The 1,149,213-nt window shown below is 40.8% G+C and overlaps 2 protein-coding genes, 2 long non-coding RNA genes and 1 pseudogene across 12 annotated transcripts in view; 2 read left to right on the top strand and 3 right to left on the bottom strand.

The window, feature by feature from the left end:
• The first annotated feature begins 34,894 nt into the window (after window positions 1–34,894).
• Window positions 34,895–49,607, top strand: LOC116660030. The gene is made up of 3 exons (XR_004315383.1): window positions 34,895–34,905; window positions 45,221–45,230; window positions 49,547–49,607. It is a non-coding gene; the product is annotated as an uncharacterized LOC116660030 (long non-coding RNA).
• Window positions 49,608–218,739: 169,132 nt separating this feature from the next.
• On the bottom strand, window positions 218,740–239,125 carry LOC116660034. Its single transcript, XR_004315387.1, has 3 exons — window positions 239,049–239,125; window positions 230,563–230,565; window positions 218,740–218,750 (listed from the first exon to the last, which is right to left on the bottom strand). It is a non-coding gene; the product is annotated as an uncharacterized LOC116660034 (long non-coding RNA).
• Window positions 239,126–516,600: 277,475 nt separating this feature from the next.
• Window positions 516,601–1,057,443, top strand: TENM3 (teneurin transmembrane protein 3). Its single transcript, XM_032468497.1, is given in 30 exon segments — window positions 516,601–516,715; window positions 667,083–667,389; window positions 687,378–687,656; window positions 897,367–897,604; window positions 919,534–919,772; window positions 939,525–939,647; window positions 950,065–950,279; window positions 954,796–955,006; window positions 955,446–955,547; window positions 955,753–955,947; window positions 957,029–957,229; window positions 961,314–961,499; window positions 985,003–985,149; window positions 994,456–994,672; window positions 995,671–995,790; window positions 996,373–996,634; window positions 1,001,177–1,001,444; window positions 1,002,794–1,002,937; window positions 1,006,908–1,007,157; window positions 1,007,863–1,007,883; window positions 1,016,240–1,016,472; window positions 1,017,580–1,017,734; window positions 1,018,486–1,019,360; window positions 1,034,225–1,034,400; window positions 1,036,012–1,036,247; window positions 1,043,292–1,043,588; window positions 1,046,663–1,047,103; window positions 1,047,105–1,048,275; window positions 1,051,643–1,051,773; window positions 1,053,864–1,057,443. Coding segments are annotated over 29 exon segments (8,121 nt in total). The 5' UTR covers window positions 516,601–516,715; window positions 667,083–667,157; the 3' UTR covers window positions 1,054,620–1,057,443.
• On the bottom strand, window positions 733,471–736,753 carry LOC116660020 (annotated as a pseudogene).
• A 34,276-nt stretch (window positions 1,057,444–1,091,719) lies between the features above and the next one.
• DCTD (dCMP deaminase) overlaps window positions 1,091,720–1,149,213 on the bottom strand; it is an 89,551-nt gene continuing 32,057 nt past the window's right edge. The window contains exons 1-9 of one of the 9 annotated variants that reach the window (XR_004315396.1): window positions 1,128,648–1,128,763; window positions 1,126,959–1,127,073; window positions 1,126,553–1,126,688; window positions 1,109,664–1,109,780; window positions 1,108,216–1,108,312; window positions 1,096,394–1,096,526; window positions 1,095,885–1,095,978; window positions 1,095,418–1,095,590; window positions 1,091,723–1,092,483 (exon numbers count right to left, since the gene is read on the bottom strand). Coding sequence is in view for 4 of the 9 variants with exons in the window: in XM_032468573.1 (XP_032324464.1) it covers window positions 1,106,829–1,106,907; window positions 1,108,216–1,108,312; window positions 1,109,664–1,109,780; window positions 1,126,553–1,126,688; window positions 1,126,959–1,127,066 (537 nt within the window). In the remaining 5 variants the exon portion in view is untranslated. Of the gene's footprint in view, window positions 1,092,484–1,095,417; window positions 1,095,979–1,096,393; window positions 1,096,527–1,105,552; window positions 1,107,377–1,107,723; window positions 1,107,890–1,108,215; window positions 1,108,313–1,109,663; window positions 1,109,781–1,126,552; window positions 1,126,689–1,126,958; window positions 1,127,074–1,128,626; window positions 1,128,764–1,149,213 lie in introns of those variants that run through there. The other 8 variants (XR_004315395.1, XR_004315394.1, XR_004315398.1 and 5 more) reach the window with 8 other exon arrangements.

The following is a 1,149,213-nucleotide window of genomic DNA, read 5'->3' as shown; positions in this document are numbered from 1 at the left end:
AAATGCGAGGCATTGGTCTCTTTTCTTTTCCTTTATACATTCACTGAAGATGCAACGTCAAATAGATACTTCGTTGATGACTGCAGAAAATTCTCAACCTCCCCAAAAGGTTCTCTAACTGACATGAAAGATATTCTCACCTTTGTTTTTTGTTGCTTTCACTTTTACCAGGTAGTTCCTGTAAGATCTATTGGATGTTTTGTGTCTCTGTATTTTGCCAGTCTTTTATTTTATGTCTGTACAATTTACCGTTCTTTAATTATATCCCCATCTATTGACTAAAATCTCAAAGCAGCAGACATAAATAAAATGGAGAAAGGCAAGGGCCATTCACAAGCACTGACTCTTCCTGACATATGATGTTCAAATACCTGGAGTATGAACCATCCACCTTTTGTACCATGAAACAGAGTATTCCAGGTGCTAAAAATAAGTGTCACTATTTTGGGTGTGTGTTATTGCCCTTTTCAGGCAAAAGCAGAAAAATTTTACAACAAATATAAAACTACGACTGGAAGTGGGGCTAAGTCTAAGTGTAAAGAGAATTGGGGGCTTCTACTGGGAGAATCAACCATCAGGTTGAGACTGGACAAATGTTCTCCAGTAGTTTCAGAGTGAATTGTCCAGAACCCATATCTGTCTTGACAGTTAATACTGCTTTTGAAAAGGTATTTTTTTTTAATTACTGTTTTTACAGCTTGAGACTGCTGTGACACTTATCTACAGTGAGAGGTATAATTTTACCATTTGTTGTCACAAATAGGATGTTCATTCACACTATGATGCTAATTGAGTGAACCTCATCAGAAAGAAAGGCAGCAACAACCATAATCATTCCGTGGATTAAATCCTTAGTGGTAATGAGGTGGAACTCTTTCAAACTCACCTGCAGGTCTTAGAAATAATTCTGCAAGAAAGTCTCACCAAAATATATGTTAAGAATTAAAAACAAAAGTTGTGGAATACCCTTGGCTGATCTCCACCACAGGTAATTTTGATTTAAAGTTCAATTGCAAGCTAATTGCTTTTCTAGCTACAGATAAATTTTCCTAGATGTGGTTGTGCTACATATATCGTGTTGATATTTTATGTTTGATTTGGCTCTTCTGCTCACGTCCAAAGAAAGGTGATGGAAGTTGCATGAGCACAAGTCTTGGCTGTGCTATTCATCTGATTATAAAAATCCTCCCAACTTCTCTTTGAAAAGGCTATGCAGGAATTGTTAGGTGTGACGAGCAGTTCTTTATTAGCAAAACCTTCCCTGCCTTCCAATGATCAGTACCAAGCTCTCCTTTCTGTGTAGTCAAAGCTTGTCTTTGGCACCTTGATTTTTTTTTTTTTTTTTTTTTTAGTTTATTTCCTGTGCATAGAATACTTATTTAGAGCAAAATGAAAGGTTCACAAACTTTCAACTGTCTTCAATTTTCTGTTTTTTTCAATTAGAGGTTAGCATCTGTACGTTTTTATTTTTTATGTTTCTTTTTCCTTTTTAACTTTAAAGGATCTGACTCATGCTTAGAACGCAGCTTGTTTTGTTACTTCCCAGCCCTTGCGTGTGTGCCTGCGTGTGTGTATTTTATCCCAGCTAGTTATAACCTGATAACCTGATTTCATACTGTGCTTTAGCACAACAATACAGTCATCAAACTAAAGCAACACAGTGAGCGGTCACATTAACCGTCATTTTGCTTGATCACTCGGGAGAGATTAAATTTATTCATTTTTACTATAGATAATCAAATATTAAAACATGTTAAAGGGAGGTAGAGCTATTGAGCTGTGGCACGCTCATTGCCAAAACAATATCCTATGTGCGATGTGTAGTGCTTCCTGGCAAGATGTTTGGAGGAAATTTCATCAGGTCTTTTTGCTTCTCATTTGCATTCGGTTTATCTAAAGTGAAATCCATTCAATTTTATTGAACTGTAATTCTAGTAATTTACAATATTTACATGCTGCGGTCAGATTGAAATCAGTCCTTAATTCAAATTCAATCTAAATTTACTGCATAGTAATTAGGGCTTTGTAACTGACACTAGGGGCCTATTGATTTAATGAAAAACTTAACCTTACAGTAAGTGTTTAATTAGTTGCTGCAGTAGATTCTGTTCTGTCCTAAATTGTGGACTTTAGAGAATCAGGTACTAATTTAAATTACACAACTATATAAAGATCAGAACTAATTTTTTTTTTTTTACATGTAGCCTAACAGATGAATTAATTTCTTCCTCTTTGAAAGGATAGGGGAAAGAGGCAGTAATGAAAGTAATTTCCTACTCTGCCTAATTCTATGTAAGGCCGGGCTAGCTCTCCTGGAAATGATTACCTACCTCTGTTAAATATTGATATAAAGAGTTATGAAAATTAAAAGTCAATGAGATTTCTTCCAGGATTATTTTGTAAATGGAAAACTGAAACAGTATATACATATCTACTTAGAGCAGAAAGACTCTTGATATAGAAAGAAAAATAAAAGGTTACCCAAAATAAAACTGAAGGTTTTTTTCCCTTAGATAATCAAAAATCGGCAGCCCAGAGCTTCGTTTTTAGCAATCATATTAACTTGTTTTCTAGGTGAGAACTTGAAACAGAAGTTGGAATGAACTGTGATTTTAAATTGCAGTCACTTGTGATCTCTTTAGAAATAAACCTAAACTCAAACTAGTTTCATTGTCATCAGTATTTTATTTCTAATTTATTTTAAGATTTACAGTAAAGTGTTAAAAGAAGGACACTTTTCAACTGAATTTTAACCTGTCTATTATCTGTCAGGTCTATAATTCATTTCTCTTAGTACACACTTGTGTTCTCGAAGCTAGAAATAGTGATGTTTCTATATAAAACTAAGAGATTAATGTCAAAGGAAAGAAGATTCCTGCTTGCCCATTATTCATTACTTGTCTAATTTATATTAGATGTACTAAAGGTACAGTGAAAACAGACTTAAAAAAAAAAACCCGTATCTTTGATTTTCCATCTCGTGAAAAACAGCATTATTTGGAGGCAAAATATATATATATATATATATATATATATATATATATATATTTTTTTTTCAAGTGAAAGCTTTAAATATTTAAAAATAATTTTTCAAATAGTAAAGTAACTATTAAAAACATACTAGGCAGAAAACATGAATAACATCATTATTATATGAAATTGGGAAGGGTCAGTAATGATACAGTTAATTCACTAATGCTGCGTTGATGTCTGATACCGTGGTGCATGAACCAAGCATCCCAGTTTTGATCAACACTGGATTAGCTTTAAAATACGTAAGTTATAACCGCCAAGTGTTATCAAATAAAACTAGATGATGCCTGAATCAGAACACCTGTTTCAAAGGAACCAATTCTTAACTGAAATTAAAAATATTAATTACAAATCTCACTTTCAACAATTTTTATTATAAAATTTAGAGTCCTAAAATGAAGAGAGAAATTAGAATGACACTCCAAAACCCGGGGAGGAGGAAAGCCCTGTAACAGATGTTTGAGTGTGTCTCAGCCTTGATTGTGAAAACATTCTGCAAAAATGTCTTTTCTTGACGATACAGTGGATCCAGACTTCACCACCTTGACAGTACCCCAGACTCAGCCCTCACTCCCCTAGCAGGACAGCAGTACACACCAGGTACAGAAGGCTGAAAACCACACACGCTTCTCTTCTAACACGCCCTGATGAATGCCACACACACAAGCCATATTGCCCGCCTCTCAGAGTGGCCCTCGCTGCCAGCACAGCTGAAATCTGGAGGCTTGCCGCACTCACATTGTCAGCTTAAATACCCAGTAAGGACTCAAACTGGGAATAAGACAAAGTTCCACCGCATGTTGATCCACTTCACTGGCCCCACCAATTAGCTGTGAAGAATATGGCTCATTTGGAAGTGTATATGATAATTCTGCAGCATAACTGAAAATTAGATATATAAAAAAGGAGGTCATTAGCTTGTGCTTGTCTTATCTTCAGCTAAATGAATCGCAGATAAAATCAAATAGGATAAGTTAAGTCTTCTTAAGCTTTTGAGCCCTTTCTTATGTACTTACATTAGATGCATCTCTATAAAGAAAGTTTATAGCATTGCTATTTACAACACCACAGTTAATGTTGTGTTACAGTTTTCATTACCAACCTCTATTTTCAGAGGTGCAAAGCCTTAACATAAAAATGTGTTCTAGGTTAAAAAGAAAAGCAGTGTAGTAGATTACAACCAGAAAATAAACCTAAAGACAGTATCTATGCAATTTTCAAACTATTAGAATCCCAAGATAATGTACAATTACATTGGCACCTGCTATGTGTTAATGAATTCTTATAGATTAAAAACATAATCTTCTAATAGAAAATTAAATGTAATTTATCTCATATGTATACTCTAGAGACATCTGTGTTTGTGAGCGAGAAATTTAAATGTGACTCATTTTTGAGGAGATTTAGCTAAATAAAGAAAATAATGAATTGTCTGCAATTGTTTAAAATCATAATTATAAGTTACTTGCAGTTCATAGATTATGTACTTACCATAAAAAAACATTATGAAGAATATAAAAATGTATAATATAGTGTCTTTGTTCCAGGAAAAAAATTCTTATTGTCAGTTAGAAAATGTAAAACATTTTCAACCAAAGCAGAGTTGTCATGGGATTCTAATATACACACTTGGTTGGACAGGATGATAATAGATTGGCAGTGTTGTTGTTGTTTTTGTTCTTTGACTATTTATTTTTCAATTCTGAACACTGACACTGTTGTGAGCACACCTGAGAAAGATAACCTGAAATACCTGGAGATTTCTGACCTCCCCACAATCTAGAACCCATCAGTTGAGGGCGCAGGGTCCAGAAGACCAAATCTGGGAGACCTCTCTCAACATCTGTCTACCATCATTAGTCCTGGCCCCGTTAAATCCAGACACCTGTACATCCCAGAAGGATGTTCAGGGAAGGGAAATGTGGTACTCAGCCTTGGTGAACATCTCTTGCTGGGAAGACCTGCCTCTGGGGAACAATACGGACGTAAAAAAATTTCCCACTCTGGTAGTTTGGCTCCTGAAACTCTAGGGATAATGTTGACTTCTCAAAGTTGTGAAAATTTCTGGTTCCAATCAAAGAGAATTGAATTGCATCCTGAGCTGGGCTACTGTAAAATGATCACAGAAGGTCATCTCACATGGACTGTTAGGAAAGAAGGCTGTGGAACCAACCTGAGCTCTGCAGGTAGGCAGCTGGCAGATTTTTGGCTTCGCCATTGAGCCTCTGCTTGACATCTCTGAAGTCTGCTTCCTTTAAGTGGGAAAGTGATACTTACCTGGGGACCGAATTTTGGGTGATTTTGGGGACCGAATGATATTTTATATGCACACCACGTACTAAGCGCTCTGCAGATAGACATGGTGCTGATCGTTGTTTTATTCACTGTCAGAACAACTGGCGAGCGTTTGGCTGTGAGTTCTTATGCTTCCGTCGGGTTGTCTCCAATCTTCCCTATCTCTGACCCCCCGAATGCTCACTGGGTGGGATTTGCAAGATTCCCGGGCAACAAAATCACAGGCAATCCAGAGGATGAGCACCACCTTGTCCTCTGAGAGCTTCACTTACTGATGTGGCAAGGAGTAGGATCAGAAATCTGATTTTGAATTGGAAAAAAAAGGTTAAGAAATACTTATCAATGTTACCATGCTTTGGGCTGAGTTCCAAAACTTTTTTTTTTTTAAGTTGTGTTGACATTTCACCATCTAAGTGGTCATTTAAAAATAACTATGGGTTTTGGCTGTCTTAAATATATAGTAGATGAAAGTGGATTTGACACAAATTTACCAGTAAATTGGCGGAAAGCACTGACTCGGCCATTGCCTTACTTGTTTATGCACAGAATATAACCGATTTAAACAAATTTCAATATTTAGTGTTCTCATTCCTCAGGTCGAGTACACACAGTAGACAGTCTTTGAGCCACCAAAGCTCACTGAATGTTCAATTTGTCATAAGGAGCTACTTGCCAAATTCTCGAAGGTAACGATGTTTGCCTCATGAGAAACCTGGCCGAGCATCCTCTCTGGTATCCTGTATGAGGCAAGGATCACCCAGCAGCCATACCTTCTTTCTGGAGCTGCTGTTACCAAGATCAAGGTTCTCAAAGCCTTGCAAAATATCCTCTAAGAATGCTGCTGAACCCTAGTGGCAACTAACCATCCTACGTGTGCCTCTGTGTGTGTGGGCGTGCACACAATAGATAAACCCAGATAAGGCTGAGACTGAACAGTTTAAATTATAATCATGTGGGGTGTTTTTGTTTTTCTTTTTGTTTTTTTACTGTCAGTAGTTTATTTTTACTCATATTCCTAGTTCAAGAATCTCAAGATTTGATCTGGGCTCTGTTTAAGTCACCTGGAAGTCTTACTGTTTATTTTTAAAAGATAAAGAAAATATTTGACTACACAAACAGAATAGTAGGAAAAACAATCTAATAACATATATATGTGTGTTTACATGTGTGTGTCTAATTAAAAATTCCAGGTATAGGAAACTATAGTCTGTTAAGACTCCCCAAATAGCAAAGTTACCCTTCTTCAATCCTGATTTTAAACAAAGTTCATGGAAAATTTTATTTTCAGCTAACTGTAGTACACATTTGTGATTACTACTGTGTTTTTGTAAGTTGCCAATCAGGATACACTCCTGGTTCAGTAATGCCATTTGTAATATTTCCAAATCAGTTGATCTGAGATTAATTTTAATAAAACCTCCCGTCTTCATTTAGCTAATCGTATCACCGTATGCTTGCACCAAGATTGTAATTTATATTTGGATAACCTACTTTTTGTCTGTAGTTTGACGAGGGAGTATTTTTGATGTATACCTGGGGATGACTGGGTATCACCAGATGGTATTTTGCCATCCACAGGTTCCACTTTGCCTGTTTTGCAAGTTTGTGACAGCCCACAGGGACGTGCTGAGGCATCCATCCAGTCAATAATGTATCTGGGGCAACTTTAATTCTGCAGACATCTTTATGGGTTTGAACGGCATCCGTTTGTCCTCCTCCAGGAAGACTGGTCAATACAGTAATGCTTGACATTCCATTTGGAAAGAATGCTCTGTCTCAGTTGCCCTGATCTGGGCAAGAAGACAGAAGTAATTGTAGTCATCTTTACAGAGTTTTCAGATAGGACTACAGAAACTCTAACTTTTTTAATGATGATTCTTACTACAAGTACAGAAGGTGATTTCAGTAGGAACCCCTTGCATATTGGTAAGGATTATAGTAACAACAGTGTTAGCTGTTGTTAGCAATAGCTTCCATCATTATCACCAATCATGCTATTTTTAAGAATAAGAATCTATAATATGATGTATGCTGTGCAGAACTTTTACCCTTTGATGGGTCTCTAGAGTCTTGTGCTTTGGAGCAAATAATTTTCCATCTGTCTTCAAATTTTCCAAGAATCGTGCTCTCTGATGACTTGAAATTGTCAAGGCGTTCCTCCTCCTATCCTCCAAAAAAATATAATATTACATTTTGCATATGAAACAAACTTGCTATTTTTAACATATTTAAAAATGAAAATTATTTTTTAATGTATTGCAAATTAATTTTGATTATATCTGTAAGGTGGTTTTTCAAAAAATGCCTTCCAAGACTTTATGGTTTAAGAATGCCATTAATGGTCTTTCTGAAAAAAAAAATGGGTTTTTGAATTTTCTGGTATATCTGACACATATTTAACTCACTTCTTCAAGAAGGGTTGAACAGGAAAGGTTATATTAAGATTCAAGCTTCAAATTTTTGCTTGGTTATTGATTTTAGGCTTTTTTTATAAACCAGAAATGAAAGTTGAATGCACTATGAAAAAGATGAAGAGATAATTCATGTTCCCTTTACAAAGTATAACTATAGAATCACTATAAAGTCACTATGTAGATTATTCCAAATAAAAGAAAATTTTGTTTTATATTTTTTCTGTATATATTTTCACATAGCCCCTGTCTGCTTCTCTTACCCCAATTGTCAGGAAAAAGTAAAAATTAAAAAAACTCTAAGAACAGATAATGAAAGGTGGATTATTTCTCACATTCCTGAACTATATTATATAAATATATATATATTAAAATTATGCCTTGACAAAGGAAGAAACAGGTAGAATTTCCCATTATGTGAGATATATATTTTAGGACTTCTTTAAAAAATAGATTCAGAGATAGTCCTGCCAATTAATCACTTTTGAAGGGTGTTGAATAGTACTAAGTAATGATTCTCTGGAAACTCATTGTTAAAAGTTCGCACAGATGAGTGCTATTAAAATATATTATTTTAGATATGACTTTGCTTTTAAGCCAGAAAAGTGGACATTAATTTGTAGTTTTCTACATTAGTAATTTATCTACTTATGTAAATCAATTCATTTAATATATTCTGACAGTTTGGCTTTAACGAAGAAAAAGTGAATACCACTTCCTTAACATATTGTATGAATTTTTAAAAATTGAAAATCATATGATAATGTTTCTTTCATCATTTCTCCTAATCTAGTGAATGTCATTTTGGAAGCAAAAGTGTATCTGGCAGAGAAAAACCTGAGTGATAGTCCTTCTCCTTCCTGGTGCTGGAGAAACCTTGTTGTTGTTTTATTATTTCCCCACTTACTATCACACAAACATAAGCTGCCTTACTTCTGTAGTGTTTGGACAGTCAGGAATATTTTTTTACTGCTTAAAGTCTGACCTACAAGTACACGCAAGTGTATGAGGAAGTCTATCCCACAGTTCTTGAAAACGTCCTCTTTAATTTAAGAATTTTTTTTAAATGTGATAAAACTAAGCTTGTACACAACTTTGAGAAGAATCTAAATACTGCTTCTCTTTTTGACAAAACACCATGTGTTTTCACAAGTCCCAAAAGAACAGTTTGTAGAAATTTAGTTCATCCTTTTTTAAATAACAGAGACACTGTAAGAATGAGATGAAATGACAAATGTAGTTGGTATTGACAGTATAAAAACAAACATAATATATTAATTGTCTTATTGATAAAGACTTTATAAGTGCAGATAGTAACTCCTCACTGGTGGGATCTCGTTCTGGCAAGTTTGTTGGCTTTGTATTAGGCAAAAAATGCTTTTATTAAAATATTAGTGAACATCATTAGCTGTGATGAAGTGATCATTTCCACAGTGAATATGTTCAATTACACAATTGGGCATAGAGTCTATCTTTGTACTACAGACTTTGTATTCTGACTAAGTTGTATTGTAAAACACAACGTGCAGACAAACTTGGGTGTGGTCATAGATAACGTCACAATCTTTCTGGGTCTACTGTTCACGTCAGTAGTTGAGAGGGCTAGATTACATAATCTTTAGTTCTCTTAAAACCATACATTTTTATGAAAGTCTACTTGTCATGTATCTACTAAATGCTTCTTTATCTAGTCAGTGATGGAGCTAATAACTCCTTTACGTCTTTTAAACTCTGTGCGTGTTTGTGGTCGGGGAGGGCAGACAGAGATCAAATATACTGGCTGTAACAACCAAAACGAAACGAGCTCTACACATCCGTTTGGTGACTTCCAGTTTGCCCCTCTCCTCCCAATTCAAATAGAAGCAAACGTATGTACACATTTAGTGCATTGTGAGGAGAAACTTGAAATGCCTGAACTCAGAGCAGCAAAGACAATGCATCATGAAGAGTAGACAGAGGGAGATTTTGGCCTAAATGTGTAAAAATGTTTCTGTCTAAATCAGAACTCACACATCAAAGCATCCTAGATGAGATCTGCCAGTGTAAGCGTGCCAGAAGAGCACAGTAACCAAAAGAACATGGTGTCACTGGTTTCTTGACAGGTAGAACTTCGCAGTCCCTGGAGAGGAGTGGGTTAAAGTTACAGAGATAGGTTATCTTTTTGTATATTTTAACCTTCACCACCCCTAAATTTTGACCTTCATCTCTATGGCAATACTCCAAAATGTATATATTCATTCTAGGTTTTTCTACAGAGCTCAATATCTCCAACAACAGTGACAACAACAGTACCGCATATTTATATAGAGCTTACTGTATAAATACACAGAGGGCGAGCCAGGCAGTATTCAAGGGGTTTTACTTTACACAAATCAAAGCATTTAACCCTCATAGCAAACCTGTGAGGTGAATACTATTGTTCTTCCCATTTTCTAAATGAGAAACCTGAGACCCAGAACAGTTAAGTACCTTGCTGAAGCTTACCCACATTGTAGGTGGTGGGATCAAGATTTAAACCCAACAGTCTGGCTCCAGAATCTTTACTACTTATGTCTGTGTTAGGTTTCTTCTCCTAAGCTGTCTACGGACCATTTCTTCTTAACTGCTGTAAACACCACCTAGAAGTTCAAAAACCGAAAATCCACACCTCAGTTTCAGGCACTGAGCTAAGTATTAGGAACTCAGGGATAATCAACATGGATACAATTTGTTTCCTCCCTGAGTTTACGGTTTAGGTAATTCTCAAGACACACAAGTCTTAACAGAATAAGAGCTACAAGGTAGAAGAATCATGTTCTTTAAACATGGATTTTGGAGGAGAAGTTGAAGACCTCCAGGAATAAGTTAAATCTAGGCTGCACACCAAAGGAGTAATAGAAATTCATCTCAGAGTTGAGAAGCCTAAGTCAGTCTGGCATCAGTGGCAATGCCTGTAGTGGTCTGGACGCCTTCAATTTCTCAGATAAAAGATGCCTTGTAAGGTAGAAACTCCCTAGGAAACTTCCTTGCACTCCTCTTCTCCCCTCTTCAGTGAGATTCCAAAGCATCCATACCTGCTTCACTCCATCACGACAAAGGATCGTTATGTGGAGTAATTGCTTACTTGCACACTAGACCTAAAGTCCCTTTATGGCAGGTCCTTTGCAAACATTTAGCATGAAATGCAGAGATAAATGGATTGATTTTAAAATATATTGAGATCTCATCACTGTTGTATGAAGATGATGAGGCTTTATGTTTAAAGTTGATGTAGAACAAAAGAATAAAACTCTATAGATTTAAGGAGATTGAGAGGGTACAATAGATTTTGTGTGTTTGTCCGGATGTGCATGTAAAATGAGGAAGGAGGCACAAGATTAGCAACAGAGGGAATAATCCTCATAAGAAAAAATGGAGTGGTTGAGAGATTTTTAAAAATTAAATACAAGGATCCATCACACAAAAAATGTGGAACTAGCAGAAAGCAAAGAAATGTCCAGCAATGCACCAGGCAGCATGGAAAGGTGGGACAAAACAAAGAAACTAAAAAACCCACGAAACATTGCTCATCCAGTTTACTTGAGGTGCTCGTTGTTTACTTTTGGAGATACAATATCCCCCAAATAAATTCAGAGTGGCTCACCAGTGAAATATCAGCAAGCTGTCAGAGCAAATCACTGGAAAGCAACCAATGATCGATGTGAAGTCCTAATCATTAGCAAGCAGGAGTTGAATATGTTTTGCGATCGCTTAGACCTATCACAAATATGAACACTGAGCCTCAAAGAAATCTGAACAGGTCCAAGGGGAAAAGAGGGTAGAAGACCCTACACGTGGGGAACAGAAGAAGAGGCTGGTGTAGGCGGACATAGCATTTCATAGACAACATTAAATTTTTGACTATCCAGGCATTAATGTTTTTTTTTCTTCCTGGACTCCCTGTACAGCATTATCTATGTAAGTGTGTTTTTTCAGAGGCCAAATGCCATAAAGATTTAGTAAAATATATTTTTACAATGAAATAAAATCATTTCACTGCATTCTTCTTACACTAATTCTTGCCATAGAAATAAAATACCCATCTGTAATTTTTCAATGTATGTTTTTAAGGGTGTCTTTGTTCATTTTTTTAATATAGAAAGTCATAGTTTATCTGAATTCAACACTTTGGTTAGTCCTGATTTACAGTGGAGTGTGTTTGAAAGTATAGGTAATATACACATGCCAGAATGAATTCATTAAGACCAGTGTGATTGCAGTGAATATCAAATTAGTTAATAATAACGGGGCCTCTAAGTGTTACCATTAGTTTCACAGTGTGTTAATGTTTTCATACTTATGAACCCTGAGGATAAATGACACACATGTCTTACCCTTGTATATTAATTGTATCTTGGTAATCAAAGGTTGGTCTAGCCATCTCATGGACAGTAAAAATTTCTACCCCCTATACATGGAGAAATTACTATTATTTATGTGTTTCACTGATGAGTAATTCAATATTTTAGATTCCAATTATAAATGGCATTTATATTAGGCCTCCCACACGTTCACTAAAAGGCTGTAGGCTTTAGACATGTGTTTTCCATGGCTAATATATAGAATGAAGAATTTAAATTGCTCCAAACTTTTTCTAGAAGTTTGTGTTTTTATTTGCTTGAGACTAGACAGCTCATTATATATGTACATATGCATGTATATACACATTGAATCTTCATTCTAATAAACGTGCACATAGGCACACACAAAGATACAGTCACTGTGGCACACACATGATGTTGGAATAATTTTATCTTTGACAGTGGCTCTCTCATCAGCAAAATTATAATGAAACTACCTATCATATTATTTTTTGTGAACTTTGAAACATATGGCCACTAGTACATAGAAGGTGCACAATATCCCTCTTTCCTCCCATTCCTAACCCAGCTTTCAATTTTTCATTCTAGTGACCATTGGTTGGAGTTGCAGGTGGATAGGTGCTGGGATGGATGAAGAGGAAAGGGTTGAAGTTAGAGGTTATTGCTGCTATTTCATGGATAAATCTTATTTTAATGCCTAGATAAAGCCATCATAAGGTCCAGACCTTCAAATATGGAGGAAGAGAAAAATGAAGGAAGGTCTTCAAATACTATGAGAGGGAAACCAAGAAATTGGAGTGCTGTCTTGGTCTTTTCCCTTGAAGCATCAGTATCTGATGTCTTTTATGCTTCAGTAAAGAGCAGACTTACTTGCTTGCAGATTTTAATGATCCAGCTTAGTACATCTGTAAGCTCCCTCCCCACTTCTTGCTTTCTACCCATTACTTTCTTATATTTCTTGCTGCTAACCAAAAATAAGTCCAATAAATGTCATTTCTATTTCAATGGTAGATACTTGTCTACCATTGTCTAAATGGGATGTTTTGGAAACTCATCATTTGCAATACGTTTTTGGATAGGAAATAATACGAATTTCAAACAGTCAACTCACAAGCATTCTTTAGCAATACAACAATTCAAAAAATGGATGCTCTCCTTTCTGCTCCAAATTTCAGTTTCTGCCTTAAATGTCATAAATGACAGGCACCTCAGGTTTGCAGGTGATAGGAAACTGATGCATAATTAAAGGTAGCAGCATTTAGATTCAGAAAGATCTGCACAGACTTGAACAGTAGGTATACACTTTAACAGGAACAGATATAATCCTAAAACTGCATTTCTTCTCCCTCCCAAAATATATATATATATAAGCAAATTTCAGGGGATAGTCAGTGAGTCTTGACAGAAATATCTATGAAAATTACATTTTTGTTGACTATAAATTTGGTAATACTCAACTGTATGATAAGGCTAAAAATTTTAATATTCTTTTGGGCCAGATTAATACAAGTGTGACATCAAAATCAAGGAGATGATAACCCCTCTGTACCCTGGTTTGGCAGGTAAAGAACTGTGCTCAGTTCTGAACCTTCTATCTCCCAAAAGCACTGACATACTTGTTGCTTCCAGATAAGAGGTAGGATATGCTAAAGGAGATTATACAAGATGCCACAGGAGAAGTTGCGGAAGAAAACAGAACTGATAGAAATTGTGGGGAATTTATGGCCATTATCAAACACCTAAAAGACAGACATGTGAAAGGAGTAAAAACTTAGTCTGTGGTGCTCCACAGATTAAAACCTCACTTAATAGGAAACAGGTACAGATTTTTGGCTCATTACAAGAAAGAACTGTAATAATTAGAGCTGAAAATAGAATTGCTTGTTAACTGAGTAGATAAATTCATTACCACTGGTAGGATTCAAGGAGATGCTGAAATACCACGCTGTCGGGGGAGGGAGGCAGGGGGTCTCACACAGGGTAGTAAAGCGTTACCCAGAGGCATGAACTAGGTAGTGACTTTCAGTTTTTTACGTACACTTAGACTCACAATAGGACATTTTACGTTGTATGTAGTCACACATATAAGTGCATATAGCCTCAATAAAGTGTTCTCAAAATAATACTTACTTTTACACACAATTCACTTGTGTGTTCTATCTAGTCTGGCTGGACCACTTTCGTTTTATAACACAGCTGCACCTTGCTAGATGGATTTCACGTCTCAGTAATGGACCGAGATCCAAAATTTGAAGGACACTGACCTATATGACGACCTTCCAACTCTAAGATTCTGTTGTTCTGGTAGATGAGATGCAGAAGGCCAACCATCCCCATGGTTAGAAATGTACCCTTCCTATGTCATTGACAGTCATACGCAAGGAGACAGCGTCATTATTATGAGTTTCCCCAGACTTCTCTCACAATGTTCACTTCCATTTTCATTTAGAAATACCCTAATGAACATACTAATTTGGAGCCCATGATGAGGGTGCACACACAGAACCTAGTTGGATTTCATGGTAATGTTCAGCGATGTAGTCTAGCAGCTAGAGAGAGGGACGCACCTAAGCTCTTCCCTACTCCTGGATTACTTGGTGTAGCTGTTCTTATCACTGATGAGGAAAATGGGGTAGAAGTGAGAGGATGTGGCTGGTGGCCATGAAGGGCACAGGTGGAAGGTGATTAGTGATAAGTGTAAGCACCTTAGCACTAGAATGAGAGAAAACTAGAAGGTAAGACTTGAAACTTACCTCCCTGTGACCTATACTAACCACCAACAGGGGTCTGTGACTATGGTATTGGAATATGACAGTCCTCCAAGGAGTACCTTAGACAACGAACAGGAGGCTTGATGAAGCAGAGGGACCTACTCAGAACTTGGTGTAATTACTGCAGCATTAAAAACATTACTAAAAATAAAAGGTGAAGTCTGGGATGGATCCTTTATGGGCCTCATTTTTTATTGCTAGACATGATGTGGAATAGAACGTTAGACTTACTACCTAAACACATCTTTCCAAACGCTTTCTGTATTTGAGTTATGTTTCTTTTAAGAGATCATTTTTCAAGGAAACTTTTGAAGAAACAAAAATTCACTCCTTATAGGAAAAAAATTATGCAGATTCTCTGAGGCTGATAGCTCTTCAAAAACAAATACACTCCTAGGTCTCACTCCCAAACTCCCAAGTGGTTTGTGGCCATGGTTGAAAAGATGGCAGATCTGGACAGGTTGGTCTCTGTATCATCAATCAGATGTTCACACACTTGAGATGTTTATACCCTAAACGTTTCAGTTGCTTCCATTTTGTAAATTAAATATTTGTTGTATATGACTGAGAAATACATGCAGAAAGGAAACATAAAACAGCCATCCTTGCTGGTTTACTTGGTAGAATCGAATTTGCACTCACAGAGGTCATATTTGCATGTATAGACCCTCTGTTTGTCCCCATATGTATTTACCTTTTGTGTCATCGTAGACAGCTACTCTACTCAGGAGTGCATTTTTTATTCTCTCAGAAAAGGTTAGAACTGACTTGCTCTGGGTGTCTTCCAGGGACTGCTGCTTTGTTCTATTAAGCTGATACAACCCTGGCAGGGCCTGACCCTTATTCAGTCATTGGGAAATTTATTTTGAGACAAACCAAAACCTGCAGGGCTGGCCTGATAATTCGGACGTGGGAAATCCCTGCCCTACCTTTCAGTACCCCCATCTCTTGTTGGCACTTTTTACCTGGCGGGGGGCCTCACAGCTAGTGACCTGACTGTCTACCTGCTCACGCCTGGCTCCTGGCCCAGCTCATAGAGTCACCAGCTGCCCTCTCTGGGCCAATCAAAGAAAAGAAATTAGAACAGCAGAGAGTGACTTAGGGACTTGGCTGCAAGTGGCGACTTAAAGATCTGGCACCATGTTTGGGCCTCGCTGGTGGCAGCAGGTGGTAAGAGAAGGCAGCTGTTTCAGACCTCCATCAGCAATGGCTTTGTGACACAGAGGCAGCAAAGATCTGGGGAGATGTCCCAACCCTTTGAAAGTCAATTTTCTTGCTGCAGCTCCAAGCCCTAGAACTTCCTCTCAATGATAGTAGAGGAATTAATTATTCTCTACGCAGGGGATCGATCATGATCATAAGCACCTCAAATTATTTCCTTAAAAAATTGTAAATGCAAAGGGAAAAACATCAGTTTAATGAACTGATCAGGCCAGCCAGTGAACTCAACATTAAAATAAATTGAGCCTGAGATGGTGAGCTCAATTAGTGCAAGTCAGCGCGACGGGGTCTGAGGATGTGGACGCCATAACTCATGCAGGTTCAGCGACAAGGGTTAGAAGTGAGATGTAAGTGAGAAGAGAAAGAAACCAAGATGAGCTGCAGGTGCAGCTGCAGGACGAGTCCCAAGTAATTTCAAGCATCTTGCGTAACAGGCCTATGCCTGTTTCAAACCGACCACACCTAGTGGGAATCCAAGAGAGCGGGGCGTGTCAGGCAGGATTTCAGGGCACGAGTGAGTCTCAGAGTCAGGGGGCAACAGCATTAATATTCTGGGGGACTTCTGATGCAAACCTCATTTAGTAGGTGGAGCACAGGGGACTTTCAGGGAGTGAAACTCGTCTGTATGATACGAGAATGGTGGGTACATGTCATGATGCATTTGTCAAAACCCATTGAATGTCTAACACAGAGGGAACCCTATGGACTCTGGTTGACAACAGGGTGTCAGCGCTGGTTCGTCGCTTGTAACAGACCACACTGCAGGATGTTGATGGTGGGGAGGGGCTGTGTGTGTGTGAGGGGGAAGCGTGTATGAGAGCCTTCCATGCTTTCTGCTCAGTTCAGCTGCAGTCTTAACACTGGTCTAAAAGATAAAGTAAAATAATAATTAAAAAAACCCAGCTGAGCCATCTAGCCCCAGGGACAGATGGCAGGACAGAAAGCTGTGTGGGCCACTGTCAAGCCAGGCTTCCCTCTAAATGGGGGAAGGTCTGGAGGAAAAGGAGAAAATCAAGTGGGTTAGACACCCAAGGGAATAAACATTGAGGTTCCTAAAGGCCTCCCATGGGAACGTCAGACCAGAGGTGGCGGGAGATCACAGCTGTGTCCTGGGTTTGTGGACTGTTGGCCAGAATGAGCAGAGCTTCGGTCTCAGCTCTCTGGTGTCAGAGACTAGGTTTCATTGGTGGCTGTAAGCCTGGCTCTAGCCTGACGGTGGGTTGGGATTCACAGTCAAGAAAGCTCAGCTCATGGAGAGACTCCTCCAGGGTGGAGAGAGGGGGCCATCTCCTAGGTGTGCTGCCTTGAGAGGGGCGACGTCATGAGGGAACAGTGCATCAGAGCCACTGATCTTCACAAAGCAGCATGAGGAGAGTGGGCTTTTTAGCACTGGCTGTAATTAGTAGCGAAAGTACATCACATTTTGGGGGATGGGATCCGGGGCCACATTCCTGCCTGCACCACTCCCAGGCTGTGACCACTTACAGCTTCCCTTGCTGATCTTCAGTGACTTCTTTAAAATGTGAGGGCACTTGGACGTTCTAACACAGGGATAAAACAAGGTCAGTTGTATAGTCAAATGTATAAAATTTCTGCTTTCCCGTGTTTTTATTTGTAGATTGCTAAAGGAAGTGACTCAAATGACCCTCAGAAGGAAGTATCTACCCAGATTAAAGGGGACAGGAGCTATTTTTAAAGCTGATCTCCTGGAAGGCAGATTATCAAGGCATTTTTCCCTTTTCAGCCAACTTCTGGCTCAAAGAGAGATTGGGGTTCCCTTTAGTAGAGGACAGACAGCATCTAACGTTGGGGCTCCCCTATTATGTTTCATCTGGAAAACTTTTTCCACTCAGAGTCCGTGACCCCCAAATGACCTGTCTATTCCAGAGGGAACAGAAGCTTCTCCCTTCCAGGAGTTCTCAGCTGAGATTGTAGCGTTTCACTCCTTTCCGCCCCTTCCTCTTGGAACAGCAGCTGCACTTGCTTCGCGATCCCTGCCTGGAAGGCGGTTGTCACGCTCCTGAGAAACCAGCCCTTCCTTGGCAGAAAGTGTTCTCAAGCGGCAGAGCACACTGTTTATTCCCTCTCCTTCCCGAAGTGCCAGCAGCATTTCCACTTTTCCTGCTGTTTAATCCAAGATTTTAGTGACGAGACGGGCTCTGCTTCAGCCCTGCGCCTTCATGACGCTTGAGGTTACCTGGTTCACACTCGAGCTGCTCTTGAGCAGGGAGTTGGAACTTGTTAACCAGGCATTTTCACGCTCTGTCCTTGTGGCCTTCGCTGTCAAGTGCAATGAAACCCAGGCAGCCATTCGGAAGGAAAGCGACGCCTGGGCTTGGAAACACCCAATTTCAGTTGACCCGGGCTGGCCGCCTTCGGCTCCCGGTTTAGGTGGCAGGATGCCCTGCCACGTAGCCATGCTCGTGCTAGTCGCCCTTTCTTCCCGCGTCTGCGTTTCCTCCCACTCTGGCCTTACTGCTTCCCTCCTAACTTAGCTCCCTGGAGCAGGCCCCTTCTCACGGAGGGAAAGGGGCCCTGGTTTGAATTAGTTCTCTAGGAAAAGAAGAGGAAGACCCCCGTCTTCCTCTTTACGCCCTCTTCTGCTTTCTCCTTCCCTCCTCTTCTTCCATGGCTTCATGGTCTCCCTCCACTCCCCCTCCATGGCCTCCTGCTCTCCAGACCCAGAACGCAGGACCATTCTAGCAGGTGTGTGGTGCAGCTGCAATCCAGTGGGCTAGAGCAGCTTGTTGGGGGACAGACCAGGAACCAAGCCACCGTTTATGTGGTGTTTACCTGGAAAACACACTTTAAATTCCCAACAACCCATGTAATATGTTAAGACCACAACCCACTCTTAAGCTGGGGACAGCTTACAACACTGTGTGGATTTTGGACCGGTGTCTCCTATGGTTAAGAAATCAAGATAATCCCCCAAGGGTAAAAGTCACAGACAGTTGTATATTTTGCTAAATCCTATTAATCCCTAATAATGCCATAAATTTGTTTATTTAGCCCTGCCAGCCTGAGTGATGACACATCATTGATCTTTGTCCGACAGAGCCTGAAACACTGGCTCAAGACAACACGCTGATGTGACTCAGGAAGCAGCATTTGGGGTTAAACATGCCAGGTGTGGGCCGGGCAGATGGCATAGCAGCGGTGCCTTGTGTTGTCATGCACACAATCTGATTTTATGAAATGACCCCGAGACACCAATTTGCTCTGTGCGCTATCAGGTGTGCGGTGAGGAGCCCCGTCTCTGGGGACTGCCAGCACCACTTTTCAGCGCTTCTCATCTGTGGGCTAATGGACAGCACTCTCATTGGAAATGGCACTGTTTGCTCTTCGAACGGGAAGGAATTGTTAAAACGCTGGTAGCATTAGCAGGCAGCAGGTGTGGCGCTACATCCTGAATAGATAATTGAAAAGAATTTTTTTTTTCCTTAAGTTGCAACTTTGAAACCCGACAGCAAATAAATAGTGCCATTTGGGCTGCCTAGAATGCACAAGAATTGACTTTAATTTTTGTTTGATTAACTGTTGATACCCATCTTTCTCTTTCTTCCTCTCTTTTTTACCCCCAAACTTCTTATTTTTCTTTGATAAGCCTTGGAAAAACTTAAATGCTGCAGAGGTATGCCACAGCATTAATATCTGTTCAGTGAATGATAATAATGACGACCTTTGCCTTTACTTTCTAGTGAACTTTCTGTGTCTTCTAATCGTATAGGTTGTATGAGAAATGTGTCTGTTTCTTTTTGTCCGAAAGCAGAGGGAACCAGAGGCTTGAGCTTTCTGAGTTTAATGACCCAGTGACAAAGAATTTTGCAAAGTACCAGGAATTCACTTAGGAAACTCTACCAACTTTCCCAACTTGATTTTAGTACATTTCTATATTTTGCTTAAAAAAATCAGATATTCTGTATGAAATTTTCAGCAAAAATTATACCCTTACATCCTAAGCCTAACAAACAGAGAATCTCATTTCTCTGTCTGGATTTATACAATACTAAACCTACGTATTTTTGGGGGGTTGTCAAGTACTTATTTAATGGGTCAAACAATTATTTCCAGTCTTGGGAACACAATTATTGATGGATTGATATAGATTTTTACTTTTTAACGACTTCGGGTGATAATATGAAGACAAGATTTTATTATCAGCAGAAACTTTATAGTTTTAAAGACAAACATATTGTGTAAACAATGACCTAACGGCAACAGTTTTAAATTACTTGTGATATCAACGGAGGGCAATATTTCTCCTGAGAACCTTGAGCTCTGAACATGCCATAAATGTTTAGGGACTTCTGGGTGCAAAACACTATTTTGATTTGTCACAAAATCATTATTTCCTAGAAAAGAACAGTCTGTTTTAAATATCTGACATTTCTGCTGGATGACATGCACTGGAAAGCACTGCTCTGCCCACATGTGAAATACGATGTTCATTTCTGTCTCTTAATTTCTGTATCTTAATTGGGAAATTGACACCCTGGGATATATTCAAAGGAAAAGATTAGGAACTTGAAAAAGCTGGGGAAAAAATTATTATCTGAAGAATGACTGCAGGAAGCAGGTGTTTAGCATGGAGAGGTCAAGGATGGGGGCAACACAGATATACTTTCAGGGATTGAAGGAGCAGTCATGAGGAAAAGGCTCTTATCTTAGACTGGGACTCTGCAAGACAGAATTACCGCCTATGATTAGAATGTAGAGAGAGGCAGTCTTTAATTCAGTAAGGGAATGAAATTTCTAACTCTTAGAACTATTAAAAGTAGCGTATGTCCCAACATCACACAATAATGGTCCCCATTACAGGAATTTCTGAAGTGGCAACAGCAACCATTTGATGGGATCGGTGTAGAGAGGTTGAGACCTTGGACCAGATCACCTTAAGTTCCCTTCCAAAAGGCTGGATCATGTTCTTCTAGGCGAATCTGTGTACATCCTTTATCTCTGTGTACAAATACGCTTCGGTAACCATTCCTGACCCTGTGGCTTCTGGTCCAGCCTTACACTTTTTCAGGATGCACTTGCTCTCTGCCCCTCTGCCTCCAACCTTGATTCCACAGACTGGTTCAAGCACACCCCACGGAAGCATTTATTCTCAACACTTCTCCAAAAGCAGTCGGTTGGATGAGGATTTTCCTTTTGCAAAAACTAAGACTGTCTTAGAGAGTGGATAAGCTGCACGTGTGTCCTCTAACATTACATCACAGCAGCCAACGGCACACTATTAAATGCATCTAAATTCCCTGCCTTCCTTTTCAGAATCTGTTTACAAAATGATTCCTAAACACAGATGGAGCCTTTTCTGCCTGCACATATTAATTTGTGTTTTTATTTATGCACTTCTGATCTTTGTGACGTTTCGTCCTTTAGCCTGACACCAAGTCATTTTTTATACATGTCCTGTGGAAAGGTGGCCCTTGCCCTGCAGTCAGCCTCACAAATCCCTGACACACACGCATGCATTTTTTATTGTTCTCACATGTTGCTTAACAGCCTGCGTGATTACTGCTTTACAGCACAGCAGATGGGGTTCTTGCATAGCGGTGAAACAGATGAGATGCTCAAATCGATTGTTTTATCAACAATCAGTTGCAGATAAAAATCATTTTAATGAGAGAAATTAATGGTGTTTGCAAACATGATGTTAATTAAAGAACATTGCTTACGCGTTTTTTTCCCCTTGCCTCTCTTTTTCCTGCACACAATTTTTTGTTACCCGTGACATCTTTCATTATTGACTCATGCCCCAAAGAAAAGGCGATTAAAATCTGCTTTTGTTTGATGTAGCTTTTATTGAAGAAAGAAATAGATCTTTCTGAAGCTTCCTGGTGAGATGAAAGTCTAATTATCTCCACAAATGAAAGGAAAAGCTTTAATTAGGCCTGTGCTGAATCCGCGCACTGCGAATTTGTGCATTGTGATGGATGGAGCCGGCATCTCCTCCGTGACGGCCGCTGAAATAATGAAGAAGAGGAGAGGTAGCCCGCTCCCATGATGCAGCTGGCAGAGCGGAGTCGGAGGCACACCTGGGTTGTGAGCGAGGTGCCCGGAGCAGCTGCCACAGGCCATGTTTCAGTGCCGGGCATTCGGCTGTTTTACAGCCTCCCTCTGAGCTTTGATCTCTTTTCAGACAGCAGGGGTCCTAACAAATCAAGCTTTTCATGTTTCACTCAGTTTCACTCTCTTCTGTTTCCCCATTCACACTCGAACTCCAAAGAGGATGGAGAAAATATTGTCTTTTTCTGAAGCAATTAATGATCAGCAGCTGACATGATTGAAGTGGGTATTATGCTTACAAGCAGTATTTTAAGGTTGGCGGCGGGGAGGAGGCCAGGGAACGGAATTAATTATTTATTTAACTTTTGAGTTGTTTACTTCGCTGTTGACCATTTCACTAATCATTGGCACAGAAGGCTTAATCTGTCCATCCCCTTTTGGAAAAGTGCTGATATGTCCACCGGGGGATGAAGGGTGACATTGCGAATTATTTGAAATGGCTAATTGTCACATGGGAGAAAGCTAAAAATACCAACTATGGCTGGATCCCTTATTTTGCCCCACTTTTGCCGTGTTCAACGTGGTTTGGTCTATTTTCATGTCGACTGTCCCGCTGATGCCAGGAAGGTCACACTCTCATTACCGCTGTTCATCTACTCTTTGCAGTGAATCCAGAAGCACTTCTGATATCAAGAGTGATGACTGGGATTATTTCACTTTTTCTTTTTTCAGCCAGGATTAAAAAAGAAATTAAGAAGGGAGAAACAATAACAAAATTGAACAAACAGGTACAGGGACTCTGACCTCACCCTTCTTTGGTTAGGAATTTCCTATCGTGGAAGAATGTTGAATTTGTGTCCTAGGTTAAAAAAAATTAAGTTGTCAACTCAAAAACAGGGGTGAAAAGAAATTAACAGGGACTCTGACCTCACCCTTCTTTGGTTAGGAATTTCCTATCGTGGAAGAATGTTGAATTTGTGTCCTAGGTTAAAAAAAATTAAGTTGTCAACTCAAAAACAGGGGTGAAAAGAAATTACACATGGAGCGCAGTACTTTCACGGTCTCTAAGTGGGGGGTAAACTGAAAGGTAACTCCTGCGATCTAAAGAAATGCTAGCTTTCAACAACCTTCTCTATTTTATAGAGGTCACTATTGGGCAATGAAGTTGTTCAGTGAGTGGAATACGGCCGAATTAACTGAGACAGGTACTGAGGTGGGGTCTGACTTGTTCCATGGGATGGAAAATTTGAAATGAGTGCTTTCTTGAATCGAGTTTGAAATTTATGAAATTTAGCCTTTAGGGCTAAAGTGCAATTTCTGTTTTTTTAAAAATGCTTTTGGTAATTCTTAGATCTTTTTGCAACTCTTTGGACCCCCCTCCCACTCTGCTTCCTTCTTGTCCCCTGCTAAATATTTCCTTCATTTAGAGAAGGCTTTGTAGCCTGTGTTTCATTTTAGGCTATGATCACCATTGTTTATAGATTTCACCCACAGAACTGACCTTCTCACAGGTGGCTGGCACCCGGGAGGAGAGCCTTAAGGTCACGATAAAAAATCCGAGGGTCTGAAACAGAACTTGACAGCTGCCTTGATCTCAGTCCATACTGAAATGATGTCAGTTTTGGTCAAAACAGTACATAGAGGGGAAGGAATTTACCAAGTTGCTAAGGGTGAGCGATCTCTAGAGAAAGTTGACAAATTAAGGAAGAGTAGATGAAATCAAGTAGTTTATTCAACAGCACACGTGGGTGCCCGGACCGAGTCCTTCTCCTAAAATCAAGAGTGTGGAGAAGTGACAGGGGAACTTTGGTAACTCTATAATTTATTTCAGTGGAGTAAAATATCAGAGTTACATAGTAAAATAAAGTTAAAACCAAATACCAGAGAACAGATGCAAGCAAACCCCATAATTAAATGCTCACTTTCCTCCTTTCAAGCTGTATCTGCATCAACATTCAATTTCACTCTTTAGAGCTCTGCACGATCTCCTCCATATGTGAGTCCAATGGTGATAAAACGTCTTATGTGGGAGTGTGTACAGTGCTTATTACATCAAGTGGAAATAGTGACATAGAGACATCACTGCAAAGTTAGGCCATGTTTATTGGTGGTTAACTTTCACAGCTTAAAATATTTTAAATTATTTCCCCCTCTTTTAAAAATTGGAATGATATTTAAGGCCATTTAAAGCCAAAGTCAAAAATAGGAGGAAAAGTAATCTGAGGTCCAAAAGAGGGGGGAAAAGCCTTCGGGAGACTCCCCGATGACCTCCCAGAGCTATCTATAACTTTTTGCTCCATTCACCCCTGATTCTTCAGAAGAGTGAAAGTGTTTTGTAATGGTGGCCTCAAAATATATAAACACGTTTAACTTTTACTAAACCAGCAAGTAAAATCTATTGAAGATAAGTAAATTACAATTAGTAAGTGTTATTTGTTAAATACTCATTGAGTATTCAAATGAGTAATCAATAAATTAATATTTTAAAAAGCAAGTATGGGTAGGATATAGCTCAGTGGTAGAGCACGTGCTTAGCATGCATGAGGTCCTGGGTTCAATCCCCAGTACCTCCATTAAAGAAAAAGCAAGTCCATTAAGTAAGTAAATAAATAAATGTATGTATAAACAGCTTCAGAATTCAAGGAAATATGACTAAAATAATCCAGAGTAAGTTACACACAATGCTCTTGAAGTTAGAAGAGACTATTTCTGTTGTTAGCACCCCTAAAAACTCTTGACGAGAGGGTAAAGGGGAGAAGTAGGGGCCTGTGTTCATACCAGCTCCCAGTCTCTGTGCACTGGCTGCACCCCCCACCTGAGTCCATGAGGAGCAGGGAGGGGCCCAGAGACCTCAGAGACTCCAGCTCCCACTGGTCACATTCGGGCCATTTCTCGGTGCCTTTATTTTCTTGTCTAGGATGCAGGGATTCCATAATGCTTACCATCATGGCTATTGTTTTGATGCTTCAAAAACAGTAACCACTACCTCAGTGTAAGTTTCTTTTCTTATATTGATCAAAATAGTTGTTGCTCTTATAATGGAAGCTGAGTGGGTGCCGTAGGGCTGCCCTGTCCATGAAGATCATTTCCTAAATGGAGGTTCTGTTTTCTCTTTGATTCTGGGATGAGATGTGATGGATGAGGACAAGGCATTTGCAGGGACTGCCATGGGGAGAGGGAGTCAGGGGGCTCTGTAGTGGAGGACTTTGGGCAGCCTGTCAGTCAAACACCAGGGGGTGGGGTCCAGCCAGGGAGGGGCATGCAAAAAGCAAGACTAGAATGTGGCAGAGACAAAATTGACCTGAACTCCATTACTTTCAGACGTGGCTAAGTAGAGACCCACTGCCTCTAAGAGTCTGCTTCTGGGCACCGCATGGCACACCTGGGTTCACAACCCTTCAGTGGACTCTCCATCCAGCTCAGGATGGAGCTCACAGTTCTCAGCCCAGTCCTGCAAAGTCCTGCACACAGTCAGTCCCCTGCTGACTTATGCTCACAGTTCACCCTCTGAAGCCGACTTCTCAGCCTTGAAAACTCCTTTCCATGCATGGTGGCCTCTGTTGGGTTTTGTTGGGGAGGAAGACATTTCCCCCTATCCTTCTAGGTTCTTCTGTCCAATCTAGGAATTAAATTGATATAAGATAGATTAACAGGAGAAAATCAAACAAAGTTAATAACATGCATATGTAGGAGATACCCAGTAACCGTGTAACTCACCAAAATGGCCTAAACCCTCACCTTAAATACCATCTTCAGCTGAAGACAGAAGAAGATGCTGGGGACCTTGGTTTGGGACTTCAAAGGGGAGGAAGGTGATTGACATGAAGAGGGAAAAGCAAATATTTGGTAAACACATGTTTGCTGTGTCAGCAGAGACAAGGGGACCCAGAGAAAAATTTTAACAAACTTTGCTAGGTTCCCCTGCCGTCTACACACCTAGTTCATATTATAGTTGCCTCTGGTGATGTTCCTGTCCTGGAACAGGTCTTCTGTCTACAGGCTTTAGGCAGCTAGAGAGAGGGTCAAAGTTCTTCCTGAGCCTTGTGTGTCTTGATTGTTTTCAGCCGGAAATAATCCACATTCAGAAGAGATATTTTAGGGTGGAAAGTTTTGCTGCCCCATGATTTCCTCCTTCAGGCTGCCAGCCTGAGTCACTCTCCCCTGAACTATTTCTATCATATCCTTTATTCCATATTGTTGTCATCTGTCTGCCTACATTCCTCTTGGAGAAGAGTCTACTACCTTGCCTGAAAGCTGTACTATTTGCCGCTATATTCCCAAGTTCTCGTGCAGTAGCTTGTAGGTGCCACCAGGAGAAACTGATGCCTTTCATCTTTGTTAATAAGAAAACAATACCCAAGAGTGAAGAAGGGTGTGGACTGGATGCATCTTTACAGCATAAAGTGTGTATTTATGAGTTGTTATAACTCAGACCTTCATACTGTCTAGTGGTTCAGCCATATTTCCCCCCCACCTTACGTTGTAAATATGAGCGTTCATTCCTTTATTGGAAAAACTTAATGCTTATAAACATCTAAATTTGACTTCTTGGCGCATCCGTTTATCACCCAGGCTCACGTGCTTCCCCCTGAGTTTGAAACCAGGACGTATTTCTGCTACAGAGTCTGAACCTGCTTGTCCATTGCACTTAAAAGTGTTTTTGTAGGAAACAACCCAACATAAATAATAACTAGTGAAGTACATTTGACTCTTCCATCAGGGTACTAATTTGCCTTCCAGTTCCTATGTAATGTATCAGGTGCACAGTCTAGACTCATTTAGATTAGAAATAGCCCAGAATGTGAATTAGACATGTGTTTATCATCTTGATTTGTTCAGGAGTGGCTGTAGAATGATACTAGTTAAGTGACAAGGCTTTCTTTTGGAGACTATCTTTTGGAGACTTGTTTTTGGAACAAGCAGAAATGTAAGGCAACCAAGAGGCGGCAGGGTGGTATTTGAAGACATTAAATCTCTATTGTAAAGAAAAAAACTGTTCTCTACCTTTTCCTGCAACTTACATATTTCAGGAGGACATTCCTATGGTTTACAAGAAGTTGAAGTTAGTAGACATGCCTCTAAAAACCTTTCTGCAGCATTACTTACACCAGTTTGAATCATCTAGTCAAGAGTTACTGAGCGTCTTCAGCGTGCTAAGCTGAGCTTGGTGTGCAGGGTTCCTAATGTCAAGTTCTCAATCATTTATCATTTTTTAATTGAGTGGTATAAATATTTACGTGCAAGGAAAATATAAGCATATCCTTTTAGGCTTCAAAAATATTGTTCTTCAGACTTTCTTTAGAAATTATATATTCTACTTTTACCAGCTAGAAGCAGAGAAACTATAACTAAAAAAATTTTTTTTCTTAAAAAAGGAAAGATTAACCAGTGTCCCCAGAGTTTAAGATCAGGCCCTTCATTAACACAACCTAGAAAACACAAATAAAAGTAAATGTAATTCATTTGGATTGGTCGTGACCAATCCAATAAATATACCAATAAAATGAAGGAAATTAATTCCAAGAAGTTACTGTAGGTAAATCTAGTAAGAAGGGAGGAATTGGAGAGACATTCATGACAAACTTCTGGCCAAGTTAAAAAAAAAAAATACAGTAAATGATTTCACATCTCTGCTTCCAGACTATCCACAAAATGAAATGCCAAAGCAAAAAGAGCTTACATAAAAAGAAAATTTCCATATAATTATAAAATAGAAGGTTTTAGTAGCACTGCTCCCTGCGTGTGATCCCGTTGCTTACTTTCTCGTCCTGTAATTGTTCCCACTGAAAGTTCAAACTCTTTAAACATCACTTAACCACAGCAGCCTTTAGCCTGGCCATGTGTGGCAGGCTGGCTCTTGGTGAGCGGCTAATTCAGAGCACAGCTTTAAGCAAGCCTTTTTTTTTTTCCTTTCTTTCTTAGAGAATTCTGCAAAAATGACTTTTTTTTTTTAAAGTTTACTAGAAAATAATTTTCAGCATCAGCTAGGAGATTTATATAAATATTTTAAAACAAATAGAAGAAAGAAATACCACAAGTGCACCAGCAGTAATCCTGTCAAGCCGTCGTGAATAATATGCCCTTCAGTTACAACGTAAAATACGAAATCAGAGTTTGGAAAACAGTAAACACTCATTACTTTAAAAACTTGACCCAGATAAAGTTCTTGAAAATGAGGGTTTGACTCTCATTTTCGACTCAGACCATTTCTGCAGCCTTGGTGTATATTCCTGGGAGGATATAGGATTTGTAATTCCATTTTTGAAATTGTAGTCCCAGTAAAAAAAAATTTTTTTTTTAATTCAAAGCTCTCGTTCACTGACTTGCTCTGTGCCTACCTTATTGGCATCATATTAAAAGCTCCAGGTTTGGAGAAAAAGGTCATATATTCAGAGTATTTAACTTCTTTCTTTAGCTCAGTCTAATCTGTACTTTTGCTATAAATTTTCTTACAGAAAAAAATGAAATACAATTAGTTGCCAATGGTTATGTTGTTCCCCTGAATTAAAAAAAAAATCCATAAGACAAATTTTCTTTTTATGGAATAGTTTTACATTAGATTATTTGGCTTTGCAGAAATTTGTGAAAAGACAGTGTTTTAGCACAAAGTGTAATGCTTCTGGACAGCAGTGTGTCAAGGTGGCATGTGCAGGTGTATTGGGGACGAGGTAGGGGCTTCTGGCCAGATCTGTATCCTCCAGATTGTCAGGCATGACTGTCATTGATGGCCAGGGGACCCTCAGTCCTGTCACTGTAGCAAACTCTAAGAAAGCAACAAAACAATCTGCTTAGAGAGGCTAAATCCTCACTTGAGTGTGGATTAAAGGTCATTTACTATGCATTCTGACATTTACTAGTGCAAATCCTGATGCCTGGTAGATACCAGCGAGATGAGGAATGACTGTTGGATGGAAGCTTCAGGCAGCACACTAGGCATCTCCTACATATCATGACATTACTTGGAACAGACCTGGAAGGTAAGTCATGGTTATCCCCATTTTACAGATCAGGCAACTGAGGCTAAGGGATTAAGTGACCTCCCCAAGGACACACCTCATTAATGAATGATGGAGCTAGGGCTGAAGTCCAAGTCGGCTTTTTGTTAAAACTAACACTTGTTTAATTGTCTGACACTTTCCTAAGCATAACTATACAAAAGCAACAGTATATAATATGCAGTGGGGCTCAGACATAAAGTTTCGATGTGTGAGAGTTTTCATCTGGGGGAAATGATGAAATTGCCTCTGCTCTCTCCTAGCCTGGATTCTTCTACTTGCATGGTCCACGTTCTGCCATATGGTTCTCTTTGGTCTCGTCGTTGCAACTGCTTCGGGCTGGGCTGGAGCTGTCCTTTCTTGTGTTCGAGCTTATAGGAGTAACTGCACACTGCTGTCTCTGTAATGTGCTCAGTGCCCACGTTTTAAGCAGGAAGTTCTTATCAAGTGTGTTTCTGGGTCTCTTCTCCAGTAAGCTTTGGAAAGATCTGCCAATAATAACCTAAGAATGACCTGTCTTTAGCCCTCTTTCCCTTTCCCCATATTTTCTGTTTGCTGCCTCTGTGTTCTGCCTCAATATCAAAGTAAAGTCCCTACAGAAATAGTGAAAAGGGACTCTCTTCCCCAGTTTTGTTGAGATATACTTGACATATATCTTGGATTAATTATAGGTGGACAGTGTGATGATTCGGTATATGTATATCGTGAAAAAATGATTGCCACATAAGGTTAGTTAACATCCATCACCTCATAGAATTACAACTTTTATTTTCTTGTGATGAGAACTTTTAAGATCTACGATGCAGTATAGTTAACTTTAGTCACCAAGCTGTACATTACATCCCCATGACTTCTTTATTTTATAAATGAAAGTTTGTACCTTTTGACCACGTTCACCCATTTTGCCCACCATGGTTGGCTCTGGAAACCCACCAATCTGTATCTGAGTTTAGTTTTTCTTTCTTTTCCTTTTTTTTTTTTGATGCCACATATAAGTGCGATCATAGAGTATTTATCTTTCTCTGTTGGATTTATTTCACTTGGAATGATATCCTCAAGTTCCATCTGTGTTGTTACAACTGTCAGGGCTTCCTTCTTTTTATGGCTGAATAATATTCCATTGTGGAGATATTTATATAATATTTTCTTTATCCACTGCCATTGAGGGACACTGAGGCTATTTCCATGTCTTGGCTGTTGTAAATAATGCTGCAGTGAACATGGGGTTCAGGTATCTCCTTCAAATAGTGATTTTGTTTCCTTCATATAAATGCCCAGAAGCGGAGGTGCTGGATCATATGGTAGTTCTCGTTTTAATTTTTTGAGTAATCTCTGTACTGTTCTCTGTAATGGCTACACCAGTTTGCATTCTCACCAACAATGTATGGGGGTTCCCCTTTCTCCACATCCTCATCAACACTTGTTATCTCTTGTCTTTTTGGAAATGCCCATTCAAACAACTTTGGGTTGATGTCTTGTGGTTTTGGTTTGCATTTCCCGGGTGAGTGACGTTCAGTGCCTTTTCATGTATCTGTTGGGCATCTGTCATATCATCTTTGGAAAAATCTCTACTCAGTTTCTCTACCCAAAAAGATAGCTTTAAATGCACTCCCAAGTTGTGGTTGGGGTTGAAAATAGATACCTCCAATCATCCTTTAAATACAAAGGTCATGACACTTCTCCTGCGGCACTGCCAAACACCCCTTTCTCTGCAGTGACACGGTGGTTTTGCACATCTCCATTTTCTTCTCGTTGTTCATTTGTGCAAACCATGATGAGATATTATTCTGACACCTGTAGAGCTGAGATTAAGAGAATGATTTCATAATTAATCCTTCAGGCTCTTTCTCTGCATTGTTGGAGGCCCCCATTCTCCATGGCCAGTGCCAATCTTGAGCTTGAAGATCTTAAAGGAGATTTGAAATTCTGAAAGTTGATCAATTCTAGAGCAACTTGAGGAAAATTAATCAGGTCCCAGGCCGAAGGCAAGACATACTGGACACGAGGCTACATGAGCCTTGGGGGCTCTGCTTGTAGCTTAGAGAAAACTTAATTGCTTCTGGATGCTGCATATGACTTCACCAGAACGTGCCATCTCCCCAGCTGTCTCTAAGGGTGTCCGGTCTTCCCAGGTTCCTTCATTCCTATGAAGCTCTCTTGAAAGCATGTCCTGGGAGCCTCCACATGAGGCACAGGACTAGGTGAGGTGAGTGAGGCATTCATCTTCGGCACAGAATTTAAGGGGTACCCACAAAAGTCTGTAATCAAAATAAATGATATATTAAAGCAATTTTTTTAATCGAAGTTAATACCAGAAATTCATGATAAAATGTAAAGATTTGAAATAAACACAGAATCAGTATTACTGACCTTGTTTTTCCTAAGCCTCCAGTATCACGTTAGCCCCTCTCTGCACCAGGTCAGCGCGGCCCTGGATCCCATCTCACCCAGGAGCGCGGGCAGACGCTGAGCAGCTAGCTGGCCGTCCCGGGCTCCTCAGTGATACCCTTACTCATGTTCACGGCGCTCTTACTGTGGCCACCGTGTATGTATTACTTTATTCAATACCTTAAAGTAGGTATTGCTGTTATCGCCCTTTTACAGATAAGGAAACCAAGGCCCAGACCCACTTAACAAGTGACAGAGCAGGGACTCAAATCTCCATAGCCTGACGCCAGAGGCGTGGCGCTCAGCCACGCCCTGCTTTGTAGGGACACCCCGTTCAATCACGTGAGCCTCCTTAGAGTCCCGGGCGTATCCTCTGTTTTGAATACTCTTAATGTAGTCAACAGCCAAAGAGCTGCAGTTACATTCTTAACAAATGTCACTGGGTGGAAACTAGGAAACTGGAGAGGATTGAAAAAAATGTCTTAAGGTCAGTAAAAGACAGAAGAGGAGACAAGATTGTTCTTGAAACAGACGATTAGGCTATTTCCACTCATGACCCACTTTCTTATTTTATGAGGAATTCATACCATCTTACTTGATTTTCAGCACCTAGAATCATATGTATAATACCTATGTATTTCTGAATCATTGATCTTCTCTAAAGTCAGATAAACCTCCTGTCAGGGAAGGGGATGCCCTCAGAGTGGAGCATAGGTATACACACACACACACACACACACACACACACACACACACACACAGGGTAGAGGCACACAGAGATTGTGTTGAGCATGAAAAGACAGCATAAAAGTTAGCACCCACCCTGCAGAGCAAGGCTGCGTCCCTGCAAAATGCTTTTGTGAGCCATTATTACAGCAATGCTACAGGACTCAGGATATTCACCAAAAAAGCTCTGCTCACACACACATGTCCACCGTAGGATTTATTCCTCTAGCATTACTCCAGTTGTCTTACAACTGTTTTGTTCATTTATTTTCCAATAACTGGAATGCTTTTTTCCCACTTCACAACTATTTCATGATAGCGCCGATGTCTGAACCGTAGGGAAATACCTGCATGTTTGCATACTCTCTTCTGTGTGCTCAATTTTCTACCTTGTGGGGCTTTGCAAGTGATAATAGAATAATTCTCTACCTTTATCAAACATGCCCTTTCATTTTGATTCTTTTTCTGGTTTGAATATTATTTTGATGTAGATTTCAGATTTTACCTAAGGACCAGGCGTTGAATATTTTGCTGGTTTTGATTAAGCCCTTTCCAGCGTGCTCAGGTGCACTCATTCAGAGCTATCCATCACATCCAAGTGAACCAGGAGGGGAGTTTAACATGTGTTGAGCGGTAATCTTGTTGTATTTGTGTTCATCTGCTCATCAAGGAAAAAAAAATGAAACAGTCAACTTAAAGCAACATGGGAGTGGCAAGTCTTGTCTTTAAGGCAACTGTTGTATAATTGACCTCCTTTAGCATTTAATTTCTCAAGCCTCTACGAAGCTTAATTTTGAACATCAAAGAGGTACCTGTAGAAAAAACTGTTCCAGACTGGTGAGTAAACAAATTAGAGTTAATAGGGTCGTTAGGTTTTGTGCTCAAAATTTAGACCGGGTTTTCCTTACTAATGGGTATGAAAACTGTCAGCATACAGGGTCTTTCTAAGCCTCTAAAAATAAAATTAGACTTAGAATTTGACAAAATGTTATATAGTCTTTGCTGCATGGTGTTCCCTAGGTTAATGCAGGGCTTGGATTTTATAATGTTAAAGTGTTTATGAAAATCCCTTCCTAGCCGCATAGAATCCACGCTGATAAATGTATTCCTGGATGTCCATGAATTCTAGAGCTCCGTGGTTCCAGCTACACAGTGAGAACCACACTCTCCCATCCAGGGTGCCAGCTTTGTGACAAAGTTCCTGGCTTTTAATTGCCTGTCACACAACATACTCACAGCGATCTGCTTAAACACATCGAGTAATTTATGAAGATACAATGTGGGGGGGTGGGGAGGGAAGAATTAGTAAAAGAATTTGTTTTGCATTAAACCTCAAGACAGGTGAGAGGGGAGAAGAAAGGTGTGCTTAACATCAAGGGAAAGCAAATACTTGCTAAAATCTGCAGCTGGGCAGCCACATCTCGTGGTAAACCAGCTCCTTACTGTGAGAGCTCACTGCACCAGCAGGATGCAAGACGAGAGAACAACAGTGAAAGCAAAAGGTGAGAGTCAGAGGAAACTGAGTGAGGCAGAGACCCTGCGGGGCTCCGGGCTTTAAAATGCATGTTTTGGGCGCTGCCTAGTGTAACTTAATTATGAATGAATTTTCAAGTGTATATTTACTCTTTCTCCTCTGAAAACTAACATATTAAGGTGCTGTTGTAGGTTTCCTTATAATTGGTGCCCACCCATCAGTTTTACACATGGATTAATGTCCCTCAGTCCCTTTTGCTCATCTTTTACCGCTAGCAAAAGAAAAAGTGTTTTGTTTCCCATGACTGCCTGTGTCAAAAACAGAACGCATGTATATGTTTAAGAATAAAACTGCTGTAATGATTATTTAAAGTTTTCACAGGGACATCACTGTTGTGTTTGGTTGGATAAACTATTCAGAGATAGTGATGGTGATTTTTCAGAATTTTATGCCTGTAGGTGATTATGTGACATCATTCTTACTCGGTGCTCAATTGTTTTTATAGTTATGGAAATCAAGATAGTCATTACTTTTAAAGTCATATATTAATAGCTTTTCGGAAGCTTTTTGTCTGCAAACGTAAGTGTTAGCCATTGAATTTTCTGTGCCCGTCCCTCTAAGCCTTTAACTGTGTGAAAAATAGAAATACCACAATGAGCAGAGGCTAGTGGGACGCAAACCTCAGGGAGGACAGTTTAACAAAACCTCCAGGATTCAAATGCAGAGAGTGTCCACATGACTCCTTCGGCCGTGGAAGCATTGGAATTGCTCAGGTCAGAATTTCTGTCTTTGTTCCTAATATATGTACTGATAAGTACCCACCAGGAGCTTGGGCCCAGGAGGCCGCCTGGTTGCTGAAGTTCATTCTAAGTCTGGGCCAGCAAATGAGGCATTAAGCTTTTCTACACTAAGGTGGTAAAACCCCAAATCCCCTACTCTCTTCAAGCTTTGCCTCTGAAAATTCTTGGGGAGATAAACTCTGAGAAGCCATAAAGGCTTTAAATTTGCCACTAGTAAACAGCCTTATCGTTTGTTGTGGCGCCGCCACACCACTTCTGCACAAAACAGCAACAGCTTGTGTCTGGAGAAGCTGTGCTGTGCTGGCAAAAGGGAAAAAATGCTGATGTGCCTCCTGCTGCTGGATTTACGGCCTGAATTTTGGAATATTTCTACCCACATGGTAGTGCCGTCACTTTTTCATCTTTGTAACTGTCAGAGGGTGCCCAGGTATTTGTGTGTGTGTGTGCGTGCGCACGTGCACACGTGTACACATATATCCAAAGAGGAGATGTGACCGGCTATTCTGTAATACGATTAGGCAAATAAATAACTATACATAAACACAGAACCAAACCAAAAAAGGCATGTTTTTGAAGAAAACAAAAAGGAATAATTGATATGTGTCTTTGTCCAAGGAAGCATCAAAGACTTTCAGCAATAAGTGGCAGAGATTTAAAAAAAATCAATCCCCCCTCCCTCCAAAAAATCAGTCCAGAAAAATAAGGAATTTTTTTTCATTTTAAACAGAGCTTTCTTCTTCGGTGTCCACCGAGCGAGAATTATTTTATGGGTAGTATCAGCCACTCCAAGCGCAGGTGTAGACTTCTGTCGGTCCCTGAGGAACGCTGAACAATTTCACGACCCTAGAAGTTTCAGGCGTCTGTGTGTTTTACCTGAAGGCAGCGGCAGGGCTTAAATTAAAAGTCAGTCATTAATTGTCTGTTCAGCTCGCGTCTGTACTTCCTCGCACCCTGATCTTCGCTATCATGGAGGCAACGGAAAATCCCAAGGGCCCCGCCACACGTGTTTGCGCCGTGTGTATGTCTCTCCAGAACACTCAACAGCTCAGAAAAATAGCTCTCTGAGATGGGAAGCCGATACCCCCAGGGCTTTTCCTCTGAATGCTTGAGGTTAAATCAAAAGGCTCAATTTGGGTAGCCAGGGGCCAAAGCGAGATTCAGCGCTTTGTGTCTGAGACGCTGGCGCTCCGTCATGTGAGCATCTTGCGCAGCACTTGAACTTGCCCTGCACGACTCGCTGCGGACGCCCCTGGGCGTCCTGGAGGCGCACGGCAGCTGCCCCACTCCAGATGTGGCTCTCTTACTCTTTGCTGTGAGCTGCTCTGGGCAAAGGTAGGTCTTAAGAAGGCTATTAGCTTCATTCCGTTCTTGTTAAATACATAAGCCGTGTAAAGTGCTGTCTGGTGTATAAAAATTGCTGGCAGTTAGGTTACCTGAACAGTTTGCCTGTGCAGGGAGAGGCAAAATGTGCAGCTGTCTTGATAAGCTGTGTAAGGAAGGGTAGATTTTACGCAGAAGCTTCCTGTCATGTATCATTTCCTCTACTGCGTGCTAGAGATGCTCTTGGCATGTGTGGTTGTAACTCAGGGACAGAGATTTTACTGTATACAGCAACATCCTTAAACACTGGAAACCCTTGGAGTCAAGACTGTCCCCATGGCTCAACTAATCTCCCACTAAATTAGAAGGTGCCTTGTCCCTTCCTCAACACTTGACGGCTTCACTGTCCGCTTTCCTCCCTATCATGCATGTCATTTATCACCCAGCAAGTGTGAAAGGCCCATTCGATCCCACATATGCTGCTGGTGACTTAAAGAGCAGGTGTGGGGAGAGCGTATTGCTCAGCTAGTGCTATTTCCAAGGGGAATATGTCATTATACTTAAAACTCCAGTATGTCATCATCAACACGATTTGACTTCACTGAGAGGGTCTTGCAAAATCCTAACAGTATTCTCTAAAGCCTGAAGACGCTCCGTGCTTATGCACACAGCCCAAGAACGAGGTTACTTTTATTGTCTATTCTCAAGCTTTTGAAATGTTCTGACATGATTAGAGAAATCTTATGAAAATTATTCTGTTGCACCCTGATTAGTTGAGCTAATCTTCCAGAAAGAGCCTCCAACCTTTTCTCTAAACATCTTTCTTTTAAAAAATGGTAATTATTAGAACTGTTTGTTTGTCTTTCACGAGTGACATAAATGAGAAGAGTCAGTATTCTTGTAGTGCTGAGCTGATACTAGAAAGCCAGTATGTTTGGAGAAACAGATAAACAAATTCAGTGTTTTCTCCTCTGTCCAGTTTGCAGTGGTCTCAGAGCACAGTGCAGGGTGGTCTTCAGAACTGTTTTCCAGGTGCAAGAGGAAGACTGCAGTGAGAGAGGAGGGAGGCCCAGCGAGAGCAAATGGACCCGAAATACGAACTCTCTCTGATTCGGTTGTCAGTGCGACCCTAGTGAGAAATAAGTCTGCATCCTCAGGAAGTGGGGCGGGACACGCTCTGAATATTCTTCTTCTTTAGTTCGTTCTGGAACTTGGTTTCCCTGTCCCCAAATATCCTGGCCCCGCCGTGTCTATGATAAATGGCTAAACCAGCATCCAAATACGTTTCTGTAAAGCAAGCTGTAACTGAGGGGAGAGTATGGTGTTCTTCTACAGAGGACCAGACACCTTCACAGACGTTCCCTCTGCACCACAAAGTAGTTTTAACCTTCAAAAGTATCAGCATCCTTTGGTGTACTTAGAGCAAAGGCCCACAGGATAGCATCCTGCCGGATTCAAACAGCGGCACACAAGCGCTCAATCATCTCTGAAGAGCTTTCATTTGACAAAAGGGGAAAAGGAAACAGGTCTTTGTTGGTCTCCCTTCTTTTCTGAGAAACAAAAGGCCGCTCAATGCTCTCTTCCTTTTTCCTCTCCGTTCTACACTCTCAGAGAATCGTGCGTGGTTTGCTGCTGTAGAAGGCAAAGATCGCTAGGTCTTCTGTCATCCACAAGACGCTGACTTTCTTAAAACCATGTGAATTTTTCCTTGTAAAGACTCGCCTATGAAAATGCGAGGAACACTACTTCTAGGCATTTCCATGGTTTTTGCTGGTTTTAGGAGTATGAATTTTTTTTTTTTTTTTTTGCACTCCTAACTTCACAAATAGGAATCTGGACGGGACAGAGTCAACAATTTATCACAAGTAGAAAATATGTCAGATGAATTGAAGACTCGTCTCCTGTTAGGTTTATTAGGAAGAACTTTCATGCCAGGCAAACCTCTTCAACAAATACCTAAGCTGTTAGAATTGGGAGGAAAGATTTAAAACTAAGCAGCAAAAATAAACTTGGCATCCCTTTACTCTTCTGTGGGGAGAAGCCACAGGTCTGCACTTGGCTGGAGTGTATGCCCTGATTGAACTCTGAGTAAAGAGGCTATTTAATTAATCATTATCTAGCAGGTTTTATGCATTAAATTTACTTTCACAAAATCCGAAAGTTATTCTTATCCATATCTCTCAGTTTGACTGATTAATTATCTATGGTTCCCGAGCACATACCATGATCATAGTAATGTTCTTTGGAGATACCATCATCAAAGAGCATCCTTTGGTTACTGTGGTACATGAGAAGGGCATAAATAATGAAGCAGAACAGGGTCTATTAATTCGTTCAGTTTTGTTTTCAGTGCTTGGAGGTTGGTTTACTAGGTAGGGGGTATGCAGTCATTGGAGAGTGAGGGGAGGAGGGGAGACGGGGCTGCGTATCAGGATTTTGCACTGTTCTTTTCAGCCAGCCCTTCTGTTTGGACCACAAGCCCCGAAGCTCTGGTGAGCCTTGAGGGCTTAGAAGTTCTCGTTTTGACTTGCCAAGCTCTGGGCACTCCTGAGGCATGGAGCTCTCATTTAGAGTTAAATATGTGTTTTTCCAACATCAGATGATTAGACGAAATTGCTTGGCTTTGACTTATGTGGTTTACATTTTAACCCATTGTGTTTTTTTTTTCGTTTGTTTGCTTTTGAGCAGGGAAGAGGTAATTAGATTTATTTATTTACTTATTTAATTTATTTTTAAATGGAGGTACTGGGGATTGAACCCAGGACCTCGTGCCTGCTAAGCACCTGCTCTGCCACTGAGCTGTATACCCTCCCTCCTTTACCCATTGTTTAATGCAGATCTTTAAGCTTTTTTTTTTTTTTAAATTCAAAAGTGTGGTCTGTGATTGCCAGTTAAGAATGCAGAAAAGCAGACTTTTGACAGGGTTGAAGAGCTGCTTGCTGGGTAGACTGGGCGGACCTCAGCTGGGTACCGCTCTTCTCAAGCACTCACTCGTGTTCTGCAACGTTTCTGCCAAGAAATCCTGACGGTTTGATTCTTTGTGCTACCCCTTTGCCTGTTTGCCTCCTCCCCTGTGTTTTTATTTTCCCCCTACTTGAATGTTTCCATCATACAGACATTTAGAGCCAAATCGCGGTTGACCAGTTTACTGAACACTGATCTCCTTTTCTCAAACGCGGCAGCCGAAGTTGTGGCCTGGAAGGTCTTTTTTGACACAAACTAATGGGAAGAGCTGGGTTAGCGCCCCCGGGGCAGACCCGTGCCTGCGCAGGGCCCCTCCCAGTGGGTGACTGGGTGGCGTAGTACCCCGCCCTGCTAAGGAAACACCAGCTCCTCTTGTGAGTTGACTTTTTTTTTTTCCTAGTGGAGGAGAGAACAGCACAATAGGTCTTAACCAAATAACTTGAGTCCAGGACACTTGGGAGAGACGCGTTTTCTGGGGTCTCTGCATTCAGCCCTCCCAAACAGCCCTAAACCCAAGTAGCAGAAGCCGCGCTGCGCTGACGGGTGCAAGGAAGCCAGGTGGGAGGGAAGAGCGTTTCCTTGGTGTCTCCCTTTGACATAGCCCCGAATTTGCATGACGGGTCCGTTTCCCTGGTTGAGGGAATTCATTCTTTCAGCCTTCTGAGAAGACGGCTCCTGTGGGATCTGACTATTTTTGGCTTTATGATGTTAAAACCTCCCAAAAGCCAGGGAAACAAAATCGTTTCAGAAAAAATCTACCAGAAAATGGGTGAGTCATTAATAAAGATGCAGCCGGGGACAAAATGTAAGAGTTACCAGCTGTGTGTTTTTGACCCTGTCAACTTCCTGTTCCATGGGTGAAGCTGCGTGCTTTTCTTTTCCTCAGGTGTAAATTCTGCTTCACTGGACGCATGTGACTTGTAGCCAGAACAGATTAGGAAGTGTCCCATGTGATTCAAAAGGAAAGCTCAGTCAGCTTTTGTCTGATCGCCATTTCTTACCTTTCCATCTGAGGTGCCATCACAGTGAGGGCATATCGGGTTTTGTTTTTTTTCTCTTTGTGCAAGTTCTTCTTCTTAACAATGTATTGAGATTCTTTCTGTTGCCATGATGGTGGTGTTTGTCACTTGTCATTGGGACTTTACAACTAAAAGATCAGTCGAGAGGACCAAACAAGTACTGTGGAGAAGGCTGTTTATAGTTTAACTGGCATTAATTTTCCCGACCTCGTTCGCAAGCTCTACTTCACACTTTCTCTCCTGCGTGGCTCTGGCTCTGGCTCTGGCTCTGGCTCTGTCTCTGTCTCTCTCTTCCTCTGTATCTCTGTCAGGTTCAGAGTCAGTTTGCTTATCTGCCTCTCTTTCTAGTAGTAGTAAAAATATGTCACTACAACTATAGTTTGTCTGAAATAAGTGCTAAAATTAAGTCCATGGCCAAGTGCTGCCTCCTTCCTGATCCCGAGCCCCTCCCCCTTGGTCCTCCTTGCCCAGGGACTTAGCCTGGGGTTCCCCATTCCACCCTTGCTGAAACTGGCTCCTCTGACCCTCTTCTGCAACCAGCATTCTTGTGTTGGCAGAGAAAGCTCAGCCTTCTAGGTCCACGTTTGCTGAAAGTGCCAATCTACAAAATGCTTCCCGCTTTCCACGAATGTCTGTTTTTTTGTTGGGGACATGTTAAGTGTGGTTTGTCCAAGTGAAGAATGTTAGAAGTGTCTGACTGAACTGTTTTTCTGATGGCTTTGTGTAAATGGATTTCCAGTTAAGTATTTTATTTTATCTATCTGAAGATGGAATGGACTAAAAAATTGAAATATTTTGTGGCAGTTTTTTTTCTTTTTATATTTTAAAAGTATAGCAAACTGAAAATTTGGAAAACACAAATATAAATATATGCACATATGTTTGTTTATACATATTCTGAAGAAGATAGTAATAAAAACATTCATAATTCTCCCACCAAGAAAATTACATTTTATGTTATGGTACATTTACTTACAGTCTCTTTTTTTTAATGTAATATGTGTACATACACTTCACATTTTAATCTATAGAAGTTTGTAGATTATGTTTCTTTTTATTTAGCTTTATATCATAAATACTGAGATACGTTCTTCAAAAATATGATTTTAATGGATAAACAATATTCTATTGTGTAACTGTACCACAATGTACTGAAAAATTCCTTATTTTTGCACAGAAAGGTTTAAACTGAAGAACCTAGTACATAAATCTTTATACACATCTCTGACTACTTTTTTAGGAAAAAAATAAAAATGGAATTATTCCATCAAATGAAAACAACCTGTCATTTCAAATCTACTATTTCACAGTAGGGATATTTAATCTATGCACTTCTATGTTGAACTTTACCTTTTTTGACATATATCTTGCCTAATAATGATAATTAAAAATAAAGCCACTTAATTTCTACAAAGTACTCATTATAATAAATGACTTTCAGCCCAAGTATTGGTATAAAATCGTTCTTAATCCTCAAGAAATAACATTTTTGTCTTTTCTAAAATCAAATAAGTTCTACCTTGACAACTAGAAAAGGTACCTCTAGCATCATGCTAGACTTTAGACAAACAAAATTCAAAAGATTTAGACGGGAGAGTTTATGACCTCCTTCTACAAACATGGCTTGCAAAGCATTGGAAAGTCTAAATGACTGACTTCTCACTGTGTAACAACACTAGTAACAGCTGATACTTGCCGAATTCTTACACGTGCCAGTCACTGTTTGAAGTGCTTTAAATGCATTTAATCATTGAATCCTCAGAACACTCCAGTGAGGTAGATTGAATTATTAAGCCCATTTTACAAATAAGGAAAGTGGGGTGCAGGGAGGTTAAGTAACTTTCCCAAAGATAACCAGCAGTGTTTGGATGAGTGGTATTCAGTCCCAGGAAGTCTGGCTTCACAGCCCCTGTGCTTTCACCACCGCGCACTGCTGCCCCCCAGTGGAAGTGTGCAAGAGTTCATGTGACCAGGGGCTGCTCCTTCAGCAAGACGTGACTCTGCAAGGGCTTGTATTTATGATATAATGAAGGGCTTATAACCAAGCACACACAGATACACACACTTGTTTGTGTGTGTGTATATATTTGATATAAATATATGCATAAATTTGACCTAGATAAGTAGCATACATAAGAAAATGTTATGTTTGTAATTATTATATTCAATATATTTAAAGAATTTTACTTACATTTTCCCATCTATGGGGAAGACACAGTGGAGATTATTGAACCCATTATACAGGTGAGAAAAGAGGCTCAGCGAAGTGAAACTGTCTTAGCCTACAGCCGGGAGGGGCAGGGTGAGAATCAGAAACCAGGTCTGCCGACTCTCAGTCCAGTGCTTGTACATCACCGTTGGCGCCTCTTCTAAAGGCTCCAGTGGCGTGAGTAGAGACTACTGAGAAATAGGAAGGTCAAGGGAAGAGGATTGCCATTGTATATTTTAGATTTAGAAAATATCAGAAGAGAGAAGGGAAATGCAGAGCTGCCCTCTGAAGATGACAGCCTCGTGTTAACAGACAGCAGAGAAGGAAGAACTCCTCAGTTCAACTTTCCATTCTCTTCGGGAGAAGGATTAACTTCAAACAGAAAACTAAAGGAAAATGGAAACGGGGAAGTAAATACTAAAGGCATAAATCCTTTTGAGAAACAAGAGAACTTAACAACTGACAGCCTAAGATAAATTTAATCACATTTGGGGGGGGTGGAGTAATTGTGATTAATCTCAGTGTAATATAAATTATTTCCAGGGACATCAGATAGATAAACGGGTGACGTCACAGTGCTTCACCTGGAAATGAAGATACTGCTCACTGACCAGATAACGTGAGGTCACAAGCATTGCATTTACCTGAGTCGTTCGTTGGCCCAGTTAACCTCCCCTGTGGCCAGGGGTAACATCTGTGAGACAGGTACCTGGGGCCTGAGTCCAGCTGGCACAGTGCTATGTACGTAGTCAGTGCTTGAAACATATTTGCTGTGTTCAGTAGAATTGGACTGAACTCTTTGATGAAGCTGTCCCTGCACAGAAGTTCTCTTTCTCTAAAATGTGCCTTGCCTCCAGGGCCTTAAGAAAAGACCAAAGTTACTCCAAGCTTGTCCTGAAATAAAGAACAAATAATGATTAGAAATAAGACCCACACAGAAACATGTTGGTACCATAAAGACTTGCTCTTCTCTTAATGCTCTGATCTGGGTAAACGAGAGTAATAACTGTGTACAATTACATTTTAATTTATGCTCCAAATGAAAAAGTCCTCTTTAAAAAGTAACATTTAAAGTGTCAGAGAAAAGGCGTATTAAACTGTTAATTCTTTCTCAGTGATCATAAACACATGCGTTCTGAAATCTGGACAGCTAGATGCTTAAAAGCCCCACATGCAGGGTAATAAATAAGATGGATGAATAATTGAAAGTTTGCATTATGTGGCACCAATAGATGAATTTTTACGAGGGAACTTATTTCCAGTAATGATCTTAGGAAGTGATCTCTCATTAGTAGCTGTCAGTGAATAGAGGTAACCAGCCTTTACTACATAAAATGAAGTGTCAAAGCTGACTTGATTTCTCTTAACAATATCTTACAGGTAACTCAGACCTACTTTAACAAGACAAGCTGATCTTAAGGTAGACCTTGCTGACAGAAGATGAAAATCCTTTTTTTTTTTTTTTTTTTCCCATTGCTACCAAGCATAGAGTTTGTGAATTCAAGCAACTCTTAATGAGTTTTAAGGGGACACTTAATGTGCAACATGGAAAATAATGCATCTTCTTTTTCAAATTCTGTGAAAGTTTAATCCTCAAAACAGACATAACCGTAAAAATAAAACTGATCTTTAATGGATGTTGATTCAACAACAAAGATATCGCCTATTCAAATGGTATATTCTTTGGAGGAGTACGAGTGTGTGTGTGTGTGTGTGTGTGTGTGTGTGTGTGAGCTCATACATGGGAATGTATGTGAGTGTGTTTTACATTTCTAAAAATTGAACTGGTCTAAAAAGTTCTCATTCCTCATAAGGCCTAGATACACATGCCAGTTCTGTGTTTCACAAATTAGAAGTCATTTCTGCTACTCTTTTTTTTTTCTTTTAACGTCAACCCTAATTGTTCGGGTCTTACTCTGATACCATTCCAATGACTTTTAGAGTGTATCATGCCTTTTAATCCATAATGAATGACTATTGACATCAATTTTTATTACATTCAAAATAACCATCAATCTCTCCTACAATTGCATGTTTAAGTGTCATGTGGTTATGTTCTGCCTTATGGGTTAAATCATCATCAGAACCAGAATGACTTTAACTTGAACTGACCCATAGGAGAAAAGTGGTCTGAATTATAGAGAAAAGAAATAAATAGAGACTTACAGTGATAATCTGAGAAGAAAAAGAAAGCATGCAGGAGGGATTTCCAAAGACACAGGTGCCGGAGGAGACTTCTGCCTTCCTCAGTTTTGGGCTTGGCCTTGGCACTACAGCATGTCAGGAGATATATGCGTACGTGTTCCAGAGTCTGTTCCTGCCGGTTTTGTTGGCCCTATGCTCTTCCTATCGTAAGCCCAACGTCCTTCAGAAGGGGGCACACGGAAGGCCCCGTGACATCATGTTTTAAATCATGAGTTTATGTGTAGGGTGTGAATTGGAGCCAGTTATTTACTGAGCACCCACCAGCTCCAGACGCTGTTGAAGGCTCTGGGGATACAGCCAACAAGACCGCTGAGATTCCGACTTTATGGGGCTTTCAGTATAATGGGGAAGAGAGACATTAAACAAATAATTGCAAATGTTATGGGCTGTGGAGGAGGCCAGGCTGCTGTGGGGAAATGAGACGGCAGAGCTCTGCAGGTGTGTGAATGGGCATCCGAGGGCCTGGGAGGGCTGGGCAGATGCTCCCCGCGCGCTGCCACTCAGGCGGAGACCTGAGGTGAAGCAGGGCTGTCGGTGCTGCCGCATGGGTGTTTAGTTCCCAGGACCAAAAGGCACCGTGAACTTGGACCACCATATGAATACGTGGACCATGCTGCAGTTCCACAGCGTCCACTGCTGTGTCTGAGGACCAGTGGGAAGGAGTGAGTTAGCTGAATAGCAGGATTAGATGGGGGGATGTTGGCGGCTAGAAAAGGATGACAGAAAGAAGGACATTACATCCTTGGGGTGAGAAAGAAAAATGCATTCTAGAAGGAAAGAGTGGCAGCAAAAGAAAGCAGGGGACCCAATGGCTGTGTTTTGTACAATGTTAGGGATTCATCCTTTTGTACTGAAAGAAACAGAAAGCCCGTTTGTATGAAATGCACTGAAAATGTTCCTCAGAATTAGGATCGGGTTGCAGGAGGACAAAACTGGATGTGGAGACTAGCGTTTAGGCTTTCCCAGTGGTTCCTATGAGAGCTAGTTGTTGGCTAGGGTTATGACCGTGGCGAATCCCAGCCACATTTAGGAAGCAGAGTGTTCAGTGTGTAGGTGTGGAAGATAAGAATCAGGAATGAATCAAGAATGACCCTGAGATTCCTGGCTTGAAGGTGACTGTACCGTATCTTGAAATAGGCATAATGGTAGTTGGTTTTCAACACATTGAGTTTTCGGTGCAGATGGAACACACAAAACAAAAATTTTAAATAAGAAATGGTACATGGTTCTGGAGGGAAGAAGTGGGATCGTCATTGGAGATATAAATTTTGAAATAAATGCCTATTTGAATATATTTAAATCTGCATATTAGCAGAAGTAAAGGGACTAGAAATCAAACTATTAAAATAGTTCAGTGCCTTACGAAGCCACCAGTGTGAAAAGGAAACTTCTCTTTTATATTCTAGTAGTTTTTCTTTAACAAAAGCGATCATGAATAGCTATATAGTTTTCTGAGTGCTACAATTTTTCAGTCTATCTCATGATACAATTTATTTAATTTATAGTGTATAATTTGTTTTCAGCATCTTATGATACATTTGGAAAACACAGAATATAGATCTCTGCATCTTTGATTATTTCCATTAAATTATTTTTAGGTGTTGAAACATTTGTTAAAGACTTGGATGTATTTCCAAAATTCTTCCATAAGTAACTTACTAACTGAACCTACCAAGAGCATTTCAAAAACATCTGAAGGAAAGACTTTTCAGCTCAGAGTTTTAGGGGAGAGGACTTGTGACCAATGTCTTTAGCTCAGAGGTCACCTCTTCTTGTAAAGTTCCTTTGTTCCTGGAGACCTCAGAGTTTTCTGAGTGGGACTCCAGAGAGAAGCAGCAAGAATCTCGCTCCTCAAAGCCTGTTCTGGGTTCTAAAGGGATGGGAGAAATGTGGCCTTTAAGGTTTGGTTCAGAACATTGGGTCAGAAAGGAGTATTTCAGGCCAGGAACCCTACTCAGGACTCAGGATTAAAGAAGTTTCATGCCTCTGGCTTATTTTGTAACAGTCCCCCCACCCCCCAACCTCCCAACTATGTTGTGGACATGGGATTCTGACTTCAAAAAAATGCACATCACAAACTGTAATATGAAAATTTGACCCAGTCGTGTAAAATTGCTTTCTCTTGGGCAGGATGGGTGATGAATCACCCTCTGGGGAAGGAGAGGTGGACAGAAGATCTGCATTCTCCTTCATGTTCTCAATACCAGCATTTGCCCCTTAAAGACTGTCTGGTTTTCTAGTTAAGGAAAGAGGGAGCATTTCTCTGATACTTACTCTCTGACATAAGAAGTTCTTTTGGGGTCTCCTTCCCTCTGCACATCCTTTCTCTCTTCTCCAACGAGCCCCTCCACTGGACAGTCTTAAACTACTGCCGAATCCACAGTGTTATCTCTGAAATACTGTCAACAATAACTTCTTTGCATCTTAATCCTTCTACCTTTAATCTTTTGGAAAAAAAATCTTCCATTGATTTTCCATGAATTGACACAACTTACCTCAGACCCATTCTTTCTCATTTTTCTCCTGCCCACTTTTTCTTGTTGGATGCACGGGTATATACTCCCGTCTGAAGTTCACCGTCATCACAGACAGCTTCGAACCACTCTTGTTATCCTTGACAGAGGGACAAGCCTGTGTTAAATCTAAAACATCACCCAGAGCCCTCGAACACAGTCCTGTTAGGTCAAGGTGGACCTACTGAATATTCCAGATCATTCTGAGACTCACACAAAGAAAATGAGGAACTGAATGGTTAATTTTAACTTAGAAACAGCATTATATACATGCGACAGATTTTTTTTTTAAAGGGTTGTGTTCAGGGTGTTTGGAGCTGTAACCCCCCCGCTTCTCTCCCCATTCCTCTCCTTACATTGAGAGTGCGATGACTTGGCAAGGCAGGTTTTGCAGCCTCTTATGGAACCCTGCGGGAGCTGGAAAAGTCGGACTCTACTCGTTGGCTCCTCCTGGAGCTGTTTTTAAAATGAGGTGTGTTTGCCCCTACAGTTCTCAACCTTGGATGTTAGTCTTATTTACAGAATAAAAGAAGAATTTCCACTCAGCATCTCATCACAGACTTATCACTCCTTGCAGTATGCCCCCCTTAACTACTACGAAATGTGAACTAAAAAATCCTATGTGGCTTGTGTTCTCCTGAATCCCATGTGCCTAGCACGGTTCCTGGTATATAGTGAGTGCTCAATCATACCGTCTTGTGAGCCGACCTACTTCATTCACATCAGTGTCTTTCAACTTCCTCCAATTAGATGCCCCCCACTTTTTTTTTTTTTTTTCATTTTAAAAATCACTGCTGCCTTTTGGACAGCGTTTTCACACCTTGTTCCCACGCAAAGGGTAATCGCAGTGCTCAGCATTGTGAAGCTCAGAAATTATTTCTAGATCCTGAGCCAGTCTCTCCCTCCCTCCTCATCTTAAGTGGCAACTTCTGTCCACGCTCTCTGACATGACATTACTGCAGCACCTCCAAGGGAAGAACATTCTAGAATTTCCCCAGTCTATAGATTTAACACTTTCAAAAAATATATACATGAGAGTCAGAGATATCATCACATCAAAAAAGGCATTTTTATCCTGTGGTGCCTCCACTGCCATTTGGGTGGTAGGCAGTTCAGAAGAGACCCTGATAAATTAGTAATGTATCTTCATCTTTCCAATGAGGAAGTGGTCACTTTCTTTATTTCTGCCATGTCATTAGTTCCTTAGACACTTGGGCCATTGAATGATTTGATTCTTCTAGGACATTCCAGAGTATGCATACTTAATACATCTTGTAACCGGCTTTCATTATCCTGCCCTACTGGTAGGTTCCAATGAGCAGCATTATTCAGAAAAGGCTATCTTTACAGAGTAGGCACAGGGATCTCTTTTCCATTGGATTAAAAAAGGACAGTGTTTCATGAAAGTACTGAATTAATTTGTAATAAGAAATATGGAATGAGGAAATAGGAAGGTACCCCGGTGATCTCCGCGCTGTGTTACAGAGATTGCCTCATAAAACCTTAATCAGAGCTTCATCAACTCACTAACCCCGGAGAGGTCAGCTGGTACTGATACAGCAAGACCTCCCTTTAATGAGTAAAGAGAATTGTTTTCAAAGGCAATAAAACTTTATATGTTTGTATTTGTCTTTCTTAAGTGAGTTCAGAGTCCTTTATAGGCCTCAGTCTCCTCCAAAAGAGGCAGAGAAAGATGACCTTTTCCAAAATATGAAGACACAGCGAGGTTGGGCTTTGATTGGCAAAGGGAGTATGCTGCGAAGTCAAAATCGCTTTCAAGTTTCCCGACTTCTGGTTCAGTGGTCAAGTCAGAAGTTTTCTTTGCCATTCTGACTACAGTGTGCCCTGGGAATCCGGCCAAATATTTTCTGAGAAGAGCTTCTCCATGAGACATTCTGCTATTGCCTGTGCAGTGTGATTCACAAATGTCCAATAAGCTAGAAGAGAAGAAATTGCTGAGCATCTGGGTCCTTGTAAAACCACGAACAAGTCAGTCTCACTAATTCAAGCCCATTGAAGAAAGGACCGTCTGAATTAGTACAAAGACAGAATTCTAAAATCATAGAAGTAAATGTGTTACTAGGTCAAGGTACACTGATAGGAAAGGGGACAGGGGATGGCAAAGAGTCACCAAGCGCATTTTCTATGCCAAGCACTATGTTAGCAGCTTCGCCTACAGCATTTAGTCACAGGCAACCTCGGTGTATTGTGCATGTCATTATCTTAATTTTAAAGTTTAGGAAACAAAGGACCAGACAGGCTAAATGAATCCCCCAAGGTCACACGGCTTATGAGGTGGTGGCTAAGAAAATCTGTCTTCCACCACCCTGCACCATAGCCTTCCCACTTACAGTAACACAAAAACTGAAGATGATTAATGCAGCCAACATAAAACCCTATCTTTGTCCACATTAATTTACCAACAATAGCACATTTATAATAAGATTGCTATGAATAACGCTTATGATGGTCCGATGGTTCAACTTAACAGTTTTTTGACTTTATGTGTGAAAGTGATAGGTATTCGGTAGAAACTGTATTTGGAATTTGGAATTTTGATCTTCTCCTGGGCCAGCGACAGGTGGTATGTGACGCTGGACAGTGGCGGTCACAGCTCCCAGTCGGCCACGCCATCACAAGAGTAAACAAGGATATACTTACAGCCATTCTGCACCCCAACAACCATTCTGTTTTTCACTTTCAGTGCAATATCCAACAAATTGCATGAGCTGTTCAACACTTTATAGTATAAATAGGCTTTGGGTTAGATGATTTTGCCCAACTGCAGGCTAATTAATGTAGGTGTTCTGAGCACACTTAAGGTAGGTGAGGCTAAGCTGTGATGTCCAGAGATTAGGTGCATTCAGTGCATTTTTGACTTAAGTTATTTTCAACTTACGATGGGTTTATTAGTCCATAAACCCATCATAAATCAAGGAAGATCTACACTTGAAATATGCCTTACTTTAGGAATGTGAAGTATACTCTTTGTATATTTAAAGGCTTGTAGGGGAGCCTCTAGTATTGAAACTACCTGTTGATTTTTTGTTTGTTTGTTTCAGCCCAGGCTGTGTCATAATTACAGGAATCCAAATTATGGGGCATGATCTTTAATTTTATAGTTGCTTGATCTTTTAAAACTGGGCAAGGATACAAAAAAGAAATACTAATATTGTTAAAGATAGTATTTGAAATGTTAAAGATGTGCTTTACATCCATCGTCCACCAAATTTGTCTTAATTACTGGATTCAGTTGATCTCTTCTCCCAAGACTCCTGGTGCCTGACTTAGCACACGCATGAGACAAGTAAGCTTCAATCCTTCATTCTTTCCTTCAGTCACTCATGTATTTAATCAAACATCCATCTCATCACTGCTCTAGAAGGCACTTGAATAGAAAGATGAATGAGATAAATATTGGGGTTTTCTGCAAGGGGTTGGGGTGACAGTGGAGAATGCAGTGGTAAATAGAGGGAAAGACAGTCACAGTGTAGTGTGAAAAGTAGAGCGGATGACAAGGTGGGAGGAACATCAAGGGACTATGGGACACATGTCCGGAATACCCATCAGACCTAGGGTTCTTAAAGGCCACCAGGAAGACCGGCCATCCAAGCTGAGTCAGCAAACTGAAGATGCATATGTACTGTGTGTTGAAACCAAAGTACAGTTTGAAACAGAAAGAACTTAATACATGAACGGTGGCTATTTTTGTGTCCAGCAGTCTCCAAGGCAGAAGCCTGTGATCATCTCCCATTTGTCTTCCTCGAATCAAATGTTCATACACTCTTCCCCCTTTCACAGGAGAACTGGAAGTAGGTTTTCTTACCATTTGCCTCTTTTTGAACCTTGACCTCAAATAATTGCCCTTGTTCTAAATAAATCCTGAAAGAACATAATAGCAAGTTAATCTAATTGATTTAACTGTTTAATTATAAGATTATGCAAAGCCAACTGCCTTCTTCTTTAGTTCAATAGTTCCCTTTGACTATTGGGAGAAAAAAAATGAGTGGTAACTGAAGTGGTTTATGGTTGACCTTACTGATGGGATGTAAATCTTGTATAATATCCCATTGATAGGCTGAGATCCAACACTTACGCTCCCCTTCCTACTTTCCACACCCAGACAGTGATCCTGGCAGGCTGTGTCCTATGTTGGTGACTTGCTCACCCTCAAATCCTCAGCAAGATGCTGTCAGAGTACTCTTAATGTTTTCCTTCACCGTTGGAAGAACCAACCAACTGGGGGAAGTGAGATAGAAGAGACAATGTTGATGGAGTGGAACTTTCCTCTATAATTTAAGTAAGTTTAAATTACCTAAGTTTCTTCAACTCTATTTAAATGACTAAAAATTATTACATATAATATTTAAGATTAAATTTTCTTGATACGATTAAAATTTGTTAAATTACCAATAATTAAAGCAAGTTGATTCATGGTAGAAGATAAGTTATCATTCTTAAAATTAATTTTGAAAAGCAACAAAATGAGATTGTCTCTTCTTAATGGGATGAGTAGCTCCATTCAGTGAAACTTAACAAGTTTATTCCATTAAAAATCCATGTTAGTGACATTAAACCTTTTCTTGTTTGTTTTCCTTACTCATTTGAGGTAGGGAGAAAAAAAGAAAGGACATGCCCCAGATCCCCATATCTTAGAAGGAGAAATATAATTGATATGTTTGGTTAATACAGATGGACCAGAAAAAGAAATTAACCCTTTTTTTTTTAATGTCACTATTTTTCCACAATCCTAGATTTCTATATCATAAATGGATATAGGTTAGTTTCTATATAGCATATGATGAAATTATGGAATTATTATGGATTAATTCTATAGCTGACTTAAAAATAATGTTGATAACATTTATATGATAGTTCAGAGTAGATTTTTATTTTGTATTGACAAATACAGTATTGGAGCATATTATAAAGTATTGGTCAAAATTTTTGTTTGAAATACCAAGCACCCAGATCTTGGTTTCTAATACCATTTTACAGTGAAAGGAACCAGGGCTCCTTGGAGAAATGACTGATTCTAGGACTCGGACAGAAAATATATAAGAAGAGCCTGGAGCATCTTATAGTTCCAGAAAGGAAGGAGATGCTCAAAACAAAACAAAACACTATGATGGGAAGGTGTCAAATGCCCACGGGAGCTGTCGGAAGGAGTCCCCAGTGGCCAAAGCTGAAACAATTTGAGCAGTAAAATAAAGTAGTATTGGATTATAACCCAAAGTATAAAATAAATGTCAATGAGCCATACTGGTATAAGTCAATGATTGAATAAATGAAGAGAAAAGACAAATACCCTGTGGAGGAAAGTGATTCAGCTTTTGAGGAGGTGAAACAGAATGTCCCGGTCTGTAAGTGCGGGCTGTGCACAGAGAATTTATTTTTTAACCAAAGAAACAGAGTAACTTTTCCGTGGAGAAGCCTAGCGAGCCTGCCTCAGGCCAGGCAGTCAAGGTCGGCATCAGCAGTGGTACCAACAGCCTTGTTGGTCATCTGGACCCTCTATGTGACAGGATGAGAAGAGCGCTCCATCTCTGTGGTCCTCCTCTCCAGAACTCACCCTCCGAGTCTGGTCATGAGGAAAACAACAGACAAATCCCAATAGGAGGACATTCTGCAAAATACCTGAGTAGTATTCTGCAAAACTTGAAAGTCATCAGAGACACAGAAAGTCTGAGAAACAGTTACAGCCAAGAGGAATCTAAGGAGACACAATGACTGAATGCAGTGTGGGGTCCTGGATGGGATCCTGGAAGGGAGGGGAAGCTGAAGAAATTGAAAAAACGTGTAGACTTAAATAATAGGAATATATCAATAATGGTTCATTAAATGTGGCAGATAAACCATATAATGTGGGAAACTGGAGAGGGGCTTTATAGGAACTCTCTCTACTATCTTTACAATAATTATGTAATTCTGAAACTGTTTTACAAACATGTTTATTGAAAAAGTTCCTACTTGATAATGCTTATAAGAGAGAAATCTGTTTAAAATGTACAACTTGAAAGTTCAAAATCTAGAACAGTTGAGCAGCTCTTCCAGATTCTCTAGTTAAATACAAACAGAGTGAGAAACCTGCTCTTGAGTTGTTTGTTACTGCTGGTTGTTTTAGTCCGTGATAAGTCACTGAGCTGTCTGCTCTGGTGCATTGCTTGCCAACTCCAGCCCCTCTGTTAAGAGTATTTAATAGTAATAATCAACCCGCTGCATCCTTCAGCAAAGAACCTGCTACAGCCCATGAGAGAACAAAATGTCAGATGTTGACGATGGCCCTCCCTCAGCTGTCCTGTTCCTCTTATTCTTAGTGACTCTCTTTCCAGAAACCCCGATTCCAGGGCTGATGACTGCTGGGGTGGATCACTGGAACACAGTCACTCCAGATACTCAGAACCCCAGCTTTTCACCTCCTGCAACATAGTTGCTTTAAAGATTACTTTGGCTGATGATAATTTTACTGTAAGAAAGAATTTTAGGTCTCTAGTTTTAGCACAAAATCTAGATCTCCTAACTACTTCCTACTTACCTCAATTTCAGATTGACTGTCTGCCTGAATTCGTAAGTTAGACATTTGATACTCAGTGTGGAAGGTGGGTCCTCATGGGAAGATTCCACCTTCCATGCATTTATTCAACAACCACTCATTGAGTATCAGTTACATGGTGGGTGTTCTTACAGGAGAAGAAGACTTCGAAGTCCCTCTCTCAATTTTGGTGTGGTGAGATATATTACACAAATAAGAATGATGCAAAGCACTAAGACCTTCCATATTATGCTGGATGCTATGAAGGAAATAAAATGCAGGGTAGCACGGAGTGGAGGCCTGGAGGATAAGGAGGAGACATCCCACCAAAGAACTGGGTGAACAGTACTCCAGGCAGAGGGAGAAGTAAGTGCAGAAGCCCAGAGCAGGGGACGCCCTTGATCTGCACATCAGTGAGCCAGGGAGACGGTTGTCGGAGGTGAGCTTGCAGGCGTAGCATCTAAATCCCACGAGAGGGGCCTCTAGGCCGCGGTAGAGCATCTGGGTTTTATCCTGGGAGCAGTGGGAAGCCAGTGAAGGTTCTGAGCGGTGGACCTGATTGATGTTGGTAAAGGAACACTGGCAGCTCCGTGAGCAGTGAGTTGTAGGGAAGTGAGGGTAGCAGTTGAACTATCTCAGTTGCTCTGAAAAGAGAGTCATGACAACTTAGATGGGGAGACTGGAAGTGCAGGTGGAGAAAGGTGTGTATGTTTAAAGCTAACAGGATTGCAGGCGGATTGGATGGGGTGAAGGACGGCATAAAGACTCAGTCCTAGGTTTTAATTTTGCCTGGAACATTTTAGATTCACTGGCTTTGCCTTGATTTAGATGATTGAATCCAATGAGAGCAGAAGAATCGATTCACTGGAGAGCCCATCTAAGGTCTCCAGCCTTTGATCTCCTACGAAAAGTGTATTCTCTTTTCAGAGAAAATTTCCAATATCTCTGCATGTTAGAGGTAGGGTGAAACTGTCTCTGTGTTATTTTGTGTAATCCATGATTCAAAAATACCAAAAGCCTTTCATCACTGAAGCACATCAGCGGTGTCACTGTCCCCTCCATCCGCCTACCTGTCAAACTGGGTCATCCCCAGACCATCTACACCTCCTAATCTCCCTCTCCCATCATCCCAGCCACGCTCAGCTACACTCAAATCCACTGAGCGATAGTGAAGACAAACTTCAGAAGATTATCTACTATCAAATTTGAACAAGGCAACTGCAAAACTTGATATACCTAAAGAGCCAGGACCCCCAGTATTTTTCCTGAGTTCTGTCTCATAAAATCTATGCCTGTTCTCTCCTCTCTTTCTGTGTCTCCACATTTGGTCCAGAAATTCCTTTGTTCGTATCTACTCAAAGTCTGGCTTTCTTCTTGCTTAAGATGGGACACTTTGGGTCGCCAAGAGTGCAGAGTTCTCTGGGTATGACTGCGGCTCTTAGAAAACGCAGGGAAGTGGTAGGGAGAGGCAATGGGTGGATGGGGGGGAGAAGGACCAGAAGATGCAGAAATGCGACAGAGAAGAGCACGAGGGCCTTAGGATATGGATTTAGGAATTGTCTGAGCAGCTTGTCATTCAAGGTACCATCAAAGGGCTGGATCTCTCAGCTCAAAGCTCTTTCTGACTTAACGTTCAAAAGATTTCTTCCTGTGTGATGACCAGCTCTCTCGGTTTGCCTTGGACGGTGCTCTTCTGACATCGCTCATTCTCCTCCACAACCTGCCTTTTTCCACTCAACTCAGCGGCCAGCCACCTGCCATCTGACAGGCCCGCTGCCTGCCAGATCTCACAGATCCAACACGTGGGCGAGTGTCAGTTATGAAACAGGCACTGGCATCCTGATTTTTCAGTCTGGTTCCCAGGAGAAATAGAGAAAGCATTTCTTGAGCTTATTTAATGTTTTCATATTATGCTGATAAAGCACGAGTGTCAATTTTGGCCATTGTTTGATGACTGTAACAATATCCACTTTTTCTTAACTAACGTCATATCTACAATGAATGAACAGCATTAACGGTTTAAAATACTTGCTATAATTATATATTCTTCCTAAATAATAAAGAACATCTATGGGGGCAGGGCATAGCTCAGTGGTAGAGCGAGTGCTTAGCATGCATGAGGTCCTGGGTTCGATCCCTGGTACCTCTGTTAAAAATAAATCACTTAATTTTTTTTTAAAAGAATAAATATGATCTTATCTTCCTAAAATTTAATTTTTAGGGTGGCAGGAAAGAATATGTCTGTTCATTCAGCTGAATATTTACACGATTTTTAAAAGCATGGTGAGACCAGAAATGAGGAAACGGGATAATCAATGAGGTGATTTAATTTTTAAAAGTAGATTGAGCTAATTAGCTCATCATTGCCTTTAGCTCTAATTCCGATGCATCAAGGTAGCAAATAATCCTTAAGAAATTAGCCGTTAATAACCAATGACAGTGAATCGTTTCTTGATGTCGTATTAAGATAAAAATGATAGATGGATAGCTATTCCCTGATAACAAACTTGTAACTATAAATAACCACTCACAAAAGTGTTCCATACTTTTTAATTAAATGAGTTTGTGCTTCACAGCTAAAGAGTTAAGCTAAAATAAAAATCTGACTTTTACTTAATATTTTAAAATATGGTCTTTTCCATTAAAATGCTTCAAAGAGATTTTTTTCTTTGGAATTAAAAAAAATAACTAATACCTCTGTCGCCACCTCTCAATTACCCACGTCTGGCAGCTGATGTTGACAGTTCTTCCTGGAACGTTGCGTCCCAGGCTGACTTCCTCCTGCTGCCCACTGCTGGGATGCTGCCTACTGTTGTCGGTTGATATGAGCTCAAGGAATGCAAACATATTTTAATATTAGTTCTAGCAAAGCTCTAACAGGCAGGTAAACCTCCCAGGGAAAATGCACATAATGTATTTGAAAGTCAAATATAAAATGATTTTGGATAATCGAAACCACCACAGGTTTCCTTTCGGACAGATAATTGGGAATTGACTGTACTACTGTGTTCATAAACGATATATCACACATAGCCCCTTGGGGGGAAAAAGGTTTCTGAAACACAAATTAAAATAAGGAAGCCAGAAGGTGCTGTGGAAACAGCGGGTCTTTATAAAGAGGAAGCCGCAGCTGACGAATGTTTTTCCTTTTTCTTTCTCCGTGAGAATATAAAGTTTTAAATGATATGCAGCTCGAAGCAGATGAAATTATAGCTCTCAGACACTTTATAATTCTGAAACAGATATGTGATTGATTGCAAGGTGCCATCGCTGCTGGCAGTTTTTGTCGGCACATTTTGATGATCCAGTTTCTTAGGTGAACTTCAAGTACATCAGTGACACACTCTATGTTTCAGGCACATTGAATGATTTGGAAGCTAATAATTTATGAGAGCTTCTGAAGCCAGTTATTAGGTTTGAGTCAGGAGAGATTTATTTTGTTTAATCCTAGATTCCTTGCTGTGTGTTCTGTTTATCTCATCTTATTCTGCTAGTAAACAAATATGTGAAACTTTAATGGAGACAGAGCCCCTTTATAACAGTGTGTCATCCGCCTAACAAGGTTTCCCATCTGAAACCCCTTCTCTAGTCAGTGGCATTGTAGCCATCATGTTTCCTGAAAAAGAGGACAGATAAAACAAGGCTTCTCAAGTTGGGATTCCCATCGAGGAGAAGCTGATGGAAACAATTAAGTTATTTGTCCTTACCTAGGAGATTAAACCATCATCTACCTCAGAAATTGTTAAATTCCTGGTATTTCTATTTCAAGTTGAGAATAATAGTAAATTTTAGAAAATGCAGTGTTTTTAATGAGCTCTTTAGAGGCTGTAAATGTCAAGTCAAAAGAAGATGCTGGAGTGTTATGGGACAAGGTGGAAATCCAATTTTTTTTAAAAAACGGTTCTTTGGGCCCTGTTTTATTTTCAGTATCTGCTAAAGGCTGCATATACCAAATTATGTTTAAATTAAAGTAATTTTAACTTATTTTTACACTACAGCCAATTTACAATAAGAAGTCTTTCAGGGTGTGTGGATCTATTTTATGCAATATTCTTAAATTATTTTTCACTCTTTTTTTTTTAAATTCTCCTCTTTATTATTTATTGCCCTGATTAGAAGGAGGAAGTAGTACTCTATGTTTCTAGGTGATTATTCATGTGATTCCTTTTGCATCAAGGAGTCCCATTGAGAAACAGTATTGTTCTTTGGAAAAAGCGCACATCCGTACACTGCATCGGTATGGTGATGGGGCAGTTCTCATCGGCTGTCTTCAGAGCGCGCACAGGAGGCCTTCACGCGTGGCCTGGTGTCGCCGTGGTTTGCCTATCTGACGTTTCCTCTCCAGTGGCCGCGGCAGAGTTCCTTGCTCTTACGTGCTGAGCACAGGCCTCCTTCTCACACATGGTGGCGGGCAGGGATGGAACCGGACTCCTGAGTCTGGGCCACTCACATCGCCCCCTCCAGGCAGCTCTCATCTTCTCTTTTCCTGAACCTGTCGCAGATTCCTTTTCCTTCCTCACACCCTTCGCTGAGTCCAAAATGTATTACGTGTAAGAAATGTGTGCACACAGTCCAACCACATGGCCAGCATTAAAATTTAGCATCGTTGTGATTCATTTACTGTCAAAGGCGTTTAGTACCTTGAGATTATTTTCATAAAAAAGCTCTTCTACTGAAATGACACGTAAGACATGTTTAGATCTTTGTAGACAGAGGTTAGAGTCAATGTTCTGTATTTTTTTCAAGTCCCCCCACCTCGCCTTTCGCAGGGTTTGGAGAGGTGGGGCGGTGGGGTGGTGGGGCGGTGTGCAGTGGGTTCTGCTGCTCTTGCCACCTCTCATTGCCTCTTTCCTGAACTTTCTAAGTGGCAGTGATGGTCTTTGAGCCATTGGGACACAAAACCTTAATCATCTGTCAGTCTCCACTCTCCTTTGCTGCAATTATTGATGCACCAAACGTTGCCAATTCTTGTCTCAAAACCCTCTTCCAAATCGTTGTTGTCCTTCCATTACCAGTAGAAGACTTTAGTTGAAGACACCTGTCTAATGCATAACGTTTGCATTCTTCATTTGAGCAGGTGACAATAAGAAGTGTATTTTCAGTCATCTGTCCCTCCTCTGTTTACCTTCGGTAGACTAACAAAGTCAGATGTGATTTTGTTTGTTTAGTTGTTGGTTTTGCCTGTATTTCAGAGATGGCAGTGTCAGAGAACGGGAGAGCCCAGCCCTGACAGTGAAATGACCTGAGACTTAATTCTGACTCTGTGTTTGGCATCTGTGTGCTTCACCTCTCACTTCTTATTTCCACAGACCTAGTTGTTTTTGTCTGGAAAGATGCTGAATGACTTTTTCAAAGGACTGTCTGTTGAGTTGCTGTGATTATCAAATAAGATCATTTTATACTGAGCACTCATAGAGGGCCTGACTCATAGATACTGCTCAAGAAATGGTAAATCTTACCACTTTAGAATTCTTCTGCAGAGAGAGGTGTTCTGATAATAGCCCTCCCAAATTACAACGGTCTAACTTAAATTGGATTCCTTTTACTCTCACGTATTGACAATATAATTTTAATATCAACAAACATATGCTGAATATTTAATAAGCAACACATCATCATAGGTGCTGTTAAAAGCACAAAAGTTGAGAAATAAACTCTCCTTCAGGAAATCTGTAGAGGCCTAGAGGCAAGTCAATGGCAGCATTTATTCTAAATATCCTCGCCTTACAATCAAAGTTAGAAACAGCGTAGAACTGGGGCCCCAAGGAAAGTGGGTGTCCGTGTCAGCGAGGGGGAGGCGTCCCGGGACAGTCGGCATCTATGTAGTTAATAGGCTGAGTGTCCCAGAAGAATGTTCACCAACTTCCGTCCTCCCCGAGAGTGATGCTGAGAATCCTGGAACTTCACCTTCGAGTTTCTCTCCCAATACACGCGCTTCCTCCATCTCCCCTCGCCCCCCACCCCCGCCCATCACACTGACCCACTCGAGGCCGCTGTACCAGAGGCTCCTGAGGGGGTCTGACCAGTGACACTGGTGGTGATGGGAAATCACCTGGACCGCAGGACCCAGGATCAGCCCCAGAAGAGATGGAAAGGCCTGAGGGAAATACTGCCGGGAGGAATGACCCATCCTCTGTATTTTCCCTAACTTAAAGACGTGAGCAGAGAACGGGGCTGTTTTCCCTCCCGACGATCAGGATGAACACGTAGGCTTGCTCGCGCGCGCCCCCGGGGGCTGGGCGGGAGGCAGCGGCCCGCACGTGGGTGGGGCCCCCTGACTGCTCCCGGCTGCGACTCTCCGAAACCTCGTGTGAGTCAGGCCGTGCGCAGCCCTCCAAGGCACGTGGCTGTGCACGTGTTTGTTTCTGTGGCCGCGTGTGTGTTCTTTTTTCCTAAATATGAGTCGCATGGTCTAGTTTTCATATTCACTTTCGAATTCCCTCCATTCTTCCCATGCTTAAAATTCTGAAATAATGACTGAATTTGGGAAGACACACGTAGGCTCTCGCAATTCTGCTCCCTCTCCTAGGTTCTCAGGAACTCTGCTTTGATTAATCCAGTTTGAAATATTCCCTGCACTGGGTGGACAGATTCACAGACTTACTGGGGTAACCTTAGGCCGAAGAAGGTTTTCTCAGTCTATAAAATAAGGGAATTGGATTAGATGCTCTATAAATATCTTTTCGGCACTGAATTCCTCTGATTCTGCTACACCTAATACCCAAATGTGGTTTTTAAAAATCACACAGTTTTTTTTTCTTTTAACAACTTAAAGATATAATGCATATAATGTGTCTCGTCAGCATTTCCCATGGTGACAGGAGTGCTTGGGGTTCATTTTGCACTTCTGGTTTTCCAATAAAGTGTTAGGTAACACTTTGAATTGACTAAGAAATGTGGTAACCTAAACAAAAGATTACAGCGTGCGGGAGATAGAGCGTTTTAGCTGAAGTCACAAAATGTCTTGCCGTAAAGTCCACAGAAGGGCTACAGTAATGTTTACCAAAAACAGGGTTTTTTTTCCCCCCAAAGTAGGATTTGGATTATAACAACACTAACACCCTGAATTTAAATAAGTGTAAGTTCCGTTTGAGAAATCTAAATTCTAGTTTATGAAGATTTTTTAATTTGATCACAGCAAACAGTAGTACCAACTACTTAATAGTAATAGTAATAGTAATAGTAATAGTAATAGTAATAGTAATTAATAGTAATAGTAAATGGTCTCACCTGAAGGTGGCATTGAATTGGAAATCGATGTCTAGCATCTGTGGATTGGAATGCTACGTCAGGGAATTGTTGAAATTCCTCTACCAAAAGAACCAAGTGAGAAGACAGTCTGCAGCCTTGTTTTTCATCCTTGAATGCTGTAAATCGATGATGGTGAGTTATTGACTGTAAGCTTTTGACTGCTCTGTGCAGGGCACACTCACGCTGAGGCAGGGATATACACTGGATACATACAGGGCAGAGGAACCTGAAAAACTTAGATTACAAATACACCTTAATGCTACCATGAAGTTCAGAGGGAAGAAGAGAATGGATATTTAAGGACAGCTTGGTGTGTGTCCGAGCCTTTTATGTGTTTTGACATACAACCCTCCGTTTTTCTCTAGGTAGTGTCTTTTATCCCAGTTTCCTAGACAGACACACGGAGCCCTGGAGAGACTGAGTAATGGTCTCCAGATCATGCAGGGAGAGGGACAAGTGGTGGTAGGATTTGAAATCAGATCTATCAGACACAAAAGTCCGGGATCTGCCACAGGCTACCTGTAACTGAATAACTGCTCTGTTTTGCACACGATGTCCCTTCTCCTGTAAACAGGTGGACTCCACAGGAACTTTCTGATGATGAGTGCTAACAAGAACCCTGGAATCACAAGGTTACAAGCAGGGTGACTCTGTGCATTGATAACATGAAGCGTCTTGATTGGTTTTACAAGATGACTGAACAAGAGAGAAATTTTTCTTTTTTTTCTGGCAAGCGGGTAATGGTGACCTGTTTCTCTTCCCTCCTGACGGAAGCAAAAATGAATTCTTAAATGTAGACGCTGAGTTAACGCAATTGTCCCTGGGTTGAGTAAGCCTGTGGTTTTTTTTTTTTTCTGCTCTCCCGTGAACGCCTAACAAGCACTCCCAAGGAGGTGAAAATGCATCTTGAGAGGGAGCGTTTGTTTTGGTCGCTGTCGTTAATACAGGTCTTCCTTGACATAAATGCGATCCAATTTACAGTGGAAACACACTCGGAAACGGAGAGCTCCATGTGGCACGTTCACATGATAATGTCCAACGTGGATGGTGCTTAGGCCTTCCTGGGAACGTGTTTTGATCCTCTTTGATCACACTAATAATACGCTATGAGGCGATGCTCTGTGGGATGTAGTTAAAGCTTATTTGAGCTCCGGAAACCACTGGCACTTTCCTGGGGGGAAATATCAGAACATTTTTATTTTTATCTCAATCACTCCAGAAAACTTCATGGAGAATAGTCTCTGTCAGGGATACAGGGCAATTGCCGTCACAAATAGTATTTGAAAGGAAATGGCCTAGATAGTCAATATACTGCGAAATGGTGGATAAAAAGTCAGCGGTAAACGGCAAAACTTAGCCTGAGCTGAAGTTGCTGGATTCTTTTTTTTTTTTTTTTTTTTACAAAATAGGCTGTTAATAGATGTTATTGTTTATAGCCTTGCCAGCAAATGTTATAATAATACAGACTTTTTAAAAGTATTCAAGATGCTTTTCCTGATTCCTGGTTTGAATGCTTTGGCTGTGGATTATTTGTATGTGTGTATTTATGTGTGGATGAGTGTGTGTGTGTGTGCATGTGCGTACACATGCGTGCGTGTGTGAGAGAGAGAATGTGTTTGATGGGAAGAGCTTTAATACGTGCCTGAAAGTATAAAAAGAGTAATTTTATTCCTTTTGTCAAATACCAGATGATAGCAAATATAGGAGAAAAGGAAAGATTTTCTAAATTTATACAAAAATGCCCATAATATGAGTCATACTAGAGCATTCAGTCAAATTGGGAGACTTGTTCTTTGACAGAAAACGACCCTTAATTTTTCCTTGGTTGCAAATGGTGCGACGAAGTGTTGAGGAGAACAGATTAAACTCAATCACAGCAAATCATCTTGCATGTGTCTCCTGTGTCATTATTGTTAACAGTTTCTTTCCAGTATCTGTTTCTTTATTGGTTTGAAAGTAAGGGTGCAACAGAAAGCTGATTGACTCACGATGCAAAGACTCTAATCCCTGATTCAGAGTCGTCACTGGTTCCTCTCATAAGGGCTTCCTCAAAGGCACTCACTGAAGTCCTGTCAGAGCTTGTAATGATTTTCTATAAACCAAAAGCTTCTCTGAATTATTATTGTGAGAACGTGCCATATCACAGGCTGGAGCTCTCTTTGTATGTTTTCCGCATTCTTAGTCACTGGGGAAAGAATAGATTTTCTTACTATGTTCTTCTCAATGGTTGAGAAGAGAAAGATTGTGAAAGAGATTAAGGGAAAGAAATGGTAGGAGCAGGAGAAAAATAAAGGCAGCAAAATCCCTTCCTTAGAGCACACTTCAAAGGTACTGGAAGTATTTCCATATTCAAATTGGGGCTTTCCCCAAACCCACTTGTTCACAACCAATTTGCTTCATCATTGGATTTCATCATTTAGGGAGTTGCGCGTGCACACGCGTGCACACGGACGCACACCCGCATACACACACTTCCTCTTTGGTGGTCCAGGATGAGGCTGAGAAGTGTCATGATGCTGTCCTTCCCCACTTCCCTTCTCCCGCCCTGATGAATGAAACTATCTCCCTGCATGTCTGACTAGTGCATTGCTCAGACTTCCTCGCCTTCGGGCTTGAACCTTCTAGTCTGGAGTTACATTGTTGCTTTCCTCAGAAGAAGAGACAGGTTTTTGCTGCGTGGCCTTGTGACAGCTAGCCTAGTCTCTCTTGATCCTCAGTCCTGGAGATCTACAGACCACAGTAGCACATGCTGGCTCTTCATTCTGGGAAGTCTTGCTGCTCTGTTAGTCATTCACTCTATATATTGAATGAAAACTATGTCCAGGCAGGGTACTAGGCTCTGATGGCTCAGTGGTGAATGAGATAGATATGGTTTTGTCCCCATGGAGTTGATAGTCTAGTAGGACATGCTGTCAACTAATTAGTGAAAGAACTAAATGAAGCTGGGGAAACACTCATAACCCTGCTAACTGGCTGTAAATTCATGACTTGTCTTTTCAAGTGGACTTCTGTGCCGCCCAGCCACCCTCCCACAGCCCCCTCTTAGGTGACCATTTGATATCTTCTTCCATTTCTTCCAGCTTCTCCCTGACTCCTTGGCAGCTAATGACTATCACTTGGGCTTCCTTTTCTTCATCTTCCCATCTTCTTGCTGCTCCAACTGCTTAGAAACTTGATGCTATCTGTGCATCTGGGAGGAGAGGAAGTGTGCTCAGAGCCTGAAGCCAGTCCAGGCTGGGGAAAAAGAGAAGCTTTAAATTGGTTGGATATTTGGTCTTAACAGAATCATTAGATCAGAGTGGAACCTAAATCATTCTAATCTGGAGTGTTATTATCTGACGGTCACCTGAAAAGCTCTGGGGATTTGCCTGCTAGATCTGTCATGTAGAAAGAGAAAATGGACAAAGTAAGTTTCATGGTGAGGGCTGAGAAAGAAGGAACTTGGTTCCTGCTTGTAACTCAGCTGAGCTGAGCTGCTTCTATAAATGGGTTCTGTTGTCCTGAACGGTTACATGCATGTGAGTAATTTGATAAGGAGAATAATTATATTGTTGTTGCTACTTGTGAGGAGAGCAGCAACTGAGAAGATTCAGGAGAATCCAGTCTTTCCTGAACCTAAGAAATATTTTGCCTAGAATTAAAAAAATATTATTGTTGTATGACTGTTGTCCCAAACCAGACATCTTGCCCATCACCAATGTCCAGTAAGGTCCAGATTCTGATATCTCATTCCTCTGCTAATCTAACCTCTGAATTTTTTTGAAAAGCAGTCTGTCAGTAAGAGGAGAATACTTGATGTAGAATAATGGAGTTCAGATTTTTAAAACGGAAAATATTCTTATATAAGTTAACACCCTATTGAATAGTCAGCCTGTGTGGGTGCAAGTTGTCTATCAGAAAAAGACCTAAATGGCTCTGTGGCTCTGGTGGCTTCATACCTTTGTGTTGTTACCTGTTATAACATTGGTTGATTTGAATCATCACTGCATTTGTTGTTTATCTTGGCCAGGTTAAATGTCATCACTTAAAATTCCTAAAACAGAATTTAACTAGTAATATTTTTTCATCACTTTCCATGGTAGAATGTCTTTTAAAGTATGAACCTTTTCTGGCATACTGGTTTTTATTGGTAATGACAGTAATGAGCGCTAACACTTACTGAGAGATTTCAGTGACAGGGAGACCAAATGCTTGAAGTGCATTGCCACATTTAATCCTCCTAACCATGAAGTAGGTCCTATTCTTTTGCTCACTTTACAGAGGAGAAGATTAAGAGTCGTAGTAGAGGTTCAGAAACTGGACGAAGGTCACATCGTTGGTAACTGCTTGAGCTGAGATACTAGTCAAGCCCTGTCTCATTCTAGAAGACATTATCTGTACCATTGAAAATGAATTGCTTCTCATTCTAAGTGGACAGAAGAGTCTTCTTAAGATTCAGCTTTGACTGTCTTAATTCCTATGATTGGTTTATTTAAGGGATAATCATTATTTAGAAATTTGAAATCAAATTTAAGTAACTCAACAAGCAACAATATTTAATTAATAAAGCAAAATTATTCACTGTGAGTTAATTTATTTACAGTTTCACATAAAAAGTGACTTCTGCTTCCAACCAGAGTGCTTCCTTGTGTGTTAATTGGGTTAAGCTAACTTTGTAACAAACATCCCTAACATCTTGTTCTGGACGAGGAAATTTCCCTCCGTCTCCCTCTTGGATTCTTGTGGCTGGACTAACAATAAAACTGACACAAGAAGATTAACAGGAGAAAAAGAAACAATTTTTTTTTACTGTATACCCTGGACGCTTTTCCATCACAACTGATTTTTAATATGTCTTCCTAATAAAAGGCATTATTTAGTGTATACAGATGGCTAACATGAATGCACCTGCTGCTGGCTTCCTTTCTCTACGCCACCTCAATTCTTTACTTTATTCTCATGGATTATTTATCCTGAAGTGTGGATGTATTTTTGATAAAATTAATATGTTACTCTCTTCTCAATGGGTCATTACCATGAGACTTTATAACATTTTTCATTTGTTCTTCTTCAAAATTGTGCATTGTCTCCCAATTTTAAGTTGAGACTTTATAACTTGCAATATCTCAAGTGCATAGTATACCAAATTCAGTATAATGAGAAAATGTAACCTTTTTTACCCTATGAAAGCTCTCCAAAACGCTTTGATTTCATATAATATTACTTCTTGCTCCTACAGCCTTGATAAAAAAATTCCCGTTACCAGCAATGGCTTTGTCATAGATGTAGCTCTGAAAATTCAACTTTATCTTCTTAAAAATTCCAAATTCTGAACTCTTTCCCCAGAAAATTTAAAATGTATGTGGCCAGAAGAATAATATGGGGAAAAAATGGTGTCACATCTTACATAGAATATTAAAGACACATAGAATTATTTGCTTAATGAATAAATAAAAATGAGTAGTTACTCTTTGATTCTTTATTATTTTCTTTACTGTGTGTTCAAAAAACAAGGCCAGTGGGCCAACAAGTCAGTATTTAGAAGATGATGGCTATAATCTGTGTACAGTCATCTAGGACCAATTCTTTCCTTGATGCCATGTTATATATGCCACCAGATCAAAAGTAATAGACCTCTTTTTGGCTTTTATGGATCAGATTTTACTTAAATATAGGAGAAACTACATACTGAAAATATATCAACATTGTTAAAGCAATTAAAAAAATTTTCATGTTACTCCATAAAAGCTGAATGTGGTGGGCAAAACACACACCTCTCTAAATATTTAAATGCAAATTTAAATTCTGAAACTCAAATTAAAGCCGAGCCTCTCACTGAATTTGCAGAAGTAAATCTAAGAGAAAAGGCCCCTTCCGTCTGTTGAAGCTGGTGGTTTGCACATTCCTCGAGTGACTGCTGACGCCGCCCTTCCTCCTCTTCACACAAGTCTGTGAATTTGTTCTCGTTCATGGTTTCCAAAGAGGTTGGGAGATGTGACTCTCTGGAGACTTTGAAGGGATTTGATTTTTGATGCCAGAGTCCTATCGAGAAAGTTCAGGTATTGAAAGAGTGGATGAGAAAAATCTATATGGGAGATCAATTTCACAAGCACTTTGTAAAAAAGCCATCAGACAGAAGTCTCACTTGACACAGAATAGAGAAGTTCTATGCCCCAGATGTGTCAACACGCTCGATCTTGTGGACAGAAATAAAGATTTGAACGTACAAAGCCTGATGTCCTGTCAAAGGACAGATGGTTCCACAATTGAATTCAACAGTCAATTCCAAGGGGCCCGAAAAGCCCACCACTGATGTGATTCCTGAACGTGAATAAACAGTTGGTCCACAGTTCTGCTAAGCTACGAATCTGGATCATGACTTGGGTAATAAGTTAGTATATGAACTATTCAGTACAGGATTATAAACTATTAGCCAAGCACTTATGAGTACTCTCTTCCGTAAACGGTTCCATAATGCAAAAGCAGACAGTTCTCCGTCAGTGTAAATGAATGCATTTAGGGAATAATAGGTGTGCCCGGGAGGGCCTCTCTAGGTCACCTGTGGTGGCAGGAATGCCAGTGTCGTGAGGCTATCACATTTATCAGTCGTCAGTGTTCTGCAGAGAACACGGAAACCCCTGGCAATTCTCCAGCCGCGTACGAGGACAGATCTGTGGAGCCAAGTGCTGTGCGGTGGGGGTCAGGCAGAAGAGATTTGGGTTAATCAGAATTTATAGTTAGCAGATACCTGGCAATATGTGGACAGTTTTTAAGGAATTAAAATACAATTAAATCCAATTTAGGAAAAATATTCTAACTATGGCTTCATAGTTGATATTTTCTAATAGACATTGAAACCACACAGTTTTTATATATTGTAACTTTACAATATAGATAAAATATTTTAAATAGTTTCAGAATAGAGTGACTCACTTATTAGAATATTAATAACACACATATTCAGGACTTCTAAACTCACAGCTAACTTACAAAGTGGGCACTATCTGTTCCCTGTTTAAGGGATGAAGCTAATGAGGCTTAGATAGAGGATGGGGGACTTGCCTGAAGTCACAGAGCTATGGAACGAGAAGCAGATTGACGTCTAGGGGACGCACGCAATTTCTGGACCCAGGATCTTAAGTACCCCGTGACATACTCGTGTCTAGTTGGTGCAGGGTTAGAAACTAACACTACGTATTTGTGAGTTTTTCATTAAACTGTGTGTGTGTGTGTGTGTGTGTGTGTAACTTATCACCCAGCGTCTAGCATGAACAGGAATCTTAATGAAAACACCATCCTTCTCCATTCTGTCCTTCTCAGTGACTGGATTGATTTTCTGGTATCAAAGTATAGAATGTTAATGAAAGGGTTCATAGGTAAACCCAGTCAGTCGTCATCTCTGACCTCCCATAATTTGCAAAATATTTTTGTATCCTTAATGAAGGCATCATTTACATAAGCCAGAGTCTCCTGCTGTGTGAGTCACCAGCATTAGGCAAGTTCACCTTTAAAGTATTAATGAATCTCCACTTTTTCGTCTGTAATAGCTCAGTGGGCAACTTTGTGGCTCTTTGACTCCAACTATGCTCTCATGGAAGGAGCTATCAGTAGAAGGCATCAGTATACATCTAGTCTAGTACTATAGCCTTTTATTCAAGGACCTCCGAATCCTCAGGTAGCACTATGACTGCATAACAGGAGAATTAACAGCCTGTTTATGCTATTCACACTATAGCATTTTTTCTAAAGAGTGATTTTTTTGTTATTCATCAAATGACTGCCTGAGTTACACACTGCTCTTTCTCCCTAAAACTGGTGATCTTCCCTGGAGGACACACCGCAGGATAGGAGGGTGTGGGTGCCTGGGACTCACTCCTTTCTCCATTAGTCCGGGTCACTGTGAATAATTTCAATCTACTATTATCGATCAAAGTTACATGTACATGTTTAAACTTAGACATCTAAGTTTGTTTCGACATTTAAAAAAGCATGTTTAGACAATAAATTTTACTGAATGGCTACTATGTGCCAGATATTATGCCAAGCCTCAGTGATACATCAACAAACAAGATGATCTGAGCAAACAACAAACAAACCTGAGAGTGTGGGAAACGGGCAAATAAAGCAACAAGCACGAGAAAGGAAATGTGCTGACGGAAATGCAAACAGGGTGTCACAGGGACACAGAGACAGGCACGCAGCAGAGTCACAGGGTGGAGGGTGGGTATCGGGGTGACTGCCTACAGAAAGAAACAATCGAAATAAATCTTCAGGAATGTGCTTGCAATATATGTACTTTATATTTTATTTGAAATATCGTTATTTTTATACTTTATGTCTAAACGTTATCACATTAGTTAGTCTGTTTCTACGATATCTAGGACAGTTTTTTACTAGAGAATTTTGCTGAAAAGTAGATTACGGTTCATCAATTTCTTTTCTTACAAAAAAAAGTCCATGAGTTGAGCCTGTCCTGAAAAAGGGAACATTGTACGTTTTTTTTAGGAAAGAAAGAACTATGGAAACCATTAAAAATGCTTGTAAAGAGCAAGATGGCCAAGCAGGACACCCCTTTATGAGTTTCCCCTTTAACAACAACAGTTCGGTGATCATTGATGGCTAAAAGGGCCATCGTGGGAGCCGTGGGGTCCAGCACCAGACTCTGAGGGTCCAGGGAGGAGTCCCACGCGCACGTGTAGAGGTGTACGACCTCCGTCCCAGCTGGGGACTCTGAGGCAGCCAGGGTACCGGCTCCAGCCCCTCTTGGCCGTGGTCCAGGAGCAGGACACTGACAGACAGTCACTCCCAGGTGAGAGAGGCTTTGTGGATGTCCAGTAGCCCAACGGAGAAGTGGAGAAATTCCAACACACTATTGGAGCAAAAAAAAAAAAAAAAATTTGGACTCATGGGAAGAGGGTAAGAGAAACAAATTGACTTTCCTGACATCATCCCTCCCCCAAGGCGGGACCACTCAGGGCCAAGGGAGCCCTTCTCGGCCCAGGATTTCTCCTGCGAGGGACAGTGAGGGTGAGCACCGGCTGCCCAGCTGTGTCGCACAGTGAGAAAAAGCCCCACCTCTCTCTCTCGCTCCATCCAGAGCACGGAGTCCTGAACCGAGTCCTGCCTGGGGGCCAGTGAGCGGCTGGGAGAACAGCAGCCTGGGCTCCGACTATTGTCAGGGGAACTTGGGTCCTACTCACTAAATCAGGGGCTCTGTGAGGAGGCACATCCACGAGCCGCTGGGACACTTTGCCCGTGGATCCCGCCAGGTGGCCCCCCGACACTCCCAGTGACCTGCACACACTCCCGCCTGGTGGCTGTGAGAGAGAGCAGGCTTTGACGGAGGGTAAGTGAGCACACGGCAGGCAGCGCACGAGGGAGCTGTGCATGGAATCGTCACTTGGTTTATGCCGGTTACCCCCTCGTACAGCTGGAGCACAATGCCTAGAGAAGTCCAGAGTCCTGTAGTTAAAATGTGGCGCATAGTAGGAGACCACAAAATGCTTGTTGGGTCTGTTCATTTAAAATGAGACAAAAATCATCTACAATCACACTGCTTTAAATTGAAGAGACGGGGTGGAAATGATACATTACTGCTGGCAGAACAGCGGTCGCCGAAGTTTTCTGTGTCTGTTGCTATTTGGCAAATAAAAAAATATGTTGTATTGAAATGATTTAGGAAAATGTTAGCTGAAAGAAAAGTGGAAAGGTTTTCTTTTTGCAAGATCTTTTAGAACTTTTAATATATTATGCAGTATTTCCCCGAAATTATTTACAAGGGAAAGTGTTGCTTTCTCCAGAATATCTACTAATATGTCACAGAACTAGTGCTTCGCAAAACGCTGTTGGGGAAATACTGACCTGAGGAATGCGGGAGAAATTTCAGGAAAGGGAAGCACACATTTGTCAATGAACTCCGTGTCCCCTAAACACATGTTTTTAAGAGATGCTCTTTTTTTTTTCTATTACTAAATCGAATCTCTATCCTGGGCTTCCATTCCACTTGAATGAAGAGACTTTTATTTAGTCCATTCCAGGTAAACTCAATTTCAGGTTATAAAACCAGCAGCCTGAGATTTTCCTCTTTCCCACCCCCACCCCCACCCCCCAGTTGTGGCATCACAATGCTGCTGAGCTGACGCAGGATCTCAGTGCTGGCACCAGACATCTGGTTCTCATCTGGCGACTGTCCGCACGGCTACCAGCTGTGGTTTACACAGTCCCGTCTGCTTCTCAGTTGTTGTTATTCTTCTCTGAAATGTCTGCCTTTACATCTGTCTCCCCAAACCGCCTGTCCACACCACATCCACCACCACGTCACCTCCTCTTGACTGAAAGACTCTTTCGTGTCAGCCAGCTCTCTTACCAGCTCATCCCAGGCCTTTCTCAAAATGAGGGAGAAACTGGGCTGTTCCATCACTACCATTCTGGGTCCGCGGGACATCTGTCTGAGACCATCTCTCACCCTAAAATGATTCCCATGTCAACTGGTGCAAGGAACTGCCTGCAAATGCCACCCCCCAAGGTTCTAAATAGAAAGTCTCCTTTGCAGCGTCCACAGACTTACTCTTAAAGGAAATCTGGCTCTGGGGAGCAGAGGACTGGGATGTGGAGGGTGATTGCCAAAGATCCCACCTGAGACACCATCCTTGATCAGTAAGGACGGCTGCACACCCAGCGATTTTCAGCTGAGTCACTGTTGGGAGCCTGTGAGCAGGACGGAGTTGTGCCTAAAAGGGTATCTTAATTTGATCATCCGTAACAATCAGTGGTGAAAATCAGTTTACTATAATCTCTGTGTCCTGAGTACATTCTAAAGATTCATTTTTACACTTTATAAAACTTCTCAAAAACATACTGACATGTGTTGGGTTGAGTGTCTCTTGCAAATGCAGTAACTTTATCTCATCTTAGATACTTCGAACATAAGGAGAAGCATAATTAACACCAACGTAAGTGACGGAGTCACGTCAGGCAGACGCCGCTGAATGCATGGCCTTGTGAATAAGCCAGACAAGTTTTCCTAAACAGTGAAAGGGGTTTGAAAAAGAAAATTCTGATCTTGGTGCAAAACAAACAGTAAGACGAAGACAGAGAGCCTACATTTCCCTAATGACACCTCTGTAGCGGGGGCTGAGGATCAAGCTGAAACGGCCACAGTCCACGTCCCTCCATGTGCTGGAGGCTGAGAGCAAGCCACAGGGTGAAAGGGAACCAACCTGCTTCGGGTTCTGTTGCACGCCAGGCATTTCCATCACGGTGCTGCGCTTGGGTAGGTGCTCGCAGCGCTTATTTTTTAGATAAGGAGACTGAGGATCAGAAAGATGAAATAATATATTCAGGGTCATGAAACTCTAAGGTGGTGGAGCTTATCCCTACGTTTGTCTGTCGACAAAGCCCACGGCATCAGCTTCCTTATCAGAGACATGTATTCTGCAAGAGATGAGAAGGAAGAAATATATACATCTATTCACTGGGCTCTTAAAATTTGAGTAGAGGAGTTATAAGCGTCTACCATCTTTCTCATCCCTTTTTATAATCAATGGACTTCAAGGCATATGCTTTACGCCCATGAAGGGTAAAGGGCGGTCCGTCGTGCCTCACGCGGGTTTCCCTTTTTTCCATCTTGGGCTGAACATCCTCATGCGTCCTCTTGTCATCTCGGGGCCAGTGTGACACTCCCCATTCCCACCCAACTCCTCAGGGAGTCCTGGTACTTAGGGACTTTTCCTCCCCTCTTGAACTTTCCTATTTCTCAGGCAATAGAGCCCTCACAGAAAATCTGATACTTTTTTCAATCTTCCAGAGTAGCTGGCTTTAATAAAGTGTCCTTCATAGGAAAGCAGACCCCGGTTCCCTGCTCCTTGCCGGGCTAGTGCAGGTCTTCTGAGGCCCAAGGGCAGGCTCTGTCCCCCGTCACACAAGCAGCATGTCCTTGTCATGCTAAGGCATCTGGAGAATCATTGTCCCCTGGAGGAAGAGAGGAGAGAGAGGTCGGCTCCCTGAGGGCAGGAATTGTTATTTCTTCTGTTCCTTGATGTATCCCAAGAGTCAGGTACTGGAAGAGTACCTGGGACATATTGGTGGCCGTTAAATATATTCGAGTGCAGTAATAGAAGGGAGAAAAGTAAAAAGAATGAGTCTATCCTGCTGCCTGGCTCTTTCTCTCTTCCCTGTCTGGTCCTCCAAGGTAAGAGGTGGTGCGGTTATGGTTCCCCAGGTCCTTGTGGAAGCTCCTTGTTGAGTTCAAGTGCATCATTTGGCCACTGGGAATATGAGAATTAAAACCTGACTCACTCTCCATATTAAAGTTCTGAGGCTGTAACTTGTTGAAACTGTTATACGTTGAGTGTGCACATTTTATTTCTGTAGGTGGGCGGAATGGGGCGCCACGATTGTGGAGTCTGATGGTACAGATTTATACCAGATAGCTCGCTCTTGGCCTCACCGACCCAGCTGGAGCTGGTTGCTCTTTTCTCATTGGGTTTCTATCCTGCATACTAGAATTGACTGGAGTTTTCACTAATGAATACATAACCTGCCAAGTTTCTTAAAAAATGTCCTAACCCTATAAAATTTTATGTGCCCTGGAGTGTAGGCTTTTTGACATTTTCTGCTGCTTGGACTTCAGCCAGCCAGTGACATTACTTCCGGCCTCAGGACAGTTTTCTGTCCCACCGCCAGCTGTCAAGAACAATGAGTCAGCTCGCATCGGCATTATCAGAAGAGAACCATGCTCTAGAACTATGTTTTTCCGTCTTTCTCAGAACTGACATTCATTTATTCAGTGAATATTTATTGAGCACCTACTATGTGTCTGTCACAGTTTAAGCATTCAGGAGGTATCAGGTAACAAAACAGACAGTGACAAACTTAAATGAGAGAGAGACGTGGTAGAGGCAGGTGGTGCATACAGATCAGAAGTGGTTAGAAGACGGAAGGTAAGAAGTAATCAGAAGGAAGCTCCTGGCAGGCGGTGGTGGGAGAAGCCAAGAAGGGTAGCCACGGCCCAAAGGCAGATGTCGAGAAGGGTTGGGGTCCACTGGCGTCCTCCCTGAAGCAGACATCCACGACAGGATGAGGTGTGCAAGGGATTTATTCTGGGGGAGCCACCTAGGAAGGAAAAAGGAGACAGAGCCAAAGAAGGTAAAGAGAAAGAGCCTTCAGAGCTCCGTGAAGCTCTGACCCTGTGAAGCAGAGGGAAGGCAGGAGCCCTGGGGAGGAAGAGACTCACTTTGTAGGGACCTCTGATGGGGGACTCGGAGCCAAAAGTGAACTGAGGAGTCCCCTGTCTCTTAGGGAGCACCTGCGTTCCCCCTGTGCTGGCTGAGGGTGTCCTTGGGGTTTATGTGCTTACGCACGAAGGAAGGAGTCATTAGAGGGGTACAGTAGTTGGTGCTGGTCAGTTTTGGTCGCCACAGCAGGATACCTGCGTGGTGCATTTTTTCTGAGTGGTGTCCTCAGAATTCAGGAAAGCTGGAAGGAGGAAAGCAGAAAGAGACGGCACTGGAGAGGAACTGTGTGCATTTACCAGAGGCACCATTGCTGAGCCAGGGAGCAGCACATCCTAGGCATTAATTAAATGCTATTGAATTTTTACATTATTTTATTTTGGGGAATTTTTTTCTTGTTGATCTTCAGCGTAGAGAACTAAATATTCCTGAATAGTAATTAATATAATACAATGAAACATAGTACCATAGTTTGTTTCAAAACCAATCTCTATTTTTATTGGACATAACTTGCCAAGTCTTGTGTTCCATCCTTCATATAAAACATTTACTAGATTGTGACATCACAGACATGCCGATAATTCCAGTTTCCTTCTACCCATATTATTATCTTCCTTTTCTTTTTGGCGAGAAAAAGAAAAAAACATACATATATATTTGACGACCCATGATATGAGGCTTTATACACGTTGGCTCATATAAGATGTAGGTCTTTTTTCAGCTGTAGCAATTTATGAGATAATATTTTATCTTATATATGCTATTTTATCTTAGAGATGCTGCAAGAATTTGAAAACCATAGATAAACCATCGTTCCAACAACTATGAAATTTCGCAAATTTACCGGCATTTTTCTGCTTAGAAACCTCTGTTAGTTTTAGAGATTTGGTTCAGCAGTTCCCAGAGTTTGAATGCTTGAGTAAAACTTACCCCCAAACAAAAGTACTGAACAAATGGGCTGGAATTCTCATGAGAAGTAACCTGTCAAGATTTCAGTACTTCCTACAGTGGCTGAGGGAGAGAATCCCAACAGAATGTGAGTTTTATTTTTAATGAATTGCTACTTTTTTCCCTTCTTTTTGGAAACATGTTACAAATAAGGAAGTGCATAAAATATAATAATCCAAAGTTTACAAAGCAAGTGCATGTCTCTATTCAGTTAGGAAAAGAAAAATTGTAAAAATGTGCCTGCCTTACCGCTCCGACAGAAGCCATATGCTCCTAGAATACGACCTCTTAAAGAAATAGGAATCTTTGCATTCCTTTAGACAGCCAGATGACTGATCACTACTATTTTATTCTAGTAGAAAATAATTATGTGCTAATGATATAAAACTGTAAATCCCTGCTAATAAGATATGAATCGGTAAAAGCATGAAGTTTAGAAAATGAATGTTTAAGGAACTGGACCAAAGCTAATTAAGTTCCACTTTGCAGTGATTTCTCTCCCCAGCCCCTCTCTCTTTTTTGCCTTAAGGCATAAAGAATTTACCGCTAACATTTGAACCTAACCAATAACAAACTCAGTTTATGTTAGAAAAAATATAATTTGTAATAGTGCTTTGCAATATTTGGTTCTTTTAAAGCAGACACTCACTAAAATCATCCTCTCACTCACTCCGTCTCCTTGTTGAGCAAGCCCCCGTCCTGGAAAAAGTATATTCTTCAGAACAAACCTGTCTCACATATTTCAAATTACAAATGGGGGGAATTCAAAGAAATGTGCTTTCAGAAGCAGGGGGAGAAAACTCCCAAGAGTCCACACGGGGAGGGTTTGCGTGCTGAGAGACTCGGAGATGTATTCATGAATCCGGCAGAAGTTGAGGACCCAGGAAAGAGACCATTAATAAAATGGAAACACCCCAAAGACTGAATGCCGTGAAGTACAGAGTGAGTCCGTCCACAGCCGCCTGTGATACCTGCTTCTACGCTTCTGTTCAGTCGAGGAGAAACCCTGTCCAAGGTCCTGCCCCATCACTTTTCTTGAGATCTTGGCTGACAAGGAAACAAAACGTCTCTTCACCTCCATCTAAATGTTCCCTCAGATATTTGAATATGATGATTGAGTCCAAAGTAAATGAGTTTTAAAAAGCTCATATTAGACACAGTGCACCTGAGAGAAGATTAAATGAGAACCAGTTTCATACCACCCTAGAAATAAAAGCATCTGCTTACCTTGATTAAAGTTGGAATGATTTTGTTTTTAAATATAGCATGATAATATAGAAGTCAGAGGAAGTTAGACGTGGAGAGGGAAAACTTAGAAATGCTTTCAGTCAAGGCCTTCATTTAAGAGAAGTGCAAATGTTCTAGAGAAGGTAGATTACTAGACTAAATGCTGAGTTGCAACCACATTGAAAGATTAAGTAATTATGGAGATACCAATAGATCATTAAGGTTTCCAGAGGATTGTACACCCAGTTTTGTTTTTCAATTATTTAAAGTATTTCTATTTTTACTTTTGAATTGAATGGATTTTTGGGGCAATTTCTATTGTACAAGTAATCCACACAAGTATGTTTTTGAAATGCTAGCAATGGAGGGAGATATCAAATGTTAAGTAAAATTCTTAACCGTTCCCCATCCCCTTTTCCCTGAATTCTATAGATCACGAACAGTGCAACTTTCTAGTTTCTTTTGTAGTTACTATTATACTTCATTAGGTATTTTTCTTTTACTTACGAGATTTAAAGTCTATTGTCCTCCGATAACATAGCTAGTCCTAGTCAGGACGTGGTGGGTCCTTTCAATCTAAAGGCTTGAAAGGAACATTTCTGTAATCCTTTCTCTACATTTTCTTTCCCAAGAGTATCCACGCTCTCCCTTTCTAGAACTCTTCTCAGATAAATGTTGGGCATCTTAAAACTTGCCTCCACCCCTGTGCACTGTCTCTGATCTCCTCAGTCCCTTTGTCTTTTGCTGCATTTCTGGTAGATGGACCGCCTAACTCTGTCTTCGAGATCTCCAGCGAAGACTTGAACTGTTGCGTTTTGTGATGTGCACTGACTGTTTGGGAGGGAGGGAGCACGACCACTCATTTAACATCCAAGAGCTCTTTCTTTCTACTCTGCTCTTTTATTATAGCAATTTGATCTACTTGGATCTATTTTTAGTAAGTATACTCTCCTCTGGAATCCGTTTAAGAATTCCAATTTAAAGAAAAAAAATTATCTTCAGTTCCCAGAAATATCTCCGTTTTCTCCAAGGGAAATTTCTCTTTTTTTTTTTTACATCCTTCGTCCTTTCCATTTTTCTCAAGTCTGACAACCCTTCGGGGTCCTTTCATGTCTCTTAGTGAACAAATCTGTTGGTGTTCTCTACGGTTTCAAGGTCTGTTTTCCCCACAATCCTGTACCCTACTGTGCACAGCAAGGAGCAGGTTCTAGATAATTCGGTGAGTGAGTGACTTGCACCAGCAGCTTCCGAGTCGGGAAGGGGGGCCAGGGACCCTGTGGGCAGCAAGATAGGAGAGCCTGTCTCTGAGGATGGAGTTGTTTAGTGTGTCTTACTTGGGGGGCCCTGCTTTGTCTTTTCTCCCCTCTGGGCTTCATGTGGAAATCCAGCTTCCCCTTGGAATCTGCACTGCTTCTCCCTGAGGCCCCAAGCCCTCCGATGAGGCTTCTTCTCCAAGGAGCCTGCCTACCTCCCCGAGAGAAGAGCCCTCAGGCTTACCTGACGGCAAAAGCAGCCGCTTCCAGCCCAAATCCAAGCAGGAGAGAGGAGGAGGCGGCCTGGGCCCGGCTCCTCTGAAGTGCGTCCGGGGTGACCCAGGGCCCTCTGCCTGCTGACCTCTCCGTCTCTTTCTCAGCTTCAGAGAGACACCGTCCCGTGGCAGAGAAGGGCATTGTCCCCGAGGCCAGGCTGCCAGTACCCAGGCTGGACTCTGCCACATACATGGAGGTGACGGTCACAAGTTACTCATCTCTCTGTGCATCTGTGAAGTGGACAGTCACAGCCTGTGCATCCCAGGCTTGCAATGAAACTAAATTATTTAATACACGTTGTATTAGCTTGCCCGGGCTGCCAAAACCAAAGATTATGGACTGAGTGGCTTAAACAACAGAATTTTACTGTCTGACGGTTCTGGAGGCTAGAAAGCCAAGCTGAAGGTGTCGGCAGGGTTGCTTTTTCTGGGGCCTCTCTCCTTGGCTTGGAGATGGCCGCCTTCTCTCTGAGAGCTCACGTGGCCGTGCCTGCGTCTGTGTATCTGTGTCCTAGTCTCCTTACATCATGTGGATACCTGTCACGTCGGATTAGGGCCTACTCATAAGACTCCGGTTTGCCTTAGTTACCTCTTTAAAGACCTTTAAATTTCCGAATTACAGAAATCCTAGGAGTCACGTTCTGTTTTTTTCCCCAGAATGTTCTTTGCTATGCCGTCACTTCTGAGAAAATTCTGGAAAATGAAGAATATTCTTAAATCTTTCCATTCTAATATATGGGTAATATTCTGTGTGGAGCTAAGTAGGCAGGCAGTCAGCTGGGAAGACTGAATGCATTCCTTCTTGACTTCTGAAAAAACTGTAAGCTATGGGCTTTTCAGTCAATAACTATACCGAGTTGGTCACTTTGATTTTTGAAAAGTAAATTATCTCCAAATCCTGGCAGTAACTTTCAACTCAGCATTTTTTCCCCAGAAACACACAGGTGGCCAGAATACGAATAGCCTTCAGATTTAAGGAATGTTCGAGGCTGAAGGGAATTCCGCAAGCAGAATTTCTGAGTCGCTTTTCCCTGTGCGTCAGCGCCAGGAGGAAGGGCCTGGTCTGGGAAGAATGGAAGAGTTTCCTTGTTTCCTTTTCAATCTCCTGCCCACTTGGGTTCAGTGAAGGGAGCTCACAGACGTTCCCAGGACTGGCAGGACTGGGGGCCTTTCTGACGGGATGATGAAGACACTGGGGAAGCTGCCCCCACGGCTGGTGCTGATAGACACCCGCCAGCGTAGAGGGAGTCACGGTGCTGACGCGTCCCTCTTTAGAGCCGGTAACCTAGTCTGCAGCTCGCCCGACAGCGTCCCCAACCCCGTCTGCGCAGGACCACGGCCTCCCCCCCCCCACGCACGGTGATGGGGAGAGAGGGGAGAGTCTGTGGGAAGTATGACTTTCTCACAGAGGGGTCTCGGCTGTGAATGACGTTCTGAAAAGATGATAATCCCTATTGACACCTCGTATAGCAGGGGGGGCTCCCAGCCTGACAGTGGTTGAGAGTATCAGATTTTTGCTCCAGAGAGATGAGGAGGAGGAAATGTGGGGGTCCAGGACCCCCCTGGGAGGAGAGAATCTTAGCGTTATGAGAGAAAGAGACGGGGAGAAAGAAAGGGAGAGGAAAGAGATGCTTTACTTTCCTTTTTGACCCCTGTAGTGTCAGAATAAAGAATACATTTGGCTCAGAATTCATCCAGGCGGAAATGACCTAGACTTGGTTCCGCTCTTAATAAACTCCGAATCCTCCCCGAGTCTGGTGGGCTCTGTAGTTTCAGAACTTCTCAGAGCAGGGAATTCAGCGGTTGTGCCTGTTGGCCGCCCGGGGACGCAAAGTGTGCGCGGTCACATGCAGCAGGGGGAGCCCTCCAGGGAGCCAGGCTGCCTTCTGCTGGTTCTGTTTCCCTCGAAAACACAGACACAGACTCATGCTTCTGCCCCTGCTTCTCAGCCCAAGGCAAACGGGAGAAACAGTGCACAAGCCAAGACAGGAAAAGAGTCGCCCTTCACTAGAAGAATGAGGAGCCGCCAGCAGGAAAAGCCACCAGAGGTTCTCCAGACAGCCCAGCTTCCTGGCTGTCCTGCATGTAGCAAGAAACACCACAGAGGACCAGACCTTTCCCTCCTCAGACTCCCAAGAAACCGCTGCATTTGTGAACAAATTTAAGGACACAAATCATTAGGTCCCTCGTCGGGTCTGTGGGAAAATACCCTACCCGGGACCACCTGTTGTGAATGTCTGCCTCCCTCGCAATGACGCTCTGCCTTAAATTTATTTTGTCAGGCAGTTATTTCTCAAAGAGCACAGACTCAGATCGCAAGCACATATGTTTGCCTTTGAAATAAAGTTGTTAATGGCTAAACGTATTCCTGGTTCCTGGTTTCACAAGCTTAGGATGGCAGGCACCATAATGTTTTCCAAGTCCTGGTGACTGTTTTTCTTTGCACGGGGCACTGGCCTGTCTCTCACATTCAAAGCTGTTGTACGTGCTTTGCATTTAGAAGAAGAGAAGTGAGTGGAGAGGGAGAAAAATCACTTGTGATCGGTGTGTGAACACAAGTGGGCTTGCATTCTCCCTCTCGGTCCCTGGAGTGAGTCAGTTGCCTGATATGGATGCACTTGGCTAGAAGGAGCAGGAGTCCATGCAGGTACAGGAGAACTAGGTTAATTAAGATAAAGGTCATTTGACTTTAAACCGCAAAAACAGCATCCCACGGTCAGGGGAGTAAAGCAAAACTCCTTTGCCGTCAGTGGTGAGGAAGGGACCGAGAGCAGCAGCCCAGGGTCAGTGAACCCAGTGGCACAAGGACTCCCCCACCACCGGGGCCAGTGGCTTCAGATTCTGCAGAGGAAAACTACCAGCGTTCTGGTGCGGTCACTGGTCTTAGAGTAGAAAGGCTTTTGTTAATTTGCCTTTGAAGAAAGTTACATGTCTGCCGCATTTACTGTTCATTCTAAATATGCATATATCTCAAGAGATATAAACTGCATTATTACATATGCCATATCACCTACATCTCTATAAATAGACCTACACACACACACACACACACACACACACACACACACACACATCCTTGGATGAATATTCAAGAAATAGCGGTGGAACCAGGGAAGAGGAGGCAGGTTTTTTACCTTTTGTTTTATACCATTCTGTAGTGTTTAATTTTCTTTGTGCAAGTATGATTTTGGTAATAAAAGGAAAGATGGTAATAGCTATGAGATATTCCTTCTGAAACCCACATACTATAAGATGATCCGTGTTATCAGAGCTGTCTTATACCAGAATATTCCAGGCGGCATTCCGTCGGGCCATATTCAGAAGCACGGTTTTGTGGGAGTTGGTTCTGCCTTGTGTGTGCAAAGTGGAGTTTTGGTGAATTTCTTTTCAACATCACCTCTGCCAGGCAGGGAAGTTTGGACGGGATGAATGCACTTTTCAGTTTGTGTTTCATCCTGCCATGTTCATGCTCAAAAGTGTCCTGATCTGGAAAATAAAATTTAAGAATGAAGGTAGATTGAATTACATTAAGGATGGAGAAATTGAAGCTTGGTAACTTGCTCATGATTTTGTTTTCAACTTTTATCTGTCTCACCTACTGATTTCAGAAATTCAGTTGTACCCTGTCATCGACTGTCTGTTCTTTCAGAACATTCTCGCACACAGACCCCCAGTGTCCTATAATCTTTTCCATTGACTCCTAGCTTTTTCCAGTAATATCCTGCTAACTCTAATATAGGTGTAATGCAATTCCAGAAACAGATTCTGTTCTTGTTCTCAATGCAAAGTCCATCCCCTTTAGGAAGCTTTCACTGGACTGTTAGCCTAGACCCCTTTCCCTAGTTACACCCCCTCATTGTCCCTTTCAAAGCAGTTACCCGCACATGAAGATTTATCTGATGAAGTTCTAACACCCAATATCCTAAGCTCCTTGCAGGCAGGGAGCACTTCGTCTCGCCTTTCCACAAATCTCCCCAGCGCCGAGAGCGCGTGGCATTCATAGCACTGACGGTGGCGCACCCTTAGGAAGTACTTGTTGAAAGCATTATTGACCACGTGTCACTAGAAGAGCCGGAAGAGGGGCCCTGGCCTCTCACGTGGACACCAAAACAAGGGTGGGTGGGGGAGGGGAGCTGGGCGCTTTCTTCAGAGGCTCAAACCCTGCAGTGACAAAGCCAGAGTACCTGAGGTTTTGTGAAGCAGGTACAAACTCCTGCCTCAGAGGTAACTGACTCCTGAAAAACATCTCCATTAGGTCACTTCGTTTTAATCCTTTTATCACTTCATTTAGTCCAACCTCGCTGTTCAAGACTGGCCTCCACTAAGCTCCTTTTTCATTTCTTACTCCCAATGCCAGTGCGGATTCTTCATGGCAATGCTTTTGTCTTATCCTAATTATTTTAATATTTTTATCACTGTGTGGTTACGAATGGCAACTTGAAGAAAACCACAGGCAGAGTGCCTTTGGGAGAGTAGTTATCCGCAGTGAAGAGCGGGGCGGGGTGGGCGCGGCTGAGAGGGGCTGCGGGCGGCTGGCTAGGCCTTTTCAATGGCAACACTGACGTTGTTTTTAAATATTATTACTGTTCTCCCCATTTTATATCTGCATGCTTCATCTAACATTGAAGCTCAGAGAATGACAGGAGCTAAGTGCCCTCAGTGGTTACAATTTTCTTCTCTGAAATAGCCAACCATTTCAACAGGCGTTTCAAGTTAATGTAGGAGACTTAGTGTTTCCATTTCAGTCCTGACCTTAAATGAGGGCGGTCCAGTTGAGTGCTGCCCCAGGTCTCCAGATTCCATCCAAATCTTTCTTCCTCTAAAAATATTAGAATTGTAGCTTTAAAAAAAAAAAAGGCTTTCAAAACTTAGGATTTTTTAAATGTAAATTTTCAAGCTTTAAAGTATTTTACGTTTAAAAAAATTATCGTGACGTCACATTTTCATTTGCAATGACAGCAATATGCACAAACATAGGTGCCTGATGAAAAAATGTCCTTTGAATTAGCGGGCTTTATATTTAGCAGCAGAAAGGGCATGCAGCATCGGTTGCTCTTGGCATTGTTCTTAGATTTGACTAGCCCATAGGGATGCTTTCAGACTAACGAGTGTGAACTCTTATATGGTTAAATTAAGAAACTGATATATCCAGTAGCTAAAAATACCTCCTCCTTTGAGCCATCCAATGATTTACCCAAACAAGGATGTCTGCTTTTTATGATTTACAGTTTCCCCTTGTAGGTAGGAAAGAATTAACTAAACGTGTATAAATTGAAATTTTAAAGATGTATTGCTTTAGAAGACACAGAGGACTTTATATTTGAATGACATCAGTGTTGGACCAAATTTTTTAAAAAATTATTATTTTTTTACAGTTTTCAACAGAGACTACAGTAAGTATTCGAAGAAAACAAATGCCGTCTCTGAATTCAATCCTAGTTGGTGTCATCTCTTATTGTTGTTCTTATTTATATATCACAGCCTGAAGCTTTTGACAGTGTCTGTATGTTCATCTATCAGGCAGAATGGAAAAATGAATCACAAAGACCAATAAGAAAATTCATTGACCCACTAAGACTTGTAGGTTAATTTAATGTAGGGAGAAAACTCTATTTTAAATGTGATGATACACGAAGAAAGGGAGACTATTTTACATTGTACTTTCCCTCCAGCAAGGCAAAGGGACACTTGATCCTTCTGTTTTCATTTCTTTTCTTTCTTAAATTATTATTTAAACAAGACAAAAATAATGTGATGCAGAACAAATGTCATTAACTCTAGAAAGCAAAACAGCAAATGAACCTATTTCAATCAAATGGCTAGGATTATTTTAATCAAGCATTTATTGCCAGCAGGACAGTGCATTTGGCCTCTCTAAACCACCCTCAGTCCATTAGAAACCTTTATTTCACTTATTAGCCTGCTTCTTTTGTATACTTTTATTTTTCCTATTAATTTATAGAAGAGGGAACCTGGCTTCGATTTTTTTTTTCAGTGAGGTTCTAATTTTTTGCCCAGTCTTATCACTGGATTGGCAGAAACCCAAAAAGCCAAAATGACTAGCCCCAGGGTTCCCAGGGAGTTGGAGGTGCTCGGCAAGAATTAGAATTCAGGAGGAAGGCTGGCTTCCAGCTTTTGTTTTAACCATGATGATGCAGGGCACAGATCCAGAACTTATCCTCCAAAACTGAAATCATTTATTTTCTTTGAACTGTGTGGGGTAGGTGGAAGGGACAGACTTGAACACACCCCTCCGCCAAAGTTTCAAGTTGTTATGTCATCTGTGAAGATGAATGGATTCTTAAAAAGATTTCCCTGGTTGGCAAATAGCTTTGCTAAGTGCCCAGTTCACACACAAAGATCGCAAGACTCAGTAGAAGGTCCTCAACATAAAAGGTGCATTCAGAGACCTGAGGAAACCCCCAGACTCCTCTTGATTCTGATTGTGGCATCTTCCTCATCTTTAAAAGATAAATAATAATATCTCCTTCACTTCTGTGAGGACTAAGTGGACAACAAATCAAAGGAGAACAAGAGAGCTACAGTCAGGTGCAAATGTTGGGCAAGAGGCTGATGTAAATGGGGATCACCCGGAACTGCCTCTGTTCAAATCCAAGGCCAACTCGTGGTTTCTTTATATAACATACAAGTCAAACAAAGAAAAACTATTATTTTTTCCTTAAAAGAAATTTCTTAAGCATCTTAAAGAATGATATGGTGTCCCATTATTGATAAATAACAAGTTAATTAACTCAACCCCACTCTACTTTTCTTCATTCCTCACTTTTGTTGTTGCAAGTTACAAAGAATGTAAATTATTTTTTAAACAATTTTTGTTGGGGTATAGTTGATTTACAATGTTGTGTTAGTTTAGATGTACAGCAAGGTGATTCAGTTATGAATATATATATTTCAGGTTCTTTTCCATCATAGGTTATTGCAAGATACCAAATATAGTTCCCTGTGCTGTACAGTAGGACCTGGTTGGTTATTTATTTTATATGTAATAATGTGTGTGTGTTAATTCCAAACTCCTAATTGATCCCTCCCCCGGACCCCTTTCCCCTGTGGTAACCAGAGTTTGTTTTCTACGTCTGTGAGCCTATTTCCAGTTTCTTTACTCCTCTTTTCTGCATTTACTAAGATAAATGGAAACCAGATTCCCCTACTTTTTCTGAATTATCGGTCTTTTTATTTCTGTCTACCTCTATCCTGTCCAGCCAGCAAACCATACCTTTTGACTTGAGTAAAGATTTCTAGGCCAACATAATCAGCATCAAATCCTCTTTCTTTTTTTTTTTTTTTCCTGAATTCTTTCTACTTTCCTGTACCATCTCCTTACTCCTAGAGCCAAGAAAACCAGACCCTTCCCTATTTACCAAATCCGACCACCGTTACGAAGTTCTGGGCACCGTGCTCAGCACTGGACGCCTTCTCACCATTGACATTTGTCTCTGCTCACCTGGCCCAGGGCTCCCTCCCACAGGCTCTGTGCCTGCTAAAGGCGCTCCTGTCCTAGGAGAAGATCTGCTTATTCTCTTTCTCTCCACAGTGCCAAAAAGTCTAAAAAAACATAGCCTCAATTTGCTACCTCCTATCTCCAACCAGTGAGCACCACTAACACTTGTTAGGCCGACTTTGCACCTGCCATTTAGGCCTAACAATCACTGTGTGAAGTTGGTGCTGCCTCCATTTTACAGACAAAGACACTGAGGCAGAGCACATGAGTACCATGCCCCAGTCTGACCAGCAGCAACTGAAAGAACAAGGATTCAAACACAGTCCTTCAGGCTCTGGGACCCTTCTGTTAACCAGAAGAAGCTGTCCCTGTCACCCTCAATGACTAACATGAATGCTGAGATTTTTAAAAATTCTTGCTCCTGGCTTTGTTCCCGTCTTGTTTCAAGATCATCAGTAACTTCAACACAGCGTCTTTTATTTATTTTTGGGGGGGTACAGGGTGTTGGGTTTATTTATTTGTTTATTTATTTTAATGGATGTACTGGGAATTGAACCCAGGACCTCCGGTATGGTAAGCACTGCCCCCCCCTCCCAAAATAGCTGCTGCTGCTGCTTTTTTTTTAAAGTATGGTCAGTCATAATATGTCAAGTTCTGCTGTCCAGGTTAATGTTTCAGTCATATGTATACATACATATATTTGTTTTCATATTCTTTTTCATTATAGGTTACTATAAGAGATTGAATATAGTTCTCTGTGCTCTACAGAAGAAACTTGTTTTTTTTTAATCTATTTTATATATAGTAGTTAATATTTGCAAATCTTGAACTCCCAATTTATCCCTTCCCACCCCTTTCCCTCTGGTAAGCACAAATTTGTTTACTATGTCTGTAAGTCTATTTCTGGTTTGTAGATAGTTTCTTAATCTGAGAGTAGAATGACCCTGAATAGCATTCTTAAGACACCCATCTCCATCTCCATTTTATTATATGCGTCCTGGGGAGAGTTGGAAGGAGCCATTCTGGGGCCTGCTGCGGTGACTTTGAACAACAGAGCTCAGCGGCCCTTCTGGGCCACCTGAGGCAGAAGGAAGGACTGGGCGTGTTGACAGGGAGGGAAGGAAGGCGCACGGTGAGGGGGTGATGTGAACGATGGTCTGACTGGGCGACAGGAAAGCAGGGAGCGTCCAGGCAGGCATCCTCTTTCTCGATGCAGCAAGTCCGTTGCCTACAGCCCCTCGTTTGTAGGCGGCAGGAACGGGGGAGCTGCCTTTGGACGCCATCCCGAGAGCAGGCGCTGGAGTGTCCTGTGAACGCAACGCTCCAGGAAGGCCATCCCTTCCCTCACATCAAACACATTCCCAGTTCACGCCCCCAGGACGAGATCCTCCTGAAGCTGTATCTCCTCACGTTTAATCATCTTGAAATCCTTTGAAACGATTTCCTGACACTTGAAAGAAACTTCAGAATAAAAACTTATACTTAATCATAGCTTCTCAGGAGACGTCCCTGGCCAGAGGAAAGGTGACCATGGAGGGCAGGAAAAAAAAAGTGGGCCTTGTTCTGAACGTTGTCGTTGTCACCCCAAGTCCTATAATGAGGAAGGTAGTCACTACTGGTGTTTTGAAGGATAGAGATTCCAGCTGGGACCTATACCACTAATTGTTTACGAATGACATCCCTAGACCCGCAGCCAAAACTATGACTCTAAAGTCGCTTCGAGAAATATGATGGGATGATGAATAGATAGACTTAGCAGTTTGCTGACTTCTGTGTTGTAAATAGAGGAGACGGAGAAAAATACTTGAAGTCAAAGTGGACCATAGAACTACAGATTTAAGGAAATTGCATTTTTAAGAAGGGAAACCAGTCTACTTTGATTAGTTTAAATTACAAATGTCTGTAGGATATTCAGTAGACAATATCCTGTGGAGAGTAAGAATTATAGACTCATAAAGAGGGTGAGAGGTCAGGGATGGAGACGTTAGCCCCACATAGGACATAATTGAACCGCATGTCTCCTTGAAAAATTGTTTGGGTCTCTAGTTCTAGCAGCTGTGGGAGTTAAAATTATCCTTCTCATTCCACTCAGTGTATTTCATTATTTAGACATCATATATTAGACATAAGGAAGGACGTCTTGAGTGTAAGAGTGATTAAACTCTGAAACAGACTACCGAAGGAGCTTGTCAAATTATCGACTCTAGAACGTTTTAAAAATAGAGGCAACCATCTGTCTTCAATGATTTGGGTGGTAATCTGTCTTGGAAAAAGAGCCTGGACAAAATAAACTTGACAGGGAAATATTAAGTAAATAATTTTCTGGACGTTTCCCTCATTTGGTGGCCTCATACACAGAGGTACTTTGTGTTTTTGTTACGAACTGTTCTGACTCATCACTCTTTTATCATTTTTACACCTTTGGTTTCTAAACGACTTTAGGGCTAGCCCCAGCAGAAACTGTCACATCCCTTATGTTTTATGTTTAATATTATTGCTTGATAACTGATTTTTTAAGAGACTATCGCATGTGAGGTACAGTATGCAAACTTTATGAAAGGGAGTAGGTGTTTTTTTTTTAAACATTTGTGATAAAGTACAGTAAGATAAGGGCCAGGATTAGGGAGATGAAAGTAAAAGTAAAAAGGAAAGACTTGGACAGAATGTTACCACTGAGAAAGAAACATTTCGTCAGGTGTGGTTCTAACCTGGAAGGACAACCGTAAAAGGTCATTTGGATTTGTGTCCCCAGATCCTTCATTGCAACCCTTCATCCCTCCCGGGCTGTTGACCAAGAAGCCGTGTACAAAAAAGCAGTACCAACTGGAATGGGATAGAACTGCCAATTCATGAATAGCTCTCCAAGGGCCCGCTACCCCCAAAACAGGGCTTCCTGGAGAAAGCATCATGAAAGCTAACAGCTTCAGCAAGACGGCTGGAGGAGAACCTTCTGCTGCCTTCCCCCTCCCAGGAGTCGAAGGCTCTCGCTGTCCCAGCTGGAGAGCAAACTGCTGTCTGATTTACCTGCCCAGTCATCAGTGGTCCTTTTGGAAGAGGAGGTGCACAGCAAGTCCGCGGGGAGGGCAGCCTCTCCCCACCGTGGGAACCTCTCTCAGGGCAGAGGAAGGACAACTAGGGTGCACAGTGCCTGGGCACTGTCCTTAACACACAGTGCCCTTCCCATTAGAAAATGTGATCCAATACATGTCCTGATCTCTGACCCATCAGGTTATCGGCTCCTTTTCCTTTGGGAGGACTCAGTAAAACTTCAGAGAAAAATAGAGAGATCCCCTTCCCAACAGATAAAATCATACATTTTGACACTAGGGATTTTTAAGCAGGGAATCCACGGAAGAATTTCAGATGCTGAACTGAATTTTCAAGAAAGTATTTCATTTTATTTCTTTTTAAATATTTTAAGATCAGTTATGAGGGGGGAAATGACAAAAGAACATCAACATAAAAAATGTGTTCACTGGCTTCACTGCAGTGCTGGCTGCCTGGGTGCACACATGTGCTAGAACTTGCCAGATTGCACACTTATGTACGTGCAGGTTATTGTATGTCAGTTACATCGCAGTAAAGTCGTTTAGACACACACACGTACACAGAGCTAGCAAAGGTCAAGATAACCCTTATATCTGCCCCTCCTCAAATCCACCGACCATGGGGCTCCCTGCCTGCCTGCCTGCCCGCCTGCCTTCCTTCCTGCCCGCCTCTGTCCCTCCCTCCCTTCTCTGTCTTTCTCTCTTCCTTTCTTTCTACTTTCACACTACGTTTTACAGACTGGAACTTCCTCAGAATTAAATTTGACCGATCACAAAGCCTAATCCTGAAATACTGAGCAAGGCTGCGTTCCACAGGACAAATCTCGAAGCCCGTAAGTGAACAACAGGCAGAATTTCTGCTTGTTCTCAGAGAAACAGAAGCCCCTCTCTGAACAGCCTGATAGAAAGCACTTGTTCCTGACTTGGGTGTTTGGCAGCTATTTTCAGCCATAAGAAAGAAGTGAAACTCTTGATTCAAGTCTCTGAAGTCACTCTTTTGGATCCTGCTAAAAATCTACACTCTTTTGTCCCAGCTGCCTCTCTGGAAGGAGAGATTGGAAGTGGAGAAGAATGTTAGCTTTTCAATGTGGAGGAAACATTTCTGGAGGCTGCTGTCAAGAGTAACCTGGCCTTTCAACTTCTCAGCAGGCAGAAATCTGCAGAACTTTTCTGAAGGTTACTTCTGCTCAGAAGGCTTTAAAATTGAAACACTGAATTGTAATCCTTTTGCTGTTAACACAGATGGTCTTAATGATTCAGCCCAGGCCGCCATGTCTTCTGCGACTTGGGCACAAAGGACATGATGAGATGAGGGTCCTATTCCTCGCAGGACAAGGCCAGTCATGGAATTTTGGATTCTGTTTGCTACTGCCTTTTTTTTTTTTTTTTTTTTTGAGTACAGATTTTCTTTTCTTTCTACCAAAGCCAAAATCTTCAATCAGTTGGTTTTCAAAGATTATTTACACATTTCCAGTTATGCCACAATCATTCCTTATACAAACCAAACAAGAAGCCTCTTCATTAACAGTTGTTTTGAGCAGAATGAAAGCTTATTTTGTTTTAGTTGCACAGTTTGGAGCCATTTCCATTTTACGATTAGTAAGTGATCGTTATGAAAATCAAGAGTGAACGTGATCTGGTGCTTCATAGGATTTTATCATCTAGCTCTTCAGTGGAAATGAACATGGAGGGAAGAAAATGAAGCTGTCAAAAATACTTGCATGTGGATTTATGTGTATTTTTTTAGAGGTCTTTAGGCTTCATCAGCTTTTCAAAGAGACATGCAATCCAAAATAGTTAAAGAACCGCAGATCTAAAAGCAACATTGCTTTGTTAGGAAAAATTGATGAGGACAGTTTAGATAAATTGCACTAGAAGTGATGACCAGATCATAAAATGGAAACAACACGTCACTGTATAAAAATATTTTTAAGCATTAATACCAAAAAAATTTTTAAAGAATATCATATTTGATATCACCTAAAAAATATGGAAATCAAAAAAGAATGCAGAACCCTCTTGCTCCTGCATATTTTAACGTTGTTTTATTTTGAATAGGAAGAGGATCATTAAGTTTTCCTAACCAAGCTCTGTCAGTAAGCCATTGAGAGATCACGTAAAAATGGGGAGAGGGGTCGGCACTGAGGATAAAGATCTATCGGTGTGTAGTAATGTCATCACTGAAGCCATGAAAAATATGATTAACAGTAACTAATCATTTCTTTCCAGTTCTCTGATTGGTGTTAGATGAAATCCTTAAATGCTGAATAAGAGTTAATTATAATACAACCATTATCTAGTAATCTGGACACAGTGGCTGTTAAATATCAGGGTTACAGATAAACTTGGCAGGAAGTTTTTGTTTTTAAATGATGACATTGGCGGTCGCTGCTTTGATGCCTCCACTTACCATGAATACAGAAGTGCTAACCAACCTAATGAGGCAGCTGTTTCCAGGTATAAGAAGGGTCCTTTTGATTAATTCGTCCTAGACTGAGAAATCATGTAACAATTAGAAAGTAGGAAAACCACCATATTCCTTTTACAAACTGTGAATAGGCATATTGAGTAAGATCAACTGTGAATTATCTACATGACCCAGTAACTTCAGTTTTTCATGGTTACCTGGCTGAAATTTTCTAATTGGTTTTTATTTTTCTAAAAAAAAAAAAACCAATCTGCAATTTGTGTTTAAAAATTAGCTAACAGCCTTTTTAAAGTTGTATACTTGAATTGTTCACAAAAGAAACTAATCTGGTCAAATCAGTGGTTAGTTCTTGAGTTTCATGTCACCTAACCTTGCATCAGTATTAGTCCATTCTTTTTCTTGAAATGATATTTTCCTAGGTGTGCCAAAAAGACCCCTCCTAGTTTAATTTCTGCCTCTCCAGTCACCCCTTCTTAGAGTGCTTTTCATCATCATGGGTCCCTGTCTCCCAGATCTCTCCTTGTTGGGGAGCCCCTGACCTCTCTTGGCCATTTCCCCATGACTGTCTCCATCTCTAAGCAGCTGCATCCAGTCCATGGCTTTAAATGCTGTCAAGATGATAAAGATTCCCAAATCTACTTTTCCAACGCTGCTCTGTCTTCTCAGCTAGGCTCGTGAATGCAACGGCCTTCTAGAAACCTTCATTTAAATCAATAACTCCAGTATCCAAAACTTAACATGACTGCACTTACAAAATAGGCTACTCTCACAGTTTCCCCCACCACAGAAACGGGTCCTACCACCCTCCCAGTTGCTTTGGCCAAGCACATTTTGTGCCAAGCTTGATTCCTCTTTTTCCTTTATCATTAAATTAAGCACAAACCCTCATTTCTCTGTATTACAGACAGGTAGATGGATGGATGGATGGATGGATAGACAGACAGACAGACAGACAGATAAGATAGGTAGAGATAATGCACCTCCTCTTGAAGCCCAAGCCTCTAGAACCTCTTCTCAGAGCTACTGGCTTATCCCCTGGCTCTCGCCCTGTCCATTTGCAGGTCTGCTCCACCTACTGCTATATCCTCCCTGATTTTCTGCTAAAAGTGGAACCAAATCCGATTCCTCACTACTGTCTAAAACTTTGCTGTTCAAAGTATGAAGGGAAGACCAGCACGTGGGTTTCACTTGGAAGCTTGTTCAACCTACAGAGTCTCAGGCACAATGAACAAAATCTGTGTTTTAATAAGATCCCTCAAGTGATCCATGTGTGTACCCAAGTTTGAAAAGCCCTGGGCTGCGAGGCCCTGTGAGATGTGGGCCCTGACTTCCTCCCCAAACTTCTTCTTCTGTACTCAGCTACAGTGACCTTCTGTGTTTTTCTGGAAGGATTTGTCCTTGCTTGACCTCCTGTTTGGAACTCCATTCTCCCAAATCTTGGTGTGATTAATCCACCCATCATTCAGGCCCCCCGTTCAGGTGTTGCTGCTCAGAGAGTCATTCCTGGCCACTGGCCCCACGAAGTCCCTGCCTATTTGCTTGATCACATCACCTACTGACAAGGTATTTGAAACCGTCTCATCTATTTGTTTGCCTTCTTGACTTTCATCCTCGCTCTTCACTAGATTATGAGACCTTGAAGACATGGGCTCGTTGAGCACCTGAGCATCCAGAACAGTCGCTGGCACACGGCAGGTGCCTGATAACATTCGTAAGCGACTCCCTGCTCATTTGCGTAGACGGCGAGCAACAGGCACATGTGCTATTTTAGTTAAAGAAAAGAGTATGAATATCTCTTCATTTCTAAGCCTCTAGCGTGGCATGAATGTTTTCTGAATCTGACAGACAAATAGCTCACGTTTGGTCTGTAGGTACGTTTGGACAAACTTTCAGTTTTGTGTTTTTGTTGTTGTTTTTTATGAGTCATTACTTAACATAGGAAGATTTGACGTAAAAATCCAAGTCTCTGGCCTCTTTAAATATCTCGAACATCTGTCAGCGCTGTAGGCCCGCCTTTCCTCAGAGCCGCAATCAGGAGTTAAGGAGCTGCTCACAGGTTCCTAGCGCCACATCATGGATTCAGAATACACTTAACCTGCCTGCCACCATCTATGAGACTTAACTATTATGTCTGCGACCCCAGATCCCAAAGCAATGATTAACTTTTCCATTTGTAGCTTTAAAAAGATCAGAGCCACACAGACACAACCCTTACACTCACACTGTCCTAGGGAACTGTGGCTTAAATATCATTACGTAGGTTGCCTGCCTAAGATTAAACCCACAGTGATCTTTTTGCTAAAGAATAGTGAGTTCTTAAACAATCGGTATTTGTTTCTCTAGGAGGAAAATTAGATCCAGCCTTACTATTTAGTGATTGAAGTCACTTAACTGTAAATCAGATTGAGCCATGTTAAGCATTTCCTATACTGTATTTGCAACAGGGCATAAGGATGATGCCAGATTTAATCTGAAGAACACCTGACAACTCAGGGCTTGTACCTTTCGGGGCAGAAGAAGACATCAGTGCTTCCTTTCACATTATGTTCCTTGTTATCTTGTATCTGCTCACATATCTATATGTTATCTTTTATTAAATTTCTGCCTGTTGAGGGAACATTTTTCTTTTTCTTTTTTTAAAGAGTATTAACATATCTAGGGCTATATTTTAATCCTGCTTAAATATTCCGTAACAGCTGTCGATAAAATATTTTAGTGTGTTGCATATTGCCTAATTGATATACCACCGAGTCTCCCTGGAGAAGGAGCATTGTGAAACAGCTTACCATTGGTTCCCTCAATAAATCAGCGTTCCTGTTGTGTTGAAACACACTGCGAAGAGCAAACGCCGTAGTTCTGATTAACACAGAGAAGTGCAAAACATTTCTCAGTTTTGAGTGTTTCCAGTAATCAATAAGTCAGCTCCAGAGTTGCCATAGAAGGTTCCAGGAAAATCCTTCTGCTTTTCCAAGGCCAGATAGCTGTTCTGGAAGGTTATATTTGGCCAGCCTGTTTCCAGTGTGTATCCTCTTAAGAATGATACTATAACCACCAGCGATCAGGCCCAGGGGTGATGTTGGTACCTCTCTGTCCTTTGCCCCCTAGCTAAGGGCTGTTCTTAGAGCTCCCGGCTCCTGGCAGACATAGGATGCGATGGGTACCATCAGAATGTTTAGTTACGGTACTGGTGGCGTTTCTTCCTCTGTGACTAAGTAGAAGAAATGCCGGTGTTACTTCCTGTCCTAGATTTTTCAAATAGTAAGAGTATCTTTCAAAGGATAAATAGTTGATCATTTTATAAGACACAATGAAAAGATATTTTGACAGAAATGATCAGCTGAAATTTCGGCCAAAGATTTTAGGTGTTGCCTAAGTTGTGTTTATTCCATCATCAGAAGGCCAGTGTTTAACATTTCTTAATTTTATTACTAAAGAAGCATAAAGAAGACACATAAGAGGGCCATCAAAGTAAAAGATTATATCCTATAATAGCGCAGCCATGAAATTCTGACCAGAATGAAAATATGACTAAGAAGGAGATAACCATTTGCTCATTAATTCAAGGAATAATTTGCCATTTTTTCAAGTGTTATGAAAATAAGAGATTCTAGGACTGTTTTTAACTATGTGGGTTTTTTAAACATATATATAATGATCTCCTTATACCTGGCATGCAAATTCAAATGAAAACACATTTTTCTATCTTCTTTTACACGCGTTGCCATGTTGGAAAAACTCTACATTAGCCAGTGGACAATTTAAGTACCTGAAGCTTTTCCATTCAGAGCTCTGTTTTCTCAGCGACTGTGGCTCAAGCTGACAAAGGTTGTGTAAACATCCAGGCAAGGGCAAACATATCTAGTTATCCCCCAATACTAATAAGCACATGGGTAGACTGTGCCTAACTAAGTTAAAAGAGAATGGAGGAACCGCATTGAGCAGAGATGTCTTATTCAAAGGCCTCATTATCTCCAGGCCCCCCACTCCCCCCGTTGAGGGAGGGCACCATTACTGCCTTCATTATGAGCAACTCCAGAGGGAGAGCACGAAGAGAGAAGGTTCCAGTGATTCACATTCTAATTATAAGTCACATATTCACAAATGGCACAAAGCAACAGCAGGGCATTGTAACCCCAGTGGTTCAGGGGGACAAACAGAGCAACTTGTTCAAAGACCACCAGAAATTGCACAGCCAGTGCTTTGTTCCAGGCAAATTATTGGGCAATGAGAGTGGTGCTGAGACCAGCTTATCAATAGCAGGATCATTTGCACACAGTCTCCTACCATTGAAATAGTCCTGTTTCCGACACAACGAAATTTGTATGCGCGGCCAAGGATACTGGTTTGCTTGATTCATGACTTGGCCCAGCATTAGGTAACTAATTTAGCTCCCTATTTCTTTTTTACCCCAGTATTCACTCTGTTTGGGCAAGGATCTTTGTAAAGTGTGATAAGCCATTACCTGCATTAAAAACAAGGTCATATTTATGAGTGAAGAACACCTCTGAGAAAAAGTGGTTGCTCTTTGCATTGTGGAGAATCCTTGCTTCATTATAGCTCTCTGTCATTCATCCAGCTATGCCTTTCTTTTAGTATTTATTCTTTCATCTGCTTACTTATTGCAAAAATATATTAACCTCATGGACATACTCCACAGCCCCAGACCATTCAAAGTAACGCATCTACCTGTGAGTTCCTTCCCCATCTTGAATCCTCCATCCTGGACCAGAGGAAGCCCTCTCCTGAATCTTATGTGCATTACCCTCTTTCCCCCAACCCAGACAAGTGTGTCATTAAAAATCATATATTTTTAGTTGTGATTGTTTTTAATGTAGTGCATAGTTATGCTGCATGTAATCTCCCATGAATTACTTGTGTTCACTGAGTATTTTATTGCTACGATTAACCCACATTGTTCCTTGTTGCTGTGATTCAGTCATTTTAACTGCTGTGCAGTGTTCTGTTGTGTGAATACACCCTCCATGAATTCTTCCATTCTCCTACTGTGGGCATTCCAAATACGCTCACATTCTGAGGTCCCCGGTGTTGAGACTTCAACGCATGATTTTCAGGGGAACACAATTCAGTCCATAGCACCTGGCGTTTCTTGGCATATATACATATCCTTCCAGTTCCCACCTTGTCCTCACATCCCTTCTCCTCTGTGTGACTTCTCTTCTAAGGACACTCGTCCTTGGATTGAGGGCACACCCTAATCCAGGGTGATCTCATCCGTAGAGTCTCAGTTACATCCACAAAGACCGTTTTTCCAAATAAGGTTATGTATTTGGGGACCCTGGTGGATATATCTCTTGGGTGCCGCAATCCAGTCCACCCAAACATTCTTTTTATAGGGTGAAAAGCCACTGAAATAAAGCAATATATTTAGAATGGAATTGGTGGGTAGGAAGACATATAAATACTCTGCTTTATAAATTTATACTACCACAGCGATAGAGAAGGGACTCAGTTGGTCCACACCCTATTGCTCATTAAGGAGCATTCCTCACTGAGTAACTTTGCCAATCAAATGGAGGTAAATGGCATTTTATTTGTGGCACAATTTGCATTTTTCTGGTATCTATGGAGGTGACTGCTTTTGAAAACTTTTTCCTTCACTATAGTTAGTATTAGGTACTGCAAATCATCATTTGTATGAGATTTCTGCCAAGATTTTTTTGTCATTAATGGCAAGTGTTATATTAAGTCTAAACTTGAAAATTCTGCATCATCAGCAGTTGAAATATCCCTGATATCTGCCAAAATCCATCCTGTGTGATGCTAAGGAAGTCATCCATTCTTGAGAAATGTTCCCCTTAAAGTTTAAAAAGGAAAAAAAAAAAAAGAGGCGGAGGTAAGGAGTTCCAGTTTTTAAAGACTAGAATTCAACATCTCTAGGCAACTTTTGACACGTGGACACCACTGTAAGAGCTTGCTGTCAGTCCAGTGCGTCCTGAACTAAAAACTCCTCTGAACGCACGTCATTGTTACATTTTAGTTTGGTGCATGTGCCACGTATCTGCTTTTGATCACCAACAGCATCTTTGGCGTCCTAAAGTTAGACATAAAAAAAAAAAAGAAGAATCACAAATGCACAATAGGACCAATCAGTGGTTGCTCATTCATCATGCAGCCTTCGACTGTGTTGCCTAAAGGAGGAGCAGAAACTACAAATATGTGTGGTGCCACCTGCTGAAATGGCTATTTCCTGCTCCTCTCCCAATGGCTATTAGGGATGTAACCGGGCTATCTGGATGACTCAACATGAAGCTCCTAGGAAATGAAGAGGCTCTTAATGACAGAATGCTGTAATTGTTGAAATTACAGCCATAATCATTGATTGACTTGATAGGAAGCAGGAAGACTTTCTGAAATTCAGTTGAGACAATCAGCTGATTTTGCATCTATCGTGATGTGACACGTGAGAGCAGAAAACTCCAACTGAAGTTCCAAATACATCAATAATTGTAATTGTAGGAGGGTCCATGGAAGTAAAGTGATGAAAAAGAGCTGTAGATTTTCAAGCCTCCTTTAAATGTTTCATATTATTATTATCAGCTTCTTCCATTAAGGCTGGTTTGCTGGCACCAAAGAAATCAACGTTCTTGCAAGAGGTAACCATCAGCCCCTGCCAGTACCTCAAAAGCCTGAGCAATGGTTAGCTTCAAGCAGGAAAGAAAACCATGCACTGGGCATGGAAAATTAGTCCCTAAATGTTTCCGCTAAGGTTTCAATAAGAATGATATGAAATATCACAGAAATAATAAAATATTTAAGTGCTTTTTTTCCATCCAGCTAACACCTGCTGCACCCAAGGAGCTCTAGAAGCTGCTTTGACAAGTATAAAGGCGCATAAAGATGTAATCCTTGACTTCAAAAATCTTAAAACCCATTGGAAATAAAATCATAGAGAAAATATGCTTTCAGTACAAGCTTCAGAAGAGAATCTGCCATCACTAATACATGGCATGAGAAAAAAGGCTAGAAATAAAGATACTTCAGCTTGCCTAAAGAAATGTCTGTTGTGGTTAGAGCTTTGAGTTGCCTGGTCCTATCAGGGTTGCGATAAAATAAAAGACTTCATTAAAAGATGGGAAGATCTGCTTAGACATTTGAACGCCCTTTTCATCAAATACACAGATTCCTCTACTAACAGGTATTCAGTAAAAGGACAAAACAAAGAGACTTCATCAGAATTTTCACTATAGAGAGAGAAAAATAATTAGGGAGCATCATGATATCCTTCAAAATAGAAATTATCCCCTTACTGTTCCTCAGGAGGGCACCTCAGTTCTTCCCAACCTCTCAGTTCAGATAATAGTTTTCTTGCTTTGAGCCCCACGTGGAATTTTCTTGGAGACCACATACAGTGCCAAGTCCAAGGTGTGCCCCGCTCCTGAGGGTCCAAGCAGCATGTGGCCACCCTGACTGGTGCCACTCAGCTGTCCCACCCCCCATACTAATCACGAAATGAAACGACAGAATGCCTTGCACTCCTACCCTGACCTGGGCTAATATTGTTAAAAGGAAGTTTTTCCTTGAGAACTTTCTAATCAAGGTACCGTGGTCTAAGACATATTATGATTTTTATCATAGGATTTGAAATTCTGCTATAAAAAATACCTAGTTTTTCAAATAGAAAGGTAAGACTCCTTTATGGCGAGCATTCTGTTTCCCTGCCTTTTACTCAGATACTGGTGCTGTGGGCTGAATCTAGTCACTTGACCTCGAAGGTAGCACAGAATCGGGCTGTGGCATCTGGGTACAGCCTCCTGGGACAAATCCCAGCTCTCTGTGACCTTGGGAAGTTATTTGACCTCCCTGCACCTTCGTTCTTCATCTGTAAAACGTACTGCAAAATAAGACTACCTCCTGCCGTTGTTGTGAAAGTTGATTTAATCCACGTTATTGAACAAAGTGATTATTAAGTGATGGTTCTTATCATTGCTGTGGTATAATATAGTCATGTAAGCTTAGAATCACCATGAGGCTTGCGATTACTTGAGATTAAAGACACAGGACCAGTGTCAGTGGTATGTGAACCTGCTAGGGCACATGGTAAGCAAAGAAATACACAAATGAATAAATAAAAAAAAACAAGTGAACCAGTGCCATAGAAGACAATCTTAGTAAAATCAAGTCATCTTCTTAAGCACAAGAGAGAGAATATAAAGCAAGGGTACTAGAAAAGTACTAGAATAGAATCAAACTCTCATCTTAGAAATGGTATTTTTGGAACATTATTATAATCTAATAAGTGCTACCCTAATTGTCCAAAAACAAGTTAGCAGTTAAAATCTTTTGATAGTATTGGGCCTGTGGGATTTAAGCATAAGTTGAATTTTTGACTCAATGTTTCCTCAGGGCAATTTCCAACTCTAAGAGTGGAGAGAATTCATTTGTAAGTTCGGATTTAATTTGGACAGTCCACCCTATCCTTTTCATCAAATGACTTGGGGTCCGGCTGTGCGTTCCACCCACCCTCTGCTCTTCCTGCCTCAGTCCCTCATCTTGGTAAATGCTGTCACCGCCGACCTAGGTGCTCCCGCCAAAAATCTTGATTTCGAGTCCTTTTGATTCTACCCTCTAGTTACATCCAGTCTCCACCTGCTTTTCTCCGTCCTCCTGCCAGCATCCTGGTCCAGCATCCCGGTCCAGTCCATCACGGTCTCCCACCTGAGGTTCCCAACTACATGCTATGTTTCCAGCGGGGGCTCTTTCTGATCTCCTGGAGCAGCCAAAGGGTGGTCACTCATTTGAGTAGAGCCATCTCATGTTTTCTTCACTGTCTGTGAATTCAGCCCTGATTCCACGTCTTGCCTGTGCCTCTGCCACTGCAACCAGCCTAGCCTGTGACTCTTCAGCCACACTGCCCTTTTTAGGTTCCCTCCATTTGTCAGGCTCTTTCCTGCTCCAGGAAATTTGCAGGTGTTCTTTCTATCGAGAACGCTCTTTAACCTACCCCATCATACTCGTAGGCCTGTGGTAAGCTGTGTGCGTGTCTGTGTGCGTGTACGGAGACCCATGGATGACAGGGAAGCTTGTGTCCCACGTGGAAATGGAGAGAGTTGTTCGCATCGGGTGACAGCCTGGCTTTCGGCACGAATGGCTCCAGCGTCTGACACGCAGCCCCCAGGACCTGGTCCCCCCTCCTCTGCCCTGCCGTCCTCTCTGAGTGTTCGGTCTGAGGCCGTCTCCTTTCCCGGAGTCAGATGCTTGCTAGTCTGTGTATCTTCCTAGCATCTCTAGCAGGAGGGGAAGGCGCACTCCTCCCTAGTCACTCAAGCACAAGGCCAGAGGGACCTCAGATGGGACCTGATCAGCCTGGCTTCCTGGGCAGAACAGTTTTCATTTCTGGTCTAGCCAGAGAGTGGCAAGACTCAGGTTGGCCAGTCCAGGCCAGGATTAGAATCAGCTCCATTTAGAGCACTTGGCCAAGCAGAGTGGAAGGATGATGGTTAATTACCAGCAGAGGCAAGAGTGGATGCTTGTTAACCAAAAACATGAGTAAAATGAAATAAATCTGTCCAATTACAGACAACCAAACACAATCAGATGCCCTAATCTTTCGTTTACACTTCGTGCTGATGGAAAAGGCCCGCTCCCAGCCATAGTTGGGCGAGCTGAAGTTTGTTCTTTCGCATAGGTTCTGCCTGCTTTGGGGCCATTTTCCATCTTTTACATCAAGAATGATTATGTGCCTACTGCCAGCCACCCTTCATTTGGTGCATCCCATGTTCTTACACATCGGTGGGTCCAACAGAATTTTCTTCAGTGATGGAGGTATCCTGTGCCTGTGCTGTCCAGCATGGCAGTCACTAGCCACCTGCGGTTACTGAGAACTTGAAATGCAACTAGTATGACCGAGGAGCTGAGTTTCTAGAAATGTAGTCGGTTTTAATTAATTTATGTTTAAAATTACACAGCCGCAGGTGACCGGCGGCTCCTGCGTTGGCTAGCATTGATCTAGTCTGGGCCTGACATCCGTCTTGACATCAGAACTTCTCAAGGTAACAGCCCAAGTAATCTGCCAAATCAATTCATTATAATGTGTGAAAAATGACTTAATTTATTAATACTTTCAAATTAATTGCTTGTATTCTATCAGGAATTTTCAAAGCCTTAAAGGAAAATAGTGACAAACGGTGACACTGGGAACAGTTTTCTCCGATGCACAGTCTTCTTGGTGCCTCTCAGATAAGATCACGTTTTGCTGCCTGAAAATTTTATTCCCACATTAATCACCAGGCGGCTGGCAAGTGGGCTTGCCGAGTATGAACACATCTAATAATTTGTTATTGCCCTTGGTTAGTAAGCTATTTAGATTTTACAAACTCTTATTTCTTTGAGTTAAATTTTAGCCTTTATAACCCCAATTTCTCCTCGCCTGAGAGAGAGCATGTGAGCTGGAGAATCAATTTAGAAGAATTTGCAAAGCACCTTTTAAGAGATGAATGAGAACGGCATTAAAGTAAACATGCATAATTTGAAAATGATTTGGGGAATTTGCATTGTTTTGACAAATTGAAATCTGCCCCTCTGCCCCGTGTGGTTCCAGGGAGACCAGATGGTAGCGCAGGGTATTGGAGGGGGTCCAGAATTGCTTTTGTGTTAATTGATATCGTGTGCTAAGAAAGGTCTCTGGGGAAAAGTATCCCCAGGTAGTTGATTGCTTTGGAATTCCAGCAGAGAGGCGCTGTGGCAGATGAGAAGGGAAACGTAAGTTATTGAGGTCTAATGCCTCAGATTGGACCAGCTAATTTTATCACTGGGAATTCAGCGCACTGTTTCAAAAAAATATCAAAAAGATATTTCTGAGACAGAAAGAGGGATTGGTAAAGGATGGGAGTAAATTAGCAGCAGGCAGGCCGGTTTGACTTCCCTTTGGTGTGTGGAAGATCCTTTAACGTGAGCAAGTGTGTGCAGAGCAGTGACAAGACATTCGAGGGCTTCGTTTTCTGATTTAAAGTGCTGACCCTAATCAGCCGAGCGAGGGGAGGCAGTGGATCAGGATGGAGCCCGACGCCGCAGAGGCTTTAGTATCACCTGCAACAAGCATTTGCTGTTTAATTGGAACGTTCACACCTGCTAAATAGCTGTTGTTTCAAATGACACGTTGAGAAAGAGATCAACTGTTTTGGGGGTTTCCAAAGAAGAGAAGAATCCATGCACCGTTCAGGCAGTTCTGCAGTTTCACTGGACCAGAAGTTGGGGTTGCGTGTCCTCTCAGGGGAAGGGGTGCTCCCCACCCTTCAGCCTGCCTTTTTTTTTTTTTGCTAAACCTTTGCAAAAAGAAAGGAGGGAGAGGGGCCAGGAAGGTGGGTGTGAATGAAGCCCTGGAAAATCGGGAGAGGAGCGAGGAGACGTATTTTAGGAGCTCCGTGTCTTTGACATTTCCACTTCGCATGGTTTTCCTCCTACCGGTTTATTTTCTTTCTACCTCTTTTTCCGTAAGGTTGGATGGAAATGCGTATTGCAAATAAGACACATTTTTCCCCCATAATCGTCCATGAACAGAGCTTTTCCTCACATCTCTCTCATAAGCTGTTTATTATAATTGCCTAATCGACTGCCTAAGATACATGGCCGTTTTTTTACATGTCTCTTCTAGCCTTTTTAAAAGAGCAGTTTGTGACCTTTCTCTAGGAGGTTAGTAAGGAATGCACAGCCGCATAAGCCCGATTCAGTTTCCTTTATACGAGCATGCTGCGCAAGTGACCATTACGGTATTTGCCTGGTTCCCAGCGCCCCGTTCTGCCGTCACCAGTCTTTTCTACAAATGACCACATGACCGTATGTTGTGCATTTGGCCACATAAGGTGAGAAAAAGCAAAGTAGATTTTCCTGGGCATTCAATCAAATTCCCACTCACTGGACCCTCTAATGTGGGCTTGAAATGTATCTGGTCATATATCATTTAACCGTACTGTACTTTGTGTTTTCAAATTTTCCACCACACATTCCATTTTAATACATGCATGAGTAGAGTCAATTTTGGGGCTATCTTAGACATTCAACACTTTCAACAGATTCTTCAGACTTCAAAGAATTGAATATTAGTATCATAAAAGGGCTTTTGAAGAATAATACAGGGACATAAGAAAAATGAGTGCCTGAGTGGAGGCTCTCCTTTGGAGAGTGTTTTATTGCTTTAATTTCCTGTCTTAGTAAAGTAACAAGCCTCATAATAGAAGATATATTGTTACAGAGTTTGCAATGTATTAGAAGGCTTGAGCTGGTTGAAGACGTTATGTGAAGTGAAAAAGAAAACCCCTATTTAGCTGAAAAATGGAGATGAACCGCAGCATCAGTGTCGCAGCAGCTTCAGATGGCGCCCTATCTGGGACTGATAGGTCGTCTCTGCCTGCCCTGGGTGTTTGCAGGAAATAAATCCGCGGCCACGCGCCTCAGTTCCTGCCAGCCGTGTGTCATTAGGTTCCTAGAAACCTAATGTTATTGCATTTGTGAGGCGTGTGTAAGATGACTGTTGCTATTTGGATTCCATAGCACAAAGGTGCTATTAAAGCAGAAATGACCCATAACATACATTTTCATTCATTTATTACATTTTTTGCATGCGTGACTGAATTTTAATCCTGAGCGTTGTCAACCTGGTGGAGTTATATGGAGCTTTTTAACCCGGTTTCATGTACCTCACTTCGCTGTCTTTTACACAGTGGCATAAAAACATCCAAGAGGAGGCATTTATCCTACTGAAGAACAGAGAGACGCTTCATTTCTGCATCTAAAATTGTAGAAATGAGTGATGCGATGCTATGACTAACCTACAAAATGAGGTTGTAAAATTGTCTCATAAGTAACTGCTGGGGAGGGGAAAGCGGGGTGTCTAGCAGATTTCTGTTTTGTTTTGGTTTGGTTTGGTTGGCGTTTAATACTGTAGGTAGTCAGATGTGCAGACAGCCAGCCGCACTCCCGAAATGGAACTTAACGTGTTTATCAGGGCAGGGCGTTAGAAGTACTAGAATCAGAGGGCGTCTTAATCCACCACCGTTCTCCCACCAAAAGATCGCAAAACATCTGTTCCTAACAGATTGGTTTTTCAACAAAACAAAACAAAATGGAATACACAGCCATGTGGACAGCCCACCTGCAAAGACCAAAGGCCGACTGATCTTGCGTTCTGCTTAATAATAATCTGAGCTGATTTTGTAGGTCTCAGGAGTTAGAACCACCATTAGCGCCCTTGGCTGCACTTTGAAGGCACCTTAGACAGTGCGTTTTGCCAAGTTCCTCAGCTCGACGTGTTGACTGATGGGGTTTTTCTGTGCAGGTTTTACCAGATTAAAACTAGCCCACGTGTCAAACCCTCACCCATGTTGACACAGCACAGCTAGACCTCTCGTGGGCTGAGAGTCTAACACGAGAGCACAGACGGAACTGGTTTCCTCCGTTATCTGTGTTCATCTTTGGAAGAGTAATGATTTCCACGCTTTACTGCTAACTGAAGCACAAAAGACTTCCTCTGGGCTCGCCACTGACAACCCTCAGGCACATTAGCCGAGTCAGCTAGAGTTAGTTCAAAGCGAATCGCTTCATTGTAATCGTGGTGACTTCACCGGCTCCGTCCACATGCTGTAATGGCATATCATCAAGCTGTTATGTCCACCACCTCTTCCCCCCCCTTTCTCCTCTTTCTGTGATACCCAGGTCCCTTTATTTTCAGGCGTAGTTTTGGGTCTATTTGAGATCTCTGGACTGAACAGCACTTCAAAATGACGCATCTTCTCACCTTGTTTTACAACATGTGAAGTTTTCTTTGGTAACTCTTTTTCCTCTTCATCCTTGGCTAAAATCTGTTGAGAATTTTATTTTAATTCTTTTTAACAACTGAATGAGTCGTTAGTAAGAGGCATTGCCAATTATAGTTATAATGTGTGCAGATTTTAAAATGCAAATAAATAAAATGTTGCACCGAGGATTACTAGAGACTAAATATTGACTTCCTCATTCAGTCACAAATAGGAAGCCAGGGTATATATAGAGCATATATACTTACAAGAGTCATTTAATTCACCAAGCAGAAGACAGACTTTACAGTCTGCATAACAGCATTCTGGAAACTTCTCAGGCAGTGGGGCATTTTGCTATCAGGCACCCTGCACAATGCGTCGATTTTTTTTTTTTCTTCCTTGATTGTTTTCTCATTTACTTAGTTCCTGTGCAGGTTAATGATAAATGTGGCTCTTCCACTTCAGGAAAAAATACTCGTTTTCTGACACGTCCCAGGGGCTGTGCGGTACTTTACGCCCCTTCTATACAGAGTAGCCATCAGTCCCCAAACTGCCAGCCTCTCAGGCACCAGTGTACTCTGTGATTTCGTTTCATTCATGATTTCCGAGTGTGAGGACCCCCTCGCCCAGCACACACGAGCGCTATAATTACTTTCATTTCTCGGTTAGCACAGGTCATGGAGTGAGTGTTAATAATCATCTTTCCCTCTGGACTTCTCTGTATTTATATATCTCTGATCCAATAACCATTGGGACCGTAGAGGTGTGTTTTATCTTCATTTCAGTCCTCTTGGTATTGTTTTAGCCCAGGGGGGGATCAGATGAGGTACAGAACACGGTAAACTCAAACAACTCTGAGGTCATTAACACCTAATTAGACGCAGCTTAGAGATTGAACTGATTCTGGTTCAGATGTGAGAGGAGGAGGGGGAGGGATCGGACGGGACTGAACGTCTCCGGCACCAACGTGGGTTTTAGCAGCCCTGGCCAGGCTGTGCTTCATTGTGGGTTTTCAACCTTTAAGGAGCATTTGTGTGTGTGTTTTCTTTTTCTTTTTCTCTTTTTATTTGACAGAATAAGTCTTAAAACAGTAGGTAGCAAGCAGAGAAGACCTTGCCCAAAGGCCCAACATACTAATTGATTTTTCTTTGAGTGAAAGACGTAGTCTCTCTTCATTTCAGGCCAGAATAACATAAAGAGAAAGTGTTTTTAAATATTGTCTGACGAGAGCCACATTCTTGGGTTGGATGAGGAAGACTCACGACTGGGAGGCAGCCATTTCAGGGGAGTTAAATTATGTTTTGTCAAGATTAAGAAAATATTTGTGTCTAAAAATATGACCGCTATCTATTTATATATAGAAATTTTTTTTTTATTGAAGTATAAATGTTTACAATGTTGTGTCAATTTCTGGTGTACAGCACAATGTTTCAGTCATACATGAACACACATAGATTTGTTTTCATATTCTTTTTCACCATAAGTTGTTATAAGATGTTGAATATGGTTCGGTGTGCTATACAGTGTAAACTTGTTGTTTTGCCATCTATTTTTATTAGTTTTGAATAAGTCTTAAGTTTGGCCACACAGCAACTTTCAAAAGTTTGTGAGAGTTTATCTTGTATAAAAGTACGGTCATCCTGAGTTTTATCGCGCCGTTAGGTAGCTGGACAAACACTGAAAGAATTCCCACATGTGTGCGTGTGCGGTCGGTCTACTGCAGGCCTGTATCTCTGAGCGGGGTCACCGCTGGGAAGAGAGAAGTTAAATGTGGAAAACAGGCCCGACTCCAGCCCAGCTGACTCAGAGAGGAGGGCCCTCTCCCTCACCTTGTTTCTGGATGTGCAGCTCAGCATTCGAAGTGTTCATGGCGTGTCTTCTGCCAAAGGATCCCTTCACCTGGAGCTGACCTGGTCCAGCGGAGCCCAGAGCCACGGGCACCCCGGGCTGGGGACCCGGGCGGGGTGCAGGCGGCCTGGCAGTTCAGTCCCGGGGCCGTCTGGCAAAAGCCGTTGCTAGTCGCCTGAACGCTTACTTCGGATGTCCTGGGAATATGCCTGCCCAAGCTTTCTAAACCTGGAAGCGGTGTAGCTTCTGGGCCGAGGTCTTGGGTGCTAGAACTGGACTGTGGGGTGTAAGTCCAGCTCTGCCACTGACTTCCTACAGTCCCCCTCGGCCTCAGTTTCCTCGCCTGTAAAAAAGGGATAAAGATAATGGTCTGTCCCTCACAGGATTGTTGTGAGGCTTAAGTGATGTAAACAGCTCAGAACCATCTTGGCTTATTAATATAAGCCAGCTGTCCTCAAACTGTGGTCGGGGGCGGCAGGGGGACTCTGGGAGGGCTCTAGGCATCCTTTCCGAGGGTCCGTTAGACCCAGTTGTTTTCATAATGATGCTAAGTTGTTATTTGACTTGCTCACTCTTACTCTCTCATGAGTGGGTCGAGAGTGCACACAAATCACATGACCTGGGATTCTGCAGCAAATTGAAGGCGGAAGCAGGCAGCAGAATCCAGCTGTTTTCTGCTAAACGCGACAGTAGAGATCTGCAAAAATGTAGAATGCCACCAGTCTTCTCACGGTATTTTTGGTTTGGAAAACATTGTGGTTTCTTATTAATAAATGTTATTTTTGTTACCATACAATAAGTTTATGATTGCTATTTTCAATGATTTTATAGATACTGTATTTTTAAAATTTCTCATTTTCTAACATAAATATTGATAGATATAATCCACATAAACAAAAAGCTCTTTAGAATCTTAAAAAAATTTTTTTTAATGTGAAGGAGTTTTGAGACCAAAATATTTAATGACCACTGCTAGGAGCTATTACTCCTCTCGACTTCTCCCACCCTCATTACCTTGGGTTTTATCCTGCAGATCTGCAGGCACCAAGTGAAATGCTGTCTGCATAGCTCTCCCTTAAAAGAGGAGCTGATCCTTTTTTATTTTTTCTAGAATGATTTGGCAAAAAAAATTTTTCTTTTGCAATCAGCAGACACAACCAACCAAATTTATTTATATTGCTGATTGCTGAGCCCCACTTCCAGAAATCCTGATTCCAGAAGTTTGGGTGAGACCCTGAAATCTGGATGATTAACCTCTACGTTAAATTCTGAGATGCTACCACACTTTTAAGGGCAGTATTACCCAAGGAAGTCCTTTTTCATCTCTTCAGACTTAAAACAGCCTCTGCATTCAGCTTTTCCCTCTCACTATGGGCTTATTACCTTTTCTCAGTGAAGGGCAGCTGGAAACTGTGGTCTTCTTGGCAGAAAGATGCAAGCAGGGTGATTGGTGGGTGTCTCATGGACTTCTGTGGGTGGCTGGTAACTTTGAGCATCGAAAAAACTATACGCCAGTTTTCTAGGCCACTGCATAGCTCAGCAGTAATTAACTTTGGGGCCATAGGTTTTTTTCTTCAATTGCAATTTTCTGGGGGCCAGTGTGTGAGGACTGTGGAGGTGAGGGAGAAGCTCTGGGGGAGGGTGAGCACGGACTCTGCTGCTGGGACGAGTCGAACCACGCTCCTGGCCTGCCGTTCTCACAGGCAGGGCTGTGTTTGTCATTTGGAAATGGAGTGCAGGGGGAAGAGGATGTAGGTCCAAAGCTTGCTGCAGAATTTTAAGTCCTCAGGTTTACAATCGTCAGTGGAGAGTCCTTCTTCTCTTCTTTGAGTCACTTCTCTATGATCAGAGAGGCTCATCTGTGATGTGTGTGTCTTAGGGCTGGGATGCGAGTCGGTGCCTTCAAAACTGTCCTCTAGTCTAATCTTCTAAATTGCGGTTTTCTGCCGTATCTGTCTCATTTGTGGCTGGTTTTGAAAGGTCCTGTGGAGAAAGGCACCATGACCCAGAGATGAAATGTACAAAAAGAATCCCAACCAGTATCTTCCAAAAGAAAAACGCCGTGAAGCCCACTATCACTTACTGAATACCCCAGCCCCTCCCTCAGCCTCCGCGCACCACCCCCACCTTCACTCGCTAAAGTTTTCTCCACATCAGTCCTTCAGCTCTAACCATGTGCCCTTGGATGTACTACCATTTTGATTAAGTATTTTCATGATTCCATTTAGAAGGCAAATGAGTTGTTTCAGAGGAAAGCAAAACAGAATGGGTACATCAAGCTTCCAATATAAGTAACTCCCAGCAGCTCAGAATACATTTTAAGGGCTTTCCACACCAGCCATGCTCCCACTAAGGCTTAGAGAATCTCTCCCCTGGTTTAAAATATAGTATGAATTCTGTGAGCTCAGAGGGCACTTCATGAACAAAATATGTTAGCTGAGTGTGTTCATAGTGGTTGTGGCAACGAGAAAGACTGAAGAATGTGACACCTTTGAGAAATCTAACTGTGGGGAGGATGGTCTGCCGTCGACAAGGGACTAGGACTTCTAACTCAGAGGAGGTCATTGTATTACTCACATAAGAAGGAAGTTTAATGTGAGAAAACTGAGGCAGGAAGTATTTAAGTAGCTTGTTTGTTTATACCCACTGGTAACTAAGAGTCCCATGTTCTGTGTTAGTTGCGTGTACGGCGGGTCCTCTTCCTTTAGGCTGAAAGAGAGGAAGAGAGAGAGCGGGGGCTTGTTTCTTCCCTTTTCCCTTGGCAACTAAATATGAATAACATGAAGAAGAAGCATCCGTAGGAATAACTGTCTTCCAACTTGGTTGAGTCCTTTAGGTGACTCCCTCTGATGTAAATTAATATTACAGTGAATGCATATACATGCCCAAGGGGGAATCAGTATATTCCACATGCTAATGTTTCTCAAGCCTAAGAAGGTGGCAGGCCACCTCCCCCTCCTGCAAACAGGACATGTCTTCCATTTCCTCTGTTTTCCTTTCATCTCCCTCCCCATGCACCCTCCCACACACACTGACTCACCCATCCTAACTGCATATCAGCATTGCAGACTGATTGACAGACAGTGGATGCTCCAGTGGAAGTTAGATTTAAAGAAATTCGTACAACAAGTACGTATTCAATACTCTCCATTGAGACTTGCGCTGAAAACTGGGGCTTCTGGAGGAAGCAGAAGTGGTCGACTATAACTAACATTTTAAAAAATTTATTTCAGTTTAGTGGGTGCTGTGGAGTAATTACGTAGAGCAGTGTAATAGAAGTGACTGGGGTGGAGCGGGGAATTATTCTAGATTAGCTCTGAAGGGGGTGCGCGTCAGCAGAGACGGGACCATTGAGGAGGAGTCGGGGAAGTTTTCCTGCAGTTAAGAACTGCGAGCACAAAGGGCCGAGGTGGGAAAGAATGATGGCTAGACAGAGCCACAACCGTCAGAGACACAAGGCATGAACTTGGTCTGCCCTGGTTATGAGTCGTCGGTGATTCTGTGTACAATAGGAGACCTTCCTGAGGCTTACGCTGGGAGTGACGTGATTGTCAGTGAGCCAGTGAATGGTGATTAAAAATGTGGAGTGCCCCATTGCGGTTGTACCAGATACTCTGAAGAAGAATCTCTCTGTACACCCTGCTGCTTATCTGTGGACCTGCAGGACCATCAGGAGTCACCAGATATTGTACAAACTTCCATTAGGGAAGCCAGTATCACCACTGGAAAGGATTCCTGCAACAGCATATAAAGCAGCAAGTGATAGCTCATTTGGTAGACAGGGGAAGCGAGGAGTCTCTGATCCTTTCCAGTGGTGATACTGGCTTCCCTAATGGAGGAGGCTCTGGGTCTGTAAACAGTGGCCACATCCCCAAGGGCAGCCTTTCTGAGCTCACAGCATGACTGAGCCTGAAGTCCTGTATCCGAGTTCCCTGTTTCCCTGCACACTGACAGCATAATCACCATCGGCGGTGGCATCTTTGAAAACGAAGTACAGCCATATAGAGCTGGCTTAGGTTTTGACATTTACTTCCCCCGAGTGTAGCAGGCTTCTTGTCCAAGGAGCCTACACTTCTGACAGACCTTGGCCCTTAGGAGTTCCCGCAGGCGATGCAGGGTGAGTCTGGAGCCAATTTACCAACACTGATGACTTACTCCTATTTCGGACCCGTCGTGGCTCTTAGTCTGGCTCCCTCAGCTAGCAGGCAATTAGCCGTGTCCTCTCAGCACACTTCATTCGGGTGAAGCAGCGGGAACCCTCCAAGACTGAAAGCGTGCCGTGGAGATGGAACTCATCAGCACACATCACCATCCCGTCGTCTGATCGCTGCCGGGAACTGGGGCTGGCGGGTGTTAGCCTGTCAGCCTTGCCCCGAGAGGGCAAGGTAAGTCTCTGACGGTGTCAGTGTCAGCTTCCTACAGGGGGCTGGTGTCTGCAGCTAGCGTGCTATGTAGCGGGAGTCTACTTTTGGCCAAAGATTTTGGAGGCAGTGGTCATGTTGAAACGCCTGAGATTTCTAAGCCAGTTTGGAAACCTCAGGGGATTTGCACCAAAGGAAGCTCTATAGATAGAACTCATCCTACAAGCATTTTCATTGCACAGGGAAGGCCCACAGCCTTTCTCTCTTGGGGTTTTCTTGTCCGGAGCACGTCACGTGTCGTTCGTTGGTGTGACCTGTGTTTGTGGATGTGGTTTTTACATGAGGGATCTCTGCAACAAGACACTGGTGAGGAGTTTGGGGTTGGACCGGGTCCCCACTTCCATGTCTTGCTTCTGGAAGTCAAGGGAAAGGACGAGGTGCCATTGATACCATTTATGGGCACTAGTTGGACAAAGAAAGTCAGACCAGAGCATTCAAAGCAAAACCAAACTACTTGTTGTGATGCAGATTTTCGATTTGCCCCCTCGGATCCACTCGCCACCTTTCCGCACCTGCTTAGGGCCACTGAAGGCTGATCTTTATGGACTCTGTCAGCAGGCTCCCTTCATCTCCGACTTCCATTTGGGTTTGGTCAGTGGGAAACCAGTGGAAGACCAGAGAGAAGAAGGCAAGTAGGGTTGGAATAGTTATTCCCCAGGCCCCTCCCAAGTGGGCTGTGGGCTGGCCCTGTCCTTCAGGTAGGCCACAGCTCTCTCTGGGTGACCTCTTCTATACCTGTGCCTACTCCCTTAGTGTCCCTAGGTGTCACTGAGAGCCCTCCTCAACTTCTCAGTCCTGGGGATGGGTTCCCTCAACCCTGCCCGTACCTTTACAACCCCTCATCTGCTCTGTTTGTGTCCCCTATTTGTATTTCTTGTGTATATAGGTGATTCTGACCAAAATAATCTACGACTAATTTTTACAAAGGAAAACAATTATATTCAAGGCCTTGAAGCTCAATACTCATTTTAAGCAAATCAGTATGCATGCCATTCTCACACTGCATTCCACATGCAACTGGTAGACTGCGAGTCCTTTGGAAAGTGGGAGGAAAGCCAGCCGAGGGCACGCCCGCCTTGGATGTCGCTGGCTTTAAGAGCAGTCATGTGGCTCATTCACAATCGCTGTCAACAGCCACATTATTGCGTTGGTCAGGAAATAAAGCTTCAGGGATTTAATATCCTAATGTGATAGTTCCTTACCTTCTGTATGTGTTTTACTTGTTTTAGGTACCTTTTAGGGACCTGATTCAAGGGTTTGATTTGACATGGAACACATCATAGTTGTTATCATTTATAGTGGGTGGATATGGACCCTTAATGGTTCCATGCAGAAAATTTGTGTTTTGGGAATCGATTCCTGACACCAAGCAGGTAATGACTACATGAGGAGGAAGGAACAGTTTATGGCATCTGAGACTCAATTTCATCATTTACGTAGGGATAATGATAGCACCTGCCTCCTGGCAATGTGAGAATTAGCAAGGAGCACCGTGTGCCTGGGACACACACGTGTCAGTAACTGCTGGTTGTTATTGTTGTTATCCTAGCTGACTATCTTGCTGATTTCACAAATGGACATTTTTATATTACCTTTTATGGGAAGGCAGGAAATATTTAAGGATGCCTTCGTAACTTACACCTGTCAAATAAATAGAATTCAACGCTGCTCTTGACTTCTGCAGTCAGAACTCTTTTGGTTAGTTAACTCTTTTGGCATAGACTAACCTCTAACTAGATTTGTTTTCTGTGTGTGCATGTTGAGATGGAAGAAATAGGAGAAAAGAAAACAATGAACCTAGTTTATGATAATCAAAGAGATCAAATTGAGGACCTGGGCTGAACCTTCATGTAGATGAAATGACTCAAATGTCTTTTAATTCAGGGTTCTTCCATAATCAGAAACCATCATTTCAAGTAAATTTATACCCTTCAAAGTTGCATATTGCATGAATGAACAGTCTTCTTTGTGCCTCACCATACTGTTCGGGGAGGAGACTAAGGTCAATTTCCAGGAAAATATTCATTTAATTTCTTCTTCTTGTCTATGTTTTTATTTTTTTTTCAGTTCTGTCACATAGAAGAGCAATTTGACAAGTTAACGCTTTTTTTCCTCTATATTTTAATGCTACAATACAGAGAACAATAACATATCAATTAACTTTAATTACCCTCTGGCTTGCTTCCTCCGGTACCTACCATTGTAAGCAGTGAGCTTTTATAAATAGCCCCCTGATGGCAGGAACCTCTCAAGCTCTATAACTTGTGCTACAATTTCTGTCCAGGGTCTCACAAAAAAAAAATCATTTAATATATTCTGTGTGTTGTCTCATTTCTCCAATATTCTCAGACGTCAGAATCATATCATTTATAATCAGATATTAAAGACAGACTTACGGAGTCAAGAATGGAATAGATCCAACAACACTTGAATGAACTCTCATTGCCCAAGCAAGGAGCTGTCTGTTCCACCAACTCTTTAAGTTTGCACTGAGAGTCAGAAGTGAGAGGGTCGTGGTTATAAAGCTCAAGGAGCTGTAAGGTTGCCGGGAAAACCAAGTGGGTTCTCCTCTCCGTCTGACATTTCAAGTCAAACATATGATACCTTCTAGGTTAATCCCACTAGCATATGTAGACATCAGTTTACAGTAAAACCTACACAACACTGCAGTGAGCCAGATTAAAAACAGTACTTGCTGGGAATGATACCAGCTTTATATTTGAGATATAAAGGTAGCTTAAAAGTGGAATATGATGCATAGGAAAATGTCTATGGTCAGTATTTATGCAATATTGTATAGGACACAGTGATGACGTACCTGTATTTCAGTGTCGTTCATTTTATTCTTTCCAACAAAGGGATTGCCTTTGTTCCTTTTAGATAAGCTTTCAAAGAGGAATGAATTTGCGTCCTAAATATTCTGAGTGACTTTTTTGGGGGGACAGGCAACACTCTTGGCAAAATAAGTATCCGCTAGGTAACTAGCCTGGATCTACTCTGTGAGCTTCTGTGTCTGGCAGGGTAGGTGAGTTTACACCACAGTGAGGACCTCTAGCTCCCGGGCTCCATCTCCTCTCCTGTCAGCTGGAGACTCGGTCTGGCTTGTCCTCACTGCAGAGTTCAGGCTGGTGGGGCAGCCACTGTCTAGAGCTTGGCCCCTCGCTAGTAAATGAAAAGAGGATGGGGAAGCTGTCTACTCACAGCCTGGCTCTTAAGGCTTCCACTCAAATGCCAATGGCCGGAGTAAGTCTTACAGCCATATCTAACTTTGAAGAAGCAGGGAAGGGATGTTTTTACCATGTCCTGGAAGAGAGAGAACTGGAAAAAAATTAGAGAGCAGCCCCATGACTGCCACAGTATTGGGTCCCTGCTCTGTTCATTCCTCGTGCTTCGTCTGCAAGCTCATTTTCTCTGATTGGGCCAGAAGGCATATCACACATCCAGGATCTTCTTTAGGAAAGAAGCAAAGGGCACCGTGTTAAGTGATTCTGTGCAATGAAGAATATTCTGTTCATGGTTCCCAGATCAAAGGGAAATATCAGATGCCTTCACATGTTCCTTTTCTCTGAACTTTTTCCCCAGACACCTATTATTGTGAAATAAACCACCACAAAACTTGGTAATTGAAACAAGCACTGTTGATTTGCTCATGATTCTGTGGCTTGGACTGGGCTCAGCTGGTGATTTTTCTGTTTGTCTCACCTAAGCTCACTGCGTAGCTGTGGTCATATAGTTCAGAAGGTCTAAGACAGCCTCACTCATTTTCCTGAGGGATGATCTTGGCTGATGGCCGGACCTCTTTCTCCAGGACCTTTTTTCCCCTCAAGGGGTCTAGTCCGGGGCTCACTAGATGCTAATCTGAGGGCAAGAGCAACAGCCAAAAGCCTTCTTGAGGAGAATTAAGAAGTCCGGCAAGGACATCACTCTCCCTGCAAGGTAGGTAAGACAGTTCAGGTAGGCTTTGGGTTTTACCCTGAGATTTTATCCAGAAAGGGTTTGAACAAGAAAGAGACATAGTCAGATACGCATTTAAAGATCACTGTAAATGGTGTGCAAAAACCAGACTGGACCAGGGAGAGATGGATGCAGAGCATCCAAGGGAGAGATGCTGGTCCCAGGACTAGACAGATGACAGAATCTATAGGGTTTTTTTTGACAAAGTCAGTGTCGGGTAGGAGAAGGAGGAGCTGTCAAGATAGCTGCCTACAGGAAGAACACTGAGACAATACAACTTGATTGGGTAAATAAGAAGGGCCAAGAAAGGAATTTGCTAAAGGGAATGCAAGTTCCTAATCTTCTGAGGTAGTGAAAGTTTGCAAATTGAGGTGTCTTCATCCCAGGGGTGCTTAATACACTGGGATGCAAAAGAAAATTTAACAACTATTATTCATAGTATTTTACTAAAATAGGAGAAGATGAAGTCTTTTAATATTTGATATCAAGATTGATAGTGATATGCTATAAATACTAACGTTCAGAAATGTGTGCTCACAATTTTTTTTTTACTAATGGCATGCTGTATTTAGTTCTCTATTGTTGCATAAAAATTACACAAACATACAGTTTAAACACCTGTTTATCAGCTCACGGTTCTGTTGCTTAGAAGTCCAGGTTCAGTTTAGGTGGGTGCTCTGATCAGGGCCTCAGTGGGATGAAATCAAATAGTGGACCTACTGTGTCCAAAATTAGAGGCTTAACTCAGGACAGGTCCACCCCTGAGCCCCCTCTCGTTGTTGGGAGAATCCACGTCCTTGTGACCGGAAGACCTCAGTCCTTTGTCTGACTGGCTGATGGCTGGAGGATATTTTCAGCTCAGGGAGGTTGATCTCAGATCTTTACTGAGCTTCTACACAGACTTTCTCATATGTTCCATCTCTTCCTTCAGGAAGGGCCCCGTTCCCTTTAAAGGCTCAGCTGATTAGGTCTGGCCCACCTAGGGCAGTCTCCATTCAGATTAATTCAGATCAACTAAATTGTTCTCATTAGTCAGAAAAATCCCTTTATCTTTGCTATATAATGTACTTTAATCATCATATTCACATTCTCATCCATTCCAGGGGATGGAATTATACAGGATATGTGCAACAGGGGACAGGAATCTTGGTGCCCATTTCCGAATTCTGCCTATCACAAGTGCATTATCAAAAAAGTGTAGTATTCACTGTTCTCCAATATAAACTTTGTAACTGTTTTAAGAGCCTACTGTCTAATCTCTATGATCAGGGGCAAAAGCAAATTCTCAAATAACTAGAGTACAAAATGACACAGAGTTTTATCACATAAGTGAAACCTCTCGCTATCACACACATTCAGATCGCCACAGCTTGATGCACACAAGGTCTAGGTGTATTTTGCATTATAAACACAGACTGTTGCGTTCTACACCCACTGCCTGAAACGCCCAAATGACCTTTGAACACAGTAACTAAAATCTTTCTCAGTACTCCGACGTGGGTGTGCAGAACTAGGAGGGAATGGGATGAGATTCCTGTCACGACGGAAAGTCAGAATCTTTCGTGCAATTAAACACGAGTGTCGTGGTTTTTAATTGGCTTTCTCCGTGGCACCTAGGATTCTACCGCAGTGTGAATCATGCATGGTCTCTAATGTAACTGAGGTTTATCTCGGGTCATATAACATCCTTGGGTTGCTTGTTCTTGGACCTGACCTCCCCGATTTCCTGAATGGTGCCTTGCTGAGATCTCCTCCACTTAAAAGGAGGCAATTCAGGTTATGACTGCACAGTGACACAGTGCCGTTCCATCCTCTCTGGGGATGAACCAAACAACTTTGTAAAATAAACCTACAGTAATATTCCTGCAACTGACAAGAATGTGTCACCTTCGGTTTGTGCTCTTGCCCTGGCTTAAAGGATAGCTAGGTGCTAGGTAACAACTTCAGATGAGGGTTCTGCCCACCAAAGAGTGCCCTCAGGTTCCTGCCTGGGACTTTGTTACCCTTCACTTCTCACTCCACATGTGCTGTGTGGTTATTAACCTCGTGTGGCTGTTGAGGACCAAGACTGGGTGGTTATCCCTTTGTCAGTTCCTCTCATCAGCAAACCTGAGATCATGGGCTCACAGCAAATTTTGTTGATCCACTGACAGATATTAAAAAATATGAGGGTAGATTATCTGAGGAGAACCAGGGGATAAACTGACTGAGCCTAAACTCTAATGATTATGAAATATCATAGTCCAGAGCTAATCCAAATATGTCTCTTCATCTGATCTGGTCCAGGATTACAGCTATTTGGAGGTATCTGGGGATAGGAAAGGATCCTGGAGACTCAGAAGCAGTGTCTGAAGGCACTACCATCTCCGTTTTCTTGCGGATGCTCAGGAGTGGGTTTAGGACATTTACACCACAGGGGCTTTAACATAACGGACCGTAAACGTGGTTCAGTAACCTCTTCCCACCCACAGCCAGGTTTCACAACCCAGCCGGTTGTGCACTCTGGAACTTCTAAGTTGATCCATGTCAGCCTCTTCCAGGGCACCAACCCAGGGTTCTTCATCAGTTCCTTGATGCCATGTGCCGGTTTATACTTAAGTCATGCTGCCATTTTACCAGGGAAAGTGAAGAACATCTTTTTACTTTCTTCCATATTTATGTTCTGCTCTTCAGGGGGAAGAAAAAAATGGGACTTCCTTTTTCAGTGCAGCCACATTGATGGCCTCAGTCTCACACACTGATGGTAGGTAGCATTTGGCAGTGATCACATTCAGTTAACGGATATTCTGTCTTGTCGCAATTTAGAATGCCTGATGTTTGGAGGAGCAGTAAACCTTATTAACATATTTGCCTTTGCCAACTGTAAATTTCCCTTTTATCGCTGTTGGCCTTATGGGGCTGCAAACATTTGCTCTGTGAAAGTTCACCCTGGCTAAGAAATACTGAAGTTAACAAATGTGGCCTTGTTTCTTCAATCCTTTGAAAAGAACGCGGTCTCTCCAAAGGATCCATTTTCTATATGTGTGTATGTGTGTTGGATTTTTTTTAATTCCTTTTTTTTTTTTTTGCAAGAGTCTTTATTTCCTTTATAGCCATTTATAACAGAGTGGAAAGGTGTGAAATATGTTTCTTTCCCCCACAGAGCATACCTTGCAACTGCAGCCCATATGTTATCTGTTTTCCTATGTATTTTGTATCGCTAGTATCACACGCCTCACGTGATTGATCTTCCCCTAGTGAGGAAGCTAAAGATACATATACTTCAAGTCTCTCGTGTAGGAAATAAGCTAGCCCTCTGTAGCTCTTTAAGATTAATGTGCTAAAAGCCTCTGCTCATCTCTAATGGGTGATCCATAATTTACATCAAAATTTCAATCACCTTAAATTAATATAGCCATTTCCTTAATGAATCTTGTTACTAGAATCTTCTCTGATGTGCACAAAACAATCCAGTCATAGCTGTTTAGGGTGTTTTTTTTTTTTTCCTTTAGCATAAAATCTGAGTATCAGAGTATTTTCCAGTTTAGTTCTTGAAATTAGTTAATAAGTTACATGTATTATTTTAAAATAAAGATATTCCATGCAGCCTTCTGTGGGAAATACATTCTGTTTCTCTATCACCCTGTTTTCACTTTCTGTCGGATTTCATAAGAAGGAAAAGATGAAAAGATATGTATTCTACTAACAGACATACAAATATTATGAGCATCATCTCAAAAAATAAAGCTGTTGATTTCTTTTGCACCCACGAGAGTCATGTGGGTGAGGCACATTAGCTCTGATGGGATTTGGCAGTCAAAGTTTTCTCTGCATCAGCAGAAGGAATGTATGCGGCATAGCAAAGGAGAAAGTTGAAAAATGAATGACTCTGACCTAAATTTTGTATTGCGATTGTCACATAATTAATATTGCACCTTAATACTAGTTCAGCTAATTATGGCTACAAATATCTGGTATACGCTACTCCGTAGTGAAGATAAACACTGATTGACTGGTTATAGCTCAACATGGGGTCGAGAAATTAACCAGTCTTCATGAGGGGCATCAGGACTCCGTTTGCATCGCATAAACAAGTTGAATGGAAGAGGATGTCCCAGTACGTGTTGATATGGAGGTGAGATAAATGATTCCGTGCTGTTCAGCGGAGATGGCCGTAGGGGACCAAGGGTCTCTATCTTCATCACAGTGTGGGCTCCCCCAGCCCAGCTTCACTGTGATTCCCTGCAAGGCTGTTGGCAGATTCCTTCCAGAGCACAGCGGTTTGCCAACTGGGCTGAGGGAGCCAGGGAGCCATGACCACCTTCGAAGGTCCTAGGGGATGCAGGGGTGGAGTGGGCGGGAGCAGACGGGACCCGGGTGGTCCCCTTCCGCCGTCAAGCTGGAGCAGCAAGTTCTCCTCTTCACTGTTTTATATGCTAGTCTTCTTGCCGGGATTTTCTCTGCAGAAAGGACTCAACAGCTTTAAAAAAAACTGTTGCAAAGCACTGTAATAACAGAGGCTTCTGGATGGAGCCAGGCATCCTCAGAGAGAACGTCATGAGAGAGGGTCACGGTCAGCAAAGAGCAGATGGGGCTGTTCCCTGGGAATTGGGGTTAAATCTCATTGTGTGCTCCCTCGTCCCTGATAACATACAGATACATATATGTAGAATATATGTGTACATCTATGTATTAATAGGTATATATGTAAGATTATGTATTTTCTATATATGTGAATATATAGACGTGTATATACATATATATAAATCGCAGATCCATATGAATATAATCACACACATATATAGAAAAAGAGAGAAATATAATAACACATGTTATTATTGAACACCTACTGTGTTTTAGGGACAGCGCCAAACACTGGACTTATATTGAAGAACCAGACAGATAAGGTCCCCGCCTCACAGGAAGACACACAATGAGCAAGGAAACAATAAACAAATGAACTGACTAACTGCAGGTTGTGAGAGCTGGTATAAATGAGCAGAGGGTACAGAGAAGATGACACAGGCGGAGAGACGGGTTAGATACCAGAAGAAATAAAGGAGTGTGTCCCGTTGAAGGACCAGGGAAATTGGAGATCAGAAGGTCTCAGTTCCAGTCTTGGTTCTGTCATTTGTCATCATGCATCGTGTGGGCAACAAATACTTGTCAGGTGAGAAGAGTGCCCCTGTGGAGGTGGCAGGGGCATACCTGGTGTGGCCTGTACTGTTTTGAACTCGGTCTTACTAGATGTGCACATGGAAGTCTTCCCTTAAACAGCTGAGGAAAAATGCATGTAAGAGTTTGCTAAGGACTAGGATGGGGACTGCAGAGACACACAAGTGTGAGTGTTTCCTGATGTCCGTAACATGCTGGCCAAAGGCAGCTGTTCAGATTTCAATCTGGAAAACAAACTTAAAGATCATTAGCAGACAGGTGTCCCAAACTAAATGTCGTGATTGGGGCAGGTCACATCTGAGGAGGAGAGGGCACGCGCCCATCCCAGACACGCAGCTGGTCCTCGCCGCGTGGGATACAGGACAGGACAGTGTTGCAGGATGTTGAGTTTTAGGATTAAAAAGGCACTAGAAATCCAAATGTTCCTGTAAAATTCCTCATTTTTAATGTTGCCAACTAGTACAAAGATAACACTGGGAAATATCTTCAAGCTAGACTCAGATTGAGGGACTCAAGTTCATAGTAATTTGTTCAGTAACCCCCTTTCCTATTTTCCAACAAGTAAGTAAAGTATAAAGAGATTAACCGGTCACCTTAGGTGTAGAAATAGCAGTAAATGGGAGTGGGGTCTAGAGTCTACATCTCAGATCTCATCCAGGTGTTTTTCCCACCTCTTTATTACTGTTCCTGGGAGACAGGTCTACAGCTCACATTCAAGGAATTAAGTATCAAATCTTCAGTTAAATAACCATCTTTGGCTTGAAAAAAACAAAATACTGGCAACCTTAACTCACGTGAACTCCCTGGACAGCGAGATACATAGGAAAAGGCAGTTATGAAGGAGGGACTTACAGGACTCAGGACCTCATTGGGCGGTGGAGGCAAAGGTTGGAAGGAATCTGAATAGTTCTGAGCTTGTTCACTCTCACTTCAGGGTGGAAATTTCAGCCGTCTGTTAAAACTAGAGATGCCCCAGTGAACCCACACATATGCATCATAGCCTTAAAAATCATCAAAAATTTTTTACCAGTTTTGTTTATATTTATTCCCCCACATTTGGGGGGATTTCACCTGTAAATACTGGTCTTGAGGTTCTGAAGTTAGCCCCGTTTCAGAAAAGGGAAGGCAGAAGGAAATACCTTTGTGTGTGCGTGACGGTGAGGGAGCTGTGGGCAGGGGAAGCACTGAAGGGGGAAGTGCTACGACATTTACTTCGAGATGTGTGTTTGAAGTTGGAGGTGTCTGGATTGGAGCAAAGGAGAGAATTCATTAAGAAAGATCCAAGTTAGGAGTCCACTCCATAGAGATAGTAGTTGAAGCAGTGGATGTGGGTAAAATTATCAGGAAAAAAAAAAAGGATGTAGAGAGGAGAAAAGAGAAGAAAAAGGAACAGAGGAGAGGAGGAGGACGAGGACCCAGTGACAGAGTGGTTGGAGAGGTGGAAACATTTGTGACATAACCAGAGGAGAATTTCCACCGGCTGCTATCCCGATATCTCCCACCTATCTGCACCTGTGCCCGGCTCGCCTGTACCCCTGGTCTCCCACTGCAAGGCCACCCTGCTCACTGCTCGGGCCCCCCCTCCACCTTCCCCCAAGGGTAGTGCTCCCCTCATGCTCCTTTCTCTCCATGGTATGAATTTGCCCTCCTTTATCTTTCCATCAGCCCATTGACTGACTGTTCTTTCTTCCCCCATCTACCACTCCTATTCTCTCCTTTCTCTGAAAACAAAACTCTTTACAAAGAACTCTCAATATTTACTTTTTGTTTTTTCAAATTCTCTGCCTATTCCCTCCCTCTTGGACTCACCAACATCAAGATTTCATCTCCATCGTTCTGGTCATGGATGCTTTTGTCAGAGACAAAGGACCTAAATCTAGTTTTGGATTCTTAGTCCTCGGTCCTTACTTGACCTGTCAGCCTGATTCCAAACGCTGATCATCCTCTTCTCCTCAAAAGGCTTCCTCCGCTTGGCTTCCAGGAAATCATCCTCTGCGATTTCCTCCCCATCTCACTGCAGGTCCTTGTCAGTTTCCTTTGCTTGCTCCGGCTGCTGTTGGCTCGGTTTGAGGGGTCTGGACCACAAACAGTCATTTTTAGTAGCAAAGGTGGAAATTAGGTGGAAGACGGTCTAAGGGGCTTGGATACACTTGTTGACTTTATCCTTTTCCCTTTATTCTAGTAATTGAGTTTTATTATTATGTAACTTAAAAAAACTTGATTTGTTCACATCTGGAACACGGGTGCCAGTCTAGCTGGGCTGATTGTCAGTGATGGAACCTTCTCACCCCACGCAACCTAGCCTAGCAGAGCGCCTCAGTCGGGAGATACGCGATACATGGTGGTTGAACGAACAAGCAGTGAAATTCCGAACAAACGGGCATCAGGTGAGATTTCCTTCAGCGTCAGCACAGGGACTCACTTATTCTTCAACAACTACATACACATGAGGCTGTTCCTGTTAGGCAGCTGCAGCTACGTGGAGTAGTTAATGTCTCCCAGTGTTTGGGGATCACTAAGTATGTCTTTTAAGATGATAGAAATCATTAACATCATCTTTTCCGTGTGCCTGCTGGTGCCTCTACGGCATATTCCATTTGCAGAACAAATCCAAGTCAGAGGTTGATATCCTGCAGTTCAAAGATTGTTTGTCTATTTGCATCTTTTTCTCTGTTTTAAAACCTTAAAAATTCAACATGGGAATACGGATATTTGCGATATTTGCTCATTTTTGCTATTATATTCCATTTTCCCTGTGCTGAAAATGAAACTTTCTTGCACAACATAATAAATCAATCGTAATTATCATCATAGTTTCAGATGGCATTTTTTTTTTCAATGTCGCTTTACTGAAAATCACCATGGATTAAAAAACGCAAAGACGTATGTTCCAGAGAGCCTTGAAATCAGCAGAGATGCACGTGCAGATTTTGGTCTCATATATGAAAAGAGGCCAATTAGCTTCTGAATTAACACATCCACGTATTAATCACTGACATTTTGTAGTAGCCCAAAGGTCACAGGGAAAGAGTCTGTTCCTGCATAAACCCGCAGAACTTACTCTGATCACCCTGTGCCTACTGGATTCACATGTGATCTCACTGTCCAAATCGTTAAATCAAAGAGTGGTTTTGAATTTATTTTGTTTCATATTTTTCTGGTTGAAAATACTTCCAGTCATCTCCAACCGTCACTTGTCCTTGGAGTAGTCCGTGAATCCGACGTAGCCGAACGTTCTTTTGGGCTCTTTACTTAGATGTTGGGAGCAATAAGCAATGGAAGATGATGTCCTGGAAAACAAAACAGGCCCAGCAAGAGGGGAACCAGGCGTAATAACCCAAAGGAAATGGTAAACCTTACGGGAACGTACTGCACTTAGAGGTGTTTTATTTTTTCACTGAGAACTTTTTTTTAAGGATAAATTGGGCTCAGTGAACCCAAGTTGGTTATGCAAATGGCGAGTCTGATGGTGACCATCCAAGTGCAGCACCCCAGACTGAGCTCCGTTCTCCACAGCATGGTCATCGCCATCCCAGGACAATATCCTGTTAATACTTTCTCCCATGCTCTGCATGCTAGCCTTCCCTTGACGACAGCAATGCTACCCACTGCTGCTTTTGGTCCTGCCTCTCAGTCAGTGAGAGCCACCATGACAGACAAAATTCCTGCCAGTGAGACTTTAAGGCTGCACAGTGTGGTTTGGGTGCAGTGAAATGAGTGTATGAGTTTACAATGCTGTCTCTTTGCCATTTATTTTATGTCGCAGGTGGGTAGATTTTTATCCATAATATCGGGGAAAAGATATCTGTGTCATCCAGGCCCTGGGAGCGCAGAGGGAACACACCAAAAGTAGCAGCTGACTCAGTCTTCTTAAAACTTCGAAGATCTTGTTTGTGTGTTTATCATTCCACAACCTCTCCCTATGTGATCTCATCTACACCCATGGCTTCAATTAGGACCTGACTACTAAATGTGCCCACGTCTCTATCTCTAGCCAGACCCCTCTGGGGCCACAACTTGGGTCCCACCAACATGTAAGGAGATGGAAGCAGAAGAAGAGGTGCCCATAAAGGACACTGTAAAGGAAGAGTCAGAAAATTAGGAGAGGAACCCAAAAAGCCATGTCAAAGGGAATGTGGAAAAGGGGTCAATGGCACCAAACACTGTGCAAGGTACTCATTAGATTTCATCTTCAGAAGGTGTGGTAGTTAACGGGGTCAGGAGTCAGCTGTAGAAGTGCATAAAGTGTCTTTTGTCTTCTTCCTCCGTCCCCCTCCCTTCCCTCCTCCCTCTCTCCTTCCCCTCCCCTCTTTTTCTTCCTCTCCTCCTCCTCTCTCTCCTCCTCCTCCTCCATCTTCATCTCTAACTTATTATCTAGATCCTCACACACAAAGGTGAGTTCAGGAACTGACTCAGCAAGACAGCCTTCTTGTAGACCAGCCTCTCTCTACCTATTCTGATTTTTCAGGCCTTGGAATGAACGTAAAAAATAGGGAGACACCCGCTCAGAGGACCGCTGAGAGGAGACTCTGAACAGACAGGTAAAAAGTCCCCTTTGTAGAAAGGCTGGAAGAGGAAAAAAAGTCTGGGAAGACTCAGAAGGTTTTATGAATATTGCCCCAGACAGTATGTGTTATGGAAAAAAAAACAATAATTCAAGTAAGTAATATTCTAGGCACCTCCCTAGACTAGGACAGTTTTGCAGAAGGAACTGTTTCCCCAGAAGTGGTTAATAATGCAAACATTACCAAGGACCTGCTCGAAGCTGAAGATTCACAGATAATCAGATTTTTCTCGGGTGAAAAATATTTCTTGAATCTAGAATTTGCAGCAGGAAAAGAAGTCTAGAAGCTTTTGGAAAACCCTTTTCCATGAGTATGATTTTAGGCCTGATTCTTCCCCCTTGACCCCGCTTCTCCTCATCACCAGCCTTGAGCACGTTCCCCAGGCTTCCAGAAAGAGTGGCCAACACTGGGAGCCCTTGGGCAGGTCACTGTACACTCGGAGCGAGGGAGCTGGGCTGGGGGCTCCAATTCCCACCTTCTCAGGTGTTTGCTATTGGGGAACGCTGGGTCTTGGGTCATCCCATCCTTTTAGTAGGACGATAGTCCAATTTCTCATTTATTCTTAAAATGATTGCAGAGCTTGGGTTATCCTTTACTATTGTTGAAGGTGAAATGCTCAAAAATGTAAGGGTGGGGGAGTGATGGAACAGCTCAAAAAAAGTGCATTGTAATAAATCATCAGCTAGATGGAACCCATCCAAGCAATATGAAGGCACTATGGAATGAAGTAGCTGTGCTACTAACAAAAATATGTAATTTATCATTTAAAACAGCCGCTCAACTAGAAGACTGGAAGACTGCCAAGGTGATACCCATCTTTTTAATAGGACTGAAGGTGATCTCAGAAATTATACATCTGTGCATCCCATAATCATGCTAAGAAAAATGTCTTAACAATGAAAGCGGTCTCCCATATAGCCTTGCACATGGTTTTGAAAAATTGTCAGAAGGTCTAGAAAATGTGCCTTTGGCCACCCATAGGCTCTCTCATAGCGGCAACTTCCATGCCCAGGTCCGAAAGAGGCCGGATCCCCACTGGTGTGGACACCCGATGGGCACACAGTTTCGTGAACTAAGTAGGCCAATGTGTGTAGAGAGCCAGCTGGGATGTGGGGTGGCCTGGCACAAAGGTGACATTTAAAGGTGTTTGGTGGTGCTGGTGTGTTGTCGTCATCGTCATTGTTATGAATTGAGCACACGGACGTCACAAGACACACGAGCAGTTGTGTCAGTCTGCCCTGCCCGCCGCCCTCTTCTTCTCTTTACCCCTCAGGTCTGCCACGATTTAGCGCTTCCTTCTTGCATCCTGCATGGAGGACAAGGAAACTGTATCTTAAGAATGCAATATGCTATGATGTGGGTCTCATGTTACAGGGATTTAGAGACAGCTGCTGCCTGGCAGGGTGTCGTGGTCCGAAGGGGCAGGCGGTGACGTGGAGGGAAGGCCGTCTAACTGTGTTCTGTGAAAAGAGGGAGGCGGGCGCTGCCACCGGTGACTTCTGAATCCGGAGGCTGGTCTTCTCCAGTGCACTGCTGTGCGTTTTACTCAGCCCCAGAGCTAAGAAGGGCAGAGAATTCGTACTCGGTGGGCATTAACTGTTGTCCTGTTAATTCTCCTAAAGACCCCGGGACGAAGGACACCTTCTCTACTTTACGGAGCGGGGAGTTGGGACCTCAGAGTGGCTGTTCCAAGATCATGATAGGCAACCGCTGGGATTCATTCCAGAAGAGCTCGTGCCCTTTGTCCTGCATCAGACTACCTCTCCTGTGGACCTGATGAGCAGCGTGACGGTTTGCATGACACTTGGCAGACCTTCTGAGCGCCACGGCAGCCGTGAGAAAGCAGAACTCCGAAAGTAATTTATTGAAACATTGGAAAGTCTTGTGAGACATTCTCTGCTTGCAATCTGTCAAGGCCACTGAGTCACAGAAGGCAGTCAGAAATTCTGTTCTGGATTAAATGGACAGGGTTAAAAAAGACTCATTATTTTAAAATGGCAAGTTTTCACCAAGGAAAGATCAAGAGTGGAGTAACCCAGGAATGCGGTCTAAGCATAGTGTGTACGCTGCCTGAACTGATGACTCAGAAGACAAGGGGAACGTTAAGTGTCGATATTTGCTGAGGATACATTTTTTAGGGTAAGTGAGGAAGAGAAAATATGATGAGAGCCTCCAGAGAACATAAAGTGACAACCTGAGACCGAGCAATAACCTGGCAGGTAAGTGACATTTCGTACAGACAGGGGCCTGGCAACATATACATTGAATACATAGCGTGTGCACATAGACATCTGTTTTGTTTGCTGGAACATTTAACAGCCCTTTGTCCATGAAGAATTCCAAATTATCTCTAAACCTCTCTCGACAAAGAAGCGTCAGTTTTGAGAACAGAGTGAAAATGTCTCTTGCCCGCACAGCAGCTGCAGCAGAACAAGGTGTGTACACACAATATGCGAATGGATATTAGACCTTCTTAATTAAGACGTGCACCAAAATGCCACAATACGCATCATAGCCACACGGACAGCCGTCTGAATCTGTTGTGTGCTCACACCTGGAGTCTATGTTTACTTCTGCCTCTCATTTCACAAATGAAACAGCAGCGAGAGAAAACAACAACAAAACAGTCCAGAAATGTGTCACAAGATTTGCAAGGAGCTGTGAGCGGGGAGTAACTCCGCCAAGAAGAAAAATCCGAGCAATGAATATAGAAGCGAGAGCGAGCAAAAGGCCATGGCGGCGGGTGTGCTGTGGGGAATAAGCTACGGTGTTAAGAAAACGCCCCAGTACTCTTATTTTCCTTTCTCAGTAGCAGAGAAGTAAGACAGGCACCCAGGGAAGCCAGACGGCAGCAGACCTAAAGGGAGAACGGGAAACGGATCCTCAACACAGCATCCACGATTCCACCGAGGTGCCTGTTGGGTCTGAACTGCATTCAGACACTGGGGAAAGGTTTGCAAAAAAGGATGCTGTGTTGCTACGAGAAAGAACAGCCCTGGCAGTTTATCGTCAAGGCTAAAATTACAAGGATGCTCAATTCCATGGCTTCAGGGCACACATGCTGCTGATTACCAGCTGGGGACCGGGAGGAATGGCCCCCTATAGTCCTGTGTTGCACAATTAGGTGTATTATGGGGTGGGGGTTACATCCTCGGGAGCATGCAGCATTGGCTCCATTGGAGAGAAGGTACCAGGCTCCGGCTTCATGGGTCCATTCTGGTGCAGTGATTATTATGTCCACCTGCCGCTCTTTTAGGTTTTACAAGTCTCTGATTCACCAGAGGGCTGCTAAAATCCAGAATGGAGATATGGCTCCAATCCCACCATTGCTACAAAATTCGCACAAATTGTAAAGGAAAGTCCTGGGGTTTCCTAAAAAGGGTTTCCCTTGCCCTGGGGGTAAGATTGCCTGCTGGTTTACCCCCTCCTCCTCTGAGCCGCCAGCCCTCCTCCACTGCCGCTACCTTGGCGAAGTCCTTTGACTAACTCATCCAGTACCACATGGTTGCCAGAAAGAAAACCAACAAAACAAAGCAAAGAACCCATGGTTGGGTTTTGTACAATTTAACGTCGCTGCTAGAAGTCTAGTGTGAGTTTCTACGAGCGAGCTCCCTTAGTTCACTCTGCATTCCGTGCGCCCTCTTTCCAAATGACGAAAGCATTCTGGTGTACCAGGGTGGAGGCAGACACTGGATCTTTTCTGAGTCCTCTGACTGGGTGCGTTGGACTGCGAAGGTAAATTCTGTGCTGTCCACCTAAGGAAACTATTTCTAAACCCGTGTCCTTCGAACAGTGAGTTCTAGGAGGGAGTGGTGCCCGTTCTGAGTAACAGCTGGGTGTGTGGCCAGCAGAGATGCCTGGGCTGGGATCATCCATCAGTAGAAACCCAGACCCTGCAGCATCGCAGACCTGGGAGGTGTTCGTGGCTATCTGTGGGCAGGCTGAGAGGCCACCGTCACCAAGACACAGTGATGCCAAGCAATTGGGAAACTGTACCGGCATCCCTTCCAGCACTTCATCCTTCAGCTGTCAATCCTTCTTCCTTATCCGGTGCCCTTCAGCTTTTTTCTTTTTCTTTTCTCTTTTTTTTGGCTAGGATTCTGATGGTTACTGTGAGCAATTCAAGGACTTTGCATTTAAGTATCATTTTTACCCGTCTCCACCTCCATTTCTAGCAGAGAAGGAATTTTTCAATTTTGAAAATGCACCAGGCTGAGTATTTGAATAAATGGTTAACTGCTGCGTGGAAAGCAGTTTTCCTTGGCTCCCTATTGCCAGAGCTGAGCCTCTTTCCTGTCAATTATTGAGGTCGCTGATAGCAGTGACTAATGGGAAGCCTACAGCCGCTCTCCCCCACGTGTCCGTCAATAGCGGCGCGAGGAATATAAATGGGATCAGGTGGGAAAAGGCAGTAAGTCATATTTGATGGAGGCCTCTTTTCGATTTCTGTGAGTTATCTCCTAAATGGCTATTTCTGTGTTAGTTCAGACTGGCAGTGTCACAGAGCATCCAGCCTTTTCAGTGGACAGATTTGTATCCGTGTTCAGAGTGTGTGGAGCCTTGGCTAAAAGAAGCCACATATCTCTAGGGAACTGTTCAGCAGGACCAGAGTTGGGTACCATTTTGGGGAGCCAAATGGCAGGGATGGGTATGCTTTTGCTTGTAAAAGTTGGAGGAAGCAGTCCAAGAATAGGGTGTTTGTTTTATCCTAGCAAAAGTTTAGTTAAACATGGAAACTGTTTCAGTACCACTTGGTAAATTTCATTCCTTTTCGATCACTTGGAGATAAATAATGTTTGACAGTGCAGAAAATGGGTGATATTTTATAATAATATCATTGTCTGCAGCCCCTGTTAAGTAAGGCTCTTGTGATACAGAAATAATGTGTCATCTCAATCAACTTGGATGTGGAGTGGGTTTTGGGTCCTTAAAAAGTTGTGCCTGGGAGGAAATAATAGCTGAAACTGATGGAGTTCTGGTAGGAGTGATTATCTTTGGGTGAGGGATTTTGACAGCAGAGACAAACTTTGTCTTGGAGAAATCACTCATTAAACAAGTCAGGTAGACTTTCTCAGAGCATGTGGGCTTCTGATTATAAAAATCTGAGCTGGTTTGATAGCAGGAGAGGAATACCTGTCACTCACAGATTATGCATGATGGCCTCAAACTGGCAGATCACTCTGACTGTGTTTAAATTCCCGGGATACGGCATTTCCTAAACCAGATTTACTAAAAGTTAAATCCGAAACCCTGCATAAGTCAATGAATTCTCCTTTGTAACTTCACCCATTAGAACCTCTCAGGATTCTGCTTCCGATGAGGTGTTCAGAACTCAAATTTTAAAAAATATGTAAAAAAGCACGTAGGAACCCGAAGCACCGACACACACCACATACATCACCATCGATTACATTCATCTAATGCACGGGAGTGACGCGGGCTCATTAAACTTTCCTGCTTGCCTAGAAACGCTGCTGTGGAGCACTCTTTCCTGTACCCCTCATCGTGGGGAACCTGGGTGTTCGTCCTGTGTTGCCTTTCGTCCTGTCTCAGTTGTCATGGCTGCAGTCCCTCTGGGTCTTTATCACCTGTAATGCTGCAGTGCCCCGTTAGTAGTCGCTGCAGTCGATCTTTTTGGCTTCACCTGTACAGTATTCTACAGTGGCTGAGGAAAGTTGGCCAGCTCAGGTGTCATTAAATACTACTGACTGAACAACTGAAATCTAGAAATTTCCATAAGTGATACATCAGTAGAAGGAGGAGTAAGAGATATTTTGGACAGAATGATAGCACATTTGACACTGTTCAGGGGGCAAAGGTCAGATTCCTATTTTTAAATCAAAATGTTGAATAGTATTTGGAAAGAGAAACAACAGTGGTATCCTTATCTTTGCTTTGATTTATATTTGAATTAAACTATAATTAATATATTTTTGCAGGTGTACCACAGGGCAACTTACTGTTTCATAAATCACTGTGTAAGAGCTGCCGTTCAATTCCTTGTTCCCACGCGCCGTTTCTTAGCACGCTGGGGGTTTCTCTTGCCTTCTAATGAGGGTGATGTGTGTTTTCTGTCTGTAACGCTGAAGAGGTTATTGAAATTTTAGGAATAAAAAAGGATCAAAGCTAAAAAAAAAAAAAAAGAAAGAAAGTATTAATCTCTGGTTACTGAATCCAGCATAAAATTTGCAACTTCTCCTGATGGTGTTAACTTAAAGACTATAAAAGGAATTTGGATATCAGAACTTGAATGAAAATTAATGTGATTTGTTTTCCAAAACTAACCTAAACAAGAACATCGTTTTAAATAATCATCCAATGTAATAAAAAGCATCAGGGTATAATTCTAACCTGACCTCGACATTTTTATAACTCATCCTAGACATGGAGAACTGTTAGGATCCTGAGTCGGTAGAAAGAATAAACTGATGTCACAGCTGACACCGAGGAACTTTGAGCGTTTAGAATTTTCAGAAATAACGCGGTTGAAATAGTGCTGAGTCTAGTATGTTATCTGGCCTGTTCTGCATTCATATATTCCGGATTAATCCCAATATTTATTTCAAATAAAACCTCCATTCAAATCAGACCAATCTGCATATATTGCACTGTAATTGACCAAAAAAAAAAAAAAAAACTCAAAAAACAAAAACATGATTTTTATGCTAAAGAACCTAGGTCATTTTGATTAAAGTTTTCACTTCAACTATTTTTGTAACTTCTGTGTTATATAGGGGTTATCTTTCCATTTTTCTTGTTACAGATGAGTTAAGAGCCGTTCGTCTCAATAGTTCACATCACAGAGTATAAAAGCATTGTTTAGTGTGCCTGTGGTTGTCCTGTCGTGTAGAATCAAATTGTTTCTCTTCTTTCAATCCCATTTTTCCCCCTCTGCTGGCAAACTGCAAGCACTTTGGGGAAAATACCAAACAAACAAAGCCTCTGATTTTTGTGGTCTTCTGTGGGACATGGTTGAAAGCAGCCCGTAATTCATTCTGACATTTCTTCAAAGGGGAAGGTTTCCCAAGTCATCACTTGTTGGACCAATACCAATGCTGCACTTTGCAGAAGTCAGCGGGGCCATGCCAGGGTACACAGGCTCCCCTAAACATTTTGACTCCCTTCATCTGCACGCTCTCTTCCTCATCTCCTACGTACTCTCTCCAAACGACAACCTGTCTTCTACGTATTAAGACAAAGGCCACATATTATGATTGATGTCACCTTTCCTCAATCTCAACTCCGAATGTCCCTACATCTGATTTACATGTGCACATCCATTAGCTGTCACAGTGCTTGGCCATATAGGAGACAGTCCACAGTGACTGAGCAGCGTGGCTCGCACGTTGAATGTCCACCATCCAGCTCTGTCTTACGAGCTGCCTCTTCTCTCTCACCCGTCTTGCATGTGCCCAGTGGTTTCCATGGTGTTAGCTCTGCCCTCTTGGCTTAGAAACATGTTATAACCTCCCAATCCTTAAAACACATACACACACCAAACAAACAAAAGAATGATTTTTTACTCTACTAAAATTAAAAAAAAAAATTGACGTTTAGTTTCAAAAGCAAACTCACTCCCTTCCATCTCCAAACATCATTATAATGTGATGAATAATGGCCCAGTATCTACATTCTGAAGATGTGAGCTCACACTGAATCTTCACAACTCTTACCAGCTATGGAGGCTTTGCCAGGATTTTTAACCTCTCTGAACTTTTTCTCTTTTGTGAAAGTGAAAAAAGAAACTTACCCCGCTGGATTGTTGTGAAGACTAATTCCTCACATACACGCGGCGACTGAGCTTACAGCCTGACACGAGATGATGTGTGAGAAGGTGGTGGCCGGTCTTGCTCATCCCCTCTGCAGTTGCCTGCCTGCCGCGCCCTCCTTGCCCGGCGCTGTGCCAGACGTGGGATGCCGTGCCGGCTAGGGGTGACTGGGGCTTCGTGTGGAGTGTCCAGTCTTGGTCACTGGTTCTCAGACATCAGCGGGCTTCTTGTTGTCGTTGTTGTTAAAACCCAGATTACTGGGCCCCACCCACAGAATTTCTGATTCAGTGGGTCTGGGGCAGACCCCAAGAATTTGCTTTCTTTTTAATTCAGAGGAGGAGACATTATCGATGTTCAGTTGGTTAAAGGAGATCTCAGGGGACAGAAGCTATTAGAAATGAGCTCTGAACAGTAATGTCTGCCTCATGGTGTCCTTGCAACTAGTGAGTGGGCTAATGAATTTGAGGGTTAACAGAGTGTCTTTAAACCTGGTAAAGGATCCCAAATAGTGTCTATGAAGCCAACGGTGATGATGGGGGGAAGATGAGAAGGAGGACGGGCTGGATGGAGAGGCTGGTAACTTTCAGGGATTAGGAAGCATCCAAGCAGCCAGTAGATTTTAGGATAAGCACGGCCTGATGGGGACAGGTCGGTTAAAATAGGGGACTCCAGGGAGCAACTCTTAAGGCACAGGTTAGTTAGGGCCCTGTCCACTCTTCAGTAATAAAAGGACAATAAAACAGAGTGTTTCAGTATTACCACAGCTTCTTTCTTTCCAGTGTGATGATCCAGAGATGAGCCAACCAGGGGTGACAGTGCACATGAGGCGCCTCTGTCCTCCTTGGCATGTCAGGTTCCATCTCTGCGTCTGAGACGCTGATTCAGGGGTTGTCACCTCCTGCCGGAAAGATGCCAGAAGGGAACCAGTGAGTCCAGTCATTGTAATGACAAACCTCGGAAATAGAACCAGAATCTATGTTCAAGGAAGCTGGGGAGTATGGCCCCGTGCCCAGCTAGTCCCCCACACTATCTGGGGTATGAAGTAGCAGCCTGCCCAGAGGCCAGCCCACAAAGAGTCTTGGAAGCAACAGTAATAAGGAGTTAAACCACGTCCTAAAGGAGCTGGACAGGTTTAAGCTGGAGCGTGGCATGAAGAGATTTCTAGGGAGCACTTACATAAGTGAAAGTTTTGATGACAGCCGACTTGAGGCAGGGGGACTAGCTAGGATGAAGGGGGCACAGAACGTAGGGAGAAAAGCGGACATATGCAGCGACTTGGCCGTTGATCAGACGTGTGGGGCATTTGGACAAAGGCAGGAGTCAAGGATGATTCCCGCATTTCTCGGTGGCAGACTGAATGGACAGTGGAGTGATAAGTCACAGGCAGAGCACAGAGGACGTGAATACAGGTGGCCCCACAGAGGAGTGGAGAGGACCTGAGGTCAGTTTCGGAAAGATCCATTAAGCAGTTTTAAATATAGACCCAAAGGCAAAGGTGAATATTTAGAAGACAATCAAGAATAGCTGATAATTGATGTTTTCTGTGTTGTTCATCCCAGGAGACTGTAAAAAGTGAAGGAGTGGAACTATGAACTGAGTATTGAAGAGGAGGAAGAGGTTGTCCTAGAAAACTGACAAAAGTGATGTCGAGAGAGAGAGAGATCTCAGAGAGGCCAAGGGAAGAGGGAGTTTCAAGCAGAAATGGGCAGGGAGCAGGGGGTCAATCTGACAAGAGCTGAAATATATGTAGAGTTTATCTTGTGCGAGATACTGTCCTGAGCTCTTTACTGGCATCACCTTATAACAAAATACGAGGGAAGGTTCTCTTACAGCCTCTGGTGTCAGTGAGGGACCGATCGCCAGGAGACTGACAGATACTTCGGGAGATGGGTGGAGCCAGCGAGTAAGCGGGACAGTGGTGAGAAGTGGGGAATAAAGCCTAAAGCATCTGAGAGCAGAAGGAGGCTCAGAGGGCAGGCCCTCACTGCAGTGCCCTGGGGCGGCCTCGGCCTGCTCTCAGCCTTTCAATCAAGAGAGCTTAGTTGGAATTCTGTAACACATCTGGGCCCCCCAGCCCCAGCACTGCTGGTGGCAGCCATCCGATACGGCATATCATTCTACTTGCTAAATACAAACCGCGTTTGAGCTCTCGAAGGCAGAGTTGGGTTATATTGACCCTTAGCATCCACAATACAATTAACAGGCGAACATTCATGACCGGTTCACCGTACGCAGGGCGTGCTCACTAACAGTCCCCGTGTGTTATGTCATTGTAGCTGCAGAACAGGGAGGCTGTATAATTGCCCCACCCTGCAGATGAGAAAACTGAGACTTAGGTGAAAGAAATTGTCTGAAGATGGAACCGTGAGACTCAACCCCAAATGGCGGTGACTCCCACGTCTGTACCATAACCACCGTGCTGTGCAGAGTAGGATCAAAGGATCATTTTCTGAGTGAGTGAGTAAACATAGTTTTTGGTGACCTATGACCACTTTTCTGAGTGCATTTCCATGCAAATTAAAATCTGAGCATCTTTCTTCTAATTAAACATGGGTCAGTGAAAGTCTAAGGTCAGTCTGACAGCAGCCCGTTTTGGAATTAACATGACAGTTTTTCAGTCCGGGTGCTGAGATGTTCCGCTCGCTGCACGGTAACTACATATCTAGAATCCCCTCCAAGCCAAGAGCTGTTTTTCATCTGCTCTTGGATATTGGTTGGAAGGTTTCCCCTTAGCCCCAGATATTAAAGGAGTTGCAACTAAACGTCACTGAGTGTCGACTGGGTAAACATCGTATTTCCTTTTTATCACCTTTTTTTCCCCCAAGTAGTGCTGTATGTATTGAGTTATGGCCTTGTCCCTTGCTTCTACAGAAAGACGCTTTGAAAAATTGGGCCTTTGTAGGAATATTGACAACAAAAGCAGGTATTGTCACCTCCCATTAGCATTAATTTCATCGGCGATTCACTGCAACAGACAACGAATCCCGCCTGGTGGTGGGCCTTCCCTAGGAGACCAGAGAAGCAGCAGAAATAAACACCACGGCAGAAAATAGAGCGAGACAACCTTTTGGGGAATAGTCAATGTAAGCCGTATCAACATTTGTTTTCCTTTTACCAGTAATGAAGAGTTCCTGGTTCATTCTGTACGGGGAAGACCATGGTGGGGGTCTGGCTAATTGGTCTCGAAAGACAATTAATATCTGTCAGGAACACGTACAGCACACACAGGTTTTGCAAGCAGACAGTCCCTTTGCCCCCTTTTCCTCTGTTGTTCTGTTTATTGTGCCCAGTTAATGTGCTCTTTTGCCAAAATAATCTCCAGCTAAATGGTAATTGCTCTATTGACGGCATTACTGTACATTTTTGACAGATCATTATTCATACTTAACCACTTGACCTGGAATAAATGTTAAAGCAATTACCACCGAGAGCTTTTCTATGAGAAAATTGAGGCAAAGTTTAGAGATAATCAAAATGCAAAGCTGATCATGATAGCAATTGGAAAAATGGCAAATCCTATTAAACAGATTTTTATTAGCCAAGTTGATGCCAGTAGATATTATCTGGTAATTTAGTCTTATTAAAAAGAAAATAAAGCAGCTAATTGTTTACTATTCTGGAACTTATTCCAGCTTGCAATTTGCAACTGAAATTAGGCTTTATGCGGCCCATCTATTTTGTCACATTGAAATATGAAATCGTTTCGTACAAAGCACATCTGCTCAGTGCCTCTTACTTTGCTGGAAAAAAAATCCCTTGTTCAATACGTTTTGAACCTGTTGAGGCATTATGGATGGATTAATTTATAGCAACTAATGTAAAAGCTAATATTCAGTGTATTTTTCTTATGTCAGATATTTCAAAGTCTGTATTTCTGGGGGTTACATTCTATCCCTGCTTTGTCTTAAACTTTGTATTCAAACACTGACATGAATGATTTCTTTATTCATTAAGTTGGAGGGCAACAAGCTTCCGAAAGCACCACAGAGGTATCTTCTCCTCATTAGAAATATGAGGTTAAGTGTGGACCCTCAATTTAAGTATAGAAATGGAAGGAACAATGGTAATTATTTCTATATATTTGAAAATAAAATAATTTTAAAATTTTACAAGTAAAATGTTCAGTTTTATAGCGAGGAAAACACTTAATGACTTAAAAATTAATTTTTATATCCATGATGGCAGTTTTTCCCCCCTTGATCTTTATACTTTAAAATCAGCACATTCTCATGAGATAGCTGTTTAGATTGAGTGAAAATAAAATCCACAACTTACTATTTCCAGATCCAAGTGGCTCTCAGAAATGCAAACTTTTGGGACAACAGTATCTGGAAAATTATCTTTTCATATAATCTTTCTGTACTAAATTGCAATATTATTTAAGATGGCAAAACTCAACAAAAATCCCATTTTAATTTCATCACAGAACTCCCCCTTCCCCTCCCTGGTTCTTAAACGGCGGCTTAGCTAGAAGTTTGGCGTGAGTCAGTCTTTGTATTAATAACTAGAGCAAAGCTCTAATCAAACACGTGAGCCAAAGGAGACAGAAATTCTTAAACAGATAGCGTAAAGTTTTACTGGCCCCTACTGAATCATGAACCCTGTTTGAAAACTATCATTAAAATTCAGAAAACCGATTACTGATATGCTGCTAGTGCTGTCTGGGGAGGTGCAGTCATCGGGGGCTCCTCCAGTTGGTTGCTGTAGTTTCTATATTAATGGAGGATTTTTTTTTTCACAGTTAATAAAAGGAGAGACTTTCTTTTAATAAGTCCATAAAACATTAAGTAGATTCTTTCCCCCTTCTTTCTTCTACCATTTTCTTCTCCCAAAAGAGTCTTTTCGAAAGTCCAAAAGGTATACATTTGGCAGTCAGATAAGGAGTGGCAGTTTGTAAAAACACCCCTTCTGCTTTTCCGTTCTTAGACTTGGCCTTATCGAATTGATAGTGTTTGAGATAACAGAGTCTCATTGTTTCAAAGATTTTATATGAGTTCTTTTTAAAGAGGCATTCCCCGGAAGTTTCCTAGATGTTCTGAAGGTAGCCAGAAAAGCGAAGGGTGTGATAGAATTGCAGGTCTTCAGTGGCTATGTTTTTAGCTTAAATGTATTCTTGATAGAATAGTATGTTCATTTCAAAATTCAAATGCAGTGGTTTATACGGGCTGAGTTATTTTACTTTAGGTGTAGAAGCAAAGCTGAATCAAGTCATGTTTTTTTTTTTTTCCAGGATGTATAGACAATGCTGAGTTGGCATGATACATAGTACAGATGGGCTCAAATGACTGAGTTAGTATCTTCCGATTTTTGAAAACCCGCAAAAAATCCATGGGCCCTAGTACTTTCATGTATTTAGTTTGTTTCTGTAGATGGTGTTTATTATTTTAATTAACACAATATTTGCTCTACAGTCATTGCGTTATTTTGTTACTTCCACGTACAGCTTTTGAACCAACACCCCTCGTGCCTCCTCTCTTGGGTACAGGCATCCCAGGAATCTAAGCGTGGGACTTCCTTCCTGACCTTGGCCTGGGCATGGACCAAAGACTCCCATTAGGGCATCGTGGCCTGATTTTAATGCATGCTTTCTACTGAATAATTTTAGTATTATGGAGACACAAAACAATTGAACCATATGTGTCTCATGTCAGCCACATAATGAAAGGGCTGAAGGAAGTCACAGAGCAATAAACAAGTAAGTGCTTTATATTCTTCTCCTTGAAGGGTTTTACACATTGATTCTGCCCAATTTGCTCTAAGAGGCCTTTTTGCCCCTTTAGAATTACTCTTTTACCCTCTCCTATTTTCTATTAACACAGACAGGGTAGGAAGAGAGGATAGAATGCTTCAGTGGCTGCCAGACAGTCTTGGAAGTAAATGGCCATAGACGAAGATTAGAAGCTACAATCATCTCTAAAACCAACTCTGTCCTGAGCCTAGAACCCACACATTGCCAGCCAGCATGGCTTCTGGACCATTTATTTTCTTGTTTTTCATTTTTCTGTTATACAAGACCAATTTCTAACTAGTAAAATTATGAAATTTTTTTTTCAACTGGATCTGAAAAGAATGGTTGCTGATTATTGATAATCAAACAAATGTTCTGCTTCACGGACATTTTCCAGGGGATTGGACAGTGTTCCATATGGAAAGCTTCACTTCCCAGCCCCTGAACTGCCTTCGGGCCCTTGGGTTTTGTTCCTCGTTTCTCTGTCTCCATGGGCCTTTGGTTGGTAGGAGTGGAGGTGGGCTTCCTCCTGGGCCCTGCGTATTCCCCTAATACAGTGGCAACTGCTTGAATTTCTTCAGACGCCCATGGATTTGAGGCAATTATGCATTCTATGCAAGAACATAAAAAATTCATCAAAATCATACCGTCAATGATTGGAGACTACCCAGTCTATTTTTCCAAGGCATTTTCTCCTCCCTTCTCTCCACGTCTCTAGCCTTCATCTCTGCTGGGCCCGTCACGTCCTTATGTCCATTCTCATCAGTGACCTTAGTTTTAGGGGGAAGATATTATCAAATAGAGTTTGGGGAACCCAAAGTTGGGAAAAATTAATTTCAAATGGGAGTATGGAGAAAAATCTTAGGAAACGTAACTTTTTCTCCCTTAGCCTTAAAGCGCTGTACAGTTTCAGCAAGAGAAATGAGAACACCCTTAAAATGAAGGGAAGATATTTGCAGAGTGAAGTCTGCCTTCAGCACCTGCCAGCGGGGTCCGTGGATGAGGGCTATGAAGGAGTACTTGGGGAGGAGCCAGCTCTTCCTTGATCCGAATCATCCGGTGCTCCCCCGGCCGCTGATGGCCAGGCCTCCCTAGCACACTTGACTCCTGGAGGTAATTTCTAAACATCCTCCTTTTTTAGATAATAGTCATAAAATTTTAAAAAATGGTAATATCAAAGAAATACAAGATGTGAAACTGTTTATTAAACATCATGTACATTTTTTTTAGTTTTTTTTTTAAATTTTAATCTTGGAAAGTTTCCTTAACATAAGACAGTACATACACAAATTAAGGCAAGTCTTTAACACAAGGGAAAGTCTGGCAGAGATTGATGAAATCCCATTTCACAAAAAAAAAAAAAAAAATCCAGAAATTACAATATTTTTTACGTCTTTTTTTTTCCCCCTCTGGGATACATGTTAGCAGCTGTTAAATATGTATGCAGTCAAAAATCTTCCGCTAAAGTATCTTCACCAGAAAATTTATTATAAATTTTTGGTACATTTTGTAAGAACTTTCAGCACTCACAATGGTTCAGAATTTTGCAAGATCTCTTTGAAAGCAGTTTGTGCCCCAACTTCCTCCGTTTAAAGAGTAGATTCAAAGTAAATGATAGCACAGTGTTTGAAAAAAAAAAAACTAAGAAAAAAAAAAAAAACAGAATTTGAGTTTTACACTCAGAACAAACATGTGTTGCTGAGTCCGGGGCCAACTCTATAAACGGAAGTTCTCTGAATTAACTTCTAGCGAGAACACAAAATTTGTTAAGGGGTAAGTAATAAAAATGTACTGATTTGAAGTTCACGTTTATATTGTTACAGCTTAACAGTACTGTAGCACTTGTTTCAAACTTAGACCAACAAAGTATTTTTCAGGAAGAAGTTTTTTAATTACTGACATTTGGGAAAGGCCAGCGTACAGTGGCAGTAAGGAGCATAACATACCAGATATAGTCAGTTTCACACCACTTTAAATACTGGACAGAAAACGTGTCCCCTTATGGCCAGAGAACAGGGTGGACCTGCTCCCATCTCCCTGTCCTGGTACCTCCACTGCTTCCACACTGGTCTCATTTTATGAAACAAACCGTCTAGTGAATTTTTCTGCTTAATATACCACCAATAATAGCCACGTAATGTGTAATTGAGGCTTCTTTACAGCTGACAGCATTGTCAGCAATGAAGAGGTTACTTGAGAAACATTTTGCCGTTAAAAATCCAGCACTGTTTAGGCGACAGAGGCTCAGATTCCTCCATTTGCCAAGAATACTTGATAGTAGTAATAGCGAGGGTTCACTGAAGACCCATCAGGTGCTGGACACTGCCCTAAATGCTTTACATACCCATGCGTTTAATCTTCACCACAACCCTGAGAGATAATGTAATTATCATCCACCTTCATTTGGTGAAGGGATTCCCGGAGAGGCCAAGTAACTTGTTCAAGGTCTTACAGGACTTAATGGTTTCTTGGGAGTTGTACCAAGGCTGTTTGACTCCAGAAACCATGCACTCCAAATCACTATTCTAAATTCCCAGTTTTTTTAAGGAGATTAAAAAAATATATATGTCCCTAAGTCATTCACCCTTTAAGGGGTACTTTTTTTTTATTTAATTTTTTTATTGGATGAAAGATCCTTTATATTCTAGTGCTTTATAATTTTCGAAAGTTTCACACACATGATTTCATATAATAACCCTTTTTTTCTTCCCTACATTGCCCATCCCCTCTCCCTACTGGTGACCAGTAGTTTGTTGTCTGTATCTGAGTCTGCTTCTTTTTTGTTTTATTCACTAGTTTATTGTATTTTTTACATTCCACACATAAAATATATCATACGGTATTTGTCTTTCTCTGTCTAGCTTATCTCACTTAGTGTAATGCCCTCCAAGGCCATTCATGTTGCTGCAAATGGCAACATTTCGTTTGTTTTTATGACTGAGTAGTATTCTGGTGTGTGTGTGTGTGTGCGTGTGTGTGTGTATACACACCCCATCTTCCTTGTTCATTCATTTGTTGATGGACACTTGGGTTGCTTCTATACCTTGGCAACTATAAAAAATGCTGCTGTGAACATTGGGGAGCATGTATCTGTCTGAAGTAGTATTTTTGCTGTTTTCGGGTCTACACCCGGGAGTGGAAATGCTGGGTCATGTGGTGCTTCCGTTACTGGTTTTTGAGGAACCTCCATGCTGGTTTCCACGGTGGCTGCACCAATTTCCAATCCCACTAGCAGTGTATGAGGGTTCTAAGGGGTAAGTTTTGAATAGAGCCTTATCAGGAATCATGGGGAAGTAGGGTTAGGATTTTCAGTAAATAGGCTTTCTCATTCATTTTTCCCAGTTCCCTATGCTCCTCTTCTTCCCTCCGCCACGCTTCCCCAGTGTCTCCCCATTCAGGCTTCAGAGTCGCTTCAGCCAGGCTGGGCAGCCCCCAGCACACCAGCGCTTAGGGACTCTCTCTAAGGGGACCGATTGCTTCTGCTCCCTTTCTGCCTTGTAAGCCTGAAGAATTGTGTCTGGTGCCTGGCACACCTGGATGGCTGTTCAGTGGATTGACTCTGGGGTCCACAGATAAAGCCCGCTCTGTTCAAGAGGGTTACGACTGTGTTGAAATGCTTGTTTGATAGGCACTCTGGAGAGAAGGCGAGTCTGTCCCTGCCTGCTGGAATATTTCAGTACAGCAGCAACAAGTTGAGAACTTGCACAGAGAGAAAGTAAAAGAGATGGCTTTATTAGAAAGCTCCTAATAAGAACCATTTTATGATTCTTCTGTTAAAAGGCAGTTTACAATGTCTAATTTTAGATATGAAATTTGCTTTTCATAGATTATCCAAAAGTGTGTCTTAGCGAAGAAAAATGTAGAAGATAAACAGCATATACCACCACCTCTAGAAATTGATCTCTACACTCGAGGGAAACAGATTCCAAGTATTGATTAACACTTTGGAGTGAATACCATTTCATAATTTTTAATTAACCACTAGGTAATATTTAATGGAAACTACATAATGTAATATATACGAATTTGAAAAATGGAAAGGTAAAAAGGTTCTGTCCCTTGGTCCCATTGTGGTAAAAAATAATTGCCAGGAGTGACCAGTTTGTTACCGTGTTTTCTTCTCTGGTAATCCTAGGTTATTAATGTCCCAAAGCGCAAAGTGATAATGCTATATTAATTCTCTTGGCCTTAAAATGATCTATAACACAATTTAAGACCCATGCATTTTGTCACCATTTAAAATTGATTGTTTTAACCCAGTGAAAGATCAAGGGGAGAAAAAAAGACAAGGAATCTTGTGGAATTAGAGAAGAAATTCATCTGTATGCGTTTTCTTTTGAAAATACTGGTTGTACTAAATAGTAATGTTAGTTTTGCCACAGATCTTTGGCATGGAAATAAGAGGAAAAGGATTTGTACTTGGCTGTAGAGCATGAAACAGTATAGGTACCACATCAGTGTGTAGCATTCATGTCGTGTAGTGTTCATGTCAAAATGGAAACAATAAAAGTACATTCTTCACATAGGGAACTATTAGAAGTCCTGAGTGTGTGTTGCAGGAAGAGCCCAGAATTTAAATGAATCATTATGCCTCTGCTGCCCTAGGGCAAGCACAAGGTACATTAATAATGCAGTGTTTATTTGAAATATTTTATTATAACACACATTTATTACTAAAAAATCTAAACAGCAGAAAAAAGCCAGTTTTGCACAAGTTCAGCATTCTGGACAACTGATTTTTCCAAATAGAATTCTTGGAAAATTACATCATTTCTTTCAATACTTCACCTGTGACACTATAAATAATACATATTTATTTAAGTAGTGGTGTTACACACTGCTACTTGTACATAATTTATAGAAAATGCTCTACCAACATGGGTAGGTAATGTTCTCCATGAAAGTAAATGGTTCAAATTAGAAAGTGATGGAGATCTCTAAGGTTGCCTGATATTAGGTGGAGTAATTGCGTTCCTTAACAGGTTACTTTGTATTTTCCAAAAATCATAATCAACTTGCCTTCTTTGATAAATATGAGGGTGCTTATGACTAATGTTGGTCACACGTAAATGGAGTCACGTATTACAAACATATAAAGTAGCATGAGAACGCCATCACGTTTGTCCTCCGGAGGCGGCCGTAGCCAGCCGTGCACCCCAGCACGCAGCAGTGGAGAAGCCGCGCCTGGGCGTGAGACCACCCAGCTCTCCCTGCAGTGCGGGCACCAGGGGGATCTTGGGAGCGACCAGACCTCCGTAACTCCCGGCTTACCTGCTTGTTGACTGTCTGATTGGGGCAAGTTTTTTCACCTTCCTGACTTTCTGTTTCCATGTCTGAACAATGCCACCTGCCTCACAGGGTCAACAGAGGAACGCAGTGGTAAGGGGAAAGGTGCAGAACACCGTAACGCCTGGTGCTCGGCGAGCCCTTTCGTGTCTTGCTCTGGCCCCCTCTACCCAAGATGCATACCTTCCGCCTAGCAGTTAAGTAACTGGCTGTTTGTCTACTTTTCCCAGCAAGTTGATTATTCATAGGAAAAAAGAAACTTTACCTTTTCCATCTGTATATTCCCTGTGATGAGCAAAAGGCTCAGTGCTCAGAGGAATGAGCTATCAAACCATGAAAAGACATGGAGAGAAGTGAAATACAGATTACTAAGTACAAGACACTAGTCTGAAAATGCTACATGCTGTATGAGTCCAACTCTATGACATTCTGGAACTAGCAAAGCCATGGAGACAGTAAAATGATTAGTGGTTGCCAGAGGCTAGTAGAGAGGAAAGGATGAATAGATAGGGCACATAGGATTTTTACAGCAGGGAAACTGTTCTTTATTATACTATGATGTGGATGTATGCTGTTTGTCCAGACACACAGAATGTATAGCATGAAGAGCGAACCCTAATGTAAACCATGGACTTCGGGTAGTAACGATGTGTCGGTGTAGTTGTATCAGTTGTAACAAATGGACCAGCTGGGTGAGGGATGTTGGTAGTGAAGGCGGCTATGCATTTGTAGGGCAAGGTGTATATAGGAAATCTCTGTACCTTCTGCTCAGTTTTGAGGTGAACCTAAAAGTGCTCTAGAAAATAACGTCTGTTCACATTTGGCGTAAAATGTTATGTAAGAACAAGCAGTTCAATGAAGATTAATGCTTGTTGACAAGAATTATGATGGAAAAGTTATATAGTGTCATCAACGGAGTAATCATATATTGAACATCTGCAGTGAACATAGCACGGTACTCAGAGGTAGGGGGTAAGAAGAGTTACAAAGATGCCAGTGCCCGCAAAGAGCTGGCGATGACCTCGTTTTAAAATAAGGACCTCCAGAACGTACTCTTTCAAAGAAGAGTTTACTACCAACAATGTCTTTTAAATGGAGGAACTAAGAGTAATAATAAATAAGTGTATTGTTACTTCATATTACTGTTTCTCAACATATGTACTTGTTATAAATTAAATTCATCCTTAATTCAGCATCTCCTGGATGATACTACTTTCCAGAGGGAAATTTTGACTGAAGGAATGATGGTAAAATGGAAAAGACAGAAGAGTGTGGGTGTGTTTGTGTGTGGGGGTGTGTGTCACATATTACATATGACTGTGCTGACATCTTTGCAAACCAACAAACAGCCACAGCTGGGGTGCTGTGCAATTTCTACCCAAGACAAAACTGAAATTTCACAACTACAGTAATAATCGCATTGATGTGTCTAGCCCAGATACCCAGAACTGGAGTTTATTGGGATGTTAGTGAATGATCTATGAAAAAAACCTGTTCCCCGTTGAATTCAGTTTGGGAAATGCTGAGTTAGACAAAGTCACACAGGCTTCTTTTGTGCAGGACTTCTCAGAAGGCTTATTAAGCCATTAGGCATTGTAAAATTCCAAGAAGGTGGATCAGCAGGAGAATTTTATAAAATTACTTGAATATGTAACTTTTCTTTTTCCCTGTGGGCCTTCTCTTAACTGTTCCTCAGAACATAATCTTGCAAATGCTGATTTGGAGAAGTGGAGGCTACTGATGAATTTCTTGGACCAGAGTGATTCTGAGTAAATACTACAATATTAAGCAGGTCACTGTGCATACTCGAATAATGTTTTAGACCACATTTAGAAGAGCACTCTGTGTTTCCCAGATATCTTGCTTTTATTAAAATAAGATTACCAGAAATCATATTGAAATTTACAATAGGGGCTCTTTACAAGTATTGCATAGTCATCAAATTTTCCCAAATTACTATCACATATTTTTTCACTCAAAAACTGAATAAGGAACAGATTCTGTATCTTTAACATTGCCCCATAAATCACTCTAACACCTAGGGCAGTGCTGAAGATGCAAAAGGTACTGGAATAAAAACTATTTGATGATAATGACTTACGGTCCTTGAAGACTTCTCATGTGAACTACAAGCTCAAAAATACAAGTCTGGGTCTGTCTGTCCTGCTACACTCGCCACCTGAATCTAGGTTTATCTGAATTGAAGGTATTTCCCAGAAATATTATCAAATCAAAGAACAGATAGAATGCCCTTTTGAAAACATAAGATATGAGACCTGTGCTTTATGTGGAAGACAGAGCTTTTTTAAAAGTAATCATTCATATTTTATAATGTGAATCATTTCTTTGCAGTTTGGAAAATGAGTTATATTGGAAGAATTGTGGCTTCTAGGTAGTAATAAATATGAATGTTTTATATGGCCTTTCCTATTGTTTTAGAATTTAGCAATGTTCTTAAAATCGTTTTTTCACTGCTATGATTTACCAACTTTTATGATGATTAGCACCATCTGTCACAAACTGGGAAATAAGCATTAATTAGATATAAGGCAATATGGAATTCAAGTATGTATAGAATTTTAAGTGTGGCGATATATTTTGTTATCTTTTTAACAGCTGTGTGTTAACTGCTCACTGTGTCAGGTACTATCAGGGGCATTGCCGGCTGAGATGTGGCCGACACAGGACCCATGTCTCCCAGAGGCCATCAGGATAATATGTGTGGTCAGAGAGTAGAAAGCTTGATTTTCATATGAAAATTGTTATCATTGCTGTAAGTTGCAGCATAAGGGGTAAATATTTTTTTCTGAATAAAAAATAGATATATATATATATACACACACACACATATATGTATATATATATGTGTGTATTTTTTTTTTTTTTTTTTTGCCATGCAGAATGAAGGTAGAGTTGGTGAGGAAATACAGTTTGGACTTCTCCAATTCAGTGACTTCAAATCCATATTAACCACTCCAGTTTGACTTGGGTTAAATTGGTAGTTTTGGTCATAAAAGTCGCTTAGGAAAATATGGAAATGTCTTATGCAGAAACATACCTTAGAAAGAGTACGTAAACAACTGAAATGTTGCATCATAAATCCAGCTTCCTCCTTGCCCCTTGCCCCCTTTTTGATATATCTTCCAGTAGAACCATTGCTGATGAGCTCTTTCAAAGTGTTGTGTGGGGCTGGGAGGGGGTGGGCTGTGGGCATTTCATTTTCCTCTAGTTTAATTGACAGGCACCATCTTTTCAGGGTAGTTTTAGACCTCAGTGTGTGTTATAAATTGAACTTACAATTCTGAAATTTATCACAATAAAATGTACACTGGCCTAGATTACAGTTGGCATTGGTTCTACAAGAAGGCAAATACACAAAAAACAGGTCACATGGTGGGTAGCCAGAAGCAAAGGGGGAGGTGGGGGGGACAAAAGTTGAGAATCTGGGCTCTATTTCAAACTCTACGGATGACTGTAAACTTGGGAAAGTATCTGGACTCTTTCCCAATCTTGTTTTCCTCATCTGTAAAATAAGATGTGGATGAGAATGGATTATCTCTTTCATTACAAAAATGTAATGAATCTCTTTCTAAGTATAAGCCAGAAGATTTCATCAACATTAAAGGTCACAAATATGTTAAAATTAAAACACATTTTTGAGTGTGGTTCCATGTGTCATATTAGTCACAAATAATGAAGCCAAACACTCCTCAGTCCATCCTTTGTAGGTCCAAAATAGTCCACCATCATAACTCTCCCTAAAGTGACCAATACCTTTCAGACCATTAAATCTGGGAGCCATGTTTTAATATTCATTACATATAACCAATTGTAATGACCACTCCTTTCTTCCTGAAACACTTGTTAACCTTGGCTTCAGTGACAACCCCTACTCTATTTTTTTCTAATTTAAAAAAATGTTTTAACTTCAGACTGCTCCTTCTCAGTCTCTCTCACAGGTATATTGATACCTACTTGGTGGTCCTTAACTATTGGCAGTTCCTCTTAGCATTTGTCCCTTCTTGCCCGACACTCCCATCCTAGGCGAACCCGTCTATGTCCCTAACTCACAAACGTCATCTCCAGGTCTGACCTCCACGTTCTGACTCATGCAGGCTACTGCCTACCTGCCATCTCTATTTGGATCTCTCCATATGCACCCAAAACTTACCATGTTTCAACCAAACTCTCAGCGTTGGTCTTTTCCAAACCTAATCCTCTTCTAGAATTAACTTCCAGGGAATGGCACCATCATCACCCAGCTGTACAAAAGAGAGACATTTCTTTGAAATTTTCCCTCCCTCACCTCACAATATCCAGCCTGGTAACAAGGCCTTTTATCTTTAAAGGTATCTTCTTGCCACCATTGTCCAGTGCCTCCACCATAGTGTAAGGTATCCCTTCCCCTTACCCAAATGACAACATGGCCCCTAGTTATTCTATGTTCTTCTATTCATGCTTTCCCCAATTATGGATTTCCATTCTGCAGTCGGAGTGCTTCATTGAACATTCAGATAGGGTTATGTTTCTCTCCTGTTTAAAATCATTGAAGGCCTTTTCGTTTTCCTTTGAGTAAAGAAGACCCTTAAATGATCAGCTAGACCTTTCACGAACTGGCCTCTGCCTAGCCCTGGGGCCTCATTTCATACTCCCAGCTTCCTCTTTTTCTGATTTCCAGACTCATTGTTCTTATTTCAATTCCTTGAATAAGCTGTACTTCTTCCCATGTAAGAATTTTCCAGAACTGTTTCTTCTGTGTTCCTCCCTTCTCCCAGTCCTTTTTTTGGGGGGTGGGGGGGTGGGGGAGACATTCTGTGATCCCCTTAGGTCCAATTGCTCCGTCATATGGCCTGACAGCACTCTGTCTCTTTGAGGGCATGTATCTCAGCACACTGGTGTATTGTTTTAGGCATTGCTTCATGCACTCAAGCAACAGATATTCACTGAGCACCTACTCTGTGCCAGGCCCACTGTAAGATGATAGTAGACATTCATGGACAAAATGGACAAATTCTGTGCCCTTACAGTCCTATGCCCTTATAATCTCATAGGACAGACAGAAAATAGACAGACACACCACAAACACGAATGTTAAATCTGAACTGTAATCACTGTTTTGAAGAAAACAAGAGTTCAGTGAAAAGGAAGAAGGGACTTGTGGGAAAGCCTGCTTTAGGGAATCATGAAAGACTTTTCCTGAGAAAGTAGCTTTAATGCTGGGATGGAAAAATATGAGGGACCAGGAACAGGGGTGTATTTTAAAGGGAAAAGGTATTTGTGGCAGAGGTAAGAGTTTTAAGAAGGTCTCCAGACAGGAAAGAACTTGTACATTCAGACTCTAAAGGGGGCCCTTCTGTGTCTGCGCCCCTCCCAGTCCATGAGCTCTGTTTATTTTGCTCTTTACTGAAATTCTAGTGCCAAACTCATAAAGTTACTGAACGTAAACAGATAAACAGAACTCGTTTTGCGAAAGGACTTGGTCCTGAAACAAAATACAATATCAAGTTTCAAAGAAATATGTCACTAAATAATAATTTAATAATACATTAAGAACATGTTACTTACCAAAATCCTTTGTTGAACTGTTACGTATGTATTTGTACTAAAGAAAACATCTGCTTAATTTTTCTTTATAATCCTTACATCTGTACCATCTCTTAAGCTGTTTGACTGGAAAACTTCATAGGAAGACTTTAAGTAAAACAAAAAAAGAGAAAACACAATTTTGGATTAGCACTGTCTAAAGCTGTAAATAATAGCAATACAATGACAATATACATAATCTCTTTTGTATCGAAATACTTCTCAGTCGTAAATTATAAATCTTCCTCTTAACACAGTCAGTTTAAAACAAAGTGTATGTTCTCTCTTACATAAAGATCCTTGAAACAAGCACATTTCCAAAATAAGATGACTGCAAAGAAGCACAATCTATGTTTTATAACATTTGAAATATTTCCATGACTTGATTCACTGTTCTAGATGGAGATTCAATTAAACTGACAGTTTTCCCAGGCTACTTTTGTCTAGGCTAAATCATTCTGAAAACAGCTCACCTTCCTCCTGAAGAAATACATTTAAGAGACAGATTTAATTCATCTTAAAACTGATGTAACTTCATGGAGTGGGACAAATTAAAACATGTGATCAAGTATATTATTGGGACTGAATTAGACGAAACAGTGTCTATGTTATAGTAATATAAATAATACATAAGACCAACTCTCTATGTTGAAAATAAAGTGGGAGGTTGTCTAGATAATTTAAACATTCACTTCTGCATTATTTATGTAGTTGGTCCAAAGTAGGGTTCAGGCGGGATGAGACTTGATACACAAATCATGGTGCGGCTCTGGCTTGACTCAGAAGACAGAGTTTTACCTGGCAAATTGCTCATGTCTATCATGATGGCCTAATCAGCTTCCTTTCCTAAATTGTATCTCATTGTTGTAAACACCCATCTCTGTAAAAAATGCCAGGAGTAGCTTTCAGCCACACCTGCCTGCAGCTTACTGCCACACTATATCATAGACTTAAACATTCTGTTTTATAGCTACGAAATTAAACCTGGTTCCTCCTAAAATCTTATTTCTCAGCTGATATTCTGCAGAAATATGTCTAAACTCTAAGATCTGTAAACTAACTGCTTTGCCACACACACACACACACACACACACACACACACACACACTCTTTCTCTCTCTCTTTCAAGTACGTAGGCTATCAAATAAATATAAATAATATAATAAATACTTTCAATATAATAATTCCTATGGTGTTTTCTGATATGTTTTTATAAATAGTGTCCTGAAGACTATCCAACATTTAACTTATCTTTCTAAAAAATCATCCATTTAATCGCTTTTAATGTGCCATAAACTAAAATTTAATTGACTCTGTAAATACGCTAGAACAAGCCAATCAAGCTACAGTTAACAGACAGAGGGAAACTTGATTAAGGAGGTGCTTGCCAAAGTGACATGGTACACACATGGGGCACAGCCCTTCGCCACCAGAGGTCCATGTCATTTGTTGGTTTACCCAGAACGATGTTTTCCAAAATAAAACACATGGTGTGGCTTTAAGAATCCAAAGGCTTGTAGTGACTTTTTTTTGGAAAGAGCATTAAAGATAGTTCAGATAGCATATAAATTATTAATAACTACTCTTTAAGTTTATGAACTTGAGCAGAAGTCATGCCTTGACAACTCATCAGAATATTTTGATGAAAATACTTTTTTTTTTTTACACAAAACAATTAGAAAGCTTTTGATATGATGGTAACAAAAAAGTGTAGTACCAACTATTGTTGCCACCTACCACCCTATACAATGGTGTATTTTTTGTCTGTGTGTTTTTAGTCTGTCAGACTGTTTCTCTGTCTTGTCTCTATCTTTGGGATCTTTAGTAAGATGTGTTCTACTTTGTAGTTCAAATAACCATACAGGGAGTCATAAAAATAGTATAACTCTAGATTTGAAAACTATCATTAAGTTTTTCTAGTTTTTTTTTTCTCACTGCAAAGTGTGTTGTCATGAGGAACCCAGGTGCTCTGCAAACTGTAAAGTGCTAGGCAAATCTAAGACAGTGCTGTGTTGTCAGTCTAAATTGTCAAGTCTTGTAGATGCATTCTTAATCCCCACATTCTAAATTTCCCATTGATTTTGTTTTCCAAAAAGGGGCTTCTACCTTAATTATTCAAGCAATAATGTCAGCTGTCCATGAAGAGAAACACTGAATCATGTGTAGAAAATCTAGGGAAATCAGGGCATATTAAAAAGCTGAAATGTCAAATAGAAGATACACTGGCTGTTATCTTTCTGTCCTTTTTATTTATTTATCCTGAGGAATGTTATAGGGGAGTTCTACTAAATGTTATTATAAGCATATTAATACACTCTTTTAACTGATAGGAGAACTAGCATAAACTCTGCCCTAGGTCAGTATATTCCTGTCAAATGGAAACAGTCCATGTGCAAAATTTGCAGGCCAGGCAGCACAGAGTTGAGAAGAGAGAAAAGAGACAAATGCATTTGACAAATACTTTGCAAGTCAAATCTCATAGTTTGCCAAGATTGAGAAGTGCCCCAACTGGAAATAAATGAAGAGATTATTGTATTTCAGCTTTAAAAAAAAAAAAAGCAGAAATAGCTCACATTTAACTGGACCTTGATATTTTCTCCTCTGAAAGAAACCCCTCCAGTGGCCACATGCAGCTGTGAAGAACACCAAGGACCCCCTGCCCCTGCCCCCCGTCCTAAAGGCATTTATCACTAAAATTGCTCAATTCAGAAAAGCCTTAGGGTTCCAGTTGGTCATTATTGTATGAGTCCTGTTTTACTATCCACAACTAGAAGGTATTTTTCTTTATTGCCTAGATGCAATATCCTTTCTGTATAAGTAACTTTACAATAAAGTTAGCGAGTACTTACTCTGGCTAGTCCAGAATTCTCTTCACTTTGCCAAAAATATTTTTTCAACTTTAGAATGATAATGATTCAAGGAATTACTAACTCATGACTATACATCAAGTAAATATCTTCCAGTTCTATGAGAAAGAAATACAAAGGCACAGGGTGGTTTTAGGCAGACAGAGAGAGAAACCACAATGTGAAGCAGGTAAATTTTCTAAATATTTTTCAGTGTGTTAAACAATTCATTTAAAATATGGTAGTCATGCAATGAAACGCTACCCCTATATTAATCAGCATTTCCAGAATTATCTGCACATGTGAGATGTGACTCAAAGGAACACTCTAATGCATTGTGTTCTGACTCAGATGATCTCATGTCATTCATAAAGGACCAACCATCATTTTGGCTGAGTTTAAGACAACAGAGTGTAACAATATTGCTGTGGTCTTGAACCCTAGTAGATGTGAATGATCAGCCATGTAAGTCTGACCAGCACTGAAGGTCCTAACATGGAACACAATGCAATTCAAATCCATTGCAACAATTAACAAAAAGGGAATTCAATGAATAGTCCAACAAGAAGTCCTTGTGAGTCTTCGGCCACAGCCACAGAGGCCGTTCACATCATTGAACTGGAAACCTCATTAGACCAGCTAGAGCCTTTACTTTGAATTTCCTTTTTTGTGGAGTTCTTCTGTTCAGTGACAGTGTGTTTTCTTTTTCCCAAGACATGTTCCCTCTGTTTTTCCCTTTAAGTTTGCATCTGTAGGCGGCTTCCCAGTCAATTCAGTGAAAAATGAGAGAAAGCAGTTGTTACATCCAATTGACTGGTTGATTGTTAAAATAGTTGATCCCCTGACCTCTTTACATGCATCGTGTGAACCCTGGACACGACCTCAGTTATTTAAAACAAAGCCATTGGACTTGCTTTTGGGCCTGACTCAAAACAGCATTGCCAAGGTGGGAAGAGAACAAAACATCAATGCATGCATATATGCATCCATCCATAAGGCTGACTTGTACCACATACAGTATGACTTGACTTTTAAATAACTTTGGTAGGTTGGAAGAGTGGTCAGAAATAAGTAGAATATTGTAACAACTAAGTGAGAAAAAAAAAATGTGGAGCAATCCTGGGGAGTGTGTAGAAGAGGCAGACTGAGCACAGAGTCCATCCAAACATGATTAACTCCTGGAGCGAAGGGCTCAGTGAACTCGGGTGCAGGGAGCGTGGCCGCATCAGCACGCTGCTCCTGGGGACTCTCAGCTGGGAGAGTGGTGGAGGACGCTGGAATTTCAAGGGTGACTTACAGAGATTCTTCAAATAGAATGTGTGAGAGGAGGTCAGATAACCCAGGTTGCTTATTAGAGAAAAGAATAGGCCAGGAAGTTTTAAGGCTTTATTTATATTTTGTTACATCTTTGTCGTTGTTATTTCACTTGACCTCATGCCTACTCTTTAGGTAGACGGGACAGATACAGTCATTTTTTCTGTTTGTGTCGATGGGCCAGGTGTGGTTGGGAGAGACTAGCTGGCTCCCCCAAAGCCACACAGTCAGGGGTGGGGCTGGACAGAGACTCTGTCTGGTCTGGGAAAAGACCCTCTCCCTTCTGTGTCCAGGATTTCTCTCCACTGTTTGTGTGGCCCTGCGCAGCACTCTCCTGGGCTTCACCTCCTGAGCCAGGAAGATGGGCTTGTCTGAGGTGGGGCTCCCTAGGGGCAGAATATCTAGGGCAGGATGTGCGTTGCTGGGGGGGGGGGTCCTCTTCAGGAGAAATCTGTGAAGAGGTTTCCATCCACTCGTGAACTATTACCAGTACTGAGATTACAATTGCAAATACAATCAAATTTTTAAAACTGTACCAAGTGTCTACCAGGTAGGGTTAGATGGACAGAGACAGTGATGAAAAAGGTGTTCAACCCAGGAAAAGCTCACTAGAGTAGGAAGCAGAGATGAAACAAAGACATTATAATATTATATTAGGAGCATGACCATAAAAGGGTCAGGAACTCGCACAAAGAAGGAAGTGATTGATTAAACCCATGGAGAGAAAGAAAAGGTCTGGGAGGTGATTTCTCTGCTGGATGTGGAATGGCAGATAGAAGAGTTTTCTGGTGGCAGAGGCAAGGCTGGTGAAAGGAGCTTGAGAGTTCCAGATAAGGAAGCAGCAGCCCAGAGACAGGAACTGAGGAATGCATTATGTCTGAGGCCACGCCGGGAGTTGGACAACACTAACATTTAAAGTCGGCTGTGAGGAAGCAGGTTAGAGAATTAGCAATCATAATAACCGCAATAATCTCTGTGTGTATTGAGGCACAGTGAAGCACTGAGGAGGTATGAGTTACTGTTCTAGGAGGGAAAAGGGATTTGGGATAATGCCAGGCAGTTTCTGGCCTAAAAGTCTAAACCGCATTGCTTGGAGTTTCTGGAATACTCTGTGCAGGTTTATGCCTCTGGGTCCTTGTTTATGTCCTTCATTCTACTCATCTCACCTACCACCCCACCCTCCAATTCCTATGGAGGGTGTGTGGGGAGAGGGGGTTGGCAGGAATTGAAACCAGGCCAGAAGCCAGGCCCCAATCTTTTTACCAAACATACAGAAAATGAAGTCAAAGTCCATTATTTTTAAAGCGATCTATAGAAACCTCTTCCCTCTTGCTGTCTTCCGAACTCTCCCATCCCTCATCCTTTTCAATATATACAGAAAATAAATCTTGTGACTATTTATCTAATATTTTCACATTTTATTCATTTACTCGGTCTCGAGAACCTGTGTGAAAATGTGAGGAATGTGTTTTGAAAGGAAATGAAGGTGACGAAGCCAGTGACACATTAGATTTTGTAGGCAATCCCTACATGCATTAAAATACACCCTGTGCGTTAAAAGCTAGATTGTCCCATGGGTAATCTGAACTCTGATGGGGAACCGATACTTTGTAAGAACCGATCTCAGAGATGTTTTAAGATTAAGAATAAGTAAAAAAAAAAAAAAAAAAAAAGTGATGTACATAATACCTGTCCTGCTTTTTTTTTTTTCAAAATTAAGGATATAAATGAATTTTTTTTTCAATATAGTAATCTAAAAAGATGCCAGGAGACAGGTGCATGGAATGTGAGTAAAATCATGTCTTCTAGTTTTCAATGTGTGGTAGAATTCATTATTCCTCTTCTGGTGAAGATTTTTATTTGTTTAAATAGGATGTTTTGGCCATCTGGGTCCAACCTTACATAATTATATCCTATTGATTTTCTATTTCTAGAGGCGAAATTTTAAGTGACACTTAAGGTTTCAGACATCCACTACTAGAAATCATGTCCACAAGAACACTGTATATAATCCCAATTTATTCGGTGAGAAGCCTTCGTACGTCAGTCAGTGTTCCTACAAGGCACGAACAAGTGCTCGTATTACTTCAATAACCTCATTGCGTTTCTATGTTTGATTAAATCCATTTCCAGTTATTCCAGGCAAGTCATCATTTTTATTAACATTTCTCAGTCATGTTTTAGAGGTGATATCTCAACAAGGGGGTTAGGACTTTTTCCCAGTCACACTCCTGGAGAGCATCATGCGAGGTGTTTCTCTCCAAAACTACAAGACTCATCGAAACGGAATAATATTTAAAGAGCAAACGATTCAGGATAATGTCCAAGGACGAATTCCCACCCTGCCCCCACCATCCCACGGATGAGTTTCTGACATTGCAGGTGTGACCGTGTGTCCTCTATTGCCAGGAAGGCAGTGCGTAATTAATGTTAAGTCAAGTTGTTCCCTAAAATATATAGAAGTTTTTCAGAGGTGGCCAGTGTCAGAAATCCCTCAGTGGAATCCCTGCACATTTTCTACCCACTAGCCAGGGTTACTAGGAAACAAGTTTAATTGCAGCTCTGAAAATACTGTTGTCAGGGAATCAGTATTACTTGTCTGTATGGTTCTGACATTTTAGTGAGAGAAGGTGCTTTTGTACGGGACACAAAACGCAGGCTGACAAATGAAACTCAACCCAGTTGAATCACTATGCATGGTTTTCTGAGTCACCGTGCCCTTTGCTGAGCTCTGGCAAACTAGTTTTACTCATCTTTGTAGGCGAAACACAAAAAACAGCCACTGTAACATCTCCCGTTTAGAAGTCAGCAGCTGCAGACAGTACAGTGATTCACATGCCAAAACGTGTTCCCCCCGTCCTGACAGCGTAAATAACAGGGAACACGATTTCTCCGTTAAATGTCGTCGGATCCTTCTAAGCTTCTTAGCAGAACATTTCCCTTGCGATAATTCCTCATTTCAGAAGGATGCTTTAGAAATCTTTATAGTTTGTGTTTTAAGCAGCGTCACTTACCTGTTGTTGAGTCAGAAATATTTTTCTTCCGTTCCCTCAGTGAGAAAAGCTAAAATTGCTTTGCCTTGGATAGAAATTTATATTTTGGGCTGTCTGTTTTTAACATAATTTAAAGGACAAAAGTTCCTCCCTAGCCTTCTTTACTTATCCGTGAACATTTATTGAACACATTATATTAAAAAATTATATATATATATATATATATATATATATATATATATCTACTAGATGGTATGGAAATTCACAGGTCAGTAAGACAGGGCTTCTGGTCTGAAAAGATTTACAGTTTAACAGGGGATGCAATGTTTGCAAGTGCTTACAGAGAAAGAAAAAGATGATTTTGTAAAACTGATCCATCTACATTTTTAAAGTAATTGTGTTCATTTAATTCATCTGTTATCTTTTATGAAAATAATTTAATAAGTCCCTTTTTTATTTGAAAAAATATAATTTTTAAAAATGAAACAAAGACTTCAGCTGGTTGTTTCTATATTCTTTGATCAGTATAGCCCACAATATAGTTTCTGAAAATGCTTTCTCATTTAGAACAAGCTAAATTCCTTTTTTCATCCTCTTTTTAAACTTCGTTTTTCTTTTTCCTCTGTTCAGTTTGTTAAATGAATAACTGTTTTCTGTGTAAAAAAAAAAAAGTGATCTCCGCTTTACTGTCTAAGCACTTAGATGCTACTACTTTGGACCTTCTTATTAAAATAGAGCAGCACAGAGTTTAAATGTGGAATGAGTTTTAGAAATATGTCCTGGCACTGCCAAATTAGTGATTTTATAGACCTTCAAAATAAAATTTTATTAAACCATTTAATAGTCACATAATGGAAGAAGAATGCCAATTTAAATAAGGCTGACCATTACATGTGTTAGTAGAAAGACATTAGACCAGCTGTTACTGAAAATGAGTATTATTTAGTGGGTTTGTTCCCTTTTTTTGCATTGTAATGAAACTATCTCATCCCACACTCTAATGACTAATCTGTGGGGTATATGGCAATTTCCATTTCATCAAAATTAGCTTTGCCATGAAGAGCTCAAACTTTTTTAGAAACTTAAAGTAGTTGTTTTTCTTTTTTCTTCCCTTCACAGCTGCATATTCTTACAAAAAGCTGGCTTTTCTATTATTTTCCAAAATATTTTCCAATAAAAAAATTGTAGAACGCCCCTGAAGACTCGTTTTTATCTGTTTGTCCATGTCACAAGAAGGTCACCAATCTCTGGATGTCAGTGATGAGTTTTGGCCACTTGTTTACGGAGGCCATTAGAGACCCTGCTGGTCTGGGCAACGTTCGGGATGTGTGTCTTGCTCAGAGCAGTGCTGAGACCCGGCCCTGAGTGACTTCATGTCACAGATCCCCTTGAAGCCATCCTCTTTGTAGGGGAAGCTGGGACTTCCTTCAGCTCTACTTCCTGGGTTAGCGCTGACATCTGATCACCTGAGGCTCCTCCCAAGAAAGCTCTTCTAATTAAGCTGTTCCAAGACCCACCTCAATGCAGATCCTGTGTATTCCATTTAAAGTAACACTTCTGTAATATTGTGAATAATAAAGCCTTTCAATCTGTGACAGAAACATTAAGCATGCTCTATAAATGATGGATAATACCAGCAAGCATTGGCTGATGCCTGCCGTGTGCTCTTGCGATCGGGACTCTTGTAAGTGATTCACGTGGATTAACTCACACTCGGAAAATCCAGCAGTGCAAGTGTCTTCTGGTCACGCTCAGTTCTTCAGAGTGGTGAATGCACACCCTGAATTTTTGACAAATAAATTTGCTAGCACAGAGAGGCTGTTGTAATCATCACTGTAATCACCTTCATAAGAATCTTGCAAAGTTGTCATAGTCTTATAATCAGAGTAAATGTATTCATTAACCCCAATTCAAACATGATTCGAAATCTGTTCACTTGGGTAAGTTTCTTCATTAACTCTAAGCCTTTCTTAAAATTTCCATTTCAGTTTACTTGTTTCACAAAGGAAATCTGTTTGTTTTTTTTTTTTTTCACATAGATAATAATTACATAAGGAGAAAGGGAGAAATCAGTACTTAGGTTGCAAGTCATGTCTTCAAACTCAACAAAGTTAAGTTTTTCTCTAGATAGAAACCAATTCATGTACTATAGTCTGTTGTTGAATTTTTTTTCTTTTTGATCTTGTTCAGACTTGGCCCTTAGAGTTTTGCAAGTAAGTGTCATTGTGTCTCATGTCCCCTACTGTGAAAATCAACTTGCATTTGAATGTGCATCTTGACCCATAAATGCCACTGTGCTCCACTGAGCATCTGACTTCAACGTTTCCTGTTGTAAAACGGACAATGAGAAACATTTTTTCCTTGAAAAGGGGGCCTGTGACAGAATATGTGTAGATGTCCGTGAGCACATGCAGCACCGATAGGAGAAAATGCAGTGGGTTTAAGTGCGTGTCTTCAACTATCGAGCAGAATGATAGAAGACAACGAAGTTTCTGAAAAAAAACCAGATTGTCGTTTTGGTTTCCAATTCACTTCTCCCTTTCATGGGATTGCCTTCACCCTGGTTACTCTCGGTCTCTAGCTTAACACTTCGCCTCAAAACGAAGATACACCAGATTCTCTCTTCCCTATTTACGCTGCTGCTTTCTCTTCCCCTCTACTTGGCACACACAAGCTGTCTTTAAATCCACGTGTATAGCCCAGTGCATAGACTAGAGGCCTGTGTTACGGACTGAGTGAATGAACAAGTGCCCACGTGAACAGGGCAGGGGACAGTGCCGCCCACAGGCTTTATTCTCTGCAGAGGTAGCTAGAGCCTATTTTTAGAATTTTCCTTTCCAATCATTTTTTTGTCAAGAATCTCAGGGTTACTTGCTGCTATTTTAGACAGAGCAAATGTCATCTGTAAATTAGAGCATGTAGCTCTTTTTTCAAAAAACCTGGTTTCTGATAGTGCTTGATTTTTTTTTTTCTAACTAAATGTGATATTTTGTTTACTGATGGACTGGTGGGTCGATTGAATGAAATCTGGCAGAAGTATGAAACCCAGCTGGAATTTTTATCCAACTTGGAGAAGAAGTCATACCTGGAAAGGATTATTTCCCTGTTGGGCCTTCAGGTCAGAAGGCACAAGAAGAGAAGCAAACAGAATCACCCTTTACTGAGGCCGGGCTTTACTGAGGCCTTTACTGAGGTCAGGGCTCGGTGCCAACGTACCTTCCTTATCTTTAGGCTTCTCTTGGCAATACTTATGGTGAAGTCAGGCCAGGAGTTGCAGGTAGATGCTGGTCAGACTCCGATTACTTGGTGGTGGATAATCCAGTTTTTGGTAAATAAGGTGTGATCTTCCTCTCCTGTATTTAAGAATTGAGTTCCTCAAAGTCATTCATCTTTCAGCCTTTCGCTGGAGAGAGGGCAAAGGTGGGTAAAAGCCACACGCTAATCCACAAGCAGCTCTCATGGCAAAGGTCTGGTGGACTAAACAAACAAAAGTAAAAAATAGTTGGCTAAAATTTGCTTTTCTTTTTAAAAAAATTTTTTTTTGATGGGGAGTGGTAATTAGGTTTATTTATTTTCATTTATTTATTTTTTTAAAGGTGGTACTGGGGATTGAACCCAGGACCTCGTACCTGCTAAGCATGCACTCTACCACTGAGCTATGCCCTCCCCACAAAAGGTGCTTTTCTTGAGGTAGGTTAGGTACACTTTCCACTACAACACGAAAGCAAGTTGACTGCTTACATAGTGAACGTAAATGTTAGGTATATAAATGTGAAAAGTTGAAGTAGAATGTTTCATAAAAGAAGGGAGAAAAGATGTATGTGGAAGGAGGATGAGGAGAGGGCAGTTTCCACTCTGCTTCCAATATGGCCCTGGGCACATTGGATGTGTCAATCTGAAAGAAAATGTGACTCCCAGGCACCCAAGATGGCACCAGACTCTAGTTGATGGGGCTCATTAAAGCAGTTTGAAACATCTGCTTTCCGTGTTCAAAGGACTAAAATTCAAGGACTAATGTGCTAGTCATTCACAGACCGGCAGGCCTGTTAGCATTTAAGAACCAACAGGAAACTTGCCAGCACACACACATGCACACACACGCACACATGTACACACACGCACACATACACACACACATACACACACACATACACACACACACACACACACACACAGGACTATTTAGCTCTCTCGTAAACAAGGAAAGTAGATCCCAAGGTGTTCTGTGGCCTTAAATCATGCAAACCAGGGCCATCTACTTTCTAAAAAACCTCTGTAAGTGTGTGGCATTACCGTTAGTAACCATCGTCACCACATCTTGTCAAAGCAAAGGCCATTTGTTTCTAGAAGAAAAGCCTGGAATATATAACTGAGGTAGGCAAGGATTTTTTTAAATGGAAATATCAGCCTTTAAATAAATAATTGTCTTTTCTGAGCACATTAAAAAAAACATATGTGTAAAAAATCATGCTGAAAAAATTGATACTCAACGAAATTGTGACACTCACTCATCTAAAAAGCTTTGCTCATTCAAAGCAGCGAGATTAATCACAGAAGGGAGATAAAAAAAATTCCTGAAAGAGAAGGGAAATAATTTAGCAGTAAATCATAGAGCAGGGCTAACATGAATCATAGAAAAAGGTACCAGCTCTTATGATTTACGTGACATATAAAAAATAGCCCTTCGTGGATTGACAGTTATAGGTATAAATGATAAAATTATTCAGCAGTGGTATGTTCTTTTCTTGCCATTTGTCATTTTGCATCTGATTACTTCTAAGAATTTAATTAAAGGGGCAACAGAACCGTATAGACCTTTTGTGACTAACAATCAGATACCTTTTTAAGGCTTTTTAAAGAAAAATATATGACTACCCTTTTGTCTTTACTAACTGTGCTATGCATCTTCATACAGGTGATTTTTCTTCTTTATATCATTTTAGACTTGCAAGAAAAATGTATTAAGAAAGCATTAAAAATAAAATACAGAGGCATCCATTTTTGTTATTAAGAGAGGCATTATTTTAATTTAAATATACACTGAGAGACAATGAAGATCAGTAACAGCTTTAACTGATGTCTCCAGATTTTATTTTTGCGCTGAAAAATCAAAGATAATTGTGCTTTTCGTCTCTGGCTCCCCAACTCAAAGTATGAATGTGAGCTCTGGGTGTGTGAGTATGTGTGTGTGTGGACACACCGCACACAAGACCGTACGTTTCATATCAACATTATAGACATTTTTCTCTAACAGAACTATAAATCAGAAGCTAGTGTTTCATATAGAAGGTGAATGACGCCTTTTAAAAGTGTGTGTGAAAATGCAGTTTTAGCAGAGGGGGGCCTCTTTACATGAATTGTGCTTTGACTTGCTTGGACTGGAAGATGGTTTTTTTGTTTCTGCTTTCATGGCGTGCTGTCACGGCGAGTGGGTTTATACAAATACATCCTGCGATAAAGTGTTCACCGTCAACATTCTCATAAGGAAAATAGAAGTCTCAAGAACTATCGTGACCATTATACAATGTGACCGACCAGTACACCTTTAAAGATGCACCTGTGTGTGCATTTTCTTAGCAATTAAGAACTGATAATACTGCGAGCCCAATTCACAGTCACTTTAAAGATTTGCTTCAAACAACTTCGGTGTTTTAACTGACTAAATTAAGGCTTTTCTGTGCATCCCCCCCCCATCTCCCAGAGCAGAAATTAAATCAGTTTTAATTTATTTTATTTGCTAACACTGTGGATATAATTATTGCTGCCGAGTCTTTTTAATTGTTTTCAACTAGGTGCTTGTCTTTAAGTTGCAATCGACTTCTAATTCCACGTTGTGGATATTCCCTTGTTAATTCTGACAAAGCATCATAAATCCAGGTATTTAGGTTTATTGAATTTTGAAATGAGGTGATTAGTTGGTGCATGGATGAATGAATTGATGCAAGGCAAAATGAATTTTATGATTTACTATGGTTTACAAGTTCCCCTGGAACCATTATGTGCAAATTGTAAAATGTATTAAGAGGTAAGATATCACATTTATAATCAACTTGGCCAATTTTCCTCGAGTCAAGATATTCAGGCATTCTGCAAAAGAGTCACTATTGAATAAGTGTTTGGCATACACAATTAATTTCCACTGTGTTGTCTCCCACGCTATCATTTATGAGCCTAAGAGGCTAATGTATGAGGTGTCAGTGGCTTTGCCGTTACAGCGGAACAGCGCACTGTGTCATTTTTAAGGTTTTAGGTTGTAGTCTAATGTTGGAGGCAATTACTGGATCAAAGTTCTAATAAGATGTATTTTACTTTTAAAACAAAAGGCTCACACTGTTGTCACTGATGGAGGCTACAAGCATAGGGATTTGGTATTACTGCTCCTGTGGCATGCAACTGTGCATGCAGTGAGGTATTACAACAGTTGTAAAAACGTGGGTCCATTAACACGGTTAATTTCAACAGGGGATATTAATAGCACACTGTTACAGTAATTCCGAAGAACCGAGAAGGGCAGGACTATGGCGAGAAGGAGTAGGCAAGCAGGCATGGTGTGGTGTGAGGGGCATCGGGGGGGGGGGTCTTCGCTGCTATGGAAATTCTATCATTACTAATTCATCTCTTTCTTGCTTAATAATATTATTAATCCCCTAAGATCGGATCCCAGCCTCCCAACCGCTCACTGAGATCTGCTGTACCAGGAGATGCTACCTTTGCTGTAGACATTGGGGAGGGTAGGACATAGCAACTCCTTGAGGAGTTTAGTTCCAGAAGAGGCACCGCAGAGGGGAGCTCTGGGTGGTTAAGGAGTCCTCTGTGGGCCACGGGAGAGACGGACAGGGAGAGGAGCCAGAGTATGCTCATCCTGTTCCCGGCCCCAGTCGTACAGCACCGCCACCTAGACTGCTTGCAGCAGATCAAATGCACTAGTCGTTCCCTTCCAGACACACTACCTGCTCTTGCGTTCGATGTCATGCAGTGTTCGTCCTTCACAGCTATTTTAATTGAATGGGTTCTCTGCAGAAGTACACTGTAGTTACAGGTGAACTTGTCACTCACAATATCTCGTGGGAAATTTATAAGGTTGCGTCTGTTGGGTTAAAAATCAAAATATTCATTTCCCGGTGACTTCTCTCAGAGACTTCGCGAGGCTGCAGAGGTGACCTGTCGGGTTTGTTTGTTTCTAATCAGACCCAGCATCTGTAATTTTTATTTCTTGTGTGTGTTAATTACCGCTGGCAGTCTATTCCTCAGACACGTGGTGAGGGTGGCCCGCAGGGCCTGATGCATTCTTATCATACATGACTTGAGACCTGTAGCCACTAGGAAGAGTACAGTGACGTGGTCTCCTGACTTTGACTTTGGAAAAGAAACAGAGAGCTGAATAATTACTGTTCTCAGGATAAGAAAAGGAATCTTCAGGAGTCCCCAGTTTTAAGCTCCAGAAGCTCAGCTGGGGAACTTGAGTAGAGTTCTGCAGGGGGAGTCTGGGCAGAAACGCCAGACACGCCCTCTGTGAGCCCACCATGGTGCGGGTTCACCACTGGCATGCTCCCTCTGGAAACCCTACCTCTAGGGCAGAGGGACTTTAATTTGCTTCCTCCTGCATGGAGCAAAAAGAATGAGAATCACTTTGCATGTAGCAGACACCAGTAGAAATTTGATGGGCTGATTCGGTCTTCTTGGGTAAATTTATCCTGGACAATGCTGCTCATTTGTATTCTATTTTCAGAACATGAAATTGTGGGCTGATCAGAGTAGTGGAATCAAGAGTGCAAGGTCTGAAGTCAGTGCACCCACACGTCTTGGTTAAGGCACTTAATAACCCTCTAAACGTGAACTTCTTTGTCTGAAAAATGGGATAATAAGAGTACCTGTTTCACAAGATTGTTGAGAGGTTATTCTGTTGTGCCATGGCCTTAGAACAGTGCCGAAAACATGGTGAGGTTTCAGGAGCTACTGGCTGTGAAGAGGGGGAAAAAGAAAAATGGAAGTAAGTTAGTTTCTGACCTGTGCACACAAAGAAATGCAGCCTGCATGAGAATTAACTGAGATCTGGTTCCAGGTCTGCCACAGACTCAAGCTATCACTATAAAATATCAAATCCATGTATCAATTACATTTTTTAAAACTTTATTCAAGTTTAGCACATGACTCTGTATAGCAACAGAAGCTCTTCTGGGTACCCATTCCTGTGCTAGATCTAAGGCTACAAGGATGTATAAGACACAATCCTTAATTGCAAGGAGCTGGTTGGGGACAAGAAAATCAGTGATCAAAACACAGCGTTGAAGTAGAAGCAGGCTCAGTGCAGGAGCAGCACACAGGTGACCCAGCCAGACTCAGGATGACATTGCAGAAGACTTCCGGGAGTGCAACAGACACGCCTTCTGTTTGACACCAACCAGTCTGTTCAACCCAACCTTCTCTCTTACTCGATTCTTTTATCTCCTTAGAGAAAAGAAAATGTTTATCAGTGGCTGTTTTGTTATTTAAACTCTGCCAACCTCACCGTTAGCAGTATTCCAGTGGCCTCTCTGTCAGCTCAACTTCAAAACCAAGCTACTGCAGAGTCAGCATTTATTCTTCCATACTCTTCAGCCCAACCCACCATTAAGATGTCGGTGGGTTAATTTCTTGTTGATTCTTTGTAAGCATTTGCTCTCTCTTCAGAAAACATGGAGAATAGAAAATATGGTAAAATGGTTGTTTCTTGTCATTCTACTCATTGTAAATAACTAGTTATTTTGAGCATCCAAGGAAATAGTATTTACCTAATAAGTAATTTTGCCAGTAATATTATGTATTCAGTTGATTATGTAATAATCAAAATAATCTCATCCCAGAAATGTCTGGGAAAAACATACCGCTAAAGATGGCTTCTCTGGCCCTCAACTCTACCAGTGTCTTATAGCCCAGGATTTACTTGAAGACAGTTTAGCAAATAGACTCAACTCTCGGGTAATAGACCCAAGGGACAGGAGCAGTGATGGGAACACTTCAAAACCTTGGGCAATCCCTGAATAAATTAAATATTACGTTCAAATGGGGTTTTATTAGTTACTGTATATTTAAACAAAGTGTTTCTAATATTTTGCGATTTCGCAGAAGAGCAGGCAAAATAATGAGACCCCGAGATCCTGGTTGATTACTCAGCTTCGCTTTCTTCCCTCCCACTGCCGTGTCCTCTCCCACACCCGTACTGAGGATGGAGACAGGGCTTCTCTGTGCGTTGCCTTGTTCCTGTTTTCTTGAGCAGGGAAATTATTGTTTAGGTTTGAAAGACTTCTAGCTTCTAAGCCAGAGTGGGCAAAAATCCTTTTATGTTAACAAAGTACTTTATTAAGCAAAGTATGTGGCTTTGTAGATTAAAACAATTTTTTTTAATTTTTTGAAAACTGCTAATCTACCATGTGATGGAGACTTGGCAGAGGATCGGACAGTCTGTGACAGGGAATAATCAGAAATACTGATTGTGTTCATTTTAGAGCTAAGCACTTTCTAGAAGAAATATGTTTTTTATTCTTTTTATTTTTTTAATGGAGGGGGTTAAAACAGCACTTAGATGCAAGTCTGAATATATGTTTACCCTCCTGGAAATTTTATTTAGAATAATAATTGAAAGTAAATGAGCTCCCTAAAGCTGGACATGTGTTTGCATTTTCAAAGACTATTATTTTGGCATTTCATGACAAGGCAACGTGGTGAGTTATAAGACTGGTGGAATTCCATTACAGGTATCAGTGTACATTAAGAGCTAATAGAATGAGACATTTTAGCTGACGGAGTCGCAGTTTTATAGCATGTCTAATAGAAATCTTGTAATGATTAAGCACGTCGCTGTTAGATTATAGCGCACAGCAGAGAGAAGGCAACATTTCTTTCCCCTGCTGCCTTGCCGGCCCCCGTCTCTTCTCCTCTCCCATCAATACTTCCTTTATTACCTGACGTTTATTCACCCAGTGTATTGAACAGAGGGGACGTTGTCTCCCAAAGGGCACAGTGACATGCTGCCCACATGAATGATGTATCAGGAATGCCCTCTGATCTTGCCAATAAACATACTAGCGTGAAACATTGAATCCTCTCTAATAACACCATAGATTTATATGCAAATCATTATATTTCGCCATAGCTCACAGGGGGTGAGACTCTTATTCGTCTCTTTCCGTGTGTTCCTAAGAACATCTGGTTAGGTTGACTTTTCAAGTAAGGGGCCGAGTTTGATGCACTTCTGGATTCTCAGCGCCCAGCGCGGAGCCTGGCACGTAATACTGCGCACGCTCAGTAGCTGGTTAACCACGCTGACTTGTGAGTTTGATTCCCTGGGTGAAAGGACTGAGGCTCGAGAGCTCAAGTGTCCGGGGTGACAGCTGAGAAGTTGCATGTGCAGAGATTGCGCCCAGACCTTTGGACGCTGGCACTCGGGGCTCTTTGCGTTTCTGCCCTCTGACTGCGTCGAGGCACCGAGGGGAGGGTGTGAGTCAGACGGCAGAGTCCTCGGGACGCCAGGGAGTAAGAGGGCAGCGCCAGAAACCAAGCAAGAGCAAGGGCAGTGTCAGAAGCCAGATTCCATCTCTCTAGTTTTTTTTTTTTTTTTTTTTCTCTGTCCCAAATGTTCTCGGAGCAACCAACTCCTGTCTCTGCGGCTCACCCCGCAGCCTCCCCTGCCCCTTCACTGATTAGCAGCCCTGAGCTCCTCATCATCCCCTGTCCTCTGTTACTGAACATTTTCAGAACCACAACCATGACCTCCAGATCTCCAAATAAAACTATGAGTAGCTCCTGGGTAGGCTGGGTCCTTTGTTCTGCAGCAGACAGGCTGGCAAGAGCTCTCGTTGCCAAGGCTGGGAGACCAGGGAGAGGCTGTGGAGGAGGACACACGGCTTCCCGCCCTGTCCAGCGGACTTCAGCCCGGCTGAGAGTCTGTCTCTTCCACCTTGTGACATGCATGAAGTATGTCACTCCAAAGTCGTCTTTTCCAACTCTGTGTTTTAGGATATTTTATTACAGTGCAAATCTCACTTCATTCGTGCTGTCAAACACAGTGAAGTGACTTGTGCAGAATAACCAGACTTCCCAGCGGATTATCTTCTCTTTAATATTAATTTCTAAGACTAAAGAGGAAGAAACTAACATCTATTGAATGCGTGCTCTGTAAGGCACTGTTAAGTGCCTCTCTCATCCTAATCTTAAAAAAATAAAACAGCAAAAACGTTCCGAAGATAGAACTTAATACACCTTCCTTTGTACACGAGGACACTAATGTTCAAAGACAGAAATGAGGTGCCCAAGGCCAAAATCTAGCAAAGGACAATTGAAATCTGATTCCAGAGAGCCTTGCTGTTCTCTGTGGCCTATTCCAGGTCTTAACGACATTTCTAGTTGTATGTGTATTTCGATGCCAAGGAACTTCCCTGTGCACTATTATGCATTTAGAAGCTTTATTTTACAAAGATCACTGTGGCACATTCCAGATCTAGAACTGTACTCCAGACGAGTAGCCACCTTATTCAGCGATCCCATGACCTTAATAAAACCGTGTTTCTGGTTTCAGGGCTACACACTGAAAGGCAGTGTGGAATGGAGAGAAAATATAACACAGTGATGGATCAAGATTTTGATCTCAAACCTGCCAAAGACCAGCAGTAAGATCTTGGCAAATTACCTAACTTCTTTGGACCTCAATTTCCATTCCAATATAATCAAGATGATCTTGAAGGTGCCCTCCCCATTCTAGAAGTTATCTCTACATTTTAACAATCTGTCATAAAAAAGTGATTTTCAATTATTCATTCAATGTACAATTGTACCTTCTTTTAAAAAGCCCTCAGGAGTATAAATCTGTTGTTTTCTGTTCCTCCTAATATAGTGCACTATGTTCCCCCTAATATAACGTACACGATTTAAAGGAGCCAAATGAAAATTACCTTTATTTGACTTGTTTTGTTTAGAAAGAGTTTAGGTGAAACTGTTTTTGCTACAGATTATGTGATAGAAAAATAAATTTGCCTTTCAGTAGGAGAACAAAGAGAACAGTGATGAGATAAAGTTTCAAGTGTCAATTTATGGTCATGTCGGGGTGAGTTAGTGTGTCCACCCCAGTTTCCACTGAGATTCAGGCCTGCAGACAACAGTAACGGAAAATGAAGTAGCTGTATATGAATGAGTCCTTGTTCAACTTACAGATAATAATTAGCTGAGGATCGTCCGCAGTTGAGGTAGGTGCGAAATACAATTTTCTTTAAATTAAGAAGGGAATTTAGGCCAAGCCCTCTGAGTATATTTATTTACATAGTCTCATTTTAAGGTTCTGAATTAGGGAGATACCTACAGTTATCTCACATCGACAAACTTGTGTTTCCTTTTGGAAGAAAGCAAATCTTTTTAGAAACCATTTGAAGTCTAATAATTGCAGAACGAAAATTGGATGTGCCCCCTGAAGCCATTAGCATCTACTAAGTTTAACCTGCAGAATTAATGACTGGCTGCTTAACTGGCTTGCCCTGAAATTCAGAAGATTAACAATCAAGTTTCCTGAAGAGCATTTTTTTTTTCTTTCTTTCTTTTAACAACAACAACAACAACAAATCATTGACAAATGAGTGTAATATCTTAATCAGGTATGTCCATTTGTTTTGTTTTGATCTTCTGGTAGACTTCACACATACACACACACACACACACACACACACACACACACCCTCCCCCCCTCCTGAAAAGTTTAAAAGTGACCCTTCAGTGTGACTGTTCTGTCATTCACATTCAAAATCAGTGAGGATTTCCAATAAAGAAGGCATTGACCGCAGAGAACAATGTTGCTAGATTGTGCAGATTGCATGTGGGAAAATAAAATGCTCATGAAAATTGCCTTCTTGAAGTGAATGTCAGCATTTCTAAGTTTGATTTTTATTTTATTTCAGAGTCAATTTTTTTTTCCTGCAAGAAAGCATTCCTAATAGAAGTTCGTGATAGAAATATGTATAATTTGGGGAGGGTGGGGGTCCTTCTCAGGATTGTATTTCTTAATTATATTCAAGTTAAAAAGAATCAATTGTTGCTAAATGAAGTTGTAAATATGGCCAATGCAAAAAAAGAATCAGTCTGCTGAAATTCATGGAATATGAAGGGAGGAGAAAATATATTTTGATATATGATCTCATTAAGCAGCATGATTTTGGCATTTTTTTTCCTCGTTAATACGATCTGTTCAGTTTTGTGTCTCATCCCTGCTACTGACTTGCTTTTCTGTGTGTGTTTGTCAATTGAAACTGAGCGCACGCCTAGAAATCTTGATGAAATATTTCAGCTCGTCAAAGATTATTCTCTTTCCCCCTCCTTCATTCTTTGTGACATATTTCTACTACTTTGCTGTTTAACAAAAGAACTATTTTTGGTCATGAGAAGTATATTTTAAAAAGTAAAGTTCCCTAACAGTAGTGGTCACTGTGGTCTTGTCAGCCTGTCACTCTGCAGGGCCACACAAGAACAAAGGAGGAAGGTATCAGTGCTTCCCTCGGTGGGATGGGGTGGAGAAACATTTTTGATGTGAACCAGAAAGGGAGAACATTGAGAAAATGCCCTGATCAGTTTGGACAAACTGGGATTTTAACTGTTTATTTTTGAATAGGGAATAATGCCCTGTCAAATTTCCAGTGTTTCAACTTCACACATTTCAGTAGAAAACTTGTCATCTTTTGTTTTTCATTCCACCTTTGCTCCCGAGGTGAACACGGCGTCCTTCTGTTTAATTGGCTACCTGCAGGACACGGGGAGGCTGCGTGGGGAAGTCATTCTGGAGCATTTGTAGGGGCTAATCTTCCCGGCGCTTAGCGTCCCCCCTTGACCTTGTTAAAGGTAAAGAAGGTCAGACTTGGGTTCAGCAGAGGCACTCTCTCTTGCCAAGGAGACTGGCATGACAAGATAATCGTTCTGTGTCACTTTTCATTAATCACACGGCTTTCCTTTTCATGAACTACCAGCAGATAATTGTTACTAAATGCGATTTGCAACACTCCATGCAGTGGTTGAAGAACCAGAAATAGGCAAACAGATAAAAACATTGTTTAGCTTGCAGGCAAGCAAGTGTTTGCTATTCAGAGGTACATCATGCATAAACATTGATTCAGCCATGAGCTGACACTTATAAAGCTTTTGCTGTTTCCAGAAAGCCCTGTGGTCAGGCTGAGCAATAGCCCAGGGCAAGCGCTTTTACCTGTATGGCAAGGTTGCATTCTATTTAAATCGCCTGCTCTGAAGTAAATCAGTTTGCCTGACATTAGACCGCCATAGCCATTGGTGAGAATCAAGTGCATGAAATGAAATGTTTGCCTTTACGGTGAAAGACTCCTAGAGGGCAGTTTGTTGACTTTGAGTAAATATTTCATTAAGTCCGAGCTACTGAACATATTTGAAAGCTAAGGATTTATTTAAATCAATGTAGATTTCCAGCTTGCTTTAATAAATGGGTTACACTGATGCATGATGAACAAAACTTTTTTTTCTTTTCTTGTCAGGGCTTCCATGTGTTTAACCCCCGCCCCCAAAGCAATTGGTGGTGCCTTTAAATGCACTGGTGGGTTTGGGATCTGGGGACACATGGTTCTCCTGCCCCTGGGTTCATTACAGGGAGCAGCCTCGTTCTGTGTGGTGTGCTCAGATCAGTGGTCCTGCGTCCAGAACGCGTGTCTGCAGCAGCCCCCAAACTGATGCTTTGGAAATGTTGCCAGACACATGATAAAGCAAGTAAATTCTGAAGCGTTTCTGTCCCCACGCCCATGGTGTTCTTAGATCAACATTGTCAATACGCTGTGATGGCAGAGAGAAGAGAGAGTCAGCTATGAAGAGACATAGCAGCATGGATGCCCGGACTACAGTCAGTGTTTCCAGGCTCTTTCTCGCTGTCATTCGTTCTGTTTTCTCTCTTTTAGTCGTGGAGATTGTACATGAGGTTCTAACATGCATGGCTGCCTTATCTGGTATTAAGATGCGTACATAACGTGGAAGAACTCAACATTGACAACGTACACTAAAACAAGGAGGATTTCTAGGAGAAAATGTATTAAAATTGAAAAGTTTATTTTTTTTTCCTTAAAAAGAAACATAAAGGAAGGCTGATGATCAAATCCAACTTCGCAGAGTTTTCTCTGTGGGTAATATGCTTGTCAGACAAAACCCTGATACTCACTAGAGGGGAAAAAGTCATTTCAGTAGAATAGAAAAAGTAATTTGATCAGATGTGTACAGATTTATTATTTATAAAAAAGTTGAGCTATTTTCTTATATAAAGTCTCTTTTGCAAATAGTTTGTTGATTCTGAGAAAGTATTTCATACAGCGTATTAAAGCAAAATAAAATCCAACCAATAATAATGCCTGATATAAACTTATAAAATCACATCTTTGCTGCTAAAATGAATTAGGGTCCTCATTGCATAAGCAGAGGTGGCGTTCTGTTTTTATGGATCTCAAATTCATCATGTACTCCAATTTTTTTATTATGGTAACTTCTCCAGTCATTAATCTTTATCATATTTAGTTTTTAGACATGGGTTCCTTGAGAGCATTTAACATCTAATGAAACTAATAGTTTATATGATTGTAAGTGGGAACCGTCCGTATCCAATCTGAAAATAAAATAATTCCTAGCAGTTCTTTAGCCCTAACCTACGTTCTGAGCGCTCTACACATATTAATGTACCTGATCCTTGCAACAGTATGTGAGGTTGGAGGGGCGGTCATCACCAGGAAAGGAAGGTGCAGAGGAACTCAGCATCTTCGCTAAAATCACACTGCAAGCACTCAACCAAAGCAGACCAACCAAGTCTGGGCACCTAGTCTCTTGGCATTTGGGCACAATCCAAGCTGACACACCGACGACCAGCCGGGTCTCCCCTGACTTGAGATGTGGTGCTTGTACGTACCAGGGACTGGACATGCCTACGGATAGGGTAGAACATCTTCTGTTCTCTGCTAAGTCCTCGGAGATTTCAGTAATTTACCCTCGGGCTTGCTTTCTTACAGTGTAAAATATTAGTCCTAATATACACAGAGTAAGATCGTACAGTTTTAACACAAATGGAGGCGTGCAGATCTGAGAGGGGAAGTAGGTAAGAACCTGGTAACTGGGTGATAGATTCTGTCCTTAACAAGGTGTGATGTTGATGTGTGAAAACTGCTTTCTCTCTCCCCACGATGACTTTCCTACCTCAGGCTGAGAAGCCCTACCAGGGCCGCCCTGTTTCCTGCTCTCTACAGCACAGTGCAGTGGAGCCGTTTCCTCTTTCCAGCAGCTGAGTTGGCTGAGTCCACATTCCCTGTGTGGAGCAGGTGGGCGCAGTGTCTGTCTGCCTAGCTGAGCTAATTTGCCTTTTCCTCTCGGCGTCCAGAACTCATCTTCCTTCCTCTTTAATGGATAGAGGTTCTTTGGGGAGGTTTTTTTTTTTCCTTTCCTGCATAAGTATAAAGAAAAACAGCATAATATTTTCTTCAACCTTATTAAATTGCATTTCACCTTTGAAAAATGACCCAGTGCTTCAGTGACGGCTTGGGTGTGAAATGTGTCAGAATACTCAGATGCGTGTGCAGCCTTGGCTCAGGCACACCTGTCCAGAGGTGGAATGGCACGGAAAGACAGGAAGACAGCACTGTCACTGGTCTTTGGCAGTACCAGCATTAGCATCCTCAGCTCTCTGGTGGATGTGGTCCTTCAACACTAAGAACTTAATCCAGCAACCAAAATAACATCAAAATAATTCAGATCCTTTCCTCTTATTGCTTAAAGCTGTAAAGTTATCACACAGGCCAACCCTCTAAGTTAATTCTTTTATATTCTCCCACTCACCATCCCATGACCCTCCCACTCACCCCCCCACCTCTACGCCTGTCCATCCTGAGAAACCTCCCCAGCCCCATTCGCTTTTCTGCCTCTCCCTCCTGCTCCTCACTGCAAAGCCAAAAACCTGTCTGGCCCAGAAGGAAAGCTGTCCATGGTTGGGGTGAGTAAAAATTAAGAGAAAACCAGGAATTTTCTTTAGCCGGTTGGGGAAAAGTGAAAAGTCATTCATTCTCATGTTAATACATTTTATTCCTCAAAAGCAGATCATCAGTTTTTTTCTTCCTTCCTCCTATCCTCACTGTAACCCCCAGACAATCTTGTTGACATAAAATGTTGTGAAGGCAAGAATGATCTTCTTCCTTCTGGTAGACACGTGAACTTACAAACTGGAACTGAAACCATCACTGATAGACTCATCCAGGAATTCTCACGTTGTGGCAATTGTTTTTTGAAAGTTTCTCATCCTATAATATTTACTCAGGAACTGATCTGATGTCTTTCTATATGTTTCCACAGTGTGCTATACTAGGGATGGAAGTTTCATGATTAAAGAGTGACCCGCATCTCTGTCCTGATTGGATGCGGGGTGGGTGGATGGAAGAATTGTCATTACGTAAATGAATACTGACATCATTGCATTCCAGTTACGATAAGAACTACAGTAAATGTGCATTCTGCCGTAAAAGCTACAAGACGGCAGTTTCACCTATAACTGGGGAGGGGCTTAGCACTTAATAAAACTTTGCTGAATAGATGAATCAACACATTCGGATACTACATACAGGTCTTTGGGGAATTCCAATTTATTGCAACACCTGCCTTATCTTCTCTGTGTTCTTTTCTTGATACACTGCTTATACCATAGAGCACTCCAAAGAGAAATCTTGGAAGTCTGTATCTCAGGACAGATTTTACTGAAATTCCCATTCACGGCTGTTTGAACCATTATTTTCACTGATGGGAAATGACTTACTGCCTTTCATCATTGACTTTCACTTTGGCCTGATAAGTAAAAACAGTGGCATTAAATATTAAGATCATTAAGACTTGTTTTTCTCTCTCTTTTAGCTTCAGCTTATACACGCCCATTGAACAGTCATATTACCCCATCTCACCCGTGAGGAGACAAGTTAGGTTCACTAGCATGTACCCTGTTCACAGAGTAGGGCCACCTTGGGATCCTCTCCCCACAGCATCCCTTACTGGTTGGCTTCGTATAAATGTAAGTCATTGCATTATTTTGCTAGGGCCTCTGTAACAAAGAGTCACAGACTGAGGGGCTTAAACAACAGAAATGTGTTTTCTCACAGTTCTGGAGCCTGCAAGTCCAAGGTCAAGTGGTGGGCAGGGTAGGTTCCTCCCAAGGGCCATGAGGAAAGCGTCTCTTCCAGGCCTCTTTCCTTGCCTCACAGACGGCCATCTTCTCCTTGTGTCTTCACACCGTCTTCCCTATGTCCCTGGCTGTGTCCAAACTCCTTCTTTTTATAAAGGACACCAGTAACATTGTGTTACGACCCACCCCAGTGACCTCATTTTACCTTAATTACATCTAGAATGACTCTCCAAATATGATCACATTCTGAGGTACTGAGGGGTTTGGATTTCAATTATGTATTTGGCACAATTCAGGCCATTAAGTGTCATCTTCCTAAAGGGTTCTGGGGACTGGCTGTGCCTAATGTGGCACAGAACAGTTCCTCTTTTCAGAAAATTAAAGTTGGACGCTGCGAAGTTACCAACCAGGTAGATCTTTGAAATACACAGGTGTGAGATTAGAATGTTGTCTCACTCATCGGTGGTAATCCTTAGATAGGTATTCTCCTGGATTGATAGAGAATGAATATTACGGTGTTTGGATAATATTAGAGTTTAGCTAGTGATTTTAATAATATTAAACTATTATGCATCGAGTGATAAACTAGAAATGACCCTGCATTGGTTGACCTCATAACACAATGAGAAACGGGGGAGGATCTCCTTTTTAATGTCTCAGGTCTGGCAACACCATGGAGAACTCCTGCATTATGAGAAGAATGAGTTAGCCCAGGTTTCTGACTTGATTTTCTCTATTTTAAAGCCATCTTCGGTGTTCTGATATTTAATAGGATATTATTTCATTCGTGGCCATTTCATCTGGCTACTGATCTCCGGAATCTAAATACCAGCGGACTCAGCTATCAGTGAGGCTGCATCTCCCTTGTCCTGGAAGTTTCCAGATAAGGATGTTCAGTGGGTTTTCCTTCTTGATCTCACGCAAGTGAGACTCTGATTGAAGTGGTAGATTGCAGGCCAGATCGTTACATGCCCCAGGAGATACACCAGAAAGTGCCTGGCAGCCAAATGGGTAGGTGCTTAAGGAAAAGGAGACCTGCATTTTCTACCTTCCTGGCTGGTAGCTTTGTTTGAACCAAAGTCAAATTACTTGGACAAGCAACAACATGGACTGAAATTTAAAAACAAAATGAAACAAAACAGTCGCACTATAATAAGTCTGGAAGTGCTTTGTAGTTTCTGTTTTATTGTGTTGGAAGAATTATTTTCTGCTGGACCCATTTTTCTTTCTAGATTGAAAAGGATGTGGCATTTCAAAGACAAACAAGAGTTCAACATGTTAATAAACCAGAGAGACTCCATCTCTGGAGACTAGTCTGAAACCCATCAATGTAATAAATGAAACACTAGTATCATGAATCTGGAGTCCTTGGTTAAGTCACTGAGACTTCATAGATTTTGATTTCCTTATCTGTAAAATGGGCTTTTGAGAAGTACATAGCTAAACCTGCAAGAGTGGAATGACAATTTCATGTGTGGTCATCCTAACCTTATTCATTTTTCTACAGAGAAATTCCATAAATTCCCCATAATTATCAAAGGTGTCAGTAACCAAAAAAGCCTAAACAGTATCTGGACCAAATGACCCCAGTTAACATTCAGCAATTCTCGGTTCTATCCTATGTCCCTTTTTAGAACCCTTCTCTTAACCATTGTTTCTTGGGATTTATCCATCTAAATAGTAAGTACAAACTCAAAGTGCACATACATAATTTGGTCTAGTGTCTCATGGATTTTAATAGATCTAATAGTTGGTTCCTAAAAAGATAATGAAAAGATAAATTATAGAAAAATGTATGGGGTCTGGCAGAAGTGGGCAAATACATGGTAGTTCTTAGTCTTTTTTTGTCTGTGACAAATGATTCCTTAGAAAGACCGTTCCCATTGGTGTCTTCACAGCTATTTAAACTTCCCAACACATTACATGTGATTTTACTTTTCTTCTCATTCTTTAAAGTATATTAGAGTGAAAATCAGTGACAGTAGGGCCTATATACTGTTAAACTATTTCTAAGACACTAGGTCAAGAATCCAGCAAGGCATTCATTATGTAATACGTAGTTAATCTCATGTGTCGTCTGCCTAAATATTCTTGTCCAATTACAGCATATGTTATTTGTTCTTAAGCTCTGAGTGGAATGGTAAAATGAACAGTGAATTGTGGATATGTTTTTAACATACCCAGATAAGGTACAATTGTGTTTAAGAAAATGGAACATTTTCAGTATTTTAAATAATACTGTAACTTACAGACATTATTTGCTGTGACAGTATTTAGCATAGTGTTGCACGTGTCAGATAAGAAAAGCTAGCACATTTGGAAGTGCACATAAATTTTAACTTTTCTATCAGAACAAGATAAGGAAGAATTTAGTTGGATAAGTTATGTTGAAAACATGAACATGAATTCAACCTTCAGGGGGAAAAAGGGTTACTTTTTGTTTAATAATTGCTTCATTTTTTTCTTTTCTGTCTCTAGAGCTCTGTCTTTATCCTTAAAGATTACTCTTATGAAAATCTAATGTGTCCTTATTTGTCTCCCAATTTGGATTTCCAATATTCTCAGTTTGGGCTATGCTTCTAAAAAGTGCTGATACCTGGATCCCAAGACTCTGATCTGATTGGTCTGGGTACAGCCTGAGCACTGGGGTTTTTTGAAAATGCCCCAGATGATTTTAATGTGCACTCATGCTTGAGAACCACTGCCTTAAAGAAGTCAGGGTTCTTGGAGAATAGCTGAAATGTCTGCAAACAGCAGCGGCAAGACAGACCTGGAACATCTGGTGCAGTCGAAAAAGCAAGAACACTTTCTAAGGTATCTGGGATAGGCTAAGAGATAGAAAGAACTCAACTCAAAGAAGTATCCAGAATTAATGCAATTCGACTATCAAATTGAAAACAAATAGTCAATTGGGGTAAATGGAATCTATAAAAAAAAAACCCACTAAGTTCATAATAATGCAAAGTTGTGTGTGCAGGGTGGGGAAGAAGCCATAAATATAAAACGGTGCTAAAGGGAAAATGGGATTCCAGTAACATTTACAGATGATACTATATGTTCACCAAGCCAAATTATTTATTCAAATTTCTTAGTTTTCTTTATTCATCAAATATTTGGATGCCTATTATGTGCCAGATAATGTCCTAGGTGCTGGAGATAGATTGTTAATTTCAATGCAATTCTTTTTTCTTTTCTTTTTCAGTTTTATTAGGTAGAATTATTACAGTCTGACTGCACGTGCACATTACATTGCATGTAAACCATATGTACAGTATACTGCACATTTTTTGTTTAGTTTACGTGTATGCACTTACCCAGATTTGCTTAATCTCCCTGGTCACACGAGGTAGAGCAGAGTCTAGAACCCCTACCTTTAACTTCAGAGCCTGTTAATTCTCTCAGAACAAGCTGTCAGAAGAGTCTTTCCACACATCCTTCAATAACAATTTTGTAGTATTGAACTACTTTCTGAAAAACAATATAGACAAGGCAGATAAATTGGCTGGGAGTAAAGAGGAAGAAAAAAAGTGTCTTTCTCCAGCTTTATTTATTTATTTATTATTTATTTTTTTTAATTTTTTTTTCTTTATCCTTTTCTCTCTTGTCCCTCTGAGCTCCAGAGGGACTCTAGAGTTTTTGGAAAAGACTAAATATTGCCTGTTAAGATGCTGCAGCCTGGAGTTAGAGGTTATGTTAGTCTTTATATAATAGAATTGTCTTTGTTTCATTCCATTCTGTTCTGGGCTCTGTGTGTTCTTCAAAGTCGTCCACTCTCCTTAAATGTGTATGTTTCCAATGTCGTATTACTTTATCTGTTTTAACCCAGAGGTGACTAGGTGAAGCGCTGTAGTTTGTCTGGCAGATTGAGATCCAAAGCTAACCGCAGAAAGAAGCTCACCGCACCTTTTTAGAACATTAAAAGCCTCCATAAGAACAGAGCTTCCACGTATATAGCCTTAACAAATCATAAAACCCAAAATTTTCTGATTTTTCAAGTTCTGGATTGTTCTGGTTCCATTTGATCTTTTCACAGAAAATTATTCTATTGTTCATTTTTTTAATGGATTAAACAATGGAGTATGATAAAATTAGACACCATCACTGAATTTCTCTTCTACTTTTTAGGAAAACAATTATATTATCGTAGAAGTAATTATTCCAACTTACAAGGTACACAATTCCTATTGTAGTAAAAATGAGCTATGTTAACTTTTATAGCCATCCTAATTATGACATTTTGAAATAGCAAAAATACATTTTAGTTTTTAAAACTGGAAAATGATTCATAACGATCTGTGAATCAAGGGGTATTATTTCTTTCCCTGAAACCCAACAATAATTTGCATCTGATTTTCAACAGCTCACTGATTTCTTGTGTGTGTGTGTTGTTGTTGTTGTTGTTGTTTTGTAGTGTAAAATGACACTAAAGAAAGATCTTCTCTATATGGTCTGTGTACTGCGATTTAAAATGGCTTAGGGAATGGCAGTTGAACTTAGGCCAGCATTTTCAACATTTGTTCTATAAAACATTGAAATGTTATACAAGAGAGTCCCATCGTTGAGTAAATTTTGGGAACATGTTGTTATAAAGTTTGTGGGGAATATTTCTGCTAGAAGACTCCTCAGAGCCGTTACTATGTGACTTTGTACTTTAAATTTGCAAAGATAAGTTAGCGTATGGTATCTCCCAAATGCATTCAACCATGAAATGTTTCTTTCTAAGAGCATGCCATTCTATATTCACAGAATGAAATTTAGTTAACACTGGCTTTTGTAAAATGAGATATGAAAATAGGTTTTATAATGGGTGTTACCTACTTACTCTTGTTAAAAATTAATATGGTTATTATTTATAATAAAGAAAACAGATTGTGGGACCAAGGAAACTAAATAATCTTTAATAAAATGGCTCAAAAGATTATTTCTTTCTCATAGATTTTTTTACTACTTATTTTTGAAATGTCATACAAAGATGTCATAAGTAGAATACATATTTTTCTAAAGATATACTTATTTAGGACATTCAGAATGGAGTTAAAAGCATCTACTTTTAAGAAAAAAATAGTTTACTAAGTGTTTTTGGTATCAAAGATTTTTTAATAGTCTTTGTTACGTATCTTGAAAATATGATTCCTAGTCTCAACTAAAATTATCAGTCATTTTTACAGAATGTTATGTTCTATACATTTTTTAAAAAATAATTGTGCCAATGAAAGTTACACTAAGCTAATTGTCAATAATACTTTTTATCGTGCCTATTCTATAATTATTCTATATAATAATTTTAAGCCTCAGCAGCCTTGGGAAAAAATCGGAGCAATTATTATGCAGTAATTTATTAAGCACCAACTACGTGCTTAAGGACAGTGATAGGCAAGAGAGGATACCAAAAGGGTTGGGATCGCAGGCCTTATTCTCTTTGTTCATATGGATTTTTATCTGCTCAAATGCATTCGCTCTAATTTATATACAAATCGTTTTTCAACATTTTCATGGGAATCCGCTTTTAGCCTATTTTTTACCTTTTTATTATAAAAATTACATATATATGAGTAGTAAAATGTTGAAGTAGACTGTAGTTTTTTTTATATTTCTCTAAAATATGTAAGCTAGTAGTTTAATTTGCTTCAAAATTTTTTATTTACTTTTTTTTCAAGGATAATTTAAGTATAATTCTGTCAGGTTATGTCCCTCTTCATTAAGGTAGCGACCATGGTGATGACTGCCTGTATTCATCATTTCAGTGATATTGCAGTTCTTATAAACCTTTCTTTCTTTCTTTATTAACTGAAATACTCTGTATAAAGAGAAGTTTCTCTCATCAATTATTTGGTTACCCTGTGAGGCTGTTAGTGCAGGAAGGGCAGATCGAATGTTTGGCTCCTTCCCTTTACAGTTTGCAAATTATTGTAGAGGAATTTCTAGTAATGCCAGAGATGACCAGTGAAGTTCATGATGTGTTTCTTTGCTTGATACCAGTGTGAATTAATGGACATTTAGCATACGTAATTTAATTTGTCTTAATTTGTTGTCATTATGATACTTACTGATGTTGAAATTGTCCCATCTTTGGTCGTTGGAGACCTCTTCAGCTGGGCTGAGTCCTTTGGCTTTGCCGTAGTAAGTCTTTAGTAGCCTCCTTGACTTCTGGGCTCATCCAGCACACTTCCTATCCCAGACCTGAATCAGTTATTTCTCAGGGAACTCAGGTTTCTTTCAGGGAGAAATGGTATCTTGAGACCAAAGCTGTGTTTCGGGGATGCATACTATTAGTGGGTTGATCTTATGTTTCCTGGCTTTTCAGTGGACAGAACTAAGAATTTTTTTCAAGAGGACATAAATGATAGTTCATTGTAATAATGCCAGTTTAGATTGAGAATTATACTGTTTTAACATAAATTGTCTGATTTTATATTTGTTTTTCTCTTTTAACGGAATTCTACATTCTAATGACATTAACATAGTTACTTATTTCCTTGATCTTATAGTAATACCGGTATTACTGTAGTTTGAGAATAGTAGTGTCAATATTCTAGGTAACAAAATGATTACTGAAAAGAATTTGAGATATCTATGTCATTCTTTTTGTTCTACTTAGTTATATCCTAATACAGTATAAGCAAATTACTGTGCTTTAAAATCACTACAAATATTCTGTTTTATTAAGCAACAACTTAATACACAGGTTCATGTGTTTTATTTTGAATTTTCAAAATATGTGTATGTAACGTGATTCCAAATTGAAATCTACAACTCAAAGTATATTCGGAGAAGTCTGGCTTCTGAGCATGTGCCTCAGTCTTTCCTTATTCACAGGCAACTGTTTTACATAGTTTTAGTATCTCTTGTTTATTTGATGGTTTAATCTTCTATCCTTTAAAAATATATAACCAAACATAAGTATATATGCATAGTTAATTACAGATGCACGTGTCTGCATTATACTCTCTTCCTTTCCACGATAAACAGCAGTGTGCTGCATAGCAATCACTTTCAAATTCAGCTGCAAACCAATCGTCCAGGGAATCCTTAAAACTCGGATTGCCAGTCCCTTCCCTAGCATTGCTGATTCAGTAGGTTTAGGAAAGCGCCCAGTTTTCCACATTTCTAACAAGCTCTCAGGTGATGGTGATGTTGCTGCTGCTGGTCTGAAGACAACACTTTGAGAACCACTGCTGTGTACAGTATTCTGTACTTCATTTTCCCACTTAAGGTGATATTCTGGAGATCACTCTAGCAATATAAAAAGAATCTTGTTTCTTTTTGTAGCTGCATAGTATTCCACTGTGCAGAGGTACCACAGTTTACTCCACTAGTTCCCTAATGTGCACATCTGAGTTCTCCCCTATCCTTTGGTACCACACATGGTGCTGCAATGAATAGCCTTGGGTATACTTCTTTTGATGGCCTTTCCAATGTAATACCATTGGGATAGAGTGTTAGAAATGGGAATTCTTCAACATAGGGTACATGTGTATGTAAATTGCATAACTTCCTGTTAGCTGGAGGTTCAAAATATTCCTCTGGTATTATACATTTTTAAAAAATTCCATTAGCACTCATTTTATTTTTCCCCAAAGTTTAAGACAGTGAGATTCTATCCCAAATGACAAAGTAGCTGCTTTCCCATGCTTTCAGTGGAGAAAACTAGAGACACTAATTTGGAATTAAAAATCCTTTAAAAACCACAACCAATTATCAATAGATAACATTTAAAAATATCTTTCAATTGGATATTTTTAAATAAAAAATTTAAAATTTAGAGTTAGTGTATATTAAAAATTAAAAAACAATGTACTGGTTAGATCATAGAATGAGGTATCCGATTTTATTTTCTGAATCACAGATGTTGACCTTGAACAATTAAAATACATCATTTCTTCAGGCCTCAGTTTCTTTATCTATGAAATAGAGGTGAAAGAAATAGTGCCTGCTTCCTGGGGTTTGTCATTTTGGGGGGATAAAGCGAGTTAATCATATAAAGAATTTGGCCTATCAGTTCTCAGTCTTACCAGAATATCCCTTTTCTTAAATTAATATTTTATAATGCCCCATTTATTCTGTGAAAATAGCTTGTACGTAATATAACCTAACTACATACATGATTTTTAAATGAATATAATTCCTTAACTCAAATTTAAAGGAAAAAATAAAAGGAAAGCAATTTATAAAAAAGCAGTATGCATTCCATATGTAAATGATCGTACGTGACAAATCTAAATGACATATGCAGTAATCAGAAGCTTTCACTTACGTCATCTTGAATATGGCAGAGAGAGTGGCATAAACACAGGTGTGCTGAAGGTGCAACTCATACCAAGAGCAGCATTGATATCAGTCATGTAATTTTCTAAAATGGTAAGCAACTTGTGTAAAGTTCTGACCAAAATACAGTCTTCCCTTGATTAACATGGTAGCCGAATTGCTGAAAAACTCAGTGCATTAAACAATGAAACTGTGCAACGAATATTTAGGGTTTTTATGTAAGGTTTTAGGCTGAATCAGTTAGGCTTGAGATCATTATGAAATGGTGTTTCATCTATGAGAATATTAGAGGCATTCTTCCTTGGGCAAGAGTGACCCAAGATCTGTTGTATTACATGGGTCCTTTGGCTAGATGCCAGGAGCACCCATTCATCATTGGGACAGCCAAAAACTGGACCTGCAAATTTCCAGAATTCCCCTAATGAGTGGTACCTACACTATGATGACACTGGCTTATCCCAATGTCTGGCTTGTTGTTAACTGTTTAATGGACGTTAACTATATGATGATGATTATTTCTATTAATGCCCCTGTAGATAAAAATAGGATCATATTCATTTCTCATGTTAGTCACGTATGTAATCTTTAAGTTTCCTACTATCTGCATTAAAGAAGTAAAAGGAAACATGTGAGATTAATTTGATTACATTTTATTTAACCCAGTATATCCAAAACATTATTATTTCAGCATGTCATTATCAATCTAAAAGTTTTTAATAAGATATTAAACACTCAAGATATATATTATGACATCCCTTTTTCCTCCAAAGTGCCGTTCTGTGTCTGTTTTACACATGCAACACATCTCAGCTCCCATCAGCCATGTTTTAATTACCCGGAAGCCCTGTGTGACTGTGCCTACAACACTGGCTGGCATAAGCCTACTCACACTTAAACCACGCTTCCTGGGCTTAAATTCCTGGTCTACCCCTTACTAGCGATGTGATTTTGGACTCTTTACTTAAAACCTTTACGTGCATAAGTTTCACCATTTGTAATACATGCATCATAAAAATAGCCTCTATGCCAAAAGGCTTTGTGGGAATTAAAGAGTTAATTGCAAAGTACTTAGAACTGATACACAGGACGTTCTCAGTGAAGGTTAACTGATATTCTACAGGTTTAGTTTTTTTTTTTTAATCTGGAGTTTATTAAAAAGTAATAGAAAAATGTCAAAAGCTGGGATAGAAACAAAAAAATCTCCATCAGGAGCTACCATAACACATGTGAAATCTCCTTTCCCCACCCCACCCCCTCCCACACACATGCGCCTCATAAACAGACTCCTTCTCATCGCATTTCTTTCAGTGGGGATTATTAGCGCATACTCTTGCCAACTTTAATGGATAAACAGCGGCAGGCAACGTTCTAGTCTTTGAGCCACTCCTGATACTGAGTCTTAGAGCTTTGATTTGATTTTGATCCCTCACCACATACCATGGGTCAAGGGGGGCGTATTTTGAATCTAGAGGTTGTCTGCTGGCTTAGTAAACAGACGTGCATGCAGGCAAGATCATCCACAGAATTATTTCATCGCTGCATCACCCATCGGAAGCATGTGAATGATCTAACAGTGGACCATGGATGCACAGTTACCGTCGGTCACCCTGTAACAAGAATTCTGTCCTTGTTACCCTGCCCACGACAAACTTTTTCATGTCTAAAGAGAAAATTACAGGAGATGGTCATGGGATGTGAAATGTCTCAGTAGAGATTTTTTAAATTTCCCTTTTTATTCCCTATACAACAGACTTTCTGCTGTTTGCAACCTGATGGTGCCATTTCTATTTTTTCAGCAGCGATGACAGGAACTATAAGCAAACCAGATAACAGAGTCTTCAGGTTTCTGTGTGCAAATTGAAAGAGCGCATTATAGCGCCTGCCTTTCCTGAGGTCTCGCAGCCCAACCAGTGTGGTCTATAAATACAACACCAGCAGAAGTTGTACCGATAGTTTCTGTCAGACTGTCTGAGATGGTTAGAAAAAAGCAGGAGGGAACAGCACAGTAACCCAGAAACGTCCAGATCCTTCTGGCCCCTTTTATTGTGATAAATCTCTCGCAAACTTTGCAGAGAGGCATTGTTTGCATCTGGTATATCTCTGTCTAGAAGGTAGCCTTGTGCATCTGTTCCTTCTTACTAAACTACGTGGCACAAAAGCCAACCCAATTGTATGCAAAAAAACAAAAAAAAACCCCGGTGCAGGAATGGAGAGATAATATATTAGAATAAGATGAATTAACTACTTGCCATAGCTTCACCATATGAGAAGTGAATAGTGCAAGATTGTATATTTAAAAATCTAAGCAGTGTTCCCCTGTTGTACAAGAGAAATAATCCTTGTGGATGCTAGTTTATTGCAAAATATGTCAGATAACTTACTACTAACCGAGAAAATTGGGGCTGTGCTTTCTACATAAAATGGTGTTGTTCCTTAATAAAAGAACTAGAAGGCAGTAATTACCATAAATGCTGGTAAAATATTACATTCAATTAAGTATTTCTAAGTGTATATTTAAAAGAAATTAGTGAGGAGTTTGAGACTAGAAAAATAGGAGCTTTGAAAGACACCATATCAATCTTTTATTAAAAAACATCCAAAGATTTTCTGTGATCTTGGAATTGGATAGCTTTTTCTTCCCAGCGTGAAACTCTGCACCTGTCTGCTTTTAGATCACACCTCTGAATCTTTCTTCATTCTTCCCACCCAAAATGGCCTCTTTCACAAACTCCATCCACCTAATTCTTACACATCACCCAAGGCGCAGTTTGAGTCTCATCCCAGCCAACAAGTCTTCCCCAACTCCCACAGCTCTGGATTTTACCTCCTTTTACTTGCTGCGTTATTGTTTACACTGATTTGGTAAGTGTCTACTGTATGCCCAAGGCCACTTGGCCAGTAAGGGGTGAAGCCAGGATTTTAATTCAGAATGAATCCCGGTCTTACCTGGGGTGTGTCCTCAATGGAAATTGCATATTTAAGTCCACTTGTGAGATGACGGTCAGTTGTTCCAGAATTTCCAGGCTTCTGAGACCCACATTGTTTACCCTTGGCTTGCTACATTAAATTATAATGGAATGTCCCCAGCTGCCCCAGCGGACATGCCTGAAGGCAAAGGCAGGGTCTTACTTTTTCATGTCTGTATTCCTCAGACTGCAGCCTTAGCTAACTGTTCAGTAAAGGCTTGATGAAATATACACTGCTTCCAACATGACCATAGTTTCTCCTTTTTAAGTATATACATATACACATGTATATGTCAGGCATCAGAATTCTCCTTGGGAAGAAAAGAAATGCCCAAATAGAAAACAAATAAAAAGTCCAAGGTCACACTGAAAAGTCTTGGACACTAGGTATACTCAAGTGTTAGAAGATAGCCCACTATTTTACATAGTAGTCCCTATAATGAATTCAGTTTACTCAGAATTCAAATGATGTCTTAATGCTCATTAAATTGAAATCTGGAATCACGAAAGTAATGACTGTATAAGTAACTCTGGGCCACTTTGCTGATTCACAGCCACCTCCTTGATTCATAGTCAGTATACAGTTTCACAAATATGTATTAAGTATCTGCCACATGCCTTGCGTCATGTGTTTTACATTCGTGTAATACCTTCCCGGTGTCACATTCTCAAAAGCCTTGATACTTTCATATGCAGGATGAATACTTTCTAAAAACAGCTCTTTCTCAAGCTAGGTAGTATTTATCTATTTAAATTTTTTTATCATACAGCTTTAGATTGAAAGATTCAAGTACTGAGCAACAAATACATCTAAGTCAGTATTTCATTATTGTTCTTCTCCTCTTCTTGAGCAGAATGTTATTCATTGTGAGAATATTAATAACAAAAAATAATACCAAGGCATAGTAATTCTGACATTAGAATTAGAATGAACATACAAAACAGTGAATTAGACCACCATGTTAGTATTGCTACATTCTTCCCATTAACAATCCAAGCCTCTATTGTAACGTTCTCCCAAGATACTCCTTTTCGGTATCATTTTTTAACTTCATGCATTCTTTAATGTGGCTATTCCGATGTACTCTGTATTCTAATTGCATATGACGTTGCATGCTGCGTTTTTCTATCATTTTTATCTTATCCACTGATTAACAACATTTATACAGGTAATAGTGTTCTAAAATTAAAAGTGAGCTTGAATTTTTCCATTTAAAAATTGGATTTTTGCTTATTTATATTCCCCTGAAATATGTATTGGGCAGCCTGTGTACATTTAAACTGTAACTCTAAAATACTTTGATTTTTTTTGACAAACATTCAAGAATTCTTACATCTGACAACAGTCTTTTGAATATTCTCAGTGGGAAGAAGTCTTTGTCCTTTGAAAGCACATTTGAATTTTTTTGAAATAGCCAAAAGTTATTCAATGTCAAATCTGTTCAATAATTTTGGTGAGCACACTGGGCAGTCCTATTTTTGAACAAAAACAAAGCTGAACCCTAAAGATAAGTTTTCTTCTGTGGCTCATAAGCTAATGCTAAGGAAATCCCTCCATAGTCGTTCTAATGAGGAATACATCATTAAAACAAAGTTTCTGGTGGGATTACTGTGAAGTGGATTGAAGGGATGTTAAAGCAGAGACCTTGGGAAACACATAGGAGAGATACCTAATCCAGACGAGGGTAAAGGGGGAGCCAGGGAAGGTTTCTCAGATGAAGTAACTCAAGAATTCGTCAAAATGAAGAGCCATTAGAAACATGCAGAAGTGTGATAAAGGTCACTCCAGAAGGACAGAGTATTATGTCCAGAGGCAGAGAGGCAAAAGGACATGTAAAATGGGGCTCTTTAAGGCTAGAATATACAGTGAGCAGGAGATGATATTGATTAAAGAGGGAGGATGAATGTGGAAAAGAATTGTGAATGCCAAGGTGAAGTTTAGACCTTCCCCTGGAGGTTAAGAAATGTCTGGACTTATTTTAAGTAGGCACCTGACATGGTCAAATTGTACATGACAGAAAGATCGCTCTGGCAGTCAGGTAGAAATGGAATGAGTAGGGTAAGCCTTGGGGAAGTGAAAGGCTGGGGCAATAATGCAGTCAAGGAAGATGGAAGTCCAACCAAGATAGGGATGGATTAGAAGGAGCAATTGCAAACATGTCAAGAAAGCAGACTCAGTGGACCTGATGGCAAAATGGGAGTGCACAGTGCACATGGTCTTCAGCTTCTTTGTTTGGACTGCTGGGTAGATTGTGTGGCTGTCACTGAGGTAGAAAATATCGGATAGGAAAAAATAACTTTTTTTTGTTTAATAATAGCTTAAGTTTGAGATGTGTTGAATTAGTGCCTGTGGGCTATACATGTGGAATCATCATCAAGATTAGTCAGTGTTTGGTCTGAAGATCTGGGGAACAGTCTAACAGGGTATTTAAATTTGGAGTCAACATTGGACTCTGAATGAAGCTTTGCAGTGCAATCCACAGAATCAAGAGTTTGTAAAATGAGATGGAAAAGAAAATAACGAAACACCTCTGAGGAGCCACAGAATTTCAGGCTACTGTGGGGAGGTTCAGAGGACACAGAGGAAAAACGGAAGAACTGGAGGTCAGGGTGTCATGGAATCCATGGGAAATGAGTGTTTTAAGAAGGAGGTAGTGGACAATGGTATTAAAAGCACTCAGTAAACACTGGCTGGATGGAACCCCTAGATGCAAAATAGTGGTCATAGTGTTCACACAATCTTTGGTCTGCTTTTTTTTTTTCCTGTTTATATTTCATCATGATTATTTCCCTCTATTCTTAAATTTTTCTAAAAATGTGATTTTTAACACTACACAATACTTAAGACCACACTCTGGAGAGGTCACTGGGCAAAGCCATAGGCAAGTCCTGATAAACATGGCTCCCCAGATCTTCAGACCAAACGCTGACCGATCTTAATGATGCCTGACAGGTAAAATCCCCCGTAGGGCCTGGGGCACCGAGAACCAACACAAGATGCTGTCCTAGCCACTGTTTTGCTATGAGCAGTAAATGCTTTATATTTCCAAGGCAGGGCTAATGTGTCTCCTGTCCACACGTGTTTATAATAATCTCTGGCAGGCTAACTGGTTAGCTTTTGGGTAGAGTGAAATCTCAAACCATTCACCATTTCTGACTTAGCAATGGTTGCTTTTAGTCCATGTTCCCTGTTTTTTCCTTCTGGAAATTGCACTTCCTTGGCTGGCTCTCCAATACTGTATTGCCTGTTTTCCATATCAGATCATCTCAAATTTATTTCCCAATAATCTCTTGAGTTTTTCATTTCCACAGTCACGTTTTTAATCTCCAAATCTCTTTGTTTTCTAAATGTACCTTATTTTTAAAGAACATCCTGTTTTTGTTTTATGGATGAAATATCTTCTCTTACCTCTATGAGAAAATTAATATATTTTAAAGCTTTCTTCTCCCTGCACAGTGACTCTTTGATTTTGTGGTTTGGGTTATTTGTTTTGATCCCCATCTTTTATGCTAAAAAGCCTGTGTAGATTTCTAGTCATCACTGACTGATTGTTCCTATTTAAAAATTGGGGACAAAGTGCTAAATGGAAATTCTACTCATTTAGATAGCGTGTGTTGACTTTCAACTTGACTCTTGGGAGGTCTGGCTGCTTTCTTTTGCTGTTTGATGCTAGATAACTTCAGTGTTTCTTCTTGGGCAGGTCAGAATCCCCAGAAAATCCTCTATTACTGTTTTGTCTAGAGGGTAAAGGCCATATTGCCAGTTTCCAGGTAGTAGAGAAAAGGATAGGAAAAGGTGGTCTGAGCGTTCAGTATATACGCAGTTCTTTAATTCCCGTTTGATGGATAGTAACTCTGTCTTCTCCTATGTCTGGTGTCCCCTAGCCTCGAAATCCTGTGTTTTACTCTCCAGAGAGTAAATCTCCAGACTGGGACCGTAATGCAGGGCCAATTAGGACCATTTCACAGCTTTCCAAACTGTCAGCTTAGGTTTTAGCATTCCTACGTCTGTTAAATCTGTTACCACTCATCCTTTGCTTTTTGGCCACCAGAATTCTTTTGCTATTGTCTCCCCTCTCAATGGTTCATTCTCTCTTGTCATTACTATTTCTTTCTTTCTTGGATCCTCCCCTGTTACCGTTAAAACACTTAAGTATCTATGTATTTTTGGAAGGCAAATAAAAACAACTGCAATCCTTCCCTTGAGACTTGACATTCAAGATATTAAGCTTTTCCTTAGAAATACCATCATCAAAGTACGATTGCACTGGTTTTGGAATTGGTCAAATTGATGAATGAAAAGAAGACAATTTTTTTTAACACTTATTCATTCTAAACTAAAATTATTTATTCATTCAAATTGTGTATATTTTAGAAATATAACTTTACAAAATTAGCAAACTTGATTTTAAAAATCACAGAATGTATTCATTCATTCAGAAATTTAAAATATGTAGTTTTTAACCATTCACTATATGCTAAATAAGTTTGCTGGTTAGGTGAAATGAGAATAGCACTGATTTTCTTTACCTCTGGGTAGCAGTATCAGAGGGCTTTGTATGTAATGAATGTCTGCTGTTCCAGGTCCTAAAATGTATGTGTCACATGCGGTTCTGCATCTACTCTTTACGCTAACACTGTATGTATGTGGTATCACAATATATCACAGGGATATAGAAACTGGCTCAGGGAAGTTACCTAGCTTGCATAAATCCACATGGCCGTGAAACAGTGCTACTGAATGCTAAACCTGTGTTCTTCTGATCTCCCAGGTATAAGAAAAGAATTGAGAAAAAAAAAATTGAATGATTTTATAATGGAATGCTATCTAATTTCCATAATCTATGTAAGAGCATAAGTTCCTTCACCCTTGGTGGGAAGGAGCATTTAGAATATAAAAGAGAGAAAATATTTACCGTATTTGATGTCAGGTTTGATTATGTTCAAATAAGAGCATTTGAGAACTGAGAACACAAAAGCAGCTAAGCCCGATTGAGACTTCCTTTTCTGGTTCCTAAACTTTTTAAGTATTAAGAACCAATTTTTAAGATTGTGTATCTCTCCATCTTCTACTTAGACTGGGACTCAGCTAATAAGGATCAACTGAAAACTCCCAGATTTGATAGCTAGTCCTAACATTAACTTCTGAAGCCATCGAGAATCTACTATGCCTTAATTGGGTAGATGATGCATGATTTGATCTAGAAAGCCTCGTAAATAAGATAGCCACTGAATAAATATTAGACATGATTTTTTAAATTGCTCATAGATTTTCTCACCAAAATCAGATCAGTCTGATCTTTACGTGATTAACTATATGATGTAGCTAGAGTTTGCAGTAGAGTCATCTTCTTGCCTTTTTAAAAATTTTATCTAGAAACAGTTGAAAAAAATGGTTTTGTTCAATTCAGAAGAAAATTACAATTCTTATCTGAAGTTTATGTCATTTAGTTGTATCTAAATTGAATAGCAAAAAAGAAGATTCTTGTTGTTGCTGTTGTTATTGGTTTATATGGCTTTTAGATTAGTATAAAATATTTTTTACATCCCAGATATATTACTATATTATTTCCTTTGGCATAATGAGGACTGTTTTATAACTTAATAAATGAGAATTTTCTCATTTACTGTTACAGTCAACGTAAATTTATGTTACTCTAAGTATATGCAAAACACTGTGATTTTTACAAAATAAATCAGATATAAATCCTTCCCTGAGGAACCTTATATCCTAACAGAGGGCAAAGTATATATGCGGTGATACTCAATGCTGGAGAGTCCCCACATGCTGATACAATTGTGTGGGCGTTTAGAAAAAGAAGAAATTGTTTCTAGTTGAAAAAGTCAAAATATTATTTCCGGAGGGTCCCATTTGGTCTGGGCCTCAAAAGATAGTCAGGAGCTGTAGATGCTCTGACGGTGCTTCCACGATTCCCGGGAAGCAGAAGTCATGACGGCCGCCCTGCCCTCCTCTGGTCCCTCCTGGGAAGAAAAGTGAAGGAATGAAGCAGAGCAAAGCCCCGTTTAACATGAAGTGAATCTCAAAAGGAAAGCTCATAATGTATCTACTTAGGAGTCTAAAAATGTCATCAGGTTGTTTTTATTTGCTTTACATTATAGAGGCAGCTTTCGTGGCCATATCATTAACAGATGTGTTAGGGTAAAAGGGAAATTAAATTCCAAAAGAAACTCTAAGGCACTGTATCTCAAACAGTCGAGGATGCACTTCTCTTTCGTGCGACACTGCAGCTGGGCTAGGCTGGCAAGGTGCCTTTTCTCTGCTGAGTCATTCGGGGAGCTAAGTGCCTCCATCCTGTTGCTCTGTTAGCCCAGAGAGGGCGTTCCTGTTCCTCCCTGCAGTCAGAGTGCGCTCCCTGCTGTGTCCATCTTCCAGCCAATGGCAAGAGTGGAAAAGCCAACATCCAGGGGAAGACAACCACATCCCCAGGAAAAAGGGGAAACAGATTTGGAGGAAGTGAGGAGAAAATTTGTAGTCTGCCATAACAGATTTTTCTTGCTTTGTTTGGTTTTTCTAATTTCTCAGGATTTGTAGAAGATTTACTACTGAATAGTTTTTATACCTTTATAGTTTAATATGATCTAAGTCTTACAAAATTTAGAATCTAGAAGACCAGATACTTGTAAGTACATGGTACATTTTTAAGAGGCTTCTGGTATATATCACTTGAACATGTGGCTGATGCAGCTCCCAAAATTAAGCTGTGAGATGGAAGCTATTCAGGCAGCAAAGTAAAAATGTGACTCGTGCTCTGTGTATTCAACAAGATAAAATCTGGGACCCTCTTATTTATTTGACTGTTCCTCAGCAACGGTTTTCAGGATGTGAAGTGGACGTTTCTGAAGACAGTATCAAGATTATAAAAGCCTTGTTCTAGACTGTGAGTTGTAGACCACCCAGATAAAAGCATGAATGTGACGTACATTATGATTATTTAAATGACTTCTGTACAAATAATCTGTGTCAGAATCACAACTCAGGGTCTGTTGAGTCTTTACTCAGAATACATCCATTATGTGATAGCAGCAAAAGAAAGTGCACCATATGAACTATGTTACAAAAACTCAGGACAGATTAATACTTTTAAAGTTCCGTATTATTTTATGAAATAGACAAATAATGCTATTTATAGGAATCCCTTCTAAATTTTAATGTTGATGAGGCTTCCTTTTAATGTGTGAGTAAACATTTTTAATAAATGAGTATATCTTAGGAAGTTCAATACAATAAGTATGTGTGAATGCCTACGCAGTGCAAGAGAGTATGTGGTTTTAATTTAATGCTTTTGTTATATGGACTTGATTTTCTAAGGGTAGCTGATTAAAAGAAACTATCTGCTCACTTTTCTTTCCTGGGCATACATAAAATAAAATAAAGTAACAACTATAGTCCACTGTACTACATATCAACAAAGTAATAAGGAGACAAATGAACATTATTATGAACACACTTTACACAGGGAATGGTTGTTCCAATGGTCTTACCTCCCTGGGCACCAGAGTAAGTTCTGTAACTTAAGGGAGCATGTAAGATTAATGGGATATGGCCAGACTGTATTTTATTTATATATCAATCTCTAACTTACATAAAACCCTCAAAGGCAGAAGGAATCTAAAATTACATGGGAAAGGAAAAAGAATGAGTGCAAGAAAGACAAGTCTCTCGTATATTTTACCTATCAGGCACAAAATCAGTTGTCCGTTTTCCCCAATGAGTCTTCCAGTTTGCTTTGATTACAGTCTGAGGGTGGAAACCCAACAGCAGTGGCGATGGGGAGTTGACTGGATGGCTGGGAGGAGAGGGGACAAAAATAGGTGAGGTGCACAGGGGGAGAGGAACGCACCGACCGGCCTCGGCAAGAGATGTCTGCAGAACTTAAAAATGACCCCGGCAGGAGAGCAGGACTCCAAAGCCCTTTAGTGAAAGGACGGTCTCGCCCACTTCGATGCTCTGTCTAGAGGCATCCATGTCTTCACTTAGTTCGGGTTGCTTTGATTTTACTTCCTGTGACAGTTTCTTAATTTGCAGAAGTGGGGGATGCTTTCATCTTTTCTAAGATTCCAAACAAAAAGGAGAAAATAAAGTATGATGATTCTTAAAGGGCTAAGCAGACTTAATTCTGAAAATTCACTTACCCAGAATACTCTTTTCATAAATCAGGTAAGCTGTCATTAATCCAGTTAGTCTATTTGCACTCCTATCAGTGGTGTTTCCAGTAAAAAGAGCTTTCCAGTCGAGATTTGCATCGCGTTCGCATTTGCACTGTTGTTGTGTCCATTAGTTCTGATTAATAGAAAACTGGAGAGCAAACCAAGAAAAGTGGGGCAAAAAATAACGGAATGAGTCTCTGCCGCAGGGTGACAGAAGCTTGTGTTTTGAGTGGGGATAGAGTGAGGAGGTAAACAGAGTGATTAATTGGATAAAAAAAAAAAAGAAATTAGAACACATGGAGCATCTTAAGAACCACCAGATCACTTTCAGACCATTTGCAGACTATTGTATAGACATTAATTTATTTCCAGGAGATAATTTTTTGTATATTAGGAGAATTAAAAAGTCAGCAAAGACCCGCCGTTGCTTTATCCATTATTTATTGAGAAGGAGATGAAGGAGGAAAATGGACATAGATTAGAATTGCCTAACTGTTCTGAGGGTTCTCTAAAGTGTTTTGATTGTATATGGCCTGAAAATGCAGATGAAGGTTGGGAGCTGTGTTTTCTTCCTTGGACCTCTGAAATTAAAGTCAGCGTCTAAGCAGTTTCTTCAAGTTACTGCTATGGAGTGAGAGGAGAACTTTATTTTTTCTTTGACTTCTGAAGGTAGATAAATAGATAGATGATTGATAAATGTAAATAGATATAAATGTATAATTCAGTCCAATCTTCAGTCCATGTCTATGTATGTTAATATGGGACCTTAAAATGAAGTTATTTTCCAAAACCTCTATAATCAATTTAGGCTGCGTCTTTGAAACACTTGGAAAGTTATCGTATCTTCATCATCCCAGCTGTTTCATTTATCTCTTTTGGCGCGTATCATTTTTTTCTGTGATCATTTTATCAAGAAAAGGGTGACTGAATTGACTAAGTCTTAGGACAAGTTGCTAATTCATGCATACTCTTATGCAATCCTATTTTAGCTTTTGATAAAGCTTGAGCACTTTGAGGTCCGTGGGTCAGCATCAGTATTGTCCCCAGACGGCCATTTCCTCTCATGGGCATCGCTCGTAATTCCTGAGATGTTACTGACTCTGGTCTAGTGTGTAGAAGGCAGGGAAAGACTGAGTCTCTGGGTATCTGACGGGGCATTGAGGCAGGGAAAAGGGAGACTCCAGGATTGAGATCAAAGCAATCGTATCTTACGATTTGTTTCAGGCACTTAAAGTCCCTGGAACAGTTGTGTCATTGAGTTTTTGCTTCCCAGTCTCTGTTTTTCAGAACCTTTTGGATTGCACTTGAATAATTATTCAAGACTCCTTACCATGAAATTCTAGTATTATGCATTTAAAAAATGCAAAATCTATTAAATACTAATATGCTGTGACTCAGATCTCTGAAAGAAAAAGTTCTTTGTTTGTGGCTGGGAACCTGCCATTCTATTTTATTATTGCAGAAGTTCCCAGCAGGCATATTCACCCAGATTTAATTATTAAGCCATAAACGTATCTTTGAAAATTTCCCTTTATCCTGAATGCCTAAAAGTAGTTTAGAATTGCTTTTTCAGTCATCTCATGTGGCAAATCAGACTTCAACCCAAAGCATGTTTTTCCAAATGTTTTTGGAAAGTGAAAATCACTGAACTGATAATAGTACGAGCATACATGGCACATAAAATAGATAAATGTAGAGACTGAATGGGTAAACGTGTTAAGGTCTTGGGTAACCATTGTATCTGTGTATCTCCTAAAATGGAAGCTTAATGGAGGCAGTGTCCTTGTTGGTTTCGCTCACTGTCTTGTCCCTAGAACACAGCATAGTGCTTGGCACTATTCTGGGTACTCAGTAAAAAGTTATTGAATAAACACATGTGTTAATGAAACAATAACATCTCATTTACACCCCACACAACCATACACATACATGCCTTAGTCTGACAATGGAAGAAGCTGAAGATTTTCTCGTGGTATTAAATATATCCATGCAAAAAAAAAAAATGCATCCATGCAAATATACAGACATTCATTTGTATTTATGTTCAATTACAGACTTATCATTTTGGTAACGTGACTGCAGGGGACCAGTTTTCAAAGTGACTCATATTTTGTGTGAAAGTATAACTAGTTAAAAATGACCTTAAGCCTAAAGATTTTTTAGATCACTGAAAAAATATTTTTTCTCCTTGCTTTGAGTTATTGAGAATATGAGAATAGAAAACATAAGCCTTAACTGTTGATGGAAAGTAGAAATTGAGTATAGAATAACCAAAAACTCACTTAAAAAAATATCCTGTGTATAGTTTCTACAGGAATTTTAAGGAAATGGCCTCATAAAAGTGAAGCTTTCAAAATGTCATGACATTTACAGGATTATTTGGAAATATTGAATGTTTGTTGAATATTAAAAAGTTCTCCACTCTCAATCTTCTTTAAAAGAAAATCATTTGAATTAATAAAGATGGCAATTAACAGGTTTCGACAATGTATGCTAACATGACCATACAAAGAATATACGTGAAAATATTAAAAAGCAGGATAAATGAAAGAACACTGTTTAAAAATAAAGAAATATGGATTTCCTCTCCTGTTTTCACACCACTATGGCTTTATCTCTAAAGTGTTTGAATAGTTTCACTAACTGCTGATTTTTTATTATGAGGAATTGATCCTTAATTCAAAAATTACATTACAACATGTTATTAATGGTGTACGTTAATTGCTGCCCCTCCCTCATTATTATTAAACTTCAAGAGTTTCAAGAAAACTGTTTGAAAATTCAGTACAGGCAGCTAGTAGTTGTCATCACTTATATAACCTAATGCCCGTAAAACTTGAGAACAGTTCTCCCCCAAATAATTCATATGTCAAGAACGCAACTAGAAACTAGTCATTTTTCCTCAGTCAGAACTGGGAAAAGGTTTAAAATATACGAAACTGACTACAACCCAGACATCAATACCGGACTAAATCACCATTTATTTATTATTCTGTCTTTAAACACATTAAAGCAGAAAACCTCTAGGCTCATGCACAATGAAGTATTTCAGCATTAAACTAAATAACAAAATGTCAAAGATATAAGACTGATAACCTACCCAGACATCCCTTTTCTTCGGCTTAGGAAAAAAACTGTCTAAATAAGTAGACTTTGCCGAGCGTTCTGGTCCTGTTTCCCAAACTGACACATTCTGAGACGCTAAACTTAGTTTGTCTTTCCTTGGCGTTACTAGATTGAATTAGTATCTGCAGGATTCTCTATATTAAACCTCATTAACAGAAATATGAGAATCTTGAATCATTTTACAATTGCAAATCTCAATTATAAAATAGGTCCAAAGTTGGTGTTTTTGCCATTTAAGGCTGGAAGTTCTAGTTTATACTGCTGATGACACCGTGTATTTGAACCCATTGTTCTACGTTAATGCCTTTATTTTTTTCTCATGATATATTGTTAAAAGGAATTTTCATTCCTTCTAATATCATTTCTCCAAAGGAGTGGAGGAGGTCAGACGATCAACCCACTCTTTCACACTTAATCACCAGTAATGAGACAACACAGAACTGGGTCATTTTATCTACAGCTTCATTAGAGTTTGCCTTTGGATACGAGTCCCGTGAGTATAGAAAATGTGGCAAATTAGTAGATGCTAGTTTGACTGATTTCACTGAAGGAATGAGCTAAACGTTCCAAAGAATTTACCAGTCCACCTGGTGAAAACGCTTCTATGAGTAAGTGCACTCTAGGTCTTTGTTTTCTGAGCCACATAGCTTCGCTGTGAGTGTATACACTCAAATGCCATCTAAAAAGCAGTAATGCCAACCCCAACTCTGCCATCCTTAAATAGTGGCTGAATTAAAGTTTGAATTGTAACAGATTAAGCCCCCGTGGTACCACTCTGAGTGCTCATTTTTTATTGCCCCTCACCCCCCAGTTCATCAAATTGATACATGCCAGTGACCCTCCCAGACTGCCCGGAACCAGGGGAGGCTCACCAAAATCTTAGGAGTAGAAACAAGGTCACGGACTTTCTCACCCAACAAGATGCCATCATGGCTGCTGAGAAGGGGAAGAATAGAAGCATGTAGCTGGGAACAGAGTCACTTTCTGAGGAGATGAGTCTTGGAGTGAGGCAGGCATCTGGCAGCATCAGAAACTCTGGGAATCTTTGAGAAATGGTGGGGTTTCCTGTAATAGGGGCAGAGCAGAAGATGAACCTAGGGCTCCTGCCAGCTGCCGTTCTCCAAACACAGCCCAAGGTTTCTCCTTCGAGTGCCAAGGCACCATTGCAACTAATTTCAGAGCAAATGTCAAAGCCAGGTCTGGATACATTGTCACAGTGATAATTTGAGCTGGCCTTCTGCTTTAGTGGACTCAAAAGATGCCATTAAATTGAGAAAAAGGTCATATTGAAAAACAAGGAAATTTTCATTCAGGAAAAGACTTACTTTTCCCGCCTACATCCAAAAGTTGGGTTCTTTTGCAACTGCAAATAAAGCAGTAAGAAAATCCATTTCTTTGGCTAAAAACTCCCAAATTTCCTGCCTGTTCTGAAGCCTATTCCTTCTGTCATGTTCATCAAGAAACATGGGCATGTGTAATATGGGATTGTGTAACGGTGGCCCTGGTCAATGTCGCTGGAAGGAGCCTTCAGAACACAAGACTTCTTCAGGGGTAAAGAAAAAGCTGACAATGCAGGGAAAGGTTCACCATGATGTTTTTCCCCTTTAAAAACAACTGCACTAAATATCTGTTAATGTTAACATGTTCTGTCTTCAGTCTATCATACAGATAATTTAAACGTTGTTTGGAAAACAGAGATTTCCTGGGGTAAACAAATTTTACGTAATCATAAAACACACAACTGTATGTATTAATATTACCATTTAGACCTCTTCGAGTACAGTACGCACAGGAGGTAATTTGGCTTTGTAATATACCCTGGTTTAAATGAAAAGATGCACTGAAGGACACAGAAAGGGTATTTCAGAGGCAGGGTGTTTGTATTACATAAATTTATCAGGCACACAAGATTAGTGTAACCAGCACAATTGCCGGCTTGTATCTGGGGAGTGCTATTCTATGTGCTGGGCAATAAACATTACGCAGCACAATAAATGAGGCAAAATAGCTGTGGAAATATGTGCGGGGAATGAGTGGAGAAAGGATTATAAAATATCTCTATGAACATTAGCATAAGGGATGGGTTACCATTTTCCAACTTTTCCTTCTGACAAATCATCTATGTAGTAATGTTTTCATCACGCGCTATCATTTAGAAAACATAACCGTGCAAACCGTACACCTGGAAAATCTATAGTTTCTTTTGTCAGGTTTGTGGCTGTTATTCAGGACGTGTCAAGTATGGTCGTTAGGTGGTAAATTTATAGCATATAGCGTAACTGGATTTCCTAAACACTTGCCCTTAGAAAAACAGAATGAAATATCCGAGCCACGGGGAACCCTGGGACACGCATTCGGCCGGTTTGAGCCTGCGCGCTGAGCTCTCCTCTTGCGCTCAAGCATCTTCCCGCCTGGGAGAAACACCCTTGCAAGGACCACATCGTTTATTTTGCGCTCGTTGCGCTGGGGTTCTATGTCCCCATTCTGAAAACAGGAATTTTACATCTCTCCTGTTTCTGATGCCAGTGTTTCCAATTGTTTAAATTTGGTTATTTATTCATTATTTCTACGATTTAGTGCAGGGTTCCTGCCATTCCAGTATTGGTTTTTTTTTCCTTTTGTTTTCACTCTTCGCTTTTTCCTTGACGTTGGCAAACTCATTTGTTTTTGTTCTCCCAAGCGTGTGTTCCTTTAATTATGGAGGGGGAGGGGTTAATAGCTGTCAGTAGACATATTTCCCTTCTACAACTCTCTTTTAAAATTTGTTTCCCTCCCCTAATTTATAAATATTTTAATCAATAATGTATCTATTATTTCCCAAGCGAGCCCTAAGGAGTATGTTTGATGGCCTCACACAAGCCATTCGAGGAGAACAGCCTCTCTCAAGCAGCTGACACCAGAGAGCCTTGCTAAGTTTTTCCCTCTCTCTCGAGTCCCTATATTTTTAGGTTAGCCGGCAAGGGCATGCTCACTCCATCACTGAACCAGTGAAACTGATGTCTTGTGCAAGTTCCCTCACTCCCTTTTGCTGAACTTGCATTGCGTTGCCCATTGTGTATTCAGTCAGAAGCTAGTCTGGAACAAAAAGTCAGCCATCAGAGAAAAATAACTGTCTCTCCCCTGCGTTGTAATTGCACTTGATCAGCGTCTGCATCAATAATTAGACAAGGGTCCAATAATGATGTTGGCGATGAAACAACACAGTCAAAACTTCAGTTATGTCCAGGAGGTGACTGTCCAAGGGCTGAAACCAGTGTTGGAGACGGAAGCTCCTCACTTACTTACAATGTCAGGAATGATTGAAGACAGGTGCCCTTTGCAGTGTTTGGAATGTTTCCTTCTGGTTATTGCCTCACAGACCAACTGAAGAACTATACTTGCTTTCACATGTGACATCCCTGCTTTTAAAAATCTAATTAAAACTTTCTTTTTGGTCCTTAGGTAGAAAGATGGCTCTGCTGAGATAAGCTCTTAATTAATGCACTGAGAGCTTAGGAGTCCCACCTCTCAACAGGAATGATTGACGTTCAAGGATACATAAATTACACTAATTGAGCCCTGCCTCTACATAGACTTCCTAGAGCAACTCATCAGAGAAGCTAGGTGAGTAAGACCAGCATAAAAAGTTATTTCAATATGTTCTATGCTTTCCCAAAGGGTGAAAGAGAAACTTTCCAGACTGCTGCACATGTATTGCCACAGAAGGCAAGTCTTTTCTTCAGTTTTAAGATGTAGGTTTTGCATCATAGTTTTCCTTTTTTTTTTTTAATTATAAAAATTAGCATTTTAACATAGCCGCTTAAATTTAAATAACCAGTCTCTTTGCAATTTTCAAGCAGCAAAACTTGCAAGCCAATTATAGTATGCAAAAATCACTTGGCATCATTTGTTGTTATTAAATTGTGTTGCATAGCAACCAACGCATATGCTGTGGAGGGATTGTTTGAAATCAAATCCAATCGTAGTCCTTGCGTTTAGTTTTCAGAAATGTACCTAATTGTAAACACACCTAATCCCCAGCCTCACTGTAGACCATAATGAAATATTGCTTTTATGTTCGTTTCATTCTGAAAGAAATTGAGAGGTAGTCTGAGGCTCTGACTTTCATGAAATCTAAGAACCATTTGGTATAATCTAGGTGGGTTTTATAGTCTAAAATAAAATTCAGGGGCAGGACTATTTGCTAAAAATGAAGACAGTTATACCATATTAGAGGTCCTCATTTGTATCTGAAAGTTTTATTCACTGATTTTTTTTAAATGTCTTGACAATTATGGAACACGTGGTTTCAATCATCAAGGAAATAGGAATAATATGGGATATTGGGATATTAAATTATTTACTTAATATATGTAACTTTCAGACAAAATACAAGTAGGGCTTGAGTTTTACTATGTAAAATTTTAGAAGGTAAGAGTAAAAGGAAGTAGATTACAAAGACAGCTAGATTAAGGAATTATTAAGCGTAATGGTGATACAGCGAAGTGAATAGAGGTGGGAAAGCAAACAGTGAGAACAAAAGGAAAAAATGCCAAGCAACAGCAGCACTGCAGTAAGTTTTAGGAATAATAAGTCAAATATCGAACTTAAACATTCCAAAAAAAATCAGTACTGGTCAAAGTAGAGAAGAAAATGATAGAAGGAAATAAGGCTAGATTCAGAAATATATAGGGGAACTACTGTGTCCTAGTAACAAAAAACCAGAAAGAATCCTTTTTAGACTCTGGATTCCTGAAAATTCAGGAGAGCGTGTTGCCCCCCACTTTTTTTCTTTCCACTCCAGTGCACTTTGCTGTGCCTACTGTTTCAAATTGTGAAAAATGTGGAGCCCCACTTAAAAAGAAAATCACAAGACGGCTGCATTTCTACCAAAATGGCTTTATTATTACCTGTGAGAAAACCTGAAGTGGAGAAAAATTGAGAGAGATCAGAAAATCCCGAGCTGATGATCTCGTAAAAAATATAAAATGCTTTTAACATCCAGACTATCTCGCTCTGACTGAGACGGAATGAAAATGGAACCGATTCTTTTACCCTGAGACCCTTCGTTTAGCGGGTAGCGAGCAGGACCCAATACAATGCACCAAGGCCATTGAAATATTAGTAATGGAGCGTTTTCTGTTTAGGGAGAATGAGCATGAAACGTATCCCTCAAAACTCTTAGGTGCTTATTTTGATTTTCCGTGGTTGCGCGTTCAGGTCACATTCCTTCATCACCTGGTATGTGCTAAGCGAGGTGCGGTACTTGAAGTGGCTTTCCGTGAAATTATGTGCCGAATGACCCAAATCTATGCATATCTCTTGAGAATTTCTGTCTTTAATAATCATGAAAAGGCAGTATCATCGCGTTGCTTCATTAGTCTCACATCCATGGAAATATTTATTAGTAGGAAAAGTAACCATATGCTCATAAACTGGCCGATAATTCTGCTTGACTTCACATATTTTGAATGCAGTTAACAGAAAACTACACATCCTTTAATCATGCCACATGGACTTTATCTTTGGATTTAGACTGGTAAAATGTACCTGAATTGGTACCAGCTTGTGTCTTCATATATGCTGGGTAACCCAAGTGCTGATGCCAGACGGAAAATCCTAAGTCATCATGAGATGGAGCGTAGTCAGCGCTAGGAAGTGCCAGGGCCACCCTGCCTGGAATGGAGCCATTAACGTAATAGCCTATCACTCAGGCTAATGAAATCAGCTCTTCCTCTATTCTGTTTCTGAACGTGCACCATCAGATCCAAGTTTTCAACTGCTACATTTCACCATAATCATACTGTTATTAGGGAATACATGAATGGATATAGCAAAAGACACATCGGTCACCGTCTGCTATTGCACTGTACAAAAGACCCTCAGCAAACTCTTCTCTCATCTTTGGGACGGGTCACGTATGTACTTACTGCTTCAGTCATTTGATAGGCTTCTGGTACTATTTCTTCATTTAGAATTTGTATCATTCTTTAGTTGTGGGGCTATTCAGTTAGCTGGGCAATTCATTATTGCACAACTGTTAGATCTCTGGGTTAATTGCTTATTTGTAACTTTAATAACAGTTTTAAAGATCTTGAAGATTTACTTAAATTTGGTTCCCTTTTTTTAAAAAAAATAGAAGAATATTAAAAATGTCCTATAGTATCTTATAATATCAATGCCAATATAATTTTTGTTATAATTTTAAATAACAAAAACAAAGGATGTACAGGGTTAAGCGAAAAAGTATGGGCATTTAAAAAATTCTTCTCCCTCTAAAATAATTACTAGTTATAATTTTTCTTCCATAGAAATGCATCTCTCTTTAAATATCTGCATATAATTTATGCATTCAAGCAACAAATAGTTATACAGAGTGTCTTATGTATCAAGCATTATTTTTGGGTGCTAAGGTTGTGACAGTAAGCAAAATCGGTTTTTAAAAATCCTGCCCCTCATGGGGCTTACATTCTTGTGGGGAGAAACAGACTATAAACAGAATAAATGTGTGAGACAGAGAGAGTTGTAAATAGTATGGGAAAGAAGATAAAACAGGGAGGAATGATTTGAAGGTCTTATTGAGTAAGTGATACCTGAGCAAAGACTTGAAGGAGGAAAGAGAAGGAATCCTGTGGATTTCTGGGGGAGTGCTCCAAGCAGAAGGAAGAGCATGTGCCAAAATGAAGTTAGTTGGAACTTTTTTCCACTGATACACTGTTTAGTTGTTTCCAGTTTTTTCACCATTACAAACAATGCTGTAATATATATTTCTGTATATGCTTATGTTTGAGAAATTTTGCTGGTGTATTCATGAAGTCAGCATCAGTGGGTCAAAAGGCATGTGTATTTATTTAAATTTTGTTTATATATGTATATGTGTGTGTGTGTGTGTGTGTGTGTGTGTATGTCTGAACTGCCTTCTAGTAAGATTACACAAATTTTACTTCTATCAACAGCGAATGAAAAGCTCCTTTCTTTGCACCTTCACCCTCACTAACGTTACTTTTCAAGCATTTTCAATCTTGACTAAGTTGATAAAGGGGAAAGTTGCTTCTCGTTTCTTTTGATTTGCTTTTTGACTAAAAATGATTCTATTTTCACCTGTTTCTTGGGCATTAGAATTTTTTCTCTTCTTCGATATTGCCTTTCCTAGGGGTTTTTTGTACTTTATAAAATTAAATTAAACTGCTAATTTTGGGATGGTTGTAGATTGGCATGTACTTATAAAAATTGTGCAGAGACCCCTTACACCTTTTGCGCAGTTTCCCCAGGGAGGAGCATCTTTCAAGGCTGTAGGGTAGCACCGCGCTAGGATATCGACAATGCTGTACTCGGGAAACTTGTATCCTCTAAACTCCTGCACGCGTTTGTGTTTATCCCTAGATTTGCAGTGACCTTTCTCACCATATCTTCTCCAGTACCAAACCCTTAATTATGGAACTATTGGGCTGTATTTTGCTATAAATTGTCTGATAGCACCAGGTGCTACTCATTGCCCCTCCCTGAGGATTCGTCTAGCAATTTTGGAGTACTTATTTTTTTAACCTAAAAATTTTACTGTCACTTTGTTAAGTTAAAAAAAATGCTGTTGACTTTTAAATTTGCATTGAATTACTGTCAGATTCCTAGACAGATTTGAGGAAAATCCATACCTTTGTGCCTACATAATATACTTATTAACATGCAGACTAGGTTCCATCATTTGTTTATTCTCTCTGAGTTCTTCAGTAGAGTTTTAAGGTTTTCTGAGATAGCACTACACGTATATTTATTTACATTTATTTTACAAGTTCATGTACCTGTGTGTCATCCCTCGTATTTGCTTGATCAATAACAGAAGATCAGAGAAAAGAAGCTATTCCACTCAGAGGCTGTCAAACTCATACATTAATTTGCATGATAGACATTGCACTGTTATTTCAATATCTAAATAACTGATTCCTAACATCTAATGATTTGCCCCTGTTTTTGCAAGTGGCAATTTGTACAAGAGCCAGAGAGTAAAGTAAAGAGACACATTTTTCATGTGTTTGGAGGTAGGTGTACCTGAAGTGAGCATCTTCATTTCATAAAAAGAATAAGTTGTAAAAATAAAATATGCTAGGTTGGATAATCATCTATAATGTTAACAGTCCAATTGCTTGCCATGTAGAGGAAGGTTGTGTTTTAATTAAGCAATAAGACGTGACAGGGGGTGAATTATGGAGTAATAATTCTTGTCTACTGTATTGTTAGACAAGACACCAAGAGCCAGGTGTCACTGCATACACCGTGCGTAAATTATGACACTGTAATTTAAATCTAGAACATTATAGAATAATTCTAAAATATTTTTTAAAATAACTTTGCAAAAGAAGAAATACAGGTTGAATCCATGTCTTAAATTCTATGCTAGAGGATGTCTGCTCTAATGCTGTAAGATCAAGAGGCTGAGGAAAGCATTTATTTGGGGGGAAAAATATCACAAGAAAATATAGCAAAGTTGGCTTCACAGTGGATTACGTTTTAAACTAGTATTTTTATAGAGGAGATTCCTGGACAGACGATACATTAATTTGACTTTCCCTCCAATGATTAGAAGACGATGGTGAGAGCTACGTTTTGGGAACTTATAAGAGGGGTTCTTTTAGGTTTTTTTTTATTCACAAAGCATTGCTAACTAACAAATAACCCTGACATAAATCTTCCAGAGAAGCATGCATCTCCCTGAAAGCACTTGGCAGAGGGTGGAGCAATTTTACAGAATTTTGGGTCCTTTTAAAACCACTGTGATTTGTAATCCTAACGCTTTTCCACCATAACAGACCATTTTGAAGGTCCTCTTTTGTAAAGACATTAAAACAGATCTCTTATCACAAGAAAACACATTGTTTGAAAAAACTGCTTTTTAAAAAAAGGACAACTCATTTCTGCCCATTCAAAAGAAAAATGTTTGAGGGTGAGTATGTGATTGTAATAAAGACAAAGTCTACTTGCTTTTCATCTGCAGAGCACTCTGGCTAGCAGTGTTTCAAAAGATGGTTTCTTTTTAAAGTAATTATAGTTTTGTGCTTTTATTGCCAATATTGTATGCTTTTAAGATGGCTGATGTGTTAACAAGTTCGACTTCTTTTGTGAATGTCACGAGGTGAAAGTTACATATTATAACCTCAGACCATTAATTTTGTCTCAGGTTCTCCTTTAAATTAGTGCATTTTATCACCAAATTTGACCTCTTTCTAGATGTGATAATCAGAAAGAGCATAATATACAGATCAAGTATAAAATATTTTTAAGGGACTTCAGAAACACCCACCTGCCCAAAATATGTCTCTTAATGACTCATCGTAGGACCATTAATTATTTACACCTCTAGATTAAAATTTTGGTCTTGAATAGTCCCATATTAAAATAAACTCTCTCTCAAATCAATGATTCAGAACCCAGTTATAGGTATTAATCCATTAGTTTGTGTCTTTGCTAAAGTAATAGATTTAGTTTACCTATTTGCTTTCATACATAACAGAGAGCAGAGAGGAAATGAGACACAAGAAAGAACTGTTTTAATGAATATGAGAAGAGACAGTTTGCAGCCCTGAACTGGGACAGGTCCTTAGCTACTGGAAGGTGACTTGAAAGCACACATTTTCCTTTGTCAGAGGGGGAGAAGAACCCTAAGAAAAGGGAGCAGAATTATGCATTCTTTACCCAAGAATAAACCATGTTTTATTTGGTGCCTAATATGTGTCTTAAATGATGAAAACGGTAAGGAAATGTATCTTTGGTACTTAATGGTTTTGCCCATTCTGTCACTTGTGTTAGGCCCATAGGGCTATCATGACTGTTAAATAAAACCATTTTTAGCACTTTTCCCTTGTTTCTGTTTAAATGAATTAGGCAGAATTGACTTTTCTACTCAGTGACTCCTAACTGATTCTTTTCTAGAATTATACCTCAATAGGATTTTATTCCAAAATTCATAGTGTGGGAGACTACAGCTCTCTTTCAGTTCTTCTCCAAGGTTTTTTTTTGTGTGTCAGTTTTGGGCAGGTAGTTTTTAGAAAATGTATCAAACTCATAGAATTATCTTTAGAGAGCCATAATGTAAAATTGTGCTGTTAGCTTGGAACAAGGGTCGATATGTGAGAAGGCTAACTGAAAAATACCAATGCATTTATAGAAAAGGATTATCAATTACTTTGTTTTAATTTTTATACTAGCATCCCCTTGATTTAGGCTTTATCTACTTCTACAGAGACATAATTATTTTAAGGTATTTTAGAATGTAATCATTTGTGACAATAATCGTTTCACCAGTTGGTTGTTGAGTGAGTCCACAAGCTTGTTCAAATAGGCACCATGTCTAAGCTTCAGCTGGTCATATCACTCAGTAAGAAGATAAAAATTGCTTTTTTATAGGTTTTTGCTTATTAGGATAAACTATCAGCACTAATTTTATGAGGCGCTCAGTGCTAAGGATTCTAAATCACTAGCTCATGAATATTTACAAAAACATTGCAGGATTAGCAGCCAATTTTGAGGTCAAGAAATGGAGGTTCACAGAGGTCATCAGGAAGTAAGAGATGGTTCCAGTCTTCTAAACCAAGATCATGGTTCAAAAGCCAAAACTATTCCAGTGAAACATATTGTCTCCTGAGGACGTTGAGTCAGAATATTTTTAAATATGGAATTTAATCATCACAAAGTTATTCTAAAGGAAAAAAAAAAAAACCTGCCATTATCCCAGTCTGTGATCCAGGACTATCAAACTTCTTCCGCCGTCCATTCTAGGAACTCTCATTTAATAAGTCATTATGGACTTCCTTTCTGCTGCAGAACCCATTACACGTTTTCCACAGCACAACAGCAGAAGTAAGCTCTGGAGTAACAGCCATGAGCACCAGCCTTAGCACACTGGGAGCCCGCAGTCGATTCTGTGGAAATGACCCCACGATCACAGCCCATAGAGCAGGACGCTTCTTTTTCCTTCATTCACCCAAATTTAGTTTCATTCCAGCAGATTAACTGGTGCCACACACTGTCGGGGTGTTGGAGTGAGGTTCAAGAGTTTTGATTGAGTACTTCTGTTATGATCTTTTGAGGGGAAAAATCCTCCCCTGTAAACACAGGGCAGGTAGGAAAGAAGACCCAGAGCTAGCATCATGATATTTTTGCACGTGCCTGAGCGGACCCCTTTAGGCGTGCCTACGTGTTTTTTGTAATCCGTCAGTTTGACTTCTGTCTCATTCCTAACATCATTTTCCTGTTTTGGGTTTCCATTTTCTTCACCAGAGTTTCTATTTTTAAGGTCTTTGACTTAGAAGCAGCTGCTTAGACTCATATTCCTAATTTCTCTCCCATATGAGCAGTGTTTTTGATATTCTCAACCTCAGACTGTACTCAACTGTAATTCACTCCATCAACTATAATTCACTCCACCCCAGCAGCTCAGTGGACATGGCTTCTCACTGCTGGCAAGGTCATTCACCATTTAAGTTGTTGAATTCCTTATTACTACATTTGGATTTCAAATGGAATATAGGTATCCATCAAGACCAAAATAGAGAAAATAATACTTATTTTCTAATGCTACCATGGGATCACTCTATTTTTTAGAGTGAGAATGATTAACACCATACCCCAGTTTTATTTTCTCAAACCCCTGCTGCAAAGACAGCACAGAACCAAGAGTAAAATTATGAAAAAATAAAGTCAGCAGTTTGCTAGAAATTTCTGTTTGCTTCCAAAATAGAAAAAAAAATCATATCTTTTAAAATCATAGCACATAATAGAACGAAGAAAGAAAAAAGTACTGAAAAAAAAAAGAAACCAAAAATAGCTCAGTGGCAATTTAATAACTGACAAGACTTATTCCATCTGCTGGAAAGAGTTTAAAACCTTTACCTGCTGCCACTCACGCAACAGAGATTTCGAGTTCAGAGCTGAAAGTTAACATCTGATGCGGAAGCATTTCTGCAGATGCATTTCTCTGTTTAATAAGTGTTAGACTATTTGTTGAAAGGAAATTAGAGTCCCCAAGGTTTGAAGTGTAAGAAAATAAGACACAAAGGATGGGGAAGAACTAAAATACTGGTGGACAGATAGCATTAGGACACCTGAATGGAATCAGATCTGCACCTGGGACTCAGCGAACTCTAGGTCAGGTGTTCTTCGATCAGGAGCTATGAGAGTGAGGAGGTTGGTTGGAATCCTATATAATCACATATAATCAGCGACTGTCAAAGCATAAAAGAGAAAAATATCCCCCCACCCCCCATGACAGCGAGAGCCGAGGCAAGCTATGCCATTGAGTCCTTATCTCTTGGATTCCCCTCCCAGCTCTCCATAATTCAAAACAGGCAGGCAGCAGGCTGTACAGATGGAGACGCACCAGCCAGCGTCCGCATGGAGCGTTATAGATCTGGCTAGCTGTCTAGTTAGCAGTCAGCTATTTTTGGATAATACCCGCAGTTGTTTTGCAAAAATGGAAAAAAAAAAAAGATGGATTTATCCTGAGTTCAGTATATAAAAATATTTGTACAGGTTGGTGCTTGGGCTGAAGCCGTTTTTCTCTCCCGCGGACTGCTTGTTGATTACTCAGACGGATTTCCTTTGCCATCGACAGCAGAGACTCCGTTGAAATGACACTGTGGGTCACATGACTGGCATGTTCCACAGTTTCAGGCCCCAGAAAGAAGTGTTTTAGGCACCAGTTGTTATTTTCATGGAGTTTTGTTTTTGACCTTGAGCAAGCAGATGGCAGAGAGGTGTAGACGTCCTTGTGTGTCATAGCATCACACGGCACGAAGGGGGCGCTGTGGTACGCACGTGTTCATCAAAATGACGTCCTGGGACTCCTCAGCCAGCAGGCGACACTGGGGAAAGCTCTTCAGTTAATGGAATTTGGGGGTTTAATGAGGCTTGATTCATTTATGTGGTGAAATGATGTGGGGAAAGGAAGCGACCATATAAAATTGACAAGCATATTCCTTGTAAAACACAGATACAGTTGTGTTGGCAAATACTGAAGCCACGATTGAAGCTATAAATCAGTTTACTAATCACAAATCTTCAATCTAGTAATGAGACCAACAATCACAATAGCATTTTGATAAAAGCAAGGTTGATGTTACCTGTGCTAGTTTTAACAAAATAGGAGTGATGACAGTAACATTTCATTATTTGACGGCCCACCACTTGCCAGTACTGTGTTCTATATTATCAGTGATTTGAGTGTGTGTATAGATACACACACACACACACACACACACACACATAAAAATCACAGTCTGCTCTCAAATTGCTTACAATACTACAGAGAGAAGAAGACCCATACAAAATAAACTATTTTTGTAAGGAAAGTGCAAATAACATGTTTTAAAAGTTCAGGAGAGGAATGAGAAAATGTTTCACAGATAAGAACGTGAAATCTGCCCTCCAAAGAGTGATAACATTTCACACAGTAGAGAAGGGAAGGGCATTCCAAAAGGAAGTGGCGTTAACAAAGGAATGGCCATGGGAATTTATCAAACATGTTTAATGAATAATTAGGAAGCCAGTCTCCAATCTAGGCAGAACATGAGGACTGGGATTGAGAGTGAGTTAGCGTCAGGCTGGAAAGGTAGGTGGAACACAGCCTGGAGGGCAGCGGGTGGCCGGCAAGCATCACTACGGTCATGATTTTTATTTCAGAATTGGACAATTGGAAGGAATTTCTAACTGTTCCATAACAACCCATGTTTGACATTTCTATTCCATAGTTAGCCAAGACCCATAATTAATCTTACCTGCAACCCCCAGAAAACTGAGATATTAATGTGTATGAGCCAAGTGGTTACCTTACTCTCTATGGTTGCTACCTTTCCAAAGGCATTTTCAAGATCATGTGTTTTGTTAGATTTTAGAAAGTCAGCTCTCAGGTGCAAACCTGGGTGTCTTCTGGTTGCCAGTGAGCACTTCCTAGTTTCTCCTGCCTCAGATTTCGGGTCCAGCTCAGTGACAGTTGTTTGGACAATTCTGTTGCTCAGGTGCCAGTAAATTAAGGTGATGATGTCCTTGGCCTTTCCACACACCCCAGACACCAGGTTTTTCCCACTGCTTTTTATTCTGATGCTAATTAAAAGGGAGGGGGAAAAAAGCTTCTCCTAATCGTATACCTAGTTTTTCACAGTTCAGTTATTTGTGTTCAGTTCGTTAATTTGTTTTATTGTGACCTTTGAAAGCTTTTGAAAGTATTAGTTTCATGAAGATTCTTTCCTTTTTTTAACTCAAGAAAACATAAATGAAGAAATTATTTTCTCAGTGATAACATGATTCTAGGCAAAAAAACTCAGATTGTTCTAGCCACAAATCAATCATGCCATTGACTACCAAGAAGTCTGAGTCAGCTCAGTAAAAAATTCGAGTACATACACTGAGCTAGATGGCTTGGATCTAAATGTAAAATGTTGAAGTGGCCCTTCAGAGATCAGACCAAATATTTACATTCATTCTCTGAAGTCAGTATCTTTGGCCAAAACCGACCATCTTTAAACACAAACATGTATTCCAAAAGAGGTAGTACAGCACGTGTGTGGCCAGGTGACATCGGCGCCTAAAATTCTGTCCCTGCATCCTTTGTGATGTTGCTCCCCTGCTCTGCTGGGGTTCTCTGGGGATTATTGTGAAGATGTACCATGAAATGTGACTGCACATGGTCGGGGCAGGTTTGATGGATCCTGATGAGTTCAGGACTAATAGTGTTTGACAAGACTGCCTGCATTTCTCTCCTTTGTGATGGAGGCATATTGCCCCTGATTGTAGCCTCTTACTTTAAGGAGTGAAAAGCAGACTCGTTGTAATCTCTGGTGTCCATCACCCCATCAGCTACAGTAAAGAGACCTTTCTTGGGAAATATGTGATGACACATGAAATATCTGTATGCTCCTGGGTGAGTCCTCTGTGCCGGCGGGGTTGGACGCTGACCAAGGCAGGGAGTTCTTATTTCACAGATCAGGGAAAGCAAGTCAGTGGGTGCAAAGCCCTCCCCAGTGAAGGGTGACTGGGGGAGAAGTTACCGATGTCTTTCCCCATATGCTTTCTCTAATCGAGAAACAACCAGTTTTCTTCTGTCTGGTTCTCCCAGTGAAACAAAAAAAAGACGTGTTCCTTCTTTTCTTTCCAGCAGTGTTAAAGTGAGAGAAAAAACAGCTACAACTTGAAGGCAGAGAAGGAAAGGCAGCTGCAGTTTCTAATTGATGTTATTTGGGTCTGGTTCCTAATTGATACATTTCAGTATTATTTCTTTGGTGAATAAATCAATTTCTCTGAATTTTTTTTTCAACAAAGGAGTATAGCTTATCATTCTCCTTTAAAAAAAAAAAAAAAAGAAGTCTATGAAGCAAGTGCCGTCAGAAGGGTAAAATTGCATGCTGTGTGTTTCAAGGTGGCCGGGGCAGGCAACAGGAGTAATAGGAATGATTAAACCCTGTCGGAGGGGGTTAGGTTTGGAGTTTTCTTGCCTTATGACAGGCTGTGACAGTCGAGCGGCACTGAAGCAGAACAAAGTATGGTGGCAGTTTGCTCTGAGCAGTGCAACTGTCAAAACTGCTGGACAGAAGCAAATGCTGGAGGTAACAAACAGCAAAGTTTGCAACCTGACTACTCAAATGCTGATAGCCACGATGTCTTCACGGTAAACTCTGGGTTAGTGTCCCCATCGGGGACCTTCCGTTATTATGCTTGGGACTGCCAGCTCTTCCTGTGCTCTGGGTATTGTCAACTTTCCATATTACACCAAAGGCTACCTTCTTTGCAAAAGCACTAACCCATCCTCACCTAAAGCCCACGGAACACTAATACTCACAGACAGACGTGTGAGCCTCGTGTATATGTTTGGAGCAATCAGATGCAGTCCTTAAAGAGCAGGGCTGTCCATGTGTGAGACCCAGCTCCAATCACGTTGCTGGAAGGATAGGTTACAGCACAGATGTAAACCTGCCATCACAAATTGGGTGAGATACTTCACACCCAAAGCTGAAACAGTGAACTTAGCGATGTCACCAGTTTCTTGAAAAGTTGAAAGAAAAAATGACTTTACACCCTTGTGGCTTCACAGGTTTTTATTAGAAGCCACAATAGACACTTTTCACCAGCAGTAAATGAGAAACCTTTCAACATTGTAATAACGTGGGGAGAGTTTCTCAGCCTCCGTCGTCCTCCGGGAACTTTCCCATTGAGTTTCCGTAGGTTGGAAGAATGAGAAGGTTGCCCGCAGTCTCTCTGTCATGTACAGGCTCAAATTTAGCGCTGCACACTGTCATCTTTTTCAAGTTTGGGGGAGTCCGATAGAAAAGGTGTAATTCAGGTCTGCAATTTGCAGGGTGCTAGGTGTCCTACCTCAACGACGTCAGATCGTCCAGGTGTGATATAAGGTAGGAATTCTTGGGATCCTAACATGAATTTTTCTCTCTAAGAAACCTAACCTGATAGGGCCCATGTGTGCTTTAACAAGCTGGCGCTCTCAGCACAAGGATGGTTCGAGCAAGCAAAGGGCTCACCACTTACATCGAGTTGGTGGAAGTGATGACTGTGAATTTCCAAAATACCCCTTGAGTGAACAGCCATCTACACATACTGACGTACCTAAAATAATTCATAAGATCTATGATTTAGATGTTTCATCTCCCTGAACCTCCAGCAGAAGAGGCAAACAAAATCATTCCACTTTTACTGTTAGAAATGAGAGTGTATTTTTTAAAAGGGTAGTAAATTAGCTTGTGCTGGAAGCATCTATTTTCTTGCCTTCATCACTGCCAACTCCCTCTGTTTTCTTTGATCTATGATTTGCAAGCAACTATTATTATTTATGTGTTCTGCAATTACGACCAATGACACCTCCCCTTCCCCAGCCCTAAGCCACAAATATGAAAGGAATAAATGCTGTTTATTGTGACAGTCTGCCTTTTGTCAGTGGAACAGTGACAAACTATATCACTGACAGCTCACGCCTGTTTTTACTACTGCTTCCCAGCTTCCTTCTCGAGTGTTCTCCAGAATGTGACAATAGACAGACTTGAATAAAAATGCCTAGTGAGAATCTCTTGCATTCATTTACCTCCCAGTGTACTCCCTGGGGGACACATACTGGATAAAGAATAGAAGGCCCGGCAGCATGAGGCTATTTTAAGGATTTTGTACACCTTTTGGGTTGGGGGGAGCCTTCCTCGCTTAACGAGGATCTCTAATCACTAATGTACTTAACTTTTTAAATGCATTTAATTTTAAAATCACCCAGTCTGCAGTGAATGTGGAGAGGGAATGCACGAGCAGAGTCATTTATGAATTTTTGGAAAGATTTTCATTTCCTCAGCCTGGGAACTTTTCGCAGAGCAGCAATCTCTGGAAATCAGCAATTGAAAAACAATAGAGTGGTGAGTGAAAAGCAGGAAGACGAAGATGTTTGAGGCTTTCCAAAGGAGCTATACTAACCAGCTTTTTAAGCTGTGTTAAGATATGTTTACTGGATATGCACCTCACGGAACAAAATAAATTAATAAATGGAAGAGTCCCTGTGATTTGTATATGCCCAACTTTGGGCAAGTGTGGGCGTGTAAATATTTGACAGCCAGCCTGCTCTCCTCTGATGTCGCTAGTCAGAAAAAAATGACTGAAAACCAGAACTTAACTCTGGGCCTCATGGAGAGATTGTGTTTAGGAACGTAAGGTTCTGTTTCCTCTTGTTTTTAATAGCTTCTGTAAAAATAAAAAAAAATTTTTTTAATTAAAAAACTTAAAAACCACTCTGTGGAATTCCACTCTTAAAAAGTAATTTAAAAAATATTTTTAAAAAACTATTTTCTACCAAATATTTTAGGAAACACATTAAAAAATCAATACTGACTCTTTGCATTGTTTAATAAAAAAGCTCATCACTTGCAAAAAGTGTTTATTTTTCATTCTTTGATACAAAATCTTCTACTAGCAGCTTTTAAATATTCAAAATACAGTTTAACTATTTAAAGTCCTCTGCATATTGAGTTGCCTTGCAGAATTTTGATTTCTTGGGGGAAGTAGGTAGAGAACACAAAATGAATTAAACAGAAGTTGATAAACCCAGTAAAAATAAGAATGAGAAAAATGAGAGAACCAAGTAATGTATATTATTAGTTAGTCGTTTATTCAAGGAAGGGATGGAATCAAATCAGTCAGGTGATAATGTGTTAGCATTCCAAAAGAGAGTCAGAGACTTTCAGAAGGGGATGAAAGACACAGTCCAACTGCCCGTAAAGAGTACATCTGAAATAATTATTTTTGATGTTTGAAAATACCATCCTAAGATGTGCCTGGTAAATGGAGAACAAGGAGAAAGTTGGAGTTGCCTTATCAATTTCATCTACAGTGGAATTCAAGGCTATCACCATTACACAGAACAAGAAGAGTGTCATGGAAGTAGAAAACTTTCCAATCATAAGAAGATGAAGAATTTTGAACTTACTTCTACCAAGCAACATAGCTGTGCAACAACACATAAAGCAAAGTCTCCCAGAAGTACAATTGGAAAAAAAAAAACAACAAATGATGATGGAGACAGTTTGTAACTTCTGAAAGACAGTTTGTAATTAGGTAGAGTGAGACAAGCAAGGATCTGTATAGTGTAATCCAATCAGCAGATTTGTGTGGGTGTTGTGTATATACAGAGATACATATATAGTAGATGGATAAAATGTTAGATATTTAATAAACAATTACATCCTGTGTGCTATATGCTGGGTACTGCTCCAGGGTTTGACGTAGTAATTCATGTAATCCTCATAAAAGCCTTTTACCAATGAGGAAACTGACGCACCAATTGGAAAGCTAACTTCTTCAGGGCTACGCAACAGAGAGGACTTAACCCAGCTGGTACGGCTCCAGGCCCTGTGGCTGTAAGACACTTACCTGTCATGCTGCCTACAGAGAACACGTTTTTCTCTGATTCCATGCAAAAAAATGTAAAATGACTCATGAATTGGTCAAGACAAACTAACAAATTCCAAAACATAGAGGTTTATAGACATTATTTTCTGACCATAATTCAATAAAACCAAAAGTCACCAACAAAAAGCCTCCCCCTTTCCCCCCAAGAACCTCCACCTGTACATTTAAAAACCTATTGCAATTAATTCCTGTATCAAAAAAAAGGATCCCCAAACTAAGATTAAATGTAATTTAGCAATTAAATATGCCATAATTATTCATCTTACTACATGACACTTTTCACTCACCACTCTATTGTTTTTCAATTGCTAATAAAATTTCTCAATATTCTCCCTAATTCCCTTTATTTCTACTAATCTAGTCGCTTAAGTATATCTATATTGAATTTAATAGACCGCAATTGGATAATTTCCTACTATTAACACAGAATTAATTTTATACCTTTGTAAGTATCGATTATTTGTAGTTTAATTTCTCCTAAGTTGGATCCATTATGGTTATGATAGGTGGGATGTGTGCCCTAAAAATTTTAATCAGTTCAATTTCAGAAGTCACTTTACAGCTTTAATGGAGGAGGTGGGGCTTCCCAAGAAGTTTGATGATAAGTAGGATGCAGCAAATTTGATCAATGAGATGTTATTTCTAATGATTTGCCAGCCTGTGATTGTCTACCGTATAGTTGATGATTGTCTCTTCTGAATTTTATTATCTCCTTTACCAGAAGTTCTGACCCATATGGATTATTATACTTTCTTTGATTTTTTTCTTCTATTCTGTTTTCTTTCATTATATTTCATTATATACTTTTATTATATTATATTTCTTTCATTCTGTATATAACATATGATACTATATTATAATGAATAGTTTTCATTATATTTCAATATACTTCATAATATCCTATATTATATAAACGCACGTATATGTATGTATGTGTGTGAACAGGGACACGCACACTGAATAACTGCTTTGGTAATTCTGCTCTATAAAGTACCATTCGTCATTACTTTATTGTTCATAGTTTAACCAAATCACTCTAAACATCTCTATATTGTCAGTTGCTTAGTCAAGGCAAGAGGTCACGGTTTTATCAATCTTTTTATTTTTACTATCAATTATACTAAGCTAGTTGGAAAAAAGACCTCATCGTTATCAGTCTCACAGTGTATTATCATTGTCATGGTTATTGATGGCTAACATAAAAAATGCGTTCACACAGGGAGATGAATCATGTCTCATAACTGCCGTATAACAGAACTGGCAGGTTGGAGTCATGACATTTAGGAATGAGGTCCAATGTAAACAAATGTGCAGCCTTGCATGGGCTGCTAGGTCACTTGTTTTCTGCACAACGGGACAAGCACTGGTAATTTGTAAGCCACAGTTCACTACGAAACAGCAACAGAGAAATATATTTTCTGAAGTCTTTATCATTAATAATGGATTACTAGGAAAAAAATGGTTGATTTGAAGCCTGATTTTAGAGTGGCCACAACCATATCCCACTAAATTTATATATCTGAAAATGGGTGTGCAATTCTAAGATCGTATCTATAAACTGATTTTTTAGTAACAAACCTATATTATAGCAATTTTATTATACTCTACACTCGCAATTCTATTTGAGAAAAGCCTCACAGTCTGTGTATGATTTATTAAAATGTTTCCAATTACATGCTGCTTCCTGTCAAGTGTTCCTAAACATTGGATATATGTGTGAGAAACCTGTGCTTCTAGGTTTGGAGGGAAGGTTAGAAATAATCTATTTTAAAAATGCCTAGTATGTTCTTTAGCACATAGGGTTTATATTTAAAGGATGAATCTCACTGTCCAATATATTTGTGACATTTGGAATATGTCATCCATCACCTTAAATATCAATTCAAGAAAATACTTCTAGGATATTATGAGTCTTCATAATAGTGTCTTTCTTTTCATTGTTACCTGACAAGTTGTAGTGGCATTTCGTTAGTCTTGGGATCTTTGGATGATAAATTCTCATAAGAAATTTTTATTTCCCAACTCCCCTGAGGAGTACAGTTACCGCTAGTTAGTATCAGAGGTCGCTAGGAAGTTTTTCCTCCAATCCTGTGCGAGCACACAGTTTGAAGATACCTCCCAGGTCGTTTTGAAGTGACACGCAAGGTGAAACACCTTCTGGTCTAATGAGTGGTTAGTAGCAGAACTACACTTCGTGATCCTCAACACCCTGTCCTTCAGTACCAAGCACATAAGAGCACGAGGTGAATAGTTGAATGTATGAACGATGCAAAGGGTCTAGAGTATCATATGTTTGTTTAACTGTCACCGGAATTTCCCCCCGCTCCTCCACTCCATACTCCAAGTTGTTTCTTGGGGCATTGATGTTTAATGCATCATTCTCGCCATTAGGAAAGGTCAGCATGAGTCAAATCTGCCATGGTTTGCAGACTCCATCATAGTGGCAGCTGATTTGGGATGACTGTTTTGCCTTGGGCGAACAGGTCAGCTTTATTTTAGCCTCAACTAATGACCATGCTAAGAGTTTAACCTGAGCTGAAATTCAGCTTCCTTAATTCTGGGGTGAGGAGCAGGGAGGGACGAAAACCCTTGTGTCTTTTCCCACAGCATCAAAACTGGTCAGGCTATTACTGCAAAATGACCTAAATTTTCACCCCATCATCAAAACTTTTTCCTTACTGGTGACTTTTGTAAATTGAATCAACCACCAGTGAAGGACAGCGGCTAGAGAAGGGACATACCTGGACATGGCGCCAAGTTCTTGCATAGTTATTAGTTTTCTGATTCTGTTTGAATCAAAGTAGGGAAGGTGTTATTACTTGGGGGGATGTCAGGTGTAATCACAGATAGATAGCTCCTCTTTACAATATATATATTTGAGACAGTGGTAGCTTAGAAAACAGAACTAATTATATTTATTAGTAATTTGTATTCACCTTTCACTGGAAGGGAGTTCATAGGATGGAAGAAATATGATTGAAACTTGTGGAATGAAGATGACAAATACAAAATACTTTCTGTTGCAATATCTTGGCAAGTGGATGGATGATGATGATTATTGATGATAATGACTGTTTATATTTGACAGGAAAATAGTAATGTCCTGTTTCACCTAAGGAAAAAGGTGAAGTTCTATGGAGAATCAAAGTACCATAACAAAAAATGAGAAAATTCTATTGAAGGAATTGTAGTGTGAAGTCAAGAAGTTTCAACTTGGTATTGTAAACGGCAAATGCATTGGATTGTTTCCAGTGTTCACGCCAATTATTTTCCTGGTCATTATCACGATCATCATGTTAATCATCTTCCTCTTCATCACCATAATCATCACTATAATGTTTATCAAGTGTTCATAAAATAATTAGTATAATTTTCTAGATAACAAGTCAGCAAACTACAACCGTTGGCCCAAAGCTGTTTTTAGGTAGCGCATGAGCTAAGAATTGTTTTTATACTGTTACATGATTGAAAAAAATCAAAAGAAAAAGAATACTTTGTGACATGTGAAATCACATGTCAAATTTCATTGTCCCTAAATAAAATTTTACTGGAACGTAGCTACATCTATCACTTACAGTGTCTGTGGCTGCCCTGTTTGCTCTTCCTTCCAAACTGAGTAGTTACAACAGGCATTGTATGTTCTTGCAAAACCCAAAACATTTTCAGGCTGGCCCTATACAGACAAATTTTGACAACCTGGCCCTAGATGATCAACATTGTTTAGCACTGACTCAGGTTAACTCAAAACCAGAGTTGAAATTATTTGGCAAAATCAGGTTACTGTCTATTCTAGGAATGCTCAATTTGAGAACTTTAATTTGAGCTCTTATTAAATTGTGGAAACAGGCATGAACACAGAGAGTATGTTGACATACACACTGGCAAAACTGCTATAGATCATTTTGATTATGGCTTTCTATAAAGCCAGCATGCGTTGCCCAGAGCTGGTTTGTCCCACTAAAAAATATAAATGAATAATCGTTATTATTCTTTTTCCTTGCTTATAGAACAGTATACATGTAGTGGAACAATTCTAATTTGACTCAGGGCTATATTATAACATTCTGCTTCTCTGAAAGAAAGGTTTTTCAAGTGGAAAATTCAAATTAAGGTTTCATTTGTCATGTCTTTGTTTTTTACAGAAGAAAAGAATTTCCTATTATAGTCACAAACTTAAAATGTCCTAATAATTATAAAATATACACTAAGAAGTGGAAACGTGAAAAGAAAGAGATTTGTTCCTTAATGGTTGGCCAACATTGTAAAATGGGTAATCTCTGAAGGCCCTTTTATACTTTTCCTTGATTTACCTGCTTCCATTTATTTTCATGTTACTTCCTTTTAAAAAAATATAATTCTGTGGCACAGAAGAGCGTATCATGAAATTTAAAGCGATAGCATTTTCAGTGGTTTCCTTTAACAACAACAACCAAAAAAGATGACTAATTTCAGAATGGCTAAGCTTCGAGTAATAATTTTAGAGTCGATATTTTATCTGGTCATCTGATGAGTTGATAAATCCACTGTAATTTATTTACATTCTCCACATAATTGTAAGGATTATTTTTCAGCAACTATTCCATGAGCAGATGGTTATTTTATATGTTTATCTAAAACTTTTATGAATTATTAGAGAATGAGTGCAAATATGGGACTTTGGACATGATCCAGAATCATCATGCTTGTTAAGAAGGGTTTGCCAATTTAAATTTACATAGGTCATTCTTTTTAAGGAAGAACAGAATTAGCTATTTTTTTTTTTAAGTTTACCCTCTGCTACTTGATTCAGAAAGATGTGCCTGAGCTTTATGTTTTTCCAATAAATTTTCATTTTATTGTGTAACACTCCACTTTGCATAGATTTTTTTATTTGATTATGAGGGCTGATCTCTTGGGAAATGTTGGGGTTTTTTTTTTAATGTATTACATGTAGATAGATGTGTAAACATAAAAACCAGGATCTGTGATGTGAGGTCTTTTAAGTACGATGGTGAAAAAATAGGATCATTTTTTTTACCTCATAAAAATTATTTATTTCTTGCTCATTTGAAAGAAAAATAAGCATTTATAAAATTAGGACGTTGATAATTATGATTACTAGAACAATTTTTCATGACTCTGATTCTGTGAATGAAGAATAAAAAAAGAAAAAATCAATACATCGCTACATATAGAATCATATTATTTAAGATGACTGAACAAATGTTGATTCAAGAAGAAGCAAAGTTTTTTCCCCAAATAACTCTGGGGACAAAACAGCTAGCTACTCTCAAGTCAAGTCATCATAATATATTGTTAAGCTTTCCTTCACTCATCAATGAGAATTGAAAAACACATACAGAGACATAATAGGGATACATATTTATAGCCAAGGATGTAAATTTATGTTCAGATAAACCCCCAAACATCACTGTACAAATGAAGTACAGCTGCAGTCTTGGGGGGAAAAGGTTTAGAGAGAAAAATATATACAGTTAACTCTGTTATTATTTGCCATAATTTAAAGAAATGATCCAGTAGAAGAGGGACTCGTGTCAGTGAGCATACATCCCTGGGTTGGGGATTTATAAAATGTTAAATTATGTGGATAACTGAATAAAAGCAGATCCCCAGGAGGAAGAGGAGAACAGGAGGACTTTGTTAAAGGGTAGTTTTCCTTCTGAAATAAGACCAGTGATCCACCTAGTTTAGATCAGAAAGTAACCTGGGAAATATTATCCTGGTGGAGAGTGCCAGAGTGCATAAATTGGTGCCCTTAAGCTTCTCCCCGTGTTAGGGATTCCTCATCTTGACCACCGAGATGCACCACCACGCCTGGGCTCAGGAGTGCACTGCTTCCTCAGTATAACTTCCTCATTATAGCTACTCTGGCCCACTGAAGGATGTGAGCGGCTGTCTGGATTTCCATAATTCCTCTTTAAAAAAGAAAAAGGAAAACTTAAAGGAGAACAAATAAAACACATTTTACCCATGCCTTTTGCAATACTGGAAGACAGGCAGAAATAAATATCAAACTTTAATGGAGCTCCTGTCATTGCTACCAGCTGATGGATGCAGAGAATGGAGGAGGAGGGCTGACGTCACTCCCCTGGGAAGGGAAACCGCACAAAGTCACCCTCCAGAAAGTGCATCACTAGTTGCCAAAATAACAAACACAGGTCTGGAACTTGGTAGTTGACAGCAGCAGTGACAGAGAAGGTGCTTGAGAGTGAGCAGAGGTGGCAATCTTGAAGACATATTTCTTCCGAGAAAAAAAGAGATAAACAGAAATATGTGTAGTGCCCCTCAGAAGAATGGAAGTGACGGGAAGGAAGAAAGGCAGAGGGGAAATACTGATTCCTTAGCAATGTACATTAAGAGAGAAGCCAGACAAACACAGAACTGACAGAAGAGGGTGCCCTTGAATTAGGGACCCTGCCATGAGACACCTGGGTACATACCCCCATCCCCAAAGAAGTGAAACTATATACAAAGCTAAAGCTACTCACAGGAGGAAATAGATCATGTGATTCAGAACATCCCAGCTGGTGGAAAACAGCCACAAAGCAGAGGAGAATTGTTAACACAACACTCCCATTTACATTTAGGGTTATCAAACAAGAATTGAGAGATATTTTTAAAAGTGGAATTAGAAGTTCAAAAATTAACATCAGAAATGGTAAAAAAAAAAAAAGCAATGAAAGTTGATTAAATTCAGGAAATACATGAAAAAGAAAAGCAAAACCATCTTAGAAATAAGGACTAATTGACTAGGTCCTAAGGAAGAAAATATTCAAATGAAAATCTAATAAAAGACATCAAAGGTAGACAGGAAAGAACCAACGGAATAAAGTTGAAATAAAGGGGCAAAAAAGAATCAGAGAAAAAAAGTGATTGAAATGGAAGCTAGGCACTGAAAAATTGTGCTCTACACTGGAATTTGACACAACATTGTAAAATGACTGTAACTCAATAAAAAAAAGTTAAAAAAAAAAAAAAAGAAATGGAAGGTAGGCAAAGAAGTCCAATATGCATGTAATAGGAGAACCTGAATAAGAAAAATGAAACAGTGGAATAGAGTTAATATTTAAAACTTCCCTGGAAATTAAAGAAACCTGAGCCCTACTGTATTGAAAGGGCTCACCACGTACCTGGAGAAATTGTCATGAAGCAGTCAGCTCCAAGACGTACTGTAGTTTTCTATACTGTAAAAACAAACAAAAAGTCCTTAGAGCATCCAGGCATAGAGATCAATTTATAGGAATACAAATAACAAATATTCAGGAAGCACCATATTTCTCAAGAGCAACATTTTTAAGGAACTCAAAAAAAAAAAAAAAAACAGTATGAAGAAGAACTTTGTACTTAGAAAAAATAATTAAGACTGCAAAAAAAAAAAACTGTCTTAAATATACAAAAATTTAGAGAATACCGTATTCATAAGCCCTTCCTTATTGAGCAACTGGAAGATCAATTTCCTACAATAAGTTGTAACTGAGAAAATGTCAACAAAAAAAGTGATGGCGAACATTTAGTATGTTTAATTGTAGAAGTAAGGCCAGAATGAATATGGAAGCACTGTATATTCCGACATATTACATAGTTTGTATGTATTTTTTACTTTAGTTTCGGGCCTGTCCTTTACTGGCTTAAAATTTATTGTCTCCCCTTTATTATTTTCACCAGTCATAGCAAAAAGTCTATGAAAACTATCTGGAATTTTCCCAAATTATTGTGGTACTTAAGAGTACATTTTTATAAATTTGGATTATCTCTTACTTTTGACAGAGATGCTTATAAGTTCTCAGGTTTGGGTGTAAAGCAGTAATTGTTGCCTTGTTCTTAGAGACATGAATGGAACCGCCCCTGCATTAAAATATCATGTATTTATAATATTTTTATAAAAATACAAAATTACAGTTAGGAAAAGTGAGCTTGATGAGTGATTATTTGGAAAAGTGTTGTGGAAAGAGAAACCACAGGTATTGGATCTTGGCATTCTTAGGTTCTTCAAATTCTCAAAGAGTATTTTTAAATAAAAGGTGATTATTGGATTAATGTAAATCAATTGCATAGATTTTTATAGACAAGCAACTAAGTTACTGTTTATTGGTAGGTTTAAGCAGATCAGTAAAGCCTTTTAGTAGATCAAATGTTACCTGACAAAGGAACAGCCCTACTAAGGGACACCTATCTGAAAAGTTGGTAAATTCAAGAAAGATCTTAAATGTTTATTATCGATCAATATAAAGAGGTTAAGATATATGAGTTAGAATCAAATTGGGCCCATAAAGAATAGCTATGTTATAACATGTCAGAATGAATGAATAACTTCAGAAATGCATTCGTTTTCTTCTTTCTGTGGCATGTGTCCATGACTGTTGAATGTTTGCAGCTTATTAAGCTGTGGAACAGTGGATCCTATAGGTCTACAGGTCTGGGGAGGGGACCAGTGGCCTATCACATGAACAAGCATCTCAGGAAATTCTGGAATGGGGGAATCCATAGGCTACACTTTTGAGTAGCACTGGGCCAGGCATTCATTTTTCAAGGGAATTATAATTTTTGTATAATTCCATAACTGCTTACCTTCCAGACTTACTTTTATGTAGTCTACTGACTTAAATGACAAGGAGAAAAATCATATTGATCTAGTTAGGAAGATTGTTGAGAAATAATTGCATAAGACGGACATTCATGAATATGGTAAAGCATTCTTGGACTTAAGAAAAATCTATATGTGTGCAGATTATAAATGTAAATGAATGCATATTGACAAATAACAATTTCAACCTAAATACAGATGAGAGATGCTTATTCAATTGGAAACTCCAGAAAAGGTAATTTAAACTTTGTTCTATTGACATGCAGTCTTGAATATTAAAAACTAGTCAATTTGAAGATTATTTAACAGAGTTTTGAATAAAGCACGTAAACAATTATTTTAGGGTGTTATTTAAAGCAGTAGATCCCAACACGGGGCAGTTTTGTGCCCCAGGGGATAACCCCAATGCCTGGAGACATTTTTGGTTTCACAAGTGGGAGAGTGGTATTCCGTGTGCTCCTGATTCTAGGGAGCAGAGGCCAGAGATGATGCTAAATGTCCTGCAAGTCACAGACATCTTCTCACAGCAATACATTATGCAGCCCAAATCATCAATAGTGCCAAGATGGAAAAACTCTGCTCTACGGTTCTCTTTTAATAATCATGTGTTAGAACAATCCTGTCTAAAACAGTCAAGCTTCACTCATAAATTTTTGTAGAAAAATATTTCTAGTGCTTTAAAGGCAAAATTGTAATTTAGCAGTAAGAAAGATTTTCTGGATGAATCAAAACTCTAGATAAGTGAAATGCCATATTTCCCATAGAGTTTTTAGGTTTTTTTTTTTAACCTCATTATCATTGTACTATGTTACAGTATTACTAGCAATTTATATTACAAAATACTATGCCTTTTTTTCATCAAACCAAAGATATTCATAAGTATGCTTTTATTACATTGGCAACATTCCTATCAAAGACACAAATATCAAATGATTTATTATGATGTGATAGCGGGAGACATAAAATATTTATGGGCATAGATGTTTTCACCATCTTATGGGCAATTAAAATACACGAACAACATGAAAACATAAAATGTGTAAAGACGAGACCGGTCTTGCCATCCCTCTCATTCTTTTTACATCCATTTCCTTTCCTTTTTTAAAAAATCCTGGCTTAGAAATTTTGTTTTGTTGTGAATGTTTGAGACCTTTCGAGAAAATGACCTTCATTATAACTTAGTTCATGTTTTCAAGTGCTTTTTCCTCTTTTAACAAGGGGTGCTTATCTAAGCTTTTTAATATATGAATTTCATGATGAAATTGATACTAGTTTGACTGGATTTTATGGAGTAGCCACCCTTTAAAGGAGTTCATTTAACTCAGCTTTATTCATTATCTTCAAAAGATATTAATGTAAACGATCTAACTCAACTCTTGTGAAGAATCTCCTGGAAGAAACATAAGGCTTGTAGTCATGCCACTTAAATTAATCCTTAGCCCATCACTAACAAATTAGATAACCTTGGGTATTAAATACTTTGGGTTTCAGTTTCCACCAAACAAAGGAGAGATTGTTGTATTTAAAATGTAGACATTAGACTCACACAGTCTGGGTTTTATCCTGACTAAGCCACTTATGAAGTGTGTGACCTTGGGTGCTTTCTTTACCTCTCTAAACCTCAGTGTTACTATCTGTGAAATGGAAATTATAGTAATAGCTTCTCCCTCATAGGGTTAAATAACATAAACTTGTTAAACATTTAGACTCTTTGGCATTTAATAAAAATCATTTGTAATTATTATTAAAGCATTTTCTAAGTCTAAAATCTGGTAATTCATCAATGGATTGATTAAAAAGTTAAATATTTACATAAACCCACTGGGTATATTCATACTCAAGTATAAATAATTAAATTCTTTCAGATTATTTCTGTATGGCCTCTAAAATCTAATTCATTATACTTCTTTTTTCAATTATCAAACTGTTGTGGAGATGAAATATTGTCAACGTGTACTATTATTCATAGACATAATTTATGGGAGGAGGTGTGAGTTTCTGTTACTTGTCTATTTGCTGTACCCATTTATGGAAGAGTTTATTCATAATTCTTGATTTAATCAATATCTATTCCATCTATAGAGCCTAAAATTAATGGAAAACACACCATCTATTTGAAAATCAGCAACATAGTATAATTTGGGGAAAGAAAAATGCAATTGCATTAAGTAGCCATGAGACACATTGGAATGTTTAGTGGCAGTGCCCAAATGGAGTGAGATTAGATAAAATCTAATTCTTGAATATGCAACTTGGGGGTGTGGGGAGATGTTGGAAGGTCCGTAAACATCATTGTGCTATTTAAAGATTTTTGAGGGAAGGTTTTAAAAATTACAGTGTAGAAGAGAAGGTTGAGAGGTTACATAAATTAAAAAATAATTTACAGAGAATGGTGCCTATTCGTAATATTGTCGAAAACAAATTGGCTTATGTTACGATTGAAAAAAAGTTGTGATTTGATGCAATGAACTGTGGTAAGACTAACACTTGCCCGAACTATCTTAAGACTGAGGAAGTATAAAGATAGATATGTTCTCATCTTTGCATTCAAGAAATGTATAAGCTAATGTGATGGAAAATATACACACATATTCCCAGAAACACTCTCTGACAGTCAGTGCATCGACACTTGAGACGATTCTCATTACAATTAATAGAAACTATGTATTAAGAAGTTACTATTTGTCAAGCACTCTGTGAACAGTGTATAAGCATTACCTCTTTTAATCCTCACAGTAATCCTACAAAGAAGATAGTATTGTCATCCCGACGTAACAGGTGATAAAACTAAGGATCCAGTTAAGAATCTTGGCCAACATCACAGATGCAGTAACGAAGGAGTGAGGGCTCAGTCCAGGTGCCTGGAACCTCAAAGCTCTTAGACGTGGCCCATGTAGAGAGCAGCGTGTTAGAGGAATGCTCTGTAGGATGTGACCCATTCTGATTAGGAAGGCTCTGTGGGACACTAAACTTTAATGTGTGGCTTTAAACATGTGAAGAATTTCTGCAGAAATAGAGAGGAAGGAAGGAATTCGACCATGAGAAAAGGCATGAGTAAGGCACATGGATGAGAAATGCAGAATATGTTGGGTGATCTTGTAGGAATGTTGGCTATCTGGATGATGGGGAGAGAATCAAAGTGTAGGAGGTGATGCAATGGGAAATTTAATCATTAAATGTGTCATTTAGACTGCTTTCTCAAGGCCACTGAATTCTAAGAAGTGAATTTGGCCAAGGTATTTCCTCAATACAATAGAGGCTGTTATGTGAGGATCACTGTCAGAAGGGGCCAGTGTCAATGATGGGAGGGTGCCAATCCCTCCTGCAGACAAACACAGTCTGCCTTCTCCTCCCCAGAGATGCCCAGTGGGTGCACTCTGCTTCTCTGCCCTTTGACTGAGAAACAGCTCTCTTCTGCTCTCAACAGTCTTTTATCATAATGCTTCTAAAACTTAAATGTGCATACCATTCAACTGAGTGTCTTTTTTAAATGCAGATTGTTAAGCGCAGATTTTGCTTTAGTAGGTCTGAGATTCTGCATTTCTTCTTTTTTTTTAAATTGACATATAGTTGATTTACAATGTTATGTTTGTTTCTGGTGTACAGCACAGTGATTCAGTTATACATGTATATATATTCTTTTTCATTATAGATTAGTACAAGATATTGAATATAGTTCCCTGTGCTATATAGTAAGATTTTGTTGTTTATCCACTTTATATATGGTACTTTGTATCTGCTAATCCCAAACTCCTAATTTATCCCTCCCCCACCTTCCCCTTTGGTAACTGTAAGTTTGTTTTCTATGTCTGTAGGTCTGTTTCCATTTTGTAAATTAGTTCATTTGTGTCATTTTTTTAGATTCCACATGTAAGTGATATTGTATGATATTTGTCTTTGACTTACTTCACTGAGTATGATAATCTCTAGGTCCATACATGTTGCTGCAAACTGCATTATTTCATTCTTTTTTATGGCTGAGTAGTATTCAATTATGTGTATATATAATGATATATATATATATGTGTGTGTGTGTGTGTGTATGGATCATATATGTGTGTGTGTATATATATCATATATATATTTGTATGTATATATTTATCATATCTTCTTTATCCAATCATCTGTTGATGGACATTTAGGTTGCCTTCCACATCTTGGCTATTATAAATAGTGCTGCTATGAACACTGGAGTGCATGTATCTTTTCAAATTAGAGTTTTCTCCAAATATATTACCAGGAGTGGGATTGCTAGATCATATGGTAACTCTGTTTTTAGTTTTGTAAGGAATCTCCATACTGTTTTCCACGGTGCATGCACCAAATTACATCCCCACCAGCAATGTGGGAGGGTTCCTCTTCAGCATTTATTGTTTGTGGAGATTTTAATGGTGGCCATTCTGATCTGTGTGAGATGACACCTCACTGTAGTTTTGATTTGCATTTCTCTGATAATTAGCAATACTGAGCATGCGATTCTGCATTTCTAACAAGCTCCCAGCCACGCCCACGCTGCCAATCTCTAGGACCCCATTTTGCAAGGCAAAGCTTCGGTGCACAGCAGGAAGAACTGCTTACCAAACTGTTCTCTCAAATTGTAAAGATGCTTTACTTGCCTTAGTCAAAACCCGTTCCTGCCCAAAACATCTGGGCGAATGTTCTGAAGTAACTTCTCTGTGTTCTTTAAGGCAGGAAAGCATAGCCAACATTCAAATGTAATGGATGCTTTAATATAGGCACTGAAATGTTTTTTAATATCACATTAATTAAGTAAATGGATAATGCCTAGTGTGCAACAGGTGTGCAACAAATAAAGTACTTATGATGCTGTACCCAATAATGATTTTAAAAATAGAAAACCTCTTTTCAAACCATATGAGCTAATAGGAAAAAAGTGATACACTCTACCTCCATTCCTAAACATGTGAGGAGAATAACTGTTTAGAATACTCTGATTTTCTAGAATTCTTCATGTGTAACTTCATGCAGAAGCAACTTCATGCAGTGTAGTAGCTTCACTGAGGAATTTTATCTCTGCAGTTCCTAGTTTTTCAACCTAAATGAAAATATACTCAGTTCTGACTTTTAGGGGAGCAGTTCATTTCTCAGATACTGGACTTAGACAATGAGTGTCCTAAAGAATACTTTTTTTGAAAAACCAAATGAAATGACAGCAACATTAAAGATACCACAGACTTTGGTTCTTTTTTAAGATGGACCTACTTTGGATTACATACGTTGTCTGAGTTTTCACCTCACTACCCGGGAAGACAGTAGGGACCACCACGAGGTCATCTGGGACCTCACTGACGTCTGGCACAGAGCGCCCTGTGGTTCTTCTTGAAACCTTTAGATAAGTAGATTAGTCAACATTCCCGGGTAACGTATTTCATTATCTCAAAGACACTTAGGGACATAGGGCATCCCCCCCCAAAAAATTGCCTCCACTCTACTCTAAATCCTTTTCTTTTGTTCTGCTCTCATCCAACACAGAAGACAGCTGCTTGCCGGCACCCACACGGTCTCCTGTGAGTACCTGATTATTGTTGTCAAGCACTCACCCTGGCTTTGCTTCTTCAGGTTGAATCTCAGCCCCTTAGTCCTTCCTCAAAAACTCCTTAGCCCGAGGAGTATCTCCTTTTTCTTTTTTCTTTTTTTTTTTTTTACTTTGCGTCAACATCAGATAGACTCAAAATTATGTATTTTGCTTTACCTAGTGGAGTCGCAGATCAGTCATGGAACTCTTAAGGCCTTAACCAAGGGCAGTGCAGTGAAAGTACCTGCTTTGTAGAACAGGCTCCTGTGTCTACATCCCGGAATCCTGTTAGTATTTGCTACAGTGGCTATCAGGAGTTCAGCTGCCGCTCAGGACGGGCCTATTTATAAACTGATAGACCTGAGACTCGAAATCTACCTTGAAGGTCGCCTGGCCCAACCTTCCCGTACAGAAATGCTCACAATTGAAATTACCTTCTATTCTAGGTCACAAGGTTTTGATTGTTGAGCTTAGATCTCTTAACTTGGAGTCATTCACCTCTTGGCCCTACCTGTACTGAATTAGTGACTTATCCAGAGTTGTGACCCTGAAACAGACTTCTCTACACTGGTAAAGTCTGTTGCAGCAATATCAGTGCATGTTTCCTAGGAGAGTAGTAAGTACTTCTGTCCTTTTACATCGTGGTTATAACGACTACCTCCTTAACTTCACAAAGTCCTTTTAAAAATCAGGACACTGGATGAGAACCATAATGTTTGGTTGTAAGGGGCACTGGGAGGCTGTTCTCTCCAACTCCCTGCTTGAGTGTCCTCTGCCGTAACCCCCACAAGTCAGTTGTCACTGAGCCTCTCTTTCCTTGGTGTGAATCTCAGTGGTTCATTTCAATCTAGGACGATTCTAATTCTTAAAAAGTTCTCCTAAGCTAAGCCCAAATCTGCCTCCACTTAACTATCACTTGCTAATCTTAGTTTCAAAGGATCCCTGTGACTTTGTAAGCACCTACTATGTGCTAAAAACCTGCAAGTCCTCCAGCTGAGGTCATGACCCCCACCTGTCCCTCCCTTCTCTGGACCGAGTCCTTTCAGCTGTGGTAAGAGGCTGGGCAGAGCGTTGGCTTCACCCGTGTAAGACCGCGGCTTTCCTCGCTCTTGACAGTGAACTTCTGTCAGGACAGTGAAGGTCATGGGGACCACTGTGGCCGGTACATCATCCTGATTCAGTTAAAGACAACATCTGCTTAAACCTCTGATTTTTGCTCTGCAAAAACTGCTATTCTATTCTTTCTAGGAATGATTTCCCCCTTCTTACTATATGCAGTTGTTTCTGTGAGCATACCGACTATGTTTTCTACCAAGTTCTTGATAAACTATCCAACAGGAAGGGCTGAAGACAGGCTGCCGCCCGGCTGTGGATTCCTCTGTTATCAGTGGGTGCTGAACCACACTAAACCCTGGTTTGGAGTTTGGTCATTTGCACGATTCCAAATTCACCTTTACCAGTTTGTTGCCCAACCTACATAAAACCTCAGCTTTACCAGATAACCTTGATTTTTTTTTTTAATTGACAAGTTAAACCTCCATGATTATGTTGGGTGAACATATGCTGATTCCTGTATAAATTGCTTCATTGTTTCAGAAATCACTGAGTATACTTTAATAATACTATATAGAAATTATCAAATATGCATCAAATGGGTGTGTATACTTTCTGGTAGTCTCTTCCTTCCCATTTTTAAAAATTATAACAGCTGCTCCATTCAATATTTTTATAGATTATACTCCATTTAAAGTTATTACAAAATAGAGGCTGCATTTCCCTGTGCTGTAAATATATCTTTGTTGCTTATTTATTTTATACATAGTAGTTCCTAGCTCTTAATCCTCTAGTCCTGTCTTGCCCCTCCCTCGACCCTCTCCCCACGAGTAACCACTACTTTGCTCTTTATATCTGCGAGTCTATTCTCTTGTTATAGACACTCATTCGTTTTATTTTTTAGGTTCCATATATAGGTAGTTACATAGAGTATTCGTCTTTCTCTGCCTGACTTCTTTTACGAAGCATAATACTCTCTAGTTCCATCCACGTTGTTGCAAATGGCAGAATTTCATTCTTTTTTTATGACAATTGATCTTTGTACTCTAAAACACAACTGACTTGGGACAGGAGCCTTGGCTCATTACTATAACACAGTTAAACTTCCTTTGACGTTCTCTTCACTTATGCTGGAACTAAGCTCTCTCTTTCTGCCCAGGAGCCAAACCAAAAGAGAAAAAGGAAGTGTTCACTCGACAGTTTAAATTAAACTTTTATTATATATCAGGTATTATTCATATTTCATTTCATTTCTGCATTTCTTTTTTTTATAGAAATTGATAATAAACCCATGGGGGGAAAACTCTCTTTTTACAACTTCTATCCCCTGTGTAGCATAATGTTTCCTTTAATAGCACTTGTTTATAGAGCATATAACACAGGTTTAAAGTATTTTCATATAAATTACCTAACTCAATGCTGACAGAATTTCTACTACATAGATATCTCTTTATTTATAGATGTAGAATCTGAGTTTCCTTGAAAGTAAGTGAACTGCTAAAAATTCCACAGTACTTCAAAGGCAGGGGGAAAAAAAAGGATGATCTCAAATCTAATGCTTTCTTCACAGATCACATCGACCTACCTAACAAATTTTTCTTATTTTCAATTTGAATCAATATTTACTAGTGTATAGCCATTTATATTAGTATTAGTAATTTCACTATAAGAAATGATAGTGTTGGTAATTTTATTATTAGAATTCCATTTTTGCGAAGTTTCCTCTTTGATCTGTCTACCCTTTCAGAGACTCAGAATTCGAAAGATGATCAACTTTTTATCTGATTAAAAATAAAAAGTTTTCCTGCCATTTAGGCCGTATGCCTGGTCCTGCCCCGTGTCCTTGGCCTGACTCGGGGTCTTTGTGATGGGACGGCCGCTTTCTCATAGTTCCGTTGCTTCCATTTCATTAGTCAGTTTTGACTTGAAAGTCAGAATTTGATCCAGAAATAAGTCTTCTCATCCTCTGCTCAGACACCCTTAGCAGAAGGCGAGATGAGCGTCCTCAGAACCTTTGCTCTGAGCTGGATCACGAAATTTAATTCACGCTTCACCTTTCACAAAGAAATACAAAGAGAAAGGTAGTTCACGTAAGCAGCATCCATTTCTCTGAATAAAATTACCTCTGTTTCTGTAACCTTCTCTGTTTTTATCCAAGAGTTGCTTACAGGCATCCCACCCCTAGGCTGGTGGATGTTTTTACTGAGCGTGCGAGTCAGGGTTCAGTCAGGCTGGTGGAGCCGCTGTCAGTGCCGTGGAGTAACGGATTATCATAGGCGTTCAGTCTGCCGTAACCGAGGCAGAAGCAGGGCTGCTTGGAGGAAGAGCCAGGCCTAGAGCCAAGCACATCCAGCTTCCGGAGGTAATGAACACGTCGGTGGAGGTTTCATTCACGCATCTGGCGGTGCGCCTGGCGTTGCTGTTGGTGAGCATGGCCAGCGGTTAAGAGAAGAACTGGAGCTGGGAAATAAGGACAAACTGGAATCCACTGTCACCTCTGCCTCTGTTCTAACAGCTTCCAACCACACTGCTCTTCAGAGAGCAAAGGCTGCTGCTTCCCTTTTACCTTCCAAATCTTGATCAGTTTTCCCTTTTTGCCAATTCTAAACCAGAACCATACAGGGAAGTGAATCTCGGGAAGTACAGTTCCAGCTTCGCCAGGTTGACACAGGACAGAGCCACCATACTGAGATATATCTGAATGTCAAGTCTTCTACCAGTTCTGATTCCTTCGCACATGTTTTCAATTTTCTTTTGTAATTTTGATTTTATTGTATTATACTTTCATTTTTTAATGAAAGTATAATTGGTGTATATAAGTTATAGGTGTACAATCAGTGATTCACAATTTTTAAAGGTTATACTCCATTTGTAGTTATTATAAAATATCAGCTCTATTCCCCATGTTGTACAATATATCCTTGTAGCTTATTTTATACATAATAGTTTGTACCTCTTAATCCCCTACCTCTATATTGTCCCTCTTCCTTCCCTCTCCCCACTTGTAACCACTAGTTTGTTCTCTATGTCTGTGTCTGTTTCTTTTTCATTAAATTCACTAGTTTGTTGCATTTTTTAGACTCCACATATAAGTGATATCATGCAGTATTTGTCCTTCTTTCTCTGACTTATTTCACTTAGCTTAATACCCACCAAGTCCATCCATGTTGTTGCAAATGGTAAAATTTTATTCTTTTTTATGGCTGAGTAGTATTCCTGTGTATGTGTGTGTGTCTGTGTTTTATTTACTAACAATGTTAATAATGCTGCTGTGAACATTGGGGTGCATACATATTTTCAAATTTGTGATTTTGTTTTTTTCGGATATATACCCAGGAGTGGAATTGCTGGGTCATACGGTAGTTTTTATTTCAACTTTTTGAGAAATCTCCATAGTGTTCTCCATAGTGGCTGCACCAATTTGCATTCTCAGCAAGTGTGTACAAGGATTCCCTTTTCTCCACATCCCATCAACATTTGTTATTTGTGTTCTTTTTGATGATAGCCATCCTTAGAGGTGTTAGGTTCTGTCTGTAACCTATAATATTGTATATCAATTCTACTTCAGTTTAAAAAATATGTATATATAATATACATGTGTGTGTGTGTGTGTGTGTGTGTGTGTGTGTGTGTGTGTGTATACACTCTAAACCATATAGCAAATGCCTATCTTGTATCTGTCTCTTTTGACTACACTGTTTTCTTCTGTGCTTTAGTGACCAATCCCTGCGACATTACCACACTATTCTAGGTCTGTAGAGACATTTACTGTGTCTCTGTAACACATTTTAAAATCTAGTAAGGGAATTTCTCCCTGTACGTTGGCACTGTTCCTCCTTTTCATGGTTATGGTCATGTAGCTCCTCTTCCAGATGAATTTCAGGATTCTTCTATCTTTGCTCTCACCCTACACATGTTCTATTAAAATTTTATCAGAATTGCATTCAGCTTTTAGATTTCATGGGAAGAGTTTTTTTTTTTTCCTTTAAACTATTGAATATTCAGAACAACAACAAATATATATATAGCTTTAGCTGGCATAATTTTAAAGTAAATTTTAATTTACTAGATTACTGGTGGTCATGGTTATTGTTGCTATTGTGAATGAGTTTTCTTTTTATAATTTATTTTCTAACCAATTATTACTTTTAGTATGTTAAAATTGAATTTGGCTAACTCATTGGACTCTACTTTCCTAGTATTTTTCAGATGATTCTTTAAAGATAAAAATCATAGCATTTTCAAAAATGTGCTTTTAGGTTTATGTTTCAGTACTTATACTTCGAATTTGCTTTTCTTATCCTATTGCTGCGTCCAAGGCAAGCAGCATAGTAGAGCTCAGTGGCTGCAGTACTGGCTGTCCTTGTGCTGTTCTTTACTCTAATGAAAACGGTTCTCTTACTTTACCACTAAGTGAACTGTAGTTTTCTGAAACATGCCCTTTATTACTTATGGGATATACCTTCTCTATGTTTACAGAGTTTTTGTTTTGACTTTAATTAGAAATGAATGGTCAGTTTTACCAAAGGCTTTTTCAGTATCTATGAAAATAATCATGTTATTTTTGTCCCTGACCTCTTCAATATATTATATTAATTAAATACTTGAATTCTCATTCTTTCTGCATTCTCACAATAAAACCTATTTCATCATAGCCTTTTCTTCATTATATTGTTAGATTAGATTTGCCAGTGTTTTATTTGTAGTTTCTCTGCCTTATATTCACAAGTAACATGGGTGAACAGTTTTGGGGTTTGTTTTTCTCTCTGTTGTGTGTTTGTTTTACAGTCAGTCCAGCCTTGTTAAATGAATTGGAAAGCCTTCCAATTATTTATGTTTTGTCCTTTCCCAGTATTTCCTCCTGTGAATTCCTGGGCATCAAGTTCATTGTTTTTTGAATTTTCACTCTCTAAAAAAAATTTTTTATGGGTAAGATTTTTCATTAAAAAAAAAAAAAGCCTCTGGGTAAATACTCCCTGCCTGTTTCCCATGTGGGGTTGTATTATTTCAGGCCAAGAGGCAATTATCCCATGAGATAATCCATGATTAAAAAATACACACACACTACTCCATTGCCCATAGCCATTTTAAAGTTTATTCAACTAACACTTTCTGCTGAGTGTGTAAGGAGTATTGTAATGGGGCCTAAGGTGTGGGGAATAAATTGTTTTAAGATGAACTTGAAAGGTATCATCTGGCCTTTAGAAACTTAAAACGTGTTTGGAGCAATGACATGTACTCCTGAAATAATTTAATGAGCGTACAAATAAATGCATCCATAGTACTTCATGATAAAGCGTAAAATAAGTATGGAAATGCACAGGGGATGTGCCCAAGTGCTGAGTGACAAAAGTTAAAAGGAATTAGTCAGAAAATGCTGAAGAGGAGAGGAGTTCTGAGCTGAATATTGAATTAGGGGGGATACACATGAAGTGGGAGCCATGAGATGGTGTTTTGAATGGTGTGTGAAAAGGCCAGAAGACAGTTCTAAGCAGATCCGTGGGTAGATGACAATATATAAATTCATTTCTCTGCAGCTAAAGGAGGCATTTTTAAAAGCATAATAAGGGAAACCAGAGAGCACGATACGGCAATCCTATGGTAGTGCCAGCGGTCACGACCCCGCAAGTCCCAGGTATTTTCAGACTGTCTCCTGATGGTCCCCTGGGCTGTTTCAGGATGCAGAGAGAGGTAGGCCAGCTGTGGGATACCTACACAACTTGGCTGCAAGTTGGCCTTGGAGTTACATATGTTATCATAATGAATATGAACACATACGCGAACATACCACACACACGCACACGTGTTCTGTTTCCAAGGAAAGTGGGACGGTCTTACAGTGTCCTACTGTGGGAGCAGGGGAACTATTTTCATTGACAAGTATGACTCAAGTGTCATCATATATAAATGAAGCAAAGCCCGAGGATAAACTAAAGCCATGAGGGCTAGAAAGACTCCTCAGTGTAAGGAAAAGCCTCTGTCTGAGATCACTGTCTCCCCTTTGTGCCTCCGTGTTTAAGTTAAACCGTAAGAAACGGTCATTAAAAACAAAGGAAAGGAAACAGGAAACCTCTGTCCGATATTATCACATCGTTTTTGTGATTCCATACTTGTGCCAAACCGTGAGAAGCACGAAGGGGGAGATGGTACACCAGTTGAATTCTCAGAGAGCTCTCCTGTGTGAAAAAAAACAGCCTGGTAATGATGAATTATTAATGTTGAAACCTACACACTTTAAACTGTTATCTACAGAAATATGGCCTCTTTTGCACAGTCACGTGGCACCAACGGCCACGGTATTTTGTGAGAACCATAGATATCGTAAAAGTGCACAGAGATAAATCTGCTTTCAGCTGCCACGGACTGAAAAAGGGCTCGCTAGGTATTGAAGAATGTTGTGACAAATAAGAGTTACCTTTATCACGTGGGAAGCTCTTGTGTCCCCTTTAAAGAGAGGTCTAATGAGGGAGACCATGTGGATCTGAATTTGAAGTTTATTGTTGCCTTGGCCTCCTCTGATCTTGAGTGATTGTTTTCAATAATATGCATTAAGCAGTTAGCATCGTGTTAGCGACTAAGCCCTTGATGAATGGTAGATCTTTTATTTTCTTGCTTATCATTAAAGTAATGACTTACGGAGCCCTTGCTAAATGCCAAGCACAGAGCTAAGCACTTCACACACGTCTCCTTGCTTACTACCCCAATTTCATGAACGGAAATTTCCCCAAAGAAACACACTTAGGAAGGGGAGGAGCCAGGATCTGAAGGATGCTGTTTGGCTACATCGCCAATACTGTTTCACTGTTTCTGGGTACCGTGTAGAAAATGTCTCTGAGCCTTTCATTCTGACCGTATGCCATCTGCTTGCCACCAGCTCCACCTCTGGCCAACTCCAGTTGTTACTCATTTTGATGTTTAGAGGTAAAGCAAGGCCTGAACTCTGTTGGGATGCTGACAGGGTCATAGCTAAGGTGGCTCACTTTTGTGGAACAGGATAGAAAGTCCACGCACTTATGGTCAATTAATCTACGACAAAGAAGGCAAGAATATACAATGGAGAAAAGACAGTCTCTTTAATAAGTGGTGCTGGGAAAACTGGACAGCTGCCTGTAAAAGACTGACATTAGAACATTCTCTAACACCATATACAAAAATAAATTCAAAATGGATTAAAGACTTAAATGTAAGACCAGATACTATAAAACTCCTAGAGGAAAACACAGGCAGAACACTCTTGGACATGAATCACAGCGATGTATTTTGTGAACCAGCTCCTGGAGTAACGGAAATAAAAGCGAAAATAAACAAATGGGATCTAATTTTTAAAATAAATAAATAAAATTAAGTGGCTCACTTTTCTCCACTTAGGGCAAACAATCTGATTTGCTGAGCATTAGATGAAAAGTTGTTCCTAAGAACATTTTCAAGATTGTGTCTTTAATGTGATGCTTTTTGGAAGCAAATTCTAATAATAATTAATTTGCATTGTACGTATTATCAGTTACCATTTAGTTTCATCCTATCAGTTATCATGTTAGTTTCTCCCATGGTTAAAGTCGAGACAGTGGAAGTTACAAACTACGACACTTGTCTTCAAGGATAAGAAAGGAAATATAAAGAGAAATTTGACGACTTATGAGTAGAAAGAAATAACATATTTCTTAACAGAGAAGCAAAGATGATGGAAGTAAATGCATCCATCCCATCAGACATTTATCATTCTCCTTTCTTAGTTAATTCTTAACATTCTTAGGCAAAGACCATTAAAACCAATCAGAGGCTTCCAGAATCAAGAAATGGTCCTGGACTGGACTGTATTCTTCTTAATCTGTGTTCGAGGAATGAGGAGGCCGTCTTCAGCTCTCACTGAGAATATTCCTCTAGAATGGACATGTCTAGTGATATTTTGAGGCAAGTGACCTTTTCCTGCTTTCTCTGTGTCAGAGCCTTTACTGGGTCCTGAGGTTCAACGATGAATGAGAGCAGCCTCCTGTCCTCCAGCCACTGAGTCTGGCTGTGGGCACAATTATGGGGAAAAAAAAAAAGATTGCATTAACACATGATAAATGCCCCTGTTAGAGGTACAGATGTACAGAATGCCTGGAAATCCTGAAAAGGGAGTGATCCAGTTTCCCTAGGAAGAGAGTCACCCTAAAATGGCCAGTTTTTAAAGCCCAGGAACTAGGTAAGATAGTGAACTACAAATGAGCAAATCGCCTTGAATAAAAGAACCGTGTCTTCAACGTCATTGTTTTGTTTGCAAGAAACATGGGTGTCTCTCAGCTACTGAAGTTTCTGTTGTCTTTATGCCTGGGTCTGTATTGTTTCTAATGCCATATGTACAAGATACATTTTATGAATCCTTTTAAATCCTTCATATGTTCCCACTTCATAAAATCATGAAAATTTAAAATAATTTTTGAAGTTTCTACCTTTTTTGATTTTACTCATAATAGCAAAGATTGAATTACAAGCAGAATGAAAATCATGATTAAAAAAAAATGAAGCAAGGGACAGGTATAGCTCAAGAGGTAGAGCACATGCTTAGTGTGCTTGAGGTCCTGGGTTCAATCCCCAGTACCTCCTCTAACAGTAAATAAATAAGTAAACCTAATTACCCCCCCCCCCACCAAAAAATAAAATAAATTTAAAAAATGAAGCAGGAAAATAAAATTGGGCCTCTGGTGTGGTATTTTAAACGATGTGTTAATTCCTTTCCTTAACATGACTTCTGACCATTTTGATGCTGGAATATAAGTCCCAGAAAAGAAATAAAAATAAGAGTTGTCATTGTGGCCTCCCTTTTACCCCCCACTCTCTCTGCCTGCCCGATAACTTGAAGAAAGGAGAGAGGAAACTGCATGGAACGGTAAGGAATTGGCTATCTTCTGGAGCTCTGTTGAGTGTGAATGCAATTTTACTCAATTACGCCTTAAACAACTGATGCGGGCAAATGTGGTCCATGCACTGGAGACCCTTATTATATCTAATATAAAATACTTAATTGCTTCCAAATGAAGCTCAAACCAGACAGAGGAATGTCTGGCCTGACTAGTACTAAAACAAAAGCAGGCAGTGGGCGTTGCTGTGTTTTTGCTTAACTGTGGATTCTCAAGAACGTTCATTTACTTAATAGGCAAGATTAAGGCATGTGTCCTCCAGGCACTGCCCCTCTGAGGACATGTGGACAGAAATGCAATTTTCTCTGCCATTTCTTGGATGGAGTCAGTAAAGATCTGTATTAGTCTATATGATAACAGTGTTTCCGGGCAGTGTTGCCTACTCCGTTTTTGGCTTACATATATTAAACACGTTCACGTATAAAATCATGCTTTCAAAAGAATCTGAACTCATTCACACAATTTTACATTAAATGCTGTTATCATGTAAGTCATATAGATGGAACAACATAGTGTGATATTTCACTAAGAATTGTGAAGGTCAGGGGACTACCCCTAGGATGAACTTTTATTAGATGAAAACCATTTCCACTACTTATAAATAGGGAAACAAAAAGTCTTGTGTATTTTGAAACTTTTATTTTGACCCCAAAATGGAACTGAAATTCCCATTAAAGTCATGTAATGCCAAAAAGGAAATCCTCCCAACGAACTCACAATTTACTGTTCAGCTCTTCATTGTAAAGTTTGCTAAATCTCAAAAGCAACAGAGTGGAAAAGAAGATAAAAACATAAATAAGGCTGGATTGTGTTATTAAAGTAGATCCTGTCAACACAAGTCGATAGGGGAAAATACAAATTTTTTTAGTCTACAATTATGTTTGAAAATGTGATGGCAAATGGATTTCCGTATTTGTATCAAGGTCAAATGGGCAATTGCTTATGAGTCATCTGAAATCTCTTATAGCCTCTTCCAACAAGTTTTATAACATCTATTTATGTTAGACATTCTGCCATTTCAAACATTTCTCCCTCGTGCTTCTTTTTCCATAAGAGCAATGTGGTTCATTTTGTTAATTTTGCACTTGTTTTCAAAACCCTCCTTTGTTTTACTGGAGAGCTTGCAATTAACCCACTTCTCTCTATTGAGAAGCATCTTTATAATAACAGCTTTCCTGGCAGAGCCTTTGTTAGGCAGATTTTAAAATCAAGAGCCCATCAAGGTTGGAAAAACTCCAGTCATATTAAAGTTCAGCAAATCTCTTTCAAGGTCAGGTCCCTTAAGGTTATAGAGGTTTTTCTTCCTGGGAAAAGATTGCCAAGTCATTTTCTGCATTTAAAAAAAAAAAAAATCTAAGACAACACTACTACCTGTTTTGCCAAATGTTGGGAGAAAGGCTGAGGTTTTACAGCCAGTGGACAAGGAAGAGATTTTCTGCTCCCTTTGCCACTTTGAAGCGTGCTTGTCGGAAGGGCTGGACTTGTGTAAACTGCCCTCCAGACTCATTCACGCAGCCGGGCCGGCCGGCGAGCCAGCTGCATGAAAGAGCTTAGCGGTCCAAGCGCACGGTGCTTCCCGCCATCTGCCTCCTCTTTCTTCTCGGGCAAAATCTTCACCTGGTGTTTTTGATTCATGGGTTCTAATTATGATGGCTGCCTTCAGCAGCCCTGTGGGGGACACCGCAGACTCGCTGGACCCACAGAGCACTCTGAAGCTTGTTAAGCGACCATGTCAACCTGATTTTAGGGCCCATTTTGCAGCTCTCCACAGGCCTATCTAAAAGCATCAGGAGTCTCAGTCTTGCAGGACAAGTGCATTGTCTTTCTAAATGTCTCTTCCTGATAAGCAAATCCAAATATGGTTCATTCACTGTGGCTTTGAAGGCACAGTGGGGAGCTTGGCTGCATGGTGCATACAACAAAATGCTTAATATCACCACTTGGTGTAGAGCTAAAGAACTCAATTTCCAATTCCAATATAAAAACCTTTTGCTCCCCAGCTATGATCAAGAGTTTGAAATTTAAATCAGGAGTCTTGAAAGCTATTCTAACTCTCAAAAGGGCTGGCTTTCCCATACATACAAAGAAGAAAATGCTGTGCTTGCATTAGGATCTGAATCGGGGAGAGCGCACATCATTTTAGAAAATGTAATACTTGCCTCTTTCAATTGAAATGCTGTTGAGTATTTTCGGTGTTCTCAGTTCATTTGTTTTATTGTATTTCCCATTATTTAGATTATGATTAGGGCTGGTCCCATGGTCCTTTCTTATTACTTTATCTACCTCCTATTGTTTAGTGTTTCCACACTAATAACACCTGGCAACATCCAAAAACATTTTGATTTATTTTAAGTACAAAAACAGCATCAAAAATAAACTTAGCAACATCCTCAACATACACCCTTGCGTGTTGCACATCCCGAGTCCATGGGTTTAGTTGCCCTCAAAATAAAGGCAAAAATGGGAGTTTCCTTCTTTATCGCTGTGCTATTTTGAAGAATGTTCTAATTTTGTTTAGGTCGAGTTGGATAAGGGAGATTTAGTTGATATACGAAAATCCCATTTAGGAACTGAATCCTAAAACCATGCCCAGCGATTTGCAAGTGGTGGTTCAAGGTACTTCCGAACAACTCTTCACAGGCTGTGCTTCGTACTCTCATCCCAAACCTCAACTACATCGTACAGGGATTGCCAGAAGAAACTCAATTACCAGTGTGCAAGGTAATTGAGGTTGGCAGACTGTTCGAAGCCTAATACCTACACCAACAACGACAGTAATCTGTGGTTCTGTGTATGGTTGGCTATTCGGGTAGTTTATGCAGGCAGAGAGTCATTACTTGCACGATGCTTGCTATTGGTTCTTTGCCTTTCAATGTTCATTATGGCCCAAAGGGGAAGTTGTGCGATGTGCGATCCCATCAGCTCTGTTGGGGGATGACTGATGCCTGTGGCTGAGTTACTGAGCCATCGCTCAGTTGTTGATGTATCTCTATCATGTCAATGGTGAAAACCAAAGTTTCTCAACACGTAACTCAGAAGATAAATGATAGACAAACAAATACTGCTTTTCTCAAATCGACAATTCCTACCACTTTTTCTCCTAAATATTTCTCAAACCCATTCCGACCACCACTATTCTAATCAAGGTACCAGAGCCATCTGAATACAGTACCAACCCACCAGGTCACATCCTGTTTACAATCTTTGTTGACCACATCTTGGCCCCATCTGCCTTTTCAGTCTCAGCTCTCCCTGTCCACCTGCCACTTCCACACATACTCTAAACTCCAACAACCTCAGTGAGTCTGGTTTGACTCAGATTAATTATTTAAATTAGTTTCATTAGTTTTTGCTGGCTCCCAACAGAAGTCATGTTTTATCGCCACTGTTTAGATAGCTTGTATTCATCCATTACCATATTAACATTCTTTCAGCAAACCTTTACTGACCATTTATTATGTAATAGGCACTGCATAAAGTCTTATAGACATAAGTATATCCTCAAAGAGCTTGGAGACAGACTTCTAGGCAGTAATTAATTATAACAAATGGGGTAAATGCAATGATGGAGACGTGTACAGGGAAGTCATTATGTGAGGAACTTATGGGAATCTAAAATCTTAAGGAGCAGAGACGGGAAGGAGTGCAGGAACAGCTTTGCAGGCGAGAAGAATGTTAAGGAATGAACAGAAGTCAGCCACACATAGACCCAGTGTTGTCAGGCATTCGAAACAGAGGGGAAAGTGTGAGAAAACTGTCAAGGTAATAAACAGCATGGCACGTGGGAAAAGAATAGAATTTGGAGATGAACCTGGAGAGACAGACAACGTGACAGTCAAAGAGGGTGTTAAATGCCACATAGAAATAACTTTAGTTTTGGGAAACCATGGAGAAGTATAGCCTGGATATGACACAGGTTAGGTATGTGCCTTAGGTAGGTCACTTCGGTACCTATGCAGAGGGTGAGTCCAATCAGCAAAGCACAGCAGGAGGAGATCCGTGTTGTACCGGGATGAGAGACACCAGAGGTCTGAATGTGGGAAGGAAAGGGGATGAGATGCAATTGGATGTACTTGGCAGTTGGCTGGATATGAGCTATGAAAGAAATAGGGGAGTCAGAAATGTGATCGAGAGATGCCAGTGACAGAAAAAGAACCAAGAAGTCGGAGTACGTTCATCTGAAAATCAGTAGTTAAGTTCCAGTTTCTTACTGGCACAGATGCTCCTTGTAGTCACTCATTTCTATAATTATTCCTTATGGAAATTCACACCTTTCTGAATGGATCAGCGATGTATCAGGCAGTTGCAAGGTCCAGGACCCAGGCGAAGCAGGTAGAACAAATGAATCAGACAAGAACCCTCTTCTCACTGGAGGATACTTTCATAAACACCACGACGCACAGGAGAAGGGGCGAGGCACCGCAGGAGAGACACAAGTGAAAATTCCTGGCGGTGCGTAGAAGAATGGCCGCCTTCAGCTGGGGTTCAGCAGGAACAATGGGTGAGACAGTATTTGAGGAGGCCCTTGAAACTAAACATAGGACTTCGGCATGTGGAGATGGGCCTGAAGCCCCCCTGGGCAGAGGGACCAGCACGGATGGTGACTGTAATGAGCTAGAAGGAAACGAACTCCTGCGGTAGAAGCGTCAGATGATGTGAGAAGGGTTACCTAATTACCTGACCACGAGAGGCGAGAAGCGGGCTCACGCGCGATGCAGCCAGGACCCAAGTGGGTCAAGTCGTAAAATAAGAAGACGAGCAGCTGGGGAGCTTTCCAGACCAGTGAGGCTGGAGGTAAATTGACAACCACCGCTGGCATGTAGCCTTCGTTCTGCAGGGCCATGATTGTGGAACCCTTGGGTTTAGTCTTACCCAGAGATAGCAATCCACTTTGCAGCCGTAAGGAAGTTTTTTACATCCTGTAAGGGCAAGAATGGAATCTACCCTTCGTATTCTCATTGATTAACTTGAGGAAGTTTCGCTGGTTCAGTTTGGTGGTTGGTTTAATTTAGATGGACTTTGGAAAGAGAAGTCCCACGGGCCACCGGTCCATCCCAGGACAGCTGGGGGCACTGCTACCTCTGCTGCCATCTCCCTGTGTGACCAGAGAGCCCTTCCCCACCCCAGGCCTGCCCAGTGCCCAGCCTGACCGGCTTTTATGATCTCAGACTATGTTCCCTCCCTTATCCTTTGTAAGACTCTGTTTTTATCTTTTTTTTCTTTCCTTTTTACTGCTCCCTTCCTCCCAATCCTGAAAGAATTCAGTGGAGCTTACTTGCTGCTGCTGCCGCAACCCCAGTGCTCACCACGGTGAACGTTCCTTTCACAGTGTTGAACTGCAGGAAAGAAAAAAGAGCTGAGTACCTAGTGACACAAGGACACCCAGGGGAACAGCAGAGTCCTGGACCGCAGATGGCGCTCTTGGGGCCAGCGTCTTCCTGCCCTCCGACCCAAGCTGACCCACCTCTCCTTCCTCCTCTTCCACTGGTTGTTTTTGGTTTCTGATTTAGCTTGTCAGACTCGATGGCCTGACAGCCGGGTCCCTCAGCAAAATATACACATATATGTGTGTATTCGTTTCACCCTGACACACTTCCCCGTCTCCCCCATCACAGTCTGTACAGCAAGTTGTAACCTTGTATTTAGTTCCCTTCCCAAGTGAAACCTGCAGAAGAATCTGGGAACCAGAAGGGAAGACACCACATCTGGAGTGTCTGAGACGTGTTCTCAGCTCCTCGCCGTAGGCTTCACAGTGATCGTGTATTTTTAACGAAGCAGCGCTGGTCAGAGCGGGAATGCAAGAGGAGGCTCTGCTCTTGCCACACGCTGTTTTCTAACATGGGGGCTTCTCTCTGACGTAACCACAGGGTGGCCTTGATAACATTTTGATAAGAGGCAGAACAGCGGGGCAATATCCCTATCTGTGTTTTGTGACTATGGGTGTAAATTTGCAACCTTTCTCTGTGTGTTTCCTCTGGGAGACTTTGAGAGTTCACAAAGGATGTAGGGGGAAAAGATGATAGCATCTACGCTTTTCAGTCATTCTCACTGTTTTATCTTTTACCTCTTTTTATTTGCTTTCTTTTCCATTTCCTTTCCCCCCTCTTAAAAAAAAATGTTAAAGCACATATTAAAACAGGAGTCTGGACATGGTTTTGGTTTTTTCACTCTTGGAAATCAGAATTCTAGAACTTGGGAGCCAGAAGTACAAGAGCTTAAACAACCCCTAGTTTTTTTTAAATTGAAGTACAGTGGATTTATAACGTTGTGTTCATTTCTGGTGTACAGCAGAGTGACTCAGTTGTACATACATCTCTCTTTTTCATATTCTTTTCCATTATGGTTTATTACAGGATATTGAATCTAGTTCCCTGTGCTATACATTAGGACCCTGTTGTTTATCTATTTTATATATAGTAATTAGTATCTGTTAATCCAAACTCCTAATTTATCCCTCCCCCTGCCTTTTCCCCTTTAGTAACAATAAGTTTGTTTTCTATGTCTGTGAGTCTATTTCTGGTTTGTAAATAAGTTCATTTGTCTCATTTTTCAAAGAGTCCACATATAAGTGATAGCATATATTTGTCTTTGTCTGACTTACTTCACTTAGGATGATAATCTTTACATCCGTCTATGTTGCTGCAAATGGCATCATTTCATTCTTTTTTGTGCCTGAGTAGTATTCCACTGTGTAAATACACCACATCTTCTTTATGCCATTGTCTGTTGATGGACATTTAGTTTGCTTCCATGTCTTGGCTATTGTATATAATGCTGTTAGGAACACTGGCAACCCCTCATTTTAAGGATGAGGAAACTGAAGCACAGCAAAGAGAAGCAACTGGAGTCATATCAGAGCTGAAGCTGAGTTGGAACCCAGCTTTCCTGGCTTTACATTAGGCTTCCCCCAACACTGGATAGTGTCATCATGGTATTTGGGAAAATACCCTTGTCAGTCACACAGGGTAAAAAAGATTCAAACATGCACCTTCTCTTCTGAACTCTAAGTATTTTAAGCGGCATTCCTTTCCAAAAGTGAAGGATCAATTTAGGCTGATACAACTCTGTTGTTTCAGGTTGTTACACATTCTGGTTCCCAAATATATATATATATATATATTTTATTATTTCGACCTTCGTTTCCCTTCTTCACACATTTGAGTCAGTGTGTAGTATGTTGCTTTGTCGGGCTGTTATTATTCATCAAAACTGGCATAAATCCAGAAGCAACAAATTAGAAATATTGACTTTTCTCCTGGGCTAATAAAAACAATGGTGTGTGAGTTAACAAATGTAGTCTTAACTTTATAACAAATATGAAGGGCCTGCTGGGGAGATCCCTAGAAATACAAGAAAAGAAAAGCTTTCTAAATTGTAAGAACCAAAATAAAAGACAGGATGCAGGAAGATTTCTTTTCACATGAGTAACCCCCTAAAACAAGATGTAGAAAGTCACTCATGCACTATTTTCAATAGAAAAAAAATATATATATATATATAAATCAGAAGGCTCTCTTTTCTTAGTAACAAATATAACATCCTTAGGAACAATCATTCCTCAAGGGAGATGGTATAACAGAATTACTGATTTCTCAGTTTTTGAGCAACAGCAATTAGGTAACGTTGAAACTGGTGGCGATGATCATCAAGGTTGGGTCTGATTCATAAAGCGAGTGATAGCCTGCTGATTCTAAAATAAAAAGCTAAATAAATACATGTTGCCATTTTCAGCAATAAAGTAAAAAGCAGTTTGCAGTAAATGTGATTGGCATAAAACAATGTAGAAAATAACGTCAGATACATTCAGGAAACAGCTATTGCTGTCAAGTTTGCAAAATAGGATGGCACTTCCACAAATGTATCTACAATTTAAAGCTATTGAAATAGGATGACAGATACACTAACAAATTATTCATGCCATATTTAAATGGTGTACCTAACTCCTCAACAGCGTATTTATTTAATCAAAGCATGATCATTTCTGACAATTACTTTTATAAACTTGCATGAACTATACCAACAAATATCTACAGACACATATTACTTAAGTCACGGAAGCAGGGAGAAAGCTGACACAGCTATTCAACGCAGCAAAGGAACGGAAGGAGCTTAGCACATTAAGACACTGCCAAGTGCTTCCTTAGCTGGTAAATGCTTGGGATAATAATAGATGAATAGATGAAGGAAAGCTTGAAGAGGTTATTAAGTTTTACTACTAGGATGTAAGTCTCTGACGTGGCATGCTTTGACTAGGTCTGTAGGTTTGCCAGAAGAATCACAACAAGATGTACTTATTTGGGTGAACAAATCAGAAGCGGTGTATCAGTGAGCAGCTGGAAATTCAGAAGCCCTCAGGAGCTGGCAGATAAGTGAGTGGAGTGGTCTGTGAAGACAAACTGGAATGCACTTGCCCAGAATGGAGGCAGCTGTCGAAGCCAATTGTTGCTCTGTTAGAACGCATGTGCGGGACTGCCAGGTCTTCTGACGCTTCCAGAAGAGCCCAAGATTAAGATTTTCCTGTGAGATACACATGTTTTTCATTATTGGCAACTAAGTTATTAAAACCACCAACAATAATATACCCACGTGGACTAGATTTGGAAGGGAACCACCTGTTTACAGGACCATGTAATAATATACCCGAGATACCTGTATATTCTATACGGATGGTACCATCATCCCAAGCTGAACAATTTATGACTAAAGTCATTTTGGAAGCCATCCTACAAAAACACCAGCCCAACTTCAGGCTTGGAGGAAATAAGACATTTCTTTGATCTCAGACTTGGTTATCCATAATGTTGCATGGAGAGAACAATTCAGGGGACTGTGGTCCTTTGTTTTCTTTTTCTGTCAAATGGAAATAATAGTAGAATCTACCTCTTAGGGCTGTCGTGAGGATTAAATGAGTTCTGTATAGAAAGCACTTAGAACAGTACCTAGCATTTAGCAGGTACTCAATGACTGTTACCTGTGATTGCTCTAATCATTATGAATACAATGTAGGCGTGTTCCTTGAATGTTAAATGCAAGATGGCATTTCCCAAATGTGGCAATTCATTGAAAAGACGCCTTTCGTAATGTAACTGCTGCCAAGGAAAAAATAACAGCAAAAGAGCCAAGTGATTGTGTTATGGTGACTGAGAGAGAAGCAGCTGAGAGGGTAGAAGACATATTTTAAGGTTGCAGTGAAGCACAGCTTTCAGTAGATCTTTCTTGGACAAGAAGGTAATTAACACAGTAGACAGACTGGCTTGGCATGCAATCATTAGGTGTGATCAAATAATTGTGTGTGTGTGTGTGTGTGTGTGTTTGTATGTGTGTTTCTGGAAGTGGAGGTTCTCAGCATTTTTGTGAGCGTTTTGGGAAGAGATCTTTTCCTCTTTGTTTTGTTTTCTCTAAGACCCTTTATAAGACCAAGAGGCAGATCAACAGAGACAGGTTCTGAAGAGCCAGGAAAGTCTGCAGACATGCACAAAAGGAGAAGTTCTGGTGCGCCTGCTCATTTTCCAGCCGTGCTTCACACAGGTAGCTCTGGCCCCTGGTCTCAGGCATTGGTCTGAAAAGAGGTGATACCCTTCAGACCATTGCTCCAGGTGGATGGGGAGTGGGGTGGTAGCCAGGAGCTCGGGAGACTTTTATTAAAATTCACAACGTAAGTATTCATATAAATCAGGGGTCTGCTAACTGCAGCCATGAGGCCAGCCTGTATGCCTGCTTTTTACATTTTTAAAAGGTTGAAGGGAAAAAAAAAAAAAGAATATGCAACTGTGACCATAGACGGCCCATAAAGCCTAAAATATTTACTATCTGGCCCTTTGTCATTTTCAATTACTATTAGATTAAAAGAGAAGAGGAGTGTTGGTTTTCCTTTATAATTTGATGGCTTGATCAGCTATAATTTAGAGACACCACCCTTCTTACTTGGACTTTGTTCTTGTTCATATGTTATTTCTTTTTAACCAGATGGCAGAAAAATGCTCAGTTTTTTTTTTTTTTTAATGTAACTTCTATTGTACCCTGTTGTCTTAAAGAAAATTCAGTTCAGTTACCCAAGTGAGACACAGTCATTTTGATGGTCTGTGCATGCTGGCTTACCACCAGGATGGCTGGTTCTTGCTTGGTTGTAAAATTATAGCACAAATACTTTTCATTGATCGCAATTTAACAGCCAATCAAGGCACAGCTTTATCCCCACGATTTCACTGGGCCTTTACAATTGAGAAGAATAGCGCTATAATGGGTACTATTAGGCCCATTGTGTTCCTTCCAGATGAACTCTGAAGCGGGACCAGTTATATAAACGTCTGCAGCTAGGACGTTACGGAAAGAATTATGTAACCTTGCAGGGTATAAAGATTTTGCCATAACTTTGCACTCACTGGAATCCCCTCCAGCCCATAAAACCTGTTGTATCCGCAGAAGATTCTTTGTAACCGAATACTTCTTATCATGATCCTGGTTTTCAGAGCCAAGAAATAAAGTCCGAGAAGAGGGAAAAAATAAGGTCTTTAGATTAGAAGTTGGAATGGTTTGTTTTTGAATAACCAGATTTGAGTTTGAAAGTAAATTGCAAATTGTCCGTGATGAAAACCATGAAGATATTTTAATTTAGGGTATTTTTTGAGACTCCATCTTGATGCATTCCTCCCCACCCCCCGGGTCTCTGCATTGTCAGTAAAGCACTCACACTTTATTGGGTTTTGTTTTCATCTTTCAAATTTCATTATCTGTTTCTACTTTTATGAGTAGTCAAGTGCTGTAGCTGCCTATTCTTTTTATCATTTGAACTCCCAACAGTTCTATTTTTAGCAAACACCAAGATCCCCAAGGATTCAAAAACATAATTTATAAGCCTCAAATTCCATTGTATGCAGGAAGCATGGAGGTGGTAAATTAATTAAAGGAGGAGGTCATTAGATGGAGGCGGCTCTGATACCTTAGCGCCTAGTAAGCAAACCCGAAGTTCAGCCTGAAATGCCTCAAGGGTAAGAAAGCAAAGCCTAAGGGCAACCAATCACAGAGCCAACCTGGCTTTACCTAGTAAGGCAACGTTTAAGCTACAGCCAATCAGATAATTCCTTCGCTTTACTTCTGAATCTTCAGTTCCTGTAGGTGGCGCCCTCCTGACCACGTCTCACTTGGTGCGGCCTGATCTGAATCTATTTTTGCTCAAATAAACTCTTTCTAAGTTTTTATTTAATATGCTTCAATTTATCTTTTAACAGAGGACAGCAGGCTTAATACACAGCAGTGTCACAGAAATTACTTCATTCCTTCTGATAGTTTACTCCATTTTCGGGCCTTTTAGTTTTACTTTTCTCATCCGACAGTGGACGGTGTTACTTACATTCCAGTCAGTTGGATGAGCCTGCCGTTAGAGTAGAGGGGCTTTTATAACATTGGCACACCAGAGATTAAGAGTGATAGCTCCTTATTTCATCCTACGGATTCGTGTTAGGAAGAATTCCAAACTGTCAAATTTCTATCACTAAAACCAATTATTGTAGGCACTGGCACCAGATCCGAACTGTTAAGCAGTACCAGGTGTGCAATTCATGCTAACTCCACTAGACCAAATTGCCTACAAGACAGTCTTCGTCAGGCAGAATCCAGCTTGCTCCTTCACCTTTCCTGCAGACGTCCAAAAAATTACACACAAAGCAAGCGGTGCTAATGCAATCAAAAATTCATCCAGCCTCTGTTCCTTCCTCACATATTTCTTTATATTGGAAATCAAGGTTTAGACTAAGGACAAAGATGTCCTATTGGATTTGTGGCCCCGTGTCTCCCTTCTCTCCTAAAAGGCATCGTCATTTACCCCAGATAATGACCTTAAAGTGGTATTTGCCAAATTTTACCTCAGATGACACAACCAGTCAGTCCTGGATTAAGTCATTCAACACACCAGTGTTGGTGAGACTTTGCTAAATTCAGAAGAAACCTCACAGACCAGCGTCCCCAATTCACTCAAGTGGAGGGATACATGATGAACAAAGGAAGGGAGAAATTGCTTCATAGTAGGTAAGATTTCGTGGAGGAAGTGACACTTGATCTGGGACTTACAGAATACGATTTTAAATGCAGATACAGAGGGAAAGCAACTACAGGAGGCGGGGTGGGAGCTGAAACAAACACAGGAAAGGCAGAGACATAGAGAGTGTTGGGTGTAGTTGCAACAGATGAAGCGCACTTTAAGTGCACTTTGGGGTGGGTGAAGTCAAAAACGGTTGTCCGGCTTTATCCAGGGGAGGCTATGGCAAAGCTTCCAGAAAGGTTTTTCTCACCCTTCAGCAATCCCCACTGCACCCCGCTGGATTTTGTCCTTCTCTTGTGCTCCCAGACTCCTTCCTGCCTCCTCTGTATCTTCAAAACTAGATGCTTCTAATTCCACTGCCGTCACAGAGCCTAAGTCTGGACCTGCAGAAGCCTTCTGCAAGTCCTTCCTATGCTTGTATTTTCTCCACCGCTACCTGCAAAGCAAAATCTGATCTATCAACCCCTGTCCTCCCACCCCCTAAAAACCATCATTGACTCAGTGGCTTCCCCTTGCTCTTAAGATAAGGAGCTAAATCCTTTCTTCCTTCACACAAAGCTCCTGCTCCTGCTCGCCCCTCCACTCTCTACACTTATGTGTCAACATGCTGTCCTCTGCCCTCGAAGAGCAGACCACACTGACCACCTTTCATTCCGTGTGATGGAAGCCTCTCGCCACAGATTTTATTCTACTGATGGTCCCCAGCCTGGAGGGCTTTTCTGCGGCCCTCCCCAAGAGCCTTCCTTCATTCCTCTGCCTTCATTCAAACGTCAGCTGAAGGGGTCTGTCCTCAGGGAAGGCTTCCCTGATCCCCAGACTGCCTCTGGGTCTGAGGTTCCGCTCAGAGGTTCTGTGTTGTCAGGGTTCAGTTGATCCTTGCAAACAAAGAAACACTTTCTGTGTGTGTGTGTGTGTGTGTGTGTGTGTGTGTGTGTGTGTGAATATCCAGCTAGATCCTTCCACTCTGAGGGCTGGGGGACACAGGCTCATGATGCACATGTAATCCATTCAAAGCAGACCCTCAGGGGAGCTCTGCTGTGCATTTAATGGAGTTGGGGCTTGATTCTCAAGCAGCCTGGAGTCAGAAGTTTCCACTTCTAAATCCTCTCACATCTGGTTTCCTTTCTTCAATTTTCACTGATGACATTTACAATGATGTAAAATTAGCTGAATGAAGTTTCTAATCCTGACTCTATACCTGTCCAGCTCTTCATCTTTGGGGAAAAAATAAAATCACCTCCTCTCTCTCCATCTCTTTTTCTGACTCCACCCAGATTCAGATTCCCTCCCATAACCCACCCTAATGTCAGATCCTTCTGATTTGTGCAGTGGAGCCATTACATACCTGCAGTGTTGTTTTAGGGAGCTCACTCAGCTTCTTAAATCCTTATTTCTCTCATCTGTAAAATAAGAACATTGTAGATTAAATGAGGTAATGGCTGTCAGGAACCTGATATAAGGCCTGGCTTTTAGCTGGTGACCGATAATAGTGAGTTCATTGTCCCCTTTTAGGTCCAGCTTTCCAGAGCCATACATTTTTTTCTAAATTTTTTTAATAAAGTCTATTTGATTTAGTGTGTTAGTTTTTGGTGTACATCATAGTGATTGAGTTATATATATATACACACACACACATATTCTGTTTCATATTCTTTTTCATTATAGGTTATTACAAGATATTGAATATAGTTCCCTATGCTATTCAGTATAAACTCATTGTTTATCTATTATATATATAGTAGCTAGTATCTGCAAATCTCAGACTCCTAATTTATCCCTCCCCCTGCCTTTCCCCTTTGGTAACCATAGTTTGTGTTCTATGTCTGCGAGCCTGTTTCTGTTTTGTGAGTAAGTTCATTTGTATCATTTTTCAGATTCCACATGTAAGTGATGTCATGTGATATTTGTCTTTCTCTGTCTGACTGACTTCACTTACTATGATAATCTCTAGGCCCATGCATATTGTTGCAAATGGCATTATTTCATTCTTTTGATGGCTGAGTAGTACTCCAGTGTGTGTGTATGTACCACAACTTCTTTAATCCAATTATCTGTCGATGGACACCGAGTTTGCTTCCATGTCTTGGCTGTTGTACATGGTGCTGCTGGGAACACTGGGGTGCATGTATCTTTTCAAATTAGAGTTTTCTCCAGACATGTGCTCAGGGGTGGGATTGCTGGATCCTGTGCAGACATCCTTATGCCTGCTCGTGAATCCCATGATTCATTGAAGCCCCAGAGAGAAGTGTTTCAGTGATCATGGCAACCATCCCTGTCCGTGTGTCTCAGAAGAAACCGGATCTTAACTCTGCCCATCCTTTCCTGCCCTGCCCCACTATCAGTATCTTCTGCCTCTGGCCACCTCCACACCCGGCTTAAATACCACGTACTGAGAGAATCCTTCAACGGGGGCCTCTGGTTCTACGTGCTCATCAAACCCTGTGCTTCCACACGCACATCTTGTTTGTAGTTCATTACTTGTAGGGTAAAGTCTTGTTCACAGTGTTTCTCCGCTGCTGGACTCTCTCTTGTCCACCACTGCCAGACACAGGGTGGAGGGGGGCTCGGTCCGCAACGGCTCCGTGTTCACTTAGCTCATCACGAATGCCCCTCCTTTACGAAGCCTCCTCTGATTCCCTTTCTTTCTCTGAAGTTCTCCCGTCTCAGATAACTGATAATTCTTTATTTACATTTCTCCTCTGGCGTCTGTTATTTTCTGCCCCCTTATTATAGTTATCTGTTGCATGTCTCTTCCCCTCTTACTAGGTGGGTTGTAAAGTCCTTGTCAGGAGGCACAATCACGCCTTCACCTTGACACGCCGTTGACTATGTTTAAGCGATAGCGTCTCCTCAGTAAGTGTGGATGAGAGAGTCAAGCAAAATTAAAGAGAAAAAATTCCTTGAATGAAACAGTTCCTTACCTAAGACACGTTATCAGTCCTGGGAGCACACCTTTCACATTTTCCAGTATAGAATTGTTTTTCTTTCCTAATCATCAAAAGAGCATTTTGGGGAATAATTGCTTGATGTGAAATTAGTGTGCTCCCACCTGAATGGGAGATAAAGATACAAGACGTGAAACTGTATGTTGAATTCAAATAACATTTGAGATTGAAGTCCCAGGTCCGTGCGGCTTCCCTCATGCGGGAGAAGGGTATTCAGGAGCTGGGGGGGGGGGGGCGATAGCCCGTAATCCCCCAGGGGAAGTGGCTCTGAGGATGTGCTTGTGGCTAACAGGATACAAGGAGCCGACTTTTCACTTCCAAATGTAAACAGGTTCAATCTAGGTATAGTATTTCCCGTGGGAGCTTCCTAAATATTTTAACAAGAGGACGAGAGCACTGAGGACAGAAAATCCACCTCTGACTTTCAGTGCCTAACCACAGATAAAAAACTGATTACATTTCTGTTGGTTTGAGAGGTTTCCAGATAACGATTTTTTATTTCTAAACTGCAGCAGGTCGCTGAAATCGTAGGCTGATGTAATGCCACCCGCACTGCCGCTGAGGACCACGGCAAAATCGATAGGCTGTATCTCTTCATTCACAGATGTTCACGGATTCGAGCATGTAGATAATGCAGTTTATCCATTCAGGTAGACACCCCGTCAGTAAAGAATGCGTCTCGAATAAGTTTGTGCTGCCAAATAGTTTGATGACATGGCATTTTAGATAGGTCATTATGTTACTGATTTTGAAGCAGAGCTGTATTTAAATAGTAAAAAAATAAAATTAATAGAAGCATTTAAGTTAGGAAGCACGGAGCAGAATATGACTTCCTGTAATCTGTCTTTAACAATAATGCCTCACTGGTGGTCTGAGATGCCTACCCAGCTGTTTTGTCCTGCATCCACAGCAAGGCACATGCTCAAAATATATAAATTTATTTTCCTAAACAGCGAGACGCCTGCCTACATCTTCCCTTCAATTCATAAAGAAATTGCATGTGAGAATGGAATACATGCCAGCAAGCAAGTGAGCAGCTAGGAAGCTGACTATATTGGTATGGAATTTGAAAACACACGTAGATTGGCTCTGAAACACTTCTTTTTCCACAAACCACAAAATGGAATTCTATTACCGTCACCTACCAGACGCGCACAAGGGGGTCCATTTACTTCGCAAGGCTAATGGGTGTTCATCAGCGACAAGATGATATGTCCCGTCATCTTTCTTCGCTAGCAGGTGAGGGACAGTCTAGATGAGATGGTGAGCACTTGGACAAGGGAGTTTGCATTAGCATGTAAGCAGTTTCTATTTGATGAAGGGGAAAAAGAAAAGCCATGCCTGAGATTTGACATAAGGCAGAAAACCATTCAATCTAAGTTACTATTGATGTGACTGATAAACACATCTTGACACAGGAGTCTTTGCACTGCCAGTCCATCACAGGAGTGGCTCCAACGATTAGTTCACCTGAAGAAACTAACAAGGAGAGAAGTTAGGAAGAGCCGAGGTCCCACTCAGTGACCCGGAGACCAAGGTAGGAGCATGACACGGCACGGGAAGAGTGGCCAGTTATGTGGGGAGTTTTGACCATAAGACATTGGCCTAAAGCCCCAAAGCACCACTGCACGGCAAAGTGGATTCGATGACATGCATTTTGTTTTCTAAAGCATGACGTCCATGGGCTTTTTCTGACCACTTATGTGCCACGAGTAGCGTCAAGTTGGTTTTGATTTTTGTACAGTTCACAATACGTAGGTATACACTTCACAGTTATCCAGAGTTCAGGTGCCTTTGTTTGTGGCCAGTTGGTTCAATTGTCTGTTACACCGTGATACTGACAGAGGTGGAAATTACTGGTTCAGCCCCAGTCGCTGACCAGTTGGCTTCCTGTGCTGCTACACTGAAGAAAGATCTGATTTTACTAATACCTATTTCAGTTACAAAGGTGTGGTAGATTGAATAATGACCCCCAAAAGTGTCCATATTCTAATTCCCTGGAATCTATACATGTTATCTTACAGGGCAAAAGGGTCTTGGTGGATGTGATTCAATTAAGAATCTTGAGATGGGGAGATTATCCTGCATTATCTGGATGGAACCAATGTCATCACAAGGGTTCTTATAAGAGGAGGCAAGAAAGTCAAAGGCAGGAGGCTGTGTGATGACAGAGGCAGTGACTAGAGTGATGCAGCCCTGAGCTTCTCAGAGCTGGGAGAGGCAAGGGGCAGAGTATCCCCTGAGCCTCCAGAAGGAATCAGCCTTGCTGACACCTTGATTTTAGCCCCTTAAAACTCAATTTGGACTTCTGACCTTTAGAACTGTAAGAGAGTAAATTTATGTTGCTTTAAGACACTAAATTTGTGGTAATTTGTTACAGCAGCAACAGGAAACTAATACAAAGGGGTGTCATAAAAGGTTAAGTAAATTGCGGGAACTCCTAAACCCTCCTAGAGAGAGGAAAGAATAGGATACTTCATATACAAGGAAACAAACAGGCTCCGTGGTTGTGGAGTATGGTAGAAAAGCAGCACTCTTCACAATCAAGCAGAAGCGAGTTCAAAATCACTTTCTTTACTTACTAGTTATTTAACCTTTGGCAAGTTACCCTCTGAACCTCTGGACCTGCTGCTGTGAAGTGGGGAATCCCAGCGAGAGCCGAGTAAGACTGTTGCCAAGAGAAACAACAAAGCAAGTTTCTGGCACTTAGTGAAAAGTGAAGAAATCTAGGTCCTCTTCCCCCTCTGTTTTAAAAATCTAGGATTATTAGCTTTCCCACTTAAAGATTCTAGATTTCAGGGAAAAAGGTATATTTGTGCTATTATAATAGGTTTGGAATCAACACATATTTTGGCTGATTATTTTGTTGTTCATATAAGGCATTCAGACCATAGCAGTCATAAGCTCATTGAGAGGAAACCCTTGGACACTGCAGCCAGTGATGCCATAACAGACAGACATGTACGTGTGAAGTGAACAAAACGTGGACAGAAGGAAGGCGGTGTGATGTGGAACGGGTGATCCACGAAGGTACAGGGGACAGAAGTATTGATTCTGATTAGGAAACTCAAGGGTACCAACCCAGGAGCGGTGGCGTGGGAAGTAAGCCTTGAAGAAAGAGCGGCGTTTTCTCAGGTGAAATGTGTTGGAGGAAGTCTTGGCTTAAGGGAATAGTATCTGCAAATCTCAGAACCTAGGAAGCTCAGGGACAGGCAGGTAGTCCTGTGTGATTGGAATTAAGGAGTTCAGGAAGATGAATTTTCCCGGCTTGGGTGACAGGATGGTAATATCACTAGAGAGACCACTAGAGGAAGGGTGAGTTATGAGGAAAGAGAGGATAGAGGGAAATGTGTCCAAATTTGGATGGTTGGATTTTGGGAGGCTGGCAGAGGCACCATATGGGGATATGCAGCAAGCAGGGAGCAATCTGGAGCAGGCTGAATTATTTTGACTCAAGCGATTTGTCTGGCAAACCGAATGTCCTTCCTATAACTGTATGAATATGCACTACAGAATATTTTAGAGATAACAGCCTTCAAAATTGAAAGACGTACTTGACAGGCTATTTTTCTACTCTAACAGTCGAACACCTTTCTTTCTAATTATTCTTATTTATATATCTTGTGAATATTTCACACACATTTACTGTCACATTTGGTGTATATATACCTGTTTCAGATAGCATTGAAAAATTCATCATCTAGTTATTCTCAATTATGCCCCACAGAAGTGATAATTAAGGCTGTATCTTTCTAGATACACTGGTTCCAACATTTTGGCCAAAAAGTTCTTTTGGAATAAACTTACGCAAGATTTATGAAAGTATTTTCAACGTCAAGAAAATGAGTTAAGAGTTAAGTAGGCCTGCAAAATATCATGGATTTTGTTGTCCTAAATATCTGGATTGTGAATTTCTTGTAGGTCTCCCGAAAGCTAGATCGAGGCTGGTTACATGTGAATGTTTAATGTTGAAGACAAATACTGCCTTTGGGAGATGGTTGGTTTCTCTTCCCTCAAAAATAGTATTATTGTATATTTTTTTTACTGGAATGAACATATTTTTGGTTTGTTTCTTTTTTCCTGTTCATTCTAGCCACTAGGAACTCAGAGGCCCAGGTCAGTGGCTAAATTAGAGTGTCCTGATCATTTCTTCATAGAGTTGGTGGCTTTTATTAAGCTTTGAGATATCATAAAAACTGTAGGAACACTGACCTTTTTTCAATATCCTGGAATATTTATGGAGAATATCAGGTCATTGTTCAAAGAATGAGAAAACAAGCATGAATAATATACGATTTGATTAGTTTTTTAGTTGCTGCTTTTAACTCTAGGAAAAGTTTAAGTCATAATTTATATCTGCCTGATGCTACATCAGGACTTACATGGTAAAAATTAGTTGTGCTGGTAATTTATATTTACAAAGAGGTCAACCCAAACAGGAGTTCTTTTTGAAAGATGGCTTTTGTGTATATTTTCCGAAGCATCATGTAGAAAGGAGTCCGGGAGATAGTAACTGGATTTTAACATTTCACTTCCTCTTCACTCTGAATGCCAACCTCTCTGTCTTTCCTGTGTCCAGCAGATGCTGGGCTCATGGACACGTGGATGTTGTTAAGGTTTGGTACTCCGGAAGAGGGCTGAGCCAGGGTCTTCCTCCATAGAGGTCAAGTGAAAGGCTGGAAATTTCTGTCCACATGCCTTGAGCATGGATCAGAACCTGGGGATCCAGAGGAGCTTGACTCACCAGAGTTAAGGTAGACAAATTATGTTAAACTATCTTCCTGGTCCCACCAAACCAAGGAGGAGCCCGCGGCACACACCCAAGGCAGGGAGACAGGAATGCACCAGTGTGGGGTTAGTGGTTGCTTCCTGCTGCCCAAGCCCACCGTGACAGTCTCTTGAAGGACAGCCACTGCTGAGTGTCTCCTTCGACATGGCTGAGCCGCAGTGAGCTGACAAATTAAAACATAATCTTATCCTCTTGCATCGTGGAGGAAGTGGGGCACATGCAGCCAGAAAGCAACCAAACACCGCAAGGTGTCCAGGAAGACAGAGCTTTTAGAGGAGATAGACCACAATGCTGAGCATGGAAGAATAACAAGAGCAACAAAAAAATCAAGCACAGTACCCCGAACAACAACAGAAAAATGGACCACAAAACAAAACATAAAACACACGTGAGTTTTATGACTTGAAAATCCAGGAGGTTGAGTGAAGACTAGAAGGCAGCAGCGAGATCTAAATCAGCAGCCTTACAGAAAAGTGTCTTCCTCTCAGACCCAGACCCAGCGCACACACAGGAAAACATAGGGGGGAAGGATAAGAGAATAGGAAAGAGGTCCAGAAGATCACATACTAGTGTTCCAAAGAGAGAAAAGGGACTCAATACAAAAAAGAAATATGAAATATATATACTCAGATTTTTAAATACACATTTTAAGTGTGTATAGAGACAGAAAACAATGACAAAAATGCATACTTTATTTGGCAAAAATACTAACAAAAAAAGCCTGCACATTTTTTTAGAGTGTAGATTTTACAGGTCATTTTCTCTGGTCTTCATCAAACAAAACTATGGAACAATTTATAAAAGCTGAACCCTTCCAAAATCTTGGCCGTATTTTCACATGAAACATTTGAGACCCAGCAACATCTATAGTCAGAAGAAAAGAAGGAGAGAGAGAGAAGGAAAGGGAAGCAAAGGGAAGGGAAGGGAAGGGGAAAAGAATAGAAAAAAAAAAGAAAAGAAAAAGGAAAGAAAGAGGAGGGAAGGAAGGGAAGGAAGGAAGCAATGCAGGAAGAAAGGGAAGGGGAAAGAAGGGAGGGAGGAGGAATTTAAAAAGAGACAAAGTCCAAAATCTTGGGAAAAACCAAAAGACAAAGAGAAAACAACCTAAGAGAAATCTGATAAAGATAAAAATGGGTGCTAATGAATAAAAAGTAGAAAATAGTGTCCTCTTTTTTCTTTTAGATTCCACATTTGAGTAATATAGGGTTTTCTTCTTTCTCTTTCTGGCTTACTTCACTTAGAATGACGATCTCCAGGCTCATCCATGTTGCTGCAAATGGCAGTATTTTATTCTTTTTCATCACTGAGTAGTATTCCATTCACAGGGAACCGTATTCAATGTCTTATAATGACCTTTAATGAAAAGCAATATGAAAACAAATATACATATGTATACACATGGCCGGGACATTATGCTGTACACCAGAAATTAACACGTTGTAACTGACTATACTTCAGTTTTAAAAAAAGAAAGAAAATATAACTAAATCTTGAGAAGACCCATAAAACAGAGAAACCCCTCAAGAGTTTAGGGAAAGTAAGGAATTAGGGAAAGTAAGAAAAAATAACAAGGGAAATATATCTGTTTAAGTTTAAAGAGGCATAACTGGAGATGCAGAAGGGATGGAATTAAAATAACGTTAAAGGAATGTACCATTCGACTAGTGCAGGAATAAGAAAGCGCAGAGTAAATAAATGACATAGCAGCGAAATGGAAATTACCCAATTGACGCCACAAAATGCAACTTGAATAGTGAAGATATTAGAAGAAAACAGGAGATTATTAGACATATAGTCCACCTCTTCTTTGAAGATGGACTTGAAGTCCTAAAAATTAGTTCTGTCCAGTACGGAGAAGTCCTCTAACCACACACCTGGGACACCAAAGTCTGTCATTCTCCCAAGAACTAGAGAGAGGGTGGGGGGTGCTTAAATGAAAATTCCAGATATTCAGATTTAGAACATCTGAATTGAACACCAAATTTGTCTCTTTAGGGCACTTTTGAATATGTGTCTCACGGCCAAAATTAAGTCTGGAGAAACATTACAACTGTGAAAAACAAACCTGTGAAAACCCAGCCTTTTCAGAGCTCTTCCTCAGAACAGCATGCTTTACATTACTATTGGAAGGAAGTAACATCAGTGTTCCGAGATTAAAATGTGTCTCAGTGAATGTGTTCCTAAAAAGTTATGGGGAAATCAAAATTTGTTCATTCATATCTTTCCATTGATTTACATTATCATTTCACAGATGACTTATCTTCATTGCAAATTTTTTTTTGAATTGGCAATGTCTGTTAATATTTTTGTTTCATTTCTCTCAGCCCCTTAGTTCATGTGGTTAACGATCTATAAAACATTTCCACTCTCAGTGGCCTCACCGATCCACGTGGTCGGTCTTGACTTGGCGCAGCTGGCTGGTCCCATCCTCAGAGCTCTCCAGAATGTTCCACCCTTCCCAATGGCAGGTGAAAACCCTCACAGACAAACCAGCAAAAGCAAGCCCTGATCCTCCCAACTCATTCCACTTACCACACCTGGCATTTTCTATTTTAAAATCCTGTTAATTGGAGTCAAGGCAGAACTTCACCAAGAACCATCTTTATGCTGCAGAATAATTCACTTAGCCTCTCTGAGCCTCATTTTCCTCATCGAAGGAATATAGGTAATAAAGCCTGCTTTTCACCGGGTTGTTATGAGATCAAAGTTTAAATGGAACAACGTATGTGAATGTGGCTTTTAAACCACTAATATTCTCCCTGTATCTCCATCCAGCTGTCCTGAGGGCACCCGAGATGTTACATGTCTGAAACTGAATTCATTACCTTCCCCCACCCACTGGGTCCTCTTTGTGGGTTTCCTGTCTCAGTTCATGGTAATACCATGCATCCATGGTAGTCATCCCTGGATCCTCTGCTTCTTTCTTTCCCATCCACTGGGCCAACAAGTCTTGTAGCATCTAAGAAATATTTCTGAAATCAACTCCCTTCTACACATTAGCAGTATCATTGCTTAGTTTATGGTCGCATCCTCTCTTGGCTGGATTATTGTCATAGCCGCCCAAATGTTTTCTTGGGGTACAAGTAACTAACCTTTATCTGGTAGCATCACTCATCCTCTCAATAATCCTATGAGACTGCTATCTTCCTGATTTTACAGATAAGGAAATTGAGGTTAAACATCTTGCCCGAGGTGCACATGAAAGGTATTTGTCACAGTTGGCTTTGAACTTAGGACTCTCTCACTCTAAATTCATGTTCCTTCCACTCTACCGTGCTGCCTCCGGAGAAAACAGGCCTGCTCTCTCTTCATCCTTCTTCCCCTCCTCTCTTCTGCACAAGCTCTGTAAATAGTTAGTAGTCATATTAAAGTCAGGAATGAATTTAGACTGAAAATCAATTACATTCCACCAACATTCATCACTCTGGTCTAGGGCTCCTCAACCTTGATGTCTGAGGCTGGATAACTCTTTACCATGGGCGGGAGCTATACCATGCATCGTATAAAGTTCCATCAGCATCCTTGATGTCTACCTATTCGATGCCCATAGTGCCTGCCTCCCTCAACTGGTGACGACCAAAAATATCTTCAGGTATTGCCAACTGTGGGGACGAGTGATACAAAGTTGCCCCTATTCAGAACTACTGCCCCACGTCTTAAGGTCTCCTGGCCCCCATAAATAGTACTTTAGAAACCACATCTAGAGGGGAAGACTCAGGGACCAAACTTTCCTGTAGGCAGGGGATGTATGAAGTCCAGTGGCTATGCAGTGGTTTGTTGTTGGTCTCTTTGGTCTCAATATCTGGTTTTTGGCTTTTTCTTCTACCAGATTAACTTCCCCGTTTCCTAGCTCTAATAGCTTCATCCTCAACTCAACAGTAAATATAATTGTCCTACATTATGTGCTCATTGCGCCTAGCCATGCTGTTTCTCCCGGATTGGGATAGTCCGGCTTGCCTTTTTCAGCTCTCTGGACATGAGTTGTGATGACCAGTTTTGGCTAAGCCGTGGTACCCAGTTACACACCCAAACACTGATCTAGGTGTTACTGTGGAAGGATTTTGTAGATACAATTAAAGTCCATAATTGTCCGGTTTAAGCAAGGGAGATTATCCTCGGTAATCTGGGTGGGCCTGATTCAATCAGTTGCAAGGACTTAAACGCAGAAATTCTGCCCGTGTACAACAGCTTCAGCTTGTGTCTGGAAGTTCCCTTCCTGGTGGCCCGCCCTAAGATTTCAGACCTATAATTACATAAGCCAGTTGCTTGCAATATATCTCTTAAAATATATCTCATATATGTAGAATGATGAATTTCTTAGAGATCTGTTTCTGTGGTTGAACCCTGACTAATACAAGAGTCTTTCCCCTTGAACTTCCATGTCCATGGTTAGATCCCAGCCACCTGTTAGAAGAATTTCACTTTATTTCTATCCAGCTGCCTCTGGAGTTCCACTTGCCCATGGAGGTAGCCACTGAAGGACCTCTCCAACACCAGCTAACTTCCTGCCTGGCTTACCTCTTGCTGTCACCTGCCAAGAGAGTCCTTCTGATGTTAGCTGCATACCCAGTGATCATGCCTTCTGGAGCTACTTTCCAGATCTGTCCAAACTACCTCCTTTAAATGATGGATTTGTCCATTCCCAAGTTCTTCCCACCCCAAATCTGTCTAGTCCCATCCAGAATGAGACCTGACTACTAATGCCATATGAATAAATGTAACAAGTTGACTGGAAGTTGCATTGAAACAAGGAAAGTCTCATTTCCTACTCTATATACTTCAGCCCTGGAAATGGAGAAAGAACATAGGGGAAGAGGAGGCGGTTTTTTCCCAATGTACTTCCCTCGCCACTGAGAAAAAATATGCTATCCTCTCACTGCCAGCACACACTATTAGGATTGTATTTTCCCCGCGGAGAATCACTTATGCAATCTAGAAATAACTATGCTGCTTGAAATTTTTATCAACAAAAACAGGATCTGGAGTAATATTGTGTGTTTTTAAAAACTTCCCAGCCCCTGCTAAGAGGCATACTGAAAATAAATCCATTAATGAATGCAGTTCTTTAGCAAATTAATTTTTAAATAAAGCACATTTCTTGAAATGGGTTTTACCTGTGTTTGTGCCCAGTAGATGTGTGGCTATGTGGATCTGCGATGCTTGGAAGCTGCCCACCTGGAGGGTGAATCTAGGGAAGAAGGCTGGGATCAGCTCGGAACTCTGCCATCGCTGCCCTTGACTTGCTCGATAGAATGGTTGGGCCAGACTCTCTTCTACTGGTCAAGTGATTTATGTCCTAGTACAATTTGACCTAGTTTTTTACTAACAGGCAAACAAATTTTAATCTTACTGAATTGAAAAGCAAAAAATGCCAACAACTTGGGATATTTTTATTTCAGCATGTACTCTCACACTAGAGTAAGCATTAAAATAGACGCCACGTTTCCGTGGCCGCAGTGACCAGTGGTGATAGGCTCATTTAACTAGAAATGTTCTAAAAACAGTAGTTTGGGACACAAATGCGTTCAGCCCTCAACATCAGCTTTGAGCATACTGTTTTCTTTACCCCATGTGCCATTGCTCACAAAAGCAGAAGTTAAATATTTGCAAGAAAAACATGCAATCCCATAGCGAAAACACCACTGCTGTAAGTATTGTCATGTTCTAATGGGGACCTGGGGGTGTTGTTCTCTGAAACAACATCCCTTTCTGCTGTGCCTGAGATAGAGAACAGGGGGGCTGGGCCTATTTCTGTTGGTTTAGCTTTGTCTTCAATGCCAGCGTCAGCACCTGTGGTTGAGGGGATCGTGTTATTCCCTTATGTATTTTATATCATTGCCTTTTTTGACTCTTCCCTTCTGTAGAACTTTATACCTTATACAGTACAACCTAAATTCCAAAGGTGGTCAGATTTACGTGCGTAGTTTAAAACTTTAAAGAGAAATGGAATATAAGTAGCCACTGTTGTTGTCACCTTTGTCTCAGGTTTCCTGGTCGCGCAGTACTGTTAATTCTATAGAATATTCCCTGGGGATGTTCAGATACATCCAGGCACCGATAGATGGCAGTGTTGAGAGCATCGAATGGAGCCTTGTCTCATACCTTTCCTTCTCTCATTACGTATGTTGGCCACGCCAGACATCCTTCTGCTCTTTGAGCAAATTCTGTGCTTTCTCCTTTTAGTGCCTTTACTCAGTGCATCTCAACAGGCTAATATCCAAGAATTCCCTTTCCCCTTCCATCCCTCCAAGCCTGGCTGAAATGCCTCCTGCTCCTTTGAGCCCTCCAAGATTCCAGTAGGAATAATCCTTTCTCCCTTTGAGTTTGCTTTGGCATCTTGTCACAGTCCTCATTTTATATCCTTCACTATAATCCTTTGTCTATAATTAGCTTCCTTGAAGACATAGCTCTGTCTTCATTATTCCTTAAAATGCCATAGCGCCTAGCCCAGTGCTCAGTACCAGGGAACACAGAGTAAACATTTGTAAATCGAATGAGTAAATACATGGGTGGGACAGTTACCTGTTTGCAGCCGTCTTGTTGTATTTGCCAAGAAGTGGTTTCTGCGTGAGAGATGTTTATACAGCCGCTGCACCGAGAGCTTACATGAAGTAGCCTATGTATGTTACACTAAAAATAACTCAGAGAGACTGCAGTTAAGAAATCAATATAATGAAATGCATCTCTTGAGGACCTACTATGTGTAAATTACTTAGACAATTTGGTCCAAGTACCACTGGATAAAGATTGCAACTCACACATGGATAACCCTCCAGAGTTTCTGCAGAAGCTACTCTGACCTGCAGATCTTTTATGGTCCCATTCACACTCAGTTACACAGCCGTGGTATCCCCAGGAGAATCTTTGAAAGCACAGGACAACAATAGGTAAGGTTTTTACCATTCAAGTGAATTTTTTGGTCAGTATTCTTTTTATGCATCTCATCCAGAAAATTATTTTGGTTAGAAATGTTCTGTACATCTCATTATAGAATGAGAGCTGAAAACCAAGAGAGCTTTACTTTGGTAAATGAACAGGAAACTAGAGAAGGTGTATTATTTTTGAAACCACAAATGTCACTCCAGCAGATTTTTTTTTCCCCCAGGTCTTTGATATCTTAGAAGATCTTTCTCTCTCCCTCCACCCCCCACTTCTGGCTGGTCTCCAAAAATGACTTGTCAGTGAAAATTTGCTCACACAGTGAAATAAAAACCCTAAGCAGATAAAGAAAAGGAGATAAATCACTTGCCAAGCTAAATGCCTTAATAGAGAGTTTATTACCTCTTGGGTTTTTCTATACTTTAAAATCCTCAAACTTTGCAATAGAGACTGCATAACTGATTGAGTGTTTTTTTCTTTTTTTGGTGATGTATTTGAAGAGTCCAAGAATGGAGGATTTTACACTCTAAATTTTAAAGGGAAAGGATTTATTTCAAGCAAGAGATTGTCATTAATATTTGTAACCCCTACTTTTTTTTTTTTGTAATTTCACAACTCAGCGTATTTGTTGCATTGGGCTCTTAAAAAACCTAAGACATAAATAAAAGCTTTATGTATCCAAATCGTCTATTTATTCTTCATGTTGCTCAGAATAGTGGTTTAATATTTTTTTTTCACTTTTTCACTGATGCTATGTAAGCCAGGAGATCAGCTTCCTGTGTTGACTGTCCTGCTTAAAGTGTGAGAAATATGCATTACACTGGCAGAATGTCCTTTGAGAAAAAGGTAATACTTTTTAATGCATTTTTGAATTTAAGGCATCCACTATTGGCAATTTTGGAGGACCACTGTGGTAGCTCTTAGGAAGTTCTGGGTTTTCCGAGTTTAATTTTAGGAAATAAAAGGGGGAGTACTAGCTCTCCTACATAATTGGAGAAAATATCTTTTCCCCAGTTCTATCTAACATGAGGTATCCTATGATTTTTAGCATTCATTAGAGAGTTGACATATACTAGTACATAGAAAGTAAGCAAAAGGTCTACCAGCTAAGAAAATAGAAAAAAGAAAAAAAATCTCACAATGCAGTTAGGCAGGTGAGACATGATTAGCTTTTAGTGTCTTAACAGGTGGTATTCAAAGGAGGAAGTCCAGCAAGATGGTGACTTTGTCTCTGACAGAGAGCTGAGTGTTCCCATTGGAAAGCACGAGCAGAAACTGTCTGTTGAATGAGATGCTCGGGTAGCAGGTTAACAGTGATTACTTTCTTTAGCCAGAGCTGGAAAACGTAGGAAGCCCTGAATGCACGAGTCTTCTTTCTAGGACAGACCTTAATTACCTGCCTCGCCTGCTAGCACCGTCTCCCCCGGCTTCTGGCTCCCTTACTCCCCTGTTGGTTGTTATTTTGGTGTCTTTCTGGCGGCCTCTCCTTCTCTGTAAAGTTGTCATGAAAGAGTTATTGTTCAAGTACGTGAACCATTCCTATTGAGATCTTCCTCTCCATCCAAAAGAATGGCCTTTTTGAAGTAACTTCAAAACTCCTCTATCAATCAGAAATTTGCTTTTTGAGTAGGAGTTATAAAGGCATCAAGAGGAAAATAGTCACTTAGATCTCAGTTTTGATTGGCTGAACCCCTTTAAATAATTTATATATGACTTGTAATCACAATATTTCTTGCCTGATGAGCTTCTATACTTGAATCAATGATGGGGAAAAAAGCCAATACGCTAAGTTGTTGATAGTAACCCCTGGGGAAAATATTCCTCTACTAAAGCCTTCTTACTATAACTATTGGAAATCTGGAAATGTAACCAAAAAAAAAAAAAATTGAAATTATGAAACCACTGAAGGAAACTATTGCTTGTAATCACTGCCGTCTCTCTCACAGCTGGACCTGATGGCAGGTGGTGAGGTCACTGCTGCTGGCATCGGATTGCTTTGGCGATCTCATCAGCCCTTAATTGTGTTCGAATTAATCAAAGGCTTTGGAAGAGATGGCTTTTGTGTACAGGGGGGAAGCAACATCGTTTTAAAGACAGTTGCATCTTAAAAAGATACAGATATACAAACACATTTCAAAACAGAGTTCCTGCTGAGTACACCACATCGTCTTATAAAGGGGCTTCTGCTTGGAACTTTTTCACATTTCTTTTGCTGATAACATAATCAATTAATAGTGCTGCAAGTCTCTTAGCCCGATGTATACACAGTGCTCAGAGTTCTCTCAACAAACATTTTTTTTAATACCATATAGCACAACATAAAATAACAACCCCAACCGTATGGTTCCAAAACCAGAAAAGGATGTACACTTAAATGTCATAGCTTTCCATTTTTATATGTCACGAGCAGCGAAAGTGAAAAATGGCTCGACTGTAACAGCATGAGTTGCTGATCAGGGCAAGACTTAATATTCAAAGCACCTGTAACAAAGGGAAAAGAATCAAAATTAATGAAAAGCGATCCTGTAACTGACTGCACTCTCTTCTGCTCGGTGCCCCGGCCATGCTCTGACAGAAAGTAGATTGATAAGAGAGGTACGTTAATTATTTCAGGCCACGAGGTTACAGTGCATTAAGACCACTGGGCACTAAAGTGACATTTGAGGATGAACTGAGTCACTGAGCACGTAGAGTCCATCTAATTGATAGTTACGAAAAGTTACTGGCTGCCTGTCACACTTTTAATTCAATTCTCAGAGGTGACTCCACAGACCTTAACAGTGTGTATTCCTGTGCGCTATTAGTATTACAATCTGTGATGTTTCTACTAGCAGTATGAAGCTACTGTCAAAAGAAGATTCAGATTAGTTAATATTAATTTTTTTCTCACAAATATATTGTGATAAACTATATTGACTATCTGTCCACCGTGGCATTGGTCTACACGTGGATGGACAAGGATTTGGAAGGGCCGAGTTGTGGTATCACGTGAAGGAGATTGGAAAAGGAGATTATTAGCTTGGTGTTTAGACATTTGATAAATTTCAGGAAGGAAATATAATTCAGCAAATGTAATATCGTATTTTATTGATAGTAAAATATCCTCAATTACAAAACACACAGTTAACATGATAAGGGCTTTCAGAAAAAAGAAAACCAAAATGATTCATAAACTTCCTATTTTTTGCATAACATGTGGAAAACATGTGCCTTAGAGCTCAATGAATATGGTGGTTTGGAGACTCAAGACCAAAGCGTTTTTTTTTTTTTTTTTTTTTTCCACTAAGATACGTTTTACCCAGACTCAATAAAAAAATCAATTCCTCCTTGAAGTCAGTCTGTTGCTCTCCCACTTTTTGATATCATAGCATTTCTCATGGGGAGGGTCCTTAGCATATGCAGATCTGTGATCCTAAAGCCTGACACAGGGGTGACACCAGACAAGTCAGCTTGCCAATAATGCCTATTTAAAAGAGTTCCATAGAAGAAAAACAAGGTATTACAGAGGAATTTTTAATGTAAATACTCAGCACAGTAGGTTAATTTTTTAAGAAATATAAAAGCATTCCAGTTATATATACTTATCCCTATAAAGCTTTAACTAACATTTTCGAAGGAATGGGGTGAACGCAAACTTAACGGTTAACGACTGAGTTAACCCTGAAATGAATCAAGTTATCCATAATTATTTGAAGGACAGTGGTTGCATGTTGACAGCACAGTCAGTGATACATGTTAATGTCTTGGTCATCGGTAGTGAAACTATGAAGGCAGCATAATTAAAAGGTGTGAAAGGATCAGAATGTAATTTATTTACCTTGCACGGTTTCTGAAGTGACAGCTCTGCTCTTACAGATTCAGGCAGCAGAGGTGTCTCCTACCATCTCATCTGCCAGCCAGTCTCTCGATAAATCTGAATCTCTGCTTAGGACCAAGGCCAGGCCCTATCTTCTGAGGCCACCAGCCAAGCTGCCGTTAGGATGTTTTCATTACTGCACTCCCAACGTGGTTTAAAGGTGAAAAAAATGCAATCAGTGTTGTGCAGATTATTACTCTAAGGCAGCGGGTTTTAACCCCGGCTGCACATTAGCATCACCCAGGGAGCTTTTGGAAAATACAGACCCCCAGGCCCACCCCCAGGGGATGTGGGTTTAACTGGCTTGGGGTGAAGTCCCAGAAAGATATTGTTTAAAAGCTCCCCAGGTGATTTTAATGTGCAGCCAGGGTTAAGAACCACTGCCCTAAAGGAAGATGAAATTCACCAGTGCCATGGTTCACCCCGCACTGAAAATGGAGGCTTCCAGCCACTCTTCCACAAGCCCCTTGTTTCCTGGCACAGAAGTGCCATGTGGTAGAAATGGCATGAAACTTGGGTTCAGGAGGCCTGGCTCTAATCTCGTTTAGTCACTTGCTAGCTGGGTAATTAACATTGGACAGGTGACTTCTCCACACCAGGAGTCACAGCAGTGCCTCTCTCCCTTCCCTTCCAGCACTGGGGACAGAATTAAACAAGACAAGCAAGGTCATTTAGAGGAAAGCTTCTGGAAATGGCATGGCTGTCATTAGTCTCCCTGGGCCGAGTGTGTCTAGTCAGTCACTAACGAGTCACTGTCTGCAAACAGAATATCGCTTCAACCATCTCTAGCACTAGGTGACAGGTGTATTAGGACCCAGGATAATGACCAGGGTCCAGGAAATGAGAGCAACCCCAATAACACAATGAGAGAACAGGGAGACCAGCATAGCTTTTTAAAGTCAGTAGTGGTGACTCCCGAAATACAGTACTGTGTCGGAGTTTTTTGCCCTCTCCCTGTTAACTCAGGGCACGCATGTTTGCCAAGGAGAAAGAGTGTGTAGAGTTCAAGTGCAGCTCCATTCCTGTCTGCAGATGCCTGAGACCCCTCAGCAGAGCCAGGAGCAAGCTCTGCTCCCCATACCACCCAAGGGGTCTAAAAGTCGCTCACACAGAATAGCACTTCATAGTTTACAAAGCCCGCTATTTGCATGAATCCTCAAGATAGCCCAATGAATGGCCATCACCCTCCTGTTTGATCAATGCAGAAATTAGGGCTCAAAGGATTTATGTTTCTTGCCTTGGATTATAACACTTAGTAATAGACAAAACAAGGTTTGGATCTAGGATGTCAAATTCCAAATCCTACCACCATCCCATGATACCACCCTGTCTTTCAAGGGACCAGCCTGTGGTGACACCATCTGATCTCTGTGCAACAAGGTGCACTCTCTCTCCCCGGCCAATGTGTTAGAGACTCAGTTCTCCTTCCTCACTCATCTCAAAGACTGTTAGGTGAAGTAACAGTTTAAATTTCTCTCTCTCTCTCCCCTTCTCATGCACACACACACACACACACACACACACACACACACACACACACATCTTATCTTAAATGGTGAATTTATACGGGGAATTCTTGTTCCACCTTAGAAAGTTTAATATATTAGATTATTTAAGGATCAATTATTTCTACGTCTGCATCTGAAGTTCTCACTATCACAAGAGCCACACTGGATCCCTCTCAACTACTTACAGAGCTTCAGAAATGCACCTGTTTAATAGATTTTATAGTATCTCAGGAGGTGAAGCAATATAATAATATTTTTGTCCAAAGCTTTGTGTTTGGTGGATACTAACGTGTGGATAGGAATCAAAGAGATATATTGATGGGACTAAATATGTATTAAAGGGGAATGCCAGCTGTTGGCGTCAGACGCTTCATTGTCTAAGGTTTGGTCCTAAACTCTCACTTTAGTCAGTTGGCCAAAAGTTTATCAAATTTAGGAGGACTGACTCACTCTAGCCACGCGCACAAAGCATGGATGGATAAATCAGAATGACAGCCTCACGCAACAAATGTTTGCCGCCCACCCACAATGCAACAGGCTCCACGCAGGTGTGAAGGATTTTGTAGTGGGTGCTGTTGGGTTCGCCCTACCCTCTGCCTCTCACCACTTCAGCGCACACCAGTCTAGTCACTCACAGTGAGACCTAGTTTGCTCATGTGCCTGTTCCTGGTTACGGGGTTGCCCTTACTTTTTAGTTGGCTTCTTCCCCTTCCCAAGTAAAGTTCTTGAACTTGAATCTTGAGATGTGCTTCTAGGACCCCTGGGGACCAAGACACAGTCCTTTCCTTTAGGGACCTAGTGGGAAAGAGAAAGTCCACTGACATTTCAGACCCCAGGAACCAGATGTCACACACATATGAGCAGAGGGTATTATGGGATGTTGACGAGGATCTTTGCCTTCAAAGTAAGCCGTCTGTACGGACTGTCCAAGAGGGCTACACTTGTGTGGTGGGATTTTATGCCGGGGTGCCTTCTATAAGGACAGTGGTATGCACCTTAAATCTTCTCTCACTCTCCCTAACCTCAGTTTTCTCGTCTATAAACCAGGAAAAATAACATGGCCTCAGAGTAAAGAGAGAAGGATTGGACTAGATTGTGTTGCATAAATTGCCTGGCCCATAGTAAACACCTAACAAATGTTCACGGACTCTGTCCTTCCCAAATGGACTCAAATCTCTACACACTTGCTAGTCCTGGGAAGAGTCCTGGGGAGCGTAGCCCCCTTACCTAAGATTTCCCAGGCAAGGCCACCCCTGCGCTTGTGAAGTTAAATAGTTCACTGATTGGAATTGTTGATATTTTCAGTTTCAGAATGATATTTTCCTAACTTTATACCTAAATTCTGGGGGACTTTGTCCTGTGACTTCTCATGCACACATAATCTCAGCTACATATCAGCCTGATGGGAATAAAAACTTATTAAAAATCATCTTTAAAAATCTTCCTCCTCCTCCTCCACCCCAATCTGATTTTTCATAATCTATGAAAATGTTTGTTTTTCTGGTTCAGTATAAATGACATAAAGATAAACAATAAATAATATGTTTTCCAATTTTCATGTGCTTTAAAAAGTATCTTTAAGTTGTGACTTGAAGATAATTCTCTCATTCTTATCCCTTGCTGTCCACAAATTTAAAAAATTTATGATTTCATTCTCTACTTTTTTCCCCCAACTTAGAAGATTGCAAAACTCAAAGGAATTTTGTCATTTGCAGGTGTAGCTCTAATAAGTGTATCGTTGATAGTCATAGAGTTTTTATTTCCCTAGTTTGATTTTCTGCTACAGAAGTTAGAAAAGCCAAATGGTGCGTTGTTTAATATTGTTGTCATCAGTTCTTTGACCCTGAAAACATTAACCCATAATTTTAATTAACATGTGCTTAATGTGCAGTAAAATCAATTTTTGAGAGTTATACAAGTCTAGACAGAAAGCAATGCAGTCTCTACTGTAAAAAAAAAAATTAAAATAAGATATCCCAGTCATTTTCAAAGATCACTACTCTTCATTTCCATGTTTTTCAAAATATGGGGAAATGTCATAAAAATCTGCTTTCAAGCACGCCAATCCCAGGGCATTGGGGAGGGAAGAACAAAGCTTTGTAGAGAACAGATCCTAGGCTGCTGGTTGAACTCACCAAGGAGTATTGCCTGTCCGGAAACCAGCCGGTACGTAATCAGTTACACAAGGGATAAAACAGGGGCGACTCAGATGACATTATGGAGGATGAGAAGTTATTTACTAGGAACAATAAACTGAAAATTCAGAAGGATCTCAGTGTTAATCCAGCACACGCTGTACCAACACTATATGAGATATTGTGATGTGTATAAATATATACATATCGATAAAGATGACTGAGACCCACACCTGCTCTCAGGTCATCCGTGGTTGGAGGAACTTGGAGAAACAATAGAAAACAGTTGGCGATTATCTGGAAGACTTTGTGTACCTTTCCTCTCCTCCCCGGATACGGGGTGCCTTAACTTCTCTGCCATCTCTGCTCTCAGGACCCTTAACCTTATTTCTGATGCTGCTCTCCACGCAGTAGATGCTGCTTTGGACAAGCCCACCTCCTAACTGCCTCAAACACATAACATGCCTTCATTCCTATTCCTCCCTTTACTAGAAATACCATCCGGTGTCTCACCTTTCCAACTTCTACCCGGCATTCCAGGGCCAGCAGCACCACGCTCATCCCGTCCATCTCTGAATGGCCGTGAACTGTCCTCCACTGTCTGCAAAGTGCACAGGGGATGATACACGTGCTTCCTGTCTTCCAGACTACGTTATGAACTCAGAGTAGACCATGGCTTTTCTACTTCATTTGTGTTCTCCATAGTGGGTACCAGAGAGCTGAGTACACGGTAAATTAAATATATTTTAATCTGTAAATGAGCTGAAGCAAAGAAATAGGAGGCTTGCAATGCCGTCTTTTCCTTTCTTTTTTTAAGCAAGTCAGTGTGAGCTCATAATACGCAAGGTTGTGGCTTCTTTTTGCTTCCTGATAAAAACCTAACTCTAACAAGGTTAAACATAAGAAAACCATTTGGTTCATCAAAATGGTAACAGGGAAGTAAAGGTGGAGTTCCAGTGTCCGGTTACTCTAGTAGCTTTGGGTACGTTTTCTGCAGTCCTCTTAGCTCTCCTCACCTCCGTAGACCAGTCTCTTCCTCAGGCTGGGAATGAGTCGGCTATTTCCCGACTTCGTGTCTATGACGTATTCCCCTACATGACTCTGTAGTTTCATCCACAGAACAGCTTCAGCTACTTCTCTCAGAGGAGTGAGGGAGAAATTTCCCAGCCGCCCCTAGAAAACCTCGCCTCATGCTCTTGGACCCTGACCATCCACGAGCTACTGGGATGGGATTTTTCTTAGCTCATTTGGGCTGCCGCTGGGGTAGACTGAAGGGTCGAGAGGACAGGACAGCATCACCTGAGACACGTGGATTGTGCAGAAGGAGGGCCAGTGGCCAAAGAGGGGGAAGGCTACCCAGTGGGCAGCCTGTAATGTTCACCCAAACATCAAATCTTTCCAAAGATGCTGCTCCAAAGAAATGAAGAATCTCTTCCAAACTAGCGGGAGAAAAAGTCACTCCAGTGTGACCTGGACATCGAAAAAACAGATGTGAATAAGCAGAAAGAACTGAGAGACAACAAAGAAAACTCCACGAGATACTCTGGGTTGGAAACAATAGAGATTGTGTAATCTGGACAGGAGAAAGTTAAAACAGATGCAGTGAGTGTCTTCCTGGGAATCCTGAGTCACTGTTCTCCAGTTCTCCAGAGAACTCAGAAAGGACTTAAATGCGATCAAAAGAAAGTGCAGTTTAGTGTAAGAGTGAACTTCCAGGTCGTCGAGGTGATAACGCCAGGGAGGCTGTCAGAGGTTATTAGAGCTGGTGTCTCCCTCGCCCCCTGCGCCTCGTTCCTCGAGCCAGCTGACCCTCAGACCCGTCATTCTAGCTGCTGAGCCCCCTTCCTCTCCATCCCGGGTGTTTCTTCATCCCCACAACTGCTGCTTTAACTCGGGTTTCCAAGTACTAGTGCTCAACTGGGGCTTTAGTTTTGGCTTCCTGAATGGACTCTACCTCCATTCATTCAGGTCGCCCTGAAATGCGGAGCTATTTCCTAAAAGAGAACATAGGTCTGATCCTGTTGTGCCCATAATAAAACCTCTGACCCCATTCCTAGCTGTGCTTCAGGATAAAATCCAAACTCACTAACTCATTCACAAGCTTGCCAGTCCCTTCAGCCATGGCCCCCACTCCCTAGCGCTCCCGTTTCTTTTACGCTCAAGCATGATGCGCTCACATCTTCAATAGGGAGATGCAGCCTCTCCTTCTCCACCTGCATGCGTTGCATTTCGCTCTCCCCGCCGTTCTTCTATGCCTGTCTACTCCTTTTGGACAATTTCTTACTCTCCGTGACACAATTAGTGATGTTCTTAACAACTTGCGCTGACCCGTGTATGAAATTGGGCTGGAATGGCTTGGTTCGATGTCTCTTTCCTCTGTAGGCTGTTGCTTGTCAAGGGCAAGGGGCGTGCTCCTCTACCTGACTCCTAACCCAGCACCTGGCACCTGGTTGGGAACTGAGTAAATCTTGGTTTAAAAAGTTAACTAATTAGTTAAGGCAACTCCAACTTGGAGAATGTGAAAGCACAGGATCATTTTTTTAAGTCTACTTTGGATGTCTGAAGACCAATCACATTTTCAGTTCAAGCATTCTGGAAAAGCAAAACTAAACTTATAAGAAGAAATAAATTTGCTCAAACAAATGAAGAAAGAACAGAAAGTGATTTTTATTGCCCATAGCATTGGCCCCTACTGCCTCACCCCTGGTAATTGTGTGACAAATTCTTATTGAATCAAACCTTTTATTCCCCAAATCAGACATATGGCATTTTCAGTAACATATTCCCGTGTCATGTTTGTTTGTTTTCAGCTAAAGAGAGATGCCCAACTTATTCAACTAAACCTGTAAAGGAGAGCTGTGCTGATATTTCAAATGCATTGTTTTCCCACCCTGTCAGTCACAAACCATTTTAAATATGAGCCTCATGACCAGCATTCCAGGGAGCTCACCACGTCAGGGAGCTGGGACGCAGGACGGCTCACAATCACAGCAAGCGTGGGTCTGGACTCGTAGGCGCCAACTGGCTTTCAAGCAGCCTCCAGCTGGCATGCACCTGCACCTGGGACCCCTCCTCCCCAGGACAAACTCAGGTTCCTGCCCTCAGCCTTGGCATGGGGTAGGGGACTAGCTGGCCTCTCAGCCAACTTGTAAGTGATCTTGTCAAGCATTCAGGCACCGAATGCTCTTTGTGAGGTGGACTTAAATGTCAAGCGGGTGGTTAGTCTTTTATCAGAGAAAAAGGGCGCACACCATCCTTCAGCTAGCCTGTTTGGGACAGATTGGGGAGGGGTGTCTAGAAATAGGTTGTTTTTTAAAAAAAAAACTAAGAGCTCTACAGAAAAGGATTTCTTATTCCTATTTTTCCTTTTCCATTTTTCAGTTCTAGGAGGTTGAGATAAATGAGAAATTTGACACTTACCTAAACAGAAATCAACATAGAAAGTTCTTTAACATTAAAAAAAAATAAAGTGTCCTTTTCGACCGAGCGCTCTGCTTCAGGAAGGACAGACAGGGACAGGGAACTATGGAGGAGAAAGGGGACACCCAGCAAGCCAGTAAGATCAGTTGAAAAAACACTGGTGATCAGTGGGGTGGCTTGTCACAGCCAGGTCACCCTCAGATTCTAAAATGTGTCAACCATTAGGTCACCTCTATGAATTAATTTATTTTGAACTCAAGAAACTGAGCTAGATTTTCCAATTTAGTCCGTGAGAGAAGAGTTATATGTACTCTGCATATTTATACTCCTATATGGTTAATTATAACTAAATATATCTAACCATGGTCACACTATGGTTATAGTCACATCATGTATATACCCTACTGAGGTTCTAATCTAGGTACTAATTTCTCATGTTTAACAGAGAATCAAAGTTTCATTTTCCATTTTCTATACTGTCCTTTCATGGCCACATACTTACACTTGTTAGTGAATTAATTTCACACATTTAGACTTCAACAGTCATTAGTGTCATAATGATTGCAGTAATTACATGAATAATGAAGCTCAAATGGTCAAAGAGAGATGACTTACTGTAAGTGATGGGCAAAGTCAGCCACTATTGGTGACCAATGTCATCAGTTCCAGTGCTCTTAGCAGGAGTTTAAAGATGTTTTCCTGTAATTCAAGAAAGCACATTGTATATTCAGCTAAAATTTGACAGATCTAATGATCTAACACTCCACTTATTGTAATGAAGAACGTGACGAGGCTTGCACGTTTACTGAACCTTGTTGTTTCCTGGTTATCAGTAGTAAGAATATTAAGGTACATAATTAAAAGAATTAAAAGGATGTGCATGTAACTGATACAAATACTCTAAGTTCTCTTATTCAATAGCCAGTAATTACACTTGGTTAATTGTTTGATTGAGAATTCAAAACAGTGGATCCTTTTTTTCCCTTTAAAAAGGGTTCAGTGTGAGATTAGATATATTGTCAGGGATCTATCTAAGCGATCCCAAATCCTTGGTCTTCTTGACCTTTATAACGGCATTTGACTGTCCTCAGAGCTTTTCTACACAGCTTTTGACAGTATGGAGGATGTGAAATAGCAATGATGATAAAAATATCTAGTTAAGTCCCATGAATATAATGTGATGAATTGTGAACTCCTTGAGGAAAAGACTGTCTCATTCATTTTCTTCCCAGAATCTTTTCCAAAGCTGTAATGGTCATGTGTGTTATACTCTATTTTCATACACACATACCCCACTGCCCCTTGAAAAATTCTCTGAGTAATACCAATTCTAGCCCACAATACTCATACACTTACTGGATGACTTGACATAGCTGTCTATATTTAAAGTGAAACAAGAGCCAGTTATAATTTTATACACATATGCCATTCCTCATTCTTACCTCCAGTTCAAGGCCTGGTATAATACACCACAGGAATTTAAATTTTTTAAAAAATAATATATGGCATTTATGCATTCGGTTAGGTCGTTCAGCAGTCTGGAATTGGAGTGTGCTGTGCATGATGGATGGGTTCAATTTCTTTTTCCATATGAATAACTTATCATAGCATCACTTATTGAAAAGTCCATTGTCTCATTGATTTCCAGTAGCACTCTGACATTTACTAGTTGTTCATCTGTACATGGCCCTGATTCTTGGATATTATCGTGCTCCATTGGTCAGCTTATGCCTTACCACTCTAGCTTCATGCTGTCTGATAGAGCCAGTGCTCACACCCTGTTCTTTTGTAAGGTTTCTCAGCTCTTCTTGAAATTTTGCACTTCTATATACATTTTAGACCTGGTTTGTCAAATTATAAAATAAAAAAATGGTTTTCTTTAGGAAAGGGGAGTCTAAACTAAATCAATTCAATTTGAAGGAAAATTGACATCTGTAAGACTGATTTTACACATCCATGAATATAGTTTATCTCTCTATTCATTTAGGACATTTTCAATATCTTTTAACAAAGTTTTATAATGTTTCCATAAGTCTTGCACATATTCTGTTATACTTATTCTTAAGAATAGGTGGATTTTGGTGCTGTTGTGAATGACATATTTTGAACTTATGCTGTGTTTACTGGAGTATAAAAAATGCAAATGATTTTATATAAAAATTAACTTTCTGATAACTTTACCAAAATCTCTTGTTCTAATGGTTTATCTTTTTACTGAAAGATACATAGACTATCGTATCATTAATCAATAGAACAGTGTTGTTTGTTTCTTTCCAATTTTTAAACAAGTGTTTCTTTCCCTTCTTACTGGATTGTCTGCATCTTCTAAAATAATATTAAATAAAGGTGGTCTTGGCAGCCACCCTTAAAGAGTGGTCTTAAAAAGAATATCTTCAGTGTTTCACTATTTTGTATAATAATATCCTTTTCAAAAGTACTCCTTTACCAAGTTTTTAAGAGTTTTTATCATGAATGGATATTTAATTTATCACCAGTTTTTTTCACATCTATTTAGCTTATTAGTTTTCTCTTAATCTGTGAATGTGGCAAATTACATTAGTAGATATTCTAATGTTAAGTCAACCGTATTGTATCAGTTATTAATAGGTTAGGCTGTGCTGAGTTAATAAGCATGCCCCAAAATCTCAGTTAAACCAGTCATTGCTACATGTCCAACAAGGGACCTATTCTTATTTTAGTCATCCCAAGACCTGAACAGATGGATGAACCAGCTTGATACATGCTTCCATGATCACTGTAGCACAGGAACAGAGCATCAAAAAGTCCTTCTTTGGTCATTAAATGCTCTAATCCAAATAGCTCATGTCACTTCTGCTTACAGCCCTTGCGCCTGAACTACGTATATGGATGTAGAGAAATGAAATTCTGCCATGTGCCCAAAAGAAGTGGAAAACCTGAAACACGTGAACATTAGGAACCACTGCTACGCTCGCATTTCTGAAACAATTCCACTCAGTCATATAAGGGTTATATTTCTGTACATTGCCGGATCCGCTTTGCATCTACATTCATGAGTGAAATGTATGGTATTACACATTTTTGTCAGGTTTTGCCTTCAAGGATATATTTGCTTCATAAAATGGATTTGAGAATTTTCCCTCTTCTTTGCACATTCTGTAATCGTTTGTATAGGATAGGTGCTATTTGTTATTTGAATATATGATAGAACCAATTTGTATAAAAGACTTGGCCTGGGGTTTTATTGGTGAGAAGATTTTCCAACCACAGATTAAATTTCTTACAAGATCAATTATATTATTAAGATTTTCTATTCCTTCTTAAGTTAGTTTGATAGGTTATATTTTAGGAATTTTTCATTTCATGAGTTGTAAAATTTATTAGCAAAAATTTATTTATGTGTATCTTCATTATTTATTTATGTGTATCTTCATTATCTCTTTAATTTTTTATCCTGAAAATTTTTTTAAATTTTTATCCTGAAAAAAATTATGTGTATCTTCATAATTTATTTATGTGTGTCTTCATTACCTCTTTAATTTTTTATCCTGAAAAATCCCCAGGAGTTTGTCAATTTTATTAATCTTTTTAAAGAAAAAATTGGAAGTTTGTTCTCTTTTGATTTTTTTTTTTTCAGTTTCAGTATTTCTGCTCTTCTCTTTATTGACTTCTTTGTATTTTCTCATTTTGTTTTTCTTTTTCTAACTTCTTAAAAATGCATGTTTGATTCATTAGTCTGTCTTCTTTTCTAATGTAAATATTTAAGACTATAAAATTCCCTTTAGGTGTTCATCAACTTCATGCTACAAATTTGGATAAATTGGTGATGAAATTTGGTAATTTTAATTTTGTTGACTTCTAATTTTTTCCCTAATTCCCATTATAATTTCTTTCTTGGCTCACAAGTTAATTAGAAGTATGTTTCGTTATTTCTAAATGTATGGGGTATCTATTGTCATTTTAGTTGTTTTTTGTTTATTTTTTTATTTTAAAATAATTCAAACCTATAGACAGTTATAACTTAATACAAAGAATTCTCATATATCTTTCCCAGATTTACCAATTGTTAGCATTTCTTTCTTCCTCTCTGTGTCTATGTATGTTTTTCTGATAAAAATTCGCAGCTTATTGTAACACTTGCTTCTATGAAGTTAGTCTGTATTTTCTCTCTCACTACATTTAAGATCTTCTCTTTGTCTTTGGTATCTGGCAATTTCACTATGACATACCTAGGCATAGATTTCTTCCTATTAACCCTTGTAACTCATTGGAATTCTGGAATCAATGGATTGATATCTTTCCAATAGGTTTGAAAAATTCTCAGCTGTTATCTCTTCAAGTACGGTCTCAGTCACCTTCTTTGTCTTCCTCTTCTTCTGAAACTTCAGAAAGAAGTATTTTAGACCTTCTCACTCTCTCTGCAACATCTCTAAAAATTTCTTTCATCTTTTCACTGATCTCAAGATCATAATTTAGACATATACTCCACAAGACAAAAGCATCCTTTACTGCCTTGGCTACTTTTCTGGTTCTTAACTTCACTCAGTCCCCAGCCTGAGTATCTTCTGGAGTGACTAATATTTTTAAAAGATATTTATTTCTTTGCCCGTTTACTATTTTTGTTATTTAAAAAAAAATTTTAGAGTCCCTGTTGTCTTAGACAATGCCTACATTTTGTAACTTAATGGGCGTTTAATTCAATCTGTTTCTATTCTAAATTTGGAGAGCCTTTAAACAAGACTAGAATTAGAGTTGATTCTTCATACAGTATGTAGACATGTTAACCTAAGGGTGAAGTATATGTGTCTTCAGTTGAGTATCTTTGTCTCTATAATTACTTTCTACTATTTCATACTTTATGTCTTAAAAAGGGAGACTTTTTGCTACTAATAAGCAAGAATATTGTTATCTTAAAAACAGGTTAAAATTCAAGAGACAGCAATTTACTACACCTCTTCTTTAGTTGTATAAATATTCACATTTTACAGTTGCATTTCCCAAAGATTGCCTGAGAGCTGCATCAGAGCATCTTGTGAAGTTAACTGAATATACATATTTCCAGGCACCCCTCAGACCTGCTGAATCAGAATCCCTTTAGTGATGCCTATAAGCTTCACTTTCAAGTAAATAGTGCTCTTTGTTCCCACATATCATAAAGTTCGAGAATCACTAACTAAAGTTTATTTTAGAAAGACAGATTTGGTTTTATGTATTTATTTTTCTAGCATTTAGGTGGTCCCCATTCTGAATTTTTCTAGTGTTTCCATTTTTTTACAATTGTTTGTTCTTTAAATATCCTTTAATACTACTTCACCTAAAACAGTTTTTAAGTGTCATTTAAAGCAGGAATAGTATACTCTTGACATTTTCTGTGTCCATTTGTTGCTGAAACAGGGCCTCTGTACCCCACTTATCGAATTGAGACTCTAGGACAGAGTTTTGGATGAAGCAGAAAAAGCAGTTTTATTTCTTTGCCAGGAAAGGAAGTCACAATGGGCTAATACCTCTAGGACTGTGAGCCTGCTGGGGAGACAAGGCAGGGAGTTTTATAGTAAAAGAGTAAGATTTCAGGGGGCAGAGCTAGTTTCCATAAAGACTGCATACAGGGTAACAAATTGTTGCAAAGGTGTAATTGTTTTTGCAGATGCAGTAGTCCCCTTCCTTCTTCTGAGTATGAAGTTCACCTCTGGCTTTGGGACTCTCTTAATATTCTTGTACCTGGAACAAAAGATGCTAGGAGGGGGCTCCATGGAAAAGAGCTCTAGAGAAAACCTTGTGCATTTTAAAATCAGGTTGATAAATGCTTTTAGTCTTTTAAGCAGGTTGAGGCCTGGGATCTCCTACTGCAGTCTGAAGCCTGCAACTTGAACAACAGGACACAAGGAAACCACAAGGGGTCAAGAGGAGGGCACTGGGGACAAAAGGAAGGCACTGGGGGCAAGAGCAGTACACTGAGCATGATCCCTGCACACAGCACCACAAGGGGTTTGGGCAGACCACCCAAGCCTCCCTCCTCTTGCATGAGAAAAACCCTTTAAACCATTATGTAGTTAAGCAGTTAGAAACACCATTACCGATATCAGATCATCACCAATGATGACAATAGGGTCCTGATCAGTTACACATTTGTTTTGTGTATGCAGAAAATGTAACATAAAGCTGATCTGGGGACTTCCTTCTTTAGAGAGCCCCAAAATCCTATCAATGTATCAATTAAGTTTCTGTGCCACCAACCATGGAAAGAATCCAAAAATTGGCATCTATATAAATCAGGCCCCTTGGACGTTAGTAGCAGCCTATCTGGGTTTATTAAGTATTGAAACCTAAGGATCCAAATCAACTCAAAGAAGACTGTCATAACTAGAGTAACCTTGACTTGCAATGCATTAAGTACAAATTTAGTTATACATGTGGAATTTTTCTTCATCTTTCATATCTACATATATGTTTACTGATCTCTATATTTTTTTCTGAGTTGAAGACTGTTGATTACAAGCAACATTAAGTGAATATGTTTTGCTGACATTAATCAAAATTTGTTACTAAATAAATAAAAAGCCCAGTCAAGTGTAATAATTTAAAAATTACAAAAATAAATAATAGCTAAGAAGCTTGGTAGAGTCATCTGTTATCTTCTAGACTAGAAAGACAATGGGATTGAATTTTAAATATTTTTCTTTTAATTATCTATAAAAATCAAGATGAAAAGTAGGTACTTTTACCCCTTTACCAGTGGTCATATATTATTTTTATTTCATTAGTTGCTGTTTTATTCTAAGCCTCTATTCTACTTTAAGCATATAATTCTATATCAATCTGTTTAATTCATTCTCTTGTTTTATTTTTATAACTAACTTTTTGATCAGTATGACTTAAGTGCCTAATTAACCAATTTCTCATGTATGAATTTTCTAACAATCTCTAAAACTTAATATTTGCACTGCATCATAAATATTTCTCTGCAACTCCCTTTTGGCTAAACCATTTATTATTTAATGCTTAGTAGTAGCAAATCATAGGCATGAAGCAGGTGTTCTCTGGGTGAGCATTCCATAACTGGGTCAATTAGCTAAAGGTATTAAGAGGGCACCTGAGTATAATCACAATTGTTTTATGATAGACCAAGTCCAGACATCTTTGAGGTGAGTTGCATACATGGTATTAAGTATGTTTCAAATTCTTTCTTGAGGAAATGTTAACATTAAAATTGTTTATATTGATGTTATTGATCACTAAGCTATCATCGACGATTTGATGGTTAGGCACAGAATACCGTTTGCATCTTTCATAATTCCTAAGTGAACCTACGGGATCAGAATTCAGAAGGAAGCTCATAAATGAACCACTGAGGATAGAAATGAGTGAAGGACAAAACGCTATTTTTACTGACTCTACATCTCCAGAGTGTTCTGTTACAAACAGATTCTATCTTCTCTAAGTTCCTTTGACTAAAATCTTCTCTTCACTTTTGGGGACTATATTAGGTGAACTCGTTTTTATATTCCCTGTTGTATTAGCTAAGCTTTTCCTTCAGTAACGCAGTTTATTTTTATCTTGAAATTAGTAGCAGCTTTATGACTTTTGACAACTTCATATCACCTTCAAACTCTCATCCTTACACTCACCTTTAGATACAAAATGTTCAAATGCAAACTATATTCTCTTTTGAAATACCAATTAAATTTAGAGGTGATATAAAGGTAAAAACGGAAGTAGAAAACACCAGAGCTTTACTTAATAATGTTATCATCAGTCTCCATGACTGGGGACCAACTTATGGTTAAAACATAGTCCTAACAACCACTTCCTTCCAATATGTTCAATAACTCATTTCCCTTGAATGGGTTCAAGACAGCCTCTGTAATATACTAACTTCTGTGTGATATTGAATCTTGTCAGTATGAGGCTCTGGTATGCTAAGAACTTGGGTCTTATCTTTTAGGTATGTTTTTAGCTTTCATTACATTAGGTGCTATCTGCAGAATGAAGTTTTTTTTTTTTTTTTAATTACAGTGCTTAGAATTTGAACACACAATGGCAATATGCCGCAGAAGAAAACCCCAGGCCCAATGAGCATCGTTTCTAGTGATTCCATATAAGCTCCTCAGAATAAGTCTATTATTTCAACTTGCAAAGACCTTAAAGAATGCAGGTTATCTAAACAATACGAGTTTTAGAAGCAGATGGAAAATCATGACAATCTCCCAAGATGCTCTTCGGGGTAAGTGGAATCTCCTCAGGAACCACTTCCCAGATCAATCCAGCCTGTCCATAAAGACACATTTAAATAGTCCTCCCTGAGCCTGCTGCTCACAGCTGCACTCCTGCATTATGGATGAGTCTTTGCTTGTTGCATGGAGAAACTGCATGGTGTTCCATTAGTGATTTTCCACTTCATGCTAAGCTTTGCAATTTATTAGTGTTATTTAGGCTAATGTGCTATTATTTTGCATATTTTATATCATTCGTTATTCATGCAATGTGATATTTAAGTATTAGGGATCAATAAGTCTTCCACATGGTTTATAGGTTGATATGATTAAAGAGTAAATCAATTAAAAGTATTACTGCATTGAATTTGTTTGTAGAGTTGTTTTCTAAGAAATGTATCCTGCCCTTTTCTTTTCAAAACTTAGGACTATTTTTTTTTTTTTTTGGTAAGCAGAATTCTTAAATATTTTAACACAAGTATTTGAAGAAGGGCTGCATTATAGTTACAGAGTAATAAAATATAATTTGCAATATGAAATGCTAGTGATGGAGTGAGATAACTGGGTCCAAATTTTGCTATTAACTAGGAAATCCATAGAACACATGTACTTAATTTTTGTATTTACTTAATCACTGTATGCTTGTTTTAAATGTTGGAATGTAAAATTTGCTAGATAAATCTCTGTAATTTTTGGACTACAGTGTTAGTGGATGGGGAAGGCTCCATAGATCATTTACTATATATATACACATAAATAAATGTTAAGTAATATATAAATGAATACCATATTTTAATATAAAATCAAGTATTTGAGCCACATCCGTATCTAGCACACTTACCTTGCCATTCTTTTCTATCCAGTTCATGGGTGGGTACATAGATCCAGTTATAGAACCTGTCCCTGCTTTGGTCTTGACCAAGTGAGGGAAGACCTGCCTGGATGCATGCGTCTATTAATACCCCATCCCTACAAACAGGACTAGTGTCAGCAAGACATTTCATCAGTTTCACGTTAAAGATAAGCCACTCCCTGTGTTTATGGCAAAGATAGTTTAATCACTACTACAGATTTCACCCTGTGTTGTTGATCCCTGTTCCAACTAGAAGAAGGCAAATCTGTTTCATTCAGGGAAGGCTTATTTTGTGGGTGCCTGGAGCCACTGGTTCAGTCCTACAGGTAAATTGTACCTTTTGTTTTTTTCAACTGAAGTGTAGTCAGTTACAATGTGTCAATTTCTGATGTCCAGCATGATATTCCAGTCATGTATTTACATGCATATATTCATTTTTATATTCTTTTTCATTAAATGTTATTGCAAGATATTGAAGGTATATTGTACCCTTCTTCATTTCCTTGTTCACAAACTTGCAGAGTTTGCTTATTCCTATTTATAGGAAGGTTTTTGGTCGTTGCTGAAAAATCCTTATAAACTTTATCTTACATATATGCTCTCTTTCTCCACTGTGTTGTTCATTTTTTGGCATTTAATGTCACTTCCTACGTTATTTTTACTGTATTTCAATTTCTCTTTCCTGCTGTTTTTACTGCTTTCCTGACTATATGGTTTGCTGTAGATAATTTTAACATGTTAGAGCTATTTATTGTCCAGAGTTCCCAAGTCACTTGGAGTTTGTCTGTAAATAATAAAAAAGTAAGCGTATATCCAGAAATCTTGAAATTTTTAAATGCTGCCTCAATTTTTCTTTGAATCTAGCTTAGGGAAATTATAGAAGATGGCTAAAATTTGAATTTCTCTGTGGGAATGCAGCAGAGAAAACTTTCAGATTGTTTAATTGAATATATCTTTGTAAGGCTGTCTCCAGGGCAGATTATTGTAAAACAAATCTAATTTTTCCATTGACTCAACTTAAAGATTTATGAGGAATTTCCTTTGAATTATTTTGGTGCAATTTTTGAAGATTACTAATAATAGCAGGATGATTTTTGCCCAGGCCTGCATTTTCTCAGTTCCTTTTTTTCTTTTTTTCTTGAGTAATGGCTCTTATTCTTTAGTGTTCATTAATTTATTCTCTGAACAAATATTTATTGACTGACTGCTGTGTGTTAGACTCGGACTAGATGCTGGGGACATGACGAGGAAAAACCCCATATGGGATCTCTGCTCTGATCCTGGGCTTGGAGTCCAGGAGTGAGTCTGTCTACAACAACCATCACAGGTGACTCTGATGCTTCTGGAACACAGACCACATATTAACAAACAATGCATTTAAACACAGAACGGGTCAATTCTAGGCTATGAAATGAATCCTTTAAAGAACAGCCACTATATTAACCAAACTGATAGCTAAAATGAAAAATAAGTTTTGTCCACCGCAGCAAAAATAGGAGCTGCCCTCCCGTCCGCTCGGTCCTGTGTCCCAAAGTGCAGCCCCCAGCGGGGTTTGCTGTGTCCTTGCTGTCCCGCAGTGAGACAAGGCTGCTTTCAGAACCAGCAGCTGGAAGCTGAGTTGCTACATCAGGAGGAAATCCGTGTCTCCGGAATTTCCATATGGATACACTTTAGATATGAAAATCCTATCCATATGGAAGTCATTAGAACAGAGAATACAAGCGAATTAGTTTCACAGCTCTGCATACCTAAACCTTTAGCATTAAGGTAATTTTCACTGCTTACAATTAGAAAAAAAAATATACCTGCCTTGTTATTGAGGTTCAGTATCTCCTTTTAAACAAAAATAGACAATGTTCCATAATCAAGTGAAAGGTTAAGGGATAACTTTCATTTGAGGAGGTATTTTTGCATTAGCTTTTCTTCAATCCATGCCCAACCCTACCCTACTCATGGGCATTATGTGACCCATATTTTTTTTTAAAGAAAATGCTAAATCCACTTAGTAACCCAAATCTTTGCACTTACTTCTTATCTCTCCCCCTCATTGTTGGTTGAGTTAATTCGCTAGTGTTGATCATGAGATACATATTAATATGTTACAGACAGACCTCAGAAATATTGCAGATTCAATTCCAGACCACCGCGACGAAGCGAGTATTGCAATAAAGCGAGTCACACAACTCTGTTGGTTGCCCAGTGCGTTTTAAAACTTAGGTTTTAACGTACTTTAGTCTCTTAAGTGTGCAATAACGTTATGTCTAAAAAAAAAAAATGTATACACCTTAATTTAAAGTACTTTATTTCTAAAAGTTGCAAACCATCATCTGAGCCTTCAACAGGTCTTAATCTTTTTGCCGTAGTAACCTCAGCGATCACTGATCACAGATCACCTTAACAAATACAATAAAATGGAGAAGTTTGAAGTATTGTGAGAATCACCAAACAGTGGCACAGAAACACGAAGTGAGCAAATGCTTTTGGGAAAATCACACCCATAGACTTGCTCGATGCAGGGTTGCCTCAGGCCTTCAAACTGGTTAAAAAAAAAAACAACGCAGTATCTGTGAAATGGAATAAAGTGATTCTCAATGAAACGCGATGTGCCTGTACATATATTACATAAAAGATAAATAGGTGAATAAGATGTGTGTATATATATATTTATAGATTACTGATTATATAATATATATCATCTTAACATATATATTTTTGATAGATTTTCTGATATATACATCATATGTATATATATGTGTGTATACACATGTATCTGAAATTAATTAGGACTGTTATTTTTCTAATCTTAAAAATTAGAACCCAGAAATTCTTCAATATGCAACAACATTGATGAACCTTGAGGAATTATGTAAATTAATGCCAGTTAAACTAGTCACAGAAAGACAAATACTGCATAATCCCACTTACATAAAGTCTCTAAAATCATCAAATTCATTAAATCAAAGCATGGGAAGGTGGTGCTAGGGGCTGGGAGAGGGGAGGGTGGAAGGAGGAGTTTCCAGTCAACAAAACTAAGTGTCCTTCTACGAGGCCCTGTATCCACATCCCAGTGTACAGGGTCCTTAAAGTCTGAACATTTAAGGTGGAAGATCTAGTGACTCTGAATTTACAGATGGAAAAGAGACATGTAGAAGCTTGGTCTAAGATTATTGATGACTAGAATCAAAGTCCTTTAAATCCAGTCAATGACACAACATAAACAAGATTTTATAGAGACATTCACATGTTGTATTTTCACGCGTAGCCTCATTGCAGTACAATATGGAAAGAAGTAAGGACTTACTGTCATTTGTCCTAGCAACAGTGTCCTACCTGCCTGCACTAACACTGTGCTTTGTTTTTATGTATGCATGTGTATATATATATTTTTTATTAAAGTACAGTCAGTTTACAATGTTGTGTCAATTTCTGGTGTACTGCGTAATGCTTCAGTCATATAGGAGCATACATTCATTTTCGTATTCTTTTTCACCATAAGTTACTACAAGATGTTGAACATAGTTCCCTGTGCTATCCACTATGAACTTGTTGTTTATCTATTTTATGTATAGTAGTTAGCATCTGCAAATCTCGAATTCCCAATTTATCCCTTCCCACTCCCTTCCCTGTTGATAACTGTGTTTGTTTTCTGTCTGTTAGTCTGTTTCTGTTTTGTAAATAACTTTGTCTTTTTTTTTTTTTTTTAGACTCCACCTATAAGTGATATACAGTATTTTTCTTTGTTTCTGGCTTACTTCACTTAGAATGACGATCTCTAGGTCCATCCATGTTGCTGCAAATGGCATTATTTTATTCTTTTTTATGGCTGAGTTGTATTCCATTGTAGAAATATACCACAGCTTCTTTATCCAGTCATCTATCAATGGACATTTAGGTCGTTTCCATGTCTCAGCTCTTGTAAATAGTGCTGCTATGAACATTGGGGTGCAGGTATATTTTTGAATTAAGGATCCTTTTGGATATATGCCCAGGAGTGGGATTGCTGGATCATATGGTAAGTCCATTTTTAGTCTTTTGAGGAATCTCCATACTGTTTTCCATAAAGGCTGCACCAAACTACATTCCCACCAACAGTGTAGCAGGGTTCCCTTTTCTTCACACCCTCTGCAGCATTTATCATTTGTGAACTTTTGCATGATGGCCATTCTGACTGGTGTGAGGTGATACCTCACTGTAGTTTTGGATTTGCATTTCTCTGATAATTAGTGATACTGAGCATTTTTTCATGTGCCCTTTGGCCATTTGTATGTCTACATTGGAGAATTGCTTGTTTAGGTCTTCTGCACATTTTTGGATTGAGTTTTTTGTTTTTTCTTATTAGGTTGTATGAGCTGTTTATATATTCTGGAAATTAAGCCCTTGTCAGTCTCATCTTTTGCAAATATTTCCTCCCATTCTGTAGGTTCTCTTTTTGTTTTGCTTATGGTTTCCTTTACTGTGCAAAAGCTTATAAGTTTAATTAGGTCCCATTTGTTTATTTTTGCTTTTTATTTCTATTGCCTCTATAGACTGCCCTAGGAGAACAGTGCTAAGATTTAAGGCAGATTATGTTTTGCCTGTGTTTTCTTCTAAGAGCTTTAAAGTTTCTCGTCTCACACTTAAGTCTTTAAGCCATTTTGAGGTTGTTTTTGTGTGTGGTGTGAGGGAGCATGGAGAGCTGAGTGCTGTGCCGTGGCATTACACGAGTCATCAGGTCAGTCCCCACATTTGGTTGATACTTTTAGCAAAGCGAATACCAAAGCTTTTTAGCTCCATTTATTCCCAGGCTCCTTGGTGATGACAAGAGTGATAGTACAATAAATATTGGAAATACCCAAATCCGAAAGAATAAATCTGTTTAGGGGGGAAAACAATTAAGGGAGGTATGAATAGATTTATAATGGAAAACAATGGCTTGATGAAGTAATGTCAACCCCGAATCTTCAAGGTCAGTTTTCAAGTGCAAAACATGACTTACAGGACCTTGAATAACACAGGGTGCCCTGAAATTCTTGGATACAAGGATGTTGGTAGAAATTACGGGCTGCTGTTAGAGACCATATGAGACAATTCCAAGAGTAGGGTGACGGATTCCTTATAGCCAACTGATTTGAACACATAGAACCACCCACACATCTATTTGTGTGAGCTCCAGATGGATAAGCAGAAAATAGCCATTTGGCACTAAATTTTACAGGTTACTCATAAAAAATGCTTGTGACCAAGCATCCACATTTCACCTACAGTAAAGGGGGGGGGGTCTTCTAGATAATTAAATCAGCACTAAAACAACCCTGAGGGGGAAAAAAGGTTAATATTTAAGTCCATAACTAAAGGGAGCAAAAGACTCTCCTAATTCATGAATGGAAAAGAAACCAGTATGATTGAAATAGATGATAAATCAGTTTCTTGTTTTAAAAGATAAAAACACAATGCCGGTCTTGCGAAAGGTGTGAGAGTTCACAGGCATCTCGGTTGGACTGTTAATTTCCTTTGTAAATTGTGTGAACATGACTAGTCAGAGTGCACAAGCTTTCACAGAATTATATTGTTGCCCCAGCCAAAGCATTTTCAGTGGTGATGAGTGAAGTCATTTCTCTATTGTTGTCACAATAGTTGTCTTTAAAAAAAAAAATCTCTAGAGAAAATGATTAATTAGATTTCAATTATGCTGCAGGGAAAAAAATGTACTTTACATACGCACACACTAAAAAGCATTATGGTGTTTCTTTAATGTGTTTAAAAATTCAAAAATGTTTTTAAAAGCCACTTAAAAAGTCAAAGCAAAAGCAAGCTAATGGAATATGGTGTCATCCTTCAAATTAATGTATGTTGAGTTTACCCAGGTCCTTTTGTGTGACATTACACAGACATTGTTGGAATTTTTCTGAATTATCTTTGAAAATTCTGAAATACTCATTGTGATCTGTTGACAGACACAAAGATAATCTCTGTTGAGTTTTGCCAAGACTTGCATGAAACACTGAAATTAACGTTACCCGTCTTTAAGAGGAAAGTAGATTGGCACAGCACAGACACTGGGGTTGGCTTCTCTGCAAATTGGAATTAAAAGCACCTGTCCTCTCTCCTGGCATTTCATTAATGAAATATACATTCTCACATATCATTCCCCTTTCTCCCTTCTTGTTTTCTCTCTCTCCACCTGATCTCCCCACCCCGACCTTCTTCTTCCTTTTTCCCCAGTTTGTTAGTGTGATTTTTCTTTATGATCTCTTTTCTGTATTTCTGTTTTGCTTCTTTCCACTCCCCTCCTAGTCCTAAATCTCATTTTGTCTTGCTTCTCAGTAACCCTTTCCTCCTTTAAGTAAAAATTACAAGTATCTCTAACAGCTTTCACTGTACTTTGCTAGTCAATATGGCTTCATTAGCAAGAGATTAAATTTTAATAGCACAGAATAAATCATCTTATATGCTTTTGATAGCGACTTGATACATTTTTGCATCAAATGTGTCTAGAAATAAATTTTGATATTTACTTTTTTCAAATGACATTTAAAATATTTTGAAATGGCATTTGTTTGAAAAGCTACATAGGAAGCTTATATTTCTCAAAACTTATTTTCAAAGTTTAACAAAAATCCATATTTCTACAGTATAGTAATACTTGTTACATTAAGATTTTTTTGATGATACTGCTTTCAAATCTGCAAATCGTTACTGAAATAAAAAATGAACACATATAGTCTCCTTAATTTTTAAACAGCTAAGTTACCACTGCTTTTGTGAAATGCATTATGTATTCTACATCTTAAATTTTAAAATCAAAATGTCCAATATATAACAGGTGAAATGTTTTTCTTAGAAAAATTTCCATATTACCCTAAACAAATCCTATTTTTTAATGTTTTTAAGACATAGCCCAGGTTCGCTTTCTTTTGAAATAATTCTTAAGTATATTAAGAATATTACCTGTTATTTTCCATTTTACCCTTCACTCCAAACCACACATCCAAAATCTTTCAGTTTCCAAAATACATTGTCCCTGGAAGTGAAGCAGTTTCGTGCCCAGTGGCCTGGTTAGCTGCTGTTGGAGAGGGCTGACAGGATGAACCCCAAACCAGAACCACTCTTAGGAGCAGGGTGAGCTAAATTTTTAATCTCAAGTCATTCTGGTGCAGGTGATCCATGGACCACTGAAATGATCTTAGACCCAAGTGTCAGCCTCCTCCCCCACCTCAAGGGCACCCTGTTTCCACCCTCTTAGAAAGTACTTCCTTTTACAAACTACCATGATAAGACCTCCTAATTCCCATTAAGGAAGACCCCCCTCCTACCCGGAGAATCTAACTCACATTAGCCGCCATGCTCTACCCTCTCCCAACACCCCAACAGTGCCACCCATGGGACACAATCAGCCAGAGTGGTCATGCCCACAGTCCAAGTTATCCCATCTAGAAATGTGCCTTGAGTGCGTGGGATGGATGACTTCATTAGGATAGCCCAAGGTGAGTTTTAGCACACCAAGTATAACAAGACAAGTTAGAATAGGTTTTGTCATTTCAAGTCCTTTACCCTTAAAGCTCTCTCTTCCACTCTGTGAGAGAGATATGCCCTTTCATTTTTCCTGGTATTCCAACAAGTAAAAATTAAATCAAACATATACACACACACATGTATATACCACTCAAGGACAAAAATCATTTTCAAAAATAACAGATCCATATTAAGGAAAAGAAATAGTCACCTGAACTAAACAAGATGTATTTAGAAAACCATCGGTGTGCAGCGCAGATCGCCACCGCTTTCATCATCCTCTGAATTCTAAATCTTGCCCAGAGGGCTTTAAGTCCATGAAATAAAGTGTCCATCGGGGAGCTTTCCAAGTCCACAGAGCAATGTGTCCCTTGACGGAGTCCTTCTACGTACAGGTAGCCCTCATATCTGCAGTTCCACATTTGCAGATTCTACCAACCATGGTCCTCCATCACTTTATTTAAGGGACTTGAGCATCTGCAGAGTTTGGTGTCTGCAAGGATCCTGGAAAAAATCCCCTGCAGATACAGAGGGATGTCTCTAAGTGACAAAAGCCTGGGCCAAAGATTTAAAACGATCTGTGCGGCCAGCATCCTGCCTCTTGAGCAGATCATCGAACTCAGAACCTCAGGTTTAATTACCCAGGGAAGCCCATTCCCATGGAACCAACGGAAGGAGTCAACCTCCAAGAATTAAAAGAAGCAGGAGCCCGCAGTTAGTCGTCCAGACCTGATAAGACAGGGTCCTAGCAAATGAGAGTGCTGGGCAGAGGCTGTAGATCAACAGATCGAGGGAGGGCTCAGTCTGTGCCATGTGGTCGAAGGAGGAGAGAACTTAGGGTCAAAATTCGAAATGGTTTTAACTCATTCATTTATTCACAGACATTTATAATTGTGTACCGGCTAAGTTCTGATGTATTTGTGCAAGCATTTGTAACATATAGTTTTTTTATATATATAAAATAAATGTAAGTTGTTCTATTGTGATGTTCCCATTAGTATTTTTGCTCTTAAAAGAGTTAATGTCAACACTAGAAGAACTAGAAGAAAACAGTTCAAGCACGGAGCATGTAGTTTAGCACTTCATATGCACCGGGCAAGCTTTACAAATGTCATAGCATCTCATTTATTTTTAACAAAAACAATATGAAGCTGTTACTGTCATCATCACCCCAATCTTACAGGTGACAAACTGAAAATAAGAAATAGCTTGAAAGTAGTGAAGCTGGGGTAGTGGTGATGGTTGCAGAACGTTGTGAAGGTACTGAATGCTGCTAAGTTACACTTAAAAATGGTCAACACGGTTCATTTTCTCTTGGGTATATTTTGCTACAAGAAAGTAACGAAGTAATGAACAGTAAAGTAATGAAGCCAGGAACCCCGGGCAGGCAGCATACAGATACATCAAGCATTGAGATCCCTGAACCGTAGTGATTATTTTAGACTAGGAAAGGTGGGACTGTTTCACAAACAAATGGAAGTTTGTAGCTAGCAAAAGTAGTTTTATCCACATAAAACACACAGCTAAAATACTCTAGTTTCTGATTCCAATCAAAGTACTTTTAATTTTAACTTAGGTAAACTTTTAAGGTGCCAAACTAGAATTATTCATCAAATTCCTGAAGCGTGATCTGGTGGTTGTATTTAAACCATGTTCTATGAAAATATAAGTGATCCTATAACATTTGCAATCTAATCAGAATTCGTTTTATAATGGCAACCTGAAAACACGTGTGTTAATTTTGTTAATTATATCCCTGTCGTTGACTTTCTCAGCTCACTATCACTTTTGCTGAAGAGATACTTGTGACATTTAGTGTTTAATGTCATTAGCTTTTTTCCTGACTAAGGATGGGAATATTGTTCATCAGTTTGGGGTCTAACGGGAGTACGTGCAGGATTGTGGATATACCTGTTGACCATACACATGCTGAAAAATCATGGTTGTGAAGAAACGACTGCAGTCTGAAAGGGAACCCAAGTATTCTGGGGAAAAGCGGTCCAGAAAGGTTAAGGGGAGGTTCCTTGGCAGATTTCTTTGCCCAGCGTGCTGTAATATCTCTTTCCAAAGCATACTGGCAAACTACACTGAGCAATCTTGATAAGAGAGATTTAATTAAAATGCTGTAAGCAGATCTCTGCCTTCCTGCTATAGAAGGTTTTGTCAAAAGAATTTTATTACAAACCTAGCAGGATTTTTAAAAATGTTTTACTCACTTTAAGCCATCCCACTGATTACTCTACAGTTGAAAGTATAGCACAACCAGTCGGTTCTTAATAAGGGCTTTTAAAAATCACAGCATGTTCCTCAGTCCCTCGGTACAGGATGAATGTGGCATCAGGGACACAAATATCATTACCTTGATAAATTACCGACGGCATAATGATTATGGAAATCGTCATCGACTGATCATCAGTCACAATTTATTTCAAATCAATGTCTACAATTTGTAGGCTGGATGGAAGGTTTATCAAAGCCCCTCTGGTATAGTGCACGCTTCCCAGCTCACTTCCTCCTGAGCGCATTACCGCCTTGTCATGCATCATCTGCTGTTCATGAATGGAACCACTCACAGGTTCCGTGGCCTCAAGCAATCCAAATTAGTCAGAAGAACATTGGGCAACCACACGCTCATAGACAGACTCGTTCAGAAAAGCAGTTTAATTTAAGGACCAGCAAATGTGCCAAACTACAGAATCCTTCCCTAGACACAGAGTTCCCCATTTTTTTTCCCTTCCCAATTGGCAATAAGTGGTAATGTTTGACTCTACTATGCTGTTAAATTGCAAATAAATTGTTGCAGAATCATGACATAATAGGCATTTGCATCTTTAAAACAATTTCTGGAACAGGAAGCATCATTTGCATGCCTTTGTCTGAGTTGGTAGTGTTTCATTATTCTTTTTCCAATACATTTAACATTTCAAGTAATTTTAAGTCAGCCAGGCCCAATGAATCAATCCTTGTGATAGTATTATGTGACAGTTCTCTAATTTTTAGGTTAGTCATCATTCTTCAAGGATTACAAAATGGTCAGTGTCAATGCTAGTTAACAATGAACTTACATGAGGAAAACTTTGTCTCCAAAAGGCTGCTTTCTCAGATTCGCATTATAGACCATAGACTATACTTTAGCTAGAATGGAAATTTGATTTGAATATAGGCAGGACTGGATTTTTTTTAAAGGCTTTCTTTTATACTTCTGTATCTTTTCGGGGAAGTGATGTAATTTGTTGGGTATATACTTTGGAATAGACAAGCTAAAGCAGAGAAATACAACGTATATAGAGAGAGTAAACATTTGAGCACTAAATTCAGGCTTTTGTGTGAGATAACATGGATGCAATATTCTTTTTCGAGAGAAAAAATAATAATATTTGCATACATTGGCCAATGGAACTGGCTGAAGTAAAATTTAATTCTTAACTTACCGTTGTATTATAATACACTGTATGCTTTCCTTGTGTTTTCAATAAAGTTTGGTAGTAGTAAAACTACACCTTAACTTTATAGGTTTGCCTTCAGAGCATTACATGGAATGAAACACTTAGATGTTTTCTGATAAAGATATGATTCCTAGTTCAAGAGCAACATGTACTTCTCTAGACTTATGTACTGATTCCTGAAAACCCAACACAAAGCAGGTAACATTGAAAATCTAAGTAATATTAATGATTTATCACATTGAGCATCAGTTGTGATTCAGACATCCTGCTAAGTCTCCCAATTACATTATATTTTTGTAACTCTCACAGAAACCTTACGGAGGTTTGTTTAGCCTCATTTTTTTTTTAATGTGAAAAGTGAATCATGATCACAGAGATCACAGAGTTAAAACCTGTGGGAGGCAGATGTATCTCCTCTGCAGGTCATCATTCTTCATCCTATGCAGAGCTCCGTGGAGCATGAATAGTATTTAAGATATAGAATGTAGTTAAGTTTTGCTTTTGGAATCTTTATGCAACTAGCATTTCTAGAGTCTTTGCTGGATAAATAGTTGTATATCAGTTGCTACAGAGAAAGAAAGAAAAAGAGTGGAAGACAGAGAAGGAAGGAAGGAAAAAACATTGTCCCAGACCTCAAGGAATTTACAGTTAGCCTTACCTCAATTTTCTCCTTCTTCCTAAAGAATACGTGTTTCCCAAAGGAAATGAGGACTTTGGACAAATCTTTTATGAGCACTAACAATACGCCGAGACCTATAAATCTGAAACATAGCTCATGTTCCAAGGAGCAGGTATCACTCCTGACTTCATCTGCTAAATCGCCCCTTCTTTCTAAGCGTCCTACTTCTGTCAGTGGCACCATCATCTTTCCAATTAATCTGTTTTATGACTTTATCGTTGCCTTTCCTACTCTCTTCAATATCTAACGAGTGAGTGCAGGTTGTTAATCCAACTTCCACAGTGGACTGCACGTAGATATTTACCTTTTCACCCATTCTGTCCATTCTCCGTGCCTTGGCCATTGGAGATGAGTGCCGACCTGTTTCTAACAAACGTATAAGTGGCCCCGTCAATAATCTGTGACTGTCCCTCTGGCTGATACTTCTGTGATGCCTTTCCCAGGGTGGGATGTGGTCTGGGTGACGGTTCTGAAAGATTGTCTGGGGCAGGCTGCTCTCCCTGGACAGACAGGCCTACTGACTTTCTCTGAGGTCTTTATCTTGGATCTAAGACTTCTTCTCTTTACCTGCCCAGAGCAGCATAGCCCTTAGCCACAGGGATGGTGACATGGACGTTTGTGGCACCGTCAGTACTGGACAGAGTGGGTGACAGCACCATATTGGTCAGAGAGAGACAGACTTGGGTTTCAGGGCTAGTTCTGTCACTTACTAGCTGTGTAACCTTAGGCAGCTTTATTCATTTGACAAACATTTATTGGCCACATGTTCTGTACCAAGCACTTTTCTGACTACAACAGTACAACAGTGATCAAAACAGACAAGATCCCTGGCTGAATGGTATTTTGGTATTTACTTCCAGCAGCAGGAGATAGACATAGGCAAGTAAATGACTAAATAAATAAGATTATTTTAGATACTAGTCAGGGTGGTTTTTTTCTTTTAATAGGATGATGTGATAGAAAAGATGGTGAGGGAGTGGGAACCACTGAATTCAGATGTGGTCATAAGAAAAGCCTTACTGAAGACAGATGTTTGAGAATGATTGTGAGGAACCTGCCAGGAAAAGATCAAGGGCAGAGTGTCTGGGTTGGAAAAACAGTAAAAGCAAAGATAGAGGGGCAGGAGGAAGACCAGGGGAGCTGGGGCGGGGGGGAGCAGGGAGAGTGAGGAGGAAGTTGAGCAACGGACTTTGTAAGTCGTGGAAAGAGACTGGATTTTATTCAGGTGTGATGGGGAAGCCACGGGCAGGGCTGAAGCAGAGGAGTGATGTGGTCTAATTTTCCTTAGAGAAACGTGGCTCTGTCTGCTCTGAGAAGAATGGGTGGCAGCAGGACAGAGGTGGATGCAGTCTGAACCGAGTTAAGCAGCTGTCACCAGAGTCCTCTCCTTAAGCCAAGCCATCACCCCCAGGGCCAAAACTGGACCCAGTCATTCTGATTGTGTGACACATCTGGCTACTTTTGCATATGCAAAGCATTTAAAATTGTTATTATTATTTACATTCCTTAGAATTATTTAATTTGGCCATACATTTTAATATACAATAAATTAGATTTAGATCTTTCACGAAGTCAACCCAAATCCTTTGGAAGATTTGTGCACTTTACTCTGTGCCTTACTCTTACTTTGGGGAGGTGGTGGAGGAATTTGGGGGTAGGGGGACATCTTTTTGGTAAGAAACCAGCCATTTCTAAATGACACTGGTGGGATAAATCAGAACCTGAGCTAATGCTTTGTGGACTGGAGTGACTGGAGTAACAAGTGTTCCATCATTCAGTAGCTCTTTATCCAGTAGCCTCCATACCATGCAGGACACTGTGCTGAAAATGGCGGGCAATACAAAGGAGAGACAAAGAAGCGTGAGATCTACATGCTTGTCTGCGTGCATCTCACAGTCCCACGCAGAGCCACGTCGCCCCTGTGGAACAGATAACTTGACCTGGTGGTGCCTGCTAGGATCCAGAGCAGCTCTAGGATGTGTCTGAGTAGAGCCAAGGAGCAGGGGAAGGGCACACTCCCAGACAGTGAAGAGCAGGAGAAAATAACAGGAAAGGAAGACAGCAGATAGTCTTTTCAAAAGCACGGAGTAGACCGGAGCAGAGAACTCACGTGGATTGCTGCCTTGTGAGGGGACAGTGAGAAATGAAGCAAGAAAAGAAAATTGGAACCAGATTGTAGCGGGGGCTTAATGCCTGGCCAAGGAATGTGGACTTTGTACTGTTGGTATTGAGCAGCTATTGAAGGATTTTGAGCAAAGGAGTGACATGATGAAAAGGTATTTGGGAAGATTAATCTGACAGCTGTGTGCAGGAGGACGGGAGGGAGGCGCGTCGGAAGCAGCTGCTGTGGGCGAGCTGCTGTTGAGTGGCATTTTGGTCTCCTTGGTTCTGGGTTTTGAAAGTAAAGTAATTTTACCACTGTGTCACAAACCCCGCTCATTTTTGCTTAGACATATGACCTCTCTGATGATGCGCTAGTTTTATCCAAAGTGTTCTTTCTATATAATTAAAATGAATATTCCCTGTCTTGAAAAATTATTTGCCCTTTTCTCCATTCTTCTCTTGATTAATAGGGACAAGCTGACTAAAAACTGCCAAGGAAATAGCAAAAGAGGAGGAAATAATGAAAACAAGTGAATGTTTTGCTAAGGAAGTGTTTATTACTGTGGTTCTCATCATTATGAGTTAATTACAGGCTCTCAGCAAATATCCCATTGTGAACTCAGAGGTGCAATATGTTTTATTTGAAAAAGTGAAATAGTGATTTCCTTTCCAGTATTCAGTTGCATTTCCTGCTATTTTAAGACCACTCAGTGGTACCAATGTACTTTGACAACCAATTATCCCAGCATGCCTGTGCCATGTATTTTAACTATAATGCTTTTTAAAAGCTTGAATTGCAAAACCAGAATTCTATCTTAATTGATCAGATGTGCATCTAGACTTGTCTGAACACTATTTGTGTAATATCTGAATAGCCCAACTGATTTACACAAGCAGAAAAGAAAACACCTGTGGAATAAGACATGCATCCTTCGAAGCTTATACTTATAATTTTTTCCCCTAGATGTTTCCTCCCATATGTCCACTCTTGAGGAAGAATGACATGCCTTCCCTGATTCTGGTCATGCTAAAGAGTAACATGTACCATAAGCCATCTCTAGGTGTTCATAACCAATTTACTGAGGCCAGGAACAATCTGACTGTTACAGTTACGGGCATTGCAAACCTCCAGCCTTGCCCACCTCATGTCATTCTGGCCAACTTGGTTCAGAGAACAGTGTGATACACATTCTACAAGCAAAACGTGACTTTACAGAGGAAGAATTCTCCGTTAATGTTGCCCTACCGCCTGTTAACTACAATTCATCGTTTAAAAGCTGATGTCTGTGATTGATTCCGGCACGGGGCCATTGTTTAATTTACTTTGGTTTTTTTTTTTTTTTTTCTTTTCCTTCACCCTCCCAATTGGCTTCTCAAGAGGAGGAAACTCAGACAGTAGTTACTGCTTCGGAAAGCAAAGATAAGCTGAACACTTTGGAATGCATTTTTTCTAACACTCCTTGGCCAAGTGTTACATGACTGTATCAAATTTCTTTAGACTTTGATAATGAGAAACAGACGATTCCATAGAAAATACAACCAAGAGATTTGCAGTAATAGAGGATTTCAGAAATACACATGGTTCTAAATGGCACTAAGATTATGTTCTTTAGAGTTCTGAATCTTTTATTTTTTCCATGTTTGAGTAGGCCCTATGGTTGATTATCAGGTTGAGGAAGGGCAGAGGGTCTGACTGCTGATTATAAATGTGCATGTGTGTAAAATTTTCACACATAATATAATATTTCAAAGTTATTTTTATGGAGGCTCAGGGGTCCCAGAACTTAAACAAAACTGCTGATCATTGGCTCCAAGAAATACTTAGAAGGAATCTTTTTTTAAAAAAAAAAAAAAAATCATATGGAGTCATTTGCAGACTTTTGGGCCACAGATCACATAATGTTTATTTATTCAGCTGGCTTTGGAGATTTAAGCAATATTTGGAGACACACGAGTCTGCCTTGCTTAATAAAATGTATACTCAAAGGTACAGCTACAGCATTTTTATATACAGAAGGTTCACACAAGCAGAGGTTGATATTGACAAAAATGTAATTTTGAAATTAAAAAGAAAGAAACTGAACAATCCCAGTAAAAAAAAATTAATCCGACATCGTCTTTCTTAAAAAAATTTTAGCGAATCTTACGTCCCCTGTGCTAGAATACTTGGAAATACATTATTGTGTTTCAGGAGAACACGGTAAACAATGCTTGCATTATTCTGCTCTGATCTTCTACAACAAACAAGACCTGGCTTACCTTCTAAGAGTAACCATTTAACAGAAGACGTGTAATTTTGTTGGTATTATTAGCAGAGATGTATGTCACAGAGTCAACTCATTCTTTTCTATGAAAGTAGGTGAAATAAATACTTCATAGCTACGGCTTTTGAGGAACATTCTGCCTTTCAATCTTGAGGCAATCTTTCAACGTATATGCCAATCAGAAGTCTTTAACAGATGTAAAACGCGTCTTGTCTTCTTGTCTTTGAAAAATATAAGGATCTCAAGATGCATCTGAAATATTCATTATGTGGACAATGTTCTAAGCAGGGCAGGAACTTGCTGAGTGTCTCTGTCACTGCTTATTTATTCAGGTTTTCCTTTCTTTTTTTCCCCCTGCCCCTAATACTTCCTAAGTCTAAGACTTGTCAAAAAGTCTTTACTTTATACTATACCGACATGATTAAGTTTATCGATAGCATTTAACATCAGTTTTATTTGGTTAGCTTAACCACAGTTTGATGGAAGAATATATTCTGTACCATGAATCATACCGTTTCTCCTCTTTTTCTTTTCTCCTGCCTCTCCCTATCAGTTAAATAAAGCAATGACTTTATTGTGAAATTAGCCTCTCCATGAGTTTCTCTGTTAACGTGTGATTTGTAGAGAGGAATTTCATTGTCAGTAAGAAGACTAATCTGTACAATTTTGCCAGTGTGATGTCTGTGTACTTTGCTTTGGGTGTCTATGAAACACGGGCCCACAAACTGAACTCGTAACCCACTCTTCTGATCCTTGCTCGCCTCTTCAATATTGATTTATCTCCGTTTTGGATGAAACCATTACATTTTGTGTTCATGTTTAGGATGTTTTTCATAAAAATGACACTATTTGATAAGATGTTTAAAAGTAGAGTTCTTTAAAAGAGTTCCTTAGAGAGAAATCACATATTTAATTCAGCTTTTAAAAGAGCAGGGCAATAGCTTTTAATTACACAAACTCCCTCACACACATCCACACATACATCCACACACACTTAGACAAATACTAGCCTAGAAATAACTGCACATAAAAGAGCTTGAGATCACAGAAGACTACAAACTAATACCATTTGACCTTATACTACCATATTTCTTATGAAGTCCAATAAAACACAGATTTCCAGTAAATTGTTTCAGTTTACCAGATGATGCACTAAAAAATATTTTCAGTTTCCCTTTTCTTTTTACCAATACCACTGTTTTTTTCCTCACCCTAATCCAAGCCTCTTAAACTTTATAAACAGAAATGCCTCCATACAAGATAAAAAAAACTTGCTGTCAAAAAAGACATCAAAACGAAACATTTTTTCAGGCCCTATGATGTTCCAGGTACTATAGGAGATAACTAGCTTTTTACGTGTCTTCTCAGTCAAAATGGATTTAAATGGATGTGTTTTTATTAATTGTTGCTTCATTATGTTGTATATAAAACTGTACTATGTTTCTTTTATTATTGTTACTTAATTAAATAACCTTATCCAGTTTGGAACAATAGATCTCTAGTTTCAGAGGAATTAAATACATGACACATCAAATAGATTTATTTTGTTTGTAAAACAGTGCATCCCATAAGAAGCAGAGACGGTGTCAGTTCCCACTGAAGTTATCAGTGGGGATAAGCATAGGAACAAACAAACGAAAGTGAGCTCAGACGCTGGGAAGAATGTTCATGTGAATAATGTGTTTCAGAAATATGAAAAATGTTGGTACGTTTCTGATATTTGTATAGAAAACTATACCACTCTGTTTACGGGCTGGTTTGTATACATTCTCACCCAGGTGACTCTTTAAAAACCCTATTTTAACCCTAGTTTCATCCTTTAAGAAGCTGGAAAGAATGGAGGTCAGATAAAAATTAACAGTTGAGCTAAATATATTAATTTCACCAATGCAGAGAGGAATGAGGGTGCTTCTGTGACAGTGTTTGTTCCTTTGTTTGATTCTTTGTAGCTGAACATTCATACCTCTTCAAAGAACTCTATAAGCAATGCATTTTTAACAAAATCACAATGACTCTGTTACTTTCATGAAGATTTATTGACACTGACTACTAAATAAAAATGTCAAAGACACAGTAAATATCATGCATAAAAAGCATAAAGAAATGCTACACTGGTTTGAGGACAAATAGGAAACATAATTTACATTCCAAGTAGAAAAAGAATTTCCAGTAATGTTAGGCAAAAACAAATTATGGACAAAAGAAAAGTGAATGGTTCTCATGATACCTGGATAAGAAGGCAAAACTGAAACAAATTTGGATTCTCCGTGATGTACAAACAAGGCTGACCCTGGGCAAGACTGTCAAGTAATCACCTGCCTTTGACGTCCATCCCTTGGGTGCCCAGCCCCCCGGGCCTTTCTCCTGGACCCAGGCAGCTACGAGTGCCTACCTGGCCGCAGACGAGAACTGTTGCTTTAGGTCCCTGCTCGTGAAACTTTTCCTCCCCTGACGTCCTTTCTTTAATGACAGTGGTTCTCAAATCCTTTGATTATGGTTCACTTCTATATCCCAACCTAATTCTACTTTCCAGCGAAAAAAAGACCCCATGGTTTCAGAAAATGCTTGGGGAAGAACAAAATAACAGTCAGTGTGTTACCGGCAATTACACAACAAAACCTAATGGCGAACAGATCATAAAATCTAATAGTGATGTTACAAAGACATTAATTCATATTCATTTGTCTGCAACCAAGACCAATTCAAAACAGCAATAATAACCACCATGTCCTCTCCCAGATTGCAGGAATTCTAACAGCTTTCATGTGAATGTGATAGCGGGAGCATTGCAAGGCCCCAGAGCACTGAGTGGCAGTCAGATGTCTTTGTGGAATACAGATTTAGAGTGTCCAGTTAATTCTGGTAACATTCTAATATTAGTTTATGAATAGTACCTTCTAGCAACTCAGCAAATACTAGTGAGCATCCATTAACCTCTAGAAATTGCATATTATTCAACTGTAAGAGTCAGAGATGAGTTTTCTGTCCATTAGGCTGAACTCTGAAGTTCCTCGGAAGTCCACAGGGTGAGCTTTGAGCGGTAGGGCCCAGCACAGCTCACTGATAACGAGCTGATAGGGTCTGAGGCTGCTCCCAGATAGAAATTACATTTTTCTCCCTTGTTCTTTTGGGTGCTAATGACTATAAAGTTGAAAACCCCAGGCTACCAAAGGGGAAAAAAAAAAAAGAGAGAGAGAGAGAGGGAAAGAAAGAAAAAGAGAGAAAAAAAGACAGTTGTGTCTCGGTAAGCCACAGAGATCTGTCTGACCCTGCAAAAAAAATCTTATAATCAGGGCCTTTATTAAGCCACAGACTGGGAGACCAGAGCAGGGAACTGGTTAACAGCAATGTAGTCAGTGGTCAAGTCAGCCAAGACACAGATCATAGTTAAATAAAGTTGGGGGCGGAGCACAGGCAAGACAAGTTCATATCAGGGAGGATTCGGGGTGGTGGGTGGTGCCCTTCCAGGTTTGAAGACTGAGATCCAGAGCCCTGAGATTCCAGATGGGGGATCTCCAGGTTCAGAGATCCCTTCACTGGAGCTCTCTGTGATTACACGGCTCTTAGCCACCGAAGTCAGTGTTTTCCAGGGGACATCCTCCTTTCCCCAAGACTCCGAATTGTCCTTGCCACATTAGCGGGTGACATCTCCCATCTCTCTCCCCTTGCTCTGCAGCGAGTCTATTCTATGACTCAATTAGGGCTCTGATGACACCTACTTGTCTGAGCATGTCAAGCCCTCTCTACAAAGCAATTTAGAGTGTGTTTTAATGTGAAATCTCTCTTTTTTTTTTTTTGGTCCTGTTATAATTTCCAATCACATTATTCAACTACTACCAGAGTCTATTAACACACATCTTTCACCCTTCTGCGGAGTTTGCAGATAAGAAAATGATTTCATCAAGTTCACCTGAGCGATAAGATCGACGGTTCTGGCCACTGACTAACGATACTGTTGGGATATCCGCATGGAGCGTGGGATTCAGATCCTCCTAGCTGTCCTAGTTAATTGTTATGCTGTTGATAAATCTTTCAGGGAGAGGTTTGTTCTGAACCATTTAGATGGTCTTTCCAAGGAAGCCAAGGACATATGGGAATGTGGTTACTGGTTACTTTTTTGGCTTCTTTCTTCTTCTCTTTTGTTGTTGATAATGCTGGTGTTACTGAAAACGACAAGCAGGCAGGAAGACATAAAATGCATTTTGGGCATGGGCTTCAGACACGCTAGGTTTCCTGATAAAAATTCTAGTCCGGTTGACCCTGAGTGCTCTTTGTGTTTGATTGTGGACACCCTCACAGTATAGCCATCCACATGCCTCCCCAGAGGATGGTGAAAATGAGGAGTTGAAGCCTTGCTAAAAAATCACTTTCCTCATTGATAAAATTGGCAGTGACCTTAATCAGCGACACTCTAAGCTTTTTAGCACTGACAGAAATAACCCTTTTTTCCACTCTGTCTATTTCCATCATACACTTTTCTCCTCTGATCTTCAGATACGATCCGTGTCCCTGGGTTTGTTGAGCTTTAGAAATCTGGTCACTTCACTCTTCTTCCATTTGTATTATGATTCTTATCAGAATCCTCCCAAATATATATTTAAGGAGACTTGATTGGAGAAACCTCAAAATGTGGAGAAATATATATCTTTAAGCACAGCGGTTCATCAGTGTAAGGCCATTTTAGGTGATCAGTCACCACTGTTTATAAACCTGAATGGAGTATAAATTGCCCTGTTATATACTATATCCATTTTCTTTAAATCCCTAGATCTTAGTTATTTTCTAAATATTTGCAAGAAGTATCACACTACTGAAAGCCGAAAATAGTTTTCACAAGAGTGAAGTTAATAGTAAATGATTATTTTAATTTATTTGATATTTGGAAGCCATAATCTTGACTGCATGGCTAAACTCAGTAGCACCCTTAAGCAATTACTCTCCATAAATTAACATGCTATTTTTCTCTTCTGTAATTTTCAAGAAATCGAGGCTGTTAACTACAAACTATAAACTAAAAGCTAAATTGTCCGAGTCACAGTAAATCTAGAAGTTTCTTACATGCCGTGATTCACTATTTGGTGATCAGCTGTGTGTCGGTCTAATTCATAATTAAGATGCACTGAACAATCAAGCCAACTTCTCCACTCTTGGGTTACTTATCTTGTATAGACACTGCCTTGGGTTGTTTACTTAGCATAACATTACACTTAATAGAAATCTTATAATTTTGAAAGAATGACAAGTCACTGAAACTATGTATTTACAATGGATAACTTGAGGAAGGATTTTTTTTAATGATTTATTCTAATCTATGACGCCCAGGAAAGTGAAGTCCTGAATCAGTGCATAATATTCAGGATCCCTCAGATAGAGAAATTGCTTTTCAGGAAAGAGAACCATAGTTTGCCTGTGACATTAAGTGATATGAAAATGTAAGTAAATAATTAGTATATGCTCTGAAAGTATATAGTTATAAGTAGTGAAGGATAGCTTTAATCACTGTATCAAGGTTAAACAATTACCATCAATAGGTATTGTGTTTATTTTGATATTGGCAGGCCTCTTAACTGATAATGCTTTATTATGATGTTAATTAAATAAAAATAACAAGTTGAAAATTTTAATGGCAATCATCATTAATATTAAAATACATGTATTGGTATTTCCTAGAGGTTATAGCAACTACGAACAGTAAAATCTCCTTCAAAAATGGTTGGCCAACGTCTCTGTGTTGTGATGCTGGCCACTAATTATAAACAGCCAGTGTTACCCTTTGGGATAATAAAAGAATCTCAGTGAGAAAGGCAACTGACAGAGGTAACAGAGTGGTACTCCAGGTTACAAAATGTTATGTGCAGTGCTGCAGGTAAGAACTCCTGTCTCTGAGGAGGGAGCGTGATCTGTAAAGAAAGCATGTTCCTCAGAGTCAATCAACTGGGGCTTAAAATCACCATCATAGAGGGCGATTTGCAAAATATTTTACAACTAGTATGTGCACAGTCACAAATGCAAATGCTGGATGTGAAAATTACTGCTGATGTCCGTGCGTGATGGCGGAATATCAGGTCAGCCCCACCGCCCCATACATTTTGTTGTCACCTTTGCATTTAATAACCAAGTCAGCAAACAGATAACCACTTTTCTGTTTGCCCTGATTGAATTTCAAAGCATTCCACCCTGGGGCACAGCCTCCTCCATAAAACTTCTCACGTGCCTTTCTCCAGACTCTTCAGAGCCTCCTACCTCCTCTCTGGTTGCTTCCTTGCTGGCTTCTTCCTTTCCCCTAATTGTACGTGAGTCTGACCCTCTCCCTCCCTCTTTTATCTTTTACACTCTCCCTTTTGGCCATTTCCTTCAGCTTCATTGCTTTAATGAGCACATCTCTGAGAGTGGAACTTTCTTTTATCTCTGACCCTCGGACCAGGTTGGTTCCTCTGCTACAGATTCCCAAAGAAACCTCTGCTTCTCATCATCCATCATTATAATCCTTTGAATTGCTTTGCGCTGATAAACTGGGAGCTTCATGAGGGCTGAGATCCCGTCTTTCTTACTCACTGCTGCACCCCTGGGGCTAGCATAGTGCTGGGAACATGGCAAGTGACGCAAGTTCCATCCCGCAAGTTCACCTGAATTCCAAATCCTCTGAAAATGGTCTCTAGTGAAAGTGAAATATTTTCAGCACCCAACCCCCTTTTCCCATTATGTTCAAAGTTCGGACCTCGGGCATTTGTCCCCTTTGCCTGGATTGCCCTTTCCATGCATCCTTCCCCGTCCAGCTCCTGCCCAGTACCTTTGAGAACCGTACTCTTCCTTCAGTGTCGCCGGAAGTCCTACCTCCTCCACAAAGCTTTCCCCAGCCCCCTTGTTGGAAGGAGTCACCCCCTGATTCCCAGAACACTCGATCTGTACCTCTTCCATGGCACTCACCAGTTGAGGATGTCTGTTATACGTATTGACTTACCTAATTTCCTTGAGGAAAATGTGATGCACTGTATGTTGCTGATCCCCTGTACCATCTGGTACATGCAAAGATGCTTAGCAATTGCTTGTTATATGAAAGACTGAGTGAATGTTATTATTTTATAATTATGTAGCTAAATCCATTATAGTGCAGTGAATACATACAGTTACAGTAAAATAAATGCTTTCTACTCTAGCAGTTTTTCTGTTTGTACTGTTTTTCCAGGCTTGTACCACAACCAGTACCTTTGCTTGACAACTCTAATGTGCAAACTGCCACAAGATTGGGGGAGAATACAGCTTTTGGGTGAGTAGCACGTGAATTTTTAAATATGATTGTATTCAAAAAGCTAATGTTTATGCCTGCATTTTGTTTAAAGCCCTGTTTCATAGTTATTTTTTTTTTTCATATTCTGGTGTGTTTGCTTGGAGATTAGAGGGAACTAATGGAGAAAAGTTTTCAAGAAAATGAGTATTTCTTAGACATTAGCATAAAGCCTTTCAATTTTAAAGCAGTGCTGAGGTGGGATTCCATGTATTTCTGGAAAGAATTTATATTTCTGTGCACATTTTGTTGAATGTAACATTCAGAAGAGTGTGCAAGTTTTAAGTGCACAGCTGGATGAATTTTCACAAGTGAGCGCGTACCCGAAATCGGGACCCAGTTAAGAAACAGAGTGTTACGAGTCCCCCTGGAGATCCCCACCCCTTGCACACCATCTAGTCACCGCCCATCCCCATCCCCACCCCCACCCCCCGCCCGGCCCCACCGCTCTCTCCACCCGCGCTGGAGTTAATTACAGCCGTGACTTCTAACCCTGCAAGTTAGTTTCCCCTACTTTCAAGCTGCATGTGAATCAAAGGGCTATCTTTTTAAATGACTAAAAGACAAAATTGAAAAAGTGAGCAGGAAAACCAAGTGATTTTCTATTTATGTAGCAGCTGTTTTGCCAGATGACTTGACAGCTAATTGGAGTCATATTGCATTTATTCTTAAACCCAGCAAATATCACCTGTTTTAACTGAGGGTCACTGCTGATTAAGCACTCTGCTTGGACTTTTCCCTCATATTTGTGCTTAATAAATTATAGCCTGCTCAAGATCAGGAAAGGTATTCATCATGTCAAATGCTTGCAGCAACTGTCTTCCGTAATTAGAGCCAAAGATTTTCTTTTAGCATTGACTGATTAAATTGGTAATTAACGCAGGGCAAAGATTTTGCATGGTTTCTCAAAGGAACCAAGAAAATAGAGGTACACTTACATCAGCTAAAGGCTTAATAACACGTCTGTTAAGGGCTTTATTGTATTTAGCATAATAAATGAGAAATGGGATTGCATTTATTTATTTCGAGACAGATAACTGTCTTCCAGTTATCTCTTCTAGAGACGACCTTACTAAGAACCTCCTATCTCTGTTCATTTTTAGGCATCTTCCCAAGAAATAGCAATTAAGCCCTAACACTTCAAATGCTCTCTTAATGATTCAGATAGTATCTTATTGATTGAGATCCTGGAGAGAAAGATATTAGAATTTCCGCTTATCCTAAATTTCCAAAATAATTGTTTCTGCCCAATTCCTTTTATATTATCATTAAATGTTATGACTTCTCACCCTACTTTATTAATTTTCATTTTATGGCAACTGGTGCTTTTCTTAAAAATAATTTGTGTCCTCCAACTCATCTCTTTATATTTAGTGTAATTAATGATCTGCAAATCACAGGGTGATATTTCGTCGAATCTTGTCCATTATTGGTTATTCATCTGTTAACCAGAGAAACGCCTTGACTTTGCTCCTAGATTTTAGGCTACCTTCCCAGTTTAGAGACTGCTAGTCCTGTATACTACATCACCTCAACATGTTCTTGAACTTGGATTCGGTTGTCTTTAATTACGTGAATTTTATATGCAAGAAAAACACTTCAAGTAATATTTCCTAATCAAGTTATATTTAAAACTGTTCCGTGGGATTCTGTTTATCTTGAAGAATATGTATGTTTTAAAGCATTTAGCGAATTGGAAGATAAAAATTGGTATTAAAAGATAGAATTCAACAATGTTCCAACTTTTTAAAATATTGAGACTTACAAAGAAGTTACTTGGAACATATTCCATTCAGTTATTAATGTGCATTAAGTGTGAAAAACAAGTTTTTTTTCTGTAATAAAGACAGAATCCCCACCAACTTTCACCCAATAGACAACCACTGTTCTGATTTCTATTAAGGAGAGTAGCTTTACCTATGCTTGACCTTCATTTAAATGCAGGTCATTAAATGCAGTGTGTGCTTTTTTGCTTCTGGCTTCTTTCATTCAATATAATGTTTTATTAGTTTCATCCTGTTCTTGACTATAACAGTAATTCATGCTTTTTTTTTTTTTTGAAACTGTTGAATAGTACTCCGTTGAATTAATATGCCACTATTTTTTAAAATAATTTTCCCATTGGACATTTGCATTGTTTCCAAGTTTTATGTATTATGAATGAAACTGTAACAAACATTTTTGTCAAGGGGAAGGTATAGCTCAGTGGTAGAACGCATTCTAGCATGCACAGGGTCCTGGGTTCAATCCCCAGTACCTCCATTAAAAAATAATAATAATAAAATAAAATAAATAAATCTAATTACCTCTCCCCCCAAAAAATGATTAAAGTGGTAAAACAAAACAAACATTTTTGTAAAAGCCTTTTGTGGCCATATGTAGTCACTTCTCTTAGAATAATACCAGGAGTGGAATTTCTGGGTCATAGGGTAGGTGTGTGTTTAACCTTACGACAAATTCACGCTACTTCAGAGTCTTTGTCCCTCTTCACATTCCCGCCAGAAATGTCTGAGAGTTCCATTTGTCCCAAACCTTCACCAACATTTGATGTAATTAGTCTTCTGGGTTTTAGCTTTTCTTGTGACCTCACTGTGGCTTTAATTTTCATTACTCTAATGATTAATGATTCAAGCATATTTTCATGGGCTTATTTGCCTTTCACAGATAGCTTTTTTTTTTTTTTTTGAAGGTGTCTATTTAAGTCACTTGCCCTTTAAGTGTGTTTGCGTGATTTGTGGGAGTTTTAAAAATATATTTTGGATATAAGACCTTTGTCAGATTTTACCTGTTACGGATACTTCCATTCAGCATGTGGCTTATTTCTTACCTGTGTCTTTTGATTAACTAGTGTTTTTTTATTTTGATGAAATCTAATTGGTCAGTCTTTTCTTTTTTATGGTTAGTGCTTTCTCTGTTCTCTTTAAGAAATATTTGCCAACAAGTTTGAAAATTTGTATAGTTTTGTTTGTACATTTAGGTCTATGATTATCTTGAATTAATTTTGTACCTGATTTGAGGTAGGGATGGAGATACATTTCATTCACATTTTTGTGTAATTATTCCACCACAATTTATTGAAAAATAATTCTTTCCAAATAATTTCTTTCCAAATTGAGTTGCTTTGGAACACTAGTGAAAATCAGTTGATCATATTTGTCTATTTCTGAACTACTTGTTCTATTTCATGGATCAGTTTGTTTATCCTCACACCAGTACTACTCTGTCTTGAATATGACTTGAAATCATATAACATAAGTCCTCAGTTAGTCCTTAACTAGTTTAGACCCTTTATGTTTCCATCTATTTTAGAATTAACTAGTCAATTTCTACCAAAAAAAAAAAATCCTGTTGGGATTTTGATTGAGAGTGCATTGAGTCTGTGGATCAATTTGAAGAGAAATGACTATTTTAACAATTTTGAGTCTTCCAATTCATGAACATGAGAATGCTCTCCTTTTATTTAGATCTTTTTTTTTTTCCTCAGATTTTGTCCTCTTCAGTGTAGCACTTTCACACATCTTTTAAGCTTATTCTTAAACATTTTGTCTTTTGATGCTGTTATAAACTAAATTTAAAATTTTCCACTTCCCATTTCATTATTCACTGGCAGTATGTAGAAACACAATTGATGTTTTTATATGTTGACCTTGCATCCTACAATCATTCAGATGTCTTTATTATTTCTAGTAAGTGTTTTTCCCATAGATTCCTTCGTATTTTTATGTAAACAGTCTTTCTGTCTGTGAATATAGGATTTTACTTCTTTTCCAATCTCTGTGCCTTTTATGTCTTTCTCTTTCCTGCTGCACAGACTTGGACGACCTGAACAGTGTTGAGTAGAAGTGGTGGGAGCAGACATTTTTGCCTTGTCCCTGAGCTCAAAAGAAAACTGTTCAGTGTTTTATCATTAAGTATGATGCTAACTTCAGGCTTTTGTAGATGCCTTTTCAGACTTATCTGTCTATTCCTTGTTTAAGTGTTTTTCTATAATGAAGAGTTGTTGAATTTTGCCAAAAGCTTTTGTTCCTACACATATTGAAATGGTTATAAGGTCTTTCTTCCTTTTCTGATAATTTGGTGGATTAAATTGATCTTTTAAGTGCTAAACCTGTCTTTCATTCCTGGGATAAATCCCCATTTGGTTGTAATGTATGGCCATTTTATGTAATCCTGGATTTGACTTGATAATATTTTCTTAATAAAACTTACTTAACTCTATCTTCTGGAGGCACATTGGTCTCTGATTTTATTTTCTTGAAATATTTTTGTCAGGTTTTAATTATCAGGGTATTGCTGTTCTCTTTAAATGAGCTGGAACGTATTTAAGTATTTCCTCTTCCCCTCTTTTCTTAAATAACACTGTAGATTTATTTATCTATAAAATTTTGATTAGAATTCACTAGAGAATCCATCTTGGCTTGGAGTTTTCTTAGTGGAGAGGTTTTTAATTACGAATTCAATTCTTCAAGAGATACAGAGTTATTCACATGTTTCTTTTTCTTATGTTAGTCTTGATAAATTGAGTTTTTCACCATTTTTACTTCATCTAAGTTGTCAAGCATTTTCCCACAAATGTTTATAATATTCCTTTATTATCCTTTAAATTTCCGTATGAACTATGACCATATTCCCTGTCATTCCTTATATTGGTGATTTGTGTTTTCAAATTTTTTTCTTGATCAGTTTTCTGAGATCATTGCTTTGATTAGTCTTTTCAAAGTACCAACTTTTGATTTGTTCATTTTCTTTATTTTTTGTCTGTTTTTAGTTGGATTTTTGCTCTTATTTTTACTATTTCTTTAATTCTTACTTTGGTTTCAATTTGATCTTCTTTTTCCAGATACTTGAAGCAGTAATTTACATTATTAGCTTTGAAACTTTCTTCTTTTCCAAGTATTTTAAATGCTGCAATTTTCCCTGGAGTCACTGCTTTCGCTGCATTTCACAAATTGTTATTCATGACATTTTCATTGTCATTTACTTGCAAATATTTTCTGATTTCCTTGATGATTCCTTTTCACCAGGCATTATTTACAAGCATGTTGTTTCCATTCCAAATACTTGGGGATCTTTCTAGATCTCTTTTCCTTGTGGATTTCTAATTTAATTCCACTGTCATTAAGGACAGTTTTTGTGAGATTTCTGTCCTTTGAAATTTATTGAGAAGAGACGTTTTGTTTTCTAGCCCAGCATCAGCGTAAGGTCTATCTTGGTGAATGTTCCAAGTGCCCTGGAAAGAAATACAAACTATGAAGTTTGAGGATATATTATTATATAACTATTAATTTATTCAATTTGATTTCTTATGTGGTTGAAATCTTCTTTATCCTAACAACTTTTTGTCTGCTAATTTTGTAAAATACTGACAGAGAGGTGTTGTTAAAAATCTCTGAGAATGTGGATGTATCACTTTCTCTCTTTAATCCGGTCAACATTTGCTTTATGCATTTTTGAAGCTCTGTTATTAGGTGCGTACCCATATACCTGTGTTGGGGTTGATACAAGTTCCTAGTGAATTAACTATTTTATCATTAGCAAATAGCCCTCTTTTAATCTAGCAACACTCCTCACATCTTTGTCTGATACTAATCGGGCCACATCACCCAACTTTCACCTGTTGTTTTCATGGTATTTCCTTTTCTAGTCTTTTGCTTTCAGGATGCCTGTATCTCATAATGAAGGTGAATTTCTTGAGATGGTGTATTTTCAGTTCTTGGATTTTGAAGAATCAGAATTAGAATCAGAATTTTTAGCTCATTACATTTAATATAGTTAACATTGCAGTTTGAGTCGGCAGCTTTGCTATTTATTGGATTTTGGCTTTCATTCCTGTTTCCCCTTCCTGCTTTGTTTTGGGGTTAGTCAGTTTTTTTAATTTTTATTTTTTCAGTATATCTTTTAACTCCCCAGTTCAGGATTTTTTGTTGTACCTAATGTGATGGTTAAAGTGTGCAGTCTTATCACAGTTTACTTCATACACTTCCTATGTTTTAAAACCTTGTAACAGTATAATTATACTTGTTCCCTCATTCTTGTGCTATTTTTATCATACATTTTAATTCTACACACATTGACACTGCAATATATATATATTTTTTCTTTAAATAGACAGTTGTTTAAAAAAAAAACTAAGTATATTAGTTTGCTAGTGTTGCTGTAACAAAGGAGGAACTGAATGGCTTAAACAGCAGAAGTGTATTGTCTCACAGTTCTGGAGGCCAGGAGTCCCAGATCAAGGTGTCAGCAGGCCATGCCCCCTCTGAAGCAGGCACTAAGGAAAGCTCTGATCTAGGCCTGACTCCTAACTTCTCGTACTTCCTTGGCTTGTGGCAGCATAACTCCAGTCTTGATGCAGCATCCTTCCTGTATCCATGTCCCTGTGTCTAAATTCCTCCTTTTTATTAGGGCATCAGGCATAGTGAATTAGGATCCACCCTAATGAACTCATCTTAACATGACTATGTCTGCAAAGACCCTATTTCCAAATAAAGTCCCAGTCACAAGTACTGGGGATTAGGACTTCAGTGTATGAATTTTGGGAGACACAGTTCAACCCATAATACTAAGAAAAGGGGGAAATATATATATTCCTGTATATTTACAATTTCCCACGTTCTTCATTCCTTCCCATAGATCAAGTTTCCATCTGGTATCATTTCCCTTCAGCCTGAAGATATTTTTGTAGCATTTCTGGCAGCGCAGGTTTGCTAGTGACAAATTTTCTCAGCTTTCATTTATCTGAACATCTTTATTTAAATCTATTTAAAGGCTACTTTTTACTGGACACAGAATTCTGGCTCAGTAGGCTTTCGTCCATCACTTCGAAGGTGGCACTTCTGGCCTCCCCTGTGTCTGATGTGAAGATGGCCATCACTCCTATTGTTACTCTTTCATCTCAAGATCGCTCAGCTTAGCACTTTTGATACGTTAAGCCCATACAATTCTTTGTGGTAGGCGGCTTTCCTGTGCATCACTGCATGCTTAGCAGCACCTCTGGTCTCTGCCAACGAGTTGCCACCCCCACCTCCAGGGTGTAAGTCAGATGTGTCTCCAGGTGTCTCAAATACCCTGTTCAGCTTTATTGTTGCTTATGGTGGGAGAGCTTGTCCAGTGACAACGATTCCTTGATGGCCACATGTGGGAGATATTCTGGTTTGTCATCATGTTTAATGATAGATAAAATAATTGCACTGAATCTCTGTTTTTATTTTAGTAGAGTTAAAGGAAATGCAATAATCTTCAAGTCTAGCCAAATAAAATATCCCCCTAGTCTCTTCTAAGGTGAACACATCTCCTGGTTTTCCTAACATAGTACCAGTCAGTGCCTATTCTTGATCGTGCATCATTTCGCTCTTAAAAATATTCTAATTTTGGCAATAAGCTGCCTAGCTGCCATATTTGTAAATATTAATAATAATGATTTTTAGTGTGAGAATCCTATCTAATCCAACTTTATCTTCACTCCACAATCATTTTTAGTATTCACTTTACCTCTTCAAAATGTCATACTGTTATTTCTTTTTAGTGATAACATATTATTTTTTTAACCAGTGTGTGACTTTGCATACAACCAATCTCTTCGTTTGTTAGTGCTTTGAAGTAAGTTTCACACAGGTCAAAATGTGTTTTAAGAAATAAGCTGCATAAGACAAAACATAGTTTTATTAGGATAGTTCTCACATAGGAACAATGTGTCCGATTTACTCATAGATTTCTCTTTGCTTTAGAAGATTTTTATTGTCAAGAGACAGCAGATTGCTCTCCCTCGCTATAGTTGGTTGGATTACCTCCATGGACTCGGGCCAGAGCCCTGTCTTGATGCAAGTGTGACAATGGACGGAGGCAATGTTGTATTATTGGGAGGAAGAGTTAAGATGTGTTCTTACATCTTAAACGTCTCTTCTCGGTTCCCCTGACAGTCATTTACATTTTAGCTGTTATGACCTGGCTTTCCAAAAAACACCCTCCAGAAAAAGACACGTATGCAGAGAAAGATGTCCTGTATTTCCTTACATTTGGAAAAGCATGAGTTACTTAAGTAAAACAGTTTTTGAGGGTTAATGGGGTATCTCTGCCATGAATAGAATTCCTCTGATTTAAGGGTATCTTGTTCTCTGGGACTGTGTTTCTGGCCATGGACTCAATGCCTCGATAGCTTAGTAAACATGATGCAAGGCAGATACTCCTGATCATTCTTTATTTCCTTTGAATATACACCTAGTTAATGCAGACTGACAGCTTGAAGAGTTACCCAGTTATTTTTCAATCACCAAGTTGTGTATCATTTTGAAGATGGCCGTAAATGTTGAACTTTCAAATCTTATGCAAATATGTTGTATTTCCATTTATCTCCTGTTCAGCAATTTATTATTTTTATGTTTTCATATTGAAAACTATTCACTACCTATATAGTGTCAGACTTGTGCCTACAATGAAACATAGAGAACACCTTTCATTAAGTGGAAGGTTTCCTTTCATGATCGTCCTTATAGAAGATCTACACTGTTAGTCAGAGGGGCTTATTTGGTGAGAGTAGCAGCTTGGGTCCTGTAATATGTTTCCTCTGTTTTAAAACATCCCAAAGAATGCTGTCAGCTCCAAGTTTCTATACCTAGTAGCTCCTAAATCAGATCAGGCCATTTTTATATAACGGTTGCAAATGTGTTTTTTTGAATGTTAAATCTGTTTCTATTTTTCAATCAATTTAAAATGTGTAGAAAAAGTGTTCTGATTGTATATTATCCAATTTTCATCAGCTGCCGGAAGGAAATGCTGTGAAAATCTGTGATTTAAAACCCTTAAAACTTCTGCTTGAAATGCATGTTTTGTTAACAACATTAGCTATGCAGAGTATCTTAAACAGAATTTTGATGTCTTTATTAATAGCATTTAAAAGTTTCAGGATTTCAGATATTCATGGATCTTATTCTCCTTGATTTACAAGGTCATGTACTTTCGACCTTTACTACATTTCTCCTTTTGGAAATAATTGGAATCGTGAAGGCAAGTGGCAAAAGAAAGAAAGAATTGCATTATTAGCAATATTGCTACCTTTCTAAGATTTACTGGAAAAACGTATTTTACATAGAATGTATAAATAACCGTAAATAACAATAAACACTCCAAACCCAACCCGTTGTGTGTAAATCCCTTGCCTGTGAGCCGTGTGAAATACAAAGATCTTGTCTTCCAGAAGCTTGTAATCTAGTTCGATAACTAAAAACATAGTGTGCGGAAGAAGTGGTAGACTTAAGTGCTGTTGGGACTTAGAAGAGCAAAAATAGTTTTTTCTTCCTCTAAGACTTTACAGCTGAAGTGGGATTTGACTTAAAGAATGGAAGTAATGCATAATAGTAATCCATGATGAAAATGCTGTTGAATAGTAACAAATTAAAATACAGCATATTTTTTATTGAATCTAAGCAACTGAAATTGGATATAAAAAATGGTGAAAATATGATGTCAGTCAATTAGAACAGATGATTGCCTTTTTTATAGCTTTCTTTGGACCCATACTAAGTGATAAAAAGAGAAGTACTGAAGCTTTGTGTTAATTAGTATTTTATTTAGTTTTTCATATTTAGTTTTACCTGTTCTATCCGTCAGTATTTATGTCCATCCACAAGTAAGAGATTGCCAAAACATTGTGATTTAAACACACAGCGATTTATGTTCTAAACTAAAGCAAGTCCCAGGTTATAGCAGCTCCACAATGTCATCAGGGCTTTTCCTCACCCTTCACTATTCCATCCTGTGGTATTGAATCTGGTCCAAGGGAGCTGCTGGAGTTCCAGTCATCACATCTCTCTTCCAGGCCTGCAGGGAGTGGGAGGGGCAAAGAAGGATGCCAGCCCTGCCTTTAAGGAAGCTTCAAGGAAGAACTACACTTCACTTTGCTTATATATCAGTGAACAAAAGATAGTGAAATAAACAAATCTCTGCAGAGAGGTTAGGGATGAAGTTGTCTAAATGGGTTCATGAGTGCTTAGACCAAAGTTGGGTGGTGGGGGGGTTGTTTGTTTCTTTGTTTTGCTGTGGAGCGGAAGGAGATTTTGAAGGCTAGAGTAGGCAAATAGCAGTTTTTGTCATTCCTACTCAGCATTTTTCATGTCCATAGTGCAAATTGTGGCATTACTAAGTCGAAGTGAGCCTGGCTGACATCACATCCTTCTATAAGAGATATTGCTTACTGGGTTAATATTCTGGGTATCACTCAGTCCAGTTACTCAATTATATGAAGATTGTGAAAAATTTCATTGGCAATAACTCACCTAGAATGAGAATGGTGAATCTCTGGCCGTGTGATTAACTTATGCAAGTGTATATGTCACTGGATTGGATGGAAGGAGAGGTAGATGGGTATGTATACAGGTAACAGGTTGTACAGTTAGGTTGGTAGAAAAGTAGAAAGAGGAAAGGGGCTGAGGGGCAGGGGGGAGACGAGGAGAAGAGGAGAGGAACCTAAGCTATGGAATTGGAGAGAATTCTGAGCCAGACACTAAGGACATTCTAGTCTATTCAAAATATACATGTCTCTGTTTTGACCCATTTTGCTGATCATTTTCTCAGGGCAGCACAGCATTCCGCTCTGGGATGCTGTTTTGTGTAAGATCCTTACCATTATGCGTAGATGATCCTTTATTTCCACGTTTGTAAATGCTGAGAGTTTACTTCCGCTACAGTCCTGGGGAAGCTTTCTTCCTCACTTGTTTCCTAACAAGGGGATAGCTCTGTCTGTGGGTCTCTTCTGAGTACTTTTCTCTGTGGCTGTGCCTTCTAAGTCACCAGGGTCACCTCTGTCGTCGCAGGATGCGTTTCCCATCGCCCCGGCCGAAGGTCTACTCCCTTTTCAGTTAATAACCAGCTCCTCACTCAGTCTTAAATGAAAACAGGACAGCTGTATCGGGCAGCTCCGTGGTACTATGTATGTTATCCCACTAAATATCTCTCTGCGTGGAAGAGCAAGACTTCCTGTTTGACTATTACATGTGACTGTTACATTACATTAAATATGTGGGCCAGGCTACTGAAATCAACACTTGTCTAGCGACCTACATTCAGAAAACAGTATTCAGTACAGTTTGTACAATGAGCCACTGTCTTGGTACCTCACAGGCAAAAACGAAAAATTCTCTGAGGCATTTTCAGTGAAAGAGATTACCTCCAACCACATTCAGAATGTTTTCAATGAGCCCCTTCGGTGGTTTTGAGGAATGAATGTTCCCCAGTTCTCCCAGCAATATGACAGTCTCCTAGAAATTAGGTAGAGAAAGAAGACAGAACAGTAGTGAAGGGAATTTGCTGCCCACTTAGAAAGCAAGGTGCCAGGTTACCAGCACGGCTCATAACCGTGATCATGGGAATGCATTTAATGCCTGCAGGGCTGCTGACATCAGTGAAGACACTGTTGTTCAGTTTCAGTGCCCGGCAATAGCGATAGTTAACGCGATACATTTTGCTTTTTCTTTAATATACCCTATGCTCATCTAATTCATTTGGCACCGGCGTTCACTGCGTAGAAACCCCAGATGTGACTCCTATGCTGTTGAGTTTCAATCCCTCTTATAAAATTAGTAGACACACTCATGGCGCTTCATTGATTGCACTTTCCAAAAAGTGATCTGTCTAATATCGGCACCTTCAGTGCACGTACTGAAGTTAAGGGGAAAAAAAATGGAGGTTTTTTTTTCTATGTTCAGATTGGATTTTAAAAATAAAATAAGGTGAACTGCTTTTTAGTGTATCTAAGTTAATTTTTCAAATTCAACTCTTGCATAATTCAATGGGGATGGGATAAATATTATGGGGTTTTCATTTGCATTGCCCTTCCTCTTCTCTGAAATAATTTATTATAATTTTCATGAGACTTCATAATATTATTCATTCGCTTCATAATTGAAACGTTGTTAAACGCTGCCTCCTGTTGATTCCTGACCTATACCAGCCAAAGGCACCTTCCTCTACTTCTTTTGTACCCAGCTTAGGAAGTTAGCAAGTTTGATATCCAAGGATAACCTACATCGATGATTCCAGTCTTATTTATTTATAAAATGGAGATGAAAATCCTGGCTTCTTAGAAATACATGGCCAATTAACTGACTGATATGATTTAAAATGTCAAATATTATGCAAATAAGAATTGTTACAGAGAAGGTGTATAAAAGCAACCAGAGACATTGGGGAATTAAAATGGGATCATAATTTCATCAATAGCAACTGGTTTGTCATTTTGACTGGCATAAAAGATTATTTAAAAATAAGCAGTGACAACTTAACCGTATTCAAATTTACTGACCAATTTTTAGTAAAATCGCAAAAGGAAAAGTAGCAACAAAAGGTCACAGAACGTCAGGGAGATTGTCAGTGACTTAGAACAGTTCTGGACCTTAGTAGGTGTCAAGTAAATATTTATTTAACGAGAACTGTCTTCTAGACTTTGAAAACAGATTAGGGAAAAAAATGTATCCTTTCTTCAGTAAAGATTCATATAAACTCAGAAAGGAGTTCCAATTTGCCTGGTAAATGACAAGTCCTATATCTTTTGACAAAATCAGGAAAATTTACAAAGCATTGAGCACATCACCTTTTAAGGCCACCTAACTCCCAGCTCCAGCCCAAGTGGGTCTAATAAAGCCTAATAAAGTCAGATCAGTACTTTTGTCCCTGAAATATTGGTCATGTTTTATCTATTTCATCTTACAATTCTATTATTTTACCCAAGCTAATTTGGGTTGTAATGAGAATAACTCATTGAGCTAGTATTTTAAAAAATCGCCTCTGACTGGAAGTTAGGATTCTTGGGGAAATCTCAAGCGTGAAATTTTCCATCCTTATTCTTCATGTTTTAGGGGTAATTTGGCTCTACTTCTGCTCCACATCCCGAGGAGGATATCTTCCCTGACCACCTGTTTAAAACGGTAGCACAATTTAGGATACTGTTTCGGGGTATGGAATGTAAAAAGTCATTCATCCATAGAGACAGGTCTGACGATTCAATCAGTGATGTTTCTTCTCACCAGTTTTCTAAACTGGACACAAATAAAATGAAGGAAACTTAGTGGAAGTAATAAACAGAGAAAAGGAAAAAAGAAATTGAAAGAGAATAAGTTTAAACACATTTATCCAGAAGAGAGACAGGAGGGACACGAATAAATATATTATTCTAGAGAAAGGTGATATTAGAAGTCAGAAAGAGAGGGTCATATTTACTGACCACATACTACGTATGAAGCATTATTCTAGCTTCTGAAATATAACCCTTGGTCTCAAATTTTTGACACCCTTAGCTTATTTTGCTTTACTTTTGTTAACTTTAGTAGCACATATTAAAATGATGCCAATAGAACTAGAAATAGAAATAGAAATAGAACTGTGTCCCCTGCAGACTCGTAGAACTGAGACCCAGACAACGCCAGAAACTTACTGTCAGATGTTAACTTTGGGGCTGCCTCGGTTTTCTAACTTCGGCAGCCAAATGAAGTGATTGCAGGAACTGTAACATATAAACGAAACGACTAGTATATTCATCTCCTTGCTGGACATCTGGACCATAAAATTAGCCTCGTTTTTAGCTTCAGGCTCTTGATGACATTCTTCCCAATTAGAATTATTATCTTTTAAATTATTCCTCACATTCGTGTAACTTCTATGATTTTGTAGACTTTTGATTGAAGGGAAAATATGCACACAGTACAAAAAGTCAAAAATTGCAGGGTGAAAATACTCTAGTGTAATTTTGAGTTAATTCCAGAAGTTCAAGGTTTTAGTTGAAAGCACATATGTTTTCAAGGACTTCCGCAGTCCTCCTCTTTGCCTGCAGAGTGAAGGCTGCAACACCCTGGCTCTCCGGGCTCTGACTTCTTTATGAGGAAACCCTTTGTAGAGGGCATCTGCTGTATTCTAATAATAAATTTTAGGGGAGGTACAGAATCAGAATGAGAAGCAAATGGATTAATTATTCCTCTACGTGGGACCTGGGAATTCATTCATTACGTTTGTTCCTCATCACTCTGTGTACTCTTGGGCTTCTGCAGAAGAGAAATGTTAAATGAGAATTGAAAGGGGGGAGCTTTTATTTTGTCAGTGTTGGAATTTCAACTTAAGTATTCTAGAACAAAGAAATAGTCCTAACCCTGAGGCCTGTACCTGGTCTGTCACCTGTGGCCCCCTTCTTGGAACTGGAGTCTGAAAATTCATAGAATATGGTGTCCATTCTCAAGAACATCATCCTCCAGCTGGAAAAACAAAGGTGAGGAGAAAACACCTGGGTTAGAATCCTGACTTTGCTCTGAGGTAGTGCTATCGCCTTGGAGACTTAGCATCAAAGACTTCATTTGTAAAATTAGAGGGCTAGAACCAATTATTTCTAAGTTCTCCTCCGCTTCTAAAATTTTACATTCCCATATTATTATAGATTTCTGTTGTTGAAAAGGGCTTAGAGATGATTTAACAATTCACTCACCCAGTCCAACACGTTCTTCCAAATTGGTCCAAAAAGTGGGTAACAGTTGAAAATGGCAGATGTGGCTTAAGTCATGAACATAGAGATAACTGCTTAAAATAGCAAAATGAATGAACTCTCGAAAGATGTGATTAAGAGAAGCAGAGAAACGGTATGAAATGGTTTCAAAACAACCAACAAAGTCAAATCAACTGTCTTGCAAATTGTTAATCAACAAATTTTGGTTTGTGATCTTAGGTCTTTTTAGAAAATATATGCATATTCCTGCAGATTTTGGCCCTATTCAAGGTTGTGGCTCGTGTTGTGTTTCATTTTGTGTTTATAAGCTGTTACGGTTATTGAATATTTTCTTTCTCACAATTAGCCTTGTACTAAGAACTTGTATGAGTATGTTGAGTTGAAGAGCGTGGTTCCTCAGCTCATCCAGATCATCCATGTGAGGCATGTTCTGCGAACGTAATGAGCATACTCATATCGCTGAATTCCATGCCACAGGTCAAGCTATTTTTTCACTGTGATTTTTTTTTTTAACCAAGAATTCGAGACCACATCCAATTTTTCTTAAAACCTATAGTGAAATAATAAAACTATAAATGCGATCGGAGCCTGGTACAGGGACAAGCAGAATCTAGGTATGTCAATCACAGGCTGAGTCCAGATTCTGTTTGCGCTTTCTGGTAGCCAGAGGAAATACGGAGAAACACGGTCAGTTACAAGGTTCTCGTCAATGGATAGGAGGAATCAGGCTGCATCCTCAGGGGAAAGGACACATTTTGATAAACACATTAAACTGTTGTGTCCTCCAGACAAAATCCTGTGGAACTGCTCTCATTATTTACACTGAATTCCAGGTGAATTGATTATTTTCACAGCATACTGATAGGTGTATCTACCAACTGGACATCATGCACAACTTTGCTTCCCAGATAACCAAGCAGTTACTTGGCGAGCCCAGTTCATTCCAAGTCTCCTCACTTGAACATAGAGATAACAAGGTTAAACTAACTGACTGTAATTTTGACTAAGCGTCGTCCATTTAATTTGACTTTTAATGTTTAAAAATTTTTATTATGGTAAAATATACATAATGTTAAAAGTACCATTTTAACCATTTCTAAGTGTACAATACAGTGACATTACATTCCCAGCCTTGTGTAACCATCACCACTATTTCTGGAATTTTTTCATCACCCCAAACAGAAACTCTGTGCCCATTGACTGTGACTTCCCGTTCCTCCTCTCCCCTCTAGTAACATACATTCCTCTTTCTGTCTCTCTGCATGTCCTATTGTATGTACCTCATATAAATGGAATCATAGAATACTTGTTCTTTCGTGTCTGGCCTATTTCACTTATAATTTTTTCAGGGTTCATCCATGTGGTAGCACATATCAGAATTTTGTTTCTTTTTATGTTTGAATCATACTGCTCTGTATCCTTTCTTTTTAAAAATATAATTTTACCTTTTCAGTCTTAAGGGTTTTTCTTTTTTCCTGTTCTTTGAGTTGTAAAAATGCTTGCAAAGGATTCTAAAATATCACTTAATCTGTTAAATACCTCCACGATGAAAATCACTTTCTCTATTACTTTGTTTACCTCACAGTTTTAATTTGACATTAATTCCTTAGGTGTTATAATTTGACTTTAAAATAAAATACTGTTTCTTTACTCACAACACTTCCGACACCAAATGTGTGGGTTTTCCACACCAAGCAATCCTCCAATTCTCTGCAGACACCAGCTGGGTGTCCTCCAGTTTAGTTCCATTATGACACTACCTACCTAGAGTTGAAGCACAGACCCCAGTTAAGGGCTCACTTCCGTAGCATCCTCCCCCGCCCATTCAGATGCCAGTTGTAAGTAATAGGTCCCCAGGTCACCCACACTTCTGTCGGAGTTGGCTACAAATCAGCGTTTTCCCATGACCCTTCCTCAGATTAGATAATTTGCCATAATGACTCACAGAAATCAGGGAAATGCTTTACTTACTATTGTTGGTTTATTATAAAGGATATTATAAAAGCTACAAGTGAACAGCCAGACAAAGAGGTGAACCTCACAGTTTAGGGGTTTCATGGAGGTTTTATTACATAGGCATGATGGATAAAATCATTGGCTGTTGGCTCAATCTCCAGCCCCCACCCTCTCCCCAGAGGTCAAGAGTTGGTCCTGACAGTTCCAACCCTTTAATCTCCTGGTCTGTTCCTCTGGCAACCAGCCCCCATCACATAAACAAACTTACAGATGGTTGAATGCGTTTATTATGACTCACAAAAGATGTTGCTCTCCCTGCCATCACTCAGGAAATTTCAAGAGTTTTAGGAGCTCTGGGCTCAGAACTGGGGACCAAGACCAAATCCAATATCACAGACTTGGAAGTTCCATTGCAAGCAGGTCTCCTTATAGCTTTTCATGGAAAAAAATTATATCCTACTTTTGTTTGTTTATTTTTAGAAATTTAAAACTTTCTAGGTCTTCATATCAAAGGTCTTTTATGTGCCATCTTTCTTAGGACTCCTCTTTGCTCAATACAGTTATCAAATACTTTTATGTTGCTCTTTGTATAATTGATACACATCGTATTATAAGTTGTATTTCTTTTCCCCTTGATCTGAACAGCTACTTGCTCCCCAGGAATGTCTGCTAGCTTTGGACACTGAAAGCTTCTCTCATTCCTACAGTCTAAGAGGAAACTCTACAAGGAGCAAAGAGCATGGAGGGTCAAGATTTTTAAACCACTGGTTGGAATGTAAGTCTTACAACCTCGGCTTGGGCATGAAAAGTAAGAGCAGCCCTGAAGCTATGCCTCCATTTTATTTGAACCACGTAAAGCTAACGCACAGGGACCAAGGCTTAGATCAAATGACAGCGTCTTAACCAAGTTGAAACTATGACGTGCATGTTGAATCCTAATTCAGAAACTAAATACTGTCTATGCAATATTTTTTTCTCAGGTATATTGACGTTTTATAACATGCGAACATACAAATATGACATACATTTTCTCTGGGCCCTTCTTAGAGATAAAACATTTAAAGAACAAACTTAATGAAAACAGGCTTATTGTTCTAAATATGGATTTGAAGTCCTTTATACGTATTTTTGAGCCAAGTCTTCATTTATGTAAACACTTTAAAAGCCAGAGCAACCTGCTGGGGAAACGTCTTGCAATATTTTCTCCTACAACTTTTGCTTCATTGTAGTTTGCTAATAATTTTGGAAGTAGCTAGATATTAAATGAAAAACAAATGCATTCTAGTTTTGAAGCAAACTTTTGAAAAATTATTAGTCTAATTCATGAAAATGCACTAATTAAATGCATTTCAATTATTTAAAATCTTGGATTTTTCTCTGGAGTCTTGGATTTTTCTTGAGTTCTTTAATTTACAGTATTAATGCTTAATAACTTATAAAATCCATGTATCTAATATATATGATACAAATCAAGTGCATTATGGACTTGTACTTAACTTACTATTAAGCTTTCCTTTACCATTGTTCAGGAAAATCCCTTAGATACATTATCTAATTTCACATGCCTTAATTTCAGATTCAAATTAAATCTTCCAACTAATCAAAAAATCTGGTTTTAAAAATCTTACATTGTTACCAGCTTAGTTTTGCTATTACGCCTTACTAATAAACTTTTGGTTAATGATCAGTTTCAATTCAGCTTAATTCAACTTTAATTCAGTGATATTTCTGAATTGGGTAATTAATATCTGACATTATTCTTAGTGCCTGACACCTGCTTGAATGTCCTTTACCATGAGGAACGTTTTCCATTGCACCAACGTAAATAATACCTGGTAGCTAGAGAAAATAGCTACCTTGATGAAATTTGGGACATAAGAACCCAGCAAATACTGTAAATACTCTCCTGTTCTATTTCATGAGCTCTTATACAGTACACTTTGAAGAGCTTTTCTTTCTGCTCATCTTCTTACCCGAAGTGCCGGTCTAGTATACTCAGCTACAAAAGATGCCTTGAAAGCTAGACTGTCTGTTCTGGACACCAGACTCTAAGCTTTGGTTACTGTTGGGTCTACGCAATTTAAGTAGTTATCTTTAAATGTATTTAAGCCACTTTTTTAAAAAGGACGTTTTACAGCCATTAAAACATACTGGATGGATTAGTAACTAAATATGGTTTACTAGGGTGTTAACCTAAGCATAATGATACAGTCAACAGAATACATTATGTTTCTAGTGAATATTTCCAATATCTCTTCACTAGGAAATCTGTAATACCCTTTAATCTAAGACATATTTAGCCTGGTTCTATACAGGGTCTCTTTTTTGATTTTACTTTTCTTCATTCTCCTTCTTGTCTTGTGCCCTTCTATTCAATCTGCACTCGAGTATTATGTTTCCTTGAATGCTTTAAAATCGTGCCTGCAACTGCTTCAAGTATTTCTAAGGACATTTGCTTCCTTCCAATACACTCCACTACAAAGTTCCAAGTCCAGTGTTCAATACCCAAGAATAATGTCTCTGCTCTGCACAGTCTCTAACCCACCTCCCAGACTCCAGGATGCACTCAATTTTGTACCCCCTGACTTTTTGAAGATCAGATGCAGCTTCAAAATTGGGGACAACCTAGAATAGGCTACTATTCTAAGTACAGAAGTCTTGAATTCAAATCATTCTTTCTCTTTTGAACTATTGAGCATCCTCCGTTGATTGGAGGACTTCAGAGATTTGACATGAAGCTCTTTCATGCCTATGATGTACACACCACCTAGGTGCATGTGAGAAAAAGGCATGTGATCAAAATCACATCATAATCCTGAACAGCTAAGGCTTGGCTTCAGCTTGTCATTTCCTAGCCTTGCTCTCTGATAGAGCCCAGGCTTGTCAGATATTTAGATAGACAGCCCATGAAAAGGATAAGTTCAAATCAAATCAAATTCACTGTCTTTTTGGGGTATGCATTTGGGTCACTTGCTGGCATGCAATCAATGCTATTTAATCGTGGTGGTAGTGATGGTAAGGAACAGGTGTAAACAATTTAATTGAATCGGTGATAATTAGAAGTTCATCCTACAGCAGTGATGTTCCTCCGGACTGCATTAGCTTTTGAACAACAAAGAGGAGGAAAGCTACAGCCTCTGAAGCATGATCCCCATTGTAATAGTTTCTGCTTGCATTTTGGAAGAGTCCTGAAAACCCTTCACCTCCTTTACTGCTAAGAGAATGGATGCATATAAATTAAAATTATAGCCCAGTATAAAAGTTATTTGCTTTTATTTTTCTTCTTCATTATTTCAATTAATTGGGATTTTTCCACCTAAACCAAAAGTCTGAACTCCACTAGCTCTTAATGAATGATAGAGGAAAATATAATTTCTCCATGAATGTTAGGTCTGGAAAATATCCTCTGACCTACTCAGCCTTGCTAATCAAGAGAAGCCTTCAGAGGGACCCTTAGTTAGATTAAACAGGCTACAGTCCACCCGCTACCCCACTGTATTTGTTTAAAGTACAGTTTTTGTCAGACATCAGGCGTAGCGTGTCTGAGGAAAGCCGCCCCATGCGATTGAGAGTGGATAGAGCCATGTCTCTGGTAATTGGATAGTGAGCTGCGTTTCACCTTAAGCTGTTTTGAATTAATGCAAGACATCAGCCGCTGGCTTTAGGTGGTTTAATTATCAGAATTGTCATATTTTAGTTATCAGCCCAAAGGGTGCGTGCTGGGGTTGATTGTGAACATGGGTACCACCTGATACAGGTGACCCGATGGCCAGATATGGGTCACCACAGGAACAGGCTTAATTTAAAGGAGCGCTCTCCTGATTTAGAAATATTTGTGGATAGGAATCAGATTTTCAAAGTAAAAAAGAAAGACGACTTAAATACAAAACAGTTCAGTGGGAATAAGAAAAAAAATCAGGTGCAGTCTTGGTCTCATATATAGAACTTACGTTGATATTGAGAGATTTCTAAATGTCTATATTCACTGTGGGGTTTTTTTTTTTTTTTGCAGTTTTGCACTTAAGATTATTAAACTTCAGCCATTTATTCTAATGTGTAGGACTAACCCATGTCCTACTCTGTTATTAGAATAAAATCAATTCTTTTCAGAAGTCTCTACTATAAACCAAGTAGAATATAGTCCTACCCATTATCCTTACTTACAAGAACATGAACCATTTATCTGGAAAACCTTCAGTGTCTGAAGAGTTGGTGCAGTTTTCAGTTCTACGTGTTTAACTGCACTTTTAGTGAAATTCTACAGTGAGGATGCTTGACTGCAGAGCCAGGTACCCCAATGACCATCACGAAGCTCTAAATTCTATTGTTTTCCTGGATGCTACTGCTTTCCTGAAGCATCAGTAAAAATAATGGAACTAATTCTTCTGAGTCACTGCACCCTTATCCCAGTTCAGTTCTAATAGTATTGACTACAGTCTAAGCATTTTTGCTTCACTCAACACGGCTCTTAAAGGGCTTTCCCTTTTGAAGGCACACTGTCTGTGGGTGGTCAATACCCTTATGAAATTGTCAGACTTGAAAGTAAGATGGATTGTTACTGGAACATTAAGTAGGACAGAGAGCAGATGAAATTTAAATACAAAGTTACAGCTGTTCATAAGCTCAAAAACTTAAATTAGTTCAGCTGAAATGCTAAATTCCATTAAGAAACAAACTGAAAAGTGAGTTGAGTTACTCATTTCCTTAATAGGAGGAAAATGCATCTAAAATATAAATTGAATGCTTACCTTCTTAAGAAACTAACATTTGTGTTAAATGATCCCTTCCCCAATCACCCCTTTAATCTAATTTTTTTTTTTTTTACAATCCCTGTAGAACAAATAAGGAACCTTGAATCCAGACGGCTTTTCTTTACACTCCCCTTCATCCATCCTTGCAGCTTCTGACAAAATGACTCTCTCCTTCTTAGCAATCTCTTCCTTAGAATCCCTTAGCTCTTCGAATATCTTTCTTATTTTCTCTTTCTTTCTTTGCATTTTTGATGGACTTTCTATCTGTTCTCTTGTGTAGGATTTCCCAGGCATCCATCCTCTACCTTTCTTTCTTTATCCGATTCCTTAGATTGTTCAGCTCCTCTTGCCATCAGTGGTCGCCTTTGTGTTCTTAGGAAACCTGCGGTTTCTGTGCAAACTTTCATCTGTAATTTATTTCCAGTTGTTCACAGCACATGTCCAGTCAAATTCTGGTCAGGTTTGTGAAGTCAAGCCTGAGGGTATGTGAAAATCAAAACTGAATCTCTGGTCTGCCTCCCATTTCTGTTCATGGCTCCCGTGTCACCCTGCTTCCCCAAGTTACATAATGTGCAGTCAACTTTACTGCATCTCTTTCTCATCCCACAGTCTTTTAGCCACTAAGTCCTAGGATAGGGTCTTTATAAAGTTTCTGTTTGTTTCTTCCTTCCTGTGTCCTACCACCACAACTCTAATTTGGACCAACACCACCTCATTCCTCATCTTCGACAGTTGACCCCCTAGTTTCCAAGTGCCACCACTGCACCTCATGCTGGTGACCCACGATCCCAGTGGAGTCACATGTATTACATATTCTCTTTGTTAACAGTCTGTATTGGCTTCTTTTTGCATATAGAACAAATTTAAAACCATCCATCCAGCGTTAAGGGCCTATATGAACTGACCCCATTTTATTTTTTTTTAAATCTTAAAATACTCAACCTAGAGCTTCTTGCCTTTGTTCAGCACTGTGGCCAGTTTTGCCCCTGGACAAGCTCACATTTATCTCTGCTTCTGTCCTTTCTCCCTCTCTCCTAATACCCATCCTACACATCTTTAACACTCACGAGATTTGCCCTCTCCATGATGTTTGCCTGAACCAACACCAGCCCACAGGGATTTTTCTCATGTTCTGAATTGCCTCAGAATGACACATACAGCCTGCAGCTCTGTCTAAATTTTATAGATTGCTTCCAAATTGTTTTCTAATTTATCATGAATATACGAACTTCCTCTCAAACAAGATTTAACATTCCTGAAGAGGAGGAACTGTGAATTGTACCATTTTAAAAGTGTGAATTCTACCATTGAATTTAAAAATAACTATTCCTAGTTTCTGGGATGTTTCCCCAATTCAGTTATTTCTAATCCCTGTGTGAGTATCAGAGGAACTAGGTCTTTAATGGCATAATCAGATCCCATGTCAAATAAATGACATTAAGAGTGTTATTAATATAATTCTGTATTCCCAGAGATGTTCTGGGAGGTTTATATGTACTCTCATTTATTATAAATACATTGAAGCATGCTTAAATGAAAAAGGCTGAATAAAAATGAATTTCAAATGACAAAAAAAGATGTTCTATAAATGTAAGAATCAGTGTCTACATTCTCATGTAACTCTAAATAAATACATAGATGAACTGGAGTCCTTTCATTAAATCACACTCTGAACTCATTTTGTGTTTCTGCCCACGACAGCTGTACACCTATGGAACAGACCTGCGCATTATCCCACAATAATATAGCTAATGAATTATAGACGACTAGGACACATTTGGGGAAATATGAAAGCAGACATTATTTACCTCTCCTTAGGACCAATCAAGTATTTTGTGGGTTCCAAACTAGGTGTCAATGCATGCCAAGATTTTTGCCTCTGCAAGTTCCTCTTTATCATATAAAATTCATTGACATTTATATTTGTGATTTTATGGAACTACTAATTCCAAATGAAGTATCCTTGTGAACACAAAAGGAAAATGCTTTTGTTCATAGTTGAGCTTGCTGCTACATTTGATTTGTATGAGGCTTGATAAATGCTTAACCAAAATAAGAAAGCACGTAGGTTAAAACATTTTCGCATCATAAGGCAGTCCCACACAATATAAAATCCTCATGATGTTTCATTAAAACTTTTAAAATAATTTATCATTTTTCTGTACATTTTTAAAAATATATGTTATAGAGTACTATTCATGGAGAAAGGCAATTTTATTGCTCATAAAAATACCAATAAACAAGCATCAGACATAATATGTTTTCTTTAATGTAAGAGGAAAAAACACAGGTTCCTTAATCCTGTATACATCTTTGAGAAGTTAAAAAAAAAAAAAAAAGTCGAGTTCTAGCAGATTAGAAGAAAGGGAAGAGGTTTCAAACTGAAAACCCTGCAACGAAGATGCCACCAACTAAAAATTTCCATTTTTGGCTCATGAGCTGATCTTAGTTAATCGGATATGAGGCAAAGGTGTTATTACCAATTTCAAATTCCTGATGAGGTAGTAACGTCACCCTTTAATCTAGGCCCAAATGGGGACTGGTCCTCAGATGGAGAAGTAGCACATTAGACCCTCAGTGTATGAGGGCTGAGGAGACAGACAGAAGCATGAAGGTGGTCTGACTCTGTCATGTCTGTGCCGTGGGGACCGCCCCTGTGCTGCTCAGACTCCACACAGGGAGATGCTCATTTACAGGCCTGGCTTGACCGACTTCACCAAGAGTTATCCATGATTTGCTGGCAGCTGATAAACCCATCAAAAGGTAACCAAAAGTAAGAACTTATTTGAAGAGTGACATTATCTTACTACTGTCGGGGAATGTGAGCAAAATAGCCATGGGTTTATCGTATTTACAAAGAGAAGGGGGTTTGGAAGTAGAACTTTTTTTTTTTTTTTTTGAAGGTTAGCCATCCTTAATCCAAAGCTGCAGAAGAAGATTTGATGTTTTGTAAATGGGTGGTTTTATCTGGGATCTGGTTAGGAGCTTTGCCAAGTCAACAGTCGCCAAGTCAGTGGCAGTTTTAAAAAATGGGAAATGAGAACTTTCCCCAGTTGAAGATAGAATGATCTGTCAGAATACACAGATGCCACGGAATAGGTAACCGAGCATCATTTGCATCCAATTACGGGTGTCTCTGGCTGTACGGCATGCATATTAATGCGCCCAGTGTGCAAACAAGGCTAATGTCCATAAACATGAAAAAGATTAGAAAATTCATTAATTAGGGTCATTTGTACAATTCCATCGTCAACTTTAATCACTTGTTTCAATTGATATCTCCTTTAGAAAGTCCATCGCAAATATTTATTTATTCAGCAAGGATATTGTGTAGGACTTTTTTCTGCTTGACCTATCGTGTAATTTCTAATAACACACTCATTTCATTCTAATAAGCGAGAGGTAAGCTTTAACATAGTAACAGGATTAATAAACCCTTATTAACTGCATTAGATTTCATTTCCCCGTCAGTGGAAATAATGTGGCTGCATTTGACCAGTGTGTGTCAATTGGCTACTTTGTGTCTTTTAGCAAGAGCCTGAACCAAAAGAGCTTTTTTTTTTTTTTTTTTTTTTTTTTTTTTTTTTTTTTGCAAATGTAAACATTTAAAAAGACCTAGGTCATTCCATTAAGAAAATAAATTTTTTTCTGAATCAAACTATAAATAGGATCTCAATTAAGTAATTATGAGCTATTCCATTTGTAAATATTGACTCAGCACACACAGTCACATGGCAGAGTCTAAGCGCCTCCACTCACTGCACATTCACTTTCCCAGACACCCAATATTTTGTTCCTACCTATGCAACGTACCCTATTGAACTGTATTCTTTACAGATGCTCTTGTGGGCTGGCTCTCTCTCTCTCTCTCTCTGCCTTTCTGTGCCCACCTCAAACTTTCATTTATTTTATTTAATCATGAGCCCATCAACAAAATATGTTACACATACCGTGCTTTCTTTGGCTTGTTTAAAGGTAGATGTTTTTCTTCATTAACTCACTCCTTAAACGTCCCCCTCTACAAAAATGTATTTTTATTATTACTCCTGCTGTGTTAAAATGTTAGCAGCATATAAAAGAGTATCGTTCTCAGTGACAGGCTCCCTCCTCCTCCGCCTGTAGTCAGATTCTGGACCAAGGGAACAGCAAGCGTTGAAAGAAGAGCAGGCTTTGAACTTGGGGAGATGAAGTGAGTGATTTATTAGGAAGTGAATTAAAAATTTTTTTTCACTCAATCTAAAATCTAGAAAATTAGTTCAAGATTCTTTTTTTTCATTTAAAGAAAAATGACCTAAGGCAAGTCACTTAATCCCCCTAGACCTCTATTTCATTGTCTATAAAATGAAAGTATTGAATAAGCTCGTTGTGATCCCTGTTAAAATTAAAATTCGTGTTTCTGAGCTATCACATGAACAATTTTTTAAAAGGACTGAAAAGTTTTACTGAAATGGAGAACGATGTTCTCCAGAACACCCTGATATTTCTGATAAGTAAAATTTAGCTTCTGTTTTTCATCTTGGGAAATGGCAAGTTTCACCTTTTCCCCAGATGAATCTCGAAGCCAGATGGGAAAATATTGTGTGAACATGCTGGAGCCTTGGAACATGCTAAATTCACACGTGGAGGGTGAAGAGCCTTACGAAGGGGCAGGGGTGCTGGAGTTGTCTCTTTAAAAGAGGACAAGTTTATTGGATGCTGGGATGCATCTGGTGAGAGCGGAAGACCGGGGCTTGTGGTTTCCAGATCCTTGTTCTGTCCTCCACAGCAGCTGGCGTAGGCGTTCTGACGGAGTGCTGTCTCTAAACAGACACCAGCTCTCAGAGCCCTTTGCTAGCTTCAGCCCGCGTGTTACATCTCCTCTCCTCCAGGCTGCTAGCTTTTCATGAACCCCCAAAGGCTTGCCTGGTGGTCATAATGTGCAGCATCACAGACCTGTAGGGCAGTGAGTTCCAACTGGTAAACACCAGCGCCCAAAACACCTGCAGTGCACGTCGACACTGAGGGAGACACTCTTCCTGGAAGTCATCTTTCAGAAATGCAGATTCCTGTTACCCACCTTGGGCAGCTTCTACTATTCTCCACAGCCCTTAAAAAGCACCCCTTCGTTTCATCCTGATAGTCCCTTCCCGAAAAGTCTTCATTCTTCCAGAGAGTTTCACTTTAGGCTCATATCTCCTTCTTTCTTTCAGGCTGCCAGTTTCAAAGCTGGCTTTTTTTTTTTTTTTTTTTAACTAGTCTGCCCCCAAATCTGTGGCCTAGAATTTCAATGCACAGAATTCAGCATTTCAAACATTATTTTGGTACAAGTGAAATGTTTAAGTGGAATGGTTCTTCCTGGAGTCTTCCAATATTCTCCCCATTTTTTAACCCACAACTCATTTATTTCTGCTTCCCCACAGATAGAAAGATACTAAAGAGCATGAAATGTCTTGTTAGTCAGAAGAAGGGCTCCTCTATCATTCTTCTTGGAGAAGTGTATCCAGGAACACATTTGTCAGCAGCTACGTCCAACGAGTCTCTTCTGAACTACTTTCATGCTAACCCAAGGTAGAACACTTCCATTTTTAAACTTGGCATTCGTACATACCGATTCCGTGTTAAAATTCAGAAGCATCTTAGTGTTCTCACAGCTTTGCTTGCACTTCAAGAACAAAATTCATGATTTTGATCAAGGACTTTGATTCCAAGAGCTGATCATCTAAATCTGGAAACATTAGAGGTCACCGGAAATACTGAGCTTTCTCTTCTTTGAACTGCAAGTGTTTGGAGAAGCACTATTGGGCAAGAAAAGCATCTGTGCTGGCCAATGATACGATACATTTGTGTAAAGAACATATTTAATAACTGTATTGATGTTGGCGTCTTCTAATGCTTTTTAGCATTGTCCTCATCATGAAATTAATTCATTCTTTTTCCCTCTCTTTTGCCTTTTTTTTAACCTTATTCAATAAGTGTATGGTTATGCTTCCATCAAATTGGGCTTAAAAGACTTTCTCTGCCCTTATGCACATTTTCACTGTCAAAATCTCATCAAAACTGTCATTGTATTAGAGCAACTTAGCCTTATGACTCACCAACAACTCTGCTTCTGTAAGAAGTGCAGTCAATGGTGTAGGTACCGTTAGAAATTCTTCCTTCCTCTGCTGTCAGCTGATAAGATCCAGGAAAGCAGCTTTATTCACTTCGCGCAATCCAACTTCACTGAAAAGAGAAAACAGAAAAGGATCAGTTCATGCTAAAAATAGTTTAGTGATCCTGCATCACTTGTTTTTAAATATAATCTCTGAAAAAGTGATAGTAGATAAGCTAATATGTCTGTGATTAAACACACACACACGCACACACGCAACTTTGTGGCAGCTTTATCAATGGATAATACAATAGTTACCCAACTCCATGGTTCAGTCTAGGTTTTTCACTGTTTAATTGTACCTTTTTCTTATCTCTGCTGTATTTATGTTTAAAGCCTCTTGATGCTTTATTTTTTCCACTTCCTCCTTAGTAATAGCATGAAAGAAATGGGGAGGGTCTAAGAATGATCATCTTTGCTCATGCAAGTTTCCCTAATCCATAAAGTATTTTCTAGTCCCACTGAAATCTATCTTGTTATTATTGTTCCAATCAGCAAATTCAAAACTCTTCCAACTCATTAAGCTTCCTTGCATTCTTCTTTCTTGATTGAGATGTCTGAAGGTTTGTATATAACCCAGATGATGTCAGACCACATCCCTTCCTAAATTTCTGTTGGGGAAATATTCTTTGTGGTAACCCTCCTTTAATATTTTTCATCTGTTGCATATGTACAGTTCCAATTGCCAAAACTTTCAGCTTGTAATAATGTTTCAAAATAGTCACCACTAAATATATTTCATTTGTATTTTTTCAATAAAAGCAGTGTTTTGAAGATATAGCAATGACTTTTATTTTGTTGTTTACTGGATTCAGAGGAAAGAACATTCAGCTGAAAAGATGAAGCTGTCAGTAAATTATCAGATAATCTTTAATATGTCATTTAACTTTTGTTTTACTTTTTAATCAAAAAGAAATCTCTTCTGTGCAGACATATTACCAAAAAAATGATGTAGCAACATTTTACTTTCACCATATTATTATTATTTTAAGAGAGATTTGGTTTTCTGCATATTTAAATATACTGAATATTTTCAAAGATTTGATATAAAAATAAAGGAAGTTATGGGGCTAGTTTTATCAAAGAAAATGATTAGAAATCTTGTGATGCTTTTGTAAGTTACTTTCAGTGCTGTCCCTATTCATCTCACAACAACTTTTCATTCTTTGTCTGTAATTGAAGTATAATTGATTTAGAATAGTACATTAGTTTTAGGAATCCAACATATGATTCAATATTTTAATAGCTTATACTCCATTTAAAGTTATTACAGAATAATGGCTGTATTTCCCTGTGCTGTGCAATATATCCTCGTAACTTATTTATTTTAAACATAGTAGTTTGTATGTCTTAACCCCCTACCCCTAACTTGCCCTCCCATCTCCCCTCTCCCCAGTGGTAACCACCAGTTTGTTCTCCCTATCGGTGGGTTGTTCTTGTTTGGTTATTTTTCAGATTCCACATATAAATGACAACATGGATGGTCTTTCTCTGTCCAACGTACTTACCTAAGCATACTCCTCTAGGTCCATCCCTGTTACTGCATCAGTCCTACACACTTATTTGCCGGCGGTATTTTTACTACCAGTTCCACTTTACTACTAGTGATCAGTCTGTTCAAATTGTCTGTTTCTTCTAGATTCAGTCTCGGTAGGTTATGTCTTTCTAGAAATTTGTCCACTTCTAGGTGGTCCAGTAGTATTCCCCTAGGATTTTTTTTTTTTTTTTTTTTTGTATCTGTTGTTGTTTCTCCTCTTTTATTTCTCATTTCGTTTATTTGGATCTGCTTTCTTTTCTTCCTGACGAGCCTGGCTAAAGGTTTATCAAATTTATTTATCTTTTCAAAAAACCAGCTCTTGGTTTTATTGATCTTTTCTATTTGGTGGGGGGGGTGTCTCTGTTTTATTTATTTCCTCTGTGATCTTTATTATTCCCTTCCTTCTGCTGACTTTGGGCTTTGTTTGTTCTTCCTTTTCTACTTCCTTCAGGTGGGAGGTTAGGCTGTTTATGTGAGATGTTTCCTGCATCTTGCGGGAAGCCTGGGCTGCTGTGAATGTCCCTGTGAGAACCGCTTTTGCTGCCTCTCGCAGATTTGGGAGAGTTGTGTTTCTGTGTTCATTTGTCTCAAGGTATTTTCTCATTTCCTCTTTGATGTCTTCACTGACTCTTTTTTTTTTAGTAGCATATTGTTTAGCTTCCATTTGTTTATGCTTTTCCCTTCTCTTATTTTAAATTAAAATTATTAGATTTATTAGAGCACTAGTCCTAGGTCTGCGTGGTATCTGAGAAGTAAGAAATAATGAGAAACATATGATCTTTGTGTCCTTAAGACTTAGGTAAAGGAATTCTACTTTGTTTTTAATAGTTATTTGTTTACAGATACAAAAAGAGAAAAGAGCATTTAATAACTCTAGGAATTAGAGAAATACATAAAGGAAAATACTTGGTACAGTGTATATATATATAAAAAGAAACCAACACTTTTTAAACAATTTTATACAATTCTTTATCTTTTTATATAGGATTCTTTTAGTTCTCACCAGCTTCCCTGCATGTTTTATTATCGAAATAAAACCTTATTTTTGTTCCCCAATGACCTTATTTTTAAATTTTAAAATAAGTTTTCCAACATTCCACTTTATATTGTTTATAGTATTTGTTGCTGTAATTAATATAGCTGAGATATGTTCTCATATGGTCATAATTTCATAAAAATAACAAGTTTTATATGCTGAAATCTTTCACATTTTACCAAACTCAGATATGAGTGTATCTTCAAAATTTGAGGAAGTTCTCAAATCATCATTGATTTATGAGAACATTTTAAAGAATCCTCTATTTTGCCAATGCAAAAAAATATTTTGGCATTTTAGATGAATTCAAATTTAAATATAGCTTAACCTAAACTTCAAATTTAATTGATCAGCTTTGTCCAGTAGGAGTCATTATTAACTGATGGAAAAATATGCCATTTATTACTTTTCCTGGTTTTCGTCTTTCAAAAACTTAAAAGAATCTAAGGAAACTAAATTTTGGCTTAAGATGTATTACAGTAATGTTGCCATTAGGTATTAGTATGTTCTTTCAGATATCATATACAGATGGTCCACGGTGTATCACTGACCAAACCAAATGTTGAACAGTTCCAATATGTGTATTTGTTATTTGTTTCCCATTCAAGACATATATATCCAGTTCCCAACAGACAAATCCAGAGGTTTAACATTTTAGTCTCTACTTGAAACCGACTCTCTTGCAATATACTCTTGAAGTCTCCTAGTCCCTTGAGTCCTCTTCTCCCTTCAGTGCAATTCAATAAATTCAATTCCACAAGCGTTAACTGGACTTCTGCTCTGTGTAAAGCACTCAGTGTGAAGCAGAGCGAAGAATAAGCTTTAGTCCTTCTCCTCCAATATTTCAGCACAGAAGAGATGTGCTCCCTTCCTTGTCCCTGGAGAACCAAAGCTGCCAGTGGTGTCACTGGGGACAGAATTATAACATCTGGGTGTTGCCGGGGGTTTTTTATTCCCTTTCAAGTGGCAGATCGCCTCACTGAGTGTGCGTCTATTTCTGCCTGAGTTTTTGTGCACCTGCCCGTGTATACACACACACACTCATCTCATCAGATGCTCCAAGGCAACTAGGCTTTTTTTTTTATGTTCTTTCAAATAATTGCCTTCTTATAGTTCACCAGATATTTCTCACTTCTCTGGTCAAGAAGATTCATTCAAAACACTCTCTTCACACATCAGCACAATGAAAATTCACTTTCACTAGTTTGGAAAAACAACCAGCGAAACCTTCTGTATATGATGACAAGTTGGAAAAAAGAAAAAGAAGAGTAAAAATGAAGGGCATCAGATGCCCTCAAATCAATGCTAGGGTTGACATTTTTACAGCCTGGTGATTAAGACATTTTCTATATTATCATTATTGCTCAGTACAGTGGTAGAAAACCAATCTGAAAAAAATTTGCGATGACAGTATCATATTTGCCCACATTTTAATTTAGCATATAAATGCACACTACCAGCAGAATCTTTTATGTTCCATTTAGTAGGATGCAGCTCTGTGGACATTCATTTGAAGGACAGTGTTTGATTCTGGTAATATTTCAAAGTGGTGGAGAGGTAGTATGTGATGACTGCGCTACGCTGGTTCAGGGAGGGGTGCTCCTCCAGGAGAACTAGGCAACAACGGCCGTGTGAGTGTGCAATTCAGGCTGGAGCCTGAGTTTGAAGAACAAAGAGAAGACCAGGGATGCTAAAACACACCTTCCCAATCACGACAAGGACAGGAAGAATTTGACACTGTTTCCCCCTCCAGTCACAGCCCTTCTATAACCAAGAAACTTGCTGTGGTGAGGGGTCACCCATATATTCTCCCTCTGTGCCAAAAGTGTATAAGTCTGTCTGTAATGATGCATCAAAATTGCAAGATGGCTCAGAATCCCATGGCTGAAGAGACCTGGTGAGTTTATTCATTGAGTGACCATGTCTGCTGTGGATGCCATTCTAGTAAGAATCTGGAAACAAATTTTAGAATTCCTTTGCTGCCAGGAAAGAAAAAAGGAAAAAAAAAAAACAAAAAAAACTACCTCTTTAAGAGCCTTTACCCTGGGGCCACCCAGAATGTGATCCGCTTTTGAGGCGAAATTCAATATTTGATCTCCCAAATGAAAGGAAAGATCAGTGTTAGCCAAAACAGCTCTTTACATGAGCCTCTCATCCCTTCTACAGGAATTCTTTTAGAGATTTCCTATGGAATTCACCATTCACATGGTGAGAGTCTACAAGCTTTGTGGTCTCTCCCACAGTATGGGCTCTATATGATTTGCAGATAGTTACCAAAAATACTCACAGCTGAAAGCTCCTTACACACCCCTCACGTCAGCACACACACTTACACTCTCTTTCCAGCTGCCCGCTATATTTAAAATCATAGACTTTCACCACAATGTTTTCCCACTTTGGGATCTTATTTAGTGTAAAGTCATGAATTGAAATATAAAATACCACCCAAAATACTGGTTACATCAGAGCCATCCAATTATTATTATGTAGTGAATTTTTATGTTTCCGTCAGGTTTTCACATCCTTCACTGCCCAGAGCAAACTGCACAAGGCTCATTGTGGCAGTTCTTCCCCCCGTTGCTCTGGTGGGAATTCGCACTCATATGGTTTAGATAACATGTAACAAAGAAGCACACCACGGGGCGGGGTAGTTTTAATCAAATTTGAGCCATAGGATGCCAGACAGAAACGTATGTCCTGGCATAAAAATCTGTAAGTCCTTATGTTCTAGATAAAGAGGTAAATGTGAGTGTGTGTGAGTGCGTGTATGTGTTTGTGCACACACACACACACAGACACACTCACACACACATACATTTAATTTGGACATGCTGTCATTTCTTAAAGTCCCAGATGTCTCATTTCTTCCTTCATTTTTGACACTTTAGATCTGCTTGATGCTTAGGGACTAACCTTGAATGTATGGCCACATTTTAAACTCACTCTCCAATGTGAAAGAGAACGGTTTCCTGTGTGTCATCACTAAAAATTGAATAGAGTCTAATGTCAAGATCAAGTATGGCCCCCAAAAAGGAAAAAAAAAAAAAAAACAGAAAAGGCAAAAAATTATTAAAAATAGTAAAAAGTGATCCCCAACTGTAGCCATCCTCAGTTTCTGTCAATGTCCTTGGCCTCCAAGGCCCAACATGGTGGCCCCGTAGTGAAGTCTCCCGCTCTCCATCGCTGCCTCGCTGGCCTCCTGGTCATGGACCACAACACCCAGCACGCTCCGCTGCAGGGACCCGTCCCCCCAGGAGCTTTTATGGCTGCCTCCCTCACTTCATCCAAGTCCCTGCTTGACTGCCACTCCCTTGTCCGCCACATGTAAAATAGTACACTCGCCCATGTCTCCTCGATCCGTTTGCCTTGCCTTATCACGTGTATTGGTCCTCGAATAACATATATATATATATTTTGGTATTGACTGATGGTTTCCTTCACCTGCATGTAAGCTCCATTAGAGCAAGGACTGAGTCTGCTTTCTTTACAGTATAAATACCAAATATCTGGAAGAAAGCCGGGCACATAGTAAGTGCCTAATACATACGTGTTAAGCAAATGATGGGCAGTATCCATTCACGGACTGCAGCCCACTGGGGAAATCTAACCTGAACCACTGAGGTGGTCTCGTGTGAGAGCTCTCAGTTCAGAAGAATTTCTTAACTTTAAACATGCAAAGGACAGTAATAATATTTATCATGTACTACGTGCTCACTGTGTCGCAGATAATGTGCTAAGTATTTATTATTTATTTCCTTCCCCTAATCCTCAAAAGAAAACTCTCTGGGATTACTTCCTCTTTTGAGATAAGAGACCAGGCGTGCGGGCTTCACAGTTAATAAGTGACGAAGCAGAGATAAACATCTCATGGCTTCCCCAGGCAGCATGCACTGTGGGCCCTTAAGTTTCAAAGTCCAAACTCGAACGCCCATATTGAGAATGGGGGCTGCAGGTTAGAAACTGTTCCACGGCCTCCTTGCTTTCTTTTGTCAACTCACATCTGATGGCGATCTGGGTACAGATGGATATTCTTCTGCCATTAAAAAAAAGCAGTCATGAATTCATGATGATGCTTCAAAGGAGGGGTTCATCAGGGAGCAGGGAGGGCACTCCCCTTGGAGCACGTGTACATCCTAAAAACAGAAGCCACCACGTGGACCCAGCCAGTTGTTGCCACAAAGAAACAGATTCAGCATTGTCGGACCTTCTACTTCCTCAAAAGACACTAGAAACTCCCATTTTAAAGTGAAATTTCCCAACATGTTAAATGTTAGCCACACACCGTCGAGCACTGGAGACCATACGGATCATAACCATAGGCGATGCTCCAGCCACAGACACGCTGCTCGTCAGTCCTGACCCACGTTCTACGCCAGGCGTTACAGTTGAGGGTCGAGAAGTGGGTCAGGGGAGAGCAGAGAGGATGAAGTAAGAGACGACACAGAGATACCTCGGAAAGGAAGGAAAAACTAACCCGAGGCAATGCCGCTGCTGTTTGAGATAATTAACCCCATAAACTTTCAGGAAAAGGGGAATTGCTCCCACCTGGGGCAGTCAGAGAAGGAATCACAGAACAAGTGGAATCTGAGCAGACTCTGAAAGCTGCTTTGTGTAAAGGGATTCTTCCTACACCAAAGCAGAAAGGTATTGACATCAGTGTTGCAAGGTTTGGATGGGAATGAATTCCATGTAATGTTCTGGAAAGCATGAGGCACAGTACGTACGCATTAAAATAAGTGTTTTTCTTCATTACAATTAGAACTGACATCTCATAAAATAATTTATATGAAATCAAATTCTTGCACAGAATGGTCCTGTGACCATCTTGTAATGATAGCATGTATTTTCAGGTCCTTAATTTTAACTACATTTTAGGACTAGGGCATTAAGCCATGAAAGTTGTGTTTTTAAATAAAATCATTGTATGTTTATATTTTATACCTGGGGGTGAAAGAGATTGTATTTTCCTTATTCCTTCCTTCCTTTGATTTATTTCTAGGTTTTGTGCTTTAAAAAAAAAAATCAATTGATTCTCATTTTGCTGGTGACATGTAGGTAGCTTTGAAAATTCAGTGTGCCCATATGTTTGAAAGTTACTTCCAGGGTTAGGAACTGACCTGAAATGGCCAGAAATGGTAGTTTCACCCTTTCTCCCTGGCTTTCAGTAACCTTCCTATCCCCAGTCTGCTGAAAGTTTTTGGTTTGTGGCTTTTAAAGTGACGTTAGGGCCCATATTTCTGCGTGTGAGCAGATCTGTCCACCCACACAGCCCAACTACACTGTGCTCGTGCAATTATAAATTAAATAATAATTTAATTTTAAAATATTTAAATTTAATATTTACATTCCATATTCGGCAATATATTTTGAAGACAGCCATTTTCTGATGGATGTTTTTAATTTTCAGAGCTCTGATATAAGGAATAATAAAACTGACATTTCAGACCATGCTGAATTTAGGAACATAAATAGGAAATTTCAGGGCCTCGTTTTCAAGAGTAGATGCTAACAGGGTAAACAGAATTAAACCTGTCATTATGCAAAAATGCTTTGTGCCCTGCACATGATGTTTTAATATGCATTTTATGGGATTTGCAGAGAGTTTAATTTTCAGGTTAGAGTAAAAAGAGTGTTACCTGGTATGGGTGATAAATTAGGCTATCACAGTTATGTGTATGACCCTTAAAAGGTGAGCAAACTAAATACACCTCAGAGACAGAGCTATTAACCTTAAAGTGGATCACAGATTTGATATGTGGGAAAATGTGCAGGAGAGGTGTAGAGGTTTTTAGTAAGACTCCCACTGTTTGGTTACCAGTATGAGATTATTTGATCAAAACACGTGTAGGCTAGCTCCATAGAGTATGCAGAAAAGGTTTATCTCGTTGCTTTTCCAGCTTGATTCCTGCCTTTCCTTCCTGAATCCATTGCCTACTCTCTTACCACTAATTCCTAGAAGACTGATTTCAACTACGTTATGATCTTTCAAATGGCTGTTTTCCCTATACACCTTATCAGTTCCCACTTATGAATCTTTGCTTCTCCCGTTGAGACTGTGAACAATGGAGTGAGTCAGACATGAGTTTAAACTCTGGTTCTGCTCTCTGTAGTCTGCATCATTGTGCAAATTATTTGCTCTCTGAGCCTCCGTATCCTTATTCAGGAAATAAACGTGATAGACAGTTATCGCAGGGACTCAATCAGGTGGGTCGCTGTTCATATGGCAGATACAGAATTCACGTCAGAGCTCATTAAAGGCCTTCTTCGGTGATGCAGCTCAAAACTTCCTTTTTCAAAGGCCTGTTAGTGACTCCACCTGACCACTGGAACACAGGCTGTCATGGACGAAGCGTCCCACCACACTGCGACGATCAGAGGCGTTCAGTACTCAGCCCGCCTAGGTCACCTTGGGAAAATCTTCGAAATTCCCTAGATCCCGCCATCCCATCAAACAACTTAGGGGGCAGACCCTGAGGCCTCTTTCCAGCCGCAAAGTCCTCTGACTCTGCTCCAGTTAGTCTTTGCGTGTACCTTTCAGCACAGCGGGGGAAACGTTCCCATATTAGGCTACATTCGTTTGCACATCACCTAAGAATGATTTTCAGGTTTTAAAAAGCGGTGTTATGCAATGAACAAGGGGATGTCTTCTCAACCTTTGGGGGTTAAAAACGAGGCATCTGAGGGCAAAGAAGGAGAAAGTAGGTGCTCAATAAACGGTTACTGACAAGAAGTCTCCCCCTTCCAGTTAACGGCATTTACCTGCCCGATGCCACATTCCCGCACGCAGCACGTCTCCTAGACTTAATTTCTTTGAGTCTACTACTGAATTTTGATATTCTCTGTATGATGAAACAGTATTTTATGTGAATATACCCATTGGAATTTTATTAAACTTCTTACATTTATTGTTAAATAACAGGCATTAGTTCTTTTTAAACAAATATATACAAAAGAAAATCAGAAAATCTTAAGATTATATTATTCATATAACATTTGCTGTTATTTGTTAAAGAAAAGAAAACAGATTGGGTAGAAGCATGTAACAAGTAGAGGTGACACCTCTCTCTCCTCAGTTATTTTACCCCAAATTGGTCATTTTACCAGCTTCGTGTTTGAGGCAGAAGGTCGATGCATGTACTAGCTGGGTGCATGCATCTTTTTAAATTTACACTGAACACCATACTGTATAAAGGCTCTCTCCATTTTCACACTTTTTTTTTTATCAAGGAGGCCTTACATTTATTATGACCCTTTGCAACAAGTTGCTAGAAACTTCATTAAGCCCTTTTAGTTTTTATATTCCTATGTGTTAAACATACACACAGAAAACTGCGCACACGTGATGTACACAAATGAACAGTCCAGTGAATTACCACAAAGCAAAAACCCTCATAACCACCACCCCCTCGAGTTGTAGAAGAACATTGCCAATTTCCCAAAGTCTCCCCCCAGCCACTGCACCCACCGTTCTCCCCAAAGTAAGCAACATTCTTCTAAAATGGTAGCTTAGTTTTCCCTGCTTTTAAACTTAACATAAATGAAATCACATGAGAGAACTTCCTTCATGTACCATGTGAGAGCCTTCCGTGTTGTTGCAGATAGCTGCAGTTTATTCATTTCTGGTGCTAAATCCCCACAGTTTATTTATCCATTCCACTGTTGAAGGATGTTTGGTGGTCTCAACTTTCTGGCCGTTACACATAATGCCGCTATGGACATTCTTGTACTTGACTTCATGCACGTTCCGGTTGGGAGTATGCTGAGGAGGAAAGCTGATGGGTCACAGCTTTAGATCGGCACTGTCTAGTAGAAATAGCTCACTTTTTACTCTTAATACTGCTTCTTGGAAATACTTCCTCATAAGCCATGCAAAACTACGTGACTTTTAAAAACTGACTCCGCTTTATTCCATTATTTCGGAATTTACATTCCAACAACCTGTGAATAGACCCCTGAGTTGTTTCCATTGTTTGCTAGTATGAACAATGCTGCAGCGAACACAGTTTTGTTTCCATCTTGGCAAACTTCAGGAGTATACCGTCAGCTCTGTGATTGGGATCAAAAGGGATGTGAATTCCTTGACGACTTATTTTATTTAAAAAGATTCTTTATGAGCATTTTTCATCTTCAACCCTCTCAAAAAATCACTGCCCGTTTTACTGATGAGAAAGTGGGGGACTCCAGTAAGAACGCTTGGTTCGTGAGTGTGGAGTCAAACTGAGAACTTACACCTCCCTGCATTCTTTCTGTCACCTCCAGCTGAATTTTCTATGCATTCCAAAGAGAAGGTCATTTGGAAAATTGAGCGTCTTCAACAAATGGATTAAGTGGTGGTTGATCAACCTTTGAAAAACTACACAGAAAAGAGATACAAAGAAAGACGCGCTGGGCTTTTTTTTCTCCCCACAGACTGACCTCTTCGGAGTTACAGTAAAGACGAGCTTTTCTCTTTCCTTGTTTACCAGGTTCTGTGAGGGAGAATAAAGGGAAAGATATTCCTGTTGATGAAAATGATGACAGATAAAATGTGTTTGAAAGCTATAAACGCTTCTTACATCTGGAGCAGCTGGCAGCCCGGGATTGGACTCTGAGGGGAGTTCATAGATGTCTAATTTGAGCAACGGTTAAAAGTAAACTTGGGAACAGCTGATTCAGTGCAGTTATCTCTGGCTCTGGGAAGTTTTTGGGATGTTCCGAGCCTGGCACATAAAAATCCACATGGCACATATTTGCTGAGTCTAATAATCACATGAAAATGAACAGGGATGATTTATAGGAATATATTAGACCCAGCTGTTCTTAGAGAAACCAGGATATAACATGCTTTAGCAGGTCATGAGCCACTAAAATGGGTAGAAAAGACTGGCTAATGTTTCAATAATTATGTATGTTAAAATACACAAATATCAGACAAACACCAGTGGCGTGGAAATCAGCCAGATTAGATAAATGGTTAGTCATTCGGCACATATATATATGGCCCACCTCAAGTAAGACATTTTGCTGAAGCCCAAAAAGGACAGAGTCTTGGTCCTTCCACTGTATTTCAGGATCACACACCAGAGGTACTGTCTCCAAAATGAAGCAACTTTGTACCACAAGTGAAAACAAGAGATGGGGGTGGACCGAGGCCAGGTATCAAGGTCACTGAGCCACAAAGCTGTCTTTTGGAAAGCTGTGACCTAGGCTGTAGTGAGTGATCCTGAGCACTGAAGGCCCACAAAGTGCTTTACATACTTTGTTCATTATTCATCATGATAAGCTTGTAATTTTCCGATTTACAGACAATAGGACCAACCCTAAGGGTTGAACCTGATCGTAGACACAGAGCTAAATTTGGACCCAGGGCTGTTTCCTACTCTTTCCATTGAAATATAGAGAAATTGGCATTCGTTGGGGTCCCTGTTAGGATCTCAGGAGAACAAGGCATTTTAGACAGTTAGGAGGCAGAGTTAGAATAGCTTATCATGAGTCTGGGCCGGGGTAGAGACAAGCGAAGCCAGGAAGCTGCGGGTGTGAATATAACGTGTTTGATTCCACTGCATTTATCAATTTGGGCTAAGAAGGAAAAGGCCCCTGTTATGTTTTGAGGTTTGCAATGATCTTCCACGTGTTTCCAGCACTTTCCCTGGGATGCGGGAAGAATGTATTAGTTAATGTATTTTACAAATATTTGTGAAGCACACGCACTTGGTCCTGAGTGTTGCGGGTTTGCTGTGAAGTATCGAAGGGAAGAGAGGCATTGTCCTTAGGGAAAAGGTATTTTAATGGCGCTTTGAGAGAAGCCAAATCAGTACGCCATGAGGCGGCGCATCCGTGGTGTAAGAGCGATTCAGATGAAAATGAAGGAGAGGCAGTAACTGGTCTGAATCTGAAAATATATATGGGACGTGTTCTATCGAAAGGCTAGTGGATGGAATAGGCATTTCATCAGGAAGAGAGGAAGGGAGGGAGGGAGGAAGGAAGGAAGGAGGGAAAGAAGAAAGGAAGGAAGGAGAGGAAGAAAGGAAGGGGAGGAAAAGGGAGAGAGAGAAGACAGGAGAGGAAAGAAAACGTGGAAGAAAGACTGTGAGGGGCAGGCAGGTGGTTCTGGGAGCCACAGCTCGTCCAGTGTGTATCACAGGAAAAGGCTCGGGTTAAAAATAAGAATGAGGGTGTACAATCTTGAACTTGCAGCTAAGATGTTATTAAGATCTCTACTCAGCAAGAGGGAGTCATGAAGCTCGAGGAAAATGCCAGTGCAGCCAGTGTGGTTTTACAGATTAGGTCAAGTTTATTTCTCAGTTAAAATTCTTCGGTAGTTTCTCCTTGGTGTTAGAATAAAGTTGAAAACCCACATCAGGACCCTCGCAGTCTTACATCGTCTGGTTTCCACCTTGCTCTCCAGTAATAACGCATGACTCTGTGCCCCTCCCTCCTCAGGGCTTAACATCTTGTTCCCTCTGAGCGACTGTCTCTGCCTCTTCACTTGACTCTCTCCCCTTCTCTCTCCCTCAAATCTCATCTTATACATCACTTTCTCATGAAGAGACTCTTCTCTAAGGTTCTAGGCAGGATGAGTTTCCCCAGCTGCACGCTCGTGGCAAACTGTCTTTTCCAACACCAAATCACAACTGCCATTCTGTAGGTAGTTGAGGCACTACTTATTTAACACCTGTGTCCAAAGTTAAATGGTAAATTCCATGAAAGCAGGGACCACGTAGAACCCTCAGATCTAACACACACACAAAGAGTAAGACATTAATCGGTTTGAGACTATGAATTGTTAGAGATGATTTAATTGGTGTAAAGATGAGAGGTGAAAAGACAAGGATGTTTTTGAAATATCCAGGAAAAGAGTTATTGACGATGTGGTACAGACAGAAAATGAGGGGCCTGTGTAAGAGGTATTTGAAGAGCAGAAGCAGCAGATCTTGGAGATTTACTGGAGGGCTTATACCTAAGTAATTTAAGAGGCCTCCTAGAAAATATTTAGCCGTTTCATTATTTTCCCTGATTTGGAAGCAATTTGTTCTCAGGTCTATTACAATATCTTTCAATATTTCAGTCACTTTTTCTCTCCATATTCTTTATAGAACATAATACGAATATTTATTGAGAACCTACTATGTGCCAGGCACTCTTTTGGCTGTTTGATAAACATGTGGGGAAGCAAAGAGTCTCTACATTTGTAGAGCTGACATTGTTTTGCAGAAAATAAAGAGTAAACAATATATACCAGCATGTTGCATCAAATATTTGAAGGTGCTGTGTGTGGGAAATGGAAACGTAGATCATGAATAAGAAGAAATCAATTGAAATAGCCCACTGGCACCAGACCAGCTATCCATAGCACACAACATGTATTAATTTTTAAAGCATTTTTTTGTTTTCCTTTTAATGAAACCGAGAAACTTTCCAATTGTAGATATTCAGTGAATTAGAATTGCTCTTTTTCTCATCTGTATCCTGGAGATAAAATTTTCAAGGTCAGATTCCTTGTCCTGGACCAGCCTCGCCACCTGTCCCTGCCCTCCTCGTAGGAAAGGAAGTGCTCCCAGCACCTCCCCACTCAGCACCTCGGCATCCGTCCTCACATTTCTGGACAAGTCCCTTATTTTGCTATCCTGAAAATATTCAATATTTTCTCAGGCTGTTTTTCTGTTTCTTGCATTCATCAATTCCTTCTCTCTAAATCTTTCCTGGTCCTATTCACCCACGTGAAGAGACCAGACAATGTATTTTATTTGTGGGTTAAAATTTTTCCCAGATAACTAGCTTGTTACTTTCAATTTTTCATTCGTGAATTATAATTTTTTCATGGCTTTCTGAATAACATTAATAAAATTTGCATATTCATCATAACAGTAAATAACACAATATAAGATGATAAATATTTAATAGCCTTTTTTCAACTTTTAGAGAACAGTTGGAACAATTCAAACTGTTGGCCACTATTTACTTAGAAACTGACTTTCTGGAAACAGAAGGTAAACATATTTTTAAAAATAGTTTTTAGAGTAAATAGTAGGAAAGGAATAAATTAACCCCTTCATTAAGGTAGTCCACAAGAAGACTATATTTTCAGCTGAAAAAAACTGTTATGAGATTCCAATTATTTAAATCAATTAAAGCTTAACCACAACAAATTTAAAAGTGAAAAATTTAATTATTATTTCCCTTACTCCCAGTAATGGAGTCATTTTTTTCATATTAAAATAAATGTACTGATTATTTTGATTTTATGCAGACATGACTTTAATGTGTCTATATGCATTCAGTTAGTAAATCAATCAGTTCCATAAAATTCTAGAGTCTTGGACTCTCTTTAAAAAAAAAAAGAAAGAACCTCAATACTCCTCATTTCCTCCTACCTGATTCATTCATTTCTATAATTCTATCACCCCTCTGTCCTGAGGGCATATAAACTGACAACTCCAATCCATTCATCCAAAAAAGAAAAAAAAAAGGTATAAGAAGTGGTTCCTACTTTCTCACCAAGCTTGCAACGTAGTAAAAGAAATTAATCATCTTTCAAAAATAATTAAATACAAAAAGACAACTTAAATAGGGTTTTAAACATGTGTTTCTTCTGCTTATATCAAAATTTCAGGTGAGACATACCCCCTCCCCCCAAAAAAAACCAAAAACCAAAATCTGAAACCAATGTTATAGGTGCCCAACGTGCTCCAGGGTATAAAAGAGAAATTAAAGCTTGATCAGATCAGAGAGGATAGAATTCCTTTGGGAAGTTGATGACTGTGGTACCATAATACTGGGGAGGGGAGTGTTTCCCAAAAACTTAATCCAGTTGAGGTGAACTTAAAGACAGCCGCCCAAAAAGTTCAGCACATGTCTCCTGGTGTTTGGGGAATCCAGAGAATGATGTCTGACTGCTTCCGGAAGTCTAAAGGCTAATGGCGGCAGGGGTGACCAAGCTGGTGGCCAACCCAAGGAGCAAAGAGCAGAGTTGGAAATGAACCGTCTAGCAGTCAAAGGGGGCCATCCTGGCAGAAAGGAGCCAGTGGGGAGCTGGGGAGATGGATGCTAAGGAACGAAGGAGCCTCATGATCCTCCTTCACCACATTAGGTTTTCCAATTTAAAATAGTCCCCAGAGGTGTGTGTGTGTACATGTGTACACACACGAATGTTGGGAAGAATAAATTAGACTGATTTTACACGGAATTTAACTTTTAAAGCCACACCTAAAGGACTGTTTATTTTTTACCTGTGAGTAATCATACAAGATTACTTGAGATCTCACCCCACGGTCTGGACATACAGCTTGTTGAAAGGAGGTTGAAAGGTGGCAGAGAAATAATAAAGTCGTTCTCTTTCGATGCCCTTTCTGGTCCTGCTCCTTCAGTGAAGTTACACAACAAAAGATTAGTACCAGTGACCACCAAGGATGTTCATCCTGGCGCACAGAAAATTAGTTCAAAGCAAAGAAATCACTGTGCATTGCAAGAGGACAACAGAATTTTCATGGAAGAGAAGAAAGGATTGGACAAGAGTTGGGCACTGGTTACAGGTGACTTCAGAGTTGGACATTATGAAGTCTGTGGATACCTCAAATCATGGCCCCAGTGCCTAGATATTTCAGTGGATCACTCTGCATAACTAACTAAAAGCCGGAGATTATCATTATCAGCCTCTACCATTAAGTAAACCAAGCTGTGAAGAAATATATTAGACTACCATTTCTGGAAGAGTGGGGTTCTAGAGTCAAATGAATAAGGAGAAGTGAATGGAAGACAGGAAAGGAAATAAAAGGAGTGGCTTGTTCAATAGAAGTGACAGACTGGAGACAGTTCATTTGAAAAGGAACACAGAGAAGAGGTCCATCAAAGAAAAGCTGTCCCCAGAAGTTTCTCATGTCACTTTGAATAATACTTAACTAAACCCATAGAGGTGAGCATGGTCATGGGAAGAGTTCTGAACTTGAAGCTGTCTTTCTACCTAGTTGTCCATCAAACTCCTGAAGATGTTTATCCTGAGTGTTGAGAAAGACAATCCTCCATAGCTCTCCTGGGCTCCTTGGGCGCCTTTCTTGCTACGTTTGTCAAGGATGCAGAGCCCTGATGGCTCCTTACGGGGACCATTTCTCATGTTTACAGAGAGCAACCTCGAGAGATGATGTAATGTCTGCCTCTGAAACAAACAGCAGGTTTACTTACTGCTTGCTATCAAAACAATGGATTCCTCAAGTTCACTGTTTCTCGGCTGCAGTGCAAACCCACAGGACGTATAGCGTTCATCAGGGCCCTTCTGTATCACTGCCCCCCTCCCCGGCAGGGGCGAGGGAGATCATCACAAACCTGGTGATGCTCGCGCTGCTTGTTGTGCTCTGAGTGACAGAGTCCTTTGTCTCTGACCCACGAGTCTCGTGTCTTCCAGTTTCCATGAAACATTAACAGACTAACTTACTAGCTTGCAAGTAGGATAAGCTCTCCAACCCCACAGTCATCACTGATACGTGTGGTCTCTGCAATGCACATAGCTTTCCCTGGTTGGGTACATTCTGGGGTATTCCAGATACTATATTTGGAAAGCTCTTATGTTACTAGTCTAGGCATTCCTTCTTTTTTGGAGAACTTTAATTGTTAACGCCTCAAAACAAATTAATAACGTGTATACCTGGGTAAGTCAGAATCCTCTTCTGACTTGTTCATTTAGTACTCATCTTTAAATATTCATCTTTACAGTAAGCTTCAAGGTATTTCAAATTCAGGTCAGCAAGTTCTTGTCATCTGAACCTTCCAATTCTTCCTCATCTCACCAACTTTTGCTACTTCTCTCTCTACTCCGGAGACCTGTTCTGTACACACCCGCACAAAGGCACAGGATTTAAATTAAGGGCAGGAGGATGGTATTTTGGTCTTTCCTGTACTCATCTTGTGACATTGACTGTCACCTGGACATGTCAAAGAGTTACCTCAACATTATACCAATATCTAATATAATAAACAGATGTCTCAATACTTATACTATTTTTATGATCCTTTGAATGGCAGGCGGCAATAAGGTAAATATGAGGATGAATAGTCTTATTAATGTCAAACACAACAATATTTTCAATAAGCTTAGGACAAAGTGTCTTCTAGTCCTTTGCAACCAATACTGAAGACTCGTGAAAATATGAACTTCTCAGACTCATAAAGGCATAAGAGGAGATCATGACATAATCAAAATAATATATATTAAGAAGCATGGTTGTTTGGTTGTCAGCACACTGTACATTTACCAATCCTGGGTGTTTTTACATGATAATGGCATAATTACAGTAATGACCTTAGAAGTTATTCTTAGCAGAGTATCACCACAGAGTGCAATCGATTTCTACACAAGCTATAAATGCCTTCCTCAACCTTACAGGTTATTCTAAATGCGAAGCACAAACTCTCATTCATAACTACTTAATTAAAGAACATTATTGGTTTACCTGTAATTGCTTTAATTTATCACAGTGTTACAATTTATAAGTAATGCGTGTTATTCTTCAGTAGTTTTATTGTAATTACACATAATTTACAATTCACATTACCGGATTTCTAATTAGCCTCTAAATATTCTTGGTTATAAAAATGAAAATACTATTTTAAGAAGAATAGGATAATTAACAACGTATTAAATCTATTGGCTATCAAGCATTTACCCAACGATAAAGTCAGCGCATCCAGGTTATTTAGTTGATGAGTTATAAAATTTTGCAAAGTTATGGAGCACGACTGAGTCACTCCTTGAGATGCTGACATTAATAAGTCTCTGCTTCAAGTTAATCTCGGCAGCTCTCTGGGCCACATTCTGTTTAGGAAAGCAACACATTTACCATCTACTTTTGTGTTGGGTGGCACTGGAGAGGTGGACAGGATACATGCCTATCGTGTCATCTTCCTAAATGAGCTTTTTCTCTCATTACAGTTATCAAGTTACTAGACCCAAAGTTGAACAATGAAAAAAATCCAATCAGTTGAATCTTTTGTGTTTCTAGGAACTGGGAAAGATAGTGTGGCTGTTTAGTAAAAATCACTATTTTGAATTTTTGTTGAAAGTTTTTTAAAAGCCTTGCTTTGGCATGAAGTAACTTTAAGCCTAAGTCACATAACCAGGCCATTTTACTGAAGGATGACGCATGAAGGACACATGACTGGCTCCGAATGTTCTGTAGACGACACCCCCACCTCTGCAGCATGTTTTGAAAGGTCTTCAAACTTCAGAGTCTCCTCCAAATGAGCCTGGAATTTCTACCGTGAGAAATAGTACTTTGGGTTAGGCATTTATCCAGAAAGCTTCTGTAAATGCAAATATACTACAGAGCATGGATGAAACATTAATCTTTGGTCTTTATTATTGAATTCATAGAAATTCTTTTTTTTTTTTAATGAGAAAAGGTAGAAGGGACCAAAAAAAAGCTAAATCAGAAAAAGATGAGAAGGGTGATAGTAGCACTTTTCTATTGAGGACAGAAGCCTGGGCAGTCATATAAAATAGGAGTATGTATAGAGGTGGGGGAGGGGGAAGGGATATATCCAGGAACCCAAAGGGCCCTGGGAAACTTCTGTGTATCAGCATAGAATAGAAGGTCATTGAAGAGAATTGGAACTGGCATCAAAGACAAATGCCCCTTGCTGGGTGATTTTGCCTAAGGCCAACCATAAAAATCACCCTGTGAAGGTCTTTTGGTATTTTTTTTTTTTTTTTATCCCAGCCCTGGAAGCTACCAAACTTCCATGCCTTTAATGAAAATGGAGCTTTCCCTAATTCAGAATAAGAATAATTGATTCTAACTTTGTAAATTGAATCAAAAGATAAAGTCCTATCATCATAAATTTCACTTACAGTTCAAGCCATATCACCATAACTGCCGATCATCGACTAAATTCATCTGCACTGGAAGTTGGTTGTCAGGAATAAAATGGGTCCTCTTTTAAAACTCTACTCCGGTTACACTCCCAGCCATAGGCAGACATGCACTCTTAATGCGACAAGTCTAGTCCATGGATTTTTGTCTTCTGATATTGAAAATACCCACACCCCCGCCCAGCATCATTTGCTATTCAGCGACCTCACCAAAGATTCCAAAGACTGTGGCCATTTCAGGCCACCTAAGGGTTAAGAGTTCGGTCCGGCTCTTACTTTAGTGGTGTCATTGTGATGCAGTCAACAAAGCCCTATTCTAAGACTTTCAGGACCAACTTGGAAGCGTTTTGTGATAATGGTGCTCATTGTAACTGGATTTGACCTGTGGTTAACTCATAGCGGCAACTAAAAATGCACATATTTAACCACACAGTATAATTCTAACCCACACCAGGCTTTATAGTCAGCCTACTGATGTCACCAAAAAATACAACGGAGTTGATTAGCGAGTCGCATTCAAGCGACTCAATATACTTCTTGTGTATTTTTCAGGGAAGAGATGTGCAATTGTGGTGTGCAGGCAGCTGGCGTTTCCTCCTCTTCCAGACCGGTTATATTCAATATGCTCAAATCAGTTATTAGTTTAGAGTATACGTGGGTCTCAGTTTTTCCTGGAAGGAAGTTGATGAAGTTGATTTTTCAACAGTAAAATTCCCCTTTCTTTCTGAGTGTATGTATGTGTGGCTTTACATCACCCTTAAAGATGTATAGGAGTATGATGTTGGAAATCCACACTAATCGAAGCAAAGAGTTTAATGGACCTCGTAAAGGTAAGGACGTGCCATACCTCAGCTGATTGCGTCTCGATTAGGACGCAGGATGGTACTCTGGTCTTCTTTCGGGTACGACTCGAGTCTGTACAGTGCAGTACATAAATGATTTTCCGTGGCTTTTTAAAAGGCGGTGCATATTAATATTTTAAACTGAAGTAATTGCTTCTTGCTCAGCAATGGGTTTCATTTATGAGTGTTTATCCTTGGCAAATGGAAAGTATGGTTAATCTAAGTTAAAAATGGTTTCTTTAAATAGCTCTAATTACATTCTGTTTATATTTGTATGTATTAGACACTTAAGATTTAATCGGTAGCAGTTCTAACAAACCATAATGTTTATTAGCTGGTTTTAAATTATTGTTATGGATGGCCATTGGATGAGAAAAATAAATGATTTGTCTGCTATAAAACATTGTAAATAAAAGATGGACCAAGGTTTAAAAAAATGGTTTTTATCATAACTTCAAACTTGAAGTGAATTTAACAGAATGAGGCTACGTAAGGCAAATTCTTCCTTTATCTTTTTGTTCTTGTTGTTTAAACTCTAAAGGCGCAGAAGAAAGGTCGTCTTTAATGGTACCAAGTTATTGGGATTCTTAAATATTAAAAATGATTAAGATCTTAATGTACAGAAGGGACTAAATTTTACATTTTATTTTACTAAATAAAGAAAAAAAGGTCAATTTCTTTCTTCTTTAGAAAAAGAAAAAATTATTGAGAAGAAGGATAAACATCAGAAATAAGAAGCTGATTTTTTTTTTTTATGTTAAAACCCACTTGTTTCAAGCTGATGTAATGCCGGCTAAAATCAATTTAAGTTGCTCGTACTCTGCGCTTTGATTAACCAGAAAAGGCTTGGTCGGGTAGGAAAGGTTGGGGAATACTTCCTTTCTCTGAAATCTGTGAAAGAGCTTCCCTTATCTTTGGGGAAAACGTCTGAAACACACAAGAGTTTTACTCAGTGAATTAAGAGACTCAGTCATATTATTGACATTCCATCTCCTGTTTGTTTTCTCGGGGTTTTCAAGATGTGCAAAAAATAAATCAAAATACAATTTATTCCTAATAACACCTTTCTGTCTATGGAATTACAAGCATTTATAATTGTTTTTAAGGTACAGTACTATTCCAAGAAATCTGTTAAATTATCAGTATCATTTTATAGATAAGGAGGCAGTGACCGAAATATTATGACTGCCCTCCATGGTCTATGAGGATAAGAATGAACCGACATCTTACAGCACACTTTCTCCCTAGCAATTGTTTAATGAGAAAGCAGTGTGACCTTGGGCAAGTCACAAAAAGCTTTTTTGTACTCCAACTTCCCTATCCGTAAAAGTGGGGATCATAACAGTGCCTACCTTATAAAGTCAGCGTGAGAGTCAAGCAGAGTAGTACCTGCTAACACATAGAGCATGCGTTCGTGTAAATGTTAGGTATTCATGCTGTATTCACTTTATCACCCCCTCTAGCTCTGAGCTCTGTCCCAAGAGCTATAAGCCACCAGAGTCTGCTGGTTCTTCCTTTGCACAATCTTTTTCGTGCTTTCTTTATTTTCCATCCCAGTTGTTTCTTTCTAGAGCTTCCCCTTCAGATCTCTTCCCCAAATACTAAGCCTCTCAATTGCAATCTGTCTCTCTCCCTGCCCAGCTTCTCTAAAGCACCCACAATCAGGCCACCCCTCAGCCTCAAACCTGCTAAAGATTTCCTCCCTCCTGAGTGCAGCCCACGTGCTCACCTCGCGTCTGTGCAAGGCACCCCAGTGACTGGTGCCATCCATCACCTTCCCATCCATTCTTAACTCCCTGGGGCTACACAACTCTTGCCTCCCAGCCAGCCCTTCCTGCTCAGCTTAGGTTTTCCCTCCTCTGCACTGGTATCTTTCCATTTTCTTCCCCATCCTTCAAGACTGAGACAAATACTGTTTCCAGGACAGTCCCTTCCCAGATCTGCCCACCTCTGGGCTCTAAATACATATCTTTCATACCATTCCTACGCCACTTACCCTATTTGCCTCCTAGCATAAATATTCATGAGCCTGTCTCTTGTCTATTATATCAGATCCTTGTTCATAGCCTCAGCATGAAACTCAGGTCTGGTACTTGGTGGATACTCAATAAACACGTATAAATGGGTCTTTTTGCATGACTGTGTGAATGTTGTTCAGTGCAGGGTGCTGTCTCTTGCACGACTAAGAGTCAGGGTGTGAAGCAGCCATCAACAGGTAATCTATGAATTAATTAGTCAGTTAGTCTGAAAAGCTTGTGAACCCTGTATGTCTTTTGCCTACCCTCACCTTCTGTCTCAATGACCATTTCTTTCTATTCATCATTTCCTGATTTCTTACTCTGTGTCATGCGTGATGTTGATGCCAGTGATCTGGGGGTGAAGAAGACAGTGGTTGTCACAACCAGTAACAGTCTTAGAGAATAACAGAGAGGCTGCGCTAAAGCCATTGTGAGAGGGAGGTATGATGGCTTTATGGCAGGGATTGTCCGGGGGGCTACAGACAGAACAAATGGGGGATCTGACTTGGGCTGGGGGGTCACAGAAGAGCTCCCTGAGAAAGCGATTTTTTTTAACACTTTTTTGTTGCATTATAGTCATTTTACAATGTTGTGTCAAATTCCAGTGTAGAGCACAATGTTTCAGTTATACATGAACATACATACATTCATTGTCACATTCTCTTTTGCTGTGAGCTCCAAGATATTGTATATATTTCCCTGGGCTACACAGTACAATCTTGTTTATCTATTCTACATTTTGAAATCCCAGTCTGTCCCTTCCCACCCCCACCTTGGCAACTACAAGTTTGTATTCTATGTCTATGAGTCTGTTTCTGTTTTGTATTTATGTTGGGTTATTTTTAGATTCTGCATATGAGCAACCTCATATGGTATTTTTCTTTCTCTTTCTGGCTTACTTCACTTAGAATGACATTATCCAGGAACATCCATGTTGCTGCAAATGGCGTTATGTTGTCAGTTTTTATGGCTGAATAGTATTCCATCATATAAATATACCACATCTTCTTTATCCAGTCCTCTGTTGATGGACATTTAGGCTGTTTCCATGTCTTGGCTATTGTAAATAGTGCTGCTATGAACATTGGGGTGCAGGTGTCATTTTGAAGTAGGGTTCTTTCTGGATATATGCCCAGGAGTGGGATTCCTGAGGAAGCAATTTTTAAACCAAGACCCAAGGAAAGCCCAGGGTGAGCCATTATTGTGTGACATCCTTTTGGCTAATTCCATCCTTCTGGGCCTTTTTCTTTGGGTTTAGAGTTATTTCTCTTATATCTTGGCTCTACTACAAGAGCAGAGAACTTTCTTGGATTCCTTGTTATATGTTTCGCTCTTAAAACCATAAAACAATCTTAGAGGAAAAGGATATGAACTCTGATCAGTGTAAATGTGGCCTTCAGTCTTGAAACTGACTTCTTAGTTGTCCCAGTCACCTTTATCCCAAAGTGGAAACATAAAGGAGCCTCTTGGAGCTGCCTCCATCCCTAGTGAAAAGACCATGATCCCACGTAAGACGTGGTCCTCAGGTGAGCATGAAGGGGTTCCTTTGAATTGTCTCCTCCACATTCCATCCAGGTCTACCGCAGACCCTTCCTGTGCGGTGTGGCCACCACGGGCAGCACCTGGGCCACATCCAGCACAGTCTTGCCTTGTCAGCTTTCAGCTGCTATCATCCTTTAGCTCTGGCTATATAAATAAGAAAATCCAAGTGAATCCTGACGTGGAACGCAGCTGCCTTTCACTGATGTCTGCCACTGTGTGAGGCTAGGCCTATATTCCAGACTTCCTAACATTTTATAACTGGAAGGGCCTTAGAGATCTTGCTATCTCGCACCTTCATTATATAGATGGGGAAACAAAGATGTGGAAAATTAAATTGATTTGGGGCCTTTTATGGTTCTCTAGAAAATCACAACCTTTGGAACCAGAAAAATCTGGAGTCTAATTCTAACTACATGTCTTATTCGCTAGGCAAAGTAATGAATCTCTGTATCTTGCTTCAATTTCCTTATTTTGAAAAAAGGCTAATAATTCCTACTTTGCCGAGTAGTTGAGGGAGTTAGAACCGGTGTGCATAAAACACTTATAAGCACTTGATAACTGATAACTGTTATCATATATTCACCTTTCCTTGTCCATTGCAAAAGGGACAGGACACTGAGTGGCCAACGCAAGCCTAGAACTCATGTCTCCCTACCTGATGACCTTTCTCTGCGCAACGTACAACCTGGTCACGGTTTTTACGGGTTCATGGATTCTCATCAGCTCTGTTTGGAAGTAACAAACGAACTCATCCTGCCTCCTGGGCACTTCAAGTCCTTTGAGACTTTTCTGTGGCCTGGGGAATCAGGTACACAATTTGTAATTTTATTCAGCAGTGAAATGCCACTGTGGTAGCAAAAAAAGAAAGCTAAAGCAATATTTCAACTCAAAGAACCAGGTCTGGCATCCTGAATAAAAGACTCTTTTAATAGGAAGAATAATCTATCAATTTTGTGAAAGGGCTGTTGGAAGAGGCTCGAAGTCCGACTGCAAAATAAAACATAAATGGTACATTGTCCTAGTTTTCTGCTGAAAATTGTATGTTAGCACTAAAGAACAGAATTTCTTCTGCCTCAGCCTGCATTTTCAGAATATGTTACATGGACAAGTCTATTTTCTAAGGGTTAATAAATGACATTAGAAAGAGAGATTGGTGTGGAGCCAATGAAGATAATAACAATAATTATGTTAGCAATCTTGTGCATTTCCACACTTAAAGTGCAAAAAAAAAAAAAAAATCTGTGTTTCTGCCCGTGAAAGGAAAACCCTCTTGTTCTTCTTATTGTTCTATGCACTTTATGGTGTTTGATTATACTAAGATAGGGTTGCAGTCCTAGTCCTGCAGGAATGAAGTCATGTGTCCCTGGCTGGGGGTCCAGGGAGCTCATTTCTGGTCTCAGCCACTTGAGTGTGCTCTAGAATAGGCATGAAGCTGGTCTGTTCACCAAAAAGGTGGAAGGATTCCTAGGAAAAGCTCCTGGAGGCTTTGAAGGGATGTTCTCCATGGAGAACAAGCCCAGAAGATGTAAGTAAGGACCCCAGGCTAGTCCTTCAGTGTTTTAATATAGGCAGGGGTGCCGACAAGACAAAGGAGAGAGTCAAAATGGAAAGATTTGTAAAAGCAACCTGACTGTAAAAGCAAAAGCATTTTGTACTTGTTACATATTCTGTTTATTTCTCCATCTTCTATCCGTAGTATATAAGAGCTCCAGACATCTCAGCTGAGCGGGGCAGGGGCAGGCAGGACAGTGTCTGTTCTTCGGCCAGATGTATGAGAGAGGAAAGGGAGAGCATCGCACACGGCTGGATCTGGTGTGCATGGAGAGCTCAGAGACAGAGAGGGGCCTGCTGCTTCCTCCACGGGGAATCTTTGAGAGTCTGGATTGATTTTGTTAACTTATTAATCTAATGTGCTTCAATGACCAGTATTTCATCTCAGTGCCTTAAGTTACATTCGACATATTCGTTCACTTTGCCCTGATCTAAAAATAAACACTTTGAAAATTAAACGCCAAGCAGTTGAGCAGGTGGAGAAGCATTGATCAGTGCAGGGGTTTCAGCAGAGTGGCACATCTGGTGATGTTCTCTGCTTAGATTTATTATGTTCTGGCTTAGATTTCTTGGAGATTTTTGCTGCCTCACTTTGAAAGGAAGCCATCTATAAAACATAATGATAATCATAATTTTGAAACACAGTCAGTTAAAATATAAGGTCCCTGAATATACAAGTTTTTTTTTGTTTTTTTTAATAATGGAGAGTTTGGTCTGTTCCTTGTAGGAATATAAAATGAATGGTGCTAATCCCTATTTTACCCATAATCTGAGCATTAAATTTTTAACTTATGAAATTTAAATCAGCTTTCCTAATAAACTATTTCAAACATATGAGAAAATACAGATGTCCCCACCACTGGGTCATTCCCATGAGCATATGTTTAGCTTTTCTGGAATTTTTCTGGATTCAGTCAATTACCTATACAGTGTTTACTATATTTTGAGTCCTGCTTTCCTGAACAAAAAAAAATTCCTGTTGAGTACAGTACACATTCTGATAGGAGAAGATGGATAATAAATAATAATCATAATAAATAAATCTAAAGTATTTTAGAAAATGCTAAGTGCAAGAGAAGAATAAGGCCAATTATAGGAAATTGGGAATACCATGACAGGACGTGAGGATAGGCTTCAATTTTATACAGGACAGCTTCAGAGAAAAGGTGACATTTGTGCAAAGACTTGAAGAAGGCAAAGGAATGAACTGTGTGGATTTCAGAGAAGCAAGTGCAAAGGCCCCGTGGTAGCCAGCCTCCAAGGCCAGTGTAGTATGGCATGAACAGAGAGAGTGAGTGTATCAGAAAGGAGATCAGAGAGAGAACTGCCTTATGGGTCATCATAGAGTTTTGCTTTCAGTCTGAGTGAAATGGGAGCAACTGGGGGGGGGGGGTTTGTGCAAAGGACAGGGTATAACTTTTTAAAAAGATTCACTTGAGCTGTTTGTGTTGAAAAAAAGGTAGAAGTAAAGAGATCTATGAGGAAAGCATGAGCATAACCCAGGTAAGAGTTGATGGGATCTTAAAATAGGAGAGGTAGCAGTTTTGACACTGGAAAGTGGTTGGACTCGATACATTTTGAAAACAGATCATCCATCCAGACTTCCCATGGATTGGATATGGGGTGTGAGAAAGAGAGAGATCAAATGTGACTTCACGGCTACTGGCCTAATAACTGGAGGAATGGAGTTACCATCGTTCAAGATTCAAAAGACTACACGATTGGGAATGGGGGGCAGAATCAGAAATGGAGACCTGTGAATAATCTCTCAAAGGAATTTGAAAAAAATTTTTGCACCCACCAGGCAGGTATGAGCCTGTGCATTGTGTATATTCCTGTATCAGTGTTAATTCTCGTAATCTGAGAACTCCTATCTTTGAATTCTGGAATATCAGTAATCATTATCACTCAGGTACCATTCAGAGAATGGGAAGGCCCCATGCTCTACTCTTTCTTTCCAAAGCTGAGTTTTTATCAGAATTTTCTGTATTAAACTCTATTTCATCTTTTATCACTTTTTAAAATTGCTCTATGCTTCATTACGGATATTGTCTTTCAATATGTCTTTTAAATTACAGTTCTCTCTACCTGTTGCCTGATCTGCTATTAAACTCGTTTACTTTTTATTTCAGAGACTATAATTTTCACTTATTTGTTGTTTTAGATCCATCCATTCTTTTTGTGTATTGGTGTGTTCTTTCTATTATTTGCTTTCGTAATTAGTTATTTTAGCCAAAATCATTTTCCAGTTTCTCTCATAGCATTCTGTTATCTCAGTGCCTAGAGATGCTGATTCCTCCTTGCCTTGTGTCTGCTCATGTCCTCTCACCGTGAACGATTCCCTTCGGTCATTTATAGTTTTTGTGGTTGTTCTTGTGCTGTGAAGTTGTCAAGAGTGCAGAAGTCCCTGGTGCCCGGGGTGTGGAAATGTTTCCACAGATTTGGTTTTGCCTTTATTTCACTTAAAGCTCTGGTGGCCTCGCAGGTCTGAGATGAACATTGGAATTTCCATACCCTGAGTAAATACTTTACACCCCCACACCTGCTCTGTAAGGAGGTTCAGAGTTACAGTTTTTCACAGGAGACTTTTCAACCAGAACACCAAAAAGGCAATAGACTTCCTTGCCTCTTCCCTGGAGTGTGGGCAATATTTTCCTAGACTGTTTTTCACAAAGGTGCCGTCCTTCCAGTGGCCTGCCTTAGGCAGTGACCTTGGCTCCGTTTCCTGTGTGAGGACACAGACCGTGTGGAAGCTGCGCCCTTGAGTGGACAGTCCTGGTTCGGTCTCTAGCTGCCGGTCTGTGCGTGGTCCTCCCCGGGGGACTTTGGTGCTGGATGATGGTCCTTTTTAGTTTCTTGTGCCTCGGAATTTCCCGTTCTTTCATTTGAGCTCTATGTTGCTGTGGTTTCTTTTCAAATTTTGTGCTCAGCTTTTATCCAAAATTCCTATCTCTTTGGATTTAGAAGTTTCTAGGATTCATGCAGTCAGTGGTCATATTTAACAATCTGTATCAGGCAGAAGGTCCTCAGGCCTCCTGAAGGTGTGAAGCATTTGTGTGTAACATACCTCTTAATCTATGGACTGTAGGGGAGTCTGGGGCCCCAGGGGAGGGACCAGGGTGGTAGTTATTTACCAACCAAAAGCCAAAACTTTCAGTATTTTAAGGGGGAGGGACCAGGGTGGTAGTTATTTACCAACCAAAAGCCAAAACTTTCAGTATTTTAACCACCAATAGAGCTATGTGGACGTATATCAGCCAAATATGATGGCATATGAATGTTTTTATTGTTCCCTGCTCGTAATTCATACTGTCATTTATAGCATTTAGATAATGAACTCAAGGGAAAAAACACTGCTCTGGGAGATAAAGGGCTTGAAAAAATATTTGGTCATTAAATTATTCAAAACTACATGGAACCATCTGAAAGTCTATTTCGGTTGTTTTGTTTCTTAAAATGAGATAGAATGGGAAGAAAAACTATTTTTAAGTTGGAAAGTCAATTTCATGCAGTCATTCTGATGTAAAATAAAATACACAATGATAAAAGTATTTAGGATTGTAGTTGCTTACATTTTAATTAGTTCCAGGTACTTAGAAATTTCATCACAATAGCAAAAATGATTAAATCCATACTTTTGAAAATAGGTTAATAATGTTGATAGTGGTACTTATTTTCTAGAAATTATGAAGACAATCTTGACATATTCAAAGAGTCACGTAGATTTTATCTGTAAGAACTGCCATTTAAACGTTTTGGGAGAAAAACATCTTTTAGGTAAATTTTTGTTTGATGTCAACAAATATCATTTGTGAGACAAAGTAAGGGTTTAGGGGTGTACACCCTTCCACATACTGAAAGTTGTGGCTTTCCTGGAGCAAATTGTAAAACCTTGTGTACTTAAGTATAGAATATCTAAAGATTAATGTCAGTGTTCTCAGTGATACCTGGAAGTGGGCACTGTGTTCGCCTTCTTTTAGAAAAGATTTAAAAAGGACTGTTTTGTACAAACTTCCAGTTATAAGTTCTGAGCATCTAATGTATAGCATGGTGATTATAGTTAATAATCTGTATTATGTACTTGAAATTTGTTGAGAGTAGATCTTAAGCTTTCTCAGACATACACACACACAGAGGAAAAGTATGTGAGGTGATGACTGTGTTAATTAACTTTGATTGTTTAAGTCATTTCACAATGTGTATGTGTATGTTGTACACTTTGTACACTTTAAATATATTACAATTTTATTTGTCCAATCAAACCTTGGGAAAACTGGGATTTTTTTTTTTAATCTATCCTGGGTTGTCCGTACTCTCCAATTATTTCCAGCCCTTAACCAACTAGGGGGCTGGATGAATTCAGAGATATCCAAAATGTTGTCAAAAATTGCCTGACTCCAAAGGTTATTCCTTTGGCATCAACTGTTTATAAAAACACTTCAGAATAAAATTTGCTATGAATTCAGTAATTATGATAGATGAATTTTTACTTCAGTGCCAATTCAATATGTATTTGAAAAGTAGTGGTGTTTGCAAGCCTTTGTGTCTCTAGGCATATGAGGTATCAAGTTATTCATCAATTCTGCCCTACAAAGGGCTAAGCTGATGGCTAATGATCCACTAGACCACCATGTTTCTGTCTGAGGTGGGGGCAATGCCTGACTCCTCACTCCGTGCCACCCTGTGTCACTTGGTGCCCCCGGGTCTCAAGGTAACCTTCACATTAACTACCACGTGACTTCAATGCCAACAGCCCATGCACCCAAATGTCTACAGACAGAACGTGGGGCCTAGTATAGGACAGACACTGTCCTGTCTACTGTCGTCCCTTAACAACACCTACATACAAACGTTGGCTTCTTTCCTTTCTCTTCCATCCATCCCACCCCATCCCACTTATTTGTCAGATGACTGAAATACATTTGCATCTCAGGGAAGATACTGTCATTGATTTGATGTAATAGATTGTTGTTAAGAGAGTTTTCACCTTAATTCCCCCAATGGTAACAATCTCGATGTGATTAAAGCAAAATTCACTTCCGGTTTTAGAAGGAAATGAATTTCACTTCCGGTTTTAGAAGGAAACAATTTTGAGCAACAGAAACTGGGTTGACTTGTTTGAAAGGTGAAAGACAGGCAACTTAGTTCTCTGGAACAATGTTTAAGGTACAGAAGGCAACTAAGTTTAAAGTTAGGGGTTAAGAAAGGGCTAACTCACTAACCTCCATGTGCAGAAAATATTCCTAGGAAAATGGGCAAAAGTGTCTGAGAATCACAGGAAGAAGAGAATTAAAATAGTTCAGAACAGCATGGAGAACAGTAAATAAACAGGGAAGATTCTGGTTTTGTCCGAGGAGCGCGATGGCCGCATGGAACACTTGGGGACATAGGGGTAGAATTACAGTTGAAACGAGTTTTCTTTCCTCATTGACACTGTGAATTGACAGAGGAATATTTAAAGGGTAAAAGCCTAAACTACAAATGTAGCTCAGTCCTCTGTCCATAGTGTGGTCCCGCCATCCTCAATTTTGGTTCAGATTTTCCAATTGAGATTTTTTTCCTGTACAATTTCCCCAATCAGGCAATGTAGTCAAAGCTGTTTACATGGGAACAGGAGAGCAGGGAAGGGGGCAGGGTGGAATCGAGCCGGTCAGTGAAAGAAAGCAAAGTTCCATTCTTACGTTGACAGAGCGCTCAGGTCTTAATTTTATGTTTCTTTAATTATCTACAAAATACATACGTAATATCTGTTTAAAAATCTCAGTACAAACAAAAGAGAAGCTCTCTTCTCCAAGTAACCGATGTAATCAGTTTGGTTGGTGAACACCGAGGTGTTTCATTGATACATAGGTACACTGTCACACACGCACGTATATGTGCCCTCACAGTCTAGAAGGTTGTGTATGCACACTTTGTTATTTTTGTTTTGTACGTGTGAGAGCTTTTTGTTTCACATTTACAAGTGAGTCCCTGTTCTTCTGTAACGTGGGCTCTTTCCTATTTACACTTTATATTTATTTTTTTAGTTTGATGGGGTCCCTTTGTTTACTTGTTCCCCAGCCATTCTTGTCAACACTCACCTCTACTTTCTTTAATATTTTTTGGTGGAGGAGCAGGGAGGTAATTCGGTTTATTTATTTACTTATTTTTAATGAAAGTACTGGGGACTGAACCCAGGACCTTGTGCATGCTGAGCACACACTGGACCACTGAGCTATACCCTCCCCCCTGTTTATTTTACACATATTGTACACATTCATTCTTTGCAATAATTCAAGTTTACTTGACGATCACCTGTTGAGGGAAAATTAGATTGCTTTTACTTTTCACCAATACAAATAGCAGTGTGGTAAACACCCTCATCCACACGTATGAGTAAACCTCCAGAATATATCCTAAGAAATAAATTGCTAAGCCAAAAGTTTTATGTATTTTAATTTTTATCAGCTACTGCTAATTTTTTCCACCAAAGCACTCTATCAATTACCGCTCACATCAATTGTGTATAAAAGCTTCCATATAAAAGTAGACCCTCCCCCCAAATTGCTATCTTTCTTTTCACCTCCTGGCAATAGGATAGATGACTATTCCCATGTTTCTGTTTATCAAATCTCCTCATCCTTCGTGGCCTGTCTTGAATTCCCTCAACACCTGAGCACCTGGAACTGGCTCCACACGCCTCTGAATCAGTGCAGTGACTTGTCCTTTCTCATTACATGTCACATTCAGCCTTATATTATAGCTTTGATTAGTGCCTATTCTTAACTCAGCGTCTGGGTTGAAATCAAGGCCAAAGACCATGTCCAGTTTTTCTGTATATCTGCCTTAGACCCTTGTTTGAGTGGCTTATACATAGTCGGGAGATAATTTTTAAAATAACCAAATATAAGAAGAGAAAAAAGGAGCGTGGAGCCCTATTCTACATGAGTAATGTTTTATACCGAAATTTAGTTACATACATTTTTGATTTATTGTGGGAAGATTCTGAGAAAACGGTGGGTGTGAAAAAGGATCATCAGAAGAAATCTCATATAAAATCCACCCCATGACTCATATGTCTAACTATCTCCATGTGCTCATTCCTTCATCGTGTGCTAAGTGATAAGCAGTGTGGCTGGCACCAGAAACACTGAGTCAAATCCTGTGTCCATCACTCACTCTCTGATGAGAGGAACTTCATGAAGGTGCTCTGAGCTTCAATTTCCTCATCTCTGAAATGGGCTTAAGAACAGCTGTGCTCCCCGCCCGGTGGCCGTTTATTTTCACAAGCTTTTTCACGGGGTGTCTGCTCTGAATCAGGCATAGAGGCAATAAATATGACCCCACTGTGGGAATCGCATGACAGCGTCTGTGACCACACTTTCAGAATCATAAATTGTTGTATCTGCAGAGGGACGTATTTTCATACACTTGGGACAGAGTCTGTCTACCTTAAAAAAAAAAAAAAAAAAGAATATACATCTTTTTTGTTTTGTATTCCCCTAGAAAAGACAAACTTCTTTTGTGCTACTAGCCAAGTTTTAGAATCCACAAACCAGATATTTTCCATGAGTGTTTTTGGTTCAAAGACCTGTGTGAGTGCTGGTACTTCTACAGTCTGTTTCCATTAGTGCCATCTCTTTTTTTACTCACTCATTCATATTTTTACAAATTACTAATGAAACGAAGCAAGAAATTGCTAAGCGGTACTGCCATTTCCTTCTTTACATATTAAGCTCTCCATGTGTTTTTGGAAAATATTATTTATAAAGTTACAGCAACATTAAGTCAATAAAGAAAAGGGAAAAGAATGAGATCTTAGAGATCTTTGCACCCATTTTAGTAGGAAAGTCTTTGCTCCTTAAATTCTCATGGCAAAAAAATAAATGCCCTTTTCACTCTAACGTGTTGACCTTTGAGTCTGAATTAGCGTGGTATCACTGGCACAATCTGAACTGTAAAATGAATCTGTTAGGATTAAGGGTTTAGCTGTTGCATGGCTAAATGGGCCAAGCTCTCTTAACTGATGGATTTCAGCGATGCCACCCAAAAGACGAAAAGTTTAGATTCAGACAAACCTGCCAGCTTTCAATCTTTCTACTCTATCACACTTTTTCCACAAGACTCACAACCTCTCAAGTTTTGGAAAGAAAAAATAAATAAATAAATTCACACTTGCAGCTTCTCTTCGGAGCCAGTCTTATTCCAGGAAAGTGAGCTCTTCTGCTCATAATACCTAACAGCTCAGGGAGGCACGGTTTTATTTGGTAACTGAAGTTGGAAAAATAGAACCAGTACCACTAAACTGCCTTCAACCATACAGTAATTTATTCCAGTTTCTAGGAATGCTCCAACATATGCTTAGCTCATAAGGAAAATATGAAGTCCTTCAATGGCCAAATTTAATTCCCGGGGTGAAAAAATAGAGACCCCATTGCTCCTATTAATCATATGCAGAACAGTTTAATGGGATAAACAGGTATAGTGTGAATTCAATTTCTTGTAGCCTTAAGACTAAAGAAATGCTCAGATGCATTTATCAGCTGATGTAGGCAGCTAGTAAATGGTTATCTTAAAAAAAAAAATAGCAAGTCTCATACTCACATTCCATTTCTAGAGCTTACACTCTACGTAATTCCAGTAGCTGTTTTGTAGATTTATCACACATCTTGCTCCTCTGTTAATTATAAGTGCAAAACCTAAGAAGTCAGCCTGGCCTTATTGACATTCCCCTCAATTCTCTACTGATTTGCTTACAATGAAAATCAGCATTTGATGTAATGGACACTGACCGTCCGTTTTTCCAGACAACCACAGGTAAGCACATAACTGAATAGACTTGGAAAATTATACTGTCAAAAGCTTTCCCCTCAAGAGAACTTGGTTCTCTGGTGGCTGTGATGGATTCCACCACCCCCCACCCCGCCCTAATGTAACTGAGAGTGGGGGTGAATGCAGATTTTTCTGTTTAATTTCCACAAAGTGTGTGTTCTCTTGCCTGGGTTTATATCGCTGCCTAATGAAATAATCAGCTAGTGTGCAGTGGGGGCGTGGCAGTGCAGGAGGGGAGGAGCCGTCCTAAAAGGTCTATTATCCTGTCAGCATGTGCATAGAACTCTCATTAATGTTAATTAGATTTACCCGCCAGTACGAAGGGGAGGCTAGACCTTAAACAGCAAGTTTGAAAAAAAAAACCTATCTTGCAACACTAAACATAGGGGCAAAAAAAATGAGAAATCATTCCTGCCTCCAAGCAACCTTAGCTCGTGTAAAAGACATTGATGTGGCCATTAACCCAAGCAGAAATTGAACTTGTCAGCATTACATGCAGAATGTACATAAGGGTAACTGTTCATGAACAATTTCTCAAATGAATTAAGTACAAACTGGATTTATTGCTACGCATTGGATGTACTCTGTCCATCATCTTCTTAATAGAACAACTGCAAGGGGGTTAACCTTTATAGCCCTTTTGTTCATGCTTGCCTTTAAGGTAGAGGACGAGGCATCAAAGAAAGAACTGCTGTTGAAGATTTGGCTTATGAATAAAACCAAAAACCTAGGACCATCCTTGTCTTCTCTCTTTGTCATGTAGGCCATTTCCAACCCATCAGCAAATCCTGTTATTATCCTGGAAATAAAGTTGAATTCAGACTACTTTTCTTCTCCTGTACCCCTACCACACTGGTCCCAGTCAACCCATGTCTTATCCTGATTATTGTAGCAGCCATAATACACCATCACATGAAGACCAGAATATCCTTTTTAATGTGAAAGTCAAAGGTTGTCGTTCTCTGTTATTCCTTTCAATGGCTGACTGTCTCATTCAGAGCGAAAGCCTTATCGTGGTCTGAAGGTGGGACCCTGCCCCCGCCCATACCCTCTCTGAGCTCACACCCTTCAACGTCCCTTCTCAGTTACCTCTCTTAAGTCACGCTGCCTCCTTGGGGTTCTGTGGACATGCCATGTCATTTCTGAACTCAAGGCCTTTCTACCTGCTTTTCCTTGACCATCTTAAAAGAAGTAGCAACCTCCCTCCTCATCCCCTGTACTCCCTCTGACTTTCTTTGTCTGTCTTACTCCATAGGACATGTCAGCATAGTAAATATACATTTACTAATGCATCTGCCTGCAACTCTCTGCCCCCAGTTGAATGTAAGCTTCATGAAGGCACTTTATCTGGGTTTCCCCTGTTGACCCAGCACCCTGGACAGCACCCCAAACATAATAGACACTCAACAAAAATTTCTGAAAAAATAAACCTAAATACTGCTGTGGTGATTGAGAACACATTGTATTCATTCTGTTGCTAGTAGACAGTGAAGCCATTTTCTCAAGCATCTGAAAATGTCTCCATGCTACGTTAAGAGATTATATAAGGAGATGTAGCCATCAATCAGCTTTGGCTATCCTAATTTGAATAACACTCCTTTTTCAGATTTCTTTATTAGTTCCCACAGTGATGCTTAAAAATATCATTCTTACTCAATGCCTTTTATTCTTAAATATCTTACTTGAAGCCCATACACATTTTTTTTTTCATTCCAAATTCATTGGGGAAAAAAAAAAACTACATATAGATCATGGCCTCTTTTTTGTTTTTGTTAACCTTGGGCCTGTCCCAAAATCAGAGTTGCCAAGAGAAAAGAACCAGTACCTTATACAGCATAATCAGAAGTGCTAGAAACAGAATCTTTAGCAGGAGTGTATGGACCTGAATTATGCAACCTACCCGGTTTTTTGTGTGACATGTTGACAGAGGTTGACACTTACTGGGTGAGTACCGTGTAGTTGTCAGCTGGCATTAAGACTTGCAGTTCATTCTGCAGTCAAAATAAAGGAGAAATGACACAGTCCATATTTGAAATCTGCACTCCAGCCCTGGGGCAGCGGAAAGCATTGCTGACTGCTCCCCAGAACCCCGTGCCCCTCTGTTCGGCTGAGCCTGGAGGTTGGACACATGTAAGCTTAAACAGGTTATCTGTTAACTATTCACACTAAGTGCATTTCATTTTGTTCATTATGGTAATAAAAAATACATTTTTTATCATCAAACTTTTATGTACTTTCCTTAAGTTAATTGCAATCATATATAATGGAAAATAAGCAAGAGAGGAATTCAGAGGAAGAATGTAGACGAAGAAAGGAGGAGACCTATTATGATTTTAGTAGTTTAGAAAAATATAACAGAAGCCTATAAACCTATGGTAAAAGAGTTCAAGGAGTGGGAAGTTGTCTTCGTATTGTGTAGGGTTTTTTAATGTTTGCTGCTTCTCTAGTAGGATGTATTTTCTGTCTTTAAAGACAGGTTCTTGAAAGGCTACAATACTACCCTCATATTGCATGGTGTTATATAGTCACAGAATTAGAATTTATAAAGAACTGTGGTTAATTCCATCCTTATAATGCCTATCTTGAGTAAAGCAAGCTTTTAAACTCATAAAAGTAATTAGGGATGTGAGCTGTGGAAATACTTTTATGTTCTTACAAAGCTATTTGTGTTGCTTTTCTTTCGGAACTCAATTACTGTGTTGTTTCTAAATTGGGGCCTTTTTCTTTCTCTTCCTCTTCTGCTAAATCATAGAGGTTGTGCTTGCTTGCTTTGTTTGTCGGATGAGTAAGAGCCTTATCTGGAAGTTGTTGCATAGCCGCACTCCATTTTAGGTAGACTCGGAAATGTGATTTCTTCTTTCTCTTCTAATTGAATGGACAGACTGAGGAAGTCTTCTACCTGTCTGATGCTGGTAACTGAATTACTCTACAACACATTAAGCAAAGATAATCCGGAGCAGCAGCAATTAAATTATGTTCTCATGTTCCAGAGAGGAGGCTCTTCACAGACGGAGAATGAGGAGACAAATGTACAGTGATGGACACGGGTGTCAGGAAGGGCAGAAAGCAGGCATTTCATTAGGGCTCGAGTGAGGCCATCCTACAAAAAACCGAAAAGAATGACTCAGACTTGGCCTAAGTGGTTTCCACTTTGGGGTGCTTCCATTTCAGCCAACAAACAGTGTAAGGGATGTGTGAGATCACGGTGCAAGTGTGTAGATGAGGCTTTTTAGGTTTTCCCAAAGAAGCATCTCAAGTTTGGGGCTCATAGAGTTTGCAAAAATATCATTCCTAGCAATCAGCCGGGCGGGAGAGTTCAGAACGGAGCTCTTTCTGTCTTAACTTAGGCCTCTCAGCTAGGGAGGGGACCTCACCGGAGCTCTAGAGTGTCCCTCCTGCCTGGGAAGGGCTTTTTGTCCTGGGCTACAGTTGCATGTGTTGAGCAGTTATACTGGCCACGGCCTGACGGGGCTACGAATGCGAGTGATTTCACATAAGTAGCTCGTTAGAATTCATTTGCTTCACACAGCAACCTTGAAAGGTAGATTTTATTTTAGGTTTATTTTACATAGGAAGACACTGGAAGCTTGGTGGGTGACACTGGTGAATGATGATACTTACCACATCCTGTGTATTTGCTAATTGCTGGGCACTGCCCTGAACACTCTGTATGTGCTGTCACACTTAATCCTCAATCTAATCCCAAGAAGTGGATGCTGTTACCGTTATGTGTGGTTTGGATGATGATGATGATGACCTTTGCAAAGGTCAAGGCACCATACTTGAGCACCTGAACACAGAAGAAAGATATTTTATACCCGCACTCCTTATATACATGTGTGAGGGTGCATGCGCACAAACACACACACACACACCCCTTCCCCACCACTCTCGTATCTTATCACCCAGGCTGTCATCCCAGGTCCACGGACACAGCAAAATAACCAACAAAACCATACCTGTTTATACTTAGCTCTGCAACATAAGGTAGAAAATAACGTACGTGAAGGAATTTTATAAACCAATAATGGCAGCATAAACTCAGGTTTTTATTTTTGTACTTTTTCTTCAACTGTTTTGAGGAGTAATTTACAAACAATAAAAGGCACTCATTTAAGAGTATATTTCAGTGAATTGTGATACATTTTTACATCATTTAACCACTACTACAGTCAAAGTAGGGAACATTTTCATTATCCCAAAAAGTTTTCTTACAATTCTCCTCAGTCAATCCTGCCCAGCTGTTCTCCAGGCAACTACTGATCTGTCACAATAGATTAGTCTTTTCTATAATATCATTTCAATAAGCTTATACTGTGTGTATATTTTTGTGTCCACGTGGTTGCATGTGTCAGCAGCACATAACTTTTTATTTCTGAGTGTTATTCCACAGACAACACAATTTGTTTATCCTTTTACTTGGTAATGAATATTTCACTTGTTTCCAATCTAAACTATTGTGAATAGAGTTGCTATGATCGTTTGTGTCCAAGTTCTCCTAAGGACATATATTTTCATTTCTTTGGGGCAAATACATAAGGGGCAATTATTGAGTCATATGGTAACAAGCATGTGTTAATTTTATTTTAAAAAATTGGAAAATTGTTTTTTGAAGTGGTCGTACCACTTTACCTTTCCAGTAGCAGTCAGAGAGAGTTCCAGGTGTCCCACATCATCACCAACACTTGATACGGTTGATCGTTTTGCCTTTAGCCTTCCTAATGAGTATGCGATGATACCCCATTATGGCTGTAATTTGCTTTTCACTGATGACTAGTGATACTTAGCCAATAAGCATGTGGAATAAAAAGCTATTTGTTTATCTTTACTTGCAAGTGTCCATTCAAAACTTTTGCCCTTTTTTGTTGTTTGTCTTATATGAGTAAGTTGGAAGCATTTGTTAATACTCTGCAGACTAATTGTTGGTCAGTGGCTTGACTTTCATTTTCTTAATGGTTAATTTTGACAAAGTTCATTTTTTTAATCTTATGATTTTTTCTTTTTCTGTCCTAAGAAATATTTGCCTATGCCAGAATCATGAAGATTTTCTGTTTTCTTCCAGAAGCTTTATAATTTGCATTTTTATATTCATTTATATAATCTATTTGGAGTTAATTTTTATTTATAGTTCATGGCTAGTATCTAGATACATTTTATTTTCCATATGGATATATGGTTTTTCCAGCACCCAATTAAAAAGATTATTCTTTCCCCATAGAATTACCTTGGCACCTTTGTCAAAAATCATTTGACCACTAATGTATGGTTCTATATCTTAGGTTGATATTTTTAGTTCAACATTGCAGATAAATATTGGACAAAACTCTTTTTTTTTAAGTTTTTAGCCATTAATTGAGAAACATCTCACAAGTTTTGAGTAAGCTAGGCTCAAAAAACACAGAGTTCTTCCCCTAGGACATTAATAAACACAGGATTAGGAGGCGTCCTTATTACCCACGTTCCCAGATAAGGAGCTTTTCACCGATGATCCCGTTGCGGGAGGGGAGGGTGGAATTTAGCGTTTTTGGCAAACGTTTCTACTTTCTCTTCTCACTTCCTTCTTTGCCCTTCCCTGTCACAGAGGTTGTAGCTAATTGAACTGATGTGACCCTGATGTCCAGGCCTCCCTAAATAAGCAATGTTTGGGTTGACACTTAAAAGGAGAGAATGAGGCAGGAAACTATCAGGAAGACCCTGTCCCAGGCAGAAGGGCAGCACGTACAGAGACTTGGTGTCCTCTTCTCAGCCCGAGAGGGCTTCTGCCATAGAATTAATGGGGGGGGGGGGGGGGGCTAAGTACCAGGGGAGGGGGCTGATGCTATAAAGGATAGTCTGACTGTATGTAAAACAGGGTGTGGGGAGTGACAGGACAAGTGTTTGGAAAGGCCACTTGGGTACAGATTGTGAAGGGGCTCAGATACCAGGTGTCAGAGACTAGCTTGAATTGGCAGGCATTGGGGACCACTTCACTAAGTACTGGTATGATAGAAAGGGTATTTTAAGAAGATTAATTCAGAGCTATCCTGGGTGTGGTCACCACTGAACAATTAACACTTTAATTAAGTTGACTTTCAAAGTGAATTTGAGTCAAGAAAGAGGTGGTACCAGATGAGGCGGCTGTTGCAATGATGCCGGCTAAAATGATTTCCATGAAGACAACACAAAAGGACTCAAACAAGGCGGTATTATATATCAAGCATTTGTGTCTCACTTAGTAACTAAAATATAGGAACAGTTCACATGATCATAATAGCCCATATGCGCCTTCAGTTTCCAGGGGGCACCCATGACAAAGCTTGTAATGCCCATCTCTCGTGTGTCTACACCTTGTAATGGACCACGGGGGCAGGTGTTTCTTCCTACATGGTTCAGTGTTGACTTGCCAGTATCTAGAGGAATATCTAGCACATGGTAGGTATTCAGTAAATGGTAGATGAATGAAAAGCATTCAAAGATCAGAAAGGTCATCTTGAATCTGAAAACGATGCTAAAAACTGTGGAATCTTCATCAGTGTCAGGAGGTCACAGAGTGTTTCTTTGGTTGAGTGCACAAATGCAAAGAGATCATCACTTGCCATTCCTCAGATTCCCAAAGCTAAAAACATACTGAGGAGGTGCTTAATGTCCAGGAAAAAAAAAAAAAAGCGACACTGCATAATAGATTTCAGATGCTCCAGGCATGAGCTTTATGAGTAGTGCTGTAGATTGTCATAGTCATCTGGACTACGTACATTTCAGATCAACAGGCCACAAATATTCATTAATTTAAACCCTTTTCTCACCTAAAGAAGGCAGTCAATTTACGCCAGTGAGGAGAGGTCCTGCTCTAGGATAATACGTAAAACAGCAGAAAGAAATGGTGAGTTTCTTTTAAATGCTAAGCGATAGCACAGCTTCATAAACCATTCTTACTAAAATAATGGTATGTGGAAAGTGATCTTTCTTGCTTATTTACTTCAGTTGGCATGGCTGGGATGACCTACCTCCTGTGTAATCTGACACGGCAGGACTGGATGCCAGCGTACATGCTGCATTATGAATGTTTCAGACCGTTGGCTCAAGTGTAAATCTATGTAGACTGTGTAAAGATGCTGTTCTGCATAGTTTATTTTGTCTCTCGGCCGTGGAGCGCTAAGCCCTGGACATCACTGTGTACAATGGGTTTTGAATTCCATGCCCATGGACCACAGCCAACATCACACACAGAATTTAATGACCGATTGTTATCTTAGCCCATAGCTTGCATTCCTTTTGATAAGACTATTTCAGCAAGGGGGTGGATCACAAAGTACAGGATTAATTAAGGTCAAATCCCAATGAAACGAGCAATCTATTTTCGCAAGGAAAGAACTTGGAAGAATCACAGGGTGAATTTTATATACCAAAACCCAATTTTAAAAATAATGTTTAATTAAACTTGAAGCTTAATTTCCTTCTTGTTTAAAGAGACAGAATAGTAATGCAACATAATTTAAATGTGCCTGTAGATCAGCAGACGGGAAACACTGATCACTGCTGTGAACTTCTGTCATTTACAACGGAGATGCACCACTCTCAACATCCTAACAATCCCGGCACATCTCAATCAACCAGCTCTGCTGACACTGGTTTATTAACATCTGACAGTAAAAATTGGTCTCTGGGAGACCACTGAATGTGGGTCCAGTGGTGTACTGTTATTTAAACATGTAGATTTTGATAGAGAATGGTGGAGGAAGTCAGCCTTGTGTTTCAGTGCACTGATCATTCCAGTTTTAATGCACTGCAAAAATGCCGATCTCAACTGGGACTCTAACTCAAGATAAGATTGTGCTAAATTTCTGGGTCTCTTGTAAGATGGGCTTTTCTTTCCAGATTGTAAAGCCATTTTCTCCTAATTGTCTCCTGATGATTTTTCCTATCATATTATGAAGTCCTTTGGGAAAAAAAATTAACCTTCTTTGTTAGAACTCATAAGTAAACTCCATCCAGCTAAAGTCCTTTGCACAGTGTAGACTTTCTCTTAGGCTGCTAGAGAAGGTCAGTTATACCTAAAGACTATCCTTAAAATAAGAATTTTACGATGAAAGTGTCTTCACTTCTGAATATGGTCACATAATCTTTCCTGCTCTGATTCTATCTTTCCCAATATGGCCAGCTGCAGGGATGATTAAGAACCCTTGCAGAGAAAGTTAGAGTGCAAAAAAGTTCAAGGATAAATTAAATGACAGGTTTACAGGTCTTTTTGTTTGTCTTTATGTTTTAGGGCTCCATCATCAAACAGTAAGCCTTTCTAGCTGCCTGGTGGTTTGTCAAACTATGTAACCTGTTTGGAATATAAATATTCTATATTATGATTGGATTAACTAGATCAATAATACAGTAATGATCTGAGTACATAAACTTGTTTTCTTCTGCCTCAGGTATGATTTATAAATAATCTGGTAAAATTTTTGAGGCGTTTGAAGTTGGGCAAGCCCTCTAACATTTCTGGGCTTCAGTTTCTGCTGCTGTGGAACGAGTGTGCTGGTAACTGTCTCACAGGACACCTCCTGTGACCTCAGGCCAGGGATGCATGGCCCATGTGTGCCCAAACACCCGGAGTTTATCCCCAATGGAAAATTTAGCACAAGGATATTCATCCTCCTTGTGTGTCTACTAGATTGTATGCCACACAAGCCAGCAACAGACACTTCTTCAATATCACATTCCCAGAAACTAGCAGAATACATGCTGTGACACAGTAGAAAATCAATATTTATTAAACAAAGGTTTAAAAAAAAAACAAACCTTTATCTAAATTGGGTGCCCTCACTCCTGGTGTCAGTGACTTTTGTTCTAGCCCTCATCTCGCTTTGTAACTACAGGAATCTGTGTGTGTATCTGTTAACTGTTCATCTTTCTCACTGAATGACCAGTTCCCTGGAGGTGGGGGCAGCCTCTGTTTTAATAACCCTGTGGCTCCAGCTTCTGAGACAGTCCCTGTTACAACAAGAGTCACTTAGTACCCTTGAAAAAAGAAGGAAGGGGAGAGGATAAGGGAGTAAACAGCAAGGGAGAGATGAAGGAACAAAATTACGTGCTTAATTTTAAATTCAGTTAATACATTGAACAAATCCAGGTTTCCCTTAGAGCAACAGAGGGTACCCCACTTTGGTGGTGCATCACCTGCTTATCAGCCTCCTACGATGTTTTTCCCCTTCTTTTTCTCCTTTTCATATTTTGGGGGTGGGTGACTTACATACCAAGAAAAAGTTGAAAGGAAAAAAATTTTAATTCAGAGTACAGATTTTCTATCTTTGGTGATATAGTCTCATGTAAAATAGTCTGAATAGAATTACTTAAAAGCAGTCAGAATTAGAAATGTATGGGATTCGTGTAGGTAATAGATGTGAACCACAAACAACTTAAATTGCCCATTATGGAATGGACATTAAGAAAAATAAATGCCTAGCCCCTAAAAATGTAAAAACAAAAGCAAAACCTAATGCTTCTATCTGTTAAACTGGAATCTTGGACTTTATATTGCAAAAGCAAATGAGAAACGTCAAATAAAGTTCAAGGGCAAGTTATGCAAATGGAAAATTAATGGCTTTGTTTTCCTCTGTGTTAGGCATCATTTCCTAAACATTTGAAGCAAAGTATATATTTAAACCACATTTAGATTTATCTCTGACATCTTTTTAAAGAAAAATAGAAATTAAAATGCAATTTGTGTATATTCTTGTCTTCAGATGTTTCCCATCTATTTAACATTAATGCAGGCAGAGCTATTCTTTCAGAAAATGTCAAAAAGAACAAATTACTCAAAACGGTACTGTTGGTTATAAGGAGGCTGTCTTGCCTTGTACTAATGTAATGAATTATCTCAATCATAGGACTTATTTTTTTTCCCCAATTTTTCAAGGTAATTTTAGTGACTCATGATAAAAAACCGAAGGCTGAGGAGAAAGCAATCTCACTGTAAAATACTTCAGTACACTTACAGACCAGCTGGCTATTTCTTGAGGGCAACTTTAAATCTAAGGCAAGTCACAAATGGATTGAGACTGGTGATCTCACTTTGTCCTTTGGAAAACTGTGTACATCACAAGATCGGTATACATTTTGACATAGTTGGCAGCCTTTGCTTGAAATAGGCCGTGAATCAACTGAGCATGGGAACTCAATTTGCCTGGGGACATACTGGCCTTTAAATAAAAAGGGCTGATACTCTCCCGTAGGACAGTGGAGAAATCTCCCAACATGTATAATTTTGTGTACACTGTAAATGTAACAGACGGTCTTGGTTTCAAGTCATCAACTGCTCATAAAATGATTATGTATATTTTTTAGAACAGAAGTATAACAAATGGGCTTTTAAGCTTACTTGAACACGTATTTTTTTTAGAGTACTGATTTCATTACATACTTTCTTTTATTTCTCCCAGAAGGTTATTTTCACGTTATCTCTCCAGCAACCCTGGTCATGCAGAATCCCCCCTGCTGATCACACAGTTCTGTGCCAGCCACTGCAGACTGCTAATGGTAACACCACACTGGTGAATAGATGGCTTTGGATGTCTGATTTAGCCCAGGGGTGCAGAGGGCCTGCTCGGAGAGCTATGATGAAGCTACTCAGGAAGAGTGAGGCCCAAATTAGGAATAAGTAAATGTGCAAGCAATTATCCATGGACACATACTACCTTAAAGTAATTGGAACCATGGTGCCCATTGCTTAAAGCTGCCTGATGCTTGCTATCATCTCATATCCTTCCTTCTCTACTGGCACGAAGCAAAATAAAGAAGAAAATATAAAGCCCCACCACGTATGTAAGCCAGATCTCAGTGGGAATACGCAACGATTTCAATCATTTTATCATTCGATCATTTAAAATTGAGTTGGAGCACTGCACTCAGAAATTTGGGTGGGGAAAATAAAAAGAATTTATTTTTCAAGTTACCAAAAAGGATTTTTGAAAAACATTTTAAAATGTTTTTCAAGATACCTGCCCTGAGCAGTGAAAGTATATTGTCTCTCTAGGATTTTCTTTTTAAAAAATCTATTATTTGGGCTATTGCAAACGGTTGGTCCATACAACTTCCAGACAATTGCTTTAAAAGAGTAAAAATCTTGGCTTGTTCCATTATTGGCCTCCTGGTATATTAATGGTAACCTGTTAATATTGGTTTTGGAAAGATAAAACTTAAATTTCGAGCCAAAATCTTTATTCAGTATAAGTGAAAATATTAAATTAAAATCCAGAACAGGTTAAGAGAGAGAGAGAGAGAGAGAAGGAGAGAAATAAGAAGGAAGAAATAAAGGAAGAAAGACACTAGTCGACAGACGTGGTCAGATAATAATTTTCACAACAACTATATTACTGCTCAGAAGAAGATAGTTTAGAGGCAGGTTAAACTACATTTAGGTAGTACACCAATCCATCTGTAGATAGAACCAACATAAATTAGACATAAGCAAGGCACCTAAAATACTCATACTGTATTTTAAGTTATTCTAATTGCCTCTCCTCCTCTAATTTTAATGCATCCAAATCATTTTTATCATATAAATGAAGTTTGAAAATGTCAGCCAAAATCCAAATTCCAAAATTTTATTAACAGCAAATAGTTGAGCACAATACTTGTGAGATGGGTGGGCAGATCGGATCCCTCCACTTTCTGTCCTGTGACTTAGCACCTGTCTTGTCTACGTCTTGCAGTCACACACAGCGGATGCCAGCCTGCTGGTGGCAGCAGTTCGGGGATCGTTGGATCTGTTCCTTGTGGTGGACATTGTGCAGGAAAGTTTGCTCCACAGCTGAAGGGATTAGGGAAAGGAATTTTGTTTGGATAAAACAGGTTGTGTCGATGCCAAACACTATCCAGCTGTACAGCTTAAGAGTCCATCATCTTACATGTGGTAAAACAAAGCAGCCTAAATTGTGCCGCTTGATGATTGCCTTCATACACACACACACACACACACACGCACGCACGCACGCACGCACATGCGCGCGCACTAGCTGCTTGCTCTCTGCCTCCAAAGTAAAGCTTACAGTCACAGCTAACCATCTAGAGGACACTCAAGTGATGCTTAAAATAAGAGGCACTCTTCTCTTGCCAGGTTTTTAGCGTCTCAAAATTCAAATGCCAGTGCTCAAATACCAATTTCCTGATCAACCCGTAGACTAAAGGAAATGAAATAAAACCAAATAAATGGTACATAAAGATGTTTCAATGAATCTACATCTACGTATGGAGTGCTTGGTGATTTTCTTGGACATTGAACCTTTACAGCTGCTCCAGTAAGAGTGGTTCTAGTCTTATATTCCAACCCTCGATTCCTAAGGTATCTCGAGACTTTCCAGACAGCCGAAGTTTATTTTATTGAATGCTTTGACGTATATTGTGAGATGGTTTCTTTGAATACATTTTAGAATTGATTTCTTCTGAACATAACAGCAGATTACCACTGTAGCAAGAGAAATAATTAGATTTGGCCACACCACTTGTAGAAGAGCCGTCCCAAACAGATGGGGAGCTCAATCTTTCCGTAGCTATAAACAAATAAAATTCAAAACAATGCTCTGTTTCAGTAAGACAAGCAATACATTAAAATAAATCAATGACTGGCTGTATATAAAGAAGATTCTAATTGCATATTTTTTGTTTTCTAATCTTCCTTGTCTCTCTCATTCTCTCTCTTAGTCTGTTGTATAATCCTTTAGAGCCAGTGCCTGCAATTCGGCAATATTTTTTGTTAAATTTCAAAGCTGAATTTGCCTGGAAGAACAAAGAAAGCTGTTTTTAAACTTTGATATCACCGAGTTTCCATTCTAGAAGGCAGACAGACACCGCAAGCCAAATTTGGCTCTGAGTCCCTAAGAAATTGTAGTAATGTGAATTCAGACAGAAATGGAATTTGACATGGAGAAGGAGTGTGTTGGCCTCATAGTTTCAGTCAACAATTTCTGAACCTGAATGGCCCAAAGTAAGTCCTTCAATCAACTGTATCTATTAAATCCAAGTCTCCATGTCCTGAGGCCCCTGGCAGTGGATAGAACACAGAGATGAAAGATTTGGTGAGAAGGATAATTAAAACTTAACGGATGCTTGTTGTATAAGTAGGTGCAAAGAAAAATGATCACTGGAGGTATTCACAAGGAATTTCAAAAGAGTTCTATGTGTTATGGGTAATTAATTCGGGATCGTTAACACTAGGAAGATGACCCCTAAAAGATACGGGTCAAGGCTAAGTGCCCAGCTCTCTCGTCTGTTATGTTTTATGGGGTGTTTTACACTCAGAGTGAGAAAAAAACCCACTAAATCCTAGAAAGCCTGAGAAAAGCCAAGAGCCCTGACTTCTTCTGAAATTTTGTATTGAACTGATTGGGATTAAAGCCACGCCCTTTTGATTTTATAATGTCTCTCCTTAAAGGCCTCCGAGGATTGAAGAGCAGGATCTGTACCTTGGGGGAAAAAATAGACGGATGAGGGCTTTCCCCAGATGGTTTCAGAAAACAGAAGCGTCTCTTGCCTTAGGTGGTGGCCACAGAGGCGTTTGCTCCGACAGCACCCAGCCAGTCTCTCAGGATATGGTCGGTCCACCAGCAAAGTAAGAGATGGATTTAGGGTGTCAGGAAGGTGAAGGATAATTTTACAAAGCTTTCAGAACTTCCATCTCCAGTAAGCTACTCCATCTGTCTAGTGGCAGCTACTTTTGCTTGTGTGTGTCACATGACTCTAGCTTGAACGAGCTTTTTCATACACATTCTGTTTGAAGAAAAGTCTTGCTGGGGTCTTGCCTTTTGTCATTCATGTGTCCGTGTAGTACTGTAGCACCGCCTTCTCCCATCCCAGCCATCCTTCCTCGCGTCTGTTCTTCCTTTCAGCATCCCACCCCCCACCCCCACCCCCAGGACTCTATGTTTCTCTATGTGGCTAAAAAAAGCTAGTCATTCTGATATCAAATCGGTGGCTATGTTGATGGACTTAGTTTCTTCTTCTCATCTATAGGATGTTACTTGTTTACTGCACACACTGCTGAATACTGTCAACACATGACAAGAACCAGCAGGAATTCAACAGTAAAACATGCTTTTGCCACAGATGAGAGAGTAAACATAGATACGGGGGCAAACTTGGCACAAAACAAACATGAAAATTAAAATGGAAAAGGAAAGAGAATGTAGAATACGGTGTACTTTGATTTGTGGAGTTTGAGGATTCTCTGTTTGGAAAGCAAAACCCCTTTCATGAAACAGTTCAATATGGTACCTGTATCAATGACCTGCAGGCTTTTTTTTTTTTTTCTTTTTAACAACGTGACGTCTCTAAGGCAATGAAACACATGAACGGTGTTTCTTGGAAGAGTTATAGTCAGAACACAGAGTTGAAATTCTCAAACTAAAAAGCTTACATGCTCTGTTAAGTGTTTAAAATATTTCCTGATACAAGTTTGCTGTTGTAAAAACTGAATTACAAAACTAGGAAAATAAATTCATTTACAATGGTAAAAACAGATCATAACCAGTGCTTGCAGCTGGAGAAAAAAAGTAAAGTGTTACTTCTAACTTAAAAAAGGGAAAAAAGCAATTTGCAAAAGTCACATTCTGAACCCTTGATCCTTCGGTCTTCCTGTCTCTCTCCATGGATAAGAGGCCACGGGGCTTCTTACTTAGAGGAGTGGGTGCTTTGAACAAGACCATAAAGGCCCTGCATTTTTTAAACTGTATCCTGGGCATCCTCAAGTGCACACGGAAGCAGCGAGTCTATTTTGCCCGTCTTGCTCTACTTAATCCCTCCGTATTATTTGTTATGTGTTTATTGCTGAAGAACTTGAAAGCAAACAATTTCATCTACAAATGCTTTTAAATTGTGTTGATAAGGACACTTAATTATCACTTGTTTATTTGTTTTTATAATATCACCATGCCATGATCACACCTTACACAAAACAGGTGCCGAGTATCAGCGAACCTTCCGTCCATCATGAAATTTATCCAATTGTCTCAAAAATGTCAAATCAGGATCCAAACAAGAGTTACACAGGGTGTTTTTTCTTCAACATCTTTGATAGTCTATAATAATCTTCTCTTTTTAATGCCCTTTATTTGTTGATGAGATTCAGAACTTTTTTTATAAGGTGAGACATTCCGTAGGTGTGGTGCTACGTACTCTCTGTTGCGTCTCATTAGTGGCCTTACTTGGAGCGATGCTAAGGTTGGCCAGTGGATTCAGGTGTCGTCTGCCCGACCCCTCCACTGTAAAAGTCTGTCTCTCTCCTTTCACCCAGAAGCCTTAGTATCCTTGGATGATCATTGCCTAGAAACATTATTCCATTAGGGGGTGACAGAGTAGTGACTGTGTGTTAATTTGACTGTAAATCAGCTGTCCCTCCTCCCAACAGTAACAGCACACTACAGGTGTGATTTCCCCCAGATGAAGCCGGTGACCTCATGAAGCGTCACAGCGCAGAATCCTCAGAGGGGCTGGGACTGGATGCTGAGGGCAGTGTGTTATGCAAGATTTCTTCAGTAGATATCAGAAATGTGTCGTTCAGTTTTGGATGGTGGAGATGGAAAAAAATTATGCTGCAGTTATGAGACTCATAACTGGTAGGGGACCATGTGGTGGAGAATCTTTCTTTACACACTATTATGAAGTTGTTGTCCAAGCCCTCCGCACATTTTCTCTGTTAGACTCCCTCAGAAGGCCTCTGCTAATGTTGGGCAGATTTCTCACTTTATAGGAAAGTCAAGCAAGCAGAAGGCTGGAAAATCCATTTAAGATTTTACCCGGTGTCTTCTGTCTTCTCCAAATCTAGCTTACCCAGGACACTGAAAAGGAAACTGAAATAAGCTTATCTCCCAGAGGGCTCGAGGGCAAATGTAAGGTTCTGGCAAACAGTCAGTGAAGGCTCCGAGAATGAAATGCCCATTTCAAATATAATTTGAAGGCATTGTAGACTAATGCCAACCTCATCTCTGAGACAATAAAAACAAGTCCACCCAGGAGATGTGCAAGGTCCTCTCCACAAAGGCGAGGAAACTGACTCTCAATTCCGCTATGCCAGGAGACACAAAAGCAGCAGGACGTTAGCCTTCCTCGACAGGTGAAGACTCTTCTTTGACCCACCTGTGTCTCCTCTCAGAGTATCTGAGGAACGCAAGATCGTCCCTCTGGCCCCTGCAGAACTCCTTGTCTGTGACGGCTGGATTTCTCTCTCCATCTCTCCCTTTCCCTCTCCCTCTGGTCCCCTTGCCACGCTATCCTTCTTAATATACATTTTTAATGCAGTGATTTCAGTAGCAGATACTTTGGACAAAAGGCTTCCTTCCACTCCTGGCCTGTCCGCTGGCTACACTTACCGAGGTGATCGGTCTGTGTGGGAATCCCATGTTTTTCCTCAACTCTGCCGTCTCCTTGGAGATACTAAAAGCATCGTAACAGGCAGCACACACTTTGGAAACAGGAAGAATGGGCTTTCAATGCGCATTTTCACCTGCCTGTCACGCCCTTTCCCCAGTTTCCTCTTCTGTAAGATGGAGATGATCTATTTGCTTTTCAGGTTTACTGTGGGGGCTCTAAGTTACATAACATGATACACGTAGAGTAGTGCCTAGAATGTGAAGGAGACTCTGTAAATGACCCAATGGATGTCAGTTGCTACTGTTATTTTTAGAGAATGTCCAGTTTCTAGCACCAGTGTGAACCCTATCAAGCTCCTTGTTGCCGTAAAGCAAACCTAGTCTTTAAACACGGTCTTCTGCCCCTTCCATGCCCACTTTCCAGGGGTGGGGGCCATTTGCTGGCTTGTCATCCCTTCTCTTGCTCGTGCTGATGATTCCTCCCTAGGAGGAACAGGATTTTCCTGAGACACAGCACAAACTCAAACCTAAGAGATGTTCCCTTGCTGCTCAGTGAATAAAGGGAGGTGACAGTCTTCCTACTGAGAGCTGCTGGTAAGGCTGAGCCTGCTCAATTCTGGACGAAGGCCAACATGATTTAACCAGTTTGGGCTGCCAGTCTGCCCAAGTCCAAGTGCTTTACCTGACATAAGTGAGCTTCTGCCTTGTTTTAAGGCCCAAACTCATCTTCTCCTAAGATGGGGACTGTGTCTTACCCTCTCCGGTCCCTTCACAAGGACTGGTGTTCTGCTCCTGAGTTCTAGTCCATTGGTCTGCACCTCGCCACCTGCTGACACATTTCCTTCAGGTCCTGCTATCCTGGGTACCATTGCTAATGTTTATAAGCATTGACTCAAATTGATGTTTATTGATAATCACTTGGAAACTCTACCTTGATGATTAAAAGTTAGTAAAGTCCTTTATGTTTTATAACAATTCTTGCAAATATTTTCTGTCAAAGATCTTATAGGTAATGAATTGGAAAGTTCTAGTTTAACCCCTTTCCCTATCACATGACCTGAGTCAAGTTATTTAATGTCTCTGTGTTCCTGGGCCTTGCTCTTGAAAATTGGAATATTGATTTACACTGATCATTGAATATGGTAGTGTATGGTCGGCCATACAAAATGGTGGTTTCATCCGTCTTTCTCAACTTTTTGCCACCATAAGACGCATGACATAGGACATTCTCCTGTATGACACACACAAGGAGCATTAGCCATAAAACCTGCCTTGTTACTCTCGCATAAAAGACTCCAGAATGCAAATGAATGCAAATGAGTTTGGGATACCTAAGTACATAAAATAAGTAACATTTTCTGAATTAAATCTACCAGTGTTTTACAACAAACATACTGAGATCTACGGTGTTAAAACACACAGCAAATTGGTAAGCACCAAACCAAACAAGGTGCTATTATATCAGTAACTATATTAAAATGGAAGTTCTGTTTCTCACTTTGCAGAAATCTCACCCAGGTGGGTAAACATTTTGCAAGTTTGGATACCACCTGACAAGAAACAATTAAGAAACTCAGTACTTAATTTGTTAATTTGTTACCTGATTTAAATTAAAGATAAATTAAGCTGTGTTCTTTATTTATTAGGAAGTTTCAAGTAAACAAGGTTTAGAGAAATAAATAGAATTGAGTTTCTTTGTGCCTGATTTTAATTATGAAATATCTTTCAGCAACAGCTCCTCGTTTGTTCCACTTAGAATAATTTCAGAAAGCAAATCTCTGAGCCATAATTGATGGCTTTCAGTTAACACCTTCGTCTCAAACACTGGCTTATTATAAAAGCTAAAGAGTATTCTAGGTATAAACTCTGACTCTCATTGATCCCTGAGTCTAAATTACCAGTAGTCATTTAAATAATAATGAGCATTAAAATGTGTATATAAATAATTGCTCTATGCAAAATTTCCAATATATGTAAAACTGAATTATAATTAATGGGAGTTCATGTCAGTTTCTGTGGCATATTTATTAAGAGGCTACACAGCAGTATAATTAGGCTTTTTAAACTACCTAAAATTATTTTCATCACTGCTCACCTGAGAATTTTTGGGCAGAAACTTTATCCCAACTATCAAGATAAAAGAAAAAAAAAAATACTCTTTTGTCTATCATCTTAAAACTTTCACTTCCTATGGTTCAATCCAAGAGATAATGCATCTGCTTAACATCAAGCAGTTTTCAGAACTCTCCTTGAGAATTTTTTCCACCATCAGTGATTCATAACCACCTCCTTTATGTGATCGTATGATATATCTTTTAAAGTCTACATTTTAAAGTTATTTCGGGGGCCCACTTAATCAGAGTTACAGAGGCCCTGTGGGTTCCCTTTATCTCTTCCCCACTTGCGTTTTGTCTCAGCACTTCCCACCCTTGTCTGCTGCTGGCCGCTCAAACCACGGTTTGCCAGCAGCCTTTGACCAACAGAAGAACTCTGGGTTATGAGCTGCAAATACATGTCCTACAATACAAGCTCCCCCAAAGTTGCGGGGGTGGGGAGGTTAAAGACTTTTTTCCTGCTACAGTTTCATTATTGGTGATTTTTTAATTGAAATGTCATAGCAATGTTTTGTTAGTTTCTGGTATACAGCAAAGTGATCCAGTTACATATACATTCGTTTTCAGATTCTTTTTATTATACATTATTACAAGATACTGAATATAGTTTGCTGTGCTCTGCAGTAGGTCCTTGTTGTTTATCTGTTTTATATACAGTAGTGCATATCTGTTAATCCCAAACTCCTAAATTTTGCCCCCCCCCCATTATTGGTGATTTTAAAATGATATTCAGAAGGCTAATAAAATTGTCATGGGGTGAGTGTTATGATGCAACACGTCAGGTAGGATTTTTAGATCAGGAATGGAATTGGAAAGGAGCTCAAGTCCAACAGGACAGGGACTAGGTCTGTTCTGTTTGACACTTTATCCCCTGCACCTGGCATGGTGCCAGTCATGCAGTAGGTACCTGAAAAATACTGATTAAAGAAATAAGCAAGGATGGACAGAGGAAAGAGAGAGTATAAAAGAGCAAGAAAACCCCCAAATATTACCCTCATCCAAATCATGAGACAGCCAATCTGGAAGAATTTGTGGCTATTTGCCTGCAGTTCTGGTCATAAACATCTGACGGACTTAGCAAAGGTTAACAAAGACAGTAGATAAGGTTGTTTTCAAAATAATTAACAATTGTGTAATCCCCCACGTCCACCTATTGTGTTATTTACTATTTCCAACCAACCCTATCATTTTACCTTTACCCCCGTCCATCCCCATTTGGGCAAGGCTCAGTGCAGAAATCCTAAAACCAAGAAAGAAGAAATGACTTACTCGGTGGAGCCCAGTTTTAAAATTCAGCTGTGGAAGTGACAGGGTGTCTGGGAGGCACACTAGGAAGAAAGCCACCTACAGAACTCTGACTAGCAGGCTTCCCCCATTTTATTTTGTTTATTTTTTTTAATTGAACTATAGCTGACCTACAACATTGTATTAGTTTCAGGTGTACAACATAGTGATTTGGTATTTTTATAGATGATACTCCACATAGAGTTAATAAAATATTGGCTACATTCCCCATGCAGTATGTTGCATCCCTGTATCTTATTTATTTTGTACCTAGGAGTTTGTACCTCTTAATCTCCTTAATACTTAGTGATAGAAGTCAAACAGAGAAAGACAAATACTGTATGTATGTTTTCACTTACACAGAGAATCTAAAGAATAAAACACATGAACAAATATAACAAAACAGAAACAGACTCACAGATACAGTGAACAAACCAGTGGTTACCAGCCTTCCCCCACTGTAAAACCAGAAATAAAAGTTATGTGGGGGTTAGGCCTTCCTTTTTACCCACTACCAGGAGCAAAAACAGCCACTACTGGGGTAAGTGGGCTGTCAGGTATAAACATGCGGTGTTTTGGGAGGAACCTGGTTTAAGACACTCTGGGGTGAGTGTCTTGGACGGCAGAGGGTATGAGGCAAGCCCAGGAGCAGTGGTGGCGAGGCCAGGCTTCTGTGCTGATGGAATCTGGTTGTCGCAAGTACCATGCATAGCCTTTGAAATTGGTTGGTGTCTTTTGGGCTTGGGTTTCCCTAGAAACAACAGTCCCTGAGGCGAGATCTGAGCGGTTTAATTGGGAGTGGATCCCAGGAGGCCCTTGGGGGAAGCGGGAAAGGCAGCTGGAAAAGAAGGAGGAAGGAGAGAGCTCAGTAAAGAAGCGCTAACTTGGGGACCTCACGTGGCTTCCGTGGAATCCTGCCGGGGTCCTCTAAGACACCGCCTGGGCATTCCAGAGCTGCCCCAGCCATGGGGCGAGGACGTCGGAGTGTCTGTCCGCCGCTCCCCCTCCGTCACTGGTTCAGGGCTACCCCGGCGCATCAGCTGCACGGCGTTTTCGGCCTGTCCTGCAGGTTTTCCTGCCACCCCCCGGCAGCCGGGCCCGTCCTCTGGCAGACGAGGGCAGGTGCAATGAGAAGCCCGGACAGAACAGCGTGCAGCGGGCACGCAGGGGGGTGGGGGCGGAGCAGCCGCATTGCCCATCACTGGTACCCACGTAATTCTTTCACTTCCCACAAATATACATGGTTTACAATTTCCTTGGTTTAAATCGCAAAATCTTTGGTCAAAGACCAATAATAACAGCAGCAGCAGCCGCCGGTCCTGCGGTGCTCATCTTCAGGGAGCGGTTCTCTGAAAAAGTCACCAGCATGCGTTTCCCCCCACGCGCAGGCAGGTGCACATCCCGGCGCGCCCTCTTCCTGGCCTTCCAGCGTTGACGCCCTCTGTGCTACTCCTGCGAATCTCCTTTCTGTATTTCCTGTCGTCAGTCCACTCCAGGCCCTTTATCAAGTGTCTCCCGACTTCTCTTTGTCTTCAAGCCGTGCTCACCTACACCTGGATGATCCCAGTCGTCTGCTCACCGGTCTTCTGCGTCAGCCGCCAGCACGGCTCGCCGCAGCGCAGGGTCGGCCTTCCCAGAGCACAAGCACCGCTTCCCATGCCCCACCAGCAATTTACAGGGCTTCTCAACTGCCTGTGGCTCATCCCAGGCGTCTCTGCCGGGCGCTCAGGGTTCCTCGCCCCACGCCAATTCCCCTGTCTCACCTCCGCCCCCATTCCTGTAGTCAGGCCGTCCCCTGTGAACCAGGCACCCGGCGGAGACTCAGCCCCATTCCTTCCTCAGAGTCCTCTCTCCGCCCCAGCTTCCCGACCAGGTCCACAGTGTTTCCCATCTTTGCTTCGTGCGCCAGCTGTAGAGAAACTGTGCTGGTTTTCAAACTAACCACGTTTGCCTTTTTACATTTTAATGATATTCTTCTATTAAAACAGACTTCATTTCTCCCTTGAGAATAGTCCTTTTAATGGGAGGCTAGATAAACTAAAGGTTGGAAATCCTTAGCCAAGGCAAGAGAGCTGTTAAGTACTAACGGAACATGAGCAGCTCGGTAGGAGAGCAGACCCACCCTCTTAGACCTTAATTATGCGCTGTGTAAGAGGGCAAGAGGGTGACTTAGGTGCTGAGAAGCATGTAAGTCTGATCTAACTGGATTAATTTGATCATGGCAATAGCAGTAACTTCTCTGCTGCCATATAAGTAAATGGCTTATGCTCCCATGCAGAAAGATTACTTAGCAAACCAGCACTGCTGTTGTTTTCTGTTCATGCTACAGAGGAGATGGAGATAAAAGGCACGGGGAACTGCTTTCCAGAGGCTCAGCAGAGAGGGGAAATAGCATTCTCTCTCTCTGTGTTAATAAAGAATGCACACTCAAATTATTCCATCTTTAGAAGTAGAGTAATTTATTGAAATGTCAACATCAAAATACTCGTTTGTGTTCCCCAGGAAGATTCTAGACAGAATGACTAGACAACACTTTTAGGGAGGCTGGACTTCTAATAATGAACTCTAGACTCCCTAAAAATTCTCAGACTCCATGTCACAGAGACCTAAAACCTAGAAGACCATGTGGTCTGGGGCAGTATCTTATGTAGGTACCCAGTGATGGCAGGGACCTCTCTAGCATCTTACTGCCCCAGGGCCTCAACACAATTTTGGCTGAGATTGAACCTCCTGACCACAGGGATGTTATATATTGAATTCAGAACTCAGCTGATGTGCAGAAAATAAGGAAATGCAGGTTTCTATGCTCTACTGAGTCTGTGGATTAAGATTCATATTTATTACAAATTATTATACCCATTCATTGATTTACCTGCTCTCCACAACAAAAGAGAAGCTGATTTTTCCAAAAAGCATCCCTGACTGAAGGCGATGTGTTCAGAGGACCTTAAGGTATGAATCCAGTCCATTAGTCACCCAGGTAGAGTAACATTTTTAAGGACCCAACTGGAATCAAAAGCTCTAAATGGATGATAAGAAAGGCAATCAGGGCTGTTGTGTTATAATATCAGCAGTAATGATGCAACATCAAAATAAAGAGCCTGGCATAATTGATAGAAAAGCGATCTATTTTTAGATCCCCCCTCCTAAACATATGTGCGAGTCACTGGAATATATTGATTTTAAAATATTTTTCACTTGCCAGCCCTGGTCTAGGTACTGGGATACATCTGTGAGCAAAAAAAAAAAAAAAAAAAAAAAAAAAAAGGAAAGAAAATTTCCACATTCTCCTGGAAGGTATGGAAAACAAATGAGAAATATAATAAATAAGTAAATCATAACAAGTTAGAAAATGACAAGTGGAAAAAATAAATTAAAAGTCAAATGGAGCCACAGGAACAGAGCAGGGGAGGTGGAAGCAGAATGCTCTTTAAATGGAGGTCAGGAAGGACTCGCTAAGAAGGTGATGTGTAAGCAAAGGCCCCAGGAGGAGGGCGGAGCCAGCCTAGCAGGTAACCGGAGGCCAAGCACCCTGGAAAGAGGGAAGAGCAGGAACAAAGGGGAAATGCCTGTGAGGAGCGGAAGTGAGACCAGGCAGGAGGAGGAAGGGAGACCCTTCAAACCACTGCCGACCTGATACCTGTGAAAGGAGGGAGGGAAGGAAGATGGGTTTACAAGAGCCTCAGACCGTCCTGCAGCTCTGAGCAAGTTTCAGACAGACCAATGGGAAGTCCGTAAGCAAAACGCCTCATTCAAGGAGTCGGGATGTGGAAGGAATTGCCTGGCTCTGACCCTCCTGCCTTGCTCAGCCCTCGGCCCAGCGGGAGCACGGCCTCGGCGTGAATACGACGCAGCGGGGAGCTGGGAGCCAGGTTCTCCTGAAGGATGAAAGGCGGGGGCACGCCTGGCACGTTCGTGTGATGAGCGGGAGTTGATGGGGTGAAAGCACAGGGAACAAAAGGGAGAGCGGCGGTGAGGGCAGAGACACGAGGGGGCTGGGGGCCAGAGCAGCTGGGCTCTCATCAGCTGTCGTGAGGGCTCTGGCATTTCACCCTGAGTGGAGTAGATTAGAACCAGTGAAAAGCACTGGCTGGTTCTGAGCAGAAGTAAGGGGCGTGAGCTCACTTCAGCTTTAAGAGTATCCCTCTGGCTCCGATGGAGAAATGGGTCGGAAGTGGGTGAGATAAAAGGAGAGACCGGGTAGGAGGCTATTGCCATGATCCAGGGAGAGGTGAGGGGGTTCTGTACCCTCTGGAAGCTGTACCCCTTCCCTAGGACTGCCATCACAAAGTGCCACACACTGGGTCACCTGAACAACAGTTCTAGGGGCTGGAAGGCTGAGATCAAGGCATTGGCGGGTTGGATCCTTCTGCTGGCTCTGAGGGGGAATCTGTTCCAGGTCGCTCTCCTGGCTTCCTGTAGCCACAGGCATCCCCTGGCTTGTAGATGGCATTCTACCTGTGTCTTCACATTGCCTTCCCTCTGCTCATGTCCCTCTGTGTCCACGTGTCCCTCTTCCTGAGGACGCTGGGATTATTGGATTAGGTCTGACTTGAATGACCTCATTTAAGCCTGACCACCCACAGAGCCCCTGCCTCCAGGTAAAGCTCCGCTGGCAGGTTCTAGGGATTAGGGCCTCAGCATCATGGGGAGGGGGCGGGGGAGAGGAATACAATTCTGCTCATCGCAGAGGAGGAATTCAAGAGTGTTGCACTAGCACCGTTTACAACAGCCAAGACATGGAAACAACCTGAATGTCCATTGACAGATGACTGGATAAAGAAGTTGTGGTGTATATATACATTTACCACAGCACAGTGATTCATTCATACATATATGTATACATATATATATGCTTTTTCATGGCAGGTTACTGCAAGCCATTGAATGTAGTTCCGTGTGCTGTACTGTAGGATCTGGCTGTTTCTCTCTCCTGCACATAGTAGCTTGTATCTGCCAATCCCAAACTCCCAAATTATCCCCCGTTTCCTCCCCCAGCCTCCCCAGTAGCCGTATGCTTGTTTTCTATGTCCGTGAGTCTCTTTCTGTCTTTCTGTTTTTTCAGATTCCACATATACATGATATTATATGATACTTGTCTTTCTCTGTCTGACTGACTGATGGACCTAGAGATTATCATGCAGAGAGGAGACTGGAACCTAAGGTGCTCTACATGGGAAGCCCATCCTGTCTCTATCAGATCACAGTGAATGTGACTCTTCCCTGATCATTAGCAGAGATTAATTAACCTAATTAAGGGAACTGATCATTTGGAAAAATGGAGAGACAGTTTTGAAAGGCTGCATTAAAGATGCTTTACTAAATAGGCAATGAAGGTTTGAGAGGATAAGGTGTCATATAAAAGTGAACACAGTAAAAGAGAGACCCACCCGAGGGCCCAGGGCCCCTGGGTCTAGGCTGGGAAAGGCCAGCTTTGCCGGTCTCTTTCTCAGAACAAGAGGGAGCCTGGTGTAGGTTTCGGAGAAGAGAAAGGGTTTTCTTTCTCTCCTGTCTCACCTGGAGCTGAGCCTTTTCTTCTGGACTCTCACCATCAGGGATGGGCTGACCAGGAATATCTGTTTCAAGTTCATGCTGAAAAAAAGGAATCAGAATTAAGACAGGATTATGTTCACAAACCTCCGGCTGAAGAGGATTGAAACTAGGAACCCTCGGTATCAAAGACACAGGGAAAGTCAAGGACAGGGAGTGACCATGAAGGAGAGCCCTCTCCTGGGGATGAGGAGGAGGCCAGGTTATTCCAAAGGAAGTTGGGGTAAAGAAAGGGAGGAGAGCTGTCCTGGCGAGATCTGTGAACACGGATGACAGAGTGAAGGCTGCAAGAAGAATCACGGAGAGTGGAAGCGGATAGAATGAGTCATTTTATTTATTTTTTTTAACATTTTTTATTGATTTATAATCATGTTACAATGTTGTGTCAAATTCCAGTGTTCAGCACAATTTTTCAGTCATTCATGGACATATACACACTCACTGGCACATTTTTTTCCCAAGCTGTCACAAGTTCCTGGCAGGACCGGGATGTGGAGGAGCTGGATGGGAAAGGAAGGATATTTGGAAGGATCGTCTTAAAGAAGGATTGGGAATTTACTGACTGACGTTTCTTTTCAAAAGGGAAGAAAGAACAGAAAGCCTTTATGGAAGTTTCAGGTGGGAATTAAACAGCAAAAGGAAACACAGGAAAGTGTGAGCTACAGGACCAGAAATCGAGGAGGGAAGCATGAATCCTGGTCCCTCTTTCTGTTTAAAAGGATAGAAGAAGACCTTGGAGAAGTGACACAATGAGTGAAGGATTACAAAATTCAATATTTGGGAGTAGAGAGACTTTAAAAACTGTAGATTACTTTAGCAAGTTAAAAAAAAAAGACATTTGATAGTCAACTTATTTATAAAAAGAGAAATAGTGCAAGTATTTTTTTAGCTTAACTATTTCACATTTTTTGTTGAAGAAGCAAAATATACACTAAATTAAGCCTGATTTTATTTAAAAAAAAAAAAAAGTCCTTGGTCAACGACCGCAGTATGGGCTGGGGAATTCAGCTTGAAATTTATAGCGCTTATATAGAGTTTTTTCCTCCGTATTTCTTATGTTTGTATTGCAGTAATGAAGAAATATGGAAGCCGTCTGGTCACCAAATAATATCTGTAAATTCCCATGGATAAAGCCTCCCCTTTATATTTCACAGTTATTAAGTTCAAGTCCTGTTATGGTTCTCCTTTTATTAGTTTTCCCCCCATCAATGCAATTATTGATTGATTAATTCTTATTGGCTTTCTAAAGTAGAAAAAATATGGCTGAAGTAAAACACTTCACAGAAAGGAGAAAGTAAAAGATACAGAAAGTGGAAATCTGAGCAGCTCTCTCGTCCACAGAGATCATGAGAGAGGGCGAGCAGGGGGCTCAGGCGTGGGCTTGGAGGGACCAGAGATGCTTGTGTGAGGATCAGCATTACTTCTCAGGCTTTTGGCCAAGTAATGGCGCTCAGCGTTGGCACAGACCCCGAACACAGCGCAGCGTGCACGGCACTCTCATACCCTTCCTCTTGGTCAGCCCTGCGGTCCGTGTGGCAGACATGGCGAGTGGTGCCTTCTAAGAGAACTGAGTCTCAGAGACGTCAACTGACTTCCTCCGTATCACACAGCTAAACACGACAGATGCAGATTTCAAACTTAGGTGGTTCTCTCTCCTCTCTCTCTCTCTTTTTCTTTTCTTTCTCCGCGTTGCACCCAGGCCCATAATGAGTTGCCTGGTAGCCATGGCTGGGGTTCTCTGGGGATAGCTGGTTCGCTAGTTACAACCTGTGATCCAGGGTGGGCTTAAAAAACCAGGCGGACTGAAAGGTTCTTCTTGAAGAAAGTTGCCTTGGCCACAGACACAAACTAGAAAGCGTTTTTCCTGGAGGTCCCAGGTCTGTCTTACCAGCTTCAGTCGAAGATGGCAATTTCTTTGGCTTTAAGAACCAAGTGTTGCTTTTAGAAATGAGAAGAGGGGGAGGTGTCAGTTTCCCAGTGCCAAAGGCACTATTTTCTCTCCGGGATAACTTGGTATCTGTGTGTGTTGGTGACGTCATCCCTCACACAAATGGTGGTGTCCTCTGGGGGGTCACATGCTTCCCTGAAGGCAATGGTGGTCTTCCAGATAACTCACCTCTCCCACAGCGAGACTTCCTCCTCTAGGGTCCTCTGTCACCTGCAAAATTAGGGTCTGGAAGGTGAACCAAGGCCAGCGCTGGAAGACAGCTGTGTCTATAAAATAAAGTTCCTATCCAAACTTGTTTATTTAAAATGTCTACATTGAACCGTATGAAATTCCTACTTGGAGGAGGTCAAAAAGTTGATGTGGCAATTTCATATGTTCAACCTAATGGTGCACGTACCATAGTCCCATTTGAGATGTTTAATAAATGGTAAAGTTGGGCCAAATCAGCCTATTAAGTCCTGTAATCTTAAAAGTCACAGCTCTTTTCCCGTATATCTAATTTCTAATTTTTAAATCCAAAATACCCACTAGCTATTTAACAATAACTAGAATACAGATGAAAATGTTGACATTGAATTAGGGATAGTAATTCTTCCATTGTGCTATAAGGCAGCTTTTGGTTTGAGCTCTCATCTTTATAAAATCCTGAAACTTATGCCTAGTTTTTTCTTTCAAAATTGTGTCTACTCTAATGGATTAAATATGCTCCAAGAGAGCTAAGCTGAACATTAGATGACATTTCAAGAAACATGGAAAAACAAGGTAAAAACTGATGAAAACTGAGCATTATCGCATCACTGTCTAGGAGGAGGCTGGTGGCCCCAGTGCCCCAGTATATGGCAGACTGACCGCACCCTCATTCCTCTCCTCCTCAAACTGTTCTCGTCACCTTTCATGATCTCTCCCTTCTGTCCACCCATCTAAATCCCACTCGTCAAGCTCCAATTCTTTTCATGAAGTATTCTTTTATTACTGGAGATGAAACAGTTCTGTCTTCCTCCAAGCCTCTGCATACCATTTATTACCAATTTCTTCATTGGATAAACTATCTAATTTAGGCATTCTATTATTCTAATACTCCAGGCACATTTTTGACTCTCCTCTTTGCTTTTGGGTACCTCAAATAGTATTAGGCTGAGTAGAAGGACTTGAGGACCCAAATAACGAATGACTATTATTAAAGTGTAATAGTTATAATCTCTGTACTTTAAAAAAAAATATGTAATGCAGGTCAACAAGAATATTCAAATCTGCTGATACCAAAACATGGAAGTATTAAAGACAAAAAGATCCCAGATAGATTACACGAATATTGTATTAGCCTTTTAAAAACTGTAATTCTGTGTAGAGAAACAAGGTTTTCATCAAAATAGATTAAAAAAAAGAAGTATTAAATTACTTCCTTTTAGTCAGGTGGATATTAGACATTGGTGGGTGTTTGGAAAAATGGGTAGGCAAGATGAGAATTTATCACTAGGCATTAAAGAGGCAGCTCCTGAAAGCGGGCCAAGTGGCACTGGAGGAAAAGGAGTGGGAAAATTGACAAGAGACTTGCACAAGGATAGGCAAAGGAAAAATGCATACAGAGAGGAAAAAGGCAGCGCATCCTAGACCGTCTGGCTTTCCGAGGAAAGGAAAGGTTTAGGAGTGTTATCAGGGAGGTAACTACTCTAGGTGGCTGACGGATGCCCTGTGGCTGGAGGAGATTAGATGTGGTCAGCTGATCCAAGAGATGGACTGCATATGTTTTCATCATGTCCTGAGCTGGTGGTGAGACACCCAGTTTAAGATAACCCATAGACTCCAATCAGATTTGAAGTGGTACAAAGGGAGAGGTGGCTGGTTGCCTGGAGGAGCTGGTCACACCCACACGAGACAGTGAAGCTGAAAGAGATCGATTAAACCCTGGGGGTGTAGACGCCAGGAGGGAGCCAAGCTGGGGTCCGTAATAAATATCAGTGGGAATAAAGGGGAAACAATAGGAAAGAAACACGATGGCTATCAAGGAGGTAATAGGAAAAGCAGTAAGGGATGATTTCAGAGGAGGGGATTTCAAAGAAGCGATTAAGCAGAATGAAATCAACTGCGCCAAAATGACAAAAAGACCACGTTGAACAAGAACAAATAGCTACTGTGATTTTTCACAGAGAAAGGGATCGGTGAAAACTTTTCCAAAAATAAACCCTTTCTCCAATAGGAAAAAAAAAAAGTTCTCAGTTTCTTAGCCTGTACATTTTGGGGATGGAGTGTGCAATATTGAAAATCAAGGTAACTTTATGTTAAAGAATTTTAAAGAATACCTTCTTTTACAAAGAATGATTAGACGCAAGCCCCTTCCATTCAGTGGGATGCTCTCCCCTAGAGTAACTTCGGCAATTCTGGAGCTACATTAATCTTTTTCAGTCCCTGGAGGACCATTAAGTACAGGCAGCAGTCATTTACTAAATTGCATACTCGAAGCCTGAAAGAGTTAACGTGACTCCAGAAGCGCCTAACATTTACCCTGGGAGTAATTTACACACTGGAAGCATCTGGCTGAATATGGATTCAATCGCTTACTGTACTGTGGGTCTCCCAGAAAGGAGGTCACATGCTTTCTCTTATTGAGAAGTTCTGGGGAACCATTTCTTTCATTTAAAAAGTATGCACTTACTGCCACATTTTCCTTTGGTAATCCATTTCCCTAGTCCTGCAAGAGACGACTATTGCAGGGAATAAACTTAAACTCTTTGATTTTCCAAAGCAAACTACTTTATTTTAATTTTACCTTTGTTACCCGAAGGTTTGGGGTTTATAGGGTTGAAGTGATACTGAGAAACTACTAGATTTGGAAACAGCCTTTATTTCCGCTCTGGAGGAGGTCATCCTGTAAATTTGTACAAATGTTTGTACACTACCTCTCCGCATGCCAGAACACTTTAGCACAATGCTGCTTGATAAAGAATAGACTAGGAAGACACTCACACATGAATCAATGCCAAGTTATTCTCAGCCGGTGCGTCTGTGTCCCTGTTCAGGAATACTCAGATGTCAACAGAAGCATCTGAGTCAGTATTACATTTTTTTAAAAAAAAAATTCCTTCTGGAATACTCAGCACCGTGGACAGTACATTATAGGAAGAGAGGGAACTGGGCATGAGAAAGACTTGTGACCTAAGGGCAGAAATACTGACAAACAAATACACACAGAATTCGAGATTGTACAGGATACACATGTGACATGGCTTCTAACTGCCACCACAATCATATCCTTTCCCAGAGTGACGGAAACCCAAGGCTTAGTATATAATTGCTTATGTATCTCAAGTGGTTATATCCACAGTCAACATCTTCTATCTCAGCAACAGAAATGTGTGATCATTTTTGTTAATATTGTATCCATTTGCTTAGAACCTCTGGGGTTGCAAAGTCGTGTAGTTCCCTATTAAATTTTGGCTCCCTATTTCGGTCAAAGTTTATTCAGCCTTTTCAGCAGACTTACTAAGTACAGTTACGAATATAACCAGACATTATAACGTTAGAGAATTCCATTTTTCAACCATTTTCTGTTTTGTATCAACTGTATTTCCTATGTAATATTCTGTTTCCATGTATTAGTCCATATCCAATGGGACTGATTTTTCTTCCAGCTAAAATAATGTTTATTCTTTATGTCTACATGAAAAAAAAAAAGTTGCACGGAAATATAGAACACAGCTGAATTCCATTTTAATATAATGAACTCTTCTCAAAATCCCAAATCTTTGTACTCTGTACCTGTGCAGTCATAAATAAATAAATAAAAACAAAAAACAGGTGTTTTTAAAACAGGTAATAAGATGTCCCCTGGACCTCTTCTTCTTGGAAAGAGAAATAATTTTTTCACTCTGATTATCGTAGTCTTTATGAGTATAAATTCTTACATATATTAAAACAGCAATTCTGCTTCTTGGTGAGGGAAAAATCACTCCCTGTAGCCAGTCTCATTCTTCCCACCCCCCCCCTTCTCTCTCTGTCCTTTTTTCTAAGGGTCTCCTAAAGCTTCCTGGAGTGTCTTTAATCCTCCTCGGTTCTTTGCTTTCCCTCTGATCTCGGAGCAGTTACACAGCACCACTTCATTCCTGACAGCCCTTGGGCCACCATTCTCTCCTTTGGATTCATGCTATTGCTCATGTCCTGTATTTAATACAAACACAGGTAAATAAATGTATGCACCAAAATTATTGGTGCATGTGTCATATCTGCATGTTCCTTTGACCATGAAATATCCAAAGCAATTTATAGAAAACGTATGCCTATAATAACCCTTGAAAATAAATAAGGGCAGGAATGTTATTTTCTGTTTTATGGATTTTTAGAAATTTTCATAAAGAAAGAAAACGTGACTTCCTTTTTCCTCTCCAGAAGTTTTGAGAGTTGTTCTAGCTTGCTTTGAATCATGAATTCAGCGTTAAATATTTACTCACATTCTGGGTGTATATGTGTTTCATTTTATTGTGTATTTGGAAAAACCTTTTTTGCAAAGGATTATGGACTGTATATTATTTGCCCATTAACCTAATGCCAAAAAGCTCAGAGTAGGATGTTCCAAAGCAAAGTAATCCCTAGTAAATTATGGAGTAACAATATTTGGGATTTCTGTGACATTAATGCACTAAGGCATGAATTGTGTAAGAAATGCGAAAATCTCAGACTTTTTACGATTTGCTTTCTGTCTAGAAAAACAAAGTGGTATGTGGGTGCCTTAAAAAGAAATTATTTTGACTGTAAACATATACACTGCTGTGTTAAAGTAAAAATAATTCACTAGAGAGGCAATTAGGGAGAAGCCTTATAAACAGAACAGAGAAACAGAATTATCTTGGGTGGGGGGAGATCACATTACAATTGTAGCCCTGGCCAATAGTGGTGACTGCTACTGATGAGAAGACATCGGATATAATCTTAAAAAAAAAAAAAAAGAAAGGGAAATACTCATTCATTCTTATATGTCCTGGTTTTTCACCTGAATTGTAGCTCATTTCTTTCACAAGTGTAGCATCATCTTAATACATAAAATATATACTTTACTGCTTTGAAAATTTTTTATTATAGAAAAACAATTTTTATAATCACATTATTTTACAAGGTAGCATTCATAAAAGAAAAAAAAAATCAAACACGTTTTAAAATCCCATGGCCCTGGAGCATCACATAGCCCCTGGAAACATTGCAAGCCTTAATTGGAGCAAATCGGCTAAAGTTCCCATGGAGGAAAAACAATAAACTAATACAGGAATCTCAGGACACGTACTTTTTTTTATCTGCAAGAAGCTGAGACTGCTATACTGATATCAGGTCATTAATCATCACTAGGTAAAATAATCTTCATCTCTGAAATAGGCAGAGATTATTCTCTTGGTTTTATGAATGAGGGGAATAGATTAGGTTTTAAACGGCTCACCTAAAACCACATCCGCCAAGCCGGCAAAGAAACTGATCATCTACTAGGTCTTAAATCTACACACTGCTCCCCCTTGCTTTAATTTCTGCTTAAACAGAACAATGGGAGGAAACTTCACTTTGGATAATAGGTGTGTCTCAGAAAAATGCTTGCAAATTGAATTTTTGTCAGGTAAATTGTATTTTAAATAAACAATGAGCAATGGAGAGAAACCAGAGGTGGGTTTCTTCGTAACATAGAGAATCCTTTTATAGTGTGAGTAATGGTCCGTCATTTATCTGTTTTACAACTTCTGAGCGTGAGATATAATACTTGTTTGTAAAGCAAGTGCAGCCTATAATTCAATACTTTCCCCACTGCTTCTAGAAGAACCAGAAGTTGAGATTTCCCTTTCTTTCTTCACCCACCTCTGATAACCTGTGTTCCTCTTTCATGCGTTTTCACATGCCTTAATCGGGGACAAAGCCAGCACTTCTGTCTCCATGAAAATACTTGGCAAGACCCACTAGCCCCGATTGGATAGGCTGGAAGTTCACATTATCTTATTAGGGCTGGATGACCATTGGTTTGGGTTTCTGTTGACTACCTAACGCATTTTCCCAAGTGGCTTTTCTACTCACCTCATCTCTGCCAGCCTCTTCTGTCCACCGACAAGATGAAGGAGGCGGATTTCCCTCATCCTTCCTCTTCTGCACTTCAAAAGTCTTCATTTCAGCTCACTTCTCCTTCCTTTTTTCTCTTGAAGGACAAAATGTCACCCCTGCTTTCAGAGGCCAACTTTTTAAAAAAATTATTGAAGTAATGTCAATTTACAATATTGTGTTAATTTCTGGTATATAGCATAGTGATTCAGTCATACATATTTATGTATATATATATATATATATATGTGTGTGTGTGTGTGTGTGTGTGTGTATATATTCCTTTTCATATTCTTTTTCATTACAGGCAGTTACAGGGCATTGAATATCATTCCCTGTGCTAAAGAGTAGGACCTTATTGTTTATCTATTTTACATAGTTAGTGCCTGCAAATCCCAACCTTGCAATTTATCTCCCCATCCCCTTTTCCCCCTGGTAACTGTAAATTTGTTTTTTATGTCTGTGAGTCTCTTTTGCAAATAAGTTCATTTGTGCCCTTTTTTGAGATTCCACATGTGAGTGATATCATATGGTATTTTTATTTCTCTTTCTGGCTTAGTTCATTTAGTATGATGATCTCCAGGTCCGTCCGTGTTCCTGCTAATGGCATTATTTTATTCTTTTGTATCTTTGATTCTACTCCATCCTGCATTCCCCACTATGTTGCTTCATCTATATGCCACTTTTCAAGCATGTTTAGTCTCTTCTAAGTGTTCCAGCTCTGTCCTGTTATGGCCAACATTTTCAAGAGCTCATTTGTTCCTAACCCCAACCTTGGCTGCTTTCTGAAGACCACTGCAACACCCTCACCTCAAAATGTCATGGAGATTTTCTTTGGTATTAATCTCCATGACCCCTCTTCAATATACTCCAAACTTCCATTACTCCAGTCTGCAACGGACACCGTGGGATGTTTCTCCGTCTTCCTCCAGGCATGCCTTCTTCCCCTCTCCTTCAGAGCCCAGTCTCCTTTCTCCTATCACCCATGTTATCCTTCTTTCTCCCTCTGTATTTTTCTTGGGAATGACACTTAGAACTCCAAAATCTCCATAGGATTAATAGAGAACATAAGAAATTATATGCACCATTAAATGATGACATAGATATGCATCTACAGACACAGAAATACATTTATTGGATAGTGTTTAGTGTGAAAAATTGAATAAATGGTGTAAAAAATAGGAAGGGCAGTTATGATGCAATGATGGGAGAATGGATGTGTATTACTTTCTTTCAACGTTTTTACAATGTTCATAAATCCATAGCTCCGATTATAACATTTCTTCCTTGAAGTCCCAACAGAATTCCCAAAACAACTCATCTCAAAACAAAACTCATCAAATTCTGGCATAAACCTGCCTGACTCCCTTCTAGAATGTCCTGTTTTGCTCTTGACCTCAGTTTACTCCTCTGGCCATGTCCCCATCTGTTCTCCTCCCAAGGTCATGGAGTTAGTAAGTGGCAAAGACAGGATTTGAATCTAGGCTTTCTGACTCCAAATGGCCTGCTCCTTCCACCACCCCAAGCCTCTGGCCATCAGGAAACGTGAACAAAGCTTCCTTTGCAGCTGTGTAAGGGAATCCGCTAAGAAGAAAAACCAGCCCCCTGAGAAGCGCGTGAAAGGCTGCTCCCCCGGGCACCGCGCACTGCACCAGACTGTGGGGCTGAACAATCTCTTTCTCAGTTTGATACAAATTCAAAGAAACCGTGCTTCCCAGTTTCTCCGTTGGGCGATTCTTTTGCACAGCCTTGATTTGACCATTATTCACTGGATCCACTTGGTCTCCGGTTCAAACTGAAACCCGAAGAACTCTAACTAATCACGCCGCCCTGTTCCAAGTGTGCCATTTACAATGCAGAACTCTGGCAGAATCACCTTTGGGTTTAGTTGTTTTTCTAAATTTCTGTCAGAGAACCGCATAAGGAAAATGTCATAGCTGAAATACACATTTCTAGTTTCCTTTGGCTTAACAGTGCTGAGCAAAAAAAAAAAAAAAAAACAACCAAAAAAACTTCCTCTGGCTCAGTACACTGTTCAAGCAAGTGTAATAAGGGTGGGAGGCAGAGCTCACGAGGTAAGGCACTGATAAACATGGGAGGAAAGCAGGCTGACGTCATGGGAGAGGCAGAGGGAAGGATGCTGAGCGGGAGGAAGACAAAGGGGCGAGCTAGAAATGGAAACATGGGTAGGTTAGTAATTAAGTGGGGTAGGGGGTTAAACAAGGAAATGGATTTTTTTTTTTTTAAATGAGAGTCAAAAGAAATTAAAACTCCCAGCCCAATTTCCAAAAGAAATAGGATCTCTCCCTTGCTTCCTGTCCTCATGCCCCGGGTATCTCTGCAGCCTCCCTATCTCATTTCATCTCACTCCTTCCTTCACGGTCATATCTTTTTACTTCTTGAACTTCCTAATGTTCTCTAATTCCTTTTGCTTTATTTTATTTTGCCTGTATCGTATTTCCTGCTGTGCCATCATTATCATAGCCTAGTTCTCTCCACCTCATATAATATATCATCTGCAGTCCTTCCATTTTTAATCATCATCCTCTCCTAGTGACACCTTACCTATCACTTTTGCTAATCCTCCACGAAGCTGCGGTTATTCACCCATTCGGGGCTAGAATTCAGCAGCAACAGCTCTTTCCACTTCCTCTGCCTTTGCCTGATGCTGTCTGCGCAGACCAGCTGGTGCAAACGAAAGCCAAGAACAGTTCAGGTGTCTTTATGGCCACCATTTCTCTTGAAGAAGATGATAAAATAATAATAATATTATAATAATATCATCTAACATTAATTGAATGCAGACTATGTACCAAGCACTCTTCTAAATATTTTGCATGAAATTGTTCACTTAAATCTCACAATCTCCTTCTAAAATGGCATCCTAATGACCCCCAGCTTATGAATGAAGAAACTGAAGTACAGACATGTTAACTAACTTGCCCAAGGTCACACAACTCAGCTTTCACTGCTGTGGGAGTCTGCTCATATTTTTTATAATGCCCTCTCTTGAGGAAGTTGGGGTAAATGGATTGGTACTGAGTCAAAGTACCAGAGAAGCCTCTCCCTGCCAGAAGGGTATCAGGATCTGGGGATTAGGCACACCACGTTTTTTTCCCTTGCGGGTGTTTCCTGCCCAGTGGAGCCCCCTCTGGTGATTAGGACATCTGTGCCTTACCTGACTTGTAGAGATTCTATATCCTAAGTCCTTACCTTAAGACTCACAGAATCCATTCGTTTGTTTATTAATTTAATAATGTTGACTGGGAGCCATTTATGTCCTAGTCACTGCGCTGACTTGACTAGAATCTGTCCGTGCCTTCAAGGAGATCAGAGTGACGTAGACCATGTTAGGAGGGCGGGACAGAGGGGAGCACCAGAAATACAATATCCAAGGAGAGGCCACTGTCCTGAAAAGCAGGGAGAGCAGCTCTGTGTCCTGAGACACAACAAGAGATGGAAGATAAGAAACTGTGGTGTTTTCATGGAAACTGTGTTTGGAGGAGAGCTCGCTTCAGCTCTTGGTCCAAAGGTGTGTCTCTGAGCCTAGGGATGAGGAGTGAGGTAGTAAGGATAAAGTGCCCATTAGCAAGTGTGGATTGGTTTACAAGCTGGTTTATAAGCTGCTAAAAAAATATTTAGAAATTTTCTTTAGCACGTGTGTAAAGCTACTTAAACTAAGAGTTTTCAAAAGGATGATTCCTATAGCCCAGTAATATGCTTGGATCTTGAAATCACTTACGACATCTCAGTTTAATCAGCTTTCTTTCTTTTAATTATTGCTCACTAAGTTTTAGGTGATTGTTGATATAAAAAGATGAATGTTAAGTCAAACTAGCTGTCTGGGCACGTGCGATGAAAGGCCCGCCACATCTATAGTCAGGTTATGTTCGCTGCTCTGATCATTGGCAATCATCAATCTACTTGCATGCAGTTACTGGTATTAACCTGCCTGAATGTTCTGAAAGAATAGATCTGTCCCACTAAAACCCATTTTGTGATGCTTAATCTGAAAAATCAACAAGTAAGTGATTGGAATAGTTGAGGAGCAGGTCAGACTTAATTCATTATAATGTGATGTATAAATATTTTTTACAAGAAATATAGTATCATTAGTTTTAGATATAGTAACGCACGTGCCAAAACTAGGCTGGCTGAGTCGTACGTAGGAGTATTTCTGCCTTATTTTACATATAAAAATAATTCATTGCCAAATTATCAATATTTTCAGAGTCTAATCAGGGCTAACCTCTGCATATTACATGCAAATATCTTGTTTAATATGCAATGCATAGTGGTAAACAGCTACAAAAAGACAGGTCCTTTTAAGCTTGTACTTACTTCCTCTATAAAGGTGCATATTCTATTGAAGATATTTTTAAAGTATGTTCTTTAAGCTTCACCCAGCGTCATCATACATTATAAATACTAAAAGAATGTAAGTGTTCTTGGATGTGTAGACCAACTGAAACAATACAGATGTCACTGGAAGTGTCAGTCTTCTGAAGGAAGCAAGTTCAGAGTCACCACAAAGAAACCACAAACATACAACCGAGTATGCATATATACACATAGAATTCTTACAGATATTCTGGGAATTTGTACCTCATTATGAGTTCCCCTACCAAACTTTTTTTTTTTAATTCACTGAATAGCAATCCATTGTCCTAATGAAATCGCATAGACAAATACCGCATTCCAGCCAACAGATTTACAGAAACCAGAGCCATATGTCTTTGAACCTGAAAAGATTACTGTCTGAAAGTCAAGATACTTGATTCTACAGGAGTGGTGTGGACCCACTCCAAAGCCACAGGAGAGAACTGCGCATAAAACCTCACTGAACTGGTTTTCCCCTTTGTGTATAAGCAGCATGCCATTAGCAATAGATTGCTCCTGCTAACAGAAGCCCACCCACAGCCTCCTCCCTGAAGTTTCCAACTAAAGGAACCTGAAAATTTAAAACTAATAATATTAAATGAACATCAATATTGAACCATGGCACTCCTTGCCTCCTTGCCTTAGAGAGCCAACCAGATAATTCCAAAAAAAGAAAGGAGGAGAGAATAAAAAACAAAATACTGGGATCAAGGAATAGCATCACTGATAGAAAACAGATTCACAGAGTGTTTTCTAAGGGACACAAACAAGCACTAGAGCAGCAGAAAGGGGCCGCTTCCACGCAGTAAAGAGTCGTGCAAAAAAACAAACAAGAAGGACAGTCAGCCAGTTGTTAACAATAATTTGTTGTCTGTGTGGTGGGATAATAAGAGATTAGGGGAAGCTTTTTTGTATTTTCTAAAAATGCAGCCTTAAGCATGAATTGCTTTCATAATTAAGAAATAATTTTACAGCAAATGTACCCACAAATTAAATGGACTAGTCTACAAAATTTTTTTTCACGTGAGAAAAAATAAAACCTCCTCCTCTAATTTCTTCTTAATAAGAAAATTGAGACAATACTTCCTACCCAGTCACTCAGCGTGCACTGAGCCTTTTCCTCTGCCACTAGCTGTCGGGAGCGAAGCTGATGAAGCCAGTTTTTGCTCTCAGCTTCAATATTGATTTGCACTAGCTTGCCTTTTCCATTTCAGTGATCATGGTGGGCAGAGCAGTGGAAATAAGTTATGTAAAAGGTTTCCGCCTAGTTGTTGTTTTAATTAATCTGGGTCCCCGAATGACACACAGGCTTAATCGGGTGGTATGGAAGCTGTCGCCGTTAAGTAATTGGTTTGAACCCAAACGCAGGTTGTGATCAAAAGTTGTCACCATCCAATGGCTACCCATTGGCCCATGTGAAATGGGTTGGTGGTCTCGGTCTAATTCCTCATGGACTGGTGTCAGTCTCATGAAAAGCATTACAGAAAGTAGCGCTAATTGGTTGACATTCTCAGCATGGAACAGTGACTAAAGAGACTGAAATCTAAAGTAGCCTTCAAAGTTAGGCTAAGGTTGCAAGTGGGCAACTCAGCTTTGAAGGAGTTACTTCTGATGCCAACCATGATGCTGTCGTGGAAAGACAAGTCTATTTCCAGAGATCTTAGCCCAGCCTCTGTTCCCACAGGCAATGGGTGCTGAACTTAAGGAAACAAACTTTTGCAGACTTCTAAAATTCTCAGCCTTCTCCCCTCACAATCCTGCCTTTTATTTAGATATCCCCAGGGAAATTTGAGCAAAGATATTGTACCAAAAGGCAACAGGCTGAAACTGACTTTGCTAAACCTTTAAGAAATTCTCAAAAGGAGCTCTAGCTTCATTATTACCAACCAGTGTGTGTTCATCACTTTAATTATAGGAAGAATCGATAGGGCATATAAAAGTACACGGCATATTTTACCTGACATTTGTGCTTGTTCACTTTATTAACCATGCCTTTCTGAGCAGAAATAACAGGCTAGAGTTTACCAAAAGTCTCAGAATCTGAGAGCAAAGAGTTCTCTTGCGCTCAATTTATCTCACCTATGGTGTCTTTACCGTTTCAAATAGCATGTTTGTAGTAAACGAACACGAAAACAAATTGAAAAGGCAATAATGGATGCATTCTCCCATTAGTGCAACCAGGCAGATTACTAATTCACAAATATTGAAACTAGCACTGATTGAGATGAATGAATTTCTCATAATTTAATAATGCAAATCACACTAACAACAGAAACCTCCAGTAACTAGTGGCACTAAAAGAATTACTACAGATGTCAACTGATAAATGTAACGTTGATAGGGCTATTTATCTTGTTGCTTTTTTCAAAAACTGTGTCTTCCTTTTATGATATTTATTATTTACTCCGTATCTCTCTACCTTTATATGTTATAAATGACTACTTTCTTCTAAGGATCGGATGCCAGGAATTACAGCAGCTAAATTTTGCAAGTTAATTAATTGTGGATTTCTTTATCAGGTGTATTTCAATACCTGTCACACTGGAGAGCTAGCAGCTGCTTTAAATGTGTAGTAAACATTTTTAGAGGTATTTTTTTCCAAAAATTATCTTACAAAAAAAAGGGGGAGGGGGCAACATTACTTTATCACCCAAAAAAAAAAAAAAAAAAAAGGCAGGGAAAATACAAACTTGTTTTTAAAGAAAAAAAAATCCAATGAAATGCCTTTATATCTAGAACTTTTTGACAGATAAAATGTACTATTTAAGACATAGTTTAAGTAGCTCTATAATTCCAAACTTCTACCATGAAGCTTCATTAAAGTATATAAATTAGTACCACTGTCAGAGATGGCATTAAGTATTCAATAAGAGTAGACTTAATGCAATTAATAGCAATTAAAATTATACTTTTATGATGTCAGCCACCAGCATTGTAAAGACATAATTGCCTGTAAGGACTTTTGTACCATATTTATCCTCTAAAACTGTCCAATTTATATGAAAAATGCCAAAAACATATCCCATATGGGTACCATTATCTTCTCGGATTTTTAGAAGTAATCTGTCTTATCCAGCATGTGCACATTAGGCTAATTTGCTTTAATTAGTTTTTTTCTCATTTTGTTAATAGGCATGTTGATGTTAAGTTTTTATTTCAGAGGTACAAATGCTAACTTCACTCATTATGTTCCTATTAAAGGGTCAGTATACTTTGCGATAAGCTGGACTTAACCTCTTAAATGGCATCTTTCTTCGAAATATTAGATTGCTGTTATAGTGATGGTGAGCAGCTCAAATTCTCACTAATTAATTAGTAGTTAAATATGAAAGAACAGCTTCACTGTTTCTGCTGTGTTAAGGCATTTCTGTATGGACATAATAAATTAGATAAACTAATGAACTGATTTCAGAAACACAGTCACTTGTGACTCCTCAAAGTAGTCATAAGAATTACCATGAATCTATACCCATGTTTTGCATTTAAGCCAAGAGGCATAAAAATAACAAACTCTTTTATTTCTTATACCTCGTCATGTCTCACGCCTCAGGCTTTAAAGATTCTTTTTTTTTTAGCTGATCTAGTATAATAATTGTATTAATTTTTATTACTTGTCTTATCTGTAAAATTTTCTAACTGAATTCCTGTAAGAAAACTAATTACATATATGCAAAGAGCAAAACATATAATTAACAATTTTGCCTGTTGGCTCTCTGAGGACAGAATTTTTTTTTACTACAAGTAATTTAGAAAGTTTACCAGAGTCCCCAGATGAAACTTAGAAGGCTTATGAGAAATATTAAGAGTGGGTTTGCTTTTTTCCCTCCATTTGATAAATAGATTTAGCTCCAACTTTGTATATGTCTTTACATCATGAAACGTAATCATTACACTGACACAATCATTTTCTGTTCTTGGCTTATATTTTAATTTTTTTTAAATGTTTATGCAGTCATTAGGAAAGAAACTGTGTAAAACCATGTCATTTTACAATTGCAAGATTGTAATAAAATCATAGGGCTTGTTTAAAATTGAAAGTGCATTGTATTACAATAAGCAATAAAATTAGTTTTAAGATTAGTTCAAATTAGTTTCTTTCAGAAAATTTCTCATTTCGAGAGTGCAAATTTGGGGGTGGAAGAGATAATCAAGGGGGTAAAAGTTAAATTATTCGGGTATCTCTGAATAAGAAGGAAATACAATAGGAATGTTGTTAAAATATATAATCATTTTAAGTGTCATCTGGTATACATGTGTTATCTTATTCTCAACATAATGAAACATGTTTCTTGATATAGATGTCTGTCAATAAAAATGCTTGCTCTCTGGATAGCATTATAGAGCAGTTTAGAAGCAGACGTTGTTTTTCAGTTGTTTTGTTTCTCCTTTGTTTTTTGGTCAGCTCAATTTGCACTCTGTGCAACTTGAATTGTTTTCTTGAGGCAGCCAGTAGTTGTATTGATAAGATCTATAAATTGAACATTTTCATGTAACTAAAAGAAATAATTAGGAAATCAGAATTGTAAAAAGGAAAAACTCAGTTGCATGCTTCATCCTTTTTTAACTGTTAGTCTCCAAGATTAAAGCGGCTTTCACAAGCAAAAAATGTTTTGCTAACGAAAAACAGAGTAAATAACAGAAAGTAGAATAAATTAGGATGTAATGGTCCTTCACAGCCTATCACATAAGCCTTTCAGATACAATTTGAATGTAACAAGTTCTTCTATATTCCTTTTGTCTCAGTTGTATTATAAAGCATAGTGATTACTATTCATCAGAATTGAATTACTCTTGTTTATATTGAGTTTCTTGTTTCTAAGAAAAATAGAATGAATTACACATCTGCCTTTGTCCCATTTGTACAGTGAACATACACTCTAAGTCAATTATTCATTAACAATGGGATGAGTGCTGGAAAAATAGGACCCTGAGAAAATGTATACATGGAAGCAGCTTGGTAACAAAATGTAAGCACAGACACTTTTCATCACAAGTAATTCTCAGAGTGCAGCCAGGTTGTATTCCACAAGGCGTTTCTGTGGGAGCTCGTTGTTCAGGTGTATCATTTCCCATAGAAACGCTTTAAAAATGGTGGTTCTAAGCTTAATTAACCCTGAATATAATTGAATTCCAAAAGCAATCATGGCGGGGGTGGTAGTGGGAAGGAGTATGGTACGGGGTTTGGGGGTTTTTCTTTAATAGTTTCTTAAAATAGTTGATTTACGATGTTCTATTCATTCCTAGTGTACTGCATAGTAGTTCGGTTTCATATATATAAATATTCTTTTTTGCTATAGGTTACTGAAAGATATTGAATGCAGTCCCCTATGCTATACAGTAGGACCTTGTTCTTTATCTATTTTTGTAATTGAGCACTTGCTATAGTGTTCAGTATTTTATACTCCGTGTTCAGTATTTTATACTCACTCACAATCCTATGAGAGAGATAACATAATTATGTCCACTTTATAGATGAAGAAATAGTCATCTATTTCATCCTTAATTCAGATATTGCCCAGATTTCAAAATAAGTAGGATCATAGGAGGAAGCTGCTGTCTTTCCTGGCAGGCCCCAAATGACTCTGTAGGTGAATACAGTGTTTGGCCCGCACAGTGATGCCCCATTAGACCTTCCTTTCCTCTCTTCAGAGCTCCAGACCCAGACGTGGGCTCTCTCCTGCCTCAGGCAAACTCCCGGAGCGCTCAGCTTTCCCTTTTCTCCGGCCTCCGTCTTCTGTTGAGTGCATTTCGTTCAGGTTGTTCTTACATCCTTGACAGGAGTTCTGTATACTTTATTCTTTTCTACACTTTGAAAAATAGTCACAGTTGTGTTGTCATGTTGTCATCCTGTGCCACTACTGCTTGGTCACCATGTTCTTTATTTCCTTTTTCTAACTGAATCATGATTTTTTTCCAGAGCTCTCAGACATGTTCTTTTGCTTGCTCTAGAATCTCATTCAGCAGAACCAGAAGGTCTTTTGCAAGATGGCTACTGAGTTCTAAAGAACTCAGGATTTGGTGTAGAACTGAATTTCTGGTGAATATGGACACGTGGGGATCTTATTGCAAATTTTTATAGCCAGGTTGTCATGAACTGCTAAGGCCTGATGATCTTGGGAATCCTTGGCAACATTAGTGATGTCTGTTTCAGCTAAAGGAGAGATGCAGGGGCACTGGCCAGTGTCTGTAGAGTTGGAAGAAAGGGGGAAGTGGCAGAAATCTGGCTGGAAGAGGAGCACTGGTCGCCATGGGAGCGTTTTTAGGGAAGAGATGCTGACTCGGTTTGACTTCCTTTTCTTCTCCATCCTTCTGTCTGCTGAGTGGAGAACGGAAGATAAGGACACATGGTAGAAAAAGTGGGGGATAGAGAAATCAAAAGTCAAGCCGAGAGACAAGTGTGACTTAGATCAAGGTTATTCCAGTGGTGCTTAAGAGAAGTGTTCAGGTTTGGGTGTATTTGGGAGAAGAATAAACAGGAATCAACAGAACTTGGTGATGCATTGGATATGAGATCAAAAATGGCCACTTGGTTTATAGTCTGAGAAATGGGCTTCTGGTGATGGTGTTGACTGAAGGAGAAGGCTTGGGAAGGGGCCAGTTTGGACTGGCCCTTCTGAGGACTGGATTATGATGGGGTAACATACAGTGAATGGACAACTGATGGTCCTGTAAGTCTCCTTTGCAGCCTGTAAATTTTGATGCAAAGAAATCATCTTTTCATGGAATTTTAGCCATTATGATGCTGAAGTAAAAAACATAGAGCATGAGTTTAGATACAGATTTGAGGGAGAGGGAGGATAATGTTAGAGACAGGCCGCCCTTACACGTCAGCTGTACCATCCTTTTCAGGTTGTTTTCACTTGTTCTCCTGCAAACATCATGAATTAACATACTCCATCAGATTTCTAAATAGCTGCCTTTTATTGGTGGCAGGCGGAGCAGAGGTGGCAATGGCCATTTTATCTTGATGGGTTATTTGCTTTTCAGTCCTTAGTAGGTAAGTTGGAGGTTTTCTCGCTCTACCGCAGATGGTGAGACCCATTCCCCTACGTGATCTCAAGGGAATTGCTCAGAACTCACCAGACACTCACTCACCATTAACCCACTCTTGTTAGGACTCCCCACCCTAGTTCTGATAACTGTCTTCTTGCCTTCTGTATTGTGCGAAAGCCTTGGGCCCTCTAGCGGTATCCGGAAGCATCAGAACATACTACTTAGAGCGCGGGGAGTTTTGTTGTCAGATGGACTTGGCTGGATCCCCGGCTCCAGCAATGACTAGTACTGCGAACTTGGGCAAGATATTTAGTCTCTCTGAACTTGACTTTTTTCAAGCATACAATGCTCACAAGAAACGATCCTTCCTCTACTTCTAGAAGAATTAGAAATACTTTATGGAAAGTGGCTAGCAGACCTCTCGCCTTGTGGCTAAGCGGCTCATCGCTATTCCAGCCCTAATGGTTTGGTCTCGATTTCCTGAGGCCTTCCCTTTTACCCAAGGTTTTGAGCCCCTGTAACAGCTGCCAGATTTTGCCAGCGCCAACAATCTTGCTTCACATCCTCTTACAGGAGAGGCTTAATTTCATTTACTGTTCTCTTCTGCCCAGAAGAGACTTTGTCACTAGTGAGAAGAGCATGAAAAGATAAAGTCAGAATTTAACAACTTGAGAGGTACTCCAGAGCACGGCAAGTTGTCCTGGCATGTCCGATAAGTAGGCGGTGCAAAGGCACCGGGACAGGCAGGCAAGTTCTGAGGTTGCCTGAGGTGTCGCCTGCTCTAGTTCCTTTGCACCATCCACTTCTTGGATACTGAAGACAGACATTGAAGCTTTGCCCATGACTCTTCAGGTGATTTGTAAAGATGAGAAAATGCTCCATGTATACGAAACTTGGGAAGCAATGAGGACCCAGTGCTTCCGTGGAATAGAGCCAGGGACATAACATTCCTGAAATAAGGTGAGTTCGCATTATTAGCATGTGAAGGTGACGATATGGCATGAGCTACCAAATGTCATACAAAATATCAGAATAATGACAAACGCTCCAGTTTCTTCAATATAAAAATAGCTATACACCCCTCTTCAAATGACAGCCCATCTGTATATCTAGAGAAGTTTGTTCTTATGGAAACGCTAACAGAACAAAGCTTTATACAGGTTGTAATGAGGGATTCATTTTCAACCTCAAACTGGGTCCTCCAATTTGATATAAATTCATTATGGAGAAGAGCAGCAGTTCATTAACTCCTGGAAACTTTCTGCTTATTAAGTATTTAATGAGTTTAACCTTTATGTTAAATATAAAATAAGAAACTCCATAACTTCCAAACCTGCAAACCATTTAATCCACAGTTATTTTCATCCATTTGATGGAAATTATCATCAATAAACATCACAGATTTTAATTTGGTGAAAAACTGAAGTTTCGTCTGCGCTCTGGCTTTGGGATGTCTACCTCACGCCAACTGGTTTTATTGTTTCTCTTTCAATGCAATCAATTAGGTGGGGTTATTTCATTTCCAAAGAATGTTTTTACACAGGCTGTGTAGCTGTTCAGCCCCTTCTGCATCCAATAAAATCGTCAGTCAGTGTTGGGGGAGCAATCACTGAAATGATGAAATAGCAGTAGTGCTAAAAAAAAAAAGCAATGGAAAATTCTGCAAAAGCTAAAATTTTACCACTGGGACTGCCTTGATCACCACGGCCCTTCTCTGGCTGAAAATCAGGCCTCCCTAAGAACTAAGAACCTGCCCTAAGAAAGGAAAATGTGCTCACGTGGTAGAATCACTTCCAAGAGAGCTTTCTCTCTGCGTGACTATGTCTGGTACTTACAAGGTGGTCTCCACTTCTCCCGTCCACGTTACCAAGCGTTTACTCTTGCTTTGAGGCGAAGCTGCCATCAGACACATTGGGTTCAATGGGTTATTTATTGGGAACCCACAAGGTCTAGGCACCAGTCTGTGCGTGGTCGTAGGCCTCCCTTAGAATGTTGAAACCGGTACAACTGCAGCATTAAAATAAAAACATGAGAAGCAATATATTCTAAAAGGAAAGTATTTTTTGCTTCATCTAAGAAAATGAGAGTCGATAGCCAATTTGGGAAGAGTGGAAGGATTACCATTTGCTGGACGGAGGGAAAAAATAAAGGAAAAGCAGTGGAAAGTTAGACACTGTTAGAGCCGTCTCTTACATCCGAAAGACCGCTGTCTGGACCTGCTTAGGAAGAGGAAGTTGAAGGGCGACATAGCAAAAAAGCCTAAAATAATCATTTTGAACATGGATGTTCCAACAAGTTGAAAACAAGAGCAACGCTGGGAATGTTTCGAAGAATTAACTGCAAGTAGTCTGAGGACTGCCCAGAGCAGAGGAAGGCAGTTTTCTTTTTTCCTTCCTTTTTATTTTTTTCTAATGCAATAGAACAAACCAGAAAATCTTACTTGTTCTGAATCTTCAGAACTCTGACCACAACCACCAAGTTATTTGAATTTAAACCCCTATCTGAAATGTTTTGCTTTCATCCTGTTACATAACAGGAAGGCCAGCCAGTTCAGCATTAGATACTCCAAATATAAGATACTTTTTCTAGCTTAATAGGTCTTGGTGTATTTAAATAAATATATATATATACACACATATATATTTAAAACCATTAAATCAGCTGCACGTAGAAGAAACAGAATAACATAGTTAGCAAGCGTGGGTGGTATTTTGAAACTATCATTTGTCTTGGCATAAAAAGAAGTGTCTTGCTCTCTGTATGCCCAGGTTCTGAATGTGAGTGAACTTCTCTGGGCTTCGCTTTCTCCATCTATTACCCAGAAGCTGCCCCGGCTTAAATGCAGTGTATCACACCAAGTTACTGCGCAGGAGTAACCAGACAAGATAGGAAACCAAAGCTTCCTATGCGCACGTTGGCTCTTTTGGACCCATAATGACTCAGGCCAACGGAGGACCGCTTGTAAACTACGGCCCCAACAACTTCTTTTTTAACTGCTTGCTTCTTTTGAAGTAAATATATCCATCATGTCAAGTACGTGAGGAACAACTGATGCACTTAGAGAATTCAGTTGTGAGTCTCTGAGGTGCACTGAGTTCCTTAAAAGACTCTTAACATATATGTTGATACGCGTTAAAAATTCAGGGAGAGAAACAACACATCAAAATTCAAGAAGAGAAAAACAGCCTTCTTTTTAAAAACTGTTTAGGTGGATTTTATTCTACATGTAAGACCTAGAGTGTTGCTCAAATAAAGGGAAAAAAAAAAAAGAAGAAGAAGCTAGTTAGGTCAAGCTCATTGGCTCAGTGACTGTAACTTTATGAATTCCATAGCTCATTCAGCACAGGAACCTGAATTATGTTTATAATACTATAAACTTCACATACCAATAAAGGAACTTTTTGAAAAGGCTTTAAATGTCAGTGATGTTTTTCCCAAATTCCACTTGAACTTGTTGTCTTGCCTGTCCTGGTTTTGGGCTTATTGAGGAAAAAAGTTCATTGCATCCTTTTTGTATGAGGGATATTAGATCAATGTCTCCACAAGCAACCTCAAGACCATTTAGGTGAGATCTCACAGACACGGGTTTTCCCCTGAGAGAGAAAGCATGTCTGCATACCTCGGCTCACTGACTCGTGTTTCTCTCAGGCTGAGATGTAGGAAGCTATGCCTTGAAGCACGTGTGCCTCGATGAAGATCGGGGGTCAGGTAATCACTGAAGACAGAGGGAGTACAGGCTTCTCCCTCTAGGGAAAGCCACATCACTCTCGGTAGTGGTCCTCGGGTTGGAGCTCACCGGCCTCCTGTTATTCCTGAGGACCTACCCTCACATCTGCTCCTACGTGCTTTTCCCCAGCGCAACCACAACTTGGCTCTACTCTCATCTCCTGCTACCCAGCCTTCCTACAGAAGCTCATATTGGCCTTGACTCTTGACTTTACCCGTTGCATCTCCTAGGCTGTTACATTGAGCCTGACACCAATGTCAATAGACTATTTTTTAAATATAAATTTGGTCGCAGGATCAACTGACATATTATACTTGTTCAAGCGAGATACATTGGTTACCTTTTTTCAATTGGATGGCCACTAGTGATTAAAATAATGGGTATTTTTGGAAATACAAATAGTAGATGCACAGCATGCAGGTAAGTTAAGTGCCAGCCCTACCTGGGGATCAGCAGGTAAACCTGATGACTAAGTCCCGCATTTACTCTCTGGTCGCGCAGCATCGCTCTAATGACAATGATATTTCATGTCCGTCTTATCAGGATCCTTAGAAGAGAACACTTTGTGTAAATTCGTGTAAGCAGGTGGGCGACCAGCATTTTCTTGTAGGTTAGACTATGACTGAGGCATGCAACCTTCGCTTCCTTCCAGTTGCCCCAAAGTTAGATAACCCAATATAAAGCTTTGGAAGTAAAATGAGACCTAATGTATTTCACCCGTGGGTCACCAGCTTAACACTAACTAAACATACATACCTGGTAATCATTTGACAAACTATCTCATAATTAATTATAAGAATACACTTAAAATTAAGCAAAATTTGCCAATAATGATTGGTTTTTTAATCTTTCTTTGAGAGATGACACATTCCTGTTACATGCATAATGACAGACTGACTTTGTTTCCTTGTTATTTAGTCATTGTACTCTTGAGGTGGACAAGGGCATTTATAGCCCACTCATTATTTATCAGTCACTACGTATATCAACTGCTCCAGTTTTCTATAAAGCAGTCATTAGATTTACAATCCTATACCCTCTTTTTTGCTCTGTGCAATTCCCTTGAACCTTCTAGTTCTTTGAGTTACTTTTAACCTTATTAGGCTTTGAGTTTCAGAGCTATTTCTCAATGCAAATGTTTGCTATTCCAAAAAGCATTTTAAACAACACATATGGTTTTATTTAGTCAATCCATTCATGAATACTGAAAAAAGAAGTCAGACGTTTTAAGAGTTAACCTGTTTTCTTCTTCTCATTAATTTAATGCAAGTGGAAAAGAACATTCATTTTGTAAGAAAATGGATATGAGGAATATTGGATTTCTAACCATACTGTGGTTGGTTTATGTTAAAAAATTCTAGTCTTGATAAAGTACAGCTCTTTATAAAAGTGTAATAAAGCATTACTTTGTTCTCTTTAATTTAGAATCATTGAATTTCATCCTGAAAAAGGAAATGTTCACATTATGCTTAATAGGCCCACTGCATGCTTACAGAAATGCCTACATGCACATATATTTGTAAACGTATTAAAAGTTGACCAACTGGACAGAAATGTGCTTTAGAGAAATTACCAGAATATGGTTGAAGGGCACTCTGTATGCTCATGTGTGTTACCTACATAGTTATGCATATTCCAATATATACAGGGATTTCTAGTTTAAAAATAAATGATTATCAACTGACGTGTTATGGAAAGTGCTGTAAATGAAAATAAGATAATTAAATTTGACTTCTTGAAGAAAAAATATTATTAGTACGGATTATGTTCCTGAGAAAAGGCCTGATAGTCAATGCTACATTGAAACATTCTCTCTTGTTTTCTGATGCCTTTAATATTGTGTTTCATATAGCACAGTATGATATTATTCTTTATGAAATTCAAATCTTTTTATAATTTCAATAATTTCTTTTTATAATTTCTATTTTTAGTGTGAAATATTAGAAAGTTATAAATAGCAATGAAATTTTATTTCATTAAGCAAGATGCTGTATCTTACACTAAGACGTCTTTTCCCAGAGGTCCTTAAATCCAGTGAACACGTTTAGACCTCGTCTGACGTAAACTCGTAGACGCATCCTACACAGTCAACAGTTACCGCCTCCCGCACTCTGGCTCTTGGCTTCTGTGGGACAACTCTCTTCAGTTTCCCTCTGATTTCTCTTCAGCACCTTCCCTAGCCACTCCGCAGAATTGTCTTTCTACGTTCAGCCAACGTTCTATATTACGTGTCTAGACTCTCAAGAAAGTCTTGTCTCTGCTGGCCGTTAAAACTACTGCCTGTACTTGGATCACTTAAATCCATATCTCCAGCCTTGGCCTCTCCTGGGAAGTCCAGCCCCATGGATTCCAACTGGACACTTGAACGTGGCCATTCATATCTTTGTGAAGCTCAAAATTGAGTTCAGGATCTTTTCCTTCAAACCCGATGATCTTCCAGTCTTCCCCGCCCTGGTGATGGACACCACCGTATCCACAGCTGCACAGCGCAGGCATCGAGAGGCATTTTCACTATCACCCTCTCTCTCACTCCTCATGTCCAGGTCCACATGATTTTACCACGTGTACTTCTTAAATCTGTTCACTTCTCTCTATATTGTCACATCCGTGGTCCAAACTCACCTATATTTTGCCTTGTGTATCATTTCTTAACTGGACTCTTTGTATCCAGTGTTGCTACTTCCCAGCCCATCCTCTGTGCTGAAGCAAACCCTTGTTTGGCATTCCCATGCTTAAACTTCTCAATGACTTCCCATGTGCTTTAGAAGAAAGGCCGACATCCTTAACATAATATATAGTATTCTGAATAATCCGATCCCTGTGCACCTCACCAGCTTCATTTCAAGCTGCTTTCCCACTTGCCCACTGGCTCCTGCATTTTAATTACTGCCACATTGTACCTTCCAAACATAGCTGCGGTACTGCCGCCAGCCGCATCCTGTTCTAGAACCTCACCATTCTCCATCGCGAGGTGGAGTCCGTTCACCTTTCCTTGGCACCTATGCAGGTCCGTGACCGCTGTGAACCATGGATGAAGGCAGAAGAGACACTGTGCAGCTTTCAAGGCCAGGACTTTTTAAAGGAATACAGCTCCCACCTGGCTCCTCATTTGGGGGGTGCCCGCTCTGGGAAATGAACTGCTAAGTTCTGACGAAGTCCAAACCCAGCCCATCCAAAGAAAGCTCATGCAGAGGCCCAAATAGAGAGGAACTGAGGCCCTGGGCGAAGAGCATGTGAATGACAAGCCTTCAGATTGTTCCAGGCTCCAGCCTTCAGGTCTAGCAGTTAAGTCCCCAGAGATTGCGGAGCAGGGACAAGCCATCCTCTCTGTGTCCTGTCCAAATTCTTGACCCTTAGAATCTGTGCGCAGAACCAATGGTTGTTTTATGGCATTAACTCATAGGGTGGTTTGTCGTGCAGCACTAGGGAATCAGAACCATCACCCTGGCCTTTTTCAGTCCCTCGATCTTCTAATACCATCTCTTGCTTTAGCACTTTCTGTCTCCTGAACTTTTCTACACAAATCCTCCCTAACCACTCAGTAATTAATTTTTCCTTATCCCTCAGAAATTAACTCGTATTTCAGCAAAGGGCATTATAGTTATGGGGCATGGGAAGAATGCATTACCAGAGGACCAAGTGTCCTGTCCCCAAGGAATGCATGTAAAGAATCGTGGAAGTGTCTGACTTGCTACAGCCATCAGGCACATGGCCTCAGGCTTCCTGAAAACGAAAAACTTGACTAACATTTAAGAAATACAAGAGGGAAATCAAACCATATATCATGCCCAGCAATATGTGTTGGATAATACGTTTGGGATCATTTTTAACTTTTTAGTAATTTACCACCTGTGCAACATTCTTACTTCGGGTCAAAGAATAGCCACCATCAAAACAGCTACCACTGTGGTCCTCTCACCATAATCTGGGGAATATTCTTGTGAGGATAATGGAATATGGTGGAGCTGCCTTAGATTCAGGGAATGCTGGGAATCACTGTGAGAAGATACAGGACCACTTTAGACATCTGTTATTAGATATCCCAATAATCTGCTCTATTTTTGTTTGTGCTTTGTTTTCATAGATTGTCCCACACCAAGCATGCACAGTTTCTCGTTTTTAGAGCCAGCAACTCATCACAGTGGTTTCCCCTTGTACCTTTATGATATCTCAGCTATTCCAATCTCTCAGATAACTCTCCCACCAGTTTACTGGCTCATCATTTCAAAACTCTCAGCCATTTTTTTTTTTTGATTGAATGAATGGTGAGCATGCAAAGAGACAAATGGGTATGTTTGATTTTGAAATTGCTTCCAAAGACTCTATCTCAGCCTTGAGCCTGGTGCTTTGCCTTATACCAGATTATACTGCTGTTACTAAAATACAGCTTTGGGGTTTGTTTGGTTTTGTTTTTACTTCTTTTTAATTTTTACTGACGTATAATTGACCTATAGCATTATATTAACTTTAGGTGTATGACATCATAACTTGATATTTGTATATATTGCAAAATGATCACCACAGTGAGTCTAGTTAACATGTCACTACACATGGTTGCAATTCTTTTTCCTTTCAATAAGAACTCATAAGATCAACTATCTTAGCAACTTTCAAATATGCAGTAGTGTTATTAACTCTGGTTGCCATCCTGTACATCACATCCCTATGACTTACTTATTTTATAACTGCAAGTTTGTATCATCCTTTGACTTCTTCACCCATTTTGCCCACTCCCCACCTCTCACCTCTGGGAATCACCAATCTGTTCTCTTTATCTATGAGCTTGGGTTTTTTGTTTTTGTAGAATCTAAAAATCTTTTTTTTTTTTTTTTTAGATTCTACATGTAAATGAGATCATATGGTATTTGTCTTTAACTTATTTCACTATAATGCCTGCAACGTCCATCCATGTTGTCATCGATGGCAAGATTTCATTCTATTTTATGCCTGAGTAATGTTCTATCGTACATATAACATCTTTTTTTTCATCCATTTATCAGTCAATGGACACTTAGGCTGTTTCCACATCTTGGCTACTGTAAATAATGCTGCAGTGAACATGGGGGTGCAGATATTTTTTGAGTTAGTGTTTCATTTTCTTTGGATAAATGCCCAGAAGTGGAATTGCTGGATCATATGGTAGTTCTAGTTGTAATTTTTTGAGGAACCTCCCTACTAGTTTCCATAGTGGCTGCACTAATTTTCATTCTCACCAACAGTGCACAGACTTCCCTTTTCTGTGGTGGATGAGCATTTTCCTGTACCTGTTTGCCATCTGTATGTCTTTGGAAAAATGTCTATTCAGATCACCTGCCCATTTTTAAATCAGATCTTTTTTTTGCTGTTGAGTTGTAGGAGTTCTTTATGTACTTTGGATATTAACCCATTATCAGATATACGATTTGCAAATTTTCATTTCTTTTTGAAATTATGCAAGGATCCAATTTTTCACTGCAATAATAACACAGATTTTTTTTCTCCCTGGTAGACATGATCAAGCATATACAATGATATCAGTGCCCTCCTCCAAACTAGTGCCTTCAGGAGGCCCTTGTCCTGGCAGCCCCATCACTAGTCAGTGTGCGCTGTACTTGCCATTGGAGGGGGGCTTCCAGTTGCAGAAGAATGTCAGTTTCATTACTTTGGGGTCATTGACCACTTTTAGGAATTTTTCCAGCACATTTTTCTTTCCTGCTCTTACCCCTCGTTCCTACTTTACCCTGAGCCTCCCTTTCTCCTCCGATGCTCAAGCACTTGTAGGGGCCAGTCTAGAACTGAGGCAAACTCCTCTGGGAAGGAAAGATATGGCTCAGGGAGAATCTGCTGAATCAGCATCTAAGAATGCCAAGGATACAAGTAACTGAGCACTGAGAATTTGACCAGTAAAAGTCAAATTGTGCCTAAAATTATGTTTTCATTTTGATGAAAGACCTAACCTTTCTCTGTGAATATTCTACATATAATTTTGACAATTTTGGTTATCCTAAAATTAGTAAAATAGTGAGCTAATATGCAGACACACTAGGCAGCTACCTCCCACTAACCTCCTGCTCTATTAAATAGAGCAAAAGCACCAGATATGTGGCCTCCATTTTTGACCCCAAGACAACACCACTGATCAATCATAAAACCCTTTTCCAAGAAGCCCAGAGTAGATGTCACCATCCTCACTAGGGCTGTGGAGGCAGCCACCACCCATCCATCAAAACTGGCTCAGAAAATGGAATTTATTTGTCATTTCAGATATAGAGGTGAGTCTATTTTCTCCAGAAATGTTATTTTGAAAATTGAGATTTCATGAGGAAAAGAGGATGCTAGCAGAGAAAGAAGGAAAGTAGACGTGACTACAGGGTCCCTCCTACAGCCCTCCCACAGCAGTATGTGAGGCTAAATTAGATTTACGAAATTAATCGTTGTCATATTGGAAGGCAAGGTGACCCTAAGATGAGAAACGAAACAAATAAGTTGCAGGAGTACAGATGGGGCACCAGGGAAGTGTTCAGCCCCACAGAGCTCCAGGCACCCGGTCCTAATGAGGCGCACTGGGGTGGCGGTCCTTGCAAAAATCTACAAGCTCCCGAGAGCAGACTCGGGGACCAAAGGCCCATCTCAAAGGGGTCAACCTTTCCAGCTGAGTCACAGAGAGATTAACAGAAGGTTTAATTAACGGTAAAGTTCATTAAGCCAATTAAGCCGATCTCGGCTGTATTTGCTATAAAAAAGCAAAGTCCAATATGAGCGGAAGTACACATTGTTACAAATAATCAAAATGAGGCATGGGATTTTAAATTAAGGGACACAAGGCATACCCCATTTCTCAAAGGGGATTTCGGGAAATTAAATTACACTCTCCTTTTTCTGTCTACTTTGGCACTGCAACCAGGATTCAGGACCACGTTTACACAGTTAGCGGGTGCCAGGCGCTGGCCGGGGTGCATCTGTGCGACCCAGGCTTCCTCTGGGACCACCCCCAGCTGCCCCTGCCCTCCTGCAAAGGCCATTTAGTTGTTAACAAGGACTGAGGGCTCTGCTCTATGTATAGCGGCAGCCAGGTGGTCTTGTAGTCCTTACATCCCCTTCCCTCTTGTTAGAATGTTAATAGCAGAGGAAAAGAGAAAAGTCACGCTTAAAAATAGCGTCCTGAACATCTTTGTTTTTCTCCATTTGGACTTCCTACTAGATTTCATAAAATGGCAGCTAGCACCAAACACAGTCATTTCTTGTGCAGGTGTTCAAAACCCCCAGTACTTTCATTGTTTTATCTTTTTTGAATTCATAATGTTCCACCTTTAAGGTGACCATTTTCATCATACTTTGTCTCGAGTGTATTAGAGAAAACCTTCGGTATCTAAAAAAAGTAGAGCTTGCTCTTTTAAAATCTTGGAAGTTTTTAGGTTTCTATCGATGAGCTGTTCCATAAATCGATCAGTCTTTATTGGTTATTTGGGGAACCTGATATTTTCAGCCACTTAAAGTGATTAAAGATCCCACTCTGATGACTGAATTTAATGCAGGGTGTGGGTTTTTTTTTTTTTTCCTGTTTCAGAGAAATTTATCCTTCAAGGTGGAATTGTACAGATGACTGAGATACACACAGTACTGTGTAGAAATGTGCTCTGTAAGGCAAAATATTATTATACCAATCTTTCCACTTTTCTTTCTTTATAACCTTGAATTTCTCAAGTTTTTCGTGCTCTAATCAAGGCACTTGAGGTTATCTGATCCACAGGAGTTTTACAAACAGTGAAGCTTTTTGCCCTATTTATGAAAATGTACTTAATTCTCAGTTCTTGCATAGGAATACAGTTTGCTTTCACTTGATTGTTAACATGACATGTTTTGGTTTTAGATTTTTAGCTAACACCATATTTGCGAGGAGTTTTCTGTTGATTTTTTTTAAATTTTTTATTGAAGTATAGTTGGTTTACAATGTTGTGTTAATTTCTGGTGGGCAGCACAGTGATTCAGTTATTCCTTTTCATTTTCTTTTCCATTATAGGCTATTACAAGGTATGGAATACAGTTCCCTATGCTATACAGTAGGAACTTGCTGTTTCTCTATTTTATATGTAGTAGTTAGTATCTGCAAATTCTGAGCTCCCACTTTATCCCTCCACCCCACCCTTTCCCCCCTGGTAACCACAAGTTTATTTTCTATGTTTGCAAGTCTGTTTCTGTTTTGTAAATAAGTTTATTTGTCTCATTTTTTTTAGATTCCACAAATGAGTGATATCATATGGTATTTTTCTTTCTCTTTCTGGCTTACTTCCCTTAGTATGACAATCTCCAGTTCCATCCATGTTGCTGCAAATGGCATTCTTTTATTCTTTTTTATGGCTGTGTAGTATTCCACTGTATATACACCACAACTTCTTTATCCAGTCATCTGTCGATGGACACTTGTAAAGGCAGTTTTCACAACTGCTTTGTCATCTCCACTGCTGTCCCCCACAAAGGTCTTTGGGAGAACCCTTGGCTTCAGGGGGACTTCTGAGGTCAGAGCAAGTACAGGATTGAGGTGCAACTAGAGAATGTGGTAAGGTCCACTGGCCAAGCTCGTGTCTCTGCCATTCTCCCAGGCAGTCTGTATTTGCTCAACAGAGTATTAGAAATATGTGATTGGGTTCAAAATATTGTTCAATAATTACACCATAAACTAAAAATTACTTCTTTGCCGATGAACATAAGCCACTAGCATATAAAAATGAGATCTTTTCCTCTTTTTTTGGTAATTTCTTGAAATTTGTTATTAGTATACATTTTAGGTTTTTTTTTTTTTTTCCAGCACTGTTCGGTTTGATGTAAGAAATAATAAAATGATGATCATTTTTAATATCAACATATGAATTAACTGACAATGCAAAACAATTTAAAATGTGAAACATAGCATCTGTGCTTTGGGCCACCTTGTATTTTTTTCTGGATTTTATCAAGAATTCATTTACAAAAAGCCATAAAGGCCTCCAAATCGCCCCACATCATTTGCCTCATAACTAATACACATTGCGAACGCCGACAAGATGGTGTGGAAACGTAGGCCATCTGTGGGTCTCAGCTACAGGCCACAGAGCACGCTGTGGCTTTAGCTGCCTTTAGCCAAGTTCCCTCAAGGCCGGTCCTGCTCCCCCAGTGCCTGGTTCCCTCGCCAGCGCTCCCTACCGCCATCCTCATCCCTGACCTCCCAGCCGTGGGTGCCCCTGCTGATGGAGCTCTGCTTCGCCCCGTCTCGCCCAAGTACAGGTGTGAGAAAGGCAGGACGTTCGGTGGATTAGGAACATGGTTGGGAGATCTGTTTGTTGCTCTCTGCTCTTCCGCCGCCCCTCGTGGGGATGAGCTCGCCACTGTCTGTAATCAAGTGGACGTCTTCCTGGACTGAGTTTGACAGAGTAAGATCAGTGTTGCCGTGAGAGAGGTGGCACTGTTTACACGTGTATGCAATATTTAGCCTGTTCTGTTTTCAAAGGAGAATATGATTTTCCAAGAATCATCTCTTCACTGTAAACTCTTAATTAGTAAGTTTATGATGCAGTCTTCTTCAGCATTATTTTCCTTCTGGTTATCACGTGCTGTGAGTAGGACCATATGAAAGGAGTGGTAGCATCCTATAAATTGTCATCATATTAACTTGCATGACAAACTTACATCCGTGCTCCAGCTGGAGCCTCGTATGAGCCCATAAGCAGGTTCAGAGAGACTGACTAAGGTGATTTTCTCTTGCTCTTTTACAAACTGAGGGCACACTTTATGCTTCCTGTGTGATGTTCTTAGAGGAAGAGTAGAGAGAATAGAGGTCTTATAGCATCTGAGCAAGGTAAGGTGCTTAAGATATCCCAGCATATGATAACGCAAACCACCAGAATTTTATGGTGAGGCAGGAAGATAGACACTGTATGTTTGCCCAGAGCTGGAAATGATGCTGTGAACGTTTGGAGTTAGAGAACATCTAACTCTGAATGAGGAGTTATTTGGTGTGTACACCCAAATAAATCACTGTTTATTTCTAGTCTGGTAATGAATGGTTCTTGTGGTTTTCAACATTAATTAATTGAGATTGAATTGCTAACTTTCTCCCGGTCGTCTTGTCAATTTATGCAAGAGAACCCAGAGTCTTCTATTTTTTACAGCCATCTACCCTGGTTAGCCAATGCCACAATCACACAAACTTGTAGTATTTTTCCCCTTAACTCTTTGCTTAATTCAGAGATCGGAGCTGAATGGAGAAAAACAACAACATAAAGAATTGGCTGCATTAAAATCATTTGGAATGTTTGAAATGATTTAAATGGATGGAGATTTTTTTGCTTCAGTCTTTGTCTAACGGTATTCATAGGAGCTAGGAAAGCCAGCATTCTAATCTCAAACGTTGACATTCTTTGACAAGTTACTTTAGTTCCCTGCATCTCTCTGACCTTTATATAATGAGGATAATAATATTTATCTAGCTTAGATGAAATCTTTCGTTGCATTTTTCAGAATACTTCACATTGATAAAGTGGTATTCCCTTTAGGACTCTTTGCATGCTTTACAAATAAGATCCATTTAACAGTTGGGTGCTTCCTGTTGCATGGACATAGAAACCAAAGGGGAAAAGAAAAACAGAAATTGCATTTTACCACAGGTTTTGAAATATAATAATAGTAATATCTGCTAAGCAGCCACCTTGCATCAGACATCGTACATCATCTTATTTAATCCTATAATCCTGTGAAGGGTTTGATTTCTATTTTCATTGTCAACAACTAAGAACGTTTCCCAGGATCTTTCAATGATAAGTGGCCATGTCCAGACCATGGTACAAACATCTGTGACCTCCCAAGATGACCCAAAGCAAACCATGTCAAAGTTATATCTCACTGAGATACGACGTGATACAAGCTCATGGAACCACCTGTGCTGGGTTTAGCTGTCCTCTTCCCTGCACTGATTACCTGGTTAGTGACAATAACAGTGTTTCCCTTCGCTGCTCTCGGAGTGCAGTTCCTTTAGTGGATATTTGGTATTTCTTGGCTGCCCAGTAGTCTGGTAGCAACCTCACCTCCCAGTTTGGAAATCTGCCCTCCTTCTCTCCAGGTCTGTGTAGAACTGTAGTAAAAATTGCAAATCCCCTGAGCGTCACATGGGCTTGTTCATTGGTCCCAGAGTGTCGGGCAAATCTCCCTCTGGTCCTCTGCTTCTTAAGTGTCCTACCTGAGGAACGAGGTGAGATATTGTGGACTAGCTACAGGTCCCCATGTGGACATTCCCGCCCCCTCACCGCCTCACTGTACACAGAATGTCTTCACTTCCTTCAGTTTCATTATCAACACCCCCAATTCATCTACCTAGGTGAGTTCACACAAGATTTTTCACTGAAGCGTCTTGCTTGCATGTACCCTTTCTGTTATGAAAGGACAAAACCAAAGTCAGACTTTCAAATTAAACAGACTAGACATTTTACCTCCAGACCAAAACTGACCAGTAATCTTGACCTCGTTTCTTTTGGAAATGTTATGGTAGAAAAAAGATTTAGTTGGGTTTTTCTGCTTTGTTGCCCAAGACTCAAAGGCCTGAAGGCAGCCAACAAACTGAACTGTTTCTAACCTTGAACGAAGCCAAGAATCGCTGGCCAGCTCCAGTATACAGGTATCCATCACTTCCACTTGCCATGACACTCGTGTCCTGTGAAACTTTGGGAATAGCTTAAACAGATTTACTGTGTTTGAAAAGTAATCATTCAGAATGACTATTTGCATTGAATCATGTCAGTTCCCAACTTAAATATCCTCCGGTGGTTTTCCATTGCTCCAAGGGTAACAAACAGAATGAATTTTCATATGGGTCGCGGGCTCTGTGAGACCAGGCTGCTGCCCTGCTCTCCAGCGCCACCTGGCGCCACGTCCTTCTTGCCAGTCGGTCCTGCCATGTCCTGACCAATCAGCAGCCTCCCTTTCCAAGCGTTGCACGTGTCTTTGCTCTCCTGGTCTCTTTCCTACGCCACCTAATACTTCTACCTACTTGTCATGTCGCACTCAAACTTCCACAGGAAAGCTTTAAAATACCCCCGAGATTAGAATGGACTCTCATTCCATTGGTGTATCTTTCTGCACACCATCATGTTTTTCACTGAAAGAACGTGTCAAATTTGTAATTACAATGTATTTCTCCATTGAGCTCACGGCCTTCTAGACTTCTTACCCTGTGAGGGCAAGAATGGGACTTGCCTTGTTAGCCGCTGTGGCTCTGTCACCTTGGAATATTCTAGCAGACAACAGATGAACAATGAATATTTGCTGAATAAACTGAAGTGAGAAAATGTAATACCAAATGTTGAGTCTTCAATCTCTTACTTTCTCCTTTACTGTTGACTTATTTAAAAGAACATGAACCATCTTTCTAACCAGAAAAAAAAAAAGCCTCCAAAAAAAAAGAAAGAAAGAAAAAAAACACCCATTTACTGAAATGATAAAATCTTGACTCTACAGAAAAATAAACATACTCGAAAAATACGTTAGGCTGATGAATTCCTATTTTAATAAATATGAATAAATGTAAACATGAATATAATTTCAACCAGTTTCCTCAATTCATTTTCTCCTTTGTATTTCAAAGTCTAGCTTGTTCCCAAAGCATTCCAGAGAAGGAAAAAAAAATTATATCACTTTCTAGCCATTTCTTAAATATCAAACATCATCATAAAATGTCAAAATTTGGGCTCAAAGTCTGAATCAGAAAATAATTTGAAATATCCTTTAAGCATGTACAACAGTAATAATAACCCTTCTCTCAACCAATTTAAAAATTAATAGCATTTCTGGCGCAAAGTGGATAGTGGCGTAGGTTGGGGGAGGGGAGGGGTGGAGATCTCGCCAGCTTTTTTCTTTTTTCAAATATAAAAACCTCTTCCAGCTTTTTTTTTTTTTTCAAATATAAAAGCTTGCCCTAAGCAGATGCATTTTTCACAGTGCTGTCAGCAGCAGGTCTAATTGCTTCTCATGTAAATTAAGAAAATGTACCTTTGTTTAAACAGTAATCTAGGTCAAAATGAGGGGGTGGTTTATTTGTTTTAGCCTATTTGGAGCTGTGAAATGTCACTGAAAGCATGGCAGAAAGCTCTTCTCTTCTTCCATTTATTTAAGAAAGAAAACGTTCCTCTTTTCAACTTTTCTCCCGCTACTTACCACTTACCGCTAACAATGACCCACTCCACGCACCAGGAAGGCACTTAAAGGTACCAACCAGCTTGGTTATTTTAAAAACTTGAGATTCGGGTTGCTACTATTAATTTTAGATCTTTTATATTTATTAAAGCTTGATGAATCTGAGAAGACTTGTGGACGGGAAGTGTGGCCTTGAAACCAGTCATTTTTTGAGTTTCCCTCAGCAGAATGATGATAGGTTTCTCTCTCTCCCTCCTGGAAACAGACACATTTGGGGTTTTTTTTTGTCAAAAGAGATATAGACCCACCCTGACGATCGGACAAATGCTGCACATAGATTATATCACAGGGAGGAATTTCTGACCGGCCTGTTCTGGTTTACGGCACCAGTGGGTTTAAGTGTGTGCGACACACGTTGGCCCCCCGCGCGGGGAAAATTGACTCTCAGCATGCTCTTCCTCGAATCGGGCTAAAAGGCTTGTTCATTTGTTGGTGTGTTAGTTTTAAACATGTCCAGACAGGGGAGCATATTGTGGACAATATGCCACAAAGGAAGCTGATTTTTAAAGATCAGAGGAATGCTTTTGTCCTCTGTAGAATTTGTAGTAGGAGATACCGTCTCCACCAGAAACCCCCCGTGACTGCGTTGCCTCCGCTGTCAGACTCTGGTGCATATGCTGCATTGCTAATAAAATAGTTCAGAACATCCCGGGCCCGTAGAGGCCATAGAGCTACATGGATCTAAGATATAGCACTTTCGAGGGGAGGGTATAGCTCAGTGGAAGAGTGCATGCCTGGCATGCATGAGGTCCTGGGTTCAATCCCTGGTACTTCCATTAAAATGAATGAATAAATACATAATTAAATAAACCTAATTACCCCCCCCCCAAAAAGGCGCAATGATGTTTAGAGGGGACCCATTCTTTACTGCCGTGGTACTGTCAAGCCATTTTATTCCACTGTGAGAGGCCATTACAGTAATGCACCCATGATTATACATTTTTTTAATGTGTTGTTAATAATGAAGAAGAAATATTGAATGTAAACTGGATTGAGGGGAGGAGAGCAGCATTCAGAAGATTTAACTACTGGTCAGAAAGGAAATGATTCTAAGAGTAATATTTTTCCTTTAAGAGCTAACACTTCTTGACAAAAAATAAGTAAATAGATAAGGTAGGTGTTGTTGCATTTTGCATTTTTTTGCTTATAAGAAAGTGGATTTAAAAAAAAAATGTCTATACTAAATGCATCCATCCATCAAGAGTTGAATAAAGGGGGTGGAGGGGAGGAGAGTAAAACTAAAACGCTGTGGCAATTTAAATTTTAAAAGTATAAAATGTTTACTACCTGTTGTGCAAGTAGGGTGGATCTTGGTGGCTGTTTGTTCATTACGTATTTATGTATGCAGTATTTATTTATGCTCTGCCTTCTTTCAAAAATGATTTAAGGCAGCTAAGCCTTTATGTAACAAATTTATAAAATGCACTGTTATTTTCATCAGTAAAGCTGAGAGATGCATATGGAACATTTAAGAAGTCTTTATAGTATCCTTGTATTTCTATGAAAAGGAGAGCTGTAGAAAGAAAAGATACTAGGCTTGGATATTTTTAACTTTTTAAATTCAAATGAATGAACAGAATTGCAAAGATGAATCTAGAACATTGAGATTGAGTTGGCTCCTTCATAACATCCAACCACTCCATTTCTTTATATGAGAGAAGTGTTCAGGTCGGAAGAAGTTGGTTCACAGGTTCCCCGCACAGTTTAAATTATAACTTGATTGTTTGGCAGAAAACAGCTTTCAAGTACGCCGTGTGACATCGTGAGCTATCCCACCAAACATCTGAGGAGTCTCAGCCGTGACTGAGAAGCACGGAAGTCAGGTTATCTGCACCAGCACATTCAGGAGCATTTTTGGATCTCACTTGTCGTTTTAATACTGACGTGCCCTCAAGACAGGCAACTAACTTGAGTTTGGGGAATTTTCGAATTTATGAGCGCATGGGTTCTAGAACTCCCCCGGGCTCCCGAATTCACAGAGCTCTGAAACGCTGGGCACGTTGAACTGCATATGACATCGTCTGTTGCCTAGCGCTGCTGTCTTACCTCCCAGCTCTCACCTGAACCCTTTAATGTCCTTCAACTGCATGGGCGTCTCATTGTGCCATTTCTCTTGCTCTGCCGTGGCTGCTGCAGTCCTGCCCAGTGAGTCTCCCAACCGTGGGCACAGCGCTCAAAACACAAACATGACCATGATGTCTCCTGCTTCAGTCCCTTCAAAGCTTTCCATTGGCCTCGGAAGGAAATGCAAATCCTAATGTGCCCCCTGTGCGCTCCCCAGGCTGGTCCTTTCTTGACTCCCCGACCTCCTGCTGCAGCACGGGAGCCTGTGCTCAGGGCTCTGAGCCAGCACGCTGGTCTCTGGGTCTTTAGCCCCGCCATTCTCTTGTCCACCATAGGACCTTTGAACAAGCTATTTTCCACTCCCATTTCTCACTCTTGCTCTATTAGGCCCAGGGAAATCCTACCATCTGCCTCAAAGAGCCTTCTCTGGGCTTCCCAGGTCCTTCTGCCGTGCGGTCTTACAGCCCTTACCACTGCGGTATGTGTACAGCTATCTTTGGGGATAATTTGATTAGTATCTGTCCCAGCTACATGAGAACGAACGCTGGTTCTGCTTTTGCTCATCTTTATCCCTAAAACCTAAAACAGTGCCTGACACGTAATAAGTACACAATGATATTTGCTGAACAAATGTATCTACGTGTAAGTGAGACGATGGAATTCCAATTAGCTAGCTTTACCTTTTCAGCCTGCAAAGACCACTGAGTGAATTTTTTAAGTACGTTGCATAGGATCCAACACTCTTGCTTTTTTCATGGATTTCTAATATTAAAATGGCAAGTGAGCCCCCCCCCCCCCCCGCAAATGCTATTAATTTTGCTGATTAGGAAAAAAATTACTAAGATATTTCTTTGCCACAACTTTATTGCCCTCATTTGTATGGCTGATATTCTTTATAACAAGCTCAGTTTGCTTTGGGAAATGGTTTGGACAGTCCACAGATCTCACTGTGTTGTCAGCCGACTCCTTGTTGCGCTAAAAACCGCTCTAATCTCCTAAAATGTCTCCTCCTGTTGGATGTTCTGTAGCTTCATAAAGGATCTTCCTGATATTTACGTGTAATAATAGGATATAAAAAACAAAATTCATACTAATAGGGTCCTATATGTGTCCATACTCTGATTCTGTTGAATTTTCTGTTTGTTTGAACTAATTCAAACTATCTTCATCTCCAAACTTCTTTGTTAAATACATTGTAAGTACAACTTTAGATTCTTTTCTTGACTATATTACCAAACTTTTATATTATCAATTGTATTTTCATCATAGGTAATTGTCTGATATCAGCAGAATAGGGTTTAATCATTTTTTTCTGCAAGAGTGAGCTGCCACTTCAAGATCAAGGCAGTAACTCTCTTTGAATGATGTTATTTGTCTATTTTCATTGGTGTATTTAAAACTTGTCAGCATATATTTTTTTCCTATGGTGTTAAGCTAATCAATTTACACAGAAAGAATCTGTGTCTTATTGTTTTGCTCATTGGGCTTTGTTTCAAAGTAAAATTGAAACTTGGTGGGGAGTATAGGATATATTCACTGCAGAAAGACACTGCGGATTTACGAAAATTTTAATCGTCGTAAAAGATGAAACCTAAGGACAAAAATTATCACTGTAATTTGTCTGCTTTACCTGATTTAGCATGAGCATTTTCAACACCATTGTTCCCTTTTGTATTGTTGTTTCAAGGATGGTCGATACTAATTGAGAAGTTAGTTGGTCCTAGAAGAATATGACAATTTTCATTCTGAATCCAGTCAATCTCAAGCATCCCTTGAAAAGCATCTATTTAAAATGTCCCATTACCAATGAAGATTCTGTCCCTAGTCTTAAAAACAATGGTTTCAGCTGACTAGGACAAATCTATTTTACTTTAATGTATAAACATAAATATTAATTACAATTTAGAATTAAACAGTACTTTGAAATATTAGCTCACACTCAAAGTGCTTTACAAATAATTAACTCATTTCATCTTGATAAACCCATGGGGAGGATTCATTTTTTCCCCCTTTTAAAGAAGTCATTAAGGCACAGAGAGATTGAGTGTCCCGCTCAAGTCTACACAGACACAGCGGTTACATGGCTAAGCTGGGGTTCATTCACTGGAAGCTGGGTTTCAGAACCTGCCCTTTCTGTATCTTATAAACATGAACAGTGGCTAACATTTGTAAATCTCAAACTCCCAAATTTATCCCTTCCCATGTTAGCCATTGTATATAAAAATAGATTCTTAAAAAAGTTTCTTCTGTATAGCATAGGGAACTATGTTCAATATCTTGTAATAACCTTTAATGAAAATGAATATATGTATGTATATGCATGACTGGGACATTATGTTGTACACCAGAAACTAACACATTATGACTGACTGTACTTCAATTGAAAAAAAAAAAAAAAAACCATGAACAGGACAGGTAACATCAAAAGTAACAGTAGCCCTGAAGGTGCTGGGAGAGCGTGAAGTGTGAGTGTCAGAGCCAGAGACCTGAGCTCAGCCCCCGGGCTTCGCCGAACTTTTGTGCTTCGGGTGAGGCTCACCTGTCCACAGCTGCGCATGGAAAGGTCCCACAGCCTAGACTGCAAGATCAAAGCAGAGCTATAAACTTCTTGACTGTCTCCAAGAAACTGAAATGTATGTTTTAAAGATGGAATTCAAATCCAACTTTCTAGGAACCCTGGGATACCTCCTCAAAATCTTGGGTTTCTGGGAGCCGTGAGGAGGTCACACACCGCAGAGCCCTGGAGATTTCATTGCGCTGTCCCTTTGCCTTCCAGGCTCCTACATGGATTCCGCAAAATGCTCAAAACCTATTTTCTTGGTTAAAAGATGATTTTATTCTTTTTCTTTCAAGAAAGGAATTCTGACTTGTGGGCACAGATTACCACTTACTAGAGCTGAATTACTTTTCTCTGTTCGAGAAACCATTTCCAATTTCAGGATGCCTCACCTCTCTTCCCTACCCCCTGATATTCTGTAGAAAGCTCCCTTCATTTGGATTCGTCAATAGCCATTTTTGGCTGTGAAGCAGCAGCACGGTGGCCAAACGGCGTTCTTAGACACACAGCAGTCAGCCTGAAGGAGGGCGAGGGTTTTTGTTGTATCCCTGTGTTGTACACTGGAAATGAATATAACAGTGTGTGTTAAGTATAACTCAATAAGAAATAAAAATACAGGGGGCATCTATACTGTTATCGCTAGCCTATATCAAGCACCCACTGTGTGAAAAGATCAGATAAATTCATGTGAGAGATGAGGCAAACATGAGTGATGCCAAATACATCCCCGTACGTATATACACGTATGACAGAGAGAGAGAGTGGGGGAGAGCGAGCCTGGAATAGATGAGAACTGCTGGCAAGGTTATGGTGAAAAAAGTACCAGGAGGTAACCTCACCCCCTCCACAAATTCTTGATCTAAGACCCACTTCTCTCTCTCTCTGGTGCCTAGCGCAAAGCTTAGAGGAAAGAAAGTTCTAAGTAAATACCTGTTGAATAAATAAATGATGAAAAAGGAAGGAAGGAAAGAAGAAAGGGAGGAAGGAAAACGGCTTAATCAACCAATGTTAACATCCAGCCTGGTCTCCAGAATCATCCATTTCTTTATTCTTTTCCACATCTTGTGCACCTCCTTGACTTTCCAGCTTTTTGCCAACCCAAGATCCACCCCGCTGGGTTAGCCACACCTTTTATTTTCTCAGCTGGTGGCTCATGCAGACTGTCAAGATCTCCCAACTTGGTCCAGGGTGAAACCATCCTATTCAGTCTCACTGGATTCCTACTGGACCCTTTTGTGTTTATTTATTTTTAACACCTAATTATATCTCTTGAGCAGCCTCCCCAGTCACTTGTCACACTTCACAACTTCTCATCAACTCGACCTGTGTTCCTCTTAACAAATGACTTCCTCTTTCCTGCCTCAAATAAAATGGTGCCCCTCCTCCTTTACAGTCACCCCCCCCAACCTTGGGTCTTAATTACTTTCATGCACAGACCCCACCTCACCTTCCTCTGCCCTCTGCAGCCCCCTCTTGTCACTGGTATTCCATTGTATTCACATGCTCAGGTTGAGTCTTCCTTAAGCAACCAAAGGTACAGTTACTATCAGGAAAACATTTCCCCTAACTCTATCATCCTTTTTCTTTTTTCTCTTCTCGTCATTTTTTTTCTCTTCTCGTCATGATCCAGCTTTACTCCTCCTGTAAGTTGCCTTTTGTACCCTCTATATGACCAAAATATTTGTCTTGCAAGACACGAGTGTTTTCCAGAATAAATCTGTGATCTTCAGCTAGTTCTCGTCCTGTGAAATCTACCTGTAGGCAAGACACGAGTGTTTTCCAGAATAAATCTGATCTTCAGCTAGTTCTCGTCCTGTGAAATCTACCTGTAGCATTTAACACTTTTGCCTGATTATCTCTTCACAGAACGTGCTTCCATGGCCTCCAGTATGACTCTTTGACCCGATTCTTTTCCTCTTTCCCAGTATTCCTGTCTCCTCTTCACTCTTCTTTATTCCCCAGAACTCTTTACATAAATGTTTCCTCAAGCATAAACCAGCTTCTCTGCATCTCTTTGAGAATGACATCCATTCCATGACTCCCCACAGGGTTACAATATTTTCAGCTAATGTATTATCTAGACCTTGATCTGGCCCCTTAAAAACAAATACAACAGCTTTCTGAAAAACCAGCTCTTTCTCTTCAGTTCTCTTTTCCTCATACTTACATCAGTCCTTTCTTGGTCAACAGCGTTCGAAACCTGAAAGTAACCTCTGACTTACCGTACATCCTTTGTGTATTTTTTGTTTCCTTGTTTGCTTTGTTTCTTAGTGTAGGTGAGAAAGAGGGAAAGGAAGGAATAGAGAGAGTTGGACCCATTGTCTGACACTGTGGGACTTTCCCGTAGGACAATCATACTAAAATGAGAAACTCAGGAAATGGATTCACTTTAGCTATGATTGCTGTTTAAAATAACTAAGTGAAAAAAAAAAAAAAAAAGCAAAAACAAGGAACACATGCAATTTGTCCCTTCAACAGAACCAGAAACAAATATTTGTGAATTCACACTGCAGTAAATATAATCCTAGGCTCTGGGAACACAGCATGTCCTGCCCTTAGCGTGGTTATCCTCATGTGTAATCGGAATTAGCAGCAGAGACTGAGATAGGAGGGGCTTTAAATAAGATAGAAAGGTGGCAGCTCTTAAATAAACCACACATATTTCACTCTTCGTAAAGATAAATAAGCCATATAAATTTCCTGCTTTTACTACCAGAAGAGAAAGCAGAAAGCCTCCACAGGAACATGTGAAATAAAGTTGAGTTTAACTTACAGTTAGGTAGCTTTATTATGAGTTTTAATCATTTTTTTCCTGTTTAATTGCTATAAGCCAGCAGTAATCCCTCGTAACAGTGCATCTCAATTTTTTTGAATTTCAGAACTAAAATTTTATATGTAAAATATCAGATCAAGATTCTTCCCTTTAAATATATTCCATCTCTTTTATTTCAGAGTTCCTACTCTTCTAAGACAAAGCGATTTCGAATTTCTGTGCAAGCAAGAAAACTAAAGACGTCTTTAAAGAAGAAGAGAAGGTAAGTCCTGGGGACAAAAATGTCTCCAGATCTATCAAATAAGACAAAAATGGCTTCTTAAAATACGCAACTTGTTTGTCATGACAAAACGAGACCCCTGTGCCAAGCTGCTGCGTACGGTGTAGCGCGTTACTTAATTAAGCTTTTCACCTCTGTGAATTAGCTGTAGGTAAACGATTCCAAAAAGCATCATTAAGCTGATTTTTCATATTCTTTCCGATAACATGAAAGCAAGGGCATTTCTACAGCTTTTTTCTTTTCTGGAAAATTAGATGAATGAGGACATCCTAAACTATACAATCTTTCCTTTTTTAACTCTAAAGAATTTCCTACCTGGATGGAGGGGACGGAACACAATGGACGGGAGAGCGTGTGTTCCCCCACTCTGGAAGTGATCTGTCTGGAAGCTCTCCTGTGCTCAGGAAGTCTTAATCCTTTCTGAGCAGCCTTGCACGGCTGCCTTAGAGAATGACACTTGGACCTGGTTACTTCTCTTCTCTGCTTGACGCAGCTCAGTGCGTTTTCTCAATGGTAACCACGGTCTAGTAATTCAAGGCTTTGAACCTTGTGAACAGATTCATTTAAAACCATATTCTGAGGGGTTTCCTCAAAATGAAAAGAGTCTTCTACTAGGAAGCTATAAAAAGAATTTACAACAGAAAATCTGGTAAGTGTCCTGTTCAGGATGTGTAGACGCAGTCGTATGCCGAGAAGATCCAGTTTCCTGGAGTAAATCATTCAAAAAGTGCTTGACTGGGTTGAGTTCTCTGAGTTTCTTGGCCTTCTCTTGATTGATGGCTTGTTTCTTCTTTGAATACAAGATTCAGTAAAAACTTTCCCCTGGAGAAAAAGGTTTTCTAGATTATGAAATTATTATGAAACACAAATATGTAAGAGTGATAACATTTTTACATCAGAAAAATCGAGTTACTTGAACATAGTTCTTTTTGATGCTCTTTATTCAAAGACAATATATTGTTCTTTTTGAAGATAAAAAACAAATCATTGCAAAAGTTTAGAGGTTAAGTGTCCACATCTTGAGACTTTGTCCATAGCTATGGTTGTGTTGCTGATATAATTGTGTATTCAGATTACTCAATTTGAGTTAATTTTATATCCAAAACAAGTAATCTTTTAATTTTCCCTACATTGAAGGTGACACAAATTCAGTCCTTGCAGAAGAGTTTTTTGCTTTTCAGTTTACAGAAGGGCAAAGAGAAGATAGCAGGGCTTTTTGTTAACAATAAAGCTGTGGTTTAATAGTCACCTGTAACAGGAACAGCCTGTTCTTTGGATAACCCTTTCTGGCACTGACTTTTTACTTTTCAGGTAAGGGTGTCTCATAGAAAAGTGGTAACAGAGCCCTTCCAAAAACTTTCGTGCGTGCACTCACACACAATCTTACATACTCAGTAATTAACCAAAACTGAAGGAAAACTCTGGAATGAATGACCGTGTTATGTCCCACCACCTGCGTGCAGGGTAACCTTTTTGCCTTGATCTCAGTTCAGGTAATGGTGAGATTCCTCTGTTAAGATAAAACAGTTAGTACAAAAGAGACATATTTACCATCATACATTTTTCCTTGGTAACCGTTCTTTTAAGATCCTCTCTAAGAACTTGAGCATTATGTTTATTTTAGCACAGAGTCCCTGGAGATGTGTGGGACACATTATAATCTCCTAGGGAAGCAGTGACTTATCTAAGGTGCTTTTCTGATCTCTTCCTCAAATCCTCCTCCTGACTTTTCTTTTCATTCAAACGTGAATCACGACAAAGGCTGTGCAAAACCTACCCATTTAATTTTATAATTAAATTAAATTTTAGGATAAATTGTCGTTGAAGTTTTCTGGGAATTAGGTGTACGCCTCCTCTCGTTACTGACGGGAGCCACGCACCTAGTTTCAGACACCCTAAGCTGAAATGTCACCACTGGCTTGTTCTCTCCTCTAAAAATGTAACTCAGTATTCAGTGCAGAAGCAGCCCTGGGCTCCCTGAAACCCGTGGTGGCTGAGATTCCTTCGGGTCTCCAGCATGTCACCATAGAACAAGCTCTTCGAATGAACGCCGCTGTAATGAAATGTGTTGAGCTCCACTTCTCTTCTGAGTACCCTCTCTTCAGACTCCTCTTGTCAGTTCATGAGCGGTGCTTCCCATCCCGGGGGGTTCTCGGGGACAACCGGGTGGTCTGTAACAGCTAACACAGAAACGCGAAGGTTTCAGCGCTGCTCTGGAATTCACGCTGAATGATAGCTTTTCAGATGAGACAGTTGCCCCGGTGGAGGCGGGCTGCTGCCTGGGAAACACACGTGCCAGCGTGTGTCTTGATGAAGAAACACAGCTTATCTTCCACTTAACCCCCAAGCTCTTCCTAAATCAGGCAAATCCACTACCTCTTTTCTGACCCGGGGGAAACACCCAAACAAAAAACCAAGCAAAGCACCTCTAAAAGAGGCTCTCCAGGCTCTATGCTTCAAAAGAGTTCAGCACCCGCCCGCTCCGATTTAGACTAGATACCGTGACAATGCTTTAGCGCATAGGCTTTAGCTAATGTCTTTCGGTGTGACTGTGAATACTTTAAACTTCCTAAGATTACCCTGGTATTTTAACTAAGTCCAAGGAAGATGTGGAAAGATTTCCTAAATTTAAAAAATTACAGAATGATGTTTTGCAAAAAAAAAAAAAAAAAAAAAGGCACCAAGACTAAATATGCAGTTTCCATGTCACTGAATCTTGCTATTGTTTATGAGTTGGTAGGAAGAATGGAAAACATGCCATATGTTATGTGGTCCATTTAAAACTGGTAAAAAGAAATAGCATGAAAAATTGAAATCCACAGATAAGTCAAAGTTTATCATTTTTAGTTAGTAAGCGCCACCCTTTCCCAGGGCTTAATAAACTTGAACTCAAAATTGTGAAACCTTTGACTTGTATAAAATTTTTGTTATTTTTTTTTCTGCTGGATCAACATTGACCAAGAAAGAAAGGGAAAAGCAAAGAACCCACATAAAACTCAAACAGAAGTGTCCCTCCCCGCCTCAGCAGGGACAGGACACTGATCATATCATTAATTGGCGGATAATCAAAGAATGTGATGAAATGTAAGAAACAGCATAAGTTAACAATGTCAAAAAAAAAGATCCTAAGGCATTCTGATCCTTATAAGCATCTCTCCATGTGTGTTGTCTCGTGGAGCAGAAGTCAGAATGACTGACTACATACAGACTTTACTTTTCATCTGAGATGTTTTGGTATTTTGCAGACACAGCATTTGGTGCAAGGGAAGCGTTAGAGTTCAAAATTTGTGAGATAGGGCGGTCCTTTTTCACTATGCTTCCTGGTCCCTTCCTCCTGAGCAGAAAGGGTTCTCTCTGAGCCTGGACGTACGTGTGGTCTGACCTGAGACTTAGGAAGGAATGACTCTGCTTTCTGAAGCTGCCAGTCTGATTTCAAAATTTTGAGAAGTCTGTCACCAGGGGAGCCTTCAGGCTGACTGGGCGCTCTGACTGTTGCGTTTGCATCGGACTTTGTAGGAGGGGCTCTCTCAGGACGAGGCCCGTGTCTGCCTTCTGTCGTACAGCCAACGTGACACTTGGCCTCAATTAAAAAGGGAATATTCTAAGGGACATAAACACATTTTCTTGTTAGACTGTGTAACCTAGGGGGGAATAGGAACAAAAGACAAGATGGTTAGAAAAAAAATTTCCATGAATTAGGTTGCTGCTGTTTTTGAATCGTGAATTACAATTAAACAGAAATTTACTCTAAAGTAGGAAGTCAGAGAAGGAGCAGAATGAACTTGTTGGGGCTGTCCCAGGGGTAGTGACCAAAGGGCAGAAATAACTATGTCATGGAGATAGGTCACTGCAAACTCACTTTGAAGCGTGTTAGAAAGCACCCTTCTGAAGCTCATGATTTCATTTCCATCTTCTACCAGATGCAGAGCATTGCTCTCACAAAGGGAAGGAAGGTGTGTGGGAATTTTAGGGCCCTTCAAGAACCACATGGCAATGATTGTTGGACCTGGATGGGGTGCCGCTGTAAAATGATGTGACAGAGAGCTTTCTCCCCGAGCGCATGGCATGGTCATGGGTCATGAGTCTCCACTGGCGCAGATGTGCACAGAATTGCACAGCTGGAAAGCTGGGTCCCTGGAGGACACCACGGGGGCAGCTGTGCCTGCGTTGAGACCTGTCCTCTCTCCCCAAGGGGTTTAATCCTTGTCCCAGTATTTTCTGCCACCAAAGTCCTGGCCCCACAGGATGCTGCATATTCTCTGTATTGTGACAAGAGCCACGGCTTTGGAAAGGCACCGCCTAGAATAAAGCAGTGTCCCTCCAACACTTCCCATTGGTGTCTGAGCCCAAACCACTCTCATGTCCTAGCTTGTGGCCCGACTCACAGGGAGCCATTTACGAACTATTCTTTAACATGCCATCAGCAGAGAACAGGCAGGAGAGGGGCAAAGCAAGATGACTAGGGCAGAGGAGCAAGCCTTCTGCTCATTAACGCAGGAATCAGAAAACAGTCCCTCAGGGATTACAGGAACAGTGGTAGGCTAGTCGGTGGCACCATTCTGCGTTCAGTTTTCCCATTAGTACAAATAGATAAATAAATACAGTGCACCAGAGGGTGTGGCGTGATGTACTGATGGTGGCCTGGGCCTTCGAACTGATTAACCTAGGTTTCAATTTTTATTCCATTGCTTTCTGACTTTGGAAACTTGGCCATATTAATTCACTTCTCACTTCTTAGGCTCTTAATCTGTGAAATGGGAATAAGAAACCTTCTTACTGTTATTTTGTGAAGACAAAATGCAATTAATTTACTAGGGTATTTATACATCTAAGGCTCAATAAATTGTGACTATTATTATTACTCAGAGTAATTGTTTTACAAGAACACCATGATCTAAAACAGGCTTCTATTTGGAACTTCCTTTTCTAACACCCATTAGTTGATGGATGGAGTGCAGATATTTTCAACGTTCTTATATTGTGTCATATTTATTGATAGAAAAGGGATGAAATATAAACTTGATGAGTAGAAGAAAGGATGGAAATAGGCAATGCTGAGATTTTTTTTTTAATGGAGCAGCCACAATTCAATCAAAGCCGCGCTCACCTCTCTGATCACACTGCGATGAGAAGATTTAGGGAGGCTCCGTGAATTTTGAAGGTTTTACCTCCAGGAAATGTAGCCAATTGCCAGGGTTCTCTCCAAGCCATCTTTTTTGTTAGGGTCTGAATGGAAAGCTCTGCTTTATGTAAGATTTCCAGGAGTAAATAAGCCAGTTTAATAGGAGGATTAGAATGGATAGCCAAAAACCCCCTAAGCTTCCACGTCTACCTTTGGAGAACTCCACGACAAAAAAGGCGAGCACCATTCTGTTTGCTGCTCTGTCCCTGGCACTGGTGGAGCCCTCTGTGTTGAGTACATCTCTGTGTGCATCATAAAAGTGCCCTAAGTATGTGCTGAATGGGTGAAGAAGTGAACCATTTCCCTGGGAAATAATATACTAGGTAGTCTCTATCTCTAGGAGCGGAGACGGCTTCTAATAACCAATCGGATATTCCTGACCTTGGGGGGGAGGCAGCCACTGAGCATTCTTTGACCTTGACTCTCTCGGGTTTCAACACTGCGTTGGTGCGTCTCCTCCCCGACACCCTTCTGCTGTGTCCATGTCTGGACTGAGCCTGATTAGAAGAAAGGTGCTTTGAGATCCTTTGATGCATGCCCTTTACAACTACTGAGTTGTTCATAAGGTGTAGTTTTCCATAGCAAATGTGTTTCTTCATTTGTGAGCCTGACCATGTAAAAAATGTCACAGCAAGTTCGCCAGCAGTCCACGCTGGCACCCGTGGCCTCAAGGAATACTCTGTATGAGACTGTGGCTGCCGTCCAGACACTCCCTAAATAAACTTCTTCAAATCCCCTTATGAGTCACCAAACGTTTTCTCATGTGAGAATTTAGTTAATCATTTTGAGCGTTATAAACTAAAACTCCTCATAGACCACCCCCCGAGCCACTGTTAGCAAACGTTATGTATTGTACAAATTTAGATATTCCAGAGTTTAAATGATCATGACTATTTAACTATGATAAAACACGGTTGTCCAGAAAGGGGTTGTTACCTAACAATGAAGGGTCTTTAATCAGTAAATGTTACAAGGTGAATATCAGAGTACAATATTGATTGCATAGATTTCTACCTGCTCCTGCACCTTTTTTTCCTTTTGCTCGTTCTTCTGAGAGTGGTATTTCTGTAGTTTTAGGTTGTAGGGTGTTTGCCTTATTCATATGCATAGATATCAGCAGATAATCCCTCCCGTTGTTGATCTGTAATGTCTCAGTGAGACTAATAGTGACAAATTGTTCCACTATAGCAATTTTTTAGAAGAGTCAGGTGCCAAAAAAAAAAAAAAAAAAAATCAACTTGTGAACATAATAAAACTCAGTTGAAATAAGAAAGTGATTTCAGTTGAATAGCATGTTCGGGGGAAAAGATATTTTTTTTGTACCTCTATAAAGGGAACTTTTTTGTTTTCGCACATATACCATTTAAGTGCCAGAAAGAAAAAAACAGATCCCTCTCAGTCACTGTTTATTGAAAAAAAATTTCATGAGAGCCAATCTCACTTTTCCAGCCGGGCAGCATCCTGTCTTTCTAAAAGGGAAGCAGGTGATGCTTTTGAAAATACTGCCTGCGTGTTGCAACTCGTTTATTTAAAAATACTGTCATTATTCTTCTCGGACACTTAGAGTAAAACCTCATTTTAAACGGTGTCATCACCAGGAAGGGTGAGTTGTTTTCATGCAAGAAGTTCAGACCCTCCTCTGACGTGGCCAATTAGGGAAGCTTTATATAACTCCTTAGGACCAACTGAGGGGACGTTTCGCTGTGATTTTTTTATAGTTGGGCTCTCATATCCTCCTGACCTACTTAGCATGGGGGAGTTAGCCATCAGCTGGTGCTGCTCGCAGTTGCTCAAGGAGACTGTCGACAGTGAGAACTGGCAATTTGTGTGCCGGCCTCTGTGTGTGTCCGTTTCTGTGTCCAGCTACAGATGTAATCCATCATTCTCTCTCTGTTCAATTCCTTACCATTGATACACTTCGCGAACAAAAGTTCTTTGGTGCGAGCGTGATCTTAGACGAGATTTATACAAAGTGCAATAGCCCTTTATGCGAAGAATGGGGTGTGCAGAGAGAAGCCTGGATCCGCACTCCCTCTCCTGTATCAGATTTTGACCTCCAGACCTACCTTAGTAGAGTTTATAGCCAGTTTGAAGAGTTCCTTTCCTCTCTCCCGGAAAGGGACCGTGGGAGGTGGGCGGAGAAGGCACTTCAGCTCTTCTCTTTAGAGTGGTCGGCAGCCCGGTGTCTCTTAGAATCGCCTCCTGCATTCTCCACTCCCACCCAGACACCACCCGGCAGATTCAGCTGGGAAGTTCAGCCTGCAGAGCGTGCACGTGTAACATGTCTCCCTGCTCCTGATGAATTTTCAAGATCACAGCTATATTAAATGCCAAATCTCACAATCAAGCTAAAGTGCCCTCAAAGGGAGATCTGATTACTACTTAAGAGGGAAAAGGAATATCTAAGGAGGGCTTGAGTGTCGCTAAGAGATGGCTGCCTCTTGGTTTACATGGTGTTGATTTACCTTTCCTGTGAGCATACAGAAACCCCCCCGGAGGGGTAGCTTGTGTAAATCAGGGGACAATGAATACCTTGGTGTTGGGCTTTTTAAGACTAAACACCTTAACACCCAGGTTTTGGAAAGTGCAGGGCTTGTCTGATCTGCATTTGAGAAAATTGTCTGAGAGGGAAAGCGGAATCCCAGAGGGGCCAGGGCACACCTTTAAACCTGTGTTGATTTATTCATGTGCGGGATTGCGCTCAGGCCCTTGGAGGGGTACGAAAAATGCGTCAAATGTGTATCCGACCCGCAAAGAGCTCTCAGTCTAAGGGAAATAAGTCATAAACAGATCGCATCAAAGAAAGTGATTCATGATCCAGCAGCGTTAGTTAGTTAAGAGGCATCATTTCTCAAGGGCCAGCTGTGCTGTCGCTGGCTCCCCGCCCACTGCTGCCTGCTTATTGGCAGCAAAGACTTACCTTTCCATCTTTTCATGGCGGCCAACCGTGCTATTTTGCCCCGCCATGCTTTCATCCAGACCTTCACCTTAGAGCCCGTGCTCTGAAGTCTCCCGATTCGCCCCCCCACCCCAAGGCCCCAGCACACCATACCTCCCACCCTGCTCAGCCTCCCCCCTGCCGAGTTCTCTGCTCTGCGCCGCTGGAGTCACCTCGTGGTCACCGCAGTTGGGAACCAGGGATGGAGGGACCGGCTCTAGCTGCCAGGGATGCGCTGGGAGCAGCGCGCTTCTGTAAACCAAGGATGGGAATATGGGCTCTTTTTTCCCGGATTCATGGTTGTATACATGGGGATCAGACTCTGGCTCCATTAGGATAGTGATAACACAAATAGATTTGTAAAAAGTTGTCCTGGGCACCTAATGAGCTTTTGTGGCTGTGTATCTCCTTGTATTTTAGGTCTCAAAGACCTGGTTTAAAGATGGTGTTTAGCAGGCCTTTCTGTGAGCACATGGCACATGACACAGCCTGGCTGTTTCAGGCGGCTTTATGGGCTGTCTTGTCAACCCCAAGTGACTCACGTGGTGCCGGGATTTACAGTTGGAGAACACATTTCCCATCCACTATCTCATTTGTTTCTCATCTGAGCCCAGGGAAGCTGGGGCTGTTTCAGCGCAGTGTCTGGCATTTAGTAGATGCATAATGGAGTTGATAAGTGAACAAATGCCCAATTTTTTTTGGCATGGGAAAACATTCTGATCATGAAAATGACTTCCCCAATGAGTCACAACTTCTTAGTGATAGATCTAGAGCCCTGAGAAGCTTCTCCCCATCCGGGGCTCCTTGATGCTGTGTCTCTGGGCTTTTCTGGACCAGGACAGACACACAACCACAGGGGAACTATTCACTAGATCCCAGAGTGGATGGGTCCCTTCATAGAAAGCACTCTTTAGGAAGTGGTCCTGTGGACCTGAGCATGCCTGATTCCCTTGCATGCCTTCAATTGGGGAGGTCATTGAAAAGCAGTTCCATCAGAGACAGCCGTCTCCTGCTCTTTAAGGCAGGTGATCCCTGCTCTGGATTTATTTTGTTATCTCACCACGTGGCTGAGCACACCCTAGGGGCATTTAATCTGTTGAACTGATCTCAGGTGCTGGGCTTGGCCTGATGTGAACCACAGGACTCAGCAGGTCATTGGAACTCATTTCAGTTTAAATCCAAGACCTGTGACAGCTCCAGCCAAGTCTTTCTGAGGTCCACGGGTCTGGTCAAAAGATGATAGCTTTCACACTCGAGGCAGTGAAGGCAGAGACATGCTCTTCCTTCAGAGTCTGTAGGTTGAAGACACAGGATGATCTAGAGGTAATTTTATCCATATCCCCCTCAAAAGCGATCAGTTACTTAAAGAGTGAGGTGCAAAGCCTACAAGCCAAGCTGAACCGTTTTCATGACCCTAGGTGAGAAACTCTTCCAATTTGCTCTGCCAGGAATGGCCCCTCTCTCTCTCCACCACCTCCACACATCTCTGTATAACCCAGTCTGTCTGATTCATTCACTATCCTGTCCAATAAGTATTTATTATGTATCTACTATGTGTCAGGCAAGATGCATAGCCAGGAATGGAGATCAGGAGGGTCAAAGTCACTTGTAGAGTTTCAGTTCTTCAGCAGCAGCTTATATGAAACAAATAAATCAATTAAACACAAAGTGTGACATACTGCTAGGAGGAGTAGCCACAGGGTCCCGGGACAGAGATGAGCAGGGGGATCTTAGAAGGAGAGGAGGAACTCTTTGGGGGATGCCATTCAAGCTGATGCCACCTTTCAGTCTGTTTCCAGATGCTTTTTCTCACTACCTACCTGCCCACTTGAGCCCCAGCTGGAGAGAGCACTTACTTCCTTGAACCCCCCTGTGCCCTATCGGTTCCTGCCTTGTGATATGTCTACTTTCATTTACCTCACCTCCCTGGAGGGCAGCATGCACATCACAGCCACTTCAGAAGTCCTCCATGGCGGAATCATGACGACCCCACCTCTTTCCGTCCACATTTCCCACACTCATTGACATTCTAAAAGGCGCTCCAGGAGAGTGGACACTCAGTACTCAACAGAGGCAGGGGCCCGTTCCTCGTGGGGCTGGCAGGTATCATGGTCCTTTTATTCCTTTCACAGCCGACGGTCCTAATGGTCCGATCATTTGTTCAACCGTCTTTGCTGACTGTGGCATGCCGCTGGGATGTCTTGCAGAACTGACAAGTGATGCTCTGTTTGCCGCTCTGGTAATCACAGGGACTTAGTTCCAGGGGTGCGTGGACAGGAGCTATAAACTCGTATGACATAAATTGGAATGCCAAATGGGGATATGTCTTACACTTAAATTTTTAAATATGAATATGTTATATACATATGTGTATATAATATATATAATCAATGATAGCAGAAATTATTAAAGGAAGGAAAATAGAATAATTATATTTAAAAATCCATGCCCAGGATCAGAATGCAGGCTGTGTGAAGCAATCTGAAGTCACTGGTAACTAAGAGTTAAAAATCATAGCGCGAAAATTGGTTTTATCAAACAACAGTGTTCTGCAATTGCCTTGTTATGATATTGAATTCTACTTGAGTAAATTAGGAGTGGTGTTCTCTTGTTTAGCTGTCATTAAAGAACTCAGTGGTAAATGTCAGTATCCCCACCGAGATCCCACTGACTTTTGTGAAATTCTCCAAAAACCTCTCCAACAGGAGAATTTATAAGCATGGCATGTTCGACAGTCCTAATGTGTGAAACTGAGAGATGTAAGACTGTCTGTACGCCACTCAATTCCAGTTTGTTTGTTTTTTAACAATGCCTTTGACACATTACACCATGTCACGTTCCAATCTGATGGGAAATGACTTCCTGTGTCCACCAAGAAATACATTTTAAGAAGCATGCCAACTACACTGTTATTTTCCTTGCTGTTCTCAATGGCAGGCACTTTGCCACATCTTCTTTCTTCAGAAGATCATTTATCAGCAACAGAGTTAGTTCCTGGGAAAACAGGCTGGCTGAAGCCGGTGTCCTTCTCACCTGCCCACCTCGGGTAGCAAACGAAAGTGTTTTGCATTTTGTGCTATGTAAGCATCCTTGCAAAAGACCCCGCAACGTGAGCTCCGAGAGTGATATTGGAAAGTCTGCAAGCGTTCTGTCAAAGTAAGGGAAGGGACTGTTTTCTGAACTGAGTGCAGATAGCTGTGTGCCACATTCTCTCAAAGCAGCAAACGCCCTTTAGTTTTGTTTATCTGTGCCCTACAGTTAATTCTTAGCAGTGTGGCACAGACCTTAGAGGAGCAAAGAAACTGTTCAGTCCAATCAGTGAACTGACAGAAAGACAGGTGGGGGAGGAAGGGCTGGGAGGAAGAAAAGGAGATCTTACAAAAGTTTGGTCATATCTAAACCTGACTTAGGGGTCCTAGTGGGATTCCTCCCTTTTTTAACAACAAAGTGCAGAGTGAAAGAGGACGCTCAGCTTACTTTGTCTTCCTACTTTGTTTGATCGGAAGGAACAATCAGACAGGGCTGATTCCTGAAGACTGCTCAGACTAGAGCGATCTCGGGTGCCCCCCGCACCCCAGCCCTGTGATGGCCGGCATTGTCAACAGGACGCATCGCGGTACTGACACCGGCATCAACACTTTCCCTTTCATTTTAAAATCTACTGCTGGGAATTCTCTTTACACAATACATTGGATGATAAGCTTTCCGAGGAGGACTGGATCCTGAAGGAGAATAAAGCGTGAACCTCAGAGGCTGTGAATGGACACTGGAGGAATCAAATGTTTTAAGGTTAAAGTCAAGAAATTTATCACGGGAGGAAGAGAGAGACTGAGAGGAGCTGCAGAAAGAGCAAGAACAAAGGGGTTCCGTCTTCCTGGACCCGCAGCTCTCATTTGACCTCTGGTTGATCACGTGACCCTTCCTATGTGCGCGCCGACCAGGCTCATTAGTAATCAGACAAAATTGGGCAGAAAAGGTAACTTAATGAGAAGGACTCTTCACCTCAAAGGATTTCCCAGACAAGCCAGAAATCCCCTTGGAGGATTTCTGCCCACAAACTTAGCACCTTTGTATCCCAGATAAAGGCCTCAAGTTTTACGGGATAATGCAGATTAATCGTTTTGTTTTTTTTTTAAATCCATTTTTAAAGATATCTATGTCACAGACTATGTTAAATATTTAAAAGAGCCGTCCTAGGTAAAGCACAGGATGGATTGCATGCATAATAAAGCTATAGAACAGGTTATAAGGACTTCAGGCTTAGCGAATTCTTAATTCAGTGGGGAAGTAATATCCCAAAAATTACCTCCGTGGGTCTTCTTTAATCATAGGATGGGATGGGTGTTTTTTTTAATTGGCTTTTGGTTTTGTTTTTAAGCAAGAACACAATTCCACTGGAATACATTTGAGTTTATCTCCAAGTAGGATGTGTTCCAGGGCTGAGAGCATTGTGGGGCCACCAGGCAACTGCACGTGAAAATCAAGGTGTGCGTCCCCCCACAGCTACTTGCTGTCCTTGGTGAAATATAGGCTGTGTTTTCTGAAAGGCAAAACCTAGTTAGAAAAGGGTCCAGAAGCCAGTAAGATTTCAGGTCCTGTAAATGACCCTACTTTATTTTACCCAATTGAGCAACTCACTAAAATACATTTCAGTAAGTGTGAAATACACTTAATAAAATTCAGGTTTGGTTTTTAGAGTCTTGCCAGGAATGCAGTAAAAGTGGCCCCAGATATAGAAAAAAGGTCACTTTACCTTGAATATTCAGGTAAATTGGTCATGAGGAAATGTGCTCTTGTACCTTTTCTATAAAGTAGAGAGAACGATAGTAAAAATGGTAAATATATCCTGCTCCTGGTATTGTTATATATCTGCCATTCAGCTCTTCAATTGTATCTAAACCTCAAAGACAAAAATCAGTCTGATTTTCAGTTGGTCTTTTCAATCCCTAAGAAACTACTTCAAGCTCCTAATCTGTGATTATTAAAATTTTCCTTTCCATTTATAAAGGACAAACATTTTTAATCTTTGAAGCAGCAGAATGATTGTTAAGATGTTCTGGAGTATCATAAAAGCAGATAATAGACATTTGAAATCATTTTTTTTTTCTGTTTTGAAGGCACTAAGACAAAAATTTTGAGGAAGAAACCATAGTTCTTCCTTGCTTTTTTCTGGGACGCTAGAGTCAGCTAAGTGAAAAGAGATCAGAAATAGTATTGAGAATCAGACGCTGAGTGTCTGGGACAGGATTAAGGTGAAAAGAGTTGTGAAGAGATAGGATGGAAAAAAAAAGTATGAAAACAGAAAACTCAGTCCATTTTATAAGCAACTCAATGCCATCGTCATATGATACATATAATTTAACTGGTATGGCTTCAATTTATGATTCCCTTGATTTTCGAGAACAATAAACTTTATTACACTTACTATCATATTGATTTCCTTAAGCTTTGCTGTACCCTTATCAAAAGAATTTGAATTGTTAGGGTATTTGAGAAGAACCCTACCGCCTAAAGGAAATCAATGCCATCATTCCTAACCAGTTTTACCAAAATGCATGTGAGGAAGCACAAATTCTTTTTAGCTGATGTTGCTTTTCGATTTCAATAACATTTCTAAAACAGATATTGAATTAGTTGTACACAAAACAAGAACAAAGCTTTTGGTATCCTATTGGAAGGGAAGTTCAAGTAAAAGTGTAAGGTACTTCATACAAATGCCCCCATTCATTTTGGGGAAAATAGTCCCAAAACAGTACTATGGTATTTTCTTAGGAGTAGCCTATCTGTTACCTAGATCATCACCTAAATACATTTTCTTTAGGAAATCCCAAGTTTTGAAAGTTCAACTTGCTACACACAAAAAAACTGAAGTTGAATTTCAAGTTATCATAAAGCTAAAATTGCTGATGTCAGCCAAGTGAATGCTTCTGATGCTCACTCACAATGGGATTAATATCTCCAAACAATGACCCTGAACTATTATAGGTCACGTATACCTAGAAATTAAGAAGCATCTGTGGTCTGGACAGGTGTATAAATATGTTGGGACACTTGCAATTGACGGCATCGCAGTACATGTTAACTCACTAGCCGAGGGTCAGATAAGTGTGCGACATATCTGAATACGTCATTCATCTCTGCAAGTTGAGGATATAGTTCAAATTTTGTTTAGGAGGTGAAACTCGCCAAATCAGATTTCACTCGCATGATTCGACAAATCTGTCATTTTCTATGACCAGAACTGTTTCAGGGAAAGAGATGGGAAGCAGTTGGAGATGGTGTTGGAGCTGATCTTTGTCCTTTGACTTACTGGGCCACCTAGAAAACAGCGATCCAGGGGTAAAAGGCAGTCTTTGGGGCTGCTGTGCAGGACGTCAGCAGTACAGATACGGTGTCGGCCGGAAGCACTCATAGCTACTCACTTTCCCATCTTGGCGCTTCTGCCTTCAAGCAACTTTAGGGAAGAAAAAAAAAAAGCGACAGAGTTATTTAAAAGACTACTAAGTTGTTGGGTTTTTTCCCTCCTGGGCTGTCACTTTAGACTTTGTGTGAATTTCACCATCAGTTTCAATTGCCCTCAGCACCGAACAAATGGATCTGATCGCAGTATCTGAGGAGAGTCCAATGTGACTGTTCCCCTCCAGATACGTTATGAAATTCTCCCTGAAGTATCCACATTTGTGGTTTATTTAGTAATTGGCATGGGGTGATGCAAAACCAGTGGAAACTGTCTTGCCTCTTACTTTTATTCATATGTGGTTTTAAAGTAAAAAAAAAAAGAAAATTAAAATTTAAATACTCAATTGTACCTACTACAGTCAACAAGACTCTGCTGTACACTGTATTGTACGCTGTACTGTACGATTTGTTAAGAAGGTAGCTCTCATGATAAGTGTTCTTACCACAGTGAAATTTTAAAAAATCTTTGCATTTTTGGAGCTTTTAATTTTTTTTTATCAACATCTAAAAAGTACACATATTTTGGGGGACACATTTATAGGGTTACCTTTTTGATTGACTTTGCTGGGACTCTCAGCATATTGTCCAACTGCATATCCTAATATCTGCCAGACTTTGGGGCTAACTTGCCTTTTGCAAGGCACATATCATTTAATCAGGCTTTTAATCTAACCTGGGGCTATCTGAGCACCTATAAAGAGGACAAACCCCAGCTTTGGTAAATGAAACTCCTGCCCTCGTTGCTGTTTGTGTTTACAGATTAAAGACGTGGCCCAAAGCGTCTGTGTCAAAATAGAGCAGTCAAATTTACATATATTTTCTATTTTAGCTATAAAATCAGTCAATACATGTCTGGGCTGATTCTATTGGAATGACATTGATTTAAAGACTGTCTTGTTTATTTTTCACATGATGACTGAAGCATCTACACAGAGTATTACTTTTATACGGAAAGTTATACCGCGCTGATGGATTTTGTAGTCTTCTTATGACAAGGCAGTATAAAAAAAACCTTTCTTTCCATGACTACCAAAGAAAGCACTGGGGTTAAATGACAGCGGTCTCCTAGCTATTTGTCTGTCACAGAGAACAGTAAATTGCAGCCTGTCTCAAAGTTGGTGTTTAGACACATTCCGAGATTAATGGTTTTGCATAGACGCTTCGGACTCCAAGTGATTTTGAGATGAGCTCTATCAAGAATATCCTCTGGTCCAAACTCAGCAGAAGGGCTTTTTGAAGTTTCCTACTATGAGCTCTACATAAATGAAATTTTACTGGCAAACAGACTACGCTGACACTGAAAATTCTGTGGCTTTCTTTACCTCCTAGAAAAATGAAGAAAGATCTTTAGCTAAATCCATGGTTACTGGCCCCATTAGTGCCTTGCTTTTATAAATCCAGACCAGAGAGTTATTTTTCTAGTGAACATTTTCAACAAGCCTGTGCTTTTGTACTTAAAGAAGCAGATGTCCGAAGAAACTTTTGATATGATAAATGAACAATCACAAAGAAAAAGTTAGTTAAGTGGTATGAGTCACATGAGAAAACAATTCAGCTAAGACTGTGCTGAGTCATTTCTTTTCAAAAGCATCCGTTTATTTTTAGTGCTGCTCTATAATCTGGTAAGTATTCTTACAGCTGGTGAATTTAAACACCTTAAAGGTGATGAACTGAATATTGAAATATGCAGAAGTCACACAAAGGAAAAAGTGCATAATAGTTTATGCTTGCATTTTTTACCAGTTATGCTGACTACTTCTATAAATTAATTTCTCTATATGGACCTATCATGAAACTCAGGAGAATAAGAAGTTTAAAGTAACAGATTTGCAAAGAGTCATTTCTTTTCCCTTTAGTCTCAATGTTGGTTCACATAAGCACTTGGATAAAATAAGTTTTCGCACTTAATATTTGAAGTGCTTGAGTCATATGTTAAAATTAGGAATATCTGACTAATGCTCACCCTATTTATTTGATGCTCCCAAAATATCGAACAATTACATTTTTGTAAAAGATTGAAGAGATAAAATCCAATTTTATGATGAATTTTTGACCATCAACTCTATTTTAAAAAATTTCCCTGGCAGGTAATCTGTAAGAATTATTGAACAAATAAATAGTTACTGAACATCTATTGTGAACAAGGTATTGTGCAAGATAAAGTCAGAGATACAAGTACTAAGCGTGGTGCCTGCCCTCCTTAGACTGACATGGAATTAGGGATGTGATGGTTAGAACTATGAGAAGAATATGCCAGCAACAGACAGAACCATTTGCTCTCCTAAGTGAGTTCAAATGAAGAGGACACTCCATCCTTGAGGGTCAGGAATATTAGTTGGAAAAAAGCAGGAGAAGAGGCGGAAGGAAGCCATTCTGGGAACTGGCGTTAGGGACAGAATGCAGGAACCCAAGATATGAAAACAGGTATGTGAAGAGGTAAAATCAAGACTAAAACTGAACAGACGTAAGTGGACATCCTGGCTCTGACCTTGCTCGGTTATGAATTGACTGACTCTCTCCAGCCTTAGCTTCCTCACTTGCAACAACACCTGGCTTGTGGGGCATCATCATAGGTAAATGTGATAACGTATGTAGAGCACTTAGCCTGGGGCTGCAATAAATGTTAGCTGTTAGCTAATAGAATTAATTTTTTTTAAGTAGAAAAGATCCAGTTTGGCCTCAGACAGAGAAACCATGGGAAATAAGTCTAAAAAGCAGGGGACAGCTCGGAAAGCTATACCAAGAAATTTGACTTCATTGAGTAACCTCTGAGGACCCATTTAAAAGTTTTGAATAGAGGGGAGACATCACAGAAGTGGTACTTAGAAAACCTAGTGATGTGATGGGCTGCAGTTGCTTGCCTGGGAGGAGACTGGAAAAGAGAGGTTATTTTGGCTGGACAGGAAGTGACGTTGGCTCTGCCGTAGGGTGTGGATGTGGGGATAGAAGAGGAAAATTTGGAGAGGAAATTGTGCCTCTGGTAGCCACTAATCTGTTTTCTATTTCTATGGATTTAGCTATTCTGGGTATTTCATATAAATGTGGTCATACATTGTATGACCTTTGTGTCTGCCTTCTTTCACGTAGCACATTGTTTCTGAAGTTCATCCACATCGTAGCATGTGTCAGTATGTCACTCCTTTTATGGCTAAACAATATTCCACTGAATGTATATACCCCATTTTGTTTATCCACTCATCTATTAATGAATATTCAGGTTGTTTGTACTTTTTAGCTATTGCGTATAATGCTGCTATGAACATCTGTGTCCAAGTATTTGTTTAAGTACCCATTCTCAATTTGGGGGGGTATATATTTAGGAGTGGAATTACTGAGTCATATGGTAATTCTGTGTTTAACTTGTTGGGGAACAGCGAAACTGTTTCCCGTAGTGGTTTACACCATTTTATACTCCCGTAAGCGGTGCACAAGGGTTCCAACCCCTCCACATCCATGCTAATACATTTTCCTATTTGTTGTATTATAGCCATTCTAGTGGGTTTTTATGTGATTTCTCATTGTGGTTTTCATTTGCATTTTCTTAATAACTAGAGATGTTGAGCTTCCTTCCATGTGCTTGTTGGCCATTTGTATATCTTATTGGGAGAAATGCCTGTCAAGTCAACTCTAATGTCTTTATGTACAGAAAGAACATACTGCAAAGACAACAATAAGCAGTCTAGAAATAGCAGCTAATAATAACAAAGTCAGTAGCAGTAACAACAGCAACAGTCATAAAGAGATTTGGATTCGGTCTGGGTTCCACCACAGCCCAGCGCTGTGTCTTTAGCCAAGTCCATTAGGAAATAAATTTAAGGATAGAGACTGAGAAAGTCCTGACCCCCTGTCCCGGACTCTTTTCAATTTTATTTGTTTATTTTTTGTACATGTCAAAATAAGAATGCTAGTCAGAGTATACGCTTGAGTACAGAGGACACATTAGCAGAGCTGGCCACATTTTTCAGTGGAGCCTTGGCAACCCCGTTCACTGATCAAGGCTCTGCTGGGACCCTCTGTGAGTATCTCTGCCCCGGGAGCCTCCTTATCTCCAATCCATGCAAGTGTCCTGTCTGTCTGTCTTCCATCCTCCCTTCACATCTGCAGCCCTTCAGACCTGAAAGGAGAGTAAGATTTCAGTGATGAGAGCCTGGCAGCATTCCATCTGGGGGCTTTCAGAGATATGACCTTATCTGTTGGCTGCTGAGTGATGCTGAAATACAACTGCAGAGCTAGATATGCCATCTGTCGCAGGGACCCATCTGAGATGAATGGAATGTTCATGAAAGGACCTGAGGATGCCGGGCTGCCGTCGTGGCCACAAACTCGTCCTCCCCGAATCCCCCACTCAGGGCTCCGTGCATCTCAGTGAAGGCCACAAACACACTATTGCTCAGATTTACTGTGAGTTTGAGGCCAAAATAAAAGCCACTCTAGCAATGTCATCAACTGGTAATGTGTCTGACCAAAGCTTTGGAAAGTACGACCCAAAGCAATAATTAAGAAAAGAACCTTCCTGTCTGTGTTAAATCCCGGGAGTTGCAAAGGATGGAGGAAACCCCTAGTGGGCTTTTGCGAGCTCTGAGTTACCTGGAGAAACCCAGTTCTGCCCCTGAGATGAAGCCGACTCTGCTGCTGGAGTTGGTGATTTCTCCAAGGCCCTTCAGTGGAGTGAGATCCCCTGTCTCTGCTCGGGGACTAGCCAGCCCTGGTCTCTGCAGTATAGGATGATTTTAATCTACTTACTTTCAAACCGGTTTTAATTATGTTTTCAAAAGTTTGTGCTTCCATTAACTGGCAGTCTGATTTCTCTATCTAGGACTGCTTTTTAGGGTCATTTTTTCTTTTCCTGTTCAGTTACATTACCACGCTTCTAGCTACCATTACTTACACTGTGTGAGTGGACTTGCACTGGTCTGCCAGGAAAGGGAACCAGGGGTGTCCAGAGCACGCTCTGCATCATACACCCTGCTCGGAATATTATTCCCAAGACGACTCCTTGACATTGGCCACAATGCCATCCCCACTTTACACGAATGTGGAGACTCAGAGAGTTCCCATAGTTCTGCAGTCAGCAGGTAGCAGACGGGTGATTTGATGTACGTCTGTCTAACCCCAGGACCTATGTTCTTTCCACCAAACTCTCTGCCAGTAGAATAAAAACACCTTGCTAACGGACCTGGAGCTGGGAGAGTCCGCTGGGCAGACACCCGTATTTGTTTGTACCTAAAAGCCCCATTTGTAAAGTCTGAAAAATTAGGCTTGAAAACAGCAGTGGGACTTTGGAAGAAGCATCTCATTCTTGAGAATAATGAGAACAAGGAATCTTTATCTTTAAAAGTGAAAAGAGAAGACTGCTACCTCTGTGTGGTGTTTCACTCCCATTCACACTTGCTTAGACCAAGCAATAAACATCTTTTGGTCCCTAGAATAAGAATTAAGGAAGTTTTTCATTACAGCAATTAAACTGTCTAAATGCAACTGATAAATGGGAAAAAAACCAGAAATGTAGTATTTTTTCCCTTCTTGATGAAAAGAGCTTCAAATGTTATATTCTCAAAAGAATATTTAATTAACTTTTGGAATAAGAGCATGCACCTTACTTTTCTTTTTAGTCCAAGTTTTCCTAAAATATTTTGGTACTGGGTCTTTCTTACCGACACACATGCACAAAGATGTGAATAGAAACACGTTGCCAGCGATGTGTTTCAATGAATCCTACAAAACATCTGAGTAAACTATAAACTGTGAAGAACTTTGGTAGTTAAAGATGAATAAATGTATTAGTGATTTACATTAAAACTTGATAATATGCATTACCTATGAGTACAAATCTTAAAAAGGAACATTTCCTAGTATACTGAAATAAATGTTGTAGATTGGTACAAATTAATAGGTGTTCGATTTTATACAAGTCTGCACATGGAAAATGAGTTTAAAAATCAGAAGACTATGAGAGAAAAAAGGCACCACAAAATGAAATAAAATGCAGAATCAGAAAATCTAAATTTGCAATTCGGTGCAGGAAGAAAAAAGAAAAACACTTCTTGAGTGGGGTTAAAGTTGTCAAAGCAGAGTAACTGGTTCGATGTCAGTAACACACCCAGTAATAAGCAAAGCACAAGATGGATTTACAGAATTTGTAGAGGTAACTTGGAAGAAAGAGAATAATAAATGAGGCAGAAGAACCATAATTTGTTTCAATTTCATTTTATGGTGTTAAAACATCAGCATTCCATTGTCCAGGACGCTGATACTCTATTACATTGCTCTTTGTATCAAAAGATCATAAAATGAATTCAGCCACTTTCAATACACTGCTTCTTGGACCTTTCTCTTGTTCACTGTAATTGGAGGAGACTCACAGGAAGACCATAATTAGAACCAAATTTCTAGGGACAACTCCCAGCCCCCTTCTGCCTTCTTTTTGGTCTCCCAGCTGGAATATGCAGCCCCCTGTTTGTTCATTGGTCCTTTTACCAGACTTAGTCTCATGTGCAGACTTTGTGTTCAAGATTTGCCGGGTGTGTTGTACACCAGGTGAATGTTAGTTGTTTCTTCCTATTTCCAAAACCCGGGCTATCCTCAGGAAAATACATACACACACAGAAACACGTAAGAGATCAGAGAATCAGGTCATGACAGCCCTCCCTCTGCTCAGAAATCTTGAAAGGCCTCCTAACTCCATACCAGACACTAGGACTACAGATAAAGGAGGCGTTTCTGCCCCTTCTTAACGGTAAAGACAGCCAGCTAAACAGACCGCTGTACCGCAAGGCGTTCTAACAATACAGCATGAGAGCTGAGATCACTGACATCAAACTGGGATGTCAGAGAAGGGTTCCCAGAGTTCATCCTTGAGGTGAGTGTTAAATAAGAGTTTGTTAAGGCGAGAAGGAAGCAAAGAGTGTTTCCAGGCTGAGGCTTCAGACTGTGGAGATACAGAGCGTGAGCTGGCCCGGGGTACCGCGGGCTGCGGGGGGTTCTGCACGAGTGCACCGCACAGCGGGCGGCGGCGGTGGGCAGGGGCCGGGGACTCTTACTAGTCAGCTCATACCCACTGCCCCTGTGACTCTGAATGCTTCATGCATAAAGAAAACATCTTACTTGTTTTTGCAGAGCCCGGCAGTCACAGATAATGCCTGCCAAACAGAAGGTATTGAGTTGAAGATTAAGAATACACATACCCAGAATAAAAATGTAGAATGAGGGAAGCGCTTTAAAGCCGTGAAAGAGGGGTCGGGCACACACAAATCTGAGATTCTGAGATGGAGGAAAATCCAGATGAATAAGTTACTTTCTGAGGAATGATCCTCATTTCTCTTCATTCCAATAATCGTGGAAGGTACTCTCTGAAAGATCGATTCTGGCACAGACCCGGAATATATTGTCACAACAGACTCCCCTCCTGACTTGAGTGTACCTTTCCACCATTTCTGTTCTCCACCTCCTGAAACAGCTCTTGGTTCCTTGAAGACATTCCCACCACCCACCCTGCCCCCCCCCCTTGCTTGTGTGGAAATGGTTTGTTCTCTGCTTCTTCTGAGGACTTGAACCTCCGACCTCCTTTCCTCACACTCCAGCCTTCACTCTAACTTCCCCTTGGTGGGGCACCTAGAACCCTCAGGACCCACCTTCAAAGTCAGCTTTGAGGTCATAAGAGTGGGGCCCTAATCCCATAATACTGGGGTCCTTATAGGAAGAGGACGCAACACCAGAGAGCTTTCCTTTCCACACATGCACAGAGGAAAGGGCACGTGGGGTTCGCAGTGAGAAAGGGTCCGTCTCCAAGCCAGGAAGGAAGGCCTCACCAGAAACCAGCCCTGCTGGCACCTTGATCTTGGACTTCCAGCCTCCAGGACCGGGAGAAAGTGAATTCCTGTTGTCTAAGCCCCCCACAGTCTGGTACTTTGTCTGGGCAGCCCAAGCAGACGAACACAAGAGGTATCAGCTGCTGTTTCAGAAGAGAAAACCTAAAGGCAGAGGAACTGAGTGAACCACACGAGCTTGGAGAACTCCAAGGGGGCCCTTCGTCTGTCTCAAGTCAAAGCGCACACTTTTGCCCTCATCACACAAGCCTTCTATGTAAGTGCGCAGTCTTGCCCCATCTCAGTCCTTCCCCCGGGGAGAAACTGGGGCTTTCAGCAGCTTCTTGGGCCACGCAGTTTGGCTCGGGCATCCTGAAAACCCAGACTCCCGATGGCCAGGCACATGCGCCGCCATCCATCTCTGAACTCACAGAGTCGGCCCAGCTCCTTAGGACCATTGATTTTAGCCCCCTCCCTTTGCAGACAAGTCGGGGGAAGTTAAGGTCACAGAATTAGGTCTGTGGCTGGCCTTGCCCAATAGGCCAAGACCTTGCCCTAAATTTTGATATTCAATAAATGCAGACATGCTCTCCTATGCATTTCTTTACAAAATACTAGAAAATTAGTTAGTAAGTCTTCTGGCGGGGTCCCAGCTGTTACAGCCTGCTTTTGACACAGAATTCTGGCCTAAACTGCTTTCCAAGGGCCAAATCATTTTTCTCAAAACATAAAACGCACGTAACCAGATCAAAACCAGGCTTTAGACATGGACGCGTGTCTGTAACGCTTGTTCAGCGGAATCCAGCATGGAGCCTGCTCCCTACGTAGGAGGAAGCACCTCAGGGGACGTGCAGCTCCCAGGGAGGGCCACAGGGAAGCGCCCCAGCCCAGCAGGAGCGCAGGCACATCAGCCGCCGTTCGTAGCATCTCCCTCCCTTGGAATCACATATCATCAAGAGTTGTATTGAAACGCATTGTTGCCTATTTTTAACAGTCAGGCAACAATAGAAAAGCATTGTATGAAGGATTTTGAAGGACCCTCTTGGGACTGTAACACAGGCTACCCTCTTAAAAAAAAAAAAAACCTTTTTTGGGAGAAACAGTTTGTGTTTGAGGAAGAATTCAAACTAAAACTCAATGGAAAGGCACGAACAAAAGCTGTGGTGGTTCTTGGAGGAAGAAGGAATAGGCGGAGGCTGCAATATTAGGAAATGGGGGAAGGGGTCAGAATGTTTGGTTTGCAGGGAGGACTGCAGCCTCTGAGAAATTAATGAGGAAGGCAAGAGAAAGATTCGCCACAAGGGCCCTGAATCAGGGCTCCTAGCCCCAAGGCAGATGTTCACCTACCAGATCTACCAGCCTCTAATTAAGAGCCTAACACACACACACACACACACACACACACACACACACACACACACACACACACCCGTGTTCAAAAATGAAAAACGTGGATTCAGGAAGAACATGTAGTAGTTAAAAGTTCAGGGCAGGAAAAGAAAGATGGCCACTTGGGCTCCGTTCAAATTAAAGACTTTTTCAAACTTTGGGTCAGATTCTGGCATCACGAGGCCACAGATTCCAAAGCCCACAGGCGTTATGTTACACAATTAAATGCAGCCTGCTCTGGCCAACTCCACACCACACAGCTCAGTTCCAGCGCATTGTTGCCCAGCGAGAAGGCAGGCCCAGAGCTGCCAGATAGTCTGATTTTTAAAGAAACCATAGAAATCTAGATTCTTTTTTTTTTTTTTTTTTTTTTAAATCTGAAGACAGGGGAGAGGAGTCTGAATTGGGCCCCTGTGCAGGGTGCCTCACTTCAGCCACTGAACTCACTGCACTGGCCGTGGGTCTGTTCCAAGCTCCAGCTAAGGAGGCATCTGCCAAGCCCCCTCCCAGGGGTGGGACCCAGAGATCTAGATTCTTAGCAAAACATCCTTTCATAAATGCAAACAACTAATTTTTTTTTTAAACATTCAAACACCATGTGGACCAAGAAAGACGTTGCTAGGGGCTAAATCTGCTCTCAGATCTCCAGCTTCTTCTGTCCTCCTCAAGAGACTGCCTTAGTGGCCCCCCCAGATTCTCAGCCACTCCAAGCCCTCGGACTCAGAGTCTGCAATCTCTTCCCTTTTCCCTTTATCACTGTCCTGAACAAGAGCCTTCGCGGTGAATTTGGAACGTTACAGCCGGACACTCAAAGGCTCTCTGTAGAGCTCCCCTGGCCTCCTTCAATGATGCTTTCAGCCTGTACTTCCTTCCCGGGGGGAACCTGTGGGCCCCAACTGGAAGTTCTGTGTATTTACCCCTAAATAAGATTTGTTCATTCCTGCCTTCACACCTTAGTTCTTAGTGTATCTGCTTTTTCCCTTTTTATTTCTTTATAGTCAAATTCCTCCTAATTATCTGATCCTTCAAGACATTGTTCACATGTCCTTTGGTCTGGGTCCCTTTCCTGATGAATTAAGCACCTCCTCTCCCACTGCTCTGACATGGCTCTTCTAAGCCCATCTGTCATGTAGTTTTTGCGTTTTATGGCTGTCCCCCCACCCAACCCCACAACTCAACCCTGACAGTTGAATTCAGCAGTCAGCAAACCTTTTCGATGAAAGGCCAAAGAGTAAACATTTTCCGTATGATCTCTGTTGTCACTAGTCAGCTCTCCCTCTGTGGTGCAAAAACAGCTACAAACAAGATGTCAATGAATAGGTGCGACTATGTCCCCATACAGCTTTGTTTACAAAAGCACTTGGCCAGCTTTGGCCCCTGAGGGCCGTAGTTTGCCAAACCCTTAATCTACGTGGGCAAGAAGAATTGTGTCTTATTCGTGTTATTGCATAATAGATATTTAACAAATATTTGCTACAGAAGGAATCCTTCAAAACTCAATGCAAGTTCACTTCTCTCATCATCTTTCTTAGACACTCAAGGACACAGCAGTGTTTTTCACCTCTGAACCTCTGTAAGGACTTGTTATCCAGACACCTCATGGGCCTGTCGCAATCACTGTGTGATAGTCACTTAATGCTGCTGTGATGAGTTAGGGCTGATCTATGTGATTTCTGGACGCCTTTGTTCTAAAATTCCAAGTCAGTCCGTCATCTTGTACTGCCACCTGTTGTATATTTTTGTCTTTTCTTTTCCTCTGATACAGTATAGGCTTCTAGAGATAAGACCCTATCTAACTTTTCTTCGGACTGCTAAAATGCCTCATACCATGCTGTCATCAGAGTGTTCATTTATTTATTCATTCCACATCTGCTTTTTGGGCCAGTGCAATCGATGTGTGATACAGACCCGAAAATAAGCAGAATGGATTCTTGCTCTCCTGGAAGTCAGAGTCTAGTGAACCAATGACTGTATGATCCAAACCTCGACTAAGGGCTCTGAAAGAAAGTGCCTGGTCTTACAGCAACATTTCATAACGAAATTGGACAAATCCTGGGGAAGGATGGGGAAGGAAGGGCTGGAAGTCTTCCCTGAGGAGGTACTGCTTGAGTCAAGATTCACGTATTCAAACTGTTATGTATAAAATAAGCTGCCAGGATATATTGTACAACACAGGGAATACAGCTAATATTTTATAATAACTATAAACGGAGTACCACCTTTAAAAATTGTGAATCACTATATTGTACCCCTGCAACAAATAATAACATATAACATCAACTATACTTCAATTTTTTAAAACAGTGAAAGAAAAAACAAAAATGAAATTAAAAAGATTCACTTATTCTTCATGGAACTTGTTTTCTAATGGGATCTGAAGAATAAATAGAAGTTAGTTACACAGACAAGAGGATTTGAAAAACATTCCGGGAAGAGGAAACAGAGTAAACAAAGATCGCGGGTGGGAGGGAACATGGCCCCCATCCCAGGAGCTGCAGGGCAGTGTCGCTCTGACTCAGAAAGAACCAGCTGCAGAGGTGGACAGAGACCAGCTGAGACAAGCCAATGTGACCATATCATTTTTTTTTCTCTCTAGAGCAAAACACTCTAGAGAGTGAAAGAGGCAATATTAATGATCACAACAAGCAAAAACTGGTACAATTCCAGAAAACTGGGACAGACGGAGAGCCTGCTCGTAGGTCATGTAACTTTTTAACGTGACTACATCTACATTTTTTTTTTTTTTCAAAAAATCACCCTGATTTCCGTGGAGAACTGATTTGGGGGAGGAACTGTGTCAAGGAGAGGAGCCCAGTGGCTATGCTGTTGCAGAAATCCAAGTAATGGATGAGTGCGTCCTAAAGCAGGTGGTGAGCAGCACTGGACATGGAGAGGGAGAAACAGATTCTGTGGGTATTTGGGAGCCAGCTTTAACAGGACCTGGTCGATATGAAATTTTTGTTGTAGAAATGATTGGAAGAAGGGGTGGGGTGGGGGGAAATGGAAAGGTAGAGTTTAAAGAGAGATTCGGCGCCAGGCCCGACCCTCGGCACCAGCAGCAGAGTCCTCGGGGAGTATTTGCAAGGCTGAGGCTGGTGGATCTGAAGACCGCAGTGAGCACCACCACGTCCATTAGCGATGATTAGTGAGCGCGTAACTGAGGCTTTGATCCCGGAGAAAGGTTGACAGAGCTAAGTGTTCCCCACTGGAAAATGAGTGCCAATTTGTGCTTTCATCAAAATTGCAGACAGAGTTCATGTACTTGGAGGAAAATTGGCCATCTTGGCAGCTCTCAAGGCTCAAGACGAAGAATGAAGACCAAGGAGGTGGAGGGTGGTTTAATACGGACGGTTTGATACCGGGTGCTAGCCCGCCAGAGTCCAGGGTCAAACCTGATAGGAAATGACACCCAGCCCGGCAAACAACAGAACGAGAGCTGTGATGGGCGACATTGATGTTTTGTAGACATTTAGCTGGACTACTCAACCAAAGCTATATTTGGAAGCTGAATTTAATGCATAATTCAAAAACCACCTTAACATCACTGCACTTTTAAATGAGATGCTGAAATGGTTGTCGGGTCCCAGTGCGGAGTGACTTCATCAGTCATTTCTCTGGCCAGCGTGGGCAGCCCAGGTAGGAGGATTTTGTCAAGTTCTCTGAGAGCTGTCAGTCAATCTGATTGCATCTGACCAGGGAGGCCTCGGTAAAGATGTCACTTCACCCTTTCCCCTCAGGCAAGTCAGGCAGGAAAGCAAAAGAAACTTGGGTGACCAAGGCTCTCAACTAAGGGTCAAGAATCCTTCACCCCTTGGTCCCAAGGCTTCACACTACTTCACTGTTGGCTAATTATTTGACTTCTTTACTTAGGAGTACCCATTTACAAAACCGTCATCTACAAAACATTCGCTTGTCTTTACCACGCAGAGATACTGAAGAAGGAAAAAAGACAGCTTGAAGATTGTCCCCGTGGGCTGGCTTGCACCCTCCACCTCTGCATGACGCCCACTTTCAAACTCTCTACAAATGACACTGTGGCAACAGTGCCGCCTGAGACCAAAGGAGAAATTCAGATCACGACTTGGTGCTGTGAAACGTTGCACCTTGACTTCTCTCCAAATCAGAACACTCAAGCGCACGGCCATTCGAAGAGATGGTCTAGAAATGTATTGCAAGACACTGAAAGATGTTCATGATAACTTCTTAGGTCAAGAGTTTGGTTGTAAAAGAGCAGGCTCAACAGAATTCAATTCTTCTTCGAACAGGCGTAGTAAGATCCTGAGAGGAATCATCGCTAGGTAGTGAAATTAGTAACAATTTTTATTTTCTTCTTTGGGATCTAAATTTTTTTTACTGTCATGCACTACATGTATCACAAGAAAACCTGTGTCTTAAGATAGAGCATTCAGTGTTCATCAGCAGGCATGGGAACCTCTCTATAACACCATCCCCTGGGTAAAACAGTTCTAACAGGGCCAGTTCAGTGGAACAGCTGAGAACATTGGCTCCCAAGCTGGGCAGCCTTGTTTTGCCACCTTTGGTAATTTAATTAATCTCACTGTGGCCCCAGGTGTCCCATTTATAAAACAGGGATCCTAGTAGTGGCTAACTTTTCGGTCATACAAATAGATGAAACGCACATTTATCAATTGCTTAGCATATAGTAAGCTCCCAAGATGCATTAGTTACACTTCCTGTTACTGTACTTAACCTTAACTCACCTTGAATAGGGGCCAGAAAGGTTCAAGTGGAGTGTTATGTTTGGTGGACAAAAAGTGCTTTTAAAAGGGCTGTCTCTAGTGACTAATGCCAAACAGATTGTGACAAGCAGTGGTTTACGTGAGACGGTTAGCCAGAGGGACGGATGCTCCTCGCCCCTCCAATGCCGTTATCTCGGAGTCTTCGTGATACTTTTAAGGAGCTCCAGCTGCCTGCGGGTTCTTGGTCCATCCAATGCAGAAATTCCAGGACTGAACCTGGAAAATACACGTGGTCCCATTCCTGGGTGTTTTAGGTCACTCCAGACACTGAACCTCCATTTGGGGACTGTCTAGGTAAGTTCACGGACAGGTAACTGGCCATAACAAAACCTTTTTTGACCACGTCATTTTATTGAAACTAAAGAGAGTTTGGGATAAATAGATATTCCTAGGAAGATAATTTCACTTTTTTATGTTTTAGGGCTGTGTTCAAAAACAAATGTCTTTACTGAAAATTTTCAAAGCATAATTATACAGTTGGCTCATTTAGTCATCAGAGTGGAGAATGTGTAAGAGATGAGTCTGATTTTAGCCCATTTGGCTAAGATATTTTCCTGTCTTAAGACTGAGGGTTCTCGAATGCTGACAGACTCAACAACCACACGTGAAGAACCACCAAATAGACAACATTTAGATGGGAACATGATCTCGTGCGTGTTTTCAATACCAAGGGGTCACAGAAGTCTACTCTTTCAAAAAATTCTACAGCATAAACATGTCTATGAATATTCAGCACTCAGCCCACTTCATTCCACATAACCTTAGTGGCCCTTTTCACAGTGTATTTTATGCAGATTTTGTGCGATAAAGAAAAAAAAAAGAGTTCCACTTCTTGACAATGTAATATACTAGACCAGTTCTCTTTTTTGAGATGTCAAATATCTACTTTATTATAGTGAGAAAGTGACAGTCAATTTAAATCAAAATTTATGGAGCACATTAGGAGCTGGAAGGACTTTGGCTAATCACTGTAATGTCCCCAACAAATGGTAAATGAAAGCATAAGGAAATTGAGTTAACACAAGTTAAAAGTTCACATACTTACGGAATTATATTAGAAGACCTACAACTTAATTAAATTATCTGAAACTGCTCATTTAGCTTCTGTTGTACTAGTGAACATTTATGCAATTTTGCTGTTAGATATATTAAGTAATAGGCTTGGATTGGGTCAAACTGGGAGAACCCTAATGAGGCAGAACAGGGGAAAGTTTAATCCATCATGAAGCATCATTCTGAATCTTTATATTGAATATTATTAGGGAGAGATTTCCCTAGTTAGTTGGTTACTCTCTTATATCTATCATTCTGACATTTTGAATAATTGAAAAATCAAACAGGAATTTTATACATGGGAAAAAAAATCATCTGATGGAGAAGAAATGTGTTATTGATCACCTAATCTTTGATTTTATTTTTTTTAGTCTTGTATTTGCTTTATCAACTGTAGAAGCTCAAGGAATGGTAAATGTACAGAATTTTTAAAAATTCAAGGTTTTGTTAACAGATTTGACACAAAGGACAATTTTGTGAGAAGCAAAAGACAGAAATTTACATACAAAATCACATCGTGAATGTTGGTTTCTCTCCTTTGAATTCACTTAGGGTCAGTGCATTCTTAAACTTAAGGTACCATGCTGTAGAATTATCACTTACAAAATACATTTAATTGAATATGTACAGCATTTCCTTCTTGTGTGGTTCCCAACTTAACTTTGTTAAGAAGAGCAGAAAGTCTTCATAACTGAGGTTTGCCACAAACTACATGTGTGTGACTCTTCCTGGGGTTAGACCAAGATGGCTCTGTGCTCCCTTAAAGAAAAATGCCAAATCAGCTGGGAAACTCGTGTGCAATTAAAGAAATGTAACCTTTTTTTTTTTTTTTCCTTCATACACAGTTTAGATGTAGGACTATAATTTTTTTAAGTCATAAAACCTTTGGGGAAATTCTGCCATTTTTTTTCCTTTCCTGATGGAACTGCATGTGAAGAACAAATTAATTGCCATAATACTGGGTAACATATACATGCACACACTAAGAAATGAATAAAAAAAAAAAAATATATGGCCTCCCGCAGACTTGTTTCTAGCTGCTTGCTGGGGGGAAAAAAATAAGCTGCCTTCTCTCCACTGCATTTAGAGAATTAATTCTCATATGAAATGAAAGGTCCTGTCCAATCCTATTTCACGGCAGCTTTGAGTGCTTGACGGTACCCAAGCAAGGAAGCTCCCTTGATTGTTCCCTGTTGACATCACTTTACACAAGAAGGTGGCAATTGTTTTAATAATCACACTCACAAATCTGTTTTGCCATCCGATTAGACTTTGGGAGATAGGTGTTCATTTGGTTCTTGTCAAAAAGATGCCTCCAGAAATCAGTAGTGTTCACTCGTAGATTTATTTCTCAAGATGGTTTTTCCACTCCCATTAATTGGCTGAAATAGGGTACCTCTTTTAGGATAACACAAGCTGCAAAATTTCTGTATTTCTCCGTATTAAACCTGGTCCTTTCGCCTGAAACAAGGAACAGGAGGCCATTTACGGTGTCAACTCTAGCGAAGTGTTATCATGATGAAGTGTGAGTCTGTGGTGTTAGGAAAGGTGTGAAGAAGGCACTGAATTTCTCCCTTACCAGGAAAACTGGTGAAACACTTCCTGGGTGAACCGTGAGAGCTGAGAAGTGTGGTGTACTCAGAAGATCCATGTCAATGGACAGTGAAAACCCGTCCACATGTAAATCACAAGGCGTTTGTGTCCAGCGTACCGCATGAGGTGGCAGAATCCCATCAGTTCCTCAGTTAAAACTGAGTGGAAGGTAAAAGGCTTCTGGAAGCTCTTGGGTCACGAACAGCCTGTGAGCCTCCTTCACCGAATGACAAAATGAACTCAAACCTCCAGAATACCAACACCCTGGAACTGCCTGAGGGTTTATCTCCTGAGACAATTTCCCCAAATCTGCCACCCGAACGCTGTCTGCCATCCGTACAGAGAGAGGAATAGGAAGGGGCACAGAATAATGCTCCCTCTGTGCAGCACCACGTCCCTTCCAGCTGGCCTCTTTTTCCACAGCGTGGCTCACCTACATGACAAAGGGAGCAGGGGCCAGGGGTGAGCACTCTTTTTGTAAAACTGAGAACTCCAGACATTTGTCATCCATTAAAAAAAAAAAAAAAAAAGCCTGCCTCTCAGCAGGATAGATTTTTAAAAATTTTTCTCAGTGCCTGTCTCTCATTGAGCCTCCTCAACTTTTCACACATCCTTTCCCCCTGCCCACCCCTGCTCCCCGCAAGTCCACAAAAGCCAGAGTTCTCCCACACCTAGTCACCAGTGGCAGGCCCATAAATCACAGGAAATTGCAAAGGATTGTTGTTCATGTTATGCAATTAACGCCTGTAACATGGAGAACCCTTTTATAAGATAAAACATATTAAAGCAATAGGAAATAGCATGTCAGATTTCTCATTAGTAAATTCTAATAATGGCCCACATAAAAATGGAACTATCTACTAATATGTTTTTCTTTGATTCGCATTTAAAAGAAAAATATTACAATGTCTTTCAGTACCCCTGCAATACTCACGTAGGAATTTATTATACCAGAATGATCTAGCATGGGTAAACTAGCGTAAGGAGTATGAAAATTTAAAGATAGCTGAGTGCCCATTCTTTAATTTTACTAAAATAATGAAAAACATATATTATTTGGGCTCACGAAACATGTAAATACTAATTCAAATGAAGCATCTATTTTGTACGTATATATTGCATTTTTCTACTCAGTATTAAAAACCATTTCTCTTTGGATGCTTTGCTGGCTTCTAGCCCTTAAATGTAAAAAGGAATACGAATCTCGAATATCACCCAGCATCCCTTCCTGACCTCCGTCACCGTGAGCGAACTTTTCTCCGTAACTTCGGGGATCTGCTCAAAGTTGAAATGTGGCATCTAAGTCACAGCTTGTACATTTTAACAGCAGAAGTAGAATAGGAATATTTGCTCTTCCTTTGAAACGGGTTGGCACGAAAGTTAGGGTGGTTGGGAGGCTGTGTGTAGGTTTCAGGAAATCTTTAGATGTAAAAATATGAGGCCATTAGAGGGGGGCTGAGAGCAAGAATTGTCTTTTGCCTCCCAGCTCCTTGCCGGACTCTGGCTCAGGGCTTCCAGAGAAACCCACTCTGGAGTCACGTACAGATTGTGTTGTCTCCCATGCATCACACGGCTAACACACCCTGGCACAGCTCCAGTGCCGCAGGAAGTGAAGATGCCATGACCCAAGGATTAACACTGGCAAATTCTCAAAATCTCATAATATTTAAAAAAAAAAACAAAGAAACCTACTCTGCCTTCCATGTCTCCTCCTCTGCACGCATCAGGCCACCTGCCATGGTGCCCAGGCCCTTGAATATTGCATGAGAGACAGGGAAGCGAGCGATGGCTGGGGAAGAAAAGTGGAGAGAGCTCTGAAATCGATTCGTTAGTTTTCTTTCAAATTCGTTTTATGGGCTTCTTATAGGAAAGTGTTTTGTCTTCATTTTTTGGTTTTATTTCTGGCACTAACAATGTTTGAGTTTTGTTTTCGAGTAAGAACGATTGAACGGTAGGCGAGAGCTGAGAGGCCGCAGAAACCCGCAGCAGAAGTCAGCCAGAGCCACACAAGCCTCCTTCCTCTTTTGTTTTGTTTTGTTTTCGGGTTGAGCATTCTCAGAGAGAAATTGGGTCTCTGAATCACAGATTATGACTCTGGGAAATTTAAGACACATCGTCTGAGTATAAAGAATACTGCCCTGAAAGGCAGAAGAGCTTGGCAGGACCAGCTTTGCCTATTACTCACTGAGTACTTTTGAACAAGTCACATAACCTCGTGGGCCTTGATTCTTTATTTCTAAGATTATTCTAACATTGTAAGTGAATATCTGAGTTCTCCCAAAGTGTATTTGGTGAAAATATATATATATATAAAACACTTTTTTTTTCTTTAACTTGTATTTCACAAAGAAATTCAGAACAGAACTGCTAACCTGTATATAAATACAGTGACAAACACTCTCAGCTGATCATTCAGACACGTCCTGAATTTCCTCAAGTCCATAGGCTGCCCGGTGCTCGGGGGCCACAGGCTTGTGGTTCCCGTGACTGAATTCAGAGAACACAAATGAAAATGTACTGATTAAAGGAAATGCTTCTTTTATGCTGATTTCCACAATAAGTTCATTCCTACAAGCTCAGTCTGTTTTCATTCAGAGTTATGGCAGGTCAGTAGATTTGGAAGAAAAATGTTTAAAAATTAAAATAATCCACTTTTGTGGGGAAGACACAAAGTCATGACTGTGACGAACTCTGAGGGGAAATTCCTCTTTACTGGATAAAAATGAAGGCGCATGATGTCATGCGAGCCCATTTGGTGCTGGATGTCAATGAATATATGATAAGGAAGCATCCGAACTGTTTTTCTTGTCTTAAGCTTTTAGGCTGTGTTGTGCCAACACGCACTGGTTGAAGACAGCATTAATATTAATGAAGGATGGAAGTCTGAGATCTAGCGACTTCCACTTCCCGACCCCCACCTTATTTCCTTGCATGCAAAATCCATTAGTATAGATGGATCGACATTAATAAACAAGAAGGACCAAATGGCTCTCCATTCAGGGACAGTTCTACGTGACCCTTGGTCCACACTGCCCACCCATGGTCGCAAGATGTTTGACCTACTTGGTGACATTTATTTATTGATTTATTTATTCCATGCGCTTCAAGGCAATTTTTCCCTAGGTACCTTACACTTCTTATACTTAAATGTATTAAAAAGTTAAAATCTCTGACAGGAAATGCTTCAAAAACAAATTGAGGAAAGAGTCTGTCATTCATCTTTGTAACCCTTGGGAGCCTTATATACAGTTTGGCACCGTGGCTCCAGCACAGTGGGTACCCCATAAATGCTCATCGAATGGAACTGAATTGAATTGCACTGTCAGATGCTAAACTGTTTCATATGATGTAATTATCACCTTCCTGTCCCCCTGAAGTGATAGGCACACACCTGAAGGTGTATGTGTATCTACACATTTCTGAAAATAATTTTACACCAGTGAATCCAAATAAAACCTATAGTGAATTTTTCCATAGTGGGTCGATATTAAATACTTTTAAGCCTGATATTTACAAATGACTTACTTAATGACTATGAAAATAACCATAGGGTTTTCTGGATCATAAAAAAGTTTAGGTTAAAACTGTGTCTTATGATTAGAAGGGAGCACATACGTCATCTGACTTTATGGTCTTCAAGGGGTATCCCTTGCCACCTACAGGTTTCTTCAAGTGTCTTAAGGGCTAACAAGAGGCAGGAAGGCCGATAAAGGGACACAGCCCACCCCCAACCCTTCCACAGAAAAGTCCATGTCAGTGTGTTTGATGCAGTAATACATGGGGCTTCTCCGTAAGAATACATTTGAACGACAGTATTCACTGCTTTAAACATAACTAAAGCCACCAATCTTTAACATAAAAAGAGAGACACAAAGAACCTTTTTGCAAATAGGAAAGCTTAGGCATAGAGACGTTAGATCGCTTTGTCAAGGTTACATCACACAGCCGCGGAGCGCCTGAGCCACGACCAGAAATTAGGTCTCCTGACTCCCAGTCCCCTCACAGCCTACGTAGGTAGCAGAAAATTAGTAAGAGAAAAATAAACTTTCCCAGGTCAGTCTGGGTCACCCCAGTGTGAATGTACACAGCAACCAGCGTAGGAAGTCAAAAGGAACTGAAAATCAACTAACAATCAGCTAAGACACTGGCACTGATCTGTGCTCCCTGCTAGTTACAGTAGTTTGCGAGAGGTTAATGTCTACTGAGGCTTTACTGACTTTTAAAAACTAGCAGACTCTCTCCTACTGCAGAAGACAAATTTTTTCTGCTTCTTACCCCTATGGCTACTAAAAAATAAACACAATCATTTGGCTACTTCGGGACACTAGGATCCTGGTTTTAGTTCATTCCCATGATATCCGAAATACATATATTTGCTTGATTTATAACTGAGCCCTTCAATTTAATATGACTTGTATATGAGGTTTTCTTTTCATAAATCAGTATTGTGTTTATCTGTTTATCTTGCCACACTAAGGGTGTTTAGCCAATGCTATGAAATATAAATCAGCACTGTATAGTATTAGCTATAAGTATCTGTGAGGGAAAGACATGGTTTATTACTTTATAGTACAGTTTAATACTTTTAATATGCTATCAAGTTCATAAAAGTGATGTTGACGCAGTCCAACTGGTTCTGCACTGCAGCAACAACAGAAAGTCATTTTCATTATTAACCAGCTGAAATCTCATTAGACTTTAAGATTTCCAGTATCTGGAGAATTATTTTTTTGGATGAGCAGGCTCATTCCTTTAAACTCTTAGAACCACTCAGTGGTAACAAACTTTAAATTCTCTCTATGATATCTAAGGTCAACTCACCTTTGCCTAATGATTGCTCAAGATGACATTATTTTAAAGACAGTGAAGAAATCCTTTTAAATAAAACACTCCCCACCCCCAATCTCTGGGAATATGTCAGGGGTGCTTTTGCAATGGACAAGCAAAAGCAATAATGTTTAGCAACAGACCACCCCATAGTGGGAACTGCTTTTCAGCCTGGTTTTTGTCAGACCAACAGCTGTTCCATCAGTCAATTAATGATCAGGGACAAAATGCATTTTTTAAAATCAATTAGCAGCCCCTCCAACTGAATAAAGGTCCCTGGGTATGCTTTTCACCAACAAAATAAGAGCTAGGAGTGAATAAAGCTAAGGAGATCATAAATTCTTGGAAGTACAGTTCTAAAACCTGGGAAAGCCATATAGAGGTTAGTAGGTCATACCATGCCCTTGGCAGGACTCCAGGAACTCATCCCAGGCAGACAAGAAATCTGTGTGTATATTTTTTTCCAGTATGTATATGTGTGTATATGTATGTTTATTTAGTGTGTTTGTATGTATTCAGAGAATGAGATTCCCAATTATTTTTTATTAGCTGATTTTACTAACAACCTTCACTGCCAAGAATCCATTGTCACCCAGCCTCTATTCCACATTTAATGGCAGAAACATACTCATATGTCATCCCAAGATGGGTATTAGAATAGCTATTTATTATTGTTCATAAAATAGTTCATAATTTTAGAATTAAATATCCTTCCTGCCTTCTTTAGAGAAATATTAACAGTTTATTTAATCTTCCTTCTTAGGTTTTATCTTCTAATCTGTTTGTCCTACTTCTAAAATATCACTGTTATCCTAAATCTAATGTTCCTGGCCTAACAGTTTGAGTATATATTAGATGCTTTAGCAGTATTGAGTTATAAAGTTATCATTTCCCCTTGTAATAATGAATTTAGTATTCAGATATCTGTAAGTATTTAAAACCTTTCATTAAGCACATATAGGTTGACCGAGTTTCAGATTGCGGGAAAGTGAAGATCATGATTTCCACTCAAAAAAAAGGGGGGGGGGTGCTTCCAACTAAAAAAAAGGGGGGGGGGGCGGAGGGAAGGCATGAGCCCTCCCTGAGAGCCAACATACCAACAGGTATTCACTAAAAAATGTGGCAGACCAATTTGAGACAAGCAGCGGAAGAACCAGTAAAGCTTGCAAAGCAAGTTCAAATAATCAGTCGGAAAACAAAAACTATACTAGGCATTTAGAACTGATGACATTTCATACCAGGAATTGGTTGGAATTGAGAAAGCAAAGAAAGGGATGCCGAAGTCACCAAAATATCAGTAATCACTAAAAACAACTGCAACCCATGGGGCCAAGCTCACCCAGGGTAAGAGCAACTGCAGAAAGGAGCTGGCAACCCTCAGCCAGGGGACGTAAAGGCAAGAGCTGAGGTGTCTGCAGCCCAGGTCTGAAGGAGGGGCTCTGCATACCTCATGCTCAAACCTCTGAGGTCAACAAGCGCCTAGTGGTTTGATGAGCAAAGCGCAGGATGGCTGGTGATGGTACCCCAGGGGCCCGGCATAGCTGGTGCTGACGGGACAAAGGGAGCTGGAGGCTGATGCCTTCCCCTCTTCCTCTACTGGACTGATGCTAACTGGGTCTGAGAACAGAAAGAAAGTATTTATTTTCCTTCCTCCTGCCTTCCAGTTGCCTACCATTTGAGGAACCTTATGAGATGCCAAGCGCAAGGGAGTGTGGGAATTGTAGTTTGCGGACTCCCAGCACTGGCATCTTGAAACAGAGTACAGAAGAATGGACTTGGGGCCAAGAGACAATACGTTGTTAACCAAACCGCGGTTGTGCTGAAATAACTTGCCCAGACTCAATTTCGTTCTTTAGAAGACAGATCATAGGACGTTTCCAGTCCTGTTTTGGTCATGTGGCCTGGCAGTGGGTAGAGTGAAAGACATGAGTGAGTTTTTGAGGAGGCACAGGAACATCAAGAATCAGCTGGTGTCTGCTCGTTGTGAGCCCTTCTCTGCCCGCTGGGTGTTCTAGGCAACCAGCACTCTTAACTCCCAGGGATGGCAATGCAAACTTCAGCCAATGCAAAATATTTGTCAGTATAATGAACTACAACTCGCGGTTCAAGTGGAAGCCCTCTGGTCTACAGAAAGGCTTTTCCAGTATGTAGGACACTCTGAAGTTTGGCAAAATTCAAAGTTCGTGATGTGTGTCTGGTTCGTTCAAGCCTTCCTGAGAATCCCCCCTTGTCTACTGTGTATCCAGAAGCTGGATCTCCACCAAATGTCCCAACTTCAAAGTTAGCTCTCATCTCTACCTCACCCTCACCTCTTAATGCCCTGTGTGGAAAGCCAAGTTCTCTGAAAACAGTTCACTCCAACCAGTATGAGTAACTGATCCCGCTCCAGTAACCACTGAAAGGCACCTGTATCTTAAAGCATGCTAGTTACCTCCCAACCAATTGTTTATTGTTAGAATCTTAGGAAGGAGGGCATGTTGGGGAGCAGTGGGGTCTTACTTTGGATTTTTCAGGCAAAAGAGGAGGTTCTCCTGAGTTATTGAGTTTGGAAGTTTATTAAAAGGTCTGAGATAGAAAGATGGCGGTGAGAGCAGCACAGGTTTCCTGTGTCTCTAAATCCATATGTGAAAACAGACAGAGCTGCTAGACAGCAAAACCAGAAATCCCCGGGCAGTACTCACGACAAAGCTGGATGGTAAGTCCACACACGTCAGCTGGAGATGAACGACCACCAAAGAACCACACGGTAGCGACATCCGTGGAGGAGGGTGGGAGCGTTTTGCACCATCTGGTACCAGGGGAGTGTGAGCAGCTCACAAAGGCTGGAAGAGGTTGGGGCAGTAGGGCCACTAGGAGTGCTCACAATGACCCACTGGAGTACTCGTCCTGGACAGGGCCCCTCCAGGGCCAGGCTATCCACCAGGCACGGTAGCTACCATGCCTGGGGCCCACTGGCCTTTTAGGGACCCCTGGAATGTTTAAATTTCTTTTAAAATCAGAAGGAGAAAAAAAAATGCACGTTTAGGTCAAAGAAAATGTTTTAATATATTTATCTTAATATCAGTGCCATAGTAAAGTATCATTTTTAACATTTTTGATGGAGGAAGGGACCCGCAAAGTCATGATGCAGCCCTGGGCCCCCCGCAGAGTAGACACAGCTGGGCGTGCAATCAGCAGTGAGCAGGACGATGGGGACAAAAATGACAAAGGCAAGGGAGAGGCCTGAGCAGAGGTAAGAGGGGAAGAGAGCCAGGAAATCTCGGAAAGCAAGCCACCACACTTCTACAGAAAACAACAGAAGACGGAGCGCGGGGAAATTAGAAAAGCTACCCTGGATCCAGCCTCATTCTTCAAGTTCAAGAAAACTAATTTCATATAGAAATGAACAACAGAAAAGTATTGAGGTCAAATCCTATACAATGTGATGATGAGAAAAAGAACAAACCCAGCAGAGTAACATCCCAACAGACAATGAACGCACCCCAGAAAGATGTGTCCTCAAAAAAGATCACATCAGTAGCCTGCTAGTTTGAAACAAGCTAAGAAACATTAAGAAAACATTAAGAAAATGATACAATGCCTGACCGTGCAACCTGAATTAGAGCGAGAAAGCCTCAGAGGTGAAGTGACAGCCTTCAGGAAAGAATTATGGGTTGAAGTAAAAATCGCAAGAAAGCACCCCAGAGCTCATAAACACAGGAGGTGATGTCTCAAGAGAAGTAGTGAAATGGGGGAAATTTTAAACATCAAAAAGAAGTAAAGAAATAGACACAAGAGACTCAGGAGTAAAGGATCAAGGCTGAAGGAAAGAAAAGGAAGTCAAACCAATGATTAATAGGAGTTTCTGAAGAAGAAAACCAAAACAGGAAAACAGAACGAACGTGAAATCCGTAACTCCGAGGAGTTCCCTGACGTAATGACTTAGGCTGCAGATTGAAAGTGTGCGCTGCGTTCTGGAGAATCCAGAACAACCCACATCAAGATGCAATCTAGTAAACTTTCTGGACTTTGAATATAAAGAGAAGTTGAGGGGCATCTCAGGAAAAAAAAAATCATAATTTATAAGGAAAAGGAAATAAGATTCTTACTAGACTTTAAAGTAGCGACGCTTTATGCTGGAAGAAAATAAAGTAACATATTTAACACATTCAGGGAAAGGAATTGAGAGCCAAGGATTTGATAGCTAGCAAAACTGACTTTAAGGTATTAAAAAAAGGGGGCTGGTGGTGAGCATTAAATATATATTTACCTGTAAAAGTGAGAGGAAATGAAGATTGAAAGGCGAAGTGTGTATCATGTAACAGTTCTATGTCCTGAGAGTGTAGATATAATATGACTATTAAAAATGGGGGAAGAATGGGGAGAACATATATAAAAAGCTTTTTAGTTTTCATTTCTCATATTGGTGGTGATATTTGTGCTGTTATTTTGAGACTGATGTGTGTGTGATACAAGATAAAAGCAGATGCGTTATTATGGATTTTCTTTTTTTTTTTTTTAATTGAGGTATAGTCAGTTTATAATGTGTCCATTTCTGGTGTACAGCACAATGTTTCAGTCTATTATGGGATTTTCTAATTCTACCATTCTTTATTCCTTAAGAAATAAAATTCAAGGTTTAAAAAAAAAGAAGGTGTAATAGAGACGGAGGTCTGGAAGGTAGGAAGAGATATGGGTGTAATAGAGAAGAAGTTAAATAAAGGTTCCATAATCTCAAGCTTGACTTAGAATATAAACAGGAATTCATGAAATATTTTATCTTTAAATGCATGTATATATTTCCTAGCTCTATGCTCTTAAAAGGGCTAGGAGCAATGATCGGCTTAGGAGTAGCGAACTTGTGGCCTTCAATAAATATCTTCTTTTAATAAAAGGAACTAGAATTCCTCAGAGAAATGGCTAATTCTATCTTTGGGGCAAGAAGTATACAAGATGAACTGGCACATCTTATATTACAATAGAAGGTAGCAGAGAAGCTATCAAAAAACCTCTCAGGTCACGTCAAAAGAATTCGATAGCCAGCGAAGAGGCCCCACCCGTCAAAGACTGGACAGATGGAACCTCAGTAATGTTACTCACTGCAGTGGATTAAACCCAGATAATTTGTTTCCATTCAGGAGTTTGAAAGGATATAGTTTTTAAAGTAAGCAGTGGTTAGCTTCAAAAGGTAAGGAATGAATTCGTTATCTTGAAAAATGGTAAATAAAGAGAAAGAATCCACTGAGGGGCCAACTAGTAGATGAGGTAGATGTCTATTCATGTAAGTATTACAGCTAATACGCGAAAGGGAAATGACAGAATTAGAGTCCGTGGATGAGTACATGTGGGCGTTCAGTGTCAGTGGCTGCTAAGGTCACACGAAAGTGAGAGAACCAGACATTCCGTGCCTCCAGTAGTCCTGCCAGAAAACGTTCTGGAAATGACAGTTACGCTAGAAGGAACACGAGGGTGTACAAAGACACCTTGGGTCTTGCCAAAGAGATCGAACTTGGGTCTGATCCAGTCTCTGGATCTGGCTACCAATTTGCAGGAAATTCAAAAAACAGGCACATGTCGATCTACACCAAGAGAATCACATTAGCCGAACACAGACATAGGGAATGCTGCAGGTTAAACGGCCAGAGCTCTTCGGTAAAATGTAAGAGAATGAAAGGGATCTGGGAGAAACTTCTAGATTAAAACGCACTTAAGAGACATCTTAAAATGTTTAATGGGCAAGACTAGGCTACCATTTCTAGGAATGCACACGAGGATGATAAAACAATGAGAAGAAAAACTCAAGGAAGAAATTACTGTAAAAGCCAGGGTAGTAACTACTTATGGAGGGAGGGAGGGTTTATAAGTGAGATGCGTCTGTGAAAGTGGCTTCTGTCAGGCGGTGTTCTGTTTCTTGACTTGGGTGGTGTTCGCCTTATAATAATTTATTGAGCCGTGCATTTGATTTGTGTGTTTTCTGTGTCTCTGTCTCACTTTACAGTGAAAAGGTTTTACAACTGAAGCACCCCCAGAGCAAGCTTTCTGTCTCACTGTGACTTCTGTTCCTAAAACAACTTCCTTCCCTCAATGTCAACAACTCTACCCCGTCTGTACACCACTAGGCTCCCTCCTCTGGAATGTTTCTTCTTTCTTCCTCGCTCAAGTAGCAATCAGTGAATATTAGTCATGATTATAGACCAGAACACGATGGTCTGAGAACCTGCCCAGCCCACGTGCCCCTTCTGAGAGGGCAATAACCTGGAGTTCCTTATACCCTAGGTCACTATGCTTTGTTGGTTGGGTCTCTTGTAACCCACCCTCAATGGGCAAAACTAAGGATCTATAGATTCATTCAACATACACTTATTAAGTTCCTGCTACCACATATTAAAGCAATGAACAAAACAGACCAAGGCCCTTCTCTCCGGGGCCTACTGCACGCAGTCTGCTTCTGTTCTGAGAGCTCTGAGGGTCATCACCACCGTCACAGCTAACGCTTACTGAGCGTTGACTGTGTGCCAAGTACTGAGCTCAGCACTTTAACACCATTGTATCTTATTTGATTCCGGCACCAACCCGCAGAATTGGATATTAACACTCTACTCATTTACGTAAGGGAAAATGAAGCCCAGAAAATCTGAATACCTTGCTTTAGTTGATGCAGCCAGTAAGTGCTGGAATCTGGAATTCGCACGACTTAGGCCTTTCAGCGTCAGAGCCCAAGACCCTAAACGTAATCACAGGCTAAACCAATAAATGTCCTCTCTGTTGGAAAATATGAATGTGAATTAGAGAAGGATCCAGGCCAAGGATGGACAGGCTACAGCCTACAGGTCATATCCAGCCAAGAATGTGTGTTTTTTCACATTTTAAAATGATTAGAAAAATATAGAAGAAGGATGATATTTTGTGACGTGTTAAACTGACAGGCAATTCACATTTCCGTTTCCATGAATGAAGTTTTATTGGCACACAGCCACACCCAACTATGCACATGGCCATGGCTGCTTCTGGGCCGCAATGGCAGGGTGGAGAAGTTGCAGCAGAGACCATGTTACCCACAAAGGTTAAGATGTATACTCTCTGGCCTTTCAGGGGAAAAGGTCAGTGACTTCTGAGCTGGAGATTAAGTGGGTGAACTAGAAGACAGAGAGGAGACGTAGGCAGTAATCAGACCCCCGAAGGCAGTGGAATGCACAAGCAACCAGAAGCTCCAAGTTAGAGAGGAGAGCGGATGCAGCGTGGCCCGGGAGCAGGAGAGCAGGGGAGAACGGAGCGGGCTGGGTCGCCGTCGTTTGAGGGGAGCACACAACACTTCTAACGCTTGTCCTGTGATGGGTGTTCTACGCCGGTTCTGCCGTGGCTCACGTCCCTGACAGTTAGGATTCTGCCTTATTTCTCTATGTTTCCATGTCTTGAACACCCAGTCAGCTGGGGTAAGGCCAGCACACCTCTGTTAAGGCCTGACACACACCTTGGCTTTAATTCTCTTCTGTGATCCTGGACCCCCCAGACTTCCACCATGACCACCACCACCACCAAGTGATTTGAGCTGATGATCAGAGAGCTTAATGAATCGCTTACAAGTTCTCTAACACGGGAGGACCGTTAAGTCTTGTCTCTTCCGTTCCATTCTAATGCTCCCACCTGAGATGAGGTTTTATGGTCTCAGTTTAAGTTATCTAAACACCCATTTCTTCATCTGTCTCCCTCTCAGAATCTCCGGTGGCTGTACCCACTGCTTACTGAGTGAAGCCCAAACTCCAAGGCCTTTTTCCATGGCATCTTGCCTGCCCCCTATCTGAGCATCGCCCAGCCCTCTAGACCTTTCTTTGGGGAACCAGGTAACAAATATAATGAAGATGCTCAGGGCTGGAGTCCAGTGGTTGGGGTTCAGGTCGCAGGTTTACCTTTATAAACTATGGTCCAAAGGGAGACTCAGAAGTAGAGGTGGCTTGGCCGGTACCTGGAGCTCAGCTGCAGGGCCTAAGCTCCCCTGGACGGGGGGCCTGTCCTGGCAGCGCCTGGGGCTGAGGCTGAACGTCTCTTGGGCGCAGCCACCCTGGTCTAGCAGGAGCAATATGTGACAGTGAACACCTGCGTATAAACCAGGGTGACTGCAACTGCCAGTGTGGGGGCCCAGAAGGAGACTTTGAACTTCCAGCTCGCAAAAGCATGGGAGGTCCAGCAGTTGATTTAAAAAATCAAAAAGCCATAGCCCATTGATGCCCTGCGGTGACAAAACCAGTCACCACTGTGGCAGTCAGACTGCCTTGTACTGGGAGTTAGCCTTCCGCGTCCCCTCACAGGATTGTCAAGTCCACGAGAACGATGTGACTGCTCTGCTGGACTTGTTCAGCGCATCCACCCGCCCAGCAGTTACCGGCAATGACGAGGAGACAAAGCTTGGATATGAGTATTTGGGATTCCTGTCTAACGTCACGGCCAAGACCCAAGGTGCCCTTTTTAGGAATTTAACCTATTTTATCAAATGATACAAAAGAGCCCTTTCCTAGGAACCCCTCAGATTGTGCGGCAGTTATTTCAGAATCACGTGTACGTGGTGAGCCAGTCCTGGGGTCTTCCCTTGCTCTCGCCTGTCTGGAGTCCGAGACCAAATAGGAAGAGGGAGGCCCTGCTTCTGCCTCTTAGAGATCTGTGACCTTGGCCAGTGTCTCCGCCTCTTTAAACTGCAAGCCTTCTTATCTTCGAACTAGGATCAGATTTGGGCTAATCTCCTAGGGGTAGGGGGAGGATTCAGTGAGATAAGGGGCATCAAGTACTTAGGAGAGCAACTGGCACTCAGTAAGTGCTCAGTAAATGTTCCCTGGCCTCTCAGCTGCGTTACCTTTTGCACCAGGAAACCCTATTAAGAGCGGCAATTTAAAGAGACAGGATTAAAGTGAATTAGCTTTATGAGAAATTGAGACCATGTTCGTTCTTTCAGTTAAAAATAAGAAATTTCCAAATTAAGTATTTTTTTTCCAGTCTAAAATTCGACCCACTTCAAAAAAAATAATATTTCACAAGAGATAAGAGGCTAACATAAAATTATATACAACTGATATTTGCAAAATTTCTACATATATATTAATCTGAACAGTTTGTAAAATGTAGGTTCACCATCTACAAAGTCCCTAGATATAGAAATATGCCGAGTGAGCTCATTCCAGAGAATTAAAATGGTAACCCAACTAAGACACATTTTAATATTGCCCAAGGAATTGGATAAATATTTTAGATACTAAAATCTGGTAAGAATAAAGGCAGAAATCAATTTCTCTTTCATTTCACCTATAAGATTTTAATAATTAAGTATGAAGTAAAAGAATTTTACATTTATCTGACAGCCTCAGTTTGAATTCAGTCAATTGCCCCGATAATGAAATTTCTTAACTCAAATTTTTAAATTACAGTGAAAGATAGAGTAGAACGGAATGCCAGGGAACATACAACTCATGTCTCACTCACATCCTCTCTATTAGCCAAAGCCCGACTCGCAGAGACCTGCCGTCCAAAGCTGCCCGTCACTTATCACGCCGCTGCAGCGGTCCCTGCTTCCCGCTGACAGCAAAGCCAAAGGAAACGGCTTCTCTCAGTCAACTTCAGAAAAACTCCCTCCCCCTTTTGAAATCAAAGCCTGACTGTTACGGCGGCTCTTTTGGAACCATTATGCGTGTACCATTATCATAATGGTTATATGAATACTGAGTGACAAATAATACTTGATATCCAGATGACCCCTTTCAAGTTTTCTGTAATGTCACTCATAAAATGAAGATGAACCCTGTCTTTCACAGGTTGACACTGATATGCAAACGACCTTTACTGGATCAGGTGTCCTTTTTGTTTTGTTTGCAGACACTGTCCTCTGCATTCTTCTGGAGTCAGATTCAGGTTTTTGAATGTCAATCACAGTTCTCTTATTCAATGCAGGTAAAAGGATGAGAAAATGTCACTGTCCCCCTTTGGCACCAGCCAAGACTTGTACCAGTGAAGTGCTGGTAATTATTTAACAACCAGTGGCTGGGGCCTCATTTGTACACTTTGCCCATTTCTGTGGTGTAAATACTCCTGCACGACCAGGGCCAACCTACCATATGATGTCACCGAGCATGAAACGGGGAGCATCTCTGAAGCTTAGCATAGACGTGCTGTGTCAAAGTTCACTACTATTAGTATGATAAATATTAGTATTAGCTGGGGAAAACTGCCCAGAGGTGGCCTACTATGTGTGAAAAGAAAACAGAACCATAATCCAGCTCAAGGGACACAAAGGGTGACAGAATATCCCAAGACGAAAACTGAGAGTAGCGACAAAGGACGAGTGGAGGTCCCTGCTGCAACACAGCCTCAAGGGTTAGGGACCCGGCCATCCTTCCCAGCTCACTCCTAACTCTCGTCCCGTTCCATCCGGTCTGTAGTTGTCCGAAATACATTCTACTCTCTGGAACTTTCCTTACTGAATGTCACTGCCCCTTGGCAGTAACACAGCATATGTGAAGGATAAACCCATCCATGAAGTCACAAAATCACAGCCTTCTAAAGGAGGGCAGTCACTCCAAAAGATCTTCCTTTTTTTTTTTTTTTTTTTTTTCCCTATTAATGACACTTTTTGAGTTGAAGAGAATCAGATAGGAAGTGTCTTGATTTACTGAGTGGCTTAGATATTTTCCTTATGATGCTTCACTTCAAGAGACAGCTTCTGTTAGAGCCCCTGGCTGAACTAAAGCACTGTTTTCGAAATAGTTTCACAGCCCCTTGGAATATTTAAATCGTTACTTTACCCATTTTTTAGATAGGTAAGTGCAATACAATAAAATGCTTAGCATTTTCAAGGAGCACAAATCAAGGTTCTTAAAGTCACTTTAAGTTTGTTTTGACATTTTCTGTACTCTATCACAATCAGAGGAACTCCTCATATATAGCACCAGCACAACAAATGCCGTAACTTTGTACGCCCTGTGTTCATCCCTACAATGGCTTGAATCTCCGTGTAGACCTGCCAGCTTTCAGCACAGTTTGTAGCATCAGCGGATGTCCAGCCAGCACCCGCCATGACTCCAAGACCTCAGCCATCCACATCTTGCTCTTAGCTACAGGCTCGTAAGAAAACTTTTCATCTGCTGCTGAAACGTCTAAGGTTGGGGAAACTCCCATTTCAATTTTTAAAACATCTGGATTATGAATTCTCGCTGCTAAGGCTCTAACGAGGGAACTTCAGATATATGGGATTTTTCCTTTGTTACCTGGAAGCTCTTAGGCCCAGGCTTCTGAATCAGGATCACCGTTTCCTCTATAAGAAGGTAGAATAGGGAAATGTGAGATGGTCTTCTTGTAATTATTCCAAACAGCTTGACTCACAAGAGACTACAATTCACTTGTTCTATAAAAATGCATTAAGCAGTTACACAACTCTAGGCATTTCGCTCAGTCTGGGGAGTGTGAAATGGATAAGACGCATTTCCTCCCTTCAAGAAATTGGAGGCTAATATGGGGAGGGGTGTGTGGATCATGGAAGCAAATAATTCCAAAGGTATTGGACAGTTGCTACACAAAATGAGTTAAAGAGAGAACCAAGAAAGCACACAGCGTGGAAATTATAACCACTCACAAGGCTCAAAATATGATCTCTAAGGTCTTACTGTTCATGTCCCCTTTACTGAACAACTTAGAGGCTTTCATTATTAGTCGTTTAAACTAAGGTATTGTCTTACTTTGTTATTACAGTGGCACGATGAAATAGAAAATTTATCATCCAAAAAGCACATCAATGATCGTATTTAACTCCGTTTCTTACACCTAAAGTATTTTGTTTTCTACTAATATTTCTAAATCATTAGCATGCCAGTTGTACTAACTTTAAAATCTGAAGCTAATTTACACAGCCAACACATAAGGCCTCAGTTCTATAAAATACCTATTTAGAAAATGAAATTGGGGATGATTACATTTTGATAGAGAAATATTTCATATCAGTTTCATGCACATTTTGTGGTCATGCCATACTTCATATAGAATCAGGGAGGTTTGGATAAATGTAGACGGATAGTTTCAGATACTGATTCTTCCTCACCACGACAGAAAGAAAAATATTACACTTAACCTCACACACTATGAAAGCAACCAAATTGATTAAAATGTTGGGAAAAAGGTTTAAAATGTTGGAAACAAGAACTGATAAGAAAATCAATGCATTTCAGCGTAAAGACAAGATGGGGAAGGGTGCACCATTGCTTCCCAGGTGTGTCTGCAGGAATGCAGCTCAGAACAGGTCCCTATCTGCACCGCTCAGCTACCCTGGTTTTGTGACTGAAGCCGGGACGCCATACTGATGTCTGATTTTCACTTTCCCCTTTGTCCTCCAGACCTTGTTGCAGAAAGTACCCTGTGAAACATGTTGATGACTTAACAAAAGAAAGTGAGTTTAAAAACTCTCTCACCTAAAATAACGTAAGTGGATGAGGCTTAGAAATCCTTATGACCGCGTCTTCCAGGGCAGGGGTTGGCAAACCATGGCTTGTGTGCCAGATCCAGCCTGCTACATGTTTCGTGTCCAGTCCATGAGATACACATGGATTGTGCATTTTTCGATGGTGGAGGAAAAGAAGAAGAATCTTTCATGACATGTAAAAATTATAGGAAATTGGATTTCAGTGTCCACAAATAACGTTTTGTTGGAACACAGCTATGTTCGCTCATTTTTATCTTATCTATAACGGCTTTCCTGTTACCACGGCAGAGTTGAGCGGTTCCGGTAGAGAGCCTGTGGCCTGCAAAGCCAAAAATATTTACTGTCAGGTGCTTTGGAGAAATCGTTCGCTGATCCCTGTTCAAGAATTTGAGCTGCTCTTTTAAGGACCTTGAAAGCCTCATCCAGAATTAGGGAATGGAGTTTTCCATTTTGGCAGGGGGATTGGTAGCAATAAGAAAAGTCTTCCCATATGTGATGTGATGTATGCTCTCTGATGTGCTTTCAAACAAAAACAGTGGAATTCTCTAAAGACGGAGAAAGGTTGAATGGATACTCAGCAACTGGGCATAATTTAGATTTAGGCTCTCCTGACGAGATGAGGCTGAGGACCAAATAGATGATCCAGACTAGAGCAATTCTAGGACCATTATAACTTATTTGGAGTAAGTAACTTTTAGACTGTGATTTTGTGAAAATGTACAAATTCAGGGTCCTTTTTAACCAGCTAAGAGGCAGAAGTGACATTGTCAGCATTTCGAAAGCTTCCATGTAATTTTTGGTGGGTATTCTCAATTTTTTTTTTGTGATTGAAACCAAACATGTCAACCAATAATGGAATACAAATGGTTATGTACACTCTTCCTCATAGTTTCATATGAAAATGATATAGATGTCTATTAAATTTTGGGGATAAAAAGCCCCTACATCTTTATTTACAAGTTTTTTTTTTTTAATTAGCATTCTTTCAGAGCCAGTTTAGTCTGTCAGGTAAATCAGCATTTAGGGACTTTTATTGCTCCGGCGCTAATGCCAGCTTGTCTTCCCATACTCGGTTGTACGCAGCTCCCAGAAGCAATAAACCATAATGGTCTCACTCACCAAGGCCTTTTAATTCATGGATCATAGACACGATAAATCGTAAGAAGTCCTCTGGTGCCCTCTTGTCTAGAATGGCCTGATTCTTGAAAGCCAAACGCAGGATACCTTTTTAAATGGCATCTACTCAACTGAATAAGGATGTTCACATTCAAGAACAGAGATCAAGTGTTTACAGATGCACGTATAACAGACAGATAGGGCACTTTAAGACAAATGCTGGCCGCCAGATTGCTATGCTTCTATGGTTGGATGACAAAGGAGCTTTTTCTTAATATACCTCTGGGATTCCACTCGCATCTCCTAAAGCCAGTTTCCCCACCTCAGGGAGGCGGTGGCTGGGGATTCATTTTCTTTTCTTGATGGGAGATGGGCTTTTTGTTTTTCCCAGCTTTCTTGAGATATAATTGACATATAACATTGTATAACTTTTGAAAAAAATTGTAGTTGATTTACAATGTTGTGTTTTATACTTTTATGGTATATAGTGTGATGATTTGATATACAAATACATTGCAAGATCATTAGCATAATAAGATTAGTTAACACAGCCGTCACCTCACATAGTTATCTTTTATGTGTGCGTGTGTGTATGGTGAGAACTTTTAAGATCAACTCTCTTAGCAATTTTCAAGTATTCAATACAATATTGTTAATTAGATCATTATGTTATACATTACATTTCCAGGACTTATTCACCTTATAACTAGAAGTTTGTATCCTTAAATCACCATCACCCAGTTTTCCCACCCCCCTTCCCTCTAGGCAACCATCAGTTTACTCTCCATTTCTGTGAGGCTTTTTTAGATTCCACATATAAGTGAGATCATGTGGTATTTGTCTTTCTCTGTCTGACTGATTTCACTTAGCATGATGACCTCAAGGTCCATCCACATTTTGCAAATGGCAAGAAAATTTTCTCTTTTTTAATGGCTGAATAATATTCCAGTGCATGTATTTTTCACATTTTCTCTACCGTTCATTCATCCATTGATGAATACTTAGGTTGTTTCCTTATCTTGGCTGTTGTAAATAATAATACTGCAAGGAACAACAGATAATGTAGTTGAGCTAATGTTTTTGTTTCCTTCAGGTACATATCCAGAAGTGAAATTGGTGGATGATATGGTAGTTCTTGTTTTAATGTTTTGAGGAAACTCCATACTGTTTTCCATAGTGGCTGCACCAATTCACATTCCCACCAATAGTGCGCAGGGGTTCCCTTTTCTCCACATCCTTGTCAGCACTTGGTATCTCTTGTCTTTTTGACAATAGGCATTCAGACAGGTGTGAGGTGATACCTCATTATGGTTTTGACTCGTATTTCTCTGATGATGAGTGATGTTGAACATTTTCCTGTATCTTTTGGCCATCATCTGTATGTCTTTTTTTGGAAAAAAAAAATGTCTATTTAGATCACCCAGCCAATTTTTAATCAGATTGTTTGGGTTTCTTGCTATTGAGTTGTAAGCGTCTCTTATGTATTTTGGATATCACATATATGCTTTGCCAATATTTTATTTCTTTCCATAGGTGACTGTTTCATTTTGCTGATTTATTACTTTCGCAGTGCAGAAGCTTTTCAGTTTGACATAGTCTCAATTTTTAATATTTGCTTTTGTTGTTTGTGCTTTGGTGTTATTTACAAAAAATTATTGCCAAGACCACTGTCAAGGAGTTTTCCCCTATGTTTTCTTCTAGGAGGTTTACAGTTTCAGATCTTACATTTAAGTCCTTAATCTATTTCAAGTAAGTTTTTATGGGTGAAGTAAGATAGGGGTCCAGATTCATTCTCCTGCATGGATTTCTACTTTCCAGTACCATTTATCAAAGAGACTGTCTTTTCCCCATTGAGTATTCTTGGCTCCCTTGTCAAATATTAGTTGACTATCTATGTTGGATTTATTTCTGGGATCATGATTCTGTTTCATTTGTCTATGTGTCTGTTTTATGCCAGTACTCTGCTGTTTTGGGTACTACAGCTTTGTATTTCAGTTTGAAATCAGAGAGTGTGATGCCTCTGCTTTGTTCTTCTTTCTCAAGATTTCATTGGCTATTTGGGGTCTTTTGTAGCTCCATAGTAATTTTAGGATTTTTTTTTCTATTTCTGTAAAAAGTGCTATTGGAATTTGGGGCTTGCATTCAATCTATAGATGCCTTTGGATAATATGAACATTTTAAGAATATGAATTCTTCCAGTTCATGAACATGGGCTCTATTTCCATTGATTTGTGTCTTCTCAAATGTTTTTCATCTACATCTCATTGTTTTCAGATTACAAAATTTCACCTCCTTGGTTAGATTTATTCCTAAGCATCGTATTGATTTTGATGCTATTGTGAATGGGACTGTTTTCTTTCTTTCTCTTTCACGTAGTTCATTGTTAGTGTATAGAAACCCAACTGATTTTTGTATGTTGACTTTGTATCCTGCAACTTTACTGAATTAGTTTATTAGTCTAACAGCTTTTTGATGGAGTCTTGAGAGTTTCATGTATAGAATATTTTGTCATCTGCAATTAGAGATGTTTTACTTATTCCTTTTTGATCTGGATGACTTTTATTTCTTTTTCTTGGCTAATTTCTTTGACTACAAATTCCAGTATTATGTGGAATAGGAGTGTTGAGAATAGGCAGCCTTGTTTTGTCCCTCATCTCAGAGGAAAAGCTTTCAACTGTAATTGAGTATGACGTTAGCTGTGGGCTTATCATGTGTGGTCTTTATTATATTGAGGTTTGTTGCTTCTATACCCAATTTGTAGAGAGTTTTTATCCAGAAAGGATGTTGAATTATGTCAACTGCTCTTTCTGCATCTATTGAGATAATCATATAATTTTAATCTTTCATTCTAGTAATGAAATTTACTGATTTGTGTGTGTTGAATCATCCTTGCATCCCAGGTGTATGATCATGGTATACAGTTCTTTTAAAGTGCTGTTGAATTAGGTTTGCTAGTATTCTGTTGAAAATTTTTACATCTACATTCATCAGGGATATTGGCCTGTAGTCTTCTTTTCTTGTAAGTGTCTTTATCTGACTTTAGTATGAGGATAATGCTGGCCTTGTAGAATGGGTTTGAAAGTGTTCCTGATGGAAGATGTCTTGGCATAACTCAGGACAGGCCAGAATATCCAAGTTCTCTTTGTTGTAACAGACAGCCTCAGGAAGATAGAGTAATAGAGGAAAGACCAGTTGAAAATCTATTGTCGATAGAATTAACATCTAATTCAGCTTATCTTCCAGAGCACATAGATCCCAGGCTGGGCCACAAAGAACGTATTTTCTCTGTTCTAAAAGTTCTGTCTATAAAGCTAGAAAAATTCAGTCCATTGTATACAATACCATACCTCCTTTCCCTTCTTCTGTTCTTACTTTAAAAAATTACTACGTTTGTCTCCTTTCTTCTAAATATCTGTCTATATCTTGACATCACCATATTGACATGACTGTCAGTTGAACTCACTCCCAGATGAACTGCCTTACCATCTTCTGGAGCAGTTTCTTGGAGCCACATTCACAGGATGTCCTCTCTTCCTTCTCTTCATTACCTTGTGGATAACACAGATTTTTGTACACAATACTCGTCTGAATAGGTTCTTCAGACAAATTTTTTTTTAAAATACAGCATTGGTAATAGTGTTTTTAAATTCTCTGACCCTTTGTAACATCAAAGTTAATGCTAGTTTTTAGGATTTCTTTGGGTCTTCAAAAAGAAAGCAATCAATGTCTATCGACATCTCACAGCACAATAGGTGTTCAATTACAGTGTGCTTTTCTATGCGTCTGAAAGGATTTTATTTTACTGTTTCTGACAAGGGGAAAAATCAGCCTTTAAGTTCTGGTTCCCATTTTCATCAGTGTTCAATAAATATCAAATATCAAACCATATTCAAATTTGAGCACATTTGTTTACATGATTTTTTTTTTTTTTTGCACTTATTCTAATCACCATCCCAGGATCTTCACTGAGTGATGTTCTTTACAATTAGCTGTTAAGACCTTGCAGTTTCAACTCATATTGATTCCATGTTGGATAAATGCTGTGCACACTTAGTGAAAAGGTCAATATTATTGCTAGTTAAGGAATGGCAAGGAAGCCTGTTCTAATGCTAAGAATCTGGATGACATGATTGTTCGACTTTGTTATTTCCGTATTTAACAATGTTATTAAATAAAGACTTATTTGTTCTCCTCACCTGCAGGCTATAAAATATGTCAAGGTATCATTCACATTTTAAAATCTAACTGCTGTTCTGAAGGTTAAGACAAGATATGCTTATAAGAAGCTGGCTTTTAAAATGATTAACTGGTTTACAAAATAACTGGTGCCGTTTAATAAAGGCCAACCAACCGTTTTATCTGTAAGTGACCCACACCTCCAGAGACAGTATTTGAAAAATTATCCCAGTTTGTTTTCTTTGATAAGTTGTAAAGATTTCATTTGTTATCTTAATTTTAATAGAGGATTTAAGATCCATCCCGTTCTTTGCTTCTTTTTCTCTCTCTGGCTGTTTTTCTTAAGGTCATTCCACAATTGAAATGAGTCTACAAAGAAGGGGAAAGGAGGTATTGCTGTCTTGTAAAGAACTCAGAGAGAGGAGATTGAAAGCTGTGTTTTGGGACTAGGAATACATTTCATCTGTTCATTCTGTCCTTACTCTCTATTACCAGAAATAATTGAGAGTTGACTGGACTTAATGAATAATGAATATACACCCATGCATCTTTTAATGTATCAATGAAAATGTTAGATTGCTTTCAAGGAACTAAAATCTTATTATATCTGTATTTTCTTAAATATAAGCCCACCATGCTAGCAAAGTTAGTCTGAAACAAGTCAAACACCAAAGTATTATAAATAAAATCAAATGTGTGAGAGAGTGTGTGTGTGTGTGTGTGAGCGTGTGTGTGAGTGTGTGTTTGTGTGTGTGTGTGTGTGTGTCTGTGAGTGTGTGTGTGAGTGTGTGTGAGTATGTGTGTGTAGCGGAAGGGAGGGAGGGAGAGGGGGAGACAATGGATGACAGTTACCCTTTTGTATTCCGGAAACATCAGGAAGTGATTCACCCTTGCTACCTTGAACCATTTTGATAAGGCATTATCTAAATGAACTATTTCCAAATTTCTTAACCAGAACATATTGAGATACACACATAATTTAACCTTCCCCTAAGGATGAAGGCCATCATTATAAACATTGCACAATGACTTTCTTAGAAGATAATTCCCCTTAACGTTAACCGAAGTCAGACAACTCCGCTTTTTTGAGGACCTCTGTCTACTTACGATACTGTTTTGGTCAGGTTTCCTCTCTTGAGCGCCTATAGGTAGACTCTCCGACTTTCTGTCTCTAAACCACTACACATTTCAAAGCCTTATCATCAAGGTTTCTAGAATTATACACAAAGTAAAAGCAGTTGCTGGGAAAGAACTTAGCAGTTCCTATGAGTGCAATGCATAGAGTTTAGCCTGAGAACTTTTGAATAACTATTTAAGCCCCTCAAAATAATTCCTCCTCTTTCTCCTCTTCCTTGCTTGCTTTTTTTTTCCCCTTGATCAGTAGTACATACATAAAATAAGTTATCCTTGGAAAAGTGGACTTCTGTATATACACTGTACACAAATACAGTGTGTAATTGATGTATAAATAATAAACATTTTCTATTAAGTAAAATTAACAATGATGAGAATGAGAATAAATGAGAGTTCTTGTAGTTCCACATCCTCACCAGCACTTGGTGTTGTCAGCGGTTTGGATTTTGACCATTCTAATAGGTGTGTAGTGGTATCTTATTGTTGTCTTAATTTGCAGTTCCTTAATGACACATGATGTGGACCATTCTTTCACTTACTTGCCGTCTGTATGTCTTCTTTGGTGAGATGTCTGTTCAGATTTTTGCCCATTTTTTAATCTGGTTTTTCATATTCTTATTGGGTTGGAAGATTTCCTTGTACATTTTAAATAACAGTCTTTTCTCAGATTTGTCTTTTGCAAATATTTTCTCCAAGGATGTGGCTACACTTTTCATTCTCTTGACATTGCCTTTCAGAAGATTTTCATTTTAACGAAGTCCTATTTACCAACTATTTCATTCATGCATCGTAGTTTCCTGATGTTGGGGATCTAAAAAGTCCACCACTAGACTCAAGGACATTAGGTTTATTGCTGTGTTGCCTTTTAGGACTCCTGTAGTTCTGTGCTTTCCAATGAGATCTATGATCTATTTTGAGACCATTTTTGTGAAGGGCTCAAGGACTGGATCTAGATTCATGGTTCTGCATGTGGATGTTCAATGGTTCCAGCACCATTTGGTGAAAAGACTCTCTTTGCTCCCTTGTATTGCATTTGCTCCTTTGTTGATGACCAGGCACCTACATTTACATGGACCTGTTTCTCAACTCTTATTCTGTTCCACTGAACTGTTTCTCGGTTCTTTCTCTAAGACCACACTCTGTTGATTGCCATAGCTTTATGTTTAAGTCTTGAAGTTGGGTTGTGTCAGTCCTCCAACTTTGTTCTTCTCCCTCAATGTTGTGTTGGTTATTCAAGGCCCTTTGGCTCTCTGCATAAACTGCAGAATCAGATTGTCAGGATCCACAAATAACTTCCTGGGGTTTTGACTGGGATTGTGCTGAATCTGTAGATCATGTTGGGAACAACTGACATCTTGACATACTGAGTCTTCCTGTGTAGTGTGTAACATGGAGTATCTCTCCATTTATTTAGTTCTTCTTTGATATTTTTCACCAGTCTCACAGTTCTACTCACTACAGATTTCGTTAATATTTAGGTAACTTAGACCTGAATTTGTCTTCCAGCTGTCCTAACACCAACAATAATGTGTTTTTAATTTTAAATTCTACTTACTCATTCTGGTTTATATAAAATCAGTTGGGTTTTGTACATTAACCTTGTATCCTGCAAGTTTCCTCTAATCACTTATTAGTTCCAGGAGGTTTTTTTGTTGATTCTTTTAGATTTTCTACGTAAATGATCATGTCATCTTCAAACAGAGACAATTTCATTTCTTCCTTTCCAGCCTTCTATTCCATTTTGTTGTCTGATTTACACCAGCTAGGACTACAGTGCAGTGTTGAATAAGAGTGATGAGAGGGATATCTTTGCCTTCTTCCCAATCTTAGGGGCAGAGCATTCAGTTTTTCACAATTAAATATGATGTTAATTGTAGTTTTGTTTTTTTTTAAGATGGTCTTTATCAAGTCGAGGAAATTCTCTATTCTTACTTTCCTGAGAGCTTCTATCATGAATGGATTTTGGATTTTGTTAGGTGCTTTTTCTGTATGTGACTGTTACATACAATAGGATACACAACAGGGCAGGGTAAAAGCGATCAGGAGTGCCAGAGGATGGGGGAAGAGCCATTTGCAGTTTTAAATAGGGCTATCAAGTGAAGCCTCCCTGAGAAAAAGAAATGTGAAGAAAAACTTTAAGGAAGTAATAAAAAGAAGTGAGGGAGTCAGTAGAAAGGATTTTGAGGAAGTACCTGGTATGAAGCTTGCCTGGTGTGTTTAAGGAACAGCGAGGAGATTAGGGTGTCTGGAGTGGAATGAAAAAGGAGGAGGGTTCTAGAAGTTGAGGTCAAAGAAGTAACAGGGGGTCAGATTGATCAGATTGAGCGGGGCCTTGGAAGTCATTGCAGGGACTGTGGTTTTTGTGCTGAGTGACATGTAGAAGCATTGCAGGATTTCAAGGAAAGACAGTGACATTTTCTGACTTATATTCCAAAAACTTCACTCTGGCTGCTGGGTTGAGAATACACAGTGAGGGAGTGAGTGTAGATACAGAAAGTTGGGAAGCTATGCAATAACGTAAGTAAAAGATGACCGTGGCGCAACATAATAGTGATCAAAGTGGAGAATAGGTCAGAGTCTGGATGTATTTTTAAGGTAGAGCTGAAAAAATATTTCCTGGTAGATCAGAAGAGGGGAGTGAGAGAAAGAGAGGCATCAAGTATGACCACCAAGGGTTTGGCTACAGTAACTGAAGTGTTGGGGCCGCCATTGCCCGAGATGGGAAAGACGGCAGAAGGAGCAGATTTCAGAGTTCAGAAGTTCTGTTCCACACGAATTTATCTGAAATTGCTTCTTTACGCAACCAGCTAGAAATGTCTTGTAGATAACTGCACATGTGAATCTGAATTTAAGGAGAGAGAGGAAGAGATCTGAAATGGAAATGTAATTATGGAAGATGTCGGCACTTAAGCGGTACTGAAGTTTTGAGGCTGGAGAGTTCACCAAGGAGATGAGTCTAGAAAGACAGAGAAAGAGGAACAAGGACTGAGCCCTGGAGCACTCCAAAATTAAAAGATTGGGAATAAGAATCAGTGAAGGACCTGCAGGAGGAAAATCAGGACAATATGGTGTCCTGAAAGCCAAGTGAAGGCAAGTAGATCAAGGAGGGGAAAGTGATAAACTGTGTCAAACGCTGTTGATGGATTCAAGTGAAATGAAGACTGAGGGTTGACCGTGGGATTCAGCAATGTGGACATCTCTGGCCGCCTTGACAAGAGTGGTTTCTGCGAATGAAAGCTTGATTAGATTTAATGAAGATCAGAATAGAGCATTTGGATACATCAAGTATAGGCAATCCTTTAAGGAATTTTTCTACAGGGAGAGCAAAAATAATTAATTAAATTAAAAAGAGGCAGCAGATGGCAGGGAAATTAAGATAAAGCTTTCTTTTTTTTTTTTTTTTTTTTTTAAGATGGAAGAAATAACTAAGTGTTTGGGATAATGGCCAAAAAATAAATGATATGATAATATAGATGAGAGAGTAAAATTACTAATAGCAAATATGATAACATATTTTGGAGGAGATTTGAAAGACTGTGTATAAAATACATATTTAAATTAAACAAGTAGCAAGGTAACTTCTAGTCTGCAAATTCACTGCTTGGGATCCCACTGAAAAATCTGACCAGCTGAAGAATGGTACCAGTTAAGTCTTGATCTCTTATCTGATTGAAGTAACTAGTAGTGAAGTGTGTATTAGGTTTAACATCCCATCTACAGTCAAGAATATTTTTAAAGATTTGCAATAAAACAAATCTCTAACTGGAAGGTATTTGGGGTGGCATTCTTTGACCACTTGAGACATTACTCATTGCATATTTTCTTTTTCAGAGAGTGAAATAAGTAGAACTAGAACTGTTATCCAGAAACAAAGTGTCCCAAACAAAAGCCTAGATCTAGGAGATGGACAAAAATCTTTAAAGTGGGAACACAGCTCAAATGTCTTCCCCACCACCCACAGCTAAACCCATCCCCAACCCCGAGTGACACGGAGCAGATTCGCTCCAGAGTCCAACGCTGCAGAAGCAGAGTCTGTTTGTAACACTGAGGAGTCAGACCGGAAATAGACACTGGATGCTTTAAAACGAAGACCATCCTAGCTGGGAGCAGATTTAGAGGGGCAGGTTCAGGAGGTTTCTTACTGAGCTTTCTTTCGGGAAGCAAAGCATCCTCAGTCCAAAAGTCCCATTTGTCTGCAAATAAAGTTACCTTCTTCCTTTGCCCTTGAAAACCTGTTGGATTCTGAACCTGGTTTGACTGAGCCGGCATCTACGCACAGCTAAAAAATGGTGGCCCTTTTCCCCTACTCATCTGAAATCACGTTGTTTTTGTGTTGGTGGACTAAATTAACTGTATCTGCTGACAGTGCTGAATCTAAAAAAAGGAACCCAAAAATAAAACTGCTAGAAGACCATGCCTATGATCTATGAGTCACACAGGGTCCGATCAGAACTCTACCTGTGGACTTGACAGCCCTGAGTTTGGGTAAATCCACGAATGACCCACTTCCAGCCTCTTCTCAACACAGACACTTTGAAAGAGAACTTTTCTGGGCAGAGCAGTGATAACCTCAGATATTACATTTCAGAGCCCCAAATCCACCTTAGCAAGGGGTGGCTTTCTTAAACCAAGTGTAGCAAACGTATGTTGAAATGCATATGTAGAATTAAGCGCATGTTAACGAGATCAATTCAAGTGAATTTATTTGTAGGTTACCATATACCCCAAGTATGCATAAAGTCGCGTGAAAATTCAGGGACTTTCCGTGTAAACGCTTAAATAAAAATGATTTAAAAAATATTTACCCACACGAACTGCCTTTCTGTTTCTTAAGAATGTATGCATAAAGGGTTAATACTATAGATAAGGTAGACATTTAATGGATAAATTTAAAAGCAGCTAAGAACACAGCATCCTGTGTGTAACTTTCATAATTGTGCGTTCCTCCAGAGATAATGGATATCATTATCAGCGGCGCCTGTCCTAGGAAACTTGGCAAGGTTATGATTGTTTGTTACAGCTTTGGTTATATTAACATACACATTAATATTTATAAATATTTGATGTCATGTTAATTTTTCATAGAAGATGATTTATGTAACGTTGCTGTGCCCTGTTAGAGGGCACTGGCAATGAGCTTCAAAGGGAACTGAAGTGACGCATGTTCTTTAAGGGAGCTTGCCTGGGTATCACTGTTCTGACAATGCATTATTCTGAGCAAAAGTGTTTCAAAATAAATTATGTGAATTGTGGACTTACTCCATTAACATTTTAAATAAAACGTAAAGGAAAAGATCATGCTGAAACTATTTGCTGCATTTTTAAAAGGAGCTCTGTTCTCTTGAAGCAGGACAAAGTTGACTGAAATACTCTTTTCTCAAAAATGAAGTCACACGTAAGCAATGCTTTTAAAATTTTGTTTTAAATATTATATAGGTCCATATAGCATGCAAACTAGGATATTCAGAAAGGGATATTAACGTGGGATGGAAAAAATTGCAATGCTCTTGTTTTTCTTTGTCAGTTTTATTTTGCTAAAGTATATTTTACTGTGACCAAATTTGAATATTAAGGAAATTGAATATAAATTAGGCAGGATATGTATTATAAATAAATCAAGTGTAAGTTATTAAATGAATCTTTGCTTTAGGTGAAAAAAATTAATTTGTTTTTAGAACGTTTAAGCAGCTTTAAGCAGAAAGTTAGTTTATATATATTACAGTGAGTTAAAATGAATAACATATAGTATAAAGAATTATAGGTTTGTTCAGTAATTATAGTAATATTTTATAATATAGTTCATCAGTCTACATTACCAAACAGTATTGTTAATGATGTTTTATTTTTTCATTTTGGTCAAAAGAGCCACAAAAAAATATCTGTAGGAAAACTCTCAAAGCCCTATTTTATATAATTCATTTCCCTATTACAATGCATCTTACCTTTTTATTCTTTTTTTTTTCTATGTAGGCATTTTTTTAGTATCATCTATAGTTATGCTATTAGCAGAAGAGCTATTAACAAAATTTGAGTTTTGATGTACTTTTTTCTTTTTTCAACAATTTAAAATATCTCTTTAATAGTTCCTTTTTCCCTATACAAAGAAACTTGAGATTCAAGTTTTCTTTAAGGAGAATAACTCAATATTAACTTATTTTTCTCTTTCTGTCTGTCCAAAATGTGACATCACCCTGTGGTATAACAATAAGAATCTATTTAGTAAATTTGAGAATTTTGGAAATCCTCACTTAGTGTGTGTGTATGTGTACGTGCAGATGGTATGTGTGTGTATATATATATATATATCTTGAATTGAATATTTTCTTTTAACTTATCATCAAAAAATAACTTACTTTTTAATTCATCCCTCACGCTTTTTTTGAAAAATTCAAAAAAAAATCAACTTAAGTAACTAGCTTAGATTTGACGTTGCAAACTTCAGTTTGCTCTTACTACCCACTTTCCCAAAATTCACAATTAATTAGAGTTAAATATAATGACTTCTTCCTGTCATATCCTCGTATTCAAATTAACTCTGTCATTACAATTATTCACATTATAAAAAAATTACAACCAGTTATGAGGGAGGAAAATGGCTTAATTTAAGGCTACCCAGAAAGATCTGTGGCAACAAAGCACGTGGAAAAAATAAGAATAAGGGTCACATTCCCAGGTGAGACAGCTAGCATTCCACAGGGTTTATCACTATTAAGTCATTTTGAATTCACATAATAAATGCCATGTGAAAAATGTTACTAAGGCAGGTAGTTTTTTAAAAAAGCAGTAAGTAGTAGATAAATTGTGTTAAGCATACATAATATGAGTTAGCACCTAAATATGCTTAGCTTTGAATATTTATATTACAGATATGGAAATCTACTTCTATTCCATAATGTGTGATACAAAGAAGAGGAAAAGGTGGACATAGGTATTTTTAGAAATAGACTAATTTATATTGTCCAATATTAATCAGAATTCACTCTTCAGAATTCTTGCTTCCTAAATGAAGAACCATCAAAAAATTATAAGGTATTATTTTTTTCATGACCAAAAAATTACAAAATAAAGTAACTGAAATGATCAAACGCATCAGCAGAAACACCTTGTTCAAAAGAGTAATAACATGTCACCAATCAGGAAAAGCCCAGAATTTAAAAGCTCTAGGTAGAAAAGGATAACTAAAACAAGGAAATCAAAGAGTAAATCCCACATAAAGGATGGTATTCTATTTTATGTTGCTGAAATAAGCCTTTCGACAAATGAGATTTATAAAGAAATCATATAAAGTTTTCTAAGATACACTGCTTCTTTTTTAGGGGTAAATACGTATTAAGCAAGTAGTAAATTAAGAGAAAGAAGGTGATTTCTTAATTGCAGTGTTTTTAAAGCATCCAGGATTATATGCTGTCAAGAGACTGTGTTAGCTTAGTTTATTTTAGAACAAAGGCAAACTATAAAACTATACTATGAAATATAGATATAAATATAGACACATATGTGTCTGTCTTTCTGTCTTTTTAAAATTTTTTTATTGAAGTGTAGTTGATTTACACTAACTTTTAGATGTCTAGCAAAGTGATTCAGTTATACATATAGATACATGTATATTTTTTTCTTTTCAGATTCTTTTCCATTTTATGTTATTATAAGAAATTGAATGTCATTCCCTGTGCTATGCAGTATGTCCTTGTTGTTTATCTATTTTATTTACAGTAATGTGTGTCTGTTAATCACCAACCCCTAATTTATCCCTCCCTAGCTTTCTATTCATCCATATATACAAATAGATACACACATGAATATACAGATATATCTGTGGGTATCTCCAAATATACAAGTCTATAGTGAGTTAGCTAGTATTTTTCCTATTGTAAAGTTTCTAATCTAGTTATAATATTGCAAAGGAACAAAACCATGATCAGAATAGCTCATCGCTCCGACTCAGATTGTAGTATTTTTCTAAATTTAGGCAAAGCAAGCTTTTTTCTTAAATACACTTCAGAGAGAGAGAGTGGTCTGAGAAATCATGATTACAAAAATAATGTCCAGTTTAATGGAAATCTAGGATTTTATATTTGGGTACAATTTAAGTGATCCAAATTAAAGAAATGATGACCCTTCCAGATAAAGGTTTAACTGAATTACAATAGTAAACTGCAAAGCTGTTTTTCTGGATAAACATGAAAAAATTCCACTAACGGTATTCTCACCAAAAATTGATATCAAAAAAGATGATCCACAACAGATCACCACTATTAAGATTCAACGGATCAAACACATACACATAAATATCACATTTCTTTTTATAACTGATTAACACTCAGTCACATGGGGTTAACAGTCACCGAATTGTTGTACCAGGGGTTTGAGTAAGAGCCTAGTAAAGGAAGGCTTTGTATCAACCACCATGGAGGCCACTTTTTGAGAAGTCTGTTTCCCTAGTCCGAGTCGGTGAACCCAGTCAATCTGCACATTTTCTTCACCAGTTAAAAGAAGCGGTTGAATGAGCACAACGGCTCAACATAACGCATCCCCACAGGGAGAGAGGACCGTTTATCCATCCTGTGTACCTGTTTGTCATCTTTAGATCTGTGCAGATGGTATTAAATGGTATTAAACAAACAGTTTAAAATTAAGACAAAGCTAGAAGCCTGTCACATCACTTCACAGAAATTATCACATGAAGCCTGTGACTAAAATACTTTATTTTGGTTTCTACTACATGAATTGAACTGGAAGAACAATAATTTGTTAGATGAATAGAAGCTATTCATAATCAACTCCATGTTTATTATGGAGTTTATTAGCCTTTAAAATGTGTAAATGCACGCTCCCTGGATTTTCACCATGTCTCATGACACAAGCAGAGAGAGAGAGGACTTGCTGTTACTTCTGGGGCGGTAGATTTGACCCCAGGATGAAGTGAAATCATTACTTGACAAATAGTTCAGTTTGTTGGTGGTAATCTTTGGTGTATGAAGTGGATTTTGGCCATGGCCATCTTCGTAAACTAATTTAATCCTTTCAGTGGCTCTCTGTGACATGAACTGTGTTGACTTAAATATAAAATCTAAAGGTGCTGAGGGTTGGGTTGTTTTTTATAACTTAACCCTCAACATATGGCCTGCCCCCCACATGTAAAATTAATGTGCCCAGTACAATCATATAATAGCTTTGTGGATCATGACAAAATATGTTTTATCTGGACTAATATGCATCCGTTACAAACAGAACCAAAATTAATGAAGTGAGATGAGGCCGTAGTTCACTTTTTTTTTTTTAATTTATGAACATGAGTCTGTTCTTTTATTAAGTCCTTTCTAAAATAACTCTCCCATCATAATATATCCTCTCCATAAATAAGCAAATATAATGGGTTTGGGGTTTGTTTTCTACTTCAGTTTCAGTTCTTTATATTAAATTCTGCCTTTAGGAAGAGTTACAGGTAAAAATCTTAGGGTTAATCTGGCATTGCATGATTAAATAGAAAAGGAAACCATTCAGAAATCACAAGAGTGAAAAGTGCGAGAACACACAAAGGGTCAATAAGGATGTGTATTTTTCCTTCCACTGTGATCCACTGCCATTCAGAACAATCGATTCGACAGGTTCATTATTGTTTTGCAACCACACATAAACCATTATTATCCACATTTACTCCCCAAGGTGTCACGGACAGGTTTTCAATGATTTGTAATTTCAAGTAGCAACAAGCTTACGATTCACTCTGCTTAACTTTCCTGGTCTTTTAAAGAGGATTACCAACTTCTGCAAGCTGAAGGCCACTGGAGCAGTTACAGCCTTCCTGGAAATTTCTCATCAGAGTCACAGATGTTTATCAGCCCAAATGTTTATGATATCTGGTCCTTAAAATAGCGATTTAAATCTATCCTGCATAGATCTGTTATCGAAGAGAGAGTCATCATTCTGGAATTGGAATCTTCCGCAAGTTTAACCTTAAGCCATCATTTTAATACATGCACTAGATGGTTGCAGTCATTTTGTTTACAGAACTAGATAAAGCAATTATAAAATATGTTATATTGGGGACAGTTTTATTGTAAATCTGTTTAACACATAAAGACAGATAAATAATCTTGCTGTGGAACGGGACTTAAAGTTTTGTCAAGTTCAATTTTTCACGTTGTAAAGTAATTAACTTCCCTCAAAAATAGCTTCAAGCAACAGCAAAAGGTGTTTTCCCAGTGGAATTCTCGTTGGGATGGTGTTTGTTTAAGAGGCAGTCCTCATTCATTAAGCTTGGCTCTGTATTTCTGCATGTACGTGATTTTATATACATGTACAAAAGGTCAACTAACGATCAGAACTGGTTCCAGTCCTCCTTTTCCAGTATGTGTCATTGCTAAGTGTTTGCACTCTGAAATCAAGAGTTATCAATCCTGGCTCTCCCACTTACCTTGGACAAATTACTTATTTTTCAATTGTCTCATCTTTTAAATGCAGGCAATAGTAGTAATTATTTTTGAAGTTGTCATGAGGATACAGGAGATAACGCAGGGGTAGGTGTGGAGCACACTGTCTGTAAGAAAGAACTCTTATAGGGTAGGCAAGGTGAAGCCCGGGAGGAGTCACAGTCGAGTTAGGACCAATTATGCTAATAACACTTACCTTGTGGTTAAGACAATATCCAAAGACTTCTCTGAATGTTTTCCCTACTATTCACAATAAGGACTTTACATGTGTAACCTAAGGGAAAGCAAGGTCACAGCCTTACATGTAATAATAGTACTTTGTTGAAAGTCACCCTTCAGAGACAAGTAACTGCAAAAGAAGGACCTGATTGTAAGGTAGAGATAATGCTTTATGTTAAAAATGTAAGGGCTCTCCGCCTGAGCAGTGCTTCTGAAAGCCATCCTGGAAATAGCGTGGGATGCCGACCTGTAAAGTGCCTCGCTTCCAAAGAAAGCTCCTAACTTTGTGGATATATTTATTCTTGATTTCTGTTTAAAAACTAGACATGTTGAATCAGTTCTGATTCTATCTCCCACAAATAATTCTTTCATTTCTGATAATAAATAGAGCGAATGCATATATAAAGGTTCATTCAAAAATCTATATAATTTTGGAATTGTATGTGTACTACTGAACAATGTCGTCAGCAAAAAGTACTCAGTTAGCCACCCACTAATATACAGAGAAAATGCCATCTCGAAGTGTTCTGATCTCTTAAAAACATTCAAAATCCAGCTGGGAAGTGTTACTGAATTTTCAGCTGGAATTTCTTTAGACAGATATTCTCACCCTCTTCCTTTTGTGAATTTTGGTTTCTACCTTAAATAGGAGTGTGTCACTTTGGAAAATAATTCAACTAGATTTATTTGCCACAGTTTCTCTTTAATCGGCTAATGATAAAAAACAGAGACAGCTAGTTGCCTTCTGTAAAGTGTTTAGCCCAGGGCAATATTCCTCCAGCTTTTCTGTAAGTAGGAATGCTCTGGAAGGCTTGTTGAAAATGCTAATTTATTGGTTCCATCCTTGGAGATCCTGATCCCACACAGCTCAGTTAGGGCTCAGGAATGTAAATTTTATTAAGAACCCTCAGGTGATCCTGATACACGTGGTCTAAAGGTCACAGAAAAACTTTGGTCTAGGACTACTACAGGCTTGGTCAGCCTGTTTCTTATCAAGATAATCATCAAGTGCTAATCTACAACCTCTTGATTATTCAACCCTTCAAAATATAATAAAGGTCGATTTCTAATAAGTTTGAAAAGAAATCCAAATCTCGTTTCTAAGTAACATTGCAAACTCTGGAGGCAAGATTCCAGGATTCACTCATCAGTGTAAATGGAGAGGCTGAAGATAAATGCAGATCTCTGTTACACCAGGGCATCAGACCAGGACTCTTGACCCAGGGCTCTCGCAGGCACCCTCTTGTCTTCGAGCATCCCTGGAGTTTATCTTCAGTTGAAGCTTGTATCTCCCTACTCTTTCCCCGAACTCAGATTCTCTCTCTGCCAATTTCCTCCCTCTTTATAGACTCTTAGCTCATAATCTTCTCATGGCCTACTTTTTTTTTTTTTTTTTTTTTTTTTTTGCCTCCTAGATCTCTCATCCAAGGATAAAAGAGGGGGAAGGGCCATCCTGGTCTTTCATAGATTTTTGTGGATTAAAAGTGCTGGATTTGGAGACCAGGGCTAGGAAAGAAGTGTTAGGTAAACAGAAAGTCACTTTCTCTGCCCAGCAGAGGTTCTTTCTCCCATTCTTCTGGAGAAATGCTGGGCTTCTTAGATTTTTTCCCTAAACTAAACAAAACCCAGAGCGACGTCTTCATCAGAGAAACTAAAAATCAGTTCATGCTGCCTGTCTGAACTTGCTTTATTCCAATCTGAGTCCTTTAGCCTTTTCATGACCTAATCTACAACTCTCCTCTCTTAGGAATTTATCTCACTACAGAGCAAACCAGGCTTGGCGGTCTTAACGGAGTTCAGAGCAAAGCGCACCCAAGTTTCAGCCAAGGGGACACCTAGAATGCTAACAAACCTTTTCCTGCCCCGTTTGGGGAGCTTGTCCTCTGAGGGCAGTGCTGTTTCTGGTGTCACCTTTAAAACAAACAACAAACACTTCCACACATCCACGAAGTTGATTTCTCAGCCTTCCAGACACAAACTCATGTGACTGCCATCGGATTTGCTTCTGAATTTCTGGATTTCTGAATGATCCATTTTCAACGGCATAGAGCAATTAGTCGGATTCAAATACAGGCTTGGAGTGAAAGTAGAGAGTAAAAGATCAAAATCCTGTGTTGCATTTAAATTTTCTAAAGCCCTAAGGAAGCCATTTTTCTCACTGTCTCCGTCTCACATGGGTCCAGGGGTCTACGATATGCTTGGCTATTTCGAGAAAATAGTCCGTGAGGATGAATGAATGAGAACCTGCTACACGCGTGTGTTGAAAGGAGAGGGGATACTGACGATGTAAACAGCATTTCCGTCCCGGCATTTTCAGACAAAACTGTGACTTCTAAAATCAGTCTCACACACACCACACACACTTGTAAGGAAAATGTGAAACTCCCTTCTCTCCTTCCGTGTCTTTGGTTGATATTTCACAGAGAAGAAGTTTTCTGGGACTGAACCCTAAATGATCTGTTAATGATTTGGGATTTTAAACAGTTCACTCTGAAAGCTGGTTCTGGTAATCAAGTTTGACAGGAAAATAGTACTGTCATTAAATTCAAGGAAATACCATCGTTTAATGCTTAATCACATTAAATTTAAGATAATTTGTATGTCATGAAGCGATATTGTGGAAACATGAATTTGAGCTTCACCGCGAAGCAGACCGTTTAGCTACACAGACTTTTAGCCTTACGAACGCAACTCAGTATTGAGTTGTAGTTTCAGAAAGGTGGTATGGGAAAAAAAAAAACCTGATTATTAATTACACTTAAATGCTTTAGAGAATACCTACGTGTAATTAAAATGCCAATGATGACAAATAATATTGCTACGGTTAATTTCTTATAGAGCCAGTATGTCTTTCTTTCAAGGGAAAAACTCTTTGCCCTTCTCCGGGCTCAAGAATTCCCAGGAGGATTCCTGGCCTGTGGGTTGAAGCACGTTACTGTTGTTCTTTCTGCAAGGAGCCCCTGATTGTGTGTCCTACACATTTTTGTGGGTAGATGTTGTCAGGGTGACGGAAGGATAGGGATTAAGCTGGATTTCTTACAGGGTCAGTTTACAGAGTAAATTCTGAAAAGGCTGAGCAGGAGATTTACATTTTTCAAGCTAAATCATTAAAATTCTGGTGAGTAATACATATAGTAAAGGATATGAACATCTACCTAATAGGTCACCCACACGGGAGTTTTAGTACTTTTTAGTAATGCCATTTACTTGACACAAATGGTTTTGTCTGATTGCTCTAACCGATCATGATACCTTGAGCAAAACAACTGATGTCATTCAATAAGGAGTTAGGATCCATTAAAGAGAACCCCATTATAACATTTTATACCGTCTACAATGCAAATGAGAGCACTGTTTAAACGTAAAATGGAAAAGAAAATCGGAAGAAGGCTAAAGTATTTTCTAAGTCAAAAAGAGCTAGTCTTTACTCCTAAGATTTCTTAAATACTCTTCAAAGTAGCCACTCAGAATTGTGGGACACATCTCTGTCTTCCCAACCTAAGGATTCAAAGCTTCTCATATGGATGGAAAGATCTTCCAGTCGGATCACCTCCCCCACCAACGCAACGTTGTGTTAAACTCCACTCAATTGTTCAGCTAATTCTTATGCTTCTCCAATTTTACTGGATATGATGTTTTTATTGGGGTTCAGGGAAGCATGGCTAATGACATCAGCAAGCTTTGTAATTTCTCACTGCCAGTTTTCTACACAACTTACACTTTTGTCACTCAAACTGCACCAAATTGCTCCAACAATTAATCTTAAAGCGCAGGGGTAGGGGGACTTTTAAATGGACCCCTTCTTGGGATTTTGTGTTGAGAAACAGGAAAGTTCCCATGAGTGAAGGGGGTAAGTCAACTTCTCCAGCCTCTGGCTTCCCCCAAGTCTCACTCTTCACTGCCACCTCCCAAAAGGAATGAATTACATTTCTCTTCTTGTCCTTTCAATGAATAGCATAGTTTGGGTGAAATTATCGGGCAATTGCATGCCTTTTATGCAGATAATGCTATTTGATGAAAGCGGTGTTTTGATCTGCTCAGGATAATACAGATCCAGGGCTGGATTCATTGGTAAGAGGAAAGCTGTCTTCTGTGATAACTTCATCTCAGCATGAGGTCAGACGGGGGAAAACTGGGATGCGGGATTAAAAAATGACACAGTCGGAGCAGTATTCAGTTCCCTGCTGTGTTCCTGGCTGCACACTATAGCTTACGTTTCTGATCTGTTATGGTATTGTCTGCCTTTCTCTCTCAGAGCAGAAAGAGATTGCTTAAAACTTTTCTTTTTGCAGCTAGAGGGATTAGTTCTGTGCAGCTTTTTTAATTAAAGAAACTGTATCTTTTCCAAGGCAATTGAAAGCTGCTGCGGAAGGACCGTCAACATCCATAACTTAGTACTATTATCTGTAACAAAGTGTAAGCTCCCAATTTGATATTCAGAAGGAGGGGACGGGAGCCCCAGAATTCTGTTGTCTTTTTAACCTTCTGAGATGGCTCAGATCCCTAAATGAAGACTAGTCAACACATTATTTTGTGGAAGTCCTGACTACTGTTTCCGTAAGACCTAACTTGCAGCCGCTTTGCTTTTTAGCTGAGCTGGGCTTGCTTAATTAAATCTTCATGATGAGAGCGAAGTGCACTTGAAAATAGTGTAAGAGGAAATAGATTTGACTCTATATCCTTTTCTTTACCCAGAGATCATTTTTAAGCATTTCCATTCTACTGAAAGTGATAACAGTGGAAAATGTCTGCTTAATATGGGCAATTTGCATTTAAACAGTGCAAAGTACAACGTTATGGTACTTCATCACCACGAACCTTTGCATTTGCTGATAAGCGGCCATCATCTTTATTAATCTGAGGGGAGCATGGATTGAATCTCTCTTCAAGTGATGATGAATTTGTCAAGACGTATACATTTGAGTTGAATTTATAGCTCAATTTAACCCAGGTTAATGTCGAAAATCCTCAAATGTTTCAAATAAGGCCCATATGGTTATCACTTTACAAAGCATACAGGCTCTCTGCTTCAGTTGCAACATACACATCTCCAACTAAATTCCATGCCAGATCAATTAGAAACAGTCCCCCTGAGAAGACAGGAACAAACAGAGATTGTTTCCCAGTACCAGCTGAACCCTTGTCTTGAAGAAATGAGAAACAGTCATCTTAGGCTCCTCACTTCTCACCATTAAAGATCCAAAGGAAATGCAGAAGACAATAAAGGTTCCATAAATCATGTCCTATTTTACAGAAAATTCTTAGAGCATCTGCATATAATAGGTGCTTACTACATTTCCCCCCCAAATTTCAATAAATGCTACATCTTACTGAAAAAGAGGAAACCAAATTTGGCCTTCGCCTTTTCCTATTATTTTTGTCTTTACTTCTACTTATGTTTCCGAAATCAGTCAAACAAGTTCAGAGCTACATTCATGTTGCTTGCTCTCATGACTAGAATTTTTAAACTATGTGCCATTCAAAGAACAGACGGACAGGAAAAGTAGAAAAGCCTGCTTAGGAAATATAGCTTTTCGAATTTCGTTTATGACATGTCCTTTTTACAAAAAGAGAGAATGGCCGAGTACAATGAAAATATTTGATCTGTGTGCTCACTCATTCATTCAACAACCATTTATTGAGCATCTTCCACATGACAGTACTTTCTACCGGACCCTGTGGGTTTAAAAGAGGAAGAAGGCCAATGCTTCGTGCTCCAGGAGTTGCCAGCTACTGGGGAAGGCCCATGTAAAAGAACAGTGCCATCGCTTAATGTATGCAGAGAACACAGTGGGAGCACTTCTGAGGAAGGGGGGGGGGGTATCATTAATCGGCCATTTCATAAGTAGGTGTTCCAGGGGCCCAAAATACAGGACATTCCAGAGTAGGGAGTTGGCAAAGGAAGGAGAGAGGAGGGCACTTCTGGAAAATGAGGAGATTTCCAGTGGGTCTGATACTGAATTATAGTCATGTGATGCCTTTTTTTTTTAAACCTATGTTTACAAGTTAATTTATAGTCTGGATTCTGAAATAGCTAAAGGACACTGTATCATTAACAAAATTGTTCTGTGTCACTAATTTAGGGTAAACCTTGACAGCAGCTAGTGCCTTCTTAAATACCCTATATACTTGTATCTTAAATACACTGTATACTGCATGTATTCCTTACACATAGTGTATACATCCTACTTACTAAAACGTTTAGAGAAAATATGACAGACTTTACAAGGCACTTCATGATAACTATTCATTATACAGGTTGCATCTTTTAGTGTGGAATAATGTGGCAGGTTTCAAACACATGTGCAGAGTTAAACCAAAATGGGGAAAGATGCCTGTGTGTTCAAAATCCTTTGCAGAGCAGGGTCTTTGAGGTGACTCAAGCAAAACCAAGTCAGCAGTTGGACGGTGCTCCACAACTGCGTGCTCACCAAAGGTCAGAGGCACGCGCGGGCTTGGTTTACACAGTGGAACACAAACTAATGTCCCGGAAAAGCATGGTCCCATTTAAAGGTTGGTTTGTCTGATCACCAGTTCGCTCAATGGCTCCAGCATGCATGTGCATTGAGAGAGGCCTATCTTGCTTTAATTAAGGTAATGAAAGCATATTTTCCACTACAGTCATTTAATTTTATGACTTTGTCAGTGATCAGATCAGAATATTTGTTTTGCAGACTTCCTACCATCGAACTGCCAAGGGAAAGAAGTTACTTGTTTTTGCAAGGAGGGGCGGGGGGTACCAAACACCTGATGATAACTTGAGAGCTACTTGGGAGACTTCTGTGTGAAAGTTCACTTCCAGCGCTATAAATTGTTCCAGATTAATTGCTTGCGACATGCAGAGTGATTTGTTGTCCTCAGTGACTACCGGCCTCAACCTCTGTTTTAAGGGGCTCATCACTTACGTGGTCTCAGTTGAGATACAGCTGCCTTTTGGATGGGTGTGGGGTTACTGGCTTTGCTGGTCTTTTGGAAGGAGGTGTGGGGAGGTCAGGTTTCCTGCCCGGAGCCCCGCAGTGGGAGAGGTTGCAGCCAGGCACCTTGTGGATTTGAGCCCGGTGCTCAGACCTCTCTTGCCTCAGTAATAAGTCCAAAGAATGCCTCGGAAGTCGAGTGGTTTCCAGGAGCCTCCTTGGAGAGCCTCCTACCTGCCTGACCCAGTGCCCCCCTTCTGCACGCCTGAGAGCCCCGCCTGTCAGAGGAGGAAGTGGCTGCCGAGACCGGCTGCTCCCCACGGGAGGGAGGCAGGAACAGCTGCCACCCAGCCCCTTCAGCTCCAGGCTGGAGCTTTAGGACAGGAGAAAACTGACAGCCCCCCAAACAGCAGCCCCCAGGGAAGGCGCATGTGAAGCTGATTATAACAGACAAGCATCACCTTCAGGTGGGGAGCGACTCTCGGCTGAGGAGCGGAGCTGATGGAGCAGCAGAGCAGGTGCTGGTGGCCCTCCACTCCATCCCAGTCCCGATGGCACAGTCAGATTCTTACTAACCCCAAAGTGTGTCCGGAGGCCATCCTCCTCCTCCTCCTCCTCCTCCCCCCCAGCACTTTATAGAGGCTTGCAGAGGCCACAGGCCAGCATTTCCAGGAGAGAGGGTAGGGGCTGCGAGTGGAGCTCGGCAACATTTTTTTTTCCGGAGAGCTGCGTATCAGTGTGACAGGGAGGCCCCGCGGGAGGGCGATGCCGCCAGCTCGGTCCCATTATCCCCTGCACGACCGGCTGCGTTAACACGGCAAAGTCACCAGCAGCGCCCGGCAGAGTTTGCAAGTGAGCGGCCAGAGGCTTGCAAAACAGACAGCGACGTCTTGCATTTCTTCTCCCCGCTCGAGTTTTTATTGCAGCCGAGGGCACGGTGGGAACTACCCACGGTCCCCGCCCTCCCACGACAACAGCTCAGCGAGTCAAAAAGCCTGATGGTCAAGTAGCAGGCTGCCTCTCTGCTTTCCAGGGATTCATCTGGAGGAGAAAGCGTGTGGTACAGTTTGGCACTGCACACCACTAGCGTTTCCTCGCGGCCTTAAATGATGGAACTTCTTTGTTAGGGAGGGGGGAAAAAACCCGCCGAGCTCCAAACCTAGCACACATGAGCTGCCGGGATGGCGGGCTGCGCCTTACGCGCGCTTGAGTCGTTGAGCAGGACACCTGCGTGCTTTGTCCACCAGCGACGCCTGGCAGAGAGTGCACAGGGCCGTGTTAATGAGTTCCAGAGTATTCTGTCTGCACCGCATCCAATTAGTGTGAATGTTCAGCATCACATACTGAAAAATTCTGAATATCCTGTACCAGGGAACTGGGATAGAGACAGTCTCCAAGATTTATTACCATTTCTAAATTTTATGAGTTCTATTGTTTCCTACGCTTATTACCAGCGTTAGAGATAATGAAGGTTGTGGGGGTGGGGGGAGCTGAAAAGCAGAAACGCGCCAGTTCCCTCATCCCAACTCCCTCCTGACCTGCCAGCAATTTAGCTCATCTGTTCTGGCCTGTTTCCGATGGGACAGTGTCTTTTCTCCCTCTGTGTGTATTCCTAGACAGCAAAGTAAGAAAGAATCAGGGAGACTGTTACTTGGACACTTCAGAAAAGTTTTGAACCCTTAAAATGTTTTTGTGGGAACTGACTGGGCCACAAATGTGACTTATGAAACACCTTTGAAATTCCCTTGTGATCGTGTCAGGGATTCAAATTTTAAGTTGACTGTGTGGTTGTCATGTATCATCTGGGACACACCATAATTGACAAGTTTTCTTAAGAAAATGGGAATGACTAATAATTAATCGGATCCCGCCGCCTTGTTTTTGTTTGTTTGTTTCTCTTTTTCCAAGTGTGAAATACACGTGGCAGGAAGGAGACTGACCCACCCCAGGGCGACTCCAGATTCTTCCCGCAAAGATGTACCTGTGGTGCTTAGGGTCACTGGCGCCCCGGGTGGCCCGGGAGCCGGATTCTTTATTCAGGTATTATTGCTACTTCTTGGCATTGCAGTGGGCTTGGTCACGTAGCAACTTCGGGAACTCAGATTGCGGAGCTGGGCATAGTAATTCAAGTTCGAGGTTCTCCTCGTCACTTCGACCCCCAAACTTTGGAGAAACTCGATCCTAAAGGCTCGGGCATTCCTAGGAGGCATTCTGAGGGCTTAGTCTGCTTCTGATTCTGCATGCACGTGGTTACAAATGCAAGTATATTTCATCCAGCCGGAGTCAGGTTAGATGCAGGTCAGTGACATCCTCTTCTCTGAAGTTGAGAACGGGAGGTCGGAGAAGGCTCCGGAGCACCAGTCCCTCTGCCACGTTTCCTAGGACAGATGCGGGCGGACCGGGGCACTATTTCTCAACTACCCCCGGGGTAGAGGTGGGGTGCTCTCGGGCGCCCCAAGAGAAGGCACGCGCGCTTGTCCGCCCAGACCGCGCACAGCCCAGCCCGGCCCGGCCGCCAACGGATCCTGGGACAGAAAAGTGCTTTCTGGCTCGCGGGGCCCGAAGAGCCAGCGATCTGCTCCACTAAGGATGCAGATTGGTTGTTCCAAAACTCCGGAGCAGCCGGAACTTAGAGTTACTCCAGTCGGCCTATCATCACGCCAGGGGGCTGGGGCTGGGGAGCCGAAGTTTCCCAGGGAACCTGACTGAGTGGAAAGTGGCAGTAGCCTAGGGCACAGCGGTAAACTTTTATTTTCCTTCCAGAGCACACAACGTCTAGGCAGGGGTAGCGTTCGGCTGCTCATCAGAGGGGAGAATGGAAAGAGAAAGAGAGAGAGAAAGAGCAAAAAAATGTGAGGTGCCGCTTTTAGAGGCCTCCAGAATCTGTCCCCTGATCAGGGCGCGCTCGCTGGAGGTCCTGGCGCTTGAACGGAGGGCAGACACTTGTTCTACGAAAGAGCCGAGTTGGGGCTTGTGAGGAAGTCTAAGTGTTTAGAGCCCCCTCCCCCGTCCGAAGGTCATTTGCTCTTTGCAGCCTCGGACTGGAGGACACTCTGGAAGAGAAGGCGCGGGTCATTTTCAGAGACTCTGGAAAGGACTGGCCTCCTACTGGGGGTGGAGATCCTTAATTACACCCTGCAGCCTCGGAATCCATCTTCCTGGCAATGTCTTGCACTCCCACCTCCTCGGGTGACTCAGCTGACCCGAAATGCCCACCCTAAGGAAGGTCAAGAAAAGTAGTTTTCGAAGAAGGTTAGAGGTTTGATTACACAGGAGAAGTCTTACCACTTAGGTCCAAAGCAATTACCCGCCCTTCCCACTGCTCCTCCTCGGGGCCCCGCGGGGAAGAAAAGGACAGACCCCCACACGTGTACCCCCACACTTTGTTGGTGCGTGTGAATTTCACTTGGCGCTGTAAGTTCATTAGTGTTTGCAATCAGCGGCGGGCAGACCCCTCATCAGAGCCGAAAGCCGGCAAGAGCCATTCATCAGCGTGAAGTGTTATTCATGGATGACCCCTAAATCACGGCCAGAGTAGTAGATGCCTTGATTGGTCACAGCATGGGAGCCTCGGTGCTTTCCCGAACCCGACGCGGCCAGGAGGAGGGAAGGAAGGAGGGGCGGCGAACGTGGTTCAGTCCAGCAAATCCCATTTGACAGAAAAAGGCAGTAAATGAGGAATCTCCTTTTTTGCATAAAGAAGAAGAAGAAATAAAGTACCTGTCATCTTGACAAGTGGCGGCGCAGAGGAGTCCGGGATTATAAATGATCACGGCCGGGTCCAGCTCGCCCCGCGATTGGGCTCTCCCGCGATCCGCACGGGGGAAGCGCATGGTAGGCTCCTCTCCTCGGCTCTCTCTCATACACACTCTATCGCACACACACGGACACGTGTACGCGCCTGGGCTCGGGCACCCTCGGCCCGGCGCGTCCCCCACGTCACCCAGTTAAGGCCCTGGATGCTGCTCCCTGGCACGGCGCCCGGCTCGCCTCCTCACCTTTCCCTCTTCCTCCTCCTCCTGCCTCGCCGCCTCCATCCTCTGGCTCGCGGGCCGAGGACCGAAAACTCCGGCCCGGCCTGGCCAGCCTAGGAGGAGGCTGGAGGGGGCCGGCGGGAAGGGAGAGGGGGAGAGCGCGGGGGAGAAAAAGAAAGTGAACTCATTGGCGCTCCGCGCGCGCTTCCCTCCCCTCGCCGCGTCCCTCGCCCGCCGCGGCCCGGCGGTGGGCAGGGAAGGAAGTTGTAACACTTGCCGTGCTCCCCCTCCCTGCACCCTCCCCGCTCCCACTCCGCTCCCCCCGCGGGGGCTCCCTCCCCGGCGCCCGGCTCCTTTGAATTTGGCCAAGTGCTGTGTGTGCGCGCTGCTCGGGTGGACGCGGCGGCGGCGGCGGCGGCGGCGGCCGGGTAGCGAGCGGGCGGCGCGGCGAGCCGAGCGCGGTAAGTGCGGCGCCGCCGCCGGCGCGCCCTCCTTCTTTCGGGGGTCCTAGTGCCCGGGCCGCGGCGCCGGAGCCGGAGGGAGGGCGGGAGCTGGCTCGGACGGCGGCGCAGTTCCCCGAGCTGCTCTGGGAGGCGGCCGCAAGTTGGCCAGCCCGGGTGGCCCGGGAGCATCCCCTCGGCGGGCGGGCTCTCTCCGGGTCTGGCCTCCCGGTTCCCGGCCTCCCCGTCCCCGCCCCGCCCTCGCGTCTGACACCGCGGGCTGCCAGCTCAGGTGGGAACTTCGCCGCGCCTCTTGCCGGAGAAGCTGGGCGCTGCGCCCCGGTTCCGGGGAGCCCCAGGCTCTCGGGTTCCCCGAGAACGGCAGCCCAGCCTGGGCGCTGAGTGGGGGCAGGGAGTCCAGCCCCCCTGGCTCTGGTCGGGTGACCCCCAGTTTTGTGGTGGACGCCGTGTCTTCTGAGGAGTCTTACAAGATCCTGTGGGGCTTCTAGCGAGTGGGGAGCCCTGGGATGTCACCACTTTTCCGGGAAAGTGGAAACGCGCAGCTTCTCCAACTACCCGGGAACCAAGTTGGAAAGCAGAGAAGGCGGAAAGGGGCTTGGGGTGGTGTGGGGAGTGGTGGATGTCGACTGAAACTTGAGCTCGAAACTCTGGATGGGGCTGGAAGCAAACAAACATCCCGAAGGGGGCATTTAAACAGTTACAGATTTATGAGTCTGCAACTCAGTCTAAGACAGAATCGTGTTTCACAGCAGATTAGAAGAAGCGTCGAGTATTTTAGATTGAGGTGGGTTCTTCCGATCTCTGCTGAACACCTCATTATGCAGTTTGAATTCCATCCTACTGCCTCACCTTTAAGGTGGCTGTAAGGGTAACCTGCTACTAATTCTTATTGCAAAGGAAGGCGAAGGAGTAATTCTGTCGTGTAATACAGCAAATGCATTTGTTATCCGAAGTCATTATAATTTAAAGCTAGAGGAAAGTTTCCATGTACTTTTGGGTACGTGCGATGGGAGTGAAAGAACGAGCGCTGTCCAAACACTTTTTACAGGGCCCCAGACAGCTGAGATACGAGGACAGGACTGTCTCTTTATAATACTCTATTTCTTATCTTCTGACGGTGTATTTTGTCAAACATTTGCAGGCTCTGGCAGAATTCACTGGGTGGGCTTTTCACTAGGAATAGAAATATGTTCAGGCAATACCTTTCCCTTCTGTTGTCAAAAGGGAAAAAAAAAAAAAAAGGACTGGCATCTTTGGAGAGCTTGGAAGAGTACCCCAAAAGATGGTGTTGCAACTGAACAGAGCTTGGTGATTTGATTCCTTTCGTGAATTTGTTTAAAATATAATGCACACCCACCCCCCACCCTCCAACTGCCCACCTGGAGAAGTATTTGTTGTCTTTCTAGTATATTATGAACAGAGTTTAGAATTAAGAGTAACTGTATAATTAAAACTCATTATAGATTTTAATATTTCAGTTGAAATAAATGATTTTACAAAGGCATCAACAGTCCCGCTTTGCACATCCCTTAATACATTCTTAATTATCTAAAACGTCTGGCTTGTATTTCTCAATTTATGAAATTCTTGGAAGAGCCTTGAAACTTTCGATTTGTGATTCTAAATGCAGAGCAAATATTTAATTCTTGCACTAAGAGTGAGCGGTTAGTTCAGTAATAAGACTTGCTAATCCCACTTTAAAATGTCATGGCATTCACAAATTATTCCTAAATTCTTTAAAGATGGGGGTTCATAATGAGTTTAGTTATCCTATTGTGTATTTCAGGATTATGGGTATTTCTCTTCCTCTTGCATTTTCCTTAACAATCTTGCTTTTTTTAACATGAATTTTAATACTCCTCCTACTCAAAGGAGGAGTACTATTTTTGGCTAGTAGTAAATATATTTTTAGATAATTTTTAAAAGATAATATATTATGAGGAAAAGTAGTTCCCTTAAGTAAGACAAATATGTTTACATATACTACACAATTTTAATGACAAAGGTACTTACATACTAATAACTATAGCCATGCTTATATGTCTGGAAAATACAGTAGTATCCTCTGCCAGTAGCATCAATGTTAGCAACTTACAGACAGAGAACATTGACCCTAATAGGGAATTCCTTGGTTATTTAAAATAAAGCAGATAAATTTACATAGAATTGTGACTACTTATGTTTCCAAATGACATCATTTTGCATGGCTGTGTTTATTTTCTAGAAAGACATGTTTTAAGTAAATTATGGAGGCTTTTCTTACTGTGATCTTGTAGGCAGGTCATGAGTCTTTTGGTTAGAAAAGGGAACCTCCTATATTAGAGTGAAGACAAAGAAAGATAAGGATGCTTACCTTTGAGCAGAAGAAAGCAGCTTCAGAGAGTGAAAAGTTTTAAATTTATTCGGGAAGAAAACCTGGCTAAACAATAATAAATCCAGTTAGCAAGTTCAAGCTAGTCTTTCTTATCTTCGCTTCTGAGAGCCAAGAGTAATTATTTCTTTGTAAAGAGTCACGCAAATAAGAATCCAGACAAAAGTGTGTGCTTATCATTACGAGTAGAATGAGCTATCAGAAGAAATACTTGATCAACTTTGGGCTGGATATACAAAAAAATACTATTTTTGCAATAGCTATGGAAGTATGTTTGGAAATGCTGCAGTTTATCCTTTCTGTAGTGGTCCTAGGCACTAATTCCTGAGGATGGTCATAGTCTGATAGAAAACCGACCATAAAGACAAGTTTATTAGCTTATTAATATTTTAATAAATACATTACTTCCTTTCTGTTAAACTTGATTTCTCCCTTTAAAATTTTGATTTCTGGGTGGCTGAGGAATGTCATCAAGGTATTATACTTACGTGAATCAGTGTATTCCGTAGTATTACTGAATTGTCTGCCCACTTCTTTAAGATGTGCTGTAGAAACCTGTTAAGCATGTTCGATTACACGTTGCTTATGTAGCAATGTTTTATTTGATAGTCAAATGTCCATTTTGACTTTTAGGACATACTTTCTTGACTTAGATTGTGAATATCAGCAAAGAATACGGTAATTTTCTCTCAGACTTTTACTCTGATCCACAATATCCCTTTGAATTTTCAGTTAAAGTTATATTTGTTTTATAAAGTGGAATGAGATTCCAGAGAAGAATTTGACATGCGTTCAGAATAAAGAAGGGTACCGAAAAATCTATATGCAGATTTTTTATATGCAGTATAGATAAAAACAATAATGCAGTTGCTACTTAAAAGTTTCAACAACTGAGACTTAAAAATTATGTCATGGAAGCTTCTTTTAGGACACATTTAGCACCTGATTTTGGAGATATCAGCTGTTCTAAGAGTCCTGATGGCAATTCTGTGAGTAACGACAACAACCAAAAAAACAAAACAAAACAAAACTTCTTAGCTTCAAAACAGATTGATTGTTGTGTCTTACAAAAACTGATTTATTTCCTACTTTTTGAAACCAAGCATTACCATTATGAAGCGCTCCTTCTAATTGAGATGAATGTTTCTGAGCAAAGAAGTGGTTTGGAGGGCTGCATTCATTCTGAGTGCTGTTGTAATCAGTTTTAGATACAGCATTCCACAATGGATCAGTTAGCATCCCAACCTGCCTTATTATGTAGAATTAACTTGTTGGTGATTGATAGTGATACTTCTGCGTCTTGAGAAGTCATTTGTTTCCAAACAAGTGTGGTGGCTTGTGTGAGTTTCAAAATATTCCTTCTCATAATTAAGACACCCTTTGGGGGACCTAATTTGAACTTTCTCTAAGAAGTGTATAAAGCACGAAGAAGCAATTCATTAGTCCATTTTCAACGGAAATAGCCTTTTCTCCCCCAATGCAGTATGCCTCAAGGTGGGTTTTCTTGCTCATCCAAAGGTTTTGTGGTCTTTTGAGTCCTAAACAGTGAAGATCACACATTTAGGTTATTTCCTTTTTTGTTGGTATCAACATTCTAGTTGAGTGTTTCAAGGAATTGCAGATCTGCATCTTGTTCGTGTGTTATGACTTACTTCTCAAGGTGGTGGGTATAATCCAACGATGAAAGGTAACGCGTGTGGAGGTAATTCCTTATCCTCTTTGGGAACCTGGAAAGATGGTGAATAGCATTGTCCCTACTGTGATATTTGCATCTGTTCCTTAGTTGTCTAGCCAGCCTTAGCTTTATCCCCTTTTTATTCTTTCTGAAAGACCGTGTGAAGGTTTTTTTGGGCTTTGGTCCGTATGGCATTGCTTCCTGTGAGACATGCTTGTAGTCTCAATAAAGTAAAATATTAAAAGCACAGAATATAAGATTAATATAGATAAGCATTCTGATATAGCCAGAGTGTGCAAGATTTTTAAATAAAGCTGCGACTGCTTTACAGGGCATGTAAAGTTTCACAGTGACATTGTTTTTGGCTTCCAGGAAAAAAAAAAAAAAAAAAAAAAACCTTGGCAAGAAATAATGCTTATCATGTTTTAATCTTCTTCTCTGCAGAGATAGGTTACTTACATTGAATCAGTGTTTTTTTTCCGGTTAAAAACATTCATTTAAAACAGTTTTAGCAGGAAGATAATGCCCTTAAAAAGCCATTTTTGAAGCATTATTTTAGCCAACCATTAGGATATAAACTTCAAAATGCAGAAACATGCTCTAAGATATATAGATGTTTCATATGTCAAAACTACAATAGGATGCATTCATTTGAAAGAACTTGAATAAATTTTTTATGCTTTTGATTAAATAACTCAGATGACTGGCCAGTTAGAGGCAGCTGCATACTAGCCTCATAAAGGAGAGTAATACCTCAAACCTGTTTCTTTCTACCTGAAATAAGGCCCAGCACGAATGAATGTCAGCATCCTACAATGTACTCATAAGCCACAGAAGTAAAGGGTTGAACCCATGTCAGTTGTCAGATGATACATGACAATGATGAGACTTTCCTGCCCTGTTGAAACTCCTGCAATCTTGGAAGGGCTAGTGCTTGACTTTTCAGACAAGTCTGTGATAGGTGGCAGTCTTAACTGAGTTTCGTGGCTTCCGTGAGATAATAGATGGTTCTGATGCATTAAGGAGCATGTGTAGCGGAGAGTGCATCGTATTATCAAGCCACGGTTGCATTCTTTATTGTAGATTAGGAGCTGATAACCCCTTCGGGAGATGTGGCAGCTTAAAAGCCATTTCCCCCACATTTTACTAGTCCTCTGGCTGACACTGGAGCACGCCAAAAAGAGAGTGTCCCCTTTGAAAATAAAGCGTGAGAAAAACAGCTGCAAAGATTAACACTCATATTTTCATGTTGCATTCTGTAAAAGTGATTGTGGCATGCTGTCTGATGACAGTGTTTTGCAGTATTGTGGGGTGCTTGTTCCTCCTGTTAGAGCAGTTGGGGAGCAGTGGGGATGATGCGATTTGGTTTTCCAGGGGAGGGGAAATCATATTACTTAATCGTAATCATGTTATTTAATAATAATAATTTTATAACTGGGTATGCTGGGCCTCTGCCTCAAAACCAAAAGGAGATACTGAGAGAGAGACAGACAGAGAGACAGACAGACAAGTAGGGGGGAGAGAAGTTGGGCAGAGGAAGAGGACCCTGTGAATTTGAATATCTTTTACAAAGAGTGATGATCCTTTGAGCATTTTCTGTGAGTAGGAGCGTATTTGACAGGAAAAGCAGTCTATAAAGGGCAAATTTGGTCCTTTAAGTTAATTGGGTAAGTACAGGAGAAAATTAACTTCTCAGTTTTTTTAACTTTTAAGCATATGCATTTTAGATCCCTGCAGGAGAATACAAACTTCATTGGATTTTTTTTAAAAAATTCATCTGAGAAATTCTAAATATTGCATATGGTTTTTCCTATTGATGAGGAAAAGGAAATGTAAAAACAGCTCCATTTGATAGATTATACTTTCTTTGTATATGGCACTGAACACCAACTTGTAATTTTATAATTATAAATTTTATAGAGAGACAAAAATACACCGATTATTTACATGATTCTAAAGGCTCATTTAGAAAGTAACTTACAAGGTCACTTATCTTTGAAGATAAAGCTTATAATCAATATATTTTAGTCATTGTGTCCTTTTTTGATTATCAGTTGTACTTGCCAGAATCGTTGTGATAATTCTTCTTCAGACTGCCATAATTTACAAAGAAATAACGGCTTGGTAATGACTGTCTTCTTTCAGTCAGATTCTGAAGCACTTCTGAATAGTAGGATGATGTGAATTTGTGGTCCCTGTTTTTCCCAGCAAAAAAAAAGAGGAAAAAAAATAAAAGAAAAAGCTATTCTCTTACTAAAATGGATTATTTCATCTCGAGTTAAGCTCGACGAATCTTTTATAATTAGAATTGTGGACCCCCTATCGGTGTGAGGAGGTGTGGTGTGTTTATAGTAACAGAGGCGTTTCCGAGAAGAGGTCCTTTTTTCTCCAGAGCACATCCAGCACCCAGGTTGTGTTCAGCATTTGGCTTCTGTACGGGAGTAGTTCTTAGGAGACCTCGGGAACTTGGACCACAGACTGGAAGGTATGTTATGCAGAGAGTGACAAGACAGGATTGAAATTACTTTCATTTAATTTAGAATGAGAAATGCATGAGGTATTTTAATGGGTTTGCATGAAGCACATGCAAATGTGTTAATGTTGGGATGTGATTATTTCAGTAATTATAATAGTGAACTTATTGAAAAGTATACTTACTCTTCCTTCTCAGTCTACCAAATGCTCTTTTGAAGTGTAACATCTCTGCTAATACTTTTATCAGAGAATTTGGAATTTGTCCACATGGAGGTGGGAAAAATTGGCAAGGGATTGGTTCTTTTAAATGGCTCTTAAAAAAAAAAAAAAAAGCTGGCACAGGGCTTGTCATTTAAAATAATTATGAAAACCAGAAGAAGACAGATGTAAATTTTATTTCTTCAGAATTTATAATAACTTCCAGCTAAAGAAAGCTGTCAGTTCTATAGTTGTTGAGGAACAAATCTGTGACTTTTTTCCTCTGAAGAACAAAAATAAAATATTGAACAGATACTTTCAACGGATCACATTTTTCTATATTTATAAGCAAAAAATGAAATGAATGTTTGAAAATGTAAACTTTTTTCACTTATGTTTCGTATAATAGAATAATAAAGAGGCATAAAATACTGCAAATAATAACTAATCTAGTAATTTTAAAAAATACAGAAAAGTGACTCACTCTAATATCATAAAGGAATAAAAGCTGTAGTGTAGACTACCATCTTTTGTCTCTGGATTGTCACAGACGCAAGGCATTCTTCTAGGAACATTACTGAATTTTAATGTTAGTGTCAAGAATAGTTGGAAAATAACCTGATATAATCAAAATAACTAAAATGCTAAATAACCCTTTTCATGTTCACTAATTCTTTAAGAAACATTCCTAAAGAATTAGAACACTTTTGAAAATACTCATACCTTCCAGGGAACAGAGAATGTCTGTTGCCTGACAAAGCTGTTGATGAGTTTGGGTTCAGAAAGGGGTGAAGCTTGAGGAGAACTTTGGCCCCGATATTATCCTTCAAAATCAAACAGAACAGCCGTTTTTCCATCTATAATCTATTCCTAAGCTTATGTTTCTACCTTAAGTTAATTTTCAACTTGTCTTTTTCCCATGAAGCTGCTAGCATATTAAACACTTAAAATAAACTTTAATTTAAACAAAAGTGAAAGTTATTGCCTGTAGGTAAGGTGTACCTATCAGACCAGAACTAAATCCTCACTTTGAGTAATTTTTATGCATCTGTATGACTTTTTCTTGCCAAACATGAATAGAATACCTTACTCTATATTTCCTGTGGTTAAAAAGTTAAATAAAGCAAATTTCTTCCTTAGTGGTCACTTTTGCCCTAGAATGTACAATCTCTGAATGAGAAGATTCTAGCATTCTAAAAATTCTGTAAACAGTGTTGGCATGTTGATTTGCCAATAAAATCCTTTTTCTTTGTCAGTAATTTAAAAAAATTACATGTGTGGCAAGGAATTTGAATCAAAACTTTACTAAAGATAAAATATTTCTTTAATATTTTTCTATCCTGTGTTGTGGCGGTGATGGACATTTTCTGTTGTTTTAATTTGTATGATATGAGGTGATGTAGTATGTATATTGTATTATAACTTTAAAGGCAAATAACGTCATCGCAAAGGATGAAATTTTAAAATTAAATTTATTTTTCAAAGTTCTTCAGGAAAGGCTTGAAGCATAATACATTGTAGTTAAAAATACAGTCTCAAACAGAAAGTTCCTTATTTTTTATTCTTTCAAATTCAAACATTGTTTTACTAATAGAGTATGCATATATATGTAAATAAATCTTTCCTTTAAACTGTTTACACTGACAGCTTTTATCTTTTGTATATTTTCACTAATCAGAACTTCAGATTTTTGTTTATATGGGTGTTAGGCTCTATAGTCCACAATTAAGGAATTTTAAAATATTAGTAATTGAAACATACACTAATTCCAGTCCAAGTTTTTAAAGAAACCTATAAAGAGTTAAGATAATTACATAAATCTGGTGTTCTAGAAATCATAAACTTACTTTGATTTAATGAATGCCCCATTTTACATCGTCTAGACACTTAGAAAATATTCGTTAACACATATGTATACAACATCACAGAGATAACCAAAAAGTTACTTACAAAACGTGAAAGTTGATTCGTGTATTTATGTTATCGTCCATAAGTCACCCAGCATGAATGCATTTGTAAAATAAACCTTTTATTTTAAGATGCATAATTTACTGATATTCTAGTTTAAAGTCATCTCAGTAAAGTTCATATAATCTTGCATTTCATTTAAGTATCATGTTAGCAAGTTGGGTCAACCTTGAGTCAGTACAGCCAGAAGTCTGATCTCTTTTTTCTCCAAGTTTTATATAAAACCTGCACTTTCCGATAAAAGAGCGCCCCTCCACTATGCAGGTGTTTGATATTTTTGACAAATGAGAGCTCTATAGGGAAGAATGAGTGCTTGTTTTGTAAGACACCATCAATTAATTCTCCTCACATCATCTGATGAAAGTAGCTTTTAAAAACCGTATTGTGCTTCAGATAAGAATTTTAACACAGCAAGTTTGGCGAATTTTATATGTGGCTATCAGTAAAGGGTAATGTGAACGACTTAAATCATTAATATATCACATATTAAATGTATTTATCGGTCACGTTGAAGGTAGATGAATTGGTTGTGTAATTACCACTTGAGCTTTGGAAAGACTGTAATTCACTTTGGAAGTTTTAAATGTTGAAAAAAGCAAATTATTAGTAGTTCTCAGTCTTGGAGGACTGTTATTAGTGTAAGTCTTTTGGGGACTATTTTATTTTTATTATCTTGTTTTTGCCTTAAAAAAAATCATGCCTTCTAGGATATTTCTTATCCTTTAATTTTAAGCCTGGACCATAAGCATTTGATTTAGGAATACATGTAAATAATTAGTGCATATTGTGCTTTTTTTTTTCTCTTTTCTCCAAAGGGAAGTATCTCAGTGCTTTCTGGGTGAGGTCCTGGTTCTTTTAGGATTAAGAATCATTGGTATAAATGGCTAATTTTGGTGGAAGAGTGTTCCATAGTTTTTAAGTCCTCGTTATTACTTTTAAAAGAATATTCCATCAGGAAGAGGAAGCTTTGTGGATAAGCTGGCACTCTTTGATGAAGGATTATACGTTCTCCCCTAATTCTGTGATCCCAGAATCTATTACACACTGGTTTTATCAAGTAGCACTAGACTAGCTTGGCCGTCAGTTCATTTCCTTTACAAAGTTAATTGGTTCCCTGCCTAATTCCAATATTTATGTAGAATTGTAGTCTAAATATATATACTGGGCACTTAATAGAGTCATCTCCTAAAATTCAGAGGTTCTTAATTTCATGCAAGATAATGAAGCCAGAAAAGTTCTGAAGGATGCTTTTCCCTCGTACCTGATGACCAGCGAGTTGCCAGGTTCTCGGTCCTGTGAGTGGTTTGCCTGCTCAGTGACATTTGTAGGGTCCGTGGCCTGACTGAAGTTCCTTGTAAGCTGTCTCTGAATTAGTAATAGTGAAAGTAACTTTAGAAAGAAAGAAAAGCATATAAAAATGAAGCCATCACATACTGTGAAGGTTAGTTAATTTTCTCTGAACATGTATGTATAAGTGAGCATGCTTTGGTCAGAAATTTTTTTTTAAAAAAAAGGTTGTTATGTTAGTTTATTATATTCCCATTTAGAATGAACAGTTCTAAAGAGAATTGTGAGAGAAGTGTCATGTTCAAAGGAGATCTTTTTTTGGTCAAAGAAATATATTAAAAAATTCAGTGGTCAGGCTGGACAATTAATTGTATTTATATTTTTATCAGTTATTACTTAGTTGGTGTTAACCAAAGAGAAGACCATGTCATCCTGTTAAAGAATCAAACAGCACATATTGGTTAATTAAGACTTCTTAAAGAGTAGCCAAGTTTACTATAAAAATTGCAAAGAGAGGAAGTAAGTACATTTTTTACAATTAAAATAATTCTGTTTTTTCTATATGTATTACTTGAAACATACTATATATAAACTTCAAAAGATGACTTTATAATGTTCATACTCTTGTTCTGAGTTATTATCCTCTTAATATTTTATGAGATAAAAATAAATATACATATATAGGCACAGCCATTGGAAAAGACGTTTGAATCTAAAAAATATTTCTAATTTCTAAATATTGAATTGGAAGTATGTATAAGAAAACTACTGTAAAAACTATTTTTATAATCACCTTAATATGACAATTGATTATTTAAGCCTCATAAAGCATTCTAAATTTTCTAATTGGTATAAATATGATGTTAAAACAATAAGTACTACTACCTAAACCTGTAATGAAAAAGAATATGGAAAAAATATGTATGTATAACTGAATCACTATGCTGTATACCAGAAACTAATACAACCTTGTATATAAAAAAATAAATAAAATTTTAAAATTAAAGAAAGACTAGGTAGTTGGGAAAAAAATACTGCTTAGAAACTAGCTGGAGGTAACCAAGTTTCCATTAACCTGTAAGATTTTTAGAAGAAGATTTAAATAAGGTTTTTAAATATTTTATGTAAATTATGTCCAAATTTCCGCTTTACGATCAGTAAAACGCAGGTTTAATACATTTTAAAATAATAGTCTGGTTTAGAGACAGCCACCACGTTTCCCGGAGTCAATGTGTTTTAATTTTGCGTATGAAGAGGTACAGATTAAGGATTTCGAAGAGCAGGTTTTCCTCCCATCTCTCATCAGCGCTCTAGCTGAAGCCTTGCAATCTCTTTCTTCATTATTCTAAGCCGCTATCAGAGTCTAATCCTTGCTGTCTCCACAGCTGTTTGAGGATTTTTTTTTTTTTTTACAAATTTAATTACAAATACATGTGTTTTGTGCACCTCACTTCCTATAAATGTGGATAAAGGAGGGATGGAGAGCAGGACTGTGCTGTGCGTAGGTCCCTGGATAGTTCTACTCATTTTCAAATCGTGTCACTGGTTGTTAGGAAGAATCGCAAGGACTGAAACACAACAACTTTGGCTTCACCGACACTGAGCAGTAAAAATCACAGAAAATTTAATAACTTCTCCGGAACAAGTACATGTTTATGGAGTTACGTGCCACTGAATCAAGTGGTTACACATTTCCAGGGGTTGTTTTTCTAAAGTCATGGTCATCATTTAAACTCGAAACAAATGATGGTTTTTCCCTCCACTTTTTAAAAATGCATTAAAATATGACATTGTAGAGAGAAATTTATTGTTGGAGAATGACTGATGTCACATGGGCTCTTAACACATGTACAGTGATTTAACCTGGTAGACATTGGAGAGAGTGCTTTTGGAGAAAATTCAACATATTTACTTGCATTTCTATTATTTATAGAACAGAATTGGAAACTCTACCTATATATAGCCTTCAGATGTGAAATGTATCACCTTGTAGGGACAGCCTATGTTTATGTGTAACCTCTTTCTTTCATAATATCAGAATGTTTTCCTATCTCTGTGTGTAGCAGCACTGGCTAATCTCTAGGAATACGTGAAGGTACTTTCTGAGATTAGAAAAGTGTAGAAAATTATTGAGTTCCACATCTACAGAGATGTTTCGTATAAACACAATTAATTTTGTTTTCTTCTTCTCTGAGATGATAGAGAATACCTGTTGCCTGATGAACATTCTTTGGAGCACCAGGAGGGCAGGCTGAGGGGTGGGGACACCAGGCTTCTCCTGGAGATGTTAGATCTGCCCATAGTACATCACTTTTCTGCTGCTTTCCTTGTAAGCATACTGAGTATCGGAAAAGGTATTGAAAATGTAAGACCAGAAGTTAAAAAACGCTGTTACATATTTAGTTTAGTTTCAGAGACGCTTTTGAGAGTTATTCAAGGGAGGAAATGTACTATTTACTGCTCAAAACTTTATAAATTTCCGATTTTATATCTAACAAATTAGAAATTAATAATGAACCGCTGCCATCAAACCTATAAAAATGATGAGGCTCTGCCTTGATTTGAAGGTCTGTCTTTACTTTTAGTGTGTACCTGATTCGCACAGGCATTTTTCCTCCCCTAGTTCATTTAAATTGAACCCCATGTGTTCTGTCAGTGTTCTGTGTCCTACTGGCTGTGTTCTGGGGCAGATTAGAGGAAATAAGACGTGATCTCAGAGCCCCAGGAAGTTTGCACGTCTAGTTGAGCCTGGTATAAAAGAAAATGGACCATCATTAAGAAACTCAAATAATGGAAGAATGACTACCTTGTCACATTGAACTCTGCTAGCTCCTGGATCTTTGAAATGTCAGAGAACTAAAGGGGGTCCAGAAACTAGAGTTTCTAGCATGGAAAACATCATACAGACGTTAGCAGTGCCTTGAACCTCTGTGGGACGTTGGAAAGGACCAGGAGTGGTGACCATTAACAGACAGCAGTAGTGCCATGGGGCTCACCAGTGATTAAAGTGATGGATAGCTGGGTGAATCAGAACATACGCCTTCTGCTTCTCCACTCCACACACGCGCAGCCATAGGCGCCCCAAAAAGGGGGTGAGTATTGAAAGCCAGTGACCTGGGAAGAACAGAGGTTGACCATCTGCCTCCTTCCCTGTGGAATAACCTGGCCAAACGTCTGTTGTGCACTTGTCCACATCAACCCCGCGAAGGCAGAGACCCTCCCTGCCTGGTCCCAGCACGGCTTCAGCTTCGAGCACAGTGCCTGGCCCTGAGGAGCCCATCAGTAAATAATTGATGCGGGAATGGAATCTGCCCTCACTCCACATCAGTGTCAAGCATCCTTACTAGCGCATAGCTCCTTTCTCCAAAAGGCGCGTGGCCTCTCCACTAAGGTCATCCCTGTCTAGGACCCCTCAAATTCTGAAAGGGTACGGTTCTGTTAATTTCAGATTGCTGGTGGTTCGTGTTAAATACATAGTGCCAACAAAGAGGTGTCGGCACTTAGATGAGAACTGTAAATGTGGCTGTAGGCTGTAGGTCTCCGGAAGAAGACAGGAGTTGATGTAGAGAGGTCAGGGGACTCTGGGAGAGGGAGACAGAATGAGCAACAGAGAGATCAGGGTCAGCAAACCCGAGTGAATTTGTGAACAGGTAACAGCAATGCCGGCAGGTACCATAAGGAATGACTGACCTGGTTACGTGCACACCAGAGTTTTACTTCCGCACAGATACGTGCTCTCCCGTACTCCTTAAAGAAGGTAGTTCTCTTCGTTTTTCGTCTTTGCGCTTTTGAAAGAGACAGGGGGACAGAGGAGTGTTTTATCACTATGAAAAAACAATGGAGCAAATTTGATAGTAAATGGTGTTGACACAGCCTCAGAGTCAGAGACACAGGGGATGACGGGGACTGCGGGCTGGAAAGCACACGCTTCATCCAAAAGGGGACACCCCATTGCGCCCCCAGCCTCGTTGCTGCCATGTGGAGGTGAAACTGTGTTGCCAGATTGTGAGATTTTTCCCAGAAATGCCAGAATATGAATTGTATGAAATCTTCAGATTTTTAAATGTTGGCTCATACAAAAAAAGCACACACACACAAAACACACAGATAAAACAAAACACGTCTGCAGGCTGGGGGGTGACAGTTGGGCCACCATTTTGCAGCCTGCGCTGTAGATGCAGAGATCTGTGTGTGTATTTGGGGAGACCATGGGCGAGCAGTAGGGACGGAGCAGAGGGTCCCCCCGTGGGGAAATCTGTGATGCGTTTGGAGAGAGAGCTTGGGTCCAGATTGTGGATTATCTTAAATGTCATCCTCTTCTACCCATTTGGGAGAAGAAAATGTTTGCAGTTTGCAGTACACTTTTCCCGGCTTTAAAACAGAAACGCGGGCTGCCTGCAAGCCTTCTGTAAGCATCGTTCACGCCAAGGCAGCAAAGGGTTAAGAGACAGGAGCAGTTGCACTTTTGCCCTTGAAGACAGCCGCTTCAGGTCCTTCTCTCCTCGCTTCCGTCTTCCCATCGGGGACTGACTTTACAAGGCTCTTGCCACCCTCATGACAGCGGTCCTGTGGGCGGGTCTCCACCCTCATGACAGCGGTCCGGTGGGCGGGTCTCCAGGAGCAAGCAATAGCTGATGTAGTTTTTTGCCTCGGATTTGAATATCATCTGGTACCAGAGACTAAAGGAAAATCCAGAGTTACACATGACATCTTGGATTAGGTCATACCCCAGTGCATTCATTGAATAAAAAGAACACTTAAAATTCCTTGGCCACAGGGGTTTTTCACTGTTTTGTGGTGACAGAGTTGGGCTCTGGATCTAGAGAGGTCTGCTCAGATGCCATTCCTGTCATTTATTTGCTGTGTGACCTGGGGCCCAGCCCCTCCATGCCCTCATCTGAACAGCGGGTTGGAAATCACGGCTGGTGACACTGCTGCTGTCGGAAGCCTGGCAGCGGCCCTGCACGGCGTAGATGCCGGCTGGTGGCGGCTTCAGTCATTGGAGGGCTTGTTAGGAGCACCTTAGATGGAGCATCCTGCTCACTGGTGAGGCTTCATGTTGGTCTTGGAAGCAGACTTGGAGATGAAAATTCAAGTCCCAGCTGTACCTCTCGGTTCCGTCAACCTCCATAAAACCGAGACGCAAATGTACCCACTCGCAGGCGAGGAGTGAGGGTGAAATGAGGCAAAGCAGGAGAGGGCTCACCTGGCGTCAGCTATGTCGTGAGCCACAAGTAACACGAGTGTGTGTGTGTGTGTGTATGTGTGTATGTGTGTGTCAGGAGGGTATCACATGCCTATCCAGAAGCCAGACTGCAGCATCATTAGCTCTAAATTAGGTAACAGTCATGAAAAAGCAGTCACAGAGCTGCTTCTCTGTTCTTCACCTAGAATCCTACTCTGAATTAATGAATAACTCTTAATAGCACTGATGCTCTGATGTGCCAAGTGACCGAGAAGTACATTTAAGGAGAGGAGTTTGGACCTGTGGATACTCAGAAAAGTGATAGCGTGCGATGTCTTCTCCAGGAAGCACAAACACAGCACTGATTAGAGCAGTGAACACCTGTGGTGATGGTCCAGAGTGACTTAAAGAAGAAAAAGGGGGCAATGTGTGTGACGTATTTTACAAATATTTATATGAAAAAGATGAAAAGATTTTTGACGTTTCAATGTCAGTTTTTGATATTTTAAAAAGTCACTCAAAGGCACATCCCCTAATGATGGCAGATAACTGGGATATTTTATGGAAAAAAAAACCAAAACCCTATCTTGACAGGGTCAGCATTTTAAGTATATTCTGGTTCATTTTTTTTTAATGAAAATCTATGATCTCTTTTTTCCACATTGCTGTTGGAATAACCTAAGCATAGACTATTAAAATCACAATATATAAAGATTCCAAGAAATTTTTCCTGGAAATTTGGTGCCCAAATTTAGAACATATTTTTAAAATATATTAAGTGGAAATAATTACCAAAAAAAACTTGAACATAATAAAAATATATTTCTATTTCATTGACAGAATTACTTAGCATTTGGATATATGTTTTTTTTTAATATACTACAGAACATATCCACAAACTTACTAGTTAGCCTATCGGATTTCTTAATGCTTTGCTGATAAGCAAATTTTAAACATTTGTCTGTGAAATGTTAGTTGGCTTCCAACAGAAGGAAGCGTCTTGTGCTCTTTTCCAGCTCCAGAGTCTTCATTTACTCAGCATTTGTTCTGACCCCAACATTGGTTTAGGCTCTGTGAGAAAGGGATGCAACAATATGGAAGGTGTATGTTTCAGGAGTCCCAAAGAAGCCCAGTAAAACTGAGACAGTAGTACCAACATTGCAGAGTTATATTAAGTCAGAAGATGTGACACAAACTGTGTAATCCACAGGAACACAAGGCAGAGAGAGGAACATGGCGGGTGGGATTCAATGTCACCTCCACTTCATCCTCTCCAACACAGTATCCCTGATTGCTTTTCTCTTGGGCTCGAGGAGCCAAGCTGCCCCTTTAGTATTGGCACCCTCATCCTCTTTGGTCCCACGTGCAGAAGTGTAAGAGCCATCTTCCATGTGGAACCTTAAAAAAAGGAAAAAAAGAAAAAAGAGGACACTAATGAACTCATCTACAAAACAGAAGCAGACTTGCCAACATAGTAAACAATCATATGGTTACCCGCAGGAAGGGGGTGGGAAGGGATAAATTTGGGTGTTTGAGATTTGCAAATGTTAATCACTACATATAAAAGTAGATGAAAAACAAATTTCTTTTGTATAGCACAACTAACTATATTCAATATCTTGTAATAACCTTTAATGAAAAAGAATATGAAAGCGAATATATGTATATGTATGCATGCCTGGGACGTTATGCTGTACCGCAGAAACTGATACATTGTAACTGACTATACTTCAGTTTTAAAAAAAAAAGATAGCCCTGTCCATCGCTGCTCATGTCCAATCAGTCATTAAGTCCTGCAGATTCTCCCTTCGCTGAGTTTTGGTACCCACCCCTCCTTTTCATCCTCACTGCCAGCTTCCTAATTGGGCTCTCACCATCCTTCATCTTGATGGCTGCAGGTGCCTTCCAGCTGGACTTCCCGCCACCAGGCTCTCATCTCTCCAACCCGTTTTTCTAGATGGCCCCCGGAGGGTACTCTTCCTCCTGTCCCTGATCTGAGCACACCACTCTCCTCGTGAACTCACAGTGGGTCCTCTTTATCTATAGGATGGAGTCCAGACTTCTTAGCATGGTCCTTGGGGAATATTCTTCACGGTCCAGCCAGGACCCTGCTAACTCCAGCTCCCAGTGTGTCTCTGGTGCACAGCGTGCTTCGCACAGACCAGCTTTACCATTTCCCCGAGCACAGGACAAGCATTCCCCATTCTGTAGGTACCAGGTTAAATGTTCTCTGTGAAATTATTCTTGACTCTCAGGAGGGGTTATTGTTATGTCTCTCTGCTCCCACCATAGGGAATTTGTAGATCGATATTATCATTGACCTCATTCTGCACTTTTAGTTTATTACAAGGAAAGGGGTCTAAGAGTAGGAAGGAATTTAAAGATCATAGAGGGAAAGTTTCAAAATGGGACAAAACTGAGGCTGGAATAATTAAGTCACGATCACCGTGTCTGCTCTTCAGTCATCCTTGTACTTGATCCCAGCAGCAGTTCTCCGTGAAGGGCTCGCTTCCCTTTGCCCTGTGACACTCCTCCCACCTTTCCCTGCATCTTGGCTCCCCCCGTCTCTGCTGCATCGTGTCTTGGCCTCTTCTAGTTAGCCTGCAAATACTGGAGTTCCTCAGCAACTAGCCCTGAGACCTACTTTCTCCTGTGTCCCCTCTCCTGACCCCGTGATATGACTGATTCCCGGGGCTTCATTGCTCACCCAGGGGCAGACAGTTCACAAATATTCCACTCCAAACGTCTCCACTTAGTTGAAGATCTGTATACCCAGAGGGAACTTATAATTTATCATCCTAACACAGATAATCTGAGAGTAACAGTGGGCGAGAAGTGGTGAGATAGCAGCACAATTAGCACAAACTGGGATGGTCCCTACGGCCAGTGCTGGGCACACTGAGCCTTTGACATATGCTCGTGGGGGTCTCAGATGCTCCTAAAACTAATGCATGATTTAACTTGGGCTCTTTCCCTGAAAACCCCAGCCTCTCCCAGGGCCCAAACTCTGAATGTCAGGACTGTTCACCTAGTTATCAAGCCAGAAACCTTAACCAACCCTTGTCCATCTCCTTCCCTCCCTTCCCTGTATCCAGTTCATCACGATGTCTAGTTTATTTTTATTCGGCTTTCTAAATACCTCGTGAAACCATACAGTTCTTTGGACTGCCATGTGAGTCCAAATTCCCGTGACACTGGGATGGGAGCCCTTCAGAAGCTTCCTGATCGATCCGCTGTCAGTCAGTCTGGACCCGTCTCCAGCTCTCTCTACATCACAGCCAGAGTGATCTTTCAAGTACGTAGAAAGGATCCTATCATCCCTTGTTTAAAACAACACACAGCCCCAACCCCCTCATTATGTCTGTCTTTTCCATTTTTCTGTGAAGACATAAAGCTGAGGACATTGCGGGTTTTGCCCCCTGTTTTCTCAACCAAGTGGGCACCTCATACCGAGTCCTTGGTAATTAAGTACCTATTGGTTGTATCGGTAAATGAATGAAAGACCCAAGATTCTAAAACCTGACTTCAAACTCCTAGTTCTGAAGTCTCTGTGTTCTTTTCTCCCCAAAATATTTTAACCATCTTGAACTTGGAGGCCGTGTCATTCTATTATTTACTATTTTATTCTTTCTCATTTTGGAAAATGGAACATTCCCGTCTGCCTTCTGTTTATTCAGTACTTTTCAACCGTAACTGCACCTTAGAGTCACCTAGGGGGTACTCAGAAAACAAATTTCACCCCGGACTGATTAATTCAGAGTCTCTGGAGTTAGGACTTGGTCATAATCAGTAACTTCAGAGAGTTTCCCAGGGGTTTCTAAAGCACAGTCAGGACTGAGATTCCTCTGGTTTAAATCTAATCAACCTTCAAGTCCCTTCTCAAACACCGTCTCCTCAGGGAAACATGAATCTCTCCTTTTTCCCTGGGACTTCGCAGCGTATGATGGAGCAATTCCATGGTCAAGACTCATTCGTCATTTTAGGATTTCCATCCCTGTGCTGTAAAATCTACTAGAGCTGAGATTATGCGTGATTTTTAGGAAGCTGCAGATGCCCGAGAAGTTATTTTCTAGTTTCCTTTTATTTGACCGATGCCCACTGGTCACTTTCCAAAGATTTAGTATCCATCCAAGCAAGATCAGTCTTTATAAACTGACTGGTGATCTGTGGCTGCCTCTGGAGGCTGGAGGCACTAGCAGATTTCTCTTATCTAGTCCATCTTGTTCCTGACCCAGAGCTCTGGTGAGCTGTCTTGAGTCACATGGTCAACTGAAACCCAGATACACACGGTCAGTCTACAGCTCAGAGGAGCAGGCGAAGCCGACATCTTCTTATACTGCTTAGGAAACCAGCCTTGCATCGGCATCTCTGAGGCATTTAAGAAGTACTCACATAGCTGCTCTGGTCCCTTAAGTTTTCGTTCTGTGTTTATTGCTTGCGGCCAATTGGATAGAAGCCTAACGTACAGGCTAAGTAACTCCTCTTTCACTGGTCCTTGTGGGTGGGGAAGGGGCAGGCACAGAGGCAATTTCTTACAGCATCCTTCTTAGGGGCATCATTCATCAGAGCCGATTTGGCCCCCATTTTGCAGCTGCCAGGGGGATCTTTGTGGTTAATTCACCCCCAAACCACAGAACAGTTACCAAAAAATGCTTAAGAGTATGGAAGTAGTATTTTGAGGAGTTTGATAATAGGCTTTGAAATTTATTTCTAACCAAATTCCTGCTGCCCTCTTTAAAAAATTCCTGCTGTTTACACAGGTATAATTATTTATTGTAGTGGCTGAATTCTGGTTTCTTTAAGACTTAGCAAGCCATACAGGTAAAGAGGAAAAGAGAGCCGTGTTTAGAGCTCTAGCTAAGTTGGTTTGGTGGCTGACATTCTGCGCTGGATGAAAGAGGGGATTATTAAAGTGAGCTGCCCTGTAGCTCACATGTGGGGTTGGGAATGCTCTGTATGCTTAGCTGTGGGTCCCGAGAAGCCAAGTGTACTTCAAGTTCAGTATTTATGTAAAACCACCAGGATAACATCTCGCTGTGGCATCTTCGCTGGGTCTCAAGCTGACTGACTACAATGGCTGGCATTTTCACTGTTCTCACACTTACAAAAATAAAATCAGAAAGCACGAGAGGATACAGAGAGACATCTGGTAGCACAAAATGAAGACATTTATCAGAAAGGATGCCTTTTTTCCTCTTGAAAACTGCAAAAAGTTTGTTTCATCCAATTATGCTTAGGAGGATAAATTTCACATAATTAGTAGAAGGTTGAATGAGTAGCAAAGTTGAGATAAATATTTTCTATATAAAATAAGAGCTTAACTTCATTTCTCTGTTAAATAGCTTGCCTCAATCTATTGATTATGCTAATTCACAATCTACATGTATAATTAGACTCAGGAGGTAATCACAGGAGTAGAATTTAATGAAGAATGGGAGTGAAAAAGAAAAAAAGAATGAGAGTGACACACAAGAAAAACGAATTCTTGTGCTTACCTGTATCTTTCAAAGAAATGACTTATTACTTCCCTTGGAGCGCTACACTTGTTCTATGATACAGGCTATCAGTCACTGCATTAAATTTGGATAATATTATAATGATATGTAGTAAAAAGGACAAGCTTGAATTTGTATTCATGCTTTATGCCTCTCGGTTAGAGCCAGGTGAGTTATATATAATTATACGTTAAAGAGACTGGATTCAGAAGCCGCGCATGAAATTAACCGCATCATCTCACCGTTCTCTTTCAATATTTGTAAAAATCTCAGTTGTTAATATTTGGTGTGACTAACCAACCCCCCGCAAAAAAAGTCATCTTCATAAAGTCAATCTGCTGAATGTAAAAGTTTAAAATGTAACTTTAAATGTAATACAAATTACGTGCATAAGAGCTTGCTCTAATTTTGGTAATTTGGGTTGAATTCTCTTCTCTGAGCTGATTCCTCTTTTAGTGCCTCAGTCAATCAGCCCATTTTGTCTTCTCATTTGTATGCACCGTTTTTCATTTATTATATGTTCTGAAAAAGGAACACACTGTGTATATTTATTATATTTGTCCAATTTTTCAGAACATTGTTTATATGAATATTTACAGGCTTAAAAATTAGTCATATAGTCCACAGTGATTCAAGTTTAAAAATGAGAACTATATGGGGGAAAGGTGTATGTGTATGTTTATATATATGTTATATGTACAAAATATATAAATGTCTATCTATCTATCCTTCTGTGTTGATGAATTTCACCTCCAAAAGTCTGTACATTTGACTGCCATTAATCAATGCTTCTTGAAAATTAATTAGATTAGATTAATTCATAAATCAAGTGATTGAAGCCTGAAGTCTAGCTAGTTAGGTTGGTTGATTCTGTTCCATCAGATAGATTAACTGGGTACAAAATTCACAGCATTTCAGAAGACCCTGCTGATTGTACCATCAATTTTGAACATTTATTGTAAAGATCATTTTAAACTCTAATGGAAGAGACACTAGGACTCTCCCCAAAATTCAAGTACAAATCTACACTAGGGGAAGAAAAAGTCTCTTGAGACAGATTGAATTCTTCTGAAGAAAAAATATATAATTTACTAGCATCTAAAATATTAATGAAGATGTATGTGAGGGATTTTTTTTAGAGGAGATTTTATCTTATATTTATTATCAGAAAATGCTGTACACTTAAAATCTTTCTTTTGTCCAAATCACACAGAATTTCCAGGAATAATGAAAAACTTATGATTCTTGACTTTTTTTTTTCTTTTACAAAATATCAGGTGAGAGATATCTCTCATGGAATAATCACTTCCGGTGTGATTTACTCCAGGTTTGTTAACGGCAAAAGATCTCTCCACTGGGGGTGAAGAATATTTCATCCTTTAAAGTTGACGTATATAACACGTAGCTGTCAGCTACAGCTGTTTCTAAACATCAGTAACAAAATTATAGACAGGTTTTGGAGCTTCTGTGGTGGGAATGAATACATCTGAGGATTCAACTTGCTGACATTGTTTATGTAATTTAATCTTACCATCTGGTACAAAGTAAACATTTTTTTTTATAAAATTAAAGTTTATAAAGTGAATCTCTTATACTTTCCACTTGTTGCGAGTGACAAATTTAAATGTAGTTTCATGAAAAAGAGACGGAGGTTCTGCATCCACTATTTTGAGATGAATACTGGATTACAGTTGATGTTGCAGTTTAATCTGCTCTGGTTCCTAAACAGTAAACAAATGGGTATTTTCACCTCAGCTAAAAATTCTGCATATTCCTCAAAGGTAAAATGCATGTTTTTATTCTTTCCATTTTCCACAAAAGAATCCAAGACTCAGCAGTGCTGCATGTCGGTAATCTCAGAATAAGTGATGTGACAAATAACATACATGGCTGAACTTAAAACAAATGATTTCTTCTTGGCATTCCCTAATTTTTTCCATTACATTGTAATCTTTATACAATACGCATTTAGTGATGATGTGAATTATTTGGCACAATCCAGTATGTTCACTTTGCAAGGAGCACAAGAAGTCAGCAAATTAGTAGATTTGCGAAACTGACAAATTAGTCTACAAATCCTGCCAAGTTCAAACTTTATAAATTTGACCTAGACATTTTACTTGAAATAAATGTACAGGCCGACGGACTCTTGTGTTTATAGTTGCGCCCTGTGTTAAATTGAAAGTCTGTGTTCTATGCCGATGTAATAAAATTTAATTAGTTGTAAGTCAGGTTTTGGTTTAGTGGTAATTAGCTTAGTGTATAATTATTACATCTAATAGCAATCTGAAATGTGCAAGCAGTTTGATCTTTTTCCAAGTTTTAAAAAAAAAAAAACCTCTGTCAGATTTATAACAGAAATAGCAATACTAAAATCACATTAGCTAATTTCATTAGGCAAATTATAGAAAATGTTATGTGACAATGTCAAATTTCTGTGATGATGGACATGTGTCATGTTGAGTTAGTACATAAAATATTTTAAAGTGAGTTTTTTCTTATCAAATATAAAGCAATCTGATGGGACATTTGATGTTTCTTCCTTTTTAAAATGTATTATCTATAATTTTGCATGACAGAATTTAACATTGCTCATGTAAAAGCTATAATATAATGATCATCAGGCTTTACAAATCAAGGAATTTTATTAATTAACTCGAAAACTACCTTTAATTCACTGAGTTCTGGCATAAATTTTACATGTAAGTATTGCCTACTTTCAACAGGATACAGAGTGGTCTGCAGTGAACAAAATAATTATGCAAAAAACTATATTAATAAATCTATACAAACTTTAAATTAGTAAGTGTAATAAATTTTAGAAGTAGTATCTCTGAGTTACAGAGATACTGTTATATTTAACTGGTATTTGAGTCAAAGACTAATTTGGAGGCCAGTAATGTTTACTTTGGGCATCCCCCTACTTTTTTCCAATCTCTTTCTCTAATAGGAAATTTTGTCTGGTATGATTCAAGTGTTGTCTCATTTCTATTTTTTTTAATTATGTTTAAAAGCTTGTTTTATTTTCCTCAAATTTATTGTTACTTTGAACTTCAAATTTATGACCCAGATAGATCTGTTGTAATCCACAACACAGGTCAGTACCACATGTGTTTTCCACATCAAAGATCGTGTGTCTCATCATTTGTCTGCTTGACTTCAAAATGTTTAGATTAAAAATGAAAATTCAATAAACAGTGTGTATAGTAAATAGTGCCATCTCAGTGAAAGCGGGTGAGTTGGTATCACAAGGCTGTTAAATAGTTCAAAGTGGATTATCCTAGATTACTAACTGATTTTTATAAGCAGAACTTAGATTTACTGCAGGGGTGTAGAAAAGAAATTTTCTACTTTTTGATAGTATTTTTTTTTTTCTTCTTCATTCTACTTTATTAGTAAAGGGTCTGTTTTGACTTCAAAAGAGGTCTTATGATCATTTCCATTTGGCAAGGAGAAAGAAGTGATTTGAAATAAAATATTCATGAACTGACATAATTAAAAATATTAACGGGGACATCTAAATTGGCTTTTAGAGTACACCATTATAAATATTTATTTAGATCTTTGTGAAATGTCTGTTGTGATGTACACATGTTTTACACAGGATATCATTTCAGTTTTTTAAAATTTGAATTTATATTTATTTATGTTGAATTTATATGAACACGTGTCCTTGTGGCATTAAGGCTCAGTCTTTATACAAGAAGTATTTACTGCAGACCTAGTAGGTACAGAGTATAGAACTGAGAAGGGCTGGAAGGAAGGCTAGGAGGGAACCCCCAGTCCATGAACAGCCTTCAGTCTAAGATAAGACATGCCCATTCAAGTTAGCAAAACAAAATACTATATAATTAGGTGCCAAGTGAGAGAGATTTCATAAAAGTTGGAGTTGGATTGCTGCTTTAGGCTTTCTCAGTAGAGTCACCATCCATTCTTGGTTTGGTAATCAACCTCATAGAAATTTGACTCTCTCGGTTTCCTGGCTGTGGAATCAAATCCAGAAGATACTGTTTAATAAATCAGTGACCCATTTGCTAGTTTATATTAGGGCATACCCTGTGTCTAAAATATTTTTATTGGTTACTTTGGGCACTGGCAGTCAAAACATCCAAAAAGCTGAGAAACTATAGTCATAAAGTTACTGGGTAAATTTTAAAATTTTTATTCTTCAATTCAGTAAGTTACTGGTTGAGTCCTACTATATACAGAGGCCCATGTCGGAAACAATGAGAAAGAAACAGAATACACTGGTGACTCCTGCCATCCAGAAATATACAGGGTGGTGAAGCCCTTGTAATAAGCTATATCTGCAGAATTCAGACTCAGAGTAATAACTAGAGTGTTTTAATGAATATTGTACCTGAACCGTGCTAGAACTTAGAGAATCCTACTGCATGTTATAAAATGGACGTGCCTGATCTGGAGTAAATTTTAAAATTCTGTTCTGCATCCCAGTGTGAATCAACACGAAGCATTGACTAGACTTTGTGACAATATGAATATGAATAGGAAGGAAGACTCCAAAGAAGATTCTTAGATTTTTGTCCTGGGTCATGAGAGTAAATGTTTTAAAAAAAAGCAAACAAAAAAACATTTCTATTTCCAGTCTGATCTTCTAACTCTGCTGGTTCTGTCAAGTGAGAGTGGAGAATGGCCAGCAGTCTGTAAAATAATCTGTTTAGTCAACAGATGTTGTGCTGTGACACGAGGATTCAGCGCCCGAGAAACAGCCCAGGGCGCTCCCGGCTCTGCTGTGTCGGGACCCACCGGCTCCTGCCCTCAGACACGGAGGGTGACAGTGGGACTTCAGAGTCAATATCCAGTAGGATTTGAGGATTCACTGCAAGAGTTTGGGAAGAAGACGTCAGATTGTTTGTTCAGTGATAATGCATTTAGAAGTAAGTCCGAGTTAAACCCTGAGAACAAGTGTTTCTGGGAAGGGATGAAAGAGGGAGGGGCTCAGGACTATGATTTAGCAAAGGCTTCAACAGGAGGGCACTAAAGCGATAAGGCCCCATCCTGGGAATGGAAGTCACGTCTGTGGAGTTTGGGAAAATGTCAAGGCCACGTGCACAGACACTGGCCAGCATGACCAGTGGTTTCAAAATAGGAAGATTGAGAGAGAACGCGGAAAGGCTCTGAAGAATGAAGTTTGGATGAGAGCCTTTATACTTGATCAGGAAGAAATGGGTATCATTTACGTGTGGGCTCAAGGACACAGGGGGGGAAAACGAGACCTGGAATATGGGAGATACGGGAAGATCGTAAATACAGCTTGTTACACAAATCCGACAGTGAAAGGAAGACCTTCCACAACAGGTGGAAGACCTACAACAGGTTTAAAAATAGCGTGTGGGTGACTATTTAGACCAATTCCTCTTCTACGTAAGTTCTCAGCTGTATCTGGAGTACTGACAGGGATTTTTAACATACCTTAGAGATGGTGACTTTTGGATTACTTCTTTCGTGACACTAAATAGAAAAAATGGCTACTTTTTACTAAGAATATGTTACCGTATATAATGTTAAGAATATAGTTACTTTTTTTGTAAATCATAAACCATCATTTGAAAAGCAGACGTTATGCAACTTGATTATTAAAAAATGGATTTTCCCAGAAATTAAGATTAATTGATTAATTTGCTCCAAGATTATGGTCTAGGTATCTAGTTTAACTTGATGCCCCAGTTAGGTTGTCTCGGTAAACTTCTCTTTACCCATTAACTAAATAAATTTTGATAGTAGAGATAATAGCTTTAAGACCAAGAATTGTTTCCTAAATTAATAGGTTCATGAACATAAGAGCAAACTTACAGATCATCTATTAGAAATGTAACTTATATACAGGATCAGAATCAGAACTGATTTTTCCTCCTTATGTTTTTGGGATTCTTGAAACACATATGTAAGCAGGTACGGCTGCAAAGCAAAGGCTCTGGCTAATTGCCTACTTTCATTTCATAGCTGGCATTGTTTTTGTGGGCTTTTTTTTTTTTTTTTGTCCGCTGTTGCTGATTCCATCAAAAGAAAGCCTTCTTAGCTACCAATTCATAAACACACACACACACATAGTCGCACATTTGAACAAGGAGGTCTTACCTTCAAGCTCAAATTAACTGAGTGGCCCGCGATAGTGGAAAGAGTCAGTGAAGTATTTAGGGGCAGGAGGAGTCAGATTAAGCCCCACCAGGGAAGGGGGGCAGTCGAACCAATATTAGGAAGTAGAGAAAATAATTGAAACTGGAAGAACTCTAGTCCATTAATCTGGAGGTTCCTTGAATAACCAGTGAGCTTTAATATCCAATTTAATGAAAGATGCTTATTTCACTTTCCAGAGTGGAAAAATTAATTGGTAGCTATAATTTAAGTTTGGTCTCCTTTTTAATTGAAAGAATGTCTAAAGGGAGGGGAAAAAAAAAGGAAAACATTTTCCTTCCGCTCATTTTCAATTTTCAATTTCTTTTTTTTTAGAAAAGTTTTATTACAAGTATTGACATTTTCATTATTTCAACTGGATATTCAATTTGTTGCACGCTATCTGTAAGTAGGAAGAAAAAAACCTCTTTAAAGACAGCAAACAGTTTAATGAACTTGCAGTCTAATCTCTGGGTTTGAAAGGTGTGAGAATTACATTTGTCCAGGAAGAACCTGGCACATGAGTGTTTCAGAAAATGCATTAAAAAAATTTTTTTTAATCCTTATTTTTTATTGAAGTGCAGTTGATTTACGATGTCAGTTTCAGGTGTACAGCAAAGCGATTCAGTTACATATATACATACATACATATATATATATTTTCAGGTTCTTTTCTATTACAGCTCATTATAAGAAATTGAATATGGTTCCCTCTGCTATACAGTAGGTCCTTTTTGTTCATCTATTTGATAGACAGTAGTGTATATCTGTTAATCTTAAATTCCTAATCTATCCCTCCCTACCCCCTTTACCCCCTGGTAACCAGTTTTATTTTCTATGTCCATGAGTCTACAGGAAATGTATTTTAAGGCAGATAACGTGATCATATATATATTTTATCTTTGCACCATGTTAGAAATTAATTTTATTAGGGACTCCTCAAAAGCTACAGTTTTTTTTTAAAGAATGTCATTGGCAGCTGGCCGAGCCATGGTGCTGCCTTGATTTACTGATGCTCACATTTTGGGCACATTTCTCATTTGCCTTTATTGCCTCAGGTCTCTGGTCTGCCTAATTTAAATATAAGTATAAATACATTTGCAAACCACAAAACGTCTATATACTAGTGAACACACAGAAGTATTTCATACCCTGTTTTGTTTTTTTTTAATGCCATTCTGTTCATTACTCCCCTGCATAATTCTAAAATCAAGACAAAGTCCCTCAGAGCGCTCACACAGAAATGCCACCAGAATGAAGCGGCCCACAGGAGGATGGCCTATTTAAAACATCTGAAAATAACTCAAAAAAGACCCTCCTACTTTTTCCCTCTGCCAAAGAGACACTGACAGCCCAGGAAAGCTTGCTGCTGTGTCATTGCCTGTTTCCTCCTGGCGTAAGGACAGGCGATGCTAGAGCCGTGTGTCCGCTGGGAGCGATTGCCTGCCTGGTTTGTCTTCACGACGGCTGGGCAGGAAAAGCCAGTGCAGCTGGTCTGCCGGGCCCCTAAATTCGGGAAGTCACTTCATCATCTTCCAAATAAAGTCGACGTGCCTTTGCATGTCTTATGCGTTCAGGGTGCATGGGTGCTGATGGGACACTGGGGTGATGCCTCAGTGGCTCCGGGAGCAGGGATTTGTCTGCACGGTTGAAAAGACCGCTGTCCAGCCGTTAATGAGTTGCTCTGTGGTAGCTTCAACCATGCTGTGTTGCAAAGTCAATGACTTATTTGATCAGACTTCACTGGGCTTTACACAATTTAGATACCTTAGTGGATGACTTAGGTCCTATGAAATGTGCAGGGTGAATGTCATTGTCTGTGTCCACGTACTGTCAGACCAGTGTCTTAATACACAGAAGACAGCATGCTTAGCACAGGGCCAAGTTTCCCGTGAGCGTGTAATACATGATGCTCAAGACAATGGAGGATTATATAAATGACACACTTAAGAGGTGGTCTGGCATCATGGTTAAGAGTGTGGGATCCAAAGTGCAGCCACCTTTTTGCATCGTGACTCCACCACATACAGCCTGTGTGACTTTGGGCAAATTACCTGCTCTCTGTGGTTCAATGTCATCATCTTCAAAGTGGAGGTAATAACAGTACTTTCCTCATAAGGCTCGTAGTGAGGCTGAAAGACTTTATCCAGGTAAAGACGTTAGAATCGTGCCTGACACGTAACGGACACGCAATAAGTGTTCATCGTCAGTAGCCACATTACGTAAGTGAAAACAGAATATTCTTTGATTTGAAAGTGAATATTCTTCTAGAATCACAAGTTCTAAAGGAAACTGTTGCAATTATTTGTTAAAATAATCACTGACATTTAAATAATGTTTTATAGCTGGCAGAAATCGTTTCACATAGATATTTGAAATTTGATATGCTATTTTATCTGAGTCTTATGAGATGGGAAGGAGAGATGTCAGAATTTTAGAGATGATTGGTTTAAGGTGACTTTCAAGAAAAGATGACCTATGAGTCAATTATGACTGAGATGAGACCAGTGATTATCCTCTGGGGTCAAGCCAGAGGTTCCTCCAACGTGGCCAATGCTGGGGGTCAGGTGGTGCTTAATAAAGGCTCCTTGTTTCTCTCTGCCTTGTATAAGGTGTTACCACCCCATCAGCTGACTGAGTCGCCGAGACACAATCATCAGTTTAATTCTTTTTAATGAGCAGTTAGGACGATCCTGAACTGAGCCAGATGAAGTCGGCCCACTTCCATTTTCTCAGTCTGAAAAATATCTTACAAATTCTTCTGCCCACCTGTGTCTGGAATCCCCACACGGCATCACTCAGAGCCCCTCCGAGAATCCTGGCTCCAGGTCCTGTTCCGCCTACGGTCCTTTGGTTTCAGTCAAACTGATGCTCCTGTTTCTCCGTATTTGGGGGAACGTTCTGCTATGAACCTCCCTGAAAATTCCCAGAGGAGGTGATTCCAGCATTATCTTAGGCTCAAGATTGAAATTTATAAAGACTTTCAATTAGAATTGCAAAGCATTTGGCCTATATGTTTTCTTTTGTTTCTGCTCTCAAAACTACTTAAATTAATGTTGTTTGTTGAACGTTTCGAGGTTCAGATGAGCCGACAAATGACTCCAGTGAAGTCATCAGATTTAATCTATGGGTGAAAGCTATAGGTTTCTGTACAATATTTTATACATTTTGACATAAAATTTTTGCTGTGATAAGAGTTAGCTCCTGGTAGAACACGCTGTGTTTTATGTATGCAGAATGCATGTATCTTCCTAATAGATTATAAGCACCCTAAGGGCAGGAATGGTATTTTGTAATTATGTTACTTTCTATAAAATAGAGCACCATATTTAATACATAGCAACTGGTCAAAAGATAGATAATCAAATCCTCCATCCATAACTTAAACTTCTGTGCCTTTACTAACCCCAAATGTCTCCAAGATTTGTGGCAGCAGAGAACATTCAGATAACTAAAATTGCCCACCTTTATTCTTTTAGATAGATGGTATCAATTTCTACTGCCTCACCAAAAAATTATGTAGGCCAGGGGTAGAACTTTCCTTATAAATTTTACAACCAGCTCCTGAGAGGCCAGTGAAAGATCATTACCTTCAAAACACTGTTGATCTTCTCTGTGGCTTTTGTCGTGATTCAAACAATGTGACAGTAGCCGTCCCCCAAGGAAAAGTTTAATAGAATTAAAGAAATATGAACCTACAGATATACATACTAAGTCTACATAAAATCCACGTCTTGCATATTCAGGAATTCTCTTTCCTTAGGCCTTATAATTTCTCATGATATGTGTGTTTCCCTTCGAAATTGAATAAATAACTAATTCTGTTATCTATGGAATATTTTAGTTACATGGTTTAAAAAATTAACAAGTTGAACTCATTACGTAATTATTTCTTGGGGGAAAAAATAAAACAACTTCATAATCATTTTCCTATAGTTATCTGTGAGGCTTCCAACTTTTTCCAAATAATTATGACTCTGTATTTTACCCTGGGACCAATTAGGCATGCGAAAATTTTTTTCTACTTAATTTCTGTAGATCAGCTTCTTAAACAGGTGACATGGTTCTTCTCCCTCTACACATACCTGTAAATCTTCAACTGCAGATATTTAAAAGGAAAAGTCAGTATTGGAATGAAGGAAATAAACCAGGGTATATATTTGAGAGCAGTTAAGTGAAATCATTTGTTTTCACTCGAGTCCTTTCTGTGATTTGACATCTTAACTATCCACTGACTGAGGAACAGTTTAGTGTCTTCAAGGTGAGAATTTTTGTATTAAATAACCAAAATAGACTTTCACAATTGTGGAGCAGAAACATATCTGAATCTTGTATTTAAGTTAGATTTAATTTCAAAATGTTTTGAAGGAGCCCGTTTACTTATTCTCTTGGTGGTCTTTCAAAAGCCAGGTGTCTGGGATTGTCTCCAGGCAGCTCTAAAAGCACCCCAGGCTTTGGATTAATACACTAGAGCGGCCTTTTATTTAGCGATGCCTATTTACATAATGCCTGTTCATTTAAACACTTGGACTGTGTGGCCAGGATGAACCCAAAGTAGAGTGGGTCAGCAGTGCATGGTCTTGTTTTTTCATTGAATTAGTTTAAAAACATCCCTCTCTCCCACAGCTGGAATGAAAAAATAATAAACTACTGCAGAGGCATTTTCTAATTCAACTACCATATCCCAATTTCAGAATGAACACTGTGTACTTTATAACAATATATAATAGAACAAGAATTTTTAAAAATTGATGTCTGTTGTTAAATAATTCCATACTATAAAGTGTTGTAATTTATATAACAGATCAACAAAACATGTGTTGCCAACCTCAGAGTAATCTCTGCTCTGACACCATCACTGCCTTTGCACAGAATACATTTACTTAATCCTTTGATTCAACTTTCAGGTTCCAAAAGCATCCTGGTGTGTGGATGTGGATGTGGATGTGTGAAATATGAAGGTTTTGTTTTTTTTTAATGTTATCTTTGTCTTCTAAATATTGTTTATTTTTAAAATACAGTAAGTCGAATGTAATATTATGGGATAAGATGCTGTTTTAATTTTAGTGTTTCACATGAGTGTTGAATGTGTAGCTTAGTCAAGAAGCCCTGACCTTTGTCATTTTGTTCAGACCTCCCATTCAAAGCCACTTTTTGTGTTCTTCCTCCAGAAGGTTATACCGTATCGGCTTTGTATTACGGGCAGGAATCCACTTCACTAAATTACAGCTTGTTTTAAGTATTTACTTAAGTATTTGTGGGACTGAAGTCCTTAATAGTTGCAGTTGCATATGCACACTAGAAATTTAAATAAAGCCTACTTTCAGGGTTAAAAAAAATGAGGGATTTTCTTCTTAAAATAATGTGGACTTTGAATTAGGAAAATGCTGCTTCTGCTTTGAAAAGTTTATTTTCATTGGTACCGTTTTAGTGCGTGTTTTCCCTTGGTTTTTACCAAATGACTTGAACTTGAAAATGTTGATATGTACTTACACATTTATGGAGGATGACAATCTTACCCCTGTGTCTGTATTTACTTGCCTCTGTGTTTTTCCCCAAGAGTAGAGTTAATGTGATGTTTATCTGCTGTTACACTTCAGCTATCTTTTTGAAATCCTGCTTTGACATCTTTCTTTAGCATATATTTATACAGTGATTAAATCTCATCTTCCTTTATGGCATCTCCAGATGCTCTATAGGAAAGAGCATCTTTTTATACTTCTTTAAGTTAGGTAAGTTTCAGAAAGTCATTCTATGTGAATAAAAGGCTAAGCCTTTTAAATTTCAGTATTATTCAGTATTCATGTAACATGGAAATTATTTTTATTATGCTTCTGGATAATAGACATTTCTTTCTTGAAAACAGTATTTTTAGTAGGAACTACATTTGTTAAGTAACACTTAATTTAGTTTTCTTTTAATAATATCTCATTGTTCTTCACAAATCACATCAATTCATTGATTTTTATTTTATTTTAAAATTTGTATTATTTTTACTATTACTTAAATTTTACTATCATTTAAATATTATTAAAATTTTTAAACTATTGTTATTTAAATAGTATTTATTTTATAATAATTTTATTATTTAATTTCTTTTTTTTTTTTTACATCTGGCTATTGTCTGGCTTCAGAAGACTTCTTGATTAAATTTAAAAAATTTTAGCAGATATAACTTCGCTGTTTTCTTACCTACATGACTATATGAATGAGCCAGCTTTGTGACGTTAAAACAAACCCAAAGCCAGCAGCCAAATAAAGCAAGACAGTTCAGTTTTTTGAAAGAATGAAACAACTTTCTCAGGAATTGCAATCAAGTATTGTGTGTACATGAACTAATCAGGACTGTTTCATTTCTGCCTTTACTAGCCCCCTTGAACCTTGAACCCAACAATAAGAAATAAGAGAAAACCAAAGCCCAGCTATGGCTCGCTTAACTAACACCCTTAAAAAAGCATTTGACTGTGACTGGATATGAATGAGAATGTTCCCCCAAATCTTCTACTGAAAGATGGGGCCTCCTGAGGGAGTCTTTAATTGTTTTCCTCTTTTTTCTCTGCGGGAGCCACAGAGCTTAGCTTCCTGACAAAACCAGTATTAGTAAGGAAATCAAGCCCAAACCTCTAATGTGATCGGTATTTGACCACCTTTTTATGAAGTTAATCAAACCTGTTAAGAAAAATGGAAACTAGCAAAATGTAATATTCTGAAAGCAAATTCCAGAATATAAAATTCTAGCGATTTTACCCAGTGGTAGGTGTTTACTTTAAAAAAAAAAAAATAGCTAACTAATTTCCTGCAAAGCCCATTGGTCAGTTCAGTTAAAAGGATTCCTTCATTTACATGTAGATCATCTTTGTAAATTCAAGGCAACTGTTTACAGGATGTGTATCAGATTGTGTCAGATTATTTATGTTCAACCTGGCTTTATTTTCATATCATACATTTGGCAAGTGTAGAAAGATAGTATGATACATAATCAATCACCAGTAATGTTTCATTAAAAATAGATTAGTTGTAAATGTCTCATTATGATTTTGGCTGATGTTTTGCTTGTTTGTTTAATTTGGTTGTAAAAAAAATTTTTTTTTTAAGGATTTCTTAAGTAGTATGTCCTTTGGTTTTAAAACATAAATCAGTGGTCACATGTCTATATGATCACATGTAAACAGTTATCTGACTGATATACGGAGATCCTAAAATAAATGTATAAAATTCATCTCCTTTTGAGGACTCATTACTGATGGGAAATACTGTACTGTCCAGTTAGATAGTTGTACCCTCCTAGGTCATTGATGAACAAAGGGCAGGAAAATTTTAGACTTGGTTCTAACAAAGGACAGATTTTTTTGGATGTGATATCATCTGAAGGACAAGCCCTCCCTTCAAGAATCACTTCTATTATTCTGTGATGCCTAAATTATCCCAATAGAATTTCATTCCTATTTTGCATGAATGAACTACTTTCTATTAAAATAGTAGTATCTCCTGGTCACTTATGTCTCATATCTTCTGGTCACTTATTTCTAAGCCTGAACTTTTATATATCAAATTTTGCCCGAAATGAAGGAGAGAACAAGTTCAGGATGATGAAATATGGAAAACATGACAGCACCGACTTCTTGGTGTTGGTTTAGGAGTTCCAGGAGGTAGGATAAGGGTACTAAATACGAAAACAGATGGTCACTGGATTGCCCTGAATAGAAATTGTGCTTTGGGAAGCCCTTGAGATGGTTCAGTTGTAGGCACAGTGCATCTCTACACGGGTAGGATTATTTATCAGATTGTATGCATCTCTTGGTGATCTAATTCTTCCAAATGGCAATGGTATGAACTTGCCTCCTAAAGCAGTGACATTCAGGAACTTAGCTCTGAACCTAGACGCCCTGGGTTCTAAGCTCAGCTCCATTATTTGTTAGTGTGTGTTCGCAGGTAGCTTCTATGAGCCTCAGTCTCCTCATTGTAATGCGTCCCAGCTAGGGTTGTTGGGACAGCGAAATAAGATGGTATGTATAAAAAGAACCCACTGAACATGGTTAGTTATTTTCAATCACTGATTTTTAAAGGTATCCAAATGTTGCAAACAAACAAGCAATATAATTTAAGTTCAACATACCACTAATCTATTGTGATTAGCTAGGGAAGACCCAGGACAAATCCTTTTTTATCCTTCCATAATGCTTCTTTTTAATTAAATTATTCTAATTAGGGGGGGAAAAAAGATTACACCCAAAAGGAAATTAAGTAAGTGTGATTCAGAATGGAATAACTTAAAAATACACATATTGTGATTCCTTATGCTGAGGTATTCGATTTCATAATATCTTAATGGACAAACTAGCTGTTTGGTTTCAGCCATCTGGGAGTTCCTAACCAGAGGTGACTGCATTTAGTGAACTTCATTTGAATTTGTAGCAGTTTTCTTACTCCCATGCAAACCGGGATTCACTGAATTTTTTCTAAATATCTTCTTCTTTTTTACTAAGTATAATTTATTAAGTATAATTAATTATTTTACTAAGTATAATTTATTGAATTATTTATTGAAATATTTATCAAAATATTTTCTTTTGAGATTTTTTACTTGTTTAAGAATCATTATTTTGAGGGGTTAAATGGCTAGCTTAAAGTAAAAAAAGAAATCACAGACACAATCAGATTTCTAAATTGGACATGTTTACCTGAAACCCCAAAAAAGCAATTTGCCTCATGGTATATGACTTACTGTTGTCTCCGAAATGTTTTCACTTAAAAAGACTAAAAAGGAAATAATAGTCATTGCTATAGCAAATGCCAAAAAAGCTGTGGAATTTGAAGTAAATACTTGGCTGGTTAATTTTTGTAATATTTGGAGAATTAAGATAAAAAGAATAAAGTTTGGTTTATAGGACCGAATCTTTGTTCTGACTAGGAGGACTGTCTATCAGTTTGATGAGAATATTGGGTGAAATGTGAACAGTTCTATTAACAACTGAAAAGATACAGAGTTGCAGAAAATTAAGGGTGAAATCAGGTTTTCAAAGATTAGAATTGCATTTTAGAATTTTCTGGGAAATCTTGAAAGCTACCTGAATCATCACAAAACCCACCTAGAGGATGTTGCACTGTTGTTTGTTTGTTTTTTAGTTTTTTTTCCCCTTTTTAAAAAAATTTATTTTTTTTGGTTTTTTTTGGGGGGGGGCAGGATGTTGCATTATTTTTAACCAATTATTTAAAGGAGTCAGTGCTTTTATGTTCAAAAAGAATGGAGACAGATCCTTGTCCTCCTTTCTTGCTTGTGGAAAGGACCTTGGTTATAATTCATTAATATGCAGTTGCACAACCAAGGACCACTTTGGTAGAAACAGTTTCTACTCCCATGAACTCAAGGAGAGTCTCTAAGAATGATAAGGAATGGATTGAGGAAGGATAATTTCCTAGCCTTCTTTTCTAGTTATTTCAGCTGAAGTTTAACATACAGAGAGACCAGATAACACATGCCCATTTTTTTATCAGCGTTTTCATTTTTACCATGTCCTGAACCATGTGCATATTTACAGAACTGTTCCGAGGAGAAGCATGCCAAGATTGTAGGAGTTATTTCTGAAAAAAGCAGCAAACCTTATCTAGATATTTTGCATGTTTGTTTTCTGGTTTGGTTTTTTTTTTCAATTCAAGTGTTCCAATGTACTTGATCTTTAGTGGAGAATGAAAGACAAACATGTAAGTTTCCTCCAATATCTGATTTGGTAAAGTTGAAAATATATTCCATACTAAAACTAAAAATGGATTTTGCTGCATATATGTAAAAACCAATCTTGATATAGAGAGTGGTAGGTCTATTTTATTATCCCAAAGTAAATGTTTTATGTATTTTGTATTTTCCTCAACTTCAAAAAGTTCAGGATTTTAAGAAATGGTTTGAAATGACAGCAAGAGTGCTTTAGGTTAGACAAGCAGAATATTTTTGTACAACAAAGATTTTTAAACAGGCTATCCTTGAAAGTTATTACAAATTCATTCCCAGTAGATCTCTAGGTTTCTAAGATGGAAATTTCTGGGATAGAAGTTAATCAGATCCTTTTATTGAGTATGCAAATCACTCTACTGGACCCGTGGGGAATTACATGGGATGTTTCTGTCCTTAAAAAGTTTACGGTTTGATGTAGAAGCAAGATAAAATCATATGAAAGCACCAGAAATCTCTAAAAAATGACCATTGTATCAAAGACATAAGCACTTAGTAAAATATATTTGATGATGCTGAAAATATAATTACAGCTATAAAAGGAAGCATGATTATTTTTCCAAGAAGGAGTGGATGTCTCATGGCTTTGATGCAAACGTTTAGGGTCTGAAAGAACTGAAGAGTGTTTTTAAAATTTAAACAAACTTTTTCAAAATAAGCAGAGCCAGCCTACTTCTGTTATTTGTCATTCATCACCCAGGGTTCTTTGTCTTATTTTGGAGGAAATACAGGCTGAATACCTGGCTAATCCTAATGGCAAGGAAATGATGGGGTCTAGATGAATGGAAAGATGAGTCTCTTCTTTCTTGATTTCAAATTATTTTGTTATAATCACGTGAAAACAGTCTACTTTATCCAGATTTTTGGAAGGAAGGCAGAAGCTGTCGAAGGAAGGCTCTCAGTATAGCTTGGGTGTCTTCTATCAGTTCTAAAATCATTTAATGTACCCTTTATTCTGTCAATCTAGTCATTCAAGCAATATAACCTATTTTCTCATTTCCATTAACTGTAGTGCCATCTTTGGCTTCTGATCAGCAACGGAACAAAGTTTTAAGCTGATGGCACCATTGCATAAACAGAGAGTTCTTTTTAAACACTTATCACTGTTTGAACCAAAACTGTTTTACATATTTTCTTTACAATGATCTGATATTTAGACCATATTGGGAATGATCAAAGGCAGTGTGAGTCACACTGAATCTTTGGCTTTTGTGAATCTGAGGTCAGTGTTGGAGTGAAGAACTCAAAAAGAAAAAAAAAAAAAACAAAACCTTTAATTCTTACCGAGACAACAAAGGCCTTTTAGCCATCACTATCTTGTCAGTCTTTTCTGAGTAGTCGCACCAGTCAGTTGTAATTCCATCATTACACTTTCTAACAGCCCTTCAAGTCTGCTGCTCTTCGGAGAAGCACAGAACAACACAGAGCACTGCATGCATTTGGACCGAGTACTCCGAGTAAGAAGCTGAAAGAAAATGATGCCAACTGACTTTAAGGCAATTTCCTTCCCTCTGTGGAAATTTCTGCTTCTCATATTGAATCGATTCACTGAGTGAAACTCGACCCCTTGTTATAGTGCATACACTTTGCAATGTGCTCAAGTAATTCAAAATGAAATACCAGTTGTGTATAGAAAGCCCAGAAACCTGACCATAGTATGTCCAGCTTCTTTTGAAAATGAACATGACTTTAAAGCCTGCTTTTCTATTAAGAGAGCTACAGTTACCATACATTAGATTTTTCTGCTCATTGTAAGATAAAGTAATGGATTCTAACCTGAACTATAATTGTAAGCACATAGTTAAGCTTCCTTTATATATAGAAGCTGAAATGGAAAATGGCACCATTAATTAAAAGAAAAAAAAATTCTATTAAGTGGTATGTTTGACCTCAAGTATTATGGTGATCAGTTTCCCACATGTGTGCACACCCATGTTTATGGGGGCATGCATGTGCATGTGTGTGATGTGTAGACAGTCCCTGGGAGATGAAACACTCACATTCAATTTTTTGTCAGTATCTGTTAAAAGATAGGGCAAGTTAGTTCTAAGCACAAGAGATAAATATTTGGATGAAACTGACTTATGATCACTTTTGAAATGTGTAATTGTTCAGATTATTCCTTTTACAATATTTGCCTGCTTCAAACATAACTTCTAATATTTATTGATCAATGCCATTGAATTTATACGGAAGGAAAATGGGCTTATGTTTTTGAAAAACAGAAGATTCCTTGCTTGTCTTTAATAACTGATTACTTATGTCACTGAAACTTGTTACATTTATTACACATTCTTTTGTGGGCAGTAGAGCTCAATGACATCTACATGTGCAGAATGAACAGATCCCCAAAACAGCCAATTGTTTGACTTCTTGAGTGATGCTGATCACTACAGTTGTCTTAATTGAGTACCAATTCATGACAGTGACATTTTTTTAAAAAATTCTGTTTATTTGAGCTCAAATAGCCTGGAAAAGTAATATACTAATGGATCTCATAAATATTATATATATTTGTACAGAATTCTACCCTGTTGAATAATTTGTGTTAGGCATCTCATTTCTCCAGATTTTCTAATATTCAGGCAGTTGGTGTGAGGGTGGAAGTGGGAGGTATTGGCAGAGGTACCAGCGCTGCTTCAGATCTTTAATAAATGTAATTAGTTGAGTTTTATGCCTTGCCTTTTTTTTTTAATAGTGAAGCAATTGCAGTGTAAAAAAAAGAGCAGTTGTTTGACTATATTATTTGATTAAACAGACTTTCCTCCCTTATTCTTTAAAAAGAAAAGCAGTTATTCAAAGCATAAAGAGAAAAAAAGAGATTAAAAATAATGGTCTGTAAATTTTGCAAAGTACATACGGAAACCTCATTAATTCGGGATTATTTAAAGTTTAAACAAAATCTAAACTAAATATAAGAAAATACAGGCAGAGAAATCTTTTGAAGAAAAACAATCTGCTAAATTCATTCTAGTTCTTTTTTTAAACACTTTAACAAATAGTGATAAACAAAAGCAAGACTATTATCAGAACTCATGGAGTAAATAGCAGATGATTCTCTGTAGGACCAAGTCTGTGAAACTGAATGTCTTTTAAAGGTTCTATTTCTCTCTGTATATACACTCACCATCTTTGAGTAGCAGATTTAAATTTTTGTAGAGGATAATAGTTATTTGTCAACTCTCTTTAAATGAAGGCTAACACATAAATGGAGAAGTACCCTTTTTAGACACATTTTTATCTTTCCTGCCCCTGTGTTTTGAAGGGGAGAACTCAGAAATCGGCTTGCTTGTTTTATGAAGGCATTGCTCTGATAGCAGAAGCCATAAAAGGAAAGAATTCTTTGGTTGAACAGAAATTAATTAGGAAAAAATGGGGAAGGAAAGGAAAGCCCTTAAGTCAATGGCTTAAAAAAAAAAAACATTCTAACAGCTATAATATGAGAGAACATAGGAACACATTTTTTAATATAATTATATGAAAAAGACATTTTTATATTTCCCTCTTCTGGCATAAAAAGAGTTTTTTGTCAAGCAGTAACAATTTATTCCATATGGAAACTGCTGGATTATTGTCTGATGGCCATTTTAGATCCATAAAACGAAATGGATTAAAGAAAATTAAACAGTATTTTTAAGTGTCTACAGCTTGTGGCATGTTAACAACAATCCATGTGAAACAGCACCAAAAATTAAGCTTGTGTTTCCAAGAGTTTTTTTATACTGTATTACAATACTTAAATGTTTAACTCAGAAAGTTTGTTCCAAAACACAGTTGTGAAAGTCTCAATAATTTAGGGGAAGTAAAATGAGATACAAATAAATGTAAGCACATATTCTATATATGTTATGTATTATGCATATTATAGGTATATATATATAGAGAGAGAGAGAGAGTCATTCTGCCTCACATTATTTATTATAGGCATTTTAAAACTTAATAAAATGAGTACTTTTTGAGAGTCAGTAAAATTGCATTCTAACTCAGAATTTGTCACTGAACTTATGATTTTAGCTAAGCCACTTAAATTCACTGGACCTCAGTTTTCAGATTTGTAGATGAGGAGATTGGATGCCTCTTTTAAAGTCTCAAGATAACTCATAATTCTTACTAACACTCAAGTCATCTTCCGACATTAAGTTAAACACCCAGAAATGTGTCAGGATCGCTCAGGACCCTTGATGCCCTGAGAAAAGCTGTGCGTGTTCCCCAGAGATGTGTAACCTGCTGCCAGCGGGTCTCATCGCCCTGTTGCAGGAATGGCTGGAAGTACGTATTTTGAGTTGGGTTGATGACTTTGTGAGCTGCTGTGTTTTTGCGCATAATTAAATGAGTGAAGAAAAATAAAACTGACAAGAAATGAAGGATAAGACTTGACAGTATCAAATGGTCAGAGTGTCAAAACTCTTAAGTAATTGCAAAGAGGGAAGCGTGATTCTTCTAATAATTAGAGCTCCTTGGAGTGAGGCCAGCAGCCTTCTCCAGCGCGCTGGGCCCCGCTGAGTGTGCTAGATGTGCAATGAATGTTAGCTGATTGACTCGTGTGCACTTTGCTTGTCACGTATCTATCTGCCCCGTCGATGTGAAACTTCAACCTAATTGCTTATAATTCAGCATCTCTTTAAAAGCTGTACACTATGGTGGAGATAGGATTATGTTAAATATTTATACAGTAAGACGTATTTCAGTGAGAGTCATAAGTCTTGGAGTGAATGAAAGGTTGAGAGTTTTTCAACATGAAAAAAAGCAAAATATTAAAATTAATCCAGTTCTGTTACGTAGGTTTACACCCACTCACATTTTTGGTGAGGTATTGGTGGTGTTCCTCTTGCTTTTCACATGACAGAGGGTAACAGCTGACTTTGATGTCTGATTCTTGGTGGCCCTGCTTCTCCTTCTGCTGGAAGACTTTGTAACTTTAGCTCAGTGAGACTTTTCTGGATTAAGGGGGTAAAAGATTGCCCAAATGTCACCAGTACATCAACGCGTCACACTTCTGTCTCATGTAGAAAAAAAATTGCTATGATGCAGAGACTCGATAATGAGATGGAGCTTTTAACTCTAAATACTACACCCATGTTACAGCACAACCAAACACCCGAAGGCGTACACTTTTAGATATTTTATATGTCTTATCTTTAGATATATATATATCTTAGCTATATAAGAAAATTAAAAGTTGGAGGAAAGATCCCTTAGGAAAGCAGACCTGGGGACTGTGCCGCAGGTTACCTTGAGGTGGGAAGACTGATTTTGTGTGTGACACCAAGTCTCAGGTCCGTCCGGACTCACTGCGGAGGATTTTCTGGGCACATGTCTGCGCAAACGTGGTTTCAGCTCACCCCCACGCATCTCAGAAGTTGGTGCATTTGGTGGTCTGGAAGACTTCCAAAAGGGTGTGGACTGCAGTTTGTGAAGAAGGGTAATTAGTCATGCCTATAAAATCGGTAAGCGAGTGTGTGTGTGTGTGTGTGTGTGTGTGTGTGTGTGTGTGTGTGTGTTTGTGTCAGCTTGCATTCGAGTGCCCCCATACGTTGTCCCAGAAGGGGCCCCTTACTGATTGCTGCTGAAGTCCTCTCTATCCGGAATTCTCTCATCCGCCTAGAGCCAAGTTTATGAGTGGGTAAGGCAGGCATATGCATCTTTGTATAATTTAGTGAGTTTTACCCTTAGATTGTTGTTGGTTTTTTTTTTTTGTTTTTTTTTTTTGCAGGACTTTAATTATTCTTAGAAACAATTTTGTGGTTTCCTTTTTAAAAAATCACTAAAAATGACTAATGAGTTGGGAAGTAAACATGTATTGTATTTTGAGTTCTGTATCACAGTTTTTTATTTTCTATAAATATATCATATGCATAGATGCTTATTAATAAAAATTGAGTGTGGTTGTAACTTTAAAGAAAAAGAAATGTATTATTTCCTCATTTTAGTCCTTAATTTTTTTCCCCCTAAACATTGATTCTAGAACCCTCAAATAGGACTCAACAAATACTTCCTAAATTAATGTGCTCGGACAGTACAGGCATTTTTAAGTATTTCTGGTACACTCTGACAATATCAGTAATGCAGATAACCACAGAAAACAGTGTGGAAAATGAGCACACAGTTATTTGAACAAACATTCACTGTCCTTCGTGTGCACCTGACCTCTGAAAGCTTGCTCGAACACCTGGACATAAGTAGAATTTCTGGCCCCTCATTCAATGGGGTTATAATTGGACATCCTCTAAGCACCTCATTTCATGTGGTCCATAATAGCACAGTGCTGGAACAGGGTTCCCAGGGAGACTGAAGCCAATATCCATTTACAGCTAGGCTCTGATGGCTGTTAACAGACCACCGGATATTTGAGAACTGAATTTCCCTAAAAGTGTCACATTTAAATGTCAGGATTGTTTCTAGTTTCTAATATTTTTTTTTCATGTGCCACATCTTACTAAATGAAATTCTTTGGTGAAAAAAAATTATCATCAGTGACATAACCCTACTATAATTCTCATTTTGCCCCGCAAATAATAATACATTGGAAACAGGGATGGGGGATATATTTAAGGCTCCCAAATGTTCATATTATATTGAAAAAAGATTTCTTTTTGTGTTGCTTAAACCAGAATCAAACTTTATTTCATTTGCCTGACATTGGCATAGATCCAAAAGGTGCCATAAAATGATTTTCCTATTTACTGAGCACCTGCTCCATGCTGGGCTCTACTCTAAAATCCACGGACATCCTGCTCAACCATTTTAACCCTGTGTTCTAAAAGTCATGTTGATTTTTATTCAAAAACAGTGGCAGAAGCATTTTAGAAATAAATATCTGGTCTTAATGATTTTATGAATATTTTCATTTTGTGATTAGAGTCTTACTGAACTTGGGTTATAAACAAGATTTCAGCTGTGCTGAAATCTCATTTGTATAATAAGAGCTTGAAATTCTTGGCCTTCATTTGCATAAAAATTGAGTCCAAATTTTTCAGGGGAGCGTTTGTTCAAATCCCCCTTTAAATATGAATCCATCCTTATTTCTTGTCTAGGAGCCGCTCATCCCTTGAGGTTCTCTGAGGTCTCCTTGACCCGTGGAACTGCTCCACACTCCTGTCCTTTGCTCGAGCTCTGTCCTCTGCCTGGAATGTGTCTTTTTGCAATTTCCACTCAAGTGCATGCCTGCGATTAGGAGACCATCGCAGAGGCTGCTTCTCTTAAAATGTCATGACAGATCATCCCATTGGAAATTCTCCTTCCCCCCGCGCATGCTGTATCTCAGTTGCTAAACTTAGGGTGGTTGGTTTCATCTAGAATTACTGAAATAAGCATTTGTTTATCCTTTTGGGGTAGTTAGATCCCAGTTATTAGAAACAGAGCCAACTAGTTTACCTTTACATCATGTTTGCCAATAAGTGCGTCACTGTTTACATTGAAAATTAATATGGATTTCCAGCCTCCCAGGCTGAATTTTACCCTGAATACTCTTACCACATGCCAGGGAATCTGCGTCAAAGATCCAAAGCCCTTTTGTATCAGGATTTCATTTCAGTGTTGCCACTGGAATAACTGTATTGTCTTCAAATAGATTAAAACTCTGTTTTAGATTAGAAACTAGATCTAATGTACGTTTGCATCCCCCATTGGCTACATTTTGCATTTTCAGATTGTGTGATCCAAGAAATCATTATGTTATTTATTACATCATTATTCTGGAGAAAGGTTTAGCCAACTGGCCCACAGGTCAGATAGGGCCCACCCACTGTTATGGGTGGCCCGTGTCCTAAGCATGATTTTTGCATTTTTAAGTAGATGAAAAGAAATGATAAAAGTAATGCTTCATGACATGGGACAGTTGCATGAAATGCAGCGTTTAGCATCCATCAATAATTTTACTGGAACTCAGCCACCTGCATTTATTTACATCTTGCCCGTGGCTGTCCTGTGCCGCGATGGGAGACTTGGAGAGTTGTGACAAGCATGTGTGGCCCTCAGAGCCGAATCACCATCTGGCTCCTTACGGAAAACGTTTTTTCAACCTTATTTTAGAGTGCCTTAAAACATATTTTATTAGACTGTAAACCCTTTGAAGACAAGGGCCATCTCTGTGTCTCCCGCCCACCCTTTGGTACTTCTTTAACTATCCGTTTATCACTTGGTGTGTTGACACTTGCTGGAAGTCAGGTTAGAGCACCGTGAAATAGCAGACAGGGCGATTTACTTCCGTTAGGATGTGTGCCTTTCATTACTAACTGGCATACAGGGAAATTAGCAGAGGCTCGATTAATTTTTGGTCTGCAGCACATCGATTATTATTTGGCTACTTCGGCTAGTTTTCTGACACGTCATTCTTTCATGTTTTCCAGAAAACACGAATTCTCCCTTGGCAGTGTAGTTTTCATTTATTCCCAAGGGTGTTTCTGCTTTAGTTTTTGATTAATGGAATGTTTTCTCCTTTCTTTCCCAAGATATAGGGCGGGGGGGGGGGGGGAGGCGGGAACCTCAACCTGTCCAAATTGCATCTGGTGTGTGGATAAGGGCTGAACAACTCCTTTGTGAACGAAGCACAGTTAAGTCCATGGATTTAGGTTAAAAAAAATAATAAGTAAATAAATAAATAGATCTTTCTTCTCTATGCCAGCCAGCCAGCTTTCCTAAACTTTTCTCTGTCGCTGGAAAAATAGACACCAGAGGAGAATTCTTGTGAAATCTTGTTCTACTTAGGCACATGTATTGAACCAGGAATTACTCCCCTAATCCTCCTATCATTTTCATGTTTTATTTGCTGGCTGAACGTTAGCAATAGGATTTCCGGTTCTTCTTTCATTCTGACATTAAGGTAAGCATTGTATGTTCCCGTGAATCTATTATTCAGCATTTAGTATTCCATCACGGGCTTAGAATTTAAGGACCAGAGGAGAAGACTGTTCTAGAGAGGTGTATTTCATTGATAAACAAGGTTCTTAAAAATGAGTAGGACGTGACAACCAACTACAATGTGTGAACCTGGATTGGGAACTAGCCGGGGGGAATATTAGCGATAATGTATTAGGACCATTGATAAAATTAAAATATGGACAGTAGTTTAGATTTTAAAAAGATTTTTTAATTGAAAAAATTGTTTTAAATTTAAAGAAAAATTTTAATTTAAAAAATTGTTTTAAATTAAAAAATTTAAAAAATTGTTTTAAATTAAAATTTTTTTAATTGAAAAAATTGTTTTAAATTAAAAAAATTTTTTAATTAAAAATTTTTAATTAAAAAATTTAAAAATAAATTTTAAAAAATGAACGGGAAGCATATGTCAGGAGTATTATAAAAAAAAGTGTAACATTCATTAAAGTGTTTGTTAAATAATGTATTCAGTAAGCCTGTGTTTCCCAGCCCCTCCTTGGCCCATTATATGTTCTAGTAAATTAAAGCTCAGAAACCTTTGTCAGAGTTATAATACTCAAACGGACATCTAATTCCCCCAGACAATAGGTACAAGTCTGCGAGCCTCTCTAATTCTTTCTAGTCTTTACATTTGTTGATTCTTTGTAGACCTGTTTCATTCCATCTATTACAAACAGCACCGGGTGGAAGTGTGAAGTTTACCGCATTTGACTGGAGGCATATTAAAAAACAGTAGCGACTCAGCCTACATTCCGGTCGTCCCAGGGGTGGAGCTCTTAATCTGAGCAACATTTTCATCTATAATTACCGCCTGCGATTTGAAGTGCCAGCTTGATTAACGAGATTGACGTTTTTATTTTTTGGCTGACCTATTTGGGTAGGGGTGGATTTGATTCCTTTATCGTGTGCCCCTGTGTTACAAATATTTTATTAGTTGAGCAGGAACCCTGTTTTATTTTGAAGTCGCTGTTTAATCACAGATTTGAAATCTCCTCATTAGAATTATGTAAAAGCTGGTGGGTGCCTGGATTCTCACTTACCTAGACCTTATAAATAGATCCGTATTTCAGCATGCTTTTTAGAGTTTAGCATTATTGAGATTGTTATTGAAACATTTATAAACACATGCATCATATGGCCCCCACAATTTGATAGCCTATGTTAAGCTTTTATGGAATTAACATAATATGCTTTTTATTGTACACCATTCCTTAAGATTATGCCTTTTCTACACATCTGATATTGTAAAACATACTGTGTAAATAATTGATAATAAACAAACAAATTCTACTTTTGCCCTGGTGTACTTCACCAGTTTCGAGACTTTGAAGTTCCGTAAATAATTTATGGCCCTTATTAGTGCCGGCAAATCAAACGGTATCCTTCATCCGAGCTGCTTTTTGTCCTCGTCGTTTCTGAGCAGAATTGTTAAGTGAGCCTTCTGGTTGGTAACTAAACTTGAACGCCACTGAAAATCGCTGTGGCATCCCTGCTGAGGGAGACTGAGGCACGTAACGTTGCCAAACCATTGGTATTTACCCTCATGGAATTTGTAGAGTTACCGGAATGTGTTCTGAAATGGGGACTTGGTGTATCTTTTAAGAAACAGAAGTGTCTTTTCATCAGCTTTTAGTTTACCTATAGCTTCTTCCACGGTGCATGTTAAGAAGCGGATTTCGGCTCAACATGCATTCCTTGGCAAAGATGCAAGCATGCTGAAAAACACGAACCAAAATATCAAAAGACAGATTATATGATCTTTTTTTTAACTCATAAAAGCATAGGCAGGATGCCAGCGTGCCAGACTAAATAATCCACAATGGCACAATGGTCTTTCCTGGGTGTGGACAATGCTAGCGTGTGATCGTGGGAAGTGAAGTTTCAGAAGTTATGAAAGATTTATGACTTAAACATTTTTTTCTTCTCGTGGTCTTCTGTGTTGTTTGTAATTATGTGACTCTTAACCAAAGGTTCCATTGATTTCATAATGAATTCAAATAAAGATTTTAGTTTCTGAGTGACCTTTAAAGGTTAGACTGGTTCTTCTTGTTTTTTTCTAAAAGTTTTCTGTTGTGATGAAATTTTTTTTTTTTACCCTGAAAGTATTCAGACATAATAGGATTGTTTCAGACGCTGGCTGTAACTACAAGGCAGATGAAATCAAATGTAACCAATACAGTTTCACACATGGGTGCGCACACACGTTTATATATTCAGAAAGACTTATTTAAATGATAGTTTCACTCAAGCAAGCCACGTGGGAGAAATTTTGTCCCTTTTTTTGAGGGGGTCAGTATAACATGAGTAACGTATGATGCATCCCTTTGTACAGTATTTGCCATCCCTTAGAGGAATTTGATTTGCACAGAAAGCCCCAGAGAGAGTGCCTTTTCCTTCACTCTGCCTTGTCTGTGATGGCTCCCTTCCCAGTGATGGGGACTTGATTGCTGGTGAGGGTCAACCAGTCAACCTATCCTTTCGCGGTGGGTAATGGAGAGTATTTTAAGGTACAATGCCACACCAAAGTGTAATTTTTAAAAACTTTTTTGAAACTCTTAAAATAAGCAAAAATAACAGCCTTACTACACTCTGAATATTAATTACTAATTTAAATGTTGACTATTAATTACTAACCATAACCCTACACTAATTCGTCAGTATGCTGGGGAAGACATTTGAAAAGAAACACAAAGGCCAATAAAATAAAATATTTGCATTTGTTGCAAACATTAACTCCGTTAACTTTGAGCATTAATTATTACTGTTTATGAAGGAAACCATGGCTTTCCATCATCTTCTCAGAAAACATCTCTGACCTTGAAAACCTACCCGAGGCCCTGGCTAGACCTCAACTCCTGCAAGCAGCTTGTAGCTTTGAAATCAATAACCCTTCTGGCAGCTTCTTTTCAGGGCCAAGATTAACTGGCCTAGAAAGAGAGCTTATCTTGGATTGAACTCCAGAAAGGAGCTAGCAGCCCTCTTCGGGCTCCACTTCCCTGTGAACCTCTGCTTGGAGTCTGGTAAGACTTCCCTCTGCAGGACAGCACCAGAGACGGGCGCTTCCACCCGCACGCCATCCCCGAGGGAGGAGAGAATTTACTTGGGCTGTGGTCGGGCCACACCACTCTTTCCCCAAGTCTCTCCCTCCTTGAGGATCAGACTATTTTGCATAGAGTTTCTGAAGATCCTCTGTTTACTAGATGTAACACCAGGAGGAATCGTCATGCGTTCAGGGGCAGGACAAACTGGCCATGTAGCATCCAGAAAATCAGTGTGGGTTTACCGATGCTGAAGCTCAGGAACTCCCCATGGCCGGATCTCGTCCAGGAGACGGGAAATAAACCACACAGGAAGGAGCAGCATCTTCTCAAGGATCAATGTGAACAAAGTTCCAGGGCGGCAGGAGGTGAGCCTGGTCCTCGACACCAGACTCTTGGTCTTTGTCTCTGTGTTCACTGTCACCACGCTAACTGGGCGGAAAGTTGCATCTGGACGCTGAGTCCTCGGGGGCAGTAAAGTGACCGGGGCTGATTGTGGAAAAAGAACAGAGGGCCTGTCCCTGGTTCTGCTGGAGATTTCCAGTCGTTCCTTTTAGCTGTCGTGTTCCTTTTTAAGGAAAATTCTGATCATTGAAGACACTTTTTTTTTTCCTTTTTCTTTGTCGAATCATTTCCTACATATTTCAAAGGAACATGCCAGGAAGTTTGTAAGACAGTCATACCTTGTTAGTCTCACATCTCTGTACCCAAACCAAAGCCCTGGAGAGCATCACTGGTTTCAAACCAAGCACCATACTTGCCCTGAGACTTTGTCCGTCCTCCTTTCTCCCCATGAAACGCTACCCTTCGGTCTGGTCATCCTGACAGCAGCGAAGGGGCTCAACACCTGGCTCGTGACAGTTCCCTTTTGACCTTCCTTCACTTTTTTCCAGCCTCAGACCCCTTGTTGTGAATTTGTCAACCTGTTACAATTGAACAATTTAAGCTCCTTCCAGTGGTTTTCTGATTCTCCCTCCAGTTACTTTATTTGTGAATCTGTTTCCTATACAAATGACAAGCCAGTTTTTATTACACTCACTTTCTTTTCTTTTCTTTTCTTCTGGCATTTTGTTGTCTTGATTCCTTTTTTTTATTGAAGTATAGCTGATTTATAATAGTATATTAGTTTCAGGTCCACTACATAGTGATTCAGTCTTTTTATAGATTATACTCTTCTTAAAGTTATTAAAAAATAATGGTTACATGTTCCTGTGCTGTACAATATATCGTTGTTGCTGATTTATTTTATACCTAGTAGTTGGTAGCCCTTAATCCCCACCCTTATCTTCCTCTCCCCACTTTTCTCTCCCCATTGGTGACCACTAGTTTGTTCTCTATACCTGTGAGTCTGTTTGTTCCTTTGTTTTGTTTTTTAGATTCCACATATAAGTGATAACACAGACTATTTGTCTTTCTCTGTCTGACTTATGTCACTAAGTATAATACCCTCTGGGTTCATACACATTGTTGCAAACGGCAGAGTTTTATTCTTTTTTGTGGCTGAGTAGTATTCCATTATATATATATACCATATCTTCTTTATCCAGTCATCTGTTGATGGGCACTTGGGTTGCTTCCATGTCTTGGCTATTGTAAATAGCTCTGCAGTAAGACTGCTGTGAACATTGAGGTTGTATATATCTCTTTGAAATAGTGTTTTCATTTTCTTCAGATATATACCCAGTAATGGAATTGATAGATCATATGGTAGTTCTGTTTTTAGCTTTTTGAGGATTATTATCTTTGTTTTCTACAAGATTTTTAAGTGTTCCACTGAAGAAATAGACGTTCAGTGTTTCACATATGTTAGCTTGAATCCCCGAAGTAAATTGGTCACCTCTGAAGTCAAGGCCAGTGGTTAATACCCTCACTACTCAGTATCTCCTATAGCAGTGGGTTAAAAACTATGACACTGTCACCCTTTCCAGCCATGGAGAGTCTGGAATAGGGGACGGCCAGTGTGTCCTGGGGGCTGCGCTGCCAACTGCACAAGGGCAGCTCTGCCTTCCCCCCTACGAGTTCATTTCACCACAGAGGATAAAGAAGAGTTTCCAAACCACTGCTTCAATTAATAAATACTCATCAAATAACCGTTCCACCGTGGTATGGCACAGGGAAATAAGCTGCAGCTCAGTAATACCAAAAAAGGTATGAAGTGCCACAAATGGGGGCCGTGGTAAGATAAAGTGTCTTTTGCAAATAAATGGTTCAAGTGGTGAGAATAACTTGTTTTATTATTTAATCTACCAGATTTAGAGCCACTACCTATTTGTATATAATCTGGACTGGCCTTAAAGCAGGGATTCACAGCTGCTCAGAAACGTGATGCTGGTTTGTTAAGCCTGTTCTCTTGTTTGGCAAGGAGATAAAGACTCAGTGAAGGCCTAGAGTAGATTCCTGACCCCAGAATTCTTCCCTGATTCCACAACACTTTCTGCAGATTAGAGATTCATTTGCACCAATAAACTCCCGAAGTTCCCATAGAGGTGGCTTGGTTTAGCAGTCATTTACAACTTAGTGTATATTACTTCCATCAATAATCAGATCACTTTGACTGAGGGAAGAGGCACAGGAATGGAGGACAAGCTAAGGTGAGAGGATCCTGGAGCTCAACAGCAGTGGGATAGAAGCACACTTAAGTGGAGTGATGCCACCAGGGAGGCCAGCATGTGGGCCCCAGGTTGCCTGTAAGAACCAACAAATAACCAATCCTTTTAGGTATTGGTATGAACTTGAAGGAATGTTGCCAACAGCCTGCTGCTTTGGTGCGAGGAGAAAGGACAAACAGCACTACCTTCAAATGGCTTGTGGCCTCGGATGATGGGTGATTAGAATGGAGCCAGGGAGCAAGGCAGTGCGGTGGGAAAGGGGACCACAACGCGGGCAGGCGGGGTCGGGACGTGGGGATATCTCAGCCGCTGGGTCAGGGCTGGCTGCGTAGAGCCTGAAGACTCCACGATGGACAGAGAGAAGGGAAGAAAAGGAGAAGTGATAAGAGTGTCCTTTGAGAGATGTATGAAACCGTGGTCTGGGACATACTGTCAAGGCCCCAGTGGAAATGGGCAAGGAGCTCGATGGCAGGGAGGAACGGGGTAAAGTCCAACAAGACGGACCTACAGTAAATCATAACCACAGAAAGTTCTTCACATGTAAGGGAAAATGGTGGACAAAGACCTATCTGCTTTTATCTCATTTCACAAGCTGTAGGAAAGTGTGTATTAGTAAGATTTGTACAGAAATTTAAGTGTAGTTTGGACACTACTGGGACACAATGGAGAAAACCAGGCGGTAGAAACATGACCATAAACCTAGGAAGCAGCAGTGTGGTTAATAATGGTGGTTGACCAGGACTATATACGAAGACACACTGCACATTTCATTATTTAATATCTTAGAAGCAGAAGTCATTGGTGGCTAGTGCGGAAAATTCACTTGCGTGGACACAGCTGACAATTGACTGGTGGGAAAGTGTTTGTATTTCTGTTTGTTTTCTTCAAAAAAATAATTGCAATAGAAGCTCAGCATCCAAGCTGACCAGAGGGGTGAAAATCCAGGTGCAAATCTCAAATCGCTGGACGTGTAGTACTAGTACCACACACACACACACACACACACACACACACACACACACACAGACACACACACACACACACACACAGACACACACACACACAGAGGTGGCTTTTTAGAACATCGTTGCATATTTCGGGATATCCTTTGCTTGTGTTCTACCAGGAGGCAATTAGTCATTGAGTTATGAAAAAAATATTATATTGAACAGACGAAGATTTTAAAGAAAGAGCCATAAAAGGGTCCAGAAATGATGCATATGGAACAGAAGAACATAGGAAAGTATCAACATTTCTTGTATACCCAGAGAAAAAGAATCAGTTTAAATGGGCCAGGTTTTTTGGGGTTTTTGGGGGGTTTTTTGCTAGAAATAATAGTACAGAAATAGAAACTTTAAGTATTAGATATAGTATTATTGAGCTCAATTCATCTTCAAAACTTATTTCACTAACTCAGAATCAAACACTGAGAATAAAGGGTTTAAAGTAAAAGAAAATATATCCAATTCACACTTGAAGAAAATGAAAATACTACAGACCGAGAGAACATTCTTACTGAGCTTTTTTTCCCAGTGCTCTCATTTTAACCAGCTGGAATTATTTTTAAAGTACATCCAATTCAACCTTTTAAAATGACAGATTTGCCTTTTAATGGGAAATATGTATTTCATCATAAAGATGGAGCGCAGTGTCCTTGGCTAAGTTATCCTCTACAGAAGGATGCTCTTTTTCTGTTCGTATGCTTAGCCTATAAGGAAGAACACATATTATAGAAAATTTGCTCCTGGCATGGAAGAGTAGAAGGATTTAGACAGATTGATGAAGAACAATTAAAAAATGCGTACTGTTCCCTCCAGCCTTCTGACTCGTGGTGATGTTCATTGTTATGTAATGAGCAGTCCAAACAAACTGAACCCAGCCAAAGGGAAAAATAACCTTAGAAACTAGAGTTCTTTTTATATTTAAAGAAGAGTCAACCGCAACTTTAAATAACCAAATAGTACTTAGAAAAGCTATCTCACAACCTCCCTTGTTTGGAGACATTACTATGGTGTCTTACTCCAGGAATATTGTAAATATATGCTCATTACAGCAATTTTTTTTTTTTTTTTTTTTTTTTTGCGGGGGCAAGGGAGTAAAAAAGCATCTCCAGTTTCTAAGGAAAAGCAAACAGTTAGCTGATAACAGTGGTGCTGAATTAAGCTATCTCAGTGTTTATGTGAGTAAAACTGACACATTTTCAATGAAGATTGACATTCCCGGGACCTGGGCGTGAGAGATGCTGCTTGACAGAGCAGGACGGGTGAGGGGAGGGTAAAGATGCCAGCTCTGTGCACAAGGGAGAGGGCTGAGGTTGACCAGAAGTGCTCATCCAAAGTAGGACAAAGGGGTGTGGGTTAGGAACTAGTGCTTTAGAGCTGAAACGTGGGGTTAAAGGAGGGACGGAGAAGACTCAGGAGGGAGAGGCAGCAGAACCAGTGGGAGGGTGGTCCACAATCACTCTAAGGGAGGGCTTAGAGGTCTGCAGGGGAGAGCAGTGCTACAGAAGGCCCCCGCCCCATGTTAGAAGTAAATACACAGCCTGTCTCATCATAGGGCTCTTTATTATAATGGACTTATTTCAGAGCCCACTGCTTCTGAACAGCAACATGTGGAATTAGGTTTCTCACCACTAGGCACACTGTCTCATTCATTTAAGTCCTGAAATTTTGGAGACATACTCCAGGTTCTTTTAGATAATGGAACAATAACTATGCACTTAAAGATATTTGAGGGGAAATGCCAGCCTGGAATGCTCTATCTGCACCGTCTCCAAAGCTCTTTTACGATTGTTGAAAACATTGTATCACTGCTAATGATACGTAAACAAACATACTTGATTTGTGGGAAACTCATTCATTCATTCATTCATTCATTCATTCATTCATGTAGGCATCAAATGAAGCAATTGTCTCTGCTTGTGCCCATGCTAAAGGTGACGGGTTAAACGTGAAATGAGACCCAGAGCCTGTTTCAGCTCAAGGATCCAGTTGAACTTGAAAGCGTGAGATGTCTATTTGACAGAAATTTGGGTGCCTGAGGGGACAAAGAGGGAACAAAGGTTTTTAAAGAGAGTGGGAGTTCCTGGTGAATTCTGAATGCACAACAAGTTGTGTGCACTGTACTTAAAAAAAAAAAATCTTAAGTGCCAATTCTAAGCCGTGGGAGACGGTGACATCATTATTAAAATGGTCCCAAATTAAAAGTTTGGTCCCGTTTCTTCCTCCTGTTAAGCCTTATGCAGCAGGAACTCACCCCAACAGTAAGCGTGGTTACTGTTTAGGATATCGGAAAGGAAGAGATTGAGTGTTTGCTTCCTCCACCCCATCCCCAAGCTTCCAAAATGGTAGAGGAAAGACGGTGGAAGGAAATTTCCCAAAGAACCGAGAGCAAAGAATGCCTCATGGATTGTGGAGCCCACAGAGCTGCCTTAAGGTCTTCAATCAGTGCCAAAGGCAGTTGGGAGACTCGAGCTCCCATTTCTGGGGCCAAGAGCTGAAGCCAGCAGACTTGGCTGTGAGCAGAGGTTGCTCCTCAGAGCTCACCCCTCCTAGCTGTGCCCGCCCGCTCTCCAGCCTTCCCCAGCCTCCCCTCCCTCGCCTGAGAGCGGAGGCTCGGGGGGCGGCATTGCAGGAATTTGCTACAGTTCTTGTTCCAGGGGACTGTCTTTGGCAGGTGGCCTCTCGTCGTGGGCACAGCCCCACGACCCCTCCAGAAGGACATCTGCTGCTCAGTTTCACCATTGCCCGGGCATATGGCCTTAGCCTCCCTCCCGAACACGGTGGAAGCCCAGAAGACCTCCTGAGGTCATTAAAAGTTTCCGAATGACAGGGGAAAAGAGCAACGTTTCCAGGAAGTGAATTGCAGCCAAGGCGCACGGTGGCCGCAGGAGGCGGCGCAGAGCTGCAGCTATCCGGGTGAGACCGTCGGAGCTCCGAAGCGCGGACCGAGGGGCCGCAGGTCGACTGGACTCAGTAATTAGTCGGCCGGGGGGACAGTGGATAGAAAAGAGTCAGAGAGGAAGTTTTGAGCTTCATTACGATTATAAAAGTAAGGACTAGAGAGCCAGCCGGATATAGTGTGAGAGTGACGTGGGTGCGGTCTGATACAGATTTCAAACGGTGCGATGCTAATGCTGGCTGTCAGGTGTTATCTTTTGGACCATTTAAGAGTTAAAGTACTTTCAGAATGTGTAAGAGCATTATTTGAAGTGTGTATGGTACAATAAGTAGAAACACATGAAAGCATTTAGTCCAAACTAATTCATAGTAGGTCTGTCTTCCTTCCTTCCTTCCTTCCTTCCTTCCTTCCTTCCTTCCTTCCTTCCTTCCTTCCTTTCCTTCCCTTTCCTTTTCTTTCTTTCTTTCTTTCTTTCTTTCTTTCTTTCTTTCTTTCTTTCTTTCTCTTTTCTTTTTTTTTTCATTTTTTATTTTCTTTTTTCTTTTTTTATTTTTTAAATTTAATTTTATTTATTTTTTTAACATTTTTATGGATTTACAATCATTTTACAATGTTGTGTCAAATTCCAGTGTTCAGCACAATTTTTCAGTCATTCATGGACATATACACACTCATTGGCACATTTTTTTCTCTGTGAGTTATCATAACATTTTGTGTATATTTCCCTGTGCTATACAGTGTAATCTTGTTTATCTATTCTACAATTTTGAAATCCCAGTCTATCCCTTCCCACCCTCCACCCCCCTGGTAACCACAAGTCTGTATTCTCTTTCTTTCTCTTTTCTTTCTTTCCTTCCTTCCTTCTTTCTTTTTTCTGTTTCCTTTTTCCTTTCAACCTTTCTTTCTTTTTAGAAAGAATGAATAATTCAAAATGAGTTTGTCTCAGAAATACTCTTGAAATAAATAGTATCACGTTTGAGCTTCCTTGCAGGATTCTCTTAGACACTCTGCACACATCCATGTCTTCAGTTCACCATTTCTTTTCAAGTCAGGTTATCATAATCAATGTGTCACCCTTTCTGTTCTGTTCAGTGACTCCACTCTGGTCCTTCCATGTACACATTTACTTCCCTAGCCATTATTTTAATAAGAGATACAGGAAACAGCTCTGGCCAATTCCAGAACATTTTTTCCTCCAAGGATTAGATAGAAGTCCAGTGTTAAATTCACTTTGATGGAAAAATAATAATTAAATGCAAAAGGAAAGGATTTTTTAAGAGACCAAAAAGAAGCAAATGTCTCTGTTCAGTTAAAATTACAACTGTCTTCCTTGATACACATAGGTAGGTTTGCATTAAATGATCTGGTGTGAGATTTGTATAAAAAATAAATTCACAAAAGCCAGAAACATTGAGTTCGTGTCATCCCCCATTTCCTAGGAATCTTTGGGACCTGACAGTTTCAGCTGTGGATAGTTGATTCATCACATAAGATTCACACTCTCATTCACTCTCTTAGCTTTTCTAAATTTACAGCAACCCTGTCTACAGTAAAAGACGGCTGGCAAATAATTCGCGAACGCTCATTGGATAACTTAATTCCCACTCAAGCTGTGACTCTGAAAGCACAATTTGGCTGAAAAAAAAAAAAAACCAAATGTGACCTCTCCCAGATGTGACCCCCCTTTCCAACCATGCACATTTCACAGCCATCCTCTGTGACGATTGCTCTCCTAACTAAAACAGTTCCTAGAAGTGAAATAGTTCTTTCCACGTCGTGGATAAATAATGGAATCTGCTGCCCTCAGCTGTTTGCATCATGACTTCTAGAAACTCACGTTCTCCTCTCCCGCCTTGGACACGGCTCTCACGTGTGCATCTGACCGGATGCCCTCCTGGTGCCGCTGGTTCCAGGACCCTGGCATCCTACTCTTGATTTCCCATGAATACTGCAGTGGAGTAATTCTGTGGCCAAGTAATGCCTGGCCTTCTCCTTAGGCCCCCCACCACATCACTGGGTGACATTGCAACCTACTTTATTGTAAAGCTTCATCTCTGTTTATGGTGCCCTGGACACGTCATTTTCCTGTGGACGATGCCATGCAACCTTTCATTTATTTGTGTATTTGTTTATTTGCAGAGTCTTCTTCTCACACTCGACTGCTATTTTTCCCCCCAATGTAAATTTTTATCCTGGGAGCTCTGGGGAGTCTCAAGGGAGTAGATGTGGATGTGTTTCATTCCCACCAGGTTCCGAAACTCCTTCCCTCCTCTCGCACACACTGACCATGCGTTAGGCAGAATATTACGAAGTTAAGCAAACTGACAATTAATACTGAGAAGTCCTGCTTCTCCTTTGAAATGTGGACTGCCTCTCATCAACCACTGAGTACTTGATCCTTCTCCGAGGCTGACCAAAAGATGTAAAAGCAACTAATGAATTTAGACAATTTACTGCAAGAAAAAAATACGGGGGGGGGGGGGATGATGGAGGGGGGCGGGAATCAACTAAACTAACATGGGATCTAATACAAAGAGTTGCTTGGATTTTTCACATTTAAAATGTCCACATTCATGTGTAAAGACATTAGCTTAGAAAACAGAGCGTGGTTTAAGTGTAACGTAACGTGAAGGGGTAGTGACCCGCCCTCCTGAGTTCAGGCTTCCTGGGTCCTGTCCTAGGCCAGCCCTGCTCCATCATAAGGTTCGTTTTCCTGTCTGGGTGCTGATGGCTTTGCTCACAGACCCACCCTCAGGATCGCTCTCACCCTTAAAATGATGAATGCTGCTGCCGCCCTGACTCTCCCCACTTGGGAGCATCTCAGACTCAATTATAGCCCAGTCCTGTGAGAAGAAAGCCGGGCGCTGCTTGTTGCTGTGATTCAGGAAAATGTCTCCCTCTTCCCACGTTCAAGCCTGGAATTCCTGACGCTTGAGAGTGATTGCTTTATGAACGCCGTCCCCCCGTTCCTAACCCCTATTATTTGTTGAAATTTCTGCCGGCGTTCTTTACGACAGGTCTATTTCCCGTATGTGTCATAGACTTGGACTCATTCATTCAGCAAATATTTGTTGAGAACCTTTCATGTTCTGTACTGGCTGAATGTCAGTTACTCAGAAAAATCTGGTGATTTCTGCCCTTTTCTTCCTTCCCTGCAAGTCAATTCCAGATTCTTTTGTCCTGTCTCGCTCCCTGAGAAGTCAATTTCAGGTTTATTTGCTCAGGGAGTGAAAAATTAGCAGGAGTGGCTGAGGATTCAGATTTGGGGAGCTTCTTGCTAGGAAGAGAGTTCGGCGTATCTGCCTAAATTCTCTAGACTTTAAAATTCTCAGTTTTCTCCTCTTCTTCCTTTTTTTTTTGGATTCTTGAAATACTCCTCCCTGCTATTATTCCCTCTAGATCCCTGCATGTTTTCCTGTGTGATGCACTCAACCTAAGTGTGAGGCTCTCAGAAATTTGTTTGCTAAATCATCTGGCAAATGGTCTTGTTGATGTCTGCAGAGCTGCTCAGCGCCTACAGTTGTTAAGTACTTATTACAGGAATCCAGCCGGGCAAATTAAGAAAGCTACATGTTTGCTTGTTATTTTAGGACTATTATGCTATGCTTCTGAGGGGGCTCCATGCTGGACCTTCTGACCTGAAAGGACTGGCTGTTCTCTAGCCAGAGGTTGCTGTGTGGAATCTGTGTGTTTGACCTGGCAACAATAAAAGTGATTATCTTCATTCAAGGCGGGGAGATGTGCTCTTGTTCCTTTTCGTAGCTCAGCCTGCTGGAAGATGTAAAACACTCATTCAGGCAGCTCGAGGTTCACTTGGCGTGTCATATTTTATCACTAAGCTGGGAGCTTTTTATCCTGACAACTGAAGTTGTTTACTTCGTCTTTTCACTGAAGGACCTCACGTAAAGGGTAGTCCCACTTTTTCGCTCTCAGCTCAAGGTGACCATCCCCCCAAACCACAAACAAAGATCTACTGAGTGGTGGATCTGTGGTTAGAAGTTTAACGGTGTTCCTGGTGCTTATCTTGGAAGTCCTTGTTATACAACTGACATAAGTAACTTACACATCACACAGGTTAGGTTGCAAGATAACTAAGAAGTTATTTTAGGCTGTTTAGGAACCATTCCAGATTTGGGCCATCTGAAAAATTCCCCAGTACTTTTAAAATCGGAAAATATGATCAGAAGTCGTTTCAGTGCATTAGCTGTAGGGTCGCTAAATATGCTGGTTTTCTAAGAACCAGAAATTTATTATTGTCATCGTTTTTTAAATGCATTGTGTTCTACCCAAAATTTTGCCTTTGGCACCTCCTTTCTGTATCGCAGCTGTGCTTAAAATCCCTCCCCACCAGTTTAAGTGGTTGCTCCTAAGCTATTTCTAAATGTTCATCTGGTTAAAAATGCTGATGCTAACACGATCTGGAAGAGAATATCCTTGGAGCAGGATATCAGTATGTTTCCTCCAAACACTTCAGTCAGTTTCACGAGCTTTAAAAATGTAAGTGATGCAAAGGAAAGCTGCCCTTCCCTTGTCTACTGTAGGTATTTTTTAATAATGCAAGCTGCTTAAGCGTGGCGTTAATGTCTAACATGCCTTTTCTAGCAACAGACTTTGTACTTTATAAATGCTTTATGATGTTAAATATTTGTGAGGAGTAAAGGAACTTGCCTTTTCAAAAAAAGCATCAGATAATCTTGCACCAGTCACATCATTAAGAAGTCAGACGCCAAGTCTGGATGCACCTAAACCCATCATTTTCTGTGAATCTGATTGTAGTTCTCTGGTCTGGGGAATAAACGTTAACTTGTCGTCAAGAGTATAAGGCAGGTGTCAGCAGACTGTTTCTGTAAAGGGACAAATAGTAGCTGTTTTAGGCTCTGTGCGCCAAGAATCCGAATCAAAGCTAGTACGTAGGTACTCAATGACAGAGAAAACAAATTTCCACGAATACTGTTTGCCAGGCACTAGCGCCTCGATCTCTTCTATAAGTTGGATTTTCTCAAAGTGTGGTTTTGGGACCGTCTGCTGCCTCACCACTGAGTTGGTTGCTTAAACCTGCTGGTCCCTGGGCCTCCCCGCATATTCTTCAGCTCATCTGGTTCAGCCTTTCCCTGCTGCTCTTACAACCTTGGTTTGCTTGGCAAAGTAGATCTCCTGTCTTTAGGAAAACCAGCACATTCCATGGACTTTCTCCCTTCAGCCTTCAGATAGGCTCAGCTCCCCACTTTAAAAAAGTAAACATTTCTTAGACCCTGCTATGCACTAGCTACCATCCTATTACAATACCCCCATTCTAAGCTAGGTTCTTCAGGGGGAGGGCAGAGCTCAGTGGCGGAGCACATGCTCAGCATGCCCGAGGTTCTGGGTTCAATCCCCAGCACCTCCGTTAGAAAAAAGAGAGAGATAAAGCAATACCCTTCAAACGTGCATTCCGTGTCTGTTGCCTTCACCACCGCCAGGCTTTTCACATCCTTTTACAATATAGTTCTGTCTTCACCATTCTATCCAAACTACAGCCCCAAATGGCCAAGAGGACTCTTTCAAAGCCTCAGTCTCTGTCATCCTAAATGCCTACCTGTCATTAGACGCAGCTGGCAGACCCCCATCCCCAAATAGCTGCCCTTTGTTAGTACTTTTCCTGGTATTGCTGGGTAAGACCCTTGAAAGACATGCTACCTGGTCCAGGAGGTCATTCCTTCGGATGCTGTTAGTCGTTTTGTAAACACATCATAGACCGTTTGAAGGGAGTATTGGCTGGGCTCAGGGGAACAGGAGGTTGGTGAAATCTAAAGGATTTGAACCTAAGAACATATCAGCCCCTGCGTGTTCGAACGTGTAACAAGTACTCAGAAGAATGTTTCTGTTTCTCAGTTGAGGAGACCTGGGTGAGTGAGGTCACCTGGGGAGCAGGCAGGGCAGAATTAAGCGATTCACGTCTCTCTCTGGGACTCCTCCGTGCCCCGGCCGCCCCAGAGACAGAAAGAGTGTGAGGGGGTCCAGCAGCTGGTGTCTCTGCAGTGCCCCCGCCTCCCTCCTTCTCCATCCTCCATCACGAATCCTCCTGTCCTCTTCCGGTTCCTCTTCTCTTCCAACCCCAAACTACGGGTGTCGCCCGCACTCTGTGCTGCACCTGCCCCCGCCTTCTCTCTTCCCGCTTCCTCTGCCTGGGCAGACCCCCCTGCTCTCCTGCCCCCAGGTGTCCCTTTTGGAATTGAGCGCTAAGTCTATAACTTCAGCTCTGACGTCACACCCTCAAGAAAGCCTCATTTGCACCCATCGGAGATGCTGAAAAAAGGCACTTCTCTTGGATTCCCAGCTGTTATCTGTAATTCAGTTCATCAAAATGGAAAATCAAGGTCCCTTCCAAATATGCTTCTCTTCCCACTGAGCCCATCTTTGGTTCAGCTACTTTCCCTGAGTCACATCTCAAGACCCAGAAACCATGTAACTGTTTTCTCCTCCCTCTCACTGTCTAGTATCCCAGTGCTTAAATATTTTATTGGATTATTTTAATTATTTTATATTTATGACCTTATGTAATATTACGATTGTGTTTATTTTATAATTATGTTTACTGGGGTTCATCTCATTTCTATGGCATCGTGGGTTTGTACACAGTTTTTTAAAGTAGTCTTGTTGCCTCCATTTTCTTCCTCTCCAATTTTATTTTGTGTATCAGTGTCCCATTGATCTTTTCAAAATTCTTCGTTCATCAAGCTCTAGTACCTACTAAGGCTCCCTATTACCTGGTTGATAACAAGGCCTGTTGTTAAATGTATTTCCCACTGATCCCCACACTGCACTCTTTATTCTGCCAAGCAGATCTTCTGACTCTTCCCTCGTCACGACTGCATACTTGTGCCCAGGCTCTTCCTGCTTCTGACTTCGTTCACACTGTTTCCTCAGTCTAGACACCTTCTTCCATCAATGCCGGTTCCTAGCAGAAAGGACAGCCTTCCCAGGGGAGAAGGACTGAGTTTTTCCCTCGGGTGATTCGTCTGACTGTAATCACTCATTTACTTCACCCTCCATGACCACAGGAGTGCCACCGCCCGTTGTCTTTCAGCCATCCCTGCCCTGCGTAGGTGACCTCTAAGAAGTGGGGTGATGGGGGACAAATCAGACAGGATCAGCCCCAGTCAACATAGCCCTTGCCATTATCACGGCCCCTCATTATCTCTCCTGGATTTGTAATCCTCTCTTCTGAGGAGTTGTCATCCAAACAGAGTGCAGAGCACAGTGGCATGACTCCTCTTAAAGACAGTGTCTCTCCCTGGAAGGAGGACGAGAACCAGGAGTCTTTTTAAGAGTCAAGATAATATTCATGAATTTCTTTGAACCCAGGAACAAAGGATGTGGCTCTTGTTTACAAGAAGTATAAATACAGTGCATGCATTGTTTTTTATACTTTTGTCTTTTTTTTTTTCTTCTGGTAGAAATCAAAGATGGCATTTTGGGGGAGAACACAAATAAACTAGATTCATATGAGCTTCTGTGATTAATTATGCCATAATTAAATATTAACCACTACAGTACATTTTATATTTATGCAGTGGTTCCCTTTTCTATTTGAAACTTGCTTAATTATATACAGAAATATGTCTAAAATATAGGCTATATTCTGATTCTGAATTTGAAAAGAAATTTGGTGTACACATGAAAATAAGCCCTCAGTGTTAACCACTGAAGATTTGGTATTATTCAGGAATCAAGTCTACCTCTCCCTATAAAAAAAAATCATTTTCAGGTAATTCAGCATATTAATTTTTTAAAAGACCCAGAATTCTTTCATCAAGAAAATATGCTGAAATTAATTTTCTTCAATGCTGAAGCATTGAATTTCATGACAAGGCAGAAGCTATGTATACTACTGGAGTGCTTTCTGATTTACTGAAGAAAATATATTTTATTTTAAATACATTTTGTTGTTGTTGTATTTCATTCTTTGAAAATTGTTCCTTTACTCATAATGTGACTTTGCACGAATTCTTTAATCCTTGCAGGGCCCTCAGTTCACTCATCTGTAAATCGGAGACATTACAATTACTGACAGGTTCGTTGGTAGGATTAAATAGGTTATTGTGCGTCAAGCTTGTAGCACAGAGCCTAGCACATGAAATACAGCAAATGGCAGCACTAATATGCATTTATTAAATTAATCAAAATGTACAGTTAGCCAAACCCCAGACATACCTCTCAGCTTCTGAATGCCTATTCCTTTCTTCCCATTGTTAGACTACGTGAAGATGGGGAAAGAGGGGTAGATGCATAGGGACCCCCTATTTTTTTTCATAAGATTTATAAAAACTTGTCCAGTTTCCATGCGCAACCGAGAGGGAGACTGAGTTGTGCCTGGCCCCCTGGGAGACTGCAGTGATGTGTCCTCCTCCGCAGTTCAAGTCCAGACTTGATCCCTCCACGGCTTCCAGGCGGTTTCCAGAGCTGGAAATCGGATCGGGGCGCATCAGGCAGCGAGTGGAACAAACGACTTGAAGGAGATGCCGCAGCTGCGACTACAGCACCAGCAGCGCAGAGCGCGCCCGGAGCCCCGCAGGCGCGCGTGGGCCCCGCTGCTCAAGTGCTCGGGGCTCCGACTCATAAGAAAAGGTCAGCCATCGGACGCTCTCTTTATCTCAACTGCTTTAAAAAAAAAAAAAAAAAAAAAAAAAAAAAAAAAAACTTATGTCAAGTGAGCACTTTACATGTTGCTCACCCACTTGGCGGTGCGCCCTCTGAAGCTGAAACAGATCGCCTCCACAAAGTCTCCCCGCGCGGCTCGCCTCCCTTAAAGCTGCCGCCTCCTAATCCTTTGATCCCTGTACCACCGAACTCTACGAGTGTAACAGCAAGGACAGAGTTGAGATTTTACTGTGACAAGTGGAAGAAAATCAATTTTGACTTCCCCGAGATAGAACTAGCGGCGCAGGAGATCACCAGTCACAAATAGATGTTCTTTATCGCCGTCCTGGGTGACCGGGGATGCGCCAGAGGCGTGGTGCGCGGCGGACCATCCGAGGCTGGTTTGTTTCTTTACTTAAGGACTTAAGAGAAGTTAAGTCTGACGCGTCCGCATCACGCACGCCCGTGCCCTGTCTGTTCTACGATGCCTGGTGTTTTTGCTTGATGTTACAGATTTTAAGCATGCCAGCATTCCATCAGAGGATTTACACGTTGATTAGCAGTGAAAAGCATTTGTAAGTTTAGTTGGAGGACTGTTTCCTACTTCTGGAAAACCAGACCTTCCCTGTAATTGGCAGTCCTATTATAAGTGGATATTCTGTTAAGCTTCTAAAGAACGTCTAAGAACTTATTAAGTAATTGAATAAAGCAGAGTGCATTTAGTATTAGAATTGCACCATATTTCAGAATATCATGTAACCTATGAGTCAGTTCAAATGTTATATGTAAGTGATAAAACATGGGATAAAAAGCAAACCGAAAAAAAAATGACACAAATTACCATACCACCCACTAATACATTCCATAGTGATTCAGTCGTCTTTTTTCCTAATTATACTGTTAAAGATTTGGTTACAACTATTTTTATCCTCAGAATAAAGCTATTATACCCCAAAAGGTGTAAAGAAATTAAGATAGGCTTTCCATAATTCGTAACAAACTCGATTGTCTTGAATGGGCTTAATTATTATCTCGATTCAATTCAATACGATGGTGATTTATTGCCTTTTGAGAGCTGTTTGTGACTGTCTCATTAGGAAGAGTTACTAAACGATACAGTGCAATCCATATGAAGGCATACTTAATGTCATCTCAGTAACAGAAACACGGCTCCTTTAGCTCTGTCTGCATGCCAGAAATTCTAAGCAACAGACAAACCCCACTATGATAATAGAATTTAAAAATTAGTCTATTTTTTTTGGCTATTGTCTAGAGATAAGAAATGCAGCTTTCTTTAAATGAGAGGGAGAAATATGTGCAGTTTAGGAAACTAGGGTTTAAGTCTATGTGGAAATTTGAATGTATTAGGGAAACAAAATACATCACTTGTTGGATATGAGAGTTACAATTTTAGCTTCTCGACCCCTAATGTTTCTTAAATATGCGCTCACTCTGTGATGTCCAAGAAAGTGAAATAAATTTAACTGTAGCATAACCAGTAGGTTTCTGTGGCCTGAGATCTGATCTGTAGTTTTGCTTTATCCTTTGAAAATGGAGACCTCTGAAACAGTGAATGGACATCATAGCGTAAGAGAGGAAGATGTAATGACATTCCCTTCTTGATCAGAGACACAGAGTTACTACTGTGTTTGAGGATGTCCATAATTAACCCTTATTTCATGAGCTTAAATTCTATTTATCATATTTATTTTTAAAAACACCCCTCATGAGCTCTGGGTAATCCTCTCTCAACTTCCATAAGGTGTAGCAGAAATGTTGTAAACAAAGCACTTAAATTTTGACAGTGATTATATTGTTAACATAATACTATTTATGACTAAAGGGCAGTCTTTCTTACAATTCAATTTATCTATAGAGTTAGAGACTTTGGTGTAACTAGGGTTATAGATGTTATCAGTACCTAAGAATGCATTATAGATTTTCCTAATATGTCCACATTCTTGAGATCAGAACAAATGCATTAATTTTCTATTCTATCACCCTTTAACTAAATCGTGGTACACAAATGAAATTCCAGCTGGAGATAAAGAAGGTGTCTGCGAGACTGTAATCATTCATCATGATTGCAGGTGTGAAACTCTGCAGTAAAAGAACACATCAGAAACTTTGGAAGAAATAGCTCTGGACAAGAGTGCTCATGGAGTGCAGAGAAGCAGCCTCGTCACGTGGGCAGCGGGGCTTGTAAATGATATTTTCAAGAGCTCTAATAGGGGACAAGGACAAGCACTTAGTCTGGTTGACTCCTTAGAACAAATGTCATTAAAGCAAAGTGTGCTGCCAGGGACCGATTCAATCTTTATTAATGAAAAAAAGAAAACACGATGCCTCCAAAATGAGGTAGTTACAGCTGAATTGTGGCAGGTTCCATCTTTGCTAAATGACCACTTCACTTGTCTGGTTTCTTAAAACAGATGCGGTTGAGGTCAGACAGAGGTGTTCTGCTGAGTCCACCATGTGCTGTGCTGTCCTTCAACCTACATGATAAAAAAAAAAAAAAAGGAAGAGTTTCCCAGTTTCCTAGAGTTAATCAAAATGTATTGACAAGATCATTGCATACTCTTTTTATAACAGTGGCAGAAGCTTTGAATCAAGTGATCTGTAGACTGTAGGGCCACGAGAACCTATCGATTCTATGGGCTTAAGGCGCAAAAGTGGCAACAGGCTTTTCCTTGAATTCCGGGGGAGATTGTTTTTCACACATAAGTCTTGTTATTCGTACCTTGAACACGTCAACAGAGTAATCTTTGACTGCAAGGGACACTAGTTCACTTACGTTCACTCCTGACTTGCAGTTGGTTCTTAAATTCCATTATTTCTAGATCCTTTTCAAAGATTAGGTCTCTGCTGTCTTCAAGAATCCCCCATTAAAACTCAACTTTGGAAGTAATAAAACATTAACTGGAAATGAGCACGTAGTTGTGAATGAGGGAAGGAAAACTAGGGCTGGAGGAAAGGATGCTGTGCCCCCCACCCCGTGCCTTGAGCCCCTGGGTGTTCTCAGAGTCTATGGAGAGTTTCCTTTTCTCTGTGGAAAATCCCATCTTTGATTTTTTTTTTTTTTTTTTTTTTTTGCCTCGTAGTTGATTTCTCCAAAGGCCAGTAAACTGTCTGCATGTAATCATTACAAAACAATAGAAATTCTACTGTATATCTGTCCATGTGTTTATAAACCAGAAACGATTACTAGCATACATGCCTCAAAATGTGTGGTTGCTGGCTAGGGCAGACCACATCCACAGAGGAGACAGAAGTACTCCTGAGCTAGACCTCCTGCTGGTTTCCTGTTGGGCTCAAGTTACTGCGCATGTGTGAAAGGTACCTAAAGGTCACCAGGTGAATGCGAGCTAGCGTGGCCTGATTCCAGCATGTCTAGTTCCCACGTGACCTCACCCAGGCATTGCAGATCCGCTGCTTTAGGTCAGCAGGTTCAGTCGGATGTGCTATCGCCTGGGGCCTGTGGCCACTCTTGAAAAGCATAAACCACCCAGGCAACTATAACCACCATTATAGTCTGGTGCGTGTGGTTTCCCTGTCTCTTTGCCTGCCCACCTCCACCCTCAGTCCTACCTGAACAGGAAAAATAAAGATTAGGTATATGCGGTCCTCATACACGTTGAAACAAGGGGATAAACATTGAATAGAATATTATATCCTAGGCAATATTTACTGGCAGCTCTCTGAGAGTAGACCATGTCTTTCTCAATGACAGTGGACTTCCTAGCTCCTAGCCCGGCGTCTGGCATGTAGCTGGTGTTCCAGAAATGTGGAACTGAGTGGTGATTTCTAGTAATAGCGTTTAGCCACTGTGTGTTTAGACAATGCTACCCTACTTTAAATCCTGTAAATGATACAGGTCTTTTCTAGAACAGTGGTGGGCTTGCATTCCATGAAAGAACTCCGCTGACCATCTTTCTAACCCAAGTGCTTTCAGAATGAAAACAGGTGTCATAACCAACGTGTTGCATTTTTTAATTTCACCATCATTACAAGCTATAACTTTTCTGCACAGTGACTATCTGGATAGCGCTGCTGCAGCAAAGAGAGCGGCCTGGGTTATGATTCACCATATAAGGTAAAAGTACCTGAAGTATGTATTAATATGTCTATGGCATGTGTGTAGGTGTTTTTAAAGAAAATGATTTAGTGAACACCTGCCTAACATACTGGACTTACTGTGTGTCTGGTACTCGTTCTAAGCGTTTTACACATGTTAACTCTTTTAAACCTTGGAACACTCCTATGAGATGGGTGACATTATTATACCCATTTTACAGATGAGGAATCTGAGGACCAAAGATATTAAATAATTTGCCCAAAGCTACAGAGCCAATGTATGATAAAACTGAGACTTGGATCCAGACAGTCTGGCCTGATTTTTGTGCTTTTAAACCATGCGTGATATGACTAGCTGCTGTTTTGTGATGTTATTTGGAATATCCCTTTTAAATTATTTTTTGTATCTTTGGGACAGGAAGAAAAAACGAATAATAATGTTATAGGTGTTAAAAACCCCATAAAGAGAAAGATACTCTGTCTAAGGAAGAAAAAAAAAGATTTTAATTAAATGTGGAAAGCATGTCAGTAGTGATAAAATAGTTTCTTTGGAATTCAGCCCAAAATCAAGGACTTGAATAAGACAACCAAAATGATAACAGTAATAAAAACTTCAGTAACAGGTAATGTTTATATAGCGCTTTCTATATGGAAGACAATGCTCTAAGTGCTTTAGTGTTTTCGCATGTGTAGTAAGTCCTGTTTTATGGACGACCAGCTCACTTGCTGAGAGTCATATGACAGAGACAAGCAGAGCAGGGCCTCCAATCCAAATACATCTGACCCCAAAATCCGTGCTTCAAATGATACCCTCTCGCTACGGCGATCATCCTGGGCATGTGGAAGAAAGAATATGGTTGACATTTGAGTGAACCCCTTAATCTTTTAAAGACGTTTTAACCATAATTCTGATTAAATATGTTATATAGGCTACTAGCGTACCTTCAGTTTTTGCAGTAATTTATGGTAGCTTCCTGGGTACTGGTCATCGTTCAGATTCACACATTATCTCACTTTAACTGCCTGATGACTCCAATGAGTAGGCATTATTATTCCTATTTTATTAAAAAGGGAATTGAGACTTTGACAGGATAACTTATTTAAAGTCATGCAGTAGGTGACTTCAAAGCCCATGACCTTTTCGGCTCCACACAGAACCTTCTACCAAAATAGAATAAGCCATTTTGGTAGGTCAGAAAAAATGGTCAACAATTGGCAATTTCACGTTACACAACGTAACTAGTGAATGATAATTAATTTACCCGTTCCTTAATTTTAATTGTTAAATACACTGAGGGAGCCCCTAATATATTTGCAAACATACACATAAGAAGAAAAAAATCATGAAGAGTTGAGAGTACCGGTGCCTTGATTAGTGTAGATTATGTTAAAATTCATTTTGTTCACACATGTATAGTATCTAGTGTCATATTCTTTTAAATATGATATATTTTGAATAGATACCAAGTAGTTGAAAATGAAGATGCATAGTTCATTTCTATTCGTTTGAATATTGTCAACAAATGCATTTGTCAAAACCACAGAGTGAGAGTTAGAATCCGAAAGCTTCAAATGCTGGCAGTGTAAATCCAACTTAAGAAAACACATGTGATCGTGCATCTCTAAAATCCAGTTTTAAAATATCCAAGTGATGGTTTAAAATCATTGTTTCAGTTTACATTGCAAACTCATGCAAACTGACATTTATCAAGTTTCACCGTCACTCAGTCTAATGGTGAAGTCTGCTCACTCTCCTAAAAAAAGACAGAAAAAGAAAACGAAAGAATCCTCTGATTTGGAAAATCTTTTTTATATTATTTGTCCAGGTTTTGGGTACTTTAAGTGGAATACATAATATGCCTCTGGATGTATTGAAAACGTTCTGGAGAGTTCAACTTTAAGTGTGGCTGTGTTAAATGAAAACAAGGACTCAGAACACACGTCCTTTGGCCCTTACGAGCATCTTCCGTTTTGGTGGCTTGTGAAAAAGTCAGCTTAATACGGAAGAGCAGTGGCTGGTCTCAGCTCTGTGCTGTTGGAACAGTTCGGGGCTCTGACAGCTGGATTTTTTCCTCGCCCGCCCTTCTCTTCTTCCTACAATCTCTTCCGGGATCACACAGCACACCGCCATTCCAAGCAGTGTCCAAACGTGGGAGGACCGCCCTGGAGCCACAGTCACCATAGACCAACAGTAAACTGTGCATCAGAAAAGGTCCACGCTACGTGCTAGCCAGAGACCACTGGACAGGTAGAAATATTTACCTCCAAGTCAAAAGGTTAGGTAAAAATCGTAGTTTTATGGGTACATTACATGCTATTTTTTATAATTACCTAATAGTTATCAGATGCTAAAGTGTACATTTTATGTGTATACGGAGACCATAATTTCCCCCATTTTTCATTTTCCTTTAGTAATTGGTAATGAATAGTGTGTGATCTAAAACACTAATATACAGCTCTGTGAAGGTCATCCTATAAAGACAATTTTTCTTCTTTTTATTCTTGGGAAATTATTATTATGTAAGTGTCTGGACTGGGAAAGACCTCTCTTCATTGATTAGAAGAATTATATCCGTGGATTTTATCCACCAGAATTATCAGAACGATGGTGCTTCAGAGCGAGTTAGCCTCTCTATCTGCGTATCTTTTGGCAGAGTTTGGTTTTACCCCTTCACTTAATGAAAAATAATGAAGATTTATGGATGTCAAGTTACTGAGAATTCTCAGTGAAAGGCATGATTGTTCTGTCTGTGCTTAAGTACCTTAGCTTAAATCCAGTTACGGCGCTGCAGAAAAATGTTAACATTTTTAAACAGTTCTTGATTTCATTTGCACTGATTTTATCAAAATGAGGAGAGGAAAAGACAAAAAAAAAAAAAAAAAGGACACTGTGCCTTTGTTGTGTGTGGTAAATAAGCCATTTTCTCTTTAAGGGACCCCTGCTAAAAGTTAGCCACTTTAAGCTCAAAGAATCAGGTGAATAATATTAGAATATTTGCTCTTTTAAAGGATTTGCTATGACATTTATTTTTTAAAGACCAGAAACTATTGAAATTGAACTTTAGAAAAGTGGTCTTTGCACTGTGTTTCTGTCCCAAAATAAAGCAATAATCTAGAAACTGATAGAAAGTGGCCACAACCCCAAACCTGGTGGTGGGCCACATGGGAGAGCATTTTAGAATTAAAATACCAGAGCTAAAATCACAAAGATGCTGGCAGCCTAACACCTGCAACTATTTTAGTTGCTGTCTTCCCAACGTAGTCGTGTGTGTAATTAGCTAATACTGGTCCAGCCACCATCCTATACAAACTCCATCATTTCCCAGAGGCCGTGATGTCATATATAAGTTTAAAATTCAGGTATTTGCTAATATGTGAATGTTTAAATTAATCAGAGAAAGACATCAAGAAATAGCTGTAAATCTAAAATTTTCAACCTTTTTTTTTCCATCCTGGCATTTGATGTCATATAGACTCAATCTACAAGGAAGACATTTTCAGCATTATCATCAGTCTTCAGCACATATTGTATGCAAATGCCATCCTTGCTTTGAAAATACCTTTTGCATTTTAAGCAAGATCCCATTTTGACAGTTCTTTATGCTTTTGGGGGAGCATGCTCGTGGAGAGTTAAAAAAAAAAAGCATCTTGAGTTTTTTGCCTTAGTGTATTCATTTCAATTTTCTTGTCTCTGTTGTGAGTTAACCCCTCAATCAAATCACCTGGAAGGCTTGTTAAAGTTCAAGGCGTCCATAAACCCCCATCAGTGACTCCAGGCAGGAGGTTTGCACATGTTAAACCACCAGAATGTAAGCTGTTTTTCAGGATGGCCCTGGGGAGTTTTCGACTGCGTTTTTGCCAGTTGAATTATGATATGCAATGACATGAATATTGATCAAATTTCTAAACTGAATTTCCCAACTTTTAGACTGTGGAGTAAATGAACCCACAGGTTGTCATAACCAATTGGGTATGTTTTTAACAATAGTCACTGAAGCATGGAGGTCTTTAGAACTCATTGAGGTGGGCAGAATTACCTGCACGTATGCTATCAACAAACCTGCCTTAACTCCTTCCTCCCTGCTTTTCAAACCAACGACAAAATTCATAGCGAGGGAATTGGTTAGTGAATCTGTGTATGTGTGTGTATGTAGGCTGTGGCTTTTTGTGTGTTTTGCTTGTTGGTTTTTTTTTTTTTTTCCCCTTTTCCCAGCCATATAGTTCTGGAAGTATGGGAGTCTGGGGTGGAACTGTGTTTATATACTTTGTGAACACAGACGTATCCTCCGAAGGGGGCGTGAGGGAAACGCCCTCGGATAGTATTTCATCGTTGTAAAGTGGTTTCGTTCCCTCTAAAGAGAAAATAAATCAAGTGTCATGATGAGCTTTCATTTTCAGAGTTAGGTTCCCTATTTCACATTTATTAAGAACTTGTACGTTTTTCCCATTGTTCTAATGTTTAGCGCTTTACTTTTTTTCCTTAATACTTTAGAGTGGGGTGGGAAGAGCATCTTCCACAACTCTGTGTCTGCTCTGGAGAAATTTCTTGAAATGAATGCATGAATTTTGGTTTGTTATGACTCACAATTAAGGGGCTTGCTCCTGGTTTAGCCCGCAGTGACCTCAAGCCTGCCCCCGGGAGAGCTTCTGGACCAAGCATCCTTTGGAGATGGTCCAGCGTAGTTTATCTTCTGGACCTCACTCCACTAGTTGATCCAAAACAGCTTGGTCTCCAGAAATGGGAATGGGAAAACTCTCTGAGCAGTGTTTTCCTGCAGACAGCCCTTTGCCAATCGACAGGAAAGAGAAATAGAGAAAGAAAGAAAGAGAGAAGAATGGGAGAGAAAATGCTATGAGTGGATAGTAAGGGAAAATGAGATGGAAACAGTATAATGCCTTTCTTGTTTTGGTAAAAACAAGTGAATTGCTGTTAATATTCCCTTTCCTGCCAATGTATGGCTCTACTTTTATTTTGTTTGCTACATAGAATCTCATCTTTTCAAAGCTGATTTGGGAAACAGAAGAATAGCACAAGAAATGAAATGCGTATCTAAAATCAGTACTAGATTATATTCTAAATAACACAAGTATGTTAGTAGATTTTTTTAATTATATAGTACTTTCAATGACACTTCTCTTCTAGGCATCTGCTGGCATAGAAATGAGCTGTGAAATAACTAATAATAATGATGATGATGATGATGATGATGATGATGATGATATATTTGTTTTATTACCTGCTTACCCCTTACAGTTTACAACATGCTTTAACATACGTGACATGACGTCATTTGTTCCTAAAAACAAAAAGCCCTTTTAGGAAGTCAGCAAGTATTATATCTCTGTTATACAAATGAGGAGACTGAGGCTCAGAGAGGTTAAGTACTATGAATAAATCTTCATAGCTGCCCTTTGCACTAGGTGTCTCTGTAATAGTGAGTGCATTTTTGGGTATGTGTGTGTGAATGTAATCAGAGAACACTGCCACAAACGGAGACAGATTGAGAAAAGGAAGAAATTGAATTGACTGGTAAATTATTAGTACTTATATTTACCACTTGGCAGCTAAGGGAATGCCCTCAGTGTGTTAATATAAGCAGTAGAATGTCCAACAGATCGTTTCAATCCAATTAAAGTGATCTGTTGTGACTGTACTTGACTGGAGGCAATGGAAGAAAGATGGTTAAAACGTCCTTCCAAGATTATCCTCTTGTCGAATCCAAAACTTGAGAGAATTTTTTTCTGAAAACTGATTATCATGTGACTGATTTTATGTACTCCACAATATATGGTATCAACTCATAATCAATCTGCTTTTGAAAAGATTTTAATTTTTTAAATTAAATACATTTCTTCAGTATTTTAATTGAAATACGAGGCAACTGCTTCTCACGATTTTTATTTCTGATAGGCACGTGAGATCCTTTAAGTCGTGTATCTGTTCTTTTTCTTGCTGAATATTCTCCTGAATAAGAATAAAAGCAGCGAAATTAGACAACGCATGGAAAAGGAACTCCTGGCTCGCGAGTTTTACCAGGGAGTGTATCCAGATCCTATATATCTGGCTGGAATTCTCAAACGGGAGAATTTTTTTTTCCTGGCATGAATTGTGTACCAGTTGTTTATGTACCTTGGTGCCTAGAAGACACTGTCAAGGGTAGTTTTCCCAGCGAAATAATCCTCCGCATTCGAAGGCGAAAGTTGGGAATGTCATTTTTACATTTTATTTTTAAATTTTAAAATGATTTGCATTGAAAAATACATATTTAAAAATTGATATTATGAAATTAGACAGATAAGCACACCACTTCCTGGTCCCCAGTGAGACAGGGGGAGACGTTAGGAGATGTGCACACAGCTCACAATAACCTGCATCCTCCTGGGCTTATTTCTGCAGGAGGGCAATGGAGCTCAAAAATTAAGAACTTTAGCTTTGGACCCAGATATCTTTTACTAGTTTTGAGACCTTGTGCAAGTTGTCTTACCGCTCTGTCCCGACGTTCTTCACCTGAAGGTGGGGTTGAAAATGCATTTTTGTCAGGTTTCTTCTGTGGATTAAATGAAACAAGCTCTCAGTATCAGGTAGCTCCATGCCTGGAATAACCTGTTTGTGTACTTAGCACATGACCGCGATTATTATTATTATTTCTGGTCTCAGGATGTATCTAGCATTTATCTTTGGAAATGGCCCCTGAGAGTGGGTCTTACTTGGATTCAGCACAGAGATAGGGGCTTCTAAACACGGGGAAGATCAACGTACTGAAGAGATGAGACATGGCTCTGCCTCTGGATGCCAGAATGTTAACTGGAGGCTCCTGGAGGTTTACTTTCAAAATGAAGTGGTCACGATGTCTGCAGAGGACCACAGACAAAGCAGCCATTAAGGAAAAGATAATAATAACAAGGCTGAATTCCCGGGAGACTTTGCTAGGGAAGCGAAGAATGCATTGGGAACCAGCCCTTGAAGGAGACATGAATCCGAGGGCAAGAGCTCTTTTTGTTTATTCTTGGCTGCCTCAGTCTAGGCATCAGAACTGGACAAGAGAGATGACTAATGCCATTCAGTGAGTTTCTATTTCAACAATGTCCAAATAGGCTTCTTTAACTTGGTTCATCAAGAACAAAGATATTAATTGGGAAAAACGAGAATAACACTAAAATAAACTGGAATCAAGCCAATCATGAGCAAGCTTCAACATATATGTGTAAGTCGGTGCGTTACACAAATGCAGCTGCGAATCTTGAAGGTTATCAAGCCCTATTTGGTGACTAACGGGTGGAGAGGCTGAGCCTCAAGCTTTTTCTGTTGAGCAGAGCCACCCTCCACCTTGGTTCCATGCTGGACGCTCTTCTGCAGTGCCTGGGTCTAGTGTTTGGTCGTAGGGCATCTCCACAAGAGTTACTAGCATCTTCCTGCAGGTACCTAGTGGCAGTTCTAAGCTTTCTGTCTTAACATCCTTTCTGCCATAACGCCTACTCATGCTGCGTTCTTTCATCTTCCATCAATTTCTAGTTTTTGAAATTCGTAAATTCCAATACTGCCTGCAAGGGCTCCAATGGTAGACACTTCTTTCCACGGACTAGGGACGGAAGGATTTTTTTTTCTTTCAACTTCCCCACTTTGCTCGCTCGATTGCTCTCATGCATCCTCAAAGAGTGGGCAGTACAGTCCTCTTTGTCTGGTTTCCCCATTGTTTTTTCAGAGCTGCGCTTTCCCGATCTGAGAGGTTAGGCACCAGGTCATTATCCTGGTACCTGGAGACCTACTCATAGTCACATGACCACAGGGTCCCTTTGACTTCATGGTCCCAATGCCTGGGCTTTGAAGGGCTCAAGCCCTTCCCTGATGATGACGGTGATCATCTTGCTTACTGGTCAATGTCCACTCTCAGTAGAATGGTGTTACGGCCATTATGGCCATTACTGGGCCCACAACTAGAATCTTCCCTGAATCTTTGCTGTCAATGATCCCTCCAGTTTCTGCCCTTAGTACCCGATCTCTGAGTGAGAAGGGCTGGTTTCTGTGAAACTAACTATTCAGAGGTCTCCCTTCAGCCTAATTTTTTTCTTTGTGTGTCTGTGCAGATTTTTTTTTTGTTTTGGGTTTTTCATTTTCATTTTTGTTGTCCTTTCAAAATATTCCTTTTTTCATGGCTTCAGGGCAAAGAAAAAAAAATCAGGCCTCCAAACCACTCTTGTTCCAATAGAAAATTACCTTTTCAGCACTTTTAAGTCTACTTGTTCTTGTTCCACTAGCCTGAGGTTCAGGGCTTTTGAAATTTTAAAGAAAGGAAAGCATTTTAAGGGCAGAGGGACTATCCCCGTGCTCAGTGAGAATAAGCGGGGCAGCAAAAAGGGACCTTCTAACTTTGAGAAAATTGCTTTACTTTTCAGCACCGCATTTCGGATTCCTTATGAATAAAATGAAGGTGGACTTGATGTTATTTAAGCTCCATTGCAGCTAAAACCTGTAACTCAAAGGTTGCGTGGTGGAAATTGGACAACGAAGCCTTTAAGAATAGATATTTCCCTTCACATCCAGTCCTATTGATTTCTCTCCTGATGACTCTGTAACGACATGCCGGGTCCAGCCGGGTCCAAGATAAGCGTGAGCAGTGAAGTCAGCCTTGTCACTGCTAATTGGTGTCTTACACAGATAAATTACCTGGTTATCAGGTGCCTCCTCCCTCTGTGACAAGACAGCGTCAAGAAAATTCGTTCACGAGCGCCCAGAGAATGTATTCGTATACTCACAGATGTGTGTGTATGTGTGTGTGTGTGTGAGTGTGTATATGTGTGTGTGTGTATATGTGTGTGTGTATGTGTGTGTGTGTGTTTGTATGTATGTGTGTGTGTGTATGTGTGTGTATATGCAAAATAAACATTTGTATATTTTGAGGGTGAATTCTCAAGCTTTGGGGGCCTAGGAGCAGATTTCAGTAATTCGTCTTTCCCTCCTAGCATTATGGTAGAATTTCTATCTTTGTCTTATTCCTTAAGCTGAAGTAGACTTGGGCATAAAGGCATCCGCTATCTTCTCCTTTGTCATGTAGACGTTTCCAGTTTTTTCTTAGAAGCACACCATGGCAGTGCATCTTCCAGGGACCACTGCCAAGCACACCCAGGTGGGCTGGTGGGAGATCCTTGCTGCCCTGAGCGCCGACTGGCTTGAGACTTGCAACTCCGTGGGTCCGGGTGTGTCACGAAGTTTTTTTAATAATGTTGCTGATGACTTCAGCCCCCAGGGCTGTTAGCTGTCTATTGTTTCCTTGTGCTTCAGGAGATACTCCGTGGAGAGCATGGAATTTCATTGAGACCTCCTTCATGTTATGCCAGTGGCGTTTTTTATCTCAGCTTTAACCTACTTACTCTTTCTTTTTTTCCTTCCCAGTAAACAAATAGACTGCCTTATGTTGAGGGGAGGATTTGGGACGGGTTTCAGGAAAATCATTCTTCACGTTTTAGAGGTTGTTTGTAATAACTTTGCTTATGCTATAAAAATGTTAATAGCTTTTGAAGAATAAAAACCCTGTAATAATTGCCCATCTATAAGCAGAGTCTTATGGTTTTAGCTGCAATCTGTGTTCCCAAGTGGTGAGAGAGTAACATAATGCCTTCTATTTATGCATGGTTTATGAACTGATTTGCGCAAGGGGCTTTGTATTTATAAAAATGCATCTCACTTTGCATGCATCTTAACCATTTAATATTTGATTTGCCAAGAGGGCAAAATTTTGTTGTTAAAATGCAGCAATCTGACCTTAGACTGTGTGGATACCATTAAGTTCATCTTAAAAGCATTTTAAAAGATGACTTTGTAAGAAGATCAGACCCTAACTATCGGTCCTCAGACATTTTAGGAATTCGAATAGCATAATTTCCATCTCTCTTGCTGATACATAAGTCATAATAAGAGAAACAAAGAATTTCCTTAATGAATTGGTTGACTGTAGTGCATATAACACTGAAGAATGTTTCCAATTCTAAAATTTGAAAGGATGCTGTTTAAAGGCACTGGAGTTAGTTATCTCAACAGGTGGTAGCTGGTAATTGATAATTATATTTAAAGTATGTGCATTCATTGTGGTTACTAGTATTATAGCATTTTTATCCACAGATCTCAAGGCATGTGTGAATAAATATGCATTATTTCCCTATTTTAAATAGCCAGAGACTCACTGAACGTTAATTGGATATAAGCAGACAGAGAAACTTCATGTCCCCTGCTTGCTTGGAGCTACTTAAAAAAAAAAAATTCTTCCCAGACACTGGGATAAAGAACACAGTGCACCTCATCTTTAAATAACCGCTATTCAGGGGCATGGTTCCCACTCCATGCATGGCCCCACCGAGCGCACCTAGAATGGGCAGGTGACAACATTTCCTCCATCCTCCATAGAACTTCCATCTGAACCTTGAGTCATCTCTTGATTAGGAAAATGTGTACTGGAATACCCACTATGCAGCAAGCTCTTTTTTTTTTTTTTTTTTTTTTTTTTTTTGCAATGGAATAGTGACCCAAACAGACTGTCCCCACCGTCCGGGAGCTGGCAGACCAGGAGAGCAGGGCGGTGTGTGCCGAGGTCCCTTCCGCTTACAGCTTCGACCCTTCTGTCTGCGGGCCCCCCCCCCCCGCCTATGAGGGCGCCTTTTCCGTCCTGTTTGCTGCGTATCCTCCTCAGAGAGGGAGGTATTTCTGAGCATATCTTCTGTCATCTGTGTTATCTCTATTTTTAAAATGTGTGTTGTGCAAACAACAGCTAGATGGAACATGGTCTCTCAACCTGTACATCCCGCTTCTCCCTTCCGCAATCCCACGGTGGCAGCAAATGAAGAGGCAAGTTTCCCAGCCGAGGAGAGGGTGCAGTCCTGCCTCCTGATTACCCTGACCAATGAGCGTCTTTCCCGGGCCCGCCTGGGGTCTCTCCTAGCCCTGGCTCCCAGCTGCCAGGCGCAAACCTGTTCTGTGCTGGAGGGAGGATAAGGTTGGCCAGCAGGGACTCCTCGCGTAGCAGGGTCCGAAGAACCCTTGAATCGCTTCTTGTTTTCTCCGTATACTTCTTTCTTCCCAGAAGATTCCAGAAATTTTTTTTTTTTTCTGACTTCAATTCCCCAACCTCCATCCTCTTTCTTTGTTCTCAGTACAGTTTCACTCACTGAATGTGCATGTCTCCAGACTGCTGCCCAAGGAGAGAGCTGGACCTTTTCTTATCAAGTTCTTACTGAGCCAGGGGGTGCTGGCTGGGAAGGTGGCGTGGATTGTCCACTGAGATGACCCTCGGGGGAAAAACAGCAGAACACAGGGGGAAGTTAGCGTTGGGCCCACAATTTCTTCTCGCCTGCGCGACTGGGCCTGTCCTTAAATATGATCAGCCCCACTTTGTGATACGATTTCACTTGAGTACGTTCAACTCGGTACCTCTGTGTCCAGTTGCTTTGGTTTCTATTTTGTGGGCAGCTGCTCACAACCTTAAAAAGTGGACAGAACCCGGGCGAGCAGTGGAGGGAGGTTCTGGCCAAGGGGTTGTGCCCAGGGCAGGAATGTTCCTGGCTCTCGCTCCGTGAGGACCCCCTCAGCTGTTACGGGAGTGGCTCTTCTCCTAGAATAGCAGTAACGTGCCGCTGAAGGTTTGCCCACGATGTCACGCTCTTTGTCCCTGGGCTGGACTCCTGGGACAGCTGGTCTGCTTTTACATCACCGGCATTCCAAGCCTGGGATGCGCTGGGGCTCGGGGGCACCAGCAGACTCCCAGAGAATTATGGAGTGATCTGCAGCCTCTCCCCACAATTTCTAAAAATCTGGGTGTGAGATGAATCTGCAAGAGAAAAAAAAAAGTAGCTGGAAGGCACCTTAGAGATTAAATTGGCCAGAATCCTGCCTGGTTTGCATATTTTGTGTGTGTCTCTGTGATATGCATTTAAAATCACTTCCCTAAACTTTCCACTAATTCTTCAGGAGAATTCAGGATCCTCGTTTTCCTCACTACAAGCATCTCGAGAGTTTTGTTGTCATCGTTGTCATTGCTGGTCTGAGGTCTTTGGGAAGCTAGTTGTTGGTAATTTACATACAAGTGTCACTTCCAGTGACTGGCTTCCTAACTCTTCCGCCCCCCTGGCTGAAGGAGCTTAGAATTCTGCTTTTCTTCAGAGCGCTAGCTGTGGCATCTCATCTGGCCCCGTGCTGGTCCTAGAGAGAGCCCCTCCTTCATCGCAAGCTGAGAAAGTCAGGGAGGAAAGGGAAGGAAGAAAGTGCCCCAGCACCTGCCGCCACCACGATCAGATCAGAGAGGAACGTTAACAAACGGTCTATTGTGTACCAACTCTGCCCTTCTAGTACGCTGTTGTTGGTCACTCATCAAGGACACGTATAGCATTATAGTCTCAGAAGTGCGCAGAAGAGGGGGTTCTGCAGAGGGAGGAGCACCTCCATACGCCACCGTGACAACTCCAAATCATCCACTTAGGGAGCGGCCCCCAGAAACTGCTACAGTGACCTGAGGCTGGTGCATCTGGACGTCACTGCTTGGCCAAAACAGGAGTAGAAGGCCCCCAGGCAGGAGCGAGGAAAATTCCCTGGTGCCTCCCACTAATTTCTCAACAGAAGAAAATGCGAGTGTCCTGGCTGGAACCACACACACGCATTCCCACACTGCTCCACACTGGCGGGTCCCTGAATCCCCCAGTCTCACTGCCCTCCGTGTGCGCTGTTGCTTCATTTGACTCAGGGAACTGACCGCCATGTATGTTACAATTTCAGTGGGACATGTGCGTTCCGGGTTCTCACACGACCGCCTCAAAACCAGACTCCTGAGATACAACCCGTTCGTTAAGTTGTGGACGGCCTGCATTCAATACTTTTTTGGCAGTACGATAGACTTCTGAAATTTTATGCTTCTTCTGGAAGAGGACATTCTGGAAACTTTGAAATTCACAAAATGTTGGATTCTTTCTCTAGCATATATGTCCTTTTTTTTTTTTTTTGGCTGTATGTTTGACACATGGTCAGGTCAACATCACAGGTTTTCTTCAACAGATATTTCCGACTTCCCAAGATGAGTTTGGGTAGATTCTTTGACCCAAGAACAATATCCTAGGTGTCAATATTCAACCCCAGCTTTTTTTTTTTCCATTGAGCCAGCAAGGAATCGCTTTAACAGCAAAGCTTCCATTTCAGAAGCTGCAGGTACCTGTCGTCAGGTAGAAACTGAGCAGAATCTCCTGGACGTAAGCACTGGCTTTTGGTCGGACGGCCTGCGGGCGCTTCATCCTGGTTAAGCCACTCTTTACATCTCTCGGCTTCTCCGGTTTTCCAGGCCTCTGATTCCGTCACCACTGTTTCCCTTTCCGCGTGGGGAGCTGCGCCATGGTGGTTGCCTCCTTTGATTACAGTCTGAGTCGTCACAGGGCTAGTTCTGCTGCAGAGTTTCTGACAAATTCAGAAACATCTAAGTTCCCTGGGAAAACCTGCCTCTTTCTTCACAGGACCTGCCACTTCTTTCTGCACTGACAGCCCCTGGACTTCCCAGGTCAGTCCCCAACCTCCGTCTGAGAGGTGAGAATCCAGGCTGACTGGCCATGAAGGTCTGTCCGCCCACTGGGAGCGCGTGGCCCACCTTCGACGAGGGGAGAGCCTGAGAGCAGAGCACACTCCTTACCCACAGCGCTGCCTCCTGCCCCTGGCCTGGCTGCGAAGCAATTGTTCTCCTGGGAAGTAAATTCAGCCAGAATATTCACTTATTCTTTCCACTGACAAGCCTGTGTGAGCCACATACCGTGTTGAATGCTGGAGTTAGCAATACAAGTTGGACACTGTGGATTCTCAAGAGTGTGCGAGTAAGCCAGGAGAAAGACAATTATGATACAGTTTCGTGAGACTTCTCACAGCGGTACTAACCAGAGTGTTGTGGGAACTGAGGAGGAGAAACTAGTTGGCAGGAAGGTGGGAACAGGAGGGCTTCCTGGAGGAGGTAAAATTAGCCCGAGCTGAGTTTTAAAAGGATGCATAGAAAACAGGCACAGGAAGGGCATTCCTCCAAGCCAGAAGGTCATTATGAGCAAAGCTGAGAGTTGCTGGGGGCGCTGGTGTGGAGGACACTGAGGGAAAAAACACGCCTCGCCTCCTGCAGATACACAAAACCTCTTCTTGCCACCCTCTCCTCGCCACCCACCCCCGTCTCATGACTTCAGTGGAGGCCAGCGGCCCTCCTTTTGTGACTGTCCCTGGGGGCCAGTGCCACACTTGTTGGCACGCAAACACCTGTGCTTATCACAGCTTTAAAATGATGCCTCTGGGACATCGTAATGATTCTGGATTGAAAGCATATGGGCATTTATAGGGAAAAAATATTAATAGGTTAAAAATGTTCTCCGTGTCTGTGATCTCAAATATCTCAAGATGTATGTGGTTCCGCATGGTCTTTATATGGATCTTGAGGCCAAAATCTGCCTTCCTAGCAGTGGTTCTCCCGGGAGACCATCACGTGCAAATCACCAGTGTTGGTGAACACAGGTTGTCTGCTGATTCAGGCACAGATTCAGGTGCCGCGCTTTCTGTGGTTTCTAAAGAGTTAAAGGACCAGCCTCAATGTCCTCCAAGATTTGGGAGAAGAGTAACTGAGAGCAAACCTGGAGACAGAGTTGCTGCCCTGGAACTAAGCAGGCACTTACACAGGAGTCATCCCTTGTGGACAAACATACAGAATGCTTCTCCCAGGGAGGGACACGAGCCCGGGCGCTCGGAGGGAGAATGAAGACGTATCCTTGCTTCATTCACTTAGCCCTTGTCTATTGAGCTCCTTCTGTGTGCTAAGAGACAGGGGAAGACAAGATCACTGCGGTCCTCGTCCTCGTTAAGCTTACAGTTTTGCAGGGAGATCAGATACTGAATAAGGAAACGCGAATGCCATGAATGTTCCAGAAGGGACGGTACAGCATAAAGCAGAAAGTGGTAACACAGGAAGTTAACCTGGCGTGGGTTTTAAGGAAGACCTCGGTGACTGGCACAGGGACAAGGATGATGGATGAAGAGGAAATGGGTTGTGAGAAAGGTGTTCTAGGCAAAGGGAGACAGCCCCCTTCCCCACCACCAGGCTACACACGGGCTGTGTCATAGACGGAACCTTTAAGAAATAATTGTTGAGCATCTATCATGTGCCAGCCCTTCTCTAGTCCCTGAAGATAGAGCAGTGAACAAAAACAGTCTAAAAAAAATCCCTAGCCCTGTGTAGCTTACTTTTTAGGGGAACTTTATCCCAAGGGCAAAGAGAAGCATCGTCGATGGTTTGATGCAGTCAAGTGAGAGGTCAAATGTGCAGTTACCTTGGGTCCTTGTATTAATACCGCTCAGGGCAGGCCTGTGTGTGAGCAGAGGAATGAAGAAACAATAGCAGAACCCCTGTTAACTCAATGTATGAACCAACTTAGAAGCTTCAACATGTGATCAACTGTTTTCCCTGAAAACAGAAATTTACTGAGATTTCGTAGCTGTTGTTTTAAAGACGCCGAACAAGTGACCTATAATTAGCTAAACCTTCAAGCTTTACGCCAAGTAAGATGTCACATTTCTGAAATTAACACTTCGGGGATAACACGGTTAAGGAACGCTCCTGATGGACTGCAAATCTGCCTGCAGTCACTCTTAGGACTCCTGAATCGTGCAGTTGATAAGGAATGACAAACTAGAATATGTTGGGTTAAATAGACCATCTGCCTATTTGTAATATGGACATTAATTCTCATAAACAGTTACTTCAGCTACGGGAAAGGCCCGATTTGCTTTCACAATGCAATTATTCATAGGCAGTTACATCTCTTTCATGTGATTTCATGATGGACCTGACAAACCTTTTTTTTTTTACCCCCGGCGTAAATTTTAAATGATTTTACATGAAGTTTACATGTAAACTGTGTTAAATCATTCATGTGTGAGACTGTTTTAACAAGATCGTTTGGGTATGAAGTAAGTAACCTTTCTGATGAAGTGAAACTCGGAGTCCAGAAGAGTCTGAAACGGCAACAGACAACCACAGGCCTCCGAACATGAAGCTGGATAATTCTGGTAGTCATAGATAAAGCAGTGCCCAGTGACCTTGCTGAGCACTCTGGACACAATATTAAGCCCAGTGGTTTCTTGTAGAAGCCTGTATGTAGCCAGAGGATTGGGGGATTTTAGAAAAGTAATATGGTGGACGTGTTGTCTGCTATAAAATGCAATTCATGAAGTGTATGGCCACCTCTGACAATTAAACATTTTGACATTTCTTCCAGAAAACTCATGAATATTCAGACTTAGTGAGATAAATAAAGAATATGAGGAAGTACAGGTTGTTCTGCATCAAATGAGTCCCCTTTCATCCTGGTTTCAGAGCGTTCCACGGTTTAGAATACAGATACGAGATTATGGACCTGTGGTAAAATCCCAAAGGAACTTTGGAAATTTTCTAAGTCCAGCCTCTGGCATTTAGATGTAGAAATGGCAACTCTGTCTGGAAATTCGACTTAACCACAATTGGAACATATAGGTTTCCCTGGCTGTCCATACCGCGAGACTCTTGGTGGCTTGGTTAATGGTGTGGCTTTTATGTAAGTTGGGGAAATGAATGAATGAATGAGGGAATGAATGAGGGAATGAAGGAACAGTCCATCACAAAATCTCGAATTATAAATAGCACTCATCCCTTCTTTCTTTCTTAGCTGCTTTATCCTCAGAATGGGAGTCTGGGATCAGATGAACCCCAGATTCTCCCCAGCCATGTGGGGGTTCTCCATCAGAATGACTTCCCAAAAGTTTTCCAGTGACTGAGTCCCAGAGGGGAAGTTTTAAGAACTGGAGCAGGTCAAGTTTGTTCTTTCCTCGAGACCTTTGGAACTACTCTTCCCTCTGGCTAGATCGTTGTGTCCCACCACTTTTACATGGCGGGCCTCTCATCATCTCTTCGGTCTCAGCTCAAATGCAGTGCCCAGGGCTCTTCCCTGTGCCACCAGCCCATGTCTCTTCTACTTGTTTCCTCGTTGCCCTCTGAAAGTCTTGTGTGTGTTCACTCCCTGTTGACCTGAGTCCCTCACCGGCATGGGCTCCATTTGGGCGAGGACCTTCTGTTCTCTGCTGAGTCCCTTCGGGCCCAGGACAGTGACGGCTAACAGTAACTCTCACTGTGTATTAAGTGAATCAATAAATGAATGAGTATTTCCATGATTGTTGGCGCATAATAGAGACCTGACCGATGTGTAAAGACTGAATCATCTTTTCATTTGTCACTTCAAACTATTATCATTTTAGACCATGGTGCCGATAGTCTTACGAAAATTAGTGAAAGTTTTTTTTAAAATGCAAACATACATAATTTTTCTCCTTCTCTTTTTTATTCGCTTACCTACTCCAGTGACTCATACTAACATCTGAGTCTTTTTATGCCAGAAACAAACAAGAGAAAAGAGAGACAGAGGCAAAGGGCTGAGATCATAATTTCTGAGCAGCTCTTTCTTCTAGGTAAATACTCCTTTCGTGAAAAAAAGAAATATTCCTGAGAATATTCTAAGATATATGTAGCTTTTCCAAAATCTTGATTAAAGTCCTGCATAATATGGCAACTGTGTCTCCTTTCAATGTTCAATTTGTTGAGTTCTTTCCATTATTAGTAAATGATATTTTGTTCGTTTCTAAAAGTCGGCAAACCCTGATTACAATACTGCAGAGTCTAGCATTTAGCTTGCTGCAAAATCGTTGATGTTTGTCTCATACAAAGTAGTGGTTTCCTCAATAGTTATGTGTACCTGGGAGAAAAATAATGATTTACTTTGTGGAGTTTCCTCCTAGAAAGAGATCGAGTTGAAAATTACGTTGAAAAGATTTAAAACCAAATAGAGACGGAAACAGGGGAGGGAAAAAATAGCATTGCTGACACGTCACATGAAATAAGGAAGAAGGACCATAACATGCAATGTTTTGCTTGTTGCTTATAGTAATATTATTTCCCAAACAATCATGGAAAGGCTTGAATAGCAAAACATAATCGCACATGTCTGATTATAAAGAAAAACCCCCAAATTGATGAATAGCCTGCTATTTTCAAAGTATAAAAATAGGGTAATTAATTTTTGATTGCTTGACACATTTTGGCTTTCTGAAATGAAACTTCTCAGAAAAATAGATTCAGAAGACATTTCACAAAACACCATTAATTAAAGTGGTCAGAAAAACAACAGTGTAGTAACAGTTGCAGAGAATGCGACTGAAGGAAATAGGGTAGCGGTCCTTGCTTGGCTGATAACTTCACTGATGGAAGGTCCACAGCGGGGGAAAAAAGGATGCTGGCCCTTGTTTTCGACTCACTATTTCACAGGGCCCTGGGCAGCCGCAGCTACCGAGAAATCCTGAAGTGAGCGTCACTTCATGTAGAGTCCCTGTCTCTAAGCTTGGGACTATAAATAGGCCACTGTGTCGGGCCTGTCCTGTCGTGGACGTCAACTGGGATCAACTGAGATGCCAGAAGTAGCCGTGGATTAAAAGCTATGTTCCTACGAGAAGCACAGAAGCACGCTTGCCACATTCTTTAAATATTTTCTCCGGACTATCATCATAATCTCTGTCTTATCTGGATTAATCCTTTTCTGGTTCACTTTGATCCTGGTCCCCGATGGGGCCTCTCAGATGCTGAATACATTGTGCGATGGCGGTGTGGGGACTGGAGATAAAAGGGGAGATGGGAACCGTGCGTCCTCAGCACACTGATCGCAGAGTGAAAAGGCCTCCGCGTCTCTTCCTCTTAGTTCGCGTGCACTTGGAGCAGGTGGGTGGTGACCCTCAGATCCCAGCAGCTCTCCCCGCCTGCGAAAGAGCCGGGACCCTCCCTTTGTGACACTCCCCGTGGGGGCGGCGTCACGGGGTCCCCTCTGTGCACAGAGAGCCTTGTGTGGAGTTACAATAAATACCACGTTTATTGCAACTCAAGCACCTACGAGTTTGCGCATTTGCTGTATGAACACCATGTTACATGGCCTTGAAACCTGACCCACTGGTATCCCCTCAGATCTGGCCTCTGAACCCTGTGAATGGATTGCATTTTTACTGCCTGTTTCCCCCTGTTCTCCTGCTGGCCTTCACGCCGTATCTCCTCCTTTGAAGCCCACTTCCCAGTATCATTTACCAACCTCAGGGTCATCCCCATGCGTTCTCTGAGGCTTTGGGCATCTGGTTTGAAGATTTGCTTTCCATGATTTCCCTTAACCGGCCTCCGTCCTTGGTGATTTAATATGTAAGCTGAAATCTCCTCCCTGGAGAGTTGACATCCCCATGAGAATTGTGGTGGCTTCTCTCTGATTTACTGCTGGCTTCTCGGTGCTCAGCTCATAGTAGACACCCAATAAATATTTGTTGAATCAATTAAATATCCAAACACTTTGATCTCTTTTAACAGCTTTCTTTTTCATTTCTGATCATGTTTCCTTCTAATTTACTAAGAAATGAGAGGTCATCACACACTTACCCCATCTATTTCTCTTCTTTACCAAAAAAAAAAAAATCTTCACCCATTCACCTGTTTAGTGATGCTCTGTCTTCCTCTGCCCTGCATGGGATTCCTTCTGCTGCTTCTGGATTCTTGCTGTCTGCATTCTTCCCCACTCTCATATCTTCAGTAGCTCCCTTTTTCCTTTTTTTCCCGGTTGGGTTATAAAATGCACAAATCTCAACCATCCTTTTAAAAATATGACTTCAACACTGCTTCCCCTGAAACAACTGTCTCATTCCCTTTGTAGCAACATTCTAGAAAGAATAGTATGCATTTCATGACTGCATCATCCCATTGCAATCACACCTTCACCTCTACATCACTTCTGAAATGACTTTCAAAGGTCAGTAGTGACTTCCTGACTCCAGTGGCCTCTTTTCAGTCTCATATTTTTTTCCACATTGTTGACCACATGCCTTTTTCATCAGTTTGCCTTCTTAACACTTTCTTGGTTCTCCTGCCTGACCACTCTCTCTGAATCCTGCCCTGAACCCTCCCACCCCTGTCTTCCAGCTGAGAGATGATGGTGGCTTGTATTGGGGTAGTAGTTATGGAAGATGGAAGAAAGTGGCTGGTTGGAGAACTATTTCAGTCATAAAATTGACAAGAGTTGATGATGTATTAGATGTGAAGAGTAAGAGAGGGAGGGAACCAAGATAGCCCCCACAACTCTGACTTGCATAACTGGGTGGTGGTATCATTTGCTGAGATAGGAAATACTCCCTGTGTGGTGGGAGGGTACCATGACTTCACCTTGACATATGCTGAGTTTGAGATTTCCTTGAGATGTTCAAGTGTACAAGTCAGGTCGGTGTTTAGCTAGGTCTGGAGTTTGGAGGAGAATCCTGAACTAAGGATAAACTAAATTGCTGAATCATCTGCGTGGAGGTAGGCATTGAGGACACGGACGAGACAGTCCAGAGAAGAGGAGGGGGTTGAGCCTTGAAAAACTGTAATGCTGGGGAGGGCAAGACAGGACTCAAAAGGAGACTGAGAAGAAGTCATCAAAGATGTGTGGGGGAAAACTTGGGGCATGTCACTGAATGAAAGCCAAGGATAAAAGTGGTTCAAGATGGTTTAAAATGGAGAATATATCAAAAATACTACTCACTAATTCACCAAGCCACAGTTCCTTGTGTAAAAATGTAAAGTTGATATTCACATAAGCAAAATAATTTAAAATATATGCCCTGTTGACTTCAAATATTGTTTTTCTTTTTATTACCGAGGTTCAAGAACTTAGGTAAGGAAATCAGAGAAAGGCAGGCCACTAATGGGTGACTGTCTTCTCCATGTGCAAACTAAAAGGATCTCGTTTCGAGAATGAAGTCATTTGTCTTTTCTATGATAATATCTAACCAGGAGTAGTAGAGCGCTGTGGTAATTAAGACGATCAAAACATAATTGGAACTGATTTGCTTTGGGTTGACTTGACTTTAAATTTTTTTTTAATTGTGTTATCTTGATCAAGGGAATCCTTTGAGCCAGCTGTTCATGTGGGAACAATTCACAGCTACTCGTGATAAGGGTTTTATTGGGGTTTGGGCAGCGTGTAAGCCACTGTTCTTTATATTCAGGTGCATTTATTTACATGGCCTCCAGGTTAGCTAATTAGTGTGTGCTTTCTGTTCTGTGACTGTAAAATATGTAAGCTTGGGCCGTTGGCCTGACTCTCAGACCAATGGAGAAAGGGGACCATGGAGAGGAAAACACGATCTCCTAAATTCCTAGGTTCATAAGCTCCTCCCTCCCGTGGTCCAGGAACCACATCATCCCTGTCGTGGATTTGCATAACTCCCATGGTGCTTAATATACGTAGAGAAGACCAGATTCTCTGCAGCCTAACAATAAACAGTTTAGAAAATCTTTACTACTTCACAGTTTCCTGAGAGAATGCAAATATCGCTTTACTTTGCACGTTAATACACCTGGCAAATCAAGTCACACTGAACTTCATCAGCTCTGCTTGATGTCATCTATGCTTGGATTACATTAATGAGCATCTTGCATTTCTTCACAAAATTAAATTTCCAGAATCCCTTTCTGTTTTGCCATCTACATTCTATAATCAACAAACTCCTTGAGTCCCCTTAAATAATATGATACTTTTGAGTGTTTGCAGAATAAAGAAGCGAAGGCTTCAGAACCATTAAGAACAAAACAAAACAGAACACCAAGCCAGCAACTTTTTTGATGTTTGTTTAATGAGCAGAGGTCAATAGCTGTGGGGATATTGACAGCTGGTGGCATGTTGAAGTCATTCTCTTTTTACCCAGAAATGGATCATTGGATGAGTTTACTTAATCTGTGGACTTTGTTCCTAAAAAACTGTTTCAAGGAATGGACACAATCATTTCCAGCAGCAGAGCTCTCTGGAGAGACTGAGCCCTGAAAACGTTGCTCCAGCTCACGTGACCCAGCATCCTCCAGCCTCATGCAGAAAAGCGAAGGGGCCAGTGGAAAGGAATTTATCTGATCTCCGCTCCTGTGTTGTCGTTGCCTCGTTGTGTCACACACTGCTTCTCAGGTGGTCCCGAGAGTCCACCGCAACATTTTTATTGAGGCTGTAAATTTCATTTTGATTTTCTGTGGCTTTTCCAGCAGGATTTTTCTTTCAGTTCTGTCGCATCTCCTAAATGAAGGCAGCACAGTGGCCCCATTTGTTTCTCTGTTTAGCAACCATGCTCTTTTCAACAGGGGCAATCCAGATGTTATTGAGATTCTACGGATTAATGGGACAGCTGTGGTCCCGCTTGACTCTGTGGAAAGCAGGTGTCCCAGGATGTCGCCCTGTGGCGTGGCTGCAGGACAGAAAACTTGCTCAGTTCTGGGGCCAGCCAGGCACGGGAGAAAGGGCGCAAGCGGCGGCTGCTGGGGTGTCAGGGCTGGATTTGCTTCCGGACTCTGAGCTGGTTTCTTAACTTCCCCTTCATCCATCAGTAAAACCAGTAGAATAATAACTGTCCTCATTGATTTTGTAGATTTGTGGTAGTTAATAAATCCCAGAATTTGGGAATTTCTGTTTTCTAATTTCTATTCAGTACCAAGATAACATTTTCCTGGAGGGGGTGAAGGCCGGATACTCACTGTGTAGTTACCAGTGGCTCCTTTCCTCGTGTGCCCTCCCTGGATCTGCAAAGAACAGCAACTATCGTGAGAGCTAACTTGTCTCTCAAGTTGAACAAACAGAGGCAGTAAGAGCAGTAACAGAGGGCAGCACCCAGGGGCCTGTGTTTTTCATAAGTGACCTGAAATGAGGTCCCTAGAAGTTGTCCCATCAACACAATGCCCAGAAATCTAGGTGTCAGGGAATTATTTAAGCTCAGGATCAGCACCAGCAGCAGCAGCCCCAAGGCACTGGAGAGAAAGAATTGGGGAAGAAGAAAGAGGAGGAGGAAGGGGAGAAGGAAAAGGGGAAATGAACGAGAGAGAAAAACAAAACAGTGCTTACAGATCAGACTCCTGTTACAGCGGATCTTAACTCTCTAGGATAACAGTTTGGAGAGTTAATCTGTGTCAACAGAAGAAGACACAACACACGCCCAGCTTGTGAAAGAATACAGGAGATGGAAGCGTATTTGTTTTCCAGGACGGATATGCTGTGGTTGTCAAAGTGTTGACAGGAGATAGGCAAAGATAACAGCACCGGATGATTAGAATCGGAATGGAGTGGGCTGAGTCCAACAATCTCAGTCCCCCTCCTCAAATTCAACAGCGCAATCACATCCTGGAAGAATGTGTCCCATCCCTGTGTGGAAAAGGCACGGGTCCACTGACCTTAGACAGTTGGAATAACCAAATGTGGCCTGACTGCCCAAGACCCTTGTGCAGTCTTGACCGTATTCATGAAAAATATGGTGACATGGATCCATGTATAGAATCCAGAGCAAGGACCATTCCCTTCTGCCCTTTCCTCCTTGCATTTGCCGTGCACAGTTCTAGGCTGTGGCAGTCTAAGAATGAACTTGCTTTCTAGGGAAGAAACTGCCAGTAAGTAAGTAAACAAATAAACCATGAAAGTTCAGATACTGGTAATTGTTAAACTAAAGATCAAACAAAAATATAAGACAGTGGTCAGAGGGAGAGGAGAAGTTAATTTAGTTAGCATCATGAGGAATGCCTCTCGGAGGGGCTGGCTCATACATCGAAGATAGAAGGATGGGAGGAATCAGACGTGAGAAGCTCTGGGAAGACACAGAGATGGACACATGTAAAGACTCACAAGTTTTAAAAAATGATGTCTCAAAAAATGGAAGGCATCAGCTGGAATCTAGTGAACCAGGTGACCATGGTTAGACATGATGCTGGAAAAAGCAGACAGTGCACTTCACCATGTGCTGATCAGAACTGAAGTAGTTGGGCAAGAATGGGTGAGAAGTTTGTTTATAAAGCTTTATGGAAATAGCAAATGGAATTGGAGAGAATTATTTTTTTTGTAAATTGAGGACTTTGGGGAGGAGAGCAATGGAGAATGTCTTTGAGAAACTGAGTGTTAATTTGCGCATGGAGTGTTTTATTGGAAGAACTGCATGGCGGGGGCGCCATGGAGTAGCCATGGGAGGGGGGCTGTCGTCAGGCAGAACTCCCAGTGCTTAGAAGGAAGAACTTCAACCACTAGCCTTGTCCAAACAGGAAACAAGCAGCCTTGCAAGGCTGTTCGTGTCCAGTCACGAAGTGTTGTCAGGCAAGACTAGTCATAAGATTTTTGAGGCCAGTGACCACTGTTTCCCGTAAGTGGGTTATCACTCTAGCCCAGGACCTGGCAGGTGTTACTTAGTAAATATTTGCTAGAAGAATGAACAAATGACATGCAGCAGAAACTGGTCCAAGGCTTGATCTAAGTGACCTCAAAAAACGTACCTAATTCTAGGATTTTATAATTCTATGAGTAAAATCACAATGATTTTCAAAACTAAAAAAAAAAAAAATTATTTGGGGAAAAGATTGTTAACTCTGGTGACAAGCCTTAAAAATAACTTCTCAAACTAAAGCAGAGGCGCTGTGCCCTTTCTGCCCTCAGAGCTACGTAATGCCAACTCTCCTGCAAGTCCTAAGCCACCAAGTACAATAACACCGTTGCTGTTTGGTGATAACATGGAAAATATTATTTAACTTATAGGGGATCTTTCTTGCCTTTACCTGTGGGGTTTTGAAAGTTATTCCAATAATGGCCTGTAGACTTTTAGCCAAGCACATATGAAACAAATTTCATTATTTTATTCATTCTATTTCAGTTAATATTTGCTTTTAAATTTACTGTCACCTCTTTTTTTTGAAGTATAATTTCAATAGCCTTAACCTTAATGTCAACAAAAAAAAGAACACTGAAATTCTTAGATCAGTGTCACAATCCTGTATAAGATATGTTGACATGTAACTCTATTATACATTGATCAAAGACACTATTACAATACGTCCTTTAATTTAAGGTGATTCTTCTAATGTGTCGCACCAGTCATTCTGATCTCTGTTGAGAAGTGATGACATGTGGTATTTTTAGTTAACACAGACCTAGTAAGTTGGATAATGTAGGCAGATAGTTGAATATACCCGGTACGTGAAATAAGCTTATGTGTACGAAGCCTTGATGTATGAGAGTGGCTGAGTCAGTAAGAATGTGACTTGAAAGTAGCATCAGCATGGACTGGATTACAAAGAAAACCATGATGGGAGAGACAGGTAGAGTTCGAGGGCTTGAGATAGAGCCAGGAACACAGCAGATAAAGATCTTTGCTCCTTACGGAATCCCTTGGAACTACCAAAGGTTGCAAATGAGATGATGAGTGAGTTATTCACTACAACCATATGTACCTCTTAGCACTTTAGAGTTTACAAAGTACCTTCACAAACGTATTACCTTTAAGCCCCCTGCCCCCAAAAAAACCCATGGACAAGTTATAAGAAACTAATGATAATAACAGTAATACAATAACATGATGAACACATACTGAGTGTTTACCACGTGCTAAGCATGCCTCTGAAAACCTTACATGCATTAACCCCTTTAGTGTTTACAACACCCCCATGAGGTAGGTATTATTATTGCCCCCATTTTGCAGATGAAGAAATTGAGACTCAGAAAGATGAAGTCACTTACCCATAACTACACAGCTAGTCGCTGGTGGAATGGATGCGCTGAGCCTCCAGACCATGGCTGTGGAATGGGAGGGATGAGGTCATGCACTAGCCCGGTCATACAGCCACATGGAAGTTGAATTTAGGTTTTCTGACTTCAAGGCCAGTACTTTTCTCAATGTTCCCTCGCTGCCTAGCACCGAGCCATAACATCCTTGTATTAATCTTTGGCTGAGTTATGCTGTGATAGCCAACAACAACATAGTCTGTGGCTTACAACCACACAGCTTTATTTTTTACCCACATTACATGAGTAACAGGATGGGGTCACTCTGTGTTGTCCTCATGTCAGAAGGAGAAGCCATTATCTCAGACATGGCCGCTCTCGCGGAAGAGAGAGTCATGGCGGACCAGGCAATGGCCCATAAAGCTTCCACTTGGACACAGACTGCACCGCTTCTGCTCACGTCTTGGCCAAAGCCAAGTCACACAGCCAATGGGATGAGAAATGTCCTCCCTGTGAGGACACCCAGGAAGGGCGCTGTGGGATGAGCCTGATGGAAAGGAGTTGCAAATATTTTGAACATTTGCTATTCATTTTTTTTAATAAAGCTGTTTAGTTAGCTTATAAAAATAATTTATTTGCAAACAACTATGTGCCTGGCACTGTTCTAGTCCTTTTTCAAGTGTTAGCTCTTTTATTTTACCCAACCCTGTTGGCTTTATCATCTGCATCTGATAGGCAAGGAAATGGAATAGACAGAGAAACAGCAAAGTTGCCTACCTGGCCTGAGGCAACACAGTTCTGAAAGGCTGGAGTCAGGTTTTAAACCCAGGTTTTCCTTTTCCAGACCTGACACTTTCCTCTTCAATATCCTGCCCGTTGGTAGAGACATTGCTAAGGAATTTGGTTCAGGTTTGGACAAACACAGTGAATGTTTTGTAAATTTGAAAAATTCTTGTATGTGAAGGATTACCAGTTAGGAGAGTAAAACCTAAACCATCTATAACCTATAAGGCAATTGGTCATTCTGGCTGGGTTTTCCAGGTTATTGAAGAGTTCATCTTTTAAAGTAAGGACTTTTATATTTCTGGTGACTGCAAACAGCCACATTTGGAGCAGTTTTCATACAGTCCACAGGATATTAGACATTGGATGATTAACTGGTAATGTTTCCTACGTCACCTGTCACCTAATGCCACCAGGAACCTGAGTGGTGCAGTGTTTGCAGATGGGTGTAATAATCTGTTATGCAAACGAGGACTCGTTTACATTTGATTGTCTCAGAATATCTAAAGGTCTCTAAAACACAGGAAGAAATTTGCTCAGAGTTGGGGATTGGGAGTCCTTTTTCCATCAGATCTGCAGAGTTCCTTCTTGCTGTCCATAGTCACAAAGACATTGTCATCTGATAGGTCGCTGGCCTTAATTAAGTGGCTGCATTTTGGGGTCTGGGTTTCCAGATGATTCTCCAGGGAGACCTGTTTGGAAACTAAAAAAGCTCTTCCACTTAGAAAGTCATCCTGGAAAGCTGTCTTTTACTGTTAAAACGGAAGGGTGTAGGAAGAAAATGTAATGACTGTTCCGCTTTCCCATATAAGATGGGCCTGCCTTTCTAGTATAATTAGTGTAATTTTTACAACTCTGAATTTAAGATATAAAATGAGATGGCTGCTTGTTTAGTAACCACCTGAATTCTGTGTTTCCCCCAAGGCGTGAGTTTTATCTTCTTTAATGGTAGAGATCTCTTCATGGTCACACTTTATGCTGTCATTGTTTCTCTTTCAAACTTTAAGATGTATACTGAACATGAAATTCTTGGTCACCGTGAATGAAATCCTTCAACGACGGTGACTTACTTTGTTCATTTCAGTGCATTAATTTGAATACCTGCATTTGAATGAAAATACGTGATTGCTGAGAATGTCACATGCCCCGACCAGTCGATTGCTCTTAATTATTTAATTATTTGTTTCACTGTGCTCCTTGAAAGTCAAACGGATATGACGTGCAAAGCTTTTAAGACCCCTAAAATCTCTCCATCAAATCAGATGTTTACTGCTGTGAAAGTAGAGATTGCTTTCATGGAAATTTGGAAAGAAAAAAAAAATTTAAGTAATGATGTGATTTAGTGTGCAGTTGGCAAATCAGCATACTTAAAATACATGAATATTAAAATAAAGAATGTTTACTGCGTATTTGTCGAGCGACTGACGTTTAAGTAAGGTATTTTTCCGCTGCAGTGCTCTTCGTAGACCTTCGGAGCTCCTTCTATTGTTATTTTTAAAGTTCACTGTTAGGGCGAGGTTTATTCTACCCATAGAATTCACATGCATATTTAAATTGACAGAATTACTACTTAAAAAAAGGCTCTGGGATACCTTTGGGCTCAGTACTTTAGTTGAGATATTTTATACATAAAATGACATCTGGCTAATAAAAGGAAGCAAAATGGCATGTATTCGGTGTCTGTTGGGTGCCAAGAGATTTACTGGTGCCTCATTTAAGCACATTGCAACAGTCCTTTCCATTTGGAACGACAGTTACCCTTTGTTTGAAAGACAAGGAAACCCAGGTTCTTGCAGGTTAGATGTCTGCCCAAAGTCACCAAATTTAGAGAGATTCAGATTGGATCCAGATTCCTCTGCATCAGAAGCCTTTGCTATAGCCCTTCATCAGCACTGCCTCCAGACACCACATCACCTTAGGAAAAATAAGGTGATTTTTTAAAATAAATGAAACCTTGATCTCTCTCTTATCACTATTTTATTTTAGCCTTTACTACAGCCTATGGACAGCCCCGAACACTGCCTTTTTTTGGATCCATTTCTCCCAGTAACAATTATACAAAGAAGTTGATGGGGTTATTCAAATTTTCTCATGTTACAAAGTAGACCACTTTATTCTGAAAGCATAATTCCAATAATTTAGACACAGTAACATTTTCTTTGATAATAAAAAACTTGAGGTTTTCTTTACAATATTTATTTTCCTAAGTTACCTTCCCTCCTCTTCTCCCTGCAATCTTCAGGCGCTCTGAAAAGTGATAGTATCTTTTCCAATTGAAGCAAACCTTTAAATTTTTAAAATTAGTCACCATTATCTAATCTATTTTGTTTGGACAAAGTTAATACTCACAAGAGGGACTGACGATGACATGACATTTGCTTCAAAATTGAGATAGGAGATGTCACAAACAGGGTCAATGGCTTTTTCAAAAATACAGTTTATAGCAAAGAGTAAACTTCTCTGAAAAAAAAAAAACTTTTGTTGAAATGACAATTCACTTGGCTAACTTTAAAACTGATGTAAATTTTGTCCATTTATCTTTGCTCTCGGTTCACCTTTATCTGTTTCTGTGAATCCAACTCCAGTCTCATTGCTGGGACCCTCCTGTTACTCTTCTGTGAAACATTCCTCTCTCATTCGAATCCTGTACAAAGAAAGAGGTTTGCATTCTTGAATTGTAATGGGCATCCGTTTCTTGATGCAATAACATGTTCTGTCTGGTGGCACATGTTTTCTCAATAAGAGAAAAACCCATGACTTACTACCTTCACGTAAAGTTTACACGTACATTGCGAAACAAAGGATTGTGCTAAAAAATACCAAGCCTGTGCAGGCTGGATAAAGACAATGATGCATTTGAGAAGGCATCTTACTGCTTTCGGATAACGCAACGGGTCATGCATGCCCTCTTCAGCTTTCCGTGTCTCTCTCTCTTTGGAGAAGCTTTTTTTTTTTTTTTTTTGGTAGTTATTGAAGCTTTAAAAGATGATAGAAAAGAAATTCTCATTTAAAAACTTTCGAAAGAGAGTGAAAATAGACTATTTCACAAGAATCTCAGTCAACTTAAAAAATGAGTTGGAGAGTCATTCTTTCAGAATTTAACACTGTTCAGGTATGGAAGGCTGGGATATTTCGGATCCTTTTGGGTCTTTATCAGCAGCAGAAAGCTTTGGTTAACAGAGCAGCATCTCCCTTATTTGGGTAGATGTTGCACTGCAAGTAGTCATCGTGTGAAGTGCGGATTTTTTTTCATTTAAACATATTAAACTGGAGGAAATCAGATGTGTGTAAAAAACCTTCTATTTATTTGGTCATAACCTGTAATTTTCTGGAACTTCTGGATTTCAGTTACCATAGCATGTCTGCATCCTCAGTTTCAGATTTCCTGAGACATGTGACTAAAACACCCAACCAGTAGTGAAGACACTGTCCCAGAGACACCAGTATCGTTGCCATGATGATGTAAGACCGCGGCTGTTACCATCAGCAAAAGACAGCTACGCACTCTGGGTTTGGGTGTTGGTTACAAACTGTATATTTAAATATGTACAGGGATACAGTCATCTCTAAAGCAATTTAATCGGTACTCACTTTAAGGAAAGGCTGAATACTTTCTGAAAATTGGAAACTGTCCTCAAATTTGCATGCAGCGCCAAGGAACCAGTTTTTCCCTTAAACTTCAGGAGTTGTATGTAATTTAAACGTTAGAGCTTCATTTTGGCATCGTTTGGCAAGGACGACAGCGCTCTGGGACCCTGTCGCTTTCCCCCTCTGCACGTTAGCCAGGTCTATGTCTGTTTTATGGGGGATCTCTCCAAAGGCAGTTTGTCTATAGGAACTCCGTCAGCCCATCGTCGTCATCTACCCGCAAAGCACAAACCTCATAAACGTTTTCAAATGTTTAATAGAAGAGATCGTTAACTGTGTTTAGGAAGAAAGCTAATCGACAGTGGAAGAAAAGAGCTTATCATGGTAAGGTAATTAAAGTAGGACCTGCACCGAGACCTACCCCCACACCTAGCATTGGATTGGAAAAGAAATGAAAACTTTCAGAGAATTGCATGTTTTAGACTTTTCACAAGACTCTCTGAGGCTCCAGAATTACCTACATGTCACGCAAGGGTCTTTAGCAAGTGTTTGACAGTCAGCAGGTCTGGGTCTGATTCAGGGATGAGCGTGAAACGGTGGTGATCCCCGAGGAGGCACGTGTTCCAAGGAACAGCAGTCAGTGTGTCCCTCGGATAAGCGGCAGCAACTGGAGGGCTGGTTCACCTGGAGGTTACTGGCCCAGCCAGAACTGGGCTTCCGTGTTTGTGGGAGAGGATGGGTCCAGAGACTTGGACTGATCAGACTAGTTCTTTCACAGCCAGTGCTAAGATCTGGGTTTTTCATTGTTACTACTTTTTTCCCTGTAAATAATAAGACAGAAGCACTGAAAGTTGTATTCTGAAAGTGTAGGTATATTTAACCTGCATGACATCGTGGCTTGACTCCCACATCCCGTGAAGTCCTTTGTGTGTCCCTTCTTCCCTCTTCTTTTTACTCCATTCTATTACTTAATTTATTCCATTAGAACACGTACATGTCGGGGTTCCTGCAGGCCCTGTTCAGGACGTACTGAAGACTCTGGGGCGCGACCCCAGGGCCCTGGGTACCCTGCACATCACTTGGAAGTACCTGTCAGTTTCAGTTGTCCCGTAAATGATGGAGAAACCAACGCGTCTTCCCTTCTAGGGCTTCTTGAGGTTATTCTGATCATTCTAAATTATCTCAGCTCAAAAGTTACATGAATAAAATGCACGCGATGACTGTCTTTTTCCCCTTTGGCCACAGCTATAAAGAAGAATGGATCAAATGAGAATATAGTACGGATTCCATTTCAGCCTGTCTTAAAGTGTGGGGCTATTTCCATGTCAGGTGTGAATGGTAGATGACGTCCTCCTCAGGAACAGTTTAATACAGACTTTGTTTTAAACGAAGAGAACTGTCCAGTCGTGTATTGAAGCTGGCATCACCACACACGTAGCAAACAGGATATAATAGCTGTTAAAAATTTTTGAGTGTACGTTTGCTGCTAAATCCTGTAGTTAAAACTTCAAAATGAAAATGCATTCCTCTGCTCCTTAAGAGCCTCCAACTCTCAAAATTTTAGTATATTGCCCATGAAGACTCTCAACAGCAGTTTTTTTTCTTATGGTAACATTGGTTGATCACACTATGTAAGTTTCATGTGTACATTATATTTCTGCCTGTGTGTACGCTGAAGGGCACTCACCACCAAAAATGTAGTTTCCACCCATCAGCATACAGAAGACCCCCTTTACCCATTTGCCTGCCCCGCCCCCACTTCCCCCTCTGGTACCCACTCTCTGTTCTCTGTACCTGTATGTTTTTTTAACCCCAGTTTGTAAGGGTTAATGATGCAACCCCCTGTGATTTTTCTTTCCTACTTTCCTCTTGTAAAGTGACCTTTGGTGTTTGATTCACTTGTCTAAAGAAAGACCATTGCATTGCCATGATAGATTTAATCCCTGCGATGTTTACTTAAAAATTCTTATGAATTTTGATATTCTTGTTTCCATATAGAACAAGATTTTAGCTGTGGTTGGACCATTTCCATTTGTAATACAGCCCAATATAAAACCAAGTTAAATGGAAATAGTTGTAGGCCAAATTCTGCTGGATTATTTTTAGCTTACTCTTTTCTTGTTTCAAACACTGCCTTAAAATATATATATATTTAAAAGCTACCCAGCCCCATGCCATTTTCTTCTCTCAGCTTCACACAGAACTCCCTTAGAGTAGAAATGGTCAAAATAGGTTCTGAATATATTATATCGTTAAGGATCACTTGCACTTTGTAGCCACCATGGGGCATAAGGGATATTACCATTGGCTGCATTTCTCAAACCTTAGCAAGCAGCAGACTCTCTTGAAGGGCTGGTTAAGGATGCTGGGTTACCCCTCACACTCTAATTTAGTAGGTTGGGACTGGAGCTCAAGAATTTGAGTTTCTAACAAGCTTTCAGGCAATATTGGGCCCCTTGATCTAGGCTCACCCTTTGAGACGTAAGGTCTGCATTCAAATGTAGTTGTGTGTGTGTGTGTGTGTGTGTACGCGCGTGCGTGCGCACATGCGCATGTACATATATATGTGCTATATATATGTATTTATAAATTGCATGATGGTACACTATAAGACATACCTGTGGATCTGTTCATGATTGTCCTCCAAACCTTAGAGGACACTGTGGATAATGACTGTTTGGAAGGAACCATGCCAGTAACGTCTTTGAAACAATTACTGTTGGGAAAAAGCAAGCTGACAACAGTGAATTCAGAGAATATAGTGTTTGAGGTGAGAAAAGTGTGAGCATCTCCTCTGCTGTGTGGTCACGTATACACTACACAGTAACACTGGCCAGGGTGCATTTCCGTGGTTTTAACTGATTGGCAGAAACCATGGTTGGGTTGTGATTGGTAAAGAAAGGATCTGAAATTAAAGGCAACAACATTGGATTTGCAGTGGATACAGTCTTGTTTAATGGCAGCCCTTGGAGATACATAATTACCAGCCTCATTTCACTGATGAGAAATTTAGATTCAGAGAAAATGCATAATTGTATAAGGTCATAAAACTATTATATGATAGAAATGAGATTCAAACCTATTCACCTGGTCCCCAAACTGCTGCCTTTGATCCAATGCTGAATCTAGTGAAAAAGGGACAAGACTTTGCCAATTACACGGTGCTCCATTCCCCAACCCACCGAAACATTGTATTGCCATCTCTCATTTATTGTTTTCACTACATGAGCTACACATTAATATATCCTGATTGTAAACTATTTGCAGAATTCAGGATTATATAGTATAAATGTATAAAGAATAAATGTACGTAGTATAGTGTATGCATATACAGTATTAAAGACGTAGTCTATAAATAAATCTATAAAATAGAAAGAAAATGTATATAGTGTGTGGTATATGCTTCCAGTCCCTCCTGTGCGTTTACAAACATGTGTGGGCATGTGTGTGTTCTTTAATCCTAAATGAAATTCGCCTCCGTGGATTATTCTGGTTTCTGAGCTTTTTACTAAATTTAACGGTGAATATATTGGTCGCTGAACCACTCCAAGTACTTCATATGAAATATTTTAAGTGATTTGTAATGACTTCATTAGACAATTAATAACTTGTATCCAAAAAGAATCCTCATGGGGAAAGGCAGATTCAACTTCTATATCTCACAGCTGTAAGAACAGTCCCCGTACAAATGCTCTCTGCGTGTTTCATCCAGGTGCCCAGTGACCACGTATTTTCAATTGCTTGGTGTGTAAGAAAGCCATTTTCCCCCTCCAAAAATAAAGCAAAAGAGAAGACTGGCCAAGGGCTAATTTGCAATTCAAAGGAAAGTGTATCGTTATGTAAGAAGTCAGAATAAGATATTTTCATTGCTTTCTGAGTTTCAGCTTGTTCCTTGTAACTGTGCGTGTGTTAAAGACTTCAGTCCCACTGTGTAAAAAGGAAATCTTTGGTTTTACAACCACCTTACCAAATCTTTCCTGTGAAGGACCAGACAGGGACTACCTATTAAACTAGTGTCAGGATTTTAGAGAGGTCGTTGGAACAAAGACACACATCCCTCGCCTCTTCTCAGTGAGCATTTGTTACATAAATGTCAGTCTGCGAGGGACAGGCTTTGGTGGTCTGGAAATGACTCCAGAAATGCAGCATTGAGACCCTTAATAACTTCATGGTTACACTGAAAAGTCTATTTTTGCAGGGCTGTGCTTTGTAGTTGGTCAGCTTCGGTTTTGTTTTAGAGAATAACAAATAGCTTGAAAATGTCTTAGTAATCAGATAAGGCAGATACCTTTGTCTATAAAGCTAGTTCCGTTTTTCACATTTCACCCCAAGCTAGACGGTGGCAAAGACACATTTGAGAAGAATAAAGCTCAGTGAGAGCGGGGCTGCCTGTGAGCGGGCGTGTGTGTTCAGGTCCTGGGGGTCCTGGCTGTAGGATGAAGTCACCAGATCCGACTCCGATACTCGCTTTCTACCGATCATTAATGGAATATTTCAGGGAGCCACGTCCAAATTTTTTAAATTTACTTTTATGAATATTCATAAAGCTACTTTTTAAGAGTTTGTCTTTCCTACAATGTTGACATGTAATAAGAAAAAAAGCAGGCAAATCAATGTTAAAACAAGCAGCTACAGTCAATTTGATAACCCAATATAATAAATTTATCACCCAAAAAGAGCGTTAAGATGTTATAGGAATTACATCATTGAGGCAACTGTCTATAATAGCAGCTTTTTTTTTTTTTGGTGCCAAAACACGGGAATGAAATATAATAGCAGCTTTTTAAAAATATTTTTGTTTGGTTGTTTTGGCAATTTACCCCCAAGTCTGAAACGGTTCTATTTAATAAAATAATAGTAATACTTTTGAAATAAACGTTGTTTCCTATCCACAGGGTTACTCTTTAAGTGAGTGTAGCTTTCACACTAACAAATGAGCGAATTATTCTTACATATTATCTGCAACATAGAAAAGCAAATCAAGATGCTGAACTCAAAATATAACATTGATAACTCTAAAAAAATTATCAGTTACTGGATCATAATGGTTATCATGATGCCAGGAAATAGTAAATATAATGTGTTATCTAGAGCTTAATTCATGTATTTTAAAAATAGTCACTTATTCAATAATGAATGAATTAATGTATTAAGTGTGCACCCAAGTTCTAGGCACCGATCTGGACATTCAATATGGTAAGCTAGTAAGTTGTGCTGTAAAAGTTTGGGTATTTTTCAGACAAAACCTTCCAGAACTCCAGGACAGAAATAAACGTTGCCCTTTAGAGAATTATCACCTTTGGGAGGATAGGGCTGTTCCAGCCTTGTGACGGTGACAGTCTTCTCTGTCCAGCCAGGTGAGGTCACATGCAGGCGCCCCATCCAATGAGTGTAACCACCCCATGTTTGTACCTCGGTGTTTTCAGTTAAACATCTTCCTTTAATTTAACGCCGAACTTTTAGGTTTTTTCAGATAACAGTTACTTTCAAAGAATGTTGGTTTTTATCAGAGAGAATAGGAAAAGTAAGAGGATATAATATTAGCTTTTGAACTTGCAAAGATTTGTTTCGAAGAAGGCCACAGTAAGAGCAGCACAGTCCAAGCTGGGGGCGGACCCCACCGAGACCCTCTGGTGGCGGTGTCCCACTCACCCAGTCCTAGAGTGCGGGCGTGTTGGTTTCAGTGTCCGAGTGTCACCTAACGTGTGTAATGACATACGCGCCAGCACATCACATAGTCCGACCACTGCCTGCACACCTGCAGATCACCGGGGGTCGATTCACCTAGCCCTCCACCAAGGCCAGAGGAAAGGCCCATCTGAGAACCTCCGCAGTTGATTTTCAGGATCCCCAGATTGCTCTAATCGCTTTCATCCTTTTCTGAGTAAGAACTGCCAACATCACAAGCCAACCACCTGATATTATTTTGGAATCAGTGCACCCTTTGTAAGAAAAGGGGGTGGGCATGAATACCCCCCTCCCAGGCGATGGATATGGGTGAAGGCAAAGAATGAAGAATTGCAGTTTTACAACAATTAAGCACCGTACCTGATAATCTCATGGCTACATGGCATTTGTAATAACTAAATGACACTAAATGAAATTTAAAGGGTTTAATTAGGAAATTCTATTAAAATGTCACAAGCTATTTACTTACTCTGCAGAGAGAGTCCATCTATTCAAACTTTACTGTCCATTTTTTTTTAATTCAAAGAATGCACGATATTAACGCAGAGGTCTTGCAATAGACAAAGTTCGGCAATGCTGATTTGATTGTTTTTCCAGGCCTGAGGGGTTATCACCACCATCATATGTGTGTGAATACATGACCGTATTTGTGTTGGTCTGCAGCCTTTCTGTGACTAAGGAATCGGACCTCTGCAAGTCACCACTGAACTGGCATGTCATAGCCCCGACCGCTAAATCTTGAAGAGGGTTCAGACACCTGCAGGGGCAAGAAAAGAAAAGGTGGAGGAAGGGGAAGTTAAGGGAAGTGATTTACTTTCACACAGTGTAAGTGGGAAAGAACGGGGACAGCTGACAAAGGGGAAGTTGAAGCCTGGTGAGTGGCAGTTACTCTCTACGCGCTATTGAGTGATTAAAGGAATGAGTGAGCGAATGACAAAACCATCAGCGGAGGTGCCAGGAGCGAGAGCCCCCGGTCCAGGCCCTCTCCTGTTTCATGTGTGAAATCAAACAGACCGCCACCACTGCGTTCTACTCTTGCCCCATCTAAGGTTTCAAACTGAGGGAGACGCACCCTTAGAAAATTATCTAACCCACAGCCTTTCTCTAAGGAAAAGCACACCCAAACTATCTTAAGTTTAAGTAAATGAATGAATGAATGCATAACTGGGGGGACATTGACAGTAACCCAAGCCTCATGCTCAAACTCCTCACCTTCAGGGAAGGCTCCTGTCGAGTCCTGTCCGTTTAGTTCAGTTCTGCTTACCATCTGGACCCTCGAAAACAGAGACGCTATAGTCAGAAATCTCTTAATTCCTCATATTCTCAGAGGCCACTTCCACATCGCCATCTCCAAGGCACTACTATGGAAACCTCTCTGAAAATTGTATGGTCCTTGTGGTCGACCTCACTGGTGGATCCTGGGCTGACTGGCATCTCTGTAAAAATAAGCTTCACACAAACGTGAATCTTAGGTAATATTTTCCATCCCGTTACTTTATTTTGGCTTGGCAACAAAATCATGTCCCTACCTTCCTGAATCCCTCCAAGGCCCATGTTCTCTTATCTCTGATCAGTTAAAAACTGTAATTCAGCACCTCGCAATTCCTCACGCTACGACAGCTACGTGGACTCTACGTGTCTATTATAACCGATCATGTTTCCTTGAAACAGGGCTCAATCTTTGTAACCAGTTAGTTATCACCTTACAGCAGGACTCGTTCTTTTCTCTTGACAGCTCAAAGCCTCACCACCCCTTTTCTAAGCGCTGCTGAAAAGATCTTTCCCTGAAATTTAGTCTTTAGGGCATGCATTGATTCACAAAGACCCTGGTTCAGGGTCAGAAGAATTGCATAGGAAACCGAAACCTTTCTCCCTCCCCTCTTGCAATTCTCGTAAGTAGGGCCTCTCCATCCTCCCATTGGAGGAGGCTCAGCACATCAGGTACAGGTGGGTCCAGTGGTACATTTCAATTCTTGTCACAGAAGAAGGGGACATGTCCTTGAAAACTGTTTTGCCTACTTTTCACCTGAGTTAAGAAGGAGGACACTGTGAGAGAGGGAAACAGTAGGAATCTGGAGATGTTTTGATTTCTCTGCTACATATGATGCCGTTGTCTTTGGACCTCAATCCTATAAGCAGTAGCAATATTTTTACGGGACTTCCCATCTTCAATAAATTGTATAACAGTAATTAATTCTCACAGCATCCATCTGACTAAAGCATTATTATCCCTGTATTATAGAGGAGAAAACTGATTTGCCAAACCCCACAAAGAAAGTCAATGTCGGAGGAAGGATTATCGCTCAGGAGGCTCTGAAAGACTAATCTTGGCTCGGAGATGCTTTTTTATTTTTAATTTTTTTTTTTTTCCTGTAGGAACAGATGCAGTGGGGATTTATCAGGTAAAGTCACTAAGGGTATGTGAGCCTGGAAGGCAGCTCTGCCCTGGCTGAGTCTTTGTGACCAGTAGACCAGTTTAAGCTGATTAAATGTAGTGGGTTTTCACAGAATCCTGTCAACAAAGATATAAAAGTATCGGATGAATTACTCTTTGGTGAACATAACCAAAAATGTTGGTTTACCCATGACCACATAAACCCAGTCTTGTTATTTATTGAGTAGAGTTATTTTTGCCAAGACTGGTCAGACTAAGATATTTAGTTCACATCCTTTCCCATAATAACCACTCGTTTATCTGTAGGTCATTAATCTCAAGACTCAACACTGGAATTCAGCCAAGAATCAGGAAATTAGCAAAAGCAATGTCCCAGCACTCTAAAAATAATTCCCCAAATTCTGGAACGCAAGAATGCGTTGCCGACACGTGTTGCTCACTGGAAAACTCTGCGGAGCTGATTAACCCCCGGCCTGGACCTGGCGGTGACAGACTTGCACTAGATTCACAGGTAAAGAACCAAATAAAAGCGACTAGAGCCAATGTGTCAGAGGTCAGCACACAGAACCCCGGAGCTGACCCTCGAAGGCAAGAGCAGAAACTAGACCTATAACATATCCATAAAGACTCAAAAATCTTGTCAGTGTAGGACCAATATTCTCCTGTGCAGAAAAGCCATTTAAGCTCTGTATGTGGTCTTTCAGAACAACACTATAGTATGATTAGTTTAGTGATTACTGTCGTTATGATAAACCTGAGTATTCATTTATCTGGTGAATATTTATTGAACTCGCGGACTCTGACCGTGAACAGGACAGACACGGCCCCTGCCCTCCAAGACTTTATGGTCTAGAGAGGAGAAAAGTCAAGATGCAGGAACATGCATTATTAAATGACTTCTGCTTGTGATGCGGGCTGTGGGTGAGGTCAACAGAGCACTAGGAGAGGGTGCTGTGGGGGATGTCCTTTCAGATACAGGGGTTGAAAATGTCAGATTTGTAGGTCTCCTCTGCAGATGGAGGATGAGACAGAGCCAGCCACGCCAAGAACCAGTCAGGGGAGCATTCTGGACTTGGAGGAAAGCTCTTTGGGAGGCTGGCTCCCCCTGGGCAAGGGGAGGATGGCAGGAACGAGGTTGGAGGCAGCAGCCAGCTCCAGGGGGACCTGCAAAGGTTTTAAACTGAGGAGTGACAAGTCTGATTTAAATCTGTAAAAAGGATTACTTATGAGTTGGGAGGACTGGGGAGGACCGTGATCAGGTGAGAAAGGAAAGTGGCTTTAGCCAGGATGGAGATGGGGAAGAGGGTACAGTTCAGCATCCTCTGATGGAAACAGGACCACCTTTCAGACACAGTGAGAACAACTGAACTGAAGCTTACTGAGCAGGGACCACATGCCAGGCCCTGTGCCCTCTCCACCCCACAGCAGCCCTAACAGAGGGAAGAGCAATCATTTTCCGATTGTGCAGCTGCAGAAAATGTAGCTGAGAGAGGTTCAGACGTCTGCCAGGGGTTTCAGTGCTATCAATGGTCTAGCGGTGGGGTGGGGGGAGGGGTAGAACCCAAGTGGTTTGCTCCAGAGTTGACAATTTTAGACTTGATATAATTTCCAGAAAATGAGCATTTCTCACTTCCCAACTCTACCTGGCAGATTTTTGAAAAACAGAAGAACTCGCCCCAAGGAGTCCAACCAGAGCACACTACTCTTTACTTTTCTGTGTGAATCAATAACATGATATGGGTACAAGTTCCTGCTTTGTTTCTTTTAAATTAAATATCTTTATTCTCTTAAACATCTTCCAGGAAAGTGTTATTGATTGTACCACACTTCAATAGTACATGTTGATGGGAAGGGGGAAAAAATGTGTACATTCTGTTGGAAGGCAGGTGCAAAACAATTAAAGAAAACTCAGGACAAAAGCACTCCAAGAGCTTGGCTTACCCTATTCAGACTTGAGGAGGAGGCCACATTCAACACAAGGCAGTTAACAGCAGTGAATAGCCCTTTTCCCAGTGACAAAGGGACTGTGTAAATTGAGAAATGTGAAGAAACACCATTTCGGAAATTTGAGCTTTACAGAAATATTTTGGCTTAAATTTAATTAAGGAGCTTTGTAGTCTAAAGATGAAAGCATAAAAATAGTTATCTTTCCAGGAAGGATGTTTCTCCTATTAACGCTTTAAATAAGAATAGCATCTTGTCAAGCATACATACAGGTGTTCCTTCCTCTGAAGCTGAACCTGTTGGAGCAAGTGAAAGGGGCAACACGATGTGAAAGAAATGTGAGGGGACGCTCTTGCCAGAGGCCAGAACTAATGAGAAGGACAACCTGAAGGGAAAAAAAGAATCTAGAAATAGGCTCCAAAGAAAGTAGGAAATGCTAACGTAGCAGTGTTGGTAGCATCAGAAGAACTTCTGGGAAAAGCGGGACTAAGAAAATGTTTTGAGTTGGTAGGTATGTAATTCACATAGCAAGACTTGGTTTTTAAATTGTAGTCTACTTAGTTTGAATAAAACACTAAACAAGTGTTATAAAGAAAGCATCTAAGGGCAAGGACAAGAGGCATCATTTGCAACCAAGACCTCCAAAGGAGAAAGGAGAAATGAGGCCATCCTGAGACTCTAAGATCCCCATATAGACTGATCCCTAAAAACTAAGAAGCGATGTACTCGTTGACATGCAACCAGGAAGGCGATCTCGGCAGATCTGGCCACCTTCCGTGAAGATGATGATAATTATGACGATGTAGAGGTGGAGTGGAGAGACGACTTGTTTTGGGAGAGAAAGAAGGCAAGTCAGGAGGGTGAGGTTGACTCAGGTCCCCTGTTGAAGATATTCCAGGTCAGTTAAAGCAGGCCTGCCCATGGCAGCATCCTATGCATGGAAACTTTGATTTTGAAATGTAAATAAACTTTGATCCGTAGATAATCTACAGCATTAAACGCAAACATTTTTGACCTTGTACTTGGGTTCTGAGAACTTGCAAGATAATGACTGTTTTTAGAGAACATATACTATGCAGGGTGTCTTGAGATTAAAGGGCTATTTCGGAATTTAAGTCAAGTGGTCCATTATTTAATTGTTCAATATTTTTTATTCATTTGATTACTGGTTAGTTGGTTGGTTGGGACTTAGTTTTCACTGTTGTCTTGTGTAATGGTGAGGAGTTCCTCCCTATGTGGAATGCAGTGGGAGGACCATTCTTAGACGTCCTCCCTGTTGAGAAGGAAAGGCTGAAGAGGTGAGGGTGCAGGATGTGATCCCAGGCAGGTATCAGATATCCCGCATACCTCATGGGCGCTCTTCCAGGGCAGGGACCTTAACCTACTGCCTTTGTGCCCAGCACCGGCCATATTGCCATTGCAGCCTCCACCCCAGCCCAAGACTTGGTGGGAGTGTCACCAGGCTTCTTCAACATCACACATGCCTTCATTCGCACATTCTGACCACACATCTGCAGCACAGCAAACCCTGTTCTAGACCCTGGAGATGAAGTGGAGATAAGGTTCTTGTTCTCGCGAAACTTCAGGTTGACGTTGGTAATAAAGATGTGAACCGGTAACAGAACAAGATGATTTCAGAGCTCTTTTTGAAAAGGGGTTATTTGTTAGGGTAATAAGGACGCTACTTAAATCTAGGGAGGGAGCCTTCCAGGCAAAGGCACCAGACAGCCCTCAGACCCTCAGAGAGATGGTCTGTGTTGTGTTCCTGAAACAGGATGGCCCCTGTCACCCGGTAGACACATCCTTTCCCGTCTGAGCCCAGGGCACGAGGGTGCGTTGCCCTTTATGGTCAAAACCAGATGTCCCTCATTGACCTTCTATCAAGTGAAAAGAGTGGAATTGAGGTTACCTTAAATAGTGACCAGGTAACCATAAGTGACATCGTGTTTTCGTGTTTAAAAGGGTAGGACACTCTTCAGGGTATCTGCCCCGCCTGCTCTCTCTGAGATAAACACTTCTGATAAGTGTGTTTAAAAAGAGCACAAGGGGTTGTCAATCCTTTCACTATAAAACGACATGCAGTGTCTCAATTGTTTAAATGCCAAGAATCAGTAAATATTATTATAAACAGTTTTTCAGTAAAATCGTCAAAGGTATTTTCCCACTGAAAGAGAATTAATCATTGCCGTCTTTTTAAACACCGCCATCCAATTATTTTAAATAATGTATAGCATTTAACTCTGTTATTCGCCTAGAGAAACTAATGTTTCGATGAAAATTGTCAGCTGTGTTTTCTGAGATTATCTGATTTTTCCACAGCTTATCTCATGCTTACTATTTTTCAGAGTGGCGTATTTATTAGTGTCGTCGTATGTATACACAGACCTTGCCTCTTGGCAAATTTGGCTGTCTCGCTGCTATGCATAAAGTCTCCTAAATAAAGCAAAATGAGTGAAATTCTGTGTTGTTTACAACACCACCTTGTTAAACAGAAGGGGTTGTGTTAACTTCGTTGTCATCATTCTAGAGAGTAATATGGCAAAAGCAAGAAGCATTTATCAAAGACCTCTGTGGCCTTTTATATCTGTGTCTGAACAAAATGACCTGACTTGAAAATAAAATGGAAATATTAAGACATAGCTTTTCTGTGAGGTCAGATCCTATGACTTGGGAACGTTTGAAAAGAAAGCATAAACCCAGGCAATAATAGATTTAGAAATTCTGCAATGTGGTCAGAGTAAGACGGGGTTTGGTGGAGTTAGTTTATGTTGAATATTCAGAGCAAGATTAGATAGCGATGTTAACCAAATCCACAGATTTTCCTGGGGTGAAAATATCTCTTTTCAGAGAAACCTTATGTTAGGCAAGTATGTTCTTAAGGTAGAGGGGTTTTTTTGGGTTTTTTTAAAAAAAAAATTTATTGTTTTCTTTTCCATCTGTTGCAGGGAAATGGGGTATTTCTGAGTAGTCTTTAATATGACAACTGTTAAAAAGCAGAATCATACATTACATTTCGGGCTGTGGGTTGCTTGAAGGTAGACGGAATAATAAGCTTCCTGTTCAGAAAAAGGAATGTTATTATTGTTTATTTTGAGAGCTGGCTCGTCACTCATCATAGTACACACCCCTTTGGCTGAGTCATTCGGTTAAACATTTGTCAGGGACACATGAGTTATCTCCGCAGTAGGACGTTGCCTTCCGAAGGGGTGACAGAACAGGAGGGAGGCCCAGATCTATGCCAGTCGGGTTGCAGTAAAAGCACGATTTTTTTTTCCTTTATTTTTACCAAGCGGCTCGGCTCTATCGGTAAATGCGACGTAGCAGGCAGGTTTAAATTCTAGGCACCTGAGGAAATTTCTAGACGAAGCCCTCTGTTTAAACGGTAGTGCAGAATTACTCAAATGACCTTCACAACGTGGGGAGAAGACGCGGCCCGGCCCGCTCGTCCTCCTGCGCCGGCGCCGAGGGGCAGTTAAGTGCCAAAGGGACACGCGGACCAGCTGGGTGACCTGTGCCACCTAGCCTCGCTGAGTTTCTGTTTCCTCGTTGGCAAAACGGGGGGCCCGTTAAGAACATCTCTTGAGGTTGATGCGTGTCTAAAAACATTAGCTGTTGTTAGATGACGATGAACGTGCCCTTGGAGAAGGAAATGGGACCTGCCTGGGAGCCACATGTTCTGGGGCTGGACTTGGCCACCGGATGGATTATTGTTCGACTCCTACCGTTTCCAGAAGCCCCTAGTATGCAAAAAAGGAGAAGGAGGAGTGGGTATAAGCTCCGTCCCTCTGTGGCATTTCATGATTTGCTTAATTTAATGCAACCAGCTCTCCCAGTGGAGCTGGTGCGTCACCGATACGGATGAAACTTGCTGGAGCACCGACTGTGTGCAGCAGGGTGCTGGGGTCAATTCGGGGGATACAGAGAGACTGAAGACAAACCCTTGTGTCACGCCCTGCATGCTCTGTGTTTTGTGCGCGAAGGAACAGCACCGTCAGTAAGTGCCCCGGGTGGGGGAGGCTGTGAACAAGCCCCAGGGCCACCAGGTGCAGAGGACGGGGCTTGAAGAAAGGAGGGGGGTGGCGGGCAGAGAGCCCGGTGCTCGGATCTCCTGTGAACCCCACGGACAAGGAAGATCACTCACTGCCTGCACAAACCAACAATTCCGAGATGCTTAGCTAAGCTGAGAAAACCCACATCAGTTACTAAAATTACTGCCTTGTCTTTAATGACCTGCAGTTTCCTTATTTGCTTCAGCTCTTACATCAGGGCCACATCTTGGTTTTTTGTTTTGGGGTTTTTTTTTTTTTTTGGAGTTGGACTTTAAAAATATTTCTGTTGAATATAACAGAGTATACATATATATGTGTGTATGTCTATCTAGCAAGAGAGAAGGAGGGAGGGTGTTCTTGCTTATAATATGAGACTTGGAATTATTACTAGTATCATCTTTAGGATGAGATAGGGATCAGTGCTCTTCCTAGCCTAGAAGCACAAGGAGATACATTTCGTCTATATGGTATTTTGATAGCGTGGCCTGTTTTCCCATATGCAACATGGAGCACTGTGCCGAGAGACGAGATAGATGAGTAAGCCGTCGCTGAAGACGTGCTTCAAAAGGCTGGCGATCTACAGAGACAGATACTCGTGTTTACATAAATATTAAATATATAAAAGAAAATGAGAGCAGAAAATAAGGGTGGATGTAATGTTTATGGGCCATCTACACAGTCTCCGTTTCCTTTCTTTCCTTTTTTAAAAATTCTCTTGGAGATGCTCCTGCTTTTCCGTAGCTCTCAGAGTGTGATTTCTGCCCATCGTGGTTTCTCAGAGCCGTCATTTTCCCCACATGCTGTATAACTGTTTGCTGGGAACTCAGCTTCGGCTGGGGGCCCGTGCGCTCCAGGCTGCCTGCAGTCTCCCTGGGCTGGGCCATAGGGATTTCATGTCCGTTTCTGTTGAATCCCCCAGTCAAGGGTTCACAAGGGTGAAAACCTGTCGCCTTGACCCCAACCCAGGGCAGGCACCTTTAGTTCTTCTGTTTCTTAAGACTGGTGACGTGAGCACCTCCAAGCCCAGACCATGGGCCTGTGGGCAGAATTTTTCCTAGTCACCTTCTCAAAGTTGAGACAGTCCTTTTCAACATCTCTACTGTCGTAGAGAGCAAATCCTGCTTCCCCAGTTCCCTGGCCCCGCGTGGGTATCAGTACTCCCATCCATGAAGCAGGACCTTCATGTAAATGCCCAGTCCACCCTGTTAGAGACCTCATCGGGCCCTTTGATTATATATAAATAAATACATAATTATTCTATTTATTATATTGATGTAATATTAATATATAAAATACACACTAATTTTATTTATTGTAAAACTTGTATTTTATTCAGCTTTTCTATGTGTTTAAAATTTTGGGAAGGGGGTTGCTGATTCTAATCAGTCCATTGTGTCCACTAGAAATTGTACGCACTGAGGTTCTGCATCCTTGTATAAAAAAGAGGAACATTGATCGTTTTTCTCTCACTCGTGTCGAATAGAGTTCTTTTCAATCAAAATTTTAGAATAGATAGCTTCTATTTTTTATGGGAAGTCTCTTCTTACCAAGTATGAACCTGACTCACTGCGTAAAAACAAACTGTTTTCCTCACTGAGATGTCGAGCATCAGAAGCCTTATTTCAGCAGCCAGATCAGGCTGTGAGCCAGTGTGGTTTGGAAAAATGGTCCCTGTCCAGCCATCTCTGTGCTGCTCCTGTGTCACAAACCTGATGGGTCAAATGGCCTGTGCAACTTGACTTCTCTGGGCATCATGTATAAAAAGGGGCATCTTCAGACTTTGGAAGATCTTCCCCTCTGTCTTAGGTAATCTCTCCCACATACTCCTCCTGTTCCTTTTTAATAAAGTGAGAAATTCATTGAGTAAGAGATGACTCCGAGTCTCTTTCACATCTTTAAGTTATAGAGCTATCTTTTTTTTTTCTTTAATAGGAAACATGTCAGGCAAACTGGCACATATGGTCACCCTATCTTTAATGATTAAGTGGGACAGTTTTGGTAGGGTTTCTGGCAATTTAGGAATATTTAATACTCTAATAACATGCACTTTGAAACCATTTGTCTATGTAATTGTCACTTTAATAACAGGTGTTTTTGAAGATATTCCCATAAATTGTCCATGAACAAAAATAAGACTTTCTTTTCTTCCCCAAAGATCTTCTGGCCATTATAGACTCTCTCAATATTAGATTGAATGTAGCCCAATACTGGAAAGAAAACAATACTATTAGAGTCTCTTTTCACCTTGAATATTTTGCTACACAGAAGCAGAAGCCAGCAAATGTAGTTCTAACTCTGATGTGCCAGATTCTCAAAATGTTATAATAATATATTGTCATTTAAAATTTAATTCTTGCTGGGAATATATTAATTATTATTCAACAACCAAGTTTTTATTATCGCCAGCTTTTAAAAAATCAACCCGAAAAAAATATGGCTTTAAAGCCACGTTTATCAAATGCATGCAATAATTTGAATACCAGTAGACTTGGATGAGATGCCAAGAGGTGTTCAGTGCAGTGCCCTTTGTATGGGTGTGTCCATTCCTAAACTGTTTAGGAGAGAGAGGCATCTTCAAGGTCACTGCTAAGTTATTTCGAGGGGTGTAGTGAGGATTTTTATTTTTATATCGAGTGCTCTGACTTCCCCATTATATTAGTATGTGCTTTGTCTTCAGGTGCTGTGTTAAAAAGCAAAGATGAAATTTTCATTATCCTTCTTTTCTGAGGTTTGCCTTATTTTTTTTTTCAAGAGTAGTTTCAGTGCGTTAATAACGTGTAAATATGACAATCGAAAGTGCTTATCTGTCATCAGGAAGTGAAGGTGGGTGTGGAGTACCGCAGTTCCTTTCTTTGTCTGGAAACTGAAATTTCTGTCATAAAACTATAAAAGAAGCTGGGTAAAAATTCATAGTCAAAGATCTCCTAGTATATGCTCACCCCAGTAAGGTATTTCATGAACTATTATTTTAAACAAAGGATAAAATTGAATTGTCTCTACTTTGACAACCCACTGACAGTTTATAACCATGAATATGCTACCTGGTATTTGGATATATGAGAAAGCAGTGGGTTTCCAATTTTGATAGATTTAGGTATTTATAGCATTGAATTAAAGGAATTAAATAGCAAGAGCAAAACTTTTCTTTTTGTATTTTAGAAATTTATTTTTAATTACATAATAATTTCACAAATCCGTTCTTGTAAAAAGTATAAATAATGTAAATAAAGCATGTCTGTTTGATCTACACTTCTCATTTATTTTTAATTTTTATTTATTTTTAATTATAATGCACTATGTATTAAGTTGAATAAATTTAAGATGCTGGCTTAGAAAAGGAGGGGAGCTTTGTTTCCATGTATTATGCACCTTGCTTTGTTGCAGTTATTTTGTCATTGTTATGTTGGTATGAATGACCCATCTTTACTCATTCTTTATGGTGTCAAGCTAGATGATGTTATAAGAGTGGAGGCTGTACTAGATGAACATATTTTTTTTTAATTATTTTGGATGTGGTCAGCCTTGATCAAGCCATCCTTAATTCTCAATAGGCTTTTTTCAAGATAAAAATACATGTGTAAACATTTCTGGTTCACTCTCAAAACGGAGGGTTAGAACTTATTTGGAGAGGTTCCTCCTAATTGCTGGATGATTTGGAATAAGAAATTGCATTAGCCGATTTATATTCTCCAAAAATTTACAAGAGTGAAGAAAAGCAAATGAGTGCTCTGATACTGAGGTATATGTGGCGTGGTGAACTAAAAGTCTATCTGAGATTTACTTTGAAATACTTCAGAAAAATAAGAAAGAATGGGAAAAAAAATTGTTGAATGTAGGTGATGGTTATGTGGGGTTCATGGCCCTATTTTTTCTACTTGGGAATATGTTTGAAATTTTCACAATAAGAAAGTAGACTGAGGAATTATTTTTAAGCAATATAAGAAATACTGACCCAGAGACTTCTCTGAATGCAGATCTTTTGAGACAGAGTTTGTGGGACTGCAGCCTTGAAATGAGTTATGTGCCTTACCTCAAAAACATGACTTTGTAGTCGTATGGTATTTCTGCCTGAAGGAAGTGTTTATTATATGGCTTTTACCTTTTAAAAACTTTCCAAATATTTCCCCTTTACAAAGTTTGCATTGATAAGACACGAGAGAGTTTAATTAAAGTTAAAAAAAAAAATTGAATACTTAAGGTTAGAGTTTTATTCCAGGCTTACAAACACTTGGCTCTCTCTGACTGGTATCACTTTCCAATGGAAAGGAATGAATGAAATTTGAGTGTTACCAGCTTGCAACTCTCCTTTCTGCTGCACGATTCGAGGTTGATGACTAAGTTTGCAAGATTTTTTCAGATGACCTCAGAGGGGCATATTCACAGGTGCTAATCTCTCATAAGCAGCCTATTATGGTTTTGATTTTTTTTTTAAATATGGGTTATACATAAAATACCAGTCATGTCCAGACAGTCCGCTGTCATATATATGTTTGTAGATTGCTACTGGTCAACATCACCATAAAAGGTTATGTTGTGATGTTTTAAGTGTGCCAAAGTAAAATGAAAGGGGAAACGCTGAACCTGTGTTTATTACTGTGGAAGAAATCTGACACCCCATTGCATCCTTATGACTTTTCATACCCTAAGCTAAATAGACTGACGGCTGTTAAGATGCTGTCAGGGGAAGCGTGTCAAACACTAGGTGGACCATGCAATCAGACTGGTGTCGGGTTGGAAAAGTCAGTAGTTGGAAAGGAAAAAAAAAAGTGACCTTGTACTCTCAACATTGTCTTTACACTGAGTAGAACAGATGAGATGGTGAATTATTCAGAGCACTGAAAGCTTATAATTGTTAGCAGTGGTGGCGGCAAGAGAGGAGAGAGACGGGACTGTTTTAGTCCAAATGTCTGATTCTATTAAACATCAAAGGAATCTTTTCTTAAAACCATCTTTGGGAATTTGGGTGGCGTGGACCCCATGAAGAATCCCTTCCTCTGTTTGATACCTTTTTGGGGAATCTGGGTCAAAGAGGCACAAGTTAATATTTAGCATAGATTTTTGGAAATGCAGAGTAAAGGAACAAAGGCGCTCTAGGGAGAGGATTTGCTGTTTCAGCAGGTAATTGTCTAAGGAGTCAGTTCCCCGGGTGACATAGTGGAATGTCTGAACTCTGAGGGGGTCGCACATTTTATGTAAAGGATCTTATCTTATTAATAACAGGTTGAATAAGATTTTAGACCTGAAAGAAAGGATTCTCCACATAGTTATTAATTGCAATTTTTAAAATGAGATTTGTAAGATAATAGTCATTTTGCATTTTTACCTTTTAGCAATTTCAGATAAAAACTGGTTTGCCTTTGTTATCTCTTCTCTTCACTTGGAATGTGGGGAGGTAGCCTTTATTTAAAACTAGTCATAATATTAAGTTTTGATTTTTTTAAACTTTACCATGGCTTTTTAACTTTATGAGCTTAAGTAGTATTTTTTTAGAAGTTCCTTTATAGTTCATTTTGGATTTTTCTTTCCGAACTGAAAAATATTTATATTTCTCTCTCAAAAAATCATAATAATATTGATGGCATTTTGAAATTTCCATGACATATTTAAAAAACTGTGTGCTGCCTGTGTACGGAATTAAAATTTAACATCAGAATTACTTTTAAATGTCAAGACTTGAAGAACGACATTTTAATAATATTTACTGCATATTATAAAATGTCATTTTTTTCTATTTTAATGCATTTCATAAAGATTGACTTCTAATGTCAAAAATAATTTTACTTACGGAATAAATGGCTAAAATATTTATGCATTGCCTTAGTATGCCTAAAAAAAGATCACTTATTTTGGTCCTGAATCTTATATCTCTACCAAAAATAATCAGAGTAATAAGCATTTTAATACACCACATCATGCCCCTGGGTTCCAGATTCTCTTCTGAAGTGAAAATTTGCATGTGTTTTGGTACGAAGACTTTTGTTTGTTTGTTTTTATTTTGGGGGGGTAGAGATTAGGTTTATTTGTTTATTTGATTTAATGGAGGTCCTAGGGATTGAACCCAGGACTTTGTGCATGCTAAGCATACATTCTACCCCTTAGCTATACCCTCCCCTCAAAGACTTAACTATGTATCTTTCTTTCTATAGAGCCCTTTCATTGCGATGAATAGAAGAGGCTCAAAATGATAGTGTTTCATTGGAGAAAAACAGATCAAACCTTCCCTTACAAAACAATCTTGATCACTGTTTTCATCCATTTCAATGACAGTTATCTCCTCATTCTTTGTAGCCACCATGTAGTCCTCATCATTTTATATATTAGATTCCAGCTAGTGAGTTTAGTTTCAAAAAGGCTATGGCTTGTTTATTGTAAAGAAAACCTTCTAACCGAGGGGGAAAATAGTCTTCTCTGAATCCATTGAATCACACGGTTGGACCATTTTCATATCAGACAGAAAATACGACCAGGGGTATAAAGAATTTTCTGTGGAAAATAGTTTGTTCTGTGTCTGTGGGCTCAGACTTCTGGGTATATAGGAGCTGGAGTGGACCTCACACTTACCAGATCTAAGTAGGACCCCCAGTCTTTAAATAACCTATAGATTTGAATATAATAACTTATTTTTTTCCTCCAGTTTTATTGAGTCATCTTGACAGCGCTGTATAAGTTTCAGATGTACAGCAGAATGACTTGACTTAACATACGGCATGAATTGAGGTGGGGGTGGGCATAGGGAGACTTGGACGAAGGCAGTCAAAAGATACAAGATACAGTTACAAGATAAATTAGTGCTAGGGATGTAATCTACAATATGATAAGTAGAGTTAACCCTGCTGTATGTTACACATGAAAGTTGTTAAGAGTAAATCCTAAGAGTTCTCATCACAAGGGCAGGTTTTTTTTCCTATTTCTTTAATTTGGTATCTATGAGGTGATGGATGTTCACTAAACTTATTGTTGAATATAATAATGACTTTTTTTTAATGAAGGGGCTACTTGAGAAATGATGACTATTTTTCTCATCTTGAATTTCAGGTCTTACATTTGTCAACTATATGTGTTGATCTATGTATATATTTACTTGAGGGGTTTCTAAAGAAATACAAACACACTGTTAATCTTTCATATCAGTGCTAGGGGTTAGTTTTGAGTTCCTAGTTTCCAATTCTTTTAGTGTTGCATCTCTTCCTTGTAGTTTCAATACAGGCTTTGGTGAAACATAGATAACATTTGATTGTTAACTGGAGGAAAATTCTTTCTCCTTAGGTTAACACTTGTTTGTAAATATTTGGGAAGTTGGGCAAGCATGTCTATTCATGATAGAATTACATACAAGGAACTAACCTTTGTATCAATTTTAACCATAATTTTGTTTTCTGAGTATGTTTCTTACTTAGCTTTTTTTTTTTTTTTTTTGCAGAGATGTAAATGCTCAGCATTTATATTTCATGTATATTTATTTAGGCTTTGCAATATGCCTGGCACATAGAGGTACCTGAGTGACTTGCTCTTAAGAAGTTATCAGCTACGTTTTAAAGCAACATGTGATTACAGGACAGATGAGTTCTAGAATGCAAGTACGCTAAGAGGAAGCCAATCATTTTAAGCCAAAGGGTTTTTTTTCACATTTAATATTATTTATTATTAACAAGTATGTAATACATATATTGCATACTGTGTATAGCATACAAGGACGGTACAGTACAAATTTACGTTCACAGCCTGACATGACAAAATGTCACTGGGAAAGGCTGCATGAAGGTGGTAGCAACAGAGCTGTTTTTGGATGGGTGAAGGCAAGTGACATGTGTAACCTGGCCAGAGCATGGAATTGTGAAGGGATATGTCCATGGAGCCGCCAGGGGACCTCAGCTTCTGTTCTCAGAGAAAATGATGTTGTCAGAGATGGACCATTGCTGGACCACAGCCATTCACCAGTTTTTTTTTTTAAAAGACCTTTAAATACCAATTTGTGGAGATAAAAATGTAGGAAATTCTGCTTTTCTCTCTCGAGTTTGCCTGCAGTGGGTGAAATTCCGTTCTTCTTCGGTGGGTTTCAGTCTTGCTAAGAGCAACTGATAGTCGATGGTCTCCGTGTGACGGGAAACCTCCCAGGTTTGCTGCCCACCGCTCCCCCCAACCTCAGCTGGTCCTCTGATACGGAACATCCATCTGGCCTCAGGTGTTCACCCAGAAGCCCATCTCCGCTCTTCTGACTGGCAGGTGGCCTCAGAGGCTCTTGCTTCAGGACAGGTGTCATTCGTCATGGCAGCTAATTGCTCTGTATTTTAACTGACCGGTTCCATGTTCATCTCCCTGGACTGATTATAAACTAAACAGTAAGGACAGTGTCTTATTCGTGTGCGGATCCCAGATGCGAGGACGGAAGTATCCTGGAAGTGCTTGTTAACGGAATAAACGAAGGAGGGAACCCATGAATGAACGATTAGCTAGTGCATAACCTACCTCCTCCCCTATTTCTGCTTTTCTGAGTCGCTCCAGAAATCCAGCTCCAGCAGCAGGGCCTGATGGCTGAATCCTGACACTGTGGACGGTGGCTTCCACACTCCACGTCCTTGGGACCACTCTGCCACTGATTTGTCTCTAGAATTCCCAGAACTACTGCTGGAAGTAATATGGTCATGAAACCAAACTGAAATTAGGGGGAAAAAATTGTTTTTCTAGTGTTAACTCCAGAAAAGCCTTTTAAAAAGCAGTTTCCCTTCACAGAAGCTTTGATTGGCCAGTAAGTGTTCTAAAGGCGAAACATGTATTTACGCATGTTATGAAGGCACATATGACCCTCTGAGGGATGTTCCCACAGGCTGGCTCCCGCCCTGTGACGGGCTCCCACTGGGTGAACTCCAGCAGGTGGGTGCCGAACACCATCTGTCCCTGTCTCTGGCTTATTTTACAGAACCTCCTGAAAGAGGAACTCCAAAGGGAACTCTGAGGCCAGGAGACAAAGCAAGAAAGAGCCTGGTCGTACTGGGAGGTCAAGTTACAGCCTACCTTGAGACTTGGTAATGTTATCACCCCCCCACCCCATTTTCGAGTTGGGGAAGCAGCCTCAGAGAGCTTGTTAAACCTGCCCCAGGTCACACAGCTGATCAATTGTCCAGATCATGGCTGAAAGCAAGGCCAGTCTTAACTTTCTGAATTGAGAGTCTTGGACGCCTCATCATGGGGTCTTCTCCAAGGACGTGATGAATGGACACAGCCCCAGAGACAGAGGTGGAGAGCGCGGGACACGGAGAAGATGACGCCCGCACGGAGGCAAGCAGAGGAGCCATGTTCACCTGGAATGTTCTCTCCAGGCACTTTCTGGTCCCCAACTCAGCTGTTTACGTGGGGCTCAGGAGAGGTGGGGAGACGCGAATTCTCTCCCGTGAGTCACAGTCACATCATTCTTCCCTAGAATGATTTTCTTAGTAATCTTATTAAAACTTGGACGTCTCAGATAGGGGCCCATGAAAAAAGTTTTCCCCAAAACATTTTCGCTGCTGCCTTTTCCTTTCTCAGCCCATGAAAAAGCTGTTTTTGCCATGAGTGCCTTCTGTTGTTTGTGGAACAAACTACAATGCTAAAGAACAATTTGGCACTGTTATGTTTCTTTTAATGAGAAAAATATGAGGCTATAAAGATTTTTTTTTTTAGAAAAATGTAGGCTATTCGAAGAGGGGCGGGGCGGGCATATCGGTACCTGCAGCCAAGCTTATGGAAAAACAAAACCAGAACCACTTCCAGGAGGCAGGGCGGTTCAGTGTGCTTTTGTCAAAGCCTAGTCCGGCCATAGTATTCCATTCTTAGACACATTTGGGAGTATTTTCTATGTAAAATTCACCTTTAAAAAAATGAAAAGTGCACATCTTGATCATAGAACTGCGTGTCCCACAGAGTTACATTTTGGTCCCCCAGGATCTAGCCAAGTAGTGGAGATGTTTTCCTAGAATATTTTTTTGTTATATTTTTCTGGTGTTACAAAATGTTAGTATTCTGTGGCTATTATCCGCACTGCTAGGAAAGGATTGTGTCTACATCAGCCACCGATTCAGACAGGCACGTTTTTGTCCCTGAGCCTTTGAGATGACAGATCTGCTGGCCCTGTGGGTAACCGCCTCGGGCTTTGATCTTTTCTCCTTTACTCGCTCTCCGAAAATAGGTACTGAGCATGCGCCATGTGCTAGGTTTAAGGGATGGACTGCACCCGCGATCTGCTCTCTGCCCTTAAAGAGCTCACAGTGGGCTTGAGGGTACAGATGAACAAGCACTTGCCGGACACCAGTGCAGCACATGCTAAGGGAGCACGCTGGAGGCCCAGAAAGGCCTGGGGTATTGCTCTGAGGTTTCCCAAAGAAGGGACATTGTAGCTGAGAGCTGAGAGATGAAGAGGAATTAACTCAGGAGAGACAAAGTGTTCCACGCCCAGGGCTCATGGGTTTATTAAAACTTTAGTCATTTTCTTAGACTCTCATAGCCAGTAAAGTCCATGGTCAGGATGAACCTGGGCTGCTGACCACTGGTCCATACTGCCCCATGGGCATCTCTGGGGGAATCTGTCATGGTGGATTCGGCAGCAACCCCCAGCCAAACCAGACTCGGTAAACAGTGACTGCAAGGGCAGTGGGTGGTTATCAGAGTGCACGTGGCAGTGGGAGCCGGATGGGTGAAGGTCTCTTCCACCCCAGGATAGTTGGAGATCACGGGACGGGACCCACTTAGAGTGAAGAGGGTGGAAGGACACATCTCTCTTCCTCCTTCTCTTTCTCCCACCCAGTCTTCCTTTCTTGAGATCTGAACGTTGGCCAGACCCAGTGAGTTTGAACTGGGGAAAGGTTTGCAGCCTTCAGATGCATCCTGATGCCTTTACTAACCAAGGAGAAAGAATGGTGGTGATGCACGGTGGTGTTTCTGGTGCCTTAAGACCCCGGGCAGGACAGAAAATTAGACAGTTTGCCTTTGGTGCCTTACGTCTCCCGTCTGGACTCCGTCACCCTGTAACCTGTAGTCCTGGTGCCGCCTCCTAGTTGCTTCAGAGGCCTCCACCCTGAGCCCTATCCAAATGTTTCCTCCCTTCAGCCCACCCCAATCAAAACTCTCTTTCCCTGAGCCCTCAATTAATTAGATCTGATTATCTAATTAAACTAATTCGCACTGAGGTATGAATGAGGCTTAACCCTCCCGAGGGCATTTGCATTTTAAAAGAAGAGGTTGTTAACCCAAATGCTTCAACAATTAGTGGAATATATGGGGAGATATCTGGGGGAGCTTGGGGCTTTCTTGGACTCTCTGCTTCAGAGGCCATCACAGAGCTTGGTTAACCCAGGATCCCCTCCACCAAGGAGTTAAAAGCATTGGAGGCGGCACTGCAGTTGCCCGCCCCGAGCCTTGCACCCCCTTGCCTTTGACAGTTGGTGGAGTTAAAAAAAAAATATCCTCCCTTAAAGAAGAGGGTTTCTACTAATACTGTGAAACTTCAGTCGTGGTTGTGAAGGATTTTCTTTTCTTAGAATCAGCCTTCGACTCCTAAAGCAGAGAAGGTCTAAGGATTCCTGGAGGCAGAATGCTAAGCTTTCTAGGCCCACCCCCACAGCCGCCACCGAGCTGTCCTGAAACATTCAACATTCACTCTGTGTTTTCTGTTTTTTCCCAACCCGAATTTTAAACCCCAGAACGGATTTTGTTTTTTCAAATGGGAGACATAGAAGCATTTGTCTTCCAGCCCTGAATTGACACGAAGCAGAAGTCGACCAGAGCAAGAAGGTCCGGGCTGGAAGCAGCTTTGTAAGTGCTCATGGTAGGGTCTGCACGCGGCCCTCTCCATGAGGAAATATAAAGGCCATTGTGTTCCCGGATGCCCTCAAGCTCCAAGTGATATAGTGCGTTCCCGCAAGCTCCAAATTAAGGAAATGCTCTGGAAATCCAACCCCAAAGCTACCAAAGTGCTGCCCACTGGCCTGCCTGGGCCGAGCCTGCCAAGTGGGATTCTCACGTCCCATCAGGCATTGGATTCCCATGTGTAGACATGACCTCGATGTGTATGGACTGTTCTTTGTTTTAAGATATGACTCCGAATTCCTGAAAATCAGAATACAGACCAGCATAACTGATATGCTCATTACTAATTATCTCGTTCAAGTCTTCTTGATGCAACACATTTTTGCTACAATTTTGCTATGCTTGTTCCTACTTTTTGCCTCTTTTCTTGTTTTGGAATGCATCCAAATGTCCCATATTCTTAACATGCTGAGGTGGAATGGGGGCTACCATTTGATATTATTGACAAAGAATTGGCATTTTCCATTCCATTTTGAGTGATGGATTAAGAGAATTATTTAATGTGAGTGCCAATTGATTTCGCATACATTCTCGTAATATTTAAATTAATTAAATTTCCTGGAATGATAAGAGAAAGCGATGTATGTTATTGATGATCTAAGAAAGAGTGTTGCATCCCCTCAGGAATACATATGGAAACAGCAGGAGATGTACTTTCCTGGCTCTTATATTTTAAGATTGTAACTCTTGCAGCAAAAACAGCACTATTAATATGGCAAGTCTTCCAAAAACAGACCTTCCATGCAAAAGCCAAACAAATAGTACAATGAGAGGCAGTAAAAATTGTGATTAAACCTTTCATCCGATTATTTTTCATTTCATGTGCTATTTGAGTTTTTATCTTTGTTTTGCTTCGTGGAAGGAATAAGTGTGACATCTGGACAAGGCATTCACAAGGGAGGCAGAACTATTCTCCCTGGATATTTTAGCTGTCAGGGCCTGGAAATTAAAGCAGGACAACTGACCAGATGGAAAAAACAAGATATGGGGGTAGGTCTTAAGTGATTTGGGTTCATGCATACATACATTTTTTTAATTATTATGAAATTATTGATATCCTATTATATTTTATTTTACCCCCAAAACATTTGTTTACCATTGAATACATGACAGCTCTTTTAAATTTTCATTTTTTATTGAAGTATAGTTGGTTTACAATGTTGTGTTAGTTTTAGGTGTATAGCAAAGTGATTCAGATATATATATATATATACATATAAAATTATATTATATATATTCTTTTTTAGATTCTCTGTCATCACATTCTCTGTATTACAAGACATGAGTATAGTTGTCTGTGCTACATAGCAGGTCCTTGTTGTTTATCTGTTTTATATGTAGTAATGTGTGTCTGTTAACCCCAAACTCCTAATTTATCTCCCCCACCCTTTCCCCTTTGCCCAAAAGTTTGTTTTTTTATGTCTGTAAGTCTGTTTCTGTTTTATAAATAAGTCCATTTGTATCATTTTTTAGACTCCACATATAAGTGATAGCATATGATATTTGTCTTTCTCTGTCTGATTTACTTCACTTAGTATGATCATCTCTAGGTCCATCCATGTTGCTGCAAATGATATTTCATTCTTTTTATGGCTGAATAATATTCCATTGTGTACATATCATGCGACATATACACCACATCTTCTTTATCCGTTCACCTGTCCGTGGACACCTAGGTTGCTTCCATGCATAACAGCTGTTTTAGAGGATCTGATCAAAGTTGACTTTGGTTGATAAAGGTGCAAAATGAATTATTAAGGGACTTTTTTTTTCAATTGTACTTAAAGCCCAGAAGTTATTTTGGTTTGTCTGCAAGCTATACATCACACAAGGAATTTCTGAGCCAGAGATGTTTATAATCAGAGCAGTCTTGATCTACCAAAAGATTTGCTGAATGCTAACTGTCTGTAACTCATGGTGTTTGTGAGTCAAGGAGATAGGAGGGTTTCTAGGTCACACGGACTTATAGTTCAAGTCTACACGTTCTGTTTTGAATCACTTCATGGATGTGGCACTGCTGTGTTCCCAAGGAGTCTACTTACTTAAATTGCTGCCTTTGAATATGGTACCCTCCTCACTCTACCAAAACCACTTCCTAAAAATATTATGGGATTAAGAAAAAATACCTCGTTTTTTAGAACCAGACTGCTTGTGCTAATTTGCTCTTAATTTGCTATGTTATATTTCTTTGTTTAGTTCTGATTTTGATAGAATAGCCTCTTGGGAAGTAAACACTTCCTTTTCTTTGGAAGGAAAGAAAGACAAAGATGAGAGAAGAACCCAAGGACATGGATAAGTGAGGGAGGATGGATCATGTGTGAGTCTCATTGTACACAATATTTTACAGTTAATCTCTTTGATTCTTCATTTCCTTGGCTGTGAAATGCCAGGAATATTGTTTATCTCATTGGGAAGCATAAATAAGATAGTGTAGGGAGAACACTTAGCACTGGACGTGATGTGTGGTCACATTCAGTACAGGCTGGATTTCTTTCTGTTCCCCTCTTTCCTGGTGAAGAACTCAAATTCAGAGCATCAACTCGGGAAAACCCGAGAACCACGTCAAGTGCATCAGAGATGGGCTATTTGGTTGTTTGCGTGGCTATTTGCCGAAGCACAAAACATTGCTATTATTATAGATCAACAGCAGTAGAATATTGGCAGTTCCTTATGATTTAACCCGATACTGAAATACGGATTACACAGCTATTTGGGTCATATAGATAATGTAGATAAATAAATTCTTTTTCTGATTTGTCTTGATCTTGGAAGTAAAGGTGCTGCTTTGAAATGCATAGACTTTATTTCTGTACTTCCTTTCCGACAATACAGGATAAAAATAGCAGTTCAATATCCCATGGTGTCTTATCTCTTCTTCATCACCTCGTAGATAAAAAGACCAGAAGTATCCCCCGGTCTTCAGTGTCCCCACAGCACCAAGCTGCTTTGCTTCAGGATGCATCTGCGCGAACTCGCAAGACCATGTATTACCCATCTGCTGATAATAAAGGTCCTTGTAGTGTTGAAGCTCTCTGTTTTTTGTGGCCTTTAGTTCTTTTAGGTGGCAAGTCCAGACAGGGTCAGGCTGCCACATTCACTGGGATTTATCGTGTGATGCCAGGGAGTACCGAAAAATGGGCCTCAGGGCAGCCAGGCCTTAGAAAAAGCTGGAAGGTCATTTGTGCGTAGCCCAGATTCTGGCCTAGCCCTGGCTACCCTGTCCGGGCCTGGGACTCAGGGCCAGTTTGAGTGACTCGACTCCTCCCTTCGCCACGACTGGCCCCGCCCACGCCCTCTGGCCTCCTCTCTGCCCTGAGGCCCTGCGTCAGGGCGTCTGCCCAGGCCCTTTGATCACTCAGCCAGCCGTGTTCGAGCTGCGTGTCCTCTTGTGCATCTCAGATTAAATGCACCTCGGGCAGCATCCTTCAGAGGAGATGAGCCCCCCGGACCCCACGTACTCACCTCATCATCCTCCAGTTGAGAAACCTGGTGTTTCCGTAGCACCCATTACAACCCATTTATTTGTGCATCTGTTTGCCTGTTTCTCCCATGGAAATAAAAGCCCCATGAGGACAGGGTTTCTCTGTTCTCTTCCCTTCTAGCCCTGGCGCCTAGCACAGTACCTGGCCCACGACAGGCCCTTGAAAAGTGGTTGTTGAATCAATAAAGATGTGAACTTGCAAGAAACTGCTGGATACCATGGCAGACACCCCAAGACTTCCCAGGGAGAGAGGTGTCCAGCAGATTCTCTCTTCGAATGAAAATATTTGAATCGCTGTTCGTTTGGACACCGCCCTTAAAGGGAGGCACATTTTGCCAAATCGCATGTCTTTCTGTCAAGACACTTCTGTGCAATAAGCTAGGACACGTATTTTCATGTTAGCTTTTCCACTGCTATTATAAGGTGATTGATAGTGCACAGAAGTGAAACTTTCAGTAAAACAGTAAATAAAAATGGACCTCAGACTGAGAGACTTAAAGTGTCGTCCTGGAATTAAATATCGAGGTCGACGTGGGAATCAAAGAATTGAAAGGAAAAAAATATCAAAGTGAAGATGGGAGAAAATGAAGCTCCAATGATTGAAGCACATCAAAGAAAAAGATGATGGACTGGCCGGCTGCAGGGGAGACGTTCGGAGTTTGAGAAGTGAAGCTGAGAGCTGGGACTGGCTGGAAAGCACAGCCGGGGAGTAGTCAGGACTGAAAGAGTAACGGGGCAGTGAAAATGCCGGGTTACCTAATAATCTGCGGCAGATTTTCAGCTGAACTAGTCTCTCCTAGTTATTAATAGCCACTTGGTTGAAAAATGAAAAAGATTCAAGAAAAGGTATTTGTGCATCTTTTCGTAAAACTAGGTTTGAAATTGGAAGCATCTTCTTAATTGATCCCTTTTTCGAAGGCTCACGCCCACCTTTACCTCTTCCAACTTCATGAAATCCACATGGGACTGAGCAGGGGGCCGGAAGAAGAAGCCTGTGTTCCTCTAATTGAAGAACGAATTAATTAATTTCCAAATACGAGATAAGGGAAGAAAAAAAACCTTTAAAAGAAAATGAATGAGGAGACACGATGCTGCTTATCTTCGCGCACGTTAACACAGGAAGGTTGACATTCTACTGTGTCTCAAGGTCATGGAAATTAAGAATGAACACTCTGGCTCTGAGAAATCTCTAAATTATAGATCTTAGAGTTAGCAGGGACCTGAGGATAATTTCAACCAAACCTTTACTTCCAGAAAGGCAAGATATTATTATCCCCCATTTTAGAGAAGAGACAAGTAAATTAAGTTACCTGCTGTGGTCACATGACTGAGAAATGACTGATGACTGAGGACGCGAAGGGTAGGGGGTGCGGCAGGGCAGGCTGTGCGAAGCCAGGCTCTGATGTGCTGTTAGGATGTGTCTTGTGTTACGCCACGAGCAGGGTGATTATTTCCCATATCTGTGTGGACCCAGCAGAAGACTTGCTGTATTCAAGTGGGCCATTGCTTACCAACATAGTTTCTTTCCTTTCTGAAGGAAGGGAGGAAGGAAGGAAAGATAGAAGGGAGAACAGAGAGGAAATACCAAATTAACTGCAAGATCGAAAGGGAGGAGAGAGGGAGCGAAGAGGGATGGAGGGAGGAAGCAAGAAACCTCTACTGAAAGTGTCAGGTGACTTCTAGGTCCATATGGTTGAAAAAGAGAGAGAAGGTACCTTGACTTGATCTTTTCTGTGTTTTGAATTGTGGTATCAGATGCCCCACATTTTGAATAAATAAAGACATTAAAATGTCGGGTGCTTTTTACGGGGTCACAGATCTGACAGTAGAATTACACACCCCGAGACTTTTCATACTGACAGTGATGTGAAGACATAGTGATGGCTTATGCCTCCCTTTGCTCTTAGCCATGGGAGGGGAAGTCCAACTCCCCGGAAGTTGAAATAAATTCTCTCCCGTCTTACATTGGCTCCTATGTATATAAGTAAATAATAGTATTAACTTTATAGCTTTTAATCAAGGTGAGGTGCCATGTGTGTACATACCAAAAGGAAATCTTTGTACTTCACTTTATATCATCTTCATATTAATTCTCCAGCTGGTTTGGTGTATTTGCCATGCGTGATTTCTGGAGCTTCCATCCCGTAAGCATTACAGTTGGAAAGCTGAGGTTTCTCTGGGATCCACAGACTCGCCCTAGACTTCTGCAAAACAGTGCAATTTTTTAAACGGATGGAAATGTGATGACAAACTCTCTGTTTCTTAAACAATTCAATTTAATGATGGATCCCTGAATAATTGACTTCAGTTTGTTCTGAAATGACCTTTGATCTCTCTCAGCCTGGCATTTCCAGCCCAGCTTTCTTTTAGAGAAAAAAAAAAAAGAAGTATTCCTTTTATTTATTGGTTCTCTGTTGCTTTTGAATTAGAAAGCTATCTCTTATAAAGAAAAATAAAACCAACATTCAGAAGAAAAATGAAGAGGACGGCATCCTGTGCATATTAAGCCACGGTAGCGAGGATGATTAATAAGACACATACGTGTTTCCTGTCATGGTTCCCATATTTCCTCTGGCTTTTCATAAAAACGCTTCACGTTGGCGGGAACTTTCCAATGAGGCAGAGTCTGTCATGTGCATCTAAGGCCCACACCATTCCATCACTCTCTCCAGGTCCCCCAAATTCCTCTCTTCCTTTACTTAAAATTGCAACCAAACTTGGAATTTATCCGAGCTTTTCTGTATGAAATGGTTTGTTTTTTTTTAAATAGTATCTATAAAAAGAATCCATTCCTCCTGATATTCCTGGCTTTCCTTCCCCCGATGCAGCGCAAGGTGCCGTTTTGACAGGCAGCGTGACGAAATGGGGAAGAGAGGCCGAAGTTAATTGAGGTTAGCAAGAAAAAATATTACTGTCAATTTCGGATTTTCTTCTTTAATTATTTTTAACTCATGAATAATCAACTCCATGAAAGAGAAATCGACATTTCAGGGCATCTTGAAAATCCCCCGCTTTTGGAAGCGTCAGAGGAGAGTTGCCCCTTGTGACGTGATCCACTGGCTTTTTGCAGATGACGTAGTTTTGTTTTGTTTTTTAAATGATACTTCTTTTGAAGTGACAGAACGAATAGACTGGGAAGAGGAAGTTGAGCATGTACAGCCATCAAATACCATTCGCCTTTTCAGTGACAACCTGGCTGCACCGTGGCATTGGGAATGTGAGGGTAGCACACAGCTGTAAAGACAGGGTGGTGCCGCGTCCGTACTGAGAAAGGTAAACAGCCAGCAGGTGCAGCTCTGCATCCGGGAAAGCTTCAGGTCCCTGTGCTTCCAAGGGGCACGTTCATGGACCTTTCGGGCTTCCATAGGCAGAGAAGGAAGGGTGCCTAACAGAACTGACTCAAATGATACATTTTCTTTTAAAGGCCAGGAAGTTGTTTTATCAACCCTGCTAGCCAAGGATCTTAGGCTGTCTGGATTATTGGATTTCTTTTACTGGAAAAAAAAAAATTACTATTTTGTCAACAATTTAGCAAAGAAGAAAATCCATTTAAAAACAAAAAAGGAATCTTTGTTAAAATGCTTTTGCAGCCTGTTCCCCTTGGACTCTTCCCAAGTTAATGCCCCGCCTGCATCCTTTTCTCACGTGTGTCATTTGCATACTCTGTCCTTTGGAGAATGAGAGGTAGCAGTTTAGTTTCACATCGATGCCTGCGGAGGGTGAACGTCGTGTGAACAGTGCATCTGTGATCTGGACGTGAACGCGGTGGTTCCCCGCGGCTCGTTCTTTGTGGCTCATTCTCTCAGCCACATATTTATTCAGCAAACTTTTCCGGAGCACCTGTCACTACTCAGGGGCAGCTGAGCTTGGCTGAGAGTTCACGATGGAACTGTTTTTAAAAGTAAGTTATCTAGCAAAGGATGCTCGGTCGTCTGTGACCACCGGGTTTGCTTTTACCTCCACACTCTTCTCCCTTTAATGAGACTGAATGTCTTTTCCTGAAAAAGTTAGGTAGGAAAATGATGAAGGATGTTTGGTCCACAGCAATGGTAAAAGAAGATCTCAAACTCCCAGCCTCAAACTGTGCTGAAAACAATATTTAAAGAGCATGTGATAAATGTGCACTTGATCTAATTCTAAAATGGAAGAATAACCATGGCTTTCCTGAGATTCAGATTGAGAGCTGTTTCTCCGACGAGTCATTTTTCCTTGAGGATGCCGGCTTTGGGAGCATTCGTTCTCATTTCTATATGAGAAGACAGACTTCTGTCATTAAGACCTGAGCTTCCAGGTATGAGGACCTGAAATGCCCACGTCCTGGGAGGCATCACTTTGACTAATGGAGGCACCTGACCACATATCATCCGGAGCACCTCTTCACAGTGTGTCATTTTTCCAGCTCAGTTGATTTTTGATATATCTCACTTTATCAGTCATCGAGGTGGAAATTTCATCACTCTTATATGCTTTTTGAGTTTTTCTCCGTGTTTGTTTGTAATAGGTTTTATGGGTGATTAGTTATGTGAATTGCGGACTTCTCGGGGCTGGGCACCCATCTTAATTTCCACTCCTGAAACCCGCTTCTCTCGCAAACTCTGCTGTAAACCGCGGGTAGAACTTGTTTTGTCGTTTAAACATACCGTTTTGGAGTTAGTGTGTGTACTTTTCATCACTGCTTCGTGTGAAAATTAAAAGCTGAAATTACTGGCGCTAACTTGAATGTTTGAGCGTTGGTCTTTTCGACTCCGTGATTTCACATGTTGGGTACCATGCGTGCTGGGACACACCACTGCTAATCAGTTCGTCTGTGCCCCACCAGGCACTCTCAGGTGTCAGGATTTTACCAGAGCCCCACTGAGCAAGATTATGACATGAGAGGAATATTTCTGTTACTTCTGCCGATGATCATTTCTGCCTTAAAAGCTTTCAGAGTAAAACACAAGAACTGGTACTAGCCACCATTTTGTTTTACCTAACGTGACTGCGCGTGTCTGCCCTGATGATCAACACAGTGTTGTGCTTGAATGAGCAGGGTTCATGTCATGCAGATTTGGGTTGGAGTCCCAGCTGTCCTGCTTAGCCCTTGAGTGACCTTGAGTGAGTTCCTGAATTTCTCTGAGTCTAGGTTTCCGTATCAGTAAATGAAGATTTAATAAAGAACCCACCCAGGAGGTGGGAGGTATAGCTCAGTGGTAGAGCACATGCTTGGCCTGCGCAAGGTCCTGGGTTCAATCCCCAGTGCGTCTGTTAAGGGGAGAAACATATATACGTTGTAGAAATTAGGGTAAACAAATGTTAGCTGTATACGTAGTCTATTTGGCAATTTCTCAGGCCCCCCAGGGCTGTAGAATCCTCAGGTTCGCTGGGTATTGTCATTTCTAACGGTTTAATTATCAGTTTGAAGTTTTCCCCCTTTTGTTTTTTTATTGCATGATTCCAGGAGAATATTCTGCACCACCATTATTTTCACAGACATAAACTTTACCATAGTAGGAGTCATGAAGACGTAGGAATGTGATAGCATGATTTTGTTATAACGGCTTCCTTGCTCAATTATCACGTTCCTATTATTCAAGAGGAAAAATTTTAAATAGAGTACGAAGACTATTGGGGATAGTGAAAAAATTACACAAAAGCACATGAACTAAATCTGTTAGTGGCAAGTGAGAGATGCCCTGAAGACAATGTTATATTGTCTTTTCTCTGTTAAGATAATTTATTTTCCTATCACAGTCAGCTGTGTTGTCTTACTTGGATTTTGGGGGAACATGGTGTCCACGTAAATCAGGAAACAGTATTGGTTATTGAGGACTGACTATATATAAGACACAAAGGTGGATAATATCAGAGAGGGTGTTTTGGATGGAGTGGTTGTGTGGTTGGATGGAAAATCAGGGCTGACACAGCTTAAAACTAGTTTGCATGGACACAAACCAGAAAACCTGTGGGGTCCTGCAGATCATTTATCGTCCTGCCATAGTTTTCAACCCCTGTCCCTTGACTTACTCGTGTCCCACTGATGAGTAATAGGGACCACCAAATTGAAAGCAATTTGTCAGGGTTGTTTTTGGTTTGTTTGTTTTTTGAGGGTTTGGGGTTCTTTTGGGTTTTGGAGTGTTTTTGTTTGTTTTGGATTTTTTTGCTGCACCAATATGACACAGGTGAATTGGGTCTAGAACCCAGAAAGCTGAGCTGAGCTGGTTCGTGAGAACGGCACACTTGACTAGCGCTGTGTATCACATTGTCAGTTCAGCTCCAGAAATTATTACATTTTTACTGAAATATGCAAGCATTTTGTCCTGAAAGTATAGCAGAGAATGTGGTCAGGGTAGTAAATAGCTCGATGCTTAAAGCAACAGACTGTTAACAAATAGCAAAGTCCTGAGGGGCCAGGGAGGGAAGAGTGTGATGGATCAAGAATGCCTTATTCCGTGGCTGAGACTATAAGGCATTGATTGACTGTGGAAATAACTGCGTCATAATTGTGGATGACTTTCTGATGTTGTTTTGAGACTTTTATTCCTTTCAACATGCCACCAGGACGTTTAGTATTTTGAAGTATGCCAGGCACAGTGTTGTGGAGAATTTGCTGAAGCAGAAAATTCGGTGTGATCAGACTAGTGAAATCTTCTTTCAGTGAGCCATCCACAGGGTTGTGGAAGAGTATTGTTAGTTGGAATCGGTATTTTGACGGTATTCTGCTAATGAACATCTTGGCCATAATTTATCCTCCTGCACTACACTTTCTTAACTAGGTACTCCAGATCTGTGCCCCGGTTCCATTCCCCGGTTATACCCCTTTGCTTGTGCCAAGCTGCCCTTTTCTGTCTTTCTGCGAGGGCCTGAGATGGAAGGATAACTCGTCAGAGAATGAGATGTCCACACCGAGTCCTTGTGTGTGGCCCGGTAGGAACAGCCAGTGCCAGTTTGCTGAGCGGTGCTTGCGCACGCCCCAGACTGCTTCATGCCTTTTGCTGCAGGGCTTGAAGGAAGTGGTTGTCACGCAAGGTGTTCTGCGGTTTAATAAGAGGCAGAGGGAAGGTATTCTTATAACGTTGTTATTTACTCCCCAAGTTCTGCAGATCCAACTGAAGGGGGTATGATCTGGCCATCTGGGGCATCTAATGCCAAACCAGTAACAAGTTTGGGTACATTTCTTGCCCTCTCTGCGAAGGATTCTGCACCGTCTGCTCCGATACATCATGAGAAGAGGGTCTGGCAATGTCAGACGCAGCCGAGTCTGGTGGCAGGGAATCTGGCCCGTCTTCCTTTCAGCACCAGGAGGTTACGTAGACCTGTGCTTCATGTACCCAAGGAGAAGAAAGAGGGTCCCCTGGTCTGCTCCCTTGTATGACAGCAAGCCATACTTACATTTGAGATTCATTTTCTGTATTCTGTGGCTCATCCTTAAGGAACCCAGTTTTCACCACCAACTTACTATCAGAGCGTACATGAAAATGTTTCTAAATTGCAATACATTTTCTAAGTATCCTAGAATCCTAAGTTAATCGTCTAGAGATTTACCACTTGAATCTTTCTTGCCTTGAGTTAATCTGGATACATTTCTAATGGGGAGTTTATAATAAAATATTTTGGCGGGAAATTAAGTTCTAACAATTTGGGCATTTTCTATATATTTCTTTTTATTATTGTTGGACCAATATTTTGGTACTCGTGGTTTTTCTGAACGCTCTCTGGGTGAAGTCCTGTCGTACCTGTGAATTTTTGCCAATAACGTCATGGTAAATTGCTTCAATTACACAGTCCTTCATCTGCCTCCTGTTTCATGGCTTTTGAGTTGTACATACTAGAAAGGTTCTGTAGATAAAGTATGAGAGGAAAAAAGCATTAGGTACATTAGTTGAAATTGGCATCATGTTGCCCAGCTGTAATAAGCCTTAGGGGAGCTCAGTGTTGAAACTGCTCAATTGAAGGCTGCGATTTCCCATAACAATTTAAAAGGCCTGCAGGCATGCTAAAGTCATAGCTGGAGCTTCCAGTTAACACTCTGTAACATGACCCCAAAGTCTCATTTACATCACAGCAATTAAAATATATTCCACATTCCATGTTTACTACCACGTACTGTAGAAACAATCCAATGATGCGGCTGTTTTTCAAAAAATAATCATGGAAATCTTTATGTTTGTGGTTTCTTCTTTTCACAGTGGCCTCACCATTGCATATACTCAGAGGAGAATGCTGGTTGGGAAGGGGAAACACGGGGGGGGGGGCCGGGGGAAAGGAATGCAGTCTAGACTAATAACTAGTAGTCATTACTACTCGGTTACCCACGTGAAATTAGGTTAGATGTCTGAGTCCGGTTCCTGGGTGACAGGTTTCCCTTATGCAAAATAATTGTTATCAGGGCTAACTGGCCCCCCTACTGGTAGTTAGAAGTAGAGGGACCACAAATTAAATGAGTGTTGAAATAATACACCTCCTGATTTGCAAAAACGATCTACTAAATATAAAACAGATACGCACGTTTCTACTGTATAGCACAGGGAACTATATTCAATATCGTGTAGTAACCTGTAATGAAAAAGATTATGAAAAGAAATTCATGTATGACTGAAACATTAGGCTGTACACCAGAAATGGACACATTGTAAATGGACTATATTTCAATAAAATAGAATAACAAGATAATGCACCTCCTGGTTGCAGAAATGCCGCCCCTGCACCAGGGCAGAAATGCCAGCGCCCAGTTGGGAAGGGGATGGACAGGTAGACCAGCACTCACCTGAGGAAGATGTTTCCTTAAATTAGACTTCTTGCCTTAATTCTTCATCCCAATTAATTTTAAAATCCTGCTGGCATATGGATTATAACTATAACTATTAACTGATCTCATAACTATTTTCTAATGAGATGAATAGCAAGTTAAATTATTTTAAAGCAAAGCCACAGTAGCCAAAATTAGATCATATTTTCTCAACGGTGACGATGGCGTTTTAGTAATGCCTTTCTTTCAAGCAACAGAGAGCAAATTGACTTACTCCAAATTGTTGTTGCGGTTTAATATTTATTGAGTAGCCGTAATTTACTAGCTTCCCTTGAAAGTGTGGTTTTTAGCAGTTGTCTAGAATACATCATCAGGGTATGAAACGCAGTGGCAACCGTCCAGCTCCTCCGCTTGGCAGGCGGTCAACGGGAGGCCAAGGAGACTGGGTTTCTCTCTGTGGCTGCTGGAGCCCTCGTGCCTGCACTGCCCGTTCGTGGTCGGGAAGAGCGCTGAGAGAATCCTGCTTCAGCAGACGTCTGGGAAGGCGACAGTTGTATCTGGTCCATTTCAGTCTTATGCCTCGGCTTATAACTACCACTAGTAACAGCATGGAAAAAACTTTTTTTAATTGGGCCACTTACTCCAGAGCCTTTGTGCTAGTTATTGAAAGGTGGACACCCCCCCCCCACCACTGCCGCCCACTCATCCCTCATCAGGTGCCCCCGACAAGGTGCACCTGGGAAAGGCCACATGTCCTCGACTCGTAATTTTGGGGGGGAGGGGGAGGTAATGAGATTTATTTATTTTAACAAAGGTGCTCAGGATGGAACCCAGGACCTTGTGCATGCTAAGCACACATTCTACCACTGAACTATACTTGCCCCTCTGTAAAATTTTTTGTAAACATTATAAATTATGCACATATTTGTCTCTATGATATAAAACATTCGGGAAATCTAGAACAGCTGACTAACTGGATGCACTTTTCCTATTTTTACTTGACTAGTTGGCTGTGTTTATACAAAGTCATAATATTTGAGTGTATTATACATACTCACTTTAAGGTGTGTGATTAAACTTGAGATGTCAAAACATTAGATTTCTACATGAGCCTATACCAAGTCAAGCGTATTTATATATAGCCTGATAGTTCTGCATTAAAATTCACTGAAAAATAAGCAGTAAACACCAAAGAGGAGAACTGGCAAAGAGAACTGAATCGTCTTGAGTCACTGCACAGATTATTTGCCAGACTGGTTATGAAAACGTAGGTTTTTCCCCCACACCCAGAGAGACTGGGTCTGGACTTGACGCAGCCCCTACCACGAACTAAGAGAGTTTGCATCGTTCCTTGGGCAAATCAAACACCAAGGCGGAACCTCGGGCATCTTGAACCCCTGAAGCAGCCCCGGAATGGTTCTCCCCACTAAGCTCCACCGCTGCAAGGAGGAAGTGGGGTTTGGGTACCTCTTTGTCCCCATCTCCGCGGGAAGAAGCCGTGTGGAGGAGACCCTCACCTCCAGCACTGAACCAGCACTTCCGGCTCCCCAGGGGTCTGTGAAGAAGGTGCCATTTGGCTGGTCTGGTGCTTTTCAGACTGAGATGAAAACTGTCTGGTGGGCAGCAGACAGAGGCTCTGTTGATGACAGTCGTTTTGCCTGTGGGTTACACAGGCACGAACAGCTACAGTTATGCTTTATTCTCCCAGTTCCTGTGGGTAGTTATCAGCTCCCCACCTAGCTGTTACTAAAATAAACCTCACATAGTTCTGTCAATCTAGAGACTCTTAGTCAGTTTCATTGCTTCTCTTGAAAGTCCTTCCTGTGTTTACCTACTTCACTTTTTACTGCCAAGTCATAAATATTTGGAGATCATTACAGATGAAATCATTTTGAAATCACACCAGTGTGGGAACTATTTTTTTTTCTCATTTTGATAACATAGTGTTTCTGAATAAGCTCATAAAAATTCAAACCCCAAATACCACTCAAACATTTTAGCAAAATGTTTTCCTACCGACGTATAATCCCTCGCTCTCAACTTTGCAGGACTGAGCTTTTAGACATTTTCCCCGTCACAGCTTTCTCAGATGAGCGTCACGATGATGCTGGATGTTATGCTTTGACACTGGACAATGTTTTTGAATCTGATTGTAATAAGTGGCCCTTATCAAGTAGACGTTATGTTATATGCCCATCACTGTGCTCAATGCTTTTAAAACTGTATCTCATTTAATCTTCGTAGTCTCTCCATAAGGAAGATACTGTCATACGCATTTTAGAGAATGAAGGGCAGGAAACCAAATCTCACAGAGCTCAAGAGGAACTTGTCCAAGGTCATAAGCCACGCAAATTGTAAATACCGGAGCTAGATGTTGGGTGTAGGTCTAGCTGACCAAAACCCTGCCCTGCGTTTCCTTCCCAGGTGTACTAGTGTAGGTTTATCAGGGAAATCAGGGTTAGAGCCTGTTGGTTCTCTCTCTCTCTGAGATCTCTTGTCTTCCGTGTAGACGTCAATGGCAGGCAGGCTTTTTCCAACGGTGGCAAAACTGTAACAAACTCCATGTCTTCGTCATCCCCAGTTAGCTACTCCGCATTGACTGGTTTTGAGCAGGTGCACTCCCAACAGCTCTGTCACGTGTCCTGGAGCTGCCCTTACTGGCCTGCGTTAGGTCACGCGTCCTTTCCTGAACCAATCACTGGCATTCTGTGCAGGCAGTTCTTTGACCTCAGGATTGGGATCTGTTCCACCTGAACCCCTTGGAAACCACCGTGGGAGAGGAGCATTTATTCAGGGAAATACGGGGCATACAAAAATTTGTATGAGCACAGTGGCCACTGATGCAGGAGAGCCTCTCTCCTTAGTTAACTCAGCCACATGGGATGGGAGAGGAGCAGAAGGAATTGTGACTGGGTCCTCCTCTGAAACGCATAACATCACAATGAAGTGTCATTTATTTCTTCCTTAATAGACTTTTCCTCAAAGTAGAAGCTTGAAAATATTTCCAATATATTTTATCTTTTTAACTTGGTCTTGAATTTTCCACCTTTCTTACTCCTCAGTTGAATTCCCCTTGGCTCTTACTTTTGCCTCCCCAGTACCGTGATCTCTGCAAATTTAATTACCATGATATTTTTCAATATGACAACCTTCATTGACTTAGTTTATACTGAATCTGTTGACATCCTGACATAGTTTGTCAAACTCTTTGCTGTCATTTCTCCTGCCTCCCCTCTCCACCTCTGTTTAAAAAAACATTTGCTTGGTGTTTGTTTTTGTTTTGTTTTGTTTGTGGCTTAAATCCTTCCTGTGTTCTAAGGTTTGGAAGAGTATAGGGTTAAGAGGAGAGATTTGGAATTCATGGAAATGTGTTCAAATTCCTCCTGGGCTCTGTGTCCACACTACGTCCTGACTCTGTGTCCGTGGACAAATCAGTTCATCTCTCTGGGCCTTCGTTCTCCCATGTGAAAATGGACTTTATATTTCTTACCTTGCAAGGTTGCTGTGAGGATTAAGTGAGGTCATATATGTAAAGTACCTGGCATATTTTAAGCACTCAATAAATAATCAAGATTGGAATTAATAATTCATCAAGGAGCTTTTATGTCCACTCTTCAGGAGAGGAGTATGCCCAGCACTTAGGGAAAGACTCTTAGCTCTTCATCTAAGAGGCCCGTCCAGGTGCACAGAGCGTCCCCAACCGTCCCCAGGTTAGTAACACCCGTCTTCGTGTCAGTTTAATGAGACAGCCAGCTGTAGTTGTTTTCAAGCCACCTAGAAGCCTTGCTTATTTTTCTCTCATTATGGCCAAAAGGTTTGCATTTGCAGTTGATGCTCCACAGGCCTTACGCTTTGGCAACTGTTCAAGGAAGTAAATGGACGAACACCGCATGGCGGTGTGGGTCCCAGCCTGGCCACTCACTGCTGGTCTGACTTGAATTTTTTTTATTCATCTCTCGTATTTCCTCACCTGTGAAACTGGTAAACAGCAGCAGCTTGATGAACTGCTGTTAGAAAGCGTCATGCACTAGGCAACCCAGCATGAAAAGGCATTTAATAAATGGAGGCTGTGGTTACGCTTGTGTATTTGACTGTGGCTGGCATGTCCTCTCAGGTGGACACATACATTTGAAGGTGGCGTGACAGTCCATGACCCAGTTCAATCAAAACAATACACGGAATGATATCAAAGTTGTCTGTAGGGCTGCTTTTTGCCTCGTGTATATTTGAGGCCAGTTTGGATAACACAGTACCCTCTGCAGGATCCTTACCTGTTTCTTTGATTCCCCCCTGCCCCCCGAACCAGACAGCACCACTGGTGAAACTGTCAAAGGCCTGGCTCGTGCTGGAACACCAGTGAATGGAGTGACGGTCTCTGTATTCAGGGTTCCGGCTTAAACCATCGTAAAAGTGCTTCAATAGATAAGTTGGATATTGGTTTATCCAGGCAGGCAGACAAATTGAAAGATACTATTTACACTTTACCCTAAAGATCTGGAAGGCAGGAAGGCTGCATTCGGCTCAGCCGTGTTGGATGCTCGAGCGCCTTTTCCTAAACTGTCCTAAGTTTGGAGATTATGGCCTTTTCCCTGCAGATTTTTGTGCCTTTGCAACCACAGGCCACATAACCATATTCGTGTATCTGACCGTTATATTACTATTATCCATAACTTTTATTAGGAAAGATAGAATCAATTTTAATTTCAAATTAGGCAAGTGAATTGCTTTATTTGTTTTTAAATCAAAGACTGTATCCCCGCTTTACATTACTGGGTAAATTAGCCTCATTATCTGTGTTTTTTCTTTTTTGATAGTTTCCAGTTTCTGTTTCCTTCCACGTATAAATAATTTTAAAAGAATTTTTAATGATTTGATCAGACTGAAGCCACTTTTCTTATAGCCTCAGGCCCTGTTCTATATCTTTTCCAATTAAAAAATTCCCAGTATTCGCACTTATGCAGCAGCTATTTTAGTATATTGCTCCTATTTGTTTCATTGTCTCAGTTTGCATATTTGCTGTCTGTGCTAAAGCATGAAGGATAGTTTTGAGTTTCCAAACAATAAGCTTCCTATTTATTATTTTTCAGATAAAGACCAAAGTATATCTTTACTCACATGAAAATGTTCATAATGCGTCAAGTAAAACTGGGTTACAAGATTGTTTATATTAAAATATAAATTAGGTATGTATATGACACGCATGTTCATACACATGCGCATACAAAGAGTCTGAAAAAGTGAACACTGAAATGTGAAGGGAGCAATCATTTTAATGATTTTTTTTTTGCTCTTATCTGTATTTTCTATTTCCCACAAAGAAGAAATATTACTGCCTAATAATACATGTTTTAAATGAAGGAGAAGCAAGAATCGGGGGTGCGCACTCTGCAGGGCGGAGGGAAGTTCCTGTTCCCTCCGTCTCGGGGGACGGCCCTCTTCACTGTGTGGTCCAGCCAGCAGCCGGGTGCTCATTCCCAGCTCTTCCTTCCTCCTCACCCTCACCCTCACTGCAGCCTGCACTTAGTAGGTCCTAACCGATGCGTGTCTCTCTCTCTCCTCTCCGACCTCCTCCCTGAACGTCCACTGCCATTTCCAATTCCCTGGTCCAAGCTCTCATTCTCCCGCCTGGACTTCTGCAAAAATCTGCCAACAGATTTTCCTATTTCTGCTCCAGACCTCCATCTTCCCTGCTCTCCACACGTCAGCAGGAGGGATCTTTCCAAACTGTAAATCTGACTGATCATGTCAAACGTGCCACTTAAAGCTCTCCCATTATTGGCGGAATATTGGTGACGCTCTGCATCTGGCCCCAGGTTCCCTCTGGATTCATCTCATGCCTCTCCCCACCCTCCCTCTACCCTAGTCCTGCCTGCCTGTGTCCATCAAGCTCCCCTCTGCCTCTCGGTGTTGTTTGCACGCATTCTTCCCCCAGCCTGGCCTATTCTTCTGTCAACCTCTTTTCTGTGGCACCTACTTGTGATCAGGCTAAATCCTATTTATCCTGTGGGTCTCAGCCTAAATGTCATTTAAAATCAGTCTCTTTTTTGGGCTCTCAGTCTCAATCAGACACCGCCTTCTATTCTCTTAGCAATTTACAATTTTTTTTGCAGTATTTGTTACATTTTTAATTGTGTGTTTACTTGTATGGCTCATTATTTAAAAACTCTGTCTCCCCTTTGAGAATAAAAGAGTAGAGACTATGCCTTGTTCACCTCTCCATTCCCAGCGCCTGTCGCCATGCCTGACACGTATGACGAATAAATAAAAAAGTAGCGATCACTCTGCCTTGCGCACAATCTCACGTCGGCACAAGCAGATCCACTGGATTGTTCTGCGTGTCCCCCAGCTGGTCTTGTCTTGCTTTTTCATCCAACCCGACAGTCTCTGCCTTTTCATTGTATGTAGATCACATATCTATACTTAATGCGGTTACTGACATGGTTAGGTTTCTCCTTTCCTTCCATTTACCCTTGACCTATTTGTTTCATTATATTTAGATACGTTTCTTGAAAGCGGCATATAATTGGGTCTTGGTTTTTATTTTTATTTTTTAATCCAACCTAAGAATCTCTTCATTTGGTGGAGTGTGTAGACTGTTTACGTCTGATGTGACTTCTGGCCTGGTTAGGTGTACGTCTGCCATCTTGCTGTTTATCTTTGATTTGCCCCTGTATGTTCCTTGTTCCCCTTCTCCTCCTTTCTTTGAGTTAGTTAAATATTTTTTATGCTTCCATCTTTCTTGATTCCATTATTTCTTTTGTTGGCTTATTAGCTCTAACTCTTAGCATTGTTACTTTAGTGGTTGCGTTAGGATGAAAAGTGCACATCTTCAGTATCACAGTCTGCCTCGAGGTGCTATAGACCGCTTCACATACGGTATAAAACCTTTACAACAGAATACTTCTGTTAAACCTCACTTCCTTTATGCTACTGTTGCAATAAATTTTATTTGCACATATTTTATAAAAATCTGCAGTGCCCTGTTTAGATTTTTACTGCAACAGTCATCTATCTTCTAAAGAGATTTAATAAGAAGAAAGTATCTTCTCTGTTCAACTCTGTAGCTACCATTTCTAAGAGCTGGTCTATTCCTTTGTGTAGAGCCGTATTCCCGTCTGATCTCGTTTTCCTTCTGCCTAAAGGAATCCCCTTGCCTTCCTTACAATGAGAGTCTACTGGCGATTAACTTTTCTTTGTCTGAAAAGGCAGTTATTTCACCCTCATTTTTGAGAGATATTGTCATTGGGTATAGGAGTCTATGGTGACAGTGTTGTGTTTTGTTTTTTTTTTTTTTCTTCTTTCAGTGCTTTAAAGATGCTTCTCTGCCGTCTGGTAGCTTACATTATTTCCAGTGAGAAACTGTATTTAAGGTGCCTTTTTCCTGTGTCTGCTTTAGACTTCTTGTTATTGATTTTGGGACAGTTTTAAGCATAAAACAAATGCCTTGGTGTAATTTTCTTCATGTTTCTTGTGCTTCTGCAATCTGTGGGTTTATGACATTTATCAAATTTGAAAAATTTTTATTGTTACTTCTTCAGATTTCTTTCTGTTCCCTCCTTTCTGTCTTCTCCTTCAGGGATTCCATTTACATCTATATTGGCCTCCTGAAGTAGTCCCACATCTCACCGGTGATGTATGTATTTATTTATTCTGCTTTTCTGTGCTTCGTTGCATATAGTTCCTACTACAATATATCTAAGTTAATTCATCTTTTCTTCGGCAATGTCTAATCTGCCATTCATCTTTTCCAGTGTATTTTCCATCTCAGACTTGGTAGTTCCATCTCCAGAAGTTTGATTGGGTTCTCCTTTTTCTATCTTTCATGTCTCCATTTAATTTGTTGAACATATGGAGTATAGTTATAATAACTGTTTTCATGTCTATTAATTCTAACACCTATGTCAGTTCTGGGTCAGTTTCAATTGCTTGATTTTTCTCCTCATTATTTTCCGGCTTCTTTGCATGCCAGGTACTCTTGGATCAGACGACAAACATTGTGGATTGTACTTTGTTGAGTGCTGAGTATTTTTCTATTCCTATAATATTCTTAAGCTTTGTTATGGGACAGTTAAGCTACTTGGAAACACTTTGATCCTTTCTGGTCTTGCTTTTAAGATTTTTTATTGAGATCAGAACCATGTTTAGTCTAGTGCTAATTATTCCTCACAACTGAGGTAAGACGTTTGTGAATACATTGCCTAATAAATGATGAGGTTTTTCCAATCTGGCTGGAAAAACTATACACTATTCTTGGCCCTGCATGAGCCCTGGATACTGTTCCCTGTAACTCAGCGGTCCTGTAGAGGGGCAGTTTTGCCCTGGGGAGACACCTGGTAATGTCTAAAGATATTTTTTTATTGCCATGGCTGGAGGTGCTACCGGTCTCGTGGGTGGAGGCTAGGAATGCTTCTAAACATCCTACGACAGGATCGCCCCCAACAAAAGGGGGTTGTTCCATCTGAAATGTCACTAATGCCTAAGTTGAGTCACTCTGCTATAATCCTTTCCAATCATTCTTCCTGTGGCCTCTGGTAGTCTCTTCAGACACGTGTGCTCAGTACTCGGCTGAACTCTCAAGAAGGACTCTCTGCAGACCTCCACAGTGCTTTCTGCATGCAGTTCTCTTTTCTCCTACACTTTGTCCTGCGGATTCTAACCACCTGTCCTACCACACTCGCCGCTCTGTCCCTGTAGCTCAGGAGGTCTTCTGGGCTCTCCGTGGGCTGCTGCCCGCTGTGCTGCAGCCTCTCAAGGCACAAGACCCCCTCGAGGCAGTGAGCAGCAGTAATCAAGGGCTCCTCTGTCTGTTTCCCGTTTCTCAAAGGGCATTGTCATTCATTTCGTCATGTCAATATTTTGAAATCTTTGTTCCGTGTATTTTGTCTGTTCTGTTGTTGCTGTTTTAGACAGGAGGGTAAATCCACTTCCCGTGACTCCATCTTGGCTGGAAGCAGAAGTTGACTTCTTATGTATTATTACTATCAGAGGATCTCTTTAGTCCTTGTCTTGTTGAAAGAAAGCAAACTGCCTTGTTTTTAACCTTCTCAACCACCTGTATCTCCCCAACAAGCATCACTTTTGTTCCTCATGGTACACTCATCTTTCCATATATTTCTTTTCAGAGCTTTATTTGAGTTTTAATTTCATGTCTCAAACATGACAGCTAAATTCCCTTGCAGTCTTCTGTTTGAAACTTTAGCTCAATTTTAGTTTACTTGAATTTAGCATTATTTTTTTAAATGCCGTAATGATTTTATTTTTGTACTTACTTATTGCAATTTCTTGATTTATAAATTTGTCTCAGGAAACAAAGTTTCCTCTAAAATGAACAATAGCAATTGATTTCATCTTGTGTTCAATTGACGGTAATCTAGCCATTCAGTGGAGGAAACATTTTGCAAAGTTGTGTTTACATGACATAACTAGTAATAAATCATAAATACTAACTTACTAGGGAAAATATGAATTGTGAATAACAAAGGGCAGAATCTTTTTGGCATTGTGTGCAAATAATTTAGATCTTTAATCTAAAATCTTTAGGGGTAAATTAGTGTGTCTCTGAAGTCTGCTTATTCTTTCGAGTGAGCTCTTCCAAACTATTATAAAATCGGGAGGCAGTCTATGCAGAAAATATTCAAGTTAACACCCCAACAGTCAGGGATTTGTAATTCTTACATAAAATAAGTAACGATGGAAGCATGAGTGAGTTTAACCAAATGGTTACTTAATCCTTTGGGTTTGGGTATTTGTTTTCATTTCAGTTACTAGATCAGCATAAAAGCTCACAGAATTTTATAAGTACAGATGATTTTAGGGGTGTTTATCATAGGTCTGATAGATTATAATAATTAGCATCAAGGATCTTGAAGATAGACAAAGCATAATTAAAATCAGATTACTTCAGCACCCCAATGTTCACAGCAGCACTATTTACAATAGCTGAGACCTGTAAGTAACTTAAATGTCCATTGACAGATGATTGGATAAAGAAGTTGTGATATATATATATATACACAATGGAATACAAGTCAGCCAGAAAAAATAGTAAAATAATGCCATTTGTAGCAACATGGATGGACCTGGAGATCATTATACTAAGTGAAGTAAGCCAGAAAGAGAGAAAAATACTATATGATCACTTCTATGTGGAATCTAAAAAAAAAAAAAAAAAAAAAAAAAAAACAGAAAGGCACAAATGAACTTATTTACAAAACAAAGACAGACTCACAGACATAGAAAACAAACTTATGGTTACCAGAGGAGAAATGTGGAGGGGAGGATAAATTGGGAGCTCAGGATTTGCAGATACTGACTAGTATATATAAAATAGATACACAGCAAGGCCCTACTGTATAGCACAGGGACCTTGGGAACTATATGCAACACTTTGTATTGACCTATAATGGAAAAGAATATGAAAAGGAATCGTCTATCTATCTATCAATCTATATCTATCTATCTATATGAATCACTGTACTGTACACCAGAAATTTACATAACACTGTAAATCGACTAAACTTAAATTTTAAAAATCAGATTACTTCATAAAGGTACAATTTTAAAACATTTCTCTGGCATTAGGAACATGTTATGAGACAATGTGATAACGTTGTGAAGTTCTCTGGCCACATCTCAAAGCATGTTTAAATAATACATCTGAAATACAGGGTATGATTCCTAGTGTCCCTGAGTCAGGACTGCCTGCCTGTTCATTTCATCAGTCTAATATTTTGCAAGATATTGAGAAAAAAACAAATAACCAAATAGTGGAATTTGCTTTAAGACCAGCTGTGTTTTCCAGAGGAGTGCTATGGATAGTAACTGGGTGGTTTTTCAAGGGGCTAATGAAAGTTAATCAGGTCAGTCTCATATTGTCATACACTTGCTGTCACCAGTTCAAACAAGTGTTTTTGGTCACCTTTCTCTAATAAATTTCCTTACTTTTCAAAGCGCCCCGCCCCCCGCCATGCAGCAGCGATCCTGTTCATTAACTGCTTTGTGCTGAATATGCACGTGGTGACCCTCTTCCTGGGGCAGGACTATACCGTCACCGAGGGCTTCACCCATTTAGAGCTGCTTACGCAGCTGCATTTTTTAACCTTCTCATCTTCAGCTCTGAGTGCGGCAGATAATGCAGAAAACGGCCTTTTGAAGTCACATTGAACTCATTGACTTCCATCAGAAGCCTATCAGTCGTTGTAAACGTTACAGTGTAAATTAAACCCTTGGAGAGTTTGAACTGTGTGCGCAAGTGGAAAGGCAGATGCAAAGGGCTTTTTATTGCTTAGAATCTCTCAGCTCAAAATGCCTTTGTCTTTGATGGTGTATTTGAATACTCAGTCTTGATTTTTCATGGCACTTTAGAATTGCCTCACAAATAAAGAAAAGTCAGAAATTTGGTGCTGGAGAGGTCCTGTAAAGCTCAAGAAGACCTAAAATGATCTTTTTATTACTAACTTATTACCATTTAATTGGTATTGACTTAGAAACATTGGTAACATTACCACAAGGATGCATTTTTGCTAGTCATGATATATGTTCATATTACTCCATTAAAGAACTTATTATCTGATTTGCAAGATTGAAAAATTGTACCATGGACTATATAGTAAAGAAAATAGTTTTACATCCAAAGATCCAAAGGGACAAAGAAAGACAGAATGGAAATACGTATGGTCTAACTTAGACATTGGCAAATTTTTTTTCCTTAAGGGGCGAGGTATCATATAGTTTAGGCTTTGAGGGGCCATCGGGTCTCTGTATGAGTTTCCTAGGGCTGAAGTAACAAAATATGGCAAATGTGGCAGCTTAAAACAACAGGAATTTGCTCTCAGTTCTGGAGGCAGTAAGGGTAACAAGGTGCTGGCAGGGCCATACTCCCTCTGAAGTTCTAGGGGAGAATCTGTTCCATGCTTCTCTCTTGGCTTTTGGTGGTTCCTAGCATTTCTTGTCTTGTAGCTTACAAGGCTCCAATCTCTCTGCCTCCATCCTCATGTGGCCTGCTTTCCTATTTGTTTGTATGTCTCTGGATCCAAATCTCCCTTTACTATCTCTTATAAAGAGACCAGTCATTAAATTTGAAACCCACCCTAACTCAGTGTGAACTTGATTACATCTACAAAGACCATATTTCCAGATCAGGTCACATTCATAGGTACTCAAGGTTAGGACTTCAACGCATCTCTTTTGGGAGACACAATTCAATTCGCTGCAGTCTCTGTTGCAACTGCTCCACTCTGTCTTTGTAGCGTGAACACAGTACGTGTTGTATTTAAAACAATACGTTAGCAAATATGCGTGCTTCCTTCCAGTAAAATTTATTTACAGAAACAGGTCATGGGTCGGATATGGCCGGGGACTCGAGTTTATCAATGTTTGGTCTAACTAATTGAAACAAAACTGCAGCAGAGAAAAAGAAAATTCCCTTGCGTCAATCAGTTCATATTTAAAGTATAAAAATGCATACATATTTGTATCTATAGCAACTCTTATTTTAAAAAAGATGTCAGCTTAGGGCATGAAATGAATCCTTTATAATGGTTTCAAATCCCAAAACCCTATTACAAAAAAAAAAAATTCTAGAATTACAGTATTTTTTCTGATCAATGAAAAGTTCTATGATGATCATTTAGTTGTGAGAATCTATGTAACCTTTCCTCCAAAGAGATCAAGCCTATTTTGGAAGCAAAATTTTCCTTGAACTCAGACATATTTATTCACTCTAATGTAAAGAAGGTACCTGTTTCCTCCACTAAACATATGCTTCCTGAAGGCAGCAACATCGTTTGATTCAATGATGTGTTCTCAGCATATTAGAATCATTCAATAAATATTTATCTAAAGTAACTTTTGTTTGTTAGGATAACACGAGTTAATTGGCACGTTGTTGTTTTAATCCTGTTGCAGAGAAGTAGTCCCTGTTGTCATACCTTGAAATTATTTATTGTCTTAAGTAGAGAGGAAAGCTTCCGAAAGAGAAATCTAATTTTTATTAAGAGCTATCGGAAGCATTTATAAAGAGAGTAATGGAGTAATGACTCAGAAGAGGGTGAGTGAGAACTGTTAGGTTTTTGTTTTTGTTTTTGGGGGGTCAGATTTGTCTAAAAGAATAAAAAGATAGGGAAGTCAAGATATATTTCAACAAACAAGCAAAAATATTAGCAACTACTTTTAAAAGCCCAGCTCAGCTGAGTAGCAGAGAAGTGCAGAGCCCCATTTGGGGTCACCCTCTGTGTGGGAGGGTGAGGGTACGATTTGGTTTAAGACGTAGCAGGAAGAGCATCCGTCTCTTCTGAGCTCAGGCTCCGGAGCCCTGGGATCATTCCAGCTCAGAGGTTCCGCGGTCTCCAAAAGTTAGAAAGTGAAGGTATCCGGAGTTGTAATTTTGCTCAGAAAAAAATCAAGACTTGCTGAAGCGTGGCCGGCGTGGGAGCATCGGAGTCAGCTCTAGTGCGCCGGCGGAAGCACAGGAGAGAGCAGTGTGATGCGATGTGATTTGTACGACAGCCAAAGACGAAGGGGGAGGGCGAGGGAGACTCTCCGTGGAAGAAAAGAGCTAAAGAGAAGCCACAGCCTAAGGACGTGGAGCCAAAGAGAGGACCTGTGGCCACCGGGAGTCACTGGTTTCCAGCTGATCGTGGACTCACTCCAGTGAAAAGTGAACTTAGGAAAGGAGTGGGGTGGGTCTGCAGACAAGACCTGCAGGGACGTTCAGATGAAAAATAAAGACGAAATGAGAAAGAAGAGACAAAGAAGGACCATTTAAAACGTGAGCCAGCCCCGAGCATCTCTCCCTCTCTGGGCCCCCGAGCTTTAGCAGCAGGGCCTTGTCCCCCCACCCAAGCCCCTGCCAGTTCAGCGAGCTCAGGCCAAAGAGGGTTGCTGCGCAGAGAAGCACAATTCGCCCAGCTCCTTCTAGCAGTCTTGCTACCGGCACTTGCAAGAACCCTCCCCGTCAAATTAGCCACTTGAATTGCCTTAAATATCAAGATAGCGCTGATTAAATTCATTTTCTAGAGAGGAAAACGCTTTCAGAGGAGAGGAGCTGGAGAGAAGGACCAGCTTCTTCCATGATTCGAGACATTTGGGTCCTTAACACACGATAAGTGTGCCCTCTGAAGGAAAAGTCTTTGTGAAAAATGATCACGTGTTCAATGCACTTGACTGAGTTTCACTTCTAAGAAGCTCCCAACTGGCTCCAACTCGTAATAAAAAAGCTGTAAAGAAATAATAGTAGTATATGTTTTTGTGAGGAAAAGAAAGGGGATTTATTTGTGAATGGAGAAAATGCGGCAGGGGCAATTTCCCATCGCGGAAAATTTAAAAAACATATTGAGACCAGTTTTCAGCTGGCTTCTGTTTTGAAATTTGAGCTTGAGCTTAAACTTTGGGGGGGGGGGTATTAAAATGAGATATCAACTCTGGTAGCTTAAACACGCGCCTAGAACGCTCATTCCCAACAGTGTGCCTCACCTCCTGATGATGCAGGACATCGACACTGACTTGACGTGTTTCCATTTCTTGAGGGAAGGGAGCTTCCTAGGTACCCAGCAGCACTCTGACTTCCCGCCGTGCTCCAGACGGAGAAGGATGTAGTCAGTTTTTAGACGAATGTTATGCTCACATCATGCAAACGTTTTTATCTTCACAGACAGGCCGATGAGAATTGAGCCCTGAGCGTAATTTCTAACAGCCAGGACTGATGTGCACACGGAAGGAATGAAGTATGGATGTGAAGGAACGCAGGCCTTACTGCTCCCTGACCAAGGGCCGACGCGAGAAGGAGCGGCGCTACACGAATTCCTCCGCAGACAGTGAGGAGTGCCGCGTGCCCACGCAGAAGTCTTACAGCTCCAGCGAGACCTTGAAAGCTTTTGATCACGATTCCTCACGGCTGCTTTACGGGAACAGAGTGAAGGATTTGGTCCACAGAGAAGCAGACGAGTACACCAGACAAGGTAGGTCGCTGTGCTAGTCGAACAAGGCGTGCTCAGCTCGGGCTAACGGGCAGATGTCGCTTTTTTCCCTCCGAGGTGATGTGATCATCTTCTCAGGTGGATGTCCTAGCTCCTGATTCGGATTTTGAGCTCTTAGATGGTCACATCGTACTCCAGAGGCGAGGTGGAAAGCTACCTGTAATAGACACGCTGACCCCTCGATGCAGGTAGCGACACGTGTAGAGAATCGCCCCACACTACACATTTTATATGTGAGGCTGTGATTCTGCACATGGCCAAAGTGTTGGTGCATAAATTTGAATCCCAGGTCTCCGGGGCCCGCTTCCAGTCTCAGGGAGGTGCTCACAGTCACTGTTTTAATAATTAGAACTGGTGTGAGGAAAACAGGAGCTGTTGGCGAGGAAACTCATGTCTCCCTCATTAAGAAAGTAAGAATTCTTACTCTGAATCATCTCGTGGTCCACCCGGCCCAAGTGTTTGTGTCCGTCTGTTTATAGAAGGGCTTGCTCCCCGTTTTCTCTCCCAAAGGCACTCTGGGGCATTGAGATTAGACCTTAAAACATCCTAGGTTCCCATAATATAATCCATGATGCTTTGCTACTTGTTGAACATTTTTACACTCTGTTTCCTGCCTGCGTATTCTACCAGGGGAATAATGACTTCTGTAACTTTACATCACAATCCTAAACCTACCGATGTCCATGCTTTAAAGACAGGAGCTTCTTCGAAACCTGGGCATACATAGGTACAGTTTGTTTCTTCTGATGCAGTCTTGAAACATGGGCAAGATTACTACTAATAAAAATGAAATCCTCTTACGTCTGCATTGCACTGTCCATTAGCGTAGAACTTAGCTAGCATCCTTGGCTGATTTAATCAAGAAACAAGGCAAAATAAATTAAACTTTAAAAATAAGGAATATATTCATTCTTTTCCATTCACCTTACAGAAAGTGTGACTTATAGTTTGATACTGAGCAGGACCAAATTTAAGAAGACATACTAATGCTGTAAATCATTTAAAAGTTTGAAAATTTCCCATGGTTCTCTTCTTCTCTGCATTGTGGTAAGAGCCACCTGAACTAGATTGAAATGGTGTTTGCTCACCTCAACCCGCTTATATCAAGAAGGCTTCTTTGATTTGCCAAAGAGAAATTTTCCCCCCATCAAAGCATGCCTTACTAATTACAGGTATCAAATTTTCTGAAGGAGGACAAAATAGTTTGGCATTTTAAATCCAGATTTTAAGGGAAGTTCCAGAACACATATTTGAGATACATCCTCTTGCTGAGTCCCGATTCAGGGACTTTAGTTCATTGCACAAAATATGATTCTAAGCCCCGATTTTTTTCTTTCCTATTGTCTGCATAGCTGATGTAGATAATCAGGGTACATTTTTTACCAATTTAAAAAAATAGCAGGTTCAGTAGAAGTGCATGCAATCTGAACCCAGTGTGAAGTCTTGCCTTTTGTAACAAAAAATAACTGTTTAGTGCCCTGTTTGGGAGGGGGAAAAAAAATCTCCGTTGTGGAATACTATTAGCGGGAAAAAAGCAGCACATGTGGCGTGAGGCGCCGAGGAGGCGCATCTCCACCCCAAGCAAGCGTTCAGTTTTGGCAGAGAGGAGGATGCTTAAACAGGTTAAAAATAGCGGGCTGAAATTTTCACCTCCCAGGCAGCGTTAATCCAACGCAGACTGTTGCTGATGACATGGTGATACCATTTGCAGAAACCCTGAAACTGAGGTTCTTAGGGGACCACACGGGTCCTCTAGCTGAGCTATCACCCAGCTCCTTGCCAGCCAAGGACTAGAGCATGAAAGGAGCACAGGAGAGAGAGAGAGGGAGAGAGCAGGGCAGCTGTCAGAGCCTCTTGTCAGGAGAGGCTGGATGGTAGTAAGAGGAGGTTTACGGGCAGAAGGGGAAGGAAGAGCCAAGTCCTGGGTGTGATGGTGCCGCCCTTCACTGATGGCCATAAATCAGACGGTAGTAAAAACCTAAATGGGATGTAGCGCTGTTGGGAGCTAACGTGCACTGATTGCTACCATGCTAAGTCAGTGTGCTGAGGAGGTGCGTGCCCCATCTTTTAACCTTCACAATCACCTTGGGAGGTGGGTCCCAGGAGTATCTTCCTTTCACAGGTTCAGACAGTCAAGGCTTGGGGGCCTGAGATCCCACGGCCAGTGAGGGCCACGCCAGGACTTGAACCCGGGTCTGCCGGCCTTTAATGCTCAGGCTTCTAACCTCTGAGCAGCAGGCAGACAATGTAGTGTCATAATTGCCCTCTGGTTTACTGGAGTCAATGTAAGCCAATTTTGAAGGTACGGGTTGAGAGAAATGAGACCAGAGGCATATTTAGGAAAGAAAATGGACATGATTTTGTGATTTTGGGGGGAGATGAAGATGAGGGGAGAGGAAAGTATTACTTTCTCTTTCCAGGGGTTTGATACGGGGGATGTTTGGAGCAGGCCATGGCGAATGTCGGAGAGAAAGGAGTAAGGAAGGTCTGCCATCAGACTGCACGTTTCTTGGGCGAGTAGAAGGCAGACTCCTCTCAGGCTTGCATTTTCTTCGAACCTGACAAATGTCAGTTTTCCCTCCTTGACTCTTATGCTGGGGGATTAATTATTTAATTGACAAAGTGTGCTTCCTGCCCCAGCTCCTGACATCATACATATAATAAAAATGAAAGATCGAAAATATTAATAGCAGCCGAAGAGCGCTGAAACCGTTCCAAAGAATCATGCTAATTGAGCTCGTCCAGTGGAGTTTTAAAACGACCCGTCAGCCCTCCCTCCACTTCTCCACGCCTTCACTGACTGACACGAGGAAATGCAGCTTCAGCGGAGAGAAGGGATAAACAGAGACCACTCACCTTCCTCCGTTAATGCAATTATATGGAGAATTCAAATCTAGAAATAATAACGTTTGTAGTCAACGATTTAAAAAAAAAAAAAGAAATACGATGTTTTTATTTTTATCGACAAGATTCATAGCCTCTTTTCAAACTTGATTTTAATCATTTTTATTGACGTGACTGACGGGCAGGTGACTGTGGTTAATTACCTGTTATATTTAGAAACCGTAAAGTTGAGGATGGTTTCTTCTTCACGGTATCTGTGTGTAATTTGACGGCATCACACACAGATCTCTTTCTTTGTCTCCTTTTAAATCTGTCCACGCGGTTTATTGGGTGATGGAAATGGTTGTCCTCAAAGCAGCTGTGGAGCTCTCTGTAGGTATGATGGGGTTGGGGTCAGAACGGCTTGTTTGGCATTCTTGGATTCTATTTGCTTTGATTCACCTTTGAAGGGAATTTATCCCGTCAGGTCTGAGACGCATTTCTTACGAAACAGCTGCATAAGATCACCCCACAGTTTGAGAGAAGGGATGAAATAAAAGATCTTTTCTTCTCGGTGCTACGTACATGGCCCGTAATGTTCTTGACCAAACGGGAACGCTCATCAACTCCAACAAGGAATGTTGGCCACGAGGGTGAATTTTGAAATGAGGTGATGTCTGGAAATGGGAACACTTCTGTACTTCAGTTCCCACCAAACCATAAGCCTAAAAAAAAAAAAAAAAGGAAAGAAAGAAAACCTTTGAGACAGTCTTAACCAAAAGTGTTTACCCATTAGTCAGTAATCGGTATTGGGGTTGTGAATTTCAAGATTTTAAAATAGAAAGACTACCATTTATTCCTCATTTATAGTGTCAACAGGGAGGAAGGTTATCTGTTCTTAAAATTTGTAAAGCAGATAGCATTGTGTCTTTGTTTATACACACCTGAAATCAAAATAGGTAGTAAATCTGCAAAGTAGGGAAGGAACAGAGGAGGGCAGATCAGCAAAGACAGGCGCGCACAGGCTTGAGAGCCCAGCTCACCTGGCGGCTGCCGGGACAGCTCGCTTCCGGTCCCGGCTCCTCTCCTCGGTCCTCACCGCTGCTATGGGACTTGCCTTCCCTTCCTGCTCCTCACCATCAGTAGTGCCCAGCAGCCTCCAGCTCCCACACACATGACTCCTCCCCTCGCGGCACTGCTGGTCCAAGGCCAGTTCAAGGAGAATTAGTGGGGCAGTCCATCCCTATCCCAGCAGCCTGATGCCTTCTGCCGCGTCTCCCTGGGGGGCTGCAACCTTAGTCCCAGTCCATCTTTTATACAGGATTCCAGACACTAGCCCTTCCCCTTACCAAATGTAACCCTTTTTAGTGAAACAAAAAGACATTAAAGGATCAGTCTGAATTTTCCTGTAACTCTGTACCCAGGTTTCTGGCATAAGGATGGCTTGAATGATGCCTCACCCATCCATCTCCCAGCCAGCTCCTTACCTCTTCTGATCTGAGCTCTGAGAAGGGAGGAGAGGAGGTCTGGAACTCTATTAGAATCCTGATGGACAAAGCTGATGCAGGTACCTTCCTTGTTGGGCCGGATGAAAGCTGGAAAGCCCTAGTGTGAAGCCCTAGTGTGGGGATCCGAGAGAATGCTGCAGTTTCATGGTGCCAGAGAGAGGCTGACCTGCATCTCCCACGCACCCAGCTGGAGTAAATGTCGTCTTGCAGGTGCAGCTGGCTTCCTTGGCCCCCCAGGAGCTGAGGGAACCTAAATGCATGCATTTTTCTCCACTCTGATATGGTGAGAGTGCCAGCTGTGGAACCCAGGGAGTAGAAAGGCTTGTCCCCAGAGGCTAACAGGACTTGTCACTGCTTCTGAGGCACCCTAGGAAAGCAGCAACAAGCTTGGTGGTGCCTAGCACGTAGGAAGTGGGGTAAGATACAAGACCGACAGATCAGGAAGCTCCGAATGCAAATGAGCCATGGAGATGAGAGAGGAAAACCCAACATGAAATAAAGAATTTCAACAAGAGCACTTTCAGAAATCTAAGTACCAAAAAAAAAAAAAAAGGCAACAAGAAAACCAACAGTAACTACCCAACGCTAGCCAGGGGAAAGCCATAATTTAAAAAACAAACAAACCAAAAATAAATTAATTGAAGAAGATAGGATGATCATTACTGAAATCCAAATTAATGGTTTTGAAGACGAAGTAGAAGAAATGACTCAGAAGGCAAAGTTCCAGGTAAAATGAAGAAGAACACACACACACACCCCTCAACACATCCTAGAGAAACCCTTTACCTTCATGGATAAAGATGTTTTGCAAGGTTCTAGAGTGAGAAAACAAGTTCCTCTTCTTGCTTCTTACAAAAGATACAACAGTAAGACGAATGAATTTCTCATCTTCAACGATGAAAACAAGATAACTTCTATGGAGAGGAAGAAACTACAACCCAGGGATTCTGTACACAGAGAAGATACCATTCATCTCAAATGCAAGCTATTTAGGGACCTGCCAAGATTCAGAGACTGTACCAATGTGCATCATATAAGGAAGTATTCAAGGAGTGGTACCAGCTGAATCAGAATCGCTACCTATGAAAGGAAAGGAAAACATAGCGATCCATCAACTATGTGGTATGTTTGCTTTCCAGTCCCAAATGATGATGACAGAGCAAGTGGAAATGCGTAAGAACCACTCTGAAAAGGCTAAAAATAAATTCCTTACCTATCTCAGAAAAAATCCAGTAGTTGGAGAAAAGTGGTAGGGAAGTGAAAACTATTGCAAAAATCTCATCTGAAGAGGGAAGAGGAAAAGCAGTTCTGGAAGAGAGCTTTAGTGGAGGGGAATAATTGCTATCTTGCATTCACGTACTAATGAAAAACATGTATTTGAATAAGAATGTCAGGAAAGGGAAGGTAATCATTAGTGCAATGAAGAAAGCACAATAGACCTACCTAATTAGCAGGGGGGAAAGGGGAATGAATAGCATTCTGATCAATTTAGCAAAAGCAGCTTCAAGGGAAGAGAGAAAACAAGTAAAATCATGAATAACCATAAAGCAAGATGGAGTACGTGAGCTCTACTGTGTTGTACATGAAAGGCACATGCACTGGATTTTGACACAAACAGCAACTCTTCGGTGGATTTATAAATGCTATTGGAGTTTATAAGAAACAGACTTGAAATGGTAAAAGGTGGTTGAGAATACAGAGATGGATGTAAAGACATACCAAGTAAAGACAAACAAAAAGAAAGTAGGAATGGCAGTATTGATATTAGGGAAGGTGGAATTTGCAATTAAAACCACTGAACAGGATTAAGAGGACTGTTACGCAAATGATGAAATGATGAAAGATAAAAGGATGACTCCTCTTAAATTGCGCCTGTTAAACAGTATAGTAGCTAAATGTATAAAGTGAAGGCTTTTAGGGAAAAATGATGGTTAAAATACATTTGTTGTGGGGTATTTTGGTTTGCCTCCTTCAGGAACAGACCTAAAAAGACCAGCAGAAAGGAATTCATTATAAATCTTAAGAAATGAGTCAGATATTAGAAAAAAAGAAACACCAATAGGAAGGGAAATAGGAAGAGGTAGATAATCATGAGAAACTGAAACTGAAAACAAACAAAAAGTTGATTCTTTAAAAAGATTGAGAAACCAGAAAGCCCCTGATGGTCTGGATTAAAAAATAATGAGAACAGAAATAGGGAGAGACACCAAAGACACCCTAACAACTGAAAGGAGTGGCTCCAAACAACAACTTTTTTAAATCTAGAGAAGTTTATTTTTTTTTCCTAGTAAAATATGATCAACCCTAACTTATTTCACGGGATGGAGAAAACTTGTCAGGATCAATGCTTTCAGAAGAGATTAGAAAGGTGATTTAAAGGGACACCGTTAAAAAGTACCAGAATAGGTTCCTAGATGAATTTTATATAACCTTCAAAGTACAGCCAAGTCCAAAGTTCAGAAAGCTATTCAACACCAAAAAAAAAAAAAAAAAAAGGAAGAAAGAAAGAAAGAAAAAGATGGAAAGCATAAAATTCATATTGTTGAGTTATACTGGCATGACCTTAACAAAACTTGATAAATATAGTACAAAAAAGAAGCTATCTAGACCAAAATTGCTTCTCAATATATATGTAAAAATTCTACATAACTATTTGTCTATAAGAATCTAGCAATGTATAAAAAGATACTAGTCTAGACCAGATTAATAACCAAATGGTTACTAATCCTTGGTGATGGTGCAAGGATTTTTCAATGTTAGGAAATCTGTCAACATAATTAGATTAATAAATCAATGTAGAAAAGCATGATCTTATCAGTAGATGATGAAAAGGTTTGGGGAAAAATTTAGAAATCATTCTTTATGAAAATAAAAGTCACTAAGTAAACAAGAAGAAAAAACAAATGTGTTAGTCGTATATAGATGATCAATCAAAAAAAAAAAATTGAACAACATTGCTAAATGGTAAGATCCTGGGACCGTTTCAGTTAAAATCAGTATCACAAGACAGGTTCACCCACCCTCACAATTGCTCTTCAAAATTGTTGTAGACATTTTACAATTTTTGTAAGAGAGAAAGTGGAAAGTGTTAAAATTGGTGCTTTTGTTAAATATATGATTGATTTTGTGCAGACAAAACCCAAGTGAAAAAAATTTTTAGCATAATAGCTAAGAGTTTAGATTCTGGATCCAGATGATACGTGTTTGGGACGTACATCTGCCATTCTTTACATGAGGGGCAAGTTACCTAATTTGGGCCAAATAACTTGCTTGGACAAATTACTTAATTTCTCTTTGCTTCATTTTTCTTCTCTGTAGATTGTGCTTTAAGTTTTCAATCTATAGTTTGCTGAGAGTGAAATGAATGAATATTTGTAAACTGCTTAGAATAATGCCTCATGCATATTATATATACCATTTCTAAGTATTTATTAAACAAAAATTGTCTAAATTTGGAAGTCAGAAAAATGTCTATCACAATGGCAACAGACACTGTAACATTCTTTGGAGTAAATTTTATAGGAGTTCTAAGGGACCTAATATGAAGAGATCTGTAAATATTCTTGTAAAACATAAAACAAGATCTGAATAAATGAAAATACAGTCAGTGTTTTCGGATGAGAAGACTGATATCATAAAAATATTAATTCCACCAAAATAAATGCATAGAAGTCAAGGCTTAATTTTTAATTGGAGAAAGTGATCTTAAAATTCATGTGGAATAATAAATGTCAAAAATAGCCAAACATATATTTTAAAATGAGGATAAGATAGGCTCACCATGTATTTTTAAAAATACTATGAAGCCATGTAATCATATCTATGTGATATTGGCATAAATAAAGACAAGTTGATCAGCAGAATAGACTAAAATTTCAGAAATAGATCCTAGTATATAGGGAAATTTAGCATAAAACAAAAAATGGTTTTTCTATTCAGTGGGACTTGATAAATGGTGCTGGCACAACTGGTTATCCATCTGGAAGAATATAAAATTGGACCCATATCTTTCAGCGCACTCAAAAATAAATTAAGATGGATTAAAGACAAATGTAAAAAATAAAGCAATAAGAATTCTGGAAGTTAATTTGAGAAACGGAATAAAATAGGAATGACTTGATCCATGAGTAGCAGAAAGCTCCAAAAAACAATGGCTTAAACGCCTAACAGAATTATTTTCTTGCAAAACAAGTAGTCCAGAGGTGGACCATCCAGAGTTCAAAGATGCCATCGAGGAGCCGGGTTCCTTCTGGCTTTGTTTGCTCGGCCATCCTCAGCATGTGGCCTTTGTCCCGCGGATCCCCAGATGTCAGCTGCATTTTCATGTATTCCTGGTCGAAATAGAATAAAAGCGAAGGTGAGCAGGGCTTCTCTCCATTGGACTAGTTCTCTTTATTCCCCCGAGACGCCTTCCTACATCTCTTTTTTCAGAGCTGTTATACTTGGCTATGCTTAGCTGCATGAGAAGAGGGAACATTTACTATTTTTGCTTTCCAGTTTTTATAACAGAGGAAGGCAAGAAAAAGTGGCTGTGAATCTACACAGCTTGCCCCAGGGACTGCATCTACCTCCCAAGAATAGAGGAGACCATTCTAATGGAAACAGAAAACCCAGAAGAAAAGCCTTATGTGATTTTTTAAAAATTTAAAACCATTTATATAAAATACAAATAATAAAAATAGCATAAAAAATTATTATATTGAGAAATATATTTATAGTCCATGGTACAGATAAAAGGAATATATATATATACTATGTACATATATATAAAATAAACTAAGAGTGACTTTTACAAATTGAAACCAGAAAGACAACCCAATGGGAAATGGATGAATAGACAATTCAAAGAAGAGTGAATTCAAGTGGTCAGTGAACCTATGAAAAGGTCATCAGTTTTCCTATTAGTCTGAGAAAGGCAGTAGCTCATCCCAGCTCCTGCATCCCCCACTCCCATCCTGGCTTCCCTCAGTGAGCTTTCCTGAACCAGCTGACCACGGGGATTTGCTTAGGAAGTTCCACCCAGCTTGGTAAGCAGAAAATTAGTGGGAGAGGCAACTGTAGGGACAGGTGTTCCTGGTTGGAATTCTGAACACATTTTTTCCAAAGAGACAGCCTTGGACATGGAAGTCATGCACTAAAGTGCCGTTAATCTGGTCCTTCACAGCCAGGTGACTTAATACACTTGCGTGTTCCATCCTGATGTCCTCCATATTTTTTTTCATGGAAGACTATATACTGATCCATTATCAACTTCTAAACACAGTACACTGATTCCTAAAGCAAAGACTTTCTGTACAATTGTGAAGTTTTGACTTAGGAAGAAGCCAAAGGAAAAAAAAAAAGACTAATTTATGAATTGGTTACATGAAACTTGAATCAGAAACTCTTGTAAAAGTATGTGAAATCAACACAAAACCCATTCACAGAATTACTGAAAAAAAGAAAGAAGGAAGGAAAGAAGAGGAAGAAAAGAAAAAAACAGTAAAATATCAACAGGGGCTATGAGGGAAAACCTGCCAGTTTCAAATCATCAAAATTGAAAGGCAAAAATAATCCCTGCCTTAGAACCACAGCACGTTCTATGGTTTGCTGAGGAGAGAGGAAAAGCTCCTTTCCAGACAGGCAGATATGGCTTGTTCATGTCCACGTTGTCCTGATGGTTGGTTTTCAATTCAGGATGAGTTCTACACATGGTAGGAACATGGCACAGTGTTTCTGATTTAGTTTAAGGGGTGAAATATAAACCAAAGTCCCTGGTGCTGAAGGAGATTTTAACCCTTGTGACCCATACTTTTGTCAAGGTCTGTTCTCTTTCTTTTCCCCCTCCCTTGGACTCTTGATGCTCTTGTTCTCAGCCTTGTGTCATGGTCCATTGTACTGCCTTCTTTCTGCATAAACGTATGGTTGGGAGACTTCTGAGATCCTCTGAGTCCATTTTACAGATGAGGAAGACTGAGACCCAGCCTTGTGAAAAATCTCACTCAGTCAACAGCTGGTGAGTTCCAGAGCCAGAAATAGAGTCAAATCCTACCATTTTCTGCTTTACTCTTTCACTTTTCTAATTTCCATGAAAAAAAAAAAAACAAAAGAAAACCACAGTAAGAAGCTAAACATGTTCTTGAATATGCTTGCAACCTTGAAATAAGCATCGATAGCTCAGAGAGGTTGTAAAAAGGAGAAAACGTAAAAGAAAAAAGAAAAAAACTGATAAATTAGACTTCATCAAAATTAAAACTTCTACTTATCAGAAGATACCTTTAAGAAAATGAAAAGGCAAGCCACAATCTGAGAGAAAATTGTATATATATTTATATATATATACTATTTATATACACACATATATACACACATATGACAATATGTATATTTGTCATCTGTATACATATTTACACTTATATATGTCATATATATGACAGAAGATTTATACCCAGAATATATAAAGAGCTCCTATAAATCAATAACAAAGAGGTTAACACTTCAGTTTAAAAATGGGCAAAACTCTTAGAAATGATACAGAAAAGATACAAATGTCTACTGAGCACATGAAAAAGTATTCAACATGAGTAGCCAACTGAAAATGAAAACTATAGTGAAATACTACCACTCACCTGCCAGAATGGCTAAAATGAAAAAGATCCACAGCACCAAATACTGGTGAGGGTGTGGAACACCTGAACCCTCCTACGCTGCTGATGGGAGTGTAAAATGTAAAATGGCATGATTTTTTTAGAAACTGCTTGCCAGTTTCTTATGGAAAGTTAAAAATAACATCTTCCCTTTGACCCAAAAATTCATGTCCTAAACATTTACATAAAACAAATGGAACTTTATCTTCAGAGCAGCTTTATTCATAATAGGCCCAAACTGGAATCACCAAATGAATGGATATGATAAATTGTAGTATTTTCATGCAATGGAACACACCTTGGCAACATCAAGGGTGAACTGCTGATACAAGTTTAACGATGTGGAAGAACCTCAGAAACATCCCGTCAAGTGATAGAGTCCAGAGGACATACTGTATGACTCTGTTTATATTAAGTTCAAGAACAGACAAAACTAATCTCTAGTAAAATGGAGTCCGAACTGTGGTGTTGGGGACTGACTTCTGGGGACATGGGCAGGAACTTTGTGGGCGTGACGGACGTGTGCCATGTTTGGTTTGGGTTCGTGGTGGACACATTTATTAAAACTCACTGAAGGGTCCACTGAAGGTTTGTGTTTCACTGCATGTAAAATTGACCTACACCGCATTCATTTAAAGAAAACAAACAAACAAACGAAAATTAGGCATGTTCAAGCAAGTGTAGCTGAATATGGAAAGTTCTAGGTTTGCTTTCTCTCTTTCATGCAGCATCAGCGAAGGGGGCGTGTTTCATTTGGCCCAGGGGCAGAGTCACATGTCTCCACTAAACCACAACTGCAGTCCTCTTAAAAACAGCCTCTGTGGCCAATGCGCTATAATGTCTTGTTGGATACAAACATTTTGCCCATTAAGATAAAAGTCCATTTTAGCTTACTTTTTTTTAAGTTTTGTTGCTGGAATATTACTAAAATGATAAATAATTTTTAAATCTTTCTCCATGGTGTATGTTCCTGGTAGGTCAAAAGAATTAAATTCCTGTTTCTTAAATGTAGAACATGGAAGATGTAAATATAATTTTAGCACATCACTAATGGCGTTGGGCAGATGTCAAATAGGATTCACGACTCCGTTGATGAATAAGATACTAACTGTGTGGCTCTCCACACCATTTTATCCTGCTTTGGAAATGAAGTGGAGTCTAGCCCTTTCTTTCTCTGACTCCGTTATTTTTACTCTGTTTATTTGTATTTTTTGCATTATGAAAATATATTAAACATGTAGGCATGTTGGAAATTGTGGAAGAGGAAGGCCTGAGAGCCAAGAGCAAAATGCTTTTAATTTTAAAGACTGAGATTTAGTTTGGTCTTGGATGCCATCACAGTGAATAATGGGAACCGATCCTAGACTTCAAAAGAAATACGACCATATGGTCTTACCATTCAGCACTTAATGCTGCTATGAATTTCCAGTTAGACCCCAACTTTTCATTTCCCCTGTGTTCCCCCTCACCTCTGTCATCATACAAAAATGAAAGGAATCTGAAACCCTTTTTCATGTTTTCTGAAATACATCCTGGTGCTGAGAAAACCTTTTCTTTGTGAGAAGAGGGTTTAATAAAGACGAAAACCTGACACGTGAATCAGATCCACTAGGCTAATTACTGCACCTCCAAAGTTTATTACTGTTAAATATTAACTCCTGAAAATGATTCATTTAGAGATCAAAATGATTAATCCTTCTCAGTCGCTACAAATGTCAGCGGCAGGATTAAAGGATTTAGATGGTCATGTTTACTCAACCTTAAATTTCAGTTCTTACAGACACGAGTTAAATAGCTCCGGTTTATCATTGTTTCATGTTAATGTTTTCCTCTTAGTTCCCTCTTTTAGCTCCCCTGCCTAACTGATTGTTAACTAATTTTGGTTGTTAAGTAGGCAAGGGCCTCTTTCAGGCTTGGCGGCCAATCTGCTTTGTAGATTACCTGCCAGAAGGTGTGAGTAGATAGATGTAGCTTACAGCCCTCCTCCGGACACAGTGGGGGTAATCCTTTCCCCCTGCCTCGGCCTTTATTGGTCTGATGTCCCGAGCCCCGGCTTACCGCTAAACGTGTATGCGGTTCCTTGCCACGTTGCCAATTTCGGACCCACATTGTGAATCAGTGTGGTGCCGCTTCAGTCACGATTATTAAACACCTGCCGTGTCCCACCGAACCACATGCATATGGACCCCAACGCCTACTGCAGCTTGATTATCAGATACTAGCAGATATGTTGTGGGCTTATTATCATCCATCACTGGGTCTTGGGTTCTTCTACAGAAATAATTACTAAGTAAAAGTAAAAAGCAAATTCATTTTCAGAATGCTTTTTAGGAATAAAAAAGAAACCAAGTTACAAGTTCTCTCTCTCATTATAAACGGTTCTTAGACTTGCCCTCTTTTGTGGCTGGGTATACAAATCCTTCACGCGACACGTCTAAGAAGATGCTCTTTGCTCACAAGTCAGCAGACTCACAGCCTCATTTTCCTCCTTGGAGCCACCAAACCTTCTCTTCAGTGTCCATATGTTTCTCCTCCCCTGGAGGCTTCACAAATCTTATCTGGAGGAAAATACATATTCTCTGGGGCCATTCATTCTAATCCTGCTTCCCCTGCTTGCAGATGCACTTGGAGTTTTTCCCTTCTCACGCCTCGTCATCAAGTTGGCTGTAAAGCCTCAGCCACACACACTTCCATTGACAGAGATACAGCTGAGTTCAGGATGAATGCTGAGGGTGCAACCTGCAGTGGCTTCCATTAGACCCAGGTTTTGAGTAATGAATTGAATTATAAATAGGGTGTACAGTGGTCATTTCCTTTGTCCCCTAGAAATTCGGAATTATCATTATGTAGTGATAGATGTTAATATCATATGAAGAGATAAGCTGAGAAAGCAGCTGAATCCTGTTGAAGATATTCACATTTTATAGAGGGGGTAAAATGGAGTGGGAGGGGTTAGGGTATTTATTGGGATTTTAAGTTAATTTTTTAAATGCAGTTTTGTTTAGGGTCTTATAAGTAAAGATTTATATCCTCATTGAAATTTCTATCACATGTTCAAGGATTGGTATTCTGTTCAAACGATGACAAATTTCACATAAGGTTTGAAGTGTCCCATAAAGTATGCATCAGGACTCAAAGGGAAAGAAGTTATGTACATTTGTTTTACTGTGTGACCTTCTTATCATTTTACAAACACAGCAAAAAAGGGAACACCAGATAAGATGGTGGTGACACGAAGTCCATCGGTATCAAATAAGAAATGTTTGCCCAGTTTCTACTTTTGTGTTATGCTCCACCCTTGGACGATTGCCGCTCCATATCTGAGAGCAGATAATTCTGTCCAAGCTGACAACAACTGAGGAAAATACTTAAAGATAATGATAGATTATTTTATTTCTGTGTATTACATTTATATTGATTCTTTTATCCATTTCCTATCCTCAGTTTTAGAGCTTTTTACTATAAAATAAGATGCTTATCCTCCTTTTTAAAAAATTCATATATAATGAAGGGGAAAGGACATTTCTTTACAATAAGCAAGGAAGGATTTTTAGAACCCAGTGTCTCCAAGAGAAGGTAGTAAATTGAATTTCTAATTATTGAATGGAAGCTATTAAATAAAAAAATCAAGAAAATATTTTTTAAAGATAGACTTTCATTTTTCTTATGTTTTTTAAATTCATGAAATCATCATGAAAAGTAAAAACTCAAAACTGTAAAGTAGAAACTTACTGATTGCTTTCACATACAGCTTCTTCTGTATGAGCCAGCATAACAGTGACATAGCCCTCCTCACCTCCATTCGTGCTTAATACCATAGCGTTTATGTAATCTCTCAGTTCTCTTAATTTCCAAAAATGTGATCATACTATACACACTACTTTGCAACTGGTATTTTTTTTTTTACTTAAATTGTATATAACAGACTTCACTCCAGAACAGAAGATACAGATCCAAACCCCCTCTTTATGCTGGCCGCATAATCTTCCATTCAAGGAATATAGACCTTATTATATTAACCATATTAACCATATGCTTTCTAGTAAACATTCCTCTTACTTTAATTTTTGCAGCAATGCCCTAAGAAACATTATTTGTACATGTATGTTTACAATCAGGTGATTTTATTTCTATAGAATATAGTCTCAAAGGTAGACTTTCTGAACTAAAGTGTTTTTAACATCAGAAATAAAATATTTTCAAGGACTGAAGCAGCAGACTGGAAGGCAAAGAAAAATTTGATAGAATAAAGTAATAATGAATTTTCATAGCAGACCCACAGAATCAACTGCTTTTTAAGAGAAAAATGATTCTTGAAATTCGGTACACATTTCAGTACCAGTGACCTATATTCCAGCTCCTCATTGCAGATTTGCAGTATGATGTACACACTTGCAATGAGGTATAAGAGAATCAACAGATAATAACAAGTGTTGATGAGGGTAAACAGAAATTGGAATCCTCCTAACGTTACTGGTGGCAATGAAATGGTGCCACCACTATGGAAAACAGTCTGGCAGCTCCTCAAAAGGTTAAACATAGAACTACAATATGACCCAGCAATGCAGCTCACAGGTATATACACAAGGGATATGAATACATACGGAGTCTCAGAGCAGCATTTTCATAATAGCCCAAAAGTGGAAACAACTCAAATGTCCACTGGCTGGTGAATGGAAAAATAAAATGTGGTGTGTCTATACGATGGAACAGCACTTGGCCATAAAAAGGAATTGAAGTACTAACACATGCTACAATGTGGATGAATTTCAAAAACTCTACGTTAAGTGAAAAAAGCCAGACACAAGAGCCCATATACTGTAGGCTCCCTTTTATTTGAAATGTCCAGAATAGGCAGATGTGTAGTGACAGAAAGTAGATTAGTGCTTGCCCAGGGCTGGGGAGGCAGCTAAGCCGAGAAACGGGAAGTGACTGATCACTGGTGCAAAGTCTCTTGTTGGAGTGGTAAAAAGTGTTCTGGAATGGACTGGTGGCAGCCGCAGACCACCATGGGGGTCCTACAAACCACTGACTGGGACACGTGAAGTAGGGGCGTTGTATGGTTTGTGAGTTAATATCTCAGGAAAGCGGTTTGGGAGAAAAGAACAAATAAGTGAAAGAGAAAGACGAAAGGCAAAATCTCACCATTAGACAAATCTAGACAAAAGAGGGGAGGGAATACCACGAGTTCGGATGTTGGACCACACTCCCCCGGGTTCTGTCATCACCCTGTGTCACTCTGAGCCTGGTCCCTCATGTAGAGTCTTTTTCTTTTCAACTCACTCAGACGTAGCAAATGTCTTGCCCATTGGTGAACATCCCTCTGCACTGCAGCTTTGAAAAATGCCTTCTTGTTCTGACTAGTTATAGGCACCACGTGAGAAAAAGGCTATTTTTCCAACCCCCTTCTCTTCTTACAGAGGTAGCTGTGCTCAGTGCCAGCCTCACCTAAGTATGTTTTTACATCGTCCTTTCCGCTTTGTCACATACTCTCACTCATTTTTCAAAATGTGAACTTTTTTTAAAATGATACAGCCTGCCTGGGTTGTTTTTATTTAGTTCTTCCTTTATAGGTTTTTCAAATTTATGAGTGTCATAAAACAAAAATGCCTAATCTACTTCAAGCTAACCTTGCCTTTTAATCACCAGAAATTTCATCGTCAAGTATACTTTCTTCTTGCTACAATTTATTATTTTGGGACTGTTTCAAATTGTAATGGGAAACTCTGTGGTTGGCCTTGCTGATCAAGGTTATCAAAATTCAATGTGCAGGAGATAAATACTGATTTCACCAGTCTCAGCCAAACAGAATTAATATAAGACTCTACAGGACAAAGAAGGAAATTAAGATAATGGTGTTAGAACCATGGCAAAGAACACAATCTGAAGAAACCATGGAAAGGAAGAATAAATGGATTCTCATCTCATTCATGTTGCTTTAAGCTAAAGCTGACTTAAAGCAAGATGGTCCAGGTTTTAGTCTGGTTCCAGAAGCATCTTTGCTGCCTTTTCAGCCTGTCTCTTCCCACTTCTCCACCCCCCCCCCCACTGACTTCAAGTTCTCCCCCACCAACCCCAGTCCAGCCCAAACCTCCCAGCGCCATGGTACCTCAGCCTGCCGCCTCTTTCCTAATCAAGAATCTGTCCCATCTTCCTTCTTTTTGTCAAAACTGCCTGTGCTTTCCATAAGGATAGCCCATCTCGCTAAATCTTGCTGAATTGTGGGAAATAATCTACCGGACTATTCTAACTTAATAGCTAGGTCTCCCCAGGGGTGTTTGCATTAAAACGAGGGATCGTACAAAGAATCCTTACAAGATCTTACCTAAGAGAATCAACAACCATAGAATTTGAAACATTGGGTAGAGATTATTGAATGAAGGAAAAGTCAACCTTGGTGGTGATGTGGCTGTTCTAAAATTATTTGAAAATGAGCCTCTCCCCACCTTCAAATTATACATTTCTCTCTGATTATTAATGACATTTGCCCAGGTGTTTATTTTTTAAGTCACTTTTCATTTGGCTTCTCTTTGTGCTAGTCTGTCATAAAGCATCTCTGAAATCAAATCATGACAGCCCTGAAAGATGAAAACAATTTGATGAAGTCACGCGAAGGGAGCCAGTTAAGTGCTTTAGCTTAGGTCCATCGGAGGTCAGGTTTAGTGTTCATTCCTGAGGAAACAAAAGCAAACTTTAAATCAGGAAAAAAAACCCTAACAGCTTGCTTTCTAGCTTGCATTTCAGACACAGCCCTTAAGAGTTTGCATCATTGCGAGACATTGATTTCAGACGGTCAGATGTTTAAGGAGTTTGGGGTTCACATATCAGTTTATAGGGGTGATGCTTTGAATAGTCATTGGCAAAATGAGCTGTGTTTACATACCTGGATAAAAAATGATAAAGATTTCAGTCTTCTGCTTTCCTTTACCCCATAGATTTTTGCATCAAGATGGCAACAGTGTGAAGAGTCAATAACATGGAAAATGTTTTAAGTTACATTTCAGAGATTAGAAAGGGAGTTCTTACTGTCTTTTAACTCTTCTCTTATTTTTATTCTCCAATGTGGACACCTCCTAAAGTAGAGGAAAGATGCACATTCATTCATTTTCATCATTTAAAATTATTTTGGAAAACCAACGTGTGATGGTGACGTTTAACTGTTTTACACCCGATTTCCCTCTCCAAATTTTAAATGTGGCCTATAAATAACAATGGGTAAGCCCTTCCACAGCTATTCCATTAACAGTCCATGACATTGACCTTTTTTTTTGGATTTACTTTCATAAGTACCTCCACACGGGTTCTTTGAAAAATACTGACAATATTGTGTCTTACCTCATTAAATTTGCCTGCTTTCTCACCATGCAATGGGTTCTTATTCCTTCCTCTTTATTTTTGCGACTTCCTTTTTCTTTGACATACTTTTTGGTTCAGATACTTACTCCCAGCTCTCTGAGATGATTTGTAGCTAATTGTAGCAACCAATTTCCATTATTTATGAGTGTCATTGTCAGAATCCATTTGGAAGTCTGTCTGAGATAAAGCTGATTCCAGCTTCTGATAGGACCACAGCAATAAAGCCATTAACCACACAGGTTAAAATGGGCTGAATTGTAGATGCTGGTAATATTTTTACAACCAAATATTTACTATCTTGTGCATTATGTTTGATTCATTTCCTAGAATATTCAAGACATTATTTTATTACCAATAATTTATGACACCCTCTTTTTTAAAATGTAATGTGTGTTATTTCTCAGACTGAGCCAATTCACTTTAAAATGTTCATAGATGTGAGAGAAGGAGGTAGGGAAAATGAAAACTATGAGTAATATAAATGCTTAATATTCTTAAAAGGTTGACGTTACATGGTAGCAGTTAAATCAGTCTTGGTATCCTATTATTCTTTACGTGGATTTTGATTCTAGTTGGGACTTAAATCTCAGACTCTCCCACCCCAGTGAGCCAGGGAACGGAGGACCCACATGTGCATCCTCTACGCAAACATTTTTCTCTCCCTTCTCATCCCTAACATCATAAAACATAGGTGAAATTTCAGGAATAAATACAGGACTGGAGAAGCCATCAATAATGGCAGTCATTTGAAAGTGTCACCTAATTTAAACACTTTTGCTTTAAGTTATTGCAGTGTCATGAGTTTTATTATGCTTAATTTATTAGTAAAAGCCTTCAGGGCTCACAACCATTTATTTTTCAGGGAACTTGATTTTATCATTAATTTTTAAATACATAATACTCCCACTTTATTTTTAGAGTGCACTTGATTTGCAAGAATTGGTCTACTCTGATCAATACAGATGTTTACAGGTCTTCATTAAAGCCGAAAAGATCTAGAAGAAAGTCAGATGGTTATCAAAGCAAAAAGTCTGGAAAGTCAGATGTCTATGAATTTCCAAGACATTACACCCCAAAAGCTAGTGTGTGTTTGTACACACACACGATACACGTTTATATTGGTTAAGTTTTAGGTGGGAAAAATATAATAAAGACTGACCAGGCTCCTGTTTTTATTTATTGAGTAACTTATTCTAGAGGGCAATCCTTTCTCTTCCAAAGGGGTGACATCTGGGTGGGAAAGTCTGAATGTGTAGGATGAGAGCCAGGACGCAGGAAGTGACTCTGATAATTTCTGTTGCTTCGCAAGTCTGGTAAACACAAGCCCATCAGTGATGACAAATCACAAAGCCTTTTTCTGGGTTGAGTTTTCATGGTCCGGGCTGCTTCAGCTGCCCGTCTCTCTGGAGGTAAAATGGGTTGACAAAGGAGCTCTGAGCTGGGGGATGTGGAAAGTCAGCGGTGGCGCCCCACCCCCTCCCCTAACTGGACCCATTTGACTACATGTCATGTGACACTAATGCAAACACCTGGTGCTGATAGCTGAAAAACCTGAATGCTTGACTGTTTGTTTTAGGGAGATTTTGTTTTTTAAAAAAAAAAAACCTAAAACTAAACATATACTCACTAGTTGTTATCTTTTTCTCCCCCTAATTAGGACAGAATTTTACCCTAAGGCAGTTAGGCGTTTGTGAACCAGCAACTCGAAGAGGACTGGCATTTTGTGCGGAAATGGGGCTCCCCCACAGAGGTTACTCTATCAGTGCAGGGTCAGATGCTGACACTGACAATGAAGCAGTGATGTCCCCAGAGCATGCCATGAGACTGTGGGGCAGGGGGGTCAAGTCAGGCCGCAGCTCCTGCCTGTCAAGTCGGTCCAACTCAGCCCTCACCCTGACAGACACGGAGCACGAGAACAAGTCGGACAGTGAAGCCGGTAAGTGGCTTTTTTTTTTTTTTTTTTGGCTTTATAATGTTGGCATTCAGTGCTTCTGCCTGTTTTGGTTGATTTGGCTTTCTTCCTTCCTTCCTCCCATCTTTCCTTCTCTTTCTTTCTTCTTCCTTTCCTTGTATTTCAATGCAGAAATGTCCGTGAAGAATTTGGTTTTTTTTTTTATTTCCTGGAAAAAAAGTCAATATTCGGCATCAGATTGTTAGATTATGCAAGTGGTCTCTATTGTGTTAGCTACTGTTTTGAAAACCAGTTTAATCATGTATGGGGAAAAAAAAAAAGTTGGCTTTGACTTATCTTGGACCACATCACCTGTTATCCTCTGCAGAGCCTGCAAAGCAAGTGGTGATCAAGTTTACCCCAGAGCCAACTTGCAATCAAAGATGTCTTTGTAGATTTCTCTTGAAAATATCTCAAAGAAGTTCCAGAATCTTAGAATGGATGAGTGAGCACACAGAATAGTTTATTAACAGGGCTCCAGTGATTGAAGAGCAAATTTGATCATGCTTTAAACTTCCCAGTTGATGAGAGCAACTGAAATCTTGGTAAAGAGAGGGAGTGTGGCCTTTGATGTGCTTTGGGGACTGGATTACTCTGCAATTAAATCCGTGCACAAAAATTGGATTTTAGAATTTCCAAATAGCAGCTTTATATACTGTAAGAAAAACGTCTTTAGAAATTACTGAGGCTTTTTTCTATGGCCAATTCAGGATAATAAACAGTTAATTGACATGCAATAATAGATTTAAAAGAGGGCTTAATCTTTGGGCAGTGCGGCTTCTGGGAAGAAGTGGAGCGTCAGCACCAGTGCACCAGACAACACAGCTGACGTGTCTCCTTCAGTATTTACTGTTAACGGTGCGCTTGCTGCTTTGATTGAGTTATTAATGCTATGTGCATAGATGCATCAAAAAGCAAAGAGAAAATTAAAATGGAGAAATTGCGTTGCTCTTTGAAGAGGAAGGTGGTGTTTGACCAGCGATATTTCATTTTTATTATTTATTGAGCAACTTTGTCAGCTTCGCTTTGTGACAGGAAAACAAGTCCAGTTGTCAGTTTTCAGTCTCAGCTAAGCCATGGTATGATGTGGTGCTGAGCGCTTCCAGCTGCTTACTGCTTGTTTTCTTGCTATTCGGGGCGGGGGGGGGGGGATGTCTACTGTAAACCAACTAAGACAATATCTTACGTAGAATACGATAGTGCAGTAAACCAAAGTTAAAATCAACTAATAATGTGCACTCAATATATATTCATTTCGGAAGTGTCCGTTCTTGGTGGAGGCCGACTTCAGCCCAACCCAAAACAGGAAAGAAGGGCAGTTCTTTCTGACAAAATGAGTCTTAGGATCAGACTACAACATTTTCCTGAGCTAATCCATTCACCTCAGTATAAAAATAACAAAAAAAACAAAAAGCAAAACAAACCTGTGTTTCTATCAGTTTTCATTATGGATTCAGAAGCCACTAACCTTATAAGCAGGTAAGATTTGGCATAAACTTTGCTTTGCATCCGTCCGCATCTTTAGGTAGCACTCTTCAAGCAATGGTAGGTACAACGGTAATATTTCAATGTATTATTGGACATTTGATTTCCCTAAAACACATGACAAAATTTATGGTGGTTACAGAAGAGAAAAGAGGAGAGGGCAGCGGGACAGTGCATTCAGTTCCGATTAACTGCATCAGAGTCCGGGCGCATCGCTGTCCGTTAAATACCGTTTCCTGCTGGGTCAGCTTGTCCTCTGCACACATGACCTTTGTAGCCCCTCTTTTTCTCTCTCTCGTGATAAGTGCATCTTGTTATTGTATCTGAATTGGTAAAATATGAATTAATTTTACTATTTTTAAAATTGTACACCTGCTAAAACTGTCTCACAGTGAATCCCCGAACACGTCATTTTTTTAATTTGTTTTCAGAAAATATAAAACTTGCATCCTTTGCCACCTTTAGCTAACAGGCTAGGATACACAAATGACTGGGAAGAGAAGGGGGGGCCAGGGGCGTTTCTCGCACCACTGCCCCTCCCCATCTGCGTGGCTTGTTACTCACCGGAGTGGGGGCTTGTTGCCCCAGGAACCTCTGGTCCTTGTTCTCAGAGTGATGGAAAAGTGAGAAAAGTTGCATTTTTTCATTTCTCCGAGTGGTTGTTCCGAAGCGAAATGAAGAGCGACAGGAAGAGGGTGTTGAGGGTCTTGCTTGAAATTCAGAACATTTGGTTGCATTTGCTGAGAGTAAACAGGTCAGCCAAGTTAAGGGTATCAAGTGTCAAAAGCAGTGTTTGTTGAGCTGGGCAAGTGATGACTTAAACTTGTGTTTACTGTTTCCCCGAGGTTTGGCTGTGGTTGTTTTTTTAAACAACGTTTTGATGGTCTAAGAACTCCAAATGAGGTCAACTTAAGGAAGAAAACAAAAGAGGAAATAAAATAGATATGACCTCTTACTGAACACTGGCTAGTTCATAGATTTCGTGTGTATGTCCATAGGACCAGTTCCGATTCATTTGTTCTGAATTTTCAGTGATTAGTCAGAAGGAGCGAGGTTCTACTTAAAGCAATAAACAACACGAAGATCTGGGAAAGCAAAGTTTTCTGATACTTAGCAGACCTTCTTTTGAATAGTGGAATTAAGTAAGAGTATTGAGGACGGCTTTTTTTAGATGTAAAAACACCATGTGTTTTTTTCTGAAGCTGGGTTATAGTAAAAACTAAAGTTTGTCATCACACACAGGGTCTTCTAACATCTTCATAAACAGTCTCCTCAAAACTATGGCCTATTTTCACTATTATTACCATTTCTAGGTCAAATATTTCTAATACAAAATTACTCAAATAATTCAGCTCAAGCATTTTTAATTGTTCTCACTCTGAAAGATGATTGATTTTCCAGTTATATTTTCCTTTGACTTCCAATTATTTTAATTGTCTAATTTTATTCATCTCTGTGTTAGCTTGCAGATGTGTCCTTAGAAGTTCTATTGTATCTCTCTCTATAAATTAAAACAAGAAGGACTCACATAAAATAACTCACCAAAGTGAAACTAACGTAGGCACCAGACACTGAATTGTTTTCCCCGGGTTTAGCAGGGGAGTGTTGGTTGACTGTTTACATCATTTGAAATAACTGTGAATAAGGCTGTTTTCTTCTGAAAAAAAAAAAAAAAAGTTGTTCAACATTTGTGAAATTATGCAAGCCGTGTGCCTGATGTTCCAGTTATGACTTCAAAGAAGAGTTTAGCTACGAAAGGGATTAGATTTCATTTATTTATTGATAAAGAGGCCAACAGTTCAAGTTAAGAAGGCGCTGGAGCCGCTGTGAGGCTAATGAAATTTTGATGGCCTGAGCATCCCGCAAGAGGGAGGAACATTCCGACCATGTCACACGTCTCCATGTTAGCGGAGATTCTAAACAAGTGATAAAGTATATTCTTTCGCAAAACTAACTCTTCACCAACCATGGGGAGTTGAAGTTAAAAATTATTTTGAGGGGGGAAAAATGTTTACCGTCTATTGAGTTTCATATTAAACTCCAAATGTTAGTCTTGGTCCAAATTTAAAGATACAGGAGAATGCCTTTCTTGACATGTATTGACAACCTCTAAGTCAACTGCAGCGCTCCAGGGCGAACCCTGGAGGGTCAGTGGTTTGTGACCGCCTATCAGCAAAGATGCTAGTGAGCTGTTGAAAGGTTACCAAATAAATGTGATGCGACGTCCCCCCTCAAAAGGAGAACGACCAGTATGTTCTGGATTGTTTAAGGCATCTGGAGTGTTTAACGCCCCCATCAAAGGGAGAATTGCCAGTATGTTCTGGATTGATGTGTTGTTGAAAGACCCCTGACTGAATTCCCACTCTCTAGCTTTGCAAATTACCTCATCTAAATTCCAAATATCTATATAAATTTCAGGAACAAAGGACTTCTTTTTTTCCCCAAACATCAACGTATAAGCTTAAATGTTTCTTTGTGCATCTTTTCCCAGAAGGAGGTCAGTATATGCCATTGTCCTTTGTTGCCCAGTATCCTGAGAAGTGTCCGGATGCAGAGTCACACTGGTCAGGGTTTAACTCCTTGTATTCAACCCCTAAGCCTCTTTGCTCCTGAGTCCCCCCGAACTCAAGTCCCCAACTCTCCCACGTCTGCCTGGATGCTTCATCAGCCCCGGAGATCGGGAGGCCTTTATCTTGCTCCGTCTCCCTGTCTCGGAAACTTCTTATGCCTTTTGGAAAGTGATGACCTTTGATGTTAGACCAAGGAGGTTTCTAATGGTTCTCTTCCCTTCTACCTCATCCTAACGGAGACCTCGAGAGCCTCCGTCGAGGGCAATAGTTGAGAGTGTGTTGTTGGGGGCAGACCACTTGGATTTGTATTGAGCCTGTCACCTCCCGGCTGTGTGACCTTGGGCAGTGACTTAGCCTTCCAGGGCTACAGTCTTCCCAGGGGTAAAATACAGAAAAGTGTTAATGGTATACAGTCCTTATAGGGTCATTGGCAGGATTCAGTGAGTCCTGGTATATAATGTGCTTAGAACAATCGTGCCCTGGCGTCTAGTGAGTTCCAAATAAGGGTGTACTTCCATTATTCTTTGTAAATGGTGGGAAATTCTCTCTCCTTCTTAAGTGGCTGTGAAGATGAAGTTACATAAACTTGTAAGTTAGTCACAATATCAAGTACCTACATAGGTTTGGCCCACCGTGAATGTCCCCTCGCCCTCCATGTACATGGTCCAGTATTTGTACATTTGGGGAGATGAGGGAGCACTAGCTAGTGCCCCCCCCCAAGAAGAGGCACCGGTAATCTGAATAACCTGGAATTTCTGTCACCATTTATTGACTCTTTTATTTTTCTCTAAAAGCCCGCATACTTTTTCATTCACTGTAATTAAATGAATGTACATTAAGTGGTGCTGATAATGAGTCTGATGGCTGGAGACTTCAAAGATCTGAGCAAGCTTCTTCCCCTCCTGGCCAGAGGAAATTTCAAAAATCATGTTTCCCTCAAAGGCATGTTACTTAGACAGACAGTCAATTAACAGGCAATTTAACTGATGCTCATCAGCTCACACAGTAAAATAAATCGTTTCTGGAAGACTTTATTTCTCACCTGGGGTCTGAGCCATATACCTGTGGTAGGACCTCACTAATGCCACCCTAATAGTGCGTGATGCTAAGGTATTAAGGGCCAATTTGGCTAACAGAGGGTATACATTAATGTGCAGTGTTTTAGGTGTGATGGATACTTGCTTTGCTGGGCTAAAACCTTTCCAAATATCAATTTTCTTGCCTTCTGAAATAGTAGTTTTGATGTCTGCTTTCTGTATAGATAAAGTCTACAAGTTGAGTTACTGTCCTGAAAAAAAAAAAAAGATATACCCCTTAAACCAATTTGATAGACGAATGTAGTGGTGTTTACATCACTCTCTTGGTGGAGAACTTCAGCCATTCTGCAATCCAAATTACCGCGCCAGGCAACATACGTTCTCTGAAAAAGTGGGTGGTACAATGTTTTCTCTTTCTGAGCAACGGCGTGTAGGTGAGAGAGAGGAAATGGAAGGGTTTGTAGCTATTCCATCCCCGATTAAATTCTAGACTAGATGGGGAGAAACTGCTAGTGACGCTGGACTCCCTGTTTGTCGAATACTTGCGGTGCTTCCGACGACAACACAGATGACATTTCTCTCCTGACTCTTTTTACAAGGGGATAATATTTGAGTTTCCCACAAATAATTTCAAGAGAGGTGCATTATTTTGCCTAACGAGCCTAACTGCACTCCTTCGCCTTGGTCTTTACCAACTTTCAGCTGACTTTGGAAATTGATTGTGAAAATTAGGTAGAACGCCACTGCTGCAAGAAAGAAATAGTATTTCGGTGTTATTCTAATTGTATGCAACTCGACTACACGTTCTACACCGTAACTTGAATATAAATTCCATAATGGGCCCTCTTCTGGCATGTAATGGTCAGTTCTGGCATGTTCTGCCGCTGTAAATCGTATTTTATGTTTTAGGTGCTCTGGGATGTCAAAAATAGCAAAAGTGATATGTTGCAGGCTTACTAAATTAAGCTTGGAATTGAAGTGCTGCTTTGCAAAACACAGTCAGGTAGTCTCCAATATGTAAAAATAATTACATCGCCTTGATGTGTATACGTTTATTGTTTAAATAGCAACCTGTCATTCCTGAAGCAAGAGCATCCAGTATTTCACTTAGGGGGAAATATATTCAGTTCAAGGATGTGTGACAAGACACTTGCACAGAGTAAGCAGTGATTTAAACAAAAGTTTTTGAAAATTTAGGATGATGAACCTGGAATTAAAATCCTATAAAATTCAGTCCAGTGGTTATCATGTAAGTATTCATATACGTTTGCATTTTCCATTCTAAGAGGATTTGGGGAACTTCTTGGAACTTTGCGGCTTTTCACACAAATTTTGCTACTTCTACAAAACCGAACTTGTGTTCTAAGTATGTTTGTTCAAAGTACATAGAATATATGCTGTGTCTGTTTAAATTCTAAGTGTTCTTTTAATTGTGGAGTTGAAGTCAAAGTGAAGCATCCTAACACAGATGGAAACCGATGATGTGTGCTATTTTGATTTTTGAATGTGTGTCTGATATCCTTGAAAAATCACAGTAGTAGCGGAAAACTTGTTTTAATTAATGAATTGAACAGCAGTGAATGCTGAATCAGGTTCATTGATGTAATTATCACTGAAATAGAAAAAATAAGTGTTAGAGCCATGGAACCTCAGTTTATTTGCCATTCCGAGGGCATTCAAGTGTTTGGAGAGCAACTAACTGATTTCTGGGGCATGTTATTTATAGAATATTCTTCTCAGAACATAATAATTCTGTTAATTAACATAACATACACGTACAAGTTTAAATGTGAAAATCTTCTACATAATTTCCTGAGTCATTTGAACGAGGGTTTCACTATATTGGAATTTTCTTCTATTTATCAGTTGACTTGAGATAGGTTTCCATAATGATTAGACTGTACATAAACTAAAGGCAAAAGTACGTTGAAAGTATATTAAAATGGATACAAATGGGTATAAACTTGAGAACAGGGCAATTAAAAATGTCTTGTGAATAGTACCTTGACTTTAAATATGAAGTCACATAGAAAGTGAAAACGGAATTAAGTTTCGATGTGACTCTTTGAATTGATCTCGGATTTAGATCCAGTACACCTTCATTCAATGAATAATAAATGCTAGATATTGTACGAGGTGCAAGAAAAACAAAAAGTGAGTAAGACATGGTCCCCATGACTCTAGAAATTCACAGGCCGATTGGGCAGACAGGCAAGTAGATGGCACGTTGTAAGTGCGTTTTTACGTGGTCGGTGGTATTACAACACAAAGTGCAAAGGCAATGTCAGCACAGAGCGGATTCTTGCTGTAGAGACTGCAAGCAGGAGAGGAGAGAAGGTTGCACAGAGGAAGAGGGAGGTTGGTACACAGGCTTAAAGGGTGTGTAAAAAATGCAAGATGTAGACAAAGCAGCAAGGGAAGGAAGTGTGAATTCCCCGCGGACTGTTCCCAGCACCGCAGGCTCTTGGAGCCTGGAACCCAGGGTGTGTGTGGATGAGTGATGGGCGTTCAGGCTGCGCAGGTCACCCACCCATCGTGCAAAGGGCCTTCATGGCCATGTCGAGAGATTTGTACCTTTTCCTGTAGGTAACCGGAGTCTCTGAAGAATGTTCATGCAGAGGAATATTCCAGTCATATTGACATTATCGAACACTAATTTTTAGAAAAGACACAAAAAGAGGTCAAAGAGAAAAAAAAAAAAAACCAAAAACAAAACCAGAGCACAAGTGATATGTGTGAGGGAAATAGAAACAGGCTATAAAAAACCAGAGTGGGAGTTATTTGCATATTGAAATTTGGGGAAACTGTGACTTTGTGAAACAATCGTTTGGACTAAACCGTCTTTAACTGGTTAATATCAAAGTAATCCGTAGGAAGTAGGCTCTCTCCCAACTGGTTTTTACAGGGGTGTGAAAGTTCACAAAGAGAGACCTTAAAATTTTGACATGGCAGCTGGAGATTCTCAGGGGATTTAAAAGTGCTTGAATGAAATGTCAGTTGCTGCAGCAAACAAGTATAAAACATTCCCTTATAACGGACTGTGTCTTATTTACTGTGATTGGAACACCACTGTTTAGAATGTAGGGCACACAACGTGCTTATCGGTGAACTAAATTATATGAACCTATTTAAAGAGTTTAAGGCTTCAGATAATTATTAGAATTTTTTAAGCATTTAATCATTATTTGCATTGCACTGTGTCAGTAACCCACGTGAAATAATTCATGATGACAATGGAACTTTATTTTAGATCCAGAAATTTTAAGTAGAAAATATATTCTGAGTGTTTAAACCCATGCCCTTAATTTATCTATCTTAATTACTTAGCATTACATGTCATTTGAAGACACAGAAGTATGTGGAGAGTATGAACTAGTTTCTGTTTTGATATTTCTACTTTCATTCTGTGTGTGTGTAAATTTTTAATTAAAATTGCAATTTCTCTTTTGACCTAGGTTACCCCACATGATTAGACATTCTTCTACAACGTAATACTTGTCCATGCTGTGATTTATCGTAATTTGTTTCACATATCCACTACTTTTGGGCATCTACATTGTTTGAATTTTCACTATTATAATTTCACTATTATAAATTGCAGTAATAATCCTTTAGGCTAAATCTTTGCCCCTAATTCTGTATCCCCTAATACCTTAGGATAAATTCTTGGAAATGGAATATCAGAGCCAAAAGGTATGTACAATTTAAAGCATTTGATATACCCTGTCAAAATGCCATGCGAAAAAAACTTGTATCAGTTTACACTTCCTCCAGTGGTATAAAAAAGTGTCTTTTTCCACAAGCCATTGACAAGGAATGTTGCTTTAAAAGTTTGGCAACTTGATGGAATCATAGTATCTTACTATTGTTATAAGTTATGTTCATTTGATGAATAGGGTGAGTATATTCTCATGTATGAATGTGTACCATTTGTGTTTCTTCTTTTGTGAATTGCCAGTTTATACCCTTTGCCCATTTTTCTGTTGGGGTATATGGAGAAATGGATCTTCCAGAACCTAAGGAAACTGAAGGAAGAGACAGCATTCAAGGACGTTAGGACACTGACTGCTTTTTTCTTCCTCGTGTACATGTGGCCTTGATGAGACAGGTTTGATTGCAAGAGGACCTGATATAAATAAACATCTCCTTAAACGCAGGCCTTCTGCTCGCAGACATATGTGTAAGTTCTGCAGTAGTGATGAGTGATGACATGAACGCCAAGTATAAAAGAGCTGGGGCACAGCACAGATGCAGGGTCCTCAACTCTAGCAGGATTCCACCTTGCTTAAACAGCTGCGCACTCCTTATTAGAGATTCTAGGTGCCAAGAAAATCTGTATTTACTCCAGCTTGGAGTCGCAAATTCATTTCCTCAAAGTTTCTGTATCCTTACAAAATAAATAAAAGACTGAAAGCAGGTGATAGTAACAGCAGGAGGTAAATCTCTTTCCATCAACCCACAGCCTTTGGAAAAGATGCAAGATATACAGATACACATGTACATATACAATTTTTTTTCTTATTGAATTGCATAGGTTTCACAAAATAAGAATCTTAATAACCTCTTTGTCTCTTTTAAAAGATTTAAATCTAAATCTTTTGTGAATATTTTCTTCAGTTTGATTTTATTTTATTTTTCTAAAAAGAATTTTCTAAAATATAAAGTCAATTATATTATTTACTTGTGGCCTTTTATATGCTTAGAAATGTTGACTTTACCCCTAGACCAAATAGTCATTTTTATTTTCTTCCTTTTTTATATTTCTTTTTTTTTTTTACATATTTAATCTATCTGAATTTTTAGGTGTAGTCTGTGATATAAGAATTTAAATTGCTTTTCTTCACAAAATTCCACTGTTTAGATGTCATTTAATTTAATTAGGGGATGCTCCATAATGTCTCTTAAGTATATGCTAATCTAGTAAATACATCAATAACAATTTGTGCTGTTAAATCTTTGCAAAGAAGTAGAATAGCATTTGTGAGCTATCTTGCATACGTAGTAGTTTTTAGATACTAAATTCAGATTTGGTAGTTTCTGGGAGATCTGGAATGCTAACCAAAAATGAACATTTTCAGGAATGCACTAGCCATTAGCACTAGCAGTGTAACGTGTAATTCAGGCATTGCAAAAAGTATAGTGGAAAAATAGACTTAAATAGGTTTGTAGAAGTTGCATATAATGTCAGAAGCAGTTCTTGAGATCTATTTTTCATTAAAAAATAAAGCATTGATTCTGCAAAAAGTCAGGCTGTATTATGCACATATTTGGTGAACATCCTTATATTAAATACTCTGAGAGATGTTTTTAAGGAATAAAATTGACCCTTTGCTGTCAAGCTTATCAAACTGGAGACACAGGACTTTACAAAAAGGAAACAATCAGAAGACAAAGCAACTGCTGAATGAAATATTGCCTACTGAGAAGAGAAATGCAATAAAGATTCAGAAAAGGAAAGATTTTGCAGAATTCATAGAATTCCAGTAGGATTTTGAAGGTGGTAAAGATATGTTTAAATGCGGCAGAAGAGTGGTGCGTGGTTCCAGTTGGAACAACTTGCAGAAATGCTTGGAAGCAACTAGGGAGACAGTGGTCGCCTTATAAGGAGGCCACCCTTCGATTCTGGAAGAGTCTTCTTGGGAAGCACTGGAAGTTAAAGCTGACAGTTAAGTGGAATCCACTTGTGAGAACGTAGATGTCACGCGGAAACGTCTAAGATTGTCTCTGTGCATTGTGTCTGTCCAGCCCACGTCCTAAGGCTGCGCTGAGACACGATGAATGGCTTGTATCAAGGCCAACTTGGGATTGATGAGCCAGGGTCCCATAAACACTCAGAAAGTGTTATGGTGAATAGCGGGGAAGGAACAGGTTGTCTTGGGGCTGGAGGGCTTTGTAATGTGAGAAACAGTCGAGGAGCCAAAGATGACTTCAAGCTTTTGAGTGCAGAACCTGGAAAAAAATCTTGCTGTAGTAAGGGAAAAAAAAGGAAAATCCACAGAAAGACAGTTGAAACAGACTGTCATCTGCACAATTACATAAAGTCGTATTGCAGAAGAGTGCCCGTTGCAGCTTGTGAAACAGCAAACAGAATGAAAAAGATGCTATCAAAGACTAAAAATAAATGTGGACTTAAGGGAATATGCAGTGGCTTTATTAGAAAACAAGATGGCTAGTGAATGATAACAGATCTAGTTCAGACTCAAAAGAGACCAGTATTTCTTCATTTTTCCTGAGTCATCCTTTGAATGAGACATTCAGTTATCATGGAGCATCCAGCAAGAATCCTGCATCATGATCATTCCAGTTAACTGTAAGGTGCACTAATTTGCCACTAGAGTAAGAGCCTTAGCGATTGAGAGCAGAGTCTGAGAGTATTTTATCCCCATACATTTCAGGTGCTTCCTGCCAAATCTCAAAACCATCACTGCATAAAGTAGATTTCCTGTACGCTCGACTTTGTCTTTGCCACGGCCATAATGAGGGTTATGCAACTGATACAGTTTCCAAGGGAACCCCCGGAGAACACTGTGATGGCGCAAGGAAGGGGGCTGCATAATTGTTAATAGTCACCCTTATTGCCCTTCCACCAGTGGGTCTCAATCCTGATCAAGATTTTTATGTCAGGATGGTTGAGTTCTGTGGGTGGCTTGTAAAAGGCAGTGCCCCAGCACTTGGCCAGGGGGCCCTTCAATGCTGTAAAGACGAAGAACTTCAATTACAGTAGCTCTCGTTGCCCACATTTGCATCTGTTAAGGGTCTAGATGTCAACTGTACGGTTTCACCTTTAGCACCTTGAGTGTACTTTTTATTTCATCTCAAAACATTAAGAGATTAGTGCAGAAAGTCAGAAGGGGAGCACAGGCTACAGCGTTCCTTTAAAGTATTGTCATATTTTTACCTATCTGTTCCAAGAGTGATTGCTAAAGGGATAAAAATTGCTGAAAAGGAATCTATCTGGAGGTGAAAAGTTTGCACTTTAAGGGGGAAGAATACTGCCATATGTATACCCGTGAGTCCTGGTTACCTCTCCCATATTTCAAGCAGTTCGTGCCGGATGGATAGCTCATCGATAGTTCACGGCTGTCAGGCAAGATTTCTTTTCCTAAAGAAATATCAGGAAGCGTAAGAGCTTAGGTTGTCCCTTTCCATGAGATACATTTCTTATCCTATCTTAATTGGAAATTTTCACCCACAAACATCCTCTTAACTCCAGCCAATTCCGATTTTGCTATTAAGACATCATTCCTTTATGGAAGAGTTTATATCCTCTTCAAAATCCTTTGACTTTCCCATGGAAAGTGTCATTAGTGTACAGAAACTTTGTGAAAATAGTCATTTTGTAACCATCACCTTTCCCATGATAATTGGTAAGGATTTTGGATGGGAATATTGTCATCATTCCTTAGAAGAATCATTATATGAAAATCCAAATGGCAGAATAGAAGTCAACAGAGATGGAGGCAGAGACAGAAAGAATACTTGGATTTTATTGAGCACCTATTGTGTTCAATCTGCCACCCTCTGAGGTTTGTATTATTAATCCCTGTTTTGCTAAGGAAAGAAAACGAAGGCTTAGCGAATCTGTGCATCTGGCTAAGGTCCTGTGAGCACTAGATCCCAAACCCCACTCTACTGCATCGCTTGTCCTTGCGTGGAATCTACTGGTATCCAGACAATGGCAGAGTTAGGTCCCCTCAGATCACCTCCTCTTTAAAGAGAAGGAAAAGGCTTTGTAAATTTAAGTATCTTCCATGTCACCTTGAGCTTCTGTGCAGTTGAATTTCTTTCACACTTCTTAGTCTAAGGCATTGCCCTCCTGTGTTAAGGGAAGAGTTTCAGGCAGACTGGTAAGAACACCTGATTAGAAGTGAAAAGATCTGGTTTCTTAGTCTGGTTCTGTCATTAACTCACTGTTTCATCTTGAACCATTCACTCAATGTCTTTGCATCTGAATTTCTTCAAACTGTGTCTTCTTACTAAATAACTTTTAAAAATATGCATTGTTTTATCTTTGGTTAACCGTACAAAGCTAATGCTGCAAAGTGTTTCCTTGAGGATTTACTTCAAAGGGAGGAAGCCATGCTGGGTGAGGATAGGGTCAGCGAAGTGAAGATGTGAAGCATAAGAATCTGATAAACTATCTAAAGGAGCAAAAAAATTAGGTTCATTATTTGCATCAATCAAACATAATCCAAGTTTCCTTGGCTTCTGTATACGTCTAAGTATTATATCGGCAAAGACCAGAACTGTGACCCTTACACTAATACAATATACGTTATTGCCTACAAAGTTTTGTTACCTTTTGTTTTGTTTTTACTAAAATTCCATCTATGTTACTCATTCATTCCAGATTCCTAAAATAAATTGGTTGCAGTGCTAAGAGTTTTATCTAAGTAAACATTAAGAATCATATGGTATTTCCTTATAGAAGTTTAGAAAATTTGCTTAGTAGGGATACTGAGGAAGAAATTTTTTGGTAAATGTTTTACCATACCTAGCAAGTAGATCCTAAATGTTTAATAGATGAATACAAAAGTAACTTCCCCTGTCTGACATTTCATTAAGCATAACACCCTCTAGATCTACCTCTGATGTCACAGATGGTAAGATTTCAGTCCTTTTTATGCCTGAGTACTATTTCTCTGTGTGTGTGTGTTTGTATATAAAACATCTTTGTCCATTCATCTGTCAATGGGCACTTAGGTTGCTTCCATACCTTGGCTATGCTAATGCTTCAGTGAACTTAGGGGTGCATATATCTTTTCAAATTAGTGTTTTCATTTTCTTCAGATATGTACCCAGGAGTGGAATTGCTGGATCGTATGGTAGTTCTATTTTCAGTTCTTTGAGGAACCTCCATACTGTTTTCCACAGTTTTGCACCAATTTACGTTCCCACCAACAGTGCACGAGTGTTCCCTTTTCTCTACATCCTTGCAAATACTGTATGTTTTCACTTATATGTGGAATCCAAAGAAACAAAACAAATGAACAAATAAGACAAAACAGAAACAGACTCACAGATACAGAGAACAAACCAGTGGTTGACAGGAGGTGGGGTGGGGGATGGGTGAAATAGGTGAAGGGAATTAAGAGGCGCCAACTACTAGTTATAAAACGAATCACAGGCGTGTATTGTACAGCACAGGGAACCTAGTCAGTGGCAATTTAATATCTTTGTATGATGTGTTGTCTATAAAAATACCAAATCACTACGCTGTACATCTGAAACTCATATGATAGTGTAAGTTAACTATACTTCAGTTAAAAAAACAAACAAAAACAAAAATAACTGGCATTACTTAAATATTTCAACCTTTTCAAAAAGTTAATCAAGCCAGCTTTGACAACCAAAAAACAGTCAACAACATTTTCTCTTCCTCTTTCATGCACTTTTCCAAGAAAGATTTGGTGTGGCACACAGTTTTGTTTTTGACCTTGGTCATACCCGATTTTCCATGCACGAATCAGTCCTTCCCCAAATATCCCCAAGTATTATTATCTGTGTCTTTCTCGAAATGCTCCACGCTCTCAAAACACAATCTGGTTCAGGTTATTATTTCACTGGAAGAATATTCATGTGATTATCAGCTTGCTTCTAGGGGAAATGATCTCTGCAAATCAATTCTGCATTATGTGGCTAAAGAATCTTCCAGATAATGGAATATCATAATCTGTAAGTCAGAGACCTTGTGAGACACTAGTTTATTCTCTGTCAGGAAGCCTGGACAGATGCAACCCTACTATATATCATGATTCTTCTGAATTTACCTGCATCTGTCTGTTTGTTTTACTTTATTTATTTTTTTTTTTTGAAGTTTACAATGTTCTGTCAATTTCTGGTGTACAGCATAATGTTTTAGTCATACATGTACACACATATATTTGTTTTCATATTCTTTTTCATTATAGGTTACTATAAAATACTGAATATAGTTCCCTGTGCTATACAGTATACACTTGTTTATCTTTTTTATATATATTAGTATCTGTGTATCTTGAACTCCCAATTTATCCCTTCCCATCCTCTTCCTTCCCCCAGAAACTAACAAGTCTGTTTTCTTTGTGAATCTGTTTCTGTTTTGTAAATACATTCATTTGTGCCTTTTTTTTAGAGTCTCAGGGATATCATATGGTATTTTTCTTACCTGTATCTGTGTTTAATTAGAAATTTTTTCGTGATTTTTTAATCCCAAGTTCTTGGTATGAAATGGAGCAATTTTAGTCCTCATCTTCGTGCCATAATCCTTCTTATACTTACAGAGTAGCAAGACTGTTAGCCTTCTTTTCTCAAGATTAATTAGGCCCAATACTCATTCTTTGATAAACTGATCCTACTGCCTAGACCTCATCATTTTCATTCTTCACTGAGCGTCTCCCTAATTCAGCATGTCTCCTTAGTTTCTGGGGACCTCAAAACACACGCATGCGCACAAACACACACACACTCTATTGCCGTTTTAATGGTAGTAGCGTCACATTTCTGCTCAACGTTATTTTTGGTGCCTAAGACGAATATCGTCAGTATGTGAGGAAGCATGGCGTCTGTCTTCTACATACGTTTTCAATGGTTAAGTCGTCTTTTGTGGCCCTTTAATTCAATCCTGATCTAAATCTTACTGTGATGTTACTAAAGCCATTCAGAAGATGCATTACTTGCTACTTTTCCCTTCCTCCTGCTTCTTCATGAATTTCTTTGTAATTTCAATTTTGGATTTCTTTAGAAATTTTTGTAACATTCTCATTTCCCAGACTATATTTTCTGCTGTAGTTTACAAGATCAGAATTTTCTCATAACTCTCTTCTCACATCCTCTGATCTTCCTAATTTAGTAAAATTGTATTGTAATGCCTAGTTTAATCATTATTGTTAATTATCTGCTTATTAATTGTCAGACCCTCTCCCCCTCTTTCTCCTCTCTCATGTCATCACTCTGAATTTCTTTGTAACTGAGACATTCGAATACCTGATTCTGTCAACCTGTTGTTTTTAATAAGCCAGGGTGAGCAGTAAATATCTATTTGAAAGGCTGACTTAGTACCTGTTCAAATCTTGCTTCCCTCACTCTAAAAGTCATTGCAGCTTTAAAGACATCTAGGTTTAGAACAGGATACAATATGTTAGTTGACGAAAGCCTGCTCTACAAATGTGGTATTTCAGTTACATCTGATTTAAAAATATCCCTTAAAGTATCTTATTTTAGTTTGTAGCTGATGGTGTTACATAGGTAAATTATGCAAACACTCAGTAACAAAAATAACTTGTTATCCTTTGCAAACGTACTTGCAGTTAGAAAACTGCTGCTGGGGAGTGGAATGGTAGCTGGCTTTCGGTAGCCTGCTTTTTTTCCCCCTTATGGGTATAAATTGTTAGGAATAAATTGTGTTCTGTCATTGTAGCCAGTAATTGGTGACATTTTCTTGTCACCATGGGATAATAAGTAACAACAATATACGTACTGTCAGCAGATTCATTATGTTATGAAAAAACATAAACCAGTAGTCTCTTTCTTTTAACTATACTTTGCATATTTTCTGTATTAAATATGACACTGACATCTTCGCCAACTTTTAAGGAACTCTCGACAGGGCAGTTTTCGTCATTAATGACTTCAGATTGTTTTGTTATGCTTTAAATGTATTTTCATTATTTCTGTTTCTTCCCTAGTTCACCTGGAAAATACATTCTTCTGAGAGTATTTTGTTTGCAAATAGATATTTGATCAATAAAACAGAAAGGTTTTTTTTTAAGTAGTAAAACATGCAAGAGATGCAAAAGACTGGAAGCATGTGTGATGCATTTGAAAATGGGTCACGTTATAAGAATAACCAAAAATACAAGGACTTCCAATTTTCTATGTATATAATGAGCAGTGGTGATCTGCCACCAGGATGAAGAAAAAAATAAGTAATCCATTTGGAAGGAACAGTAATGTGTACCAAATCCCCTAATTCCTTGCTTCCTTGATTATTTAATTAGCACATGACTTTCCAATTTGACTGTCCTGGCAGTGCCCCATCCCCCCCACCTCTTTGACCGCCACCCCCTCTAAAGGAGGATGACGTTTCTCACGTCCAGTAGCTTCCTTGCTTCCTGGAGAGGAGGTTTTATTTTTCTTTGCCTCCTCAAAGTTAACACAGAGAAACACCTGCTGGCTTATGGAGAGGGTCCAACAGACAAGCCCGCTCCAGTTTCTATTTGAACTCTGTCCTCTTCAACAAGTTTATCAGCCTTTCCCCGGAAGCCTCTGAAGCAAGGCTGGAAGGGTCTTCCTTCCTGCCAGCTCACTGGGCTCGTTTTGGGGAGCTCTTGGCCTCACGACCTCCCCATTGAGAGGATGTCTTCTCAGCTTCTCTCTTTGATTTTCTCTTTCCAGTTATTCAACATTTTTGAAATTTATCTCAGATTCCCCAGTAGGCGAAAATATCATTATCCAAGTTTTCCTTACTTTGTTTTTCAGTTATTCATTCAACAAACACAGCCAAGCCATTGTTCCTGACTCTTCAGGGGCTACAAAGCTGAAAGCCAAGACCTTGCAGGTTCGGATAATACAGAATCTTAGCAATAACTCTAATAAGAGCCCCAGACACTTGTGATTTCAGACCTCTTTATCGCGTGTTTGTCTCTTTTGATATTTTTGCATTAATTCTCATTAGTTTGGGCATTACACTGCTCATATGTCCCTTTTCTCCTCCAAAGGTTAGCCCTTTAGCAGAGTGGTTCTTGTACCAATGGAGTCACCAAATCTTGTTTGTTTCACGGACTGAATCTGAGTTGCATTTGATTTGGAATTCTGCTTTTTCTCTGTTGGCTTCCTGATGCTTCTTTGCTATCTTTTCTGTTCCTCTTCCCACCGAAAATCATATTGCCATCAAAAGCTGCAAATATGAGTCTCTTTCACACTGGAAATTTTTTAAAGAATTTTCTAAACATAAACAGCTATAAATTTAAAAAAAGTTATAAATTCACATGACTTGCATTATATATGTTTCATCATGGCAATCAAAGCAATTTGCCAAAGTGGAGCTCAATTTTCTATTTTTTTCTTCCCACTCACCATTTCCAAATCCCTTCCAAGTTTTCAACATTGTGACTTTGTCTTACTTCCCTACTTGAAACGTTTTCACTGCTATGTACTTTTATCAAATTCAAACTATTTATTTATTTCAAAGCTATTCTTAGTTCCCGGTATGCAGGGAACATATATATTACCTCGTTCAGATTTCTGCCCTTCTTTTATACTTTCCTTATGTTTAGAAATTATTTCTTTCCTCCAATTCTCTTGGTTCCTGGCCCCATAAAAATGTTTGTTCACTTAAGAAGACAGGAAAGAAGTTGAATCAACCTTCTTAGGAAGACTTTAATTCTCTGAGCTTACCTTTCCTATTGTTTAAATACCAAATAATCTTACCTTCCTCTTCTTGAGATTCCTTATGAAGAGGACATTATTACAGACTCTTCTTGATTATTTGCCATCCAGTGACTAAATCGTGTGCTTTCTTGCCTCTTTGCCTCGATCATGCCATGATGACTGTCTGCATTACCCTCCTGCCTACTCTTCACGGACCCAAATCCTACCAATCTTTCATGGCTCCACTGAAGGACCTCTTCCTTGTTGTTATCCTTATAACCCAAAGCATAAATTCCCGTAATGTCTATTCACCTGAGTTCTTCCTTGAGGTTTAGCATGTACTGCGTTGCTTAAACGTCATCTGTGTGTCTGTCTTTTCCCCTCCCCTCTTCCATCAGTGCCTGGAGAAGGAGAACTAGGCTTCTAAATCTGTTCCATGGATCATGTAGCAATGCAGCTACACCCCAAATAGGTGCCCAGTTAAATCTGTCAACAACCAAATGAATAAAAGGAGTATCCATTGAACTAGGCATGACATCAGAAACCAGTGGGAGTAATAAGTACGAAAGCTAAGCTCAGTGCAGAGGAACATTTTGATCTTCTTGATGGGAAAATAGGTATGTGTGTACTCTGACCTGTAAAAATAGTTTAGAAAGAGCTCTAGGTTGTGGATGGTTTTTAAAACCACTTTTGTAAAAAGAAGGACGAATGCATTGGCTTCCATGACATACTGTTTTAATTAGAATTCAGACCATTTGTGCATCCCGTGTATGGTTTCTTCTTATTTGCATTCACTAGATTTTCTTTCCCAAGTGATTTATACACTTGCATAACTTAAAATTTTAAACATTAAATTTATTGCACATGGTCATTATACATTAAGATTATTTTTGTAATCTTGAGTACTTTAATATATCATATGTTCTTATGCATGTAATTTATGTTAAGAATTTTCTTTTGCGAGCTTTATGCTGTCATTTGGAGCACTTTAGAAATCAATATTGTAGAATACTGTAAGGAGAAAAAATATTTCTAAAAGTACTCCCCTGTGCTCCCATTAATTTGCATATTATCAAGGTCTTTATTAGGAATATAGTTGCTAATATAAGCCTATGATAAACAGAGTATAATTGAATTTTCAATATTTTGTCACCTGGGAGTAACTTTCTTACAAGACCTCTGCTCTATCTTCTGACTAATTGTCAACAGAGTCCCTCAGTATCACCACATTATTGTCACCAAACATTGCAGAAATATCTACCTGATTGCATTGTATTTAAAGATATTCATTTCAAGCCCTTGATATTTTCTCTTTAAATTATTTAACTCAATTTTAAATATCATTTACAATGCAATAAATGTAATGAGCCGACATGTTTTGAAAATACAAATTCAGATATGAGCTAAGATTCGTTTGGGTAGACAGACAATAATGGTAGTCATGTTGGGAGTCCCCAAAGCGCTGGAACAGCCACGCAGTAGAGCAGGGAGCTGGCTGCCCCGGTCAGGGCTCCGGCACCACAGGGGGACCCTTCACTGTGTTTGGGTCACGTTTTGGTCTGTTACTGTTTTCGTTTTCTGTGAACCTCACCTGGGGTGAATCACATATTATGCTGATATTATATTATGCCTAATACTATCCTAATTTATTCTCAAAAATAAAGAAAATGACAGTTGAAAATTCTAGACACAGGTGGATTGGTGGGAAAAAAAATGAAAATCTGGGGGTTTCTTTGGTGCCCTATAGTTAGTTTTGAGCTTTTTACAGATGCACAACACAAGATTTCAACTCTGGAACAATTCAGGTTTCTCTGTTGTTCCAAAATAATCAATAGTGCCTCCTTCTACTCTTACAAATGCCTTGGCTTGGTCATTAAATTAAATGGCCACCCAGCCTATAATACATTTTTAGTTTAGTCCCTCGTCTGTTTCCCAGACGGCTTGCCACCGACCCGTACGGTTAGATTAAAACAGTCGCGTTCCCGTTCAGGAATCCTACACCTGACCTCCTTTGCAAAAATTCTCAAAATCTCTTTGTTCAACAATGAAATATTGCTCAACAATTAAATGTTGAATTTGCATATGAGCACAGTTGATTTTTTAATCCAGGTATTTTCATTGTTTGCAATACAATGTATATATGAAGCAAATCATGTAAAATATAATGATATATATGTATATGGTTTTAAATTTTTAACTAGGAAGAAAATTTTCCAAGGAGTATTCTTCACAGTGTGTGAAAGCAAGAGAGCCTGGTGCCCTGGCATAGGACTGTACACCCCTGGGCGTGTAGTCACTCAGTTTGGTCCCAACAGCAGATTTGAGGGGGTGCTTTATCGTGTGATCCTGGAGAGGCACATCTCTGTACATGAGTCAAATCAAGCACCTTTGGCAAAAATGAAATGCTGTGGATTCAGATGGCATAGCTTAATTCAGTGAAGGCACACGCTGACGGGTACCCAGGATACCCAAAGCCTTGTGATAGAGTGTGCGGAGGATGCAGAGAGAAGGCAGGTCCCTCGGAGAGAAGGCAGATTGCAATTCAAGGTGGCGGGGCAGGGGGGTAGGTGGGGCAGTTTATAGTTATTGGGCACCTGCTCTGGGCAGACTCGGGGCTCAGCTTCTTAAAAACAGTGAGGTGAGGTTATTGTTAACCCAGTTTTATAAATGAGGAAACTGAGGTTCAGCGAGATTTGTCTCTTTGTCGTTCTTGAGCATCTACAATGCCACTGTGATGCACCAAACAGATGTGTTTCTATCCTTATGGGAGCTTCCAAGTCTAGTGGGAAAACAGACCTCCCACAAGTAGACCACAGCCATGAAAGCCGTCCTCCTGTGAGAAGAGGGACTGGCCTCGGTGGGGGGGACCCAGGGTGGAGGAGGGAGATACGTTTTGGATCAGATGGTCAAGGAAGTCTTCTCTGCAAACTTGACAGGTTTAAAGCTGAGACTTTGGGGGTCAGATTGAGCAAGTCAGATGACAAAGCGGGAGAGGTTACAGGAGGAAGGAAAGCTCTGTGAAGGCCTGAGGGACACGACTCGTGGGATTGTCTGAGAAACTGAACGTAGGCCACTGAAGGACAGCCACTCAAGACAGGTGTGACTTCGGAAATACGGTTGGAGAGGAAAGCGGGGCTTTGCAGAGTTTGGGTTTTCAAGGACTTTGAAGTTGTAAAATACGTTGAATTCCAGAAGTCTTTCCCCCGCCCCAAATTGCAATGGGAAGCCCATGAAAGGATTTTGAGCAGGGAGAGATGTGATCCAACTTGCCTGAGATCCCAGAGCTAAAAATTCCCAGAACTGGAATCAGTCGCAGGCCAGTCTGTTTTCAGAGCCCAGCTCCTCGTTCTAACATGCTATTTCCCCTGAGAGTCGACAGATAACTGAATACATGGCAGAAGGTACGTTCATAACTGGGCACCCACCAAGCACTGGCTGATTTTAATCCAGAGGAAGCAGCATCCATTTGGACTTTCGTTTAAAAAGTCCAAGGGAAAAGGTGGCACAGGTCTGGAGGCCAGACGGGCAATTCAGGAAAAGGGTAGGACATAAAAATTGGGCAAAAATGGGGCAGAGGGAAGCAGGCTCTTGGGGTGGGTAGTGAATAGTCCAAGTGCCCTGGGTGTGTGCTACCCACAGCAGGCAGCCAGGAAACTGCAAAGGCAGGTTGAAGAAGGACTGAGCAGGGCTTTTCACGCTAGCCTGGGACCTTTGTACATAATTCAGTCATTAGCAGAGGGCCAGGGAAGGTATGTGAGGAGAATAACATGGCCAGAGCTATGCTTTAACAATACACATATCTGTACAATATGTCTGTACCTGTACCATTATCTGTGTCAAGCGTCTAGAGTCTAACCCTGGAGTCAGACTGCCTGGTCCCATGTTCCGGTTCCACCGCTACCTAGTTCTGTGTCCTGAGACAGTTTTCTGCATCTCTTGGTGTCTCCTTTCCTCATCAGTGGGGTTAAAAATAGTACGTACTTCTCAAGGCTCGTTTGTTTGCTACTTCAGAAAAGGGGCTAGTGCAGCAACTCCTGTAAGAGCTGGTTAAGGTTCAGCTAGAGCGACAGCCAAGGGAAAGGAAGGGACGGACTGCAGGAATGAATCAAACGAATCACGTTAGACCGGAAACCCCATGAGAACAGGAGCCACGACGGCTTCCCTTCCTGTCTCTTCCCCAGTGGCTGGTCGGGCGCTTGGCGTGGAGGAAGCGTGCGATGAGTGTGTGTGGATGTGGCTGGAACTCACACCTGATGGGTGATAAATGCACGTGTGTTCCGCTGGGGATCAGTTACGCTTGTGTATCAGTTACGCTGATGACGATACGCACCAGTCTTGATAATATCAAGGCAAACACCTTGAACTCCGTATAAAAATATAAGCAAACAGAGGGAAGGGTATTCAAGATCATTATTTAAACTGTCTCCCAACGGGGAGAGTTTATGCAGCTCGCACAACTCCCCAATTTCCCGAAATTTAACCAAGGCCACATCTTGCTTTGCCATTTCAGCAGGCGGCTGATTACTTTACCAGTGACGCAACTGAGGTTAACCCAGGCTTTGGCTGACATCCCAGAATAATTTGGTAAAATCTTCTTGAAAGTCTCTGCCGCGTGTCCTCTCTGCCTGCCTGACTTCTTAGCGAACCTCCTCTTGTTTTGGCCCCCAGCGCATGGGGGAAGGTGGTGAGAGGGTGGCCGAGCCCGTGGGCTGGGCGACCGCTCTCATCACCTCCCTGCTCAGCAAAGGACCACAGTTACCCAGAAGCCTCCTTGCGCTGGAGCCTGTCCACCGACGTGGTCCCAGAGGGAGGTGTGTGCTCTGACCAGGGATGAGATCAGTCAGCTGTTCGAGGGCCTGACCGGTGCTGAGCCCAGGCTTGAGAGCAGGTGCTTTTGACAGCTAGGAAAGAATTGGCCTGGGAATCCCCCTGACAAAGGGAAATCACAGAAATTAGAGACAGGAAAAAAAAAAAAAACTATTAGTCAATTCCCTTGCCAAAGATAAATTGATCCCTAGTGTGTCTTCCTTGCTCCCTGGCCACTCCAGTTACATCTCTGTCAACATGTAAGGATGAGGGACCATGAGTGTGGACAAAAGACTCAGGGCACTAGGATGGGTCAGATCCTGGGATGAATAAAGATCTGTAACCATTAAAGGAAAAGTGATGATGGGGGAAGAATAAGAATGGCTGACTTTGTTTTTTTAAGACTGGAGACTAGAATAGAGATGGAAAACCCCACGCAAGGTCCTGTGGTTACTGTTTTCTTAATGAAGAGCTGAGTATTCTTTATCTGAAGGGAAGATGTGTTTGCTCCTTTTTTTACCAGGAAGTGAAGGTGTTGAGTAACTGTTCTTGACATTGCAAGGTTAGAACTAGAATATGCATTTTGCTTTTGGAGTAATAATAGCAGAGAAACCTCCTGAGATAATGCTTTGATGCAATTTATTGAAGAAGGAATTGTATGCTAGCTTGTTAAATGTGTGAATTTGACTATCTGCAGTCACTTAAGAGAGCCAAAGGATTGTGTTACTATTGATAAGATCATATTTAGATGCAAGTAGGTAGAGAATGAAATCTGAATTAGTTCTTATTTGCTGAGACCATTTTCCTCATCATGTATAAGAAGAAAAGAGGTGGTGATTCTCAAAGAAACTGCATTAGTGAATTATCTTGGTTTAATCACGTTCAACTAGATGGCTGATGAATTGATTAATTGAATTAACTTGGATTATCTGATTTTTTCTTTCACTACTTCAAGTCTTTTGGATGTTTTCAAATTATACCCTGGCTGTCTGCTGCGTATCTCACATTCAGAGTCGCTCTGCTGAGCAATGTCATTCCCAGCCAGATGCCGCCCCATTTTCATTCGTGTTGGGGCTGGAGGACTTGTGCAAGAAGTATTTTGCGAACTTTCTTCCTCTTGTAGTGTATTCGTTTTCCAAACTAATCATCATCATCAGGCTGCTCACCCCTGATGCTGTTTCCTTCTTAAATCTCAAGTCTTTGATGCTAATGCTGCCATCCATATTCCAGACCCTTGTGATCCCTTCAGCAAGATCAACTCTGGGCATCAAAGGGCAGGCAGAGCATGAAGCAATAAGGCCCCAGTTCATCCAATCTTGAAAAACCTCTTTTCAGGAACCTGTTGTCTTGATCACACTTCTGGCTCACAAGCTCATGGTATTCAGGTCACCTGATGCCAGACCCTGGTGGCATCTTGACCCCTGATTTTCAGGCCAAGACTTCTACTGTGTTCATCACCCCTGTGTGCTTCTCGCCCTTCCCGGTCCTTACCTGGAAACCACGGCCTGGGAGCACACACAATGGATAATGTTAGAGAAGAAGTTACTGTGACCCTTGTCGAAACGATAAGGTAGTCTTGATTCAGGGCAGCCGCTGTAGGTATCATGTTATCTCCACGTTGTATTTGGGCTCAGCTCTGAATACAAGAACGAGTAGGGATTTATAAGAAAGGAGCAAGTAGCGGGGTTGGTGGACGGAAAATTACTGAGGGGAGTTATCAAGCCTGGGAGGGTTGTTGCTAAGCTGACTCAACAGAGTTCTTACTGAAGGCAGGCCAAGGCCTGATGGATCAGAGGTGGGAGATGAGAATCTAATCAGATATGGAGGGTGAGGGAGTCTCTCTAAAGTGACACAGCAGGATTCTTGCTAAAACTGAGCTGTGCAGGGCCAGCAAGGGTCGGGGGCAGAGGGCTCAGGAGAGCGTGGCTAAAGCCTGGTCAAGGAGAGCGTTTATCAGGGTGACAAACAACAGTTCTGTCCTAAACATTTGTATAGAAAATTATTATATAATTATTATATAATTTCTATATAAATAATTTGTATAGAAAAAACTGACGGCTTTGCTTAGGGGCAGCACACGGACAGCAGGTGCACCTAAGCTCACATCCATCTCTCCCAGCCTCAGACAGAGCATCATTTTTGCCCGTTCCTTCTAGCATCCCTTTGGGGCTGGGACATCTGGCCTTCAGGTTGCACTCAAGATGGATCCTGGGGTTTAAGAAGGTCCTTGGAAAATAGCCCCGTAATGATGCTCATATCATTCACACTCACCCTGCAAAGTAGATCTTATCAAACAAAGAAATCTACACCACTCACATGTGACCTTTTATTCAGAGCCAAAATTATACGGGAAGGGAGTTCATGTGTTTATACTCAGAAAAAATTGGCAAAGTTTCCTTTAAAAACGCCTAGTGCTGTTCAATCTTTTTTTTTCTTTTCTTTTCTTTTCTTTTCTTTTCTTTTCTTGAAAAGTATCAACAGTTCTGCACTTGGGACCATGACTCGGAGAGGAGATTGCAGACTAAATGCTGGTAGGCATCACTGAAGAATTTTATTGTTGCACGTGTTTACAAAGAGTGTAAACAAAGAAATTCATTTGGGATATTTACCACCCCACCCCCCCCCAAATAATTTGTACTAAAGAAGCCCTTGAACATGCTAAAAAAATAAGTCAGTTACGTGGGCTGTTTCAGCTCCTTTCTATAGGCTTTTAAAAACGCCACCAATATTGAAATAGTTGTGTTTGCTTTGCTGGAGGCGATGTAACAGAAGAGAAGAGAGCGGATGTTCACTGTTCTCCCAAAGTACAACTCAGCCTCTTCCTGCAACCCGAGCCTTCACACTGCAGCCTTCCCTTGTCTCCTCGGTTTCCTGCTTGCTCCCTCTCTAATTGCTCTTCCTTTTTTCAGAGTCTTTTCATGACTCTTTTCTTGTTCCCCTTTATTCCTTCTGGCCTGCATTCCGCATTTCTTTTCCATCCCTGGCTTTATTTGGCTCCAAGTGCTTAAGACGAGCATTGAGTCCTGAAGTGGAATGATCAGCCCCGTCTTCCACCAAACAGTTTTACGGATTTTCTGTTGAAAATAGTCAGCATTCTCCCGGCTTTGGAGCCAGGGAATTTACAAGCTAGATCGACAGCCCCCAAAAGAAAAGCTTCTTGAGACGTGGAGCAAACTGTTCTTCAGCTTTTGACTCATTCTTATATATATTAAATGACTTAGCACAAATGCATCATCATGCATCCCAGCAAGAAACCGCCTTCTGCTTGTCAAAGTTAAATTCCGACTTCGTCCAAACATTAAATCGAGAGAAGGCTGAGTTGGGAATGTGGATGTCCAAGCGAGGAATCTTACAAGGTCAATCCGGCGAAGGGACGTTTCACTGGTTACTGTTGTTACTCTGTTTAACAAAACTCCATCACAGTACTTGGTACTTGTTTTGTGAGGGCTTCTGTTAAAATTGATCTTTTAAAATGAATAAAAATAAAATGAATGGGAAGTGAAATGTAAAAAAAAAAAAAAATCAGAATTTTTCTGAAGTTGTCTGTTTATTCCTGCCTCTAAGATAAATTATTTCAACAAGAAACTGATATAAATTGAGAATTTCTTAAAATGGTTGGTAGATGACAGGTATATGTATTTTAATTGTTTTATAAGATACAGTCTTTTTCTCCTTAGAAGAACTTATCATTCATATTATCATTTTTCCCTGAGTGGCATTCTTTAGTATTTGTTTATTTTTAAACAGAGGCACTGGGGATTGAACCCAGGACCTCACGCGTGCTAAGCATGTGCTCTACCACTGAGCTACCTGCTCACCCCTCCAATGGCATTCTTGTAAAGTAACTAAACTGACATTGAAAAGGCATTTAAAAAATTGTGTCACCTTTGATCTTATACCTAAGAAAAGTAATATTTACCTTAAAAAGATGAAAACTCTAGCAAGAATATTATAAATCAACGTCGTGTTATTATGTCATAAGTGGCAGAATCTCACTGTTTATTGCCTTGGAATGTAAGAAAGAGAAGGTGAATACTGTGAGTTACTGTTTGGAGAAAATCAATCCTGCAATCAGTCAGCATTCACAAAAGAATCTGTGTGACTGTGGCTTCAAAGTTTTAGTAAACATAGCACGGTATGATGGGGAAACCTAAAAATAACTTACCCCCAAGAACAGGCTCTCCCAAAAGAGAACCTCACGGGAAAGCTGGGGTGCTGTTAACCCACGAAAGATAGAGTCTTTACCTTATGTATTTTTGGAAGTGTTTGTGCTTTGAGGAGAAAGAATGATATATTAAACGGAATCCTTACATTCTAAGAGGTAATCATTGGAAATTTAAAAAAAAAATTCAATCTTGCTTTAGGATGGCTTTCCTCCATATGGTGAAGCAAATATGTAAAGATGCATCTGTTCACCCTAATGGAGAATGGACTTCCACACGTTATGGAAAGCTTAATAGCTCTTGGGAATTACGATATTTCTCAACCATCTGGATATCTTGCGTTGCTTTTCCTTTCTCCGTGGCGGTCTCTTCTCCATCCCAGTTACTCCAAGATCCATCACCACGTCTCTGGCATCCAGGAACCACTTCCTTCCTGGTCTCTCTCACTTACCAACCTTCACTCCCACCCCTTTGCCATGGCCAGCTCAAGCTTCCTGAAACCTCGTTCTCTTTTGTTATTTTCCTGGAAAACAAACTTCTGGGGATGATGATGATGATGATGATGATCATAATATAATAAATATTTATCGAGCAGTCCTATGTACTAAGCTATGTTAAATCTTTTGCTATGTTATCTCATTTCATCCTCAAAACAATCTTACAAAGTATGTGTGAGTATTAACCACGTTTAATAGGTAAAGGTTTGAGGCTTAAGCATTTAGATACTTCATAGGAGGTTACACAGCAAGTTTTAACCATTCCTTGTCCTCTCACACTGGAAATGTCAAATACTCTGCCTGACTTCTAAGCGTCTACAGAATCTACACTCATCCTATTAAGTTAGCAACACACTTATTGTTTTAAATGCTTTTTTTCCCCTGGGACATTTGGTAGAAGATTAACTTCATGGACTATCTGGAAATTTGCTGTTACCCTGTTGTATTATCATGCTTTTGAATATAAAGCTTAGATCATAATTGAAATTGAACATGAAACTCTCTAGCTACCCCGACTTCTCGGAAACATTTATCTGTATCACAAACCCGAGAACCATTTTGAAACGGTTAGGAGTCAATGGCCAAAAGGAGCTGACCCCGTAACAAGAGCGGACTGATAACCGGCCCGGAGACAGATGCAGGGGCTGCTCTCGGTCGAGGCTGCTGGAAAACCTTCTTCTGCACTGCAGTCCTTAGTCAGCGTTCTTAAATCTGGTCCCTTTCATAACGGAAATTTTAAACATCAATTATATTGTAAGGTCCCTATAGAGATATCTGGAGTCATAAATGAGGAAAAAGGGAAGATGCTGCTCTCAGTACATCCCACATCATTAACATGTCAAATCTCTGTTCCCATTTAAACGAAACTGGGATGTTTTCCAGCTTTTCATCTTGACTGTAAGTATTGTTGCCTGTGTCGGGAAGGGAGGGAGGCACAGATGAAAGTACTAGTTTTGTGTTTCCACTAATCTGATCCCCCCAACCAGCTGGCCGTCCCACCTGCCCGACAAACTCTGCTCAGAGACCGCACGTTCCAACAGCTTCTCCAAACCAGAACCCTGTTGTAGCCCTTTTTGCAAAGTGAGCCAATTTAGGTTTGGCAGATGGAATAAAGAGGTTAAGGAACTGTGCCCCAGGTCAGAGAAATTAGAATCCAACATGGAGCTAAAGTAATTTTGAAGCCATTTTACCTGTTGGAGAAAAAAAAAACAAAAAAACTACCTGTAATAATTTTAAGAATGAGTGATTTTAGCTCAGTCAATGTAGCAGCAGCAAAGAAATCTGAAATTTAACTATTTAACCGAGACTATGACAAAGCGGAAATTTGTTTATGCATCATATCGTAAACAAGTCACCAGCATCGATGATTACTTCTGGGCAAGCACAGTGCTGCAGTTTCAAAGCTATCTTGTAGCAGATGACTCTTTAAAGGTCATTTTATGAAGCATAAGATAGTTCCTTCGAGGGTGCCCGTAGCCCACCTCCCTCGATCTGGTTTTATGTTTCATTGACTGTATTAGCATTAAACTCCTTAAGAGTGACAGGCTGCTGTAAGGGGATCCCAGGTGGGCCATGGGATCTGCAGGCCCAGCTGCTCCTTCGCTCAGATAATTCTTCTTTCAGAGATTTACAGATCCGTTTGCATTTGACAGACTATGGCAAGTCTTTGTACTGCCCAGTCCTGATGTTTTAAAGGAAACCAGCTTAATAATTTATTAACTGCTACATTTCCTCTGGGCTGTATCCGTGTGATGCTGTGGAGTTACAGAACATTATAAATATGAAGAAGTTAGCAGAAGCACATTCTTGAAGGGAGCTGTGGCCTCTTCGTGACTGGTGTTGTCACCAAGGACCCCACCGAGGGCTCTTGTCGGTTTTCCTGGTTGGCCAGCGGCAGACAGGGATCGGCTTTGGGAAGTGGGATTGCAGCGTCAGTTCTGAGGTTGCTGGCGGTGTGCCCTCATCTGCAAGGTAGTTAGCAGTGAGACGACAGTAAAATGTGGAGGCAGTGTGATTTGTGGGCGTTCCTTCCCGAATGGTCTGCGCGCTCCCGTGACGTTGCCCCACGTGTCCTCTCTCACGTCTGCTCCTTCCCTCCCGCGATTCGTTGAGCCTGAAGCTCACTCCTGTTTCTATGCCTCTTCCCCTTCAAAATCTTGCCCATGATTATTGACTATCTCAAAAGTGACTTTTTTTCCCCAGAAGGCTTTTAATGATCCTTATCAATGTGGCTACCACATCAGCCTTCTTTGACCTCTTTATGACACTTAACAGATCATACTTTATAGGAAGATGACTTAACTTTTCCCCAGAATTGGACCAGGATGCCGTGATGTCCATTGCCGTCGTATCCTGGTGATTCCCATAGAGCCCAGCACAATAACCTGCCTAAGGCAGATGCTTATTTCATCCAATAAAATTTAAATGCATAGCTGTTAATTCCATGGGCTAACATCTTCCCCATGTTTCTTGTCCCTTTCTTAATTACATATTATTATTTGATGATGTTTGTAAAATTTTGTGAAATTTATTTTAGCATAGAAAATGAATTACTTTTCGAGACGTTCATGTTAGACTAATAATAAAAATAACATCTGCCTTTGTGAGCTCTTCCACTTACAGAGACTTTGCTGTGTGTTATTTGATCATCACACGAAGCTCATTACCATGTCCAAGTTTAAGGAGGAGAAGAGAGTCTTCTCTGAGGGGTGAGGAAGCTGATTCCTAGAGAAGTTAATTAACTTGTACAAAGTTGCATATCTATTAGATCTCAGAGGTTAAAATCAAATCCAGGTGTCCTAACCGTTCCAACACGACTCACTCCACTTACATATTTCTCTCATCTAAGGGTTGTTGGATGCCCCCTGTTCAGCCCTCGATAGACACAGTCACATAAGACACTGGCTTCTGCTCCTGGAGGCCTCCATCATGGTAACACCACCACAGAGCTGTTAGAAATGATGGTGCAGCCAGGTTGCCTCACTACCTAGACTAATGCACAATTAAAAGGCAACATTCATTTTCAGTAACTGAGCAGGCTCAATGAATTTAATGGCCTTTAATGATTATTTAGCTTGTAGCATCTTTTATTCAAAGGTCAAGTCCAGTGTGCTGTATTCCCGCTTACTCTGTCTCTCAACAACAGGGGTAAATGAATAGAGGCTCTACATTAAAGAAGTAATTGGCACCTCCCTGCATACAATTGGCATTTAATATGTGTTTATTGACTAATACAATAGAAATTTCCTTTATGTTTCTTAACTTATCATTCTTATAATTGGCTTCTTTCTCTGCAAAATAGACCAAAAAAATTATGTTTGAAATGCGATGGGAATATACGGCATAATATTTAATTTAAAGCAATGTTAGACATAAGCTGAAGAAACTGCTTAAACGTTTTGTTCCTTAATTTTAGAAGAGATGCTCTGGAGACTGAGATCTGACTAGAGTTTTCCCTGCTTTTAGTTCACTGTACTTATAATTCAACCGCAAGTATTCTCCAGCTACTGGTATACCAAACTGGATGGCTATTTTCTCTCATGTTCTTTTACCGCAAGTTTCTGAAAAAATTAGTTTTGGCATAAGGGCTTTGGGATTTAAACAGTTAAGGGTAATTCTTCCTCAAGGCTGCTCTATGTCGTTGTAGCCACCTGCTCTCCCATACAGAGTTGAGGTAATTAATAAGAGGCATTAACACGTCTGGTATCACTGGGGAGAGGGGAAAAACTGAAATCTGTTGAATAGCTTTAACTGTGAAACAGTAAATGTTGATTCACTCACCGTCTTTCGCTTTACCACCCAACTTGAGATCATTTCCGCAAGATGAAATAAATAATAAGCTCACCGCCCAATGGCAACTGTAATGGATTTAATTACATGTAACTTGACGTATGTGTTTGGCTACATGGTTCGTCCAGCCACTGATCCAGAACCAGCACTTTTTTGAAAAGCAGAGCTAGTGCTCAGGAGAGAGACTGGGATTGCAAATGCAGACTTGGGATGACCTATGCAGCTGTGGGGCCGTGAGTTACCGCTCTGGGGATTGGGGGTGGCGGGGGCGGTTCCTGAGAGCAGAAGGAAGGAGACAGAGGAGAGAGCCACCAAATCTAGAGGAAGACCTGCATTTGGAGGGAGGGGTGGAAATAGAAAGGGAGACAGGTGAGGAACAGTAGAGAAATGGAGACAGATGAAAGAGTACGTTGTTACCCAGATTGACAGAGACATTAATTTCTTGAGGACGTGTATCTTCAAAATGCAGGAGGTAAGTGAGGAAGCAATGGAAAACCAGAAGAAGCTGTCCTGGCGGTTTTTTAAATGAAGCTGAGTAGTAAATGAGAATCGCTATCTGGGGTGTAAAATTGGAAGGAGAGGAACTAAGTAGGAGAGACATTTATGTTAAGGATCCGTGAGATTTGTGAGAATCTGTGTAGACTGAAGTTAAAGATCCAATGGGAAAAGAAACGGTAAAGAATAATAAATAGCATTTATCTGTCTTGGTGGGATAAAAGACAGCATCAGAGTATCTCCCCTTAATGAGATCCATTCCCATCACCGTATCTACGCAGCACATCATTAAAAATAACTAACAGAAAACGTCCTTTTGAGTGACACATTAGTTTACTTAAATCTTTACATCTGAATCCTCTTCCTACTTATTTTCCTGCACTTGTTGACAAGTCATTAGGAAAGAGGGTGTTTACTTCAATATTACCTGTCATCTAAGAGGGTCGCATTGTTTCAATAAAAACTTGATGGATTAATACTGTTTTAAAAACAAAAAAGCAAGATGCTATGAACGGTCCTGCCTCTATTCGCAAGCTGTAAATATTTGCAACTGTAGACGTACATAAAAGTAAAATGAAAAACAAGAAAATAATAACTTATAGAAAATTAGAGAGTTAAAGAAAATGAGGTGGTTAGAAAAGTGTGCAAATATTATATAATCAAAATCTAGAAATGATTATTGTACTGGTCTAATTTATTTAACATCTGTATGCTGCCAAAAAGACAATTTCTTACTTTAGAATATCATAATAAATACAATAATTCGATTATACACAGTAGACGTTGACAAACATAGCTAACGAACTTCGCATTTATCATTTTTTAAGGTACAAGATTCCTTTCACTTGATCCCTTGCTTTGATATTATTTTTAAATACCATCTAATATCCTGTTATAGATTTTTTCAGTAGACTGGTTAACAAAATGTCACCAATCCATGAGAGTTGGCAGGAAGTCAATGACACTTTATCACGGAGGATCGCAGGCATGTTCATAATAATAATGATAGCTCTAGTATGCATTAAGTTTCCTTCCGTATCTCAAAACCATTGGGTATAATAGATACCAACTGAAATGCGGCCAGCTTTATATTATGACATGCGAGTCATTTAGAGTTCTTATTCACTGACCAGAAACCACAAGCTAGGGCAGAGAAAAATTACAATTTTATAATTGTAATTCCAGGGAAGAATAGTTTGTGGGTAGCACATGGTGATTCCAAACAAAATTTAGTTAATACAATAAAAAAAAGGCACCACCCTTGGGCTATTTCAAAACCTGCAGTGTAGTTACTCGGGAGGTCACCAATGCACCTGAGATCTCTACAAGAGCCATGTTTGGCCTGTAACTTCTTCTAGAACAACCCACCAGTTTCGCTTGCTGCCTACTTTATATTCTTTTCTCTGGGGAAGAAATCTGAGAATGTTTTGTATTACGGGGATTTTATTAGCAGCAGAGAAGGGCACGTTTATCTAGCCCATCTCTACTCCCCACCTCCACTTAACTATAAAAAGAAAACTAACCTTGCACAATTGAAACATACATGCATACAGAAGCAAAATGCTGTATAAATGAGCACTGACCACATATACATCGGGTTGACTACTTAGCTTGTGAAAAACATAAGATCACTTGCCCGCATGATGTGGTAATAAGCAATTAACCAATGACTTGCGGTGGAATTTAGCCTCTTAATAGCTGAAGTTCAGTTTTGTTGCATTGGAGAGCTATGTAATTTCAAAGAATTCTATGTAAGCTTGAGGCATGAAGCTCTAAGTTTTTTTGTTTTAATTGTTTATGTATTTCATTTTTCATTGACCTGGATTATTTTATGCCATCCCTTCCCCCAGTTGCTTGAAAATGTTGTCTAGAGAATTAAATTGATTTTTAATTAGGAGTTCTTGATTTTAGACTTCAGCTAAACTAAATTGAACCAGAATATTCTTAAAGCATAAACAATGGCTGGCCAAAATTCCCAGCTCTCCTTTCAAGTATTTGCTAACGTGGCATTGATCAATCTACAATTCCCAGACTGAGGAGAAGTGATAGGAATATTGGATAAAATATGCCATCCGGGCCAGAAAGATAAATTGTTTGGGTTGTCTTTTTGCAAGTTTGAGGTCACGATTCATTCATCTTGTTACTTGGCTATATCCCTTTAGTGGCTTCAATTGCAGGATTAAATATTGAATGGTGGCACATCATTCAATATATGGGGTCTCAGAGTTTGGCATTAGAAGGCTTTTCATGCTTCAAATGGACCTGTGCGCACACGGAATGCCAAAGATGATCGTGCTGCTGATCTAGGCTGGGAGATTAATCCCTCAACAATATTATCAGACCATTCCTAACACATTGATTCGTCCCTGATATGACACTTCTGAAACAAATGGGTGTAGTAAGCATTTTAAGAATAACATTGGTCCTCCTCTACCGCCCGGTTCTTTCAGAAAATTAACCCATTAGCAGAGTTGGCTAGAAACTTCCAACATGGTAGCACCACCACCATTTGTTAGCACAGAAATCAAAGTAAAATTTAAAAGATTCAAAATGCTTTGAGGGGAGTATTAATTCATTCAGGGTTCAAAAATAAAAATCATTTGGGTACCATTAGACCCTCATGGCTAAATATGCAGAATAAAAATACTAAATTAATGCACTGTCTGATAAGTCTAATTAGAGCAAGAATAGTCAAACCTCCTTTTGCCTGAGATACTATGCTTAAAATATTTAGTTTAGTTGTTGCTTTCTTTATGCATTTGGGGCGTTGCTTATATCCTGTGCCTGTTAAAAGGGAAATGAAAACATTCAAGGATAAAAATGCATTATTTAGCCAAGAGCCCCAAGAGGCTTGAAGGATAAATGCCTATACTTTTTAAAAATAAAAAATGTGTTATTTATAAAAACATAAAAATTAAAGTTTGACAAGAACCACGAGGTCATTCGGTTTCTCTCTGCCTGTGCAGAATTATTTTATTTCATATTTGTCTGGATTGTCTGAAATGCCCCCAGGTGATCATTTTTCACTCCTTTCTACAGTTGCTAAAATCCAGAAGTTTCTTCAAAGTAAAACTGTTTTGAGGTGGTTAGGGAAGGGGAAGAATTTGCCCCAAAGTTTCTTTTCCTAGAAACATCTCGTTCTCTTTCCCTAGATTATGCTGTTTTCAATCATGATAATAATTCCATTTTGCTCCATAAACAGTTATGTCATATTTCACTTTCTTCTTCACCCTAAGCACATTTGGATTTCTCTCATTTTCTCATTAGTCATTCATTCTGTTCCTTTCATCACCTGGATTTCTCTCTGGCTCCCATCCAGTTTTCTGCATCTTTGTGGAGCATGGGGGTCTAAGTGCAAGTTCACTATTATGATGAAGCCCATATTTCTAGAAGCAGTAAAAAGAGTACAGTGTTTGGAGTCAGACAGCCCTGAATTTGAATTCTATCTCTGCCACTTCTGGCTGTGAGACTGTCATCTAGTTTACTAAAAACCCCTATGCCTCGGGTTTTTTTAACCCTAATATGGGGCTAACACCATCTACTTCGCAAGGTAGTTGTGACTCTGAAATAAAATAGCAGAAGCTGGCCCAAGGTAAGCATGCAGAAATAGCGAGACTTACCCTTATCATGCCTTTTTAGCTGACATAAATTATTGCCGATCGATTATGGGTTTCCTGTAAAATCCTTTTTTTAGATCTTGTTAATAAAAAAGATTTTGTATTTGTCTATGACTTCCTTTGAATCCAACCTCGACTGGGTTGAATTTTATAAAAGAAACACATCTTTCCAGTCAGTATACAAATGAAAAACCACAAGATTGATTAAAAAGAAAGGAATCCTGAAATCACATGTGGAGTCAAATACAACTGTACATGTTGTTGTGTGTTAGGAATGAAGAGGAGTTAGCTGTGTAAGGAAGGGGGAGATCTAGGTGGCTCTGGACTGGAATTGAGACCCACTGAGACCCTGACTCAATTCGAGAAAAAAAAAATGTGAGCAGAAAGTGGACAGGTAACAAGTAGTTTTGATATTAAAAATTTCAAATAAGAGGTCATGGTGGGTAATGGTGGGAGAGCAGAGCAAGGTAGTGAATGGAGGGCCCAGGAGTGGACAGCACAGCTGAGCACTGACTGTGTCCCGGGGGCCACGTGAAGCGCTTGTTCTGACTCGGCGATGTGCATTTTAACTCCATTTACAGATGACTCGCCCAAGGCTATGGAAGGTTAGAACAGCGCCTGCCCGGGGCACCACGGTAGCAAGTGGTGAGGCTGGAAATCAAACACAGGCATCTCTCGCAAAATCTGACCCCAGACAATGTCCTCAGACTTCAGTGAGCTTGTGAATCCCCTGGAAGGATGTTAAAGCTGAGCCCATCCCCTGAGTCTCGGATTCAGTAGGTCTTGGGGGGTTGGGGTTGGGGGCTTGAGAACTGGCAGCCGCTGCCGCCCTGGGGACCACACTTTGAGAACCACCGCGCCAGATGTTTGCTCTACTTCCTCTGCTGGCTCACAATTATCAGGTGGAATGACACGCCAGGCCCAGTGGTGACTTCATTTAGTGCTTCCGTGCGGTAACCCACGGGCGCAGTTTCCAGTTCTCTGTTTTAAGGAAGTGCGGGATTCAGTACTAGAGGAGGACTTCTAGTCCTGCGGAAACCGGTGCGATGGACAGTCTTTGCAAATAGAAATTCAAATACAGGGACTCCACTCACAGGGACCCTTCGTCTCAAGAGCAAGGCGAAAGCCCGTTTAGAGGCAGACCTCAGAGATTGTGTAGGTTCGGGCCAGGACACCTGCATGCAATGAATATGGCAATAAAGCGAGCCGTATGAATTTTTGGTTCCCCCTGTGCAGATAGAAGTTATGTTTATGCTACACTGTAGTCTGGTGTGTGCACAATAGCGTTATGTCTAAAAAAATGTACATACCTTTAATTTTTAAATGCTGTATTTACTAAAAAAAAAAATGCCAAAACAATGACAGTAGTGACCTCTAAGATCACTGATCACAGATCACCATAGCAAACATAATAATAATGAAAAGGTTTGAAACATGGAGAGAAGGACCAAAATGCGACATAGAAACACCAAATGCTGCTGGGAAAATGGTGCCGGTAGACCTTCTCCTGGCAGGGTGGCCACAGACCTTCAATCTGTAAAAAATGCAATGAAGCAGAATGCAGGAAAAGGGGGTCTGTACTGTGAAGTGAAACAAAGTCAGACCTGTGGAGGGAGCTTGTCACTGAACCCTCTATGTTTGAAAGTAGAGCACATTGAGTTTTTTCTTCTCTGTTGTTTTTTTTTTTTTTTTTTTTTTAACTGAGGATGAGATTGATTCTAGCTCCCAGACAGGCATTAGCTTTGGGTCATATGCCTTTTGCTCTGGAGAGAAGGAAGGCAGGGGCGGGGCAGGGCCAGGGGGACACCCTCCCCCACCCACCCACACACCTGTTCTAGGATTGTTGAGTTCACCGGACAATTGCCCAACTCTCCGCTGCATATTCCTCTCTCTCGGTGGTGCTGTCATACACTGTACATAGTAGAAATTTAGTGGTTGTTGACTAATGACCCAGTTAGGACTAACTGACTTAAACTTGACTGACGATCACAGGGGCAAATCAAAGGGACAGGGATGTGAAAGTGTCTCGTACGTAGTTGTGTCCCACTGTCCTGAGTCCCTGGGAACAAACCCGGGCAAAGAGAATTTGAATAAAGTCTACATACTTGGTGGGTGAAGACTTGAAATGTGGTTGGCAAAGCCATGGAGAGTTGGAGGAAAGGTCAAACATTACATTTTGCATTTTTTATTTAGGTAATAGCCAGTTCAACAACATACACCTGTGGCCATAGGTAGGTTTCTCTCTTTAAGGGGAGAAGTCATTCCATTAGCATCAGAAAGCATTTGGTAGGTTCCTCTTAGAACAAGACAACAATTGGGTCTTAGACAGAGTAAGTCCAAAGACTTGGCCTATCATTTGGAAGTTAAAATGGAGATTTGCCCACACTTCAATTCAATTCAATTCAGTTCAGTTCAGTTCAGTTCAACTCACTCAGCGTAATCCAGCAAGTATCTATGGAGTGCCTACTTGTGTTTACACCATGCACAGTCCCAGGCTTGGTTTTGTGACGGCGAGCACAGGCCCTGCCAGGCTCGTGAGCCACCGCGGGCACTTGAGCACGCCCATGTGAGCTTTCAGGTGCGTTGTCTGATGAGCTGGTAAGCCATGGCACACAGCCTGAGATAGCTACGAGGGACCTAAAGGAGTGAGCAGACGTCAAATGCCCAGTTCACGCCTTGGTTAAAATGTGAGTCCTGTGAGTAAATGTTTTTGGTAAAGTATTTTGGATGGGAATGAGTGGAGACACTGTTTCAGAATATTTAAACTGGTCTTTTTTTTTTTTTTTTTTCCCTCATCTTTAAAATAGTCAAGACTTTTTTCTTCCCTCCCAACTGAATTCCCAACACATTAAGCATTTCCTTCGAAGTGCAAATAGCATGACAGCAGCTGCAGAGGCTGGTGCCTGTGGCTCCCTCTGCATTAGCGTCTTGCCAGGACAGTCAGCAGCGTGCTCCCGTAACGGGTGCAGTTTGCTTACAAGTATGTATTTTTGCGTGTGAAAATGAGCTGTGCGTTTTCTTGGCACCAGCGATTGGTGATATTTCCACTACCTGGTCAGAAGAAAAACTGGCAAATCTGCTTGCTCCTTCAGACGATGACAAAACACGTCTCCCCCCCGCAATCTCTGTATTATGCCACGGCCCATTTGAGCTGTAAAACGCACTACTTGTTCAGTTTCTGTTATAACCTTCATAGAAGATGGAAAATGTACCCCAAACTGCCGTGCAGTAAGATCATCGCTCGCCTGCCAGTTTGCAGGTTTTTATACAATGTGTTATTGTTGTGAAGGTGAAGTTTATGGTGAGTGAGTCTCTGACAATCTGTCACTTCACCTGACAGCGGTAAAAGGGTCTCAGATAGCCTGTGTTTGCAACTATTGTAAATACGCCTCTAGGTGTAGCATCTTGGTAGTGAAACGTCTGAATTAACCAGCATTCCTCATTTGCTGTTTTAAAAACTAAAGTCCGGTTTCAAAGGCCATTATCTATTTTACTTGTGTGTCTTGGGGGAAAGAGGAGATAGAGGTTAAGATATTGAAAATATTTTCTTTTATTTTCTGTCTCAAAAAAACTTTTTTGGTTACACGTTAGAGACCTTATGTAATGCTTAACGTTTCAATTTACTGTAGGCATTTCAGCTTTAGTATTTGTCATCTTGTTCCAATTTAATGAAAGCTTATTTGGCCATGGTTTTCATTGGAAAGCAGAACACACGTACGACTTTCAGCAATAATATATATTTTTCCTTTTCTTTGGATTTGAACAGCCTTCTAAAATTTTCTCCACTGAAATTCTGGCAGAGTTATTTCTCCAACATTTGGCTGAGGGTTTGGAATGTTTTAAACATTTGAAGTGACTGGGATCAATTACTGTAACCTAAAATGGATAACCTTTAAGACACAAAGCTCATATTTTTCTTAATCATCTCATTACATGACATTTTTCTGTTTGCATATTGATAAAACACTGTGTGTTGGCTAAATAAGGCACATTTCATTTATTTCCAAGTACTGCTGATATTGTGAAGCTGGCATATTACATATAACATTGAAGTTATTTTTAAGATAAAACATCTTTGTGGATGAGAAAAATAAAATTGAGAAGATGGATAAACTTGTAACAATCCAGCAGCCTAACAAAGTATGATAAATAGAACCGTGTATTTGAAATGAATCAAAAAAATTCACAACACAAACATATTTTTTAAGCTCTATTTTTCTAACTAAGGGAGCTCCAAGAGTGTTCAGATTCATTCTTACCAGTCTCACTTGGTTTCCAAAAGTTTTTCTTTTTTCGGGTCTAAAATCACAGCTTCCTCTGAGAGTTGTTGACTTAGAAGGGGTTACGTGGTAGCATCCTGCAATTTTTATTTATCAGATTAATTTAGGACTTACATTGCGCTTGCAAGGTAGAAAGAAAACAAGGCATTACCAGCTTCGAGATTTGACTTTTGATAAATATAAATGCAGAGCAGCTCTCTGCTGATGGCACATCGTGTATGTGACCCATGACAGGCAGATGGCTGCAACGATGGAGAGAAATATTACAGCCAGAACATTCCTGCTTCTGCTCCAGTGGATTCAGAATACATTAGCGGGTCCTCTCTCAGCTTGCAGTTTTTTTCCTGGTGATGGATTAGTGATAAACTCATATGCAAGTTATTCCAGTGTTCCTTTGAGACCTTAGCTTTTCATGAATGAAAAGGTCGTTTGTAAACGGTCTACATACTTTCATTATTTTTTCCCATGGAGCTAGGTTGCTTTGTACAATTTTACATTGCTAAATTTTCTTTGAAATCATAGCTCACAGTTCCCTTTTAATGTCCTAATTATTTGTTTGGTGGTTTGGAGAAACTTGCCATTCAGTCATGAAATAAATTAAATTTGGTCAAGAGAACTTAAAGTTGAAATCATGCTATAAACTCCAAGCTCAGACTTTCATGAGGCCAGAAGTCTCCTGGCTCATTTTGTCCTAAATGACTTTTGATTTAAGGCCAAACTTTGTACCAGATGTGTGGTATTTTATAATAATTACATGGTGCAAGTCTTCAATCATTTTCCACTGAGACCATTCAACATCTGTTTTATCAAAATGGTTTTCCTTTTTTTTTTTTCCGGGCCACAGATGAGTAAGAATATTAAGTGAGACACTGAGTCACATATTTTATTACTTTTATGCTGTGAATTTCTCTTGCATTTGTCTGTTATAAAACCTAAAGATTTCTTTCAATGTCTGGGCACAGGGGAGTTAGTTTCTCTGATATTCGGGGGTTAAAAATTTAAAGGCATTCATTTATTGTTTTCTTTCTTCTTTATCCATTATAGTTCAAAATAGAGATGAAACCTTGTTAAGGAGTGGATAAGGAAGTGGATGGGAAGGGGATGGTGTGGTCCATTACTGCCATTTCCACGTTGAGACCACTTTATCTATTCACCAACCCACTTCACAGTAACCCTTCTTATCTGTGCTAAACAGAGTTGACAGATATTGATTAACAAAGACAAACGGTCAGAGGTCATAAATGGAAGGGATACCAGAACCATGTAATTGTGTGGAGCACTGGTCCTCATACACCTACCTGTTAGCATTTCCTACCCTCCATGAAGGGCAGCTCAAGAACTGCTCTCGGTTCAGGTGATGGGCAGGTCTCAAGAACCCAATAGGTGCTCAGTTCGTCACATTATTGGAATATCAATACAGGTCGAGGGGGAGGGTATAGCTCAGTGGTAAAGCGCATTCTCCACATGCACGAGGTCCTGGGTTCAATCCCCAGCACCTCCTCTAAAAATAAAAATAAACAAACGAACTTAACTACCTCCCCCCACCAAAAAAAAAAAAAAAAAAAAACCCCACAAGTCCTTTCATTTGCTATTCTTGAACATTTCATTCAAATCTATGGGGGAAAAGATTTATTTTAACTCTTTTTGACTTAATGGGTAAAATACCATCTCTGCAAAAATGTGTACTCCCTTGGTGTACAGTTCTTTGGTCCAGCCGCTCCACATGCCTCCAAACCTTATATACTAACCGGCTGCTGTTACAGTAAAAACAGAGTTGGTGTAGCCTTCAAAGCTCTGTGCTTTTTGCACTGACGTTAGTACAGTGGTCTGTTTTCTGGGCCAACACAGACATAACCAACCATAAAAATAAACATGTGCACATCCATAGCCCAGAATAAATCAAAGTGGACATAATGGAAATTTTCCAGTGAGCTTAAAAGAAAATTTAATATACTTCACCTCTTTGGGGGGAACATCAAGGCGCTGGTTTGGTTTTCATCGGAATTTTCATGTGGGTAAAACTTCCTGTTTGCTACCCTTGCTTGAGATTTTCTTATCCCACAATTACAATGTGAACAAAGAAGTCAGAGAGAAATTATATCGATACATTTTGGTGGACCAAATGAGTGCTTTGTGAGGCAACTCAAATTTTTGTACACTGTATGATATTTGAATATAATTTGAAAGAATAAAATACGATATTTATCTAAAATATAACTTTTTCTTCAGTGGAAGGATTTTTTTTTTATCATTTCTCTGACAAATCTGACTTGAGAATAAAAGGAAACATATAACCATAATGGAAATGCATTTATGTCCCAAAGCTGGTTTTCCTCTCAAATATCTTTGTTCACAGTTCAATTATTTTAAAATTGCTTTTAGATTTCTTGTTTTGGTCACATCCATATTTTGTGCCTAAGATATGACCCAAGTGTAAACGTGAGCGTTTCCAAAGCCAGGCTATTCAGTATTCCTGTCACTCAGATACGGTTTGGCGAAGATGGTAGTTCAGTCAAGTGAAATGTACTTTTAAGTCCTAAGGTTGATCAGTCAAGAATAAGATTTCTCCAGTAAGACATTTTTACAAAGGCTCTACCTTCATAGTTCCAACAAACAGAGCATAAGGAATTATTTTGAGATAGAATGATGGTACAGCTTTAACAAGAAAAAGGTCTATAATAAATAAAAGATTGTGTATCTGCTTTAGAAGACCTCTGACTGTTGTTCCTGTCACTTGCCACAGGCAGGATGCAGTGTATCTTACCTGTAAGTACAAATGCAAGACTGCTGTACATCCTGTGTCACGTTTTGTCTTGAAGACTTTCAGGCAGTTGTGGACATGCTGTCTGGTGACTGGGAGAGTAAAATGGAGGTGGGGCACCCGATTAAATTAAGTTTCAATATTATCTGTTCTTCAGAGAAGAGGATTAGCTTTCATCTCCTTCTCTAGAAGTCATGGTAGGTCTTTGCTAAGGTAGGCACATTCTTACTCCCAGGGGACAGCAAGATACCTTTGCAAAGCAGGATACAGTTTAAGAGCAGATTCTTTTTTGGATAAAGCTTATTTTGGGCGGGGGTGCGGGTATAGCTCAGTGGTAGAGTGCATGCTTAGCATACGTGAGGTCCTGGGTTCAATCCCCAGCACCTCCATGAAAAACAAACTTTTTATAGATTATTTTCTTAATTGGTAATAAAAACTTGGGCTTATCATTGTGCTTCAGAAATTTTACCAATTCGTTTGCGCCATCACCACCCACACAATCTAATCTTTTTAAAGAAATCCTGAAAGTTTTACTTCCCCTTTTCTTTCAGGAAAATAAGGTTAACCACCACCCTAACATTATTCAGGGCAGTAAGATTTCGTGAACTTAAATATAAAGTTCTTAACAGGTTTGCAGCGTGTAACCTAAACGTGAAAAATCTGTGCATAGTTACCAGAGAGTATTCAATCTCAATCTTTCCCAAGGTCAGAAATATTATTTTGGAATATGAAAAATGACACCTGCAAAGTGAGGTAATTTATCACCGGAAAAAAACAAATTTGGGTGTTTAAATAGAAGCAAAACTAAGGCAGACATGGAAGCCATCAATAAAGCTGGCCAGAATTTGAAGAGAAGATCAGGACGCCACCCTCTTTATGGACCGAGTACAAATGAAGTTGACAGCGTTTGCCTGATCAGAGCGCTGAGCAGGGGAAGCCGCGAAGGCCGCGTTGTCACTTCCTCGCGCTGACACGTCGCGTGTGCAGGCAGCGCAGCCGGGCTGATGAAAAATGTCGAGGCTGTGCTCGCGTGAAGCACGTGCTTCCCTGCTCCGAATTCTCAGCTCCGGAGGCCCCAAACTACAGCGTGTGAATAAAGCACGTTTATCAATTAATGTGTTCTATTATGTTGTGTTCAAGCGGGATGACACTTAGGAAATGCCATCAGGGTAAGCCTACTGTTGATAAGGAAATACAGCTCCCATCAGAGGAGCCTGAGAAATGTATCCAGGGCCCTGTGAGCTGAGGACAAGGCCAAGGTGCGGGCACAGAATCGCTGACTCCCCTCGAAAGCCCTTCGTTCGGGTGCCGACACTTTTCCGTGCAAGGCAGATCTCCTCCTAAATGGATTAGGGAGCGTCAGGAAGGCAGCTGAATGGGGCTTTCGTGTGGCACTATTTTCACAAACTTCTGGCTCAGCTCTTTGGTGGGTGTGTGAGGACTCACACCAGCACCCAGACCTGAAAAAGATCGTAGGTGTAGCTGCTTGGTGCTCCCCGGCCAAAGGCTTCACCCACCGCCGTTCCCCTGTGACTTCCACCTGGTCCCCGGGAGGGTAAAAGCGGCTCCCAGCCTCCTTCAGGGAACATTCCCCGTGTGCCTCCCACACGTCCCTCTGCTCTCCAGAATGTCTCCTGTTGTGCTCGGAGTTGCTTTCTGTAACTGAGTTGACAAGAGCAGGGCCAGCGTCCTCCTCACCCCTCTCATCCCCTTTCCCTTTGTACACTGGTGGATCTGGAGGCCCTGCACCTCACAGGGGTGAGTGAGAGCACACAGAGGGCATGGAACTGGGCTGGACACTTCGAGGAGATGGAGAAGGATGACAAACGTCATGGCCTCCTTAAGGGACTTGACATACACCCGGAGCGGAAGCTGCCCAGGGCCATGACTCCCGTTCCTCAGTTTCTTCACCTGTAAACACTTTCAGATGATTAATAAGGGCCATTCTTCCTCTTAAAATAAGGCGATGCTTTACCAGTGACTTGTTCTTGCTTTCTGAACATCTGATTCTCTGTAACTTCCTTAAGAGCCTATGGAGAGAGGAATGTCAGACGGTGTTTTAATGTTAAAAAGTAAATTTGCAAAAAGCATGTTTTAATTTTTGCCTCCATTTCAACTAACAAAAACAGACTGAGATGATGTTTGATTAATTACATTGCGGACCTTTAATTCTTGTCCTGACAAGGAGACAAGATTTGCCATCTTCAGATTTTTAGGGCAAAGGAAGGCAGTGAAACAAAGTGAGATGTACAGTGAGACACAAAAGAATGATCACCTTTACATCCAGAATACTGTTTGCTTCCATTCCATTTGTGCTGATTAGAACTTTCAGTTGGTGATTTGGGCAACTTTCTATCCGTGGTGTAACTATAAAATAAGAGGATTGAGTTTTGATGTGTGGCATCTGGAAATCCATTTTATTGCTTTATATTCGTTCCCTGAATAGCTCAATTCAGTTCTGGGGGACAGAGTTGTAACATAAAAACCAATCTCATGTAGAATAAATTCCGTAATATGAGAAGGCATAAACTTGGTTATCAATTTAGGAAACTAATGTTTTCACTCCTAGGTGGGATGTTACCCTTTTAGGTGGAATTTTAATACAACCAAGATCTATTCATTTAAAGAGAAATAGAGATTCTCAGGCTCAGATGCCTCATTTCACAGCAAGGAAATTTATCAAAATAACATGTTACAGGGAAACGTGACCCTTGAAACCTCTGTGAAGAAAAAGCTAGTAGTAAGTAGTTCAGATCTTTTAAATAATGTCATTCCAACAAGAGAGGAAATGTCACATTATTTGTTACTTTTTATAACATTGTAACCTGAATGACATTGGTGTTGGGGCCTGGGACCTTAAGCGTTTGTTGAGTGAATGAGTGAATGAATGTTGTTACATACTGACCTTCAATAGGAAGAAAGACTTGGGACTGAACATATTAAAGCTATAAAGAATGACTCTGAATTTTAAAAGTCTCAATAATGAAATTGACATTTGTTCAAAATACATCACATCATTTAAAAAAGACATCCCATTAGATCACTAGAAAATGACCTCGTTTTTCTTTAATACCTTTGCTGCTTTGTGCTGTCTTGAGGAATTCAGTCTTCAGTCCCCGATCTTCCTTCTGTTTTGTCAAAAAGTTTTAATGAGTACTAGAATGGCAATGCCAACACTTTAAAAATCCCTTTCAGAATTGATGTACACATAATCGACAGAATTAACCTTGAGATTTTTTTCAAGTGTTTATAGCAAACTCTTGCCCATTGTTATAATCCTGAACCACTAAGTACAAATGTACCTTCCACTTCTTTCTTCAGAGATGAATTCGTCATTAATCCTGACTTGCTACCTTTGTAAGAGGTGTCTAGAAGGATATCCATAAACTCACCATGGGAAAAAGGAAAACAGGGTCGTAATCTGATACCCAAGTGTGCAGAGAGAGATATGACGTTGCACAGGGAGCGTCTCCTTTCAGATCCTCTTGTTAGTAAATCATTGCAAAAAAAGAGATAAAAATTAACTTAGTTGTATTTCAACTTTTTCTCCCAAATTCCACACACACACACACACACACACAAAAACACACTAATTTATCAACAATTCCTCCCAGAGGCCCTTTCATCCAGATTCCTTAGTCACTTGCCTTCTGTGACAATAAAACAAAAATAAAATTCAGACAGAAATATATATCAGATTCCTGGAAATTTGGGGTGAGGGTTTGAGAGCCGATTGACTGGAAAGATTGTGTTCTTCTAGAGAAAACTTTAGCACTAACTGCAAATATTTATCCTCTTGGACTAAAAGGGTCCCCTCCTTGAAAAGGAGAAAACAGAAGTATTCTTGACATGAAGCTGGGCAGAGGTAGGCTGGCAAGGAATTAGAGAAAAAGCCGCCAGCTATGGCTGGTTAACATCACAGAACACTTTGGCTCTTTTTTAAAAATCAGATTGAACATGCCCAATTGAAAAGTTTAAAATAAAGAGTCTTTTTTTTTTATGTGACACTCTACTCATTAAAGTTCAGTGGATTCAGTGTGGGTGAAATAGAATTTCTGCATTCATTCAAGAAGCATTCTTCCTCAAGAACCCTTGTCTCCTGGCCAGAGTTACTCACGATGAAATACTCAGAAAAGGATCACATGAGGTGCTCTGCGTGGCTTTTGGCAGCCCCTTTCCTGTTCAGTTCGTGTGGGCATTATTTAAAAACATGAAACCTCAGGCTTGGTTGTACTAAGACAACAAAAAAGCAGCGAGAGAGGTTCCAGATAACCAAGGCCAGTCCAGGATTTAGGTAAACATGGCAGGCGGAGGTTTCAGATTACTAAAACGGGCTTATGGCGCTGCGGCTCCCTGACAAAGGCGGGAAGCACCCCAAATGAGAGAAAGAAAAGATCATGAGCCGGAGCAACTCAGTGTGGCTCCTAGCAACATCCACCTTCAGCACTGCAGAGGTTTTCCTAGAGACTCTTTCTGTCCAGCATGCCAGTTTAACCCAATGGACATCTTTGGTCTTGCCTCTAGCCGCAAGGCTGGCTTTTTTTTTTTTTTTAAATCCAAAATGTGTTTATTGGGATGGTTTCCCATTCATCTCGGTTCAGGGTGCTTTTAGTGCTGCCTCCGTCTGAAGGAGCATCCTTCTGTAAGCCTTGCTCTTCCTCCTGTCGGCTGGCAAAGGACAGGAGAGCCGCCAATACACAAAACTACTGTTTGTGCACGGCTAAGAGGGCGGTGATTTTATAGCATCCGGGGCATTTCACATCCATGAGATGGGAACTGGGGCTCCGCACCAGCTGCTGCTTCTTGTGTTTCCTCTTCTCCTCTTCTGGAGACAGATGAAGGAGATCCTTTGCGAGAGACGTGTTCCCGTGGGGAGGTCGTCACCACTGGAAAGGAAGGCTGGCTTTTATCTGACTGGGACACCTGGCATTGCGCTGGGGTCATCTCTCAGGAGAGAGACGTCCTAGGAAAATAAAACCTGCAATCCTCCTGCTCTGTCACCATTTCTATGAGGAAATACAGTTCCTCTCCCAGTCTGAGTCGCAAAGTGCATATTTCCTTTCATCCCAGCAGCTGAAGGCGAGGCCCTCTCATTGTAACTAAAGTAACCCCAGGACATTCTGTTTAGTTATTGACACATCTTCAAAAACATCTATGTGATGACCGTATTGCATTGTCTGACTTTAAGTTCACAAGGATCGTGTCCTGTTGAAAACCCCTCCAGTGTCTGATACAGAAGACTAAAAGCCAGGGGTGCTGGGAAAACGTCAATAATGAAGAAGACAATTATGATGACATGGTCAAGTGTATAATAATGAATCAGGCAACACTCTAATGTTCTTGTTCTGAGAATAGCATCCTCGGAAAGACATCTCACAGATCAGCGTGTGTGGTCTGGACTGCGCTCGTATCTGGCAGATGTGAGGGAGGGCAAAAGAGGCTTGAGAGGCAGGGTCAGCTTTCCCACTGTCTTCAGAGAAACGCAGTATTTCTCTTTGCTGGGCCTTGCTAATGAATTTGCTCTCAGCTGGCATGTTGGCACGCAGATTTTTTAAAGAGAGTTTTTTTCTTATGTAAAATAATCCTGTGACTTTCCAGCGAGAACACATTGCTGTCATTAAGGGGACTTGCTTTTGACTGGGAAGTTCTAGAAGCATGCATGCCCCATGACGGTGAAGAAGCGATCAGGAGAGGCTCACAGCAGCGCAAGGGCAAGGACAAGGAACCGTCTTCAAATTAGGACCACAAGTGAAAAGCGCACGAACAGAGAGAAAGCAGAAAAGTTTTCCCAGGTTATGGAAATATTTGGGGAGAAGCATCACCCTTTATTTTTGATTTACCATCTTGCGTTGCTAGTGGGGAGAGGTGAAAGCATTTTCTTCACTCACTCTATCTGAACTAAAGTGTCTTTTGAATCTTTTCTCCTTTTTGCCCGCCGAGTGCATTCTCCTTGTGCAGTTAACTGTGTGTGGGACAAGCGTATGCCATCCTATTTACTTGACTCACGTTTCTTTTCTTGTCATTGCTTCAGTGTGCTCGAAGGCAGGTGGAAAGGAGGAAGTTAAAATGGGGCATCAGCCTGCCGGGGGCCCCCTGCACTGCGGGGCTTTGGCACATGGACTTATCCCTAAGCCTCTCCAGTGGTCAAGGACTATTATCTAAAGCCTGTGCCTCGTAGCTTTCTCCACTCCCCAGCTTGACACTGGCTCGTCAGTCTCCAGGTAGGCGCCGTGGTGATTACACGGAAGGTTATTTACAAGTAAATAACAAGAGAACTATTTTAGCATAGTTCCTTGCTTTTCTGATACTTTGTGGAGGGCTTTCGACCTCAAGGGTCTCCTTTCCTATATAAAGTCCAAAGTGGAGCTGATGGTTCTATTCAGCGCCCTCGCTATCCCTCTTGGGACCGCAGGAGTGAGTGCCTGGGAGAGTCTTAGAAACAGGGTGTTACAGTTAGGAGGTTGCTGGGGAGGCACTGATCCTCACAGCTTATTTGCAAAAACACAGCTCAGTGCAGTTAAAGATGCAAACCCCTGGGCTCCCACCCTCAGATGTCCCCATATGGGGAATCTGGAGAGCGGCCCAAGAATGTGCATTTTAAATGAGTGTTTCAGATGATTCTCATTTAAGGGCTCTGGGACCCATGGGTTAGCTAACGGAGGAGGGGAGAGACGTGGGGCTGTTCCTTCTCCTTAATTCAGATTCCAAGAGGAGACATTGTCCCTCATGTCATTAGGTTCATAGGTTGCCGACATAGTTTGGAAAATAATGAAGATTTCCTGTAAAGATGGTGTTGTTTGTTTAGCCTTTATCTCTTCTTTCCCCCCACTCAGACACTCCTTACTGCCTCCTTGGTTCTAAAAACCTAAACTGATAGATAAACTATAAAAAAGAAAGACATTTTAAAGACATATCCGTAATAAAAAACCAAATATCTCTATGGCTGAGAAAACAAAAAAAAACAGAAAGATACCAGTAAGTGAAGCTGAAGAAGTGGGAGGGGCTACAGAATTTGGGTAGGAAAGGAGTCAGGAGCAGGCAGGAGTTTGTCTTCTGCAGAACAACTGGGGCTAACAGTGCCCCATCAAAAGCCTGGACCTGAGCCAGCCTCTGTGCTTGAAACCAGGTTCAGCAAAGTGGTGAAAGGTCTCCCTAGAAAGCTGAGTATTGGGGGGTGGCGGGATAAAGCAGACACAGCCTGCTAGCCAAGACCTGAGCCAGCGTACTCCCTGACTTGGCGCCTGGAGGTGTGACATCACCAGTTTCAGGGCAGAACAAGAGCTGCAAGGTACCGATCTGGTTCTGGACCAGGGTTCCCGGACGCTGGATGGAGGCAACCAAAATACTGGCAAACAGGGAGATATGAATGAAGACAGAGACAGAGAAGCTATGTAAATACTATCCAAAATGAGTATGCAAATCAAAATTCCAAAATAGATAAGTAAAATGAATACTAAGAAAGTCAGTAAAAGCAATGTTTGGGAGATGAATTCACTGCATGTGAAATGAAAACAATTGGTTTTAAATAAGGATGTTAGTTATCCTCAAAGTGATAAGGGAAGGAATAATGTTCATAAAGAATAAGAAACTATGAAAACAAAATAGACAGAAGGGAAAGAAGAGCAGAGTAGGTGAAAAAGTACCATTAAAAATTCTGAAAAATATGGTCCTTAAAAAAAATTAATACGTAAGGTAAACTCTAGATTCAATGGAGTTGGAAAAAAAAAATGAACTGGAAGGTAATATTAAGGTAGTATTAAGGCATTCAACGAGACAGAACATAAAGAAAAAGATTGAAAAAAATATAAGAGAGCAAGTAAGACACATGGAGAATAAAATAACAGCCTGCAAAATACAGGTTACAGGAATATCAGAAAAACAAAGAATGCGTGCAACAGAAATTGACACAACATTGCAAACTGGCTATACTTAAAGAAAGAAAGAAAGAAAGAAAGAAAGAAAGAAAGAAAGAAAGAAAGAAGGAAGGAAGGAAGGAAAGGAAAGAAAGGAAGGAAGAAAGAAAAGAAAGGAAAGAAAGGAAGGAAGGAAGAAGAAGAAAGGAAGGAAGGAAGGAAAGGAAGGAAGGAAGGAAGGAAGAAGGAAGGAAGGAAGGAAAGAAAGAAAGAAAGAAAGAAAGAAAGAAAGAAAGAAAGAAAGAGAAAGAGAGGAAGAAAGAAGATGAAATAGAGGAGAAGCAGTATTTAAAAAGATCAGGACTAAGGACTTTCCAGAAGCGAGGAATGACCTGAGTTCCCAGACTGAATATACACACCATGTGCAAAGCAGGGATAAAACAGACACCTTTGCTAAGAAAATAGAGAATGTTAAGGAGAGAGAAAAAAATGTTAAAGTAACCTGAGAGAAAAGACAGATGATCTCCAGAGGATCAGCTCTCAAGCAGGAGTCTTCTCATGAGCATAAACAAAACAAAAACTTTTCCTCAACGTGCTTTTGAAGTGCAGAGGAAAAAATAACGTGATTTCTATTCCCAGCTAAACTGCCATTCAGAGTATTTCATTCAAGCTCCTCATGGAAGGAGGTAAATAATCGTTCATTTCATACACACTAGCAAGGTGTGTAGACCCAGGATAGTTTCTGAGGATTCAGTCCTGTCAACACCAATTATAATAAATCTCTTAAATCAAAATGTAATAATGTCAATGCACATATCACTTCATTAGCACAAAATTGTGCTGAGTTTGGAATAGACTGGCATGGTGGACAATTATAGAAGCTGTAAGATCATAGTTGAAGGTTTTGTTCATTATCTTATATACATAGAGATCATACAATATTCCTTCCTGAGTTTAGTTCCTGGAAAAATTTATCCTTGCAAGTAATTTTGATTTCCTCCTTCAGAAAGTGGAAACTGTGTATCTCAACTTTTTCATTTTTGTTATCATTGCTAAGAAACTACAGCCAAACTTGGTGCCTACTTGTGCCGATTGTACTTCCTTGATATCAGATTTGACAAAAGCAGAATTTTTTCCCCTACCAGTCCATGCTCTCTGCTCCCTGTAGTTCTGTCCAAAGTTACCCCTCATTGTGGATGTCGTTTGATTTTGTAAAATACTTGAAAGCTATTTGGAAGTAGATATTGAGATTAATTTCTTTTAAAAGAAGAGTTAAGTGAGAGCTACCATTTTTATAACCAATATGGAAAAAATATCATGGTGTACTGAAAAACTAGCTTCTAATTACCTAGTTATTTCACGATGTGTGTGCATGAGAAAAGAAAACTGAGCTTCATTTTAAGAAAAAAAAAAAAAAAAAACCAACATGCAATTGCATTTCCAAAAACTACCATAGCCATTTGGGTTTGAAGTAATTCTTTAAAACAGTGATTCTGATTCTGCACTTGCCTAGAAATGCAGTCCATTGAGAACACGTATGCTACTGAACTAACCTGAAAAAATGTGTGAAGTAAATCCTTACAAAATTTCCCAGAGATCTATTTAAAATCGTCGCTGTTTAAATAGTATATGAAAAAATTGTTCAGAACAGGCGCACACACAGATAAATATAGAGACCGGAATCACACAGAGGAAATAAAGGTACAAAATAGGTATCAGCTTTACACTTAATTTTCTAAAATCTGCTATTACTGTAACTGAAAAATTAAAACAATGGCCAACTCTTCAGAGATTTCATTTGTGCCACTTCGCTAGTTTTCCGACCTTTGTCATTGTCGAAACTGGTGGGTAAGTTTCCTGCCTTGAACACTAATTGGTGACACCCTCTTCATCAGTGGACTGTTTCAAAACTGGTTTAATGACCAGAAGGTCCATTTTTTCCATAAGCCTCTGGGTTTCAGCTGGATCTTTAACAGGAGGAAGAAGAAATGTCAGCTTTTCGTGGATGCTTTTCTGTTTTCTGACCACAGCGATTTTCAAGCCTCTTGGCGGGTTTGAATGGTCTCATCGTTCTTGCACTGTCGTCTTTGATTCCGAAAGAGAATGTAGCATTTCAAATGTCGGAAATGTGTTACAGATTTTTTGGCAGCAGGAAGGAAGTCAGTTTAACTTGCATGTCTTTGAGAAAATATAATGTTATGATCAAAATTGGTACTCTGAAATTATTTTGCTCTGTAATTGGAAAGAACTAATATACATCTATTATGGTGTACATGAATCTTTGACTAGGAGCCAGGTTCGAACATTTCTTTTTACTAGAAATCAACTTTCATATATGCATTTATTCACTTGTCGTGAAAAAGAAACAGGCAAAGATGGAAGCCAAAAAAAAATTGCATGTAAAAATTTTAAGCTAATGTGAAGTGAAGTTCATTGGCAGAGAGGTATCACTGACCTGTTTTTATTTATGACAGTGAATAAACAATCATTTTATTTTATTTATTTTAATTATACTAAGTTGCCAATAGGTCTAAAAACAGGAAACCTTAAATACATCAACATAAAATAAAGTTTTACTTGTTGGCATTTTAAACAATTATCTCAATGTGAACATTGACTTAATTTAAATACAGGTTTTTCATTCGTGATCTGATATGCCTTTTTTTCTTCACATATAGAGTGTAATTATACTAAGATACTTGTAGTCATTTGAAAGGAGTTACTTGGCACGCATGTCATCCTCAGACACTTTATAATAAATCCTTCCCCCTCCCTTCGCAACATATCATATGTTTAATTAATTAAAAATAAAACTTTTAACCATGCTTGTAAAAGTACCAAGAAATTGTCTCAAGTAAAAAGCACCTGGAGCCTATATTTTAGAATCTCTGCTATTTGTGAAAATTTGAATATGATAGAAAACGGGTCGAATGTGATAGAAAACGGGTCATCTTAATTCACACCCCAGGAGAAGTTGCTTTCCTCTCATTGGTGTCTCTCTTCAAAAATCCATAATGCATTTTTATTTTCAACAGCTGCTTAATATGTTATTCAAGTTAAAGTATGGTTAAGCCTAGTCATATAAAACCTTTGGAGACATCAAGGAATGTGATATTTCTGACCAGCTGCAAAAATGGTAACCTCTTAGAAAAAAATGAACGTAATAAAACAAAAAGCGGGCAGTGAGCATATTAATCTTCTGCCTTCCTTGTGTTTCCCCTCTCATATTGCTTTCTGTTTTTTAACCTCTAATAGAGCTCTAACCTTTAAAAGTTCTTTGAATCAAGCAATTTTTCATGATCTTCCTGTCTCGTGATTGTTTTTATTTCAGTTTAACATTTCTTCTGATACGCTGCATTTTTTCAAGGTATTTATGAGACTTTATTCCTGAGTTCAGTTGAGGTTAATAACTCATGACTTAAATCAGATCACATCCATGTGACCAAGTCAGTGTTTTTCCTAAGGTGGCAACTGATCTCCCAGAGTAACTGTATCAAAATTATTTCTAGATAGAACTTGTTGTAAAATAATAAATCTGTCCATATGGTTACGCAAAGCACACTCTAGTAAGTGCTCTTCCCTGTTAATAACATGGAAATGGTTTTACTGATGAAGAAACACCTACGCCTGCAATACAGGGTTTTTTTTTAACCTTACAGTAATAAATTGCCCGCATTACTGTTTGCATCAGTACTGTGTTTTCATCATAATTTTGTCACTCACCTTATTGTTGATAAATACGAATGACAAAAAACTTAACTCTAAGGGAGTGAATCTCCATTTCCAGTCTAGTATGCAGAATGAAAAACAATAGGGAATAGATCTTCATTGTGTTTCCCATTGACCTGTACTGTGCAAGATTTTAAAGTTTATCAGTTTCTTAATAATTGAATATAAAAATTACTATCATCAGTGCAGAAAGTTATCCAGCCCTTTTACTACAGTGGCAGGTGTGTCCCTATCTTGCATAATTTCTGTTTACATTTGCTTACAATTTTTTTTTTTTAGGTTTCTAACATCAACGTGGAGGACAGTGAGAGAAAAAGCATTTGTAACATGTAATCTCCTATAGCTAAAAAATAACCAATGCCAGAAATGACTTATTTCCCAATAAAGGCCTAAAAATACCTTTGAGGGGAAAAAACTTGTTCCATTTGCATCCTCAAGGGTCAGGAAGCAAGGATGAAAACAGATATGAGGACCAAAAAGAGATTTTTGTTTTTCTAAATGATAGTTACGTTTTCCTGTAAGTTTAGTGAAGAGTTAAAAATCCATGCTCTTAGGAAAGACCAAAAAAGAAAGAAAAGAAAGAAAGAAAGAGCAAAAGCCAGGAAGAGCCAGTCATCTTGATGTTTTCTTTATGTTTTCAGCATAGCTCTTTATAAACGGTTGAGGACATTTTTCATGTTCTAACTAAATGTTTGACATCTGCACATCTCTCCAAAATGAAGATTTACATTCAAAATTTGAATCTATGCCTAAAGATTTGTGTGTATCTGGGTTTTTTTTAATATTCCTAATTTTGAGAAAAAAAAATCTATAATTAGGCCTTACATTGTAATAAAAGTGGATTCTGATATTATTATTTCCAAAACATTTATCTGTGCAGGTGCTGACAGAAAAACAAAAACCTGCTCTGAGATTTGCTTTGGGAACACATGTTTTTGAAAACATTGGTGAACAAAAGCAGGCCAGAAAAGTAGGAGAACGTGTCAATCCAAATGTGTAGTATGCTGGGGTGGCTGTAGACAGCAGAGCTGCCGGAGAAGTCCAGGCGGTTCTTTTAGGTACAGTTGTACTTGGATTTTCAAACAAGAAGTCAGGATAACATGTCAAGGAGATAGAAAGCAGCCGCACGTAATGGGTTCTCCCATAAGCATCATCTATTCAGCTGTAGAATTCATAATGTTCTTTACTTACTTGGAAAAGTGGCTTTCTGGAATTTGCTAGACACAGAAGTTGGCCACCTGAATAATTGTTGGGGGCAGGTGGGATTTGATAGCCTAGTTCCAGTGTTGGGGACCCACGAGGAAGACAGGAACCGAGGGTGTGAGAACTGGGAGGGTGGGAATCTGAGGCAAGTCCTCAGGGCGATGTGACCTGTGTGGCCCCGGGCAGCGCCTCACCTCTCACAGCCCTCCCCTCCGCCTCACGCTGTGTCTTTGGGGTTATGCCCTGAGGTCACAGGAGATTATATGTAGAAGATAATTTTTTAAAATGGTTTTGGAAAATCAGTCCACAAATTGATGCTGACAATTCTGAGTGACAAGGATCATCCGTGTATGGAGTTATTTATTTATTTGTCTACTTATTTATTTACTTATTTGAAATTTTAATTATTAGTTATAATCACCATAGCAAATCAATACTTCCTGAGCACATTGTGCTCGCTCTCTGGTAAATGTATGCTATTCATGATCTTATTTGACTTGTACACAAACCCCAGGATGTAAGTCCTATTATTATCCGCTTTTTTCAGATGAGGAAACTGAGGTTGAGAAAGGTTAAGAAATGCATCCTATTGTATCCATCCAGTAAGAGGCAGAAAAGGGATTTGAGCACGTCTGGCTGGTTGTTCTAATGTTGCCCGATTTGCTATGCAGCCTTCTATTCTGAACGCATTTCTAACTCTTAAAAATAGGAACTGGCTGTTTTGAGAGGCAGGTATTCTGCAGTTCTAACAAGGTTGAAATCTTGCTTTAAAATAACCTGTTTGTGTCTATGAAGCGAATTAATCCTGGACTGTAGTTGACTTGGTTCAGACACTGTCACTTGGATTCCTACGTGATGGACCCCAGTCGCCCAGGCAGGATAATCCATCCCGGCACATCTCTTTCTCTCTCTCTCAAACACACACTCATGCGTCTACTGTATTTACTGTATTGACTGGTGAAGATTTTTTATCACCACATGTGGCCACTAATTTGAGAGGCATGGCCTCTGGGACTGTTCCGTGGAATGATGCGTTTTGTCCCAAAGTTTCTAAAGCATTCATAAAATTAAAAAGGTAGAGAGCATGGGTACAATTGCTCAGAGGAATTAAAGGAAAACTTTAGTTTAATGATGGCTGCTTTGGGGGCAGAACCTTGTGGATATGATTGTATAATATTAACACTTGTGCATGAATTTGTACCAAACCATAGGTATGTCCTAGGTTATGGCTGTTATAAAGACATGCTGGGTTAGGCCCATTATGGCAAACCAGTAACAAACCAACAGTTTGGAATTCTGGTTTTTATCTGACCCACTTAGAAGACATAGCTCAATGTGGAGAGGTGAGTTTTCTTATGACCTACACATTTCTTCAGTTTGGAAGCCACTTACTTTTAGCCTATACATTGTCCTGATGGCCAGGAATTGATACAAGCGCAAGGGGAAAAAAGTTGAGTGCCATAGAAGCAAATGCAGTTATTCCAAGGACTGGAGAGGTTTCATCACAGGCCAGCTTGCAAAACGGCTTGAAGAAGGTAATTCTGAAATGCAGGGAGTGTCACCAGAGAAGTGACATTCACTGTTAGACTAGTTAAAATCCAAATTCCTGGGTGCTGTTGTATCTAATCCATCATCCTCACCCATCTTCACCTTCATCTCCGTCAGCATCATCCTTTGCTATGCCATGGTCTTCTCACTGCCAACCACACTGGGAAAAAGGCAACAGAGAAGGTGTCAGGCCCAAAGTGAGTGGCAGCTTGGAGAGATTCATGATTATACAGTGTGACTTACCCAAGCTTGTGGCCAAGCTAGAAATAAATTTAAGCCACAGCATAATATACTCTTTCCTCTACCCTTATTACATGCCTCATGTATGACTTCGAAGGATAAATAAGAGGTGTAGCATCGTGATTCCCACGTGTTGCTGGATACTCTCTGAGCATTTCCAAAAGAACCCAGAAGACTAAACTTCTGTTAGTCAGTGTTTAGCCTCTGGCCGTGACTCTCTTCCAGTTCAGGGCCATGGGGACAAGCTAGAAGGCAAGATGTGAGAATCAAAGGAAACTCCGACTTCTGCTCTCACATTCATACGGATCTGTTCTGTTTTTATGCTTATTATGATTCTTTTAAAACAAAAGAAATTAAAATGAAATGAGCTCTGAAAAAAAGAAAGAAGAAACACTCAAAGCTCTTTCTAATCAGCAGGGAATCTTCAGTTCTTGATTTGCAGCTTACCTCGGTCTAAACCAGCCAGCCAGAGTCCTCCCAGCCATGACCTTGGGGGCTGTACCGTCCCTTCAGAATTCCCACGTTCCTGCTGGAGCTCATCCTTCTGGATTACCATCGGTTGAAGGTCAACCTTAAATGCCGGCTTTGCAATTCTCTTAAGCAGTTGCCCTGGGAAATGAATCCCTCTGCAGTTACAAAGAAACTGTTTTAAGATAACTTCTTAAATGCTTCTGGTCAAATATCTCTCATCTCCAAGCTCAGTCTTCCTTTTTGTCTATGTAAGAACTATTTGTAATGCAAATGCGTTCCTCTGTCAGGAAACACTTCTGAAGGCCTGCAAAATAGTAAAAATGCAATCAAGATGCCTATCTGTGATGGATAGCTATACTTCAAAAAAAAAAAAAATTCCTTTTAAAAGAATGTCAACAGTAATGTCAGAAGCTACTAAAGCCAGACAAGCCATGGGCTGTAGTCCTCTGAAAATGGCATCATGAAATGAGGGTGCATCTTTAGAAACCAAGCACGTTGACTCGGTGGCGGCGTGGAAGGCGACGCTGCGTTATTTTGACCTGTTGTCACGCTGACATCGCCGGTTCTGTTGTTGGCTTTGGGTAACCTCATAACCAAGTCCCTGCTGCCTTAAAAATTAATTATGATATGAAGTTCTTTTCAGTTCAGACTGTTCAACAATGCCTCACGTGCAGGCTGCAAATTATGAAGTGTAAATTAGGGCATCACTGAGCAGGAAGGGTCCCAAGAAACCAATTTAAGAATTCTCTCTGGATTTGAGAGAGACCTGGAAATCGTCCCTTCTGGAGGAAGACATTGAAATTAGAATCTTAGAATCGACTTGCCATTTGGTTTCATTGCGTATTGGGATCAACCTTCTTGGGAGAGCATGTGCTAAATGTACACAAACAAAAATTTTTTTCAATTTTGCTACACACAGTACAACTCTTTATTAAAAAATAATCACTAACAATTATCACGCACCATTTAAGCAAGCTACATATATAGTAATTCATTTAATACTTAAAGCAACTCTATGAAGTGGGTGTTTTTATCGCGCCCCCCCCCCCCATTTTACAGATGATGCAACTGAGGCCCAGAAGGTCTGAGTTGCTCAGGTCACACAGCTAGGAAGTGGCAGTCTGTCTCGCTCCATAGTCTTTGTTCCCAACCTCGAAATGATGCTGCTCCAATAGTTTGCCTCAGTTTCTGAACTCACCTGAGTTAAAGGCACAAAGCAAGTGGTAGACAGTTTTGAAGGTGTGGCGAATGCAGTTAGTTTAAAAATTAGTTTTCCACGCACAGACTGTGGGAGCACCAGGCATCTCTGTTTCCCACGCCTTACTGAGGTTCTAGGGATGGAATCAGGTTGCCCTCTGGGTGGGTTTCCTTTCTGCGTCCCTGGGGCTTTTGCCTCCTTCCCTCTGCCTCCCCCCGGCATCACTTGTTCATTTGCTTCCCACCTTCCAAAATTTGTCAACATCTCTTCTCTGCTGTCAGTGCATTTCCTGTTCCCTTGGCTCGTGTGTGTGTGTGTGTGTGTGTGTGTGTGCGCGCGCGCATGGATTTTAAAATGTTTCTTTATTGTCACTTTATGTTCCGAGTTCTGCTCAGGTTATATAAAGTATTTTCTCTCTAGGAAGAGAGGTGAGGAGGGAGCAGTCAGGAAAATATTAGTGATTCCTTCACATCTTTAAAACCCTTTCTTCCAGGTCACCTTATATTTGCAGAAGTTAAAGTTCAGTCCCAAATAGCTCTGAATATGAAATCCATAGTATGAAAGTTTTCACAGCTGTGCTCAATGTGGCTGCATTACTCTTTCAGACGTTTTTGGCAGTGTCCTCCGTTAAGGATGTAGTGTCCTGAAAAAATGTGCTCACTCCATAGGCTTTGAAAATGGAGTCAACGAAGTTCAGTGAAATACACTGAAAGTTAGAAATCAGCAATGCATGAGAGAACCATGCTTCTACAGAACACTCATTTTCTAAAATATATGCAAAGCTTCGTGTGTTACTACCCCAGACTCCAAGGGGGCCAGTTTATTTTTAAAATGAGAAACAAGAAACACCTGTTTATTATCAACCGTAACAATAATATGTTTAATTTTGAGAGGATCTTTTTGGCAGTTGCTAATAAGCCACATTTTAAGATTTAAAATAGTGTTAATATATTCTAATGAGCTACATATAAGGCATGAAGAAATATATTTAGATGTTTCTTGGCTTTCACTTAAATTCAGTGACTGTTAAACCTGAAACTTCCATTAACTTTAGTCATTCCTTTCCCAGATTGTACTTAATGAAAACAAAGGTATTCAACAGTTCCATCACTTTATCTTACCATGTTCTGTTGCCCAAGGAAAAATGAAGGCAGAGTTATCAGTGACCCACAAGTGTATTTTTTAAAAAACTTTTTTCACTTCTAAAAGCATATAAGTGTCAAAATAAAATACAGGAAAAAGAAATCCTGTTGGTAAATAAGCTGAGTATAGTCATTTAATTGTATTTCACATGGTTGACTCGTCCAGTTTTTCCTTTTTTGGGGGGGGTTGCAAGTGATAATTGTCTCTAATTAATAGAAAAAGTCAAGTAAAATTTTTAAAAAAACATTCAAAGTAGCAATTTAACTAGCAGCTCTTTTTAAAAAAGTGAAAAAGCAAAAAACCTAAACGATGTTTCTTATACATTTGTGTGTAAAAAATCTTAAGTATTGAATAGCAATTTGCATTTTCATCATTCTCAGATTTGAGGCTTTCAGTTAAAGTCGCTGTTTATAGCATTTACTCCTTAGTAAATATTGAAAGAAATTGTTTTCCCTGTTGATTTTGATTTTTGTTACACCTTTTTTTTCATTTTGACTGTTTAATTGCTATTGTCTCTGATTTAAGGCTAATTTTTAAAAAAATACATGACCAAAAATGTTGAATGTGAGAATGTTCAAAGCATGTGTTTAAGCTGAGGATTTTGCACAAATCTTACCATGTTACTACCCTTAAAAGAAATAGCAAATGGACAGAACCCACATAAGCTGCCTAAAATAAGCTGAATTAACCTCTTTTTAGGTTAATTTCATAGAGAAGTGAGTATGTTGGCTAGGGGCAAGATGGAATATCAAATCCTCCTCCTTCCATCCACAGATTTGTTGTTTTTTTAAACACTTGAGGTTAAGAGGAATTTAAAAGGGGAAAGGGTAGTAAAGTAGAGAAAGTGAGCTAATTAAAATTTTGCTGACCTTATCTCCTAAAATTGTCTTTAACCTCACCAGCTATGCCCCAAATGAATAGAGAAATGTTATGTAAAAACTGACTCTTTCTTTTGATGATCTGGCATAATATAGAGAAGAAAGATTCCTGAGATGCCTTATCGAAATTTAGTGCTTGCACACTGATCCTTATTTTTAGGTTTTTTGAGGGTATTCACTTCTTACATAATTTTACTTTTATTAATGAAGAAAATCATCCAAGGAAATAACCACGTGACTCATTAACTCTTTTTCACTCTACACGAGCTGTTGTGCTTATAAATAATGGGTGAGAAAATAACTAGCAATTTATATAATGTGGGGGATAATATTGAACTGAATCACAGTCTCTGGAGTGGTCAAAGAAGATGCTTATTTTTTATTGTTTTTATTTCTTAAAAAAAAATTCAGACAACTCACATTATTCCGCTTGCTTAAGACAACTACTGGAAACATTTGTATTTCTTACACATCCTAGATTCTGGTCTTGTGTAACTCATATTAACCTTCTCTGTAAGGATCACAACTCTTCAGATAATCTCCTATATCTTAGTAATTTATTTTCTGTCAAGCATATAAAGCAAACCTCGGTAAAACATTCCATTAAAAAGGGAGTGAGTTTGGAGGAAATTTTTCCATTGTGGTATGCGCTGCGTTTTCTGGAGTTTCTGATGAAACACAGATGTTTCCAAGTGCCCACAAGGATGGTTAGTCAAGATCAGATTGATCCCTGGTTAATCTCTGAAACCATGTGCTTCCATTCTTTCTATCAAAATATATTGCTTTCTTTTGCTGAATGAATTCAACGGAATTTGCCACACCAAGCGGAATCAAAAACACTCAAAGTGGATATTGAACATATTAGAAATCCTACAATGCCTTATTATACAGTTCTTTCCAAAGTATTCCAAATGTAATTTGGTTTTGGAGTCAAAGTTTCTTTCGACTTTAAGCAGTGCCAATATTTACACATGGACCATCAGTTCAGCTCTCATGGCTATTTTGCAATATTCTCCAGTATTCTGACAAATAATGGATTTACTTGAGAGAGTAATTGGTTGCATGGGAGGCTAGCTCCTTCCATTCGCCAGTATTGGAAAACCACTGAGAATGTAGTATTTTATCTAGTTTAAATCTTTGTCTTCAAAAAACTAATGAAGAGCAGATACACTGCCCTAGAAAAATTACAAAATCAAAGAAACAACCTGAAGACAGTAATACAGCTTCCAGAGTTAATGGCTAATGACTCACTCTGTCTTTGACACTTAGGTAAATCTCTTTGCAGAACTATGAAGAAAAACCTGAGTGGAGGACTTTTTTGCTTATTTTGATTGTGTTGTTAAATGACTCTGAAAAATTAGAACCGTACTTTTACCAGGAGTTAAAACCAGATAGGGATTAATTGAGTCATTAATGTATTTTGTGGTAAATTAATTGCATTTCAGATTATTTAGCCCTGATTTCAATGTCTTAATATCTTTAGGGCCCAGAGCATCTTCCTTAACTAATATGGTCCAGAAATCTGTTATCATCCCATGACCTGATCTGACAGTTGTTTTTAAACTGTATGTGATTCTGAAACTAGGGTTATCCTTTGACAAGTATAATTTAAAATAATATGATTAGCTTTTGAATTTATAGAGGAATTCCCAATCTTGCAGATAGAAAATAAAATACCTCCATGTTCATTATCTGTTGAAAAATATTGAATTTCCAAACATGTTTCCAAAATATTTGCCTTTCAGTTTTGCATATTTGTATTTCTAATTTTCTTTCATGCTGAGGCATCTGTTCATGATTCCTAGCTTATTTTCAGAATCTTTTTGTGTTAATGTTTGGATTTGATATTTGAATTCTTTGTGTACTAAATGACTTGTGGAGACCCATTCAATAAGACTTTTTGGATTCGTAAATTTTAACTTTAAACATTATCGTGGGTTTTTATTCCCTTAGAAAAATATTCAACTTTTTACATACACTCATGAAACAAGAGTCCATGTAGTTATTTTTTATTTTGTTTTGTTTTTACATTTGGACCTTCAAATACATTAATGATGGGGTTCACATTTTCAGTCTTTCTAAAAATTTATTTTTTACAATACAGCTTTATTTCCAGACTACAGAGGAAAACCCTTACACCAGCAAAAGGGAGTTTCTGTTTGTTTTAGGGAGGGGTGGTCATATTTTGAGAGGAACTTCTCCTTTGGGAGGGAGAGGGAGCTGGATTCCCCAGAACGGAACTTCTTGGCTCCCTTTCCAGCAACAGAATTGCTACTCATTAAAGTAGAAAGCCAGGCTATGCTTTGGGTTATGTGTATTTTCTGTTAATTCACTTAAAAATGCTTTCCTCCCATATAGATTCCTTGTATAGTGTAAGTCTACCGGATAATATATGTGTCCATCTTTATCTCTGGCTATAGAAAATGACATAGATAAATATCACTTGGTGCTAAAAATAAGCCTATAGTAATACAGAGGTCAGTCCCAAGTCATCTGGTACATAAAACAGACTGGATTTTGAGTCATGACATCCACACAAAATGCAATACTGCTGAATTTTCATATGAAGAGGTTTTGGCTGAAGGAATTCAGACACATACACAGTATGGCCCCAGAAATCTTGCCAAGAAAAGTTGAGTTTAAAATGTAGGGGAACAGATCCAAGAATAGGCCTCAAACACGCTGCATTCATTACCCGCAGCTGTGCACATGAGAAGTGACTTTTCATCCCCACCTATCAAAACCCTATCCAGAGCTGTCACTTTTTTTTGTGTGTGCCAACTCGCTGACCTTTCTGTTCCCACAAAAGGAAAATGTGATTGACAGATGATTATTCAAAACATTTTGGCAATAAAAGAAATGCATGCTAATGTATTTGCTATAAATACAAAACATTTTTAAAGAGACATTTCTTATAAGCTCAGTTCTTGTGAGTAAGTGTTAACTAACCAAAGGTATGGAGGAAACCAACTTGGATTCAGCACACTGATGGATACTGCATTGGGTGCTTTTGGAAGGTAAGGATTTAGAGGTACCCAGGTTATCTAGGTGATAGGGAATTATGATAAAGACAGTTGGCAAAGAAAGAGAAAAACAGAGAACCATTTCCATCCGCCTGGAAGAAACAAATGTCAATCATGACGCATGCGCAACTGTTGAGTCAGGTTTCAGGGGAGTGGAGTGAGCATGGCTACCTAGTTAGGGTTACCTGGTTAGGTCTCGCGTTCTCGGCTTCTGCTCCCACTGCTGCAGACTGATGGTCCCTCACTTTATCTCCAGATCCACCGTACCTCAAACAGGATCTGATCAATTGGCTCTACTCTCCACACAATATAGAGCGCCACCATGTCAGCCAGAGCTGTCATGACAGACATATCACGGATGCTGGCCCTGCCAATAGTGGGTTCTCTCTGGGTCAGCTCTTAAGTTCATCAATCAGTTGGAGCCAGAGTTACAGGAGTGATGCCATGAAGCCAAGCAGGGAACCCAGGGAAGGGGCCTATGGAAAGCTTTGTGTGACTTGTGCAGTTCATATATTTAAATCATACATGCATACGTTAAAATAATACATTTTTTTAAAAAAATATGATGCATTTAAAAATGCTCAATGTTGCTGAATTTTCCTAGCACAGTATTTTAATTTCTCCAGGAGGAAGAAATACCAAAAAAATAATAATAAGGGCAATAGTTTGTAGTGTTATTTTTCCTGTTTCTGATGGGAACTAACTCTTATTAAGGGCATTGGGCTAATATAAATGCTTCGCTGCTCGAGCAAGCACAATGGATAAATACTGTGTAGTCTGAGTGCAAATACACAGGGCACACAGGGGCAAGGCCCAGTATTTCCCAGTGACAGGAAATAGGTTCTATCTTTTTTTTAATTTTTTGTATTGAAGTATAGTTGATTTACAATGGTGTGTTGGTTTCTGGTGTACAGTGTTGTGATTCAGTTATATGTATATATTCTTTTTCATCATAGGTTATTACAAGACATTGAATGTAGTTCCCTATGCTATTCAGTAGGACCTTATTGATTTCTGTTTTATATATAGTAGTTTGTATCTGTTTTATCTGCTAATCCCAAACTCCTAATTTGTCCCTCCCCCACCCCTTCCCCCTTTGGTAACCGTAAGTTTGTTTCCTGTGTCTGTGAGACTGTTTCTGTTTTGTCAGTAAGTTCGTTTGTATCATTTTTTAAGATTCCACACATAAGTGATAGCCCATAATATTTGGCTTTCCCTGTCTGACTTAGTTCACTTAGCATGATAATCTCTAGGTCCATCTATGTTGCTTCAAATGGCATTATTTCTTTTTTTTTTTTTATAGCTGAGTACTCTGTGGTGTATATATATATATATATATACTATACATATATATATGGCACGTCTTCTTTATCCAGTCATCTGTCAGTGGTGTTCTATATTTTGACTCAACAGATCCTGGGGCAACTTTTTTTCCAAAGACTAGCCAACTTTATTATTATGATGATTATTATTGTTATTATTATTGTTATTATTATTATTATTGAAATGTATTTGAGGATTTTTTGACTGATATTCCAAAAACAGGAGAATAATCTTTGCATCTCCAGACTCACAGAATATTTGCCATTTAACATTCACCCAATGCATGTGAGAAATAATGATGCTGCCTCTGTCTCTAAATTCTTCTCTATTTCCATAATATCATAGGACTGTTAAGCATTATTTGGCATTGTTGGACATTAAAAACTAACTCTAATTTTTAATTGTGTCCATCAAAATTATTTAATTTTAACTTTTAGATCGAAGTTTAATTGTACTGCATTTGATTATGAAATTTATTTCCTTGCATGTATATGAACTGCATAAGCAATTTCTTCTATAGGTAATATAGATGAGTATAAAGGTAGAAATGCTTCAATACTTGTTTTTATTTATATCACACCTATATTTTAAATTCTTTGGATGCAATGTTAGTTTTTCAATAATTTATTGCCTAACGTGATTGATTAAATTAACATTTCCGTTAGCATCAAGGAGTAAAACTATTTTGCCTTAACAATTCAAATCAAATTCAAATGGTTAGTTTTAGTGTTTGGAAAACTTCTAAATCTTTATTACTGTAGAATCAAATGATCGTCTGACAGCTACAGTTGGTAATTAACCCCAGTAATTCAGAATGTGCCACAAATTTAGCTCAGGTAAAACCAACTTTATTCAGTGCTTCCACATAGTTAATACAGTGAGGAATTGAATGCCAAATAAAAGATGAACCCTGCTTTTGAGTTTATACTATATTTAAGTACTATGAGAAGTATGTTTCGTAAATTATCTCATTTAATTTTCATAACAATCCAGTGACATAGCTATTACATTATTCCTATCTTACATACATACACAGGGCTCAGAAATGGCCGTGATTGCCCCAAGATCGCATATCTGGTAAGTGGAAGAGGCAGAATTTGAACTCAGGTCTGTGTGACTCTTAAGCCCATGGTGTTTAGTTCTCCCCATGCTCAGTGCAGCACTGTCATAGAGGCGGGTGATGCAGCTGGGGTTTCTTTGGTCTGGCGGTAACAAAAAGTAGCAGGTGAGGAAACATTTGATTTATGTTGAGTTCGCTAGTTAATGTGTAGAAGAATATTCTTAGGCCACTTTTTCTGCAAAGAGGCAAAAATGTGTGAGAAGCAGGAAGTAGCTCATTTTATGAAGAAAGATTCTTGGATGAGTTGAAAAAAGGCAGCAGATGAAGATGAAAAAGAAAGGCCAGGGTCTGCTGTAGAAGTACTAAGGTGTCCTGCTAAGGAGATTACATTTAAGACATGAGCAGGTGTGTGTTTTTGAAAGGGAAGTCGGGTAGCAGTAGAAGGAGGGTCCTGATAAGGTGAGGGAGAGAATATTTAGGATGCTCTTACAAAAATCCAGGCACAGGATGGTGAGGGTGTCGATTTTGGCAGTGGTTCCGTGACTGGAAAAGGATGGGTTAGATTCAAGACTCATTGAAGGAGTAGGAGCAACAGGCAGGGAATGGCGGTGAATGATTTTCTGTTGGAGCTGAAGGAAAGGCAGCTGAAAGCTCTGCCTTAATCAACTAGATGAAGAGAGATAGGAGCTGAACTAAGAAGGCCGAGAGGGAGGGATGGCTTTGAGGGTGAGGGTGACGTGTAATATATTTGACTTGGGAGCTGTTACATTACAGCTGCCGGTGAGAAGCCTCAGCAAGCAATGGGAATTGTGCTGTAAGACGATCAGAGAGGACGTGCACACATTTTGATATATTTTTGTTGTAATTTTCTCTAACATGTAAAATTCTTTCTGTTGGATTGTTGTCAGGTTAAATGCGCTATGTATTCATTCTTTGACTCAACCAATATTAAGCCAATCACGTTTAATACCGTGAAATAGTTAAAGGCGATACATATAATGGCGTAAGTGCTGTGATTGTTATGTTTTCTTAATATAGTGAGTATGCAGTCGTCAGGTGGCATCCAGCCATGAGGGGACAGGAGAGCTTTCAGGACAGGAAGAGGAGATATCTGAGCTGAGACACTGGAGGACAAATAGGAGCTCGCCGAGGGAGGATGCTAGTCCAAACAGAAGAAATGTCCTCTGTAAAGTGCCGGGAACTGTGGCTGTAGTAATGAGTGCAAGGAGAGGCTGGTTCCCACGGCATCTTACCCACCGTCCCTGGGAGCGTGGATGTGATCATGATGGCGGTGGGGAGCCATGCAGAAATTTCCAGTCAGGAGCTTGATATGATTCTATGTGTCTTTTTGAAAGGTTTTTCGGAATTTTAGTGAAGAATGTTAGAGGAAGGCAAGAATCGAGGCAGGTGTGATACTGCATCCAAGGGGAAAATGATAATTGCACCGACGAAGGCAGAGACGAGAGTGATGAAAATAGTGAACACGCTGGAGGACCTATGGGTTGATTTCATGCAGGGAATGGGCAAGACAGTGCTGATAAGAGAAAAGAATGACCTCCAGGTCTTTCTTGAGCATTTGGATGGACACAGAGGTTTTGTTCACTGACACAGGGAACTCAGGAAGAGATGTAAGTTTGTGGAAGATGATTATTTTAGCTTTGAACATGTTGCATTTAAGATGCCTGTAGGACATCCTATTGAAGACATTAAGTGACTGGCTATGGATCTGGCTGGAAAGTGGAATCAGGGGATAACATAACTGGTGAATTAGGCCTTGAGAAATGACAATGATTATGGAAGTCAGAGAGAAAGGGAAGGGGGGAGGGAGGGAGAGAAAGGAAGAATGGGGTTGGGGGGGAAGGAACTCTAGGCAGAAGGAGCACTGTGACACACAGAGTGGCAGGAAAGGGGGAGAGGTGGATTACAGAAAATCATCAAATGCAAGGTAAGACTAGAATGGGCCTCCTAGTTGGTGATGGGGTTTATTCTGTAGTCAGTAGGGAGGCAGCGAGTCCCTATGTCAGTGAACAAAACCTCTGTGTCCATCCAGATGCTCAAGAAAGAGACCTGGGTGTCACGCTTTTGTCTTTGAGCACAGGAGGAACACGTCATTAGGAAGATTTGATGGAATGTGGGTTGGAGTAGGAATGAGAGACCATGGAGAAGGGTATCGATGTATCTGAGGAGGATGTAATGAGATTTAGAAGTTGGGTAGAAAATAAAAAGGAAATTTAAAGAAAAAACATGGATGCAAGAGATACTGTAACAATAAAAGTGCTCCAATGACCTCTGACTGAACATGGTAAGGACAGGGACAGGAGTGACTATTAAAACGGTGACAACTTTGAGAAAAAAAGAGAAAAAATCAGAAGATGGACCTGGGTTCGGGAAATGTGTTTCTTGTACTGTGTTTAGAACTTTATGATCATACTTCATAAAATTAAAAATAGAAGAATAGTAAGTATATCAGTATATTTTATTTTTAAACTTGCTTCCCCCCCCCCCCACCGTTTTCCTTGAGCTTTTAAAACTGTATCCCAGAGATTAGACCAGATGATATTTTTCTTTTGCTATACACCATACAAGAGAGGGAAAAAAAGACTTGGAAATCCATTTGGAAAGAAACTCGAATGCGCAAACTTAGTAATCCTTACTGAGAGTGACAGTCCTTCATCTTTGCTGGGTTGGACCACTGCGAGGGGGAGGGGAGAAGGAACGTACAGTCTGAGCACATCGCTCCAGCAGGGATCCCTAAAAGGGGGGATACAGAAAAGATGGGGGCATTTCCACGGGAATTGCTAAGACACAAGTTGTTCTTTCACTGGCATCTTTGACGTCTGTAAAAATATAATTCTGGACGTATACCCAGAAGAGTCTGATGCAGTCAAACACATCCAGAGTGCTAGATGGCATTTTCACTTAAGTAGCTGTCTGTTCTGGTGGGGGGAGTGAGGGGAAGTCTTTTCATGGTCGTGCTGGTGGTCCTCCTAAGTTCTACAGTTTTATGGAAGTTACGGTTTTGTTCCGGAGAGTCGATTCTCCCTGCCAGACCACCGCAGAAAGCTATTGGACTTCAACTGTATCTCTTCAGACAGTCTACAAATACAGTGTTTATTACATGACTTCTTCTATCCTCCGTGTTTATACTGCAGGTGAATTTGTTTTGTTTTGTTTTGTTTTTCTTTAGTGACTTGACTTGCCAGTTGGTGGTTATTACTGTTTCCCTTTTTCAGTCAGAGTCTTATTTCCAAGAAAAATAGAAGGTTTTAATTCCCACTGAAAAGAAAGGGGACCCCAGCCTGTGGACGCAAGTGTTAAGATGCAGTTTGAAGACGGGGGCAAGTGGAGGCTGCTTGTAATATGGAGATTAGACATTCTGCCTCCAGCATGGGAACCGGGCTGACATCAGCTGAACAGGCAACTGCTGGCCTGCCTGTCTTCCTCGGGCCAGATAAAAGCCCAGAGGCAGCAGCTGCCAGCCCGGAGGAATGTGAGAAAATAGGAAATTGATTTGAAATAGGATAGGGAAAAAGGCAGAAGAATGAATTGAAGAATTTTCAAATATTTCCTTTTTAGGCATAAGTAGTTGCGGTCTCCGCCGAGGAAGGGGATCTTTACGCATTCTCTCCCGAGAGTAAAAAGGCAGCCAGTTCAGTCATACAGACAGTAGAGAGACCTGAAGCTGGTTTATGTCTTCCTAATTGGAGGAAAATTGGATATGGATTTGTGTTTTACTCTTTGCAGGGTCTTTTTGGTCATTTGGAAATTTAAAAAAAAAAAAGTTGAAAATTATAAACATTCTACTTCTAGGCTCAGGAAAAGTAGATTTTTTTCCCTGCTAGTTACAATGATATTAATTCAATTTCACTTTAACTGGAGGGGGTGGGGCAGATTGACTGAGGGTCGCAGGGATTCTAATTTTCTATTGACGGCGGTTCTTTTGCTTTGACAGATGTCTTTGGGCAAATTATAATGCCTCTCTGTACTTCTTTGTTTAAGAGAGTAAGGGGCGGTCATGTTAACAATATTTACCACCAAGAAATAGGGGAGATGTCTGTCTTTGGAGTCATCCTCACCGGCTGCCCTGTGAGAAGGCAAGGGGGTTCCGCAAGAAGCTCTGTTTCTTTTGGGTTCTAACATTTCCTGATGCTTTGTGATCTCTTCGAGGCAGGAAACCAGTGGTGAGGTCTAAACTATCCTTAGCAAGAGCCTCCTCCTTGCAGAACAGCTTACTTGAAGTTGTTAATGGAATACAGAGGCACTGGAAGAGAGAGACCTTGCAACGTATGCAAACCTCAGCTAGGAAGGATAAATAGACGTGATTGCCCCAAAAATACAATAACAAACATTATGATAACAAACATATGATAACGTAGCTCACGCACACGTCTCTTGGCTTCTGAAAATAATCACCAGTGCTGTTCTTATGAAGTAATAACCTCTCAGCCCACAAAGGCATTGGAATGTTAATATATGGAGTAAAGATGAAAATAGCTATTTCCTAAATCAGATCTGCCTTAAGAAGTCAACGTTTGGGAATGACTGAGTGGGCCCTTCAACTCATTCTTCAAAATAAATAAGCGAACACTTGATCTTTGTACTGATAGTGGACGGACAAGCAAACAACAGAAAAATCAGGGCAGTGGAAAACCAGGGTGGAGAAAGGAAAAATATTAAGAACATGAGAAATGAATTTGAATATCTAGTAAATGAAAACTATTACCCTAGGACATTAAAGAAGTTGGAAGAAACTCCAGCATGGTCATGTAAAGGATTCAGAAGACCGGAGAGATTTCCTTTTTCTAGAGGGAAAAATGGAGGCTCAGATGAGTTAAGATGGAGCAGGGTCACGCAACCAATCAGAAGAGCCGTGCTCGGAACCCAGATTTCCTGATTCCCAGAGAATGTGTAGAGAAGTGGAGAAATCTCTCTGAAGGGTGGGCTGTGATGTGCCTTCCCTGGTTTCAATATGCAAACTGTCGAAGCTGCTTTGTTCCTCGCAGGGCCTTTCATTTTTCATTGCATGTTTCATTGCATCGTCTGTTTCTGTGGTGCCTGTTCACATAACCTAAGGCGTGGACAAAAGGGATACCTGCTCACCTGAGTTACAGCCATGGATTTTTCCTGATGCAGATTATGACACTACATGTGTTTAGTAAAATTGCTTGAAATAATCACGAAACAATAGAATAAGCTTCTTAGGGAATGAATACCTTGCTATAATTTAGGACCTTTCCCACTCATCATAAATTGCTGTTAATCACAAGCTAATCTAACTGTTTTTTCCTAGTTAGAAAATTCCTTCTTCTAACCATCCTTCTGAAGCCCTGCCAGAAATTCCTTGAATATAAAGGTACCCAGCATCCATTCTAGAATACAAGCCAAAGGGTGTGGTTATTCAACCTAGACTTGTACCTGATATGAGGGCTTTCCCTCTTCTATGGGATGCTTAGATCATCTGAATGAAAGCCATCTCAGACTCAGTAGCTAAAGTGACACAGTGATATATTGATCTAATGAGTAATATTATGAAATTAATTCTGAAATACTCTAACTCGTTCTGCCTTAATCTTTAAAATTCATTTGAAGGATCACATTTTGGAAGATCTCGCAAAGGCCTTTGGCCAAAAATAACTTAGAGCTCCATGCATTTTCCCAGCGGTTTCTCTTTCAGAGTCAAATTGCCACCAAGGATGGGAGGATCTGAAACAGCTGTGCAGTCTGGTGTCCGGCTCTTCACCTGGACACTTGCCTGCGTGGTCGAGATGCCTGCCACGGAAGGCCCGGGAGTGAAATTTACCTTGCTTCGCTCGCATCAATTAAATAGATGCCCTAATTGGCCTTTCAGTTATTCTAGATCTTTGGAAAGACCTCATTTCCTTTGCTCCAGTTCTCCTAAAAGGGGCTTGCTGTCACTCAGAAGCTGACAGCCCCCAGGACTAGATCTGCTGTGACTAGAGTTTTCCGTACCTGACAGCCTGTCTCTACCTGTATTTCCCTCTACCCCCTCCCCCATTCCTAGAGAACTCATTTCTTCTCATATAGTGCTTAATCTGTATGCTTGTATGATTTCCCAAAAGCTGCAAGATCCTAAGCACACTTGTTTTTTTTTTTTTTTTTTTTACTAACTGAGACAGATCCTGGGTAGAAATATGCCTTAAAGTGTATGTGTGTGTGTGTGTGTGTGTGTATAGGTATATGTATTTCCCGTCAAAGTATTTTAAATCATGGAAATACAGCTTGCTACACTAGTTTTAAACTAGTCTTGTTGCCGCATGAGGGTTAAAAATGGCATCTTCTGCCAAAATACCTACGGTGTTTCGGGCTATAAGAGGCATTCAGTTCATGGGAGTCCAGTTCACATCTCAGGTTTTTGAACATGAAAACTGGCTTATGAACGAGCTGTCTCCATTCCCCCACCATCAATTTTCTTTTCAGCCCCCATTAAATCTGACTTTCACCCCATCACTCTGCTAGAAATTGTTCTTCTGTACGTCACAAACTGCTTCTTCCTGTCAATTCCAAGAACTTTATGTCAGTGATCAAAAGTTCATCTGTGACGTGTGGCTTTGTTAACCATCACCCACCTCATCCCCTGTCTCAGTTCTGGAAACCTCTCCTCTGGGGCTCCTGTGTTGGGCTACCCAGCTGGTTCCATCCAGTTTCCTAGTCTTGGCCTTCTGTCTCCCTTGATGCCTGAACTTCGTCTTTGGGGCCTCTGTATATAAGCAACCCCCCAAGATTCGGGCTTGGCCCTTTGCTTTCTCAGCTTACTCACTGCCTCTCCCCCAGTCTGCTTTCCGAATTCTCCCTCATCACCTCTCGTAAATATCACCGTTACGGGACGGGTGAGTAACTGCACGTTCCTGAATGTGCACTCCTTGCTGGCACGTTTAAAGAGAGATAGCCAATGAAACGCATGTTGCCCTCTATTCCCTTTCCCTTTGTCTTCCCAGGACTGTCTTTTCTTCCCAAGCCTAGACTGTAGAGAAATCTAGCTCCTGATAACCCAGACTGTGGTTCTCAGCTCCACCCTGCGCCCTCACAGCCTCCAGAGGAGGTTTTAGAGAAGAGCCAGTGAGATGATGAAAGGGATGAAAATTAGACCCAGGAGGAAATGGTAAAATAAAATAATAATAATAATTGAGATTATTTAGCATGACAATGTGGCTCTTAAGGGAAGATTTAAGGATAATCATCTTTGAGTATATGAAGGGCCCTTATTGAGAAAATAGTGACCAGCTGTCCTTGTTTCTACTGAAGACTAAGCAAGAGCATCTGGGCATAAACTGTGGCTTTAGAGATTTAAGTTAGGGATTCTCAAAATAGAAATGCCCTCGGTAAACAATGTAAAATATTCGTAATGTATTTCTTAAAGTGCACATGGCATGGTAGAGAGGTTTGTTTTGTTTTGTTTTGTTTTTAACAAATATATTCATCTGTGGCTGAGGATCCAGAAGGATAGAACTGAATTCAATCATGTGTTAAATTTATGTCCAGTTTTATAATCCTGAAAAGTACACATTTATGGTTTTAAAAAAATAGTGATCTCAAACTATCAATGGTGCCATTAGGTCACACTCTCCACCCTAGAAAAGTTGGTTAGGTTAGGTGGGATCAGATTTGTGTGTGTGTGTGTGTGTGTGTGTGTGTGTGTGTGTGTGTGTGTTTGAGAACCAAGTAATACAAATGATCAATACAAGTGATAGAACCGTTTCAATTCACAAGCACTTCCTTCACTGTGGACTATTTGTTTCCAGTGATGCATCCAGCTGCCCATCCCCAGACTGTATTTATTTAGCATCTCCTTTGTGCAATACACTAAATGCTGGGGAATTAGCAAAGAAACAGTCCCCGCCCTCACCTGTTTATGATCTAGACAAGGTACAGACAGGGACACAGCAGCAGAATGAGAATATAGCATGATGACTGTTAGAAAAGGATACTTACAGCTCAACGGGAACACGGCAAGAGGGGCCCTTAAACTATTCCTAGCGGATCAGGGAGGAGCCAACTTCCAAGCCAACTCATGAGTCAGCAGAAATTGGCCACGTACAAAGCAGAAGCATCAAGCATATGTTTACATCCAAAGACATGTAATAATAACTGCATAGAAATAATTTATGTTCACAAAATAGAAAAAAATGTCAAGAAACATATTCTATGGGACTCTGTTGCGAATACACCTAAAATTAATATATTAGTGATTATTCAGATTTGTTTGCCAATTAAGACCTGGTAAATAAATGAATGCAAAAATGATACTGATATCTATGGGTTCTTTGGGAAATGTTTGATATTACACAGTTTACAGAGTGACTGCAGAAGTGTGTGTGATTTCTGTGTTCTACCCACTGCATGAGGGATTTGACATGCAGGTAGCTGTTGCCTCTATGTATAGCTGCCCACCTGGCAATGTCTCTCCATCACTAGCCATCCATGAGTAACTAATTTTTAGATCTGAACAAAGAAGACGAAGTGTTTATGGTAATGTATTTAATTTCAAAGATAGCTGGCCTAGCTTTTTGACATTTAACTGCAAGTGTTAGTTTTTGAGAACTAACACAAAAATGTGTTCTGGGGTAGGGTGAGTGGTTGATGGTGATGATGGTTGGAAACAAATTGTCCAGACTGAAGGAATTAAAACAGTTTGGTCGTTTTTTTAATGTATCACGCATACATTTCTTAAACATGGACTTTCAAAGGACCCCCCCTCCCCCAATGTATTTTTATTTTCAAAACCTACAAGTAAGTTGAACACCAGTAAGTTGCCAAGCATGGACAAACACTGCCATCCCTGGGTGGGCCTGGGAACTAGTCTTGCTGCTTGTAGACCTGGTACCCAACCTTCCAGGGTGAGTAGCCTTCCCTCCGTCTCGGCCACCCGCTCTGGGCTTCCCCAGGCACGGAGGCTGACTCCTACACACACTCCCTTGCAACACTGCCTTCGGACGTCTGCTTGACTTGGGCCCTCAGGGCTTGCTTCATACCCAGTTCCTGGCAGAGGTACCCCCCCACCAATTCTTGCTGGCCATCTGGATTTCTCTTCAAGCTCTGTCCTCCTGCCCCAGTCCTGCTCTCACCTTTAGAGAGGAATGAGCTCCCTTCCTCACCACCTTCCCCCCACCTTGGAGATTTGCCAGCACAGGGCTGCCGCTCACTAAGCCTTCTGGATGCAGTATTTTGCTCTGTTGCCCCCTGCAAGGAATCCAGACGTCATCACATGCTCCCAGGTCCTGCCGTCCCCTCCTCCCTGCCTGCCAGAGCTGCAGGAGACCCAGCAAGCTCCTGCCCAAGGTCACCCGAGTTAGGACAAAACTCAGAACCAGCTCTTTTGACGCACCACATACATGATTGGAGATAAAGATCACAGATCTTCACCACATATCAGATTTCAGAAGGCATTTGTGGTTTGGGGGAAATAACATAACATCTCTAAAAATGAAGACAAAAACTTATGTTTTAGAAATAATTTTGGGTGTGGGTCATTTCAGACAGTTGTGGAATAAGTAGCTATAGTGTGGATGGATTTTTCTATGGGTTAAATAAAAGAATCACCTAGATACTATCTTAGCCTTTTAGATTTACTGTAGATATCTGAAAAATTATGAATTGGCCTTTATTACAAACCTTTTTTCCCCAAACCTTTATTTCTGTTCCAGTGTAAATGATAATTGAACTTTCTTGGAAAAAGGACCCAGAAATATGATTTTAAGTACAGCTTATGTCAGCTTATAACAGAGTTAGAGATTTTCATGCTACTGACAAAAATAACACTTTGCAGAACAGAAGATAAAGTCTAAAATTTTATTTACAGCATGTAACGGAAGTAATTGTACAATTATTACGTACCAGTTGAGGTCGGTGTGCTGTAATTTTGGTGACATAAACACTTTCTATGACACATCTGTTATTTAAAAAAGAAAATTTGTTTATAAATAAGTGTATAATTTTTAACAAAGTCCATTTAGGCAAACTGAATTCTAGAGTGACAGATACATATCGGCCCATGCCAATCAGGAAGTCAAAGGTTCTAGAATATTTATTAACTATTTCATTCCTCTGGAAGACTCTTCAGCTTGCAGAGAATACTAATATGTGTATTACTTGCTACTTAAACACTAAAAGTCGTTTCAAAACCCAGGAGAAATCAGATGTCATGCCTCTTTTTCCTTTCCCCTCCACAAATTACCCACAAATGATCAATTTTGAAAGTGGAATATTATGTTTTCAAATCTTTGGTGTGGTTTATCCTGACATATTTTATTTAGAAAGTGAACACCACTCCTAATGCCAGTTTTTACCATTGAGTTGATACTAAATATTTAGTGAAACGGTGTAAGTGTCAGATTCAGGACCTGGGGCTGAGCTTAGTCTCTGGCACTCTGTAACTATGTGAGCCATGATTAGCCTCTTTAAGTGTTGGTTTCCTCATCTGTAAGATGGGATGATAATATTACTTTCTCACTGGAACCTTTGAGAATTAATAAAAATGGTACATGTCCAAAGCTCGATATAGTGACGGTCATAAGAAGTGCTCAATATTAGCTTTGCTCGTGTCCACGTATTTAACATAGCTGAAAAGGATTATGACTCTGTATGAGCATCTCTGCCAGTACGGATTTGGTGCTTAAGCAGTAGCAAGAAGATGATCATCCCAGTTTTGGATAAATTCTGCTTTTTCTTCAAGGTTTCTGGCCTAAGCAGAGAGAGGTCAGAAGAACTCTTAATATTAAAGCTAAGTTGGTGCCGATTTGAAGTAACAGCTCACTCGTGGACTTTTTTTTTAAATACAATTTGCTTTGATTTGATTTGGTTCATGCATTTTTAAAAATCTTCCTTGTGGTGCACAGTCATTAGGCTTTTATGCCTAAAGAACTGAATTCAGTTATAAGTAAAATTCATTTAACAGCACGAGTAGGATTCCATGTGGTTATTTATTCACAACATAAAATAGCCACATAATTCAACGTATTTGATGGTGTCTGCTCAGGGAACTGAGGGGAATTCTGCAGACCTCAGACAAGAAATGCTTAAGTTATAGAAGGCAGTAGTCCATAATGCTAATTATTCCTGACAGCATCAATATGGCAAACTCTAGTAGATGAAAATAGAAGTTTAATGTGTGCCTTATTATATTTCGCTACAGGACTCTTTTGTGGATTCCTATATTTAAAAGATGGCAGTAACTGAATATATGGATGGGCATGGCAACAAAACCTTGTCTCCCTTCTTGGGAAGGTATATGTGGAAACCATTCTTCACTTTTCAGCGATAGAACCTGTTTAAAACCATGTGTCTCCCTCTCCTTCCCGTGGGCTGCCACTGCCGCGTCTCAGCTGTGTTCAGACTCAGCCCTTGCTCATTCTCAAGGCATAATGTCTTTGTCCAATTTGAAAATAATTAATTTTGTGTTCAGAAAAGGTAGAACTAGATATACATGTAGAATATTCCACCACAGTCCAATATAAAAATTTACCTAACCTGTATCTGATATTTATAGACAGGCATGGTTTAATTAGCATTTGAAGTTGGAATTTTAATAAATGCTATCCATCAGTGACCAATTTACATAGCATTTGTCTGGGGAAATGAGCGTGCCAAATATAAGTCTTCTTGAGATTCATCTTGACCCAAGCGGTGATTTAAGATTTTAAAATATTTCTTTCCTCAATTAAAGTGTTCATTTTCCTGTCTTCTAATGGTCTAGTCCAAATCCGAATCTGCTAACTTGTGTAATCAAAAATCCAGAGGTACGTCTCTGAAGCCTACGCAAGCCCCTGGGTCCTGGCAAATTGTAAATGTGCAGGGTTTTACCTATTTAATTCTTCTGACATTCCAACTGAATACATCTTCTTCATACCCCAGCCTAAATACAGTGTTGATTACTTCAGGCAACCCTCCCCACCCCCGCGAAGAGTTACACACATTGCAGTGATTCGTGAAAGGCTCCTTTTCAAAATATTATGACTTAGGAAGGTATTTGTTTAAGAACTTATAAGTACTTTCGATGCCCCACAAAATATCTATTGTTCTATTTTTTGACCCAATTTTACTGAAGAGAATTTCAAAACCTTGAAATAACTTTGAAATTTAGACTGTGTCAACGGAATGTTTAAATAATTTCTCTGATATCTTAATGATGTCCTAATCAAAGAGTGGATATATTGATCATTCGGGGAAGACTAGGCCGGAGGTTTGTGATAATCATGTGATAGAACGTGATTGAGGCAGGATTTTAGAAGAGCCATTATTACGGAGAGAAAAGAACAGGAAGGTGCAGAGACTTTGCTTAAACGCTGAGCAACATCAGACATTTGCATGAACGACGATGGATGTGTTAGATGGTAATGAAAACTGGAAAAGTAGCCACCAAGAGGTAGACCAGCTGTATTCACATCGCTGTAGCATCACGGGTAAAAAGTGACCAAAGGTAAAGATAATCTAGGGAGGAAAATGAAATTACTGTTGTTGAGTCATGGAAATGAACAAAGAATATAATCTTCCTTGGATCTGATTGATAAATGAAGGGAAAACACTGATCCTTTAAGTATTCATTTTTTGGTTTACTATTTTTAGATGATAGTTAAAATGTGGAAGGACAGCTAATGATGTAAAGATATGCTGATTGATACCTGTATTGTAATGTAAAGTGCTTCTTGTTTTCTTCGTTTCTTTATTCATAAAAAGACTTGAGGGGTTTGGAGGAATTGGAAGAAAACACGAGTGCATCTGAAAATTCATGAACATCCAGTCATTCCAGTCTCACTTTAATGGAGGAAGAAGCTGAAGGGGATGGAATGTTCTAGAAGAAAGAAATTTAAGGAAAGAGGGACGTTGGCCTGGAGGCGATGTAAAAAAATAATGATGAAAGTGGATCTGGAGGGAGAAAAAAGGACATTAAAAAAAAATGTAAGAGCTTGTGATAGTGAAGTATCTTGCATTTGAAAGTAAGGCTAGTTAGACCCCCACATTAGCTCTTCCAGATCTGGGCTGTCTGGTGCTGGCACATCGTGCAGAGTTAGCTCAGACCGCTCAGCACATGCCTCCTGCCCCAGGCACCTTCTTCCCTCCCCGCGGTGCGGGCCCGGCTCTCCCGCTGGCGTTGCTGCGGGTCCAGGACCGCGGCGGGCACGGGCGGGGCGCCGAGCAGCCACGCCACCCGCCCGTGGGCCCCGGGGCGACTCGGGTGGCCTCGGCAGCCCCGGCCGAGGGGGAAGCCGGGCTGAGCCCGTCCCCGCTGCGGTTCCCAAGCGACACACACACAAACACACACACACACACACACGCACACACGCCGCGCGCGCCCGCCGCAGCTGGACTCCAGGCCCCCTCGGCGACCCCTCCCGCCGCCTGGACCCCCGCCTGCCCACCTTCCCCGAGCCGCGTGTCCCGCCAGCTCGAGGACTTAGTTCCGCTGCGACGAAGGGGGCGTGTGGCCACCACTCGCGTTCGGATGAAGTCCACACCGCAGCCGTGTGAGGCTTGAATGGTGGCGGATCAGGGGTCGGGATTCATTCATGGGCTGGGAAAGAGGTTCTTTTGTGAGCACAACGAAGTCGTGCTTCCTGAGAAAACCTATTTGGAAAAATCTACAGCAACCTGAACAACCCCATGAGGGAATATGGATGTTGGATGGCTTGCGTGTGCGCGCGCGCGCGTGTGTGCGGAATGCCTCGGATCGGGGTCCTTTCAGAGCATGCCTGGAAGCAGTTTGGGGTGCAGTTTTCCCTCTCCTGGTGTGGGGCACGGCCGTGGAAATGCCCCGGCCCGCGCGTGCGTGCGTGTGCATGCGTGTGTGCGCGTATGTGTATGTGGAAGGGGGTCAGGGGGCGGCGGCCGGGAGCCCGGGCGGCGGGGCGCGGGGCTGGCGGGGCGGCGGCGGCGGCGGCGGCGGCGGCCGCCGCCGGGCCCGGCGCGAAGGGGTTAAGCGCCGCCACCGCCCCCTCCGCGGCCGGGTGTAAACACGGGAGCCTCAGCCTATCATGTCTGGCTGCCGCTCGCAGCCGGAGCCCCGGGCCCGGCGCTGTAACATGATACGCTCCAGACCGAGGCAACTTGGCAGCGCCGGGCTCGGCTCCGCACGGCCACAGCGAGGGCGCGCCGCGGCAAGGTGGGTGAGCGGCGGCGGCGGCGGCGGCGGCTCCGCGGCCTGGGCGGCTCCCCTCGCGGCGGGTCGCTCGCTCGCGCTCGGGGACCGCGGCGGCGGCGGCGGCGGCGGCGGCGGCGGCGGCCCCGCTCTCCTCCCCGGCGGTGGCGGGACGGGAGGAGGCTCCGCGCCGGCTAGCCTCGGCCCCCGGGCAACATTAGCATCTGAAATGCGCTGGCTTTTTAACCCCTGAGGGGCCACCTTTAAGGACTGGGAGGAGGTGACGGCTGAACTTTCTCGAGGACTCTTCGGCACTCGGAGCGGTACAGGTAGCCGCGGGGAGAATGGAGTCTTTTGTTCCCGGTATTTTTAATTAGTGGATATTTTATGAGTAGTGTACGGTCCTCGCCCATGAGGTAAAGCTGGCTTTCTCCTGCATTCGGGGACTTCTGCGATGTGTCGTGTTGCATTCGTTGGGAGCACATCTTCAGCTGGCGTGATTTGGGGTAATTTATGTCTGTTAGGTTCCAAAATCTGCGTTGAGCTGAAATCAGCCCTTTGCTTTCACGAACTGAAATCCGTCATGCCGATTGCTTAATGGGGGGAAAGGCACTAAACAATCTGGCTAATAATTAAAAGAGCAGTTTTTCTCCTGCGAAATACTTAGCGTGTGATGGTTTTGGTGGGGTTTTTTTTGTTTTTTGGGTTTTTTTGCCAGGAGAGTGTCTCTGAAAGAAATCCAACTTTACCGTTGTTTCGATGCAGGTTACTCCTGTGGGAGGAATAGTTGGGAACGATTTGGGAAAACTTGCCCATTGCCTACTAAAGTAAAAATCATTTTACCATGTATGTGTGCATTTTAATAAAATAAAACAAAGCTCCGTGGCAGCTCTCAGAATAAGTCACATTCCCTCCCTCCCACTGTGCTGGCATCTCTCTCTGGAATATCTCCTAAATGATACGTACAGAATATGTGTGCTTGTGTCACAAAGTCATTCTGTCTCCTGAAAGCTTAGTATAATCAAATTCGGTGCCTTAAGACGGTGTAGTTGAAGATTTGATCCCTTTCCACTGAAGTGGAAATACTTTCAGTAATTGAAAGCAGATTCACGTCTGGAGTTGTACAAGCCAAGGTTTTCATTTTTAAAATAAACCTTTTGTTCTCTGGTTTTAGATGTTTCAGAGAGCCATCCAGAGACCTCTGTGTGCTAATTGATAAAGTAGCCCTTAAGAAAGGATTGAAAATATCCAGAGAAGGCATTTTAGAAATAGAGCTAACTTACTAAGCCTCTCTCCCCGTAGGAGAATATTTTAGTGCAGTCTACACTGTCTGGGCCACGCGTTTTGTTCTTTCGGCGGATTCCCAGGCACTAAAATGCAGCTGTACGGTTCAAAACCCCCAAACCCCGGGTAGAGTCCATCTGTTTTAAGAGGTTCAAAAACTTGAGAAATGATGATATTCTCCCATTTTATGCTGTGATTGTACACAGTTCGATGATAAATGTGAGATCAAGTGTGAAGTATGTTTCATTGAAAGAGATGCTGATTATACATTAATCCATAGACTGAAACTTCAAAAAATGTGATCTCAATTTGTTAGCCCAATTCCTTTCTAATCTTTGGAGGCAAAGTGTGGAAAGCTTTAAAAAACTGGCCATTAAAGCCTGAAATTAGGATACATTCTAGACAAAGAGGGATTCCCTTGATCTCTTATTAGCTGTGAAGATTGAGAAGGATGATGATGTGATATATAAGAGCTCACCTTCCTCCTTTAGGACATGAAATCTAAAATGAATTGTGTAATTATGAGGGAAAAGTTAGAAGAGCTGCACTTCTACCAACGATAACTGAGATCAGAAAAAAAAAAAATAGAAGGCAGTATTCCAGGCATTTTTAATGACTACTTTCTTAAAACTGTTTTTGCTGATTATTAGTAAGATGTGAATGGTCATATTCACAGAGCATAACATGGCAGTTTGTTTTCTTCACAACTACTTGGCGGCTCTGTACTTTACCTGGCTTCCTTGTCTTCCTGGGAGTTAATCCTTTGAGCACATTAAAATAAATATGAAGTGAATAACTTGATCATGATTTAAATGACGTTCTTGCAAACGTGTCTCATGTAAAAGTCCTTTCTAAATTCAGTATTGAAAAGATGGAGCACATCTTTAACTCCCAAATAACATCTTACTACATTTCGGTTGTTGCATCACGTTTCTGAGCTATCAGTGGCCTGGTGTGTGGCATAACAGAATTTAATTTTTCTCAAAGATTTAGAAAGAGAAAAGTGACTTCCAGTGGACTCTTATAGGCGTCTGAACACTGATTTTCAGTGTAGGATCCTTGTCTAAACATTTAAACTCACCCTTTCTGTGACTTCTGTTTACTGTTAGTTTTTATGTCCTTGCATTCTTTTACTTGGTAAGAGGGGTGCACAGGCTCTGCTGTCATCTGAAATAACGTAGTCAATTTATCACGGGACTCCTTTCTTTCATAATGTAGGGAAGTGGCAAAGGAGGCACTGTCTGAACGCAGTGATCTTGATAATTAATGCCATAAAAGAGATTAAAATGCTGTATTCCAGGTATTCATTTCCTTAAAAGGGCCACCAGAACAGCGTTGCTAAGCACCCATCACCACTGCAAGTAACAGAAAATGACCCAAATTAAAGAACCTGTTCTAAGCTGTATTCTTGCATTTTCTAAAGTGCATTTCAAAAGGTTTAACAAGACTCATTCAATTAGTGGAGAAAAAAGATCTATTTTCAGCTCTGATCAGCAATTAAGAGATTGGGCTTTAGAACATCAGTCTCTTCATGTTTATAATTTATTTTGTTTTCTAGACTTGAACTAAACAATTGTGAATGAAGATTTTTACAAGCCACCTTTCTCACAATGCAAATGTAAATGCTAAATATAGGGCATTGTATTTGTTTTAAATTGCTGTCTAAATGAGTAATTTTTAATTAACTTTTCTCTCATTATAAAAAAGTTAAATTTTTACACCAATATAGTAAATGACTGCTTTACGCTGGATTTCTTACTCTTTCTTTGTGCCAATATATAGATGTATACTACAGGCAGACATATGTATGTAGTTTAAACTAAAGTATGGTTGTAATTATTCTGTTTCATCCTAGATATGAGTTCTTCAGCACTAAACACTTGAAAAGTAGGATATTTTTCCTTAAGGATGTTTGGATGTTGTGAATTTGGTCCCATGAAGGAGACAGAGTGACATGTTGAAGTGAGAAAGTAAATAAGTCAATTAGAGGCAGCAGGGTTTTTTGTTTTTGTATTTGTTTTTGTTTTTTTAATGTAGAGTAAACTATAGCCTTCTGGGTTGGACCAGGGAGTCTACATAGTTAGGACTAAGTGTCTAAGCTACAACTATTGAGTGTTTAATGAGTTAGATCTTCCAGTGACCGGGTTCTAAACTAATCCAAAAACAGTCACAGATGTAAGTTATGGAACTTCCTAGCAGAGAGAAAGAATTGAATGGAGAAGGAGAGGAGTTAGAGGGTCCCCACAGGTTTAGATTAGGATTATTAGCAAGATGTTTGCTCTGTCACATTGATCTGGACAAGTCGAAAGCACACAAACATAGATAGTGAGTTGTCACTCTTACATGGTTATATACGACATGATTCCATGCCCTCAGACACTGAATATTTGAAAGCCGAAATAACACTTAATTCCTTCTTCAATAGAGATATTTTACAACAGGCATTCATTATATTTAGTTTCATCAGATGGGCATTACAGATATCTACAGTAATCGATGATACAAAATAAATGAGATCTGTGTGCCTTTTTTTTTATTGTAGTTTGGTGTAGAGGGAAAAGTTATGTATCGTAACACTCATTGATGTCTAAGACCTTTCGAGTTGAACTCTTAGTTTTGGAATTGTGTTGTTTGTTTTTAGACATGTCAAAATCAGTTTTTCCCCATAGAGAATAACATTGTGATGTGTAGAAATGGTTTGAATTCTGTATATTTTTAGCAGGCTTGAAATGGTATATATGTTAGTATTTAAGAAACCAGTTGTTTTAAAATTGGTGTTTATATGTTGATTTTAACTACAAGCCTAGCTGTTTAGTTACAAATCCTGTGTGTTTTAAGTTTTGAAATGTCTACTCTTACTTTTTTACTGCAGTAGGGGGAAAACAGCTTCCTCTCTGGTATCCCAGAAACAGTTATCTACCAAAGATGTTATTGATGGTAAAACTCATGCACAAGGGAAGAATGACAATTGAAAAGGACACACAAACATTTGAGGGCACATCATATCTAAACAGATCTGGGAAACCACCTACTGTAGTATTTAAAAGAAGAAGAGTTTCTCTCTGCAGTCTTATTATCCCCCTCTCTTAAAATTAAGTACTGTTTCACATAAAAGTCTTGTTTTGTGCATTTAGAAGGCAGAATGGATCATAACGCATACCCAAATAAGTAATACAGAATTCATGCAGAACGTCACTTCAGTTTTCTCTATTTAAGTGTAATAACCTGAAATTTTTAAAAATTAAAATAATGTGTGGGAGTTTCTCTTTTTTTTTTCATGTTAGTTTCTGTGCAGCACCTTTTTTCCATATTCTTAAACTATTTCTGGCAGACGGAGAGAGGACCTGCTGTCTAGAGACCTGTAAAATGTAGTTGGAACTCTTTTTATGCTTTTCCTTTTAAATAAAACAAAATTATCGTATATAACAAATTGAACACTGTTAACCTTTTGTAATTATTTAACCATTATTTCATTTTACCTCCTGCTTAAAAGTTGTACATTAGTGGAGTCGACATCTGGCTGTGCTCTTAAAAGTTTATTTGCCTTTCAATTCCTGTGATAGTAGGGGGCAGTACATCTCCTTAATTATCTTTGCTCAGGGAAACTGAAAGGCCAGGGTAGTTAAACAAGGCCATTTGGATTTGTGAGGTCGAAGTCAGATGCAGGGAAAGTGGTTAAATGCATTATCATCTTACTGAGCCCATCATCAGTCGAGTGACCTTGATGGAGGTGGAAGAAGCCATTTGGCTTTTGATGGCAGCCGCTCCTGCTTGTTTTATCGCTGACAGATCTGAACAAACCACTATCATATCTGCTTCTCTTTGTTTTCAAATATCATTGCCTCTGATTGCAGGTTATCAGAGTGAAGGGGAAAATTAAAAATCAGTTTCTTTTCAGTTGATAGTAGCTTTCCCTTCCAGCGTTCTTTTCATGCATGGATATATCTGGAGATATTCCGTCATTAAATATTAAGGTGATCAGGCAGGCTGACCATTCTGTATTTGCTTTTGAGGATCTTTTAATGATACGACGATTAGTCTCTTTGCAAAGAAGCTGCTATTCTGCTACTTTTCAAACTGTTTTTCAGCTATTAAGAGGAGAGACTTGCTAACCTCAATTTTAGAAGTGGGAATAATGTTTAACAAGTGCCTAAGTATGTTTACCTGAGGGTTACTCACGTTTCAGTGCTTCTGATGCTGCTCTTCTAGCCATCACTTCCCTTAAAAAGGTAAGACAGAACCGGAAGATTTACAGTTTGCATTTCGTAACTTTGTGGCCAATATTTTCCTTGCGATGTGTTTTATGTCAACTCCATTAAAATGGAATTCTTACTTAAATATTTGAACAAGTAGTGTTCAACCATGGGAAGAGTTTTATTAAACACGGTACAAGATCTAACCTTTCTGGAAACTCCAGTTAAAGCAATTAAGTGCTGCATACAAGATTGTTTTCCTAAGCACAGCCGCCAAACGTTACTGATTGGAGCTTACGCTCTACCTTTTTTTGCTGAATTCTTTTTTATTACAATTAACCAGAACTAAGCACAGATCTTATCATAAGGAAGAAAAAAAGTTGGCCCCTTATCAAAATTTCTAGGGTATTATTTCAAACTTTATCAGAGCTATGAATTATGTAACACTAAAATGCAAGGAACTCAGAGTCACCAAAAATAGGACCGTCAGGCAAGTCAGATTTTCTCGATCACGAAGGATTTATTCCTTTCAGGACTTTTGATTTAAAGAACAAACATAGGGGATTGAAATGTGTTTAAAATGAATTATCTCCCCCCACCCCCGCCGCCTCCCCCTGCCCTGTTCTCAGTCAAGGCCTGAGTTCAGGCTCTTTCCATCTCACGCTTAAATGGTTTCGTTCGCCTTCTCACCTGGTTTCCCTGCCTTCTGTCTGTCTCTCCTTTAATCCAGCCTCCGCAGTGTCATCCCAGTTTGTCGTTCTGAATCATAATTCTGAGCAGGCACGTCGCTGCATAAAATCTTCTTCATGTCCTCTGGATCGAATCCAAATTCCTTAGTTCGTTTTATCAGGTGCTTTATGACACCCCCCCCCCCCCCCGCGCGCCTCCTTGTCTCTTTTCCGCTTGTGCCTCCATCCGTGCTTCAGCCTTCTCACCTGGTCGGTGCCATTTAGGCCCTCGCTTACCCCCCGCACCTCTTTCAGGGGCCTCCGTGCGCGGCGTGTCTTCTGTGACGCCTCTGCGCTGGGCCCCGGGGCCGGGCCTGGCTGCAGCTCCGCGCGGTCTCTGTTCCAGCCCTGAGCGCGGTGCGCTGTAATCGTTTGTTCACAATTCTCCGGGGACAAGTTCTCTCAGGTCACAACTGTGTCTTACTCTTTCTTACCTACTCCCACTAAGCACAATGCGGAGAAAAATAGTTGTTATTCAGTCAGTGCTTGTCGGACTGCTTACTGAAGGAGCATTTTAAATACAGTTTAACTTCTTGGTCATGGAAGGGCATCATCATGAACATCAGTTTCTGTTCTGTGCAATGATGGTAATTTTCTCAGAAGCTGTTGAGGGCCAAGTGGCCCCAGTGTAAGGCCATGTGGTACTATTACCTGTCATTTCTGAGCCCTTAAATTGTGCAAAATGTTTTCTACGTATCATTTCACTGTATTCTCACTAACTCCCTTTTAGAAGGGATTCCTCCGTTTTACTGAGGGGCAGGTTGTTACACAGAGGCGTTAAGCCCAGCGTGACACAGGTGTAACATGGGGAAGCAGTGATCTGGACACAGGGCTGTGTGATTGCAGGCATGTTTGATGTACCACACTCCTTCTGAGAGTTTTTAATGACGTGTGCAATTCAAGTACAGGCACAAATGTTTACATAGGTTTTTCATTTTCTTCCCTTGTGATGCTGTCAACTTTTGCTTCTTATTACTCTGTGTGTCATCAAACAGCCAAGATTGTTTTGTTGTATTTTTTTGCATAAAATAGCAATAGAAAGGCTCTGAGCAAAGAGTCTTCTCAGAACTAATTTTATTAGCTTTATTAGTTTTGGCCTTTCGGAAGCCTTTTTGGCCTGATACCTTCATGTCTTTGCATTAGTGGTCAGGTGACATTTAGCTAAGTTCCAGTCAGGTGTTAGGTGTTTGAGTGAAGCAAAATGTTAATTTCCATAATTAACGAATTTAAAGGAAGCCAGTCATTCAATGAACTGTAACACTAAATTTGAGTAAGAAAAAAATGCTAAAATTGCATGCATAGATACATTTGTAACTTAAACACATTGATAAAATACTTGTGATTCTAATTTCATTAACTGTTAAACCTCATGAGACTCTCTTTTGGATGAGTAAGCCAGGGAGGATTTAATACGATATTTTTGTTACCAGAAGGTTAACAGGGGAGGCGTACCAGAAGGACAGAGAAGAGACTTCGTATTTCCACCCTCTTGCCCCATCTAAGTTGACCTTGAGAACAAAAAGCTCACAAAATTTAGAAAACCAATTTTATTGACTTCTATGAAAGTGAATAGAATTAGGAATTTTTGGAACTGAAGAGAATCTTCAGGATCACCTAGTCTAGACTACACTTTTTTTTTTTAACCTTTTAAACATTTTGTTGTTGTCAGAGGTCCTGGGGATTGAACCCAGGACCTCATGAATGTTAAGCCTGTGCTCTACCATTGAGCTAGACCCACCTCCCCCAAGACCACACCTTTTTAGGTGAAGAAGCAAGGTCTAATAGTAGCCAACATTTTATTTTTTAAGTATTTACTTAGTCCTGGTTTCTGTGCTGATCCCATTATGTGGATAATATTTCCTCTCATCTTCGGAATGAGAGTTTTAACTCATGGAGTTAAGTACTCTTATAATCTCCATTTTAAAGATGGGGAAACTGAAGCATGGAAGAGGTAAAGAAGTTGCTAGTTAGGGATGGAGCAGTGCCTAGAGACGCACTCCTGGTCTCCCTTGGAAATGAACAGAGATCACCATGCCCCTCCACTAAGAAGTAACCAGACCTAGCCCCTGACTTCCAGAGCACTTTTGGCATTAAGAAAAGTTATTATGATACCGTAAAACACCTAATATGTAGCAGGTGGTTTATGAAGTAAATACCCTTACTCCCTATTTTATAGATGAGAAAATTGAGGCTTGAAGAGATTAAGTGATTTGCGTAAGGTGATTCAACTACTAAAATACAAAGGCAGGTTGCTGTCAATCTCAAATTTATACCATTCTTAATTACTGAATTCTGCCTCCAGTTAAGTGTCAAATTAGGTTTCGTTCTGACTTTGGTCCTAACTTTGCTTATGTTACAGTAAATATTCTCTTTACTGTTGTACAATAGAATTGGGCCAGTAGGCAACCTTTCATAAATACTGTCCCCATTGAATGTTACAAATATTTCCATGTTTGTCCAAAGCGAATCATGTAATTTATCAACAAGTGCTTATTGAGGGAGTATGTGTTCGGTATTATACACTTTTTAATCTTTAGGTTTTTAATTTTTTTAGTGAACCATGATCATAAATGATCGTCTATGGTATGGCAAATGTTCACTCCCTGATTCATACCCAGCAATGGTTAGCATCATTGATTAGAAAATCAGTAGATTATGCTTTTATTGACACTTCTAGTCCCTATTTAATGGTTTGTTTATTTAATTGATAGCTGATGGCTTTATTATTAAAAGCTATTAACACATCAAATTGTATTTATTGAACCTGGCAAAATGATAAATTATGTTTGTGTTTACTCCTTTGTGCCCATGGCTAATCTGGTGGTCTTTTCTTTTCTTTCTTTCTTTTTTTTTTTTTTTTTTTTTTAAGTTTTGGTCTGCTGAGAACTCCTGCTTAAGAAGTCAAATAAATTAAGCGTTTAAACTGTTATCTGGTAGTGTGACCTTGCAAAAGTTGCTGGACTTCTGACTTGTACCTGTGAAAGGAGGGAAGTAAACCAATCAGTGGTGTCAGTAGATACGGACTTTTGATAGAGGTCCTGTAGAATTTCTTCAGCTGATTCAAAAACCTTGGGGAAATTTAAAAAAAAAAGACTATAAATGGTAATAAAATATAGCTTGCACAATAAAATCTACAGTATTTTTTACATTTTATGCTGCTGGGTTAGCTCATTTTAATATATATGTCCTGCGTCTGTGCATTATGTTTGCATTTTGTGTGAGGGTGGCATTGGTTAGGGAGACTGGGGCTCTCTGCTGCCTTTCTGGTTAGTCCTGCTTGGTGGAGGCAAAAGGAGAGAAGGCATCCTCTGCACAGGAGCTCTAGGAAAGGAGCATCCTTCCTCACCGGCTTGCAAGGATATGGTTAATGCGCTGTGGACTGTGTATGTTCGCTGCATTTTTCTCTGGTTGTAATAGAGATTCTGAAGATGAAGGCAGTTGTTCTCATTATGAATAATTACTGTTCCCAAGTTCCATCATAGTACCTTGACTGAAACTTTTTTGAAACTATTTTTTGGGGGGTGGGGTGGGGATTAGGTTTGTTTATTTATTTATTTATTTACTTATTTATTTACTTACTGACTTAGTTTCAATGGCAGCTCTGGGGATTGAACCCAGCACCTCGTGCATGCTAAGCACACACTCTGCCGCTAAGTGATACCCTCCCCGCAAGACTGTTTTTGAAATTGAGTTTATTTGAGACTCAGATAAAAATATTTATTGTTATATAGACATGCCTCATTTTGATCAAATACCAATTTAGCTGGTTTGATTGTTTACCTTCCTTCATGGGTTTGACTAAATGACCTTTGGCTATTTCACAATAGGAGATCTGTACTCAGCGAGAGCATTTGCTGCAGATAAATATATTCCGTGAGGACTTTTGAACAGGGAAATATCAGTGTTATATTGAGAAATGACTACATCATTTGAAAAAGGTGATAACTCCTGAGATGGCCTGTAGAAGGCAGTAATTTTCATCTGGGTGAAAATTTTAAGCTTTGGGTGACATTACGTGATAGCCTCTTTCAACGTGTCAACATTAAGGACTGAACCCAAGTGGTGGCCTTAATAGGCAGAATTGTTAAATTTAGGAATTTAGAAACTGAAACTTTATAGTTGTTTTTAGTGTACAGTTGTTTATTTTAAACAACACTTGGACCTTTTCAAAATACTGAGGCCTGTGAGTATATGACAATATGTTTGGTTTCTTTAAAGTGTATCTAAATTTCGTGCATATTCCATTTCATACAGAAAGCTAACGTCAGTTTTTGCTTTTATGCTTCCAGTTACAAATAGGGACTCTAGGTGACACGTCTTTAATAAATTGAAAAAAAATTATTTACCTTCATGCTCAGAAATCATTATAAATACCTAGTTTATTAAAATGCTCATTAGTAATGTTCATTCATTTCTGTAGTGCCTGTGTTTCTTAAGAGCTGGGCAGTAGAATTGTAAACACAGTATCTTTCCACCTCAGTTGAGGCAGAACATGGGTAAAATTAAATATTAAAGGTTTTTTAGGTATATTTTTAGAGAAAGAAAGTTGATAGTATCTTTTCATTTAAAAACATCCCCTTGTGTATATTTTTTAACATTTTTTATTGAGTTATAATCCTTTTACAATGTTGTGTCAAATTCCAGGGTAGAGCACAATTTTTCAGTTATACATGAACATATATATATTTTCATTGTCACATTTTTTTCTCTGTGATCTACCATAAGATCTTGTATATATTTCCCTGTGCTATAGAGTATAATCTTGTTTATCTATTCTGTATTTTAAAATCCCAGTCTGTCCCTTCCCACCCCTCGCCCCCTTGGCAACCACAACATCCCCTTGTGTATATTTTATAAAGTATGTCTGTAGCCCCTATTTCCAGGAATATCTCAATTAGCAATAACAAGATACCTACCTCTAAATGCCTAGGGTGTACTTTAAAGTCTGATGAGATGCCTCATTGGAAAGAGACCACTTGAAGATTTTATTCATCTCTGCAGTGTGGAGAGAGAAACACTCCAGAACAGAGATAACTAGTTCTAGGCTCTGATAAGATAGTCGATCACCATCCTGCACAGGGGGGAGGTTGTCTGCAGAAGCCGGAGGAAGGCAGAGGAGGGAGATGGAAGGGATGGTAGAGGTGTTCAGCGTCTCTGTTACATTTTATTTCTTTTAAATAAAGCAAGAGATCTAAAATCAATACTGATACTATTCTGTACGTACTATATGTCACACAACCCCAACTCCCCCTACATATGAGGAAAGACCCATTTTACATGTATCCATAAAATTGTTAATTAGTGTTAAACTGATTTCTTTTTAAACTGACATTTTTTAACCCAGTGATCATTGAGTTTGTCATGGTACCCTGTCACAATTACTGTAGCAATTTTTTCTCTGTCTATAAAATTAGAAATCAATAATATTTAACTATAACATATTTTAGAAATTTACTGATTTCTTAAGGAAAATTCATACATTTTAAAAAGTGAGTTTACTCAGCATTTATTGACAACCTCCTGTGTACCACCTGGCATGTGCTCTGCCATCCTGTTCATAATCATGTAATTTTTGAGTCCATTTAGATTATTTTTCTCCATCTACGTATATCCTCAATCAGTAATCATAAAGTGCTGGTTCTAAAAACCAGATTTTGGGGGGATCTGCCTGTTGCAATGCCATCACTATCATATTTGACAATAGCCTCCTCACTAGCTTCCTTGACATTAACTTTCCTCTTCAGTATAAAAAAGGCAAATCGTCTTTCTTGGGCATCGACCTTGATCTTATCTCTGTCCTAAAGTCGTAGTGTCATGTCAAGAAAATATTTGAGCCTGATGGGAGGAGGGATAGGACTATGAACTAGTGATGGAGAGAAGGCTTTCCAGGCAGAGGGAGGCACATGAGCATAGCCATGAAAGTTGCAGTGTGTGAGGTCTACTTGAGAAAATCCCAAATAACCTACTTGGAGCATGAAGTTCGTGAAAGAGAAATTTGGAAGATAAGGCTAGAAAAGTTGGTTGAAGCCAGGACCTGGGGGACCTTGAATCCCAGATAAAAGAATTTGTTTAGATGTTCATTTGTGATCCACTGAGGATTTGGCATTGAACACAGTAACTAAGAATACTTTCGGGGAAGGCTCAGGTCGATGAATTATAGAAGGGATATTGATAGTAGAATTAGCGAAACCAACAATGAACTTTTCCTGGTATTATTTTCAATTCATGACTTCTTCTTATTTACTCTTAAATTTTACAGTGAGTCATTATAAGCTTCACAAAGGCCAGAACTTCGGTTAAATTTGGCATCCTGGAGCCCAGAACAGGGCCTGGCACTTGGTGGTGCTCAGTGAACACTTGTCAAATTGAATGAATGAGACCACCAAGATCGAAAAAGATGAAGTGGCTTTGTTGGCTTGACACAGCTAATAGTGACATTTGCAGCTGACTCCCAGTTTGGCGTTCTTTTGACTGTGAGGTGCGAAGCTGTCATGCAGGCTATTTCCATTAGCATAGCTTCTTCCCTCTTCCTTGACCACTCTTCTTAACCTGCCAACTCATTTCTTCTAGCAGATGATTGCAAAGTCTTTCATATCTTACATGCTCATTACAGCCTCCACGGAGCTCTTAGTAGGTTGCTTTCATACACAGATGTAATTGGTTAAGTTATTTATTCTACTGCTTTTGGAGGATGACAAACTCCAGATCAGAGATTGTGTCTTCTTTTTGAGGTTTTATTTGCTTGTTTTGTTTTTCAGTAGCCCTCCTCTTCCAAAACACAGGTACTCAGAACACCTCTGTCTGAGCCCAGAAGCTGTTGACTGACCACTTAACCTTCACGTCTGTCTTTTGGTTCAAGCAAGCTATTGAGAAGTTCCATATGAGCAATTAAAATTGTTTTTGTCAGATTGGAAAAGGACCACTTGAAATGTACCTGATATTTTTGTCATAGTGGAAACAAGTAGTGAAATGAAATGTTTAAGGGTTTTCCTGCTCTCTACTTCAAGCAATAGTCTTGTGAATTTAAATCACTAGTTCATCATTTGCAATTTATAAGCAAAAGGAAAAAATTCAAAGATATGCTATCTGATTCCATGAGACCACCTTGGAATAAGATGCCGCATAAAGGGAACTATTATTTGAAACCATTGCAAAAACTGTGAGGTGACCCACTATTATTGTCTGACTTGTACTCAGTGCTTTTACGCAGTCACTGCCTCTGTAGTCAACATATTGCTTTATTTTAGTAAAATTATATAGTTGGTGAGGCACTTCAGTCCAAGTGTCTCTTTTACTTGTGGAAGTATTTTGTTTTAATGTCTTTCCCTGAAAAAAAAAAGTCTATTCATTAAGTGTAATAGAGGCTCTTACTATGATTAATAAAATATTAAGGAATAAATGTTCTTAACTAGACCAAGAAATTACCATACTTTTATAAACATTTATAATTGTCAGTGCATCATTAACCTTTAGATTCAGAGATGTCTCCCTCTCCGTTGAGAGGATAAAAGGTAGAAATACTGTGCTCATGAAATACGAGTTCTCCAAAATGTGAAATATTCATCTCTGATTCAAAGCAGTCCTAATGTAACTTTCCAGATTTACAACTTTTCAGAGAAAATTTTACAATGAATTTAATCTCAAAATGAATTAAAAGTACTGAAATATGAACCAGGCTTAATGCTGAATATGTCAGTAATGTGTAGTTCTACAAGGTATTAATTTAGAATTTTATACGTTCTGAAATTCCAGAATAAAAACATTCAGGCTTTTCCTGCTGCAGAAAGATGATTTTAGAGAAATATGTGCTTTCAGGTAGATTTTGCAAGAGAGCCATCATTCTGTATAGTACTAGCTTTTGCCTTTTAACCTTATTACCTTGTACCTATTGGATGTTATTTGGTATGTAAAGAAGATGAATATATTTGTGTTTGTGTTGAATTAGAAGCTTTTCAAATATGCTTCTCCTCCTCTCAGTGCTCAGTATCTCCTGCCTGGATGTGTTTATTCTTTGGATGCTTTTTGCCCAGATTAACTAGGTTTTAATCTTTGAAGGTCCTTTGGCATACTTTAGAGACAGGATTTCTGAGATGATGTCACTGAGGTTTTGGGGAGGATGAGGCCAGGGAAGGACATATTGATTCATAACTCTTAGGAGAGTTGAGTACAATGATCTACATAACCCATTAAAGTTATTTTCTAATAATGAAGCCTTTCTTAAGGAAAGGGCTTGAGCAGAGTGAAATAAATGTTTGCACTGGTTTTATACAAGTTACTAAAATAAAATACTAAAATGTTTTTGGGGGCAAATAAATGTATTTGCTGGTATCTTAGAGAATTGGGAATTACTCGCCCAGCTGTTTAATAGTAATAGTACGCTGCTAGAGTATTCAGTGTAAGTTGATAAATATCTGTTGACTGTCTGCTCTGTTCGACATTGGTGATTTATTAACGGAAGTTCACTAATAAGTATACAGTTTAGGAAGAAAGTACATAAAACTGGAGTTCTTATAGCACTTTAATTAATAGTGACCAGTTTCTTGTAAAAATAATTTCTTTATTTTTAAATTTTCTGTTTCTCATATTAGAGGCCAAAGGTAGACCCAGGGTTCATGTCTGTATTGAACAGAGACAAAGCCGAATCGTGATAGAAGGTTCAACTCAACGTATAAATGCCGTTTTGAGCAGTAGTATTAAGGCTGTTAGGCTGATGGCTTAGTTCAAATTTTAATACAAATCACCAAAGAACAGATCAAAACAAAACAAAACATTGTACTAGCCCAAGAAAGACGTAGCTCTTCATTGGCTGGTTTCTTAGGCATTTGATGGTTTATCAGTTTCCTAGGGCTATTGTGACAAATTATTACAAACGGAGTGGCTTTAAACAACAGAAATGTGTTGTCTCACAGCTACGGAGGCCAGGGGTGCCGGCCGGGCCTTGCTTGCTCTGAAGGCCCCAGGGAAGCCCTTCCTTGCCTCTTCCAGCTCCTGGTGGCCCAGGCATTCTTTGGCTCGTGCCTGCATTGCTCTGACCTGTACGTTCGTCTCACTGGGCCATCTTCCCTGTGTCTCCAAAAAATATCCTTTCCTCGTGGTAGTATTTATTCATCTTTAAAAAAATTTTTTATTTACCAATTCTTTTAGTCGGGGTACTGAGGATTGAACCCAGGACCTTGCGCATGCTAATTAAGCACATGCTGTACCACTGAGCTCTACCCTCCTCACCGTTCATCGTGTGTGAGGACACCAGGCATCGCTCTAGGCCCACCGTGATCCTGGATGACCTCATGTTAACTAATTAGATCTGCAAAGACCCAATTTCCAAGTAAGGTCACATGCTGAGGCTCTGGGTGACGTGAATTTTGGAGACAATTGTCAACCCACTGCAGAGGAAAAGGAAGTAGCGTAGAAGGTAGAAGGTGGTTTTCTTTGCTGTCTTTAGCGTTTCGCTTTCCCATTCTTTAGCGGGTGTAGATGAGTTAGAACTGAGTGCTCATTCCTTCGTGCTCCTATTCCTTGTAAGATATTTTATCTGCCAAAGCTGGTCTACACTTCTTTTCTCTTGAGTCTTACATTGGGGAAAATTCCGGTGAGAGAGCCATAGTATTTTGCATGTCTATTATTCAGTCATAGGGGAAAGCAAAATTTAGTTTTTAATGTTTCTTTTGTATTTTCAAAATTTGAAAAACTAGAAAGAAATAAAAAAACAATTGAGACTGCCCTACTATGGGTAGAGCACTAAGAGAACGTGGTTTTGGTTGTTCTAGTTGTAAACTGAATGTCATAGAGTAACTATGAGTCACGATCAACTGTATGTGGATATGGTCTGTTACCTCTCAATTTCCCTAGTAAGTTTTAAGCTTATAAACTATTTTTAATGAAAAAAGAAGCAGTTTGATAAATGAACTTCATGATTATCAACAAAGCTTATTTGTAATTTATTCAAAGAGTTACCCCTGGCTTTCAATTTAAGTTGCAAAATTGAAATATCCATACGTATCAGAAAATAGTTTTTAAAAATCCACTGTCTTTTAATAAACACATGAAATACTGCTCTGTGAGAATGAACAGATATCTAGGTCAGGGATTTCAAGAGGTTTGTCTTCATCTTTCAAGACAATAAATGATACACTGAACTCTAAAGTATTATATTCCCAAGCAGTGATGGATGAGAGCCTTCCGTGAGAGCAGCTATTGGCTAATTAGATATGGGAAAGGCGCTTTCCAGGTAGCAGGGGGAGGCCACCGACAAGGGAACAGCTCAGTGCTCACACGGTACCTGGCTTATCACTCTGCTTTGGGTCACCCCTGCAGGAGGAGAGGACGTATGTGGAATATAGTAAAACGAAATATGGTTCAACCCGTCTCCATGAACATTCACCTGGTAAATATCAAATGTTATGATTAGAGTGTTAGCATGTGCCTTTGCGGGGTGGGCATGGAGAGTGGGAAGGGGTTCTGAGTCAGGGACTTCCTACCAGTCAGATGTTTTGCAGTGTTTACAGATGGGGGTCATGTACTCAGATCTTTCTTTCAGACATAAGAGAATATCCACTTACCTTTTTGGATAATCAGTCAGCCTTCTCTTCAACTGATGCGATATTTTTGCTCCATGAAAAAAGAGCGAATCTCAACCCCCACCTTCTGAAGTACGTGTTTCCCCAGGGGTGGTTTGCCCTCCAGTTCAGGCCAGGAGCCGGTTGGAGGAGGGGGATGTATTTTAAATCACCGACTTTTTCCTTCCTTTATTGCTAACACACCATTCAAACTTATCATTGATTTTTATTAAAAATACACATTTTAAACAAATACTTGGCAGACCTTCCAAAACAAGTGTATTTTATTATACGAAAGTATATCTGAATCTTGTCACCGAATTTTCTTCCATGCGGAATATTTCAAAAATGACTGGCCTGGGAGGATTTGGGTTGGGCGCTCCTTCCTCACCTCTATTCTCAGTTTACTCCCTCTGTTATGTGAATTTGTACCATTTTCCCTTGAAATGAACACGGAGACACTTCTCTCTGAGGAAGACAGGGAGACCCGTCTGACCTCTGGAATTTCTCAGGTTGCACAGGAGGAGGAGGAAGGGCTGATGATCTGACCTACAGAACTTAAATGCCTAATACTACTCGTAATCATTAAATGTATAAAAAAGTTTACTGGTTTAAAAATGTTTAAAGCTCAGAGGCAACAAATACAAGGCATAAACATGTTTCATATTTATTTGTTTGTTTTTAATTGAAGTACAGTCAGTTACAATGTGTCAATTTCTAGTGTGCAGCACAACGTCATGGTCATTTATTTATTAAATACCTTGTGTCTCATACGTCTTTCAAAAATGAGAATCACTTTGTTAACTCATTTCCCTGCAGAATTGGGATCCCCAGTATGTTTGACAGTGGTCAGAGTTCTGCTTTACGTAGCATAAGGACAAGATGTACTTATGCTCTGGGTGTTGGAGATGTGGGCTCTAATCTGTGATCTGCTGCCAACCAGCTGACTTGGGTTGGGTAACAAAATCCTAATAATGACTCAAAAGACCTGAAGTTCTCAGAAACTCTTCCATTGTACTTTTCTTTAAAATGACACATAACAACCCTCTTTTCGAGTGTACGTTATTGTTGACCAGAACTGTGTTCTTTGTTGTCTACACCTACTTGGAAATTTTCTTGATAATGGAAATACACGTTCCTTTTTTAGGATCAACATTTTTAGTTACGTTGATTTGTTTAAGAATAAATAACCCAACTTGATATATTAATTTTAGTAGATCCCCCTCCCAGTACTCTATTAAGCTTTATGCCCTCAAGTTCTTTAATTATGTCCCAGGAGCCTTTAGGTAAATTGAAAACAAACAAACAAATTCTTGGGGTGGGGGGGTTAATTAGCCTATTAACATTATATCTTTTTTGTTCCCAGTAATAGTAGTCATGAATTTATCTGTTTTAAACCTATTCACCAATTATTTTGGAATTAAACAAAATCTAATCTTAGTGTAGATGTTTCCAATAAGTGATTTAAAACAAAGATCAGTACTCAGTGATGATGAGATGATTTTAGGCTTTCTTTTACATAGTTAGCTGGAAGAACCATGGACTGATTTTTAAAGGTTTATGTTTATTTGTACAAATCTCCACTGGAAGCACTGTTCCTAGTAAGTACTTTTTATTCTTGAATATTGCTGATAAGCATCTGAGTTTCCGTGTAAGTGAATTCACAAAACCAGAAGAAACTGAGATTTCATATCTCTATTGTGTTTAGTATTAAGCTCTGTTACCATATGCCCCAGTTTCATAGTTGTACAGTTGTAAAATAAAATTAAAGCCTTAATTGCCACATTTTCAGTTTGCCTAATTCCTATGTCATATGTTAAAGTTCAGAAGAATTATATAACTTTGAGTAGTGAAGGACTTATCAAGGTCATGTGGAAATGAAGACCCCAAGAGTTTAAGAAATATGACTGTGTACCCATGTGCGTATTGGCAGAATGAGAACTAGCACCCAGTTCTGGAATCTTACCCAGAATTCTCTCCATTATACCAATATTTTGTTAAAATAATGGCATCTGCCTTAGAGAAAATAAACTAACTATCTTTTTAGCCTGTGTAATAGATATGTAGAAGTCTGCTTTATCACATAAATATAAAGGAATGAACTCAATCATGTTTTTCCTTCTGTTGTGTCAGATATCCCAGGACATTTGGAAGAGTTCCTATAAATCTGAATTTTTTAATTATAAAATATCCAGCTGGGACTGGGCCATTTTTAGAAATGAGTAATAGAATCATAGAGTTGGAAAGAATCTCAAGTGGCCATGAATACTAACTCATCCCTTGGGTGAGGTCGTCATTAGAAAGTGCAGGCGTTTTTTATATACTGTTGCAACTACTTTCATGCTGGACTCCTGAAGTCATTTATATGGCTTTACTGTCTTAAGTGAGTTCTTTATTAACTAGTGGGAATAACAGGTAAAACCTATGTTGTAAGTTGGATGATCCAAACCTATTTAAAGCAAACAGATAAAGGCCATACCCAACTTATGTAAATCTGTATTTTAAGAGTTTGCTTGGAACTCAAAAAGCATTTCCTCACAATACCTAAGTTTCCCAGAGTCCATCCACAAAATCCTGTTGAACCAACAGTATATAACATGAGAAGAACAGTATTGTAATATGCTCAGCTCTGAATGCCAGGAACAGAGCTCCTTTGGTTAAATGTCTGGACTCCAACCTTACCACTTCTTGCACTACCATAGAGTAATGTATATAAGTAATTTCAAAAGGGGAAAAGGAAAGGGAACAATACACTCTAATGGCTGCTAAGAGGAGGAGAAAGGGCCCTGGGAAGTTAATCCTCGGTCAATCTTTGCCAGAGTGAAAATAAAATACCTCAGAGCTCTTCACCGCTGCCATGGGTCCGTTCTGAGACTTTTTGAGGCTTGCAAATCATTAGAGAGCCACCTTCAAAGCCAAACTCCCCATGGTCCCCAGGTAAACTGCAACACTGAAACTTCTCCATTTGAATAAGACAATTACAGGGTTTTAAGTAAATTAGATTTGGGACAATGTTTTAAGTAATTTTAATGAAAATTGGTATTTTTTTCTAGTATAGAAATCCTCTAGTAACAGAATTTACCCTGCCTGTCAACAAGAATAAAGTTATACTTGCCCTGAGTTTTATCTGCATTTGTTTCCCTGACCATTGTCTTGTGGAGATTTTAATGAGCAGTGAAATGACCAAAAGCTGGACAGCCAGGGGGAAGAAAATACAGATAATCTAAAACATGCTTAATTATCCTCAGTATAATAAAAACTTGACTGTAATAGGATAATGCAAGAACATTCAGATTATCTAAAAACATTCTGAAATGGCCTTCCACTGTTGGGAGACCAAATATGCTGCTTGCTATCTGTGTGATGGTCTTTCTTATATATATATAAATTGCTTATATATAAACCTATTATTATAAATTAAAAAGATTTATTATAAAAATAAGTACTTCTTAAGAGGTAAAAATGTGACTGAGATAATCATAGATGAATAGAAATTTAAGCAGAACAGCTGTCCCTGGGTAACTGTGGGGGTTGGGTTCCAGGACCCCCTGCAAATACCAGAATCAGAGGATGCTCAGGTCCCTTATAAAAAATGATGTACTATTTGCATGTAACCTACGCACAGTCCTTTCATTTTAAATCATCTCTAGATTACTTATAATACCTAATACATTATAAATACTATATAAATAGTTGTAAATACAAGGTAAATGCTGTGTAAACAGTTGCCTGTGCAGCAAATTCAAGTTTTGCTGCTTGAAACTCTCTGGAATTTTTTTTTTTCCCCAAATATTTTTGATCCTGGGTTGGTTGAATCCTCAGATGTGGAACCCAAGGATTCAGAGGGCCAACTGTATTTCTTACGATATCACTTACATCCTTATACGTGTCACATTACTTATGTACTTATACATCGTACACTTTTTTGAAGGGCATCTGTATTCTTTGTGATATCACGGTGCATCATAAGTCTTACTCACTTTCATAAAAATTATATTCAGATGTTCACTTTTATTTTAAAACTTCGTTAAATTATTATTGCAGCCAGACATGATTAAGATAGTCACATTTCTCAGAACTCTCTACCGCTGTTTTCAATTAAACGTTTCCTAAAAGTTAAAAGAGTAGTTCATTTTAATCACTAAAGATATCCAGGTTGGGGGTGGGGAGCGAGGGGTGGATTTCCTGAGTGGACTTTTTAATTTTAGAAATTTCAGGGGATTCTTTGCCTTGTGTGTAAGTTATAGAGTCAGGGCTGTAACCTAGTTCTCCATTCTTTCTAGCATCTTGCACTTTTTAATGTTCTTCTACCTAAATGTGACTGTAACTGTCTTTTTCTTATCCTAGAGTTTCTATAATTCTGTTTTCTTTTTTTTTCTTGATTAAATGAGCAGTAGGTCTCTGTGTTGCATATTTTTTCAAATCTTACTTCTTATTTTATTATTTTTTTTTACACTTGTCTAATTAGGAGTCTTTGCTCTATTCTGATTAATCCTTTTTTGAGTGTTTCCTTGGACATAATTATGAGTATTAATATGCTGCTGAATACAGCTTTGTCCCCATTCTGTGTGCCAGATGCTTTTTTAATCATTATTTTGTGTACATTTTTTGACTGCAGATTTTATTTTTTTGATTTAAATTCACTGAAATCAGATAACTTCTTGAGCTGGAGAATATTAGCTTTTAAAGATTTATTAAGATTTTCTTTGTATTTTTTTTTATTATGGTCTTCAAACTTTTTGCTTACATTCTCACTAGAAGAATTTTGATGAACTAAGTACTCTCACACTTTTTTTAGTTGAAATCTAACTTTTTTCATCACAAGTAAAAGTAGTTACAAGGGATTAATTTCCAATGTGTGACAAATATTAACATTTTGAATAAAACTGTTATAATTATTTAAATGTCCATTAAAATACATAATAAATGTCCTAATAATTTTATGCTCATGGTCATGTATTTACAAATAAATTTTATAACTCTCTGACAACTGGGTATTTTACATTTTGTGTTCTCTTTGAGACATGTATTTTCACTTCACTTTCCCTAGAGTATTTTATTTTAATGCAGTTTACCTTTATTCTTGAAAGTCCTTGATTCACAGACATATATAAATAAAATTTTTAATTAAAAACATTTTCTATGGCCACAAGGTTCTGAGAGCTAGAAACAAAATTTCTGCTTTGAGTTTTTAATATAGTTATAATCAGTACACACTTCATCCAAAACCAAATATGCATGTTCTAATGAAAAATTATTGAACATAAGAAAATAACATTCTATTGGAAATATGTCTCTTAATGAAATGAAATGTGGTGGTGTTTGTCTTGTCTTGTTTTATTGGGGAATAGTTTGTTCAGTGTTCTTTGGTTTGCTGCTTTTTTTTTTTTTTTTCTTTTCAGATTGAAGTAAGAAAGGAAAATCTTTTCTGTAGAGCCTCCTTCAGGCAAATCATTATCAAGGCCTGAAACTGACTCCTTTGCAACTGTGTAGCATGCATACCCCCCTTAGAAAGGTTCTCCTTACTCCCAAGAGTACAGATGCCACAACTTGAAGACCGCTTGTTTAATAGGACACCTTTTCATGAATGATCATGAGTATTTCTTTAAAAGGATATTCTTTATTAGTTGGTATCAGCATTTGCTCTGTATCTATGAAGCCAAATTCAAATTTATTGATTATTTAGACGGCTGAGTGAAATTCAGCTGGGGCATTACTGAGCACTGTGTTGTAGGCTAGTGTTCCTGACTCTTGTTCTTAGACACTAAGCAGACTTTGTGGAGACCCAAACATCTGCTCCTCACGCCCCAGTCCCAAACCTTCTCAGACAAGTAGATCTATCCCAGACTGAGAATCACTGATTCTCAATGTCCTTTTTAAGCCTGTTGGCTTTTTCATGTATTTGAAAGACTTGTTAAATTTTGAAGACTCCTCCTTTTGTTTTGTTTCTGTTCATTTTTTAATGAGTTTCTTACCATTTTGCTTTATATGATACATAGAGTTTGTGCCTACTGTATCTTCATTGTAGATTATGACCTTAATAGATCCATTTTCACCCAAATTAGTGCACTTTTGTATCATAATTACTACCTTACCTGATATTACTATTGTATCCCCTGCTTTCTTTTCAATTAACCTTTCCTGGTTTATCGGTGCATATAGCTTTGCATTTAATCTTTCCATTGTAACTGCTTCCTACTACCGTTGGTCCTCATGTGCAGAATGAGTTACTAGTCACGTTGTCCCATTCTCCTAGACCTACCCCAATTTGACACACCTCCGCTCTTCACAGGGGATGGCTTTAGCTGTGCTTTAGGAGGATTTCCCTAAATAAGTCCTTTGACTTTGCAGAGATTTCTCAAGATGGGCAGTGGAGGTTCAATGGAAGTTTTTCCTAACTGGTCACACTGACAGTGGATCTAGCTGAAAACCCTACCCTGCTTTTGTGATGTGATGGGCTCCTTTAGTTATATCCTTTAGTCATGTCAGTTCTTATTAGGAGAAGGGCGGGGGGGGGGGCTGTTAGATGCCTATGCTTAAGTCACCATTTTATTTGACAGTTAGTTTTAAAATTATATTCTTTTAAAAATGTATCAGTGATTTTCAGATTGTGTAAATACAAAATCCTGGCCAATGGGATGGAGAATGGATTTGTCTACAATTTATGTATATTGCTTATTTAAAACTGGTCCTTTTTTGCTTTCGTTTTTTCAAAGTTTAAATATTCAATAAAATTACTTGACAGAAGTGTTAGAGAACAAATCATATTTATGGTAAAGGATATGTTTTATATGTTTAGCATTAGACTGAAATGCCATAGTACCAGAGGAAATTTAGAACGTGCTTTGCAGTTCTTAAAAAAATGATACTTCAGTAGCTTAGATCATTAGAAACCCTAACCTCTCTTCTACATATGTATACGTACTTCTTTATTCTATTCATAAATTTAACGTGCCTAAATGACAAGTGGTAGCAAGCCCACACTCGGGGATTTCATCTTCACTGACTAATTCATCAGACATTTTACCTTTCTGTAGGCACAGATGGTTTTAATATCTGTCTCTATTGAACAGTCACTCAGATGTGTCCATCTCCATCTTTACTGGATAAATAATAATTCATTATCTCTCAAGTGACTATGATAATTGGATTCCAAAAGAGGAGTCAAGATTTGTAAGTACTGGTCCTTTTCAGAATGGGCACTCTGAGTTCCTGTGTCTCTCATACATTTGAATACATTCCAGCTTAAGTAGAATTCATGACACGGTTCTCTTTTGTTTGTTATTTAGAATAGGTTTTGTGGGGAAGCCCTAAGTGTAACTTCTTTGCTTTCCAAAACAGGTCCCTCGTGGTATTACTTGACTCATTCCGAAGTGACCTACACTTGATCAAGTGAAGTTGCATCTAATAGCTGAAACTCCTCAGAGATTTTTAGTGGGTGTTAAAAATGAATTCTTTTGTCTAAAGCCATTTTAGTCTTTACCAAACCTTTACTTTTCCCCCTATTTTCATATTTAGGAAACAGGTTTATTTCTTTTTTTTGGTCTCCTATCAGTAAAAATCAAAATAGGTATGTGACAGTGATTTTTGTGCCTGATTCTGCCTATTTGGGCTCGGTGAGGAGAGAAAAAGGGGGAAGGAAATAGACTTTTTAAGACTGGCTTGCTGATTTCTTTGATGCTGGAGGAACGTATGTTTTTGAGGTTAAATTTGTTAGAAGTTGGAAAATGTTGATTTTTTTTAGGTGAAAAGTGGTATCAACTGCATGAAATTTTAGCAACCCGTTGTAGCGTTCCCAGGTTTATAAACGATACACACACGTCTATGTGTTTGTACGTATACGTATATCTGATTTCTTAAGTTTTTATTGTGCTGATTGAAAACTCCAGATTTACTTACGCTTTTAAAAACCTCCTCTGTAACAAGTGAACTTTTAGGTCTGGCAGGGAAGCTGAACACCTCCCAGGACGGAGTATGCAGTCCTGATGGTCAGATGTTTTAAATGTTAGAAGAGTTTATTGTTGGAAGGAGAGGCTGAGGAGCCCGGCTGCCCCGTGTCTCGCAGCAGGTCATTTCCGACGTTGGCTCTGACACTTGCCGGGTCTTCGGAAAGGCTGCTCCTGTTCACTTCTCAAAGTTTCAGCTGGTTCAGATGGACGCTGTTTCTAAAGCCACATTTCTTCCGAATCCCATTTATGAGTTCATGTGTTTAATTAGTGTAAGATTTGGGGAAAAATATATTAGCAAAATTTATTACATGTGTGTGTATCTTTTTTTGCTGTTTCTGATTATGAGGTACATGGAACGTCTGGTAGACCAGCCTCACCATCTGCGTGGCAGTTTGAGCACTCACTCTTCTTCATTACCCTGACTTCTTTTTAAATTTGATATATACTACATCTTAGAAAGTGAATTTAGGGTTGAAATTAAATTATTTCGCCAAAATTTGTGTAAAGAGAGAGCAGAATTGTCCTTGATGTGACCCTGCTCTTTTCAGCCACTCTTTCTTAATTTCATTTCCTCTCATTAGTCCTTCTTTGCTGTCTGGATTTGATTGACGACTGACTTCTAATGTTTCTTCTCAAAGACTAATTGTCGATAACTTAGTTGCTGTAGAGCTGAGTTGTCTTAATTTCTTAATTCTGGCAAACTTCTAAGAAAACTTGCAACCGGAAAATGATCTGCTTTTTGAAAACAGTCATGTTCCATTTCTAAACATGGATCTAAACTCGTTAGGGGTGATTCTGTGGTCGATGTTCCAAAGGTTCTCCACACCAGAGGGCTGTTGCAGAATGGAGGCGAAACAGATATTTCCGTGTGATTATCTTTATTCCAAATACGCATTTCGAGGATTCTGCCATTTTGTTAATATTCTTTAATAAATTTCAGTGGTGGCCTTGTTTGCTGTATTTATTGGTAGCATTACAAGAGGCAGTGCTTTTAAAAGTGTTCTTTTCCATCTAATGAAAACCTTTAAACACTCTTGAACATCTGAGATGACTGAGTGGCTGTGTAAGGACTGTGCCTCCTTGTATGTGGGAGAGAGCCTGGTGAACACCCTCACAGACCCCTGATGTGTGTGGGCCCAGGAGGGAGGGTGAGGACACTTTCCTTCCTCCCGTTGACGCAGTCAAGTCTTCCACGTTTATGGAGATCCCCAGAAAGAAGAGCCTGAGAGCCATGGTTTGCAGGTCCTGTTTACACTGTGTAAAACAAATAAACACACATGACCGAGCCCCCAGTGTATTCCCTATGGTCACAGGGTTCCTGAAAGTTAGAGACTGAAAAGAAGGCCTTGTGGATGGCCAGGGCCTTTCTTGCCTGCCTCTTAGCCCTCCTACAGCAGCTTTTTGTCAAGGTTTATAGTTGATTTGGTGGGGGGGGGGGGGTATTTTTCAACTGCATTTTGTGATTTTCCTTTAATTCAAGTTATGTGAATAAACTACATACATTTCCAAGATTACACTTATTTTTAGTACAGCAAAGCTATTTAATGAACTTTATATCTGAGATATAAAAGATCACAGTTCATCTATGACTTTATTTTTCAATGCCCATTTTTAATAATCATTTATGCCCTAAAATGTCCTAGGTAGAGGAAATGAATATTGAAAAATAAAGCAAAAATAATGAGTAAAATTATGGAGATGCTCTGGAAAACACTTGAAAAGGCTTACTATGGTAAAAAACAAAACAAAAAATTAATTTACTTTGGCAAGGATATATACTTTTATATCATACCAGTTGTAAATTTTCTACATGATAACAACTGTTTCCAAAATTTGCTTTATAAAATCTTTCATGAACAGATCTGAATATTAACATGGAATACTTTGCCCTGTAGAATTTAAGTAGCTTTACATTTTCATTTGTTTAAAATTTATTTTAGAGAACATTAAAAATAACTTTTGGAAGGTTGTATTTATAGTCTAAAAATAACCAGTCTAGTAAAATTAAGAAATTAGCCAAATAATCTCTAGAAAAAAATTTACTGAATTTAAAATTTTTTGATTAGCTATTTTAGTGCCATTTAAACCCTGACTTTAATGGTTGATGTACAATGTTGTGCTGTTATTCGGGCCTCTCATGTAATTCTTACTATTTTTTTTACCAAATAAAATCTGACTTTCACATATAGTTTTCTTTTGTTTAATAATTTGATCTCCTAAAAAAAATAGTATGGGGTAAAATTCTACTGTTCTGTTTTTCAAGATCTTTTCATAACCCCCATCGGGTGTCTTCCTAATCACCAGCCTTCATCTTCATACAGTGACGTGACTCTTTGCCACTAGAGGGCAGTAAAAAAATTGATGTTAATAAACATTTAACATTTTTTAAAGCTTTTACACCATTGTTATAGACTATCAACCCTAAAAAGTGATCTAGATGACTACTTCTCAGCCAGAAAGGACGTACACAAACCCGAGTAAAATTTTCCTGCGTATCTTCATAGATTGTAATTTAAAATCATCTTCCTTTTTCTGTTAGTAGTAATAAATTTGTTATTCATGATTTAAATACTCTTTTTTTTTTTTTTCTGACATTGGCGTTTATTCCAGGCATTGAAAACCTTTATGGTTGATGGTTGTTGACTACTTTTTACTGGATAGATTCTTATTTGGCACATTTTATTTGCTCACATATTTTACTTGAAGGAATATTTTTCTTAAAAGATGTTTTCCAATATTACTGGAAATTGGAGCTAAAAAATAAAAGGTTCAGTAAGTAGTAAGTAAAATCACTTGGAGCCCAGTACTTATCCGTATTTTTCAGTGACTTAATACAGTAAGTATTCAGTTTAGTTTCTTGTTAGACACGAAAATATCCTCTTTTAGGTTGTAAAGCAACAAGTCGCTGTAATTTCGACGGTTTTACTACTGTTCCAATTTGAGTGGCTAGAATTACTGAGCAGTAGAAATGTTCAAATTCTCCAGTGATATACACGCATTTCTGACTTACTTAGTCCTGTGATGAAACGCCAAAGACCACTTCTGGGCTGAGTCAGCCTGTTCTGTTACATGATTTTAACTTACCTTCTTATTTATTTTATTTTTATGTATCAAAATTCATTAGTTTGAGAGTTATAAATATATTTATCATAGTCAGCCCGTCATCCCCGGAACACTGCAGCCTAAACTCAGGCTTATGAATACTTAATTACTAAATCTGAGAGTGTTACTGTCTTGTTGAAAAAGCAAAGCTTATGATATTGAATGTGCAATTTTGAAGAAATGAGGAATGCCACTTGTTTTTATTAAGCTGGGATTTGAATGTTTGAAGAAAGCATTGAGGGAGGCATTTCCTTCGAAACTGAGGTAATAAGACTCATTTGTGGTATTGAAAATATTATTTTTACAGTGCTCTATTCTTGATAAATAAACAGAAGTTTATGCTTGAAAGAAATAGATTTACTTTATGTGTCTGCTGATAAATTGCTTTTTGTCGTTTTTCATCCTATGGAGAATTCTATATAACTTCAAAATTAGAAGTAGACATGTTTGATCTCTCAATATGATACTATTTTCTTCTGATGGAAATACCAATATATTGATTTAGGATTTCCAATACATGCGAAACTGTTTTATAATGATAATTGATATTCTTGAAAGATAAATAAGGAGATGGAATTATAAAAAGTCTTTTCCCTTGAAGTTTTGCCTGTACATTTAGAAAATGAAGAAAGAAGATAAAAGAAAAGGAATAAAGATTTATTTAATGAAATTAAATTTCACTCTTCTTTGGATATGATATGTAACAACAGGAAGTATTTCAATATTCTTTCAAACACTGTGTCAACAGTATTCTGTTTTGAGAGATTATGCTGTATGTTACTGTAGGATTTTTAAAGTGGTTTTCAAGCCATCACATTTTTATTCTGTCCAAGCTGTGTAGAAGATTCACTTATTTTGGTCATGCTAAGCTTCTTTGTGAAATTGGTACTAAAGATAAAACAAAACCCAATAATAACTTAATTTAACAAATCTTAAGTGAAATCCAGAGTTTTACAGTACTGGGAGCAACATTTTTCACTAAATTTCACTCTCCCAGTCTCTCAAAATAAAGCTTTCACAAAGGAAGCTATTGGAAGCTGTTGGGACAATTAATTGTTTGCTAAAATTTCCTGGAAATACAGTACATACAGCACAGGGAACTATTTTCAATATCTTGTAGTACCCTATAATGAAAAAGAATATGAAAAGGAGTTTATGTATGACTGAAACATTATGCTGTACACCAGAAATTGATGGAACATTGTCAGCTGACTATACTTTGATTTAAAAAAAAAACGGAAAAAAATTTCCTAGAAATACAGCAGGCCAGTTTCCTAATGGTGTTTTTCAAAATCACAGTTTCCTTTCTGCTGCAGTGTGAAATAAGCATTTTGAAATACAGGTTTTGAGTTTATTTGCAGGTCTTAAGTAACTAATATAGTAACAAATTTGGTTTAAAATTTTTTTTTAATTTAAAAGGCTATGGTAGTAAAGATGAGAAGTTAAAATGTGGGTTCTAATTTTATTTGTATCTTTGGAAAACATTAGTAAACTATTTAATGAATAATTAATTATGTCAGTTTAATTTTTCATTTACACTTAAAATAAAAAAACACAAATATTTTGTGAAGTTTTCTTAGGCTTCTTATTTTAACTCAGGGTTTGTGCTGTGGATTTCCACACGTAAAATTCTTGGTCAGTGACTGAAGTATGGCTTTAACATGGCAAATCGCAGCTGACATCTTTTTTAGGTAAATATCTCAGAGTGGGGAAAACTGGGTATTTATGAAGTGATTTTGAGATGTTTCCGGAGTCATCTTTTTTTTTATTTTGAAAGACACAAGTAGTTAAAAGATTTCCTTTTCTTTTTATTAAATATTATTCTTTTTTAAGAGTAGTTTTTGTTTCTTTTAATATAATCACCTGTAAGAATTATCTATTTCCTGGGGCTTTAAGTTGAGAAATTTCATTTGTCCAAGTGAGTAATCGAATATTTATAACACAAACTCTAAAAGATAATTCAAAGCGAAGCTAAGATTTTCTAAATTAAGACTTAAGTGTAACAATAAACAAGGAAACAAAAAAACCTGATATAAACCTAAAATTTAAATAGCTTTTCTTTTTCTTGTACTTTTTAACAGTAAAAAATACACTTAGACCCCCTTTACCTTGACTTTTTGAAATTCGTATGTAATAGATACTGCTTTGCTTTGGTTTTTGAGGTCTTTAAAATGAATTTTTGAGCTAAAGATTCATTATACTGGGTGGTAAACCCTCAAGTTTATACTTACTGAGTCTTTTTAAATGATAGTTGATTCTATTTTTAAATGTAATTATAATTTACTGCTAACAATAATTCAGTGCTTTTTTACTATATCTCAAAATTTAAGAGGCAACATTTGCTTATGTTGGTCATTCTGTTTCCTCTTCCTCGTTACTTTGATGAGAGGGAACACAGTATGCCAAAGAAGCAAATTTTCTTGCACAATGTACAACATTTTAGTAAAGGCAGGTATTGTATCTTAATGGAATACATTTAAAATGCAATGTGAATTAGATAAATACTAAAGAATAACTTTATTAGCCTAAAAACAAAAGCCATCAATCCTCATAAACTCAATTTTACTAAACATTGATATTTAAACTAGTTACAATATATCTGTGACTTATCAAATGTAATATAAATTAGATACTTTCCTTTTTTTTTTCTTTTGGTTTTTTTCCAGTTTTATTGGCATTTAACTTACATACACACTGTATAAATTTAAGTTGTACAGCATAATGATTTGACTTACGCACATCATGGAATGATGGCCTACTACAGTAGGTTCAGTGAACATACATCATCTCGTAAAGAAATTAGATACTTTGCATTTGGATGTATTGAGCTAGATGCATTCATTGATAAATATGTTTGGGAGGATAATTATTGTTTTATGATAAATACACATTTTTTGTTACACTAATGCTTCTGAGTTTATGGCCCCTTTTCTTTCAAAATGATGAAGTAAACTCAGTTATTAATATGCTTAAGTCCATATTGTAGATGTATTATACATTCCTGTGAACATAATCGTGCACATTGATTTTATTTTTCTTCTAGTGACATGAACAGAATATAGCGTGAAGATAGCATCACTAACTGTGATTTAAACAAATATTACCCTGAAGTCTAATCCTGCAAATTTGACTGTTGAATGTATTAATAGGATTAAATGTTGGCATTGCAGAACAGAATCTACACTGCATTTTAGATTAAAATGGAGAATGTAAAGGATCTTTCTTCTTTCATCACCTTTTGCAAGTTTAGTATGATTTTAATTGCTAACCTGTGGAAATATCTACGTCTAGGCCATTATCTTGTACATGGCAAGACAGCCTTACCTCTGAGGGATCTGCATCATTTGAGCAGTGTGCGTTCATGCCAGTTCCTTTCAGAAACCACAAGTAGTTATTACACAGGAATCTGATCTGTTTTTATTGCCTTCTCCCATAGGATGCCTTCTTTGTAACGTATTACAGTGTACTTAAAAGAGGCCGTTATATTGAAATAAAAAGGATCCCGGGAAGCAGACACTAGTGCAGATCTTTAATATACTCTGAATTACACTAGGATTTTAGGTTCACCTCTGAAGTGGATCTTTTTAAAATTTGTTTTGGCTTTCTACATGTCATATACTTAAAGTTTTCATTGAAACTAATAATATTACCCAAATTCTTGTTTAAGAACACATGCGGGGGAGAAAAGGTACTTATTTGGGCTTTGCCACGGCTGAAAAGGTTCATTTGATTTTCTTTCTTTTTTTCACATAATGAATACAATATATTTAGTACTTATTACAAACCGCACCTTCTGTGTGAATGTATGAGGTATGTATTATCTCATTTAATTCACAAAACTCTGTGTAGGACAACTTCAGGTATAAAAAGTACCATGAATTTAAGAATTCACTTCTTTTTTTATTTTAAATGACTCTAATTACATAGATATTATTCAATGGTTAAAAATAATTTGTATTCTTTTCTTCATTTTAAATTAGTTTATTACTTTTTGGAAAGTGATTACATACTCTTGAAAGCATACGCATATTCATGGACATACGCTGTTGGCAATTGTTGACGGTGATTGTTTTGTGTAGTGGAAAGAGTTTCATCTTCAAGGTAAAAGGAGACCCCCAAATTGCTAAGTAAACATATTAAGTTGACTTTTGGAGCCACAATTTTAGTTTTTATTTATTTATCTTTTTAAACATACCTTCCTTAAAACATTTATTGATTTCTTTAGTTTGCTAATATAAATTTGGCTCCAGAATGTCTAATTTTTATGTGATGCACTGAATCTTCTTAAGTGCTTTATTAGTTAGTTACTTAGGTATTTGTGCAACTGAATCTTTTTTAATTTTTTTAAAAAATTTAAATTGAAGTATAGTCATTTACAATGTGTCCATTTCTGGTGTACAGCATAATTTTTCAGTCATACATATACATACATGTATTTGTTTTCATATTCTTTTTCATTATTTATCACTGCAAGATAATGAATATAGTTCCCTGTGCTATACAGAAGAAATTTGTTTTTTATCTATTTTATATATAGTAGCTGTTATTTGGAATTCTCCAACTCCCATTTTATCCCTTCCCACTCCGTTCCCCTCTGGTAACCATAAGTTTATTTCCTATGTCTGTGAGTCTGTTTCTGTTTTGTAGGTAAGTTCTGTAGTGTTTTCCTTTTTCTTTTCTTTTCTTTTTTTTTTTAGATTCCACATATGAGTGGTATCACACAATTTTATTTTGAAAGAGAGAAGTTAGTACATTTTATAATGTGCTCTAAAACACAAAGGGAAAATGTATTGCTGGAAAAAAATTAAATCATTCTTTAATTTGTTGTGTTTACATGATCTCCAAAGCTACGTTTTCATAATTTTTCTTTACCATCTGAATATTACTATGACTTAAAATGATGTAGAGTAGACATTTCCAAATCAGTACTGTGTCTTTTTAGGAACTGTGAAATCATCTTTGGTTATTTTAGTAGTAAACTGAGCATTAGGGTTTGTATGGATCTGTAGGCTGGGAGGAACATGCCAAGCCACACAGTGGGCATGTATAAAATATTTAGACTTTAACAGAAAGAAAAACCAACCAACTTATTGAGTTATGTGTGAGTAAGAACACGACTCTGTTGAAATGATTGATGGTTTTCTCATCACATGTAAGTCACATGTAACAGACTAACATAATTTCACAAAACCTTTGCTTACCACTTACAAATTATCCAAAATTCTCTTACAAGAAAGATAACAGCATATGCTTCCTGAGCAAAACATTGTCTCACACCTTCCAAATCCGCCCTTCCTTCCTTCCTTCCTGTTTTTGGAGTTTAAATTGTCTTTTTATTTTGTATCTTTTTAAAATAAAAAATTTTAAAAATGCAATTTGCTAACTGTTTTCAGGCATTAAATATTTTATAGGAAAGAGACCGTCCATAATAAAAAGTTCTCTGTAATGGGAGGTTAATAAACTAGAGAGTCTGACTCCCCTCTTCCTTTCTCTTCCTTTCCTCCTCTTTTTCAAGGATTTTTAGCACTGATACATATCCACACAATGCCAAGGGTGGTGAGAGCTAGTGAGAAAAGTTCATTCATTCATTTATTCAACACACAGTCTCTTGAGTGCCTGCTCTGTGCTAGCGATTGGTAGTTTGTCATTGAACCACACAGGGTAGGTTCCTGCCACCATGGGACTTACAGTCCAGCTCTGCAGTCTGTAATAAAGAAGGAGTAAAGCCTGGTGATGGAGGGGCAGGAGGCAAGGAAGACACTGGGCAAATGATACAGTAGAGCGTAGTTGGAGGTGTCATCTCAGGATAGGGCGGTCAGGGGGTGCTTCTGGAAGGATGCGATACTTGACCTGAAAGGTGAAGATGGACCCGCCAAGTGAAGATCTGGGGAAGGAGTACTGAGAGCAGGGGCAGGGGAGTAGGACACGCGAAAGCCTGGATTGAGGAGGATGGAAAGGAGGCCACTGTGGCTGCAGAATCAGGGGGGAAGCAGAAAACAGTGTGGAATGCGGTGGAAAAGCTTGAAAGGGGACAAATCCTTGGGATGTTGCAGCCTTTGGTAAGTGGTTTGGGTTTAACCAGGGAATGAGCAAGTCTGATACAGTTTTTTTTAAACATGACCCTGACTTCTGGGTAGAGACTGAATAGATGTTGCCTTAACAGAATACAGTAGTAGGGAAGTTCCAAACATGTGTGGAATATAGTACAAAGTGGAAAATGATAAATTCTCTAAGAGAGGTATCGATCAAATGCTGTTGCAGAGAGCAACAGGCTTAGCTAGGAAGATCAGGAAAGATGAGTGGAGATGTTTCAAAAGTGAGAATGATTTAGACCTCAAGAAAAGAACGGTATTCCGAAGTGCGATACAGTTCAGGGAACTAGAGAAATTCAGTTTAATTTGAACTTAGTGGAAATTAAATTTGGGACCAGATCGTGGAGGATCTTGAACTCAGGATCAAAAATTTGCACTTTCCTGTAAGACGTGGGATGCCAGTGAAGAAATTAATTGTGGCAATATATCACAAATCTTAGTTAATTTGGAGTATGTGTAGTGTACTATGGGGGAGGGGGGTGCTCAGCTTAATTTTGCCACTAACTAGCTTTGCAAACTTGGGACCTTGTTTATTTTATCTTTATCATCTGTGAAATGAGAAGTTTAAACTAGTTGCCCTTTAAGGTCCCTGTTATTTTTAAAACATTATGATTTTTAATATAATGAGTACCAGAAATATTTTTAAAGCACAAGGCACTTAAATTTATTTGTTATTTCAACAAGTTAGTTTATATAGAAGGTCTGCAGACAGTGTTATTAGCTGAGGTCACGTAGAGTAGCTTTATTGCCCTTTTCCCCAGCTCTGTACGTCCTTTCTTGCTCTGGAATGCTTTTCAGACAGCAAATCTACAACGTTAGCTGGGCAGAGAGTCCAAATACTTTTTTTCTCACTGCAAAATGCACAATATTGAATGCAGTAATTTTCCTCTAGAATAGCATTTCTCTTTTTTGTTCCTGTTTATATTTCCTAGAAGAGGGGTGTATAAGGTGTTGGTTACCCAAGTACTCATGTCAGAGCATAATGTTCTGGGGTTGTTCAGTTTTGCTTTTGGTTCTCATACTGTTGTTCGTAGGTCCCTCGCTGTTGCCCCCTCTCCCATTTAGCAATGGTCGAACCATTCCTCCACTTCCGTTCTTACACAGAAGCCACCATCTTAGCACCAACACAGTCCTCAAATTCTCACTCTCTTCCACTAGAAATTTCTAACCACCAGATTGACAATGCACTTATCACACATTGTTAATATCTATGGGGCTACATCTCTGTAATTATTATATTAATTTTATATAATATTGTTGGGCTTTTGAATAATTATAAGTATTCAGGTATTTTATTAATACCTAAGAGTGTTCATCAAAGAGACAATATATCTGGATTTTCATCCTGTTGAAATAACCACGGCCACCACCTGACATTGCTTGGGTTACTCTGTGAGTCATTTCTGCATCTTTAGTTGCATAAGGTACTGTGTATTATCTTTAAAATGCTGTCCTTTCCTTTTTGGCACGGGTGAGAGATCATGCTGGGTACCAGCATCCTTTGTGCTCTCCTCTCCTGGGCCCTGGGAGTCAGGAGCTCATGAAACAGTGAGTCATATTGTAGTGGATGTATAAAGACGTCAGATTACAGGGAAAAAAAACTGGTGTCCTCTGGGTAGTTACAATTTTTGATTTCATGGAAAAGCAAACAGGACAGTTGCACTCAGTGTTGTATGAGGTTAAGTATCACTACTATTTATTTTAGTTATACCAAAGAATTGCTCAAAAATACATTTTAAATGATTTTGCGCATGATGGGGTTTCCAAGATTGTTCCTCGGTGCAGTCAGTACAAAATGAAAGGAGTCCTTGGCAACTCTGGTGGTATCTGAGGCCTCGTATTAAGCGTAAACTTGCTAGCTCTTGGCTTTGGAGCAGAAACACTCAAGACAGAGGCTGCGCTGGCCTCTTAGGGTCTCCTGAACCTTTTCTCCCCACCGCAGTGTCAGCTCTGTGCCTGCTTGTGTTTTTCTCGCCTTTCTTCTTGAGATCCCAGTATAGTGCGCGTAAGAGATGCGTGAGCAATTCAGAGAAAAAAGAGAAAGGGCTTAACATATGCAGATGGATGTGGCACTTCACATCCACTACTTCAAAACACTCCAGTGAATCAACAAGGACTTTACAGTCTCCTGACCTCCGTTGTGAGCTGGGAAGCCTGTTCTGGGTTTTTAAAGACTGTTTTGCAAAGAGAAATTTATAATGAGGTTTTTCTTTGAATGCCCATGTGCTCAGTACTTTTTAAAAAAAATTAATGGAATAAACTTTAAGGCAAAAAACTACCTCCAAAAACGATAACAGGACAAATATTTTGATGTAATCTTTGGGAGATTATTGTATATCATGGTTGAGTTTGGGACACGAAGGATGTTTGTCAGGTGAGTGAATGAATTTCACTACATGTATGTCGCTGAATATTGTTAACACTATGCTTAATTTCATCACATTAAAAATTTGCAGTAAAATTTATATATGTATAAATGTATATTCCATGTATATATGTTTCCTGTCTCTATGAAACAGTTGTTTCATGTAGGGTGAAACTTACAGTTTACAGTGAAACTTAGGAACCGTAAGCATTTTGATGACCTGATTTTCTTTCCTATATTTTGATTATGTTTCACATCCTGGTACATGACTCTAATCTCAAATTTAATTTTCTTTTTCATTAACTCATACAACATGGTACTCTGGTAGATTTTGCTTTGTAGAATACTGATATATTTTTTTCATCAGTGTATTTTATTAATGGGAAAGTGGTAACTAGTGTTGTTTTCACATTGTTCAAGGATCCCATTGAAATTTGTGAAACACGTTTGGGAAAATTGTGTTATTTCCCCCCCCCCCCACCCCAGTCTTTTTCCTTCAAAGGCGAATTATATTCAGTTGATTATAAGAAGTCCCAGGGGAGTACTTTTTAGTAGCTTTGAGTTGTTTACCATAGATTGTAATGCGGGACACCTACAGAATCCACTTGTGACGGGGAGGTTTGCGGGGGTATCGCATTACACTGTCAGCAGGGGATGCCATGGACATTGGTGTAAAGTAAGAAGGAAGGGACTGAGATGCCGAACGGTAATTGGAAAGAGAGAAATAAATCCTTCCCTTTCAGTTGCTTCACTGATTCCCAATGTTCCAGGTAAAGTGTGCCTGCTGAGTGGCTGCGAAGAACAGGTACGCGCTAGCATCCCATTAATTTCAGAGGGATGTCAGTGGCCTGCATCTCCCCAGCAGGTGTGACGAGCTGAGGGAAGGAGGTGGACTCGGGGAACAGTACGGGGGCGGGGTGCAAAGAGGTCGTCGCCCAGTTAGTGTGACTCTCGAAACAAATGACAGTATGTGTGGGACATCTCCTTAGAAGCCTGTATTCCTAATGATTCTCCTGAAATTCCCAATGTTGCTATGAATTTTTGTAGAGTTGAAGCCGCATTAGAATTATGACAGCATATGTTAAAATTGTGCAGTATGGTTCAGTCATATAACGGTAACATTTACCGAAATGATTTTAAAATCTAGCAGACAGTGAAGTTACCCTGATAGGGAACTTGGTTTTGATTCCAATAATGAGATATACGGTGTGGTGTCAAAAACTGTCTTCCAGTTGACACAACAATCCATAATTTATAGATTGCCTTAAAAATTAAAAGACAAAGTCAATTATAACTAATTATGATGCTACATTTGCCTGAGAAGTTATCATATCCTTTGGGATAAAGGGAGTAAGATTCATGTCAGTCAGGAATCTTTTGCTGCAGCTTCCTGGTTCTATCTTAAGAATTTTTCAGTGTTGTTTCGTGAGAATCCTAAGCCACTGAAAGCCTGGAACCCCGCTATTTTTAACAAGAATGGTAGAAGTTGCGGTGCCTCATTGCACATTTGTTCCTATTCTGAACGTCTTCTCTGTGCCAGATCTTCAGAGAGGTTACTGGAAGTTTTGCTCGATGACTGCTGAATCAGTGAGAAATAAATTTTAAATGATGCTGGAGAAAATAATAATTCCCTGCACTCCAGCATCAAGATAGCCTTGCTATTCCTGTTGCTTCTGGTTTCAAATACTCAAAAGAAAACAGAAGTCCAAAATAGTACATGTTTATTAAATCTTCATTTCACAGCATTTTTTAACCGTCAGAAGCCAAGCTATCTACAAATGATACTGTAAAACAGTGTTTTAGCATCTTTTAAAGAGATGAAAAGCAGTGTTTTATATTTTCCTATAATTTTATGTCAGAAGGAGAATTTTATGTCCTTCATAAAAAGAATGTTAAGCTATTAAAAGGAAAATTCACCATTGTCTAAACTTCCTAGAAAATTTAACGATCTGTATATCAAGTCATTGGCGAGGGCTCCTCTGGCGTGTGCCTTGATCATCGAGCAGTTTATACATGTATGTGAAGCACGTGTTGTATGTTGCAGAATCGGCCACAGCCCATGTGAGTTGCATAGGCTTCTTTCCTTATCCAGGAGGAAAGGACAGAACATTCTGGAGTAAGACTAAGGGACTGTGTGTTCAGGGAAGACAAGCTACAATAAACTAGTTGTTTGAGTAATATTCTAAGTTGTTATCCTTTTTATATATTTAGGATTTCACGTTGCAAAGCTTTCAGAGGGTGACCTAGTACATGCCAATGACAAAAGCTCCTTGTAACAATTCACAGCATGCTTTATGCTTTATGAAATGGGATTGTAAAAATCCTCTCAAAAATGACATCCGAAATAGCATTAAAACACAATTTCCTTTGATAAGGCTTTAAGGCACTCACATGAAAAGTGATACCCCTTTGAGTGAGACTGTCAGCACCGTGTGACGTTGTGTTGCTCATAACTGACATGAATCCATTAAGGGTGCGAGGGGTCATTTATTTTCCTCATGAAGTCATTACACACCATTATTGATTTCTGTTCAGTCAGTCAGATTGATCATTATGTACATTAATGCTAAGTCTTGATTTCATGCACTTTAAATGATAGATATTATCATATCTAAAGTTAGAGTTTAAGATTAAGTTAAAATCATAATAGTTATGAAAAACTAATCCTGTAATTGGTTTACTAACCGAGAACACGGTTACTGGAATTATAAAAATGATACTGATCTTTAAAAACTTATAACCACCCATCTTCAGTGTCTTGTTGGCTGAATAGTATAAACAGATAACTTTTAATTTATTTCTAAATTAATAAGACTGGAATGTGGGTGTTTCTAACATTCCTCTTTTACTGCTGCCGGTTTTATAAGTGGCTGTACTTACTGTCTGCTGATTTGCAATTGCGTCTGTTGCTCTTCCATTTCCAGATTTCCTCCTTTTTGCCATGTAAATGAAAACAAAGGGTAAATCCTTAACCACATTCCTGGTTCTTGGGCGAAGGAAAATGAATGGATGCCAGTGTATGATATTCCGTTCTGGAAACATAGATGGATACCAAACACTGCATGGCTCTGTTACAGAATCATTTTAGGTTAAATTGTTCATTTAATTGGAATGGTGGAGGACTGATGTTTCTTTACACTCCCTGGAAGTGACTTTGTCAAGAGAAGCAGCAATTTAGCAATCTACATTCTTTCCAGTTTCTGTTTCCTCTAAGACCAGTGATCTTTTCCTTAACTTCATGCATTAGATTTCTGTTTTACTTGCAGGGACACTTCAAGAGTTCTAGCAGCTTTTTAACTTTCGTATTTGGGGGAGGTTTGAAAGATTTCTCTTACCTCTCCTTTTGAAATTTGATCTAGGAGTTACGGGTTCACGCGGAAGTGAGATGGTGTCGATGGGCTCCCCTTTCTCTGGCAGGTCTGCAGCCTCCAGTGCAGGAGGACCCAGTGGGCCCAAGTTTATGGCGGCAGCGCCTTTAGAGAAGTTGTCTGCTCAGCACGTCTGCACAGGCTTCTTGCCTGGCTCATTGAAGGAAACCCGAGCAAAGCTGTGATATTAATGAATGATGACAAGCCTTTTGCCTGTCAGGCAGAGGTTCCTGCCTTCCTCCTTTAAGACAAAAACTTAATGGAAGATGCTCAGATGGGCAGGCTCTCTGATGATACCCCTTAAGTGCTCATCCCTTTTCTGATGTGAATATTCAGAGAGCCGTGAAGCTGCAAGTGTGGCGGCGTTTAATATCGTCTTTCTCATGATGCCTGAATAATTTTCCAGAGAGTGATCGCCGCAGCTGCTGTGAACACGGTTATTTGTTTGTTTTTCACCTTGGTCCTGGTGGAATGCTGACCCAGCTAATCTTCGGGACTCACGGGGAAAATGGTTTCATATTCATAGGTCCTCGTCTGTGCTTTCAAATAAACACAGAACGGGAGCTTCTGACCAGCCACTTTAAATAAGAGAGAAATAACGCCAACTGGTTCTTTAGTTTCCTTTACGAGTGAAAGAAAAATGACCGTTAATGAAGAATTTGGTGAAAAATGAAGACAATCTTGCATACTTTTAATGGATGTTTGTGAGAGGAAAGGAGAAAGCGTAGGCTGTCGTGGTGAGTTATAGAATGTTCCCGAGATTTCCCTCTGGTAGTGGTGCTCATTATGTTAAACAGCCGAGCTTTTAAGCTACTGTAGTTTTCGTTTTATGTGTATTGGCCTTCATTTGCTGAAATGCTTGAAGTTCACAGTAGTAAAGTCATTTTGCAAACGGGGTGTAATTACAAAGGTATCTTATGCTTACCAACAGCTTTTTTGGATCAATTTAATTATCATTACTTGTGGATACTGTAAATTGAATATCCCTTCCCTAATTACATTAAACTCAGGGGTTAGCTGCTTAAACATCTAAATGAGAAAAGTTCATCCTTTGCTATAAATAGGAGAATTGTTCTCTTATTTAGACTGACCTTAGAAGCTAAGCGTTTTCCATGATATTGTCAGGTGAGCATTATAAAGACAGTCTGTAATGAGATCTGTAATGAGGGACTAAGGTATAATGGCCCTTTGAAAAAGTTAATTTATTCAGCATTTTCTTATTGCACGATGGAATTAAAGTTTGTGTGTATGTCCAGACCCCCCCACTTTTAAAGGGGCCAGTCACACTGTTCTTGTTTTACTCATAGTCTGCCAGTAGTTTGAAGTGGTTTAATATTACTATTCCAGCTTAAAGGAAGCGGCCATAAAAGCAGTAGTCTGGCCCTTTTAAACAGACCTAATTTATTTAGGGACCAGGAATGCGCCTTTGCCTGCTTTTTCCCTTTCCCCTCTTTTACACCAATGGTGTACAGGAATTTATTCAAGCCACAGAAAGAGGACATTTTTCTCAGAAGAGAAAATATACCTTTAGACACCTATAAACAGGAACTGTTTTTTCCTGTTGTGGAAAATTGACCTTTAATTAGTCGGTGTGTGTATATTCAGCTAGTATTTGTTGTCCGTTCAGCTCAGGTGATTTTGTGCTTTGGAAGAAACCAGGTTGTTCTGGTGAGAGATTTGATTGATTTCTGCCTGTTACAGTCATTGTAAATTGCAGTGCGTGCATAGGGACTTGCTTTTATTTACTTTATTTTCTTTCGCAATTGTAGATTCATTAAAAATCCGTCTATTACAATTGAAACCCTTAAACCTGGAAGCCTGGCTGCTTACTTTCACAGAACAGCTCCTGCTGAAAATGCTTTATGATTTAGCATAAAAACTTGTAAATAGGACAAATTGAGGCTAGATGTGTTAGGATCTGAAGCAATTCCTGAGATAACTAGAAGAGGTTTTTACTATGTAAACAAGTAGCTGAAATCATCAATAGGTAATGGGCAATTTTGAAACGGATCAGAACACATCCTGAATGTTTTCCAAAATTCCTAATGAGGTCTATTGAAGAATAAAACAGAATCGAGAAAAAAAATGTAGACTCAATAACAATAAAGAATTAGCAAGTGTTTTTGATCTAATCTATGAATTTCCCAAAAACAATTCCATGTTATACTAAGGTATGCCGAGTGTGGTGTATTTACAGCTATTATAAGTATTGTCAACAATACTAAATTCTGGAAATGTGCTTTTGATGGGATACTAAATAACAAAATGAAAATACTTCAGATTTAAGTATATCTTTTAATACCTTTTTAAAGCTAGTTTCTTGAAAATATGGAATCTCACATACCATTTACAGCTGTTAAAGCTATGAAATTGAATGTTCGTACAAGTGGCAATTTTCCTAATCAATTCAAAGGCACTGAACTCTGGAATTACATTTCTAATATTAGAGGACCAACCATAGGCAACCTAACATTAAAAAAAACAGGCAGCAATTTTATGCTTCTCATACAATTAGACACAGTTACCAGTTCCATCAGTCCATTAACAGGCGGTCAAGTTTTATTCTTCATAAAAAGCAATCAGAGGTAGACATTTAAACGTAGATGTGTACAGATAAGGCAGGAATTTCAAAGGGCCCTGCACATAAAACCCTTCCAGAAAAGAGTAAAGAGGTCAAGAGACTATTTATCAGTCGTTGGGTTATGAGAACTCAAGATCGTGAGAAGGAAGAATAGTTTGAAGCTGATTTAGACGTCAATGCATCTGATGCTTTTCCTGCTCAAAATTAAACACAGGTTTGGGTGGGTGGGTGTGTGTTGGTTGGTGGGTTTTATCTTCAGCAGCACATGACACCTTATAGTCACATAACAGTTGAAGTTTTCAGTCCAGAGTCTGTGGAACCAGAATGTGTCAAAGACACTGGCTTCTTAGAAGAATGATGCTGACTTATGTAACCTCTTTCTGTAATCTCTAGTAAAGCACCGGGATGTAGGTGTTTCAGATGTTGATATACTTGACACGCATTAAGTTGATCTCAGAAATTCAGGGCTCACTTCTTGGGAAATTTTTACGCGCTGTGAAATATTTATGCTGTTCTGCATGCTCGGTTATTAAGTGTCGTGGTTCCTTCTGATCATGCTGATTGTGTTTCACTGAGATGGCACCACGTTGGGCAAAATCTTGCTAAAACTTTTCTCCCACTAACTTTTTCAGTGGCTTCCTCTGCACTCTATTAAAAATGATTTTCTCAGGACTTTATTAAAAGACATTTTTAAAAATTCTAGATTTTGGTACAATGCACAGGATGGTTTTATATAAAGCAGCGTGTGTATCAGCTCTGCCACAGGCAAGTTTCCTCAAAGAACTAAGTAGTTTTGCCTTAAGTAGTATTAAGCATTTAGCAGAACGTGTAAGTGCTTTGTAGTATAATTCTTTTGAAGCAGGAAAATGAAGGCATGGAGTCTGTGGTCACTCGGTGTACATTCAGTGCCAGGACTGTGAACTGACTTGACGTGGTAGTAAAACCGTTCGTCTGGTGATCAAGAAATAAGAACATAGAATACTGAGGTTACCTAATTCAGGGTGATCTGAAGAATGCCCCTCGAAGTTGGAGGTTCAAGAATTCAGTCCTAACGTGTAAGGTAATGAACAGACATGAGAGCCCTGGTGGAAAAAAGATACCATGACAATTAGTTTTCACAACTCTGGGGTCTTGGTCCCACTTTTCAGATAGTACCACTAAGTCTCATAGGAGTCAAAACAGACTGATAAGGAGATGGGTATTTGAATCCGGGTGTAGGTCACTCTGAAGTCTCAGTGGAAAGCTGCCTACCCTGCCTACCACACGATGTGGCCCATGGGTTTGGCTGTCGGTGTAAACATGGAGAAGAAATGCTGAGAAAGGGAAACTGTCCTCCCTTCTCTCTTCTTCTGTTTCTTTTTTGTAAATTCTGCTCATCACAGCCCATCACTGTTCTTCTCCTGTAATCTTCATGCCTTGCCCCCAATTCTTGACAAATAAGTCTGAGCCAGAAGCATACTTAAAATGCAAATGCATCTTCAGGACAACTCCTTGGGCCCCTCTTAAGTTCTAGAACTCTCATTGCTCACAGCACCTAAGAACTAAAAGAAATAGACCTCTGATGGCAGGATGTGCTGTTCAATAGGGTTTACTGACGAACAGAATCCTGTAAACCCAACCAAAGGCCAGATCCCCAACTACTAAAATCTCTACCACTCTTCTCCCAAGATATATTATCTTCTTCTTTAAAACTTTTACAGACTCATAATAGTGCTGGCTACGTAAACCTTGGGTAGCAAATGTCATCATAAAGTATCCATGTGTTTTTAAAGGGAAGTGTTAGAAAGGCTTTTTCTAGCATGGACCTCTTGGAATAAAAATGGGGCCAGAATCCAGAAGAGTGAAAAATAATTTTTGTGTAAGGCACTTATATGACTTCCGGTTTACATAACCATCTAAATATTGTTCCTAAGTGTCAGAAATAGTTCTGGTCTATGTCTGAAGTATGGAATTCGGGAAGTAAATACTCGAGTAGCTGAGACATAATAAAGTGAGCCCAAGTAAATATCTGGAGTTTATCAGTGAATTATTGGACTGTTGTAAATAAGTAGGTATCATGTTCCAAAGACCATCTGAAAATATATATTACGAATTGTATTGAAAGTTAAAGGAGATTCTTAGGTGATTATAGCTTACTTTTATCTATTTATACTGTACACTTGGCATGTATTATCTTAACCCTTTCTTTACCATAATTTATCTCTTCTTCTTCTCCCCCAATTGCATTCTTACCTTTTTTTTTTTAAATTAGAAGTCGAGGAGTAAGCTAGTGAAGCTTAAATACTTTTTATTGTGCCAGTCCTAACAATGGAAGCTCCTGAAGCTAGATGGTAGAGTCTGTTTCCTTTTTTCTTTTTCCCTTTCTGGTCCCTGAATTATGGTTCATGCTGAAAATCTTGTGCCAAGTAGGTATGTCAGCTAGGGGGAAATGAACATCAGATGGCAGAGGCGTGATTGTGACTGACGTTACCTTCTTGTTACCTTAGTACAGACACATCAGCAGACTTAAGTTAATACAGTAGCCAAACTCAGTCATAGTTTCACTTGCTAATCATCGAAGGCACAAGTCAATGGTACCTAACTTCACACTACTCAAAATAGCTTTGTGTACTGACAAGAAGGCATTAAATTTCCATCACAAACTCTCTATCCAGAGACCAAATGTGAAAAGATACTTAGGAACATACAAATAAATGAGTTAATTACTTACAAATATGACAGAGGGTTGGTTTTCTTAATATATAAAGAGCTTTTACAAATCAATAAAAATGAGACAACAGAAAAATGGGAAATTTATAAAAAGTGACATGGATAGCTAAGAACCATGAAACCATTTCATTGATCATTATTAATGATCAATGAAATAAAAAATACAGCAGAACTGAGGTATATTACATTTCTCACAATGGCAAAAATTTTTTAAACTTACTAATGCCACTGTCATATGCTTCTGGTAGGAGTGTTCCCTAATGGACAATTTAAGGAGCACAATTTAGCAATACATGTTAAAATTTTTTTAAGAATATATCATTTGGTTTAGACATTTATATTTGAAATCCTGAGTAAAAATTTGAAAACCTCTGTATGTGTGTGTGTAAGAACATTTATCAGCATTGTTTGCAATATCAAAGAACCCCTCTATGGCCAAAAATACAGGATCCTTTGAAAGTACTCTGATTTTGTGCTATATGATCTCTAATAATTACTGAAAGAACTTATGATGTATTAGGTAGGAAAAAATTTAGGTTACAGAAGAGCATATATAGTGTGTTCCTGTTTCATATATATCCAGTGTATATTTGAGTAAGAAAAAATCTGAGAGTTCTCCCTAAGTGATAGCCATATCTATTTCTGGGTGGAGAGAGTTAGGGAGATTTTATTTATTTGTTTTATTTCTTTGACTCTTCTAACTTTTTAAGAATGATGAACCTGGGCTGTTATGTATGCAAAAAGTGAGGAGAAGGCCATGAAGCTTTGGCCAGCAGATGATTTACTTCGTTCTCTTCGCCTCAGAAAAGTTCTGCCGAGCAAATACTTGTCTGGCTTGGGTAGTGAGGGTCAGATGACACCCATTTCTTCGGTTCACGAGTGGTTCCGGCTGTATGTAGTGAAGTACCTGGTACAGTCACACCGATAATCACCATTAAATCAGCCAATGAATATACCTGAAGAAAAAAGAAAATGAAGAGAGAAAAATTCAATTTGAAAGAGCTATTGACATTTAAAAAATATTTTAAATTGTGTCTTAAAGTAGGGTTGTTGTTGAACACTGTAGCACGTATAACCTTTGCAGTTTATCTGATTGCATGACACCTTAGGCACATTAGCAGGGGAATTTACCCACACTTCATAAGTATCCAGCAGGTAATGTTATTAATGGGGCTTTGGCAAGGGCAAGTTGGGTCATATTTGAGAGTATTTGTTTTTCATAAATTATTGTTTAATTAAAGTAATTCAGGTACATAGTTAAAAACTCAGCAGTCCTGAAGGAGCCATCGTGAAGGATGGCATCCCTCACCTTACCCACCCCGTTTCCACGTCCAGAAGCAGCTGCTCCACACTTTGGGCTGTTTATTTGGTGGTTAAATTCGTATTACTAGATAACATTATCATTATTTCTCAATTTATCCGTTTTAAATATTATCTGTTGGTGCCTTATGACATGAGAGCACATCCTTCTTGTAGTTTATCTACTGATTGCTTTTCTCCATTCTTCCGTGGTAGTTATATGACTATTTTAAATTTAGTCATCAAGTCTAAGTATATATCATTAACTAGACAACCACAGATCGTGATCTAACTGTGGTTGTTCTCCAGTGCCGTCTCATTCTCCTTGGATTATGTTCAGTTTGTATCCCGCCCTTCATCCTGTGGAAGCTTGAAGGGTGGTAACTTTGCTCTGGGAGTTACAGCATTTCATAATGACGTGTCATGTGTGTGTGTGTGTGTGTGTTTCATTCATTTTACTTACCACTCTTCTTTAAATTCGGAGACTGATGGCCTCTGTTACGGCACATTTTCTTAGGGTATTTCTTTGATAATTTCCTAGCTTCCATTTCACACTTTCCTTTCTAGACCTCCTATTCATTGGCGATTGAACTTCCTTTGTTGATTCTCCGGTTTTCCTCTCTCTTCTTTCACGTGTTCTCCCTGTCAGGTGTTTTATTCTACATTCTCAGGGATCTCTTAGCTTTTGCTTCTAATCCTCCTACTGAATTTTCTTTTATTTTTGACACCCTGTTTTCAGTTTCCAAGAGCTCTTTCGTATCTTTGGATTACTTCTTTATCATCGTATACTGATTTTGTATTTGGAGGTAGTATTTTTCAGCTCTCTATTAAATTCTTGGTGGTTCATTTTTATTTTTTTCTGTTCCCTGCATTAGCCATTTATTTTGGTCACTTTTGTTCATGATCGGATTTTTTTCAGATGATCTGTGGTTGTTGATCTGTGTTAGATTTTGAGATACTAAAGGCTCGTTGACAGCTCTGAAGGCATGGTGTTGTACACTGAATGTTTGTGTCCCCTCAAAATTCATATGTTCGAATGCTAATCCCCAATCTGATGGTATTTGGAGGTGGGGTCCTAGGGAGGGAGTTAGGGTTAGACTGGGTCTAGAGGGTGAGTCCCTTGTGATGAGAGTAACGCCCTCTAAAAAGAGAAGGTGCCATGGAATCTCCGTCTCTGCTCTCCTCCACGTGAGAGGACAAGAAGACAGCCGTCTGCAAACCAGGAAGGGGGCTCTCAGCAGACACCCGATCTGCCAGTACCTTGATCTTGGACTTCTAGCCTCCAGGACTGTGAGAAATAAATTCCTGTCGGTTGAGCCACCCAGTGTGTGGTGTTTTAGATTAACAGCCCAAACTGACTAAGACATACATGGGTTGGAAGTTTTAACTGATGGACTTTACCGTTTTATGATTGGATAGAAGTCACTGTTACCTTTTCTGTGTTTTTGCAAATGTCTGTATGTGAACATCTATCTGAAGGTGTTTTATTTCTCCTTAGAAGAATTTTCTGCTCACTTTTCCTAAGGGCATATAACTCCCAGCTTCTAGTGTTTCTGTGCAGGAACTGAGGAAAGGGATTACTGGTCCAACAGTTCTTTAAAGATGCAATTTATTTTTGTGTTAACTCTCCATCTCATCTCTGCCTTCTACCGTGTCCAGTGCTCTCAGGTCCCAGAGTCTTCCCCATCCTCTTCCTCCAGAGAATATACCTCTAGTTTCCTGATCAGGGTGGGAGTTGGGGAGAGCATATACACTTGGCTGCTGGGATCCTACCCATGGGACAGGGGTGGGAATTGACTGGTTCTATGATTAGAATTTCAGCCTATTCCTTAATGCTCTGTCCCAGAAGTCTCCTCTGCCAGTTGGCTTACCTGGGACCTTCCAGTCTTTAGCTTCTCGGGGATGGTAAAAGACTAAATCAGCGTTTGTGTCCCTGCCTCAGTGGACTCAGCGGCAGACTCTATCCCTCACTTACTTCTCTCTGATTTCACTGGCCCTTTGCTGTTCCTTCTGTCACATAGGCACTGCTGCCTCCCAGCCTCTGCATTTCCCGTTCCCCCTGCCTAGATCACACGTACTACACTTACTACACTTATGCTGTCCCAGCAGACAACCCCCAGCTCTCAAGGACTTGCTTTACTTGAGGGTGGCAGGTTGGCAGTGGCCCTTCTGGGATTAGCTGGGTTCAGCGTCATACATCTCATCATAAGAGCCAGGTAACCTGTCTTCTGGAGTGTATGGTTCCTGGTAGAGGGCAAAACCCCAGGGGGAACGGAGCTGAACGCAGCACACACATTGTAAGTTTATGCTTCGCCGTGACACCCCTCACGTAAGTTCAGATACCATAGGTCACATGGCCAAACTTAAAATGAATATTCAGGGCAATGTGAAGAGGCCAGGAGGGAAGAAAGAATTGTCAACAAATAATTCAATCTGCTGCAGTCCAGGTGTGACACGACTGGCTCCCTCACTTCCTTTGGGTCTGTGTTCAAATACCGTCATCTCCATGAAGCTTTCCCAGACTCCACCCTGCTTAAAGTGGTGACTCGCGTCCTGTCCCCCTACCTTGATTTATTTTTCTCCATAGCACTTCATACCGTCTGACAGATAGTGTCCATATGAATTTCTTCAGTTGACCGTCTTCTGCAACTAGACCATCTCTGAGCTCCATGAGGGCAGGTGTTTTCTGTTTTGCTCAATGCCGTTTACTTGGTGCCTAAAACAGCGTCTGAGAATCTCTCTGGAGAAATACTGTTGTAAGCATCCAGAGATCCCTTTTTCCCCTCGGAGTTCCTCCATCCTTCTCAGTCTTGCACCACATCCACCGCTGATCTCCAGTGTTCAATAATTTGTTGAAATCATTCATTTACTGGTGTTTTTGCGTCCATTCTCTTTGACTTGGTAGTTTATACTTTCGCTGTGATTTTAAGGGTCCGTGAAGGGAGAGGAGATAAATACTATTTTTTCTCAAATTGGCCATCCTTCACTAGAAATTGGACTTCTTAATTATTTATTAAATAAAGAAAAGACTCGATTTAATGGGCTGGCTTTCATACAGACTAACTACCAACTGCAGATTTGATTTTTTTTTTTTTTTTAAGTAAAGGGACACAGAATTAGGTCCTCTCTAAATGCTGCAGTAAACAAATTGCTTAACCTTAGGTAAGTAAGGATTACGAGGTATGTTTTGGCTGGTAATGCCATCCCCCTGTGACTAGATCATTCTTTTTATTTTTAATTATAAATTTTTTTAAACAATTTTAAACTGTTATTTATTTAAAAAAAATTTTAATTGAAGTATAGTCAGTTACAATGTGTCACTTCCTGGTGTACAGCATAATGTCCCAGTCATGCATACATATACATATATTCGTTTTCATATTCTTTTGAAAAATAGCATCATAGTCAGCTTCCTTGAAAGTGAGTTAGTTCTCGTACAGGTGTGAATGAAGAGGCCTTTGTACGATCAGGACCATTCTTATACTGAGTACGTAAGACATTTGGAATTTGTATTCAAAGGACCTGTTTGCTATATCTGGCATGGCTTCTAACCTTATAAATGCAAAAGGCAACTCCGTGCCTTGTAGCTGTATGCCAGCCTGTCTGTCAGCTGCAATTACTCCCCATCAGTTCATCATCATTGCTTCTGGCTGTTTCAGTGAATCGTTCATGCCATGTCTTCTGTCCTCGCAGCTCGTGATTTCCCGAGCCTGGGTCACCGCACCACAGATACTTGGGTTTCCTGCTCTTCTGTACTCTTTTCCACTTCAGCATGATGATACTGTGATGGTGACCTGATTCCTGTTACTCATGTGTGAGATTAATGAAGCTTTTTTCACTTTTTTAGGTAACATCATAATATTTATTTGCTGCCTGTCAAGGGAATCATAAACTTGTATCACTGTCATCAATATTGATCAAAACATTTTGAAACTCCTCCCGTGGCATTACCTTTAGAATCAGCATATAGACCACATTGAAAAAGTCTTGTTAAGTTCTAATTAGACGCTGTTAACTCAGTAGGAACATATACATTTTGTAGCATTTTTTTTCAACTCCAAATTGTGTGTTTATTTCCCAAAATAAAATCCATTCTGCAAAGATGAGAATCTCTATCACACCTGAAATTGTGTCTCAGAACTGCCTGATAGCATTTCAGAGCGCTTACTTTGAAAGGAACATGATTATTTACATGTCTAAATTAATGTATGTTATGTTTTATTTTCCTTAGAAAATCTGTCTTATTGCTTTGCCTCTTATTACCTCTCCTGCTTTCATTTTGATTCTCCGTTTCCTCATGACATCATCACTGACGGTACATAAATCATTCCTTTGTCGGCTTGTCATCTCGGGCTCACTGAAACGTGCCTACATAGCAAGGCAGAAGGAGGCAGGTTGCTTGTTCCTTCATCTTAAACCAAAGCATTACGTTTCTCTCAGGAAAGGTAGATGTTGAGCGTGCAGTGCACTGAAAAGAGAACACCTCCTGTAGTAAAAATCCCAGGATCTTATAAATGAAAGAGACCTAAGGTGATTGCCAAGGAAGATAAATGCAACAGCTCCGGTCTAGATGGGGGCAGAAGTTCCTCGTGAGCTCAGGAGGACAGAGGCAGGAAAAATCCCGACTGTTACCAGCACTGCTTTAGAGTCCGCAGTGGCTCGACTTCAGCCTGGAGTGGAGGCATTGATGCTAAAACTGTGTTCATTACCACGAACGCTCTTCAGTTGTTTTGGTTTTGGTTTTAGATAACCTGCTACGTGTGAAATGCTTTCTGCATTTAGAGATCACTCTGTATGGTTGAAAGAATGCACAGTGTGAGAGTCAGAAGACCTGGAGTTTAATCTTGTCGTCACCATAAGCTAAATTTTCCCTTCTGTAAGATGGGTGTCCTTAGTAATAACAGAGATAAATAATAATAAGTGGAAACAATGTCTGTATAAATTCAAAAGATTTTAAATCTTTTAAAATTCAGCACCTGTTGGGCACTTTAAAATATTAGGCTATGCATCTCGGCCTTCTTTATTATTTAATTAAGTGTGAGTGTGTGTATGTGTGTGTGTGTGTGTGTGTATGTGTGTGTATTTACACATCTATCTTGTATGCTGTGCTGACATGAAAAATTGTCACAAGCTAAATTCCTGGTCTCGAATATTTTAAATCCTGCTTGGACTGCAACATAAGTGCATGTACTCCAAGTGTATTTACAAAGAAGGTTTTATTAAACGAACTAACAGCTTTGTATAGCAAAGATTAAGGTAAAAAAAAAAAAAAACCACAGTTCAAGAAGCACGGGGGAGGCGAGTTTGGACCTTGACACCAAACCTTTCGTGGAAAAGCTCCGAGGCATATTTTTGAATTTCCTTAACTGTGTTTGACAGCATTAGATCGGTTAGTCCAGTGGTCCTTTGTCCCTTGAAGATGGCTGGCCGAAATTACCCGGATGGTGGCAAATATGAGCTTGTGAAGGTTATGTGTGTTTAACCTTCGTAGGCAAATACTGTGGAACATCTGTCATGTTCATGATCCATAAAACCTCTTCTGAAGGTTGCGTATTGCAACAAGTAGAGCTCTGAAGTAGGTCAGAGTCCTAAGAGACTCCCTGGAATCAACATCTGAAATTGAAAACCTGTTCTCCGTCCGTATTAAGTTTTTAGGTTACCACTAAGGGAAAAAGCATACTAAAATTAGAGGAAATAAAGGAAAACTGACTTCTTCAAAATGTAAGGGCTATAGAATTAATGCTGAAATTTTTTCTTTTGTCTTTTTTCTCCTTCTGTCGTTATGTCTAAAAATTGAGGTTAGTCTGGGTGACGCTAGGTCTTGGACCTCTGAGAATTGATCAGCCTTGCTGTCTTACCTTTTTTGCTTGTGCCCTGATGTCTTCTTTCTGTTCCAGAAACTTATTGCCAAGTAAGTGTCTTTAAAAATCAGTTGCTGTGGACTTAAATATTTCAGAACAGGATCAACACCTCACTTTGATTTTTCAGGGGTCATTCTTTCATAGGTGATTGTGTCAGGTTTTCTGTAAATCAGTGTGTCAGCGTTGGGCTTTCTTAATTCAGTCTTGTCCAGAAAACTGCCAGAGCACAATGCTGAAAGAGAATATTTTTCCCTAAAAGGGAGAACACAGGAAATTACCAGTATGTACTCTTTTTATGGGAGAAATTTTGGAAACAGAAGTTTATAAATTTTTAATTTGGGGAAGGAGACACTGCAGAATGTTTAATCAAGTATCTGTGAAATTTTCACTTTTGAAATATACTGCCTCCAAACCTATTTCTTTAAATATTTTCTGGGTAGTTATTGTCTTTTTCTTTGGCAGATAACGGCAGGTAGAAATATGAGAAATTTATCTTGGAAGCATAATGCTTTAATATTAATGTAAGTTCCATGCTTACGTATTGTCCACAGATTATTTCATATGCTTCAATTGTGAATATGATTTGTGTCTTAAATTCCAGTTTGATCACAGAGATTCGTGCTTTCGTGTGTCCTAGAGCAGACGGTTGCTGTCCACCGAGTGGTTAATACTGCACACTCTCACATCAGATTTCCAGGTTGGAATCCTGATTCTGTCACTCAGTATCTGGGTGATCTGAAACAGTTTTATTTAATCTCACTAGGCATCAGTTTTCCCTGTGTCAAATGAGGGGATGGTTAATACTACTTACCTCACTGAATGAATATGAGGATAAGACGTCATATATAATACTGACCGTGCCTGGCTCACAGTAAAAGCATAATAAATGGTAGCCACCATTATAATGGTAATTATTGCTGGTGGTCTTTGAAGGGCAAACTTGGGTTTTCTCAGTTATAAACATGTTGTAGGGTAGGGTCTCTGGACCCTGGTGTCAGATATTTACATAGAATGATTCCTTGCATTTGGAGATTTTCAGAGTAGTGTATAGCTTTCATTAAAATGACGTTTCTCTAAGGGTTTTCTCCATTGTGATTATGGTAGTATAAATCTCGCTCGGCAATTAAGCACCAATAATACGCTAGTCAGAGATTAAGCTCAGCTACCTGAACTCTGACCTGCTGTCAACAGCTACTGAAAGACCATTTTGTGAAAATTATCATTGTCATTATTACTTGAACTTCATGGAATTCTGGAAATATTTGTCTTTCTTTACAGCTAATCAGTATAGTTCCAGGTATCGCATAGTTGAATAATAAATGATATAATGGGACCCTTTTCTTCTAATACCTGCTGTATTAGTGTGTCCTGACATACTACATACTAATCAGTATACAGTCAACTATCTGGTTTTGTGCAGGTGAATGAGAAAAGATGAAACAGGGTTCTTTCTTTTCTTTGAGTCAAAGTGACAACCTGGCTTAGACTTTCAATTAAGCTTTCCAGCTTCCTACCTGTGTTCTTGTATTGGTTTCTTAGGTAGGGACATTTTCTCTGCATGGACAGAAACAGTTGATAAACTCAATTCCAGCAGAGAAATAAATTACATGCCAGCTATAATGAGACATCAACGTCTAGTAAATTTTCTTTTGCTTGTGAAAATGTGGCCGTATGAAGTCAGCGTCAACAATTATTTATTGTTAATTCCCTAATGTTGGCTTCTGATGCACATGTAAATTGTGATGTGACTAAATTGGACAGAATTATCAGTTATTTAACATATTCGCTCTAATGCACATGGATGAAAATGACTGATCATCTTGCAGGGATCCTTTGTGTTCTAGTGAAGCATGTAGGTACCCAACCTGCAGTCCAGTAACACGTGCATTTCTTACTGAATTTAATGAAAATTACCTTTACCACTCAGATGAAGGGATAGTCACTGTATCCTCAGATACGTTAAACTCCATTTCTATGTTTCCACCTTTTTTAGCTTATAATTCCTAGCTGTAGGTTCTCGTGGGAGGTCCCAAGATCTGTTTCCAGCTGTTTTGCCTTTCTCAAGGAAGAATATAACTAGCACTATGTAATACTTGCTTTGTATCATTGATAATTCTTCATTAACATCTGTCTTGCACATTTATTTGATGCTCTGGTATTAGTATGCAAATCACACTTGTAAGTTATTATTCCTATTTTCTAAGCCGTCTTGAGGAAAGTACTGCATAGAATTTTCTTTTCACATGTACAATTCTTTTCAATCATTGTCAGAAGAACTGGGCATCTCTCTTGAGCAAATACCATGTCTAAGAAAAGAAAGATGGAGTTAAATCAATGACCAAGTGGAAAATACTTAACTTAGATACAGATACATAGTCTGTGCTTCAGATCCAAGATCATTCCCGGACCTGAACTGGAGAAAATAAATAACTGACATGAAAATCCAAATGTGCCAGCAAAGTCTTAGCTGTGTTTTTACCAAATCCTGTTCAGTTTTCTTCAAATGACCTCTCCTAACCATCGTGTAATCTCTAGTTCATTGCCATCACCATAGTCCCATCTCTCCAGGTGGTTTATTTTTTATTTTTTCTAACAAAGAGGTCATATTCAGCTAGATTAAACATTGCTTATCAATAATGTCTTGCTTAGAAAATGACAAGAGTGTCCTCTTTTCTTCTCCATCAATACTAAATGATTCCCTTGGTCCAAGCCTTTCTGGATCCAGCCCCTCCCTCTCCAACCTTATATTTTCTTTACTCTGAAGACAAACCCCTTTGGTTCAACCAGTCCCGTTCCCAATATGATTGTATCATGTCCCGCTTGCCTAGAAGACTTTCACGTCTTACTCTAACCCTCCATTCTGAAATCCTCCTTATCCTTTAAAGAGCAACCTCCAGGATGATTACTTCTCTGATTAATCCCGTTCTCACTGATAGTCCTCTGCTCTTAAATTCTCTTGCACATGTTTGTAGCATCAGTTTAGCATTTAATTATATTTGATGTATGGATAATGTGAGTCTTAAAATCAGTGACATTTCCCTATTTGTTCTTACCTCTAGTAAGTGCAGGGCTGAGTGTCTGATCTTTAATAACTGCAGAGAATCTTTGATACCCATTTCTATGTGTTAACTTTCCCTACAGCATAATCTTAATTATAATGCTTCTCTTTTGCAATAAATTCTTCTGATGTTTTTCATCTTCTTATATATTCTGTTGTCTTGTAAGCCACCTCAGATCCTTGTTAGGAGAGGTAGCCTTCCATGTGCCCTGCACAGTCTTGCTGGCTAGTCCAGACTGCTCTTTGCCCAGACCATTTCTCAGGGTTGTGTGCGTAGCAAGAAAGCTCGAGAGATGAGATATTAAGCAAGAGAAAGCTTGCTTACTGGTTCCTCAAAACAGTGGATTCCCCAAGCTCTGTGTTCCTCAGCTGTGACGCAGACCCACCGTGTGCACCGCGTCCATTTGTGCCTGTGGGACTTGGGGGCCAGGGGAACCCACACACATACCGATGCTCATACTGCTTGCTGTGCTGTGAGTCGTCAAGTTCTTTGCCTCTAACCCAGGAGTCTTGTGTCTTCTGCCAGCATTCATTTCAGCAATGGCTAACTCATTATGTAGTAATTCAGCTAAAATAAAATCCTGGTCCAAACAGTGCTTTATGGAAAGATAGAAACTATTCCATAAATTGATATAAATAAATGTGTTTTGAGCCTTTAAAGCTAACCCACTGTGCATAGCACAGTCCTAAATATGCTGAACATGTAATTAGATGTGAGCATATACTTACTGTGCTTGGCCGAGCTTATATTTCATAAAATCATGGCAGCAGTAACAATAATTAAATTGGTCATTTCTTAGAATTATGTTGAGAATCCGCACGCTATTAAAATTGCTTGGACTTTTCTGCTTCAACTGAAAAAATGAATAGAGAATGCCTTTCACTCCAGCTTGCCTGTGGGGAGGTTTCCGAAGAGCACTTCAGGCTAGAATTAAGAGTTTTATTTCTTTATCTACCTCAGACTGTGTTCTCCCTCATTTTAGCCTCTTTGTTCTTTTTTCTTATTTTCTTTTCGTTCTCACTACAATTTTGAGAATGCAGCACTTCTGTGTGGACAAGAAGCAGTAACATACATTTTTTTAATTGTTTAGTTTTTTTTTTTTAACTTTGGCCTTAAAAGATGAAAGGAAATAATGAGCATAGAAATATATGACTTATGACCTCTGAAGAATTGGGATAGAAAAAAGTTAAAATTTATTGATCAGTAAGCAAATGCCAGGTCCTTTTAAAGTGCATTACTTGCATCATATCATTAAATCTCCCAATTACCTAAGAGGTAAGTATTATGGAAGGAGAAACTCAACTGTTAGAAAATGAAACACAGTAGTGTTAGGTAACCAGCCCAGGTCATATTGTGGCAAAGTATGATTCCGACCCAGGTAGACCAGTTGTCTACACCAAAAGCACTTAACCACTAACTCAAGACCAGGGATAGTTAAAGTAAAGGAAGGTAAGGCGGAGGCTGCCGGTGTTCGTCAAAACCGGTTCTCCTGTCTTCCCGGACAAGACCATGTTTCCCAGTCCTCTTCCACCCTCTTGCATCTAAGCATGAACCTCTGACTGGTTCTCCACAATGGAATGTGAGCAGAAGTGACTTGCCAGGCCACAAGCGTGCTTCCCCGTGGTCTCTTTCCATCTCCTTGCTAAAAGCGAAGAACCTCCAGGACCATAAAAGATGACAGTCAAAAGATGGAAGGAACCCAGGACCTCTGAGAAATTACACGGAAGACCCCCTCACTGGACATCAGCAGTGGGCAATAGTAGGATGAAAAAGAAAAACTTTTGTTATGTTTCACCATGAATATTCCAGAGTTTCTCTATTATAGCGGCTCACGTTACCTAACCAATGCAGATGGAAATGACCAAAATATTACCATTAGGAGCACTGGAATATATGTAAGCGTTTGATGGAATCATGATGGCGTTTGTTTGTGGTTTTTTTTTTTTTTAGACTTCTGAAAGATTGGATTATTACCTTGCACGTGTGAAAGAGCAGACACTGTTACTGCCTTTATAAAAAACATCTCTGGAAATATGAGCGTGTTGGGAGTAGTGTAAAGATCGTTGTAACCTGGGTGATGAACTGCCTCTTTTTATTCAGGCAGGTGATTTAATCTCTATGAGACTTAGTGCCCTAATCTGTAAAATGAAACAATCCAGCCTCTTTAGGGTTGGTGTAAAATTACTACACGGACAGTATACACTCCTTGAGGACAGAAACGGCAGCCACTTTGTCTGTGTGTCTGTACCAGCACTGTTCTAGCACATAGGACGTGTCAGTGCATGCTGAGTGAATTTCTGATAGAAAAGAGCATGATCTCCTATTAGAAAGCATTTTGAGTCAAAAGCCGTAAGTGTATCTATTCTAGTTGGCCCAGTACTAATATGTCGCATCGTTTATGGATAATCCAAGCAAAGAAGAAGTGACATAGGAGAGGGTCACAGAAGCCTTCTGTCAGCCTTTGGAAACAGGCTAAGTATTTAACTGTAACGAAGTGTTTTGATAAAGTATGGTAGACTCGCTTGCTGCAGAGCTCTCCTGCTATTAAAAGGTGAATAACTCATGGTGACTCTAGTTAATAATACTGTGTTGCATATTTGAAAGCAGCTTGGAGAGTGGATCTTGAAATTCTCATCAGGAGATAAAAAAATTTGTAACTCCGTGCGGTGATGGATGTTAACTGGAACAACGGTGCTGGTCGTTTCGCAATGTATATGAATACTGAATCATTCCTGTGTACGCTTGAGATGCATATTAACATCATGTCACTTATACCTCAATACAAAATAAATAAATGAAAAAGAGGTAAATAAAATAAACCATGTCAGTATCATGGAAGATTATGTGAAATAACTAACTGAGGTACAAAAATGAGGCTATGTTTTATTAAAAGTATGGAAAAAATGAAATCTACCCTTCATAAATAAAGACTTAGAAGGGAACATCTGTAGGAGGTTGAAAACAATTTGATGTGCTAGTGAGAGAATTATGGGATTATTTTTTTCCCCTTTCAGTTGATTTGTAGGCCAAGATGGGAGGAGAAGATAGAAAGGAATTGAGGGGCTAGTTATTTAGGGATCTTGGCCTTCATTCTGCAGGTACTGGGGGTAGGTGGGCATCACTTTAGATTTTTATATAGATCTGTGGTTGGATCTGCCTTTTAGAAAAATAATGTGTGGGAAGGGAGTGTGGTACTAGGGAGATAGGTTTAGACCATTATTGCAACGATTCGGGTGAGGGTGGCAAATGTAAATTAACCATGTCTTATTTTCTGTTTTCTGATGCCTTGACATTGGGAGCCTTGCTTACTCTGGAGGGACTGTCCCCAACCCCCCTACTGAGTTAGGCAGTTTCCAGAGATGATAAACAGCTGGTTCAGGAAGATTTTTTTTTCAGATGCAGACCACCCAGTCCAGGACCCCTACCTCAGTTGCCTTCTTGATCAGGCTCTCACTCTCTGGACCATTATCCACATGCCCTGATTCATCCCCAGGCTGGATACCAGACAGCTAGGGACACCGCCTGTGCCCCAGAGCCCACTGAAGTTAGTTCTGACTAGACCTTCAGCCATTCCTTCCTGCAGAAACCACAACCCTAGCCCCATCCCCACCCCCACCCCTAACCCATGTGTGAGCTGGTGGGAAATTGCACTGGATTGTGAGTCAGGAACCACAATTCTGTACCACCCCGAACAAGTCAATCCTCATCTTTAAACTGGATTGAAAATAACTATGCTTCCTATCTCACAGGATTGTGGCCATTATTCAATGAGATAATGAGTATGGAAATACTCTAATAAGTTTTTTAAAGGGTAAATATAAGGCAGTAGGATTGGTTCTCATGACCAGATCTACCCAGACACTACTGTCAGATTTGCTTAAAACAGCAAGTTCCGGGGTACTTTGATCCATCCTCTGCCTAAACCCTGATGTATCCAAGTAGGCTTTTTACTAGGGTTCTTTTTCCAAGTTATTACAAACTCTTTTAAAGGCGACTGTACTTTCGCTATTCTACATTACTGATAGAGAAGTTTCGAAGGAGTCTCTGAACATTACTTCATAAAGTCTGTGATACGGGGTCAGATGGAAAATACGACATAGGATTAGTGCGTATCACAGGGAGAAACCTGACAAGTGACTAGGTTCGTATTCTAAGTTTTCTCTGGGTTTATCCTCATCGGAGTTAGAAGAAGGAGTGCATTTAACGTCAGAAACAGAAGAATTTCAAGACAGATCATTCCTATAGGATTTTAGAATATGAGGCAGGGAAAATGAGTCTTAAGTTTTCAAAAGGAAAAAGAGGAGGGAATCAAAACACTGCATTTTAAAAGAACTTCTTTCATCACTTTAACATGCAGCCAGAAGCAAAGATAAGTCCAAACCCAGCCAAGAGTGCAAAAAATATAAGTTGGACAAACTTCTGGGAGCTGCCAAAACCGTAATTTGAAAGTAGGGGGCGAAATTCCAGTGTCATCATTGTTAGAAATCTCAGAGCTTCACAGTTGCTTTGAGATCCACGTCTTCAGAACAAAGTTCATCATAATATAGTAGACTGATAATTAGCATAATCCGGAAAAAAGAGACTGACTGATGGTTAGCCAGCTTTTTATATTTTATTTGTGTGCTTAAACTTAACATTTGTCTTCAACCATTTCAAGTATATGCTGGAAATAGATATAGTATGCCGAAATTTTGAAATCCTATGAATGTGCGTAGGACAGGTTGAGAAGTGTATAACTCAGGGGAGAAACGACATGGAAGTCTACATGGAAGTTGTTCTCTGCACTCCCAGACTTGTGACCTGCCCCTGCTGGGTTCACCATACTAGAATTTGCTAACGAGGCCCAAGATCTCTTCCTTGGCCTTTTTTCCTTCCCTTTTCTTGTTCTTTTTTTTATTCTGAAGGCTTGAGAGCCTCCAATTTAGATACCTAGACCTGGGTCTAAAAAAATGGGGGTGGTGGGGAAGATAGGATTAACTGTTACTGCGCCTCATAGCAATAAAACTCTTTGGAAATATTATTTGAATCAGGTACACTGGAAGTAGTCATATTATCAGGAACCGGTACCCAGTATACTGGAAGGTGACATTTAGGCAGAATTCTAAAATGACCCTCGAGATTCCCACCGCCTGGTGGAAACGTGCTGTATCAACTCCTCCGCACGAGCGTGAGTGGGATCTGTGATTAGGATGGAATGTGACTCCTATGATTATCTTGCATTATATGGAAAAGGGGTTTTGCAGATGTAACTCGGGTCCCTAATGAGCTGACTAATCCTGAATCTAACAGGAGATTGTGTTGGGTGGGCCTGACCTAATTAGGTGAGCACTTGAAGAAGATGAGATGTAGGGGTGCTCTCCAGGAAGCCTCGAGGTAAAAAGCAGACGACCGTGTTGTGAGGGCTGCCTGTGGGGAGAGGCGGCCTCTGGGGACTGAGGGCCTCTGTCCTGTAGCTGCAGGGAACTGAATTCTGCCCCCAGCCTAGATGACCCTGGCAGGAGATTCCAGCCATGCTTCCGACTGGAACAGCAGCTGGGCTGACGGCTAGATTTCAACCTGGTGAGACCCTGAGTAGAGAACCCCGTTCACCCACGTCCAGACCATTTCGAGCCACAGAAACTGGGAGATAATAAATTTGTTGTTGCAAATAGTTAAGGTTAAATGGCAAATTATTACCTAGCAATTGAAAACAAATAGCGCAACACAGAGAATAAAATTGAAGATTACATGGGAATCCCAAACCGATTCAGAGGAACAACTAATGACCATCATTTATTTAGTCCCTGCTGTGTACTGGGTGTGACAGAGTGTTTTCATGAATTCTTACTTCAGGTTTTATGAGAAAACTGAGACTCAGTGAAAGTTTGAAACCCACCCAGCTTCCTTCCCATCCATTGCTCAGTGGTGTCCGTGGCCACGTTTGGCAACTGAGCACTTGAAATGAGGCTAAGCCAAACTGACGTGAACTCTCCCTGTGAAATGAACACTGGACTGTGAGGCTTTAGTGCCCAAAAAAAAGACTAAAATCTATCAGTTATTTTTATATATTGAGTCCATGATGGAATGACATTTTGGATATATTAGAATAAATTACCTGCATTATTAAATACATTCTACCTGTTTATTTTTATTTGTGGAATGTGGTTACTACAAAATTAAAATTGTATATGTGGCTCATGTGTATCTCTGTTGGACAGAGAGGAATTGGAAAACAGGGAGGGAAACAAAACTCCCAATCCACTACCCAGAAATAACTCATTAATATTTTTATGTACTTCCCTTTTATGTATTTTTAAGGTAGACATTTTTTTCCTTCCCACAGTTTATTCCAGTATATCAAGAAACATTTATAGGGCCAGAGAAAGCAACCCCAGTTCAGCTTAAAATGTTTGCCTGAAAATGTTAACGTTCGTTAAGTCAAGGACTTGCTGACTCCGAATCTTTATACTATACCACACGGCCTCTTCTGAAAAATCTTTAGAAGAAAAATTAAAAGATGATTGCCAGTATTACATCATAGAAAGTATTTAAACCAGAAAGAAAACTCAACAGGGCCTGAAGTTGTACATTTTTATGGCATTTTCTGGAATTTCTAAGTAGTGACTGATAGGATTGATTGCAAATTTTTTTTTCTCGAATGTATTCAAGAGGTATCGGTGGGCAGAGGACGCTGGATATAGTTGCGTTTAGCTGCTAATGCTAGCAGTTATTACTCGGTAGCTATAGAATTGGGTAAATAACTGCTTTAGAGATGGTTCTTTTAAAATGAAGTTTGCAAGGAAAAGAAATTACAGGCATACAGATAAGAAAGGAAGAACTAAACTTCGCAGAGCATGTGATCTTCTGTGTAGAAAATCTTCAAGGAATCATTAAAAAAATCTTCTAGAATTAACAAAAATTGAGCAAGGCACAGGACACAAGACCAATATACAAAAATCAGTTGTATTTCTATATTCTAGCAACAAACAATCTGACAATGAAATTAAGAAAGCAATCTTCAGAGCTGTAAATCCAGGCTGCGGACTAGCAGGGGCATTTCCACCACAGGTAGATACACTTCTTTGGTGCGTGGGCGATACCATAGATGCGTACTTAGGGTGTTTTACCCTCAATGAAAACATTTCACGCTGCTTTGATTGCAGAGTATATATTGCTACAGTTGAGTGTTCATTTCCGAATTTAGCTGAGTAGCTTGTTTCACATCCTAGCTTTTTCAAAAAGCAAACACCAAAAAGTTACGCATTAAATTATTCCCGCTAAACGTCTGAGCCGGCAGGACAGTTTGCTGCTGCTTTTTATTACACAACAGATGTTGGCATTTCGAAATAAACACAGTTTTTTTCCCTAAAAGTGAATTTCCTTCTTTATGAATCGGTTTTCGGACAAGTTAGTATAGGCTTGTGTCTTCTAGAGAGTATATGATTTATTATTTTTATAACAAAATGGCTTAGAAGAAAAATAATTATCTCACTGTGAATTCATACATCAGCTCTCTCCTTCTCTCCTGGGCCATAGTTCTAATTATTTTTTTCTAATGGTAATTGATAACCAGGTGAATTCCCTTGCTATTGCAGCTTTATAGGATTTTTTTTTTTTTTTTTTTTTTTTTTTTGCTCTTAGCTTTCTTGGGAATAATAGAAAATCTCCAAGTTCAAATATATGTCAAAGTGATGTACTTCTTCTCTACATAAATAATAACTGTTCAGAAGCCTGTTAGAAGTGGCTTTCATATTTCATTTCAGATTTGCATCCAAAAAGTAATGGCAGCTCATTGGCTCATCCTCTCACACATGCAGAAAGCATAGGCTAGGCAGATTTTTCCTCCGGGAAAGTTTCACACTGACTCTAGTCGGTATTAAAACATTAGATGAAAAGGATTGTACAGTTATAAATTACCATGCTTTGTGTGTGCTTTTGCAACAGCACTTTTTAATACTGCTGTATTTGCATGTAGAGGTTTAATTAAGAGATAACTGTCACCACAGGTTGGCTGCAGAAGGCTGCAGCCTCCAGCAGCGAGAGAAATGCCACTGCCAAGTCCTACAGGTTGGGTAGCAAATGGGGGGTCGGAAACATAAAATGAGGCTGTAATTAAAAGCATAATAGTCACTTCTTTCTAACTTAATGAATAATATAAGCATATCTGAAATGCATTCACTTATTTTTGTTGAATGATTCCTTATTCCTTTTAGTGCCCTTTAAGAGTATTACGAATGTTGCCACCCCAGTAGGAATATTTTTTAAATTTCAGCACATGATTTGCTTTCTAAAGTGGGTAATACCAATTCTTCACCATGAAAGTTAGGATCCGAGATTTAATCATCTCCTGGTTTTTCTCTGATTGATTAGAGTCAGGATTATCCTTCCACATTCACAAAAGAATTTTTCTTACAAAGTGACTTAGATCAAAGAGAAGGATTGTTTTACTTACTCTCAAGAAAAACCACTCAGAAAACAGGCTCATATGAGGTTCTAACTCAGATTAGCGATCAAGAACTCGGGGCTAGGAATATTTCATACATAAAGGTGGGAAGTGGAGTTTAAACAATTCTGTATTATTTATTCGTGGGTCCTATTATCCCATTTTAAGGCATGTTTTGAATACGATTTCATTGAGATTTCCAGTCTTAATTCAGACTGCACACACATGCAGATCAAAGGGAGAATGCTCTCCCCTCAAGGCTGTAATTCCGATCAGGGCTCACCATTTTTCCCTTCTGCTTTCACCCTGTCAACCAAGTAATTACTTCTGCTTTGTCCTTGGTTATTGTACCCAATTATAACCTTTCGGGAACAGGCAAGGTTCCTTTCTGCACAGTAAGATGGGTGGGACAACCTCCCATACCTGTTCTCACAGTAAATTAGCAGGTACCGAGAAGAGAAAATAATTGTCATGCTGTAACATAGCAACTTAACTTAAAACTTAATATAATCTATTGTTTCCTTATTGAAGTATTTAAAGTTATAGCCAAATTTATTCCCCAAGAGGACTTTTTGGACAACCTGAAAACACCTGTGTTTTGTCACAGCGTATCTTCTGATGTCTTTTATGATTGGCTTTGGGTTTTGGTCATAACTTGCTGTATTTATCACATACAACACACCTGGGCTGGAAAGGGCAGGACTTGAGCTCACCTCCCTACTTTTTCATTTAAAAATAATTCTTACGGTGAGAGACAGATTGGATGATGAGAGAGAATAGAAACAAGGCATTTGACTTTATTACTTTCTTTTGTGACATCATGTAAGTATCCTATAGGGTCTTTACTTTCCCCATGTGTGTCGTAACCACTATGAGGGGAGATACTCAGTTTAGAGGGAAGAAATCGCCATGGAAGTAAAAGGTACTGGAAACCTAGAAATCTAACTTCCCTGCAGTCCCTTCCATGTCCTTTCCTCCTGCGCCTTCCGTTGTCCGTCGCTTTTCTGTTACTTGGGTGAAATCTTCATCCTTTGACACTGGCAGTTTCAGTTGGTTAAGAGGCAATAGTTACTGAGGTTTATTGGGACAAGAGGAAAAAGTATATGTTCACAACGGGGAAGCAAACGTCAAATTACGCAGTTTATTATTTTGCTACATATTTCAGTGTGTTATCATTTCAAATGGTGTCATGTCCAAAATCTTGCACTGAGAACCAGAATAACATCTTTCAGTCCATTCAGAATAATGACGTAATACACCTCCATGCTGATGAATCACTTTTGAAGCCAAACGAGGATTTGTAAATCCAGACTTACTGCTTTTTAAAATGAGAGGGAATCAAATTACATGCAAACAAAATAAAAACTCAGGAGAGGCTCAGTAATTTACCTGGTCACATGGCTAGGGACCAGTGCCCCTGAGTTTGGTATCCATACCTCCTGGATGGTGACTCTCCTTTCTCTCCAGCACTTCACTCTGCCTCTGACTTGAGTAAAGAAACATGTGGTGGTCATGAAGTTTACCAGAAAAAATTTGAAATAGGGTTTACTTTATAAAGCAGCCTCCCCTAGTAGGTTAAGGATGTTAACTTTCAAATTAAAAACAAAAACAGAAGCCATAGTGGCTCCTAGTTTCAGACACAAAGTTAATCTTTATACCCACGCTGTTGGATATGCATTCTTATCTCCAGGTTTACAGATGAGAATGCGGAGGTGTAGAAAGGTTAGTTAGATGCCTGGCCCAAGGGCGGACAATGAGAGCTGACAGAACATAGAATTCACAGCCCGTCTGACTTCAGAGACCAACCGCTTTCCATTACACTCTGCTTTCTCTCCTTTATACTTTATACTTTCCCCCCCAAAATCAATTCCTTGTGAAGCAAAACATCTCTGAATAAAAATGGATACTGCTATAAAGTATTCTGGAACCACATCTTTGTCCACCCATCCCACAAACATCTGCCTTGTATCAGAGTTATATTAAGGAATTTCTGTTCGCCATGAGAGTTCCACATCACGCCAGCCTCCTGTGCCTCCAGGCTTAACGTTCACTGTGTCCTTCGCACCATCCTGCAAAAATTTATAGGTCTAAAATTACTCTGTCTCTTTGTCAGTTAACAATGCTAATTGTTTGCTCGGGTGGCATGCCACGTTCAGAGTGAAGCCGTCAAGATTTCCAAAGAAGGGAAAGACATTTCGACAAGGAATATGGAAACTGTTGCCACTAAGCAAAGAGGACGGAATCAGCAAAACACTGAATGACTCATAAATGACTCGGCTTATTTTCTACTACTTGCAGTGCCTGGCACGCCTGGTCCTGTGGCCTCTCCCCCTTTCTGGTGCCTCTCTTCCCTTGGCAGAGGTGGTCTCTGACCGTCTCTTTGCACAAGGACCCCTCCTTTCACTACCCCAACGTGGGCTGCAGTCCCCTCAGCAGCTCACATATTTGGTTTAGTTGCTGGGCCTCCCCCGTTCCCTTTTCACTTTCCTTTTGCCCAGATCAAACACACCACTCTCTCTTCCTCCTTGGGCCAGACTGTCTACCTGGCATGGCTGTTAACACATTCAAGTGACAAGAAATGAGGTAGAGGAAGGAAACAGTGGGCAGGGAGAGTGTCATTTGTGTGGTGTCGGCATCCTGGCTAGAATGTCAGCCCCATGAAGGTGGAGCTCACCTCTCTAACCCAGAGCCTCGAACAGTGAACACAGTGGAGTGAGTGAGTGAGTGAATGAATGAATGAATTGCACGGATCCACCAGAAAGCCTCAGTAGCTCTCATCGCTCTTAGCTGTTTTACTTTCTAACCTGCAACATGGCAACACATCTTTACTAACATAACGTGCAGGTGGTTGCCATTCCTGTGCTTGATTCACCTTCAGGCTGTGGGTCTCTCTGGTGAGCATCCTGGCTTGATCAGCACCACTGCGTGGAACGTTGTTGACGTGGTCCCCTGTCTGTCTTTTATCTTCCTGACACTAATGAGCCCTTCTCCCACCTTCCTGAGTTCTTTGACTTTTTCTGAGCTCCTAGTCACATTGTGGCATCTGCTGGTGTGCATAACACATTCTGACAAAAGAAATTTGGATAATTATATTGTTTTTCTTTAGAGATATCATGTGTTGCCTGTAGTGTTCAATTAGAAAGCAAATATTTCAATTAAAAGAGTCAGAAGTAGTTAACAGCCAAAGGAGGTACTATAGTGGAACAGAAAGTTAAGAAACAGGTTCTTGTCATAATTTTTGCCATTACCTACGTTATTTCCCTCAATCTTGAAACATCCCTCTGTTGTTTTGTTTTAACTTTCTGAAATTAGGATGTATTTTTTAATTGATGTCGAGGAGACTTGCTGGCTGCTGGGTAGAGTAAATAGTGACATGGCTGTCACCGCATTTTCTGCCTAATTACAGATGATCAAATGTGATTCAAAAGAATTATTAAACTTCAAATGAGACTTGTGATTACCATACCAATGCAAAAAATGGTATTTAATTATATGAATTAGGGGAACTATTACCTGTTGGTATTGGCAAAACAAAAAGAAACAAACAAAAAACCGTGTACATTTAATATAGCTTTTTTACCCCACGCAAGGTGTAATTAAGTGGGTGGTTGATGTTAAAAATCTGTGACCTCACACAGAAAGAAATGTAGTAGCTGTGTGAATTTGGATAGGTCGTTTAACTTCTCTGAGCGTGACAGATTCACCTGCAGGTAAGGAATTAGGCCAAGAATATTGTGAGGTCCCTCCCAACCCTAATTGTTGTATTCTTATGTTAAAAATGAATCTTCAAAACTTAGCAAGATTTAAAAACTCCTAGTTGCCATCTGATACCACATTCTTTGTACCCCACAAGGGTTTCTCCAGTGCCTTCTCCTAAAGTTGTTTCAATAAAGGAAAGTATAGAAATGTAAGTGTTTAATGACATCACAAAATTCTGAAGAAAAAATAGTTTTTCTCTGATCCTTTCTATGTATTTAGGGGAAAAAAAAAGAACTTTATTTATCAGCAAAGACCTTCACCCAGATGCAAAGGACAAATTGGGGTTCCTTATTTATTCATACCAAAATGTTTATTTTATTAGAACAGTGACTTATTAAGGTCACACTTAGGTGTGAGTTCTGAAAGAAGCCAATTTTGTAGCGATGTGAATCACTCCGATGCTGAATCCAGATCACTTGCGGGATTCTGCTTCAGTGACTGCTGCCCGGGGCTCGTGTTCGCTCTGTAGCCTAAGTGCTTAGTACACGGCTGCGCCCTGTTTCAGTGCATCAGTGTTTAGCTTCAGTGACAAATTTTTGTGATTGCTGTGCTTGCAACTCACACCCACCTTAGCTCCTGAGCTTGGCAATTTCTAGTCCTATCGTTTTGAAGTGATTTCAGGGTCGATTCTAGCTTCCGGTGTTTTCATCTGGAAGGAGGAAGCAGCACCTGACGTATTGGGGTCAGCATGGTAATTGAACTTGAAAGGAGAAGGGAGGGATGCAGACGAGCACCGGGAAGTTTGGCGCTCCGGAGTGGAACCCTAAAATGAATCAAAAGTCTGAATATCACTTGGTCTTAAAAAGACTATCGTATGGCTTATTTTGTGTTTTATGGATAAATCGGGTGCACTTCCAAGTCTATAAAAATCGATCAACATACCCATTTTTCTCCTGTTAAGCATTCGCCTTCTCATCGCTTAGGAGGGTGTGAGCATGTAATAGACTAGACAATCCTTTTGAAAAGACAGACCTCTTCTCTCTGCCCCGCTCCTGTAGCTGTTAGCGTCTGTCTAGGGCTGTGGATCTGGGTGAGTTGTAGGTCCCGTTCCATCCTTCTTCCTTTCTGCTGGAGTCGTACCAGTTCTGCCCACTCTGCTTCATTTGCTGCAGGAGCCTACGTCGTCCCAGAGGTGTACCCGGACCTTTCTCCTGCCGGTACCAGTGAGCAGTCCCTCCTCCCTCTCCTTCTGCTTGTTCATTCATTTGTTCATTTACTCCTTTACATCTTCACTTAATAGATGCTTGTTTACACCAACTTCTGGGCCGAGTGTTCTGAATATAAATTCACATTAGCCACTGAGGCCACATGCATGGCTTATTGTGTAGTTGGGGAGAATAAGGCGACGGTCACTGTACAGTGTAGTAAGTGCAGGGAGTATACACAGATACAGGTGGCCGTGGTCTAAACCAGGCTGCAGTGAGGGAGAGACAAACACTGTAAGCCGTTGCTCTGTCCTGTGTGTCAGTAGGTTTTTATGTTTGGTTGGTTGTGTGTTTAATTCAGTAGATGTGTAGGCAAGACATCCTAATATCAACCAATAGAGGAAAATTACTTTTGAGATAACTGAGAACTTCAGACAGGTCAGTGAGAAATCTCTTTCGTTTAAAAAACACGTTATAGATAACATCTATGGATTATCTATAGATGTGGCCGACATCTCAACCTGTTTACAAACATAATCATCTCAGATTAGGTGACTTTTTTCTAGAAGAAAATATTACTCAAAGGAATTAAGAGAGCAGTCTCATAGTTTCTTTTTGTTATTGAAACAGTCTCTAATATTCAATTTTACTTATACTCTGCCGTACTCCAGACAGGATTCATGGCATTTTAAAGGATATGTAAAGTAGACACTGAATATGTAAATTAAGAACAGAAGCGATGTGTTGGTGCCTGTACCGCCTGGTGTTGGGCAGGGCTCCCCGATCTTAGTGCTGTTGACATCTGGGGCCACACAGGTATTTGTTGTGGGGGTCGTCCTGTGCGTTGTGGGGTGTTTCACAGCATCTTTGACCTCTACCTACTAGATGCGAGTAGCACCTTCCTCGTCATGACAACCAAAAATATCTCGAGACCTTGTCAGTGTCCCCTGGGGGGCAAAACTGCCCCCCCTCTTGAGAACCACCGGTCTGAAGGATAGATGCAGAGAAGCAGGTCTGTTTCGGAGGTGGGCTTGGCAAGACTCGATTGTGGATTCCCTGTGGAGGTTGGTTGAGGAGAAGGAAGGGGTCAGGAATGAGTCCCAGATTTTGAGTCCCTCCATACTCAGGGGAGGTTGGTGCTGTTTCCTGAGACAGGGAAGACTAGGGGAGCACAGGTGGGGTGGGGATGGGATTGGTGAGAATCAAAGCGTTTGGATGGATTTGGACATGCCAAGTCTAAGATGCGTATTAGAAATCCCAAGAGATGTTGAATGGACAGGTGACTTTTAGTCTGGAGCTTGAGTGAGAATTTTCTAAAGCAGCTGGACTAGATGAGAACACCAGTGGAGAGAGTCAGGTAGAGGAGGGAGAAAACTGCTCTGGGAATCAAGCTCTGAGTAGTTGGAGGAGAACTGACCAGGGAAGGAGATGGAGCGAGAAGAAACCAAGGAGACTGTCCCATTAGGAAAAGCCAGGGAGGAAGGGATGTCCAGGAGGAATAGGTACCTGACTATGAAATGAAGTTCAAATGCTAAAATTTGCAAATCATAAAGACCTAAACCCTGACTCTGGGCGTGTTACAAACCTTGGCTCTCTACATTCTAAAAGCCTTTATAAAAGGCATTGTTGGTCATTTATATTCACAATAAGCATAAAGTGAAAACAGACCCTGTCAGGGTCCCCAAGACCACCCCCAGGCTGGACGATCTGCTGGGAGGTCTCACAGGACTCAGGATGGAGACATTCTCACTAAGATTTCTCCAGTGAAAGATCCCAGAGCAAAGTCAGCAAAGGGAGAAGGCGCTCAGGTGAAATCCAGAAGAAATGAGGCAGGAGCTCCCAGGAGTCCCCCCTGCTGGTGGAGTCACACACGGCCTCATTAACGTCCTGTGTTGATGAGTTATGACGACACATGTGATGTGTTGTCAAACAGAGAAACTCACGAGAGACTCGGGGTGTGGGGTTTTAACCGAGGGCTAGTCTTAAAGTCACCCTCTGTCTAGCACGTCCCGAAATTCCAGACTCACAGAAGGAACGGCGTCTTCCGCGTAAGCCACACTACTTATATAAAACAGTGTGAGCATAGTGAGCCACTTATATCAGTTTGGGAGTGGTAGGAATGCTTCCAAAAGCTGGGGTCCCAGATGCCAGCCAAGGGCCAGTCCGGCAAGCAGGCCTTTCTACGGAGAGCTGTCTCGGGCCTGCTGTGTTAACTCTGTTTTTGTACAGGGGCCAAAGCCCAGGAAAGATACAAGCATGGTTGGCACTGAGACTAATCAGAATTTCTCTGGAACGGTCATTTGATTAATAAACTCTTTCCAACACATTCCAGGTCATTTGGCTAGCTAGGAAGCTAAAAATTTTGTAGCTACATATTGGGGCGCAGTCTAGCGTATAATAAAATGATCGTGGGCTGTGAGATCTGACAAACCTGGCTTCTAGGCATGGTTCAGCTACTCATTTCCTCTCTGTCCCTCCATTTCTGGTAATAAAACCCACCATTTTGAAGATTCGGTGAGATAGTTACGATGCCCGAAACAGTGGCTGGCACGTAACAGACCTTCAGAAGTATGGGCGGCATCGATACCGCTGTTAATAATTGCAGTAATGGTTGTTGTTCTATTATTGTCTCTCTTCGATTAGATGTGCCATTACTTTTCTTGGATTAATCGGTTGTAATATCCACCCTACCGTATTTTCAGCTAAATGGCTTTCAGTTTTTCAATTAAAATTTCAGTTGAACAGTATCAGAGGCATTTTAATAAAAATTTTACTGAGCTTGATTAGTTGACGAGAAGTAAATTGCTCATTTTTGATTACCACATTAACTCTTTCCGGCCATTCGGGTACCATTTAGTAAATTACCTCTTTCAGTATGGTGCTCGAAATGTTACCCAAGTGACCAGAAAGAGTTAATAATGCACCAACAGACTGAGCAGTTTACCACCTTCTTACTATCAGATCTGTCTCATTATATTAAATGTTTCCCTTTCTATAATTGTCATTTTCTTTAAAAATGAAATATTGGAGACAGTTATTTATTTTTAAGAGACTTTATAAGCTTAATGAAAAGTACAGTGAGGGTGCATTCACTCACAAGCCTTCTTCTAAGGGGGTTTAAGGTATTGATGTTCACTCTGTAATATAGAAATAAATCTGATGGGGGTAATAAATGCATCTTACACATTACACAAGAAGGGCATTATATTCCGAGGACACGAGTGATTCCCCGATTATGATCTGAGTACTAGGCAGTCATATTAACGTGCCTCCCTAAGTGTCTGAGCACTGAAGAATTATGTCTCCTGGAATTGTAGCAGGTAGACTTTTGCATGGGCAGGAGCCCTGCCTTTCTATAATGTATACATTATCAGTCCCCTATGGATGTGTTTTTACCATTAATTCTAATAACAGCTTTTCATTATTCAGGAGTGACCCTTACTTTCTCATGAACAGGCACCCACAATCAGTTCTTAGAACTACATCTCTAACTCAAATATTTTTCCAGGTAGACTGGGGAAATCATTACCACTCAGTTGGAATGATCACTTGACTCTGGAAGTACTAGTGTTTTCACATAAAAGGTTGCCTTTCCATTGATGTTATAGTCTCTAATCTGCGAGCCACTAAGTGTTTACTGAGTCATCACTGTACATGTAACGTTACGTTAAGAGCTTCGAGTGATACCAAAGTACTGTCTGACCGGCTCACTCAGTCGTTTGTTCAGTAGATACTTACCGAGCCAGCTGTATGTTTTGTACTCTAAGAAGACAAAGCTGAATAAAATGCATCAAAGAACTTGAACTTAAGTTGGGGAGATGAGTAATGATGATGTCATATTATAATACTATTGCACCTATAAAAGTACAGTGACAAGAATATACCCAGCTACTTAGGGAGGTCAGAGAGGGAAACCTAACCCAGCTTGGGAGAAATTTGGGAAGCTACCTGCAGGAGAGGAAGCTGAGCTGAATCTTACAGCATGGTCAGAGTCATCTAAGAACAATGCACATTTCCCCCAGAGAGAACCATATAAGGGCACAAAGCTGGGGGGAAAAATGATGAGGGGTGGAGGGCTGGTGGTACCTGGCAGTTCATAGTTGCTGAATGTCATGTGAAAGGCAAACAGCAAGGCTGGGAAAGTAGGGAGCTCTCAGATCAATGATATGCTATGGTTTTCATTTGCTGAGTTTTTAAAACTGATTGGAGAGAGAAAACTAACATATGCACGTGAAGTAGACAGTATTACGTGTGGTTGATGCTTGGTCCCTGAAGTCCATCATGGTATACATTCTTCCCCCAAATCCATGAGGGAGCCAGTATTATTCTCCCCATTTTATAGACAAGGAACCTATTGTATAGAAGTATCAAGTAAATTACCCAAGGATGCAAAGAAAATAAGCGAAGGAGATAGAATTCAATTCCCAAATTCCCAGAGAGAGTGAATCATTTGCCCAGGATTACACAGTAAGTGGCTGAGCAGGTATTCAATTCAAATCTCTTTTTCCTTTTTTTCCTAGCATTGATAATGGGTTCTATTTACGTGGAAGCCAGGGAGGGAACAGTGAAAGCTTAGAGTAAACCTCTGAGATAGAGAAAGACAATGGTGTGTGAGCATCTTGGGGACAGATATGAGTAAACCCTGATGCTGAGTTTCCCCAAACAGTGCCCCCTGACCCCTGCTGCCGTGGCTTACTTACTAACACCATCATTCACTCTCGGAAGTTTTCTAGTTTGGCTGATAAATTTTATGATCACCCTAGATGTAGATCATTATCCAAAAGTCTAGTTTTGTCCCACCTGCAACAGAGATTGTGATGGGGGAGCACTTAGAATGTTGGTTTGGGAAGTAAGACCAGATTAAGTTTTCTAGGTGTAATTGAATTAACTAGAAATGGAAATGGGGGCAATCACTGACTTCTTAATAATCTGTTCTTAGAGGTGTGCCAGAGAACAAAACAGATCCTTTTTCCTCGTATACTGTATAGTTCCTGGGATGACCATTTATTCACTTGTCCAAGCAGGTTGAAATCTGGTGAATGATTTTTGTTTTACAGCAGACTTCTTTGATATACTAACCGAGTCAAGATTTCTCTGGTATTATAACTTGCTCCCTTCTCCTCAAATGATCACATTAGCATTTTTAAAAAATTCTTCCTTTGAAGTATAGTTGATTTACAATGTTGTGTTAGTTTCTGGTGTACAGCAAAGTGATTCAGTTTTATATATATATATATATATATATTCTTTTCAATTATAGATTATTATAAGATGTTGAGTATAGTTCCCTGTGCTATACAGTAGGACCTTGTTGTTTATCTATTTTATAAATAGTAATAGTATCTGTTAATCCCAAACTCCTAATTTATCCCTCCTCTGCCCTTTCCCCTTTGGTAACCGTAGTTGGTTTCCTGTGTTTGTGAGTCTGTTTTTGGTTTGTAGACAGAATTTGTATTTTTTTTTTCTTTGGATTCCACATATAAGTGATCAAATATTTATTGCTATCAGTTTTTCTAAAATAGCATGTTAACTTCACAGCAGTGAAGAATTCTGTTTCCGATATGTAGGTAAATGTCCCACACATACAGAATATTTTTATTTACATTAGATTTGCACGTATCAGCTGTTGTTTCTATTAGTATTATTTCTTCCCGTCTTTCCTGTTGCCAGCAAGCTTTTCTTCTGGCCATATCAGATTTGCAACTTGCAGTTATGCCCAGGCAACCAGTGTCAAATGGCCTTGTCCAGGGAAAACATGGTTGCGGTTTGTAAGCCATTCTTATAAAATTAGCATCCAAATAGCATCTCAAGCCTTTCTTCTAGCAGTGTGGCCTTGCTAAACAGTAGGACTGCAAGGCCACTGAATGCAACTGTCACAGCGGATGCCTCCACCGGGCATCCGGCAGAAGAGCTGCCAGTATGCACACGCTCACGCACACGCACACGCACACGCACACGATGCTCGCCGAGCTTCACTGAAATTCCAGTTAGAAATCTGGCAAGATTTCTTAGTGGCTGATGACAGCTCACAAGTGGGTCAGAGGATCAAATCTTGGCCGCTGGGAAAAGTATACACTTTTTTTTTTTCTTTCCTTTGCCAAGATTAAAAAGAGAAACAAAACACCGACTTGCTGAAAACAAAAATAAGCAGAAGTGACCACTGCTGTTCTTTAGGCTAGCCCCCTCCACCCCCATTTTCCTGTCTGATGACTTAGGAGAACCCCTCGCGTGTGTAAACTTTTCATGTGATTTTAGGCATCATGCCTTAGTCTCTGCTCGCTCACCGTGGGAGTTTCTGCGAAGTCGCTACTTCTTACCACACATGCTGGAAAGTTTCACCCTTGCCTTCCTGGGTCTCCGAAAGCTTAGGTTTCGCTCACATAACTCGTACATGTTTCATTTGCTTCTGAGGTGGCAAATCTTAACTACCCTTTCACTGTATGTCCGGGAACCTCTTTTTTTCCTTGCTTGTTTATGTTTTATGCAGTCAGTAATTACCACCAGGAGCCTGAAAATTGACAAGGTATCGATGTGCTAGACACTGTGAAGGTGTGTCCAGGAGAATGAAAGACGTAAGTCCAGTTAACTGCTCCGTGTTTTATTTAGAAAGGAGTAGGGTCGTGAGGAAGTCCCGTCTGGATAAAGAGACGCAGGAGCTCCGATCCCCAGCTGCCACTTCTTTAAGGATCTTCTTGAAGGATTGTTTCCTTTTGAGACCTTCCCCGTCTCATCCGCCTTGCATTCTCTCAGCATCGTATGGAACTCCTACATAAATCAAAGCGTGTCGGAGGAGGTTTCTTAAATCAGTCTTCAGAAGGACGGTCCCACACAGTTCACCAGGAGCCAAAGCCTGTCATTGCGGGACGTGGGTTCCCACTGGATAAATACCCCTGGTCACTTTCTCTCCTGTGTCAGTCTCTCTGCTCCAGTTTCAGATTCTGATTATGTGCTTCGAAGCCTTTCACCAGCTGTTTGCGTCAGCTGCCATTTACATCATGGTCCTTTCCTCCCTGACCCAAATTCTCAGCTCCGTTAAGGAGGCGATTTATTACCGTTCCCTACCCAGACGCTTCGCTCTCTCCTCTCTGTCAGCCTCTGCACTCACCAGCCCTTTCCACTCAGCCTGAATGCCTTCCTTTGCCCTCAGCGTGAGACTATCTTTGCCTTTCTTCAAAACTCTCCTTCCCAAGAAGGCTTTCCCTGCATAACTTCCCCCTCTCCAGGAATTCTAACCCTCCCACTTGGGTTTGATTATATAGCTGTGCGTGTCCCTTGATGTTGATGTCGTGTGGGTGTCTGGGGACCCAGCTGGGGACCTGTTGTGCATAGCATCATCTTCAGTTTCCCGGTGCCCAGCAGTGTCCTCAGAATGTGCACAGATGCACACGGACAGGTATTTGTCCGTGGAGGGAGGACTCGCCTTGCTGCTCACTGACCACTATTTTCCAGAGTGTGTCCTTTGTCATCTTCCCAGTGGCTTAACTAGTTTCTTGTTAGGTGAGGCTTCTGAAGCACTTCCCATTAGCTTTTATAAAAAACTGTTTATTTTTAAAAAATTTTTATTGCAAGATGTGCTTTATTGAGGTGGTCTGGACCAAACCCACAGTATCTCCAAGGCAGTACAGAAATCAATTGTTCCAGTTTCAACTTTCTGATAATTTTTTTTTAATTCACTTGTCAGACCAGTAGGTGCATATCACTATTAGGCAGATCAGAGCAGAAATGGGCAGAATGTCTTAGGCAGAAACAAAGGTCTGCCCAGGAAGAGGAAGAGTTCGATGAAACCATATATTAACAAGTGTTGGTGAAGTGCCTGGAGGCATGAGGCATTTCTCTAAATTCTGAGAATACAGAAGTAAGCAAATCCAGACCAGGGTTCCATCCCCTGCAGGGCTTATAATCTAACAGAACACATCAATGAAATGATCACTCAGATAAGTAGGAAGTCACCCCTGAGATCGGGCTTACTCAAGAACTCTTAGCTGCGTGGCGGTTTTGTGGGGTGGGTAGCATGTAGATGGGGACAGAGGCGGGGGAGAAAGGCGACTGCAGGTGAGGAGTGGGGCAGATGTGAAGGTAGCAGGAGGGAGCATGACCTGTTTGAGGAACTGAGAGACGATAATTGTGGCTACAACACAGCAAAGGGCAGAATCACGCAATCGTGAGCTGTGTATGAGGATTTGGACCTTTAGCCAAAAAGCAAAAACAGTGCTGGGGCATAGAAGGATGTGACCAGATTAGCATTTTAAATGGTTACTTTGACAACTGTGTAGAAGAACAAATTGCAGACTGCATGGAGCTGGTAGTGGAAATGAAGATTCGTCAGTGGAGTCTGGAAGATCTTTATGAGAAAATATCAGTAAGGATTGAATACAGGACTAGGGAAAGGATGTTTCCAAGATGACGCCTACGTTTCCGATTTGCATGGAAGGATGAGTGGCGGTGGCGTTTTCTGACATGGAGTACACCGAGAAAAACGATGTTTGAGGGCTGCGGGAACGGCATGAATTTTGTTTTGAATGTACTGAGTTTGAGGCATTTTGCAGCATCCAAGCAGAGACATCAGCTAAGCAGCTAGATGTATAGCTGAGTCACTCGAGGGAAATGTCAGGGCTCTACATATAAGTTTCAAAGTGAGTATTATATGGATGATAATTGAAGCTGTGGGTGTAGATGAGATTGCTTTTACTTAGTATGGAATTAGTTCTCATCTGGGTGGATGTCAGCGAATCTCTAAACACCTCTGGGCATCAGTGTTCTTACCTGAACAAGAGTTGGAGTGGATGAGGAGCTCTCAACCAGTATATCAGAATGTGCCGGTAGATACTGAAAACCTTCCTGCCAGATCTCTTTTGACTAAGGTCCTCTCAGGGATTAACTTTTGCTCCACAATCTCTGCAGAAATAAAAAGTAATGGAAAGTTGTTACTCCTCATAAAATAGATGTGGTTTCTAGCCAAGACGATTTCTAAGATGCCATCCATCCAGTTTTGCAGTTCCAGAGCTGTGATTCTATCACATGATGAAAGTAAAGTTGAGAAAATAATGTGACAACAACAACAAAAAATCAGTTGATTTATTTAATGTGCCTGTGGTTTGCATGGAAATACCCCTTGTTGGTTTGTAAGAATTCATTCATAGGGGCATATTTCTTGATAGCTGATATATCAACCAGCTGTCGTTAGCACCTTCATAACATATCTCAGATCTACCAAATCATCTTCAGCCCCACTGTAGCCACCCAGGTCTGAGCCACTCACTGTCATCTTCTGCCTGGACCACTACAGTGCCTCCTAGCTTGGTTTCTAGCAGACAGAATATTTTTTTAAATCTAAAGCCACTTCCCAGCTCTACAGTGCTCAAAACCTCCCATAGCCTACAAGACCCTGCGTAGCCTGGCCTCCACCTACCTTCCTGTCTTGTCTTGTTCAACTTTTGCCCCTGCCCTCTGACCTCCTCTTGATTTTAAAACTTACCCGGGTCTCTCTCCCCACGATCATTTGCACAATCGGTTTCCCCTTCGGGAAAACTCTGCCCTCTGGCTTGATTTTCTCTGTCTTTATCTCAGCTAAATGTCAGCTCACAGAAGTAACCCTCCCTCTCTACCCTGTCTAAGTGGGCGCCACCATTTTCACTCCATTTCTTTGTCCAGTTTGTTTCTTTTCATAACAATTATATTAGGTTTTTTTTTTTTCCTTTTTATTATTTGCTTCTCTTCCTAGAGAAACTGAAAGCTCCTGCTAGCAGGAGCCATGTCTGCTTTGTTCACTACTGCACACCTAATACCAGGTACCATGCCAGGAACACACTGGCTGCCCTACAGATATTTGTTGAATCCTTGAGTAAATCAAACGTTTACCTTCCTATTTGTGTTCTGCTTTAGTTAATCACAGTAAGTTTTTATTCTCCAAAAACCCACACTGTCCAGGCAACTGAAACAGGTAGCCTGGAAATGTGCAAAGGAGTAGGGAAGCCTACCAGCCATCTCATTTGTCCACAGACCATCCAGAAAATGGATGAGTTACAGATGGGCAATCAAAGGAATGCCCAACAGGTATCTGTTTTCGAAAAGGTTCTACACACGCCCCTTCCTCTAATTAGCAGAGATCATTTCAAAAAGGTATTCACATTGGAGTCTGAATAGATATGACTTAATACATATCTGAATACACGAGATTGAAGGTCTTTTCGCTGTAGGTTTGCACCATGTTTATATTTGTAAAATCTAATCTGTGTGATCCCCGCTGAATGAATCCTGTGTGCTAGTTTTCCAAATCTTGCATATGCATGTTTTTATAAAATAAACATCTCCCCTTGTATTTCTTGATCTCCTTCATGTGATTGATTCTCATGAGCAAGCAGGGATCTTGACCTGTAGCTACTTACATCTGCCTATTTGTTTAGTAGAGCAGAGAATTACAGTAAAGCAGAGGGACGGGGCGGGTGCTGTGGATCTGCTCCGCAGACGCCTCTCCCTCCTCAGTCCGGAGCCCGCTGTGAGCTCTTCACTTTAGATTTTCTTGGGTTTGCTATTAATAGAAAGTAAAGTGCAATTTACATATTTATTTCTAAACTACATTAGAGTTACTTTCTCTCATCGTGCTTTTTAACTATTTTATAAATTGTTTATATGTTATCATAAATATGAATTTCTTACTCTTAAGTGTTAATAACATTCCTCCAAAATAAAATGGTAAACCCGTGCACTTTCCCTGATGTAATTTCCCAGCCCTGTTTCAGTGTTTTCATTTTTTTTCACCTAGTTCCTTCCATGTTGTCTTCTTTATCTAGTCCATCAGTTCTTGAACATACACATTCCCCTCCTCCATTATCCAGTCTCCATGACAACCAGAGGTGGTTGCTAAGTGCTGGCTTTATCCAGGCCGTTTTGATGCCAGTGCTGAGCACACGACTACCCCTGTCCAATGTGGATTGGCACGGTTTCCATTGGAGTTCCTCTCCATGGCAAGAAGATGACAGCTGCTTTTAGTTTGACTCAGTTCCCTATTTTTCACCTCCTGTAGAAAACAAAAGTCTGATTTTAAACTTGTTACTTGATATCTCTTTATATCAAATTTCCTAGGACTCTTTTGTAGTTACAGATATTAAAGGCCTGAGAAGAGATAAGTGCCTTCCAGTAGCCACATAAGCAGGTTTTTTAACCCAGTTGTTTGCCATCTCCTTCAAAAAACAGTTTCCGTCCCATATCTGATTGGCATGGAAAAAGAGGCCAACCATGACTCGCCGTTCAGAATTCCTTTGGTCCAAACCTAGATTTTCCTCTTGTTTTAGGAAAATATGAGATGCTTTCAGTTGGAAAGTAAAGTTTAGGGACTTGAAGAATGTCCATACTTATCATACAGACTCTTCACCACTCCAACACAGGCTGCTGACACTGTGGAGCGGAAATCCAGGTGCTCTGGGCTCTCTAGACCTCTGCCTCGCTGCTGGGGAGAAGGGCACTTGCGTGCCTCCCGGTGGGTAGCTTGTTGGTCCTGGCGTTCTTTGCTTAGTCACCTGACTTAGATGTTTTACTGCAGAGATGGAAAGTGTGTGGCTTGTATGTTAACACCCCCACCTCTGGTGCTTATAGCAGATACCAGGAGTGGATCACAGAGGTCTTTCCTTGGCAGCCTTGGAATGTTTCTTCACACAGCAGTCACCATCAGTTGTCAGCACTCCCTGAAATCCTTCTGACTCTAAGTTACTCTGTCTCCTCTTCTCACTCCACCCGTCCCCCACCAGTGGCAGCGAGACTCCTATTTTCATGTTTGCTTCGTGGTATTTTCTTTTTTCCTTTTTTTTTTTTTTTTTTTTTGAACAATGTGTTTATTTATTTATTTTAATGGAGGTAACTGGGGATTGAACCCAGGACCTCATGTATGCTAAGCACACGCTCTACCTCTGAGCTAGTCCCACCTCTGCCCCCTCTACCCCCACGTCATGGTATTTTCTAAAGGACCTGTCATCTGCTTTTACAAAATGAAAAACAGAGATGATGTGGGGTTTTTTTCTCTTTTATTTTGCAACCTAAATGAGCAGGAGAATAGGTAAGGTGAGATGGAAATTTAAGAAGTCTGTCCCTAAGGCAGGGGAGGGTACAGCTCGAGTGGCAGAGCCCAAGCTTAGCATGCACAAGGTCCTGGGTTCAGTCCCTGGCACCTCCTCTAAAAATAAATAAATTAGTAAGTAAGCCTACTTATCACCCCCAAAATTAAATAAAAGTAAAAAATAAAATGAAAATTTAAAAAAGTCTGCCCCAGATATAATCCTTAATGTGTCCAGTGACATTGCAGAAAATTTTAAGTCTCCCGGAACTATGTATTATTCTTGATCGTGTGCATGTGTGTGTGTGTGTGTGTGTGTGTGTGTGTGTGTGCAAGTTATAACCAAGTAAAATGTCAGCATAGTCATTGTAGACCAAAAAAAGTTGTCTTCCAAGAATTAATTCTATTCAAAGGCAGATTCGTGTTTTAAAAATAAAGCATCTTCCTTTAGTCCTTTTCCAATAAAAGGTGGGTAGAGTAGTTACCATTCTAAGATGAAGTCTGTAATAGCGTAAAAATCCCTCTGGATAAGGAGTGCGCCGTTTGAGTTTTCCAGCTCGTCTTGTGGGGTTTCAGGGCTCTTTAAGCGCTTAGCTTCTAGTGTGTTTCGGACTAGGGCTGTGTGTTAGGTGGGCCCTTGGGGAGACTCAGAAGACACACGTTAGGCTTGTCAACATCTTGGAAGCACAGGAACAGTCCTCCTGTTGTTTGAGTCATGCTTCCTGGACTCAGCACTTCTCGCTGAGAAGCCTGCTTTTGAAGTATTTTCTTTGCTTTAATTTTCACCTTTGAGATGCTTTCAGAGGTTTTTCTCTTTAAAATATCATGCATCCTTCTTTGGGAGAATTTGTCTTCCGGAGAGTAGAAAGAAACATAGGATACTTGTAATCTATCAAGTATGACTGAAAACCTGAAGGCATTAAAAACAGATAGAAGGAGGTTTTGAAAAGAAGCAGCTTTGCAGTCTCATTAAAACACTGCTTTCTTCCTCCTTTGAATTTAGCCCAGCTATAATGAAATCTACCTAGGCAAAGAAAATAAGGAATTTGGGTTTCATTTAGGAATTGCAATTTGGTTTGTAGGTGGAGTGGGAAGTCAAAGCGGGGCTCCTTCTTTGGGGTCCAATTACATTTTGGAATCTTACTTGCATGTGAAAATAGTTAAAGATTTCATAAAAATTCTGCTCAAATCCAACACTTACTTTACCAAGAGTAACTTTTAAGAATTGTCAAAGATGACCATAAAATTATTTAGAAAGTTTAAGTTTAAAAGAAGTCAGCATAAACTGTTAACAAGATATTCATAGCCCAAAATACGAATTCATGGAATAGAATGGATGTGTGTATGTAAATGGGTTTCTAAATTTGAATACAGAGTTTGCATAATTCAAGTATACTTTGATCCACAAATAAATAAAAAGTAGCCGTACTTACAGGAATGTTTGTTGAGGGCTAATCCACAGAATAATTGCTAAACAATATATTGCTGAACAATAGCTTTTCTCTATTTATTGAAACTAAACACTGGAGTCTAAAATAGCTCCTAGTTTCTTATTCCCTTTCCTGCTCTAATTAATCTGTGTCTTTTCTCTCAGGTGGTCACATCTTTTGCAGATGTTAATCATTTCAACAGCTGGCAGATTTGTTCTTGATTCTATTCTGTGAAACCTTTTTCTAGCTTTAATCATTAAGCTCTGAAGCTTGCTTAAAATGTTGATTTCAGATTCCCTGGGTTCTCCTCCCTGCAGGCAGGTTATTAATACCCCTAACACTGGGGGTAGATGGAGGCTCTTCTGTTACTATGACTCTGCCCTCCTTTCATGTGAAGTAGTTGAGGTTAAAATAAAGGGTGTCTATTTTTGTAACTCCAGCACCTAATACAGGGCTTAACATAGAGTAGTTACTGGATAAGTGTTTGTTGAATGAAAATGTGACCTGAGGAGCTGGGACTGGGAAGGAGAGATGTTTATTTCAACTTCTGCTACAGGGGTTCAGCGAGTAAGCCATTTGAGAATTGATTTAAGTAGTTTCTTTTTTTAAAAAAAATCTTTATATATAATGGCACCTCCCTCCCTGTCCATAAGACAAAGATGATAAACTAGCCCTTCTTTTCAACAGAGCTCTCAAGCTGACTTTTCTGACTCTGACAATATTCTGTCCATGCTAATAGTAATGTTTATAAAAATGGAACCGCAGGGGTGGCAGGATAACTATAAACTATACAAATGCATACTCAGCTAAGTGAATTCTCATGAAGAAATAACTTTTTAAACTCTGATGATTAGAAATGGCACTGATACAGTGCATTGAATCTATTGTAAAGTATGCTAAAGAGGGGGAATAATATTCATAACATAAGGATAAAATTAATAATATAATTTAATAAGACTCATTCAAAACATAATCACTCTTTTAACTGGCTTAATGTGACCCCACCCTGTCCATTATGCAGACTAGTGAAATTTGATAAGCATGGAGAGGTATTCTGAGGTTGCATCTTTTACTGTCTTTGAAGTTAAATGATACGTGACATTTGGGAGTGACAAGACTGTTTATCAGTTTGAGCCTTGGCAGAAAATTTTCCAGTGTTAGCATTTTTCCTTTCTCCCACCATCGCTTAAAAATAACAACAAAAACCTTGATTTGCTTTCCATTGGTGGGTGACATTTTAAGTTCCACTGATTGCTGACCCATTAAGTCATCATTTATCAAACACCTGGTGTGTTTCAGAGATGTACAAGACGCGAGGTTCCTGCTCCCAAGGACCTCTCATTCTAGCTATGTGATGTTTAAACTATCTTGTTTTCCATTAGTTGGACCTTTATCAGAATTCAGTTTTGCCGCATCATCCTGAAACTCGAAGAGTGTTCTGAGAGACACCAAGCTAATTAGAAGAATAGAAAATGAGACTCTTGTGGAAAAAAAAAAATTCAAGAAGAATTAAATTATTTAGTAGAGAGGAGAGAAAGCTAAAGGGAGATGTATTAATCATTTTTGAAGATGTAGTGGATGGTGACCATCTGGTCCTAGTGTTGGCCAAAGATGGGAAAAAGAGAAAAAATGGATTAAACTATAGAGTGAAATATCTAGGTTAGACTTGAAGGTTTAAGGCTAAGTGAATTATTTTAATGTGGGTCCTGTTAATGAATGTATTCCAGACAAATTTAAAGATTATTTAAGAATTATATAAAACATCTTTTGCTTCCCCACGTTGAATCCTAATTGAATTTAGGGGTCATCTACAGAAGAATGTTCAATATTCTCCGTAGTCCTTCAGAAAATTGTAAAGCTTGACTACGGAGAAAGCTAGCATGTGGTCCCAGGATATACATGACATTGAATCAATTAGAAACAAGTGTTTACAGAAAGGCAGCCCTGTTATAAGAATTACATCCTAATTCACTTTTATAATCTAAACAAATCATTTAGAAAATTGAACCTTATTTACTGTGGATAAACTTAAGGGTAAGATGTACTGATCCTTTTAATGATTACACTTTATTTTTAAATAGTCTCCCAGTCCTTTGCTCAGTTGCATGTTGCTTGGGAAGATGTAGACTGAAGAGTGAACGCCTCTCGCTTAGAATTGACAGGCATTCTTGCCGTTGGCTTTTACAGCAGTTTTTCAAATTATGACAGCTTGATAATCTGGGTTAGGACCCCAACCTTCAAAGAAGATGGAGAGTTAAGAGTCCATCTGTTTTGTGATTTAACTTGTTTCAGAGCCTCGGATTTTTAAACCCTTTCACTTCAGGTGCCAAATTTCCTCAAAGCACAAGACCCCTTAACTCAAATCTTTCCTCTGCCGAATGAACAATTTTATGTCCCGTCCCTTACTGTCCGGCCACTGCAGTCTAATATGCAGTAACATGCTTAGGAAGGTGTCTCGGTTTTGTCCTCGCAGAAACTGTCTGGATCCTGTTACTTACGGGTGATCTTAGGCACTGAGACCTGTACCTCTGTGGTACCTGACAGAAAATTAGGCTGGGGAGGTGAATATTCCTTAGGTAAAATGCTATTCATTTTTCCTCTCCTCATGCTTTGGGTGAGCAGGGAAATGTTTTAAACATCACAAAGGTTTTCTGGTGACTAGCTAATTTTTTTACATCTCTTGATCTCTGATTCGATTAATCTTTCTTTTGCATTTTTTTCCTTAGTTGCAGTGCCAAAGCCATGTGTCCTCTTCTAATATACCAAAAAGCTTATTTTTGCTCACATTAATTAAGCATTCCAACTTTTGCCGAGAGGTAATTACTGTCCTCATCACATTTGACCGTTGACTCGCAAAAATTTTTATAATGTGGTTGCACAATTAGTTGAACTGCCTTCTCCTTGTAATTCCTATTTCTTCCCAGAATTAGAGTTGTCTACCTTTTTTTCCTTCATGATTAAGACAAGACCAGTTATGTCCCCTCTGAACGGGGGCTTCTCAGCTTTCAGAGAAAGGTGTCCTCTGCACCTGTGTCATTAACTGCATATCTTTCTCTGAGAACTATTTCAACACACAGATTTCGAGGTCTGGAGGCATAGGTGGTTCCTGCCACAAGGCGTCTATCTCTCAGGATGGGACTTCCTCAGGAAGTGTAATATCCTAGAGACGTGAGAATATCCAAAGTCATAGTCCCATTAACATGTGGTGAGAAGATGTGAGGATCCAGAAGAATCTGGAAAGGGCATAACTGATTCTATAGCAGAAGTGATACCTACTCCAGATTTTAAAAAGAAATATTTAAACTAAAGGACAAAACTGTCTCCAAATACCAACGAGGTTAGGATCCAGAAACTTGGCCCCAGAGAGCCCCACACAGGCAGTTGGAGTTAAATGCATATCTGCATTGTCTTGCTGCCCATTTGTGTTTATTTAAGCCATTCTGAAATGTGCAGCTGAAGAAATACTGTATGCAGGGAAAACCCAATTCAGAAACCTCCAAAATGTGACAATGAGTGTGCATATGTCCATGTATGACTGAAAAATTGTGCTGAACACTGGAATTTGACACAACATTGTAAAATGATTATAAATCAATAAAAAATGTTTAAAAAAAAGAAACCTCCATTATTAGAGGGGTGCTTAGCAAGACCAGCTTAATTCTTAACCTAACACGTAAACATGTTTCTTGACTCTTTCAAACAAGAGTTATTTAAAAAACATTATTGATCTGAGAAATGTAAAACTTGCTATTTTGTGTGTACATATGTGTGTTTTTAACATTTATTGGGTATCTACTATGAGAAAGCCACTGTGGTAGGCAATTTGTGTACTTGTGTGTGATATTTAATGTAGTGTTCATAGCCCTGAGGAGCTGGTATCATTAACCCTGTTTTACAGAAGAAGAATCTGTGGCATAGAGAGGTTAAATCACTTGCCCAAGGTCGTAGGATTATTAAGTGGCCGTTCAAATGCAGATCCATCTGAAAGCCATGGAGAAGAAAGGGCTGAGAACGGTTCTGAAACAAAACCCACTTCATCCCATCATAAGTACTTGCGAGAAGGGAGCAGTCTGATTTGCCTTTGTGCAGCTTGAATTCTGTTTCCACTTCTCTGCTTTTCCTTTGAAGCTACTCTTTTCCTCTTTCATGATTTACGTTTCTCTTTTTCTTCACTCGTTCTAAAGCCAAAACAGTGAACAGCTGAAAAGGTTAATGAAAAGAGAGAATAGGACGGCGGCGCTGTCGGGTCTCTTTATCTGTACGCCCCAAGCATACGATGGATGTCATCCTAGCCCCCGTCTTTCGAACGCGGTTACTTACTTAGCTCACATTTGGTGGCCATGCAAGTACAGGCCGAAAACGTATGGTTAATGCAAAGTAAGGGCATGAGTAACCTAACAAATCATTCTGATACAGTTAGCCCATGACTACATGAGGCAGGGGATGCCAAGTCATTGTGGCTTGTTCAGTACAATTCTTTTCTGATATCAAAAAAAAATTCTTTTCTGATATCAGCTATGTGTTACAACCACTGATAACCTATCATAAAGTGTTTTTTAAATCAAGAAATACTGTTTGATTCTTGTTCCTGTTAACTGTAATGCTGTTTAAGTCTTCTTTACGATGTCACGCTTATGTGGTAGACATTATGTTAGCATAATTCTGAAAAAAATTTGGTTGTCTCTTCGTAGCAGTGGATGGTTTTTAAAAAGTGTTTTCAGTGTTTTTAAGGAAAAAATAATCTGTATGGCTTGGGGCTTAAATGTAGATCTGGGGCTTAAAATACATTTAAAACTGCAACATTAGAAATGAAAGTCCATGCCTGATTCATATTAGGCACTTAATAAATGAGCATTAAATGAATGTCCTAATAAATAAAGTATTAATATAAACTAAACAGCTGTACAAGTAAATAGCATGTCAAAGAAAATTCAATATCTCAAAAAAACGCAGATATTAACTTACATGCATTATATGAATTTTAGATAGTTACCCTTCAAAATTCAATAATGTATTTATTGATCTTGACTTTTATGGCTTGTAAAATATAACATTTTTATAATTTTGTGAAAATTAAATTTAAAAATGTGATTCATAAACCCAGTCCTCTCCCAAATTAATTTTTTTTTTTTACAAAAAAAGTATCTAAAAGAATAACTTTCCAGGTCCCAATGCTTAATGCAAAAAATGATAGCAATATGGGTTTTTTTCCGTGTAGTCTCTTTCTCCAGCCAGATGCGCTGCCAACTTGAGTCTCATTGTCCCTGGCCCATTAAGAGCAGCAGAAGTTTTACCCCACTTCTCCACCCTCTTCTTAAGAATGTGGAAATCTGGCTAGAAGGCACAACAACCTCACCCCTTCCTAGTAGACCAAGGATTCCTATTGTCGGATGCAGTGGGCTTGAAAGCAGCAATTTTACAGCACAAAAGCTCCAATAACATTTACTTCGGTTGGCTGAGATTGAAATGCACACAGGCACTGCTCAGTCCTGGTTGCTTAAGCACCAGCTTCCCTTGGCTTTTTGCCATTTTGTGCATTTCAAAGAGACAAATCCTTTAAGGAGAAAGAGTTTCCCTTGTAACTTGCAGTGGGGTAAACAGACCATTCAGGCATAGTTTATTGCATTACAGACTCAACTATGCAAACTATTGCAAATTGAATGCAACAAAGTAATTAGTGAAATCATTTGGTCATTAGAATTCATAAGCATGAATTGTCCTATTTAAAAAGGAAAGGTCCTTTTCTCAAGGACCACTGAAGGCTTTCTGTTTAGAGAAGGACAAACTGATCTCTATAAAACTTTTTACTTACTCAAGTATTGAGGTGTAAGGTCTTCCATTGACAAATATCTCGTCCCCTTCCCGCTCCACTGTAGCCAACACTTTGCTGAATTAATTGGGGAATCATAGGCAAGCACATTACATCACAGGCAAACATCGAAGTGAGGACGGCCCACCCCTCTAGGATGAAGTGTGGGCCACCCCAACCCCATGTCATCTGTGAAGAATAGGCAGAAAAGGGTGTAACTGGTAGACATACAAAAACATTTAGTTATCCTGACTCATGCAAGTAAAATTGCATACACACCATGTTTCTTTATTCTTTACTTCATCAGAGTCCCTAGAAGTAGGTGAGGGAAGGCAAGAGGACTGAACTTGGGAGGAGGTCAGCCTGGAAGCAGTATCATTTAATCAATGATTCATTCGTTCCTACAGCCACAGTTTATCATGCATCTAAATACGTGCTACGAATGAGTTGCTAAATACGGTTACCAGATATTGTCTCCTTTCTACAGGACTCCTAGGTTCTGTATCTGGTTTTTTTGTGGGTTTTTTTCTTTTTCTTTCTTTCTTTTTTTTTTTTTTTTTTGGTGGGAGAACCTTGAAACAAAATGATCTCGTGTTAAAATGTGCAATGAAATGACTTCTCTCATTCCCACTCAACATTATCTCTCATGATTATGCTTATCAATCAACTGTTTATACTAGTCAGGTCAAGCTGCAGATTGCCAAAAGATGTTATCAAAACTGTACAAAATGATTAACACATTTATTCACTGGGACTCTTATTTACTGTTCATATGCCAGCTCTAATCATTTTTTTTTGTGATCTCAGCACCCTGAGCGTCATTAAAGTTGTTTTCTATGAGCATATTATAAAATGTATGTGAATTTCCGCCGTTGTATTTATTTTCCACATTGTTGTTAGATAAGCGAGGGCTCAGCTCTTAATCGATACGTTTCAAATCCTCATTTCTTTTAAAAGGAAGTGGCGTCTTACTTAAACTAACAAACGCGCCAGCATTCGCAGAGAACCCCAAGCGAGGCTTTATGAATCCACGTGTTAACAGTCCTCCTTGTTGATGGATTTGTCCCCTGCTGTGTGTAATTTGCATACAGTCCCTGTCCAGCACCCAGCAATACTCAAAGAGAAGCCACAGGGCACGCAACCCTGGGAGCCGGAGTTCAAACTGCAGTCCACCCTGTAGATTCCAGTCACACCCTAGGGCAGGCAGAAGCAGACTCCCTCTTCTCTCTGCCTCCTCACCCACCTCTGTTCTCCGCTCCAGCCTCCAGCTGAGAATCAGAGTCATTTCTGGACTGATGGCGTCCCTCAGGTGTGCTTGGGCATTAAAAGACTCCACATGCGTCAGAAACCCTTTTACCCATTCGGACCTCCTTGCACTTACTTCTTTCTGGATAAATATGTATAACTACATCAAAGTTTCCCATAGAATTACCTGCCAGCTGCCGAGTTGCAATCTTAGTTTATTCTGGCCTGATTGGAGTGATTACGTTTCTTTGGAGTAACTAGAGAGAGAACTTGCGGATGGGCTGGGTGGGTGTTGCCTCTTTGCCTCGCCATGCTTTCATCTGTGGCCACGGGCTGATTTCCCTTTACTGTATTAAGGGAGGATTTAAATGGCATCCGAGGTGATCTTGAGTTTCTGGGTTACTTTTCAGCAATTTGCCCTCGTTGGAGTGTAGAGGAAGGAGGAAGGGGAGTGACCTGCCCTGTCAGTACACGCCTGTAGCGAAAACGCTTCAGAAAACCAGTGAAGCACTGCTAATGAAGTGTGCTTTTGCTTCTTTGAATCTGCACAGCATCTCCATCAGGTTTTTACAGCTGGACTCTAGCTGTAATTGCTACTGGGATGAGATGCACAACATGGGGTGCTGAAGCGAAGTACTTACAGTGTTTTAGTGGCCAAAAATATATGGCAGGGAAGGAGCATCGGGCTGCATGAAATTCACACTTGTATATCTTCATGTTCCTCACCCATTTCTGACATGCTGCTGGTTTGCCAGCAGGCACTCAAGATGAAGGCGATAAAAATGGCAAGGCTGAAAGATGTTGTTTCTTAAAAGATACTGTACATCAATTGAGAAAGAGGAAGTGGATTGGAGATGTAAAGGCATAAGAAGCCGCTGGAGCCGTTCTTCAGTGTAGACCATTGCTATTAATCTCATCAGTGCCAACCAAACGAGAAAGAAAACAGTCTTAATCTTACTATAATATGGTGCAAAATGGCGCACACTGAAGTATTTCTCCTCGTGTAACCAGCGATCCTGTGTTCCTGTGGCATGAGCTCTCAGACCCCTCGCCCTGATTTGTTATCAGATATAAATCAGTGTTTATGCTTCTTCTAGAGAAGCCTTAAAGCCTCGTGTTTCCTTATTTGAGATGTTATAATTCTAAAGAGGGAAGAATTGATAGTTACGCTGGAGAAAAGTATCCCATCCAAAATTATACTGTGTAAGAATAATCCACATGTCCACGCTGAGCCACCCGTATGGTTATTTAAGGCATAATCAGTGAGGCTTGGAACTGAATGCAGTTCAGTGGCATCATCATTCTCCAGGATGTCAGCTGTGACCACTGAACCTCCAGTCAAGTTAGATTATTGTCTCGTTAACAGTCTTCTCCACACTTTCTGTTTTATTCTCTTTCTTTCTTTTCTCTCTTTCTTTTTCTCTTCATAGCTTAGTTTTGTTTTGTTTTGTTTTGTTTTTGAAACTCAACCTTCCTCATGTCAATCCAGTGAAAAGATTTTGCAGTGCTTACACCAACTAGTATCTTAAAAGTAGTTTATATATGTATGTATACATATTAATTAATCCTGAGAATAATACAGTACACAGGATTGAATTATTTGAATTAAATTTGTCAAAAGTGGTATAATGCAAAGAGTTCCCTAAAACCTCTGAAGGGAGTCATTTTCCTTGTTGCCATAGAGATGAGGAGCTCCTTGTTCTTTGGTCCTCACGCAGATCTCGCTACTTTTGTTTAATTACAATAAAATAGTAACCACTAATCAAAAGATCCTTTGTTCTATTTAGAATTCAAACTTTTGTTCTCTTGAACAGGGTTACCCGCCTTTCTAGGGTTACTTTGTAATAGCAGAGCCAGAAACCAGCAACATGATAGCCTGAACTGGGAAGAAAGATGGGCACCTGATGCACGAAGCCTATAATAAAACTTGAAGATTTTCTATTGATTTTTTTAAATGCCCAAGCTTTGCCATATTCATTTCGTAAAGATTTTTCCCTCCACACTGGTCACTTTAAGCCTTATTTTGTTCAGAATTACTTGAAAGCACATGCTCTTATGGAAGTTTAATTTGAGAAATGGAGAATTGGGAATCCTCATAGATCCCATCAAGAAAAACTCTCCCCACAATGCAAAACAATACGCACACACACACACACACACACAGAGCTTCATCCTGGCAAACATCCACAATTGCATATACCTACACACACTTCTGTTCATTAAAAACCAAAAAAAAATGGTTAAAAACTGAGAAACAGAAAGGACAATTGGAATAATAATATATATTCCACAATTTTTTTTTTTTTGCAAATTTCTTCTTTTAACATTAAATGAAGAATGGATTCCCTGTGAAGGTGATTGAACCATTTAGTAATTTCAAAACTGGTTATTCCCCCGAGTTCACTTCTTTGCTGCTTCTCCTGCAAATGGTGATTTCCTAGTCATACCAGCAGAAGCGACAGAGTGGAGCTAATGCAGTCACCTTGGTAGGGAGGAGAGATTTTCAAGGGAAGCCAAGGCGGTCTCACTTGTTCTTTCCTACTGGTTAATGCCGTCAGTGGGTGGTCATGCCTGCTCTGTTCTTGAACAAAGGACTTCCTTCTCAGGAGCAGCAGGGACGAAACTGACAAGTACCACATCTGCTTCATGCGGCTTCTCCAGTTCCCAAGGGCTCACACCATACAGATAGCCGCAGTTCTGATGGGACCCCCAGGGAAGCAAGGCAGTAGGGCATCGTAATGAACGTGGCCTGCTCAAGTGAAAGGTGGAGGGGAAGGAAAGTCTTCAGCAGCATCCCTAAGAATAGCACTGCTGAGGAAAATTGGGTAGGCAAAGATGCAACTTGTCAGGGAAGACAGTGTTTCAGAAACAGCCTCTCCATTTGGTATAAAATCTGATTTTATATATAGAGAGATATAGATACACAAACACACACATATACATATATATGTACACACACACACACACATATATATACACATATACTTTTATAGGATATTTCTCCTTAAGTATCTATCTCTCCATTTATGTGCAAAAATCTGGTCCTGTATAAAGAAAGCATGGTTTAATTTGAGAGCCACTTCCGACTGGTTATAACTTCTGGCCTTTGCTGTCTCTATTTACACACAGGGAAAGAAGTGGTAGGCAAATTTGTTAGCCAAAGGGGAGTTAGCAGTTACAATTAATAATCAAACAAATGGAACATCAGGAGTTAGACTCAATACAGCGTTGAGGGATGTGTTCTAAAATTGCGTTGGCTGATGGGTGTAAGATTCTGTTGATGTATTAAAAAGTGTTGAATTTATGAATTCAGATTTCAAAATTATAAACTTTATAGTATATAAATGATACCTATATAAGTTGATACCTAAAAAAGTTTTTAAAAATTAACTCATATCTTCATAGTTTTTTTAGTTTAAAAAATTATTCCAAATATTTAATGCATAGGAAAATAAATGCTCGTGACATGATGATGTGTGAAAAATAGCAAAACAGAACAATCCAGTATGACCTCAATTATGACTATATTTGTATAGGAAAAAAAAAAACAGGAAAGAAAAACCAAAATACCTCTGGGCGTATGCATTATGGATGGTTTTTGCTTTCTCTTTTTCTTTGTTTTCTTTATTTTTCTATAGTTCTGTTTGCCCCAGGTTTATACTCACTGCACAAGCATTTTTTACGATGAAAAAATGTAAGATTTTTAATGAGAAAGTTTTCTGTCTGTATCTATCAAAATAGTTTATGTGGACAAGCTAGGACTCAGTGTCTCATTTCTCTGGATGTGTCCTATAGAAATAGTGCTTGGAAGTGAAAGTTCTCAGGACATTAGACGAAACATAAATGCCCATCAGAGGGAGTCCATACTATGTAATAATACTATTCAGTTATTATTTTTAAAAAGAACTTTAAAAAGTATATATAAGATATATTGTATACATGTATATAAATAAGAATGTGTGTGTGTCTGCATATGTAGATGTAGACACACTGACTTGAAAAGACACCTCTGCTCTATTGTGGAGTGGATAAAAAAGTACATTGCCAAACTAAATATGAAGAATGATTGCATTTTCAAAAAATATGTTTGTGTGTATCTAGGCAAACTTATGCTGTTTAAGTTTATAACTGTCCTTATTCTTATAAATAAAATAAGTTTTAAATTTTGAGCCCCCATTTCACCAGATGGTAGAAACTCTTCAGATAGACATAGTCAAATCAGGGTTTTTTTAAAAACCAATTTCCTAGTCTCAGTCCTAGGAATATGATTATATTCATGTCATATTATGTGAGTGCTATGGATTGAATTATCCCTCAAAAATCCATATGTTGAAGACCGAATCCTAGTGTGGTGGTATTTGGAGATGAGGCAAGCTTTTGGAAGATGTTTAGGCGAGATGGGTTCATGAGGGTGGAGCTCTCATGGTGGGATCAGTGCCCTTATAGGAAAAAAGAAGAAACAGCAGAGCTCTCTCTGCCGCTGTGAGGACACAGCAAGAAGGCAGCTGTCTGCAAGCCAGGGGCCCTCACCAAGAACCGAATCAGCTGGCACTTTGATCTTGGACTTCTGGCCTCCAGAACTCTGACAAATAAGTGTCTACTGTTTAAGCCACCCATCACGGTGTTTTGCTGTGGCAGCCCAATACAGACTTTGCTGTCAAGAGATTGAGTGCTGCTGTAACAGATACCTAACCGTGTGGGAGCGGCCTGGGACCTGGGTATTGGGTAGAGGCTGGGAGATTCCACGTTGCATGCTAGAAATAGGAACGTTAAAATCGATCGTAGGGACGTCTCACATGGAAACGAGGAACATGTTCGTCGAAACTGGAGGAAAGGGGATCCTTGTTATAAAGGGGCAGGAAGCCCAGCTGAGCTGTGTCCTAATGTCCTGTGGAAGGTAGAACTTCTGAAGGATGAAACTGGCTATTTAACTAAGGAGTCTTCTAAGTAAAGTGGTGAAGTACCAGCTTGGTTCCTTCTGTGTGGAGAAAAATGCTAAAAGAGAGTGATGAATGAAGGAAGGAATTGTTAAGCAAAAAGCAGTCAGAACTTGAAGATTTGTAAAATTCTCAGCCTACCCTTGTTGCAAAGAATGAGGAAGCTTGTTCCGAAGGGGACACTAAGGTTATGGCTGAACAGCCATTTGATAAGGAAATGATGGGTGCGAATCATGGACTTAATCAGCCATTTTATCAGAAGCCAGAAATAGAGTTGGGGTAGGACCAGCAAGACACTGCCAGTCTGAACTAATGGGACAAAATGAAGGAAGGCTGTCAGACTTCTTACACCCGACAAGACCAAAATACAGAGCTATTCGTCTGCAAACCTGCACTGTTCTTCAAGAAAAGTGGAAAAGGACCTTGACAGCAATTCATCAGGGCCACCAACTAGGTTAGGTTTCAAGAGGGCCTCGGTGTGCAGCACTGAGGGTAGGGCTACTCGGAACCTTGAGGGTGCAGCCCCCACCCAGCACGGCTGTGGAGCTGGACCACTGCCCCTGTGGGTCTGGGAGGCAGAGCATCAAACCAAAGAGGGTTATTCCTGAGCCTTAAGGTCTGGTGGGATCTGCCTTGCTGCGTTTTGGACTTGCCTAGGACCCGCCACTCCTTTCTTCTTTCCTAATTCTCCGTTTTGAAAGGGGACTGTCTCTCCTGTGCCTGTGCCACAGTTGTATTTTGGAAGCGCACAACTTGTCTGGTTTCACAGACTCACAGCTGGAGAGAACATTGCCTCAGAATGAACCCTACTTCAAGTCCTACCCATATCTGATTTAGATGAAAGTTAAATGAAACACGGAACTTTTGACTTCAGAGTTGATGCTAGAACAGGTAAGTGTTTTGAGGCTGCTGGGATGGAATGAAAATATTTTTGAAAGTGAGAAAGATATGAATTGGAGGAGGGACAGGAGCTGAAAGCTATGGACTGAATTGTATCACCCCCAAATCCACGTGTTGAAGCCCTGAGCCCCAGTGTGGTGGTGTTTGGAGGTAGGGCCTTCGGAGAGATGGTTAGGTTTGGATGAGGTCCAGAGGGTGCACCCTCATAATGGAATTAGGGCCCTTATAAGAAGGAGAAGACACACTAGGGTGCCCTCTCCTCCATGTGAGAACACAGTGAGAGCGTGCCCTGCAAGCCTGGAGCAGGGTCTTCATCAGGAATCGAATGGGCTGGCACCTTGCTGTTGGACTTCCAAGTCTCCAAAACTGTAAGAAACAAACACCTGCGGTTTAAGCCACCCACTGAGGTGTTTTGTTCCGGCAGTCTGAGCTGACCAGCACAGTGAGAAACTTCTGGTCCTCTTCTGTGCTTTGTCCATTGAAACCGATCAGTATCTTTGTTGGTGAGTCTGTTACCATCACCGCTGCCTCGTAGGTCCACGCTAACCACAAGACCTTTAAAATTCCAGCCCTCTCTCAGTGATTTCCTTGATCCTTTTGATTTGCAGAAAGTTTATGGCTGACCCGAGAGACACAGAGCATGGTGGAGACTGGAGGCTGGAATCGGTTGTCTCTTTGAAGCTGTTTCAGTTGCATCTGCCTAAACACTCTAGCCAACCACCTTTAGTCTTACACTGCTTCACCATGCTGGGGAAAGGGGGACATCTGGCTACTCCCGGGTCCATCTTTTATTTCTGTTACTGCATCCAACTTGGTAGGGGGCAGCACTGAGCAGAACACCTCAACTCTTTGCCTACTTCTCCTCCAATCATGCAATGTTAGTCTGGTACCATGAGGGCTGGAAGTTATGGGTGCTACAAAAATTAGCTCTGAAAAACCAAGCATTCTTCCCGAACGTTTCTGTTTCTTGCATAAGTCTAAGCTTTTGAAACTCAAAGATCAAGAACTTATTATGTAAGTCTACTGCTTTAACAACTTTTCCCAAAGGTACTATGTACTCATAGAATGTAGAGAAAGATACCAGAGAAAAAGGCAATGGTGGTGATGGTCAGGAACCTTGATTAGTATTTGAAAGTATTCCTCTGGTACAACTGGTCACCTTCAGAATGTGTTATTACAGAGGGCAAAGGAATTACTTTATGTAATTCTATAATATTTAAAAATGCTAACAATCCTTTTTAAATAAAAAATTAACCGCTTCCGTAAGGTTCATGCCAACTGGTCTTGATTTTAGTGCTGTGACGAAGTGAAGGTAGTTACTGGTAGTTACTGTTATCCCCGTTTAACAGAAAGAAATGAAGTCATTCACACAAATCGTAAGTATCTTTGATCCTGTACAAGTTAAAAAAAAAAAAAAAAGGGAGGCCAACATGTCATGAGCGTCTTCAGTATGTAAGGCATGTGCTAGGGACGAAGCTATTAAAAACACTGTAATAATGCCTAGGGTTTCTCTAAGACCTTATTGATTAAAAGCATTTCCAAAGTTACTTTTTTGATTAACTTTTCCATTGAAATAGCTCGTGTCCATCCTTTCATTTCCAGAGGTATCGCCTTCGTTCTAGTCTCCATGACTTCATGTTTCAGCTGCTACCATACAGCTACGAGTCATTCCTGCTCCAATACATCCTTCACTCCGATTCATTTCACTAAAATATTGCTTGGACCATATAATCATAAAGACCTTAGAATTGAGAGAGCCTCACATAGCTCAGGCATCTTTTCTAAAGGATCCCTGGCATATAGTTTTCCAACCTTCCCTTGAACCGTTGGAAAGGGATTGGCTGCTTTACGAGACAGCTTATCTTGTTTTTAACCACCATAAAATGTTGGAAGTTTCCTTCTACTGCTCTGCTGAAAGCCGCCCTTCACCTTCCATGCAAAATGAGTCCATGCTGTCTTTAAAATGACAATCTTTCAACAGAAATAAGGTCTGTTTTTCACCTCAATTCTCCTCTTCACGGAGCTGGGCATCCCCAGTTCTTTCCCTGTTTTTTCTGTTCCCGTGTCTCTGAGACAACGACAGTTCTTGACACACAGTGAGCGTTCAACACCTGTGTGTTTCACGAGTTAATGAACAGTTAAAATGCCCCATTGTTGCAGTACTGCTTTGGTTCCAGTTTCCTAATCTGTAAAGGAAGGTGTCAGTACGTGGCCTCCATCTGGTAGGTGATCTGCAGGAACTTCTGCAATGATGTAACATCTGTTTCTCTCTTCTTTTAGCTTCCCGGAAATGTCAAATATTTCTATGCCAGGGTAGTTTTTAAATCTATAAGTTTATTCCCTCCCTTTGCTTCTGTATCTGCTGTTTCTAAACAGCACATTCCGGCATTATAGTATGAATATCTTAAATGGGCGTGTGCAAGCTTATTTGTTTCCTATATTTGAAACGTTTCCTGTTCAGTTTGAGTTTTTACCCACAGTGTGTGAGAAGTTCCAGTGTTCACTAGTGTTCATACATAATTAGTCCATCACTGCAATGAAGCAATAAGGCTTTATTAATATGTTCATGTGTATCTTTAGTAAAGATACTATGTTAATTACACAATTTAGATAGTATACATATTAAAGGAATAGAACTGAGTTAAAAGAGACATTCCTGATGGAATCATAGTCTTGATTAGTATCTACTTTTGCTCATTTATCTTACTGTCTAGACTTTTTTTTTAACCTCCTTGATACTAAAACCAAAAAAGCTGAGAAAATAATAAATCATTTAATTCTCCTCTAGTAATAGGCGTACTGGCTGGGAAGATGGAAGCTACAAATTAAATTACATGTGACTTTGAATCATATCCACATCCAATTATCACAAATAATCCAGAATTTTCTGTAGCTGAATTTCTTAAAATAATCATCCAGAAGCAGCTTTTCAAAATTCTCTGTAAATGTGTAATATAGTGTGACAACTATTTGGTTATTCAACAATAGAATTTTTTAAAGAAAAATAAAGTCGGATATCTCAAGAAGTGATTTTAAATTATTATGCATCTTTGAAATCAATGTCCCTCATACCAGTTGCCATTATCAGTATGTTTTCAAACTTGCTGTCTTAAATCGACATCCTTTTAGACCTCCAGATTACTCTCTTAAGTAAAACACTGAAAAAACACATGTCCTGCTTGCACACATAAATGGATGGAGCATCTAGGGTATTCCACTTTAAAGAAAATTCTTCTTGGCGTTCTTTAAGGAAGGTAGGAAGAGAGAGAGCAGTGGGGTTTTCACATCTGTTAAATAATCATTAGCATGTAGGATTGAATTCTGTCTTCTTTTTCAACTGAAGACCAGCTGTTGAAGCACACTTGAAGGGCCCCTTAATTATTGCATATTTCAATAGCTCATAGAGGATTCAGTTACCTAGTTCCACCAGTCTGATCAAAGGAACTCATTTACTTTGTACACCATTGTTATTGAAAGCATTCCTCATTTGATTGTTTTGCTTCTGAAATGTTCTAGAAAAGGTCAGACGGGGTGTCTTTCTCTGATTTCATCCTGCCTCTGAGAATAACCTCTGCTACCAATTATGTGTTACTTGGATGGGCGCGAAGATTCCCCGGGGTCTTTCCCTTGGCCTTAGAACACGTTCACTTCTGTCACTTACACTGCTGAGTCAAAGATGTTTCAGTGTCCTTATGATCTCTGGAGTCAGTGAAAAGCAAATTCAGAGGAGTGAACAGATTTTTCTGTCTGTAGCGTGACTGGATAATGTGGCCAGAGATTCATTTGCCCAGAGTTGTGCGACCTAATCAAAAGCTTCAATTACGTTGAAGGTTTTCTCATCGTTGTTGGCTTCCTGGCTTTCTGGAACCATGGAATAAAGTCTTAACCTGGCCTAACACACAGGCTCAGGGAATGAACAAAATTAAGGCAACGCGGAGAACTTGGCCCTTCCACAGGAAACACCGGATGACTGAAGATGAAAATCGAAGCTTGACTACTTCCAGATAGATCACGACGCCGAACTGTCGGGCTGGTGTTTATTGTTTCTTTCTCCCAGAGCAGGGTGTACTGTGTCAAGTTGGCAGACCCTGCAGCTAGCCCACAAGCTCCCAGAGTTTGGCAAAGTGGGAGCTCTCCCTTTATGGATGGCCTGTCCATTGACCGACTGGTCTTGTAGATTGACAGAGATGCATTCTGTTTGGAATATGCTCTCATGTCTCCGTAATTACCACATTTTGGATCTAAAGCTATTTTTCTGAAATAGGGGATGTCAGAATTTTTGTGAACCCTCTGTAGCAGATGTACAATAAACTGCTTACCTAGACACTGCTCCTTTCTAACATATTTCACTACTTTCAAGATTAAATTTATTGGTACATATAGTGATATATTTTAAGATTTAGAAAGGTCGTATTCTTCTTTGCCGTGATGAAAGGATTTTTTTGCCCCTCAAGATGTATAAAAGAAATGAAGCATATATTACTCCAAACCGCAAAGGGTACTTGGAAAGGGGAGTAAAATAACTTTCAAATAAAAAGGCAAGAATAAGAGACACAGTCCAGCCTATCCCCTTAAAAGCAAAATTTAGTTAGTGGAGCTCAAAATGGAGGTTGCTTTTAAAGATTTTTTTTTTCATTTTTTTGTGGTGGAATGACTTGTAAATTAAAATTTTGTGTAGGTTGGCTTTGTCGTCACAATATGATCAGAATCCGACCACCCCGTCGTGTCTCCTGCTAGCTCGTTAGCCTGGATAGCCATCCAATCTCACCTGGATTCTGCAGAAGATTGCTGCCTGGTCTTTCTGTTTTCACCCTTGACACCCCCTCCCCCTCTGTTCTCAGCACAGTGGCCAGAGTGATTCTTCTAAATTACGTCTTGGATTATGTTGTTTATCCCTCCAAACTCTTCACCAGCTCCCCATTTCGCTCAGAGGAAAGGCTCGTCTTGATGATGGCTTATGCGGTCCCATGGGGTCTGGCTCCTGCTGCCTCTTCCCCCGCGGGCGCACCACTCCAGGCGTGTTGGCCTCCTGCCTGTCCCTGGGTTATACCAGGCATGTCCTTGCACTAGTTAGACCTGTCCTGGAACTCTGTTCACCCAGATTCCTTCCTGTTGAACGGCTCTCATCTCCTCCGTCCAGTCTTTGCTCAGTGAGGCTTACCCGGACATCCCTACCCTACCCTACTCTTTTTTTTTTTTTCTAAAGCACTTACTGCCTACTAAGTTACCATAGGCTTTACTTTGTAATTATATGTATTATTTGCTATCTTCCCCCACAAGAAGGTAATCCTCAAAAAGACAGAGATTTACTCTGTTTTGGTCACAGAAGTAACCCAAATGCCTAGGTCAGAGTCTGGCATGTATGTAATAAGTACTCAAAACTACTTCTTAAGGGAATGAGTTGAATCAAAAGAACTAGTAATGTTGGAGAGTTGGTTTTAAGGGAATGATACGAATTCAGTAGTGTCTTACCGAGTTTTAGAAGTAAGCAGTAGAGCTTGGGAGAGAGAATAGGACTATAGATGCAGTTGTGGGAGACACGTGCATCTAATTCATCAGCGTATCCCGTCGGCTCTACCTTCAAATGACATTCAGAATTTACCACTTTTTAGCACCTCTACCACTGTCACACTCACATAAGCCAGCCGCATTTCTCACCCGGATTACTACGGTGGCACCCTGTAACTCATCATTCCTGGGTTGGGCCCTTACCCATCACCATATTTTAAGCTTGACACAGCAAGCTGGAAGGCAAGCAGCCAGGGAAGAGGAGCCCTGCCGACGAGGATTTAGTATGGTACAGATGCCTTGGGGAACTGTTGGATGGCTGTTTCTAAAGTTAAGCATCTGGCCTGTCACCCAGTAATTGCACTCTTAGATATGTACCACGAAGATATGAAAACATATTAGAAAAGGCTTGTGCAAAAATGTTCCTATAGCAGCCAAGTTCATACCTAAAATTGGGAACAACTTTAGTGTCCATCAACAGACTAGGTTATGGTTTATTCACACAATGGAATACTAGGAAATACTAGTAATACTAGTTACTTGCTAGTCACAACACTGTGAATGCATCTCAGAAACAAAGTGAGACGTGACAGAGTACGTACTGTATGACTCCAATGGCATGAATATATGAAACGTAAGAACTCACACCAAATATATATATGATGCCAGACGTGAGAGAGTGGCTGTGCCTGGCTTGCGGGGTGGGAGAAGGAAGAGAGTTACCTGGAAAGGGGCACAAGGGAACTTCCTGGGTGAAGGAAGTGTTTAACATCTTGTTCTGCACCCAAAAAAGAGGGCCACCTCTAAGGCAAGAAGAGAGGCCCTGAGAAGAAACCAGTCCTGCTGACACCTTGACCTTGGACTTCGAGCCTCTGTAACTGAGGCTAGAAGTTTAAGCCTCACTTCTGTTGTTTAAGCCTCTCACACACACAAACTTCACGTAACTGAAAATATATATGTCTTTGTCTGTGTGCAAAATATTCATTTAAAAATTTTTTAATTAACATACAGTTGATTTACAATGTTTTAGGTATACAACAGTGATACAGTTATACATACATATACATATGTATAAATCTATTCTTTTCAGCTTCTTTTCCACTATTAAGTTATTATAAGATATTGAATACAGTTCCCTGTGCTCCACAGTAGGACCTTGTTGTTTATCTGTTTTATATATAGTAGTTTGTATCTGCTAATCCCAAATTCCTAATTTATCCCTCCCCCCAATTCCCCCTTGGTAACCATAAGGTGTTTTTTTTTTTTCTGTGTGAGTCTGTTTCTGTTTTGTAAATATGTTTATCTGTAACTTTTTTTTTGTATTCCACGTACAAGTGATATCATGTGATATTTGTCTTTGACTTATTTCACTTAGTATGATAATCTCTTAAGTCCTTCCATGTTGCTGCAAATGCCATTATTTTGTTCTCTGTTACGGCTGAGAGTATCTGAGTAATATGAGTAATTGTGGCTGAAAAAAGTGTCATGTTTTGGGTGATGGTTAGACGGGTGTACACAATTGCCAGATTCATCGAACTGGACGCTTGAGGCCTGTGCACTTGATTGTATGCTAATTATACCTCAATATAAACACACCTGATCGAAATGTACGAGTGTGTATTGCGAGATTCTGAGCTACACAGGAAGGAAAACGTGAGGACTCAAGTTCAGTGGCTCAAATCTTAGAAAAGAAAACCACCTTGGTCATTTCCTGAGCTTGACGCGTGAGTGATCTGAGTGGAAGAGTAGAAGACGCCGAGAGCAGCCACTGTAAGGAATGTGATGGGACGTGAACAAGGGAAAACAGAAGTATTCATGAGCAGAAGTGAGGGCCCTGCCGAAGCAGACAGGGTGACGGAGCTGCTGGGGAACCCGCCAGCATGATTTTGTGATTAAGGGCAAATACATCTGATAACCGCTAGTTAGAATGTCAGGGAGGAAATTGGGCCTAGGGTATTTGTGTCTTTCTGGGAGTCTTCTCAGGAGAGGTGAGGTTTGAACTTTGCTTCAAAGGGTAAAAGTGGAAATTTAGTAGACACAGGAAGCACAGATAGAATATATTGGGCTGAACAGAATATATTATTAAAATTAACTCCATTTCTCTCTTTCTTTAATCTGGTTACTAGAAAATTTTAAATTATATGGATATATGTAGCTCACATTATATTTCTTTGGACAGTGCTGGACTTTGAGGCTTGGAGATGAGTTGAACTATTGCTGTAATTGAGGCTAAAGGTAATGAAGGCCTGGACCAGCACGATGGGAGTAGGGGAACGAGCATTAAAATTGGAGAGATACTCCTTAGGACAGAGCTGGCTGGCCTTGGTGTGAGGTTACATTTGGTGGGGCAAGGGTCACGGAGTGGGACAGATCCGAGCTGGCGCTAAGGCCTCTGACTTGGATCGTATCAGTTGGGATGGGATGTCTTATATGACCTTATTAAAAACACAGGAAGGCTGTACACCAGAAGTTGACACAACATTGTAAACTGACTATACTTCAATTAAAAATTAAATAAAAAGAAAAGACACACAAAAAGAAGCAGATTTGTAAGAGGTTTAGGAAGAAAGAGGATAATATCACCTGTTGAGTTTCGAGCATTTGTCATACATTAAGTCATTTCAGTGTCTGCAAACATGTAAGAAATGACAACCCAGAGAGGTTATTTAACTTTGTCAAAGATCAAGTCAACTAAAAAGTGGACAAACTAGGATTCAAACTCCCACCAGTGGTGGTTCTGAATGGTTTAAAACTTTGGGAAGGGCCAGTGAACAAATGATCGTTTTCGTTGTGTAAGTAGTGACGGGTGAGCTGGTTCTGAGTCACACCGAGAGGCTGCTGTACACCGTGATTATAGTTTGCCATAAGAGCTGACAGACAACCCAGGAATACACTAGTCAGAAATGGCAAGATTCATTTTGAGGGTGGGGGGAGATGATTCTTCTCTAAGTGCAAGATTACAAAATCTTTGCCCTTTTGTACAAACAGCTCCAAATAAATACTCGTAAAGGACAGTGTCTTTAGTAAACGCCAAGTAAGTAATAACTATTGTTGCGTTTACTGTCTTAGAGGCATAAAAGCACAGGCAGTGACGATGGATCTGTGTTATAGTAAGGACAGTCCCTATATATGTCTTTTTTTAATATTTATAAATCATACTTTGTTTTCTTTGCATTTTCTTCTCTTTTAAAATTGGAAAGATAAGGAAAATTCAAGTTCACTGAGAATTCTAGTTCCTTGGGTTGGATTTTCCTAGTAATGCATTTTGGTGATATGATTTATGTTTCAGACAATATAAATTTCCATTGAAAAGTAACTATATAAGAAACCATTGCTGTGAGCATTATAAGAATGAGTATTTTCCTCCGATGTGTATAATTAACACACAAGATTGCAAAATTTTAAACAGTGTGACATTATTATAAATTGCTATGACAGAAAAACCAAAGATCATTCTGGTACACAGCAACAGGAATGATATGACCTGTTTTAAAACGAAGACTTCGGACTGATTCTGGAGTGAGCAGCAGATTTGCACACAACAGCATATTTTATAAACAGCCACAAACCAAAGATTAGTCTTAAAATGAGAACATTGTTGTCAAGACAGTTTGCTTGTCTGTCACATTGGTCTTTTCAGCCACACATAAGTAGCTGTCAATCTGGGGGAGCATATATTTAAATGCCAAAGGATAGCAATAGAATACTTAAGTGCACTGAGTCCCTTGTTACAGCACAGGTCATCTTAGGCACAGGTCTGCATTTAATAAGTAAATTAGCAGTAGCTTCAGAATCGCAGTGCCCATGAATAAACCAACAATAGAGTTGACTTTAATGACGCTGTCAGTGTTGAGACACTTACTTATTTGCAAATGGGTGTCCCTATTTTCAGTAACCTATGACTCTTCCTAAATTTTACCAAACTGATCTCTCAATCACTTCTATTTAGAACTAAGTGAAAAAAATAAAATGGGAAGTATTCAAGTTAAAGAAATTTCTTTTAGTGCCTTTGAAAGAGGGTAGAAATAGTTTGACAAGAGGCTTAAATTCACATAGTAACTCAAAGTCATTGTTGGTAACTGCCTGATTCAGGGTTTTGAGAAATTTTTTAGCACCTTATTGGTGGCCAAGAGTGCCATATATATTAATAATAGGTCACAGACCTAGGGTGAGCACAAGGGAATGGGAAGGAGAGTAATGAGAACTCCATATAGTCCTTCTCTGCTCTAAGTCATGGCTTTGCTGATTCTACTTAAGTCAAGCAGTAATTAAAAAAAAAAAACTATTATTGATCATCTACTATCAATTATAAATTGTGCCAGATATTGTTTCATTGAATTTCATTCTTCTTGAACCTCCAGAGGTCATAGCTATTAATCCACATTTTCTGCATTAGAAAAATGAGACTCAGAGACTCAAATCCAAGTTGACCAGACTCAGGATTGTTGAGATTTGAGTAGCAGGACTCACTTGAATGATGAGATGTTTTGAAATACAGTTGACCCGTGAACAATGTGGGGTTAATCTGAGTATACTTTATCGTCAGCCTTCTGTGTCCACCGTTCCTCCACGTCCACGGATTCGACAACTGCTGACCATGTAGTACTGTAGTATTTACCATTGGAAAATACACACGTATAAGTGGAGCCACGCAGTTCAAACCCCTGTTGTTCAAGGGTCAACTGCATAGCCAATAATGCGTGCTGTACTCATATGAACTAACATTTTCCTGATGTTTACGGCATCTAAATTTATCAAATCAATTTAAAGTATGAATTTTGAAGAAATTTCAGTGATGTGTTCTGACAAGTTTTCAAGTATATCCCTCTGAATAAACGTTTAAGTAGGCTTTTTGACGTGGGAATCAAGCCTCTCGATCATATTTTTAGGAGACCATCACAATGATATAAGGGTGAAATTTGTTTGACACCATCAGAAACAGTCGTTTAGGAAAAGAAACAGGGGTAAAGAAAAGAGAAAAGAAATAGTGAAAATCCAGTATATTTGTGTTTTAGCCTGGTTTCCTACATCAAATGAAATAAATATTTATGACTTCAAAACAGTATGTTTGTTAAAAATTCCGAAGATTTTTCTCAAGGATTTGAGATGGAGACTAGAGAAATACATAGAAGAAAAGTGCTATTGGAGCTTTGTATCAGAATTGAATTTTTTCTGTGATTTAATATTTAAAAGAAAATTTATTTATACTTTACTTCCAGATATTCCCCAATGTTATGTTTTATTTATTAATAAGGAAAATATTGAGATTCATATTTCACACATCATTGAAATGAGTGTACCTCAGCAGAAATTCTTTTCATATGTGTCATTATTTATTACTACTTATTTTTTAGAGCTGAAAACATTTTGTTTTTCAGGAGTAAAACTAGACAGTAATCCCAACAACTAAAATGAATTCTTCTTGAGGGTCTTTAGCTCAGTGTATTTTCCATTTCATTTCAAGTTCAGAAAAATATTTTAATTCACAAAAAGACTTAGTTCTCGGACATGCTGACTTCTCCATTTATGAATTGAAATTCTTTTTCACAATTTATTCAAAGTCCCATGATTTTTTATTACAACAAACTTGACAGTTCAGTTTTGGTTATGCGAGGCTAGGAATTTACATTCTTTCATATGCCTATTATCAATCTTATAAAATGACTGGTCATGTCAGAGTCCCATAACACGTGGATTTCTCCTCCTATCAGAATTGCAATTTACCACAGCTTTATTATTTATTATTTATTTATTCATTTATTTATTATTTATTTATTCATTAATTTATTCTCCACTTTATTCCAGAAAGGATACTCACAGGAAGGATTTACCTAAGGATTGTTTTCATTTGATATGCATTACTTCATGCATTTATTTATTGCTTTCTCTACTAAACTGTATTTATGAAACTTCTGCTTTATTAGTTCCTTGCTTTGGAAGTGAAGGAAGCATCTGCAACACGTTGATCGCCCACTGTGGTTTGGGTGACACTGAGGAAACACATCAGTCACCCAGATGTGGGTGGTGTGGCAATCAGTGTGTTTTAAGCAAGTGAATTCTCTGGAGCCACTATCTAAAGAATTATTTAGAATGCTAAAGTATTTCACTGACCCATTTATAAGTGCTATCTATTATATACTTTAACTCAAATTAAGCACATAGTAAAGTATGTTATTTTTGCCTTTCTGATAATCTCAAATGATTTATATAGATAGAGCTTTGGTCTTATCTGACAACTAACTCTTAATACACCTCCATTTGGTTATATTTTTGTTCCTTTTTCTCTCTCTATCCTGCCACTTCCCTGGTAGCCCTCCCTCCCCACAAGATTTGGTGTAAGAAAGTAAGCTTTTCAATAAATTTATTTCAAAAAGGAAAGTCTTCACAATGCAACTGCAAATGGTAAAACAGTTTATTCTGCTCACAGACATAGAGCATGCATTTCCTTTTTTAAAGATGACTTCACAGACAGGCCCTAAATCTGGCTGCCTCTGCCCAGGTTATCTCCCCATCTTCTGCTAAACTCGAAGCTAACTTGAATTTAGTAATTTTGGGTTTTATAACTACAATTTTTACCTTCTAAACAAATGATAAGAAAAAGGCCTTCATTATTGAGGAAGCAATTAACAAGTTTATGTTTAAAACTGGCCAACACAGACCATCTATGTATGTAGTAAAATCATATTGAACAAATACACACACGCGGGAATATAAATAAAACTGGGGAAATGTGAATAAGAAAGGTGGATATATTAGTTTTGCAAGATGTCACCATTGGGGAAATTGAGTAAAGGGTACCTAGATCTTCTCTGTATTATTTCTTTAAATTGCACATGAATCTACAATTGTCTCAGTAAAATTTTCAGTTAGGGGAGAAAAAAGAAGAACTAGTTGGCAAACTTTTTCTTAAAGGGCCAAATGGTAAATATTTTAGGCTTTTAGGGTGACTGAAGGTGGCAACCGCTCAGATCCATTGTAGTGAAAAAGCAGTCAACTGTAAACGAATGGACATGGCTGGGTGCCTTCAAAACTTTATTTACAGAACTGGCACGGCAGACTTGCAGTTTGCAGACCTCTGGTTTAAAAAGACCTCTGGTTTAAAGAGACCTCTGGTTTAAAGGTTTTTTTTTTTTAAATTAAAGTATAGTCAATTTACAGTGTTGTGTCGATTGATGGTGTACAGCATAATATTTCAGTCATACATATACATATGTCCATTTTCATATTTTTTCATTATAGTTACTACAAAATATTGAATATAGTTCCCTGTGCTATACAGAAGAAACTTGTTGTTTATCTAATTTATATATAGTAGTTAATATTTGCAAATCTTGAACTCCCCAAAATTTGTCCCTTCCCACCTCCTTTCCCCCCCGTAACCATGAGTTTATTCTCTATGTCTGTGAGTCTGTGTCTGTTTTGTAAATAAGTTCACTTGGATACACAAGCTTTTAATATTCCATCTGCTGCTCTCTTCCAGGAAAAAAAATGGTAACAAAAGCTAATTATAGATTTCATTTATTTAGTATATAATTATTTATATATTTATGTCTTTATTTTGCTCTTTTTTTTTTTTTTGAAGTATAGTTGATTTACAACATTATATTAGCTTGGGTTACAACATAGTGATTCAGGATTTTTGTAGATTATTCTCCACTTAAAGTTACGGCAAAATAATGGCTATATTTCCCTGTGCTGTATAATATATCCTTATTGCTTAATGATTTTATGCATAGTAGTTTGTGCTGCTTCATCCCCTACCCCCGTCTTGCCCTTGCCCCCCCTGGTAACCACTGGTTTATTTTCTACATCTGTGAGTCTGTTTCCTTTTCATTATATGTAATGCTGTAATCTGCAACTGATCAGTCTTCATAATTTTCTTAATTTGCATATTTATACATAAAGTATGCCTATACACTTATTTATTTTAAATATTCTACAAGCATTGCTTTGGTATCCTGTTTCTCTATTTTGGGGATTCAGGATAAATTACTCTAAATGTACTTGTCTTAGGAAAGTAAGAAATCCTTTTTAGACAGAGCACAATATAAAAGGAAGAAATAACGTGACCCTTCTACCCTAAAATTCTCATGTCTAAACACGAATAGCAGTCTGTTTAAAAAGTGAGGTTCTGAGCTGAAAACCAGCCATTGTCTTTCCTTTCTCTTGTTTTTCTCATCTCTTCTGTCTGAGACTTGAACATCGTCTGGAAGAGGTTCGCCTGTGTTTGATTCCTCTCCCGTTCAGAGTGTAGGAAAGCACTACTGTAGGTGGCATTCAGTACAAGTGCACTCAGGCTTGTGTTGCAGACAATGTTCTAAAATCCACGACACAAGATGTTTGCTCAGTGGGTGTTGTACTTATTAAGTAGGTGTGGGGGCTAACCTGCTTTCTCCCCATCCCACTGCACCCTGAGCAGAGTTTTAAGCATTCAGATTCAGTTCACCATCAATACCCAATTTCTTTCTCCCAGTTTCTTTTTCCTTCTGCTTCTTCATCTGTTTTTCATGTGAGTGGCTTATGTGGAAAAATACCTTGAATGGGGGATTTAAAAAAAAGAAGAAGAAACGAATTTGCTTTAGAAAGGCACGTGGATTAAATTTGGCTCAGTGCTGTGGAGTGTTACAAAGATAGACTTTGCAATTTAAAAGAAGGGGCCATACAAGCACTCCGATGCGCTGGTGAGAAAAAAAGAAATGTTTCAATAACCACAGCTTAACAGAAACATGACACAGTCCTGTATAGATTTCCAGAACCAGTAGAGTGGTTCGAGCCAAATAAGGTTAACGTGGTGAGATCTCGTGATTTTTAAGTAATTTGAAAAGATGAAAGATACTGCTGGAAATGTTTTGAAAATTCTATGCACGCCCCTCTCTTTCCCTTACTCTTCATTTAAAAGATAATCAATTTCTTCTGCCTCTTAATTATCTCTTGAATCTGACCCTGCATCTTTATCCCCATTTCCAGGGTTTTCGTTTATCTACTCAGTACAAATATTTACAGCGGATGGATATCTGCTAACGCTCATCACCTACCGCTCAGCCAGACACAACTCAGACACACACAAACACACACACGCCTCACATTTATCTTCCCAGCTGCCGCCAGAGTAACCTTAATAAAATCCATCTCTGCCTTGTCATTCATTTGATGAAAACCATTCAGCAGCTCCTTGTTGCTAATACGATAACATGCAAATTTCTGTAGGCAGCACGTAAGGCAAAGCCCTTCAAGATCGTTTTCCTCCCTGTCCTTCCAGCTTCATTTTCTGTCTCATTTGGCATCCTCCCGCCCTGTCCCAGCCCCCACCCACACCACTCATGCTCCAGCCAATCTGAACTGTTGCTTCATTTGTGTCCATCTCGCCTCCTGCTTTTGCGTTTTCCCCAGTGGTCCTGAAGGCTTCTCTGCCTGAAATTGGCATTTCTCAAGACAACTCAAGCAATAGATTATCAGAAAAGCCTATGTGAACCTTTCAGAATTGAACATATTTCATCTCTTAGGTTATTTACAGATAATATCTGATCTCTTTGCGTGTCTGTATACTCAAGAGTAGGAGGGCAGTATAGAATAGTAGGAAACAAACCTCTAAAATCAGACACGGTGGAAGCTCCAAAGGGGCAGAAAAGTATTTAACTCATCACTGGATTTCTGCTACCGGGTGTGTACCTGAAATACTGCAGGAGTTTAGCGTCTATGTGTTGTAGAAAGGAAGGGGGTTGGAAAAAGAAAGGAAAGAAGGAACCAAGGAAGGAAGAAAGGAAGGAGGGTAATGATTGTGTCTTACTCCTTGGAACTGGGTGGGATAACAGCCCAGGAAGCATTTCTAAATATATTAAGGGTTTAAGTGAAGACCTTCTGAGTATTGCCACAATGACAGAATGAACAGCTAAAGGGAATTTCTAACCATTCAGTAAGTCACATAGGAAACTGTAAGTTAATTTCAGAAATAGCAGTGGAGCCAGCATCACGTGGATCTACTGTAGTAACGACATAGAAAATTTAGTGAATTTGAAAGAGAATATATGCATTTGGGGAATATGTTTTGTATTAATGTCAATAGCTGTGGTTATCATGCACTGAAATACCAGCACTTTTTTCCAGTTTCAAGTATCTTTACAATCCTCACACACTCAATAATCTATAAGATGTCTCACCAGAATATCCTAACACGTAAACATTTGTAAACCATTATCAACATAGGTAAACCCTAATTCAGTCTTTTTTTTAACTGATATATCCATCGTGCTATGGTAGGTGTGCAATAAGTGTGTGTGGAATGAATGAATGAACCATTTCCAGTGAGTCTACTTGGCTCCCACACTTAAAAAGAGGGTCATCACTTCACAGCCAAATTGCTGCCACAAGGTCTTTGTACCCTGGAAGAGCATCCAGGTTAATCTTTCTCCGAGCTCTTTTCTCGTAATAAATCTCTTCTACGGAACCTCCACGTGGCCCCCCATGTCAAATACAAGTTCTCCCACTTGGAGTTTGAAGTCATCAATTGGCCCCACCCTGTCTATCCAGAAGTCTGTCTCTTCACTTGCTTTCCAAACCAACGTTGCTACTGATCTTCAGTCTTCCTTATAATCATCTTCTTGACTTTCCTAAGTCTTGGCTTCTCCCTTCAAGTTTAGTTAAAGGTTAGCCTACAATTTAAGCCTTCCAAACGAACCCCAGCACGAAGCAAACATTTCCTCGTTCACTTTCCTCATATAGTTTGTGTGTTTGTTTGTTGCACTTGCCTGAGATTTGTGTTCTAGCTGCTTCACGTGGGTCAATCTCATCTCCAACAAGAGAGTCAACTCCTTTAGGGCAACAAACTTGTCTTCTCCTTCTGTGTCCTCACAGTACTTGAATATTATTGGGTAAACGAAACTTGGGCTGTGGCTTAGCAGCAGTAAACCATTGTTAGTTCAGGAAGCTGTCATTGCATGCAGGCTAGGCTGGAGTGGGAAGAGGCAGTAGGCAAAGATGTCAGCACGCAGATTTTTCACAGGCCTTCTCCCTAGTCAATAGACAGGGGGTTTTCTGTGATCACTGAGAGGAAGGGTAATAGGAATCTCGGTCGGGCTCTGTGGTAGGAGTCCAGGGGAAGATACAAAACCAGGGTATATTCTGAGAAACTAACGACAAACTTGATTAAATAGAAAAGATCAGAGAACGGAAGAGTCAAAAATGTCACCAAATTTTCGAGGCGAAAATGGTTATTTCAGTAGAAAAATGAAAAGGTTGAGAAAGTGGATTTGGGTTGGGCGAGGTGATCAAAGGAGAAGGATGAACTTAGTTTTGGTCAGATTGACAACACCTCAGAGGAAGGGACAGCTCAGTGGTAGAGCGCATGCTTAGCATGCACGAGGTCCTGGGTTCAATCCCCAGTACCTCCATCAAAATAAGTCAACAAACAAACCTAATTACCTCCCCCCCCAAAAAAAAGTCAATGCCTATAGAGAAGGCAAGAAATATGTTTTCCTTTAAGATGTTTTGGAATAAGAGAATGATATTACATTGGCTACAATGGATTTTTTTCAGTGGTATCCACATATTTGAAAACGTTCTTCCCCCCAACATGGATGTGCTATCTAGACTAATTTTCAAGGATCATACTTTACACTGATCTTTTAAAATCATATTATTTTAAAGCAAGGATGTTAGAGTGATCTGGTATAAAGAAAAGTAATTGAAACATTCATACTAGTATAATTTTGTTGTAATTCTCAGTTCAAACGTAATGAATCGGTGCAGCTGCAAAGGGAGAGACACGCTGGGAACTAATTTACCTGTGAAAAGGCAGAGGGATGGGGCAGAGGATGAAATCTTGGTTCTTTGAGAAAATTGCGTGCTACTGAGGTTTGTTTTACGCTGTGGCTGTTTCTGTTGCTTTAAATGGGATAGAACTATACTTGAGGATCAGTAGAGGACAGAAATCAAAACTGAATCAGTCTTGGTGTATTTTTCTGTTTAAAAAAAAGAGAGATTCAACTTTGCTTTACAGCCCAGGGAGTTTAATTAAAGTAAGTAGACAAAAGTAGTCTTTTGAGAACTGTCATTTCTCTTCGTGTGGCATTATTGATAATGTAGTGTAATGCTGTTTTGGACATTTGGTTCTTTTCTTGTCTTTTGTCTTATTCTGACTCTTTTTGATATTCTAAATGAAAGAGGAATAAAGCCCTTAAAGGAAGGTGCTGTACTAAATTCAGTGTCTCCTTTACACCACGTTATCTGTGACCTCAGCTGTAATTCTTTGAAGAAAGTACCCTCCCAAGCTCTTTTTTATTCCCCCTTCTTCCTTTCTTGTGAATCTCTTTTGCCAACAATATTTGCAGGGTTCTTTACAGAGAATTTTTTTTTGCCATTAGGGTGAAAACTAGATCATGATGTGAGCATTTCACTGGGAGTGTAACTTCCCTTTTTGACAGCTCCATTACATCTGCCCAGTTATAAATCTTCATCTTTCTGACTTGCCTTGAAATCAGGAAGTGTTTTCATGATATGGGTCTTTGGGAGCAACAGGCATGAAGGAAGACTTGGCAGACATCCCTGCCTCCTCCGCGGACCGACCTGCCTTACCCCAGTGCCCGGGTGAAATGTTCGCGGCTAAGCCTGATGATTCCGCTTTGATTGCTAATGACGGGTGGTACCTTTTCGGATTTTTAAAGGGTGGCTCGGAAGTCACTTTGCATTTTCACGTGTGCAGTAACGGCGTGTGTATCACTTGGATTTCACAATACTCATTGTTTGAGAGTTAATTAGTATTCTTTGTTAGAATACCTGCTACGTGGCTTAAGTCATCATTTAATTGCATCTGTCTTTGTCACTTGATTTTGGTGGGTGCTTTTGAAGTCGAATTAGGTATTTAAATTGTGCTGCCTCTTACTACATTGACATGCAAAAAGCCAATTACTAAACGTGACAATATAAATTACACCTTTATTCTTTTCTAATACTTGGTTTTTATATCACGAATACGGTGAAAAAATTGATAAAATGTTCCATTATTTTTTTAAAAAACAGGAAAGAACTAAGAACTCATAATGGAAGCCGATACTATTTTGTTTTGAATATAATATGTGAAGTTGTTTGACCCTGTTTCGATGCCCTTACAAAAATATAAACGTGGCAGGATGTGATCAAAGTAAGAAATTAAAGAGTTAACAGTTCTTTATGAACCAAAGAGCCATTAACTTTTAATAATGCCGTCTCAAATATTTGTCTGTAAATTGTGGTGATAATCAAAGATGAGCCTATGGGACTGCGTTTTGTAATACTGTTTGATTTGATAACTAGCAATCCCTTAAGAACATTAGAAAAAATATTTTCTGCTTGCATTAGCAGCTATTGTGAGTTTGTAAAATAACCTGTCAACCCCAAGATGTATTATAAGGACAAGAAGAAAAGGAATAATATCTAGGATCTTGTATTTTTTTTTCAATCAAACTTTTAGAGATTTTTTTTTTTTAACCTAAGATATTTTTGTTTCTCAGCATGAGAAAGAGATGAACTGGCTTCAGAAAATTAAAAATTGAGACAAAACACTGCCTACATACTGAAAACTCCTAAACTCTTTATAAACCTGGACAATAACACCCAATTATTTTTTTCATCTGTGTTCCCCATTTCAAATGTTTCCCCGATTAAAAAAAGAATGCTTCTGTTTTTACTTCTGGGTTTTGGTCCCCACACTGGCCTTGCTCATTGGCACTCTTGACCCCAGACTCAAAATAAAGCAAGCGTTTCTTCCATTTAAAACTGAGTTTCTACAAACCTATTTTAAAGCTAACGTTTCCTCTTCATTTTCACCTTGACAACATGCCTGAAACAAAGCTGACAAAAATAATTATTCCTGTATAAATTAGTATGGAAAGCTTTGGAGTCATATTCTGTGACCATTGCCAGAGTTCCCAATTTCTCAGAACTCTTTTTTCCCCCACTTGTGAAATAAGTTTATAAATACCAACAGTTTAAGGTAGCTATAAGATTAAATAAAATAATGTATGTTGAGCATGTAGCATAATGAGTTTAATAAGCTTTCTTGAGTGTAAATTTTCTTTGTGGATTCTCCCCTCCATTGTGCAACCCCTCTTTTGCATTTAGGATTTTTGAATTTACATTGAGCCTAGATTTTAAGTAACTCCTTTCTGGAATTACTGGGTAAAACTAATTTAATTATAGCTAATCAAAAAAAAAAAACCATAAAATAGAAACAAAATATGTAGTTTCTTTTTGGATTTTTTTTTAACGTGAAGAGCATTATCTTTTAAGCACATGATATTTTTGAGTATCAGCTGTAAAGGAATTGTTATAGAGTGGATATGGACGTGTTGGAATGCTTTAAAAAATCGATTCTAGCTAATGGAGAGCATGTTTTTAAAGTGAACTATTGCCATTCCTTCAGTCAACCACATCCAGCAGACAAAATTCAAGTAAACACTGTAGAAGAGGCGGGCTCTTCCTTATAGAATTAAGGAGAATTGCAGTGATCTGCCTTGGGGAATTCAGAGTTTGAAAAGCCTTTTCCGTGTGCATGATTCCCTAATGTCTAGAGCCAGATAAGTAGACTCTAATTTTAAATGTGCAATTATCCAAACAAGATGAATGTGCAGGGCAATGCTGGGTAAGAATGTCGATCTTAATGTTAATATTTTGATTCTCCTTTGTAATAGACGTATAGTTGGCAAAAGCCTCATCTGTGAGATCCCTAAAGACCTCAGCTGACCCAGGAGAGGTGTAGCCAGCTTTGCCTTACGTCAGCTGTGGAGACGCCCGCTGAGGCAGACAGCCCAGAATGAGCCCTTGCTGTTGTCCTTTAGGATGCTTTTGATCAGTTGCTTTATCTTGAGTTGATTTGTGTTCTGTAAAATTCAAAGTGATCATGTGTAACTGCATTTGAGACTTAAAGTTAGCAGCCAGAGCTTTAAATTGGGTTTGTATATGTATGTACACACATACACACACACACACACACACACACACACACACACACACACACACACACACACATTTAAAACACTGTAAGATTATGGCGAATTTTTTAACTGGAAAAAAGACCTTAGAAATCATAGTCTACCCCCTAATTTTATAGGTAAAGGTAACCAAGACTGAAAGAGTAGAATATGTTAATGATAGAGCCAGGATCTAAATATGTTGGTTTGTGTTTAAAGCAAAAAAAAAAAAAGTATATATATTATACACACACATATATATACATCAGATATAAGAATTATCTTTTTTGAACCTGTGTCTTTCTAATTTATATATAAATAAGATTCTCTCATGAGTCTGGGTATTTAATAAATGAAAATGAGTTGTACTGGATGTGCTTGAATTTCAGAAATTTTGAAATTATTTTTCAGGACACTAGATTCCTCTGTAAAAATAAATCAATTGTATTTTAAAAATAAGATACATACTTTTGCAGCACAAACCCAGTCAATTCAATAGTTAGCATACACTGTATCACATACAAACACATTTTCCCCTCTAGGCGGGTAATGCACACGCTTACTGACGAAGGCTTTGTGCGCTCTGTGTATTTGGCACATGTGTTGTGTATATTGTAACAAAGTGATTTACTAAAAGATTTGAGTCAAACCAGATATATTCAAGACTGTGCAAACAGCAATGCCACAGATTCAAGAAGCCTTTTTTTAAAATCAGTAAGTAAATTCTAATAATACAAGTTTCACCTCAATTTTAAGAATCATTATGATTTTCAACAGAACATATTTATTGTAAACCTTAAGCGGTCTTTGTGAAACCTGAAGAAGATTTGTGCAAACAGCCTGCAGTAAAAATCACACACGCTTCATAAAACACTACTTGATAGATATCACTTGCACCATTAAGAACTAAACGACAAAGGATGTAATTTCAGTTCTGGCATGCAATATTAATCGAAAGCCTTTAAAACATCTTGCTGATGGGAACTATGACAACGTGACATTGAAGAATTAGGAGCTAAAGACATCTATCTTTATCAGATTTTCAAAGTAAATGCCATAAAACATAAAGTTGTTTCATTCATCTTTACATTTTCCCATGTTTCGGTGGGAACATCGTTTTCTGGGATGTTGCTTTAAATGCAAAGGATACAATTCACTACTTAAAAATTGGGATAGAAGCATATTTTAGCCAGTGCCCCTGCCTACACAGGGGATTATTTCTCTAATAACGTACGTTCTCTCCATTTTTCATGCTAGTGATATGTTCTCCTCAGTAAACACTCTAATTAAATGATATGAAGAGACACTTTTGAAAAATAATTAGGTGTATCTAAATTTATAAATTTAGAAATGAAGGTAGAATGTTTTTAAAGACATCTCTATAGAAAGATACTATCCTATGGGTGTACTCACAACATAAACATTTTCTTTGGCCAAGAAAAAAAAAGATAAAAAAATTGTATTGCTTTATTTGAATAAATGGGAAAAGTCTGAAAACTAAGACCCTACATTAAAATAGCACTTCGCAGTTTATTAAAATATTTTAATATACATTCTCTTCTAATCCTAACACTTAACCCTCATTTTACATGTGAGGGTATAGATGTGAAATTGATTTGCTCACAGTTACAGGGTTACTACGTTTTCTACAGGCAGCTTGAACTCAGGTGTTAATGCATTGAATGTTTGTGTCTCCTCCTCGCCAAATTCGTATTTCCCGAAGCCTCAGCCCTGCCCACCCCCACCCCCGCCCCCGCCCGTGACTGTGTTTGGAGCTATAAGGAAGTGATTAAGATTACATGAGATCATAAGGGTGAGGGCTTGATCTGATGGGATCAGTGTTCTCCTAAGAAGAGACACCACAGTGCAGTCTCTCTCCGCCCAGTGAGGACGCCGGGAGAAGGCGGCTGTCTCCAGGTGCTGAAGTACTTGGGACTCATGAAATAAAAGATCAGATGTGTGAGAAGGTATCTCAGGCACCTGCTTCTTTTTGAACCTCCGTTTTGAGAGGAAGGCTTCTAGGCGCAATTAGCATTCTGTAGCCTCCACAAATCATGCTTACTCTTTTAAAAGGTGCAACGAAGCCTCAGAAAATACATCTCATTAATCTCCCAAACAGTAACAGCCCTTCACATTCCTGCAGTACTTTGCAGTTTGTGCGCTATCCTATACATGATCTCATTGTGATACTGGTTTTCATAATACCAGCCAGATTCTGTATTCGTCCCACTGTAGCAGCCTGCATTCCACTGGTGCTCAGTCTTTAAAGCAGCAGAAGAATATATATTGGGAAGAGGCATTCAGTGTTATGCACACACACACACGAACTATCCCCAAATTAATAATGACAGAGAAGGGAATTCAGCAAGTAAGCGTGTGTCAGCGTGAACTATGGCTCTATTTCTTTTTTAATCGTAGAGCATCATAGGGTGGTTTCCACTTAACGGATCACCCTCGTTGCAGATGCCAAGAACGGGAAGGATGCAGTGGGTTCCACTGAATCTCTGTCACATGTCCGTAATATTTAATGCACATCTCTGTTTAAAGGCCATAATATGATTGGAAGGAAATTCAAATTTTGACTCTATTTCAGTGTAAGACATCGACAGACATTGTGGACTCAATAAACTGCAGATAACAAATATGATGTCAAATAATATGCTAAGGAAAAAAACCCAGTATTCTTTTTGAACCTTAATTTTGAGGTGAAACCAGATCTGCAGGGCTGTTGGGGACTGCCTGTGTTTTCTCTAAGGACTTACTTTTCCTGTAGTTTCTGAAATATTTGAAAAGTAAAAATTAGAAAAAAGTTCACGTGAAGTAGGCTGAATCTTTTTCTAAAATTGGTTAATTAGCTATAATTTTTGAAATGTACTCTAATTGTCATCAAAACTTTTCAAAAACAGGTCAGTTTTATTTAAGATTGAAAGTTCCATTCTGGCTTTTTACATAGTTGTTTTTTTCACAAGCAATTTTAACAGCTGAAATCTGAAGTAAATTTAAATCTGATATAAAATGATTTTTACTGTATGTACCTTAAGGTGTTACTAGTTACAACATAAGGTAACATAGAGTAGTTTATTTTACAAATAAAAATATTATTTTTAATATGTATAACAGAAGATAATATGGTAAGGTATTTATGATATGAGTTAATATATATATGATATGAGTTTTCATAATATTTACATTTGAAGTAATTTTTTTCTCATGTCCCGTAAATGTTTTACATGTCTAACTTAAGATACTATGAAGAGGTTTTTTAATTACCTTAAATTTTTAATATTTATAACATACATTAATATGTCTGAAGAAAATCTTATGTACTACCTAAAATAAGGAGAATTTTAAAGCCAAAAGCCATTAGAATTCATTGCATGACCCCACCCTCTCGCCCCTCACCAACACCACTTTTTGCCAGAGGACAAAAACTGGGGCCCAGAAGTTAGCTGATTTATACGAGGTTACGTTTACTTAAAGCAAGTACTCAACCTTGTGTGTCCTGTTTCCTTTTATAGCAGTCTGTCTTCTATACCAGACGTATTCCTTGCGATAAAGAGTATGTTATCTGAAAAGCATAACAAATTTCACGTCATTTGGAATATTCAATTTGCTTTATAAGCCACTTATCAGATAGAAATAGCTTGTAGGCCTTCCAGCCTGTTCTTATCCATGTTATAAATATGTGCTTTATTTTTATTATATCATACATGCCATTTAAAGTCAATAAAATATGATTGCATGAAAATCAAATGCCCATGAGGAAATCAGAGTGGAGAGATAAGTGTTTATTGATTGTATGTTAGCAATTTTTCATTGTCAGGGTTGGGACAGAATTTTCCTTTTTTGCTTACTCAGGTATCCTGAGACATTTTTAAGGGTATTTTTACCCATGTTTCTATGCATGTATAATAGATGAAATTTACGTATGTTTCTGTAAAAACTGATGATGGAAACCTAAGAAAGAACTCTGTCAAGGATAATCTGTTGGTGGCATTATTACCCAGTACTGTTAGTATATTGGAAGAGGAACTGCTTTGACAAGCAGAAGATAGCCATTTACAGTTGTTTCCACCCACTGAATAGGTTAGGGTGCTTGGCAGTTCAGACTGTGTGCACACTTTTGAGCAGTCACCATAGCCACCAGAATATCTTCAAAGAGAACTTATTGCCACTCAAGAGAACTTACCTTCAAAATAAAACATAACCCCCAAAAGCTGTTATCCAATAAAAAAAAAAAGAGAGTAATAGCAGAGTTAATTCCTATGAAATGCAAAAGAGATGAGTAAGTTAATATTCTGTATAATTTGACAGCCGGACGTGTGGTATTAGGAACTCTGTAGAAAGTTGTTTAGGTAGCTCCAAAGAAAATTCTGTTCTTGCCTTCTGGAACTCTCACTGAATGGCTACTGAGCTTTCTTTCATCCTGTCTTTTTTGTCTCTGAATTATTCTTTCATATTTAAACACTCTTGGTCTTTTTCATGCCATCTGAGCAATTTTCCCCAATCTCTTTTCCAACTCACTGGTACTCTCTACAGTTACGTCTAATACACTTTTTAAACCATCCAATAAGTTTCTAATTTCAGTGGCTGCATACATATTCTACCTTTTTTTTTAACTACCTCTTCTTTTTTCATAATGTCTTGTTCTTAGGTTCTTAATTTCTTTTGAATCTGTAATCATTCTAAACATAGTTTTATCTGATGGCTATATTTTCTGAAGTTTTGGGGGGAAATAAATTCTTACATCTTGTTTTCTCTATAGATTTTTGACTCAAGGTAGATCCCCTTAACTTCTGTAATTTTAGTCTGTAAATTCATTGAAAGTCGGGTTTTATCTGAGGACGTCTGTAGTGACTTGGTTTGAGCACATATTCGTCTAAAGAAGTTTTTGCATTTTCTTCTTCTAGGTGCCTCAAGGCACCACTTTTAATATTAATTTCGTGACTTGGATTCCAGACCTATGTTGATAGTGAAAGTTTCAACCTTATACTCCAACTCCAGGAAAGCCCAGGCCAGTGGTTGAAATTTTCAGGAATTGTCTTCATCCCCCTCTGGGCTCAAGATGACACAGGAAGATTCCTTAATGTCCTTTCTGCAATACGAAGGCTTTCTAAGTCTATTCTTAGACTGAGAGTATAGCACGTTAAGGGTTCTGGCCAGATGTAGGGGGTCTCAGTAGGGGCTGAGGCATGAATTCTTGACTCTTCCTTGTACATTAAATATTACAGAGACTGGCAGTTCTCCTCAGTGAAGCTACGGTGTCAGCTCATGTGCTCTAAGCAGTTTTTCTCTCCCCTCTGTTTCTGGCCCATCCTTTCTTTCTCATTCATGTGTATTCATGTTAAGTGCAAGTTCCACTGGTGGCCGGAGACTGTTGGCTGCTTTGTTCACTGCTGCATCCCAGTGCCTAGAACAGAGCCTAGCAAATGTTCGACAATAGATATACTAAATGAATTAATCCAAGTAGGTATTGTTTTTTATATTTTACCCAGCTATTCTGGGTATTTTATAATAAGGAAGTTGGCAGATAATCTGAGTTGCCACATTGTCTGAAATAGTAAGTACAATGGACTGTCAAAGGAAAAAGAATGCAAAGGTTTAAAGATTCATACATGATTTCTTCTAATCCACATTCCAAGAAATGATCCTAAAGAAACAACCAAATTCTGACTCAGTAAGGACAGTAAATCGGTTCATCTGTGCTCACTTAAATAATACCCTCTGGCCAGTACAAGTCTTCCTTTTATGTCTTCTTATTTATTCTTAAGGTTTTTTATACACAAATGTTTTTATAGAAATAGCCTTACGATCAACTGTCTCATGATGAAGGTGATAAAAACAATATTGTTGACTTATATAGTGTTGTACGGTTTTTACAGCACATTTTAAATTTTCATTTGATTTGCATGCAACTGTCAGAAATGTGTAAGTGACATAATCTGTGGTGACAAGTTTTATAATACAGTGCCGTATTTTAACCAAAGGCTTGCAGAGGTATGTAAATGGACAGTTCACTTTCAAACACTTGGCTTATGTGAGAATCACTAGATAAAACAATAAGCCAGAGGAGCAAGTTTATGTGCAAGTGATTTTCTGAGTGAGGTGAGGTTTCTCTTTTCCAATTTCCACTATACCATTTTAGGTGGTTATCTTATTATTATATGTCCCTGGAGGGGGCAGGGTGGGAAAGGGGAGGAGAAGAAAGCATCCTGACTGTATAAATATGTTCACTCAATATGGCCTCCACTGAGTTGTGGTCTGACTAAAAACACATGTTTCTTTAACTCAGACTTTCCGCATTTATAAGGAAAATTCTTGCTACTTAATTTTTTTCTTCATAGGGAAGTAATGTCAACTAAATGTCTGCAGTATACGTGATATTTTCTGAGCAAAGGAGAGACTTCTAATACAATTGTGCCATAAAATATTTTGAATTTGTTATACACCCTTCCCAGTAGCTCCTGAGATGTAGCCAGATGAGGGAGGTGTTGTTTCCTAAATGTTTTAGAAATCAAGGGAAAGCAATTTCCATAAGGCCATTGAGTCAGTTGATAATGGAACAAAAGAGTAAGCTAAATCCAAACACAAAAGCTAACTGACTTGATCCTACTTCACTTAGAACATTCACTCCAAGCTCTGGTCACTAGCAGCACTATTTACAATAGCAAGATGTGGAAGCAACCCAAGTGCCCATCAACAGATAATTGGCTTATATAAGAAGATGTGGTATATGTATATATACAATGGAATGTTACTCAGCCTTAAAAAAGGATGCTGTATAGCCATTTGCAGCAGCATGGATAGACCTAGAGATCATCATACTAAGTGAAGTAAATCGGACAGAGAGAGACAGATATATGATATCACTTATTTGTGGAATCTGAAAAAATGGTACAAGTAAACTTATTTATAAAACAGAAACAGGCTCACAGACATAGAAAACAATCTTATGGTTATCAAAAGGGAAGGGGGGCAGAGAGCGATAAATTAGAAATTTGGGATTAACAGATGTAAACTACTATTTATACAGTAGGTAAACCACAAGGATTTACCCAATGTCTTGTAATAACTTATAATGGAATATAACTTACCAAAAAACCTCGAATCACTATACTGTACACCTGAAACTAATGCAATATTGTAAATCAACTACACTTCAATTAAAAAATTAATATGGTAATTAAAATATACAACAGCATAGTGTTTTATACATCTTGTTTTGGTGACTTGTTTTAAGAAAGAGGTCAGTTGAGGAGAAGACTTCAGTCTTGTTTGAAACACGTGGGAGAAAGTCAAGATATAGCCTGGAAGTAAAGAGAGAAAGAATGAATTTTGTGATAGAGAAACAGGCTTTAACGCCACCTTTCTTAATCCCCAGTAAATGGGCTTGGCGCCTTCTAACTGTTTGTCTAATTCAACAGGGGGCCTTTGAATCTTGTTGTAAACTCCTAGGAGGCAGACCAGACCTTATTCCTATATTCACCTTGCTGCCTTTGGTGTCCAAGAGTCCTCAAGCCATGGGAAGAATGCTTCTCTGGTTCTTTAGTAGTTTGATAAAGTTTAAAATGTTTCTGTTCTATAGGCTGATTTCCCTTTTCTGTGAAAGAATGAAAGAATGCCCCATTGCAAATCAAGATATAGAATAATTTCAATTTATATTAGGGGAAAGGGTATTTTTTTTCACATGTTCTTTTGTTCGTATCATTATTTTACTGTTTTCCAAAAAAGGGGACATAAACAGCAGTAAATACTTAAATGTTTCTGTTCTTCCATATTTCTCTCCGACACCCCCACCTTAACCCCTCTCTTCCGACTCCCCTCACCTCCCTCACCCCTCTCTGTCCATCCCTCCCTCCTCCATCACTCATTTCTCTTTTGTTAGCAGGCTCTACTCAGACTGCCGGCATTTATTCTAAAGGAGCACAGCTGTCAGCCTCTAGCTTCTAGCTCCCTTCCAAAATAGAGCATTTCTTCCCTAGGGACATGGGTAGCCAGCCCACAACTGAGTAGCAGGGGAGGAAGAAAAGGACAGAAAAGGGAAGCAGTGGGAGGGACAAAGCCTTGGGAGGAGCTGCCCACAGTGAGTGCCAGCCCCCTTCCCCTCCTCACCTCTGCTCTCGGAGCCACCGGCCCCTCCCTGCCGCCTGGGCAGGGGCGCGAGTGCAGGTGCGGACACGCGAGCAGGCGCGGACACGCACGCACACAAAGGTATCCCCTGTCTCCCAGCAGCTATTATTTTGTCTCCCAGCTTTCCTGTTTGAAAGTCCATTTCCACTCTGCTCCCCAAAGACCACAGCCCAAGGCTGTAAACCAGAGAGAGTGAGACTGAATTCCAAACACAATCGGGAAGCTGCCGGTAGTGGCTTTTAATTTAAAAAGAAAAAAAAAAAAAAAGAATTCAAACCAGCAAACATGCCCAGGTAGGTTTAAAAAAAAAAAAAACACCAGATGTTCTTTTTTTTTTTTTTTTAATTCTTGACATGATTCTGTGGTCATACTAGAGGAGAGAGAGAGACTCAGCCACACTTCATGACTATGAGATCAGATTCCCTCTTTCCTGGGAACTGGCAAGGCAGGAGTTTATTTCTGATTCCTAAGACGTTTCTGATTGTTGTTTTGTAGCCTGTGAAAGGAAAGACGTTTCCTCTTCAGACATATTCGATAGCGTGTTCTTACTTCTTGTGATAAGGGTATTGGTTGTCGACAAGGCTCTTCAATTCCTTTGTTTTTCCTTGCGATGTCCTGCCTCATAGCTAGTTATTTCTCCCCTACCATTAATAAGTTGCCGTTTAGTGCTTACTGTATGCCAGGCACTGTATCTTTTAGATCCTTTAGTAAGCACTATAAAATAAATGAAGCTCAGAGAGAAATGTAACTTATTCGAGAACATATCCCACAGAAAAAAATACGTGTCTCATGACATGTAAATATCCCATATTTATTGGCATTTGTCTCTCTGGCCCCCTCCACCTCACTGATCCGTGCAGCAGAGTTGCTATCCAAGAAAGTTGCCAAAAGTTTATTTTCTTCCCCCGGTAGAGCTCAGTTAATATGCCTTACATTTGCATGGAATTGGGTTCTATACATTGAAAAAACTGGAATCGACTCCATTATCAAACAGCTTTTGTGGTCTAACAGCACACCTTCCTGTGTCTCCCGTGATCCGGGCTCCTCCCCGGTGCTGAGAGGTCTAACATGACAGCTTTCAGTGCTCTGTTGCAGAGCTCAATCCTTTGGTGGCAAAGAGCCGAGCAAAGGGAGCAAGTCTTGTCTATCTAATATTTATTAATATAATGTGAATTTGAACAGATGTGTGCTCTCATTTGTGTTCCGTTTGTCAAATAAAAACAAGCCACTATAGGGCTGTCATGAAAGTATATGAGCAGCAGCAACTGGAACAAGGAAAGCCAGGCTGAAAGGAACAGCACTAGTTAGGTATAATATATAGTTTCTAGTAAGAAGAGTGCCAGGAATTTCATTTTTTTAAAAAGGGTAGGGAAGAATACTTGGAAAAATAATTTGTATCTCTTTTAAAATATCTAATGTGGAGCATTTCTCATTATAAGCTTTAAAAAATAAGGAATATATATATATATATATATACTATATTTGGCAAACTGTAATATATATTTTATGTATTTTCACATCTTATATGTTTGTAATTTTTTTATATTCTTCTGTATTTTATGTAATCTTTGCATTACTTACACATCTTTAAAGGTAGATTTTAAATATTAGAACATCTGCCATGGTTCAAAAGAAATATTACAAAAAACCGGTTTCTGTGGTGAATTACATGGTACGCTGCCTGGATGAGATGACCCCCCCCCCCCCCGGCAAGGTCGAGTACGTGCATGGATGTCACCAGTCATTCCACATATTTTTAGGAGTCTTAAAGCAAAGGCTGCAGTTGATGTTTTGGTTGTTCTTCTGTGGCTCTGCCTACCTGTTTTAGATTCTAAGTGCTGGTCTCCACGTCTAAACCCTGCTGTCTGTTTCCTTGGCCCATTTTGAACCCTGGCCACGAACCTTTCCCTGGATCTTCATCTGTGTCCCTAGGAGGACTTGAAAAAGAATGCTCTCTGTATTCTTAGTACTTAAGCAAACTTTCTGATCTCAAAAACAGTCCAAATCATGTAATTCATCATTTATCTCTTGTGCTTGCAACAAGGTAATTTAGAGCCGGATTTGCATCCTGCTTTACAAATATACGGAACTAGACGGCAGGCGTTCTGTCCACTCACCTCATGTCTGGCTTTATCTTACCTTTCCCACTTTCGGTTTTCTTTTATTCCATCTTCCTCCCTGACTATGTTAAATTTTATTTCATCCTCTTATACTTTGTAAACTTTATGTTGAAATAAGCTGGCCTGGAGAAATGCATCCTCCAGCTCGCTCTCACACCCTGGGAGCCGGGGTCTCTAGGACTAGCGCTGACCTCCAGCCGAATCCTCGGATTTTGCTTCTGTTTGTGGTCTGCTGCAGAATTTACATTTCTGGCCATCCATCCCATTTCCCTCAGACCCTGCACTTACTCTGTTCCATCAAATTTTAGATTGAACTTAGCTCTGATTATCTGGATTTGTTTTATTGCTTGGAGTCCTGATTTGGTAGTCAGATCCAAAGAGGTCCCAGCAGGCAGAACAAACTGTGCTGAAATAACCTCATAGACAGCTGGAAAGAGCAAGGATCTTTGCACAATGTTTTGCACGTTGTACATCCTTAATACATACTTGCTAGATGAATGAGTCTAGAGAAAGCCACAGCGGAATTAATAATTTTTTTCAGCAGTTTTTTATTGAAGTATAGTTGATTTACAACATTCTGTTACTTTCAGGTGTATGGCAAAGTGATTCAGTTATATATATACTTTTTCAAATTCTTTTCCATTGTAGGTTATTACAAGATGTTGGATATAGTTATCTGTGTTATACAGTAAATCCTTTTTCGTTATCTGTTTTGTTTAGTAGTTTGTATCTATTTATCTCATACTCCTCATTTATCCCCCTTCCTTTTCCCATTTTCATAGCCATAAGTTTGATTTCTCTAGTTGTGAGTCTGTTTCTGCTTTGTATATAGATTCATTTGTATTATTTTTTAGATTCTATGAATAAGTGGTACCATTTGTCTTTGTCTGATTTACGTCATTTAGTATGATATTCTCTAGGTCCATCTATGTTGCTGCAAGTGGCAATACTTCATTCTTTTTATGGCTGAGTAGTATTCCATTGTGTGTGTGTATCACATCTTTTTAAACTAATCATCATTTGTAAATAGTGCTGCCATGAACATTGGGGTACATGTATCTTTTCAAATCAGTGTTTTCATCTTTTTTGGATTATATGCCCAGAACTAATTACTTTTGAAAACTTAAATGGAAGTTTTTAATGCACTCTTTATATTTTTGATTTGTTTTAGGGATAAGAATCTTAAATTCAACATATTGGAATAGATGATGATAATAGATCTTAAAATCTTTTAATTTTTCAATAACAATCTCAATATCTATAATGCTTTACCATTTACACAATGCTTTCCACCTGTTACTGACTCAGCAGATCCTTGGAACGTAGGAGCTTGACAGATGTTTGTGGGATAAATAACTAAGTATGTGAATAAATGAATGAATGAGTGCATTTCATTGAATCCTTAGACTGCAATAATACCTGGATGGGGCAATATTCCTGCATTACAGATGAGAAAACTGAGGCTCACTGTCATGATGCCTGGGACAGTTAGGAATCAAATAGGGCATTCTGACTTCTACTGCACCGCTCTTTTCTCTACATAGTGTAATGTCTAGTATGTAATGTATTCTGTAGAACGTGTCTATAACACAGTACCGTTCTTCCATGGAGCTGTGCTTAAAAACATGGGAGTCATCTGCTCCATTCCTCTGTTTCTTTTGAGGCACACTCTTGATACTCTTCCTTTTGAAATGTTTCTCTTTTTTTCTCTCTTTGTTTCTATTTCATTGATACCAACCTAGTTGGAGCTCTCCTAACGGGCAGCTGATTATATCATTCTATAAATGGCTTCTTGAAATGTTCCTTAAAGACATCTGTAGAGATTGTAATCATATGCACTGATGCCGGGAACAACAAAGCTAATTAGTTATATGATACCTGAATAATAAATCTTCCATGAATTTTCTTTTTTTCTGACAATTAAAACTGTATGTGCTGTTTAAACCCTGCCATTCTTTCGAAGGTTAATTTCAATTTAACTGAGATTTAGCCACCTGTCATTTTTCATGAGCAGCAAAATAGTGGACCAAGTAAGATTTCTGTAGTTTCTACCATGAGAACCTTTAAGAGTAGAGACTGTGCAAGGGAGCAGCTCTGTTTCAGAGATTTAGGTGTCCTTCAGTTCAAGAGTAAGAAATTATTCATTCTTAATATGATGTGGATTATTAGAAACCCCTGGAAACATGCTGTAATTACTGACATTATATGCTAAGGAAGGAGTTCTTTTAATTGTTGTACCCTGTAAAGAGGTTTGACAATATGTATTCAAACTATTACATATCATGTATTCATTTCCTGCCATCAGAATTTCAAATGTTAGACTGTATTATTTGGCTTAACAGTCACTGCTGGAGTTCACATTGTAGATGAAAGATAGTCTCTGTGTTTCCTATTCTCTTTTAATACATGCATTTATATTAATAGCACGATTTAATAACATCACTTTAAAATTATATTGCACTTTGACCTGCAGTTAGTCAAAAATTGACATCTTATTTGCGCGGAACCATAATAAGTTTAGCATTAAATTAAGGAGTCATCTGTCTGTTTGCTAGAATGTAGTATTTGTGAATTCTAGCATGTCCAGAGCTAGGTAATGAGATTGAAAAGTGGGTGTCAGATGTTACATTAATTTGTGTAGTTTAACTTATGACTTACTAGCTTTGGGGAATTTTTTTCCTGGTTACTACCTACTGTTGTGTTTATATTTTGAAGTCACTGGATCCCTGATGATTCTGGTGTCGTACAAAATATTCGTACCATCGACATAGAGGCATGAGTCGCTCTGGTCACCTATGACTTACTCGAAAATGTAGTTATACAGCATACTGTGAAATTGGAAAATCTGTTCTGTGTGTGTTCTAATGGATGTAACGGTCATTAAGTATATGAGTCTTCTGACGTTGTAATCAGATGTGATTCAGTCTGGTAAATATCCATGAAACAACATCTGCTTCACAGAGTGACCTTCTGCTAAAGAATACTTAGCATCTATTAGTAGATCATAGTGCAGATCTGCCTTATTTGAAATGCACTAAACTAGAGTCGTCTACTGCTGTTTAGCAACTAGCTTGTAATAATTTATTGCAGTTAAATAAAGCTTAAAAAAACTCCATTAAATAATTATAGGGATTATATGCATTTCCAGAACCTTTGTGTTCTGCTGAAATTACCCATTTAATTTCAGGGTTGGTTTGTTAAAAAAAGCTGAAATCTAAAGGCACATTAGGGGAGCTGTCAGATGCTGTTTTCTGTAGGTGTTAATAAAACCAGATGAAAAAAAAATCTGAAACAAATTAAAACCAAAAGCAATTTTACCATCTGTTGTATATTAATTAGAACTTTGTGTATCAAGGGTAAACTTGCTCTTAGAGAATGTCACTGAACACCCGCTTAATAGAATAATATGCAAATATATTAGGTTATAGATTTATATGCAGTTTTTAATTCTAATTCATCTGCAGTGGATCCCCAAGAAATTGGTAGTGTGTATAGATGTGTATGTACACATACATATATATATCATGAGTTTTCTTTTCTTTTTTCAGAGCAACCTGCAAATAACCAAGGCCAGTCCACCCTGCAGCCTTTGCCACCTTCCCATAAGCAACACTCTGCACAGCATCATCCATCCATCACTTCTCTCAATAGAAACTCCCTGACCAATAGAAGGAACCAGAGTCCGGCCCCGCCGGCTGCTTTGCCCGCCGAGCTGCAAACCACACCCGAGTCCGTCCAGCTGCAGGACAGCTGGGTCCTTGGCAGTAATGTACCACTGGAAAGCAGGTGAGTGCTGACGTGAGACTTGCAGAGTATCTGGTTGTCGGGAGCACACAGTGTGCCTGCACGGGGGATGCATAGCTGAAAGTAGTCAACGAGCCATATTCTTTTCATAACGTCTGAAGTTGACAGGTAACTAGTCCAGCCCTTGCCTCAGCAAGAGTTTACCGTTCTTACAGACTCTCTGCTTTGTCTTCCCTCGGAACAGTTCCAGGTTGTTGGCACTCTTACAGTTGCTGGGCCGGTGAACTTTCCCATCCTTTTCACACATGTCGTCGCCTGCAAGAGATGAGAATAAACGGCTTCAGTGAAACGTTCCCTCATTACCATGGCTTTCCTTATCTGCAGATGATTAGGCATGTGGAGAAAAGGGTGGACATGTAAATGTGATTCTCAGTCCCATGATTCAGTGAACACGTCAAGCTTCTGCTTGGTTCTAGACATCCCTGCTTCCGCAGACCACATTTTGCCCATTACATCATGAAATCATAGTGGTCTCCCACGTGTGATACTTAAGCACAAGTTCGGATGACCATTTATTTTCCAGTTTTATTATGTAGAATTATTACAGTTAGACTGCACATACACATTATATTGCATGTAAATACATATAAACAGTACACTGCACATTTTTTTAGTTTTCACATGTGTACTAATTATTGTTTCTAAGAACAGATTAGATCTTTAGCTTTTTTAAACTTATGTAGTTATCAATGGAATAAAGCCAACTACAAAATAAGAATCAACAGAATGTGGTAATCCAATCCTAAAGGACAGTCAAATGTACTTACACGTATTCAAGAAATCAAAATAATAATTAGTTCATTTGTATCCTTATTATTATTGTTACTACTTTTTAGATTCTTCATATAAATGACGTCAAATGGCATTTTTCTTTCTCTTTCTGGCCCACTTCACTTTGAATGACAGTCTTCAGGTCCATCCATACTGCTGCAAATGGCATTATTTTATTCTTTTTTATGGCTGAGTAGTGTTCCATTGTATAAATGTACCACATCTTCTTTATCCAGTTGACAAGTTCAGATGACCATTTGTTAAGGACGGTTTTGTTTCTTGCTACACGAGGGAGATGGGACCTACTCTCTAAAGTTCCTTCCAGGGGGAGGGTATAGCTCAGTGGTAGAGCGCATGCTTAGCATGCCACAGGTCCTGGGTTCAATCCCCAGTACCTCCATTAAATTAATAAACCTAATTACCTTCCCCCCAAGAAAAACAAAAAATAATAAATAAATGATACATGAAAACATAAAAATTAAAAAAAATAAAGTTCCTTCCAGCATTATTCCTTTTCATGCTTAGAATGTTCTATTAGGAAATTCATCTTTACGATGAAATGAAACTCCATTCCTGAAGTTTCCATCCTCTGGTCGCCATCATGCAGTTGGTAGTCTGGAAGTGTACAAAATCATTTTGTCCCATTTCCACATGATGGCCTGTGGGGCCCTCAGTCTTCCTTTCCAGAGACTTCTCCAGCTCAGGGCTCCTGCTCTGACACATACTGGTGTTTCGGTGAGCTTCTTAAAAATTACGACTTCTGGCAAAGGTTAGCCCAGTTAGCAGCCTTCTGATACCAAAGTATAAGCCAGTAAGAGCTATTTTGAGCTAATCCATTTCATTTTTAAATATCTCCAGGTACAAAAGAATTTTACCTTCTTCCTTTGGCCGGAACCTCAACAGTCAGTGTCTCCTTTAGATGATGTATTGCGCCAACAGAAAGTGTGGCGTCCTTGTCACTGGTCTCCTGTTGGCAGCTCTACAGCAAAGTTCCCCTGACATTCCTGTTCATATTTATTCCTTCCCTAAGCTTCCAGGAGGTTCAGAGGAAAAGAACCATCACCACATAAAGCCAAACAGAGGACTCTGGACCTCCTGGCAGAGTGTTCACCCCACATGCCCTGCTCTGTAGAGCCCTTGGCTAAAGCTAGCATTTAAATTAGCTTCTGGATGAAGAAACGGGTCTCACAATGAATAAATTGCTGCTTTTTTTTTTTTTTTTTTTTTTTTTGTGCCATTAAGTGCATGATCTAAACCAATCTGCCCTGAGGAGGAGCTCACAAGAGATCCTCACAGTTAGCTGCCAACAATAAAAATCTCTCTCTCTTTTCTTTTACTCTTGACCTAAGAACAAGGTTCCGAAGAACCCTTATCTTTTTATCTATGGTGTCAGCCAAAAGTAGTTGGGGTTTATTGTTTCTTTTGTATTATTGAGCTCTCTTCTGGGAGAAATTAGATAGAGAAGGTACAAGAGAAGTCGGCAAACAGCACATTTCTCCATTTCCAGACAAAGAGTCATGTGCACAGGGGTTTGGGGTTTTTTTTCCCTGAGATTATTAGCACAGAGCTAAATTTACCCAGTGTAATTAATTAGCACACACTGAACAACTAATCAACACTGATCCACTATTGTCATTTGGAAAAAAATTTTATTAGGAAAAGAGTAATTTTCCAGTTGAGTCATCAAATTGAATATGGATAATTGCATTGTCGTTGACAATAATTGTTTTGACAAATATTTATGAAATATGCCAAGTTAGGTCATCAGAAATGTGTTTAATTTTAGGGATGTGCTGTTTAGCACAAAAGCCTCAAAAACTGGAAGTTGTCAATGGGAGGGTTGGTGTTCCTGGAAGCCCTGTCTTTTAGTGCAATAATTTGGAATAATTTAGGGGAAAGAAAAGATGTGTTCTTGTTATTCCTCATATTGTAGTAATGAAATTTGTTGGTGGGAAGTTAGGAAAGAAGGTAACTGTTTAGAAGACAACCCACAGTAGCTATATGTGAAATTGTAGCTGATTTCTCTAAATTCAGACCATATAAGAAATCACTCTCATGGCGATTTCAAAGCCATGCTATTTGAAATTCCATTTCAAAGCAATCCCATTAGAGCACCATCAATGGAGTTACATTTCATAGCTTCATGAATTGACATGGAAAGGAAACCTACCAGCCAATACTCTCTCACACATAGAGGAAGAGAATATAATGAATCTAAAAATTATATATCATGGTAAAATTTTTTAATCTGTAGTATAATTTTGTTATTTTCGCCTTTTCCAATGTTCACATCTTACAATATAACTAATCAAAAGAAATGGCATTTCCACTGGCAGGTACTCAGTGAATCCACCTGGGCAGTGGTGCGAAAATTTCACACTGAACTGACATAGTGCTACTGTGGTTTCTTTAATAGTCTCACTTGGTTGGAACTCTTGAGGTGAAGAACCAGTCTTATTTATCATTGATTTTTTCCTTTTTCAGTTAAGATTCCCTATTGAGTATGATTCTCAGGCCGGGTTTCAACGATATGAACAGCTTCATCCAGACTTGTGCCTGCCTTTAACTATTTTTTTCATTTAGGGTAGAGTTTCATCTTTGGCAATTATTGCTATTTATACATACACTCATCTGACTGATTCTCCTTTTTCTGAGACTGTCTTTAAAGCATATGAGATACAAAGGATGAAATTCAGCTATGCTTAGAGAAAAGCCTCTGTATTTCCCGTCTCTTCCTCTTTTCTCCTTTCAGCATACACTGATCATAGGCGGTTACGAGTGACATAATTATCCATGAAAATCTCAGTAATTTGCACATAAACTTGGTGGAGAAGACAGAAAAGACTTGTCCTACCTGCTTGAACGTAGCTTTCATTTTGATTTCTTAAAAAGCATTTGATTTTCCACCAGCAGTTTCTTGCCTCCATAGGTGTTTATTTCCTTTCTCTAATGAATTTAACATTTGCTGCTGCTGGAGACAATCTTACCATGTACTATACATTTCTACTCAGTAAATAGAGCAGTTCTGGCCGCCAGTCTCCAGTGAGTTTCAGATCCCCAATCATGTCAAGATCCAAACAAGTATTTGTAGTTTATCAGCAAATTCTTATTATATCATCATCGCCTGAAAATAACAATCAGGGTTTAGATGTCACACTGATACTTGCTTAGAATTTTTCTTAAGATTCCTTTTCTTTGAGTTATTTCTTGGACTTTGTATAATTCATTTTTAGAGCATCTGATAGGCTGTAGCTCATGCTTTGTTTATTTTATAACTCAGCTGCTTCCGTACATAATAATAGCCGCTACCAGAACTTAGAGGAGCTGGAGAAAAGCTTACACTTGACCCAGGAGAGCAACAGCACTTAAAGGTGTAGGACAGAGACTCTCACTGAGCAGCCTGACCTTCAGCAATTGTAAAGTTAATTGCCTGCAAGTTCCTCGTTTATATATGTGAATTAAGTAGCTTAGTAGTTAGTTACCTATTAGATGTTAACTAAGTCGTTCATTTGCAGCTATTTAATAAAAGATTTATTAAAGTCTTGTTTTATTATGAAGTCTTTTTTGGCATTGATAGTTCATTAGTTAATGTTCCCATAGCTTTTTACCTTGTAGTTCAGTAATGCTTTGCTAATTATTAATGTATGAAACTGCATATTAAATTATCTTTTCATTATTGCATTTTTAATTTACGTATCGAGATGTCTCGGGCTGCTATAATGTGAGATCAATTGTGATATCTTTAAAAAAAATACCTAAACGGAAGTATGATTTACTAAACTCAGGTGTTCTTTTTTTTTTTTTTTTTTCCTTCTTTTATCTTCACTGTAAAAGGTTCTGAGGGAAAGGCAAGACAATAATCAGGTCTGAGTCAGCCTTGCCAGTTAAGAAGTCTAGGCCGCAGCCTGCACTTCGTGGCTTATAAGCAGCTACCTTTAGCAAGGTAGTAAGGAGTGAGATCTTTCATTATTAAAGGTAGAGCCGTCAGTAGAATAGCCCTGGCAAAGTAGCCCGCTGACTGGAGTTTACTGACTTAGGCGCATCCTTTTGTTAAAGGTAGTTTGAGGAAACCCAAGGGGCACCTGTGGGAAAAGAGAAAAATCACAGAATACAGCCAAGAGAGGCAAAAATGAAGAAGCTAAGGTTACTGGACATAAACTTCAAAATTGAACCTGGGCCAAGGCTAAGAAATTCTTAATCTTTGAGAGTCTCGCCATCTCCATTTGTTAAAAAAAAAAAAAACTAAACTCGTCCAAGATTATAAACTGAGTAGTAAATAATCAAATGGGTTCCAGATCTCTTGACATAGTTCACCTTCAGCATCTTACGGCGTTTGTTAAAAGGCCTGTAGAGGGCCGGAGGGGGGGCAGCGGTAGGAGTGATGGGAGGGAAGAGGAAGAGGGTATGTGATGAATGGGGATTTGCTCGGAGGTGTTTCTACTTAAGACTTGTTTCAACTTGTGGCTTAAAAACTTCTGTCGCAGTGAGAGGAGGAGAGCTCAAGAAGCTGCTGTAGTCCTGATTCAGTGCCTGTGTCCTCCTGGGACCCTGTAATTGATCAGCACCCAGTGCGAGTGTGAAACAGGAGTGTGAACAGTCACACTGGGACTACAGGCCTAAGAGGGACATGTGGTTGCCCTATCACGTTTTATTCCCAAGAGTAAAGTTATAAGTTCATATTAGTTTATACCTAAAGCAAACAGTAAGATGGAGAGGAAGTGAGAGGCAGTAGAAACTCAGCCACGGACTGAATACAGGTGAGACTCCCGCTTTAAAATTTTCTAGTTTCTGCTGCCAACTTGTAGCAAGTACTTAACCCATTGTCAACCCCTTCACAGAAAGCTCATCTGTCAGCCCCCAAAATATGTACCTCCTCAAATGATACAGAAGATATTTGTCCTGATTTTCTTCTTACAATATCAAGACAACAAGAGGGGGCATATAGTGAAGCCAGCATATTGAATGACACTTTTTTTTTTTTTTTAGAAAAGTTCACATTTGATTTTTTAAATGTAAAATGTTAAAGGTAAATCACATATTAACTAAAAATGTTAAAGATAAAATCCGATCCTGAATTTAAAGGATGAACAGCCATGTGTGTCCGGCAGCATTACCACTTGGTTTCCAAAACAATTCTCTCATGCTGAAAGAGAGAATTCCTTCCTCATTCTACAATAAAGTATGGGATAAAGATTCAAAGATGATTACTAAGATAAATGAAAGCAAAATCATAATATTTTTAAATGGATGATTCCTGTTAACCATTTGTAATGCTACAGCCTCAGCTTGGTTGTTAGCGGTCATCATGCCAGTGCTTAAAATGAGGAAGTAGGCTGTGGACTGAATAGTGGCTCTAAAATGAAGGTCATTCCCAGGAGTCAATATTGATGTATATTCCTGAATAAAGCCCAGTAGATCTGGCAGGGATATAAACACAGTTTAGCATCATGAGAAGGGCATGTGCTCTGCAATCTGATTTTTAATCCTAGATCCATCATTTAAACTAGTTATATAATCATCTACAAATTATTTAAATCTGAGATCAATTTCCAACGCAATAATACCTTCTCAAAAATAGTGTTGTATTAAATGAAATGATGTGAACAAAACACCTATGACATGATAGGTGCTCCATAAATTTTTTAAAAATATGTCCGAATGATAAGAGTAATGCCAACCATTGCTTAGGGTAAGACAAACTAACTGGTTAACAGTTGAACAAATATCTTTTATCATTAAGTAGCTCTCTTCTCTCCAAGAATGAGGAACATATTTGTCTTTACTGGAATATTGCTAATTTATCTTTATGTGTAAGGCAGTCCAAGTCTAAACCATAGTTTCACCAGACTAAAATCTCTTGGTTTTTTGGTTTTTTGGTTTTTTTTACACTATTCTTGTCATTCAACAAAAAGTAGATAAATTTGTGCAGGTCGGAACCCCACATCTGTTAATTTTGTTCTTGAGAAGAAGAAAAAAAATCTTCAAATTATAATGAAAAGCAGCTATTCAAACCCGTGAAACATTTAATTAACTAAAGTAGTAAATGTTTGCAGTGGATCCGTAAAAGGCTTGATAGATGCATTGTCTTCACATCAGTCAGAAGGTGTAGAACCCAGCTTGTATTTAAGGTTTTTTAAGCTTCAGGTATCTTTTGAATGAAGTTACTGTACAATAGAGGAGAAGCGTTATTTTGTTTAATTGAGGTGAACCAGTTTTTTTTTTTTTTTAACAGCAATTAAGACACCAGGAAAGTATGCATTAATCATTTGCTATAGGCCTTAAATGATTTTTGAAAGCAGAAATTGCAAATACTACGTAGTCTGATAATGTTTGGTTTCAGGTAACCAGCAATCTGTATAAAATATTCATACGGGATAACCTTAATTTCCATAGTACCTAGGGAAATGAATTCGTAATTACTTCTAACACACATCTAGTCACTGCTCTGAACATGATCAAAGTAAAAGGTCACCTGTGCCGTAACTCTGGTCATAGCTAATGACTGTGATTTAATCATTATCTTTTTCTGAATGTGACCATTTCGTTTCGAGGCACCTCTCTTCTTCCTCAGCAACGGTTTTTGGAGGTTAGTTTTAATTCTTCTGCTCTTCACTAATATGGTCTGTGAAAATACGTTTCAATCCTCTTTCCTTGATTTTGCATGAGTGTGTGTGAGTCTGTGTGTGATCTCTGCTTAACATCATTAGTGCACATTGATTTTATCTCTTCCTAGAATTTATTATCCAGATTTAAAACTCTGTTTCTCTCTAGAATTTCATCCTCTGGTTCATCCCCAATTAATATATATCCTATCAAAGACAGTTGCTTGTCTTTTCCTGTGTTTCTTCACTTTGCCTTGAGAAACTTCCACCTCTTTTCTTTCTTTCTCCTTTAATTTCAAAGCTGAGCCTGTGTTCTGTTACACCGTTCTCAGAACCTTTTCTTCTTGGCCAGTAAGATTAAATTCTTGGACATGCAATTAACCAAGTAAGTTTAATAAATTCTGTTTGATAACCCTTCTGAATCTGCCGTGACCCTCTTTGTGACTTCTTAGCATCTCACCTGGTATTCTGAACCACTTGAAATACTACCACCAGAATTCATCTTATTCCAGTTACATCCTGCACGGATATGCAGGATGTGGTCATGGTGTACTAGAAGCCAGATCTGGTTTAAAAATCTCAACATCCTACTAGCTAGATAACCCTGGGCTAACTACTCATACATTTCTACCTTGTTTTTTCATAAAATGGGTTTGATGATACCTCGCAAAGATTTAATAAGGCTTCATGTGAATGTCATATGTAAAGTACCCAGCCCTTCAGTCTATTTGCTTCTCTTTATTCCTTCCTTATGCTGTACATTTGAAAGTAAAGCAGTCGAGTTTGTATTTAGAAGGTACATAACAGCTACCAAGGTAGTAAAGACCTGGTAAAGGCAACGACAACTACCAAGGACTTACATGTTGATTAATTCCTGTGAGCAGCTAGGTAGCTGTTTCAGCTTCGGGGCAAGGTATTTTATTACAGTGAGAATAATCACTGTCTCCTCAGTTTAATTGGGGTGACTTCCTAGCGGAGATAAACTGTGAAGTAAATTTTCAAAGACAGGGTTTGTTTTAGAAAAAGCTAACAGTGATAATATGGAAGGAAATAAAGTCATGCCTGATTGTGTTCATTTATTCAGCCGATATTTATGAAAGTCTTACAATTTATCTCTATGGAGAACTCAAGTTTATTACAGAGGACCTGGAAAAGGGGTGACTGCTTTTGACAAAGCTGCACTACACTCTAGAACAAATTTCAGAAGTGGAATTGCTCTTAGAGAGTATCTAACCTTACCTTCTTTTTAAGGCCCATGGAGATTCAGTGAGCTGCCCAAGGTCACCTGAAAGGGGGTTAAAAAAAAGCATTCAACTCCAAAATATATGTATTTATTACTAGGTTATACAGTTGTAACAACATACTAACCTTCAGATGTTATCATTCATATACAAAACTAAACATTAGAAGGATGAAATGAGGTAAATAATATTTAAATTTTTTTTTTTTGTTAAATACTTGTTGCTCATGGTCACACATCTGATTGGCCAGGATACCTTCAACATCTAACAACCCTGAAATTCTTTTATTTTTTGTAAACGTACATTGCCACCTGAAATTCTTCTCTAACTCAATCGTACTTCCTCCTCAAATTTATAGAAAGAGCTTTGCTGAACAATTTTAAGCCATCAATAATTAAATGAATTAATAATTAAATAGATTAAGTCTTGTTCAAATAGCACATAGGAATTTTAAGATGTTCTTTTTCATTTCCATTTTAATTTTAATATATTTAGTTTGTAATAACTGCCAACTGTAGTGTTACTGATATCTTAAAACATGTAAGAAACTGTCTGACGTAGATTTGTGCATTTGATGCCATGGCCACACCATTAAAATAACCCAAATGTAAAACAGAGGCGTCTAAGCTATTTTAGCCATCTTGATAATTTTTTTTTAATCTGCATATTTAATCCTATTGCTCAGTTCTTAATGCTCCCAAATTCTGTAACCTGACTTGGTGCTTGATTACAGACATGTATTAAAACAAGTCACAGTGAACATATTTTGTATTTTGTATTTTGTTTCCTATTGTAGCCATATATATTTTATACAGGTGTGGTTATACTTAAATTTTATATTATATGTCTCTCACATACTTAAGACTGAAAAGTAAATGTGAAAAACAGCAAAGAATTCACTGAGGTATATTTCCCACAAGTCACCTTAATACACTCTAGAATTTTGCATCCCAATTTTCCGAGACCAATTAACCTGTAATGCACACAGACTGTCCGTACATTCAGTATAATTACAAACTGATTCAGTAGCAATTGCTAAAATGTATAATTATTAATACATTCATCTTGCAAGTTTTTTGTAAAATACTATAAAAACAATTTTTGTCTCCAATCTCTTTTAGTACAACCACCTAATAGCTCATATTAATTCAGGTAACAGCAGTGAAAGGTATCTTGTTTATAAGCTTTTCATTTAAGACATTTTTCTTGCTGGGATCACCTCCTAGTGTGAAAGCTGTCCAAAGATAATAGCACATCAATTCAAAAGTGTAATAGATTTGAGACCACAACGTGCTATCAGCATGCAGTCCTTTATCAGTCTCACTAACTCACTGTGTCGCAGCGAGAATCATTACATATTTGTTCTTTTGTTTTCCCGTCAAAATATATAATTTACATTCTAATGCTGATTACTCACTTGGAGGATGTTTAATTTTCTTATTTAAAATATTTTTCTTTAAAATGCATACCATAATTAATTTAAAGGTAATAAAAGAAGAGGCGTTTTAATTAGTAGGCATCTAAAATATTTTCTTTTTGGTAATTCAGGGATGCCCTGTGTATTACTTACTATAAAACATTTTCAGACAAATTTATAATAATAATACCTTTATATTAGAAGCGAAATAATTAAACCATTTTGAACAAGCCCTGTCTAATTCTTAGAGCATTTACACACACACACATCACCTTTACTACACTCATTTTAAAATTAGTAGAAATTAAATTATCAAAGTGCAAAGTGAGAAATACTGAAGTTTAGTTTATCAGTGACTCAACTCGAGGTAAATTTTATTATTTCTTAACTGTTTCACCTTTTTATCACCCCGTGAGATGAACCTTTTAAGTTTTTAGATCCCAGCTGCTAATTTTTTATTCTTAGATACAGATTTTGGCAGGTGTGACTAGCTGCCACCACAGTGGTTCTTGAAGAAGTTGATTAAAAACCAGTCCTCCAAATACTTTTTACTGTCCTGGTACCAGTTAAGTGCTCTCCTAGGTGCTTTTGCTTCCACCCTTGGAAACATGTTTTAAAATAGTATCTAAAGAATTAAAGTATAAAAGAAAAAACTTAAACTATAACACAGGATTCTGCGTGGAATTTTTTTTTTCAATTATGCTGGAATTCTGCTCCCTCTGAACCTCAGTGAGAGAAATTTTTTTCATCATGTAGTTTTGTAGATCAGAAGCTGCCACAGCTGCAACCTCTGTCAGGGTGTAGGAGTGTGCACCCACGGTGGCCAGTGCTAGGAACACCGCCTTGACTGTCACTACTTTGTCCTCAGCCGCTTCAAAGGAGAAAAGTTAGGGAGGAGACATGTTGTGCAGGAAAATGGTGTTACTTTGTTTCCTTCCCAAAGTAGCAGATGTGTAAAGGGGTAAGGAGGTGTGTGTGTGTGTGTACAGTGCCTTTAAAATATTTAGAGTTGGGCTTTGCAGAATAAAGAAAGTTAGTAGAGACAGCTCTTTTCTCTCCTATAATAAATTGAAGCAAAGTTTTTAGAGGAAAAAATATAAAAACATTATGTAAAGACTACTCCAGCCAAAAAGGTTAAGGGTAGAGAGAGCACATTATCTGTTTGAAGGAAAGTAGTGAAACCTTTGGGGAAGTTGTAAATACCGGAGATGAATTATCAGCGTGACTTCTACATGACTCAGAAATTCAAGTGTTAAGTTCAAAGAGAAGAGGAAAGAGCTCCCCAAAAGAAGGCACCTGGGAATAAGACAGTATGTTGCTGACTGTTTAATACACACAGGGAACTACAGCTACTATAGGAAGCAAAGAAGAACCAGAAGAGAACGGGTCCTGGTGTCTCATTTAGAGATAAAGGCCAGTAAACATGGTAGACATTTAAAAATAGCAGTGAGATTAGAATGGATGGGGAACCAATTTCTTAACAATAGGTGACACTGAAAGGAAAGAACAATAAGAAAGAGTGTTGGAAGTAAAGAATTAAGAGATGACACAAAACGATGAAAAATGTTTAAGCCATTCAATTCTGAGGTCAAAGGGATTGAGCCTTGTATTGAACAAATTCCATTTGTTCTAAATTGACTCCTTGGAGTGAGCTCCCAGCAGTGAAGTCTAAGCGGGAGTCTTTGGAATTGATTTCCTGTTTTATTATACAGTCTAGTTGGGAGGCTTGAAGTTAAACTGAAGCTAAGAAACTAATATGCCAGTACCTTCACTGCAGTGGTTCTCAAAGTGTGAGGCCTGGACCAGTAACATCAGCCCCTAGGGTTCCACCCGAGACCTTCTATGTCTTAACAAGCCCTCCAAGGGATTCTGAGGCAAGCTAAAGTTTGAGAACTTCCGTGTTAATGTGTGTAATGGTCTTGAAGTACATTTCTGCTCATGTTGGTGGCCTAACCGTTCACTGTGTACATTCACAAGGCCCTACCAAAACCTGTGATTCCATCATCTGTCTGACGGAACTGTTTCTAGGAGAAGGACAGGTAACTGCAGAATACCTTCTCTGTTTTTTAATTTTTTTTATTGAGTTATAGTCATTTTACAGTGTTGTGTTGAATTCCAGTGTAGAGCACAATTTTTCAGTTATACATGAACATACATATATTCATTGTCACATTTTTTTCCACTGTGAGCTACCACAAGTTCTTGTATATATTTCCCTTGCTTTACAGTATAATCTTGTTTATCTTTTCTACGTATGCCTGTCAGTATCTACAAATTTTGAAATCCCAGTCTGTCCGTTCCCATCCCCCGCCCCCTTGGCAACCACAAGTTTGTATTCTATGTCTATGAGTCTGTTTCTGTTTTGTATTTATGTTCTTTTTTTTTTTTAGATTCCACATATGAGCAATCTCATATGGTATTTTTCTTTCTCTTTCTGGCTTTCTTCACTTAGAATGACGTTCTCCAGGAACATCCATGTTGCTGCAAATGGCATTATTTTTTATGGCTGAGTAGTATTCCATTGTATAAATATACCACAGCTTCTTTATCCAGTCTTCTGTTGATGGACATGTAGGTTGTTTCCATGTCTTGGCAATTGTAAATAGTGCTGCTATGAACATTGCGGTTCAGGTGTCTTTTTGAAGTAGGGTTCCTTCTGGATGTATGCCCAGGAGCAGGATTACTGGGTCATGCCATATGATGCAGAATACTTTTTGCACTCTTAATGCAGATGCAGTGTGGGTGGGCTTGTCCCTGAAAATTCATAGCAGCCTTTGCAGTGTCTTAGTTCCGGCATGTTACAAAGCTTCTGAGTTTCCATCATCCTTGACTGATGGAGATTTCTTTCCAAAAGAACTAGGTATTTAAGCACAGTAATTGTACAGCTGTCTTTGGATATCTATTAAGAATTAGTCTCTGAAAGGTAAGGAAAACCATTGCAAACCCAGCCTTGACTAGGAACACCTCATCTTCTATATGGACTTGCTTTCTTTAGTTTTCTGTTTAATAGCTGCCAAAAATGTTATATTTCCTTGCATCATTATCCTAAAGCACATCACTTAAACTGCTTTTCCAAGGTTTTTCATCCATTATAAACACATTGCTAGGTATACATTTAACAGGTAATCCAGTTGGCTTTGGAGTTGAAAAATCAGAATTTGATAGTGAAAGTTCTAAAGACCGTGACGATGCAGCACAGATTTTAAGGTTCAAAAAGCTTGGATAATAGTCACTGTCATCTTTCAGGTTTACTGTTTCTTGCGTATGTATCCTGACAAATATCTGGGGCTGTTTTAACTCCTGTATTATTTAATATATAATACTCTCAGTGATAGACTATTAGTAATTAAATGAGTCATAATGGGCAATATGGAAGGTAATGTACAATAATTAAATTTTGTATATTTTGAAAAAAATTTTAAGTATTTTTAATCTTAAATGGGATTCTAGGCCAACCAGCCATTGTTTTGGCATCACTGAGTGACTAAAACTATTTTGAACCCAGTAGTTAGTTTTAGCTTTCATATATTACCAGGTAAATTTAATCCACAAGTGTGGGATTCATTTGCTTCAAATCTGAAAATGTCATTTTGAAAGAGTCGTTTGATGTTGAGGAAATCTTATGAGACCTTTAATAAGCCTCTTAAATCCAGAAACTTACATTTTGCCAGAAGGAGAAAGAACCTATACCTTAAAATTTCCTCCACTCTTAAGTGAGAACTTTGGATTCTGAAGAGGTTGTAAATCTGACCAAATGTAGCCAATCTTTCTTCTTACTGGCATGTTGTCTTTGAAATCAGAGCATCCAATTTGGAAGCAAGCAATCTGTATTGTAGGTAAAATTTTTATTAATTTGCCTAGAAACATAACTATACGGTACGGCATCAAGACATGTGAACGGTTCACATTTAGTTTGATGTAAATTACCCTCTCTGTTCAACAAACACAATCAGAGCAGGAAGAAAGTTTCAACGTCTCCTGGGCAACAGAACCTTTCTTCGCATGAGATACAGTGGGTTTTAGACAATGGAAGTATTTTTCCAGGTGTCTGTGTGTCACCAGGAAAGGTTTCAGCTGTGCCTTTGGGACAGAAACTGAATGCTGGCTACTGTTCTCTTTTCATTCTAATCATCTGCTTTGTTTGCTGATCTCTCAAAAAGTGTTTGACACTGTATAAAATGCTGAAGGAAAAAAAAAACCCTCCATTCTATGAAGATAGCTGATTATGAAGTTAATCTAATTAAAATTTCATTCAGTGCTTGCACACTTTCTTTTTGACTTTTACCAGCTGTCCTCATGTCCCATTGAGGAAAAGACTCACACAGCTTTGAATGATGCTGTAACACATTATCCAGGGATGTTTCTCATTTTGGTGCCTACAATTTCCAACTTACTAAACTGTGTTCTTGATTTTAGAAGAATAACGTAATTGTATTAACCTGCTGAACAAAAGACAACCTGTTTGTTTTCTGGTGACTCTTATAAGCTTACAATTTAATTATACCTTATAACTTATTTAATTTTGTACTTGATGTTAGGATCTTTTAAAATGAGCACTGAATAAATTGATATTACATATGATATAAGATAGAGAGCCACATTTAAATGTACTCCAAAAATCTGATTAATTTTCGACTAAAAGTCTTGGAATAGTTAAGATTTGTGGTGATTACTTTGAAAGACAAAATCAATCAAAACTGAAGAGTCACCAAGGAACAAAACATACCTACTAAGACATTGAGTAAAAGAGCAAAACAGATTATAAGAAGCAATTGTAAGTGGTCTGAGGTAAGGGTAGGTAGAAATTATAGCTGGACAAATAGAAGCAATTCAGTGGTACTGTGCAGGTTTGGTATTTAAAATATGACATTTCATTTGAGAATAGAAGAAAATTTGAAATACGTTTGCCTCTTCTTGGCTTTGGCCAAACAAAATAAAAAACAGGTAATTGAAGTGTAAGAACTCAGAAGAACTTCTCCACCCTGGCCAAGAAAAAAAAAGAAAGAAATAAAAAAAAGCAAGGAAGAAATGCTGTAAAGGAAAGAATGCAAGATTCTCTGACAGGTTGAATACTGGTGAGAGGAGGGGATGGGCAGGATAGAAAAGTAATTGAAAATTACCCCTTAGCCCATTAGAGAGACGTAAAGGATACAGTTACCAACAGTGACTAAAAGATGGGAATGGGACTGCGAGAAAGATGAAGAGATTCAGTCTTTGTCCCCGCTAATTTCCAATTTGTGACATGACCCAGAGAAAGAGCTATCACAGAATCGGTCAGAAATACAAGCTCGAACCAGAAGGGGGAAGCTGAAATCAAAAGGTTGAAGGCAGATCAACAAAGAAATGGGTCTTTCAACTTAAGCAAAACGAGCAATTAATTGTGCTTAATACCAAGTGACCCACCCATAGTTGTGTTTCTGCTGCTCCACGGCGTCACAGTTAATGATGCCACGCAGTCCCACGGTGCTCGCCTGCTTGTTTTTGTCAATAGAATCCCCCTCAAGATTCCAAAGCCACAGAGCAACTGTTAGTGTTCGGTGACCTTCTGCACCAGCTGCCTCTGGGGCTTTGAAATTGATTTTCCTCATCTCAGTCTCTGATAGTCCCTCTTCAGGTGTGCGTCTCGAGTTCATCACCAGAGTGAAAACAGTGGCACAGATAGCTGAGGAACTGGAGGCAGGCGCCATGCAGGGCATCATTAGAAACATCAGAGCGAAATCAGCCTGCTCGGGTGTGCTCTGTGTTAAAAAGAAGCTGCTGGTGCTTCTGCTTTATCGCCGAATACAATGGGGGAATATTCTCACAGAGTCTGCTTTTTTCATTCCCAAATATGGTCTGAGAAGGAAAGAAAATTTCTGCCTTTATGCTCCAAACCTCATGCGGGTGCCGGGTCAAAACCAGATGTTTTTGATAGTAATTTTTGCAGAAATTTTTTATATTGTGAGAAGCATATCCCCAAGGCTGGATGACCCGGCGGAGAGTCACCGGGTGGGAAAGACTGAAATGACACTCAGGGGTAGGCGCCTTCTGGAGAACTGGGTGATGAAAGGAGTTTCTCACATGGAAACTCCTGGTACATACTTTTCACATAGCTGAATTCCTGTACTCATTTATCTGTTCGTTCATTAAATATCTGTGGAGTTCTAAACATAAAGTAAGCATGGCGTTCAACCTTGAAACTGTTTTTTTTTTTTTTAAGTCCTGGGCTTTTAAAGATACACATTAGTCATAAAATACACTTGTCAGTGTTTTGTGTTATCTGTATTGCAGTGGAAAGGACACTGTTGACTTTGGAAAGACAGCATGCTGTCTGAACCCCAAAATTGACAGATTCCTACCAAATCTGAAACTAATGTTCTCTGTAGGAAGTACGTTGAAAGAGACCTTTTCCACTCTTCTTGTTAGTGTCTGTGAGACTTTTTACATGTGCATTTTAACATTTCTATATTGAGATCTAATTTTACCTACAGGAACCATCCTCACATGAATGACATTATTTGTACATGGTTTCAAAATACATCAATTTAAGCAATCTTTACAAATTCTTTCTATACTTCCCTACTAGAAAGCCATCTGAAAACACTGAAGACCAATGATTCTGAAATATAATTCACAGGTGATTTGATTTCTCTTTCAATTATTTATTATGTACATACATCTCCAAGGCACTAGTTTGATGCCCCCCCACCCCCGACATGGATAGTAATTTAGACAGAGGAAGAGGAAATGTACTTCTGAGATATAAAGGCAGTGGCCAAATTAAAAAAAAAAATCAAATTCTACTTTCTCTCACAGCAACAGAAGTAAATGTATGAATTAAATAAGTTAGAAACTCTTTGAAGGTACAGAGTCTCTGGTTCCACTCACATTGATGAACATTGTATTTTTCAATAGTACATCTTTCTTTTCAACAGTATCTCAAAGTTGCATTTTGCTCCAAGAAAAATAATAATTTCCTAGCAATTCAAGCCTAGTTCTTGGAAGAGTTCCTTGCCAGGGTCACGAAAGCAGATGGACATCGTGTATCGATACGTAGATTTCAGAAACTGAAACACAGATGTCCAGTTTGAAGTCGGTGTGTGTCTAGTGCATTGTCTTGAGCTTTTTTTTTTTTTTTTTTTTTTTTTTTTTTGGTTTGGAGACCAAGGTCATAATCTTTAGTCCCATCGGCTCAGCTTCAAACCTCATTTCCCGCTGGGAAAACAGCCCAGACCACTCTGAATAAAGCTGTAACACGTTTTCCAGATTTGCTTTTCATTTTGGTCCCTACAATTTCCAACTTTTATTTATTTGTTCTTATTTCGCCATGTACTTATTAGCTGTTAAGTCTTTGTCCAAAGTGCTTAATTTCTCTGAGACTCAATTTCCGCCTCGGCACAATGGTCACCGTTTTATTTATTTTACATTATTTGTGGTGCAACAACTATGTGCCAGGAACTAAGTCCTGAAAATACTCAGAGGTGAATAAGCCTTGGTAGAGTTTACATGCTAACGGGAGAAGACAGGCAGCAGAGTTCTGCAGTGGCTGTATCATTGGTATCCATCAACTTAGTACACTAGATACACAGCTTTTAAAAATATTTTTCTGTATATACTCGGGTGATGTGGGGCTCTCCCTCTCCTCCGCCACCCCCCAATCGCTGCTGTGAGCGCAGCGGGGAGCACCTGCTGCTGGATCTGCTGCCCCACAATGCTGAGTCTGGGTGCTCTCTGTTCCCTCGTTGCTGATCGCGTGTTACCGCTGAGACAGCCTGCACCCCAGTCCGCGTGGCCCCTTCCGGTCCAGTGGCACATGCTACCATTTCTCTGCTACTCTTGGAGCTGTGGAGGTCATTCTGCTTCTTATGAGTCACGCTGAGACACGGGATCTCAGGGCGGCTCCCTGTAACGGCATCACCGCCACCCTCCACCCGCCAGTTCTCTTTGGGATCCTGTGACCTCCGCAGGTCTCTGTCTGAGGTTTAAGGACAGGTTTCTTCTACTCCCAAGGCCCCCGGTCCACTCCGTGGTCCCACTTCTCCAGCCCTCCGCCTGGGGAGCCAGGAGTGGGACCTCTTGTCTCCAAGGCACAGAGAATCCTCCACCCTCATCCATCCCCACCCGCCACCAGTTCTCTCTTCCTAATCCTTAATGAGAAAATTGTCCAGTCTAAGGGAATCTTTACCTCCTAAATTCAGTTTATTTCACATTTTAATTTTATCCAGATGCTCTCTATTTCTGCTGTCCCCCTAGAGGTTCTTCATGGTACCAAGGACTAAGGCAAGGGAGTCTGCCTTTGGCCACGGGCCTCCATACCGGTTGCTGTTCTTTTTTTTAAGGAGGTGCTGGAGATTGAACCCAGAACCTCCCTCTCGCTGAGCATCTGCTCTACGACTGAGCCACACCCACCCCCTGGTTTCTGCTCAGGTGCTGCTGGTTCCTGTGTGCAGGGCTTCGTCAGGTAGCTCATTCTGCTATTTCCACACCCTCAGTCAAGGCACGGGAGTGTAGGGAGAGCCTCAGGCTTCTTTGGAGACTTGCAGACTACAGCCACCCCAGGTGCTGCTGGCCGAAGGCGAGGTCCGGCTTCTCTCCGCCCACCCGGTGGCATCCTCTGTTCTCATCAGCTCCCCTCCAGTTCTCGTTCTGCTCCCAGCCCGAAGGTCTCCAGGTCTGAAGAGAAACTCCTTTTTTATCTGACACTGTATTTCTGCCAAACATTCTGGTTACAGCCCAGTCCACTCCATTTCACCCAGTAGACCGGGCTTTAGGAAGCCAGCAAGATGCTGACTGTTCCTCCTTCTCGTCTTGTCTTATCTCTCCTGGAGGCAGTGCAGTAAATAACGCAGCTACTGGAACTGAGGGAGGAGAGGCAGAGCCAAGACAGGAAGGGGGACATTTTCAGGAAGGAAAAAAAAAACACACACATTTTAAATAGCATTAGAAATTTTAACCCACCACACGGGTAGACAGACAAGATCATAACCGATTGTAATAAGCACTTTGAAGAAATGAAGCAGGATGATATGAGGGAAAGTAAAGGGAACAGGGCTTCTGTAGGCTCTCTGTCTAGTCACATGGATCTGTCCAGCCTTACTTTCTCATGTGTCTCCTTTGAGACACTTTTTTTTATTTAATCATTTCCAGTGGCTTTGAGGAAATAGTCAGTACTGTGGGCCCCTGAGCCAGGCCCTTGCTCACTTGTCACATGTAATCCTAAAACGGTGAGAACCTCGGATCAGGGAGCCATCCATCGTGTCAGCTGTTTTTGTAGTGATCATGGGCTATGATTTTTCCATCTTTAAGTGATTTTTAAAAGTTAAAAGATTTCATGACATGCAAAATTCTATGAGATTAAAATTCCGATGTCCATAAATCAAGTTTGATTTGATTACAGCCATACTCAATCAATTATGTATCGTCTGGCGCTGCTGTTACTAAGTAAGCTTCGTTGTGATGGTATGGCCCGAAAAGCTTAAAATATTCAATGTTTGGTCCTTTACAGAAGAAGGTTGCCTGCACCTGATCTGAATGATCACATTCCTCCTTGGTACGATACAGTCTGTCTTCTCATCCAGAGTACAGGCCCTCGAGTGGAATCGCCAACATCAAATTTGTAAACCAGGGAGTTCATTTTGAAGACATTGGTTTTGAGGGTGTTCTGTTGTGAACTGGGATTTAACGTCTTCAGATGATACTTTTGGATCTTTTGGAATATAGCCTCCAGTGAGTGAATTTGGGAAGAAAAATAGCCAATGCACATGGAGTACTTACCTGGTGCCAGATGTAAACATTCACTTCATCCTCATAAAATGCCTGTTTACTAGGTACTATGATTATTCCCATTTCATAGATGATAAAACCGAGATAGAAAATTTGAATAACTTACAAACTTCATTCAGGTAATTGTAAGTGAAGTCTGGATTTAAACTCAGACAGCCTGGTTCCAGAGCCCACATTCTTAGTAATCGTGCCGAATATGAATGTGGTAGTAGGTGCTAAAAATACCACTTCCAACATTTAATTCAGGTTATAAACTTTAAAATTTGCTTCATATAGTAGTTTCAAGGGGGAAAATGGATTCACAATACAGTTGCTAGTGTAATTTATAGAAGCAGTTACTTATCATTTGCATCTGTTCTAATTTTGTGGTTGACAAAGCATTTTTAGATTCATTAACTGGTTTACAGCTGTGTGAGGTAAGCAGGTTGTTAGCCTCAATTTAAAGAAGCAAGTGGGATCCTCAGGCCAGGAAGTGATCATCAATCTGGGAACTTACACCCAGCTCTGCTGATTTCTGATCCGGAATCCTTTCCCCTATACCCGTGTTAGGCAGACTTTCATGACTTTTAAGGTATCTGTACACGAGCTACATTATTATTCACCTAGCAATTTTCTGGAAATAGACTCTCTGTAACTTAAATTCCTGGTAATTTAATGCCTCTCCTAAGCAATAATATACATGAAATTATGAGTTTGATTCTACTTTCATTTCTCAAACACTTATGTTGTGTTTACTGTATTCCGAGTACTTTACAATGACTACTAGCTCATTTAAGCCTCATAATAACCCCAACAGGTAGATACGATTCCTGTTCCCATTTTCCAGATTAAGACACCAAAACTCAGAGAGGAGTTACATATCCTGCCCAAGGACACGTAGCTGGTATGGAAGCAATCTCGCTTCTGGGTTCTGTGCTTTTAACCCCCTAACTTGACATATTCAGTTCATTTTCTAATACCCATTAAAATAAGTACAATTAGTATTAAAATTTTAAATATTCAGCTGTGTCCCATTGAAAGTCATCTTGCGTGGAGGCTGGATTGTACCACAGTGGAACCTTCATGTCACCTACAGCCTCCTGCGTCTGAAAGGCAGAGCAGAGTCTGTTGACTTCATCAGACATCATCAGGGAAACAGTAATAAATGTCAGGACACAAACCAAACACCCAAGACGATACTAGCATACTGTGAAATGTAATCTATGAGAAGTATGGTGCTTTTTTCTAGATGTGGGGACTTTTCTTGTTAATAGGAATCTTAAAACTGGTCATCTTTCCTGAATTATTCCCTATACAGCACTCCAATCATGGGATCATTCAATTTCGGCTTAAACGTTTTCAAAGTAAGAGAACAGACACCTTCTAGATGCAGTTTTACCCCTGTTACTCAGCTCACGTTGGTAGGGGGGCTTTCTGTAGTTGATCTAACACCTGCCTCACTGAACTCTTCATTTATTTAGGTTGGTTTTAGAAAGTGCTCTGTGAATTCTTTCTCCCTCCACTTCTCCCCCCAGCAGATCTACCCTCCTGTTTGACATCCACTCAAAATAAAATTAGTTTGCCTCCCTTGTGAACTGACCAGCTGCCTGTGGCCAAGCCTGACCATACTTGTTATGGGGGAAGGCAGGTTGGATAAGAACGTTTCCTAGGCACACCCAGAAAAGAAATGGGCGTGCACGCGGTCGTGCAAGCTCGTGTTCGTAGGAGTCCATCTTCTCATGGGTAGCAAGCGCATGTCCTGCTAGGAAGTTAGCAAGTACTCTCCTTAAGCCACATGTGGGGAGACGTTCTTCGGCAATTGATAGAGGGAAGCTTGGAGATGCTTTTGTGTTTAGAACGTCTCTGCAGTCTCTCACGATCCCCCTTGAAGGGATGGTGATCGCTTGTGTGCGTAACTCCTCCTAGTCTCATTAGAAATCAGTCTCTCTCATCCCGCAGGCATCTCTACGAGTTGGGTTTTCTTGGTTAAGATATGTTCTCCATTGCTCTTTGTTTGAATTATATGCGGTAAGTGTTCACAAGCCAGAGAGAGGCAGGAGGGGAGAGCTCGGGCCTGGCCGGCTCTGCCCGCCCTCTTTCACGTCGTCGTGTCTGACAGCATGTCCTCTTGTTCTGCAGGCATTTCCTATTCAAAACAGGAACGGGGACCACGCCACTGTTCAGCACTGCGACCCCAGGATACACAATGGCGTCTGGTTCTGTTTACTCGCCGCCTACTCGGCCGCTGCCTAGAAACACCCTGTCAAGAAGCGCTTTCAAGTTCAAGAAGTCTTCCAAGTACTGCAGCTGGAAGTGCACCGCCCTGTGCGCCGTAGGGGTCTCGGTGCTCCTGGCAGTACTCCTGTCCTACTTCATAGGTAAGGACGATTTCTCAAACCCCTTTGTCTGTCAGTCGGGACGTTACATTATCGTTCAGTTGCTTTTATTTATTTATTTGGTTAAGAAGTGTCTCATAAGGCTGTATGTCATGGGGGGAGAGGTTGATACAAATGTAGTCTATTTTTTTCCTCTTGTTTTCTGAAGGGGAGGTAATTGCCTTTATTTTTTTAATTTATATTTGGAGGAGGTACTGGGGATTGAACCCAGGGCCTCGTGCATGCTATGCATGCACTCTACTGCTTAAGCTATACCGTCCCCCCAATATATTCTAAATCGCAGAGTGTTTTAAGTCATTTCTCACCATGTGGCGATAAATGGGAAAGCTGACTTTGCGCAAGGAATGAGGTCTGTCTTGGACGCACGCTAGAGCTTACATGTGTTGGACTTGTCCCTGGTGAGACGTGGGCAGTTGTGTGACATTTCATGCCCACGAAATAACTGATGCGCTTGCAGGAGCGAAGCGCTGGGCAGGAATCTCCCTCAGTGCACAATCAGTAGGAAGTTCTCTGATTCTTGTGATACTGCCCGTCTTTCGGCGGACTAAATGTAAGTCCCATCACTCAGGGCTGTCACCTGGCACTCAGGGATGCTCTCCAGAGGACCGTGCATCCGTAAAACCGTGACTGGATTAGGTACTCATTCCTCTACGTGGATTTTCCAGCTTTTCGGATGTAGTATTGATCATGTTTTTTGTTGAATGGTCACCCCAGTGATGGAAGCTGCTAATAGGAGTTGTGAATATGCCTTTTCTTTCACTGTTTCAGAACATAGAGAATCATTCAGACTATTGGGAAATGGCTTATCTCAAATGTCAGAAATGACCCCATCAGGTTTTGATCTGCTAGGAAGCATAGGGAAGGGCCTACTGCGTCAACGTGTGAACGGTGTTTGTGCACTGACATAAATCACAGACTGTGTGTTTGGCCAACAAGAGCAGTAGGCAGCGATGCGTCCTCCCGTTCACGAAGTGATCTGTGATGGCCCGTGAAACTCTGTAACTGGATAAGGGCGCTGCGGAGCCGTAGGTGGGAGAGCTTGACGCTTTTGCAGCGAACCGGTTTCTATCATTAGCTACAATACTCCTTAGTTATAAATTATGTACTTCGGAAAGTGAAATAACTAACCAGTTGGAGTCATATCATTTAAGAGGAAAATAGAGTGTTAGAGCTTGAAAGAACCTGAGGGATCACTGAGTCGGGATGGCAACTCCGTGGCTTGCTGCGTCCTCCGGCTTCCCTCCTCTGACCGCGGCAGACCCGGCTGATGGACCCGGGCGCTGTCTCCCGCGGCCCCTGCCCGCGGCCCCGTTATCCTCGTCACCGCGCTCGGCCCCGCACCTCTTCAGCCGCCACCTGTCAGAGATGAAAGCGAGGTGAAGCCTCTCTGTCAGCTTTCAATCTCAGGTAACGCCCTCCTTGTGAAAGTGGTCAAACCAGGCACCGAAAGGGTTGTCGCTTGGCCGAGATCACGCGCTCGTGGTACAGCGCTGTGCTGTTTCTGAACACGCGAGGTCAACGAGGAGCGTCACCACCACAGAAGTCAGTATTCGCAGACAGATTCCCGGCACTCAGCTAGGAACTATCCAGCCACTGAGAGAGTCTCTTCTGGCTAACTGTGTACGTTACTTGTATCTGTCAGCGGTGTGCTGCAGAAGAATTTTAAGTGGTTTCTGAGATGCACCAGTCACAAGTGAGATGTAATAAATGGAGCATATGTATTTGCAGGGGATTTTTTTTTTTTACAACAGCACCTGCCAAGTAGATAGGTGAGTGCTCTGCAGGGTCGGAATTCAGCGTCTGTGTTGCTGACGTGTTGTCGGACATCCTTTCTGCTCGTCAGTGCCCGTGTCCAACCCAGTTGTTAAATACTTTGAATATCGGCTCTGATACCACTTAACTCTATTTACTTTGTGGGACTAGCGAGAAAAGTAGCCTTTTAATGTGAGATTAGATCTCTAGTATTTGTACTCTTTTCAAGGATCCATCAATGAATATAATTGAATATCTGACTCCTAAATAAAACTCAAAATGTTCCTTTTTTTCCAGTTACCTATTTTTTTCTGCTTAGTGGTCATCATCCTACTTCAGTGCCTGCTAGTGCCACTGTCATAAGCATCGCCCTTTGATTTTCTCTCTCCCCACACGGAAACGTACAAATTACATAGTTAATATACTCATGTACTCTGGTCAGGTCAACAGATACTCGTTGAACATTTGTTATGATTTAGTCACTGTGGTCGAAATTAAGGTGATACAATCCAGGTGGTACCTGGCAAAAATTACTTTTATCATCAAAGAATGAGCTCATCTTTTATTGCCTTAATTAAGCACAAACATAGAATTTTCACTGGTCTTCCTGTGCTTCAGTAACTCACACACTAACACAGTGATTTTTGTTGTTATAGTTTAGATCAGGTAAAGAATTTCATTTCTTCATCAGTTAGCATGATGAATCTTTTCAAGAGTGAAGAATAGTGCCTTTACCCTTGGGGGAAAAAAGGAATAGGGCACTCACTCAGGGAAGGCCGTCCTTTTCTGTTGAGTGTGCATGTGAAACAGAGAGAGAGGTCTGTCCAGCCAGATCAGCCTGATAAACCCCCAAATCAATGGGGAGGCCAATGTCATCATCAGATTGACCTCGCAACCTTTAACAAAAGTGCAGCCGTCCATAAATTTTCTTTCTTCCATTCCCTTAGAGGTCCCCTTCCCTCGTATTCACTGTCAATACAAAGTCAAAGCCTTAAGAAATAAGTAAAAGAAAAGGCGTGAGGAATTATTTCTCTCCTAGAATTTTCTTTCTTACCTTCCAGTGAAAGGTCATGAGAAGTTATGAGAGTATAGCATTGACAAATGTCTTCTCTAAGAAACAGTTGTCTCAGGATAGTCAGAAAGGGAGGGAGGGAGGGAGACATCCTTTGCTGTTTGGTTGTTTTTCCTGTTCCCATAAAAGGTTCAAAGAATAGAGAAAGGCTGAAAAAGAAAGAAAATTAATTTTCATAGGTCGGTGTTAACTTTTTGCATAGGTAACCGCTGTTACCTTTTTGGTGCCTACCCTTTCGGATGTCTTTCCATGCATATATAAACCTAGAGTTCCGTATTTTTTAATGCATTTTGTACCAGGCTTTCTCATTTATCATTCATTAAGTATCATTTAGCGGCTGTTTTAAATTAACCAGTTCCCAAAAATGCCGTGATTGTTTTTTAATACATGTAGTGTGTGTGTGTGTGTGTTCAGTCCATCAAACTTTTGATCAGAATAAATTCTTTGAAAGAAATTTTCTGTACCAATGGGTAGGCATGTTTTAAGTTTTGCAAACCATGGCCAAATCACCCTCAGTGTACACAACTACTTGTGCGACATACTATCAGTATTTTTAATTGTTGGCAGTCTTTGAAATTAAAACATTTTGTTTTTGTTTTCATGTATTACAAGTAGTGTTTTGAATATCTTTTCAAATACCTATTGGCCATTTGTCTTTTTGTGTGTATGAGTGTGGCTAGCCTCGTTTCCCCCATTTTTCTATTGGACTTTTGTCCTTTTTTTTTTTCAGTTTGCAGGTGTTTATTAAGGATATGAGTGATTTGTCATATGTTATATATATATATATATATTCCAATTTATTGTTAACTTTGTTTATACTTGTCTTGCCATATACCATACAGGAATTTTTAAGTTATCAAATGTATTGATTTTTCCTTTGTAATTTCTTTTTTTTTGGAGGTGGGGGTAATAAGGTTTCTCTCTTTCTTTCTTTCTTTCTTTCTTTCTTTCTTTCTTTCTTTCTTTCTGAATGTGCTGGGGACTGAACCCAGGACTTCACGCATGCTAAGCAGGCACTTTATCATTAAGCTAAACCCTCCCCCCTTTTCTTTGTAATTTCTAATATTCATGTTATTCCTACAAAATTCTTATTTACTCTTTATCTTTTAAAATTTGCTTAAATTTTCCTCTGGTCCTTCTGTGGTTTTTGAGTAACCATTTTTAGGTCAACATTTTTCTAGGCAATATGCTAGATGTTAGAGGTTCAGGTTAGCTCTTTATTCTAGACGTTCTCCATCAAATGATAAAGACATGGATGCAAGTACACTTTTAACAGTACATGCTTTTGTAGCAACTTGATCTGAGTGAGCAAGGAGAGGAGGGAAACACTTGCTCCTGGCTGAAGATGTTGGGGAAAGACTTGGTCTAGCAGGTGATGATTGAACGATGCAGAAGCATTCAGTTCACTAGGTTTAATGGCAGAATGGTCAGTGGGAGGTCACCTTGAGAAGACGTCACCCAAGGCAGGGAAAGGAAGTGTGAAACACCAGAGCTGTGTGCGGGCATGCTCACGGTGCATGCCAGCACTGTGCTCAAAGCTGCATGTGAATTACCTCCTCTCGTTTTCACACCCACCCCATGAGTTACCACCTCTATTTAACAAACAGGAGCCTACCGCTTTGAGAGGCACCTTGTCTAAAATCACGCAGCCAGTAAACGATGGAAGCTGGACTGGAAACTCCCAAAGACCCTAGAAGGCTGCACTGCCTCCCCATGAGGTTTTTGAAGAACTGAAAATAGGAAAGAAACTGAAGAAAGTGAAGCATTGCACTGAAGAAGGATCACATTTGTGTTTTTAAAGGATTGCTCCAGTGACATTCCAAACCATGGAATTTGAAGACAGAATGTCCAGACTTGTGCTTTTCAGACTTGAAGGTGTGTACTCTGATTCAGCAGATCTGAAGTGAGAACCGAGTGCATTTCAGACAGGCTCCTGGCTGATGCTGCTGTGGTCCTCGGACCACACTTCGAGTAGCAAGGCTCTGGGCCAGCACCGTCGTGGGAGTCTTGATGATGCAACCATCTCTGCTCTGTCCAGTTCAGTAGCCTCTAGACAGGTGGGGCTATTGAGCTCTTGAAATGTGGCTGATAAAACTGACAGACGAGAGTTTAAATTTTACTATTGGCAGTTAATGTGAACTCAGATAGCTACATGTGGCTGGTGGCTACCATTGGAGACAGGACGAGTACAGACAACCCGTTACAAAACTAGTCTACTTGGGAGATCATCGAGCCATGTGGGGATGAAGGAGGAGTGAGCAGAATTGAGAAACTATAGCTGATGACATAATAGACGTGTCATGATTTATCGTATCCCAATTCTTAAAATGTCCAGGCACATACATAGGGCTGACTTCTTTTCAGCAGAGTCATGTGTGATTTTCTTGAGATTACTGAGCTCTCAGTTGAAATCCTTCCCTAATGCATTGGTCTTCAAGTTGCTGTGCCTTTGCACAATGAAAATTCTCCTGGTTCCTAAACACAAACGTTGAGTTCAGTGATAATTGTTAGTGATACAGACTATCAAAAAAAAAAAAATACCTGTCCCACTTTGTCTGGGCCTTAATTTACTCGTTCTTCTTTTTTCTAAAATAAGAAAATGATAAAGATGGGCAATAGCCAGCAGCTGTTCACCAAAGAATGGCTAGAAAAGAAATAGTCTGTTGGTTACTGTTGCTTCTGCTTCTGTTCCCAGTTACGGAATGAGTAGGCATCTTGATTATTGTTCTTTATTCGCACAAAGCTCTTTTTCCTGGGTGGGCGGGTGGGAGAGAACCTGAAATTTTGATGTTGCGCACATTGAAATATGCCCAGAAATCTTGTCAAAAAGTGTAAACATTACTGAAACATTATTAAATACAGGTCAAAATATGTTGGAATTACTATGTTACCATCAGTTAAAACTGCAACAAAGTCAAGTCAGGTTTCAAATAACACCATTATGGACATTTAGTCTGATGAACATGACCATATACTGCTAGGCAGAGTCTGAAAATCCAAAGTCGTTCCCATGTAGAGTAGCACCAAAAATATTTGCATGCATCCTTTAAATTTAAGGGAAACTAGAGAAAACAAAAATCTTACCCATGTATATTATGCTAGGAAATTTTATCAATTTGGGACTCTTCTGGCCAGGCTTATCTCAACCAGTAATTCACTTGACAAGTCTTTCTGTAACAACTTTGTTGACATATAATTCACATATCATATAGTTCACCCATATATAGTATGCAATTCAGTGGTGTTTAGTATATTCATATAGTTTTGCAAGCATCACCACAGTCAATTTTAAAACAGTTCCATCACCCACAAAAAGAAACCCTATATCTTTAAACAGACACTTTCTTATTTCCCTCCAAACCTCCCATAGTCTTTTTTTTTTTTTCTCCACAAAAATTGGAACTTACTAGGGATGGGTTTGTAGATTCACTTCCCAATGACAAGAAATAACTCAGCATTGTTTTTCTTATGAACTCCCGACATATGCTGCTAGCCAGAGAACTCCTCACATATTCAATATGCCTTTTCATTGGGAAAAAAAAAATACATATGTAGTTATTTATTTCCTTTGAACAGCTGCTACCAACTGATTCCTAAAATAGATGTTGTCATATGTCTGCTAAAAAGCCTGTGTAACGACATACGCTTTCCCTAGCTGTAGCAAAACATAACCTGTCGAATCCAGGTTCATGGCAGTTTTCATTCCTTAGCAGTTATCTGTCCTCCTTCTGTGTCTCTTTGCATTTTATGAACATTTTTACTTCTCTGTGTACCTTGAAATTGATTATGGTACCAGCTATATGTATGCAACTCAGGGTCAGGAGGTAAACCAAGCCAGCCCTTTATGCTTTGTGAAAAATCAAGCATTTAAATATATATGGCAAAATAAAATGTGTTGTGACGTTCTTTTTTCTTTTGGGACATGTCTTTGTAATAAAAGTGCCGCTTTATTCGGTTGGTGAACAGAGCCAAACAATGAATTATATACCATTTTTCACTACGGCTTCTTCCCTTAACTCCTCGTTTGCTTTATGTTCAGAAAATGCATTTTGTCTGAGATGGGATGGTAGTAGCATTTTAATACTAATGTGATGTTAAATCATACTGGAGAAAAAAACCATCCTGCCTATAATTTAGAGCACTGAAAATTGGAAACTAAAAATTTTGAATTAGTATATCAATATTTTATCCTTAGATATATAAAATTAAGGACATATTTAAACCTGATTTAACAGTGAATGAAGGCTCAGAATAAAACAGTTTACCCCTAGGAAAGGAAGAACTTAGTAATATGATACAGCATACTGCTGCAGTCTTCTGAGTCTGTAAATTCAAAAAAAAATCTACTCAAAACCCATTCTCAATGGTTCTGGTTTTTTCCTCATTAAGGACAGCACTATGTATGGATGGAATTACACTTTTGTGTATGTCTGTCTGTACTCCTCCAAGCACCCGCAGAAATTTTGGCCATTTTATCATGTTTCCACTCTATCCTGACTTTCAATATGAACTCTATTAATTTGTAGGAAACAGTAGTTTTCTGTGTCCAGCATATCATCCAGAAACCTAGAAAAGATTGAGGTCACTTAAAATTCAGTTCATTCTCCAGCCAACTCTGTGTAATCATATCAGTGACTTCTGAATTGAACTTACAGTGGGAAAAATCAATATATTGTACACTCAGCCTTTTTTGATGTTATAAATTTTTTGTTGCTTTTTATAAGCACAACATAAAGATGTTTAGTTTTGAGTTGATCCTAATAATTTGTTTGTTACTATTGAGAAAAAAGAAATCACTACCAAAATCAAGAAAATTATACAAATGTAGAAAGTATGCTCTTCCTCTCCTCCCCTCAAAGTAATTTATTTTACTCTTAGCTTGATATGAGATCGGCTGAAGTAAATAATATATGAGAAATACTATATGTAAGCAGGCTGTTTTTACCATTCAAATGTAAGGATCTCCCTGACTTGAAAAACATCCAAGGACGTCAGCAATAAGAAATATCTTTAAAGTCAGCTAAATTCCAGTTTGCACAATACATAAATATCTTGTCTGTGAAACACGGGGCTGTTTTCTCTGTTTTCAGCTATCGTTTTTGCAGAATGTAGCAACATCTCCTGACTAATGACAAGTAGAAAGCATGATACAATATTTACCATTTCGGTGCTACATTGCATAAATATTTAATTGCTGTTGCATATGTCATTTGCTTTGACATTAGCAGTCCTGAAAGCAGCGTGTTCCAAGAGAAATGTCTACACACAGAGGAGAGAAAAGACAAGTAACTGGCATATATAAGGTTAAAAAAAAAAGAGCTCGATATAGTGGCTGGGGATCTTAGGAATGAATTCAGCACAAAAATCTCCAAATTCCATTGAATCTCTATTTAAACAACAGCCTCATCCTAGAATAAAACAGATAAAATAAGATGCAAATGTATATAGACTCTTTTTAGTTTATTATTCCTACATAATCTTAGAATGTCCACAGACTACTCACGTCTTGCTTAAAATAAGATGGACTTCCTTAAAAATAAGATTCCACAGTTTCTTCTTTAGTGGCTTAGTAATACCGCACCAGGAGAGGAAGTGACCATTCATCCATCCATCCATCCATCATCCGTTTAACGTTTATTTATTGAGACACCATAACAGATACTGCAGTGAACACCATAACACAGTCCTTGCCCTCTTAGGGATTGTATCTTGGAGAATGCAAACACTGAGCACTTAATTATAATCATGTTGACTATTTGAAAAGGAGAAATCAATGTGAAAGACTAGGGTAGTGCATGAAAGGCAGAATTCGTTGAGTCTGAGCCTTAGAAAAAGGTTCTCCTGCGAGAACTAGACTAATAGCTAGGGTTATGTATTTTGACAAATGCTGACATAAGGACAAATTTTAAGTGTTACCACATAAACCTGAATGTGGCCCAAAAAATCAATTCTCAGGAATATTAAAACCTATACATTGTGATATAATAAAAGTAAAATCGAGATGTGCCTGAGAAAAAAACAGGATGATATTCATTGGTTTTCTTTGAGTTAGTCTACCTAGAACCCTTTTTGTAGTTCACGTCTTGAAGCGGAAAGAAATGTTACATTGGAAATTTGGGGTAACTAGATTTAAAATTGCCTCAGGAATTTATAGTCTGTTTCTGATTGTTTCTTTCCCTTAATTTTAGATAACATACGTGCATGCTTTAAGAATTTGATAAACGATACTCAGAAAATAGTTTTAAAACTGTTAAAAGAAATGATATCTCTGGGTTCTTGCCAAACATTCATGAGGACTCTGTTAATCTCTTTTGAAGATGTTTTTAAAACATGTGTTTCCTATATTTCAAAAGTTGCGTGGCGAGGGAGATCAGGTTGCTGTGCGCTTGATAAGAGGTGGGCCCCGTTCCATTTCCACTCTTGAGTTTGACCTGCAAGTGGAAAGAGGGGGAGGACACAGCTCAAGTGGTAGAGCACATGCTTCGCATGCATGAGGTCCTGGGCTCAAGCCTTGGCACCTCCGTTTGAAAAAATAATGATAAATAAATAAACCTAATAACGCCCCCCCCACCAAACTAAAGAAACAAAATAAAGTTGTAATCCTTCTAAAGAAACAAAAGCGGGAAGAGCATTACATTGAGACCCTTCCTTGAGCATTTTAAGCACACATCATACAGTGAATCTAAGAACAAGTATTTTTTTTTAACCTAGACCCACTTCTGTATAGTCCTATTTTGCTTTCTGAAAAAATATTCAGTGTTTTTAAAGATAAGAACTTCCAGGCTTTGCTTGAGCTGTTGGATTTCGTCACTGGTGACGTGTCCTGGTTTCCACAGCGGGTGGTCCTCCTGCCCGTCTCCCGGTGACTTGGTGCAGCCCCGAGCCTGGCACAGCGCTGGCCGGCTCTCTCCTCGAGTCTCTTCTTGCTGATACATCAGCCGCAGGCCGGCCCTTTGTCTCCCCCTCCGCTAGTGAGCTCCCCCCCCCCCCCCCCCCCCCCCCGCTCGCTCTCAGTAGGCCTCCTCCTGCCCCTAAGGGGGAGGGAGGCTTCCCCATATTGCCCCGCGCTTCCCCGGGCTGTAGAACGGTATCCAGGGGTTACCTGGACTGTTACTGCGTGTGATGCTAGAAGCTGATGCCCTTTGCTCAGAGGAAAACAAAAATGATCCCAGGACTTTCACATCTTGTAGATTTGTATTTGTTTTTCACAGGCATTTCCTTTTAATTATTTCCAATATCACAGTCAATTTAATTTCATTAAACATAGCGATTATTGAATAGCCCTCCTAAACACTGAATTCACAAAGAGTAAGACATAATCTTTACCACAATGATCTTACCATCTTATGTGGGAAAGTGCTGTCAAATTTGCATATCACGTTGCCATGTATTTTTAGCACGCTGGTCAGAAGCAGGGCCTCGAAGCAGTAAGATGTGAGTTTGTAGCCCTTGTGCATCACTGACGAGCTACGGGGTCTTGCGCGCAGCCCTTGACCCCAGTAAACCTGAGCTTCTCTCATCGGTGTGATTAGGATTAATAATAACGGAGCTCTGCGGAATATTTAGTAAAATAATTAATGTGCCTGTAAAATGTAAGTTAACTTTAGCTGCTATTAATGTTTTAGAACAACCTAGTAAACCAAATATTATTGGCCACAATTTTTAGAAAGCAAAACCTTAGGCTCAGGGAATCAGCAACCTGTCTAGCATTAAAACCAGTAAGTGTTTAAACAGGATCTTCTTCTGAGTCCAGAACTTTGCTCCACAATATCGCAGGACGCTGATTCTCGTAAGATGTAAGAATTGACAGGTGGTGCCTGGACAGGAGAATAAATGAGATTGTAGGGCAAAATGAGAAATGTGTTCCCTTTGGATTCTTACTGTGTTGTATCCTCTTATGTCATGAGGAAGGTCTCAGTAGTTGTCATGACACCTGTCCTTAATATTTCTTTCACAACTAAAGAACAGTTTTGCTGGCAGTAATTCCTATGTCATTTTAATAGCGTTGTTTACAGTTTACTGCATTTGTTCCTGTTGTTCCCTTCTATTGGTATTCAGAGATGCTGATTTTTCCTTTCACATAATGCTTTAAAATGCTACTATATTTGAAGTCAACAATCTCAAGGAAATACTAAATTAAATAATGTAAATGGAAAAATATTTATTTATAAAATAATAATACCAATATATAAAAGAATAATACTAGTAATACCAAATAATAATACTAAATTATTATTTATAAAAGAATAAATACTAACTACCATACAAGAAGGCTCATAATTGTATCATAAAGGTGATAAGTACATTTTAAAAACATATATGGATCATTGCTGAGGGGACGGAAAATGCTGCAGATCTTTACCATTGGGTCTTTTCATTTCTTTCTGGATCCTTACTCTTTTCATTAACTATACTTGTTTTACCAGGCTAAATACATGATGTGGTTAGTGAGACTTTGTGAGTTACACAGAATTTGTACACAAAACCAAACCATATTACTTCAGTCATTTCAGATCATCACAAATTTTACCATGATTTTTTATTTCTAGAGTAAAGATGTTTTTAGGTGCATTTTTCCTTCTTCAAAGAAATTCTTCATGATCGCAGAAGAGAATCACAGAGAGAAGCAATGCAAGTTTCAAGTGGGAAAGTGGGTCATTTATTTTTAGGAAGGGAGCCTGAGCCACCAAATGCAGAAGCACGTGGACAGTGAGAGCGTGTCTCCCAGGCATCAGAGATGACAACTTCCTCTGCATTTTATTTGAAATAAATCTCCACAAATGTCTCTTAACTCTCCATTTATCATGGTTAAGTTCATAACTGAGGGAAAGTGCTCTCCGAGGGAGCCCAAGTGAATGGGGAACAGCTGGAACCCTGGCTTCCTAAGCCCTTCTCCCTCGCTGCCTGACGGGCTGAGGCGGTCAGCGCAGCCTGGTGGGGCCTGTTGAACTGACTGTTGCCTCCGAGGTACCAGGGGTGGTGACGTGGATTCCACGTCACCGCTTCTCAGGCCACAGAACTTGGTAAGGCAGACACTGATGCTTCGTTGAGGAATGAGTGCTGAACAACAGACTGCTGGAGCGGGTTGTGTGGATTCCCGAAGGCTCACTGATTTTGTTAAAAGTCACCACTTAACCACGCCTAGGTGTGCACATGCGCACGCGCACATGCACACGCACACGCACACACTCCCGAATCGTATTTTCTCCCTCAGGTGTAACCTCTTCGGGGAGAAGTGGACTATTATGAAAGGGCTGTTTTGAAGGGGGTATTTTTCTGGTTTTGCCATATTTTAATATCCCAACCTTCATCTAAGTACCTCCATATCCCTAATAGTTGGATCTTTTAATCATGATAATTAAAGTGTCTTAAAATTTCAACGAGTTGTAATTTTCAGGTCTATTCCATGACTTTTCCCAAATACGTCAAAACAAGCCGAGGGAGAATTTTATGCTTAAGTAGGTCGTTAACAGCCATCCACGTTTGTTGCTTAAAAGCAGGATCTTAAACAACCAGTAAGGAAGAAAGGAATCCAGATGAAAATTGACTCAGCACAACAAGCCTTTGAATGATGAGGAGATCCGTGGGGTTTCAGTGGCGAAGCTGCTAATAACTGTCACTAATGAATCCTCTACTACAAACATTTCATGATAACAGCAAGCTCAGTATTTTGGCAAGCGGGGAATGGCCTATAAATCATGTAAATGATTTCATTCTGCATTCGGAATGTTCTTGGAAAAGGTCCTCTGACCATATTATTTAATGTTGACAACTGTTACCTCCAAGACTCTCTAGTTTATTGATCATGACTGGTCCCTTTGGGCAGTTCCTCATGACAGGGAACACTTTCTTCTTTCCATTCGATTGGAGAAGGGATGCGTCTTTCATCCAGAGAACAGAACCTGGAAACCAGAGGAAACGAACGAAACAGGAGGAAAGCAATCTGTTTTCGAAATCCTGCCTGAATTCCCCTGGTGACAAAAACAACAGCTTGATTTTCATAAGCCTCTGTCAGCTTCAGCATTGGCTGTCAGTGGGCAGCTGGAATTTCTATTTGCTAGCCAACATCCTTAAATGTATTACCCTGAATCTACACGTGGGAGACAGAAAAAAATGCGGTGAAATTTAGAAGTAGAATTTTTTAATATTATTATTTCTTAAAAAAAAAAAAAAAAAAGCACGAGTCTGGCAGAAACAAACTTACATAGCGGAATTGTTCTTTAGTCTCATCAAGACATTTTGATAGCCATTGTCATTCTACTTTCTCACTAATGACACAGTGCCAAGCAAGGATAGAAAGGCAACATACACAGCGTGGAAATGTAAGTGGGGGAGGGTGGAGCTCAGTGGTAGATCACATGGTTAGCATGCACGAGATCCTGGGTTCAATCCCCAGTACCTCCGTCAAAGTAAAAACTAACAGATAAATAAACCTAATTACTCCCCTCAAAAAATAAATAAATAAAGGGATCATCTCAGTCCCTGAAAAAAAAATTTTTAAAGAAATACAAAGTTCAGCAGTCATTTCCTTAGTTCCTTTCCCCTGTCCCCCCCCCCCCCGCCAAAAGCTGTTGGTTCATAAAGTCTGTGATTTCCAGTCTGTTATCTTACAAGGCTCAGAAAACCTTGCTACGTCATGTGTTAGTTCCTTTGAACATCAAACTATCCTCTAATTGGGATAATTCATTTTTTTTAATGACAGCTTGAGCACATATTCCTATGGAAGCTTTCAAAAGAACTGTTGATATTCAAATAACCATATTTGGGTCAGCAAGGTGTAGACTGTTGAAATAATATTAGCCTTAAAAGTTAATAACAAATAATAATGGGTTTGAATGCCAAATATGGCCTAACACATTCCATCAACATGTATATGAACACAGCGGGAAATGCAAAACAAAAGCTAATTTATGGAAAACTATGTATTCCTAATGACAGTTTAGACCAGTAGGGGTCCAAGTTACAAACTGCAGTCTTCATATGAGATGCTTTCATTTTATACTGAAAACTTGGTTGCATTCTGGAAGCATGTGTCAAATCAAATCATTGCCCTATATTTAAGAGTATTCCTTTTATTTTTTTTCTGTAAAATCTAATCATTGCACGTGTGCAACATGTATATTTATGTATCATGAAATTGAAACATAAAATGAAGAAAGTTTGCTTTCAAAACCCAAGATATCTAAGGAATTGTATGCATAAAATGATGGTTTGACCCCATGCAATTTTACTTTACTTTAAAATGAAAACGAAGTAACAACATTGGTATTCTAATATGTTGATACTGTATGATGCCAGATCTTTTTTTCCTATGCTCCATGATTTAGCTTAAATATTTATATTTTCAAGTACTGTATTGACATATCATAGAACGTAAATCTGGAAGAGACCTTGAAGATGAATGAGCGTAAACTCTTCAGATCTTTATATAAATGAGAGCTCTAAGCCTCAGACAGGCCCAGGGACTTGCCAAGGTTCCACAGCTCGTTAGAGCCAGAACTCAGACTTGGACCCAGGTCTCTTTTAGTATAAACTGAAGGCTTCACAAGATGCCACAGACAGTCTATGTTGAAAACTGCGTTCTTAGCTATAAAAGATGAGATTCTGATATTCGTTTCCTGCGACCTCTGATAACATGTTCTTAATACTTCTTTCTTGGAAAGATAATTTTGGGAAAATGGACCTCGGTGGATATGAGGTGACTTACAAGAAAGGGAAGCTGGAGACCTTAGCTTGCTGAGATGAACTCCCAAGTTTGGGGAGGCTAAATCAAACAAAATGGCAAGCACTTCCAGGATATTTTTTTTAGCTTCGTTTTTCTTACCAGCATCTGGTTCTCATATTAGCTTGTATTTTTGGTCTTTACAAGAACGTTTGCTTGATCTTGTAATAGTAAGTAGCATTTAGCCAATAGTAGCAGGCATGCTAAGCACTAGGCTCTAGGTTGCCAAAACCTCGGAGTGTGCTCTTCAGGGTTCTGGTGGCGCAAGCTGCGTTCGGGTTTCTGATGGCAAGGGTGCTCGCTTCTATGTTCACTTCACAACATCCCCTGTAATTTGCTCCAAGGTTCTGGCAGATTGCTGGACCGTGTCACCAGCTGTCGCCACCCCTCCTTCCCATCCAAATTTGGCAGTGTCTGAGGGCGCGGGCATGCCAGTGGAAATAATAGTAGCTGTGATAAGAACTTCAGTGGCATCGTCCCCAGAGACCAGATCAAAATTTGGCCCCTTTTCTCTCAACAAGGAACTAAAAATGGCACGGAATTTGCTCCTTGGTGGTGTATAATTTTATTTAATTACAACATTTTGGTTTCCAGTGTTCCACATGCTGGCTTTTAAGTATCAAACCAACATACATTGGTTAAAAACAATGGCATGCCCTTTTTTCTTTGGGGGGGAGGTGAGATAACTATCATACCATGGATTCCTTTCGTCTCCATCAGCCTTGAAAAATAAAAGGAGCGTATGCTATAATTTCTCTCACTCACATGGTCTTTGAGCCCGAAGGAGAATTTCTTCATAAAATTTCGCTGATAGATCTTTACCAGCATTTAGTCTCAAAATTATTTCAACTAATGAGGGTTTTTTTTCCCTTGACAATTAAAGAAAGAAAAAAAATAAGAGGCTATAGAATGAATGCTTTTGAATTGCATAAGAAATATTTTAATTTTAACTATCCTGAAGTTGGTTACAATCTAAGAATACCATGAAAAAAACTGAAAAGATGCAGTTTAGAGTAGACTGTTGGGCTGTTAGGAACACAGGTTGCAAAACTGATTGATGGTTTAACACCCATGTGAGTTATTCTAGAGTGGATGTCATGATAATGTTTTTTATCATTGACTTGGGTGAAAGTATAAAAAGTATGCTCATTCATTTTGTGGATGACAAATGTCAGATATTACAACTAATTTAAAAGGGTTTTGACTGGGAATCATCTTAGAAGTCTGTGTTCTGCCCTTGGGAAAAGGGAGGACTCATACTGGGTGCCTTCCAAGGCTATTCATGACTGCCACCAGGCTCAAATTCTCTGTTAGTCACCCCTGTTTCTCAGGAACCAGTTCAGCTAGAGAGAGGCAGACTCTAAGTTCAGCTCTAAGCAAAATATTGAAAAAGCTGAATTCCGTATTAAACTTTCCCCGTAACTATCCTCTCCCGTTTTTCCACAGCGCACATCCTCTACGTTTATTCCCTTTCTCCCCAAGCTCCTCTTTGTCCCGTCAACGTACCTGTTTTTTACCCTCTAGCTGCAAAGATCCGTTTCTGCTTCTCCTACAACCCCCGACTCCTTACACAACAGAAAGTAAATTTACTCAAATTAAAGATGGGATGTTTTAGGTAAAATAATACGAAGTGCTGTGGCCGTACAGAATACGTAGTAAGGCCAGAAAGACTTCAGGAAGAAATGTCATTTCAACTAGACTTTAAGGTGTTGGTGAGATTTCCTCAGACAGAGTTTGGGGGAGGCATCCCAGAAACCAGGGATTGTAAGGAACAAAGGCAGGGGACGGGGAAAATTAAGAGTATGATCTAGCAGGGAGCGGATAGCTCAGTGGTAGAGAGCATGCCTAGCATGCACGAGGTCCTGGGTTCAATACCCCGCACCTCCGTTTAAATAAATAAATAAATAATCTAATTCCCCCCAACAACAACAAAATAATAGTAAAAAAAAGACTATGATCTAAATTGTAGACAACCACATCCGATGAGCTAATGGGGTCTGTGGTGTATTTACCTGTTGTGCAACAGATCTCCAGAACTTTTTTCATCTTGCAAAACTGAAACTCTTACCCATTGCACAACAGCTCCCCATTACCGACACTCTCAGACCCTAGTAACCACCATTCTACTTTCTGCCTCTATGAATCTGACTACCCCGGATACCCCGTGTAAGTGGAATCAAACAGTATTTGTCTTTGTGTGTCCGGCTTATTTCGTTTAACATAATGCCCGCAAGGTTTCTTTTCGTTTTTGACCCTGAATCATATTTCATTGTATGCGTATGTAATGCAACATTTTCTTCATCGATTCTGCCATCAGTGGACATGTGGCTTGCTTCTACCTCTTGACTGTGTATAAAATAGATAAACATGGACCTACTGTTCAGCACAGGAAACTATATTCAATACCTTGTAATAAGCTATAATGGGAAGGAATCTGAAAAATAGATATATGTATGTATACGTATAACGGAATCACTTTGCTGTACACCTGGAACTAACTTTGTAAATCAACTACACTTAATAAAAACTAAAATTAAAAGAAAAAAATGACAGGAAGTGCCTTCTTACGGGTTCACCTCTGCTTTCCAGCCCAGACATGGAAGAGTTATCTTGTCTTGTCTTCTTTATTTACAGATGTATTTTATTTCACTAATTTTCCTTGCATTTGTCTGCCAGGATATCCCATGTGGTTTTATTATACCCAGTGCTCAGTGATTCCCGTAGCATTTTGTCTTTTATGAGTACGCTGCCTCCTCCTTCTCTTTCTCTCCCTCTTTCTTTGTCACTGTCTCTGTCTCTCCTTAACTTTGGAGTCAATCTCACTAGCACCTTGTATTTGTATAAAAATCTTAAGTTACACATGACAAGGGGCAAGAGCTGCACCAAAATACCAAACACCAACATTTTCAAAGTACGTAACAGCCTAAGACCAAACAACTTTTTGGTCTCTGTTTCCAATGCAGTGTTTAACAAGATACAGTATTACTTGTTATGGTTCTCATTATACGCCATCTTAAGTAGAACCGAAATCCCATTTTATTGAGATTTTTTTGTAATAAAAAATATATATAATAAAGCTGTTGCCCATCTGGCAAAAAATAAAATAGCTCTCCAAACCCAAACATGCCATTACTTTTTAACATTGACCTCTGTGCATGGTCCCACTAACTCTCCCTCCTCTTCAAAGTCTATTAAAACCCATAACGTGAACAAATGTATCATTTAAGAAGATTTTTTTATGTTACATAAAAGCTCACAATGATGATACATTATTTTGTGTAGAATCTTTGACCCTTCTGGGACATTTATCATTGCTACGCCAGAGTGAATCTGCACACTTTCCAAACCATATGCAGAACTAGCACCCATGATTTTATTCAAAAATTGCTGAAGTATCTGAAACCTTGAAAAATGTACGAATGTGATAAATGTTTAGAAAGCTTCTGACACTCTGCCACTCAAACACTACATAATTCAATGCAAAATGACATATGAAGTTATACCTCTTTAAAAGTTGACAATTTGTATATTGAAGAATTCTGTAACCTATGTCTTAATCCTTGAAAAAAAAATCAGACTTTAAAAGGAATTGCTGGAGAACTTGTAATTTAATCAGGGAGTATGAATATATACGTTTGTTACATACAAATTGTACAGGGTGGATGTAGCTATGTTTGGATCGACGTTTAGGATGATTTCATATCAGGTATTGGTAACCAAAGAATGTGAGACTGATGATAGAATGTCCCCAAACTGTTGACTCTTTGAAAAAAAAAAAAAAGTCAATTATATGCAGTGCTAGTGGACTTGCATTCAACTACTTTTCCTATAGTGGTACACTAAGGCCAGTCCTGAACTCGTTATTAATAACGTAACGTTCCATTCTTAGCCATTTACGCATTTGTTTTATATTTATTAACTTTTCCTTTAAATTACTATACTCTTATCCACCACAGTGTTGTCTGAGATTTTAAAACCTCAGAAAATAGAGTTCGTTTATTTGACGAGATACTTGGCGAGACACTGTCTGAGGCAAAGGAGACACGTGAATGAACGGTCTCGGGAGGGGTGTGTCACCCAGCCAGGGAGGGCTTCCCCAAGAAGTCGACGCCAACCGCCTGAGGGAAGGACAGGTGGATGGAGGGAGAGCACTGCAGACAGCAGGGACTGTTTATTGAGCGGTTCCGCGCTCTGGTCGGGCGACTCCAAGCGGTCCAGTAATCTAGAGTCCGTCTCGAGCAGATAAACAAAATACCTGCAAACGACAGACTAGCCTGCTAGGCGCCGGCCCTCCTTCATACACACTGGCCAGAAAGCCCCCATCGATTAAGTAAGGTAGGTGTAACCAGCCTCCTCTTGTAAGTAAACCTCATGTTTAACCATTTACATCATTTGTCCAAAGTTAAATCCTAGATTGAGATTGAACCCAAATCCAACCACATCTACAGCCCCTGCTGTTTGCACTGGGCCAGTTTAGTTTTGTTACTGTATATTGGCTATTTAATAAGGGCTTTCTTACTGAAATATAGTTCATTAACAGTGTTGTGTTACTTTGTGGCGTACAGCAGAGTGATTCAGTTATAAATATGTGTATATTCTTTTTCATATTCTTTTCCATTATAGGTTGTTACAAGCTATTGAATGCAGTTCCCCGTGCTGTACAGTAGGACCTTGTTGTTTATCTGTTTTATGTGTAGCAGTCTGTATCTGCAAATCCCAGACTCCTAACTTACCCCTCTCCTCCTCCTTTCCCCTTTGGTCATCAAAGTTTACCATGTAAATGTCTTCTTGGGAGAAATGTGCCACACGTGTGCAGGTGGCCCGTGGTCATGCAAGTTTGGCAGATGCCACTGTAGAGCTTGCTGCCACTTACTTCAATGGTGGTGAAGAGCAGGACTGGAACAAAGCGGAGCCAATAATGACTCTTTCCTGAGTTTCCTGGTACCAACGAACTGAGTTACAGCCACTCGTAATTCAAATGCTGCCTTGTTGCACCACGTTGCTACCTAAATTGCATTTGTGTGAGGACTGTCTGCTCTCTGATTGTTCTTACGCAATTATCCTTGGTATTTCAGAACATGGAAATGTTAACTTCACACGTGACTCTTGTTATAAACATGTGGTACCCTTCGCTATTGGCACTAGAAGCGGGAGACCTTTAACCAACTTGTGTTTTTTTTACCCCCAGCAATGCATCTCTTTGGCCTCAACTGGCAGTTACAGCAGACTGAAAATGACACGTTTGAGAACGGAAAAGTGAATTCTGACACCATGCCAACCAACACTGTATCGTTACCTTCTGGTGACAATGGTAAGAGAAAGACTTCTGTGTCCTGTGTTTTTCTTTGAACATCTCTTTTCCATAAATTTCTTTTTACCCGTGTTATATCAAGTTTTATATGGGAGAAGGAAAAGGTTTTGGAATTACAAATATTAATCTTTTAATGAGTGGCTTTTATTCATTTCCTTTAAAGATTGAAAATTCACATTATTATAAGAATAGTATAGTGTGCTGCCTTCTGATTCGATGACTGGGTTTTTCCTTCCTGCAAATGTGCATTTCATTTTATTTTTAGTCTGTAAGTAGGTTATAATTCAGTGTATCATCGCTTACATTACCATGTATATGTTGAGCTTTCTTCATTCAGCTAGTGTGTGGAGTTGGAACACTATCTTCATTTTGTTATAAAAGCTTTTTCATGTAAAACATTAAAGGATTATAATTTATTATTGACCTTTCCTCTGCTTGTCCTTTCTCTAAACCTTCAAGAGTATGCACTTTGAGCCAACAGACTTTCAAGTCAATTGGCTGTGAATTTAAAAATGGAATTTAAGAGGTTAAAGAATGCTGTATTTCATTTTTTTCCATATAAACACCCAGAGAAGTGTGTACACACATATGCGTGTTTATATTATGTATCTGTCTATTTTTTTATACGTGCATGTGCTTGTATGTATGTCTTGGCATTTGGCATCCTCTGACTTTTTGCAGAATGTCGTAATACTTTATATCTCAAAGCAACTAGATCAAGATACCTTTTTCTGTCACATAAGAAATATATTGTTTGCCTTGAAGCATTTCCCTAGCATTTCTTCCTCTTTTTTTCAATCTAGTGTATTTTTGTTCTGCTTTGGCCTCAAGAATGTTCATTCTCGTGTGGCTAGTTTCTTCGCCAGACTAGAAAAAAGTGATTATATGTTTATATGTAATGTATGTTTTTATATTTATATTTATGCTGCTATTTTACACATACTGTAACTAATGCTGTGACTAATGCTTTTCCCTTTTTTTTTTTTTTTTTTTTTTGGTTCTTTGCTTTTCCATCTCCTGTTTTATTTTAACAGTAATACATTATGATACTCCTCTTCCTTCCTGGGGAGGCTGAAGGATTTTTTTTTTTTTTTTGAGACATTAGGTTTTCATAATAGTAATAAATACCACCACCCCCATCCCTGTATGGAATCTTTTGATACAAAGTCCTCTGTGTTCCCAAAAACTCTAATCTGGTGACTGATGACAGTGACCATGGAAGTCACTGCACAGTGGATTAAAGAGGAGTGAAGAAAAGCTTTCCTAATTAAAACTGTTGGTGGGAAATTTCAATTAAGTGAAATATAATTACTTGAAACAACTGTTTAATTTTTTTATGCACTGATAACACATATATGAACAGATCCAATAACTGCACCGAAATTAAGAGTATTTATTTTTGGTTTATAGAGATTGAAATTTAGACTGTCTTTTAAAGCGGATGGTTTCCGTGAAAATGGTCAAATGGCACTTCGTAACCACACATTCAGGGAGCTTTTTTACAGACTGAAGAGAAAAATGCTTATTGTAGGTGTTTATTTTACAACTTTTATTATGATGAAAATGAAAATAGAGTGTGGCTGATTACTGTCACAGGACTGGAAAAGTAGGAGACTGAGAAAGCTCTGGATTTGGAGACACCCCACCCCCACCCACCCCCAGCCTCAGTGCTGGTTCCTGGCATTTTCTACTCTGTTTTGTTGTATTTCCCAATTACAACAAATGCTAGTTGAAATTGATGTGGATAATTTTGCAACTGACAAAGGATGGTGGCCCACAGTTTCAAAAACATGGCTCCGAAAGTCCCCGCGTGACCACAGAACGCCCTGGGGACGGTTGATGCTCTGGTGGAGCAGCTGTGTCCCGTGTCGGGGAAGGACCGCCTTCCTAGCCGCCCGCATAAGGGGAAGCTCACTGACGCCCCAGACGGAGTTACATGTCCTGGGGAAGGACCCACCCTGCAGCCTGCCAGCTGAACTGGGGGGTTTGTCAAAATTTCTCTTTTTGGAAAGAAGGCTGTCTCGGGGCTCAGGCTTTGTCCAAAGTGTGATCTAAAATATAGTCACTTGTCTTTATTATTTTTCAAGTAGCCCAAAAAACCCTAACTTTTAAGGAATTTTTATGTTCATTTTTGCAAGTAAAGGTTCTCAGCGTGTATATCTCTTAAATACTTGCAGACTTGGAGAGCCGAGGGCAAGGCAGTGGGGGTCTATTTGCGAGAAGGGAAGTACCTTAAAAACAATGGCTCTTAAGGATCCATGATGAACTGGCAGAGTCCATGCACCCTCATCCTACTTCAGAGAAGCAGATCACATCGTCTCTTTAGAAATTCTAGGAGATTCCACCCCTTAAGAAAGCCTTGCAGTTCTCAGTGACGCTCACTGGGAGAATTAACTGTGCTCAGCATAATGGGGAAACAACTCCACAGCTTCTAAATGCAGTAGTCTTATTTATGCAGTCCTCTTTTGTTCTTATTTTATAATTGCAATCATGGTGCCAAGGTTTCAGTAAACTCGCTTGGTTTTAAGTTAATACTGAGCTAAAGCTGCAAAATGGTATTTAGTATTTAAAAGAAGAACTGTCTATTACCTGCCATGATTCTTCCCTGATTATTCCTGAGACCTTCTTTGACTCCAGATTTTAGAGATGAGCTGTCAGAAGTGTGGGGTCTGTTTTTCCACCTCTCTGCCACAAGTGCTCAGCACAGTTACAGGCAGGCAAGGTGCTCACAAGTATTCGTCCAATGAATGAATAAAAGTACGATGACTAAACGCTATAAAGTATATAAAGGGCCCAACACACTGCCTTGCACAGACTATACACACAGCAAATGTTGGTACAGTACAGTGTGGTTAAGGATTGGAGTTGTGCCATTGGTTGTGAGTGGTTTAAGTAAATTACCTTCTTTAACCTCCTGTTTCTTCATAGAGTAGTAATGAGGTTTAAATCAGATAATGCTTGTAGGATGCCAAGCAGGGATTGGAACATGGTAAGTAGTTGACACATGTCAGTAACTATGAGTTCACTCTTTTTGCTTTTTGCTTTTTTTTTTTTTTTTTTTTTTTGCAATTCAAGATTGTGTACTTGTATTTGTAGCAAAATCAAAGTATCCTCTAAAGGAATGATAGAAATACCTGTCTTTAGTTATTTGTGTTTTTAATTGTTTGGATTTTATGAAAGGAATCTATTCCTTAGTCCTCCTTTGAATGCATAGTGTTTGTCATTCTGTGTTTGTTTATTGAGCATGTATTATGTGCCGTGCACAGAGCACCGTTCTGAGAATACAGCATTGAGCAAAAGAGACAGTCACAGTTGTTGTTCCCAGAGCTTGTGGATTGCAAGGGAAGACAGGATTCAAGCGAGCAATTCCAATGAATTAGAAAATGCACAACAGGGAAAAGTAGAGGATACCGTGGCAGGACATTTCACACTAGCTGTATTTGAAAGGAGCGAAAAGACAAATGCTAAAATTTCGCATAGGATAATTTGGGATAATATAAGACAAGATGAAAGGCCATCAATTTTGCTTAGGATAACTCTGGCAAAGGACTCCAGGAAAAAAAGAAAGACAGAGAGAGGAAGAGAGACAGGGAGGGAAGAAAGGAGGGAGGGAGGGAGAGAGGGAGGGAGGAAGGAAGGAAGGAAGGAAGGAAGGAAGGAAGGAAGGAAGGAAGGAAGAATTCCTTTGTACAGACTTCCAGTTTTAAAATAAATAAGTCGTGGGATGCAATTACTGCATGGTGACCAGAGTTGATAATAACTCTGCATTGTATATTTGGAAGTTGTGAGAGAGTAGATCTTAAAAGTTCTCATCACACGCACAAAAAAGTTGTGACTATGTTCAGTAGACTTATTGTGGTGGTCGTTTCACAACATACCCAAATACAGAGTCGTGCTGTACGTCTGAAACTAATACAGTGTTGTATGTCAGTTATAGCAACAAAATAAATAAAACCTGCGTTTGTATTGAGTACAGATTGGAAACCTCCACGTGCGTGATTCATCCCCTTTGAACAAAATAATTCAAATTGCTTTGAAATGTTAACATTAGTGTTCATCATGTGTGAATTTCCTCCAGTACTAGACAGTTTCAGAGAATTAGATTTCATGGCAAGTGACAGACTGCCTGTGAATTAAGGAAATGAAACCAACCGGCTGGAAGAGCACTGCGCTGTACTCGGTGTTGTGTGCGGTGTTTACGTCGGTCGTCGCATTACGTAATATTCCTTAATTAGGGGCTGTATTGATTCCGCCCATTACGCTACCTCTGCTAGGTAATGTTTTAATTCACTTAGTTTGTGATATAACACCCTGTATCCACAATGCTAAGTTATGGCGTGTGGTTGTTTATAAAAAGATATGTTCTCTCGGAGATCTCAAAGTCAGGGTATGAATCCAAGGTTAGGTCATAGAACTGGAGGGTGGGCTATTGATCGTCTATAAATGCCCAGCCTTGCTTCCTGATGCCTTAATTATTAGGGCCTCCGTGGGCCTGGAGATGATATTATCATTATCCTCTTCAACAGTCGAGTTAGACGTTTCACAGTTGGATTTATTTTCCGCCTTTCCATTTTAATCATTACAGGCTGGTTTACTCGCATCATGTGCAGGCAGCAAATTCGTGAATCTATGACCAAAAAAATGTATTTTTTAACTTTCGGGGGTTTTGTGATGTCACAAAATAATCTTCAAACATATACTAAACCTCCTAATTACCGGCATGATTTTAAATCCTACTCTATTTTGTCCTTTTAACATCTAAGGTTGGTAAACTGTTATTTATAAAATATCTCAGAGTACAAAGTCCTTTTTTTAAGGCATTATCTGAAAAACTCCACCTTACTGAAGTGTTTTCATATAAACTGGGTTTCACATAAGAAGGCGAGGAATTACAACAGCTCTGTGTACTCAGTCTCTGTACGTTCTCACACTCTGACAAATGTATTTTAAGACATTAAGACTTGTGACACATACTAACTGATGAAAGGAAAAATCACAGTTAGTAGGTGAAAAGACAGCGAGTGGCTCCCACATTCAGTCTCAACAGGACAGGTTGAAAAAAAAATCTTCAAGATGATACTTTATTGTGTTTGAAGACGTGGTACATCTCGCTCTTACTGTGAAGGCTTTAATTGGTTTGATTCCTAACCCCCACGCTTTGAGTTTAGAATAACGACAGGGCACTCTGTTCCCTGTCTATTTTTCCCTCCATCTTTCCTCCTTTTTCTCTTAGTAAAACCTACAGACAGCCTTAGTTTTCCTATGATCATTCCCAGGTTCAGAGTCTAGGGGCTTAAGAATGGAGTGATCTCAGTAAGGGAGGGTGGAGACCGCTAACACTGGCCCTTCTTTTATTTCCTCTGAAGCCAAAGTTGTCTGGAATTCAGGACATGATGAAAGACATCTGTTTCCAGGCTTTTATGTAAGAGGACTGATGAGCTTCAGAGGAAAGGCTTGTCCAAGTATTTACAAGTTTATCAAACGGTGTCAATGGCTCCCTGACTTCCAGGTGTGTTTACAGTCAATAAAGAGCATTTGAAAATGCTAACAGAAATGACCATGCTCGACTTGGCCAAATTAGAGAAGGGCCATGACTTGAAAAGCGACAGTGCAGAATTTAAAAAGACAAAGCCCCTTCACAAAACTCTAGTCTCCTGACACTCCTTTTTAGCAGGAATGTGGTACTCACCTTAGCTGCCCATTCGGTGGACTTAAGCAGAGAAAAATCTCTACCTCACTGATTATAATGAGGATCAGGTTCTGTATCTACCTTTCAGAAAAGACACATTCTGAGACTTTAATTCAAAATAAATCCATTCTAAACAGTATAACAATTTGAAGCAAATAGATGTTGATAGGCACTTTTCCTGGGAAAAGCCAGAACAGATCAGTGACCTTCAAACTATTTTCTTCTTGTGCCTCTAAAACAAAATATACAAATTTATATACAAATTTATATAGAAATTTAAATGAATATTTTTTCCTGCACCTATAATACTCAAGTGTTTTTAAAAATCTGTTTTCTTCTATACTGAATTTTGCTTACAATTATCACTTATACATATTTGGCTGAAATCTACCTAATTATTATATAAATATGTTAAACATTTTGATAATTCTTAAATATAAAAAGTGAAAATGTATTAGAAGTACCTCTGAGTGAGATGAAAGAGGACTTTTTCAAATAGCTTATGTATTCATTGATGAACATGACATTCGAAGAGCAGAGCAAGGTTCAGGATCAATTCTATTCCTGTTTTCCTTTTTTTTTTTTTTATAAGTATAAACATAAAAAAAAGCTCACTACAAAATAAGCAGATGGGAATGGAAGGATTTTTTTAGAACGATGCTATTCAATTATCTGAAATCTTTATTAGTCATATGTTAAAAATCACATTGTGATCTGTTTCCAAAAACTGCATTTGGTGGTCTGTAAGCTTTCAATCCCATCACATTTCTTCAGTTTTATTGAAAGCAAAGAATTGGCAACTACCTACTTTCGAAAAGAATCGTAAGCAGTTTTCCGAAAAGGCTTTACCAAGGCTTCGCAAAATACATACCACTAATGACAGTCTCATTCTTTCACATAGCGGTACTTTATCTGATATGTGCAGAACGGGTGGTAAATGGAACTGTTGTTCATTTGTATTCACCTTTGTTACAATCTTTTTGAATGCTTTTATCATACATGCTTTCAATATCTCTATTTAATTGGCTCAATTTATGAGAAACACCCACTATATAATTTGCTGGCATGGCTAGTATCATTAAAAATCAGACTTAGACTTTCTGTCAGAAACTTTCTGCCTGACTTATTTTTTCAGTTCAAATAAATTGATATTCATTCCACCACAACCATCTCAGTTTAGAATTCCTCCGCTAGGTAGGCAGTAGAGAGATGGGCGAAGCCCAAATCCTTGCTAGGAGTTTGACAACTGGATTAACCAAGGCATCACTCCCTTCAGTATCTCTTGCTTTACTGATGTTTTCTTTGCAGTCAGGAAACTCCTCTGCAGGAGAAAGGCATTCAGAGACAATAGTTGGGGGTGGTGGTGAGGGAATGAAATAAAAATGTTCTTCCTCCCTCTTAATACGTCAGATTTAAAAACCCACCAACCGTCTTAAATACTCCATTTCTTTACTTCACCGCACTTTGCCCTTGATAGAGATACACGTAAGACAGGAAAAACACTGAAGCCCTACCTTTGGTGTGTGGTGTCTTGACTAAAGGAGGCTTTAATCACTAAAAATACTTTCAGTTTTGCCTCTGACACAGTGGAAACTTTATGCTCTGAGACAATGTGTCAAAATAAGATGGATGTGTGAAAGGTGTGCCTGTCTGATGTAAAGGAAGTCTTCGTATGGAAATGGCTGGGGTTCTGGAGGTTAATCCCCAGAGGACAGTCCACGCCTTCTTCCTCACCGGGGTCTTCACCTTCCTCAGAGGTCTGACTCCTCTTGTTTGAAGACTCCTGGATTAAGTGTCCTCCAGGGGCACTGGAACTCAGAGTATTTTATCTCTGGGTGTAGGGTTATATTTTTATCTTTTTATTTATATATTCTAATTTTGCCAAAATGAAGATGTATTAATATCATAGGATAAATATTTTAAATTTCAATGAATGATGCACGACTTATAATCTATGAGCTGATATATGAAAAATTGCAATGATTACTATAACCCGATTTTGAACTTTAATTTTCTAGAGTATTTTACATCAGTAGATTAGTTCAACAAAAACAGACCTGACAGGTGAAGGGTTGTTAGCTGCCTGATTACGGACATCAGGGAAAGAGAGGACATGAAGCTGTGAATAATGGCTTTTTATTAAGCTTTCTTACATAGGCTCCCTCCTGCCTCAGACCTGGGGTATTGCAACTATATCCCAACATCCTCTCTCCACTTCCGGGCTTCCCACAATACTGCGTTTTAATGTCCTTGAAACAATGACTTCATTTCACCTTTCACCTGATGAGAACCTTTAATGGGTCTCCATTTAGCTACAGCGGTCCTTTGCACCTGCTGGTGCCTGTGTCGTTTCGGATGCAGGAGTCCCAGTAAAAAACAATTCCAACACTTACTAGTAACGCACTCTCCCTCCAACTTCACACTTCCCTGTAACTGGGATTTGCTGTGAATTACTCTAGACCCTGCTGGCCATAACCTTCGGTGTCTGCCAGAAACATCTGTGATCACAAGGCATGTTCCTCTCTAAGCTTGGATTCTGTTTCTCCTGATCTCTCACACACACACCACCCCCCAGGAAGCAGATAAGTGCCTGTGTGGCTCTTGAAGCATCATTTACCCACATCCAACCTATTTCGAGTACCTATTTTTAAACCATGCCATAGATTATATGTGTAGTGATGTAGTAACATAACATAATGCTTACATAAGTATGTCTGTCTCCAGGTGCATACATGTATACCTCCATTCAGGAAGAGGGGCGGCATCATGCTCTTTGATAAAGCTGAAAATACAAAAATTCGCAAACATGAAGTAGAAAGGCCAGACCCTTTAGCCTGGCATTCAGGGGCCTCCGTGACCTGATACCATTTTTCCTTTTCCAGTCTTACCTCCCATGACCCCATGCCGAGCCCATTGTCCGCCATTCATTTAATGCCTACTGAGAGCCAAACGCCGTATGCAGAATACGGCATGTCGTCCTTCCAGTACTCCTGTGATTGCGTTATTACTCGGCCTGTTGTACCGATGAAGTTTAGTATCAGAGGTTCAGTATATTCCTTCAGATCACTCAGCTAGTTAGTGACAGAGCCAGGATTCAAACCCAGAACCAGACTGTCTCAAAGCCAGTTTTCTTAACTTCTTTTCTAGTCAGATGGCTCTGTCTGCTCACCATCACCTTCACACACGTTCAGTTCCTCTGCTGTGGTTTTAATTACGATGTTTGCCCCAACTCAGCAACCTTTTCCTACCTGCAAAGTTTAGCTCAGCACTTACCCACCTCTGTGAAATCTTTCCATCTCCAGCCTTCAGTGATAGCACTCCTCTCTGACCTTTAAACCATATGTTGCTTTAATTGTCATTTAATGTATAACTTTGTAGATGTTGTCTTCCCAACCAGGTAGTTAGCTGGAATGGCAGGAGCCATTGAAGCCAGATCAGATAATCTCCAAGCTGCTATTAAGTTTATATTTCTTATCAAACACTCAAAAATGAACTCAGTGTTAAATTAACAACCTTTCCTAGACAGAAGAGTCCCTCCTCTGTCATTTGCAGTTCACAGCTCTCTGAGCTGAAACTAAGTCCTCCAAATTTTGAATTAAGTTCTTCTCTGGAGGCTGTTGTACAATAAATATTATATAACATCTGAATTAATGTTCAGATCAATGTTTTTAAGAAGACAAAAATCAGTAGTAAGTGAACTTTGTGATTTTCAGAAGATTGAGTTGGTAAGAGGATAATTTGCCCATTTTCATTCTGTTCCTTCGCCTTCATGGACCCTTTCCGTGAAATAGGACACAGTGTGGTTTTGTGTCCATTTAAGGCAAACTGTAAAACCTTCTCGCTCACTAACCCCCTCGGAATGAGAACGAACCTTAACAAAGAGGGAAGGAGGGGAACACATACCAAAATAGAGGACTCTTGGATCTGCTCCCTAAAACCTGGCCACGAAGTAAGGAAGGCGGTGGACTCTAAGAGGGAGCGGAGACATTTTGTTCTCAACATGTTGAAGGTCACCGAGAGGGGTAATACAAGTATGCGTAAGGCTTACGGTGAATCTGAGATAAGCATCAAAAGAAAGAGGTGAAGTTGCGGCAGCTTACCTTAAGAGCTTTGTGAGAATTTAAACTTGCCCCTCCTTGCCTTCCCCTCGTAATGTCCCCACTGCCCCCTCTCCACCACCCTTCCAGCATCTGGCTTTCCATCCATTCTCTACCGTTTGGAGGGAACTGCACGAATCAGTGCCACTGATTGTTTTTGTTGTTTGCTTAAGGATTGACTTAGAAATCTCCACAATCCCTTCTGCCTTAACTTACACTTTGCAGGGTTATGGTATATCGAGAATGACTGATAAGTACCAGCCTTAATCTCTCCCAAGAAATAACAACACATACAATTTGTAAGATAATTATGTTTCAGGCGATCAAGAAAGACTGCAGGTGTGAAAACAGGTTCAGTAATAAGCATACCTTGGGGGGAAGTAAAACGATTTTGACTTAAATATCTTAAAGGATGGGCTAAATCAGAATTAGTTGAACAGTATCTAACTAAAAAAAAAAAAAACCCTTTTAAAGGGAAAATTAGAAATAAACAAGAGCATTTTATTTATTAGAAGAAGGTGACATTTCTGAGCATTTAAGCAAAAAGAACTTTTCAGTAGTCAGAAAGCTGTTTGGTTTTTGGTTTGGTTTCTTTTTGATGTTTTGTTCTTTTTCGATGGCTCTCTTCCAGGAAAATTCGGCGGATTTACACAAGAAAATAACACCATAGATTCTGGAGAACTTGATGTTGGCCGAAGAGCAATTCAAGAGGTCCCTCCCGGGATCTTCTGGAGATCACAGCTCTTTATCGACCAGCCACAGTTTCTTAAGTTCAATATCTCTCTTCAGAAGGATGCATTGATTGGAGTGTATGGCCGAAAAGGCTTGCCACCCTCCCATACCCAGGTAGGCTCTGTTACCAATACAATGAAAGCTGCTAGTTTGCATTTTTCAAGTCATTCTGTTTCTTAAGTTCAGCTGTTTAACTGTTTGACCCCTTTTGTATTGATCTCTTACAGTGAAAAGAATTTTGAATGTACTTTACCTTGAGGTTTTTAATTTAGTAGGAAGAACCGCATTTTCTTCCTGATTTGCTTTAATCTTTATTGATTGATGAAAATGTGCAACATTTGAGAGTAACCTAATGAATATTGAACATCATCTGAGTACGCGGTGAAACATCATGGGCTTTCCAAGTGTTTTATAAGGATTCTATGATGATTTCCAAAGAGCATCCTCCTTTCATGTAATAGACACATAACATTTTCATCTCAGAAGTACTCATTCTGTTGAAAATGAATCGTATACTTTTTTACTTTATGTCAGATTTACTCTTTGTAAAGAAGTGATGGGAACATACACATATGTATGATGGTATGAACTTTATCAACTCAAGCCATGACTCCTCGTCTGCATGTGACGGTCACTGAAATTCAGGGGTAGAAGAGCTCTCACAGATAACCAAGGATGATCACGTTAGTGTGGGACTCAGAACAATTCAAATATCCCAATTTCATTGATTCAGAGAGCTTTGAAGTCAGTTTGCTTTCATGAAAATCACCTCACAGCTGTCGCAGACTGATACTCCCACTGACTTTTTCAGAATCTGATACTGGCTTACGGTGTGTACATTAGAAATTGTGCTTTAAAGAGGTCCCATTATGTCTCAGAGAAACTATTTAAATTACCTGCCACAAAATTGGAGCCCAGACTTTTCCCCAAAACAAGAATTCCAAAAAAATGTAATAGATGGTTAATTTAAACGGTCAATTAGATGAGCTTAAAGTTATGCTTGAAAATCAGTTTATTTACCCATGGAATTTCATGCTGATTTTAATTTGACTTATAAAATGAGGACCTGAGGAGTTTCCTGTTTGCTTTATATTATGTAATTTTGTGAGAAATGTGTTTCCTATAACCTCAGAATATAAAGTATAAAGAAAAATTGACCTATACACTAATAAAAAAAAATTTTTTTTAAGATGAGTAAGGAAATTTGAACATGCTTTCTCTCATGTCATGAATCAAGAAAGTTTCATCCACGTATGTGAATTTTACAGCTAGCTGTGAATTTTTTGAATGTTATGCTTTAGTGTATTTATTTTTCTGACTTAATACTTTTCATATCTACCTTATTAAAGTAATCCCTTTAATCCTGACATATCAAATACCTCTAATTGTGTACTGCTAATGTCCAATTTTAAATTTTAGATTATGATGGCATTTAACTGTAGTTCATGCTATAAGTGACTAAGATGTAATAAGCAGGTTTTCTTAACTAGGAGCAGCCCTGTATGACTTCAGTTTTACCAGACAGATCCCATTTAGTAGAGAGAGCAATGGTCCAGCGAAATAGAAAAGTTATTTTTCCATTGGAATCACATACATGATTAAATTATTTTTGTACAACTCAAGAAACAGACCTTTGACTAAGTACAACAGCAAGCATGTAACCTATAAATTTGAAAAAATAATTTCAGAAAAAATTAGCTAAGACACTGGGCTTTATTAAGGTTTATTTAAAGATGTAGGGTTGACTTTTTGCAAGCTATCTATACCACGTAAGACTAGGGAAATAAAAGGTGTAGTTTCAGGTTTTCTCATAATTCTTCTGGTATTTAAACACAATGTACGTGATATCCACTTTTCTTTTCTACCACAATATATGTGTTTAAGCAGGTTATGCCTTTTCTTAAGCTCCACAGTTATTAGATCCTGGTTTATTCAGGATCAGCAGAGCAAACAGCTGTTTCTGAGTTCAGTGTTTAAACATGAAATATGCTATAAAGCAGCCCAAATTGAACATTTCTCTGTTTCTGGGGAACGTTAAATAAATCAACCTGAAATAATTAAAATTGTCCAACCATTCAGAATAATCGCTTGAGTTTTGAAAGTCTTTGTGACCCTTTATAAAACTGTCCGTATGACTGTTGCCAAGGAATCAATCGGCTTTCTTCTCCCTCATGCCCAATTCATTCTCCTGGACAGTTAGAAGCCTAAGGAAGCAATTTACTGCTTTACAGTCAGTAGTGTACTGTATCATTTATGTACATCTGTATGAAGGCTATTGTCGATTGGGAGTTGGAAACCTGGGTTCTGAGCACACACCCCTGCCACTCTTTGACCTTGTGACCTTGAACAAATCATTTAACTTCTCTGTGCCTCAGTGTCTATCTGTAAAATGAGAGAGTTGGAACACGTGATCTCTAAAATTGCTTCCTTCTCTGTGTCGGTGATTTACAGCAAGGCTGTACCACCACCAAAAGTCAACTTATGAGAGCTGTTAAGTATTCCTAGATTCTGAGTGCTCATCATTTTAATAACTGAATGGAGCTAAGCTTATGGGTAGTCTGTTTAGAAAGGAACCACCAAGATACCTTTATCAAGTGTAAGCTTGTCTCTTGATTGCTCCCCCAAGGTGGTGAGAATGAATTTTGTCGTATCACATAAGATTCTAAGACTTGTCTGTGCAAAAACACTGTATCTCCATCTCATGAATAGATATTACAGAGCTACACTGGTGTTTGTCCATAAGTGATTACACCCTAAGAACAAAGGTTATTAAACTTCTATTCCATGTAAGTTGTTTCCTTTTCACAGAGATGGCCTTAGCGTTAAATAAGGAATTTATCTATAGGAATTTGAATGACCCTCCAGAGGTCATGTGTGAAATGCCCCCACAGGGGAGTCTGGAACTCGGTAGATACTCACAACCATCAGCTATTCCCCACCGCCAACATCCTGTCCACCACTCCAGCCTTATTTTATTGTTCTCAGTGTGATGCAAATGGTGATTCTATGATAAAAATGACCATTGATAGGTCTTTCAAGCCCTATCAAAATTCAAATTTTCCCCCCTTTCACTTTTCCAGTTACTGTTTATGTAAGGGGAGAAAAATGTTTATATGCAATGGGACCATTAAAAAACAACTCCTTTGTCTTGTCTTTTTGCCATGCTGATGCAAATATTTAAATCTGATGAGAAAATGGATGGTTTCTTTGAGATAGAGGCACCTTTCAAAAGTGCTGAATTAATTTCCTCTGATAGTTTTGGAATACAATTCCAGTGAAATGTTTGCAGTTCACATCTCCACACCCACCATTATGTTCATCCTGTGAAAGATACATGAAAAAACTGTTCAAATGTTAATCACTTTATACATTGTTTGTGTAATTCTCACAGCTGAGATGTTACAGTGCCGTTTGACTACACCAAAGAAAACAAAACATGCTTTCATGCTTTAACAAAAAATTTAACATGTCAGAAACTGAATTAGATATTCTAAATTCTATCCATCAGTAACAGAAAGAGGTCCGTCTATGTACAGGGGCAAAATTCTCAGAATCCCAACAATTGATTTTTTTTCCAATTTGATTGTATTAAGGGATTCATTATAAATAACTTTTCCTTAATAGACATCTGATGAAATTCCATTTAAGCAATCTATCAGAAAGCAGAATACTGAGACTCACATGCGGAGCGCTGTAACATGAATGAGGTTTACATAGATGGCGCTGTAGTGTACTTTCCACCACAAACACAAACCTCAGGAATAAAATGAAACTACTGAGAGTCTACAGAAACTGAATCACTCTGCTTTTAAGAAACTGTTATCTAACAAGTTTATTAAAACTATGTTGGAAAGTCTTTGCAGTGTCTTGCAAATTAACTGAATTATCTCTAGGTACAAAATGTACCCCGCTGTTACAAATCACATTCCATATTTTTAATTATCTTTACATTCTCCAGTTAAATTCTTCCAGCTACCTAATGTTCCTGATGACTCTTGCTAAAACAAGAATTAAGTTGAATCATGATTGACTTCATGACAATAATGAGGCCATCCCTTCAGAACCCCTTCATTGTTTAATTTTTCAGACTTTTGATCAAAGATGTAAAGGCATCTTGTTATATGTTTTTAATCTAACCGTGACTAAGTAAAAATCCATGGCTTTCTCCATGGTGCCTGGGATGGTTACATCAGGGTCACAGAGAGGGTAGCGTGGTGTAGTGGGAACAGCCCCAGCTTTGGAGCGAAGCGCACTGGCGATCACACACCAGCTCCACCACTGACCAGGTATCTGACCCTGCTCAAGCTCTCAAGTTTCAGTTTCAGTTGTAGCCCCAAACTGCCTACACTCACAAGCTTTTTATCAGTTGGAATAATTAAATAGTTTTGGGAACCATATTATGCAGCCAGGGAAGAAATGGCCTCTGAAGTTTAGATGCAGCAATGGTGTGCAAGGTAACCTTCATCCTCCCCAGAAATGGAATGCCTAGAAGACCTGTCATCAGTCAGGAGCTTCTTTCTAACACTGTCTTGATTAGAGCAAAGGAGACAGATTTGAGAAGGAAAGAGAGAAGCAGCCACAACGGTCCAAAGTCCAATTACTGAACGTTTTTACTTGTCCCCATCTTCAGTACGACTTTGTGGAGCTCCTGGACGGCAGTAGGCTGATTGCGAGAGAGCAGCGGAACCTGGTCGAGTCGGAGCGAGCCGGGCGGCAGGCCAGGTCTGTCAGTCTCCACGAGGCCGGCTTCATCCAGTACTTGGATTCGGGAATCTGGCATCTGGCTTTTTATAATGACGGGAAGAGTGTGGAGCAGGTGTCATTCAATACTATCGTTATAGGTAAGGATGGTCCTCAGAGCATCGTTTTCCCAGGCTTCCAGCCTGAGCACTGTCTTGGATAGAAACTGAACTGTCTTCATGAATTTTGAGTGATGCCTAGGATGTCAAAGCCTGTGGTAAATGGGAGAAATATTTTTTAATTGTATATTTATGAAGATGTGATGAAGCACGAAGCACTGGGGAAAATACTATTTGAAGGTAGCTTGGAGGAGGACGGTGCATCAGGAAAACATTTAAAAACATCTGCATTTGCAATGGCAGTGTTTTGCTTTAACTATTTGAATAATCTGGCATAAACGAATCTTTTGTTGTTGTTGTTATGGAGCAAGCTATCCATACTTCCTTCAAGATGTAGCTAAAGTGATAAGTGACACCGTTTACCTTGTGTGAGAGGCAGGCTGCACATACAGCAAAGATCGCTGCTTTCTCTTTCCTTCAGAGTCTGTGGTGGAATGCCCCCGAAATTGCCATGGAAATGGGGAGTGTGTTTCTGGAACTTGCCATTGTTTTCCAGGATTTCTGGGTCCGGACTGTTCAAGAGGTATGCCAGTCAGATTCTTTTCTTAAGCCAACATCAATAAGCTGTAGAAACACGAGTAATTCCGGAAACTACCAAGACAGGAAAGAAATGCGGGGGGTGGGGGGGGGAGAGATGGCATGCTGCTTGTTCCAGCGACGTGCCTTTTCTTTGAGACTCTCGATGGAAGATGTGGCTGTTCATTCTTCTGTCGCGTCTCATTTCACAGCAGCCTGTCCAGTGCTGTGCAGCGGCAACGGGCAGTACTCCAGGGGTCGCTGCCTCTGCTTCAGCGGCTGGAAGGGCACCGAGTGCGATGTGCCGGCCACGCAGTGCGTAGACCCGCAGTGCGGCGGGCGTGGCATCTGTATCATGGGCTCTTGTGCGTGCAACTCAGGATACAAAGGAGAAAACTGTGAAGAAGGTAAACCCGGCACTGTTTGCAGGAGTCCATTGTTATCTTCGTAAAGAAACATTATATTTGTAACCTTCAGTTTGGCAGATAAATCTTTTTACATGCCTCCTTCTGAACGTGGTTTTGATTTCCATATTTATGGATACATTGCTTCATGAACAGTTAACCTAATAAAAAGAAAAAAATACCAAGGAATCCTTTTGCTCATTTTCAATAGTGTGATTAATTTTTTTTTTTTTTTTTACTCTGAGAAAGTAGCAAACATTTGTGTCCTGAAAGCAACAGTGGACTGTTGACTTTTTTTTTTTTTTTGCATTTTTACACATTGATGCCAGCTTCTAAGTCTATCATTTTGGCATCTCTAGAAAGACCGGATGCAGAACATAATATACTAGTGAAAAAAGTGCAACATCCTGAGTTTGTTCCATAACCGGGTATAAGGACAAGTCGAGATGTTATACTGCAAAGTGCAGTCGAATTGTTTTTTCAGACGGCAGAAAAGCACCATTTCCGTTCTTCAGTCAAATTGATTTTATTGATCTGCACACACAAAGTAATGCAATTAAGTCTCGGGAATTAAATTTTCAGGCCATTGACCCTACAAGTGTAAAGGTTTATTGAGTCAAATTGCTAAATTAAATCTCGTCATCTAAAGCACATTAAAGTGAATTAAGAAGGATCGAGAGTATGCAACTCATTTATTTCTCAAACACTGGAGGGTCCCACACAGCTGTCAGTATTCGGTGGTGAGGTCAGCTGAGTCAGATTTTGTTATAGAGAAGCCAACACTTACTACTCTCTATTAGGCAGAACAGAAAGCAATGGTCTGAAATCTCAAGAGCAGAAGTGTGTAATTCAGGGGAATTACACATCCTTGCAAGGGTCTCAGTTACCTAAATGGCATGATCCTTACGGCTTTATTGTATCATTGTCTGCATTTTCGGGAACAAGTTCTTGCAAATGGTAGGTAAACATTCGAGTAGCCCAAATGTTCAGATAAATTAGATCTGGGATTTAATTCTTTGTTCTGCATGTACTGTGTAGGTCTTCTCGATTTAATCGTAAAATTGGTCTCTTTTCTTTACACCAGCTGACTGTCTAGACCCTGGATGTTCTAATCACGGTGTGTGTATCCATGGGGAATGTCACTGCAATCCAGGATGGGGCGGGAACAATTGTGAAATTCTCAAGACCATGTGTCCAGACCAGTGTTCTGGTCATGGAACGTATCTTCAAGAAAGTGGCTCCTGTACTTGTGACCCGAATTGGACAGGCCCAGACTGCTCAAATGGTGAGCTTAATACATGCAGTTCCATCGAGGGCTTAACATTGTTTAGCTGAAGGGCAAGATATTGTAATTTTTAAAACACTCTTACTACATTTAATACAGATTTTATTAAAATGATTATTTATAGAAATAAATATTAAAAATAAGGAAACTTGTTATGGTATGGAAAGAAACAGGCTTAGTCAATCTGTTACTAAAATTTCTCTTTTAGGATTATTGTAAAGAATACTCTTTCTTTTGTATAAAGCTCTCTGTCTTTAACTCTGAAGGCCTGTGTACAGCTTGCAGATTTAAGCACATTATCTCATAAACAGAGAAGCCTCAATTAAAAAATTACTTGACAACATAAGTCTTCACATGGCCACAATAAAGAGTATACATATGCAGATATTATGGTGTACATCGTGGTTTGACACTGAGTTTTTAATTATAATCGCATGATTATAGTAGAAGTGGCAGATAGTCATTTTATTCATTCAGTCAGCTCTGTGCAGGGCATTGTGACAGGCCCTGCAGGGATCAAAGAATAATTCATCCTTCCTGCCCTCTAGACTAGGGGCTTTCAAGTTTTGGAGCATTAAATAACACTTTTACATTGTGACCTCATATACATATATGTGCATATGCTCACATCACTGACACAAGAGCTTTACAAAGTGGTACAAACTGATACTTTCTTCTCAAATCTACTCTGCTTTTTTAATGCTGGTTGCAACCCATGCATTAATTCCATGACCCACTCATTAGCCACACGGCTGGGAAGGATGCTGTTCCAGTCTAGAAGATTATAGTTTAATTGGGGAGATAAGATGAACACACGTGAAATACTTAGAAACCCGTCCTTTCCAGTTTAGTACTCTGTTGAGTGTTACATGGAATAATATGTTAAATTCCAGCAGTGTTTAGATCCTGCCTTGATGCATCTTGAAAGTTTTCAAGGAGCCTTTTAACATTTCTTGCCTTCTCTTAAAGATTCCAGTTATTGTGGAGGTTGGGGGGATATTTTTTCCTGGGGGAACAGTATTAGAAAGTACTTAGGAGCATGGACTCTGAAATCAGATGTTTGGGTTCATATCCAATCTCTACTACTTAACAGTTGTGTAACCTTAGGGAAATTACTGGCCTTCTTTTTACTTATCTGTAAAATGGGCTCAATCATGACATTCTTCCCATAGGTGCTGTGGGAATTGCTTGAATTAATGCATGTGAGGTACTTACTACAAGGCTTAGCCCATAATAAATTCTAAATACAGCTACCACCACCACCACCACCACTGTTACTGCTGCTACTACTGTTAGCAGAGACACAACTGTGAGACTGTCCCTGTGTACAGGGGACAGCGAAGACAAGGTATTTGGAGGTAAAAATTGGCTGGGGCCAAATTATGGGAGACGCATCAGTCAAATAAGCATAACTATACTAGCTGTAAAATGATACTGGTTTGAAATACTGTCATTCTAACTTGTCTCCCACAGTTATCCAGGCAGGGAAGGAATAACGAAGTAGCCCTTTCTGCTTCATAGAAAGTTATTTAATACATTACCTGAATCATTTTATAAAGAATAGTTTGATATTAAATAGCTCAAAAGGTAAAATTTAGGGGGGAGGGTATAGCTCAGTGGTGAAGCACATGCCTAGCATGCACAAGGTCCTGGGTTCAATCCCCAGTATCTCCATTAAGTTAATAAATAAATAAAGCTAATTACCTCCCCCTCCATAAAATAAAAAAAAAAAAAGGTAAAATTTGGTCTTCTTCATAAAATGGTATTGCTATGAATAGCCCCCAAAAAGGGATGTAAATGTTAATTAAGAGATAAAATTGGCTGCCAGAATTCCATATCACTATTTTACATATTTAGACTGATTTTTTTTCATACTGATGTGATTGTTCTGCCAGCTGAAAATCTAATTTTACGTGTGCGCGGAATGACTCTGTAGGTGTAATGAGGGAGGAGTTCGTCTTACTCATTTTTAAGTCCCTACTGCAAAACAGAAATTTAACAGGTACTAAACTCTTAATATAGAGAGTTGAATAATGAATACAGTATTCTTTGGGAGAAAGTAATGAAGCACAGAAAGAAAAAAAAACTTTGTTAAACTCTGCTTTTAGCTGCAAGAAAACAGAAAAACTACTTCGAATTATTACTAAAGATCTCCCACACGTATATAGCCATCCTGTGAAAACGTCCGGGTTCATGTGCCTCAAATTTGTCTGCATGTAGCACAATTCTCATTTAAAGTTTATTTAAAAAAAAAAAAAACTGTTGCTAATTTAATTTGTGACTCAAAAGTTTACTCACAGTAGAATTTGGAGTTTCTAACATACACTGAATCCTAAAGCAAAATGCTTCACCAGCTACCTCTTCTGTGGTTGTGGAAATGACCTTCAGATGTCTAAATTCAATAAGAGAGTAGGTTTTGCACCTGAAGAAGCATTTGTTTAAGCTGCTGAAAGAGAAGAAATGAGTTATTTCCATCAGAAAGTTTATAGGCTGGAAAGCAACAGAGCTTCCCTCCCTCTTCATCAGCAGTGTGGCCATTAATTAGCCCTTCAATTCCACTTCAATTAAATTAAGTCTAATTAATAAGTTCATTACAAAGATTGACGCACCTTGCTCAAAGCTAGTGTGCTAAATGCTGATAAACACCTTCACCCTAATGAAAAATTGATTAGATTTAGTTTTAAAAAAAAAAGGGTACCTCAGAAAGAAACCTCTCTCTTCTGGAGCTGAGGTGACGTTCTGTTCCTCTGAAGTTAATCAAACCATCTTGGATCTTTTAATCAAAAATTTAATTCAGACGAGAGAGGCAGTGTGGCATGAGAAAAACACATACCACTCTCTTCCAGTTAACGGTCCTGGCTGTTGTTTAGAAGAAATGTTACAACTCTCATGGTGCCTTGATCTGGTGTTTAAAATTCTGCAGCGCTGTGAGTTACGGTGTCTGAGAAATGGCATTTGGTCGGGGAAATCGGAACACATGATTACATAAACAGTTCCTAGTGTTTTATTTGAAAATACAGCCATAGTCCGTTTTCTGTTTGTTAGACATGATCTTAGGTTTTTACTGTTCAGCACTTTTATTTTGGAAAGAAAACCAAAAACTAAATAGTCTTACAATCTTAAGAAAAAATACAGTTAATTCTGTTTAACATATGTGAAGAGTAAAAAATACAATACCCTTCAAAATTCTCTTTCTCTGTCTCTTTCTGTCTCAATTAGATCTAGTCAAATAAAGCTTTTAAGAAAAAAAAAATTCAGATGCTTGAATTCTGCTTTAAAAGACCTAACCTGTTGTTGTTGTTTTAAAAGTCCTTTGGTCACCTGGCTCCTTTCAGTAATTCTAATAAATGAAAAACCTTCCTTTTCACTGCCAGAGTCAGTAATTACATATATTATTAAACTGGTTTTCTATTGTTGTTTTGCTCAGCAACTCTTATCTGTGAACGGTACAAATATACTGAATAGGAAAAAGAACAATGTCTTTTATTTAACCAGCATATCTGTGTGTCAGAAGCAAGCTAATATGCCTACTAAAATAGACTCTTTTTCAACAGTAATTTCCCAATATTTAAAACATTTAAACCATAGGATTAAAAATAATCCCTTTTCAATTTTTGCTATGGGGTGAAACCCAGCTCCTTAGATACTTGATATGGTTAGATGTTGAAATATTTCTTAAATTTTGTATCATTTGATATATGTGTGCGTGTGTTTTTGGCTACCAAAAGATACCCTATATACATACATATATATGCGTGTGTTTATGTATTTTCATCTCATTATGAATCCTGTGCTCTGTTTTGTCAGTAGCCATACATAAAATATAGATAGGAGACTATAACAGAATTGTCATGTGCATCTTGTGCCCAATTACGGGCAGCATATAAAAGTAATCGATGAATAAAAAAGTAAACTTCTATTTATAGTTCTTTGCAGCCTGTAAATACTTCATTTTTATTTTCAGTAATTTTGTTTTTCACCTTAACACATCTGGGTTTAAGACAAAGCACTTCTTATTAACTCCCATTCTCCCTCCCCTCTACCCTTCTCCCCTGCCCTCGCCTCCTCTTGTTTCTCAACCTAGAAATATGTTCTGTGGACTGTGGCTCCCATGGGGTTTGCATGGGGGGGACTTGTCGCTGTGAAGAAGGCTGGACGGGCCCGGCGTGTAACCAGAGAGCCTGCCACCCGCGCTGTGCAGAGCACGGGACCTGCAAGGACGGCAAGTGTGAATGCAGCCAAGGCTGGAACGGAGAGCACTGCACCATCGGTAGGCCCCCCTGCTCCCCCCAACCCAGCACTGCACCGTCGGTAGGCCCCCCGCACCCCCCACCCCAGCACTGCACCGTCATTAGGCCCCCCCGCACCCTACCCAGCACTGCACCGTCGGTAGGCCCCCCATGCCCCCCTCCAGCCCCATGTGTGCCCTAAGAGCCCAGGAAGACCTGATTTTTTCCTCCTTTTTTCCTTCAGAAGAAGTTACTACTTAGGGTGGAGGGTATAGCTCAAGCGGTAGAGCGCATGCTTAGCATGCATGGGGTCCTGGGTTCAATTCTTGGTACCTTTTCTAAGAGTAAGTAAACCTAATTACCTCCCCCCACCAAAAAAAAAGAGAGAGAGAAGTTACTACTTAAGTAAGGTTATCTTTTTACAGTGGCAATTCAGTTCTTTAGAACTGCTGTCTCCAGTACGAAGTGTAAGAATTTTGTATTCTTTGTTTCTTGGGATGGCCACCAAAACGGACTCACGTAAAGACGGTTTCATTCCTTACAAATCAGCTCTCAATGCATAATTCTGTTTTCATGTTCTGATTACCACTGCATGACAGCAATATCTTTTACTTTGAAAAAAAATTCCGGATATGTAGCCCTTTATGGCTCCTATAGATTCCAGAGTCACACATCTGAGCACTTATTTGAGTCTCTAAAAGAAGAAGGTTGAGTTTTTATGACTTTATTTTGTGGTACCATGAGAACTAAAGTAGAATAAAATGCGCAAGTCCAGCTTTTCTTAAACAAATGCGTATACTTAACACTTCTTAGATGTGGTGTGGCTCCGGCACATCTGTTGGTGAAATAAGACAATCAAATAGGTGTTTAAGATCAAAATGTTCGTATATAATAAGCGGTATTTAGCCTGGATTCAAAAGTATCCAGAACATGTGTACTAGTGCCATATTTTCAAGCTATTCTGTGCCTTAGCTTTTACCATTTGAGTCACTGAAATGAAAAACATTTACTAAAAAAAATACAACAAAAGTAATACATCTCTACCTCACTTCAGGGAAAGTGTACAACATTAATTATAAAAGGCACAGTCCTACAGAAATTTCATAATTTGAGGTGTGGCATTTCTCCATATTGTTTTGTGTCCATTGTGGGGAGTCTCGATATCTTAAAAGAGTTCTTCTTCCAATGCATTTGTAAGTTTATATACTTCACTTTAAAAAAAAAAAAAAGGAATTAATTAACCAGGAATTTTTTTTCATGGGAAAATTGAAATCACTTATGTTTTATAAATTGTCACAACTGTATCTAAAATTTTAAGGTTCTTCTCTAAACTTGCTGATCTTTGACATCTGCTCCAGGGGTCCCACTAGCACCCCCACTATGTGGTGGTCCGCTGGAAGGGCTCACGGGACTCAGTGTAGTCATGTCCAGGGCTAAAGTAGTTTCCAGAAAGGGGAAGGATCCATCGGCGTGGGAGGCTGTCTAGAGAAATCCACGTACAGACTTTCCATGCTTTCTCTCCCAGCAAGAGAGGCCACAAGAACCACGCTCCTTTCTCCACAGGGAAACGCACCGACGTGTGTGCAGCGTTTCCATCCAGGGGAGCTCGCTTGAGGCTCAGAGTTAGAGGTTTTTATTGGGGCTGCTCAACCAGGTAGCCTCCATCAGCCACAACCACCAAAATTCCAGACTCTCAGAAGAAGAGCAGGTGTTTAGTGCTCCCGGTGGGCGAAATAACCCCATCAGTGTAGGGAACAGCCACCTTTCCAGGTGCCGGCGAAGGGCCAGCCCTGCAGACATCTGCAGATCAGGCCTTGATGTGAACTCTCACCTGTGAAACATCCTTCCAGTCTCACCTGTTGAAGGTGAACTACTGCCAGCAGCTGAGGAACGTGCAGTCCTACTGAGGTAAACTGCAAACGCACTTGTTCAGGGCGTGTGCAGAGCGCTGGTCCCCACGGTTCCACGCGGATGTGGCTTTTTCCTCCTCTGCTCTGGCAGGGGCTCCGCGGGGCAGTGGCTGCCTGCGGCACTTGTGAATGTCAGTAAGGCAGAAAAAGTTGACCACCGCGGTTGGCCTGTCTTTCTGTGGACATTCAGAGGACAGTGTAATATCCTGCAGCCAAACGGTTCCATGCTCCATCCCAGAATGGCCGTACACTAGAAGGAAAACAGGCCTCTCATCGTATTCCACCCCATTTTATAACCCCAGCACCCCCATCGTAAGGGAATGGATTCTAGCTAGAGGGAAAATTGTACATATTTGACTATTTGTATCCTAGGAAGTACCGCCAACACATGTGTGCATAAGTTATCCATCAGCAGATCTGACCTGCCAGCCGACAGCCACCAAATAAATCATTCTGTGGGTGTCCTCGCTGCCCTTGGTAATATGACATGGTTAGTGTCCCACAGAGGAGCTGTTCTGGAACAAGTTTCCAGTTGTCTGGGAACAAAGGGGCTTTTTGTTAGTCAAAAGTGTTTTTATTATAATCTCACATGTCTTGCTGTGGTTGTTAACAATTCCATTTTCTACTGTTTCGTTTTATTTTGTTGCCTTTATATTCCATAAGACTAACAATGTGGAAGTAGAGGACCTGTTTCATTTAAAAGTAAATCTTCAGAGTGAACCTTTTAAAAGATGTAGAGAGCCTTTAAATTACTGTTTTGCTTTTTTATACTCTTAGAACCAGTTATTCCAAATTTTGGCATACAAAGATCCAGGTGCTTTTCCCGTCCTCTGCTTACTACCTGTATATATGTCCCAGTGAAGTCTCGGGGGCCGTTTAAAAGGAGGCTTTTGTGACCCACTGATTAAACAACCCGGAAAACTACAGTATGTTTTCTCATTCAGGAAAGTTACTGCTCTGTTCATTTCCTCTCTATTTCAACACTTAGGCGTCTGACTGAGAGGAGCTTTCACTTTATGAAAGAATACTCATAAATCAGCAAGATTTTCTTCCTTTCTCCACATAATGTGCCATCTCATTGAATGCAAACAGGGAGGTTAATTGAAAGAGAGATGGAGGAGAAATTAAACAGTTAGAAGCAAACAAAAGTTCCCAATGGAGAGCAAAGAATATTCTTCATCAGTCATCTTACTGTCTTCATAAACTCTTCATGCTTTCATAAAACCATAGGCATTTTGATAGTAAAATAGGTTATGAATTTAGAGTATTCACTGAGCACCCAACTACCTGAAGGATTGCGTCCTGGTATTTTTATTAACGTGTGCATTCTTTTCTCTCGTTATGAATCGTGTTCGGCGAATTTGGCATATTCATCCTCAAGTTTATTGCCCCAAGTCCTTCTCCTTTCTTTGGTTAGAGTTTGGCTAGTGATGTATGCAGATTAAAAAAAAATGAAACAAAGAAAAGATCTGCTTTTAGTAATATTATGATTTAAATGAACATTTCTCCCTTCCTCCCCCAAAAGCATTTATGATTGTTGGACCTTTTCATAAATAAAGAGAAGTTATGTGATCGACTCATATCAAAGCAGCACCAGCAATTATCAGAACCTAGTTTAATACTGGTAGCACTGGTGGAGTTGTTCTACCACCGTACTGTCCTATGTTGTAAGTGACCGTTCCATAAAGGGGGGCATACTCAGTTCTTACCTTGGTTTTGCAGAAGATAAGGAAGGACATAAGAATATTTTAGAGGATCCAGAAGCTGGTTGAAAAAAAACTGAATATAATTAAGTCGTTTATAAATAATAGCTGACATAGTTAGAATATCATATGGTTATTTCTACCTAAAAAAGCTGAAAGCAGTTCTGTATCGTGAGAGTTGAGGTGGGTCAAAGTCAAACCTGTGAACTGAGAGCTACTTGGCCTAATTCATTAAGTTCACTATTTGGAATGTATTTCACTGGAGCCAGAATCTGTCACCACACAAAGGCAACTTGGTTGGTTTGGCTCACTCGTTTCTTCTCGCTCAGGGGAAAAGGGGACAGATGCTGTGTGAGCGCATATGCCACGCCAGCTTTTGCTGAAAGATCTTCACAGGCAGAATCCATAAAAGTGCAACACTGAGTGTCCTGGGCCGTGATAAATCCTAAGTACCAAATTTTGAGTGTTTCTAAATGGTACCTTCCCCAGGGACTAGTCTTTTTAGCAGTTCCTGGAAAGAATTTGCCCCCACAGCCATCCATTTCTATCTTGAGACTGTAGATGAGATTGTGAACTTAACGGTGAACTTGATTGAATAACACCACTGATTGTTATCTGTAGTGGAGGGTTGTTATGAAGGTGCGGAAGGCGTAGATCTGTCTGTTGAGGGTGAATAGTCTGGAGGCTGATTGGCATTTCTCATTTCCCCACAGACACAGGTGGAGAAAACGTGTTTAAACTGTTTAAAAGGTGGTTAGATATAATGAAGAACCTCAGGTTGAAAAACATATTTAAAATCCTGGAACAAGATCCCAAAGAACGTTTTGAATCTCCATCCCAGTAAACATTAGCAATACCGTAATTATTGAGGTGTAAAACACTGCGGCTTTGGTTTTTATTCTTTTTGTTAGTCTGAGGAGTGTTTTTAGGAGAAGCATGTTTTTTAACTTCTTTGCATCCATGAAGTCTCTTGAGCAGTGTCCCAATATGACGGGTCTCTTGGGGTCTTTTGCAGTTCGAAACTGTATTGAATAATTTCTGCTTTATTTGGAAAATTACTAGGTTGAAGCATGGGATTCTCTTTTTAGTCTCCGTTTTATTTAACCTCTGTTTTTATTTTTGCTGTGGCATTGACATGCCTCAGTTACACATCATTTGTTAATTCATTCATTTCTTTATCCATTAAGCAATTTTTGATATCTCATCTGTGATATGTGAATACTACTTCTTAATGAAAGTCAGTGTAACATAATGAAAAACAGCATGGGCTTTGAAATTTTCAAGAAGATGTACTTTTCAGCCAGTTCTGCGATTTATTCACTACAACGTGTATCTTAACTTTTTTGAGCCTCCGTTCTTTTTTTTTTTTAATGTAAAATGGCTACAGTAATACCTATCATACGAGATTTTTGACACAGAGTATCGAATGTAGCATTTCTGTACTGTGTGACCTTGGGCAAATCATTGAACCTCTCTGTTTCCTCATATATAAATATGATGTACCTCACAGGGTTGTTAGGATCAAATGAAATGCCAGAATGTAAATCACTTATGGAAGTACCTATCAGGCAGTGTGCAATAAATTAGAGTTTTTATTTTGTTGTTAACTGTAAATGAGACAAACTGCAACCCAGATAATGTTTTGATTGCTGAAGTTAAAAAAAAAAAAAAGTAAAACAAAATGGCTATCCAACGAATTTCCTTTAAAGAATTAATGAAATTTTCATTTCATTGTTATAAAATGTAACCTAGTCTTAGAATGGATACAGACTGACAAGAAGTTAATGTGTTTGGGGTGAGGGATGGAGAGGTGCCGCTTTTTGAGAGCCTGGCGAGGAAGGACAGGTGGAATCTATTGTGGCATTTTCCTTCTAGTTATGTCCCAAGCACAGAGTTGTTTATTGAGCTACATTGATTTTCTTGTACTTTCAGGCAATTCAGATGGAAATTTGGCCTAGGGGAACTCCTAATTCCTTTAAGCTGCAAAAGACCGGCTATTTGTTTTTATTCTAATTCTTTAGTACATTGAGAAACAAGATCATTAATGATCACAAAGGCATGCTTTGTTCAGACGAAACCTAGATGTAGGATACTCAGCATACCTCTGATACACACCACGGTTGCTCTGGGCTTTGGGGTGCTGGAGATGAGAAATTGAAAATGAAGTACACACAGCTGGGGAGTTAACTGCTGAGCAATACGGGGGTAAAAGAAAGATCAGAACGATGCCAGTGTAGACAAGGCTTAGGCTTGGCGTTCTAATTCTTGTCTCAGGATAATGGCGAAAGAATGGTATTTTAGTTGTTTAATCAAAAATAGGTGACAATTTTGAAAAAAAGAAATGACCGCTCTGATATATACGTCACTTAGATTACAAGATCAATATTCCTTGTGACTTTTGTAATGTTCCCAAATTGGGAATCATATTCATAATAATACAGAATATGGAAGTTCTAAACCTATCTTTTTGCATGTTATTCAAACTTTATGATTCCCCCCTTAACAAGTGGATATAGGGTACCATTACACCTGCCGGGGATTGCTCTGGGAGGCATTTGGTGTTATATCTGTCGGCGTCATGTGGTAGTTAAGAAAGGGGTCTCTAGTGCCACCTGCCTGTGTCCCTGACGGGGCTACTGACATATTTACTGTGATCCTGGTGAAGTGTGAGCATCTCCAGCCCCGTACTCACACAGGCCCCTCCCAAGATCTTACAAGGGGACCATGGATTTATATGGTCAAACGTTGCAAATCAGTTAAGACCTTTATCTCTGTCCACCCCAACCTTCTCTCCATCACGCTTTTTCCCTGTGTAGGGTGGCACTGGACTTTGAGGATTCAGCTAAGGAGAATTCGAGCTGGGGGTGCGTTTAGTTTTGGTGTAATTGGGCATATTTATGAGGTGTGACATCATTGCTAGCCACCCGGGGAATATTCCTACCACCCAGACTCGCCTAGTGACATCAAAGTGCAGGGTCAGAGATTAGAGGAAGACAGGAATGTGTCCCATGGAGCCCCGCACCAGGAGGAAAGAGGTAGTGGAACAGAAAGGAGGTCTGAAATGTGTGGCTACAGAAGCTAGTCCGTGGAGAAGCCTGCCTGTCATCAGCTGTGTTGGAAATGCCTGATCAAAATGGAAGCTTTCCCTTGTCAGTAGTGTCCTTGATGATGGAACTTACACAGCTATCAACTGGCCAAAACTTTCTCTTTTCGATGAATATTTCTTTTTTAAAGAATTTACCAGAATTCTTGTATCTTGAAGGCACAAACCTATAACAGTGCAGCAAAATTGAGTTCATCAGTGTGTGAAGTCACATGCATTATGCATCCCAGTGTATCACAAAATCATATGAACCAGGAAAAGACTTAGTGCTTATATAACACGAAATACTGGTATTGACAAAAGATGTTATCAAACTCATTATGTTCTATGAGGCCATCACAACAAAAGTGGTTAATGAATGTCATCAATTCAGAGTATTTAAGATTTGTTTATTACACAATAAAGTCTTCCCAGATTTCATAGTAATGCCAAAACTTTGCATGACATTACCAATAACAAATTTTGAAGCCAAATGAAACTTTCTAAATTATCAATGATGAAAACCGTATTACACAATCACGTTGAATAAAGACCGAATTGTCTTTCTAGTCTTTTTATAAAAAATATTATACAATCATTGCCTTTTAAGGAGACTGAGTAAATATGGCCCAAAATTTATAGAAAAACAATTACAGACATGTCAGGCACTTAATAATAAAAAATGTTTTGCAATTTTCCTAATACTTGTGGGGTTTATTAGCTTAAAAATTATAATTTATTGTGATTTGTTTTCTCATTCTAAATAATTGCTTAATTTGTACCTAATTTCATATTCATAATTTGGTATTCTTTTTCTTAAAGACAGCCGCCCCCCAATTTGTATAATTTCAGATGCCACAAAACCTGGATCTGCCTCTGTTCCGTGCCCTATTACCTGATGGCAGGGTGATTTGGGGGAAATCACTTGAACTCCCTGTGCCTCATTTTCCTCACCTATAAACTGAGAAGGAAAACAGTACCTACCTCATGGAGCTGATGAGAGTATTAATGACTTACAACGTGTGGAAGGGCCCTGAGAACACTATCTGGCACAACGCAGACCCCTGTGAATGTTCTTTTTTGTTACTGTTGGTGGTGGTGGAGCATTTAGACTGAAATTTTTTTAAAAATTGATGGTGACTGGTGCTTCCCTGCTAAGTCTTACCCTTATGCAGAGGCATTAGCCAGCATGAAATCAGGAGTGGACGCTGGTTTCAAGAACGGCTGCCCCGCTCCACTTCCTGACACACTAAGTGTGGACGGCCATGCCTTGTGAGCTGTCATCCAGGGCGGGTGGAGGGTGGGTCACCAGGACTCAGGAGGCAGTGATTTTGAGTAGGAGGAAATTCCTCCTTAGCTGACTCGGTTGGCAGTGAAAATCCAGACAGGCTGAAAAACGTCCCATGAGGTGTGTGAAAAAGGAGAACTTCTTAAGATCTTCCCAGTGACTCTAAGCAATTCCGTGGAGCAGGGAGGACTGCGATCCTAAAGAGAACCGTGGAGAGCCCCCTTCAGAGCTCACTGAGCACCGCTGGTGTTCTGGAAACCCAGCTGGCTTTTGGTTGTCTCCTCCTTCCTCTGAGATGACATTCGCATCTATTTGGAGCCTCTCAATATTATTTTTTTTCCTTTTCATCTCATGTATTCAGTTAACAGTTTTATATACAGCACTTTATCCTCTGTAATCCCCTCCAAATTGTTTTTTTGTTGTTTTTTTTTAATGAGGTCGCTTAATCTCTTCTCTTCAGAAAATGCAAAACTAGTTGCTCTGACCTTTCTGAGCCACGGAGGCCCAATTTTGCTAGGTTGTCAGTGCTCTCTGTGTGCGGGTTCACTAATTTTTAAGCTACCCCAGAGATCGTGTTTGTTACTCATCAATGTAACCGCGTTCCGTTTCGTTCCCTTTTGACGAAGAAGCGCTGGGATGCTGGGGGCACTTTGCTGGCGGTCACGGTGGCCAGCTAGCCATTTTGATGTTTTAATACACCTATCCTTCAAGTTTTTCTCCTCTCTGTGTAGATTTGTTCCTTTGTATCAGTTTGTTTTTCTTTACATGCACCAATTTCAGCATAAAAGGACATGAAGCTGTGGGTTCAATTTAGCTGCAGCCGCATTGCAGACAGCGGCAGATCTGCGCTGAAAGCTACATCAGTCTTTTCCCTGAGTGTTCAGTAACCTGTTGAGTGAGAGAGGAATCAGCTGACAAAAACGAATTCACTGGTCTCAATTTGAAACGTTAGTAGGTTTGACTGTGTTTCTCACGTATTTTAGCCTCAGTACTGCATGTACGGGCTTTTGAATCGCTCTGAATCTCTGCTGATTTTGACAGTCCATATCCTCTTAAGCTTCCAAGTGGTTATCAGTTTTGACTCTTCTACTGACTTGCTGTGAAGCGCCTTGCAACCTTAACTTGGCACCATCCCTCCTTCCCTTAACTTGTTAACCTGCCTGCACAAGTCACATCATGTCTCAGGAGCCCCATTAGAATTACATCCTCGAATCAGACAAAGCCTTGGGAAAGTTTGGGTTCGGAACTTTGCATAGCTCTGGCACATGATTTGCTGTGTGACCTTCAGTAAGATCTGTAGCCCCCAGGGCCATCTGATGAACGTTCTCTCATCATGTTGACGATTTATTTCCCTAGACATCAGTATCTTTACCCCTAAGGATGGGAGTAAATGTACATCAGCAACTTTCGCTACTGACATCAGGTATTTGAGTCCCTTTTTTCCCTGTCCGGTCCTTCATGCTGTGATTTATCCTCGCTAAAACGAGAGGCCACAGCCTACAGCTGAGAATCTGAAATCACAGGGCAATAGTGCTAGTGAGAGATAAATTTCAGTGACAGTTGCCTTGTTTTGGGAAATGTTACATGTGTTGTATCCTTTAGAAAAGGGGTATTTTTTTAGGACTTAAAAGTCAGTTCTGAATGTAGGTAATTGTTTTGTGGGTGAATATACCTGGATTTAACACATCTTTCCATTTAGATGATTTACACATAGCCTATGAGGATGAGCGTTTTGAGTTCTTTGGAAGAAACATGTTTGACATATGATATAGAATTGACATATGATGAAGAATTCCATTCTGCAGTAGTTATTTGTGAGTAAATTTTCCCTCCAGTCTACCTCCTGTGGTATTAACTTGGGTCCCAATAGCTACTATAAGTTAACCTTATTCCTACTCAACTTGCTGTAAGATCTACTGGCTTTAGATGCAGTGTGTTCAGAAAAGAAAAAAGAATGGAGGGTTAAATCTACTGTCATTTTTCTCTAATGGGAGAGGTAGGTATAAAAGAAAGTAGTGATTATTTGTATTATTTTATGATCATTTAGATGTCATTGAAATATACCCGATTCCTTCCTTTATTACTATCTTGAACTTGGTGGGAAATAAACTAGCTAGATTTTTCAAGTCTCAAGTTAATTTACTGTGTAAGTGCTCTGTGTCTTAGGAAACAATTTATAAATTATAATTATTATTCCAAGGAAGTTTTTGAATCAGTTCATTTGAATTAAAATGTTATATGCCATAGTTTTAAAAGACTATAAGGAGATATGGTATCTGAAGAAAAGGCAGCTAACTTATATGTCATCTTTGTATTATTTTGTTTTATTAAGAGACTGTCATTGTGTTCCCTTACTAATATACTAGAGTATCTTTTTTCTGTTTAGAACACCTCATTGATTTGCATCTTTTAAAAATCATCTAAGACCTTAATTTCCACCAAGTCTAGTAAAGAGGAAGTTTCAAAGCTCAATTGAGCAGATATACAATTTAACCAGAAATAAAGATGAAATGTGCTCCTTTGAATTCTCGCCGATTTCATCAGAAGCCTTTTATTGAGAAGTTTAGGGCCAAGGCATTTGGGAGTAAAACCAGGCGCACAATAATATGTTACCAGCTATTTCACAGCATTGGGAAGGAAGAGAAAGATTATATAACTAGTGCCAGATTATAAATATGTCGCATTCTCTCCAAAACTCAAGCCTAGAAATTGTAGACTGCCAGCCGGCTAGTGAAGTGTTAATGTGGATGTTCAGTAATTTTCATTATCTGTAGAGATCCTTATTACGCTAATGGAGTAAATAAAAAACGAGAACATTGCACTTAGCTTAACATAAGCGTGGAAGAATTAAGCCCACAAGTGTAGGGAATATGTGATCCCTTCCCTCAGTGGCGCATTAGTATCCCTTCGAGGGCAGAATTTCTCTCTGTCGTGTCTGGAGTGTGACAAGCTGAAAATAGCCTCTCTTCATCTTTATACTGTTCCTTTTCCACCTACCTGTTTTTAAAATACTTGGAAGTTCAGTGACGGCGTGAGTCTGTACAAGAGCCATGGCCTTTCTCCCTTTTCACATTTAACTTATTATAGTCACAGATCACGGTGCGACCAGAGCCAGTTTTTTCCTATCGCTCTTCTCCATGAAAGCTTCATTGACCCTCTCCTTTTTGAGTGCCTCTTTAGTGAAGCTGGAAAACAGCTGCCGGAAATATGGCTATTATTTCTGGGGTTTAACAGACATGTGCCTTGGATAAATTAAGGAGCAGTCAAAGGAGGTCCATAAATATGAATACTTTGCCAGCTGCTTTTCCGTGAAACCCTGTTGGTTGAAAGAAATTAGTAAACAATTATGTTGGTGGGGAATCTGCTCTATCCAAGTGTAATAGACTGTCTTCCTTTAACAACAGAGCTTAATTTTTTTTTTTTTTTCCTATACACCAAATTAGTTTTAGGGTAATCTCCATTGCAAATTGGCCGATGTGCATCGAAACTATGCCTCCTTGTTCTGATTTGTCAACACCTCTTTTTTTAAAAAGTCTTTAGCATTAAGCATGGGTGGGTGAGACCATCTGCTATGGAGCCTGCCTGCAGCTCCATCACTTAACACACGAGACAGGTTACAGCTGTTTAATTGTTATGGTGCAGAATGATCATCATTCTGTCCAAAATTAATATTTATATATGTATGCACAGAAAGCATGTGGTTAAACATAAGTGATCTAATTGTGAATTAATGGCGTTAGGTATTCATTAATTAGTCCCCACGTGAACAGTGAAGTGTAAAATAATGCTACTCACATACACTTCAACTCTTGGTTTTTAAGATGAGTCCCCAGCAGTGATTATTATGCGTGTGAATAACCCACTCCAAGTACATGAGTGCATGCAAGGAGAAAAATCACCATATAGCTGCCGTAAAAAGCAAAGAGAAAACCATCTATGGGGTTATGGCACATGCCTTAACTCTCTCTCGCCCCCAAAGCATCATTCTGTGACCAGTGTAGGTACCAGCCTCGTGGTGAAAGACAGATGGGCCGTAACGGCTGCCCATTCCAGCCTATCGTCCACTGTAACCACCACACGTTCCTGGGAAAGCTGTTCTCTGCCAAGCGAGGGTGGCTTTCCTCCTGTTTTTAGGAATGGTGACACCCAAACTCAAATCATTCTGCTGCAAAAATTAGCAATAAATGTTCTGTCAAGTCTGCTTGAGTACATTTCATAATGAAAAACAGAAAGAAAAAATTTTCAGTAAAATTGCAATATAAGGATGGGAATATGCATGTGAGATTAAATATTTAAGTGTCTCCATTCCCAAGTAGTTACTGGAAAAGTGACTTGTATTTCTGAATTTTTGAGCAGATTCTACAGATATTTATACTCCTTTAGAAAATATTAATTTATGTGGCTCCAATGAAATCACAAATGAGGGAACACAAGTTATATAAGGACAAGTTGTGATGTGTTCTTTATTCCAAAAAGCTGAATCACATTTCAACGAGTGATAGTGCGTCTCTACCAACAAGGGGTTTACGTGAGACAAAGAATAAGAAAACTTCCTGACACAAAAGTCAAGTCATCCCCCCTTTGGGAACTAGCCTGTTCATATAAAGAATGGTCCCATTAAAAGGAGTGTATCTTGACAAGGTGGAGCATGAGGAGGCCTATCCTGGCATTACCTGGGCAGAGAGGACCTCATGGCTTTGCTTAAAGTCAGATTTCCTTGGAGGGTGGGTGTAGCTCGGTGGTAGAGCGTATGCGTAGCATGCACAGCAAGGTCCTAGGTTCAATCCCCAGAAGTTCCATTTAAAAAGAAAACTTTTTTAAGTCAAATTTCTCTCTCTTTTCATAGGCTCTTAAAAGTTACCAGTTACTTCATGAGTTTGTCCTTTTTAAGATCTCTTTATTAAAAAGATTAATAATACCTATTATGTATTGAGTGTTTACGTGCGCTAATGCAGAGTTCTCTGCATACATTGTTACTTAATTCTCACTACAGCCTTTCAAGTAGAAGCTATTAAAATCTCCATTGAGAGAACCCAGGCTCAGAGAGGTTCTGTAACTTTCCTGTGGACGCGCAGCTAATGGGTGACAGAACCAGAACCCAGATCCACATGAACCATTCCAAGGCCATCTGTTTAAGCACTAGACTATGCTGCCTCCTAGGTTACTGTTTCACCATTTTTACATGTAAGTATGTGTATAGTGGAATAGGTGAAAATCAATTTTTTTCTGTGATGAAGATAATACCTAGGTCCCTGTCACATAAAATCGGTAAGACTGAACTATAGAAACAGATGCAGGAAGAACGATGTCAGTGATGTATCAGTAATAAAAGACCACTTATTTTATTCAGGAAAGTTTAAATTATAGCTGATAGCAGGATCCAGAGTTTGCCAACAACAAAAAACAGTTCCAGCGAAATCAATTTATACTGTAGAGGATTTAAGAAAGTTGTAAACTATTTATTGAAAACTCTACACACTTCCTTTGAAAATTTAAATTTATTTCCAGGTTTTTTTTTTTTTTTTTTGGCAGCTGAAATTAGTAGGCTGGAGGCTATGTACAGATGTTGACTACCGAAAAACCTCGTAGAAAGTGATGACTTGCGTAACCAGTGTCAGCTCGTGAAAAAAGGCTTAGAAAAGTTTAATACCCAAAAAACAAGGGGTAAACATCTGTGTCCACTCTCCCTTGCCCACAAATAAAGAAAAATACTCTGTCTGTAAATCACCTTTGAAAAGAGCCATTTATCTACAGTTCTCCCCCAAAATAAGTTACAGTTTATCTTCAGTAAATTAAATAGATGGTTTATTATATATTAGTGTATACTTTGTTTATTACTTTTCTTGATATAGTAAAAAAAAAAAAAATGACAAGAGAAAGACCCAGTATATCTTACATACTTATTGACAAGCCTTATTCTATAAATTTTCTTAAATAGTAAATTTTATGAATAGACAAAAGTAATGATACTAGACAAGAAATTGTATTCATTGATACTGACCAACAGTAGATCGTTTTTATGGTTTCCTGCCACAAGACATATCAGCACTACACAGACGCCACTTTGATATTATAACCAAATTCATTGTATCAGAATGTGAAGGAGCCAAAAATTTATTTAGCATAAAATATACTTGCGTTCTGATTTTTATTTAGTAATGTGAAGAGCTGTCTCTGGATAGTTTAGTTCCCGAAATCAGAGTACTAAGATATATATACCTGATTTTTTTAAAGTTAGGAAATCGTGAGAAAATGTGGCTTTGCTTATGTCATTCACTGAACTCTAACAGGGAGTGAAAATCTAAAGGAGACATATGTTACTGCATGTTTATGTACGTGGTCCAGTAGATGAAGTCACACCATATGCAAGGACTCCCACAGAACGCGGGTACCACACGCCCAGCAATAGTCGTCTCTTCCGCGGACCGTGCGCGTGCCAGCATCGGTGAGCGAGCTGTCTGCCTTCTGACCGCCCCAGTGTTACGCCATTAATGTAGACGTAGTCTCCAGGAAGGCATGAAATTCTAAACGGAAGGAAAATACCAAATATTATTCTCCCAGTTGACGGTACAAAGTTCTGCAGCTAATCACGGCACTTTTCAGCAGTGCTGACTTGATAAAATTTCGTTTGTCTCAAATGTACCTTTTCCCTAGAGTCTAGATTTTTTTTCTGGGCGGACTTAAATCAGTAGAAAAAAAAATTACTTCACTCTTTTGGAATGTCTTGGTGTAAACAGTGTTCCACACTGAAGTATGGTGTTTTACTTGGGTAGGTGCATGCAAGAAGCAGTGTATTGTATAGATAATTTTTTCAGTAAATTTCCAATTTATAAAAAGAATGAAATATTCCAACTTTCAAAAACAATTTATTTGAAGCAGGTTTTTGAAAATATACTACGAGTTTTAGGGGAACAAAATCTCTTTCAAGCACACACACAATGTAGTTGTTAAAACTCACTTTGCTAGTTGTTAAAATTCGAAATAATTGGCTCTCCTAAATAGGATAAAATATTTGCAATGTTTTATCCCAATCTTAGAATGAAAATTCTATGGTGAGGAAGGGCATAATTTTAAGGGGCCTGAGTAAATTGTTTTACAGTGTTTAATGTCAGTGTCATAATCTTTTATGACAGGGTAATCAGTAATAGAACAGTGCAGTGTGTACCAATTAAGGAACATCAAATCAATGGGTATATAGTTTGTACGCTGATTTAAACAGTTGCTGATTGGAATAAATGGATTTAATATGTACTTATTTGCAGACTATAGCTTTCCTGTCATCCTGCAGGAACTGGTACATGAATAATCGTAAGAATGATACCTACTTACAAATTTAATGAGAGACTAATGCGAATCATTTTTTAAGTCTGTGTTATAAACCATTATGGAACACACAATGCTAAATAAAAATTTGTCCTCGACTCCAAGGACTTTGCAGGATTTGCCATAGTGAAGAATATGTGTTTTATTTATTATGTGCTCATCTGATTGAATTATCCTCTTTCGAAGATGGGCCTCTAAGATTTTATTGTTGTAATTAAACTGAGAAATAGTTCCAGCATTCTGGATTCTGTTGTTTGCCTGTGTCTAGGCTGTACCCAGGAGTGAATTCAATAGCCCAGTGAAGATACTCTGTTTAATATGCTCAAGCCAAGCACAGGGTGGACAGCAGAATCAGTGTGATTGGGTTATAATATGCCATCAGCGACTACGTACGTACAGTCACGCTATTTATATTTTCCCTTGTGAGCTGCCTAATTTCGATACAACCAACTTGGTTTGCCTTTGTTTCTCCTCTGTGTTTTGAATAACCAATTTGACAGTCAAAGGAAAGCAAATGTGGAATTAATCTTGGTCCACGAAGACCTGCATGTACTCCAGTTCCCCTCCCCCAATGGGCGCATATATTGACCTCTTTTTTACATGACCTTCTTTGGAACTATGGCTCAGCAGGTGTTTCTCACACAGCAGACATCAACTGAACTGCTGCTGTTCTTTGATTTTTCAGAGTCACTTGTTTTAATTTTTCTTGGCTTTATCCCTCAGCTTTCGTATCCCGCCAGTTGGTCTTCCAAACTTTGGGTTTTTCAGAGCCAGTGACAGCAGTTCTCATCATAAAGCTTTCTTTAGTCTGCATAAGCTAGCCTCCTTTTTTGAGGCTGTGTTGACAGATTAATATTTCAAGTTATTTGGGTTTTAATCTTACTTCCCAGTTTCCCCCCTAAATTGTAATGCGAAATTAAGGATTGCCACTTTTTTTTGTCTTATTTTTTCATCCAGGTAACTTCACCTTGGTCCAACCCCAAAACAGGTGCCGCTTCTAGTCTGCCTTGCCCGGGTGCACAGTTCTGTTTCTTTGAGTTGTGTATACAGCTTCTTTGTTAAGTGTGTGGACTGTGGTCTCAGAGCACATGGTTGCAGTGTTGGACACTTGCTAGCACTGTGACCTTGAAGAAGTCACTTAATTTCCTGTGCCTCAGGTTTCTTCATTTGTGAAATAGGGAAGATAATAAAACCACCTACTACCTCGTAGGGCAGTGAAAATGAAGTCAGCCCATTCATGTAAAATACTCAGCGTCGTTTTCAGCGCATAGGAGCGGTGAGTAAACTGCAGCTGCTGTTGACCCACTGTGTGTGATTAGGATGGATGGATAGGGCAAGGGGAGAGGAACAGATGGATGCAGGAGAGGGGAAGGATGCTGTAAATGAGGTGTTGCTCACATGTGCTTCTTTCTCCAAGGGCAGCCTCCGCGTTATTCATAGAATTTCTTCAAAAGCTGCAAACACACGTAGGACATGGTAGGAACACCCTCATAAGCACACGTTATCCGTCTGTTCAGCAGGTGTTAGGAGCCCGTTATAAGCCAGGAAATAGGAATACGGTAGTCAGCACGGCCATGGACTTTGCATCTCTAACGGGGGAGATTTACACATTGAGTCGCATAAAGCCTTGTGTTTTCATGGAATCTCTTAACTGAAGTGAATCACAGCTAGCTCTGGGTTCTTCTCGTCTCCTTTGACCTTGACCCTGGTGTTTATACTCCTAGACTTCCTCCCTGAGAAATATTTGGGGGAGGACAGGAAGAATCAGTTAACTGGAGGCAATGGAGAGTGGAGGGCTGCCCATAATTTTGACGGATAAACAGATGAGGCAACAGCCTGTAGGTGGAATTTCCAAAAAGACGCTGTTCCTCCCTGCTCTGCATGTTGAAAAGATTCAAGAAGACCACATATGAGCGAGCTCCTTCCGAGGGGGCCTTAGAATCCAGGTCCTTTACTAAGGGGCACAGACAAGAGCAAATCATTCTGTGTGCACCTCCACCCATCTTCCCCAAACGTCAGGGGGGGAAATAATGTAAATAGTTGCCTTGAAAAGAGAAAGAATTTTTCCAGAGGGAAAAAAAGAAAAAAAAAATTCCAGAGGGGAGTGTGTGAGAGGGATACGGTTCTAGTCGTTTGCTTTGGTGAGCCTGGACGTTAAGGAGCTAAATCGTATAATAAAAATGCTTTTGATGATCCAGACCTTTCTCCCACATCTCAGATTTCACTGAGCCTTTGCCTGCCTGAACCAGCACGTAGACCAAGGAATTCCAACACATGCGTTGAAACCCGAGCAGCTGTTCCATTGGTTATGTTCCAGAAGTGACTGTATATCTGATTGTATTTTGAAAGAGACATTTAAGGCCAAGACAAGCCCTGGCATTTAAAGACATTCACCTGCATTCTGCCATTTAAGGCAGATCCACCTGGCACTTCTGCCGGGATGCCATGTAGAAGATACTGAAAAGATGGTCGTACTACTCTGTGGCTTTTGGAAACAAGTATCAGCTTAAATTCCTGTTAGGTCAGGAATGATTGCACGGTACTAATGAGTTTCTTTCATCCATTTCTTCTACTGAAAAAAAAAAAATTTGTTTCTAAATGTCCAAGAAGAGGCATTATGACCTAGTGGGTAAGAGCAAGCTTTAGAGCCAGACAGCCTAGACTGGTAACCAATAATACCCTTGCACAAATTGCCTCTCTCCTCCTTTCTTCATCTGTACTGTATCAACTGTATTTACATCATAGTGTTGTGGTGAAGATTAAATGAGAGAATCATATACAGCACTTAGAGCTAGAAATTTGGGAATCGTTAATACATCCGCCGGGTGTTCATAATCTGCAAATTATGGAACCAGAACAGGATTCATGGAAAGCTGGAATCATAAGCAGCATTTTGTGTTTGTGGGCATGTATGCATTTTTTCCGGGGTTGAGGGAGGTAGATTCCATAAGTCTCACCACTTTTCTCAGGATCTGAGATCCTGAAAAGATTTAAGCACCACTGTCTTACAGGATATACAGTAATACCCACCCCTTGTGTCCCACGTGGGTCTCCTTAAAAGATAAATAATTGAAACTCCAGGGAAACTGTTTTCTGAACACATTTTACTGGGGAATAGCTTTTTAAAGGGCTCCATTTTACATGTCCAGCACTCACATTTATAAGAATTTTCTTCTATAAAACAAATTTAAAACTTCTTAGTATCTAGGAGGAATGACTTTCCTTTAGTGTCAGAACCTACTTGTTCATTTCCAAAGTAATTTTTTTGCAACTTAATGTGCATTTCAGCAATTGTAGGTGTATTAATTTTTAAATATACTCTATTATTTTTTACGATTATTGTTCCTAATGGCTTCTTACAAGCATGCCAGCATTTGTCTGATTAATTCCTGTAGTGGTTTATATAATGATGGTTCCGTTGTTGCAATTACTATTTTTTAATAATTATTTGAACCTCATATATTGGCATCTTTTAACTTCATCATTTAGAACCAGGATTTTGTGGTATAGTCGGCAATTTTATGTTCGAGGCCATCATTTAGAACCAGGATTTTGTGGTATAGTCGGAAATTTTACTGTTCGAGGGTGTTTTTCCCCCTTCCCTCTTCAAGCTGTCAGCCTCACAATTATTCCCTGTGGTATAAAATGCAAATGACAAATCTTGGTATCTTTCTCAGCACAGATCTTTTTCTTACAGTTGGTTTTAAATATTTTTATTTAAATATTTAAATAAAATGTTCTATAAAATTTGACCTGCTATATATTTTAATGTATTTTCTAATTTCAGCTCCACTTTTGATGCTCTCTTGACCCCATGACAAACCAGCCTTTACCTTGTAATCAGTCCACTGTTTTGCATAACGGATTCTGTTTGCTAAAATAATGGAATTGGCTGGATTCTAATTTATTCCTTCTTTAAAACTACTGATCTAAATCAGCACTGATTACATTCTTCATGTTGCTTGTGTTAACTGAAGTGGACCGGGTGTAGAAGCCAAAATATTATTCTTCAGCTCTGATCAGTGTAATTAATTTTTATAAACTATGAAGTCCCTCAGAAATACTGCCCTGTCTGACCCAGAAACTCCAGAATGTTTAATGGCCCTTTGTTTATCATCAGTATCAATTGAGCTATTATGAGACTGTGCTGGACTATATAATGTTCGGAAGGAATTATTAAATTATATGAATGAGGTTATACAATAATACATTTTCATTTTAACATTTGAAAACAGGATTATTTTTTATGCAATCATAATTTCGGAGTAGTGTCTGACACTGTTTCTTCTTCGCCTTAATTTCCTCTGCAATATATTGTCAATTAGCTATCACCATGCTTCTTGTTAAACGCAATTCAGGAGCCTCTAATGGAATCTTGCGGCAAAGTGAAGAATCCTTTTATGTTCACGGTACAGATGTGTCAGAACCATTTATGGTTTTGTTTACGCACGTGACTGAACTCCCAGACTTGACGAGCTCAACTGAAAGTCATGGTTTAAATCATTCTGCTCAGAGTTCTGCTGCTACTTGCATATGTCAGTAATGAGAAATAATCAACAGGAGCATCTTTGAAAAGCAATTTTAGGTCATTAAAGATGTATGAATTTTGACAAAGCAAGAAGATTTGAGGCTTATTAAGAATATATTAGGTCTCTCCATTGAGCGAAGGGAGTGTGTATTTATGTTTCTGCGCAAAAGGAAAGGTATAGGCTAACTGTAACCTCACGAAAGAGTAAACGGACAGGGACAGTGAGAGACTTCTGTCTCAATCCTGACTGTTCCTGCAAAGCTCTTGTGAGAACCGGAGCCTATTCCTGTATGACTCCTGAAAAGAAACAGGATCTTAGGACATTCCGTGTTTCCTAATGGACTCCATGTGTGATCCATCATTGTCCATCTGATATGTAGTGAGGCACTACCGGGTAATCGTCTTCTGAAGAACTTACACCAGCCTTTTTCACACTACTACATTAAATGTGCTCAAAGATCCTCAGGGTTTTTTGTTTTTTGTTTTTTTTTGCTTATTTATTAACCATCAACATTTAATTGTTTGTAAATATGCAAGTAACTCAAGAGAAGGCAAATAAGTAGGATTTCTGTAGGTTTATCTCTTAGATTGAAGACAGACGGCATCAGAATAGACGTAAATGGTCCCTCCAGGGCATCTGTGTATCTTTTCTGCCCTTCCACCTTGTAACCCTAATGAAACTAGTTTGTTAAAGACAAACTTTAAAAAATGGAATTATCTTCTCACCACCCCCACCCCAGAAAAAAAAAGTAGGTTTATCTGTAGATCTCATGTTTGTAAATTTCCAAAATTATTTAATAATAAAGAACTGATTCCCTTTGTTCTACTTAGCTACGAAAGTATACTCTTAAGAAGGATCAGGGTGGGTACGTTCTACATAATCTGCAAAAAATAAAATAAAAAGGGTTAGTTTACCTGCATACTTTTCCTGACAATGCTAAGTATCTCCTGGAATCGTGACTGCGTTTGCTAAAGCGTGAATGTATTGCACTTTCAGAAGATACGAAGTGCATCTCTGTCGTGTGATGTGAGTCTCATGTCAGCTGCAGCTACTCAATTTGCATGTAAATTCTGAAAATTTCCTTGTCCCATGTGACACTTCTGAAATGTCTGTCTGTTCTTTTTTCCTTTTTAATTTCTCAAGCTCACTATTTGGATAAGATAGTTAAAGGTACTGTATTCTTGCTCTTTGTTGACATGTCTACGTATGTATCTCTATATAACCGTGTACTAGGTTGCACTAGGTATGAACATCGACTGTTTTTCATGCATATTTTTGTAAATTATAAAGCAGGCTTACATTATGTGAAATCCTTTGGATTTAAAGTATTGAGACTTAAATGTCTGTGTCTCATTTTTATAATTTTGGGTTATCACAGATTTCATTCCTATGTAAAAGCATTCATTAGTTTTCACTGCAACCAGAAACTGAAGATAACGGTACATTTGCTGTTTTTTGTTTACGGGTTTTTTTGTGTTTTACTTTTTTTGCTTTAAGATCTTCATTGTTGGCAATTCAGCTCATAAGCTTTAAATTCTGAATTAAAGGCTCACAAATGCTTACTCTTTTATCACAGAATAAGAAATTGTCAATCTAAAGAAGATTCTTAACATATGTTGAGAGAAATCTCATTTATCCTCATATGGAAACTTCTTTGGCTTTTTCTAAATGTTTCAAAATACATGTGCTATCATAATTTATGTTTTGTTATTTTCTAAGAAAAAACAAAAACTACTGTGCATTGTAGAAAACAGAAATGATAACAGCACTCGGCAGAAAACAGCAGATTCTGTGTCTTCAGTTATCACAGAAATAAGTGAAAAACGTATTTTCAGAAACCTCCCTGTCCCTTTTTCCTCAGAGTACCTATTTTTTATGCCTTGTTTGTGCTTTTCATTAGAACATGAAAATATTCATGGCAATATCCAGGCTTTCATGTAGTAACTCTTGTGGGCACGCATTCAGCGGCTGCACCTCTTTGTCAAGGGGGCAATTAAATCTTTCTTTTTCATTAAAAAACAAAACAAAAACATCCATAAGGAAAATTCACCTTTCATGTATGGGATAGTCCATAAATACAGATGGTAATTGTCGGAAAGAAAAGAAAAGCAGCAGCAGAATTAATCTTATCCTGACTTAATGACGTCCGAAAGCATCATTTCATTACACCTGGCCGCGAGGGACCTGTCACTGTGGTCTTCCCTCTGTTAACTCTAATCTTAAGAGACAGAGAATCTCTTTGAGATATTTTCATTTCAAGTTCCACAGTGGAGGAGGGGAAGCCAACGTATGAATAATTCTCTTAATACCGACTTAAAATAAACATCTTTAAACCGATTGTTCCCTTAAATTTTGTCACTAAAACAAGAGTAGCATTCAAATTATAGGAAACTGTGTAACAAACCCCAACTGCTCGAGCAAGTATTTTTCCTAACATATATTTTATACCAAATTATAAATAATCCTACCCAAAGAGATCTGATTAATAGCCAATTATTCTTGCAGTTTTCGGGCATTGATAACCTCGTTTCTGTCAGTGTCATACCACACTCATAGCCAGAAGCACCAGAATCTACCCAAGTGTCATCCTCATAAACAGATCATGTTGGCTGCATGCCAGTTATCATCAGTAGAAAGTGGCAAAATTTGTTTTTTTTTTTTAATGTCATGTTAGACTGAAACAATTATAGATTTCGGATATATTAAATTATTTTCATTGTTTCCCAAATTTTCCCTCCTTGCCCATAAAAGCAGACAAGATAGGATATAAAGGTAACAGCATAAAAGCTTTAGGGAGATTGTCACAAAATATCACTCTTCGCTCTCTGTCTTGAAGCACGTCACTACCGTGTTTTTGTTCGGTCTATCGATGTTTTACTGTGGTCCTTATGGTATTTCATTTTGTCCGTCCTAAGTAATCAGATATGCACAGCGATGACGTTTAGTTGGAAATCCTGTCGGTCCTGTCCCATCCGTATGCAGCCTGAATCCTGATGTTTGTTAGAATAGATGCTAAGCTGCTTCACTATTTCCTGGGCTTTGCTTATTCTGTGAAAAGGAATGTACTCTCGGCATAAAGTATAGTCATTGATAGTGGCCTATACTTTGTGCAATTATTTAATGCACTGTAATTTCACATGAATATATACGGCAACTCTGAGGCCAGATAAAATTAATGCGCTCTTTTTAACATCATCCATATCCGCATACCCGCTTCCATGCTTTTGAACTTAGAGGGAATTTTTTAAAGCAACAAGGCTCTTTTAAGAAGCCACGTACTAACCAGTGACCAGTAATGTTTACGGCAGATTAAAAATCTCCATATACTGGAGATTCTGAAATGATCTTGTTGAGACCTTTTTTTTTTCCACACCTTACAATCAACCTTGTTGCTTTGCTAAAGGGAAGGGAAAAAAAAAAAAACTGAGTTAATTTTGTCTGGCCTGCAGCAATTTAGTGGATCGTTGCAGATGTTTCTGTCCTGCACAGGTAAGTGGTGTCTCAAGGGTCAGGCCAATCAAAGATGCCACTTGGATAAGAATTAGATTCCTTAGATAATGTTGCTGTTTCAATCCATGTGCAATTACAGTCTTTGTGCTGTTTCAAAAGGCCTTGTTCCCACTCAGTGTCCCTCATCTGTTTATCTGAGGCGCAAAAACCGTCAATACTCAAAACCGCTGGTGCTCTCCCTCTTTGTCTCTTTTGACAGAGGGTTGTCCCGGTCTGTGCAACAGCAATGGGAGATGCACGCTGGACCAAAACGGCTGGCATTGTGTCTGCCAGCCGGGCTGGAGAGGAGCAGGCTGCGACGTGGCCATGGAGACCCTCTGCGCCGACAGCAAGGACAACGAGGGAGGTAAGAGGTGTTGAGCGGGAAAGCGAGCCTGCGCCAGAACCCAGGTTTGTAAGTTCCCGCGGCTACGCGGTTATCTGTTGCCCCCCCAAAAAAATCGGATCCCCATAGATTAGAGGGATTGAAAAATGTGTGAGCCCTGATGGAGTGCTTTGGCTCCCCATTCTCCGTGAAACGAGTGTAAGATTATTATCGTTCAGGGGAAAGGCAGGATCACCAGGCTGTTGTATAATGTACATCGTTCCCCATTCCTTGTCCTAATCTCCAGGTGACAGTTCCCTGCACTGCAGCCTTTAGGACCCTGTGAACTGGGAGCTTTAAAAGCAGTGTTTTAATAACTAAACAGTCTCATAGATAGATGCCAGGTATTTCCCAAGCTCTTCCGTTGGAAGGTCTGGATGGAAAAAACAGAGCAGGAACAGAGAGCAGGCCCGTTGAAGCTGTCCTTGTGGTGTCTTTTTAATCCTTGTACCCTGTGAAAAGGACTGTGATTTTCCACCCCACGTAAGCCCGCGGTTAGGAAATAACTATTGGCCCCCTTGTGCACATCCTCCATGCTACTGTGTTTCAGTTTCAGAAAACAGAGAGTGAGAGCTGGTGGTTCCATCTGCAGTGATAGGGGTGTTGCCCCTGTAGCGGCTCAGTGTTGGGGCCCCTTTGGGACTGAGTTTTTTGAAAGGATGTAGTTTCTGTCTGGAGCTCTGTGCTCACTTGCTCTGGGGATGAAGACGTATTTCCCCACCCCGCCCCTCATCCCCCCTGCCCTTTTGGGAATGTCCCGTTCAGTGGTGGTTAAGAGTACAGGTTTGCAGTCAGATCTTCAGTCCACCTCGTGGTACATATTTGACGTTACACAAGAGTCTGATCTCTTTAAACTTCAATTGCTTCATGTATGAAATAGGAATAAAAGAGTTTCTGAAAGGTTTAAGTGAGAGAATGTAAAGTACTTAGCATCTTGCCGGGGACACAATATGTTGTAAGTAGCGGCTCTTATTATCCAAGGTTCCTTCTTTTGCTTTCAAAAGTGCTCACCTTGACAAGGTGAAATTCCTAAAAGGTGGTCAGGGAAGACTGAATGGCCTTTTGTTTCTAAGTAGAGTGGCCCTAACGACAGGCAGACCTCGGAGATGTTGTGGGTTCGGTTCCAGGCCACTGCGGTGAAGCGACTCACACGAATTTTTTGGTTTCCCAGTGCTTATGAAAGTTACATTTACCCTGCACTGTAATCTGCTAAGTGTGTGATAGCATTGTGTCTAAAAAGCAACGTACATACCTTATTATAAAAATATTGATTGCAAAAAAAACATGTTACCCGCTCTCTAAGCCTTCAGCAAGTTGTGGTAGTAACATCAGAGATCACCAATCGCAGATCGCCATCACAAATACAGTAGGAATGAAAAAGTTTGAAATTGTGTGAGAATTAGCAAAGTGTGACACACAGACACAAAGTGAGCAGGTATGGTTGGAAACATGGCGCAATCGACTTGCTGCAGGTGGGGCAGCCCCAAACCTTCAGCTTGTAAAACATGCAAGTGTCTGCACAGGAGAAGGGGGCCTGCTCTGTGCTGTTCACTGGGAAGCAGAGTGAGCAGAACCAGCTCTCAGCTCTCCCCGTTCCCCCAAACACACACACACACACACACACACGCGCGCGCGCGCGCGCACGCACACTCATGCACACACGTGCACACGCACACACACCTGGACCTACAGTCATTCTCAAACCAAACACTATTCTCTCTAAAGTCTCTTCTTCCTGGTGAGGAGCTGGAAATTCTCCCCTCTAGTCTCCAGCAGACTGCTCATTATTTCTCCTGTTTGCTTTTTACCTGGACTCTCAAGAAACTTGAGCCCCACACAACGTTGTAAATTGACTATAGCTCAATAAAAAATGTTAAAAAATAAAAATAAAATAAAATAAAACACACACACACACAAAAGAAACTTGGGCCCCAAGTTCTGAGCTGAAGCCTCCTTTCCTGTCCACTCCTGATAGATGGAGGTGGTCCTTGGCCCCGGAAGCTTTCTCGCCTGGTAACACGTCACTGCCCCAACTCCTCGTAACCGTGCGTGTTGTGGCGCAGAAACTGCAGCATCACTGCTCCCCGCAGCCCAGGTGGTCGCTTTCCCATTCCTTTCTCCCAGGAAGCCCCCACCCCATAGTTTTCTATCACCCAGGGAGGAAGGACAGCTTTCCTTTCTCTTCGATCAGGTATTTCACACTTGTCTTCTGCAAGATGACGTTGAGGGGGTTACAGACTCTCACAGAAGGAAGCAAACTGCAGGGCCAAGTCTGCAGAGACAGCTGCTGAGTAATTTAGGGGCTAATCAGCTCGTTAGTGTGGTTGTCAGCCAAGGAGGTGCCTCCCTTTCCTCAAAATTTATCAGCTGTGAATTGGCCTCGTTCCCCTTTTGTTTATTCTCATTAGGGTGAAACTGCGCTGTCTCCAGGCGTCCCTCTCCAAGGGGCATTCGGAGCTGATAGAGGACCTCCTGTGCATTCTCTGCTTGTATCATTTGTATTCCTGTCCCTAACCTCGTTCTGTTGATCATCTGAGAAGGAATCTCAGTGCCAGCTTTATTATGCCCTGAGGTTGTAAGCCAGGTGCCTTGTAACCCAGGCTAGAGGGTTCCTTGAGCTTAAGCATGAGCTGTGTGTGTAGAGACAGTGTTTTCCACACCAAACCCCAACTCGAGACACATAATCTGGCAGTTACGGACATCAGTGTCATTATATGAGGACAGTGAAACAGAATGTTTAAAATAAGCACTATACTTGAAATTCTGTGACATATGGTAACTGTACCATTACAGATCCGTTGTCTAAACTAAGTTTAGTGTCAGAACGGTGAATTAGCAAGAAAGTAGCTAAGTAATTTGACTTAGCACCTTCAGTAGCTAAAGAGGAGAAGATGAAGAGGTTGATTTGGCCCTAATCAGAAATTAAGGGACAGGAGGGTATAGCTCAGTGGTAGAGCACGTGCTTAGCATGCAGGAGGTCATGGGTTCAGTCCCCAGTACCTCCATTAAAAAAAGATAGATAAATAACACCTAATTACCTCCCCCCTAAATAAGTAAAAAAATTTTAACGTGATGATATTTTACAAAAGAAATTCAGCACGTCATACGAATGACTGCCAGTCTAGTCTGAGCAGCTTTGTAGAACACAACTTGAAGAGCTTTGTAGAACACTCACACACGCACGCACACATGCACAAAGAAAGTTGATTACTAGTTCCAGAACTAAAGAAGATACATTTAAGAATTTTAGAAAGGACAGCCAGATATGGGGAAGTAGTGAAATAGTTGTTCTTACACCAAGCATCTTCCTTCCCCTACAAAACATACCTTCCTTTACCAAACCAGTTGGCCCCGTCTCTACTGTCTACGTCTGATGATCCTCAATCTCTGGAGCTCACTAAACAGATGTCCCTCTTTGCCCATGGAGCCCACCCCTCTTTATGTCTCTGACATGCTTCAGGAAAAGCAGCCTTAGGAGGGAATTCCTGATGAGGAACTGGAGGAATAGCTCCCAATAAAAAAAAGGCTGGAGGAACTTAGCCACTCTCTTAACACCTCCATGGTCATAAGAAATCAACCTGTTCAGTTGGACCTTGTTTCTTTAGGACTCAAATAAGTAGCTGTCATCTATACGGACTCATTAGCTTTACAGAACTAAGGCAAAATGTCACCCTCCATCAAGGTCTTGACAAAGATCCCCAGCTCTCTGTGGAATCAACAAGGTGCCTGCCCATCACTTCTCCAGGCTGAGCTCCCGGTACCCGGGAGGCTGCTGGAGCAGATCCTGGGGGCAGAGGTAGGCTGTGGAAGAGCAGGTTTCTAAATCACACAGTGGAAGTCAGAAATTGGTGGTCACAGGACCAGAGAATCGCGGTGAACATCCCCACACAGGGCCTCTAGGCACTTTGGGAACAAGAAGGTATCGTGCCCTCATTAGAAAGGCTTTCCGAACAAGTGATCCACACCGCAGGCCTCAACTTGGCTTCTAAATATTTCTTCTTCAGTTTTATCTTCACCTACAAGTCAGCCTCCCTCTAGACTGAGTCATTTCTTACACATAGCCCAGAAACCACTCTGATGCTGAAGTTGCTAAGATCAGGAAGCTTCTGAGAGCACAAGCTGGACTTCTCTTTCCTAGAATGGGAGGGATGTCCTATGCTCTGAAGCCTGGGTAGCCAGAGTTCGGAGTAACCTGAATCTCTCCCTTCAGTAGGCTCTAATAGAGTCTTTCAAACAAATAGTAATTTCCTCCCCCAAATCATCTGCCAGGATAATATATTTTAAGGCTCTGAGACCCTTGAGTGCCACTCTATATTCTGATATCTGGTGTTTTTGCTAGAGAAGGGAAATAATCCGATTTGATTCCTCCCAAGATTACTCTGACTTTAGTGTCGAGAAGGAATAGCTGGGACTAGACTGGAGCCTGGGAAGCCAAGCTCTGGTTGAGATCGTGTCAAGAGATGACCATGGTGGCCTGAAGCGGTGGTTTCAGTGAAGTGGAAAGAAATAGACTGATTCAAGAGATATTTGGGGTAGAGAAAAAGGGGAACTGGTCATTGATAAGGTGCAGAGAAAGAGGGAGGGAGGAGTCAAGGATAACATTCAGGTTTGTACTTGGGGAGACTGGGTGGGTGGATGGTGGAACCATCCACTGAAACAGGAAATGCAGAAGCAGCGCGCGTTCAGAGAAGATGGTACACGTGGTGGTGTAGACGGTGAAGTTTCCGATGCCTGTGTAATATCCAGTACAGCACAGGGAACTATATTCAATATCTTGTAATCGCCTGTAATGAAAAAGAATATGAAAAGGAATATATATATATATATATATATATATGTGTGTGTGTGTGTGTGTGTGTGTATATATGTCACTATGCTGTACACTGGAAATTAATACAACATTTTAAATTGACTATACTTCAATTTTTTTAAAAAATAAAGAAAAAAGCAATGCAAGCTTTAGGAAAGATCAGAACATGCCTTAAAATCATAACTCGAGCAAAATATTTGAGGATTACGTGGAAGGAAGCATAAACCATGTTCTCTACTTTATATCAAAGTACCACTCACACTGCAAAGCCTAGACTGGAGAAAGAAAGTCTCTTAACTGATCATCGAAATTGTTATTCAGTGGGTTTTGAACATTTCTGCTTTCCCTTAGATTTTTTTATGATTAGTTCTATTAGCTATGGCTTCTGTACTAATATCAATTTAAGGCAACCTAATATTCCTGAGACTAAAATGGAATGTTGATGATTTTGAGAAGCTATTCCACAAAGACAGTTTTACTACAGCATACATTTGGGCAAGTGGGTAATCAGCTTACTTGTACTGGATAGCCCTAGCTATGTTAAGCACAGACAAAGAATGAGAAATCTTTCCTTAAGTTGTACGGAGCCAGATTCATAACCATCCATCACTTGCTTGGGCAAGTTACTGATAAACTCTGCAGAAAAATAGCCAACAGTGTGTCCCTGCATCTTGGCTGTTGAAAATGAGATTCTTTCTCTGATTGATGTTAGCAGAGAGGCTTGTAAAAATGCATTTCCAACTGATTAGTTCAGAAGGTGTCAATCTCATGCAGTTTTATGACCTGCAGACTACATGCCAGATGTACGTTTGCTTTTTATAAACTAACAAAGATGAATGACTAAATTTGAACAGTCCTCTTTGGCAACTGTGCTATATATTGCCTAAAGGAAGACACTGTAGGAGCGTTACAGGGGAGGACAAGCCGTGAGATGCATTTAACCCTTAATTTACCAGATTAATGGAGATAAAACATATGTGGAAGTACTTTTACTCTTAAGGAGTTTCTGCTTATATTAAAAAATGGATATAGAGGGAAAACGTGCAAGAATATCGTTTGTGCTGAATTACTCCCCCAAGCATATGCATATCCATTCTAAATCCATGGAATAAGAATTCTTAAATATATCTTAAAACATATTAAAGATTCCTCATGAAGTCTCAACATATAGCCATGAATTTTTGCTGGAAGAGTTTTTTACATTTTTTTTTTTTTTTTTTTGGAGGCTAGAAATAATGTTGGGACAATAGGTCAATAGTATACTACTTTAAAAATCTGGGGTTTAAAAACTATGCCTGTATTTCTTTGAGACAGAAGGAGAAGAAATACAATATATTGCATTATTATAATATAGCCCCATGAAAAATAAGCCTCTAGCATAGTTTCATCTTTCTTCCACTAGAAATATTGAGAAATATTTTGACATTTTTCATCTTTGTGGCCTTTTGGCTAAGAAAGCAATATTTTGATAAATTTTTATGAAATTTCAAAGCTCAGTTTCATTGGATTTTCTTAAAACATGATTTCAAATCTGTGTCAAAGGACTAAATATGCAATTTCAAGTAATTAACAACTCATATTTTTAGAAAAACCACAGACAGCTACATGAAAATGTGACTATAATAAAGAAACTATGTAATAAGATCCACTTATCAGAAATTCTGGCTCAGATATTTTCATGTGCATAAAAGTTATGGGGACAAAAGTCAATTAGTGTAAAAAGAATCCAGCACTATACACTTAATTCTAGTATTTACTTATCAAGCCTTTTTTCCCCCAACTATATGGAAAATAGTGTGATTTTTAGTTAATGTCTCTGGATAAACTACATCTCTTTCAGTTTCAAGTGACAGAAAATCCAACCCAAACAGGCTTATGGAAGAAGGCAGTGCTCTGGCTTCTAGAACTGAAAATCCAGGAGATCAGGTGCAAAATCCCCAAAGATGTCACTACGACCTGTTGTTTTTTTCTCTCCAGCTCTTGACTCTGCTTCTTCTGGGATGGCCCCTTTCCCAGAGGGGTTCTGCTGTAGCAGCGGCAAGAGAGATGCAGCAGACCCCAGCCTCACAGCCTTACAGCTCCAAGCCTGGGGAGTGCAGGGGCGGGGGAACCTCTTTTTAGACAGTTCCTGAAATTCACCCTGATTCAATACGTTAGGTCCCATGTACATTTCTGAACCACACATGAAGGGAAATACTCATGTAGACTGACACTTGGGGAGAGCTGGGTACCCAAATGAAAATTCAGAGCTCTTGCCTAAAGAAAAGGAAATGGGTGTTAGGAGAAATCACAGGTGTTCACCACGTTCTTCTTCAGGAGGGCAAAACGACTTACGGACACCGAGCCAGGGGCCCTGGGCTCGTTTCTTACCTCACTGTGCTGTTGCTGACCTGCTTCTAGACTGGGCATTACGATTCAATCTAGTCTGTTTTCTTTTGTCTCAGTTTGCTGTCAGGGAGTGAATGGACAAGCTTATGTTCTATTAATAAGAGTAGCCTAAAGCAAAAAAACAATGACTGGTCTGGTTTTTTTTAAATTAGTTATTTCAAAACAGTTGTATAAATAAAACATAGAAGTCAACTAGATATTTTCAGCTGAGTTTGCCATAATAGGGTCACACCAAGACCTGATAGTTAGGTCTGAAGATTTTATAACTATTTTGTCAATTCTCTCAAGGGTAAGTAAAGTCTTCAGAAACTAATGTTTTTATTAGTCTGTACAGAGAAATGCAGTCACCAAGCAGATAAAAATTTATGTGTCAACTGGTCACTGAAAAATGAGCTTAAAGGATAATGTCATCAAGCCATCACACCTGACACTAGTATCCGCTATTGGATTGGTTTATATGTTTCAAACGAAATTCTTACATGAGCCATTGAGTGTAGTTTCCTTTTGATGTTCCTGGAGAAGGCTCTGGAAGGTTCAATCTACTACTGTTTTTATGGCATCAACAGTGTAGGTCCATTTTTAGTGATCGGTCTCTTATCATTTCCAGTATTATGGCTTACTTACACTTGCCACATTTTAATTAACACCTGCCTTTGAGAGGAGGCATTCGAAGGGCTCAGGTTCCTGTTTAAAATTTGAGAAATGCCTCATTTTACTTGGAACACACTTTCCTATTCTGGGGAAAACAATTTCCTTGAAAGATGATTGGCTGATCTCCTCCATTGTACGTTGATTTGCACTTGCTTCATTTCACAAACCTTCATTTTCTGACAATTTCCCCAGTTTCAGAGCTTCACCCAGTATGCGTACCCATCCCCTTGCCATATACACTTACTATAACTCCTAGTGCATTATCTCTAAACTGCAGAAGCCCTGATTAAGTGCACTTACAACTACTCTGTGTTCCTTCCTGCTACTACGGGCAGACCTCTGAGATACCGCAGGGTCGGTTCCCGGCCACTGCAGTGAAGCAAGCATCCCTGTAGAGAGAGTCACAGGAATTTTTTTTGTTTTCCAGTGCATGTAAAAGCTGTATCTACACTATACTGTCATCTATTAAGTTTGCAGTGGTATTATGTCTAAAAAGCAATGTATGTACATTCATTAAAATACTTTATTGCTTATGAAGGCTAACCATCATCTGAGCCTTCAGCAAGCCGTAATCTTTTTACTGGTGGAGGGTCTTCCCTCAAGGTTGTCGGCTGCTGACTGGTCAGGGTGGTGGGTGTGAAGGTTGGGGCTGCGGCAGTTTCTTAAAATGAGACAACAGTGAATTTTGCCCCATCGATCGACTCTTCCTTTCACTTGAACATTGAGAGGCCATTGGATGGTTATTACTTGACCTGATTTCAATATCTTTGTGTCTCAGGGCACAGGGAGGCCTGAGGAGAGGAAGAGACACAGGGAAACAGCTGGTTTATGGAGCAGTCAGAACACACTCTCCATTTATCAATTAAGTTCACCCCTGGACAGTTCACGGTTCCTCAAAAGAATTATAACAGTGACAACAGAGTTCACTGCTCACAGATCACCATCACAAATATAATAAGAATGAAAAAGTTTGAAATATTGTGAAAATCACCAAAACGTAACACAGAGACAGGAAGTGAGCAAATGCTGTTGGGAAAAGGGCGCCCATAGACTTCCTCATGCAGGTGGCCACAGACCTCCAATTTACTAAAAAAAAAAACCAAAAAACAAAAACACAATATCCACGAAGCATAGTAAAGCAAGCTCAATAAAATGAGCTATCGTTTGTTCTAATCAGTCATTTTTTATTTTTTCTCAGAATCAACATCATACGATTCTTTTCAGCCATCGCCAACCCAAACATTTACTGGCTGGGAAAGCAGCTGCCAGCATTGTGTTTGTATTTCAGTTGGTTTCAGAAAGTAGGCCTCCTAGAAATTACTACCAGAGAGGGAGAGCCAATCATTTGATGTGCAAAAAGCCAGCCAGCAAACAAAACATATTCTACTTCATGGCAGAGAAAGACGGGTCCTCTTACTGGTTTCCGTTTCTCTCTACAGATGGACTCATTGACTGTATGGACCCGGATTGCTGTTTACAGAGTTCCTGCCAAAATCAGCCCTACTGTCGCGGATTGCCTGACCCCCAGGACATCATTAGCCAAAGCTTACAGTCCCCGCCTCAGCAGGCTGCCAAGTCCTTCTACGACCGCATCAGTTTTCTCATAGGATCTGACAGCACCCATGTCATACCTGGAGGAAGTCCTTTCAATAAGAGGTTAGTGCATCTCTTCCTTGTACAGATTTGTAGCGATATTATCAACAGTTACAAGCCCTGTGTATGAAATGCTGATGACTGAATTCGAGCGCAGTGCTTGTTTTTTTTTTTTTAATGCAGTTTTTCCTCGTTTGGCAAATCCTTCACCAAACTTCGCCTTTCAAGCATTTTTGACACCGTTCACATACTTTGTCAATTTCAGTACCTAATACATAACAGGACATCCCATTAAAGAGTCAATAAATCTTCATTTAACTAGTTGATTTTCTTTGCACAGTTGGAAATGTTTCAAAAGAAGCAATGAAAAGACCCCAAAAGGCAAAACAGAAGTGCACTTTTTTTTAAGCTGAGCTCACTAAATAATATAAATTATGAATTAATGTAATGGAACTGCTAACGGCGTGGCAGTAAGATTGCATAAGCTGTTTGACTGGTGCTTTACAGAGCAGTAATGACCTGAAAATAAACCAGTAAGTGAAAGCAGGTGTCTTGTGTCTCACTGAGCAAAAGAAGATGATTTACACCAGAACTCCTGGGTCAGCCTCAATTTAACAGCATTAATGCAGTGAGACCCAGCAGTTGATTAAAAGTTGTTGCACAAATGTTCCTTATTGCCCCCTTAAATCTTGTACTTCTTGGTTCCTGCAGATTTACGGATTGCCTTGGAATTAATTGGAAAGTATACTTTTCTTCATGCAAGCACCAGATATATGACTTATGAAAAAAAAACACAGCTTACAATTTTAAAAATTCGTCTCTAAATTATTGGTCTTGATAACTCTCCAAAAACCAGATTGCAATGAATTAAAACCCAGGGTAAACACCAGGCATTTCAAGAATGTGCATTACAGTGAATTAAAAGGGATATAGTCTTAAATCTGATTTTTGTGAATACGAGTGCGTCTGATAGTGTTGTTTTATCCGAAGATTGAGTTATCTCTACATCATGATCATGTTGGCCTAAGACAGATGTTCTAATTCTTCTACTTTTCCCACAGCCTTGCATCCGTCATCAGAGGCCAAGTACTAACTGCTGATGGGACGCCACTCATTGGAGTGAATGTCTCATTTTTCCATTACCCGGAATACGGATATACCATCACCCGCCAGGATGGCATGTGAGTTGGTCCCAACACCCAACCTCTGTTTGAAGCATTTTAAGTATAAAAATTAGGTATTCTTCTATCACCCAACATGTTTTACTGTCCCTTTCAATGTGGAAATGCAACAACTTTTAGACTCCAGAAATCTGTGACAGTACCTGATGGCAGAAATTTAAAGTCATATATCCCTAGGTCTTTAAAAGTTGATTTAAAAGTTGATTTCATTTTCTAAGGCATGATAATAGTGTGCTGGTGTCATAGGAGGCTGTTCTTTGTCTTAGAAGATTCATGTTGAATTATTTGGGAGTGACGTTTCGTCGTACCTCCAACCTAAGTTCAGATGGGTCTGGAAAAAGAGGAGATAGGTAGACAGATAACTCACATTTGGAAAAAAGTTAATAAAGTAGTAAATCTGAGTTAAGGGTACATGGATGGTCATTGTATACGTCTTAATATTCCTGTAGATTTGAAGCTCTTTCATATACGAGTTGCGGGAAAAGATTGCTCTCTTTATAAAGCAGATTAATTTAAGGAGGTGAGCGTTGGGAGTTATATGAGATCCAGATGATTCACTAAGCACATCTTGTTTTTCCTTAGGTTTGACTTGGTGGCAAATGGTGGGGCTTCTCTAACTCTGGTATTTGAACGATCCCCGTTCCTCACTCAGCACCATACTGTATGGATTCCGTGGAACGTCTTTTATGTGATGGATACCCTCGTCATGAAGAAAGAGGAGAATGACATTCCCAGCTGTGACCTGAGTGGCTTCGTGCGGCCAAACCCTATCATTGTGTCGTCACCCTTGTCTACGTTTTTTAGATCTTCTCCCGAAGACAGTCCCATTATTCCTGAGACGCAGGTAGAACGTTCTAACAGGCAGTACTGTTACACTAGCCGTTTTCAGATCGTGTGGTTTCCAAAGAATTTTTTTTAGAGGATTGCAGAATTCCGGGACTATCCTCCATAAGTCTATAGAACAGCATACAGGATGTGTTGTGTGTGTGTACTGGAACGGGTGTTGTTGCAGTGGGCTATCAGTTACGGCTTAAAGATCTCTTCAAAATACTTTTTCTTCACACTGTATCTGTATCTATTTATCAGTTGTGGCCAAATGAGGAAATGACTTAAACTCAACAGCTAATAATGTCTTTGCTCGTGGCCATTACTCTCAATAATTTATTGTTTCATTATTATTGTAAGTGAAAAAATATTTTAGAAAAGATGTTTTTTGACAGAGAAGATGTTCATTCATTTTCTCATGGTACTGTTTTTAAAACATGGTATCATGTCTTGAGTCCTAATAATTTGTGGTTCATAATATAGCCCTATTCTCCACCGGAAAAAAAACTATATAATTGTTTTAAAAATAGCCGTACTTTTCACTATTCATTTTATCTACTGAACTAACTGGGGATTGTTTTCCTTCCTATGTATTTCCAAATAGAAATAGCATTCAGATCTTAAACGTAGGCCGTTAGGTACAATAATAGTGGACTTCATTTGTAAATACTAAGTAAAAATACATACTCTTTAAAATACAACCTCACATAACAGCTTTGTCACATTCATTTTTCAAATATTTATTGAATACCTGTTCTGCACCAGGCACCGTTACAACGGAACAAAGCAGTTAACCAGTCAGACGAAGTACCTGCTTTCAAGGAGTCTGCCAGCTTATGGGGAGAGAGGGGTTCCTCCAACAAATAGATACATGTTGGGTTGTGAAAAAGGCTTATTAAAAAATAATAAAGCAGGGTGAAGTGGGTGGAGGTGCAGTTTTATAAAATGTAGTCCAGGAAGAGCTCTCTGATAAGATTGCATTTCAGCAGAAACTTTAAAAAGAGAAAGACTAAACCCCCCAAATAGAAGGTCATTCCAAGCAGAGCAAAGACCAAGTTCAAAAGCTCTGAGGGAGGAACATGCTTGGCTTGTTGGAGATGGACAGACAGGCCAGCAGGTGTGGCTGGAGTGAAGGCGGAGAGGTCACCAGTCACTGAGGACCACAGTAAGGACAAGGACTTTGCTGATTACAGCTGAGGAATGAGACACTGTTTAGAGGTTTTAAACAGAGCAAGTGCAGTTACTGATTTCCTTAGAAGCATCACTGCAATTGCTGTGCTGAGAATATTTTATTGAGGGTGAATCCTGAAACAAGGAGACCAGTCACGAGGCAGTCTCAGTAGAGGAAACATGATGGTGGCTTGGACGAAGGTGATTGGGGTAGAAGTGGTAAGAAGCAGACACGTCAGAATGGAATCCAAGGACGAGGTTGGAAGTAAAGATGACAGTTTGGGAGTCATCCATCAGCGTTGTAGAAAGACTTAAAGCAGAGAGTGAGATCTCATTGGGAAGAAGTCTAGGCAGAGATCAGAAGCTGTAAGATAACAGATACGGAGCATGAACCTGGGCAAATAGGATGCAGAAGAGATGCCTCAGTGATTTACTGCGTAACAGTCCAGCAGACTCTGAGCCAAAGCTTTCAGAAAATCATCGTAGCCTTGTCCAGTGTGATACTTCCCCCCAGCCCCAGGGTCCACTTTCCTCTAACTCTGAACTTCTTAGCCAGTAGATTTTTAGCCTAGAAGCGGTATCTGTTTCTAAGTGGCAAATTTCTAGCAAACCAGGTCACTGAAATGGGTTTCAAATAGTCAGTTCCATGAATACATGAAGGGTGTTTTTTCCATTCCATCACATGGTCAGCAAACATTTTAGTAAAAATTTACTGAGAACCCAGAATGCACAAGGTACTCCACCAGGGTAAAAAGAATAACGAGACTTGGATCCTGCCATTCTAAATGTGATGAAGATTTGAATGAAGAGTGTGGAAATTCAAAAGAGAGATCAGTTTCTAAGGAAGCCAAGGAAAGCATCACTGAAGAAGTTGGCCTTTAAGAGGGGAAAGGATATTCCAGATTGAAGAAAACGCGTGAGCAGCAGCATGGTGGTAAAAGCGAGCGCTGTTGTCTGAAAACTGAGGGCCAGGCTATGAATTAGCATACAATGGAGACCTTGAGTTCTTTAGGCAGTATGGAACCAGGGAGCCAGGAAAGATTGTTCAGCCTTTCTCTAAAGCTCACTCAAGTGATGAAATGCAGAAATGATAGGAGGAGACAGATCAGTGAACAGGCTAGTTTGCACTGTGTTTCCATCCAGATCCAGCGCTCGGACGGAGAGGGCCCACCAGTCACAACGGCAGCGGAAATGGAGAAGAGGAAACAGATTAGACAGAGATCTGGGAGGCAGACTTGGCAGGACATGGTTCCTAACTGAATGGTTTAACCTCAAGAACGGAGCTTACGGATCATGCAGCTAGCAAAAACAGGCTTAATGGCTTGGGTTTTTGGGTTTTTTTTTCTATTCTGGCTAGATTTACTTTTCCCACTAATGCAAAATAACATGGTCAAGTTAAATTACCTGAAGAAACACATATTTTAATGAACTGAATTACAGATATTTGTTCCATGGATGTGGGCTAATGATGACAGAGACAGTGATGCATTATTAAAATTAGGAATAAACGTGATATTTTGAAATAGAAAAGCGACTCCTGGAAGATCACAGAACTATTAATTAATGAAAGGCTGCCTTTCATATAGAAAACCTGTCAAATTTAGGTGAAATTATTTTGAAAATAAATCAAGAGGAAATAAATTATATGCCTTCTATTTTTAGGGCCGCTCAAGAGTCAAAGAATCTATTTTTCAAAGTAGCCCATTGGTTTTTCACCCCAATGATAGAGAACAGTGCGTTCTGTTCAGATGACTCACCCTGTACACTGCAGTCCTGCAAAAGTGCTGTCAATCTTACGTGTTACGGTTTCCCGGAGTCTGAGTTCTAGAAAGCTTCTATATGTTCATAAAACTGTTTTGTTTAAGACAGTGTGTATCTGCATTCAGTCGGCGTGTTTGGTAAGGAAAACGCCAACTGTAGCAAACTGATGTCTCTACTACAGCACACAATGGCTTCTCTAGCTCCCGTGTTGCCTCGCACCCCTCTTCATGCCAACACTGACTCACGGGCCAGGCTGGAAGTTTGTTCAGCCCGTTCTTTTGTGCTGCTCCCAACTATGTGATTGTTTATATTGAAGCTGTGCAGCTACCCCCTCAGTAGCAGGGGCTTTACTGACGTTATTAAAATTGGGAGATTACAGATGTACATAATACCTAACTGTCTTAGGCGAGAGGAGCTGTGGGGAGGAGAAACGCTGCTGAACACTGAGCCGCTATTCTGAGATTTTTCTAAACAAGGGAAGGTAGTCCTTTAAGTGTGAACAATGAATATTGATAGGGCAATCTGAGGAGGCCTTTGAGATGCTGTCTAACTCTCAGTAGAGAAAGTGGTGAGTTCCTGGGGCAAGTTCTTCAACACTGATAGCCTTGTACTTTACAGTGTGTGTGGTAAGTCTGCGAGGAGCCATTATCAGTAACCAAGCTGATAGGGGCTTTAGTAAGTGGACTCTGAATTGTCTGGATAGATTTTCTATACCATGGAACATATATTTTCTAAAATAATTAATGTTTTGGCATAATATATTTTGCGTAAGTCAGGGTAAATTTGTTGGCATTCGTGGAGCTAGTCACATTGATGGGTACATTGTAGGGTTAAAAATACAATTTTTAAAAATCTGTAAAGGAGATCACTCCTATGCAGGTAATCATATGAACTGTTTACACTCCAGTTTTAATTCAGAAAGTGTCTTTTGTGTTCACTCAACAACACATTAGTTGTTCTCTGGGGGGAAATTTATGCAACGTGAAAATACTAGTTCATGTGCCATCGTATCAAAAATCAGTGGTGAGTCCCAGCTCAGTGTTTTAACTAATTATTAGACTGTGCTATTGTTTCATTACCTTTCAACATGAATGTGGAATTTGCTACAATTTAACCCAGACGAATTGGTCTGTTTTGTCATTCCTGTCTTGATAGGCTGTGACCAGTCAGTTGGTGAGGCCTGAGACACAGGTTTAATCTCTAAATGAGCCAGCTGGCGTGAGCCAGGTCTTTGGCCGGAACTACATCCCTGTTCCGAGCTAACCATGCTACAGATGTCTGCTTTAATTCTCCAGGGCGATGGGGGTGAAAGGGGGATTAGTGAGAACCCACCGTGACGATACAAGTCCATGCATGTCGGCTGGATGGACGGGTCACAGCGCTTCCTGCGTGAGAAGTAGCGTCTGAGCTGTGATTAACGCAGAATAAATGGCAAGAAGCTTTTAGGAGGAGAAAAGTTGGGCTGGCAACCGAGTTATTTTTAATTATTGACCAAGATGACATCTCAAAAGCATATTTGTGAAAAAGGACTCTTTAGTGTCTTGGTGGTTCTGCTTCGTCCTTTTCAGTGGATTTTACCCAACAGTCCTACGTGATCAGAGTTTGAAGCTTCTTCTGTATTCAAACCTAGGTGCTTCATGAAGAAACCACAATTCCAGGAACAGATTTGAAACTTTCCTACCTGAGTTCCAGAGCTGCAGGATACAAGTCAGTACTCAAGATCACCATGACCCAGTCCGTTATACCGTTTAATTTAATGAAGGTTCATCTTATGGTAGCTGTCGTGGGAAGACTCTTTCAGAAGTGGTTCCCCGCCTCACCCAACCTGGCCTATACTTTCATATGGGATAAAACAGATGCATATAACCAAAAGGTCTATGGGCTATCGGAAGCTGTTGGTAAGTTCCACGTAAATATGTATTCTGCACCAAGAGAAAATTGTCTTGAAGTCAGAACTAACATAAAATTAATTTTTAACCCCTGGAAATCAGTGCATACGCAGAGAGGAAGGCAGTAAGGTTGCCTAGGAAAGTTATAAGTTGATTGGTTCAGGTCTACCATGGCAAAAAGGACTGTATCCCAAATGATGAGATGAAGAAAGTATCCATTTTTCTGGCTGAAACTGTGTCTTGGAAGAATGTTCTGAATGTGACTTCAGGTGGTCATATCTTTTTTTTTTCATGTTGTTTCCCCCCTTATTGTGTCCCTTCCTTTTTCCATTTTCTTCTTTTCTTTATAACTTCACCTCCTTAGCTTTCCGTATTCATTTTTATGTTTTCAAGACCTAACAACTAATATAGTTTTAACTCATAAGGATATCTTAACATAATATCAGACAACATTTGTGTCCCAGAATTACTGCAGCTCTTTGGACTAGAAGGACTGGTCAGTTCAATCGAAAGATATTCTTAAAACGTCCATCCAACTAGTCATTTCACTGCATGACTGGACTGTGCAATCAAAATGCGACATATTGAGATGTGCATAGTACAGCGCCAAGCTCAGGCTCAGAACATCAAAAGCTGAGAGATAACATGTGTTTTGTTCTATTAGCTTTTACCTGAAAATATAATAGACACTTTATTCTGACATTGATGCATGATTTTAACTAGAATTAGTTCAAACCAGTCGGATAATTGCCACTTCTCCCTTCACTTTGTTGTAGGTTTTAATTAAAATCCGTATTTCATTGTGAACACTGGAGTTTTTCATTTGTGATTTGTTCATATTAACTAATACTAGTTTTATTTTTCACTCCTGATAATCACATGTGACTATTATGTTATACCCTGGCTATCTTTTTGTTCTATTGAACCTTCCTTATTATAAATATTTTCCATAACTGAATATTCCTGGAAACTAAACATCTCTAATTATTCAGATAGCAGATACTATTTTTAGATGTTATCATCTCATCACCATTTGGGGCTAATTTATCCGATCTGATTACTTACCCAGTTGCCCGATCCAAACTTCATTTTGTGCTGTGAACCCCTTGCGAAAAAGTGATGTGGTAAAAAACGCTAGTTTCCTATCGTCGGTACAAAAATAATATTTGGAGATCATTTTTTAGAAAAACACCTTTTATATGATCAAGTCTTCTCATATAAAAAATAGACTTCTGTTCATAAATAAGTGGAAATAGGGTCTCAGAGCACATCTGTGAAAAAAGACAGTTTTATCAAAATCATAAATTGCATTTCTGCCTGTTGTTGGGAACATGAGCCGTGATTTGTTTTGATTCCAGTGTCGGTTGGATACGAATACGAGTCGTGTTTGGACCTGACTCTGTGGGAGAAAAGGACCGCCGTCTTGCAAGGCTATGAATTAGATGCTTCCAACATGGGTGGTTGGACATTAAATAAGCATCACGTATTGGACGTTCAAAATGGTAAGACCTTGTTCACAGATGCATAATATTGCTCACCTTCAAACCGATTAAATTGCAGCTGTAAGATCAGAATTAGCAGAAAAATGAATGTATGTTTTTAAAGACGATAAAAGCCTAAAAGTGGGAGCCATGTAACACACATCACAATGTTCATCACGACATAGTTTTCCCATTCAAATGTAAGCGACCGTCCTTGGTGCTGCGTTGAAAGGACTTTGTGCCGGCGTCTTCCCTAGGGATCCACCGAGGAGTTTCTGGTTTCACCAGAAGTCAGTGAGCTGATCCAAAACGCTCTAGGCAGAGAGGGTATAGCTTAGTGGTAGAGTGCGTGCCTCGCAGGCACAAGGCCCTAGGTTTCATCCCCAGCACCTCCACTAGGGGAAAAAAAGTGCTTTCGAGACGTTTACAAAAAATAGACGGAGGGTTTGTTTTTGTTTTTTTTTTTAATAAATAAAAACTAAAAATCCGAATGACTCTACCAAAATGCCTCTAACAGATCTTAATCCTTAATTCTTAGTCCTTAAGGATGTAGTCTGTTTTGAGTATCTGGGTTTATTTTTCCAGTTCTTCATACGCTGTATTTGAGGGTTGAAAAAATTCTCCCACTCAGACTGTGCGACACATACGGTTGTTTGGTTGTGGAAATGTTAGGGGAAAAAATAAATGACTAATCTGAGGGGAAAAAGCAAGAATCAGGGGTATTACTTGTAGTAGACCTCACAAGTGAATATGCTCTGAGATAAAATATGTCAAATCTTACAAACCAAAAGAAATAAGTTACTTGCAAAACGTGACCAGTTTAATCTCATAAAAGATATTATTTACACGAAACATGCTTGATTGTCTTCACTGGGTTTCTGAGATGTTACCCACAAGCTGGCTACATCTCAGATGATTTGCTAGAAAAGCAGACTCTCAAGGGAACTTGTCTAGCCTCCCATCCTAAACCACACCGTGCTAGTCACTGTCTTCTGTCCTCTTACAAACAGCCAGTGAAGATTTCACAGCCTTGTCAAAATAATCTAGCTTTTGTCTTAGCAGAGGTTTTTGGAAGATTCAGAATGTTGAACTGAGCATGGAAAACGATTAAATATTTATGATTAATGATCATTTTTTTTTTCAGATTCATGTTGCTTTGTTATTGGTTCTTTCTGTTAAAAAAAAAAAAAAGTTTTTCGGAGTTGCAGAGAATACATTTTAAACTCCCAAATGAACTAAATCAAAAGTGGTTTCCAAGCCAGGGATTGAAAATGCTGGTGCCTTACCTCCAGAAGAGAATCATACTGAGCAAATCAGTAGTGAAGGGAAAAAAAAATGCAGAAAACCCTTCGCACCTTTTCTGTTTGATAGCAGTGCTAAGCTCTACTCCCTGTCCAATTATGTCCTTCCTGGATGTCAGGTTTACTTCGGTTTGCACCCCCGAAGGTTGGGAGCAGGAGTGATAACCAGCAGAGCCACGTGCAGCACACGCCTTGGAAAAGTGGGGCTCCTGCCCGAGGAGGAGGCTGTCTGTGTTATCTGATCATCAGCAGTGGTCGTCTCAGTCTGTTTTGTTTGTAACATGTGGCTTAATGATGACCTTTCAAAATGCATACCCACATGCCAACCACATGCTCTTGATTAAATTCTCTAAAATTATATTTCATGTGGTTTGACATATTGGTATATTCCTTCAGAAGTTCTTTACCAAAAAAACTGGGGGGGTAACCTCTCCACATGTATTTTAGTTATTATACGACCATAAGGTAAAGTTCATAACCAGTGAACCCCAGGATTTCACCCAAGAGATTATGAACCAGTAGGGAGACAATGAGCAAAGAGCTTCAGGAAAGCCCACACCTCCGCAGTTCAACACTCAGTCTAGTGTTCAGGGGGATTAAGAAACTCATAGATATTCTGTGTGTGTGTCTATGTAATAAAAATACTCACACATTCTACCAGAGAATAATATATAATTAACTTTTATTAAAATATCAGGTCAGATGTGAAAACTGGACTACCCAAAGTTCTATGCTCCAAAAGTGTTATAAAATATATATTATTTTGTACCTCTGTAAAAAGTAAAAAAAAAAAATATATATACACACATATATGTTAAAATACATATGTTAAAATGCCAGGTAACCTAACTCACAGAGTGAACCAATTGTGATTTCAAATTTTACCCAAGAACAGTTTGACAAGAAGTGACTTTTCAAAGTGACATGTGTCTAATTGAATAAACAAAGTGATTTGTAACCGTGACAAGGTGGATGGGCTATGGAAATATATTAAGGAAGAAGAGAAGGCAAAAATGTAGACAATGACAGGTGTTTGTGCAGGCATCCTGGAACATGGAAATAAATATTCTAATGTTCATCTTTCTATTCTGTCATAATAGAGGAGACTCATGAAAGACCAATCATTCAAAGTAATGACTGAATAAATCAGACATAGTGGAGCAGGAGCCTGACTTGTAGGATTGTTCTGGTGAAAATTACAGAACTGGATTTTCTAGGAAATTATAGTTCCATAATTGTCAAACAACGTAATCACAGAAAGAAAGATCTTAGGTTATCCCTAATGTATGCTTTGAATATTCAAAGCAGAATGCCTTTCGTCTGTTGTTAGGACCCAGCCTTATTTAGATTATTTATCCTTAAATTTGAATAAACGTGTTTTATTAGTCCTGATTTCTTTCTGTAAATTTGCTATGATTGTGACATCACCCAAATGGCAAAGCATTAGAAGTAATCACAGAATCCACCTAAAATGTGCTGAGCTCTAAGAGGAACATAATTATTCTGATCTCTTCTTCACTTTAAAATTACTCCAAAATGGGAGAAAAAAACCACCTTCTCAAGTTTCTTGTTTGTACTTTCATGGGTTTGCTTCTTTTAACAGTATATCTGTTTAAAAGTATAAGCAGCAGGTGGTGTACAGATAACACATTGAGATGTGTCTTGAAATTTGTATAGAGCAATAACAGCTGACCATCCAGTTACATCAGACCAAAATGGAACCAGTGATCTATGTATAATAACAGTAAAAGGGGAAAACTAGAGTCTCAACTCAAATCTAGTTTCTAACTATGAAAATACTGAACATTTATTGAGAATTTTTCTCTGATTTTCATTGAAGACCAACATGGAGCAGACTGGCATTCTGTCTTCTTAAAATGATTGGCACTTTCATGTCTAAAAGCAGAATTCACTTTAAATAATAAACCATCCTTCCCGATGTTGTAATGTGTGAAATTTTGAATAACTGCATGTACATGCATTCCCAAATCAGACTGAAGCACAAGCAAGAAGAATCTTCTTTGACAGTTTGGTAGTATATTGGAGGTTTGATATATATTTCCTAACTTTGTTTCCCATGAAGTATATTTAACTTTTAAAAAATCAAATCATGAACTCATAAAGAAGAAATTCATATTTATGGTGCATATTTTTTAAGTTGGATTAATATATAATACTTTCAACATCCTTTAACAACTAAGCAAACGTGCTGGTCTCTAAAGCACATTGTGTAGAGATGGTTCTCAAACTTGGTTGCGTGTCAGGATCATCTGGAGAGTCTTTTAAAATCTCAGTACCAAGGCTGCACCCCAGACCAATTAAATCAGAATCCCTCGGCGTGAGAGCCCAGCATCCATATTTTTACAGCTGCCCTGTCAGTCCCAATGTGTAGCCAACTTTGAGAATCACTGACACTGAGAATTTGCAGTTTTAATTTTTCTTGTTTGTCCTTGTTTCTTTCACCAGACCTGCCTTAAATCCATAACAGAGAGCATTTTTGATATATCTTAGGTATCTCGTCATATATTTCACACTAAGTCATTGAATGGAGGTCTTTCCAATAGAACCTTCCATAAAAGTTTTCCCAGTCGGAATCTAAAAGGCACTGAACTGTGGTTTCTATCGTGAACATGTTTACTCTTCATCTTTACTCCTTTTATCGAAAGAAAAATGCGTTTCGTGTCTTCCAGGCATACTGTACAAGGGGAACGGGGAAAACCAGTTTATCTCCCAGCAGCCTCCGGTCGTCAGCAGCATCATGGGCAACGGGCGCAGACGCAGTATCTCGTGCCCGAGCTGCAACGGCCAAGCTGATGGGAATAAGCTGTTGGCCCCGGTGGCCTTGGCGTGTGGCATTGACGGCAGTCTGTACGTGGGGGATTTCAACTATGTTCGGCGGATCTTCCCTTCTGGAAACGTCACAAGTGTTTTAGAACTAAGGTATGTCTTTCCTCGATTTGGGATTTTGATCAAAGCTCAACACACCTTTATTTTTGAAATGTTGAAACGAGTGTATTAATTTGCTTAAACGTACCTTTCCAGCGTTGAATGTTCTCTTTAGAAAGAAGTTAAATTTCTTGGTTAAAGTTAGGAAAAGCAAAGCACGTATCTACTGTGCCACAAATGTCTGAAAGAGTGTCAAGCCACCTGGTAGAGAAAATGTCTCCCTGATTCCAGCGAATTTTCTACACTCCAGTGGGATGGAGCTATGATTCTGAAACCCCTTTAGTCACCTTTAGAATAACCTTGTGATATAGGTTGTTGCTCTTTTATTTCACAGTGGTTGAAATGAAGGCATGAAGTATTTTCCTAGAATATTAAGACAGAATAATAAACTAAGCCTATAACTTTCAACCAGAATATTGGGTCTTCAAGTTGGGTTAAATCCATTAGCCATAATGCCAGTGGTTAAAGTAACACGTGGTTGTTTTTGCTGTGTTCATTTACGTGTGATGATCAAAATCATCCTATTCTGTAAATTATTCGATAAGCCTTCACCTACAGAATTCATTTCCAGTGTTATTTCTGCTTAAGTTGGCAATTTTCCATAAAGTAATTAAAATCTCAGGATTCAACTCATTATGTTTTAGAAACCTTTTCTAACTATGCTTTTTTTCTACCTTTTTTTAATCTGCTTCCACCAAGAAATAAAGATTTTAGACATAGGTAAGCATCCTGCTTAAAAGTTATTGTGTATTTTCGAATACATTTCACCTTTTACATTTCACCGTGACTCTCTTGACGCTATTTCTAAGAACCTTTCATCATGAGAGAGGAAACTCAGTATCACAGAGCATCTAAGGAGTTAAAACTGCTCAAAGGAACTATTACTGCATAACATTGCAAATCATACTGGGCAATGTAATTTGAAAAATATTTTCAAATTGGCTAGTAAAGTAAATTTTGTCACAAAACGTATTATAATGAACATCTCTGTATAACAAAAAAAATCTGTACATTTCAGTTACTCTCTGTTGTATTGAACTGAACAAAATTTGACGGACAGTTGGGAGAATTCAAGGAGAGATTAGTTTGACTGGTAGCCAGGGCAGATCCTGGTTTACTGGACCCAAAGCTTATTCAATTTGAGGGACTCTGTTTTAAAAAAAAGAGAATCAAAAAACATTGTACTTCGGCAAATTCTTTAAAATATAAGATCGTGTGAACATGCTGCCAGGGCCCTCGCTGGGCTTGGAAGGAACCCAGACAAGTGAGGGGGCCCTAAAACTTATGCTTTGACTGCCTGGTAAATTCATCACTGTGGTCATTTAAACTGTGTATTTAAAACCCATTGAAACTGTATATTTTGTTTAGGTTGAGAGAATTACTAGATTTGCGTTTTAAGAAGTAGTGTTTCCATTAACATTATTAGGGAGGAAAAGACTTTCTTCAAAGCTAAGAATGAACATAGTTGAAGCAAATATTGGCCCAGAAGGTTTTCAGAGTCTATCTGCTCTGTCCACCAAGCTGGAGAAGGTGGAAGGCAAGTCTGTTTATAGGCACTTTGGACTGAAAACTTCCCTCAGGACAGCCAAAAAGGGAGAAAAAATGTTTTAAAGTAAAGCTAACAGAAAGCAAGACATATTTGGACATGCTAAATCTAGTTTGGCCATTGAAATATCTGATAAAATGATACTGGATGGAAAAATTAGCAATAGTTGATGTGAGACCCTTGCGATGATTACGTCCACATGACGCACTGCTGTGTAGAGATTGACAACTAGGAGATAAAAGACCAAGTTGTGCTGAAAGATGTGTAGCAGTTGCCTATCTGTCTGGTCAGGCATGGTCCCCAGACCTCTTCCTAAAACCCGTGATGGAACTCACGCTCTCACTGATAGCTCAGCCGCGTGCTAACATTAACACAGGATTTCTCCAGACTACTGAGCGTGCAAAGCTCTGCTTTTAGAAACCACAGCAGAATATCACAATTTTTCTGGCTTTGCCTTCTCGGTAACTGCGGAGAAAAGGCAAACTGGTGTGCACACCAACAAAACATGAACACGCTGGAGGCAGTGCAGGCAGGATGGTCACAGCAGCCATCTTTTAACAAGCTGGGCTGTTCCATGCCGGGCGCGGTGCCAGACCCACGGGACCCCAGATCCTCACGGCAGTCCTTCAGGGCCACGCGCGCACTGATCGAGGCTCCAGCACGTGCCGTATCTTCCCCTAGATACGTAACTAAGAAATGGGGAGCAGAGATGTGAACCGCTGTAAAGTGTGTGTTCTTTCCCTCCACCGCACAGCCCGTTTTTATCTGTCCAAATGGTTAACTTTCTGTGGGATCATTCCCTGGGTTGTGAAAGCTAGATTTATTTCACAATCATTTGACAAATTACTTAGAACTATAATCTCTTTCTCTGGAAACAAAAATCTGTGAGGTTAGAGCTGCATTATTATTAACAATACTTTATGCCATGAACTCATTCCATACTAACTCATGATGTCTGGTGGTGATGCTCACTGTGATCTCTCTCTCATGATCCTGCTCTGTACCTCATCTCCTCTGAACGTTACCCTGGCTGCATTTGGGCTCCTGCATTTCCTTTTATGCACCATGCATGTAAAATACACTGGTTTGGGTTTTTAATTGATATGCATCTTTATTAAATCAGTGTTAACTGATGACTTACCACGTGCTAGGCTCTACAAATAGTGATAAGAGACAAAGTCCAGGCTTTCAGAAGTCACACTCCAGTAGGGAAAACGAGATACACATGTAACCGACTAAGTAGCATCATAGGTACCATTCCTTGATGCAGTCGTATCCTAGCTCACACTGCAAGTGTGACACTGTGGAAGAAGATTACTGGGAGATGGGAGCGTGGTAAGGAAAAGTTTCCTGGAAGGACTGATATATGTCACAGGTCTAAGCATGAAGTCTGCTTAAACAGAACAAGAAGAAGAAAGGAGGGCAGGCATGAAGAAAGAATTCAGAGCAAGTCAAGGTACTTGCTCAAAAGAGATGAGCAAGACATGTTCTAAGAGGAACCCATCCACTTCAAAATTACAATTTCGGTAATACCAAAATTACCATGTTAGTAAAAATTTAAATTAATTAAATTAAAATGACTTGGGGGGCATTTTAATACATTTTAATGTTTCATGATGGTTTTTTTTTTTTTCAGAAGACTTACCACAAAAATATGTGGAATTTAATATGAGTTTCAATACACTGAGCAATTAGAGAGACAGGTATATAAAGTGTAAAAACTTCTTGTGGGGGCAGAGCATTCCGCTCCCCTGAGAAGTCAGAATCACAGCGCGATGAGGCATGATCATCTCATGCTGCCTGTGTTCTAATTTCAGAGACTGGCAGACTTGGAGAAAAAAAACAAATTAAAATGTTTTTAAAACATTAAAATAAAATATGAACACCACGAATCTGATTTTTATGATGATGAAAATGATTTTACCAGAGGAAGGATTTTTTTTTAAGATTAAAAAAAATCTAGGCATGAAAAGCAAAAATATCCCTTCTGGAGTCTCTGAAGCTAAAAACATAAAATAAGAAATAAAATTTTGTTAAATAAAAATACTGAACCAAACCCCGCTTTTGCCTTCCCCCAGGCCTATTCCAGAGAGACAGGTAGAAAGGGAATTTGGGGTCAGATTGCTCAGGACCTTGATGGGTCTAAGGAGTTCCGCTCCTATCCTACAAAATAAGAGGCAGTGAGGAACCATTCTCTGATCTGGAACAAGACAGCGGCATCTCTAAGTGGCCTTTTAGGAAGATGAATCTGGGAGATCAGTGTTCAGGGTGGCTTGAAGATCAGTTAGAAAGCTGTTACGTGAAATCATGAGATGCTTGGTACCTAAAATAGTCTGGGTAGCCATGAAGGGAATCGATCAATAAAATAAAGGAAGGCAGAGAATGGGCACACTACATACGAATGATGCAAATGAGGAATACACAGGAAATATCCAAGGCTTTTGGGTGCAAATCATCAAACAGATGACAAAATCATTGACAGAAATAAGGATTCCATTTGCTTAGTGACTAATTCATCAAAATTGACTTTACAAAACCAAGCTTTTTCAGCCCATCAGAGTGTCTTCATTTCACTTAAAAAATTAAAATTCTTTTCTGATGCTTCTTCCTATTTACTGACCTGTATGTACCATCTTTCCTGTACCAGCTGATAGGATCCTGCCTGGATTTCTCCTTATCCCCACTTTCCTGGTTACACTGAAGTCATTAAAGGCTTAGGAGCAGGTGATAGGAAGAAAAAGAAACTGAAAAAAAATGCCTAAATCTATAAAAATGAACAGTGAAGTCAGTTGTCAAGGATTAAATAAAATAGAGAAATGCATGATTCTGGTCTTCTTCCTATGTTTCCTGCCCAAGTAATAGTCTCATTAATTGGGCTAATGGGGGAAATAATTAATTTAAAATATTGAATAATAAGTATAAAAACAAGTCATTTTTAAATTCAGAGTATTCTGTCACACCAAATTTTAAAAATACTGCCAAGATGTTATATCAAATCAAATTCTCTAGCTATAATTTAACGAATAAATGCAAGTACTACCTGATACATTAGATGTTTTACATAAATGGGAGCTTCTGAAATGCTTAAAAAATAAGTTTTTTATATCCGCTAAACATTTTCCCCTATGATGTTTATAGTACTAGCTTGCTAACAAACCCCTTTTGTAGGAATAAATTGTAGTTCATCCCTGTTCCAATTCGTTAGAATTCCACAATAAAGGAAATTCAGTCAATTAACTAAAACCAGCCAAGGGCCATTTAAACATGTAGGTCTAAAAATCAACTTTGTGAATTTTATATCACCAATTAAAAGATCAAAGAAAGTGTCAATCACAGGTCTGTGCAGTTGAGTCAATTAAAGTTTAGATCCAACATTGTAAAAACTGGATTCAGCACTTCTCGTTGACTTAACACATAGAAATTAAGCAGGCAAAAATACCACGTCCTGGAGCCCTACTTGCAATAGTCTAAACAGTCTTTTGTTAGCCAGAAAATGGACGGTTTAATTTTATACATAAGTATAACTTGTACTCCTTCGAACACTGTGTTTTAAGGGCTGTGGTACAGTTTCCAACTAAAAAGATTAAAAGCGCTAATGATATCTATTCCACATACTTATGTCTCTAGTTTATGAAGGTTGAATTATGACAAAATAAATGAGCAGATCTAGTCTGCATTGACCGCTGGATCTGTGTCTAAGTGAGTAAGGCAGACAGAAGACGGCTCGGTAATTGTGATGATCTGGGCAATTTAGGATGAGTGAAGAATCAAGGCGCAGTATAATCAAGGTCCTTAACTTGATCTCAGCGTCTCTGATTTTGCTACTATTAGTCAAAAGCTCAACGTTATCTTAAACATTTCTGAAATGAAAATCTCAGTCATACAAGAAGGCTGTTTTATGCCCCTTCTGCTGAACCGAGATTCCCCCAAGCCGTGCACTTTGTAGGTTCCTGCACCCCGGCTGCCAGCAGCAGACTGTCTTCAGTCAGCATGGCCTCACGGTTTCACAGGAGATGCATTACCGGTCTAAAAGCGTATCGCCTGTTTGTACCACCTCCCCAGCCTCTCCAGCTGTGGCTGTTCAGGAAGTTGGAAGAGCAAGAACCAGAGCCTCCCCCCATCCCCCGCACCCCATCAGAAAACTCTGTGCTTACCTGAGGTGTCCTCAGACCCCAGGCCCATTCACACAGGCGGCTCAGAGCTTCCAGCCTGTCAACTCAAAGAGTCCAAACTGAGGGGTTTTTTGTTTTTTTAATTTTAGTGTTTTGGTACGTATCCCTTTTGCCCTGTAGGGGAGGCTGGAATCTCAGGAGCAGCTCTGATTTGTCACATCGGGCTTCACTGCAGGGGATGGCTCTGGCTCTGATCTCCCACCATCCTGCGGGGAGTATTTCCAGAGGGGAATTCTCTTTTTCCAGGGCCACGTCCTCCTCTGCATTTGTTCTTCTGACCAGCAGAGTTCTGTGCAAAATCAGAGCCTTCATTTGGTGGCCATTTTTAAAGCCATTGACGGCTATTGCTTGATTTAGAAATTTCTGTGTCTTGAAGGAAAGGAGAAGCTTCGGGATGGAAAGATCAAGGAGAAAGCGTCACTTGGACCTTCACTTATTACTGTCCCACTGGAATAAAAGTGACGCCAGTGAAGGAATAGCTTAGGACTTGAAAGTATTATTTTTGCACCAAGAAAACTCATGACCTAGAGCTAAGGAGCATGCCACTGCTTAGCAGCCATCTCCAACAGCTGTTGGGTTTTTTTTTTTTTTCCTCAAAATGAGGGACATCATAAAAAAGTATCCCCTATTCATTTACCTTTGTCATCATTGCTATAGAAACAACTCAAAATAGATGTTTTTCAGCAACATCTGCATTGTTTTAATAGCCTCAGATGTTATAACACCAGGACTAGGGAAACAAATGTAGACCTATCCAAGTTCAGATGATCATTTTTCCTTATTTTTATGTTCAGAAGGCGAGTCATGTTTTAGTTAGTCAGCAGTAACGATGACTCTCCTACGCTGGATAGAGTGACAAGGCAAAAGTCATGGCGATGTAAGAGGAGACAGGACAAAAGCCAGTATTAGGACTAGCTAATGTTTACTGAGCACATATTATGTGCTGGGCATTGTTCTAAGGATTTTACTTGTGTTAGTTCATGTTATCCTCTCAGCATCATATGAAATCCGTCTTATTATCACCTTTACAGATAAGGAATCAGAGGCAGAGATAAATGAGATAACTGGCCCAGGGTCACACAGTTAGGACAAAGCTAGTGTTCAAATCCAGACCCTCTGGTCCAGAGGTCACACTAATAGGTAAACAACTGGCAAGGAAATAAAATGTGTGTGTATGTATTTATAACCAACTCTACAATTATCCATGATTAGTATGTAATCAGGGAGGTAAGAAAGACTAGAGAAGTCTCTCCAGTGTCTTGTCTTCCAAAATATATCATCTCAATTGAATTGCAGATTGAATTGCAACTCTGTCACCAGCTCTGTGTACCTGGAAGATCAGCTCTGCCGCTACCAGACTGTCTGTAGAGGAAGAAACCTCTATAAATTGCTCTGAATATTATATTGATATGTAGCTTTTTACTTCGTTATAAAGTACCACATTCAGGAACACAGTATGTTTTGCTGCATTTAAAGTTTCAGGCATCAACTTAGAAAAAATGATACAGTGACACAGCACTGCAGTCGCTCATCAGATGTAAGCCAGTAGTTCTGAAGTGCTTTGTGTCAGGTGACTTGCATCTCTGTGCAAGTTCTTCTTACCGCTTTTCACCCTTTTCCACTTTTACTCATATTTCCACGCTCAAGACCCCTTGCTCTCATTGGCCTCTTGTCACTAAAAGATGTTAAAAGGCTGGAAAGGAGACCCAGAATTTGAAGGCATTCAGGCCTTTGTATGTCTTGGTGTTTCTCTACCAACGTCACCACCACAGAGCTTTCCAGGGCCCCGGAGGGTCTCTGCAGACCCCATGTGTGGCCAGCTGTCCCCTCTGCCAACATTAGAGACACAGTGGACCCTAGAACTGTGACTAACGGTAGACTCCTACAGGAGCGATCGAGTACGTGTATTTGCCACTTAAAAGGAAGAGCATTAAGTAGTGAGCTACCCCAGTGGTAGAGCACATGCTTAGCAAGAATGAGGTCCTGGGTCATTCCCCTGTACCTCCACCAACAAGGAAATAAATAAATAACCTAATGACCTCCCCCTGCAAAATAATAATAATAATAATAATAATAATAATAATAATAATAATAATAATAATAATAATAATAATAATAATAATAATAATAAACCAAACTAGTAATGAGAAAGCTACTACACCATTATTTAGAATATTTTCATTTAGTTAAATTTACAGTATATGTTTTAAATACCCACATATAAAATAAATGGGGACACTCATATAGTTGTGTGTGTGTGTGTGTGTTTGTGTGTGTGTGTGGAGTGAGCGAGAGAATGAGAACAAATCAGTAAAACCAAGCTTGTCATCAGAAGACTTGCGGAATCTAGTGGAATTCCTACCTGTTGACATCTTTGCCGAGACACCAAATCATTTAAATTCTTCTGAGAATTCTTTTTTCGTAAGACGATATCTGCACATGGTACAAAATTACATTGATTCCAAGAATGCGGTGTTAAGTGTGTGTAAGGAGATCAGCTTTTAATTTCAGCCATCTGTTGTAATTTGTCCATTCCTTGATAAGATTATCTCCCTATTTTTTACAGGTAACAGGACTTCAAATATTCTACATTTACATTAGTCTGTGTTTATAAAATTAAGCACTGTGTATTGTGAACAAATATCTGTATCTCTGCAAATTCATAGACAGGTTTTAGAGCAGCTACATAGTCAGCAGCTATTCTGACTGGAGCAACAGACTGAGACTGTCTCCTACACTCAAATAGCCTCATTTTCATATTTAACCCCACAGCTCAGGACAGACCTTGTAACGGCATCAGATTAGCTTTCTGGATTACAGTAGAGCAATCTAGGCACACAGCGCTTTTTTTTTTTTTTTTTTTTTTTTTTTTTCCATTTTCCGAGCCAGGTGTTTCTAGTTTGATTGCACAAGAAAATGAGATTTCCCTAAGATGAGATGCAAGTAAAATCACCAGTGTGTTGTCCTTCGCTGAAGAGTTTGGTGGAGACACCCTTCCCCTGGAATAAACTTTGTCACTCAAGGGCTATTTATTAATAGTTTTGCCTTGAACCGAAAAGATTTAGAGAACTTGCTTCTTTGTTCTAGGCTAGCCTTGTAAAGGTAGTTATCTTTAAGATGGCTGTTTAAGAAACTGTTAAATCCTCAGAAACAGACAAGGAAGGAAGACAGTCGTGTCAGAGATTGCCACCAATTCTTGTAAGTCGTTCTTCAACCTGCTGTTCATTTTCCAGTCATTGATGAGGGATCTCAGTTTATAATCAGTTTCTCGCGATCTGTTTCATTTCACTTTAAATTTCTGTGTCTTAGGAGTAACTGTCTCATGATGCTTCTGTATGATTCCTTTTTTTTTTAATAGCAGCAACCCAGCTCATAGATACTACCTCGCAACCGATCCAGTCACAGGAGATTTGTATGTTTCTGACACTAACACCCGCCGGATTTATCGCCCGAAGTCCCTCACCGGTGCCAAAGACTTGACTAAAAATGCCGAAGTGGTTGCAGGGACAGGAGAACAGTGCCTTCCCTTTGATGAAGCCAGATGTGGGGATGGAGGGAAGGCTGTGGAAGCAACACTCATGAGTCCCAAAGGTACTGGAATGTATCAACTGGATGATTTCCTTTTATTAAGAAAAAAAAAAAAAAAAAGGTGGAAAATCCAGTCAGTGCCTGATTGTGTTTAATGCCGAGTCTAAAAACATGTTACCCTCAACTGCCTCCTGGAAAGCTGTTTCACATCTAGGGTTTTTAAAAGCCATTTAGCATGAAACGACTAGAATCCTAAGTTGATTTTACAGTAAATATTAGGTTCTTGGCATTTTTTAAATCATCATACCACGTTTTCAACTTTTTGAAGAATAAAGCAACCACTCTGTGTCATTCAGGTCACATCCTGTTCAGTATCAAGAAAGTATCCAAATTCTTTCATTGTCCTGAAATTTCTTTGTTGTGAATGAGTCCCGGGCCTCTTTGAAAACCATCACTAGGCAACCCTATTAGTGCTCACCCGGTTTGGAGCTATTAAACTTTTGTTTCTATGCCGTGGGAAAAAATGCTTGCTGTGAGGAATTTCTGAAGGTCACAAGGGCTAAAATTCTACGTGATGAAGGTTTCTAGCTTTTAAACCAGTCGGGACTAACTGCCTTCCTCATGTATCATGCCTTTCAAGACAATGTTTTTTGGTTTGAGGCTTTTTTTTTTTTTTTTTCATTACAGCTAGCGACTATTATGTGAGCAAGGACTGGAGAAAAGTATTTGTCGTGCTGAATTATTTATTCTAGCAAATTTCGTTGTAACAAGGTCAACAAAGCACTCCTCTTGGCTTAGCTCTATTTTTGTTAGAATATAGTTACTCTCAGTTCAGTGCAACAGAATGTGACCTGTTTCTATAATTTATAGACAACAACATTAGACAGACATTATCATTTTATATTTAAAACACTGGTACTGCCTATGTGAGTCATACTCTTAAGTAGAGATCCTTACAAATTTCAGTTCTTTCTTGCATTTTACATTTATTTGTAACCTAAATGGCTGTGTTGGGTTTTTCCTGATGTGTTTGCCATCCACAGTCCTACCTGCTACCCGTCGGCCGTGTTGTCACTGGGGTTACACGTGGAGTTTAGTGATAGGCCTACAGGTTTAATTGAAATTAATCGTTTTTGAAAGATGGGTAACGGTTCCTTCTCTTGGATAAAGGAATGGCGATCGACAAGAATGGATTAATCTACTTTGTTGATGGAACCATGATCAGAAAAGTTGATCAAAATGGAATCATTTCAACTCTCCTGGGCTCTAACGATCTGACTTCAGCCAGACCTTTAACGTGCGACACTAGCATGCACATCAGCCAGGTGGGGAAAACGTTCAGCGAAATTGTTTGTTTTTCTTCCAGGGGTCTTGATTTCTTGGGTCAGGAGACTGTGACGGTGCCACATAACACCGCGTGTGCCCTGGATGGCAGCAGTCCTGCTAAAACCGTACCCTTCAAATGTGCCTCGGGAGCTAATAAAAACTTACTTTCTTCTCCAGTTCTGCATTTGAAGAACTCAGTGAGATACAGAATGATAATCACTGAGAGATGCTCATCATGTGTAATGAAATGCCAGTAAAGTAGCAGCATGCAGATATTCCAAAAAGAGCAAAACAGCTTAAATCTCTAATCCTTGGATTGCATGAGGTCCTTGAGTAGAGAGAACCTAATATGATAGGTCCTCAGGGACTTAGATTTAGAATTAGAAACTTTACTGTTGGCCTGATTGAAAACACAGTAGAACAGTAACATCTTCATAACCTGGTGATTGTCACTGCTAACAGGAACCAGTGTGTTCATATCTCATTGGTATCTGTTGACTCACTACCTAGAGGTTCATTTGCTATTTGTCTATAACTTGCAAATCTCCCAATCAGCTGCATTTTTAAGTAAAATGTTATTCCCTACCTTTGTCTCCACTCGTTTAAGCTTGACTGTCTCTACTTTAAAACCAATTTTAAAACAGTTTATCAAAGTAACGGTAATTTCCCCGAATGGCCTAATGTACTCTTCTGGCAAATTAACAGCAGGGCGCAGTAACTAACTGACCAGACCATTTCTTTTCTATTAAGGTACGTCTGGAATGGCCCACTGACCTCGCCATTAACCCCATGGATAACTCCATTTATGTCCTGGATAATAATGTAGTTTTACAGATTACGGAAAACCGTCAGGTGCGCATCGCTGCGGGACGGCCCATGCACTGCCAGGTGCCAGGAGTGGAATATTCTGTGGGGAAGCACGCAGTTCAGACAACACTGGAGTCGGCCACTGCCATTGCCGTGTCCTACAGCGGGGTCCTGTACATCACCGAAACCGACGAGAAGAAAATCAACCGGATAAGGCAGGTCACAACAGATGGGGAGATCTCCCTGGTGGCCGGGATCCCTTCGGAGTGTGACTGCAAAAATGACGCCAATTGTGACTGCTACCAGAGCGGAGACGGCTACGCCAAAGATGCCAAACTGAGCGCTCCGTCCTCCCTCGCCGCCTCTCCGGATGGCACCCTGTACATCGCAGACCTGGGGAACATTCGGATCCGGGCCGTGTCGAAGAACAAGCCTTCACTTAACTCCATGAACTTTTACGAGGTTGCCTCTCCGACTGACCAAGAGCTCTACATCTTTGACATCAACGGCACTCACCAGCACACTGTCAGCCTGGTCACCGGCGATTACCTGTACAACTTCAGCTACAGCAACGATAATGACGTTACCGCCGTGACCGACAGCAACGGCAACACCCTCCGCATCAGGCGGGACCCGAACCGGATGCCAGTTCGGGTGGTGTCTCCGGATAACCAAGTGATATGGCTGACCATAGGAACAAACGGATGTTTGAAAAGCATGACTGCGCAAGGGGTGGAATTAGTTTTGTTTACTTACCACGGCAATAGCGGCCTCTTAGCCACCAAAAGCGATGAAACTGGATGGACAACATTTTTTGAGTAAGTATATCAAAATTCTACTCTGATTATAAAACACCGTGATACAGTAATGGAATCTAAAATAATAATAGTAGCAGGGGGAGGGTAGCGCTCAGCGGTGGAGTGCGTGCCTAGCATGCACGAGGTCCTGAGTTCAATCCCCAGTACCTCCATTAAAATAGGTAAGTAAATAAACCTAATTACCTGCCCCCCCAAAAAATATTTAAATAAAATAATTATAGTATCATCTTAAGGCAAGGGTTTGGGGGGGTCCTGGAGTTTCTGTAATTTGGGGATCCCTTTTTCTGAAAAAAAAAAAAAAAAAAAAGATGAAATTAGACTCAGGGCCTTGGGAGGGACCCAAGCCAGTACGAAGCCTGAAGCCTAAGTTTCATGCCTGTCGCCTAAGTTTCATGCCTGTCGCAGTGAATCTGCCTGTGTGTGTTTAAGGGTGAACATACTGCTTCATACAGACCTAAAGTGTTAGCTGCAAATCTTTCGGGAAACAGACTGCAGCCTTGGTTTGAGGCATAAACTTTGGGGGTTTGCTTTGCCCGTGTGCTATAAAGCTGATCATGTTGGAAGCTGTCACTGAAACGAACCTTTCAGAACATTGGCAATGAACGTGGCTGACTCCATCAACACCACAAATGTTATCCTTATCAAATACAAGGGCGTAACTTTTTATAATCAGATCTGGGAGCATCTAAACACCACTTAAAAGAACCTTACCACTACGTGCCTATCAGAAATAGCTGGTGCCTGTAAAAACATGTGAAAAAGTGGAAGGCATATCCAGCCGGGCTGTTCTACTAAATTTGCGGAGTCGTGACCCCGGCAATGCACTCTTTGAACAGTCTTGTTTTGTGACTGTGTAAAATCGTTTTCGATTGTTTGTCCACTTCATGAACATCGCACAAACCGTAGGGGAAATTAGATGTACAGAGATGGCATGTTGACCAAGGCAAAATAGTCCTCGGAATGAGTGTTGAGTTCCTTAGTGTGACTTGTACAACGAAATGCTGGAGCAAAAGTGCTTTCTGTGGGAGCCCACCTCTAAAGTTATAATAAAAGTCCGTAGGAAAAAAATGATCCAATATACAAATATTTTCCATACGACGTTTCTGGAATGGATCTTGCACGTTAGGGTTAGTTCTCCTGTAGCTTGAATTGCTTTTCTTTTTTGACAGATTCCTTTTTAATAAAATGAATGTTACCCAGCAGCATGATTTTGTCAGAGGAACAAACCTTTTCAGTTGAATTACATTAAAATTCTGTTCTTAACATTCCTTTCACTCATTTTAGGATCGCAATAGGAAAGGAATAAATTGGAAGTGAATGGAAAGCACTTCCTTTGCACTGTTTTCAAAGTGATGGCAGGCCGTATTGCCAAAGAGGCAAAAACAAAGAGTCCAGTAAAAGTACTGCCATCAGATGAGACTGGGCAGGAGAGCTGCTCTGATGGTGTCTTCAGGGAATGAGGGCGGCGTTGGTAGGGTTTCAATTTAGTTAAAAGCCAGGGGAAGAAATAAAGACGTAAGTTTTTGGTACAATCTAGGACTCAAGCTCTGCCCTGTGGGCTGTTTTTGAGTGTGTTCTTACTTGTTCCTGGGGATTGACAGGACACAGAAGTTCATCACAGTGGGTTCCTACGGACACATGAACTTCTGTGACAGATACAGGGCTTCACTAATGACCTACAGTGAGTTTTAATCAAGTTTGGAAAAGTCAAGAAATGGGTATACTCCACTGGTGGAGTTGATGTGAAATAGTATAAAACTTGGAATTTTTACTTTTTTAAAGTTATGGTACCCAAGGAAGATACATTTCTCTCGTAATAAACACCCTCCCAGAATTTCAGACTTGGTGAAGAATCAGCATGGCGGCCATGGCCGAGGTCGAGTTGGTAGTTCCATCTTGTGTGTATCATGAGCAAGCATTGTTTCCAAGAATGAAAGTCTTTAGTTAATTGAAATAAATCACAATCATATTTTCACTAGTAGAACTTCATTACACACCGTATTTAAAATATATCTATTAACTCTTATATCTAGATAAATTATAGTAAAGGCAACTATTCTGAAGAGCACTACTGAAAAGTTTCACCAAATGTAAACCTCATAATTACGTACACACACGCACATATATACATATGTTTGCTATAATTTCAGAATATAGTGGTTTATAGCACTTGAAAAATAACTTTTCTAATCAAAGTAACAGAAATATTGCTTTTAAAAAGTAGTGTTTTTGTTCATTCTCCTCTCGATGCCTGCAGCAAGAACATGATTTAAAAATGTCCAAGAAACATTTATGCATTTTGCAAAACAGTGTATTACCATATGAGACAGAAACAAAATGGAGCACTTAACCTAAGTCATTCAGAATCAGCGTATCAGAATGACAAATGATCATTTTTTTCCTTTCCAGACATTCTTATCACCCAGCTGTGAATGAGCAAGGGCCCACCTCTTCTAAGTGTGAGAAACTTTAAAACACATTCAGAAGGAAGTGTTTAAAAAAAAAAGATGGGGAGGGTCATAATTGGGCAGCCCCTTCAGAAGCACTCTCTGTGTTCCGACGGGGTGGCACCTTTCTGTCCAAGTCAGATTGTCAGTGGATAAACTCAGCCCCCACCTGTGCCCATCAGAGCCTTGACAACAAGGTTTTCTGCTCATTATATGCTGACCTGGGCGTGTGACTGGACGTGAGGATCCTGGCAGAGGCAAGGGGACCTCGGACTCCCTGCCAGGCTTCCTTGGTGTTCGTTGTTATTAGTGAGCTGCCAGCTCCCAGAACCCTAGGGACGTGTCTGGAATATGTCCCTTTGCATCCCCATAGGCCTGCATGTCTAATTTAAACCTTATAAGGTCCTTGGTACTTTCATAAAGAAGGGATATGAGAGGTTTGACAATGGTCAGAGTTTAATCAAAACCGCAAGGAGATTATGGAAAAAACAAACCACTCTTCACAATTGGTAAACACCTGTTTTCTGTGACTTTCATGGCACCAGTCCCTAGAGCTGATACATGCTCTGTAATCATCTTTCTGCACAAATACCTTGCAACGAGATATTAAACTTTTTAGCCCAGAGTCCCATTTGTAGGTGTCCAGCTTTCTAGCTAGCCTAGTGGCTAAAAAGCCTTGAGATTAAAGCTCTGTAGGATAGAAACAGATAGAAGAAGACCTGAGATCGATAAAGTTGCCTACCAATAAAAGTACAGTTGTAGTCTCTACCAAAGAAATTTTAAAAGAAAATTAGCTGAGATTACTTACCTTACATGTTTTGATTTTATTACTTTTTGTCTTAGTACAGACTTTAGTTTACCATTATATCACAGTATGACTGTGAGTACAGAATGAAAAGTGAAAGTATCTCATAAAAGGATGCAAACTGTGTAATTATCTTTGTGGCTCCCACAACTCCTGGAATGTTGCAGTGGGTATAGATCGCTCCCAACAGCTATTTGTTGAAAGAAGAAGTAGAGAAACCAAAGAAACCAGGTGAGAAACTGGTTATAGACAAGATTCTGATAAACCCCATAGCTGGCTCTTTCCAAGGCGCCGTGGGAAGGGTACCATATAAATCCTTCCTTGCTTTCGGACATGGCTCGGACCTTTCCGGACCAGAAGTTGATGCTGAAAATATTAACACGTCTCATTTTTGTTGTGGACGTTTAAAAATATATTTACCTCATATTACATGTTTACTCTCTTTTGCTTTAAAAAATAACTTCCTTAGTTGCCCTTGTTATTAAAATAATTAACAGAAAGTTGAGATTTCATATTGATAACACTTTCTCCTGAAATGTTGGTGTTCAGGAGTAAAAGACAGAGAGCATTTCCCATTGCAAATACAGTTAAAATGTAGAGTCGTCCCCGGTATCAGAAAGAATGGCTCTAAAGAAAACTGGATTCGCAACTTGAAATTCTGATCAGGCACCAGTGAAAGAGACAGGGCGCCTTTTTAGGGCACACAGGTAGTTTCCAAAGCACAAGAAACGTCATTTCAAAAGCTGGAGATACCATCTTCTTCTGGGCAGTAGCTTCTCACCACGTTACTTGTTATTTTTGTGTCTCTACTGTGAATTGTTAGAGAAGTGGCCGGTATCCTTAGACTGCGCACTGCGTGTATGCTAGGGAGACGGCACCCTGTGTATGCTAGGGAGACAGCACCCTGTGTCAGGTGGTTTATGACTCAGCTTTGAAGCCCCTGAGTTAGACTCGTATGTTTCGTGAAGGGAACGATTCTTTGCTGCTGACTGAACAAGCCGTCCGGAAGTCTCAGACCTCCTCTTGCATTGACTTGCCGGGCAGGGGGAGGGATGTCCAGCCCGCTCTGGGGTCTCCTTGTCTGGCGACACTGTGATAAGCCAGCTGACTCCCTTCGCTTGGTGTTAGAAGTTGTTTCGTGCTGCCCGTCGTACCGTTTAAAAACAACGATCACACGTTGTGATTCCTTGGCTAGAGTAATTCCAGGGAGACCAGAAAGATCTCACCTGCTAAAAATGTATCATTTAAAAAGTTCATAGCCAGAGCGAGACCTCAGTTCTTACACTTGAGTGCACACAAAAGCAAACCTAATGTATTGAGTTGGGTGAGAGAATAAATTATTTAATAGCAAGTGGCATTTCACAGTTCTCTGCTTGCTTACCCTTTAAAATACAAGCCGTGCAGGCGTGTCTAGAGGCTCTTCTGTCTGGTGCAAGAAGACAGCATGGAAAAAAAAAGGAAGCCCTGAGTTCTCTCTGATAGGAACAAGCCCACCCGTGGGTCAGTGGCAGTTTTCTGTCTTGGGACTTTGAATATTTGGAGCTTCATATGCATGAGGCTGACTCCATGGTCTTTCGTGAGCTCTGTCCAGATTCGCAGAGCAAATAAATGAGTTTCAGCCTTTATTTCTGTAGGTATATATGGGTCTCCAGCTTCTCACTTGGATGCTTTATTGTCCCTCATTCAAGCTTAACAATTTCAGAACGAGCTTCTGAACCATTTCTTCATAATGAACGTAACTCTGCACCCATGGCAAACCCACAGCTGCCGCTGACATCAGTTCTGATGCTCTGGGAGAGTGTGGGAAAGGGGACCCCAGAGCAGGAGAGAGGGCATCAGGAGAACCTGGGCTACAAGTCCAAAAGTAAGGTAAGCTAGGAAAACTCAGTGATTATTGAAAATCAGAGAAGTGCGTCCATCCCTGTTGACGCTGAATCACGTAAATAGCCAGACCAGCTGTGCAGGGGTGTGTTCTCCTGACGTGTGCATGCCTGTTAGAGCTCACGACGTTAGACAAATTATAGGCGGCTCTTCCACGGGACAAAACTGAGAGAATAACCTTTCCCTTGGAAAGCATCTGACATCCAACCCTAAGAACTCAAACACTGAAACCGCATTTCCTTGCCAAAAACTGCATTAAAGACACAGCAGCCCGTTTTATAAGTATATATCTAAAACTGGTGCCCAGTTCCCCTCCTTTTTCCTTTTCTTTTCTTACTATCCTCATGAAAGAAAATATTTGCCCCATTAAGAATGATTTTTTAAGAGATTTTTAGCAGCAAATCACTTACATTCATGGGAAGATGCTATGGTAGATCTCCACTTTTTGCTGTTTTATTTAATTGTTTAATAATTTTGCTTTAAATTTTTAACGAGAATGTGAATTCCCAGGGATATCAGTTTAAAAAAAAATGTAGGCAATTGAATAATTGTACATTTTTGTACATTTTAAACATTAATCAAAATATTACTGAGTCATTACTTTTATTAATACTGGATTTAATCCAGTTTCCTTCTGCAGTCTAGACTGTTTTAAGAAATAATTAGTTCTGTCAGGTTGAAAAGCAGGAAGGAAAGTGAGGAAATTGTATGTTATCCAGATAATTCGAAAAAATCCCAGAAAAAAATAGAAACAGATTGATGAGATATTCTCAGCCTGCCTCAGTATGTATGTAATATAAAATTTCTCGGATTTTCTCAGTATAATTTGCAGTGTATTGATAGTTGTAAGGCTACATTAACCCTTTCAGTGTCTCCCATTTAGCCAATTAACGTTCTCCTTGTGCTCAGTTGCTTCATAATGGTTCAAGAGTGAGTAAACGCAGCTTCCGAAAGTGTTGAATTCCTCCTTCAAACTAATTACATAACTGTCTGAGTTAGATAGATGATCCGGTGGCCTCCCGTCTGTGTGCTTCAGCAGCTTCCCTTACGCAGTGATTATCAAATGATTTACTGTGAGACTGAGTTATAGACACCAGCCATTTTAAAGGGTGGTTTGATACCAAGGCAAGACGTCTACACGGTGACAGCCAGTGAGCGGGAACTTTTTTTTAATAATCGCAGAATAGAAGACAGACAGTTGGGTATTTTCCAGGGTCTGTCTGGCGTCTCTGACTCATTCCTGTGACATCAAAACAAAAGCAACCTCAGCAGCCCCCACTCCTGGCCACCCTGACTCCTCGGCATCCCAGAGAGAGCCCCTTGCCTCTGTTCCAGGATCCCGGTTTCAGAATGTCTCGAGGCATCTAAGCAAAACTAAGATGGACACTGTTCTCTCCTGGACTCTGGCCCAGGATTGGGGTAGGCAACCTATGAAGGAGATGAGATGAGTGGGGTACCATCCACGTACGTCCCATCACCCCAATTCCTCACGGCACCCCTGCCACCCATCACCACTACCCCACCTCTTACACACACACACACACACACACACACACAGACACACACACTTCAAAACAGGTCTCCTAGACCTCAGCTCATCCCAAATCTTGGTAAATCAGTGATTCTTAAAGGGAGACCACCCAAAGGTATAAAGAAAGGTGAGGAAATAAGGTGTTCTGGGCCAGAGGAAAAGATGTACTCAGGAGACGGAGCTTGGCAGGTTTTGGAAAGAACACGCAGCTCAGAACGACAGAGCACAGAGTGTGTGCTGAAGCAGAAGAGAGAGATCACAGGTCTGACCCAGTGGGGCTTACGTGGATGTGCCTGCTGACCCTGAGTGAGCAGGGCTCCCAGAGAGGAGCTTACCAGGGAAGCAACACGGTCCATCTGGCAATAATAGAAGGATGGAGTTAATGTAGAAAAGTAGGAGGCTAAGAAAAAGAGAGAGGCAGGGCTTAAGAGATAGTAAGTCTAGTTAAGAGGTGATTGTCTGAACCAGGGTTGGGCACTGAAGTTACAGAGAAGGAGATAGATGAGCTGTTAGGAAATGAGGTCTAACTTGGTGATGGAATGCAAGACGGGAGGGAGGAAGAGGGTCCGCTCACCTGGCGACCACGTGGTGGGGAGATAAAGGGAAGAAGCAGGTTGGTCAAAAAAGATGAGTTCAGATTTGGAACTTAGGAAGTTGAAGTTGCCTTAGAACCGTCTAGCACGTGGTCCAGGACAGCAGGGGAGACGGCAGGACAAGCCCATTCTAGAGACGGCGCGAGAGCTGTGGAGGGAGCTGAGCCATGACTGTGAGTGAAATCACACTGGAAAGATGTAATTCTGACGGGGAGCTGTGTGACCGCATGAATTTACAGAGTGGAGTCTCCTATGGCTTAACAGTAAAGTACCCGCGTGAATACTTCAGGGCCTGCTTTTCTGCCCCTGGGTTCCAGGCCCCTGATTTTTGACACCTTCAAATCTGAGTCCCCTTGAGCAGTCCATCACCTTTTGTTCATTCCTTGCTGCCTCTTTCTTTCTGTTGTCTGTTCTCTGTTCTGAGCGGCAGCATAGGCTGACGGGAAAAAGCACAGGATTTGGAACTGAAAAACCTGGGTTCCGTCCTGGTTTTGTCATTCACTCTGCTGTGTGTGACTCTGGGCAAGTCACAGCACCTCTCTAAGGGGATGCACCCTCACCTGTAAGAGAGAAGCCTTCTTAGTAATTAAAAATCCCTGCCTGCTTAAAAAAAAATCTGGGGTTCTGCCATTTCTCCCCAACTTTGTCTAGGTCTCTGTCAAGGTTTATTCCAAAAGAATAAAATGTCTAAGTGGGCTTCCTACTTTAGTAGTAACCTTTCCACTGGCCACAAGTCTTTCGAACCTTCCTTGTCCTCAGTCACTGCATAGCCATTTCCTGGGTGGGGGCGTGGGTATGACCAGAAAACAAAGAAGAAGGCTCCAGAGCAGGATGGGTTTGTCCTCTGAGCACGCCCAGCACCATGGAATCAGTCTAGGAGGATGAGAGCTTACACAGTCCTGTTTTACAGATTCCTTGGAACAAAAATTTCCCTTGACATCCCCTGTCTAACAAGTCTGCATTTTCAAGACGCGCACAAGCCCTGTTATCTAAACAAATAAGACGTGCCCCCACTCGTGTCAACCTTTCTTAGTCAATAAAGAATTTTTTAAATGGTCTAAATATGACCCTCTCTCAATGATGGCTAACCCCTCAGTCTTTTCAACCACAGAGTAACTAATTCTGGAATGACCTGACTTGGGTCCCTTGGTCTCAAGGCCTGTGAATTTCAGAGCTGGTCCTTGTCACTTCGTCCGCCCTCCTTGATGTGGTGACGACCATGTAAGGAAAGAGGCACTGGGCCACTTTTCTTGAATTCAGTCTTTGAAAAGGATGTCGTATCTGTGCCCATCTCTCACGGGGCTCAGCGTAAGGACAGGACCACAGGTGAGAAAGAGAAGATCTGTCTTTGTCTGTGGTCTTCTGAACCCATGTGATCGGGGTGTTTGAAAACAGAGAAAAGTGGCTTGACCGCAGACTCCAGTTTATGGAGCAAAGCGATGGTCAGAACTGGCCCCGCCGGCCAGACCTCGGAGGGAGTGCAGCGGCAGCAAAGACGGCTAAGTAAGCGTGAGCCGCCTCCTCCCTCCCCGCCCGGGCAGTGCTCACTCTTTCTCATCAAGATCCTCTTAGCACTTGAGACAAACATCCTGTAAAATAATACCTCCCTTGTCTTTCGTATCGCACGTTTCCCCCGTTATCTTCGGTAATACGCAGGCAGCAGTCAACTGAGGGCCACAGGAACCCGTGATTTAGGAGTTGGTTGATTGCTTGCTTACCTCGGTGATGGAAGTATTTTGCATTTTCTGTTCAGAACCTGATTTTTCGAGGACTTCTAACTGACAACATTGCCACCGAATTCAGAGAAAGGATGATTTGCTTGGGAGATCGCTGTTCAAATGTATAAACCACAGACTCGTTCCCAGAATACTTAAATCTTAAATTTCTCTCGAGATAAGTGTCACAGATCACATTATTGCTATTAGGATTCCAAATCAGTCCACCACGAGAAGTTTCAATCAGGTTCTGTCCCGGGTTTGCTGTTTGCTCACGTCCTTCGTCAGGAACGCGGACCCAGGAATGATTGATGTGCGCGGTTTTGTTCTGATGGGGTTAGTAATTTTGTGCTACTTTACCACGGTGACAGATAAGAGGTTATTACAGACTAGCATGGTGATAAAAAGCATTGCCATACAGATGGCAGGACTGGGGGAATTTTTGGTTTTGCTGGCTGTTAAAGCAATGAAAGGAAATTGAAACCAAAGGAACTCTGCTAGATGCGAGAGATTTGCCTTCTATGTCAGGGGGACAGTGGGAGGGAAACAGGTAAGCTAAGTCTTTCCTAGGAGGCCTTATGTGACTCAAGTCTGAAAGCAAACAGAGGTGCCCCCACTAAGCACCTTATTCTGGGGAAGACACTGCAGGAGCCAGCCGTGACTGTCACCCATCCAGAGGCCTCCAGAATGTGCCCAAACCAACATCTCCTGCTGTCTTGCCTTCTCAAGACAGGCTGAGTTTGGACCGGAGACACCAGTCAAAGAGGAAACGTGTGTTTAGCTGGTCCTCATCCAGTCTTCTATAGGTGAAGAAAATAAAGGTTTGGGAGAGGGGCGTTGCCAACAAGATGGGGGTCAGTACACAGTTTGTCTCATCTTTGAGACCAGTTGAGCGTCAGGCTGAATCACAAGCTGACAGTCAGCACGAGGAGCGGGGGCATCCGAGCCCTCAGAAGAGCCCCGCCTCTCGCAGCCAGGGCCACCTCCTTCCCCTGCCTTCCTGGCTCCTCGCACGCTCTGCTCTGGTGGACACAGATTTTTCTCAAAAGCAGAAGATACTTCTAGAAACATAACATTTGATTAAAGAAGCCATGTTATGGGGAAGCACTGAAGACAACAGATAATCCTGTTGTCCAGTTTTAAGGAAAGTTTCAGGGAGCTGCAGATTACTGCCCCTGGACCACACCTGCGGTGTCAGGAGACTGCTGCCCTCGTGTCGGGGACCGTCTCAGTCCGCTTTGCTCTGAGTTGCGGAACCACTAACGATGTTTGGGCCGAGACCTGTTATACTAGCGGTGTTTCACAAGGTCGCTTTAGTGTCGGTGAGGACGGGGAGAGGCAGCGATCCAGGGCTGCTGTTGGGATGGGGAGACAGAGAGTGAGAGGCGTTATGAAGGGGAAGTGGACAGCTGGGAGCGTCACGTCTGTAATGGGGTGGGGGGGAGAATTTCCCATCGGGATGGAATCAGCATTTTCAGCTGAGAAGGGCTGCGGCTCTGGCTCTCTGGGGCATTTGTCGGTAATCCTGCTGTTTAGGAAACTTAAAGATTTAAAAATATACCACAAAGGCTAAAACAGCAAGTCTAGGCAGAAACGCAATCAAAATTAAAGACGAACAAACAGACAAACCTCAACCAACAGCATCCATCAGTCTTGAAGGGCCTGAGGGAGTTTGTCTTTTCCAGTGAGGCTCCTTCGTGAAGAGGGGTCAATCGGGAGCAGAGAGAATGTTGTGTGTGATGAATTTGAAGCTGTGAGGCTGAGACCAGCTGGGCGGAAGGGAGGGCACCCAGTTGATGCTCTAGTCAAATTCCCTGGAGCCAGTTGCACTGCAAATTCACAAAGCTCATAAAAGAAAACTGTGTCTCAAAATGCACAAGCTGTTCCGGCCTCGCCCACCTCTGGGGCAGTGCGTGGAGCCACAAGATGCCCCTTAGCAGAGAGCATGTCCAGCGGCACGTGTTTGACGGCAAGGCCCCCCGTTAGTCCTGGGGATCAGAGCTTCTCGGAGGACAGTTGGGTCTTGGCTGGTGCATGGTTTTGCTGCTTCTGCCCTAGAAGGGTTCACCTGCCGTTTCTGAAAGTGCCTGAAAGTCATCCTTGGCCTTTTGTTCCCTCTCCCTCCCTTCCCCAGGTCCTCCGGCGGCTCTGACGTCTGTCATCCAGCTCGTTTCATTTCTCTTGTCGTAGGTGCTAACCTGTGGGAAAGTGTTCACGGGTCCACTGTGCGATGGAAAAAATAATGATGGGAGAATGTTTTCATAAAGCTTTACTTACTCCTTATAAGGAACCGTCTTTCACCCTGAAGTTAGGTCCTGTCTCCCTGTAGCCTGGTTAAATGGCCTTTGTTTATGAAGTGATGCAGGTAACAGGTGAGGGGTTTTTATATAAAGATGCTCTGCTGGCCCCTGAGTTCACTTTCTGTGCTGGTTTGTAAAATTGGCAGGTCTGGGAAGCACTCCCGGCTTTAATGCTGCCATCACACTAGCCTGATGGAAGCCTTGCTTCTCTTTAAAACCTTTGTCACGGTCCCCAGTGATGTCATCTGCACAGGGCCTCCTTCCACCATGTCACGGACCTCCATGGACCTTTTGCTTCAGCCAGACTCTTCTGATCCCTGACCTCACAGCCCATCCATCCTCGTGCCTCCCCACCCCTTCCCTTGCTGTTTTCCGGGCGGGAAAATGTCCCATGCCTTCCTTACCTGCTTTTCTAAATCCGTGTCTATTTCAAGGCCCAGTTCAGGTCCCCACCCCAGCACAGCATCACCATCACACCATCACTCTGCACTCCGGGGGCTCTGGACCCTCCCCCCAGCACACACAGCACTGGTTTTAAGGATGGTTAATGATGGATGACTTTCCTCCCCAGCCAGACTTCTTATGCTCTTTGTATCCACAATACGCTCTTATTCAGAAACTGGTAGGTGACTGTCGGGTAGCCGCTCAGAGGGCTCCCCCGCCGTAGCAGCTGTCCTGGGCGGCCCTGTGCAAGCCCTTCAGCCCCATTAGTGCCTTAACTTAGATGCAGCCACTCGTCTGCAGGCACAAATGCAGGACTTTCCAGGACTCCATGTGAAGCTGGACCACTAAGATGCCAGCTGAACCCTCTGTCATTCTAACCGCACTGCCTGCAAAGGCTACTTGTATTTTTATTTCCCGAAGAACCGAGGGCTGATAGGGCAGCGTCTGAACGCTTCGCGTCCCGTGCTCTGTGGCAGTGTGCTCGGCATCCCGTGACGGGAAATGCCTGCCCGGCAGGACAGGGACCGTGCGGTAAGAAATGAAAGAGCAGAGGCAAAGGTGGGGGGAGAAACGCAACAGTCCTGTTTTAGATTGACGAGCTAGAAAACATAAGCCGGCAAAGGGGCCGAGAAAGGGCAGGTGAGTGGCAGCAGCAGGGATGAGTCGGCAGAGCCCTGGCAGGTGGCATCATCTATATAAAGCTGTCGCTCTCCACTTCAAGTCAAGCACTGCGACTTACAGAAGGGCTAGTGGACCTGGGTCCAGGGCGTGAAAGTTCCCGTTTTGGCCCCGTCGTGAGACGCAAAGAGCCTGCACAAATCACCTAACCACATCGTATTTTCATTTTTTCCATCCGTAAAATGGGAACCGGGGCGAGGGATAACGCAGCACCGAACTGCCTTTTCTACCGGAGCATTCAAAAGGATGTTAAATTCTTGTTTATTTTTTTCTATGGCTTCCTTTTTCCTTCCTGTTTTATTAGCCTGGAATTGACGTAGAGCCTTGTGTAAGTTTAAGGTGGACAACATACTAATTCGACTTACATGCATCTTGAAATAATGATCACAGTAAGTTTGGTGAACATCCATCATCGAAGTATAGATACAACATTTTAAAAAATAGCAAATAGATTATTTTTCCCTTGTGATGAGAACTCTTAGGATTTCCTCTCCTAACGACTTTCCTGCTTAACACACAGCAGTGTTAATTCTGTGTGTCCTGTTGTACATTGCAGCCCTAGGGCTCATTTATCCTAGGGTGTTAACTTCTTGAAAACACAACGACTTAATCTTCATCTTATCCTATGAGAAATGTAAAGCGATACAAGAATGATGTCCAGGTTAAGACTGCCCGTTAGGCTGGTTTGGTTGGTAATTCTGTAAGTCGGCTTTGCTGTATAAATAAACCTCTGCTTGCTTGTTTCATCAAGAGTAATAATTTCTTCAGAAAAGCATTGACAGCAATAAACCATGTTGGGTTTCTTTCGCTGATGCCCTAACCTGCTGGGGGCACTTGGGTTGCTGGGGAGGGAGGGAGTCTGCCCTTTCATTTCCACTCGGCCCTTTATAAAGGGGTCCGAACAATGATTACACGACCGGCGCGTTTGCTTTCTCTCCGTTTCTCCGTGGCCGCCTCCGGCTCCTGAGCGCCCGTTCCTGCCGCTGGCCGAGCAGCAGGGCAGACTGTCAGATCAGGTCGGTCAGCCCCGCCATCTGACGGATGCTGTCCCCGAGGAATTAATGGGGCCCCAGCAGACGCCCGCCTCTGCCCTTCCTCCTTTCCACACCCCTGTCTCCGCGTGATGTTGTCCTTAGTGAATCTTCTCTGCCTCGATTGCCTCGAGCTCCTAACTCCTAACCACAGTTTTCAAAAACATCACAGCTGATTTTTACACTCTAGAAGCCCTCTTTCCTTTTATCCCAGCGTATCATTTGAGTACTTTTTTCTACCCGTTATTCCTCTGTTGCCCCGTGTTTACACCTGTTAATATGACCCTCTTCACTTTTTCTCCTCCCCTGATAACTTGTGTCTTTCACTGTTAAGAGTCTTTTCTCCTGTTTCTGCATCTGGGTTGATTTTAAGTAGGACAGGGTTCAACTCTCCCGTTTCGCTTAGACCTTTATTAATGAAGCAGCCTGAGTATTGATATGAAATCCAATCTTAAGTATATTTTTGTCCCCAGGAAATCCCTGGGTTTTCATCCACAGTTTGCTTTTTTCCCCCCTTTCTTCACACATTGTCATTTTTGAAATTTTCTCTGGTGCTGCCACAAATAGAAAAGTCACCAGAAAAAACCGATTTTCTAGTAAAATGTTGTGTCTCTAATGCATATTTATGATTGGAGGATAGCTTTTTAAGATATATCCTAACATTTAAATGATAAGTTCCTCTCTTATTTATATGCAGGAAAGAGCAAGTATATAGTAAAAAAGCAAATAGTCATTAAATGTCAGGAAATAGTACATCTCATTTCAGTAAACAGAATAAATTGTCATTCAACATATCAACCCGTTCCTACAACGTCAGTATAGACAAGAGAGATTATCACCACCCCCGCCAGCATTTACGTCCCAATTTACCGTCATGAAGTCTGTCAATCACTGAGAAATAAAGTCTTTGAAAGGCTGTATTATATCAATTTGCTGAAGATGTCTCAGGATCCTAAAGGAATATTTCACATATGCAAATCCATACATGTATGTATACATACTGTTTTACAAAGTTGTGTTTTTTTTCACATTGCACTGCCATAGAGGGCATAAGTAAGCAAAACTATAAAACCTGATAGGACAGCGAATTAACTCTCCTTTGTAGAAAATGTGGAGGAATACTAAGAAATTTAATACCAGCAAACATGTTCCCTTTGAAACAGCAAATTAGATGTGCAGGAGGATTTTGGTCACACTTCAAAGAATAACGTGCTGAGGTGGAGAGCTGTTCTGTTTACTCTTGCTCGGTGAGACTTCTCTATGGTAAAGAGGATTTTGATTACTTCAAAGCATGTTTGAAGTCCTCACTCTGTGCAGCTCATGCACAAAGACAAATAATCTTCCAAGTGTGCGCCGCTAATATGGCTGCACACTTTTTTATAAGGAAGAGGGACCTGCAGTTTCTGCTTTAACGCCGAGTGGATGCCTCTTTTATTCAGCTATGACAGTGAGGGTCGTCTGACCAACGTGACATTTCCAACCGGAGTGGTCACAAACCTTCATGGAGACATGGACAGGGCCATCACGGTGGACATTCAGTCATCCAGCCGAGAAGAAGATGTCAGCATCACTTCAAATCTGTCCTCCATTGACTCATTCTACACCATGGTTCAAGGTAAACATGATGCATAACTTTCAACTGATTGCTCTAAAACACCGCTAGCACCCAAATAAAACGTGGCAACCCTCATTTTTAAAAAAAAAAAAAATTTTTATTGAACTATCGTTGATCTCCAATGTTAGTTTCAGGTGTACAGCAAAGCGATTCAGTTATACACATACATACATACATATGTATTTTTCTTCAGATTCTTTTCCATTATATGTTATTACAAGAAATGTGAAGTTCCCTGTGCTGTACAGGAGGTCCTTGTTTATCTATCTTATATACAGAAATGTGTATCTATTAATCCTGAAATAGGAGTTTGGGATTAACCCCCACTTTCTAAGATGACTCAGGAAAAGGAAGGTGAAAATACAAACCTCAAGAGATACTGATGAAATAGTCTAGTGTATACATATAATGTTCATTTACTAATATATACATTTTATATATATGTATCATATATATGTATATATGTATATGTTATACATATTTATATGTACATATTTATGTATATGTATATATTACTAAATATCTAATATCTAAAAATACGTAATATCTAAAACAATCTGTTACCCTAGAAAGTGTCTTTTTTTTTCCATTTAATAAAACTAGTAAATCCCCACTCTTCACATGCACCTTCAGATGCACTCGTGCGTCTTCCACAGTTTTCCAGAGCATGTCATCGTCACTGCCATGAGGACTAAAGGGTGAGGCTGAGCCCTTTTTGAATCTGTGTGTGATACAGCATTTGAACCCACATCTGATGCCATTGCTGGAAATTTTATACCAAATTCCACATACCCATTTATGTAATATCTGGACTTTCCATTTTTGCGTCCAGTCTTAGGCATATGTGTCCAACACCTCCATGGTGGAGCCTTCCGCCGTATACCTTTTTGACATAATCTGGAAAAAGCCCATTGACAGTGCCAATGGCCCTTGTGAGGTCCAGCTCTAAGACTAACTGCTAAATCTGAGTTAAACTTTTTTTACTCTTTTTTTGCTTTGTTTTACCAATTCTGTCAGGTCATCTCTATGGTTGTTTAAAATGAGTATTGCCTGAATTCATTTCTTCCCCAAATGGCCCCTATATTATTCAAAACTTTTTAATTGAGGCAACAGCCTACATTATGAGGGGGTGTTTTGTACAAGATAGGACCCCCCTTTTAAAGTCAGTTTCAGAGGGAAATGTCCCCTTACATTTCTGGTACACAAGGTGTAGATATTAAATCTTTCCAGAAGATCTTTAACAAAGGATCTAGGGAAGGGATATCCTTCTCCTCCTAAAAGAACACATCCTTGGTTCCTTGCAAAACATTTACTGCACGTTCCCTGGAGGCTGAACCTTCATTTACTTCATCAAGCAAATGAGAAAAGGAAATCTATTAAAGTGGAGAAGGACTTTAAATTCCCCTAAAGTTTGCCTTTAGTATTCAGCCAAACCCATTACAGCATGAGATGCCAGAAATCCAAGTTGTGATTTTCTAAAAGGACATCCTTGAATACTTTGTTTCCTTATAAATGGAGTTCAGTCCGTGTCTTAGAAACGTGTGCCACCTCAGCCGACCAGGGTTCACGCCACGTCTCCAGAACTCACATGTTCTGCCCCTTATTTTCCAGATCAGTTAAGAAACAGCTACCAGATCGGTTATGACGGCTCCCTTCGCATCATCTCCGCCAGCGGCCTGGACTCCCACTACCAGACGGAGCCCCACGTGCTGGCCGGCACGGCTAACCCGACAGTTGCCAAACGAAACATGACTCTTCCTGGTGAAAATGGTCAGAATTTGGTGGAATGGAGATTCCGCAAAGAGCAAGCCCAAGGAAAAGTCAACGTGTTCGGTCGAAAGCTCAGGGTAAGTCCGCGGCAGCGGGAGGTGGCGACCCCCCAGCCCACCTCGTCGGGCGATGGCCTGTCGGTGAGGGCGGGCCTGGGACACATCTCCTGCCCCTGCTGCTCTGTCGCAAGCCACCCTCATACCTTAGAGCTTGAGTTACAGCCAACCAGCCGGACGTCAGGTCATTCATAGGGAAAGCCAACTATTTGAGAAAGGGGCTTTCTGGATGGAGCTTTGGTTGAAAATCACTTCTGCCCTGAGAGGTTAGGACACTGTGCGGAGCACAACCCCAGAGAGCCTGGGTGGCAAGTGATTCTTGTTTTACTGATACTACTTAATAACTGTATGCTTTTCCTTCACCCACTCAGTTAGGAGTGTTGCTTCCCTAGATGCGGAGGGGGGTGTGAAGAATTGGCACAATACTAAAATTATTCCAGATCATAAGCATGTATATTGAAAGAGATGGGCTGCCCGTTGAAAAGTGGATTCTTCCTCTGCAGCCTCAATATTTTGAAAGTACCGTGTGAGCACACAGAAAAGAGCTCCAGTGTCAGAACCCCTGCCGCCTCCTTGCTATTGATGGAAAACCCAAACTGATCTTATTTTTATGAGCAGTGTGATGACACTGCTGATTACGCGAGCGTGATTGGTCTTTGCCAAATGTCCTCTGTGTTGCCTCTGTGTTGTCTGATTTCATTCCTCCGCCTCACATGGTGGGCCAGACATAGCTAGAAAGCAAGCTGCGATTTACAACAGCTGTTTGGTAAACGCAACCTAGATTAAGTACTAAAACACACGTCACAGGGAACCACCGTCAGACCACTCTAAGCTGAACCAACTCATTCTTTCTATTAGTAAACAGATTTTTGTTTCTCAGATAAATGCAGGTAACTATTCCTAAAATTTCTTCCCTTGCCATTAAAAACAAAACTTAAACTCAAGGAGAGAGAGAAAAATCATGGAGCACATGATTCCTGTCCTTTTTTCAACTCCGAAAATGGTTAAATTTTAAAGGCCAACATTATTTACCAGGACAATCCTTCATGGTAAGAAACAGCTGCGACACACTGGCCCTAGCTAGTTCCAAGAAATAGAAATGAAGTAATGAAGAATCAGTGGATCGAATACAGACTCTCCAACTGACAGCGTGTATTCTAATTCCACTTCAGTTGCAAGGCAGGGGTTTGGGACCCTAAATACATGGCCTCTGGAATGAGTGCTGTCTGCTCCCACCTCACCCGTCCATCTCCCAGGCTGCGGGAGCCAGGATGCCCCAGGTCCCGGGCCCTGGATCACGAGCTGGGGAGGCTGGGGGGAGGTTATTCAGTGAGAGGAGTGAGAAGAAAAAGCAACAGAATATCAGAAAGAAGAAGAACATTAGGGTGGAAGGTACAGTGATCGGCAGCAACACAAGCTCCAGGCTCATTTGGGGGTCATTTTCAGAGGGTCTCGGTCTGTGGCCAAAGTTAACTCCAGCTCCAGCCGTTTCTTCTGCTGAACAGAGGAATGGAGCTGCCGGCGTGCCCGTCTGCCGCCGCCACTGACCGCCGCCCCCGGGCCCGGCTTCCTTGGGCCACTGCAGACTGGAGGCTAGGTCACAGGCTTTGCCTTACTCCGTGATCCCTAAAGCCAGATGCTATGCCTGAATGGGGACACACACACACACACACACACACACACACACACAGACACAGTCACACCTGTACTCGGACACAGGACTTAACTTCATCAAAAGACACAAAGGTCCTGCTCACGTTACTTGGCACAACCAAGAACACAACCCTGAACTAAAACTAAAAATAGGGGTTCTAGACCAGGCTCCACTTTTTACCAGTAATAAACCTTACAGGAAAATCGTTAACATCGGTAAAGCTGATTTTCCTTATCTGTGTGATGGTACCCATGTTATGATACAAAGAATATAATATTATCTAGAGAATATCATAACATTCTGGCACAGACATGATACATATTAGCTATTTTATGGATAAACAGATGTTGCCCTGCCCTGCCTGTGTTTCACACAACTGTTACAGAATCAGATGAGACCGTGTGAAAGTCCTTTGAGAACAGGAGTGATTACATGCTCCGTAGCCCTAACCTAGAGAATTCTCAGCCACTGACACAAAGAGTGGGCACTGAAACCCACACAGCAGACAGACAAGAAGACGTAGGTGCGAAAGAAGAAAGGTTACGGGAAGTGCTTTGCCCAGAAACTGACCATGTGACACGTGGCCCGCCGTTCTTTGAGACCAGCTAGTCTAAGTGTATCCTTTTTTCCTTTTTAACACTGTTTTTCTAGACATTTAAAAAAAAAATTAGGAAGAGTAGAGGAAAAGAGAGAAAATCCAGTTTTGAGTCTCTAGCTCTCGACCTGATTCTAAACGAAGACCTGGCTTTGGGGAGAAAGGGACCAGCTCACGCAGGCAGGGGTGTTAGCTTCTTTGTAAATGGCAGAGCCACATGCCTACACCAACAATTTCGGAAAATACACTATTTAAAACGGCCTGTTCCGTCACACTGAAAGGAGATTTCCAGCTGATATGTGCGATTGCTCGCATGGAGACAGTGCCAGGATCACAAGGGAGGGTTTCTTCCTTTCAAGATAAGATTGGATGTGCCAGCCCTGACTGCTAATTTCCCTCCTCTGTGGCTTCTAAGAGAGGAATTCCGGGGAGAGAGTGATGCTGTGAAAATCTGGTTTGAGGACCGGACTTGGACTCTGCCAAGTTAGGGACCAGAGGACTAAAAAGGAGGAGGACCTGAAGGCCCTGGGGCCTCTGAATCAGGAATGGGAATCAGAATCAGCCCGAAAAGCCACCCGTTGCGACTCCACCCTTTCCTGAAACAGAGGATGTCTCGTCTTTTGCTTTTTATTATCTCCGAGCAGAACGTTCTTTTCATTTTTAAGTTACTGGCCGTAATCTAGCTGTGGGTCTCACGCAGGGTGAGCACTCAAATATTCATTCAACATGTGAAAGAATGAGGAAGAGCCAGGCTTAGAACATGGGTTATTTCATCGCCTCTGGATCTTCCTAAAAGAGGAGCTGTGTGAACGGTGCACCCCTGCAAATGTTTGACTGCAGTAAGCAAACCTAACGCCTGATCAAACAGACCGCATAGATAGAGCAGATACAACACGAGATAGAGTGGCTTAAAGGTGAAAAAAAAAAAAAGGCAAGGAGTAGGAAAGGAAAAATTATATAAGAAACAAGCAACATGACAAGCATTTTCTGTGGAACAGTGCATTGAGAGCAGAGGGGATGGGTACCTAGGAATAACCAGCAGACGAAATCATGGTAGAGATGTGGGGAAACAGAATGAAGATTAGACAGTTGCTTAGCTTGTTCGTAAGCCACATTTAGAAAAAAAAAGACACACATGTACTCATTGCTTGTCTTTGTTTTATAACACAAAATGTTATAATATTTGGTAAATATTCCTAATTGTTGTCAGTGCTGGACTTTGGAACCAGCCTTCGATCAGTTCCAAAAAATGGTTATGGCATTCTAATAGTAAAATTCATCTTCTCAACTTGTCCAGAGTTCTGATGCTTCATAGAAAACATTTAGGGGATTATTTGAAAAAGAAATTCTCAAAACTTGAAAGCGAAAAGTGTGTTGAAGCGCGTACATAAATATGACAGCGTCTTTCAACTCTCATGATGCCAGTCACAGGTGTCCTTCAGTCTGGCAGCAGCGCCTAGACGGGGATGGTCCAGCGCAGTTAGCACTTGCTGATGGGTAAAGAGACACAAAACACTCTGGACAGTTGATGTTCCAACAGGGACGCCAGGGAGTTGAGGTACTATCACCAGTGGACCAGGTCATGAGCCAGCACTTCCTTATCCCCTCCCCCCAACATGCCGGATACACGAATATAACCCCATCGCGCTTTATGTCCTTGAACATAAAGACCTTGTTCAATATCTTAACGCCTCAGTTTTTCAAGCATTGCAGAGGGAAAATCACTACTCCCCTCCCGAAATCAAAGGGATGTTGTGATTCATTGCAGTCATGCTGGACATGATCTTTGAAAATGCGGATTTTTCACGCTTACTTAAAAGAAACACTGTACATCACAGAGGAATTCATGGTGCTCTCTCACCCAGACCCAACATTTGGATTAATTTTTATGTAGCTGGAGGTATAGTAATGATCTGATAGAAGGTTTTTCATCTTAGGTGGACCTCTCAATTTAACTTGATTTTTTTTATATTAAAAATATGTATTAAAAGGCCCCCAGGGCATGGAAAAATGCTGGTCCTTTATGATTATCCAAAAAAAAAAAAAAAAAGGTTGCAAAATTGCCATGATTTCCTATGGGTGTAATGAAACAGAACTGTGTCCCAGGTGGAAACGTCCCTTGACTTCCACACCTTGTCTGCAACACCGAAAGGAGAACATTTGGGCGTGTTTAGATGGGACAGAAAAAAAACAAAGATCTCTTAGTATCTTCTGAGATGTTACATATTGGGCAACAGTGGCTGGTGCCTGGAAACAGCAAGGATGGTTAAAATCCTGGCTTGTGCTGAGAATGTGGAGAAAAACCCCAGCCACATTCTGACCCTTTCCTCACTTCTTCAGCTAGAGGACACAAGAAAGACACTGCGTACATTTGTCTAGATTAGAAGAAAAAATTCAACTGCTGTCCAGATGTTTGGGCTCGCAGTGCTTCTGGCGGTTTCTGTATGGTGACACGTTTGGTGTGGGCTCACACAATGACAGTGGCTGACATTCACCTGAATGCCATGGTGTAATTTAGTCATGGTCCCAAACCAGAAGCCCAGTAGTGGGGAGCAGGCAGCGCAGAGAAGGGGTTCCACACCTGCCTTTTTGCCATTCTCCTGTTAGCAACCAAGCAGTCATGCCAGGGCTGCAGCCCAGATTTCGTCTGCTCCACCCAGAAGAAATACTGCAAAGATAAAGGAGGATTAAGGATGGCAATAAAAAAAATCGAGATACAAATTAAAATGAATACAAGTAAAACACAAAACAGATGGGGCAAGGCTGGGGGCACACAGTGCATGGAAACTACACAGTAGGTCCTGCTTGGCTATTTGCAGCCTGGAATAACCCGAGGAAGGAAAAGGAGGGGACAAACCTAAACATCTTGGGTTTTTTTTTTTTCTCTTTCAAATCACAGTGTGAGAACCACAAGAGCCCTAGGAAGCCATTAAAACTGTAAAGCCTCTTCTTAAGGAGTCACAAATGTTGTACAAATAGAAGCTGAAGAGCTGGATTTGAGCTAATGTGATAGCAAATCAAATCTTTCTACTGACTTTAAAATACATATATTCGTAACACTAGCCAGTAGCTTCTTTCCAAGGTACACAAAGCATTCTACAAACCTAAACTCGCCAAGTCTCACGTAGGCCACAGGAGGCAGAGGTCAACCAACCCGCAGACATTTCCACTTGGGGAAAATGGGAGCCGGGAAGCCTTCCGCGGGCTGGTCAGAATCGTATAAAGTCAGTGAAGGGCGGAGCCTGAAGGCTCCGGTCTGACCTCTTTCTTTACAGATGGACAAAGCCGAGACTCCGAGGGTTGAGAGCCCAGAGTCAGCGGCTCTCGCCCTGTCAGGGATGGAGGTGGGGCGTCCTGTCTCCTGGGTTCCTCCTCCGAGCGCACACACCCCTGCGCCAGCCCCTACCAGTTGCTCCAGGGTACCAGTGGCTTTTCTTTCTCCCACATCAGCTGGATCTGAAATGACGGAACGGAAAATTTCAGGTCTCCTGACTCCCATCCAGGGCTCCACTTTCTCATTCACTGTGAGTCACCTCTCTGGGTGCTTCTCCCCCAAGTCATTTTGCCAAACAGGCATGAACTGCTTTCCAGCTGCTGTGTTTACCCTTCCATGGACTTCACAGTGCTCCCCTTGAAGAGCTGAATTTAGTTTAAGGAGTATTTTTTCATGGGACCTGTTTAATGGCCATGATAGAAGGCACAAGTTTTATCCCAGAGTTTACATAAACATATGTGTATATCATATATATATTTATGTATATAGCGGGGAGTGTGTGTAAGAGATGAGTGGGAGCTATTGTGAAGGTTTGAGCTAGGACATGGTCATGTAAAATTAAGATTTTTTCCCCCTTGACTTTTAACGGTCTAAACAGTGGGTGAGCATTCCTGTGTGTACAAGCCACCATCACCGCAAAACTGCACCAGAAAACCAGAGCAGACTGGCCCTGATCTCACTCTTAGAGGGTCCCCAGTCTACAAACACCACAGACTGTAAAGTAGAATTTAACTAAGGCCACATTTCCACTGCCAATAACGATGCTGGTGGGTGTGTGTCTTGGGTCACAGACAGTAACAGCCAGATACAGTCAGAGATTCTGGATGTGACACAGAGCCACACGGAGACCCTGTTACAACAACGGGTGCTAGATTTGTAAAGTCAGCACAGTGGTCAGAGTGTGTAGATATGGGAGTGGAGGCTCTGAAGCCCTCGCCAGTTAGCCAGATGTTATCAAAGAAAAAGGCAGGCCAAAAAATTGTGACATTTCAGCACTTGGCCAGAAGCAATGATCGTGTTTGTAACCTCCTGCTATTTAAACTAATTAATAATTTACAGTAATGTGGGTTCCAGCTTCTACTTAACTGCTCTTCAAAGGGCTAGAATCACATCCACCACCGTTTTATTTAATGTAGCCATGATTAATCTAGTAAGCAATTATTTCCCAATGTCTTATGGGGTGGGGGGGGTGGTTGGGTCTTAGAGTAATTTGCAGAGCTGTCGTGTTTACCACCTTCGTATCTTCTGAGCAAACTTTAAAGCATTTTGGTATTTTTCTTATCAGTTGCTTAAGTTTACAAAATTTAATTGAAAAGGTTTTGAACAAATGCCAGGCTGTCTGTCTGCTTAATGAAACCTTTTAAAAGAGCAGTTAATCTGCTGCCTTGCACTTGCGCCCAAGAAGTTGCTAAATTAATTTACTGACAAAGAGAATCAATCATCATAAGTGGTGTTTAAACAATAGTGGGGACCCCGAAGAGTAATAAGGGGCTGCTCTTGGAACAGCGTGATTTTTTTATCATCTTGTTTGTGTTGTAACAGGTTAACGGCAGAAACCTCCTCTCGGTTGACTTTGATCGAACCACCAAGACAGAAAAGATCTATGATGACCACCGTAAATTCCTCCTGCGGATCGCCTACGACACGTCAGGGCACCCGACGCTCTGGCTGCCCAGCAGCAAGCTGATGGCCGTCAACGTCACCTACTCATCCACGGGGCAGATTGCCAGCATCCAGCGAGGAACCACGAGCGAGAAAGTGGATTATGATGGACAGGGGAGAATCGTCTCCCGGGTTTTCGCTGACGGTAAAACGTGGAGTTACACGTACTTAGAGAAGGTATGCCTGCACGGGGACGGTAAACACGGGGGGGGGGGGGCAGTGACCCAGGAGCATAGCGGGGGGGGGGGGGCGGTGGCACGTGACTGAGCTCCGGTTACTATCCTGAGTCCCCGTGTGTGAGTCACATTGGTACAGCAGTGACGAGCTTCTGCCTTAGCCAGTGTGTTTCTCCTGAGTTCAGTCCTGCTCTCTGAGACCCTTTCCAGTGGTGTATGCGGTAAACAAACCGGCACGCTCCCTGCCATGGTCACACATCCACCGCGTTCACGTCCTGGAGCGTGGAAGTCATTTGTGAGTCGTCTTCCGTGCGCGCCCTTTCATTTAAGGAAGAGCCTTACGCGGACGCACAGTTGAAGCCGTCAATGTTGTGTTGTTGCTGGTGGAGCTTCAACATAACCGTAACAGGCACATAGGTCCTATTTATGCGTTATTAACCGAAAGTGACTATTTTGAGGAAGCCACATACCCGGTCCTCTGTGGCATCCCCCCGTTTCTTCTTCATGTTAAGGGAACCCATTCTCAGGGCCTGTGCACAATATCCAAAAAGACTTCAAGTTACAGGCGTGCAAAACACTGGGTCATAGACACGAGGTTCGGGGTAGTGACTGGGGTCAAGAGGGAATGATAGTAAAAGAAAAGGGGAGGAAAGGCAAGGGCCGTCTCCCTGTAACTCCTTTCTGAAGAAGTGAGTCCACCAGAGAGCATGTTCGTGGACTGTTTCATTTGCCTTTGAGATGAACGTTAGCACTGGCTTTGAGTTCGGATGCCTCTCACCCCCCAGAGCTCTCCCTCCGCCACCGGCCACATGGCACCTGAGTCTCAAACTCAGCTCCCAACACTTACTGCACCCAGCCCACCCCACGCCCACCCTGCCTTCCTTGATGACACTGGAGTAACTTCTGTCACCCAGAAACTCACATCCACGTGACTGTCGCGCTCACTCAGGCAAGCTCGCTCCCCACCAGAGATGCTCTGGTCTCCCCCTGCACGCCCGTCAGCCCCTCCCATTCTCCATGCGCTGTACACGGACTCCTTTCCTTGAGAACCGCTTTCAGGTTCTGAGTCCACTACCTTCAGGCAGCCCCCTAACTCCGGGATGCTTCCAGTCACGACCCTACTGGCTTGTTTCTCCTCTTATAAACCCTTGTCTGCCCTCCTTAGAAGACACTCACCCCCGAGACAATGGAAGAGGCTTGTCGGGTGACAGTTTCCCTCCGTCCTAGTCATCGCACTCTACAGCTAGTCACCTGGCTGGTTATTTGCTGAGAGACCACAGAGTAAGCCCCGCTCCACACATACCTTCCTGGCAGCAGATCCTGACAGCTGGAAAATATCTCACCCTCCAACCTAACAAACCCCAAGACAACTCGTGCCTGAAGAAGCTGGGAGCGGGTTACTGCTTCATTCTGGAACCCTCTTCCCTATTTAAATTAAGTAATTTACAGAGGAGAGTGACCGAAATAAATTCCCAGATCCCCCAGATTTAGAGTAATGACCATAGTGGAACTGAAAAATTTTTCAATGGAGCCAAGGGGCAGGTCACTGATAAGAGGCCACTGTCACAAAATGACACCAGCAGGAACTGAGATCCCCTTCGTGCATCAACAGGGATCAGAAAAAACCCGACAAGTACTTTCTCTCCCAAATCCCTGGAATCCACCCAAACTCTTACCATCTCCTCGCTAGGACAGGCACGCTAAGCCAAAACTTACTTATGCAAAGCAAGTAACATTTTACGACGTCAGACATGGTTCTAAATGACTGCAAACTGGGTACCGGGTCCTGTGAATCCAGCAAGAGTCCAAGCCTTCCTTCGAAGAATGCGAACCATTAGGAACAAGTCTCGAGACATTTCCCACGCTGCCTGCCTGCAAAACCTGCCCCCAGGGTGTGCCCGTGGAGAATGCCCAAGCCAGGCGGGCTGCTTTTGAGAATGGCGGATGACAGGGAGAAAAACAAGGAGCCGGGGACAAGGGGGTGTGTGTTTCTATGTCAAAAGCAAAGAACAAGTCCCAGGGAGGGGATCGGGGGTGGGGGGCGGGGGGGTCCTAATCTCACCATCCTCCGGGTTTGGCCATCTTTCCACATGGTCCAACAGGGTGGAGGAGAGAGCTGCTTCAGAAGAGAGAACTGCCCGGGCTTGGTGTCACTGGAGAGCTACCTAACCAGCCTCCAGGTTGACCTTCTCTCATGGGCCTAATAAATCATTGTCTTTCTGCAATAACTTGCAAAATAAGCAGAGTTTATTTTTATTTCTGTATTTATTCACCTCATAACTTAGCAGTCTGCAGCCCAGAAACCATGCTTGCAGCCCCTGACGTACAAGTCAGACTTGGTTCTCACGAAAGGAAACTCGAAATGCAGAATTTTATTGACCTTACGGGTGCTGTGTCAGAACTTGCAAACAAACAAACAAACAAACAAACAAACAAAACCCCACATCTGGATCCACATTCCTAATAAGGGCGTTTACAGCTCTCATTCACCGGGTGATTCATCCATCGCTGTCTGTTGGTGTTGCTGCTTTATGTACACATTAGCCATTTCTGGCTGATTTTTGTCTCTTCTTTATAAAATAATATTTTGACTGCTTGGCTCCTCCCCCAGATGCACTGGAAATTAAAACATGATTTGAGTGGCTTTTCAATCAAATGAGGGGGGAAAGCCACCTTACTAAAGAACGGCTAATTATGGACAGGACTGCATTTCCCATATGCTGTTTTCCCCTTGACATACTGTCTTTGAAGCAGCCTTGCTCGTGCCTGTATTATGATTTGTCCAAATGCATTGACAGTCTGCTGCTTGGCTGTGAATGCCTGGGAAAAACAATGGTCCGATCCTGACAAGTAGCACATTGTGAATCTCGAGCCACTAATTGCAGAACCCCTCCCAATTAGGCATCCGGGCAAATTAAGCAGGAAATCGTTAACAACATGGAAGGTCAAGGAGAACTCAATTAAAATGAAAATCATTTTCTCCAGCAGAGTGTTTTTGTGTGTTTGTGGCCACTAAATTTGCTTTTGCTTCCCCTGTTCACAAATATTGGATAACAATATGTTCCCTCTTTGCAGTCCATGGTCCTTCTGCTCCACAGCCAGCGGCAGTACATCTTCGAATATGATATGTGGGACCGGCTGTCTGCCATCACCATGCCCAGCGTGGCTCGCCACACCATGCAGACCATCCGCTCCATCGGCTACTACCGCAACATATACAACCCCCCGGAAAGCAACGCCTCCATCATCACGGACTACAACGAGGAAGGGCTGCTTCTGCAGACGGCGTTCCTGGGGACCAGTCGGAGGGTCTTATTCAAGTACAGAAGGCAGACCAGGCTCTCAGAGATTTTATACGACAGCACGAGAGTCAGTTTTACCTACGATGAAACGGCAGGCGTCCTCAAAACTGTAAACCTCCAGAGTGATGGTTTTATTTGCACCATCAGATACAGGCAGATTGGCCCTCTGATTGACAGACAGATTTTCCGCTTTAGTGAAGACGGGATGGTAAACTGCAAGATTTGACTACAGCTATGACAACAGCTTCCGGGTGACCAGCATGCAGGGTGTCATCAATGAGACGCCCCTGCCCATTGACCTCTATCAGTTTGATGACATTTCTGGAAAAGTGGAGCAGTTTGGAAAGTTTGGAGTTATATACTACGATATTAACCAGATCATTTCCACGGCCGTGATGACGTACACGAAGCACTTCGACGCCCACGGCCGCATCAAGGAAATCCAGTATGAGATATTCCGGTCGCTCATGTACTGGATTACAATTCAGTACGATAACATGGGCCGGGTAACCAAGAGGGAGATCAAAATAGGGCCCTTCGCCAACACCACCAAATACGCTTATGAGTACGACGTGGACGGTCAGCTCCAGACAGTGTACCTCAATGAAAAAATCATGTGGCGTTACAACTACGATCTGAACGGGAACCTCCACCTGCTGAACCCAAGTAACAGCGCCCGTCTGACACCCCTGCGCTACGACCTGCGGGACAGGATCACCCGACTGGGTGATGTTCAGTATCGGCTGGATGAAGACGGCTTCCTGCGCCAAAGGGGCACGGAGATCTTCGAGTACAGCTCCAAGGGGCTTCTCACCCGAGTTTACAGTAAAGGCAGCGGCTGGACGGTGCTCTATCGCTACGACGGCCTGGGAAGGCGGGTCTCCAGCAAGACCAGCCTGGGGCAGCACCTGCAGTTCTTTTATGCCGACCTGACTTACCCCACCAGGATTACGCATGTCTACAACCATTCGAGTTCGGAGATCACCTCCCTCTATTACGATCTCCAAGGACATCTTTTCGCCATGGAAATCAGTAGCGGGGATGAATTCTACATCGCCTCAGATAACACGGGGACACCGCTGGCTGTTTTCAGCAGCAACGGGCTTATGCTAAAACAGATTCAGTACACTGCATATGGCGAAATCTATTTTGACTCCAATATTGACTTTCAACTGGTAATTGGATTTCACGGTGGCTTGTATGACCCACTCACAAAATTAATCCACTTTGGAGAAAGAGATTATGATATTTTGGCAGGACGATGGACAACGCCTGACATCGAGATCTGGAAAAGAATTGGGAAGGACCCAGCTCCTTTCAACCTGTATATGTTTAGGAATAACAACCCTGCGAGCAAAATCCATGATGTCAAAGACTACATCACAGGTAAGCGTGGTTGTCCTTCCTTTCCAGGTACTGAATTATGTTAATCATTAGATTAATACACAAAGCTGCTGATGGGTTTAACTGTACACTGTCCTCATGTAAAATCAAATGTCTAACCTTTTCAGTGGAACCAAGAAGAAACCACAAAGGGAAACTGAGACATAGTTTGTTACTTCCTCCTCTGCCTGCCAGTGCCCAAGGCCACAGTATTCTGAAATGACGTGGAATTTGGGCACTTAAGGAAGGGAAATAACAGGGGGGTGCAGAAAACATGATGAACTTAGATTCCCCAAACTGGAGTTCCAGTCCAACTCCTCTCCGACAGGGCGTGTGGCTTTATAGACAAATCACATGATTTTTGAGTTCTGGTTCCTTAACAATCAAATGGTGATAACAATGCCTACCTTATGATGTAAAATACAAGAACATACGCAGTTGTGCATTAAATAGTAACCACCTTACAAATGTACAATGTTGGGTTTTTTATACATGTGTTAAGTTCTAATGGAGGAATTGGTGAGGAACACAACACCACGTGACTCGGCATCTCATCCTGCGAGGTGTGTAACTCCCTCTTCACCACCATCATCTTGGGCAGTGATGGCGCAGGTTCTCCTGTCAGGTGCTTAGCCAGTGGGCCCTGTTTCTGTTCTCAGTTCTGTTCTCTTGTACTACTGTCTTCATCGCCAGCTGGGGCGGTTTCTTGTATGGTGGCCCTGCTCGTACACACACTAATTTTTCTGCCAACGTGGGGAAGACAGTCAGGGTATGTAGGTTTAAGATCGTTCCAAGTTTAGTTCATGACCCAGTTTAAAGCACCGAGTCCCACTTCTGCCACCACAAACCACCAGGATGGGAAACAGAGACGAGGTTCTTACAAGCACAACTTCAGTTCCCTTTAATGAGCATCTTGTTTTTCACTGAGGTAACACTGGTTTGTAACACTATATGTTTCATGTGTACAACAGTATGTGCCGCTTCACCACCAGACATTTATTTTCTATCCATCTCCATACAGTTGATTACCTTTACTGATTTTGCCCTTCCCTAACCTTTCCCCTCTGGTAACTGCTACTTTGTTCTCTGTATCTACATGTTTGCTTTGGTTTGGTTTGATTTGGTCTGGTCATTTATTTTGTTTATTTTATATCATATGAGTGAAATCATACAGTGTTTGTCTCTCTCCATCTGACTTATTTCACGTAGCAAAATACCTTCAAGGGCCATCCATGTTGTCACAAATGGCAAGATTTCATCTTTTTATGATTAATATTCCATTGTATATACGTGTGTGTGTGTGTGTGTGTGTGTACACCAATCATCTTTATCCAGTCATCAACTGATGGACACTTAGGCTGTTTCCATATCTTGGCTATTGTAAATAATGCTACAGTGAACATAGGGGTGCATGTATCTTTTCAAATTAGTGTTTTTATATTTTTTGATGAATACCCAGAAGAGGAATTGCTGGGCCATATGGTAGTTCTATTCTTGGCTCTGTGAGAAACTTCCACCCTGTTTTCCGTAGTAGCTGCACGAGTTTATTCTCGCCCCACACAGTGCACAAGGGTTCCCTCTCTGGAGCTGAGCTCTTCACTCTTCCTCTACCCCAGGGGTTCTGAACCCTCTGCTTCCACCTTCCATTCCTGAGTTTCACAGCCATAACTGACCTCTTTCCTACATTTGTGTTTCCTGGAGGAAGGTTATTCCCTGTTTTCTTTTTGTGTGTTTGGTTTGGGGTTTTTCTGCTTTGTGGTGTCTTGGCTTGTGTTAGATGCCCCTTCAGGCTGTCTCTTTTCTTGCTCAATATCTGAGGCATACCGAGATGTCTGTTTTCTCAGTTCTCTGCACAGCTCTCAAAACGCTGCCCCCTGTTCCCTTCACATCTGCCTCCGCTTTCACTGCCTCCAGCTTTTCATAGCTTCCCCCCATGTGGACCAGCTCAAAGTCCCTTCCCTCAGCATCCTGACTCAGCAACACCCTTATAATGTCCCCCTTCAGGGCGTTTCAGGACACGTCTGCATTGACGTCCCAGTATTTGGGCAGTAATTTTCAATATTTAAGTCCTGATTATCACTGCTTCATAGAGATTGTTCATAGCAAGAGTACCTTTGCCCCCAGCACTCCACCACATAAGAAGAAAGAATTTTCTCCGAAACATAGGCCCCCTGTAATCTTACACACACACACACACACGACGTATCACTTTCTATCCTACACGATGGACTTGGGGTTTCTCTCTCCACCACCACCACCACCAGCCCTCCATTTATAAGAGGGAGAATACCACTGGGTTTACAGCCTATATGATACCTGGCGATGAGGTGAGAGTCTGTGCCCTGGAGAAGGAAACAGGAACAAGTGGCCCTCCATCATTCTGGCAAGCAGTTTACCACAGTTGACAGTGGCTGACTGAAGGCTGGAAAGCCCACAGTTCCTGAATTCATCCTCTCCTAGCAACGTGGACGGCAGGGAATGCCACAGCAGCATTTTCTGAAAAACATCAAAAGAGAGATGGAATAGCATAAAATATATTAGGTGAAATGCAATTTCGAATTTTCCAGCAATGTGCTTAATATATAAAATAATCTACACCCAACTGTACTCATAAACCTGCAAGCCTGCTGAGTAGTTCTGTAACATTATAACCTCCAGAATAGAATAAAAGCCTTATTCTCAGCTTAATGGCTTTTGGAGTCACATGGCAATATTTTAAAATACCATCTTAAAGGTTTCCAGCTTGTCTTCCCCCAAAAGTTTGTCTCCACCTGTGCACAGTGCACCTTTGAAGTCAGAACTGATGGTAATCAGAACTTCGGTGCCCTTGGCCAGCTTGGCCAGCTTTCAGCATTCGTCTTTGATTAAGAATCAACTGTTGATTTTAATATTCTCGATTCAGAGTTTTTATTAATAGAAAGTGGGCGGTGGGGGTCTGCATATCCTTAGGCAGTTGCTTTTGAAAGCTCAGAACACACAACTTGTATTTAAGACCAGCCTTTACTGACTACAAATTGCATTTGTTCTCGACAACTCTGTCTCTTTTTTGCTGCTGGGCATTGTTATTTGTCCTTTTCTAAGTCACTGTTACCAGCACAGGATGTCACTTAGCCCACGTGACAGCTTATCCGTCTGTCTAAGTGGGTCCCTATTACTCTGCATTTTCTGTAGCCCTTACTTCACTTCTGCTGTTGAGGTTATTGTCTTCGTGTCTAAAAATAGAGAGTAGGTTTGTAATTGTAGAGCGAAGGTCATCGTGGGCTCCTTTCCAGGTTATTGTTTGTGAATATGGGGTTTTCTTTAAGGTAAGACTTTAGACGTAGGAAAGCACAAAATAAAATGCCTTTCATTTTGAACACTTTTGTCCTAGATGTTAACAGCTGGCTGGTGACATTTGGCTTCCATCTGCACAATGCTATTCCTGGATTCCCTGTCCCCAAATTTGATTTAACGGAGCCTTCTTACGAGCTTGTGAAGAGTCAGCAGTGGGATGACATACCGGTAAGAAACAAAAGGCAACACTCTGGAAAGGGGATAAAGGGCTTCCTGCGTCTTGCTTCCCCCGTGTTCCATCAGACTACCAGGGCAGAAACTGTACCAGAGACGGTTTTCCATTTTTTTGACTCTTTTAGGAAAGAAAACACCACTTCCCTCTGCATTTCTGTTCAGCAAACCAGGGGCCTGTTACACAGGCTTAAATCTGGTTTCAGTGATGCCAGTAAACACAGAGGAAGACATTATCACAAGGTAATGGAGGAAGCTCACTTTTGAGTGCGCAGTTTCTACCGAGCACCCCAGGAATGTGCATTTATAGCACTTGAGGCCTTAAGGCAGAGATACAATAAACAGGAGGACAGAGGATTCCTGGCACACATTAGCAGCTCACGAACAATGCCACAAAGTTCGAATTCTTCAAAATATGAACAGCGTTTCAAAGGGAAAGGATTAAAAATAAAAATCTAATGTCCTCCGGTAAGGCACGACCCACCACTAGGTGTTCATGGAATTTTCCTGAAAATAACAGATCAGGAGGCCTGGAACTGTTCTGACAAATAAAAGAAAAGGAGAAAATGGAGAATTGCAAAGTCAAAGCTGCCATTTCAGAAAATGGCACTTTTAATTCCCACCATTCAGAGATCAGAAAAGAAGGCAACAACAAAACACTGGAATTTCTAGCTTAGAGCAAGAATAATTAAAGATCAAGAAATTAGGTTACCTCACAACGATAAGAAGAGAGCACAGAGTTTCTTGGAAAGATTAATTTCCCCCCTTGAGCTATTTCCTGTAATTTCAGTGAATACAAAGAGAAAAGGCAACCCTGCTAACACACACACAGTTACACACAGTGCCAACACTTTTATTTTCTGGTACATGTTTCATACTTAACATAAAAGCAGTTCCTTTTTCAGATGCCACCTTTTCAGTAATAAAGCAAAACCTATCCAGTTTCCAGGGTCTGGGAGCCACTTTCACATTTCTAATTGCAAATATTATCTACACTGATCAAGGGCCAGGAGGACTCACTGAAGTTTCCTATTGCCTTCAAGCACATCCTAATTGCAGATGACTTTCCAACATGTCTGAAAACACTTAAGTCTCACTGTACAAATGGACTTGCCAACTCTTTGCCTAGGCAGCCTTTTAAATAGGACTCAGGTTCTCCATCCAGAGAAGCGCAGCAGAAAGGCAGCTTAGGGGATCGCCGGCAAAGACATCGAGGCTGCCCGGAGAGCAGAAAAACAAATGTGTCTTCGCTGCAAATGAAACACAGGTTTGCGTTTGGCAAAACACTGTCGGGACAAACATCTGGTAATGGAAGAGATGGCTGAGTTAAGATGCCCCCAATTGAAAACATTTGCCAATGTGGAAGGGCCACTGTCCCTAAGTCTGCGAAAAACCAGTGCTTTCTGAAAGTAATAAACACTCGTTGCCAGCTGTCCCATGGTGCTCTCACCCTTGCCCATTTCAGACTGTCGGTTATACTGGCGAAATTCAGCTGAAAACTCTGTTCAGCAGGAGCGGGTACAGAGTTTACCTAAATTAAAGCACACGCCTTCCAAAGCACGTAAAGTGGGAAGCGGTGATCTGGCCCCGAGCACCCCCAAGCTTCCGATCTTTCTCTGCGTTCTGCTTTCTCCCCAGCCTCCCATGGAGAACAGAACGCTGCTGGGATGAACGACCTTGTAAGCTGGTTCCCCAAATGGGCTGGGTGTGAGAAAAGGGCAGCTAGAAACTGAAAGAGAAAAAAACCATAACAGGAATATTTTGCTTACGTTAGAAACGAAAAAGCTCTTTTCAAACAATACATGATGGAATTACCTCTTTCTACCTTTCAAAACACATTGGGATCAACTTGAGGGGAGGGGATCTTGAGTGCATTCCTACCCCCGGGGTTTTTAAGCCTCTTCATCTCAAGAACCGACTGAGGTTTTAATCAGCCCCTTGGAGCTCTCCACCTCTTGGGGTGTGTGTGTGTGTGTGTGTGTGTGTCTGTGTCTGTGTGTGTGTGTCCGTCCCTGCCTAGAGCAGGCGCACCACCAGGCTTCATGGCTCTTCTCTAACCCGTGCCCCTATTCTGTTCCGCTTTTCAGCCCATTTTTGGAGTCCAGCAGCAAGTGGCCAGGCAGGCCAAGGCCTTCCTGTCCCTGGGGAAGATGGCCGAGGTGCAGGTGAGCAGGCGCAAGGGCGGCGGCGCGCCGTCGTGGCTGTGGTTCGCCACGGTCAAGTCGCTGATCGGCAAGGGCGTCATGCTGGCCGTGAGCCAGGGCCGCGTGCAGACCAACGTGCTCAACATCGCCAACGAGGACTGCATCAAGGTGGCGGCCGTGCTCAACAACGCCTTCTACCTGGAGAACCTGCACTTCACCATCGAGGGCAAGGACACGCACTACTTCATCAAGACCAGCACGCCCGAGAGCGACCTGGGCACGCTGCGCCTGACGAGCGGCCGCAAGGCGCTGGAGAACGGCATCAACGTGACGGTGTCGCAGTCCACCACCGTGGTCAACGGCAGGACTCGCAGGTTCGCCGACGTGGAGATGCAGTTCGGGGCGCTGGCGCTGCACGTGCGCTACGGCATGACGCTGGACGAGGAGAAGGCGCGCATCCTGGAGCAGGCGCGCCAGCGCGCGCTCGCCCGGGCCTGGGCGCGCGAGCAGCAGCGCGTGCGCGACGGCGAGGAGGGCGCGCGCCTCTGGACGGAGGGCGAGAAGCGGCAGCTGCTGAGCGCCGGCAAGGTGCAGGGCTACGACGGGTACTACGTACTCTCGGTGGAGCAGTACCCCGAGCTGGCCGACAGCGCCAACAACATCCAGTTCCTCCGCCAGAGCGAGATCGGCAAGAGGTAACCCCCCCGGGCCGGCGGCAGGGATGCGCGGCCGCCCCCGCGGGAACCGAGCCGGCGGGGCGCCGCCTGCCTGGCCAGCCCCAGCCGCACCTCTGCTCAGATCAGTCTGTAGCACAATCCGAGGGGGACTCTCCGGCACCGAAGAGCCTTCCGGGAGAACCAGACTGCTATTACAGAAAATCCACGGAGAATTAAAAAAACAAACAAAACGCCAAAACTTTCTTCTGAATGACCTTAAAGGTGATCGGCTTTAAAGAATATGTTTACATATGCATATCGCTGCACTCATTTGGACTGAAAGTGTTACAAAGAAAACAGATCATTAAAGAAAGGAAAAATAAAAGGAAAGGCCCAAACGTTTTGCTCTGGGCCGGCTGTTCTTTGAGGCACTGTATTTAACGAAGGTAGAAATGCATACAGTGTTTCCAAATATTACTGAATTGTCGACCTTTGCTTACAAGAAGTAGTCTCTCTGCATAGGATGTGATATATATCTCTGTTAATTTTGAAATGTGGGGCAAATTTACCGTTTATAGACAATCCAGCTGCTTTCCCTGTGCTGCTTTGTAAAAGGACATTGGCACCAGTGACTTCTGCCACAGCGGGGATTTCATAATGGATTTTACAACGCTAACGTGGTTTGCCTTGGGGGAAACAAACTGGCAAATACAATCCTTGTCACTGATAAGCAAAGGAAATCCTGATTTTTTTGTAAATTATGTGAGACAAGTTGTTTATGGATTTTTATATGAATTACAATTTACTGTACATCAAATATTAGTCTCAGAGGAGTTAATTTATGTAAAGTGTTTAAAAAGTTTATACTTAAAAATAAAATGATAAAAACATGTGAACCGTGTGATTTTTTAAAAAGGATTGCACCTTTTGTTATCTGTTATAGCTGTACAGTATAAATTATTATATTGTAGAGATATAACGACTTATGCCTATAATGTCCAGAAGTGTTAATATTTTTGTATTAGGTTGAAAAAAAAAAAGTGCAACTTTCTATCACTAGATGAATAGGTCAGTGCAATCCTCCATGGGTGGCTAATCAAAGAACTTTCTCTTCCTTCTCTTTTTCATCAGGCCAGTGTCCTCAACCATTATCAGCTAAGAGGCACAGTAGAAAACTCAGGCTGGTGGAATGTAACGGAAGATACGAAAAACAAAAACAAAACACAAACAGGGCAGGAGGCCTTCTCTGGCCCTCTCGTAGCCCTAAAAGCCGATGGGGAGTTGATACCATTAACCCCAGGGTTTCCCTGTTACCATTCCTTGAAGCTCCATCTGGTGATGGAGGCGAGAGACCACATCAGATGCTCGGGAGACTGGTGAGCAGGAAAGGATCTGATGTAGTCGTGACCATAAACATGTGTCTTAAGATCTAGGAAAGCTAGCAGAGACCGAGCAGTGGCGAGACAGCCAGGTGGAACAAGGCAGGGTCACTCAGCTAGTCTGGAGTTTGGACCCTTGGGTCACCACGAGGGACAACACAGGGAAACAAAACCTCCTGTAGGCCCACCCGACCCAGCCATCTTGGGAGCTGGTTTGAACGGCAGCCTCTGCTCTGTCTCGGGGAAGCCGGGGGCGGCAGATCCAGCTGGAGGTGAACTGACAGCCATGCCCTCCTGCACGCGGGTGAGCCGGCCCATCACAGCCGCCATCTGCGCCCCTGTGTAGGCTCCGCAGCTCTGGCAAATCTCTTTCCTGAGCACTAAATTCAGCCGCAAAAATATTTTTAGAAAATCCTTCTCAGTTCATTGAGCTATAGTACACACTGTTTTCCTCTATGTATAATGGTGATAAAATATAGCAAGTGAACATGTCGTAAACATAAAGGTTCAAGTGATATATTGAAAATAATTTTCTAACTGCTTTGTATGTATCACATACTCTAAATTGCACAGTAGGCGTGTTTATTAAACAGATTGGCTGGGAAAGTTTCAAAATAGCTACTGAATTTACAGTATCAGTGCTATGACTGTCTTTGTGTATCTGGTAGAGCATACCGAAGTCATTAATCTTCTTTGAATGCTAATATTTTATTAGAATGAAAGCACAGATTAGCATTAATATTTTTTATCCTGGAAATCCTTTTGGCGAGCATTATGAAGCCCAAATTTAGAAAACTATGAGATTTCAAACCACATAAACATGGCTCTGTTTTACACTTTATTTTTTAACTGTTAACTTAGGTGTTTGCAGTTCTGTTCAGTGGCATTTGCAGGGCTGTATTTAGCATGCTGTAAGTACTTTTGGTTGAAATAGGCTCTGAGTTGAAATTCTCAGAAATGTTTCTGATGCTACTGACCATGAAAAGCTTGTATCACGTGACCGAAGTGAAATCATTCTCTTACCCTCTTCTTGACAAGGACTGGTCCTTTACCTGGGCACCGATAAATAACAGATTTGGAGTATCTCCTGGTGCTTACCTTAGATGAAGTCAGAGCAACCCAATTAGTGTCTTGTTAGTAGGTGTAATGAGCCTATTTCTTTCTAAAAAGACTTGTGATCTGGACATGCTTTTACAAGAAATAGTGACCTTGGGGAATATGTAAACAAAAGACCTTTTTCTAAGCGTTGGAGGTGGGGGAGGGGGGCTGTATAATGAAAAGAATTAGCTTACAAAAAAGAAATTGATATTCAAAGTATTTTAGGCAAAGCCAGTCAAAATGCTTTCATGATATTTTGAGATGTAAATTTTGTCTGATTTGTATTGTTCTTTTCATTTGCCTTCTTAACTTTATATGTGACCTGAATTTTCCATAACTTGATGACTATAGATTGCATCTAGGCATTCCAATAAAAGCCAACCCAATGCGTGTGTGTTTATATATATTTTTTTAAACCTTGGGCCGGCCAGTATTGCTTTCATGTTTTCAAGTGGAGGACGCAGGTGGAGGCAGTTGTCGGGGGTACCAGTTCATCTGCAACCCTTGTGGGTAAGATTTTTTATTTTCCAATTGCTGTGTCCAGCAGCCAGACTGCCAGTTCGCGGTGTGCCCTTCACAGGGGACTCTCCCTTGGCCTACTTTAGAAAAGCGATAAACACACCACTACAAAGCCAAACATTATCACTGTGAAGAAGAAGAAAAACAAGAAGAAAAGGCATTGCCCATCACTACTTGAGAGCAGGCCACGTTGCTGTGATCTTGGCAATAAGGGCTTAATTAAAACACTTGATTAGAATAATCAGTTTGGGCCTAATAGGCTCCCAGCCCCCTAGGGCTGTTTCAATCTACATAGAGACCAGCCTGATCAGGGCACGCTGAGAGTAGCAATTCCAGGCTGGCCGGCTGGGGCTTTGATTTTAGTTGGAAAAGGCAGGCTTTATCACACTTGCTTTGTAGTGACAACCTCCACTTGATAACATGTTGATCCAAGAAGAATCAGGTCACTCCACATAGCAAATCGGTCTATTTTTTTTCTCCTCGAGTTAGAGTTTAGCACGCTTAAACGGGGGAAATCCAGAAAAACACATGCAAATTCCTGCTTTCATTTTCTGCACTGCTTTCCTTAGAAGTAATGTCTGAACGAACGCAAAGAAAAATATTGTAGCTAAAAATTGCATCTTAAGAGCAGAATCTCCTGGGCGCTAGGTACACTGCTGCCACACCTGGTGAAATATACATTCATCTGTTTACATGCATCACACATGACACTGTCATTGCATGTGGTTTTAAGGGCTGGACCCGAACATAAGTATAACACCTGCCTATAAACACCTCAAATTGGCACCAGTCTGCAAGCACTTTAAAGATGACGGGAGACTTCTGTCTTTGATGCACGCCCTAACCAAGCCCACTGCTCTGCCTGTGCACCACCTTTTCTCTCTCCTTTTATCCTGTCCTGCTCCCAAAGGAAGCCATTTCTCCCGCCTGCTGAACAGTGAATCAGCTAGACAGCCAAGGTGCTTTTGAAACGGAGGGCTCCAAAAGAGGCAGCCAGGAGGGCACTGATCCCACCATGCTCTGTGGCAAAACCCGCCTGGGCAGTGCCTGCCGCAGCTCAATCGCTAGAGCGCAAAGGAGAAGGAAGTCCTCCCACACCAGGATCCTCCCCACCCTCCTGCCTGCTTCACCTCGGAGAGCTCGCAGAGGGGAACCAGCCCATCCTGGGAAGCCTTCAAGGGCCTCAGAGCTCTTACCCCTTCTAAGGGTACGCAGATTCCATTCCATGTTCCTTCAGAGGAGTGAGCTGATTCCAGCACCCTGCGAAATGTATCAAATTCTAGAAGCCGGAGGGAAGGGACTTAGAGAAGTTTTGAGTGAGTGCCCAAGTTCACAGAAATGGTTCAAACACAGGTGAGCAGGGATGTCCTGTCAGCAAGTACCGTCTACCACATCACACAGTCTCCTAGCGACGCCACCCAGGAAAGCACTGGGGACTCTCCTTACCCCTGCCATTCCCTCGGGCATTGGTCTGTCCACAGAGGCCATAATTTAGCCTGATGACATGTGTTTTTCATTCTATAAAGATGCCCCAGCCCTCCAACAGGGCATGTGTTGTGAGTTCCCCACCGCCTGCCAGTATTTCCAGCCCCTTCGCCCCTTCACCTTAGATAAGAAAGTCTTCGGTGCAATGTTAATGCTTCATAATTTCTAAAAAGACTTTTGAAAGGACTGTTGATTTGCAAATACGCATGTGCTGAGCTTATTTATCTAGATTTTCCCTAAGCGATCCATCTGGCTTTGGTCATCCTACCAAGCCCACAAAAAAATAAAAATTAGTTATAAGTCATGATTACCCACTTTAACCACAGAGTTAAGCCAGAGTACGGAAGAGGTACTGATAAAACCATTGGAGTTTTCTGCCTTCTAATTTAAGCCACATAATGAATATCCCTCTCCCAGAGTTCTCATTTGCTATTCACCACCTTTGCAAGCAACGGTCTCTTGATGTCAGTTAATTACAAATAACTTTTAGGTAAGTTGAGTAAACCTTTTCATTTATGAACTGACTTAAAATTCTGTCGAGGAGGAATATAGGCTTCCTAGAGTCTTGCAGATAGAGAATTTACCATAAACTGACCGTACGCCTAGAGTAACATCATTATTCAGTTTAGAGTTAATAGGTTCCACAACGCAAATTTAATAAATCCTTCTGGGACCTAAGCTAAGGAAAATCAAATATTAGAGGCATACATGGTGACTCCCAGGGAGAGGTGGTGGCTTGGCTGCCCCCTTCCTGCCTGGAAGGTACGTTGGGAGCTGGGCCCTAACCTCAGGCGTTAGCTCCGCCTTCCGGAAGGGGAATCGCCTGCTTCCTGAATTCCACCCACAATGGCTGTTTCTGTCCAGCGTGACTCACTGCATAGAACTGATGGGATTTACAAGTGGTCCACCGGGTCAGAATGAATTCTTTACAGTTTTCACAGGTTTACCTTTATCAGTGAGCTGTGAGGGGCGCGTAAATACCCCAGGAGTTAAAATGACAAGTTCTCTGGTGCGACTGAAAGGCTGAAAATGCAACCGCTCAGTGGAGGTGTGTGGGGAAGCGCACCAAAGGCTCCCTCGGACCCGGCCTTCTTATCACAGGGGTGATTCATGGCCCTGGGGGTGAAGAAACTGCCCTGTCCCCGATTCTCCTCCAGAAGGAACGCTAGGGGAGAATCTAGGCTGCCTGTTCTCCAGGACGCGCTACAAAAATCATCCCCAAGACTCCTGCCTCCCTGCCTATCACGCGTGGCGCTCTTCTCCCCCCCAACTCCTCTCCGTTCTCCTCTCCCTCCTCCCCTCCGATCCTCTTCCCTCATCCACCCCCCCTCCCCTTCCTCCTCCCTCCTTCCCCTCACCCTCCTTCTCCTTCTCGTCTTTCTCTCTCACTGGATTTACCCCCTGGTGGAAGCTGTCTAGGCTGCATCGGCTCACCTTGTGTCTATCCACGTACCTTTCTAAGGCTTAGAAGGAAAACCATACGACTCCCTTGACAGACCAGATGGACTTTAAATAATTACTCAGGACGTCCCAGAAAACTAGAGTTCTTTGTCCCCAACTTACAAAATGTTATAAACAAGAGGATTTTAAAATCTCCTCGCTTCAGCTGTGACATTATTTCTAGTTTCGACCCTGTAGCCAAAAAAAAAAAAAAAAGCAGGCCTGGGGTTTCTGCTTCGGGCTCAGACGCTGACAGGTGCCCCTGCAGAACACAGAGAAGGTGCAGGGCAGGGATGCAGAAGGAGAGAAGAGGTCGGGGCTGGCAGGACAGGGAAAAGCATCTTTCCTTAAGCTCGCCCCCCTCCCCCACTGCAGGGCTGCCTTCCTGCTTTCCCTTCAATCTCCAGGGCTTTGGTCCTGCGGGGATGAAAAGCCATCCCAGCATCTGGTGGAGAGTTGGGCCGGGCCGATAGGACACTTCCTCCTCCTGAAATCCAAGGAGAGGCGGGGTTAGGGAGGACTGGGGGCCCCGGGGCTCTTGCCCTGACCACCCTCCGGGTTATTGCTTCTTCCCAGGCATTTTCGGGAAGGCTTCTGGCGCCCCCTAGTGACGGGCATCGTTGATGAGGAAGGTGATGGAGCCCAAGCCGCAGGGTGGGGACCAGAAACCACCAGCTCCCGCCACCTTCTCTCCCTCTCTCCCTGGTTAGGCCAGTTCCAATTAGCCACTATTTTCCCATCTTTGCTCTGCGCACGGAGTTTCACACATAAAACGATTACTTCTGCTTCACGCACCACCTCACTGGGGCCTGGTCCTTGCAAAAATCGCTCCTGTAAGATTTCCCTTCCCGTCAAGCAGAAACTTTGTCAAACAACGTTTCCTCTCACTTCGCAGATCAAAATCAGGCCCTTCCTCCCAGGAATTGTCCGCGGGCTATTTGGGTTTTGCAGCCCCCCGAAAACAGTGATTTCTGAACTATCACGTTGTTTCCCTTTTACTTTTCATGTTTGAACAGTCCTGTCGCTCCGAAGAATTTCCCAGAAGGAGAGATCATTTAAATTCAGAGTGGCATTTTGATTTCCGAGACAGCCAGCCTCTCACAGTAGGTGCTGGAGTGACAGCCAGGAAGAGGGAACTTCCTCCAGGTTCCCGGGGCAGCGGGGGCCTGAGCCGGGCCTGGCCGGCCCTCCGCCTGGCCTCGGGTGGTGGGGACAGTCACCCCCCCCCCCCGGCATTTTCCGTGGGGGAAAGAATTCCCGGTTCAACCTTTTGCTCCCGTGCTGTGACCCAGAGAAGCCAATGTGAAATCTACTTTTATTTGTATTTCTTTCCCCTTACAGGGGCACTGGGGATCTAACTCAGGACCTCCCGCACCCCAAACTCACGCCCTACCACTGAGCTATACTCCCCCCCCCCCCACCTCCGACCCCTCACCTCGACTCTACTTTTAAGTGGCAGCCTGAACTGGTGTCCTGCCTTCAGAAATTGTCCCTGGTTGGGGCCTATTGTCATTCTTGGAGTCCTGTGGGGAACCTTTAAATAGCTCCTCCCCTTTACCCCACCTAAGTTTTCACAGAGATGAGAAAGATTAGAGTTGGCATGTGAAAGCCACAACATCACCTTAGATAAAAACCAAGTTGGAGAATGCAGCTTTGTGTAAAAGCAAAATGGAGACGGGATTAGACAAACAGACACCCCGCACTTTGCCATCAGTGCTGGCCTGGGGCAGGCCTCACCTGGTGGGGAGCGAGGCCCAGCTCTCCCCATGAGTGCCCAGTCATCCTTCCCTAATCACCACTAAGGGTAGGCTAGTCTCCTGCCCCTTGGGAGCCTGGAGTGATGGGGAGAGAGAGGCCGGGCGTGAGATAACAAATGTGCACACACGCACACACGTGCACACACACACACACGCTGACCAGGGAGGCAGGAATGTTGCATCTCAAGACCCTCAGGTTTACCCAGTGCAGCCTGCAGTTGACAGTGACGTGGCCTCCAGCCAGGTTGCTTTGTCGCTCTGGGTCTCTGTCAAGCACTGCATTCCTGCTCTGACACCCACGGGTGTATCTGATGGCTGCTTCAGAAACCAGTCCTAAAACACACATTCTTGCCTCCTAAGCAGGCTGGCAGCCCTCCAGATGAGGAGGGCCTGTTTCATGAATCTGCTCCTAAACCCCAAACCCCCACCGCCCTATGGGAGTGACCAGGGAGGGGAGCCAGGGCTCTGGACTCTGGGAAGGCACCTCCTCCCCATTACTCCACTGCTTGTTAAGATGGGGACAGATGTAAATCAAAGGGAAACAGGGCGAGCCTGGCCACCACGCAGGGCTCTTTCTGCGGCTTCTGCCAACTAGCCTTCTACTAACCAAGTCCCGGGGAGGCAGCAGAGCTGGGGGAGGCCCTAGAGTAGTAGACGAATACTGTTAGTCCCGACTCGCCTGACCAGCTGCTGTCCCTGCACCTCAGTTTCTCCATCTTTAAAGTGGGCCCAACCCTGTGCCCCGAGCTGCTCCTTCTCAGTCTCTCCTGCCCACGGGGGGTTGTGGGGGGGGGGGGACACACGTGCGTGTAACAGAGAGACAGACAGCGAGAGAGAGAGAGAGAGAGAAAGAGCTTTAGAGAAAAGAGTTTCTGGTGATTTCAAAACACAGCCCGCAGCCAGCGCCCTGGGCTTGGCCCAGCTCCAGAAAGGGAACCGAGTGGGTGAGGCCAAAGGCAGCGGGCTCAGGATTTGAGGGCCCAAGCCTGAGAGTGCACGACTGTGTCCCTTTACCCTGGTGGCCTCAAAGGCCATCGATGTCCTGAACCCATAGGATTTGGCTCCTCCAGAGCTGTGCGTCCTGCCAGGTGTCAGGATATCACTGGGCGCAAGCCCCTGGCAATTAATATGCTCGAAATAATGGCCCGACAAGGCGATCCAGTCCAGCGCTGAGGGACTGACAGAGTGGCAGTGTTTTCATCTCCACCATGAGAACCCTTCCAAGCTCATGCTGTTGCCTGATCTCACAGTGCAGGCAAAAAGAAAAAGAAAAAAAAAAAGAAAAGAAAGATTCTGGCAGCTTCTGCCCAGCTGTTGTTTACCAGGGGAGAAAACAATAGTTGTGGCAGCCTTAGCCGGACCTAACCTCCAGTCTGTCACAGGCCTCACGCACCTTCCGGGGGCCACCCAGGGGCCAGACCGGACCCAGGCAAGTCCCCCTCACCCCCACCCAGAGAGGGGCTGAGTGAGCTGAGCAGATTTAGAGCCTGGAGCTGTGCCCCCAGGCCCCTACCTGGCCCTCACGGGTCTGGGTTCAGACTGAGTTTCTGCCCATCCAGGAAGAAGGGCTGAGACTTGCCACCAGCCCTGGTGGGGCCCAGCCCCCTGGGTGCCCAGCCTCTCCCCTCAGCTGGACCTGGCAGGCCTGGGGCTCTGCCCACCAGGAGGGCCGCCAGTTCTGGGAAAAGCCCTCTATCCCAGCCCACCCTGCCCCTCAGCTCCACCATCACACACACACACACACACACACACACACACACACACACACACACACACGTGCAGTTCTTCCTGACCCGAGGCAAAAGGAGGAGGGGTGGTCCAGCCACCCTACTTAAGAGAGTGGAAAGTCCCAGAAAAAAACTCCCATCCTCCAGGATGTCACATCTAGTCGAGGCAAACACAGATTCTTTCTAAACAGAGCAGTGATTGCTGTGAGCACAGACTAGAGACCCCCATCCCACCTAGGGGGTCAGGCAGGCTTCCTGGAGGAGGTGGGCCTGAGCTGGGGCTCGAGAGTGAGGAGCAGCCAGGGGAGGCTGTGCAGAGCAGAGAGTAGATGGGGGTCAAGGTACAGGCTCGGGAGCCAGACCGCCTACGTGGGTCCCCAACTCTACCACTTATTTGCTGCCTGAACTCAGCGGAGTTATTGACCCTCCGTGGCTGTTTCCTTTTTTGTACACTGAGGGCTGTGGCTCCGTGGGGCCATCATGAGGCTCAGTGAATGAGTAGGTGGCAAAAGCTTGGAACAGCACCCACCCAGGCTCAGCACTTGGTAGGTGTGTGGTCCCTGGGGTGCGGTCACGGCCACAGTGTGACCCATGCAGCCGGGAGCCACTTCCCACGGGCAGGGCTGCCCTGAGAACCAATGCTCCCGGCCCTCCTTGCCCAAGGGCAGCACAAGGTCAGAGCCGCGGTCCAGCACACTGGGCACCAGCCTGGGTGGGGTGGGGCTGCCGAACGCACATCCCAGGGACCTCTCCCAGGATGGCCCCCATGGCCAGAAGTTAGCAACATGAGGCCCCAGACTTCCCGGGAAGTTTTCCCACCTTCAACAGGTTAGAAACTGGCCCAAGGTGCATGGCTAGCACCGCCGGGCCTAGGGCTGAAATTCTCACCCATCTGACTCCAAAACCCATATTCTTCCCATTCATCTTGCTGTCCCCAAAGCCAAGCTCCAAGCTCAGGGTTTGAGGCACCACTTCAGATGCCCACCCTCCTTGCTCTCTGGCTTCTCCAGGCCAGGAAATGCTGGGCCATCCTGTAACCCATGGGGACATTCTTCCCGTGTTCCAAGGAACCCCATCCCTCACGCCTCAGTGCCTTTGCATGTGCTGTGCCTGGCTGCCAGCCCCACCTCGCCAGGCTCCCCTCTGGACTGGCACCTGCTTGGTGGCACCACAACGAGTCTTGGTCTGTGAGTGGGCCTAGATCCTCAGCCCCCACGAAGCACAGGGGCGGTGCTGGTCCCAGGGGTGCTCGTGGCTATAAAAGAATCACCACATCCTTGCTCTAAACACGTGGTAAATCCTAAGCACCTGCCCTTCTGCAAAAATCCAGAATGTCTCCGGAAAACTGACCCTTATTTCAAAAATAAACTTTAAATTTTAAAACGTTGGCCATTCAGGGTGTAGAAAGAAACGGTCTAAATTATCGAAGAGCTAATTAACAGTTCAAAGCAAAGCGGTAGCTGATGATCGCTCCTGTAATGCCCACAGGCGGGAGGTGCACATGAGACACAAAACACAAGCTGGACCCTTCCTCGGCCTCCGTCAAGGCCCTCTCCCATCCCGGCATCTCTCAGGTTTGCTCCCTCCTGCCTCGTCTCTCTCCCTTGGCTGGTCCTGCTAGGGGAAGAGCAAAAGCAGACTTTGCTGTTTCCATAGAAATTGAATAGTACGCTATCCTTTTTTATTTTTTAAAGTTAGTAGATTAAAATGTTATATTTCTCTAAAGCTGGGCAATAGGGTGGGCAGTGCTGCGTGCTGAAAGCTTCTGGGTGCACAGCTGACCTACGACAAACCCCCTCATCACCCCCAGCCCCAGGGACCCCGAACCCCAGCTCCTGTCTGCTCCTCCCCATCTTCCTCCATCCCTGTTAGGAGGGAACCAGGAGGATGGGATGGTCCTCCACCAGGATGAGGAGGCCCCAGGCCTGCCATGCTGGCACCCCACCCCCATCCCCGGACTCCTCACTACAGGGACCTCGAAGCCAAAGGAGACCCCACAAGGGCTGGAGCCTCAGGATCTTTCAAGAATCCTTGTCTCGTGGTTTGTAATATTTTGGGGGGGGGGGTGGATCTTTTTTGCCAGTTAAACTCCTTCACTCCCACGGACCAGGCCCTGGGGAGGCACAGAGACCCCACCCCAGGGAACACTCTCACCCAGGCCGGTGCCCCAGATACAGAGGCACAGCACCCAACCTGCAGCAAGACGTTCAGCTCCTTCGGGGAGGGGAGGCTTTGAGTTATTCTTCCACCTGGCGTTGGAACTCAGGAAAGAAAAAAATCCCCACCACCCCAGCTTTCAGGAAAGGGAAGGGTCCAGCCACAGCCCCCCAGCCAGAGTGCCCTCAGATTGCCACCCGGCCCTTATGTCTTTGCCTCCACCCCTCCAGTCCCATCCCAGCCAGGCTTCCTGAAAAAGTGGCCTGTTCTCATCGCCTCTGAGGGGTCACCTCTATCTCCAAACAATTCATCTCCTCTCTCTGCCACTGCCACAGCTGCCAGGCATCTTGGTCACCAAGGCATGGCCTCCCCGGTGCCTTCCCACCCTCCACCCCTGCAGTGCTGCTCCCCTCCACCAGCTCCTCTTCTTCCAACTCCTCCTCTGCTCTGGCACCCAGACCCCCGCTTCTCTGGGGGTCCCCCCATCTGCTGCTGTCCCCAGTGGTGGCTTCCCCAGGAGTGGTCCTTGTCCCCTCTGCACTGTGGCCTCTCCCCTTGGGAAGAGAGTAGGAGGATGGGGGGGACACCGTCCCTTTTCACCATTTCTGCATGCTTCCCCCTTCCAGTGGGGCTGGCCTTGCATCTCTGCTCCGTCTCTCTAGAGAGCGGGGTCTTCTCCCCAGGAAGGGAGCACGTGGGCTTCTGCGGTGCAGACCCCAGCGGAGCTGTTCCCTCATCACACACCGTGAGCAGTAACCACAGTCACAGGGACGTCTGGAGCGCTCACTGCAGCCGCACCGTGGTCCCCTCGTCTTCACACAACTCCCTGCGTGATAGATATTATGGTCCCCTCTTTGAGCTGCGGAATCGGAGGCCCAGAAAGCTAAAGGAACTTGTCCAAGGTCACACAGCTTACAGACATCAAAACCAGGATGTGAACCCAGCAGCTCTGACTCCAAAATCTGAAATAGATTTGACACGGAAGTTAAATAAGGCTTAGTACTAAATGCTTCATAAATGCTAGGGGAGGGCAGATCAGACACCAGGCCTCAAGCCCCTCCTCCTGGCACAAAACCCAACGGGCTTTCAAGATTCGGCTCAGATGTTACTACGCCCTGTGGCTCTGCACAGATTTCCAGAGTGGCTCCTGTTCATCGGGCGCCCGCGAGGTGTGGTAAATCGTGCAGGGAAATTTCTACACAGCGTCCCTCATCCAACAGTAACAGCCCCAGAGGATGGACGCGATCACTCCCCATTTTACAGATGAGGAACCTGGATGGGCAACTGGAGGAAACCGTGTGAGCCCCTTCCTTCCCGCCACAGGGTCTCCTGTCTCCACAGCGATGGTGCTGCATCTGCGTTCCCGCGTCTGACACCGCAGACCCTGCGGGCGCCCTCGTGTTTGCGCCCTCGGCCTCCGACACCATGTCGGGCAGGTCGCAGGACTCAGTTTTGCCTGGCGGGTAAGTGTATGAGCAGTCAAAGGGCGGACCACCCAATTAACCGAAGCGCCCTTCCGTCCCAGAGCACCCAGATGCCTCCCACGGGAGCCCTGCTCCCACTGGCCGGGGAGCCAGGGCGCCCACCACCCTGAAGGCCTCTAGCACTGCTCTTTATCCAGAATTTGATGCCGCTTTCACAAAGCCCAGTCCTCTGATGCCCGAGGTGCCCGCAGACCCACCGCTCCACACTCACTAACTTCAAAGCCCCCTTTCCCCTGAGTGCAGTGCTAGGTGGCGCCGCCCTTGCTCCCGAAGAAGGGGCTGGCTCTCCTGTCCCCCCGCCCTGGGGACCAAGGCCCGTCCACGCCAGCAGGTGGCTTCTGCAGACACACACGGCCCCAGCCTCCAAGCAGACAGTTGCCTTCCCCACGGTCGGCAGGAGGAGGGGTTTCTTGGAGTTTGTCCCCCACGACGAGCAGTAGGGGGAATGGGGCCAGCTCTCAGCCTGCGGTCATTTCCGCAGTGCTGGGGGGACCTCTACTTCTGACTCCTCCTCCTCCTGGGGTGCGAGTTTGGGAAGTGACACCAGTCCTCCTAGGCAGGCAGGCTCGTGTCCTCAGGGTCACCTTGTCCCCAGATCCAAGTCAGTGGCCACTGAGTCCTACAGACTCCTGCCGCATAGCTGGGTGGGGACTGGGCCCGGCCCCTCTGTCCCCTCGGGCCTGTCCCCTCTGCCAGAGCCCTTTCAGATGCCTGGTACTCCAGCCAGGTTGCCTGCCAGCTCCCTCTTCTCGCCTCTGCCTTCGAATCCAGCACAACCCCACCAACTGGCTTCTGCTTTCCCACACACTCCTGAGTCGCCCTGACTGACTCCACACGCCACCCCCACCCCCACCCCCAGTCTTCTCCTAACCTCTTCTTTCTTCCCCAGGAGGGCAATTGAAGACAGTTTAAAATAGAACAAATCAAAGTGCAGAAGCTGATGCCAAGTGCCGCTCAGCAGGAATCACCTGGGGCGCCGGCTCCTCCCGCTGGAAGGCCTCCCCCAGGCAGGCAGCGGGCTCCCCTCTGAGCCTCCCCCTGTATATTCCAGACCTGCCAGACTTGCATCCAGCTGGTGGAGATGATGTTCAGACTGCGGGCTGCTGGCAGGGCTCAGGGAGCCCCGAGGGAGACGCATGAAGGGTTTAGAAGCAGCCCTACCGGGTTCTCTGACAGCCACCCTGACCTTCCTGGGTAGGGGGGGGTCCATGCAGGCCCCACAGGACTTTCCATGAGCAACATCACATAAAATGCAGGACGCCCAGTTACAAATGAATTTCAGATCCACAATGAATCATTTGTCGGTGTTAAGTATGTCCCATATAATAATGGGCAAATGCACTAAAAAATTTTATTTGTTGTTGTCCTGCAATTCAGATTTAAGTGGGTGTCTTGTTTCGTTTTGTTCTGTGTGTGCCAAATCTGCCAACCAGGACCTGCTGGAAACCCCGAGGGTGTCTGCTCCTCAGACCCAGGCCCGCCCCCAGCACCGGGGAGGGGCAGGGAGACGCGGGGCAGCTTCCCAGGGCGGCCGGGATGGGGCACCGTGAACACGGCGGCTCACACAACTGAAAGGTACCACCTCAAGGTTCTGGGGGCTAGAAGTCAAAATCGAGGTGTTGGCAGAGCCACACCCACCCCTAATCTCCAGAGGACCCTCCTTGCCTCTTCCAGCTTCCAGCGGTCACCGGCCATCCCTGGGCTCCCTCGTCCGTGGGGGCATCGTCCTGCTCTCTGCCTCGACATCGTGTGGAGATTTTCCTGAGGGTCTCCGGGCCTCTGTTCCCTCTGCTTGTGAGGACACTAGTCACTGGAATGGAGTCCCACCCCAATTCAGTACGGCCTCTTCTTAACTTGACTACACCCGCAAAGACCCTCTTTCCAGATAAGGTCACATTCTGAGGCTCCTGGTGGAAATGAATCTGGGGGCACACTCCTCACCCTAGTAGAGAATTCACCCTGCTGTCACTCACACCCACCTCACTGAAAACGCTCAGATCCAAACGACCATAGCATCAACCAAAAAAGAAATGTGCACTATCACAAAGTCCATGACGCCAAAGCCACACACACACACGCACACACATACACACATGCATACACACTCATACATGCTACATACATACACAGATGCACACATACACACACCCAATGCATACACACTTACACATACACACACATACACATACACACATGCACACACATTCTCGGGGGCCCCACAGGCCTCCTCCTTCTTGGCATGTGTGCCTCTCACCACAGGGGAGCCTGATGTGCCTGGCAGAACGTTCTGGAGCCGTGGGGAGATGGCGCCTTTCCTGCCCTGGATGCCTGGCGACCTCTCTTGGGGTCTGCCTCCTCCTCGGTTGGTCTATGGGGAGCCCCTGATTTTCTGGGCCAATGGCAGCCCCTTTCCATTCTGCTAAAGGCTCAGGAGGTCCTTCCTCCCTTCTCGCCGGCCAGGAGGCAGGCGCCCTCACTGCCGGTGTGCTCTTCAGAGAAGCAGGGGTTCAAAGGCTCGAACCCTCATTATGTGGCGGCTGCAAATGGCTCCTCTCATGGCGAGAGATTCAAAGGGGTGGGTCTTTGAAGAGCCTGAGATGCTCTGATCCCCGCAGGCCCAGTTGAGGATTCGGGGCCTCACTGTCTTCCGGGCTCCAGGGCCCCCTGTGCCACAATTCGTGTGCCTTTTGTCAAGTGCCATCGTGGGCCGCACCCAGCCCTGGCATAATTAGCAGCATTCTCCAGTAAAGAGGAGTAACTGGCTTCCGAGTAACCCGCTCTCACCCCTCCACGGGGCCCTATCTTCAGTCAGGACCCTTTGTTCAGAGACACCGTCTTCCTCTGATGGAGAAGTGACAACTCAGCTCCCCAGAGGGAGGGCCGAGCACAGAGAGGCCCCCACGGGAGAGAAGCGGCTTCGGGAACTGCTGGAAAAGCCAGCAAAGTGTCCTTGAGATGCCCAAGTTCCCCGTCGTCAGGCCAGAGAGAGCAGAGCGACCAAGCGGGCGGCACTGCCTGATCGCAGGGAGACCCCAAGCCCCAGGAGCCCAGGGGGAAGCTTCGTCACAAGCCAATGGGGGGGGGGGGGACGGAAAGGCCCAGGGTCTGTCGCCGGCGACCCTGCACTCCTCTGCACAGGGCCTCCTGGGGGTCCCCTGACAAGCCTGTGATCAGCGTGTAACTGGAGGCTGAGTTTACAGCGCCCGAGACAGGAGAGGATTCATTGTTGTCATCAGATAAAGCGCACAGTCAACTTCATCTGTAATGACTGCGCTGCTGGCACCGAGGCCTAAGCCGTAATCAATTTGCCTAAATGGCTGCAATTAGTATGGCTTTTCCGCAACAGACGGCGCATTTCCGGGGTCTCTTGAAGGGACCCCTGTCCGGCAGCCTCACCACCCATCTCTCAACCCGAAAGCCCCTGGGGCACAGGGTCCCCCAGGACTAAAACGAACTCGAGTAGCTCTCCTTTCTTTGCTTCTCTCTCAGGTGGTCCTTTCACGGTAAGCCAGCAAATGCCACTTAAGGGAAGGCCATCTGTGCACCAGTCAAAACCAGTCCACTGTCCTCAGCGAATCCATCTAGTCAGATTGCTCGCCGAACACCCAGGGCTGAGCCCAGACCGGCCAAAGGCAGCTGCCATCCCCCCAGGCTTTGCAGGCGACAAGTCGTGTTAGCACAAATGTGCAGCAATCCTTGACAGGGCAGCACCCTAGAACATGTGACAGACATTGTTTTACATCTGGCCTTTCAAAAACATGTTTAAAAAAAAAATCTATTCCATCCAGAGGGAGAGTCCAATGCCATAGCAAAATTTCAAAGTCAAGATATTCTTAGATTCTTCCACTCAAACCCCCACATCTCCTCCCACTTCTGGCCCCCTCCACTTTCTGCCTCTCAGGAACCCAGAGCTTCCGTGCTGCCCTCGGTCCAGACTCCCCTCCCTGGCATCCCCTGGCCCCGTGATCCCGAATTACTTTTTCTTTCTCTCTCTTTCTCAAAACTCCCTTTCTCTTCTAGGTGATTCTGAGCGAGGAAGTCCCCCAATTTTTCACTTTGCTATATTGAGAAGAAAGAAAGAAGGGTTTGTAAGGATATATCTCCATGTCTTCCTCCTCTCCCTTCTTGTTCTTATGCTCATCTTTTTCTTTGTGTGAGGAACACGAACACTTTTGGCGAAAATAGATTTGTACTATCTATAAAACCGCGCCTGACATCCTGACATTTGCACCATTGCTCACTGTCGACCTCTGGACAAAATGACAAAACTGAACAGAGTCTGTCTCTGGGCACTTCGTGGCCCTCTGCACCACCTCCCTGACATCCGCTCATCACTTTTGTCATCCTCCACTTGCCCCACAGCCCCTCCTGACCTTCAGATAGGTAGCCCTGGTGTCAACCACTTGCATTTACAAGAGTCAAACGCACAGCAGCTCCTGTCAAACAATAATTTCAACAGAGGGAATGTAACGCAGAGAATTGGTCACACAGGCCCTGGAGAGCTGAAAGGGGGAAAAGGCGCTGGACACTGATGCACAAAAGAGAATCATAACAGGAAGCAGATACGACTCCCAGTGCAGGGGTAACGTGGGAAGGGCTGGGTTGATCCAAAGCTAGAACCCTGGGGACAGCCTGGCCTCACAGAGCTGGGACCCAGACCCCGAGCTGGGGTGATGCCCGGATGCTGCTGGCTGGGACCTCTAAGGAGGCATGATGAGGCTGGTTCTGGGAGGACAGACAGACGCCAGCAGCTGAGACCAATTGCTGCGGCCCCAGAACGGGACGAGGGACCACTGTTGGAACAACAATGACAGGAACAGTGAACAAGCAAGGAAGAGGAATCCCCTCCCCTCCTCCTTCCCCTCTCCTGCTCCCAGGGGACCCTTCTGACTGAACTAACAGGAGTCAGTCTGCATAAGAGAAATGCCACTTGCAGAGTCCCAGCCCCACCAGCCCAGAGCTGAGAACAGGAGACCGGGTTTGGGGATGAGGTAAATGCCAGAAGCATTCACTGCATTTGCAACAGCTCCAGATTCTAATATTTGGCATCCTCTACCAGACAACAGAGAGAGCCCTTCCTGCCAGAAGCTTGCCAAACACCATCACACAAAAAGATATTTCACAGGAAACATGCATTTCAAATCAAATCTACAGACTGAGGTCAGTGCAAAATGCCGTTGTCTTTAGATGTCCTCTGTGAGCACCCAGCTCGTTCCGGTGTGAGGAACGGGGCGGCAGAGGCTTAGAAAGGGCAGAGAAGTCGCCATCTCCGGAGACCAGGCTCCCTCTGCGGGGCTGACGGCTACACCCAAGATGCCTGCATCATTCGTCCTTCAGTCACCGCCAGCTGGTTCTGCAAATGTCCTGGGTCCCCAGGGCCTCCCATCTACGTTTGTTCTCAACGCCGCCACCACCTTCTCCTCCTCCTTCTCTTCACTAATCACTCATTTTGTGGGAGCTCCAGGCCCTTCTCCCCAGGACCCTGAGGCAGAAACTGGGCCAGCGCTCCCCCTAGTGGCGGTCAACGGAAAGCCTAAAACGACCTGCCTGGAGAAAAGATCACAGTCAACATTTACTCAGCACTTAACGTGGGAAGAGATGTCCTAAGCTCTTTATTTTCCTTCTCATTTAATCCTCACAACAGCCCTCTAAAGGAAGTGCTTTTATCAGTTCCAATTTACAGATGGAGGCACTGAGACCAAGGGCACACAGATCTTCTGACTTGGGGAAAATAATAAGCAAATGGCTTCGGGCTCTGTCCCAGCACCACACCTGCGTCTCCCAAGTCACCTGAGTCCCTCAGCTTTGCTGGCAAAGAAGTGACACTATTGAGAGCTCAACCTGGCCTGGGCTGTTGGGCTCCAAGTGCCAGATCTGGGTTCCAAGGCTATGACATTTAAATCCTTAATCACTGACATGAAAGAGAACTTTACTTTTTCCCTAAAAAAAAGAACTGGCTTTTTTTTCCCCCGGTCTCCGAGGTGACCACGATGGGAATCCACATTCAGTGAATAGTGAGACCATTACGCCTGGGACCCAACACAGCAAAACCGCACTTCGTGTGCCGAGTGTCCCCCTCGCTTTGCTATTTCTCGATCTGGTGTTCCCTCCCTTCTACCTTAATGATTCATAGTTTAAGCTCATACACGTGATTTAGAGAGATGCGTGGAGACACCTGTGGTTTAACTCCGGCTCGCGGGCAAGCGCCCCAGGGACCAGGTCCTGTGCCTCCCGCCGCAGAACCGCCAGCATCCCGTGAGCTCGGGAGCGGGGGCAGCGGGAGCAGCCTGCGCCTGGGGGCACTCGGTCAGGAGGGAGCGAGAGACACGGACGGACTCCAGGCACAGGAAGCCAGAGGCTGTTAGAAAGGCGAGCTTCAGAGTCAAGCCGACGAGCCCCCCGCCCTGCTTCGGGAGGACCGGCCGCCTTACCTGGTTCCTCCGCCTCCCTGGAGGCTTCTCTCTCCTGCAGCTGCGCGGATACTTACAGCCGCTGCTTCCGCCTGTCTTGGGGGAAACCGTATTAATAACGGTAATTGTGGGCCCTTCTCTTCCCAGGCACTTATTACCAGTGCTGTGCGAGTGCTTATTATTAATAATAATAATTTAGTGCAGACTTCACCGCTTTAGTGTAACAGTGAGCACCTAGATTCTAATTATCTGTCTTATTTTAATATTTATGGAATTAATCAAACTTTTTAATGGAAAACCCCACAATGAAATTACCGAGAGCATGCTTCAATGAAGACAGACACTGTGTGCTGGGGGAGAAGACAGTGCGACCTTATTAACATCACTGGGAAACAGCTCCGACATGCGGGCTGCCCCGGAGTCAGGCAGGCAGGCAGGCAGGCAGCCCCGAGCCCCAAGGCAGGGCTGCCGCCGCCCAGGGGGCGTCCCATCTGTGGGCCTCTGGAAAGGGATCTCCACCGCCCGGCTCATGGGATGGGCTGACCTGCTTCCCGAGGCCAAAATGTCCACTCAGGTGGCCCTGCTGGCCATGCCTGGTCTTGACTCCCCAGCAATAAAGAGCCGCAAAGCCTGGTTCAAGACCCACCTGAAGATGACGGAAGATGCTGCCTTTAGTAGGGCTCTGCAGACTTCCAGCCGTCTTGGGGTCTTCCCTGGTGCCGGCAAGCTCTGAAATGCCATCGCTAGCATTATCGCACACGTGGAGGGCAGCCACCTGGGCTGAGGGGGCCAGCTGATGGCCATGAAGACCCTCTAAGACTCTGCAGGTCACGGCCTTGGCCAGAGGGGAGGGTTACGTGCCCACATTAAACGTATTGGCTGCCATTCACTAAGGGACTACACCTGGGGGTGCTGTGCGAGATCTTCTGTGCATCCTTTCACTACAACTCCTCTCTCTGAGGCTGCACCCCTCCAGCTACACCCCCCCCCCCCCCGCTTCCACGGTGTCGCACTCCTGGAATCGTGGGGCCTGATTTTCCCTGACTCTGCCCACCCTTCTCCTGACACCTTCAGGAAACAGCCAGAGCTGAGCAGTCAGGTGAGGCCCACGTGTGGAGTCTGAGGAATCCCGTAGCCCAGGCTGCACCCCACCCGTACGTCACATCCCCGGGGAACCAGGCGGCAGTTAACAGTTCACTGAGAAGTGAAATGAGCGTGTCTGTATAAAGCATCTGGATGCTTCCACTGTGCCGACGGCATTCCACCGGGGTTCTCAGTTTCGGCTTCTCACTGGGGAACTTTTAAAAATACCCATGTCGGGGCCCAGCCTCCAGAGATTCTGTGTAACTGGACTGAGAATTGGTGTGTACGTGTTAAAGCTTCTCAGTTGATTGTAGGGTGTCCTCTAGGGGGCGATGTTCTGGCTTCGAATGAAAAGCTATTGTCTGAGAATTTACAGGGGGTGCGGAGGTGAAACCGGCTAGGGGGTCAAAAGGTACAAACTTCCAGTTGTAAAGTAAGTAAGTCCTGAAGACGTAATGTGCAGCCTGATGACTACAGCTAAGAAGACTGTATCGTAGATATAACACGTTGGTAAGAGAGTGGCTCGTACAAGTTCTCGTTACAAGAAAAAAAAATGCAGAACTGTGCATAGTGATGGGTACTAACTGAACTCGTGATCATTTTACCATATGTACATATATCAAATCATTGTCATACACCTAAAGCTTACACAATGTTATATGTCAATTAAAACAAAGAAAAACAAATCAAAATTTTAAAAACAAGAAATTTACCCTGAGAAGTGAACGCCCTTCCCACCGTTGTCACACTATTGTCCTTCTACGTGAGCTCCAAGGTCACCTTCTGAGAAGGGGCCCTCCCTGAGGCCCATCCCAGATCCAGCAGCATCCCCATCCCCATTCACTGCCACTGGGTCCAGTTTTCTTGCCCTCATAGCATATGTCACCACACTGGGCTGAATAGCGTCCCCCCACCCCCGCGTGAAAGTCACGTCCGCCCAGAACCTGTGACTATGACCTTATTTAGAAAGAGGGTCTTTGCAGGATGTCATCAAGTTAAGAAGACATCCTACTGGATGAGGGTGGGCCCCACTCCAGTGACTGGAGTCCTTATAAGGAGAGGGGAGTTTGGACCCAGAGACACATGAGGGATAAGGCCAAGTGAAGACGGGGCAGGAATTGGAGGGACGCATCTACCGGCCAAGGAATGCCAAGGATCGCAGGCAGCTAGCAAAAGCTGGAAGAGGCAAGGAAGGACCCTTCTCTGGAATCTGCAGAGAGAGCAGGGCTCCGCTGACACCCCCAGAACTCCAGGACAGCAACCTCCACTTGTCTTAGGCCACCCAGGGTGTGGCTCTCTGCTGCTAACCCAGTCCCCACGTGAACTGACGGGTTTATTCCGCTGCCCAGCTCTCCAGTCGGCACGTCCACACCATCATGTTCGTGTACCTGACCGCTCCGGCCTCAACACCTAAAATAGCACCTGGAGCCTCATAGGCCCTCAAAACCTTTGCTTGAGTGGAGAAATAATGAAATAACTAAAAGGCATTGTCCTGCCTCTAAGGTCGGAAGGGTGACGGTCCAGACTGCGTGGAGCACCAAGGGAAATGCCTTTAACTGAGCACGTGTTACAGGGGGATCGTTGTTCTGGGTGCTTCGTGGGGACGCTTAGCCTCTTAACAAGCCTGTGAAGCACAGGCTATGATTCCCCCCATTTTATAATGAGGTGACTACACTCAGAGTTGAAGTCAGCTGCCCGGGGGCAGACATCACAGAAGTGGTCAAGTGGAACAGACCCCAGGGGTCACATGACTTGAGAAACTCCCTGTTGGGCCCTGGGCCACTCAGCTGCCACCCTGGATGCACCCCCAGGGCAGGGGGAGCCAGCCAGCCCCTCACTCAGGAAGGCTGTGAACCTTGCCCTTGACAAACAATAGATTCTCCAAATTCCTCTTCTCTCAACGCTTTTTCTCAATCTCCCTTCCAATCACTCCTGGAATTAGAGCTGGAGAACTCATTTATCAAAGGCCCTGGAGGCATCTGAAAGATCATCTAAAGAGGACAAGTCCAAATTAGAAATGTTTATCTTGTTTCAGATGACTTCGCATTTCAGCTCTCCCTAGAAAGGACTTTCTGTGGGATAGAGAAGTGGGCAGAACTGACCCACACAGATGTCCCAGGTGAGGGAGGGGGCGGGACTGCCACAGAGTAACCAGGCTTTTTTTTTTTTTTTTTTTAATTTTGGAGAAGATGGGGAAAGTCATAACCCCGGTGAAGCAGGTAAATCTGATTCTGGCAGATTCTTTTGTAAGGATCTTAGGAACTGGGGAGAATCTGGTCTCACCGAGCCGAGCCCCGGAACCCAAGTCATCTCTGTCTGAAAATTACTGACAAGGACCTGCTGATCCTCCTTTATGACACTCCTAAATCAAGTGTTCTGTGACTTACCTTCACCATAATGCTCAATTATCCTGACATCTTTCTCCTCTTCTCTGCTGGAATCTAGTTTTAACTAATTTTCAGTAACAAGTCAATCATCCCGTGTTTGTTTTCCCTTCAAAACATGTTCATCACCAGAGCCACGTTAGTCATAAGTGACAGTTATCAACTGAAATCACTGGGGATACCAGTGGTCCCAGTGGTCACGGCAACGCCGCTTCTCCCCATCGCGTCTCCAGCCCTTGTCCTCTCGCGAGGCTACCCCTGACCAGGGCTCAGGGACCAACCCCATCCACTTCTTTTGTCCTTTAATCAAGTAAGGACTGAGGGAAGGAGGAAGGGAAGAGAAGAGAAGAGAATTCCCTCTGCTCACTTACTAGGGGCTGGAGAGTGGGGGAACTGGGGAGATGGGGTTTAGGGGCATAAATATGCAACCAGTAGATAAATAGGACTCGGAGATCTAATGCCCCATGGAGAGGTTACAGGCAGCAATACTATATCATAAACTTCAAACTTGCTGAGAGAGTAAATCTTAATTGTTCTCCCCACGAAAAAGAAATGATAGTTACGTGATGTGACAGAGATGTTCGCTGATGCCAGGGTGCTAGGCTGGCGATCACACTGTAGTGTGCAAATGTATCAAGCCGCACATTGCACACCTTACACTTACACTGGTGTTATATGTCAATTATATCTCAGTTATATCTCACTGAAGAAAAGAATCAGGAAGGAAAAGGAAAGTGTGGGGAGGGGGGGAAAAATAAAGACCAGCCAAATGAGACCCAGCAAAGGCTATTTATTCTGAGCTTGCTACAACAAGACGGGTGAGCCACTGTCACTTGAGTTTGGGCACAGACTTAAAGAAAGGCGGAAGTGGGGAAGCTTCATAGCGGAGAAAAGGGAGGACTTCAGCTGTGCTCTGATCAGAGGCGCTGGCCTGGGGAAGCTGTAGATGGGTTAACAAGAAGCAGTACATCCCACGTGATGGGTTAGGAGTGCATATTTGGCTTCCTCTGGTTGGTCCTAAGTTGGAGGCTGGGACAAAGATCAAGGCAGTGGGTAGTTATTAATCAAGGCCTGGCTGTTTGGGGCCAGCCGGTACAGGGGCTGTTGTTTGGCTTCCTGGATAGTTACTCGAGACAGCAGTCTGCCTTCCTGCAAGTCAGACTTATAGCAAGCTGGCTTCCTGGACTGGCTATTGGAGACGGTGGGTTGGTTTGCTGGGTAGTTGCTGCAGGTCAGAGCTCTGTACATGGTCTGGCTCTTACTTACACCCGTATCTCAGTCAAACACCTCCACTCAGTGGCCTCTTTACAGGGCCAGTGGGGAGCGCTGGTTGAGGCTTCCTTTTCAGGGATCTTGCAGGCAGCTGGCTCCCCCTCCCACCCCGCCTGAGGATCCATGCAATGGCGGAAGTCCTTTGTTTCCGCTCCCTCCCTCCCTGCCTCTGTGTGACACGAGCCCGTCCCGCCTGTCACCCCCAGTGCTGATGGGTTTGCCCTGACCCATCGGACGCTTGCCTGGGGATGATCTGTGGGCCAGCAGCGCTGCTTGCCTCTTCCTGGTACCTTGCTTGCCCTCCTACCGCAAGGTCATGAACAAAAGGCCTCGCTTTCAGTTTGAGACTGGCTGTCCGACCACCTTGCCACCCGGTAAGTAGCTCCTTAACCGTTTCCTGATCAGAGGATGAGTTACTGTCCTTCTGAAAACCCTTTCCTGGCTTCCCACTGTCCTCGGGGAGAGTACCGGCTTCAGGACAGCAGGAACAAAGCATCCCCCAGTGGGCGGCTTAGAACAAGAGGGTTGGGGTGGTGCAACTACAGGCCAAGGACTGTCAAAGATGGCAGCAAGCCACCAGCAGCCGGGACGAAGCTGGCAAGAACTCCCCGTCCACACCTGGATTTCGGACTTCTAGACCGCAGAACTGTGACACAGTCAGTTTCTGTTGATTTAAGTCAATAATAACAGTAACGACAATAACAGTATCCTGGAAGTCTTCCTAGGGAAACGCCAGAACTGACAGAAGGGGACGATCTCTCTTTCCCCTTTATGAGGACACAGCTGAGTAAAGGAGACACAGGTCACTTTTTTTCCATCAGATTATTCCATTGCTCCAAATTTTAAAAAAAATTTTTTTATTTTGGGGTGAGGTAATTAGGTTTATTTTTTTTTAACAGAAGTACTGAGGATTGAACCCATAAGCACACACTCTACCACTGAGCTATATCCACCCCTTCGCCATTGCTCCAAATTTTTGACAAATCTCTCTGCCTCAGAGGGTGCTGCCGGGGCTGGGGACAGACACCCTGGTCCGCCCTGGGTGCTGAGGACACACTGCATCTGTTTGCAGCATCCCATGGAGCCATGTCCTTCATCTCTGCCACCTTTAAGCCAAAGAGAAGAAACCCAGACTGTGCTACTGCTCACAGAGCGGTGAGGGTGTCCTGCCCTCGCTGCCCTTCGGCCCCGTCTTCCTTCCCCAGAGCTGCCATGTTCACAGAGAACCTCCCTCCTCAGGGAAAGTCACTCCGGTCAGGCTCTCTGCCACAGTATCTGCGTGATGAGGGCACATTTCAGAGATAATTAAAATACTGTGTTGAACGTGAGGATTTCTGCTGGGCCACCGAGGAGAAGCCGTACATGGGTCCGCGGAAAGCTTCCGTCACTTGAGCGGCAGGCTGCAGTGACAGGGAGCAGGCGCCCAAGGGCAGGGGTGGCCCGCAGATTTCTCATCTCTGCCCACTCTCCTTGAAGGAGAGCCTGGCTTCTCACAGCCCCATGCACCTTTCCAGATGGAAGTGCCACTGGTCTCAGTGGTGCTTCCCCTGCTGCCCCCAATTCCTTTGCTGTGTCCTGACCCCCAGTACCTCAGCATGAGACCTTACAGGACACACAGGGTCTCACAGAGGCAGTCAAGTTAAAATGAGGTCCTTAGGGCGGGCTCTCATCCAGTATGACTGTGTCCTTATAAGAGGAGGAAGTTTAGACACAGAGGTGGGCAGAGGAGGAAGGAGATGTGAAGAGATATGGGGAGCGGATGCTCTGGAACAGGGCTTTCCCTCACAGCCCTCGGGGGCATTCAACACCACCCACACCTTGGTGTGCTCGCTTGCAGCCTCCAGGGCTGTGAGACAATGTTTCTGCTGTTTAAACCGCCCAGTCTGTGCTGCTTTGTTACAGTAGCCTGTGGACGAAGACTGTCTCCTGCCACATCAGTAAACGAAGGATGTTATGGCCAACAAGCCGTCAACCACCGCAGTCACCTGCTCCCCACCCCCTGCCCCCCAACCCCCGGGGGGCCCCCTGGAGGGATTCAGGATGGAGGAAAACAGGGCACTGGCTCTTGATAGGAAAGATGTATATCAAAGGAATAATTTCAATAAGCCCAGACTCCTGCAACTTCTTATACGTAGAAAAGCACTAAAGGGGGAGGATATAGTTCAAGTGGCAGAGCGCATGCTCAGCACACAAGGGTCCGGGGTTCAATCCCCAGCACCTCCTCAAAAATAAATAAATAAATAAATAAATCTAACCCCCTCCCCCACCAACACAGACACACACACACAAAAGAAAGAACAGCACTAAATTCATTAACTTGAGGTGTCTGGCTTACTTTGATGAGCAGTAATCTTTTGATGTTCCCACCACCTGTGTTGTTGTTTTTTGTTTGTTTATTTGTTTGCATAAACGCCTATATAAACTGACTCTTTACTTACCTCTTCAAAACAGTCCCTCAGAGCTGTCTGAGAGCCTGTCTCCCAGGCTTAAGTCTTAGGTTTGTCCGCCAGATAAGACGTAATTCTCAACTTTGAGGTTGTGTGATTTTTTTCAGTCGACAAGCCCTGGCAGGCTCATATAGGAAGTCATCCTTGCTTTTCAGGAGCCATCCCCATGGCTTGGACTCCACTAAAATTTCAGGCCAAGACCATATTCACTGGCTGTTCTTCATACACACACACACACACACACACACACACACACACAGTCAAATAATAACAACAACAGAGGATGGAGAGAAGGGGCAGTGAGGATGCTTCAAAAGCGCTGAATCCCGCAGTAGCCAGGCATCAGCTGGACCTCCGCTGAGCTCTCCTCAGTGAAGCAACAGGAGCGAGCCAGGGCATCCAACCTTCCTGCTCCCCAAGTCAGAGCCTTTGTAAAAGCAGCATCAGGTTATTCAAATCTGAATGGTTCACATATTGAAACCAAAGGGGTTAAAAAAAAAAGTTTGAAATTCCCAAGGAATTATCCTGTCGGCACAGGAGATTTACCCACTGCAATTTTATTTATATTCCAGCATTCAATAAACATTTCTGTCCCACAAATTCATGAGAAGCAGCTTCTCCCCCAAATACGCAGATGCTAATGCATTTTCTGCCCCACCAGCCAGTGTTTTCGGAAAGCAAGCCCAGTCTTTGACAGGTAGGAAATTTGCATTTCCATTAGCGTGGTCTTTGTCAATTGTGAGTCATCAAAGCCCCAGAAGAACAGGGTTGCGGGGAAAGCATTGTATTCTAAAAAGGAGATTTTATTGCGTGGCTCCCCGGAAGGTACCAAAGGAGATAAAGGCTGCCAAACCGACCGGGCGGCTGAGAAACTCACAATAAGGGAAAAACTTATCAACGCACACGCCTGTCGCTGGGCAACCAGAGGGGAGACAAGTCTGAATGTGACTTTACTAGTTTGCAATTTACTATGTTTAACGTTAAAATACTAACACTCTTCGAGGGTGATAAGGGGTATGTGGCGCTGCCAGCCCAGGACAGCCGTTTCTCTCTCCTGCTCCATTAGTGGCTATGATCTTCTCATTTAAAATCGCTCCTGCCCGACCGCAGCGGCTCCGGCAGGGCGGTGGGGGGGCGGTGATTTGTGTGTGTGATTTGTTTTACTCTTTCTGTTGGGAAAGTCAAGACGCCCAAGAAAAATAAAAGCTCCCGAATCCCCGGCAGCAGGAAGAATGATGCCACGGTGCTGCTTCATTTGTTATCTTATTTGCCCTTCAAACTCGGCCCCCGAACACGCACACAGTTAAATAATTCAGCTGCTGCATTAAGTACTGGAAAGGAGCAGGCGGAGGAAAGATATTAGCAGCCCCGGGCCGGGAAGAGACGCGTTCCCGAAGAAGCAAGAGACTCCTCCAAAAGGACACCTTGGCCTTTCCAGGACTCTCCCAAGGCAGAGTGAAGCCTCCTTGTTTTAGAGATGAAGGAAGGGAGAGGCCAGAGGTGAGTGAAAAGCGCAGTTATTAGCAGTGAGCAGGGTCTGAGGCCCCTCTTCCCTTGGTTCCTGGTACAGGGGTTCCTGGATCTGCTGCTGCTTCCGGACACTCCCCTCCTGCATTCATTGCTCAGATAATTATTGAGTGACTACTCCGCCTGGTACTGAGGATGCAAAGCAAATGGAAAGGGACCACATCCGCGCTCTCAAGGGAAGGCCCTCCATCTGAGTGATGGAGGCAGATGATAAATGAGGAAGCCAGCAAGTATACATGTCAGTGTCATTAGTGCAGGGTGCCATCAAGAGAGCAAAAGGACCCCGTGGAAGAGCAGGGCAGGGGCTGGTTTGGAGCTGGGGCTGACAGGAAGCTCTCTGGGGAGGTTAGCAGAGGAATGGAAGAGGACAAAGAACATTCTAGACAGTGCGAACGCCACTGCCAAGTCCCTCAGGCCCTTTCCAGCTGATTATTTCTGCAGCAGTTTCTCTGATCGCAAGTGGAGCAGAGCAGGAAGCCAGATCCTGAGCTCACGGACGGGAGTTCAGTTTCATTCCAGTTGCAGTGGGAAACCAGTGCAAGATTTTAGGCAAGAAACAACATGCTCTGATTTGTATTGTGTAAAGCTCGTACAGGCAGTGAGGGTGGTGTCCAGCGGAGCGAAAGTGGAGAGAGGTAATTGTGAGATTGTTGCAGCCAGGCTGCTGGGGTCTTGAAGGGGCCCCCGGATAGCTACTCCTCTTTCTTGCCTGTTTTGAATTGTTTAATAAGAAACAGTGCAGCAGCAGACAGAGGCTAAACTATCATCCTTAATGTGGACAGAGTAGAAGAGCCCAGAAATCTTCCTAATATCGATCCCCACCCTCCCCCTCAATGGGTCAGCGCCCCAGCCCACGGAGGGGAAGAGCTGGCGGCCCTCAGAGCATCAGCAGAGAGTACCAGCTCCTTGCCCACCGTGCTCCTAAGAGGAAGAAGGGGAAGCTGAGCGGAACACAGCCAGTCCTCGCTTCCCAGAGCTGCTAATCAGTCAGGGCTGCAGGCCGGGAGTCAAGGGCAGAGAGGGGCCAGGGAGGAAGGGATACCCGAGCCTCCTTAACTGGAAGGACCCACCAGTCGCAGAGGAGAGACGCTCTTGCGAGCCCAGGAGAGTAAGAGTGAGGTGTCGGTGCTAGAGCTGGAGAGCATCTCAAGAGAACATCTGATCCTGTGCGAACTCAAAAATATTTATTGCCAGACACCATGTGGGCCATTCGAGGCCCCTGCCCCGGGGAGCCTGCAGCTTCAGCATCCCCAGGAGATGGTTAGTAATGAAAACGCTGGCAGTCGTTGGAGTCCTTCCCCACACTTGCCTTCCTGAGCAGAAATGAAGCTCCCCTCAGCCTCTTCCAGAAGGAGCTCCTGCTTCTTGGGCGCCTGAGAATAAGCCTCTGCCTCACGGGCGTCTTAACGTTTCTCTTTTACAAGTTCAACAACTTCCAGCTCCTCTGTAACCTCTGCTCATTTCTGCTTTTGATTTGCTGGCAGTTTGACTTTATGGCTCTTAAAATTCAGAGAGCAAAGCACAGCGCGAAGTCCTGTCACCGAGCCTGCCCTCCACTGGTGCCTGCGCGGCCCGGACGGCCGGCTGGTGACCCCGCGTGGCCCCCTGTTCCTCGCGGCCACACGTGCGCTCCCTGTCAGTGCCGGCGCGGTGCTGGCCGTCACACTCTGCTTCTGAGACCCAGTAATCCCCAAGGCTTTGTCGGCTGCGCTGTCCCCCACCTGGATGTGCATAAAATAGCTTGTATTCGGTCCTTAAAAGTGTGTTATCCATGTTACTACTGAGAGACACTTATTATTCATCAAACGTCTGTCTAACTTTAACTAGGGTGCGTTGGCTTATCCGCCTGTCTCTGGAACTTGGCCAGTTTGCAGACTTTTGCAGGAGTGTGAGGAGGGGGCCTCACTGCCTCCTCCAGCCTCACAGCGGGCCCTGGACGCAGCTCTCCTGGGCCTCAGGGGAGCAACCGGCCAGCCAGCGCCCTTCTCCCCTGCTCTGCTCTGAGCCTGTTACCCAAACTAGAGGTTCTGGGGACATTTCCAAAGCACCGCCAATCATGATGAGTAAACGCTTCCTGGAAGTGGGCTGGGGGATGAAGGCCAACTCCAAGGTCCCCTGACCTGTCCCCTGGCCCTTCGGCCCGTTACCCCCACCTCAGGCGCCCTCAGGCCATGCAGTTTCTTCGCTGATCTCTAAGGCCTGCTTGCTCACTGAATGCTGCTGGAGTTCAAGGCGAGCCACAGCCCTTCCTCCTCCTTTCAACCCATTTCATCTTTCTTCCAGTCAACGTTCTGTCTTCCTCAACCAGATTGCTCCTCTGGCCTGGCTCTGTCCAGTGGAACTTGCTGTGATATTGAAAATGTTCTAGATCTGCATTGTTCAAAATGGTAACAAGATATCCTTGGAATATGTGCTTATCAAGACTGAAGAACTGAATTTTACATTTTATTTAATTTCAGTTAATTTAAATAGCCACATGAATGAACTAAATTACAAGATCGCTGAGAAAATGGACACGTGCTCACCATCTTCGCATGTTGCCTGGCAAACATGGGGTCTCAGGAATGAATCAATGAAGAATGAGCACGTGGAGCCAGGCCTTCTCTGATGCTGCTGCCTCTGCTCTCCCCACCACTGCGCTGCCCCCTCCTCTCCCGCCTCCTTCCCGTCCCCCTCTCTCTCCTCATCACCCCACACGTGCAGTTGCCTGTTAAACGTTTCTCTCGCTCTTCCCTTCTCGGGGCTGTGGAAACGCTCAGTTGTGGGTTAAACTGTGCTCCCCCAACCCCCCCCAAACTCACATGTTGAAGTCCTAACCCACCTCCGAACGTGACCTTGGTTGGAAATAGGGTCCTTACAGATCTAATTAGTTAAGCTGCGATACGGTCATGCTGGGAGGAAGGTGGGCCACTAATCCAATGTGACTGCTGTCCCGATAGAAGGGGGAAATTTAAACAGACACACACATAGGGGAATGCCAGGCGAAGATGCAGGCAGAGAGGGGAGGGTATAGCTCAGTAGTAGAGTGCATGCTTAGCAAGCATGAGGTCCTGGGTTCAATCCCCAGTACCTCCATCAAAATACATAAACTTAATTACCTTCCTCCCTCAAAATAAAATAAAAGAAAAAGAAAAAAGAAAAACCGAAACAAAAAGAAAGAAAGAAAGCATTAAAAAAAAAAAAAATGACGAGGGCAGAGCCTGGGGTGAAGTTTCCGCAAGCCAAGGAACACAGCGATGGCCAGCAAACCACCCGAAGTCGGGGGGCGAGGGGGGTGGGGGATGAGAAACTCAACCTGCTGACCCTGTGAGACAATTCACCCCTGTCGTTTGAGCTCCAGCCCCGCCTGTGGCACTTTATTACCGCAGCCTAGGAGACAAATGGACCAATTCCCACTCACTTTTTCACTGTAAGGGGATGAATTGGGACAGAAAGAAGCCTCACGTCCTTGAGAGGCCTTTAGGCAGAGGAGTCTATTGGATGGAGCTGGTGTATCTTCCAGGATGCTTTGCTGTCAAATTTTCCATCCCAGTTTTTCTTATGGGTTCGCACTTTGCAAGCTCCACTATTCTATTGTGTTTTAGAGCAGAGAATCCAGATACAATATTAATAGTCATTATCAAAAGCATTAGCAGACCCCTATTCCAGCATGCTAGGGGCTCACAGAGCGCAGTAAAAAGCCATGGTCCTTATTTGCTGGGACACTGAGTCCAAGGCCAGCATGTTGATACTATGACGCCGTTTATTTTCATTTGCTAACTAACCCATCCAAGGAATTATTGAGCAGCTACTCTGCATTGTGTGCTGTGAGATATTTAGTCAAAGCCTTGAAAATTAGCAAAGAGGGCGACGTAACAGGAAGCACAATGTACTATTTCATTGCGGGAACTGCCTGTCTGCTGGGGGCACTGGGTAAAGAGCCACTGTGCCAGCACCTCACGGTGACTAACCAAGGGCGGAGAGGGGCAGGAGAGCCTGCCCTCCATCTCTGTCCCCTCCCTCTGGCTCTCTCCCACCACAGCCTGTCGCTGCTGCCACCTTAGGACACTGCTCTCCTGCAACTCGGCAGCCAAATGGAGAAAAATGCATCTTCTCTGCTAAAAGCTTGCCTCCTCACCAGGCCCCCGTGCCGACAACCGTGTTCTGGCAGAGTGTGGCCCTGACTGCCACAGGCAGGTGAGCACAGCCACCAGGAGTTGAGGGGGGAGGTTCTCAGCCTCTCCCTCATCCAAAAGGCAGCCGCTCCCGCAAACCCGAAATCAAAGCAGGTGCCTGCTGCGCGCCAGCTGACAGCCTTTATAAGACAAAACAGCAAAAGCCACTGCCGGCTTGTGACCGGGAGACCTTCCATTCAAATGCACGACTCCCAGGCGTCCTCCCGGCCCCTCCCGCCGACCCTCAGCTGGCCCCAGGAACCCATGTCCTTGACCGACAGCTCAGGCGGGCGACCTCCCCGGCGGTGGCTGGCCACCTGGTCAGCTCTCCCCTGCCTTCTCGACAAGGCCTGGGCACTCTTGTCTTTTCGGTGAGAACCAGTCCCACCTGTGGGATTTTCCCTCATCTCTGTGAAGTGCAAAGGGAAAAAAATGTCAAGCCAGGAGTATTTAAAATGAAAGCCAAGAAGCTTGGCCTCCTCTTGGGAAAGCGTTCTCCTCCTGGGACTGGCTTTGCTGTGCCAAGTTCAGAAGAGAAAAGCAAAGGCAAGAACAGAAGCCCAGGGGCCGGCAGGTGGCTGGCAGGGCAGGTGGCCGGGCCATCCTCTCCACGGAGCCGCACCTGGTGGCTCAATGAGACAGGACCCAAGAAGGAAGCGAAGAGGTGTAGCTGCTGTCACCACCGAGAGCTCCCTGATGTCAGGTTGGAGCCAATCTGAGGCCAACTGCGTAGACTTGTTGGACCAACTCTCCCACTCTCTGAACCGGAGAGCATTCCACCTTGCACGTTTGCATCTTTAGAGGCTTAGTTAATTGACAGCGATTAAACGCCTTGAAATAAAAAAACTGCTAGAATAGCACCTCTCATGAAGAGAGGTCACGGCTCTGGCCTTCCTGCTGAGATGCTGGGATCATAATTCAACACCAGTCACTAATTTTAGTGTGTGGCCTCGATATTTCTGTTTCTCTGCATTGCAGGCAGTGGACTAAAAGGGCCTTTTGATTTCCTGCACTTTGTCTGAGGGATGGACCCATTCTGGCACGTCCTGTTCTTTCGTGTTCCCTCTCCAGCCGCCGGGCCTCTGGCCATGCTGGGTCCTCGGTCCGCAGAGCCCCCCTCCCCACCTGCCGCCCCTCCCCCATCTAGCAGTTTGCTCAGGCCTGTCCTTCTGGCCTTACAGTGGACACTGTCCTCCAGGAAGCCCATCTGTCCCCTGAGCTGAGACCCTCCCCTGTGGGCTCCCTGTCCCTGTCACGATACTGCCTTTGTCCCCTTTTCCTGATTCTGCAGACAGGGCAGGAACCGTGGCTTGGTTGCCCCCAACAGCCCGCACAGCATCGGCACAGGGTAGGTGCTCAGTGATTACCTGGTGACTGAAGAAGTGAAAAGTGCTGGCAGCGTGGTTGATATCAAGACGTTAATGAAGCAGGGAATAGCCTCTTTCTTTATTTCACGAGTCTGCAAAGAAACCACAGCCCCCAACACCTTTTTAGTGGACCTGGACTGCTTTAAGGGAACCCATGTTCTCAGCTTCCCAAAACTGTTCGGTCCAAGAATATGCTGGCGTCGTGCTGTGTTTACCCCCAACTCCATCCCCTTGTGCAATTGTCTCTTTAGTGAACAAAAGCCAGACCTTGCTCACATTGTGTCTATATGAGAGGACGGGCTTGCGCTAGACCTACTGTGATGAGCATTTCACGATGTCTGTAGGTCAGTCTTTATGCTGTCTACCCTAAACTCACATGTGCTGTGTATCAATCATATCTCAATAAAACTAGAAGAAAAAAAAAAAAAGGAAAGCTTTCCTGTCACTTATCCTGAATCGCTCAGGAGTGTAAATATCTCTGGGACACCAAAGAAGGGACAATTCCAGAACGCTCTGTTGCTAAAGGCGCCCTGAGGACAGGGCATGGAGAGCTTCAGGCAGACTTTGACGGGCGCAGTTTACCTGGACAGGAAGCCAGGCACCTTCCCCGCCGCCCGCCATCTCTGCACCCACCGGCTACCTCCCCTCCATCCGAGGCCACATCCTGGCCATATCAGGATTCACATTCAGAACTGAGATGGTCCGTTATGGGGACTCATACTTCTTCTGTGAAATAATGTTCGATTTCGATGACTGACGTGAGAGTGAAGACTGGCTTTGTCATTTCTGTTACATAAATTGGATGAGCTAAAATCTGCAGCTCCAAGGTTTTAATAAAATATGTACTTAAAAGAGGTAGACAATATAAAATATGCTGGCAAATAAATCTTTTAATATGATTTAAACATAATTAAACATTTGAGCTGTTTATGTAAAGATGTGTGAAGAGATACAGAGTGTTTCAAAATTCTTTTAGGGGCTCTACAGGCAAAAAGATTGGGGCCACTGCCTGATTCACAGGTGAGGGGCTCAAGAGGGCAGGAGGACCCCAAATACCAGAGGAGGGAGGACACCAGATGCCAGCCATTCATGATGACAAGAGACAAGCAGACAAGCTGAGGAGGATGAATTAGCGAGAGGTGCACAGAGAGGACAAGACACCCTGTCATAGAGAGATTACCTAACATGAATAGTAGCTCCTCCCCCATTTCCTGTCCATTGCGTATTTCCAAGGTGTTTCTTGGCATTTCTCCTTGTGTTTGCAGAGCCCAGAGAAGTAATGGGCTTTTTAAAAAAGAAAGGAAAGGTGTTCAAAAGACTGAGGAAAGAATTCTGAGCTTGCAGAGAGGATGAACCAGAGAAATCAAGTCTTTGAGCAATTAAAATAAATAATAAATAAATAAATAAATTAGTTATTTCTTTAAAAAATCTTGAGGGTAGAAAACTAGGCTTTTTTCCAGGAGTTCCATGAATTCAGGGAGACCCTCAAGTCGGGTAAGAAACCAATTACATCTTTATCCTCACTAACCTCTAGCTGAAATTTAGCATTTCCTTTCATTATAAACGCGGGTGCTGAACCACGGCAGTGTTAGCAGTGTCTGTGGTTTATTCCCAATAGAAATCACAGATGTTTTCATATCTAGTTGCTGCAAATATCTCAAAATATTATTTACCCTATCGCTGTTTCAAAATTATGGTGGTTATTAAACCCAGGCTGGATCTTGTTATTTAACTCATTAATTTTAAAAAGTACATATTTTCTCTATCACAAGTGAGTTTTAAAAACATTTTGATGATTGTACGTCAATACAACTGCTTTCCATTGTAATCCTCCGTATCTTATTTTATGCATTTAAAAATATTGTTCTGGGAAGGGATCCATAGACTGCCAAAGGGGTTCTTGGTCCTCTGAAAATTTAAGAATCCCTGCTTTAAAACCACACTTGGAAAAATCTTTGTGTGTGTTTCTGGTGACAGCAGCTAAAGAGGGAAAAAGCAGCAGCTACACTGGAGAATGGCAGGAGGCGAGGCTGAGGACAGGAAACAGCCCTGGGAGACTTGCTGGTCACACTCTGGGTCTCAGTGAAGGAGCGGCCTGTCCTGGGTTTCCCAGGAGGACCAGCCTCAAACCTGGTGACTAAGCACACAGGCCCCCATCTTCTAACACAGACTCAAGTCCTAGAAATGCCCCTGGAGAAAGCGACCCCAGCACCCGAGGCTTCTCACAAAAATCTCAACCACGTGGACCCACACGGTGTTCTAACCCAGCAAGGACCCAGGATGGCAGAAGTGAGTTTGAATCCCATTCATCAGTCTCCTCTCAGCTTTTGTGGGGTCCAGCGTCTGAGATCATCCAACAGGGCGGGCGTCCACTTTACCTCTGCCCTGGACCAGGAAACAAGCCATAAATAAGCACCTCCAGAAGTCAGACAGCCTGGACCTATCAAAATAATTCAGTGCAGCCAGCAGCATGAATTACCTGCTAACACAAAGTCATTTTATTCCCACATTCCCCCCCAGAGGAAACAGGGGAAGCTCATTTTTCTGGCAGGAAGGGAAAAGGGGAAGCCGTTTTTCTTGGGAGGCCCTGGGGAGCAATGGAAAGACCATGAACTTGGAGGTCCGAGCTGGGTTTGAATTCAGGCCCAGGGAGAGTTAATAAACATTTGCACACCGGAGTCTCCTTGTCTATGAAATGATGCTGACCCACCAGATGGCAGGAGGCTGGAAAAGCCCACCAGCTTCCTCTTCTTCCTTCCTCCACAATAAAATAGAGGAGTCCTTCCCCAAGAAAAGGCAGCAAGAGGTGTCTTCTCCAGAGGAAAGACTACAGAACTAATAAAATTGTGTGCTGGTTAGGAGCCAAGCCCATCTTTCTCTTTCTTTCATCAAACTTGAACTTCCTCCTCAAGGTTGTGTGCCTCTCTCTTCTGCCAGAAATCTCTCAGGTTTCCTCTCTAGAATCGATCAGACCTTGGGGAGCAGCTAAGATTTGGAATGCCACAAAGCAGAGCATCTGTCTCACACGCCTGTCAGAAGCAGGGGGCTTCAGAAACTAGGGTCCCCAAGACTGCCTGGAGGGAGGGGACAGTGGGCTCAGAGCTCCCAAGAGCTTCAAGTAGGGGGGTTAAGAGGTCCAAGATTTGTTGACTGGGGTGAGCAGAGCTCCCCCCAAATTAAGGCACCACAATTTTGCCAGCTTTGGATCTCTGCTGGCAAATAATGATGTTTTTTGTTTGTTTGTTTCTTGGGTTTTTTGTTTGTTTTGTTTTCGTTTTCGTTTTTCAGTTTTATGAGGTAGAATTCTTACAATTTGACTGCACATATACAATATACTGTATGTAAATACATATACACAATATACTGTACATACTTTTAAAATGTACATATATGTACTGTTCATTGTTTCTAAGAACGTTTAGAGCTTTAGCTTTTTAAACTTACATAGTTATCAAAGGATTAAAGCCAACCATAAAATAAGAATTAATTCAGAAAGATACATACACCCTACTATTAACAGCATCATTATTTATAATTGCCAAGATATGGAAGCATGATGATGTGTTTTTAATCAGTCATCACAAATTCAGTTTTCTTATTTTCCCTTCAAAGTATGAATTCATAGTAAAATATCTGAGAGTCCCTTTGGCGTCTTCTGTTTATTTTTCTCTTCCCATTCAAATGAAAATAATTTTCACCTCCCATTGGAGGACACTTTTCGAAGTGGATTTTCATTAGGTGCCCTGATGGGCTGTCTGAGTTCATCACAGGGAAACACACCTGGCCACATACTTCCAGGTGCCAGCACCGTCTCCTTCCAGGTCCCGCAACACTGGCCAGCTCAAGTTGCTCTTCTTTACATCTCAGGTTCTTGTGAAGTGTCTTTGGTTTTGTTGCTTTATTTTTAATACTTTTGCCAGCAAAGATCTACAGTCTTTTTGAACCCTTTTTTGGATTGCCCCTTGGTCTGCTCCCCTTGGACCATCATATTCATGGTTTATTTGGAAACGAAGCTTTGTGATCCTGTGGAATCCACAGTCTTCGCCCTCTTTGTGGAACAAGTACTCGGCTTATTTATTTAGGCTGCGAGATGCCCCTGCTTTCATCCAGGGGCTGTCGCTTTGCAATTCTCGGTTCCTAAAACTGGAAGAGATGGTCTGTCGGGTTTAGTTGCTCCTTCTTATCCTGATCTCATTGTGTTATTATTCCCTGTTTCTCTTTAAAAAAAAAAAAAAAAAAAAAAAAAGCTTTATTGAAATATAGTTCGCATGCCATGCAGCTCACCTATTTAAAGTGTACAATTCAGTGTTTTTTAGTATATTCACAGAATTTGTGCAAACATCACAACCATCAATTTTGAAACATTCTCATCCGTCCAAAAGGACTCCAATGCCATTAGCAGTCTCTCCCCATTTCCTTCCCCACCTGCCCTCACCCCCACCCTCCAGGCAACCACTGATCTATTTCTGTCTTTATAGATTTCCCTATTTTGGATATTTCATAGAAATGGACTCCTACAATATGAGGTCTTTTGTAACTGTCTTCTTTCACTTAGCATAGTGTTTTCAAGGTTTATCCATATTATAGCCTGTATCAGTGCTTAATGTCTTTTCATTTCTGAATAATATGTGGACATACCACCTTTGATTTATCCATTCATCAGCTGAGGGCATTGGAGCTGTTCTAACATCTCTTCCCACCTTTTGCATCCAAGTCCTGTAGATTCTCCATCCTGTTGTAGCTTTTGGACCTGTTTTCATTCTTCTATAACCTCTGTGGCTAAAGTTAGGTTCCTACTATTGTTTGCCTGAACTTCACAAGACCCCCTAACTGCTACCTCCCTTTCCCCATGGAAACTTTTCTAAAATGCAAATAATGGATTTAAAAATTACAATACCACTACTGATGCAGTGAAATAATGCACTCATATGTTGCTGGTGGGGTAATAACTTTCACAACCTTTTTGAAAGGCAATTTGGCCATCTGTATTGAGAGCCATTAAAAAAAAATACAGCCTTTGACCCAACACTTTCAGTTGCAAGAATCATTTTTGTAAAGAAGCAATCAGAGATACAGAGAAAGATTTATGTGTGAGAATGTTCTCTGCATCGTTCATTCATTCACTTACTTATTCAATAAATCTTGACTGCTCACTGCATAGAAGGCACTGCTATTATACTTTTAATAACTAAATATTGAGGGGACATAAGAATTGTCCAGTTAGAGGGAATTGGTTAAATAAATTTACTTACAGTAATATGATAGAATACTATGTAGTCATTAAATACCATGCTTTTTGAAGGTTAGTCAATGACATGGGGAAATCCATATTAAGGGGAAAAAGCCAGTTTCAAAGTAGTATATAAAGAATAATCCCAGCTTTGACTGTGATATGTTTATACAATGGAATACTATTCAGCCATAAAAAATAATAAAATAATGCCACGTGCAGCAACATGGATGGACCTAGAGAATGTCATTCTAAGTGAAGTAAGCCAGAAAGAGAAAGAAAAATACCATATGAGATCTCTCATATGTGGAATCTTAAAAAAAACAAAACAGAAATACAAAACAGAAACAGACTCAGGCATAGAATACAAACTTGTGGTTGTCAAGGGGGCAGGGGTTGGGAAGGGACAGACTGGGGTTTCAAAATTTGTAGATACTGACAGGCATATGCAGAATAGATAAACAAGATTATACTGTCTAGCACAGGGAAACATATACAAGATCTTGTGGTGGCTCACAGCGAAAAAAAATGTGACAATGAATATATGTATGTTCATGTATAACTGAAAAATTGTGCTCTACACTGGAATTTGACACAACACTGTAAAATGACTATAACTCAATAAAAAAAAAAGTTAAAAAAAAAGAATAATCCCAGCTTTGAAAGGAGAAGTACACACACCCACTGAAAATAGTAACAGTGGCTATCTCTAGGAAATAAGATTATGAGTGATTTTTATTTTTCAGACCGTGTTTGTATATATTTCCGATTTTTAACAATAAACAGGAAAAATAAATATGACCTTGCCTCCATTCTACATAAAACCCATCAACAGTTCTTCCTCACTCGTGAGTAACTGCTCCAGCATCCCCTCCCACCAGCATCTCCAAAACCCTGCCACTTCCCCCATTGTAGCTTGTGAAGTAGCCACGTCCACCTGCCATTTTAGAGAACACGGGAATCTTCCCCACCTTGGGACCCCTCCCCACCGGCACTGCCCCTCCTGCACTGCTTCTCTCTGTCTTCATTCACTCGACAAACACTTACGGGGCTGCCACTTCCGTGCCAGCAAGGACACAAGGGTCAGGATGGCAGACAGAGTCTGAATGAGCTGATGATCATAATGTTCTCTGCTTTCTAGGATTAACTGAGAATCCAATGAGGACAGAAATACGTAAAGCTTCTAGCAACTGGCTTATGGGTTTCTGTTAAATTATATAAAGTTGCTTTCTGATATTGGGGCTGAAGAGCAGTTAATAGGAAAGTAAATGTCGAAAATGTGTCACTAGGCACTTAAACTTAAGCTGAGGACCTGAGCTGGGTGCCTCCTCAGTGCACGACTCCACCCACCCTGGCTGAGGTTTTAAGCCTGTGACCCTCAGGAGCCTTGTCTCACTCACGTCATATCCCCCATGGGGCCTAGAACGTAACTATTTAGCTCAACAAATATGTACTGAGTACCTTCTGTGTGCCAGGAACTGTGCTGGATGCCCAGGCTACACAGTTGGCCAGAGGGACCCAATTTTTGGCCTCACGGGCATGACATCACTAAATAGAGAAGAAGTGACCGGAGTCCAGACGGGTGAGACTCAGTGCCCTGAAGGGGGCTGTGCTTTGGGTGGTATGAGTGTGTTATTTGCCTCGGAAAACGCCTAGCCCAGAACTCCGGCTTTGGTGTAATTTTGAGAGAAGACGGTACTTTCTTAAGATGCCCCTGATTTTCCGTGCTGGCTTCTGTGGACAGCAATACAGCTTCACATTTGTGAAATTCGCTAAGCACGGTCCACTCTAATGCATCGTAAGGCATTTTGTGACATCCTGGCAGCTCTGTTACAGATCGTTCTTCCAACCAGGAGAAAAAAAATAACAGCCCAGGAACAGAGCGGTGTGGGTTCTCGGCAAGTTTCCATTCTACCCTCACCTGGAGCTGTTAACCATCACCTTGCTGCTTTCCTGTCCCCAAGATGCCGCTTCCGAGACCACGTGAGTTTCCTGGTGAGCCGCCCTCTCTCGGCCCTGGGATGGATGGCCATTCGACAGAATGCCAGCTTTTTCTACCCTCCCAGCCAACTAGGAGGCTTGACTTTCTGTCCCCTGGGGAAAGTGACAGGAGAAAGCCTTTGTAGATGCTTGTGTTCTCAGATCTCGTGTCATGGGCACTGCTTTCCCGGCGAACAGACGCTGAGTGCACCCTGCCCTTCACCGTGGGGGCGACCTTGGTGGCTCAAGTCCAGGTACTGGTCAAAGGGCCACAGCGATGAATGTGGACACCCGGGGTGCACGGACAGATCCAAGCACCAGGACGTCCCTGGTCCTGCCCAGAAGGTGCCGGGGTTACCTCCCCTCCACCTGCTGGCCCTCCTGACCTCAGACGTGCCCTTTACTCACTGAGCTCCGGCCTTCCGTGCCACGTGTCCTCTTTTCCTGGGATCAGCATCTCTTCTTGGCTTAGATTCTCCCTCTTGCCTGTGTGTCCTGGACCCTGGGAGGGGATCAAGAACTATGGAAGAGGACGATATGGCCATGGGGTCTGCGAGGACCGATCTGGCCTATTTTGAAATGTAAATTTGGTTTTAAGTCATAAAAAGGCTATAAAAACCTTACACTAAAGAAGGAAAACTATCCATTCGGGGGCCTAATCCTGGCCCCGTTCTGCCCGGCTTGGCTCTCTCATTATACTTGTATAATACAGTATGGTTTCTATTCAGCCTTTCCTTCCTGTTTTTATACTTTTTCTCGCTTCACTGACTTTATTATCGGCAGGATTTTGCAGCGTTTTTTTTTAACACAGCCATAAATACTATTCAATTCAACAAATGCATACAAATGGTTTCCATTAGAATTTTAATCTACTCTCAAAATGAAAGAAAAGCTTAATATAAATCTTTTTAAATTACCAGAACATAAACGCAGACTGGGACAGCTCCACCTCGACTGCGCACAAGGGGTCACATCCCGCTGTCCCCGCTCATAAATTAATTGAGGTCTCTCGCCGCCGTCAACGAACAGTGCATCCCAGAAAGATCATATCTGTCAAGATTTCAGATTGGTTTCCCTCAGACTTTGTAAAAGTCACAGCTTACAATACGTTCATTATGCGATGAGAATGGCTGTCTCCCCAACTGGAAAGAAATAGGTGTTTTTGTTCTGTTGGACCAAGATTTACAGAAAGCAATTTTCCTCCATGCAGGAGATACGGCAAACCTGCTGGAGAAAAAAATGTCATTTCACAACTTCTTTCATTTCATCACCTTTTTTACGGCGAGATGTAGATTCTGTCTCCTGTGCGAATGGGCTGCGGTGACATTCAATGGCTAAGTGGGGTAGTCACCACTGAGTGCAGGGGCTGAGCATGCCTCCCGCCTCCAAGAGGTTGTCCTGTCTGGAAAGGTCCTACCGCGCCTGCTAGCCCGAGGGAGTGAACGTCTGAGCCGCTCAAGCCCTCGACCAAACTTGAACTTACGAACTCGTTTGAGGCCCTTCAGTCCTTCGCCACCAGTGGAAGTGGCCTCAGTTTCCCTCTGGTTCGCTGAGCCCCAAACCACTCGCTCCATCCTTGGCCGACGTCAGTGCACTCTCAGGAGGACGGCTGAAGGGCAGAGTTTGGGCTGAGGTTGTTTTTTTTTTCCTTTCCATTTCCTCGTGTCATAACCTAATGCTGTTCTAGCAAAGCCTCTGCATATTAAATTGCCTTTTAGCCACGGGGAAGGGGGTGGCATGATCCGTGGAGAAGAGGCCCCTCATGTAAATGTATGATGGGCTGACACTCTCCCTGGAGGAGAAAGGGCGAGATGAGCCCGGGGACCAGGGTCAGTAAGCCCCGGGAAACGTCACTCTCTACAGCCACTTCTTTCTCCTTGAGTCAAGAGCCACTGTTCCGGGCTCCTCGCCTGCAGCGGCCCTGTTCCAGGCTGTCACCGCCTGTGCTCTGGGCCATGGTGGGCAGCATGGCTGTGGAGGTCTGGGGAGCTGCACACGGAAGCACTTTGGAGCCTGAGAGCATCTCTGAGGGTGGAGTACCAGACAAGAAAGCGAAGATGAAACGAAATCTCTCTCCTACCAAGGGGACAAGCCTGGGCCTCGGGCAGCCGTCCGTACTGATGTCTCCCACCTGGGCAGCCACTTAGCTGATCCTGGTGGGGAGGGCAGGGCCACTGGAAAGCCTAGTGGGGCATCGTGTCTCTGGGCTGGTGAGACTCTTGCAAATCTTTCTACAAATGATGGTCTCTATCCACATAAAGTGGCAGAGCGGCCTCTTGGCTGTGCTGCGTGGCGCTGGCTGCTCCAGCGCTTATTTCTTGATTCTTCGCCCGTTGGCTTTCCATTCGCAGTGACCCCAAGCCTGCACAACTGCAATTACTAAGTGAGAATAGAAATTCGTCTCTGCCTCGAATTCTCAGGAAAACGGGGTCCAGAGCGAGCCCAGGTTCCCCACATTGTCGTGTTATGATTGTCTTTCTGCCACGCGGGCAAGACACCTGGCCAAGCCCAGGTTGCTGAGGGGCGTTCCCGGAGGGGAGGTGTCTGCAGTGCAAGGTCCTAGGGTCCTGGGTGAAACAGGAGTCTTCCTGAGACAGTCCAGGACCCTCGGGCAGAGAAGTGGCGCCAGGAGGAACCAAGGTGTAAAGCAGGAAGCTGAGTACGTGCTTCCTTGGATTCTTGGGTTAAGTGCAAAGATGGCTGGGGACCACGTGACTACAGAAACAGACAGAGCAGGGCGGAGTGGGGAGGGGGTTAAGTCAGGAGGACAGCTCAGAAGTTCACCCAAAATGTTGAGAAAATTCACGCTGTGGCCCCTGATGACCACTCCAGGGGCGGGGCGGCTTTTCGGGTTTTATTGTTCATTGTGGCAAAGCACATACAACATAAAACTGACCTTCCTAATCATGTGTAAGTGTACGGTTCAGTGTCTTCACACTGGTGTGCAGCCCACCTCTAGAACTTTTTCATCTTGCAATCTCTCATCTCTCTGAGCCTCCAGTCACCCTCACTATGGACTTGTCCCCCGACCTGCTCACTAACTCTTGGAAAACCAGTGGCTCTCCCTCCCTTCCATCCTCACTGGCCCCAATTACTGTGCAACTCTGAGTCCACACTGTGTCTCCAAAGCTGGAACTGCCCTGTCCCCCAGCATGTGCCCCACCCCAGGAAAAGATGAGTCCAGTGTCTGGAACTTAACAATCTGCCCCCACTGCTCCTGGTCTGACCATGATCAGCCCTACTCTAAGATAAGAAAGCTTCTGAGGGTCATTCCGTAGGGGCATCATTCACAGAGAAACCATAGGATGGTGCTCCCAGGCACCACAGGACATGACCCCTGCCAGGCAGACTACTGGGAGCTATAACAGTAACTGGGGGGTGAGGTTGCAGCAGGGTGGGGAGTCAGGTTGAGTCTCTCTGAAGAGTAAGACTTGAGCTAGTTCAGTGATGCGACGAGCGGATGGGAGGACACTCCCATCCAGGAAGAAGAAATAGAGAGTCTTGCCGCAGTCTGACCTGGGAAAGAACGTTCAGGAAATGCAACAGAGGCCAGCAAGGCCAGAGCATCAAGAATAGGAGGGTAAGAGGGAGGCTAGAAATCCAGCCGTGGGTGGAAAGCTGCAGAGAACGGTACCCACGTGCCTGCTTTAGCTCATGCCACTTAGCCCAGTATCCTGGCGCGGGCTCAGAGTTGGGAAGCTGTGTTCTCATCCCGGCTCTCCCTCTAAAGCTGCAGAAGTCTGCGCACGTGGAAGTTCAAGAAGGGACGATCGTGAACTCTAATGTTCTTTAGCAACAACTGCGTGAAGCTGCTCACCCATGAACGCAGATTCACCCGGAGCCACAAGACTCCGAGCACACAGGCACCACGCTTGCATTTCAACAGCCTAGAATCCTCCCCTGCAAACCCACTGCCGTGCCTGCGAGAGTGGAAGTCTGCCAGCCGCAGCCGGGGGACACTAACAACTCACTTGGCCAGTGAGCAGTGTCACGGTTGTGTCCAAGCGAGGACAGGCAGGAGGAGAGAGCGGTAACAGGCAGGACGCCCACTCTCAGACAATGAGGCTCTGAGTCCTGACTGAGCAGGAGTCTAAATTGAAACATCATCCCAGTTCAGCAGAGTGATCGCACGAAAGCAAGTTGGAAAAGCATCAGACAGCAGGTACCAGGGAGGGCTGCCCGCGCCCGAGGCTCCAGCCAACTTCCTAATTGGACCAAATCACATCGAGCGTTCGGAAGCACCAAGTTCACTGGCTGCACCATCGCCAGGGGCTGAATCAGCTAATCCCTTACTCAATTAAACAGGGTTCCCCAGGCGGCATGGAGGGGTCGGGGGACTGACTCTTGTGATCCTCTCTGGCTCTGAGACCCGCTTCCAGGCTGCAAAGCGCAGAGCTTGGAGCTCACATCCAGGCCTCCACCTCCGCGGCTCCTCGCCACATGCACCCCGGACCCTATTTAACCCGTGGGTTCTGTGATGGGAGAGGACCGCTGCACGCTGAATCCTATCCGTGCCTGCACACCCGTTACTCAGTGAGAATGTGCCATGATGTTTGGCAAAGAACTCCCCTCTTTGGTGGCGGGGGGGGGAGCCTGGGGGGGTAGGCACATGTCACAGTGCTGCTCAGTACCTCCTTTCTGTGAATTTCACAAGCCGGACCTGCCTTTCAGAACCTTCCCTCTTAAAACTGCTTAATCAAAACGTGCAGCGAAGATTGTATTCGGCAGCCAAGGGCTGGATTTACTCACGGGTGCATATCTGCCGGGCACGTCTCTTAACCCAGTTTGCCCCTTCCTCCCGCTTGTCGTGGGCGTGACATGGCGCCAGCCTGCCTCGGTGAGCATCACTGGGGATATAGCTGAAAAGTGCGGTGATGGGTCGCAGCGGACTTCGTCATCATCAGTTTGTGATATTTGGAGCTGCACGGAAACCCGGCTGTACCTCCCCCTACCCCGACTCGCGTCCCGCTCTTCAAAGTCAGAGCAGCTGGGGAAGCACTGAAGTCAGTGCCATCCTCTCCTCCAATTCTGTCTCACAAAACAAGGTCACAAAACATGCAGAGAACACGCTCACAGTGTGGACTTTCTCCTAAACGATACTTTTCTGATCCATTTTATTAAGAAAATTAAATAGTTGATCCATTTGAACTCTCATTAATAGACAGTAAATGTGCCTTATTATAAAAATGCTAATAAATCATTGGGTTTTTAAAAAATTAACCACTCAATGGTTAACAAATTAAATGTAAATAATTAATGCTGATATTCCTAGAGAGGGATCACAGAGGGTGGTACATTACAGACCCTGTTTTTATTTTGCTTGGTTTTAAACAAAAGAAGCCCGTGCTGGCTGTGGCTGGTGCCTCTCTGGCCCCCTTCCAGAAGGCAGCGAGCGTCTCGGGGCAGCTGACTGGGCTGGGGCAGCAGGATGGAGAATGGCCGGGCTACCTGGGCTGCCGGGCGAGTCCATGACCTCAGCCTCATTAGTCCTGGCTCTAACCAGCCGCGCTAATCAGCGCTGACATGTGTTGTCTAAATGGTGATGCTCTGTCACTTATGGCCTCTTCTAGGGCTGCCGTAGGTAATTAAAGGCACCAACTCTACAATGAAGACGGCCAACAAGTCTCATCTGGGGTTAGACAGAAAACCCACTGTCCAAATTCCATGGAAAAGAAGCAAGAAACAAGCAGGCCCCAGAAGGTGGTCCCAGTCTTCATTAGAACCCAGACGCTACCTTTCCAGCAGCCTGCCTGGACCACTGATGGACGAGGGCCGAACATTCCATCCTCCTGAAATACGCTGCTGTGACTTGACTCCATCCAACACCTCTTATTACATTTTAACACAGGGGCATTAAGTAAGAAGGGACACTGTCATATTCTAATTTACAAAACCCAGACAGGCTGCTTGATCGGTTCAGCTGCAGCTAACCAAGCCAGCCTGCTTTATATTGCGAGCTGGTCTATTTTTAATTCCCTTAAAGTAGTGATAAGAGTCACACCTTGCATACTCGCTATGATATTGCAGGAGATAAAATTACAGGTGAGGAGGGAAGGACCAACGCTTAAACAATTTGTTTGTTCATTTTTCTCTCAGGCAATGTCACCCATATTTTGTGGCCCATATCATTAGCAACAGCGTGGTGGCCTCTGCTACTGAACTTGAAATGCAAGTACCCTGACAGCCTCCCTTGCAGCTAAGGGGGCCATATGACCCACTTGTGGCCAATGAGACATAAGGGAATATTTGCTGGGAGCTTCGGGGAAAGTTTCTGCTTTCTTGATAAAAAAGGACAGGCAAGGGTTGGGGTACAGCTCAGTGGCAGAGGGCATGCTTAGCAGGGACAGGTCCTGGGTTCACTCCCCAGTACCTCCACTAATAACAACAAAAATAGGGACAGGCGTAAGAGAAGTCTCTTGCTTACCCCACCTTCCACCTCCTTCTTCTTGAACTTAATGGGGATGCTTGGAGCTCGAAAAAACAAACTTGAAGACATAATGCAAAAGATAGTCAAGTAAAAAAATAAAAAAAAATTTAAAAAGCCTAGATCTTTGCTGACATCATTGAGCAGCTGAAATAACCCCAACAAATGCTTACCTCTGTATTTATGATGTGAGAAAAACATATTATTGGCTTAGGTCACTGAGAGTCAGGTGTCTGCTACTTATAGCTGCATATATTACTGATGCTTGCTTATTCGGGAAAAATGGGGGGGAGGCATGAGAATAAATACAAAATGCATCACTGTGCAGAACAAGCAATTCAGTAACAAAATGCCCATCTAAAACCTGGACCCTGTGGCATTCTGAACACCACCAGAGACGTAACAATTTTCATTAACTTAAAGAATCCCTGTGACAGTAAGCATTGTACAGTGATTTCAGACCTAAAAAGGTCAAGACATCCTCTAATCAGATGGGTTTAAATAGAAACATCATCTCTGGGGTCCTGCCAAGAGCGTATACCATTGTCAACTTCCTAATCCAAGACCATGTAGAAGAATGCTTTAACTGAAACACAGACGTTAAAAATAAGACATTTAATAGTAATCTCCCTTCTCTCTCAAAGATAAATGTGCCCATTAACCCTGGATGCTAACAGAAAGATTTCTGTCTTCTGCATTTTGTTTGACCATATTTTTTGAAGCTGTTCATGAGGAAATCAGCATGAAAATGATTTAGGAAGTTGGCTTCTGACCAGCCACTTCATTGAATTAAAGTGCAATCAGGTTCATTGCTTTTAAATGGAAATGTTAAATGTGTATTAAATACATCTATGTGAGGTATTATGCAAAGATGTGGGTGGGACGGGAGGCAGTGGGCACAAAGATACACAGAACATACATGCTCTTTGTGGAGTTAATCATCTAGTTAGAGCAGGAAGAGATCATTGTGAAAAGTTAAATGAAATGTCTCAATAACAGTCCCAGACAGTAGCAGAGATGTCATAAAACAGTGCACGATTCATTGCCAACAAGACTGTTGCCGACAATAACTGTTGTAGGATTTCGGGATGAAATAGATCACTTCCAGCTGAGGAAGGCCTGGGGAGACTTTACAGAGAAGGCAAGATCCCAGCTCAGTCTTGAAAGATACGTAGAAACCTGTGAGTGGGCAAAGGAAGCACATTAAGAGCCTCTTATAAAGGCTGATTTAAAAAAAAAAAAAGTAAGGACTGTCCAGGATGTCTGGGCGACAGGTGTAGACAGGGAGGCAGTCAGGGGCCCACGGAGATGATGCCAGGTTGTAGAGGAACATGAGACCTTCTAAAGAAAATGGCAGCCAAGAGTCCATCAGAGATGCATGGATAAAGGAAATGTGATGTACAGTGGACCATAATTCAGCTTTCAAAACGGAAGGAATTCTGACACATGCTACAATATGGATAAACTAAACACCTGGCAGACAGGAAGCTTAGATCCCTGGTCGTACAGGCCAGAATTTTTATTCAAGCTCTTCTCAATGTTTTTTTTTTTTTTTTTTAATGCTGTTCCCTTATTTTGCTTAATTTTTAATTTAGGAGGAAATGGCTAATATCTTAGATCACTTACACTTCAGAAGTCTTTAAGGACAGACTCTTTGAAAAAGAAGAAAAGCAGAAAATGTGTCAGGGAAATGGAGTTCTTATCATTTCACTCAGAAATTTTGCCTTTTAAATGGAGTTCTCCCACCAACAGTTCCATGAGAGACGGCTTCCTTATTGTCATGTATTACCCGTGACGGGCAGCGACACTGCCTCAGATACAGTCCCCTGTCACAATTATCCAGCGGAGCCTGCAAGGCAAAAGGGGCTCAAAATGCCTTGCTTCTGGAATGCTTTTCCCAAAGGCAGCAGTTCAGAGCAAACCTCTATTAAGTGGAACACTGATATCTACAGAGTTCTCCGGACGGAAGATTGTACTATTCCTGGAGTGATACCGAAAACTAAGACAAAATTACTTACACTCCAGTCACCGGAAAGTCACGTTCAGCAACGCGGTCTACACGTGGAGGGCGTATATACACACACCGGGAGCAACACCACCATGTGACCACCCACCCACCCACAGACTGTCAAAGACATGCTTCTTTCTAAGCAAGGATCCTTCCTGTTAACCTCCTCCCAAACAAGGAAAGAAAAAAAAATTTTTTTTCACTACAACCCAACATAACAAAATGAGACAAAATATAAGATAGTATCAAAATCAAAATTAAATCTAGTCATCCCTTGGGATCCTGGGGGATTGGTTGCAACCCCTACAGATACACAAATCTGCAGATGCTCAAGTCCCTTAAATAAAATATGATGTAGTATTTGCATATAACCTATGAATAGCCTCCTGAGTATCTGAAATCATCTCCAGATCCCTCACGATACCCAGTACAATATAAATGCCATGTAAATAGTTGTAAATACAGTATAAATGCTATGTATAGGCAGACCTTGGAGATATTGTAGGTTCAGTTCCAGACCACCGCAATAAAGCAAGTATCACAATAAATCGAGTTACATGCATTTTTTTGTTTCCGGGTGCATATTAAAGTTATGTTTACACTATACTGTGGTCTATTAAGTGTGCAACGGCATTATGTCTAAAAAAACAATGCACATATCTTAGTCAAAAAATACTTTATTGCTAAGAAATTCCGCAAGTCATATAATCACCCTGCAGTGGTAACACTACAGATCACTGATCATCATCATAAACATTAATAATGAGAAAGTGTGAAATCCTGCGAGAATTATCAAAATGTGACACAGAGATGTGAAATAAGCAAATATGGTTGGGAAAATGGCGCTTATAAACTTGCTCAAAGAAGAGTTGCCACAAGCCTTAAATTTGTAAAAACTGAAGTCAGCGTCCACGGAGCACAATAAAGAGGTCTGCCTGTAAATGCCTAACAAATGCATGTGGCAAATTCAAGTTTTGCTTTTTGGAACTTCCTAGAAATTTTTTTTTTCCTGAATATTTTTGATCCAAGGTTGGTTGAATCCACAGATGTGGAATCCGCGAACACAGAGGGCTGACTGTGCGGATTACTAGCTCCAAGACTTAGTGACAAACGTGACATAAAAATGACGCTCTCCTCTAAAAGGGACTCACCGACAGCAACTCACCAACAGCAACATAAAAATCTAACATAGTTTCTCTTTAAGTATCTTTACTGATTCCTTTCTTCTACTTACCTTTTGTTTTATGTACTTTGGAGCAGGGGGTTTGGAGGAGATAAAGGAAAAAAAAAAGGAGGAGAGAAAGGGGGATTTAGAGAAACAGTAGAAGGGCAGCAGAAGCCAGAACTGGAGACAGAATTACAGGAGAGAGGAGGCCTGGGACCCATCAGATGGCTGATGACCCACGAGACAGCCACACCTGAGACCGGAGCAGGGCACGCAGGAGAGAGACAGGGAAGAGAGCCCTCCTGCCCATCTTCAATCTGGCCCATAAAGACGCATCGCCCAGCAACCCTGAGGGAGGCACACAGCATCACTCAAACTGTTCTCTGAGCATTAAAACATATGCACTGTGTTCACATACAATACAGAAATGACGGAAGCAGAGAGTCGAACACATAATTATAATATAAAAATGAACATACTTCGGTGTGGCGGACTTTAATAAGATTTTAATAACATTGGTAAGGAGCCAAATTACAGATGCCCCAGAACATGTTGTACAAAACCTCAGAGACAAAATAAAAACTCATAAAAATATAAGAGCACTTTGAAACGGTCATAATCTTTAGGATAAAGAAACCATTTTCTCCACAAAGGTACTGAATGAGTTTAGTAAGAATTAAATGAGATTAAAGGCAAGGTGCACTGCCATGCATTCCCCAAAGCACAGTGATTAGGAAGGTGAGGTTTGTGTCTGGAAAGGCACAGGTGAGCTCCCATCACCAACAGATGTGGAAGAAACTCCTGCAGGCCAGCTGAACTTCCTCCCGGTTCACGTACAGGATGGGAACTAATGACTCCCCTGGTGCAGCGCAACCTTGGAAATGAACGAGGCCGGCACAAGGAGCAGCAGCAACGTGGCCCCGGGTGGGAGAAGCAGGTGCAGGCCCACCGCCCCCATCCACACAGCCCGCCCCACAGCAGGGCGTGGGTTTGGAGACACGGGGAGGCTGGCTGCCTCCTCCGGGAGCAGCTCATTATTTGGATAAACTACCGTGAGAGCTGTGTCACCCACAAACCAAAGGTAAGAAGCAAAAACAACAGGGGTCCCTGCCCCCCTGAGAGACACGGTGCCACTACCCTGTGGGTGGCAGGACAGCAGAAGCAGAGAAAGGCTCCCGAGCTCAGTTACACTCATCAGCTGTCAGGACAGATGTGCTCCCTGTCTAGGACCTTTGGGTGGGTGGGTGGGGTTCCCTCAATTCTCTAAAGCAAATACTTAAATGCTACCATCACATGGGAGCTTTTTCTTCCCAAGGGCATGACGCGTTATGCTTCATTTGGGCCAGATGTTCCGCTCAGGGTGTCTGCTCATCCCAGTGGAAGAGAGCAATTATTCATGTGTCCTTCCAGCCCACGTAGCGTTGAAGAGAGGCTGTGAGGCACAGTGGACGACACGCCCTCCTGCAGAGTCACCAGCGCCCTGAAAACCAGGAGGCAAGGGGGGGCGCCCCGTTCCAGCCCCATGCGACAGGCCACCTATGGCGCCTTTATTTTAAACCTTAAATCAATAGTTTAAATAGATGCTGATCCCATGTGACAGAGGAGACAGGAAGATTTGAGGTTTTATATTCTTCAGATGTCTACTTTTGCCGTCCTGGCTATTAAAAAGTTACGTGTAACTTCAAGATGAAAGGTATTTAGCAGCTTCTTAGCAGAGGATAACCCCAATCTTCTGGAGATTTAATGAGATGTAACTCACGGAAGCTTCTGAGTTGGTCTGCTGTTAATTGAATCAAAGTCAATGACAATCTGGCTGCACTTTGGTGTGAATTTCCTAAACGTTAAGAAACAAAACATAATAAAGATTTTATCCAGTGCGTACTTAAAGCAATTTGTTTACTTTGGCTTAACCTACATTTTCCGTGGGGAGGAAAAAACTTTCCAGGATTCACTTGATATTTTGTCTCTGTAGGAGCCAATTAGAGTGCACCACACCGAGAGGACCACGGACCAGCAAAGACTGAGACCAAAAAAGATGCAGGGGGTGGTTTGGCTCGTGTGTTCTTCAGCTAGCTGAGCACATGAATTACCAGGGAGTCAGAGGATTTCTAACAAGTTAGCTGCACAACACGATATTCAACGACTCGTTTTCCCACCAGATTTATCTTATTGTCCAGGACAGTTCCGCAGCCAACTTGGAATCACTCCAAAGCGAAAGAAGAGTACATTTTTTTGTTTTTTTGCTCTCGTACACAGTGAAAACCAACCAGCTCTAGAGAGGAGTCATCCATAAAATCCATGTTCTAAAAATGCAGAAGTAAAATAAACCCATGATATTTCTTCACTCATTGATGTGCCTTCTCAGTTAAAAAGAACACTTGGGACTAAACATACTCTTCTAAAAAAAAAAAAATCAGTAAACAGTAAATATCTAATTAGTATTGTGTAAATAATTTGTGTCTCAAGGTACAACCGTTTAAGAGATTCATTACATATAACCCATATCCCTAATGAAGCATCCAAGGGGCCAGGTGTGTCACCGATGATAAGGACCCCAAACGCTGACCACAAATACTATAAGAGAACTTCTCCAGAAAGCTTTCAGTCTCAAAAGAAGTTTCCACTGGGAACCAAAGGTGGTTGAACTTACCTGCAAGTAACACATCCCGCCCAATCTTTACGTAGCAAAGATAAGCATGAAAATCTCAATGACTTTTTCAAATCTCAGTTTAAACTCCTGTTGTAAAAAGAAGCCCTGGTGTTTCCATCTGGCAGGTTACTTTCGCCCTCAATTATTTATGCCAGAGTCATTACATCTGCAAAGTTTACAAAGGCTTAATGTTAATGTGATGAAACTTGTGAATTTACAAGTTTGTCACTACCAGAATAATCAGTCCAAGCCCTGGAAAGTTACTAACAGGAAAGTGTAGCCATTACACCAACTGTCTTCAGAGACTTCTGCGGCTGCTCGTGAAAATCTATCCTTAGAATAATCTTTAGATCCTTAACCCCCCACATTTAAAAAGGCGCTTCCAAGCGTGGAAGTCAGGCATCACAGGAAGAAATTAAACACCAAGCAAGGTCAACGTGTGTCGTCATCAGGCTTTCAGGCAACCTTTCTCCCCAAGTGCTTTCCACTTACCTGAAGGAAACCCCAGCCATCTCAAACAGGAGCCTGGCCGCCGTCGTCTCAGTGCTGTTGTGGTATTTATCAGACATGAAAATAACTTCTTTTATACCTTAAAAGGCAACCATGGAAGACACCTCATTATATGCACGTACAGACACCGCAACAGACATGCGGGCAGCAGCCCGGGTAGTGTCTGATCCATCACCTTTCTCTGAGTGTGCAGGCAGACACCGTCCACTTACTGAAATAGGTGTCTGCTGCTTTCAAACACAGCAGAGGACAGATTATATTTAATCTGCCCTCCAGTCTTTATGGATTTTTTAAAAAAATAAATGTAAAGTGAAAACATGTCAAATAGTCAAGCTTTGATCCGATTAACAAATTTTCTATACTGCAGGCAATCAGATATTCTTTATTCATAAGGCAGGGACTCCTAACTCAAGAGGCTACTAGGGGTAGTGAAGAATGCTGGCAAAACCAGAGGTAAGTACCACTGTGCTTCCAAGAGCAGCTCGGGAGGCCAACTCAAGCCGGCCTGACGGAGGGCAGGTCTGTCTTCTCTCCTGTCTCACCAGGCAGTGCTAACAGGAGGGCCAAGAACCTGGAGGGTACTCCACACGCCCCCTGCTCCCCTCACAGCCTCAGCCTCAGAAGGGACCACAGGAAGCTGCTCTCCCCGGGTGCCTGCTGCCGTCTCTGTGCTGAAGGATGGCGAGGAAAGCTCTGGCAGGATCGTGCCCCGCCGGCGAGGAAGCCCACGACATCCCTTAACAGAGGCCCCTGATTCTGATCCCAGCCGACCTCTTCTGCTCAGGGATCTGCGGGCTTGTGATAAACAGCCCCGTTAAAACCACACATCTGGCTAACATAGTAAGTCTTTAAATCTCAAGCTGAGCCTTTTACAGAGATAAAGTGTAGCTGAATCTTAGGTGTGACAGTTTGAAAAAGGTGAAATATTCAGAATACAGTGGTGAAGATTTATGGTAACCATAAGGTAAGAAAAACTGAAGGAGTACCATTTGAGTCTTATGACACATATATGCAAAGAGATGTTTAGGTCCTCAAATCTCTACCATATATTAGACACAAATTAAAATTTCATATAGGGACTCCCGGCTGACCTTGTTTCTGACAGAGGTTCATTTCTCTCCCTCCCCCCCTAATCTATGCACAATATGTCGGGGAACAGTAAATTGGCAGTAATGATATGCAATGCCTGTGTTGTTTTTTGGCAGCTTGCAGTTTAAGTTGCAAACTAAATTAAAAACACGCTAAGAATCACAGAGGATGCAATTAGTCTTAGAATACCTGGCACCGTTCAAAAACAAAACACAGGAAATATCTTGCAAAGTTGATAGTGCAATTAATTTAGACCTAAACAAGAGCAATTTCAGATCAAACACGTCTGCAACGAGCAGGCGGCAATGCAAATGTGACAAGTGGAACGGCCTGGGTCCTACCTGCCTGGATGATGAGCTTAGCACATTCATTACACGGGAACAAGGCGACGTACATGGAGCAGCCTTTCACGTCCGCCGAGTTTTTGTTCATAATGGCATTCAGCTCGGCGTGGCACACTGCGGGTTTGAAGGAGAAAGAAAGAAAAATCTTTGATTGCAGCTCATGAAGAATTTGCTAATAGTACTGAGGCATTCCATTTGCCCCTCTGAAATAACACAGATAATAGACTCAATTTTAAAAAAATTGATTAGAAAAGGAAAGTACAGAGAAATGAGGGCCACGCGGTCTGACAGGTTGGCAATCAGCAGCAGGACAGTTCCCGGCGGCACCGCCGGGTCTGTCAGCGCCTAGAGCAGCCGGGAGGGGCTGAGGTCTAGTGTCTTCGCCCACCCTAAGCAGAGCAGCAGCTCACTGCTCCACAAGAGCCTGGGGCCAGGGAATGGCCAGCATAAAATGGCTCATCTGTATGTTGAGGTGCACACGCAGAGATCTTCGCTGTGGCCGTCAAGAGGGCAAAGAGCAATCTGAAGAGCAGGAGCATCAAGGAGTGAAGCTACATGCTTCTATCCCGAGGGACTTGCTGCGCCTCGTGGTTCTCGGCCCACAGACACCCAAGAAGAACACCAGTGGATAACCAGTAGTTTGTCCTTTGTAAGAAGAACATCCATCCACTTAAGGGCAATGAAAAGTCAAGTTCTTACTATACTGGCTCGTTCCACTAAGGATCCCCAAACGGTGATCCAAGGTCATCTCCAGACTTATCTGAATTCAACGTGAATGAGGCACCCTCCTCTCCTCTCCTCTCCCACACCCGGCAAAGCCCACCACCTTGCCAGGCTGTTTGGAGAGTGTTCCCACCACCTAACCCACTGGACGCTCCTCCTGAGGGAGCAAGTTTGTACTCACTGGCTCCGGTCTACTTTGGAATCCCCCACCTGCTTCGCTGAGTGGCTGTCTTGCTTTCTAATATCATTATTTAAAGTTTCTGGGTGTGTTACCTAAATCTGTTCTCCCTGGGGCGGTGATTCACAAGCCTGTCTGCCTGCTGCAACCCGCCAAGGAGCTTCCGTATCTGTGTCCCACCCCTGGAGACGTGATGCTCTGGGGTGTGGCCTGGGCTTTGGAATTTTTAAGAGGTTCTCCCACATGATTCCAACCTGCAGACATGTTTAGGAAGCACTGCCTTATGGAACGCTCTTGTATCTGCTGGGGGACTTCACACACACTATGCACACAAGTGCTAGATAAGTGTTGGTTGAACTTACTTGTTGGTTGGCCATGGTCCAAACCATACTAAACTCCTAATTATAAATATGGGGGCCCTCCAAGGTCTCCCCTTCCCTCTCCAACTCATCAACCTTCTACCCGTAACACCTTTGTCCAGGAGTGCTGAGGCTGTAAAACAAAGAATCTTGCCCACCATCCAGTTCTACAAGGATCAAGCCATTAGCCACGGCAGTCGCTGACCTACGATTCACCTTGAAAGGAATTTAGGACGAAGAACAGGAAGAGGTGCTCTGTGCTTTGGGAAAACAGGCAATACAGGCTGACAGAGAGAGAGAGATTTCATGAAAAATTAGACACAAATTTCAAGGAAAAAAAAAATATCTTATGAACCCAGATTCTTGCATCTTCCCATACTTAGAAAAGCACTAAATTCATTAACTGAGATCTGTTCCTTGTGACCAGCGGTAACTGAGATGTATGGTGACTGCACAAACTCCTTAGGCCAAATCATATATACACCAGCCTCTCCCCACCTCTTCGGAGCAGTTGCCTCAGAGCTGTCTGAGAGGCTGTCTCCCGGGCTATAGTTCTCAGTAAGACCCTGAATAAGTCAACTCACAGCTCTTATGTTCTGCGTTTTTCTTTCCGTCAACAAGGCCTTGGAAGAAGCGTGTCCTAAACTCATGGCTCTCATACATTTCAGCCAGGATGTACTCACTCAGTCGCTCAGTGAACCTTTATGGAGAGCCTGCTCTGGCTCAGACAGGATACAGACCCTGGTGCACCAGCCTCCCCAGGCCTCCCGTTTTCGGGGTGGGGGGACATCACAACTGTCTCTGTGAGTCACACGGCAGCTCTGTGGTGCTGCAGGCAGAGAGCTGACCTGGGACCTCTCAGGAGATGTTGGGGAGCGCCCCTTTGAGTCTACGAATACCACGACTCAGTCGTGTGTAGAAATGAACAGTCTCTGGCATTGTTAACAAAATTGAAAGGGAAAAAAAGAAGCTGGCTGAATCAGATCACAGCCTGTCCGAGAATATAATCCCCGCTGGCTGCAGAGGGACCTGAGCCTGGCTCCCCGAGACTCTGTCCTATAAACCCTGAGGGGTTGGGGGGAGGAGGAGAAGGACTGGACGCTCATGGGCTGTCAGGGCGCTGGGCTCCTTCCTGGAGACCGAGATGTTCCCGAACTGCGATTAACACTGCTTGGTGTTGAAAACAATTAGATGTAATTGTTCCTGCTATTTCCCCCTTGAGGGCAGAGCCCAGTCTTCTAGGTTCTTTCTAACTCCCCGGGAGCCGAACACTCTGCCACAAACATAATGGGTGTTAAATATTTATTGAATGAATAAAGGAGGAAATGCAGATTCCAATTATTGATGGTGACATTGGGAAATACAGAAAAGTCCTCTTAAATTCAAATATCAGAACTATGCTTTCCCATCTAATAGCTACATTTTGATGGTGCTGGTATTAATATTCAGGACTACGGTTTCTGAATCTGTTAGGAAACACAATGATATTGTTTTCTTTTGAATCTCTAAAAAGTGTCACATCTGCAACTATCTAATTCATCCGGGGCAGTTTGGGGCAAAATTTAACACTGTGTGTCTGGATTCATTAATGAGAATTATCATATGAAACAGATTCCCTTGAGCAGTATCCGCCATCCCTGTATGAAGGGCGGTTTATAGAAATAATACACAGGACTATGAACAGACTTTCTTTCTCTTAATTACCAAATCACAAGATGGAAAATATAAAGCTTCTTGTGAGAGAAACAAGAGGACTGCTGGGCATTAAGAGTGTGAGGCACACGTGAGGCTCCGGAAAAGGAACGGTCACAATCCACAGTCCCACACACTCAAAGCCAATGACAGAGACAAAACGCAAGCATCCCATCCACACTTGACTGCTCCGGCTCACCCCGGCACCCCTCCAACTTCAGACTCCAAAAATCCCCACCCCCGACACGGGACCCTGTCGCTAACACCTGCTCCCGGGCCTGCACCTGAGGGCTGCGGGGAGAAACCTCAGGCCCAGGAAGCCCCCAACACCCAGCCCGGCCCCTCCCATCTCGTGACCCCCCTGTGCCATCTGTCCGGATGCTGAGGTCTGAAAGGCTTCCCGTTGCTGGCCTGGTGACCTCTCAGCTCCACAACTCCCACCTCTGCGGCTGTGACCCTGGCTTCCCCTCCCAAACCATCCTGCGTCTCTCCTCAGGGCTGACCCACCCCGGAGGTACCGCGCAGTCAGGCCTCAGGCCCCAGGCTGTCCTCGAAGCGAAACCGGGTAGATGCACTTGACGACTGTCCCTTCAACTTCTGTAATGCAGGTCAATCAGAGTGGGCTCTGGGGACTCATTGACCCGGCCTGGCATCTCCCCTGATCACGTGACCGGTACCTGAGCGCCCTGGCCCAGGACGGCCTTGCTCTGGGGCCCTGGCCGGCCTGACCACAAGGCCATGCACTTCCCCTTGTATTCAAATCCCTCTCCGGCAAGTCTGTAGAAACCAGAGCTTTGCCACAAGAGCCAGCTCTGGGGTTCAAGGCCCAGTATGTGCTCCTGCGGTTTGTCGGAATAAATGAAAAGGTGCATTTCCAACTAACTAAATAAAAAGCAGTTTTTAAAATCCCAAGGTCATCTGATTTTTAGTTTTTTCCTAATATGTCCAGTTCCCCTCCTCCATCCTCTAGAGCAGCTGATCTGCTCCAAGACAGGCTCTCACTACAAAACGCGTGTCTCCTCTCCCGTGCCAGCAGCAAGGCCCGGCTCTCAGCCCTGCGTCACTCAGCCGTCACCCATGATGCTGGCTTCTCACTACCTCCGTCTACAGACTCTCAGAGAGCAGATCTACTTGTAAAACCCTGAAATCCCCATTGTTAACCCCAATTTCCCATCTTCTCCTCAGGCCTCTTCTTGGGGTGGTCTGAGTCTTCTCTGTAAACTGCTCTCACTATGATAAACACTCCACAGATATTTGACGGCAGTAAATTAAAGAACACATGTATCTTTTCCCAGTGCTGGCGTTTTCACGGTGTGGCTTAGGAACAGTTGCAGCAAGAGCTACAAATAGGCCTGGAAGCAAAAACCAACGAGATGGTTCTGCTAGTGATCTCAAATTGACCATAGTTTTTATATTTGTAGCTTGAATCAGGACCAAGTATTCCAAGGATACACAGCGTCTAAAAGTAGTCAGAAGACAGCTAAACTGTCACAAACACACGCACACACGCGACGGATTCTCCAGTTCACCCAGAATTACTCATCTATGGCTGAGTAATAAGCAAAAGAAATCTCCAAACACTACATGTATATTTGTTAAGCACAAAGAATGACACAAAACCCTTCAATGATTCTCCACATCATTTAAGAGGAAAACAATCGAAGGCTGAGAATATCAGATTAATGCTTATAAAGTTCTTAATTGCTCCAAGGAGAACTTCTGTTTCAGGTAATTATGAGATACTTCATATGCTTTGGTCTTTTTTTTTTTTTTTCCTTTTCTATTACTAACTGTCAGAATTCAGAACCACATTAACCTTGGACCACTGAGAAGAGATCGTATAATTAGAAAACGGTATTTTTCAAATTCCCTCTTACCAGGGCTTGATTAATCCTTACTGTCTCATGTAGGCGTTCCTCTGGAAGTTTGACAAATTAACAGGATATATTCCATCCTTGGCCAGGTTTAAGAGATTCAACGTTTTATAGATTTAACCTTCCTCCCGTTTGATGTAAGACTAATACAGTAACTATTTTAGACAGTAGCAATAGTAAGGTTACTTTAATTAGGTTAAAAAAAAAAAAAGAAAGAAATCTCGGAATAATGCTAAACAATTGCTAATTGCTACACAAATAATTTAATAGTGTGATTCTATCCAAATGATGGCTACGCCTGGGGCCTGATAAAATTTGGGGTCAGGAAAACTGGCTTTCTATTCCAGTTAAAGAAACTCTCCAGGTTACTGGAACTTCTTCATTTTCAGAAGTGCAGGATTTTACTTGAAGAAAATGACTTCCTCGGGCCTGAGCGGTACTCAGCCAGGGCTGACCTGAAAAGTGGGGCGGCCGGGGGTGGCTGCTGTCATGGGGCGGGTGAGGGGTTCCAACCACGAGCACCGGCGGAGCTCAGCCTCCTCGCACCGCCCTGTGCCGCACTTTCCGGGCTGTGCTGCTCACACCCCGGGGTCCCTGGGGAGCGCTCCTGTGCCCCCGACTGACAACGGTGACGCTCCCAGGGCTGGGCGGCACCCTGCACTCAAACGCGGACAGTCGGGCTCGCTGCCAAGGCAGACGGTCAGGACTTGGGCCAAGAAGGGTGTGCTCACGGCCGTGAAAAGCTGGGGAGCCTCACCCCGCCAATAATAACTGACTCAAAATGGGGTACCCGGTTCACGACTGACTCGTGCAGCTTTTAAAAAATGACTCAATGTTCATTTTTACAAGAGTTTCCGCTTCCAGTCTGATGACAAAGTTTTTTTGTCATTACTTCTTGAAATCAGGATCTAAGTGTGTTCTCACTCCTGGAGTCGCACAGGTACCAGTGGCTAAATCAGGCCCAGCTCTCTTGGAACAAGGGTACCCCCTGCCCTGGGTGCCCCCAGACAACCTGATGGAGGCTTCCACGGAGGGGTGCGGCATGCACCCACTCCTCTAACAGATCCACTTAGGGGGCTGTTTCCCTGCTTCTGGAGATAAAATGGAATTTCAACTACTTATTTCTTAATTATTGAAAGATACCCTGACAGGGCCTCATCCATCACTGCCAGCCTTCAAAGAACCCATCCTTCAAGTCAATAATTTAACAGAGTAGCCTCCAAATTTAAGCCCCTCCTTCAACTTCCCACCACCCCAGCACCCCCACGAGGGCTATAAAGTGTTCATTATTATGGTTCCCCCCCAAATCCAAAGCAAACATTTCTAGAATTTGGACCCAAACAGCGTCATTCCTCTCTCCACCTACCTCCCCTCCATGAAGTTTCCGTCCCTGTAAAGTAGCAACTGGATTCATTATCAGAGTTTTCAAAGGATTTGAGGTTAAGGCGAGCAGGGGACAGGGAGAAGGAACTGACAGTTTCATCTCTGGTCTAAGGCAACTCTAAGCACACAGGCCGGGTCACCCACACCCCGCTCGTCCCCGCCGCTGCTCCACACCCCCACCCCAGAGCCCCTGCCCACAGCCTGCCTCTCTGACAACCTGGACTCTCCAAAGCCTAATTCACTCTCATGCCTTCGCAGACAGACCTCTACGCCTCCCCTGAACCCAGCCGGAGGGGCATCCCTTGGTACCCGGCTGTAGCAGGGAGAGAAAACGGCTCAAACCTGCAGGCCCCTCCCATGACACGTGCGGTGCTGAGTTCTGGCTGCGGGCACAGCGCTTGCAGGGCAGGGCGCTGGGGCTGCAGGAGCAGGTGGGTCCAGTCCCTGCAGAGACCGTGCCCGGCCAGGCAGGAGACCCCCAAGCACAGACAAACCAGAGGGCGGAGCCAAGGAGGCAGGAGAAGGGCCAGGGAGATGTGAAGTGTTTCCAAAATCCAGGAAATGAGGGGTTAAATGCCCTGTTTGTAGGCAGATGGGGAACTCAATCTGCAGGCAGTGTTGCTTCTGTAGAAACATGTATTTGGGTTACAAATGGCTTTCAGGACAAAGGGGGTCTAAGCCCTGGGATTTGCCTACAGAAGGGTTCAAGTTCCAGCCTCACTCAGCTATGAGGAGGAATAGTAACACCTTCCCTTCCTCTCTCACTGGGGTTACAGTGAAGAGCTCGTGAAGAAAACGGCAGGAGAAAGCTTTGTGAACTAGAGAGAGCTCTGCCGCTGGAGCTGCTGTTACCATGTCAGAACCGGGCTTGCTTTCTGAGAAGGGGCAGCCTGCTTGCTGGCTGGTCCTCGCGCGGATGAAGACCGGGGCTGGGGGAGCCAGGAGGTGACAGGGGACGGCACTCCAGCCTCACCTGGCCACACCCCAGCCATCCCACCCCACGTGCTTAGACTCAGACACTACTTCTCCCCGGCCCCGCCTCATGCACAGGGAGCGGCCTTTCTGTTCAGAAGGTAAACAGGGCCCCACTAGCTCTGGCACTGAGGGGCCCACAATCCCAGTGGAGAGATGTTGGTTATCACAGCCTCAGTTTGTGAGTGAAAATAAAAACAAGTAATACTGACAATGGGGAGGATCCCAGCCCTGTCCTTGGAAAGGGCCTGGAGCCCGTCCTGCGGTGACCGCGTGCCCAGAGGGGCGGTCTCGGCGGAAGAAAGCAGCAGAACAGGATTCTGGCCTGATCTGGGATCCGAAGGGGCAGCCAGCCCCTCCAGGCTCTGAAACACCACCTGCCGGGGCCAGGCCACTCCCGGAACACCACCACCTCCGGCTGGTCGGGAGGTGCCGGTTCCTGGAGCCACCCCACAGCCCTACTTCCTCCTGCATGTCCCCTCTGCCACCGCCGCACAGACTCTGCCCCCACCTTCTAGTGCCACGACCTCTGGATGCTTCGGTCCTCTCCGCCTGTGAAATTCAGAGACAGAGACGGGCCTCCAAGACTGGCCACCAAGACCAACCTCTGAGAAGAGCACGGCATGGAAGACGGGCTGGGTAAATGCTGGCACCCCGACCACTCCTGCCGGGGCGCCCCGGGCGGCTCGGCTCGGCCCGGCCGGACAGAGCAGACGTGTCCCTCCCTCTCTCCCCTGCGCTGGCCCCACCCGCCCCTCCCTCGCGGTCCCTCGCTAAGGCTGCTGGCAGCAACTCAGGGCACCCGGGGAGCCACTTAGCCCCAGTGGTTGTGCTCAGGGCTAAAGAGATTTCTGACTGTGGTATTTCTATTACTGAGGATAAAGCCCCCAGAACTCTAATTACATGGCCTCCCTACGTGCTGAGGGCGCACCATCGGGTCAGAAGGAGGAGGAAGTGGAAACACTGCACTTCATCGACGGGTGAGCATGCCCACCTCCCGCCCCACTGTTCACACGCGATGCACACTGATGCCTCACGTGCACGGAAGAAGCAGGGACAGAAACAGCACACCCATCGCTGTCTGACAACGTTGTGCTGCAAATACCCACTACAAAGCTTCAAAGCCTCCCTCTCGGGTTAACAGCTTTTAAAGGTGAACTGGGACTGACCAACTGGCACTGGGACAGGAGTCAGGACGGGTCTGTTCTGATTCCAGCTCCACAAGGCACGCCTCAGGCAACTCACTGATCCGTTTTAGGCGTGGAGAAGATGGGGCTTAACTGATCTAACTCAGGAGTCTGGAGGTGAGATCCGTGCTCCTGACCCTGCCCTCCATTCCCAGGACAGCTCCCCAGCTCTCCACCCACACACACAACAATCTTTCTTCCTCCTCCCCAGTGTCTGCACCTGCTCCCGCTCCTCCGCCCTCCCCTTTCAGCCGACAACCTCCTCCTCCCTCACAGAAACGCTGCAATTGATTATATCTCTGCCTGCAAATCCTGGAGCCTTGGTGTGGCCTGTCACCCGCCCCCCCTGCCCCCCCACAGTGTCCCTCCCCTCATTACTAACCTATGAGCTTGGGGGCCGAACCTCTCACATCCTCATCCATCTCTTTCTCTCCTGGATTATTCAGCCTGCAAGCAAGTATGTGCTGCAGAAACAGATAAAGACCAGACACCCCCCCCCCCCCCGTGCAGACAATGCCGCCTCCCTCTCCCCCACCACCCTACCACTCTGAAGCACCACGCATCTCAACGCTGGATCTCTGTCAGCTGCGCCCATGCCCTCACCTTCTGTTCTCCCTTCAGCTGGCTCCAGCTTGCCTTCCAACCCCAGCGTTCTGTCGGAGCTTCTCTCTGCAACGTCCACAGTGACCTCCATGCTGCTAAACCCCACGGACATTTCTGTCTTCTTAGACCTCTCAGCAGCCTCTGACGTGGCCAACTGCTCCCTCCTGGAAACACTGCTCGACCCGCTCCCGGCTGCCCTATTCCTGCTCTGTGGATCCATCCTCTCCCTCCAACCTCCGGCCATTATGGTTCTCCGGGATCCTGCCAGGGTCCAGTCTTTGCACCCTCTCCCTACATCACCTCACTCATTTCCATGATGTCACCCAAATGCCACCATGCCACACTGACACCTCCCTCCACTTGCACGACCTAACAGCCTCACCGGAAGCTCTCACAGACACCTCCAACTTCAGGGGTCCCAATTTCCCTTGATCCTCCCCCAGACCTAGGTGCTCTGGTGCTCCGGACAGAACTGTTTGGAAGGGGTGGATCTCCACCCCCCCCCATCACCCAGCTCTCTTGAGACCGCCTCCGAAGCACATCCCTCCTCACCCAGCCCCCGGACAATCCACTTCCCACACTCACCAACGGAATCTTTTACATCCAAACTCTGGACCCTGTGGTCTCCCAACCTCACCATTTAGTCCAGCCTTCACCAGCTAAGCTGGGGCCAATTCTCTCTTCAGCACACAATGTTCCAGTGCTTTCCTGCCTAGGGGCCTTCACCCAAGCATCCTGTGGAATGCTCTTCCCGGCCCCGAACGCCCACTACCCCATCTTTCCCCAGTGGGGACATAAAGGAATATCCAGTAACATCTGTTTATTCCATTCACGCCTACCTCCTCCACTACTAGTCCGTGCGCTCCTTGAACAGACCACTACATTACTTCCTGCTGCAGAGCACCTGGCGCAGAATACGTATAATAGATGCCCTGTGAATATTTGCTGAGGAAATGAATGTCCACGGGCGAACGCACCCTGAAAAATGTGATGTTCTTTAAAACATAGTTATGAGTCTTAAAAAGGAAGCAAGATGCCTTGAGAACTCACCAACAGACAACTCAAACTGAGACAAGAGTAGATGACTTAATAGCATTTATGTCAATTCCTAAAAAGTTCTAACTTGCTTGCAGAAGGGAAACCGACAAGGAGGAATTCTGCTTCCCTTTTCCACCTAACTCAAAATTAATGGCATTTTGAACAAAGTCTTTTAATTGCTGAATTTAAAAATTCATGCTTGGTTATTATATTCAATATTTTAAATTTACTATGGCATCTATCATTTGAAAGAAGCAGAAAGAAAACTTACACCTCCGCTAATTGGCTGGGACCTACGCGTCAGGAGAGAGAAGATGAAAGCTTCCTCTCATTCTAACCCCCAGCTCTCACCAATATTCTAACTTTATCACGGGCGTTCCCGGTGCCTGGCAAGTACCTATGTTTCAATAAACATCGGCACGTGGACTGATTCCCATGAGGATTTCTCAAGTCCTTTCTTTCTATTTGGTCTTAGAACAACCTCTTGTCTCCAAAGAGTTCTGAGCGGGCCACCTCTGTTCCTATATTTTCCTGGGAGGTTTAGACTTGGGGTCGTTTTGTTCACTGCTGTCCTCCAACCCTTTCCAGGTCCGTGTTTGTGGGGTAACCTCCACTCTTCAGCCTCCCCCTCCTGCCTCTGTGCACAGTCTTTATCCACCTAATATTTATCTCAGAACTGGGGCAAATCTGAATCGCTGGAAGGAGGGAGGGAACGAAGCCTGTTTCTCTCTATTCATTTGTCCACATGCACAGACGCACAGTCTCTCTGTGTCGCTGCCACCACTAGCTGTTGGCCGTAGCCTTCACCCGGGATGCTTTCAGAACTCACCTAAGAACCCCGAAGCAGAGAAATGGCACCCTAGTCGAATACAGTCAAAGATATATTGTTTAATTTTCTCCGAGAATTCTAGAGCTGGAGGAGTCCTCACTGATTATTTATTTCATACAGATATAAAGAAGTAAACGTCAAGTCGTGTATTCACCAACCCCATAACGACTGCGTTTGTGGACCCGGGCTCCGGATGGTCATCAGTCCAGGGTTCCAATAACTGTCCTCTTCGGCACTGAGGGGCTATTCCTAGCTAATCTGCACGCTAAAGGCCTGTACAGGCCCATCTAAATACAAAACAATAGGCCTAAGAAGTGAAAGTAAAAAGCAATATAAGTATTTGCAAACACCTCTAGGAACCAGACTTTATTGCATATTTCTGGGGATATACCAGTATTAACAAAGCTTATGGAACAGTCTTGATGAAAAGAAATCAAAATAAAATAAAACTTTAATAATCCAGCCCCATTTCAGAAAAGACCCGTCAAAAGCAGCCCAACCGACACAGAACAGATCAACGGAACAAAGGCTCCAAGGGTCTTCAGTGTCAAGGGCTCCCTGCAGCCACACCGTGCGGGACCCCAGAGTTTCTCCGCACAGACTCACCAAATGTGCGGAATTAAAGCAGCTGCATTTATCATTCAGGTAATTCATGTGCCCGCACACTTAACATAACCTAAAATAGGGTGAATGCGGCCCTGAAATTTTATTAAGCCTTCGAATCTCTCAACAAGACCCTTTATTTAGAGAGAGTACAAAGATAAACTTCAACCCACTTCTGCTGGGCATCAGTTTGGAAATCACTAACCTTCAATTACTTTAAGTTTTATTCTAAGCTTCCAGGAGGTAAAATGACTCATTATAAACAAAGACCAATATGTGTATTTTTGTGGGTAGATCTGATCCCACAGATGAACATCTTAGCTTTTCCAACATCCGCTCTGCAGAACAGGGAGTTGTTGTTACTATAAAACCTCCGTAGACACTCATGGTGAAACAGTAATCTTGAGCCTCTCAAAAATAATTAGTCCTGAATCTATCCACTAAAATACATAGATAAAAATCAAACAAATCCACAAAATCATGACTTATTCTTTTCTGAAGACCGTTTATAAACACTGACACCTGCAAGTGAACGTACACTATTGTCAAGCTGGTTAATTCTCAGGGCGAGCCTCACACGTAAGCCGTCATGTTTCCCTATCTAAAACGCCACACAGTGAAACCTGAGTTTGCCCCTCAATTCATAAAAACAATCTACTTTATTGCTTTCCTGTAAACTTGCACAAAGGTTTTCCTTTAATTGTACTAGGGATTTTGTACGAAACTCCCTCATGAGACCCACTGTCCGGCCACAACGACTGGATGGCCACTTAGGGGTGTTGGGACACCATAAGAGAAATCAGAATCCTGCAGAAAGAGAAACAGCAAGTCCTCAGATCCACGGATCTGCCTAACAAAACCAGAGGCACTCAATCTCAACTGGCTGAGGGAACAAATTTGATCTTAATTACACAGAAGCTCTTACAAGTTGCGAGGAAGTCCCAGCTTAGGAAGGATCAGCCTCCTAACTTCTTAATAAATTAGTTTCTCAAGACTAACCTTTCGGATGCCAAAGAAACATATCACAGGCGTGACAGTCAGGAAAATGTCAGTGTTCGAGGGGGTAAGGCAAATGGCTAAGTAATCACTAAAATGACATCTACGCATGCTTAACAATATGCTAAATCTGAAAAATAAAGATTACATTTAAATATAAAATTTAAAGGAGCACTGCCACACACAGGCAAAACTGTCTGCAGCTGTCATGCTGAACTGTTGCCTTAATTAATTCTCGCATTTTCCTTCCCAGCATTTATGTCCCTTTTAGATTTTTGCTGCAGAAATATAAACTGACTCTGGAAAAAAGTCCCATGTCTCCACTTCTGGCCGGTGCACCGGAGACAGGGCTACCGCCCTGTCTTGGGACATCACTACTACGGTCCCTTCCATGAGGAAGGGCATGATGCAACACGCAAGGCAGTCCTGGCTTCCTGGCTGACTGGGGTGGAAGAGGGGGCCACGCAAGAGGCGAGCTTCCCTGCAAACCCCCTCCCCAATGGGACCAGCACAGCAGGAAGACACACGCAAACCTGGTGAGCATGGAGAGTGCTGCTAAAAAACGGGAAGTTTAACAATGGCTCCCGAGGAAGAAAGAAGCTGATTCTACCCCAAACCTCTGGTTGGTAAACCAGGTCATCAAAACAGGTTACACAAACCCAAGGAAACAGTGATCTCTGAATTACCACGTGTATGTCACCTGCATTTTACAAAATTGGTATTTTGATTACGTCGGCTTCCCGGATGAATTCCACCAAGAGAAAGGAACTGGAAATGTCAGCTGAGTACTTCACCCTGGGTTTAGCAACCACCCCCTCATGAAAATTAAGATCTTCCAAAGTTTTTTACATGGTAAATGAGATCAATCTGCTGCTTCCTGGTTTTCCCATTGTCATTCATGTGAAAAGGTGTCACTATAATAACACTGACTTCTTCCTGCCACTTACCCTTACTGACATCATACTACCTTTTGGATTTTTCAGGAAAAGGATGAGATGAAAGGCAGTTTCCTTGGCACGGGGAATTTTTCACTTTCCACATTAATACTACATTGTAATCAAATAGTTTCACGAGGTTTTGATCCTCAGCCTGGAAGAACAAAAGCAGCCTTTAAAACGTCTCTCCAGAGACACAGCCCAGAAGGTGCTCTGTCTTCCTACTGTCACAGTGTCTTCTGTGTTCACCTCCCTCCACAAGGTGTCAATCAAGACGAATGACTTCCCCACTTACAGCGTGAATGAGGAGAATTAAGTTGTGTATGCTACTGGTAAACCCAGAGCTCCCCTTTGGGGAAATGGTGAGGCAGGCCAGCTGTGGATGGCTTTCTGCCCAATCCTGGGTTCAGGCCACCACCACCTGACCCTTGCCCTCTGGAGGGGTTGCTTCCTGGATGCCACTGTTTGCTCACGTGCATAGTGGGAAGAAGAAAATGGGTGGTCCACTCTGCCACCACCTACCCACTTCAGAAAAGCTGAATTCCTGAGCTGCCCCACAGGAAACACAGAGCACTGGCCTCAGAATTAGAAGCTGTCACTCTGCCTGTGTGGCACTGAATTAGTTACTTAGCGCTTCTGGGCCTTCACGTCCCCATCCATGAATGAAGCAGGTAGCTTAGACCCTGTGGGCATGATCGTGGAAAGTCCTATCACAAGAAAAAAAATGCTTTTGTTAATGTATCAAATACCGAAACATACGAATCATCAAGTTGTATACCTCCAACTAATGTCATTTTATATGTCAATTATACCTCAATTTAAAAAAAAAGATGCTAATAGTTTAACTAGCATTATTTAAGGGTCTTGGAAGTTTTACTGACATTTAAAAGAGGGTCCCCATCTATTTAAAAGAATTAGGAAATCAGTTGTCTAGAATTTACATAATCTCTAAAGCTCCTTTACAAGGATGAACACATAGTCTATCTTTTCTGAGACAGCAACCTAGCCACCATTCATGTCAGTGAGGAGAGAAAGGGTTAAACCCAACCCAATTCTAGACATTATCACTTATTTTTAAGGTTAATTTTTAAGGTCTTAAAACAGAAGTAATTTTAGTCAATTATTACCAATCATTTCTATTCCATCCAAGGCTACCAAAACATTTATTCCTCTGTGATCCGAAATCTTTTAAAAAGATCAGACTGAGTGTACAGTTTACAGCTAGTCATAGTTACTGAGACTTAAACCCCATCTTTACATGTATTATGGCAGAAGTAATACTAAATGCCTTTTAAAAACCATTTAATACCTTCTAGGACTTTTACGGTACATCAAATTACAAGTTTACTCTTTGTGAAAGAAGACTGTCTATTCTGTTCTAACTGTTCTAACACAGCTACATGTAAAATGAATAATTGATAAGTAAAGGGGCAAAGAGCTTTGAAAACCTGGAGGTATCACATGGAAAGTAAAAGATAATGCAGACAGCCAGCCAGTGCCCTGAAACGGAGCAACCATTCAACAGCAAACAATCAGCAAAGCTGGGCAAATGCCTGTGTGGGTTTCTCTTTAATTTCTTCTGGGAAGGAGCTCCGAAAGGTACTCTCCAACTTGGACAAAAGGCAAGTGTCATGGAACAAACACAAAATTACTGGAAGGGAGAAGTCGGGGGATTCTGAATGTGCTGCAAAGCCACGGGCTTCTAGGTCACTGCCAGAAATGTGCCCGGGGCTCACGGCGATGGAAGAAGGCACAAGTCCCACTGGGAGAGCCGCTGGGTAACCAGTGAGGACCCTCGATGCCAGCCCAGCCACGAGCCTCTTTTTGCAATCAGCCTCAGTGCCACAGCCTGACACCTCCTAAGAACTGCTCAATGGGAAGCTCAGCCCCAGGGCCCGGCGCTCACTGCCTCAACTCAGCAGACAAGGGCTGGCCTACTCACACACTTCACTGCGGACCCTGAACGCCCTTTCATTTTTGTGATCTTTCTATGGGACCTTAAACTGACCTGTGAAAAATCACCTTCGAAGGCGCCTACAAACAATGAATCACTTTCCTTCTTTCCTGTCATCGAAAGCTTACAGAATCAAAATCAGGATGAGAAGTTTCTAAAATATGTTGGCATGCCTTTCCTGTGCTCCACTCAGCTAGAAGCTGAGGCTGAGACAGTTTTATCCTCTTTTCCCCAGGATCTTATACATCCTCCCCCTACGAGGGGGGAATTAAATGGACTAACTTGACTATGAAATCCTCTTAATCACTAAACTGTTTTATTCCCCGAAAATTGCGAGTACTTTGTAGTTCTCCCCAGTCTCATTCCTCAATTCCTTCTCCATCTCGAGGCACAGTTTTTTTTTTCTTTTAAAAATGAAGCAGTTGCCCTGAAGCAGCTTAAAAAGAAATTTATGGGGCTTATTTAACATGATTAAGGTCCAGGAATATTAGTAAAAACATATAAATTAGGCTAAATGTAGACTTCGATTTCTTCATGAGAAAAACCTGGAGGAAAAACCTACTGGGGAAGGGCCAATGGAACAGGGGGCTCAGGTCACGCCTGAACCCCGTTTCCTGAAGGCACATCTTTCCCAATGGGTTGGCCTCCATCTACTTTACTCCCAACAGAGCGAGTCTGTTCATTTCCAAACATAAACATAGGTCCCAACAGTATGAAAACTCAGCAACCAGCGGATGCAGCTCCGTGTGCCTCGTTACAGCATCAGCTGCATATCCACCAGGGAATTAAAGGAAAAGTGAGGCCGGGCTTGTCCCTCCCAGATGGTCCCTGAAGTGAGTCTTCCTGGGACCCAGGTGGGCAACAGATTAGAACGAGCATCCTTCACTAATTTAAAGAGGAAAACCAGAGATGGCCAGGCCAAAGGTCTTCGGTTCCCTGCCTCCGGCTTGTGGTCTGCCCACCGCCCACTCTGGGGCTGCAGCGTCCCAGGGACCAGGAGGAGGCTAGGGCATCGTCCACCTCTGGGTGTCCAGCTCACAGTTTGTGTCCTGCTGCCCAGAGATGAGCCAGAGCCGGATTTCCTCGATAGGTGGAGGGGCTGAACGAACCCGGCTTCCCATCAGAGCGAAGGCCTGGCCAGTACCCGCTGAGCTGGCTCTGCTTCCACGCAGCTGAGAAGCAAACAGCAGCTCCCCAGAGCCCCCTTCCCAGCTGCCTCCCCTAGGGGCTGCGACACCCTGCAGAGAAGCCTGCCACCAGTGCTCCGGCTTCTGCAGCCTGGCAGGCTGCCAGTGATACATGCCAGGCCCAAGCTGGGCCCACCCCGGGAGAGCCCTGGGCCCCAGGCTGGGCTGCGTGACTACTACCATGCCTCTACTTGTTGGCTTTCTTTGGATTTTAAAGGAGAGAGGCGGGAAATTGGGGTAGTTCAATAGGATTTTTTTTTTTCTTTCCAGCTGTTGACTGGAAAGGAAGATGATGCTTTCTGACCAGCTGTCGTACTTCAGCACTCCCCACGGCTATGCCCCTAACCAGAATGGAACACAAAGCGTGCCCTACCGTAAGGGTACTTGGTATCCAGGATATTCTCCGCTGTCCTCCTCCAAGGCAAGAGGTCATCGCTGCACCCGTTTGGCATTCCGTTGTACCCAATGCCCACAATCTTGTTTTCTGCATTCACGATGCAGGCTCCGACCTACAGGGAAACATGCCCAAAGGCTTGGTGACTTCAAGTGGCTGGCTGCCACTGGAGAGGCACGAAATGAGACCAGAGGCCTACGGCATGTGACAACTTCCTTCTCTCACAGGAAAATGTAAGCTTGTAGGAATGCACAAAAGCCAGCAGATTCACTCTGCTTTTGTCAGTTGGCGGGTGTCCAGGGGCCTCCCCCTTTTGTAGTTTGCTCATCTGTGGGCATCTCCCGGTCTGTGAGTGTCCAAGCAGCCTCCTATAAAACTCACTTACCTGGGAATTTGGATCTTTGCTCCTCTGTGCCGATAAGAAGGCCACGGCCATGAAATACTCGGGCCATTCCAAATAGTCATCACGTTTTTTGCAGAGAACTTCGCTCATGCTGTGTCTAAAAGAAAAACACAACAAAACAGCAGTTGAGAAACACATTTCGGTCCAGTTCAACCCAAGCACATTGCAATTCTGGATCTCCACACTCAGACAATTTCAGTTTATGTTCAATCAGAAATCCCAGAACATGAACCCCAGACAGTCTCTGGTCTTAAGGGAAAAAAAAATTAGGAAATTAAGCTACTATTCACAGGTTTGGATTTCACCTGTATAGCGGCGCATTCCCTGATATTCCATCTATTTACTGCTGTCTCATAGGATTTTTCGCAAGTTCCTACATGTCTGCCCTACAAATCATTCTCATCCTTACGTCTCTCCTTTATCAAATGGAGCCAGCACAAGGAGGGGGGAGATTTATTGATCATTAGTAAATTTTAGACACCATTAAAGATTATACACATCATCTCACTGAAGCCTCATCCTGAGCTAAGGTAACCAACATCCTCTTTCTTACAGAGACTCGGAGAATTTAGGTAACTCGCCCCAAATCACACCAGATTATGATCCATGCCATTTGATTTCCATTCGGAGCTGTCCCAACTGTGATATTCACTTGTCCCTTCCCCTTCCCTCAGTTTCCCAGATGCGACAGAAGTTATTAACTCTGATACTGAATCAAGTGAGGAGGAAACATGAAGAGTGACGAGTGTTACGAACAGGGGGAGATTTGAGTAACCCTGGGCTATACTCACTGGCAGGCACAAGCTGTCTCTACAAGACGGAGTCCCTGACAGGGCAAACACTTTCTGATGAGGAACAGGGGTCCTTTCAGGGGGGATGAAACAAGGGCAAGGAAGGAGGGCAACACCAGCACCGGGTAGCTCCAGATAAGTTTTGAGAGCCTAAACAGCTAGGCTGAGGGAAGGCGAGGATTTCCCAACACCGGCTTTAGGATCTAGCTGTCAAGTGCAGCGAGCCGGTGCCTACGACTGGGAGGCAGCAAACAGGCAAGCGCTATGATCACCCACTAATTCATGCTGCCCCAATTCTGAGAAGCCTGAAAACCCTCTTAACACGAAGCGATGCTGGATGGAACTGGCTTACCACCCGGTTTAATGATTGGCTTCCATAATCGCTTCTGGGGGTCAGGATAAGTGCTGGCTAAACAGGAGATGAGGGGAGGAAGGAGAGGGGAGGGAAAGCAACTTATTGCTTGGTTTGGTTTAAGGCTCACTGGTGCCCCGAAGCCCAACTGCAGAAGCACAGGAGGAACAAGTCCAGGGAGATACCTCTAGGCACCAGCCGAGACGCAACCCACGCTCCTCCCACTGCCCCGATGCCGCTCGCCGGACGGAACCGCGCACCCCTGCGGCACACGTGGCCGCTGGAAGAGGCTGCTCTTTTCAGACCCCCCAGAACCCCCGCGCGCCCTCGGCTCCCGCGAGAGAGAAAGCGTCCTGAAGGCCGCGGTGCCCGCCGCGAGGCTGACCGAGCACGCCGGCCCCGCACGCGTTCCCCCAGCAGGTTTAACCGGGAAGGGGCGTCCCCGGGGCTCCCCGCGCCCGCGCCGCGGCCTCCCCACGTGGCCCGCGGGAGGCGGCCCCCGCCCACCGTCCGGCCCCGGTCCGCGACCTGCAGGCGGGCACCCGCCGCCGCCGCCGCCGCCGCCGCCGCCGCCGCCGTCCCGCCGCGCGCCGGGGAAGGAAGTCGGCCGAGGAGGCGGGGCCGCCGCGTGGCCGGAAGGTGGCGGCGGCGGCCCGGGCGGCCGCGCGCGCTGGGGAGGGGGCTGGCGGGCGCGCCCCGGCCGCGGAGCTCCGCGGCACGGCCGCCGCGCTTCCTGGTCCCGGCCACACGGTTAGCTCGCCCAGCCCACCCGGAGGTCCGGCCGGCGGCCTTTCGGGCCGGCGCACGAAGCCCTCCCTCCCGGCTGCCTGTGTCCCTTTGTTGTGGGGGTGGTTTGGGTTTGCCTCTGACTTTGATCTGGTGGCGGCGGTCTCGCCGCCGCCCTGGGTCGCCGGGAGGGACTGCTCGCGGCCGCTCCCCGGGCTCTGACTTCATAGCCGTTCATTTTTCACATCTCTGAACCTGAGAGTCGTTTCTGTTGTTGATGGTGAAGGATTTGGGTTTTTTTTTAAATCCCCTACTTGAATCTACCGCCAGCTACTTAAAGCCCTCGCTATAAAGCACACGCACACACGCACACACGCACACACGCGCACACACACACACACACACACGTAAAATATGTGACTAAAAGACCTGAAGGGGTCTACAGCAAAAAAACTGAAAGGGGCAGGGGCGGGAAGTAAGGAGAACTGGTCTGGGCCTTGGGGGTGGGCCTGCTGAGTCCCCGTGTCCCCGTGTCCCGCAGCAGCTTCCCTTTCCCGCAGGAGGGGTTTATTCGGGGCAGCGAAGTGGGTCGGGCGGGGAAGCTATGCCTCGAGGCACAAATGCCTCGAAGCTCAATTTGCATGATTGCTTTGTGCGGCCAGCTTATGGGAACTGCTCAGATTGTGTGGAAGGGCCTGGGGTGTGCGCTTAATTAAGCCTGCTACCCTGTCCCAACCCCCACCACCGGCCACACCCCTCCGGGTCTTCCCCATAAAGTTTGCTGGCTATTAAATTGTGCACATTTTGATACAATTGTTAAAAAGATCGGGGAAACGTGCTACAGGTCAACAGGAAAGACCTTGGGTGACGTTTCTAAAGTCATATGCTCCAAGGAACTAAGTCTGATTTTCTTGAACTGGCTTATTCTGTTCAGACTTCTAGCCCCTTACTCTGGTGGAACATTGGTTCCACTGCAGAGAATGACGAAAGAACCCCTGTCTGTTTTACACATGGGGCTTGAGGATATGTCAGCAGTCCGTAAATAATAGCTACTGTAGTAATTATGAGTTCTGATCAGCACATCCCAGATCTGAGCCTCTAATCCAAACAAAAGCTTGTTAACTATATTAATTTAGCCTAACAGAGGAAGAATAATGAGAATAAACAGTTGGTTCTATCTAATTTCTCACAGCAGCAGACACATCATCCTTCATCTCCATGGTCCAGCCTGTAGATTCAATAATTAAATTATGTACTTTGTTCGGTGGATGCCGGGAAAGCAAAGGGGAAAAATACTTCATTGTTAACTATAGAATTTTTTTTGCCTTATAAGACTCAGGCTGGAAAGAGCTACATAGATTAAGATGATGATTTTTAATGTCACGTTAACTTCACTTGGCTGTCTTGTTGCCACTAAAATTTATTATATGCTGAGCCCCCGGTTCCTCTCCCCCTCCCAGATCCACTGCTTGGTCCGTGTCACACTCATCTATAGTCTTTGAGTCTTTATAGATCCATTTCTCTTCTTACCCAACCTCCAACCTATACATCACCAATTACTGCTGGTCCTTCAACCACAACATCATTAAGCTTTCTTCCTTCCTCTGCTCTGTAAAGACTGTCATACATAATTTAGTTACTTCTCATCATTCTCCATTTTGGTCAACTCACACACTCCTCTCTGCAATAAATTCAGGATCCTGCTTGCTGCAAACACATTACCCTGAACATTCCTGCATTTCACTGAAAGTCTCTCATCTTATAAGATGACATCATTCATAATACAGGAAACCCTCCTGATTCATGGTTTCACGACTTGAGGTTTCAATTATTCTACATCAACAGCGAACCTAGGCAGCCTAGGAGGCAGAAAAATGCATTCCTTGGTTTCTCTTGCTCATTAACACGTTATAACTCCAAGTGGGACTGTAGGTGTTGAATCTCTCTTGTTAATACCTTGTATTTTTGTTTATAATTGAAGATCTTTCTCCACCTACTGCAGACACAGAGGCTCACTATGTCTTCAGCCACATCCAGTATGAGAGGGGGCTTCACACGCAAGAACACAATCAGACGTCTGTAAGGATTGCTGTCACAGGCTTTGGCTTGGCTCCTCTATTGACAGGCCTGCGGGCTTATCTATGTCTGATCTACAGCATAAGCTCGAATATATTTCAGTACCTGGAAGGCGGGGATCCAAGATGAGACTCTTCTGGGGCAACTTCAGATGGGGCTCTGGTGGCATTCAGGGGTGTCTGCTCTGTCAAGATACCACTCACCACCCCTCCTACCACCTCTGCTCGCCCAGGAAAGGATGTGACTTGCAACGTGGAAACAGAGGCAGGGAGTCTGGAAAGTCACCAATCTGGGTGCGTGGAGTTTGTCATGGGAAAAGGGTACAGGCCTTGGAGTCTAACCAGCCTTTGATCTCCAGTTCCACTTCTTACCACCCAAATGACCTTCAGAAGGTACTTACATTCTTGGAGTGTTTTGTTTCCTCATCTGTCAAATCAACAACATTCATGCCTTCGGTTACTGTTTTAATTAATTCTCTATGTGCTGGGTGCTGTGAATACCAACAGTGAACAAGATAAACCACTTCTTGCCCCCACAGGGCTTACCCTCCACCCCCAAATAAATGCTGAATAAATGAACCTCATTGCCTGCTCAGTTTACACAGTAAGTGTTATTATAGGAGAATTCCTCCTTTGGCATATCTTTGTTCTCAATCCAGTGATTGTCAGGACTAAAACCTCTTTTCGTAGCTCAACAACTGCCCTTAGAGGCAAATTACCACTTTCGCTGATTTCTAAAGAAATAATTTTTTATGTTTCTATGCAGCAATTCCAACCAGAGAGAACTTTTCAAACCTGAAGTCAGGGGATAAGTGGACCAGGAAAGAAGTCAATGTAAACCCTAGAAAAAAAAAATTAAATACATGGTCTTGTCAACATATACAATTTTATATGTGTGTTACAGCAGGGAGTCATTTGTTCATATTTAATGAAAGGTAGACAGACTGCAAGTTGATATGATAGAATATTCCTATCCCAAAACTTCCAGATTCCTAGTTGTGGTGGGGGAGGGTAGCTCAGTGGTAGAGCGCATGCTTAGCATGCACAAGGTCCTGGGTTCAACCCCCAGTACCTCCATTAAAAACAAAAAACAAAAAAAAACCTTCAAGATTCCTGAATAGGATTTGGGTTCTGAGCTGAGGCCCCCAATTACCTTTATCATGACACATCTTCAAAATTATAATGAGACATAGAAAACAAACTTAGGGGTACCAGGGAGAAAAGGGGGTGGGGAGAATAAATTGGGAGGTCAGGATCTGCAGATACACAGTACTATATATAAAATAAACAGCAAAGTCCCACTGTATAACTCAGGGAACTATATTATAGAGTAGCTTGTAATAACCTACATTGAAAAAGAATATGAAAAGGAATATATGTAATGGAATCACTATGCTGTACACAAGAAACTAACACAAAATTGTAAACTGATTATACTTCAATTTACAAAATTAAAAATTAAAAAAATAAAAATTATAATGAAGATCAGACAGGAAGTATTAACCTGGTATGCACAGAGCTAGGTGCTTTGTTACTGTATAGCAATAAATGTTTGTTGACCAAATAAAGGAATTGAAAGCCATCAATTTTTTTGGAGCATCCTACTGCATAAAGAGAAGTCTTCCTCTGTCTTCTCTATTATACCTCTCTATCTGCTTCCTTTTCTCCTTGCACTTGGTGGACGTGGAAAGACATTTGGTAAGTGAGACACTGGGGCTGGTGGGTTAGGAACCAAGGGTGAGCTGAGTTGTTTTCAAGACATGCAGTACCTTAGTCTTAGGATTTGGGTCTTGGCCTGCAAGTAACCAACCATCTCTAGCGGCAGAGTGGAAGGCAGCTGGGAGGCGGTGTGCCTCCCTGAGGCATGTCAGTTCTCCCTGTGACTTGCTTTTCCTCTACAGAGCTGAACTGGCAGCCTTTTTCATACAGAACTGGTTGAAGTTGATGGAAATTACACGTCTTATCACTTCTTAAAAGAAAAAAAAAAGATATATAAAATGTAAATCTAAAAGAAATGGGCAATTTTCTTGTACCGCTTTATAGTTCTGTGTAAGTTACCAAGTGCCAATCACTCCCACTTTTTAAAATTCAGATTTGTCAAGCAGCATGTAGGCTTTGAGTGTTGTGCAAGAAAAGATAATGCTTCATTTGGAACAGTCACTTCTGCTGGTTCTGCAAACGTGCCTACCAAAAGAGAATTGAGCAGATTGCTGGTTTTAATAGAAATATTAACGATCTCATTAAATTATCCCCTCTACTCTGGGGTCACCGTGGAAAGGAAACCAGCAAGGTACTATGATTCTGGATAGAAATTTCTATATTGACATCAAAGTCGCCACTCATTTTGCAGTGGGTATTTTGACTGATGTTAACAAGGTGAGTGCCCAAGAATCATTGTAAATGAAAGCCCCTGTTAAATTGTATTTGGAAGTTAATGGCTCTTATAATCTGCTTGAGATCTTGTGCCTTCCATCAGCTAGCTGGAGCGCTCACTGGGGGTAAACGTCTAAACTGAGAAAGCAAGAATCAAGTTAATATTTTAGTATTGCAGCTCACTACGTATGTGTATATTGAGGGGAACATCTGTGGTCTTGCTGTGACAAAAATAATCAATGCCTCGAGGTGAAAAGTCAGCTTCTACAGGCATGAACAAACAAAATAAGGAGGGTAGCCTATTCTGTTTGAGTAACTATTGACACTGTTCACAGTAAGAAATTCTAAGCCTTTGTGCAGGAGGTGATGGTGGACAACATGGCAGTGACAAGGTCAAAGTCTTCAAAAGTCCCATTTTGGACCAACTTCCATCTGCTGCGGTGTTTGGCAACCCAGAGACGATGCAAGGTAGAGAGTGGTCAGCTACTGGAGCATTCCGAGACACTCTGATAGTAATGCTATCTTTGAATTAGCCCTGGACTGAGTTAACTACCAACCAAAAGGAGTGGAAGGACATTTGTGAAATCATCCTCATGAGAAGGGAGAGATTTAATAGTTTGGTGGTTACAGTAACCACTATCCTGCAAGAAAAATCAATATCTACACAGTGTTAGAAACACACCAAGGGGTCCTGGAGCTAAGCCATATCACTGAAGAATAAACCCGGATGTGCTGGGAGATTGCACACAAATACAACCTGGGCTCTTTTGTCTGGAAACCCCAGAAGATGCACTTCTTTCAGGATCGAGGTTTTTGGTTTTTTTTTTTTAAAGCATAGAATTTACAAAGCTGGAAGTGACCTTAGCAATCACTGAGTCCAGCCCCTTCTTTTTACAGATGAGGAAATAGTGGCCCAGAAAGATGACTTGGCTCGATCCCATTCACACAGCTGATCTGGCAAGATTGCCTCCGGATGCCACACTGCCCATCCCCGGTCTTAGAGTCTATGAATAACATCACAATTGTTCATTGAGAGCCTCTATGGAAGGCACTCTGCTAAGCCTTCCAGGAGCACAAAGAAAGCTGAATTAGCTGCCTCTGATTCTTTCCCGGAGAGAAGATAAAAGTACATAGTAGGTTAGCCAACATTCAATGGTTACGTAGTGAGGTCAGAGGACAATAAAAGAGCTGCCCAAAGTGGAACATCACTTGTGTGTCTTCTACCAAAAAACAGCCCTTTCTGCCCACCCAGGCTGTAGTTCATGGACACAGGGAGACCCCTACTTCCTTTCTCATTATTGCCATTTAGTACAATATTCTATTTAAAATCCAGTTTGTTTGTTTTTGGGAGGAAGACGTGCAAGATGTCCAAGAGGCAAAGAGTGAGTCTGCAGAGACTTACAGGATCGTACACATCTCAACCTTGAGTATAAGCAGTTGCCCTTATCTATAAATGGACTACTACTCAGCCATAAACAAGAATAAAATAATGTCATCTGCAGCAACACAGATGGACCTCGAGATTGTCACATACTAAGTGAAGTCAGCCAGAAAGAGAAAGAAAAATGCCATATGATATCACTTATATGTGGAATCTGAGAAAAATGACACAAATGAACTTAGTTACAAAACAAAGACAGAGTCACAGACATAGAAAACAAACTTATGGTTACCAAGGGGAAAAGGCGGGGTGTGAAGGGACAAATTGGGAGTTCGGGACTTGCAGATACACACTACTGTACATAAAGCAGATGAACAACAAGGTCCTCCTGTATAGCACAGGGAACTATATTCAGTACCTTCTAATAGCCTGTAATGAAAAAGACTATGGAAAGGAATATATATATATATAGATGTATAACTGAAATCACTATGCTGCACACCAGAAATTAACGCATTATAAACCAATGATACCTCAATAAAATAAACTTTTTTTTTTACTTAAAAAAAAAGTTGCCCTAATGGTAGCCCTTCACAAGCTAGGGGAAAGATCTCATCTGAAGAAATCAGATTGTGTTTCTAGAGCTGCGGGTAAGTCCAGACACGGAAAAGTGCCTGCCATCTCTCTGTATTCGCACTGAACACTAAATGTCGATACGTCCCTCACATAATCATAGTCCCCGGGAACTATGGAGTTTCAGGCAAATAAGGATATAACACATACATGTGTGATCTTTCTGCTTTGTACTATTTAATTCAACCCTTGTTGAAATCCCAGGGATAACATTACCTTTTAGATAGGGTTCTACTATCTTTGCAACCTCACAGAAAGCATCACACAAAATAAATAAATAAGAGCACATAGGGAGCACACCCTCTAGGACTGAAGGAGAAGAAGCCTGGATCTGGCTTGGAGACTGACAGCCAAAAACAAAGTCTGGCTGCGGGAAACCAACAGGATCTCCACAATAATGCACAGGACCCCCCCCCCCCAACCATGTAAACTCCTTATCTTTGCCTTGCATTCCTTTATGTTTTCATATTCATGGTTCCCTGTGAAACCCAGAGGAGTCCCTCTCTTGCAAGTCTTTGTTAACAGCCTATTCCACTCCCTTGCAGTTCTCCTGTCGCATCACAAAAGCTGTGTGTTGGCGAGAGAAGAGATAGCAAGTTTACATTTTAGAGTGTAATTTCGTTACGGAGCCATCCGGTCGTTCGTTTGTAAGTCTGCCACTGTTCCAGCCAGATTCCGTGAGCCAGGCTCCAGGAGAGAGGAGAGAATTTCATTTTCTGAAAATGGTGGCAAATTCTATTAGTGATTTTCGTGGCGCATTAAGCCGGTTATTATTAGACAGAACTGACATTTCACATGCAGACGTATTCTTTACTTGAAAGTCAAGTGTCACTTAAAAGAGGGAGACATGATTTTGGATTTCTGAAAACATCAAAGACATCACCGGCAAACCATCCTCCCAAACGCCTCAATCAGTTTAGGAACCAGGGGCAGAGCTGATGCTTTGATTTCCCTTTGATGCAAACAATAATACAGAAGGGAACAGCTTTGGGAAATGCTCATAAACAGTGGTCAGGAAAGTGGATTCTTCTATAGCCACAGCCAGACCCCAGCGCCGATGGGCTGAAGCCCAGATGATGGTTGGTATTATTCATTCACAATGTGCACCACAAAGAACTCCCCCCTTGCTCCAACCAAACAGAATCGCATCCTCCTGCTGGATACACAGAGATTGCAGGAGTAACAGAGATGCTTGAAGAGTTTTTCACTGCTTATGCCTTTAGAGGTATACATTTGGCTCAGCAGAGGCTAAACATTTTTAAGAGCACAGTAAGAAACAGGCCAGAAAACATCAAAGCTTTATAGCTTTTTAGAAAACTTGGTGGTCTTGCTGGTACAACTCCCGGTGATACGGTTCAGTTGTAATAACAATGGAAAGTGTATCAGTGCAAACTGCTGATGAAACATCAGAAAACGTAGCCAAGGGTCTTTTCAACACATTTAAGAACTGTTCTTTTGAACTGCACCTCTTAGCCCTGAAAAACCTCTTCAAGATTTTAAACAGGGCTTTGGATGAACTGCGGAGTGAGAACCTGAAATTATCTCGGGCGCTGGAATCAATATCAAGCGATATTTTTCTCTTGGAGAGAAATTCAGTCTGACAGAGGAGAGAAAGAGCTACAGGGAAACTGGGACCCTGGCTAAAACACTGGCCTTGGAAATGCGCGGTGAAGCAGGACACATGAGGTGATGTCACCAGAGGCAGAAAACCAGAGTGACAGAAGAAAATGTTATCTGGGCTTCAGAATACTTCATTATCACCACTACAGGTCACTAAGCTTCACCAAACACATCCATCAGCCTCGATGGCCATTTGTGAACCGCCCCTGGTAGCTAGATGGCGCAGCGAGTGACCGCGACCTCTCAGCCCGGCACTCACAGGAGAGCAGGGTACAAACGGAGGCCTAGGTGCCCAGACCAAGGTTTGTTAGTCTCAAAGTGCTCTCTAGTGGCCAGGGGAACATAAAGTTATCTGATGCACGGAAGCACTTCGGGGGAGGATTCAGGACTAGCGCGTGGTCCTGAGAAGGCCAGGTGGCGAGATGCTTTCTACTGCCATCAGAATCTCCTGGCTCCGGGGGAACATTTTATGAGCTAACTTGCATTTTCCAACCCTGGTGTTGCTACTTGTAAAACACTGATAAATTATTAAGCTCAGCTGTGTCATTTCTATGCTGTGTGTTAGAGGCTCATCAAATTAAGGGGGACGCGTTTAGGTTTAAATTAATCCTGGCGCACTTGTAGGAGGTTCATTAGCAAAAGGTATTTCTAAATCAAATACAAAGTACATTCAGCTTGTCCGTCTATTTGACCATGCAATGCTCTCTACTGTGCGTCAAAGCATCTTAAGCAAAAGTCAGTGTTTTAGGGAATGTGATGAGGTTTGCATCAGGCTTGGTTGAAGGGAGTCATTTCTTAAGCACTGCATATTCCAAGCACAGCCCCATATTTTATCTCTAGTATTTATTTAATCCTCATGAAGAACCCTCTGATAGAGGAATCATTATCTGGGTTTATGTTTTGTTGTTGTTGTTTTTTTTTTCCAGATAAAGCAGAGGTTGACAAACTTTTCCTGCAAAGGGCCAGAGAGTAAATATTTTGAGGGCTGACCAGCCTTTGTCACATCTGTGCATTCACTCAACTCTGCTGTGACGGCGTGAACACAGTCAAGGACAATAGGTAAACAAGTGGGAATGGCTGCATCCCAATAAAACCTTATTTATGGGCACCAAAATGTGAATTTCACATCATTTTCACATGTCTCAAAATACTGTTCTTCTTTTGGTTTCGTTTCAGCCATTTTAAAACGTAAAAACCATTCTTATCTCCTGGGCCATACGAAAACAGGTAGTAACAAAGCTGTACAAAAACAGTGGGCTGTATTGGCCACCAGCCAGCGTTTGCATAGCCCTGCGGTAAGAAAACGGAATCTCAGCCCCCAGTTCTGTAAGCAGTGGCATCTGCAGGCGGACCAGCCTGACTAGAGCCCAGGCTCAACCTGGCCGTGTCTCTGTCTGTAGTACATCGGCGGCCCTCCTCCTGCCGTCGGCACCAGAGGAAATTTGTTTTTTGTTTTTTAAGAAAGAGGAAATTCAAAAGAGAACTTCTCCAGGAAGAGCCAAGACAAAGAGAAAGGAAGGAAAAAAAAAGCATTGAAGGCAGCCAATCGGGTATTCAGAAATACGCACAGCTTCCCTTCCGGGAAAACTGCGGATTGTAAGACGTTAGGGGAGACTTCCAGATCAGGTGGAAAGCACAGTTCCTGAATTCAAAAGACTGGATACTGTATAAGGAACACATTAGAAAATCATGGAAACACATTTTAAAACTTGCACGTGTCTATCCGATCCCCTGTAGCAGGAGGAAAATGCAACGTAACAATAGGTGCTTCTAGGGCACAGACCTCCAGGGAGCCCAGGTCTCCTGCTTTCAAGTGGAAAAGAACCTGGGAAAGAATAGATTTATACGTATCTGTATAACTGAATCACTTGGCTGTATACCTGAAACTAACACAACAGCTATACTTCAATTTTAAAAAAGTGTCAAGCATAAACTCGGGTCTGAACAACACAAAACCCAGGTGCGCAAAAGAAAAAAGTAAATGTTCTTATCCTTCTAGAATTTAGATTAACTTTTACTTTGCGACTGAATACTGTTTAGTGAAAGAAATGTAGGTTTTGGTCATTTCAGGTTTAAAAACAGTCAGTTCAGCATATCCCTTCCCCCTCCATCTGCCGTGGAAGTGAAATCTCTTCTAAATTTTAGGGTTGAAGGTAACTCATAGCCTCAGAGAGGTGTTTGATCCTCACTGGGCATCTGCCCCGTTGATGCGGATGTTACGTTTGTGACGCCGTGGGGACATCTGAGTGGAGGCGTCCACTGGTGCAACATCACACCTGCTCTAGAAGGAGTGGGCAGGAAGCTCTGGGCACGGGCCAAGAATGGCACACTTAGAACCAACCACATGGTATGTAGGTGCTGGGTGACTAGGCTGTCCCTGAAGGGAGGGAAATGCTGAGTAGAAGGGACAGTCCCATCAGAGCTCTTTGCTTGCAGAGTGACCGTTGCCTTCAGGACTACATTACAGACATAAGCACATAAGCACAGGAAGAATTTATAAATTATGGGACATATTAACAAGAGATTTTCTGACATGAAACCAGCATGGGGTGAGTGGGGAGGGCATCCACATTTGGGGATGGTCCCAGCATAGGATGCTACTCCCCCAGGAGGGTGAGGAGTGGAGTCACGCTGGAGGGAAACCTGGGGCAATGTATAGAATTGGAGCCGAGTCAGAGCAGAGCCAGGGAAGAGTTTATGCAGAGGGGCACCAATGGGGAGGAGGTGTTGTCAGATCTCTAGCGAGGTAAGTGGAGCCTCTGCCTGAGAAAGGGGGACACCTGGCACTGAGGGTCAGCCGAGAGGGACGAGGAGGACGTTGGGGAGGGGCGGTTAGTGCACGGCTCAGCATGGGTGTTGGAACCCATGTAGGGGGAAGGAGGGAGAGGGTAGCTGACAGTGGCTACAGGAGATATGTTATTTACTGGAGGAGTGATCCAATAAGTAAATATATTAGAAATACTGGGAGCCAGGTTTCTCACTGTCAGAGAAGAGTTACCAACATGCAGAGGAGGAACTAGAATTCACTCTGTGGCAACTGATTTCAATTAAAGAAATTACCATGAACTCATTATTTTCAATATTTGTAACCAGACACAGAAATTAGCACAACTAGAGGCCACAGTTTGGTGCTTAATGCTCCTGGGTTGACCCTGCTCCCTGAACGTCCCAGATGACTAGACTGAGAATGCACACGCATACTGACATATAACGTTCACACTTACATCCATATTTATTTCTATATACAAGCGAGTCTGGGACAATTGAGCATCCAAATCAATAATGACAGAGACAGACTACAGCCTAATGAGTAAAATCAGACACTATCAGTCCATACTGATAAAAAATAAATAAATGAATACAGTGAAAGCTTCTAGAAATAAAAGATATTCCCACAATTTCAAAGTATCTTCCCCAAGAATATTTAATCCAAAGGGGAGAAAAAAGTGATGTTACAGTGGAGAAGCCTGGCAGACACCACTTTAATCAAGTGCTCAAAGTTAATACGACCACAAGTCAAATTTATGTGTCACTTGAGAGGATTCAAGGAGAACACAGCGTCACACTGTTACATTTCTGCCAAAGATGTATAACCAGGATGTAATAATGATAAAACATAAGGAAACCCAGACTGGGGGACATACCACAAAATAACTGGCCTGCAATCTTCAGAAAGTGTCAAAGGCGTAAAAAACAAGGGAAGACCAAGGAACGTTCTAGATTGATGTTGATGGAGACTAAAGAGACATATGCTAAATGCCACATGTGGCTCTGGCTTGAATTCTTGGAACAAGGATGTCTAAGAATATTCATTCTCATTATTATTCATGACAGTCAAAAGTGGAAACAACCCAAATGCCCTTCAACAATAAAGTGGTAAATTGTGGTATATTCATACAACCGAATATTATGCATCAATAAAAATAAATGAGCTACCGATGCACAGAACATGGATGAGTCTCACAAACATACTGAGCTAAATAGATTCTGCCAGTTATTTAGCTGTTGTCCCCTCCAGTCTGTGCTTGGACTCTGCGAAGCACATTTCTGCTTTGCTAGTTGACTTCCTAAGAGGTTCTGCCAACAGGGGGCGCTAGAAGGAGACTGCAGGCTGGAAGAGGAAGATGGGCCTGCTCTTTCCTGTAGCATCAACTGTTTGTAGTTTTTGGTTTTTTTCTTCATCACAGAAAAAGCACCACTACATCTTCTCAGAGATCTGAGCTTGAGCTCCATAGAACCCCTACACCTTGGTCTTCTAAATTTTAATAATTCCAGCATCTTCCCTTTTGCATCCTGAGGATGTTACTTCGTGATACCTTAGTGTCTCTTTTTGCCTTCTTGGTTCTCCAATATCCAGCTAGCAACTCATTATATGAAATTAAGTTGTTTCTGTTAGAATAACTGGTGTGGCTTCTATAACTTGATGCTATCAAACACAAAAGAACACTGTATGATTCCATTTGTAGAAAGTCTAAAATCAGGCACAAATATTGGTACCATTATAGAGATGGGAGAGGAGTCATCATTGGGTGGATAGGGTGGAGGTGGGGGGTTCCTGGGAAGCAGAGATGTTCTGTCTGCTGATCTGGAACGTGATTACATGAGTGTGTTTCCATGTGAGAATTCACCAAGCTATTTATTTATGCTGTGTGCTTTTCTGTATGCAGTTTTTACTTCCATAACAATTTTTTAGGTTAAACTCTTTTATGCATAAGAAGAGAGATGCCTGAAATGGAAAGGCACTTTCTCTCCTAGGGTAGACTACTGGCCGGCATGAGGATAACCTGAAGTCATCATTGAAAATGCAGATGACAGGATCCCACCCTCAGAGTTTCTGAGTCAGTAGGTCAGAACCTGAGCTTTAATGAGCTCTCAAGGAGCATGTTACACAAGCCAAAGTTTGAGTCGGTCATATTGACCAACGTGAGCCTCTATGAGGTAGATCTGATTCATCTATTAAGCACAGTAACTCCCACCATACTTTTATGAAACCAAGTGTTGACTTCATTTACCTTCAAATTCTGGTTGACCAGGAATTTCTCATGTATGTATTTTAATAAGGCTCCAGTGTATGAAACAGCTCACGGAGTTGAACTAATGAGATTTCACTAATAACTTGCATCTCCTGCTAAAGAAGAGACTAGAGGTTTGGAAACCCTCAAGAGATTTGGGTGTAATACTGACCCAAGCAATGGGGAGCGATTTTCAGTATCTTTGTTGTATTCCTCTTGGCCAGGTTCTACCTTCCACTATTTGTGATACACTCAGGTCTATGATTTATATATATATATGTTTGTTTGAAAAAAGCTGGAATAATTTTTCTTTTCGTATGGGAAGGTATTATATGAATGTAACCAAAGTTAATTGCTTCATGCATGGAGCAGAAGATGAAGCAAACAGAGATCGCACAGCTTCCAAAGAATTTGAATTACATTTTCGAATTCAGACCTGGATCATCAACTGAGATAATGACTAAAAATCTACCAGGATTTTTCTCTGACAATAACAAACACTGTATTGAGTTCATTAGTAGTTGAGTCATCAAACAGAGGATTGTATCTGGGGAAAATAGAGTTTAGTGATCACATGGAAACCAGTATGACATATGCTAAGTCATATTTTTAGTATCAAAGCTCGAATCCAAAAAGAATATTAATAGATGTGTGTGTACTTTTATTTATCATAAACTGACATCCAGTGACATCATCATTAGGCTCACCAAAGCTTCCTATTTCTAGAGGAGAGCAAGCACTCTAGGTTTGACTCAAAAGCAATAATGACCCTTGTGGAGTCTGTCTCATTATTTTTTAACTGGATTACACGTTCTCTTGAGGTGGTTGACCTTTTTCTTTCATTCAACAGTCTTACTAAAAAAAAAGTCAAGGACACCAGGAGCAACCAGGAGCTGGCAGAAGCAAGAAAAGATTCTCCCCTAGGGCCTTTGGAGGGATGTGGCCCTGCTAACTCCTTGATCTTGGACTTTTAGCCCCCAGAACTGTGAATTGACAAACTTCTATTGTTTCAAGCACCTGGTTTGTGCTGCTTTGTTACAGCAGCTCTAGTAAACTGGTAACACACAAATTCAGGTTGTGGGACACTCTACAAGACAACTGTGGGGCCAACAGATGTCCTTCAAAGCCCAACGACCCCCATTCCTGGGCTCTCAGGTGCCTGTGATCCCTTAACACATAAAGTACATGCTTTACTGGGCATGCTTTCCCTAACAAACCAATAGCCCTAGGCAATGCCTAATCTCACAATAGCTCAGGCTGGCTTGTTTCAGCCCTCCTTGCCAGAGTCATAATTCCCACTGCCCCTTTCACAGACCCTAAACTTCTTACCTCACCTACAACCAATCAGAGACTTGTGCACAAGCCCATCAGGCACCTTGTGACCCTACCCTATAAAAGTCCCCAACAACCGGCCCTCAGTGCTCATGCAGGCACCTGTGGCCCACTGTTGTCTGTGACAGTGCACCCCCAATAAACTCCTTTACTAGTCTCCTCCATCTCTGGTAAATTCTTTTACCAACCCGTGTCACCGGCCTATCTCTGTCCCCCCAAAACAACTAGTTTGATTCTTTAATAATATCATGTCATAACACCAACACAGAAAATGGGTGAGGGATTGTCCTAAATTGAAGGAAACTACGGAGACATGATCATTAAATGTAGTGTGTGACTGTTGATTTGATCCTGGCCATTAAAGGAACAACTGGGGAAATCCGAATATGGATAGATAACGTTATTACATCAATGTTAAACTTGCTAATGCTCCTATGGTTATATAGGAAATTTCTTCATTCTTAGGAATATGTGTCATGATGTCGACAACTTATTTTCAAGTGGTGCAAAGAAAACTATTTTTAAAAATGTACCCACGTACAGATTGATCAAGCCAACGTGGCCAAATGTTACCCACTGGTGATTCTAGATGAAAGGTAAATAAATGCACTCCTCTTTCAACTTCTCTTTTTAGTTTTGAAATTTTTTTCAAGATAATAAGTTGAAGGAACTATTATATTTTTTGTGGGTGGCGGTTTATGGCAGCCAATTACTCTTATTGATATGATGCCTACACTCATTTTCTAACAAATTAACTAGTTGTAAACAAACTGGTTGACTTTTGTTCAATCCACATCTTGCTTCAGTGGATGGTTATAAGAGTTACAAGAACGTTTCCCCTTTGAGAAACCAGAAGGAAACTGAGCAGATAAGCCATCTACAATGTACAACCCTCTGGGAAGTGTGCACCAGCTCCTGATCATACATGCCATCTTGCCTCTTGGGCAATCTAGACTCTAGATGTGTCATTGGGCAGACATCCCACAAAACTGACACACACCCATGCACACATATGCAAACATCACCTCTAACAAGTAATTTTCTGAGTTTCAACGATCTCATATTTTAGCCCTGAAAGGCCAATATCCCAGATTTAGATTTCCACTTTCTTTTTGAGGTTATTATAAAATGCCATGACCTTAACTCATGGAATAAACCTTTTTTTAAAGTGTATTTTTCTCATTCAATTACTTAGGTTCAACGTTTATGTGACGGTGTTGAGAAACTCTGAATTTGTTTCCATCATATTCAAAGTATTTCTGCTCTCTGGACACCTCAGGGTAATTTCTGACATTATGACAAATATAAAAACCTGAACGGCTGAACTTGTGAGTACAAAGTAGTTATATTATGGAATTCTAAAGTATCTCTCAAAAGGATCCATTCAGTCATATATTACAGCTGATTTCTAGAACATAAAATTTCATTTTTACACTGGGGAATCTCAGGAACAGTTGCTCTGTATGGTTCCAGGCTTTGCTTCAAGCACAAGAGGAAAGAATGCCTTGGGAATTACCATAAGAATACAAGAGGGATTATGTCCCTTGATCTGGCCATAACTGTTAGCTGTGATATCTATTAAATATGACCATGTATATTTTATGTAATTTATTTAAACCTTAGTATATAACATGATCAGAATATAAATTTCAACTGGTCAAAAAAAATGACCAATGGGGGTGAGTCAGGTCCAGATTTCTCCCATCTTCCTAGTCACTGTTGATTATTTCCTCTTTTGGAAACTCCTCCTCCACTGGCTTCCATGATACCCATTCTCTTCGTTTTCCTCTGACCTCTCTGTCTCAAGTTTATTCTTCCTTTGATGGTGCCCCTTCCTCCAATCAACGCTTAAATATTACCTTGCCCTGGAGACTTCACCGGGCTCTCTCTTCACTCTACACGCTCTCTCTGAGGATCTGACTCATGGTTTCACCTACCACTGATGACTTCCAAATACCACCTTTGAGCCAACATTGCTCTTAAGAACTTCAGCATCAAGTATGTTTCTTCTGGCTGGACTTCTCTGCTTACATGATCCATAGGTACTTCAAGAACAATGTGTCCAAAACTCATACAATCTTTCCCCCAAATGTGTTCCTCCTTCTGCATTTCCCTGCTCAGCAAGTGATAGCCTTTTCCCAACACAAAACTTTGAGATCATCCGAGACTTTTCTCTCTCCCTTGCCCTAAAGTTAATTGTTCAATAGGTCCTATTGAAACTAATTGTTCAATAGGTCCTATTGAAACTATAGCCTAAATATCTTTTAAATCTTTCTCTTATGCTCCATCTTCACTTTCAATGACTTGATTGATGACTCAGTATTTCTGTAATATTCCAAAATCAGCTCCCCCTTTTAGAGACTATTTGTGAATCTACTCTTACATTATTGTCAGAGGGGTTTTCTTAATATGCAAATAATACCATGTCCCTTCACTGCTCAGAGTCCTTTAATACCTCCCCTTTATTCTCAGGGAACATCCAGATCCCTTAGAATACTCTACATAGCTCATTTTTTTTTCTTTTTCCACTAACTTATTTATTTTTACATGCTCTATCTGATCTTGCTTTTTGTCCATTCATATCCATTGTGCCACAATAGTGAACTCGCTCTCCTGCTTCACACCTCTTTGCCTTTGCACATGCTGCTTTCTTTCTCTGGAATAGCTTTCTTCCATTTGCTTTCCTAGCTGACTCCTACTGTCCTTGAAAAAGTGAGCTCAAGCATCAACTCATCTGGGAAGGCTGTCACAGTCTGATTAGATACCTCTCTTATGTGCTGACATGCTATTCTGTTTACCCATCTATCACATAATATAGATAGTGATATTAGTTTATCTTCTTGCCTGTGTCCTTCACTGGATCATGAAATTCCTAAGTGTCAGACTCTGTCTTTTTAATCTCTATATCCACATGGCATGGCATATAACATTTGCAAACAAGCATTTATTAAATGAAAATTCGTGTTAAACACTTCCATCAAAGAAGAATTTCAGTGCATTGGATCATTCAAGTATTATACCTAACACTGAAGTTGAACGTGGTGGTGATATCCACAATCAAACACTAATTTTTCTCAGCTTCAAGTGACCAGAGATTTGTTGCCATAGAAAGGAAAAATTACGTTTTAAAACGGTCTTTGAGAAGTTCCTATAATGGTTGTAAATTCTCTAATGGCATTACAATAGAACCATTAATAACAGATATTGTTCTGTTTTTCTAAGTTTTTATATGAGAAGCCTAACTCTTTTTCAACACTCTGGATCTCACTTAAGCTTTCTAATTTGCATTCAGTTGAACTGTAGCTAGCTGGAGATTTAGAGAGGAAATACTCTTTCATCATTTATATAACAAATGCTGCAGGTTCTATAATCTTTATGAGATTCATTTGAACCACTGATTTGTGACAACATCAGTTGACATTTTATAGATCATCAGAATCTTCCTCAAGGCAGAAATTTACAGTCTTGTTTCTAATAGCCAGCAGTCGCAGAAGTATTCATGTACCTGCTAACATTTATGTTCTCAAACCTCACTGTACAACTCCATTGTACTGTATAATCTTTGACAGCAATTTTTTTCTCCTGTTTTCAATCATTCATGATTATGAAGCTATAAAATTATGAAAACATAAGGATTAGAATCTACTTTTAACATTTTCCTTGACTGTGTTTTTTCAACAGAAAAATGAAATTATTCAGCTAATATGGAAACTTACTTAAACCCTCCATTTCTTTTTATTAGCAGTTTGCTTCTTTCCAAGGAAGAGAGATACTTTGTTCCTTCAGCATGGAGGACAGAGAATCTTTACTCTACTCCTCTGGAATTCCATAGTAGGAACTACAATCCTATTGAGATTATAGTCTATAACGTTTCCTTTTGTTTCAAAAATATGGAGGAAAGTCAGGCAGGAATCCCCAGTATCTGAAGGTCAGGGCTTACAATTATGCTGTAATGTACAATGATGGTTCAGCACCACGGACAGTGGGAAAGCACTCCACTGCCCATCTCTGATTTTTTAAAAGATTCTGTCTACATGTCATTACTCAAAATGAGTTGCACTAAATGACCCTTTGGGATGCCAGAAGAAAATATTAGACCTTCTACTTATAATTATTTTTATCTAAAAAAAACTTAAAGTTAAGCTTAATATTAAAGCGATGAGTAGACATGAGCACACATGTATAATTTACAAATAAATACAAATATATAGATATATATCTGGGGGTGTATGCGCAAAATACTTTTACTGATATGTGCACAATCAAATGAGTTTTGAGATCACTGCTATAGATGATGGGGCATCACTGAAAATTTTGGCCACAGAAATGACATGATGAGAGGGGAAATATTAGGAAAAGCGATCTAAGAGCAATACAGGGATTAGATTGGAAAGAGCAGATGTTGAAGTTAGGAAGACTAGTTAGGAGGCTATTGCAAGAATCTAGATCTCAACTAGGGTGGTGACGCTGGGGAAACAGGAAGCCATAAGAGATGTTGTAAAAGAAGAATCTCAAATGTTAGGAATGAAAAAAATGTCAAAGAGTAAGTGAAAATTTTAAGGTAGGCTGGCTGGAAGAAAAACAGGGGGAATCAGTTTCAAGACTTGCACCACAGTGTTAACTGCCACGGTCAAAAAGGCCCACATAAATAATGTAGAATCTACAGCATTATCTTCCTGAACAGGAGAGTTAGAATCCTGAAGAGGTCCATAGTAGGAGATACATGGTTGAATAACTTACAGGAAAAAAACAGGATTGTGGAGGAAGGATTGCACCCAAACTTGTGAAAGCCTCATGAATTTTTATGTTCAGAAAAATGAAACACTAAATAGGCCCCTGTGAGTTGTTTTATATCCACAAAATGAGTAGTAAATATTAGATAAGAAACAGTAATTGATTAAGGAAATATCAATAAAACGTACATATATATGTAACTGGTAATAATAATTACTATAAATTGTTTTCATTTGCCAGTTATAATACACTGGGAACTTTTCAGGTACTTTCTTGTTTTCAAGATGTGCTTTGAAATTTGTTCTTATTTTTTGTTGGACAAATGCGTAAGAAAGACATTTTTGTTGCTATTGAGTCTTATCCTCCAAATTTCTTTGTGATTCTCGACTTGGATATCTTGCTTTCCATTTCTTGGGTTCCACTGTGACCCCAGAGCTACAAAGGAATTGGGATGTTTAAGATATAAAGTCTTTGGGTAACCTTCAAATCACCCTAACCTTGGTTCTACGCATGATAAAGTCGGGCTAAAATACATGACAACAGTGCACCTTAAACATCTCCCACAGAACTTCTGCTAGCCTTGGCGCGAATAGAAAGACCTCCCCTGGTGCAGACGCAGCCCCCAGAATCGCTGTCTGCATTTCATTCTCCATTTTCACCACTGTCCAGATACCACTGTCCAGTACACAAATCCTGTTGTTTTAAGCTACTTGATTTGCGATACTCTGTTACAGCAGCCCTGGAAACCAATTCATGCACCATCACCTCTCCTTCATCTCACACCTACAGCCAGTTTAGCGAGAAGGAAAAATGGCCTGGTTCCAAGATGGGTCAATGGGATATGTTGGTGTGAGCTAAAATGGACTGTTGGTACCCTGCAGATCCACTCAGAGGGACCCCTGAGAGGCAGTGATGAAGGAGAAATTCCCCCACTGGGCAAAGCAATGGGCACTGTACCTAGTGATCCCCTCGTATCGAGAGAGAGAAGTGATTCAAAGTACATACGTGGACTCTTGGGCAGCGATGAATGGTTATGGCATGTTTGTTATGGGCATGGGAGGGACAGGTTTGAAGGGGACAGAGAGGTCTAGGGAAGAGACATATGGATGAACCTATGGAAGTGGATACAAAGTGTTGACAACTGCACCATAAGCCATTGCACGGTCATGCCTATCAGAGAGCCTCTGCCACAAACAAGGTGGTGAACA

The sequence above is a fragment of the Camelus ferus genome, chromosome 26, assembly GCF_009834535.1.
Source record: "Camelus ferus isolate YT-003-E chromosome 26, BCGSAC_Cfer_1.0, whole genome shotgun sequence".
In the NCBI taxonomy this organism is placed as follows: Eukaryota; Metazoa; Chordata; class Mammalia; order Artiodactyla; family Camelidae; genus Camelus; species Camelus ferus.
This window is presented reverse-complemented; position numbering and strand designations above follow the sequence as displayed.